The sequence below is a fragment of the Vanrija pseudolonga genome, chromosome 3 (genome assembly GCF_020906515.1).
Source record: "Vanrija pseudolonga chromosome 3, complete sequence".
NCBI lineage: Eukaryota > Fungi > Basidiomycota > Tremellomycetes > Trichosporonales > Trichosporonaceae > Vanrija > Vanrija pseudolonga.
In genome coordinates this window covers 1-851,302 of record NC_085851.1, presented here as the reverse complement: position 1 = coordinate 851,302, position 851,302 = coordinate 1, and the positions used below count along the sequence as shown (strand labels likewise).

General features: G+C 62.3%; 352 protein-coding genes and 12 non-coding genes across 375 annotated transcripts; 178 read left to right on the top strand and 186 right to left on the bottom strand.

Moving 5' to 3' along the window:
- Positions 1-551: 551 nt before the first annotated feature.
- Positions 552-1,649, top strand: LOC62_03G003878 (uncharacterized protein; the record flags this gene model as incomplete). Its single annotated transcript, XM_062770409.1, has 1 exon — positions 552-1,649. The coding sequence occupies one exon, from the start codon at positions 552-554 to the stop codon at positions 1,647-1,649; it is 1,098 nt and encodes a 365-aa protein (XP_062626393.1).
- A 64-nt stretch (positions 1,650-1,713) lies between these two features.
- LOC62_03G003877 (uncharacterized protein) lies at positions 1,714-2,907 on the bottom strand (the record flags this gene model as incomplete). The annotated part of the gene is made up of 1 exon (XM_062770408.1): positions 1,714-2,907. One exon carries the CDS (start codon positions 2,905-2,907, stop codon positions 1,714-1,716), a length of 1,194 nt encoding a protein of 397 aa, XP_062626392.1.
- Positions 2,908-4,518: 1,611 nt separating this feature from the next.
- LOC62_03G003876 (uncharacterized protein) lies at positions 4,519-5,139 on the top strand (the record flags this gene model as incomplete). The annotated part of the gene is made up of 1 exon (XM_062770407.1): positions 4,519-5,139. One exon carries the CDS (start codon positions 4,519-4,521, stop codon positions 5,137-5,139), a length of 621 nt encoding a protein of 206 aa, XP_062626391.1.
- Positions 5,140-5,293: 154 nt separating this feature from the next.
- LOC62_03G003875 (uncharacterized protein) lies at positions 5,294-7,798 on the bottom strand (the record flags this gene model as incomplete). Its single annotated transcript, XM_062770406.1, has 1 exon — positions 5,294-7,798. One exon carries the CDS (start codon positions 7,796-7,798, stop codon positions 5,294-5,296), a length of 2,505 nt encoding a protein of 834 aa, XP_062626390.1.
- Positions 7,799-8,153: 355 nt separating this feature from the next.
- TBC1D5 (TBC1 domain family member 5) lies at positions 8,154-10,870 on the bottom strand (the record flags this gene model as incomplete). Its single annotated transcript, XM_062770405.1, has 7 exons — positions 8,154-9,199; positions 9,247-9,608; positions 9,643-9,785; positions 9,825-9,961; positions 10,002-10,220; positions 10,261-10,786; positions 10,824-10,870. 7 exons carry the CDS (start codon positions 10,868-10,870, stop codon positions 8,186-8,188), a joined length of 2,448 nt encoding a protein of 815 aa, XP_062626389.1. The 3' UTR covers positions 8,154-8,185.
- Positions 10,871-11,967: 1,097 nt separating this feature from the next.
- On the top strand, positions 11,968-13,400 carry EAPA (Endothiapepsin; the record flags this gene model as incomplete). Its single annotated transcript, XM_062770404.1, has 3 exons — positions 11,968-12,383; positions 12,421-12,883; positions 12,931-13,400. The coding sequence occupies exons 1-3, from the start codon at positions 12,012-12,014 to the stop codon at positions 13,398-13,400; spliced, it is 1,305 nt and encodes a 434-aa protein (XP_062626388.1). The 5' UTR covers positions 11,968-12,011.
- A 2,887-nt stretch (positions 13,401-16,287) lies between these two features.
- Positions 16,288-17,768, top strand: LOC62_03G003872 (uncharacterized protein; the record flags this gene model as incomplete). Its single annotated transcript, XM_062770403.1, has 4 exons — positions 16,288-16,383; positions 16,435-16,515; positions 16,588-17,076; positions 17,124-17,768. The coding sequence occupies 4 exons, from the start codon at positions 16,288-16,290 to the stop codon at positions 17,766-17,768; spliced, it is 1,311 nt and encodes a 436-aa protein (XP_062626387.1).
- A 537-nt stretch (positions 17,769-18,305) lies between these two features.
- Positions 18,306-19,332, bottom strand: BUD32 (EKC/KEOPS complex subunit BUD32; the record flags this gene model as incomplete). The annotated part of the gene is made up of 4 exons (XM_062770402.1): positions 18,306-18,413; positions 18,451-18,573; positions 18,609-19,205; positions 19,255-19,332. 4 exons carry the CDS (start codon positions 19,330-19,332, stop codon positions 18,306-18,308), a joined length of 906 nt encoding a protein of 301 aa, XP_062626386.1.
- A 322-nt stretch (positions 19,333-19,654) lies between these two features.
- Positions 19,655-20,749, bottom strand: yakc_0 (Aldo-keto reductase yakc [NADP(+)]; the record flags this gene model as incomplete). The annotated part of the gene is made up of 3 exons (XM_062770401.1): positions 19,655-20,150; positions 20,195-20,438; positions 20,492-20,749. 3 exons carry the CDS (start codon positions 20,747-20,749, stop codon positions 19,666-19,668), a joined length of 987 nt encoding a protein of 328 aa, XP_062626385.1. The 3' UTR covers positions 19,655-19,665.
- Positions 20,750-22,565: 1,816 nt separating this feature from the next.
- On the top strand, positions 22,566-25,220 carry cslA_1 (Chondroitinase-AC; the record flags this gene model as incomplete). Its single annotated transcript, XM_062770400.1, has 5 exons — positions 22,566-22,806; positions 22,847-23,259; positions 23,328-23,522; positions 23,558-25,013; positions 25,144-25,220. 5 exons carry the CDS (start codon positions 22,566-22,568, stop codon positions 25,218-25,220), a joined length of 2,382 nt encoding a protein of 793 aa, XP_062626384.1.
- A 111-nt stretch (positions 25,221-25,331) lies between these two features.
- SAT7 (FAD-dependent monooxygenase SAT7) lies at positions 25,332-27,065 on the bottom strand. Its single transcript, XM_062770399.1, has 3 exons — positions 26,711-27,065; positions 26,539-26,651; positions 25,332-26,483 (listed from the first exon to the last, which is right to left on the bottom strand). The coding sequence occupies exons 1-3, from the start codon at positions 26,861-26,863 to the stop codon at positions 25,388-25,390; spliced, it is 1,362 nt and encodes a 453-aa protein (XP_062626383.1). The 5' UTR covers positions 26,864-27,065; the 3' UTR covers positions 25,332-25,387.
- Positions 27,066-27,509: 444 nt separating this feature from the next.
- On the top strand, positions 27,510-29,237 carry ustF2_0 (Flavin-containing monooxygenase ustF2; the record flags this gene model as incomplete). Its single annotated transcript, XM_062770398.1, has 2 exons — positions 27,510-27,881; positions 27,939-29,237. 2 exons carry the CDS (start codon positions 27,510-27,512, stop codon positions 29,235-29,237), a joined length of 1,671 nt encoding a protein of 556 aa, XP_062626382.1.
- Positions 29,238-29,752: 515 nt separating this feature from the next.
- liz1_4 (Pantothenate transporter liz1) lies at positions 29,753-31,422 on the bottom strand (the record flags this gene model as incomplete). The annotated part of the gene is made up of 3 exons (XM_062770397.1): positions 29,753-30,795; positions 30,851-31,125; positions 31,172-31,422. The coding sequence occupies 3 exons, from the start codon at positions 31,420-31,422 to the stop codon at positions 29,753-29,755; spliced, it is 1,569 nt and encodes a 522-aa protein (XP_062626381.1).
- A 1,057-nt stretch (positions 31,423-32,479) lies between these two features.
- SPBC460.04c_1 (Putative alpha-ketoglutarate-dependent sulfonate dioxygenase) lies at positions 32,480-33,697 on the top strand (the record flags this gene model as incomplete). Its single annotated transcript, XM_062770396.1, has 1 exon — positions 32,480-33,697. One exon carries the CDS (start codon positions 32,480-32,482, stop codon positions 33,695-33,697), a length of 1,218 nt encoding a protein of 405 aa, XP_062626380.1.
- Positions 33,698-34,167: 470 nt separating this feature from the next.
- LOC62_03G003864 (uncharacterized protein) lies at positions 34,168-35,524 on the top strand. Its single transcript, XM_062770395.1, has 8 exons — positions 34,168-34,384; positions 34,423-34,496; positions 34,532-34,654; positions 34,699-34,733; positions 34,772-34,834; positions 34,872-34,956; positions 34,992-35,045; positions 35,080-35,524. Exons 1-8 carry the CDS (start codon positions 34,188-34,190, stop codon positions 35,496-35,498), a joined length of 1,050 nt encoding a protein of 349 aa, XP_062626379.1. The 5' UTR covers positions 34,168-34,187; the 3' UTR covers positions 35,499-35,524.
- A 39-nt stretch (positions 35,525-35,563) lies between these two features.
- DIN11 (putative 2-oxoglutarate-dependent dioxygenase DIN11) lies at positions 35,564-36,628 on the bottom strand (the record flags this gene model as incomplete). Its single annotated transcript, XM_062770394.1, has 1 exon — positions 35,564-36,628. One exon carries the CDS (start codon positions 36,626-36,628, stop codon positions 35,564-35,566), a length of 1,065 nt encoding a protein of 354 aa, XP_062626378.1.
- Positions 36,629-37,243: 615 nt separating this feature from the next.
- On the bottom strand, positions 37,244-39,367 carry LOC62_03G003862 (uncharacterized protein; the record flags this gene model as incomplete). The annotated part of the gene is made up of 1 exon (XM_062770393.1): positions 37,244-39,367. The coding sequence occupies one exon, from the start codon at positions 39,365-39,367 to the stop codon at positions 37,244-37,246; it is 2,124 nt and encodes a 707-aa protein (XP_062626377.1).
- Positions 39,368-41,218: 1,851 nt separating this feature from the next.
- On the bottom strand, positions 41,219-42,386 carry LIP_1 (Lipase; the record flags this gene model as incomplete). Its single annotated transcript, XM_062770392.1, has 3 exons — positions 41,219-41,883; positions 41,943-42,061; positions 42,118-42,386. The coding sequence occupies 3 exons, from the start codon at positions 42,384-42,386 to the stop codon at positions 41,219-41,221; spliced, it is 1,053 nt and encodes a 350-aa protein (XP_062626376.1).
- Positions 42,387-43,747: 1,361 nt separating this feature from the next.
- LOC62_03G003860 (uncharacterized protein) lies at positions 43,748-44,634 on the top strand (the record flags this gene model as incomplete). The annotated part of the gene is made up of 2 exons (XM_062770391.1): positions 43,748-44,211; positions 44,262-44,634. 2 exons carry the CDS (start codon positions 43,748-43,750, stop codon positions 44,632-44,634), a joined length of 837 nt encoding a protein of 278 aa, XP_062626375.1.
- A 498-nt stretch (positions 44,635-45,132) lies between these two features.
- Positions 45,133-46,175, bottom strand: LOC62_03G003859 (uncharacterized protein). The gene is made up of 4 exons (XM_062770390.1): positions 46,102-46,175; positions 45,892-45,985; positions 45,583-45,666; positions 45,133-45,543 (listed from the first exon to the last, which is right to left on the bottom strand). The coding sequence occupies exons 1-4, from the start codon at positions 46,127-46,129 to the stop codon at positions 45,435-45,437; spliced, it is 315 nt and encodes a 104-aa protein (XP_062626374.1). The 5' UTR covers positions 46,130-46,175; the 3' UTR covers positions 45,133-45,434.
- Positions 46,176-46,288: 113 nt separating this feature from the next.
- Positions 46,289-48,019, bottom strand: his3 (Histidinol-phosphate aminotransferase). The gene is made up of 2 exons (XM_062770389.1): positions 47,389-48,019; positions 46,289-47,174 (listed from the first exon to the last, which is right to left on the bottom strand). Exons 1-2 carry the CDS (start codon positions 47,914-47,916, stop codon positions 46,473-46,475), a joined length of 1,230 nt encoding a protein of 409 aa, XP_062626373.1. The 5' UTR covers positions 47,917-48,019; the 3' UTR covers positions 46,289-46,472.
- Positions 48,020-48,230: 211 nt separating this feature from the next.
- On the top strand, positions 48,231-49,102 carry CL065 (putative peptide chain release factor C12orf65, mitochondrial; the record flags this gene model as incomplete). Its single annotated transcript, XM_062770388.1, has 3 exons — positions 48,231-48,482; positions 48,524-48,650; positions 48,708-49,102. The coding sequence occupies 3 exons, from the start codon at positions 48,231-48,233 to the stop codon at positions 49,100-49,102; spliced, it is 774 nt and encodes a 257-aa protein (XP_062626372.1).
- Positions 49,103-49,156: 54 nt separating this feature from the next.
- On the bottom strand, positions 49,157-49,868 carry GIM3 (Prefoldin subunit 4). Its single transcript, XM_062770387.1, has 5 exons — positions 49,852-49,868; positions 49,771-49,813; positions 49,648-49,727; positions 49,256-49,476; positions 49,157-49,218 (listed from the first exon to the last, which is right to left on the bottom strand). The coding sequence occupies exons 1-5, from the start codon at positions 49,858-49,860 to the stop codon at positions 49,179-49,181; spliced, it is 393 nt and encodes a 130-aa protein (XP_062626371.1). The 5' UTR covers positions 49,861-49,868; the 3' UTR covers positions 49,157-49,178.
- Positions 49,869-50,218: 350 nt separating this feature from the next.
- On the top strand, positions 50,219-50,301 carry LOC62_03G003855. Its single transcript is given in 2 exon segments — positions 50,219-50,255; positions 50,266-50,301. It is a non-coding gene; the product is annotated as a tRNA-Lys (tRNA).
- A 102-nt stretch (positions 50,302-50,403) lies between these two features.
- Positions 50,404-51,348, top strand: AN8690 (MICOS complex subunit mic19; the record flags this gene model as incomplete). Its single annotated transcript, XM_062770386.1, has 4 exons — positions 50,404-50,527; positions 50,635-50,957; positions 51,203-51,278; positions 51,325-51,348. Exons 1-4 carry the CDS (start codon positions 50,444-50,446, stop codon positions 51,346-51,348), a joined length of 507 nt encoding a protein of 168 aa, XP_062626370.1. The 5' UTR covers positions 50,404-50,443.
- A 100-nt stretch (positions 51,349-51,448) lies between these two features.
- On the bottom strand, positions 51,449-53,069 carry hem14 (Protoporphyrinogen oxidase; the record flags this gene model as incomplete). The annotated part of the gene is made up of 3 exons (XM_062770385.1): positions 51,449-52,117; positions 52,156-52,764; positions 52,800-53,069. 3 exons carry the CDS (start codon positions 53,067-53,069, stop codon positions 51,449-51,451), a joined length of 1,548 nt encoding a protein of 515 aa, XP_062626369.1.
- A 116-nt stretch (positions 53,070-53,185) lies between these two features.
- On the bottom strand, positions 53,186-54,323 carry SPAC4G9.12 (putative gluconokinase). The gene is made up of 4 exons (XM_062770384.1): positions 54,240-54,323; positions 54,135-54,148; positions 53,745-54,081; positions 53,186-53,482 (listed from the first exon to the last, which is right to left on the bottom strand). The coding sequence occupies exons 1-4, from the start codon at positions 54,291-54,293 to the stop codon at positions 53,234-53,236; spliced, it is 654 nt and encodes a 217-aa protein (XP_062626368.1). The 5' UTR covers positions 54,294-54,323; the 3' UTR covers positions 53,186-53,233.
- A 1,070-nt stretch (positions 54,324-55,393) lies between these two features.
- LOC62_03G003851 (uncharacterized protein) lies at positions 55,394-56,389 on the top strand (the record flags this gene model as incomplete). The annotated part of the gene is made up of 4 exons (XM_062770383.1): positions 55,394-55,580; positions 55,628-55,985; positions 56,026-56,164; positions 56,267-56,389. 4 exons carry the CDS (start codon positions 55,394-55,396, stop codon positions 56,387-56,389), a joined length of 807 nt encoding a protein of 268 aa, XP_062626367.1.
- A 69-nt stretch (positions 56,390-56,458) lies between these two features.
- On the bottom strand, positions 56,459-58,649 carry OAF3 (Oleate activated transcription factor 3; the record flags this gene model as incomplete). Its single annotated transcript, XM_062770382.1, has 2 exons — positions 56,459-57,430; positions 57,469-58,649. The coding sequence occupies 2 exons, from the start codon at positions 58,647-58,649 to the stop codon at positions 56,500-56,502; spliced, it is 2,112 nt and encodes a 703-aa protein (XP_062626366.1). The 3' UTR covers positions 56,459-56,499.
- A 280-nt stretch (positions 58,650-58,929) lies between these two features.
- Positions 58,930-60,755, top strand: asaE_6 (MFS transporter asaE). The gene is made up of 5 exons (XM_062770381.1): positions 58,930-59,267; positions 59,310-59,422; positions 59,472-59,568; positions 59,723-59,926; positions 59,970-60,755. The coding sequence occupies exons 1-5, from the start codon at positions 59,063-59,065 to the stop codon at positions 60,680-60,682; spliced, it is 1,332 nt and encodes a 443-aa protein (XP_062626365.1). The 5' UTR covers positions 58,930-59,062; the 3' UTR covers positions 60,683-60,755.
- A 62-nt stretch (positions 60,756-60,817) lies between these two features.
- SDH8 (Succinate dehydrogenase assembly factor 4, mitochondrial) lies at positions 60,818-61,298 on the bottom strand. The gene is made up of 2 exons (XM_062770380.1): positions 60,954-61,298; positions 60,818-60,903 (listed from the first exon to the last, which is right to left on the bottom strand). The coding sequence occupies exons 1-2, from the start codon at positions 61,287-61,289 to the stop codon at positions 60,895-60,897; spliced, it is 345 nt and encodes a 114-aa protein (XP_062626364.1). The 5' UTR covers positions 61,290-61,298; the 3' UTR covers positions 60,818-60,894.
- A 284-nt stretch (positions 61,299-61,582) lies between these two features.
- Positions 61,583-64,806, bottom strand: MDM10 (Mitochondrial distribution and morphology protein 10). The gene is made up of 5 exons (XM_062770379.1): positions 64,672-64,806; positions 63,871-64,595; positions 63,246-63,837; positions 62,666-62,900; positions 61,583-62,625 (listed from the first exon to the last, which is right to left on the bottom strand). Exons 1-5 carry the CDS (start codon positions 64,773-64,775, stop codon positions 61,612-61,614), a joined length of 2,670 nt encoding a protein of 889 aa, XP_062626363.1. The 5' UTR covers positions 64,776-64,806; the 3' UTR covers positions 61,583-61,611.
- A 1,354-nt stretch (positions 64,807-66,160) lies between these two features.
- cox6 (Cytochrome c oxidase subunit 6, mitochondrial) lies at positions 66,161-67,030 on the bottom strand. Its single transcript, XM_062770378.1, has 3 exons — positions 66,888-67,030; positions 66,478-66,774; positions 66,161-66,418 (listed from the first exon to the last, which is right to left on the bottom strand). The coding sequence occupies exons 1-3, from the start codon at positions 66,967-66,969 to the stop codon at positions 66,384-66,386; spliced, it is 414 nt and encodes a 137-aa protein (XP_062626362.1). The 5' UTR covers positions 66,970-67,030; the 3' UTR covers positions 66,161-66,383.
- A 352-nt stretch (positions 67,031-67,382) lies between these two features.
- Positions 67,383-68,611, top strand: SKI6 (Exosome complex component SKI6). The gene is made up of 4 exons (XM_062770377.1): positions 67,383-67,454; positions 67,490-67,742; positions 67,894-68,009; positions 68,056-68,611. Exons 1-4 carry the CDS (start codon positions 67,424-67,426, stop codon positions 68,433-68,435), a joined length of 780 nt encoding a protein of 259 aa, XP_062626361.1. The 5' UTR covers positions 67,383-67,423; the 3' UTR covers positions 68,436-68,611.
- Positions 68,612-68,775: 164 nt separating this feature from the next.
- On the top strand, positions 68,776-71,395 carry PRD1 (Saccharolysin). Its single transcript, XM_062770376.1, has 9 exons — positions 68,776-68,906; positions 68,956-69,227; positions 69,319-69,651; positions 69,723-69,745; positions 69,807-69,963; positions 70,001-70,349; positions 70,385-70,632; positions 70,670-70,937; positions 70,976-71,395. The coding sequence occupies exons 1-9, from the start codon at positions 68,834-68,836 to the stop codon at positions 71,347-71,349; spliced, it is 2,097 nt and encodes a 698-aa protein (XP_062626360.1). The 5' UTR covers positions 68,776-68,833; the 3' UTR covers positions 71,350-71,395.
- Positions 71,396-73,063: 1,668 nt separating this feature from the next.
- On the bottom strand, positions 73,064-77,219 carry lacZ_0 (Beta-galactosidase). Its single transcript, XM_062770375.1, has 2 exons — positions 76,395-77,219; positions 73,064-76,261 (listed from the first exon to the last, which is right to left on the bottom strand). The coding sequence occupies exons 1-2, from the start codon at positions 76,839-76,841 to the stop codon at positions 73,730-73,732; spliced, it is 2,979 nt and encodes a 992-aa protein (XP_062626359.1). The 5' UTR covers positions 76,842-77,219; the 3' UTR covers positions 73,064-73,729.
- A 407-nt stretch (positions 77,220-77,626) lies between these two features.
- Positions 77,627-78,529, bottom strand: SOU1 (Sorbose reductase SOU1; the record flags this gene model as incomplete). The annotated part of the gene is made up of 2 exons (XM_062770374.1): positions 77,627-78,141; positions 78,205-78,529. 2 exons carry the CDS (start codon positions 78,527-78,529, stop codon positions 77,627-77,629), a joined length of 840 nt encoding a protein of 279 aa, XP_062626358.1.
- Positions 78,530-78,803: 274 nt separating this feature from the next.
- lad1_1 (L-arabinitol 4-dehydrogenase) lies at positions 78,804-80,164 on the top strand (the record flags this gene model as incomplete). The annotated part of the gene is made up of 2 exons (XM_062770373.1): positions 78,804-79,154; positions 79,204-80,164. The coding sequence occupies exons 1-2, from the start codon at positions 78,880-78,882 to the stop codon at positions 80,162-80,164; spliced, it is 1,236 nt and encodes a 411-aa protein (XP_062626357.1). The 5' UTR covers positions 78,804-78,879.
- A 1,471-nt stretch (positions 80,165-81,635) lies between these two features.
- pgt1_2 (Glutathione transporter 1) lies at positions 81,636-83,363 on the top strand (the record flags this gene model as incomplete). The annotated part of the gene is made up of 1 exon (XM_062770372.1): positions 81,636-83,363. One exon carries the CDS (start codon positions 81,636-81,638, stop codon positions 83,361-83,363), a length of 1,728 nt encoding a protein of 575 aa, XP_062626356.1.
- Positions 83,364-83,534: 171 nt separating this feature from the next.
- Positions 83,535-84,298, top strand: pgt1_1 (Glutathione transporter 1; the record flags this gene model as incomplete). Its single annotated transcript, XM_062770371.1, has 2 exons — positions 83,535-83,858; positions 83,891-84,298. 2 exons carry the CDS (start codon positions 83,535-83,537, stop codon positions 84,296-84,298), a joined length of 732 nt encoding a protein of 243 aa, XP_062626355.1.
- A 110-nt stretch (positions 84,299-84,408) lies between these two features.
- On the bottom strand, positions 84,409-85,523 carry azaE_0 (Ketoreductase azaE; the record flags this gene model as incomplete). Its single annotated transcript, XM_062770370.1, has 3 exons — positions 84,409-85,254; positions 85,288-85,429; positions 85,462-85,523. 3 exons carry the CDS (start codon positions 85,521-85,523, stop codon positions 84,409-84,411), a joined length of 1,050 nt encoding a protein of 349 aa, XP_062626354.1.
- A 1,924-nt stretch (positions 85,524-87,447) lies between these two features.
- Positions 87,448-89,261, top strand: ecdD_0 (Major facilitator-type transporter ecdD; the record flags this gene model as incomplete). Its single annotated transcript, XM_062770369.1, has 6 exons — positions 87,448-87,575; positions 87,613-87,776; positions 87,823-88,499; positions 88,537-88,769; positions 88,806-88,982; positions 89,018-89,261. The coding sequence occupies 6 exons, from the start codon at positions 87,448-87,450 to the stop codon at positions 89,259-89,261; spliced, it is 1,623 nt and encodes a 540-aa protein (XP_062626353.1).
- A 1,492-nt stretch (positions 89,262-90,753) lies between these two features.
- On the top strand, positions 90,754-91,651 carry LOC62_03G003836 (uncharacterized protein; the record flags this gene model as incomplete). The annotated part of the gene is made up of 3 exons (XM_062770368.1): positions 90,754-90,813; positions 90,854-91,451; positions 91,506-91,651. The coding sequence occupies 3 exons, from the start codon at positions 90,754-90,756 to the stop codon at positions 91,649-91,651; spliced, it is 804 nt and encodes a 267-aa protein (XP_062626352.1).
- A 2,070-nt stretch (positions 91,652-93,721) lies between these two features.
- Positions 93,722-94,999, top strand: prpF (2-methyl-aconitate isomerase; the record flags this gene model as incomplete). Its single annotated transcript, XM_062770367.1, has 2 exons — positions 93,722-94,060; positions 94,095-94,999. The coding sequence occupies exons 1-2, from the start codon at positions 93,784-93,786 to the stop codon at positions 94,997-94,999; spliced, it is 1,182 nt and encodes a 393-aa protein (XP_062626351.1). The 5' UTR covers positions 93,722-93,783.
- Positions 95,000-95,090: 91 nt separating this feature from the next.
- On the bottom strand, positions 95,091-96,140 carry LOC62_03G003834 (uncharacterized protein; the record flags this gene model as incomplete). The annotated part of the gene is made up of 1 exon (XM_062770366.1): positions 95,091-96,140. One exon carries the CDS (start codon positions 96,138-96,140, stop codon positions 95,091-95,093), a length of 1,050 nt encoding a protein of 349 aa, XP_062626350.1.
- A 1,779-nt stretch (positions 96,141-97,919) lies between these two features.
- On the top strand, positions 97,920-99,830 carry PLT1_1 (Putative polyol transporter 1; the record flags this gene model as incomplete). Its single annotated transcript, XM_062770365.1, has 2 exons — positions 97,920-98,691; positions 98,728-99,830. The coding sequence occupies 2 exons, from the start codon at positions 97,920-97,922 to the stop codon at positions 99,828-99,830; spliced, it is 1,875 nt and encodes a 624-aa protein (XP_062626349.1).
- An 823-nt stretch (positions 99,831-100,653) lies between these two features.
- Positions 100,654-104,346, bottom strand: CYP505 (Bifunctional cytochrome reductase). Its single transcript, XM_062770364.1, has 4 exons — positions 104,179-104,346; positions 103,685-104,131; positions 103,552-103,647; positions 100,654-103,497 (listed from the first exon to the last, which is right to left on the bottom strand). Exons 2-4 carry the CDS (start codon positions 104,048-104,050, stop codon positions 100,681-100,683), a joined length of 3,279 nt encoding a protein of 1,092 aa, XP_062626348.1. The 5' UTR covers positions 104,051-104,131; positions 104,179-104,346; the 3' UTR covers positions 100,654-100,680.
- Positions 104,347-105,122: 776 nt separating this feature from the next.
- LOC62_03G003831 (uncharacterized protein) lies at positions 105,123-106,259 on the bottom strand (the record flags this gene model as incomplete). The annotated part of the gene is made up of 3 exons (XM_062770363.1): positions 105,777-106,259; positions 105,640-105,688; positions 105,123-105,521 (listed from the first exon to the last, which is right to left on the bottom strand). The coding sequence occupies exons 1-3, from the start codon at positions 106,070-106,072 to the stop codon at positions 105,123-105,125; spliced, it is 744 nt and encodes a 247-aa protein (XP_062626347.1). The 5' UTR covers positions 106,073-106,259.
- A 1,825-nt stretch (positions 106,260-108,084) lies between these two features.
- LOC62_03G003830 (uncharacterized protein) lies at positions 108,085-110,775 on the bottom strand. Its single transcript, XM_062770362.1, has 6 exons — positions 110,636-110,775; positions 110,066-110,320; positions 109,684-109,974; positions 109,461-109,630; positions 108,228-109,412; positions 108,085-108,175 (listed from the first exon to the last, which is right to left on the bottom strand). Exons 1-6 carry the CDS (start codon positions 110,769-110,771, stop codon positions 108,149-108,151), a joined length of 2,064 nt encoding a protein of 687 aa, XP_062626346.1. The 5' UTR covers positions 110,772-110,775; the 3' UTR covers positions 108,085-108,148.
- Positions 110,776-111,646: 871 nt separating this feature from the next.
- hpxO (FAD-dependent urate hydroxylase) lies at positions 111,647-112,930 on the bottom strand (the record flags this gene model as incomplete). The annotated part of the gene is made up of 1 exon (XM_062770361.1): positions 111,647-112,930. The coding sequence occupies one exon, from the start codon at positions 112,928-112,930 to the stop codon at positions 111,647-111,649; it is 1,284 nt and encodes a 427-aa protein (XP_062626345.1).
- A 667-nt stretch (positions 112,931-113,597) lies between these two features.
- APP1 (Phosphatidate phosphatase APP1) lies at positions 113,598-115,674 on the top strand (the record flags this gene model as incomplete). The annotated part of the gene is made up of 4 exons (XM_062770360.1): positions 113,598-114,016; positions 114,067-114,790; positions 114,840-114,920; positions 114,970-115,674. The coding sequence occupies 4 exons, from the start codon at positions 113,598-113,600 to the stop codon at positions 115,672-115,674; spliced, it is 1,929 nt and encodes a 642-aa protein (XP_062626344.1).
- A 401-nt stretch (positions 115,675-116,075) lies between these two features.
- HVO_2328 (putative isochorismatase family protein) lies at positions 116,076-119,686 on the top strand (the record flags this gene model as incomplete). The annotated part of the gene is made up of 6 exons (XM_062770359.1): positions 116,076-116,617; positions 116,844-117,102; positions 117,338-117,962; positions 118,000-118,763; positions 118,803-119,027; positions 119,078-119,686. The coding sequence occupies 6 exons, from the start codon at positions 116,076-116,078 to the stop codon at positions 119,180-119,182; spliced, it is 2,520 nt and encodes an 839-aa protein (XP_062626343.1). The 3' UTR covers positions 119,183-119,686.
- Positions 119,687-120,998: 1,312 nt separating this feature from the next.
- On the top strand, positions 120,999-123,006 carry MUP1_3 (High-affinity methionine permease). Its single transcript, XM_062770358.1, has 4 exons — positions 120,999-121,340; positions 121,387-122,082; positions 122,121-122,429; positions 122,474-123,006. Exons 1-4 carry the CDS (start codon positions 121,049-121,051, stop codon positions 122,968-122,970), a joined length of 1,794 nt encoding a protein of 597 aa, XP_062626342.1. The 5' UTR covers positions 120,999-121,048; the 3' UTR covers positions 122,971-123,006.
- Positions 123,007-124,385: 1,379 nt separating this feature from the next.
- Positions 124,386-125,930, bottom strand: SPCC330.07c (putative MFS-type transporterc; the record flags this gene model as incomplete). Its single annotated transcript, XM_062770357.1, has 2 exons — positions 124,386-125,555; positions 125,600-125,930. 2 exons carry the CDS (start codon positions 125,928-125,930, stop codon positions 124,414-124,416), a joined length of 1,473 nt encoding a protein of 490 aa, XP_062626341.1. The 3' UTR covers positions 124,386-124,413.
- A 617-nt stretch (positions 125,931-126,547) lies between these two features.
- Positions 126,548-128,986, bottom strand: SPAPB1E7.08c_0 (putative MFS-type transporterc). The gene is made up of 4 exons (XM_062770356.1): positions 128,246-128,986; positions 128,140-128,184; positions 128,043-128,089; positions 126,548-127,989 (listed from the first exon to the last, which is right to left on the bottom strand). Exons 1-4 carry the CDS (start codon positions 128,495-128,497, stop codon positions 126,675-126,677), a joined length of 1,659 nt encoding a protein of 552 aa, XP_062626340.1. The 5' UTR covers positions 128,498-128,986; the 3' UTR covers positions 126,548-126,674.
- A 2,686-nt stretch (positions 128,987-131,672) lies between these two features.
- Positions 131,673-133,389, top strand: SPAC1002.16c_0 (putative transporterc; the record flags this gene model as incomplete). The annotated part of the gene is made up of 6 exons (XM_062770355.1): positions 131,673-131,922; positions 131,960-132,055; positions 132,088-132,267; positions 132,324-132,500; positions 132,538-132,722; positions 132,760-133,389. 6 exons carry the CDS (start codon positions 131,673-131,675, stop codon positions 133,387-133,389), a joined length of 1,518 nt encoding a protein of 505 aa, XP_062626339.1.
- Positions 133,390-133,466: 77 nt separating this feature from the next.
- Positions 133,467-134,987, bottom strand: LOC62_03G003822 (uncharacterized protein; the record flags this gene model as incomplete). The annotated part of the gene is made up of 1 exon (XM_062770354.1): positions 133,467-134,987. The coding sequence occupies one exon, from the start codon at positions 134,985-134,987 to the stop codon at positions 133,467-133,469; it is 1,521 nt and encodes a 506-aa protein (XP_062626338.1).
- A 403-nt stretch (positions 134,988-135,390) lies between these two features.
- LOC62_03G003821 (uncharacterized protein) lies at positions 135,391-136,665 on the bottom strand (the record flags this gene model as incomplete). Its single annotated transcript, XM_062770353.1, has 2 exons — positions 135,391-135,639; positions 135,784-136,665. 2 exons carry the CDS (start codon positions 136,663-136,665, stop codon positions 135,391-135,393), a joined length of 1,131 nt encoding a protein of 376 aa, XP_062626337.1.
- Positions 136,666-137,014: 349 nt separating this feature from the next.
- Positions 137,015-139,453, bottom strand: OPT5_0 (Oligopeptide transporter 5; the record flags this gene model as incomplete). The annotated part of the gene is made up of 2 exons (XM_062770352.1): positions 137,015-139,033; positions 139,079-139,453. The coding sequence occupies 2 exons, from the start codon at positions 139,451-139,453 to the stop codon at positions 137,015-137,017; spliced, it is 2,394 nt and encodes a 797-aa protein (XP_062626336.1).
- Positions 139,454-140,461: 1,008 nt separating this feature from the next.
- Positions 140,462-142,580, bottom strand: MUP1_2 (High-affinity methionine permease; the record flags this gene model as incomplete). The annotated part of the gene is made up of 8 exons (XM_062770351.1): positions 140,462-140,711; positions 140,760-141,012; positions 141,051-141,108; positions 141,145-141,395; positions 141,430-141,713; positions 141,757-141,928; positions 141,988-142,227; positions 142,334-142,580. 8 exons carry the CDS (start codon positions 142,578-142,580, stop codon positions 140,462-140,464), a joined length of 1,755 nt encoding a protein of 584 aa, XP_062626335.1.
- An 875-nt stretch (positions 142,581-143,455) lies between these two features.
- CND03570 (Arginine biosynthesis bifunctional protein ArgJ, mitochondrial) lies at positions 143,456-145,018 on the bottom strand. Its single transcript, XM_062770350.1, has 3 exons — positions 143,874-145,018; positions 143,558-143,819; positions 143,456-143,520 (listed from the first exon to the last, which is right to left on the bottom strand). The coding sequence occupies exons 1-3, from the start codon at positions 144,995-144,997 to the stop codon at positions 143,509-143,511; spliced, it is 1,398 nt and encodes a 465-aa protein (XP_062626334.1). The 5' UTR covers positions 144,998-145,018; the 3' UTR covers positions 143,456-143,508.
- Positions 145,019-145,574: 556 nt separating this feature from the next.
- CCS1 (Superoxide dismutase 1 copper chaperone) lies at positions 145,575-146,723 on the top strand. The gene is made up of 5 exons (XM_062770349.1): positions 145,575-145,714; positions 145,773-145,818; positions 145,857-145,896; positions 145,944-146,000; positions 146,037-146,723. Exons 2-5 carry the CDS (start codon positions 145,804-145,806, stop codon positions 146,675-146,677), a joined length of 753 nt encoding a protein of 250 aa, XP_062626333.1. The 5' UTR covers positions 145,575-145,714; positions 145,773-145,803; the 3' UTR covers positions 146,678-146,723.
- Positions 146,724-147,396: 673 nt separating this feature from the next.
- Positions 147,397-149,235, top strand: penE (Pentalenolactone D synthase; the record flags this gene model as incomplete). The annotated part of the gene is made up of 1 exon (XM_062770348.1): positions 147,397-149,235. One exon carries the CDS (start codon positions 147,397-147,399, stop codon positions 149,233-149,235), a length of 1,839 nt encoding a protein of 612 aa, XP_062626332.1.
- Positions 149,236-150,904: 1,669 nt separating this feature from the next.
- On the top strand, positions 150,905-153,828 carry OPT2_0 (Oligopeptide transporter 2; the record flags this gene model as incomplete). The annotated part of the gene is made up of 6 exons (XM_062770347.1): positions 150,905-150,955; positions 151,017-151,160; positions 151,273-151,624; positions 151,683-152,133; positions 152,184-153,268; positions 153,317-153,828. 6 exons carry the CDS (start codon positions 150,905-150,907, stop codon positions 153,826-153,828), a joined length of 2,595 nt encoding a protein of 864 aa, XP_062626331.1.
- Positions 153,829-154,031: 203 nt separating this feature from the next.
- LOC62_03G003814 lies at positions 154,032-154,112 on the bottom strand. Its single transcript has one exon. It is a non-coding gene; the product is annotated as a tRNA-Ser (tRNA).
- A 364-nt stretch (positions 154,113-154,476) lies between these two features.
- On the bottom strand, positions 154,477-154,564 carry LOC62_03G003813. Its single transcript is given in 2 exon segments — positions 154,477-154,512; positions 154,528-154,564. It is a non-coding gene; the product is annotated as a tRNA-Tyr (tRNA).
- Positions 154,565-154,669: 105 nt separating this feature from the next.
- Mbtps2 (Membrane-bound transcription factor site-2 protease) lies at positions 154,670-156,631 on the bottom strand (the record flags this gene model as incomplete). Its single annotated transcript, XM_062770346.1, has 4 exons — positions 154,670-155,085; positions 155,121-155,620; positions 155,673-156,017; positions 156,053-156,631. The coding sequence occupies 4 exons, from the start codon at positions 156,629-156,631 to the stop codon at positions 154,704-154,706; spliced, it is 1,806 nt and encodes a 601-aa protein (XP_062626330.1). The 3' UTR covers positions 154,670-154,703.
- A 276-nt stretch (positions 156,632-156,907) lies between these two features.
- Positions 156,908-157,812, top strand: ESS1 (Peptidyl-prolyl cis-trans isomerase ESS1). Its single transcript, XM_062770345.1, has 3 exons — positions 156,908-157,211; positions 157,382-157,576; positions 157,662-157,812. The coding sequence occupies exons 1-3, from the start codon at positions 156,975-156,977 to the stop codon at positions 157,746-157,748; spliced, it is 519 nt and encodes a 172-aa protein (XP_062626329.1). The 5' UTR covers positions 156,908-156,974; the 3' UTR covers positions 157,749-157,812.
- Positions 157,813-157,997: 185 nt separating this feature from the next.
- On the top strand, positions 157,998-159,101 carry SCO1 (Protein SCO1, mitochondrial). Its single transcript, XM_062770344.1, has 3 exons — positions 157,998-158,278; positions 158,321-158,417; positions 158,464-159,101. The coding sequence occupies exons 1-3, from the start codon at positions 158,039-158,041 to the stop codon at positions 159,024-159,026; spliced, it is 900 nt and encodes a 299-aa protein (XP_062626328.1). The 5' UTR covers positions 157,998-158,038; the 3' UTR covers positions 159,027-159,101.
- Positions 159,102-161,761: 2,660 nt separating this feature from the next.
- Positions 161,762-162,142, top strand: LOC62_03G003809 (uncharacterized protein; the record flags this gene model as incomplete). The annotated part of the gene is made up of 1 exon (XM_062770343.1): positions 161,762-162,142. One exon carries the CDS (start codon positions 161,762-161,764, stop codon positions 162,140-162,142), a length of 381 nt encoding a protein of 126 aa, XP_062626327.1.
- A 547-nt stretch (positions 162,143-162,689) lies between these two features.
- On the top strand, positions 162,690-165,173 carry COL6A3 (Collagen alpha-3(VI) chain; the record flags this gene model as incomplete). The annotated part of the gene is made up of 2 exons (XM_062770342.1): positions 162,690-162,887; positions 164,739-165,173. The coding sequence occupies 2 exons, from the start codon at positions 162,690-162,692 to the stop codon at positions 165,171-165,173; spliced, it is 633 nt and encodes a 210-aa protein (XP_062626326.1).
- A 3,450-nt stretch (positions 165,174-168,623) lies between these two features.
- Positions 168,624-170,453, top strand: LOC62_03G003807 (uncharacterized protein; the record flags this gene model as incomplete). The annotated part of the gene is made up of 1 exon (XM_062770341.1): positions 168,624-170,453. One exon carries the CDS (start codon positions 168,624-168,626, stop codon positions 170,451-170,453), a length of 1,830 nt encoding a protein of 609 aa, XP_062626325.1.
- A 206-nt stretch (positions 170,454-170,659) lies between these two features.
- On the bottom strand, positions 170,660-172,483 carry LOC62_03G003806 (uncharacterized protein; the record flags this gene model as incomplete). The annotated part of the gene is made up of 1 exon (XM_062770340.1): positions 170,660-172,483. One exon carries the CDS (start codon positions 172,481-172,483, stop codon positions 170,660-170,662), a length of 1,824 nt encoding a protein of 607 aa, XP_062626324.1.
- Positions 172,484-175,468: 2,985 nt separating this feature from the next.
- LOC62_03G003805 (uncharacterized protein) lies at positions 175,469-176,129 on the top strand (the record flags this gene model as incomplete). The annotated part of the gene is made up of 3 exons (XM_062770339.1): positions 175,469-175,671; positions 175,720-175,801; positions 175,857-176,129. 3 exons carry the CDS (start codon positions 175,469-175,471, stop codon positions 176,127-176,129), a joined length of 558 nt encoding a protein of 185 aa, XP_062626323.1.
- Positions 176,130-179,019: 2,890 nt separating this feature from the next.
- LOC62_03G003804 (uncharacterized protein) lies at positions 179,020-180,714 on the top strand (the record flags this gene model as incomplete). Its single annotated transcript, XM_062770338.1, has 1 exon — positions 179,020-180,714. The coding sequence occupies one exon, from the start codon at positions 179,020-179,022 to the stop codon at positions 180,712-180,714; it is 1,695 nt and encodes a 564-aa protein (XP_062626322.1).
- Positions 180,715-181,551: 837 nt separating this feature from the next.
- On the top strand, positions 181,552-183,069 carry LOC62_03G003803 (uncharacterized protein; the record flags this gene model as incomplete). Its single annotated transcript, XM_062770337.1, has 1 exon — positions 181,552-183,069. One exon carries the CDS (start codon positions 181,552-181,554, stop codon positions 183,067-183,069), a length of 1,518 nt encoding a protein of 505 aa, XP_062626321.1.
- Positions 183,070-183,149: 80 nt separating this feature from the next.
- Positions 183,150-185,081, top strand: LOC62_03G003802 (uncharacterized protein; the record flags this gene model as incomplete). Its single annotated transcript, XM_062770336.1, has 1 exon — positions 183,150-185,081. The coding sequence occupies one exon, from the start codon at positions 183,150-183,152 to the stop codon at positions 185,079-185,081; it is 1,932 nt and encodes a 643-aa protein (XP_062626320.1).
- Positions 185,082-185,104: 23 nt separating this feature from the next.
- LOC62_03G003801 (uncharacterized protein) lies at positions 185,105-185,598 on the bottom strand (the record flags this gene model as incomplete). Its single annotated transcript, XM_062770335.1, has 4 exons — positions 185,440-185,598; positions 185,351-185,406; positions 185,297-185,311; positions 185,105-185,260 (listed from the first exon to the last, which is right to left on the bottom strand). The coding sequence occupies exons 1-4, from the start codon at positions 185,564-185,566 to the stop codon at positions 185,105-185,107; spliced, it is 354 nt and encodes a 117-aa protein (XP_062626319.1). The 5' UTR covers positions 185,567-185,598.
- Positions 185,599-185,796: 198 nt separating this feature from the next.
- On the top strand, positions 185,797-187,330 carry fahd2 (Fumarylacetoacetate hydrolase domain-containing protein 2). Its single transcript, XM_062770334.1, has 4 exons — positions 185,797-186,114; positions 186,192-186,604; positions 186,919-187,002; positions 187,059-187,330. Exons 1-4 carry the CDS (start codon positions 185,842-185,844, stop codon positions 187,180-187,182), a joined length of 894 nt encoding a protein of 297 aa, XP_062626318.1. The 5' UTR covers positions 185,797-185,841; the 3' UTR covers positions 187,183-187,330.
- Positions 187,331-187,671: 341 nt separating this feature from the next.
- Positions 187,672-188,397, top strand: GLX3_0 (Glyoxalase 3; the record flags this gene model as incomplete). The annotated part of the gene is made up of 1 exon (XM_062770333.1): positions 187,672-188,397. The coding sequence occupies one exon, from the start codon at positions 187,672-187,674 to the stop codon at positions 188,395-188,397; it is 726 nt and encodes a 241-aa protein (XP_062626317.1).
- A 418-nt stretch (positions 188,398-188,815) lies between these two features.
- On the top strand, positions 188,816-190,027 carry LOC62_03G003798 (uncharacterized protein; the record flags this gene model as incomplete). The annotated part of the gene is made up of 3 exons (XM_062770332.1): positions 188,816-189,095; positions 189,147-189,207; positions 189,337-190,027. The coding sequence occupies 3 exons, from the start codon at positions 188,816-188,818 to the stop codon at positions 189,839-189,841; spliced, it is 846 nt and encodes a 281-aa protein (XP_062626316.1). The 3' UTR covers positions 189,842-190,027.
- Positions 190,028-190,359: 332 nt separating this feature from the next.
- YPRB2_0 (putative protein in proB 3'region) lies at positions 190,360-191,768 on the top strand. Its single transcript, XM_062770331.1, has 4 exons — positions 190,360-190,951; positions 190,991-191,185; positions 191,234-191,459; positions 191,513-191,768. The coding sequence occupies exons 1-4, from the start codon at positions 190,436-190,438 to the stop codon at positions 191,758-191,760; spliced, it is 1,185 nt and encodes a 394-aa protein (XP_062626315.1). The 5' UTR covers positions 190,360-190,435; the 3' UTR covers positions 191,761-191,768.
- A 9-nt stretch (positions 191,769-191,777) lies between these two features.
- Mfsd1_0 (Major facilitator superfamily domain-containing protein 1) lies at positions 191,778-193,574 on the bottom strand. The gene is made up of 7 exons (XM_062770330.1): positions 193,341-193,574; positions 193,206-193,302; positions 192,726-193,166; positions 192,462-192,676; positions 192,189-192,424; positions 191,867-192,133; positions 191,778-191,833 (listed from the first exon to the last, which is right to left on the bottom strand). Exons 1-7 carry the CDS (start codon positions 193,564-193,566, stop codon positions 191,795-191,797), a joined length of 1,521 nt encoding a protein of 506 aa, XP_062626314.1. The 5' UTR covers positions 193,567-193,574; the 3' UTR covers positions 191,778-191,794.
- Positions 193,575-194,303: 729 nt separating this feature from the next.
- Positions 194,304-194,385, bottom strand: LOC62_03G003795. Its single transcript is given in 2 exon segments — positions 194,304-194,338; positions 194,349-194,385. It is a non-coding gene; the product is annotated as a tRNA-Glu (tRNA).
- A 591-nt stretch (positions 194,386-194,976) lies between these two features.
- On the bottom strand, positions 194,977-195,401 carry LOC62_03G003794 (uncharacterized protein; the record flags this gene model as incomplete). The annotated part of the gene is made up of 2 exons (XM_062770329.1): positions 194,977-195,049; positions 195,126-195,401. The coding sequence occupies 2 exons, from the start codon at positions 195,399-195,401 to the stop codon at positions 194,993-194,995; spliced, it is 333 nt and encodes a 110-aa protein (XP_062626313.1). The 3' UTR covers positions 194,977-194,992.
- A 341-nt stretch (positions 195,402-195,742) lies between these two features.
- On the bottom strand, positions 195,743-197,347 carry prlL_0 (MFS transporter prlL; the record flags this gene model as incomplete). Its single annotated transcript, XM_062770328.1, has 6 exons — positions 195,743-196,217; positions 196,275-196,354; positions 196,392-196,543; positions 196,579-196,774; positions 196,813-196,941; positions 196,988-197,347. 6 exons carry the CDS (start codon positions 197,345-197,347, stop codon positions 195,743-195,745), a joined length of 1,392 nt encoding a protein of 463 aa, XP_062626312.1.
- Positions 197,348-198,824: 1,477 nt separating this feature from the next.
- LOC62_03G003792 (uncharacterized protein) lies at positions 198,825-199,942 on the top strand (the record flags this gene model as incomplete). Its single annotated transcript, XM_062770327.1, has 3 exons — positions 198,825-199,428; positions 199,480-199,601; positions 199,679-199,942. The coding sequence occupies 3 exons, from the start codon at positions 198,825-198,827 to the stop codon at positions 199,940-199,942; spliced, it is 990 nt and encodes a 329-aa protein (XP_062626311.1).
- Positions 199,943-200,358: 416 nt separating this feature from the next.
- BAS1 (Myb-like DNA-binding protein BAS1) lies at positions 200,359-202,740 on the bottom strand. The gene is made up of 3 exons (XM_062770326.1): positions 202,206-202,740; positions 201,955-202,078; positions 200,359-201,669 (listed from the first exon to the last, which is right to left on the bottom strand). Exons 1-3 carry the CDS (start codon positions 202,692-202,694, stop codon positions 200,549-200,551), a joined length of 1,734 nt encoding a protein of 577 aa, XP_062626310.1. The 5' UTR covers positions 202,695-202,740; the 3' UTR covers positions 200,359-200,548.
- Positions 202,741-203,770: 1,030 nt separating this feature from the next.
- Positions 203,771-203,862, bottom strand: LOC62_03G003790. The gene is given in 2 exon segments: positions 203,771-203,806; positions 203,825-203,862. It is a non-coding gene; the product is annotated as a tRNA-Ile (tRNA).
- A 115-nt stretch (positions 203,863-203,977) lies between these two features.
- Positions 203,978-204,062, bottom strand: LOC62_03G003789. The gene is given in 2 exon segments: positions 203,978-204,013; positions 204,026-204,062. It is a non-coding gene; the product is annotated as a tRNA-Phe (tRNA).
- A 391-nt stretch (positions 204,063-204,453) lies between these two features.
- gabT_0 (putative 4-aminobutyrate aminotransferase) lies at positions 204,454-205,996 on the bottom strand (the record flags this gene model as incomplete). Its single annotated transcript, XM_062770325.1, has 4 exons — positions 204,454-204,729; positions 204,779-204,958; positions 205,012-205,258; positions 205,293-205,996. The coding sequence occupies 4 exons, from the start codon at positions 205,994-205,996 to the stop codon at positions 204,454-204,456; spliced, it is 1,407 nt and encodes a 468-aa protein (XP_062626309.1).
- A 581-nt stretch (positions 205,997-206,577) lies between these two features.
- Positions 206,578-207,417, top strand: LOC62_03G003787 (uncharacterized protein; the record flags this gene model as incomplete). The annotated part of the gene is made up of 5 exons (XM_062770324.1): positions 206,578-206,629; positions 206,676-206,726; positions 206,783-206,954; positions 206,990-207,251; positions 207,304-207,417. 5 exons carry the CDS (start codon positions 206,578-206,580, stop codon positions 207,415-207,417), a joined length of 651 nt encoding a protein of 216 aa, XP_062626308.1.
- Positions 207,418-207,802: 385 nt separating this feature from the next.
- On the top strand, positions 207,803-210,951 carry nit-4_1 (Nitrogen assimilation transcription factor nit-4). Its single transcript, XM_062770323.1, has 12 exons — positions 207,803-207,963; positions 208,022-208,076; positions 208,315-208,659; positions 208,700-208,946; positions 208,992-209,333; positions 209,372-209,528; positions 209,566-209,724; positions 209,776-209,835; positions 209,883-210,081; positions 210,122-210,445; positions 210,492-210,526; positions 210,583-210,951. The coding sequence occupies exons 1-12, from the start codon at positions 207,869-207,871 to the stop codon at positions 210,767-210,769; spliced, it is 2,205 nt and encodes a 734-aa protein (XP_062626307.1). The 5' UTR covers positions 207,803-207,868; the 3' UTR covers positions 210,770-210,951.
- Positions 210,952-211,187: 236 nt separating this feature from the next.
- On the top strand, positions 211,188-212,172 carry hdl ((S)-2-haloacid dehalogenase 4A). The gene is made up of 2 exons (XM_062770322.1): positions 211,188-211,611; positions 211,674-212,172. Exons 1-2 carry the CDS (start codon positions 211,347-211,349, stop codon positions 212,138-212,140), a joined length of 732 nt encoding a protein of 243 aa, XP_062626306.1. The 5' UTR covers positions 211,188-211,346; the 3' UTR covers positions 212,141-212,172.
- Positions 212,173-212,207: 35 nt separating this feature from the next.
- On the bottom strand, positions 212,208-214,076 carry SPBC460.05_0 (putative transporter; the record flags this gene model as incomplete). The annotated part of the gene is made up of 5 exons (XM_062770321.1): positions 212,208-212,943; positions 212,979-213,689; positions 213,748-213,773; positions 213,824-214,017; positions 214,056-214,076. 5 exons carry the CDS (start codon positions 214,074-214,076, stop codon positions 212,273-212,275), a joined length of 1,623 nt encoding a protein of 540 aa, XP_062626305.1. The 3' UTR covers positions 212,208-212,272.
- A 1,310-nt stretch (positions 214,077-215,386) lies between these two features.
- LOC62_03G003783 (uncharacterized protein) lies at positions 215,387-216,644 on the bottom strand (the record flags this gene model as incomplete). Its single annotated transcript, XM_062770320.1, has 2 exons — positions 215,387-216,025; positions 216,324-216,644. The coding sequence occupies 2 exons, from the start codon at positions 216,642-216,644 to the stop codon at positions 215,387-215,389; spliced, it is 960 nt and encodes a 319-aa protein (XP_062626304.1).
- A 1,486-nt stretch (positions 216,645-218,130) lies between these two features.
- On the bottom strand, positions 218,131-220,196 carry CNI03070 (DNA damage-binding protein CMR1; the record flags this gene model as incomplete). Its single annotated transcript, XM_062770319.1, has 7 exons — positions 218,131-218,379; positions 218,419-218,974; positions 219,015-219,270; positions 219,310-219,448; positions 219,496-219,749; positions 219,787-220,138; positions 220,177-220,196. 7 exons carry the CDS (start codon positions 220,194-220,196, stop codon positions 218,271-218,273), a joined length of 1,686 nt encoding a protein of 561 aa, XP_062626303.1. The 3' UTR covers positions 218,131-218,270.
- Positions 220,197-220,556: 360 nt separating this feature from the next.
- Positions 220,557-222,153, bottom strand: LOC62_03G003781 (uncharacterized protein; the record flags this gene model as incomplete). The annotated part of the gene is made up of 3 exons (XM_062770318.1): positions 220,557-221,554; positions 221,656-221,806; positions 221,845-222,153. The coding sequence occupies 3 exons, from the start codon at positions 222,151-222,153 to the stop codon at positions 220,557-220,559; spliced, it is 1,458 nt and encodes a 485-aa protein (XP_062626302.1).
- Positions 222,154-222,684: 531 nt separating this feature from the next.
- On the bottom strand, positions 222,685-225,083 carry PRT1_1 (Eukaryotic translation initiation factor 3 subunit B; the record flags this gene model as incomplete). Its single annotated transcript, XM_062770317.1, has 6 exons — positions 222,685-223,083; positions 223,134-223,540; positions 223,579-224,479; positions 224,528-224,729; positions 224,764-224,949; positions 224,995-225,083. The coding sequence occupies 6 exons, from the start codon at positions 225,081-225,083 to the stop codon at positions 222,685-222,687; spliced, it is 2,184 nt and encodes a 727-aa protein (XP_062626301.1).
- A 682-nt stretch (positions 225,084-225,765) lies between these two features.
- On the top strand, positions 225,766-227,741 carry ltnD_0 (L-threonate dehydrogenase; the record flags this gene model as incomplete). The annotated part of the gene is made up of 5 exons (XM_062770316.1): positions 225,766-226,370; positions 226,414-226,745; positions 226,778-226,969; positions 227,010-227,649; positions 227,684-227,741. The coding sequence occupies exons 1-5, from the start codon at positions 225,889-225,891 to the stop codon at positions 227,739-227,741; spliced, it is 1,704 nt and encodes a 567-aa protein (XP_062626300.1). The 5' UTR covers positions 225,766-225,888.
- Positions 227,742-227,802: 61 nt separating this feature from the next.
- On the bottom strand, positions 227,803-229,046 carry CWC2 (Pre-mRNA-splicing factor CWC2; the record flags this gene model as incomplete). The annotated part of the gene is made up of 6 exons (XM_062770315.1): positions 227,803-228,214; positions 228,251-228,371; positions 228,416-228,651; positions 228,690-228,806; positions 228,843-228,894; positions 228,938-229,046. The coding sequence occupies 6 exons, from the start codon at positions 229,044-229,046 to the stop codon at positions 227,803-227,805; spliced, it is 1,047 nt and encodes a 348-aa protein (XP_062626299.1).
- A 248-nt stretch (positions 229,047-229,294) lies between these two features.
- On the top strand, positions 229,295-233,833 carry SPCC550.03c (Putative ATP-dependent RNA helicasec; the record flags this gene model as incomplete). The annotated part of the gene is made up of 17 exons (XM_062770314.1): positions 229,295-229,868; positions 229,905-229,999; positions 230,038-230,133; positions 230,179-230,280; positions 230,321-230,499; positions 230,537-230,669; positions 230,716-230,820; positions 230,858-230,964; positions 231,003-231,607; positions 231,651-231,725; positions 231,788-231,855; positions 231,894-232,067; positions 232,115-232,303; positions 232,348-232,527; positions 232,571-233,524; positions 233,563-233,731; positions 233,771-233,833. 17 exons carry the CDS (start codon positions 229,295-229,297, stop codon positions 233,797-233,799), a joined length of 3,834 nt encoding a protein of 1,277 aa, XP_062626298.1. The 3' UTR covers positions 233,800-233,833.
- Positions 233,822-234,862, bottom strand: PDCH (2-pyrone-4,6-dicarbaxylate hydrolase; the record flags this gene model as incomplete). Its single annotated transcript, XM_062770313.1, has 2 exons — positions 233,822-234,333; positions 234,368-234,862. The coding sequence occupies 2 exons, from the start codon at positions 234,860-234,862 to the stop codon at positions 233,848-233,850; spliced, it is 981 nt and encodes a 326-aa protein (XP_062626297.1). The 3' UTR covers positions 233,822-233,847.
- A 1,597-nt stretch (positions 234,863-236,459) lies between these two features.
- On the top strand, positions 236,460-239,614 carry fcp1 (RNA polymerase II subunit A C-terminal domain phosphatase). Its single transcript, XM_062770312.1, has 6 exons — positions 236,460-236,919; positions 236,969-237,055; positions 237,123-237,231; positions 237,280-237,656; positions 237,697-237,854; positions 237,898-239,614. The coding sequence occupies exons 1-6, from the start codon at positions 236,621-236,623 to the stop codon at positions 239,583-239,585; spliced, it is 2,718 nt and encodes a 905-aa protein (XP_062626296.1). The 5' UTR covers positions 236,460-236,620; the 3' UTR covers positions 239,586-239,614.
- A 730-nt stretch (positions 239,615-240,344) lies between these two features.
- Positions 240,345-240,431, top strand: LOC62_03G003774. Its single transcript is given in 2 exon segments — positions 240,345-240,381; positions 240,396-240,431. It is a non-coding gene; the product is annotated as a tRNA-Trp (tRNA).
- A 947-nt stretch (positions 240,432-241,378) lies between these two features.
- On the top strand, positions 241,379-241,996 carry LOC62_03G003773 (uncharacterized protein; the record flags this gene model as incomplete). The annotated part of the gene is made up of 1 exon (XM_062770311.1): positions 241,379-241,996. One exon carries the CDS (start codon positions 241,379-241,381, stop codon positions 241,994-241,996), a length of 618 nt encoding a protein of 205 aa, XP_062626295.1.
- A 38-nt stretch (positions 241,997-242,034) lies between these two features.
- Positions 242,035-243,095, bottom strand: yfcG_1 (Disulfide-bond oxidoreductase YfcG; the record flags this gene model as incomplete). The annotated part of the gene is made up of 3 exons (XM_062770310.1): positions 242,035-242,392; positions 242,459-242,685; positions 242,820-243,095. 3 exons carry the CDS (start codon positions 243,093-243,095, stop codon positions 242,086-242,088), a joined length of 810 nt encoding a protein of 269 aa, XP_062626294.1. The 3' UTR covers positions 242,035-242,085.
- An 805-nt stretch (positions 243,096-243,900) lies between these two features.
- Positions 243,901-244,764, bottom strand: RPS0 (40S ribosomal protein S0; the record flags this gene model as incomplete). The annotated part of the gene is made up of 1 exon (XM_062770309.1): positions 243,901-244,764. One exon carries the CDS (start codon positions 244,762-244,764, stop codon positions 243,901-243,903), a length of 864 nt encoding a protein of 287 aa, XP_062626293.1.
- Positions 244,765-246,449: 1,685 nt separating this feature from the next.
- Positions 246,450-251,717, top strand: LOC62_03G003770 (uncharacterized protein). The gene is made up of 4 exons (XM_062770308.1): positions 246,450-250,483; positions 250,533-250,622; positions 250,678-250,793; positions 250,843-251,717. The coding sequence occupies exons 1-4, from the start codon at positions 248,124-248,126 to the stop codon at positions 251,184-251,186; spliced, it is 2,910 nt and encodes a 969-aa protein (XP_062626292.1). The 5' UTR covers positions 246,450-248,123; the 3' UTR covers positions 251,187-251,717.
- Positions 251,718-253,346: 1,629 nt separating this feature from the next.
- Positions 253,347-257,620, top strand: xlr1 (Xylanolytic transcriptional activator xlnR). Its single transcript, XM_062770307.1, has 6 exons — positions 253,347-253,805; positions 254,333-254,475; positions 255,339-255,948; positions 255,993-256,280; positions 256,684-257,012; positions 257,088-257,620. The coding sequence occupies exons 1-6, from the start codon at positions 253,636-253,638 to the stop codon at positions 257,219-257,221; spliced, it is 1,674 nt and encodes a 557-aa protein (XP_062626291.1). The 5' UTR covers positions 253,347-253,635; the 3' UTR covers positions 257,222-257,620.
- A 4,744-nt stretch (positions 257,621-262,364) lies between these two features.
- MET32 (Transcriptional regulator MET32) lies at positions 262,365-264,352 on the bottom strand (the record flags this gene model as incomplete). Its single annotated transcript, XM_062770306.1, has 4 exons — positions 264,332-264,352; positions 263,933-264,198; positions 262,401-263,609; positions 262,365-262,378 (listed from the first exon to the last, which is right to left on the bottom strand). Exons 2-4 carry the CDS (start codon positions 264,039-264,041, stop codon positions 262,365-262,367), a joined length of 1,332 nt encoding a protein of 443 aa, XP_062626290.1. The 5' UTR covers positions 264,042-264,198; positions 264,332-264,352.
- A 14,584-nt stretch (positions 264,353-278,936) lies between these two features.
- LOC62_03G003767 (uncharacterized protein) lies at positions 278,937-280,194 on the top strand (the record flags this gene model as incomplete). Of its 2 annotated transcripts, XM_062770304.1 has the most annotated exons (4): positions 278,937-279,009; positions 279,227-279,246; positions 279,504-279,737; positions 279,781-280,194. In XM_062770304.1, 4 exons carry the CDS (start codon positions 278,982-278,984, stop codon positions 279,886-279,888), a joined length of 390 nt encoding a protein of 129 aa, XP_062626288.1. In that variant the 3' UTR covers positions 279,889-280,194. The 2 variants fall into 2 exon arrangements, with proteins under 2 accessions (XP_062626288.1, XP_062626289.1); XM_062770305.1 differs by lacking the exons at positions 278,937-279,009; positions 279,227-279,246 and adding an exon at positions 279,143-279,178.
- A 4,844-nt stretch (positions 280,195-285,038) lies between these two features.
- Positions 285,039-287,169, top strand: pkp1 ([Pyruvate dehydrogenase (acetyl-transferring)] kinase, mitochondrial). Its single transcript, XM_062770303.1, has 6 exons — positions 285,039-285,377; positions 285,446-285,710; positions 285,756-286,153; positions 286,300-286,498; positions 286,546-286,898; positions 286,948-287,169. Exons 1-6 carry the CDS (start codon positions 285,305-285,307, stop codon positions 286,998-287,000), a joined length of 1,341 nt encoding a protein of 446 aa, XP_062626287.1. The 5' UTR covers positions 285,039-285,304; the 3' UTR covers positions 287,001-287,169.
- Positions 287,170-287,370: 201 nt separating this feature from the next.
- ATG12 (Ubiquitin-like protein ATG12) lies at positions 287,371-288,335 on the bottom strand. The gene is made up of 5 exons (XM_062770302.1): positions 288,307-288,335; positions 288,134-288,205; positions 287,801-287,937; positions 287,525-287,625; positions 287,371-287,478 (listed from the first exon to the last, which is right to left on the bottom strand). The coding sequence occupies exons 1-5, from the start codon at positions 288,320-288,322 to the stop codon at positions 287,457-287,459; spliced, it is 348 nt and encodes a 115-aa protein (XP_062626286.1). The 5' UTR covers positions 288,323-288,335; the 3' UTR covers positions 287,371-287,456.
- Positions 288,336-288,558: 223 nt separating this feature from the next.
- On the top strand, positions 288,559-289,695 carry LOC62_03G003764 (uncharacterized protein; the record flags this gene model as incomplete). The annotated part of the gene is made up of 1 exon (XM_062770301.1): positions 288,559-289,695. One exon carries the CDS (start codon positions 288,559-288,561, stop codon positions 289,693-289,695), a length of 1,137 nt encoding a protein of 378 aa, XP_062626285.1.
- A 573-nt stretch (positions 289,696-290,268) lies between these two features.
- Positions 290,269-291,509, top strand: yfcG_0 (Disulfide-bond oxidoreductase YfcG; the record flags this gene model as incomplete). The annotated part of the gene is made up of 3 exons (XM_062770300.1): positions 290,269-290,559; positions 290,683-290,918; positions 291,085-291,509. The coding sequence occupies 3 exons, from the start codon at positions 290,269-290,271 to the stop codon at positions 291,458-291,460; spliced, it is 903 nt and encodes a 300-aa protein (XP_062626284.1). The 3' UTR covers positions 291,461-291,509.
- A 107-nt stretch (positions 291,510-291,616) lies between these two features.
- LOC62_03G003762 (uncharacterized protein) lies at positions 291,617-292,192 on the bottom strand (the record flags this gene model as incomplete). The annotated part of the gene is made up of 2 exons (XM_062770299.1): positions 291,617-291,791; positions 291,845-292,192. 2 exons carry the CDS (start codon positions 292,190-292,192, stop codon positions 291,654-291,656), a joined length of 486 nt encoding a protein of 161 aa, XP_062626283.1. The 3' UTR covers positions 291,617-291,653.
- Positions 292,193-292,689: 497 nt separating this feature from the next.
- LOC62_03G003761 (uncharacterized protein) lies at positions 292,690-294,894 on the bottom strand (the record flags this gene model as incomplete). The annotated part of the gene is made up of 5 exons (XM_062770298.1): positions 292,690-293,912; positions 293,945-294,070; positions 294,559-294,714; positions 294,759-294,837; positions 294,871-294,894. 5 exons carry the CDS (start codon positions 294,892-294,894, stop codon positions 292,690-292,692), a joined length of 1,608 nt encoding a protein of 535 aa, XP_062626282.1.
- A 325-nt stretch (positions 294,895-295,219) lies between these two features.
- On the bottom strand, positions 295,220-295,935 carry LOC62_03G003760 (uncharacterized protein; the record flags this gene model as incomplete). Its single annotated transcript, XM_062770297.1, has 3 exons — positions 295,220-295,725; positions 295,773-295,866; positions 295,906-295,935. 3 exons carry the CDS (start codon positions 295,933-295,935, stop codon positions 295,220-295,222), a joined length of 630 nt encoding a protein of 209 aa, XP_062626281.1.
- Positions 295,936-296,549: 614 nt separating this feature from the next.
- LOC62_03G003759 (uncharacterized protein) lies at positions 296,550-299,017 on the bottom strand (the record flags this gene model as incomplete). The annotated part of the gene is made up of 6 exons (XM_062770296.1): positions 296,550-296,888; positions 296,940-297,190; positions 297,226-297,340; positions 297,911-298,803; positions 298,840-298,945; positions 298,985-299,017. 6 exons carry the CDS (start codon positions 299,015-299,017, stop codon positions 296,550-296,552), a joined length of 1,737 nt encoding a protein of 578 aa, XP_062626280.1.
- A 492-nt stretch (positions 299,018-299,509) lies between these two features.
- LOC62_03G003758 (uncharacterized protein) lies at positions 299,510-300,765 on the bottom strand (the record flags this gene model as incomplete). The annotated part of the gene is made up of 3 exons (XM_062770295.1): positions 299,510-299,980; positions 300,450-300,710; positions 300,748-300,765. 3 exons carry the CDS (start codon positions 300,763-300,765, stop codon positions 299,510-299,512), a joined length of 750 nt encoding a protein of 249 aa, XP_062626279.1.
- Positions 300,766-302,275: 1,510 nt separating this feature from the next.
- nps10 (Adenylate-forming reductase Nps10) lies at positions 302,276-305,783 on the top strand. Its single transcript, XM_062770294.1, has 6 exons — positions 302,276-302,377; positions 302,412-302,481; positions 302,522-303,097; positions 303,134-303,414; positions 303,452-303,765; positions 303,802-305,783. The coding sequence occupies exons 1-6, from the start codon at positions 302,320-302,322 to the stop codon at positions 305,722-305,724; spliced, it is 3,222 nt and encodes a 1,073-aa protein (XP_062626278.1). The 5' UTR covers positions 302,276-302,319; the 3' UTR covers positions 305,725-305,783.
- Positions 305,784-306,352: 569 nt separating this feature from the next.
- Positions 306,353-307,324, top strand: MIMI_R526 (Putative alpha/beta hydrolase; the record flags this gene model as incomplete). Its single annotated transcript, XM_062770293.1, has 1 exon — positions 306,353-307,324. One exon carries the CDS (start codon positions 306,353-306,355, stop codon positions 307,322-307,324), a length of 972 nt encoding a protein of 323 aa, XP_062626277.1.
- A 50-nt stretch (positions 307,325-307,374) lies between these two features.
- LOC62_03G003755 (uncharacterized protein) lies at positions 307,375-307,890 on the bottom strand (the record flags this gene model as incomplete). Its single annotated transcript, XM_062770292.1, has 1 exon — positions 307,375-307,890. One exon carries the CDS (start codon positions 307,888-307,890, stop codon positions 307,375-307,377), a length of 516 nt encoding a protein of 171 aa, XP_062626276.1.
- A 312-nt stretch (positions 307,891-308,202) lies between these two features.
- On the bottom strand, positions 308,203-308,694 carry LOC62_03G003754 (uncharacterized protein; the record flags this gene model as incomplete). Its single annotated transcript, XM_062770291.1, has 1 exon — positions 308,203-308,694. One exon carries the CDS (start codon positions 308,692-308,694, stop codon positions 308,203-308,205), a length of 492 nt encoding a protein of 163 aa, XP_062626275.1.
- Positions 308,695-309,679: 985 nt separating this feature from the next.
- LOC62_03G003753 (uncharacterized protein) lies at positions 309,680-311,602 on the top strand (the record flags this gene model as incomplete). Its single annotated transcript, XM_062770290.1, has 1 exon — positions 309,680-311,602. One exon carries the CDS (start codon positions 309,680-309,682, stop codon positions 311,600-311,602), a length of 1,923 nt encoding a protein of 640 aa, XP_062626274.1.
- A 153-nt stretch (positions 311,603-311,755) lies between these two features.
- LOC62_03G003752 (uncharacterized protein) lies at positions 311,756-314,028 on the bottom strand (the record flags this gene model as incomplete). The annotated part of the gene is made up of 7 exons (XM_062770289.1): positions 311,756-312,591; positions 312,642-312,805; positions 312,845-312,998; positions 313,054-313,154; positions 313,205-313,299; positions 313,338-313,737; positions 313,796-314,028. The coding sequence occupies 7 exons, from the start codon at positions 314,026-314,028 to the stop codon at positions 311,756-311,758; spliced, it is 1,983 nt and encodes a 660-aa protein (XP_062626273.1).
- A 552-nt stretch (positions 314,029-314,580) lies between these two features.
- On the top strand, positions 314,581-316,637 carry MAL31_1 (Maltose permease MAL31; the record flags this gene model as incomplete). Its single annotated transcript, XM_062770288.1, has 8 exons — positions 314,581-314,827; positions 314,862-314,994; positions 315,030-315,132; positions 315,180-315,248; positions 315,295-315,409; positions 315,447-316,094; positions 316,147-316,274; positions 316,334-316,637. The coding sequence occupies 8 exons, from the start codon at positions 314,581-314,583 to the stop codon at positions 316,514-316,516; spliced, it is 1,626 nt and encodes a 541-aa protein (XP_062626272.1). The 3' UTR covers positions 316,517-316,637.
- A 114-nt stretch (positions 316,638-316,751) lies between these two features.
- CAN1_0 (Arginine permease CAN1) lies at positions 316,752-318,531 on the bottom strand (the record flags this gene model as incomplete). Its single annotated transcript, XM_062770287.1, has 3 exons — positions 316,752-317,882; positions 317,934-318,276; positions 318,329-318,531. 3 exons carry the CDS (start codon positions 318,529-318,531, stop codon positions 316,752-316,754), a joined length of 1,677 nt encoding a protein of 558 aa, XP_062626271.1.
- A 1,325-nt stretch (positions 318,532-319,856) lies between these two features.
- On the top strand, positions 319,857-320,561 carry LOC62_03G003749 (uncharacterized protein; the record flags this gene model as incomplete). Its single annotated transcript, XM_062770286.1, has 1 exon — positions 319,857-320,561. One exon carries the CDS (start codon positions 319,857-319,859, stop codon positions 320,559-320,561), a length of 705 nt encoding a protein of 234 aa, XP_062626270.1.
- A 361-nt stretch (positions 320,562-320,922) lies between these two features.
- Positions 320,923-321,605, top strand: LOC62_03G003748 (uncharacterized protein; the record flags this gene model as incomplete). Its single annotated transcript, XM_062770285.1, has 3 exons — positions 320,923-321,081; positions 321,128-321,252; positions 321,305-321,605. 3 exons carry the CDS (start codon positions 320,923-320,925, stop codon positions 321,513-321,515), a joined length of 495 nt encoding a protein of 164 aa, XP_062626269.1. The 3' UTR covers positions 321,516-321,605.
- Positions 321,606-321,831: 226 nt separating this feature from the next.
- Positions 321,832-321,916, top strand: LOC62_03G003747. The gene is given in 2 exon segments: positions 321,832-321,868; positions 321,879-321,916. It is a non-coding gene; the product is annotated as a tRNA-Lys (tRNA).
- Positions 321,917-322,086: 170 nt separating this feature from the next.
- On the bottom strand, positions 322,087-323,910 carry SPBC1683.05_0 (putative permease). Its single transcript, XM_062770284.1, has 4 exons — positions 323,817-323,910; positions 323,725-323,781; positions 323,447-323,670; positions 322,087-323,395 (listed from the first exon to the last, which is right to left on the bottom strand). The coding sequence occupies exons 1-4, from the start codon at positions 323,899-323,901 to the stop codon at positions 322,154-322,156; spliced, it is 1,608 nt and encodes a 535-aa protein (XP_062626268.1). The 5' UTR covers positions 323,902-323,910; the 3' UTR covers positions 322,087-322,153.
- Positions 323,911-324,825: 915 nt separating this feature from the next.
- LOC62_03G003745 (uncharacterized protein) lies at positions 324,826-325,407 on the top strand (the record flags this gene model as incomplete). The annotated part of the gene is made up of 2 exons (XM_062770283.1): positions 324,826-325,257; positions 325,294-325,407. 2 exons carry the CDS (start codon positions 324,826-324,828, stop codon positions 325,405-325,407), a joined length of 546 nt encoding a protein of 181 aa, XP_062626267.1.
- Positions 325,408-325,422: 15 nt separating this feature from the next.
- On the bottom strand, positions 325,423-328,654 carry HIR1. Its single transcript, XM_062770282.1, has 11 exons — positions 328,552-328,654; positions 328,438-328,515; positions 328,284-328,385; positions 328,156-328,246; positions 327,938-328,116; positions 327,818-327,900; positions 327,671-327,780; positions 326,432-327,634; positions 326,291-326,386; positions 325,731-326,255; positions 325,423-325,692 (listed from the first exon to the last, which is right to left on the bottom strand). The coding sequence occupies exons 1-11, from the start codon at positions 328,589-328,591 to the stop codon at positions 325,524-325,526; spliced, it is 2,676 nt and encodes an 891-aa protein (XP_062626266.1). The 5' UTR covers positions 328,592-328,654; the 3' UTR covers positions 325,423-325,523.
- Positions 328,655-328,907: 253 nt separating this feature from the next.
- On the top strand, positions 328,908-330,180 carry mis12 (Centromere protein mis12; the record flags this gene model as incomplete). Its single annotated transcript, XM_062770281.1, has 4 exons — positions 328,908-329,168; positions 329,213-329,521; positions 329,576-329,807; positions 329,862-330,180. The coding sequence occupies 4 exons, from the start codon at positions 328,908-328,910 to the stop codon at positions 330,155-330,157; spliced, it is 1,098 nt and encodes a 365-aa protein (XP_062626265.1). The 3' UTR covers positions 330,158-330,180.
- LOC62_03G003742 (uncharacterized protein) lies at positions 330,176-332,283 on the bottom strand. Its single transcript, XM_062770280.1, has 5 exons — positions 331,752-332,283; positions 331,587-331,699; positions 331,467-331,532; positions 331,371-331,432; positions 330,176-331,310 (listed from the first exon to the last, which is right to left on the bottom strand). The coding sequence occupies exons 1-5, from the start codon at positions 332,197-332,199 to the stop codon at positions 330,227-330,229; spliced, it is 1,773 nt and encodes a 590-aa protein (XP_062626264.1). The 5' UTR covers positions 332,200-332,283; the 3' UTR covers positions 330,176-330,226.
- A 657-nt stretch (positions 332,284-332,940) lies between these two features.
- On the bottom strand, positions 332,941-334,985 carry LOC62_03G003741 (uncharacterized protein; the record flags this gene model as incomplete). Of its 3 annotated transcripts, XM_062770277.1 has the most annotated exons (8): positions 332,941-333,138; positions 333,341-333,356; positions 333,403-333,439; positions 333,523-333,646; positions 333,845-333,900; positions 334,312-334,554; positions 334,606-334,702; positions 334,741-334,985. In XM_062770277.1, the coding sequence occupies 8 exons, from the start codon at positions 334,747-334,749 to the stop codon at positions 333,100-333,102; spliced, it is 621 nt and encodes a 206-aa protein (XP_062626261.1). In that variant the 3' UTR covers positions 332,941-333,099. The 3 variants fall into 3 exon arrangements, with proteins under 3 accessions (XP_062626261.1, XP_062626262.1, XP_062626263.1); XM_062770278.1 differs by having other exon boundaries at positions 333,845-334,554; XM_062770279.1 differs by lacking the exons at positions 334,312-334,554; positions 334,606-334,702; positions 334,741-334,985 and adding an exon at positions 333,974-334,022.
- A 673-nt stretch (positions 334,986-335,658) lies between these two features.
- LOC62_03G003740 (uncharacterized protein) lies at positions 335,659-337,770 on the bottom strand (the record flags this gene model as incomplete). The annotated part of the gene is made up of 2 exons (XM_062770276.1): positions 335,659-337,202; positions 337,351-337,770. 2 exons carry the CDS (start codon positions 337,768-337,770, stop codon positions 336,936-336,938), a joined length of 687 nt encoding a protein of 228 aa, XP_062626260.1. The 3' UTR covers positions 335,659-336,935.
- A 1,240-nt stretch (positions 337,771-339,010) lies between these two features.
- LOC62_03G003739 (uncharacterized protein) lies at positions 339,011-340,286 on the top strand (the record flags this gene model as incomplete). The annotated part of the gene is made up of 3 exons (XM_062770275.1): positions 339,011-339,316; positions 339,464-339,565; positions 339,630-340,286. Exons 1-3 carry the CDS (start codon positions 339,311-339,313, stop codon positions 340,284-340,286), a joined length of 765 nt encoding a protein of 254 aa, XP_062626259.1. The 5' UTR covers positions 339,011-339,310.
- A 520-nt stretch (positions 340,287-340,806) lies between these two features.
- On the bottom strand, positions 340,807-341,781 carry ayr1_1 (NADPH-dependent 1-acyldihydroxyacetone phosphate reductase; the record flags this gene model as incomplete). The annotated part of the gene is made up of 3 exons (XM_062770274.1): positions 340,807-341,120; positions 341,193-341,586; positions 341,620-341,781. 3 exons carry the CDS (start codon positions 341,779-341,781, stop codon positions 340,807-340,809), a joined length of 870 nt encoding a protein of 289 aa, XP_062626258.1.
- A 1,219-nt stretch (positions 341,782-343,000) lies between these two features.
- Positions 343,001-344,421, bottom strand: LOC62_03G003737 (uncharacterized protein; the record flags this gene model as incomplete). Its single annotated transcript, XM_062770273.1, has 4 exons — positions 343,001-343,154; positions 343,196-343,568; positions 343,629-343,783; positions 343,829-344,421. The coding sequence occupies 4 exons, from the start codon at positions 344,419-344,421 to the stop codon at positions 343,001-343,003; spliced, it is 1,275 nt and encodes a 424-aa protein (XP_062626257.1).
- A 395-nt stretch (positions 344,422-344,816) lies between these two features.
- On the bottom strand, positions 344,817-346,633 carry LOC62_03G003736 (uncharacterized protein; the record flags this gene model as incomplete). Its single annotated transcript, XM_062770272.1, has 6 exons — positions 344,817-344,943; positions 344,990-345,223; positions 345,274-345,417; positions 345,467-345,809; positions 345,875-346,002; positions 346,065-346,633. 6 exons carry the CDS (start codon positions 346,631-346,633, stop codon positions 344,817-344,819), a joined length of 1,545 nt encoding a protein of 514 aa, XP_062626256.1.
- Positions 346,634-347,140: 507 nt separating this feature from the next.
- On the top strand, positions 347,141-348,788 carry LOC62_03G003735 (uncharacterized protein; the record flags this gene model as incomplete). The annotated part of the gene is made up of 3 exons (XM_062770271.1): positions 347,141-347,685; positions 347,722-348,318; positions 348,368-348,788. The coding sequence occupies 3 exons, from the start codon at positions 347,141-347,143 to the stop codon at positions 348,786-348,788; spliced, it is 1,563 nt and encodes a 520-aa protein (XP_062626255.1).
- A 4,631-nt stretch (positions 348,789-353,419) lies between these two features.
- On the top strand, positions 353,420-354,684 carry LOC62_03G003734 (uncharacterized protein; the record flags this gene model as incomplete). Its single annotated transcript, XM_062770270.1, has 3 exons — positions 353,420-353,991; positions 354,045-354,532; positions 354,668-354,684. 3 exons carry the CDS (start codon positions 353,420-353,422, stop codon positions 354,682-354,684), a joined length of 1,077 nt encoding a protein of 358 aa, XP_062626254.1.
- Positions 354,685-360,038: 5,354 nt separating this feature from the next.
- On the top strand, positions 360,039-361,624 carry LOC62_03G003733 (uncharacterized protein; the record flags this gene model as incomplete). Its single annotated transcript, XM_062770269.1, has 3 exons — positions 360,039-360,607; positions 360,653-361,276; positions 361,321-361,624. 3 exons carry the CDS (start codon positions 360,039-360,041, stop codon positions 361,622-361,624), a joined length of 1,497 nt encoding a protein of 498 aa, XP_062626253.1.
- Positions 361,625-362,729: 1,105 nt separating this feature from the next.
- pntB lies at positions 362,730-366,544 on the top strand. 2 transcript variants are annotated; one of them, XM_062770267.1, is made up of 15 exons: positions 362,730-363,464; positions 363,503-363,691; positions 363,727-363,805; positions 363,846-363,899; positions 363,937-364,046; positions 364,090-364,149; positions 364,184-364,339; positions 364,376-364,595; positions 364,633-364,755; positions 364,794-365,011; positions 365,046-365,376; positions 365,413-365,783; positions 365,818-365,890; positions 365,930-366,181; positions 366,219-366,544. In XM_062770267.1, the coding sequence occupies exons 1-15, from the start codon at positions 362,742-362,744 to the stop codon at positions 366,515-366,517; spliced, it is 3,258 nt and encodes a 1,085-aa protein (XP_062626251.1). In that variant the 5' UTR covers positions 362,730-362,741; the 3' UTR covers positions 366,518-366,544. The 2 variants fall into 2 exon arrangements, with proteins under 2 accessions (XP_062626251.1, XP_062626252.1); XM_062770268.1 differs by having other exon boundaries at positions 365,413-365,890.
- A 1,469-nt stretch (positions 366,545-368,013) lies between these two features.
- LOC62_03G003731 (uncharacterized protein) lies at positions 368,014-370,139 on the top strand (the record flags this gene model as incomplete). The annotated part of the gene is made up of 3 exons (XM_062770266.1): positions 368,014-368,477; positions 368,548-369,186; positions 369,239-370,139. The coding sequence occupies 3 exons, from the start codon at positions 368,014-368,016 to the stop codon at positions 370,137-370,139; spliced, it is 2,004 nt and encodes a 667-aa protein (XP_062626250.1).
- An 809-nt stretch (positions 370,140-370,948) lies between these two features.
- On the top strand, positions 370,949-371,916 carry priA_4 (Protein priA; the record flags this gene model as incomplete). Its single annotated transcript, XM_062770265.1, has 3 exons — positions 370,949-371,128; positions 371,211-371,345; positions 371,503-371,916. The coding sequence occupies 3 exons, from the start codon at positions 370,949-370,951 to the stop codon at positions 371,914-371,916; spliced, it is 729 nt and encodes a 242-aa protein (XP_062626249.1).
- Positions 371,917-372,432: 516 nt separating this feature from the next.
- LOC62_03G003729 (uncharacterized protein) lies at positions 372,433-374,986 on the top strand (the record flags this gene model as incomplete). The annotated part of the gene is made up of 9 exons (XM_062770264.1): positions 372,433-372,626; positions 372,666-372,770; positions 372,810-372,985; positions 373,024-373,102; positions 373,139-373,338; positions 373,386-373,826; positions 373,867-374,012; positions 374,065-374,775; positions 374,834-374,986. 9 exons carry the CDS (start codon positions 372,433-372,435, stop codon positions 374,984-374,986), a joined length of 2,205 nt encoding a protein of 734 aa, XP_062626248.1.
- Positions 374,987-375,137: 151 nt separating this feature from the next.
- LOC62_03G003728 lies at positions 375,138-375,223 on the top strand. The gene is given in 2 exon segments: positions 375,138-375,175; positions 375,188-375,223. It is a non-coding gene; the product is annotated as a tRNA-Asn (tRNA).
- A 22-nt stretch (positions 375,224-375,245) lies between these two features.
- On the top strand, positions 375,246-375,327 carry LOC62_03G003727. Its single transcript is given in 2 exon segments — positions 375,246-375,282; positions 375,292-375,327. It is a non-coding gene; the product is annotated as a tRNA-Thr (tRNA).
- Positions 375,328-375,728: 401 nt separating this feature from the next.
- Positions 375,729-376,201, top strand: LOC62_03G003726 (uncharacterized protein; the record flags this gene model as incomplete). The annotated part of the gene is made up of 3 exons (XM_062770263.1): positions 375,729-375,862; positions 375,909-375,999; positions 376,052-376,201. 3 exons carry the CDS (start codon positions 375,729-375,731, stop codon positions 376,199-376,201), a joined length of 375 nt encoding a protein of 124 aa, XP_062626247.1.
- Positions 376,202-376,335: 134 nt separating this feature from the next.
- On the top strand, positions 376,336-377,410 carry LOC62_03G003725 (uncharacterized protein; the record flags this gene model as incomplete). Its single annotated transcript, XM_062770262.1, has 5 exons — positions 376,336-376,447; positions 376,486-376,625; positions 376,666-376,821; positions 377,210-377,338; positions 377,375-377,410. 5 exons carry the CDS (start codon positions 376,336-376,338, stop codon positions 377,408-377,410), a joined length of 573 nt encoding a protein of 190 aa, XP_062626246.1.
- A 93-nt stretch (positions 377,411-377,503) lies between these two features.
- Positions 377,504-378,230, bottom strand: LOC62_03G003724 (uncharacterized protein). Its single transcript, XM_062770261.1, has 3 exons — positions 377,909-378,230; positions 377,650-377,856; positions 377,504-377,598 (listed from the first exon to the last, which is right to left on the bottom strand). The coding sequence occupies exons 1-3, from the start codon at positions 378,182-378,184 to the stop codon at positions 377,536-377,538; spliced, it is 546 nt and encodes a 181-aa protein (XP_062626245.1). The 5' UTR covers positions 378,185-378,230; the 3' UTR covers positions 377,504-377,535.
- Positions 378,231-379,020: 790 nt separating this feature from the next.
- LOC62_03G003723 (uncharacterized protein) lies at positions 379,021-380,743 on the top strand (the record flags this gene model as incomplete). Its single annotated transcript, XM_062770260.1, has 5 exons — positions 379,021-379,258; positions 379,376-379,401; positions 379,435-379,575; positions 379,615-380,131; positions 380,172-380,743. The coding sequence occupies exons 1-5, from the start codon at positions 379,216-379,218 to the stop codon at positions 380,741-380,743; spliced, it is 1,299 nt and encodes a 432-aa protein (XP_062626244.1). The 5' UTR covers positions 379,021-379,215.
- Positions 380,744-380,863: 120 nt separating this feature from the next.
- On the bottom strand, positions 380,864-383,141 carry LOC62_03G003722 (uncharacterized protein). The gene is made up of 6 exons (XM_062770259.1): positions 382,576-383,141; positions 382,378-382,534; positions 382,213-382,310; positions 381,987-382,161; positions 381,819-381,931; positions 380,864-381,766 (listed from the first exon to the last, which is right to left on the bottom strand). Exons 1-6 carry the CDS (start codon positions 383,025-383,027, stop codon positions 380,932-380,934), a joined length of 1,830 nt encoding a protein of 609 aa, XP_062626243.1. The 5' UTR covers positions 383,028-383,141; the 3' UTR covers positions 380,864-380,931.
- A 1,687-nt stretch (positions 383,142-384,828) lies between these two features.
- On the top strand, positions 384,829-389,917 carry pso2 (DNA cross-link repair protein pso2/snm1; the record flags this gene model as incomplete). Its single annotated transcript, XM_062770258.1, has 11 exons — positions 384,829-385,179; positions 385,214-385,507; positions 385,545-385,621; positions 385,658-385,782; positions 385,834-385,890; positions 385,931-386,057; positions 386,097-386,584; positions 386,909-387,022; positions 387,650-388,544; positions 388,584-389,437; positions 389,490-389,917. 11 exons carry the CDS (start codon positions 384,829-384,831, stop codon positions 389,915-389,917), a joined length of 3,810 nt encoding a protein of 1,269 aa, XP_062626242.1.
- Positions 389,918-390,043: 126 nt separating this feature from the next.
- On the bottom strand, positions 390,044-390,556 carry LOC62_03G003720 (uncharacterized protein; the record flags this gene model as incomplete). The annotated part of the gene is made up of 1 exon (XM_062770257.1): positions 390,044-390,556. The coding sequence occupies one exon, from the start codon at positions 390,554-390,556 to the stop codon at positions 390,044-390,046; it is 513 nt and encodes a 170-aa protein (XP_062626241.1).
- Positions 390,557-391,066: 510 nt separating this feature from the next.
- Positions 391,067-392,959, top strand: CHK1_0 (Serine/threonine-protein kinase CHK1; the record flags this gene model as incomplete). The annotated part of the gene is made up of 10 exons (XM_062770256.1): positions 391,067-391,149; positions 391,231-391,499; positions 391,559-391,623; positions 391,663-391,839; positions 391,879-391,960; positions 391,997-392,104; positions 392,147-392,228; positions 392,273-392,395; positions 392,444-392,531; positions 392,579-392,959. The coding sequence occupies 10 exons, from the start codon at positions 391,067-391,069 to the stop codon at positions 392,957-392,959; spliced, it is 1,458 nt and encodes a 485-aa protein (XP_062626240.1).
- A 4,207-nt stretch (positions 392,960-397,166) lies between these two features.
- On the top strand, positions 397,167-399,475 carry exgA_1 (putative glucan 1,3-beta-glucosidase A; the record flags this gene model as incomplete). Its single annotated transcript, XM_062770255.1, has 2 exons — positions 397,167-398,487; positions 398,835-399,475. The coding sequence occupies 2 exons, from the start codon at positions 397,167-397,169 to the stop codon at positions 399,473-399,475; spliced, it is 1,962 nt and encodes a 653-aa protein (XP_062626239.1).
- A 1,455-nt stretch (positions 399,476-400,930) lies between these two features.
- CTSD_0 (putative aspartic-type endopeptidase CTSD) lies at positions 400,931-404,663 on the top strand. Its single transcript, XM_062770254.1, has 2 exons — positions 400,931-402,420; positions 402,467-404,663. The coding sequence occupies exons 1-2, from the start codon at positions 401,545-401,547 to the stop codon at positions 404,402-404,404; spliced, it is 2,814 nt and encodes a 937-aa protein (XP_062626238.1). The 5' UTR covers positions 400,931-401,544; the 3' UTR covers positions 404,405-404,663.
- Positions 404,664-407,458: 2,795 nt separating this feature from the next.
- Positions 407,459-409,283, top strand: LOC62_03G003716 (uncharacterized protein). Its single transcript, XM_062770253.1, has 3 exons — positions 407,459-408,058; positions 408,122-408,240; positions 408,300-409,283. The coding sequence occupies exons 1-3, from the start codon at positions 407,949-407,951 to the stop codon at positions 408,983-408,985; spliced, it is 915 nt and encodes a 304-aa protein (XP_062626237.1). The 5' UTR covers positions 407,459-407,948; the 3' UTR covers positions 408,986-409,283.
- Positions 409,284-409,635: 352 nt separating this feature from the next.
- BUD6 (Bud site selection protein 6) lies at positions 409,636-413,309 on the top strand. Its single transcript, XM_062770252.1, has 6 exons — positions 409,636-410,016; positions 410,080-410,181; positions 410,257-410,336; positions 410,391-411,238; positions 411,284-411,985; positions 412,036-413,309. The coding sequence occupies exons 1-6, from the start codon at positions 409,864-409,866 to the stop codon at positions 413,265-413,267; spliced, it is 3,117 nt and encodes a 1,038-aa protein (XP_062626236.1). The 5' UTR covers positions 409,636-409,863; the 3' UTR covers positions 413,268-413,309.
- POP4 (Ribonuclease P protein subunit p29) lies at positions 413,301-414,459 on the bottom strand (the record flags this gene model as incomplete). The annotated part of the gene is made up of 3 exons (XM_062770251.1): positions 413,301-413,960; positions 414,003-414,313; positions 414,364-414,459. 3 exons carry the CDS (start codon positions 414,457-414,459, stop codon positions 413,345-413,347), a joined length of 1,023 nt encoding a protein of 340 aa, XP_062626235.1. The 3' UTR covers positions 413,301-413,344.
- Positions 414,460-414,620: 161 nt separating this feature from the next.
- On the top strand, positions 414,621-415,649 carry LOC62_03G003713 (uncharacterized protein). The gene is made up of 5 exons (XM_062770250.1): positions 414,621-414,730; positions 414,766-414,910; positions 414,949-415,060; positions 415,168-415,278; positions 415,315-415,649. The coding sequence occupies exons 1-5, from the start codon at positions 414,677-414,679 to the stop codon at positions 415,472-415,474; spliced, it is 582 nt and encodes a 193-aa protein (XP_062626234.1). The 5' UTR covers positions 414,621-414,676; the 3' UTR covers positions 415,475-415,649.
- Positions 415,650-415,810: 161 nt separating this feature from the next.
- GET3 (ATPase GET3) lies at positions 415,811-418,509 on the top strand. The gene is made up of 9 exons (XM_062770249.1): positions 415,811-415,962; positions 416,012-416,097; positions 416,134-416,272; positions 416,322-416,418; positions 416,454-416,604; positions 416,641-416,745; positions 416,781-417,074; positions 417,641-417,902; positions 417,956-418,509. Exons 1-9 carry the CDS (start codon positions 415,884-415,886, stop codon positions 418,453-418,455), a joined length of 1,713 nt encoding a protein of 570 aa, XP_062626233.1. The 5' UTR covers positions 415,811-415,883; the 3' UTR covers positions 418,456-418,509.
- Positions 418,510-418,586: 77 nt separating this feature from the next.
- Positions 418,587-422,930, bottom strand: msh6 (DNA mismatch repair protein msh6; the record flags this gene model as incomplete). The annotated part of the gene is made up of 12 exons (XM_062770248.1): positions 422,790-422,930; positions 422,135-422,643; positions 422,017-422,094; positions 421,404-421,981; positions 421,271-421,368; positions 420,438-421,226; positions 420,315-420,399; positions 420,216-420,278; positions 420,028-420,178; positions 419,245-419,988; positions 419,014-419,207; positions 418,587-418,976 (listed from the first exon to the last, which is right to left on the bottom strand). The coding sequence occupies exons 1-12, from the start codon at positions 422,819-422,821 to the stop codon at positions 418,587-418,589; spliced, it is 3,711 nt and encodes a 1,236-aa protein (XP_062626232.1). The 5' UTR covers positions 422,822-422,930.
- A 466-nt stretch (positions 422,931-423,396) lies between these two features.
- Positions 423,397-424,865, top strand: rnr-2_1 (Ribonucleoside-diphosphate reductase small chain; the record flags this gene model as incomplete). The annotated part of the gene is made up of 3 exons (XM_062770247.1): positions 423,397-423,839; positions 423,890-424,033; positions 424,080-424,865. Exons 1-3 carry the CDS (start codon positions 423,516-423,518, stop codon positions 424,863-424,865), a joined length of 1,254 nt encoding a protein of 417 aa, XP_062626231.1. The 5' UTR covers positions 423,397-423,515.
- A 397-nt stretch (positions 424,866-425,262) lies between these two features.
- preg (Nuc-1 negative regulatory protein preg) lies at positions 425,263-427,482 on the bottom strand. Its single transcript, XM_062770246.1, has 3 exons — positions 426,573-427,482; positions 426,271-426,510; positions 425,263-426,200 (listed from the first exon to the last, which is right to left on the bottom strand). Exons 1-3 carry the CDS (start codon positions 426,942-426,944, stop codon positions 425,391-425,393), a joined length of 1,422 nt encoding a protein of 473 aa, XP_062626230.1. The 5' UTR covers positions 426,945-427,482; the 3' UTR covers positions 425,263-425,390.
- A 2,304-nt stretch (positions 427,483-429,786) lies between these two features.
- Positions 429,787-432,253, top strand: AMPP_0 (putative Xaa-Pro aminopeptidase P). The gene is made up of 6 exons (XM_062770245.1): positions 429,787-429,990; positions 430,027-430,049; positions 430,105-430,258; positions 430,338-430,395; positions 430,439-431,572; positions 431,613-432,253. Exons 1-6 carry the CDS (start codon positions 429,914-429,916, stop codon positions 432,132-432,134), a joined length of 1,968 nt encoding a protein of 655 aa, XP_062626229.1. The 5' UTR covers positions 429,787-429,913; the 3' UTR covers positions 432,135-432,253.
- dnaJ_1 (Chaperone protein DnaJ) lies at positions 432,193-433,145 on the bottom strand (the record flags this gene model as incomplete). The annotated part of the gene is made up of 2 exons (XM_062770244.1): positions 432,833-433,145; positions 432,193-432,780 (listed from the first exon to the last, which is right to left on the bottom strand). The coding sequence occupies exons 1-2, from the start codon at positions 433,106-433,108 to the stop codon at positions 432,193-432,195; spliced, it is 864 nt and encodes a 287-aa protein (XP_062626228.1). The 5' UTR covers positions 433,109-433,145.
- A 121-nt stretch (positions 433,146-433,266) lies between these two features.
- On the bottom strand, positions 433,267-438,855 carry ssn6 (General transcriptional corepressor ssn6). Its single transcript, XM_062770243.1, has 9 exons — positions 437,462-438,855; positions 436,674-437,151; positions 436,342-436,628; positions 436,190-436,289; positions 436,051-436,130; positions 435,915-436,007; positions 435,714-435,870; positions 433,999-435,675; positions 433,267-433,951 (listed from the first exon to the last, which is right to left on the bottom strand). The coding sequence occupies exons 2-9, from the start codon at positions 437,080-437,082 to the stop codon at positions 433,317-433,319; spliced, it is 3,438 nt and encodes a 1,145-aa protein (XP_062626227.1). The 5' UTR covers positions 437,083-437,151; positions 437,462-438,855; the 3' UTR covers positions 433,267-433,316.
- Positions 438,856-441,095: 2,240 nt separating this feature from the next.
- YJR142W (putative protein) lies at positions 441,096-442,448 on the top strand (the record flags this gene model as incomplete). Its single annotated transcript, XM_062770242.1, has 7 exons — positions 441,096-441,486; positions 441,523-441,672; positions 441,711-441,796; positions 441,846-442,008; positions 442,057-442,063; positions 442,099-442,186; positions 442,223-442,448. 7 exons carry the CDS (start codon positions 441,096-441,098, stop codon positions 442,400-442,402), a joined length of 1,065 nt encoding a protein of 354 aa, XP_062626226.1. The 3' UTR covers positions 442,403-442,448.
- bob1 (putative prefoldin subunit 5) lies at positions 442,443-443,109 on the bottom strand (the record flags this gene model as incomplete). The annotated part of the gene is made up of 3 exons (XM_062770241.1): positions 442,443-442,676; positions 442,730-442,836; positions 442,881-443,109. The coding sequence occupies 3 exons, from the start codon at positions 443,107-443,109 to the stop codon at positions 442,503-442,505; spliced, it is 510 nt and encodes a 169-aa protein (XP_062626225.1). The 3' UTR covers positions 442,443-442,502.
- Positions 443,110-443,335: 226 nt separating this feature from the next.
- On the top strand, positions 443,336-448,603 carry QNS1 (Glutamine-dependent NAD(+) synthetase). The gene is made up of 15 exons (XM_062770240.1): positions 443,336-443,523; positions 443,562-443,646; positions 443,697-443,802; positions 443,838-443,927; positions 443,968-444,056; positions 444,093-444,210; positions 444,249-444,592; positions 444,633-444,784; positions 444,831-445,008; positions 445,053-445,322; positions 445,361-445,664; positions 445,702-445,757; positions 445,795-445,822; positions 445,868-446,280; positions 446,322-448,603. The coding sequence occupies exons 1-14, from the start codon at positions 443,349-443,351 to the stop codon at positions 446,018-446,020; spliced, it is 2,148 nt and encodes a 715-aa protein (XP_062626224.1). The 5' UTR covers positions 443,336-443,348; the 3' UTR covers positions 446,021-446,280; positions 446,322-448,603.
- Positions 446,140-448,529, bottom strand: sec6 (Exocyst complex component sec6; the record flags this gene model as incomplete). The annotated part of the gene is made up of 2 exons (XM_062770239.1): positions 446,140-446,280; positions 446,322-448,529. The coding sequence occupies 2 exons, from the start codon at positions 448,527-448,529 to the stop codon at positions 446,140-446,142; spliced, it is 2,349 nt and encodes a 782-aa protein (XP_062626223.1).
- Positions 448,604-449,591: 988 nt separating the features above from the next.
- BDF1 (Bromodomain-containing factor 1) lies at positions 449,592-453,326 on the top strand. Its single transcript, XM_062770238.1, has 4 exons — positions 449,592-449,989; positions 450,307-451,771; positions 451,833-452,798; positions 452,846-453,326. The coding sequence occupies exons 2-4, from the start codon at positions 450,515-450,517 to the stop codon at positions 453,134-453,136; spliced, it is 2,514 nt and encodes an 837-aa protein (XP_062626222.1). The 5' UTR covers positions 449,592-449,989; positions 450,307-450,514; the 3' UTR covers positions 453,137-453,326.
- A 712-nt stretch (positions 453,327-454,038) lies between these two features.
- gld2 (Glycerol 2-dehydrogenase (NADP(+))) lies at positions 454,039-455,322 on the top strand (the record flags this gene model as incomplete). Its single annotated transcript, XM_062770237.1, has 5 exons — positions 454,039-454,104; positions 454,205-454,215; positions 454,263-454,518; positions 454,570-455,062; positions 455,102-455,322. 5 exons carry the CDS (start codon positions 454,039-454,041, stop codon positions 455,266-455,268), a joined length of 993 nt encoding a protein of 330 aa, XP_062626221.1. The 3' UTR covers positions 455,269-455,322.
- A 51-nt stretch (positions 455,323-455,373) lies between these two features.
- Positions 455,374-456,391, bottom strand: LOC62_03G003699 (uncharacterized protein; the record flags this gene model as incomplete). The annotated part of the gene is made up of 3 exons (XM_062770236.1): positions 455,374-455,632; positions 455,678-456,041; positions 456,086-456,391. 3 exons carry the CDS (start codon positions 456,389-456,391, stop codon positions 455,406-455,408), a joined length of 897 nt encoding a protein of 298 aa, XP_062626220.1. The 3' UTR covers positions 455,374-455,405.
- Positions 456,392-456,526: 135 nt separating this feature from the next.
- Positions 456,527-458,769, top strand: aspS (Aspartate--tRNA ligase; the record flags this gene model as incomplete). Its single annotated transcript, XM_062770235.1, has 3 exons — positions 456,527-457,633; positions 457,672-457,824; positions 457,863-458,769. 3 exons carry the CDS (start codon positions 456,527-456,529, stop codon positions 458,715-458,717), a joined length of 2,115 nt encoding a protein of 704 aa, XP_062626219.1. The 3' UTR covers positions 458,718-458,769.
- A 64-nt stretch (positions 458,770-458,833) lies between these two features.
- On the bottom strand, positions 458,834-459,788 carry LOC62_03G003697 (uncharacterized protein; the record flags this gene model as incomplete). Its single annotated transcript, XM_062770234.1, has 4 exons — positions 458,834-458,890; positions 458,937-459,063; positions 459,101-459,307; positions 459,345-459,788. The coding sequence occupies 4 exons, from the start codon at positions 459,786-459,788 to the stop codon at positions 458,838-458,840; spliced, it is 831 nt and encodes a 276-aa protein (XP_062626218.1). The 3' UTR covers positions 458,834-458,837.
- A 2,124-nt stretch (positions 459,789-461,912) lies between these two features.
- On the bottom strand, positions 461,913-463,556 carry HCT1 (Hydroxycinnamoyltransferase 1; the record flags this gene model as incomplete). Its single annotated transcript, XM_062770233.1, has 1 exon — positions 461,913-463,556. The coding sequence occupies one exon, from the start codon at positions 463,554-463,556 to the stop codon at positions 461,913-461,915; it is 1,644 nt and encodes a 547-aa protein (XP_062626217.1).
- A 1,111-nt stretch (positions 463,557-464,667) lies between these two features.
- LOC62_03G003695 (uncharacterized protein) lies at positions 464,668-465,925 on the bottom strand. The gene is made up of 2 exons (XM_062770232.1): positions 465,574-465,925; positions 464,668-465,474 (listed from the first exon to the last, which is right to left on the bottom strand). Exons 1-2 carry the CDS (start codon positions 465,867-465,869, stop codon positions 464,784-464,786), a joined length of 987 nt encoding a protein of 328 aa, XP_062626216.1. The 5' UTR covers positions 465,870-465,925; the 3' UTR covers positions 464,668-464,783.
- Positions 465,926-466,154: 229 nt separating this feature from the next.
- On the top strand, positions 466,155-468,435 carry PAP2 (Poly(A) RNA polymerase protein 2). Its single transcript, XM_062770231.1, has 3 exons — positions 466,155-466,558; positions 466,613-466,950; positions 466,990-468,435. Exons 1-3 carry the CDS (start codon positions 466,182-466,184, stop codon positions 468,411-468,413), a joined length of 2,139 nt encoding a protein of 712 aa, XP_062626215.1. The 5' UTR covers positions 466,155-466,181; the 3' UTR covers positions 468,414-468,435.
- A 166-nt stretch (positions 468,436-468,601) lies between these two features.
- On the bottom strand, positions 468,602-471,525 carry CDC5 (Cell cycle serine/threonine-protein kinase CDC5/MSD2). The gene is made up of 6 exons (XM_062770230.1): positions 471,245-471,525; positions 471,095-471,199; positions 470,581-471,053; positions 469,524-470,542; positions 469,077-469,486; positions 468,602-469,038 (listed from the first exon to the last, which is right to left on the bottom strand). Exons 1-6 carry the CDS (start codon positions 471,419-471,421, stop codon positions 468,652-468,654), a joined length of 2,571 nt encoding a protein of 856 aa, XP_062626214.1. The 5' UTR covers positions 471,422-471,525; the 3' UTR covers positions 468,602-468,651.
- A 320-nt stretch (positions 471,526-471,845) lies between these two features.
- On the bottom strand, positions 471,846-473,615 carry SPAC513.07_1 (Putative uncharacterized oxidoreductase; the record flags this gene model as incomplete). The annotated part of the gene is made up of 8 exons (XM_062770229.1): positions 471,846-472,203; positions 472,241-472,324; positions 472,361-472,412; positions 472,446-472,534; positions 472,571-472,642; positions 472,685-472,925; positions 472,986-473,127; positions 473,191-473,615. The coding sequence occupies 8 exons, from the start codon at positions 473,613-473,615 to the stop codon at positions 471,887-471,889; spliced, it is 1,422 nt and encodes a 473-aa protein (XP_062626213.1). The 3' UTR covers positions 471,846-471,886.
- Positions 473,616-474,025: 410 nt separating this feature from the next.
- On the bottom strand, positions 474,026-477,979 carry ksp1 (Serine/threonine-protein kinase ksp1; the record flags this gene model as incomplete). The annotated part of the gene is made up of 2 exons (XM_062770228.1): positions 476,706-477,979; positions 474,026-476,654 (listed from the first exon to the last, which is right to left on the bottom strand). Exons 1-2 carry the CDS (start codon positions 477,944-477,946, stop codon positions 474,026-474,028), a joined length of 3,870 nt encoding a protein of 1,289 aa, XP_062626212.1. The 5' UTR covers positions 477,947-477,979.
- A 3,376-nt stretch (positions 477,980-481,355) lies between these two features.
- Positions 481,356-483,742, bottom strand: avt5 (Vacuolar amino acid transporter 5). Its single transcript, XM_062770227.1, has 8 exons — positions 483,113-483,742; positions 483,016-483,072; positions 482,673-482,860; positions 482,469-482,607; positions 482,332-482,430; positions 481,877-482,294; positions 481,768-481,826; positions 481,356-481,636 (listed from the first exon to the last, which is right to left on the bottom strand). Exons 1-8 carry the CDS (start codon positions 483,485-483,487, stop codon positions 481,484-481,486), a joined length of 1,488 nt encoding a protein of 495 aa, XP_062626211.1. The 5' UTR covers positions 483,488-483,742; the 3' UTR covers positions 481,356-481,483.
- Positions 483,743-484,402: 660 nt separating this feature from the next.
- LOC62_03G003689 (uncharacterized protein) lies at positions 484,403-488,501 on the top strand (the record flags this gene model as incomplete). Its single annotated transcript, XM_062770226.1, has 4 exons — positions 484,403-484,635; positions 484,689-484,757; positions 484,806-485,924; positions 485,964-488,501. Exons 1-4 carry the CDS (start codon positions 484,480-484,482, stop codon positions 488,499-488,501), a joined length of 3,882 nt encoding a protein of 1,293 aa, XP_062626210.1. The 5' UTR covers positions 484,403-484,479.
- Positions 488,502-488,850: 349 nt separating this feature from the next.
- PEX5_1 (Peroxisomal targeting signal receptor) lies at positions 488,851-491,554 on the top strand. Of its 2 annotated transcripts, none has more exons than XM_062770225.1 (6): positions 488,851-489,049; positions 489,167-489,898; positions 489,954-490,421; positions 490,461-490,775; positions 491,022-491,196; positions 491,244-491,554. In XM_062770225.1, the coding sequence occupies exons 1-6, from the start codon at positions 488,954-488,956 to the stop codon at positions 491,420-491,422; spliced, it is 1,965 nt and encodes a 654-aa protein (XP_062626208.1). In that variant the 5' UTR covers positions 488,851-488,953; the 3' UTR covers positions 491,423-491,554. The 2 variants fall into 2 exon arrangements, with proteins under 2 accessions (XP_062626208.1, XP_062626209.1); XM_062770224.1 differs by having other exon boundaries at positions 490,863-491,196.
- On the bottom strand, positions 491,539-492,854 carry TSTA3 (GDP-L-fucose synthase; the record flags this gene model as incomplete). Its single annotated transcript, XM_062770223.1, has 7 exons — positions 491,539-491,625; positions 491,674-491,865; positions 491,906-492,037; positions 492,071-492,154; positions 492,205-492,555; positions 492,592-492,662; positions 492,706-492,854. The coding sequence occupies 7 exons, from the start codon at positions 492,852-492,854 to the stop codon at positions 491,567-491,569; spliced, it is 1,038 nt and encodes a 345-aa protein (XP_062626207.1). The 3' UTR covers positions 491,539-491,566.
- A 205-nt stretch (positions 492,855-493,059) lies between these two features.
- Positions 493,060-494,434, bottom strand: SPAC29A4.06c (Nuclear speckle splicing regulatory protein 1; the record flags this gene model as incomplete). Its single annotated transcript, XM_062770222.1, has 2 exons — positions 493,060-493,773; positions 493,813-494,434. 2 exons carry the CDS (start codon positions 494,432-494,434, stop codon positions 493,088-493,090), a joined length of 1,308 nt encoding a protein of 435 aa, XP_062626206.1. The 3' UTR covers positions 493,060-493,087.
- A 269-nt stretch (positions 494,435-494,703) lies between these two features.
- On the top strand, positions 494,704-496,301 carry LOC62_03G003685 (uncharacterized protein). The gene is made up of 2 exons (XM_062770221.1): positions 494,704-495,691; positions 495,734-496,301. The coding sequence occupies exons 1-2, from the start codon at positions 494,963-494,965 to the stop codon at positions 496,181-496,183; spliced, it is 1,179 nt and encodes a 392-aa protein (XP_062626205.1). The 5' UTR covers positions 494,704-494,962; the 3' UTR covers positions 496,184-496,301.
- Positions 496,302-496,358: 57 nt separating this feature from the next.
- Positions 496,359-498,299, bottom strand: yngI_0 (Putative acyl-CoA synthetase YngI; the record flags this gene model as incomplete). Its single annotated transcript, XM_062770220.1, has 4 exons — positions 496,359-496,699; positions 496,736-497,425; positions 497,476-497,903; positions 497,965-498,299. 4 exons carry the CDS (start codon positions 498,297-498,299, stop codon positions 496,359-496,361), a joined length of 1,794 nt encoding a protein of 597 aa, XP_062626204.1.
- Positions 498,300-499,075: 776 nt separating this feature from the next.
- gto2 (Glutathione S-transferase omega-like 2) lies at positions 499,076-500,559 on the bottom strand. The gene is made up of 5 exons (XM_062770219.1): positions 500,245-500,559; positions 500,116-500,205; positions 499,468-500,076; positions 499,332-499,418; positions 499,076-499,286 (listed from the first exon to the last, which is right to left on the bottom strand). Exons 1-5 carry the CDS (start codon positions 500,492-500,494, stop codon positions 499,138-499,140), a joined length of 1,185 nt encoding a protein of 394 aa, XP_062626203.1. The 5' UTR covers positions 500,495-500,559; the 3' UTR covers positions 499,076-499,137.
- Positions 500,560-502,599: 2,040 nt separating this feature from the next.
- xlnA_2 (Endo-1,4-beta-xylanase A) lies at positions 502,600-504,462 on the top strand. Its single transcript, XM_062770218.1, has 4 exons — positions 502,600-502,950; positions 503,041-503,411; positions 503,458-503,543; positions 503,596-504,462. Exons 1-4 carry the CDS (start codon positions 502,668-502,670, stop codon positions 504,284-504,286), a joined length of 1,431 nt encoding a protein of 476 aa, XP_062626202.1. The 5' UTR covers positions 502,600-502,667; the 3' UTR covers positions 504,287-504,462.
- Positions 504,463-505,026: 564 nt separating this feature from the next.
- Positions 505,027-507,489, bottom strand: met26 (putative 5-methyltetrahydropteroyltriglutamate--homocysteine methyltransferase; the record flags this gene model as incomplete). Its single annotated transcript, XM_062770217.1, has 3 exons — positions 505,027-507,139; positions 507,176-507,297; positions 507,430-507,489. 3 exons carry the CDS (start codon positions 507,487-507,489, stop codon positions 505,027-505,029), a joined length of 2,295 nt encoding a protein of 764 aa, XP_062626201.1.
- A 1,440-nt stretch (positions 507,490-508,929) lies between these two features.
- XRCC3 (DNA repair protein XRCC3) lies at positions 508,930-510,856 on the top strand. The gene is made up of 3 exons (XM_062770216.1): positions 508,930-509,253; positions 509,304-509,586; positions 509,620-510,856. The coding sequence occupies exons 1-3, from the start codon at positions 509,184-509,186 to the stop codon at positions 510,794-510,796; spliced, it is 1,530 nt and encodes a 509-aa protein (XP_062626200.1). The 5' UTR covers positions 508,930-509,183; the 3' UTR covers positions 510,797-510,856.
- A 711-nt stretch (positions 510,857-511,567) lies between these two features.
- Positions 511,568-512,086, top strand: LOC62_03G003679 (uncharacterized protein; the record flags this gene model as incomplete). Its single annotated transcript, XM_062770215.1, has 2 exons — positions 511,568-511,592; positions 511,629-512,086. The coding sequence occupies 2 exons, from the start codon at positions 511,568-511,570 to the stop codon at positions 512,084-512,086; spliced, it is 483 nt and encodes a 160-aa protein (XP_062626199.1).
- Positions 512,087-513,047: 961 nt separating this feature from the next.
- H3F3C (Histone H33C) lies at positions 513,048-513,515 on the bottom strand (the record flags this gene model as incomplete). The annotated part of the gene is made up of 1 exon (XM_062770214.1): positions 513,048-513,515. One exon carries the CDS (start codon positions 513,513-513,515, stop codon positions 513,048-513,050), a length of 468 nt encoding a protein of 155 aa, XP_062626198.1.
- Positions 513,516-514,086: 571 nt separating this feature from the next.
- LOC62_03G003677 (uncharacterized protein) lies at positions 514,087-514,662 on the bottom strand (the record flags this gene model as incomplete). Its single annotated transcript, XM_062770213.1, has 1 exon — positions 514,087-514,662. One exon carries the CDS (start codon positions 514,660-514,662, stop codon positions 514,087-514,089), a length of 576 nt encoding a protein of 191 aa, XP_062626197.1.
- A 448-nt stretch (positions 514,663-515,110) lies between these two features.
- Positions 515,111-515,567, bottom strand: LOC62_03G003676 (uncharacterized protein; the record flags this gene model as incomplete). Its single annotated transcript, XM_062770212.1, has 2 exons — positions 515,111-515,370; positions 515,432-515,567. 2 exons carry the CDS (start codon positions 515,565-515,567, stop codon positions 515,111-515,113), a joined length of 396 nt encoding a protein of 131 aa, XP_062626196.1.
- Positions 515,568-515,917: 350 nt separating this feature from the next.
- Positions 515,918-516,862, bottom strand: LOC62_03G003675 (uncharacterized protein; the record flags this gene model as incomplete). The annotated part of the gene is made up of 1 exon (XM_062770211.1): positions 515,918-516,862. The coding sequence occupies one exon, from the start codon at positions 516,860-516,862 to the stop codon at positions 515,918-515,920; it is 945 nt and encodes a 314-aa protein (XP_062626195.1).
- Positions 516,863-517,294: 432 nt separating this feature from the next.
- LOC62_03G003674 (uncharacterized protein) lies at positions 517,295-517,729 on the bottom strand (the record flags this gene model as incomplete). The annotated part of the gene is made up of 1 exon (XM_062770210.1): positions 517,295-517,729. One exon carries the CDS (start codon positions 517,727-517,729, stop codon positions 517,295-517,297), a length of 435 nt encoding a protein of 144 aa, XP_062626194.1.
- Positions 517,730-518,061: 332 nt separating this feature from the next.
- rpl3 (60S ribosomal protein L3) lies at positions 518,062-519,686 on the bottom strand. Its single transcript, XM_062770209.1, has 2 exons — positions 519,627-519,686; positions 518,062-519,287 (listed from the first exon to the last, which is right to left on the bottom strand). Exons 1-2 carry the CDS (start codon positions 519,639-519,641, stop codon positions 518,136-518,138), a joined length of 1,167 nt encoding a protein of 388 aa, XP_062626193.1. The 5' UTR covers positions 519,642-519,686; the 3' UTR covers positions 518,062-518,135.
- Positions 519,687-521,072: 1,386 nt separating this feature from the next.
- Positions 521,073-525,194, top strand: sfc4_1 (Transcription factor tau subunit sfc4). Of its 2 annotated transcripts, none has more exons than XM_062770208.1 (14): positions 521,073-521,508; positions 521,544-521,700; positions 521,738-522,003; positions 522,042-522,645; positions 522,683-522,820; positions 522,856-522,946; positions 522,983-523,084; positions 523,122-523,360; positions 523,399-523,608; positions 523,646-523,775; positions 523,813-524,370; positions 524,410-524,534; positions 524,596-524,695; positions 524,777-525,194. In XM_062770208.1, exons 1-14 carry the CDS (start codon positions 521,204-521,206, stop codon positions 524,986-524,988), a joined length of 3,237 nt encoding a protein of 1,078 aa, XP_062626191.1. In that variant the 5' UTR covers positions 521,073-521,203; the 3' UTR covers positions 524,989-525,194. The 2 variants fall into 2 exon arrangements, with proteins under 2 accessions (XP_062626191.1, XP_062626192.1); XM_062770207.1 differs by having other exon boundaries at positions 524,572-524,695.
- A 2,198-nt stretch (positions 525,195-527,392) lies between these two features.
- Positions 527,393-529,369, top strand: LOC62_03G003671 (uncharacterized protein; the record flags this gene model as incomplete). Its single annotated transcript, XM_062770206.1, has 1 exon — positions 527,393-529,369. The coding sequence occupies one exon, from the start codon at positions 527,393-527,395 to the stop codon at positions 529,367-529,369; it is 1,977 nt and encodes a 658-aa protein (XP_062626189.1).
- Positions 527,874-528,705, bottom strand: LOC62_03G003670 (uncharacterized protein; the record flags this gene model as incomplete). The annotated part of the gene is made up of 3 exons (XM_062770205.1): positions 527,874-527,908; positions 528,031-528,262; positions 528,310-528,705. 3 exons carry the CDS (start codon positions 528,703-528,705, stop codon positions 527,874-527,876), a joined length of 663 nt encoding a protein of 220 aa, XP_062626190.1.
- A 583-nt stretch (positions 529,370-529,952) lies between the features above and the next one.
- On the top strand, positions 529,953-532,235 carry FLCY (Farnesylcysteine lyase). The gene is made up of 4 exons (XM_062770204.1): positions 529,953-530,398; positions 530,454-530,834; positions 530,870-531,552; positions 531,589-532,235. Exons 1-4 carry the CDS (start codon positions 529,967-529,969, stop codon positions 531,716-531,718), a joined length of 1,626 nt encoding a protein of 541 aa, XP_062626188.1. The 5' UTR covers positions 529,953-529,966; the 3' UTR covers positions 531,719-532,235.
- Positions 531,910-533,120, bottom strand: abhd11 (the record flags this gene model as incomplete). The annotated part of the gene is made up of 3 exons (XM_062770203.1): positions 531,910-532,357; positions 532,447-532,679; positions 532,845-533,120. The coding sequence occupies 3 exons, from the start codon at positions 533,118-533,120 to the stop codon at positions 531,910-531,912; spliced, it is 957 nt and encodes a 318-aa protein (XP_062626187.1).
- A 331-nt stretch (positions 533,121-533,451) lies between these two features.
- On the top strand, positions 533,452-534,331 carry LOC62_03G003667 (uncharacterized protein). Its single transcript, XM_062770202.1, has 3 exons — positions 533,452-533,543; positions 533,592-534,081; positions 534,129-534,331. The coding sequence occupies exons 1-3, from the start codon at positions 533,515-533,517 to the stop codon at positions 534,219-534,221; spliced, it is 612 nt and encodes a 203-aa protein (XP_062626186.1). The 5' UTR covers positions 533,452-533,514; the 3' UTR covers positions 534,222-534,331.
- An 860-nt stretch (positions 534,332-535,191) lies between these two features.
- LOC62_03G003666 (uncharacterized protein) lies at positions 535,192-536,348 on the top strand. The gene is made up of 2 exons (XM_062770201.1): positions 535,192-535,595; positions 535,643-536,348. The coding sequence occupies exons 1-2, from the start codon at positions 535,246-535,248 to the stop codon at positions 536,133-536,135; spliced, it is 843 nt and encodes a 280-aa protein (XP_062626185.1). The 5' UTR covers positions 535,192-535,245; the 3' UTR covers positions 536,136-536,348.
- An 812-nt stretch (positions 536,349-537,160) lies between these two features.
- LOC62_03G003665 (uncharacterized protein) lies at positions 537,161-537,595 on the top strand (the record flags this gene model as incomplete). Its single annotated transcript, XM_062770200.1, has 1 exon — positions 537,161-537,595. One exon carries the CDS (start codon positions 537,161-537,163, stop codon positions 537,593-537,595), a length of 435 nt encoding a protein of 144 aa, XP_062626184.1.
- A 71-nt stretch (positions 537,596-537,666) lies between these two features.
- LOC62_03G003664 (uncharacterized protein) lies at positions 537,667-538,707 on the bottom strand (the record flags this gene model as incomplete). The annotated part of the gene is made up of 2 exons (XM_062770199.1): positions 537,667-537,925; positions 537,959-538,707. 2 exons carry the CDS (start codon positions 538,705-538,707, stop codon positions 537,667-537,669), a joined length of 1,008 nt encoding a protein of 335 aa, XP_062626183.1.
- A 365-nt stretch (positions 538,708-539,072) lies between these two features.
- Positions 539,073-540,594, bottom strand: LOC62_03G003663 (uncharacterized protein; the record flags this gene model as incomplete). Its single annotated transcript, XM_062770198.1, has 2 exons — positions 539,073-539,795; positions 540,178-540,594. 2 exons carry the CDS (start codon positions 540,592-540,594, stop codon positions 539,073-539,075), a joined length of 1,140 nt encoding a protein of 379 aa, XP_062626182.1.
- A 401-nt stretch (positions 540,595-540,995) lies between these two features.
- Positions 540,996-542,136, bottom strand: LOC62_03G003662 (uncharacterized protein; the record flags this gene model as incomplete). The annotated part of the gene is made up of 2 exons (XM_062770197.1): positions 540,996-541,358; positions 541,867-542,136. 2 exons carry the CDS (start codon positions 542,134-542,136, stop codon positions 540,996-540,998), a joined length of 633 nt encoding a protein of 210 aa, XP_062626181.1.
- A 444-nt stretch (positions 542,137-542,580) lies between these two features.
- LOC62_03G003661 (uncharacterized protein) lies at positions 542,581-543,862 on the bottom strand (the record flags this gene model as incomplete). Its single annotated transcript, XM_062770196.1, has 2 exons — positions 542,581-543,682; positions 543,732-543,862. 2 exons carry the CDS (start codon positions 543,860-543,862, stop codon positions 542,581-542,583), a joined length of 1,233 nt encoding a protein of 410 aa, XP_062626180.1.
- Positions 543,863-544,615: 753 nt separating this feature from the next.
- LOC62_03G003660 (uncharacterized protein) lies at positions 544,616-545,959 on the bottom strand (the record flags this gene model as incomplete). The annotated part of the gene is made up of 1 exon (XM_062770195.1): positions 544,616-545,959. One exon carries the CDS (start codon positions 545,957-545,959, stop codon positions 544,616-544,618), a length of 1,344 nt encoding a protein of 447 aa, XP_062626179.1.
- Positions 545,960-546,232: 273 nt separating this feature from the next.
- On the bottom strand, positions 546,233-549,441 carry LOC62_03G003659 (uncharacterized protein; the record flags this gene model as incomplete). Its single annotated transcript, XM_062770194.1, has 6 exons — positions 546,233-546,406; positions 546,448-546,981; positions 547,021-547,083; positions 547,110-547,169; positions 547,347-547,417; positions 547,977-549,441. The coding sequence occupies 6 exons, from the start codon at positions 549,439-549,441 to the stop codon at positions 546,233-546,235; spliced, it is 2,367 nt and encodes a 788-aa protein (XP_062626178.1).
- A 507-nt stretch (positions 549,442-549,948) lies between these two features.
- LOC62_03G003658 (uncharacterized protein) lies at positions 549,949-551,109 on the bottom strand (the record flags this gene model as incomplete). Its single annotated transcript, XM_062770193.1, has 1 exon — positions 549,949-551,109. One exon carries the CDS (start codon positions 551,107-551,109, stop codon positions 549,949-549,951), a length of 1,161 nt encoding a protein of 386 aa, XP_062626177.1.
- A 300-nt stretch (positions 551,110-551,409) lies between these two features.
- Positions 551,410-552,723, bottom strand: LOC62_03G003657 (uncharacterized protein; the record flags this gene model as incomplete). The annotated part of the gene is made up of 2 exons (XM_062770192.1): positions 551,410-552,030; positions 552,070-552,723. The coding sequence occupies 2 exons, from the start codon at positions 552,721-552,723 to the stop codon at positions 551,410-551,412; spliced, it is 1,275 nt and encodes a 424-aa protein (XP_062626176.1).
- A 1,451-nt stretch (positions 552,724-554,174) lies between these two features.
- LOC62_03G003656 lies at positions 554,175-554,262 on the top strand. The gene is given in 2 exon segments: positions 554,175-554,210; positions 554,225-554,262. It is a non-coding gene; the product is annotated as a tRNA-Arg (tRNA).
- Positions 554,263-554,388: 126 nt separating this feature from the next.
- Positions 554,389-555,085, top strand: CNA03000 (Inosine triphosphate pyrophosphatase). The gene is made up of 3 exons (XM_062770191.1): positions 554,389-554,451; positions 554,487-554,753; positions 554,792-555,085. Exons 1-3 carry the CDS (start codon positions 554,436-554,438, stop codon positions 555,076-555,078), a joined length of 570 nt encoding a protein of 189 aa, XP_062626175.1. The 5' UTR covers positions 554,389-554,435; the 3' UTR covers positions 555,079-555,085.
- Positions 555,086-555,110: 25 nt separating this feature from the next.
- On the bottom strand, positions 555,111-556,145 carry LOC62_03G003654 (uncharacterized protein; the record flags this gene model as incomplete). Its single annotated transcript, XM_062770190.1, has 1 exon — positions 555,111-556,145. The coding sequence occupies one exon, from the start codon at positions 556,143-556,145 to the stop codon at positions 555,111-555,113; it is 1,035 nt and encodes a 344-aa protein (XP_062626174.1).
- Positions 556,146-556,250: 105 nt separating this feature from the next.
- LOC62_03G003653 (uncharacterized protein) lies at positions 556,251-557,201 on the bottom strand (the record flags this gene model as incomplete). The annotated part of the gene is made up of 1 exon (XM_062770189.1): positions 556,251-557,201. The coding sequence occupies one exon, from the start codon at positions 557,199-557,201 to the stop codon at positions 556,251-556,253; it is 951 nt and encodes a 316-aa protein (XP_062626173.1).
- Positions 557,202-558,274: 1,073 nt separating this feature from the next.
- LOC62_03G003652 (uncharacterized protein) lies at positions 558,275-558,687 on the top strand (the record flags this gene model as incomplete). The annotated part of the gene is made up of 2 exons (XM_062770188.1): positions 558,275-558,279; positions 558,384-558,687. The coding sequence occupies 2 exons, from the start codon at positions 558,275-558,277 to the stop codon at positions 558,685-558,687; spliced, it is 309 nt and encodes a 102-aa protein (XP_062626172.1).
- Positions 558,688-559,380: 693 nt separating this feature from the next.
- Positions 559,381-559,662, top strand: LOC62_03G003651 (uncharacterized protein; the record flags this gene model as incomplete). The annotated part of the gene is made up of 1 exon (XM_062770187.1): positions 559,381-559,662. The coding sequence occupies one exon, from the start codon at positions 559,381-559,383 to the stop codon at positions 559,660-559,662; it is 282 nt and encodes a 93-aa protein (XP_062626171.1).
- A 1,092-nt stretch (positions 559,663-560,754) lies between these two features.
- On the bottom strand, positions 560,755-562,748 carry LOC62_03G003650 (uncharacterized protein). 2 transcript variants are annotated; one of them, XM_062770185.1, is made up of 5 exons: positions 562,493-562,748; positions 561,569-561,737; positions 561,456-561,533; positions 561,065-561,410; positions 560,755-561,014 (listed from the first exon to the last, which is right to left on the bottom strand). In XM_062770185.1, exons 1-5 carry the CDS (start codon positions 562,552-562,554, stop codon positions 560,914-560,916), a joined length of 756 nt encoding a protein of 251 aa, XP_062626169.1. In that variant the 5' UTR covers positions 562,555-562,748; the 3' UTR covers positions 560,755-560,913. The 2 variants fall into 2 exon arrangements, with proteins under 2 accessions (XP_062626169.1, XP_062626170.1); XM_062770186.1 differs by having other exon boundaries at positions 561,569-561,641.
- Positions 562,749-563,425: 677 nt separating this feature from the next.
- LOC62_03G003649 (uncharacterized protein) lies at positions 563,426-564,883 on the top strand (the record flags this gene model as incomplete). The annotated part of the gene is made up of 4 exons (XM_062770184.1): positions 563,426-563,777; positions 563,820-564,250; positions 564,307-564,398; positions 564,454-564,883. 4 exons carry the CDS (start codon positions 563,426-563,428, stop codon positions 564,839-564,841), a joined length of 1,263 nt encoding a protein of 420 aa, XP_062626168.1. The 3' UTR covers positions 564,842-564,883.
- A 1,670-nt stretch (positions 564,884-566,553) lies between these two features.
- Positions 566,554-571,514, top strand: dhkB (Hybrid signal transduction histidine kinase B; the record flags this gene model as incomplete). The annotated part of the gene is made up of 7 exons (XM_062770183.1): positions 566,554-566,715; positions 567,064-568,695; positions 568,739-570,702; positions 570,823-571,128; positions 571,168-571,362; positions 571,413-571,459; positions 571,501-571,514. 7 exons carry the CDS (start codon positions 566,554-566,556, stop codon positions 571,512-571,514), a joined length of 4,320 nt encoding a protein of 1,439 aa, XP_062626167.1.
- A 162-nt stretch (positions 571,515-571,676) lies between these two features.
- On the bottom strand, positions 571,677-573,093 carry KAE1 (tRNA N6-adenosine threonylcarbamoyltransferase; the record flags this gene model as incomplete). Its single annotated transcript, XM_062770182.1, has 6 exons — positions 571,677-571,716; positions 571,770-572,216; positions 572,298-572,517; positions 572,554-572,655; positions 572,702-572,965; positions 573,036-573,093. 6 exons carry the CDS (start codon positions 573,091-573,093, stop codon positions 571,677-571,679), a joined length of 1,131 nt encoding a protein of 376 aa, XP_062626166.1.
- Positions 573,094-573,595: 502 nt separating this feature from the next.
- Positions 573,596-575,729, top strand: ale1 (Lysophospholipid acyltransferase). The gene is made up of 7 exons (XM_062770181.1): positions 573,596-573,688; positions 573,727-573,953; positions 574,010-574,036; positions 574,070-574,196; positions 574,235-574,305; positions 574,361-574,983; positions 575,021-575,729. The coding sequence occupies exons 1-7, from the start codon at positions 573,623-573,625 to the stop codon at positions 575,623-575,625; spliced, it is 1,746 nt and encodes a 581-aa protein (XP_062626165.1). The 5' UTR covers positions 573,596-573,622; the 3' UTR covers positions 575,626-575,729.
- Positions 575,730-575,942: 213 nt separating this feature from the next.
- On the bottom strand, positions 575,943-579,278 carry hsp104 (Heat shock protein). Its single transcript, XM_062770180.1, has 3 exons — positions 579,031-579,278; positions 578,177-578,979; positions 575,943-577,984 (listed from the first exon to the last, which is right to left on the bottom strand). Exons 1-3 carry the CDS (start codon positions 579,107-579,109, stop codon positions 576,167-576,169), a joined length of 2,700 nt encoding a protein of 899 aa, XP_062626164.1. The 5' UTR covers positions 579,110-579,278; the 3' UTR covers positions 575,943-576,166.
- Positions 579,279-581,078: 1,800 nt separating this feature from the next.
- On the bottom strand, positions 581,079-581,450 carry LOC62_03G003644 (uncharacterized protein; the record flags this gene model as incomplete). Its single annotated transcript, XM_062770179.1, has 1 exon — positions 581,079-581,450. The coding sequence occupies one exon, from the start codon at positions 581,448-581,450 to the stop codon at positions 581,079-581,081; it is 372 nt and encodes a 123-aa protein (XP_062626163.1).
- Positions 581,451-584,014: 2,564 nt separating this feature from the next.
- CDC27 (Cell division cycle protein 27) lies at positions 584,015-586,767 on the bottom strand. Its single transcript, XM_062770178.1, has 6 exons — positions 586,189-586,767; positions 585,963-586,127; positions 585,647-585,920; positions 585,230-585,611; positions 584,911-585,195; positions 584,015-584,875 (listed from the first exon to the last, which is right to left on the bottom strand). The coding sequence occupies exons 1-6, from the start codon at positions 586,568-586,570 to the stop codon at positions 584,039-584,041; spliced, it is 2,325 nt and encodes a 774-aa protein (XP_062626162.1). The 5' UTR covers positions 586,571-586,767; the 3' UTR covers positions 584,015-584,038.
- A 387-nt stretch (positions 586,768-587,154) lies between these two features.
- On the top strand, positions 587,155-588,260 carry rer1 (the record flags this gene model as incomplete). The annotated part of the gene is made up of 5 exons (XM_062770177.1): positions 587,155-587,193; positions 587,241-587,673; positions 587,727-587,948; positions 587,996-588,143; positions 588,188-588,260. Exons 1-5 carry the CDS (start codon positions 587,188-587,190, stop codon positions 588,258-588,260), a joined length of 882 nt encoding a protein of 293 aa, XP_062626161.1. The 5' UTR covers positions 587,155-587,187.
- Positions 588,261-588,521: 261 nt separating this feature from the next.
- Positions 588,522-589,203, bottom strand: arc5 (Actin-related protein 2/3 complex subunit 5; the record flags this gene model as incomplete). The annotated part of the gene is made up of 5 exons (XM_062770176.1): positions 588,522-588,584; positions 588,622-588,687; positions 588,723-588,842; positions 588,879-588,951; positions 589,046-589,203. 5 exons carry the CDS (start codon positions 589,201-589,203, stop codon positions 588,522-588,524), a joined length of 480 nt encoding a protein of 159 aa, XP_062626160.1.
- A 223-nt stretch (positions 589,204-589,426) lies between these two features.
- Positions 589,427-591,032, top strand: saf1 (the record flags this gene model as incomplete). Its single annotated transcript, XM_062770175.1, has 5 exons — positions 589,427-589,499; positions 589,545-589,576; positions 589,626-589,683; positions 589,720-590,085; positions 590,122-591,032. The coding sequence occupies exons 1-5, from the start codon at positions 589,463-589,465 to the stop codon at positions 591,030-591,032; spliced, it is 1,404 nt and encodes a 467-aa protein (XP_062626159.1). The 5' UTR covers positions 589,427-589,462.
- Positions 591,033-591,682: 650 nt separating this feature from the next.
- On the top strand, positions 591,683-593,616 carry SPBC1683.03c_1 (putative MFS-type transporterc). Its single transcript, XM_062770174.1, has 3 exons — positions 591,683-592,017; positions 592,084-592,394; positions 592,450-593,616. Exons 1-3 carry the CDS (start codon positions 591,700-591,702, stop codon positions 593,477-593,479), a joined length of 1,659 nt encoding a protein of 552 aa, XP_062626158.1. The 5' UTR covers positions 591,683-591,699; the 3' UTR covers positions 593,480-593,616.
- Positions 593,617-594,891: 1,275 nt separating this feature from the next.
- MED6 (Mediator of RNA polymerase II transcription subunit 6) lies at positions 594,892-596,222 on the bottom strand. Its single transcript, XM_062770173.1, has 4 exons — positions 595,981-596,222; positions 595,876-595,935; positions 595,723-595,833; positions 594,892-595,669 (listed from the first exon to the last, which is right to left on the bottom strand). The coding sequence occupies exons 1-4, from the start codon at positions 596,019-596,021 to the stop codon at positions 594,916-594,918; spliced, it is 966 nt and encodes a 321-aa protein (XP_062626157.1). The 5' UTR covers positions 596,022-596,222; the 3' UTR covers positions 594,892-594,915.
- Positions 596,223-598,760: 2,538 nt separating this feature from the next.
- NPL6 (Chromatin structure-remodeling complex subunit RSC7) lies at positions 598,761-601,153 on the bottom strand. Its single transcript, XM_062770172.1, has 5 exons — positions 600,704-601,153; positions 600,376-600,654; positions 599,932-600,324; positions 599,169-599,881; positions 598,761-599,132 (listed from the first exon to the last, which is right to left on the bottom strand). Exons 1-5 carry the CDS (start codon positions 601,122-601,124, stop codon positions 598,839-598,841), a joined length of 2,100 nt encoding a protein of 699 aa, XP_062626156.1. The 5' UTR covers positions 601,125-601,153; the 3' UTR covers positions 598,761-598,838.
- Positions 601,154-601,440: 287 nt separating this feature from the next.
- On the top strand, positions 601,441-602,977 carry LOC62_03G003635 (uncharacterized protein). The gene is made up of 2 exons (XM_062770171.1): positions 601,441-601,932; positions 601,971-602,977. Exons 1-2 carry the CDS (start codon positions 601,477-601,479, stop codon positions 602,910-602,912), a joined length of 1,398 nt encoding a protein of 465 aa, XP_062626155.1. The 5' UTR covers positions 601,441-601,476; the 3' UTR covers positions 602,913-602,977.
- A 24-nt stretch (positions 602,978-603,001) lies between these two features.
- Positions 603,002-604,090, bottom strand: VMA11 (V-type proton ATPase proteolipid subunit 2). Its single transcript, XM_062770170.1, has 10 exons — positions 604,009-604,090; positions 603,942-603,963; positions 603,829-603,905; positions 603,770-603,788; positions 603,698-603,719; positions 603,562-603,609; positions 603,462-603,518; positions 603,362-603,417; positions 603,251-603,315; positions 603,002-603,147 (listed from the first exon to the last, which is right to left on the bottom strand). Exons 1-10 carry the CDS (start codon positions 604,053-604,055, stop codon positions 603,114-603,116), a joined length of 447 nt encoding a protein of 148 aa, XP_062626154.1. The 5' UTR covers positions 604,056-604,090; the 3' UTR covers positions 603,002-603,113.
- Positions 604,091-604,326: 236 nt separating this feature from the next.
- cct7 (putative T-complex protein 1 subunit eta) lies at positions 604,327-606,393 on the top strand. Its single transcript, XM_062770169.1, has 5 exons — positions 604,327-604,389; positions 604,465-604,489; positions 604,578-604,724; positions 604,770-604,890; positions 604,934-606,393. Exons 1-5 carry the CDS (start codon positions 604,366-604,368, stop codon positions 606,291-606,293), a joined length of 1,677 nt encoding a protein of 558 aa, XP_062626153.1. The 5' UTR covers positions 604,327-604,365; the 3' UTR covers positions 606,294-606,393.
- Positions 606,394-606,495: 102 nt separating this feature from the next.
- Positions 606,496-607,372, bottom strand: LOC62_03G003632 (uncharacterized protein; the record flags this gene model as incomplete). Its single annotated transcript, XM_062770168.1, has 3 exons — positions 606,496-607,014; positions 607,065-607,212; positions 607,260-607,372. 3 exons carry the CDS (start codon positions 607,370-607,372, stop codon positions 606,496-606,498), a joined length of 780 nt encoding a protein of 259 aa, XP_062626152.1.
- Positions 607,373-607,702: 330 nt separating this feature from the next.
- Rv0584 (putative glycosidase) lies at positions 607,703-610,649 on the bottom strand (the record flags this gene model as incomplete). The annotated part of the gene is made up of 7 exons (XM_062770167.1): positions 607,703-608,054; positions 608,106-608,207; positions 608,280-608,857; positions 608,935-609,578; positions 609,618-609,828; positions 609,876-610,252; positions 610,300-610,649. The coding sequence occupies 7 exons, from the start codon at positions 610,647-610,649 to the stop codon at positions 607,740-607,742; spliced, it is 2,577 nt and encodes an 858-aa protein (XP_062626151.1). The 3' UTR covers positions 607,703-607,739.
- Positions 610,650-611,266: 617 nt separating this feature from the next.
- Positions 611,267-611,575, bottom strand: LOC62_03G003630 (uncharacterized protein; the record flags this gene model as incomplete). Its single annotated transcript, XM_062770166.1, has 1 exon — positions 611,267-611,575. One exon carries the CDS (start codon positions 611,573-611,575, stop codon positions 611,267-611,269), a length of 309 nt encoding a protein of 102 aa, XP_062626150.1.
- Positions 611,576-612,329: 754 nt separating this feature from the next.
- LOC62_03G003629 (uncharacterized protein) lies at positions 612,330-613,482 on the bottom strand (the record flags this gene model as incomplete). The annotated part of the gene is made up of 2 exons (XM_062770165.1): positions 612,330-612,618; positions 613,166-613,482. The coding sequence occupies 2 exons, from the start codon at positions 613,480-613,482 to the stop codon at positions 612,330-612,332; spliced, it is 606 nt and encodes a 201-aa protein (XP_062626149.1).
- Positions 613,483-613,871: 389 nt separating this feature from the next.
- LOC62_03G003628 lies at positions 613,872-613,952 on the top strand. The gene is given in 2 exon segments: positions 613,872-613,907; positions 613,918-613,952. It is a non-coding gene; the product is annotated as a tRNA-Gly (tRNA).
- Positions 613,953-614,515: 563 nt separating this feature from the next.
- LOC62_03G003627 (uncharacterized protein) lies at positions 614,516-615,408 on the bottom strand (the record flags this gene model as incomplete). Its single annotated transcript, XM_062770164.1, has 2 exons — positions 614,516-614,765; positions 615,200-615,408. 2 exons carry the CDS (start codon positions 615,406-615,408, stop codon positions 614,516-614,518), a joined length of 459 nt encoding a protein of 152 aa, XP_062626148.1.
- Positions 615,409-616,201: 793 nt separating this feature from the next.
- Positions 616,202-616,462, bottom strand: LOC62_03G003626 (uncharacterized protein; the record flags this gene model as incomplete). The annotated part of the gene is made up of 1 exon (XM_062770163.1): positions 616,202-616,462. The coding sequence occupies one exon, from the start codon at positions 616,460-616,462 to the stop codon at positions 616,202-616,204; it is 261 nt and encodes an 86-aa protein (XP_062626147.1).
- A 163-nt stretch (positions 616,463-616,625) lies between these two features.
- Positions 616,626-617,354, bottom strand: LOC62_03G003625 (uncharacterized protein; the record flags this gene model as incomplete). The annotated part of the gene is made up of 2 exons (XM_062770162.1): positions 616,626-616,962; positions 617,149-617,354. 2 exons carry the CDS (start codon positions 617,352-617,354, stop codon positions 616,626-616,628), a joined length of 543 nt encoding a protein of 180 aa, XP_062626146.1.
- A 212-nt stretch (positions 617,355-617,566) lies between these two features.
- Positions 617,567-620,833, bottom strand: LOC62_03G003624 (uncharacterized protein). The gene is made up of 5 exons (XM_062770161.1): positions 620,488-620,833; positions 620,075-620,321; positions 619,548-620,036; positions 618,401-619,502; positions 617,567-618,361 (listed from the first exon to the last, which is right to left on the bottom strand). Exons 1-5 carry the CDS (start codon positions 620,504-620,506, stop codon positions 617,684-617,686), a joined length of 2,535 nt encoding a protein of 844 aa, XP_062626145.1. The 5' UTR covers positions 620,507-620,833; the 3' UTR covers positions 617,567-617,683.
- A 543-nt stretch (positions 620,834-621,376) lies between these two features.
- Positions 621,377-623,485, bottom strand: HST3 (NAD-dependent histone deacetylase HST3). Its single transcript, XM_062770160.1, has 4 exons — positions 623,179-623,485; positions 622,584-623,031; positions 622,104-622,544; positions 621,377-622,065 (listed from the first exon to the last, which is right to left on the bottom strand). The coding sequence occupies exons 1-4, from the start codon at positions 623,338-623,340 to the stop codon at positions 621,386-621,388; spliced, it is 1,731 nt and encodes a 576-aa protein (XP_062626144.1). The 5' UTR covers positions 623,341-623,485; the 3' UTR covers positions 621,377-621,385.
- Positions 623,486-623,773: 288 nt separating this feature from the next.
- On the bottom strand, positions 623,774-626,352 carry bdp1 (Transcription factor TFIIIB component B''). Its single transcript, XM_062770159.1, has 3 exons — positions 626,318-626,352; positions 624,226-626,276; positions 623,774-624,184 (listed from the first exon to the last, which is right to left on the bottom strand). Exons 1-3 carry the CDS (start codon positions 626,331-626,333, stop codon positions 623,822-623,824), a joined length of 2,430 nt encoding a protein of 809 aa, XP_062626143.1. The 5' UTR covers positions 626,334-626,352; the 3' UTR covers positions 623,774-623,821.
- Positions 626,353-626,592: 240 nt separating this feature from the next.
- On the top strand, positions 626,593-627,452 carry LOC62_03G003621 (uncharacterized protein). The gene is made up of 3 exons (XM_062770158.1): positions 626,593-626,772; positions 626,861-626,955; positions 627,151-627,452. Exons 1-3 carry the CDS (start codon positions 626,616-626,618, stop codon positions 627,388-627,390), a joined length of 492 nt encoding a protein of 163 aa, XP_062626142.1. The 5' UTR covers positions 626,593-626,615; the 3' UTR covers positions 627,391-627,452.
- A 48-nt stretch (positions 627,453-627,500) lies between these two features.
- rad13 (DNA repair protein rad13) lies at positions 627,501-631,353 on the bottom strand (the record flags this gene model as incomplete). The annotated part of the gene is made up of 8 exons (XM_062770157.1): positions 627,501-628,005; positions 628,042-628,181; positions 628,218-630,033; positions 630,068-630,832; positions 630,875-630,981; positions 631,017-631,111; positions 631,148-631,205; positions 631,243-631,353. The coding sequence occupies 8 exons, from the start codon at positions 631,351-631,353 to the stop codon at positions 627,501-627,503; spliced, it is 3,597 nt and encodes a 1,198-aa protein (XP_062626141.1).
- Positions 631,354-631,553: 200 nt separating this feature from the next.
- On the top strand, positions 631,554-632,351 carry LOC62_03G003619 (uncharacterized protein). Its single transcript, XM_062770156.1, has 3 exons — positions 631,554-631,711; positions 631,778-632,039; positions 632,077-632,351. Exons 1-3 carry the CDS (start codon positions 631,571-631,573, stop codon positions 632,250-632,252), a joined length of 579 nt encoding a protein of 192 aa, XP_062626140.1. The 5' UTR covers positions 631,554-631,570; the 3' UTR covers positions 632,253-632,351.
- Positions 632,352-632,619: 268 nt separating this feature from the next.
- Positions 632,620-633,178, bottom strand: LOC62_03G003618 (uncharacterized protein; the record flags this gene model as incomplete). Its single annotated transcript, XM_062770155.1, has 3 exons — positions 632,620-632,701; positions 632,739-633,019; positions 633,107-633,178. 3 exons carry the CDS (start codon positions 633,176-633,178, stop codon positions 632,620-632,622), a joined length of 435 nt encoding a protein of 144 aa, XP_062626139.1.
- A 301-nt stretch (positions 633,179-633,479) lies between these two features.
- Positions 633,480-634,870, bottom strand: LOC62_03G003617 (uncharacterized protein; the record flags this gene model as incomplete). The annotated part of the gene is made up of 3 exons (XM_062770154.1): positions 633,480-634,272; positions 634,316-634,785; positions 634,817-634,870. The coding sequence occupies 3 exons, from the start codon at positions 634,868-634,870 to the stop codon at positions 633,480-633,482; spliced, it is 1,317 nt and encodes a 438-aa protein (XP_062626138.1).
- Positions 634,871-635,210: 340 nt separating this feature from the next.
- On the bottom strand, positions 635,211-635,839 carry LOC62_03G003616 (uncharacterized protein; the record flags this gene model as incomplete). The annotated part of the gene is made up of 3 exons (XM_062770153.1): positions 635,211-635,358; positions 635,398-635,729; positions 635,768-635,839. The coding sequence occupies 3 exons, from the start codon at positions 635,837-635,839 to the stop codon at positions 635,211-635,213; spliced, it is 552 nt and encodes a 183-aa protein (XP_062626137.1).
- A 360-nt stretch (positions 635,840-636,199) lies between these two features.
- LOC62_03G003615 (uncharacterized protein) lies at positions 636,200-637,408 on the bottom strand (the record flags this gene model as incomplete). The annotated part of the gene is made up of 4 exons (XM_062770152.1): positions 636,200-636,380; positions 636,421-636,986; positions 637,028-637,261; positions 637,301-637,408. The coding sequence occupies 4 exons, from the start codon at positions 637,406-637,408 to the stop codon at positions 636,200-636,202; spliced, it is 1,089 nt and encodes a 362-aa protein (XP_062626136.1).
- Positions 637,409-637,527: 119 nt separating this feature from the next.
- On the bottom strand, positions 637,528-638,607 carry LOC62_03G003614 (uncharacterized protein; the record flags this gene model as incomplete). Its single annotated transcript, XM_062770151.1, has 3 exons — positions 637,528-637,999; positions 638,036-638,424; positions 638,482-638,607. The coding sequence occupies 3 exons, from the start codon at positions 638,605-638,607 to the stop codon at positions 637,528-637,530; spliced, it is 987 nt and encodes a 328-aa protein (XP_062626135.1).
- Positions 638,608-639,097: 490 nt separating this feature from the next.
- On the bottom strand, positions 639,098-640,525 carry LOC62_03G003613 (uncharacterized protein; the record flags this gene model as incomplete). The annotated part of the gene is made up of 3 exons (XM_062770150.1): positions 639,098-640,129; positions 640,164-640,367; positions 640,403-640,525. The coding sequence occupies 3 exons, from the start codon at positions 640,523-640,525 to the stop codon at positions 639,098-639,100; spliced, it is 1,359 nt and encodes a 452-aa protein (XP_062626134.1).
- Positions 640,526-641,746: 1,221 nt separating this feature from the next.
- LOC62_03G003612 (uncharacterized protein) lies at positions 641,747-642,083 on the top strand (the record flags this gene model as incomplete). Its single annotated transcript, XM_062770149.1, has 3 exons — positions 641,747-641,812; positions 641,863-642,027; positions 642,054-642,083. The coding sequence occupies 3 exons, from the start codon at positions 641,747-641,749 to the stop codon at positions 642,081-642,083; spliced, it is 261 nt and encodes an 86-aa protein (XP_062626133.1).
- A 2,983-nt stretch (positions 642,084-645,066) lies between these two features.
- On the top strand, positions 645,067-645,667 carry LOC62_03G003611 (uncharacterized protein; the record flags this gene model as incomplete). The annotated part of the gene is made up of 2 exons (XM_062770148.1): positions 645,067-645,219; positions 645,257-645,667. 2 exons carry the CDS (start codon positions 645,067-645,069, stop codon positions 645,665-645,667), a joined length of 564 nt encoding a protein of 187 aa, XP_062626132.1.
- Positions 645,668-646,309: 642 nt separating this feature from the next.
- Positions 646,310-646,845, top strand: LOC62_03G003610 (uncharacterized protein; the record flags this gene model as incomplete). The annotated part of the gene is made up of 2 exons (XM_062770147.1): positions 646,310-646,357; positions 646,408-646,845. 2 exons carry the CDS (start codon positions 646,310-646,312, stop codon positions 646,843-646,845), a joined length of 486 nt encoding a protein of 161 aa, XP_062626131.1.
- Positions 646,846-647,215: 370 nt separating this feature from the next.
- Positions 647,216-647,664, top strand: LOC62_03G003609 (uncharacterized protein; the record flags this gene model as incomplete). The annotated part of the gene is made up of 2 exons (XM_062770146.1): positions 647,216-647,263; positions 647,308-647,664. The coding sequence occupies 2 exons, from the start codon at positions 647,216-647,218 to the stop codon at positions 647,662-647,664; spliced, it is 405 nt and encodes a 134-aa protein (XP_062626130.1).
- A 338-nt stretch (positions 647,665-648,002) lies between these two features.
- Positions 648,003-648,342, top strand: LOC62_03G003608 (uncharacterized protein; the record flags this gene model as incomplete). The annotated part of the gene is made up of 2 exons (XM_062770145.1): positions 648,003-648,014; positions 648,049-648,342. The coding sequence occupies 2 exons, from the start codon at positions 648,003-648,005 to the stop codon at positions 648,340-648,342; spliced, it is 306 nt and encodes a 101-aa protein (XP_062626129.1).
- Positions 648,343-648,780: 438 nt separating this feature from the next.
- LOC62_03G003607 (uncharacterized protein) lies at positions 648,781-649,702 on the bottom strand (the record flags this gene model as incomplete). Its single annotated transcript, XM_062770144.1, has 2 exons — positions 648,781-649,519; positions 649,587-649,702. The coding sequence occupies 2 exons, from the start codon at positions 649,700-649,702 to the stop codon at positions 648,781-648,783; spliced, it is 855 nt and encodes a 284-aa protein (XP_062626128.1).
- Positions 649,703-650,258: 556 nt separating this feature from the next.
- LOC62_03G003606 (uncharacterized protein) lies at positions 650,259-651,367 on the bottom strand (the record flags this gene model as incomplete). Its single annotated transcript, XM_062770143.1, has 2 exons — positions 650,259-651,129; positions 651,258-651,367. 2 exons carry the CDS (start codon positions 651,365-651,367, stop codon positions 650,259-650,261), a joined length of 981 nt encoding a protein of 326 aa, XP_062626127.1.
- Positions 651,368-651,626: 259 nt separating this feature from the next.
- Positions 651,627-653,116, bottom strand: LOC62_03G003605 (uncharacterized protein; the record flags this gene model as incomplete). The annotated part of the gene is made up of 2 exons (XM_062770142.1): positions 651,627-652,923; positions 652,962-653,116. The coding sequence occupies 2 exons, from the start codon at positions 653,114-653,116 to the stop codon at positions 651,627-651,629; spliced, it is 1,452 nt and encodes a 483-aa protein (XP_062626126.1).
- Positions 653,117-653,998: 882 nt separating this feature from the next.
- LOC62_03G003604 (uncharacterized protein) lies at positions 653,999-655,086 on the bottom strand (the record flags this gene model as incomplete). Its single annotated transcript, XM_062770141.1, has 2 exons — positions 653,999-654,905; positions 654,941-655,086. The coding sequence occupies 2 exons, from the start codon at positions 655,084-655,086 to the stop codon at positions 653,999-654,001; spliced, it is 1,053 nt and encodes a 350-aa protein (XP_062626125.1).
- Positions 655,087-656,037: 951 nt separating this feature from the next.
- Positions 656,038-657,740, top strand: LOC62_03G003603 (uncharacterized protein; the record flags this gene model as incomplete). The annotated part of the gene is made up of 7 exons (XM_062770140.1): positions 656,038-656,226; positions 656,291-656,385; positions 656,453-656,558; positions 656,603-656,704; positions 656,740-656,990; positions 657,040-657,285; positions 657,327-657,740. The coding sequence occupies exons 1-7, from the start codon at positions 656,082-656,084 to the stop codon at positions 657,738-657,740; spliced, it is 1,359 nt and encodes a 452-aa protein (XP_062626124.1). The 5' UTR covers positions 656,038-656,081.
- A 160-nt stretch (positions 657,741-657,900) lies between these two features.
- Positions 657,901-662,015, top strand: pom152 (Nucleoporin). The gene is made up of 7 exons (XM_062770139.1): positions 657,901-658,148; positions 658,184-658,423; positions 658,462-658,495; positions 658,532-658,664; positions 658,702-659,895; positions 659,929-660,100; positions 660,139-662,015. The coding sequence occupies exons 1-7, from the start codon at positions 657,966-657,968 to the stop codon at positions 661,984-661,986; spliced, it is 3,804 nt and encodes a 1,267-aa protein (XP_062626123.1). The 5' UTR covers positions 657,901-657,965; the 3' UTR covers positions 661,987-662,015.
- Positions 662,016-662,037: 22 nt separating this feature from the next.
- Positions 662,038-663,608, bottom strand: LOC62_03G003601 (uncharacterized protein; the record flags this gene model as incomplete). Its single annotated transcript, XM_062770138.1, has 4 exons — positions 662,038-662,133; positions 662,173-662,249; positions 662,294-663,346; positions 663,389-663,608. 4 exons carry the CDS (start codon positions 663,606-663,608, stop codon positions 662,062-662,064), a joined length of 1,422 nt encoding a protein of 473 aa, XP_062626122.1. The 3' UTR covers positions 662,038-662,061.
- A 187-nt stretch (positions 663,609-663,795) lies between these two features.
- On the top strand, positions 663,796-666,868 carry CG4848 (Conserved oligomeric Golgi complex subunit 1; the record flags this gene model as incomplete). The annotated part of the gene is made up of 6 exons (XM_062770137.1): positions 663,796-664,186; positions 664,265-664,494; positions 664,532-664,641; positions 664,677-666,090; positions 666,129-666,544; positions 666,581-666,868. Exons 1-6 carry the CDS (start codon positions 663,807-663,809, stop codon positions 666,866-666,868), a joined length of 2,838 nt encoding a protein of 945 aa, XP_062626121.1. The 5' UTR covers positions 663,796-663,806.
- A 26-nt stretch (positions 666,869-666,894) lies between these two features.
- On the bottom strand, positions 666,895-667,696 carry CGI121 (EKC/KEOPS complex subunit). Its single transcript, XM_062770136.1, has 3 exons — positions 667,479-667,696; positions 667,089-667,436; positions 666,895-667,051 (listed from the first exon to the last, which is right to left on the bottom strand). Exons 1-3 carry the CDS (start codon positions 667,659-667,661, stop codon positions 666,950-666,952), a joined length of 633 nt encoding a protein of 210 aa, XP_062626120.1. The 5' UTR covers positions 667,662-667,696; the 3' UTR covers positions 666,895-666,949.
- A 188-nt stretch (positions 667,697-667,884) lies between these two features.
- Positions 667,885-669,222, bottom strand: rfc2 (Replication factor C subunit 2; the record flags this gene model as incomplete). The annotated part of the gene is made up of 7 exons (XM_062770135.1): positions 667,885-668,228; positions 668,266-668,386; positions 668,433-668,553; positions 668,592-668,867; positions 668,905-668,984; positions 669,028-669,106; positions 669,155-669,222. 7 exons carry the CDS (start codon positions 669,220-669,222, stop codon positions 667,885-667,887), a joined length of 1,089 nt encoding a protein of 362 aa, XP_062626119.1.
- Positions 669,223-669,707: 485 nt separating this feature from the next.
- Positions 669,708-671,402, bottom strand: SPAC1039.04_1 (putative transporter; the record flags this gene model as incomplete). The annotated part of the gene is made up of 3 exons (XM_062770134.1): positions 669,708-671,054; positions 671,092-671,201; positions 671,249-671,402. The coding sequence occupies 3 exons, from the start codon at positions 671,400-671,402 to the stop codon at positions 669,708-669,710; spliced, it is 1,611 nt and encodes a 536-aa protein (XP_062626118.1).
- Positions 671,403-672,095: 693 nt separating this feature from the next.
- On the bottom strand, positions 672,096-674,698 carry FFUJ_12242_0 (Fujikurins efflux protein). Its single transcript, XM_062770133.1, has 7 exons — positions 674,288-674,698; positions 674,175-674,247; positions 673,966-674,102; positions 673,730-673,930; positions 673,061-673,241; positions 672,611-673,008; positions 672,096-672,502 (listed from the first exon to the last, which is right to left on the bottom strand). The coding sequence occupies exons 1-7, from the start codon at positions 674,583-674,585 to the stop codon at positions 672,225-672,227; spliced, it is 1,566 nt and encodes a 521-aa protein (XP_062626117.1). The 5' UTR covers positions 674,586-674,698; the 3' UTR covers positions 672,096-672,224.
- Positions 674,699-676,213: 1,515 nt separating this feature from the next.
- LOC62_03G003595 (uncharacterized protein) lies at positions 676,214-677,137 on the top strand (the record flags this gene model as incomplete). Its single annotated transcript, XM_062770132.1, has 1 exon — positions 676,214-677,137. The coding sequence occupies one exon, from the start codon at positions 676,214-676,216 to the stop codon at positions 677,135-677,137; it is 924 nt and encodes a 307-aa protein (XP_062626116.1).
- A 412-nt stretch (positions 677,138-677,549) lies between these two features.
- LOC62_03G003594 (uncharacterized protein) lies at positions 677,550-679,471 on the bottom strand (the record flags this gene model as incomplete). Its single annotated transcript, XM_062770131.1, has 4 exons — positions 677,550-678,225; positions 678,274-678,475; positions 678,737-679,284; positions 679,338-679,471. 4 exons carry the CDS (start codon positions 679,469-679,471, stop codon positions 677,550-677,552), a joined length of 1,560 nt encoding a protein of 519 aa, XP_062626115.1.
- Positions 679,472-680,034: 563 nt separating this feature from the next.
- LOC62_03G003593 (uncharacterized protein) lies at positions 680,035-680,846 on the bottom strand (the record flags this gene model as incomplete). The annotated part of the gene is made up of 3 exons (XM_062770130.1): positions 680,035-680,051; positions 680,110-680,660; positions 680,713-680,846. The coding sequence occupies 3 exons, from the start codon at positions 680,844-680,846 to the stop codon at positions 680,035-680,037; spliced, it is 702 nt and encodes a 233-aa protein (XP_062626114.1).
- Positions 680,847-682,118: 1,272 nt separating this feature from the next.
- Positions 682,119-683,381, top strand: LOC62_03G003592 (uncharacterized protein; the record flags this gene model as incomplete). The annotated part of the gene is made up of 2 exons (XM_062770129.1): positions 682,119-682,369; positions 683,147-683,381. The coding sequence occupies 2 exons, from the start codon at positions 682,119-682,121 to the stop codon at positions 683,379-683,381; spliced, it is 486 nt and encodes a 161-aa protein (XP_062626113.1).
- Positions 683,382-684,614: 1,233 nt separating this feature from the next.
- LOC62_03G003591 (uncharacterized protein) lies at positions 684,615-685,334 on the top strand (the record flags this gene model as incomplete). The annotated part of the gene is made up of 1 exon (XM_062770128.1): positions 684,615-685,334. One exon carries the CDS (start codon positions 684,615-684,617, stop codon positions 685,332-685,334), a length of 720 nt encoding a protein of 239 aa, XP_062626112.1.
- Positions 685,335-686,129: 795 nt separating this feature from the next.
- On the top strand, positions 686,130-687,335 carry LOC62_03G003590 (uncharacterized protein; the record flags this gene model as incomplete). Its single annotated transcript, XM_062770127.1, has 3 exons — positions 686,130-686,282; positions 686,356-686,703; positions 686,760-687,335. Exons 1-3 carry the CDS (start codon positions 686,151-686,153, stop codon positions 687,333-687,335), a joined length of 1,056 nt encoding a protein of 351 aa, XP_062626111.1. The 5' UTR covers positions 686,130-686,150.
- Positions 687,336-687,423: 88 nt separating this feature from the next.
- On the bottom strand, positions 687,424-694,186 carry RAV1_1 (Regulator of V-ATPase in vacuolar membrane protein 1). 2 transcript variants are annotated; one of them, XM_062770125.1, is made up of 14 exons: positions 694,058-694,186; positions 693,870-694,019; positions 693,680-693,806; positions 693,555-693,645; positions 693,446-693,512; positions 693,295-693,410; positions 692,913-693,258; positions 692,033-692,877; positions 691,606-691,994; positions 691,476-691,569; positions 691,019-691,440; positions 690,082-690,978; positions 689,790-690,043; positions 687,424-689,751 (listed from the first exon to the last, which is right to left on the bottom strand). In XM_062770125.1, exons 1-14 carry the CDS (start codon positions 694,151-694,153, stop codon positions 687,472-687,474), a joined length of 6,174 nt encoding a protein of 2,057 aa, XP_062626110.1. In that variant the 5' UTR covers positions 694,154-694,186; the 3' UTR covers positions 687,424-687,471. The 2 variants fall into 2 exon arrangements, with proteins under 2 accessions (XP_062626110.1, XP_062626109.1); XM_062770126.1 differs by having other exon boundaries at positions 693,680-694,019.
- Positions 694,187-695,008: 822 nt separating this feature from the next.
- On the top strand, positions 695,009-695,848 carry Mgst3 (Microsomal glutathione S-transferase 3). Its single transcript, XM_062770124.1, has 4 exons — positions 695,009-695,203; positions 695,391-695,537; positions 695,578-695,650; positions 695,705-695,848. The coding sequence occupies exons 1-4, from the start codon at positions 695,027-695,029 to the stop codon at positions 695,761-695,763; spliced, it is 456 nt and encodes a 151-aa protein (XP_062626108.1). The 5' UTR covers positions 695,009-695,026; the 3' UTR covers positions 695,764-695,848.
- A 358-nt stretch (positions 695,849-696,206) lies between these two features.
- On the bottom strand, positions 696,207-696,977 carry yjhQ (putative N-acetyltransferase YjhQ; the record flags this gene model as incomplete). Its single annotated transcript, XM_062770123.1, has 2 exons — positions 696,207-696,844; positions 696,965-696,977. The coding sequence occupies 2 exons, from the start codon at positions 696,975-696,977 to the stop codon at positions 696,207-696,209; spliced, it is 651 nt and encodes a 216-aa protein (XP_062626107.1).
- A 163-nt stretch (positions 696,978-697,140) lies between these two features.
- Positions 697,141-698,232, top strand: NSP5 (Nitrile-specifier protein 5; the record flags this gene model as incomplete). The annotated part of the gene is made up of 3 exons (XM_062770122.1): positions 697,141-697,235; positions 697,279-697,435; positions 697,471-698,232. 3 exons carry the CDS (start codon positions 697,141-697,143, stop codon positions 698,230-698,232), a joined length of 1,014 nt encoding a protein of 337 aa, XP_062626106.1.
- A 53-nt stretch (positions 698,233-698,285) lies between these two features.
- On the bottom strand, positions 698,286-699,443 carry LOC62_03G003585 (uncharacterized protein; the record flags this gene model as incomplete). Its single annotated transcript, XM_062770121.1, has 3 exons — positions 698,286-698,549; positions 698,596-698,717; positions 698,843-699,443. The coding sequence occupies 3 exons, from the start codon at positions 699,441-699,443 to the stop codon at positions 698,286-698,288; spliced, it is 987 nt and encodes a 328-aa protein (XP_062626105.1).
- Positions 699,444-699,860: 417 nt separating this feature from the next.
- Positions 699,861-701,112, bottom strand: fabG_0 (3-oxoacyl-[acyl-carrier-protein] reductase FabG; the record flags this gene model as incomplete). The annotated part of the gene is made up of 3 exons (XM_062770120.1): positions 699,861-700,181; positions 700,305-700,406; positions 700,512-701,112. The coding sequence occupies 3 exons, from the start codon at positions 701,110-701,112 to the stop codon at positions 700,000-700,002; spliced, it is 885 nt and encodes a 294-aa protein (XP_062626104.1). The 3' UTR covers positions 699,861-699,999.
- Positions 701,113-701,392: 280 nt separating this feature from the next.
- SCO3172_0 (Baeyer-Villiger monooxygenase) lies at positions 701,393-703,114 on the top strand (the record flags this gene model as incomplete). Its single annotated transcript, XM_062770119.1, has 2 exons — positions 701,393-701,555; positions 701,634-703,114. 2 exons carry the CDS (start codon positions 701,393-701,395, stop codon positions 703,112-703,114), a joined length of 1,644 nt encoding a protein of 547 aa, XP_062626103.1.
- Positions 703,115-703,491: 377 nt separating this feature from the next.
- GAL4_1 (Regulatory protein GAL4) lies at positions 703,492-706,245 on the top strand (the record flags this gene model as incomplete). Its single annotated transcript, XM_062770118.1, has 5 exons — positions 703,492-703,582; positions 703,624-703,892; positions 704,173-704,650; positions 704,698-705,806; positions 705,845-706,245. The coding sequence occupies 5 exons, from the start codon at positions 703,492-703,494 to the stop codon at positions 706,199-706,201; spliced, it is 2,304 nt and encodes a 767-aa protein (XP_062626102.1). The 3' UTR covers positions 706,202-706,245.
- Positions 706,227-707,364, bottom strand: LOC62_03G003581 (uncharacterized protein; the record flags this gene model as incomplete). The annotated part of the gene is made up of 3 exons (XM_062770117.1): positions 706,227-706,505; positions 706,692-706,794; positions 706,847-707,364. The coding sequence occupies 3 exons, from the start codon at positions 707,362-707,364 to the stop codon at positions 706,227-706,229; spliced, it is 900 nt and encodes a 299-aa protein (XP_062626101.1).
- Positions 707,365-707,653: 289 nt separating this feature from the next.
- On the bottom strand, positions 707,654-709,909 carry MRR1 (Multidrug resistance regulator 1; the record flags this gene model as incomplete). The annotated part of the gene is made up of 3 exons (XM_062770116.1): positions 707,654-708,641; positions 708,677-709,543; positions 709,581-709,909. 3 exons carry the CDS (start codon positions 709,907-709,909, stop codon positions 707,654-707,656), a joined length of 2,184 nt encoding a protein of 727 aa, XP_062626100.1.
- A 631-nt stretch (positions 709,910-710,540) lies between these two features.
- mtr_4 (N amino acid transport system protein) lies at positions 710,541-712,199 on the bottom strand (the record flags this gene model as incomplete). The annotated part of the gene is made up of 5 exons (XM_062770115.1): positions 710,541-711,221; positions 711,298-711,623; positions 711,680-711,802; positions 711,855-711,993; positions 712,029-712,199. 5 exons carry the CDS (start codon positions 712,197-712,199, stop codon positions 710,541-710,543), a joined length of 1,440 nt encoding a protein of 479 aa, XP_062626099.1.
- Positions 712,200-713,755: 1,556 nt separating this feature from the next.
- Positions 713,756-714,736, top strand: cctT_3 (Short-chain dehydrogenase cctT; the record flags this gene model as incomplete). The annotated part of the gene is made up of 2 exons (XM_062770114.1): positions 713,756-713,923; positions 713,963-714,736. The coding sequence occupies 2 exons, from the start codon at positions 713,756-713,758 to the stop codon at positions 714,734-714,736; spliced, it is 942 nt and encodes a 313-aa protein (XP_062626098.1).
- Positions 714,737-714,924: 188 nt separating this feature from the next.
- Positions 714,925-715,934, top strand: cctT_2 (Short-chain dehydrogenase cctT; the record flags this gene model as incomplete). The annotated part of the gene is made up of 3 exons (XM_062770113.1): positions 714,925-715,077; positions 715,117-715,431; positions 715,512-715,934. 3 exons carry the CDS (start codon positions 714,925-714,927, stop codon positions 715,932-715,934), a joined length of 891 nt encoding a protein of 296 aa, XP_062626097.1.
- A 51-nt stretch (positions 715,935-715,985) lies between these two features.
- apdF_0 (Aspyridones efflux protein apdF) lies at positions 715,986-717,801 on the bottom strand (the record flags this gene model as incomplete). Its single annotated transcript, XM_062770112.1, has 4 exons — positions 715,986-716,785; positions 716,972-717,175; positions 717,232-717,328; positions 717,370-717,801. The coding sequence occupies 4 exons, from the start codon at positions 717,799-717,801 to the stop codon at positions 715,986-715,988; spliced, it is 1,533 nt and encodes a 510-aa protein (XP_062626096.1).
- A 1,263-nt stretch (positions 717,802-719,064) lies between these two features.
- ayr1_0 (NADPH-dependent 1-acyldihydroxyacetone phosphate reductase) lies at positions 719,065-720,226 on the bottom strand. The gene is made up of 3 exons (XM_062770111.1): positions 720,033-720,226; positions 719,675-719,989; positions 719,065-719,586 (listed from the first exon to the last, which is right to left on the bottom strand). The coding sequence occupies exons 1-3, from the start codon at positions 720,195-720,197 to the stop codon at positions 719,176-719,178; spliced, it is 891 nt and encodes a 296-aa protein (XP_062626095.1). The 5' UTR covers positions 720,198-720,226; the 3' UTR covers positions 719,065-719,175.
- Positions 720,227-720,748: 522 nt separating this feature from the next.
- Positions 720,749-721,628, bottom strand: cctT_0 (Short-chain dehydrogenase cctT; the record flags this gene model as incomplete). Its single annotated transcript, XM_062770110.1, has 4 exons — positions 720,749-720,957; positions 721,010-721,307; positions 721,343-721,438; positions 721,476-721,628. The coding sequence occupies 4 exons, from the start codon at positions 721,626-721,628 to the stop codon at positions 720,749-720,751; spliced, it is 756 nt and encodes a 251-aa protein (XP_062626094.1).
- Positions 721,629-722,240: 612 nt separating this feature from the next.
- On the top strand, positions 722,241-723,288 carry cctT_1 (Short-chain dehydrogenase cctT). Its single transcript, XM_062770109.1, has 3 exons — positions 722,241-722,440; positions 722,490-722,922; positions 722,958-723,288. The coding sequence occupies exons 1-3, from the start codon at positions 722,288-722,290 to the stop codon at positions 723,278-723,280; spliced, it is 909 nt and encodes a 302-aa protein (XP_062626093.1). The 5' UTR covers positions 722,241-722,287; the 3' UTR covers positions 723,281-723,288.
- A 112-nt stretch (positions 723,289-723,400) lies between these two features.
- On the top strand, positions 723,401-725,830 carry LOC62_03G003572 (uncharacterized protein; the record flags this gene model as incomplete). Its single annotated transcript, XM_062770108.1, has 2 exons — positions 723,401-723,419; positions 723,735-725,830. The coding sequence occupies 2 exons, from the start codon at positions 723,401-723,403 to the stop codon at positions 725,828-725,830; spliced, it is 2,115 nt and encodes a 704-aa protein (XP_062626092.1).
- A 528-nt stretch (positions 725,831-726,358) lies between these two features.
- On the top strand, positions 726,359-727,883 carry LOC62_03G003571 (uncharacterized protein; the record flags this gene model as incomplete). The annotated part of the gene is made up of 2 exons (XM_062770107.1): positions 726,359-726,426; positions 726,461-727,883. 2 exons carry the CDS (start codon positions 726,359-726,361, stop codon positions 727,881-727,883), a joined length of 1,491 nt encoding a protein of 496 aa, XP_062626091.1.
- SPAC22H12.03_1 (Abhydrolase domain-containing protein) lies at positions 727,560-729,389 on the bottom strand. Of its 2 annotated transcripts, XM_062770105.1 has the most exons (3): positions 729,330-729,389; positions 728,743-729,231; positions 727,560-728,681 (listed from the first exon to the last, which is right to left on the bottom strand). In XM_062770105.1, the coding sequence occupies exons 2-3, from the start codon at positions 728,925-728,927 to the stop codon at positions 727,925-727,927; spliced, it is 942 nt and encodes a 313-aa protein (XP_062626089.1). In that variant the 5' UTR covers positions 728,928-729,231; positions 729,330-729,389; the 3' UTR covers positions 727,560-727,924. The 2 variants fall into 2 exon arrangements, with proteins under 2 accessions (XP_062626089.1, XP_062626090.1); XM_062770106.1 differs by having other exon boundaries at positions 728,743-729,389.
- Positions 729,390-730,043: 654 nt separating this feature from the next.
- On the top strand, positions 730,044-732,410 carry ARB_02369_1 (putative secreted lipase). Its single transcript, XM_062770104.1, has 4 exons — positions 730,044-730,312; positions 730,490-730,679; positions 730,730-731,518; positions 731,576-732,410. The coding sequence occupies exons 1-4, from the start codon at positions 730,102-730,104 to the stop codon at positions 732,108-732,110; spliced, it is 1,725 nt and encodes a 574-aa protein (XP_062626088.1). The 5' UTR covers positions 730,044-730,101; the 3' UTR covers positions 732,111-732,410.
- Positions 732,411-732,697: 287 nt separating this feature from the next.
- Positions 732,698-734,304, bottom strand: LOC62_03G003568 (uncharacterized protein; the record flags this gene model as incomplete). Its single annotated transcript, XM_062770103.1, has 3 exons — positions 732,698-733,818; positions 733,873-733,928; positions 734,027-734,304. 3 exons carry the CDS (start codon positions 734,302-734,304, stop codon positions 732,698-732,700), a joined length of 1,455 nt encoding a protein of 484 aa, XP_062626087.1.
- A 1,368-nt stretch (positions 734,305-735,672) lies between these two features.
- Positions 735,673-736,567, top strand: LOC62_03G003567 (uncharacterized protein). Its single transcript, XM_062770102.1, has 3 exons — positions 735,673-735,777; positions 735,885-736,032; positions 736,171-736,567. The coding sequence occupies exons 1-3, from the start codon at positions 735,762-735,764 to the stop codon at positions 736,496-736,498; spliced, it is 492 nt and encodes a 163-aa protein (XP_062626086.1). The 5' UTR covers positions 735,673-735,761; the 3' UTR covers positions 736,499-736,567.
- A 64-nt stretch (positions 736,568-736,631) lies between these two features.
- sit1_0 (Siderophore iron transporter 1) lies at positions 736,632-738,768 on the bottom strand. Its single transcript, XM_062770101.1, has 6 exons — positions 738,563-738,768; positions 738,508-738,517; positions 738,179-738,456; positions 738,077-738,143; positions 737,168-738,043; positions 736,632-737,097 (listed from the first exon to the last, which is right to left on the bottom strand). The coding sequence occupies exons 1-6, from the start codon at positions 738,759-738,761 to the stop codon at positions 736,716-736,718; spliced, it is 1,812 nt and encodes a 603-aa protein (XP_062626085.1). The 5' UTR covers positions 738,762-738,768; the 3' UTR covers positions 736,632-736,715.
- A 667-nt stretch (positions 738,769-739,435) lies between these two features.
- Positions 739,436-740,873, top strand: fer8_0 (Fe-regulated protein 8). The gene is made up of 3 exons (XM_062770100.1): positions 739,436-739,578; positions 739,622-740,628; positions 740,668-740,873. Exons 1-3 carry the CDS (start codon positions 739,440-739,442, stop codon positions 740,785-740,787), a joined length of 1,266 nt encoding a protein of 421 aa, XP_062626084.1. The 5' UTR covers positions 739,436-739,439; the 3' UTR covers positions 740,788-740,873.
- Positions 740,863-742,182, bottom strand: SPBC725.01 (Aspartate aminotransferase, mitochondrial). Its single transcript, XM_062770099.1, has 2 exons — positions 742,071-742,182; positions 740,863-742,029 (listed from the first exon to the last, which is right to left on the bottom strand). The coding sequence occupies exons 1-2, from the start codon at positions 742,168-742,170 to the stop codon at positions 740,876-740,878; spliced, it is 1,254 nt and encodes a 417-aa protein (XP_062626083.1). The 5' UTR covers positions 742,171-742,182; the 3' UTR covers positions 740,863-740,875.
- Positions 742,183-742,356: 174 nt separating this feature from the next.
- mtr_3 (N amino acid transport system protein) lies at positions 742,357-744,233 on the bottom strand (the record flags this gene model as incomplete). Its single annotated transcript, XM_062770098.1, has 5 exons — positions 742,357-742,887; positions 742,938-743,329; positions 743,380-743,571; positions 743,630-743,891; positions 743,931-744,233. The coding sequence occupies 5 exons, from the start codon at positions 744,231-744,233 to the stop codon at positions 742,468-742,470; spliced, it is 1,569 nt and encodes a 522-aa protein (XP_062626082.1). The 3' UTR covers positions 742,357-742,467.
- A 340-nt stretch (positions 744,234-744,573) lies between these two features.
- Positions 744,574-745,081, bottom strand: LOC62_03G003562 (uncharacterized protein; the record flags this gene model as incomplete). The annotated part of the gene is made up of 4 exons (XM_062770097.1): positions 744,574-744,618; positions 744,658-744,781; positions 744,833-744,910; positions 745,002-745,081. The coding sequence occupies 4 exons, from the start codon at positions 745,079-745,081 to the stop codon at positions 744,574-744,576; spliced, it is 327 nt and encodes a 108-aa protein (XP_062626081.1).
- A 408-nt stretch (positions 745,082-745,489) lies between these two features.
- Positions 745,490-750,346, top strand: moxY_0 (FAD-binding monooxygenase moxY; the record flags this gene model as incomplete). The annotated part of the gene is made up of 17 exons (XM_062770096.1): positions 745,490-745,545; positions 745,578-746,281; positions 746,322-746,506; positions 746,553-746,717; positions 746,756-747,420; positions 748,101-748,346; positions 748,392-748,628; positions 748,680-748,848; positions 748,880-748,979; positions 749,015-749,036; positions 749,074-749,111; positions 749,147-749,149; positions 749,185-749,315; positions 749,358-749,587; positions 749,636-749,696; positions 749,732-749,896; positions 749,933-750,346. The coding sequence occupies 17 exons, from the start codon at positions 745,490-745,492 to the stop codon at positions 750,344-750,346; spliced, it is 3,591 nt and encodes a 1,196-aa protein (XP_062626080.1).
- On the bottom strand, positions 749,929-752,286 carry hapE (4-hydroxyacetophenone monooxygenase; the record flags this gene model as incomplete). Its single annotated transcript, XM_062770095.1, has 6 exons — positions 749,929-749,980; positions 750,395-750,620; positions 750,667-751,230; positions 751,275-751,880; positions 751,932-752,112; positions 752,170-752,286. The coding sequence occupies 6 exons, from the start codon at positions 752,284-752,286 to the stop codon at positions 749,929-749,931; spliced, it is 1,746 nt and encodes a 581-aa protein (XP_062626079.1).
- Positions 752,287-752,931: 645 nt separating this feature from the next.
- On the bottom strand, positions 752,932-754,406 carry LOC62_03G003558 (uncharacterized protein; the record flags this gene model as incomplete). Its single annotated transcript, XM_062770093.1, has 6 exons — positions 752,932-753,020; positions 753,061-753,075; positions 753,110-753,476; positions 753,519-753,826; positions 753,865-754,314; positions 754,401-754,406. 4 exons carry the CDS (start codon positions 754,404-754,406, stop codon positions 753,437-753,439), a joined length of 804 nt encoding a protein of 267 aa, XP_062626077.1. The 3' UTR covers positions 752,932-753,020; positions 753,061-753,075; positions 753,110-753,436.
- Positions 752,966-753,240, top strand: LOC62_03G003559 (uncharacterized protein; the record flags this gene model as incomplete). Its single annotated transcript, XM_062770094.1, has 3 exons — positions 752,966-753,020; positions 753,061-753,077; positions 753,115-753,240. 3 exons carry the CDS (start codon positions 752,966-752,968, stop codon positions 753,238-753,240), a joined length of 198 nt encoding a protein of 65 aa, XP_062626078.1.
- A 1,917-nt stretch (positions 754,407-756,323) lies between the features above and the next one.
- aldA_3 (Aldehyde dehydrogenase) lies at positions 756,324-757,992 on the top strand (the record flags this gene model as incomplete). Its single annotated transcript, XM_062770092.1, has 5 exons — positions 756,324-756,403; positions 756,438-756,622; positions 756,666-756,903; positions 756,940-757,165; positions 757,201-757,992. The coding sequence occupies 5 exons, from the start codon at positions 756,324-756,326 to the stop codon at positions 757,990-757,992; spliced, it is 1,521 nt and encodes a 506-aa protein (XP_062626076.1).
- Positions 757,993-758,594: 602 nt separating this feature from the next.
- LOC62_03G003556 (uncharacterized protein) lies at positions 758,595-759,582 on the top strand (the record flags this gene model as incomplete). Its single annotated transcript, XM_062770091.1, has 2 exons — positions 758,595-759,485; positions 759,523-759,582. The coding sequence occupies 2 exons, from the start codon at positions 758,595-758,597 to the stop codon at positions 759,580-759,582; spliced, it is 951 nt and encodes a 316-aa protein (XP_062626075.1).
- A 394-nt stretch (positions 759,583-759,976) lies between these two features.
- LOC62_03G003555 (uncharacterized protein) lies at positions 759,977-760,349 on the top strand (the record flags this gene model as incomplete). The annotated part of the gene is made up of 2 exons (XM_062770090.1): positions 759,977-760,085; positions 760,126-760,349. The coding sequence occupies 2 exons, from the start codon at positions 759,977-759,979 to the stop codon at positions 760,347-760,349; spliced, it is 333 nt and encodes a 110-aa protein (XP_062626074.1).
- A 307-nt stretch (positions 760,350-760,656) lies between these two features.
- On the top strand, positions 760,657-761,031 carry LOC62_03G003554 (uncharacterized protein; the record flags this gene model as incomplete). Its single annotated transcript, XM_062770089.1, has 2 exons — positions 760,657-760,834; positions 760,883-761,031. The coding sequence occupies 2 exons, from the start codon at positions 760,657-760,659 to the stop codon at positions 761,029-761,031; spliced, it is 327 nt and encodes a 108-aa protein (XP_062626073.1).
- Positions 761,032-761,370: 339 nt separating this feature from the next.
- LOC62_03G003553 (uncharacterized protein) lies at positions 761,371-761,797 on the top strand (the record flags this gene model as incomplete). Its single annotated transcript, XM_062770088.1, has 2 exons — positions 761,371-761,497; positions 761,544-761,797. 2 exons carry the CDS (start codon positions 761,371-761,373, stop codon positions 761,795-761,797), a joined length of 381 nt encoding a protein of 126 aa, XP_062626072.1.
- A 255-nt stretch (positions 761,798-762,052) lies between these two features.
- On the top strand, positions 762,053-762,401 carry LOC62_03G003552 (uncharacterized protein; the record flags this gene model as incomplete). Its single annotated transcript, XM_062770087.1, has 2 exons — positions 762,053-762,170; positions 762,226-762,401. 2 exons carry the CDS (start codon positions 762,053-762,055, stop codon positions 762,399-762,401), a joined length of 294 nt encoding a protein of 97 aa, XP_062626071.1.
- A 243-nt stretch (positions 762,402-762,644) lies between these two features.
- Positions 762,645-762,975, top strand: LOC62_03G003551 (uncharacterized protein; the record flags this gene model as incomplete). Its single annotated transcript, XM_062770086.1, has 2 exons — positions 762,645-762,765; positions 762,803-762,975. 2 exons carry the CDS (start codon positions 762,645-762,647, stop codon positions 762,973-762,975), a joined length of 294 nt encoding a protein of 97 aa, XP_062626070.1.
- Positions 762,976-763,349: 374 nt separating this feature from the next.
- Positions 763,350-763,643, top strand: LOC62_03G003550 (uncharacterized protein; the record flags this gene model as incomplete). Its single annotated transcript, XM_062770085.1, has 2 exons — positions 763,350-763,431; positions 763,477-763,643. The coding sequence occupies 2 exons, from the start codon at positions 763,350-763,352 to the stop codon at positions 763,641-763,643; spliced, it is 249 nt and encodes an 82-aa protein (XP_062626069.1).
- Positions 763,644-764,841: 1,198 nt separating this feature from the next.
- Positions 764,842-765,178, top strand: LOC62_03G003549 (uncharacterized protein; the record flags this gene model as incomplete). Its single annotated transcript, XM_062770084.1, has 2 exons — positions 764,842-765,007; positions 765,045-765,178. 2 exons carry the CDS (start codon positions 764,842-764,844, stop codon positions 765,176-765,178), a joined length of 300 nt encoding a protein of 99 aa, XP_062626068.1.
- A 378-nt stretch (positions 765,179-765,556) lies between these two features.
- LOC62_03G003548 (uncharacterized protein) lies at positions 765,557-765,905 on the bottom strand (the record flags this gene model as incomplete). The annotated part of the gene is made up of 2 exons (XM_062770083.1): positions 765,557-765,708; positions 765,749-765,905. 2 exons carry the CDS (start codon positions 765,903-765,905, stop codon positions 765,557-765,559), a joined length of 309 nt encoding a protein of 102 aa, XP_062626067.1.
- A 703-nt stretch (positions 765,906-766,608) lies between these two features.
- LOC62_03G003547 (uncharacterized protein) lies at positions 766,609-766,975 on the top strand (the record flags this gene model as incomplete). The annotated part of the gene is made up of 2 exons (XM_062770082.1): positions 766,609-766,798; positions 766,842-766,975. 2 exons carry the CDS (start codon positions 766,609-766,611, stop codon positions 766,973-766,975), a joined length of 324 nt encoding a protein of 107 aa, XP_062626066.1.
- Positions 766,976-767,242: 267 nt separating this feature from the next.
- On the bottom strand, positions 767,243-768,858 carry LOC62_03G003546 (uncharacterized protein; the record flags this gene model as incomplete). Its single annotated transcript, XM_062770081.1, has 5 exons — positions 767,243-767,855; positions 767,892-768,163; positions 768,204-768,547; positions 768,582-768,771; positions 768,805-768,858. 5 exons carry the CDS (start codon positions 768,856-768,858, stop codon positions 767,243-767,245), a joined length of 1,473 nt encoding a protein of 490 aa, XP_062626065.1.
- A 596-nt stretch (positions 768,859-769,454) lies between these two features.
- PUT4_0 (Proline-specific permease) lies at positions 769,455-771,496 on the bottom strand (the record flags this gene model as incomplete). The annotated part of the gene is made up of 9 exons (XM_062770080.1): positions 769,455-769,576; positions 769,615-769,787; positions 769,826-770,007; positions 770,044-770,291; positions 770,327-770,667; positions 770,702-770,850; positions 770,886-771,029; positions 771,070-771,206; positions 771,243-771,496. 9 exons carry the CDS (start codon positions 771,494-771,496, stop codon positions 769,525-769,527), a joined length of 1,680 nt encoding a protein of 559 aa, XP_062626064.1. The 3' UTR covers positions 769,455-769,524.
- Positions 771,497-771,912: 416 nt separating this feature from the next.
- On the top strand, positions 771,913-776,199 carry SPBC1271.10c_2 (putative MFS-type transporterc; the record flags this gene model as incomplete). Of its 2 annotated transcripts, XM_062770078.1 has the most annotated exons (8): positions 771,985-772,033; positions 772,072-772,135; positions 772,190-772,215; positions 772,407-773,247; positions 773,662-773,748; positions 773,781-774,209; positions 774,466-774,994; positions 775,132-776,199. In XM_062770078.1, 8 exons carry the CDS (start codon positions 771,985-771,987, stop codon positions 776,197-776,199), a joined length of 3,093 nt encoding a protein of 1,030 aa, XP_062626063.1. The 2 variants fall into 2 exon arrangements, with proteins under 2 accessions (XP_062626062.1, XP_062626063.1); XM_062770079.1 differs by having other exon boundaries at positions 771,913-772,029; positions 772,072-772,155; positions 772,252-773,748.
- A 134-nt stretch (positions 776,200-776,333) lies between these two features.
- LOC62_03G003543 (uncharacterized protein) lies at positions 776,334-776,695 on the bottom strand (the record flags this gene model as incomplete). Its single annotated transcript, XM_062770077.1, has 2 exons — positions 776,334-776,524; positions 776,563-776,695. 2 exons carry the CDS (start codon positions 776,693-776,695, stop codon positions 776,334-776,336), a joined length of 324 nt encoding a protein of 107 aa, XP_062626061.1.
- Positions 776,696-777,193: 498 nt separating this feature from the next.
- LOC62_03G003542 (uncharacterized protein) lies at positions 777,194-777,533 on the top strand (the record flags this gene model as incomplete). Its single annotated transcript, XM_062770076.1, has 2 exons — positions 777,194-777,350; positions 777,397-777,533. The coding sequence occupies 2 exons, from the start codon at positions 777,194-777,196 to the stop codon at positions 777,531-777,533; spliced, it is 294 nt and encodes a 97-aa protein (XP_062626060.1).
- Positions 777,534-778,049: 516 nt separating this feature from the next.
- LOC62_03G003541 (uncharacterized protein) lies at positions 778,050-778,426 on the top strand (the record flags this gene model as incomplete). The annotated part of the gene is made up of 2 exons (XM_062770075.1): positions 778,050-778,164; positions 778,254-778,426. 2 exons carry the CDS (start codon positions 778,050-778,052, stop codon positions 778,424-778,426), a joined length of 288 nt encoding a protein of 95 aa, XP_062626059.1.
- An 843-nt stretch (positions 778,427-779,269) lies between these two features.
- On the top strand, positions 779,270-779,999 carry LOC62_03G003540 (uncharacterized protein; the record flags this gene model as incomplete). Its single annotated transcript, XM_062770074.1, has 3 exons — positions 779,270-779,296; positions 779,332-779,496; positions 779,535-779,999. 3 exons carry the CDS (start codon positions 779,270-779,272, stop codon positions 779,997-779,999), a joined length of 657 nt encoding a protein of 218 aa, XP_062626058.1.
- A 290-nt stretch (positions 780,000-780,289) lies between these two features.
- On the top strand, positions 780,290-780,694 carry LOC62_03G003539 (uncharacterized protein; the record flags this gene model as incomplete). Its single annotated transcript, XM_062770073.1, has 2 exons — positions 780,290-780,352; positions 780,389-780,694. The coding sequence occupies 2 exons, from the start codon at positions 780,290-780,292 to the stop codon at positions 780,692-780,694; spliced, it is 369 nt and encodes a 122-aa protein (XP_062626057.1).
- Positions 780,695-781,184: 490 nt separating this feature from the next.
- On the top strand, positions 781,185-781,566 carry LOC62_03G003538 (uncharacterized protein; the record flags this gene model as incomplete). Its single annotated transcript, XM_062770072.1, has 2 exons — positions 781,185-781,244; positions 781,282-781,566. The coding sequence occupies 2 exons, from the start codon at positions 781,185-781,187 to the stop codon at positions 781,564-781,566; spliced, it is 345 nt and encodes a 114-aa protein (XP_062626056.1).
- A 1,571-nt stretch (positions 781,567-783,137) lies between these two features.
- Positions 783,138-784,223, top strand: LOC62_03G003537 (uncharacterized protein; the record flags this gene model as incomplete). Its single annotated transcript, XM_062770071.1, has 2 exons — positions 783,138-783,390; positions 783,844-784,223. The coding sequence occupies 2 exons, from the start codon at positions 783,138-783,140 to the stop codon at positions 784,221-784,223; spliced, it is 633 nt and encodes a 210-aa protein (XP_062626055.1).
- A 1,613-nt stretch (positions 784,224-785,836) lies between these two features.
- On the bottom strand, positions 785,837-789,807 carry olpB_0 (Cell surface glycoprotein 1; the record flags this gene model as incomplete). Its single annotated transcript, XM_062770069.1, has 3 exons — positions 789,741-789,807; positions 787,469-789,612; positions 785,837-787,430 (listed from the first exon to the last, which is right to left on the bottom strand). Exons 2-3 carry the CDS (start codon positions 789,604-789,606, stop codon positions 785,837-785,839), a joined length of 3,732 nt encoding a protein of 1,243 aa, XP_062626054.1. The 5' UTR covers positions 789,607-789,612; positions 789,741-789,807.
- On the top strand, positions 787,892-789,682 carry Nefh_1 (Neurofilament heavy polypeptide; the record flags this gene model as incomplete). Its single annotated transcript, XM_062770070.1, has 1 exon — positions 787,892-789,682. One exon carries the CDS (start codon positions 787,892-787,894, stop codon positions 789,680-789,682), a length of 1,791 nt encoding a protein of 596 aa, XP_062626053.1.
- Positions 789,808-790,911: 1,104 nt separating the features above from the next.
- Positions 790,912-791,881, top strand: DR_0705 (putative protein; the record flags this gene model as incomplete). The annotated part of the gene is given in 4 exon segments (XM_062770068.1): positions 790,912-791,067; positions 791,086-791,095; positions 791,133-791,467; positions 791,504-791,881. 4 exon segments carry the CDS (start codon positions 790,912-790,914, stop codon positions 791,879-791,881), a joined length of 879 nt encoding a protein of 292 aa, XP_062626052.1.
- A 737-nt stretch (positions 791,882-792,618) lies between these two features.
- Positions 792,619-793,410, bottom strand: SR4_0 (Spherulin-4; the record flags this gene model as incomplete). The annotated part of the gene is made up of 1 exon (XM_062770067.1): positions 792,619-793,410. One exon carries the CDS (start codon positions 793,408-793,410, stop codon positions 792,619-792,621), a length of 792 nt encoding a protein of 263 aa, XP_062626051.1.
- A 262-nt stretch (positions 793,411-793,672) lies between these two features.
- UGE5 (UDP-glucose 4-epimerase 5) lies at positions 793,673-794,938 on the bottom strand (the record flags this gene model as incomplete). The annotated part of the gene is made up of 1 exon (XM_062770066.1): positions 793,673-794,938. The coding sequence occupies one exon, from the start codon at positions 794,936-794,938 to the stop codon at positions 793,673-793,675; it is 1,266 nt and encodes a 421-aa protein (XP_062626050.1).
- Positions 794,939-797,021: 2,083 nt separating this feature from the next.
- On the top strand, positions 797,022-805,957 carry btrM (2-deoxystreptamine N-acetyl-D-glucosaminyltransferase; the record flags this gene model as incomplete). The annotated part of the gene is made up of 3 exons (XM_062770065.1): positions 797,022-797,284; positions 797,439-799,972; positions 800,019-805,957. The coding sequence occupies 3 exons, from the start codon at positions 797,022-797,024 to the stop codon at positions 805,760-805,762; spliced, it is 8,541 nt and encodes a 2,846-aa protein (XP_062626049.1). The 3' UTR covers positions 805,763-805,957.
- A 1,548-nt stretch (positions 805,958-807,505) lies between these two features.
- Positions 807,506-810,890, top strand: LOC62_03G003530 (uncharacterized protein). Its single transcript, XM_062770064.1, has 2 exons — positions 807,506-807,938; positions 808,075-810,890. Exon 2 carries the CDS (start codon positions 808,319-808,321, stop codon positions 810,785-810,787), a length of 2,469 nt encoding a protein of 822 aa, XP_062626048.1. The 5' UTR covers positions 807,506-807,938; positions 808,075-808,318; the 3' UTR covers positions 810,788-810,890.
- Positions 810,891-811,275: 385 nt separating this feature from the next.
- On the bottom strand, positions 811,276-813,975 carry thi1 (C6 transcription factor domain-containing protein; the record flags this gene model as incomplete). Its single annotated transcript, XM_062770063.1, is given in 7 exon segments — positions 811,276-812,227; positions 812,247-813,310; positions 813,479-813,533; positions 813,599-813,674; positions 813,730-813,770; positions 813,826-813,848; positions 813,889-813,975. The coding sequence occupies 7 exon segments, from the start codon at positions 813,937-813,939 to the stop codon at positions 811,276-811,278; spliced, it is 2,262 nt and encodes a 753-aa protein (XP_062626047.1). The 5' UTR covers positions 813,940-813,975.
- An 889-nt stretch (positions 813,976-814,864) lies between these two features.
- Positions 814,865-817,204, top strand: LOC62_03G003528 (uncharacterized protein; the record flags this gene model as incomplete). Its single annotated transcript, XM_062770062.1, has 3 exons — positions 814,865-815,114; positions 815,247-816,380; positions 816,426-817,204. The coding sequence occupies 3 exons, from the start codon at positions 814,865-814,867 to the stop codon at positions 817,202-817,204; spliced, it is 2,163 nt and encodes a 720-aa protein (XP_062626046.1).
- Positions 817,205-817,793: 589 nt separating this feature from the next.
- LOC62_03G003527 (uncharacterized protein) lies at positions 817,794-818,370 on the bottom strand (the record flags this gene model as incomplete). The annotated part of the gene is made up of 3 exons (XM_062770061.1): positions 818,190-818,370; positions 817,954-818,122; positions 817,794-817,915 (listed from the first exon to the last, which is right to left on the bottom strand). The coding sequence occupies exons 1-3, from the start codon at positions 818,211-818,213 to the stop codon at positions 817,794-817,796; spliced, it is 315 nt and encodes a 104-aa protein (XP_062626045.1). The 5' UTR covers positions 818,214-818,370.
- Positions 818,371-820,918: 2,548 nt separating this feature from the next.
- Positions 820,919-822,352, top strand: glnA (Glutamine synthetase; the record flags this gene model as incomplete). The annotated part of the gene is made up of 1 exon (XM_062770060.1): positions 820,919-822,352. One exon carries the CDS (start codon positions 820,919-820,921, stop codon positions 822,350-822,352), a length of 1,434 nt encoding a protein of 477 aa, XP_062626044.1.
- Positions 822,353-823,085: 733 nt separating this feature from the next.
- ARO80_0 (Transcriptional activator ARO80) lies at positions 823,086-825,814 on the top strand (the record flags this gene model as incomplete). The annotated part of the gene is made up of 14 exons (XM_062770059.1): positions 823,086-823,225; positions 823,497-823,787; positions 823,822-824,058; positions 824,096-824,267; positions 824,302-824,407; positions 824,442-824,463; positions 824,498-824,535; positions 824,573-824,575; positions 824,613-824,638; positions 824,771-825,003; positions 825,038-825,098; positions 825,134-825,298; positions 825,333-825,359; positions 825,393-825,814. 14 exons carry the CDS (start codon positions 823,086-823,088, stop codon positions 825,789-825,791), a joined length of 1,920 nt encoding a protein of 639 aa, XP_062626043.1. The 3' UTR covers positions 825,792-825,814.
- Positions 825,815-826,161: 347 nt separating this feature from the next.
- Positions 826,162-828,514, bottom strand: LYP1_0 (Lysine-specific permease). The gene is made up of 12 exons (XM_062770058.1): positions 828,231-828,514; positions 828,112-828,192; positions 827,964-828,058; positions 827,898-827,927; positions 827,761-827,849; positions 827,531-827,722; positions 827,221-827,495; positions 827,152-827,182; positions 826,822-827,114; positions 826,495-826,779; positions 826,403-826,458; positions 826,162-826,367 (listed from the first exon to the last, which is right to left on the bottom strand). Exons 1-12 carry the CDS (start codon positions 828,322-828,324, stop codon positions 826,254-826,256), a joined length of 1,635 nt encoding a protein of 544 aa, XP_062626042.1. The 5' UTR covers positions 828,325-828,514; the 3' UTR covers positions 826,162-826,253.
- Positions 828,515-829,490: 976 nt separating this feature from the next.
- Positions 829,491-831,093, bottom strand: LAC12_5 (Lactose permease; the record flags this gene model as incomplete). Its single annotated transcript, XM_062770057.1, has 8 exons — positions 829,491-829,578; positions 829,614-829,673; positions 829,711-829,847; positions 829,868-830,217; positions 830,255-830,398; positions 830,434-830,566; positions 830,669-830,969; positions 831,017-831,093. 8 exons carry the CDS (start codon positions 831,091-831,093, stop codon positions 829,491-829,493), a joined length of 1,290 nt encoding a protein of 429 aa, XP_062626041.1.
- A 1,776-nt stretch (positions 831,094-832,869) lies between these two features.
- On the bottom strand, positions 832,870-834,822 carry YIL166C_0 (putative transporter; the record flags this gene model as incomplete). The annotated part of the gene is made up of 9 exons (XM_062770056.1): positions 832,870-833,074; positions 833,107-833,170; positions 833,207-833,357; positions 833,394-833,539; positions 833,573-833,907; positions 833,941-834,340; positions 834,379-834,449; positions 834,485-834,513; positions 834,553-834,822. The coding sequence occupies 9 exons, from the start codon at positions 834,820-834,822 to the stop codon at positions 832,870-832,872; spliced, it is 1,671 nt and encodes a 556-aa protein (XP_062626040.1).
- Positions 834,823-835,423: 601 nt separating this feature from the next.
- On the top strand, positions 835,424-836,811 carry atA (6-methylsalicylic acid decarboxylase atA; the record flags this gene model as incomplete). The annotated part of the gene is made up of 5 exons (XM_062770055.1): positions 835,424-835,671; positions 835,706-835,955; positions 835,993-836,038; positions 836,072-836,325; positions 836,362-836,811. The coding sequence occupies 5 exons, from the start codon at positions 835,424-835,426 to the stop codon at positions 836,809-836,811; spliced, it is 1,248 nt and encodes a 415-aa protein (XP_062626039.1).
- Positions 836,812-837,099: 288 nt separating this feature from the next.
- Positions 837,100-838,776, top strand: CAB3. 2 transcript variants are annotated; one of them, XM_062770053.1, is made up of 5 exons: positions 837,100-837,339; positions 837,375-837,542; positions 837,579-837,695; positions 837,731-837,905; positions 837,942-838,776. In XM_062770053.1, the coding sequence occupies exons 1-5, from the start codon at positions 837,130-837,132 to the stop codon at positions 838,628-838,630; spliced, it is 1,359 nt and encodes a 452-aa protein (XP_062626037.1). In that variant the 5' UTR covers positions 837,100-837,129; the 3' UTR covers positions 838,631-838,776. The 2 variants fall into 2 exon arrangements, with proteins under 2 accessions (XP_062626037.1, XP_062626038.1); XM_062770054.1 differs by having other exon boundaries at positions 837,375-837,695.
- Positions 838,777-838,836: 60 nt separating this feature from the next.
- On the top strand, positions 838,837-841,231 carry LOC62_03G003519 (uncharacterized protein; the record flags this gene model as incomplete). The annotated part of the gene is made up of 6 exons (XM_062770052.1): positions 838,837-838,917; positions 838,962-839,405; positions 839,810-839,983; positions 840,021-840,728; positions 840,770-841,111; positions 841,154-841,231. 6 exons carry the CDS (start codon positions 838,837-838,839, stop codon positions 841,229-841,231), a joined length of 1,827 nt encoding a protein of 608 aa, XP_062626036.1.
- A 66-nt stretch (positions 841,232-841,297) lies between these two features.
- Positions 841,298-842,371, bottom strand: TDA10 (putative ATP-dependent kinase TDA10). The gene is made up of 3 exons (XM_062770051.1): positions 842,193-842,371; positions 842,064-842,144; positions 841,298-841,987 (listed from the first exon to the last, which is right to left on the bottom strand). The coding sequence occupies exons 1-3, from the start codon at positions 842,326-842,328 to the stop codon at positions 841,326-841,328; spliced, it is 879 nt and encodes a 292-aa protein (XP_062626035.1). The 5' UTR covers positions 842,329-842,371; the 3' UTR covers positions 841,298-841,325.
- A 1,362-nt stretch (positions 842,372-843,733) lies between these two features.
- On the bottom strand, positions 843,734-845,059 carry plcA_0 (1-phosphatidylinositol phosphodiesterase; the record flags this gene model as incomplete). Its single annotated transcript, XM_062770050.1, has 3 exons — positions 843,734-844,452; positions 844,486-844,593; positions 844,627-845,059. 3 exons carry the CDS (start codon positions 845,057-845,059, stop codon positions 843,734-843,736), a joined length of 1,260 nt encoding a protein of 419 aa, XP_062626034.1.
- Positions 845,060-845,363: 304 nt separating this feature from the next.
- On the top strand, positions 845,364-846,074 carry Acot13_0 (Acyl-coenzyme A thioesterase 13). The gene is made up of 4 exons (XM_062770049.1): positions 845,364-845,573; positions 845,611-845,767; positions 845,817-845,886; positions 845,921-846,074. The coding sequence occupies exons 1-4, from the start codon at positions 845,369-845,371 to the stop codon at positions 846,032-846,034; spliced, it is 546 nt and encodes a 181-aa protein (XP_062626033.1). The 5' UTR covers positions 845,364-845,368; the 3' UTR covers positions 846,035-846,074.
- A 419-nt stretch (positions 846,075-846,493) lies between these two features.
- LOC62_03G003515 (uncharacterized protein) lies at positions 846,494-847,986 on the bottom strand (the record flags this gene model as incomplete). Its single annotated transcript, XM_062770048.1, has 7 exons — positions 846,494-846,666; positions 846,699-846,797; positions 846,831-846,955; positions 846,992-847,409; positions 847,444-847,542; positions 847,577-847,701; positions 847,739-847,986. The coding sequence occupies 7 exons, from the start codon at positions 847,984-847,986 to the stop codon at positions 846,494-846,496; spliced, it is 1,287 nt and encodes a 428-aa protein (XP_062626032.1).
- Positions 847,987-848,900: 914 nt separating this feature from the next.
- On the top strand, positions 848,901-850,631 carry SPBC1773.03c_0 (putative aminotransferasec; the record flags this gene model as incomplete). The annotated part of the gene is made up of 5 exons (XM_062770047.1): positions 848,901-848,989; positions 849,025-849,235; positions 849,271-849,767; positions 849,965-850,088; positions 850,122-850,631. The coding sequence occupies 5 exons, from the start codon at positions 848,901-848,903 to the stop codon at positions 850,629-850,631; spliced, it is 1,431 nt and encodes a 476-aa protein (XP_062626031.1).
- Positions 850,632-851,302: the final 671 nt, after the last annotated feature.

Below are 851,302 nucleotides of genomic sequence, written 5' to 3'. Positions count from 1 at the left end.
GCGCCATTCCCCGGTAGTGGTGCTGCTGGCCAGTGAGACCGCAGTGACACTCCCTGACGCGACGCCGGCGACGCCTCGTTGTTGTGCTTTCCCTCGTTCTGCCATTTTGTCGCCCGACTCGGCAGGCCGGCGGCGGCACGACACGGCACGCAGCACAGTCACGACAACAACATGAGCTGACTGGGGTGGGCGAACAGAGCAGCTGCGCCAAGCAAGCCTGCCTTCTTGCCTGAGCGAGCAGTTGCCGTGCCGGCTTCTAGCTTCAGAATCGCATGACGGCCCGAACGAGGTCCATCTCCGTCCTCTCCTCCGGATCTCCGGTCCCTCCCAGGCCCGCTACGACCGCATCGCGCACACGCCCACGCGCAGTGATCGACGCGACGCACACGCGCAACGCACACGCACAACCCGTTGCGTTCGCTTGTTGTCCACTTCGCACTGATCGCACACAGCACACCCGCCACCGCGACGGGGATGCGGCAGCACACTACTACTGACACGACTCTGACAATGGCACTTCACAGACCATTTACCCGCAGCAGCACCACCCCATGCCCACCGCCGCCGCCGCCGCCGCCGTAGTCCTCGACCCCGCGACCCACGCGCACACGTTCGACGCGATCGTATCGTCGCTACAGCACAACGACCTCCTGTCCCTGCGCGCCGTGTCGTCCAGCCTCCGGTGCGGCGTGGACGCCTTCCTCGCGCGACATGTCCGCCTGTCAACGACTCTCTCAACAGCCAGCGGCGCGCGGCTCCCGTTCCTCCAACCACTTGGGGACATGAGCGAGCCCGTTCCCCTTGCCGTCGTGTTGCGCGCGACCACGGCCCTAGCAGCAACCCGCGCCGTCACCTGCGCCGAGCAGCCGTTCGGCGGCGTGGCAGTCGCATACGTCCACCTGCTTGCCGTGCCGGCACTGCACGCCGTCCCGATCGTGCGGGCACGCGACTGCGCGTACCCGCCGCTCGTGGCGCGCACGCTCGCAGCCTTCACGGCGTTCAAGATGCCCGAGTATCCGCCCTCGCTGCCGGACAACGCGCTCTGGCGGCCCCGCATGCGCGCGCCCGTGCCCTTCGTGCACCGGGGCGTCGAGAAGCTCGTCCTCAACGTCAAGTATGCCGCGTTCTGGGAGCTCGGGGTGGCGTTTTCGAGCGTGGACAGCTTCAGCCACCCGCCGAGCCTGCGCCGCGTTGTCGTGCTGTTCCACCGGCGCGCGCGCGGCGCCGCGCCCCTCCAGATGCCGCCGCGCCGCCGGGGCGCCTTCTCGAGCGTGCACCAGCTCCCGGCGCTCGTGGCGACCTCGCCCGAGGGGTTTCCCGGCACGTCGAACCCCAGCCTGCTCGACAGCTTGGTCGCCGGTGCCCTGGGGGCCTTGCTGCGGGGCGTGCGGTACACGCTCGTCGATGTCGACAAGTGGTCCCCCGAGTGGCTGCACACGGCCTCGCTGGACGACTATGACGGCGGGGAGAAGCTCTCGCTGCAGGAACGACTGCTCGGCACGGTGGCGAGACGCGGTGCCGCGCTGGGTTGGAATCCTGCCCAGGTTCGCTCGGCCCAAGCGAGCCTCGAGTTTGTGAGCTCCGAGCAGTACCGTGCCGAGGTTGGCGCGAGCGTCTTTGCGTACGAGACGAGAGAGGAGGCTGCGTAGCGGGTGCCGAACTGTACACACATACATGTCTATGAACAATACAGTCTAAATGTCCCAGCCTCGCCTATGCGACCGTCTCGAGGCGAAAGGCCTCCTCGCCCACACGCGCGCGGTACGCGCCGAGGGGCACGAACTCGACGTTGGCGATAGCCGCGGCCATCATCTCGGGCGTCCATCCTCTGCTGCCGCCGTAGTTGTCGACCTGGTTACGAATGAGGCCCGCCACACGCTGGGGCATGCTGCTCTTCTTGGTGGCGCCAGACGAGCCCGCAGCTGACGCCTCGTGGACCCACGCCGCGTCCCACCCCTCGGCGCTGACGAGCGTGTAGCGCACGCTGAGGAGCTTGGGCACGAGGCCCTGCACGAGATGGTCGAGGAGGCGGAGCGGCGTGTCGACCGCGCTGTCGACCCGCTCGCCTCCCTCGCCGACGAGCACGACGACCTCGCCCACACTCGGGGGCAGCACGAGCGTGTCGACCCGCGCTGAGCCCCCGCCAGGGGGTACGCGGACGTTGAGCACCACTCGGCCGACGCCAGCCTTGATGGCCGGCACGCCGGCGCGCAGGCGGGGCGGCTTCTGGAAGCCGGGCTGGGCGTGCGCGAACACCACGAGCGTGGTCGGGATCGCGTTGTACACCGCTGCGCCGTGGCACCGGACAGTTTGCACACGGGGCAGCTCGGCGGCCAGCGCCATCCGGCCAGAGGGGTAGATGGCCAGGCCTTGCATGTGGCTGTCGAGCGTGGCCGTGTGCGCAATGGCGGCGAGGTATCGCGCGCGCCGGTCGTTGTCGTCGCCGTCGGCGCCGCGCCGCGCTCGGGCGACAGGCAGGCGGCGCAGCGCGCTCCCCTGCTGCGTCGGGAAGCAGCCGTCCTCGTCGTCCTCCTCCTCGACGGGGTGCACGACGACGTCCCACTCGTCCGACGGGCCCGCAGCTAGGATCTTGAGCAGCGTGCGCACCTGCTCCGCGCCTACCTTGATGCGCTTCGCTGGCCGCCCGGGGCGGGGCTTGAGCTCGAGCTCGTACAGCTTCTCCGCGAGAATCTTGGCCGGCCGCGGCGGGAGCGGCGCGGCGGGGCTCACGCCGTGCGTCGCGACGGCGTAGCACCCCTCCGGGGTGAAGGCGATGTGCTGTGCCAGGATGGCGTCGACGCGCGCGCACACGCTCGTGCAGGTGGGCCGGAGGGACAGCAGCGCGTCCCACCCGCTGTAGGACAGGACGGCGTCAAAGATGTGCGGGTAGGCGAGGGCGTCGAGCATCGCGAGCGAGCGGGCGGGCGGCGGTGGGGGGGGGAGTTGTGTCGTGTCGAGACGGGGAGCAACACTACACCGCGACGACGACGCCGCTTAAGTGCATTGTTGTCTCAGCGCTCGGGGCAGAAGAAGAAAAAAGTCGCACCCGCATCCAATGACACGCAGAGGCCCTTTGATGCAGATCGGGCGTGCGTGCAGCCATGCAGGCTACAGCACCGGGCTGATGGCGAGCTCTGGCGCGGGGCGGGGCGGGTGCGCACAGCGCAATTTGTTGACATTGGCGCCATCGGCAGTGTCGCCAGTGGGCGGCCAGGGGCTGTGAGCGGGGCGAGCGACATCGGGGGGACCATGCATGCTGCCCCAATGTTTCGCGACGGGTATTGCGCTGCTGGGTTCATTGTCTCGAGCTGGTCGCGGTGGCTAGCTCGTCGTCGTCGTCGTCACTCGCCCTCTCCCCGCCGCCATAAATCGCTCGGTAGCATGTCGCACTTCGCCGTTGTTTTGTTTGCCTGCGCGACTTTTCGATGAGCCTTTTCTGATTAGATTTGGTTTGTTTTGCCTGGCCCCTGGTCGTCGGAGCAGCGTTGCTCCGGGTGTCATCCTGTCCCTGGCGCGTCTCCGAGTCGGACAAATCCCTCAGCCACCGGCCACAGGCTACAGGTCGCACAAAGCCCAAAGCACTGTTCCCGCCAAGCTCGTCGCTGGTACGCTGGACTGCTTGACTGCTTCGCGAGTACGACAGGTGGCCCAACCCGAAGCATGCACCACGTGGGAGCACGTCCGAGCAGCCAACCGCAAGCTTGCGGAAGCAACATCACCAGCTTCCTCTCCCCATGGCGATAATGACAGAAGCGCTCACCTACCTACCTTCTTGACGACATCGTGCGCCGCTATGCTTCAACGCGGAGAAGGGGGAGAAGAACGGGAGATGGAGGGGTTGGAACGTACGTCTGCCGAGGAGCCGAAGCGAGCGAGCCAGCGCGCGAGCAGCGCGTCCCGTCACCGTGCGAACGACACCCTGCGTGCCGATGAGGGAGGCTTGGCTGACGAGCGGTGCGGGCTCGCTCGATCACGATGGCGCTGTCGCCGGCATGGCCGAATGTCCTGTCCGAGGGGCTTCACTTGTGCCTGTCGCGTCGTATCGATGCAAGGCCATCAAGTCGGCGAGAAGCGCGGCAGACCGTGGCGACGCCGCAGTGCCAAGAGCCTGAAACACTGTGACAGTTGCCGCTCGATGACGTCTGAGGTCTCCTCCACCTTGTCAATATCACGACTGCCCCTTCATTCCCTTCGCCCATCACGATGCCACTAGACCACACGGCCTACCCCCACCTCCTAACGCACATAACGACGCACAGCGACCTCGCGACCCTCCTATCCCTGCGCGCTACCAGCAAAGCATGGTGCGCGCGCATCGACACGTTGCTGGCGCGGCGGCTGGTGGTGTCAGCGAGCGGCGCAAGACACCCGCTCGGTCACCCCCTCTCCCTATCCGCCGAATCACGCCAACGCGCAGCCTTCCGCCATACCCACTCGGTTGCGATCACCACCGACGCCGCGCCGCGCCTGCCATTCCCTTCCCCCTTGGGCACACTCGCCCTCCTGCACCCAGAACAGATGTACGACGCGCCGCCCTACGCCGCGACGACGCTGGTCGTGTGTCCGCGCTTCGGCCTCCCATCGCACCTCGGCCCAGGCGTGCTCTTCGCTGCGAACGTGCACGTTCCCCACGTACCCCCGGGCACGCGGAAGCTCGTCCTCCGCGTGAGCTGTGACGACGCCCTGTCCCACCCAGGCGCATATGGCGCGTTCCACGGCGTCGATCTCGGGCCGTGGGTCGCGCGCGTGGTCATCGCGTTTGACGGCCGCTCGCGGGCCACGGAGCCAGAGTATCCCCGCGCGCGCACGCTGTGCATGGCGGCAAGCGTCGCTGCGCTCGTTATCTCGTCCCGCGCTCGCTTCACCTTGCTTGATGTAGGCACGTGGGACAGCGTGTGGATGTGGCCTTGGCCCCGGGACGTTGTGTTCGACGACGACGCGCCGGACCTTGCGGCGCTCTTCCGCGCTACGTTTGTCCAGACGGCCGAGAGGGAGTTTGCGCTTGACAATGGGGACATCGAGCGCGCTTGGAGCCGCGTCGAGTTTGCTTCGCGGGACGAGTACCGCCGCGAGATTGGGGAGGAGACTTGGGTTGACGAGTGGTGGGACCTCGGGCCGGTCGAGACTGGTCAGCTGTAACTCAATGTGCCGGTCAGTTGTAACTCGATGTGCGGTTGGTAGTTGCCATGATCATGTTGTGCCATTCTACTCAATTCATGGTATTAAAAACAATGGTATGCTGGTGACCTATAACTCTACAATGCTTTTTTACTGCTTGTTGCTTTGTGTGCCTCTACTCCTCGTCCGTCTGGGACGACCCGTGCTCCTCCTCATCGTCCGACTCGCCACGCTCGCGGCGCTCGCGCACCTCCTGCCAGCGCTGGTCGCGCTTGTGCTCGAGGGCCTCGAGAGCACCCTCGACCTTGCTGACCAGCTCCTTCCTGCGGCGGCGAACAAGCTTGTCGCCGTTGGACTGGATGCCGTCGGCGGCCAGCAGAAGCTGGAGCAGGTTGTGCGCCTGGGCGTGGTAGGCCGTGTTGTTGCGGTTGAACAGGAGCGGGGGCTGCGTCGCGTCGGGGGTCGATGCGGCGAACGCGAGGTGGGCCGGGAATGTGAAGTGCGACGTGAGCTGCGTGAGCTCCTCGTCGATGCTCAGAATCTTGGCCAGCGAAGCGTCGCGCTCGGGGTTGGGCTCGACAGCCTCGTCAGAGGGCAAGTCGCCAACGGGAATGGTCTGTGTTGCGGCCGCAAAGTGGACGTGCTCGGGGGCGGCAGGCGCAGCAGGTGCGGCCGGCGCGGCGGGAGCAGCAGGAGCAACAGGCGCGGCGGGAGCAGCAGCGGGAGCAGCCCTTGCCCTGCCCTTGTTCTTTTTGCGGTGCTGGCGACGAGGCTTGGGGGCCGAGCCGTCCTCGTCGGCCGACTCCTCGTGGAAGCCGCCCTCAATGTTGGCGAGGAGGTCGCGGAGGAACGGCGGGAGGTCGGCCGCGTTGTTAAGCACCGAGGTGAAGGGAGCGTAGTAGGGGTAGTTGTTCAGGTCGTCGTCGGCGTCCTTGTCATCAGTCGACGGGAAGTCGGCGACACCCTTGTCGGTGACGGGAGCGAGCTTGCCCTCGGCAGGCTGGACGACGTCATCGGTGGGAGGGTAGTCGACGACCGTCTTGTCCGTCACGGGGGCGAGCTTGCCCTCGGCGGGCTCAACAACGTCCGTGGTGGAGGGGTAGTCGACAGTCTTCTTGTCGGTGACGGGCGAGAGCTGCTCGGGAGCAGCGTCCTCGGGATGGTCATCGGGGACAAACTCGAGGCCGTAGCGACCGAGCAGCTCATTCAAGCCCTGCACGGCACCGCCAACAAGCTGGGGCGCAGCGCACGGCGCACACGTCTCGCCGGCAGCCGGCTCGACCTGGAGTCCGAGGAACTGGTTGATGAGGGCGTTCAGCTCGGCCGGGAGCGCAGGCTCGTCGGCGGTAGCAGTAGCCGGCTTGGCAGGCGAGAACGGCGTGGCGGTGGCGCTGAGGCTTGTGGCGGGGGCGGGGGAAGGGGCGGCGGCCTTCTTGACTTCGGGCGATGTCGGCTTCTCAACCGCCTTGGGGGCGGCGGCAGCGGGCTTCGGGGCCTCGACAGCCTTGGGGGCGGCGCCGGGAGCGAGCGCAGCGGCCTCGGACGCAATGTTGAAGCCGAAGAGCGAGCCAAGGAGCGAGTTGATGCCCTCGAGGCCGATATCGTCGTCGGCCTCGGCGTGCAGCCCGTGGCCGGGGTCGCGCGCCTTGATCGCGGCGGCGCGGGCAGCCTGCGCGGCGTCGACGGTCGTGTCGCGGTCCTTGCCGGGCGCGTGGAGACCATGGTCAAACTTCTGGGCCTGGAGCGCGGCGTCGTGGCCCGCGCGCGAGATGTCCTCGGTCGTCTTGGCGCTCTTCCCGGCGGCATGGAGCCCGTGGTCAAACTGCTGCGCCTGGCGGGCCGCAGCGTCCGCAACATGCTGCGCCTCGGCGGTCGTGAACGCGTCCTTGCCGGGCGCGTGCAGGCCGTGGTGGACCGTCCGCGCCTTCAACGCCGCGTTGTGCGCGGCGCGCACGTGCTCGAGCGTCGTCGCGCGGTCGCTGCCGGCGTGGTGCAGCCCGTGGTCGGCCTTCTGGGCCTTGACGGCGGCAGCGTGGGCCGCCTGCGCGGCCTCGAACTGCGCGCGGTGCTGCTCGACGGCGCGGGCGTACGCCTTTGCCGCGGCCTCCTGGCGGCGGCGCTCGGACGCGATCGCGGCGGCGATGGCCTCGCGGCGCTGCTGCTCGAGGGCACCAGCGAGCGCCTCCTCGCGGGCACGCTCGCGTTCCAGTGCCTCGCGGATGGCCTTCTCGCGGCGTGCCGAGGCGAGCGCGGCGGCATGCTGCTCCTGCGCGGCGCGGAGGGCGGCCTCACGCTGGCGCACGGCCAGCTCGCGCTGCTGCTTCTCGAGCGTGGCCGCGGCTTCAGCGGCCTCGCGGCGGCGCTGGACGGAGCGGAGGTAGGCGAGAGCGGTGGCTTCCTCGTTTTGCAGGTCGGCGATTGATGGGGATGCCGAGCGCTGGACGGCGGCGGCGTGCTGGGCGACGGCGGCGAGCTGCTGCTGGTGCTGTTGCTGTTGCTGTTGCTGTTGCTGCTGGGCCAGGTGCTGCTGCTGGTGGTGGTGCTGCTGCTGGACAAACTGCTGCTGCCTTGCGCGTTCGGCGCGGAGGCGCTGCAGATGTGCCTGCTGCTGAGCCTGCTGCTGCTGCTGGATGGCGGCGTCCTGGTCGAGGACGAAGAAGGGGTGACCGTAGTAGCTCATGGTTGGGAGTTGCTGTGGTCTGGGGTTGGAGGGTTGAGTCGGAGAAGGTTGATGGGAAAGTGATGTGGGAACCGTCGGAGGGGTCCTTTATACTGGCTGCAAGCGACCGACACGCTGAGCAACCGCTTACCAGCCTGCCTGGCTGGAGTGCCACTTGGTGGTGGCTGATTGACGACGACATCATCGACCACCCCCACCCCGCACACAGCGGAAGATCGGCGAAGGCTCTGGCGTCATCGATCACGTGACTCCCCAGCCAGGAACAATCTGGTGCATCCTCGCACCTTCCACAGCTAAACTTGGCAGTGCTGATAAAACGCAAAGACCGAGGTCTGCATGTCTAATGCATAGGGGTCACGGCCCTTGCTTCCCTAACACTAACCCTAGCTACCCCCCGCCTACACCGAGCGGGTCCACGCTGACACGGCCTCCACTGCCCGAGCTCGGCGCCGAGGCCGTGCCCGTCGGCCCTCCAGCGCCAGCCCCAGGGCGGAGAGACCTTCTACGCTCGTCTCGAGGAATCACGCCGACGCCAATACCTGCCAGCGGGTCCATGGGCGCCGACGTGTCGCTGACTACGCCGATGGACGAGACGCGCGGCTTGGGGAGGATGACAAGGGGTGGCGGGGGCGAGCGGGGCGAGCGTGGTGACTGAGGCCCGCCTGGTGGTGGTGGTGGCGCCGATGCTGGCGCCGATGATGCTGGCTGACGGGATATCGGCATCCGGGGGAGCGTTGGTGACGGTCTGTCATCTCGGTGAGATAGGAAGATTGCGGGGCGCGCGGTCGTGGGCACGGGCGACGCGAGCGTGGGGTTAGTTGCCGAGGGCCCTGAGGTCGAGACTGGTGCCGGCGGTGGTGCCCGAGCTGGCGCTTTGGGCGTGATCTGTACAGTGTTTCTAGGGGGTGAAGCCGCGCCCGAGCGCGTGGGAGTGACTGGCGTGTGCGGAGGCTCCATCATGGAGGGGGTGACTGGCGTCGCGCCGCGACTGCGCGAGCTGTCCAAGCCGTCGTTCCACGCCCAGGCCTGGACGAGGTCCTCGACGTCGTTGCCGGCAGCGTCGAGCAAGCCATCGCGGACTCTATCCAGACCGCGCCAGGCCTCGGCGGTCTCGGCCGGGGTGGATCCCGCGCCCTCGCGGATCACGTCGAGCCACTCGCCCATGGCTTTGCCCATTGTCACCATGGCGAGGCGGAGCTCGGCCATCTGGCGCTCGGCGTCGAGCAGTGATTTCGTCGACGCGAGGCTATCAACTGACGGTGTAGGCTGGAGAGCCGGTCTGGGCGGCAGCGCCGCTGTTGTAGACGGGATAGTCGAGATGGGCGACGACTCTCGGCTCGGCGCCTGTGGCGCAAAGCTGGGAAGGAAGGAGTAGGCTGTGGCTGAGTCTGGCAGGCTGCTCTGCGGTGTGTCAGGTCGTCTTCTCCAGCTGCATCCTCTTGACGCACTCTTAAGTCCGCAAACGCCTTGTCCAAGCCTGCCTTCTGTGCACGCTCAAACAAACCCGCTGCAAGGCCCTTGGGCTTGCCCGGTCGTAAGGATGAGGACCGCGACGGCGGGGTACCACTAACACGGTACGAGCTGGCCATGCCGTCGTCGTCGAAGCTGTTTCTTGACTCCGGTCCGCTGGCCTTGACACCGAGATGCTCCTGGTTCTGTAGCACCACCTCGACCCCACCAGCAGGGGAGATGTTGTTTCGTAGAAACTTGGCCTGGGTGAGAATGAGCGCCGGGTTGAATGGGTAAGTGGGCGATGGGGACGGGTAGTGGAGCAGGTGTGTGAGGATTGTCGGGTAATCGGCGTCCATGACTGGAGTCAGCAACGAAGCAACAGCGACACTCACGCTCATTCCGGATGAGCAGCAGCATGGCGACGCAGACAAAGTCGAGGATGCCCAGTCCCGGGTCCTCGGCGAACATGCCGTCCCAGAGGCGCAGCGCCTGCCCAAACGGCAGCTCGCGCGTGAGGATGAGCCGGATCCAACGACTTGCCGTTAGCCTAGCCTAGCCTAGCAAGCCGACTCACATGAGCCAGATCTGCGCCTCGATGCCCTCGGTGTCCAGCCGCTCCCAGAGCTGCGGGTCGATGCGGCGGATGAGCTGCGAGTGAATGTGGTTGCACCGCACGATGATGAGGGCTTGGGGGCCGTTGGGAAGGCGGGGCTGCGACGTCAGCGGAGAGCTGCATAGTAGTAGAGCTTACAGGCCCCTCCTCTACTCTCCACTCGTAGAAACTCTTCGCCGGCTTCATGAGCTCCTGGAAGAGATGGAACGCGTCGTGCTCCACGTACGCCCTGTCGAGCGTTGCCCCGAGCGCGGCGTACATCGCGTCCGGCATGCCCCCCTGTTCTGGGAGCGCGGCGCGCTCAATCGAGTCGCGGTCCGCGACAACCATACACACCGCGAGGAGCTCGTGCATGCCCTGGGCGTGTCAGCTCGTCCGGACTCGCACAGCTACACACCTGCCGGTACCCCACGTCAGGGTTCAGCACGCTGAAGAGGAACAGCATCGTCGTGAGGCTGCGCCGCACGCGCTCAGAGGCAAAGTACGGAATGTCGGGAAACGTGCGGTCGACGTCTTGGCGGATCGTGGCCCGGAGGTCGAGGTGCGCGAACCACGTCTTCCACGGGTTCGAGCTCTCGAGGCTCAGCGGGTCGGACCACGACTCTGCGCTGGTGCTCGTTCCCGTGCTAGTGCTCGCAGCGTACCCCTCGCCGCTGGAACAGTCGGCTGCCCACCGCCCGTCCGGCGCGACGAGGAAGCGCGCTCGCAGCTCGTCGTATCCGCGCCGCTGGGTCGCGAGCGCGGGCGGGAAGAGGTCGAGCGACGCCGGCGGCGGGAGCAGGCCGAGATAGAAGCGCCAGTACACGGACCGCAGGGGCACGCCGCCGTCGTCCCCCGCCGGGCCGAGCCCGCCTGCGACCGCCGCGGCCTTGAGGTTGGACAGCGAGAGGAGCGGGTCGGCGAACAGGATGTGCCATGCCGCCCTGGGATGTTAGTTGCGCGACAGAGAGGTGTACGCACGCTAGCTCGGGGGCTGGCGGGCGCGGGAACGTGCTCGCCTCGCCCATTGTCGTTGCTGTCGTTGTTGTTGTCGTCGATGATGCAAACAAGTAGTTGTCGGCGTCGCGCGGCATCTGGCTGCATCGCTTCCGAACCGCGCGAACGGGGCTAGGCACGTCATGTCGCGTGGGATGGGTCACGTGATGGGGTGTTGTGTGGCAGATTGGGTGTTCAGTCGCGTCGAGGGGGAAAGAAAGGTTGACATTGCTCTCTTCTTCTTTCAACAACGTGGCGATGCGCGTCCAGACGGCCAGCTGACACGCCGCGACGACTGACCCGATCTGAAGCTCCGCGCAAGTCGCACCCATCGCCATACACCCCGCCAACAACGTCATGCACAAGTTCGTGCACAAGGTTTGGTGCTGCACCATGTGCTGCTCACTCTCATTAGTGGGCCGTTCAGCGCACAGCGAGCCGTCGACCCACTTACACCCCTCACGACGGCCCACAGACCCCCTCCCAGGCGACCGGGTATCTGATCCGAAGGTGCATAGCGTCATCCGGGCCGAAGGCACGAGCTGCTGCTGCGCGGGCCGTGCGGGTGTCTGGCGTAATGCAATGCCATGCCATGCTGGTCGCTCGCCCGACCTCCGAGCGAGCGAGCACCGGCCGAAGGATACCGGTGGCCGAAAGGCATTCAGCCATACGCTCGCCCGATGCGCGCACGCGCTATCTGCTCCCGACGGCTGAGGCACGCACCCGCCAACGGAATGCGATTCCGGCAGGCAGGCGGCACTGGCCACCCAGTACATATCGACGCGTCTATGCGCCTCGCACGGGATCCGCAGGCGCCAGATCACGACGAGTCTCGACACCGCGTCACATGGTTTTTCGGTCGGCTGACCGTTACGCCTATCTCGTGCGTCGAGAATAGAACACGCACGTCGAGAATCCTCATTGTGGGGGGTTGATTGTTGGCGTGTTGTTGCTTGTGCGGGTCGCGTACCGCGTGGTTGCTGACGACTGGAGCTGCCCTCCTGCTCACTTTGTCTCCGATACCCCGGACAACGAGGCCCAGCTCGTCTAGATAAAGGCGAGCGTCGAGCCCTCCTCCCCCTCTCCTCATCCACAGCAAACCGCCTCACCGCCCCTCACTGCATCTCACAGGACAACACCTCCCAACCCAAACCCAGCACCAAGCAACCAACAATGGCCAAGTGGTCTGCCCTCTTCCTCCTCCTCGCGACCGTCGTCTCGGGCGCCGCCGTTCCCCAGCAGGAGTCGGTCGCCTTCAACACCCAAACCCAGCTCAAGGATGCCCACGGGCTCAAGAAGATCCCCGTGACCCGCAACCCCGAGTTCAAGGCCAACGGCACGCTTTCCATCCTCAGGGCGCGCGCAAAGTACGGCTTTGAGCCCACCTACCACAAGGGCCCGGTCAACGCGCAGGCTATTGGCCAGACGCCTGCCACTCCCGACGACTACCTGGGCGGCGATCTCGAGTACATCGTCCCCGTGCCCATCGGCACGCCGGCGCAGACGCTCAACCTCGACTTTGACACTGGCTCGAGCGACCTCTGGGTAGGCTACGACCTGCGACAAAGCTAACACGCGCCAGGTCTTCTCGTCCAAGCTCACGGCCGCGTCCAACGTCAACCACAACGTCTTCACCTCGAGCAAGTCGTCGACGTGGAAGACCCTGTCCGGATACTCGTGGAGCATCGAGTACGCCGACCTCTCCACGGCCTCGGGCACAGTCGGCACGGACAATGTCAACCTCGGCGGCCTGGTCGTCAAGTCGCAGGCGGTCGAGCTGGCCACTTCCGTCTCAACGGCGTTTGTCAAGTCGGCCAACGACGGCCTCGTCGGCCTCGGCTTCTACAAGGGCACATACGGCAACACCATCAGGCCCACCCGCCAGCCCAACGTCGTCGCCAACCTCATCTCGCAGGGCACGGTGCCTGCCAACGCGCAGCTCTTCACCGCGGCCCTGTACTCGGCGCGCGACCCCGAGTCGTCGTTCTACACCTTTGGCTATGTCGACCAGTCGCTCGTCGCCGCCTCGGGCCAGTCTCTGTCTTGTACGTGAAGCACCTGTTTCCTTATCCCTGCTCACGCCCCGCCCCAGGGACCGCCATCGACCCCACCCTCGGCTTCTGGACCTTCCCCTCGACCTCGGCGTACGTCGGCGGCACCCTCGTCTCGCTGTCCGGCAACACGGCCATCGCCGACACCGGCACCACCCTTGCGTACCTGTCCGACGACGTCGTGGACGCCTTCTACGCCCAGGTCCCCGGTGCCTCGTACAGCTCGCAGGACGGTGGTTACATCTTCCCCTTCGACTCGGCCAACCAGCTCCCCTCGCTCACTGTCGCCGTCGGCAACAAGCAGTTTGCCATCCAGCCCGAGGACCTCGTGTTTGGCTACAACCACGACAGTACGCAGTACTTTGGCGGCATTCAGTCGCGCGGCACCAACCCCTCCGACATCCTCGGCGACGTCTTCCTCAAGTCGGTCTACGTTGTCTTTGACCAGGGCAACACGCGCATTGGTGTCGTCCCCAAGATTGAGGCCACTCAGTACGCCCCCTCCAAGTAAGCGGGTTACCGCTGGTGGGAGGGCGCGGTGAATGGCCTCTGCGAGTTCACTCTGGTGTCCGTCTCGCCTTTCCATAGCCTCTATCTCCTATGCTACGAAGTTTACTGTTCCCAACCAATGCTTACTGCAAACTTGAACCTCTGACACCCAAGGCAAGTGTCCTGCCCCGCCTCAATGCACATCTCATCTCATCTCGGCCACCCCTTTGGCGGCCGCCAAACACTCTGCCCCCCGTCCCACACGACGCCCCGCAATAAGCAGTCGCGATGTCACGCAATCATAGGGCGTGGGGCGTAGCGTGGGGCGTACTAATCAACCTCATCGCATCCATCGCGCGCGCATCGCGTCGTGTCATTAGTCGCGAAAAGGAGATAACAGGGGCAGAGTGCCCGGTCCAGCCGGCTACATGCGTGATTGGGCAAAACTCGCGCGTTGCATGTCCGTTCCAAAGCCCAAAGGAGCCTCGAGGCAGCGGAATCTCCGCCGCATCGCACCCCCTCGACACGGAGCCTCGAAGCAACGGCGGCTCGGGACACATCGCACCCACCCACTCGAGATGGAGTGCCGCGAGTGCTGCCTGATCTCGACGTCGACCTTCGAGCATGACGCGCTGGCGCTCGAGACAATGGGGATGCAGGGCTATCTCGCATGGCATGCACATGGGGCGAGCTTCTGCCATGAGAACACCATGCGAAGTGCACGCGAAGCGCACGCGAGGGGGCGGCCACGCGAGAGCGAATCGAGCGAAGAGCAGCCGAGTGGGGTGAAGCTGTTGTTGGCGGGGCAGCTTGTGCGCCGGCTGGCTGGGTGGATGGCGGGCTTGACTAAAGGTGAATGCCTCGCTGCAGGGTGAGCGAGTGCCTTCTGCGCGCCGCCGCCTCGGGTGTCCTGATAATTTACTTTGCCCTGGGTACTGCCTGTGCGGGTGGGTGGGGGCGGGGGTGCAAGGTGGGCTGGACGGCTTCTGCAACGTGCAGCAACCAGTCGAGTTACTCGGTTCGAGTCGGCCAGACCGTCAGAGTGGGTCGTCTCGTCTTGTCTCGTCTGGGCGTCGCGGTCGCGATGCTTCATCTCACTCTGTGCACCGCCGCGCCCCATCTCGCCCAACACACGCATCAACCAAAGGCACCGAGTGGACCGAGAAACACACACATCGTAGCCCGCAGGGGAAGATGAGACGCGCTCGGGCCGCCTAGGCCCCGGCCCCGGCCACGGCCGGCCCACTCCACTCCACTCCCAGATCCCATTGTGTGTGCGCGCCGCCGTCCCCAAATAAAGTTTGGCGCTGGCGCGTGGGACGGAGGGCGCACGCGGCGCGGACCGTGCGCTGCTTGCGCGCGATGGGGGTGGGCAGCGGGGCGCGGCGGGGATCAGCCAGCGCGAGCTGGGGAAACAATGTTGCAGCAGCGACTCGAAGCCTGCATGCATGTATTCGTTGATTCTGGTATCTCTCTTCTCCTCTTCTGCTTGTTCCTGCACTTTCTCCTCGGCAGCACAAAAGAGGCCCACAACCTGCGCGCGCGCCGCCGGCGATCACTCTGCCACGCGTTTTGGGTGTGTTGCGCCCCCCGCGTTGAACCCTGAAGTGGCGCGCGCGACTGCCGCGTGTGGCGGTCTGTGCGTGGGTGGTACAACTGACACCTGGGAGGGCTCTCTCGACGCCGCGGAGAAAAGGCAGGCAGGTCATGTGGACTGCGTTTCGGGCTCAACCTGGTGCAATAGAAGCCTGGCCGAGCTGGGCGGAGAAGCAGAACACGCGCCGCCGCGCCGCGGGGTGACGGCCACTCTTCGCACTTCGACGTCTTCCCCTCGAAATTTCTTTGGCTGCAGCCGCTTCTTTGTTGTGGGCCGCGATCCGCGCCAGCCAGATGATTGCCGTCGCCGTCGTCGTCATCTCGTGCGCCCTCGCACACTGCGCCCCTCATTTGTCGCACACACCGACTGCCACCGTGCGCGCGCTCAGCAGCGACGACGATAAGGCAGCAGGCGACGACGGGGAAAAGCGCGATGTTCCCCCGGGCTCACGGCGCTGCTGCTGCAAGCGCGCAAGGAACGGAACTCCATCGCTGGCCGTGCAGTATGACGCTGTACAGAGAGGGGGTTGTCGCCTGGCACTTCAGCGTGTGACGCGCGTGTCCAAAGGGGGCCAGGCCAGCACGAGGATAAAACGCTTGAACAACCCGTTGTTCATCTCGCAAACATTTCGACCCAGCAGCGTCATCACTGCACACAAATCTCGCACTTTACACACACACAAACTTCTTCCACACACACACTCGACGCGCGACATCCACACACACACACACACAGCACAGCAACCCACTCTTGTCAAGCGAGATCTCATCGCGACTCATCTCACTTGGGCCTCGGCTCTCACCCCTCTGCTGCTGCTGCGGTACCCATCTCACCTCATCCCCCGCGCGCGCGCGGCACGCACGCCGTCGCCGTCCATCTCTTCTTGCCCGCCGTCTGCCCTCGCACTCGCACACAACCAAACCCCACCCACTCTCCGTCACCTTTGTCTCTCCCACTCTCGCCCCGGCGTCATCCCCAAGCGTGTGTATATGCCAGGGTCGTCGCTATCAAGCACGCTATTGACCTATCGCAGCTTGCCCTCCTTGATCACATCGCGCTCTTGGCGAGACCGTCGGAACAACTGCTGGCTATTCTCGACAGTCCCATCGTTCAACTGTCAGGGAGCACTGCAAGTCGTCTCACGCACCCCATCGCAAGAGCGAGCCGACCCGCCTGGGTCAGCACTATTAAACACGCCCACATCGAGCCACATCCCCTTCCTCTTCATCACATCTTCTCTTCACACTTCACACTACACCCACCCAACCTCACCCTTCCGACACACTTCAAACACCTTACCCCCTTATACACAATGACACGCACCCCCTCCCCCAATGGCAACAAGCGCCAGCGCAAGACCCCTCGTACTGTTCGCCGTGGTTTCTGTGCCAACTGTGGTTGCGATGAGGTGTGTGGTGCCCATCACTCTCACATCTTGCCACTGTGCTGACACCCTCAGACGCAAACCCAACTCTGGCGCTCGAACCCGGACGACCCCGAGAACCCCAACAACATGCTTTGCAATGCCTGTGGTCTTTGGGTGAGTAGTGGCTGCCACTTGGGTTTCATAGTTTGGCACAAAAAATAGGCCCCGCGCTGATCATCACAACAGGTCAAGGAGAAGGGCTACCAGCGCCCTGAGCAACACTGGAAGCACAAGACCCAGTGTCGCGACCCGAAGGGCCCGGTTCGTCACCGCACGCCGTCTGACGACGAGGACGACGCGCCCCCCGGTGCCGACGGAGCTGCCTCGTCCACGGGCGGCAAGAAGCAAGGCGGCGCGAGCAAGGCGGTCCACACTCAGAGCAAGGCCACAAACTCGGCGTCGGCGTCGGCGCCGGCCGGCACTGTGACCGCCGCGGCTGGTAAGACCCGCAAGGCTCCGGCCCGCGCCCGTGCCACCAAGTCTATGCCCAAGGCCAAGGCCAAGGCCACCGCCCCCACCCCGGCCACCGCCCCCGCCCCGGCCCCGGCGCCAACTGCGCGCCTCCCCACCCCCGAGCCGGAGGTGGAGAAGCTCGACGCCCCCGCGGTCGAGGACGATGGCGCCGCCGTCCTCGCTGCCGCGACCACCCTTCTGGCTTTTGACCGGCGCAATGCGGTGAGTGGCACTAAACTTTGCGATGGATGTATCACTGACCCCCACAGCCGGTCCTTACCTCGTCGCCATCCAAGAAGCGCTCGTACGTCGAGGACGACAATGAGCACGGCCAGCATCAGTACCGCCCGGAGGCCGAGGCCCGTCCGGCGGTCGAGATCCGTGAGGTTGACTTTTCGGCCTCCAAGCGCAGCTACAACCCGGCGTGGATGGGTGACCTCCGCCGTCGCACTTCGGGATCTTACGCTGCGGGCCCGAGGGCGCGTGTCTCGTGTCCCAACATTGCCCGCAACGAGCCCCACACCCCCCAGCATTCGACGTACAACACGCAGCACTACACCCACCGCGCCCCCCAGTATGCCACGCCGTACACCTCTCCCCAGGCGCCCGACAACGGTGTGTCGTCGTACCCGACGCCTCAGTCAGTCATGGAGACGCCAGACCTCCGTGCGCGTACCCTCGAGGAGACGCCCGTGATGAACGCCGCCGACTGGTTCTTCGGCGGTGGCGGTGCTCCCCACATCCGGTCGTCGCCCCCGCCGATGGCGCTGCCGGAGTCGGAGTACAGCCGCAACCGCTATGCCCCTCAGACGTACGCCCCGGAGTACCCTCGCCATCACGCGCTCGCGCCGTATCACCAGTCGGCGTACAATGGTGCGCGCGTTCCCAACTACTCTGACTACGAGCTCGTGTAGTGGAGGGCGCGCGGCGTCTAGGGCGCCTTCAAGGTTTGGCTTCGGCCAGGACAGTCTTGTTTCACAGATATCGCACTGAACGATCGATCAAGACCAAGAACACAAGCTATACCCGTCTGCTCCGCTCTGTCTGTTCCTCTGCACCCACCTCGATCCACTCTGCTCCATCCCCTGCCCACCCTGCACTCCCCATCCGCACGTTCCCACCCTGCACCACCCATCCACACGCTCATCCACACCCATCCAAACCCATCCCCACTCATCCACCGTTGTCCCAGTATACCTTGTGTTGTATGTGTCCAAGTAGCCCCGGGCCGTCGCAGCGATGCGGCGAGTCGCGCGCGCAGTGAGCGAGCTGCCGAGCGCAGCTCACTGCCCGCGCGCATGAAGATGTACCCAATGTGAAGCACGTGGCCGCGTTGTTGGCGAGCATGGCGAGTGGTATTTGACGCAGTGCCCCTTGTCCGTCTGACCCCACACCCCACTGACACTGAACCCGCCGTGGATAGTGTACATCGATGCTGCTGCTACCGCCTCCTAACCCGTCATGTCGCGCTTCCGTCCGCGCAAGCGCACCTCCTTGAGCTTTGTCTCGATCGGCTTCCACTTCTTCTCCCCCAGCCCAGCGCCGTACGCCTCCAGCACCTAGTCGTTAGCAGCGACCAGCACTGGCAGCACTCACGCCGGCATACAGCCCCTCGCTCGCGGGGTGCGTGGACGCGAACGCGCGCTCGAGGACGTACAGGTCGACGGCGTAGCTCTCGGGCATGCTCGCCGTCGACGCGAGGCCAAAGTCGATGAGCACCTGGGGTGTCAGCGCAGCCGAAGGCTCCCACTCACGACCTCGTACGGCGCCGCGGCGCCAGGCGTCATCCGCACCATCATGTTGGACGTGGTCAGGTCGCCGTGGATGATAGCCGTCGCGTGCAGCCGGGCCAGCGCCGCGCCAATCGCCGTCATGAGGTCTGGGACAGCGACGCCGGCAGCACGCAGCGCCTTGAGCCCGTCCGACTCGGCCGCCTCCTCCTCCTCCTCCTGCACCACCGCCTCGGCGCCGGCATCCCGCTCGACCTCGTCATTCGCGCCGACCTCCACTTCCCCCTCGGCGCCGCCGCCGAGGATCTCACGCACGCTCCACCCGTCGACGCGCTCCATGGCCACCACGCCGGCGGGCTCGTCGACCCACAGCACGCGCGGTGCAGACACGCCCGCGCGGGCACAGCGCGCGAGCGCGCGCGCCTCGAACTGCAGCCGCGTGCGGGTCAGGCTCGCGTCCAGAGAGGGGTGGCGGTACGTCTTGGGGAAGCGGTGCTTGAGGATCACCGCGGTGGGGGTCGGGGTGGGGGTCGGGGTGGGCTTTGAGGACGAGGCGGCGGGGTGCAACGGCGGGTAGTAGACTTCTGGTGGGGGCAGGAGCGAGGGCAGGGCGAAGACTTTCTGCGGGCGCGTGTCAGTGGGAAGAACGGGAAGAGGAGGGACGGCGTACCGCCTCAGCACCCTGCTTTAGCAGCTCGGCCTGCTCGATTAGCCCGAGCGACGGCGCAGCGTACTCGTATGTTGTCATTTCGTGGTGGTGGTGGTGAGTCAGGCAGGAGGAGCAAGAGCTTGGACGCCGAAATGTCTGAATCGAGGTGGGTGGTGACGCGGAGTCACGCCAATGTCCGTGCCTCCACTTTGAGCGCGGGACCTCCACTGGGTCCAGGATGGCGTCCACTGGTGGTGACTTTCCCGTCTCGACTGCATCTTGCAGACCTCTCGCAAAGAGCACAGCGAGGCCCAGTTGGTGCAGAGCACCGATAATGTCCAGAAACAGCGCTGGGACTACCACGACCCCGCAACAAACCCGGCTCAAGACGCTTTTCATCCTCGGTACAACCCTAAAAACCCTCCTTCCCGCCTACTTCCCCACCATGGCCATGTGAGCGTCGCTGTATCTATTACCGACCGGCTTGGCCGTGTCGATCAACACGCGCAGCTCCTTGAGCTCGGCCTCGTTCAGCTCGACGTTCCGCGCGCCAAAGTTCTCGTCGAGCCGTCCCTCCGTCTTGGTGCCCGGGATCGGAATAGCGCCCTGGGCCACGACCCACGCCAGCGCGAGCTGGCTCGGCGTGCAGCCCTTCTTGGACGCGAGCCTTGCAAACTCGTCCACGATCCGCAGGTTCTTGGCAAAGTTGTCCCCGTGGAACCTGGGGATCGTGCGCCGGATGTCGTCGGCGGGGAAGTCGTCGAGCGAGCGGTACTGCCCCGACAAAATCCCCTTCCCGAGCGGGCTGTACGCGATGATCGTGACGCCCAGCTCGCGCGCCGCGTCGATCAGCCCGTTGTCCTCGTGGTCGGTGTGCCACGGCGAGTACTCGATCTGGAGCGCGTCGATGTGCGCGACTGGAGTGTCAGCTGGGAGTGGGGGCGTGGACCAGCCGACTTACTCGCACACGCCTTGCGCAGCGTCGCGGCACTGCATTCGCTCAGGCCAATGTACTTGACCTTGCCGTCCGTCTTGAGCTTGTTCAGCGCCGGGATGCTGTCCTCGAGCGGCGTGGACGGGTCGATACGGTGGAGGTAGTACAGGTCGGGGTAGAACCCGAGACGCTGCTTCGAGCCCTCAATGTACTCGGCGATGTGGGCGGGCTTGTTTGTCACTGTGCCAAGCTTCTCAGACGAGCCGATGCACTGGAGGTCAGCACAAGAACATGGCTGGCACCACTGCCCGCTCGCCCACTCACGTCAAAGCCGCACTTGGACGCGACAAACACCTTGTCCCGCGCCTTGAGGTCGCGCAGCACCTCGCCAATGAGCGTCTCGTTGTGGCCCTTGCCGTACACGACGGCCGTGTCCCAGAAAGTACAGCCAATGTCGATCGCGTGCGCCAGTGTCTTCTTGGAAACGGTGTCGTCGGCAGGGCCGTAGCTCTGCGAGAAGCCCATCGCGCCGAAGCCCGGCACAGGGACGGTGATGTCTTGGAACTTGAGAGTCGCGGGCATGGTGTGGGTGTGGTGTGGGCGTGGATGTGGATGTGATGGGGGTGTTGTTGTTGTGGATACCTGCTCGTCGTTGTCTTATACCCTCTGGCGCGGGTGGAGGGCGGTGGAGGTGACAAGTGGACGCCGACACTCGGCTTCTTGCCAGCTGGTCTCTGGCTGGTCGATCTCGCGCTCGGCTTCTTACTTCGGATCCGGTGGATGCTCGCTCGATGTATTTATGTACGTCTGCGTGTGAGAAACGGCGCGCGTTCGAATGGAGAAAGAGGGGGCAGAGGGGGGGCATGTGAGATGGGGACGAGGGGGCAAAGACGACGGCAGCGATCCCGAAGCCGAAGCGAGTGACGTCAAGGGGCTTATGCGAGGTTTCTCCGGGCCGATTTCTGCGAAGATTCCCCGCCGAGCTGGGCGTGTAGAAGGGCTGGGATGCATGCACAAAGTGGAGGGGAGGCGAGGGGAGGGTAGATGCAGAAGAGAGGGGATGGAGGGGCCAATGGGGGAAGAGGGGGACGGTGGACTGATGTTGTGGAGGTGAGTGGACGAAGCCGAAGAATGGTGGAGGGCGATGGTTGCCTCCACCTTCATAACCAGCGTCGGTCGGACTGGCCACATCCACCTCTGCCCTGCTGTCAACGACAAACTCAAGAGCCAACGCGAGCTACGCTGTGGTACAAGAACGATGGCGGGTCAATGGTCTGTCCACCTCTTGGAGAGCAGGGAAGCGGTGGACAGCGAGCGAGAGGGAAGAGCGAGAAGAGGAAGAAAGGGAGAGAGGTCCTCAACCACAGCAGCCTCAGCCGTGCAGAACGCCCTCCAACCTACCACCATGTCCTCCATCTCTAGCCCCACCCCCTCCTCACATCTACTCGACCGCCCATCACCGATGGCCTCGAACGCCAGCGGCGCGTCAAGGTGCTCACTCTCTCGGCCGGCAGCCGGCCCGAGGCCTGGCCTTGCGGCGCTGAGCGGGAGCTCGACATCGCCTTCTGTGCAGGTACTAAACACCAAGAACGATATCTGAACAGGCCCATGTCAACAACGACCGGACCTCGACCCGAAGAGCCGGAGCGCGGTGTCGCCCAGGACGCGCGCGAACCCCCGGCCAGCAACGACCGCCGCCGTCCGATCCCCCACACCGCCCCGCCCGCACAACCATCCCGCGCATGCATCTACTTCCCTCCTAGATCCAGCGCAGCGATGGCCTCTGGGCAGCGTTTCGACGCGCAGAACACAAGACGCGGATCGGGAATGCCTCAGGTTGGTCGCGTGTCGTGTTTTGCGGGCCGCCGGACCGCCCGGTGAGTGCCCGCCGCCGCCCCCACCCGAGGCCCCGTGATCCATCCACCCCACCCCACCCTGTCAATGCCAACTAACCTCTCGCGCAGTCGCTCTCGCCGGTCTCTGCTCTCCGCTCTCGCCACTACGCGCGCCCACCACCACCCACGCGCGGGACGCAAACCTAGTCTCGTCACCCGTGTCCCCACGCACCGGCCCGGACGACCTCTGAACCTTGCTTGGTCGCACTGTGCCTCGACGACGATGCGGCGAGGCACCAAAGCTGAGCTGAACTCGACATTCTCGACGCGCGCCGGGTCGTCCGGCCCGCACCAGCCCACTTGCGCTGTAATAGCAATGACGGCCATTGATGGGTGGGCAGTTACACCGCTGACGGCACGAGCGCGCGGCGCGAAGACATACATGCTTCTCACCGCGGTCGGTGCGCACAGGTGACGGCCAAAGGCATGCCATCTATGCCAGAGTATATGAAGACACACTGGCGTCCATCTCCCATCCTCCCTCCCACCCACTCACTCACGCAATGGTATCGCTCACCCGCCTGGCGGCCGCCGTCCTGGCGGTCGCGAGCAGCGTCGCTGACGCCCGTCCCAACCCCACTACCCGCGCAACTGACGACCTCGCGCTCGTTGCCCAGCGCCGCCGTGTCGACATGGCAGGCTTCGCGACTGGCCCGCTCTTCGCCCAGATCGACACTTGGCTCGGGTCCCAGACGGCCAATGGGACGTGGCCCGACGTCAACTATGCGTCGGGGTGTGCTGCGCGTGAGTTGTCGCGTTTGTGTCACCAAGCTAACTCTCTCAGAACGTGCCAACTGGCCTGCACAGCAACACTGGGTCCGTGTGATCACCCTCGCGGCCGCTTGGTCCGGCCTGAACCCCGCTGCACCTGCCAGCTCTGCCAACGACCCCAAGCTCCTCGCTGCGGCGCTCAAGGGCATGGACTGGTGGTTCGCCAACGACTTTAAAAACTCTGACTGCCTGGGTTCTGGCGGCGATGCAAAGAAGAACTGCCCATGCGGAACCCCGGGCATGTGGAACACCAACTGGTTTGGCCAGGTGATCCTCATCCCCCAGCTCGCATCGACGGCCTGCTTGATCGTCTCGACGACCAACCTCACCGACGCCCAAAAGTTTGGGTGCTACAACATCCCCAACAGGCCGTATGTGCTCCGCGACACGAGCATCCCCGGCGTGGGCTACCTCACCGGCGCCAACGTGAGTCGTGACTGCCTGGCGACTGCCCAGCGACTGCCTCGCTCGCCCCGGCTAACGACACCGTGCAGATGATCAATGTGATGCAGAACTCGCTCTCCATGGCCCTGTACACCAACAATGCCACCATCGTCTCTGACACGCTCACCCGTGCCATGGGTGCAGTTCTGTTCGCCGACCAGCCTGTCGAGGACGGCATCCACCGCGACGGCAGCTTCCTCCAGCATGCGGGCATCATCTACAATGGTAACTACGGCAAGGACTTGGTGAGTTGGCGGGTGTGAGTCGTGCTAACTCTCAGCTCAATGCCTTCATTCAACTTGAGGGAGATGCCATCGGAACATCGTTCGCCGCCAACGACAGCGTCCGCGAGGCGTTCGCAGCCCAGGTCAAGGGCAGCGAATGGATGATCTTTGTCGACAAGGAGACCAAGCAGCAGCACTGGGACTTCAATGTCATCGGCCGGTTTGTCGCCTTCCCTACCCCCGACCTCCAGGCGAGCGCCGACATCAACTTCAACGTGTCCAAGCTCGAGGCCGCCACTGCCGACTTTACTGGCGCCAACTCGCTCACCGACACGGTCAAGCGCCTCGAGAGCAACGGCTCCATCCCGCTCGTCGGCAACAAGGGCTTCTGGGCGTCAGACTACATGGTCCACCGCCGCGAGAACTTTGTCCTCGGCAACAAGCTCATCTCGAACCGCTCCCACAACACCGAGTACACTAACTCTGCCAACCCTCTCGGCTACCACCTTGGCCAGGGCACCCTCTTCTCGTACGTCACGGGCAACGAGTACAAGGACATCCAGGCCCAGTGGGACTGGTACCTCATCCCTGGCACCACCGACCTCCTCCGCGTCCCCACGCTCTCTAGCAGCTGGACCGGCGTCACGGGCAAGAAGAACTTTGTCGGCACTGTCAGTGACGGGTCGGTCGGTGCGTCGGTCATGGACTACATCGACCCTCATGACGGCAGCCTGGCGTTCCGCAAGGCGTGGTTCTACTTTGACGACAGCGTCCTCGTCACCACCACTGCTGTCGTTGTCGACCGTACCGTTGCCGGTATCGGCAGCGCACCCGTCATCTCCGTTCTCGACAACAGGCGCAAGGCGGATGGCGGCATCGCCGTCGACGGCAAGGCCGTGAGCAGTGGCGCTGTCACTGGCAAGACTCTCTACTACGGAGGCAATGGTTACCTGTCCCACGGCATCCCCTTCAACCTCAGGCTTGACGAGAGCACGCGCAGCGGCAACTGGTCCGCCATCTCCACTTCGGTGGCTGGCGTCCAGTCGGCCGATATCTTCTCGGCCTATACCACCATCCCTGCCACCACCTACTCGTACCAGTTCTTCCCCGCGGCGTCCAAGGACAAGCTCGCCAAGGAGGCCAAGGCGCCGTCCATCACCCCCATCGACGTGAACGGCACCCTCGGTGCGGCGGGCAACGGCCGCCTGGCGCTCGTCTTCTGGCCCGGCACCCCCTCGACCGTCACCGTGGACAGGAGGACGGCCGGATGGGGCAACGGCGGCCAGATCACCATCAACTCGGCCCAGCCCGGCGCGTACCTCTTCAGCCTCAAGGGCGACCAGCTCGCCATCACCGTCTCGGACCCGTCCCAGACCCTCACCAGCGTGTCCTTCACCATCACCGCGACCGGCGGAAACTTCAAGTGCCCCGGTGGTAACGGCGGCAATGGGGGCAACGGTGGTAACGGCGGCAACGGTGGCAACGGCGGCAGCGGTGGCAACGGCGGCAACGGTGGTGCTGGCGGTAACGGTGGCAACGGCGGCAATGGAGGTAACGGAGGTAACGGCGGCGCTGGCGGCGCTGGCGGCAACGGGGGTAACGGTGGTGCCGGCGGTGCCGGCGGCGCGTCCTCGTCCTCGAGCACTTGCACGCGCCACGGCAACGAGCTCACCTTCACCGTGGCGCTGCCCACGGGCGGCTTCACTGGCTCGTCGGTGACGGTCAAGACGGCGTAGTTGCACTCAAAATGGGGTAGTGGTTTGTATATAGGCAAAAAGACAATTACTGGATGCTGCGGCATTGTGCCCACGGTCGCCACTAACCCTAAGACCCAAATGCATCAAGACAACTGTATATCTCTATGAGGTGAGGCGCGTCTCGGCGCCCTAAGCAGCGACGGTGACGGCCGCGAGCTGCTCGGCGACCTTCTCAACCTCGACGGGCTTGGTGACCTTGGCGATCTTGTCCTTCTCCTCCTTCTCGCGCGCCGCCCAGACGTCCTGGACGTTGTATGCGTAGATCTGGTCGCCCTGGTCTCCGGGCTTGCGGCCCTCTCCGGCCCAGTTACGGCGGATGACCTCGCGCACATGGTCGTCTGGCTGGAGCTTCTCGTCGCGCACGGCCTTGAGGTTGGACCCGCCGTGGTTGAGCACGCTGTAGAGGTACTCGAAGCGGGGCTGGCGGATGTCGTCGAACAGGTCGAGCGCGTACGCCTGCGACTTGGCGTTTGTGCGCGCAAACTCGATGACCTTGGCAAGCACAAACGCGTCCTCGAACGCAAACGCCGCGCCCGCCGAGCCGAACGCGCCCGACAAGGGGTGGCTCGCGTCGCCGAGCAGCACGATGCGCCCGTTGCGCGTCACGTTGGGGAGGAGCGGCCCGCCGAACAGCGCAAACTCCTGCCACTCGCCGTCCTCGACCGTGTCGATAATGTCGCGGATAAGCTTCGTGTAGCCCGTGTAGTGGTTGCGGACGCGCTCCTTGTCCTGGACGATCTGGCCCCACGACACCTTTTGCCCGTGCTCCTCGTTCTCGATGGCGCGGGTCGCGATCTCAAACTGCCCGTTGTCGAGCGGGAGCGTGTACACGTGCGTGTCGGGCGTGTGCCACCACGTCGCGGCGGACGGGATGCCCTCGAGGTGCGCGACGCGCTCCTGCGGGATGAGCACGCGGAAGGCCACCTTGCCAGTGTAGCTCAGCTGGTGGTCGGGGTACGCCTGGTGCCGGACCGCCGAGCGGATACCGTCCGCGCCGACGACAAGGTCGAACGGCCCGGCGGTCGTGCCGTCCTTGAAGGTCAAGGTCACGCCGGCGTCCGTCTCCTCGTACTTGTCCAGCTTTTTCGACAGCTGCACAAGGTCCTTGGGGAGGCGGTTGATCAGCGCGCGCTGGAGCACGGTGCGCTCGATGCGGACCGCGGGCGGCTGGTCCGGGTTTCCCGACACCTTGCGCTGGTAGATGAGCTCGCCGGTGCGGCCAATGCTGCTCTTGTGTCAGCGATGCAGGCGTTTGTCAGCGTCCAGCCAGTCGCACGCACCGCTGCTCAACAGCAATCTTGTCCTCCGTCTGGCGAGTGTGGTACTGCGAAATGTCCTCTGCGGCTCCCAGCTCGCGAAGCTGGCGCCAAGAGTTCTGGTTGAGCGCGATGCCCTGCAGCGCTGTTGTCAGTGTCATGCCTCGTGACTCAGGCGCAAAGAGGCGCAACTCACGGCGCCGACTTCGCGCAGCTCGCGCGCCTGGTCGTAGATGCTCAGCTCGATGTCGGGCAGGCGGCGGAACTGAATGGCGGCCGCGAGGCCGCCGGGTCCGGCGCCGACGATGGCGACCTTGAGCGGCTTGGTGGTGGACGTTGGGGCAGGCATTGTGTTGTGATGTGGACGTACGTCGAGGTCGCGCGCTACTGCTGCTACTATAAAGCGCGCTGTGGGCCGAGCTTGCCGACTCTTGCCTGATGTCGACAGCCGTCACAATGCCGGGCCGACGCGGAGGTGGGCCCACTGTGCGCCTGTGCGCTCGGCCGCTGCCCGCGCTTGCTTGGCCTGCAGTGCACCTGAGACTGCTCAGTCAGCCTTGTGAGAACGACGCGAGCGACGATAAGGATGATGTGATTTCAAGGGCCTCTCTCTGCTGGTGCCAAACTCGGTCTCACCCGACGCCGTGGGGTCCCCGCGTTGCGCGCTTCTGTCGCCATCGGCACGCAATCGCATGGCTAGTGGGTCATGTTGCAACTGTCCTTTTGACCTGCCATGCGCAGCGGCGACGCACATTGGTCTAAGCCGTCGGTAATATGTAGACAGCACGACAGCGCTACTCCCCCGCCCGTGGGTAGCCGAATCGGCGTGCGTCAGCCGACAGGTGTAAGCCGAGGGCCATGGTCGACAAAGGTGTGATGCGATGGGCGGCTTGTGGATCGAGCGATCAACAAAAAGTCGCTCGCTGCTGGCAACGACCATCGCACTCTTGATCGCCCTCACACACACGCACACGCACACAGACACTGCCCACGCCATGACAATCGACATCCCAGAGTACTTCCAGTACGAGAGCCCGATCCGCACCGTCGCCGTGATCGGCGCCGGCGTGTCGGGCGTGCCCGCGACGCGGCACCTGCGCGAGGCCGGCCTCGAGGTGACGGTTTTCGAGCGCCAGTCCAAGGCCGGAGGCATCTGGAACTGGTCGCCAGAGATCACCAAGCCGCTGTCGGTGCCCACGCCTGCGCCGTCCCACGGCGCCTTCTTCCCCCAGCTGCCGGCCGAGGCCGGCCCCGAGCCCGTCACCAAGACGCTCGACGACGCCGACCACGAGCAGCGCCTGCGCTTCTCGCCCCCCAACCCCGTCTACTGGTCCCTCTCGAACAATGTCCCCATCCCCACCATGGCTGTGAGTTGTGGCTCGTGGCAGTGGTGGCAATGTCCGTGCGCAGACTGACGGCCGCAGTTCAAGGACTGGGAGTACCCCGCTGGCACGGCCGAGAACATCCGCCACGACCTCATCTCCGACTATGTCCACTCGTACGTCAAGCACTTCAACATCGACGAGAGCGTGCAGTACAACACGCGTGTGGAGAACGCCGTCAAGATTCCCAAGACGGACAACGACGGTGCCAAGTGGCGCCTGACGCTGCGCAAGGTCGTCCCCGAGGGCGACGACAAGGTCAAGGAGACGTACTGGACGCAGGACTTTGACGCTGTGATCGTCGCGACGGGCCACTACAACGCGCCCTTCATCCCCGACTTTGAGGGCTCGGACAAGTGGGCCGCCGCGTACCCCGAGCATGTGCTCCACTCGAACGGATACCGTGTCCCCGAGCCCTACGCCGGCAAGGACGTGCTCGTCGTCGGCTGCGGCACCAGTGGCATCGACATGGCGCGCGACCTCGAGGAGCACGTCAACAAGGTCTACATGGTCGGCCGCAAGCCCGAGACCGGCCCCGACGCGTACAAGTCGCTGCGTAACTGGCAGCGCAGGCTGCTCCCCAAGAACGGCGAGCTCGTCGACGAGATCAAGCGCTTCATCCCTCCTGCGCCTGGCGCACCAATCGAGCAGGGCCAGATCGAGCTCGTCGACGGCCGCATCATCACCAACATCTCCCTCATCATCTTCGCCACAGGGTACCAGTACTCGTACCCCTTCTTCCCTCAGTTCCACCGCGACCCTGCGCTCGGTGCACCCACGCCAGAGGAGAAGAAGAACCTGCTCATCACGGACGGCGCGAGCGTGCTCAACCTCTACCGCGACATCTTCTACATCCCCGACCCGACGCTTGCCTTCCTCGGCCTGAGCGTCAACACGTCGGCGTTCAGCTTCTTCGAGTACCAGGCGCAGTCGATCGTGCGTGTCCTCGCCGGCACGGCCCGCCTGCCCTCCACGGCCGAGCAGTGGAAGTTCTACGACACACTGGTTCAGCGTACCGGCGACGGCAAGTTTGTGCACTTCCTCGGCAAGGACGGCGAGCGCGCCTACGTCCGCCACGCGGTCGAGTGGATCAACCGCGACGCCGAGTGGAGCGGCGCTTCCAAGATCACAGGCCACTCGCCCGAGTGGATCAAGGCGAGCGACAACATCCTCGCGTCCATCGCCCTCAAGTACGGCATTGACGCCGAGACGGCGCGCGAGCTCCGCCAGAACAGCACCGGCGGCAAGGAGCCAGAGATCAAGGCTGAGGACAAGGCGGCCGAGGAAACAAAGGCGGAGGAGGACAAGCCCGAGCCTGTGGCTGTTGCGGCGGCCGCATAGGAGTTTAGACAGTAGTAGACGATCGCAGTGCATCCATGTATCTTTGGGTTATTAGCTCGGCCTCGGCTTGCGACACCTCGGCCTGCACACCTGTGCGCGTGTGAGATGTGTTTGCGTGAAATCTCGAGCAATGGCGACACACGGCCATGTCCGGTGCACTTCGTCGCCCGATGACAAACTGATGCCAAGTCCACCATCCACACCTGACGTGACCTCGGTTAGGGGCGCACAATAGCTCGCTCGTCCTTGCGCCACTGGTTTCGCTTGGCCAAGGGCATGTGAACGGCCGTGCGCACTACTTCGGCTACTTCGGAGTCTACTGATGTAGCTAGCTTGCGTGCACGGATGTCCGGAGCGTTGAAGGCCCTGCTATCAAGGAGTTGCCGATTGTGGCACATGTGTTGTCGGTCGCCTACAATTGCCACACTGCCTTCGTTGGGGCCACATCCGTGCAAGACCCGATACATGCCAATGCCTAGCATCTACCTATTAAAAACCACGCCCGCATCACAACTCTACTTTTCATAAGGCTCCTGCGACTTGACGTCCTTGTCGTCCTCGCCGATCGCTTCGGCGTCAGTCACGTGCCGCTCAGCAGTGCCGTCGCGCTCCGCCTTGAGCCTGTCGCGGCGGAGGAGGAAGAGGATGAGCGTCGTCCAGATGGCCAGGAGGACCTGGTAGATGATGACGGCTGTCCAACCCTTGCGCGCGGCGGGGAAGTCGGTCGTCTTCCAGTAGAAGAGCGGACCGACCGCCTGGACGACGTACGCGAGGTCGTTGCCCATGGCGACGAGGAGCGAGCGCTTCTCCGAGTCGTTGGAGCAGATCTCGTTGATCCAGGTCATGATGAGCGGTCCGGCACCCTGCCCCACGTTGGAAATCCAGTACAGAGCAAAGTGGGCCTTGATGTTGTCGTACAGCGGGATGACGCGCAGGGCGACGGCGATGGGGATGGCGATGATCACACCGGCGTAGATGAACGGCCAACGCCTGCCGCGGAGCACGCCGTCCGAAAGCCACGCGTATGTGAGCGCACCGGCAATGAAGATGGCCGTGGCGGGAAGCGGGAGGTTGTTGATCTGCGCGACGGTGTAGTGGCGTCCGGGGACGGGAGGGGGCTTGGAGTTGAAGCTCTTGAGGTAGAAGCCCATCGCGGCCTGCGGGTAGCCGTTGTTCCAGATGACGTAGAGGAGCGGCAGGACGTAGAAGTGCCAGCCGGTCAGGAGGGTCTTGACGCGCTCCTTGGTCCATGGGGTGCGGCCCTTGCGACCGACGCGGCGGAGGCGGTCGATGGCGAGCTGGTTCTCCTCCTCGGTGAGCCACCACTCCTTCTTGTCCTGGAGTGGCAGGCCGGGCAGGAAGAAGAAACCAAAGATGGCGATGGGGATGGTGATGATGGCGTCAATGATGAACAGCCAGCGCCAGCCAGCGAGCCCGTGGCGCCCGTTAAGGTTGGTGTATGCCGCCGCCTGGAGGAAGCCCGAGAACATTTGTCCGATGGACCCGGCGAGCCAGAAGATCATGGCGCGCTTGCCAATCTCACGAGGGGTGTACCAGCCTGCAACAAGTCAGCATCAGTCCTCAGAGAGCACTCTCCCGCCGCGCGTACGCACCGCCGAGAAGATAGTGGATACCGGGGTAGAAGCCAGACTCGAACAGCCCGACAAAGAAGCGGATGGCATAAAGCGCCTTGTAGCTCTTGACCGAGTACGACGCGAGCGTGAAGATGCCCCAGCCGAGTTCCAGCGACGGGATAACGAACCGTGGCGACACACGGGTCAGGAGCAGGTTGGACGGAATTTGGCCGATCACATAGCCGACCGTCCAGATCGAAGTCGACGTCACGAGCTGGTTTCCGAACATGCCAAGGTCCTCTTTCATCCCAGACCTGTCGCGTCAGCTCAAGCACGTGACTTGAGAACCACCAAATTCACAAGAATGCGTTGTTCACGTTGGTCTGGTCAAGGTTCTTGAGGAAGTAGCCCAGCGCGGCGAACGTGAGGATGAGCGCGTCGACCTTGAAGAGGAGCTTGCGTTCCTTGGGTGGCAGGTCGAACGTGTCCCAGATTCGGCCCTTCCACGTCACTTGGATCTCCTTGTGCAGGTCGGCAGTCGACTCGTCGGCGCTGTCGCGGTCACCATGACTGGCGCGGGCATCAGAGTAGCCCAGGGTGGTGGTGGCCATGGCTGTTGGTGAGGATAGTCGACCCCCGTCAATACCACCGACGATGCCTTTTATCTCTATTAGCGGCGCGTCGTTAGCGAAGTCAGAGAGAAAACTCAAGCGCCAACGATGATGTGACCATCTCTCCGGCCTATGGCAACATTGATAGGCGCCCTGTGCTCCATGACCATGTCGTGGGAGCCGTGATTGAGGACGGTAAGCGCTAAGGGGTGGACAACAGCCGACGGCACCACTGGCCGGCGGTTGTCCGCGAGAGCGGCAGGAGAGCCAGCGCCGAGCGCACTGGCTATTTCTGTATCGTCAGATTGCCGGTCCCTCTCGGCGACACGGAGGCGCGACATTGGCTGTGGCCAACTTCGGGCCCACGAGGGCGGGCCAAGACACCGGAGGCGAGGGGAGGCGGGGGCGGCGGCTCCGCTGGCGTTGGAGCAGCCGCCGAGCCAAGGCCCGCTCCCCCCTGAACTGCGGACGAGCCCAATAGCGTGCGCGCTGTGCACGATGAGTGATTTGGCAACAATGTGAGCGGCGAGCACGAAAGCGTGTTGGAGTGGATTGGTAGCGCGCGCGGCTGGTGGTGCCTGGTGGCGGCGATGGTCGATGTTGTTGACTTGTGGCGTCATCCGTGCCACATTTTTCGTGATCGCCACGCACCAGTGCGGCCCACAATGTCGGCATCGCGAGTGAGCCCCACAGCTCGACTGCTTACACCGGAGGCATGCCGATGCCTGGCCGACCCATGGACCGAGGACATCTGTGCGGGCAAGGCAGAGAACTGACAATGCACTGCTGAACTCATACATGCCCAAACGTCAGCCAGGAGGACAGGACACGGCCAAAGCCGTCGACTCCTCTCACTGTCACGTCATAGCACAACCAATGTCACTGCACGCAACCGTCATCTTGTGGAGATGGTGTCGGACGCGACGCCATTGATTTGGCTGCAATGACAAAGCGGCTACGGTCTATTGGCCGACGGGGATGCATGGTGGCAGTATATAGCTGCTGGTGCGTGTGACGAGGAGGTGTGCATACCCAACAGCAACAACAAGCATTCACAATGGCTCCCGTCGCAGTCTCCACTCCCGCCCCGGCCGACGACATCGCCGACCTCAAGGCCAAGCTCAACGCCGTCGACCTCAACAAGGTCAACCTCCAGCTGCCCCCTGACAACACGCTCCGCCGCTACCAGAAGGCCGGCATCGACCTCTCCAACGGCTACCCCTACTACCCTCCCAAGCCCGACCTCGTCCAGGACGTGACCAAGATCCGCGAGGACGTTCGCGGCGGCAAGGCGTACGTCGACCCCGGAACCCGCGCCGACAAGGAGAAGAAGGCCCTTTTCGGCGCCGCCAAGGAGGTCAACGACCTCACCACCCACATTGGAACCGAGATTGTCGGCCTCCAGCTCAAGGACCTGACCGACCAGCAGCGCGACGAGCTTGCCCTGCTTGTGGCCGAGCGCCACATTGTCTTCTTCCGCGACCAGGACCTCTCGCCCCAGAAGCAGAAGGAGATCGGCGTTTACCTCGGCGACGGCCAGATCGAGATCCACCCCCAGGCCGCTCAGGTCCCCGGCGTCGGCGGCGGTGTCACCCTCATCTGGGAGGCTGGCCGCAAGGACGCCCAGGTCAAGGGCCGCTCCTTCCGTATCCCCTACGGCGGCAACAGCTTTGGCTGGCACACCGACCTCGTCCACGAGCCCTACCCTCCCGGATACACCCACCTCCACCAGGACACTGTCCCCAAGGTCGGCGGTGACACCCTCTGGGCCTCGGGCTACGCGGCGTACGACAAGCTCTCGCCCGCGTTCAAGAAGCTTATCGACGGCCTCAACGGTCTCTACCGCTCCGCCCACTCGTACAAGGACGAGAGCAACCCCGACGCGCCTCCCAAGCCCGTCATCCGCGCCCACCCCCTCGTCCGCACCCACCCCGTCACCGGCTGGAAGTCGCTCTGGGTCAACCGCTCCATGACCGTCGGTATCGAGGGCTTTGACCAGACCGAGGCCGACCTCCTCCTCAACTACCTCCACAACATCTACGAGCGCTCCACCGACATCCAGCTCCGCTGGCACTGGACCCCCGGAACCTCGGCCATCTGGGACAACCGCAGCACCATCCATACCGTCTCGTACGACTACTCGGGTGAGCGTCACGGTACGCGCGTCTCGTCGCTTGCCGAGAAGCCCTACTACGACCCCAAGTCCAAGTCCAAGGCCGAGGACCTCCAGCTCCAGGGTTGGATCGACGCGCCCGACTTTGGCGGCCGTTACTAGGCGCGAGGATAGCGCAAGTCGTAGGGGGTTGAAGTAGGAAGTCAAAAGCAGAGGTTAGGTTGTTCAGTAGCACCATGGATGCAGAGGTATCTTGGCGCGTGGGTCTGGGGTACGGTGTGCAAGTGCAGGCGGCGTGTTGCGCAGCAGTCGCCGGCTTGGCGGGCCGGTGCGGGGTTTCCTGTCGGTGTCCGCAACGGGGGCCCAGGAGGCCGTTTCTACGCCTATGCATGGTGCGGAGCACTTGAAAGTATCTGGAGGGCCTCCGCTGAGCTCTTACATGCACACATGAGAACCCATGCACCCCGCGCCGTCGCCGCCGCGTCGCGCAGATTGATAAGACGCGACGCACTCAACGCCGGTCGACACGGTGTTTACGTCGGCCGTCGTCATCGGACTTGTCCGCAGTCGGCAACTGTCACCACCCAGGAACTGGGCAGGCTCGCATCTCCAGCCTACATCCACCCCATCAGCCATAAGCCATCAATCACAAATGGCAGCAATGCCCTCCCTCATCCGCCCACTGCTCCTCGTACTCCTGATCATGACGGCGCTCATCACGGCCAAGTCGACGCCCCGCGTGCTCGTGTACACCGCGACAAAGGGGTACCGGCACGACTCGATCCCGACAGCCATTGCCGTGCTGGGCCGGGAAGCGGGCGCACACAACGTCAGCTTTGTCTTCTCCGAGTGGGTTTCGTTTGGCGCCTGGCATGAGCTGACGGAAGGGACCCGGCGCTGTTCACCGACGCGTCGCTCGCCGGCTTTGACGGCGTCATGTTCGTGTCCAACTCTGAGGAGGGTGCGTGAGACGGATGAGGGAAGGGCTGACCCCAGTGCTCGACCTCGATGGCCAGGCCGCACTGCAGCGCTTCTTCCAAGGCGGAGGCGTGTACACTGGCGTGCATGCCGCCTCGGCCTGCCTCTTCAACGACACAAACTACCTCCAGGCTGTCGGAGGTGAGCTGAGGCGTGACTGCCGGTGACACCAGCTAACTCCTCAGCGCTGTTCGACTACCACCCGTCCCTCCAGGATGCCGTGGGTGGCTTCACGCGTCCCCCGCTCACGCCGCGCAGACCTTCCTCCCCCTGACCAAGGACCACCCGTCGACCGCACACCTCCCCGACCAGTGGCGCTACGTGAGTTGGGCCCACACTGCTCGCAACTTACCCGCAGACCGAGGAAGTGTACTACTTCCGCTCCGACCCACGCAGCGTCGGCGCGACTGTCCTCCTCACCGTCGACGAGTCAAGCTACAACAGTGAGTCGGCCACCTTCCTTCCCCTCTGACGGCAGACGACGCGAAGAGCAACGGCAACTACCCGCCCATGGGCACGCCGCACCCGATCGGTATGGCGTCATGCACGTTCAAGCTGACCCGCAGCATGGTACATTGAGAGCCCTCAGTCGGCCCAGCCTCTGCGCGACGGCGCAGCCAAGGCCGGACGCTCGTTCTACACGTCACTCGGACACCTCAACTCGACGTGGGAGAACAGCACGTTCATCGAGCACGTGTTCGGCGGACTGACCTGGGCGCTGGAGGGGGCTTCTACACGGGCGTATGGCGCGGGCCTGGTTGGCGCGGCGGACAACAGCACGGCGTCGGTGTCAGCTTCAGCCTCGGCTTCGGGATCGACGTCGGCCTCTCGGTCCGCAGCGGCGTCTGGATCCCACGCCGCGTCTGGCGCCTCCGCCGCACCGAGCGCGACCGGGTCGAGCAAGCCTTCCTCCGCCGGTGCCGCCGCCAGCGTCGCGGGCCTTGCTGTTGGCGCCGCTGTAGTCGGTGCCGCCGCAATCCTCTAGTAGACAAACTGTACTGAACAATGCATATGCGATGATAGAGCTGTGCTGCCTCTCCCCTCTCCCTCCTAGATCTCAGCCGGCACTCCCGTATCCTCCGACACGATGCGCACGTCGGCTCCCGCCACCCCCTGCTTGACCAGTTCGGCATGGTGCGCCTCCGCGACGTCGGGGTGGCTCTTAAGCCGCGCCTTGAGCGCGTTCCAGCCGTACAGCTCGAACAGCGGGTTGCGCGGGTCGTCGGCCACGACCTTCTCGCGCGCCTTGGCGGCCAGCTCGGACGGGAGCGAGAACGGCGGGAACGTGGTGTCCAAGCTGGGGTTGAAGAAGAAGGGCACCGACACGCGGTCGTCCGGCGCGAGCGGGCTCACGACGCGGTGCGGCGTCGCGCGCAAGTACCCGCCCGCCCAGACCTGGAGCATCTCGCCAATGTTGACGACGAGCGCGTCCTTGAGCGGCGGGGCGTCGATCCAGCTCCCGTCCCGCAGCTGGACCTGCAGGCCGCCCTTGCCCTCCTCTATCCACAGCAGCGTGAGGAAGCCGCTGTCCGTGTGCGTGCCTACGCCTTGGGTGTTGGCGCGCGCGGCGCCGGGGTATCGCACAATCTTCATGTGGTGGAAGGGGTCGGCGAACGGCCCGTCAAAGTAGTCTGCGCCGGCGCCGAGCGACTGCGCCCACGCCCGCAGCAGCTTGTAGCTCACGTCGTAGAGCACGGCCTGCCACTCCTCGCACACGGCGCGAAGCTGGGGCAGCGCCTTGGGCCACTGGTTCGGCCCGACAAGCAGGTTGTACACTGGCTCTTCTGGGATCGGGTCCCGCTCAGGCGCCATGTCGACCTGCTCGCGCCAGTCGGGGCGGCCGTACGTCTGCTCCGCGCCGAGGCGCGTGTACCCCCGGAAATGGCGCGACTTGACGTTGTGGATCGCGAGCTTTTGCTCGTCTGGCAGCGCGAAGAAGGCGCGCGTGGTGGCCAGCATGCGCTGCTGGAGGTCGGCCGACAGCCCGCTGTTGACAAGGTAGAAGAAGCCCACTTCGTGCGTTACGCGTGTGAGCTCGTCCCGGAAGCGCTGGGACGCGGCTTCGCCTTGTGAGAGGAGCGCGAGGTCGAGGATTGGGAGGGCGGCGGCAGGCATGGCGGGGGAGGGAGGGGAGGGTGTGCGTGCGATTCGACACTCCTGCTCGCTCTTACTTATCTATCCAGAGAGCAACGCCGGCGCGTCCACTACTGGCTCGTGTCGATGGCGTGACGGCTGCCTGCTACACGCCGCACTGGCCTCGGACGACAATGTTGACTAAAAGGCCGACATGTGCCCCGCGCCGCCCAAATGCGTAATCCGGAGTCCGAAGCGCGAGGGAGGGATCGAGCAAGGGTCTCTCGGTGCTGGCCTCGGCGACGTGGGTTCAAACACCTTGCACGCTACTTGCGGCCCACTCTCTGTCGTCGGATAAGATAGACTAGACTGCGGCGACAATGGCGCCAGTGATCGCAATGCCGACTTGAAACATGGCCTCAGTGTGGCATTCCTCGTCAGCGGCAACCAGATTCAGGTCAGTAACTCGCCCACACCTCTCTTTCTTAAACAAACGATACATCGCCACCAGAGCACGCCCGCCTGCAAGCAGGCTGAACGTCGAAAGGCAACCCTAACTCAATAGGACGCGTGAATGGATGGAAGATAAAATGCGAAGTATGTTTAGATGCGACAAGATGGGGGTATACAAACCGCCGCGCAACAAACAGCAACCGCTTAGAGGCGGCGCTTGTCGAGGCCGCGGCGGGTCTTGCGCCTGCAGCGGCCGGGCTTGGCAGTAGGCTGGGTGCCGCCGGGGGCGGGCGAAGCGCCGTTGCCAGTAGGAGCGGCAGTGCCGGCGGCGGCGCCGTCGGTAGTGGTGGCGGTCGTCGAGGACGACGATCCCGAGACCTCGGCGGCCTTGGTGCCAGAGCTGCCGGCGGAGGGGGAAGGAGCGCCACCGGCACCAGCACCACCGGCGCCGTAGGCCTCACCAGCGGGGGCGCCAGTAGGAGCGGCGCCACCCTCGGCAGCAGCGTTGACAACCGAAGGGGTGGCAGTGCCCGTGACGTTCGAAGAAAGCGACGGGCCGTCCGCGGCGACGTTGAGCTGGTTGACGTTCTTGACGGGGGCAGCGGCGCCGCTGAAGGTGGGAGCGGCAGCGGTGCCAGAGCCAGAAGAGGAAGCAGAGTCCGAAGACGAAGCAGACTCCGAAGACGACGAGACGCCGGTGGGCTTGGCCTCCGAAGAACCAGAGTTAGAGCTAACCGGAGCCGTGGCGGGCGTAGGGGCAGCGGCAACCTGCTGCATGGGCTTGCCGTCAGGTCCGGTAAAGTTGTACACGTCGTTCGCGGATCCGTCGGTGGGGCGGGGGAGGTCGTCGGGGAAGTTGAGGTAGGCGTTCTCGGTCTTCTGGGGAACCTTGTTGAGCCAGGTGAAGGTCTTGGGGAAGTCCTTGAGGGGCGACCACTTGTCCTGGCCGACAATGGTAGGAGGCTGCAAGCCAGTCCAAGCAGACGAGTCCTTGAGGCCAGCAGCCTGGCACTGCTTGTTGACGGCCGTGGCACCGTTCGAGTTGGCCTTGAAGTCGTCAAAGGTGCCCTTCTCAACAACGTCGCCGGTGTAGTCGTTGGGCCAAGTGGCAAGAAGACCACTGCCGTACATGCCGTTGTAGGTGACGACGTCGGGCTGGCCAAAGGTGCGGAGCTTGTGAGGAAGGACGACCGAGCTGTTCAGGTCCATGGCAAGGGGCATGGTGCGCCAGTTGTCGGCGTACGATCCCTGAGGAGCAGTCCATCCGGGGTCACCAGTGTGCCACGGGCAGTCGTTGGGCTTGACGTTGGTCTCGAGGCCCCAGACAGGGTTGCAGCCGGGCAAGTTCTTGAGGGGCTTGTTGAAACCAACCTCCTCGGCAGGGAGCATGCTCTGGAGGGCGCAGTTGTTGGCGCGGTCCCTGTCGACCGAGGGCTTGAAGGCCGCGCAGTCTCCGATCCTGTCGCCAATGTCACCGCAAGTTTTGATAGCGTTGTTGAGGACGTCCTCATCCCAGCCAGAGACAAAGTCGACGTGGAAGGTCTGGCCAGTAGTGTCACCGTTGGCGAGGATAAAGTTGGGGCTGCCGTCCGTCTTCCACTGCTCCCTCTGGCGCGGCGAAGTCCAGTAGTTGAACTGAACCATCATGGTCGGGTACTTGATGGGGTGCGAGGGGGGGCAGGTGGACTCGACGAGGTTCTCCCAGACCTGGCCACCACCGTGGTTGATGGGCCAGGTGAGGTGCGAGAAGTGGTCCCACGAGTCGAGCGACTGGTTGGCCCAGCCACACGAGGGCATGAAGACGTTGGTGTGGATCGAGTTGCAAGCGGTGGGGTAGACGGTGCCGTTCGGGAGCCAGTCGGTGCCACCAGGGCGCTCGTCACAGTCCATGAAGACACCCTGGGACCTGAGGGCACTGGGGTTGCGCTCGTTGGCGATACCAGAGATCATGCGCATACCCTTGGGGAAGGCAATCGAGTTCTCGGGGGCAAAGTAGTAGACACGGCTGCCGGGGCTGAGGTGCTCATACTCGTTGTCCTTGTTGATGAAGAAGATCTGAGGAGACCAGTAGTTGGACTTGTCGGCCTGAATGGGGGCGGTCGAGCAGACGGCGTTCTGCTGCTCCTCGGGCGTGTTGAGAACCGAACGGAAGTTGGAGGCACCAGAGATGGTGTGCGAGTGGGGGGCCACCTTTCCGGGCGAGACGATGGGGTCCATACGGGCCGTCGTCAGAATCTGAATGTCGGGGATGACCCAGAACGAGGCATCGACCATGGTGACGCCAGCCAAGGCCCACAGGGCCTTGAACGCAAGAGCAGTCTTGATCATTATGGGAGAACGGGGGCGGGGTCGTGGGTAGAGGTACGTTATTGCAGGTCGACCGGCGACGAGCGAAGAGGGAGGGGGAGGAAGGAGAAGGAGAGGGGGGGGAGGGCGATCCAAACGAATGTGGAGAGGATGGGGTTCTTGAAGGATGAAGAAACAACACACTTCAGCGACCGCCAGTTACCTATGTACCTATGTGAGTCAAGGACAGTGAGTGTGTTGAGAACGAACCGACAGACAGAGAGTTAGTGTTGGGTTTGCGAGTCTGTTTCGTCTCTTCACGCTCACGACCGGGGTTGGGAGGAACGCGAAGGGCCAGGGCAGGGGGAGCAACCTTGTCCGTGACCCGAGAGTACGAAATGCCCGGAGACGAGGCCAGGAGGAGCAGCGCGTGGGCGCAACACACGTCGAGACGATCACACACACCTCTTGGCCTCGTGTTTGCCCTCTTTTGCAGAGTGTGCACCCTCTGTCTTGTTACCACGCACGACGACGACCAAAAGGGCGCAGTGGTGGAATTGCGACGCGCGCGTGTTGTGCGGGTAAAGGTCAGTGGCGCCACCAAATTCCCTGAAACTCGAAACACGTCGCGTCGGCGTCGTAAGCAAAATGCCACCCTCGTCCTCGTCGTCCTCGTCCTCGTCCTCGTCCTGACCTCTGCCCGGCTCCCTCTCATACCGTCCCTGCGGCTCCTTGCACACTCTGCACCTCCGGCGGCGGCATTGAAACGCCCGCATGGTAACAAGAAGGGGCGCCAAACTTTATGCACCTACGATCTAGGCCTCGGCACCAAACCAGCATACACAAACCCTCGACCTCTGCCTCGCCTCTCCCGCCCTCCCGTATCCGTGCAAGCCATGTAATAACGGCAAGATCGGCCGACCCTGTCGACGCGAAAATCGTCACTTTCGTCACCGTACACGTCCAATGGAGTGTTCGTGTGCGTCTCCTTGACAGTGCACAGCGACGAGACTTTGGAACCAGTGCGGCTGACGAGCTGGTCTGGTCCCCCCGAGCCCCCGGTCGCTCCGGCATTCCTGGGCCCCTCGCGTTGCTCTGTTGCTACTCCTGGTGTATCAGATCGGCGGTGACGGCAGCCAACCAGCCAGCCCCGGCAGTTGCAAAATACACACAAGGTAAAGAGGCCTTTGTCGCCCCTACAAGGCCTCCCCTAATGGGTCCAAACGAGAGTCAGGCCAGTCATCATAATCCACGCCCTGCAGAGGGTGGTGGGCAAGGGTGTGTTTGAGGTGGTGAGAGAGCGTGGTTGCTGGCTAGGCAGCGCACTGCTGTGTGGTATGGTGTGGACCTTGCACCACCCCAAACACAAAAAGACAAGCCCCAAACACAAACATCTGAGACAGCAAGCGAGCCAGTTGTTTGCTGCATACGCGACAAGCGCAAACCTTGTGTGCGTGCCAGTATGGCCAGACCACTGCTGATGCTGACGACGACGTCGTCACCGCCGTCAGCGTCCACCACGCGCCGCCGCACGTTAAGGGCGGCGTGGTAAAAAGAACAAACAACACATGCGTCAGAGCTTGATCGTTGCCGCTCCACCCACCGCCACCCCAGAAGTCAACACTGCGGCTTGGGCATCATCCGCCGCATTCCCGAAACCATGTACACCGCGCCCACTACTACCTCACTGCCCCGCACATCTCCCTAGATGACTGGACGGCTGCCACTGCTGGAATACATACACATGTCCAGGCTGACCGGTATGGCGTCGACGCCACCCCGAAAGTCTACGTCGCGGCCGCCCATCCAAAATCCGAAACCCTCGAGCTTGATACTCACCACCCGCACTACCCCCCGTTCCTCGGACCCATAACTTCGAAACAAGCAAGACCTTTAACACTTGAGCCTGACGCCGGCGTACGGCCCGGAATGCACATCAGCGTCCATGTACTTGATCAGACTGGTGATGAGCGCAAAGCCAAAGTTGAGCGAGTCGGAGCATTTGGTGTTTTCTTGGCCGCTGCAGAGGCGGAGCTCGGGGCTGCCGATCTGTGGGATCCAGACCTCGTTTGAGCTCTGGCGCCATCCCCAGTCCTTGGGGGGCAGGTGCGGCACCGGGTCGTTGAAGTTGACAATGTGCTGGGCGCGGTCGCCGAGCGTCGCGTCGACATAGTTGGCCCACGCGGGATTCCCGACCCGTGGAGACGCAAAGACACGCGCGTACACGTCTGCCTGGTCGCCTAGCAACCGCGCGAGGTAAACAGCAACGAGGTGCCCGATTGCCCCGCCCAGCGAGTGCCCGAGCACGGTGACGCGCCGCCGAGTGCCTGGCGTCGCCGCCGCGAGCCCCTTGCGCACGGCGGCCGTCAGCCCCGGCGCCATGCGACGGAACGCGTCGTGAAACCCGGCGTGCACGAGCACACCTGCTGCCCCGGGGAACAGAGCGGGGTCCGGCGGAACAAGCAAAAAGTTGAGGTCGACGCCTATCGACAACGGCGACTGCGTGTTGGTGCCCGTGATGGCTATGACGAGCGTGTCGCCGCGGTCGACAACGTACCCTGGGTGGTGCGGTGAGCGAGACGCCTAAAACAACAACCTTGCCATCAACTCCACTCACACCACGGATTCGCCTCGTTGTCGCCCCCGCTGCCGACGACGACGTTGTTTGGGCCTACTGCGTCACAGTTGGCTCCACACTGCCAGTTGTTGAACTTTTGGGGTCCGCAATAGACGGCGCTGTGGCGTGGTGTGAGCGAGACGTACGCTCGCTGGCTGATGGTGGCATCACTTACGCCTGGTAGTGTGCCCACTGTGCCCACTCGCCGCTTGTCGCCGAGACGTCGAATGCCGGCCCGTTCGTGTACTTGTTGTTGAACAGCCCGTCGAGGAAGCCGCGTTCGGCCTGCTGGGCAATCGCCTCAGCCGTCTGTGGGTCGATAGGCAGGTCGCGGGTCTGCAGGAGGGACGCCGCGAGTATGTCCTCGGCGCGCGAGTCGAGCAATGTCGGTGCGGCTGCCGCGCAGGCCGCGAACAGCAAGCCTGCCGCTGCTACTGTGACCATCGTTAATGCGTGCGTACGTGCAAGAGATCAAGAGTAAAACAGAATACAGTCCTGTGCATGTTGCCGCGGCACCTCTGCTCGCCATCGCCTTTGCTGCTGCGATGTTTGGGCCGAGCACAGTGCCTCGCCCGCAATGTTGTCTCGCCCGGCGAACTCAAACCAGGGCGGGAGTCCCGCCGCATGAGCAGTGGAGCGAGCGCCAGAAACGCACCCAGCAGCAATGACAGAGTGCGAGACAGTGCGTGTGCCGTAACCCGGGAGGCTGCGGTTCCAGCAGACAGCTTCAACCGACAGACCGCGGAAGGGCTGAAACCCTCCGCGAGTGTTCTGAACCGCGCCGAGAAGACATCATCGTCCACCTTAATGTCAAGGCCGATGCATACAGGTCTGTTCCTGGACACGGCGCAGAATGTGCTGTAGATGAGATGCAGAGGGTCGTAGATGACGAGGACGATGGGATGGACGAGGAAGGAGGTGGTAGACTGTGCCGCCGGAAGCTGCCACGGATCATCGGTGAACTGAGTGAGACATGCCGTTTGATCTTGCTGCCTGCCCGGGTAGTGCCTTGGACATCGCTGGCGACGATACCGTCGGCGTGCTCGGCGATCCTGGCTACTGCGCCGGCTTTGGGATCATCCCCTGTGCCGAGGTGGGCGTGCTCCTGCCCGTTGCGGGGTGGAAGGACCACTTCACGGTCCGCGCTGGCGGGGGTGGGGTGAAGGGCGTGTTTCGCTACCATGAGGCGTTTGACGCTCGCTGTGTAGCCTGCGTGCAGGTTCGGAGCCGCACCGCGCCGGGTGTGCGCGCGATGTGGCCCATGGGCAGGCTGCTCGGCGCGTCGGCTCGACGCGCCGCTCGACTCCCCGCTCCCTGGGCTCGATGGTGACGACAGAGCTCCCCGACGACGAGTGGACAACCCCGACGCTGCTCGGCCTCCAGTGCTGTTCACCGCATAGTTCGAGCGCGAAGTGCAACACTAAGCCTCGCTCGGAGCTACGGCGAGGCGAGGACGCAAGCCGCCAGTCGGTGATTGAGGCGATGACGACTCGCCACACCCTTCTATTCCAGTGCATGCATCCCTCCCAAGCATTAATTATCAGCAGCCCGATCACACCGTCGCAACAAGCACAAGTATCTGCGCTGGGCACGATTGACGGTGGTCGGCGGTCTCGCGGCCCCGTCGCCGCCCGCACCGGGGCCGCGCGGGGCAGGGGGTGGCAGTGTCGGTATGCCCGTCACTGCCTCGGCTGGGTGCACTTGTCCGTCTCCGTCTCCGTCTGACTGGCGTGCACTACACCCAAGTACATATGTACATCTATGCCACTCCGCCGCTAGAGCATGCTTGCCCCACCCCGCCCCCGATGCGCTCCGCGATCCACATCCAGACCGGCCTGTGTGGAGCGCTGCTGGGCTGCACGCTGCTCGCGCTCCCGCTGATGGGGTACACCTTCGCCACGAGCAAGTGTGAGTCGTCGTTCCGCGCAGCCAGCCAGCCCGCTCACGCCGGCCTCGCAGCCGACTACGACAGGATAACCCAGCCTACAGTGTACACGTACACCCAGACGATCGCCGCGCAGGGGTGGAACAGCGGCGGCGCGCCGGTGCGGACGACGACCATCACGCGGACGGGCGCGCCGACGCGCCGGGACGTCGTGCCGACAATAGCAACAATACAGGCGCCGCCAGAGCCCACTGCCCCGCCAGAACCCGTGCCGTACAAGCGCCAGTGGGCGGCCGAGCCACACCCGCCATTGTCAGACGCGAGCGTCGGTGCCGCTGTGGGACTGGCGTGGCTCGCGCCCTTGGCGGTATACCTGATATCCTTGTGAGTCGCCACGGCCCAGCTCCACTTCCACCGCTGACACACACCCCCAGCCTCGTCGTCCGCGCCCGATGCCCCGCCTCCGCCTTCGTCACCGTCCTCGCCGACCTGTGCTTCCTCGGCGTCTTCTGGCTGCTCGGCGTCGTCGCGCTCGCCGTGGCCACGACGTTCGTCGTGCTCTGGTATGCCGAGGAGGGCCGGTCGCTGCGAGCAGTTATTAGCGTTGCGCTGGCGCTCGCGTGGCTCTGTTGGGGCTTGATCACGACCTGGTTGATCTGGGAGTTTACACATGTGCGCCGCCGCTTCCGGGGCGGGTTCCGCCGAAGCCTTGTGTTACTCGCCGAGTGGGGCTACGACGTGCCGAGCCGGCATCGCGACAGCGAGCTGAGCGACATGGGTGTGCGGAAGATCTCTCTGGACAATTAGTGAATGGCTTGTAGGGGTGTACGATAGCATCTGGTCTGCCACCGATGACTAGGCCCACATGCCCGGGCCTACCGTCGATCCGGGCGGACCCGCTGGCTCCATTGACAGACAGCCAGCACCCATAAAAGAGCATCTCACCCACTCCCAGACCCCGGCCGCCAATCTCCTTCCTCCTGAGACAGGTCCGGATCCAGCTTGCGGGCTCGAACCCCCGCCGTGCGGGCCAGAGGGAGTAACAGTACAACTGTTATTCCGTAGCCGACAAAGCTAGCACATTGGTGTGCTTGGAGCGTGGGCTGCTCACTTCCTCATATGGGCTGTGGCTCGAGCTTGGTGCCATCTGCACGGCGCGTGCGTGTGGGCGAGGAATCTTCGGGGTTAGCACGAGGCGTAGGGCGGCGGCCACCGATACCGAGGGCCTGTGACAGATGGGCCACCGCGGCAGCGTTGCAACGCCGCACTACACCCGCCCAAGAAAACAATGTTGCTCGCCTCCTCCCTGCATCAGTCATTTGATCAGCAGTGTCAATCCCAGCCCTCTACACGCCGCACGCCACGGCGCGCCGCATCGCCCATACAATGCATCACGCTAGCTTCGGGTGTGGAGGCGTGGGGGGCGGGTTGAGGTTGTGGTGGTGGGGGGTCGAGATCGGGTCGGAGTCGGAGTCGGTCGGTCGAGCGCTGGCGGGCAGAAAATACGATGGTCGATGACAGGCGGGGCACATCGCGGCGCAGCGCAGCTTTATGATATGGTTTGTTCTAGATGTAGCGGTCTAGATTGTCTAGAAGCAGTCGGCTGCTTAGAACTCGGCACGCGGCGCCTTCTTCTCGGCCGGGACGGGCGAGTTGGCGGGCGATGCCTGCGCGGCCAGGCTGCTCAGCTGCGAGGCGAGGTGCATCGGCTTGCCCCTGGGTATGTGTCAGCTAGGTTAGGGGTGCTCAGCTTACTTGGAGAAGTGGCGCTGCTTGGCGCCGTTGAGCTTGGCCGAGATGGGCGACATGACGTTGTCGGTGGGCGACGAAGTGACACCGCTGTGCGGGGTGTGAGTGGGGTGCGTGCTGGTGGTGTGTGCGAGCATCCGGGGCTAGGAGATAGCTTCGGAGGACACACGCTGCACTCTGTGCAGTGATGCAGCAGAGGAAGCGAGTAGAGCAGGGCCGGAGCCGGCACCATCACTCAACACATGGCCATGTTTGCTTCCTCCCGCTCGGCCCCCCAACCCCCCCGCCCCCCGATCCACACACCAAACAACTCACCCAAGACCCTTGGCTCCCGCAGCGCCGAGGAGACCCTTCTTCTTCAAGAACGAAGGCTGGGGGGCGCCGCCCTCCTGGTTGACAGTCGACTGGGCTGTGGAGCGGCCGGTGTGAGCACAACAACTTGGCTTCGGGTGGTTCAACATCCACCGGCGTGGGGGCTGCTTCCACCAGGCCATGCAACCCCCGCGCACCCGCCCCCGTACCCACCGTTAGACTCCTTGAAGACGTTGGACATGGCGGTTGTTGTCGAACTTACAGACTGGTGGTTGAGAGTGAGATTGATGGAAAGAGAAAGACAACACAGTCGAGTTGAAAAGCAGGCGCGTGTTTGTGCAGCCATCTCAGGTGATTACGTAACGCCCATTGACCGACTCCATCACACCCCACCAAGCCCTCTTTCTGTCCCAAACATATGCATTGCAAAGGCTACCCGGGCACCGAACTGCCCATTTTATCATTGTCTACGATCGCGGTGGGGGGATACAAGACGCCAGCTGCATTGTTTCTGCAGCTCGACACGACGCCACCCGCCACCGCTCGGGCTCACACCCTCGCCCCAGCTTGCCCCGGCCTTCTTCTCACTGGAGCAACTCGGACAACCGCGCCAACGCCGTGGCATTCTCCTCCTCGGTGCCGACAGTGATACGCAGGCAGGCGAGGCAGCCTGGCTCGTTGCCCCTAAACCTCACAACAACGCCGCGGTTCTCAGCCATCTCCTTGTAGATGGCGTTGGCGCGCGCGTTGTCGGGCTTTCCGCCGGGCTTGTCGAGCACCTCGGCAAGGACAAAGTTGGCGTGGTTGCCGCCTGGCACCCTTCCGATGGCGGGGATCTTGAGCAGGCCGTCGATGAGCGCGGTGCGGTTGGCCACGAGCGTCGCAGTGTTCTTCTGCATCACGGCGAGTCCGGACTCCGACACCGACGCGAGCGCGAGCGACGCGGTAGGCAGCGACACGTTGTACGGCGCCTTGGCATTGGTGAGGATCTGGATGAGCTCGGGCGACGCGAGGAGGTAGCCGAGGCGGATGGCAGCAAGGCCAAACGACTTGGACAGAGTCTGCGAGACGGCAATGTTGGCGTACTCCTTGACGAGAGTAACGGCCGAGGTGCCCTCGGGCGCAAAGTCGATGTAGGCCTCGTCGACGACAATGACACCCTTGAAGTTGGGGTTGGAGGCGATGCGCTTGATCGCGTCGAGGGGGATGAGGGTGCCGGTCGGGTTGCCGGGCGAGCAGATGAAGAGGAGCTTGGCGTTGGGGGTGGCCTTGAATGCGGCGTCGAGCTGGGGGCGTCAGCACAACGAACACGAGGAGCGCAGCGACGAGTGTGGCGTGTGTGGAGGTGTTTGCACATGTAACCCCGAGTACGACTGAGAGGCAGCGCCACCGTTGAGGTCGTCATGAGGCCGGCGCTTAGAGGCGAGCACATCCAAGCAGCCCTCACCGCCTCCACCCCTCCCCTCAGCCACGCTCGCCCACCGGCCCGCTGCTACTCACCTTCTCCTCGTCGAGCTGGAAGGCTCCATCCTCAAGCACAAGCGGCACCTTCACAACCCCAACGTCGTTGATCTGCGCGGAGACGGCGTACATGCCGTACGTGGGCGGGGTGGTGATGGCGGCGTCCTTGCCAGGGACACAGAGGACGCGGTAGAGCATGTCGATGACCTCGTCGCTTCCGACGCCGAGGAAGACCCAGTCCTCGTTAGGGAGGTTGCGCAGGGCGGCGATGCGGCGCTTGAGGTCGTCGTGCGTCGGCGACGGGTAACGGTTGAGCACGGCGCGCTCGGCCTCGCTGAGGAGGTTGAGCGTCGCGGCCCCCGCGTCGGTCGAGGCGAGCTTGCCAAAGTCGGCCGCGAGGGACGGGCCGTACGCGTTCTCATTGGCGTCGAGGAGCACGCCGTCGCTGTAGTCGTCGCGGGCGGCGCGGTACGGCACCAGCGAGAGGATGTTGGGCCGGATGAGCGGCTCGAGGGCGAAGTGCGCCGGCGTGGTGGGGCCCTTGGACTTGAGACCGAGGATTGGCATGGCGTGGGTGTGGGAGAGGGGAGGTTGGGGAGACGAGGTGAGAGGAGAGATGCGTAGAGAGACGTCGAGCCGATGTAACGAGAGATAGATAAGAGAGTTGCAATGGAGACACTGCTGCACGAGTCGGATCGGATTCCCACTTTCGACTCGACCATCGGGCCGATTAACCGCCCTTGGAAATCAAGATTTGATTCCGCTAATGAGTGGTCCTAATCGGGTGTAGTCGGCGGAGTTTAGATTTTCTAATGACGCGGACATGACCGCATCGACGAACTCGACTTGCTGCTCATCTCTCTACTCAACCTCGCTTGACCATGTCGCTGCGTCCGCTGTTCTGCATTGCGGCGCGGAGCGTCCGCGTGTCCGCTCAGAGCACACCTCGACTCCACAGGCCACCAGCAGTCGGCTGCAGCTACTGGCGCTCCACGCCGCGCGCGTACGCCACCAAGCCGTCGTCCCAAGAGTCGGCGGGCTTTCTCGACGAGGTCGAGGTCGACGAGGCGTGGGATGACGAGCTCAACCTCGGCGACGAGGTGGAGGAGGGGGTGTTCGTGAGCGTTGTTGTGGTGAGTTGCCTGACACGGGTAGAACGCAGCTCACGCCCCAGCCCGAGCCTGCCCCCGCCGCCGGCCGCACACCCAACCCCCGCTCGATCAAGCACCTCAACCGCCTGCTGAGCCGGCACGAGGTGCCCGACCTGCTCGAGTCCGAGCTGGAGGAGAAGTTTGTTCGCGGTGAGTCGCCTCGCCCTCCACAGTGCTCTCCTCTCCACCCACTGACCCCGGCCCCAGGCCGCGGCCCCGGAGGGCAAGCAATCAACAAGACCAACTCGTCCGTCTGCCTAACGCACCTCCCCACCGGACTGCGGGTCCAAGCCCAGCCAACACGCTCGCGCGAAGAGAACCGCGCCGTCGCGCGCAAGATCCTCAAGGAGCGCCTCGACCTCATGCGGCGCCGCGGTGAGCTCGACGGCGTGCACACTGCGTCTGCCGCCGGTGGAGGCAAGGGGGAGGCGGTGAAAGAGGACGCGAGCCGCAAGGAGCGCCTGGCGGCCGAGGCCCGCGCGAGCTCCAAGGCTGAGCTTAGGTGGGAGAAGGAGCGACGGAGGAAACTTAATCGCGCGAAGAAGGTCAAGCGGAGGGAGGGGCGGGGAAAGGAGGGGGAGGGCGGTGAGGCGTCGACATAGAGAGTAGGTGCCAGCAGACGTCAGCTAGGGGACCATAGAGCTCGCCCCACGCGGCAGAGATTATGAAGTACATGCACTACGTCTCGAGGTTGATCTGCTTGCCGAACTTTGCGTAGCTGGGGGCGTGAGCTCAAGGCATTGTTGCCAACTCACAGGTGCACCTTGAGCTCGTTCATGCCGCTCTGGCACTCGTCTGCGCGGCGCTCGAGCTCGCCAATGTCCGCGTCGGCGCGCTTCGTGTCCCCGCGCAGCTGCTTCTTCGCTGCCGGAAGCGAAAGGGAGAAGAAACTCTCGCCGAGCTTGTACAGCACGGGCTTGTCGTCGTCGGCGAGCTCGAGCTCCATCGACAGGTCGTCGTAGTATTCCTTCTCCTCCTGGGCGTGGGTTAACAAATGCGAGCGGAGCGAGCGTGAGCTGGACGGAGGGGGCTGGCTGGCTGCTCGTGACGCCTACGCCGCTAGCGGTTGGACCGTGCGCCGCGTTCGCTACCGAGCACACGGCACCCCGCAGCTCGCACGCCTCCGGCACGCTCGCAGCGCACCCACCTGCTTGACCTTCAGCTGGTCCTTGATGTCTGCCAGCCGGTTGTTAAGCTTGGAGAAGGTATTGATGCGCTGCTGGTCCTCTGCGTGTGTGAGCGGGTAGCACTCGGGGCGCATGGTACCCACCCCATGCAACCTCGATTCCGTCGCCCTCGTCCTCTGGTCGTAGCTGAGCGTTAGCTGCAATTCGTCGAATAGCTAACTCACCAAGCTCATGGTTGTTGTTGTTGTTGGAGAGAAAGCGAGAGATCAAGATGGACAGCCGTTCGTGTCGAGTGCCGCTCAGCTCAGGGCGACGCGATTTCCAGCACGCCCTCCACTTTTGGCGCTCGCTCGTGTGGCTCAAGCAGTCTCCGCAACAACGCACGCCGCCGTCCTCTTCAAAACGGGCAGAGTGTATCTGACACAACTCAGGCACTCTACAGACTACCCCACGAATGCATGTGATCAAAGTGGGTGACGTTGAGGGGGAAAAGGCTCCTTTGGACTCCTCACACAGCCAAGTCTCGCTTTCCATCGTCCTTTATATACAACTGCAAAATCCGGAGAACAACAATTCGAGGACCTCCTCGTTGCCTGGTTATATCAGTCGGTAGATAGTTTGACTCTTACTACTAAGATATCAAAATGTCATGGGTTCGAGCCCCATACTAGGCTTTAACCTTTTGCTTTTGGCCGGGCGGACAAGCGGGATCAAATTGACCCTTCGGACATCTCGGAAACCCAAGCCATCGACGACATCGACACTTCGACTTGCGACTTGGACTCACTACTCCACTCCACACCCCACTCACTCACCATGGGCGCCGCGCAGTCGAGCCAGAACGGAGCGGACCACGTCGTCAACGCGCCAGCGCCAGAGGGCAACGGGACGTCGGTTGAGGTGAGCGCGGGCGCGGGCGGGGCGGGCTACCACCGTCGGCACTTTGCCTGACCCAGCCCTCTCGCCGACTCACCTTCGTTCGCACTGCTAACGCTCAACCTGCGCAGTTCTCCCCAACCTTGATCCAGCGCCTCGCCAACCCCGGCGCCTTCCCGCAGGCAGCGACAGCAGGCTCCACCGACGAGCTCGTGCGCCAGAAGCTCGCGGCCGAGTCCGCCGCGCTGAGGCAGAAGGAGGCCGAGATCCTGTCGAGCATCAGCAGCGCGCTCGAGAAGGAGAACCTCGACCGCGATAAGGGCCTCTCGTCGGATGTGCTCGGGCGCGACATCGAGGAGGTGCGCGAGAAGGTCGAGCGTATTGTCGAGGACAAGAAGACGCGTCTGGACAACGGGGTCGTCAAGGCCAAGGAGGGGGTCGTGGCTTGTTACTTGTAAGTCACGAGCCTCCGAGCCTGCGTAGCAGGCGAGCGGGTGGGCGAGAGTGTGCAGGGCGTGGGAGTAGAAGGGGAGTGCGCAGTGGCAGGCAGAGACGGACTACGTTCGGCGCTGTGTGTGGGACGGCGCTACCGAGCCATCTTCGGCTACTCCGTCTCCTCCTCTCCTCGTCCCTCCCGCCTCCCCACACACACACCTCACTCCGCGCTGCGCGCTCCGTTCGGTGCTAACCCCCGCCCAGGGCCAACCCCGACCGCCCGCTCGACTGCTGGAAGGAGGTCGAGGCGTTCAAGACCGAGGTGTCCAAGCTCGAGTCGGTGAGTGGGGTGGAGATGTCTTGCATAGCGGCTAACCCGACTCCAGGCCTTCGTCAAGTCGCTGCAATAGAAAATGGCATGCATGGGCGTAGCGTAGGCGTGTGGCGGCTGGATTTGATGCAATGCAGAGTGGTCTATGCTGTGGTACTGACTTCATCTCCCGCCTACTCCTACTCCCACTCGGCCCACCGCTCGAGACCCGTCACCCCCTCCTCTCCGCGGCCCAAAGCCCCCGCGACCAGCTCTGCACCCAACACGCAGTCGTTGACGCTGACGCCGCCGTACCCCGCGCCGACGACGCTGAGCCGCCCGTCCCAGTCCCTCGCGATCGCCTCGTGTGTCTCGCGCAGGCGCGCGCCGTGGCCTGGCGCGTAGGTCGGGATACATTCGGCGTTCAGGTGGGGCGTGACGAGCAGCGGCTCGACGCCGCGCAGCACGGGGAACGTGGACTGCAGATGCGCGAGCGCCGGCGCGACGAGGCTGTCTGCGCTGGACGGCGCAGCTCCGCCATAGCTGCCCCAGTACGGCCCGCCCATCATGACCGTCAGCTTGGTCAGCTTGCCCTCGAGCGAGCCGTCCCCCGTGCCGGGGAGCGCGGTCGAGTCGAACACCACCCCGAGGGCCGCGTGCTGGCTCGCGTCATCGCGCGGGATGAGGTACCCGAATCCGTCGGGGTGGATGTCGCCCGGCGGGAGGGGGTACACTACGTTGACCACGCCGACGGTCGTGGACGGGTTGGCCGTCAGGTTAGGGAGCTGCGGCGCGAGACCTGCGAGCTGGCGCGGCGGGAGCGCCGAGACGACGTGGGATACGGATAGCGGGCCCGTTGGGAGCGCGATCTGGCGTCAGTTGGACCGTAGCATACGGGCTTGCTCACCTCTACGCCGTCGGCGGTCTTCGTCAGCCCGCTCACGCGGCCCTCAGCCCCGCACCGCACCTCGACGCCGTTCGCGGCGGCCTCGGTCGCGAGCTTGGCCGTGAGCGCCTGCATGCCCCCAGAGAGGGCATACATGCTCCACTGTTCCCTCTTCTTCCCGAGCTCCCCGAGCTCTGCCCACGCAGCCGCCTCGGCAGCCTTGGCCTCTGGCGTAGCGACACCCCTCAGCATACCAAGGACCACCGAGCCGTACTTCTTCTCCGCGTCGTGCAGGATACCGAACGCGCTGCGCAACGACAAGCTCGCGGGGTCCGCCGCGTAGATGCCGTGCACGAACGCGCTGGCGATATGTGCGATGCGCGGGCCGAAGCGCCGCTTGAAGAACGAGGCGACGCTCTCGTCGGCGGGGTAGGGCTGCGGCGAGCGGCGGAACGGCTCGAGCGCGGCCCCGCGTACCAGCGCTGCCGAGGCCGAGGCTGGCTTGAGCAGCGCGAGCGGCGTCGGAGCGACGCGTTCCAGGCCGGCCGGGGTGAGGAGGTATCTGTTCCGCGCGGCGGGGTGCGAGGAGGGGATGGGCACGATCGCGTCTTCGAGGCCCGCGTCGCGGATCTGTCGGGTCAGCAAAGCCCACAGCGCATACGCACAAGCTTGAGCATCGCTGGTGCGCCGGGGCCGCCGCGAGGCCGGATACTCCGCGGCCCGGCCTCGCATGTTATTGTCCCCTGCAGCCGCTCGCCGGCCGGCGTGGTGAACGACACGGCGTGCTTGTCGCTCTTGACCCACCCGCCTTGCCGCGCCCCGTCGAGCAGGTAGATCTGGGATTTTGGCAGCAGCGTCGAGAGGCGGTACGCGGCTGTCAGGCCGGACAAGCCTGCGCCGAGGACTGCGATGCGGCGTGCGGGCGGTATTGTCATTGTGGTGGATGTTGCGATGACAAGGCGAGATGGTCCAACTTTCGGGTGGAGGCGGGTGGAGGTGGACGCCGGAGCGGCGACCATCGGCCCACCGGCTCTCCATGCATCGACAACATCTCCAGAAACCCAGTGCATGCAGTGACAGACAGACAGACAAACGAAACCTAAAGCCCCCTCGCGTCCAGCTCCTTGACGACTGCGCGCGTCCCGCTCAGCGCGCGCTCCGCGACCTCCTCCTTTGACGCAGCAATATCGACAACCACGACGCCCGGCTCGTTCGAGGGATCCTCCAGCGTGGCGAGCTGCGACGCCAGCATGTTGGGCTTCATGAAGTGGCCCACGCGCGCGGCGATGCGCGCCTTGAGCAGCTCCTCGGAGCCCTTGCAGTACACGAAGATGGTGCGGAGTTTGGGCTAGGGGGTGTCAGCGCTGTGCTTGCGTCGGTGAGGCAGCGGTGGCTGGGGCGGGACGACGTCGCTGTTGCACGTCGTAGCGGCTCAGTTATCGTGTTGTCCTCCTGCCCGAGGGCTCGGAGCGATTCTGAAAGGTAACATCGTTGCCGGTGCGGTGTGTGCGTGTCGACGCAGCGACGACGTCGACGCACCTCTTCGCCATCCACTCAACCCCGCCTGCGCTCCGCTCGCAGCCTCCGGCTGCTCGCTCGCGCACACTCACATGGTTGTGCTCTCCGGGGGGCACCTCGGCGTCCCCGCGCAGGATATCCCGGTACCACTTCTTGAGCGCCGAGCAGGTGATGACGATGGCCGGGCGGCCCAGCTTGCCCTCGGCGCGCTCCTTGTCGGGGTTACGCCCGTCTCCATTCTCCCACGCGCGGCGGGCGTCAGCCTCGCCGTGGGCGCGGATGAGCTTGAGCCACGGCAGGCGGTCGTCGTCGTTGAGCGGGTGGCCGGCGCTCATCTTGTCGACGTTGGCCTTGGGGTGCAGGTCGTCGCCGTCGTAGAAGGGGATGTGGAGGCTGTCGGCGAGCTCCTCGCCGATGGTGCTCTTGCCGCTGGGCTGGGTCAGCTTGGCTGCTATGCACAGTTGTCCGAGGAGGGTGCGCACCATGATGCCGGGCCCTGCAGTGTGAGCACACGACCTGTGAGAGTCGACGACGGAGCCAGCCTCGACGACGACGTCGCCGCCTCCGCTGCCCAGCTTCCCACTCACCATGACGATGATCAGCAATGGCTTGGTGTCGGCATAGTCTGTTGCTACTGTCATTGTGTGCGATGCGATGTGCGTGAGTGAGATACAGAGAGATACAACTGCAGCAGAGGTTTTAATGACACCCGAGTCTGGCCCGGCCGTACGGCGTTGTGGTTGGGGATGTCGCCCCGCCTGTTACCGCACTTGCCGTCACTTTGCGGCCCTCAGCGTACAGAACGGAGTCACAACGCCGCCGGTCCGGACTTCCGACGACGAGGTCAACTGACAGGGTTCGGACGTAAGCCACGCCACGCCACATACACGTGTAGCCAACGTGGCGAATGCACAGACCCTTGTTGCTCGGAGACCGAATAGGCGCCGGGGTACACGTAAAGCTTGTTGTTGATTGTTGTTGTTGTTGTCGCTGCATTGCCGAGGCAGGCCGCCGCGCCGGCGCACTAGCGCAGATATTTCCAGACGCAGCCGCGCGCCCAGCCCACCGCGTGATCCAATTCAACAAACTGACGCGCGCAGTCTCTCAGCTTCACTCGCGTCAGTCGGTCGGGCGCTGCGGCTGCTGCGGCGCGCGCTGTGCCAAGCCGTGTGTACGTAGCGGGCGTCATGCTCTGTCTCGCGAGATCTCGTGTCTACCGCTGCTGCGCTGCCGCTACTGCTGTGTGAGCCGCGCTCTCACGCACAGCGAGCGCAGCGCGCGACGTAGCTAAATAATTGTTCGTAGCGCGCAACTCTGTCGACCCTCCTCTACTCACAACTAATCCACCACTACTCACGCCAGCAGCCATGTCCCCGACACCATGGCAAGGCGTCGCCTTCCCGTGGCCGCTACACCCCGAATGGCCAGCAGACTACGAGTTCGCCGCTACCCCCGCCCCGCGCGCCTCGCCGCCTGCATACCTCCTCCACGAGGGGCAGAGCGACGCCGTGACGTACAAGTACAAGGGGGCCTATGGCGGCGGCAAGGCGCACAAGGTGTTCTTTAGTGTCTTTCGTTGGGTCGAGGGGGGGAGGGTGTGCTGGGTGAGTCGGCGCCTGTGCTCGCGGCGAGGTGGCAGCGGCGTCGTTACCGTCCATAACTACCCCCGTCGCCGGCATCTCAGCGGCGCCCCACCCCGTTTCCACGCTCACACGCCCACGCCAAGATAACCCGCGCGGACATGGCGTACGCCTTCTCCAAGCTCGTCGGCGACTGGGAGCGCGTCCTCCTCGCGCTGCACGACGTGCAGACCATCACAGCGGCGAACAAGCGTGCCGGGCGGCAAGCATCGCCGGACACTCAGGCGCGCCACCTGGCCATCGTGGCGTGGGTGTCGGGCGTGGCGGAGCAGGCGTTCTGGTCGATCGGTGCGTGTCGCCCCCGGCTTCCAGATTTTCCCACTCACACACCGCAGAACACCTCGCGCAACACCTCGACGCCCTCTCGCGCGCCGAGCTGACCGGCGCCATACCCTTGTCGTTCGCGCCGAGCCCCGAGATCGGGGACTACGTCCTCCGCTGCTCGCACAGGGAGCCCGCACCACCCGTGATGAACAGCTACGCCTTTGCCGTGTGTGCCGACGTCGTGCGGCGCGCGCGGAGCCGCAGGCCAGACGCGGCGAGCGACGCAGGCCTCGGCCTGCTCGACGAGGAGATTCTCCACCCCTCACTCGCGCGCGCGGCAGCCGCGGCGTTCGGTGTGCTCAAGGAGATGGTCGACGAGCGGCAGCTTGGCGAGCTGCGGCGCGCGCGCGAGGCAGTGCCGAAAGTCCGGTGAGTGGTGACGTCGGTCTTGGCGCTGACGAGCTCCTAGGAGGACAAACTTTGCCAAGCGATGGAGCGAGAAGCGCCCGCCTCCGACTCCGCCCGCCCTCCCGGCACACGAGCACGCCCTTCTCATGGCGCTGCGGGAGGACGCGGCGCTCGTGGCGCTCGGCGCGTCCCCGCCCATGGTGAGCCCGCCGACGCTGAGCTCGGGCTCGTCCGTGTCGAGCGAGGCAGGCGTGCCTTCCAGTCCCCGCAGCCCGTTGCGTGAACCCCCGAGCGCGTTGCAGGTCGAGCGGACGGCGGAACATGCGCCGATTTACGGCGCGCTCATGCGTAAGGCTGAGGAGCGGGACGACGCGCCGCCAGCCCCGCCGCTCAAGAGCCCTTCGTTTGCTTTCGGCCGCTACTAGTGCGCCTCCGGCACTCCTGCTCCCCTAATCCCCCGCCGACTATTGTATCGCGCACCACCCGCACGCGCTGTTGTCACATGCACACTGACGATGCATGGATCGTCCTATATCTACGTTGTTGGTAGCGGCAACGCGCCCTGGAACAGCTCACGGAAGAGCACGTCCCACTCGATCCATTCGCCTGGAACGTCAATGTCCTCGACCGCCCGTGGCAGGGGCACCGTGCGACCAGTGTACGGATCGACCACATCGCCCGGGTCGCCGACGGCGGCGCTGCTGTCGCCTGTGTCGACACCGCTGCGCGCCAGGATGGTGCCACGCATGCCCTCGAGCGTGCGCAGCGCCTGCGCGTTGCTGCGCGAGCTGCCGGCCATGTTGAGGTTGGACTTGAGCACGCCGATGACGAGGTCGAGGTCGGCCTGGTTCCGGTCGCGCTGGGGGTCGTCCGGGCCAGAGAGGAGCGCATACGCCATGACCATGCCGCCTGTGAAGCTCTTCATGCCGTATGTCCACAGCGCAGTGGTCGGCGCGTCGATCCACGAGAAGAGCATGTACGTCGTCATCATGCGGATGTCTTGAACCAGCCGGTGCGCGGCGTCGACGGCTTTCGACAGCGCCGTGGCCGCCAGCTCGGGGTCCGCAGCGCCAAAGTACGGCCGGTAAAGATGTACATGCGCCTCGTCGAGCGCGATTGTCATAATCACAGCCTGGAGGTGCACCCATGGCGGTGAGTGGTAAGGGTGGTTGTCGATCGTGAGGTATCCCGGCATCGCGGCGCCGAGCTTGTCAATCAGTGCGGCGGCGTTGCCCAGTCGCGTGAGTATAGGCACGCTCTCGTCTGCCATCAGCTCATCGCGCTGGGTGAACCAGTCGATCCAAAACAGCTTGGCGTCGATGTACCCCCACTCGGGGATGCCGGTCCACGAGGTCGTCGCGTCGCCTGCCGAGAGGGTGTCGAGCACGCCGTCAGCCACGATGGCCGGTCGGGGGACGGGGGGGAACACGGGCCTGAAGCCAATGTTCATGCGCTCGGCAGTGAGGCTGTGGTGTGAGCGCTACCACAGGTACGCACCACTCACATGGACAGAAACACAATCTGCCACCATACACGCCGCCGCATCTCCCTGTCGAACATGGCCTCGCCCGCGCGATCGCGGTGCAGGCCGGCCAGGAGTGCAGCCGAGCTCGCCTTGCCGAGCGCGAGCCACATCTTGGCCGGGGAAGACGTCTCGCCCGCCATGTGTGTCAGCACGGCGATGAGGCGCGCGTGGACGTAGTCGAGACCGAGCTCGCCCCGGTCCTCGCAGAACACCATGAGCGCGTCCATGAGTGCGCGGAGGCGGGCCTCGCGGCCCTCTGCCGCCGTGCGCGCGGCAATGCTCCCGCTCGCCGCGCGCACCGTCGTGCTGGCCGCCGCGACCAGCAGCGCACCGGCAAACATTGCCATGAACGGCGCGTCGGCGTCCTCCCAAGACGTCGCAGCTAGCGCAGCCTCACACCGCCGCTGGAAGCTCGCGACATGCACGAAGCGGAACATGAGGTCAAAGTTGAGAAAGTCGCGCAGCAGCCGCCTCGCCTCCTCGGGCGGCGGGAAGCGGCTCGCCAGCGCGGCGAGCTCGCCCGTCGCAAAGGGCGAGAAGGACGACAGGAGGTCAGGCGCGGGGGTTGCTGCCGGCGTCGTCGCGACGGTTGAGGCCAGCCCGTCGAGCCGCGCCTCGAGCTCGGCGATGCGCGCGCGCATGCTGTGGTAGTTGCTCGGCGTGTCGTCCTCGAGCCCGATCGCGCGCGCGTGGGCGTGCAGTGCCGTATGGTCGTGCTCCAGACCGCGGTGGGGCGTGGCCGGCGCAGTCGCCGGCGCCGAGTGTGTCCTCGTCCCGCCGGGCACTGTAGTCGTTGTCGTCGGCGCTGCCCTCGTCGGCGGCGGCATAGTACCAGGTGCGCCCTCCTCGTCCGGCCACGGCACATACACGCACCCGTGGCCCCGCTTGGCCGCCGCACACGCACCACATGGCTTGGCCTGGTCGCACTTGACCCGCAGCCGCTTGCAGCGCGTGCACACCAGCACGGCGCGATGGCGCTTGCGGGGCCTCGGCGCCGCGTCGTCGTCTGTCGGCTCGCTCGCGGCGGGGGTGCCGTACACACACTGGACGCCGTGTGAGCGCGCACACGCGCCGCACGGGCGTGCGTGGTCGCACTTGAGCTTGAGGCGCACGCAGCGGGTGCATGTGTTTACTGCGCGTCGGCGAGGTGGGTCCGACATCGGTAGGAATGGGATCGTGGAGGTGTTGTTGACAAGATGGAAACGAGTCGACGCTGTTAAGTCGGCCGGTGGAGCGAGGAGCATTTTGCTCGGCGCCGGGGGAATCGGCCGGCAGTCAGTCTCTCGGCGAGGTTGCTCCGCTTCAAGTGGCGCGACCTCGCTGCGCTGTGCTCGAATGCATCGGGCCGAACGATAGAGCGGCAGCTCATGTCGGACAGGGCGAGCACGACACGATACTGCATGTAGAGGAATTGGAAACGCTTAACCCGCTAGTGACCGCCGGAAATCTGGCGATAACACGGGGATACGGCCGGACGAGGCACTTCATTCCCATCCAAGTGGTGGCGACTTGGGCGCTATAAGATGCTAAAAGCAAGACATTATCGGGGCACGTTGTTCACAGCAGTGCAAGAATGAGCTCGACAGAAGACATCGACATCGAGAAGAAGAACGTGGTCGCGCCGTCTACAGGCGACGGCGCGAGCACGCCAGCGACAGTGGCGCTGTCGATAGAGCCCAAGGCTGGCAACGACCTCGGTCCGCCACCAGACGGCGGGTTCGACGCGTGGATTACCGTCTTTGGCGGGTTCTGCGCCTCGTTCGTACAGTTTGGACTGGGTAAGCCGACTGGGAGTTGGGCTGTTACTGATCCCACCCCAGCCAACGCGTTCGGTGTCTTCCAGGCATACTACAAGACGCACCAGCTCGCACATTACTCGTCGTCGACGATTTCGTGGATCGGCTCGGTGCAGCAGTTCATCCTTTTCTTCGGGGTGAGTCTGGGCACTGACACTGGCACTAGCAACGCTGACACCTGTGTAGGGGCTGTTCAGTGGCCGCCTTTTTGACGCGTATGGTGCCAAGGCGTTGCTCGTGCCGGGCACCTGCCTGTTCGTACTCGCGATCATGATGACGAGCTGTGAGTGGCACCTTGGCGGCGTAGTGTAGAACCCCAGTTTGTAGCCCGGCACGTCTCCAAAGCATTTGTAGCAGTCGTCAAAGGCCCCGAGATCCCACTCCTCGTCACCGAAAGCGCGCACATCCCCACTGTCACGCGCTGACACACCCCGCAGTGTGCAAAGAATACTACCAGTTCATGCTGGCCCAAGGCATCCTCTTCGGCATCGGCTCAGCCATGATCTTCCACCCGACCGTATCGGCCCCGTCGCAGTGGTTTGAGCGCAAGCGCGCACTGGCGACGAGCATAGTCGTCGCTGGCTCCGGACTCGGGGGCACGTTGTGGCCCATTGCTCTGGAGCGGCTCATGAACGAGATTGGTACGTGCGCGGGCGTAGCCCACTTACCGGCTAACGACCACAGGCTTCGGGTGGGCCCTCCGCACGGCGGGATTCCTGTCCCTCGCGCTGCTCGGCGTCGCGGTCGCCTGTGTCCGCACGCGCCTGCCGCGGCGCAAGGCGCAGTCGTTTGCCGGCCTCCTGAGCCCGCTCAAAGAGGCCCACTTTACGCTGTTGGCCGTCGGCGTCGCCCTCGCCTCGTGGGGCATGTTCATGCCCTTCTTCTTCGTCACGACGCACGCAGCCCAGCTGGGCGCGGGGTCAAACCTCGCCTTCTACTCGCTCTCCATCCTCAACGCCGGCTCGACACTCGGCCGCGGGTTCGCAGGCGTCGCTGACAAGTTTGGCCGGCTCAACTCGATCACGCTCGGCGCGTCGCTCACCGGCATCTTGTTGCTCGCCTTCTGGATCCCGCTCAACTCGGTGCCGGCGCTGCTTGCGTTTGCGCCGATTTACGGCTTCGTGGCAGGCATCATCATCAGCCTTGTCCCGCCCAGCGTCGCGCAAATGTCCCTCCCCCACCAGATTGGCGCGCGCGTCGGCCTCACGTACGGCATCATGGCCTTCTTCACGCTGTCGGGACCGCCTATCAACGGCGCCTTGCTGAGCGCCGGGGGCGGTGGCCGCAAGGGGTTCCAGTACGCCGGCGCCTTCTCCGGCGCTGTTGTGTTCGCTGGCGCCGTCTGCATTTTTACGGCACGGCTCAAGATCAACAAAAAGCTGTTGGCCGTGGTGTAGCGGGCGTGGCTCTCGCCTCTAGCGTAGAGAGTCGTGTCCCCTCCCATAGACCCATGCACACGTCTCAAACACGCCGTTAGAGTGGTCAGTCGTTAATCAACCCGTAGGGCATTGCACGCCAGACTATCATACATGCGGGGTTAGTTGGTGACTGGCGAAAGCAGAGCCGAACGTCCCAGAGCTCCCCGAGCCTCATACGTCTTGTCGCGCGCCTAGAAGTCCTGCTTCGTCAGCACCAAGGCGCACACACGCACGCTCGCTTCAGACTCACCGTCACCCGTCCGCCAAACTGCCAGTCGGCATTACCAGCAATAAACGGGTCCTGCTTCGGCCCCCCAATCTCGCCCGTCTTGGGGTTCGTGTCGCCCTCAAACTCGGGCTTGGGGCCCTTGCGCGCATCGGGGTGCGTCGTGGCCGCCTCGAGCTCCTCGACGCTGGTAGACACCGTGCCAGACTGGCCCGCCTCGGCAGCCTTGACGAGCCGGTCGAACTCGGCCTGCTCGGCTGCTGGGAGCGCGGGCGGGCGGGGGCCCGACTTGAACGATGTGCGGAGGGGCGCGGCGGTGGAGAGTGCGCGCGTGAGGCGGGGGAGGCGGAGGGACAGCATTGTTGGTGTGGTTTGGGTGATGTTGAGTCGCATGAGATGCTTGACGCGACGTCATTTGCGACTTTTGGAACGGAAAGTCACGGAGATGGTCGAGTGGCAAGTGGCCGATTTGAGCCGAGACATTAATGGGGATTAGAAGTGGCGGTCTGTCGCTATTAGACACTTGCAAGTCGTATTCCAGCGACTCTCGACTTGTCTCGGTTGCTTGCACAGGTGGTTATGAATACACAGACAACAGCTACTACAACTATGAACAATCCTACGGTGGTGAGGGGTGGTGGACATGGGTGTGGGGTTGGCTGGGCCAATGCGGGCGGGCTCACTACCAGCGTGAATTACAGGCATGCTCATACGCGGCCCACGAGTAATTGTCCCACTGGTCGCGCGACTTGATGTTCTTGTCAGAGATCTTGCGGGCGGTGAATGGGACATTGCTGCCGACGCATGGCATGCCGACCTGGCCCGTGAAGCTCACATAGCCGCGCTTGAAGGTCATCGTGCCCCGCTCGACCTGGGGCTGGATCTCCCCTGTGCCAGTGTCGCTAGACTTGCAGACGATGAACAGCTGGGTCGTGGGGTGGTCTGCAGGAGAAGTCTTGGGCGTCTTAGCCGGAACAGAGCCGCCACCGCCGTTGGCCTTGCGCTTGGAGCCTGTCGCGGGGACGTCGTTGTCCTCGTAGTCCTCGCCGAAATCCCCCTCGTCGTCGCCCTCGTACGGCACGAGAGCGCCCTTGTCCGCACTAAGCATCATGACGCCCTCCATGATGCCAAAGTTGAAGGTGGCCTTGTAGACACCCGGCGAGCGGGTCGTCTCAATCAAGAGCGTCAGGTTGTACACGCTCCAGCCCGTCTCGATCCGTTCGCAGTCGACCATGTACTGCCCGACGGGGCTGGCGGCGGCCTTGTCGGCCTTGCTCCTCTTCTTGAGATACGCCTGATGCTCGGCGTCACGCTCGGCGTTGCGGTTTTCCTCCTCTTCTGCCTCCTCCGCCGCTTCGTCGGCGGCATGCCCCTGCGCGGCATTCTTGACCGCGCGCTCGTCCCAGCCAATAAACACTGTCTGCGTCGAGTGCCCTCTGCTGGTCGCCTCGTGCAGACCTGGCACGCGCTGCGCGGCCTCACGGAGCTGACTGACGCGGTACTGGCTGTCCCATGGGAGCGGGAACCCCACGACGTCGGTCGTCTTGGCGCGGTCGGGCTTGCCGGTGGCATCGAGGAAGTACTTGGCCATCGCCCACTGTGGATGACTGGCGAGGTCGTCGAGGGTCTGTGTCGCCAGCCACTCGGCGTGCATCTGGCGCTCCAGAGCCACAATGTGGTCCGGCACCTTGTCACACTGCGTTGCGGTTAGCTTTTGTCGTCGATGCGATACCCACCTTGCCAGCCGTAAGCGCCTTCTTAAGCACATTTGCCCCCTGGCCAAAAGTCCCCTGTGCATCCTCCCCTCCGTAGTGCCGCAGCTGGGCGCTGACAAAGTAGTGCTTGTCGCGCAGGAGCTTCTTCGCCTCTGGGGTCATCGCCGGCAGGAACATCTGCTTGAGCTTGGAGGTTTCGACGCGGTCCACGCCACTCGCGAGGAACCGGCCGTGTGAGGAGGTGAAGCCTTGACGGCTTAGGGGGGCCATTGCGATGTTGACGAGCGGGGGTAGTGGGAACTGTGATAGTGGGGCTCGAGACGATGGCAACGACCAAGACAGAGGCGCAAAGGCCGAGCGAGAGTTGATTGATCAAGAGAGAGCAAGTTGTTGATCAAGAAGAGATGGGGAGATAACATGATCGGGCGTTGAGTGATCAACTTATATATGGTTGAGCGACGCGAGTTGAGTCAACTGGTTGCGGGGGGTGGACACCAAAAGTGGAGGCGGGGCGGAAGGACCCCCCACAGTGCTGGCACATATCAAACTCGACGACCGTCGTGCACCCACGCTGCCCCACTCCACATGCATGCATGCTTACGAGTAATACTGCACCTCGAGCCCGACGCTCCGCACAACCTTCCTACTATTCCCATTGAGAATGTCGGATATGAGCCCGACGCTCACGAGACAGTTGCGTATTCTCGACTCGTACAGCATCGCGATGGACCAGTTGCCGCTCAGGCGGGCCTTGAGCACGCCGTCGCGGTCCTTGTCGCCGGGCTGGAGCGGCGGGGCCTTGTGCGACGCGAGCGGCGCGAGCTCGGTCTTGAACGTGCTGTCGTGCGGCTCGGCGTCCTCGTCGGCGTTGCGCAAAACACCGCCGATCAGCTGGCGCTTGGCGAGCTCGGCCTTGAACTCGTCGCTCAGCTCGACCTCGGCCTCGGGGCCGCGCTTGCCCCGTCTCCGCCCGATCCACCACTCGCCGCCGATGGCAAAGTCAGACTCGTAGCTGTACACGTTGACGCCGAAGCGCGTGGCCACTGAGACGGTTGGCGCGATCTGCGCAGCGTACGCTGTTGACAGGAAGCCAATGAGCGGGTTGTACAGCACCGTGATTGTTGTCGGGGGCGAGGGCGGCGTGTTGGGCGACGACGAACCAGGGAGTGTCGTGAACCGCACTCCTGTTGACACTGTCGTCAGCGCTGCCTGGCATTGTCACTTACATCCCGCGCTGCGCTGCTTGACCGATAGGTACACCTCGCCGCCGAGGCTGAACCGCCCGCGCAGCCCGCCGTCCATCATCTCCTCTTCGTCGATACGCCTGCTCGCGTCGTCCGCGCCCTCGGCGACCGGAGTCTCGCCCCTATCCCCCACCCAGCCAAAGTTGTACAGCTGGCGGATGCCGAACATGCCGTCGGCGGCAGAGTAGGTGTACTCGCCAGAGTATCGCCCCGTGTCGTGCTGCAGGCTGAGCAGCACGTTGCCGGGCTGCTTGGCGCGCGTAGGGACGGGCGCAGCTTCACCCGCGGCGCGGCCAGCTGCGGCCGACGGGCTGACCGGCCGCTCAGTGGCCGGCTGGTGCACGAACGCGCAAGTCGCCGCGAGCGTAGGGGTCAGCCGCGTCGTCGCCAAGCCAGAGAGGTGCATCGTCGGCAAGTGAAGGCGCGAGTAGAGCAGGTAGTCGCGGCCTTGGATCTGCCGTCCGCCGAGCCAGATCTCGTCCTTTGGCTGTGGTCGGACGGGGGGAGCAGGGACGCGGAACCGCTCGACCACCGACGCGAAGGGCATGCTTGCCGACGGGCCGATGTTGGACAGCGGCTCCGAGGTGGTGAGGTACGACAGCGAGCCGTTGAGCTGCGGGAGCGCGTCGAGGGCGTAGGAGGTGAAGAAGATGGGCGTGGGTGCGTTCGCAAGCTGCAGGATGAGCGAGTCGGGGACTGGGAAGTCGCTGCGGGTGTGAGCGGGGCAGCGGAAGAGGAGGTCAATGAATCGCGCCGGAGCTGCCGTCCAGGACGCCCACTCACATCAACGCCGAGCTCGACCGCGTAATGTTCGAATACAGGTTGTCCTCGTTCCATCCTATCGCCTCGTAGTAGCTCCTCAAGAGGAGCGTCGCGAACGGCAGCATGGTGGTGGTGTCGAGGTGGTGTGATGTGAAGTGAAGTGGATGAGACCAAAGTTATGACGCGTTGTTGGCCGTCGCCGTTGTTGCCGAAATTGCACGCGCGGCTGTTTCACAAACAACTGCCCTCATCGACTTTGCCCTCATCCCACTTCATGTGTTATACATTCACTCTCCTCTCCGCACTAGATACGGTTCACAAGCACCCCGCTGACATTCAGACAGACTACACGCTGGCTACAGACCACTACACGCCAAAGGTAGGTTCTACAGCTCGCGTCTCACCCCCGCCCACGGGAGGGCAACGATCGCAACCCTGCAGCTGCATTTCGGCGGACTACACACGAATCTGCGGGTCACTTTTCCGTGTTTTGCCCAGCTGCCTGTGAAGCGTCGCTGTCCGCGCGGCCCTCCGATAAGAGTAGGCCGAGGTACTGCGGGCGGGGACTCGATTCTGGCGGGGAGGAGGATGCCGTGTGCGCTCGTGAGCTGGGCCTAGTATCGGCGCGAGCCGCTGGACACCTGGCAACTACATACCTGAAGGTATCACTTTTTGTTGGGCGAGTGCAGCTGCGTGAGCGTCGGTATGATGACGGCCTTGTACTGCCCCCCTTAGGACCTCTCGAACCCCCCTCCGGGGCGGGAACCTGCCTGTGGCCGCCTTGGCTACATCCCCCTCGTTGGGGATGCCCTTGATGGTCGTGGGCTGGCTAGGAGTGAAGTCCCTCGTCTTGGTGGGAATCGCCTGCGTGCGCGGCGCACGCCGTGCAGATGAGAGGAGAATGTACCGCGGTTCAAAGCTGACAACCTATAGGTGCGTCGTCGGTATCGATTCCACTTCGTACTGAATGCATCCATCGTCGTGGTGTCTGGCCATGGTGGTTCGTACCGCAATGCTCGCTGCCGCCTCTGTGTTGTGTCTTGGTTCTGTGCGACCTCGTTGTCGACGGCTCGGCTCGAGGCGGATCGTCGATGGTGCTTGGCAAAATCACTCGCGCCGGACCCTGCAGGCGGCGACTGGCCGACATAGGCGGACATGCTCCGCCGAGTCGGTTTCGGCGGCCTCGGCAGTGTCAACGGTGTCGAACGCGTATATCGGCGCTGCACTTTGCTGTGGACGTTGGGCGAAGGAGTCGCACAGCCTGGAATGAGTAGTGAGCGCGCGCAGATTCAACCCATGTCCGTCGTCAGTGTCGTCATTCCACAAAGCTTTCCACTTCGTGTCCATTGTCGCCGAGTTGGACGTCTCACGCAGCACGTAGAGCGCAGAACGCATGCCTCGCCAGCAGCGACCCCACCCACACCCGTAGATGCAGATGGCGGTGGCGCTCGGCGCTCGGCGTTTCGTCCACCGTGCGACGCGATTCCCCCCGACCACGTGCTCCGGCCTTGCCCGCTGCGGTTTGCCGGCGCTGTCAGTCCTTGATGTCGGCGACGGCGGCGGCGGGCACAGCGACAGTCGCGAATCCGACGCCGCACCGCCTCCCTCCCCCATCCCTCGTCGCTTGATTGTTATGCAGGTGCGATATACAGCCCTAGAAGAGATTTTTTATCCACCTCTTTGCGCGGGGTCGTTGCGGCCACGCGAGTGACATTTCCATCTAGTTGATCCTCTTAAAGGTTGTAGAGCTGCTCCTTGGTCTGGATGCCTGCGGGGGTTAGCAAATAGCAGGCGATAGGGGACTGTGACACAGTCACGGCCACTCACCCAGCTCGTCGATGACGGGCTTGAGCGCGGCGAGGTACTGCTCGTACTGGCCCTTGTTCTCGACCTTCTCCTTGACACCCTCGAGGATACGGACGGCGGTGGCGTAGTCGTTGACCTTGCGGGCGGCGCGGAGAGCGTTCTCAATGACCTCGACCGAGGGGACAAGGTCGTAGGCGAACGCGTTGTTGAGGCCACGCTGGAGCTCGAACAGGTCGGTCACCGAACCGAAGAACGAGGCGTAGCGGGCGTTGAAGGCCTCGTACGACTCCTCGGCGGCGTGGGACGAGTAGCGGACAGCTGTGGGGGTCAGTATGGCATGCAGCAAGGCGGCACGGAGCAGTTGCGATGGGCCGGGTTGTCGGTCGGCAGGTCGGCCCATCGCAACTCCTCATCCCGAGACGTTTACGCACCCGAAAGAGCGGCGGGGCGGGCGACGCGGGCGGCGGCGACGGGGCGGACGGCGGCGCGGAGGGCGAGGCGAGCAGAGAGCATGTTGATGGCTGCTTTTGAGACAAAAGGAGGGGCTGAGTGGTGAGTTGAGGAGAGACGGAGCGCTGTTGTAGGAACAAGACGGAGCTGGCGGCCAGGCAGGCATCCACCACTCGGAAAGACGAGCAAGGCGATTGGCGGGCAACCACGACGCTGGCTGGGCGGAGACAGTCTACGCGGGAGAAATAGGAAAAATTGCAGGGCATTTAATGGTTTCTAATGGAAACGTGGTCGCCACGTGGTATTCCTAATCAGTTCTAAACAAATCACTCCGACTCGATTTGTATTACCACCAAGCCACAGCGGAATCAAATCCATCCCAACTCCTTATCCAAGCCTCCCGTCTAAAAGTTCACGGACAGTGAAGTCATCTGTCTGCTGCTGCCTTCCTCGCCGACAGCAACAACGACACCGACGCCGACAACAACACCGACGACGACGGCGACATCGGACAACAATGTCAAGGATAGAGATCTTGAACCTGGCAGGTGAGCTTACCCCTCTGTCCGACACTGACGCCCAGGCCTGCGCCACGACAACCGCAGGCCGTACGAGCTGCGCAGCTTCGCGTCGACGCTCTCGACGCACCCCGCCGCGGACGGCAGCGCGACCGTCACGCAGGGCCTGACGAGCGTCCAGGCCAGCGTATTTGGGCCCCGGGAGCCCAAGCAAAAGGCCGGCGCGGCGCACGATAGGGCGAGCCTTGTGGTTGAGGTCGGGGTTGTGCCGTGGGCCCAGGGGGTCGGGCAGGGGAGCAGGCGGAGTCGGGGGGATAAGTGAGTACGGAGTGGGTGCGAGTGGTGGTGATGCGGAGCGAGCGGGGGCCTGATTGATGCGTCGTGCTCCTTGCTGGACGCCCTTGGCGCTTGCTCTGCACCTCCGTCGCTCCGGCACCTTCCTCGAGGGCCACGCTGACCCCCCTCCCAGGCGCCTTCTCGAGATCGGCGCGGCCATCCGACAAACCTTTGAGCCCGTCATCCTGTCGCACCTGTACCCGCGCTCCGAGATCGCCGTGCAGGTGCAGGTCTTGACTGCTGACGGAGGTGGGTATAGCTCTTGTGGTCTGGGACGAGCCAGCTAACCCCCCAGGCATCCTCCCAACTGCCATCAACGCAGTGACCCTCGCGCTCATCGACGCGGGCATCGCAATGCTCGACTACGTCGCGGCCGTCTCAGTCGGCCTGCACCTCACCCAGGCGCTGCTCGACCTCTCTGCGCCAGAGGAGTCCGACCTGCCGACCCTCGTCGTCGGTGCCTTGCCAACCAGCGGCAAGGTGACCCTCGCGCAGATGGAGACGCGGCTGCACGTCGACCGCTTCGAGGACATGCTCAAGCTCGGCGTGGACGCGTGCAGCGTGCTCAAGGCCGAGATGGAGGCGACGGTCAAGGCCAACACGAAGAGCGTGGTGGAGCGCATGGCGATCGGGAGCAGGGTTGGTATCGTCGGTGGAGGCGACCAGCTGGTTTAGCCAGTGCTTGTAGACTGTCCGTAGACTCGGAGAGGCAAGCTTTGTGGCTTCGCTCCGAGACCCAGACCCCGACTCGCTGCGAGATGGTTTCGGCGTCGGTGCCGGCTCGGCGCCAACCCTCGGGCCCTCGCTGCCCTGTACTATGCATTGGACCGCGAGGTCGCTGTAACTCTGTGCTCTTTGTGCCGGTGGCTCCGTGTCGGCCAAGTGCGGCGACATCACGCGGTTGGTCGCCGGTGGCCGCCCGGTGGAGGTTGGCTGGCTGGGCGCGCACCACGCGATGCCATGCCCCCCACCCCGCTCGACGTCAGCGTCTGACCGCCCACTGTTCCATGCGCCGCCGCATCACACCAACCCGCGCCTTCTACACGATTGCGCTCTTGCCGTTACTCTTGTTGATGCTGCGCTCATTCTCTCGTCTAGTACTCCCAGCAAGCCGCACTCTCTTCACAATGTCGACGACAAAGGCCTGTAAGCTGCCTTACCACCTCCCTTTGGGCAAGCTGACCCACCTCGCCAGACCCCAAGCCCCCCATTGCGCCGCCCAACTGGTCGTACACGCCCGAGAGCGTCAAGGCCGCCGTGGACAAGTACATCTCCAACACGCAGCAGCTGCTCGACGACGTCGCCGCCCTCCCCAAGGGACAGCGCACTTTCGACTCGGTCGTGCGCCGTATCGCCCTCGAGGACGCCGTCGCGGACCGCGAGACTGAGCCGTCGCTATTCCTGCAGTACGTGCACGAGGACGAGGCCGTGCGCAATGCGTCGGTGGACGGCGACAAGGCTATCCAGGTAAGTGTGCGAGCGGAGTAGCACGCCGGGTCGCGCGACCGTCGCCGCCCTCCTCTCCTTTGCCCCTCCTTCCCCCACTCACGCTCCGCAGGAGTTCGGCCTCAAGGCCATCGCCCGCGAGGACATCTACGAGGCCCTCCTTGACGTTGAGGCCGCCGGTGGCAAGCTCAACGCCGAGGAGCAGCGCCTGCTCGACCGCATGATCCGCGACCGCAAGCGCAACGGTCTCGGCCTGCCCAAGGACAAGCGCGACGAGCTGCTCGCGCTCCAGACCAAGATCATGGGCCTCGAGGTCGACTTCCAGCGCGCGTGCAACGAGGAGAAGGGCAGCCTGCTGTTCACAAAGGAGGAGCTCGAGGGCGTGCCCGAGACCGTGTTGGAGGGGTACACCAAGGAGGGCGACAAGTACAAGGTTACCTTCAAGGTGAGTACAAGCCGAGGCGCAGACGAGGCGGGCGGAGCAGCTGTGTATGGGCGTAGCTGACCCAGCTTTAGACCCCCGACATCGTTCCCATCTTGTGAGTACCGGCTGTCCAGTTCCAGTAAAGCCTTCATAACAGCCTCGCTCACACACCGCAGCCAGTACGCCGACGTGCCCGCCACCCGCCGCAAGGCCCAGCTCGGCTACGAGGGCAAGACGATCAAGAACGCTCCTGTGCTCGACGAGGTGGTCAAGCTCCGCCGCAAGGTCGCTGAGCTCCTCGGGTTCGACAACTTTGCCGACTACGTCCTTGACGTGGGTTAGCAAATAGTACTCCATCGCTGACCCTCAGATCAAGATGGCCAAGGACTCCAAGACGGTGCTCAACTTCCTCAACGACCTGCAGGAGAAGCTCACGCCGCTCGGCGAGGCGGAGAAGGCAAAGTTCCTCAAGGTCAAGAAGGCCGAGCACGAGAAGCGCGGCTGGCCAGTCGAGAACGAGCTCTATCTCTGGGACTACCGCTACTACGACCGTCTGACCACCGAGCGCGACCTGGCGCTCGATGACAACAAGGTCAAGGAGTACTTCCCCGTCGACAAGGTCGTGCCCACCATCCTGGACATCTACCGCCAGCTGCTCTCGGTTCAGTTCTACCCCGTCCCCCGCGACGACGAGCACGGCGGCAAGACGTGGCACAAGGGTGGGTGTTAAAATGCGGTTGCGCTGACCCACCAGACGCCGAGGCGTACGCCGTCTGGGACGCGCCCAAGGACGGCAAGGAGACGTTCCTCGGATACATGTACCTCGACCTCTTCCCCCGCGAGAACAAGTACGGCCACGCGGCGGTCTGGGGCCTCATCCCAGGCTCCACCAAGGCCGACGGCTCGCGCTCGTACCCTACCGTGTGCATGGTTGCCAACCTCGCCAAGCCTACACCTACTCGTCCCGCGCTGATGAAGCACGACGACGTGGTGACCTTCTTCGTGGGTTATAGGAGCTCGCCCACTGCTAACCCGCCAGCACGAGATGGGCCACGCGTTCCACGGCCTCTGCTCGTCCACCCAGTTCTCGCGCTTCCACGGCACGCACGTCTCGCGTGATTTCGTCGAGGCCCCCTCGCAGATGCTCGAGAACTGGTGCTGGCTGCCCGAGCAGCTCAAGACCATGTCGGAGCACTACGAGACGCACGAGCACCTCCCCGACGACCTGATTGCCAGCATTGTCAAGAGCAAGAACCTCAACCAGGGCTTGTTCAACCTGCGTCAGCTCTTCTTCGGCCTCTACGACAGTGAGTAACGCCCTCTGCCCGCCCAACTCACACCCCAGTGACCCTCCACACGTCCAAGGACGACCTCGACCTCACCAAGCTCTGGTGCGACTTGCGCGAGAAGACGTCCCTCGTCTCCACGGACGGCGAGTACGTCGGCGGCCAGAGCGGCTTTGCGCACATTGTTGGTGGCTACGCCGCCGGCTACTACGGCTACCTCTACTCGCTCGTCTTTGCCGCCGACATGTTCGAGTCGGTGTTCAGCGCCGACCCGATGAACCCTGCCAACGGACTCAAGTACCGCGCCGAGATCCTCGGCCCTGGCGGTAGCCGCGACGAGGCCGAGTCGCTGCGCAAGTTCCTCGGCCGCGACCCCAACAACAAGGCGTTCTTGAAGCAGCTGCTGAGTGGGGCCGAGACAGCCAAGCTGTAGTAGTAAAGTTCAGGGGAAAGGAAAGCATGAAGCATGCACCATGGCGTCATTGAGTTCGTTTGTCGCAGTGTGTGACGCCTCATCGTAAGCTCAATCCTGTCCGCCATGTTGAAGTCATTCGAGTACGCTGCCACCGCCGTGCCACTGGGCTGCTCTCACGCGCAACTGACGCGACTGATTTTTGGGCAAGTTGGCTCAGGGATGACATTACAACATTACTACGGGCGTTGGGGCTCCACCCGCCGCGTTTTACCTGCCCAGCACGACTGGCCCAGTCGCTGCTGATGCACAGTCTGCGTGCATGTCGTATGTACATGCTTGGCGTGCTATTGGCCTCCTGGCCCAGATACTGCACAACAGGCCTTGTGGCTGCAGCTCTTCAACTCTGGCGGCGGAATCAAATACCGCCGCACATGTCTACACCATATGTGGTACGTGTATACGCGCCGCCACCACTTCGACCACTTTGTCGTCACTGCAGCGGTGCAAAGTGATGCTTTTGTTCAGCAATGCAGCCTTGTGTTGTTTGCATTGCCTTGAACAAAAGAACGCGCCTCACCGGCGATTTGGGAAACACCGGGGCGTGTGCCAGCTTCGCACCGGACGTGGGAAGCACCATGAACACGACGCGCGCCGCCACCGTCATTTCTCTTCTTCAACATCACTCATCACCACTTCCATCCCATCCTCACGACACTCGCACGCCTGCATCCACATCGACCGCACAAGATCGCCCTTCGCATCGCTCACAAACACCAACGACTTCACCAGGTAGGTCGTCTCGTCCGTTTGTTTGGGGGAGGGCAGCGGGGCGACATATCTGGCTACTCGTGCACCTATACGGGTATCCAGCTTCTTGCTCGGTATCCGGCTCTTCTTGCACACAAGACGATCCAGCTTGGAGCCCCGTTGCTCGTGCGGGCCTCTGATAAGATGGCCCGATGTACCCCTCTCCGACTCTCTAGCTGGACGGTAACAGGCACGGTACGCTGGTGGGCTTGGCCTTGGTTGGCCTTGTAATACCTTTTCCCTTGACCTCTCGAACCCCTCCCCGGGGAACCGGATTGCGACCTTGGTCCTAGACCTTGATACCAGCCGGCTAGGAGTGAAGTCGCTGGACGGGTACTAATTGTCACGTACGCGTCCTCTGGAGCTGGATGTTCTGGCTAGAGCAGAGACCACTTCCCCGCACGCAAGTGCTGACCTATCGCCGTGTCCCATACTTCTCAAGCGCCGGTTCATCGACCCTTGTGCGGACGTCAATACCTAGGCTCCAGCAGGTAGGTCGTCTCGTCGTTTGTTTGGGGGAGAGCAGCGGTGGCGACCTTCGCGGCTCATTCGCCCGTATCCGGTACCCGAGATACTTGGTACCGGCTCTATGTGCATCCATGTTTCAGTCGGTTGGGAGCGCCGTTGTCCGTGTGGGCCTCCGATAGGATGGCCCGCGTATACCACTCGGACACTCTAGTTCGGACAGCGAGTGGGGCGGTGTCGCACAAGCTTGGACATCGAGCCAGGTAATACCATTTTCCCTTGACCTATCCTTCGACCCCCACACCCTTCGGGAGAGAGTCGGTCACGACCTTGGTCGTTGGCCGGTTAGGAGTGATGTCGCTGGACGGGTACTCATTGTCGCGCACTTGTCAGCCGTTGCTGAAGATTCTGGTTAGAGCAGAGACACCCATTGTTTGCGAGAGCAAACGCTGACCTACAGCCGCAGCCCATCTCGAGCGCCGTCTTATCGACGCCACACCTTGGTTCCTGCAGGTAGGTCTGGTTTCGCGTCTGTTTGGGGGAGGGCAGCGGTGGCAACCTTCGCGGCTCATTCGCAATTATCTCGGTACCCAACATACCTGGTACTCAGCGCTGTTTGCATCCAAGCTTTAGTCGGTTGGGAGCGCCGTTGTCCGTGCGGGCCTCCGATAGGATGGCCCGCGTATACCATTCCGACTCTCCAGTACGGGCAGTGAGTGGGGCGGTGCCGCGCAAGCATGGCCTCGGCCATGTAATACCTTTTCCCTTGACCTCTCGAACCCCTCCTCCGGGAGGGGAACCGGACGCGCCCTTGGTCATTGTGCACCTTGTCACCGGATGGTTAGGAGTGAAGTCAAACGGACGGGTACTCATTGCAACGTACTCGTCGGCCGTCACTGTTCCGCTGGAGCAGAGACTACCTCTGTTTGTGAGAGCAAACGGCTAACCTACAGAAGGGGTAGGTGAGTACACCTTGTCGGCGACTTCGGTTTCCCCAGGTAAGTCCGTGCCCTCGTTCGTGCTCGCTCGGTTTGTACAGAATGAATATTGGCCTTGTTGCAATGCATCTTGATACAGTCACTTCCGTTGTCTATCTTGTCGTCGCGTCACCTCGTCTCTGCCACACCTACACCGCCGTAAAGGTCACCTCAAACTCGGCAGCCTCTGGCTTGAGGCGGTACTGGGGCAGAGGTCCCTCGCCACACGAAGCAGTGCCGATGCCGTGCTGCGCGTGGTCGACGTTGACCCAGACGTGGTCGTCCACCTCCAAGTCTGAGCTGTGCTTGGCCGCCTCGAGCGCCTCGCTCGTCCACCGGCGGACAGTGAGGCCGAAGGGCTTCGCCTCGTTCTCGATCCGCAGCGCGCCAACCTGCGCCCGGCGCACGTCGGCGCGGTAGCCGTTCTCCTGCGGGAAAACGTACGGCGTCTGGAGGGCGTCGACCGTCGTCTTGTAGCTGTCGAGGAGGACGGCGGTCCTGGAGTCGGGGTACGCCTCGCCGGGGCCGTAGCCGACGTAGGTGACGTCGTTGGTGTCCTTTGGCAGGCCGAGGCGGATGCCGAGACGGGGGAGGAACAGCTCGCCCCAGTCGCCGGTGGGCTTGACGGCGACGTGCAGCGAGAGCGACTTGCCGTCCGAGGTGTACGTGTAGACCGTCTCCAGGGCGCGGTTGTACACCCACGCCGCGGCGCGGGTACGCACGACCAGCGCCGAGCCAGTCGCCTCGACGGCGTCGACGCGGTGCTTGAGCCTGTCAAAGTTGGCCTCCTTCCACTCGTTGGCGAGGACGCGCTTGGTCACTTCGTCGGGGCCGCGGTCGTTGTCCGTCGTCGCGCGCCAGATGTCGAGGCGCGGTGCGACGAGGGACAGCGAGCCGAGGGTGAGCAGCGTGCCGCGCTTGTCAAACACTGCGGGGCCGAGGTGGATCTTGTCACCGTTGACCTGGGGCGCGACGGCGGCCGCGGAAGCGGGCTTGGGCGCCGCTGGGGACACATACTGGCCCCAAGCGACGACGCGGTCTGCGCCCGGCTGGACGTGCTGCGCCCACGCCACATCGGGCCGCACGCTCGCCGTGACGGTGGTGACAGCCTCGTGGGCCGACGCTGGGAGCGCCGCAAGCTTGAGGGTCACGCTCTCGCCCGCCTTGAGAACGGGCACGGCCAGCGCCGACGCCGCCGCCTCGACCTTCTCGCCCAGCACCTTGTGCGCCTGCGTCCACTCGAGGTGTGCGGTATCCCCAAAGTCGAGCGTGTTGGTGATGGTCACGTCGTCCTTGCCAACAACCACCTTGATGGGCGAAATCACCTTCTTGAACTCGATCAACCCGGGGCTCGGCTTGCGGTCCGGGAAGAGCATGCCGTCGGCGATAAAGTTGCCGTCGTGGATCTCCTCGCCAAAGTCGCCGCCGTACGCCCAGTGCGTCTTGCCGTTCGGCGCGACCTGCTTGAAGCAGTGGTCGATCCACTCCCAGATGAAGCCGCCCTGGCAGCGCGGGTACTTCTCAAACAGGTCCTGGTACTCCTTGATCCCGCCGGGGCCGTTGCCCATGGAGTGGACGTACTCGCAGAGCACGAAGGGGAGGTTACGGCGGCGGGCATCGAGTGCCGCGTCCTCGAGCGGCGGCTCGGCGTACCTGCCAATCTCGTCGACCTCGGCGTGCGTCGCGTACATCCGCGAGTACATGTCGGTGTAGGACGACTCGCGGTCACCCTCGTAGTGGATCGCGCGCGAGGGGTCACGCTTCCGGATCCACTCGGACATGAGGCGCAGGTTGTCGCCCTTGCCTGCCTCGTTGCCCAGCGACCAGATGACAATCGACGGGTGGTTCTTGTCGCGCTCGACCATGCGCTCGGCGCGGTTGAGCAGCGCGGGCGTGTACATGGGCGAGCTGGACGGGTTGTCGACCCACCCGTTCCACTCGAACCCGTGGGTTTCGTAGTCACACTCGTCGACGACCCACAGGCCGTACTCGTCACAGAGCGAGAGGAAGTGCGGGTGGGGCGGGTAGTGCGACGTGCGGACGGCGTTGACGTTGTGCTGCTTCATGAGGAGCACGTCCTGGAGCATGATCTCGGGGGTGACGGCGCGGCCGTGCTCCGGGCTGAACTCGTGGCGGTTCACGCCGCGGAAGAGGACGCGGCGGCCGTTGACCTTGATCAGGCCGTCGTTGTAGGTGACGGTGCGGAAGCCGATACGCAGGGGGATCGTCTCGCCGGGGGTGCGCAGCTCGGCGTCGTACAGTGTCGGCGTCTCGGCGGTCCAAGGCGACACGGGGACCGACACCTCCTCGCCCGTGGCCACGTCGATGCCGAGCGCAGGCACGACGACGCGGCCAGCAGGGCTCGACTCGACCTTGAGCGTGCCCTTGCCGCTCGCGTGGTCGTAGTTGGCGTGGACGAAGTAGTCGTCGACCGAGCCCTTGGGCCGGTGGAGCAGCGTCACGTCACGGAAGATGCCCGGCATCCACCACTGGTCCTGGTCCTCGAGGTAGGTGGCCGCGGACCACTGCACGACGCGCACGGCGACCGTGTTGGCGCCGGGGCGGAGCGCGGCGGTGGCATCGAACTCGACGGGCAGGCGCGAGCCGGTCGACGTGCCGAGGTAGGTGCCGTTCAGCCAGACCTTGGCCCACGAGTCGACGCCGTCGAAGCGGAGGAGGGTCTGGGGGTGTTAGGATAGTCAAGGCGTGCGAGCGGAGCGAGCGCGCCGAGGGTGAAGTGACAGCGGGGATGGATCCATTGCCATCTCCAGCCTCCCCGCCGGGCTCGCCGCCCCGCTCGCGCGGCGCACTCACCTTGCCATCCTCAATCTTCCAGTCCTGGGGCAGCTCAAAAGTGTACCGATAGTCTCCGGTCGGGTTCTCATCCGGCACGCGCGGCGGGTCAATGGGCAGGGGGTAGCGGATGTTGACGTACGCCTGGCGGCCGTACTTGCCGTCGCCGTGCAGGACCCAGTGCGAGGGGACGGGGAGTGTGTCCCACTCGGCGTCGGACTTGGCCTGCGCAAAGCCCTCGTCGTGGGTGAGCGGGCTTGGGCTCCAGCGGAACTTCCAGTCGGCGTTGAGTGACAGCCGCGCGGCGCTCGACTTGGGCACCCATGAGCGCGCCGGCGCGGCGTTGATCTGTGGGGCGGGGTCCTCGTGCTCGCCTGGGTGGAACGTCGCCATCGTGCTTCTTGGCGGCGGTGGTGCTGGGGACGAGAATACGAGGTTTAAGTTGAGGGTGGGGATGTGTCTTGCCATTTAAGAGGGGAGTGGAGTGAGCAGCGAGGCAAGGTGAGAAGGAGATGTCCCTCGAAGTTATCCGGAGTCACCGGACCGAACTTGACCCGAAGATTGGCGTTTGACCCCAGGAAATTCCCGTTCGTGGCTTGCAACATTCCCGTCCGAGCAGCGAAAGATGGCAAAACATGCACGTGGGGGGGCAGCTCCGGCGGTGAGCGAGCAGGCAGGAGAGCAGGAGAGCAGGTGCATGGGCAGAGGAGGGGCATGTTGTGCTCGCAGGGCCAGCTGCGGTCTCGGTCCTGAGCCGAATGGCTGCGGGGTGAAAAGTCGGCAACGGAGACAACGTGGGGCCCTTCTTGGCGCGCAGCGTGGTGTTGCACTGCCGGCGAGGGGAGGCCACGTAGCGGACGCTGCGCCGCTGCAGCCCGATATCGGGGTTGCTAGCGGGGTGAGTGGGCGTGGAGTGCGGTGTACAGCGGGGAGAGCAAGGACATCGGCCCAGCCCCGCCCGCCTGCGGTGGGTGGGCGCGGCGCCATAGGCCGGTGAAGTGGTCACTCAACACCACCCGCCTAGCGGGGCGGTTCAAGCTCGTGGTCTCTGATCACAGGTCGGCGGTTCGAGCCGCATAGAATCCGGTCCTGAGGGGTCAGGCGACGGGTTCGGGGAGCAGGGTCGGTCTCCTTTTGGTGTGCGGGGGTGTACGCGGGTGTGGGGCGAGGAGGAGGCTGTGACGACGTCCATCTCATCAGAGGCCCCTCGCGCCGCCTGCTCTCTCCCAGTGCCAGTGTCATGCATGTGCTCCTTACAACGTAGTGTACCCCCCGTCCACGACTACATCGCTGCCCGTGAAGAAGCCCCACCCGCCCTGCTGGTCGCTAACGAGCAGCGCGACAAACTGGCCCAGGTCTGCCGCGCTGGCAAACTTGCCCACTGGCGTGCGGTAGGTCCACTCCTTGCTCCACTCTGCGAGCTTGGGGTCGCCAGAGGACACCATGTCGGTCGCGACGTAGCCTGGCGAGATGGTGTTGACGGTCACGCCGAGGTGGGCCCATTCCTCGGCCAGAGACTTGGACAGCATCGTGACCGCCGCCTTGGACGCGTTGTACGCGGCCTGCCGCTGCGGGCTCATGGCGACGAGTCCCGAAATCGACGACACGATGAGGATCTGCTTGCCGAGCTTGCGCGTGATGCTCTTGATGTCTGGCTGCGCAGCGCTCGGGTCGACGCCGATGGGCAGGTCGAGCCAGGAGCGCACGAGCGCGCGCGAGAGGTAGTACGGCCCGTAGGTGTTGACCTCGAAGAGGCGCTTGAAGTCGTCTGGAGTGTGAGTACAAGACACTGCAGCGGCGGCACAGTACGGCTTAGCGGCGGGTTACGTACCATCCGTCATAGCATGCGCGTCCTTCCACAGCGCGACGCCAGCGTTCGCAATCGCAATGTCGACCTTCTTGCCAAACGCCGCCTCGACGTCGGCCACCAGCCGGTCCGTGTCGGCCGAGTCGCTCGCCTCGGCCTTGAAAGTCTTGACGGTGATGCCAAACTCGTGCTCGAGGGCGGCAGCGACCTCGGAGCAGTCTTTCGACGTGTACGTCAGCGCGAGGGTGGCGCCGGCGGAAGCGAGGGCACGCGCGATCGCGTACCCGATCCCCCGGCCGCCGCCAGTGATGAGGATGAGCTTGGACGAGTAGTCGAGCGTGATGGGCATGGTGCTGGGGTATGCGTGCGTGCGGCTGTGATGCTGCCGAGGCATGCACAGTCTTATAGTGCGGCTGCGAGCATGCCTCGTCGTTGCGGCGAACGAGCGGAGGTTGCCCCGCCCCGGTCTCTCGGAGGTTTGCCCCGCCTCGGCAGTGTCTCATCCGACCGCCGCCAAACGTCCCAAACGTCCGAACGGCCCACGCGCCGCTCGTCGGGCCGACTATGGAGCGATGCGATTCAAGCAAGCGGGTCGACGCGCCGCTGACATGGCCGATGGTGGGGGTACATAAGCTTGCTCTTGCGGTCTCTCTCTCACGACAACGCAAGCAAGCAAGCAAGAACGCCCGCTCCCCCACCATGTGCCAGAACCACGGATCCAACGGCACCCCGGCCAACGGCGCCAGCCATGTCGCCAACCCCACCTTCTACGAGGCCCAGTACGACCCCTCCAAGATCCTCAAGCACGCCGACTTCAAGATCCTCCAGACTGGCGACGCTGCCCTCGACGACCCCAAGGCGAACATTGCCTGCGCGTACACCCCCGCCCATGAGGTGCTCATGATCAACAAGCCTGTGCCGGTTGCGCGCAAGGGCGAGGCGATCGTGCACGTCAAGGCGACGGGTATTTGTGGGTGAGTGTAACCCGCATGCTCCACGATCTGCTTCTGACACATGGCCCAGCTCCGATGTCCACTTCTGGAAGCACGGCCACATCGGCCCCATGGTAGTAACCGACGTCAACGGCGCGGGCCACGAGTCGGCGGGCGAGGTCATCGCGATCGGCGAGGGCGTGACCAACGTCGCTGTCGGTGACCGCGTCGCGATCGAGGCCGGCGTGCCCTGCGGCCAGGCCGACTGCTACGAGTGCCGTATCGGGCGGTACAATGCGTGCCCGCGCGTCGTCTTCTTCTCCACGCCGCCCTACCACGGCACGTTGACGCGGTACCACGCCCACCCGGCCGCATGGCTGCACAAGCTGCCCGACAACGTCAGCTTCGAGGAGGGCAGCGTGTGCGAGCCGCTCGCTGTCGCGCTGGCGGGCATTGACCGCGCCGGCCTGCGCCTCGGCGACGAGGTGCTCATCTGCGGTGCTGGCCCCATCGGCCTGGTTTCGCTCCTTGCTGCGCGCGCGGCGGGCGCCGCACCAATCGTCATCACCGACCTCTTCCAGTCTCGTCTCGACTTTGCGAAAACCCTCGTGCCCAACGTGCGCACGGTCAAGATTGAGCGTGGCTGGACGCCCGAGGAGACAGCGGCCAAGATCAAGGCCGCGGCCGCGACCCCCGGCGGCGCAGGCGTCAACGAGGGCGGCCTGCGCCTCGCGCTCGAGTGCACGGGTGTCGAGAGCTCGATCCGCACCGCCATCCACAGCATGCGTTTCGGCGGCAAGGTCTTCGTCATCGGCGTCGGCGGCGACGAGCAGTCGTACCCCTTCGGCCTGGTCGGCGCGCGTGAAATCGACCTCCAGTACCAGTACCGCTATGCCGAGCAGTACCCCAAGGCCATCCGCCTCGTGTCCGAGGGCCTCATCGACCTCAAGCCGCTTGTGACGCACCGCTTCCCGCTCAACAAGGCCGTCGAGGCGTTCCAGGTCGCTGCGGACCCGACGCAGGGCGCCATCAAGGTTCAGATTCAGGATTAGAGGGGTGGGGTTGATGGGACAATGTATGCACGTATTTGGGATCGATGGCGAGGAGGGGAGACCGACGAGCTGATCCAAGGAGTGCCAGCCAGCGATGAAGGCTCTCTCTCGTCCACCTTCCTCTGCTCACCCCGGCTTCAAGCGTCCTCGTGGGATTAGCTGCTCCGCAGTCCACACCTACAGGCCGTGTCTTGCGCTCACCCGTGTCTCTCCAATACCTCTGACAAGGGACAATGTCAGGAGCTACTCTCATGCCGACTGACTGACTGACTCCCTCGCGTGCAGTCAAGGCCCAACCACCCAAGGATAGAACAATCACGACTGCCATGCCAAGCGACACGACAAGACCGACGGCAACACGGCCGCTGACATCGAAACGTAAACAAACCAGTTATTGGAAAACTCCAGCTCAACTGTCGCAGTTGCTGATGCAACCTTCTGTGGCCGCAGCCGGGCCCCTGGCATTCGTTGCTATCAACACCAGGCGTCGGCAAGACGCAATCGACGTGCCGACCTCCGGGTGCAGAGTGAGGCGCACCTCCCGTGCCGACTGCTGAGGAGCATGCCGAGTGTCGAACCTGCCAAGACACCGACCGGTGCGAGCTCGTACCAAGCAGGGAGGAGATATGAAACTCGTGGCGATGGCGACAAGCGTGCGTGCCCAGGTAGCAACTGCTGCGGTGCGGCGGGTCACGTCGGCCCCCCTGCCGCCGGCAGCCGGTGCTCGTGATCGTCGACGACGGCGCCGAACATGTATCCAATGACCTAGCTGCGCCGAGACACGCCGCTGCTAAAAAGGGCTCGTCGTTGACATCACTGGCGCGACGATTGCGTGCTTGTGGCGTCACAGTTGGTGGGTCGTGCCTGTGCCGCCGCCTCTTTGCCGTGGCACGCAACTGATTCCTGGGCGACCTAGACTGTCTGTTTCACTTCCTCCTCAACCACCAGCCGACGGACACGCGCTCGCTCTGTAATTAAGCTAGGCACGACTAACACCCGCGACTGACATTGCTGGATCCTGACTTGCTGGGGCGGACGGACGTCGGCGCGCTGGCAAGCAGGCAGCCGAGGCCGTTGCTCTCCCGCCGCCCGGCTCGGCAAGCCCACCCACATGGGCAGCAAGCAGCGTATTTGACCGATTCTCGCTGCTAGCCGTGTGTGTCATGGCGTGCGGCCACGGGCCGAGTTGGCACTGTCCCCCTCCCACCCGCATCTATTTCGGTCGCTGGCCAATGATCCCAATCGCTTCTGGACGCTAACACGCGCATTGCGTGCTGCACGGCGGCGGGAGTCGTGATGGTGTGTCTCAGACCAGGAACATTGCACCATTGTCGTTGTAGCGTTGATGAGATAGTGACCGGCGGGGGATTTTAGCTGAGGCAGGCAGCTAAGAAAAGGCGCAGGCTTAAAGCTCGCACGACGGGGCACTGAGAGCCGGATAACACCCCCAGCCCCAGCCCCAGCCCCAGCCATGTCGTTCAACGACCAGACCTCGGGGGGCGACACGCTCATCGGGCGCGCGGCAGGCAACAACGTCTACGTGGCGACCTACCACACCGAGGAGCACGGGCATCCAGTCAACGTCCTCGAGAAGAACGGGCCTGCGGACCCCGACTCCGCTTCAGCGTCCGATAAGGACGTCGACCCCGACAAGGTGGACCACATCGCGGCCTCGCCCAGCCTGGACAAGGACCCAAAGGACACGATCATCGACGAGATCAACGAGGTGACGCCGGACCAGGCATTCAAGTTCAATGTCGACGGCGACCAGAGCCCGTTTCCCGAGGTCGCGGCGTGTGTGCCCGTCACCGACGACCCCTCGACGCTGGTCAACACGTTCCGCATGTGGTTCCTGTTGACCATCTTCGTCATCCTGTTTGCCGGCGTCAACCAGTTCTTCAGCATGCGCTACCCGTCCCTGACGATCGGGTACGTCGTTGCGCAGCTGCTCGTCTTCCCGATCGGCAAGGCGTGGGGGCTGTGGCTCCCCTCGTGGCGGATCGGCTTCGGCCGCTTCAGCTTTAATCTCAACCCGGGCAAGTTCACCGTCAAGGAGCACGCGACCATCGTGATCTGTATCTCGCTCACCGCGTCCACGGCGTACGGCATGGGCGCGCTCGTGTCCATCTGGTCGCCGGTGTACTGGAACCAGGGGCACTGGTCGACCGGCTTCGGGTTCCTGTTCCTCCTCACGTCGCAGATGCTCGGGTTCGGCCTCGTGGGCCTCGCGCGCAGGTGGATCGTGTACCCTGCCGCGCTTATCTGGCCCCAGGTCTTGTCCAGCTGTGTCCTCTTCCGCGCGCTGCACGAGGAGAAGGACACGGGCAGCGCCAACGGCTGGACGATCAGCCGATACCGCTTCTTCGCGTACGGCACCGCGCTGTCGTTTGCGTGGTTCTGGCTCCCGGACTACCTCTTCACTGCACTCTCGAGCTTCGCCTTCCTCACGTGGATCGCGCCGAACAACCAGAAGGTCAACACCATCTTCGGGATGAACTCGGGTCTTGGGCTCCTGCCAATCTCGTTTGACTGGACGGTCATCACGTACGCCGGCCAGCCGCTCACGACGCCATTCTACATCACGGCAAACTGCTTTGCCGTGGTCGTCATCTTCTACCTCTTCCTCTCGCCAATCCTCTACTACAAGAATGTGTGGTTCTCGGGCTACCTCCCGCTGCTGTCGTCTACGACGTTCGACAACACTGGCAAGACGTACAACGTTTCCAAGGTCCTGGTCCACGGAGGCATCGACTTCAACGTCACCGCCTACCAGGAGTACTCGCCCATGTACATTTCCATGTCGTACTCGCTGTCCTACGCTCTGTCGTTCGCCGCAGTAACCTCGGTCGTTGTCTACACGGTACTCTGGAACGGCAAGGACATTTGGGCCAGGTTCAAGGACTCGCGAGCCGGCGGCGAGGATGTCCACAAGCGACTCATGAACGAGTACGAAGACGTCCCTGACTGGTGGTACGCAGTCTTCACCGTCATAATCCTCGGCTTGGGCATCCTGACAATCCGCTACTGGCCCACGGAGCTCCCAGTGTGGGGCTTCCTCTTGTTCTGTTTCGGGATGTGTGTCATCCTCATTATCCCCGAAGGCCTTCTCGAGGGCACCACCAACCAACGTGTCTTTTTGAACATTATCACGGAGCTCATTGCCGGGTACATATGGCCTGGTAAACCGATTGCTAAGTAAGTTTGAGAGGCCAGGAAGGAAGAGGAAATGAAAAGGAGGAAGCGCCACCTCCGCCACACACTACCTTCCCTGCCACACTGGCCTTTCTTAACTTCCACTCCTCCTCCTCCTCCTCCTCCTCCTTCACCCCCGCATCGTTCCCAGAGCATCTGCTGACGTCTTTAACGTCTTATGGTCAAAACATACGGCTATAATAGCGTGAAGCACGGCCTCGACTTTGCCGCAGACCTCAAGCTCGGGCAGTACATGAAGATCCCTCCCCGTCTCCTCTTCTGGGCCCAAATCTACGCATCACTCTGGGCAACGGCGACCCAAGTGGGCGTCTTACGGTGGATGATGGGCAATATTAAGAACCTCTGCTCGCCCACGAACCCAGACAGGTTCACCTGCGCCGGTGCCAAGGTGGTATACAACGCATCCCTGATCTGGGGCACCATCGGGCCTCAGCGCATGTTCCAGCCCGGGCAGACGTACCACAACCTGCTCTACTTCTTCGTAAGCCCCCTGCCTAGCACCGCTGACCCCAGCTCATCGGCCCGGTGGTCACCGTCATCGTCTACCTCCTGTACCGTCGCTATCCCAAGTCATGGATCAAGTACATCAACCCGCCCATCTTCTTCAACGCGGCAGGCAACATCCCGCCCGCGAACACGACGCAGTACTCGCTCTGGTTCATCGTCGGCTTCCTGTTCAACTTCCTCATGCGTAAGCGCGCGTTCGCGTGGTGGAAGCGCTACAACTACCTCCTCCAGGCGGCGCTCGACTCGGGTGTGGCGCTCGCCACGATCATCATCTTCTTCGCCCTGTCCTACACCAACACGCATCTCAGCTGGTGGGGCAACAATGTCGGCAAGAACACTATGGACGCGAAGGGGACCCCGGCGTTCACGGTGCCGAAGGGCAGCCACTTTGGCCGTGGCGTGGGAGAGTTCTAGATAGGGTAGGAGTTATGCAAGTGTGATGGCGGACCTGCCCTGAGCCCTGGTCTGAGTAACCTTTGCTGCATTGTTTCCTTCTATCTGTACAACTCTGAGCCGCCGCGACTCTAAGCCGCCGCGGCGACAAGCTTGGGCTGGAGCGCCTCGAGGGTGTTACGGATCGTCTCGTCCTTGGCCACGTACTTGAAACCAAGCACACGCTCAGCCTTGGACCCGTCGTACCTGACGGCCTCGGCGTCGAGCTTCTCACGGACCGCCTTGTCGGGGTTGCCGGCCGTGTATCCCTTGATGTCGGGGAAGGCAGCCGCGGCGACAACGGCGACGTCGTTACCGAAGAAGGGCGTAGCCGACAGAATGAAGCGCTGACCGGCGGCCTCGGGCGTAGTGAGTGCACGCACGGACGCAAGCGCGACGTCGCGCACATCGACCGAGTTGTACGGCGCCGACACGAGCTCGGCCGCCGTCTTACCCGGCTTGACGTAGGGGAGGATGAGGCGCGGCGAGCCGGTGACCTCCTCGGTGGTGTTGTACTGCGTCGGCGGGCCGAGGATGAGGCTGGGGAGGATGGACACGGCGTCGAACGCGGGCTTCTTGTCCTCGATATAGTCCCAGAGCGCGCGCTCCGAGAGCGTCTTGGACGCCTGGTACTTGAGCCCGCCGGACGCCGCTGCGCCATTGGCACGCACGAGACGCACGCTCTCGTCGTTCCAGTACGACTCGTCAAAGACGCGCGGCCCGTCGGGCGTGGAGAAGGCGATCGCGGCGACGGATGAGATCTGGACAAAGCGTTCAATGTTGGGGTTGTGCCGCGCGAGCGAGTCGAGCAGGTTGGTCACGCCCCTCACGGCCGGGAGGACGATGTCGTCCGGGTCGCCCGTGTGCGTGAGGATCACGGGCGACGCGGCGTGCACGACGGCGTTGATGCCCACGACGGCGGCGTCAAAGGCGGCAGGCTGGCGTCAGTGGTGCAGGGCTTGGGTGCTCACCTCGATGATGTCCGCGACGACGGCGCCCTCGATGCTCGCCGCGTGCGACGGGAACAGCTGGCGCACATGCTCGACCTTGGCCTCGGAGCGCGCAGTCACGCGTACCTTGTACCCGGCCTCGAGGAGGGCCTTGACGATGTAGCTGGCGTCAGCGGGGCCATGGGCTACACTTACCCGCCAGCAAAGCCGGATGCGCCGGTGACGAGGACGAGGGAGCCGGGGGCAGCGATGGGCATGGTGAGTGGATGGGTGCTGTGATGCTTGGCTTGTCATCGTTGTCCTCGCCAGCTTATGAAGCTTGCATCGTGCCCACGCACGCCCCCGCCGTCGTTATCAGCACGCAAGCCGGCGCCACCTGATAACTAAGCAGGTGGTTGCGAGCGCCGTCGCCATCGCGCGTCGCGTCGTGTCGCGTCGCTTCTCGCCGAAGTGGGCCCCGGGGTCAGGCTCGGTTAGTCATCGCTGCGGTTGGCCCTCGGTGAGCGAGCATGCGAGCATCGCGTGGTCGTGCACTCGGCATGTGGTCCGGTCTGCTCTGCCCTCTGCATGCGACGTGTATGCACATGCTGTGCCAAGGTAGGTCGTGTGCTGCATGCAGAGTACAGCCGACCGACGGACGACTGCCCTCCGCTCTTACAAGTCCGCGATCGGACGTTCGGGCCGAGGGCGACTGCTCCTGGGGTGGATATATGCTCGACGCCGTGCGCCTTGTCGCCTCTTCTTCGCCCATCAGTCTCATAACCTTACACACGGCCACCTGGTTCGTCTCGTTCAGCGTGTCGTCGTGTTCGCGTTGGAGAATGGTTGAGACAACATGACAATGTCGATGTGGTGAGTACGAACAGTGAACGAGACGAGGTTGCGTAAACAACCCGGCTGACATCCCGCAGGTTACTACTACCAAATTGAATCCCCCCGCCTATGACTGCTAGGCAACCCCTCACCCACCCAGGCGCCCCACTCACCTAGGCTTCACCGAGACGAGGAGACGACCGCACGCACACGTTACGTGCTCGTCGACGTCCCGGCAATGGCTAGACGAGAACCGATGCTAAGCCCGGCCTGGGTGGCCTGCGGCGTGCCAAGTGCGGAGCGGAACAGGTCAAATGGTGATGTTGGTCTTCGGAACCTGATGGCCTGGCTGGGCTCTCTCGGCACACGCTCGGCGGGACAGACCCGCGTCGTACTCACAACAACAAGCACAATCTGCTCTGACAAACCCATAACACATCCTCACCCAGAATGCACGTGCATGGAGGGCACTCTGCGTGCAATGCAGACCCCAGCTGAACCAGTACAGGCTCGCACGACACGACAACATCCACACCACGATCGCTCCATCTGCCTTAAGAAGCCCTCACCTCCCGAAACGTCGGAGTGGGTCGGGTGGGTCCCGCACCATTCCCGGCGGTTTGGCGGCGCAAAGCGCGCGGCTGTAGGGCGGGAGTCGCAGGTTGCAGGCGGCACTTCCCACGTCGTAACGTCAACCCCTTGTGGCAAACACACCACTTGGCGGGTTACACGGGTCCGCCTCATACGCACAACACCAAGCTAGGCATCGCAACCCGGGTCACAACCCAGACCAGTCCACCGCGATACCGCCTAGCGCCACCGACATATCGGTCGGCGCGCACGACGAGAGGCAGGCGACAGTGGCGAGGCACCCCACCACATCCCCTGGCGCCAGAGATCGGCACCGAGCAGCTGCACGAACGGGAATCTCGTCTGCTGCTCGAGCACCTGCTTGCGCACGAACGGGAATGTCACCCCCACCCTTGCCCTCGTGCCCACGACCAGCCCCGCTCCGAGGCCCCGCGCCGCTGCGCCAGCCCCTCGTGCCCAGGTCCAAATCATAAATGCCGAGCGGCCGAGCGACCGCCAGACACGCCCATTGCATATGGATGCCACGCGCGAACGGGAAGAATCCGCCAGCATTGGACACCGAGAGTGCCTTGACCAATTCAGCGACGCGTCGAACGGGAAGAATGCCAGTGTATTGCCAAGCTCTGATATCGCGGACGGGAACTTTGAGCGTCGGCCCAGCGATAGCAACGTCGCCGAGAGCGCGACATGACGACAGGCACTGTAGCATCTCCGGGGTACATAAACACCACCAACTGCCCCGCAGAGCCCCGCTCACCACACAAGCACTCACTCACCATGGGTTCCTCTACCGACCAACACGACGAAGCATACCAGCTCGAGCATGTCGAGACGCCCGTTACCGTCAAGGCGTACCTCACCTGCGCGTTCGGCGCGTTTGGTGGCCTCTTCTTCGGCTACGACATGTAAGCTGCCCCGTATGGCACGCGAGCTGACAGCCAGTGGCTACATGTCCGGCGTCATGGGCATGACGTATGTGATCCAGCTGTACACTGGCAAGGCTGTGCCCGGCCCCAACGCCACCCAGGCCGAGAAGGACGGATTCGTCCTCCCCTCGGACATGAAGTCGCTCATCACTGGTATTCTCTCTGCCGGCACCTTCTTCGGTGAGCCGTCGTCGGCGTCGTCGCGTCGCCGCCACTCACACCCCAGGTGCCATCATCGCCGGTGACCTCGCTGACTTCTTTGGCCGTCGCACGACCATCATTGCCGGGTGCCTCATTTTCATTGTCGGCGTCGTCCTCCAGACTGCTTCGGCCGGATGGAAGCTGCTCGTTGCCGGTCGTCTGATTGCAGGCTTTGGTGTCGGCTTCGAATCCGCCATCGTCATTCTCTACCTCTCGGAGATCGCGCCGCGCAAGGTCCGCGGTGCCCTCGTCTCGGGCTACCAATTCTGCATCACGATCGGCATCCTCATCGCCTCGTGCGTCAACTACGCCACCCAGAACCGCATGGACACGGGCTCGTACCGCATCCCCATCGCCATCCAGTTCCTCTGGGCCCTCGTCCTCGGCGTCGGCCTCTTCTTCCTCCCCGAGTCGCCGCGTTTCTTCGTCAAGCGCGGCCAGCTTGAGCGCGCCGCCATCTCGCTCTCCCGTATCCGTGGCCAGCCCGAGGACTCGACCTACATCAAGGATGAGCTCAAGGAGATTGTCGCCAACGCCGAGTACGAGGCCAGCCTCGTCCCGACCGACAGCTACTGGTCGTCGTGGAAGGCGTGTTTCTCTGGTGGTCTCCGCCGCCCCAACTCCAACCTCCGCCTCACCATCCTCGGCACTGCGCTCCAGATGATGCAGCAGCTCACGGGTATCAACTTCATCTTCTACTTCGTAAGTCATCGCTCGCGATACCCCGCTGACGATCTAGGGAACCGTCTTCTTCCAGTCGCTCGGCACCATCTCGAACCCATTCCTCATCGGCCTCATCACGACCCTCGTCAACGTCTGCTCCACGCCCATCTCCTTCTGGCTCATTGAGCGCTTCGGTCGCCGCCCTCTCCTCATCTACGGCGCCATCGGCATGTTCCTGTGCGAGCTGGTCGTCGGCATCGCCGGCACCGTCAAGCCCAACGACACGACTGTCGCCTCGGCCCAGATTGCGTAGGTCACCCCATGCTGTGCCCCGCTAACCTCCAGATTCATCTGCATCTACATCTTCTTCTTCGCGTCGACGTGGGGCCCTGGTGCATGGGTCATCATCGGCGAGATCTTCCCCATCTCGATCCGCTCGCGCGGCGTCGGTCTCTCCACTGCCTCCAACTGGCTCTGGAACTGCATTATCGCCGTTATCACGCCCTACCTCGTCGACAAGGAGTGAGTTTGCACCGCTTGATTCAGCTGACATCCAGCCGCGGCAACCTCGGCTCCAAGGTCTTCTTCCTCTGGGGCGGTACTTGCTTCCTGTGCATCCTCTTCGCCTACTTCCTCATCTGGGAGACCAAGGGCCTCACACTCGAGCAGGTCGACCAGATGATGGAGGAGTGTGGCACCGCCCGCCGCTCCGTCGGCTGGAAGCCCTCGACCACATACGCCGCCAACTCGTACGTTGCGCACGATGCCAAGCCCAAGGTGGAGGAGCGCGAGTCGGTTTAGGCGGGTGGGGCTGTAGTTTTGGGATGTGTAGGAGAGATTTAGTTACTGTAGTGTGCTGGTTGATGGAAGTTCCAAGTGTGAGGTATTGAACGGTGGGCAACAGCTGAGACGATATGCATTCTACGGTGGCTAATCAATGACAATATGGACTCACCTAGGCGATGATTGAATCAAACTATCCTGCAGTTTCTGTAGGTCAGCCTGTGTTTTTACACAACAGCGGTGGTCCCCTCCGAAAACTACCAGGGGCAGTGGTGCCGTGCAGACGACTCCCATCTCGACCAGCGGACTTCAAGTGGTCTCTCCCGGAGGAGGGTTTGAGAGGTCCACGGAAAAGGCAGTACAAGCTCGTCATCGTGAGACGGGTCACTCAATGGGTCCCCTCATAGCAAGAAGAGCCAGAGCCACGCATGTCAACGGATAGATGCCAGAGTTCCCAGAGAGGATAGCCGTCCCACTAGAGCAAGTTCATCCACGCCTCACACCGTCACCCTGCCCAGAATCAGAATGCGAAAGAGTGAGGTACCTCGGACCATCTCATCAGAGGCCCGCACGGACAACAATGTTTCCATCCAGCTAAGCAGTCAGAGGAGAAGAGCCAAAGCCACGCATGTCAATGGGTACTCGTAAAAGCCGCTGAACAGTCCCAATTGCTGCCCTCCCCCAAACACACACGAAACCAAACCTACCTCATGGAACCTTGGTATCCCGGAGCGATGCAACGTGTAACTATAGATCGTTAGCTGTCGCCACCACGCTGTGAACAGAATGGTGACTTCCACCGCCTAGCTGAAACGAGAGCCGCCCAGCGCACAGGTCATTCCCAACGCGACATCGCGACATCAACCTCGGAGGGAGGATCGAGCGGCCGCGCGTAGCATCGGTACGAGCCGAGTGGCATACACGTGCTGGCACCCACTCTCCATGGCCGCTGACCCGGCACCACGGCGTCGCAACTCGCCCAACACCAGGCAGGAGAGTATGGGATACGCCTCGAAAGGCGCCTTTGGGCTCGGCGGCTGGTCTCGCAACTCAGCCCCCGGGTCCTCACCATCCTCGTCAAGTGGAAACAAACTCGGAAGAGAGAATGGACGGGCTAAAGTGACCTACCAGTGATAGCGCTTGAGGAGAGGGGAGTGTGGCGATGCGAATGGTATGGATGCGGTATGAGCGAATGAAGATTGGGGAAGAGTAAGGACGTGAGCAGTGAAGAGTGCGAGCGTCCAGCGTGTTTGCATGTTTGGTTTGTCTCACTTGTCTCAGATCCGTCTGACCGCGCGCGTGACTTGAGAAAGGCGCGCTTGTAGCGCGTCATGATGTAATGTTGTAATGTTGTAATGTCGTGGTTTCCTAATGTTGTAATGTAGACTTTGGTCCTGAAAGTCAAAGTCAGTCGCGTTGAAGTCGCCACCCACTCACTCACTCTATGTACGCTCTTCACTTCGTATGCTGTACAACCCGACAATAACTCGTATTCATTACACCTGTCACCATGCTCCTTGTCCCAGTTGCCCCTCGCCCCTTGTCCAAGCTCGAGTCGCTCCCGGCCGAGGTTAGTCCCCATCTTGCCTTGGGCTCGCTGACGGCGACAGGTCTTGGCCATGATCCACATGGAGGCCGTCAACCCCGACTTCCCCTCGGCGTCACCCCACCTTTGCACCACACTCACGCACTTCCCTCCGTCCTCGGTGGCCGATTTCTTTAAGAAACACTACGGCCGATACACGTACAACTACAAGGTGCTCACCGCTGTCATCAAGCATCCGATCGTCACCCTCCCCATCGCCAAGCAAATCCTCGGGAGCGGGTGGCGCGACGGACGAGTTACGCTCCCCGCACGTCTCATCCCCCGCCATGCCATGATCGCAGGCAACGATCGCAAGCTTCTTCTCTGGATCGTAAACGACTGGAAGCTTGCGACCCGTCACCGCACGCTTCTGGATGCTGCAGTCCTCCACGACGACGTGCACCTCGCCGCGCTCCTGTTCAGCGTCGGCGCCCGTATTAAACGCGCCCACGTTCTCCTTGCCATTCAGCGCAACTGTGTGAAGATGGTCAAGATTCTGTGCCAGAATCCGCTGCACCCTCAGCGCGTTCGCCGGCAGCACCGCGGCGTCCTCCTCTGCCCGCGCCTCATGTTCGCTGCGCTCGCCAACGAAGAGGTGGCGGCTTACTTTTCTGCTGTTCTATGTGAGTGCGGGTTCTCCCTCTACGCGGAAGCCTCGATAGCTGACAACTTCGCAGTTCGTGAGATCCGCGACCGTCGCCTGCTCCATCGCGCGCGCTTCAACTTTCGAGGCATTTGCATCTCGGGGCACATGATTGGGATCAAGGGACAGGCCCCCAAGCCCAAGAAGAGCGCCAAGGGAGAGGGAGACGAGGAGAATTGAGGCGAGGGGACTGCTGGCATCGGCAGGACTGGCTAGGGGGCTGCCAAGTAACGACTACTGTACTGTAGACATGTCCAAAGTAAACCGCATCGTCCTCGAGATACTGTAGAGATGCACGAATGCAGACCTGTGTCATCCAAGCAAGCGCACAGGAGGTTCGTGTAGTTTGCCACCCGTCTGTACATCCATGCACATCATAAATTCTCTATTCCTTGTAGTACACGTTCGCTGGAACAGTTTCCTCGCCGTTCGGAACACGCGGGCCTTTGGAATCACCCACACTCCCTTCTCCGGCTTCTGTACGACGTTGGCATACGAGCGAATGCATAAAGCTGTATGAACGCGCTCCACCTATAAAAGTATGTACATAGTCGCTCCTCCGTCACGCACTTACTTTGGGTGGGTTAGGCAATGCCAAATGAGGTCGGTGGCCAGGTTGGCATCTCTTTCCTATACTGTAGATCGTTAGCACGCACTACCACACTATGTATGGCAGTGTTCCACAACCGGCAAAGGATGACACCATGGTCGTCCAGAAAACTATGGCTGACATACCCCGCCGTGGGTAGCCCCCAGGCCATGCTCAACGCGACTCTGGACTTAGCTAGCCATTGGTAGCCATTGGTCACAATGTCGCGATGGTACGCAGCTTGCGATCAGCAGACAGTGGCACAGGCCCCTCCACCATCCCGAGAGGCGGCACCAAAGCCCACTGACCACCACGTAGACCCTGAAGTTGGTAGGCGGCATCACCCTTCACCGGCAAAAGACATGGGCTACACCTCGGGCGGTGCCGGCAAGCCGAAAGCCCAAGTCTAGATGGAAAGCTTGTAGAGACCTACCTGATTGACTGGAGAACAAGCTGCTGGAGGAGGTTGCTTGGCGGAGGGTGCGCGTCGTCTGTGGCCTATAGATCGTTAGCTGCCGCCACCACACTGCGAAGAACAGAATGGTGCCTTCCACCGACTGCCTGGAGGCAGAGCCGTCCCAGCAAGCGAGCCATTCCCAGCGCGACATCGCGACATCAACCAACCCCGGAGGCCGGAGGGAGGTTCGAGCGGTCGCGGGTCGCGTCAGTACGGCGGTATGGTGCCAAGGAGGCGCACCACCCTTTCCGCTGGACACTCACACCGGGAAGCGAAAACTCCGGACACAACCAGGAGGGAATGGGATGCCCTTCGAGTCGAGGTATCACCAGTAAGGTGGAAACCTCGAGGAAGCGCCGTCTAGGCGGCGGGCGACGAATGACTGGATATCCACGCCACTCGCCGCCGCCGCCCCCCCTCCGAACCCTAGTCAAGTGGAAACAAACTCGAGACGGGGACGAGAATGGACAAGGCTAAAGTGACCTACCTGAGAGAGCGCTTGAGGAGAGCAGAGCGAGGCGAGGCGAGGCGAGGCGAGGCGAGAGAGGCAATGTAAAAGAGTGGATGGGGAAGAGAGTGGATGAAAGAATGAGAGAGAGAGAGAAGTGTGAAGAGTAACAGACGTGTGAGAGGCGGATTATGAATGGAGTGCGAGCAGACGCGTTTAGCGCGTTTCTCGTGTTTGGATGTCTCACATTGTCAGATCCCTCTCACGGCGTTTCTCGAATCACCGGCGAGGCGCACAGCATTGCTCTGGACATATACATGCATCCTCTGAGTCAAATGCGGCGTGCAAGGCGACTGCGACTGCATGCAAACATAAGCTTGGTGGACACGGAGATGAGTGGCACCACAGAACGGCGCTACCGCGACGCGCGATTTGCCACAGGCGCGTCGAGTAGTGCCCCGTCCCCACCCCGCGTTCCCCGGCTTTCTTGCATCCAAGGCCCTACATATATACTTCTCCGCTCCCCCTCATTCTCCGCCCACCATGCGAGACGGCGCAAGGCGCGTGAAGTGGGCCAGAGACACGCCGAGGAGAGACCCAGCCGTCGCGTCTGACTGTGCCGGAATTCACCGGTTAGCGACACAACCGAGTCTTCGGCTCTTTCCGGCCCTCCATCTCCAACACTCTCCCTCGCGATCTCCAACACCCCCTCTTCGACCTCTTAAACCCCCCCAACAACGATGCGTCCTATATCAACACGCGCAACATCGCTCCTGCGCACGATATACCCCATCCCGCACCGCTCTTTCTCCACCAGCATGGCGATCCGACGAGAACGCGCCCTCCCGGCGTCCTTCTACCGCGGCGGCACGTCCAAGGCCGTCATCTTCCAGCGGTCCCATCTGCCCGCGGACGAGAAGAAGTGGGACCCCATCTTCCTCTCGACCATCGGCAGCCCGGACCCCAACGGCCGCCAGCTGGACGGCATGGGCGGCGGCATCTCGTCCCTGTCCAAAGTGATCGTGCTCGACAAGTCGGCCCACCCGGACGCCGATATCGACTACACGTTCGTCCAGGTCCACGTCAAGGCGCCTGGTGAGTGCCTGCTGCGAGAGTCCGCTGACGACAGTCGCCGACTATGGGAGTAACTGCGGCAACATGCTCTCTGCCGTCGGGCCGTTCGCGCTCGAGCACGGGCTCGTCGCGCCCAACCCCCAGCAGAGCGGCGAGAACCTCGTGCGCATCCTCAACACGAACACGAACAAGATCATCCACGCCAGCTTTCCCGTGTTTGCCGATGCGCCGACCGAGGCGGACCTTAGTGGGGACTTTGCGATCGACGGCGTGGCGGGGACGCACGCGCGGATTACGCTGGACTTTGTGGACCCGTCTGGCTCGCGCACCGGCAAGCTCTTCCCCACCGGCAACACGGTCGACGAGCTCGAGCTGCCCGGCTCGTACGGCTCAATACCGGCCACGCTGATGGACTGTGGGAACCCATGCGTCTATGTCCTCGCGTCCGACCTCGGCCTCAACCCTACCATCTTGCCGCCCGACCTCGAGAACGACAAGGAGATGCTCAAGAAACTGAGTGCGATCCGCGCTGCGGCATCCTTCCGCATGGGCCTGGTGCCCTCCGTCGAGGCGGCGGCCAATATGAAGTCAGTCCCCAAGGTGTGCGTCATGTCCGCACCCAGCACGCACACTGTGCTGTCTGGCGCCGAGCTCACCCCCGACTCTGTCGACGTCGTGACACGGTGTATCTCCGCCGACGACCCGCACCGCGCGCTGCCCATCACCGCGTCGCTGTGTACCGCCGCCGCTGCACAGGTGCCTGGAACTCTGGTGCATGGTATGGTGTCTGGCCCAAGAGTCAGCGAGGCAGGTATCGTCATCGGCCACGCGAGCGGAACGATAGAGGTCGGCGCCGACGTTGTGCAGAAGCCCGAGAACGGCGAGTGGGTAGTTCCAAAGGCCCGGGTGTTCCGAACAGCAAGGAAGCTGTTCGAGGGGAATGTGTACTACAAGGAATAGAGAATGTATACTGCTCATGGGAGGTCACGATAGCCCTGCGGTAGAGGCTGAGGGAATGCCGGACGGGTGAGGGATCGAGGGCGTGGTGGTGTTAAAAGAGGGGGTCGAGCTCGTTGCCTGCCTCTTGCGGAGTCAACCCGGTCTTGTAGTCCTTGAGGGAAACGCACTTGATGTTGGACTGCTCGATGGTCTTTGAGAGTAGGCGGAGTGCGTCGACAAGCCCCTGAGTCCGGCGCGGCCAAGAGTGAGGGTCGAGGAGAAGGCGGAGGGGAAGGGTTGGAGCCTGGGCGTCTTCGGCACGGTTGAAATCAAGGTGGCCAAGCTGATTGAACGTTTCTTGTAGGGCGTCTTCCAGCCCCACAAGGGTCGCAATCCTCGACCGGTGACCAGTGGGTTTCCAACTCTTGAAGAAGGCTCGAAAGTGGCGGGCGACTTCGGGCCATACGAACCACCGTCGCTGGAACGGCCCTTGGGTGGCCATTCTGGGCGACATGATAACAATGATGCTGGTGATGTCCTCCCAGTGCCAGTCAAAGCTCTCGTAAAGGGTCGACAGGCTCTTCCAGGGTTGGCACAGGCTAATAACGAGCTTGCTAGTACCGTTTGCCGACTCTCTCCCCGGGGGGTGAAGGATTGGGGCCCGATACGGGATGTGAGAGCAAGAAAGGACGACCCCGTCGGCTGGTGGCAGGCTGTACTCATACTTCACCGATGAGTGAACCCTATTCACGCGCGCATACTCGAGCTTGCGGAGAGGGAGGATGATGCACGGGAACGTTATCGGGCAGTCGACGACGCGGGCGTGCTTGAACATTTCGCGGAGGCGCGTTGTCTTGATGCGGCGGCCCCACTTGGGCTTCTCGATTCCACCGCCGCTCCTCACCTCGAGAGAGGGGACCGGAAGGCGGTTCCTCGCCCCATCGTAAAGTTCGAAGAAGTGGGGATCAAGCTCGCGGCTGTACTCTTTCTCCAGCACGCGCTTCACAACGACACGGTTGAAGAGCTTGGCGTCGACGCGTTCACAGAGCTCATGCGACGTGCGGCGCAGGACTAGGAGACCCTCGTGGTCGGTGAGGTTGAATATGTCGTCAAAGAGGTGAGGGAAGGCAGTGTAGCCCAGTGTGACTTGCGGCGCTGCCATGGCGATGGTAGCTGGGTGGCGGGGGAGCGAGCGCAAGGAGAGGGTGCGACGACCGGCTGCTTGGCCACCGCCTTGGGACCGGAGAAGTAGAAGAGGGAGGGAGTGAGGGAGGGAGGGAGGAGTGGCTGTCGTTGTCAATGATGATGATGAGTAGAAAGTCAACAGTTGTCGGCGACCAAGGTCGAGTAGATAAACAGTTGGGTGAGGAGGTCTGTGCGCAAAACACCGTCAACTCGACTCCCGCACAACAACATCAGCCCATCTCAGCGCCGTTCACACAACAACAGGCCACCGACGCCGACGCCGACGCCGAGACCGTAGTGCATCGAGTGAGCAGCGCACTGCACGAGACACTGACGCACCACTACAGTAGGCCGGCCCTCACCTCAAGCCCCAGTCATATCTCGGCCCAGGCGCACGCACGGGCACTCGGCCGTGCGTGGTGCACCTGACTGGCTAATTGTTCCGCAGAGACACCGACATTCCGGGTGCCGGCGGCAACGGCTTGTTTGGTTCTCCTCCAAGGATGGTCGCGGACCGAGGAGGGCCGATAGCAGCCCGGACGGGCTTGTGCTCTGGCGTCCGGACAAGAGATTTAAACACAGCCCAAGGACGCTGGGGAGTGTCGCCCAACTTGTGCTAGACGTTGCGTTGATGTCGACTGCCTCGCCGTTGTTGATGGCCCACGACACCCCAGACGGCGCTCCACACATCTCCACACGTCTCCATCACTCTCCAGGACCCCCGGCCCCCCGCGCTCACTCACACGCAGATCCCCTCGGCTCGACCGGACCTCCCTCGAGGGTTTCCCCGCCGGCTCGAGGAGAGCGTCCACCCCCCGGCCTGCAGAAAGGCCTCACCGAGCCTCGCCCTTCGCCCCTCGCTGCTCGTGGGGGCTGCTCCGCACGCCGTCCGCAGACCTCCGCATCCCCACCACAGTCGCCGTCACCACTCGGATCTGTGAACACTTGAACAAACATGGATCCTCGACGATGTTGCACGTGCTGGCCCAACTTTTCTCGGATCGCGCCGTCGCGAAAGGGACCAAGCGACCCCCTCGGCAGGTGATCATCCGAGGGCCTGAACTTATCGAGGGCCGTTGGTGCGTTGGTGGCCGGTGGCCCACGTTTCCGCGGGTACAGAATAGGCGAGCAAAGCGGACCCTGGCGCCGACGCACCCCTGCAATGGAGGCCAGCCAAGCAATAGGGCGGGGCCGCTGCCGGTCAACGAGACCCCGGTAAAGGCACGGTTGGAGCATACCGGAGGTCCACATTCCGACTGTTGCGTCTTGTGGTCACCGGCATGGCCCCCGCACACACAGGGATCGGTGTTCCAACCGGCATGATATCCGCTAGGTGGCAGCCTCCGTGCACTTGGCAAGGGGGTACAGCCGCGGTACCTCTGTCACATGTGCTATAGTCGGCGCGCCGAGCGACCGCCGAGCCGACTTACCACCACGACTGCTCACCGTTTACCCGTGTACTCACGTACGACCTCATGCCCCAGGGAACAGGCTGAGGCGCGGTCAGGCGGGTCGAGTACCGCCGGGATATGGCCCCCGGGGGTCCTTCGGCTCGTGTGAATCGCTTCGAAACGAAAGCCAAGACGCAGCGACTCTGTCCTCGCGCTGGGGGTGTCGGACGAGCACGAGCCGCAATCATCTGTCGCGCGAGGGGCAAGTGGGTCTCCAAAACGCCAGTGGCGGGTCACTCGCGACACATATAAGGCGCAGCAGGCTGCCCCGTGGGCCACATCATTGCCCCACCGACACACCCGCAATGTCCTACGACGACAAGACCGACCCCAAGCACCTCGAGGCGGCGCGCACGCGCTCGCGCCGCGACTCGGAGATGGTGCAGAACATCAACATGAACATGTCTGCCAAGATCCAGAACCCGCTCTTCGGCATCCCGAAGGATATCCTGTTCGAGGACGTCGAGTCGTTCTGCCGCGACAAGGGGTTCACCGACAAGGTCGACCTGTTCAAGAAGGGGGCGCTCATCGGGCAGAACCCCTACGGCTTCGAGACGTACCCCGAGCTCGACGAGGACGACAAGTACTGGCTGCGCCGGGAGACGACGCACAAGTGGAGCCAGCCAAAGGCGCTCATCATGACCGTCATCCTCGCGTCCGTCGGTGCAGCAGTGCAGGGCTGGGACCAGACGGGCTCGAACGGCGCCAACCTGTCCTTCCCTATCGAGTTTGGCATCCCCGAAGGCGCGACCGGCTCGGACCGCAACTCGTGGCTCGTCGGCCTCGTCAACGCTGGCCCCTACATCGGCTCGGCCTTCCTCGGCTGCTGGCTCAACGACCCCGTCAACAACTGGCTGGGCCGCCGCGGCACAATCTTCGTCTCGGCCATCTTCTGCATCCTCACCCCTATCGGCTCGGCTTTCACTCGCAACTGGCAGGAACTGTTTGTCTGCCGTCTCCTCATGGGCATCGGCATGGGTCTCAAGGCGTCGACGGTGCCGATTTTCAACGCTGAGAATGTGCCCGCCAACATCCGCGGCGGTTTGGTCATGTCATGGCAGCTGTGGACGGCGTTTGGTGAGTACCCCTAAAGAAATACCACTCACACCCCAGGCATTCTCCTCGGCTTCAGTGCAAACCTTGCAGTGTACAACGTCGGCAAGATTGCCTGGCGTCTCCAGCTCGGTTCTGCCTTCATCCCCGCTGTGCCCCTCCTCCTCGGCGTCTACTTCTGCCCCGAGTCGCCCCGTTGGCTCCTCAAGAAGCACAAGTACCAGCAGGCCTTCAAGTCGTACCTCCGCCTGCGCAACTCGCCGCTCCAGGCCGCCCGCGACCTGTACTACGTCCACCGCCAGCTCGAGGAGGAGTACAACGCCGTCGGCAGCTCCAACGTCATCACGCGCTTCACGCAGCTCTTCACCATCCCGCGTGTCCGCCGCGCCACTGCCGCCTCCTTCGTTGTCATGCTCGCCCAGCAGATGTGCGGCATCAACATCATCGCCTTCTACTCGTCGTCCGTGTTCGCCGAGGCCAACTTTGGCACCAAGCAGTGCCTGCTCGCCTCGTGGGGTTTCGGCCTGGTCAACTTCCTCTTCGCCATCCCCGCCATCTTCACCATCGACACCTTTGGTCGCCGCAACCTGCTGCTCTCCACCTTCCCCAACATGGCGTGGACGCTGCTCGCTGCCGGCCTCTGCTTCCTGATCAAGGAGCCCAAGGTCAAGCTTGGCCTCGTCGCCCTCTTCATCTACATCTTCGCCATGTTCTACTCGGTCGGCGAGGGCCCCGTGCCGTTCGCGTACTCGGCCGAAGTCTTCCCCATCACCCACCGTGAAGTTGGTATGGGCTGGGCCGTCGCCACCTGCCTCTTCTGGGCCTCGGTCCTCGCCATGACCTGGCCTCCCATGAAGCACGCCATGGGCCCGACGGGCGCGTTCTGCTTCTACGCCGGCCTCAACATGGTTGCATTCGTCATGATCTTCTTCTTCCTCCCGGAAACCAAGCAGTTGACCCTCGAGGAGCTCGACTACGTGTTCGGCGTCCCCATGTCCCGCCACGCCAAGTACCAGGCCAAGGAGTGGCTCCCCTGGTTCATCAAGCGCTACGTCTTCCACAAGAAGGACGCCAAGCTCGAGCCGCTTTACAACTTTGAGGAGGTGGGCGGTATCGAGAAGGAGGAGGGGTATGCGGCAATGACGGCCGGTGCGGCGCACTAGTGGCGGAGGGTGGATCGGTTGTGCGAGAGGATGTGTCGGAATCAAGTTAGTTGACAAGGATTAGTGACAAGGAGTAGTTGGTGTTTGATCGTATGCAGCAAAGTAACGCAGGCGTGACTCCAATGTTCTCCACGCTGGTCTGCAGACGAGTGGATCACCATTCACACTGACACTGACGCGAAGACATGGGATCTCCGCCACGACTATGGGCATCTATCTGGTCGAGCACAAGTGGAGTACACACGCCAACCACAGCCGGGCTCTCCAGTCCGCCCAACAGACCACATGACCACAGCAATTCCGCCCAGCAAGGCAACCGTGCATATCCCCGTAGCGGACGTTCAAGGGGCGCCAGCCTCAGAGGAACGTGTCGGGCAACTCTGACCCGGCCCGGTGGCACCAGGCACAACGTGCCACTGACACGAGTCGGCCCCAACCGACTGCCTGCGCCGACTGAGGCGTACGCCTGCCGCCCCACATCTCACACTCACTGCGACACCGCCCAACAAGCCCAACAACACCCGGTAATGCATGTTACCGCCCCCACACACTCCCCATCAGCTGCGGATTCGTGTGCGTTCGGGCCGCCGGCCGAGCGGGCGGGCAGGCGGGCGCGTGTCCGCGCAGCCGACGGCCTAGGGCTCGGCGCTGCCGGCGGTAAGTGAGCGGGGCTCGTCCCGCTCTGCGGCATGCCCGCTCTGTGCGACAGTGCCGCCGGATCGAGCGCGACCTTCGAAACGAGGCACTCTGGATCTGTCGCGCGATCTGTCGTCTTACACACGAAGCTCACTATGCCGGCGGCATCGTGCTCACCGCAGCTCTAACCGACTCGTTGCATCATCCACTAGATCTACAAAAACACGTCCGTCCTGTAACGGTCCCGACTAATCTTCTCATAGAGTGCCTCGGGGTCGCTCTTGAGGTGGTCGCACCTCGCCACGTCCTTGACAATGTCAATGAGCGTCTTCTTCAAGCTTGCCCCGAGACGGGCGCCCGAGCCGCAGGTGTAGAACTCTGCGCCGGCCATGAACCAGTCCTTGAGCTCTGCACGCTCCTCCCACACGCGGTCCTGGGCGTACTTTGTCCCCTTGACGAGGTGGACGTTGGTACCGTCAAACGCTGCTGGGAGCGGGGTGCCGTCGTCGCGCGAGAGGACGGGACGGAAGTCGAGCACACCCTCGCGGACCCACTTGGCGAGCTCGTCAGCGTGCAGGATGTCGTGCGCCGTGCGCGTGCCAAAGAAGAGCACCGTCTTGCCGATCTTGCGCCCAGCCTCGTGCTGCAGCGCGCGCTCCTCGATAAAGCCGCGGAAGGGGGCCAGTCCAGACCCCGCGGCGAACATGACGATCGGGACGGTGGGGTCGTTGGGCGGGTGGAACTCGGAGCTCGCCTTGACGCTGCAGAACACCTTGTCGCCGGGCTTGAGGAACGCGAGGTAGTTGCTCGCGACGCCGAGCGCCTTGTGCCCCGCGGCCGATGGCGCAGTGTGCACCGTGAACGTGAGGCTCACCTCGTCGGGGTTGAGAAGCGGCGTCGACGAGATCGAGTACTGCCTGATCTTCATCTTGGGCAGCTGGGACAGGAAGAACTCGAACGGCGCATCGCACGAGGGGTAGATCTCGAGCACGTCGAGGAGGCTGAGTCGCTTGGCGATGACGCTCGCCGAGTAGTCGTCGCCGAGGGCGAGAATCTTCTGCTTGTCGACCGCGTTCGACGTGTACTCTGCCAGCGGGGCGATGAGGCGTTTGGTCAAGGGCTGGCCGAGCTCGACGTACGACGAGAGCAGGTCGCCAGCGCGGATCGGCGTGTTGGCAGGAAGGAACGACGTGCCGAGGTTGAGCACGACCTGGTCGTCCGGCGTGAGGCCGAAGCGGGCGAGCGCGCGCTCGACGGCCGGGTCGGGGTTCTTGGGCAGCACGGCGAGGTAGTCGCCGGCGCGGTACGTCTGGCCCTCGGGGATCTTGACCTTGATAGAGTTTGTCTCGGGCGACTCGGGCGTGGCGGTGGTCAGCACCTCCTGGGACACGATGGTGCCGACGCCGCTGAGGCCGGCCGACACGCTCTCGTTGGCGGGGTTGGCAGTCGGCGGGAGGACCTTCATGAGCGGGAGGGGCTTGCCGTCCGCGCCCTTGCCCGGCGCAGCGGCCTTGATGTTGGCTTCGCCCGCGGCGAGGGTCGGCGCGTCCGACTTGAAGTGCGCCCAGAGGTCGGTCTTGAACTGCTCAAAGTCGCCGACAATGTCGCCGCCCGCGTCGGCGGTGTGGAGCGGCAGGATGCGCTCGCCGCCGAGGTCGGTGAGCCTCTGGTCAATGTACTTGGGGATCTTGTGGAACGTTGACGCCCAGTCGTGGTGGCCCGCGCCCATGACGATGTACTTGACGCCGGTGGCCGCACCGGCCTGCAGACCCGACAGGCTCTGGACGAACATGCGCGCGTTGTCGGTCGGCTTGCCCTCGTACGACGCCGTCACGATGATGACGGGCGCGTCGGTGGGCAGCTTGGCGTTGCCGACCTTGGAGTCGAGCTCGCCGATCTCGACGTCGAAGCCGCGCGCCGTGCCCTCCGCCTTGATCTCGTGCGCGAGGCCGTCACACGAGCCAGAGTTGGACCCGTAGAAGACGTACAGCTTGCCCGCCTTGCCTGTGCCGGCCGTCTGCGCCGTGGTGGGGATCTCCTCCGTGTCGGCCTTGGGGCCCGCAGCAGCGCCGCCAGCCATGAGCTCAGAGAGGATCGACTGGTTCCTAAACCTGGGACGCGCGACGATCTTGAAGCCGGCCGGCTTGATAGTCAGCGTCTGCTTGATCGCGAGGTCGTAGCCGGGGTCGGCCATCTCGAGGTCGAATCGCGCGACGATGAGCGCGAGGGCGAGCTGCGCCTCCTGGAGCGCGAAGATACGGCCGATGCACGCGCGCGCGCCCGAGCCGAACGGCTTCCAGCTGTTAGGCTTGATCTCGCGCCCGTCGAGCCAGCGCTCGGGGTTGAACTCCTCCGCGTCGGCGCCCCACGCTCCCGGGTCGCGGTGGAGCGCGTGCAGGAGCACAGCGGCCGACTGGCCCTTGTTGATGTGGTAGCCTCCGGCGAGGGTCTCGCCCTCCTCCTTCTTCGGGGTGACGGTGAACGCCGGCGCGGGAGGCTGGAGACGCAGCGCCTCCTTCAGGATCGCCTCGATGTACGTCAGCTTGGCGTGGTTCATCTTGAGCAGGTTGCCGCCGGCCTCGGCGATCACGGCGTCGGCCTCCTTGCGCGCCTTGACGAGCACCGCGGGGTTCTTGATCATGTAGTAGGTGGCGAAGGTGAGCATGCCCGAGGTGGTTTCGTGGCCCGCGATGAGGAAGGTGACCATCTGGTAGCGGATGTTCTCGTCGCTCAGGTGCTCGCCCGTCTTGGGATCCTTGTCCAGAATCATATTGTTGAGCAAGTCGTGCGCCTCGGGATCGGGGAACTTGCGGCGCTCGGCGACAATCTCGTCGCACTGGCGCCACAGCTCGTCAATGTTCTCGCGGTACGCCGCGTCCGAGTTGTAGAACATTGTGTTGAGGAGGCCCGGGCGGCGCGCGCGCTCCTGCGACTCGAGGAGCAGCTTGACCATGATGTTGATGAAGGGGTGCATCTCGGACGCGTGGAACGAGTTGAAGCGGTAGCGGAAGGCGCACCAGCCGATCGTGTCCTGTACGAGCCGGCGTCAGCGGGCGAGTTGCTGCACGTCTTCGGCGCTACTCACGAACGTCAACCGCGTGTACGAGTCGGCGGCCTCGAACGGCTGGCCGGCATGGTGCTCCCAGCTCATGAGCATCTGGGTAATGATGTCCATCATCATCTGTGCGTCAGCGCCATGCACCCACTGTCCCACTCACCCCCTGCATCTTCTTGATCGCGACGGGCGAGAAGGCCGGCACGAGGATGCGGTGCGCGAGCGTCCAGTTGGGCTCCTCGCCCCAGGACGTGAACAGGCCGTCGCCTGCAAAGTTGCGCACCTCCTTGAGCGGGTTGGAGATGTACTTTTCGAAGCGCGACTCGTCGCACAGCTCGGTCACGAGGTCGGGCCGGGAAACAAACACGATCATGTCCTTGAGCTTGAGCTGGTAGATGGGGCCGTAGAGCGCCGCGAGGCGCTGCAGGGAGCCGATCGAGTCGTGCCGGTCCACATCGAGGATGTTGCCTAGCAGGAGGGTCTCCTTGGGCTGCGGGATGGGCGTGGTGGTGGTGGTGGATGAGCTCATGGCGAGCAGAGTGGGGTGGGGGTGGGAACGGGGGAGAGCGAGCAAGAGAGCGCAACGAGGCTTATATCAAACGTGCTGCTGCTGCTGCCGTCAGTCAGCTGGACCATTCCATTCCGCTCACGACGTACGGAATACAAATAGCAAGAGGCGGATGAGGTCGTGGCGGACAGGGCGCAGGGATCAGACGCCGCCAAGAGAGAGTTGCGCGGTATGGACGCTGCAGAGAGGACAGGAGCAGGCAAGTCGTGGCGGCAGGGATGGCGAGCTTGTTCTGAATAGAGGCGTGCGGATTGGTGGTGCGGGGCTGCTGTCGGCCTGGCTCTGCTCCGACGACCGACTTTTATACGGCCCGCTCGTGGCGGTACGTCATGGCCAGGCAGAGTGGGGGTGCTTCGGGGATGCTCTGATTTGCCCGTCTGTCGCGTCGTCGCTCGGCGCAGCAGCAACCCGGCACCCTCCAGCGCCGATGGGCCGAGGCGCGCACGCTTGCGAGCAGCACCTCGGCGCCGAGGCGGCACCGCTTCCACTGCACTGCGCTGCAGCTTGGCGACGTGCAACGTGCCTCGGTACGGCGTGCATGACGTCGGAGTAAAAAAGAGGGCTCCTCCTGGTGGTTATCTCGGGCGCCGGCGGCAAGTCGTGCCACGCCTGGCGGGGCGGCATGCCGAAGCGAGGGTCGGCAAGCATGATGTCAGACACGCGGCACGCGGCATGTCTTCACCGTGTCCGCCCTGCTGTTTCCATGAGCACACCGCGTCGCCGAGCAACACTGCTGCAGATATCTCCAAGTATGCAGCGTCGTCGCTGTCTAACAGCCCACTCCCACTCCCACTCCCCCACCCACCCACCCACCTCGCCCACCGTCAGTGTCCGTCAATTCTTCTTCTGCGCCACGCGCCACGGTGAATGCGAAACACGCCACACGGCGTCCCCTGCGCCGCAGTCACCGCCGAGTGTTCGGGTGCGCGAGCGTGCGTGCGCAGAAACGCATCGCTCACCATGCAGTGCATATACAGGCCATTAGGAAGCGGACGACGATGGGAGAGGGCAACATGGATGGACGAAAAGTATTTTACGCGAGGACCGCAGCGCCGGCGGCAGCAAGGGCGACGAGCGCGAGGGCGGGCGCGGCGCGGGCACCAGCGGCGTTGGGCTTGGGCGCGGCGCTCGCCGAGGGGGCGGCCGAGGCCGAGACGGCAGGGGCGTGGCTGACCGAGGCCGAGACGGAGGGGGCAGCGGAGACGGACGGCGCGAGCGAGGGAGCGGCGGCGTCGGAAGTCACGGCGGCCGAGGGGGTGGCAGACGACGCGGGCGGCGCCGAGGAAGCGGCGAGCACGCCCGACGGCGCGCCGGGAGCAGGAGGCGCGACGCCGCCGCCGACGATGGAGCCGATGCCCCAGCCCACGATGGAGCCGTCGGCGATCGTCTCGTTCTGCGGAGGGGGGACCGTGGTGCCGTCCGCAGCGGCGATCTGGGGGTGTGAGCGGGGCGGGCGGTGCTGGGTGGGTGGTGCGCCGCAGCTGCACTGCCAGTGATGGTGCTGCAGCGTTGCTGCGCTCGCCACGATGCCACATGTCAAGTCGACTTACGGTGAAGCGCGTGGTCCACTGCACGCCGGTGGGGTTACCGCCGTTGGTGCTGCGTGTGTGTCAGTCAACACGCAGCGGATCAGCAGGCTGTGGGCCAAAGGGCGAGCCCTCGCCCCGCGCCGCGCCGCGCGACTCACAACTGGAGGAAGTAGATCTTGGAGTAGGGATCCACCGCGGGCGCGACAAAGCTAAAGCTCGTCGTCTTGGCGCCATCGAGGCCAGAGGCGACAGTCTCGAGGGGCACCATGGCGAGGTTGGAGCCCGTCATGAGCTGGATGGTGAGGTTGGTCCACGTGCCGCTCTTGTCCGCGGCCCAGGTGGTGGTGATGTTGTTGCCGGCGCGGACGACGGTGGATCCGTCGGGCTCGGAGGGGATGACCTGGGCATGCGAGACGAGCGCGAGGGCGGAGAGGAGGAGCGTGCGGAGGAGCATTATGGTGAGGGGTTGAGGGGTGGGGCGAGGAGAAGAAGCGATGTGAGGGGTTGGGTATCTTAACGAGTGTCGATGCGTGCGGGCGACGAGAGAGACGAAAGCCGGAGCGGTGCAGATGCGATGAAGTAGAGAGAGAGCGCTGAGAAGAACAGAAAGACGGACAAGAGATGTTGTGGTGGGTCAGTGAGTGACTGGGGGTGCGTGCAGACGACGACGAGAACAGCATCGACCCGTCGGTCGACGCCATGCCACGCGTGTGCAGTCACCCACAAGGACACACCCTATGCACCACCCCGCCTGCCTGCCCTGTTCCACACCGCATGCAGCATGTAGCATGCTACTCTACGTCTACTTCGCCCTGCATACCTGCCTGTCTGTCTGCCCGCCGCAGCCGCTCCCTCACTGCTCCCTGTCGTGTCCCGGGCCACGCCACGCAGCGAGACATTTGCGGCCCAGGCGGGCCAGATCGAGATCCCTAACCTAGTCACCGCGCCCGCCGCGTCGCGTCCGAGAGCCCGCGGCAGGCCCGGTGGCACGGCTTCGCACACGGCGACGAGCACTGGACACACACCACACAGCTACGGTTCTCAAGCTTACATGCTTCTTCTGCATGCGGTGCGTGCATGCATGTGTGTGGTGCGTGAGACTGCGTTCAAGTAGTCCCGCCCACGCCCGGGCCAAAAAAAAACCACTCGCGCCGACGCCTCAGGCCTCAGGATCGCGCCACGGCTATTTTGCTGGTTCCGCTCAGGTATGCCTTGCCAAGGTGCAGCTTGCTCCTGCCGAGGCGGGCTACGGGTCTTGGCTGGCCATGTAACGAAGGAGAGTGAGTGAGCGAGTGCATACAATGTGCTGCGGCCAGACAGGCCGCGACCGACTAGCCTGATGTGATGTGATTGAACTACTGTATTGAACTGAAATCAAGTAAACTGAACTGAAACCTAATGCAACTGCAACACGCCGCCGCCGTGGCGTCCTCCCGGCGTGCGCGGCGTACTTGGCGTGCGGTGCGTCTCGACCGCCCCGAGGACAGCCTACCACCCGGCGCCCTACACCGCGCCTGCAGCAAGCGGGGGATACCACCCCCTCCGAACGCCGAGGCGCACGCGATCCTCGTCGTCGTCGCAGCCAAAGCTCAGCACGCGCGCAGTGGCCGCACACAGCCCGTCAACGCCGTCATCGTCCTCCTCTTCCTGCGCCGCGGCAAGCCGCCGGACAGAGAGGAAGCGGTATGTCCTGGCGCCCTTTGGCGCAGGCGGGGGTTCGCGCGTTGCTGTCGGGGCACGGCGCTCTGGCGTGCGGGGTGTGAGCGGGGCTGGCGTTGTCGGCGGGGACGGGAGGTGCAGCGTTGCGTGTGCTGGCTTGGGCGTGCTCGGTGTCGTCGGTGTTACTGGACAAAAGGCCGCGGCGAGCGGCGACCCGAGCAAGGGGGAAGAAGAAAGCGACGAGTCCCGCATCGCTGGCTCGCTCGCAGCATGCCGCAATGCCACCACCGGCGTTGAGGGCGAGCTGGTCGGCGTCGAGGCCCGAGGCGGGGCGGGGACGACGCGTTCTGCCGTCGAGCTGCACTCGGCGTGCCATTCGGGAGTGAGCGGCGACGACGACGACGAGGAGAGGAGGAAGGGCGAGCCTAGGGCTGGGCGGGACTGTGGCCTGTCAGCGGTGCAGAACGGACGGCATACCTTTCGTGGCAGGCGCCGTGTGGCCCTCGTCGTCGTTGCCGTTGCTGTCCTCGGCCAGCTGCCTGAACCCGCTGCGTGCATTGTAATTAATGTGTAGTGTGTTGTGCTTGTGATGAGTGTCGATAACTCGTAGTCGATGTATACCTGCGTGCGTGACTTTCCATCACTTCCTGCCCCGCCCCGCCTCCTCGCCGCACGCACCACCACCACCACCACCGCCATTGTTGTCTCCGAGGCCAGTGCGCTCGCACCACCACCACCACCATGCCACCACCACCACCAAGCCCACCCCCCACCATCAAGCCCTTTGTCGCGCCACCCCCTCTACCTCCGACGTGTATTAGTGATACATCTCAGTATATGTCAAGAAACCGCGCCATTGTCCGTGTCTCCGCTAGTGGCTCAATGCGACAACGCAAACCTGGTAATAGTGTTAGCGAGACAATCGCAACCACAAACGCCGAGTCACTCACCGTGGGGAACTTGCCCACCTGCCCAATCTGTCCCTTGCTGAACCGGTCGGGCGCAGTCAGAACCGTACCCGAAGCCCAGCCGTCATCGTACAGCTCGTGCACGACGAGCTTCATGCCGGGCTGGAGCGTAATCTCGTCCTCGAGGCCGGCAGTGTACGGATGGATGACGTTGACGCGCGTGCCGCGGACAATGTCGACGCCGGCTTGGTCCTTGACGCTGTGGACGAGGACAGGGCCGCCCGGCGACGTCTTGGGCGCAGAGGAAGCGTTGGACGTCGTGGCCGCCAGGGACGCCGCACCGACGCCAGCAGCACCAGCGGCGGCGGCGACTGGTGCAACTGCAACAGGCTTGACTGGAACCGGCGCAGGTGCAGGCGCAGCGACAGGAGGTGGCGGCTTGGCATACGCGGCATGCTGCTGCTGCTGCACAGGGGGAGGCTGGGGGGCAGAAACTGGAACAGGCGGCGCCGGCGCACGGGGTGCGGGTGGCGCGGCGACAGGCGCAGGTGGCGCAGCGGGCGCGCGGGTCTGCTGCTGGGGTGGAGATGGCGCCGACGACGGCTTGTTGGCAAACGCGGCCGCACCGACAGCGGCGGCGGCAGCGGCTCCAGTGGCAGCGGCGGCGCCGGCCGCGACGTTGCGAGAAGTCGGGGTGGACGGCAGCGGGCGGGCACGGGTAGGCGACGCGGGGCCCGAGCTGGGAGGCGAGGCCGAGGTGGGCGTGGCGTAGGTGGTAGGCGAGGTGGCGCCCGAGCCGGCAGCGCCGGCAGTGGCAGCAGCTCCGGCGGCACCAGCCGCAGGGGCCGCGAAGCCAGGCTGTGTCGGGGACGGGGTGGCATAGTTGTTATAGCTTGCCACAGGGGGCTGGGCGACCGGCGGCGTGTTCGTACGAGGCGGGGACGCGGCCGCGCGGTTAGCGACCGCAGCAGCGCCGCCAGCAGCGACGGCACCAGCGCCAGCAGCGACGGCGGCGCCGGCACCCGCGCCGATCGACGCGCCGCGCGGAGGCGACGACGAGATGACGTCCGGGTGCGTGTCGTTTGAGGGGGACGAGAAGTTTGCCGTGGAGCCGGCGCCGAGGTCCTTCTCGCTCGGCGACGAGATTAACCTGCGTCCGTTCTGCTTGCTCGTGCCGGTCGCGTTGCGGCGACGGCGGAGGAGGAACCAGATGAGCACGGCGAGGATCTGGGTGGTGTGAGTTGTGATACTACGCTCCTGAGGACTCCAACTCACGGCAAGACCAGCGAGCACGCCAATGACGATACCGGCGATCGCGCCGCCGCCGATGCCCTTTGACTTTCCGCCCGTCGACGCGCCGCTCGTGGGCCTGCCTGACGCCGACGACGAGGCGGACGCGCTGGCGGCGTTCAGCTCGTAGCCGCACATGGCCTTGGTGATACCGGCTGTGGGGGTCAGCGTTCCCTCGCTCGTGACCTGCGCTCCCACCCGCACTCACCATTGTAGCAGCACGGGTCAGGCGACACCGAGCACTGCTGGCACAAACCAGCAGTGTACGTCCCATAGCCGCAGTTGTTCTCGTTCGAGTCGCCCGTGATGCACGTGTCGTGGCTGGTCGACACGAGCGCGCAGGCGTTATAGTCGGTCGAGAGCTGCGTCTGGCGGTTCGCCTGACCCGTAGCGCCGAGGGGCTCGCACAGCGTCGTGTTGGCGACAATCTGCTGCTCGGACGTGGAGAACTTGTTGCACGTGTCGGTACACACCTTGGGGAAGGTGGTCACATCTCCGTCTGTGTGGTCGTGTCAGCCGGCCGATGCCGTCGATGCCGCCGATGCCAAGCCCGACGCCGCAGCAGCCTCTCTTGTCCTCGCTAAACTCACGAACTGCCCCCCAACACCCCTGCGCGCCCGTGTCCGACGTAAGCTGCCCGCAGACCCAAGTACGCTGGTACCTAATCACTGCCGAGTCGGCGCTCGAGCACCCGAGCTCGTTGTCAAACTTTTCCGAGGGCCAAGTGTTTGTGAGGTACTGGTTTACTGCGCGGTCAAACTGGGCGAGCGTGCGCACGCTCGACATGAAGCTGAAGGCATCGACCGTCTGCGAGATGTTGCCGGGCGAGACGAAAGCGTACTTGACTGCGAGGTGGTGGTTAGCATGTCACATGGGAGTGTGTGACCGGAGGAGGGGGGGGGGGAGGTGCACGGTCGTGAAGGCGGGTTAGTCGCGGGAAGGCTGGCGGTGGGTGGGGGCAGTGGTGGGGGCGGGGGCAGTGATGGTGGTGGTGGCTATGCATGCAGCGGCGGTAGTGGTGGCGAGCGCTGCACTGCTGCTGTCGACTCCGCCGCTGTTGTCGCTGCCCTCGCCGCCGCCGTGTGTAAGACTGTCGTCGTCGTCGTCGCCATTGCCCATTGCACGAGGGAACGCGGGAACGGCACTAGCGTACTACTCACACCCAGGGCAAGCCTCGGAGCCATCGAGCGCCAAACAGCCACTGCGCACCGACTGGGCCGTCGCGGCGGTGGCGGCGAGGAGGAGCGCCGCGAGGGCTACTGGTGTTGTTGTTGTTGATGTTGCCGGGGTGCGCATGTCCGGCGAGAGCGTAGTGATTGTGAAGAAGGAGAGAGTTGTGATGGACAAGATCGACCAGGAGGTAAGGGGTGAGGGGAGCGAGCGACGGATGCTGAGTGAGTGGTGCACTGTGCAGGGAGGTAGGTGCCAAGGTAACGGTACGCAGCGCTCATCCTCGACATGCTCTCCTCTCCTCCTGCCTCTCACATCCCTCTCCTCCTGCCTGTTTCATGTGCTCTCTCTGCCTCTCCCATGCTCCCTCTCACTGTCCCAAACAAGGTCCACCTTGAACCCTTATGTGGGCCCAGGGGCAAGCAACAACTCGCCCTCTTCCTCTGCTGCCGTACCCTCTCCGGCGGAAAAAGCGACGTAAACAAAAGGCTGGGCCATTAGGAGGTATGCTAATGGCCACAGAGTCTCATTAGGAAAGCCACCTGCCTTTTCTAATCCCCCCTAACTCTCCCTCGCCAGGGCCAAACCTTATCCTGACCATGTGCGACCTGACGAGGTCATCTGGCCGCCGCAGCAACAAGCAGGAGGCTTTGGTGCCCGCAACTCCTCACCTCACCGGGATTATGACGACAATAGGGCATGTGTGTGTGTGCATGTGCTGCTGTCTTTGTGGTGGTTGGAATAAAATCTGCTCGAGGTGGCTCGTTTACGACGACGAGGGTGTGCATATGGCTGGCTGGGACTCACGCGGCCTTGATCGCCGCGATCACCGCCTTTGACGGCACGCACATCAAGGCTAGACGATACATTTATAGCTACGGAGGGTTTGTTACAATTAGACGCGGCTGTCGCCGGCGTCGCGGCGTCGCAGGAAGGTTACAGGGTGCCACTACAACGAGAGGGAGATGAGATGGAGAGCGAGTATAGCAGCATTGCTGCCATCACCCCGACTCGACCGGCACGACCTTGTCGTCCCAGTCGATATGGTAGCCCTGGAGCCACTGCATCCCTTTACCCCCATCGCGGGCCGCATACCAGAACACCCACGGCAAGAGCAAGTCGCGGAAGACGCGCGCGACCGGGCCAGCAGCCTTGGAGTTTGCGCTGCGCGCGCCGTAGGCCACAATCTTCTCCACGCGCTCCTTGCGCAGGCTAACGAACGTGTCGAGGGCGGAGCGCGTGCTCGGACAATCGCGCAGACACTTGCCGAGTATCACGGCGTCCTCGATCGCCATGCTCGCGCCTTGCCCGGAGCTGGGGCTCGTCGCGTGCGCCGCGTCCCCGATGATCACCATGGCGCCGTTATGCCACTTGCGTACCGCAGGCAGGTCGTACGTCGCCCACCCGGAGAGAGGGCCGACAGCGGCGTCGATCAGCGCGCCGGCGGGGCCGGCGTCGCCGTCGTGCAGCTCGTGCAGCCACGCGCGCCAGTCCGCGTCGCTCTTCGAGGAGAGGATACCCCGCGCCGGCTCGTCCGCCAAGGGCGGGTTGGCGAACCACACTGCCCCGCCGTCGGGCGTAGCGCACCACCCGAAGAAACACCGCGTGCCGAACTGCATCGTCATTGTCTCCGGCGCCGTGTGGAGGGGGAAGTTCGGGATGTACCCGCCCGTGTTGAGAACGGGGACGTAGCGTGGCTTCTGCGCGTCGGGGTCGATAAGCGTCCGCACGCGCGAGTGGATGCCGTCGGCGCCGACCAGCAGGTCGCCTATCGCGCTCGTGCCGTCCTTGAAGACAGCCTTGACCCGCCCATCGGGCAGCGTAGTGGCGTCAACGAGCTCCTTCTCATACTCGACCCTCGCGCCGCGGCTCGCCGCCTCGCGGGCGAGCGCGACGAACAGGTCGCTCCGGCGCATGATACGCGACTTTGTCCCGTCCTCGCGCGGCGCAGCCATCGGCATCGCGCCGAGCGACTTGCCAGCGCCGTTGACGAAGCTGATCGTGTCGAGGACGTAGCCTATCTCCTCGATCGTGCCGCTCGCGTCGATCGCACGCAACGCGTCCATCCCGTTCGCCTGGAACGTGATCCAGGCGCCGCGGTAGCTGTCGCCGCCGGACACGCCGCGCTCATAGATGGTGACGGTGTGCCCGAGGCGGAGGAGCGTCATGGCCAGCACGGGGCCTGCGATGCCTGAGCCGATGATGAGGACGTTGAGCGAGGTGGTTGGGGCCGGGGCCGCGGTGGCCGCCGCCGCTGTAGTGGATGTTGCTGTTGTTGTAGACATGTTGGTTAGAGGTTAGTATCCAAAGCCAGTCGGTCGCTACGCGCCGCTATACATATACCTCAGCAGCACTCCGGATCGGAGGGGTCACTTCGCCTCGATGTCGCTGCTGCCGAGTTTGTGTGCGTGCCGGCACGACGTCATCCTCTTCGTCCCGTGCCAGAAATACCTCGCGAGCTCAAGCGAGCAACTAATAAGTGCACAGCCTGGCAAGAAATGAGCATGCCGGCAGGACGTGCAAGCGCTGAAGCGAGCGCGAGCATGCGAGAGGACATGAAGCCATATGGGCGAGGACGACAATGCACCGGCTCGTGCGATGGCCGCGCAATGCCGATGCCGCACGGACGCCGTGTCCATCTCCGCGCCAGTGTCGATCCGCCGCCGCCATGCGCGGCGCGGCGCCGAGCCCTGACGCCGCGACGGCGATAGCGATGGCGATGACGCGGTGAGATGAGCGGCCGGTGCGAGGTGGGGTCGTTGCATGCACTATCGACGAGCAAACTCGACTCTAGCGCGGGCCGTATAACGTGCACGGCGCGATGCCGACTTGTTGTTGTTGACACGACGACTCGCCTCGACTTGCTTGGCATCCATCGCACATCCAATGCTCTCACGGCTCCAAGTCGGCCTCATCGTCGCAGCAACGTTCTTGACGCTCCCCACATCATCCATGCCGCCGTCCGCATCCAGCAGTAGCAGCAGCGACGCCACCACCAGTCCGGAGCAGGAGCAAGCGCGCTCGGGCAAGCGCAAGCGCGCCGCGGCGCCGCACCCCTCCCCGTCCCTCCTCACCACCGCGACGTCCTACGTCACCTCAGCAGCAGAGACTGTCGCCGTCGGCGCGTTGATCGCAGCAAGCGGGACGGCAGAGGAACGCGCCGCGGTGTGGCACGAGTGGCGCGCGAACGAGCCCGCGCCAGACGGCGAGGACGAGGTCCACCTCGTCCCCGGGTGGGCAGTTGCGCGTGCGCGCGACGGCGGGGGGTTCGACCTCGCAGTCGACGTGCTCGGCGTCGCGACGGAATTCGGGCTGCCGGAGCGCGCGACGCGGACGCAGCGCGCGCTGGTCGGCATCGCGAAGCGTAGGTTGTACGGCTGGAGCAAGCTGACGCGGCAGGCTTCGCCGACCTGCCCCGCAGTAAGAGCGGCAGCGCGACCCCCAAGTCTGGCGCGAGCACCCCCGGGCCGACCCCGAGCGTCGCGCCGCTCCCTGGGCGGCAGGGAACGAGCAGCACCGTCGACCAGGTGCTCAGCGCCGCGGGCCATCCGGAGGCCGCTGCGCCGCCTGCGCTCGACACAGCGGGGGAGAGCACCGACGACGTGCTCTCCGACCCGGAGCACCTGCGCGTCGCGCACGCGCTGCTAGACGAGCGACTACGCCCGTTCTTCGCCGGCATCGTGGCCCGCCGGCCGCTGACGCTCAGTCTGTTTGTGTTCCCGCTGCCCGCGGACGACTGGGGGGAGCCGGTCGCGCAGTGGTCTAGCGCGACAGACAGCGGCGGGCTGTTCCGGCACACGTTTGAGGTGCCGTGGGACGAGCTCGTCGCCGCCTGTCCGTCCGTCGAGCTGGGCTACGGTGTCGGCGTGCGCGCCGCGCTCGTGCCGAGAGTACATGAGAGCCATGCTCACCCCGCGAGCCTCGCGCCGATCGAGGCGAGCGTGCTCATGCGCATCGCGCCCGCTGACGGCGTGCGGATCCTGACCGACCTAGACGACACGATCAAGCATTCCGACATCTTGGGCGGCGTGCGCGAGGTGTTTCGGAATGTGTTTTGCCGCGCGAACGACGAGTTGGCGGTGTGTGGCGCCGCGGGGCTGTTCGGCGAGCTTGAAGCCGCGGGCGTGAGCGGCGTGGACATTGTGGTGAGTACGGCGGTGTCGCCTGCGCACGTCGGCGTAGACTCACGCCCAGTCCAACTCGCCGTTCGAGCTCGGGCCAGTGATCAAAGACTTCATGGCGACCAACAACTTTCCACCGTACTACACCCTAACGGTACGCCCCCTCCCTTCTTTCTGTGTCGCGCGGCTAACGCCGCGCCCAGCTCAAACTCTACGACGGCCGCTCGATCGTCTCGTCCCTCTTCGAAGGCCCCGGCCAACGGAAACGGCCCGGCATCCTGCGCGTGCTCGACGCGTTCGCGGGCGCCAAATACCTGCTGTTCGGGGACAGCGGCGAGCAGGACATGGAGACGTATGTCCGGGTTGCGGGCGAGCGGCCGGGGCAGGTGCTGGGCATCTTCATTCGGGACGTTACTACTGGCCGGGTGGCGAGGGCGTCGCTTGAGGGCGAGGGCGAGGGTGTGGATGGGGGGGAAGGGGACGGGGATGGGGGCGAGACACGCGCCATGCCGGGGGCGTTTGGCGACGCCGATGACGAAGACGACGACGACCCGATCGAGGCGGGTACTGCTCCAGCAGGACGCGCCGCGCGTGCAGGCGACAAGGCGTCGGCGTCGGCTACAGCCTCGGACGCGCAGGCGACGACGCCGCCCGCATCAGCACCCCCCGCGTACGCCCTTTCGGTCGCCTCGACGTCCGGCCGCACCGCCGACGAGATGCGCAAGACGGTTGCCGAGCTACAAGGCCTCAGCGCAGAGCAGGACAAGCTGCGCCGGCAGGCCGAGGCATGGGAGGCGCGCGTGGACAAGGCGCGGGGTAGCTTGCCCGAGGGGGTGAGGCTGGTCGTGTTCCGGGACGTTGACGAGGTGGAGAGCTTGGCTAGGGAGCTGGCACGGGGGGCGGTGTAGCGCTACATGCATTCAAGGCATTGAGGCCACTCGTTGTCAGCTCGCCACATGCCACTTGGCACGCGGCCATGTCGCGCCGCGCCTCGATAAGGTTGACGCGACGTGACTGTGCTGCCCGCCCTGGCCGGTATAAAACCCGGGGCACCAATTTCCATCATGATCCACCACGGCACCCATCGCCGAGCAGATCATCACCGCCCACCGTTCTTCTTCCACCACGGCCTCCACGACCGACTCGGCGACGCAACGCCGGAATCACGCGGGGAGCTCTAGCGCCGCAGCGATATAATACCCCCCGGGTCTCCGCAATGTCGCACGAGCAGACCCCCGCATCGTCGACAACCCTAGCACCCACTGCACGACCTACGCTCATTACTCGCCCCCGTCAACCGCCCCCCGCCATGCCCACAGCCATCCACAAGCCGTACACCGCGCTCCTGGTCATCGACGTGCAGGTCAACGTCGTCGCCGAGGCCTATGAGCGGGACGAGACGATCGCGAACATCAACGTCGCGCTGGCGCGCGCGCGGGCAGCCGGCGCGCCCGTCGTGTGGGTCCAGCACAGCGAGGAAGGGCTCGAACGCGACAGCGCAGGCTGGCAGATCGTGCCCGAGCTTTCTCCGCGCGATGGCGAAGCGCACATCTTCAAGAGCTACGGCGACGCGTTCGAGGACACGGACCTCGAAGCGCGCCTCGACGAGCGCGACGTGCGCACGCTGGTCGTGTGCGGCGCGCAGACCGACTTCTGCGTGCGCTCGACGATCCACTCGGCCCTCACGCGCGGGTTTAATGTCACCCTCGTCGGCGACGCGCACACGACCGACGACCTGAGCCAGTATGGCGCGCCGACGCCGAACCGCGTCGTCGCGCACACCAACATGTATTGGGCGGGCCAGCGCGCGCCGGGGCGCAAGGCCGCGGTCGTGAACGCCGCCGAGGTCGAGTTTGTGTAGTAGCGTGTGCGTCGATGCATGTGTATGTAGCTGTCGTCGAGCGCTGGTTGCTCGCTGAGCGGTAGCGGCGCTGGTGACTCGCCGAGAGGCACGCGGGCTCGTCGCCGAGTTGGTGCTTGGCGACGGCGACCGACGGACGTTTAAACCGCCGAAACGACGCCGTTACGGACCTTTGTCTCCGGCTGTTTTCAACTCGACCAGCCCGCTCTAACCCAGCACCACCCATCTCACTTGCTCGTCTCAACTTGAACGACGCGGCCGGCACTCTGACGTCGTCCTCGCCGAGACGCGGGTCGACAAGCGGCGAGGGAGGCAACCTGTGCTCGCGCGTCCGACTGAACGGCGACTTGTTGCACCGCCGCATCTCGCCTGCCCTCCTCCGAACTTCTCACCTTTGCCCCGTCGCACCCTCCGACTCCTCGCCGCCCTATCGACGATGCCTTACAGGACTTGTGACCGCTGTCGGTCGCGCAAGGTGAGTATCGTCCGGAGCGCTGTAGTAGCGTGGGTTGGCGGGGCACGCACAGGCCTGATTGAGTGCCGAACCCGAAGGTGAACAGTGGGGAAGGTTGCGGAGCGGGGCAAAGTTCCTCGGCGTCGGGGGCGGAGACCGCCGTGCAGCGCAGGTCTCTACTGAAGCATAGCAACGCGTTCGGTGGTGAGAGGTAGTCGACCTTTGTGGTGTCCCATGAATCCAGCTGACACGCCAGACCCGCTGCATCCCTTCCCCCGGCGACTCGCCCACCGCGCCGTGTACCGCCTGTGCGCGCTCCACCGCCGAGTGCACCTTTCTCAAGGGGTACAAGAAGGCCGGGCGGCGGTCGCGCGCCGCAGAGTCGGCCGCGGCGTCGGCGTCGGTCTCGGCTTCGCCGGGCGGTGGTGAGGACACCAGCGCGGATGCCAATGCCGCCGCGCCCACCCCACCGCCCTGGTCACCTTCCTTCGCGCTCATCTCCACCCCGTCGTGGATCGCGCCCCCTGCGCCCGTCTTCCTCGGCCCCGCCATCCCTGTCGCGCAGGCCGGCCCGACGCCCGACTCGTTCACCGACCTCATTGATGTGTTCGAGCGCGGCGTCGGGCGCGGCAGCGGCAGCGTGCCCGCCACCTCTCCCCTCGCGCGCACGTCCATCGTCGCCGCTGCCGCGGTGCCGTTCTCGGGCACGACGCAGATCGAGGACGTGGCACCCTGGGAGACGGTCAACTTCTTCATCACCCTCTGGCTGCGATACTCGCACTCGCTCTGCCCGCTCGTGCACAAGCCGAGCTTCTCCCAGGCGATCACGATGCGCGAGGACCGGCGCGACCGCGACCTGCGGGCGTTTATCCTGGGCGTTGGTGAGTATCACGACGTCGTGACTGTGACTGACACCAGTGTCCTACACCATCGGCCAGTCGCCCCTCAGCCGCACGGAAACGCACTACTCGCGCGACCAGCTCGAACGCCTCCAGCGCCGGTGCCACCGCGCGAGCATGGCGCTCTTGGACAGGAGCTACCGCGCCGTCAACCTGTACCAGATCGGCACCCTCATGACGGGGTACTTTTGCGCGCAGTCCATGGGACAGGGGCACCGCGCCGCTGCGCTGCTCGCTGAAGCGTGTCAGCTCAGCCATATCATGCGGCTCCAGGACGCGGCCGCGGACGGCACGGACACGATAGAGCGCGAGCAGCGCCATCGTGTCTTCTGGCACGTCTACGCCGTCGACATCACCGAATCGGCTGCGGGCGACGCGATCCACATCAACGCCGACTATGAGGGGCTACCGCCGCTGCCCTTGACGGTCGACGACGAGTTGATCACTTCTGCCGGGTCGTTTCCCCAGCCGGCGGGGAAGATGAGCTACATGACTGGTTTTGTCTGCGTCGTGCAGCTTTGGCCGATCTTATCACAGTGCATCGTGCGGCACCGGCGGTTGACCTTGCGCCAGCGGCACGGACGGGTTCTCGAACCAGCCGAAACCGAGGCCGAGCGTGAGTGGGTGCAGAATGCCCGCGCCGACGTCGACGTTATCCGTCACAGTGTGCCGTCGCAGCTCCTCGAGGGGACGTACGACGGGGATGATGACACCGCGCGCGCCGTGTGGGGAATGCAGCGCGCCAACTTTATCATCACCGAGGCTTCAGTTCGGTTTGCTCTGGTGAGGAGGTGGGAACTGCGCCGCTCCAGCTGACGCCAGTTCGACTACGATGGCATGCTTGGTCCCATTAGCGAGGCTGAGACGACGGCGCGCACGGATCTCGCGCGGCACATGTACGACATGCTCGCGAGCATCCCGCTCGACGACCTCGCCGCCAACGGCGAGAGTATCCGGGGCAAGCTTACGCGGATAGTCGTCGCCCTGCTCCGGATACCCGACATGGGCCTGGATTGGATCAGCACGATCCAGGACTGGTGGACCTTGGTAAGCAGCTCAGCGCCACGACACGGGCCCGCTGACGCGCGCGCACGCAGTTCTCGCAGATCAACTTTGTCCAACTCATTCCGCAAAACCTGTCGTCTGTGCTCGAGAGCCGCATGCCGAGCCCAGAGCTGCGCGACCTCACGGGGCCCGGGTAGGCCCGAGCTGAGCGTACCGGCCGGTGGGCGGCTTGCAAACGGCTCCGAGTTGCTGCTGCTGCTGCAGCAGCAGCATATGGTCTCTTGTTGTGGCTGCTACCGTCCAACTCCACCTCAACACCGAAACTTCTGTCCATGCTGTCCAATGAGCTCCGTTAGCTTACAGAGGTCATCCCCAAGGCACATCTGGCGCCAGAGCATGAGGCCAGGTAGATCGATATGGCCTGGCGACTCAACGCCAGGCCAGGCCCGTGTAGGCCCGTGAGTCGAGCTGTAGCGTGACTTTATGACCTGTTGTACGTTATGTCCTTTGTTCGCCATAGCCGCCGGCCAGCTTGCAAACACCTCCGAGCGGCCTCTGCTGCGTGCTCGGAGGTCGGCGTGGCGTGCTGCGCGCTAGACGCGACGACGTTGCCGAACCGGCGGTACCTCGGCCGCTAGCGCGGCCCAGGCAGAGGCCGTGGTCGTCTGACACGGCATCGCGGAAGCAAGGTGCTGCGCAGAGAAGGCAGAGCGTAATAGCTCGCGACGACATCAAAGAGCCACATCTCCTCACCATCACCAACATCTCCAGGCACGACGAGGCAAGCGAAGTGGTGGCGGAGGGTGACTGTGCGCCTCTGACAAGCCATTGCGTCTGCCTGTCGGCATGCCCGGCACGCTGACACGGTGCTCCTGACGAGAACGCCTCCCGATACGCCTGCCCGGCGCCACCGCAGCAGGAGGAGGTGCACATTGTCACCTCATGCGTGGCGATCGCGACGCAAGCAATACAAATGGACGCGGGGGAGGCGATATCGGACAAGGCCGTGTGGGTTCGTTGGTCGGGGGCGCTTCCGCTCGGCCACCGCCAGCCAGCCAGTCGTTTTGCCCGAGCGTATCGTCTGCGTATGTAGGCATGGCTCGGTCACCAGCAGTGCCAAGACCTGCACGTGCCATTCTCGTCCACTCTCGACGCCAGCCTGTGGAATGTCTCGGCGCGGCCGAACAATGCCGCCGGCTGGCGGGGAACTCGACGCGTGCGTGCCAGATGGATGGCAGATGGCCCGACCCAGACGACCCAGACCCAGACGCCGAGACTGATGCTGTCACGACAGCAGTTGTCGATCCGTTACGCATCAAGGGGGCGGCACTGCAAAGCGAAAATCTCGCATGCATGCAGCTCGCGAACAGAGTGTTGATGGGCAAATATGGAGGCAGACGCCATACAGCCTCAATGCCGAAGTCAGCCGGCGTGCCTCGACTGTCTTTTGACTTGCGGCGTGGCTGGCGGCGACTTGCATCGCGTCAATGTCACGCCATTGACCCTATGTTTGGGTGATTGTTGCTCTTACACATGTCGTCGTCTCATCTTTGGTTTCCACTCGACACTGACCATCATCTAATGCAGCATTAGGGCCGTGACAATCCAGTACAGGGTAAGGGGGTTAATCCAACAGTAATGCACTGCACGGTAAGCAGCACGGTTGGCGGTGACAACCCCACCCCACCCCACTGCGCCGACGCCATCGCCATCGCGCACCCCCGCTGTCGCCATCAGCTCGACATCGCCATCGACATCTCCCTTGCCGCTCGCTCGCCGCTCGCCGTGCCCGCCCGCCCAGGCTGTTTCGCTTACGTGCAGGCCTAAGAATAGTGCTGCGGGCTTGGCGTGCTCGATCTGCCATCTCGCGCTACTCCAGCAGCATGGGCAATTGCCTCGGCCAGCCTGATGGGTGGGGTGGGGCAAGGCAAGGAGCGGTAGTCGGCGGGGCGACCGACGCACGCACGCACGCAAGCAGGCAGTGCTGGGCTGAGCTGAGCTGAGCTGCTATAAGACGCACCGAATGACTTTTCGGCTCCGTACTCACGTCTCCGACACACACAATGGGCCGCGCATCAAGTGAAAAGTCCAAGGAGGACTTTGGCAGCGGCGGCGTCGCCGACGAGCTCGCCCAGGCACCCGTCCTCACCAACAACAATGGCAAGCGCGAGTTTGTCGAGAAGGGCGGGCTGCAGTACGTCGGCGAGCAGGGCGGGAACGGCGCCCAGGCGACGTACCAGGAGGCGCACGGCGCGCCCGTCGAGAAGGAGAACCCCCTCGGCTACAATGTCGGCTGGTGGACGACGCTCTTCCTCAACATCTCGATGCTGATCGGCACCGGTATCTTCAGTACCCGTGAGTAGGGCGGAGCGTGGTGTCATGGCACACGCTGACTCTGCAGCTGCCAACATCCTCAAGGGCACCGGATCCGTCGGTCTCGCCCTCATCTACTGGGTGATCGGCCTGCTTATCTCGCTGGCAGGCATCTCGGTCTACCTCGAGTTTGCGTCCTACTTCCCGTCGCGCTCGGGCGCCGAGGTCGTCTACCTCGAGCAGGCGTACCCCAAGCCCAAGTACTTCTTCCCGATCGCGTTCGCGTTCCAGACGGTCGTGCTGTCCTTCTCGTCGTCGAACGGCTTCGTCGTCGCGCAGTACATCTTCCGCCTGACCAACCGCTCGGGCAAGGACTGGGAGGTCAAGGGTGTGGCCATTGCCTCCCTGACGCTCGTGTGCGTCATCATCCTCCTGTCCAACCGCGTGTCCATGGCCCTCGTCAACATCCTCGGCGTGATCAAGGTTGCCACGCTGCTGTTCATCACCTTCTCAGGCTTCGCCGTGCTGGGCGGTGCGTTCCCCGACAAGGTCAAGGACCCCAAGCACAACTTCCACAACTCGTTCGAGGGCACCTCCAAGGACGGCTACAACCTGTCCAACGCGCTCGTGTCCATCATCTTCTCGTACGGTGGCTTCAACAACTCGTTCAACCTCGCCAACGAGGTCAAGAACCCCATCCAGACGATCAAGCGTACCGCCAACACGGCCGTCAGCGTCGTGTTTGTCCTCTACTTCTTCGTCAACATTGCCTACTTTGCTGCTCGTGAGTCATCGGAATTGGGACGTCAGCTCACCCACCAGTCCCCAAGGACACCATCCTCAAGTCCAACCAGATCACGGCGACGCTCTACTTCCAGACCCTGTTTGGCAAGACGGCGGCCAAGGGACTCACCATCCTGCCGATTCTGTCCGCCTTTGGCAACATCCTCGCCGTCATCATCGGCCACTCGCGCGTCGTCCGTGAGATCGGTCGCCAGGGCGTCCTTCCTTGGCCTGCCTTCTTCATTACGACCAAGCCCTTCGGTACGCCCGGCGGAGCTGTCTTCATCACCTGGTTTGTGTCGATCATCATGATCCTCATCCCCCCCGCCGGAAACGCCTTCAACTTCAGTAAGTCGACCGTTGGCCGCCGTTTCCCCCACTCACCGCCGCAGTCACCGCGCTCCAAAACTACCCCTCGTCGTTCTTCCTCGCGCTCATGACGTTTGGCCTGTTCCTCGTGCGCCGCAACCGCAAACGCCTCAACCTCCCCAGGACAGAGTACCGCTCGTGGACGTTCGTCGCCATCTTCTACCTGTTGGCCAACATCTTCCTCATCATCATGCCCTGGGTCCCGCCCAAGGCCGGCATCAACGCGTCGTCGTTCAACTTCTTCTACGCCGCGTCGTCACTCACCGGTCTGGGCTTCATCTTCCTCTGCTTCCTCTACTACCTCGTCTGGACCAAGATCCTCCCAAAGATCGGCAAGTACCAGATCCGCCAGGCGGTCGTCACCCTCGACGACGGTTCCATCACGCACAAGCTCCTCAACATCCCCAACGACAAGATCGACGAGTGGGACAGGAAGCACGACCCGGCCGGCCACTCGCTCGACTCGGGCTCCATCTCCGAGTTCCGAATTCCCGACCAGGACGAGGAGCACAGGGTTTAGGGTGTCGCGAAACTACAGTTTGCTCAGTGAATGCAGGTTGTCTCATAGCGTGTGGCGAGTGGCTGAGCGGAGCGAGGGTGCGAGGATGTCGCTGGGGGTCGAGCAGGACGGCGTGTGGAGTGAAGAAGGCCAGCAATCAAGAAAATGCCACTCACGAGCTTTGGTCGGTGATTTGTGGCGGAGGAGTCGAGCGCCAGCGTCGGACCTGCCAACCAACTGCGCCGCCACGCTGGCCGTCACGAAACTACAGTTTGCTCACCCGCCCAAAGGTAGCGAGTGAGCAAACCGCAGCCTCATGACAGCCAACGGGCGCTGGGTGTGATGAGAGGCTCTGTTGCTATCTGTCGGTCTTTATATTCTCGTCCCACCGCTGGAAATGTCCGACCGCTGATATTCCAGTCCAGTCAACCGAGTACCCAAGCGATCGTCGCAGGCTCGGTCTTGAATACCGCTTTGTCTTGATATAGACGATAAGTAAGCAAGCAAGCAGGCTGCTTGTCAGCGCTGTCGCCATGCGCAGCTGTCGCTTTGGCCCGGCTGGAGTGGCGCGCGGTGTACGCGGGGATCTCCGTCGCGGACCCGAGATCGACGAGCCACCGGCCACCGAGGCGTTGCGCCATCGAGTCGTGGAGCTGTCGAGTCGTCAGGTCACCAAGCGTTGTGTCGCTGAGCATTTGTAGAGTCGGTAGTAGGCCTCCACACCCACACCTCCACACCGCGTGAGGCCACATACGCGGCGTGGAGTGCAATGCCGAGGCGGAGTAATCCGTCGAGGCGCGCTGTTATGTCGCATCGTCGGTGCCGACGGACCCTGGGGCTGATGTCGGTCTCGGTCTTGGCTGGCTTGGAGCCATCCCGCTGGATACACCTCCAACTGGGCGTGCCGCCGCCGGCCACCGAGCTGTGGATAGCTGTGGTGTTGGACTCCTCTGTGTCCTGTCCAAGTCCACGCTGCTGTCGGCTTAGCTCAGCCTCGACTCGGCGTTGAAGTCGCGTCTTGAGGTCTTCGTCCGCCGCCGGTCACCGCGTTTATATCTGCCCCGTCCGCCCTTGACATTGCCGCCGGCGCTTAACAGCCTCCACATGTACAGGATCCGAGTCGTGCACAACGTGCTCTCCTCACTCGACTCGGTGATCTCGATTCGTCAGGCCTCGATCACGCCAGCCACAACCGAGTCGGATGGGCGTCGCCTCAGTCGCGCCAGTCGCGTCGGCGCGCTGCGGCACGATATGGGCCTATCAGCGCCGACATCCCTGAGGACTTGTCGTGTTGAGAGCAATAAAGCTGCCGAGTTTAGAACAGCGATGTTGCGATCAATGACCTGGGGATATCGCGCGACGGCAACTTCTCCGCCCCGTCGCGAGAGTCGCTCCATCCGTCGGCTGGGTGGCCGACACCTCGCACCGCTCGTGGTCCCACAACCAATGCATATGCACACAAACCTATCCCGTCTTTGCCTTCATGTTGTTCCACAGTGTGAGGGAAAGCACGACGCCGACACCGACAAAGGCAATCTGGGCGCCGACGTAGCCCAGCATGCCGATCTTGACACCCGAACCGCCCCACACAGCGCCGGCGACACGGCCGACGTAGATGCTCGCCTGGATGATGAGGGAGATACGTCCGTTCCACTCCCCAGGCAGCTGCTTGGACAGCAGCGCAATCGTCACCGTTGTGGCCATGTTAAAGCCGAGCGCGACGAGGAACCACGCGATGAAGAAGGACCCGTAGTTGACCTTCTTGGTCGCGATGATGGCCATGGCGATGACCAGCCCAGCCAGGCCGATACTTGTCCCGAGGACGAGCGTGTGGCGGTCCTGCATCCTGCGCGCGTAGTACAGGTTGAGGAGGAGGAACGGCAGCGCACACGCACCGCCGAGCGCGATGAGATTACCCGAGGCGAAGGGGGAGAAGTGGAAGGGGTTGGACGGCGCGTCGGACGCCGTATACACTGGAATGTTGGCCTCCCACGCGCCGAGGATGAAGAAGCACGACATGGCGAACCAGCACATAGTGAATGTCACCCCGGCCTGCTGGGGCGTGAGGCGGTGCTTTGGTGGGGCGGGAGGGACGAGAGCAGCGGCGGAAGCCGTCGCCGAGGGCGTGGCCGACGGAGCCGCCGATGCGTCGGCGCTGTGCTCAACGTCGACGGCGGCAGGCGTGACGGGCTGGAGCGGGATAGGTGCGTCGGTAGCCTTGGGCACGTCGACAAAACACAAGCACACCGCAACCCAGAACACGGCCCAGACGGCAGCGATGATCCATCCGGGCGCAGTAAACCCGTTGAAGATCTTGCTCTTGTGGTTGATCTTGGACATCAAGCCGCCCATGAACGGGCCGAACGAGAAGCCGACCGCCTGCCCGAGCACCTGCCACCCGGCCAACGTGGTGCGCCGGCGCACGCCGACGATGCGCGGGTCAGAGCAGTACCGCTTGCAGTACATGAAGAACGTCCAGCCGATGCCGCAGATCAGGCGGCCGATAAGGATCAGGTACAGCCAGTTGGCATAGTACGCCAGACCGTACAGCGACATGCCGACGACGGTGCACCCGCACGCGACGTGCAGCGGGCGGGTGTAGCGGCCTATGCAGTGTCAGCGGGGACAAGTGGGGCAGCGCAGCACGCACCTTGATCAAGCGCCATCATTGGGAGGACGGAGAGGAGGGACGCGACGACCGGGATACCGAGCACGAGACCACCGAAGGTCGCTGTTCCGCCAAGCAGCTGCGCATACTCGTTGGCAGAGGGCACGACGATGAACGACGAGATCTGCATGAGCACGCTGGAGAGGAGGATGATAACGAGCGACTGTGTGGGCGGGAGCTTGAGCTCGTCGTCGAGCGCCGCCGTCGTTGGCGCGTCAGACTCGGGAGCGAGCAGGTCGACCTTGTGCCCTGCCCCCCGCTCCTCGACGGCCGAGCGGCCAGGTGCGACCTCTATCGCTGTGCTGCTGGCCATTGTAAGGGATGGGGAAGAAAACCGCACCACATACTCGCCTACTGCGCTCTTAATATGGCCGACTCGAGCCCATCACGTGAGGTAGTCGCCGACCTCCGAAGCGAACGAACCGCGTGGAATCCGCTCTTCGCTCCACAACAACGCGTCTAGCGTGCGGGCGACGGTTTGCCGCTGCATGCAAGCCAGCAAGCAGGTTAGTAAGCGATAGCCGGCGTAGAGTAGCGTCGAGCCCGTTGTGCACTCCGGCTGGTGGAGGGCACTGGGGATATCAGTGCGCGTCCACCGGCACCGGTCCACCGTGACCGAGATGAACGGTGGACGCGACCTCGGTGGACGGGCGGGTCGTGGCATCACTCGGTGGGGCTACCAATCCCGTCACACAGTTGACCGGGGGCGGGGCTCAGCCTGCACCAGGCTGGCTGAGCCGAACGCCAAGCAAGGACGAGATGGACGGCCTTTGCCCTCCAGCCACCCTGCGTGGCCCCTGCTTCCGCCCTGTTCCCTCACTGTCCCGAGTGTCACGAGCACGACATTTGGCTTCGGTGTGCTGATCTCCGGGGTGCACCGGGACGGATAAGACTCTGGTCAGTGCTCCGCAGGCAGTGGATGGTAACGGGTGGCTGGCGACGAGCAGATGGGCTCGTGTGGTCGCATAACTCTGCACTGGGCAGCACACTATAACTGCGCCTCGCGGCGGTTCAAGACTATGGTTACAGTTGGCACAAGATGGGTTTGTTTTCGAGTCTAGAGGGCAGCCTTGCCACGCGACTCGAAGGGCATGAGGATGACGAGCAGGCCGCCGACGATGAAGAGGGCGCCCGAGACGTAGACTGGGGCGGGCGTGTTCTTGGGGGCGAACGCGTTGACCAGAGGGGCCATGATACCGAAGATACGGTTGGCCGAAGCCGTGAGCGCGTTACCCGTGCCGCGGTTGGCAGTCGAGAAGAGCTCGGGTGTGTAGGCGTAGAGCACGGCGTACATGATGCTCGAGGTGAAGTTGTAGGCGCAGTTGTAGCCGAGGAAGCCGCCCGAGTTGGTAGCAATGGTGCTCAGGTAGAGGAAGACACCAGTGAGGATGCACGAGGCAGAGAGGATACCCTTGCGGCCGATGCCGGGCACCTCGGAGAAGGCGGCACCGACGAGCGCACCGGGAACGCCCATGACGGCGATGATGAGCGTGTCGCGGTAGGTGTGAGTGACTGAGACCTTCTCGCCGTTGAACGACTTGGTGCTGAGGATCAAGGGGAGGAAGGCGTTGTAAAGAGGGTAGCCGAGGCCGATGAGCGCCCAAACAAGGATGATGAGCGTCGTGGAGAAGGCGAGCTTCTTAGTCTTGAATACCTCCTTGACGTGGTCGAGGTTGACGTTCTGCAGCTCACGCTTGAGGGTGTCGGCAGCCGAGGTAGGGGCAACGTAGTTGGGGGGTTCGCAGGCCTTGAGGTCGTCAAGCGTGAGGTTGGACGTCTTGCCGTTACGACGGGCAACCTCGTGAACGATCTGAACAGCCTCCTCGTCCTTGCCCTTGCCCATGAGGTACTTGGGGGACTCGTAGATGGTGAAGAAGAGGAAGCGGATAACGAACATGAGGAGCGTGATGCCACCCATGCAGATGACAAAGTAGCGCCAGCCCATGTTCTTGGAGCGGGTGCAGCCCTCGGGCTCAGCGCAGGTCCTGTAGCCGAGCAGAGGCCAGGCGATAAGGTTGGCAACGACCTGGGCAAGGGCCCAGTCGAGGGAGAGCACAGTCAGGAGGTACTGGTGCGAGGCGGGGAGGAACTCGAGGAAGACGGCCGAGTCGACAGGAAGGTTACCGCCCACACCGAACGACCAGAACGCGGCGAAGACGGCGGCGGCAGCAAAGCTGGGCGAGCCGGCAGCGATCATGCCCCAGACGGCGGTAACACCAAGGGTGAGGTTGAAGGCCTGACGACGGCCAAAGATGTCGCAGCCAAAGCCCCAGAAGAGGGCACCCGCGAGAAGGCCGATGTTTTGGGCGAGAGTGAGGAACTGGGGGTGCGCCACGGGGTACTCGTTCTTGATGGCCGGGAGGATGAGCGAGCTGTGGATTGTTGTCAGCGCCTGTGGGGGATAGCGTTTTCAGGTGCCACTCACGTCGTGATGGGCCACATGTTGTCCGAAGCCCAGCCAAAGCCGACAACCTAGCCTCGTCAGCAACCTGTCACCCCGCTGCAGGAAGGCAGCAACTCACAATGAACAGCTGCCACTGGTACCAGCCCATTCCAATGTCCTGAATCTGCGAGACGTGTTAGTGCGGGAAATGGGCGCACACGTTGGTGGGCGCGGCGGGCACATACCGCATCGTTGAGCACGCGAGCCTTGGCCTCGTACACGGGGTCATATGTGCCCTTTGGGATGGTCGTCTTGCCGTCGTCGATCACCACGACGGTGGCATCGTCGTCGTGCGCGTAGCCCAGGCTGTCGCGCTTCTTCTCCTGCTCGAGGTGGGGGGCCAGGTGGCTGGGATCGGCGTTGGGTTGCTCCTTTTCCAAGTGGTTGGTCGCCATGTTGCCTGGTGTTGTTGTTGTGGGTGGGGAGGATGCCAGCATTGAAGTGCGGCACGCGTCTAATATAAGCTGCTGCTTTAGCGCAGTGGCAGGCTTTTTGCAGTCTCGCTCCTTTTGGCTCGCTCGTTTGATCTGCCGCGATGGTGGTCGGCTGTCGTGGTGGTGTGGTGGCGGTCTGGGCTTGGCTCCGGTGGGGCGGTCCACAGATAATCGGCGTGTTGGGTAACCCTGGGTTAACGGCAAGCCGTCGGGATCAGGCTGCCGGCGGCGTGTGGTACAGTGAGTGCGTGTGCACGGGTTGCACGAGGAGGCGAAGGGATCACAGTGGGGCGTTTGGCGGGGGCGGCCCTCATCAACAAGTGGTGTGATGATGTATAAGAATGGCGTGCTGTTGCGTTGGCTTTAAGAATGGTGTGATATCCCAAGGGGCAAGGCTGTCGCAAACGAGATAGCGTCATCGACACCGGCAGCAGCGCCAGCAACCCAGGTGCGCATTCAGGTTCAAGGGAGCTCGACAGACTGGTGGGTTTGGCTTCGGCTGTTTCGTCGTGCGGGCGGGCCTGGCGCAGCGGCTGCACGAGGATCGGGTGGTGACATTGCGCCTGGGCATGTTGTTGTATGCACTCTGCACGTCATAGCTGCTGCAAGAAGCAGATGGGCGTGGGGAGTCTGCGCTCTCGGAAGCGGTTCGGGTTGGGCGGAGCAGCAGAAGCGGTGATGATGAGCAGCGTGAAAGATGTGAGGGAGCGCTGTTGTGATGCAGTGAGGTGCCTGCTGCCCATCAAGATTAGCTAGGGCTCCTGGGCTCCTGCCCCCTCTGTATGCATGAGCACAGAGGAGGTGATATGAGAGGTGCAGGGTCTGCCTCACGTGGTGTCACCTATAGTGGCATCTGGGCAGCCTCTGCTCCCCTGCCTCGGGCTGAATCGAGGGTTTGGACGCACCACCCGTCCCTCCACCTCCCTTGGAACGCCGCTTTGTCGTTATGCCAAATCAGTCACAACCAAAGACGTCAGCGTTTCAGAAGGTCGGCTCGGCCATGGGTCGGGTGGCCGACACTGCGCTGCTGGGAAAGTGCGTCCACTGCTTGTGAAGCTGTCGTTCGGGTTCCAGGATCTAGTTTGGCGAGCAGCAAGCTGGGTGGGAAGAAGGTAGGCGCAGGAGGAGCGGCGCGCAAGCCGCAAACGTGTCATAGTTCGGATCCTGGTGGTTGTCGTCAGTCCCTGCAAATGTCCTGGTTGTTGTCTTGGCCAAGGACGACGAGTACAGTCGAGTCAGTCGCGTCAACCATCGCAGCAAGCAAGCCTTGCCCCGTCCGTCGTCTCCCAGTCGGTCCGACGGCATGCACGCCGCAGTCGTCTCCTCCGCGCTGGTCCTCCGCAAGCTCGGACCTGGCTCGAGCCAAGACCTGCTCTGCTGGGCGTAAAGGGGTCCTAAGCTCGCTTGGGTGAACGCGGGGCGAGCGAGATTGGATAACTATGTGCGAGCAGCTCACGCCACCGACGTCGTGTCGAGTTGGCACTGGGCCCCGCGAGACAGCGAGCGATCTACAAGGAATGGGTCGCAGTGGGTTGTCGCGTCCATGAATTCGGAGTCGCGACCACTGTCGACTGGTGTCGACATTGACGCAGGAACATGGTGCTAGGCGCTCTCGTTCGAGCATTATCAAACAGTGATCGCCATGCACGCGCCATCCATTGGCTGCGGCAAGGCGGCTGCACCTCGCCAGCCTCGGCTTCTCGGCGTAATAGTGTCTGTGCCGCTCGCTGGCCGACGGCTACGCTACGCCATGTCGCCAGCCACCAGCCACCGCGCCGCGGCACGATCTATGTATGGTACGGACCAAGCCCACCCAGCCGGAACAGGTTAGTATCGCCAGCGCCGAGGCTCTAGCAGTCGCAAACAAGGACCCCCCAGTAATGCGAGACAATGGATTAATGGGAGGAGACAAGATGGATGCGAGGCTGAGCGTGGGAAGTAGGTAGAAGCAGGTAGCGAGGTGGGCACTGGCTTGTTCCACGCCATAATAGGCATGAACTCCGCCCACGCCTATCATGACTGTCTGTGGCTTTGCCTCACTTGACAACCAGCCTGCCTCACAACAGCCTCCCCGACGTAACTGAAACAACTCGACAGCATCCGAAGACACACACGCACAGTTCAAATGCCGCAAGCGAGACGACGCCATGCCGCCGGTAACTAACTCCAATACCCCTGTGTAGTGTTGGCCATCTACGCTCGCGGGTTTCAAAACCGCACATTTCAGATAACAGATTAGGCAGGCAGTCTTCGGCTCGTTCCGAGCAGCCACTCACAATTGTCCCGGTTGACGCGACCTGTCGCCATCATGGCGAGGGCGACGACGCGCTACTCACGCGAGCCATGCATTCCGAACAGCCTGGGAGCGATCACCGCAGCTGACGTGTGCCTGGCCACATCTGCGTCGCGTGGTGCATGTGCAGGGTTGCGGCGGAGCCGGCGGAGGTCGGTGCTCAGTTTGTGTTGTGTAAGGCGGATGTGGGATATCCCAGAGGTGGTGGTGATGAGTGTTTGCGCCCCGTCGAATTGTGCGGGTCACTCAGCTCTGTCTCCCCATCACCTGCTTCTGTCGCGACTGTACTGAGTCCACTCTCTATGGCGTTGACGGTATGCGTCGTCGACAGTCTCGGACCCGCCTGCTCCAGCTCAGCTCCGGGTGGTTGTCGGCGGTGAGTAACGCAGGCCCCGGAGTTATCCATCCGGGAGTTGGAACGGTTCGGGTGGGGGCTCAAAGGACCTCGGACGTGGCCTCGGTGAGGACCTCGGTGGTCTGCGGAGGGTTCCAAGCAGGGCCGTGGACTCGGAGTGGCATGGGTGCGTTGAACGAGCAGGTGGCACCGAGCCGGCGGCAGCTAGCCATCAACTCTGTGTGTGGCCACATGGCGCATGACAGGCCACCGGCCAACACTTCGCAAGACATGTCACTCATCCTCCTTATCTCTGACGTCCCTTCTCTAATCACACATGCAAATGCACGAAGAAGCAGACAGCCCCAGCCGACGGCGGTGCCAACGAACCCGAACGAATGTGGAGATGGTGGGTGTCGCCCGATCACGAAAAGCCGTCCATCGGCCTTGTCCGTCGAGCACCGGACCGCGTCCCGCAACTTACAGCTGATCAATTGTGGAGCCTTCATCTCTCTTTACTTTCCATCCAACGCACTCACTAACCAGCTAACATGACCACGGGGGACGCCGGGGCGTGCACCCCGGGCACGGCGAGCGAGCGCACGCCCCTGCTCGCTGCGACGCCAGTGAAGCCCGGCACGCCGGTCGATCGGCACCTGGCCATCCGCCTCCCGCCGTCGTTGGCGGGGCTGGACGAGGACGCTCTGCAGCGCATGGACCGCAGCGTGACGCGCAAGGTCGATACGCTCCTCCTGCCGATCCTAATCATCCTGTACATCCTCAACTTTATCGACCGCAACAGTGGGTTTGATCTGCGGATGAGCTAACCCACCACCAGACGTCGCGACGGCAAACATCGGTGGCATGACCGTCGACCTCGGGATGAGCGCCAAGGACTTCTCAACGGCCGTGTCGGTGCTCTTCATCAGCTATAGTATGTCCACTACATCACCCCGCTGACCCCAGTCTCGTTCCAGATCCCGTCCAACATCGTCGCGGCGCGCACGTCCCGCCCCGGGATCTACATCTGCCTCATGTGTGCCCTGTGGGGCGCCGTGTCGGCTTGTACTGGCGCCGTGCGGAGCTTCCGCGGTCTGGTCGTGTGCCGATTGCTGCTTGGAGTGACCGAAGCGGCCTTCTTCCCTGGTACGTCGACGGGGCGAGCAGTCCCGACCCGAGGCCCAGGCCGACTGACGCCCCAGGCGCAATGTTTCTCCTCACGCTCTTCTATACCAAGAAGCAGATGGCGCTGCGCGCCGCCATCCTGTACACCGGCTCGCAGTTCGGCAACGCATTCGGTGGCCTCTTCGCCCTCGCGTGTATGCAGCTCGAGGGTTACCGCGGGCTGCGAGGCTGGCGCTGGCTCTTCATCGTCGAGGGTAGGTGTTTTAACCCCAGCCACCTACTCACACTCAGGCCTTCTTACCGTCGCTGCGGCCTTTGTCTTTGCCTTGATCATCCCGAACCGCCCCGAGTCGTTCGGTTGGCTCACTCCTGTAGAACGTGACCGGCTCAAGTACGTTCTCGAGCAGGACAGGTTCACGAAGGACGCGGGAGACGAGATCGGATCCTGGGACGCGTTCAAGCTCGCGGTCACGGACGTGAGTGGAGTTGCAGGGAGCGAGCTGACGCGCCCAGGTCAAGGTCTGGTTCGTCGCCGCCGCCCTGACATGTAACTACATCGCCTCGGGAGTGGTCAACTTCTTCCCGATGGTGGTCAAGGGCCTAGGCTTCAGCGACACGACAACGCTGTGGCTCACGTCGCCGCCGTACCTGCTCTGCGCAGTCGTCATCTCCATCGTCGGGTGGCATTCGGACAAGGTGCAAGAACGCACAATGCACGTCGTGGTCTCGTTCTGCGTGTGTATCGTCGCCATGGTTCTCGCGCTCACCACGACATCCTTCGCGCCGCGCTACCTCGCCATGATGATCATGCCGTCGTCGTTCTACTCGGCATCAATCGTCATGCTCTCGTGGATGTCGTCGAGCATCGTCGGCCCGTCCGTCAAGCGCGCCATCGCGATCGCGCTCATCAACTCGATCGACAACTCGCCCAACATCTGGACACCGTACCTCTACTTCGACCCGCCGCGATACACCGTCGCGTTCATCGTCAATCTCGTCGCGTCGGTACTGCTCATCATCGTGGTGCTCGCCAAGCGCCAGTACCTCGTCAAACAGAATCGCAAGCTCGACCGAGGGGAGGACCTGGGACCGAACGGTCCGACTCGTGTACAGATAGAGGCTGGGTTTAGGTTCCAGCTGTAGAGGTGTAGTAGAGAGGCGTATCTGCATTCATTCTCGGAACGGTCTACAAACAACGTACAAGCTTGTATGCCAGAGACTTACTCGTGGTCGGGACAGCGAATGACAAGGTCGTCACGACTGTCAAATTCGATGAGAGCCTGCTTATGGCTGAGGCCTGCCTTGTACTCTTGCAGACTGAGGAACGAGGGGGAGGCCTCGCAAAGGCTGCTCAAGTCCTTGAGGCCCTCGTCAAGCTTCCAGAATGGCAGAAGCGGCGAATGCTTCCAATTGTCTATCTGAAGGAGTTCGTCAAGGCTGAGTGTTTCCTCGGTTGGTCGTTTCAGGGCATGCATTTGGTTGAGGCCGGATTCCAAATCCACGACGACGAACCGAACCTTGCTCTGTGGGTGATTCTCCGGCCCGTATTCCTTTGCGTACTCTGGCAGATAGCGAGCAATGTCATAGAGCATGGAGGCAATTGCCAGCCACTTGGGGTAGTCTATGTCGTCGGTGTAGCAACTCTCATCGGCGACGGAACTGCCATCGGTGTCATCGGCGTCATCGGTGCTGCCGGTGTCTTCCGTGCCGTCCGTGCCGTCCGTGCCGTCGGTGTCGCGGACGTCGACGGCGTCCCCGAAGTTGGACGTGCCACTGTCGATGGCGTTGTCGATGTTGACCGTGCAACCTGCGTCATCGGTGTCGTCCCTGTCGTCGCTGTAGGGACCGGTAGCGTCGGTGTCAACGGTGTCATCTGTGTAGATGGCTGCGTCGACGTTGGTCGAGTCGGCGGAGTGATCGGTGTCGAGGGTGCCGTCGGTGTCTTCAGAGGGGAAACGCCAGTTCACGATGAGAACCAAACAGGAAGGCTTCCCGGATTTAATGCCAGTACGGCAGCGGTCTCGGTATCGGTAGTTCCCGAGAACTTGGAAGGGGTGAAGTTGTACGACGATCTTCTCGGGGCAATGGCTTAGGAGTACCGTTTGGATCTGTTCGAATCGCGTGCGTCCTAAGAACACGACTGTGGGACTCCGAGGTACGTAGGGCAGATCCGCCACCTGGTACAAGCCCCTTCGATGCTCGAACAGGTAACTGCGCCATGTTTGTAGGTTCGGGAGGCTGTGAAGCACACTCCTGGGAACACAGAACCGTGAGTCGACGATGTGGACCTTGTCGAACAACTCCTGGCGGCGCTTCCCCGCCATCCAGTGTCCAGAGGAAGAGGCAAGCCAGCGAACCTGGGGCTGCCGAAGAGCTTCGAAATTGGCATCGAGGTGCGTGACCTTGAACGACGGGAACGGAAGCTTGGCGGCCGTTGCCGTGTTGTAGAGGGCGAACGTTTGGGCCTCGGGAATCACCATCTTGTAAGTGACGGTACCGAACACGTCATCGCGATCGACCTTGTCCTCCTTCACAATAGCGATCGTGACGTGCTTGAAGAGGAGAGAGGTGGCGTACTCATGGACCTCGTGGTTCGTGCCGCGAAATGCCTCAGGAACAAGCTCGACGATCGCTTCGAAGATGTGTCGAAGTCCAAATGGACGGTGGTCGATATGGTAGGAGTACGGCTGCCACTGGGTCGCCGGCGGGGTGGACCCGGCGGGGGGTGAGGCGGTGGCCATTGTGGAGAGGTGGTGTGAGGGAGAGAGTTGGAAGAGAGAAGTCGGTACAAGGATACCCATATTTATCTGAGTTCGGGGACCCATCGTTTGAACAAGCAACTGGGATTACCATCAACCATTGATGGTGATGGCCACACCGCCACTGGTGTCGGAGGCTTTGTTGGCCTTGTAATGGGCGGGTGCCACATCATCGCCCTGGAGCAGTGCACAACCCGGCTCATCAAAAAACCGTCTGTTTGTCATTTGTGATGTGAAACTGATGGGCTGAGGTGTAGGAGAACAAGTCAATACTGCACATGTCTGCGGGAATGATGGCTGCAACTCGGGCACAGTTCCAGGCGTTACCGCCACTTTCGCAATGTTCATGTTGCTCCCATTACGTCTCGGGCAACCATGTCTGCATTCACACTAGGATTTGTATCGGCGGCACAAGGGTCTTCTCGGCTACTATGTGGGAATACTCGATGAAACGGGAGAGAATGCGGTCGCTGACGTTCAGCTCCACCTCGGCCTCCTCCTCAGAGAGGGTCGCCTTGTACATACTCCTCCAACGAGAGGAATGCAGACGCCTGTTGGCGAACATTGCGCATGAGGGTGAGGAGCCTAAGAAGACGAGGGTGCTCGAGGAATAAGGAAGTCGGCCAGTTCGCCTCTACTAGCAGTTCGTCAAGGCTCAAATGGTTTTCCCCGGGCGCTGCCAGGTCACGCAGGCAGTTGAGGTACAGTAGTAGGCGAGATTGACCACGATCAACGAAGACATGGTGCTGTTCGGCTTATGCCTGTAGGCGTAATCCACAGCGTAGGCGGCAAGGATGTTGCCCAATTTGTGCATACGAACGGCGATTTGTGGCAGCTCTTCTTCCAAGTGCCCGCCTGGGTGCGCGATAATGACGAAGTGTCGAGGATTCCCGCAGCTCCCGGCACGGTCACTGGGTGCCTGTTCGAAAGTGCCCGTTGACTGCAGGTGAAGGACAATCTTCTCGCGGGGGCGGCTCCATGACATGTCGAATCGCTCCGGCCCGAACAGGACCAATTTGGACACTGCGGGCATGTAGTAGCATGCCGCATCGCCGCTGGGGAGGTATTCCTCTTCGCACTGATAGACGCGCCAGTATTCGAGGTTGGGGAGGTCTTTAAAAAGGCTCTCAGGGATGGTGATAGGCGAGTCGATGACGTGAATCAACTTGAGGATCTCCTTGCGCTGCTTCGCAGGCATGCGGTACCCCGTCGATGTGGCCTGCCATATGATCCTCGGCGCTTGAATGCCAGTGATATTCTCGTACGCGTGCACGACCTTGAAGCTCGGGAACGGGAGCCTGGCGCCGGTGGTGGGGTTGCAGAAGTGGAAGAGGTGCTCACTCGGCGTGCCGGGCTCAGCAATGTACCGGTCCACTGTGCCGACCGTGACGTGCTTGAAGAGGAGCGCGGTGGCGCGTGCATGTACCTCGGCGCCCGTCCTCAGGAAGACCTCGGGCCTGGCCTCGAGAAGGGGATCGAAGATGTGGTTGAGTAGCGCCCAGTGAATGGCGTAGGGGTGTGCCTGCCACTTCGCGGGTGGCGAGGCGGTGTCCTCCTGGGTCGAGGTAGCCTCCTCTTGTGGTGAGGTGGTCTCCCCCTGTGGCGAGGTGGTGTCCTCCTGTGGCGGGGCGATCTCCGGCTGTGGCGAGTTACTGTCCATGACGGGAGGTGAGGTGGAGGGAAGTGAAAGAGAAGAGAACTGGAAGAATTCCAGATACTGTACATGTATGAATGGTTGAGGAATGGTGACAAGATATCCAAACAATGCGACATCCATCAGTGATGGATTGTCGGGAACACGCCGCCACGACCATGTGTCTGTGGCATTGTCTATCTGAGTGGGTGAGCGGGTTTGTCCTCGAAAACTGAACCCAGCCTGCCTCCACAATCAAATGCGGAGGTCCGCTGTTTGAGCTCCAGACTGATGGGCTGTGCCACCCCACGCTTTCCAGCAGAATCAATAAAAGTGCATAGGCCCGGGAAGCTCTGTTGTCTATTATTTGTGACATCTAGGTCGAAGGACAGTGGTCGGGGTAGCCGTCGGCTGGGTTGCCCCACCAGTTGGGGAACGGCTTCTGAGGTCCTCCGGCACCGAACACGGCGAACGAGAGAATGAACAGCACCAGCAGCGAACCACCGTCAAAGCCGGCCATGACGAGGTACGAGTAGTCCTTGAAGAACCTTGGGTGGTAGTTGCGGAGGTAGTACTGGAAGAAGAAGCCGATGGTGAGCGTCGACCAGATGATACACGTCTGGGTCTGGTTGTAGCCGAGGTATCCCGAGTAGACGAGGAGCTGCGGGGTGTTGAGCTCGCGGAGGTCGAAGCGGCCGATCGCGGGGCGAATCTTGACGATCACCCAGTGGAGGACACAGATGCCGAAGCCGATACCCAAACCAGCAGGGACCAGGACGTACGGCTTGCCTGCGGAATACAGATACTTTGCCAGTGCCCACGTCGTTGCCTGGTTGTCCAGGCTCTGGAAGTACTGGCCCGACCAGGCGGAGTTACCGTCCGAGTTGACGAGGAGGTTGCGGTGCTGGTTGACGACGGAGATCATAACCACATAATTGATGAACGCGCCGAAGATGGTGCCCCACACCTGCGTGAGGAACATGACACGGGGCGGGATCTTGAGGTACTCTCCCATCTTGAGGTCTGAGGCGAGGTTGAGCGACTGCGAGATGACCGAGTGGGACCAGGCGGAGAAGTAGAGATTGGCGATCGGGCGGCCGGGGTGCGCGACACCGGCGACCATCTTCATGAGGGCGTTGGTCGCGATGCCGTTTCCGAAGCGCGCGTACAGGATTGTCGAAAACGGCGAGATGAACGCGCCGAGGAGGAGCGCGACAATGTACCCCCAGACTGGGAGAGTGAGGTGCTCCACTGTCACGACGATGATGCCGAGGACGAACGCGCCGATCAGGATGGTGATGTACCACCACCACGGGGCCTCCTTGTAGTTTTCCATCATGATCCTGTGGTGGCGGTCGTCGATCTCGTTCTTGCGCAGCTTCTTGACCGTCTCGACGATATCCTTGCCCCAGAAGAGGATGATGTGGCCGATGAGCGCGCCGATCGCCGCGTTGCCAATCATCAGCGCCCACGTGTACGTGCCGGCGAGCTGGGGGAGGCCTACGCTCTCGAGCTTGGCCTCGTCGAGAATACCGTTGATGAACACTGCGCTCGAGTTGTATCGCCCGCCCGCGGCGGTACGCAAGCTCGTCGACATGAAGGGCTGCGCCTTTGCGCCCCAAGCGTTGCCGTAGTACACTGCGATCATGGCGATGTAGCAGATGACGATACCCGCGGCGAAGTTGGCCTGGAGCTTGAGCGGCATCGACGCGGCCGTGCTCGTGAGGTATTGCCAGTCGAACGAGTAGTTGAGGATGCCGAGACCTTGGTTGTTGAGCGACCCGCCGAAGATGTTGTTGAGGATCGCGCCCCGGCTGCCCTTGGTGTGCATCGCGGCGAGGCACGGCACCGAGACCGAGTTAAGCCACGGCATGATGTACGCCGGGAGGAACTCGTACACTGTCATGCCGGAGAAGCAGTACCAGAACCAGCGGAGCGGCTTCGAGTCGTGCAGGTCGTCCCAGTGCAGCGCCTGCAGGATCTTCACGAGCGGGATGTTGGTCCAGTACACCGACTCGACGTGCCACACCGTCATGGGCCGCAAGATGCCCGTCAGGCCGTAGCCGAACAGGCCGATGGACAACGTCGAGAGGATGACCGTCGCAGCGTTCAGGCCCGTGTTGTAGAACAGCTTCTGGACGGTGAAGACGGAGATGGAAGCCGCACCGTTGGAGGCCGACGACGCAGTAATCGCCGCCACGGCGTGCTCCTTGAGTGTGAAGGGACCGGGGTTGAGGAGGACCAGCGCCGAGACCCACCACGGGCGTGGCGCGTCGGGTCCGCGCTTCGCCAGCAGACGGTCACCGCGGGGCAGGGCGAACGCCCACAGCCGACCGAGGAACCAGATGATGAGGACGATGAACGTGCCGGAGATGGTGACGTTGGTGGGTTTAAACTGGGCGTGTCAGCGAGAGAGTCCAGAGACATCGGCGCGACGCACAAGGTAGATCTGGTTCATGGTCGCCTGGAACGCGGCGACCGCCGTGCCGAGCACCATCGAGCGCACGGTGAGCGCCTGGTCATGGTCGTCGCGGATCGAGAGGAGGTAGTTGGCGGCATCGGCGCCAGTCTTGATGATGTGTTCTGTCTCGACAGGCTCATGCGCGAGCTTTTCGTTTGACGCCTCGCGCGACGAGTCGGCGTTCGGGTCGAGCACGCTCGCGTCGACGTACTCGCTCCCCTTGGGCTTTTCGCTCACCACGACGTCCTTCTCGTGCGTGACGTCCGTCTCGGGCACCTCGGGGAACGGCGCGGCGCCGCGCTCCTCGACCGCGGGTTCGGGGTGCGCAAAGTGGCGGTGGTGCAGCTCGGACATGGCTGTTGGCGCTGGCGCTGTTTGCTGCCTCAAGCCCGGTCACTCGAGCAAGATACATATACATGCACGACTTTTTCTCGCGCTCATCGCCGCCGCCGAGACGTGGCCGCCGACGGGCTCAAGAATGGCGCAACAGTGGTGTGCTCTGTCCAATACCCCTGCTCAAGAACAAACCACTGCCAAATTCTACTAGCGTGCATAGAGACGACGCACGCAGCAGCAGCAGCGATATCCATCGGCAAGTGGTCCGACCCGCCCTGAGACAGGCCCTGCGTCCCACCACTATCGCGCGCCGCACCCTGCCATCGGACCCGGATATGGCGTGCGCGCCGCATGTGGTGTCTGGGGGGAGCATGTGCTCCACGTCCAGGCAAACGCGTCGGGTATCCGTGCCGCGGTCGTCGCCGTCGTCGTCGTCGCGGTTCGCCAAGCGCCCAGCCAGAGAATTTTTCGCGCCGCCAGTCCATTAGCCAGAAATATACCGCCAAGCACACGTGGTCCGCGACTGGCACGTCATGCAGCTTGATTATGAGTCGCGCGCGAGCCGAGGCCACGTCTGACTTCGACGACGCTTTTGCTGAAGAATAAGCATACTTGACACTAATGCCTGCCTGCCTTGTCTTGTTCCGACCGGCGCGAGTTATGTCACTCTGCACGTGTCAGAGCGTGCGGGTGCCGCGGCTCGGCTCGGTGCCGCCTGCTGATATCAGATCTCGCGCTGCAGGCACACATGGTCCATCGCGCTCGCCCCGATGGCGCTATGGCGTGCTTTCACTGTGCCGCAGTCGTCGATGCAAGTGGAAGACACACTCGCTTCCGGAAGGAAGTGCCAGCCGCTCGGTGGGGCCGCTGGGGTGTGTGTGTGTGTGCAAGATGTCCGAGCCCAAGCCGAGGCATGCCGACCTCCGAGGCCCCCAACCTCGGCCAGAGGCATGACGTGCTCTCCGAGCCAGTGGCTCCACATCCCAAAGCAAACGTTTGCATTATAAAGAGTCCCATCACCCCACTCTACACCTTCTCCTTGCCCTCGTCGTCGACATTGACATACTCGACGTTGTTGTCGTCGGCCGAGGTGATCGAGTGGCCCGCAGGGTCGTGCTTGCGGTCCCACTCGTCGACCTCGTCGTTGGGGACGTTGATGAGCTGGTGGCCGATCGAGCCGTCGTCGTGCGTGACGACAATTTTGCGGATCTGGTAGTTGCCAAGCTTGGGCAGGATCTTGACCCAGAGGACGTAGTAGCCGCCGCAGAGGAGGATGCTGGGGGCGTTGTCAGGTGTGGTCTGGCCTATAGCACGGGTCACTTACAAGCCAAGGCCAACCAACGCCGCAGTGCCGTAGAAGAAGCCAAAGCTCGAGTCGTTGAGGCCTCCCTTGGGCGGAACCCAGGGCATGACCAGAAGGAACGCGTTGGTCAGGAAGAAGAAGATGTTGACAAAGTCCCACGAGCGGTAGGAGGAGCGCGGGAGGCCGACCTTGGCGCGCTGGTGGCGGATAAAGTAGAGACCGACCGTCATGAGCGCGAGGAAGAAGGACGAGGGGTACTTCTGGAGCGCGTTGACTGGTGCGTGAGCTAAGCACCCAGTCAAGTCAACTCACTGAAGTTGAAGGCCGAGCCGGCAGGAGGCACAATAATGAAGAAGGTAGCGAAGAACCACTGGGCGTGAGCGCGTCCTTACCCAACACCACGTACCATGATGAAGACGGGGAAGATGGGCGTGCCGAATGGCTTGGTCTGCACCCAGATGTGAGGGTAGGGCACGACGCCCTGGCGGCCAATCTCGCGGATGAGACGCGCCTGGCCTGTTATGACGGCCGTGATGTTGCCCACCGCCGAGAGGATGGGCAGGATAGTGAGGCCGCGGGCAGCCTTGGCGCCGAACAGTGTCTTGAAGTAGAGCGACGCGGTCGTGAGGTCGGAGTGGAGGACGGCCTCGGCGGGGACTGGGGTCAGTTTCGCTTGGGCACGCCCACTCACTCGCGGCAAAGTACGCAATGTTGACAAAGAAGTACAGGAAGAAGACGATACCGACAGACGTGAACGTCGAGTTCTTGATGGTACGGATGGGGTCCTTGACCTCGTTGGCGAAGCGCACGGCGTTCTCGTAGCCCGTGTACGAGTAGATGATGGACACGAGCGCGTTCGAGATACCGTAGCCGTCGCTGCTGGTGCCCTTGAACGAGTTACGGAAGTTTGCGTTGGGGTCGGCGACCTTGTGCTTGAACCCGCCGCCGAGGACGGCCCAGCCGGTGATCGTGATGCTGGGGGCGTGAGTGCGCGCTCGTCAAGGGCCGGTGTACGCACAAGACAAGGGTGAGGATCTTGACCACGCCAAGGACGTTGATCACGTGCAGCGACAGCTTCTGGTGGACGATCACGAGCGCCGACACCAAGGTCACGACGGCGATGGCCACGCCCTTGATCTCCCAGTCGGTCGGGGTGTGCGTACTGAGGCGGAAGAGGTAGGACGCGACGACTGTGTGTGGGGTGAGCTTTGAAACGACTGGGCGAGGGCAAAATACAGAGCAGACTCACCAAACGCATTGCCAGAGTTGAAGCGCACCACAATCACCTGGAACGCGAATACCAGAGGCCAGAAGTACAGCGGGCGCGGGAACGCCTGCTCGAGGTACACGACATTCGAGCCCGAGCGCGAGGGGAAGTAACTCGCCAGCTCGATCAGCACCGACGTGCCGCTGAAGGCGATCGCCGCGCCGATGACCCAGTAGATGAGGGACAGGCTGACTGATCCGACGCCGTGGAGGATGGACGAGGCTGGGGGCGTGAGTGGGTTGGGGTTCTCTGGTCAGTCTTGGGGCCGCTTACGAGTCGAGACTGTGTTGTCAGTATACCGCCACACAGCAACCCACGCGCGACCCACAAATACCCGTGCCGATAATCATCGACACGTTGAGGAAGAAACTGCTCCAATAGCCAACGTTGTAACCGAGCGGACTCGTCGTCTCGATCGGCGCGCCCTCGGCATTCTGGTACGTCGCCTCGGCGCCGTTCTCGCCCTTCTCGCCGACGTACGCCAGGTCGCCCCTGATCACGAACTGGCGCTTGCCGCCCAGGTCGCCGGCGAGGTGGGGCACTTGGGCTAGGTCGTCTGATGCGCGGTGCGACATTGTGGGTGTTGTCGATGGAGGAAGAACAGGGTCGCTGCCACCCGCTGCGCGAAGATATACCGTTTCAGTTTGGCCCAGCCCTTCAGAACAAGAGGCCAGGTGCAATCGCTGACGCGCTCGCCGCGTCCGATGACCACATCTGTCGTCGCGCAGCGGTTTGTTATTACGAGCCAGTGCTAGCGAGCTAGCGAGCCTGCGAGCGATCTGCTTGGGCGCGCGCGTGCCAAGTCGCGCTAGAGTGGTACCAGCGTGCACATGCCAAGGCGCAGGCGCGGCTTGCCGCCGCGGTAGATGTCCACCACCACGCCCCAGGATATCCACGGACGATGGCAATAGCTGCACAGATCCGTGGCTGTTCCTAGGCATGTGGTACCTATTATCATCTCTCACCATCCGTGTGCGGTATGGCGAACGTGGTCAGTGCGGTTTCGTTTCAGTCAAATCAGCAAGGGTGGCGAAACACGGCTCGTGGCTACTCGCGCCCGCTCGCTCGGGTGGAGACGGCGCGCATGGCGTGCTGGTAGGTGAAACACCTTTCCTGCACCAGTTTGTGCTACCGGGTATCAGGCGCAGCCCCTCGCTCGGCAACCCAGCGCCGGGCGCTGCACTTCGGCGCCGTCTCTCTGCCGGATATGTTGCCCGCCCACCCGCAAGCGACGCGCGGTGGCGTGTGATGGCGACGAAAGGCCCGTGCGCGATGGCGTCTGAAATCGAAGTCGACGGCGATGGCGAGCCGAACCGCTATGGGCGTCCAGTGGGTGGCGGCCAGCTTGTCATCAGCTTCGCCTGACCACGATGCTGCGGGCCGTGGGGTGTTCGCGTTCTAGAAGGCGTGGCGCCGCCACGGGCGGATCTTCCGGCTCCAACCTCGACCGCCAATGTCAATGCTGCATATGTGTAACTGCTCCCTCTACCCCTATTGTGCGTTTTACGAACGGTACTGCGCTGTCAGCGATGTCCACGGCCTCAACACCCACATCACCGTTAATGGTCACGTATTCGTGCGAGAAGTCGCACGTCCAGACCTTAGACTCTGCCGACCCGGCGCCGAGGTCGATGAGCACCTCGAGGTCCTCCTCGGCGAGGATGACGGACGCGCGCGCCTCGTCAATCTCGGGCTCGGGCTCGCCGTTCTTCAACAGGCGGAGAGGCGCCTCGCCCTTCAACTTGCCGGCGGGGATGAACTGCACCGAGACCTTGGTCGGGTCGACGGTGCCCTCTGGGATGTCGGTGTAGCCGCTGGTGGCAGGGTCAGCTAACAGCAACAACAACAAAAGAGCTGGCACCACTCACACGGCACACAGGATTCTGCCCCAGTTGGCGTCCTGGCCGTACATGGCCGTCTTGAAAAGCGCCGAGTTGGCCACGCTCTTGGCCACCTTGTTGGCAATGTCAAAGCTCGGCGCGTTGGTCACCTTGACCTCGACAAACTTGGTCGCGCCCTCGCCGTCGCGGACGACCAGCTGCGCGAGCTCGGCGGCAAAGCTCGCCAGCTCCTCCTTGAACGTGTCAAACTCGGTCGTGTTGGCCTCGCTGATCTCGGGCAGGTCGGGCACGGCCGCGCCGTTGGCGAGCACCAGCACCGTGTCGTTTGTGCTCATGTCGCCGTCGACGGTGATGCTGTTGAAGCTTCTGTCGACGGCGTAGTTGAGCGCCGACTGGAGCGCGGCAGGCTCAATCGCGGCGTCAGTCGCAATCACGCCGAGAAGCGTAGCGTGGGGCGGCTGAGGCGGGCCCATCTTGGGCGCGATCATGCCGGCGCCCTTGTCGATCCCGACCATGCGCACTTCGCGGCCGCCGAGGGTGAACGTGCGTGCGCGGAGCTTGGGGAACGTGTCGGTCGTCATGAACGCGCGCGCGAGGTCCATCCACGCGTCTGGCGCGCTGTCGAGCTTCTTCACAAGGCCGGGAATCGCGTCGGTAAGCTTGTTGATGGGGAGGTTCTGGCCGATGACGCCAGTGGACATGACGAGGGAGCCTGCGCCGTGCGCGTCGGCGTGCTTCGGGAGCAGCTGGGTGAGGGTGTTGCTTGTCGCCCAGGCGTTATCGAGGCCCTGCTTGCCGGTCACGGCGTTCGCACAGCCCGAGTTGACGACAAAGCCCGCGGCGCGGCCCTTGCCCTTTGACAGCAGCTCGGTGGTGACGGTCACCGGGGCGGCTTTGAAAACGTTACGCGTCATGGACGCCGCGGCGGCGGTCGGACGCTCAGTTGACGACGCGAGGATGCCGAGGTCGAGCGCGCCGCTCTTCTTGATCCCGCAGTGGGTCGCGGCGACATAGAAGCCCTTGGGGAACGCCTCGGCTGGGTACGTGATGATGTGGTGGTCCTTGTTCGGCGCGAGGACCGACCGCGTCGACGCGAACCCGCGGGTCAGTGCTGATGGTAGACGAGCAGCAGCGGTGGACAATCGGAGCATTTTGTGTGGTGTGTGTGTGGTTGAGAGAGGTGAGATGCGGGTGAGATGCCTGCCTTTCTTTATCTTTCGAGGGGAGCGATCCGACTCGATGTCATTGCTCCAAAGGGTCAGTCACGTGACTGCCAGAATCGAGCCGACGAGCCGACCACAACCGACCGCTTGAGCCTCCTCTGTACGTACATCCGAAGCGCGTCCCCCCTTGTTCCCCTTGCAAACTCTATGCATTTGTAACACGTCGAGTTGTTTACCTTGACGACGAGACACGACGTAACAAAGAGTAATGTCTCGCTTAATGCCATGCATAACACCGGGTTCCTCGCAATGTTGACAATTGTCACACTTCTCCTACCGTCGCATCGTTCAACGACGCGCCAAATCAAAAACAAAGGGCGCGTCGAGGGAATATGCCTCGACTGATATATTTGATCCCGACAGATTCTATGACGTGTAAATGCCATCGGGTCCAATGCCGCACTCGCTGATGTCGTCAGTTGGGGTGGAGGCCCCGAGCGGCGGGGCAACTTGCCTGGAGCTTAGAAATCCGACGACCCAAGCAGCGACGACGACGGCGACTCCGTTATAAACAACATCTCCCACAACCCCCGCGACGGAGAGTGATAGCACCGACGCATACATAGATAACGAGACGGACAGCTGCTCCAAGACCTTCTTTCAGTCAATCTCCCCCTCGTACTAGCAACAACATGGTTCTCGCAAGTGCCGCTTTCAAGGTGAGTTGTCCACCTTCCTCGGGCTACCTCCGCACGCGCGACACTGACACGTCCCAGACCGAGTTTGCGGTCGACATGACCTGCCAGAACGTGGGTGTCGTGCTCTGAGGGCCCAGCTAACCCACCAGTGCGTGACGGCTGTCAACGACGCACTCCGTGATGTGCCAGGTGAGCCTCCCACCCCACCTCCACCTTCCCTGATGCTGACCAACCAGGCATTGAGCGGTATGACATTGAGCTCGAGAACAAGCGTGTCACGATCACTGGAAAGAGTGGGTTCCCAGCATTGCTCGCAGCTAACCCGCCAGCGCCCCCCTCCCAGCTCCTCTCGGCACTCAAGTCGACACACCGGCAAGTGCTAGTTCGTGGCGCGTCGGCTGCCGACTCGTCGGTCCCCTCCCAAGCCGCCGTCAGCATCCTCGAGTCCCCCGTCGACGTGCCGACAGGCAACGCGTGCTCGACCACGCCGCTGCGCGACATTCCGGGCATGAACGAGGCCGAGTTTAGCCAGAAGGTGTTCGGCATCGCGCGCTACGTGCAGGTTGCGCCCAAGTCTGTGCTGCTCGACCTGACTGTCCGCATCCCCAAGGACGAGCACACGACCCCCGCGTCCGTGTACCACGCGTACGTGAGCAAGACGGGCAACCTTGTCGACCCGCCGAGCACGACCGGCGGCGCGTACGTCCACCTGGGCGCGATCACGCTCGACAAGGACGGCTACGGCGACCTGTTCAAGGAGGTCGACGGCGAGATCTGGGAGTGGATCGGCCGCGCGACCGTCGTCGAGGCCAAGGACGCGCCTGCCGAGGCCAAGTCGATCGGGTCCATCTTTGCCGGTGTGGTTGCGAGGAGTTCCGGTGCATGGGGTAACGACAAGACGGTGTGCGCCTGCTCTGGGCGGACAATGTGGGAGGAGGGCAGGGAGATGGAGCGCAAGGGCTTGCTCTAGGGTGCGAAGGGCGTTGTATGGCGAGATGCAGCGAAGTTGACTCAAACCGGCGGCATAGTGCCGCTGGCCCTTGCCGCCGGTGATGATTCGGTGATGACTTGGCGATCACGACTCCGGTGATTGCCTCGCTGCTATCTTTCCTGAGGACGGCGCAGCGCAGCGCGGCGACGGATGTCCGCGTCGCGAACGCTTACCGCCGTGCCCCCATGACCTTGACACACCTTCTGGCGCGGCTTGCCACACCTCGTCTTCGGCAAGCAATGCATCGACGTCAAGCACAACTGGCATGCTGCATGCGACGCGTACGCGTGAGGTGTTACTGCTTACGAGCTGCACCAACTGGCAGTCACGTGGCCAGATTATCGGGGCCCGAATGTGTTCGGACATGGGCGATAGCTTGGCGCCCTCGGCGTGCTGTGGGGCAACGCACGGCGTCGACTCGCCGTTCGCACCAACAACAACCCCATGACGCTTGTTCAATGGCCGAGTTGTGCTACAATGCAACTGCCTGCTCCAACCATGCATGCACACTCGCAACAACACGTTAGCACGGGTTAACTTGACACTATCGCCACAGGCAAGCCGGTTACTCGAGTAGGCGCTCGACCGACGAAAGACACGATCGACGTTATACACAGCAGCTTCGCACGCACAGTCACACCCTTCCATCCTCCTTTCCACCTGACACATACCCATCCGCCAACGCGCACACACCCAACATGACTATTGAGAACCTCGACGGCGAGCAGCTTCGCCAGAAGTATGCCGAGGAGCGCGATAAGCGACTGCAGGCCCCAGCCGGGCGCAAGTTCAAGCGGCTTGAGCAGCCCGGCCACGTCGTCGACCTGCACCTGCCCGTGCAGCCGCGCGAGCCTGTTAAGGACAGCGTCGACTTTACGTTTGTCGGCGGTGGCTTCTCGGGCCTCATCACGAGCGCGCGCGTCAAAGAGGCCGTGCCGAACGCCAACATCCGCATCCTCGACCAGGCGGGCGACTTTGGCGGCGTGTGGTACTGGAACCGGTACCCCGGCGCCATGTGCGACACGGCAGCCATGGTCTACATGCCCCTGCTCGAAGAGACGGGCCACATGCCGACGCGCAAGTACGCCATGGGCCCCGAGATCCACGAGCACACGCGCCGCATCGGCCGCCACTACGACCTGTACAAGCATGCCTTGTTCCACACTGCCGTGACTGCCGTGTCGTGGGACGCCGACCTCAAGCGCTGGCGCGTGCAGACGAACCGCGGAGACGACTTTACGACCAAGTACCTCACGGTCGGGACGGGCCCGCTCACCGTCGCGCAGCTGCCCGATATCCCCGGCATCGACAGCTTCAAGGGCAAGGCGTTCCACACCTCGCGGTGGGAGTACGAGTTCACTGGTGGCGACCGGTCCGGCGCGCCGCTCACCGGCCTTGCGGACAAGCGCGTCGCCATCATTGGCACGGGCGCGACCGCCATCCAGTGCATCCCCGAGCTGGCAAAGTACGCCAAGGAGCTGCTCGTGTTCCAGCGCACGCCGTCGGCCGTCGATATCCGCAACAACCACGATATCGACCCCGAGTGGTTCAGCAAGGTAGCGGCCGAGCCCGGATGGCAGCAGCGCTGGCTCGACAACTTTACGTCGATCTGGGCGTTGACTGGTGGCCGACCTGCTGAGATTATGCAGAAGTACGACGACCTGGTGAAAGATGGGTGGTCAGAGCTCGCGCTGCGCATCCAGTCGGTTTTCTTGTCCCTCAAGCCCGAGGAGCGTAACCCCCAGGGCGTGATGCTGGCCATTGAGCGGAGCGACGACGAGACGACGAGCCGCATCCGTGCGCGTGTCGACGAGGTGGTGACGGCCGACCCTGCCGCAGCCGAGGGACTCAAGGCATGGTACCGCCAGCTGTGCAAGCGCCCTACCTTCCACGACGAGTACTTGCAGTGCTTCAACCGGCCTAATGTTACTCTCATCGACACGGACGGACAGGGCGTGGACCGAATCACGCCGACGGGCCTGCACGCCCTCGGCAAGGACTATGACGTCGACGTGATCATCTACGCGAGCGGGTTCGAGTTCCAGAACACGAGCTTCACCTCGCGTCTCGGATTCGAGATCACCGGACCGGAGGGGACACTCACCGACGCGTGGGCGGACGGGATGCGCTCGCTGCACGGACGCCAGACGAAGGGCTTCCCCAACCTCTTCCTGACGCAACTTGCGCAGGCGGCACGCTTTGCAGCCAACGTGCCTGCCAACTTCCTCGAGTCGGCGCGCGCGATTGCCGGAGTCGTCAAGTACATGGAGGAGAACGGCAAGCAGACGATCGACGTGAGCAAGGAGGCCGAGGACGCGTGGTTCGACCTCATCGTGTCCGCCGCGCCTAGGGCGCAGCGCGACGAGTGCACGCCCGGCCACTACAACAACGAGGGCAAGATCACGCTCGACAAGCCGAGCCCGAGCGGCATGGGGTCCGGATACCCGGGCGGACCCGTAGCCTTCTTCCAGCTCCAGCGGGACTGGACCAAGCGCGGGCTCGAGACGGGCGAGTTTGAGGGCACCGTCGTGGCGTAGCGTAGCGTAGAGCAGTGAAAGCAGTAACGACAACAAGATGTACATCGCTTTGTTGGAACGACGTGGAGCAGGCACCGCCGCGCGCTAGGACGAGCAGCAGATCTGGGGAAGTGTCTGGCCCGCTCCCAGCCCCACACCGACGGAGGGAGCGCATTTCCGTTCGCCAGTCGAGCGAGCACACACGGCCCGGCCGTCCAATCCGCGCCGGCGGTCGGCGTGCGCGTCGGTGGTCGGCGTGCACGTCGGTGGTTGCACGGCGCGCTCCACACCTCGCAAGCAAGCGATAAGTATCAGCTGACGAGGCTAGCGGCGGCCCCGCATGCAGCATGTGCGCCGGAGACGTGCGGTACTTTTCGGATAGGCCAGCGCGCGACAACGATGCGGCGCGCGTTAGTGTCGAATGCGGACGCTTGTGGGCTTGGCAGGTACGGTGGGTGGGTGTCGGCAGGGCAAAGAGCATGTTTGGGCAGGGTTGTGGTGCTGGCCAGGCCGGCCGGCAGACCCACAAGTCATGGTGCTCGACGCGGAAGTCGTCGTGCCGGCTCCGGATAATCCAACGCCAGAGCGGCGACGAATGGACGCCGTGCCAAGCGTCAGCACCGCGTGGTGGTGTCGTGTTGAATGTGGAGTCGGTGGTCGGTGGGCGGGTCCGTCCGGCCCGGAGCTGGCTGACGGCTGACGTGAACGCCGACCTCGAGCACGTCTCGTCTCGTCGTCGTGTGGCTTCGCTGGGCAGGCACAAGCGCGCAAGCTTGCATGGCGCGTATGTAGCACAAGCTTCGCTTCATTGCGCAGGCAGGCACTGTCATGAACCACCACCGCAGGCAATGGTGACACCGCCAGCCAGTAACAAGAGCGCCAAGCCGCTCGCGAGACAGGACACCACGCGGTGCAGCGTGGCGGCTGGCGTCGATTGACGCTATCTGCCATTTTGATTGCCACCACGCTGTCCAAACTCAGGCACGGTGGCCCGGTGGGTGGGGGTGCGGGGCCGAGAGATAAGGCACTCGGCGGCGTGGCATGTGGGTGGGTCGGTCGGTCTCACGACTGGCTGGTTGCGGCCGTTGCGACCCCGGTCAGTCAGGTGATACATGTCGTATGTGCGTGTATGCTGCACTAGTGCACTGGCTGTCTGGCTGGCCGTGCACGATCCGCAGCCGGCGGAGTGAGGCCTGAGGCAGCAACCAACCCGCGCGCCGCGCTTCCCGATGCCGTCGCCTCCGCGGTGGATACCTACTCGGAGCGCCAATCCACACACCACCATCGGCCACTAGCCCCACAGTTATCTCTTGGCAAGCACGACTACGCCGAGCCGCCAGCACGCCGGGGTGCGCAATCACACCTCCACTAGCCGCGCCAAGCCGTGGCGTGTGGCCCATGTGTGGTCGATGTTGTCGTGCCTTGCGGTTATTGTGGCTCCTTTATGGCGCAGCGGGCCGGAGTGAAGCGCGGCGGCGCCGAAGCCGCTAGCTGTGGGGATGGGACGAACAGCGGAGCGTCGCGTGATGCGTTAGCCCGTTTGTCTGGGGACAAGACAAGCAAGCGATAGCGTTCGCCCGATGATATGCCGATGGGCTGGCGTCCAGACCCACTCGCGGCGCGGCATAAAGCCCAAGCCTGGCCTGGCCTGGGTTAGCCTCTTCCCCAAGCGCACGAAGCGCACCACACCATGGCACACAACAAGATTGAGAAGATCGACTCGCTCGAGGACGAGAAGGAGGTGGGTGGCCCCTTGGGGAGTGGGGAGGGGAAGGCAATGAGGCAAGGCTGACGCCCCACAGCGCGACTTTGCGGCCCAGGTCGCCGTCCTCTCCCCTGACGCCGAGAGCGACTCTATCGAGGCCAAGGACCTCGGTGCGACGAAGGAGGATGTGCTGGCTGCCGAGGAGCGCGTGGCGGGGATGAGTCTCGAGCGGTGTGTGAAGGTGAGTCTACATCGTTGGAGGATGTGGCAGTGTCGTAATGCTCCTTCCGCCACCGTGCCTCCTTCCATCCACGCACGTCGCTCGGTCGGCGCTGACGCGCGCCCTCGCGCAGATTATCACCGAAGTCCGCACAATGCACAAGCACGACCAAAACTTCCCGACCGACATCCTCCTCCGGATGAACGAGTTCCTCGACAACCCCGACGTGCTCGCCAACCCCGAGCTCCACGCCGACCTGATCCACGAGATGAAGCTCGAGGCCGTGCTCGTTACCGAGAACAGTCCGTACGCCGAGGTGCGCGGCGTCGTGGACCCGGTCGACGACTTTGACATGCCGACATTCACGATCCGCGTGTGGATTATCGGCGTGCTCTTTTCTGGCGCGGGCGCGTTCATCAACCAGCTGTTCAGTATTCGTATGCCTAATATCTCGGTCGGGACGGAGGTGGCGCAGCTGCTTGCGTGTGAGTAGGGATTGGATTTCAGAGTGCTTGTCGCACCGCTGACGCGGTGCTCCTCCAGTCCCCTTCGGCAAGATCCTCGAAAAGATCTTCCCCGACTACTCGTTCCGCCTCTTCGGGCGCACGCACAACCTCAACCCCGGCCCATTCAACAGGAAGGAACACATGCTCATCACCATCATGGCGGCCGTGGCCTTCTCGACGCCGTACACGGGCTACATCGTGTTCACGCAGGCCCTGCCCATGTTCTTCAACAACGCGTACGGGCACGACTTTGGCTACCAGCTGCTCAACACTCTGGGCTCCAACTTTGTGGGCTACGGCCTGGCTGGCCTCACGCGCAGGTTCATCGTGTACCCTTCTTACTGTGTCTGGCCTGGCTCGCTCGCGACGCTCGCGCTCAACAAGGCGTTCCACTCGGACGATAGCGGCGGCGTGCCGGGTCCCTTTGGGCGGATCTACTCGTGGTCCCGTCTGCGCCTGTTCACCGTGGCGCTGATCGTGACGTTTGTGTAAGTGAAACGGCGCCAGCGGTGAAAGTGGCACTGACGCCACGCCTCAGATACTGGTGGATCCCGGGCTACCTTTTCGAAGCCCTCTCCTACTTCAACTGGCTGTCCTGGATCGCGCCCTACAACCCGACGTACAACATGATCGTGGGGTTCAAGAACGGGCTCGGCCTGAACCCGTTGCCTACGTTCGACTGGAACATGGTCTCCGGCGTGTGGCCGGCGATGGTGTTGCCCATGTTCTCTATTACCAACTACTTTGTCGGCACCATCGTGTCGGGCTTCATGATCGTGGCCATCTACTGGACGAACGCGTTCAACACGGCGTACCTCCCGATCAACAGCAACAAGACGTTCAACCGCACTGGCGGCAAGTACAACGTCACGCGCATCCTCGACTCGAAGGGCTTTTTCGACGAAGCCAAGTACCAGGACTACTCGGAGCCGTACATGTCCGCGGGCAACATCACGCTGTACTTCTGGTTCTTTGCGGCGTACAGCGCGACGCTGTCATACACGTTCCTGTACCACCGGCACGAGCTCAACCGCGGCTTCCGCTCCGTGTGGCGCGACATCAAGAACAAGCTGCGCGCGCGCCGCGGCGAGGCGGCGGAGGTCGACGAGGACGAGTTTGCAGAGGACATCCACTACCGCCTCATGAAGAAGTACAAGGAGGTGCCCGAGTGGTGGTACTTCCTCGTGCTGTGCGGCGCGCTCGCCATCGGCATGGCGGGTGTCGGCGCGTACCCGACCAACACGACCATGGCGGTGGTTATCTACGGTGTGCTGCTTGCCTTGTTTTTCGCTGTGCCTCTCGGCATCATCAAGGCGGTCACCGGCTCGACAGTCACGCTTAACGTGCTCGCCGAGTTCATCGGCGGTGTCATCGTCCCCGGCGACGCCCTCGCCATGAACTACTTCAAGATGTACGGCTACGTCGTGACGGCCCACGCCTTGTCGTTCGCCAACGACCTCAAGCTCGCACACTACACCAAGATCGGCCCGCGCTACACCTTCTGGGCGCAGATGATCGCCACGCTCATCTCGTCGCTCGTCTGCACGTCCCTGTTCAACTTCCAGATGGGCTTCAAGAACGTCTGTCTCCCGAACGCCTCCTTCAAGTTTACGTGCCCTGGTGGTAAGTTGAACCTCCTCCCCCTCCACCTCACCAAGCTAACATCCCCAGACTACACATTCTTCAACGCCGCCGTGTTCTGGGGCAGCGTGGGACCCATCAAGATCTTCGGCAAGGGCGGCCGCTTCACCTCCCTCCTCTCCGGCTTTGGCCTCGGCTTCGTCCTCCCGATCATCATCTACGGGCTGCAGAAGGCGTTCCCCAGGCAGCACTGGCTGCGCCAGATCCACCCCGTGATGATGTGTTTCGGCGCGCTCATCTGGGCGCCGTACAACATCAGCTGGATCTGGCCCGCGCTCGTGTTCACGTTTATCAGCTGGAAGCTCGTCAAGCCGCGCTACCTCGCCTTCTGGGCCAAATACAACTACGTCCTCTGCTCTGCGCTGTCGGCCGGCATCGCCATCTGCGCGATCGTCATCTTCTTCGCGCTCCAGATCAGCGACATCAACCTCGAGTGGTGGGGCAACAGCGAGTACGACAAGGGGTGCGAGACGGCCGCGTGTGTGCGCCTCCCCCTGCCGGAGAAGGGATACTTTGGCCCGGAGAAGGGCCACTTCCGTTGAGCGCGGCGAGAGGGCGGGGACAGGAGGAGAGGGGGACCCCAGCTAGTTGCTAGGGTTGAACAGCCGACGGCCAAGCCATATTATCTACGTTGTACAAGTCACGTAGTCGTTGTCCATGAACTTTGAGTGAGGCTTGCCGCACCGCCACTCATGCTGTAGCAAAACCACAAGCAAAACGATACGCTCGCATCAGCTCGCACGCCCGACAACGACATGATTCGAACATGTGCTCCCGAAGGAAGTTGATTTCGAGTCAACCGCGTTAACCACTCCGCCACGTTGCCATGGGTGCGGGTGTGAGGGTAGGGAGGGGTTTGGGCGGTGGTGGTGCGAGGAGGTGCCAAGCGAGGTGGAGGAGACCCTGGCGCAACTGGGTGGCTGCCCTGTGCCCTGTCGTACTTCCGGCCAATACCCCGGCATTGTCGGCCCGTGTGCTGTTGCTCGGTGTCTTGCCCATCTGCGATAGTGTCACTATCGCGTGTGACTTGTGTCACCTAGTGAGACAGCGGACAGATCGCCGCAGTCATGGGTGGGCGGTGACACTTTGATCGGCACGACGTTGACACCTCCTTCACTTACGTTCTCGAGTCGACGACGAGCTCTTGCATGTACACCCACGCAGCAAAAGATAGTGGATCTCCTATCTGTTCTCCTGACTGTGATTCGAACACAGGACCTGCGGATTGAAGTTGTAACCTATTACAGTCCGACGCTCTACCAACTGAGCTATCAAGAGGGTGTTTGATGTGATCTTCGTGTCTGCGACTCTGGACGCTGGTATTTAAGCAGAGTGTATAGGTATGAGGTGTCGGCTTCAAGCAACTCTCCCCTGCCCCCGTAGCCTCAGCAAGATGCATACACATACTATACGTCTACTAACTCGACCGCAGCAATGCCAGCATGGCCCATCCCAACGCCCACGCGGCGAGGAGCCCGCTCATCGAGCCCTCTACCACGCGTCGCAGGCGGCGCGCCCACACCTCTTCACGGCGCCCGCGGCCGGTGGCCCATGCAGGCTCGCCGCCACCGCCGGTACCCGGCCCCCCGGTGCTGTCGTCCGAGTCGGACCCCTCGTCGTACCGGTACAGGTTGATTGTCGGGTGTCGGCTTGAAGGGTTGGTGACGAGTTGTCGTGATGGTCTGGAGAGCTGGTGGCCGCGTGACTGGAGGAGCGCGGTGAGGAGGTGAATGCCGTCTGTCGATGGCAAGGGGAGAAGGTTGAAGAGGAACAGCGAGAGGGTCACCATCTTGAGGTATCTGGAGGTCAGTGGTGAACGGCGTCCGTCACTTACGCGAGGAAGAGGTCGCCCCATCGCGTCCCCGCGGCCCAGAACCTCGGGGCCTTGGTCCCCACCTCGACTTGATGCAACACGGCCACCTTGTCGCCCGACCACAACACAACGTCGCGCTTGCTCCCGCGTTTTATCCTGATCCGCAGGATGTGTTCTAGTGGGGAGAGATTGACGCAGAGATGGGACAGGGCGCAGTGGCACTCGGTCGACGGCATCGAGATGATGTTGTGCGCGGGCAGACAGTGTGTTTCTGATCCACCGCCGTGTTCGGCACGCACAAACCCGATCATATGGTGCGGCGAGCAGGGTGCACGCGGCGCGTCGTCAAACTCGTACTTGGAGACGCACCACCCATTGGGCTCAGCCGGTGCTGGAGTGCCTGGTGGGATAGGCTGGCCAGAGAGATACTTGCTCCAGATATCCACCTTGCCACCGAGGAAGATGTCATCGACATGGGTGAGTATATCGCCTGGTCGGAGGTGTGATGCAAGCTCGGAATCCTGCAGCGTTTTTTGTCAGATTCCACGAACGGCAAGTCTGCTTGTCACTAACCTGCGCCACCGCCACAACTACCCTTCCCTCTGCACTGCTATTCCCCCACGCCAGCGGGCTAATTCCTCCCAGCGCAAACAATGCCAACCAGAGGACGAAGTTGTGCCATGGCCCGGAAGTTGCCAACCTCGCATGCGCCTTGAAGGGCAGGTAGTCGACTGCATTGGCAGGGAAGATGACGCTGGCGCTCGGCAGCACGAGGTGGAGGTTGAGCGAGAATTTTGATGGCGAGACGTCGTCCAGCGCAGCAGCGAGCGCGTGCCCCGCTTCGTGAATGAGCTCGGCGACAACGAGCGCGAGCACGAGCGTCGGCAGATGCGACAGTGGCGTCGTGATGCCCGGGATCTACAGTCAGCTCCGCCCTTCTGTCACCAACCCACCAAAGGCTGCAGCCCCCCATCAGCCGTATGCAGCTGTGGAGGCGGCGCATCTCGTTTCCCGATGCCCGAGGCATGCTTGGCAACCGCGTCAACGACCGCGCGCTTGATGATCCTTGCGGCGCCCTCGGCCGCCGCGTCGAGCCCCTCGGCGGCACGCGGTTTCAGGCCACCGTCAGGCGCATGCTGGACACGGGCATGCGCCTCAGCTTCGACCCATACTGCCCACCATACGCGGAAGAGGGCCCAGATCGCGCCGAGGATGCCGACCGCGATGCCGACCACCGAGACGACGACGCCGGCGTCGTAGAACCACAGCACCTTGTCCCTTGAGCGCGCGCCAATGCCGGCTAGCACGCGCTTCGGGAGCGAGTTGAGCCCGCCCGTGGTCGCGGACACTGTCACCCCGTGCCGCTCGACGACCCAGTCGGCGCGTCTCGACAGCCGGTACGCGGCCGCCGGCGACGGCAGCTTGTACCGCGCCTTTGGGTTGGACGATGCGACTACGGCCGGCGCCGAGCGCAGCAGGAGCACCAGGACCGACAAGAGGACGAGCGGGAGCGCTACCTCGAGCAGTGACATTGTCGTGCTCGGTCGGCGCCCGCGTGTAAAAGAGTTGGATGTGGAGGAGAGTGGTGAGATGCGATGACGAAGATGTTACGAGAGGGGCAACGATGATGAGATAGAGACAAGGGAATTGACTTTGAGATTTGTATTACAAAGTTGTCATCCGCAGTAGAAGTGATGATTAGGAAATCTGATTCCGCTAATCACCACGTGGGCAGTCAGCCCATGACGACAATATCCCCCGCGACTTGGCACGTCACACACCACCTTGCCCATCACTCTGCTCTTGTCTTGACACATCTCCTTGTCTCTCCTCTCATCTCTCAACCCAAACTACCCCACCCCCACACACACCATAATGTCGTCCGGCTGGGAAGTCCGATTCTCAAACTCGCGCCAGTTGCCCTACTTCTACAACGCGCAGACCTCGCAGTCGACCTGGGACGCACCCGAGGGCCTCTCGGACGCGCAGATCCAGGCTCTGCCTGGTGCCAAGTACCTCTCTGGTGCGCCGCCCAAGCCTGAGGGGCAGGTCCGCGCGAGCCACATTCTCGCCAAGCACTCGGGCTCGAGAAGGCCCAGCTCGTGGAAGCAGGTGAGTGGTGGGGTGTGCGTCGAGGCCATGTCCAACGGCGCTGTTCTGCGTATGGGAGTCACACGGCTGTCTAGACTGGCCGAGTCTTGCAGATTCAGCTGCTCTACGCATCTGCTTGATCCATGCAGCGTCCCTCTGCCCATCTCCGCCGACACAACTAACCCCCCCAGGCAAACGTGACCCGCTCGCTCGACGACGCGCGCTCCATCATCGAGGGCCACATCGCACACCTTGCCCCCTTGAGCCCCGAGCAGCGTGCAGCCGAGTTTGCACGCATCGCGAGCACCGAGTCGGACTGCTCGTCGGCACGCAAGGGTGGTGACCTTGGCTGGTTTGGCCGTGGCGCCATGCAGAAGAGCTTCGAGGTGGGTTTGACGTGTGTATGCTACGGTCTGTGCTGACAGCTTTCCCCCCTCGCTTGAATCTTGCCGCTGGTCCACACACACACAGGACGGAACCTACGCGCTCGAGGTCGGCGAGCTCTCACCCGTTATCGTGTCCGACTCTGGCGTGCACGTCATCCTCCGTACCGGCTAGTAGCCGCGCGCATTAGGAAAGAGAAATCTGGGGCCCTTTGTCGTCGAATGCAGTGATTCCTGACCCTCGAGGCATTATGTATCTCTGCGTTGAGGCAATTGTCTCTGTGGTCGTCATTGTCGCTCGTTGTTGTTCACTTGTCGCTTCGGCGGCGACAGTCCGAAGCGATGGACGGACGGAAGCAAAATGTTCGCCGAGACGAGAGACGCCCTGCTCCGTCATTTCCAAGTCCGACCCGCTCCTTTCTCATCTCTTGACTGTAACTCACTCACCCACTACTCAAAACCACAATGTCCCTCCGCACGTCGCTCCTCCGCGCATCGAGGGCCATCGAGGCGCCGCTCATGGCCCGCAGCGTCGCGCGCCCCGCGTTCGCCGCCTCGTCGCCCATTGCGTCGTCGTCGCGTCTCGGCCTCCGCATGTACTCGGACGCCAAGAAGCCCGAGGACTCCAAGCCTGTTGGACCGAGCGCAACAATGCAGGAGGATGTGCGCGCGTCTGCGCGGACCAAGGACCGCGAGGCTGTCGGTGTGAGTTGCGCCCTCGACGATGAGCTATAACTAACCCCCCAGCCCTTCACGTTCAAGGCGGCCGCCCTCTTCATCGTCACCGGCGTCGGACTCTACATCTACTTTACCAAGGAGAAGGAGAAGGTCCAGAAGCGGCGGCGTGAGTAACTTGCTTTGTGACGCCGGGCTACGCTGACACGACACAGAGGAGGAACTCGCGAACAAGTCGGTCGGCCGTCCCCAGATCGGCGGCCCCTTCCAGCTCACCTCGCACGAGGGCAAGCCCTTCTCTGAGCAGGACCTGCGGGGCAAGTGGACGCTGATCTACTTTGGCTTCACCAACTGCCCCGACATCTGTCCCGAGGAGCTGGACAAGATGTCCGAGGTCGTGACGGCAGTGGACAAGATCAAGGGGCCGATCGTCACCCCCGTGTTTGTGAGCGTTGACCCGGCGCGCGACACGGTCGAAGCGGTGCGCCACTACGTGTCCGAGTTCCACCCGCGCCTGGTCGGCCTCACGGGCGACTATGACGCCGTCAAGCGCGTGTGCAAGTCGTACCGCGTCTACTTCTCCACGCCGCCAGATGCCAAGGCGACAGACGACTACCTCGTCGACCACTCCATCTTCTTCTACCTCATGGACCCGCTCGGCCAGTTTGTCGACGCGTTCGGCAAGGCCACCACCCCCGCCGAGGTCGAGGCCAAGACGCTCGAGGCGATTGGCAAGTGGGAGGCCGCGGGCGGCAACAAGGGCGCCGGGCTCGAGTAGGGCCAGGACACGACAGACTAGAATAGACGGCCAGTGCGTCACCGGCTACACATATGCATCACTCATTACTCTTAGCTGCCGGTGTTGTTGTGACGAGAGGCTGTGAGGTGTTCGTGTCTGGGTCGAAGAGGGCAGACCGGCAGACGGATGGCGAGCACGTGACTTTCCGCAACACTCGACAGCTTGTCCGAGTCTCGACTTCCTTTGATCCTTTTGACTCTTCCTCTCTCTCACTCTCTCACTGCCGCTATCAAGTCTGCACCCACATACGAGCAGTCCTCAACATCAACTCGCTCTCTACAACTCAATGCTTACCTCAATGAACAACAATGACACTCAACAGCAAACTGTCTCGCAAGACCACGGCGGTGCCTGTGAACTCGCTCCCGACGTCATGCCACTGTTGGTTCTTAGACATACCAAGTATGTGCTTACTCTGACAACACACTCCACGCACAGCGCAGAACGCAGCACCTGCACACATGGAGCGGCATCCCTCTCGGCTTCCGATAGCTGGCCAAGTATCCTAGCAACGCAATTGCCGAGCACTTCTGCCAAGACCGAAGGCTCCATGACTCTCGACTTCAAGCTCCGCGCGAAACACGCGTCTCCTCAACCCGTCGGGTCCGCGTTGTTCCTGCCTGTCATGAGTTGTCTGAGCCGGTTGTCAAGACGTGCCGGCGTCCCGCAACGTCACGCGCCGGATCCTTGTCCACTAGTCGCCAGCTCACACGGGGACCATGTCCCCCCCGGCCCGCCTCGGCGCACTGACGCCCCAGTCCCACAGGCACGAGGAGGACAAGAGCCAAACAGCCGTCGGTTTCCGGCTCGGACATGCTTGGATCCTGCCGTAACCTGAAGAAGGTGGACATGGCCGAACGCGTTGAGAGGGCCACGGGGGGGTGTTGTTTCGTGAGTCCTGTGCAACAAGGTTGCGGGTTCCAGCAACCGAGAAGCAACCGAGAGCACTGCACCGATACTCAAACTCTGGCCTTGTTTCACAAGCATGTCCTACAGTACGTCAAACTGGTCGTCTCCATGCAACGGATGCGCTTGTGTCGACTGCGCATCAGCCTGCTTCCCCGCATGCCGCGGGGGGTCCCACCCCAAGCAAGACAAAGAAAGGACCCGAACACCACCCTGGGCGGCAGTAGCTATGCATGGTAGAGCTGAAACAACCTTGTTTTCTCTCCACTGCCCGGCTTTCCGCGCGTTATCCTCTGCCGGTACGTTAAAGCTTCGCAGACGTCGCCCTTCCCGGTGACAGCATCCATTGCCAAGTCTGCGCATCTATCCAAGGCGTTTCACCCGACGCTCGTCAACACACATGTTTTGTGGCCGCTCGCCGCGAGGTACCATGACGTCCTTTCCGCCTAGCAACATCCGCCACTCAGCAAACTGAATGTTCTCCCGCATCGTGATCGCCTCCAAAACATTCACGACTCCCCCTTGCCCACATCAAGCGTTGCTCCCCTTCCTTGCCTCTCACTTGATCACAGTTATCCACTGTCTTGCGACGCACGTGCATGCGGTGGGTACCGAGGCATGTTGAAGGCTTCTGCAGGGGCGATGTCTTTACGGAACAAGGTGCCTGAACAACATTTCGGGATTGGTGGGATCAACTTTCGGACTGGGTGCGGAAAACATTTAACAACCGCCAGCTTGCACCTCCCCCAGACATGTAGGCTAAAAACACGGCAGTGATATGAGGACGAGTAGCGCAGTGTGCTCCAACCGACACATTATTTTGACATCGCACCCCTCCCCCATGCCGGCGTTGCGCCTGCCGCACTTCACAGCCCACCGAAACCCCGAGTCCGGCGGTCACGGCAAGAAGGCATTCAACGCTTGCCTGTGGGATGCGTTTGGATGTGCACCTTGTCAGGGTCTGGACTTATGCTTCCTCGTTTCCACAGCCCAAGACGCCTTGCACTACTGTGGAGTCGGCCGAGGCTACTCGTGCGGTGACCAAACCTGACCTTTGTTGCCGAAGCAAGTAAGGCACCCGGTAACATGGCAAATAGAGTTTCGGGTGTGGCGCTCTTCCGCGTCACGTCAACATCGATGTCGAAACCTTACACCAACACAGGATAGACTCAATAGAAGCAACATCACTCGCAGTCCTCAGCGTCCGTCTTACGGAACGACTCAGACTTGTGCTTGTGCTACGCCGGCTATAGGTGTTCTCCTTGTCGTCCCTGGAGACGACATCGGCGCCCTTGTGAGCTTCCCTCGCGGATGATCGGTTCAGGACTGGAGGGAAGAATGCTTGAGCCGACTGAGCTGCAGTCGCCCTTCTCAGCGCCTCGCACGAAGCCTGGTCTCCCCCAAGCCCGACGAGCTGTCACTCGCACGGCATATATATATAACGCTGCCGATCCCCCCTCTGACTTCGTATCCCTTCTTTACCCTACACCCGCTCGAACCATCTGTGGTGGTCCGAGTTACAACACCCTGCGACAACCATGACTCCGCGGTACTTGTTTGTGCTGCTGGTCTTCGGACTCCTGACCCACGGGTCCAGGGCCGATCTGGTAGGTTGCACTTCAGAGCAGATAAGAACAGCCTAACGTGATAAGCCACAGCGCAACCAGCCGGCCTTCGGAAAGCGCCAGCTGTCGTGCTCCCCCGGCTACAACTATCAAGCCACCCTAGTCAGTAACAAAGTCCTGACAAACGTTGCTCCGATAAAAGGGGCCGAATTCGAATGCTGCGAAGAAAATTGCGTCAACCCAATGGATAACATCCTAGTCTCGCAACGTTTCAATACGGATGGAATCCCAGAGAGCTCCAAATCAGTTATTGATCTCCTCAAGATTTACGGGGCAGTTTTCGCTAGCCCTCAATATGCGGATTATAACATCAGGATCAACGGCACCACCTCGGCTTCATGCCAGCAGCTCGGCGGCCCGGCTTCCGCAGTGGGCCGGTGCGAGCAGCGATCCTTTACGCCAAAGCTCACTGAGTTTCTGTTCAAGATCCAGCGCAACCAGAACTGCACTGTTCCGGGCCGCGGCGGCTCCACTGCAGGCCATTCTGAATGGGAGGATGTCGGGACCATAACGCTTCAGCAACCAGAACGTTATCCTAAGGCGAACTACGCGGAGGGCGAATGAACCTGCGGAGCTTGCCTAAACAGCGGCCTTCGCAAGCGTGTCGGGACGTGCCCCAATGTTGCGCCATTTTGGACCCCGCTCCCAGGTGGTGGTCGTGGATCAGGTCCTCTGGCTAGTGATCTGCTCCAGATAAACATCTTCAACTGCTGGATGGTGGCATTTACTCAAATGTTGGCCGCCAGACCAGATGGGCGCGACATAATCAAAAAGGCTGTCTCCCCTGTAGCGGACTTAGATCAGGTTGCATCCTCATTTGAGAAAGCCCCGGATGGGACCGAAGATTTTGTTTTCTACAGCCAGCTCAAAAGCACGTATGAGGCCGCAGTGGGTGCAGGCTGGTGAGTCCCGATTTGGCATCTGCAGGTTGGCAGCGTGCTGAAGCTGAATTACCAGGTGGGTTGGTGCATTCCAAAGGCTGGTTAGGAAAATCGCAAACAAGAAAGGGTACAACGATGTTTGCGACATGAAAGGCCATGAAATTAAGAATGTAGGTCGCGGGCGGCGCCTGTCCAAACTTCAAAGCTTACCACGTGATATCACGTAGGTCATGAATGAGTTCTTGCCCGGAACTCACGTCCTCTTTTGGGATGAGAGGACGGGCCCGACCTTTGACCCCAACGGACCGATCCAAGGAGAGGACTGGTTTTACTACATGCTGCGGGACTCTGACGTGTACTACACCATGGTCCTCGTGTATCAAGACGACCCCAACGATACGTTCCTCGTCGGAGAGCATGGTTACTGGGTCAGTCCTGGTGACAATCTGAATGGTAACAATGCTTAGTGAGTGGCGGACTTCGTTTCTCATTTCCGAGGCTCCAGTTCCTCACACTCGTGCAGAGTAACCCTTCATCAAGTGCACGAGCTGTACCCAAACAATAAAAAAACGTACACCATAAAGGAACTTCGGACCAAGATAAACGCGATTGTCCAACAAAACCCTTGCATCAAATCGCCAAATGATGCGCATGATTTCTACGGATCCCCTATCGAAAGGCGACAGGTAGCCGGCCGAGCCTGCCCAGCGTTCACCTCCTCGTCTTCATCATCCAGCACCACGCCAACCTCCACGAGCTCGACCTCCCCGACGCCGACATCCTACGACCCAGTGGCGACCCCAATGCCGACAGGGCCACCCGGTGGCGGACCCTGCGTCCCACCAACCTGTTTCCCCGGTCTATGCGTTCCTCCGCTCTGCACTCCGCTCGCAGGTGGCATTATTCCCCTCGTATTCTGTGTGGCCTTCCCGTTACTGTGTATTCCGGATCCTGACGGCGGCGACTTTGGCCGTCCCATTCCTGTCGGTCCTGGTCAGTCTTCGAGCTCCTCCACCATTGCGCACTCGAGCTCGACGACGACGAGTTCGACGACCACGAGTTCGACGACCACGAGCTCGACGACCACAAGCTCGACATCACCAACGCCAACCTCGTACGACCCGGTAGAGACACCAATGCCATCCACTCCTCCCGGCGGAGGGCCCTGCAACCCCCCGACTTGCTTCCCTGGCCTTTGTGTGCCTCCTGTCTGCAACCCCTTATCAGGAGGTCGCATCCCCCTCGTGTTCTGCACAGCCTTCCCCTTGCTGTGCACTCCGGATCCCAATGGTGGTGACTTTGGTATCGCAGTGGGCGCCGGCGATATATCATCGTCGAGCTCAGTCACCTCGATCTCTTCGAGGGCTTCTTCGACTACCGTGTCCACTACAAATGCGGATTCTACGAGTGGCACTGCTCAATCCACGAGTGGCACAGCTCAGTCGACCAGTGGCACTGCTCAATCCACGAGTGGCACTGCTGAATCGACGAGCGGCACTGCTCAGTCAACAAGTGGCACTGCTGAATCGACGAGCGGCACTGCTCAGTCAACAAGTGGCAATGCTGGATCGACGACTCGCACTGCTCAGTCAACAAGCGGCACTAGTGTCACAGCTCAGTCAACGAGTGGCACTGCTCAGTCAACGAGTGGCACTGCTCAGTCAACGAGTGGCACTGCTCAGTCGACGAGTGGCACTGCTCAGTCCACAAGTGGCACTGCTGAATCGACGAGTGGCACTGCTCAGTCAACAAGTGGCACTAGTGGCACTGCTCAGTCGACGAGTGGCACAGCTCAGTCCACTAGCGGTACAGCTGAATCGACGAGTGGTACTGCTCAGTCAACGACTGCCACTGACCACTCGACGAGCGGCACCAGCACCTCCGCTGATTCCACTAGCGGTACTGGGCAATCAACGAGCGGCACTGCCCAGTCCACTAGCGGTACTGGGCAATCAACTAGCGGCACTGCCCAGTCCACCAGTGGCACGGCTCAATCGACCAGCGTCACGGCCCAAACGACGAGTGGCACCGCTCAGTCAACAAGTGGCACTAGTGTCACTACTCACTCGACCAGTGTGACGGCTCAATCGACGAGGGGGACGGCGCAGTCTACAGGCGGCACTGCTGAATCGACAAGAGGCACTGGCGAGTCGACGAGCGGAACTGGTCAATCGACGAGCGGCACTGCGCAGTCGACGAGTGGCACGGCTTGGTCCACCAGTGGTACCGCCCAATCGACGAGTGGAACGACTCAATTGACCAGCGGAACCAGCACTGAGGATTCTTCGACCTCCAGTGGCCACATTACGTCCACCGGTCAATCAAGCTCCACTGGTCAAACGACGTTCACCGGCTCGCCGTCTTCCACTTCGACGTCCGCAGAGTGCGAAAGCACGGCCAGTGCCAGTGCTCCCTCCAAGGGCGGCGCTGGCGGTAAGGGTGGTGCAGGTGGCAAGGGAGGTGCTGGCGGTAAGGGCGGTGCTTCCGGTGGCGGTGGCGGTGCGGGTGGCGACGGTGGTGGTGGCGGTAAGGGCGGTAACGGTGGTGATGCTGGCAAGTGCGGAATTGCCGGCGACGGTGGTGACGGTGGCCCCGGTGGCGAGGGTGGCGATGGCGACCCTGCCGGCAAGGGTGGTGAGGGTGGTCCCGGTGGTGATGGTGGCAACGCTGCCCGCCGCCGCCGCTTCTGGGGCAAGGCTAGGTCTGCCACCTAGCGAATTATTCAAGAACCGGGCCGGTCTATCCAACTCGACCCGTGGATTCAAATATTTTTCAGAATCGACCTTCTTCGACGATTGGCGCAGCCAAATCCAGTACAACTTTTCTTCCGAATGAACAGAACGTTTTTGTCGTGCGTCGGTTCCAGCTGATTGAGAGATAGTGACGCGAGATACTGCTTAACACAGCGCACCGGACCTGGAACTCAGATGACACCACAACAACAGGCTCAACGACGGAACCAAACCGCACGTCTGTGTCATGATAGAACCAATCCCCACTCTCATCGGCCCACCCTGTTGGCGTTTACGCTTACTACTAACCATGGACATTCAGAGGGCAGACAAGGGATCCAAAGCACGGCTGAACACAGGTAGGCCACTATACTTGTCGACCTCGGGGGCCCGTACTCAATGGACCTGAGCAGCGAACCGACCAAGCCACCCTGCCGACGCCGACGCGTTGGTTCGTTTCGTCCACCGAGCAGCTGTTGACTGACTGTCGTCATGCAACACCGACCGCCGCGGCCATCCACCTGAAGCATGGACTCACTGAACGTGACTGAAGCCAAGTGTTATGCTGTCGCAAGCAAGTAGCATACATATATTGGATGATCCCCGTGCGCATATGCATGGGGAAGCTGAAACAACCTTACTCAGTTCCGCTTACGGACGCCCAGCTATGGATGCACGGCACAAGCAACCGCCGTGAGAGTCAAGGCGCCTTCAGTGCTGTCTCCCGCATCTGGCCGGTCAATGCCGCGCTCCAACTCGGGCTTCAACCCGACGATATGGTGACCATTGGAAGAGGTGGAGGGACGTTGTGCAGCAACGCTACTTGCTTCCCCTGGCAACACCCGCGAACTTTACCGACACAGTGTCTCCCGTCGTGTTTCGTCGTTCCCCAAGCAATGCCAGCTGGCCGTCTCCCCGAGTGCACGTCAAGCATGTCTCATGACCGCTTCCTTGGCACCTTGAAGGCATACCTTGCGTAACACCTGTCGCGGTTGTTGCCGCATTACGCGACGGCTGTCGACGACGCGCGCCGGGAGATCAACGTCATGGAACGAGATCCCTGATTGTGGGAGTCATGGGTAAGGCTTTGCTTCCGACTTCCTCACAATCTTCCCAGATGCCTCAACCAGATCACCTGATGGGAACATCGGTGTTCCCAGTGATGGCCTACACCACGGCTCCATGGCTGATGGTCACCGGCGCACAATGGGACTCCGTACCAACTTCGACAGCATGCGCCTCGTTGTGCGCGTTGGGATCAGCTTGTGTGGGGCCATTGCCCATCGTGAGCCTTCCTCCGCCCTCGCCCAAACAACAATCCCCGGCTCCGGCGGCCACGGAAGGCAGCTGAGTTCACGCGTTTCATGTGTCTGGTTACAAGGCCCACGACTAGGGATTCGACACTTGCATGAACGTTTCCAGTCTCACGCACCAGTCGCAAACCCACTGGACGAGGGCGGGCACAAACTTGCACCAAGGTATGCCAAGGTACCCGGTAACATGGCGGAAGCTCGAAATTATGTGTGGCTGCCCGTCCCGGTTGCAGCATCACTGGAACCCATGCCCAGGTGCGGTGCGAGTGGCTGCTCCCCAAGGATGCGACTGCAGTGTGACGTGCGGGGATGTCAGCACCTCCAGAGCCGGCGTCAAACCCATATCGTAAGCTATCTTGCCTCTCCTTCCATCCCCCGACACAACCACCCCTCCTCGCCGTCCCTCGAGATAGTCTGGTCACCTTCCCGGTGAGCCACGTCCCAGGGCGGGCATCATTAGGTGGACCTGCATCATAGGTCCGAGGTCCTCGGGAGTCACTGTTGTTCGTGTGGGGAGCCGCTGATCCTCTCCCGAGCCTGGGCTTGTGAAACGTGTATAAAAGGGCTACAATGCGCACCGCTGTCAGAGCCCAAACTCATCTGCAAATCTCCTGCCCTCGCATCATCAACATCATGCTACAGCCGTACTTGTACGCGCTGCTGGTTCTTGGGCTTGCCGTCCAACAGTCCACTGCCGGGCTCCTCGACCTGGTGCGTTCCTCAACCGACAGACGAGCACGTGAAACTGACACTTGACAAGTTCTCCTGTCACCCCACCAATGGGCCCGAGAAGCGCCAGTGTTCTACGCCAAACTATAGAGCCACGTTTATCAGTACCGGGGACCCAATCCCTGAGACTCGATTCAGGTTGGGAGCCGAGTTCCAATGCTGCGAGGCAAACTGTGTTCAGCCCCTGGACAGCATCGAAGTCAACGATCAGTTTGGATGGCGCGGGATCAGCACCGCCTTTGACAACGATCACGACCACATCATAGCCGCTATCAAGAGCACCAAAGGCTACGACGCGAACAACGCCAAGCTCATCGCCACTTCCTCCGCCACCTGTCAGTCGCTCGGCAGCCAGGCGCCCATGGTCAACACATGCTACCAACGCGCCTTTAGGCCAAAACTTCGGATCTCAGAGTTCAAAATCGAAAGCCAGAAGGTCTGTGGTGCAACTTCGGACATTCAAGTGAATGGAGTTCCTTGGGAAGAGGTCGGCAAGGTCACCGTCCAACAAGGTGTCCGCCTCGAAGGATCCGACAATTTGGACGGCGATTGGCGATGCTCGTCTTGTGGTGGTATCAAGAGGAGAGCCGAGTGCCCCGTCTCCGGCCCGCCGTTTTGGACTCCACCTGGGAGGCAGCCTTTGCCAGAGGACATCCTCCAATCAAATAAGCCCAACTGTTGGATGCTCGCCTTCGGCCAAATGCTTGCCACCAAACCTGATGGGAAAAGGGCTATTGTCGGTGCCGTACAGCCTCTCGACGACAACGACGATGCCGAAGCCCTTCTCAATTCGCCTCGCGGCAGTGATCCTATCGTAGTAGACACTGTCGCTTACTCCACTGTGCAGGAGAGATACACGCCGAGGCCAGGCGGAGGTTGGTAAGTCCTTGTGCCGGAAAGAAGGGCCAGAGATCCTAACTGCATTGGCAGGTGGCCTGGCGCCTGGGAAACTCTTTTGGCGCAAATGCTTCACATGCAGCCAAACTCGGCCTGCGATGCAGAAGTGCCTGATATCACGAAAGTGAGTCTGAAAGCAGAGTGACCCAATGTGAGCTGACTGTATGTTCCTCGACAAGGTCGTAGACTCCTTCTTCCCTGGCACCCGCACCCTGCGTTGGGTGAAACCGAGTGGCGTTGACTTCGCCGTAGACGAGCCGACGGAAGAGAATGACTGGTTTTTCCGCATGCTGCAGGACTCTGGGAAGTATTATACGATGGTAACTCTAACTGTACCTTACGTGGACGCCGCCACCCCCGATGATAAGTTTTGGAGCGGGGAGCATGTGTTCTGGGTGTCGCCTGGGGGCTCATACGCCAACATTGGACCAACGTGAGTGATGGATTGTCAACACTTGCGCTAATTATCAGTGTGGTTGCTCACAACGTCCAAATGGCCTATCCCAACAATGGCAGGGAGATAACGATAAGAAAACTTCGAGACATTGTCGATAACGTTATCCAAGCCACCGAAGAGTGTCTTCCCGATGTCGATGCGTGGAACAATGTCATTATCGAGGTTGTGACTACGTCGCAGCAGCAGTTTTTCAAGCGACAGGACGGTGCCAGCCGTACAAAAAGGTGCTCGACGTCCTCTTCCTCATCCTCCTCGTCCACTGAAACGACCACCACGACCGCCACCGAGACACCAACCTCGTATGACCCTGTGGAAACCCCGATGCCAACCAGTCTTCCTGGAGGAAAGCCGTGCCTTCCGCCGCTGTGCTTCCCGGAACTGTGCGTGCCTCCAGTGTGCACACCGCTGGCAGGCGGCTTCATCCCGCTGGTCTTCTGCTTGGCCTTCCCTTCAAAATGCACGCCAGATGCTGGTGGCATTTATGGAATCCCCATAGGCTTCGACACGGACAGCTCGACTACCACCGCCACACCTATCGAAACGGGAGCAGACACGACTACGGACGACTCGTCCCCCGTCCAGACGCCGACAATTGCCACGGAGACCGATTCAGAGTCGACACCGACCCCCACTCCGACAGAGTTCACCACTGATTCTGACGGCGCCATTATTCCTATTATCCCGACCCCTGACAGGGACACTACGACGCCGACAACCACGACCGATGAAGACCAGACGGCCACCACCACTGCCTCTGACGACTCGACGATCACCGATTCAGAGTCGACACCGACCCCTACGCCTACAGAGTTCACTACCAACTCGGACGGAGGTATCATTCCAATTATCCCTACCAATGGGGACACGGACACTGTGACGCCGACACCGACTACTGATGAAGACCAGACGGCCACTACTGCGTCCGACGACTCGACGACCGCCACTGACGACTCCACCATTACCGATGGCGCGGAGGAGACCGCGACAACCACCAACACTAACGGTCAAGAGACAGACACAGAGACTGGCACCGACTCGACGATCACCGACGGACCAGCGGAGACTGGCACCACTGATGGACCGGTGGAGACTGGCACGACAGATGGACCAGTGGAGACTGGCACCACAGACGGACCAGTGGAGACTGGCACCACAGACGGACCAATGAAGACGGGTACGGGCACACCCGATGGACCAGACGAGACGGCCACGACCACAGGCACGGGCTTGCCTGAGACGAATACCGACGAGGGCGGAGGCCGCACTCTGACGGATGGAATGGGAGGGGGTATCAAAACCGGCACTGGTGGTCCAGTCGAGACGCCTGCAACGACAGCAGACCTCCCTGAGACTGCGACCGACAGCGATGGAGGCAAGACGTTCACCGATGGAGTGGAAGGAGGTATCAAGACCACCGACGGAGTGGGAGGAGGCGACAAGACGGTCATCGATGGGGTGGGAGGCGGTATTATCACCGCAACGGATACGAGCTCGAAGCCCGTCGAGACCGGCCCTACCCCAACCGACAATGTGCTCGGCGTCAACACAACTGCGTCGCTCAACTCGACCATCATAACCTCGATCACCCTTGGCCCGATGGTATCCCATGCCCCAGACGGACAAAAGGGAGGTAATGGCGGCGGAGACGGAGGCAAGGGTGGCGAGGGCGTGAATGGCGGTGCGGGTGGAGATGGAGGCGCTGGTGTCGGCGGGGGTAAAGGTGGTGACGGTGGCGCTCAGGGCAAGGGCGCTGGCGGCGGCAAGGGTGGTGCTGGTGGCAAGGGTGGAGCGAGCGGCCGCCGCCGGTTGGCCGGTGGGCGCCGCAGTCGTCTTCGACGACTGGGTGCAGCACTCGGGCTTTTGTAGTGTTTGCTCGGTTCCAGTATGCCCCGCGCTGCAATCTTCAACGACCGAGAAATTGTTGATGATTTCGGTTTCAGTAGTTGGAAGGAATGAACCAAACAATGCGAATGTGAACTGTCCTGAGTGCACTGATTAAACGACATATTGGGTACGGCTCGTACCCTTCACGACATTCATACACGTACATCTTGTCTATGTACGAAGCGCACTCAGTCCACTGTCCCGTATCCGATTTGCCCAGTCGTCAAGTTTGACCTCTCTTTGATCAGCTCCTCGGCAATCTCATGTGCCACCTCGAGGCCAGGCACTGTGGCACCTAATAGATGTGAGCGGCCTTCAGCCCAGAGCCTCTGCTGAGGCGGCACATCGGCAGTGGAGATGATCGGCGTCTTGGGGTCGACGAGGAAGATGGCGACGACCTTGCGATGTCCCGCGCGCGTCTTGTCGACAAGCTCGAAAGGTTCTACTCGATGTCCCAGGACGTTGGGGAACACAACTAGCCGGCCGGGAGGGGTTTGAACAGCTCCGAGCTTAATATACACATGCTTGGAGCATGCCGTGGCTCCGAGAGTCACACCGAAGAGCTCCTTTGACCACTCTCGATCAATGCTGTATGGCTCGTACACACTGTCGGGTATCAACCAGGGCGAGTAGGGGTGTGCCTTGGCCTCGAAGGCAAGCCGGCTGTCGGTGATGTTGTCGCTATCGTAATAATAGAGAGCCGAGGCACAAATGCGTTCGTTGAGTAGTCCTTCGACATGGAACGAGCCGCTGTCGTACGTGGGTTTCTCGGGCGAAAGCAAAATGTTGCCCACTGACACGATAACCTGGAACTGCCCGCCGGGTTCCGCCCACGAGCGCGGAGTGTTGTAGCGGTGAACCGAGTTGAACGCGTCTTGAGCTGCTGAGGTATCGAATGGCTCAGGCAGGACGGAGGGGTGCGTCCTAGTGAACCACTCGTCCATCTCCTCGGTGGTTGGAGATGATGGAGCGCCATCCACGTAGCGGTAGTTTTCGGGTTTGCATCCTTGGTTGATTGGTGGACCCCATTCGTTCTTCTCCCCCACTTCCATGCAAAAGCCACGGTTCTGGCACCGTTGGAGATACCATGGAAACCGCGTGCCTTCTGGCTGTGGAGGGCTTCGGACACTGTTGTATGCAGCCTTGAGGAGAGGCAGAGCCTCATCGAGAATTCGCTCTATTGCCCGATAAGCCGACGCGTGCTTGAAGGGATGCATGTTGTTGATGTAGCCGGTGATATGCGCCTTGCCATGATTGTCAAGTTGAACCTCGGAGGGAAGAAGTTGAAATCGGGTCGACAGCTCAATGGCCCAGCTTTTGTACCACTGATCCTTCACCTGGGGACGGGCAACGACTTCGCCTTCACCGATGAGGTCCAAGCAATTCCCTCGCGTGACGACACACGGCCGGAATACTTTTGTGCGGTTATACTCGAGTGCGTAGAGGGCTGGCTGGACAACCTTGAGATTCGTATCATTGTGACCGGGCTGCCAATGCATGGCCTGAGTTTGCAAGGCTTCCTCCTCTAATGGTGAGTGTAGGCCGGGGACGTCCTTCTTGAAAATGGCAACGTCCATGTCGTAGACGCTGACTGAGCCCGTGGAGAGGTACTCTTGCGCCTTGGCTTGCAGCTCCCAGATGCACCACTCAAACATCTTCTCGGAGAAGCCAACATGTCCCAAGTCGGTGGACATGTCAAACTCTGGCGTCGGTTCCTCGGCGGGGCTTGGCTTCACATTGCTATCGGCGGCAAGCTCGTATCGATCCTCCCAGTAGGAGTCTATTTGCTTGGCATCGAAGACGGCTTGCTCCCACCCAGTCAAGTCGGTTACACTGTCCATGAAGCGCAGCATTACTCGCTCCCTCAGTGTCGGTGCTGGGTCCATGCTCCAATCCAGCCGAAGGACCATTGGAAAGTGGCCGCCAGGTATTCGATTCTCAATATAGAAGTCGAGGGCACAGTCGAGGCCGGGACGTACAGTGCTGACCGGCGCATTGTGCGGTCCGTTCATGATGTGAGCTGGTGGGAAGTTTTGAGTGGCAAGTTGCCTGTTCTTCAGTCTAAATGTCAGTTGAGGAGTTAGGTTTCCGGGTCCCGGAGCCGTTGGCCTGGTGCTATGAGCTCAGCCAAGCCCAGCAGTAGGTTGTCGTGCCTTGAGTCAGAGTGCTCCCGCGACTCTGATGTCGGGTGGTTGCTGTTAACCGGGCGGTTTGCAGCAGTCTCAAGATCATGGGAGATGACGCCGACGGTGAACAGGTGTCGGAGTGTGTGTATTCCAGAGATCATATCAGCTGGTTGAATGAGGCAAAGAGAAGCGCAGACGCGCAGACGTTGCTGGCGAACGTGACCAACTGACTGTGCCAACTGTACCCCCCCCCCCCCCCTTCCTAGCCGCAAAACCAGCAGCAGCAACACTTGAGCCGCGAGCCTTGAGCCTCTCAAATCCAACCTGGCAACGTGGATACCATGTGTCATATTTATTTACTCCATCTACATAATACGGAGTTGGTCGTCAAGACAAACAATGCCTGTCGTTTTGCTGCCTTGGCTCTTCTTCTCCCTCACTCTCACCTCTCACTCTCTACAGACATGCTGCCGTGCTACAATTCGCTACAACTTCCCCTCCTCACCCCTTCTCACTAGACACTGTTGGCCCCATCGGGTTTTGGCGAGAACCTACATCTTTCGTTGACCACAGGCGCGCGACGGTAACAAGACCAACCTCCACTCGTGCCTTGCCGAGAGCTCAGACGCACATTCGGGGATGACATCCAGGGGACCAGGGGAGAGAGACACGACCCCCCCCCCCCCCCGACACACTCATGCCCACTGGGTCAACCCCAAAGATCTCGCCCAAGGATCTCAAACAACTTACCGGCACAGGCACCGGTACCCCAGATCGCCTTGGGATCGTTGGGACCCGTCAAGCTCGTGCAAGTGCGTCCAACAATACGGGACTGGCCGGTCGTGACGCGAGTCTATCACCTCCTGGCGCGCCTACTCTGCTATGGCTTCAGTCATTACTACCAAGAGCGAGTCCATCCACCACGGATCTGTGGTAACCTGACACACCGCTCCTTCCTTAACACCAGCTCACAGTTGCTCTGTTGTACACCTGCCCGTCTGCCGCCTGCTCTCACCATCTCCCAAAGGTGACGCGTGAGTACGCGTCCCTACACTAACCTGAATGGGGTCAACCAACCCGAAACGGTTACATCATTGCTCCTAGTCCAGCATAACATTGGCCCTTGAACGCGCCTACCATGATACCGACATATCACGATCAGCAGTCGTCCACGCTCTTGGCACAACCGGCTACTCTTCATCCCCCGGACAGTTGTGCTCGTTCCACCATTGCCTCCGCACCTCGACGGCGAGCTTTGTACCGGTTTCCTTAGAATGGGGTTGCCTCGTCGCGATGTTCCCCTGGCAACGCCGTGACTCATTTCACGGAGACCCGGTCGTGTCGACGCGCTGTTGCCTGCAGAGGGACAGCAATGGGTCTGATTTCAAGGCTGATACAGGCACTGACAACGTACAAAGCCTTGCTTTCACAGCCCCGGTGAAGCGCAATGTGTGCGACTTTACGAAGCTCTCTGATGCGACTACTACCCCTTACCTCCTGGTCGCTATGACAGGCTGCGTCGCGACATCTCGACGTCTATGAGAGGGGCGCCCAGTACGGCGGGGGGTTGGGGGCGGATGTGACGTCCTTACTACTCCCCTTCTTCGCCCAAGGAGACGCGACGATTCTTTCCTGGTTGCCGCATTTTGCAGGCACTTGGGGGTTTGTTGACATCGCGACGACGCGTCGAAGCTCACCGGACAGTGTGAGGAAGCGTTGGGTATAAAGGGACGGCTCGTGAGATGTCGAACGGGCATCGTCCTGCGGAGTACTTCACTCGTCACCAGCCCGCCGCAGAACACGCACCCAGTCCCACCGACAGATCTCCTCAATCCACATGATTCTGCTACGCTTGCTGCCCCTGTTGGCGGCAGCCCTGGTGACCCAGCAGGCAACTGCTGGGCCCAATGTCTCGGTGAACGCCGACGTTGGCGCTCCTGAGAGCATTCAGTATAACGTGACAGACTTCGCAAGTTCCAACTCATCCGTACGTCCTCGCGAGCCGGGTGTTGGATTTGCTGCTGATGTCCATCATAGATAATTGGAGCAGTGAAGGCGAAACTCGCAGTCCCGGACGCAAACGCTCCTGCTCAGGCCGAGTGGGAGGGCAAGGAGTACAGAGTCGAGTGGAACAATGCTTGGGAAGAGAAGGCAGACGCTATCTGGGGCCCTCCGACCGAATGCTGCAACGGCCACTGCAATCCTCCTTCCACCATCGAATGGACCGATCAGCCTTCGATACGGATGACGTCCGGAGGTGATCAGGAGAAAGCCATGATCTTGGGCGTAATTCGTGGCCAACCTGAGTTCCAAAATGTCGGCTACGGCTCCGACACTGTGCTCCGCAAAGCTGAAGGGGACGGCAAAGAGTGCGACGGGGGTGTAACTCCTCTTTCCGATGCCGAGACTGTTGGATTGCCACTCCTTATCCCGTGCGCCCGCCGTAAATTTGTGGCCTCCATGAAGGTGACCAGGTGGATCGTCTATGCTCGGCTCCCTGGCTACAAATGGGGTACCAAAGAATTCGCGATTGCGTCCACCTACCAGCCCAACTACGACAGTCAACGGGACAGCGTGATTGGCGAATGGTCATGCGACGGGTGCGGAAACGATAAGCCGACGATAACCTGTGCCGACGCCAGTGCCAGCGACAAGCCAAGCCCCATAACCAGCAGCGGCTTGCCTGCCACGAGCCAAGAGCCGTCTCCAACAACCGATGTCGCCAGTGCGAGTTCAACTGCATTCCCCTCCCCTACGGCTAGCGACCACAGCCCTATTCCGTTCTGGCGGGATGGGATTAATGGAGGACCTCTACCTCAAGATCCAATCCAGATTCATTCGAAGAACTGCTGGATGGTGTCCACGGTTCAGATGTTCGCCGCTTCTGCCAGAGGAGTCAGAATGATCAGGGATTTTCTCGACACAATTGATGGCGCATACCCATCATTGGTCGGCTACGATCATCCCCGCTGGTCCGAGCAGTATCCTCAGGGCGATCCCAACAACCGCTTAACATACCGTGTTTCTTACCATGAGGTAGAGGGCCAATACGAGGCGACGGAGGGGTCAGGCTGGTGAGTGCACCCCAATCACAACTGTGTTAATGCTAACACCTGTCGCAGGTGGGTAGGTGCGTTTATGAACGGCGTCAACCGCGCAATCGACCCTGTAAACATTGTGGACGAAGGAAGCTCTCCTTATTGGGTAGGTCGCCATAGCTACTGTTATGACACCAGCACTGACATATCCTCACGTCTAGATCTTCCGGATGTTCTTTCTTAATCCTGATGTAGAAGCGAATGACTGGCAATTGGCGTCTTTCCTACTACCTCCAGCAGACCACGTCGACAAATTCAGTCATATGCTGAAAAGGGCTGGAATCGGGAACGGCGAGCTCTTCACCACCATCGGCACGTCGGAAGACATTGATCAAGACACTCTTGACACCTACTTGCCGACGGGCCTGGGTTATCCGGAACACGAGTACTGGGTCACTAGTGACCCGAACAGCAATCCTATGGACCCCACGTAAGGCCCTTAGTGCACTCAGGAGAGAGAGGCTGACCTCCGTTCGAGCGTGTATGTACACAACCCTCATCGTGTTGGAAGTGAACAAGGTGTCAAGGTCACCATTCAGTTCCTGCGAGCCGTCATCGCCCAGATTGTTCAAGAACATGACCCCTCTCCTTACCAGGAGCAATCCTCTTCATCTTCGACTCAATCGTCCACTGCCTCGCCAACAAGCGCCCCTACAACATCACAGATCCCAACATCACGACCAGATGGAAGCGAATGCACCCCCCCAACGTGTTTCCCCGGGCTGTGTCTTCCAACAGACGGCTGCTTTCCAGTGGTTGGACCAAGCGGGGCGGTCCTGGTTCCAGTGGGCGCCTGCATCAGCAACCCTCTCCTCTGCGTCGGTGTCATTGTCTTCATCGCAGGGGAGAAGTACAGAGAGCCCAAAGGGTTTGACTTCACCTACGCCGGACCAACACCAACTGGCAACGACGTCATCACGCTTGGCGGTGGGCCTGATTCCACGCCCCAGACGACGAGCCGGGAGAGTGCTGCCACGAGTGCGGAAGATGGCAGTGCCGCGCCTACCCCTGGACCGGCGTCCTCCGCATTGAGCTCCACAACCTCGGAGGAAAACCCAACTGCCTCTGCAACAGGTACCTCCATCACTGGGACGTCCAGTCAGACGGCCCCCATTCTCAGCACCGCTTCCACAGGAGTGCCACTTAGTGAGACAACGTCATTTTCCGTCAACACAACCGTCCAGTCACCGCCGACAAGCGAGACATCTATCCTGAGCGGGAACGACACGACGGTCGAATCTGAAACGGGTGCTGCAGTCATCTCAACCACCCCTACGACTGATTCGGTTGTACCACCCGCCATCACGGAGACCAGTAGTGTGGAACCAACGAGCAATCCCGGTGGGAAGCAACCACTGTCGGCGTCAGGCGGGCATATCCTACCACCTCCTATCGTGACGAATGGTGGATCTGGGGAGAGTGCCGGAACAACTTCAGGTCAACCAGAGCCCACCTTCGCAGAAGGAAGCCCTCGACCAAGTGCGACTGCAATGCCTACTAGTGTCTCCGCAGGCGATGAGGGTACAGCTTCCAGTGGACTCTGGTCGTCGAGTTCAGTCGATCATACTACCCAAGAGACAGCTTTTACTGCGAATCAGACCGTCTCGTCGCAGCCCAGGCTTCCAACGGCATCGACATCCACAACTGCCAATGCAGTCTCATCAACAATCGCAAGTTCGGTGACTGAGTTCAGTGACCCAGGTGCAGAGGGTAGCACTCAATCTACTGGTGTCGACGCCACTGGAGGGCAGTCGTCAGGAAGCAACGCACCCTTCAACGAGATAGACGGCACCCCGGAATCGGAATCGAAGTCAATTTGGTCGGCCCTGCCCACTGTAACTGAGGCTGAAGACTCAGCTCCGTCTCCCAGCGGCACCCAGCAAGCTTTCCCGACAACAACAACTCGCAACAATACGATTGATCCACAGTCTACAAGTAACGATTGGGCTGAGCAGGCACGGACCACAACGAGCTCCGTCTTCTGGCAGCCCTCTTCGATCACCGACGACGCCTTCATTTCAGCCAGCCAATTTACCACGTCCGAATCTTGGGACCAGAACGCAGAGCCAACCTTGACGAAATCGATTTCGAGCGATACCCCCACCGGTGTTATGGAATCCAAGCAAGCAGCTAACCCAACTACTACAAGAGCTGCAGTCGATACCGATGATTCGATAAGCAGTGGCTTCGCCGAGTGGGACTCCGAACCCACTTCCACGAGTGTTGAATCATGGCTGGAGACTACAACGCAATGGTCCCAGTCCACCGACTCATTCACGTCCTTCACCTCGGCGTGGAACTCAGACAGTCCATCCGCAGCCTCCACCAACAGTTCCATGTCCACCTTACCCACCCCGCCGGCGGAAGCTCTGATGCTTAACATCGCCGCCCGGCCCAACATCACCAGTAGTGCCTTCACCGACGCACCCGATACCACTACTACTTCTTTGGCCAGTCCCACTTCCTTCACTGGTAACAGGTCGATTTCCTCAGGAGAGCACGGTGCACCTACAGTCACGCGCGCCCCCGTGTCCACAGACCAAGCCAAGGGCCGCTGCCCTCCGCGTCGACGTCGCCACATGGCTGCGTTGTAATTGCATGATTGCATCACCTTGCGCTGTATTTAGTTTGATAGCGCCCAATGCGACTTTTTGAAGCCTGGTGGATACCTCGTTTCCCAGTGTATTTCGTTCTCTCCAGACGGATTTGGCTTCGGCTCACGTGAACAGGGGTGGCCCTTCGCCCCTTAGTACATATGTACCACTTCACCTCTTCAGACGGCGCGCACAGCGGCTTCGCGACCGTGCAGGCATCCGTTCTGGGGGCCTTTCCTTGCTGGACGCACGCCCCTAGAACGTCTGAAACTCATCCGCTCCATCGGCGCGATCTGGATCCACCTCGACTTGGCACCCTAGCCCGGTGCCTGGGTGGTCACGCCAACTACTCACCACCTTGACAACCACAAACTGGCCCCCGGACCCGGGGGTCGCGACGCACAGCACCCATAAAGCATCAGTGACGCGTTGCTGCAACTTTGGCATCTTCAATCCCCTCATACTCTCACAGAGCCACAGCACCATGAGTCCACAACCTCCCGCCACCGCGTATTACGATTATGCCCCAGTCGGCACCTGGGACAAGCCACACCCGTTTGCAATCGCTACCGCCGAGCACGCCGGTGGGCCTCCATCTCCTCGTGGGCGACCTGGGCTCAACTACCCTCTCACGGCGTACACCGACGGGCGCATTCGCCGCTCCTTGTTTCCGATGAGCGTCGTTGCAGGTTGGCAAATGGAACCGCCCCCCACGCTCCGAGAGCGGGCAATGCTCCAGTTCATGGCCAATGTGACGGATCAGCCCGACTGGGAGAAAGCCGTGTTCGATGACGAGGAGGTCGGGCGGTACAGCCAGTACCGCTACCTTCTGGCCGCACGACGCAGTTTCGATCTCAGGGCCCCCGTCGATGATCTCAGGTCTGCCTTCGAAGGCGCTGAGAGCTTGGCGAACACTGTCGGCTTCTCAGACATCATGTTCAACTGGTGCATCTGGGAGCTGGGAATGAGGGCCAAGGCGTCTCAAGAAAACAACGGGATTGTCGCACTATTCGAAACGAGTGCCGCTGCCTTCAAGCTGGATCTTCCGGAGGACTTCCGTCTCTCGGTCGCGGAAGCGCTTGTACGTCTTGAGGCTGAAGCCTTGGAAGACAAGGGTAATCGATGGCAGCCCGGCCATAACGACACAAACCTCAAGATTGTCCAGCCGTCCCTCTATGCAGTGGACTTTGAGCAGACCCATGTCCTCCAGGACCGCATCATTACCGTCCATGATTGCCTCGAATCGATTGGGAGCGGGCAAGTTATTGCGAAGGAAAGGAGAGGGCGAATCAGTTTTTTGGCAACACGCGGTGCCTTGTCCACTCGATTCCAATGGCTGCCAACCGACGTCACGCTCGACGCTGAGGGCAAGTCCCACATCATCGGCTACCTGAACAACATCCACCCGGTCCGCCATGCAGGCGTATACCGAATGGTTGAGAAGCTACTGGACAAGGCACTACCACTCTTCGCAGCCGCCTACGACAGCGTCAAGACCAAGGACCGCCTAGTCGGATCACGATTCCCGACCGATTTCTGGAGGTGCACCACCCCATCGTTGTGCGGCAGCGACAAGGCATACACGACCCATGATCCAATGTCCGGCGGCTGTAAGGCAGCAAATTACCTGATAGAGAAGGAGGACGCAACACACCAAGAGCAGAAAGACTGGTTTGCGAGGACACACCCGTTTGTTCAACCTGAGCCTCTGTCGAGCCCAGAACATCTCGACGCGTTTTCCTCTACCAGGCGGCCTTTCCCCACAAGATTGCCCTGGGAGGGCTCGGATCTCCAGATCATCGTTTCCGTTGGCAGCATACTCCTCACCCCCGACAAGCCCGTGTATGCAACAGGGCAATTCCATGTCGAAGGCCTGCTCAATGAGCGGATATGCGCCTCAGCCATCTATTACTACGACAGCGACAACATTACTGAGAGTCGGCTCGGATTTGAAGCAGCTGGGAGTGGCTGGAAGATCCTCCACGGAGGTCGCGAGGGACCCCCCTTTTACAGGGACCGCCCTTTGGCCAAGGAGCTCTACGACGTCGCCGAAAGCAGACGCTGCAGCAGTCTGGAGTGGATGCCGCTGGGATCGATTGAGACGCGACCTGGGCGCCTCGTTGTGTTCCCGAACGTTTATGCGCATCGCGTCGAGCCATTCGAGCTCGTGGACAAGACGCGTCCGGGCTACCGCAAGATGATCGCCATCTTCCTTGTAGACCCCGGCACTCCGATTATCTCGACCTCCAACGTCCCACCTCAACAGAGCACCTGGGCTACGAGAGAACAACGGGAGCCGAACTCGCCCGAGATGCTCAGTGGGGCCATCATCGGGTCTGAGACCGCAAAGGAGCGGAGCGACGAGCTCCTAGAGGAGAGGGAGAAAGTGGGTATTAAGAACTTCGGCAATGGCCTAAGCGACTAGAACTGTATTCGTGTCAATAAAGCCCATCAGAGCATTTGAGCATATGTCCATATCATCACTACGCCGACGAGCCCTGGTAGTAGTTGCGGTTGTCGTTCTTGTCGTCGGGGTAGGACATAGTCAACATCGTGTATGTTCTGAGTGGCGGGGACGGGGGGCGTTGGGCGATCTGCATCCCCCGTCCGTGCTGCTATATACACCGATCGCCGGCGTGTTTGCTATCGTCATGCGTCATGGAGGACGGCGCTCATGTGTCGGGTTGAGACCGAGAGACACAAAGCCCCGCCCACCAGAACCGCTTGGCGAGTGTCGGCTTTCCGGTGCCTGATCCCGTCCTTCGACCTCGTTGTCACATTGTGACGTCGACCAACGACCGACACAGATCAACTGGACGCAGTCGTGTTTCTTGACACCTCACTTACATACCATATATGAGAAATACATCTACACCGCTACCCTACCTCTGCGGGACCAGCGCCACTACTCACGACGTATCGACCTCCCAGGTCCGACTGGTGGAATTTCAGAATGCCAACCGCGGCCTCCCATCGGCCCCTTCTCGACTCGGGTATAGACAGATACATGGACCACACAGGCTTTCCCATGAGTATCCTTGACCGCTGGTCGATGGATCCACCTACGACCCTGCGGGAGAGGGTGATGCTCCGGTTCATGAGCACGGTCACCGAAACACGAGGCTGGGAGAAGCGGGTCTTTGATGGGGGAGAAATCGGGGCATTCAGCAAGGATCGATATGGTCTAGCGGAGCACGGCAACCCTAGGGGAAGTGATCAAGGACAGCAGACCACGGCCCAAGCGGTTGGGTTCTCCGACGAGATGTTCAACTGGTGTATCTGGGAACTGCAGTGCAAGGCGAGAGGGCTCCAGCAACGGTGTGATGACACCTTGATCATCTACGACACGCACGCAGCCGCTGTGTTCAAGAGAGACCCATCTACGGCTCTTAGAGTACTCGTTTCCGACGCCCTTGCACCTCTGGAGCAAGAGGCCCTGGCCGCTCCAGGGGGCATCAAGGCCTGGGAAACTGGCCGGGATGAAACAAGCCTCATGGTTGTCCAGCCGGCGATGTACGCATTCGAGTACGGCCGGACACCGATAGTCCGGGACCGCGAGATCACTCTGGACGAGTGCCTCAGCTCGATGGGGAGCGGCGAGCCCACTGGCCATCCTCGGGCGCTTCCTCGAGTCGAGGCGAGGGCACAGGCCGGGATATCGTGTCGCTATCAGCTGTTGCCGGCCGACGTTGAGCTCGACGCCGAGGGCAAGTCACACATCACGAGCTACATTAACGACGTCCACCCCGTTGTACACGTCGCGACGTACCGCGCAATCGAGACGCTGCTCGACACAGCGCTTCCTCTCTTCGCTGCGGCGGATGATAGCGTCCAGCCCAAGTCGTACGAGCCTGGCGCGCAGCCTGGGCGGTTTCAGGCAGACCTCTCGCGCTGCACGGTGCCGGGGGTTTGCGAGGAGGGCTGGCAGCACGAGCCTGTGGATGAGCGGGGGTGCAAGCCGAGCAACTACTACAAGCATCCCGACCATGATCCCATCAGCTCCCAGCAGGCGGCAGAGGAGTGGTTCGTGCGCACCCACCCTTTGGTTCAGCCACAACCGTTACCGTCAGCCGAGGATCGACAACGGTTCCTGGACTCATGGCGCCCCCTGCCAGACTCGGTGTCAGTCCTAGGCAAGAAGCTACAGATCATCGTCTCCGTCAAGAATGTCGTTCTCACTCCCCAAAAGCCAAGGTTCCCAGGGACCGAGTTTCACGTGCAAGGCCTGATAAACGAGCGTGTTAGTGGAGTAGCGGTGTATTGCTACGACAGCGACAATGTCACGGAAAGCCGCTTGTCGTTTGCGGCGCCAGCCGCACCTGTGGATCACCGCAGAGACCCGGGCAACGTGCAGTACCTGTACGGGATATCTCAGTCCAGAGACTATGTTCCACTGGTATGGGTAACGCTGGGCTCCACAATGCTCCGCCCCGGCGGTCTTGTCGTCTTCCCGAATGTGCTGGCGCACCGAGACGAGCCGCTCGAGCTAGCCGACAGTACGCGTCCTGGCTTCCGCAAGACCATAACCGTATGCCTCGTCGATCCGCACACTCCTATCCTCTCAACGGTGAACGTCCCACCACAGCAGCGGCTGTGGGCGGCGAGCGACGCCCACGAGGCACCTGGACTCGTGGGACCCGGAATGGCGCATTTCACAAGCGAGGAGCTGCTGCATGAGAGGAGCGTGTCGGCTGCGACAGTATCTGGCGCACGCTTGGCACAGGAGTGGTCACCACGTCGAGCAGTTCAGCATATGCAATGTCTGTCTTGCCGTGCCTGAGTTCGTTCTCGCTGTCACATTGTGACAGAGACCACAAACTACTTAAGTTGTTGTACACTACTCCACAATGCGGGGCTGACATGGACGACTACTCCTCTATCGTAGCAATGGCTAGCGCTACTGGTGCTGTTGGCGTCTCGCGTGCCACCGCGTCCGAGGTCGTGCTCCCTATGACGGCAGTCAAGACGCGGCACGTCTTCACCGGCCGTCCGCTGCTCGACCGTCGCATCGACGCATACATGGACAGGTTTGAGTCAGCCGGCCGCTTCCCGTGCGTCTTGCTGGATGAATGGGACATGGACCCGCCCGCAACGCTGTGGGAGCGGGTGATGATGCAGTTCATCAACACGGTCACCGACGAGCCGGGGTGGGAGACCAAGGTCTTCAACAGCCAAGACATCGACATTTTCAGGCGGGATCGAGTCCTCCTCGCAGTGCGGAGCGATATGAGCGATCTCAGCGGCGAGGTTCGGCCCACCGCCAGCGTCACTGGTTTCTCAGACGCCATGTTTGACTGGTGCATCTGGGAGCTGCAGCAAAAGGCCCAAGAGTCCGCGGCGGCGGGCGGCATCACGAGGATCTACGACGCCGAGGTCGCCGTCTTCAAGCAGGATCTTGCTGAAGGCCTACGAGTCGACGTTGCCGACTCTCTGGCACCGCTAGAGCAAGAGGCCTTGACCGCAGAAGACAGCGTCAAGACGTGGCAGCCTGACCAGAATGAGACCAACCTCCTGGTCGTCGCGCCGTCGATGTACGCCTTCGAGTACGGCCGCACGCCCATTGTCCGCGATCGGGTCATCACCCTCCAGGAGTGCCTCGACTCCATCGGCGACGGCGAGCCCGTGGGCGATCCCAACACGCTTCCAGATATCGAATTGATCCCCCATTTCGCGATGTCACGCCGCTTTCAGCTCCTTCCTGCCGAGGTAGAACTCGACTCCGAGGGCAAGGCGCACATCACAAGCTACATCAACAACATCCACCCTGCGCACAGCGACGCTTATCGCACGATGGAGGGGCTACTCAACGCCACGCTCCCCCTCCTCGCCGCCGCATATGACAGCTTCCAAAGGAAACCGTGGACCCGAGACGAGCCTAACCCCCGGAGGTTCCAGGCCGACCTCTCGCGATGTAGGGCGAACACCATCTGCTCTGCAGCGTGGAGGAGGGACCTGTTGTCCGAGCTAGGCTGCAAGCCGAGCAACTACTGCACTGTGGGTCCGAAGAACGCTTCAGCGCAGGACGCCGAGAAGTGGTTTGAGCGAACCCACCCCCTCATCCCACCGGAGCCCCTGGGATCGAGCTACGACAAGCAACAGTTCCTGTCCGCCCAGCGAGCGGTTCCATCCTCACCGGTGTCAGTCCTCGGCAACAGGCTCCAGATCATCGTCTCGGTGAGCAGCGTCCTCCTCACGCCCGATAAGCCGCAGTTCCCAGGGAGCCAGTTCAACGTCGAAGGCCTCGTGAATGAGCGGGTCAGTGCCGTCGGCGTCTACTGCTACGAAAGCGACAATGTGACTGAGAGCCGGATGTCGTTCGAAGCACCAGCCGTGTATGACCCCAAGATGGACGCGGGCAATACCACATTCCTGCACGGGATTGGAGAGCCAAAATGGTACGAGCCTGCCTCCTGGATATCCCTCGGCTCGGTGCCAGTGCGGTGCGGGCGTGTCGTCGCATTCCCCAATGTCTTTGGGCACCGCGAAGAGCCGTTCGAGCTCGTGGACAAGACACGCCCAGGCTCACGCAAGACAGTCACGATCTGCATCGTCGACCCCCTGACCCCCGTCCTCTCGACCGCCAACGTTCCCCCGCAGCAGAGTGCGTGGACCGAACACGGCTCCGATGTTGATTCTGAATGGGTAGATGTTGGGCCGGAGATGTCCCACCGCACCTCGGAGGAGCTGTTGGAAGAGCGCCGAACCGCAAGAGGAAGGGTTCTGGCGGAGCGCTTGGAACAGGCCAGGTGGATGCGTGAGCACAGAGATGAGTCGCGCGCACAACTACAGTAGATAAACATCCATATGCCATTGCCTCAGCTCATGATGTCGTCGATCTGTGCAGTGAGGTACCGCACGACGCCCTCGGGGCCCTCCTTGACCTGCAAGCCGGTAGGGATACCGTGCGTCTTGATCCCCGGGATGGTGTCGCGCGCGATCTGCTGGATCTGCTCCTGCTCCTCGGGCGTCCACTGATGATGTCAGTAGCGATCTGCGGCCGGACGCACCATCGACGCGGCGAACTGGACATGTCAGCACAACCACAAGCGCAAACCACATACCAGAATCCCAGGCGGAGGCTGGATCGACAGCAACAGCGGCCTAACCCCTTCAATCGCTATCGTCAGCCCCACCCCGAGCATGAGCTCACTCTCAGAGTTGCCAGCGTGCACGATAGTGTACCGCTCCTTGACGCTGTCAATCACCTGCCCGATGACCTTCTTCGCGCGCTCGGGGACCGTGTTGACCGACACGAGGTTGACGGGGGCGGCGGGCATGGTGCTGGGTGCTGTACTGAGCGAGTGAGAGACGCGGGCGTGTTAGTCAGCACAGAGAGCGTCGAGCGCGTCGAGATATGTGCGATGGGTCGTTGCTTCGGACGTCGCCGAGATGTTGCTTTCGGCTCAGCCGGCCGACCGGCCCGCCGCGCCGCGAAGCGCGAGACACTTCCGGACATGTCAATGCCGACATTGCGAGAGCACGTCTTTATAAACATCCCACCTCTGCCGTGTCGACTTTGACAAGCACCGGTTGACCACTCCCCCTTCACCTTATGCTCCCCACCCTGCGCGTAATGTCCTCGTATGCCCGCCTGATCCGCTTCCTGCCTGCTGGCGCGAGCAAGCCGCTCATCGGCGAGCCGGTCGACGCCGGCCTCGACGTCGGCATCGCGACCTACGAGGGCAAGCCGGTCGAGGTCAACGTCTTGTCCGGCAGCAGTGTGCTGTCGCCTGGCGAGCGGACCGGCGCGACTGCGACGGTTGGCAAGCTGCTTTCCCCTCTCGCCGCGGAGGAGGTCGGCACGATCCGCTGCATCGGCTTGAACGTGAGTGGGCGGGCTGGGCATCGGCGTGCGCCTGGCGCTCGCACTCCACTGCTCGCTTTAAGTCTAACCACATGCAGTACGTCGACCACGCAAAGGAGGCCAACCTGCCCATTCCCTCCGTCCCGACGGTCTTCTACAAGCCCGCTACGGCGCTCGCGGACCCCTTCCCCGCGCCGACCGTCATCCCGAAGTCCTTCGTCGCCGACAACGCAGCCGACTACGAGGCCGAGTTTGTCGTCGTGATCGGCAAGACGGCGAAGAACGTGTCCGAGGCCAACGCGTGGGACTATGTGGCCGGCTACACGGCCGCCAACGACGTGTCGTCCCGCGAGGCCCAGTTCGCGACCTCGCAGTGGAGCTACTCTAAGAGCTTTGACGGCGCCTGCCCGGTCGGCCCGGCCTTCGTCCCCGCTTCCCAGGTCAAGGACGTCACGCAGCTTGAGATCCGCGGAGAGCTCAATGGAAAGGTCGTGCAGAAGAGCAAACTTGAGTGAGTGAGACGGAGTCGCCGGGCGGTTGCGGATGAGATGGGCGGCTGGATGCCCTGATTGCGAGATGGCGTCTATGCGCGGCTCGGCGGGTCGCCGAGTCGGTGGCTCACCGCGTCGTACAGCCCTGCGTGCTTTCCTCTGATATTGGTGCGGGATGTGGATATCCTGCACGCACCGCGATACCGAGGTATCGCCATTGCGGTCTGCTCGCAAGCTGGTAGCTCGCCAACTAGCAATTCGCAATCTGGCAGCCAGCCAGCCGCCTAAACACCACCCTGCCCTTCACCACCACCCAAGCTAACTAACACCGCAGCGACCTCATCTTCGGCGTCCCCCGCATCGTGTCTCACCTCTCGCAGGGCACGACCCTGCTGCCCGGCACCATCATCGTGACTGGGTGAGTGAGATGTCGGCTCGGCTCGGAGACAACGCGGCGCTAACGCACACCCCCAGAACCCCCGCCGGCGTCGGATGGGCCGCGCAGCCGCGTACCCTCCTCCACGACGGCGACGAGTTCCGCGTCTTCCTCTCTGGCGGTGTTGGGACGCTCATCAACAAGATTGTCGAGGAGAAGTAGCAGGAGTTGGTTGAGACAGGTTCGGGCGCTCGCTCAGTGTGGGGCTGCGGTTCGAGGCATAGAGACTACCGATGATGTATGGTTTGCTGAGTGTCAAGCGAGGATCAGTGTCTAACCCCCCTGTGCCACTCCGCCCCGTCTGTTTGCCCAAGCATCCAGGCAGCATTGAGTCGGTCGAGCGAACATCACGGTTGCAGTACCAGTGCCAGCACAACCAGCCTCCCCTCCCACTGTCGCGTTTCACAACCCGAGCCATGTCCCGCAATGACGACATCCCCAACTGGAAACACGCTGAACGTTCCAGTGCCTCGTCGTCGCTAACTTGGATCCAGTTCTCACGACTGGCGCGATGAGCTGGTGGATTGCGTCACCAAGCGAATGCTTCGCTGCTGGGGTAGTACTTAACGGCAAGGGGGAGCTGGCCTCCTCGTTCATCCCCTCTCGCAACGCATCCACCCCGCCTGCCCACACCCCAACGCCCCGCCCACGATGCCCCTCCCTCAGCGCGCAATCATCGCCCTCACGTCGCAGCACACGCCGCTGTACAAGCCGGACGGCAACGAAACAGGCGCGTTCATCACCGAGGCGCTGGACGCGTTCAAGGCCTTCACTGGCGCTGGGTTCGAAGTCGTCTTTGCGTCCGAGAGCGGCGACTACACGCCCGACTGGCTCTCCCTGCAGCCTGAAGTGCTCAGCGACGCCGATCGCGAGGTGTACGAGGACACTGAGAGCCCGTTCCGCTCTGCCCTCGACAACCTGTACGCCGCGGCCGACCTGTCCGCGCCGGACGGCTTCGGCATCCTCTTCGCTTCGGGCGGACACGCCGCCTTGACCGACCTGCCTGATGCCAAAGGCCTGCAGGCGCTCGCGAGCGGCATTTACTCCGCCGGCGGCGTGCTCGCGGCCGTGTCGCACGGCGGCGTGCTCTTCACCGGCGTCAAGGCGAATGGCAAGCCTGTCACCGCCGGCAAGAAGGTGACCGGCTTCACGGACGCCGGCGAGGCCGAGGAGGGCGTGCTGGACGTCATCAAGACGTGGGACCGGCCCACGGCCGAGCAGAGCCTCAAGGCCCAGGGCGCAGAGTTTGTCGCCCCGCCCAGCGGGCGCAAGAGCGACGCGTTCATCCAGGTCGACGGGCGGGTCGTCACGGGTGCCAACTATGCGTCTGCTGGCCCCGTCGCCGAGGCCGCGATCAAGGTGTTCAAGGGGCTGTAGATGGCTTGCAGCAGGTTCTTGATGTATTGTGCGTGTCCTTGGTGTGGGAAGAGTGCCGGACCGAGTGAGCCGACGGTGTTGGTCGGAAGTGCATTCCCGCCCGCCCAGCCTGTGCACTAGTCGTCACTGCATGCCGTCATGTCCGACAAAAGTCGCTGCAGCGGCAGTTGCTGTTGCCGCTGATCGACGAGCGCAGTAGCGCAGCTTCAGGCATGTCAGCTAGGTGAGTCAGTCCGAGGTATGCGGCTGCAGCAGCAGGCCAGACAAGGTGGGCGTGAGAGGCGAGGCGAGGAAGTGACGAGTCGAGTCGCGGATCGAGGAGGCGTCAGTGACATGATTCATGTATGGCGTAGGCGGCGGCGGCGGCCTCGGCGCAACTCACAGACATTGTCGATGCACGATCCTCCGTCTTGATACCATGCATTGTATCTCTCTTTGTCTCTTTGTCCTGTACTCCTCCTCGACGACAACGACCACGACAACGACCTCTACGCCAAACGAACACGAACGCTACGCTCCTGGCGATCAGAAGGCTGCTATCGCACTGCTACCGTCGCACCATCGCACCTCGACCCCGCCGTCACCACCCACCTATACCTCACGCACACGACCCCCGCTCACCTTCGTGCCCGCTTGTACCTCCTCCCATTGTCCTTCTGTGCAACTTGCACCCCCCCGAAGCCACTTGCAACCGATCAGTCAGTATTAACGACCGCGGCCCACTCCAGGCTTCACTGACGTACCCCCAGCGTCATCCACCACACCCTCGCCACTCGGCACCCACCCACCCACCCACCCACCTATAACACTGTACGTCCGTCGAGCACCTCCTACCCCCCACCCAACCCCCCACGCCATGATCATCCCCGCTAGCCCAATAGCACCGCACAGCCCGCTCCGCTCGCGCCCACTCACGCCAGTGCTGACGCCGACGTGCAGCATGCCCGTGACCGTCGCGACGCCCACCGTGCCCATCTCGCGGACCGTACGCAGCCCGCCGTCGAGCAGGTCGCGCTCGCCGAGCCCACTGAGAGAGAGCAAGGTGCCCAACACGATCCCCGAGGTGCCAGCCCCCAAGCCAAAGGCAGCAGCCGCTGCCGCGGTCAAGGTCGCGCCGGCGTCGGCGGCGGCCCACGCACCAGCGCCGCCGCACGCCGGCTGTCGCGGGTTCATCCTCGCATCTCAGTACGCTGTGTACGCGCCAGAGGGCACGCACGCCCCCGACCACATCTCGTCCGCTGGCGACTCGGCGTTCGAGCTCATCCCGTGCCCCCGCGCCCCCAGCGCCCCGGGCCACCCGGGCACGAGCTGCGCCCCGCCCCCGCCCGGGATTGAGCGCCGCGACTCGGCCTGCTCGAACGGCGGCTTCTGCGACCGCCACTGGTGCGGAGGGTGCAAGCGCGCCGAACGCGCCTGGGCGGCGTACGAGAAGAAGGTGACTTAGGTGTTGTGAGACCAGCTCGCTGAGCTGTCTCATCCCCCTCCCACCACCATCACGCCCATCACACCCCCATGACCATGCCCACGCCCGCCAATGCCCACACCCATGCCCATGCTCTCTTACCCGTTGCGTTGTCAATCACTACGGATACCTATAGCTTTGTATGTCAACTATGCCTAATCGCGATGGTGGGCGAGCGAGCTGGGCCTGTTGGCCGGTGCCCGCCGCGGCCCAAGCGCGTCAGGTTGCACGATTGCGTCTTGCCAAGCGCTTCGCACCTTGCAACCATGCACAAGCGCGCGCTCAAGTCGCCGACAAGACCCGCTGTGCTGGAATCAAGCAGCCCGACAGCCGCCGCGTCTACTCGGAAGTGTTACTGACCCCGCAGAGCCGCGAGTTGCCGGCTGGCTGTTCCGACACGGCGTTGACCGGGGCCCACTCCGACATCCCGCCCGCGCCGCCGGGCCGAGAGTGTATCGTATCGAGCCAAGCCCCGCCTGCCTGCCTGCCTGCCCCACTCTATCTCATCTCAACTACCTTGCAATCACTCACCTCACTCACACTCACTCACTCTCTAACCCCCCACCCTTCAGCACCATGGCGCCCGCCGTCGACCCGAACATGATCCGCCCGCCTCCGCGCTCACTGGCGCCGGCGCCGCCCGGCCTGCTGCCCCCGCCGCCGGACAAGGCGCTCACCAAGCCGCTGACGGTGCTATGCACGGTCGGCGTGTCAGCCGAGTGCGAGGAGCGGCTGCGCGACGCGTTCGGCACGTTCCACTACTACGCCGAGGGGGAGGAGATCCCGGCCGACATCCTGCCCTCCATCGACGTCATGTTCAACACCTGGACCGGCCCGCCCGGCGTCGTGAGCGACTTTGCGCAGACCCCGCGCCTGAAGCATGTCCAGCTGTGCTCCTCGGGCGCGGACAAGGCGATGGCGAGCGCGCCGTTCCAGAAACTCGTGCGCGACGGCGGCAAGGTCGCGGGCGTCGAGCGTAATGTTACCCTCGCGAACGCGAGCGGAACACATGTGCTCACCATCCCGAACTGGGTCGTGGGGATGCTCGTCAACGTGTACCACCAGGTGCCCCGCCAGATCATGATTGCGAGGGTAGGTCGCGCCTTGGTTTGGGCCAACTGACACACGCAGAATGAGCAGCGCTGGGCCCTCCGGCCAGAGATCGACGCCGGCGGGGGACAGTACTACGCGCGCGTGACGCACGGCCGTATGGCCGGCATGCTGGGCTACGGCCAGCTCGGGCGCGAGTCGGCTCGCTTGCTGAAAGCGATGGGCATGCGCATCGTCGCCGCCAACACGTCGGGCAAGGCGACGCCGCAGGACGGGGTGGGTGCAGCTACACGTACCTGCATACAGTATAAGCTGACCCACCAGTATGTGATCCCCGGCACTGGCGACGCCGACGGCTCCATCCCAGAGGCGTACTACTCTACCAAGGACGCCGCGCAGACCCGCGAGTTCTTGAGCCGGTGCGACGTACTCGTTGCGAGCTTGCCCAACACGCCGCAGACGGCTGGGTGGCTCGACGAGGAGAAGCTGGGGCACTTGCCCCCGAACGCCGTGTTCCTCAACGTCGGCCGCGGGAGCCTCGTCAAGTCGGGTAAGTCGGCGGCGACGTGATTACACTGTGGCGAATCTGACGGCCTCCTCTAGAACACCTCCTCGCCGCGCTCGACCGCCCGAGCGGCCTCTTCGGCGCCGCGATCGACGTGACCGACCCCGAGCCCCTGCCTGACGGGCACCCGCTGTACACCCACCCGCGGGTCATCGTCACGCCCCACCTGTCAGGCGACACGGAGGGCGAGATGGACATTGCGGCGGATGTGTTCTTGCGCAACTGCGCGCGCGTGGCCGAGGGCAAGGAGGTCATCAACCGCGTGCACTTTGAGCGGGGGTACTAGGAGGGGACTAATGCATAGGGTGAAGGAAGGAAGGCTACGAGTCGCTCGCGCCGAGCGAGTAGATGACGTAGATCTGGGGTCAGCGAGCAACATGAGGACGACTCACGGTGATGCCTGTTATCGTCATGGCGATGAGGATGCCGCCGCACACCGCCGTGGTGAGCTTGCTCGTCTTGAGCCCCTCGAGCGTATCGCCCTCGGCGTGCACCTCGTCGAGGATGGCCACGCGCGTGCGCTCGGGCAGCTGGAGACTGCCGCGGAGCCACCGGCGGTCGAGGTAGATGTACACTGGGCCCAAGACGACGTCGACGACCTTGAGCGCGATGAGGAGGTAGATGACGCGGTCGTACTTTTGGTGCGGGGTGTTGTCCTGCTGCGGTGGGGGTGAGTGGGCTGACCGGGCTGAACGTCAAGCTGGTGCTACTTACGATCGCGCCCACCGCCACGTTCATGATCAAACTGCCGCTGTTCGCAAACGCCTGGAACACGCCAAACGCTGTGCCGAGCAGCTCGGTCCCGTCGATCAGGATCGGCAGGGCGGCGAAGTACGGCAGCAGGTTGGTGACGTACGCGAAGGACGAGAGGATGATGGGCGCGAGGGCGTTGACTTTCGTCAGGCCAATGAGGACGAACACGACGATGTAGAGGGCTGCGGTGAGGGACACTGGCGAGTGTTAGTGGGGACAACAAGTGGAACGCACCAAAGGTCATGCGGTGTCCCACGCGGTCGAAGAAGAAGCCCGCGACGGGCGTGAGGACTACCGGAATGACGGACTGCAGAGACGAGTTGTACCCCGCCGCTTCTTGCGTCGTGCCGCGCGTCTTGACCTGCATGTCGGCGACGTTGGCGTTGTAGACAGCCCACACGCCGTGCTGGAGCATCTGTGTGGCGTTCATGATCCAGTAGAACTTGGGCCTTGATGACTCCATCAGCTCCGCCCGTCCGGCTTCCGTCCGCCACTTACAGCTGCAGCACGAGCGGGATGCCAGTGAGCTGCACCAAGTTCTGCTTCTTGTTCCTACTAGACGGCGGGCGATACTCCTTGGGCAGAGACCGCTCGTACAGAGCATATGCGACGACGCTGCCAAAGCTGAACGCGCACAGGATCGCGCTGATCCACAGCGCCCACCCCCAGTGGTGGTCGAGCTGCGTCATGGGCACCGCGGCAACCTTTGCAATGACAGAAATCAGGCGATTCCACGCCAGAGTCAAGCCGAACACGAGCGCCATGTGCCGACCGCTCACGTAGTGCGGGTACAGCTTGTACTGGCACACCTCGGACACTGTGCTTCCGAATCCGAGCAGGATCTCACCGCCGACCAAGAGGCTGTAGTTGTTGTGCACGGAGGATATGGCGGCCAGGACAGACCCAAGGGTGACGATGAACGAGGAAACGAGCGCGACACTTCTCGGTCAGATTGCCCACCCACGACGGAAGACGTACCGCTTGCCGCCCCACCGGTCCATGAGCCCACCGCCAATGATAGGCAGCACCGTGTTGACGACGCTGCTCGCGCTCGACACGACGCCGTACTGCGCATCTAAGCGTGTCAGCGAGCCCCTCCCCACACCAGCGCACTGTTGATCTTGAGCTCCTTCTTCAGCAGCGTCTTAAGCGGCAGAATGACGCTCTCGGCGAACTGGACACCAGTGAAGAAGAGGATGATGAGGCACACGGCCGTGACGCGCACGCGGGTCGGGATCTCGGGCGGCGGGGCGGTCGAGGCGCCGTCTACCCCGCCCTCGTCGTCGGGCGACTTCTCGTGCGGGTAATCAGATAGCGCTTCCGTCGCGGGGGTAGTCATGTCGTGTGTGCGGGGGGGTTGGTATCGCCTCGATAACCTCGGCGAGACGGCGTTGAAGTATCAGGTCAAAATGCCTCAAGCTCGACACACCGACGGGCGTGATCAAGCAAACCTGCTTCCCTGCCTCGCTGCGTCTCGGCAAACATCCGCACTGTCGGCCCCGAACGCGCAGCAGTAAACTTTGCGGCAAGGGAGACCTGCTGGCGTTGCCCCCGCATCACGGGCTATCAGATTACAGGCCCAGTGCTGTATTTAGCTTATGTGAGGGCAATGCACGCGTCGCAGCCAGTAAGATGCCACGGAATGGGCCACATCGGCCGTCTCGGCGCGCTGCGACCCTGGCTGGTACTTACGTTGAAGCACGCAACGTGACGATGTAACCGACCCGACCGAGCTGTCCTACATCTGCATGTAACCGACCACCGAACCGACGATCTTCACCACCGACAGACCGCCAACACACTCCGGCGTCGGACAGTCGCGTGCGCTGCGCCGTTGTGTATCGGCGTCTGTGTATCGGTGTTTGGAGGCCCTCGGCCGAATGCGGAGCTGTGTGGGTCGCGTGGGGCTGCGCGGGGGTGCGTGGGGAGTACAAAGGGGCTGCGGCTCACCCTCGGTTCCGCGTCGACGGCCTTCATCAGTTCATCACCATTGTTCGCGCCGCCGACCGTAGAGCTCGCGCCGCCGACGACCGTAGAACACTCTGACACCACAAAAGAGGACGTACACCGCATTCCTTCTCGCGCCGGGGTTCGAACCCGGGTCGACTGCGTATCAGGCATTGAAAGGCAGTTATGCTAACCTCTGCACCACACGAGATTCTTTTTTCGATGGGTGCAAGTGTGTTCGGCGCGGGTGTGTGCGGCGCGCGGTGGGTGTGGGGGCACGTCGCTTGGCTGGCATCCCTATGCGTCAGTCGGCGTCTGTGTGTTGCCCAGCGGGTCCGTGGAGCCGCATCTCGCAGGCTTGGGACACGGGTATCGGCGTCGACGTTGCGTGCCAGATCGAAACCCACAGCCGGAGACATGCCGCCTCAAGTGGGCTATCGGGGCCGATAGGCGCCTAGATCGGTGGCTACACTTTATCTTATGGGTCACCGACCATCTGCAAGCACCGGCGGCATGAAGCGGCCGGAACCCTCGACCTTTGACAACTATATACATGCCTCAGCCGCCCACGCGACACCGAGGCCCGCCTCGCATGCCGGGCTGCTTCGCGACCACCCAGGTGCAGCTCAGACGCGACCCAGGTCCGACAATTTATTTGCCCAATTGGGCTATTGAATACAAAGGTGCGTGAATTGTGCTGGCCGCGAGGCACGAGTGGTGCTGCTCGGGCAGTGCCCGCCGCGCGATCGCGGTATGGAGTCCGTCAGTCCTCTTGACGACGGACGGAGAAGAATAATGCAATGCCCGATGAAGAGGTGCTACAGTACAACAGTGAGGTGTCGTGTGCGAGTGGATGGTGATGGGAAGGTGGGTGGCTGCAGGTTGTCAATGGATGTTGCGTTGGTCTCACAGTGGACACACGCACGCGTTCGGTGGTACTGTAGTTCACACCGCGCTCTGCTTCTCAGGCGGCGCAACGAGCGACGTCGCAGCGGGTGGCGTCGTCGTATCTGACACCGGGGCGGCGCCTTGCTCCCTAGCATCTGCGATCCACTTCTCAGTGCACCACATGCCATAGTCGATCATGACGCCGTCGAGGATGAGGAGCGCGGCGAACAGCGTCAGGTTGCCATGGTACGACGCGTAGAAGTAGAGGTTGAGCAGGCCCGCCTTGAGCTGGAGCGCGTAGAAGAGGGCGTAGATCTTGAGCTGGGACGAGGAGGGCATCGTGGTGGTGGCGCTGCGTCGTGGTGGTGGTGGTGGTGGCGTTTGCAGATCGAAACGGCAGGAGTGAGAGAGTGAGAGTAAGAGTATAAACGCGATGTTCGAGATCCTTTAAAGCACACACGGGAGCGGCAAGGGTGACTTTCGCCGCCGGGTCGCCTGACTGGGATCTGTAGTTTAGTGAGGCACGCACAATCGGTCACAGTGGAGCGACGACGCGGGTTACGGCAGCGCGTCGGCTCAGCAGCCCCGTGCATGCACTACGCCAGAGCAAGTTCCTATGAACCTTGTCTACGTCACTCACTCGAATGCGATGGGACGGGATGCATCAACAAACAAAACAACTACGAAGTCTTGGCCACGCCCGTGTCGCCATACCGCCACTTGGCGAACGACACCATGACGATGATCATGAAGCACAGGGCGGTGGTGACGCCGAAGCCAATGGGGTAGTTGGGGCCGTTCCAAGACGGCCACAGCCACGAGCCGTACACGGACGCGAGGTTGCCGATACCGTTGACGAACGCAAACGAGATGCCGCGCTTCTCGCGCCCGTCGAACATGATCACGCTCCACGAGAGGAAGATGGGCACCGTCGTCCAGATACCCGCGCAGCCAAAGCACAGGAACGCGTACTTGAGCTTGTGGCCCGGTGCCCAGCCACACACGATGAAGCTGAGCGTGCTCATCGTCGCGGCGCCGAGGATCACGTACGCCTTCTGCTTGGTGCGGTCGGCGAGCCAGCCGCCGGTGAGCGAGAAGGCGAGGGAGACAATGTAGATCGGCACAGTCATGTACTGCGCCTTGGAGCCCTTGTACCTGTGTGGTGTGTTAGTGAGGAGACGCTCGCCTCGCCATCCTCGGCGCTGAACTCACCCCTGCACCGTCATGAGCGTCGGGATGAAGTACGAGATGGTGCCCGCACCCTGGACGAAAGTGTAGGTGAGGGAGAAGACCTTTGTGTGAGTGGTGTTACGAGCATCATAAGCCTACCCAAGTCCTGGGGTCCTTGCACGCAGCCTTGAACGAAGCCCAGTGGCCGGCATGGTCCTCGCCAGCACCGTCACCCGCGCCGCCGACAAGCAGGCGGTTGAGGGCGAGGTCGCGCTCCTCGCCCGAGATCCACTTGGTCGTGGCAGGGAAGTCTAACGTCAGCCAAGCACCACAAATCAACGCGTACCAGGCAGGACGGTGAACGCCGCAAGGGCCACCGTGACAGTCATGATGCCCTCGATGATGAAGAGCCAGCGCCAGCCAGTGATGCCGCCCATGCCCTCCATTCCGGTGATAATTGCGCCGGCGAGCAGGCCGCCGAATGCGCCGGCCACCATGGAGGCCGAGTAGAAGAAGGCCGTGCGCTTGGACATCTCATCGGACTGTTGTTGGTTAGTGGGAGGTGGGCCGCCGCGCCCACCTTGTACCAGCATGACATGACGAGCATGCAGCCGGGCCAGAAGCCGGCCTCGACGAGGCCGAGGAAGAGACGGAACACGGCCATGCCGGCGGTGGTGTGGATGCCTACTGGCGCAACGGAGATCGCGCCCTGCGATGATCAGCGTTGCCTTGCCCGGGCGCCACGCAGCACCTACCCAGATGACCATGATCGACGGGATGTAGAGACTTGGCCTGGCGTGCGAGAGCAGCATGTTGCTCGGGGGCTCGAAGAGGAGGTATCCGATGAAGAAGATGGACAGGACGAGCGAGTAGTCGCTCGATGTCATCTTGAGGTCGTGGGACATGCCGCCGACTTTGGCGTTGCCGATGTTCGTGCGGTCAATGTACGACATGAGGTAGCACACCCAGATCATGGGGAAGAGGCGCAGGTCGATCTTGCGGATCAGCGCGCGCTCCTTCACTGGGTCGATGTACGGCAGCTCCGGGGTGGCGTTCTCGATGGTCACGTCGAGCGCCTTGCCCTCGAGGTCGTCGAGCGACTTGCGGTCGGCCATTGTGTCGCTGTGTGTCGGTTTGTGTGTAGCCACAGTAGTAACAGGCAAGCAAGAGGCGCGGTAGTGTGTAGGGGGTACTGTAAGCCGCCGCGGTGCTCCAGTGGGGAGGGAGGCTGAGCCCCGCGCCGCCGCCGTATATGAAGTATCTCGCGCGGCCGTCTGAGCGCGCAGGTGGTCAGCTATTCTCTCCCTCTCTCTCTCTCGGAAACACCAAACTGCACGAGCCGCGTTTCATGGAATCAGAGATACCGAGGAGACCGAGGGAGGGGAGAGTGCGCGACGTCGAGCCCGCCCACCCATGTGAAGAAGACACATGCCCACTCAACAAGGGGCCAGTGCAGACTAACCGATGTGTGCGGTGGCGCGTGCGGCACTTCGGGGCCGGAGTGGCGCCTCGATGGCCCCAGGCTCCAGCGCGCACAGATATCAGTGGGGCCACTGGCCTCTGCGCGGAAATCCAGTCGGTAAGTTGCGGGCAATGGCAGAACCGGAACCACGTGGCTGCTTGTTCTATTCCACTGACTGATACCTACAAGGGTCGAGTGCCCGTGTGCGTTGCGCTGGGGTCGCGATTCCGGTTTCCGCTAACCTAACAACATCAACAGCAGCAGGAACTGCGGTTGATGAATCAGGTTCGGCGGCAGGTCTGCCATCGATACCCGTAAGCTGGGGCAGTTGATACCCCTAACACCGGGATTTCCTCTGGGCATGCGGTGGCCGAAGGGCTGCGGGGTGCGGTTCGTCGGTGGACACGTGTGGCGCCAGCGGCGCTGGGCGGAACACTGGCGGGCCGATCGTGTCGGAGTCGGGTGATGAGAAGAGTTGGGTGGTGAGCACCGGTGACTTCTGCGCGTGTCATGACGGACTGTACGCAAATAGATGGGCAGAGGGGCATGGCTACCCGACAAGAGGCCACGGCGCTCGGCTGAGGCGAGAGTGAGAGGTCGTCGTTGCTCTTACCGCCATCACTGACTCCAACTTGAGGTGCACCCTCGTTTCCGGCTGTAAGAAACCCAAGCAAGCGAACTGCATACCTCAGCCACGGTGGCCAGCGAGCGCCCGGACCCAAGCCGCGGCAAACCCAGACGAGGTCCGTGGCGGAGATCCCCACGGCGCCACCGCAGCGGGGCAGGCCAGTGCGTGTGTCAAGTATCTCCGTTTCATCGCCACCCCTCCTTTTCAGACCAACAGATCACCTCTACTACCTCGACTATCGTGCTCAACGCCGAAACAGTGCGACTCGGCGAAGACTCGGCGCCGACTCGAAATGGCAGAGACGGAGTCGCGCCAGGAGAGGTCCGCCGGAGATCGCCGGCGGATGTCGTTATCAGTCGCCACCACCCAAGCCGACAATAGCGAGGACGAGTCGGCGCCAGCGTCGGCGTCGCAGTCACGGAGCAGAGTTCGGCGTGGAATACATGTATAGCGAGGATGGGGAGCGAGCTTGCTTTTCTCACCCTCCCCCACTGCTCACACAATGACGAACACGCCCGCACCCGCGCCGACAATCGGCATCCTCTTCCCCGGCGCCATGGGCTCGGGCCTCGCGCGGACGCTGCACGCGCGCGCGCCGGCCATCAGGCTGCTCACTGCCGTGAGCGGTCGCTCGAGCGCAACGCTGGAGCGTGCAGCCGCTGCTGGCCTGGAAAACCTACCGCTCGCGGACGTCGTAGCGTCCGCCGACATCCTCGTGTCCATCCTGCCCCCGTCTTCGGCGCTGGAGCTCGCGCGCGATGTCGCGGCCCTGCTCAAGTCGCAGACCCGGAAGCCGATCTACGTCGAGCTGAACGCCGTCTCGCCCGCGACGATGGGCGAAATCGCCGCCATTCTTGGCCCCGACGTCCCCTTGGTTGACGGGAGCGTGATCGGCCTGCCCCCGAAAGAGGGGTACGACCCGCGCGTGTACCTCTCCTCTGCGCCTGAGTGGGCGGACCAGCTGGCCCATGTCGCCGAGGCGCTGGGGCAGGGCTGGACAGTCCGCGTGCTCAAGAGCGGGGGTGCGGGTGGCGCGAGCGCCCTCAAGATGTGCCATGGCGGTACGCAGAAGGGCGCGACGGGCCTCGCGGCCTTGTTGGTGCTCGGTGCGTGGGCCGCAGGCGGCTAGACTTGACTTGGCTGACCTAACCATGCAGCTGCGCACGCCCACTCGCCAGACACAGCCACGGCGCTGCTCGAGCAGCTGGCAGACACCAAGCCCGACCAGGTATGGAAGCTGAGCACGTCGCTTCCCGACATGATCCCAAAAGCGTACCGCGTGAGTTCTCGGGCCCCATAAGCTTAATCGCGGGGTTAGTGTGGGAACCGGTCGCTGATACACGTCACACATCACAGTGGGTCGGGGAGATGGAGGAGATTTCGAGCTTTGTAACGAGCTCGCTGGGGCTTGATCCGTCCGACCTCAACTCGCCCGCTGCTGCCCACCTGGGGCTGGCGCGTGTGTTTGAGCGCGTCGCGGCTGATCTGCGCGCGACGGGCACTGCGATCGGCGCCGCCGGCGATGGGCCGTCGGGGGATGCCGCGGAGATCGACACGCTGCGCAGCTGGGCGAAACAGGGCCGCGAGACACTGGATCAGCGTGGGTACGTGCCGTCGTAGAGATATATAGATGCGCGCCACATTGCACGCGATGAATTGTAGCCCCGAGTGTAATTTGCCCATATGGATGTGACGGCGCAGCACATTGCTACCCACTATCGAGTCGACGCTGCGGCGTGGTGTCTCTCCTCGCTCTCCTCGGTTATCTCTCCTGTTGCTGCATTCGATTGTGCTTGGCACCAGTCACGCGACCCGCCCTCGACCACCTCGCCACACGGAAAAGCCGTCTGCAAACGCACTCCATTCGTCACACGTGTGGTCAGATGACCCCACTCTGCCTTCTACTACCGTCCAAGTGGCCGCGGGTGTGCGGGTCTGGCCTCGGTGGCCCCTTGTGGCAAACATGCGTACGTACCAAAGCAGTCGTCACCAACACGGTCTGTCGATCCCGTGCCGAGCATTCCTCGCACATCACGCTAAACTTAACCAGCTGTAGTACATTGTAGCCCTGTATACCCCGTACACTACTTTACAACTGCGTGTGAATGCAACGCTCTCGTGGTCGCGGAAAGCCGAGGAACTGCGGGACGGGCACTTGTACGGCCATTATGACGCCCTGGAGCCATTACTATTGACGTCCCATGCGTGGAACCGCCCTTGATGACCTCACGTCTTGTGCAGCGCAGATGGCGACGGCACATTGGCCGCAGGACCGCCGTCGTGCAGCAACTGCCTGAGGAATGCTGAGCTGACGTTGACACTTGGGTCGCCCCTGTCCAGCGCGAGCAGAAGCGACCACAAGTTCGACACTGGCGTAGCACCTGCAACGCTTCCAGTGTCACTTGCTGGCGGAGGCGGGTTCTGGTTGGCCGGACGCGGGCTGTCAGAGTACAATGCGCCCAGGCCCCTAGGTCCAGGAGTATCCGGAGAGAGGATGAGAGAGTTGGGAGCAGCAGCAGCAGCGGCAGCTGCAGCTCGCTCGGTGCCGCCGACGCTCGCGAGCCATCCTTCCAGCAGCCTGCTCTCTGCCGCAGGAGCGGGCGCATGCGTATGCAGTGACGGCGGGGGAGGAACATTGTGAAGTTGATGCTGCGCCTGGGCGAAGCTGCGCAGGAGGCTGCTTGCCTCGCCCATCGAATCGTCGGCGGCGTTGCCTGGCGTAGAGCCCGGCGGCGGGAGAGGCGTGTGGCCCGTCCGGTTCGCGTCCCCAAAGTCAAACGCAAGGCCCGGCATGCCGCCCTCGAGGCCGAGGTTGGGGAGGCGCCATTCCTCCTGGTCGTTTGCGCCGTACGGTGGCGGCGGGGGAGGGTGCTGCGTCGGTCCTGGCTGCGGAGTGGCCTGGACGCCGCCGACGCCAAAGTCAAACTCGAACTCGTGGACTGAACCCGGGCCCTCTGTGGCTGAGCGCACCGAGTCGGCGTGTGTCGACGTGCTCGCCGGGCCTGCTAGCGGGTCGGGGTTGGACGCCGCGTAATTGGAAGGCACGTAGTGGCTAGGCGGGTACGGATCTGGATCCTCAACCTTGATGTACTCGCCGTCCTGCCGGCCACTGTCGCCGTCGTTCTTGACGGAGCGGTACTTGCGGCTGCGGTTGCGACAGGCGATGGGACTCCGCCCGGGGAGCTTGTCGGCGATGGCCGTCCACCGCGGCCCAAGCTGCTCGAGGAGCTCGAGCAGGAGCCGGTCCTCTTCGGCGGACCATGGCTTTTTGGCAGTCAACTCTGGCGCGAGGACGTCGCGCCATCTCTTGGAGACCTGGTCATCCTTGCGTCCTGGGATCCGTAGTGCTGTATCATGTCAGCAGCCGATACGTAGTTGTAGTTTGATAACCCATGAGCCGCGGCTGCCTGCATCCTTGGCACCCACCAACACCGCCGGCCACGTCCGACAAGGACGAAATTCGCCACTCGATTGGCTTGGCTTGGTGGGTGGGACAAGCCCGCACGCGCGGCTCCAATGCAGTAGTGACTCGACGATCAGGCGCCCCGGAGCCGCCCTGCCGCTTTGGATACTCGCATGAGGCGAGACGGTGGCGACGGGGGACATGGACGGATGAGAGATGGAGCACTGACCTATTTCTTTCCATTGTGGTCCCATCTCGGCGTACAGGCGGCGCAGTGAGTCGTCTTCTTCTGCCGACCACTTGCCCTTGCGCACCGCGGGGTCAAGCGAGTGGAACCAACGCTTTCGGCAGTCCTAATTGCATGTCAGATAATGGTGCGGAATGGAGACGATTAGGTGGAGTACCGCCGGGATATCGGACCGACGACGACGGCCCGCCGCCTGGTTTTCGCCCCCTAGCGCCGATGAGCTCCAAACCCACCTTGTTTGTCCGGCCTGGGAGGCCCTCCGAGATCTTGGACCACTGCGACCCAGGTCCTCGGGCACAGCCATACTTGCCGACGGCGTTGATGAGGGCGTCGTCTTCCTCCTGTGTCCATCGGCGTCGGCGGCGGGCCCCGGTACCGGGGGCGGTGAGCGCCGCTGCCGAGGAGGACGACATGCTTTCCGGGTATGAAGCCGTGGATATTGTCGTTGCGTTGGTAGAAGCCGAGAGGACAGAAGCCGAGCCGCTGGAGCCGCCTGACGCGGAGGCGGAGGCGGAGGACGGGCCAGCAGGCGAGACGGAGGAAAGCGTCGAGGCCGCCGAGCGGTGGTGAAGGGGTTGTTGGTTGTCAAAGATGAATGATAGTGGGTTTGGGGGACCAGCGGCGGCGGCGGCGGTTACTGCCGCCGGTGGGGGCTGGCCGGGCGGAGGCTGTAACGGCCCAGGGTATGGCCGCCTTGGGAGGCTCACCCTCGAGTCTGCCATGGCGGCCGGATATGTCTGGGTAGCGAAGGGAAGATGAGCAACGTCGAGTACTCGGAGACGTAGAATGGCGAGAGAAGCGCTGCTACACGGCTACAGGAGGGTTACCAGCGACTCACTCGTCTTGCTCTTGGCTGTCGGCTCAGGAGGCAAGCTTTGCATATCACGTGCAGGTACGACATGTCCCCACATTCCATGACTCCATATCGCGTGTCGCGTGGGTATGGGTGCAGGATCCTGCAGACATGCAGTTCCCAACGGAGAGAGGCTTCGGGGAGCTTCAGGGAGTCGTGCAAAGTTGGCCGCTGCTTTGCCTGGTCTGGCTGACTGGTTGTGTGCAGTGATCGCGGCGTCTGGCGTTCAATTGCAATGCCGGTCTGTCACTCTGCACTCTGGCCGGCCGACGCACTCGCTCTCTCGCTGCTGTAAGGGGAGGGAGGGGAGGGGAGCCCAAAAGTGGGTGCAAGGGACGCAGAGAGGGGCAAGAGCGGGGAAGCCGAGAGAGCCTGTGGTGAAAACCTGCCCTGCCGTTCGTCGTTCGGGGTAAGGTCCGCACCAGCTCAGGTTAAACTGTTGAGCATCTTTGCTTGGCTTTTGTGCCAGGCGGGATTTTCTTGGAGGTGGTTGCCTTGGGCCGGCAGGCTTGGCACTCTCGCTGCGAGGTGGGTGGGTGGGAGGAGGCCGCGGAGACCCCTTGATTTGGAGAATCAGGCAGATAGGCAGGCGGCAGGCGTCGAATGTTCGTTCTCAGGCCGTTGTCCAGGCGTGGTCACTGTCCGTGCAGGCTCGTTCTGGGCCGGCCGATGGACAACAAGAAGCACGAGACGCAGAGAGAGTACGAGTACGAGAGCCACGCGGGGGCCACCCGACAGCCACCTACTCTGCTTCCCTCTGCCTCCTCCGCCTCTCGAGTTTGGGCTCCGACCCGCGCGATGACCCAGAGGCGTCCACTCGGAGAACGCGAGTAAAACAGAAAAGCACCCGACCGCTCTTCCGCTCACCACAACGGCCACTGCTCTCTTGCTGCCTTCCAACTCCCTTTCGTCCTCTACGCATGCATGCCCCAAAAAGCAAGTGCTTGACCACTGACAGGATCGAACTGCCGACCTTTGCATTACTGATAACCATCGAGTTATTAGTACAATGCTCTAACCAGCTGAGCTAAGCGGCCTGGAGGAGGACGATGTGTCCTCGCACTCGGCTTCTCCGCCAGGGACACACCCTGCCCTACTCCCTCGAGAGAGAGGCTGTACAACAGGGCCGACACACCGGCGAAGACGCATGTATGGAGCCAGGGTGGATCGAACACCCGACCTAGCGATATGATAACTGAACTTCAGTCGCTCGCTCTCCCAGCTGAGCTATGTCTCCATTTCGATGTTCACCGCTGGCGCTGATCGCTCTCGGGCGGCCGGGATTCCCGATGCCTCTGGGGATGGTGAGTGTGTGTGTCGTGTGTGTGTGTGTTTTCTGTGTATCTGGCGACATGCACTGCCGCGCTTAGACAGACGAGCCTCCCCTCGCGGGCTCGAACGCACGCTGTTGCCTGCTCAGACTTTACTCTTCAACTGTGGGGTTGTTCAAACTTCACAAGGGACTGCCCATAATCGCCGAGGCGGTCCGGCTCTTACATCCCAACAATCCCGCAGCCATGAGCGGGCTTCAACGTCTTGCGCACACACGTGTATCCTGTCCTTCTGTTGGTTTGCCTATGGCGACCTCCAAGATTAATGAAATGCATATCTGTAGAGACTGTACACGATCACGCCTTGCCCGCCTCCTCGATGCTGCTCGTAACCGCTGCGACAGACTCGCGAAGGATGGCGAGCATCTCGTCGACCTCGGCCTCGGAGACCAACAGAGAGGGGATCATGCGGAGAACGGGGTAGATGCTAGTGGTGAGGGTGAGCAGTCCGCGGTCGAGTGCGGCGTCCTGGACCAGGCGGTTGATGTATGCCGGGAGGGTGTAGCCCGCGCGCAGGTGGTGTCCGCTGGTGAGGCGCGAGCGAGGGTCCTTGAACTCGAGGGCGATCATGAGCTGTAGTGTGTGAGTGGGGGCTGCTTGACAGAAATGAACAACAACGTACGCCAGTCACGCGAATGTCCTCGATGATCCAGCCTGCCTTGGAAGCCTTGATCTCCTCCAAGCCCTTGCGCACCTGCTCAGCGCGCGCGAGCACAGCCGAGCCGAGGTCGTGGCTGCGCATGAAGCGCGTCGTTGCGAGCGCGGCGGCACAGGCGACAACGTTGCCCGAGTAGGTGCCACCCTGGGGTTGGAGTTAGCGTGTTTATGACCAGGGGCTTCCAGTGCCACACAAACCAGCGATCCTGCCGGCATTCCGTCCAGCACATCCTTGCGGCTGACGATACCGCTGATGGGCATACCGTTGGCAAAGCCCTTGGCGAAGACCATGAGGTCGGGCGTGACGCCAGTGTGCTCAATCGCAAAGGCCTTGCCCGTGCGCCAGAAGCCGGTCTGGATCTCGTCGGCAACAAGGAGGATGCCGTGCTTGTCGCACACCTTGCGGAGGTGCTCAACAAACTTGGTCGGCGCCTGGATGTAGCCACTGGGGGTCAGCCTTGTTCTATACGTACACTCACCCCTCGCCGATGACTGGCTCGAGGAAGATGGCAGCAGTGTCCTCTGGCGCGGTCTGCTGGAGGAGAAGGTTGTCGAGCTGGGTGATGGCCTGCTCGACGAGCACCTCCTCGGGGGTGTTCTTGTCGAGGCCCATCGCGTGCCAGTACGGGAATGGCGTGGTGTACACGCACGGCATGAGCGGGCCGGTGCCAGCAAAGAAGTTGGTCTTGCTGCGGGTCAGGCCAGCGGCACCGGCCGTGCGGCCGTGGTAGCCGCCCTGCATGACGACAATGTTGTTGCGCTTGGTGTGGTAGCGGGCGACCTTGATGGCGGCCTCGATGGCCTCGGAGCCCGAGTTCCAGAAGAAGAAGCTGTCAAGGCTCGGGTGGGGCATCATGGCCAGGAGCGACTCGACGAGCTGGACATAGGGGGCCGAGAGGGCGATGGCGCACTGGACGTGGATGATGGAGGAGGCCTGCTCGACGATGGCGGCCGTGACGTCGGGGTGCGCATGGCCGAGCGAGGTGACGCCGATGCCGGCAGTGAAGTCGAGGAGCTCGCGGCCATCGGTCGTGGTCACGCGCAGGCCCTTGCCCTTGGCAAAGACGTGGTTACGAAGACGGCCGAGGCCCTTGGTGATGTGCTGCTGGGCGATCTGCTGAAGTCCGGCAGTGGCGGTCGTGGGGGCGGCGAGGGCGCGCACGGCAGTCTGGGCGATGGTCATACTGGATGAGTGTTGCTGGATGAGCTTTTGCGTGATGAGACCAGGTCCTCGTCATTGCTCGCCATCGCTCTTTATCATCTCATGCAGGCGGTAAGAGTTACATGCACAGGCGGTAAAGCGTTGCTTAGATGATCAGTCGGCTTCATGCGTCGTGGTCGGCAAGCCGTCCAGCCGCCGGCTACAGCATTGCTTGGTCAAATCAATGTTCGTTAGCCGCCCTTGCTGCTCATTAAAAAGGTCAAATCGGCCAGATAAAGGTCAAATACAAAACTCTTGGCCTCGGCAGCCAGCTACCATCGGCTGCATGTTGGTAAGCTGCACGCTTGGGCGGGGTCAGTCCGTCGAAAAGTTGGCTCCGCCGCAGGCCAAGTGGCCGATATACTCGGTAGGCAAAGTTCGGTTCAGAGATATACATAGGCCCCAAGGCGACAATGGTCGACGTAGATTAGGTCGGAAGTGTGGCGGGATAAAAGTGGAAGACTGGCGGATCGATAGGGAGCGCAAGTTGAACGGAGGCGTCGAGTGATATAGTCGGGGATTCGGCGTTGATTCCAGGCCCCATACGGACAGAGGAAGAGATCATGACGCTTGATAAAGGTACAGAGGCTGCGCGGCAGCTCGATATGGGGAAGGGTGAGTGATCGCCGCGCACCACAACGGATCAATGTTGACTGGGCAGCTGAGGACTTTAATGAGGCGGTGGAGGTGATGGTCGCCGGGTTTGCCGGGAGTGAGTGGATTTCCTCCACCTTGTGTGCTCTCATCGTCAAGTCAACTGACATGCAGTGCCTACTTGGACAGGCTTCTACCCGGACGGTGATGACACGCGCGCCGTCGCGCTGGTCAAGTACTACCTTCGCGGCGTCGGCGCGTTGGGGCAAGTGTGGGGCATCGATGTGGAGGGACAGCTTGCCAGCGTTCTTGCCATTGTGCCCCCGGGATTATCGGTCGCCGATGCGTGAGTAGCGACAGCGAGCACTTTGCTGACGCCAGACCAACTGCAAAGGACGACTATGCAGCGTTTGTTGCTACACTCGGCAACACGGCCCGAGAGCCACAGCCGGAGACGGTCACCTGGGGCGCCGAGGGGGACGAGTGGACGGCTGTCAGGGGCGGGTGCTGGAACATTGCCTTGATAGGCACGCATCCGCGCGCGGCCGGACGCGGGCTCGGGTCCAAACTTGTCAGCCTGGCATTCGAGGTTGCCGCTGCACACGGTCACGGTGTATGGGTGTACACGACGTACAAGCCTCGGGTGAGCAGGTCTGGGCCAACAAGATTTGACACGCGCTAACGGCCACGGCTAGCTGCCCTTCTACGAGAGACTCGGGATGAAACATTGCCGTACGATCGAGTACTCCAACCCCTTTGGGGACCGCGAGAACGAGTGGATCCTCGTCAAGACACACGGTTCCGTCTAGAATCCGTATTGGATCCGAGGCCGTATCACACGTCGTCGGTCTGTTTGGTGATCTGGGGCCTCGAAGCCGGTGGAGTTGTGACGACATTGCCTTTTCGTTCCGACGACACGACGCGCGCTAAGGCCCAGGAGGAGGGAGGCGCACGATCCACAGGATATCACTTTGTGGGGAAGGAGGAAGGAGAGGGCGGGGTATCAGGTGACGACAGAGCTACGCATTGCATGCACCGTGATGATTGTTGACTTTTGCCTTGGCGCGGAGACGCGAGGGGACAAAGTGTGGAGGAGACGCAAGGGCCGGTGTTCGGTAAAGCAAAGTGACTGACTGCCCTTGGTACCCCACCCTCATCACCCTCCCCGACTCAAACACTTTAGACATCGGGCAACCTGTCTCTTTCCCCTACTTCTCCCTCCATCTACTTCTCATCTCTTCTCAACGACCACCCGACCCCATGCCCGCAGACCCAAGTCCCAGTAGCAGCAGCAACGCTGCAAAACAACGACGACGACACAACGTCACACAAGCGTGCTACAACTGCCGACAGCGGTACGTCGGATCTTGGCCGAACAGAGCCGACATCGCCTCACGTTCTGACCCATCCCAGCAAGAAGAAGTGCGATGCAGTGACACCGACCTGTGGAACCTGTGCGGCGCTCAAGGTATGTGTGAGGACGGGGGATGCCCGTGGGCGATGATGGAGGTGGGGGCTCCGGTGGCCGATGTGGTCTGCGGGCAGTCTAGGCGACCAAGCCGACGTCTCCTGGGGAGCTATCTTCGGGGGCACCAGCGACGTCAGGCCGCTCCCCGTGAAATGGGAGCTCTCTTGACACGGAACACTTTGTCTCTTACTGCCCATCCTCTGCCGATCCTCTGCCAATCACCCGCTAACCCCACCAGGATGAGTGTGTCTGGGGCGAGCGCGAGGACTGGCGGAAACCCCTCTCGCGCGCCGAGACGAACGGGCTCCGCGCCAAGGTCGACCAGCTAGAAGAGCTCACCAAGCACTACCGCGAGCAGATCGAGTCGCTGCAGGCGCAGGTATACGCGCACCGGCGGGACGGGCAGGCGAGCTCGTCCGGCCCGCCGAGCGGTGCGGCGTTCCAGTCCGTCAACTCGGGCATCACGGGCATCGGGGGCACGACGGCGAGCGACCCGCCGAGCGTAGGCACCGACGGACGCCCACGGCGACCAAGCGCCAAGGCGACACTGCATGACCCGCAGGAGGACGTCGACGGCATGGTTGTGAGTTGAAGTGTCTGGTTGACTCAGCTCACACGCCCAGATCGAAGACCCCCGAGGTCAGGTCAGGTTCCACAACCCCAGCTCGGCGTTCCGGCACGCCCTGCGCAACCCTCTGCCTGATGCGCCGCCCGGCGCCTCGCCCATCGCGAGCACGCTCGAGTCGGCGCCGAGGCTGAACAACCACGACGACCCCCAGCGCTTCGCGCGCTTCCTCCCAAATGTTTACCTTACAAAGGCGCAGCACGACCGCGCTGTGGATCACTGCTTCCGGTACTTCACCTCGTTTGGTGGGTAGCTGTGTTCCGCAGGTGAATCCCAGCTAACACCTTCAGGCCAACGAGCAACACCGCACCTCTTCTACCGCGACATGGAGATCGCGCTCTCGCTCGACAATATCGAGGACCTGCCGCTCCTGACGCCAAACTACTCGCCTCTGCTGCACAACGTCATCATCAGTGTCGGTCTCGCCTACGCCGACGAGGAGCACCTCCACGCTTCGCAGACCCGTCGCATCTTTTACCAAGAGGGCACGAAGCATCTCGAGCGCGAGGCGGCATCGCCTTCGCTCGCGACCGTCGCGGCACTGGCCCTGCGCTCGAGTTTCTCCAGTACAGTCGGTGACTACAGTATCGGATGGGTCTACTTTGGCCTGGCGTCGCGATTGGTCTATGCCCGTGGGTCTCTCTCTCCCGTCCTCATCTGACCCACCCAGTTGGACTGCACATCGACACGTCCAAGCTCGTCGCGCAGGGCAAGCTCAACCAGGAGACATATGTCCAGCGCAACGTCACTTTCTGGTCTACATTCTGCCAGGAGGAGATGTGGGCTGTGTACATTGGGCGCATGCCGCTCATGCTCGCGGATTACACGTAGGTGTCGTACAAGCCGATGGTCTGACCTACTCAGCGTTGGTCCGCCAGAAGCCGATGCCGCTACGGATGACACACCTTGGACTTGGCCGCCTGGCCCCTACGGTCACCTGCCCCCTCAAAAGTCGTGGCTTAGCACGTGCTTCGTGCACACGACCGGTCTGTTCAAGATTGCGACAGAGATTACGCATACAGTGTAAGCGATGCCGGGGTGATCTGCACCCGGACGGGTAACTGACGATCGCAGCTACAGCAGTGGTGTCAACCGATCACTCCTGGTACAAAATGGAACAGTGGACCGCCTCAGGTGAGATAGTCTCTTCCCACTCAGTGTCCACCATCTCACGCCCGCAGCCAAGCCCTCGAAGACTGGGGCCAGACTCTGCGCTCCGAGCCCGCACTCGACCTCACACAGTCCACCCCACCGCTGCCGCACATCCTCCTGCTTCACATCGGCCTCGAATGGGTGAATGTGCTTCTCTTCCAGCCATTCAGCCAAGTGTCAGCACGCGGTGCGGCGCAGGACCTGGCAATCGCCAACATTGCCATGACGGTGAGCTAGTTTTCGCGTAACGTACAGCTCACACCAACAGCGCTGCCACCAGTCAGCTCTTAAAATCGACGAGCTCGGCCAGCTCTACCACGCGACTCACGGCATGCGCTTCACGCCCCCGACTATGGCGCAGATGCAGTACACTGCTGGCACGTCCTTTGTGCTCGCCGCGGCGCAGGCACGTAACGCTGCTCAGGCCGCCGACGATCTGGAACGTGCGCGTCGGGCGCTGTTCTATCTCAAGGAGATCGGCCTTACGTGGGGTGCTGGTCGACAGAAGGAGTCGATCTTGTCCGAGATCATTGCGGAGCTGGAGGAGAAGGCGGCCAATCCCAACCCGTCGGACGAGAACGCGGTTCCACAGGTGTGTTGGCTCGTCAAGTATGGTGCGCGAGCTGACATGGCACCAGGACACACTATTGGGTCTGTCGCAAGAGGTTCAAACGTGAGTCTAGCTCGGCTACATCGCAGTCCGCCCGATTTCCAAGCTGACAACCCCAGCGACGACTCGACCCTGTCGCTCGCACCAGAACCATCTTCGGCTGTCGCCGGCCTCGACACCAACTGGGTCGGCGCCGACGGCTCGCTCGACGACTTTGTCCAGAGCCTGCTGACGCAATATGTCCTGCCCCTCGGCGGCGAGGTGGACCTGATGGCCCTCCTACAGCCGCCCCAACAGATTCTGTAGCCGTAGAGTGTCGGAGCTGCACCTTGTATTTTTTGTTTGCGACGCCGCGGCTCAACTAACACGTTTATCACGTGCCCGGAGTGGCCGATGCAGAGACGACGCTGGTCCTCGAAACGAGCCGAACCGAAGCTTGGCATGGAGATGTTCGCAAGCAAACTGCTCCAGGGTGGATAAAGTGTGGGTCACTCCGACAAGCTTCCGCTCCAAGGCTGTTGCCTCGTATCTAGCCAGCGGATAGAGACAGTCGATGCACTTGTCTCACCGTATCGAACCAGATCCCTCCGCCTCACTTCCGTGCAGATCACTGTACGATTAAGATGATGCAGGCGACATCCAGGCCGATGTCCGCATGCTCTTGGGCGATGTTGGCCGGCTCGCCTCGGCTCTGTGTAGCATGCATCGGACGTCTTTCCAGTCTGTTCCACTCTGTTCAGCAAGGCGTGTAGATAACATATAAAAGATCAGGCTCGGCGACACTCTTGGACATCATCACACCAACAGATCCGATCCATCTTTCCCAAGCTCCACAGCTCCGCTACACACAACCAACCCCACCACAGCATCAACAACAACAACAATGTCGACCCCCTCCAAGGACTACAAGGCCCTCCTCTTCGACTGCTACGGCACCCTCATCAACTGGGAGGGTGGCATGCAGAACGCGCTCCAGCCGCTCCTCGTCCAGATCCGCAAGCAGAACATCAGCCGGGACGACTTCTTCAAGCAGCTCGGCTCCATCGAGACTGCTATCCAGACCAACGAGCCCACCAAGCTCTACCCCGACGTGCTCGCCGAGACGTACCGCCAGGTCGCCGACCACTTCAAGCTCCAGTACACTGAGGGTGAGTTGCCCTTAGGCCTCGCAGGCCCGGAGCCGAGCCGACCAAGCTGACACACCATACAGACGAGGCGGTCGACTTTGGCAACTCTGTGCCCGAGTGGCCCGCGTTCCCCGACTCGGCCAAGGCGCTCAAGCGCCTCCAGGACTCGGGCCTCAAGCTCGTCATCCTGAGCAACATCAACAACGACTCGTTTGCTGCCAGCCGCAAGAAGCTCGAGAAGGAGGGCGCGGTCTTTGACGAGGTCTACACCGCGCAGAACATCGGCTCGTACAAGCCCTCGCTCAACAACTTTGACTACGCCATCTCGCACCTCCAGAAGGACCACGGCATCTCCAAGGACGAGATCCTCATCGTCGCAAACTCCAAGCTCCACGACATCCAGCCCGGACACAAGGTCGGCCTCAAGGGCGCATGGATCGACCGCGCCGGCGGCGTCATGGGTGTCTCGGCCTTCACTGGCGTCGAGCCCGCATGGACCTACGACTCGATGAGGGAGTTTGCCGACGTCATTGAGAAGGTTCGCGCTTAGGCGAGCGAGTGAGGGTGTACATTGGATTGAATGCATTGATTTCTCGGGCCTCGTCAGTGTGAACGCTCTTCTGCCAAGGTTGCATTACTTCCACAAGTTCTCGGTACAGGCTACAAGACACCCTCCTCCTCCCTAATAAGTGTACACAAACTCATCGTTCTCGCGATCCGTCATGTCGGCAAAGGCCTGCTGTCCGAGTCTGTTACCCTCGCTGTCGACCTGGTCGTCCGCGGCAGCCTTGTAGTGCTTGTCCATGGACGCGTTGGCAATCTTGGCCGGCTTTCCGTGGGCGACACGCGTCTTCTCCTTCTGGCGGTTGAGGAGAGCGAACAGCGCCATAAGGAGCCCGGAGATACACGCGCACGCGACAAAGATGCCGAGCACGGCGCCCAGACCGGGGTGGTACACTGGCGCGTCCTTTGACTGGAAGAGGAGCGGGCCGACAATGTTGCCCACTGCCGAGCCGGCGTTGCACATGGAGATCGCGAGCGACTTCTTTGTGTGGCCGCCCGTGTTGGCCGCGAGCCAGGAGAAGATGAGCGGGTTTCCGCCAAACAGGAAGCCGATGCAGTAGTAGCCGAACAGGAGAGGGCCCATGAGACTCTTCTGGCGCCCCAGTCCGTAGAGCAGCCCCGAGCCGAGGATACACGGCAGCATGAAGGCGATGAGCACGAAGCCCTTGTACCCGTACCGCGCGGCGATGATGCACCCCGCAAAGCACACTGCTGACTGTACGGCGCCAAAGGGGATGTTGAGAAGAATTGTTTGGCGCGCGCTGAAGCCTCCGAGGTTCTGGATGATAACTGGCTGGTTAGTGAAGCTCAGCACGCCAACTCACGAGGACCGAAGGTGTTGGTGACCGAAGCGCCGGTGTTGACGCAGAACGTGATGATAAAGTAGAGGTAGATGGCAGGCGAGGTGAACGTGTCGAGCACCTGGCCCCACTTGACTTCCTTGGTCTCAACGCCGGTGTTGTTGTCCCTCAACCGCTCGATAGCCCATGCGCGCTCCTCAGGCGTGAGGAAGCGCGCCTGGGCGGGGTTGTTGTCGAGATAGAGGTAGATAAGGGGTGCGGTGATGACAGTCGCCAGACCGACGGTCAGGAAGAGGATCTGGTAGACGTAGAGGTGGGGGCTCTTGATGAAGCTCAGGCCGAAGGTGAGCAGCGAGCCGAGCATGGACGCGATGCCGTTGGTACCGTACCATGCTGCCACGCGCAGGGGCTGCTCACGGCGGCGGTACCACGTCGTCGTGATGACTGTGAAGAGCGGGATGTTGACGGCTTCAAACAGGCCGAGCAGGAAGCGGTTGGCGAGAAGTGGACCGTAAGAGCGCGAGAAGGCAAGCCCGATCATGGAGATACCCCAGCAGAAGATGCAGATCGACATGAGCTTGTTGGTCGGGAACTTGACGATGAGCCACGCCGTCGGGCCACAGCAGAGGGCCAGCTGCGCCCAGTAGCCCGACGACGAGATGAGCGAGTACTCGTTGCCCTTGAGGTGCGCCTCGGTCTTGAGGCCGAACGCGGCGCCGTAACCAACACACGACTCTGCAGTTGTTAGCCTGTGCTCGCGTCTCTTGCCGCCGGTCCCACAAGCTCTACTCACTGTCGAGGATCTGGAGGAAGTACACCCTGGTGGGTGTGTGAGCGCCGAGCCTACAGGTCACTCGCAGGCTACTCACCACATGAGCGGGGGAAGGATATGCCAGTCGATCTTGCGACACACGGCCCTGCTCTGCTCGTCGGTCATGTCCACGCGCCCGGCGTCGCCGAGCGCGTCGAGCGCCTTGTCATGCTTGTGGTGCGTGTCGGCCATCAGTGCCGCCTGCTTGTCGAGGCCATGCGACTCGTGATGCGTGATGGATCCCTTCCTTTCCTGTGCGCGTCAGCAAGGGCGCGCTAGCCCACACTCACAATGTCTTGCACGTCGCTCATGGTAATACGGGTTGTAGGTGGCGAGACTGGCTCTCAAGACCCCGCAACCCCGCCTTATGAAGTCTGGCGGATCTGGTGACTTCGGCTGTGCGGCAAAAGACGGTGCATCATGGAGTACGGTCGACGGCCCGAACCGACATGCTGCTGCATGCGTCCGACCGACATCCGTACTACTCTGTGCGCAGCTGGCCCCACCTGCCCCCCCATGTGCCCCGCCTCCAGATCCTCAGTGGTCGCGGGTAAGCGCCACTCATTCCCCGGACATGCAACCCTGGGGTCAAGCATCCGCTTTATGCCGCATACTCAATTGGCAGAGACAAAGTAATCCAAGGGACGCGTAAGGGGCGGGCCGTCGCTTGGCGGCCAAACATAGCCCTCGGGTCCCCGGGCCTGTGGGGAGCCGGCCGGGCCGCCACCTTGCTCGGCTGTGCTGTGCGTAGAGACACTTTCCGCTGCGGCAACACAGACACTCGTATGCGTCGATTTGGCCGACGCGCTGACTACGGGACGTGATCATCGCTTGTAGAATGCAGCGGCCCGCGTCCCAGTCGCCGGATGACACGGTTCAGCGCGGTCAACGGCTCGGTCTTTTCTTCTGCGGAGCCCTTCCACCCTCCCTCCGGATCTCCGCGCCGAGGGAGGCGCTGTGCACGCAGTGTTCTGAGGGAGAGGCACATCACGAGCCACCACTAAGTGGCCAGGAATAGAAAACGCCCAGCAGAGCCACCGACCTCCGGGGTGGAGAACCCTGTTGAATGAAGGCAGATGGCATTCCTCGCTCCGCCACTTGCTCCGAACGAAGGCTATCGACGGCTAGTGCCCGGATGCGTCGGGTGGTGGCCCGGAGGACTTTAGATAGAAGCAGAAGCCTCGTACCATGACGAGAGGGTTACAGTTTGGTTAGTGTCAGTGATAAGCGACGCGGTGACGCCAAGCGCGATATCTGCCTTGCCTTGCCCTGATAACTCGCACGCACGCACGGCCCAGCAGCGGCAAACGCACGATAACTCCAGCCACGTCCACCACGACACTTTGCATTCGTGTACTGTCCCGATCCTACGACGACGACCTTGTGGCCTCGCGTTACGACAAACTCTTTTTGTACTTTTCTGTTTGCTTGTTGTTTGTAGCTTTCCGAGCCGAACTTGGTTGGGCCGGGATGCGGAGCGCACGTCCTCGGCCCGGGTGGGCTGCCACTGCGGGCGGGGTATGGGCGATACGTCGGCGGCGCGCGCGGTACTTGCATTGCACTGCAGCCAGGTTGACGTGTATCGGTAGATGTTGAAAATGCCCAGGTGTCCTGGGCATGCTCATCTGGGGCCGCGGTGGCAGTCGGGAAGCTCGATCTCCTCGTCGTGTTCCGGCGACAGACCCGTCTCAGCGACTGGCGGCCAATCGGGCCGGCCATTCGGATTATCGGGCGTGGGATACGCGTGCATCGGGGGCATGACACCCGAGTTGCCGCTGTTGTCCAGCAGCGCGGCGGCCGCGAGCGGGTCAAGGCCCATGAAGTGCGCCAGGTCGAAGCCGGGCAGGTCGAACGACAGCGGCGCGGCGGGTTCCGGCATCGCCGCGAGCGCCGAGGACAGGTCAAATTCGAAGGCCGGGGCGGCAGAGGGGGCAGCATAGTCCCACAGGGGCGTAAAGTCCGCCGTGGGGGACACGAACTCGTCGTCCATCCACGCGAGCGCGTCGCTGTTCACGCTGCTGGGTGTGACGCCGTCCGCTGTCGGGGTAGAAGATACGACAGACGACGCGGGGGTCGCGTCCGCCGTGGGCGTCGTGCCGTCGCTGCGGCGGCGCTTGCGCGGCTCGCGGAGCTGAGCGCGACGCGCCTCGGTCGACCGGCCGTCCTCCTCGGGCCAGTGGCACGACGCGCCGGCTACACCGCACTGCGTGCAGCTGGTTCCCGGCTGCGCGCCCTCGCACTTGACCTTACGCTCGCGACACTGGCTGGTCAGCCATAACTCCGGGACGGATGTGGGGCGCCAGTCACCCCGGTTTGTCATCTCCACATCCTCAATGCTCCGTGATGCTCCCCAATATAGCACGCTTCGGACGTTTGCAGAACCGTGTGAACGCGACCAACGCGTACACGTGACGCCCTCGGTATGCCAAGGACCTCGGGCCGGCCGCCCCGAGCGGGCAAGGGGCCGCTCAGGTGGGGAGCAGCCCTGCCGCCGGCGCAGCACACGGCGAAAGACATACGAAACACGAACTCCGGCCGGCCACGGGTCACACACTTACCGGGATGCAGGCAGTGCGAGCGCGTTTGCGCGACGTCTGGCGCTTACGGCGCGGCTTTGTCTCGGCCGACGCTGGCGCGCGCTCGCGCGACGGGCTGCGCGAGGCGGCCGCACTCCCAGGCGGGGTGGGGCGCAGCGGGCGGTACTTCTTGTCGATGCCGCCTGCCGAGGCAGGCGACGCAGCCTCGTACAGCTCGTGGGCGGCACCGCTCGCGACAAAGTCCATCCAGGTGCGCTTGTTTGCGCCTTTGAGGCTGCCGATGACGATGGGAGCGAGGGGGACGGGCGAGCTGACGGGGACGGGGAGCAGCACAAGTGCCATTTTCCGTGGTGGGCGTGTGGGGGCGGCTGGGGCTGGGCTGGGGCAACAACTGGGTGAGAAAACAAGAATGTGGATGAATTGTGGAGAAGCAAACGTCCGCTCCCAGCGTTATAGTCAGTAGTCGACGTGGTTGGTCGGGTTTGCCAACGCAAACTGTCCGCTGGTACGAGGTAGCGAACGCTTGTGCATGGCCAAGAAGAGCCCCTAGAGGCGAGCGAGGCCCAGACCTGCCCTTGCGTGCAAGTGCCCCGCGTTCCCCAGGAGATGGCGCGCGCAACGCCCGCACAAGACTGGCCCGGCAGTGCTACCTCTCAGCGCGGGGGATCGGGGGTGGCTCCGGTATCCCGCGCCTGTTGTGGCGATTCATCGGCACGGCCAGGTCCGAGGCCTCTCACTCACTCCCCGAGGTCTCCTCCACTCGGCCGCCACGACCGCCCGGCGGCCAGGGGGCCAAGACCCGACACGTGTCCAAGGCTTGGGCTGGCTTGGGGGTTGAGGGTGTTGCCTTGTGCACTGTGCGTTGGAGGCGATGGCGACAGCCGACAGATCGTGCTCGACGCCGCCTCCCTGAACCAGGGCTTGGCTAGATTCGGAACACCGGAGCGACCGTTCGGCTTGTTGACACTGGGCCGATGACAACATGCCGGAGTGACAGCTTGTACATACACGCCGCAGCACCTGCTCACCCACATGTCCAGCGGCGCTCGAGGGTTGCGACAGTGGTGATGTGCACGCCGTGGTGGCTGCTGCGGACGCGTCACAAGCTGCCGGCTTCGCGCAATCTAGCCACTCTCCCCGTGACCTCGGAGCGGCACGAGCGCCGCTACACACGTCGCATGTGCGTGCTCACGTACTCACACGGACAAGCGCGCACTCCCCGCGTGCACGTCCCAGCGTCTCAGCGCTAACCTCGGTGTGCCATCAACCGACCAACCTACCTGCTTGCCTTCAGGCTGAACTGGTGAACAATATGTCGGTACGAACCGGCACAAAGCGGGTAACCGATATCGCTGGCGTCTGCAGCCCACCCACAGCGGGTTCCAAGCGGCACCTGCAGTCGAGAAAACAACCGTTCGACATAGGTACGCGAGCACTCCACACGTGCAGAGGTTCCCAAGACATTCGGTGACGGACCGTTGATGCGGCCTGCCGGTCTGGTGCGTGTCCAGTGTCGGGGGAACTTTGTTGCAACCGCCTACCCCCCTCGGGCCCCGCACCGACGTGCCGTCGTATCAACAGCCATCACTTTCGGGTGAGCGAGCAAGCGACCCGCCGCGATGCGCTCTCGTCGCGAGTCGTCGTGTGCGCGCGGTAAACCCACGGCGCTGGGCAACTTGGCAGTGATACTTGGCGCGTTGGCAGCGTGCGGGGTTAGGTCGGTCACTGGACGGAAGGGAGCGGCCTGCCCGGGCCGGCGGCCCCGTAATTCCATCCGACCCTGGTTAATCTCGACAATCTGCACTCCTGAATACAATACTGTTACAAACTCCGATTACGGGCTTCTATGCAATGAGAGGCGCGAGATGATCGTGATAGCCGGGCGAGGAGCTCAAGGAAGCGGGCGCCGTGAGCTGGATCCGTGTCATGTCCGCGATTGCCGGTAGGTGTCGGCCTGCTCAGCGCCTACTACTCGGCGCCTGATGTCCACAGCTGGATCCGGCCAGACGTGTTGCCGCCAACAACGTGGTCGACACGGCTGGGATGGGATGCGGTGACAGCCGGCACGGCAGTGACACTGTGTGGGTTAGCTGAAGCCCGCCGATCTTGAACCCACCCGTCAGTCCAGAGCGCGGCAATCCGCTCGCCCGTCGCTGTGAACACATCCAGCGTGCGCTTCATGTTGCCAACAGTGAAGTGTGGCATGTACTCCGTGTTGAGAGACCACTGCGCGCGCAGGATCGTGAGCCATCGACCAGTCTGGCAGTCGTGCTTTATGATCGTGGACGGCTTGAACGGCCCGGCCAGCGGCTGGTCAATGACAAACGACTGCGGGTTGAGCTCCCACACGCGCAGTTTGTCGTCGTAGCTGGTAGTGACGATCCGCCGACCCCACGGGTCCCAGTAGGCCGCTGAGCAGCTTTTGCCGTGCTGGTACGCTGCCCGCTGGAGCCCCTTGCCCTTCGGCGTCTGCAAGTACTTCTGCACACGCTCGTTCTCGATACTGCTGGTGGGATATGTGTCGATGCGCGGCTTGACGTCCTCGCCCTCTGGTGGGGCTGGGGGGCTGAGCTTCTCAGCTGCCAGGGGGTTGAGCTTGGAGAAGTGCCGCACGTCCCAGACTCTGACGTGCTGGTCATTTCCGGCCGTGCAGATGAGGTGCGGCATCAGGGCTGCGGGGTCAGCTGAGGCGCATCACGGGCAGCTACCCACGATTAACGCTGATGCCGCCAAGCTTGGCGGCTCTCCCTTCGTCCTGGACGACCCACCGCCGCCGCTCCCCGCCCTCACGGAAGTCGCAGTGGCTGATGCCGCCATTCTTGTCCGACATCCACGCCTCCTGGCCCGACGGCGTGAGGTCGAAGTGCGTGATGAGCATGTCCTCGTCGTCGAAGGCGAACAGCTCGGTGGAGGTGAGGGTCGCAAAGTCGAGTTTTCGGAGCGTGCAGTCGTAGGACGAGGTGTAGAGCTGTCGAGTTGTCAGAATGCACAGAGGTAAACAACTCACGCTTGACCCGTTCACTGGGTCCACCTTCATGGCCGTGATGCTATTTCTCGCATGAGCCTGCACACGCCAGATACGCCCCGTGCCGTCATCCTCGCTCTCGTCGTCGCTCACGGCGGGCCCAGGTCCCAGGGCGTCCCAGCTGGCATAACGTCAGTCACCACTTCTCTCCACCTGCAGCCGACTCACATTCCCAGCTGCCCATACTTGTCGCCGACGAGCACCAGCGTCTTGGTCGGTTCGGGGTGCACCACCATGCTGAAGACGCGCTCGGTCGTGACCTTGGAGTTGGCACGCAGGGTCATGTTCGAGAAGGCCGACTTGAGGCGCTCGACCTCGGCGCTCGTGGCGCTCTTGTCGGCGTAGGCTTCCTTCGCTGTCGCCGACGTCGAGGGGAAGGTGCGCGCCGTCTCGGACGCAGCAACGGAGGGAAGGTACACTGCCTGGTGGGTTAGGATGGATGCCGAAGATGTCACCCACCAACTCGGGAATCAAGGACTCGGGCGTCTCCTCGACCATGTCGACAATGGGCATAATCTGCTGCCTTTCCTTCCTGTTGGCAACGCGGGCGACCTCGCGAGCAACCTCCTCTGCCTCATTGCGCTTGGCGATCTCCTGCCCGTCTGCCTCGAGACCAGCGATGCGGCCACTTCGCCTCGCAGGCGCGTGTTCGACAGGCTCGGCTTTGCGCTTTCTCGACGCTGCCGCCTTCTTGGGCTTTGGCGCCACTGATTTGGCCGGGAGGTTGAGCTTGGCCTCACCGTCCGCTTCGAGGCCTAGGGACGTGAGCAGAGCCTGGTTCTCGGCGATGATCTTTTGGCGCTCGAGCTCACTGCGGGTCAGCTGGGATGATGACGATACTCAGCTTACTATTCTGTTTCCTCTTTCATTATGCAAGATGGTGGTGTTGTAGAGTATGCAATGTTGAGAATGCACAATATTGACACGCGGCAATGACGACCAACATGACCAGCCAGACGCGTCTTCTCAAAAGTCGCGTCAACCGTGCACTAGACAGGCCTAATTTCAATTAACAATATTTATAGTGTTTCACGCCTATTTCAGTCGCGAGCCTAACCCCCAAGTGGCACCATGGATAACCTTGTCTCCATCCATTCCCAAGCTTCTAGATAGCCATGATTGATCTCCCTTCGCCATTATGTGACCTCTCGCCGTCATCATGCCCTAAATTGTTCATGTTGTTGCAGTAGATACACGAGGAAATAGAAAAGAACTGTATCAATATCCGTCTAGAGTTCAAACAACCCCAACCCAGGGCCCTGCTGTGTCTCGTTGCCCGCCTTGCGCTCCTCCAAGATCAACTTGGCGTATCCTCTCCAGTCAGCGTTGACAAAGTCCGAGATTCTCTTGTCTACGACGTCGGGCTCCATCCGCTCAAAGCGGTACGGCTTCATCTCAGTCGTGAGCGCGATGCGGATGGCGCGCAGGAGGCCGTCGTAGTCTTGCGCGCGGACACTGTACACCATCGGCTCGGGGGTCGTCCGCATCGAGTCGTGCTGGACCATAGGCCACGAGTCAGGCTCCTCGTCCTTGCCGCTGTCGCCCAGCGTGTGGGGGTTGACAAAGGGAGTGCCCCGTGCAAGCGCACGGTACGGGCTCGGCGAGGTCGTGGGCCACCCAATGCCGATCACCATGCGGGAGCGGGCAAGCGCCGCGTCAAACTGCGTGGCGTTTAACGGGCCGAGGTTCTTGACGCCTTCTGGAAGCTCCATGTCGCCAAACTTGGCGAGCTCCTCCTCGTTCCGGTCGTCCACGAAAGAACCGACAAAGTCGAGCGTCGGGAATTCCTGTCGTAGCTCGATGAGCGCTCTCCTGATCACATCGTGCGAAAACAGTGCCGGCGCCCATGAAGGGTAGAAGTATTGGACTCTTTTGGCGAGGATGAACACGCGCATCGGGCGCTCTTTGAGAGGAATAAACTCGGTGTCGTCGGCGTACGGCTCGAGATCGTACCCCAGGTACGTGTAGTCTGCCGTCAGCCCAGAGTACCACGCCTCGCCCAACTCACTGCTCGCAACGTCGCGGCTAGGCTCGCCGAGCACAGTCCACGGTCGCCCGATAGGATGTGGCATCCCCTGTGCCCAGTACGAGAAGGCGAACACCTTCCAAGCAGGGAACCCGCTGCCGCCGTAAAAGTTGTTGATGGAACCAAACTCCTCCCGCTCCGTATCGGCGAAGATGGCCTTGACCATGTCGCCAAGCTGCCGGTGTAAATGGGCAATGTACGCTGTGGCGATGAATTAACAATTCGCGCAGTCTCGGACCCTCATAACGCCACTTACGCCAGTCCCCAGAGCCCGCATGCAAGACGGTGAACCCTTGCCGCACGAGCGAACGTTGCTGAGGAAGTCAGGGTGTGAAAGCACATGCAAAGGGTGAAGGCGGCCGCACTCACCACGCCGTGGCACCACACGCCCTCACCGCCATTGTAGTGCGCGTAGAATGCCATCTTGCACCACACCGACGAGAAGATGACAATCTAGGCGGATCGTGAGCGTGTCGTCGACTACTGGTCACCCCACTCACCTTGTCCGCGTTCGGGTGACAGTCCCCACGCGCCGAGCACGCGGTGATCTCGCGCAGCTTGTGCTCGGTGTACGCTTTGTAGTTGTGGTATCCCTTTGTCTCCTCCTTGGGGTCGGCGGGCAACGGCGCCAGTAGCTGCGTCTGCATGCGGTCGTTGAAGTCTGGAGCGCGCGGAACGCTGGTAGGCTTGAAGCGCGCCAGGCCCGGCGCGTCGGTGCCCACGTAGCCCAGGAGCAGGGCGAACGAGAGGAGAGGGATCACGAGCAGCGCCGCGCCGCGGCGGTGGTGGAACAAGAACATTTGTTGTCGCAGGTGTGAATGTGATGCAAGCAGAAACAGAAACAGAGCAATAGAAGTCTGAGACCAATGCAACAGGGAACAAGCATATCGTGTCGGAGTGCATGTGAGCTCACGAGGGCAATACCTCCTGTCTCACAAACAGCACGAGTGGGTCGTCCGCGCCGCGGCTACTGCGGCTCGTGCCACGCTGCCGGCAGGTGGTAGTCGCCATTCGCCGTTCCCCGGCGACGGGCGGGGCGTTGGCGCATGGCGTGAGTCGCGGAAGACCCAGGCGTTCCTGCGCATTCCTCACTACATGGCCTGGCCAGAGTGCGGAAGAGCGAGCCACACTAGCCGCCACAAGCCTCGGCTGAAGAAGGCGGGAAGGGCAGCGCAGCGGCGTGGCGCCAGTAACCATTTTGCCCGAGTCTAGATCGCCGCCGCGCTACTCAGCCCCGGTCGATCAAATGGTCCTTCCGCTACCCAGAACTAAATATGCCCTCGCATGGCTTGGCACGCAGGCACGACTCACTGACATGACATGACATGACATCACAGCAGCACGACCTCCTCGACCTCATCAACGAGCTCCTCGACCCACTCGTCGATCCGCTCCTCCTCAAACTTGACGACGCGCACGCTCTTCTCCTTACCCCGCGCACGGCGAGCCAGACTGATCCGCGCATTGTTCTTGCGGCGCCACGCATCCCACTCAACGACGGCACGCTGGCGCTCGGCGAGCTTCTCGCCCCGCCCGCGGTTCTCCTCGGCCGCATCCTCCTCGTCAAACGCCTGCGAGTAGGCCTTGAGGCTGCGTGCGATCCTTCCCCGCTCGGCGGAGGAGAGGAGCGACGCCGGGCGAGGGCGCCACGCGAAGGCCTTGAACTTGTCCTGCGAGGCGTGGAGGAGCTGCTGGCCTCTAAAGTCCCAGATGTTGAAGCCGGGCTCGGGCTGCGGGGGTTAGCGACTGGGAGTGAGAAGCCAAGAGCCAGGCCACTTACACTCGCCGCCCACACGCTCGCCGACGTCGCCATGTATCGTCCGCTCGGGTCCCACGCGAGCTCAGTCATGCCATAGTGCTCCGCCGTTGCAAGCAGCCGCGGGGCAGCGGTCCGCTCCTTGTCGTCCGCCGAGTAGTCTGCATCCCAGAACTCGAGGTCGAACTTTGCCCCGGCGCCCAAGCTCGCCAGGACGAGGTGCCGCTCACGCGGCGCCCACGAGACCGTCGACGTCGTCTTGCCCTCGAGCACCTTGTACGCCGTGAAGATGTTCTTCTTGGGGTCGGGCGCGATGAACGACACGTTGAACTTGGGTGCGGCGTGCGGGTGGGCCGCAGCCGCAGCATCCGGCGCCGAGCGGATAACGAAGCGCGTGCCCGCCGGCTCCCAGTCCACGGACGACACATACTCTGCGCATCAGCCCCGCTCTAACCAACCCCCCAATCACCCTTGTGCTCGATGCTCTCGACGGGATAGTTCTTCTCCCTGAGCCGGAAAACTTCGAGGCTGCAGAACGTCGCGCGCTTCTGCTTGGCCTTGCGCGCGTGACGGTCGACCTTGATACAGAGGTAGTCGCCCTGGTTCTGGAAGTAGAACTTGACGTCGGTCACGTTGATGAGGTTCTTGGTGCGCAGGATCTTGCGACTGGGCATCGCCATGAGGCCGACACGCGCCGGGGTGTTGGGCCCTTCGGCGGTCCAGTAGGCGAGCGACGTGTCTTTCCCAGGACACCACTCAAAGTCGCGCACGGCGTCGATGCGCACGCTCTTCTTCTCAAGCAGGCCCATACCAGGCAGCTCGTACACCTGGATGGCGCCGGGGACGAGCCGCGCGATGAACGCGTCGTCAAAGCTCCACTTGAACACGGGCACGCGCTTCTCCTCGTCCGGGCCAAAGGTGCGCAGCAGGCGCGAGCTCTTGACGTCCCACACGGCCGCGACGGCGCCGTCGTCCTCGGCGCCAAAGGTGGCAGTGACGCTCTCGTTCTCGTGGTTGGCGACGCTGATCGGCAGGTGCGAGTACGTGACGAGGTACTTCTCGCCCGGGGAGAAGCGAAACGCCACAACGTGCGGGTGGGCGAACAGCTGCCGCGCGTCAAAGCGCGCGCCGGACCACAACGCCACGCCGCCCTCGTGCACTGAGACGAGGTGCGTGCCCTCCGGCGACCAGTGGACACTCTTGTGCCCTCTGAGCGTGATGGGGTCGCCGATGGGAAAGCCCGATGTCGCGTTCTTGACGCTCTCGGCCTTGCCGCCCCGCCCGTGCCACCACAGCGCGACGGCATTGTCCCGGTACGCGAGGTACTGGTCACGCCCGTCCTTGTCGCTCAGCCAGTTGCGAGTGTACTCCTGGTAGTTTTTCGTCAGCTTGGGCCCATGCGTCCTCGCACCACGTACCCGCGGCACAAACGCCTTGTCCTTCCACCCAGGCGGCAGGTCGCTCTCGCCAATCGGCGCGCGCGCGTACCGCTCGATATCAGCAAAGTGGTTCACAGCGAGCGTGTTCTTCGAGCCAAACTTGACACCGTTGAGCACGCGGATGGCGTGTTCGGCCTCCTTGCCGTCGGCGTAGGCGACGAACACGAACGCCGCGGCACCGCTGGCGTCAGAGCGCTGCTTCAACCTCTACTCACCCCTTGTTAGTCCCCCGCTTCTCGTCCCACGGCATCGTGATCCGCGAGTCGTCAACGCCGGCACCGAACTTGGCCAGCAGCTTGGAGAACTGCAGCAGCAGTCGGTCGCGCTTGGACGAGTCGACGACCGGGAGGCCGTCCACGACCACGACATGGTCGACATTCGCAGAGGTCACCACCGCGTGTCTTGCGTCGTCAGCGGCGCTCACGACCACACCACACCGCACTCACTTGGCCTCGATCTCGGCGTACCCCGCGTCCAGCTCGGCTTGGATCTGTGCCCGCGTCGCCGCGTCAAACTCGGACAGGTCAATGGCCATGGTGTATGCGTGATGGAGAAGAGCAGAGAAGAGCTGCAGCAAAGTCGGTTGCGACGACGTGACCTGCTTCTCGCACGCCGCTCGGTCCTCGCGATACCGTGGCCGTGGCCGTGGCCCGTGGGACAGGTGACAACTGGTGCTGCTCAACGTTGCACACGCGCCACATTCGAAAGAACAACGGTGCAACGTCTACCGACGATCGCCTCGTTGTCGGCGTCCAGCGGCGGACCCCAAGTCGGAAGCGAGGAGCGGGGACCCACGGACGCGTCCTGCCCGCCTAGTGTGGGTCCCGAGACGTATCCGCAGCCATATCAGAGTAGCAGCCCATGCCGCGTGCCATCTTGCACCCCAAACGCGCCTAGGCAGGTTCCAGTGACAGCTGGAACCACTTCCGCGGGAAGAACCGCCACCTTGCCGGAGCCAACCGGCCCACCTCCGTATCGCGCCGTCACTCGCACCACGGCTGTCGCACCAACGCCTGGCAAGCAACGACGTCGGCGGCGCTCGCACGGCTTCTGCTGAAGGGACCGAGCATGCGCGCAGAGCAGAAGAGCCAAGAGCTTGCCGAGTAACCATGACGATGATCCGGTAGGAGTGACGGCAGGTTGATCCTCAGGCACGTTGCTGGTCCAAAAGACGCCGAGACATCCTTTCCACTCCGTCATATATATCTCGTCGTCATCTCATCCAGTCTCCATTCATTCATTGCATTGTTCTCGCCACTCCACATATCGCCACTCCTACTTCATAGCACACTCTAGTGCATAGTATCCACTCATCTTTCCACCCCGCCCGACACACGGCAATGGACAACATCACCGCCCTGGCCGCGACGCACGACATCGTCGCAGCCTCCGAGGCTCGGCGCGCCGAGCTGCTCGAGCTGGCAATGTCGCACCGCCCCGTTTTGCTGCTAGGCGACAGCGAGGCGTCGTACGAGCTGATCCAGCAGGCGGTCGACTGCCTCTCCAACCTCGGCGGCGGGCGCGACGTGCTCGTAGTCGTGCCGCTCGGCTCGGCCGAAGACGGCACCGTGACGGGCAGTCGCGCGGTGTGCTCTGGCGCGCTGCACGCCGATGCGAAGGAGCTGCTCGTCGACATTGTCGGCGGCGGCGTAGTCTACCTCGGCCCCGAGCTCATGGCTGCTGCCAACTACCGGCTCGTGGAGAACGGCCTGGTGGCGACACAGACTGCCATCGCCGCCGAGGCCGTCGCGCTCGGTAACGCGATGGATGTGCCCCCCGAGCTGTTTCTCAGAGCTATCGGCGGCGCAGCTGGCTCGTCGTGGTAAGCTAGCCAGGCTCGGGTGTACGCCAAGCTTACGCCTCAGGTCGTTCAAGGCACTCGGCCCCCGCATGCTCAGCGTGTCTGACGCCGGGCCAAAGGGGCAGGCGTTCGACGAGGCTGTCCAGTCTCTGTCCGACGTGCTGGACGTTGCGCGCGATAGCGGAGTGTACGCGCCGCAGTCGGCGCTCGCGCTGCAGACGTACGTCGCTGCGTCCAACGTCGTCGCACAGCGCGAGAGCTCGGCGCAGGCCGCGCTCCTGTGGAACCAGCCGCGCGGGGCCGGCACAGAGCACATCAGTGTAACGGTTACCCCGGGGCCAGTGTCCAAGGTCGGCTTTGTGGGCCTCGGCGCGATGGGGCTCGGCATGGCGAATGGTGAGTCGCGGCGAGGGCAGCGCTGATGCAAGTCCTGCGAAAGGCCGGGATTAGGACGGTCGGGCACGACGTCTACCCGCCGTCGATGGACAAGTTTGCCGCGGACGGCGGAGAGGTCGCGCCGAATGTGGTTCTGTGTGCCGAGGACGCGGACGTGTTGGTCCTGATGGTGATGAGTGCCGAGCAGGCACATGAGATTCTGTTTGTGCAGCAGGCGGCTGCTGGTGAGTTGGAAAGCCGGGGCGCCTTCAGCTCACACATCAGCCCTCGCGCCGAACGCGACGGTCCTCCTCATGATCACGGCCTCGCCGTCGTCCGTTGCAGGACTAACGACGACACTTGCGCGCGTGCGCCCCGACGCGAGGCTCCTCGACGCGCCGGTATCGGGTGGATCAACTCGCGCAGCCGACGGCGACCTGACGATCCTGTGTGCCGGTATCGACGCGTACGAAGGCGGCAAGGAGGCGCACGCGGGCCCCGCTCTGACGGTGCTCTCGGCGCTGAGCTCGGCCCAAGGCAACACGGACAACCTCGTCTTCGTGCCCGGCGAGGCGGGCAAGGGCGCAGCGCTCAAGGTGCTCAACCAGCACCTTGCTGGCCCCTGCATCACCGCGTCGGCAGAGTACTTGGCCCTCGCGCGACGCCTCTCCCTCCCACTCCTCCTCACGCGCGACTTGCTGTTGTCTGGCCCGGCGTGGAGCTTCATCATGCACCACCGTGGGGCGAACATGCTCAACGGGCTGCTCCAGCCGCCGACGGCAATGATCTCTATTTGGCCGAAGGACCTGGGCATCGTGGTGGACGAGGCGAGGAAGCGCGGCAGCGCGGCCCCGATGGCGAGCCACGCCCACCAACAGTTCATCCTCGGCAAGGCGAACGGCTGGGGCGCGGACGACGACGCAAGGTGGGTTGGAGCGTGGGTTAGAGCTAACCCCCAGTATTGTGAGGCTATGGCGCGCGCAGGGCATCGACGTGACGGTCGGGGACGACGAGTAGCAGCTACATCTGGGTTTAATTTGCATAGTAATCATGTGCCATGTCATACTGTCTGGGTCTTCTAATCGCTCTCGTCGCCGCTGTCGTACCCGCCTAGCAATGCCACGCCGGTTGGCTTGGCGGCAGGTGTCTTGCGTGCGCGTCCCCGCTCCTCCTCGGCCTGTTTCCGTGCCAAGTCGGCATAGTACCGGATGTTATCCAGCGCGTCGTTCCCAAACAGGCCCGAGGCTGGAGCGGCGTCGGCACGCGCGCGCTTTGCTGGCCGCTCGTCCTCCTCATGCGCTTCGGGCTCCGGCACGCTCTCCTCGATGTGGTACAGGTCGTCGACGTCGCCGTCCTCCAGCGCGCGCAGCGTCTGCGCCGCCTCGATCAGGTTCGCGTCGAGCTTGGACGCAATGACCTTCTGCCCCTCCTTGGCTATCCTCCGCTCCTCGGCATTCTTCTCTCCCGGGTTGGGGTCCTCGGTCGCCCACCTGGCGGGTTAGCTCACCTCGGCGCGAGTTACCCACCTGACGTTGAGGATCTCGTCCATGTCCATGCTCTGGTTCTGCATCGCCTCCTTGGCGAACTGCGCGTTCACCTCGTTGCGATACGACACGAACGCGATGCCGCGGTTGTACAGAATGTTCCCTGCGCCGTCAGCGGCTGGCCTAATCGGCTGGGGAGCCACTTACACTTGTCAATCTTGCCCCACTCGCCAAAGTGCCGCAAGAGCGTCTCCTTGCTCTGGTCCTTGTCGGGGCTCTCGTGGATCTTGCCAATATACAGTGTCCGATTGGAGCGGTTGAACGAACCCACACCACCCATGTCGTCGCGGTAGTCGGCGTGCTTCTCGCGGCCGAAGCAGTCACGCGAGTGGTCGATCACCTGGTGCGGCAGCGGCAGGCGGTGGAGGAAGTTGCACTCGGCGCTGGGGGGTTAGCTGCCATCACTAGTTCCTCAACCCACCCGTAGGGACAGCGCCCGCGCGCAAAGAACAGGCAGCAGAAGCGGTTGCCCGTCGCGTCGGCGCGCGTGTACCCCGCATCGCGCGTAATAACACACCGCGTCTGCGAGAGGGTTTGCCTGGCGTCAGTTGAGGGTCGACCAACATCAACTTACATTGCCAGCGCATCCTCCTTGTCGCCACCAGCCCACTTGTTGTACCAGATGTCTGAATGTCAGTTGGTGTAGACGACGGGGGCCGCTCAACTCACTGTACTCCTTGCCCGGCTGGACCTTTTCGCTCGTGTCGACATCTCCCGGCTTGACCTGCTTCCTCGCCGGCTTGAGCTTGCGCTTTGGTGCTTCCACTGCGTCGGACATGGTCGCTGGATGAGGTAAGAAGATGTCTGAAGTGCACTTCGAGTTGGAGGTCGTCTTTTGATCGTTGTTGCCGCTCAAAGTTGCCACGTGGCATTGAATTACGTAACTGTATTTTCCAGCATCATGACGATCCACCTTGCCCCTCCCTCCTCCCCTCCCCTCTTCGAGGTTATAAGTCGACGAGACTGACTTTGTACACTCATTCTTGCGCCCACAGCAACAGCAAGCACACAGAAGAGACGCCCGCCATGGCACCAGAAACAAACGGCTCCGCCGGCGTGCCATTCGAAGAGCTCGTGCGCGCCGCTGCCGACCCAGCGTCCTCGACACTTCCTTCAGAGGAGCTAGCAACGAGGCTGGGTATCGCGGCGCTGCCTACCCCCGCCGAGGCACTCACCCTCCTCGAGAAGACGGTTCTCTCGCCTCCGAGAGACCTCGCCGGGCCAGACCTGTGGCAATGGCAGGTCCCCCTCCCAACGCCCCTCCCGGCACCAAAGCTCAAGCTCGAAACGCTCCCGCCCACGCACACGGTCACGCCAACGTTCCGCGGCATCGACGGCGCCTTTACCCACTGGCGCGAGGCGCTCGCGCCAAAGCCCCCAGCGCACCCCAGTCTCAGCAGCAGCATGCAGCGCTCCGCTGCGCCGCTCCAGAACTTTGTGCGTGGCAAGAGCACCAACGCGCCGTTCTTGCCTGGCGGGTTGGAGCCGGCCGTCACGTACGAGGAGGCCGAGCACGAGATTGAGGAGGCGATCGAGGAGGATGAGGAAGGGTGGAAGACCCGCGCGCCCGGTCTTAGGAGAGGCGCCAAGCTCGACGGAGGTGAGTGAGCCCCCGGAAGGTGTGCGCTGACGGCAGCCGACGCCTTCTTGGCTGAGATGCTCGGACAGCAGGCCATGACGACAAAGGCTAAGCGGAGGAGGCGTGGAGGAGAGGAGTCTCCTACTCTCGAGGTAGGTTACTTACCGTCATCGTTCTCTAACCTGCCCAGGTGTCGCGTCTTGGTGACGAGCTTCCCTCCGACGGCACCGAGCGTCCACGACCCCAGACGAACGGCAAGAACGTTGACGATCTCCTCCCCGTTGGCGTGAGCTAAACCCTCGTTGAAGTGAGACACAGCTGACAATGCCAGCGCCTGCCTGCTCCCCCGCCCATCAGGACCAACCTCATCAAGGCGGCCGCGACCAAGAAGGAGTGGGCTCACGTTGTGGACGTCAACCAGGAGCTTGTCAACGTGAGCTACATTTTTGTGGTTGCCCAGCTGACAAACCCAGTTCCGTGAACTCGTGCCCGAGATGGCCAAGGAGTACCCCTTCGAGCTCGACAACTTCCAAAAGGAGGCAGTCTACCGCCTCGAGATGGGAGACAGTGTCTTCGTCGCCGCCCACACCTCGGCCGGTAAGACAGTGGTGGCAGAGTATGCGATCGCGTTGGCAGCAAAGCATATGACCAAGTGGGTTGCCCATCCTCCTCAATTCTGACCCACCCAGGGCCATCTACACCTCGCCCATCAAAGCGCTGTCGAACCAAAAGTTCCGCGACTTTAAGCAGGTGTTCGACCCGTCCAGTGTCGGTATTCTCACTGGCGATGTGCAGATCAATCCCGAGGGCAGCTGTCTTATTGTGAGCTAGGTTCTCGCCTTGGGCGAAGCACAGCTCACACTTTCAGATGACAACAGAGATTCTCAGGAGTATGCTCTACAAGGGTGCCGACCTCATTCGTGACGTCGAGTTTGTCATCTTCGACGAGGTTCACTACGTCAATGATGCAGAGGTAGGCTTGGGCGACCGTTCTTCGCTAACCTGCCCAGCGTGGTGTTGTCTGGGAAGAAGTCATTATCATGCTGCCCGAGCACGTCAGCATCATTCTTCTCTCTGCCACTGTGCCAAACACGCGAGAGTTCGCCGATTGGGTTGGGTAGGTGTCGCGCCACTGGCAGCCGCTGACCTACACAGCCGCACCAAGAAGAAGAACATCTACGTTATCTCGACTCCTATGCGCCCTGTCCCTCTTGAGCACTTCATGTGGGCTGGCAAGGAGCTGCACAAGATCGTCAACGCCAAGGGCCAGTTCCTCGAGGCTGGTTACAAGGAGGCTGGAGAGGCCCTTCGGCGCAAGCAGGACAAGGAACGCGAGGCTGCCGGTCTCCCTCCCGTTCAGCGTACTGGTGGCCGTGGAGGTGCTCCAGTACAGACCAAGGCGAAAGACTTGCCCACTGGACGGTCTGCTCCATTCTCCCGAGTGGGCGGCGGCCGAACGCACTCCAACCGTGGTGGCGGCCAGGGTGCGCCAGCTGGGGCTGTCGTTCCGCGCGGCGGTGGTCGTGGCGGATATGGCGGCGGTGGTGGTCGTCGTGGTGGCTTCCAGCTCGACCAGAACGTCTGGACCCACCTCATCGCCTATCTCCGCAAGAACGGTCTCTTACCCGTCGTCAACTTCGTGTTCAGCAAGAAGCGCTGTGAGGAGTACGCTGCAACATTATCCACTACCGATCTGTGTGACGCCAAGGAGAAGAGCGAGGTGCACATTGTTTGGGAGAAGGCGTTGAATCGTCTCAAGGGTGGGTACCCGTGCTCGTGAACCAACACGCTAACCCGTATCAGGTTCCGACCGCACCCTGCCCCAGATCTCGAGGATGCGTGATCTGCTCAGCCGTGGTATTGGTGTTCACCACGGTGGTCTTCTTCCTCTTGTCAAAGGCACGTCTGAATGCCCTGTCGCAGCTGCTGACCCTTCCCAGAGGTGGTAGAGATTCTCTTCGCCCGCGGCCTTGTCAAGGTTCTCTTTGCTACAGAGACCTTTGCCATGGTGAGCTTCTGTGCGCGTTGAATAAGCTGACATTCCAGGGTGTGAACATGCCGGCCAAGAGTGTGGTCTTCGCAGGCATCCGCAAGCACGACGGTGTCTCGTTCCGTAACCTCCTGCCAGGAGAATACACCCAGATGGCCGGTCGTGCCGGTCGTCGTGGTCTCGACACGACTGGTACTGTCATCTTGCTCAGTGGTGAGGAGCTTCCTCCTGTGAGTTGCTCTGTCCTTGTTCAGCCGGCCAACTCTAACACAAAAAGGTCAAGGAGCTCCATGAGATGATGCTGGGCACGCCCAACCGCCTCACATCGCAGTTCCGCTTGACTTACAACATGATCCTCAACCTCCTTCGTGTTGAGGCTCTCCGTGTTGAGGAGATGATCAAGCGGTCTTTCTCTGAGAACGCGGCACAGAAGCTCGCCCCCGAGCAGCAGCGCCAGGTTGAGCAGGTGAGTTGACGTGCTTGAGAATGTGGCAAAACTGACACGCGCAGGCCGAGAAGCTCCTCGCCAAGCTTCCCAAGGTCGAGTGCTCTGTTTGCAGCCCGGACATTGACGCGTTCTATGACCTGTCGGCTGAGGTTGTCCGTCTCAACGCGGCCATGATGTCGCAGGCATCGTTCACACCGGGCAAGCAACTGAATCAGGGCCGTATTGTCCTCGTTCGCGATGGAGTAAGTAGTTGCGTGCAGTCTGGAACGACACTGACATCTACAGCATTTCCCAGGCAACGTTGCGGTCATCCTCCGCCACGCCCCGTCCATCGCACGCGATGGTATCAAGGGCAGTGAGCGCGCGTTCTGGGTCCTCGCCCTCGTCACCAAGGGCCAGAGGTCGGGCAAGGAGGATGTCAAGGAGTCCGAGGTCGTTCCTCAATGGCCACCGCACCTTCACAAGGGAGGTTTCTCGGACCCACAGTACCAGATCACTCGCATCGAGGCGCCGAGCGTCGCCTTTGTCACGGACCGTATCCTCAAGCTCGACATTACGAGCATTCTGGACAAGAAGGCCAAGGAGCCGGCCCAGGCTGCGCTCAAGGATCTCGTGCGCATCCACGAAGAGCTGGCGTCTGGTGACCTTGTCGAGTTTGACTGGTCGAGGTTGAGCAAGCTCGAGTTCCAGGAACTGTTGCGCCAGCGCATTGGTCTCACCGACCGTATCTCCAAGCTCGGCTGCCAACTCTGCAAGGACTTTGAGGAGCACTACGACATTGTGCATGAGCGCAAGCTTGTGGAGTCCAACCTCATTGCCCTCAAGCTCAGCCTTTCCGACCAGAACCTGGAGCTGCTGCCTGACTACGAGTCGCGCGTCGAGGTGCTCAAGGAGCTGCAGTTTGTGGACCAGAACTCGACGGTACTGCTCAAGGGTCGCGTGGCGTGCGAGATCAACTCGGCGCACGAGCTGATCCTCACCGAGCTTATCTTGGAGAACGTGCTGGCAAGCTACACTGCCGAGGAGGCTGTCGCACTGCTGTCTGTGTTTGTCTTCGTCGAGAAGACCGAATCGGAGCCCAAGATTGAGCCAAAGCTGCTACAGGGCCTGGACACAATCTACCGCATCGCCGATGAGGTCGAGAACTGCCAGCTGCGAAGGCACGTGGCGTTCGAGGACTTTAGGGAGAAGTTTAAGCCCGGCCTCGTCGAGGTGGTGTACGAGTGGGCGCGCGGCATGGTGGGTGCACGGATGTTGTATTTCGCTAATCCACGCAGCCGTTCAGCGAGATCACCAACCTCACCGACGTTCCCGAGGGCACGATTGTCCGTGTCATCACCCGCCTGGACGAGACCTGTCGCGAGGTGCGCGACGCTGCACGAGTCATTGGCGACGCGGACCTCTTTGAAAAGATGGAGGCGGCGCAGGCCCTCATCAAGCGAGACAGTGAGTTGGGTTGTCCCGCGACAGCAGCTAACTCCCCAGTCGTGTTCGCTGCAAGCTTGTATCTGTAGACAACATACACCAAGGGGTGACTTGGAACACTGCATAAATGCATGGCATTATCCATACAGCTTTTGGGCGTTGGTCGCAAACGCTTTGGTAAAGGTGTCGTCGTCGAGCCACTCGCGGAGCAGCCCAACCCACTGCGCGAGGTCCTCGTTCCTGAAGCCGGTCGGCACCTCGCCCTTGCCCTCGGCCTTCCAGCGCGCAATGTCGTGCGCGAGGGGGACGTACGGCCAGTCGGTACCCCAGACGAGCTTGTCGGGCGTCGCGGCGTACGCCTTGACCAAGTGTTCCAGCGTCTCGGGCTTGGTCGTGACGCGGTACGGCGCACTAAGCTTGACGTAGACGTTGTAGCTCTTCAGTAGCGCCAACAGGGCCTGCAGTCCCGGAGTGTCGGCCGGCAGCGGCGCGAGATGGGGCACCGACAGGGTGATCGTCGGGCTAGGGCTGGAGGGGTAGCTGCTCCAAGGGCCCTGGAGGTATCCGAGGTGGTCGACCACGAGCGCCTGGGACGGTGGCAGCGTGTCGGCGATAGCAAGTAACTTTGCGTCAGCTTGGCTCAGGCAACACACTCACCTCGTCGAAGATGGTCGAGTCCCACTCCTGGACCAACACGCTCCATGCCACGCCGGCGTCGTCCAGGCGCCTCGCGAGTTCCCTAATACCCAGCGCGCGCGCGCGCGTGTCGACGTCTCCGCCGAAGACAGCCCGCACACCGCGCACGCCAGCCGCGTCGAGGCGCTTGATCTCCTCCACGCCGTCGGAGGGCGTCAACGCGCCGACGCCGACAACGTCGGGGTTGGCACCGATGTACTCGCGCAACGTCGCCAGGTCAGGCCCGAAGGCCATCGAGTGCACGAGCACGCTGCGCGACACGCCGAGTGACGCGTGGAACTGTGTGGCGGTGGAGTTGGGGAACGGCGCCGGCGTGAAGGGCCGCCTTTCGAGCGGGGCGAGCGGCGCGTCGGGAAAGATGTGGAAGTGCGTGTCGATTGTGCCCTCTGGCAAGGGGGGATGGAGGGTGGTGGAGGTGGGTGGGAGGGCTGTGGGGTCCGGGGCTGGGAGGGACATTGTGCGTGCTGGGAGGGGCCGAGATGCGATGCAGAGCGAGCAAGAGAGCAAGAGTGCAATGCGCAGAGAGAGCCCGCGCAATGTTATGAGAACGACGCACGACGACTTGGGGCATGTGCTCCTTGCCGTCTCTTGCCGCCGGCCCTCCCGGCCCGCGGTCCGGCGGCGCGCGTGGCCCGGTTCGAGTGGGGCTCCGAGGCGAGGCGACACGGTTATCTCGCTACACTGCGTCCGGGAACTGGCATTTGGAGATGCATGGCGCGTGGCGTTCGACGTAGGCGGATGCTTGGTCATGTAGGGTGCTTGGCGTGCATGCCGCATAATGGCGGTTGCGATTGTGGCTGGCAGGTAGGTGACTGACTTGCGCTTGGCCGGCGGCTCGTGTGCCGCTCCCATCGCGTTCTGCTCCAACCTCGACACAGTGATCCAATGTGGAAGAGCTTGGGGACGCCTTTGGCATCGAATCGTTGTTTGTATCTCTAATGAGGTGCAGAGAGGTTTTGGGAGACACAGACGAAAGAGGCCATCACCCCATGAGCGCGGGCGGCAGCTTGATGGCAGCAGCCTCATTGCCGCTGTCTTCCAAGAGGCAAAAGGAGACCAACCCTACTCCCCGAACCCGTCGCCTGACCCCTCAGGACCGGATTCTCAGCACAGATTCGAACCGCCGACCTGCGAGTCGATAGACACAACAGGAGGACACCACACCCGCTGTGCAAGCGGGCGGTGGCAGAGTTCTGTGACCTTGGCTATGAGTCGCTCGCTCCTCCGCCACACACACACACACATACACACACAAAAGAGGACCGACCCTACCTCCCGAACCCGTTGCACAACCCCTTGGGTCCGGATTCTGTGCGGCTCGAACCGCGAACCTGTGGTCTGAGACCACCGGCTTGAACCGCCCCGCCACGCTGGCGGGTGGTGATAGCGAGCTACACTCCTGGCTTATGTGTGGCTTGTGTCCTCGGTGGTGTGAACAACGAACACTCACTCGGTAATGCACGCACGCTGAAATCGTCTCGGTCTTACTCTTGACTTCAACCCGGCAGTCGTCCCCTGGGCCAGAGACCAATATGATAACCAACAAGCTGACCATTGTAAGAGTGTTTAGTATTGAAGTTGAGTGTAACTCTTAGGGGTAAACCTCTGTGATGCGTCTATCCAGACAGGAGATCCCACCTTCTATAGTAAGGCTGATCAACAGAATAGTCAGCTCGCCGTTGCCAGAGTTCTGGCAATCGTAGCCGTGACATCCAAGACAGGTGGCGACGCGTTTGAACCGACTGCCACTTGATGCGGTGACCTTCTTAGCCGTTTCCTCCAGCCCACAAGAGATTGTGATACGTATTTCTTCTTGTAATTGGCATTGAGGCACACTGGGATCAGTGATACACAGTTTTCTTTGTGTAATAAGCAAATGGCAGGAAGATACAGAACAATGCGACATTGCACAAAGGTGACCACACCAATGATGTGCGGAACAGAGGATGCGGGGAAATTTGATTCCGTCGATGATCCACCTTTCGGGCGAGCGGCGCACAAGAATGGCGTCGCTTGCAACAATCTTGTTGTTGTTCTCGACACACCTTCTTCCTTTCTGTTCTCTTTTCAACACATTGTTCTTGAGACGCAATAGCCTACAGTAACAGCGACGAGAACCGCAGGGGGCTAGGTATCGGTGCCCAGGCATAACTATACCTCTCAGGCCCAATTCCCCCTGGCGATTCCGCTTCCAGCACCGCGCGCGACTGCACAATGGTCGAGCCGACGCCCCTCTCCCTACCCCCCAACCTCCCTTACCCCATCACGCTCACGCGGCTGCTCGTCACCCCAGGAGTCGAAGTATCCAGAGGCACCGGGCTCGCAGAGTACAAGTTTCTGTCGGCAACGCGGCGCAAGGAGAATGACGCCAAGGAGCGGGCCGGCAAGGCGGTCAGCGCCAAGGAGCGCGAGGAAGACATGGTCGGCAGCTGGGAGAGCCCAATAGACGGCACGGTGAAGAATTGGGAGGCTGGCATCAAGGTGGGCTTGACAATCGAGGCCAAGCATGCTCGGTGAGTGCCGGTGGTTGACGGTGCGCCGATCGCGACTGACGAATGCTAGCAAACCGCTGTTGCAGGTGGAGCAGCCTTGCACCCACCCCGTCCAGGTCCACGGCATGTGTGCTGTCTGCGGTAAAGACCTCACAAAGTGCGTACCCGATATGCGGTGTGGGGCGGTGGGCGCGGTGTCTCCACAGCCGCTGACTGTACCCCAGCGAGGACTACCTGTCTCGCCCTCCTCCAAGCAACAACCCTGGGCCATCACGATACCCCGGTAGCTTTGAGCTCGCACACGACTCATTGGGTGTGACTGTCTCCACAAACGTGAGCTGGAATCAGCCGGTTCTGTTCGCTTCAGCTGACGCCTCGCAGGAGGCAAAACGCCTCGAAACCCTGACTCGCGACTCGTTGCTCGCGTCGCGTCGGCTGACGCTCATCGTCGATCTTGACCAGACCATTATCCACACTACGGTTGACCCAACAGTAGGCGAGTGGATGAACGAGATTGAGGAGGAGGAGCGGCAGGCCAAGGAGGCTGCTGCGAAGCCCGAGAGCGAGGCTACCGAGTCGACAACGCCACCAAACTCTCCTCCCGCGGCGTCAAAGGAGCTGCCTCGCTCGGTGAACCCGAACGCCGAGGCGCTCAGTGATGTTGCGCGGTTTCAGCTGGCAGATGACCTACCTCCTGGCGCTTTGAAGGGCAAGCAGCGTGGGCCAGAACCTGTTCGCTGGTATTACACCAAGCCAAGGTGGGTAGGCATAAGCCGGACATGGAGCTGACCCATGCAGACCGGGACTCAAACCGTTCCTTGACAAGATGTCAAAGCTCTACGAGATGCACGTCTACACGATGGGCACGCGGACGTACGCCGACGCCATCTGCAAGGTTGTCGACCCCGAGGGCAAGATCTTCGGTGGACGGGTGTTGTCACGAGACGAGAGTGGAAGTGGGTAGTGGAGCAACAGGGCACGTGACGCTGACATCCTCAGGCATGAGCTCCAAGAACCTAACACGGCTGTTTCCAACGGACCAGAGCATGGTGGTGGTGATCGACGATCGCGAGGACGTCTGGGACGGATGTCCCAACGTCGTCAAGGTCGTGCCGTACGACTTCTTCGTCGGCATTGGCGATATCAACTCGGCGTTCCTCCCTCCCACCCAGCCCGCCATCACCCCCATCCCATCATCATCAAAGGCCCCCAGTAGCCCATCAAGTACCATTGCATCGTCACCGCCCCCGGAGACGCCACCAGAAATACCCAGCACGGAAGACGGCCTGCTTGCGCAGTCCAGGATATTGGATGACTTGGCTAAGGAACGCCCACTGGCCAAGCTGGAGGAGGAGGGTGAGAAGGCGGAGAGCGAGACTGGGGGAGAGGCCGTGGACGATGCGGTGCTAGAAGCGGCTAAGTCTGAGGACTCGACCGAAGCCCCAGCAGAGCCCTCACCAGAGCCCTCATCAGCGCCATCATCCGAACCCTCATCGGAGGCCTCATCAGAGCCCTCAACAGAGGCCACAGCTGCCCCTGCTCCCTCTTCTCAGCGCACCCACCTACACCACCGCAAGGCGCTGTTCAACAACAACGACTACGAGCTCGGGCGCATTGAAAAGATTCTCCGCCAGATCCATACGGGCTTCTACGAAGCGTATGACGGACGCGACCCCTCGGACCCCGCTATGCCCTTCGAGTGCGACACGCCATTACTCATCGAGGAGATCAAGGACAAGGTGCTCGCAGGCTGTGTCATCGCCTTCACCGGTGTGATCCCGCGCCACGTCAAACCCGAAAAGAGCGAGATCTGGAAGGCCGCCGAGTCGTTTGGGGCCAAATGCACCAACGACCTGAACGACGAGGTCACTCACCTTGTCACCGCCTCCCTCGGCACCGAGAAGATGCACAACGCAGCGCGATTCCCCAAAGTCAAGACGGTGTGGCTTGCCTGGCTACAAACGTGCATTGCACTGTGGAAGCGACTGGACGAAACCGACTACATCGCATTGAACCCGACCAGCGCATCGACGTCTGTAGGTCCTTCCCGACCCGAGACACCGACAGTGCGCAAACCCCCTGCAGGTGAGACTAATGGGTCAGATGAGGATCAACCCGCGGACTCGCAGGAGGACCATGGGGACCACGGCGTTGGCGTCACTGAGGACGAGTTAATCGCGGAAGCGGCAACTCTGACTGAGGCTTGGGGCGATGACGATTTCGACACATGGTTAAATGAGGGGTCTGACAGCGAAATGGGCACCGATGCAGGCGACGACGAGCGCGACGACGGCGGTGACGGCGCCGAGAGCCGCGCTTCGAGCGTCGACGTCGGCAGCGGCGACGAGAGTGCGCCGCCCTCACCACGCCGATCTTCAATGCGCAACTCACCAGCATCGTCTCGCGCCTCGACACCAGGCCTCAAGCACATGCGCTTTGCCGACGAGGAGAACCTTCCGTTAAGGGTCTTCCACAACCTCGCCGAGTCGTCGTACCCTCCGCGCAAGAAGCGCAAGGTGCTCTTATTAGAGTCGCCGCGGCCCGACGACGACGTGCCCGATGACCACAGGTTTGAGCACTCGGGCGGCGCAGAGGCGGACGTGACGGATGGCGAGACAGACGGTGAGACGGACGGCGAGGACGAGTTTGCCAAGATGCTTTCGGCGAGCTTGGGCGGCGAGGAGTGACATCAGAAGTACGCTATCGAACGCATGGCATGTAGCAATGTATTGCATGATTGTCGGTGAAAGGGGTGTGTGTGCAGGGCAGTTGTGTGGGGAAGTCAAGGCGCGCATGTCGTGTCCGGTCATTCAAAGTCGAGCGACGCGAGCCGCCAACACCAGCAGCGCGTGGAGCAGCGGCTCGCCGCCGGGAGTTGCAATCCCCTACGACTGCAGGTTGGAGGTTCGAGCCCGCTCGCTGAATCCGAACCGGTCCCAGGAGGAAGGGGACTGGCGGCCGGGGTTCGGGAGCGGGGGAGAGCTTTTTGTGTGCTGGTGTGTGTGGGTAGCGAGTTGCGGGCGACGCTGTGGCGGCGGTGCATGATGGCGCTCCCTCTGCACGGCTGGCTTGCAACCGCCGAAGCCGAGTATTAGACAACCAGAGAAGGATGCATGAGGGTGGGGGGCGTCCTAATGCACCGAAGCCGTGCGTGAGCAGTTGCGTGGCCTGGCTGGGTACGGTACGGCGCACTGCACCACCTCGACAATGAGCCGTGTCGAGGTCTCTCACCATCCGACCTTGCCTCCACCCTTTCTTCTTTCCACGCGCCTCAGACACGACGTCAAGCCCTCGTCAGCAAGCACAGCGTACTGCCTCTTTCCAGCCCCTCATGGCCGGCCGGCCCACTCTCCCCCTGCTGTGGGCAGAGACTCCCAGCATCGAGCTGCCAGGAGTCGGTCGGCTGAGGAGCCTCACGAACACCCCGCGCCCGCCGAAATCACCAACACCCCTTAGCTCAGTTGGCAGAGCGTGAGATTCCAATTCCGGAATGTGATTCCTCAAGGTCGTCCGTTCAAGTCGGGCAGGGGTGGGACGATTAGCCAAGTTCTAATTTTTGGATTTTGTGGGGATCGAACGACGATCGATTGATTAAGCGGCGATTGTAATTGGTCCATCCATCTTGTTTTTGGAGGGCAAGTAGTGGCGTGGCGGTTGCCGGTCGGTCGGCGCTGCGTGCGTGCGTTGATGCGCCTGCCTGACAGAGGCTGCAGCTGCGTGCGTGCAGGGTCGAGTTATGTTCTTGCTTCTCGCTCCCTCGGGGCCCGAGCAGCGCGGCAAGCTTCGCTGCTCGCCCCGAAGCCAGGCAGGCCCGACTCATTGTGAGAGAAATAACTCGTCTCCTGGGTCGGTCTCCCATTCACTCACCACTTACAATGGCATATACGCTCCACGAGCAGGAGGGATCGGATCCCGTCGTACCCACCACCACCACCACGCCAACGCAGCCGCAGGGCCTACTCACCCTCGTCGCCGTCGCCTGGGTCGACGTTACGACCCGTACGCACGAGACAGACCATTAGCCAAACAACCACCTTACCTCTCGCAGAGCTCCTGCTTTTGCTGTTCCACCCCGTGGCTGAGATCGACAAGGCGCTGGGCGTCCTCTGGGCGTGGAGTCGAGCATGACGAGGTGGTGGTCGAGGTAAGGTAGACAGATGCCGCGTGGGACAGCGTCGCGTGGGGGTGTGCGTGTGCGTTGCGGCACCACCGGCGGGCTGCTCAAGACAAGAAAGACCCTGCAACTCGCCTCCACTAGTACTGCATATGTGAGCGATTGATTGATTCAAGACGGTGTGAGAAGGACGACGGGCGCGACGGTAGCTATGTATCGACACGTTGTCGCCGCCGATCACCCGCTGCTCGTCTCGTCGCTGCATGTTGCACGTCGCACCGCCGCCAGTGTCCGTGCGCCACGAACAGGCTCGCTCGTCGACAAAACCACGACAACAACAACACTTGCACCCACCCACACCTCACCATGCCCATTGCCCAGGTCCACCTCGGCACCCGCACCCCAACAACACTAGCGATTACCTTCGCCCCCAACATAACAGCACATATCCGCTACGCAGCGGACGCGAGGGGCCGGTTCCTCCCCACAGTGCGGGACACGCACGGCAACCTCGCCCTCGCGCTCAGCGGAGCCGTGCGCTCCACAAGCGCCCTCAAGGCGCGCCTGCTCGCCAATGCTCTGCAACACTCTTACGCCATAACGCAGCTCGCTGCCCTCGAATCCGCGCTGCGCGCCTTACAGGCGCCGGCCAGCGCCCTCGCCAGCCTCGACGTGTGGGTCGTGAGCTCGTGGGCTGCGCGCGCGCGCGGCGAGGGCGGGTGGAGCGACGCGGGATTGGGCGGGTGGGACCGGCTTGACGAGCGCGCGCGCGAGGTGATGTTGCGTACGGCTGTGCGCGACGGGTACGCTGTGCTCGTGGCGTACTTGCTCCGCATTGCCCTACGGGAGGGCTCCGCGATCGAGCTCGCGGCGTGTGCTGGTGCCGAGGTGGGGAGTGCGCTGGACCACCTCGCGCGGATTGGGTGGGCGGCCGTGCGTAGTGTGCGCGAGGACGCGGTGAGCCTCCTGGGTCAGACTAGATAAGTGAGTCGAGTGGCGCGTCGCATCCTGACGCCCCCGCAGTGTATTCACAATCCATCAATGTATACTACTACACAACCCCTTGCGCCCGGCTACAGCGCATGCGCCGGCCCAGCGAGCAGGTTGACGCCCTTCTGCACGCCGTCGCGGGCAAACGAGCGCTCAATCCAGCCGTTAACCGCCGGGAACTCCTTGGCGAGGTCGATGCCCGCGCGGGACGCGCCCTTGACCCACGTGATGGCGTTGATGTCGGCCACGGAGAAGCGGTTGTCGACGAGGTAGGTGCGCTCGGTGCCGAGGTGGTCCTCGAACACGCTCAGCAAGCGGCGCATCTCGTCCGTGTACCGCTTGATGGCGTAGGGAATCTTCTCGGGCAGGTGGAGGAAGTGGCCTGCTTGGCTGGGTGGGGGTTAGCGGGGTCGAGGGCGGGCGCAGCCAGACACCAAAGAAGGCGCCGCGACTTACCCGAACATGGGTCCCACACCACCGTGCGTGAAGAAGATCCAGCTCAACGCGTCGCTGCGCAGCAGAGGGTCCTTGAAGCTCAGCTTGAACTCGGTGTCATAGTTCTCCACGAGCCAGAGCAGGATGCTGGCGGATTCGAACACGCGGTGGCCCGTCGGCGGGTTGACGTTGTTGTCGATCAGGGCGGGGATGCGGCCGTTGGGGTTGATCTTGAGGAACTCGGGGGTCTAGGGGGGCGGGGTGTCAGCTGCGGCTCATCTCGTCTCGTTTCCGGTCTCCACTGCTCCCAGCGCCCGCGACGAGCAGCACACCGTCGCCCGCTCGCTCGCTCGCTGCGCTCGCGACCTCGCGGCCAACTCACCTTCTGCTCGTTCGTCGAAAGGTTAACCCGCACAAAATCATACCCAATCTCCTTCTTGTCCGGGTACGCGAGCCTCAGCTCCTCGAGCATAATGTTCGTCTTCTGCCCATTGGGCGTGTTGGCCGTGAAGAGGTGCAGGGCGGGCGCGCCAAGGGCCGCGACGTACGACGCGGGACGCTCGGGCGTGAAGATTGAGCTCGACATGGTGGATGCTGTGCGGAAGAAGAAGGAGGGGAGCGCAGGCGTTAGGTAGGGGACTATGCGGGAGAGGAGCATTGGGATGGGGTGGGTTGGGGGGGTGGGTTGGGAATTATATACACAGTTGTGGAATGGACACTACGTCATGGATTTGTGGGGGTGAGTGACTGGATCAAACTAAAACTCCCTTCGCTTCGGGATGGCATCGCTTGGTCATCCACCGCGACTGCCACGCCGCCATTCGTGCAGCCATTCCGCGACGGCCTATGTATGGCTATTGCATCGCGCCCACGCCACGCCCTCGGGCATGATAACAGACACCGAGGCGCTGGGGCGTGCATTTCTAATCAGGAGCGATGACTGCAATGGCTGGGGATATCGTCGGCGCCGAGTCCGTTCCATTCATCTCCAGCGGAGGCTGGAGGCTGGAGACTGGCCTGCCTCACACCCTCGGGCATGCTGCGATCGACAGACGCGACGCGTACGTTCTCCCTCGTGACACGTGCACTTGCGCTCCTGAGACGCCGAGCGCGCCCAGACCGCCAGACCCTTCCTGGCCTTGCCTTGGTCGTTGGGGGCTGGGCACAAGGGCCGCGACCTACAGGTGATGGTTTGTGGCGATTGCGGGAGCAAAGTGTTGCGAGCGTAACACCGAGCTCGACACGCTGCTTCACCTCGAGTAGTGCAGATAAGATTAGGACGACAGCGCTCACGCCCAGCAACTCGCTCACATCCTCACGACTGCACCAGATCAGTTCCCTCCAGACGAATCGCACACCTCGCTGCGCTCGATGTGCTTTGCAAACTGAAACGTCTGATCACATTTTCATGCTACAAACGAACCCATGGATCCTAGCAAATGCAGGGCGAGTGGTTGTTTTGTTTACCACTCGGTGGCGGCCTCAGTGGCGGCGGCGGGCTCAGCGGCCCAGTCGCCCGACTGGGGCTCAGCCGACCAGTCGAGGGCCTGGTCGGTGGGCTGGGCGGCAAAGGCAGCGTCGTTCGAGGCACCGGCAGCCCAGTCGTCGGCGACGGGGGCAGCGGTCTCGGTGGCGGCAGCGGCCTCCTCCTCGGCGGCGGCGGCCTTCTCCTGGGCCTCGCGCTCAATCTCCTCGGGGTCACGGTAGAAGAAGAGGTCGGGGAGGACGTCCCAGCCGGCGGGGCCGGTGGGGCCGCGGGGGACCTCGCCCTTGAGGCGGAGGACCTCACGGCAGAGGAGGTACCAAAGAAGGCCGATCGAGTGGCGCGACTTGTTGTTGGTGGGGATGGCAATGTCGACAAACTTGAGCGAGGCGTCGGTGTCGGCAAAGGCAATGACGGGGATGTTGACGTAGGCGGCCTCACGGATAGCCTGGTGGTCGACACGGGGGTCGGTCACAATGATGAGGCGGGGCTCCTTGAACGAGCGGGTGATGTAGTTGGTGAACGAACCGGGGGTGAAGCGGCCGGCAATGGCCTGGGCGCCAGTGAACTTGGCGTACTTGAGGACGGCACGGTGGCCGTAGGGGCGGGCCGAGATGACACAGATGTCGGCGGGGTTCTCAATCGAGGCAATGACACGGGCAGCGAGGACGAGCTTCTCCCAGGTCTTGCCAACGTTGAGGACGTGGATGCCGTCGGCGCGGCGCTTCCAGACGTACTGCTCCATCGACTTGTCGCAGTTCTTGGTGCCGAGGTGGGCCTGGGCCGAGAGGAGGAGCTGGACGTCCTCCTCGGTAGCGTTAAGGGCAGCGGGGACCTTGGACATTGTGGTGGTTGTTGGTGGGTTGGTGGGGGTGGTGGGTAGTTTTAAAAGGCGTGAGGGGCTTGCGTACTTGGAATCAAAGATCTCGACGAGAAACTCAAGTCTGGGAGGAAGGTGTCAGTGGTTTGTGATTGAGGGTAAAAGTTGGCCGCGGTGCGAGGTGCGAGCGGCCTCGGGGTTTGTCGTCGTGTGGGCCTTGCCGCGCGCCGAGCGTGCGCCTCGCTACCGCTGCCGTGTCGACTCACCAAGAACTGTCCTGTTTGCTGGCAAGTCAACGGCAAACTATTTTTTTGGATGTTGAACACGAGGTGTGGAGATGGTTCAAGGTGAGCAGCGAGCCAGCGAGCGAGCAGCGAGCGCGGCGTCGGCGGCAGCGAGCACCAACTCCCAGCGAATCTGCAACTTGTCGAGCCAGGCACGCGACAATTTCAGCCACGCCTCGGAGTTTGGCGGTGATTTGTAAGGGGAGGGTGGCATAAGGTATTAAAGAGGGGGGGTGATACAAGTCATGGCAGCGGGATCAATTGGACCATCACCGCGGGACTATTTTCTGCCCTTTGGCTTCTTCCGTGGGCGGTCTGGATTCTCATCAGCCAGATCTGCACGCCGCTGGCTGGCTGGCTGCGGTCTTGCCGCCTCGCGTCACGCGCCTTGTGCCGGTTTACCGCGTACCGCGCCAACCAACCAGAGCTAGGCCGTGTCAAAGGCGACGTACGTCGACGTCAGCTTGTCTCTGTCGCCACCCACCATACAGCGCAGTTGGGGGCAGGCAGGGCGGGCACAGGCGCAAGGCAGCGCGGCTGTTGTCGGTGATCCCACCCACCCACCCACTGCTGCTTCCTTGCTGCTCATGCCTGCCTGCCTGCCTGCCTGCCTGCCTGCCTGCCTGCCTGCCTGCACCTGACTTGCATGAATCACCACCAGCCAACCAGCGTCCAGCAGCAGCCTCCCTCCTAGCAGCAGTAGCGACGACGGCGAGCCCCGGTCAGCAGATGGATGGGAACCAGAACCAGAACCAGCCAGAGCGGCCCGCGGGCCAGCGCGGCCAGGCTGAGGCTGCGATGCGGCCCTAAACGAAGCAAGCCCGTGGTACCGTGGTCAAATCAATCGGCCCGCGCGCGCTGCTGCCTGCCTCGCAGGTCCGACGACGTCGTTAGCTTGGCCTGTGAGCTGGTGCTTCTTGACTTGACCGGCCAGCCAGTCAGGCAGCCAACCGGGTGGCTTCTCGCTACCACCTGTCATGAACATTACTTGGCCTCGCCACCACGTCACTGATCGTGGCCCAAAGCCAAGCGTGTACCGCGTTCAGCTCTTGACAGTGTCCATTGTCGTAGCCGCCGTTGCTACTACTCGCTCGTTGTTGACGATACGGCTGTTATCGTACACTACACGCCCCAAACACACCCCTGCTCGCCCTGCCACCCTCTTGTTGACCCCCGGTATCAAAAAGGTGGGTAATGTTGCTTGTTGAGTGAGAGCGGGGTCAAAACTTGCCGCTGGGGTGAGGAGGATGGGGGGTGCAAGCTGCCGCCGCCGCCGCGCTCATTCACGGCTCGAGCCGCCGCCCGTGGTTGATGCCGCGGCCGCCTGCCTGCCTGCTTCCTTCCCTCGGTCCTGGCCCCCTTCCCTTGCTGTGGCCACCCACCACTACTCACCACCACTGCCGCCTGGCCACCCACCCCGCCCACCCCACCAACCCCCACTGCACGCATCGATTTTCCATCGACTACCACTACTATTCCACCACCCTACTCTCCTCTGCAGGACCAAAGCACTGACTCGTGCCCCCCTCCTCCTCCCTTCTTCCCCTCCTCGACCTCTCCTCCTTTCCCTCTCCCCCCTCTTCCCTCTCTCGCAGCTTCCTTCGACTTCAAACAGCACAACAACTTACCTTGCTCGATTTCAAAACAGCCAGCCCTCGCCTCTCGCCGCTCTTCCCTCCTCTCGTCGTCTGGCTTCCACCACACACCTCTCTTATCGCAACCTCGTATATTGGCCAATACATTCGTCTCGCAAACAGCTCGCCCACTATCGACAGAGGGGCCAGCTTGCGCGCGATTCGTCTTAACGCACCACTCTCTCAACGCTTCCCCATTTCCTCCCACTGCATTGATTTGATTACAACCAGCTACTACTACGACGCCACCAAATAACTACCACCCAACATGTCGCTTTACATCACCATCGTCCCCGCCGTCGGTCAGCAGCAGCAGTGAAAGATTCCACACACACACCACGTCCCTCACCGCTCTCTCTCTCTCGACGCCGGGCGACTACATCCTCGGTCCTGTTTGTTTCTGTGTACGCCCCCCCTCGAATTCCAACCTGAAGTCTAGCAAACTGTCCACGCCTATAGCCGCCACCCAGCATTGACGTCGCTCCCAAAGTCTCTCTCGTGGCTCTTTGGCTTTATTGCAACGGACACTGCTATACGCATCACCCGCCTTCAGTTGGGGCCCATCACTCTTCGTCTCTCTGGTTCTCCTGCTTCCTCGCTATCGGTCAAATCGTCGGTGTATCAAGCCCCGTCGTAGCCCTCCACCCATCCACACACTACCCACACCACCCACCACACACCGCCCCCCAAACTCGCCTTCCTCCGCCGCCCTCTTCCGCCAATCACCCCGTTTCCGCCCTCTTCCAGCCAAACCTTGTTTGCACCACCAGTTGTCCATCGTCGTCGCCATCGTCCACAACATTGAGCTGTGAACAAGCATTCATCCCATCGATACCACCACTGGTCGTGTGCATTGCCTCGCGCGCTCGTGCATTGTTTGTCTCAAAGGGCTGTAACTACCACTCGGGGTTTGTCAGATTGTCGCCATCGGGCATCGTCGTCGTCCAACATCAGGAAACGCCACCCAACCGCCAGGAACCTTAACCCAGTCGGATTAATCCCATTTAGGTTTTCGCCACCCACCCAAGCATCCGGGCAATTAGTAAATCTGACGATTGGGCTTACCCATCCATCCACACCACCAAACCACGCCTCCCCCCGCTCGTTTACTCGTCGTCGTCGTCGACCCAATTGCTGTTCAGTGATACGACGACACACGCGCACCCCACCCACAAGTTCGTCGTCATCGATCTCCGAGCATCATTGGTTTGCCACCCACCCAGACCCACGCTGCTAGCCCCTACATCTTTGTGCATCAAAGTGTCAACTCGCATTGCCGCCCGCCACCCACTGCACATTCTCTTCCACCCAACCACCACCACCGCTTGGATTCACTCAACCCTGTTGATCAAGTGACATCGAGTAAAGGAGCCAAGAAAACGGTCGTCAACTCAATCATAGCCATACCGACGCCCGCACTTCTTCGCCGACCTCCCCTTCCACCCGACTCTCCCTTTCTCATACCATGTCTCGTACGGCGACGGCAACCCCGCCGCCGCCTCTGTTCCATCAAAAGAACGCCACTCCGTCGGCTCGTCATGTCTCCAAGGGCAATGGCTCCCAACTGCCAGTTCCTGGCTTTCAGCGCCACTTCAAGAAGCAGTCCAAGCTGTCGCACTCGGCCGTGCCTCCAACATCGTCGAGCAGCAGCGCCACTGCAATGGACCCTCCACCACTGAACCCTGCGACCAATGCGGCGGCGGTGGCGCCTGCTGGTGGCAAGGTTCCAATGTCGGCCAGTGACATGCTCGGCATGGGCACTCCGCGCCAGCGCTCGCCTGACCCCATGGCCATGTCGCGCACGGGCTCCATCAGCTGGTCGTTTGACGACTCGGCTTCGGCGGTCCCCTCAATGTCCACGAGCAGCTCGGCCAGCAGTGACTCTTGCTCGGCTTCCTTGACCACGCCGGAGACTACGCCCTCATCGTCCATCTACGGTGACCATGCCGAAATTGTTTCGGGCAGCACGACAAGTTTTCCGAACGTGCCTATTGCCACACCTTCGCCCAGATCCTGGGTTAATGGGTTTGGTAAGATGGCCCGTGCGGCCATCAGCCCGTTTAGCCGTCGCCGTGAGGGCGAGAGCCCCAGACTGCCCTCGTCCCCAGCGCAGCCCATCTCGCCCTCTCCGGGCCTAGTCGGCATGTCCCCGTACATTGCCCCGTCCCCCCAGTCGTTCTCGCCCATGTCTACCCCGGCCTCGCCCATGGCGTTCACGATTACCCCTGCGCCAGAGGTCGCTCAGATGAGTGAGACGACGCCCTTGCCACTCCACGCGCTGCCCCCGGCTGTTGCCGTGCCTAGCAACATGCCTCCGGCCATTACCCCCGGATCTCCCGAGATCGACAACCCGGTGGAGGCTTTGCGTCGTGCCGAGTGGGCCGAGCTCCAGCAGAAGCGCGTGACTGAATTTGCTCGCCTCTGCTCGCAGTGGCCCCAGTCTGGCTACAACTTGGGCAAGTGGGGCCCCAACGGCTGCCCGAGCAACTATGTCCCTCAGTCGTGGGCCAACCCCAGGCAGGTCGTCCGCACCATGCAGCGTCAGGCCGAGCTCGAACGCAAGCTTTGTGACGACGACAGCACGTTCTTTGCTTCGGCGCCGACGTCTACCCGCAGCTCGTCGACCGACGAGTCTGTCCCGAGCACCTACTCTTTCGTCTCCACGTCGCAGACGTCCCTCGCCACCTCGGTTTCCGCCGGCACAATCAACGAGCAGCAAGACAATGGTGCAGCTCTCTGCGCAGCTGTTTGGCAGGCCACGAGCAGCAAGGCCGAGTACAGAGTTGAGCGTCGCTCCTCTGTCTCGGCTGACGCCTCGTTCAAGGTCCAGACCACTGTTGAGCAGCAGACTGCTGAAGACATTCGTGTCGCCATGTCGTCGCCACTTGTTGACGGTGTGCAGGGCTGGCGCGGTGAGGCGTCCATCATCTCGGTCAGCTCGATGGCGTCGGTCGCGACCTCGATCGCCACCTCGGCTGCCGAGGACAAGGACGACAGCAAGTGGGGTTCGCTTGCCAACTCGACCAAGTCTCTGAGCGAGCTTGACCAGATGGCCAACCTTGCGACTACGGATCGCATGGACGTTGACGAGCCCGAGCCTCTGTCCTCGATTCCGTCCGTCCCCGGGTCTCACCCCGAGTCGCTGAGCGTCCCCCCCGTGGCCGTCATGTCTCGCCCGACGCGTTCAGCTTCGTGTCCTGCGAAGCGTCCCCTGACTTTTGTCGGCGATGACGACGAGGACAAGCGCCGAAAGGTGGACGAGCCGATGGCGGTTGACACGCCCGTGCTTACGGATGAGCCTGCAGCGCTCACTCCCCCTCCTTCGCTTATGACTGGTTCTGTCCCGAACCTTCTTGTCCACCCTGCGATCGGTGCCCCCATGCTCTTTGGCCACGCTGTCAAGACCTCTGCGTCTCACCCCATAGTGATCTCCCCCTTCATCCCGAACGAGATCATGGCGACGCTCGGCAACTATCTCCTCGCTGATCCCAACCACGACGCGAGCACGCCCCTTCTGCTGGGCTCGGAGCTGGACGTGCCCTCGCTCCTCCTCTCTTGCCCCCCGCCCAACCAGTGCGCCAGTGAGGCGGGCCCTGTTACCAGTGGCCGCGTGTCGCCTACCGGACCAAGGACCTTGATCTCCTCGTCGAGCCGCCCTCGTGGCTCGGTGCGCCAGCCTACCCAGCTCGGCAACCTCCTTCTCTCCTCGTGCCCGGGCAAGAGGCTGAGAATGGACGGCCCGGTCAAGGGCCGCGGTCCAGTCTGTCGCGATCTCGCCACCGACCTTCGTCGCATCAAGGGCGCCGGCGTGGGCGCTATCGTCTGGTATGTGGAGCCCTTTGGCGGCAAGCGACGTCACCGCTAACCCACGCAGTTGCTTGGATAACGAGGAACTCGAGCTTCTTGGCGTGCCTTGGGACACGTACCGCGAACTCGCGTCTGACATTGGCCTTGACGTCATTCGGTGATTATCCACGACTGCGCATTCCTCGTTATCAACCGCTTACCAGATGCTCCAGCTTGCCCATGCCTGATGGATTCACCCCCGTCTCGCTGCAGCTCTTTGATGCGCAGGTGTCGCTCATTGCCACCAAGTACACTCTCAAGGGCATCAACGTCCTCGTCCACTGCCGCGGTTAGTCACCCACTGTCGTCTTTGTTCGTTTAATATTAACCCGATTTAGGCGGTATCGGCCGTGCTGGCCTTACTGCATGCGCCTGGGCGATCAAAATGGGCTTTGTTCAGCCCCACCCGACGCTCGCTGCTGCCGCCGAGCAGGCTACAGTCGTCTCTGCTGCAGCGGCTGCAGCCCGCAGCGGCTCCAAGAGCGGCCGCAAGTCTTCGAAGCTCGTGCCCCAGACCCCCTCGGGACCCAACTCCGAGGAGGAGCACTGCGTCGTCATGTCGGTCGTCGAGCGTGTCATTGCCATGATCCGCTCGCGCCGCGGTCTCAAGGCGATTGAGACGTATGAGCAGGTTCAGTTCCTCGCGACGTATGTCGCGTGGCTCCGTGAGACCACTGCGTAAAGGTCGTCACATCTGCGCCATGGTCGCATTTCCGCGCCTCATCAAAACTAAACTGGTATTTCACGACCACCGACCACCACCTACCCGGCTATTGTTATCGCGCGCATTTCCGCATCCACTTTCATGGCATTGATAACCCAACCCATCGGCTTTTCTCCAACCCTAAAAAAATCCACCACAATACAACCAGCCGCCACGATATCCTCACACGTTATTGTCACGGACTTGCACAACACATCACCCACGCCAACACAGCACTGCATGTTTTCATTCGCCATGTTTGTTAAATGTCATTACGACACCGCGCGTGTTCAACAGCCAGCCGGTTAACCCTTCCCCCCATCCTCCCATTGTAACAAATCCTCCTCGTTGTCTCCGGCTGTCTGGCCTTGTGCTAGGCAGGCCTCGGAAAGAAAGTGAATATGAACGTGTTAGAGTAGAGGGTGGGTTGGGGTGGCGCGTGGTGGGAGTGGTGGCGAAGAGTGAGCGAGCTGATCGGGTGATGCGGAGCGTGAGCGTGTGAGTAGTGGAGTGGGGCAGGTGGAAGTGGGGGTGACGGGGAGGAGGAGTGGCTCTGTGGCGAGTTGCGGAGGCTCGGGACTCCGCAGTGGAGGAGCGTGAGGCTGTGGCACCGACGGGGAGTGAGGGGTGAGGGGTAACGAGGTGACGAGTGTCGAGGTGAAGCGAGGTCACCTGGTGGGAGACCCCGTCCTGGGAAGACTTGGCGCTGCGTCATGAGTATCCAACGGTGAGTGACAAGTGACAAGTGACAAGTGACACGGGTTACCGTGCACCAAGGAGATCTGTAAGTGAGCCAAGAACAGCAGCAAGCGGTGAGATCATCCCCAGCGGTTGTACGTCGTCGCAACAGCACATCCGAGAGGTTTGAGACCGGAGTTACCCAAGCGCCACGCACAAGGACTTTGAACGTGGGTGGGTCCTCCCACATCCGCCAGCAGGCCGGGTGGGGGAGCGATACGCCGGTGAGCGAGGGTGGGGGCAGGCGCCAAGCAGCCGGAGTAGGCGGTGGGGTGGACGGTGGACGTCCGTCGCTGACTTGGTGGGCCAGCTCAGCTCCGAGCGACGAGTGAGTGAGTCGAGACTTATGCTCGTCGGGTCGGTGCCGCGCGGGTATTCGTTTTTGACGCGGCGCGTATACGTGTCGGGTGTCGCCCGACACCGGGCGGGGCGGGGCGGGGCGAGGCTGGCGGCCCGGTGGGAGGTGCTGGTGCTGGTGTTAATCCGCATTCATTGTGAGTTGCTGCGATGTGCATGGGTGGTGGCGAGGGAGAGCATACACTAGACACTAGAGCATGGACACTATAGACACTAGACACTAGACACTAGACATGAATTACAAGTTGTCGTCGCAGCAAGCACGAGCCGTGGCAAAACTCTCCTTGGGCCGGGTGGAGCAACTTTGACCCGGGTGACGGACCTTTCCAGGCCGCTGGCCAGGCGATTTCCATTGCACCCGATTTCCCTGGCCGCTGCTGCCGCAAGCCGCGAAGAGTTGCCCGCATTGTCGCATTGTCGGGCGTTGCCCGCGGCGAGCGAGCCAGACACAGACACGACAACGACTAAACGACGAGTGAGTGCGAGGTGTGTATATGTGCATGCATGCATGCTCGCTAGCGATGTGCTCGTGCATGCTGTTGCTCAGACCAGGCAAGCCGGTGTATGCATTGCATGATCCGGTGTGTGTGAGAGCAACCAAGCTCACTCACCAGCACCCAAGCGACGGCGACTCCGCGCCTCGTTACGAGGCACATTGATACGGCCGAGGGGGCGAATGTTGCTTTCAACCTGCAGTGCAACAAGTCGAGTCATAACCGAGCCTAAGCAAGGCATATCGGATTTCCCCTGCAGTGCACTAACTCCCAGGTGGGAGCTGCAAGGCCCGACGCAATGCTGCAGGTCAGGTGGTGCATTGCTGCTTGCTGAATGACTCGCTTGTCGGGATCTGGCCGCCGTGCGATTTGCGCCTGGCGCCAGCCATGACATTGACCGCAACAACCGCAACGTACGTCCACTGTGGGATGGATGGACGCGCGCTACACTCCCCGCCGCGTTGCCGATGATGGCTTGGTGCCCTCGCGCCCCCTCGCATTCTGGGAATCCATGTGTTGTGTGCATGCATCTATCTACCTCCTTGTGTCTGCTCCATCATCGACATAGTCGTCGCTTCTACCACCACCATCAACAACTCTCGGCTCACCGAACCCCCCACTCCCTGCTGTACACCCGGACCACCCGCCGACCACCCGCCGATTATTCGCTTACCTCGCCGAGCGTCACCGCCGGCCGGTCATCACACCCATTTCTTGACACCACCACCAGCAGACAACATCTGCATCTTGACACTGTCCACTCTGTCTCTGTCTCTGTCTCTGCCTCGACGAACGACCACGCCATCGACAGACAGCGACACCGCACCCCCTTCCCCACAATGACAATGTCCCCGCCCAACGCCGACCCGTACAAGCGCCGCACGTCCAAGGCGTGCGAGCACTGCCGCGCAAAGCGCACGCGGTGTACCGGCTCGTCGCCTTGCGATGCGTGTATTGCTCTTGGACTCGGAGATGTTTGCTACGTGCGCGACAAGGCGCGTCCTAGACGGTGAGTACCGAGCAAGTGGGCGGGGGCGAGCGGGGACACGCCGCGAGGAAGGCGCAGCGAGCAGCATGCACGCTGCATACGCATCCTGCAGTGTGTGTTGCACGGCCAGCAAGCAGCATGCACACACACACCCGCCGCCGAGCGCGGCCCGCGCCCCGCCGGCGTTGGTCATGCTGCGGCGGCGGGCTGGCCGGCGGGTGAGCGGGTGGGCGGAAGTACAGTCCAGCCAGGGGTGGCGGCGAGCTCCGGGCTCCGGGCTCCGGATCTCCTATGGCTGGCGAGGCTCGGCGATCACCCGGTCACACGGCGTCGCCACTCACGCATCACGCATTCATGCACGCATGGCGTGACGTGCGTGGGAGCAGCGGCGTCGCGCCGCGCCGCGCCGGTTGACTGGACTCGACTCGCTCGCTCGTCGCTGGCCGTCGGGCTGGGCCCGACGCTGACCCGACACCGCGACCGGTGCCGGCGCGTACACACCATTCCGCCGGCAAACGCCATCTCTAGTCGCTAACGCTCGCTCGCAGCGCGCCGGCCGCTTCGAAGCGGCGCAAAAAGACGTCCTCGCCCGACTCGGCGAGCACGCATACTCCCCCGCGGTACGGCGAAGCGCACGCGCATTTCGTGCGCGACGTCGAGATGGCCATTGACTCTTGGCTCGAGAGTGCTGGTGAGTCGAGAGTGTCCCGGTTGAAAATGCGGCCGAGTTACAGGCCCTCAGGGTCGGGTGGGGGTGTGGAGGTCGGTGGGTGGGGGAAGAGAGGACGAGGTCTTGGCGTCGTCCACTTTCGTCGGCGTCTACGCGACGGGTGGGTCGTGCAGCAGCACGCATCATCGGCAACTACGCGAGGGTGGGTGCGTGCTTGTGCACCACGCGCCATGCACAAACACAAACTCCACATACCGACCCGCCGGCCAGTGTACCCGTGTCCCGGTGCTCGGCGCCGGGTGCCGGTACGCACGCCAAGGTCGTTCGGTTTGTGTTCGGTCACATTTCGAATCGCGCACATTGTTGTTGTGTGCACAACAGCACGTCGGCGCGCGCCATCTCGTGCGTGCAGCGAGCGAGCGAGCGCTGCAACGCCGCGCGCCGGAACATGCAACGACCAAGCCATCTCGCCCTCGTTGAGGCTCGAGCGTTCGGTTCGCGGCGTGCTCTTGCTGCGCAACTCGCACCACCCGCCCGTCCACGGGGATACCCGCCGCGCTGCCGCGATTGCCGCCGCGGATGTCGGTGATTTGTGCTTACTCAGCGTCCGGTTGGACGCTGGTGGCACGAGGACGGTCGGACGTTGGGCATGGCGACGGGGTTTGGGTTTGGCGACGTTTGCGATGCTCGGGCCGCGGCCAGCCATTCGCTTGCTCGCGGATGTCTCCACCGAGATGACTCGGGCCTTCATCGCCTGCAACTCTCACGAAGTTGTGGAGGTGGTGCTCGTGGTGGACGTGGTGGACGTGGTGGACGCAGTGGAGGTGCCGGACGGATCGACTCACACACAATCCCGCATCCCGCCTTACATGCTAACCCCCCAGGCCACACCGCACGCCTCTCCCTCCCCGGCCCCTCGCGACTCGCCACGCTCTCCGGCACGCCCCTCCCCTCCGATGGCAACGAGCTCGCCGACCTCGAGGACCGCCTGCTCATGGCGTACCGTGCGGTGCAGCACTTCGAGTTCCTGCCACCAGGCCGCGTAGGCGACCTTTACGCGCGCCACAGGACGCTGCCCGAGTCGCTCCTCCCCGACCAGCGAGCGCTCGTCGCCGCCGTCCTCTGCCTCGGTCGCTTGAGCGAGCTCGCCTTCGAGCCCGTACCACTCACGCAGGCTGAGGGGCCTGGTTCAGCAGCCGGCCACCGCATGCGTCCTTGTCCTCCTGACGAGGCGCGCGAAGACATCACCTACTTCCGCCTCGCCCTCGCTCACCTCGACCACTGGGGTGCGGCGAGCTGCACGGCCCTATGTGCACTCCACTGTCTCCAGCTTTACGCTCAGATCCTCGGTGGACCGGAAGACACGCGCGAGATCCTCAGCGCAATGGCCTGGCACGCGCGCGAGCTGGGCATCCACCGCCGCGAGACTGCCGCAGCATACCCTGCTCTTGACCGTGTCGGCCAGCTCTTCTTCTCAACCCTCTACAAGGACACGTGAGTTGACGCTTCCTATGGTGCAGACCAGCTGACATCTCCAGGTGGTTCTCTACCCTCGTCGACGCCGTGCCGTTCACCCGCTGGGGCGAGTACGACAACGAACACTCTGGCTCGCCTGAACCCAACCGACCAGGCATCCTTTCGCGCCTCGCCGTGCTCGAAAGCGAGCTGTTGACCCAGATCCACTCGGGGCGCGTCGACACGTCGTCGCCAGAGTTTGTGCTCGCGACAGAGAGCCGTTGGTGGCCACTTATGCGCGAGTGTGGCGACGAGCGCGACGACGGAATGCTGGCCCTCATCCACCCTTACGCCGACATTCGCTTCAACTGGTGAGTAGGAGTGGGTTTGTGGCGGTTCGGGAGTCGGGAGTCGTTCCAGCAAACCTCATTCGAAAGGGCCGACCAGGAGTGGGTCCTGAAATGTTGGCGCTAAGACTCGAGTTGGCGGAAGAAATGCCGTAATACACAAAGTGGTGGAGGCGACCGCTTAATCGCGTCTAATCGGGGCCGTGATCTGAGACAAAATGTCTCATATACGCTGGCCTCGGAAGCGCTCATTCACGGTCTCACCTACATTGCACCGGGCGTGGCGTGTGTGCATCCTTCTCTCTCCCACGCTAGTGCCAAGCCTGGCATGTGCGGAAGCTAGCCTCTCCGCTACCCCGCCGCTCATCATCCGATCACTGTCACTTTTTTTCGTGGTTTGGCCACCAGTTGCTGACCGTCTACGTAGGATTCGACTGCTTCTCCGTGCTCCCTGCCTGTCGCACCCGACCCTCGGTGCTTCCTCGACTCCGATCGTGGCCCGCTCCCTCTCTCGGATCCTGCACACATACGCTTCGTTGGCCGCGACAAACCTGTTTCACCCCTGCTGGGCACAGCTGCGGCGCATCGTGACCTGCGGCCAGCTTCTCGTCCTGTGCACGACTGCACGCGAGCTTGGCCGCTCCGAGGCTGAGGAGCTCTTTGCCGTCTTCTTGGCTCTCCTCAAGGAACACATTGGCAAGTTTGACTTCATCCCCGAGTATATTGCGGCTTTCGAGTCTGTCGGTGCCTTTGTTGGTGAGTACCGCGGCGGTGAGCGATGCCGTACCCCGCCCACCTCGACCTCGGACCGTGCTCACGCGCCCCCGCTAGGTCTCTCCGTCCCCGTCGCTCCGCAGCCCGCACCCCGGGTAACGCTCCCCGAACTGCCGTTCATGTTCGACTACTCTCTCCCAACGTGGTTTGACTCGGTGTACGAGCCGCACCTTCTCCAGGCGGATGTTTAGGAAACCGATCAACACCCCGGTTGGCCGTCGCGGAGGACCCGACCGCCTCCGACACCGACGTCGCTTGCCGTACTTGTTGGCCGCGGCGCGTCGCTCACTCCGAACTGCCGGGCGGCTGAGACCTCTCGTCACTCCAATATCCGACACTTATCCTGCGCCAGCCCACATCGATAGCCCACGCCAGCGGCTCGACGCGGCCCCAGCCGCTCAGGTTATCTCGCCCAGCCAGCCAATTGCGCGGCTGCGTGAGCACAACAAGCAGAGCAGAGCAAGCCAACACCACCCCACCTCTCCCGTTTATTTCGCCTCAATCGCTGTAGTACCCTGCCCCCACCGTACATGTAGTGGTAGTCGAACGACCCAATGATCTGTATTCTAGCGTGTTGAAATGAATGACCACTTTGTTATGACCAGCGGCGGGCTACGCGGCGGACATACGTAGCAAGTCGGGACGGGACGGTGAGTAGGGGCAGGTGGCACTACCCACCCACCCTAGTGGGTCGGTCGACCTCCGCGCCCAAACACGCCCCGGTGCCACCCAATGGTTCCATCTCGACGCGCTACGGCGCCGCCACGGGCACCTAGTTCGCCGCCTGCTCGGTGCCAAGGGATCGCTTGGGAATTTTTGTCTGCATCCGGTTCGGCGGCGGTTGCAGGGTCAAGAGCTACGTGGCACCGGTGAGCGCGGCCGTTCAGAGCGGGAAGGCGACAACTAGACATACATGCCCGCCGCGCACAGACCTCCTCCCAGAGAATGGAGACGATGCACACGCTGTGGCTGTGGGAGAGCTTCAAAGGCCATCTATTGGCCTGCAGTGTCAGGAATGCGGCCATGCGGTTCGAGGGATGAGAGACCGCTTGAAAGGGAGTCTGACGATGGTCAAACCCGCCCTTCGGGTGGGCCTGGCGGCACGGGGGGCCTGTGTAGCATGACACCCGTGTACTGGTTGGCGTAGTCGAGTGTTGTGGCGTAGCCTTTGGCGTGCCCCCAGTCACACTCGTATATGCGATCTGTACGCATTCGTAGCGTGTCAGTGTCCATATCCTGTGCATCACTTGTGAGTAGTCGTGCCAATCGAACCACGCCGGTGAAAGGACCACAGGCGTTGCGAGCCAGGATCCGAGCGAACGCAGACGATTCCACCCAGTCTCTCAAGTCCACCTGTTCAACGGCAAGGTCGACCTCGTTGGACGACTCCGATTCGGATTGCGGTTGCCAACTGGATTGAGGGGGGCCGCTCTGGTCATTACATACCTCTGGTTACCGTCGGAGATCAAATCCAGCGACACGCGTCGCCACACCCAGCCTCACCCACGCACGATTGGCACCACGCACATCTATCCGGCACTGGGAAGAAACGTACATCTGCCTGCGATAGCCGCGCCGGCAGGCCGCGGTCAAAGGAGAATTATGACTCCAACGTCAGTCTCAGGCCCCGCGTCGACCCAGAAAATCAGTTATTTGTGGGCCATCAAATTCCATCGGTGTCTTCCAACGGTAACGTACTACTCGCGGTGTCTGCGCCAGGCGCCGGCCGCGGTGCAATGACGCCGAGTCCCTCCTACTCCAGGGGGTTTGCCTGAGGCAATCATGTGGCAAGTGTCGACCTCGCGGTCCCACCGCCACGGTCCACCAAATCCCCGAAGACAAAGTCCTGTGCGTCCATCCACCCAGTCCACCACCAGCAACCTCCTCGCACTGCGAAAAACGTGCTGGGTGCAGGTGATCCACAACCTGCGGCGGATGTGACGCACGCTGGCCGACGGCCAGCGACAGCACCCGCCGCCCGCCCACTACCGCCGGGATAACGGCTGTTGGCGGGCCCACCTCGGTCGCCCACATCCGCGGCCCACCTCCGCGCGGAGGCGCGCACACATGACCACACTGGTGTTAGTTTCCGGCCCAAGCGGAGAGATCAGCAACCGTGGGGCACGTCGAACATGACGGTGGGCGGGCGGATGATCGTCGTCCGTGTCGCTCCGTGAAAAATGCGAGAAACAAGCCACGGAGTGATTTGCGTCACCTGAAACCGACACCATCGTCCTTTGAGTCTCGCTTGCAGTGTGGCAGCAGTGTACTCTGGTGAATGCAGACGAGGTCACCTTCCTGTGTGAGCAAGAAAAAATAATATGCGGGCGAAACTCACGTGGAGGGAGGGAGCGCAATCACATTGGTAGGGAGTCACGGCCAGTAGCAATCTGCTCGGAGAAATCACCAGCAACTCGAGTACATTCGAAGCCAAGCGATGTCCTTCGCAGCAGCAGCAGCACAGAGCTTTCAAATCAAAATTAGGGGACGTCCTAGTTCCCTTTCACCGGCTTCGAGCGACGGAAAGGTCGATGGCTCGTCGAACTGGGACGGTCGGAATTGACAGGGATTCGGGAGCCGCACGAGCTCCTTGTCGAAGCGACTCAGGTAGTCTGTGCACAGACCAAGCGGGCGAGTTTGATGACTGCCTTTATGAGCTCCAGCTGCGGTGTCAAGTCCTGCCCTTCGTGGTGCTGGTGGTCGCGAAATTCTCTGTCCCGGGCCACAACGGCACCACATTGTCCCTGCCACTGGTGGTCGAACCCGCACTTCCCGCCACTCGTCACTTGCTTGTCGATGGCACTGCAAAGTATGATGATCATACCGCAGTGTTGTGAGTGTCACAGGGGTATTCAATATCAGAATAGTTATTTTTGTCGCACTACGTGCTCAAGGCATTGTCTTGACGAGTTCAGGAGAGTTCTGAGCAGTGTCCAAGAGAATATCGCGCCAGGTGGTCAGTGACGCCGACTTGGAGCTTCTGCAATTGTCTTCTCGATTCCCTTCTAGGGGACGATTCGGAACCGCTGCCAGGACAGTGAAGTGGCTACAATCGCACGGTTGAAGAATGGCCTCCCGCAGTGATTGACCGATCTCTGCCCATCAGCGGTCCACCGGATCATGATGTCGACTAAGACGTGATGGTGGCGGCTCAGCTCTCTGGAAACTACTTTCACCCTTCCAGAGCTGCTAGACTACATATAGCCCGTCAGCTTGAGAGCGGAATGCGTGTGGCGTAGTGAGAACACACACCTTGGGCCCCAGAATCGACTATGTGGAGCAGGAAGCCGACCTACCAGTACTGGATTGGGCGATTTCGTCCAACAAATGCCAGACATCGGAAGGATTGGGAGAGCTCCATATCATTGGATTCCGCATGAGAATGAGGATGTTGTTGGATCATTGTGTAAAGCCATTTGGGACGGAGGTCCTCGACGCATCGTTCTCCTGGAGTGGGCAGGTAGTTTCACAAACAATGTTGGTCAACGGGGAAGTGTGCTTCGCTTCCTGTCAATAAGTACGACGGAGTTGCCCACCCCACGTCAAGTACACATCAGCCATGACAGATATTATGTCTGATCAACATTAGTACTCTGCTTGTATGGATGGGTGAAAATTAATGAAGGTATCAACGCGACCGAGTGTGACAAACGAACTCGGCAACCAGGGCGGCCTGCCCACCAAAACAATGACGCATAGTGAAAAACACCAGAAGCAAACGCGCATTCCGTAGGCCTTCGCCGAAGTGGGCAAGATCAACAAGTGCGTGCGCAGGTGGGCGGTCATGTTTGCCCATTTTCCTTGTTTTTTACCAACCATGCATGGGTGACGGATGTTGGATGCAGGGGAAGAAAAATATTTGTGGACAGCGAACGGTGGTGGTGAGGGTGGCACCACCACTCACCTCAAGCACCTCGGTGAGCTGGAGTCAATTTGACGCCTTATCCCTGCCGCCCGTGCATTCCGTGCCGGATGCAAGCCATGCATCCCAAGCACGACGGGACCTGGCTGGCCTTGCGTGGCCGTTTCCTTGGAGCGCGAGGCGTACGATTGGGAAGCGGGGCGAAAAAAGTGCCTGTTAAGTGGGTGGCATGGGTGGAGGACGTGAGGTGGGCTGGGCCACGATGGATGTTTCTCGCGCATTTGTGTGGGAAAGCGGCGCAACTGTGGCGTGTGGGTTGGATGGGAGCGTGTCTGCCGCCCGGATTGGGAGGTTGGGAGCTCTGTGGTGCCACGCTCCACGGGGGCGGTCATGCCAAAACATTTGCGAACGTAAGAGCCCTGCATCGGACATGGTCTGGGCTGAGGGCGGGACCGGTGAGCGACGGAGCGGAGAAGCCCAGAGTGACAGACAGTCCGCGCCGCGCGACAAGGGGAACAAGGGTGGCAGGTGACCCAACATTGCGATGCAGCACGACGCCGCGCAGCGTGAGAGCCGAGACCGCGAGATGGCTCTATGAGTGCCGAAACCGAGGCGGCCCTGGGGCTTGGAAACCTTGCTTCACAATAGCCGCTAACGCTTCCCTGCGTTGCGGCCTTGGTTTCCGCGCGGCGGCCGCCAACACGACCCCGTTTTCCGAGATTCCCCCTACCACACCCAACTCGCAGCGACGAGAACAGTGAACGACAGTGCTTCATCGCATCCCACTACATGTGCAAACATGACACGAAAAGTTAATTGATACACAGGCTTACAGGCCATTAGAATCAGATGATTAGCCTCATCTGGCCGATACAGAACGCGGGTCTGGCTAAAGGGGGTGTGGCCGTGTGCTTCCCCAATAGAATGCTAGAATGTCCTCACAAACCGGGTGGTCGATGTGTCGACCTGGAGTGGGCATGGCCCACGTCCCTTTAACCCATCTTCAGGGTGTGGCGGAAACAGCGGCGAGGTAGAGGGCGGGTGGGGCGTAAGTCGTCTAGGTTTCACGGCGGGTGTCACCATGGTGCTATTTGCCAAGGGATCGTCGAGTGGTTGGGAAACCGTTGTAGAATCCATGGCTTCAAGGGGAGTAATGCGACTTCCGTCGTCCGGCGTCTTGAGCTGATCGGTCGTCGAGCTGACAGGAGACCAGCGGACCGTCCAGGCGTTAGAAGAGGCGTCAAAGAGCCATGAGCAGTTGTCTTCACTATTATCGGCGGCTCTGGCGGCAGGGTTCCACGCTGTGTCTCGGGCGCCAAAGTCGGGGAAGCGACGATTCTCGTGGTTACTGGTGTAACTGTTGATAGTTCGTTGGTCTGCTGCATCACTTGCAACAGTGGATGGCGCCCCGATACCGTTACCAGAGAGATGTCGCGAGGAGTAAGGTTGAGGAGCGGTGGTATGGTAAGCCCCTACGAAGCCGACGCTGTTGTCACGGCTCCGCGCACCACCGCGGTTCCCAGTGCTAGAGTATGTTTTTGAGCTGGCATCACCCGTAGTTGTTGGCACCGGGAGGTCGGGTGAGAGGCCAGCCACCCCAAAACCCTGCTGGACAGCCACACCGGCAGAGGTCTCGAGGCCATTGTTGTCAACTGCTGTAGGCTGAGCCCAGTTGCGCTGTTGGTCGAACTGAATGCCGCTGCCGCCATGGACTCCTGGCACGCCATGCGGGGGCGGGAGAGAGTGAGGGAGGCCTCCAGCGTGCGGGGGTGGGTTCGCATTTTGCCAATCGCCGTTGTCCTTTGGCGCCGCGAATCCGAAACCGAACGTCGTTTCGGGGGTTGCAGCAAACGCTGGCGCCAGAAGGACTTCCAGGCTACCGCCGGCCCGAGCAGGACCAAGTCGGTGGTCGGGCGACTGGTGTTGCCGAGGGTGAGGGTGACCGTGCGGCAGTTGGGATGGCGTAGGAACCTGGTGGTGCTGAAGGTGCTGAGGGTACCGCGGCTGGGACTGCTGGGGCGAGAGGAGGGGCATGCCAGACTGTGGGTCATGGTGGTCTAGAGGGGACGAGGCCGGGGGACCAGAAAGTCGTTGGACAACACGGTAGTGGTCCAACCTGCTCCCATTTCCGTACTGCGGCTGGTGATGCGCGCCATAAGCTGAGGTCTGTCCCGGGAGCCCAGAACTCGACCCTGGCGCACCACTCTCAGTTGTCACGTCACTTGGCGTGGGTGACACAGAGAAGCCCTGGTGGTCCGGAGGAGGGTGCACATGGGGGCCTTGGTGGTGATGATGGTGGAAAGGAAGGTGACTTTGACCATGGTTCTGGCTGCCGTGGTGGTGGTTGTTATGGCCATGGCTGCGCGAGAGCTCGTCAAGGCCGTCGCTGAGGGCTGGGTGCGCAACGGCGTGGGGGTGGCTGTGAGTGCGCGCGTGGACCGAGACGGGTCGGTGGCCATTGGTCATTGCTGGGTGACCGTGGCTTGCCATACGAAGTGGGGGCACCGCGTCATTGACACCGGGAATGGTGAGTCTGCGCTGTGGTCGCCTGCGCTTGCGGGGTACCAGGGCATCTTCCTCAGCGGTCGTGAGCGGCGGTGGTGGGTCCCCATCGCCAGTCCTCCGAGATTTGCAGGATGTGAACAGGTGCTTGCGGAGAACATCAGGGCGCGCAAAGCCCTTTCCGCATGCGGGACACACAGAGCTTGGGCGAGTGTCTGGAAGAGTTTGTGTTAGCGGTGGTTCATGCAAAACATGTCTCAGAGCGAAGGTGAGACGAATCAAAGCCTGGCATTTCCAGGGCCGCCATTGCATTCATCACCGAGTGCAGTGCATTCGCGGCGAGGGCACGCATGCAGGCTTGGAGCCAACCCCGCATGCATGTAGGCACTGCATGCGTTTGCAGGTGTGACTCAGCTTGCAGTGAGGACAGGCAAAGCCAACAGCACGCGACGCAACTGGAACACCAGCGGCGCGGAACCAGGCCCGCTCAAACCACCACCCACGATGATGACCAACATTGGACAACCAATGCACTTACGATTGAGCTCGTGTCGTTCTAGGTAGTCCTTGCGTACGTATCGCTTTGGACAGTGTGGACAAGCATAGATGCGCTCGTCGTCATCTTTGGGCGACGGCCCGGGCGGCATGTTGTGATTGACGCGTTGGTGGGATGCCAAACGAGATGTGATGTGTTGATTGTGCCGACGTGTATCTGCAGGTTTTGATGGCGTTGCTGGGAGTGGTGGATTAGGGTTGGAGCCCCCAGACACCGCGGGTGGGTATGTATGGGAGGATGTGCGGCGACTTCTTGAGGGTGATGATGAGCAGGGGGTGGTGTGAAGGTGGTGGTGATGACGACGGCGGCGGCGGCGGGGATGGAAGCGGCGGGTGTAAGGGGGGCGAAGGGCCGGTACGGTGGCGGCGGGAGAGTGCGTACAGTGTGTAGTAGTCGGGTGATGGTGATGAAGGGGAATGAGCTTTGAGGGGGGATGAAGTGAAAGAGGAAGGGATAGATGTCAGGTTGGTATGTGTATGCTGTTGGGCGAGGCCCTGGTCAGCTGGCTGGGCTGGATGGGCTGGTTGGTTCGTTGGCTGGTTGTTGTTGCAAGTACGTGTACGTTTGTATGGCGGGCCGTCTGTGGTACGAGGTTGGGTTTTGAAGTATATCTCGTGTGGACTGTCGCCAATTAAGGAGATGACGATGCTCGGCCGTCTACAAGCAACTCCCACCGATGGGCGCCGACAACGCCCACTTCCGGGATGACAGGGGGCGACGGGGGGTGCAGAAGGGAAGGACGGGGGAGGGAGGAAGGGGTGAGGTGGGGGGGGAAAGAAGGTCGAAGTGGAAGCGTACAGTGGATATGTACGCGACCGACTGGAGCTGCAGCAGCAGAAGCAGCAGAAGCAGCAGGACCAGCAGGACCAGCAGAGGAGGCAGCGTGCAGGGGCAAAAGTGGCTTGAGGCGGTCAGGCAGCAGGTGCAAGGGTAAAAAAGTAATTGGGACGAGGAGGCGGAGGCGGCGGAGGCGGCGCGGCGGGGCAGAAGGGGCAAACTTCAGGCATGCCACCCCAAGCCACGGGAACACTACCAAGGGGGGAGCAGAGCAGCCGTCGAGGGGTGTGGGCCTTATCTTTTAGAAGGTACCCAACACTGGCTGGAAAACAAGGTAAGACAATTGACCCAGATCCAAAACCGTGCACGCCTCCGAGCGACGGCGCTCGTTTATACTCATTTGGCCCTAGTGACTGACCCTATGGCGTTTGCACAGATGCATCACTGGCTGCATCCAGATTCCTACGTGAGACGGATCAGCAGTCATGCGACAATCGCCCTCGCGCCGTCGCCGCGCCGACTGATGACGGCTCAAGGAAGCCGGTTAATGGTACCGAGTATGATGCAAATCCCCGGCCGACCGGGTGGGCGGGCGGCGGCGCCGCCCGCGGTGGTTACGTGCGTTCTTGCGCTCATGCGTGGGTGAGAGCGTGTGAGGAGCAGCAGAACATTCAGACACCAGACACCGAGTGGCCCCGGAAGCGACAGCATAACAAACATCCCAGGATCTTTGAGCCGAGCCGGATGCAGCGGAGGCATGGAGCACGAGAACGTCCGCGACATGATCCACCTCAACGGCGGCGGTGACCCCCGCGCGAACGCGAAAAGTGGTGAGCCCCACCGACGATTGACATACGCATACCCCTTCCCTTCTGCCTAAACGCAATTGAATACCGTGTCGCATCCGGCCAGTTGTCACTGCCGTACAACCAATGCAGCCGCGGCCGTCGCCGCAGTTTGCATGATGATGCAGATGGATGGTCTCTGGGCCGGGGTTTCTTCGGCTGCTCGCGACCCCTCCGCTCCTCCGGTCGTACGCGACGAAAGCGACGCCAGGCGCACTCTACCCGCCGTCATAAGGGCGTGTAGTCGTGCTCCCTTCTCCAGTCATCTGGGTCAGCTTGACTGAATGCTGGTCGATCCCGCCAGGCCCCCCCCCCCGGCTTGTCCCTACTCGCTCGCTCGCTCGTGTCCTGGTCTGTGCCGGTGGCACACAGCATGCATGCCAACCCAGGATTCCACAGGGTCGAGATGTGGCTCCCCCAGCCCTTCGGTCTCCCATGGCTAGAACTGGACTCAGGGACCGTGGTTGCGCCGCCAGGGCAGGCATCTGGGGGCAAGAACTCCCAGGGCACCAGGAGGATTATGACAAGGGGTTACTGAAACCCAACAAACCCCAAGGTTCCGTAACTATGTGTCACCGGTGCATGCCACTTTCCAGGTCTCCCCGATGGCCACAGACACAGGACAGAAACACTTGGTCACAAGCCCCAACCTGCACCACAACACACACGCTGTCCAATCACATCCCTTTCCCATCACGTGTTGCCCACCTCCCATCCAAACACAACCCAAGGCGCTTGCAATCCCACCGTCTTTGCTGCCTCTGTCCTCAGGCCCACCGGCCCACCGTCGATCCTGCGAGAACGCACTAAGACCCCACGGCCTCCGAGTGTGGGCGCTAGTGTGTAACCACCCGTCTGCGACCCAAAGAACCAAGGACGGCCCACGGCAATATAGACTGCACACAGCGAGAAAGCACCAGGCACAGTGGCAGAATGTTCCGGATCGCCACCGGACGCCCTCGCCGGGGTGACCATCACAGCGCCGACAACGGCGCCCTCAACGCCGCCAACGCCTCTTGAGCGCCGAGCGCCTCCCCCGCCCCCGATTCGCCCCCCACACATTCGCCGGGTGGCGCGACGTGACCAACCTCTCTCAGCCATGTTTGATCCACGACGAACAGTACGGTGGGCTGGGGATCAGTACGCCATGGGTGGCGCAAGAGCACAAGGGTTGGATCACCCTGCCATCAATCGCACCAGAGTCCGATGTGCTAGTCCACCTTGTCTTCGACCTTGCTTGGTTCCTCGCCGACCATCATGCATTGCCTCGGGGTTAGCGGAATCGTTCCGTATGCCACCGCCACCGGTCAGTCATCCATGGGAAAGCCTAGCCTGAAACGGGTGGTCGGTACGGTAAAGGACTGGTACGGTAGTTGGGATGGCAGTTGACGCCACCGCCGCGGCCAAGTCTTGCGCCGACGTCGGCACACCCGGTGACGGCGGTGCCGAGCCGTCGATGCCAAGGCGGACCCCGCGATTAGTTCATCTGTTTATGGCGCACACTGTAGCCGACTCTGGACCATGGCTTCCGGAAGGTTGACAGGCTAACAAGACGGCGCGTGGCGCGTGGTCTGATAGCCCCCCGGAACCGCGCCAACGGCGATCGCGTCGACAGTGTGGCTCAGCCGTTCACATGAAGGCCTGTACTACACACCTTGCTGGGCGGAAATGAAGGCAGTCCCGAGATCCCCGAGACAGCGAGGAAGCCATCTGCGTTGCGCAGTCACCGCCGCCCGCAGGACGGTAGCGGTGATGAGCCCTCGACTTCTTTTCTGTCCGCTAGCGACCCAGCTCTGCCCGAATAATCCATACCAGCTTCCTCGTGTCGGGGTACTGAAGCGGGGCAACATCCGTATGATCATAGATAACGTGTTGGTCCTATGGTGTGGAGTTTGTTGAGTACAGATTTGGTCACAGGCGGTGGAGTCGCTGGTCGTCCGCGTCGCGTCGTTCGTGAAGATGACAATGCCTGAGCCAGCCATTAGTCTGCCGACCATCTCAGGTTAATGTCAATAAGAACGCCTAGGCTGGTGCAATAGCACTATTTCTCGGACGCTTGCTCGGAGGGGGCTCAATTCGTTTGTTCCCTTGCAGCCATCACCTTCTTAGTGCAACTGTGCGGTTTGTGGGTATCCCTAGCGGGGGCATATGGCTACCGACGCGCGCGCGTTCAGAAGTCATCTTCAGCCGGCTGATACAAGTCGCGTGCCCTGAGGACGAGGGAGACAACAGCACAGCTGATCTTGATGCCCGCTTGACTGCCGCGGCACAGGACACCACCTTTCAGCATTTCTTAATGCCGCGTCGTCTACGTACTGTACCCCTGGCTAAACTGGTACTGCGGGCGCCCCGCTTTGCCCGGAGTGACAGACGTAATGGACCGCGCGGAAGTGAGGGAGAGGAGGGCGGGCTCGATTGAAACAAGCAAGTCGCCGAAGGATTTGGAAGTGCAGAAGTAGGAATCAGGAGAACTTCAGGAGGACGAGGTCACGTTCACAAGACCACGCTGAAGTCATGGCAGACTCCACTGCCTTGGTTTGCGTATGAATTGAATGCTGTGCACGGTGGTGCCTCGACACGACAAGACCCTTTCCCGCGTTGAGGTGGGGGGTTCCTTGCTGCGTGTGGGGTGGTGGATGCTCGCTCTTCGGTGCCTTGGTTTGTCTGGCTGCCTCTGCTGCGCCGGCTGCTAGGCCGGTGCGTTGCCTGGACCGAGGCTTCCAATCTATGTTTGGTCGTGGTCTTCGTTCTTGGAATTGACGTCTGCTGATGAAATCAAGTTACGGAAAGTCAGGGTCGTCCAAGCCAAGGGATTCCGTGTTGTGCTCACGGCCTATGCCTCAACCTCGGGCGAACAGCCCTTGCTAGAGCCGTGGTGTCGTAACCCGCCTGCCCAGCTCGCCCGCAGGTTGGGCAGATCCAAAGGTCGATCCAGCAGTGTGTCTCATTTTGATACCAACGGGGCCGGCGTCTGTGCATACTTACGTACGTCGCCAGTTACCCCCTTTCCCCCCACCCGCCACACCCAAAAATGACATGTGCGCACCTACACGCACATGCAGCGATGCCATCATTCCCAGAAAGCATGTCGTCCCGGCCCCGCATGCTTGCGTTACACTCCCTCCATCCCATGTGTGACGGCTGGGTTAAACTCGGCGAATCCTACCAACTGGAGTGACGCATTACGTGAGGGGAATCCTAGCCCAACCATCACGAGGCGAACTTTGCCGCCGGGGGGCTTTAAGGGGGCCTTTAACTCTTCCTTGTCACATTCCTCCGCGATTGCTCTTCGGTCCTACCTCAAGCAGTAACAGCAGGCTTTGTTGGGCACTGGTGGGGCCGCCACTTGGTTTCCGTCATTTCATGCTACAGCACCCCAGTTGACGGCAATGCGTCAACACAAAACAACAACGAGGCAGGACTGGTGCTCGGAGTTTCTACGTACGACGAAGTCAACAATCGTTGCTTGATCACAATGACGTTGATCCATTCCTGCGGCGATCGCCGCTGCCTCATCAGCTCCACTCGTCGCGGCCGATCCGGCACCTCCGCGGCAGCTCTCTTGACTTGTCCGGGCCGTCGGGGTTCATGGATAGTTGACTCCTTCTAGTGCGGGGAGCCTGGGCCTGCGATACCGGTGACGGTGTTTACCGCCCAAAGGGGTGATGCGTGGCCGGCGGCGGAGCAGGGCGACTATCGCCGGTGTTGTGGAGCGCCCTGCGTCATGGCAAAGAGTTTACTTTTATCTTCGGACTTTTCTCGCCACCGATACTGAGGTCACCTCAGTGCACCTTGACAACGGAGCCTCCGCGGCCGTTCGGGCCCCGTAGCCATCACCGGGGAACCGATTAGGATTGCTCACGGCCGGCGCCGCGATCGGGACCTCCGTCGATGCTCGATGGAAGCCGATCAAAGCCAACACGCCGATCGCCTGAAATATCTCTGTGACAGGCGATTAGTTTTTCCAGTTCTGCCTCTAATCTGCCAACACCATGCATTTGGCCTTCAATGTCGCCGGTCGCCGATGCGGAGCCCTTGGCCAATGTCGTCATGCGCTCGGCACCCCGGCTTCCTCGGAGTTTGGAGTGCAGTCTGGGCACCCCGCGACGATCCTCCTGACGATCATTCCAGTAACTGATGAAACGCCGTTGGTTACAAGCGACCGCTTAATGGGAGCATGTAGATGACGCCCGCCCACATTCAGCGGCCACTGCCGCTACACATGCCCATGCCGAACCGGCACTGTAGTCGTCACCGGCGGCAGGTGGGACGGTGGGCTGGCGCTCCGGGACGTCGTCGGGCTGTCCCGAGTCGGAGAGTGTCATGAAGGGCGTTCCACTGGAGCCAGGAGTCGACGTGGTTCCAAGATACTCAGCTCACGATTTTGCAGAGCCAAGACTTGCTGATGAATCTCACTAAAAGGAAGTTGATGGAGCGGCCGCAGCAAGAGCACCACTTGGCCAAGACCCCGCTGCTCATCATGTTGCTTGGCTTGAGTCATCTGATCGACAGGAACCTCCCTCCCTCCTCCAAATAATGCTCCACACTCATTTCCGACTCAACAAGGCTCTTGGCCAAGCCATCATGAGCACAAAGTGAGTAAAGACGACGTGCAGGCCATCGATTGTTGTTGTTGAGGCATGGGTGGTGAACCCAAAGACTTGGAAAAACACAAAGTTTGTCGGGTGGTGCCTGAAAATCCTCCCGCATGTAAGGAAAAGCATCCCACCTGCCCTTCCCTTCCCTCTCCAGCCCTGACCCCGACCTGCGGTGCCGTGTTCGCTTGGCAGATCACTCTGGCCCCACCGGCATCATCAGCAACCATGTCCTCGCCATTGCCGGCGGTAGCAACTGCCCTCGGCAGCCATGCGCTGAGTGTAATCGCCAGCAAAAAATGGGATATGGATCGGCACTGAAGGAGGCCAGTTCTCTCTGGCCCCGGGTCTCGCCCTTCTCAGTCTCTTGGCAGCAGCACTAACTTGTGATCGCCAGCCACAGGAACAGTCCGATGCGCAGACGCCGGCCGGCCGTTGGCGGGGACGAGGCAAGGCGTCGGTCCTGCAAGACTCGACTTGAATCGACGCGCGTAAAAAATGCAGGGCTCTAGAGCGCGTCTCTGTGCATGATCTCGGCTCTCTGGTCCTAGCGAGCGCGCGTCGTCTTCCCAGTGCTGCCGAGAACGACCCCTACACCCGCCCAGGGACACCCGGACGCCGGTTGTAAGCCTACCACCGATGACCGACCTGTTTCTGCGCTTCCTGCTATCGCCGTGACTGCGGTGACATTTCTCTGCCAGGTGTACCGAGGAAGAGCTCGATCCCGCCTGGTCTTCGCCGGGATCTGGGTGCACCCGAACTTCTCGGCGGTGGGGATGACGCCGTGTCGCGCCCTCATTGCCTCGACGGCCCTCGTGATCCCATACTGCATCCGACAATGTGTTCGTCCGCTCTGTCACCGAGCGGCGACCTTTTGAGGAGTATGATGAACTTGCCCGAGGCTGAAGACGAAGACGGAGAGGCAGAAAAGCAACAGTCTGTTGGGACGTCGGTGTCCGCCTAGCTTGGTTCCAGTCCGAATTCGAAGCCGACAATAGCAACCGCGTTTCATCCGACGGCCAACCAACCAGCGCCAATGGGAGTACGCAGCCCTACACACATACCGACGTTCAATGCGCACGATGGGGCTAGGCGATCCGCAGAGGTGCTTTGGCGGCAACTCTCCATCTCCGTGTCCGCCCCAAACCCGTTCAGTACATGGAAAGTAAGCATGGCAAAGTTCGGCTTCGTTGAGGATCCTTTTCCAACACGTCTCCTCACTCGCTCTGGCAACGGACATGGGTGCAAAGCTGGGGTGGTGGGGTCGGTGATGATGCGCTGCCTTCTGTAGGCCGGCCTCAGTCACTTCTGCTCCGCTTGTTGCACCCCAAGCGCAATCGGCCACGCGTTTTGGGGCGACAGTTTGGACTCGGTTAACGTGGAAAGGCTACAAAGGCAGGCGCTGATGGACCCAGTGCTGCTCGCTCGACAAGAAGCCTTCCACCGCAGCATTCCCCCAGGGCCACGTCGCCCGAATATTCCTCGTCCCAGAAGCCTCCCACCCCTGCGCTAGTCACTCCGATCAGTGGCTACTGTGGCTTAAGGGGGCGCGCCGCACCCTCCAATTGATAACGACAATGCCGATGCTCCTCGCGGCACCATGCGACACACCAACCGCCACCCTCGCAACTCCGGTTACATATCCACGGCCCATCGGAAGCCGCCACAAACAGAACACCGGCGGCTCGACCTCCCGGACCTCGGCCAAACTGGCTATGTAGCTCCCCAGCCAGCCAACTCGCCACACGTCCTGAGCCCCTCTCCTTCCGCCTACGGAAGGGCAATAGGGTTGCGTACTCCCCACCCAAGCCCACCTCCCTTGAGGCACACTGCCCACACCTTGGATGTGCGACCCTAATGCCACCCATGTTGAGGACGGTCCAGGTGACCGTGGCGCAGGAGCCGTGGCCCAGCCACTCACAGTCGCTCGTGCTGTCTGGCTGGCCGAGCCCATGGCAGTCCTACACAGCGTCGAAGTGGTATGGTGGTAGCTACCAGTGGTGAGGGCGACTCAAGTCCATTATGAGTGGCCTCCACGTCTCTCGAGTGGCAGCAAAGTGTGGATGAGTAGAAGATGCTCCTGGGTGGAGAAGAGCGCATGAGATCTACAGCCATCGGACCCAGCGGCCTCGCCAGACCACCCATCTCCGCACGTGCTGCGCTACGGCCTCTAGCTCGCTCGACGTACAGTGCACTGTAGCATCAAAACACCCTGCCGGGACTTGGAATTCGAAGCGATGCCGAGCGAGCGTGGCGAAGACGGTCCATGTACGGGCGGCTCCATCGCGGAGTACGCCATCCGAACTCGACGTCCACCAAGCCGGCAACTACGGTCCTATGCAGTCAACAGAATAAATTTATCCCTCTTCAAGGCCTCAAGATCACCATTTCGTCTTTTCGGCGGTGTATTGAGTGTATGGACTGAGAAATGGAGGTCGCGACAAGGCAGTCGATTCGGTGACACCGCCCCTTCCTCCGCCGCCTTCGATGTTGGGGCCGCTGGCCATGCCTCCGCAGATATTCGGATCAATTTACTGTACATTGAGCGCAGTACATCGCGAGGACCTATTCTACTCCCATCTCTGGCAGTTGTTGGGTGGATTGGAGAACGCCCATCTTGTCATCGCTGGCGGGCGCAGAGTCGCCAACCGTTGGAGCCCATCCCTCAACTCTTTCCGACGATCATTCCAGACAAGTCACCCACAATAATCGCTCCTCCCGACAACGTGAATTATCGATCTCAGCTTTGGCATCCTCCTTCGTATCAAGATTGTCGTCGCGCATCTGGTCGCTTGTCACGACGATAGAGTCCGAGCCTGGTTACGCGGACGACCGAATCTGGCCCTGGTTGCCGAGGGGAGGCGACCTCCGCACCGGCGATCGATGCTCGCGGCAGCGATCCATGAATTCAGCAATCTCTGCTGTTTAGTAATGATCAGCACCCAGATGATGGTCAGCACCGTCTCCCGTTTGTTGACGGCCGCCCGCCAGCCGCGGACTGCGCAACAGCTCATTATGCTGGCTGGCGGCGCTGTACACGGAATCGCTCTTCAGACCTGCGTTTTCGATGGCAAAGGCTCAACAACCGTCTTCAAAACGTAGTCCCGAGAATATCTAAGACGGATAATCACTTCTCTCACGTTTCTGGCCCAAGTCACTCCACCGAGGACCTCTAAGACCGCAGACGGCGGTCCGGGAACGCGCACCGGGGAAAGCACCGGCGAGAAACCTTGATCGATCGCACCCACGCACACACATCGTCCCGCCTTCGATATTCCCGGGTCAGCCATCTCCTCTCTGCATAACCTTCGGGGGTGTTCAGAGACCCGTGAAGAGTTTGGGGAAACCGAGGACGAGGAAACACCTCGGCGCAACGCGTCCTGCTAGCCCGACCGGGTCGGAGGAGCGCGTACTTGGTCCACTCGGCGTCGACCGACGCGCGTAACCCATGACGATCGTCCCAGATTCTCAGTGTCGCGTCGGGTCTTAGCGGGGAGGATGGAGCGCTTGCTGCCGCGGCCGTCCTTGGTATGACCGTTAGCCGGAGCCCGATAGCGGTGGCTCTGGCGGTTAGGTCAGCCGTTGTCGGCGACACCGATGCCGTCAAGCAAAGCATAGACTCCGCGAAATCAGTGGTATCTGCATCCGGGGAGCAGTGGTGAGGTGTGTAGCGTCGGCTTTCAAGGTGGGTTGGGCAAGCCATTGCTGCCGCTCGGCGGTTGTGTATCGGACTATGCCTCGCGACAATGGTTGCCGCACGCCCGTCACTCCTCGCCAGATTCCCCTCGAATTCGCGCGTCCGACTCGATCTCGGAGGTCGACATCGCTGTCATATTGTTGTGAGTGGAGATCAGCTCTCAATTTCTTGGGGGGGAGGGATGGGGGCTGGGTCGTGGTGTGGGGCAGCCGGTTGGATAGCCTTCCCAGCTAACTTGACGTAGGGATGGGATTTTTGGCCAACAACACCGAATCCCCTCATTCAAAAACGCATGTGTGAGTCTCCTAGGTGAAGTCTGCCCGTTCGAGATTTTGCTGAAAGCATAGTCTGCAGGTGAGATGTCGGGAGGGTCACCGGCACCTCAAGCTGTCGGAACCGCGGAATCGCGGTCGACGCGGCGAGGCAGCAGTCAGGTACGCTGTCATTCCAAGGCGATGATCACGAGCACTCGCATCACGAACGAAATACCTTCAGTTTCTGGACGGTAGGGCTGGATGGGTTGAATGTGGGCTGACCGTTAGTGTGCAGGTAACGAGATACCTGCGTCGTGTGAATGCCGCCGCCGACGCGATGCGATGCGACGCTCTGCCGGGAGCAAGGATTAGCGCGGGGTACACCAAGCGGCGTGTATCTCGGCCTTCATTGTCAAGGAGAGGCGTCCGGAACGTTGGTTCTGGAGGCTTGGTGGCTTGCAAGCCACTCCTTCTGACCCGCCCGACCGGACGGTGTCGCTCGGTGGCAAGCTGCGAACGCCAGCCAACCGCTTCCCCCCGCCCACGGGGCCGAGGCTTGTGATTCAGCGTGCTGTGCTCCTTGACCGACGCCACCTGCGCCACAAAACAAACGCCCCGCAAAGACCTGTCGCCGCCACATCGTCAGTTCGGTGGAGAGAGCGTCAGAGTTGTACGATTGAAGGGACCGTTCCTCGATTATGAGAGGTGACATCGGAGAGTTTGGCGCCCTGTCCGCCTTCTGGACAGCTCCACTGGCTACGTGTAAATTTGCAGGCCGTGACCAGGACCACTACTCTCATGGGCACAAGCGCACACTAAGCCACACATTCTGTAGTCTCATGCACTCTTGTGGCGAAGTACTGGCGCGCTTAACTCTACGTATGCACAAGGGGACCCGGGACCCCCTGGTCGGCGCGTGTTGGCGGGCCGAGTGCTCAGGAGCCTACTCGCGACCCTGGTATCTCGTCACCTTCGTCTTGTTGTGCTCTTCCGCTAGATCCTGGTGCCGGCACCACCCTGGGGCCTGTGATGTCTGCAGGAGAGGCATGTAACTTCTCAGGATTGGCCCATCTAAGTCGCCGCAGACAGTGGCACACCTCAGCGACTCTCGTTTAAGACAGACCGTCGAGGATGTCTGTCTTCTTGCGGGGGTCGCCGCCCTGCCCCATCAAAGCCCAACTAATCCTCACCCCTCCTCGCCCTTTCTCCACCCATGCCGTGACCCACGGACATGCGCCGTTGGCTGAAACGCGCCACCATCCCGCCACTAGGCACAACCAGAGCAACCCTCAACCAACGTCACGTTGGTACGGCGCTAGCGCTCCGAAGGCGAGCGCCACCCCCTGCTGATGCCATCACTGCGGCTGGGCCTCGTCCTAGTCCTGATCGCTGGCGTGTGTGATCGCCAATCGTCGGGGCTTTGGTCCACTTGGATGCCCGACAGCTGTCGGCCTCACGGCCGCACCCCTATACCAGTCACCTGCAGGCCCGTAGCGGTTCCTTGGACCCCATACGTACGTCTTCTTCTTTCCGACGGCGTACTATTGGTTGTTGCAAGACAAGTCGGACAAGGACGAGCTCCTGGTCCGCTTGAGTCGCCGGCGACCGATCGAGGAAGAGGCTTCCGGTGTCAAAATGTTGCGTCATCTTGCCCTACCTGCTCGACGGCCTGTAGGCTCCACACTCCCCCAAACCTGGCCATGATTTCACACACTCTCGCAGCAGCTCCCACTCGATCACCGGGCTTCTGCACATCGGTGGTCAAGGCATTCTGCACAAGCCGCAAACCGGTCCACGTTCCACTGGTGAGACAGAAATGCGGCCGAGAACTGGTAGCTCGGCCCTTCCGTGGTGCTCCCGCTGTGCTGGACCCTCGGAATGACGATTAAAATGCCGCAACTGGTGGCTCCTGAATGTGACCGCAGTCCCCTGCACGTCCTGCCCCCATCGGCGCTCTCTAAGCATAATCTGGTTACGGGGGATTCCTGGTACTCCTCCCATTCACACCATGATCAATTGAATGGCTGAACATGCAGCACCGCTGGGTCTCACAAGACACGTTCTTCCACATACACACACGCGACCATCTCCGGCACACACAAGCGCCATGTGACCTCGGAGGAAACATTGATAGCGCGCGCCATCGTTAGCGCCGGCCCGGCTTGGTAAAACCGGTCGGTCAGAAGGGGAGTCAGCGCCCTCTATTGGCTGTTTAGCTGCTTGAACTTCAACCTTCCCATGGATGGGTATCTACTTATCCGTGACGCCCACATGTGCAGAGTGCAATTCAATAGTACTTGCTCACTTGGACTGACGGTCACGCAATTTGCATTGCGGTAGCCTGTTGCGAGGAGGTGCACCGACTCCGAGAGCGGCCTCGGAGCAGAGGTACGGGCTATGAACCTCTTCGGAGCGAAGGGATGGGCAACGGTCCTTCTTCGGGTCGGGCGTCTTGTTATTGTTGGGCGCAGAAGCTAAAGCTCTTGGCGGAGGCGGCGGTGACTTCCTCGCCCCTCATCACCTGCATGTTAGGGGGCGTCTGACTTACTGGTCGAGGGCAGGCACCTCTGAGTGGGCATGGTTCAAGCCAGAAGATTGAGAAGACGAACCCCCGTCATGCAATGGTCCAAGGGGGCGGCCGTCCGGCGGGGTCTTTGAAAGAGTCCTTTGACGAGGTCCTTTGAAGAGCCTTTGAAGAGGTCATGCGACTGTATCGCCCTTCTTGGATAACTGAAGTTCCCATCTCGGTTACTCTGAGCTCCTCTTACAGCTCCCATCAATGGCCGAAGCGATCAAACCGGTGGGTAGGAATCGTGATGTGAGGCCTCAACGGCCTCTGGTGGCCGTGTCCGCACCCGAGCTTTCGGAAGCCCGACAGCACGACTCTCGCATCCGGGCGACATCAGGTTCGATAAGATGACAGACACGACCAGTGGGACCCCGAAAGAGTGAACGAAATCGATAGCCCACACAATGCTTTATCGCGCCTCCTATCAAGTGTATCTCGACTCTCAACGAGCCAGCTTCCGACGGATGGCGCGACAATGGTCTCAGGTTGGAACAACAATCCTCCTCAGCCACAGTCACGATGAATTGAGTTCCTCATTCCAGTGAAGAGCAATGTACGGGTATGAAGGCATGTTAATCGATCGGCGGAACCTTGGTCTTGAGCACAGCAACGACTACCCGGATGTCTCTCCCCTCCCCGAATCGAGTCACCTCTGGGTGTGCCGACCGACCGCCTCGTCGCTTTCCGAAGGAATCAAGAGGTCGTGAGATGCCGACGGAGTGGTCCTTAATGAACAACCAATGAGGCAGGCACTAAGGCGAGCGGCGGCGAGCTGGCGGGCAGTTTTGTCGAGCGGGTGCTGCGGTGAGGGCTTCAACGGTCCATCTTGGACGCCGACACCATCCAGCTGTGAACCACGTCGGCGGCATCCCGTGGCAGTCTGCCTCTCAATCTCTCCCTACCCGTTCGAACCTCACCCACGTAGCTGGAGGGGCTGAGAGAAGGGGAGTCTCTGCCTTGCAGATGACACTGACCAGTGCCCGCTGACCATTGAATCCTAACCACCAGCGACCTCACAGCCGGGCGGTCGCAACATGGACTGGCTTTCCTCGAGCCCAGAAGCGTCCTCACGCACGCCATGGGCAGCCAGAAGATAGAACACAGTCGCCTGTACTGATATACCCTTCATGCTCAACTAACCAAAGCACAGGGCGGTGGTGGTTAGCATGAACGGCCAACGAGGGTGCTTTGTTGGGCCGCTTTGACTGCTCTCACCCAGCATGACCCACTCACCATGGTGACACGACGCACGCACCACACACACACGCAAAGTCACCGACGGTGTTGTACCCACAGCAGGGCACCAACTCTTGTCGAGCGTTGGCACTCACTCAGAGAGTTGGACCTCGTAAGCAACGCCGGTTGAGCTCTGGCACCGTTGGGCTCGCCCCTCTCCCTCGATGGCTCCTCCCAACTGCTGGATCGTCGTGGTAAATGGTCCTCAACGACACGTCAAACATGGGAACCGCAAGCGCAAACTTTATCGCTCACAGGTTCCACAGTGAATCACAAGCGATAGGCGATAGTGGATCATAAGGTCACAAGCGATAGGCCGTCTTCCGCGCCTGGTCAGCGGACAGCGCCTTCTCTGAAGCCTTCTGGGCCTCCAAAGGCAGTTCGTCCATTGCTCATCGAGAGTCGGGGCCTCCTCTGGCAAGCTCCAGGCCCGCTTCCGCCCAGGTGCCTTCCTGTGCCGTCTGCGGCAGTGGATACCATACAGCATCCACGCTTTGAGGCCCTCAACGCCGTCCACAAATCGTCCCCCCACTCTCGCGATCCCGCTCGAACCGTCACATGTTTTGCAGCATCACAGGGCTGCGCAACAGTCAGTCAATGAAGTCGAACGCAGCAAACGCCGGCCTCGCGGAGCCGAACTGTCACCGACTTGCCGCAGTCATTTATGTTGTCATCACGGCCTCTGCACGCTTGCAGGCTCCCGGAATAGACGGGGATCTCACCGGAGGCAATCTGACCAACACGACGGCCCGACTTTCATCCGCACGGTGCTGATCCGCTCCGCTTCTCAATCGGTCCACTCGTATGATGCACAGTGTAGCCGTGAGTTGATTGATCTCATCAACGTCGACGAGCGAGAGAATGCCTATGTCAGCGTCAATTTCCTGGGGTGGAGGTTCCCCCACGAACCCCAGATTCTGCCCACCTTCGCGGGCCCACCCGACCCTGTCCCAACAACGAACGCCTCACAACGCCTCATCTTCGCCCCCCTTTGACGTTGCACATCCTTTCCATCTCCCTTCCGAACCCCTCTAGATAAATCGCCACCCCGGAGCGCCATGCCGGGGGGTACTACCCTCGTATCCTGTGCGTAGATGCCGACTACAGGGCACGGCGCCGCTGCCCACCTTTGACGGCCCAGCCACTCGGCGTCATAGGACCCGATATCACCGACTTAGGTGTTGTCAACGGAGGATCTTGTCGCACGGCGCTCCTCAAAATGATCAACTGTGAGGCATCCGATGCCGAACCCATGGTGTGAGGCTCGATGTCTGTCTTGCTACCTTTAGTTCAGCGCCGGCAGTATTGGGCTTATCCCTGGTTGTAAGTCACTCTTTCAGACTAAGATAAAACGTGCTCATGAGACGTAAGCCGTAACATTCTTCAACTGCCCCTGCTCTCGATGTCAAAGGACATTGAATCACCCTATCAAGGACGAACCTAGTCGGTCTTCGACAGCCAGGTGCGGTCCAAACACTGGAGACACAGGTTCTTCTGGGTCGTCAACATGTCCCGTCGTCCATTCCAGCGATTCACAAATTGGGCCTTCGATGGCCCACGTCGCCTCACACCATCTACAGCGCAATGATCCTGAAATTGGGCCCCCCACGGTCAACTCGCAGAGGATGGGCGCCAGGACAACTTCAGACTTCCGCAGATGGGCTTGGTTCCGCGCATCTCTCAAACTTCCTGACTTCGGCCTGAGCGGGCAGATGCTTCGTTCAGGCGCCGACGACCAGTCCCTCACTGATCATGGCAGTCTGGCCTCGGCACGGCTCAACAAGGCGGTCTTCCACTCGTTCATGGCCTTCCTGGTGAGGATTGACCATACTCTTCGTAGCAGCTGACTCCAGCCAGGTCGGAGTCCGGAGTCCGCCAACGCTTCCTCGGCCTTGGGACACCCGAGTTCTTTCTCCAGCGACGCCTATACCACCTCCCAACCCAAGAGCAAACAGGGACCTCTGAATGCCATGGGAGCGTGCCTCAAGCGTGGTAGAGGGAGCCTCGGCTCGTCGGATGGACTGGCCTGCTCGTAGCTCAGCAACCGTGCGTCTGCCCTCAAGGTACTCCGAAGGCACCCACCGAGGAACCTTCGACCTACATACCTGGGTTGAGCCCACGGTGGTGTGCACAGCTCAGCGGATCGTGGTCACGCACAGCTCGGTGTGCGCAGGATGTCGACGCCGCGGCACTCGCCGTCCCGTCGGAGGTGGCTCGGCGGTCCGCGGTATCCCCGATCTTCGTCGAGGTCCGGCTACGAGAACTTACGGCAACAGACCATATCTCTCCGTCTCAACCGCGTCCCTGTTTCGGGATGGAACATCCTCGTGTTCCAAGAACACAGGTCAGGCTCCACTTAGTTCGGGATGCGTCCTCGAGACTTGTTTTGTGTTGGAGTAACACTCCACTCCACACAGACAAAGCCGATTTCCGTTACTGAGATGTCCGAGGTCTGAACACACTAAACATCTTAGCAACATACGCTCACGCACACACACCTTTCGATGGGACGGATATCGGCCTGAATGCTGTACTTGGAGCAGTGTCTGAAGGCAGGCTAGGGGGCTGGGAGGCCAGGCCAATGACAGCTTAAGGCAAGCACCCAGTACAGCATCCAGCCCGACATCATCCTAACCGGCGTTGAGGATGATCCTCGGCATCAGCAAGAGTTAGCACGTCTCGAACGGTCATTCGGTATGGGTAGCTGTGTGTACTCCGCGGAGGTGAACTGTCGTGAGCTGTCGTGAGTTGGCCGCGGCCAGCACTGATTGATTGCCCGACGGAAACCGGGCTCCGACATGCCTTTGAAGTGGCCCCCACTCCAATCTTGCTTAGTGAGGGCTTGAGATCTATTGTCAATTCGATGAGCTTGGAGCTCAAGCAGCGTCTCGAGTCCATGGCAGAACTCACAGGCACATGGGGAGGTACGACGACAAGTAGGCAAGCGGGGCAAGAAGAGCAAGAAGAGAAACCAAAGGCCGTCTCGCCGAGCACATCGCTGGCCCGCCCATGATTTCCTGGACCACCATCAACCGAAGAATGATTTCTTATCAAAGATCGTTTGGTTCGCACGTTGATCAACACTCAACTTGAGTTCAGACTGACTGACTGACAACAGAATATCAGCACTCGCGTCGCAACAGGCAATCGCGCTATCCGTCGGAAGCCGAACGGGCAATTCTGGACCTGGTCGCCCGACACGCGGGCCCGTTGGAAGCCGCTGGAATCACGCATACCCTCCCCTGGGTGCCAGGCACTCTTCGCGACCCCTTAATGAATCTTGGATCTTGCGGACCTTCGTCGCCGCGGTGACTTTTGCGGCCATGGCCGCACTGACAACCGACCGCTTGCAGCGCCGCGGGCTCCATCCCAATTAGTCGTCTACCCCACCTGGAGCGGCAGGTGTGACTACGAGGGGACGAGGTACACCCACTCCGACGTCGCGGACTGCGTAGAGCTGCTGCTGGATCCGGATTTTCCGCGGCCCATTGGAGGGGCGGGGAGCAGAGGCCGTGCGGTGGAGGTGAGGGTGAGGGCGAGGAGACGAGGATGAGGACGCCGCATTCCAACACCGACAAAAATGGCCTCCTCCTCCTGGATGCACAATCCCAGAGTGGCAGCTGGGCCTGGCGACGAGCTGACAATTTGTGGAGCGGCCAACTGTGACCGTTGAGGTGTATGCGAGAGAAAAGGTGGATGTTGGGGGAGTTCGATGCCAGGTGGGCTATCGTATCTCTTGCCCACCTTGGACCTCGACCTGAACGGGTATGCAATCTCTGCGCCCAGCGACGGCTTGCTCCAGAGGGGTCGCTGACCCCATGAATTTTTTACCTGCAGATCGGGGAGCACTTAAGAGCGGAGGAGCTGGAGCCTGTGAAGGCCTCTCCGTTGCCCAGCACATTGGCTTCGAGCCCCACTCACCCACCTCCGATCTCAGCATCCACCTCCCATACTTCCTCACTCAGGCGCTGGAACCGTATAAGGGCCATCCGGAACCTGGTGTAGGATCGGCAGGTGACTAACGTGTACCCTCATCCCCTACTGAAGGGCCTAGATGCCCTTGACTGATCGGCCCCAGAGGGAGCGGGGACCATCGAGGGACAGACCGGTGACTGGCCCTCAATGCCCACTTGGCGCTGCTAGATATCGCCGCAGGCAGCCAGGTATCCACGTCGGCTGGGTCACTTGCACGCGTTCACAGTGGTTCAACAATGACATAGGTATCCCGTTTTCTCTCAATGGGAACTGCCGACGTCGAACCCCCAGACACCGCTGACACGACGGGGTGATGAGTCGGCGATTGCTCGCCCTCGCCGCCAGTCTGAAGAAAATGCGAGTTCCAAGGGCGTCCGTTGGCCCTCCTTGGTCCTCCTTGTCTTCTTCCGCACCCCGAACAACCTCAAAGCCATACCAACGAGTTGACAACATGTCGTTGCGACCTGGCGAGCCAACAGCACTCCTCGGGCGGCGCGCGATGGCGGGGTGGTGCCGTTCACGCGTGCTCGGCACTCTGAGGAAGCTCTCAGAGCCATCACGATGGCCAGCGTGGGCTGGGACACAATTTTCTTCCTCGTCTCAGTCAAGACAGTTGGCGGTCCTACTTTAACAGCCCAAGTCACATCGTGGCGACTACAAAATCCCCCAGGCTGGAGCCAGACCCCCTCAACAAGGTGCGGTTTCGACAGGGACAAGGATGCAGCCAGACGATGCCTTGCGTGTCGAAAGGCGAAGCGTGCAGATGCTGATGCTAGGGTGAAGAGGCACCCCGCTAACCACAACACCCCTCGACCCCGAACCAGGGGACGGCCAGAGCTTGAAGCGCGGAGAACCGGCGGTGACGATCGCCGCCGTGGAGCTTGGGTTCTCGCTCTATCTGCACAGGGGGGCCCAGATGCTCGGCTGATGCCGGCTTGGTCGGTCGCACGGTCGAGCAGGCTTGCTGACACTCCACTCTGTTGCGCGCCGCAAAGATCCCTGGTTGCTCAGAGTCTACGTACGTTGGCTCACCGGCGCTCACATGCGGGCCGCCAACATCCTCAGTACATAACGCCTTTTCGCGCGCTCCGTCGTTTACGCGTAGGGCACTTTGGCTCAGAGGCCCAACTCCCACCGCGGCGCTCGTGAGAACGTCGCGGCCGGCCCCATCCCCTCGCCTGCGATCCTGCGACTGTCGCAAGGTGGCGTCGGGGTCCGAGTTTGGCGGAATGGGGATACTCGACGTCGTGGCAGTGCCGCGCGCCGCAGACGGCACGCCGACGCCGCATGCGTCGGGGTGCGCGACAGGCCGGTCGTGTTACCTTCGACGGGCAAGTCGCCGCCCCATGGCCATGTCGCCACACTCGCCTGGTCGCCAAAGACCCTCACATCCTCGTCTCGGGGTGCAGAAGTACGAGCGGCGGTGTCGTGTGCGTGTGGGACTTTGACACGCCTCCCGCCCCGCTCGCGACGTTCGAGATCTCGAGGGGCATTGGGACCACGTTTGTGGGTGTGGTCGACGGCGTGGCGGATATTGCGGAGGACGGGAGCAAGCGCTGCACCCGACCAGTACTTGCACATTGACTCGGCGATGGGTGTCGCGACGCCAGAGCGATCTCCTGGCGATGGTTTGCCGTCTGCCCACCTCAAATTGAGCCCGGAGCATCTGGTACATCGGTGCGACCAGTGGTAAACGCCAACCAAAGCTTGCCTGTCAATACAGAATGCTCAGACAGGCTGTTGGCAGGGGGCAGAGGATACAACCCGAGCCCCACACGCCGACGTGGGACGGGTTAACGGCGCCGCCCCTCCAACGTCGTGTCAAAGCGGGCTATGCTACTCTCTACCTGGTAGTAGACCCCGAGCCCGCTCAGTATAGCTGACGGAGATGAACACTTTGAGAACTCATGTGGAGCGTTACAGTCCAACAATAACCGTCCCCGTCGAGCCCCGCCACGACGCTTAACGAGCGCCGCGCTCCATCAATCCCAAGATAGCCATGCCCGCAGAAACACACTACGGCGTCGTGTTCCGACCTCCGCGGGCCGACAATGCGTTGTCTAGCCTTCCGAGAAACACACAGCGCGTTCGTATCGAACTAGTGTGGAGCTCTGCGAGACTCGGCTCGGGTCGGGTAAGACGGACGCGTCGACGTCGTCGTATCGAGGGGCGGCTTGCCCCGCGGAACTCGGCGGCGCGGGACGCTATCTACCCTCACGAGGACACGTGTATGCCGAGGACACCGAGGACACGGAGCGGGATTTGCATGCTGAGACGTGCCAACGTGCCGCCGTGCCGAGATGATGGAGCTCGAGTAGTGGGTTGTGGATGTTTTGTCTTGTTTCATTCGGCGATTGGGGTTTGGTCACTACGTCAGATTTTGGGGAACGTGGGTATGACGTAACGGCAACCCCGGCGCACAGACATCCGTCAGGAAGGAGTCAGTGCGAGAGTGCCAGTGTGCTAGTGTTATTCGCCGAGTCTCGCGTCGGCTTGCTCGCGCTGGACGTGTCTCGCCGAGCGCGCCATGATGTATTGCGCAGAGTGCCGCGGCGCCGCCGTCAACGCCGCCGCCGAGCCTCGCCGTTTTTCGCTCTGACTTGTCTCGGTGACGGACGGGTTCGGCGGGTGAATCTAATAGAACCATTTGTCCGATTAGAAAGTCAATTAGGACGCGCGGTATTAGCGGGATCAAATTCCCCCACTACCGCTTATTTCGTCGGGATGACTGCAGTCAACTAAGCGCGCGTGATAGCCGGCGAGTTTGGGGAGGGCCGTGCCACGCTGGGTATGCATGGCGGGATTTGAATGCCGCGAGTGGAGCGGCGAGCAGTGGACGGGGGCAGCGGACGCGGCCCGCTCGTGTGTCTTGCTGACGAGGAATGCAGGAGTGGGTGTGTAGCGTAGAGTGGGATGCAGTCTTGTGAGTGGGTGGTTGTTGTTTGGCTGCGACGAGTTGGACAAAGTTGTTCGAGTCGGAAATGGAAACGTCACTGGCAGTTCTCAGCCAGTGACGGAAAAGCGGGATCAAATTTGGCGGGGCATCCTGGGTGGGCGGTGACCGTAACCGGGTGATGTCCTGGCTGGGTTGTGTTCCGACAACCGGCAAAGAACAACGACGCACCTCCTTGTCCCCTTCCGCACACCTCTCTCATCTCGCTCTTGTCTTCAAAGACACAATCAGTCACGACCTCATCAACTATCCCTTCACTTAGGCCCTTGTCAAACAACTATAGCTCTCAGGCAAACGTGTATCTTCTCCCCCTGGCCAACAGCATCCTAGCCATCACACCCGCACACTCCACTCCACGTCACTTGACCACTTCCGGCGCCCGCCGCACCATCACACTCACTCCCCATCACACCCTCTTCCGACCTTGCCTCCACTACCCATAACCCCATCAAAATGTCAAGGTTCAAGATCACCCCGCAGCTGTGGGACAAGATCCACCACTTTGCGTCGTTCCCTCCCACTGGCGGTGAGTTCAGGCCTCCTCCTCCCGATTCCCGTGAATCCCAAGATGCCAAGTGCTGATCAGACGAACAGTGTCCCTCCAGCAAATGATCCTGTTCGGACAGGACCCATCGCAGGGCACGCTGCTCAAGGCGTCCCAGTTCCTGTCCGAGGAGCTGCCGATCCGCCTGTCGCACCGCGTCGTCGAGCTCGAGTCGCTCCCCGATGGCCTGAGCAAGATGCCGTCCATCAACCGCGTCAAGGAGTGGTACGCCCAGAGTTTCGAGGAGCTCGTCACGTTCCCAAGACCCAAGCTGTCTACCGAGCTTGAGGACATTCTCCGCATGCCCCCGGCTGAGTGAGTAGCTAGCTAGCTGAACTAGAGCTGTCAGCTAACCGCCAGGCATATCAACTTCCCGCGCGCCGTCCCCAATCCATCGCTCGACCCGGTCATGCACGAGGGCCCGGTTGGATCAGGCCGCACCATCAACGACCGGTATAGCCGGCACCACTCGTTCAAGTCTGGGGGCGTGCGGATGCGCGTGCCCATTGAGCGCATGTACTTCTCACCGCCGCCCGTCAATGTGAAGTACCCGCCCGAGGTGCACGAGTACAATGAGCAGTTTACGCGCCTCCTCCAGAACATCAAGAAGCGCCACGACCCGACCGTCACGTCGGTCGCCCAGGGCGTGCTCGAGTGGAAGCGCAAGGAGAAGACGGGCAGGATAGGACAGACTATCCAGGAATGGCTCGACAGGTTCTATCTCTCGCGTATCGGTATCCGTGCACTCATTGGCCAGCGTGAGTAGTCCAGCGCAGTGTTTTGGTGGCCGAGGGGCATCGCGAGATGGTGGCAAGAGGGCCCCGCCTCGCGGCCGCCGCCGAGGCGCACCTGTACCTGTCACGAGCCCCACCCCACCCCACGCCAGACCCACTAACCGTCTCAGACGTCGCGCTCAACACGCTCCAGCCCCATTCCGACTATGTCGGTATCATCTGTACCCGGGCGAATGTGCACGACATTTGTCACGAGGCTATTGAGAACGCGCGTTTTGTTTGTGAGGAGCACTATGGGCTGTTCAAGGGCCCGCCTATCCAGCTCCTCTGTCCCAAGGACCTTACATTCCCTTACATCCCCGGCCATCTGTGAGTGGAGAGAAGCGATTGGATAGCAGCCGCTAACACCGCCTCAGCTCGCACATCTGCTTTGAACTGCTGAAAAACTCGCTCCGCGCTGTGGTGGAACGCTATGGCGAGGAGAACGAGGACTCGTTCCCGCCCGTCAAGGTTATTGTCGTTGAGGGCTCTGAAGATATCACGATCAAGATCTCGGACGAGGGTGGTGGAATCCCCCGTTCTGCCCTCCCTGTTATCTGGACCTATCTTTACACGACGATGAGCGACGAGGGCCTCGAGGCGACCATCGAGTCGTCAGACTTCAAGGCCCCAATGGCTGGTTTCGGCTACGGTCTTCCCCTGTCGCGACTGTACGCGCGCTACTTTGGCGGTGACCTCCGTCTGATCTCGATGGACGGTTACGGAACGGGTGAGTGGAGCGGCGTGAGGGGCTATGACCCAGCTAACCGCCCCCTCAGATGTGTACATTTCGCTCAACAAGCTGTCGTCGAGCCGCGAGCCCCTCCCTTGACGCGACCCCAACGGCCGTTGGCTGCTCTTGCAAAACGGTCGGTGAGGGGGTAGAGCTGAGCTAGGAGCTTGCAAGAGTGGCGTGTGTGTTGAATGGTTGGTGTGAGAGAAAGTAAAGTGTTGTAGCTCGCCCCGATCTTGGGGGTTGCAATGAAATGGTTGTTACGTCGCGAGCACACGAGCGCACGAGCTTGCGAAGCGGGCGACAGGGTGAGTGGGCGGGTGGGTGGGTGTGTGAGGAGGTGAAGTTTAATGGACGAGTACAGCTGGCGACGTTGAGTGTAACCACTGGGTGGGTACTAGATACGCCTTGTTCGTCGCACAACAGCACACCCTCTCTTTCACCCCCCCCCCCCCCCCGCGGGCCCCCCTGATGCAAAGTGCCATACATGCGAATACAATAGGATGCGGGGTATCACGTCGTCGTCAAGAGGTCGAGGGCCGAGGGCAGGCTTATCTATCCCCACGCCTGGGTATTGCTGTGTGCAGGTCAGTACGAGTCAGCGACGGCACGGCCCAACCCACGAGTAGTTGACAATGAGGTGCCCCTCGGTCCCGAAACACTTGTACAGGTTGCCGACAGTGTCGTCGGGCGTGGGCGCGAACGCGCCGTTGATGTACGTGAACTGGGCGTGGGTCAGCGAGCGACGCGCGAAGCGCGGAGCGAGCTGTGTGTTTGGGCTAGCCGGTCGGCGCTCGGCCAGCGTCGCTACCACTCCAAGCCATCACCGTCCTGAGCGAGAGTGGTCGCCTCTCCACGCCAGCCCCAGCCCGCTCCGCGCCTTCCGCCAGCGCACTTACCAAGCTGTCCCCCGCCTTGACGCCCAGCTGCCCCCTCAAAAACACAATCACCGCCTGGAACTTGTTACCCGCGGTGACCTTGAACACGTTGTTCTTCATGATGGGCGCCGAGCCGATCGACTTGAAGCGGACCACGACTGGGCACGAGTGCGCGAGCAGAGCGAGTGCGCCGGCGAGGGCGGGGCGGTCGGAGCGGGGACGCGAGGGGAGGTGCGTGCGCGGGGATGTGGGTCGGCGATGAGGGAGACGAGGGAGACGCAGTGTCAGTCAGAGCTAGGTGAGGTTGTGCCGCTCGGCGCACCTGCGGTGCGCCTCGCCGCGCCTCGCACTCACCCTTTGCTGCATCCTTCGCCTTGTAACTCTCAAGCGCGGCCGCCGCGGCGGGGGGCACGCCGGATGATGTCGCTGTGGGGTGTGAGCGGCACACGTCCTGCAACTTGCGCCTCGCGCGCGCGCGATCGCCTCTCCATCGCAGCGCAGCGCGCCCGAAACCCACCGCGACTTACCTTCCAGCTGCGACATGGTGGTGTTGTTGTTGACGAGTCGAAGCGCCGATGGATGGCGTGTTGGCCACCCAACACAACACACACCACCCGACCGAGCGTCATGGGATGGTGCCACGTGGTCCACGTGGCGATGACTCCAGCCCGTTGACTTGACTCCGCCGCCCGGCCGGTTAGTGCGATGCCGACGACGTGAGCAGTGAGCGTTTAGTTGACTTTGTCGACTTTGCCATCGATACATCGCGACGACGCAACATGTCGGACAATAACGACCCACCAGCACCACCGCCAGCATCAGCGGCAACACCGGCCCCGCCACCACCAGAGACGGCCGCTCCAGCATCCAGTACCGGCGCGGACGCGGGCTCGTCGACATCCCCAGACGGCGCGTCCTCCGCCGCCGCCGACACCCCCACCCCCTCTCCATCCTCCTCCTCCATCGTGCCCACGGCAACCGCCTCGGCGTCCGCAGCAGGCGCCGCGACGCAGATCTACACGACCGCACACGAAAAGGCCGCGCGGTACGGCATGGCGCCGAAAGTCAAGCACCTGCCCGTCGCGCCTACGCCTGCGCGCGCGCCGTCGTCGCTCCCACTACTCCTCAAGCGGCTTGCATACCTCGTCGGCATTGTGCTGGGGGGCGGCGCGCTCGTCGCGGGCCTGTGGTCGACCTTCCTGCTGCCGCTGCTGCACGCGACGTACTCGGCGCGCACGGCGCTCTCTATCCCCCAGAAGGAGCGCTGGCGGTCCCTCTTGGACAGCCTGGGCAAGATCCGCGCGCTGGGCATCTACCGCCGCCCACGGGAGAGTGGCGAGGACGACAAGGAGAAGGTGCCAGCGGGCAACGAGCTCGCGCTGGTGCGCACCCGCTCGTCGCAGAAGAGCGACGGATCCAACAAGGACAAGGACGGCACCAAGCCGCCCCCGTCCGTGACCGCGGTCACTGTTACCTCCGAGGACGAGGACACGCGCACCCCGCCATCGCTGCACGCCGACCCGAGTGCGCTGTCGGCGTCGCTGCGCGATCTCGCTGCCAGCCTCGACGCGACGAACACGACGCGCACGAGCCTCATCTCCACGCTGGAGAGCTACACGTCGGGTCTGCACCGCGAGCTGTTCGTCGCGCGCGGCCTGTCCAACTCGACGTGGGGTGGCGGCAGCGCGTACGGAGGTACCGGCCGCGTCGGCCTCGGCACGCTCAGCGCCAACCTCGCACAGGCGAGTAACCCCAACGGCGGGGCAGCTGGCGCTGCTAGCGGCACCGACAGTGTGCTCGGCCTGCCGGCGGCCAAGAGCCAGGAGTGGGACGCGGTCCGCCGCGAGGTCCGCGCGATCAAGGGGCTGCTACTTAATCGGAGGAACTTTGCGGTTCCGGCAGCGGGGGGGAGGTGAGCGAGCGCCGAGGCGAGCGCCGCAGGCGCGAGGCGAGGCGTGGGTATGAGAGGGAGAGCAGGCCTGCGCGGCGGACCGGGCTGGCAGGCGGGCGGGCTGGACGGACGACGCGTAGCCACACACCATCAGTGCTCGGCTTGTCGCGATTCCGGAACACGGTGCATGTAGTTTGATACGAGGTGATGCAGTAGGAGTACACTTTCCGACAGCGGAGGGGATGCGCCTCGGCGCAAGGTCGGGGACCCCACCGAAGCGAGTCCGCACCGCGATGCCGCTGCCGCGTATTCAATCCCCCACCAACGACGACGCTCACGCACGCATGCATGCACCACCTCGGCGTGACTGGCGGGTGCTTGCCCGCCTCGGCGTGCGTGCGACTGCGTGCTCGGCGACGGGGCCAAACAAGGCAAGGTGGTGACTGATGCGGATCTCTGGCTCTGACTGTACGGTTTGTCATCCGGCGTCGGCGACGCGCGACGAACCGACCCATGACGTGCTGTCGAGGTTGCCCTCCACCGTCCACCGCTGAGCGTCATTCATAAGCCCCTCGCTGCTCCTCCCACTGCCCCCCAAATGCCCTCGTCCCCCATCACCCGCCTGCAAACAATCCAAAGAGTCATCATGGCAGTCCCCCTCGGCACCGTCGACATCCCCCCTCCCCCTCCCCCCGCGCTCGGCCCGTCCCAAGCCGGCACCGTGGCCGGCCAGGGCGCGCCCAAGATCCACCTCTACACTGGGGCCACGCCGAACGGGTACAAGGTCTCGATCCACCTCGAGGAGCTGCGCGCGGCGTACCCCGAGCTGGCGAAGGGCGCGCTTAGCTACGACGTGTCCGCGATTGACATCTCGACGAACGCGCAGAAGGTGAGTTGCGAGAGCGGCAGCGAGCGGCGCAGCCGCGAGCTGGTCGCGGTGTGCCTTCCCTCGGCGTGATGCCGCCCATTGGCCCGCGTGCTCGCGCTGACGCGCTCGCTCGCTCGCCAACAGCACCCCTCCTTCCTCAAGATCAACCCCAACGGGCGCATCCCCGCCATTGTCGACGACAACGCCGACGGCCACAACGTCTTCGAGACGGCCAGCATCCTGCTGTGGCTCTCGGAGAACTACGACCCCGAGCACAAGTTTTCGTTCGCCGACGCCAAGCTGCGCTCCAAGGCCCTCAGCTGGATCTTCTTTGCCCATGGCGGTGTTGGACCCATGCAGGGCCAGGCGCATGTCTTCTTGTGAGTAAGCCCGAGCCGAACGGGGGGGGGGGGGGGGGGGACACAAAGGTTGCGAAGGTTGCGAGCGTTGCTCTTGAAGGCCGAGTGCCCTGATGTCGCTCGTTACGAGGCCACCTCGCCCACACCCACGCCCGCGCACTTGCTGACGCTCGCGTGCTCTCTCTAGCCGCTACGCCCCCATCAAGATCCCCTTCGGCATCAAGCGCTACATCCAGGAAGTGGAGCGTCTCTACAGCGTGCTCGAGGACGGCCTCAACGCCGGCGCGGGCGAGTGGCTCGTGGGCGACAAGTTCTCGATCGCCGACATCAACGTGTACCCGTGGGTGCGGAGCCACTTCTGGGCCGGCGTCGACATCCGCAAGTTCCCCAAGCTCGACGCGTGGGTGTCGCGCATTGCCGCGCGCCCCGCGGTGCAGAAGGGCCTCGAGGTGCCCAAGAGCAGCCGCGGCGCCGTGACCCAGGAGGAGAAGGAGCAGGCGTACGCCTCGGCGGCCGAGTGGATCGCCAAGGCCGACGCTGAGCTTGCTGCGCTTAAGAAGTAGGACAGTTGACAGAGTATAGCAGAGAATGCAGGGTGGTTGGCAGGTCTCACTGACAGCGACGCTGGCAGCTGATATCACGTACTGAGCACTGTCCTGACGGAGCTCACATTGTCCAGGGCTATCTACACTGTATTTACACGTCTCTCCTACAGCGCCGCCTCAGCAGAGGTCACATGCACGAACGGCGCCGTGCTCAGGCGCAATAGCCGTTTGGACCATAGCGCACGTCATCATCATCGTCGCTGGCGTCGCTGTCGAAGTAGATGTAGTCGGCGTCGTCGTCGGCGTCGTCGGCGTCGCCGTGCCAATCGGCGTTGCGAAATGCCGTGTCCTGCGCCCCTCAGCTTCGGCCCCAACCCACTCCCCGCCCTCGACAACACCTACCACCACCTCCACGTCCTCGAGCCTAGGCCGGCGGCTCCCGTCCCTACGGCGCACATACAGCGTCGTGTGGGTGAGCGTCACCTCGTACCCGTCGGTCCACAGCTTCTCAGCGATCGCCGCGGCCCCGGTGTTCTTCGCAAGCGCGAGGTCGTCGCGCAGCTGCGCGATGGTGCGCTGCGCGGCTTTGAGCGCGGTGTAGGCCTTGAGCAGGGCGCACGCGAGGCCGAGGGTGATGAGGCAGCCGGCGTGCAGCTTGCACTTGCTTGTGAGGGGTCCGAGGGCGGGGTCGACGGGGATCGCGAGGGCGGTGGCGACGAGGGCGAACACGCCGAGGACGAGGACGAGCATTATGAGGATGCAGGCACTGCGGGCGAGAGCGTGGAGCGGGTGGTGGGGCATGACGGGCTGGGGTTAGCCCCGCTGAGGGGTGGACTTACCTTGCGCTGCTTGTTGGCGGACGTGGTGGAGATTTCTGCTGCGCACGGGAGCGTCCACTCAAGTGGTGTTGGGTGGGACATGGTCATGATGAGGGGTATGGGATTGAGAGTGAGCTGAGGCGGCGGTGATACTTATACCACCTGCCTGCCCGACGACGCAGCGCGCCCCACTCGCCTCGCCCCCACTCGCTCGCATGCCGACGCATCGTGAGAGTGCGAGTGTGGGTCCGTAAGTGTTGTGTGGTGTGTGTGTGTGTGAGGACTCCTTTCCCTTGCCACAGGTCAATGTTATGGCTGAGGGCGGCGGGTGGCTGTGCTCGCGCTGACCAGTGGCATGCATGTTTACGACTAAGAGGGTAGTGAAGCGACGAACACACTAGACAATGACAACGACCACCCCAACAGCGTCTAGATGCTGTAACCGCTGACCTCCTCTTCCTTGTGCTCCTCCTCCTCCATCTCCCCCTCCTCAGGCGCCGCTTCGGGCACACGGACAAGTGGGGCCGTCGCCTTCTCCGAAGCCGCCGCAGCGGTGGTGCCGACGGCCCCAACTTTTGCCATCTCGCGGCCAACGACGACCCCGAGCGCGGCATACTGCGCGCGCCGGCGCTCCATCTCCGCGGCAGTGGGCTGCGGGGACGTGGTCTTCGCGGGGCGGAGGACGGGGCTCGGCGCGCGGGTGTGGGCGGGTGTGTGTGGGTGGCACGTGGGGCCAGGGTGCGGCTGCGCCGCTCCCGTGCTGGCGATGATGGCGCCCAGCTGCTGGAGGACGCGCAGCGTGCCCACGTCGCCTGCGGCGTTGGCCCCATGCCACAGCTGCCCGAGCAGCCGCTGGGCGCGGTTACGGTTGCGCGCGTCGCGCTCGCCGTTGGCCTCGAGCTGCTGGCGCAGCTCGGCAATCTTGTCCGCGTCCGCCGTCGCCTGCGTCTCGGACACCCAGCTGGCCGTGCGCAGCTCCGCGACGGCGTCGACGAGCGCAGCGATCTCGCGCGCGTCCGCGTCCGCCTTGGCCTGCGCTGCTGCGCGCGTGGCACCGGCAGCGTAGTACGCCTTGTCGATGGCGTACGCGTCGTCCTTGTGCCGCGCGTCGCAGGCGAGCTCGGCCGCCGCGAGGCGCTGCAAAGCGGCAGCGTCGGCCTCGGCGCGCGCCGCGGCCGTGTTGGCAGCGGCGCCTTCGAGCTCCTTGACCTTGCGCCAGCGCTCCTCGGCCTTGGCGTTCGCGGCCTGCATCGCAGTGCGCAGCTTGGCGGCCGCGGCCACGTGCTCCGCGTAGACCTTGTTCGCCTGCTCGCGCGCCTTGCGCTGCACGTCGCTGAGGTGGTTCCGGTCCGCGGCCTCCTTCTTCTGCGCGGAGAGGAGCTCCTCGCGCAGGCGCGCGGCGACCCACGTGTCGGGGTGCGGCTTGGCCGCGTCGGCGCGCAGCTTGGCGATCACGACCGCGTCGGTCGCCGCCTTGCCCTCCGCCTTGAGGGCGTTGTTGCGGAGCTTGTTGATCTCGGCCACGTCGTCGTGTGTGGCCTTGCGCAGGCTGTTGAGCTTCTCGTGGAAGTACGTCGCGTGCGCGTCTGCGTCGCTCGCGCGCGAGTTGGCCGTCAAGAGGGAGTACAGGACCGCAGCGCACCACCCGATGTCTGGTGTCAGCTTGCACGCGCTGCGCACTCACTGTACGCTACGCGGAGCCACGGCACGCTTGGAGCGGACGACACGTCGTATGCCGTGTGCAGGACCGTCCACGCGAGCGGGGCGTACACGACGACCAGGATGGCGGAATCTGGGTTGCGCTTGATCACTGCCAGTGGTGAGTGGTTAGGCTTCATCGTGGTGGGGTGGTGTGTTGGATGGAGAGGTGAGTTGAATGACGGCGCCGGTACTTGTACCCTCGGTGACGGGGGGCGCTGACTGACATGCAGGACATGCACACCCTCGATTCGTGTGTGGGAGGGTGCGTGTGTGCCGGCGAAGGACTCTCCTCATTATGTGTGGGGCATGGGTGCGTGGTCAAAGCGCTGTCATTCAACTTGTTCGTGGGAGTGTTGTGTGTCGTCCACACAGCGGGCGAGCGGTGCCCGACGGTCAGTTCCACCAGAGTGGTGGTGCTGAAGGAGGACAACAAGGCATATGCTCGTGCGAGACCGATCTGGTAGAATGCATCCTGGCAATGCAGCTGCGACTGGCGACATGAAAGCTACCTAACGACGATGAGCGGACAGGTAGCGAGGCGGCATGAGCAGACGCGACCGTCATGCTGCTCTGCGGTTGGGACGTACTGTGGCGCACATTCATCGTCGGTGTCCGTCTCCGACTCCGTCTCAACCACAACGGCAGCAGCACCAGCGGCGAAGTTGGCCTCGGCCTTCGCGCCGGCAGTCTTGTGCGCAGCATGCCACTCGACGGCGCCAATGGCGAGGGCGAGGGCAACGGCCCACCAGCGGTCTGGGCTCGTTAGTCTAGTACCACCTACACAACGCTCGACGCACTGCCGTTGAACCACATCCCGAGGGGTACGCCGACCACGAAGAGCGTGTACAGGTGGTTGATGATGCGGTTCTTGGTGGTCTGGGGGTCAGCTCGGACATTGGTGGGACTCACGTCCATAGTGGTGGTGGTGGTCATTGTGCCGAGGTTGAGGTGGTAGGTGCAATTGGAAGAGAAAGCGAGTCAAGCTTCTCTTTATGCCCTCTGCCCCGACGCAGCGTTGTCCCCAACTCGCACCATCCATCCAGACGCGTCGCCTCGTGTGTGGATCAGTGTGTGTGGCGCCTTGTGTGTGGCTGCAACGACATCGTGCCTCATCCGCATAGGCGCACCATTTGCCTCGCCCGTTGCATGGGCTATGCCCAAGGCGAGCCGTAAGGCCACGGCGCATGAGAGTGCCGGCCAAAACGATTCTCATGACTCGATACCTAAGTTATCGACGATTCGTGCCCCAAGCCAGACGTCACGCTTCGCACACCTCGCCCTCCTTCTCAGGCAGAGAGTCAGGCGCAGCCTGCCCCTCCAGAGCGGCATCAGGAGCAGGCAACTTGACCACAAGCGAGATCCGAAGGGGGGCCTCGAGCTGATCGCGGAGGGATGCAATCTCAGCGCGGAGGGACGCAATCTCTTCCGCCTGTGCATGCGCGCGAGCAGTCTGATTAAAAATGAGCTGTGCGTCGTTTATGGCCGCTTGGTGCAGTTGTGCAATGAGAGCGAGGGTCGCAGCGCGCTCTTCCGCGGCTTCTCGGCGCAGTTGGGCAATAAGCTCGAGGTTGGCGTTGAGCGCCGCCGCGTCTTCGACGGCCTTGGCGACTTGCTTCTGCGCGCGAGCGACGTGGTCGGCAATGAGTCGACTGTCGTTCCCGGCCGCTCGGCGCATCTGGGAGATAATACGGATGTTCTCGCTGTGAACCAGCCCACATGCGGTATCGGCGAACAGAAGCGCGAGTGCGATGGTCGTAAAGGGGTCTATGAAGAGTCAGCGTGGTGGCTGGTACATAAGCGCAGACACGCACTGCTCGCCAGGAACCCCATGGCTGCGAGGGTGCCCCAGGCCAGTAGCCTGTACATTTCGTTCATGAGCTCGGGTCCCGGGGTGAACGTCATGGTCTGGGATTGTCAGCTGGGGACATCATGTGCGTGACTCACGTCCCAGTTGATTGTGGCCTTTCGTGCCATGGTTGGTCGTTATGGCGGTGTGGGCGGAAAAGAGACACGGTGACCTCCATGCGTGGTCAACACGAGGTTTCGGCGGAGTCACCCCCTCGCACCTGTGTCTCTTCAGAAGCCTCGAGGGCGTGTCCGTGAGTGTGTGTTGTGTGCCTGTGTGTGTGTGGCGGTGTGTGTATGTGGTATTTTTTGGGGGTTTTTTTCCGAGTGACCCGGCGCGCGAGGCCAGGCCGCTCGACATGCAAAACACGACAGCAAAAGCGACGGCTGTTGACCCACTTTGGATCGAACCTCCGCCCACTATCATAGTGATTACTCGTGATGCGAGGTGAGCTCTCACTACATTTCGACCTCCGCGTCTGCCCGCGGAAGCTGCTGGTTGTCCGCCAAACTGGCTTATGACCTGAACCCCCACTGCCCTCGCTTTAGCGTTTCTTCGCTTTTCATATGGGCCAGAAATTCATTGGCCGACTCGAGTGCATGACACGCAGGTGCATCACTACCCTCGCAAATCTACCTACCCACCAACGTCCTGCATCGAGAAGCTACAACTCCCGAGGAACGCAAACAGTGGACGACAAAGGAAACCCCACCATTAAGTCTACTCTGCTCATGTACGCCTTTCAGATATCGTAGCCAGGAACCTCTCCCTCCTCGAGCGTGGAGTCTTGCCCTATGCTCGCCGAGTCATCAGCGACCTGCCCTGCCTCTGAGGACACGACATCAGCGGGCGGCGAGGTCTGCGCAGGCACGTTGCGCATACCCGCCTGGGCAGCCTGCGCGAAGTCGATGCCGCCGGTATAGAACTTGGTGTGGGCACACGCCTTGAGAGCGTGCTCCAACTGCGTGGTCGAGATGGTGGGAGCCATCACACCGGGCTGGTTTGCCATTGGACGCACGCTGCCCTCCTCCTGCACCTTGAGTGCGAGGCGCATGTTGCGCAACTCGGACTCGTAGTACGCCTATAGGGCAGCCTGCCCCTCCGCCTCGCGGAGTGCCTTGTCCTTCAGCACCGCAATGATGTGCGCGTCGTCCACGATGCGGTCCACAGCCTCCCGCAGCTTCTCGTTCAGCCTGGCGATCTGCGCCGCGTCCATGTCGGCTTGCTTCGCGGCGGCGTGGAGCTTGTTGTGAAGCTTGGCGATGCGGCGCGCGTCCGCGTCGGCCATGGCGTCTGTGACCGCGCGCTCCCCAGCCATGGTATTCTCGGCAACCGACCAGGCGACGCCTTGCGTCACTACCAGCCCACAGAACCAGGCGGTTTCTGGCGTCAGTCACGTCCGCAGCATGCCGACGTACTCGACTTGAAGAGCCACCAGATGGGCGGGCCATCCCCGAGGTCGAGGTACCCAGCCACCAGGGCGAGTATCGCGATGGCTGTGCATAGTGTGCCGATAAAGATGTTGGCTGGATGCTGGATGGGATGTTAGCTCGTTCAAGACGGGCTCGGGGGCGTCCCGCTTCCGTGTGTGGCATGGTGCCCGGTTGGTGTGGCGGTGTCGGTGCGGTGGTGGGTTGGGGTGGATGAGAGAAGAGACAGATGCACCTGATACTTATGCCAAGTGTCTGAAGGGAATGATGGGGGTGGTCGTGTCATCTACTCGCACTCCATCTTCGAGTTGGGCTTGTTGGGGGTGCGAGTGGATTGTTGACGGTACTGTGTGTGGCGAGTGTGTGTGTGTGTGTGTGACACCGTGCCCCGTGGTGTGTCCTGAGTTCGTCGGATAGAGTGCGAGAAGAGCACTGGTGGTTCAAGGCTCTATCATATAGACTCGTTTCTGTGCAATTCTAGTCACAGCGTCGCTCCCCTGCAGATTAAGTACAGGCGGCATATGTACAAGGGTATGTACGAGATCATTGTCATCACGAGTGCATGTAGCTACTGATGATATGCCGCCTAGCCAGATCATCCCCAGACCTCCTCCTCCAACGTCACGTCTCTCCGCCCCTCCTCCCTTGTCAATCACAAGTCGCACCCATTCACAGCCGGCTCAAGTGTCTCGGACACCTCCAGCACGTCAGCAGCCGACTGCTCCTCGGATAGCTCCGGCGGGGGCAGCGCCGCCTCCACCTCGGCGGCAGACTCCTCCGGCACCTCGGTGGTGCAGCGCGATTCCCCTCCGTCCGAGCTAGCGGGCATGAGGTCGGCGAGAATGGCGTCGCGTTTGGCGATATCGAGTCGGAGGTCTTCGATCTGGAGGTTCTTCTTGGCCACCAGGGCATAAAGGTTGGCAAGCAGCTGCTCCTTGTCGTCGGCGTGGGTACGCAGCTCGGTAATCAACTGCGCGTCGGCCTTGGTCTTTGACCCGGCGGCGCGGACTGCGTCCTGCAGCTCGGCAATCATGCGTCCGTCCGCCTCCGCCTTGGTCCTGGCGTTGGTCCCCTCCTCACGCAGGCGAGTGATAACCTGCGCGCTTGCCGCGGCACTCTCGGCGGCCTCGCGGGTGCGATTGTTCGCCTTCCAGATCTCTGTGTCATGCTCCTTGGCGTACAGCTTGGCCATGTAGAGATCCTCTTGCAGCTTCGCAACGTCGCGCGCACTCAGTTCTGGCTTCTGCTTTGCGCACTTGATCTCCCAAGCAAGTTCGTCTTGCAGCTTGGCAATCAGGGCCGCATCCACCTCCGCCTTGTCTGCTGCGACGCGCTCCCGCTCCTCCGCGGCGCGGACGTCCTCCCGCAGCTTGTGGATCACGCGCCAGTCGGCATGGTGGACGGCTTTACACTCCTCCGCGGCCAGACGCTTGTCCACCTCCACTTTGGCTGCTGTTTCGAGCGCGGCCTGGCGCAGCTGGTCACTCTGGCGAGCGTTGGCCTTGGCCTTGGTCACCCAGATGGCCAACGTGGGGGCCAGTATGACTGTGAAGAACCAGCCCGCGTCTGAGGTTAGCCTTCTCCGTTGTGACGCGGACTTACATGTCGTTAGGAGCCAGGTGACGAGGGTGGGGGTGACGACCACGGCGAAGCAGGTGGCGCTGATGTATGCGAGCAAGTTGATGGGGCGGTGGGGCGTCGATATGATCTAGGGTAAGTGGCTGTCAGTGTGGTGAGAGAGACCTACCGCGTCGGCGGACGCTGTCTTGCGCCCTGCCATCGCTGGTGGTGGTAGTGGAAGAGTATGTAGTTATGTGGGTGAAGTGGGTATGAGCGACATGCGCCTGGTACTTAAGCCTGGCACTTGTGTGCGTGCAGCAGTGTTGCTGCACGCACCCCCTCGCTCCCCTCGCCTTTTGTGTGTGTCACGGTGAGTGTGCACACAATGTGTGTGCGGTAAGTGCGTGCGCCACCCGCCGCTCCGCTCGGGCTCATGCATCTGGCCTGACGTCAGTGAGCGCTTGCAGAACAGACTGAGCTCACCTATACATTTCGTTTGAACCACACCTCTGGTTGAGCAGAAGGTGTCGTCTTGGGCCGGCTTTTGGTGTTGGGGTGATATGCCACAGCGAGTGCTGATGTGAGACTTGCGCCGTTCTTACGCCTCTGGTGAATTGTCAGTTTCTCCGGCTACTCATGACTCACTGGACGCTTCAATCGGCTCTACATCTCATCATACAGGTCGTAGTCGTTGGGGGACGAGGTGGTCATCTCAATTGGTCGGCGTGAAGGGCAGGGAGGCGTCACGATCGTTGTTCTGACCCGAGAGCGCTGTACGGAGACGGCCGAGCTCATCCTCCTGGCGGTTGATGATGTTGCGGTTCGCGCGTGCGAGAGTGTAGTAGTCCCTACGCCACTTGATAACCTCGGCCTTTGCACGTTCTTCACTGATTGTCGAGTCGTAAGCTATGCGATTTAGGGCAAGGAACACGAGGAGGACGAGGACGAGGACCCATCCGGGAGTCGAAACGTTTGACGAAACTAGCCACCAGGTACCTCCAACGACTGGCCACCAGACGAAACGGACGAGGCGGATGAGCATCATAATCGCAAGGATGCCGAATTGGCAGGTGAACTTGAGGGAATGAACGAGCGCTATGTTTGCAAAGATGAAAAGTTGGTAGATGGTCTGGACAAATAAACCCAACAGGACGAGCCTGTGAAGGGCAAGGTCGAGAGGAAGCTGCTGTCAGCTCTTGATCTGCGGAGACTCACTTCAGCCATGGGAGTGCAGAGGTTGGTAATGGTGGTGGACTTATTGGTGATAAATGGGTATTGACTTATTGGTGATAAATGGGTATTGAGACAATGGGCAAACGATGTGCACTGGTGACAGCCAGTGGTTTGATGAGGGGATGGGTGCCCCGTCCCCTGCCAACGCGACACGAATCATGATCGCCTCCAGTCTGCTCGACCCCCATCATCAGCGTGCCCCTCAACGACCAGGAGATTGAAAGAGCCACGGGCTCAAATGTGTGCAACATCTAATAGGAGCTCCCGGCTCATGCATCTCACTGACATCGGTGAGCCCTTGCTCAACCAAGACCTCACCTATACAACTGAACTCAAACCCCAGGACGGAGGCGCGACGCTACCGACCAGTATCTGAGCGCATCACCTCCCTCACGCGGCCCAAGGCGACTGGGGCGCACTGTAACGTTGTCGTGCAGGGCGTCCTGGCGTTCGAAAGCAATCACACTCTCCAGGCGCACGACCTCGCCTCTCAGGACACGCACCATGTCCTCCGCCACGGCCTGATCGGCGCGCACGAGGCGCAGCTCTTCGGCGTACGACGCGCGCATGGCGCAAAGGAGGACTGCGGCGAGGAGGGGAATGAACGGCGGGAGGGACCGGAGGTTGAACAGCGCCACCAGAAGGAGGATGAGCGCGAGAGTTGCGGGCAGGGTGTGCAGCTGGGGTTGGGGTTAGCTGGTTGGGCTGGAGACGCACCTGGGTCTGGGGGAGCATGCTGTGGTGCTGCGGGTTGGTAGACTGTGGTGGGGCAGAAGGCATTGGCCTTGCCTCGTACTTATGCATCCCAGGCTCCATACTGGTCTTGGTGTACACGGCGATCTCTAAGACCTTCTTTGTCTCCGTGTGGAGGTGTGCAGGAGGTAAGGTCACCACAGTAGAGGGGCTGCATGAGACAACGGCGTTCACATCCTTCTGTGGCGCATGGCACCGTCAGTTGCAACAAAAACAGCCGATCATTTGGGCACCACCATGACCATTGTGCACGGTATTGTCATGCAACCGTCGCACCACTCCAAAGGGAGGGCATGGTCCGTCACCAGACGAGAGCGATACTTCCATTCATGCGGGCCCGAAGTTCTCAACTACGCCGGTCTCCCGCCAACGCCGGAGCACTTCTCCAGCCCTCTGTACTAACTCATGCCGCTCCGCTGCCCGAGCTACCACTGATCCCGGAATTACAGCTCTGTTCGAAAGGGAAACAGGAGGAGCGGGGTGCTCTGGTGTGGTGCGACCAGGGTACGGAGGGAGTGGTTCATCTGATGCGTCTGTTGTTTGGTCGTCTGCGGAGTCTTCGGTCCATTGCGTGCCTCCGTCATCAGAGGGGGTACCCTCGTCTTCTGTTGACGGCGTGTCGTCGGCATCAGACCTCGCGCGGTTACTAGCAGGTGTCCTTTCCTCGTCACGCTCGTCCTCGGGAAACCCTTCAGCTATGATCTCGTCCATAACTCGAAAAGTGTGCGCCAGTCCACGGTCCATCTGAGTGAAGAACCGATCGCGCTCCGCATTCACCGCCACCGCAGCAGCAGCGGCGTTCTCCGCACGCAGCTCATCCTGAAGACGACGATACGTCGAGCTCAAGTGCTCCCGAGCCATTGAGCGGAGGTACCACATAACGGCGGCGAACATGAGGAGGAGGTTGAGGACGAGTAGGATGGCCAGGTGGGCGCTGTACGACTGGGGTCAATGCAGCGGGGGTGGAGATGTACCCCCTCTGTGTGTGAGTCCATGGTGAGTGTGGTGAGGGGTAGCTGCTGGGAGTGGTTGAGCTGGTCGCTTGACTTTGTGTTCTCTGAAATACCCTTCAGATGCCTTCACATGGCGCGAGAGATAACGGGGCGAAGTGCCAGGCTGGCGAAGTAGGAAGCGTGAGGCGCTTGTGCTGCCTTTCTCAAACAAAATCTGCTGGAAAGATGTAGTAGCGGCTCAACGGGCTCGATACCCCTATAACTTCGTCTTCAGCCTCCCGACCAGACAGCGGGTGCATCCAGGACTGCGTGGTGGCTGTCGTTACACACGGATGTGGCCTCCAAGGCTTCGAGGACGCTGCGGAAAGTGATCAAGCTTCAGGAAGGGTCGGTCCTGCCCGGTGAGCCACCCAACGGCCCCTCGGACCGGCTCCCGTTCCACGTGGTGCACATGGTACGGACCGCACTCCGCCGGCCCGTTGCCGGCATGATTGACCCGCCGTGTTGTCACATAGCCAGCAGCATATATTAACCCGTCGCCGTTGCCTAGGATGTTGTTTCTCCTCACTACTACTCATACACGATGGCAGCGCCGACATTCCACGCACGGAGCTTGACAGAGCTCATCGCTCTCCGGGCTGGTAGGTGCGCCGCCCGGTACACCGCTGACGTCAGACACACAGCCCGACGATCCGGCCGTGCACACTGGCATACCCGAGGACGCGAGCCGTTTGCAGACTTTGACGTGGGTCTGCCTGGGCAAGGAACTAGCTGACGATACGCAGATATTCTGATATCCAGCGCGCGGTCGACCGCCTCGCAGCGTACTATGCACCGCTGGCACCTGTCCCCGTCGAGGGCCAGGTGCCCCGCGAGCAGGTGGTCGCCGTGCTCGTGTCCACCGCCGTCGACGAGTCGCTGCTCGAGATCGCGCTCGCCAAGCTCGGCCTCGCGCCGCTCTTGTTGTCAGTGAACAACTCGGTGTCGGCCATTGCGCACCTGTGTAAGATCACACGCGCGAGCCACCTGATCTACGGGCCAAAGTTTATCGAGACGGCACACGACGCGCAGCACCTCCTCGGGCAGGAGGGCATCAGGCTCGACATTACCGAGGACAAGCGGTTCCCCCTCTGGGGTAAGGGGGGCGTGCGCGAGGACACGATCGAGCCCTTCCCGGCCCGCTTGGCCCCCGACGTGGAGAGCAAGCGTACCTGTGTGATCCTACACTCGTCTGGCAGCACCGGCTTCCCCAAGCCAGTGTACATCACCCACTATGGCATGATCGCCAACGCGGCCAACAGCGTGCCCAAGACGGGCTTCAGTGCGCTCCCCCTTTTCCACGGCTTCGGACACTTTAGCATGTGAGTATGGCAAGTGGTGGCCGGCACTGATGGCAGCTTCCGGTGTATCTACCACGGAAAGGCGTTCACCCTCCTGCCCCCACACCTGCCCATCACGGCCGACAACATTGTTCGGACAATCGCAATGTCCCCCACGCCGCCGGTGCAACACTTCGCCGTTCCATACGTACTCAAGCTGCTGTCAGAGTCCGAGGCAGGGACCAAGAGCCTCGCGGCGATGGAGACGGTGTCGTATGCCGGTGCCGCGGTACCCGACGACCTTGGCGACCGCCTTGTTGCGGCTGGGGTACCTCTGATGTCGGTGTTTGGAACAACAGGTGAGTGTGCTTGCTCGAAGCCCCGCTGACAGGTCAGAAACAGGCGCGCTCATGTCGTCGAAGCGAGACTACGCGACCGACAAGGCGTGGAACTGGGTTCGCGCAGAGGGCCTCGTTTCAAAATACATCGAGCTGGTGCCCCATGGTAAGGGGACGTTTGAGGTTGTTGTGCTGGACGGATGGCCGGCCAAGATCATGTCCAACCGCAAGGACGGTGCCTACGCCACTAAAGACCTCTTCCTGCAGCACCCAGATCACCCGTCGTGGTTCAAGTACATTGGTCGACTGGACGACACGCTCACACATACGCTGGGCGAGAAGACCAACCCCGTGCCGCTGGAGCTTGCGATCGTAAGTCCATCAAGCTGCCCAGCCGCTGACGTGCAGCGTGGCAACTCGCGTCTGATCCAAGAATGTATCGTGTTCGGCGACGGACGCCCCCACACGGGCTGCCTGATCCTGCCGTCGGACGAGGGCGCGCCGCTCGCCGCCGAGAGCGCACGCAAGTTCCTCGAGGCCATCTGGCCCGTCATCGAGGAGGCCAACTCGCACGCGCCGACGCACTCACGTATCCTGAAGGACATGGTCGCGTTCCTCAAGTACGGCACGGAAATCCCTGTCGCGACCAAGATGAGCATCCTCCGCCCGGCGTGCTACTCCAAGTTTGCCAAGCACATCGACTACGTCTACGAGAAGTTTGAGAAGGGCGGGAGCAACAAGACAAAGACCAAGGTCACGTACACTTCGCAGAAGGAGATTGAGCAGTTCCTACTCGGCAAGGCGGGCAGGTTCTTCGCGGGCGGCTCACGACAGTATGCTTTGACGGAGGACAGCGACCTGCACGAGATGGGCGTGACTTCGCTCCAGGGCGCTCAGCTGCGTAACGAGATCCTGAAGGAGTACGACCTCGAAGGCGCAACCCTCGGCACCAACGTCGTGTACGAGCTCCCGACGATCAAGCAGCTCGCGGCGCATGTCGTCGCGCTGGCCACTGGACAAACCCGCGCTCTGGACGAGGAGGAGACGCCCGAGGCAGCCGAGAGCGCGCACAAGATGATGCTCGCCATGGTCGAGTACTGGTCCAGCATGATCAAGAAGCCCAAGACCTACGTCCCGGCCAAGCAGGGCAGAGTCGACCCGTACCAGGCCTTGCCGCGGACCATCATCCTGACAGGAGCGAGCGGCGCGCTCGGTGCCCACCTGTTCTGCCTGCTCAAAAAGCTCTTCCCGAAACATACCTTGGTGTGCTTCATGCGCTCGGGCGGCGAGGACGCCATGCGGGATTCCCTCCGTCTCCGAGGCCTCGCCCACGAGAACCTAGGGGGCAGGTTCATCGACGTCGACTATGCCAAACCCGACTTTGGCATCAACTCGACCGACTACAACTACCTCGCTGCGAGCGTCGAGCTCATCCTGCACTGCGCGTGGCCGGTAAACTTCTCCATGACGCTGCCGAGCTACGAGCAGCAGATTGCGGCACTCGTCAACCTCATCAACCTCGGCACCCAGGGCAACCGGAGATCCCCGCCCCCGGCGTTCGTGTACATCTCGAGCATCAGCACCGTCGCCGGCCTGCCAGCAGACGACATCGTGCCTGCCGACTTCCCCGCAGCGCCAGAGCTCGCCGCGCCGATGGGATACGGGCGGAGCAAGTGGGTTGCGGAGCACCTCGTGCGCGAGGCAGGCAGGAACCAGCCCGCGGCGGTCATGCGCGTCGGCCAGCTCACTGGCGACCTGACCTGGGGCTTGTGGAACTACACCGAGGCGTGGCCTCTCCTCTTCCGCTCGGCGGAGACGTTCCGCGCGCTCCCGGTGCTGGAGGAGCAGCCGCAGTGGCTGCCCGTCGACCAGGCGGCGGGCATCATCGTGGAGATTGCGTCGAGTCTCGTGCACACGCAGCGGGGCAAGGCCGGCGCGGCGGTGTTCAACGTCGTCAACCCGCACGCTGGGAAGTGGGACGACGTGCTCACTGGCCTCGAGGAGGCCGGCGCGACCTTCATCCGTGTCAGCCCCGAGTTCTGGCTCAAGAAGCTCTCCGAGTCCGACACGGACCTCGAGAAGAACCCCACCCGCAAGCTCCTCAAGTATTACCAGAAACGGTTCGGCACCGGCGCCAAGCCGCGCAAGCCGGTCAAGTTTGACCTGCGCAGCGTCGAGCGCATCAGCCCGACGTATGCCCGCCTCAAGCCCATCGATGCTGCACACGCTGAGCGGCTCATGCAGTCGTTGATGTGCTTCAAGTGGGACCCGAACAACATCCCAGAGGATCTCGTGGGGGAGCACTACGTTCCAAACTACCGGCCCACTTAGTGGGTGATCGTGTACTATCTGTAGTGGCTATAATGCACTTTTGTATGATCTGACCTGGAGGTGGGCGGGCCGCTGTGTCGGCAGTGGGCGGGTGGACTGGGTGGCGGTCCTGCCATGTGTGTCATGTCCGTCAAAGTGCCGCTTGTCTTGCGAGACTGGGAATGACATGGCTAGCTCTGATGCTGAGCGTGAAGCCGTTGGCAGTACGATGTCCACCTCCCGCGGCCGTCGGCCCCATCGTCGGTTCCAGCACGCACCACCCGATGCGCAAGGGGCGGGCAGTCGAGTTCATGATGCTGACGCGCGTCGATAACGCGGTTATCATCGCCGCGCACACGCTCATCGCTGACCAAGTCTCAGTTCGGTGCACCGTCCGCTCAGTCTCCGTCGGCGAATCTTGCCCTACTGCCCGTCCGTTGCCCGGCGACTGAGGCGCGACTTGGTGGAACTCGAAACGTTACGGCACATGACGTCGGACATGACGTCGGAGAACGGAAGTCACCAGAAATCCACCTCATAACGCTGCGGACACGATATGTTCCCAGACGATGGTGGGCAAGATATAAGAGGGGAACGCGCGGATGTAGGCTATGAGGAGCTTCATCCCTCAGCCCGCTTCACACCCATAATGCCAGGCGCCAACCCGCACAACTACGCCCTCGAGCCCGCCGCCCAGGCGTTCTGCGAGGCGACAGCCAACCCGCCGTTCCTCTTCCAGCTCCCACCTGCCGACGGGCGCAAGGCCGTCGACGACGTGCAGAACTCGCCGGTGAACAAGCCCGACGTCGACGACAAGTGGATCGAGGTGCCCGGGCCGAACGGCAGCGGCACCGTCCCAGTCCGCATCGTCAAGCCCAAGGGCGCGAAGGGCGTGCTCCCCGTCATCCTGTACACGCACGGCGCGGGCTGGGTGTTCGGCGACGCGCACACGCACGACGTGCTCGTGCGCAACCTTGCCGTGCAGACGGGCGCGGCGGTCGTGTTCCCCGAGTATGTGCGCGCGCCGGACGCGCACTACCCCGCGCAGAATGAGCAGAGCTACGCGGCCGCCAAGTGGCTCTTCTCCAAGGGCGGAGACGAGGGGCTCGACACGACCCGCGTCGCGATCTCGGGCGACTCGGTCGGCGGCAACATGGCCATCGCGCTCATCCTCATGGCGCATGAGCGGCGCGAGTTTGCGTTTGCTGCCGCAGGCCTGTTCTACCCCGTCTGCGATGCCAGCTTCGACAGCGCGAGCTACAACGAGTTTGCGGAGGGCTACTTCCTCGCGCGGGACGGCATGAAGTGGTTCTGGGACCAGTATACTACAAGCGAGACGGAGCGCGCCGAGATCACGGCGTCGCCGCTCCGCGCGACAGAGGACCAGGTCAAGTTCTTCCCGCCCACGCTGCTCATCACCGCCGAGTGCGACGTGCTCCGCGACCATGGCGAGCAGTTTGCCGCCAAGCTCCGCCGCGCGGGAGTGCAGGTCACGGCCACGCGGTACGGCGGCACGATCCACGACTTTGTCATGGTCAACTCGCTGCATGAGACGAATGCGTCCAAGGCGGCTATTGCGCAGGCGGCCCACTTCTTCCGGCAGGTGCTCAAGGTCGAGTGAGGCGGGAGTGTGTATTATGTATTACGAATGCAGTGTGTACAATTAGCTGGCTACCAGAACATGGTAGTGCCCTGGCCCTGCAGGTGGTTCGTGACGTAGCGCTCCGAGACGCGCGAGTACAGCTCGTGCGCCGAGGGTTGCGAGTCGCCGTACCGCGGCTCAAAGTTGACAGTGGTCGCGACCGCGAGGCGCGCAAGGCGCTCATGGGTCGCCCAGCGGTCCCACAGCGCGAGCTTGTCGGGCGGGAGGGTGACGTGCTTGTCCGGACTGGCGAGGTACTGGTCGAGTGTGACCCCGAGCTCGGCCGCGTTGGCCGCGGCAAGCTTGTTGAACAGGCTCGGCTCGATCTCGGTGTTGACCGGCTCCGCGACGCCGAGCCAGTGCCCCTGCGCCGCCTTGGGGTTACGAAACGGCTCGCGCGCCGTGCCGTCCAGATGAGACAGCGCGCCCTTGCCGTAGCAGTACCGCCTCACAGCGTTGTTCCACGCCTCAAACTCCTTCGCGGTGCCCGAGAGGGAGAGCTGGGGGACATAGTCCTTGATGTCGGTCCAGGATAGCTGGATCATTGTGCCGTGGCTTGCGCGAGGGCTTGAAGGGTTAGCAGGTTCGGCTGAGTAGCAGGTTCACATTGCTCACCGTACGACGGCAGCTCTACTGTCTGTTAACGTTGATTGATGATGAAGTGGAAAGTTGAGAGCTGGATGCACACTGGTTGTTATTCGTGTCGATTCCGGAGCTCAGGCCGCCGTGACGTCAGTGACAATATGTATCGACAAGGACGACCCGACTTGCCCACCACCCAGCGACGGCGTGGTCGCGAGGGGGCCAACTTGGACTGCAAGGACCAATGACAACAACTTGACATCATCATGCTCCTCTTATACTCCTATAGACTCCTCGTGCCGGTTCACAATCATCCTGTAGAGGTGGCGCGCGGTCGGCTGAGCGAGCAGGTCGGGGTCGCGCTGGAGCTCGGGCGAGAGCGAGCGGAGGATAGCCATGCGCGCCAGACGCTCCTTCTCCGCCCAGCGGTCCCACACCGCGAGCTCCTCATGAGTGAGAGTGACGACGCGGCCGTCGGCGATGAACTCGTTGACGGAGATATGCAGCGCCTGCGCGTGCTTGGCGCGCAGCGCGTGGAACAGCTTCTCCTCGATCTGGTCGCCCACCGGCTCCAGAACCGCCACCACCTTGCCCCACGCCGGAAGCTTGTTGCGCCGGAATGGCTCGGGTATGATCACGTCGAGGTGCGCGAGCACGCCCTTGCCGTAGCAGTACTGCCGCAGACAGGTCTCCCACAGCCTAAAGTCGTCGCGGTCGCGGTGGATCGGGACGTTGTCGTGCAGGTCAGCCCAGGAGACGGAGGACATTGTGCTGGTGTTGAAGCTGGTAGGTGTAGAGGAGCGGCGTGACTGAAGTCGTTCGGTTGCGGAAGCTGTCGTTGCTCAGTGTTAGAGAGGAGTGAGTGTGTGGGCTTGGGTCCAGTGTTGTGCATGTTATATGGTGTGACAGGCGGTGCGAGTGGGTACGAGTGCGAGAGCACACACTACTCTGTCAGTTCGCTTTCAAGCCCTTTGCGCTACGTGAGTGTGCCGTGGTGGACAAAGGACCGGTCAGACCTGCAGGTGAAGCGGGAGGAGCGAGGGGACAACAGGTCGCCATGGGGGGCGAGGGGTTTGACTCGCCTTCAGGTGACTCTTTTACGATATCATCCTTCCTATGCCATCCCATGGCTTGCCGCAAAGTCTTGCGAGTTGAGTATGAATCCAACCAAAAGCATCGACAAGGACAAACAAACAACCTCACTGCCAGGATTAGTTTCGAGGTTTCAATGACGTCATGGGGGATTCTGTATGTTACATAACAACATGCTCACCGTCACGTGATCGACTCGACCTCCGACGGGTGCCCCCACTGCAGGAGACAACAAGTCGACTTGACCCTCTTGCCACTCCATCTTCATTTTCCACATTCTCCACTTCCTCAATGACTCGTCTCTTCTCGGCTCCGTCAACACAAGGCACACTCACCCCCACTAAAACGTCGCATGGCCTGGCCACCCTCTTCTCTCCACGCACACGTCCCGCCCTCCCGCTGGTCCAGCAAACACGCCGGTCGCCAGCGGCGCGGCGGTGCCGGCTAGCGGGACCCGGAGGCGTGCCTGGAGCACCGAACGTGAAACCGATGAGAGGGTGGACATGGCCTGGAACGGTGTAAAGGCCAGTGTTGGGTGGCGAACGATGCTGCTTTTGCCCATTCACTCACTCTGTGGATACTGAGCGAGCGCCGGCCCCCCTCACCCCCTCACCCAACGCGCCCCGCTCTGATCCCGCCAGCTCGACCTTGCTCCCCACCATGGTGACCGCCGTCTCGGGCCCGCGCCCAGGTTTGGGACTCGACATCAAGACGTACACCCAGGAAGGCCAGCGCCAGAAGGTCTTCCCTCTCGCCCTGCTTGGCGACTGGGCCCTCAACCCGGCCCCAACGCTCCGCGAGCGCGCCATGTTGACCTTCATGAACAATGTCACCGACATGCCCGGCTGGGACGACAAGGTCCTCAGCGACGAGGGCGTCCGCGAGCTCGAGGTCGAGCAACTCGAGCTCGCTGGCCTTGTCGAGCGTGAGAACCACGGGGAGCGCCGGAGCGGCGGGTTCCAGGAAAAGGCCCAGGCAAGCCTGCCCGAGGACAGCTGCGGCTTCTCGGCAGCCATGTTTGAGGCGTGCATCGCCGAACTCCAGCACAAGGCCCGTGATTTCAAATACACGGACATCGTTGGCGTTCTCGACGTCAACGCCGCCATCCTCAAGAAGGACACGTCCGAGGAATTTCGACTCTCGATCGCCGAGTCACTGAAGGGTGTCGAGAAGGAGGCACTGGACCATGCGATCAAGAACTGGCAGCCCAACCACAACGAGACTCTTCTCAAGGTTGTCCAGCCGGTGCTATATCCGCTGCTCTTCGGGCGCACGCGCGTGCTCACCGACCGGGAGCTCGGCCTAGCCGATTGCCTCGACGCCGTGGGCAGCGGCCGCGTGATCGACTCGGTCATGCCCATACCCTGTGAAGACGGCGACCATTACTCCAATCAATTGGGAGGCGCTGTGAGATCTGAAGACGCAGCCTACTGGACAGAGCTATCACGCAAGAACCAATGGCTGCCCGCCGAAGTCGCCGTCGACGCCGAGGGCAAGGCCCACATCACCAGCTACATCAACAACCTTCACCCGGTTGCGCACGCCGACGTGTACCACACGGTCGAGCGCATTCTTGACCAGGCGCTGCCCATGTTCTCAGCCACGTACAACAGCGTGCGGACTTCGCCAGCCGATCATGTGCGATTCTCTATAGCAGACTTGGCCAAGCTGGAGCGTGCGTGTGACACGCCAGACCTTTGTGCCAGTCGGGGCGGCTGCAAGCCTGAGAATTGGACTCATGGCCCTGGCGAAGGCGAAGTGGAGCCCTGGTTTACCGGAGAGCCCAAGACCACCGAATGGTTTGCTAGGACCCACCGCGTGTCACAGCCGGAGCCTATTACTGGGCCTCAAAAGTCGAGCTACGTCGGTGCCGAGTACTTCACCACTTCTCCGCCGTGGACAACTGTCGAGGATGAAGGCAGGACAAACAAGCTTCAAATCTTTGTCACTGTTGGCAACATCCTGCTCACACCCGAAAAGCCCAAGTACGAGACGGGCCAGTTCCACGTCGAAGGGCTCGTCAACGAACGCATCTGCGCGTCTGCCATCTACTATTACGACAGCGACAACATTACTGAGAGCCGACTCTTATTCGATGGTGCAGCGGTTTCCGATCAAATCCACTGTGGCGGCGACGGAGGCAAGTGCCGAAACCTCTACGACCTTTACGTCCAACGACTCTGCGGCGACCCCCCGTCGATCACTGTCGGGTCGGTCGAGAGCCGTCCTGGCCGCCTCGTGGTTTTCCCAAACGTGTTCGCCCACCGCGTGGAGCCCTTCGAACTCAAGGACAAAGGTCGCCCAGGATACCGCAAGGTGGTGGGAATCTTCCTTGTCGACCCCAAGACGCCAATTATTTCGACTGCCAATGTTCCGCCTCAACAGCTGCACTGGGCTCTGGACGACAGCCCTCTGAATGTTGTGGACACCAAGCTCCCTCCTGAGATCAGCACCTTGGTGTATGAGGACCTGGGTTGCCCGTACAACCTTCAGGAAGCGCACAAGATCAGCAATGACTCAATGGAGTACCGATCGCACCGCCTCAAATCGCTTCCATACCGCGGCCACATGACGGTGGACTGAAAGAGTCTGGTCTGAAGGAGCAAAAACTACATAGTTCCGTAGTACCTACATAGTCTACAAGCCACATGAGATGCATCTGAACAACGCTGTGCACTCCAAGGCACTGATCCCACCTAATCCATATCAACATGTGCTACTAGATACAACCATCATTCACTTGGGCGACAGAGGAGCAGCAGGGTGGGGGGCGGGTCCATCCGCCTCGTCACTCTCGGGGTCGCCCGCCTCGAGCAGGATGTTGGTCTGCTGCTCCTCCCTGAGGCGCATGTACATTGTCAAAAAGTCTGACGCGTACGTCGGGGTGCCGACGTCGTTGTTGTTCCTGCACTGGTCGAGGATGCCACACGAGACAAAGTACAGGACCTTTTTGCGCATCGAGTCGCCGTTGGCCGCGAGGCTGTCGCCCGACATCGAGTCGAGCATGTCAACCAGGTGTTTCTGCGTCGACACCGAGTCGTACGCGCTCTCGTCTTCCCCCCGCGCGACGGCGTACTGCTGGATCGCGACGCGCGCGAGCGCCTGCGTGACCAGCAAGTTTGCGCGGCAGATGGCGAACGCGTCCGAGCCGGCCCGCCCGTCGCCGCCCTGCCGCGCGCCTCCGCCCCTGCTCTCGCGCCGATCGCGCTCGCGCACGCCCACGCCCAGCTCCTCGGGCATGCTCTCGAGGATGTGCTCGAGCATGTCCTGGAAGTGGGCGGACGGCGCCATCGCCTGCGGCGCGAGCAGCGGCGCGCTGGGTGTCAGCTCGTCGGGCGACTTGATCGCCGTGAGCGTGCGGTAGGCTGTCAACACGGCCCCGAGCAGGCTGAACAGCCGCGTCACGAAGTGGAACCCGCTCAGCACGGACGTCGTGTGCGCCGGCTGCGAGAAGGCCCCCGCGCGCGTGATCAGCTCGTCGTCGACCGCGAGCGGCATCGGCACGCGCACGTCCCACTCGGATATTTGCAGGGGGGCATAGTTTAGTGCGCCAGCGGTGCGGTCTGAGCCGTCTGCGACGAGTGTTAGTGGGAGCGGAGAAGGGGCAACGAGGCGTGCGTACACAGTAGCCACCAGATGCGGCTGCGGACCTGACGCTCGATGCAGTCCACATCCATCGCCTTGTCATTATCCATGCTCAGCGCTTGTGCGAGCCGGATCGCACTCGCGAGCACCATGTTGGCCGCGTTCATGTCCTCCCGGGACGCGAGGTAGATGTGGTGGCAGCTGACAATCAGTCAGTGGGGCAGGGGCACGGCCGCTTACTAGAGCGTCGCGACGTCGACCGAACCTGCATCGTTGAGCTGGCGGTTCTGCTGCGCGCACGAGATGGAGAAGCACCGCTGGTGCAGCACGCGCAGCTCGCTGACCGGGAGGAAGGGCAGCGCGCTCCGCGGCAGCTGGATGATCGAGTACGCCACTGACGTCCGTCAGCTACGCAGCAGGCACTGTGGGGCAGCCAGCGGCCATCTTACAAAGGGCAAACAGGTACGAGCGCCAGGTGAGGTTGCGCTCGTCCTCGCGGGCCATGAGCTGCTGGAGGAACGTCGGCCAGTGCATGATGGGCATGAGCGGACTGGTGGGGTAAGCGGACGGACTGGGCGGCCGGGGGAGTCCGCGACGTACTACAGGTAGGCGTGGTACGCCTGGAGGATGCGGATGGCCGTGGACCAGGGCATGACTTCTTCGAGGCGCGTTGTCTTACTTCCTCTCCGCGCGCGCTGCGGGGGGTCAACTGAGCACCACAGCGCACACTTACAACGGGGTACTCCTGCCCGCCAGGCGTAGTCTGGACCGTCTCAACCGAAGGCGGCGCGAACAGAGGCGGCGGCGCGCCTCGGTCCCCCTCGGGGTGCTCGTCGCCTATGCGCCCGATGGGCAGCCACGACCAGTCGACGTCCGAGTCGAGGAACAGCGCGTCAGCCGAGGGCGTGGGCGCGAAGCGGGCCAGCGCGTCGGGCGTCGCGTGCGCCGCTGCCCACTCGGCTGGCCCGGTCGCAGAGGCGAGCCGTGGCGCAGGCTCCAAGAAGCCGCCAAGGAGCGGCGCGGCCGAAGCCGACGCCGACGCGGACCCAGACCCAGACGCCGAAGTTGCTCCCCGATCGGCCGCGGCAATGTCGTGCTGCGGTGCTGCTGGCGGCGTCGACGCGCGCTCGTACCTGGGGGAGGGAGGTTAGCGGCGCTCGCTCGCGGCCAGACCTCGGCGGCGCGACCTACCGGCTCGTGGGCCCCGGTTTGCGAAGCTTGCGCGTGTACACACACAGCTGCTTGAACGCGACGCAGGCATCGCAGCGCTCCGCGCCCTCAGCCTTGACACACTTGACCTTGCGCACTCTGCACAAGTCACACGAGGGCACCTTGCGCACGGGCGTGCCGCCCGCTGCGGCGGACACGCTTGCGCTCGTGCTTGTCCGCGGCGTTGCAGAGCGTGACCTGTCCTGGCGGGGCATGCTGCTGTGGTGAGATGGACAATGGCAAGATGTTGATGGATTGTGTGGGGAGTCTTCGGCCAGTCTTCGGGCAGTCGGTCGGTCACGAGGTGCCGTGCCTTTGCTGGCCAGTGGACGGAAACAGACGGGCCGAGTGACCCGAATGTGGCGCCCCAAGTGGATTGAGGCGGCCATTCACGCGCCGTCATTCACCGCTCAGCCGACGCCGACGCCGCGCCATTCGGCACACGCTTCGGTCACACATGGCACGAGCGGCGGTGCATATCCGCTCGACATCCCGCCGGCGGCTGTACGCGCTCAGCTGACATGCACGCGTCCGAAATTGCCCCATTTGGCTACGTAGCCGCCAAGTCCGAGCGATAGCCGGCGACCGCCGGCGGCACTTGGATGGGGTTAGTACTTCCATGTTACCGCGCTTGCGGCCGTGGTGATCCCGACTGGCCGAGAGATGTTTGCTGAGCAGAGTGCCCCACGAGGGTTAAGTTGCCGGCGGAACACGCTTAAAAGGGAGATATCGGGCCCCCCGGCGGATCCCCCACAGGCCCCGCAACCATGTCCTCCAACGACGAGAAGGCCGTGGCCACCGACACCAAGCCGTTCACCGAGAACGTGCACATCGAGCAGATGCCGCAGCTCAAGCATGCCGACGGGTGGGATCAGCTGCGCCAGGATGCCATCGACGCCGAGGAGGCCGAGACCAACATGGGCCTGTGGGAGTCGCTGCGGACGTACCCCACTGCCGTGTTCTGGTCGTTTGCCATCTCGCTCGTCATCATCATGGAGGGCTATGATACTGCGCGTGAGTGGGAGAAGAGGGTGATAGCTCACCCCAGTGCTTGGTAACATCCTTGCGCTCCCCCCTTACCGCCAGAAGTTTGGCTTCTGGTCCGGCGAGGAGCACGGATACCAGCTCACCGCGGCATGGCAGACTGCCGTTGGCCAGGCGCCGACCATCGGAAACTTCTTGTGAGGGTGTGATCTGAGCCAAATCTGACCTGTAGTGGTATTTTCATTGCTAGTTACGCCCAGGACCGGTGGGGATACCGCCGCACTATTCAGGTCAACCTGGTGCTCATGGCTGGCTTCATTTTTATCGTGTTTTTCGTGAGTCGCCCCCTCGGTATCTGCCTCTGTGAGTCTAATTCTCTCAGTCTCCCTCAATCGAGGTCCTGTTCGTCGGTGAGCTCCTCTGCGGTATTCCGTGGGGCGCGTTTTCTTCGGTAAGTTCGCCCGCCCGCCCTGCCACACCACCTAACCCACCACCAGTCCGCCGTCTCCTACGCTTCAGAGGTCACCCCAGTCAGCCTGCGCGGCTACCTCACGACATACATCAACCTTTGCTGGGTTATCGGCCAGTTCATCTCTGCAGGTGTCCTCGTCGGTGAGTTTGCTTGTTGCTATGCCAATCTAACCCGCAGGCGTCAGCCACCGCACCGACCAGTGGTCGTACAAGATCCCCTGGGCGATCCAGTGGATCTGGCCCGTTCCGCTCTTCCTCCTCGTCACATTCGCGCCCGAGTCGCCGTGGTTCTACGTCCGCAAGGGCATGCTGCCCGAGGCCGAGGCGGCCGTCAAGCGGCTCAGCAGCAAGACGAACAAGGTCGACCCGGCCAAGACGGTCGCCATGATGGTGCGCACCAACCAGCTCGAGATCGACAACGAGACCGGCTCGTCGTACCTCGACTGCTTCAAGGGTGTCGACCTCCGCCGCACCGAGATCGCGTGTATCGGCTGGGCGGCGCAAGTGCTCTCTGGCTCGTCGTTTGCCAACATGCCGACATACTACTTTGAGCAGGCTGGTCTGTCGACCGAACACGCGTTCCAGATGGGTCTCGGCACCATGGCTATGGCTTTCGTTGGCACTTGCAGCTCGTGGATCACGTTGACGTACTTTGGCCGCCGGACAATCTACCTCGTTGGACTCAGCGTGCTGTGCCTACTACTGTTCCTCGTCGGAGGAACTTCATTCCCCGCCGAGACGCAGAGCGGGGCTAAGTGGGGACAGGCAGCGCTCGTCATGCTCTGGGTCCTGGTGTATGACATGACTGTGGGCCCTATGGCTTACTGTGAGTTATCCGGAGCAGTTCGAACCAGCTGGGCAAGGTGCTCACACCACAGGCGTCGTCGGCGAGGTGTCATCTACCCGCCTCCGTGGCAAGACGGTCGGCCTCGCACGCAACGTGTACAACATGACTGGTGTTGTATCGGGCATTCTCTGCACGTACATGATCAACCCGACTGCCTGGGTGAGTTGCAGCGGAGGATCCGCATCGAGTGTGGCACTTTGCTGTGGCTGACGTTTCAGAATTGGCGCGGCAAGGCTGGTTTCTTCTGGGGCGGCTCGTGCTTCTTCATCCTCGTGTGGACCTACTTCCGCCTGCCCGAGTGCAAGGGGCGCTCGTACCGCGAGCTCGACATTCTCTTCGAGCGCCGCGTCCCGGCTCGCAAGTTCAAGGAGACGGTGGTGGGCGAGGAGGAGGACAGCTAGAGTGGGGCGGAGTGGGTGTTGTGACGGTCAGATCGCCGGAAAGTGTGGTAGGATCACGGAAGAACGTGTCATAGTGGGACCTCAAGGAGCTAGTGGCCTTGTGGAATGCTTGGAACCGGTGAACTGAGAAGCGGAGTGGGTTGTGTGACGAGATTATGAAATTACTGACCTCGACACCCGCATGCTCCGACCGACAATCTCTTCATCTTCATTACTAGCTGCTTTACAACTCGGATCACATGAGCCAGCTCCAGAATCGCTCGATAAAGTTACGAGGCGGCGGCTCCTCGTAGCACTCAGCCTCGACCTCGGCGATGCCGGTGTGGAAGTCCATGTCGTCGGCGCGGACAAACTTGGCTTTGGTGATAAGCTTGTACCCGATCCAGAGGAGGGGGAAGAGCCACAGAGGGATGTAGGTGGTGACAAAGTCACCGACCTTCCAGCGGCCCTTGAGGAAGACGCTAAAGCCGGAGAAGAAGAGGATGATGCTGATCATCGTGATGGCGTAGTAGGCGGCAATGGAGTGAGTGTTGGCGTATGACCAGTACGGGAGCGTCTTGCGGTCGATGCCCTGGGCGCGCATGCCGGCCGCGAAGCGGATGTAGAGCAGGTTGATGCCCCACCATGAGATGAGACCGGCAGCAGCGGTCATGTTGGCGAGGTATCCAAAGGCAATACCGGCCGTCTCGCCCAGACTCATGTACGCGAGCCCGCCAAAGATGGCGGAGATGGCGACGCAGTAGAGGGGGAGGCCGCGCTTGGTCGTGTACCGGAGGAATGCGGGGGCCTGTCCCGCCTGGGCGAGACCGTAGAGCGCACGCGACGAGGTGAACAGGTCCGAAGACGCGGCCGACCACGCAGAGGTGAGGAGACACGCGTTGATGAAGCTAGGGAGGACCTTGATGCCCGAGCGGCGGATGGCGATGACGAAGGGAGACGCGAGCGCCGTGCCCGAGTTGAGCGCGAGGCCCGGGTCGTTGGAGGGGACGAGGAGGCCGATCATGAACGTGCCGCCGAGGTAGAAGACGAGGATACGGATGTAGACGCGCTTGATCGAGCGGGGGAGGTTACGGCGCGGGTTCTTGGCCTCGGCCGCGGCGATGGCGAGGATCTCGGTTCCGATGTAGCTGAACGCTGCCTGCGTCAAGACGGCCCAGAAGCCGAGGAAGCGGCCCTTGGCCCCCGGAATGCCGTTGAACTGGACAAACGGCCCAGGGTTGCGCCAGTACCGGAAACCGATGGACGTGTGGTCCGGTCCTCCGCCACATGTGATCACTAGGCCGACGATGAGGAGCCCGACGATCGTGAGGACCTTGATGGATGCGAACCAGAACTCGCACTCGCCGTACACGCCTGCACCGAATAGCTAGGGAAGTCAGCGGTGCTCTTCTGAAAAAAAGAACAGTAGAAAACCCACATTGATGATGATCACGACGGCGAGGCACATTGAGATCCACGCGGCGTTGTTCGTCGTCTTGTCCCACAAGTTGATGAGCACAGCCGCCGCGGACAGCTCTGCAGGCAGGATAATCGTCCAGTTGTACCAGTAATTCCAGCCCATGGCAAAGGCCAGGCCGCGGTCGACGAAGCGAGCAGAGAGGGTGATGTGGCCGCCCGCGATGGGGAGGTAGGCGATGACCTCGCCGGCGGAAATCATGGTCGCGTAGCAGATGGAGCCCATGAGCGCGTATCCGAGGAACAGGCCGAGCGGGCCGCCGTGGTTGAGGGCTGAGCCGGTACCGAGGAACAGACCGGTGCCGCTGGAGAGGTCGTCAGTGTGTGTGCACCACGAGCCCGCCACACGCCACCCACATCACACCGCCAATCGAGATCATCGCCATGTGACGCGACTTGAGCTGGCGCTTGAGGCCCGGCGTCTCGACGAGCTGGTGCTCGGCGTCGCCGCCGGTACGGTAGACATCGACGTCCTCGTGGGCGTGGCCGCCGCCGTCGAGCGGGACAACCTTGGCCTCGTAGGGCACCTTCTCCGAGCTGTCCGAGAGTATCTTCGACATGTTGTCGTGTCGTGGGGGTTGGGTGGGGCAAGAGTGAGTTTGCTGTTCGAGTATTTGTACGCCGCCGGTGGGCCCGGACGACCTCACTGGATCAGTGATCAGTGGGTGCTGAGTGAGCGTGCTAGTGTCGCTCGCTGGAAGAGGAGACGGCCTGGGTCTTGCCCCCGATCGATGGACCCCCCCCAGAAGCGCACGAGCCCAGCCCAGCCCAACACCGCCGCCTGCGCTTCTTCGCTGCATGCCCGACACTGCCGCCTGACGCCTGATGCGCTTCTGCGCTGCTGCACGCACGGGCGACCTGGCCCCAACACCGCCAATGCCTGCTCGCATCCCACCCCCTCTGAACCAGCCTGTCTCAGCGCCGCCAAGGCGCTAGCCACAGACACGGCTAAGAATAACGCGCGAAGGGCGGAATGATAGATCGCCTCGCAGGGCCCTCGGCCTGCGTGTAGATAGCGAATAGTGGGATGTCGGCGGGTATACGGCTGTCACCTGATGCTGCTGCCGCGGCGTCCGTCCACAGGGCAAACGCCACCAGAACAACAATATACAGTCCATTTGTGTCGTCGTGCGCGCACGTGAGAAGGGGACAACCAAAGAGCGCGCATTCCGCAAGCGTCTGAAAGCGGCTCAGCAGAGAGAGACAAGATAGCACCCACGGCCTGGGCCCGGGTTCCCGCCTGGCGCACGCTAGCGGGCTACCCGAAGATTTCCGCCTGTGGGTGGGTTACATCCACGAACGATATCGTCTCGTCGCCGGGGGCAGCGGAGTGGGGCTCTCGACAGCAAGGTGGGTTGAGGTGGGGTCCCGGCGTCGAGAGCGCGTATCTACATACTCGTGCTGCATCCACCCACCGCGTCGTACTCACACTTGCTCCACCCGGCTCGGACCCACCGCTTTCCTTCGATTGCCGCCATTCGCCGGAGAGATCTCGCGAAGACAACCACCGGCGACGCAAGCGCGGCATTGAGCTGGAATGACCGAGCGTGAGTGAGTGAGTGGGTGGGTCAGGTGATGTGTCTGATGCGGCGTGACCAGATCTGCGTGGTCAGGTCAGTCACGAGTGGCAGTTGGCGCTGGGTCAAGCGACGCGACACCAGAACTACTTCAATGTAGCGAGCAGCCCCGCGTCAGATGCATACAAATACTTATCAGACCCAGAACACTGTGCCAAGCTTGTTCGTTCAGCAAAACCCGGGGCGCCGATAACGACGTCGACTGCTCACTCGACGATGACGTCTGCTTTTATCGATAGCGCGTCGTCGCCTTCGTCGATACCGCTCACCTCGCTGAGCACAATGTTCATTGCGCTCCACTCACCATCATGACCCGTACACAGCTGAACCGCAACGCCAACGCGGACACGACCAGCACGCTCGACGTACCCGCACATGCGCTGATCGATGGCCAGCGCGTAGTGTGGTTCAGCACGCCCCCACCCCTGCTGTACGGCCCGGCGGGGGTGCGCCTCGCGCAGAGCGAGATCATGGAGCTGCGCCTCGCAATGGGCCAGCGGGAGGCAGTATTTGACGCGACCAAACCGTTCGGCCTCATCCCACTACAGCTCGAGGCGGTGACGCCCGCGCTGGTCATGCAGCCGTGGTTCGCCAAGCTGGCGCCGTACCTCGCCGACTCGAACGTCGCGGTGCTGTGGAGCACTGACGCCGGGGGCGGGGGCGAGGCCAAGGCCGCCCACTCGTCGCACTCGCACACCCACGGCCACCTGGGCGGACTGAAGCGCGAGCTCGGGCGCCTGACACACAAGCACCACGACAGGCCGCCCCCGGCCGAGAGGGCGCCCAGGTCGCCCCAGCACACAGGCCACGTATCCGCCCTCACCGCCCTCGTCGCCGTCGGCTCGGTGCAGCACTCGCCCGAGGCAATGCACCGCCTGGTCGGGTTCGACGCCGAGCTCGTGGCCGACGATATCCGGCGGACGGGGCTCGGCGTCTTCTTCGGGGACGACGTTGAGTGGCTGCTCCGGGCACCAGGCGGACGGACGAACTCGCCAGGCATTGTCATGCCTTAGGTGTTGCTGTGGAACGGGGGCGGGAACGCATGCGCCCACGCGCCCGCATTGCTTCCAAGGCGGTTGCGTGTGTGATATTGGGAGCAAAGGCTATTAGCGTTGGCGAATATAGTTTGGGGCCGCGACATTGGCAGCAATCCACTCAGCCGTTGCTTTCAGAGTGGATGCTTTCAAAGGATATCGGCAATCGGCGCGGTATCCACGCCGGGTATCGTACGTATCGTGTAGGTGTACAACAGGACGTCCTCGTGCATATAAAGCGGTCTCTCGACATGCAGAGACAGCTCTCATCAACTCATCCGACAAAGGAGCAACAGCAACTCTACCAACACAACTAGACAACCAAAACACCCCCGCCACGATGTCCACCACCACCACCACTACCAAGTTCACCCCCGACCAGAACCGCGCCGTCGTCGCGCGCTACTTCACCGAGTACTGGGCCAAGGGCAACGTCGACATTGTCGACGAGCTCTGCGTCAAGGACTACCTCATCCACTACCCGATGCACGGGCCGGTCGTGAGCACACCCCTTCCCTCCTCCCCCTCCGCCACTGACATCGCAGCACGGCCGCGAGGCGTCCAAGAAGATGCTTAACGACTTCCGTGCGTCGTTCCCCGACCTCACGTTCTGGGCTGTCGGTCCCCTCATCGCCGAGAACACTCCCGAGGGCGACTTTGTCGTTGGCCGGTACGTCGCCGACCGGGAAGAAGGAGAGAGCAGGTCCACTGACACACCCCAGCTGGGACGGCGGCGGTACCCACACCGGCCCCGCCTTCGCCGACTTCGCTGTCGGCAAGCTTGACACCGCGAACACGGGCAAGACGATCCGCTTCACCGGCACGAGCGTGTTCCGCCTCGAGGGCGGCAAGATTGTCGAGGAGATCGGCGAGGAGGGTGCCCTCCGCGCTGTGTCCCAGCTCGGCTTTGTCCCCGAGCTTCGCTGGACCTAAGCGTATCTGCCGCGGGAGGAGCAGAGGGCAGAGTCGGTGCACCTGTATCAGGGCACGTACTATTCACGGGCGCGATTGAGTACATAGTGTGTTGAGAATGCAGCTCCTGTGTAGTCGCCGTCTCGTGGTGTTGTGCCTCATGCCTTGGCCCAGTCTAGGTCTAACCCCCCTTGTGCACACACTGCCTTTGCACGCATGCTCTATTGCGTAACAGAGTGACAGACTGGGATACAAACAGCATGTCGATCGTGATCACACGACTGGGCCCGCTGATAAGCCCCCGCACGGACCCGAAGACATCGAGCAAAATTGAGTGGCCTGGTTATATCAGTCGGTAGATAGTTTGACTCTTACTACTAAGACATCAAAATGTCATGGGTTCGAGCCCCATACTAGGCTTACGCTTTTGCTCCTGCGCACGAGGGATACGGCGCTCGCAGCAGCCTGCGTCGGCGACGGACGGACGGACGGACGGAGGGGAGCGAAGAAGGTCGACGGGGGTCGGTCAAGTCAGGGCAAAAAAATGATGGCGGTTTACAATCCCCGCCCCCGGCGAGCGCGGTCATTTCAACCCTATCTCGGCGTGCATGATTCCTAATCTCATCGCCACATGTCCCTAATCTACAAAATCTTCTCGCTTAGTACTTTTCCTCGTCGCCGACGACGTCGATGCGGTCCACGCTGCCCTGGCTGCCGGTTCCATACTCCTTGACGTCGTGCACGGCGACGTCGACGAGACTCTCGGGGGCCGGGAAGAACTTGTTGAGGAGCAGGTAGATCGCGATCGCGATCACGTCCGCGGCGATATTGGACACCATGTAGACGTACTTGATGTTACCGATGTTGATCTTTGTGTTGATGGCCGCGACCATGCCGGGCATGTTGGGCGCAATGCCGCACAGCAACGCGACGTACGCGCGCCAGTTCCAGCCGCCGGCGTACCGGTAGATACCGTGCGGCTTGTAGAACTCGTAGATGTTGTACCGGCGGTGCTTGACCACGAAGAAGTCGATGGCCATGAGCGCCGCAATGGGCGCCAGCACGATCGAGTAGCTCGCCATGAAGGTCAAAAAGTTCTGCGCGCTCTCGAGCACCTTCCACGGCGCAAAGCCCCACACGCCGATGGTCACGGCGATGAGCTGCCCGCGCTGGATGTTGATGTACTTCGGCGCGAGGGACACCATGTCGTTGGCTGCCGAGATCGAGTTGGCCGTGATGTTGGTGGTCACGTTCGCGAGGGCCCACGCGAGCGACCCGAGGAACATGGCTGCGCGGCCGCCGGCGCTGCCGTCCCACTTCGCGACGATGAGGTACGGCTGGTACAGCACGTCGCCGTACACTGGGAGCAGGCAGGCGGCGGTGATGGCGGCGACGATCGACACCATGGTGTTGACGACGGGGAAGGCCCACAGCTGGGCGTACGACGCGGCCGGAGTGCGCGTGTACCGCGAGAAGTCACCGACGTTGACGCTCATCGTCGCCCAGGTTCCTTGGACGCTAGTGACAGAGTACATGAACGCAATGAAGCGCTTCGAGCCGGCGGGCACGCGGTTCGCGGGCGTGCGGAGCGCCGGGCCAGCCAACGGCCCAGCGCGCTTCACCGCCCAGATCATGGTGCCAAGCGCCACGATGGGCACGATCACCGCCTTGATGTTGAACACCCACTTGAGCTTGGACGGGTGGATGAGGATGAAGGGGAACTGGATGATCCAGAGGATGAGGAAGGACACAAAGTCCTTGGTCGTGGCGCCCTGTGAGGCCGGGACGTGGTTCGGCAGGCGCGCATACGAGGGCCAGATGGCCTGGATGGCGTACGAGCAGAACTGGCCCGCGGCGAACGTGTTGACCGAGAGCCAGAAGCATGCGATCGCGCAGCGCGACTGCGGCGTGAGTGCCTCTTCACATCATGTTGGTCCCGACACCCCACTCACAAACACGACAAACTTGCTCCCCCAGTACCCGTACGTCGTTCGGCACGTCACCGCGAACGGCGTGTGTACCGTCCCGCCGACGACACCGTTGGCCGAGATGACGAGCGCGGCGAGCACCGAGCCGGTGAGGACTGCGAGGCAGCTCTCCCACCACGTCAGGCCCATGGCGACGAACGCGGCCGTGGTGGCCCAGCCTCCGGGCTGGAAGAGGTCGCACACCCAGTCTGAGGCGGGATTAGCATCTACTGGCCCAAGCCAGCACCCCGCAGCCCACTCACATGAGAAGAACGTCCAGGTCGTCCAGGTGCGGTGCTCGGGCGGACTGGGGTCCATATCTGCTCGTCAGCTCGCCCACCCACCCCCTACTCACCCTTGTTCGACCACACATTCTCGGGGGCGATACAGCTCTCCTCCTTCGGCAGCGCCCAGTCGCGTTTCCAGAATGCCAGCGGCATGGTGATGGGGGTGAGTGTGTGAACCTCAACGTCTCGCATCTCTCCTCCACTATCTATGTCGCTGCTCTGCTCGCTAGCACACTACCCCACCGGCCCGCCGCCTCGCCTACCTGCTCGTGTGCCTCTGCTAAAGCACTCGTGGTGCCACTTGTTTAGAATTTTACCGCATTTGGTCCCGGCGGCAGCGCACCACATGCAACCACCCCCTCTCCCCACACTGGTGCTAGGCTTGTCGCCCGACCGCATCGGGGTGGAGTGTGGAGTGGGAGGGAGGGGTGGACGGAGGGAGGGAGGACGCAAGCGAGCCAGCGCCAGGGACGGCGCTAGCGATCAGCGCGAGTACCGCAGACGAGACAGAGAGACCGACGCAGCCTCATCCGCGCAGACCAGGGGCGGGCAAGCGAACCCGCGCGCTCTTATCTCGCAGGCACGCGCGCAGGCGAGACCGCGCGACAAGGAAGGCGTATGGGCACGTGAAGCTGCCCCGCAGGGAGGCAGGACGCAGGGCCGCAGGGTGGGCCGCATGGGCCATGACTGACCTGACCTGAAATTCATCTGGTCAGCGTCGAGAGTCCGGTCTCGACGAGCTCTCCATCGTGATGCTGCTCCACTGAAGGCACTCCGATCAGCCCGGGCCAAGCCTCGCCAGCGAGACGAGGACCCCATGGAGCCGAGGGGGATCTCTTGGCTCCAGCTTGCGACGAGCAAAAGAAGAACAACGATGGGGAGAAACTCGCTTCGGTTGTTAGGACAGGCGACTTTCGACGTAAGTCGCCAAAGTCGCCGAGTCGCCGGTGGCGTGGATGTCGCGTGGTTAACGGCGGTTCGAATAGGGCGAATGCTGTTTGGTTCGGCGCTCGGCGCAGTGCACCCCTGTCCAGTCAACCAGCGCTCCTCACCACCGCCGAGTCCGTCATCACCCCCATGCGCCGCCGCTCCCGCACGCCGTCGCCACCGCCAGAAGAGCAGCCGACCATCCTCATCCCCGTCCCCGCACCGCCGCCGCCGACCGACTTGACGCCGTCGGCCCTCCTCGTGCCCCTGGGCGCCATCAGCTCGTCGCATATCGGCCGCAAACTCCGCCTGAGGGTCCAGATCCTCGCTATCGACCCGGCGGGGAAGCACGCGCTCGTGTCGTCTCTCGCGCAGGGCACGAGGCCAACGCTCATGGTGTCGCTGTCGACTGCGTTGCTCGGCCACTCGCCTGCGTCGACGGTCGTTCGACCACCGGAACGCTGGGCGAGCGCGGGAGAGGTCCGGCCTGACCCCGGGGTTGCGCGCGAGAAGCTATACCTCGGTTTTGGGGAGTGGATCAACGTCGTTGGGTGGCTTGAGGCCGCTGAGACTTTGCCCAAGGTGAGTTGAGAAGCTGGCCAGTGGTGCTGACGCCAGGTTGCAATACCCACCGGCTGCGCCCACCCACCACTCGTTCTCCTCGAGGCCATTCACGTCTCCCCCGCACGCGCACCAACACAAGACGGCCTCTTCCGCGGCCAGCTCAACTGATACAGTTCATCGCATTGGCTACTACGGCCACACACTGTTGTATGTTCTATATAATGCACGGGTATATTGTCACAGGTCTTGGTCAAGTCGCCTCAAGTCCACCTTCCACCCCCACCTCACGTCCATCTCGCCTCCTCCTGCTGGATACGCCGCAGAACCGAAAGCTGCTCCTGCGCCCACTGCTGAAGTGACGGGAACACCTTCATGACGTTCAGCGCATCCTTGGCGAGGTCGCGCTTGGGTCCGCCAAAGAGGTTGGGCTCCCACTTGGGGTTGCCTGGGATACTGGGGTGTCAGCTACCATGAAGCAACTCTCAGCTCACTTGTACAGCGGTCCCATGAGCTCCGTGACCAGCTCCTCGGCCTGCTCGCGGAACGACTCCTGGCCAAGGAACTTGGAGTACTCCCGCAGCCAGTGCTTGTACTCCTCCTTCGAGTCGAGCAGGCGTGCGGCGCGAAGACGAGTCTCGTAGTGGCCAGTAGACAGCGCGAGGTCCCAGTGGTCAGGCTTGGGGTGGGGCGGCTCGCCGTGCGCGCCAGCAGCAACAGTCTGCTCAATCTCCGCAAGAATGCCGCCGCCGGCCCCTGACCTGGCGTGACGCGTGCGCGTCGCCTCGTTCAAAGGCGACGAGCTCCACCACGCCGCGGCGATCTGCGTCCAGCCTCCAAAGTCGGCGTCGTACGCCCACGCCGCTGGCTCCGAGGTCACGACCACTGGGCATCCGTTAGGGCGCACGAGCACTGACTCGACCGTGCTAGTGGCCGCGGGGTTTGAAGAGGACGACGGAGGGTTGAGGAGGTGCGAAATCGAGGTGGGCTGAAGGATGGTCTTGCCGTGACGCGTGTCGCTGGGGTCAGCGCCGCCCAGCCGCATTCAACTTACATGACGCGAACATTGCAGTCGACAGTGGTGACCAGGAGCATATCCTTGCTACCAGCCAGCTCGGATGCCGGAGCAGGGAGTTTGAGAGAAGCCAAGCTGTGGTGTTAGTGCTATCTCTCACAGTTGTCTCGCAGCACTCACTGCCGCCCCGACACAGAGTACACCCTGATCGTGCCGTCCTCAGCGGCAGCCGCGCAGAACGCAGAGGTCGCGACGACGGCAAGAGTAGGGCTGGGAACATAGTCGATCCAGATAATGTCCTTGCCGTTGGCGGAGAATGAGACCGAGTTGCGACCGTTCTCGTTGGCAGCATTCTCGGCAGTAATGACGCCGCCAGCCTCCTCCTGCTGGACGCGAACGACGCTCTGGATGGAGGGAAGGGGCAAGAGGTGTCCGCCTCCACCACCAGAACCACCAGACAATACGACCCTGGGGGCGCGAATCTCAGTAACGGGGCCATGGCCACGTGCCGAGCCAAGGGAGCGGTGCTTGACGGCGCGCATGTCGTCGTCGTACGCCCTGCGCTTGTCACCAGCGCGCATGGCGTCGACCTCGTCGAACATGCGGGCGGTAGCGTCGCCGCCAGTGCGGTTGCTGAGCGGCTGGTCGTTGGCAAAGCTGAACGCATCGGCTGCGCCGCGGCGGGACAGCTGGGGCGAAGGCGGCTGCATGGTAGGGCGCTGGAGGGGAGCACGGCCGAGACTGCCGGAGGGCTGAGCCGAGATTCCGTTGGCGCCCGAGCCACCAGTCATGGTACCAGACAGGTTGATGCGGCGTGCAGCAGGCTTGCCCTTCCTTGGCTTGAGGACGTTGACGTGCTCGACGGCGTTGGTGGGAGCGGCGTTAGTGAAGTCGGCGGGTGACTGGAGAACGCGAACTGGGCGGTGATGCTTTGGCTTGAACTCGTACTCCTTAAGAATCTGTGTTGTCTCGTCTGGTCCCGAGAGTTCTGGGAATTCCTTCGCCTCGAACTGGATGGCACAAATGGTGCCGTCGGCCGAGCAGCCGTAGAGCGTCAGGCCGTCGTTCGCCCAACACAGGTCGAGCAGCTGGCGCCCGAAGATGTCGCGGATGACGGCCAGTGGCTTGTGTAGTGTGTTACGCCAAATGGAGATTGTGTAGTCGTCGGCACCGAGCGCGACCATGCACGAGGCGGTGACTCTGGAGTGCTCCTCGCCAGCGCGGAAGAAGAGGCGGGGGTTGAAGGCGGCGACCTGGATGGTGTTCTGATGGCCGACGAACGAAATGTCCGACGCCCAGCCCTCGCGCTCGATGACTGCGGCAACAAACACGGGGCCGTTCATGGCGTTGGAGGCGGCAATGAACGCACCGTCGGGTGACCAACTGGGCGTCAGCTTCGATACGCAAGGTCAAGCTTACCTCAAGCGGCGGAAGAAGGTCGACTGGGGCGACATCTCGAACGGCTTGCGCACCGTCTGCACCTCTTTCCAGTCGTCCGTGTTCCAGATACGGACCGTCTTGTCGTCGGACTGGTGGGTTAACTACCGTCGGCCATCAAAAACCCACCTGAGTAGCAAGGTAGTTGCCAACGGGGTCCCAAGTGACACCCTTGACGAAGCCCTGGTGCGCGTCGATGGTACGCAGCTTCTCTGCGCGGGTCAGCGTCACCTCTGACTCGTCACCCACCAAACGAGAAGCCGTCCCAGATGAAGATCTTCGAGTCGAGCCCGACGGACGCGAGCATGCTGTCGTCGCGGCTCCACGCGCAGTCGACAACGTCGGCCACGTGGCCGACGAGACGGCGGAGGGCCTTCCAGTTCTCGACGTTGAACTCTTCCGAGCCGAACACACGGCCTCCGCCCGCTCTGGTCGTTAGCGCCTTCCCTCGTGCGCGGTGGGCTCACGGGTCAATGTCCCAGATGAGCACGACCGAGTCGTCGCTCCCGCTGGCGAGGTAGCGGCCGTGGTGGGCCCAGCGGACGGCGAGGACGGGGCCTGGGGTGTGAGCTTTTCACAGGGCAGCACAGCTCACCAGTGTGCGAGGCCATGGTGCACAGCAGCTTGTGGTTGAGCTCATTGTCGGCGGCCTCCGAGTCGAGGATCGGGAGGGTGGACCAGATCTTGACCTTGTTGTCTGGGGAGTCAGCCGTGTTTGTGGTGCTTGCCATCCTCATAACACCACGTACCCTGCCCGCCCGTGGCTAGACGCGTGCCGTCGGGATGCACCGAGATGGAGTAGATTGGTGTCCTCGACTGCTTCTCATCTGAGGGTTAGCATCTTGAACGGTGCGGTAACCCACCAGTCGAGTGGATGACCCAGTTGGGCTTGACGACCTTCATCGCGCCGTCGCGCTGTGGGTAGAGAGTAGTAAGGGGGTTATGAGTGAAGAGAGTGAGTCGAAGGGAAGGTGGGAAGTGGTCGAGTGATTGTTGTCGCTGCTGCCGTCGTCGGCGTCGTCGTCGGCGTCATTCTCAGTCCCAAGTCGCGCCTCCACAACAATGCCGGCGACGCGTGGGGAACAAGCCACGTCATTCGCCATCACGGAATCAAATCTATCACCACCACCCACCATCCCACCCACCACGCGCCTCTGAAATCAAAACAAACCCAGCTCAACATGCATCGTCGTCACCATCCTGCATCACATCGACCACCATGCCGCCCAGAAAGTCGACAGGAAGGAGACAGTCCGCCGCGGCGTCGGCATCAGTGCTAGCATCGGTATCGTTCACAGCAGCAGCCGAGGCTCCACCGACCAAACCACCCCCACAAGCCCCCTCACCCCTCGCGTCGTCGTCCAAACACACGCTCGACGACCCGCCCTTGGTGCCGGAATCCATAACGTGGGACTATGTCCCGCCCGTGCGCGTGCCGCAGGTGTACTCTGACGAGGACAAGGAGCGATTAGTGCACGAAGTAAGCTGCTTGCTCTGCACTCTCGCCAGCTAACCCCCACCCAGCTGATGCAGTTCTCGCCCGTGTCCCTGCTGTACGACATCGCCGAGCACGCGCACCAAACGGCACACAACACAGTCGAGGGCGTCGAAGCGTGGGCTGTGCGAGAAGCGCGCGTGCGCGACGCCGAGGCGGAAGCGAGCGGCGTCGGCGACCGCGGGGGATCCGTTGACGCGCACGAACGCGAGGTCGAAGTCGGGTCGCATGCGCTCGAGACGCTGCTCGAGACGCACGTCGACCGCGCGTTCGACACGTTCACGGCGTACGCGCTGCGTAATGCGTTCAAGGTGCCCGACGGGGTCGAGGTGGTGATGGTGGGTTTGGGCAGCTGTTGACGTCTTTGTTTGCGTGCCAGCTGACACCCGCAGCCATGGCACAAGGGCATCGACTTTGCGCGCGCGGCGCACGTTGCCGCATTGCCTGACGGCGAAGGGGCGCTCGTCGCCCGCCTGACGGACTTGCGCGCGCAGGTCGAGCATGCGCGTCTGGTGAACCACAGGCTCGCGCTAGCTGAAGCGGCGCTCGATCGGCGGCTGGAGATTGCCGCGCACAGGCGGGCACAGGTCGGCTTCATCGCGGACAGTGTGCGGGATGCGGGTCGTGAGTGTCGTGTAGCGTGTCGCGTGATTGAGAGACGCACTGACGCCGCCCCAGTCGCGCCATTACCCGACAAAGCCGAGGACGTCGCGTCTGCCCTGCGCGCGCTGCATGACAAGCTCCATCCCCTCGATACGCCGACACCGAGCACCAAGCCGCACGCGCCCGAACTTGCCGACGGCTCGACGGCGTGGGAGGCAGGCAGGGCAGCATACCTCTCCTGGGCGCTAGGCAAGGCGCTGTCCTCGGCGTCGGATGCACCGATCGGGGATAAGGTTGACGCGGCGGAGCGAGCAGCACACGAAGTCGCGACGAAGGACGAGGTCGACGCGCTCGCCAAGATCGTGCAGTAGTAAGATGATGAGAGTAATGGTGCATGTGTGTTGTCTATGAGTGTTCGTATAATAGTAGTACAGTGCTTGCTACGTGGCCATGACGGCGACGATGCGGAAGTGGTGCGCGTCGGGGTTGTGCGGGTGCGATGTGTTGTCGGACACCTTGCACGTCACGTAGTGGTCGCCGACGGTGACGTTGCGGTCGATGTAGGCGACCACGGCCGTATTGTACTGCTTTGTCCAGTAGCCCGCGAGGTTGACTGCGCCCTTTTCGTTGTCGTCGACCCAGCAGAGCGCGTCGCCGAGGTCGTAGTGCTGGCTGCGGAAGTAGTAGACGGCGACGCGGCCGGCGTTGACCTTGATCTCGACGCGGATGCGCGCGCCGACCGTCGAGGACACCCAGTAATGCTTTTCGCCGTTCCACACGAAGCGCTCCCACCCGTCGTGCACCGTCGGCGCCATGGGGTGTTTCCTGTCGTTGGCGTCGGCGCAGAACAGGCTTGGCTGGACAAGCTCGAGGATATGCCCCGCGTCCGACGGGTCAGGCTTGTGCGGGTCCACCACGAGCTCCATGGGCGTGAACATGCCGACAGGCGGGAGCGCATACGGCGTGGTCGGCAGCGCAAAGTGGCGCTGTTCGTCGGCAATGGACTCAAGCATGGTCTTGTCAAAGCTCGCCTCCCACCCCTCGGGCGCCTTGTCGCTGTCGCTCGCGCCGTCCGAGCCGGTATTACTCGGCGCGGGCAGCTCGAAGCCGACGCCAACGAGGTCCGCCGCGCGGCCATTACTCGCAATCGTGTCGCCCTTCTCTGGGGCGTGCGGCAGCCCGTGCGCCTGCAGCCGGCAGAGCTCGGTGTCAAAGTACGCCGCGAGCAGGTCGGACAGCAGCCGGTGGCCCCTCGCGTTGGGGTGGAGCATGTCGGCGAACCAGAAGGTCTGGGCCGTGCTCTCCGGAAAGCGGAGGTAGTGGTTGAAGATGACCCGCTTGAGCGACACGTACGGAATGTCGTAGTAGTGCGCGAGGGGCAAATGCACAATCTGCGGGTCGCCATAGCCCACGTCCTGGGCCACCTGCGGCGCCCACGCGCCGAGGATCACGATCGCGGGGGACGACTTGAACTCGAGGAGGACGCGCAGGAGCTGGTCGAAGAAGGTCTGGAAGACGGGGTCGCTGCAAGCACGCGTCAGCGTGCGAGCCGACACAACGACACAAGCAGCCCAAGCGACTCACGGCTGGTCGTTGACGTCAAACTCGAGAATGATAAGATCCACGTCGGCGTCAATGTGGTGTGTCTGCGATCAGCCACCGTCCACCCGGTCGACGCACCCCACAAAAGGCATAGTAGCTCGAGTCCATGCCGCCAATAGCGCCGTTCATGACCTCGACGTTTGACTGGGCGGCGGGGTCAGCTCGCTTCGCCGTCGGCCAACGCAGGCCCGCACCCACCTTGGGGAACGCGCCGCTGAACCATTCTTTCAGCAGCTGCGGGTAGCAGCCTGGCCCGTTCGGATCGCCGTCGGGATACTCTGGGCTCGGGTGGACTCCGCGGCATGCGGAGACTGGGGTAGCGTCAGCATGGTGTAGGCTGCCAGTGTCGGTGTCGGTGCTTACTGCTCCCGCCCAGCACGCCAATCTTGATATCCCCCCCGTCCTTAGCCTTGGCAAGCAGTCGGCGCACGCGCGCGCCGCTGCCCTCGACTAATCGCGACGAACGCAACAGTTCAGGCCGGTACGTCTCGCACAGCCTCTTCCCCGCGTCCGTCGCTCCACAGTCGCACGGCGCAGACCCCTTGGCAGCCGAGTCGCCAGTGTCGAGGTGGACTTTCGGTAGCGGCGGTAGGGCCGGCACGAGCGGGTGCAGGAAGTGGTACAGCACCAGCAGGAGCACGGGCAGCCCGAGGATCAACAGCGGCTTTACCCACCGCCCCCATTTGCGGCGCCGTTGCGCGTGGTGCGGCCGGAGGGAGGGTGACGGCGAGCGCGCGAGGAGGGGGTGCGCGGCCTCGTCTGCCCCTCCCGCTGCGGGAGGATACGCCTCCATCTCGAGGGACGCGCGCATTGTTGGCGTGTGGTGGTGGGCGGCGTGCGTCGGGGGTGGGTGTCGTGTCGTCGTTATCTGCGCAGCATGAGTCGTTAACCGAGCAAGAAAGCCAAGTGATAGTGTGTAAAGTTGAACGGGTCCGCGTCACGATGCTGCATCACACTGCACCGCTTGCCGCCTGGGATTTTGGCGCGCGCGAATGAATTGCATCAGCCGGAAATTACCACCACGTGATAAGATTGCTGGGGCCACTGACTCTGACTCTGGCTGCAGGCTGATGGTACCTGCCTCGCTCCGTCTACATCTCGGACCGACGGCGCTCACGGCATGCTCCAGCAACTGGGGCACTGCGAGCCGGCGCCGGCTCGGTTCGGCTTCGCTCGCTATGTACGCCGACGCGGAGCTCGCTCGGTCACTCGCGGCGTTACGTCATGCCCTCGCCCTGGGGCGAGCTCAGTCTTCGCCTCGCCCCGTCACGTCGGCGCCGTCTCGACACGTCGTCGCTTTCGTGTGGGACGACGTCGAAGCGTTTGAGGGCGAGCAGCTAGTCATGGCTGCTGCTGGGTTTGCGGGGCGCGGGGCGCACGGCTGTCTCGTGTTATCACAACAGCACGTGCACGACGCCGTGGCGCGTGGCTGTCTGCCGTGGCTCATACCCTCGGGGCCATCAGTCTGGCCTCTGTCCGCCGTCTCCCTCCCGCAGCATCCATCCACTGCGACACTGCATCCACCACATCCAGCCCCTTCCACTCCCCTCCACACAAGTCACTTTCCATGCATTATGGTTCCCACTTCAGTGCTACAACGGGCTGGTGGATGAGAGGGTGGCTCCCGGTTCCCAGTGCCGGGTGGCCGGATCTGGGTGGTGTGCGCGTGCTGTACGCCGAGCGTCATGCGTCCACGCATCATCGCGACCGCTTAGATGTTGGGCTCGTCGTCGTTGTTCTTGGCGAGCGACTGGGGCCATGATGTCAGCTACTCGCTGCACTGCGCGTCGTCGCCGCGCTGCGCTCGCTCTGCGGCGACTTTATATTAAATCGCCACAAGTGGCAAGTGACTGCCAAGGTGACACCTTGAATGTGCCATATGTGCGACGATGATGCACAGCAGGCAGCACACTTGTTTCACCTGGCCGCGTCTACGGTGCGCTTCCACTCACAGTGAAGCCAAAGCCCCTGAGTGCGTCAGTATGCTTGCTGCGGCATGCAGGGATGCACTCACTGGCGGATGCGCGCCTCGGCAGCCCGTCCGTCCTCGTCTGTGGCATGTTGTCAGCTAGTGTGCCTAGCGCCGTGTGGACATTGCGCGATGTCGCCCAGCGCTGTCGCCGTCGCCACTCACCACCCTCCTGGCGGTAGCCTGGTGTGCTCGTGCCCGTCTTGTATCCGTCGCTCTGCTCGTCGTCGTCGTTGCCATAACTCGCGTCGGCGCCGTTCGTGTTGTTGGCGTCGGCGCCGAGCTGGTTCTGGGGGAGGTGTCAGCTTCGTCGTCATGACGCGCGCGCGCTCTTCGCTTCGCCCGCGCCGTTCCCACGGAAACTGAAGTGGGCAGCGAGGCGTAATGTGACGCCAAGCCAACCCCCACCAGTCCACCACGACCCCGGAATGCCGATGGCGATAGATTGCGACCGACCTGATGATCGACAGCACGACAATACACTCACAGCACGCGAGAATGCCGAGCCGCCGGCGTTGCGCCCGAACCCGCCCGTCGTGGTGCCTACGTTGCTGTCAGGGATGTTACGTTGCGTAGTTGCGTAGCAGCTAGCGCAGCGTAGCGAGCGAGCACGCACGCGCGCGTGGGCTCAGAGGAGAGGTCGGCCTCTCCCCCTCCCTGCCCATCAAGGTTGGTTTACAATTCATACGCCCCCAGCCCCGCTCCAAGTGTTCAAGTGCCGTACGCGCCCGTCCTCAGCGCCGCGGGGGAAGTGGGCTTGCTGTGCTGCCCGGCCCACGGCGCTTCGGGGCGTGTAGTCTATGTAGGGTTTCGCTTCTTCCGGCTTTCCTTCTTCCAACGCAACGGAGACGCGCGGCGCGGCGAGTGAGCGCACGCGCTCACGAGCCTGCCTTTCACCCCCGCTCATACCTCGCGCTCGCTACGCTCGCGCTCTCGCTTACTGCCTCGACGCACTGTCGTTGCCGCCAAAGCCCTCGTACGCCGACTGGGCCTGGTTCTGGAGGCCCTGGAGGCCGCCCTGCGCCGAGTTGGCGGCGTTGCCGCCGGCCTGCTGGGCCGAGTTGAGCGCATTGCCGCCAGCCTGCTGGGCCGAGTTGAGCGCGTTGCCGCCGGCCTGCTGGGCAGAGCCGAGGGCGTTGCCGGCGCCAGACGACGCGCCGCCGGTGAACTTGTTGATGTCGATGCCGGTGGCATCCTCTGCGGGGTGTTAGCGGAGCGACCAGAGGAGAAGGAAGTGCCGCGACGCACTGATCTGGCCGCCGTACTGGCCCGCGAGCTTCTGGCCCTGCTCCGACTTGAGGAACTCCTGCGCCTTGGCGGCGCCGCCCTGGGCCTGGTTGAAGAGCTGGGTTGGGTGAGCTGGGCCACGGGGGATGCACGCACGTCAGACATTGTTGTTGGTTATGGGTGGTGGTGGTGGTGGTTGTTGTTGAGGTGTAGTGGGTGGATGAGGGAGGGAGATGATGCCGCGCGACGAGGGAAGGTATATGTGCCGGCGGGGGGGGGGGGAAGGGGGACGCGTGACTGGTCGACCACTGACGTGCTGCTGCTGCCTCTGTTGTTGTTAGCGCCTTGACGACGGCCGGCTGCGTGCAGGTGGGCGCGGTGGGCCAGGTAGGTGGGCTGGCGAGCGCTGGCTGGCAGCTGGCAGGCAGCACGCCGCAGGCACTGAATGCTTTCTCACATCCCCCCTGTATACCACTTGTAGATCCCCCGCGTCGTCGAGCCATAGCCGCAGCCGCCTTCCCCCCGGCAACCTGCCCAACCGACAGGCTAGCATTCATTGACGTCATCAGCCACCACCCAGACACGAGTAGGCGTGCTGCTGCGTCGTCGCGTCGTAGCCTCCCCCTCCTCCAAGCCGTGTCGTGCTCTGCGAGTGACTGCGAGGCGCTGCATGCTCAGCCCACGCCGATCCCATGATATGATGATGGCCGAGGCGCTAGCTTGCCGACTGACGGACTGACGAACAAAGGAAGGCGGCTGCAGTCCCTTCCCTCCGCGAGAAGGCACGCGTTGGGTTGCTCAAACGTGCGTCGCGGATGCTTCGGCCGGGCACATCGACGCCGACGCACGACGACGCACAACGCAGGCCCGCTTGGCACATGATGGCTTGGCGCGCCGGCGCAGCTCTGCTCGAGCAGCTGTGACAGTGGCAGTGGCAGCGAGCAGCGAGATCGCGGCAGGTGGAATGAATGGTGCCGGACGGGTCCTCATGGCTACTGCTATCTCCACCTTGCTCGATCGACAAGTCGTATGCAACAAAAGCGCAGTGCGTCTATGAACAACACGTCCTTCCTCCTCGTCCTCCCTCCTTCTATCTACCTCCCTTGTACTACGCCCCTTCCTTGCCCTCCCCGCCTTCCTTCCCCTCCGCCCCCGCCTGGCTCGCCCCGCTCGCGCCCGCCTTCTGGCCCAAAAACACAACCTCAACCCCCTCATCCCCCTCAAACCCAGCCCTCAAGTGGCTCGCAACCACCCAACTCCCACACAGCACGCGGCAGCGCACCTCGCCAACCCCGCGCGCGATGTTGATCGTTTCTGCAAAGTTTTGGAGGTACGCCAGGCCGGCGGGCGTGAGCGCGTCTATAGCCGTAGGGAAAGTCACAAAGCCTTCCTCAGGAGTAAACTCTAGCGAGGAGGTCGAGTAGAGGTTGGTCCAGTCCTAGGTGGCGAGTCAGCACTGCGCTACGAGATACGAGAGGGAAGGGCCCCACGGCGACTTACAGCCCACGCGTCGCTGCTCTCGTCCGACACGCTCGCCAACTCCTCCATCACCCCAGCCGCAGCATACGCCTGCACCACCTGTCCCTGGCGTTCCTCCTGCGCCGCAGCCTCAATGAACCCCCGCACGACCCACCCGTTGGCCGGGACAGGCGCCCACGCCCACCCGCGCTCACGGACAGCGTTGACGATCTGGCTGCCCGCCCCGAGGAGCGCGACGTGGTCGGCGAGCAGGGCGGGCGTGGGCGGGAACGGGCCGAGCTGGAGCTGGGGGTCGGCGGGGGCGTGGGCGTGGTCGTGGGCTGGAGCGGCGCCAGGAGCAGGCTCCCCCGGGAAGTGGTCGTACGTGTGCACCACCCCATGCGCGTGATCGCCGTCGCCATGCCCGTGGTCATGGTCGTGGTTACACCCCGGCCCGTGTACATGCGCGAGCGCCTTCAGCGCATGCGCGGGCGGCGGGCGGCCGATGAAGGTTGCCAGTCGGGCGACGGAGGGGCGGAGGGCCATGGTGTGAGTGCGGTGGTGGTGAGGTCGGCGTTGCGAGTTCGAGATTGTTTTTGCGGGTGTCGCCGTCGCCGTTGCGATTTGCCGAGCCGAGCCGGCCGGTGGAGGTGTTCCGCCGCACCTGGTACTGCTGCCCAGCCACCTCGCCACGCCATCTATCTAATCACATGCATACAATCTGTTTTGTGCTCGTAGAGCTGGTGTTGGGCCTTGGGCCTACGTTACTGTCATGGAATCTATGTACACGCGGCGGTGTCTCGTCGCATCCTCCCTCCTCCTTGCCTTCTTCCACAGGAAACGAACGTCGCTTGCTTCTCCTCGCCCCCTCCCCTGCCTTCCCCACAAGCCACCTACGCACCCAACACAGTACCCTCCTCCACACCGACAACTTTTACCCCCGCATCCGCCGCAAACGCGCCCTCAAGCCGGCCGGCCACCGCAGCGCTCCCACACACGGCCACGACGGCGTGTTCCTCCCTCCTCGCCGCAGCGACGATCGCCTCCGTCGCCGCGAGGTAGAGCTGGGCCGCGGGGCTCGTGTCGGACGGGAAGGCGGCCGCGAGGTCGGAAGCGGGGAGGTGGAGAGGGTACGTGTTGTTGAACTGGCTCTGCGCGGTCTGTGGCGGGCGTCAGCGGGTCTTGAGCTCGCCAGCACACCACGGTCTTTGCGTGCGAGGAACCAAGGCCTTGACCTCGCACGCCGCGGCGCGGCGCGCTCGGCACACTCACCTTCCACTCGCCCAACCTATCCGCAACCCCACCCACCCTCGCCTGCGTCTCGACGAGCTTGCGCAGATGAAACCCCGCGATCCAGGTACACACGCAGTCCGCCCTCGTCGGGTCGCGGGAGAGCGCGTCGAGCAGCGCCGCCGCGGCGGGGTTAGCCCCGAAGTGGAGCGTCGAGCGGCGGACACCGCGGCGGAGCGCGCGGAAGAGCGGGCCGTCGAGGATTGCGACGTGGTCCGTGAGCACGAGGGGCGGGGACGCCGGCGATGCCGCCGCCGCCGAGTCCGAGTCGGGGGCGAACTGCTCGGTGGGCGTCGGGGAGAACGGCAGCAGCGGGGCTGCGGTGGAAGCGGGGAGCGGAGCGGGGCCGATGGCTGGGTGGAGCGCGGCGAAGCGCGGCAGGAGGAGCGTTGGGGGGAGGGGGAGACGCGACGCTGCTGACCTGGTGGAGAGCGCCATGGTTGCGTGGGCTAGCTAGCTGTTGAGAGCTGCGAGCGGGTGATGACTAGGCGATGGGGGTTATGTACAGTGCGACGAGAGGTGTCGCCGAAGCATTGTTGTGCGTCAAGCACTCTGTGTGATGCGCGCGAAGGTGAGTGAGACTACGCCGTCGAGCCAGCGGCGCCAGCCAGCGTGAGAGTGAGTTTGTGCAGTGGTGGCGACTGGCGCTGTGATGGATTGCGCTATTCATGCCTCGAGGCACGTGTGTCGCGTCGGTGTCGGCACGGCGTCATCCGGCCGAAGCTGGAGTCGTGCCATTGTTGTCGCGATATTCTTCTGATAGCCAGCCCGACTTGCGAGCTGCTTTGTGCAATGTCTTCTTTCTTCTTTTGAGCAGGTCGAGCAGATCAAGTCTGGAACGGCGTCGGAGACGGCCAAGGGGGAAGAGCGAGCAGAAGAGTCGGCCGAAAGGAAGGAGGGAGAAGCGTTGGTGCTAGTGCTGCGGACATGCTGCTTCGGCGTCGTCGCCATCGCAACGACGTCGCGGATCACTGTGTCTTTGTCGCGTTGCTTCGTCACTTCCTTAACTCCTTCCTCGTACTCGAATCGCCGATACTGCATCCCCCATTGCCCTCGCCACCCACTGCGCAGCCGTCGCCATCACCTTCCTTGTGCCAATCACCGCCCGTAAACACAAAGGGTCGCCCTTCGTCACCCACCCTGCCGATCACGACGTTGCGGCCCTGAGCACCGTCGTCGTCTTGTTACTGCGCGCCTGTCTCGTCGCAGCAGTGCCGCTTCTGCTGCATGCTGGTCTGTAGCGGCCTCGACGAGCTGCGCTGCACCACATGATGCATAAGGGCAACGCAAGGCTGGCGAGTTGCAAGGAAGGTGGAGATGGACGCCATCGCCGCCCCCATCCCTTCCCCCCCCCCACACCGCCAGCCGCGGCTCATCGCCGTCGGACAGGGTCACGCACCGAGCTAATTTGGGATCTCCCGGTTTCAGCGTTACCGGCGGTGGTCGGCGTCGGTCGCGGGCCGACCACCGCCGGTCGCGGCGGCGTTGACGAGCGAGCATGAGCGAGTGAGCAAGAGGGCAACGGCGACGAGCTGGCTCCTCTATGGGTGTGGTGCACGGCGATGGTCACCCCACAGCACTGAGTGAGTGACTGACGCCCGCCCGCCGTGACACGGGTCATCACGCGCGGTAGTATGACGTTGATCTCGTTTAAGCACCCAAGTGGGAGGCACCGCCCCGCGCCCGCCAGTGACGTCTGGCCAGCCGGGTCTGGCGCGTGTTTCTTGTATTGTGTGGTGCCCTGAAAGTTATTAATGCCGGGCGATGGTCGATGGTGGTTGGCTCGACACGCTGGCGTCACTTGGCCCACCACGCGCTGGCCGCTACGCCCGTCACATATGGCCATGGCCATGGCCAGCCCCCTGACCCCCCGCGGAAAGCTGACACCATAATAACGCTCTGTTGACTTTTCTCCTCCCTTCTTCATCTCTCATCTCAATCACTTCTCGTGTCCCAAACCCACAACAAAGTCATAAACATGGACGTGAGTGTCGCTGCTAGCCCCACTGTCCGCTCCTCCCCAACGCCGCCCTCGCCGTGCCATGACTACCCCCGTCGCCGCCTTCCTCAGCTACCTTCCTCGACGCCCCTTCCCCCACCGCCCCACCTTCCCCAATACTAACCCCCCCAGGGTCTCTTCAACAAGGCGGAGCAGTTTGTTCAGTCGGGCCAGGCCAAGGCCTTCCTCCAGTCCGAGTCGGGCCACAAGTACACCAAGCAGTTCTCTGACGCCGTGAGCGGGCCGGCTGGGCCGGGCTGTGTGGACCGAGCGTGAACGCCGCTGACAGCCCCTGTAGACCGGCATCAACGTCGACCAGTACTCGTCGTACCTCCCCGGTGGCGCCGCCGCCGGCGCCAGCGGCAACCAGCAGGGTGGCCAGGACCAGCAGCAGCAGGGCCAGAACCAGCAGAACCAGCAGTCGCAGGGCCAGGGCAACCAGCAGCAGTCCAACGACTCGTTTGGCAACAACAACAGCCAGCAGCAGTCGAACCAGCAGTCGCAGAACCAGCAGTCCCAGCAGTCGTCGTTCGGCGGTAACCAGGGCTCGAACGACTCGTCGTTCGGCGGCAACAACAACAACCAGTCGCAGAGCACTGGCCGCCTCGACTCGAACCAGTCGTCTGGCAACCAGTCGTCGGGCTTTGGCGGCAACGACAACTCGTCGTTCGGCGGTAACAGCAACAACCAGCAGACTTCGGGCCGCCTCGACTCGAACCAGTCCTCGGGCAACCAGTCGTCGGGCTTCGGCGGCAACCAGTCGTCTGGTAACCAGCAGTCGAACTTCGGCGGCAACCAGTCTTCGGGCAACCAGTCCTCCGGCTTCGGTGGAAACCAGCAGCAGCAGTCTGGTGGCTTCGGCGGCAACCAGCAGCAGCAGCAGTCGGGCGGCTTCGGTGGCAACAACAACAACAACTCGTCGTTCGGCGGCAACAACAACAACTCGGACTACTAAACTAGGATTAATTGCAGCGTAGTGTTGACGCGGGGTAGTGGGAAGTGAATGTCCATGATGAACTGAACGTTTGTTCTCTGTGCAAAGGAGCTAGGAGCGGCTGATCGTCTGGTGACTGACCTCTAGTTGGTGTGGGCCCCGCGTGGGTGGTCTGGGCGATGATAGATGACATGCTGACGTGCGCCGCAAGGTCACCGCGCACAGACAAAGCTCGATGCGAATGCGCTTGTGCTCACGGGCGCCGAGCTCAACCACGCCATGGCAATGTGAAGCGTCATCAATAACAGCTGCGGCCGCAGACCCTCACATGCTCGTCTCTCTCGCACCGCCTCTTAGGGTTTCCAACATCCCCGACCGAGCTCACCGCGGCCGACTCTGGTCTGGCAAGAGGACATGGAAACGGTTTTTCCGTCGCGACTACTTGATACTGCGCTGCACTGGAGCCCTGCACCAACTTGCAAAACCCCGCCACTAAGCAACAAGGTTCCTTCTAGCGCAACTCTGTAACGCTCAACGCAGCCTACCATGCCTTACCCTTGCCAAACATCTTGCAGAGCTTGAAGTCGACGTACCAGCGCGGGAGGAACGGCACAACCCACCTGGCGAGGAAGGTGCCGCCGCCGGTCCACAGCTTGCCTGGCGGGTTGGGGGCCACGATGGCCTTGACAATGTCGCGCGCGGCGTCCTCGGACGTGGTGGCGGTATGGTTCGCCGCACCGCCCATCACAGTCTTGATGTACGCGACAATGCCGGCCCAGTCGTACAGGCCCAACGGCTTGTCCTTGACCACGACGAACGGCTTCTCGCCCTTGCCGAGGGCGGTGCGCACGAGCACTGGGCGGGCGTGGTGTTAGCAGCGCCAAACCAAGCGGGATACGTCGTCGAGCGGAGCCGGCGGCAACTCACTAAGCTCCACAGTGATAACCTTAACATGCAGCGCCGACAGCTCGCGGCGCAGCGTGTCCGACCACGTCTGCAGCGCGGCCTTGGACGCGCTGTACGCCCCGAGGAAGGGATAGCCGAGGACGACCCCGCTGCCAATGTTCACCACGACGCTGTCGCGTCCCGACGCTCCGCGCGCAGCGACAAGCAGCGGCGCTAACGCGCTCGTGAGCGCCATCGGGCCGAAGACGTTGACTTCGAACATGGCGCGCACGCGGTCCATGTCGGCGTCGACGATGGCCGCGCGGCCCGCCACGCCCGCGTTGTTGACGAGCACGTCAAGGCGGCCGGCAGCGGCGGTGATCGTCTCTACCGCCGCGGCGATCGACTCTTCAGAGGTCACGTCGAGCGCGAGCACCTGGTGTCAGTAGCAGCGAAGAGGAGTACCCACGTCCAGCCCCTGCACGCGCAGTGGCTCGAGCGTCTTGATGTTTCGCGCGCTCGCGAACACGCGATACCCGCGCTCGTGCAGCGCCAGCGCCGTGTTCGCGCCGAGCGAGATGGGCTCCGAGCAGCCCGTGATGAGGGCGACCTTGCGCTCGTCGACTGCCATTGTGTTTGTGTTGGTTGGGAAGGCTTGGGCCGCCGTTGGGCAAGCAAGCTATATACCCATCCAGCTGCTGCCTGGCGCCACGAGACGTGACACAGATGACGCCCATGACGTTGCCGCGATTATAGTTGGTTGGTGCTACAGTAGCACCGATTACAGTTGGTGCTATGTGCGGCAAGTGCCTCGTGCCATCGGCTAATTCTTCCAGCACTCTGCCCAGCGTGGCAGCATGTCACCCCGGGCGGCTCGACTCCGCGGGAACTTTGTTACTTCTTCTTCGTTCGACGGGCGCTTGTGTCCGCAGAGGCGTGCAGTACTACTCGCGACCGAGGTGTGTGTTTGGACGGTGGCTGACGAGCTTTGGCCGCCTTTGGTTCACCGCACGACGCCCCACGCGTCATATGACTGACTGACTACGACGACTGATGACATAGACTACAACAACTACCCTACTGTCCAGCTCGGCTCGCTCACGCCTGGTAGCCTGGCGGTGCCCTCGCACTGTCAGCAAGCAACAAATCCAGCTTGTACTGCGGCATCGAGAGCACCGTGTCCGACGCCTCCGGCGCCTCCGACACCGGCATGCCAAGGAGTCCCTCGAGCTCGCGCTGCTTCATTGACACTATCCGGTCTGGCTGAGGCGCACTGGACGCTCCGGCGCCGGCACTAGAGCCCACAAGCAGATCGATCTTGGCCTGCGGTATGCGGACCATCTCGTTCATCGCCTTGCCGCTCCGATCGCCTGGCAGGACGCCGAGCAGCGCGTCGAGCTTGTACTGCGGCATCGCGACCATTGCTGCTGAGGCGCTTGGGCCGGGGCCAGCACTGCCGGGCGACGGCGCGACCTCCTCGCTGTCAAGCGCGCGGACAGCCACAGGCGCCAGGTTGTCCTCTGTATCTAGCGCGTGCACGGCGGCTCCACCGGCCACGAAGGGCACTGCCTCGCTGTCGAGAGCGTGCATCACCACCGGTTGTGACGGGTAAGTCGTCGAGTGGTTGGTCGGTTCGCGCGCGATAGCTGCCCCTGCGCTCGCGCCCAACAGCGGCGCCGTGTGCGCGCCGCCTGACAACGCCTGGTCGGTATAGCCTCCTTCATCGACTGGACGTCAGCTTGGAAACGGCAGCACAACACACCATTCTTGTACTCGGGCGGCGAGTCCTCAATCTCAAACTTTGTCTTGTCCGTGTTGCTGCCGTCAGTATTGCTCCAGCGCCCGCCAACTCACCGCTTCCGCTTGCGAATGAACCAGAGGACAAGGGCGAGAAGGGCCAAGGCGACGACTCCACCGACCACCCCACCGGCAATGGCGCCTGCTGAAGACTTCTTGGGGCCGTGCTGGGTGCCGCCGGCTGCCGTCGCATTCTTCGGCAAGTCTCTGGGCGCGTTAGCTCGCCCCGCAGCGCCACCGGCACTCACCCTGCTGAGAAGAACTGGATACTGTGCAACGAAACAGATGCAGGGTCAAACCCACGGGACATGTTAAGTTTGGTGTCGAACTGGTCCGTGGCGGGGACGATGGTGAGGTTGTACTTGAGGGTGGGGTCGAGGGGAGCTTGGAGGATGGTCTGGACGGATACCCAAGGGTTGTAGAGCATCACCGTCCTGATCACATCGACACCGGGCTCTTCAGGGACCAAGTAGACCACAGCCCACCACTTGTCTGGGCCTGTCGTCCCATTGACGATGACATAGTTCGTGCCGAGGGGCACCGGGAGGCCGACTTTGGAGTAGTACGTTTGCGTAGTTGCCGTCTTCTGGCCCTGCCACGGCGAGGGGGGCTGCTGGCCGGCTGGCTTGGCGTCAGCGACACTGGTCCGTGATCTGCAGCCCACAGATGGATGACACTTACCTACGCCGTCCAGCTCGGAAGAGACCTGCCAGTCGACCGTGTTGTAGTACTCGTTCTCGCCAGTGACATTGGGTCCAGACCACTTATAGTAGGGATTCAACGAGCCGTTGACGACCATGTACTCGACGCGGGATTGGACCTGGTCCAACGACGAGCTGGCTGCGTCAGCTCGTCATTTACGGTCACCACTCTAGTCTCACACATTCGCAAGGAGGCCCGTCTCGACGGTGACACTGTCCACCTCGAAGCCCATCTCGGATTTGGCACGGCCGGCGAATGACCCTGTGCGCTCGGTGAGCGACAGCCCGTTGCGGCCCGTCTGGTTGAGCCAGTTGGTGCCACGGATCACGTTGAGCGTCATTAGCATGTCGCCGGGGTCGAACCAAGGGCTGTTCAAGATGTCGCCCGAGTCTGGTATCGTCGTGTTGGTCCAGTCGAATGAGCCCGAGATCCATGCCCCCGTGCCGATGTACGTGAATTCGAGCGCCCTGTCGAGCCGGCCAGACACCCACGACTTGGCGGCGCCGACGCCCACCTGGCCCGGCACGTAGCTCGACCATGGCGTCTCGGAGAAGCTCGTGTTCCACATCGCGGTCTTGTTTCCGCCAGACGCATTCTCCCAGAAGGCGAGCTTGAACGACGGCGTGAACGTGAACTGGGGTGACATCGCCGGAATGGTGTAGTTGAACTTGATGTTTGGAGTGAACGAGAAGACGGGCGCCTGGGCTCTGACCAGCTCGTACAGGAGGAGGCCGAGGACGAGCCTCATCGCCAAGAGGGTGGTCACGGCCATGCTGTTGATGTCAAGTGGACAACGATAACATCCATCATGAATTTCGACGCGTGATTGTGTCTTCTCACTTTAGCCACCAATACTTGCTTGGCCCCGAGGGTCGGGTTACAGGATGCAGGGATAGGTGGGCATCGATGGCCGCCGTCATAGTGGGTCGAGGGAGGGCCACCATGCATACAGCGGACACTTTAGCGCGTTCCTTGCACCCAAACAATTCAGCGAGTGTTCGGCGGCAGGGCAAAGACTACACAACACTATGCTTGATCGAGTGCGCCACTGGTGCCTACGGAAGTGCAACTGACCGATGGCTCACGCACATGACCATCTCGGCACCCACTACATTATACTGCCCCAGAAATCAGATGCTATTCTTACATCCCTGCGCCCACTGCTAACTACGTTCTGGGAGTACCGCCGCTCCACTGCGGGTTGTATGATGGAGGTAGCAGCTCGACGGCTGGCGTCGCAGATGGCTGGGGGACGGCCGGCAACGCTCGCGGGCCCTTTGGAACGCCTCCCGAGCTGCGATGGAGGTCAGATGGCATGCCAGTCGCGTCGGGCAACTCACCTTAACTCGGATGGATCTGTCGTGTCCGTCGGTGACCATGGGCCGTCGGACAGCAAGTGGTCGCCGTCTGGGTCTCGTCTTGGCAGCTCGGCTACCAAGATATCAGCCATGGCAAAGGGAGGCAACAGATCGGACATACCCAAGACGATCGGGTCAGATCCGGTGTTAGGCTTCTCGTACACCGCTTGATCAGGATTGACGGCCCATTTCTTCTTCTCCGCATTGTCGGCAGCGCTGCGCCCTCGTCAGGAATGTACCCAGCGTCAGTCTTTGACGATACGCACCGTCGATGGTATAGCCAGAACGCGAGCATGCCGAGCAAGCCGAGTCCAACGACTCCGCCGATAACGCCTCCGACAATGGCCCCCGTGTTGCTCTTCTTCTTGGGATTGTCACCAACCGCGGACGCGTTGACGCTTCCGTCTCCCCTGGAGAAGATGTCAGTCCAACTCTGTACCCGGAGAGGGGTATACCCACCACAAGCCAGAGTAGAACGTAACGCTGTGGAGGCTGATGTTACCGCCATGGATTTCGTTGCCTTGCAAGGTGAGATTGTACTGGACGGCCGGGTCCAATGGCGCCCAGTAAAGAATACCAGGAGTGACCCACTTCGTGGTCGCGTTCACACCATAGAAGATGGACGTCTGCTCTGGTGGGTCCACATTAAAGCCCACGCCCAAAATGTCCCGATCGGGACCGGTGGTGCCGTTGATCATGAAGAAGGACGTGTTGGCGGGGACGGGGACGAGAATCTGTTGAAACTGGCCTGCCGGCTGGCGCCCGGGGCGGATAGTCGGGTAGGACACGAATGGCTGTCCGTCTAGCCGAGATGAGCAAACGGCAAGGCGCGAGCACAAGGAGCACAAGTAGCAGGGGACAACTCACTGACGCCTCCAATTCCCGGGTCCACAACCCAGTCAGAACCCCGGCCATACAAGAAGTCGACCGCGTTGAACGTGCCGTCGTCCAAGATGAAATTCGCCGACTTGACCTTGACCTCGTCCATCGTGGGGCTGAAGCGCGACATTCAGAACTGGCCATCGGTTCCAGTATACTGGGGCAAACAAACACTTACGCTTGAGTCTTAAGTCCTGTCGTTATCGTCATGCCTGTGATGCTGACCGGGCCGTCGACAACCGTGTATTCCATAGGGTAGTATCCCCATGGAAGAGCGCTTGCCGCGCACAGCAGGTCGCCGTGCAAGTTCTCCTGGTCCACGACTTCGTACGCCACGTTCTCTGCTTTGATCGTCCCATTACTCGTCGAGCCGTGGAGGTAGAAGCCCGAGCCAACAAATGTTTGCCGCAGTGACGGCCACGGAACGAAAGTCGTGTCATTGATGGAGGTGCTGCTGTTGCTAACGATGCGCGACTGGAAACCCAAGGCCGTCATCGTCGCCTCGCCCACACCCATCATGCCCGGAACATAGGTGCTGTCAGGCGACCCAGAGAACGAGATGGACCACAAACTCGAGTTTGTATACGTCGGTTGCCAGTCCATGCTGCCGTCAGACGCTGGGATAGTGATGTTGAAATAGAGCGTCGGTGTGATGTGCGTGAGGTTCCTGCCGAAAGTGGTTTTGGGGATCTGAGCAGCAGCACCACCCAGGAGGGCGATGGCACCCAAGAGCACCGCGACCGTCATGTTCCTCTGTCGCTTGTCGGAGCCGGTACGCCGAGAAGGATAACACAGTCGCGTGAAGATAACGATAGAGTCGAGTGGTGAATGTACAGCGATGGGAGCGTCCAAGGTCGACCTCGACCTGCTAACACTTGACCACAGGTTCAATGAACCAAGCACACGTGAGGGACTCGGGCAGGGCCAGCAGGAAAGTACCACTGCAAGAGCGACCATAGTGCATCAGGCGGCCCCTTGCAATCAAGCCATCCGCGGGCGGAGAACCCACTATTGACGCAAGAGACGGGTACTTTGTTGTTTGGTCCCTGCAATCTCAAACTCGGTGCCCGCGCGGGCGTGTCGCACTTCCCGCTAGAATACTAGAGACTGAGGTCACGTTGCGCTATCCAGTGGCCCACCACAGGAAGTTAATGCCGTCGAGCGGAGTCGCGAGCACCTTCAAGCGCCGAGACGCACTCTCTTTCGCTCTCCCAACAACTTATCTGCCGCTCAAACCGGCACCGACAGCACAACATGGCGGCGCTGACACTGGCCTTGGTGGCAATGGCGCGCTTGGCGACGACCGCCGCCTACGAGCCCAACCTCTTCTTCGACTACGACCTCGGCGACACCTCGTGCATGTACCGTTATTGGCCCGACTACCGGGACCCGCCGTTGGTCAATGTCACGATGTGGGACACGGTGTTCTCAGACACGCCGTCGGGGTCGTACGAGCCCGGCATGGTGGGGAAGGGCAGCGCTGCACACATCGGCTCCAGGCCCAACGAATACTTCTCCTTTGGAAGCCAGGCAGTCCTCAACTTTGTCGGCCACGGCTTCAAGGTGACGGGCTCGACGAACGGCTCGTGGTCGCCAGTCTTGGTCGGCAGCAGTAGATCTGTTCCGATCAAGCTCATGTTGAACGGAGTACAGCAGCAAGTGAGCCAGCCAGCGGACAACGTCCTGTTCCAGTCGACGAATGTCACCTTTGGCTGGGTTAGCGCCATCATGAGCGGCCCGTACTTGAACGTCTTTGTGCTGAACCGCACAACCATCATGACTGGGATCGTTGCCGAAGCGTACGTATGGCTGGGAGGGAATACAACCGCTGACAGCGATAGAACGGACATTGGCAGCGTGCCGACTCGCATCGAACGCATTGTTCAAAATGGTGCGATCAACTCGTTCTTCACCAAGCGGGGTAGCTGGTCTGTCGTCGATAGCATTGGCGGCGTCGGCGGGCAGGACAAGATCTCCTTCCCGCATGTGGTTGGCTCGGGCGACGCCCAGCTCACCGCCACTCTACCGCGCAACGTCTCATTCCTCGTCATCAACGGCACCACGGGTCCCAACTACAACGAAGCGTTCATCAATGTGTCCCCCGCACCACCCATGACGCCGCGGTCGTTCTCTCACACCGGCACAAAGGACAAGTGGGTGGCCGAGTCCATCTTCCACGTCACTCCCCTGGACCCAAGACTCATCTACACGCTCACCCTCGCGCCTGGAGCCAACAGCACCGTGGCGTTCTCCAGCATTGAGATGTACTCGGGAGTCGGGACGGGTAATAGCGCATCTGCCTTCGATGAGCTCGGCACGACGGCCAAGAACCCGGTCAGCAAGGGTGCTATCGCGGGAGGTGTCGTCGGCGGCGTCCTTGGCCTGGCGTTGCTTGCAGCTTTGGGTTTCTGGCTCTTCAGGTGGTACCAGCGGTGAGTGGTGTGACGTTGTCTGCCCTTGAGTTCTGCTGACGCTGGGTAGGAGGACAGCACCACTGCGCTTCGAACGAGCAGACGACGCGCAAGCCACGCCGTTCATCGCCTCGCCACGACAAGACAGCGGCACCCAGCCCCTCTTCCAGTCGGCAGCCGCGGACAAGGCGGCACTGCGACCACCACAACAAGTGTACGCCCAGCCCGACTTTGCTGCGTCTGGGTCGGCGGCCGGGCCCAGCTGGGCGGCTGGTAGCAGCAGCCAGAGCCTCACAGCAGTTTCGCCTGGCGCCTCTGCACCCTCTGCCACTTCGCCTTCGGTAGCCGGTGCAGCTCCTGCGGACCATGACAGGATGGCAGAGTACAAGGCGCAGATTCTGACGGCGAGCACTGGACGCTCGTCGCCCAGCGCCTCGGAACAGAGCCCCATCGCTCCTGGCGGTCTTCCGCCCGGTGCTGCGCAGAGGTAGAATGGACACTGTAGAGGATATCATGTACATTATGACCTGGGAATGTGGTGACATGGCGAGCGTCTCGTCATCCGCCTCGCATGAGCATCTGGTGCATACAACATATGCCGACGAAACCCGAACTCAGTCATGGTACGTCGGAGGTAGCTGGCGTTGACTACTAGCCAGCAGCGCGTCGAGCTTGTACTGCGGCATCGACACAGCGGTACCGGTGTCGTCTATCGCATGTGCTGAGTGTGCAGGCCCCGCGATGCCCAACAGGCCGTCGAGCTCGTGCTGAGGGATCGAGACGACGGTGTCATGGCGATGTGGAGGTGGCGCTAGTGCCCGATTCAGGAGATCCACTTTGGACTGGGGGACCTGGACGATCGTGTTCGCCTCCTTGCCCGATCGAGCACCACGACCGACACCGAGCAGGGTATCCAGCTGGTGCTGCGACATGGCGACCAGCTGCGGTGTTGAAGCTGGTGGTGTTGGGACCATTGATGCAGAAGGAAGCGTGCCGATATGGCCGGGACCGCCAATGGTCCGTGGTTGGAGGGGAACATCCTCCATATCAAGGGCGTGCATGACCCGCTGGCGTCGCGGCGGCGCGTCTTGCCTAGGTGGCGCAGACTGTGTCCTCGTGTCAGGACCCATCAGAAGGGGGTCTGTGGGAACCGCCGCTGTGAGAGCGGCGTCGGCGTAGCCTCCTTCGTCAACTGTGCACATGTCAGCGAGGGACGGTGACCGTGGACATACCATCCTTGTACGCTGACGGCGCATCGTCGATATGGAACTTGTCTTTTGTGGTTCTGATACATATCAGTGACTGTGGTTAGGAGTGGGGACGCACCGGTTCCTCCTGCGCTTCAGGAAGAAGAGGGTCGCTGCGATGAGGAGGACGACGACAGCTGCGACCACCCCGCCGGCTATGGCGCCGACATTGGTCGACTTTGTGTCCTTCACTTGGGGCTTGCTTGACGGCGTACTGTCGTCGTCTGCCTTGTTCGCTGGGTCTGGCGGGAGGTCCCTGGGGGTCGTTAGATTTGCGCTCCCTCCGTTGACCTACCCTCCGTTGTAGAGTGTGACGCTGTGCAGCCCGACTCCATTGGGGTATGAATTGCTTGTGAGGGTCTCGTTGTCCGGACCAACAATTGGAGAGATTGTGATGTTGTATTGTCTTGCAGGGTCCAGAGGGGCCATGAAGATGGTCTCCAACGAAACCCAAGGGTTGGTGAGAACGACCTCTGAAGCCATGCCTTTGGCCGGGGCCTCAGCAGCGACTTGGATAAGCGCTTGGCCTTTCGATGGCCCGGTCGTTCCGTTGATAACGATGAACGCCGTGCCGCGGGGAATATTGGCGTAGAATCTGTCGCCTAGAGAAGACGTCACAATAGTTCGGTGACCAGCGTACGGCGGTGTCGGCTGACCAGCTACAATCATCAGTGAGTGTCCCACAGATGTTACTGTGCCAGTGCAGCTTACCAACGCCGTCCAGTTCGGATGAGATATTCCACCCTGATGTCTCGTCCCGAGGCAGGAAGAACTCGTTCCACTTGCCGTCGGGGGTAATGATTCGCTCAACACGCGAGCTTACATCCTCAAACTTCGTTCTGTAGGGAGTCAGCTTTTGACAGCCTTCACCAGAGAGCCCTGCTTACGCATTGACTCTAATACCAGTCTCGACGGTCACGCTATCAATGGCCAGGGTGTAGAGCGCATTTGGGTCATTCTGGTATCTCGCGTAGAAATCCGTCTCTGGCCCGATGTTTCCTTGTCGATTAGCAACAACCGGAAGTCCACCGTTGCCCAGCACTGAAAACGCCTTGGTCGGGGTGGTACTGTTGACAGTGATGCGGGCTCTGCTTGGTACGACCGAGGAGTTGAGCATGTCGGTTCGACTCGCAAGAAGTAGCCCGCCCTTCGGCCCGGTGTCGAAGGTGAACTCGCCAGACCAATACAAACCGGTTCCCCAGTAATAAATAGACACCACGCCTGTTCTGTTCGCCACGTTGCTGATCGATGAACGCGTAGCCCCGACCCGTGCCTGACCGGGGACATAGTTCCCCCATGGGATGTCCGAGAAGCTCGTGTTCCAAGGCGGAACAACCTGTATCGCGTTGTTCGCGAACACTAAGTTCGTCTGCTTGTCGGGTCGGAAGCTCAGCATCGGGGATGTTCCAGATACCGTGTAGTTGAAGAACAGCGTTGGTGTGAACAAAGCTGAGGCGACATGGCAGGCCAGGGCCACGAACAGCCATGTAACCACACACCTGCCCATCGTAGTGGTCGGTGGTGATGGTGAGCTGGATAGAGATACGCTGAGGTAGTAGGAGCAACAATCATTCTTGATACAACCCCGAGTCCTGTCAGACACCACATCCATCCCCGTGACCGACCACCATAGTGTGCTTGACTTTCTGTGTCGGTGCTGTAAGTGCCCGAGGATATGACGACGAAAACAAGCGGACGGGCACTTTGAAGTGGGTCGGGAAGACAACCTGCCCTGATGCCAAGACATCATTCACGATATCGGCAGGCCTTTCATGACCGTTGCCCGCCAGGGGGAAGTCGTTTGCCAAATGCATCACGCACAGCATCTATGATACAACTCGCCGTTCTACCTTCCGACGCTCCAGTTAGGTTTGTACGTTGGAGGTAGCAGCTCCACATCCTCCTCCTCTTCCTCCTCCTCCGGCTGACCAGAGGACAGAGCCTCTGACTCGGTTGTGCGGGAAGGCTGGGCAGGTCTAGTTGGAGCCGAAGATTGGGCTGAAAGTCAGCAAGGTCGTCGCCGTGAATAACTCACGATCTGTGGCCATGGAGGTCATCTCCGGTGTCACAATGCTCCCAGGTTCAACCGCCCATTCTGCTTTCTCTGAGTTTTGCGAAGCTCTACGCTCGGGTTAGCACATGACCACAGAAGCTCCGCCTATTCCACTGACCTCTTCGATAAGCATACCCATCCCAAGGCGGCAAGGATGACAATGCCAGCCAATCCACCAACTACACTGCCAGCTATCGCCCCGGCATTGGCTTTCGGACGATCTCCAGTATGGGTATGGCCTGACCCCGTATAATCTGACGACGAGTTCCCACTCCTCACGTTGTCAGTCTCGAACAACACTTGCACATACCAAAGTCCGGAATAGTAGGTCAGGCTGTGGAAACCGAACACGGTCGAGTTTTCGGCCCTTGGTTGGAGCGTGATATTGTACTGAACCGTGGGGTCCAACGGGGAGAACCAGAGCATACCAGAAGATATCCACTTAGAGGTGCAGTTCCCTCGAAGGTCCAAGGACAAAGAGCGGGTGGGTGGGGGAGGTGCGACCATCACGTCGAATAAACCGTGATCTGGGCCAATGGTGCCATTGAGCATGACAAAGGACGTGTTGATTGGAACGGTAATGTCGATGTACTGTGATGTGCCACCAAACGTCATGGTCGTGTTCATGTCTTCAGGTGGTGTAGTCCTCAGTGTCTTGTACGGTACTTCGGGCTGTCCATCTGCACATTGAGCCCACAGCTTTGAAATACAACACTCACTAACACCGCCAATGGTTTGAGAGACGGGCCAACGGCTACCCGTCTTCAGTGAGTATAGCTTTGTGTAACGAAAGTCGGGGTTGGCCTCGTTATCGTCGGTGACGAACGGCACCACTGTGACCTTCACGTCCTCCAAGGTTGGGCTAAGGTTAGGCTTACCCTGCACCCAGGATTGACTCACGCTTCAGTGACAATGCCTGTTGTCACTGTCACCCCCGTGATAGCCAACGTGCCATTATTGTTGACGAGGTGCATTTCGTTGCGGCCAAAGGCTTGCTGGCTTACCCCGACAAGGAGATCGTCCACTGGGAAGCCAGGATCGGCTTCGGTAGCGAGGTTGATGAGACGGAGGGGGTCGTCGCCTGTCGCAACCTTTGCATATGGGTCGTCTGATTGTCCATCGAATGACCCATGGACCCAGAATCCATTTCCTGAATACTCGAGAACGAGGTAAATACTTTGCCTTTCAAGTGCGCTTCCGTTGACCGACCCATCCGCCCTCGAGCTTGTCATTGTCGCCGTACCGACTCCCATCATTCCGGGAACATGATCGCCTGTGGGATTCTGTGTGTACGAAAGATCCCATCGATATGCAGTGTTGTTTGCGAATAGGGGGACATAGCCGTTGGGCTCGAATTCCAGCCAAGGAAAGGTTGCTGGCAGTGAGAGATTGAAGAATACCGACGGGCTGTACTGAGAACTGTTGGCGGCGGTTGCGGCCTGTGCATGGGCCGCGTCGAACGCAGCGAATGCCAGTATGGCACCGAAGATGATGCTCATTGTGGGCCTGCGTGAACTGTAGAGAAGTTAAAGGTGGTTCGAAGCAAGTGGTGCACGATCACTTCACTACATACATACATTTGGGCAAGTCATCAACGGCAAGAACAGTGGGTTGTTTCACTGACGGCGACTGGAGGCCGCGAACGGGTACCTTTAATTATGTATCTAAACATCGTGTGCCGTTGTTCGCTGTCTTGGCATTGTGATTGAACACAGCAACACGGGAATTCAACCTCCGGTCAAGAACCCATATGTACATACGTGCATGCCCCCACCCATAAGTGAGCCGAGTGCAGCTTTCTGCGAACTCTCTCTCCCATCACATGTCGACATCCAGGAGGACCCAGCACCTGATGATGGCAGGAATGTGGCGCTCACTGCTAGCAACGCTGCTGGTCACCTCGGCAGCTGCCAGGGTGTTTGAGCCGACCCTCCTATTCAATCTGGACCTCGGCGACATGAGCTCTGCGGTAACATATGTTCCCGACTTCAACCTACCACCCGAGAGGGCCTCGTGGAACACGACTTTCTCGGAAACACCCTCATCATACGTCGAGGGCATGGTTGGCAAAGGAAGCGCTCTCCACAACTCGTACATGGTATCCAAGTTCCGTTTCACGCCTGTGGTCGGGCGCTTCAATTTCGTCGGATCGGGGTTTGTTGTCCGTGGAAGTGTGACTGGAGACTGGACCCCAGCATCTTCCGACGTGAACCCCCTCCTTCCATGGGTTTGCACCGTCAACAACTACGTTTTGCGGCTCACTCCACCGACCAATGATATCCTTGTGCAGAACTCCACACTTCCATTCGGATATCAGAAGATATGGATGGCCCTTGAATTTGGAAGCTGGTCACTGGGTGCGGTTACGATAATGACTGGCATGGTCGCCGAGGCGTAAGTCTGACTTGCTTGCAAAAGTATCGAGATTATGACCCTGACTCCCTCAGAACAAGCATCGACAACGTGCCTACACGCGTCGAGTCCGTCGCCTCCAAAGGCAAGATCAACCCCTTCTTCACCCACAAGGGCAAGTGGACAGTCTCCGATCACATTGGTGGAGTTGGGGGGCAAGACAGAATCGCCTACGACCACGCCGTTGGCTCCTCCAACACTGGCGCCGAGCTCTCCGTCACTCTGCCTCCCAGGACATCCTACATCATCATCAACGGAACGACTGGCCCGACATACGACAAACTGTACATCAACATTTCACCGGCGCCACCATTGAACCCGGCTTCGTTCGCCTGGGTTACGACGAGGAACAAGTGGGTGTCAGACTCGATCGTGTACGCGATGCCATTGGACCCCAGGGTGGTGTACAATCTCAGCATGGCACCGGCCCTCAACAGCTCAGTCGCCCTGCATAGCATCACACTGTACTCGGGTGTCGGTATCGGGAAGAACAACGCGACTGCATTCGATGGCTTCGGCACTGGTGAGCAGCACCATTCAACCAACACTGGCGCCATTGCAGGAGGCGTGGTTGGTGGTGTACTCGGTTTGGCCCTGCTGCTCGTCGGCGGATTTTGGTCCCCCGCACATAAGGTACGCAGCTGCATATGACGTGCAGTCGGCATTGTGTGTTGACCATCGATAGGAACAAACGCGCGCCCCTGCGCTTCGATCGTGCAGACGACGCAGCCGCGACTCCCTTCATCACGCCAGCAGGCAGCTATCCGCTACGCATATCGCCGGGGACAGAAAAGGCTGCGCTCTATGATTCGCCTGACAATCACGGGCGCGCTGGGCATGGGTACGCAGAGACCAGCCTCGCGGCAGGTGAGACGCCATCAGCATCAGAAGCTAGCTCCACCCGTGGCTTGAATCGAGCAGCTGTGGTTGCGACACCGGTTGCGACACCAGACCCTCCAGCAAATCACTCGGCGTTGTCAGAGCACAAAGCCGCCATTCTAGGGCGGCCAGTTCTACGTCAGTCGCCCGGTGCGTCGTCGAAGAGTAGTGCTGGCGCATCTGTCTTGCCACCGGGAGCTGCACCGAGATAGCTGTCCTTACGAGATACATTCATGTAAAATGTGTACAAAAACACACGATTGACACTGGGGCCGTACAGTAATTCGGCCACGACCGCTAACCGTAATAACTTGGGGGCGGTCTCTCTGCGGAAATGGCCATCAGAGCGTCAAGCTTATACTGAGGGAGAGACAGAACAGTGTCGGCCTCGTTGGCCGACGGCATCATCCCCAGAAGAGCCTCAAGCTTGTGTTGCGGCATCGAGACCACACCGTCGGAAGGTCCAGGTTCAGGCGCGCGAATGTTGGACAGCAGGTCAAGCTTCTCTTGTGGGACTCGGACCATGCTGCTCGCGGCCTTGCCACTGCGATCACCCGGCCGAATACCAAGCAGAGCGTCAAGCTTGTATTGCGGCATTGTCACGACCTTGGAAGAGTCGGTGGGAGAGCTCGAAGAGCCAGGAACAGACGGAAGTGGTCGGACGCTCCCTGCTGGAATGTCTTCGCTGTCGAGGGCATGCACGGCTTGGACGTCCTCGCTGTCGAGCGCGTGAATGGCCTGGACGTCCTCGCTGTCAACGGCGTGCATTACGGCAGGTTGGAGGGGAGCGTCATGACTGTCGACGGCATGTGTGACCTGCGGCACTTGAGAGGTCGGAGTGGAGGAGCCGTCCGAGTTGGTTGTAGGAATCAGTGGGGTAGTCGCTGGTGCAGAGGTCGACAGAACCGCGTTGGTGTATCCACCATCGTTCACTATTCAGTCAGCATGCGAATCGTGAACACGCACCATTCTTATACTCGGGCGGAGGCTCCTCGATGTGGAACTTGTCCTTGCTATCGTTCTGCTTCCTCCTGCGGAGGAACCAGACGAGACCTGCAATGACCGCCAGGGCGACCACGCCGCCGACGACACCGCCAGCGATTGCTCCCGTGTTGTTGGACTTGCCGTGTCCGCCTTGAGCACCAGGCGTGCTGCCATCTGAGGCTTTAGAATCTGGAACATCGCTGGAACGTCAGATCGCCGAACGCCGGTAGCACTCACCCTGCGGCGTATAGCGTCACACTATGGAGGCCGACACCATTGGAATACGTTCCACTCGTTTTGTTCGACAGCCCAACTAGAGGAACAATGCTCATGTTGTACTGCACAGATGGGTCGAGGGGTGCCCAAAAGATGGTCTCGACAGAGATCCACGGGTTGGTGAGCACTGCCTCCCTAAACGTCGCCACGCTGTTGTCCGGCTTAAGGACGACCTGCGCCACGCCCTTGGTTGGACCAGTGGTTCCGTTGACGACGATGAAGGCGGTGCCACGAGGGATGTACATCCCAAACTTGTCCGTAATATCCGTGGTGACAGCAGTACGTCGGCCAGAGTACGGGGTGGACGCCTGGTCAACTGGTAGAAGGTTAGTTCTGTCGTCTGAGTGGTAATGCTCTTGGACGTACCACCGTTCAGTTCCGTCGAGACCTGCCATTGGTTTGGCGGTTCACCTCCCTGCTGCCACAAGAGGTTCTTGTTCAGGCCAGGGCCAGAATCGCTGTCAACGATGGCATACTCGACTTTTGTTTGCACATCTGCCAGTGTCGTACTAGATGAAGTGAGCTCCGCCCAACTCCGCTCTGCACTCACGCGTTCGTTCGTATACCTGTGCCAAATGTGACCGTATCTAGCGCGAGGTATGTTGTCTGTGAGGCGTTGTAGACGCCTGAGACGACGATACCACCAACCTGGTTGGCGAACGGGAGGCTTCCGACCCCCTTGTGGAAGGTAGTTAACCCCTCGGCGCCTATTGCAACGTCGTCGTTGGGCCTGTCGCCGTAGATTGATACCATAATTTCTGTCGCTGTTCGGTTGAACAACTCGAACTCTCCCTCAAAATACAAGCCAGTGCCGGTGTAGTCGACCTCGAGCGGTCCGCCATTGACAGGACCGCGGATAAAGGTTTGGGGTCTGCCAACCCCGACTTGACCAGGGACGTAGCTTGACCACGGCGAGTCTGAGAACGTCGTATTCCACGGTGCCAAGGATCTGATGTTTGCGTAGGTGTTCGTTTGCAGGTCGGGGATGAACGACAGTGATGGGGACAGCGGTGACACGGAGAAGTTGAAGAAGAGCGTCGGCGTGAATGATGCCCCGGTTCTGGCGGCAGCGACCTGCGCCATGGCCCAGGCTACCAGCAGCCTGAGCAACGCTGACAGGGGAGTCATGTCGTTTCGAAGAAAGCCGAGGGACGTGTAAGATGACAATCGGTGTAGCAAAACGAAGATGAGGAGCAACATTGAACGCGAGTATCACGTCTGACTCTCCTTGAGCCCGCTCTCTCTCCACATCCTGTTTCCGCGGGATCCAAAACCTGTCACGTCCTGGGTAGAGGTGCTGAGGATAGTGAGACCGCGTTTTGTGGGTCGTCGCCTGACACTGAGCGGAAGAGATGACGCAAAACACGGGCATTTCCATTCAGGGCGGTACCTGCTTGGCGTTGTTTGCGGCTTTACATGCCCGCAACACTGTTGTTCCAGTACCAGTGCATGCGACGTCTGAGGCCGGAACACTGAAGCTTCTTGCATCGTTGTAATGGATGATCATGCAGAGATACTATAGTTGTACAATGGTTGCTCATAGAGCTGTGACCCCTGACTGAAGGCCGGTGAGGACAGGTACATCACTCTGCTGCACACATCTAATCTAATAGGTCCACCACTCGCAATCTATCGACCCCCACTCCATTCCGGCTTGTAGGTCGGTGGCAGGAGCTCAACGTCGTTATTCGGTGCCCCCGCAGGTGTGGCATGAGGAATGGGTGGTAGCTCCCGTGGCGCCTTGGTCGTGCTAGTGGCGGTTTCGCTGTGGCATGTTAGCACGTTTTGTCGCGAGAGCAAATGGAAGACTGACCTGGTGGGTGAAACCGCCGTTCCACTCTCGGTTGTTTGTGGGCCGGCACCTTGCGACAGAGAGGTCTGGTTGCCCACAGGCACTGGATCAGCGCCGGGATGCCCTGCATTCAGTCAGCACGGCGCGAGGTGAGCCACTTAGATTACGAGGCTTTCCTTGGCCGACGGATGTCTGGCTTGCGGACGGAGGCTTCTGGTACTCCTCCAAGGCAGGATCAACTGCCCACTGCCTATCCTCCTTACTCTCTGTCGATCTTCACCGATGTTAGCGACGCACGGTATGCCACCTCTAATACCCTCCCTCACCTTGTCCTGAACAGCCAGAACGCCAAGCCACCTAGCAGGAGCAAGCCAACAACGCCTCCCACTACTCCTCCGGCGATGGCTCCAGCACCAACTTTAGTTGATTGGGCAATGTTTTGATCAGAATCTGTGCCGTTGCTCGTCGCCTTTGAGGTGCCACTCCTATAGCCATCAGCGACGCTGAAAATTTCAACAGCGGTGGGCACTGACCAGAGACCAGAGTAAAATGTGAGACTGTGGAGTGCGATCGAGCTGCTCCTCAGACTATCGGGGCTTAAGGTCAGGTTGTATAGACGTGTCGGGTCCAGCGGCGCATAGAAGATCATCGCTGGCGCCTCGTAAGTCGAACTGAGGTTGAGCCTGATTGGGTAGATGGTTGCGGACGCAGAGTAGGCTAAACCAGAAGTAAGCGACCTGTATAGTTGGCCGCGGGTGGGTCCAATGGTACCGTTGACGAGCACAAAGGATGTGTTGGCAGGAATGGGTACCCGCACAGTTGGAACGTCGGCTAGAATGCCGCCATTCGTGGGGGGTCCAGAGTCGAGCGTCTTGTACGGGATATCTGGTCGGCCATCTACATTTCAAGGTCAGAACAGAAGACGCTGGTGCCACTCACCTACACCGCGGATCGTTTGCGACACGATCCAGCTGGAATTAGTCTCGAAGTACGTGAAAGCGGGATTGCGCGTGTTGTCGTCCATGATGAAGGGGACTGTAGAAACCTCGACGTCGTCGAATGTTGGCCTATGGGCTCAGATCAGTCCCAGCGAGCACACCTCCAAGCACTCACGCGTCGGTCGCCATTCCTACCACCACGGAGACAGAAGTCAGGATCAGCGTCCCGTTCGCGACAGTGAGGCGAGCCGATTGATCGGAGAAGAAGCCCGACACACCGGTGCCCGCTACCACGTCTCCTGATAACGGGTCTGGCTCCTTGAGGATACCACCCACAGTCAACCGCGAGCCAAGGGGCGGAGACTGCGAGTTCAACCGCCCTTTCCCGGAGTTGTCGCCGTCGAACGACCCATGAGCGTAGAACCCATAGCCGGGATACTCGATCAAAAGTGAGGGGTTTGTGGGGTTCGATCTGTTTCCAATCACATACTTCGAGTCGTCGTAGAAGGCGGACACTCGCGGCTGGGCCGCGGCGGCCGTTCCAGTGCCGTTGCTGGTCGTGGCATCAAGGTACTCGAGGTGCCACCCAGTGGCGTTCGACCTCCCATTGTCCAGATCGTATTTCAGATATGGAGAGTCGGGCAGCAGTGTCAAGTTGAAGAAGACGTCGGGGATGATCTGGGCTGTCGCTCCGCTGAGAAGTGCGCCGGATATAGCAAGAGAGGTGAACAGCATCTTGTCGAGGATGTCGACGAGCTCAAAGGAGCTGGAGGGATGTCGATGGCGAGGCGCTGCGTTGCGCCTGATATGATTTGGATTATTGCGAACACAGTTCAGTCACAACATGAATCACGCGTTGTGTGAGGGTGAGGAGCGTAGCAGAGCGGATGTGCATATTGCAGGTGGTCAATCATGCACCACTTCATCAGGGCATGTCAGATGTCCGTCCCCTTGGGTTTGACGGAGACGGGTACCTTACAGTATGACTGACTCCAGGCCATCCGAAGTCTTGGCACCCTAATTGTCACGCGCAGCAGGCAACATGCATTGTTGGCTTCGTATGTTAGTCTCTACGCGAACAGAACATTCATTGCGCTCCACTCGACACTTGTTGGAATCATAACCACCCACCGAACAGCGCAGCCAGACTCCAACGCAACATGTCACGGCTATACGTCCTCTGCGTGGCACTACTGTCAGTGGCCCAGACTGGCGTGGCACGACCATATCGACCCAACGTGCTCTTCGACCTCGATCTGGGCGACACCTCGACCATGTTCACCTACTTCCCCGATAACTGGCGGCCGAACCCCGAGCCTGGAAACTCGTGGTGGGCGACAACGTTCCAAGACGCTCCAGCCACCTACGTCCCAGGGATGGTGGGGCCTGGCGCAGCGGCGCACTATGTCGAGGTGCCCGACAGCGGCCCACGCATCGTCGTTGAAGCCTCCACTCTCAGCTTTGTTGGCCGAGGCGTAACTGTCCACGGTAGGCAGAATGCGACGTGGGCACCGGACTCCGCGGGCATTTCCGGCGCCGACCCCGCGCTCGATGCTCCGATCGGGTGGTACATCAACCACGAGCGCGAGGCCGTTACGCGGTATGCCGACGACACACTGTTCCGCACCGACAACATGTCATTCGCTTACAATTCGATCATGTTCGAACCCAGGCGAGGGTTGTTGGCATTGACCACTGCCACTGTCATGACTGGGATGATTGCCGAGGCGTGGGTCGACCCGGGTTGAGGTGAAAGCCACGCTGACTTGCAAAGAGCGACTTTGGACCAAGTGCCACTCCGCGTCGAGCCGTTCGTGTCCAACGGCAACATCAATCCCCTGTTCGAGAAGACTGGTGAATGGAAGGTAGAGGACCACATTGGCGGTGTCGGAGGGCAGGACCGGATCGCGTACGACCACGCTGTCAGCAGCGGTACCGACGCAGTCCTCAAGGCCAAGCTCCCGCCGAGCACCACCTTCCTCATCCTCAACGGTACGACAGGTCCAGACTACGACAAGCTCTATGTCGACATCCAGCCTCCGCCGCCACTCACGCCAAAGTCGTACACGTACATCACGACACGGGACAAGTGGGTCTCCAAGTCAATCCTGTACTTCACCCCGCTGGACCCAACCTTCAACTACACCCTCACTCTCGCGCCCGCCATCAACAGCTCCGTCTCGCTCCACAGCCTGACGTTGTACTCTGGTGTCGGGATCGGCAACGACACAACCAAGGCATTTGGCGGCCTCGGCACCACTGACCACCAGGGTGCCAAGATTACGCCGCCGAAGAAGCACGTCAACAAGGGTGCGATCATCGGCGGCGTCGTCGGTGGCGTGCTTGGCGTGCTCCTCCTGGCCATTCTTGGGTTCTGGGCCATCCGCACGCATCGCAGGTAAGTACCGCGCAGTTGCCAGTGAAGCCGCTGACATTGACAAGGAAACACACCTCCCCGCTCCGCTTTGAGAGGGCAGAAGACATGCAGGCCACGCCCTTCATCGCCGCCCCTGCCACCCAGAGCCACGGCACGACCACGGCCTTCGCGTCCGCATCGCAGGAGAAGGCGGCTCTTCGGCACCCATACGACACCGTTCGTCAGAACAACGGCTACCTCGATGTGGCTGGCTCGTCGTCTGGACCCAGTTCGAGTGGCGGACCGAGCCGAGATTTCGACACCGCATCATCAAGCTCTGGCTCTCGCAATGCGCGTCCAAGCTTACCACCTGGCGCGTCGCAACGATAGAACGCGGTCTGTATGTTATAGGAGCCATGTGATGAGAAACATAGATGTAAATGGAGATGCTGGCGTGTCATCTGGGTACAGCAGGCTTGTCGTCCTCGGCCGAGTACGCTAATGGAGCAGCGTCCACGCTCCGGACTGTCGGCGGTGCGTTTGCACCGAGGTAGGCCTCATCACTATCTACAGCATGCCCTGTGGTGCGCGCCTATTCCCGGATCGTGTTCGCCTGAGCCGCTTCGGTGGTCAACAGCCTCGCCGTGTACCCACAGGAAGATATGTAGTACCAAGCGGCTCGCCCTCCAGTTCTCCCAAGCGCCTAACACTAATGCCTCGCTCATCACAGGCCCGAATGGAGCTGGATGCGCTTCGGCAGGGTCTCGACGCGGGGCCCAGCAACGACTCCGATCGCTCGGCGCCGAGGCCGCCATCCCGGATATCAGTCCGCGATGGAGGAGAGCAACGCGCGCGCTTGCGGATCGGCGGGTCGCCGTCTCGTACCCAACGGCACCGTGTTCAGTGTGGTTGTAGTGGAGTGTGATGCGGAGCGGGGCGCCGAGGATGGAGGGACATCCGCGAAGTCGCAGTGTCGGTGTGTGCTTTCACCAAGTCGATGTCCGTGTCATGAGCGACTTCGGCGGAACCCGATGACCATGGTAGGTGGGCCTTTCATACCTCGTAGGACCTGGCTTGAACGCTCGGTCTATCGATGAGCATATGAATGAGCACGGCGGCGGGCTCGAGTGCTCGTGCTTCAGCCGTGGGTGCGCGACTTACTTCGGCCGTGCCGTGTTGCACGCGGTTCCAAGCACCGCCGCATGGCTGCGCCGCGCGCCGCCATGGCATTCTTGGCTCCATGTCGACGTATGCAGCTTGGGAGTTGCGCGTCGAGCCAAGTTGCGCGTTTGTGATCATCTGACCTCGTCCGTCGAGTCGGACCTTGAGCCGATAACAGCGAGTGGGGTGGGGTCCCTTTGGGCGCCGCATCGTTACCCCACTCTCCTGCCCCGTCCCCATGGCGCGTGCCGCACCCAGCATCATCACTCAACGTTGTCGCCTCTCCCTCCCTTTGTCCATTCTTTCATCAAACATCTCGCACAGCTGATGGAGTAGCACCCAGGCCATGTCGCTACGTCTATCGCTGAACGCTCTCGTGGCGTGCAGTGGTCGCCATCACCATGGTGGCCTCTTGACCAAAACGACAAGGACAACGGCCGTGAAGGCGCGTTACGTCATTGCTCGGTTCAACTCGTCCATTGTCGACCCCCCAACTCAACCTGCACCCCAACTCCCAACCCCGGGCCCAGGCGTACCCTACGACACGCTCACTGTCGGTGTCCCGCGCGAGACATCAGACAAGGAAGCACGCGCGGCGCTCACCCCTGCGGGCGTCGCGACCCTCATCAAGGCCGGGTTCAAGAAGGTCCTCATCGAGCCCGGAACTGGCGCGGCGGCCAACTTTCCGGACGCCGCCTACGTTGATGCTGGAGCCACCTTGTCAGAGGAGGGCATCGGCAAGGGCTCTGCGTTCGACTCGGATGTCGTCCTCAAGGTCAGACCTCCCACGTCGGCGCAAGTGCAGGCGATGCACTCTGGCCAGACGCTCATCTCGTTCCTCCACCCTGGCGTCAACACTGGCCTCACTGAAGAACTCCGCTACCACAATATCACCAGCTTTGCAATGGACGCCGTACCCCGTATCTCGCGTGCCCAGATGTTTGACGCGCTGAGCAGCATGGCCAACACGGCCGGCTACAAGGCCGTCCTCGAGGCCGCAAACGAGTTTGGCCGTTTCTTCACCGGGCAAACCACGGCCGCGGGGCGGATCCCGCCGGCAAAGGTTCTGGTGAGTTGATCGCGACCTAGCGTAGAGCTGATGCCGAGGTTATCGGAGCTGGTGTTGCTGGTCTTTCGGCTATCACCACCGCTAAGCGTATGGGTGCGATTGTGCGCGGTTTCGACACGCGTCCAGTTGTCAAGGAGCAAATCGAAAGTCTCGGCGCCGAGTTCCTCACGGTCGACATTGAGGAGGACGGTAGCGGACAGGGAGGATACGCCAAGGAGATGAGCAAGGTGGGTGATGGGCATAGGGCACGATCTGACGCTAGGCTTTCCTCGACGCAGAGATGGCACTGTTCGCCCAGCAGGCTGCTGATGTCGACATTATCGTCACGACGGCCTTGATCCGTGAGGCTGACGGCACTGGCGCCCTTGCTAACCATTACAGCCGGAAAGCCTGCCCCCAAGCTGATTACCAAGGAGCACATTGCGGCCATGAAGCGTGGGTCGGCAATCCCGACAGCTGCTAACCCACCCAGCTGGCTCCGTTGTCGTCGACCTCGCTGGCGAGGCGGGCGGCAACTGCGAGCTGACCAAGCCCGGCGAGAAGATCGTCACACCGAATGGTGTCACCATCCTTGGCTACACGGTAGGTACACGACGCACTACGGAGCCCAACCTAACCACCCCAGGACCTCCCGTCTCGTCTGCCTGCCCAAAGCTCCACTCTCTACTCGAACAACATCACAAAGGTGAGAGCCCTGCCGGTAGCTTCGCTGACGTTAGTTCTTCCTGTCGATTGGAGGGAAGGGCGAGTACAAGATTGACCTGGAGGATGAGGTCGTCCGCGGCTCCATCGTCACGTACCAAGGCAAACTGATGTGGCCTGCTCCGCCCATCATCCGCCAGCCCGCCCTCGCTCCCGCCAAGCCTGCTCCACCCGTGCGTGCTCTCCGCCTGTCCCAGCTGACAATGTAGAAGCCCCTCCCGAAGCCCGAGGAGATTGCCTCCATCAACCCGTGGCAGAAGGCCGTCCGCCAGGTCACCGGCACGTCCGTCGCCGTCGGCTCGACCCTCGCCCTCGGCAAGGTCACCAGCCCGGCGTTCATGTCGCTCATCGGCACCATGGGTCTCGCTGGCCTTGCCGGTTTCACTGCCGTCTGGCGCGTCACGCCCGCCCTTCACAGTCCTTTGATGTGTAGGTGACAATACACTTACTACCGCTCACCTTCCAGCCGTGACGAACGCACTCTCGGGCCTTGTCGGAGTGGGCGGCCTCTTTGCCATCGGCGGCGGATTCATGCCCGAGACGTTGCCGCAGTGGCTTGGTGCCGCCAGTGTCCTCCTCGCCAATCTCAGTACGTTCACCCGAAGGAACTAGGGCTCACACGCACAGATGTGTTCGGCGGCTTCTTGATCACCAAGCGCATGCTCGACCTCTTCCGCCGCCCGGGTGATCCTCCCGACTATGGCTGGCTGTGGGCCGCCCCCGCCGCTCTGTTCGCGGCCGGTCTCGTGTGGGCCTACTCCACTGGAGAGGCAGGCTTGACCACGGCCGGGTACACGGTCGCCACGTTCCTCAGCATTGGCGCACTGACTGGCCTGAGCTCACAGGTACGTGCGTCCTTCTGGTCCATGCTCACCCCAGACCACCGCCCGCTTCGGCAACACCCTCGGCATTCTCGGTGTCTTCATCGGCTTGCTCACCGCCGTGCTATCAGTGCACTTCACCAAGGAGCAGCTGGGCCAGCTCGCGGCGCTGACGGTGATTGGTGGTGGTGCCGGGCTCCTGATCGGCCGCCGTGTGTCTCCCATGGCGCTGCCCCAGACTGTGGCTGCACTGCATAGTGTCGTCGGCCTCGCGGCTGTCCTCACGTCCGTTGCGTGTGTGCTCGACCCTCACGCCCACGGCGATGTCAACACTCTGTACCTCACCACGGCGTTCCTCGGTGTCCTCATTGGAGGCGTTACCTTCACTGGTGAGTTTGCTGCACGTCTTGGGCACTGACATTCAGGCTCGCTGGTCGCCTATGGCAAACTCGCTGGTAGATTGTCATCGAAGCCGCTCCGCCTTCCAGGCCGCCATCTCATCAACACCTCGCTCCTCGCGGCGAACACGGCTACGTTTGGCGCTTTCCTGACCCTCGGCCCAGCGTCGCCTGCCATAGCAGCCGCTTGTCTGGCTGGGAACACGCTTCTGTCCTTCATCGGTGGCTACACGACCAGCGCAGCCATCGGCGGTGCCGACATGCCCGTGCTTGTCACCGTGTTGAACGCGTACTCGGGCTTCGCGCTGGTCGCTGAAGGATTCATGCTGGATAACATGCTGCTCACCAGTGTGGGAAGCTTGATTGGTGCCAGTGGCAGCATTCTGAGTTACATCATGGTGGGTCCTAGGCCGTGACCAAGCTGATCCTCAGTGCAAAGCCATGAACCGGTCCCTCGCGAATGTTATCTTCGGTGGTATCGCCCCGACGACGACTACGACTGGCGGTGAGTAGCGTGGGTAGACGCCGACTGACACGCCCGCAGACTCGACCAAGGGCCTCGAAGTCACCAAGACGAGCGTCGATGAAGTGGTGGACATGCTGCAGAACGCCGAGACGGTGGTCATCGTTCCAGGCTACGGAATGGCCGTCGCGAAGGCTCAGTACTCCATCGGCGAGATCGTCGCCGCGCTGCGAGCAAAGGGTGTTCAGGTGCGGTTCGGCATCCACCCAGTGGCTGGCCGCATGCCTGGCCAGTGCAATGTCCTCCTGGCCGAAGCTGGTGTGCCCTATGATCGTGAGTCAACCGCCGCGGGTACAGCACTGACACTTAGTCGTTCTCGAGATGGACGAGATCAACGACGACTTCAAGACCACGGACGTGGTGCTCGTCATTGGCGCCAACGACACTGTGAACCCCATCGCCCTCGAGCCAGGCTCGCCAATCGCGGGCATGCCCGTTCTGTCAGTATGGAACGCAAAGAACGTGGTGGTGATGAAGCGCGGCATGGCGGCTGGGTACGCTGAAGTACCCAATCCGCTCTTCTACTACCCCAACACCAAGATGCTCTTTGGTGATGCGCGGTCAACGTGCGAGGGTCTCAACAGAGCCATCTCAAGTTCGTCCCATTGAGACCATAAATGAAGTTTTGTATGCAGGTCATTGCAGTTTGACCAACGGTGTGGGCAAGACGTCATTCGGCAAGACCGGCAGCCTTCGGCTTGGCTGTGTCTAGGCGCGAATAACGCACGTCGGACGACGCACTGGAACGCTAGTGATGTGGGGAACCGAGGTAATTGTGGAACACTGCCCACTGACACAGGTCGCCGTTCACCGCTGAAAGGCGGCCAGCTGTGGCCAGCGGATGAGGCCCAGGCAGTCACCTCGAATCGTACGTCGTTTGCTCCAAGACGAGTGCCTATGCACCAGATCGACAAGAATAGAAAGGAAGTGTGTCGGTCGACTCGAGGCACATCTCATCTGCCACTAAGCATATGCCAGGGGTGGCTGTAGACGGCGACTGCACCGCACCGCCGTGTGCACCGTATACATTGGATGGCGGTGGGAGCGGCTGTGCGTCAAGCTGGCAGAGGCTGGGCAGCCGTCCGGCACTCGATTGAGGAATGCCGTTAGGGTTGTGCTATTACTAGCGTCGTACGCCGCCGCCAACCCACCCTTCCCCACATCCGCAGCGATGTCTGCCCCGACAGCTCCAGGCAGACAACATGACGAACGGCCGTTTCGGCACACCAGCATTTGCACCAGTGTGTCTCTCGGTGTCCGAAGCCAGCCTGACACGATGTGAACATGACTGAAATGCCCATGTGTCCGTGCCAAGCCAGCAGAAACAACGTGCCAGCGCTGTTGAATGATGGCTGCAGTCCCACCACACCCAGCAAGCCCACCCCGCTGACCTGATCTCACGGGCATGCATGCCCGCCAAGTCCTGCAGGACCCGCCCGACCACAATTAACCTGCAGCCTATCTGAAACTAGCGTGGCCAGCCGTGGTCTGAAATGGGAGCTGACGGCGGCGGACCAGAGCCGCGGGCGGTGAGTCGCGCCCTGAGATCGGTGGGGTCACTTGCCCTTGTTGGCCGCGGGGCCTCTGACCTGCCTGCCTTGCAATTGCGGTCACCTGTCGTTCCGTTGTATGCTCAAACACCCAACCCCCTTGCCGCTCTCGCGATGCGCTGCAAGGCGCTGATCGCGGCAGCGCTAGCTAGGCACTGCTGGGCACTGGGCACTGGGCAGTGATGAGAACTGAGTGGGTGCGGTCTGGCTACGGCTCAGGCTGGCTGGATCCAGCCAGCGGCATCCAGTGGCATGACAGTGGGCAGGAGCGACCAGCGGTTCCGGCGCTGAACCGAAAGACAAGGTGTTCGGGCTGCATCGCCCGTGCCATTCCTGCTTTCCTGCATGCAGCGGCTCGTACGTGCGTGCCCAGTGAGCAATGGAGCAATATGACCTACTCCCCGCGGCAGCACATGTGTGCTCTTCCCCAACAGATCTTTGTTCCTCCTCGCCATCACTGACCGCTTCGACACTGCGATAACGACTCCGACGACGACGATGGCGCTCCAGTCTGTGCTGATCGCGCTCGCGGCGCTCGCGCCCGCAGCCCGCGCCATGCCCTCGCCCAACCTCTTCTTCAACTGGACCTTCACCGACATGGACGCGGTGATCACGTACACGCCCGACAATGCCGGGACGGGCACGCCGCTGTGGAACACGTCCTACGCCAACAGCAACTGGGCAAACTACGCGCCCGGCCAGACGGGCGCCGGCATGAGCCAGCACTCTGCCGTCGCGACCAACACCAACAACCCGGGCGTGGCGTTCAACTTCCTCGGCACGGGATACGGCCTGCTGGGCCAGATCTCGCTCCCCTCCAATGGCGCCCTGGCCGTCACGCAGGACGGGCAGCAGCAGTCGGCCAACGCAGTCTCCAACACCATCCTCTCGATGGGGACCGGCGACTACAGGTACCACAAGATCCAGGTGGCGCTCGTCGACACGGCCAACCAGGCGAACGCGAGGCCGTCCATATCCGTCACTGGCCTCACGGTCGAGTATGGCTTCTACTCCCAGGCGTAAGTGTGGCGCTCCGGCCAGCGGTCATGTACCCCCGGACCCACCTCACCCCGCTGACATGGCCCACAGCCAGAGCATATCAAACGTCAACGTCCGCACCGAGTCGTTCGTCTCCCAGAACGGCCTCCGCAACACATTCTACACTGTCGATGGTACCACGCAAGCCTGGAACGTGTCGCAGTCTATCGGCGGCGCCAACGGCCAGCAGCCAACGCAGTACCCCACCCTGCGTGGCGGCAACGGCAGCGGACTCACGTTCAACGTGCCGGCCAACACGTCGTTCATCATGCTCAACGGCACCGTCGGGCCCGACCAGGGCGTCGTGCACATTGTGTGGACGCCGCCCCCGCCGTACCAGGACGTCAACTACAACCTCGCCGTGACCAACAACGCGTGGCAGGCCCCCTCGGTGCTGTACATGGGCGCGCTCGACCCCGCCGTCTCGTACAGCGTCGCCATCTCGGCCGACGCAGACGGGACCGCGCCCGTCAACAAGATCGGCCTCGCGTCGACGTCCTTCTGGTCCGCCATCTCGGCCAGCGGCGCCCACCCCGGCGCCCCCTCATCGTCGTCCATCAACTACACGCCCAGCAGTGGCGGCTCCAAGACGCCCGTTGGCGCCATTGTAGGCGGCGTTGTGGGCGGCCTCGCTGCCATCGCCGCCGTCGTCGCGGCCATCTTCTTCCTCCGCCGCAGGAAGCGCCACACGTGAGCAGCATGCGCACCCCCTGCCCCTGGGTCCCACTAACCAACCCCACAGCAACGACTTTGACAACGACAAGTTTGAGATCGAGGACGGCCAGGCCGTCACCGCGACGCCGTTCATCAGCCCCGGCTCGGGAGCGGGCAACACGCACAACCCTGCCCTCGTGGCCTCGGGTGCGGCCCTCGGCGCTGCTGCCGCTGGAGCCGGTGCCGCCGCCGCGATGCACCACACGGGCCGCACGTCCGAGTCGGGCACGCACGCGACGTACGACAACTACTCGAGCAACGCGGGCGCCGCGACGTCCGAGACGGGCGGCTCGGCGGCGCCCATCCTGAGCGAGAAGCAGCGCATGGCGTCCCAGTCGGGCTTCTCGGACCGCGACGTCGCGCAGCCGCTGCTCGGGCACCAGGGCTACGAGCGCCAGTTCTCGTCGTCGTCCTCGCAGGCGGGATACTCGTCCGCATACGACGACCGCCGCCAGAGCTCCGTGTCCGGCGTCACCAACTACCTCTCGCCCGACCCGTCCAACCCCACGCGGTCGCAGTCTGGCGGCTCAGTCTTCAGCGACGACGACATCACGTCCATCGGCGGCTCGTCGAGCGCCGCGGCCGCCGCGAGCGGCAAGAGCCGCCGCCTGCCCGAGCTTCCGCAGTCGCAGGTCGTTGTCGAGCGCGACACCGGCTCGGCCCCCGCTCCCGCCGCGCCCGTCATCGAGACCCTCCCGCCCACGTACGACCCCAGCTGGGCACAGCCGCCCGCCGGCGCCCCTGCCGGTGGTGCCGCTGCTCCGTTGACCGAGGAGCCAGCCGAGATTGCTACTGCTGCAGGCTCGTCCGCCGCCGCTGCCGCTGTCGAGGAGCAGCACGGCCATGTCGTCCACGAGCAGTCGTCTGGTTCGGGCGCGGGCACCCTCCCACCCGGCGCCTTCGCACCTTCTTCGAATGAGAAGAACTAGTCGAGGCACGACGACGACGTTATGCGAGTGACGACAGGTCGATGTTACAGCGTTTTAAGTTTGTATGGATGCTAGCTAGTTGAGCGGGAATGCAACTGCTCTTGACTCTTGGCCTCACCAGAAGTAAAAGATCGGGTGCTGCGATCTCGCTAAACAGAGTTAGAGCTTAAGGGTAGAGGGTAGAAATGGGCGTCGCAGTTCCCGCTGCCGCCTGACAAAGAGGCGTTGGACGTGGTGGCGCTTGGCGCTTGCTTGGGCCTGGCTGGGTAAACTTTGAGCAAGCCAGTCCACGACTTTGGACGCGGCCAAGCAAGACGACGGCACAAGGAGGGCCAGACGGACAAGTAGGCTCCACGAAATTGGAGTGTAGAGAGCGCGGGATGCCTGCCGTTGGAACCAGCCGAAGGTCGCCATGGCGCGCCAGTGGGCAGCGGTGGTGGTTGAGCGGCCTCAGACAGATGACAACCCGATACCGGGCTTGGCTGACCGGCAAGTTCTTGGCTGGCGCAGATCCTCCTTTAACTGCAGTATTGACGGCCCTCCTCCGATGGAGCCCAAGGAGAGTGAGGACAATGACAAGCATAGTCGAGTGCTGGGTGCGCCTTGAAATGCCAAGACTTATTGCGCAGTCACTACGCAGCAGTGACTTCCCTGTGGCACTTTGTGCCCCTTTGCCTTTGTCAAACGCGTCCCTGGGCAACCTCCTTGCTTGCTTGCTTGCAACTCTGCGCGCACACCGCGACATGCAAGCAAGTACAAACACAACACTACACAATTGCTCATTCACTCTGTCATTCACCGCCTTCGCCATGCTCAAAGCAACCTTCATCCTCGCGCTGGTCGCCTCCGCCTCGGCCTATGACGCGTTCGGCGACAACGCCTACCCCGCTGCTGGTGGAGGCCGGCACCACGCTCAGTTGCGCGAGCCAGCAGCTGCCGGGCTCGGCATCTGGGACGAGGGGAACGACTTTGGACTCGGTCTTCGCTACGTAAGTCGCGCCGCCCGCGACGTACCACTTGGCAGTTGCTGATACCCCAAAGCCAACACCAACGCGGCGACGCGCTCCCCAGGCCACCGGCCACTCGGCACCACCACCACCACCACCACAACCTGCCGCTCCACACGCCGCCTCCACCGACGGCAACGTCCAGTGGGGTCGCGCGCGCGCATGCGCCGGTAGCCTGCTGGCACTGTTGACTGGGAACGTGAGTACCCATCGCACGCAAGGGGGCGGGGTGTCCGCAGTCGTTGTGTGCTTGCGCGGTGTGGCGAAACACGCGCGCGGATGTGCGCAGCCGCCTCGCGACCGCCCCTGTCAGCAGCGCGAGGCACATCACAACTGAACTAACTTCGCCCTCTCAGCCGATCACGCTCAACGAGTGTATGTCGCCCTCGCGCCCCGCGCCAAGAAGGCAACGGGTGTGCGAGGCGGGCCTGGAGGGATGCGGGGCGCTGTGTATCGACCCAACAGTGACGAGCTGCGAGCTAGAGGCCGACATGCTCGTGCCTGCCCCGAAGCGTGGGCGCAAGAGCGGGCTCGACGCCTGCCCCCGCGGCCACAAGGTGTGCACCCTCCGCACACTCGACATCGGCTGCGTCGATACCTCGTCCGACGTGGGCGCGTGCGGCGGCTGTCCCGAGGTCGACGGCGTCGACTGCACCGGCATCGAGGGCGTGCTGGACACCGAGTGCGCCGCGGGCCAGTGCCGCGCGCTGAGCTGCCTCGACGGGTGGGAGCTCGCGGGCGACGAGTGTGTCTACCTCGGCCCCTTGTAGCGCGCGCCGCGGGCGGGCGACGTGAGGGCATAGAGACCTATAGCATAGGCGTTTACTGTTGTTACATTCCATTGCATTGTTCATGAGCGCGTGACTTGTGTGGGGCGTGTGAGCCGGCACGCGACTGGACGACTGGCATTGACGAGGCGGCCGGGATACAATTCACAAGAAGACCTCTGCAGGCTCTGCAGCACTAGCACATGACGCCAAGTGCATCTGGCGCATCTGGACCGCGTCGACCCGTCGACTCCGCAGCATGCAGATCGCCGTGCATCCTGAGCGATGAGGTGAGCGGGTTCCCGCTTGGCGTTGGGTCTCTTGGCAGTCGGTTGTGGCCATGACGTCGTCGTCGCGCGGCTCCAAGGCATTCTTACCACACGACCCTATTGCTGCTCCACAATTACTCAATCTGCCCACCAGCACCAGCATCCATCATCACCATGGGATACATAACGGTGCTGCGCAAAGAAGAGAGTGATGCTGGACTGTGGAACTGATAGCAACTGATAGTCCACCATGGCCGACGATAAGCACAGCAGCGCGGAGCGTGGCGATGGCGGCAGCGAGCACAGCGATGCTGGTGGACCTTCGCCTGTGAGGCAGCACCAGCACCGCCCGTCCTCGGCGAGCAGCCACACGGCCGCACACGACCACGACGACGACAACAACCACGACGCCAAAAGGCCAGCCAAGAAGCGCCAGGATTCAAAGTAGGAAGCACCCCCGCGCGTCCGCTGACTCGACCAAAGCGACTCGAACGCGACAGTCGAGACACAGAACTCGGAGGACGGCAACTCGGCCCCGGCGTCCGTCACTGCCGAGGAGGAGGAAGAGGAGAACGAGGACTGTGTCTAGTGCGTACTGTACATGCCAGTAACCCACCTAACCCCCAGCAACCAGGGCGACGACGACGACGACGACGATGACGACGGCGAAGACTCTGACAAGTCGCTGCGCCGGAGGAAGAAGTACTGCCGCTTGCCGCTGATCAAGCGGCCCGCCAAAGGAGACGACGGGCAGTGGCTGCACAACAGCGACAAGTCGACCAAGTACCTCGGGCTACTGTACAGTGAGGAGCCTACCTCCCTCGCCCATGACTGACCCCAGATTTGGCTGTCGGTGCGGCGCTCGCGTCCTTCTCTGGCAGCGGCATCAAGGCGCCCGGCGAGATCCCAGACTACCTCGCGTGGGTAGCCACATGTATGACACCCCTGACGCGCAGCTACTTCATCCTCATCTCCACCATGTGGTGCATGCAGCTGCACTACGCTCTCCGGTTCGAGGCGAACGACGACCTCCATCGCGTCATTAAAGCCGGACATATCCTGCTGTACGTGTACGTCGGGGCCACGAGCGGCGGGTGGGACCTGAGCGTGCTGGCGAGCGACCGCGGCCCGTCGATCGAGGAGGAGGTGGCGCACGGTGAGTACATAGGCTTTGGGGTGACTGGCTTGCTGACGACGACGTAGACGAGGCCGCGCGCTCGTTCATCTCGGTGGCCATCACGATCGCCGTCCACCGCGGGCTCATGGCGATCCAGTACTTGATTGTGGTCATCATCGGGCGCAAGGCACGCCGCCGCATCACCTCACCGGCCATCACGAGCTGTGTCATGGCCATCTCGTGCGGCCTGGGCATCGCGGCCGCCGCGATCCCTGCACATACCCGCGGCCAAGGCATCGCCAAGATCGTGCTCCTCTTCCTCGGCACCTTTGTCGAGCTCGTCAACTTTGGCACCCAGATCGTGTGCCATGTGCTGTTGCCCATCTCGGGCAGCGCGCTCGCGTCAGAGTACGGCTCGCTGAGCCTCATCATCCTCGGCGCGGGGTTCACCAACCTCGCTACGTCGTTCCAGACTGCGCTTGGCGGGCTCGCCGAGTCGTCGTCGACTTACGCGCTGGTCTTCCTCTGTAAGTCCGCCACGCGGGCCCGGGCCAGCTGACACCTTAGGCATTGGCATCATGTACAATATCTGGGTGTTCCTCTTCGCGCACTTCGCCATCGACGACGCGGTCGACTCGAAGGCCATCTGGGCATGGGAGGTGGTGCATATCCCACTACACTTCGTCATGCTCCTGCTCCTCTTCGCCCTCGCGGTGAGTTTTTCGCTGCTTCTTCCTTCCTTCCCGGCTAACTCCACTGCCCCAGAACGTTGTCGTGACAAACTCGTTCATCCACGGCCTGAAAGAGACCGCCATCACCCTGCTGAGCGTCTTCCACCGCATTTTCCAGGAGACGCCCGTCCCGCCCGAGGTGCAGCGCCAACTGACGTACAGCCTCACCAAGCTCGACCTGCAGGATGAGTTTGAGGTGCAGTACCAGATGCTCGCGGCGGCCAACGTCACCGACGTCGGGCGCGCGACCGTCCTCACATACCAGTACTTTGCGCGTGTGCTGCGCGAGGCGTCCCTCTCGTCAGACGTGTCGCTGAGCTCCGCGACCAACGGGCACCTCGACGCCATCCTCGACCTCAACCCCATCAACGCGACTGCCTCCGACGACACCGTGCGCGCCATGGCGCAGGACGCACTCGAGGGCGTGTTCAGCGACGCGCTGCGTAGCGTCCTCTGGCTCTTCCCTGCCGCTGGGCTCGTGCTCATCTTCTGCGCCATCCGCAGCATGCTGCGGTACCGTTTCGCGGGGATCGCAGAGGTGCTCCTCCACTGGGCCCTCTTTGTGGTCGGTATCGCCGTTGCGCTGCTAGGACTCCTCGACCTCGGGTCCAAAAGCGTCACGCTGCTCGCCGACGGCGACACGCTCAAGCCAGTGTACCATAATGCGCTGTACCGCCTCGTCGACGTCCACTGCGCGTTGGTTGTCATCTTTGTCGTGTACTCTATCCTCACTCTCATGACGCCGGTAAGTGGCACGCTTTGGCTCGCTTTGGCACGCTTTAGACATACTGACGACCACCCAGGTCATCATGTACTTTGTCGCCCGCTACAAGCGCAAGGAGGAGGACGACGACGACGTCTCCCAGCGCAAGGATGGGAGGGAGTGTATCGGGCCCGACGGGGTAGGGTGCGAGAAGCCACAGGAGCAGAGGACGGAGAAGCGCAAGAACCAGTAGAAAGGCAGAGCATGGCATATGCATAGGTGTGGCTGGAGGCGATGGGCATTGGGGCAGGAAGACTTGGCCACATTCGTACGCAGGTGCCACCACCCCCTTCCGCCTCCTCCCAGCCTTTCACCGATCTCCGCAACCCAAATCCGTCGAAACTTGCCCTATGGCTCAGTTGGCTAGCGCGTGGAGCTGTTACTACTTGCAACAACTCCGAGGTCCACGGTTCGAGCCCGTGTGGGGCAGGTCTACATTCGACATCTCTCTCGCCTTCTTAGTTCAGTGGCTAGAATTTTCCACTAGTATGGACTGCTATGGAAAGGTCACCCGTTCGATTCGGGTAGAAGGCAGATACGTTTTGTGGGTGTTGTATTTTGTTGAGGTGGACTGGGGAGAGGGGAGGATCGGTGGTGGTGTTGTGGTGGTTATGGCGCTTGTGATTGGGTGGTGATGTGGATGCCACCCCCAAGCGATGTGGCGGCACAACGCAAGCCGTTGCACGTCGCTGCATCTTTCCTCGAGCCGATACTGTGGCCCAGTCTGCTCGTTCTGCACCCCCTGGGGGGTCACGCGCGTCGTATGCAAGTTTTATATCCTATAGACGAGTTCGAGGCCGGGCGGGCTGTGCCCTGCTGGTTAGCACGCTGATCGCTGCTGGCGATCGTTGTCGCTGTAACATATAACATGAGCCTGAGTGTCAACATCCTTGTCCTTCTCTAACTCCCCCATCCAATCGACCCCACTCACCACAATGCTAGTTTGCACCCCCCTGTCCCTCACATCCGTCCTCATCGTCCCCAACGCAGCTGCCGCCCCCCAGGCTGTGCTCACCCTCCTCGGCTTCACCGCGGCGGGCGTCAAGGCCGGCACGTTTCCGTTTTCACCGTAGTCGCTGACGCTGGCTGCAGGCTCCATCGCCGCCGCTATCCAGGCCTACTTCTACGGCGGGGCCGCGCGCCTTTGCACAGTCTGCCGGCGCGGCGGGCATCAGCGGCTGGTTCATGGGCATGCTTGGCTCTGCGGTTGGTGCTGCCACTGTTCGTCGCGGGCAAGTATCACAAGGGCTGACGGCAGGGCTGCGGCACCATGGAGCTCGCGCGCGTCGACACCTCGGGCCTCCGCTGTCTCTGTAATGCGACTTGCCTGTTCGCTGGCGGCATGCTGTCCTACTCCGTGTGTGACGGCGAGGGCCTCGTGCCCACGCTCTACTTCTACACCCCCTAGGTGGCTATGTCATATGCCACCTTTTGTTGTGTGCACGAGTGCGAGGGTGGCGGTGTGGTGATCGGCGTCGTTGCACGCATATATCACCAGTGCGTCAGCGCCCTAGACTCTTCCTCACCTCCCCACCCTTGACAATGTTAATCTGCATCCCGACCGTCTCGACCCTCCTCACCCTCGCCGGCGTCATCACCGGCCCAGGGGACATCCTCTCCCTCCTCGGCTTCACCGCGGCAGACATCATCTCTGGTACGTTCTCCCTGCGGTTCGCTGACGACCGACCACAGGCTCGGCCGCGGCCGCCATCAGTAACTACACCTTCTGGGGCGAGGGGGAGCGTGATTTCTCCTTCACGGCCCCTGCCAGCGCGGAGGGCATTAGGGGGTGCTTCACGCGCCAGCTTGGCTCTGCGGGCCACGTCGTGACGGTTTGTTGTGGCGCAACCCACAATGGCTGACGGCGTTTAGGACTGCAAGCGTGCCCGCAGGTTCGTGGCCGACGACTACGACGACTACTACTGCATCTGTGGCGCGATGTGCCTCGTCTACGACGGTCGCATGCTTGACTGCTGCAGCTGTGCCCCAGAGGTCGTTGCACCCGTCTTTGTCTTCGTCCAAGTGAATGTTAGGCAACAGTATGCAGTCTCTGTCAGTTGCAGGGCGGGGCCGCGCTGGGACAATGTGCGGGGGTGTGCTGATCGCGAGGGGCTATTGTCAGTCGTGGCCGCCGATCCCATCAGCCAAGGCAGGTAGTACTAAAGCCAGCGCTCAACCTCACACAATCCCCCTCTCTCTCGTGCCAACCACTCCGCACGTCGCAACAACAACACACACCTCACACCATGAACTCCACCACACTCTCGATTGCGCTCATCTCGACCGGTGTCGCGGTGCTCACGATCCCGTTTGCCCTCCCCGTGGTCGGATTTTCCGCCGGCGGCGTCGTGGCCGGTAAGTACTGTGGGGGTGACGAGAGCTGACCCCCGCTGGCTCGGTGGCCGCGGGGATCCAGTCGGCCGTGTACGGCGGCGCTACGGGCGGGCTGTTCGCCGTCGCGCAGTCCATCGGCGCTGCCGGCCTCGCTGGGACGACTATCGGCGGTGCGGCGACCTCGGTCCTCACTGGCGCTGGCATCATCGTCGTGAGTTGAGCATGAGAGCTGTTGCTGAGCTGGCAGGGTCAGAACCAGGACCAGGACCAGGACCAGGACTAGCCGCGCCAGCCGAAGGGCGCCATTCACCGGTCCACCCCCCACGTCAGAACGATCTGTACCCCTCAGTATATAGCTCGCGCCCATGGAGCACACGTCTGACAGAATACATGGCCTTGTCTCGTACATCACGCCTTCTTGTCACCTCCAGGCGGCACAACAATGTTAGTGACCTCGACAATCTCTGGCACCTGGGTGGTGTTAGCAATGGACATCCAGCTATTCTATGGCCAGCAACGCACCATGGCCTCTGGGGCTACCTCGTCACCAGAAGTAAACGACTGGATGAGGTGCGTCCAGACACCCGCGCCGAGGCCGAGACTCGCGCCGCCGACAATGAGCAGGGGCAGCGAGGCGCGGTTGAGGAAGATGGTCGGCGAGATAATTGCGCCGAGGACGGACCCGATGACCGAGTAGTCGTCGGCGCGGACTTGGGAGCGGTTACGGGCCTTGCGCGAGCGTCAGCGGCGACCCACTAGACAACGGGGCGGGCGCACTCACCAAGCGATAACACCTGTCCTCGATCTTGTCCCTCGGCTCGATCTGCAAGCGCATGTACGCGAGCCCTCCGCCCGCTGCGCCGCCAAGCACGACTGAACCGGTCGACACGCGCATGAGACGGCGGATACTGAACGGGTTGCGCCGGGCGGCGGTCCACACGATCCACGCGGGCGGGATCACCATGCTCCCCGCCTGGGCCACCTTGAGGGCCGAGTGCAGGACGATCTGGGTGAACGGGTCGAGCTTTGCGAATGATGGGTTTGCCGAGGTCGCCATTGTTGGTGTGGTGGTGGTTGGATGGGGGATGGGATGCAAGTGGAAGAGTGGGTCGAAGCAAGAGAGGATGGCAACGATTGATCGGCTATGAGAGCTAAAAGAGCAAAGGGAGGGGCTGGCATGTGCCGAGAAGAGCAAGTGACAATGACGTCGATACCTCAGCAGGCAGTTGGATTTCGTTGAATGATCGACGGCGGATTAGGAAATACAAGTGAAATACAACAAACGAGATTCGCTAACAGCAACAGAGTGCAACGCAGACGGCTAGACGACTCAAGTTCAACAGAACGGACACAAGCATTGCAGCATAAAGTGGAGCAGGACGACCCATACACCCCCGAGTCTCCCACATGCCTGGCGGTGCTTGTCCCCTCCCGTATTTCCTCCCATGCCACAAGGAATGTCCCAGTCACGAGGGTGCCAAGGGCAGCCAGCGGTCAGCGGCCAGATCTGGCACCCAAGCAGGGCGCTGCTGTTCCTGCGGTGTTCAAGGGGTCTGTCTACTCTGTCCATCCACTGCGGTCCACAGCGCCATGACGATGACAGAATAGTTTACTCTGTATGCATTTATGGAAGGTTACGATGACCTTCGCTGTCATGACCTCGCTGCTGCTGTTGACGTCCTCGGCCTCGAGTCACTTGTCCTTTCTGAAACGAGGGGGCGTGAGGTCCAGACTAAAAAGGGTGGCGGGCCGCGGGGCGGCGGCGCGCGGTTGGGACACACCTGAGATTTGATCCCGCCGATAGCCAGTGCGTTCGTTGCTTGGCTCTGGATGCAGTGTGACGCTGAGAGACGACGAGACGACGAGCAGCAGCACTGCAAAACGACGACGACGACGACGAGTAACCATCTAGACCTTATAACTACCATCTTGTTGTATCTCTCAACAATAGCAACGACAACGGGCTCGACGGACACACTGGACACAGCAGCAGCGATTGGCACAGCACCTTGATCACGACCTAACCAACACCCATACCACCTTACACATCCTACACGTCCCGCCCATGTCCCTGCCACCACTGCGACCATGAACACGGAACACGACGACGACCTGGTAGACTACGGTATTGGTGCGTATAACCCCCTGTCCCCACCGCTGTCGCATTCCGCCGGGCGTCGAGTCCAGTGCACGGGCGTGTGAACACTGCGTCCAGTCGCCTCTCTCTCACTTGCTCACACTGCCCCAGACGACGAGGTGCCGGACCACGAGATGGTAAGCTGCTCGACATAACCAAGCTGACGTTAGGCGAGCGTGAGCGTCAAGGCCGAGGAGGTCGACGCCGACGAGTCGCGCACGTCGGCCGCGACAGACGCCCTGCCTACCGACACGGAGCTGCGCCTGACGCGTCGGGTGCTCGACCTCGAGCGCGAGCGCGATGCGCTAGCTGTGAGTTGCTCCTCCCCGGCCTTTGCTAACTCACCCCAGGCCGAGGTCAAGACGCTACGCGCGAGATATCCAGCCCACAGCACAAGGATACCCGTGCCCTCTGCTGGTGGTGAACCCGACGTCGCGCCGGCCCCACAGCAGCCCATCACGATCCCGCACGACCTGATCCCCGTGCTCGCCCTGCTGCGCCAGCACATTGCCGAGCTGACCCGCGATAACATGGCGCTGCGGTACACGTTCCTCGGGCCGTCGAGCTCGCGCCCCGATGCCGTCTCGCCCGCCAGCTCGATGGCGACGACCCCGCTGCCCGTCACCTCGCCCCTGCCGAGCGTGGCGGGCATGTCGCCCATGCCGCTTGCCGCGCTCGCGTCCCCGCCCGCGCCGACCATTGAGATCACGGAAGTGGGGCCCGCCGCTGCTGCTGGTGCGCCCGGCGTCGATCTGGCCGCGGTCGTCGACCGCGTCAGGGTGCTCACGCTCGAGAACGAGGAGCTGGGCGAGATGGTCGCTGAGGCTGGGCGCGCCGACGCAAGCGAGTGGCTCAAGACATTGGAGGGTGGGTGAGGAGCCAGGGTACGCCCGCTGACATTGTCTAGACTCGAAGCAGGTCATCGCGTCCCTCGACTCGGACCTGCAGTACAATCTCACCGTGATCGACGGGCTGCGTTCCGAGCTAGAGTCGTACAAGACCCGCTTTGGGAGTGTCGACGCGCCCAAGGCCGCCGCGGTGTCGTCACCGCAGTCGCAGGACAAGAGCCGGGATAACCGCGACCGCGACCGGAACCAGCCGCGCAACGACAGGCGGCGGAATGGCGGCGGCGGCGGTGGAGGGGGAGGAGGAGGCGGTGGTGGCGGCCGGGACGACAGGTATCGGCCGGAGCATGGGCGCGACAGTCGGGACGGCCGGGACGGGCGTGATCGGCGCGGTGGTGGTGACGGGCGCGGCGACGGGCGCAGTGGTGAAGGGCACCGCAGTGGAGGAGGTGGCGGTGGTGGCGGCGACCGGGGCGGCGGAGAGCGCAGGGGCCACGAGGACAAGCCCGTACCCGCCAGCCTGGCGATTCTGGGCCGCGCCAACGCACCGGGGGAGAACGGAGGGGCTAGCAATGGGACTGGGGCAGGCGCGCGGCGCGTCGACGACGACCGCGCGAGCAAGCGCAGGAGATAGGGTCTATTCAGTTTAAGTGTACGCATAGGCATGGTAGTAATATACGGGCAGGCGGGCGTCGGAGCACTGGCACGAGGGGGCGGTACGGCAAGCTCTGCTCACCGACAGGTCTTACATGCTGTCTATTTCTATGGGGTAAGCTACAGTAACGTCCTACACAAGCCCATCTATACACGTCGTTGCCCTGTCTACTCCTCCTTTGCCGCGGGGAACAAGTTGAACGCGCCCTTGTTCTTTCCGATAATCGGTGCGTTCTGGCAGAAGCCCGTCCGATGACAATGGTCCATCATGTACGCGGGGAACTTGGGCGGCACGCCGCCGTTTTCGGCCACACGCGCATTGTACTCTGCCTCCCAGTCCGTCTCGAAGAGCGCGGCGTGTACCCTTCGCCGCAAGGACTCCATGCGCATGTCCTCGGGGATGAAGGGCTTGATGGGCGTCTGGACCGCCTTGCGTAGCTTGGCGATCAGGTCGGCCGGGTCGCTCATGTTGTACGCGTACACGTATGGCTCCCCGAGCGTGTTGAACGGGCCATGCTGGACGTGGTCGAACGAAAACAGCTCCCACTTTGCTGGCCCGTCTGGCGTCGGCCCGAGGTCGGTGTAGTACGGCATGACGACGGGCACGCCGAGACACACGGCGATGTACGGGCTCGGCGAGATCTCGGGCTTGCCGATGCCCAGCAGCGCGCGCTGGCCCGCCACGAGTCTAGAGTAGCCCTCGCTGCTCAGCTCGCGCAGGTTGTGCAGCTCGGGCGGGATGGGGTACTTCTCCTGGTCGGCAGGCTCCTTGTCCCCCATATTGGCGACCGCGAGCAGGTCGTAGTTGATGTCCTTGAGCCCGTTGACAATGTTGCCCCACTCGTGGTGGATGGGCGTGTTGTGCTCGTCGTGGAAGAGGCGGTTGCGCTTCGCCAGCACCAGCGCAGACGCGTTGCGTTCCTCGTACGGCACGTACTCGGCCCGCAGGCAGCGCTGCTCGACTGATAATGGGATGTGCGTGTGGCCCGGGTATGCGAAGGGACTGGAGCGGATGTCAGCGGGAGGGGCACGGCACAGGCGCCACCGACACTCACGTGAAGTGGAACTTGTTCCCCAGGATATGCGTGCTAAAGTTGCCCTTCTTGATGCCCCATTGCGGGTCCGAGTTGATGCCCGGCGCGCCGAACCCAGGCGGCCTGTCGCCCCACTGTGCGTCGCGTAAGCTGCTGCTCCGCCCTGCCCACCCCGCTCGCCCAACTCACATAGCTGACACTGATCATGCGCCACGGCGCGAGGCTACCCAGGCGCTCCTTGGGGATGATGCTCATGTCGTGGCGGTACTTGTCCTCCTCGGCCGGGATGTAGTCCTCCTGCCGGACGCAGAGCGGGTTGGTTTGGCAGAGGAACGTGTCCTCTGGCGACTGCCAGAGTGAGTGGCTACGCAGCTGTCAGCGGTGCGCATGCTAATCTAACGGCGGCGGCACGTACACGAGGCTCGGCAACAACCTTGTAATGTTCCATGCGTGCTCGCGGTCCTCGTGCTGCGTCGTGATAAAGCTGAAACCCATCTCCTCGGCCGATTTCATCTGCGCCGACAACGTCAGTGACAACCCTGACAGACGGCGACATCGCCACGGCGGCACCGTGACCCACCACAGGATGCAGCCAGATGGCTTCGCCAGATGTCACGAGTCGGATGTTCATGTACCCAAAGTTCGAGACGATGAGCGGGCGCTCGGGGCAGTCGAGGAACCCGAGCACGCAGCGCTCGACGCGGTCCATAGCAAAGTTGTTCGTATCGTGGAGGAGCCTGGGATGTCAGCGATACCCATACAGCGCCGCCTCCCTCACCCCTTCTGCATGGCCCCGCTCCCGATCATGGCGCGGAAGTCCTGTATCTCGCGCCACTGCTTTGCGCGGAGACAGCCTGGCGGGTCGTCCTTGCGCAGGCCGTGCCGGTCCCAGCCGGCACACGGCGCATCGTCGTGCGCGTTCCAGTACGCATAGTTGCGCCCGTCGCCATTGTACCCCGAGTACATGTCGCTCGCGGCGCCCTTCCAGTCCCACTCCTGGCCGTGGGCCTCAAACTTGCCGTGCGTCGGCGCCTTTTGCGGTGTGGTGGAGAAGTAGTCTTGGCGCCACCACCGGCTGGCGGGCGCCTCGACCCCGCCGATGACGGACGAGCCGTCGGCCAGCAGGCCCAGGTGAAGCAGCGAGAGCACGGCGAACACTGCCCCCACGGCGAGCATGTGTGCCAGCCTGGGGCGGGACACGAGCCGGAAGACTGAGGAGCCTCGAGTCATGGCGGCGGGCTGTGGTGGTGGTGTCTAGGGTGTCGAGGCGAGCGAGTGTCGACTGTTCGCCGCAGCAGTGACAACAACAACAACGACGGCGACGGTGATATGGATGAAGAAATGTCAAGACTGCGAGTGTGTGTGTGTGTTATCTCTGTGCGCGCGTCGTCGTCTGGCAAGAGCGGGAGAGGCACACAGCTGGCACGGCACGGGCAGAAATGGGGCACACTTGAAGGCACCGCTCTCACCCCGCAACCACACTGGCTTGAGATCGATCTATCTCTGTCTCCAGGGCAAAAAAGCTGGGGACGCGAGGAGACGCAGAATGCTTAGGCTTAACGCCCACAGCCAGCACGACAAGTGCAGACAGAGATCGGCGCGAAGCAGCAGCAGCACAGCGAAGGCGCGAAGGCCACACCACCACAAAGATAGTCTTTTTGCACCTCGCGTTCCCCTGTGCTCCTGCGCCTTGCCACAACTCATCGTTAATGGGGGGCTGCTAGCCACCGCCTCGTCACATTTGCGTATGGCAAGGGAGCAAGCGCATGGTGACACACCCAGTGGTGACACCTGTTGGCAGCGTTGGGGCCAAGTTGGCATCATAATAGTCCAGGCATAGGGGTTGCAATCAACGGCATGGCGTGTGAGACGGAGGGGCCGCGAGGGGGAGGCAGAGAGAGGTACAAGGGGAAGTTGGGGTGTGTAATGTCAGTTTTCGGCGGGCATACCGGCCGTGCTGTGCTGTCCTTTGCCTTGGGCACAGTCACCACGCATGCACCACCACGCACGAGTAAGCAAGCCCCCCTTCTTTACCCCTTCATATCATCCGACGGACGGTAGATGTGCAGCAGTAGCAGCTGTCGGGGGTACGGTGCGGGCGCCGAGGTGCGCGACTTAAGCATGTGCCACTAGTGCGCTGCTCCCTGCCGCCGGGAGCGCGTGGGTGCGGCGCGCGAGGACTAGGCTGGAAACAGCCCAACTGAGGGACCGAAGGCATGAGCCGGTGCTGGTGGCTTGGTGGCTGCCGGCAGGGGAGCAAGGGAGGAGGCGGCAACCCGTTGAATGTTTTGAATGTGCGGCAGGGCGTGCGCTGTTTGCGCCGTTTATTGCGCCCGGTTTGGCTCACGGGTCTGGCAGTACCCATGATGCTGTACGGCACATGCCAGAATGGCCAAAACGTGCGTGCGAAACGCGACAACGGGGCGACGGCCTTGCGTGAAACGAGTTGCTGCTCGGCTCTCTCTGGATCAGGAAGGAGATGAAAAAAGTTGGTCAGCCAAGGCCAGGCCAGGCCAAACAAGTGTCTGCAAGCGTCTGCTTGGTGTTGCACCATGACAGCACAAGAGTCTGCCAGCCAGCCAGCCAGCCAGCCAGCCAAGTGCCGCCATGATTCAAGGTCACTGAGCCACCGGATCCTTTGCTGTTGGGAAGTTTATCCCTGGGTTGATCGCGCCCAAGATAGTTGCCCACTGTTGAGGGTCATGGATGAGGCCCTGTACCCCTTGTATTGCTGTCGTCAGCTTTGTGCCGCGGCGGTGAGGGCGGCGACAAAAAGACCGGGACCACGACGACGAGCACACCAAAGGTAGCACTAACCCTCCCGGTGGAACCGGGACCCTGTACTATGGCGATCCTGGTGGGCGGTGCGTCATGTCGCGTGGTAGACACGTGTATTTGGTTCCGCCGGTCTACACCGCTGAGTGGAGGTGGGGTCTCCAAAAACACCGTCATCTTGTCGTCGGCGCGATTGTCTGTCCTTCCTCGCCTTTGAACATTTCAGCATCACGACGACGACACAACGACACGCACGATGGGGCCAAAGAAGCGCCCAAAGACGGACCGCCCAAAGCTGTCATCATGGAGCTGGAGCACGCCGTCAAAGCAGCACACCGCGAGCCCGGCCGTGGACGAAGACGACGACGACGACGAGATCCAGGTCCTCGAGGCGTGGCCACCTCCTCAGCAACAAGCGAGCTCGTCCAAGCGCCCACGGACGGCATCAGCTTCCCCCGGGTCGGCTCCCAAGCCCGATGTATGGGAGGAAGACACGACCGAGGGCATGGGCATGGACACGGACGAGGAGGTCGTCGAGCTGGAAACAATGGGCGGGTTCGACGCCTGTCCGATCTGCAGCGAGTCGCTACGCTCCATGTCGAGGGAGGTGAGCTGGCTGCCATCTGCTGAGCTGACACCAGGTCGCCGAGCAGCACGTCAACGCGTGCCTTGACGCACCACAGCCCAAACCAAAGCCAAAGGCCCCAGCCCCAGCCCCAGAACGTACCCCCCGCCCCATCACCGCCATGAGCCACGGGCTCACCCTCTCGCCACGCCCCTCGCCTTCTCCTGCACCGCCAGACGGCAAGCCCAACGCGTTCTCGGTGCTCATGAACAGTCATAAAGAGAAGGAGCAGTGGAAGGAGGGCGAGAGCGCCGAGCTGCGCGATGCCAATGGACGGCGAAACGGCCCGAGGAAGGCGCCGTTCTACAAGGTCAGCTAAGGTGTCAATGACCATAGCTGACAGCCAGGTCCTCACGGGTATGCCTATCGCCGTCGACGCGTTCTGCTATGGCGCCATCCCAGGCGTCACGGCGTACTTCCTCACGTGAGCTGAGTTAGAGGCAAAACAAGCTCACTCCAGTCATGCGCACTCAGACCACTACACCAACCTCACTGGACGGTGGCGTCACGGCCCGATATACTGCTCCCAGACGACGGCCAACCTCGTCATTCACATGCTGGGCGTCGAGCGGCAGTGGGTGGTGAGTAAGCGTTGTGATCTGCGCTCACGTTAGCATGCCTTGCCTGATGACGAAGAGTACGAGATTCCTAATACGGGCGGTGTCAAGGTGACCACCATCGAGGCGAACCACTGTCAGTTGACCGTTTGATGGGTATCAACTGACACTACCAGGCCCTGGATCGTCCGTGTTTCTCTTCGAAGGACCGCAGACCATCCACTCGGGCGACTCGACGTTCAAGAGCCCTTATGTCGGGAGCAAGAGGACGTTCAGGTATCTCCACTGCGGCGACTTTAGGGCGTGAGTTGTGCTCAGACGATGCGCCAACTCACTTCCCAGGTGCCCAAAGCATGTTCTTCATCCTGCTGTGGCGAGGGCCAAAGTCGATACAGTCTACCTAGACACGACATACCTCAACCCACAGTACTGCTTCCCACCGCAGCCACTGGTCATCGAGGCGTGCGCCGCTTTGGCCAAGAAGGTTGTGCTGGGGGAGAGCGTCGGAGGCTCGTCCGAGGACATCAAGCCGGACGTCAGTGATGGCGCGGAAGATCTCGGCGACACCTTGGACGGCATTGGGGAGGACCCAAATTACGACGCCGAGGACGTCAAACCTGACATCGATGTCAAGCCAGATATCAAGCCTGACGTCAAGCTCCACCCCGCTGCCCAAGCCTTCGAACTGCAGGAGCGCTCTGTGGCTATGATGGAGGGCTGGCTGGTCAAGAAGGAGGCCAATGGTGACATAAAGCCCGCTACGGAGCGGCAGGGCAAGACGCTCGTGCTGATCGGCACGTACAATATTGGCAAGGAACGCATCGTGAAAGGTGAGTTTGATGTGTCCCGACTGCCCACAAGCTCACACAACCAGGCATTGCTCAGGCCCTTGGGTCCAAAATCTATTGTGACCAGCGAAAACGCTCTATCCTTGACTGTGTAAAAGATGCTGAGCTTCACGATATGCTCGATAACGACCCCGTCAAGGTGGGTTTCTCTTCAGGCTACGCTTACCCGCCAGTGCCAGGTTCATCTAGTTCCACTCATGAACATCTCGCTGGAACGGCTGCAGCCATACCTACAAGCGCTGAAGCCCCACTTTGATCGTGTTCTGGCGTTCCGCCCAACTGGATGGACATACACACCACCAGCAGGAGCCGACACCCTCCCGGACATCAACTTTGTTATCAAACGCGACCAGGGACGCGGGTTCAGCGACGTGTCGCTCAAGCCTATCCGCGGGAGCTCTCGCCAGTTCATGATGTTTGGTGAGTCGCATAGACATAGACTCGCTGACCCTCCCAGGCGTTCCATACTCTGAACACTCGAGCTTCTTCGAACTGACGTGCTTTGCCCTGTCGCTGCCTGGGCCAGACCTCCGCGTCATCGCCACGGTCAATGTTCACAACGAGAAGAGGTGGGTGAGAGTCGACTGATAACGCTAACCCACTCAGTCGGTTAAAGATGAAGAAGTGGTAGGTGTCACCTCGTTGTTGTGAGAATGCCACCTGACATTGCAGGATCGAGAAGTGGGCGGCGGAGAAGGCGAGGCGTAAGGAACGTGGCCTGAGCGTTGTTGTCGACTACCGAGATGAGACTTATGTGGGTGTTACCGGCTTGTCACCTACTGACCCACGCAGTGGTAACTCTTGTTGTATCCCTCATTCACATTGTATCTTGTAGGCATTCGTCCATGAACACTTTGCATCGACTTCTGCGCCACGAAGTTACCACCCCTAACTCGACGCCACTCACTGTGCTGACAGACATCGACGTCACAGAAGCCGAGTTACAAATTGTTTCCGCCGGTTCTTTCAATACCCCGTCACTCAACTCTTCTCTTGCCATCTGCTCTGCTTCATCCACTGCGCACAGTACACTACCCGACACCCCAGGCCCTCAAGCGTCAGCAATGGACCCGAGCATCCTCGGAGTCGGCATCTTCCGCAAGCGCAGAGCGTCAATGGAGCCCGTGGACCCCCCACCACCAGCCAAGACCCCGCCGCCCCGCATGTCCCCGAGCAAGGCAGCGCCAGCGCCGTACGACACGCCGCCCGCGGACGGGCGGAGCGCACTGCTTGAGCTGCCTGACGAGGTGCTCGTGCAGGTCTTTGCCTCTCTGCCGCTTGCCGACCTGTCCCAGAGCTTTAGGGTGCGCTGCGGCTCCACCCTTGGTTTCCCACTGACGCCCCCGCAGCTGTGCAAGCAGATCAACGAGGTGCTCACCGACTCTGCGGCGATCACATTGCAGGTTACGCTGCTTGCCAACCGGCTCTCGATCAACCCGAACGCTGTGCGCGCGCGGCCCGACCTGCTGGCCCAGCGGCCGCTCACGTCGGCCGAGATGCTCGCGACGCTGCGCGACAAGCTCGAACGCTTCCGTACCCTCTCGCCGGCGAGCACGGCCGTCGTGCGCCTCAAAGAGGGCGAGGGAAGCCTGTACGAGTACCTCGAAGGTGTGCTCCTGCGCACCAAGGACGGGCACGGGCGCAAGAGCAACGAGCTGGCGGTTTACGATCTGCGCGACGCGGACACTAGCATGGCGCAGAAGGCTGGGCGTGGGGATGGGGAAGGGGAGAAGGAGGCGGTGGCAGAGGTGGAAGAAGAGGAGGAGGAGGAGCCCGAGGTCGTCGACCATGAAGACGCGCTCGCCGACGCAGACGGCTGGACCGACGTCGAGAGCGTCGCGGCCAACGAGCTGGACGTGAGACGTGAGCACCGGTTCGGGTTTGCGATTTACGAACTGGCCGTCGACCCGGGCCAGGACCTGCTGGTTCTTGTGGAGCTCAAGTGGGTTGTGTGATTTGTGGGGCTGCGCTGACGGGGCAGGAACACTGGCCGCGTGACGGCTCCCAGCGCCAACATCTTCCTCAATACCGGCGGCAGATCCATCTTCAACATGTCACTGCACCTGTACTCGCTGAGCACGTTTGAACCCCACCCGCTCGCGGCGCAGCCGGTACTCGAAGTCCCGGTGGACCTGTACCAGACGCAGATCCACCTCGACTTCCAGATCTGCGATGACGGCCTGTTTGTCATGTCCCGCCGCAGCCGGGGCGTGCGGGACACGCTCGTCGGGTTCCAGTGGACGAGCGGCAGAGTCGTCATGGCGCTCCAGTCGGCGCCGACGCAGTCGTTCACGTCGTTTGTGCTGCTTTCCCCTTCGTCGTTTGTCATCCCGACAATCGTGCAGCGCATCGACGCCAGCCTCGGACGCATCACCGACCTCCAGGACGTGTCCGACATCACCTTCACGTACACACTCGACCTGTACACCTTCCCGTCGTTTGCCCAGGTGCCGCTCGAGGAGCTCCCACAGACCCCGCACATCCCCACGCTGGCGACCATGGTCAAGCTCCCAGACTTTGACTACGATCTCATCCGCGAGATTGCGCCACCAATGACCTCGATCCGCACCGACCCGCCCCCACGTCACCAGTACGCAAGCTACCCGCTGCACGCGCCGCCGCCGTTCCGCCCCGACCCGGAGAGCGGTATCGCCATTATCGAGATCCAGACGGGTGTAGCATCAGAAGCGCGCTACGTCATGGTCATGCAGAAGGCGTCGCTGCTGAACCGGCTGCCGGCCCACCAGCCCCCAGCAGGAACGCAGCCGACCGTCGTGCCGTGGGACGCGATCTCGCCCGAGCTGCGCGTGTTCGGCCCAGATGTCGACCCCACTGGTAAGTTGTGACTGGACCGCACTGCTGGGGACAAGTGCTCACCACCCCACAGCGTGGGTGTGTTATGTTTACCAGAACCGCTACGTGATGATGGTCGCGGATGATGAAGACGAGGACGCCAACGAGCTCCTACTGTACGACTTTGATCCGATCCACGTGCGCCGCGAGCGGCTCGACCGCCTGCGCCAGCACCCCGAGCTCAGCGACGACGAGCTCGAGGGCGAGCACGACGGCGTCGAGCTCGTGCTAACCGAGACGAGGATCTCCGCGCCAGATGGTGTGCGGCACGACCTCTACTGCGGCTCCAAGCTTCCGTACCTCGTTGTCCGCAAGCCGGCGAGCGACTCGAACGTTGCGCTCATTGACGGCGAGCGGATTCTTACCATGACGGTGGGTGTGGGTTCTAGTGGCCCCGCTGACGTGCAGCACGACCGTTTCTCGAGAACCGAGGAGGAGATGGTCGAGGTGTGGCAGATGTAGGGGGGGTGATGAGCGGCACACGAATCAATCCATGGCAATACTATAGACACTCATGCATGTACTCTATCACTCTAGGGTGGTCGCGGCGCGGCGCGGCGCTGGGGCGATCCTCGGCGGTGGACAGCGCTATGCGCCAGCAGGCCGCAGGACCTTGCCCATGCGGATGAACGACACGACCTCGCCGCCAAACGTCTTGGTGAAGACCGTGGGGTCGAGGACAGCGTAGCCAAGTTTCTCATAGAACGGGGCCTGTGCGGCGCGCGCATCAAAGTGGAGGAGGAGCGGCTTGTCGCCATGGGCAGGGGTGAGCAAGGCAGCAGTGTAGGCCATCATGGCCTTGCCGACCCCCTGGCCCTGCAGTTGGGCGACAACAGCAAGCTTGCGCAACTGCACTGCCTCGAGCAGTCGTGTATCGGCGTCGAGCGCGTCGGGCCGCGCGAACGCCGCGCGCACGAGCGTGCCGACCGCCACTGGCTCGCTCGCGTCTGGCCGGAATGCGCCAATGTGGACCGTGCCAGGCGCAAAGTCGTACTCGTACAGCTGGGCATCTAGGGCGACGTTGGGCCACAGCACCGCGTGCCGGATGGCGATGATCGCCGAGGGGGGTATTTCGCGGATCTGCACGGCGAGGGGGGGCATGGTGCGTGCGGGCTGGGGCGGGGGCGGGAGGTTGGGGTTGGGAGCCCTCGCTGTCGTTGCTTTTATGTGCTCTGCGCACCAAGGCGAGTTAAGAGTTGCTTCGCTGTTGCTCTCCAAGTCGCAATGTGGAGTCGACCCTCGTTAATCTCGCGCCTGCGCGTCGGAGAGGTCCGAACTCGTTACGAGGTCTGTGGGCGTGGGCCGTTGCTATCGTCGCTATGATCGCTGTTGTCGCTCTTGCTCTTGCTTTCGGCGCCGACGCCGCCGACGCCGAGCTGCTCACCCTTGTGCTACTGAGCTCGCCGAGGCGTCCTCGTCCTCGTCATTGTGCATATCAGCCAGCCATCAGCTTGGGTGACTGGACTCCCCCCCCCAATGCCGTCAGCCACTCCACCACCGCGACGCGTCAACCGCATCACGTGACCCCTACGCGCGCGTTTCTTCCCTTTCGCGCGGCTGACGATTATTGTTGTCAACATTGCTTTTCTTCTCACTCACGCGCTGCTCACTATGGAATCGACGGCCGGGCTGAGGTATCCCCTCGTGGCGGGGTATCGTATCGGCGAGGAGATTGGCGGCGGGGGGTTTTCCAAGTGGGTGGCGGTGGTGGTGTCGGGCTGGCCCTCGACACCATTCTCGGGCGGGCGTGCTTCAAGCTGACCCCCCCCCCCCAGAGTCTTCCGCGCAATCGACGACGCAGAGGGCCGTGTGGCCGCGTGCAAGGTCGTCAACCTCTTCATCTCGCCGTCGCTCGGGTACGGCACGCCAAACGTCAAGGAGCTGCAGAAGGAGGTGCAGGTGCACAAGTCGCTGCGCAACCCGTACATCCTCGAGTTTGTCCACCACGAGATTGTCGAGCGCGAGAAGGAGGCAGAGGGGTACGTCCCGGGGTTGTACATGATTCTCGAGCTCGCCGTGGGAGGGGATCTGTTCGACAAGATTGGTACGTGGAGCACGGAAGCGTGGGCGTAGCGAGGTCGCGCTGATCATCCCCCCTCGCAGCCCCGGACGTCGGCATTCCTGAAGACTTGGCCAAGTTCTACTTTGCCCAGCTGGCAGAAGGCATCGTGGGTGCCGCTCGCGAGGCATTGCTAACCACCCCGCAGGAATTCATCCACTCGCGCGGCATCGCCCACCGCGACATCAAGCCCGAGAACCTGCTCCTCGCCGCCAACGGAAACCTCAAAGTGACCGACTTTGGCCTGTGCGCAGTGTTTAGGTACAAGGGCAAGGAGCGCAAGCTGAGCGGGCGGTGCGGCTCGCTGCCGTATGTCGCGCCGGAGGTGAGCTACCTTTCTGATGGACTCAGCTGACGCCAACAGCTCGGCGCGCCGGGAGGGTACGATGCCGAGCCGGTCGATATCTGGGGCATGGGCGTCGTGCTGTTCACCATGCTCGTCGGGAGTGAGTTGTGAAGCTCAAACATGCAGCTGACAACAGACACGCCGTGGGACGAACCGTCCCGCAACTCGCCCGAATTCACCGCCTACCTCTCGGGCGAGATCTGGCAGATGGCGCCGTGGAACAGGATAACAGGGCAGGCCAAGAGTGGGTGCCCAACTTGTCTTCGGTCACCCGCTGACGCCGCAGACATACTCCAGCAGCTCATGCTCGTCGACCCCAACCGCCGTATCTCGCTGCACGCCGTCAAGGCGCACCCGTGGTGCATGACGTGGGTGGTTTGCTTACCAAGGATGACAATAGCTGACCCCGCAGCCCGTCGCAGCTCACGCGCGAGCAGATCCCCGAGGCTCTAACGCAGGGTATGCGGCAGGAGGGCATGATGGCCATCGCGGACCCGACGTTTGCGGACCCCTCTGCGCAGGCATATGCCGTGTCGTGAGTCCGCTGGCAGATCGAAGAATTCAGCTGACACGCCACGCCCAGTCGCTCGCAACGCGTGTTTGGCGAGAGCCAGTGGGGCAGCCAGTGGAACCCGCAAGAGTCGCAGTTCATGCGCGGGACAGGTAACCTCGTGAGTGGTGGCGGGTCCTCTGCTAGCAGCACCCCTCACACCCCCAGACACAAGGCGGCGACTACGACAACATTACAACACGCTTCTGGCTCAACCTGACACCACAAGACGCCTTCCTCCTTCTGCAGCAGTTCCTTGCGGCGTCGCTGGGCGAGGACAACGTGCAGGCCAACGCCGAGCGCCTCGTCATCCGCGTCCACAAGCCTGCAGGCCAGAAGAGCGTCACGGGCACGTTTAATCTGCGCGCAAGCGACGCGCACGCGCCAGAAGGCCAGACGCTCGTGCGCATGAAGCGTGAAAAGGTGCGTTGGAAGCCCATTGCCGAGACTAACGCGACGCAGGGCTCAATCCTCCACTGGCGCGCGTTCTGGTGGGCGACGGTGCGCAACGCCCATCTCGAGCCGTATGTCGTTCGGGGCGACTCGTAGGCGGAGTAGTAGTAGCATACCCAGCATAGTTGTAGCATGGCATAATAGAGTGAGTGTGTGGCGCCGTCCGTGGCGGGTGGCGGGGTCGGAGCCGCCTCGGTGTTGGCTGTTGGCGAGGGAGACGGTCGGGTCGGAACCGTGGCGGAGTTGACCGATGCCAAGTTGGGGAGCCGTGGGGTGTGCCTGTTGTCGTGAGAGAGCGAGTCAGTCACGGAACGAGCACGGCGTGCACATGGGCGTTGACGACGGCGGTGTGCATCGTAGCATGTAGTGCAGGTGTACACGAGCATCGAGGCGGGGTTAGAGGTCGCGAGAGCACTGCGGCCGGAGTCGGTGTGACGTCGTTTTCTGGGGAGCAAACACTGGCCCGCGCGCTCCACCTCGCCGCCACCTTGGCGAAGAATCAATCCACTTCAGAAGCTGAGCAGCCAGTGTGTCCGCCTGTGCTCGATCGTGCTCGAGTGACGGAGCGATAGCGATACAGTACAGTCAATGCTGCGTCCCCCGCGTGGGGCCACGTCCAAGCGTACAAAGCGTTCCGAAGCAGAGCGGGGGCGTGGGCACGGGCCGCCCGCCCGCCCTCGGCCACATCCCCCCCCCCTCAACGCCCGGCACAATGAATGAACATACATGGTCAGCTATGACAGTGACAATGACTAGTGACGCGCGTAGGCTGTCTTTTGGTGTGGTGTGGTGGTGGTGCGAGGATGATAGAGGGTACAACGGGGGGTCGGGTCGTAGGATTTGTGTCGGTCGTGCGTGGGCTGGTATGGCTCTCGGGCTGCGGCGCCGAGGGCGTGTGTACAATGCGTTGCGCTCATGCGAAGGGTTCGTCGCTATGCGTGTGGTGGGTGGGTGGGGGTGGGGCCGGGCGTGGTTATGGTTGTCGGTGTCGGCGTTGGGCGTCGGGCGGAGTAGTTGCTCTGCTCGTGTGAGCCACCGCGAGTCACACGACACCAGCCAAACCACTCACCTCGTCTTCCGTGGTCCTTACTCCTCCTTAGCAGGGGCAGGCGAGCCGACCTTGCTGCGGAACAGCGCGCGCAGCTTGCCCCGGAGGGCAGTGTTCTGCCATTGCCCAGTGATGGGGTTGACGTCCTCGGTCTCGAACACGCCCTCGCAGTTCTTCGACTTGCGCACGAGCTCGTTGAGCGCCGCTTCCGGGGTAAGGCCCTCGGGCTCGCCCGGCAGCTTGGCGGGCACCTTGAGCGGCTGCTCGAATGCCTCCTGCTCCACGCTCGGCACGAGGGGGGGCGCGCCGCCCGCCAGGTCGGCGTTGGGACGGCACAGCGGCCCGGGGGGGAACGAGCAGAGCGCGCGGGTGGCGGGGCGGGGGATGGCGCGGGTGGCGGTGGATGCGGCGCGGATGAGCATGGTGTAGTTGAGTGGTGGCTGAGTGGTGGTTGATGAACGAGAACAAGACGAGTGAGATGGATGTGGCCGTCGTCGTTGTCGGAACGCCAGTGTCAGTTTTTACCGACTCGTCGATTCGCTGCTCGCTGCTGGTATTTCGAACACCCAGGCGCCCAATTTCCACTCCACCCAAACTAGGCAGATTTGATCCCGCGATCTTCACGCCGGCGGGGTCTCCGCATCCAAACCCGCGGCCGGCCGGCCCTGTCCGTGACGTTGTCGGAACTTGGCCGGGCGTGGAGTGGAGGAGCTGCTGGCTTGGCATCGTCAACAAGGTGGTGGTGTAAACAACATCGACGTCAGTGGTGCTTACTCGTGGACACGACACGACACGCTCGGCGATTAATCGTCGCCATAATGAATGTTCGGGACCTCGCATCGGCGTCCATCGTTGCTGCAGAATAGTAGACAAGGTGGACGCCGACGCCACGCCGAGCTACTGCTTAGCTCACCGCACGAGTGAGACACACTGCCCCCCGCCTCTCGGCATCGCCTGTCCGCGGGTGATCCAGTGTGCATCGGCGGCGTGACGGTGTGACCGCGGGTGATGATCGTCGATACTAGCCGCGAAGCTTGTGCGAGGCGGGGTGGCTTTGGCTGCGAGTGCGTGGTGCATGGTGCATGGTTCTTAGATGCAGGAAGAGGGCAGGGCATGGCGATCAGCGCTTCTGCGAGGAGAAGCTAGCTCCTCCTCCTGCTCGAGGCGCTTCTGACAACTTCTGACCCCCAACCAGCAGCTGACTTTCCACGCCTTGGCACACATCCCGCGAAGGTTGGCCGCTTCGCCACGCACGCCACACATGCCTCCCCCTTCACGCCGCCGCTGCTGCACAAGACCGTAGCCACATGAAACGCACACGACGACGCCGGCCGCGCACACGGACAAGCCCGCTCACACTCATCGGTGCGGTGGCCGAGCTGCGGAGGCCAAGCCGTCGGCTCGCTCAGCCAGGTCCCGGAGGCGAGGCGAGCTGTAGCCGGCTGTCGCTACTGCCGCTTGTCCTCTACTGTCCGCTCCGAGTCGCACCCCACCCCGCCACACCACGCCCACGACGCCGACACCAGCCACCAGCCACACCCCCGCTCCTCCCATCCAACTCCCAACTCCCAGCTTCGCACCGCCCCGCGTCGACGCACTCCCGGGACACTGGGACCTCTCCACCCCCGTCCCCTCCCCCAGGGCCGTGCCGAGCCCGAGCAGGCAATAACTCATCTTACCAGTCCCAGCTGGGCGCCACAAACTCTATCCATACCCAAAGTTGGCCGTGACCCGGGGTCGTGTGTAGTGTGTAGCTGGTACCAGTTAATATGAAGAAGAGGGGGCGCGGCGCGGCACGGGACAGGGCAGCCGCGGCTGTGCCGAGTGCGAGTACGCACACACGGGAGATGAAAGGTTGAGGAAACGGTCATGTTAAAAGGGGGTGGCGTCGGCGCGCAATGTGGTAGCGTGCGGCGAGGGTCGGAGGTCGGGGATCTGTCTGGTCTGGCAGTGAGTGGGGCGAGGAACGACCAAACAGGTACCGGGCAGCTGGGTGCTTGGGCGTGCGTACATGGGTGCGTTGGTGCCACTGGAAATGATGCAGACGACGCTCGACACCACGACGACGCATGACCCGCTTGATACAAATCCCCTGGACAAGCCCCCGATCCCTGTGTCCCGGATGCATGGCACACCTTGTTTTTGTCGTCGGCGACGTGCGCGGGCAACTGTCTGTCGCGTGGGTGCGTGGGTGTGGGTGCATTCGCTTGCTCGGACGAGCAGGCAAAGTGGAGTGGACGCGCAGCAGCAACTCGGCGCGACGCCGGGCCAGGCCCCAAAGCTTGTCGCGAAGTTGCTACACGCGCAGCCAATCCTCGACGCGCGACCGCGTACCGATCAAACTTTGTGTGTGTCAACAAACACCGAGTAAAAGGTGTGCAGGTGCAGGTGCAGGTGCAACAAGTCGCCGTGGCTGCTTGCTACATTTCGCGATCACATCCCCGATCAGTGATGACTGCAATGACCTTGCCCCTATGTACTTTGCTTACGTCGATGCTGGCCCACCCCTAGGAGTACGCTGCCTCCGAGATGAGCGTGGTGTGCATGCACTCTTGGCTAGGCTGGCGGCGAGCTGGCGAGTTACGTGTCGTGCCGTCGAGGCATTACTCCGAGCACTTGGGTCAAACACTCGCGGCCACCTGCTACGCGTCCCCCTGGCGACCCCCTTGACCCATCCCGCGGTTTGGTCTCTGCCGATCCTCGAGGGCCAGGGGTGTGTAGCAGGTAGTAGTGCATGCACTATAGCATACCTCGGGCTCAGTAGCCTGGGCTTTGCTTGCTTGGCCTCGCCTCGCCTCGCCTCGTCCAGCCCTCACACCTCCGTTGCTGTTTGTGTCTGGCACACTCCTTCAAACACGCGCCCTGATCTCTCGCGCCACGGCACCGGGCACTATGTGTGCGTAGCCCTAGAGGCCTCATGTCGGCACGCTGTGGCGCTGACCGCGCGCTGGTGCCGAGGCAGTAACTACCACACACATCCGAGGGGACAGGCAGGACACACACACTGATCCCACCATGCCAACCAGGAAACAGCTGAGACGCAAGCACACACACACACACTGGCAGAGACATGCTGGCATCATGTTAAAGGAGCGAGACCTCGCTCTTCTTTTCCCATTATCATCATCACTAACTCACCTCTCGCAGCAGAAGCAAGACCGACAGGGCATAGCCCGCGCCACTCTTTATAACCCGACACTCGTTGAGCTCGACACACTTTCTTTCTTCAACTCAACACCCACTCACTGCGGCGCCATGCGCACAAGTCTCGTGTCCGTCCTCGGCCTGCTGGCGCTCACCGCCGGCGGCGTCGACGCCGTCCCTTACCGCGGGCGCACCAGCCCAGCGCTCCACCCGCGCCAGAACGGCCCAGGCGGAGGCGCCAACGGCGGGGGCAACCCCATCGGTATCGACACCGCCTTTGGCGGTAACGGCCCTCCCGGGTCGCCGCACAACCCCAACGCTGCGGCCCCGGCCAAGGCACTCTCGCTCAACGCGGCGCCCCCCCAGCCCAAGCCGCGCGACGGCGGCGACGCTGCTGACGGCGCCAACGGGGCCGATGGGGCGAACGGTGCCAGCGGCGACAACGCCAACGCCAACGTCGGCGCTGCCCCCGCGGATGCGGCGGCCCCCGCTGCTGCCGCCGCTGCTGGCCAGCCGGGTGCCGGCGGTGCTGGAGGCGCTGGCGGTGCCGGTGGTGCTGGTGCCAAAGGTGGCAAGGGCGGCAAGGGTGGCGCCGGTGGCAAGGGTGGCACTGGTGGCGCTGGTGCGACCGCTTCCCCCGTGACCGTCTACACCACTGTCACTGTCACGCCGACGACGTGTACGAGCATTTCGTCGACGACGACTAGCTCGTCGACTACCACGACGACGAGCTCGACCACCACGACCGTCTCTTCTACCACTGTCTCCTCGACCACCGTCTCCTCGACGACCGCCACAAACATCTCGTCGACGATCACCTCGTCGTCCACGTCGACGTCGGTGAGCAGCAGCTCGTCGCTCGAGCCGTCGAGCACCACCACCGCGCCCATCGTCGTGCAGAGCTCGCCCAAGCCCGAGCTGGTGCGCGGCGTCAACCTCGGCGGGTGGCTGGTGTTTGAGCGCTGGATCCGCGGACAGCACTGGGCCGACACGCTGCCCGGCGAGAAGTGGGACGACTCGAACCCGACGTACATCCGCGACGAGTACATGTTCGGCAAGATCCAGCCGCGCGCCGACGCCGAGCGCTGGATGCGCGAGCACTGGGACACGTTCGTGACCGAGGACGACTTCCGGCTGATCGCCGGCGCGGGGCTCACGCACGTCCGCATCCCGATCGGATACTGGGCGTTCGAGCTGCGCCCAGAGGACACGTTCATCCAGGGCGCCAAGGAGTACCTCGACAAGGCTATCGGCTGGGCACGCAACCACAACCTCAAGGTCATGGTCGACCTGCACGGCGTCCCCGGAGGCCAGAACCACTGGGACCACTCGGGCCGCCTCAACGACTTCACGTGGTACAACAAGCCGTACCACGTCGCCCTCGGGAACAAGGTCATTGCGGAGATTGCAAAGACTTACTACGGGCCCCAGTGTGAGTTGTTTTTCGGGCTTGGAGAGTTTGCACCAGTGTGGCGGGACACAGGGCACAAGGTTGTGTGGCACTCGGCTTAGAGTTGTGGTTAGTGGCGGGTTCCCACTGCGCCACCACGGGCCGAGCTTGTCTGCGGGGCCGAGGGTGTAAGGTTTGGGAAATTGGTCCTGGGCCTGGCGTTGGGCAGTGGTAGCCTTGTCCCGTCGGCGACGGAGACGTAGAGTTTGGCTCTGGCTCCGACCCCGACCCGTGCCCGCGTCATCACCGCCGCCAGGCCACGCTCCGAACTCTCCCCCCACCCCACCCCACCCCACCCCGCGACCTCACTGACACCCCCCCCCCCGCAGACAAGGACGTCGTTACCCACCTGTTCATGCTCAACGAGCCCGACTACAACTCGGCACAAGGCCACCAGGACGAGTTCGCCGCCGCGCTGTACAACATGACGGACGCGACGTACACCGCGCTGCGCAAGGACGCGGGCAGCGACGCGTGGCTCGTGCTCCACGACTCGTGGAAACCCGACACCATGTGCTGCACGCGCTTCCTGGACGGCAACCACACCAAGCTCATGGGCGACAACCACTACTACCCGATCGTGTTTGACAACGGGGAAAAGTGGGCGAACGCGACGATCAAGGACATTATCAACCCGATCTGCGGCGCGACCGGCGGCCGTAACACCTGGCACATGCCCGTCGTGACGGGCGAGTGGAGCCTGGCCACGCCGGCAAAGTACCCGTTCAACGACATCGACTGGTTCGAGGGCGTCACCATGCTCTGGGACGCGCAGACGCAGCTGTTTGAGCAGTACGGCGTCGGGTGGACCTTCTGGACGTGGAAGATTGACGGCGGCGGAGCCTGGTCCTTCAAGGACCTGCGGTACTCGGACGGCGTCGTCCCCAAGGACCTCAACTACCACAAGTACAAGCTCAAGGACCTGTGCCCCGATGCGCCGCCTCCGCACCCATGGCTCGGCGGGCATTAAGCTGTAGCAGAACTGGTTCTGCGTGGCGCTCGCGCCGGCTGGCTTCCGGGACCGTGTCCCGCGCCCAGCCCAAAATCAAACACATCATCTGAATAACGGACACTACTACCTACCTACCTACGAACACTACGGACCCTCTCTCCGTTTGTACCATATGCAGTGGATAATCATGAGTGGGGTGTAATGGGGTGGTTGTCGTTGGCCGCAAAGCCACCTCGGCGTCGGGAAGAGCCGACGGAGGCCGACCCTCGGCGTCTGTGTCGGCACCCTCGGCCACCACTCCCCCCTCGTGATCCCTCGATTGATCGGCTACACTCACAACTCACGAAAGAGCTGTGCATACCCGGCGGGCAGGGCATAACATATGTAGGCAGGCGGGGCAGATCCGCTACGAGCTTGACAAGCCGAAACGAACAACGACGACCTCACTGCTGCTGCGCACCCAGATGCCAAGACCCAGGAATAAGCCAGGCGCAGACCTAGCAGCGCCAGGATTAAGGATACAGCGGGCAAGGCTAACGCCCTTTGCGTCATGCCTCCAGTGTCTCTGCCATTGTTGTCCTCAAGCGAGCTCCTCTGCACAGCATGCAACAACGCGACGGCAGGGCGCGTCGTACGCGCCATGTCGCCAGCCGCAAAAGACTGTTATTCATTGTTCTTGCTGCGCAGAGGAACGCGGCGCTGTCGTCGTTGGAACTTGGAACAAGCAAGCCAAGCCAACCAAGCAAGCCGCTTGATCCCTCCACTTCCGCTCCGGCTGTCATTCTGCGCCATGTTTCGGGAGGAAGCATTATGCACCTAGAAGGCGGTGGACTGGGCTGGCTGGCCGCACGTGGCTCTGAGTTGCGCTGCGCTGCGTTTCATGCAGCGGGCGGGCGGCCTTGTGGTGGACGGACAGACGGACGAGCGAGGCCGCTTTGCCGCTGCGGTGTAGTAGGGGCGGATGGCAGGCGGGCAAGGAACGGACGGAGCGCGGGGTCATGCTTGTGTGAGCTGACGTTTGTCCGTGCCGTGCCGTTGTGCCGTAGCAACTGTCCGCTTGGGACCGGCTCGAACGGAAAGTTGCATTAGCAGAGAAGAGCAGAGCACGAGCGGTGCTGGCTGGCTTGTGCATGTGCTGCATGACCCTTGTTGCTGTTCGATGCTTGGCATTGGCAGAGTGAGTAGCGACTTTGCCGCTTTGTGCATCGCTGGCCGCTTGCGGCGTACCGTGACTGCTGCTGTTTGTCGCCTATTCACCGTGGCGTCGGCGTGCGCGCAACTCTCACTCTGCACCGAGTTGCTCCTGTTTCTGCCGAGAACGGCGGACGGTGCATGCACTCGTCCGTCACTCGCTGCTGCGCTCTGCATTCTGCTTTTCAATCTCATTCTTGACGACGACGAGACGACGACGGTAAAAGGCTGTTGCCGAAAGTGACGGCCAGTGACTCTCTCTCTCTCTCTCGTTACCCGCCCGCCCAGCCCCAGCCAGGCTCGAAAACCCACCCCAGACCCACCCACCAGCCACCACTTTGGTTGTCCTGCCTGCCTGCCTGCGGCGTTCCAAGTGTTTCTTGGCTCGCCGTCCGTTCTGCATAGCCCCGGCCCGCCTTGCACTTCCTCTCTCCGCTCTCGTCCTAATTCATTCCGACTACTACAAACCAACTACTCGACATCCGCGGCTGATGCCCAACACTGCATCGCTCGCATCGCTCGCATCTCGCATTCCACAGTGACAGTCACCCACCCACCCCCCACCACCTCCCTCGTCTCACTCGACCCATCACTCATATCCCATCACCCAACCCACCCACCCATCAACCAAACGCCAGAGCCCCGCGCGCGCGCCCAAACGCCCCCCAGCCAGCCGCCCACACGGACGATCCAGGCATCAAGCAGCAACGAGCCGAGCGGCTCAACCCCTACCCACCTTACATGACACTGTCGACTCTCCCCCGACCACCCCCACACAGCCCCTAGTCCGCACCAGCACCATCAGCAGCAGCACACAAACCAAGCAGCAGCACAGTGGGAAGGCGCCGGCGCCGGACACTTGAATCCTACACAAAACACGAGGTCGCTGGCCGGCCATGCTCATCCTCCCTCCTCGGAGGCCCGCGCCTGGCGCCCCAGACGCCGCGACAAATCCTCGCCGACCACGGCGGAGACCACTCGCCGCCGCCGCCGACGCACCCCCGCCCCGCGCGACCCGCGCAAAGCGACAACAGAACGACCAGGGGCAAAACCAACAACAACCACAACAACCTCCGCCTTCCCCTGCGCCGACCCCCGTGCCGCCAACACCAGCAGGTGCGCCCCCACCAGAAACGACGACAAAGCCCATCGTCCACGGCCTCCAGCAGCCCGCGCCTTCGCCAGAAGGCAACGGTGCCGGCGGAGCCGGAGTCCAAGCCTTTACCTTCACTGCTGAGGAGGCCCCCGCCGGGCCTTACACCAACACACCAGCACCTCCTCCCGGCGCATCCCCATCAGCGCCTGGTGGTGCCGCTGCCGATGCCGCCCCGAGCACCGGAGGAGGAGCTGCTGGCAACAGCGCGCCGCCTAACGGGTCTCCCTCTGACCCGGCTGGCGGCGGCGCAGGGGGCTCGAACTCGAACCCTCCTCCAGGAGCGAGCACGCCCGTCACGGGAGGGGCCAACGGCTCTAGCGTGTTTACGGCCTCTGGCAACTCGTCCACCTCGTCCTTTACAAGAACAATGCCGTGGACGTACTCGCCGTCGCCGCCCACCAAAACCACGTCGGGCAAGGGCGCATCACAGACCACCTTTGTGCCCGGGCACGTCTACAACCTCACCCTCGGCGGCAGCACCGACTCGTCTGCCGTCTACTCGCTCCCCATGTCGTTTGGGCACAACGGCGGGTCTTCGCGGAAACGCGGGCCCGATTGGGACGGCGTCTCCCCACAAGTAGTCAACATGCAGATCGACCTCGGCTCGTCGGATATGGTAGGTTGGCGTGGAGGTTTGAATGCAGATCTGACTCCTTTCCCAGTGGGTCGCAGCAGATACCTGCAACACGGTCAACTGCAAATCTGCTTCGTCACTCTACAACACGTCCCAATCGATGGACACCGACACGGCGATTGGCCTCAATTACCAGACGGGCTCAGTTGCGGGCAACGTCTTCTGGGAGCAGGTCACGTTTGGCTCGTTTTCAATTGGCTGGCAGGCGTTCGTCGCCGCCTCGACAGTCTATAACGAGGACCTGGGCGGCGGCAACTTTGGTGGTCTCATCGGTCTGGCATTCCCTCAGAACTCGATCATCCTGTCCAAGATTCCCGCCGGAACTTCGTCCCAGCCTGACGGCGCGACCTTCCTCGACAACCTGTTTGGCTCGGGAGCGTCAGCGCCCTCGCAGCGTTTCTTCTCGCTGTCGCTTGAGCGGCGAGAGGATGTGCGCACGGCATCGACATTTGGCATCGGTGCGCTGTCGACCAGAGTCTGCCCCGGACAGTGTGCACCAAACTATGTCCAGGTCATCCCGGCCCCCAACCTCGGGAAAACTGGTTTCCTCCACTGGCGCGTGCAGATTGATGGCATCAAGGCGACCAAGTTTGCCGACGAGAAGAACGGTGCTGGCCCTACGACGACGAACATTACTCTTGGGCCGAGCCAGGTCGACTCGACCCGCCGGACACCTCTTGCGATTGTCGACTCAGGTGGCCTCGCCACGCTCGTCGGCAACAAGGCATTCGCAGACAACATCTACGCACCGTTCGGCGTCAAGGCCAGCAGCGACGGACTCTACCGCATGTCGTGCAACACGCCCATCGCATTAACAGTCTCCATTGGCGGATTCGAGTACCCGGTCCACCCGCTGGACATGTCGTACGTGGACCCCAGCGACCCGACCCAGTCCCAATGTATCGGCGCGGTGCAGGTCGCGCCGCTAGCCAACAATGCCGACTTTGTCCTGGGCTCGTCGTTCCTCAAGAACGTCTACTCGGTCTTCCAGTACCCTGACGCGAGCAAGGGCGCATGGCAGCCCACGGTCGGGTTCGTGTCCCTCACCAATCCCAGCACCGCTGCCAAAGACTTCTACGCCGTGCGTAACCTCCGCCAGTCGCTCTCCGACGTGTCAAACGGCAATGGTGGCGGCGCGCCTCCCAGCCCCGGCGCAGGTAGCCCAGCAGCCCAGCACCGTGTCGTCTCTACGGCCATCATTGCCGCGTGCTCCGTCATTGGATTCTTCGTACTCGCCGCGGCTGCCTTCTGCGCGTGGTGGTTCTGGCTACGACGCAAGCTCGGCGCGACCGGAATCGTCGAGTACAAGATGGCCAATATGAACGGCGGAAGCAGCCCGTCGGACCAGGGCATCTCGACCGTCCGGAGCCGGAAGCACGAGGCGACCCACCGCCAAAAGAGCATGGTCGAAGGATACTCGGACTACGACATGGAGAGCTGGCGCTCGACCAACAACAGCGCTGAGGACTCGATCCGGCTCTCAATGCCTCGCGTAACCGAGGAGTTTGGCGAGCAACACCTCCCCGACGGGCTCTCGAACCACACACGTGGCTCGAGTATCCACCAGAGCCTGTTGTTGGCGGACCACGGACCGCCTCTTGGCTCGCCAACGTCTGACATGACCCCGGGTGTCAACACACCCCGGCGGGCAAGCTCGCACATGAGCGTTCAGATCTCTCCAGGGGCCACTGGCCGACTCGTCGACCTCCCCAGCTCCCCGCCGCCGCCATTGGGGCAGACCTCGCCCAGACCTTCGTTTGTCAACATGCCCAAGTCGCCGTCGCAGCGCTCGACAATGACCCTGTCCATGTCCGGTCCCTTCCCCACCAGACCGACGAGCATGCAGTCGAGCGACTACGAGTACTTCTCCATGTTGCCCGTTCCCACTCCAGAAGACAGGGAACAAGGGGGCCACACGCGGACACCGCTGAGCACGAGCTCGCTCCACCGCATGTCAACGCCATAACACGGACACTCTCACTCTCAATCTCACTTTCTTGCTCGCCCTCGCGGCGGCCAGTCTGTACGCCTTTCCTTTTTTTCCTTTTCTATGATCTCAGGGCCTTGTGTACAACTGTAACTCTGTACTGCTACCAGCACCCACAACATCACCACCAACCCACCACCACCACCACAATGGACACTTTCGGCACGTATTAGCACAGCTCGCTTTGTACCTGTACAACAATTACATGTCAAATGCTTTCAAAGGGCGTCTAGTTAAATGGGCTCATCGTGATTCGCTCGCTGCCAAAGTTTGACCACCCTCGACCATCCCTGATGTCGTCGCTGGGGCACCATCTTCTCGCACCCGATCACTTGCGTTGCAACCCTGCATGCACCTGTTATCATCGTCACTTGCTTCTTATCAGTTGCCACTCAATCTAACCACGCATGAACATAATGCCAATTCATCAGGATGGCGGACCTATATAAAAAAGACTACAAACTACTCAGACAAACGACGCCGCTTTACTGGCCTCCACGAAGACGGAGAACCAGGTGGAGGGTCGACTCCTTCTGGATGTTGTAGTCGGACAGCGTACGGCCATCCTCGAGCTGCTTGCCGGCAAAGATGAGGCGCTGCTGGTCAGGGGGGATGCCCTCCTTGTCCTGGATCTTCGACTTGACATTGTCGATGGTGTCGGACGACTCGACCTCGAGGGTGATGGTCTTGCCGGTCAAGGTCTTGACGAAGATCTGCATACCACCACGCAGACGAAGGACGAGGTGGAGAGTCGACTCCTTCTGGATGTTGTAGTCCGAGAGAGTGCGACCATCCTCGAGCTGCTTGCCGGCGAAGATAAGACGCTGCTGGTCGGGGGGGATACCCTCCTTGTCCTGAATCTTCGACTTGACGTTGTCGATGGTGTCGGAGGACTCGACCTCGAGGGTGATCGTCTTACCCGTGAGGGTCTTGACGAAGATCTGCATACCACCGCGGAGACGAAGGACAAGGTGGAGCGTGGACTCCTTCTGGATGTTGTAGTCGGAGAGGGTGCGGCCGTCCTCGAGCTGCTTGCCGGCGAAGATGAGACGCTGCTGGTCGGGGGGGATGCCCTCCTTGTCCTGGATCTTGCTCTTCACGTTGTCAATCGTGTCCGAAGACTCGACCTCGAGCGTGATCGTCTTGCCCGTGAGGGTCTTGACGAAGATCTGCATACCACCACGGAGGCGGAGAACAAGGTGAAGGGTCGACTCCTTCTGGATGTCTTGGTTTTGTCAGCACAATGCTCCTATTGTCACGGCGGTGCCAAACTCACTGTAGTCCGAAAGAGTGCGGCCGTCCTCAAGCTGCTTGCCGGCGAAGATCAGGCGCTGCTGGTCGGGGGGAATGCCCTCCTTGTCCTGGATCTTGGACTTGACGTTGTCGATCGTGTCCGAGGACTCGACCTCAAGGGTGATGGTCTTGCCGGTGAGGGTCTTGACAAAGATCTGCATACCACCACGGAGGCGGAGGACGAGGTGGAGGGTCGACTCCTTCTGGATGTCTGCGCGCGGTGTCAGTGTTGGTCCTGATACGCGAGGTTGCGCCACTCACTGTAGTCCGAAAGGGTGCGGCCGTCCTCGAGCTGCTTGCCAGCGAAGATGAGACGCTGCTGGTCGGGAGGAATGCCCTCCTTGTCCTGAATCTTGGACTTGACGTTGTCAATGGTGTCCGAGGACTCGACCTCGAGGGTGATGGTCTTGCCGGTGAGGCTGTGAATCAGTCAGCACGGGTACACGTCGCATGTGCCTCTGGCACCGGGGCCTACGCACGTCTTGACCTGATAAACATGTCAGCGTCGTGTGATCGCTCGTCAACACTGCTGGTACTCACGAAAATCTGCATGGTTGCAAGGGGATTCGCTTAGGTAGGATGCTCTGATGGGGGCTGAAGAAGTGGGAAAGTGGGCGGACGACGAATTGATGGGGCAAAGAGGGGAAGAGTGTCAGCGCATGATCAATCACCGTTGGGGGGCGTTATTTAAGGCGTCAGCCTCCTCGCCGCCTCCGCTCTGCGCGGGCCTGCATCCAGCACAGCACGTTCGCGGGCTCATGTGGATGTGCCCGGGGACGCGACTCGATGTGTAGTGCATGTGTTGCAAGCGGCGGCGAGGAAGACCGGAGAAGGGTGTGGAAACGGTGGTGGGGCGGTGCGGTCCGCTGTCGCGGTGTCACGAGCCCCGTTGTTCTGGGGTGGTGGCAAGGCTATCGCTGACCGTTTCCCACGTTTGTTGCCACTGGGTGGGTGGCGAGGGATGTAGTGGTGGTGGTGGAAGGGTGTTGGAGTGGTGCTCACCTTGTTGGATGGGATGATTGGGTTGAGAGGAAGAACAGTTGTGAGACTGAACAGTTAAGTATGAAAAAGAAAGCAAGTGAAGAATTGCGAGAGTGGGTTGATGGGAGGAATGGGGCGGTGAGCCGACAACGGAGTGCGGGCGTGTGACAAGGGAGGAGAGAAGTGGGTGGATGGATTACGGCGGCGGCTGGCGGGTGATGGGTGATGAGACTGACGCACTGCAGCAGCGGTGGCCACTACTCGACGCATACGACGCGGCCCCGGATCAGAGTCAATCTGCTGACCCTGACACGCATTTGCCACCCAGCCATCTGCAAGCGGGGCGCGGACGGCGCCGGACCCGAAGGATTGCAACTGCCGCCTGCAAGCGAGGATTGGCTCAGCAATGACGCAATGGGGCAGCAACCCGTGCGGCACCTCGGCGGCGGCGGATAGCGACGACCCACCCAGTTGCCCAGTACTTGAACCGCCCAATCATGCTCCATGACGGACCGTGCCCGCCCAGCGTTACCCAGCGTGACGGTGAAGGTTTTCGCATGGTAGTCGCGTGCCCTCCACGCGACAACATTTTTGCTCCCGTATGTGGCTATTGTGCCCAACATTCACGTCCCGTCGTTCGGTGCCTGGGTGCGCCCAGTCGCCCCCTCTGGGTGCCCTGCCCACCCAGCGACGGATGCGTATTGTGTGCAAGTCACTTCGGTGCGCACAGATCACCAACTAACCACCACCACCTACCATCCTACCGCGTTGAGAGACAGCGCACCTACCCACCCCCCGACACACACTCACACCCTGCAACCACCTTCCTCGTCTTCACTCTTCACTCTTGCCTCCTCTTCCTCCTCCTCCATTCATTCCTTTCACATCTGTCGCCTTCATCTTTCGACTCGGTTGGATCCCCATATCAGCACACACACACACCGCACACAACAACACACCCCACACACTAATCACTTCACGTCGAACCCCGCACAACCAGACTCGAACCACAAAGAGTCCCCGTTATCGCGCAACATCCCACGACCCCTTCCCCCCCACCAATCTGTCCTCATTCAACAACCACGCTACAAGGCGCTACAGCGCACAACGGCACACACACTCACACACACACACACACACACAACAACTACCACCTAGACCGCATCACCATACACCAACAAACGACGGCATTTTACCCCCTTTGGACTCACACGCATCGCACGACACACCCCCATCACTCAACTTCATCATGTCCATCTCACTCCCCAACGGCACAATGCTTGCCGCACCCTCATCCTCGCAGCCCCAAGTGTCCGCTGCCGTCACTCGCATCCTCCACCTTGCAAACTTCTCCCCAGAGTACGTCATCTCGGTCGTGGTCCATCAACCCAGATCTCTGTTCACTAACCACGCCCCCTCTAGGATCAAGACTCGCGACATTCAGACAATCTTCAAGGAATGGGAGTCGGAAAAGGGCGGCTTCAGGATCAAGTGGCTTGACGATGTCAACGCAATGGTCGTCTTTGCCGACGCCAACGTTGGTGGGTATCCCCGAACGACAACGCCAGCAGCGATCGTCCTCGCTGACCCCTCGCAACAGCCAAGCGCGCATACCTCAACCTCCTGCTCAACCCTCCACCCACGCTGCCAGCACCCGCCACTATCCGCCCCTATGACCGACCGGATGCGGCTCAGGTCATCCAGTCGCTCGCCGCTCGTGCCATGGGCCACCGTGCTTCCATGTCCTCGGCCCTGACATCTGGCAACTTTGCCAACCTCGTGCGCGACGACGGCGCTGGGCGCTCGGCTTCCATCTCTGGCCCTGGTGGCCTGAACGGGTTCAAGATGCCCCTCAACCCGTCCTTTTCGTTTGGCGGCTCGGCAGGTGCTGGTGGCAACGGGCGCGGCGCCGGTCCTTCACACGGCAGCCGCCTCGGATCCCTCAGCCACCAGCGTACCGGCTCGGCGTCATCCTCGTGGACGAGGCAGTCTATGAACGGTGCTCTGAGCTTTGGTGGCGCGGTCAACCCCCCATCCCTCGGTGCTGCAAGGCTTCCTACCCACTCTGAAGGATCGTCGGCCGGTCCTCCATCCCGCTCCACGTCGTCGTCTGGCTCGCACAATGACCCCATTGTCGTGTTGGACTCGAGCGCCCAGCTCAAGAGCATAAACGCCTCGCTTGGTGGCCGTTCCAACGTCAACAAGGGCAGGCGCGAGAGTGTTAGTGCTGAGAAAGCCCTTCGCGAAGTCGAGAAGGCGCTGCAGAGCGTGGAGGCTCAGGGCTAATCCTCACAGCCGACGTAGTAGTCCAAGTGTGCCATGTCTGGCCTTGGTCTGTCACTCACTTCCCCCCCAAACCCAACCCCACATTTTCATCTCAAACTTCAATCTCATTCAGTGTTGTCTTACTTTACCTCGTCTTGCCCATACTTCAGTTCTCTCCCCTTCATTCTCTTCTACCTTTTCCCCTTTCACGAGTCAGCCTTCACGTCTGCTCCATCTGTCGCCACCTCTCTCTCTCTCCCCCACACTCTCGGCATGACGCTAGTCATTCCTTTCAAGATGCATGTATCGTGGTGTCGAAGCTGTCTGTCGTGTGGGGGGCTTTATTTGTTGTTACTCTTTGGGTAGTGTGTGACCCAAATGCCGACCGTCGCCTCACGACATCTACGATCGCGGAATGGCGCGCGACGTCAGTACATGACAATGAGGTTCAGGGTTTTGGACAGTCACGTGACTGTTGTCTTGGTGCTTTGAACACGACAGAGGCACGACGACGGCAGCGGCGGCAGCGGCGGCGGATGGACTTCACACACTGGGCAGTGCTGGCGGCGGGCTCGGCTCGTCGCGCGTCGTTTGGGTCGCACCTGCCTTGCACCTGCCTGCCTCGGTTCCTCACTCTGCCCGTCTCTTTCGTCACGCTTCTCGCCGCTCAAACACATCACTCGACGCGCACTCCATCTTCCATTGCCCCCATCAGTCATACTTGTTCACAGTCTCCTATAACCAGCAACCACCCAAGGTAAAGGCTGCAGGTAGTGGCTCCTTCCCGCGCGCGCCATTGCCCAGCTGGCACCACCACCACAACCAACAACCCCCACCACCGCCATCTCGACTTGCAACAACCTCGACGCGATAACGCGGGCATCGCACCATCACCAACCATGTCGCGCCCACCAATATCCTACCCGATCCAGTCGCGCACGTCAGAGTACGACGACACGGCGAGCATCCGCCCGCAGTTAGAACCGAGCGCGTTCCCGCGCGAGGCTGCCAGCGCTACGCCGCGCAATGCGAGCGGGCACGCGCGTGGTCCGGTGAGTCTGCTCGCCCCCATCACCTCCCCACCCTGACCAACGCTCACCATCACTCTCACTCAGGCCTCGGCGCTCGACTCGTACATCACGCGCCTACTGGTCGTCACCAAGCAGCTGTTGCAAGGGCTGGAACAGTGGTGCCAAGGGACGTTATCCGAAGAAGACGTGAGTCTCGCGCGCGCGAATCAGAAGCAACCCCAGCGCCTCACTTGGCTGTGCTCCTGTGCTCACAATGTCTAGGTCAGCGACATCTACGTGCGCCTGGGCAACGGCTTTGAGCTGTGCGTCACGTCGTTTAGGAAAGCAGGCATCTCGACCTCGTAAGTCTGCACCAAACTGGTCTTGTGCGCAGTTGCAGCTGACACTACGCGCAGGGACCTCGACTCTGTGCCGCGCGACCTGCGTGAGATCCTCGAGCGCGCTCTGGCCGAGGACCCGTCCCAGGAGACATTAAACCTGTACTTGCCCGACATTCGCGCCATCATCTTCAGCCTCTTGTCCGGGCTCAAGAACAAGCAGATTGCCTACAAACGCTTGCTCACTGAGCGGCAGACGCCCGAGACGACGTTTACGCCGCTGGAAGCCGGTACCCCGAGCCGGCCGCCGCGCCTCTCGGAATCCGGACCAGACTCGGCAGCTAGGATCTTTGTCTCTGATGCGCCTGCGAGCCCCGCCTCGAGCTCGTCGCACCTCCCCATAGGGCCCGGGCCGTCCCGCTCCCAGCCAACCGCATCGGCGCTCGCAGAGCGGAACCAGCAGCGCACGCCGGCCACCAACCGTCCAGCACCGCCCGACGCGTTCCGCCCCCCACGATCGCGCACCGACAATGGCTCGACGTCGGGCCCCAGGCCTGATCCGTCGACCCTCCAGCCGCCCGGCTCGGCGTCGAGCGACAAGCGCCCCCTCCCCTCTCAGCCCGCCCTCCAGCAGTCGACCTCCGCCCCGTCCCCCACACTGCAGGCACCGCCTCTCCCGTTCACAAACCGCCCCCCACAGCGGACTCAGCCTCACCCAGACCGCTTCAGCCATGAGAGCCAGTTACGATCCAGGTTCTCTGCCGACTCGGACCTGTCTGTCTTGACGAGGACCACGTCAGACGGGGCGTCGCTCGCCAAGTCGCCGTCTACCATGTCTAAAGAGTCGACGGCGAGCGGCGGACCGCCCATGTTGCCCACGCTCAACCTCCCCACCAACATCAACCTGGATGAAGGGGGTGCATCTGGTAAGTTGGGTTGTGCAGCTGTCACCACGGTTACTAACGCTGCAGCTCGCTCGTCGTTTGCTGCACTCCAGCGGTCTGATGCCTTGGAACGTCGAGCATCCAAGCGTTTCTCGTCCTACACGTTCAATAAGATGCTACCGAGCTCACCGACGTCGAAGAAGGCGCAGCAGAACGGCAGCCCACAACGCCCGGCACGGCGGTCCGACAGGTTCCCTCCGATGCCTGCGCTCATGGAGGACGCGAACGGCGTGGCGGTGAGCCCCGAGACGCACATCAACATTGGCTCCCCGACGCCTGGATCAACGGCAGCTACGGAGACGCTTCCCGTCACGATTCCTGGCAGCAGGTCGGAGCCGGATCTCTCACCACCGGCCATGTCCGACCTCGCTCGCACAGCCAGCAACGAGCTGGGCGGCCAGCCCGTTGCCGACGCCATGGCTGCCGAGGTCTCGGGCGGTGACACACTAAAGGGCTCCCAGGCGGCCGCTCTGCAGCAGCTCCAGGCGGGATCGGTCACGACGCTCAAGATCTACCTCCAGCTTGGACGCCAGGTCAAGAAGACTCCTGTGGAACTTCCCCTCACCATGTCGGCGTTGCGTCTCCTCTTCATGGAGCGTTTCGAGTACGACCCAGGAATGGAGGACTTCCCAGACGTCTACATTCGTGATCCCCGAACTGGTGTCCAGTACGAGCTGGAGGACATGGATGACGTCAAGGAGGGATGTGTGTTGACACTTGATATTGAGCGTGAGTGTGGCGGTGGTGGCTGAGGGGGGGTGCAAAGCTGACTGGTTTAGCCCTTGATCAGGTCAAGCAGCACTTTGACATTACATTCGCCTCGCTTGCCCAAGACATCAAGGAGCTCAAGCAGTCGCTCAACCAGTCAAAGAGAGTGTCGACTCAGATTCCCTCGCACCCCTCGCTCCTCACCGTGTCATCGCCCCAGCCATCCCGGGCAATCGAGAAGAGCCCCGAGCTTCCGCCTCAAGTCACACCCAGAGCTCCGCCAACGGCGACCTTTGGACCGCCCCACCCGGACTTGCAGACCCACTACCAAGAGGTTCAGGACCTTCGTCGTGACCTCGCAGTCATGCGCCAGCTGCACCTCGACTTCTTGTCACAGACCAAGGAGTCGTTCGGTCAGCTGCGTGCCCAGAACCTGGCCATGCGTGAGGTGGTCAAGACCAAGATGGGCGGTAACCGCGCGCTGCTGGACAACAGCAAGTCGAAGCTCGAGCAGCAGTGCCAGGACACTATTCAGTCTGTTGAAGAGGTGTCCGACATCATTGATGGCTCGCGTGAGGACGCTTTGCGCCGCGGTATTATCCCGAGCTCGTCCAAGATGGAGAAGGTGCGGGCCGACCTTGAGAGCGCCGCCAAGCTGGTGGACACGTTTGCCCACGACGTCACGCTGGCCGAGCCGACGTGGCGTGCGACGTGGTTGTCCGAGCTGCAGCGCGTTACCGAGGAGCAGCGCCTTCTCGCGTACCAGAACAAGCTCGCTGCCGATCTCAAGAACGACATCAAGGACGCCACGGAGATGCTGGACAATGTCCAGGCGTTCGTCGTCAACAAGCAGGCGACTGGCGGCCGCAAGTTCCGTCCGCCGTCGCCCGAGGCGACCAACCCCGCGGGCGGGATCAACAACCTTTTATTGGAGATTCGCACCAAGGAGACGAACCCGAACGCGCGACTCAAGGCGATCGAGGAGCAGCAGCGTGTTCGCGAGCGCGAGCTTGCCAACAAAACGGACGAGTTCCAGAATGAGTTGAGCGGGTTTGTGGCCGGCAAGAAGCTGCGCAAGACTGGTGGCACGGAAGAGACGGAGCGTGTGCGGGCGCGCAGATCCGAGAAGACGCTCAAGCGCATGTTGACGGCGGATACGGAGGTGGATAGCCCACCGCTGGGCGACTTGACGCCGCAGCTGACGGGCGGGACGCGAGCGGTGAGCGAGGGTGCGCGGTCGCGCAACTCTGGGTCGTCGACGGCGGAAGCCGGTGGTCTGGCCGGTCTGGGGCTGGAGAAGTAGCGCGGGCAGATGCCACGACTGTCACGTATAACCTAATGTACAATGCATACAGTTGAAACTGGTCGAGCGTGAGCCAACTATGTGAAGACCTGGACCGAGCCGTGCGCGAGGGGGTCCTTTCGCCTGCTCTTGCCCTTCTTCCTCCTACCGCTGGGAATCTTGGCCGGCGCGTCCCCCTCGAGGCCGCGGAGCAGTGTCGACCACTCGCCCTCGACCCACTCCTCAGCCCAGCCGCTGCCGCCGCCCCCGCCCTGCGCAGGGCGGAACTTGCGGCCTGCGCGGTCGCCAGACCGGAACGCAAAGCTTGCGCCGACGATATCCACCGCGATCTGGGGACACTTGGCGACGAACGCCTCCACATCCTCCTCGCCGGCGGGCATAGCGCACGCGGGAAACGTGATTGTGAACTGCGCGCCGGGTTTGGGGACGACGCGCACCCGGTCGTCAGCCGCCAGCAGGCGGAAGCTGTTGGCCGTCTCTTCCACCACTATGCCCTCGACCCCGACGAGCGACGGGTTACGTGCCGCCAGCACGCGCAGTTGCGCGCCCGTGAAATCCGCTTTGGCGAGCTTTCCCTGCAGTGCATCTGGACTGGGGATGCGGGGCGTGCTGCTGCCGTCGTAGGGCGGTAGGGAGAGCGTTTGCGCGAGGTATGCGTTGTGGAGGTAGTGTAGCGGGAGGAGCGCGGCGTAGCTGCGTCATGGGTCAGCTAGGTCGGTGCGGCGTATCACCCACTCGATGCGCGAAGAGCGCGAGAGGACAGTGACGGGTTTCCGCCCCCGATGCCCCACGACCCCGGCGTCCCGCCTAGCCTTCTCAATGCCCTCGGCCTCGGCGCGCGCCGCAGCGCGCGACTTGGCGTCGCCCCTGTTCCTTTTCTTGCCCGTCACGAGCGCGCTGGGCCCGGCCGACGGGAGGTCGGTGAGCATGAGCGTCTTGCCTGATACGCGGGACGAGTATGTGACCCCGTCGACGTCGAGGAGGGTGGGGAGGTTTGGCGGGGCATTGGACGAGGACGAGTCGGGGAGGAGGGGCGCGAGGGGTTTCTGACCGCGTGCGTTAGTGGGTGAGGGAAGCAGACAAGCGTCGCACCCACCTGCACCTGCGCCGCTATCGGCCTGTAGATGTCCGTCGCGGCGTCCGCTGCCGCGCTCGGCGCTATGCTCGCTGCGCGCGATGAGGACGCCGACATGGTCGTGGGGTGTGTGGTGCGAAGATCGCGACGACAACAACTTCGAGCCAGATGAACTTCGAGACATTTCACGTGATGCCACGTGGCTTTCATCAACACGGTTGCGGTTAATGCGGTTGCGGCGCTCGGCGCGGTGCGGCGCGCGCGGCACTGTCGTCACATCGCAGCCAAGCAAAGCCGTCTACTCGTCCACAACAACATCCACACCATCACCACCATGCCCGACACCCTCCCCCTGCACTACTTCTACTTCTTTTGGCTCCTCGAGCCGGTGCGTGTGCCCCTGCTTCCCGTCTAACGGCTCAGGGCCTCTCGGTCGCCGGCGCGTTCTACGCCGTCCTCTGGCCGGAGGACTACGCCGCCGACCTGCTCCCCAGCACGACGGAGCGCATCACCAACATTGTTGGGCGCACGGTGCGCGGGCAGATGGTGGTGGGGCAGCTCGGCTCTCGTGAGTTATCATGACGCTTGTACCCAGCTCACGCGCAGTCTTCCTCCTCCTCGCCATGATCTCCTTCTCGCTCTTCCCGCTCTTCAAGTGGCAGCTTGGGTCGCAGCCCGCCATCCAGGAGAAGCTGGTGCGCGGGCTACTTGTGCCGCTGTACATTGGTGATGTGGGTGACCGTGGTCTTGATGTTACCCGCTAACGCGCACAGTTCCTCCAGTCAGTTGCGAATCGCTCGTGACCAACTGAACTCACGCCCCCAGCATCATCCTCACGCTCCTTCCCCTCCCCAACGAGCTGCGCTGGGCGCCCGCGCAGTGGACGCAGCTGATCCACGGCAACGTCGACGTGACGGTGCTTCTTATCATCTGGCGGTGGGTACCCGCACGACGTTGACCCGCTCACCCCAGCACCGCGTGGTTCCTCGGAATCGGCCGATACGTGCCCGGCGCTGAGAAGGCCGAGGCTGAGTCTGCTGAGCAGGCGGAGGCTGAGAAGGCCGCCGCAGCTACCCCCGTCAAGCGTGGACGGGGACGCCCGCGCAAGGTGACGGCGGAGAAGGACGAGTAAGGCCCGCGGAGTAGGTAAGCCACGCCGGTCTGAGCGAGTCCCTCCGCCACCTGGCGTTCAGTGCGCTGGGGCATGTCAACCCTCGGTGTGCCCCATCTGGCGCGCTGCACCCATATCCCTCTCCATACACTCCTTGCTTCAGCAGCCATTAGACATGCAGTAAATGTTAGCTCGAGGTGCTCACTCAAAGCCTTGTGCATAGACTCGGCCACTTCCCCACAAACAAACGCGGGGTGGAACACGTGACCTATATTGTGCCAGTGCCTTCCTGGCGGTGCTCAACGCCGACGACCCAGAGTGTCTGTCCCATGTTCCCTCCACAACCCATCTCCACGTCGCCGTCACAACACTCGTAGTCTTTACTTTGTTTCCACACCACACAAGCAGCAAAAACAGCACAGAACACACAATGGCAGACGACCTCGAAGCTCTCGACCCGACACTGCAGAACATCCTCGACCAGAAGTCGCTCAAGTGGATCTTCTGCGGTGAGCCGCAACCCTCAAGCATTTGTTGTGGCATACTGACCAGGCGCAGGCGGTAAGGGCGGTGTCGGCAAGACGACGACCTCATGCTCGCTCGCGATCCAGCTCGCGGCCGTGCGCGAGTCGGTCCTCCTCATCGTAAGCTGTGTGTCCGTAACAGGCAGCTGACCCCAGTCCACCGACCCCGCGCACAACCTGTCCGACGCGTTCTCCCAAAAGTTCGGCAAGGACGCGACCAAGGTCAACGGGTTTGACAACCTGTACGCGATGGAGATCGACCCGAACAGCAGTATCCAGGAGATGGTCGAGGCGTGTAAGTCGCAGCTGAGGCGCTCGTGTGCGGCCGCTGACACCACGCACAGCTGATGCCTCGGGCGGCGGTATGGGCGGCATGATGCAGGACCTGGCGTTTGCGATCCCCGGTGTTGACGAGGCGATGGGCTTTGCCGAGGTCATGAAGTGGGTAGAATGGCAGCGACGCTGCTGACGCCTAGGCACGTCAAGTCGATGGAGTTCTCGGTCATCGTGTTCGACACGGCGCCGACGGGCCACACGCTCCGCTTCCTCTCGTTCCCCTCGGTGCTCGAGAAGGCGCTCGGCAAGCTCAGCCAGCTGTCGGGCCGCTTCGGCCCCATGCTTCAGCAGGTGAGCTCTCTTCTCTTGTACGCTAGCTGACCCCAGATGTCGTCCATGTTCGGCGGCGGCGCGCCCCAGGAGGACATGTTCGCCAAGCTCGAGCAGATGCGCGAGGTCATCACCGAGGTCAACACGCAGTTCAAGGATCCCGTGGGTGAACCTGTCCAACCAAGCTGACGCCGCAGGACCTTACCACCTTTGTCTGCGTGTGCATCTCCGAGTTCCTGTCGCTTTACGAGACGGAGCGCCTGATCCAGGAGCTCACAAAGTACGAGATTGACACGCACAACATTGTCGTCAACCAGCTCCTGTTCCCCAAGAAGGGGGACAACTGCCAGCAGTGCGACGTCCGCCACAAGATGCAGCAAAAGTACCTCAAGGAGGCGTACGACCTGTACGAGGACACGTTCCATATTGTCAAGCTGCCGCTGTTGACCGAGGAGGTGCGCGGCGTGGACAAGTTGAAGGAGTTTAGCAAGGTGAGTGCGCGGAGCGAGCGTCATGGCGCGCAGCGCCGTGGCGCGAGGTGTTGCACGAAGCAGCAGCCCAGCCCACCCATCACGACCCCACTAACACCCCCAGCTCCTCATCCACCCGTACACCCCGCCCGAGTAGAGACCATAATGAGACCATGTACAGAATGCATCGATGATATATAGCCTTGGTGTGGTGTGGTGTTGGGTGGTGGCGGTGCGACCGTGGGAAGGTGAATGATGCCGAACGAAGCCGGAATGCAATGTTGGCGGCGTCGCTGTTTGTTTCGCGACAACAACTCGCGAGAATCGCCAGACCAACAACAGCAACAGCAAAAGCAAAATGGCAGCAGCAGCAGTCCCGCGCCTTCTCGTGGTCGGGGGCAACGGCTACCTTGGTGCGTAGGGCGGGCAACTCAGCTGACGGTAGGCTCGGCGGTGTGCAAGGCGGCGGTCAGCAAGGGCTGGGACGTGTCGTCCATGTCGTGGGTGTCGCGGCCTCTTCCTCACCTCCTAATACGCCCAGGTCATCAGGCAAACCGTACACAAGCCCAGCGGGACACGCGCCGAAGTGGGCGTCCCGCGTGCAATGGCACAAGGCGAGCGCGTTCGAGCCGGACACCTATGCCTCGCTCCTCTCCAATTCCACCGCCGTCGTCCACACGCTCGGTATCCTCCTCGAGGGGGGATACAAGGCGAGTATAGCGTCTGGCGACGTGCTCGGCCTCGTCGGGGCCATGGTGCGCAATGCTATGGGGTCGGGCGAGGCGAGTAACCCGCTCAAGACGGGCGAGGAGCGGGCCAAGGGCTACGACGCGATGAACCGGGATTCGGGTGGGTGCCGCCGATCGCTGGTAGTAGCTCGCTGACGCTCGCTCGCCACGCAGCCCTCACCGTCCTCGACACGATGCTCTCCACGCCCACTACCGCCACGCCACCCCGCGCGTTCGTCTACGTCTCGGCCGCGCACTCGTTCCGCCCCGTCGTGCCCCTGCGCTACCTCCAGTCGAAGCGTGAGGCGGAGGCGTCCATCCTCTCGCGATGCCAGCACTCGGGCGTCGACCCGATCATCGTGCGCCCCGGGCTCATGTACCACCCGCATGTGCGTCCCGTGTCGACGCTGCCGGCTTTCGCGCTCAGCCTCACGGCTGGACTGCACGACCGCGTGCGCTTGCCGTTCGACTTTGGCGGGCCAGAGACGCTGCTCGGCGGCACGGCAGAGTCGCTCCGCACCCACCCTATCCATGTCGACCACGTCGCCGACGCCATTGTCCGCGCTATTGCTGAGGAGCAGCAGGGCGTCATTGACGTCCAGACTATGCGCCGCTGGGCTGGGTTCGACGTGCCAGACGAGCCGAGCACGGCAGGCGGGGCGGCGTCGCACTGAGCAATAGCAGAGACACAACACACTCATAGATCCGATGCACTTCCACAATTCTACACTTCTTGCATAATGCTGGCAGGCAGCTATACCTGCTGAAAACTGAAAACTTGTACAACACGAAACTTGTTTCCTTTTTACGCCGCGTAGTGTGCTGCCGTACGGCGAATCACGTCCAGCTGCTGAGACACCGTTGCCGTCGTCTCGTCAACCTTGCCCGTGGCCAGCTTGAGCAGCCACGCGACGTCCGACTGCGCCATGACCGACAGCTTGCTCTGGCGCCGCGACGCCAGCTTGTCCTTGAATTCCTCGAAGAACTGGGCAGACACCTCGTCGGCGCGCGCAATTACGTTCTGTGGCACACCAGCCAGCTTGGCGACGTGCGTACCGTGTGATGACTCGGCGTGGCCCTTGATGAGCTTGTAGAGGAAGACGACACCCTCGTCGTCGTCCACGTGCACCTGCATGTGCATGTTGCGCACGTTGGGGTGGTATGCAAAGTCGTCCGTGAGGGAGCCATAGTGCGTCTGAAGAGTTAGAGTCATTGACGAAGGAGCTACTCACGGCAAAGAAGCCAAGAGGGAGCGTGTGCGTGGACAGGTGGTGAAGCACCGCGCCAGCAATGGCCATGCCGTCGAACGTCGACGTACCACGGCCCAGTTCGTCTAGAATAACGAGTGATCTGGGGCCAGCCTCACGCAGAATTTTGGAGCACTCGTCCAGCTCCACCTTGAATGTACTAGCGCTAGCGAACATGTCTGGCGAGTTAGCCACGATCGGGAGGAGCCAACTCACTGTCATAAGCGCCCATGCGCGTCTGGATCTTGTCGATTGGGCTGAGGCGGGCCTTGGCAGCGGGCACATAGCAGCCAAGCTGGGCGAGGATAACACCCGCGGCAGTCATGCGCAGCAGCGTACTCTTACCAGCCATGTTGGGGCCGGTGAGCAGCGTTGTGCGCGCCACATCACCGCCAAGTTGCACATTGTTTGCGATAAAGTCGCGCTGAAGGCACATGGACGGGTGGCGGAGTGCCTCAAAGTCGACAAACGCTTCCTCCGACTCGACAAACTCTGGCCGGCACTTGGGCTCGTCCATGTCGTTGGACGCCTTGGCCAGGGACACGAGGCAGTCCAGCTCGGCAATGATGCGAATCATCTTGAGCCAGATCAGGCGATCCTTGTCAAACTCGGCGAGGAGGTGCTTGAAGAAGTCCCGCCTGGCAGTGGACTGCGTCTCACGGGCCTCTTGCAGCTCACGAATCACAGGAAGCGTCTCGGGAGTGTACCATCGGGCGTAGCTCTTCGTGTTGGAGCACTTTGTCCACTTGGAGGGAGGCTTGAAACTGGCGGGGGTTTCGATCTGGTAGATTTCCTTGTTGCCCTGTGCACTGTGCCAGTACTTGGCTGTCGACAATTTGTAGTCACGCTTGATATTCTTGAGAATGCTGTTCAGCTCGCCCTCAATTTGGGCAATCGCGTTGTCTGCGTCGTCGCAAGCTTCATCGGCGCCAGCTGTCGGGTTGAGGTCGACCGTTTTTTCTGTGACTGTTAGGCGCCATCTCCCCCTGCCACACTCACCAGTCCTCTCCACCGTGAACATTGAGTGGATGTGGGCGAGTAACGGGCCGAGGTCAGGGGCCGAGCGGAGCAAGCCCCGGACACTGGGAGACTCAAACTTGTCTGCCACACGGTTGAGATTGTCCATGGCTCCGTGAATCTTGTCAAAGTTCTGGCAGGTTAGCTCGGGCCCCATATTGGTAGCTCACCTCGACGACCTTGAAGAAGTCGCTCACACGGATCGACCCCGAATGGATACGAGAGAGCAGACGCTGAACAGGTTAGATGGATCGAAACAGCTATCTCACCTCCAAATCAGGAAGGCCTTTGCAGAGATTGGTAAACTGCCCAGCAAAGGTCGGCGCGGTCATGAGGTCATCAACAGCGTTAAGCCTGGCCGGTTAGCAAACGCATTTCAAGGCCAACCCCACCTGTCGTTGATCGCCACTGCGTCCTTCAGTGGAGAGGAGAGCCAGATCCTGAAGAGTCGCTTGCCGAATGGCGTCAGGCATCGCTGCAATAGCTGCAGGAGTGTCCCTTCCAGGCCACCCTCGCTGTTGACCAGCACCTCCATGTGGCTGAGGGTCTGGCCGTCCAGAACGAGGCACTTGCCGTTCTTGATAGGGTCGTAGACGTTGAAGTTCCTCTGCGAGATGAGGTCCTTGTCGAGGTTCAAGGTGTTGAGGTAGTACACCATGACGCCCAGAGACTCCATTGCCAATGGCTTGTCGATCATGCTGGTGATAGCCTCTGGGAGCTCGACTTCGGCGTCCCCATCCGGATTGAAGATAGTGTCGAGAGAGGCGAGCGTGTCATCAGCACCGCCAGTCTGGGCCTCCTTGAACGACTGCCACGCCGTGCTCGCGGGCAGAATATTACGGAGCAAGCGGGTCGTGTTGACCGAAAGGTTACCCTGGCAATACACCAGCTCCTTGGGCCGGATCTGCCTGAACATCGTCTCGAGACGTGTGCGACACACGTCGTCATCAAACGCAGAGAGGTTGAACTCGCCCGTCGAAGCGTCCATGATGCAGATGCCAAATGACGACGTGGCATTGGGGCCCTCGGTGAACTCCTTGATAGCAACACAGTGGTTTGCCTCGTCAGAGTTGAGGTACGTGCCATCGACGATGGTGCCGTTGGTGAACACTTGGGCCAGCTCGCGGCGAACAATCTCACGCCCAGCAGTCTTTGAAGCTGCCTTGGTGCGCATTTCCATTCTGCTCTCGTCAGCGTCTCGTCGATCTGGAGGTGCTAGACATACCCGATGGCCGTCTCTGCCTGCTCCACCTTGCCGACCTTGTAGCCGGCACCCAAGAACTTGGCCGCCCAGAATTCGAATGACTGTTCTGGGACACCGACCTGTTCGTTAGCCCTGTCTTCGCCCTCCATCCCACCATCTTCATCTTGACGCGGTCCGTCAGCTTGAGATCAAACTCCTGGTGACCGATCGAGGCGTCGTTCTCGTAAAGCTCATAGAACTTGCCCTTCTGGAAGAATAGCACCGTGTCGTAATGGTTCTGCTTGATCTCCCAGAACTGCTTCTCAAAGGGCGTAAACTGCGCCCATGCTGTAGATGGGATGAAGATTGTTCGAGGGTCGTAGTCTGGGTGATCTGGTCTCCGCTCTTCCTTGTCCTTGACGTCCTCGAGGAAGCTGAAGCAAGTCTCCTTGGCTTGCTTCTCCTCCTTTGCCACGAGCTTCTTGCGCTCAGCGGCAGTGAGGAGGAAGTTTGACGAGTCGTTACGACTGGAAGACGCACCACCAGAGTCTTCTCGCGACAACGGGCGGGCGGGACGAGACGGTCCGGCTGGGGAGGACGAGTTGAACGACGTGGTTGCCTTCTTCGCCACTGCCTTCTGCGCGACAGACTTCTTGGCAGGCTTGCGAACAGGGGAAGCCGTAGAGGCGACAGAAGGTGAGGGTGATGGTGCTTCGGACACGGCACCAGCTTCATAGTCGTCCGCAGCTGCAGCTGATTGTCAGTGGAGAAGGAGACGGCTAACCTACCCATCGCCGCTTCATCGGCCTCGTCAAAGACAAAGTCATCGTCGTCAGACTCGACCCTCAAGCTCTTGCGTGCACGGCCTGTGGTGTGAGCTCAATTAGTACCGGCTTAGTAGCTCACCCTTAGATTTAGGAGCGGGACTGGCACCATCGCTGTCCGAGTCGGACTCCGCGTAGATAACCTTGCGCTTCGTACGGCGCGACTGCGGCATGAATGGCGAGTCGTCAACATCCATGGGCTCGTCCGGCTCTTCGCTCAGAGTCAAAGCCTGCTTGAGCGGGGAGGAAGGTGGGAGGGCTCGTTTGATGGGCGAGGAAGGCGGGAGGGACCGTTTGGCTGGCGCCTTCACCTCCACTGGCGGCGGGGTGAGCGGCTCGTCGTCGTCGTCAACGACCAAAGGCGACGCTCGCCTTCCGCGCTTGCTAGCATTGGCGACGGGGAAGTCAACAGGATCGGAGGGAGGGGTGCGCAACGTCGACGCGGGCGACGAGGAAGGCGGGAGCTGGGGCGCGGGTGCTGCCTTCTTTGCTGGCTGCTGCTGCTGCGTCGAGCGCGGCGCCGTCTGTGACGCGGGGCCGGGCTTCGGCGCTCCGAAGAAGGCTCGGAGGGTGGTCTGGGTACCGGCGGGCCTGGGCATGGCGCGTCAGTGGAGGTGTACGGTATCGCGTCGTTGTCGCGAGTCGGCACACGAGAAGATCACAACGGGGTCGCGCGATGAACGCGCGCCGGTGTGTGATCTTGACGCGCGCGCTACAGGACGCGTCGGTCGACTCACCCCTTTGGAGGATCGGACTTTGTCCTTGCCATGACGTGTGAAGTGTGAAGAGGATGGAACGAGAGAAAGAGTGCCAAGTGATCAATGTCGGCCGATGAGAGTGGACCGTGACAGACGCGCGCAGCCGGCCAGACAGGAGGGCCTAGGACGCGACTGACTGCCTTTGGAACAAGGGGGTTCAAGGGCGAAAGGCAAGTGGCCGCCGCCTCCACCCAGCCGGGGCCAGGTGCGAGCAAGGCCGACACGGCCAGTGACCGCCAATGTCGACCGTGGGAACATTGACGCGACCCGACGCGACTGTCCTTTTCAGGATCTGTGGCGTCGTCGTGTTCCTGCAAAAGTCACGTGAAGCTGCATTGTTTGGTGCACCAAACACGCGCATTGACCCTGGACGCGAGGCAAGCCCGCACCAGCCACCACTCATTTTCCTCCAAAGTGACGCCGCCCGCGACGACGCGTACCAGCCAGCCAGGCGCTCCAAGCGAGAAACAGTCAGACGCGCCCAGGATCACGCCCACCCACCATCACCCAACACCACCACCACCCCAGGGGGCTATAAAATCAATCCCCCCAGCCCACTTCTTCCCTCTCTTCATCAACTCCTCTCAGTGCATCACTCGACCACACCACTACTACTCTACCTTAGAGCTCAGTCCAGTCCCTGCTCGTGTCACTCCCCTCACCACTACTACTGCTACCATCTCCCCCATCTTGCACACTACCACAATGTCCACTGTCACCCCATCCAAGGCCGCTGCCGCCGCCCTCTCCGAGTTCTCCCTCAACACGCCCGTCAAGAGCGCGCAGCCCGACCTCCTCTCCAAGCTCAAGGCTGCTGCTGCTGCCGAGGCTGGCATCAAGGAGACCGCCCCCGCTGGCAAGGACAAGGTCGTCATCCAGGAGAACGTCCAGGACGAGGCCGTCGAGGAGGAGGACGAGTACTCTCTCCGCCAGCGCTACGTCGGTGACATCCACTGCACCGAGGCCGACGAGCCCCTCCTCAAGGAGACCACCTCGCGTTTCGTCCTCTTCCCCATCAAGTTCCGTGAGGTGAGTTTGGACGTGGATGCACGCGACCAGGGCCCTAACAGCGGCATCAGATCTGGCAGATGTACAAGAAGGCTCAGGCCTCGTTCTGGACCGCCGAGGAGATCAACCTCGCCCCCGACCTTCACGACTGGGACAACAAGCTCAATGACAACGAGCGTTACTTCATCGAGCACGTCCTCGCCTTCTTCGCTGCTGTGAGTATGGTGTTGGCAATGCATAGGCCCGAGCTGACCCTTCCAGTCTGACGGCATTGTCAACGAGAACCTTGTCGAGCGCTTCTGCTCAGAGGTCCAGTGCATGGAGGCCAAGACTTTCTACGGCTTCCAGATCATGATGGAGAACATCCACTCCGAGACCTACTCGCTCCTCATCGACACGTACATTCGCGACAATGCTCGCCGCGAGTACCTCTTCCAGGCCATTGACACCATCCCCTGCATCAAGAAGAAGGCCGACTGGGCCCTCCACTGGATCTCGGACAAGCGCTCGTCTTTTGCTGAGCGTCTGATTGCGTTCGCCGCCGTCGAGGGCATCTTCTTCTCGGGCTCGTTTGCCTCGATCTTCTGGCTCAAGAAGCGTGGCCTCATGCCCGGTCTCACCTTCTCCAACGAGCTCATCTCGCGTGACGAGGGTCTCCACACCGACTTTGCCTGCCTCCTCTTCACCCACCTCCGTCGCCGCCCTCACCCCGACACCATTGTCAAGATCATCAAGGAGGCTGTCGCTATCGAGCAGGAGTTCCTCACCGAGGCCCTCCCCGTCTCGCTCATCGGCATGAACTCCAAGCTCATGTGCCAGTACATTGAGTTTGTTGCCGACCGCCTGCTTGTTGCCCTCGGCAACGACAAGCTCTACAACTCGACCAACCCCTTCGACTTTATGGAGATGATCTCGCTCCAGGGCAAGGCCAACTTCTTCGAGTCGCGTGTCTCGGCCTACTCCAAGTCGGGTGTCAACCAGGCTGTTGGCCAGTCGTCCGAGGAGGCCGCTGCCAAGCGCGGTTTCTCGCTGGACGAGGACTTCTAAGTGCGCGCCTCTGCTCCGTTCCCTCCACTCCGCACGTACACCGACCGACCAAGCGCAGTCGTCGGGCTGCCGCCACATCTTGCATGCCGCGTCACTACAGCGTCCTATGGGCAAAAGGGCCCCCATTGGCCTTGTTTAATTTGTATCGCTTCATAGATTTTCCAGGTAGGTCTGTTGTCTCCACCCCCTCCGCCACGGTGCGAGGGGCACCATGCAACCAAATATGAGAATACAGTGTGCGCGTGTAAATGAAGCTCGAGTTTGTGGCGCGTTGGACATCACGCGTCACAGGGACGTCGACGCGTCGAGCAGCAGCCACCCAAGACGCAGGGACCATGGGCTCTCGGACCCTCGGTCCGCCTGCAACATATCACCGAGCGCACAGAATTGAGATTATCACCGGATGACATAAAAGTATATTATGCCTTGCTTGCTAGCTGCTACCTGATACAACTGTGCTCCTCGAGCGGCGGGCAAGCCAATGCCTGCTTGTCAGCCTCCAGAGATCCCAGTCCTTCACTGCCTTCATTCGACCCGTGTTCGTCGCTTCCCGTCGTCAACGCTTATCCTCGGTGATGTCAACGCCGCCGCACCAACCCTCGTCCGAAGGCTCTCTACACTCCGCTCATCGCGCGTTCGGACCCTTGGTGTAACTGGCTTTGGCTGGCCGGTAGGCGCTGGGACAGATAGTCGTTGCGGATCTGGCGCTGTCGACAATGGACGGCCACGGATGTCCGAGTGAGCGGCCTGCTTGTCACTCGAGTGTCCCGACGCCGACGCCGAGCCGCTCGAGCTGTCTTCGCGTCTTCTGAAGATTCCACCGACGAACGATTTGAGGGTGCCTCTGTGATGATGGTCGGCGTGTTGAGCCTCGGGGCTGTGAACTCCATCCGGTGCCGGCCCTGTCGCTGCTGGCGGCGGAGGGCCGGACGAAGACGACGGCCGAACTGTGGGCGAATCGACCTCCATGCTTTCTGCTGGTTGCTGCGCCGCAGGCTGTGAGGGTGAATCAAGGACCATGACGTTGGTGCCGTGGCCAGGGTTGCCACCACCTATCCCTCCAGGGACGGCGTGGTTGACGTCGTCGGTGACAGCTTCGCCCCCATCGGCGTCGAGTCCGGCCGAGTGTTCTTCTTCTTCTGCCGGCTCGTCTTGTTCGATCAATGCGCCGTCCTCGACGGGCGTATCTGGGGCGGACTCGGCAGCCTCGGCAAGCTTGTCGACCGAGTTGGGGAAGGGGAGGAATGGCGACACTTCTGGTTCTGGCGCTTGGGTGTACCCTCCATGTGATCTGATGAGGGACGAGTAGTATCGTTGCAAGAGGTCGGCGTTGCACTGGAAAAGCCAAGGGGGGCCCGTGTCAGATGGTTGCGACTGCGATGCACGTTTTTCGGAGCAGACTTACACAGAGGGCCCATCCGGTGACTCTCAAGAACTCGCGCTCCAAGGCATTGAGCTCTCCGACCTTGATACCGCCGACCTTGGCATAGTGCGAGTTTGTGCAAAAGACGTCGCACTGAGCTTTGGAGCCCGCTGTGACGCCAGCGATGAGGAATCGATGGACAGTGAGGGACGAGAGTGTAAACGTGGGCAGGTTCTGGCAGGTGAGGTCGATGTACGCAAGAAGCGAAAGAAGAGGGATTTTCTGTGCAGCGTTAGTCGCCGGGCGTGCGGGGCAAGCGTAGTCGCCGCCGTATCAGCACTTACCTCGAGGTTGGTGTACTTTACGATACGCCGCAGATACTCGACGACGCTAATGCCTGGGGAAGCCCTGGAGTGGAAACGTGTGAGAGCGTCCGGGGTTAAGACGACCTGGTCATTGTGCTGGCACAAGAGGTCGAGCATGTGTGCGATGAGAATGACGAGCGTATCTGTGGGGCAGTCGATAAAGGCCCATGGAACCTCTGGCTTGGAGGGTGTCGAAGGGTCGGTGGATGCAGAGGCCTGGGAGGGTGGTGGCGGCGGCGTTGCCGACGACGGTGGACGCGCTGCTTGTCCTGCGCCGCCGCTGCTGGCAGAGGTCGAGCCCGACGAGGACGAGGAGGCAGCGGCAGCAGCCCCGCCGCGCTGGTCGGTCATGGCGATTTGGCGGGGGAGGGGGACTGGGAGGGGGGACGGGCGCTCACACGGTGATGGTGTTCATGTGGAAGTGGGTGGTGGTGGCTGGGACGGGAATGGCTTAGAGGTGAACGAGCCGCGGCGTTGGTGCGGGCAAGGGCGTCTTCCGGGGCCGTGTTTGTGCTTTGTTGTAATGCGGCGGGTGGCTTGTTGCCAGGTGTTCAAATGGTCGTCGTGTGGTTTGTGATGGAGTAGCAGTTGTCGAGAGCAGGCAGCAACCAAAAAGACTTGCGAGTTGTGATCGAGGTTGTGTAGTCGTCGTTGTGCGGCGGGGGGGAACAAGGTTGGTTTAGGTGGTGCTTTGAAAGATACCGGGGCTGCCAAGGGGGGTAGGCAAGAGGGAGGGGGGGAGAGAGGAGGGAGGGAAGGAAGGAAGGAATTTGAAGAGTCAAAGTGTGATAAGTTTTGGAAAGAGGTGATTACAAGTCGGGGGTAATTGGGTGGCTCAAAACCAGACTAACACCACCACCACTGGAGGGGGAATGACAATGGTGTCGATGATGACTGACTGGTGCGATTTTCGACAACGACGACTAGTAGTACAACGACGACGACAACGGCGACGTGGGGGGAGAGGGTGGGATGCTTAGGGGAGGGTGGGGAGAGAGGTGCAGAGGGGCAGCCGCAGGGAGGGGGGGCCAACAATAGGGGCCGAGGCTGCAACAGGTGAGGTCAGTCAAGCTAACGCCCAGTAACAAGAAAGTACCTGACGCAGTGTCCTGACTTCAACACGTGCCACGGCCCTTGGCCACCGGGCCAGGCTGACAGTGCGCTCGACTGACTCTCACCCGACACTGTGATGCACAGGTACTGTAGCTGCGCGAGAACAATCAACGCCGCCGCCGCCGCCAACACACGTCGCCAACACGCCAACGAACAGCCGTAGCATTGTTCCGACACAAGTCGGCCTAGCCCACCAAGGACAATCTCCATGCTCAGCTTCACATGACTCTGGCTGGCCAAAAGGCGGGCCCGGCAACCGGTTGGCTGGCTGGCTGGCCCGTCAAACAAGGTGGGCGGGGGAGAGCAGCGGTCGCCTCCGCCTCTGGGCCTTCCCCCTGGCTGGGTAACGGCACCTTACTCTTCTCCGCAGCAGCAGTTTGGCCCACCCCCACCCCGGAAACACACCCGGCCGCACGCTGCACGCCGCACACGCGCACGCAACATGGTATCATGGCCGTGGCCCAAACGAGAACGAACACGGCGGCGGCGGCGTGAATGTTGCTCTCGCTTCGATGCAGAAGGAAGGGCACAACCCTGTGCCACCCCCTGAGGGTTGACTGTTCCTGCCGCCATTGGATTGTGGATGTCGCCTATTTGCTTGCTTGCTTGTCCAAGCCAAGATCGTCCATACAAAGCCACAATGGCGTTGAAGCGACTCGCGAGGTAGAGGCCAGGCTCTAACCCCGTGCGGCAAATTGGTCATTGTAGGACGGGGCGCCGCACCTCATCTCACCGCATCACACACAGCCGGCACCGCACCCTCCCTCCCTCGCGACGACAGGCCCATGCTCCCTCGCGCTCGCCTCGCCGGGCAAAAGCCGCTCTTTTGTTGCTTGAAGCCTGCTGAATGGCCCACCGTGGCGCCGACTGCCGAGCGGAGACGTTACGGGTCTTGCTTGGGTCGCCGGTTGCGGTCCCCGGCCTGCCTCGCACCCTGCTGTTTGGCGTCGCATTGTCGCGCAGGCGCGCCACGCCACGAGCCACTGAGCGCGCGCGGCGCCAGCGCGCGGCCCCAACTCTACTCCGACGCCGCTGAAAAAAATTAACATTCTGTCCTGTTTACAACTTGCATATCATCCATTACATCCATGACGACAATAATGCTGCAGCGACAGCCCGCAGTATAACCAGCCTTGGTGAGTCGTGCTTCCTCTTCGACGACGACGGCGATAGCACAACACACGTGCGTGGTAACATCGTCACGCCGTCGTCGCTTCTCCTGTTCCGCTCCACACTTGTTCTCGCTCCACCCACCATCTCCATCTGCGTCCTTCAGCCCTCTGCTGCCCCCACTTGTTCCCTTCAATGATGAACACAACACACACTGAAAATCATGAACCTCGTCTGAAACATGGCGGGTAATGATTACATCTCTCTCTCTACCTGAGTCTCGTTCTCCTCTACGACTTTTACATCGACGACGACCAAAGCCGCAGCAGTTGCTAACCACGGCGCAGCTTTACTTACAGCCAAATGTGCGTCCTCGCCTCGTCGCCGGACATTGTAGCCGTAGTATAGTGCTGTTGTACCCCAGTCGACGTGGCAGTTGGTTCTTTCTCGCACTGCTCGCACCGAGTTTCCTGTTGCCCTGCGGCCGTAGCCAGTCAGAGCGAGCACCGAGGTATCTATCAGTCAGGAGGGGACCAGTGGCTTCGGAGTGGCCGCGGCGCCGAGTCCGCGGCGCGCGGCTCGCTGCTTGCCACGCGGCGATGAGCCCGACTCTTGACCCTCGACCATCCGGCTACGGCCCGGCCTGGTAGCACACGAGCATGATCCAACAGGGTTATCAGAGCCATGGTCCGAAGACGAGGTCATCCATACCGAAGGATACCGAGGCAGCTATGTCGGAAGAAGCCGAAATACCATGTTCATTAGGGGCGGTTTGTGCTTCCAATAGTGTCACTCGCAAAGTGTCGACGTCATTTTAATAAGGGGGCAGTCAAAGTGCACCACGTGAAGCCACCCCACGCCCTCCTTAGTCTCGCTCCGAGGTCGGTCACGAGACGAACCCTCATGGACGTACGGACAATATGGGCTACGGACAATGTGGGCCACCTCTGTTGTCCCACTCGCTCCTCTGCCTCTGCCTGCGCATGCTCCTGCCCGCCTGCCCAACGACAAACTAATCTTTACTTTAACTCTGCTCCTATCACGATAGGACGCCCGATCCCGCCGCCATACTCCGCCCCACCAGACTCCTCTTCACCATGGCTGCATCCCTCGACTCTCGCGCGCGGCTGGGGGCCCTTCGCGAGCTCATGCGCGAGCGCAACATTGGCGTCTAGTGGGTGCCTTGGGCACAGAGACTTGCTGACCGCAGTGTCGTCCCGACCGAGGATGCGCGTGAGTTGGCGCGCCCAGCGCGACGCAACGCGGCGGCGCAACTAACCTCCCCCAGACGCATCCGAGTACATCGCCCCTTGCGACGCCCGCCGCGCATGGCTCACCGGCTTCACCGGCTCGGCCGGCACCGCCGTCGTCACGCAGACCGAGGCGCTCTGCTGGACTGACGGCCGCTACTTTCTCCAGGCTGGAAAGGAGCTCTCAGACGAGTGAGTCGGCGTCGGCCGAGGAGGCGGCGGACAGTGTCCGCTCGGCAACGGCACAGCGACTGACGCCATCACCCACCAGCTGGACGCTCATGAAGAGCGGTATCGCCGACACGCCCACCTGGCAGGCGTGGCTCAAGGTATGGCCATGATCGACGATTCAGCCCCCTCTGACGCAAGCAGGAGCTCGGCCCCACGACGCGCATTGGCGTCGACCCGAGCGTCGTGTCCCAGAACGAGGCTGGCCCGCTGGGCAAGTCGCTCGCCGAGGTCAAGGCCCGCGAGCTCGTGCCCATCAAGGAGAACCTCGTCGACCTCATCTGGGCTGACCGCCCTGAGCGCCCGGCGCAGCCCATCTTCCAGCTGCACGACGAGTTTGCCGGCGACTCGGTCGCGCACAAGCTCAGCAACCTGCGGGACAAGCTTACGCGGGCCGGCTCGCCCGGCATCGTCGTGACGGCGCTTGACGAGGTCGCGTGGCTGTTCAACCTGCGCGGTAGCGACATCCCCTACAACCCCGTCTTCTTCGCGTACGCCATTGTGACGCAGCACGACGCGACGCTGTTCGCCAACCCCGCGTCCGTGCCCCAGGAGGTCCGCGACTACCTGCACGCGAACAATGTCGTCGTGCTCGAGTACAGCCAGGTGTGGCAGTCGCTCGACAGCTGGCGCGAGCTGCTGACGGCCGAGCGCGCCAAGGCGGACGCGGCCAAGGCTGCGGCCGAGGCGAGCGCCGAGAACGGCGTCGTCGAGGAGCCGACCAAGAAGGTCGCTCCTGCCGAGCCCAAGGCGGAGGACAAGTCCGAGGCGCCCAAGGAGAAGGTCGCCAAGACGGACAAAGTGCTCGTCGGCACCAATGCCAGCTGGGCGGTCGCCAACGCGCTCGGCGACGAGTTTGAGGTGCGCCGCTCGTACGTCACCGACGCCAAGGCGCGCAAGAACGCGACCGAGATTGAGGGCTTCCGCCAGTGCCACATCCGCGACGGCGCCGCACTCGTGCGCTACTTTGCCTGGCTCGAGGAGGTGCTCAACAAGGGCGAGACGTGGAACGAGTTTGACGTCGCGACGCAGCTCGAGAACTTTAGGAAGGAGGGCAAGAACTTCAAGGGATTGTCGTTTGACACCATCTCGTCGACTGGCGCCAACGCCGCTGTTATCCACTACAGCCCCGACGAGAAGACCAGCGCCGTGGTTGACATTAACCAGATCTACCTGTGCGACTCGGGAGGACAGTACCTTGATGGCACGACCGACACGACGCGCACGCTGCACTTTGGCACGCCGACGGCCGAGGAGAAGCGCAGCTTTACCCGTGTGGTGAGTGTCCCCCGCTTTACACACCGCTGACATGCCCCAGCTCCAAGGCCACATTGCGCTCGACTCGATCATCTTCCCGACCGGCACGACGGGCTACACGCTCGACACTGTCGCGCGCCGGCCGCTGTGGGCCGACGGGCTCGACTACCGCCACGGCACCGGCCACGGCGTGGGCCACTTCCTCAACGTACACGAGGGCCCGCAGGGTATCGGACCCCGCTCAAACTACCTCAACGTCGCGCTCGCCGAGGGCATGGTCGTGTCCAACGAGCCAGGCTACTACGAGGACGGCAAGTACGGTATCCGTATCGAGAGCGTCGTGGCCGTGCGCAACGCGCAGACACCCAACAACTTTGGCGGCAAGGGCTTCTTGGAGTTTGAGAACTTCACCGTCGTGCCCATCCAGACAAAGCTCATCGACCAGTCGCTCATCTCGCCCGACGAGCGCAAGTGGATCAACGCGTACCACGAGGAGGTGCTGTCCAAGGTGCAGCCCGAGCTCGAGGCGTACGGCGACGAGCGCGCGCTGGCGTGGCTCAAGCGCGAGACGGTGGCGATCTAGGTGGGGTGTGATGCCAAGGTGTAGGTGGTAGTAGCAAAACATGTATTGGTCTATGTGTCTATGTGGTAGGCGTGTCGACGGCGTGTCGTCTTGGCCAGGTCTCGTCGTCGTCGCCTCTCTCCTCCTCCTCCTCCTCCTCCTCGCCGCCATCAGCCTTGGCAACCGTACTCCCCAAGCTCCAAACGACAATGAGGACAAGCAAGACGATGACGAACCTAAGGCCGACACTCTCGCCCGCGACGTCCTCGTCGAGGCGCGACTCGCCCTGGCGCCGCTTCTCCTCTTTACGGCCCCATCGCCCGTGGGCCGAGTGCGGGGCCGAGTACCCAGGCATCGTGCCGCCCATACCCGCGCCCCAGCCGAGGTCAGGCGCGACTTTACGCCGGCCCGCCCAGCTCGGCGGCGGGGGCGCTCTGCCGCCTCCCCACGCGCGGTGGGGCCCACTACTCCGGCGCGACTGGGGCGAGTGCGGGTGGAACGACGAGCCTTCGCTGCCGACACCCCGACTAGACGCCGGACTACTACTCGCGTCGTACGCCGCCCTGGCCCCGTCGTCCCCGAGCACGGCGTACGCGTCGTTCAGGGTATGAAACTTGTCTGCGCTGCCGCTTCCGCCGGCCGCGTCGGGGTGGTGCTGTTTCGATAGCTGGGGTGTGAGTGGTGAGGATGGGGGGGAGAGAGGAAGAGGCCAAGCCCACCTCGTAGAACCGCGCCTTGATCTGCGCCTTTGATGCGTTGCGCGGCAGCCCGAACACTGCGTAGTGGTCTTGTTTGCGGGCGTGCCGGTGTGCTGTGGTCGAGAAGCGGCGGGTGGCGGGGGTGAGGAGTGAGGGGATGGAGGAGGAGGACGAGGAGGACGCCGGGGGCCAGAATGGTCGGAGTTGCGATGCCCCCCCGGATGGCGTGTGCCGAGGACCTCCCACGGCACATCCCCACGCCCGTGTCGCTGTCGAGACCGCTGCTCGGCCTGACATTGTTTTGTAGAGTGGTTGTGGTTGATGCAAACCAACATTGGCGACGTCGCGCGACTAAGAGTTCTGAAGCCCGCAACCAGATGGCCGATCGGCCGAGGCCGTTTACATCCGTCCCACCACTATCGCCACTGTCACCACTGAGCCGCCCCATCCTCGTAACCGTCGATCGCACCTGCATTCAACCTATAAAACTATACCGCCCATCCTACTACTCCTTGTCCGCCTCGCGCTCCTTCTCACTATCTGCCATTTCCACATCCTCGTTCGAGTTGGCCGGCTCGGGCGTCGGGTCGCGCTTTGGCGCAGATCCCGCATCAGAGCCAGGCTTCGAGCCAGCAGACTCTACCGGCGTCCTGGGCGCCAGCGATGAGCCCGACGCACCCTTGGCGTCAGACGACTGCTTGACTGGCGACTTGGGTGCCACCGGCGACGCCGACCTCCGCGCAGTCGTCGACGCCGGCTTCTCGGGCGACTTGGACGCCACCGTCTTGTCAGACGACGACGACAGCGGGGCCTTGGGCTGGTCCCGGTCAAAAGGCGACTTGGCCGGCGGCTCGGGCCGCGACCCAGAGTCAAGACGCGGCGCGTTCAAAACTTCAATGACCGTGCGCCGCGTCGGGCTCTGTGCAGAGGGGGGCGGACCAGGTGACCCTCTGACCTTCTTGTTGCCCGTGCCAGGTCGCGCAGACCCGGGCGAGGGCGGGGTCGTGCGCTTGATGCCCAGAACAGACGGAGGGCTCTTTTCCGCACCAGCCGACGCGGCCGAAACGGACGCAGCCGAGACGGACGCACGACGGTCAGATGACAGGAACATGAGAGCATCCGCGGCTCCCTCGTCATAGTCTGAGTTGTCAGCCGTGGTCCAGTTTGCAATTTCCACTTGCACTTACCCTCATCGACCGTGCGGCTGGGGGGAGCCGGCGGCTGGCGTGCAGCCGACGATGACACCGATGCCGCCGGGCTGGGACCGGGGCTGCCCGCAGGCGTGTTGTCGCCATTCTGGCGGCGCTCCTTCTTCAAAGGCTCGGGCTTTCTCGGAGGCGGCTTGCGGTTCGCCGACAGCGGAGTGGCTCGGTCATTGTTGTCCGACACCTTGCGGCGCGTGCTTGCCTTGCTGCTTGTTGACGCCGCGGGGCTAGGGGCGCGAATGTCCTGCTGGTAGCCCACATCACGAGTCGCGGACGGGTGGCGAAGGGGAGGGCCGTTGGGCGGTCCCTCACGCTCGTCAAAGCGACGCTCGTCTCGTCTGGCGTCATAAGCCGGGTGGTAACCGCCGCCAGGACCGCCAGGTCCGCCGGGTCCGCCGGGTCCACCACGCTCATAGCCATACGGCGGGTAGCCCTCGGGTGGAGGCGGGCGACCGTACTCTCGAGGGTCGGCAGGCCCGCGGGCAGGAGGTCCACGCGGATCAGCCGGATGGCCGCGCTCAGTCAAGCGAGGCGAAGGCTGGCGGGGATCGTGCTGCTGCGGTGGCATCCCACGGTGCTGCTGCGCTGCTGCTTGCTGCGCTTGCTGATGCTGCTGCTGCTGTTGCTGATGCTGGTGCAGGGCCTGCGCCTGCGCCTGCTCGCGCTCGCGTCGCTCCCACTCCTCCCTCTCGCGGTCACGGTAGCCTGGGTGCGGTGGTCCTCCAGCATGCGGAGGGTAACCATGAGGCGGCCCCGGCTCCCCGCGGTGACGAGGCGAGCCTGGCGACGGTGCTTGACGGCGCGAGTCGGAAGTAGGGTCGTACCGGCCTCCTTCGATACGACGGTCAAAGTGCGGCGGCTCGCCAGGACGCTCCTGGTGGGCGAACACTGGCTCGCCATGGCCGCGCTCGCCATAAGGTCCAGGTCCACCCGGTCCAGCTCCCTCGTATCTCTCACGAAGGTCACGGGGCTCCGGCCTGTCAGTGTCGATCGGGCCTAACGGAGCGTGGAGGGCCATCGAACCACGCGACTCGTCGACATGGTTGAGAGGGGGAGGACCTCCACCACGGAACGGACCAGGGGAGCCGCGTCCATACTCGCCAGGGGGAGCAGGAAGATCACGGACCTTTGGCTGACCGTCACGCGCATCACCTTGAGGCGGCACCTGGGCCTGGGGAAGGTGAGGCGACGCTGTGGGGCTGGCATTGTTGCCGTAGCCGCCACCAGGAGGTGTAGCGTACTGCGACGGGTGGACATCAACCGGCGCAGGGGCAGGCGGCAGCGGCGCGTTGCTCGAGCCCGCATTTTGCAACAGCTGGAGGCGGTGCTTGATGGCATTGTTGGACGCATCCAACTCGGCCGCGCGCGAGTACGCGTCAATGGCGTCGGTAATCTGGTTGTTGCACGACTCGTAGAGGCTGCCCAGGTTGTACCAGACCTCCCAAATGTAGGGGTTGAGGCGGATGGCACGCGAGTAGGCATCCAGGGCGTCGCGGTACTGGTTGATCTGGAAGTAGAGAACACCAATAGAGCACCAGAAGGTGGGGTTTCTGCCGTCACGGTACACTGCCTGCTGATAGGCCTCGTATGCCTTGTTGTACCGCGAGCCGGCCATGAACGCACGTCCCAAGAGGTACCAGCTCTGTGCATCGGTACCATCTGAAACTGTTAGCCGCAGTCTGAGCACGGCAACGCACCTGTCTCAAGACTCTTGGTGAGGTACTGCACAGCCTGTTCTTGGTTGGCAAACGAGGCACCGGGCTGGTGGTAGAGCCAACCAAGCTGCTGCAGCACCTTGGCGTGGTCCGACTGGTGGCCCAACACGCGCATGTAGGCGTCGCGAGCGGCCGAGTACTGGGCTTGTTAGTTACCCTCCAAGTGTGTAAAGTGGTGCTCACGTCGTGGTCAAGTTCATAGACGTGACCCAGCTGGAACCAAATATCCCACGACGTCAGGGGTCGAGGGGGGTTGCTGATGATGTAACGGAAGCACTAAGGGGTCAATTACGGCACCGGGTGGTTCCTCTAAACCTACCTCGAGAGAGTGAGAGTACTTGCGTTGGTGCTTGTAGATGATGCCCAGCCGGAAGTAAATCTCATTGGCCTTCTCAAAGTCTGAGAATGGTTAGCATGGCTAGCACAGTTGGTTGATGGAATGTCGGGGAGTCACGTACTAGGGTCCATTTTCAGCACACTTGAAAAGGCTTCCTCGGCATGCTCAAACGATCCGTAGCGATCGTAGAGAATGCCAATGCCGTACCAGAGCTTGGGCTCCTGCGACGACGTGTCAGCACGTGGGGAGCGGCGCGGCGCAGTTGGTTCTCACCTTGGGGTTTGGCAGGTAGTGGAGAGCCTGCTGATAAGCAGTGTACGCTTTTGGCAAGTCATCCTTCATCAACAAGCAGTGGCCCATCGAGCCCCAGACGTCGCCATTGTCCTGCTTGATGTTGAGGATACGCTGAAAGTACTCGATCGCCTTGTCAAAGTCGTCGCGATTGCGGGCAAGCGATGCCACGGCATTCAAGCCAAGGATCGAGTTGGGGTTGTGACGCAAGGCATTCTCAAACGCCTGAAGCGCACGGGGTTGGTCGTTCATTTGCTCGGAGACAGCACCTGTGCGGGGGTTAGACCTTGCGCACGAACAAAATGTTCACTCACCAATGAGCATCCACGTGTTCTCGTTGGCAAGCGCGAGCTGCGACAGAACACCATCTTGCTTCTCCTTGCCAGCACGAGTGGCGGGGCTCAGCCCTGGAGGGCCAGGCGTGCCGTGGCGGTGCCCGTTGGTTACGGGTGCGGGGGGAGGTCCTCCAGCTTCGGGAGGAGGAGGTCCCGGCATGGGCATTGCTTGTGGGGGAGGAGGACCACCAACAGCCAAGGGGGGAGGGGGAGGACCGCCAACAGGCATCGGCGGAGGTGGGCCGTTGGAGGCGTGCCGAGCCGAGTGATGGTGGTGCATTGGATGTGATGGCTGAGAGTAGCCAGGTCCTGGTGGGGGGTACGACTGCTGGTGCACGGGCATGTGGTGCTGCAGACGCGAGTCTGGAGGAGGAGGAGGAGGCGGCATGGTGTTGGCGGTGTGCGCGCGGTTGGGGTTGGGGGCGAGTATGGCTAGAGATGGTCACACGGGTTTTGACTGATTATATGTCAGCACGAGCACAACACTCAGACGTTTTGAGAATCGACGTCCGAGACGAGGGGTACAGCATGGCCCCTTCGCGCAGCACGGAGGCGACGGCCGCGGCGGCAGTGACTGCCATCGCACCACCACACGCCAAGGGTGGGCGAGCGGGCGTTCGTCACACAACTTGTCCAAAGTCCACAATCGCCTCTCCGTCTAGACAGTTGACGGGGTTTGGCTTGCATGGGAATGCCCGATGCAAGAGCAGTGCGAGTGGCGTGCACAATGCTGTCATGGCCAAAAGAAGATGCGGACAATCACTCACCAGTTAGCCAAACCTCCTTGACCAGTAGATAGGAGGATGCCACACGATACGATGGGTATGTGTCTTGGCCGAGTTGTCAATGGACCTTGGTGTGTCGAGTCGACCTTTGCTAAGATGAGACGGGATCCTTGTTGGGATGGGGGGAAGAAGGAGAATGAGTTGCCCCCTAAGAGTTGGTCTTTGGGGGGGATTGCGGATGTGGGTTGGCGGTCTCCTTGTAAGGAAGATCCGTGCAGGAGCACGCGCGACGTCGGGCGAGAGAGAGAGAGGTAGGGGGGTTGTGGTTATGGGTTGTGCGTCGCCGTCGTCGTGCTCAAAAGGAACGGGCGCGAAGAGGAGCGATGAACGCAACGACGTGGTAGCGAGCGAGCACCAACGTCGTCAGGGACACACGAGGGGGTGGGAGGGGCGTAGAGGTCGGTGCACACCGATTTGCCGTGCTCAAAACGTCAAAGGGAAGACGCTCGGCACGCAGAGGCGCTGGGGGCGTTTGGGCGTGGCGTTTGGCGGGGGCGTGGCGTGGCGAGGCTGGGCTGAGCAGCTGGCTGCCGTTGTCGTCGTCGTCGTTGCCGCCGTGGGGGGTGTGTGTGTGTGTGTCTACTATATGTCGTGGTCCGTGTGGATGTGGACGGACCGCGAATCGCCTCCTTTTTTGTTGCTAGGTACACGGGCCTTCAATGGCGCAGAAGGTGGGAACGAGCGAGCGGACGGGCGCGGGGCGACGTGCAACTGTGGTGTGGCTGGGCTCGGCCCGATGGCTCGTGCGCGCGCGCAACGACAACCGATGCAATGGCGTCGGCCTGTAGAAGAGAAAAAGATGCGGCGCGGCGCCAAGTTGAGGCGCGAGGCGTCGACGGCGGCGTCCGGCAGGGAATGCGGCTGGCTTAAGGCGGAGTAGAGCGAGCGGGCGGACGGGCGAGCTAGCGAGCAACGAAGAGGCCGATCACTCGTGTGTTGGCACTTTACTGCTGGCTGACTGGCTGGCTGGCTGGTACGCTCTGGCGTTGTGACGACCCTTTGTGACTAGAGCCGGTCTTTGGTGGATGCAATCGCCAATGGAATGCAAACTAGTGATCACACGCGCCGTTCACAAATGCTTTGTGTGCACCTTTTCTTAGCAGTTGGTCAGATGGCCAACTAGAAAGACGACGAAAGGGCGAGTCGTGCGTGCCGTGCGTGCGCGTGCTGCTGCTGACTGGCTGGCCTGCGTGCAAAAAGTGGAGGTATTGAATTCGGATCGGCTTTGGTTGTGCGGGGTATTATCGCAGCCGATGCGACGAGTCGATGAAGACTTGTGGATGGGAGGGTAATAAAGAGACTGGGTGGGTTGTGATGTGATGGGAATCGAGAATGGGGAGATGGAGATGGGGAGTGGGATGTGTGCAACGTCGAAAGGCGGCGGCGGCGGAATCGATGGTGGTGGTGGTGGTGGTCGGTCGTTGGGGGGGGGGGTGGGGGGAGGGGAGGGACGAGGGACGAGGGCTACTAGACGGGGGGAAGGGGGATGCGACGAGTATCGTAGAGCTTGAGCAACAGAGCCGCAGCGGCGGCGGCGGCGTCGCAGTGTCGCGGCGTCGTTCTCAGGGCAGGAGAAAAGGTCGGTATTCCCTTAGGACAGTTTAGTTAGAACCCATCCTGAGCCCAGGCGTGCCATGACGTTTGCCCTGAACGTAAAGGTCATCAGTCGGTTACGACACAGGGGAAGCACAGCCAAAGAGACATTGTTACGGCACCGGGGGGGGGGGGGGGGGGCGCCATCGTCCAGATGTTTGTTCCGGAGTATATTGGAATGCGGTATTAGACTTGGGAGGGGTTGGGTGGGCATCGACTATGAGACATGAAGCAGGTTGGTTTCTGGGTGGTGCAATTGCGACAGACGGTGCATCCACCCATGCATCAACAATGGTAGCCCGGGCAGCGGTCGATGCATTGTACCGACCATTACTCCTCCTCCACTATGCATGGACATTCACATATGTTTGCTGCATAGCCAATATCCCACGCACCAAAGTCCCGCCCAGGCCGAATACTTATTCAAATATGCTGAAAAATAAGAAGCCTCCAAGTCGCGAGGAACGTTAATGCGCCCCAATAGTGTGTGTCTGTGTGTGTTTTTCGGTCCCTGAGAAACAAACGACGGCGTTGTTGTGTGAGCGCGTGGGCTTACGCACGTCCAGCAGAGCCGTCGAGCAGCATGCCCCAGCCGAGCGAGGCACCGAGCCAAGGCAGCCAACCAAAGGGGCGGCCCGCTGACAGGACCGGCATTCGCCACAGAATCGGTGGGTGGCTTCCCCCTTTGGTGGGCCGAGAGGAAGTTAAATCTCCGACGCCAGTCGTTGTCGCAGTTGGGTTTGGGCCACAGACTAGTAGCTTAGCTCTGCATGCCAGCATACCTTTTCCCCCCTTGCCCCGCTCCACCCGGTCGTCCGGCCGCATCGGTCCCTGAGTCGCCATCCCATCATCCCACCCGGCGGCGGCGGCGGCGCGCTCGCAGCCACGGCAGTTGCGGGCCTTGTGCAATCGCTGGCTGGCTGGCTGGGCGCGTGCCCAAAGAGATCGACGGTGCCCATTTAGAGTCTGCCAAACGACCGACGACGCACGACAACCAACAACCAACCGCGACCAACCTTGCTTCCACTCCCCGGCTTTGCTTGCCCACCTCGCTGCACCCACCAACCAACCCAACCCAACCATGCACCACGCTGTCGCGCGCACCACTAGCTGCTTCCACCACCACACTCTAGCGACGCCACATCTGTCACATATTCAATGCGCTGCCATGTTGCCAAACATAGCAGCGTATGCACACTAATGAGTAATTATTCCGACAAGGACGAAACAAAAATGAACAATGGTGTTCGACTCGATGCATGGACGCTTCTTTGCATTCCATACATGGTGGACGGGTGCGGTGAATGGATGCGGATGGATGGATGCAGATGCATGTGTCAGAGTAAACACGAGCACGCGTGTGTGTGTGTGTGACGGGCGGCTGGCCCCGCGCTCCAGACCCGACCCGACCCGCCTTTGAATGTCCAGCCAGACACCATCCAGGTCGGCCAGGTGCATAAGTTGTATTAACATTGAGCGGTAACAGTTTCTGGAACCCGGAACTGACGGCTGTTTGGTGTGTCGCCAGGTGCAGTGTCGTCGCACAACCGCCGTTGCACCCTGGATGGATGGAGGCCAACGACGACGCACAGACCCTTAATGCCTGCTCTGCGCCTGGCTGGCTAGGGGTGACTCGGCAACAAGCAATAGTGCCAGATCTCCCCTTCCTTCCTTCCACATCATTGTCATGCCGGCCACGGCTGCGCACCGTGCGCCTCAAGCCCGTTCACCGCCCCCGCGCGTGCGCCATGCCGCCGCCTCGCCGCCGCCATCGCGCCCACCCAAAACGCCCCGTCGTGACGTCCTCCTCTCGGGTTCTTCGATCAAACTGCGGGGGCGACATACCCCGACCAGCGAAAAAAAAGTGCCACACACGACGCCAGGCACACAGTGTCATCAGGCCGGCGGGGTCCCCACAGTCATCACGACAGCAGCCTGTCCCACAACGGTCACTGTGTGTGCTGCTCGGAACTCGACCTCCACCTCTTGACTCTATTGTTCCAACCCCTCCCAGCCAGCCATCATGTCGACGGCAGACTCGCTCCTCCCCGTCGTCCTCGCGGCAGACAACTTTCCCCTGCACCCATACCACCCCTATCCGGTGCGGAACCCGCTCACCAACGAGCAGTACATCCCCTTCCACCTTAGCCCAGCCGATCACGCCCTCGATCTCCCACCCGTCGGCCTGCTGCGACCCCAGATCCTCGCCGCCTTGCTCGAAGAGCACGCTGCTAGCGGATCAGAATCCCCCTGGACGTTCTTTCGCGCCGATCCCCATCGCCATGACAGCAAGATCGTCTGCGTCGCCTTCTCTCCAGCCGTCCGGGCAAAGGGCCGCGAGGCGATGAGCAAGGCCATCGCCGACGTCGCGGCAAAGTGGAAGGCCGCTGGCAAGTTCCCCGAGGCTCTGGATGGTGGGTTTCTTGTGCAGGAAGCTGCTAACCCGCCAGGATGGCGCAATGAACTGTACACGATTTACGCCTCGCCCAAGTCGAGTGCCCTCGCCAAGCCGACCGGAGCGTTCAGCAACACTGCGTTCGCATGCGAGCGCGCCGCCTGCGCTCTCTTCGGCTTTGCGACCTTCGGCGTTCACATGACGGGTAGGTGACGTTAGAACCTCCCATGCTCACCTGCGCAGCGTACGAGGGTCAGGGCGCCGACATGAAGATCTGGGTGCCGCGCCGAAGCCCGACAAAGGCCACCTGGCCTAGCATGCTCGACAATGTGGGTACAGCTTCGAGATTGTCGAGGTCGGTGTAAGCTAACCCCGCAGACCGTCGCGGGAGGCATCACCGATGGGCTCAACCCGATCGAGACCATGGTCAAGGAGTGCGACGAGGAGGCTTCCCTCCCCGAGAGCCTCGTGCGCTCCAGGCTGCGCAACGTCGGCGCCGCGACCTACTTCTACATCACCTCCGCAGGCTTCCTCCAGCCAGGTCAGTTGCGATTGGCGTGTGGATATGATCATATCTGACAGTCCGCAGAGATCGAGTGAGCTGGCATATTCTGGTGTTAGCTGACCGCAGGTACCTCTACGACCTCCCTCTCCCAGCGCGTGACTCACCCGACTATGTCCTACCCCGCCCCCACGACGACGAGGTCGAGTCCTTCTCGGTAAGCTTGCTGTACCGTATCCTCACTCACACCCAGCTCTGGACCGTCCCCGACGTGATCAAGGCCCTCCGCGCAGGCGAGTTCAAGCCCAACTGCGGCCTCATCCTCATCGACTTCCTCGTGCGCCACGGCCTCGTGACGCCAGAAAACGAGCCTCACTACCTCGAGCTCCAGTGGCACATGCGCCGCCGCATCGGTGTCGGAGTCCCGGCGTAGCCTCCGCCGCGTCGCTAGCTTCCTTCTTGGCAAAAATGTAGATGGGTATACATGCAGGGTACAAATGTGGATGCTCGTGCTTGCTGCTCTACTCGTGTGCTCACGCCTTGGCCTGGCCCTGGCCGCCCTGCTGCTGCTGGAGCTTCATCTGCAGGACCTGCACGACGCTCTGGACGTTCTCCTGCTTGCGCTCAATCGTCTTCTGGAGCGTCTCGAGGTTCTTGCCGACAAACTCGGCCTTGGCGGCGTAGTGCGCCGAGGCCTCTGCCCGGGTCTGTGCGCGTCGCGTCAGCGAGCTGGACAGTCTCGGCAGCCTTCTCAGCTCACCTTCTTGACGTAGTATCCTGTTCCGACGTCGACGACGACGCTGCTCACGTCTGTGAGCTTGCCGGGGACGTAGAGCGAGGACGTGAGGGGGATGAGCACCTCCTTGTCTGCGCGTGTCAGTGCTGTTTTTCGATTCCTCGACAGCACCCACTCTCAGACGCAGGTGTGAGCTCGTCAACGTCGGCCACACACGAGCGGAACTTGGACTGCGCCTGCTTGAGCTGGCCGAACGAGTTGGTCAAGTGGTCGAGCTCCTGGTGGGTGTGAGCGAGGCGAGGCGGCACAGCCGAGACGTCAACACCTACCTCGTCGAGCTGCTTCTTGACCTCCTGCAGTTGGTTGGGGTCGAGGTCTGTGATCTGGATCTGCTGCTCGCCCATTGTTGCGTATAGATGAAGTTGGCAACAGTTGTCGTCGCGATGAACAAGTTCAACATGGCGCGGCGGAGGCCTGAACACGCGCGAGCCACTCGCCCACGCGGCTTATCAAATGACGTGTGATACCCCGCCTCCACCTCTCTACTCTACTCGACTTGGATCGGCTCTCGGGTGAGCCGTGAGCCATAAGCCATCGCGCATTCCTGCCGCAACCTCACAACAACACCCACTACTCCACCACGATGCACCTAGTCACGGTCGCTACGTGCCAGCTCCGCCAGTGGGCGCTCGACTTCACGGGCAACTGCGAGCGCATCCTCGCGTCCATCGCGATCGCCAAGGCGCGCGGCGCGACGCTGCGCGTGGGCCCAGAGCTCGAGGTGCCAGGCTATGGCTGTCTCGACCACTTCCTCGAGGGTGTGTGAGCCGTCGTGACCATCACTAACCGCGCCCAGGCGACATCATCCTCCACTCGTGGGAGGTGCTCGGGCAGATCCTCCAGAGCCCCGACGCGCAGGGCATCGTCTGCGATATCGGCATGTGCGTGCTCCCCGCTTGGTGGCAACGAAGCCAAGCTGACGTGATGCCAGGCCCATTACCCACAAGAACAGCAACTACAACTGCAGAGTCATCATCTACAATGGCAAGATTGTGCTCATTCGCCCCAAGATGTGGATGGCCAACGACGGCAACTACGTGGGTTTGTTGCAACGGTAGCCCTAACCCGCCAGCGCGAGCTTCGTCACTTCACCCCTTGGGACAAGCACCGCCAGACGGAGAAGCACTCTCTCCCTGGCATTATCCGCAAGATCACCGGGCAGGTGAGTAGCTGCTGAAAGGTTCGAGTTAGCTAACGCCCAGACCCACGTTCCCTTCGGCGACGCCGTCGTCACGACCGAGGACACGGTCATTGGCGTCGAGACCTGCGAGGAGCTCTTCACACCCAACTCGTGAGCTACTAAGTCCACATCTCCAGCTTACAGCAGCCCCCACATCGCCATGGGCCTGGATGGTGTCGAGATCTTCACCAACTCGTCGGCGAGCCACCACGAGCTGAGGAAGCTCAACCGCCGCGTCGAGCTGATCAAGGAGGCGACCATGAAGGTTTGTTGGCCTTCGCCGTGGTTCCGCTAACAACGCAGCTCGGCGGCATCTACCTCTACGCCAACCAGCAGGGATGTGACGGCGACAGGCTGTACTACGACGGCGCGTCGCTTATCGCCCTTAATGGCCAGATCCTCGCCCGCGGCTCGCAGTTCTCGCTCAACGAAGTCGAGGTCGTCACCGCCACGATCGACCTTGAGGCCGTCCGTGCCCACCGTACTGGCTCCAGCCGACGCATGCAGGCCGCCCAGACGGAGCCGTTTGAGCGGTACTATGTCGACACGCGCCTCGACGGCGGTCAGGGCCTGCGTATCGGCGAGGAGGAGACCAAGGCGCCTGGCAAGGTCGACATTGTGTACCACACTCCCGAGGAGGAGATTGCGTGGGTGACAGCCTCAGTTCTGACCCATACTGATGATCAGACTCGGCCCCGCATGTTGGCTGTGGGACTACCTCCGCCGCTCGAAGACACAGGGATACTTTGTCCCCTTGAGTGGTGGTATCGACTCGTGCGCGACGGCTGTTATCGTCCACTCGATGTGTCGTCTTGTTGCCAAGGCCGCGGCCGAGGGAAGTGAGTAGAGTCGTGCTGCTAGCAGAGCATGGCTGACGATACCAAGACAAGCAGGTCATTGCCGACGCCCGCCGCATGACTGGCGAGCCAGAGGACTCTGCCTACCTCCCCACCGACGCCAAGGAGTTCTGCAACCGCATCTTCCACACCTGCTACATGGGCACGCAGAACTCGAGCGCCGAGACGCGCAAGAGGGCCAAGGACCTCGCCGAGGCCATTGGGGCGTGAGTTGTCACGGCTCCACAAACGAGCAACTCTGACATCGCAGCTACCACGTCGACCTCAACATGGACACGGCAGTCGCTGCCGTTACTGGCATCTTCTCCATGTTCACGGGCAAGACGCCCCAGTTCAAGGTCCACGGTGGCTCCAATGCCGAGAACCTCGCGCTGCAGAACATCCAGGCCCGACTCCGCATGGTTATTGGCTACACTTTTGCTCAGCTCCTCCCCTGGGCGCGCGGCAAAGTCGGTGGCCTCCTCGTCCTTGGCAGTGCCAACGTCGACGAGAGCTTGCGCGGCTACCTGACGAAATACGAGTGAGTTGCAAAGACCTCAGCCCGTCTAACTCTGCCAGCTGCTCGAGCGCCGACGTCAACCCCATCGGCGGTATCTCCAAGACCGACCTGAAGCGCTTCATCGCGTACGCGCAGAAGGAGTTTGACCTGCCCATCCTCGCGAGCTTCCTCGACGCTGTCCCGTCCGCCGAGCTCATCCCCCTTGGCGAGGGCACGACCGTCCAGTCGGACGAGGTCGAGATGGGCATGACGTACGACGAGCTCTCGGTCTTCGGCCGCCTGCGCAAGGTGGAGAAGTGCGGACCGTTCAGCATGTTCGGAAAGCTTGTGCAGGAGTGGGGCACGTTCTTGTCGCCAACAGAGGTGAGTTTGGTCGTCTGGGACCATACTAACTCTCCAGATTGCCGACAAGGTCAAGCACTTCTGGTTCACGCACGCCATCAACCGTCACAAGATGTGAGTCTCGCTTTGGCATGCCCCACTGACCTCGCAGGACGACTCTCACGCCATCGGTTCACATGGTAGGTGGCCCGTTTGAGCTTGGTAGGCACCTGCTGACCTCACAGGAATCCTACAGCCCCGAAGACAACCGCTTCGACATGCGCCCCTTCCTCTACCCGTCGCGCTTCGACCACCAGTTCGCCAAGATCGACGCGCTGGCCGCCGCGTTGCCCAACCGCGCCACCCAGCCCGGCTCGGACAAGGCAAAGGTCGACTAACTAGTCGTAGTAGCACCGGATTCATACATACAATGTGCATTAGAAGCGCTCTCGTGCGGCATGACAATTGTGATATACAGTGGCTGTCTGTGACTCCAAGAATGCTGGGATCCACCCATCTAGATACGGCCCGTCGACCTGCCCGCGCCCTTGGCAATGTTGCCGGCCTTGTCGGCGAGGTTGGCCGCGTAGTTTGCAGTAAGGTTGCCGAGGTTTGTGAGGTTGGCCGCCAGGCCGCCCTTGTTGCCCTGCACCTTGACCTGGGCATTGTCAGCACTGGCTCCTGCTTCTTCCAACTCACCATGATGGTCGGTTCTGGCGGGTCGGTAATGTTGTCGTCGGCGACGCGGCGCCTGATTATGTCCATGATATCCGAGACGCCCGAGCGGTCGAGGTCGTCGCGGGCGCGGAGGAGCGCCTCGACAAACCCGAACTGCGGGCCGTGCATCTGCGCAAAGGAATAGTAGTCCATAAAGACCATCTCCTCGGACGCAGAGAGCATGGACGCGACCTGGTCCATGACCTGGAAGTTTACCTCGAGCTCGGCGGGCGCCTTGTGCTTGGCGAAGAAGTCGAACGCGGCCGCCACGTCGTTCTGGAAGCGCGTCGACGCCATCGGCATGCGGAGCGAGTTTGCGGGCGCGCGCCGGATAGACGTCAGGTACATGATCAGGAAGGCGTCGAGCATGTCCTCGACGAGAATGTCGTAGATTGACGGGTTGAGGTGCGACTGGTAGTCTGACAAGTAGTCGCGCATTGTCTCGATAATCTGCTGCAGCAGGCCGTCCTGGTACCATGCCTGCTGGAAGAGCTGGCGCGTGGCCGGCCGCAGGTCGTTGAACACAAAGCTGACAAGCGCGGCGTTGCACTGCTTCGCGACGTCGAGGTAGCCGTCGATCGCCTCGTTGAGCCGCTCGACAATCACGCCCTTGTACTTGTCCGACACGAGGGGCTCGAGGCGCGCCTGCAGCGCCTCGGTGTAGTCTGCTGCGCGGAGCTGGTCGTTGGCGAGGGCCATGACGTACTCGACCAGGCCTTCGGGGATCTCGTCGGGCTTCTTCTCGGCCTGGGCGCGCGCCTCGCTGCCCACAAGCTGCACCCACTCGGCCTGCGTGCGCCGCATGACCTTGGCCGACTCGGTCACGACGCGCGACAGTACCGCGCCCTGGTTCGAGTCGAGCGCCAGGTCGATCTGCTGGTTGACGAGCTGGAAGAAGTCGTTGACGCCGTCCATGCCGTACAGCTCGTCGACCATTGACGGCGCCGTCGTGCGTAGGCGGAACTTGGCCGTCTCTTCCTTTTGCAGGTTGATGGTCCACTCGTCGAGCTTGGTGACGATGAGCCGCACGTAGTCTTCGATAAGGTCCTGCGACTTGCCGTCGAGGAGCGGTGGTTGCAGCCACGCGGACGGCACCTCGAGCTCCTTCATGTTCTTGCGGTACTCCTTTGTCCAGCCGTGCAGCTCGAGGAGCACCTCGGCTGGCGGATCAGACGCCACCGCCTTGCGGAGGATGGTGTTCAGGCCGCCATGGTACCGCTTGATGAGCCACTGGACAACCTCATAGTCGGGCGGGAAGAGGGGCTCGACGTCGTGCTTGATGCGGATAATGTCCTTGTAGATGAACTGCAAGCTGTCGATGAAGCCGAGCAGGTCGTTGTGGTTCGCCTCGAACCGCTCGTCGTACGCGCGCTTGATCGACGACTCCATCGCGTCGAGCAGCTTGTGCCGGTAGTTCTTGATATGCCGAGCCGCAGCTGCATTGTTGCGAAAGTTGGACTGGGCGTCGGGCTGGGCGGCCTTGCGCATGAGCTTCATCGCCACGGCCTTCTGGTCCTCCTTGCCCTCAAACTCGACAATCTTGAGCAGGCGGACGACGGTTCCGCCGTAACCCGCGCGCGAGAGCTCGATGATGCTGCCGCCCAGCTGCCAGAGCCAGTCGTCAAAGTCGTGCCCGAGCTGCTCGAGCGGCTGGAACCATGCCTTGAGCACTTTCATGTCGGCAGAATCTCCACGCTTGGCAGCGTGCAGCGTCTCGCCCATGAACGTCTCGAGCTGGTGCAGCTGAAAGTGGATGGGCAACAGGTTGGCGCTTGGGCCGATCGGCCCGCCGTCCTGGTGCATGTCCTGCTGCAGCATGTCGGTGAGGCGATAGACCTTGTCGGCCATGGACTGGAGCTGCGAGACCATCTTGGCCGTCTGGGCAAAGTTTCTGTGGACCGTCGAGACGCGCGTGATCTTGTCGAATGCCTCGCCCTCGTCCTTGTTGTTCTTGAGCTTTTCAATCTCGATCATCTCTTCGCGGATCATGGACGCGGCGGACCGAGACTCCTGGAGTTTGAGAAGCGCGTCTCGTGTTGCGCTCAGCTGGGCGCGCATGCCCTCTGTGAGCTTTGCATCGAGCGTCGACTTCTCCTTGAGGAGCTTGTTGCGATAGGCGGTGAGCTTGACGAGGTCGTCTGGCTGGCGGAGCACCTCGCCGACCGCCACCGAGGCCGAGTAGGTCGCCATGGTTGTGCGTCGCGCGGTGCGAGCTGGGTGTGTGGGCGTGTGTGCAAGGTGCTGGTTGTGGATGTTGTTGCCGGGGGATGGAAATGGGTAAATGTCGGCGGTGACGATGGTGGTGGTCGCGTCGTCGCGCGCCGGTGAGGTGCATTGACGTCGTTGTACCAGGTGCCACTGATGGTGCACTGTTGATACATTTGCCCCCGTTGGAGGATGGCTTGCGTGTCAATGAGGCTCGCACTAGTGTGACACGAATGCTGCGCGACCGATGGGACCCCACAGGCTGCAGCGAGTTGTAACCCAGCAACGACGAGCCTGCAGCCTGATCCATCTCATTGTCCACATCGTCTAGCCAGCGAGCAACCATTACTCGCCCTTGGACCTTTGTGTCCACTCTACCCACTCACTCACTCAGTCTAGTCTGACACCAACACTCTATACACACCCCATCTGTACTCGTGTCTCCCTTTTAGGCCAGTTTCACGGCGAGCGGCTAGGTCAAGGCGAGTCAAGTCTTGCTACCTGGGGCTGGTACAACCCACTGCCGGCAGGAGCCAACAGTGCATCGTCGTGGCCCACGCAAGATCCAGCGGGCCTGTTCCACTTCTCCAAGCACCAAGCACCGGGTGATATCCTCTTTGTTCCGACGACTCGAAGGTCTGGAATCTCCCCCAACGTTCCTTCTTTGCTCGTGCAGAAGGCAGGCAGGCAGGCAGGCAGGCAGGCAGACATCCGCATCGACGGCTGTAACCCGCGCCAGGTCATCTTCCCCCCCTTGCTTCCTCCCCTGCATCTTCCGACCCGCCGCTGCCGCCCGCTGTGCTGGGGCCAACTACGCCCTGCAATCCATGGTGCCACTGACGGGAATACCGATTGGCCGAGAGTCAGTATTACGTATCCCCTGCGGGATCAAATAGCCGCGTTGACTGTCCATGGTGTGCCTTTTTGAGAGAGTGCCTGTTTTGGTGCGTGGCGTCGAGTGTGCCCGCGCCTTTTGCGCTTGTTTGCTCTGGCTTTATAAAGAGTCGAGTGGGCCGATTGGGGCCGGGCTCGAAAAATCCCATTTCCCCCCCTCGGCCGTCACTTTTTTTTTTTTTTGTCACTCTGTGACGACGGTGACTGGCGAGCCTCCACCAGCTCCAACCCCCCCCCATCATACCCCACCCCACCCACCTCCACCTCACTCCTAGTTCAACAACAACAACAATCATCTCGCACCATTACAATCCAGTGTCATAGATACCCCACACACACACCAAAACCCATTAGAAACCCCCAATTAGCATCCATTTAGCACGCACACACACAACTCGGCGTTGGCTTAAACAGTTGCCCTCGCCATCACAATCCAGTCGCTCACTACCAGCAACACACCTTCCCTTTGCACCCACCACCCCCTCACGCCACCAGTGACCAGAGCTTAGCGCGCCCCCACGCATCTCGTCACCAGTCAGCACCTTGATCAGGTGGGTTTATTGTTATAGATGCGCGAGGCAGGCCGCCGCAGCCACAGTGCTTGCTCGCGCCTCGTGTGATTCCATGCATGCTACGAACAGTTGGAGCTGACTCTTTGGTGTCTTCCTTCGCCACCCGTCACTATCGCCCGTTCCCCTCTCACATACGCACACACGCACGCTCCTTCGCGCCTCGCGTCTCGTCTCATCCCTCGCCCTCGCTGGTCACCGCCCGATATTGTTGTTGTTGTGGTCGGTAACCCGTGGTCATTGTGTCTTCCCTCCACCTTTATAAACGTCATCGTCTGCTCCCCTGCCAACTTTTTTAGTTTTTGCCACTCACCTCGTCCCTCTGGTCGTCGTTCCTTTGTCCCTTGGCCATACGATTGGACCCCTCGAACCCTTTGACGCCATACGCCACCCCTGCAGCGCACGCACAGACACACTCGCTCTCTCGCTCGCTCGCTGGCCGCCGTCTGCTCCCCCTCTCGCCGGCCTCGCCCCACTCGCCTTGCTGTCCCCCCCACCTTACCAAACATGTCTGCCGAACCAGCGTTGACCAATCCCCCGGGAGAACCCGTGGCAGCGTCGGCCCCTGAGACTTCTGCTGGAGCTACTTCTATTGCGTCCGAGAAACCTCTCATAAACCCTCTCCAAACGGCCACCCCTCCACCTTCTTCCACTATTGTCGAACCTCCACGTTCACCAAACGCCCTCAACCCCTCGGCCGCGCAAACCGCCCCCGCTCAGGTCACCCAACCCGAACCTTCCTCCACCAACACCACCACCACACAACCAGAGGTCAACGCACCAAACGGCGCAAACGGCGTCACAGAAGTTTCTGCTTCTGTTCCCACTCCTACCCCTACCACCACCACCGACACCGCCCCCGTCGTCACCACCGCCGCCGCCGACCAACCGGCGCAGGTGTCGCCCGCTCCACCCACAGAGCCTCCGGCACCGGCTCCGGCTCCTGTTGTCGAGGCTCCCGCTCCACCAGCCCCCGTGGAGAACCAACAACCCGCGGTCTCCACACCCCCCTTGGACGGCGCCTACCCCACGCCTGCCGGCACTACCTTTGACCCCATCCCCGCTACCGAGCCGACGACTGCCGCACCGCCTGCAGCTGCGCCGGCCACGTCGACAACCCCAGCAGTCAACCCCAACGCCATGGACGTTGATGCGGATGGAGAGGAGGATGGAGGACCGAACGGTGCCCCTGCTGGTGTGAAGCGTTCAGGTGACGACCTCGTTGCTGGAGACGCAAAACGTGTCAACCTGGGAGATTCCGCCCAAGCGCCCGGCCTCGAGGCTGCCCCCGTTGACCCTAATGCACCGCCCGTCGTCTATCCGTGGACGACCTATGTGGAGCCTGCTCCTCGCAACCCCGGGCCCACAACGCCCCTCACGCAAGGCCAGCACAAGCACCTCTTGTCGACCGTTCGCTCTCTTCTGAAGTCGAACAACTCGTTCAACTTCCGCGAGCCCGTCGACGTTGTGCGATTCAACATCCCCCACTACTCCCAGATCATCGACTACCCCATGGACCTCGGCTTGGTCGAGACCAAGCTCATTGCTTCGGATCCTCGTGGTCCGCCCAAGGACAAGAGCAAGGCCGCAAAGTGGGACCCCTCCAAGGGTACCTATGCTTCGGTTTCTCAAGTCACAAAGGACGTCCGCCAGATCTGGGAGAACACGCGCAAGTTCAACGGTCGTGACCACGTCGTGTCACAGGCTGCTGGCAAGCTCGACGACCAGTGGGAGAAGGCGTTGAGGACGCTCCCAGCTGACCTTGTGAGTGTGTGGCTTGACGCCTTCACACACACACACTGTGAGATGACTAACACTGTCACAGCCCCCGCCCCCTGCGGCTTCGGCGTCGCCTGCTGGCCCCTCGACCACTCCCAGCCGCCGACAGTCAATCTCGCAGACGCCAACCATCCGTCGGGATGCCGACTCGGCTCGTCCCAAGCGCGAGATCCACCCTCCCCCGTCCAAGGACCTTGGCTACGAGCCTGGCTCGCAGCGCAAGCCGAAGCGCCGCAACGACCCTCAGCTGCAGTGGGCTCAGCGGACGCTCTCCAGCTTTGAGAAGTCTCAAAAGTACTTTGAGATTGTCTCGCCGTTCCTGTTCCCCGTCAGCGAGATCATCACCGCCATCCCGGTCTACAAGGAGATTATCAAGAAGCCCATCGACCTGTTGCTCATCAAGGCGCGCCTCGAGGACAACATTTACGAGGACGTGACCCAGATTGACGCCGACATTCGCCTACTCGTCTCGAACGCCACCACCTTCAACCCCCCTGGTGACTCTGTCCACAACTCTGCGAACGCGCTGCTCCAGCTGTGGGAGGAGAAGTACCGCAACGTGCCTCCCAAGCAGGAGCCTCGTGAACCTAGCGAGGACGTCGTCCTCGAGGAGGAAGAGTCGGACACTGAGGACAAGGACACGGTGCGACTGAAGGAGGCCAAGGCTGAGCGTGCCGCCCTCGACCGTGAGATTGCCGACCTTGAGGCCAAGATTGCGCGCCGCCCGCCCAAGACCAAGCAGCGTAAGCAGCCGACCAAGCCTGCCAAGGCACAGCGCAAGTACTCGACGACCTCGAAAGCCTCGCCCGGCGCCAACGGTCACAGTGCGCCGAAGAAACCCCGCAAGCAGAAGGAGGCGCCTGCGTACCGCGAAGACGCCGACAGCGAGGAAGAGTTACAGAGCATCACGATCATGCAGAAGCAGGAGCTGGCCGAGAAGATTCAGGTCGCCGAGGCCGACATCCTCAGCCAGGCTGTCCAGATCATCCAGGCTTCGACTCAAATATCCGGCGTAAGTGTATACGAGATGTGTCTCGTGCTGTGTCTAACACCCGACAGGACCAGGAGATTGAGCTCGACATTGACTCTCTTCCCAACGCCACTGTGCTCAAGCTGTACAACCTCGTCTGCCGTGGCCGTAAGGGCCGTGGCAAGAAGAACAAGGTGCAGCCGCGCAAGTCTGGCTTTGGCGGCGCTCCCGGCCGCAAGCACCTCAACGAGCAGGAGGAGGCGGACCGCATCGCCAAGATGGAGGCCCAGCTCCAGTCGTTTGAGGGCCGCGGCAGCGCGGCGCACGCTGGCTATGACGAGGAGTCGAGCTCGGAGGAGGAGTCGAGCGACGAGGAGTAGGTGGCGAGTTGGGAGAGTGGAGGTGGTCCTTCCTGTGCAGATTTAGTGGCATGGGATGGAGGTAACATTAGGGCTGTACAGCCATGGTCACTATGACTGTGGTTCGTCTCGTGATTTTTTTTCGCCGAGTGTGTAGACAAGTCGCTCGGTGACGCATTATGCAACACCACTGTTTCGTGGTCTAGCTGACAAGGTCGTGTCGGTGTTTTGCAGCAGCAGCAGCAGCACGAGCAACCAGAGTTGAAGCGGGCCGGTGCGGCGCGGTACGGCGACAACACGGTGATCTAGCCAACGCCGTGTCGCGCTTGGCACGGCGCGGCGTTGAGAGAGTCGGTGTACGGCTGTGCTGTTGTTGTCCTACATCGCTGGGGATCAGTGGGGGACGTGTAGTGATGAGGATAAGAGGACAGTAGCAAGAAGACACAAGAGTCATCTGTTGTACATCAAGAAGTAGAAGACGCTCGCTGTTCTTGGCGGCTGGGCTTGCATTGGGTGGAAATGGGCCGAGAACGAGGTGCGGTCGCGGACCGACTGACCGGTCGGTGCATTTTCGGGGGGTTACAGTGGAGGCCGCGGTGCGTGTTCGCTCCGTGTCGCCTCCGTGGGGAGGAGGATGTCATTTGCGTCACCCCCTCCCTCTGGTCTCGCGCCGTCCACGCCGCCGTCGAAGGCCCGTCGTGTACCGCGCAGTGCCTGCCTGCCTCGTCGCAGTCGCCTGACCTAGCGGCAGACGGTTTACCGCGTGTGGATGACCCACTGCCGCCCACAACCCCGCCCCCACATATAAAAGAGGCCTTGGGCGCCTGGCAACGTTCCCCTTCTCTCACTCATCATCGCCCAACCTGCCGCTGCTCCCCGTCAGACTCTTGCGCCAGTACTCGTCGACAGCACTTAGATCCAAAATGCCCGTCCCCACCCACTTCACCCTCAGCGACGGCCGCAAGATCCCCTCGATCGGCCTCGGCACGGTGGGTGTTGGCTTGGCAGCGAGCTGTTGACGAGGGCATGAGCTGACGCGATGCCTTCCTTCCTTCCTCATCTGACCCCTACACGGCGTTCACACAACAGTGGCAGTCTCCGTAAGTCTACCATAACTCTCCCCCTTGCTCAGCTCACACCCCCGCAGCAAGGGCGAGGTCGCCAAGGCCGTCGAGGTCGCCATCAAGGCGGGCTACCGCCACATTGACTGCGCGTGGGCGTACGGCAACGAGGCTGAGGTCGGCGAGGGCATCCGCAACTCTGGCGTTCCCCGCGAGGAGCTCTGGATCACGTCCAAGCTCTTCGAGCTCCACCACCACCCGGAGCACGTGCCGCTCGCCATTGCCGACACGCTCAAGAACCTGGGTGTTGACTACCTCGACCTGTACCTCCTCCACTGGAACGTGAGTGCGCCGTGGAAGAGGGCAAGGCAAGAAGGCGGCTAACTCGCCCAGATCAACTGGCAGGTCGACGCGCCCGCCGGCGTCCTCCCCACGTTTGACCACGTCAAGAAGTCGCCCGAGGGCAAGAACCTCCTCGACGTCCCGCTGTCCGACAACGTCATCCCCACCTGGCGCGAGCTCGAGAAGCTCGTCGACCAGGGCCTCGTCAAGTCGATCGGCGTCTCCAACCTCAACATCCACCGCACGCGCCAGGTCCTCAAGGAGGCGCGCATCAAGCCCGTCGCCAACCAGGTCGAGCTGAGCATCCAGTGCGCGCAGCCCGAGCTCGTCGACTGGCTCAAGAAGCACGACATCCTCCCCCAGGGCTACTCGCCCCTCGGCGGTACTGACGGCGCCGCCATCCGCAACAACCCCGTCATTGCTGAGATTGGCAAGAAGCACGGCGTCGCCGGCTCCAATGTCCTGCTCTCGTGGCTCGTCAAGCGCGGCATCAACCCCCTCCCCAAGTCGGTCACCCCCAGCCGCATCGAGGCCAACCTGAAGCGTGAGTGCGGCGTGAAGCGCCTCGTTCTAACATCCCCAGTCGTCGACCTCACCGACGACGAGTTCAACCAGGTCGAGGAGCTCGCCAAGCAGACCCCCCACAACCGTGTCTGCGACCAGTCGACCCTCTACGAGCCCTTCTACGACATCTACCAGGAGAACGACCCCAGGTACAACGACAAGGTGCAGTTTGCCCAGGCCGACTAGGGTGGTAGTAGATGTGGCGTTGTACCTAGAGCGTGATGCAGCAGTTCGTCCATGTGCGCGGAGAGCGAGCAGTGCTCGGCGGCCAGTTTCCAGAGTCTGCTCAAACCAATACATGCTACACTAGACCACACTCGCCACTAGAACCCCCGGCTCCTAATGATACCAGCCACACTCCTCGTCGCGAGCTCAAAGAAGCCAATGAGCGAGTCGGCCGAGTTCTCCCCAGCAGCCAGGATGCCCTTTGCGTCGTCGTACCGGCGGAGTGCGCGCGCGAGCTGGTCCTTTGCGGCGGGGAAGTTGGGGTTTGTCGCTGCGCTGTCCACGGTACCCTCGGTCGCGGGGTATGGCTGGAGGAGGTGGGCCTCTGTAGAGCGTCAGCTAGTTCTCCCCCGACAGGCCAGCTACGCACCAGCAGTGAGGTACGCCAGCGCGAGCGCCGCGCGCGAAGTGTACCACTCTACGCCGGCGCCCGCTGGCTCCCCGACCGGGCCTTTGGCGCCCTTCTGCGGCTGGGCGGCGTACACCGCTGCGTCGGCCACGCGCCACGCGTATGCGAGCGGCGCGAGCGGGTCGACCGAGAGCAAGGGGAGCCGGCCGCCCGTGGCCTCCAGCACGCGGTTCACTGGCCCCTCGGCGGCGCGCGCGGCGCCGGCCGCGAACGGGCGGTATAGCGGCGGCGTGGAGAAGCGCGCCAGTGGTCTGAGGCGCGCGATGACGTCTGATGGGATCGGGATGGAGGGGGTTGTTGTGGGTGTAGCAAGGAGCGCGTGGGCCTGGGGGTGTCAGCTGGGGAAGGGAAACCTTGAAGCCGGCTCACCTCGACGAGGTGCTCGCCCACGGCCGCAGAGTACGCGAGCCGCTTGGCCAGCACGTCCTTCACGCTCCCCTTGGCGCCTTCCATCTCGCTCAGTCCCTCGTCTTCCCAGGCGCGCACGAGCGCGCGCGGCCCGCTCGACCCGGGGCCGAAGAGCGTGTCGACCACATCGTCGGAGAGCGGGGCGGCACGGTGGTCGGGGCTCGAGGGCGGGAGGGTCGCCAGCGCCGACGAGAGCGCCGCGCGCGTGAAGGACGTGCGGGCGAGGTTTGGTAGCGCGGCGGCGAGCACGGCGGAGCGGAGCGACATGGTGGTGTGGGTGTTGGGAAGTGTGCTCGCGCTGCCGAAATGAACTTGTCGTCGTCGCCGGACGTCGCCGGAAACGACGAACCAAAAGTCGGCTTCGGCAACCTCCACCTTGTTCGACTTTTACCACATCTCACCATGACGACTCGCGGCCTCGCCCTCCTCCGGGCAGTCCGCCCTGCGCCGCGCCTCGCGCGCGCTGTGCTCCCGGCACGCAGCCTGGCCACGTCGGCACGAGTAGCGACCAAGCCGCTGACCTATGCGCCTGGGCTGCGCGCGCACCACGGCCCTCGGGAGCGCGCAACGCACGAGATCGCCGAGCTTGGCCCCGCGAACGTCGGACAGCGGGTCACGCTCTCTGGCTGGCTGTACTCTGCGAAGCAGATCGGCGAGAAGCTCTACTTCTTTGGCCTGCGCTCGCCCGAGGGGCTGGTCCAGCTCGTCGTGCGCGACCCTGCTCTTGGCGCGCAGCTCGAGTCGTGGCCCCTCGACTCGGTGGTCCAGATCGACGGCCAGGTCATCGCGCGCAAGGCCAAGGCCAAGTCCGCGAGCAAGCCGACCGACGAGATCGAGGTCGAGGTCAGCTCGGCGCTCCTCCTCAACCCGGCGCAGGCGACGCTGCCGTTCTACCCCAACCGCCCGCCGCTGGCCAACGACGACCTGCGCGCACAGCACCGCTACCTCGACCTGAGGCGGCAGGAGCTCGCGGACAACCTGCGCACGCGGAGCAAGGTGGCGCACATCACCCGCAACTACCTGCACGAGCAGGGCTTCACCGAGGTCGAGACGCCGATCCTGCTCAACTCGAGCCCGGAGGGTGCGCGCGAGTTCCTCGTCCCGTCGAGGGTTGCCGCCGGCGCCAAGCCGAGCTTCTACGCGCTCCCCCAGAGCCCGCAGCAGCCCAAGCAGCTGCTCGTCGCGTCGGGCGCCGTGCCAAAGTACTTCCAGATCGCCAAGTGCTTCCGCGACGAGGACGGACGTAAGGACCGCCAGCCGGAGTTTACGCAGATCGACATCGAGATGGCGTTTGTTGATGGCGCGCCGCAGCCCACAGGGCCAGACGCGATGCGGAGTACCTGGGCCATTGGCGGCGGCCAGGTGCGCGACGTTGTGGAGGGCCTTGTGAAGAAGATCTGGCGCGAGGTCAAGGGCGAGGAGCTCGAGGGCTGGTTCCGCATCGTGCCGTACGACGTCGCCATGGACGTGTACGGCTCCGACAAGCCCGACACGCGGTACGAGATGTATGTGAGTAGCGCAGGCGGTGGTGCGGTGCTGACGACGAGACCCTCCCGATTGGATACTACCCCACGCTGTCGGACGAGTCGCTCGACAAGATCCTGGTCGACGAGCGCCCGTCGACCGTCGAGTGGATGATCACGCCAGCGGCCATTGCCTCGGGCCTCGATATCCCGTCGTTCGCCGAGACGTCGCAGCGGGTGAGGTATCTGCACCGTGCCCCGCTAACGCTGCCCAGATCGACTACGTCCGCATCACCGAGCAGAACCAGTTCTCGTGGGCCGAGGACAGCGTGCTCACCAAGCCGTACGGGTTCGCGTTCGACCCCACGCTGCCGGGCGGCGCGCAGCCAGGCGACGTGATCTGGCTCTCGCAGCGGCCCAAGATCGCCGAGGGGGGCTGGACGCCACTGGGCCGTCTGCGCACGCAGATCGCCGAGGCGGCCGTGGCCAAGGGGCTGCTCACGCTGCCCGCCAACGCCCACTTCCTCTGGGTGACCCAGTTCCCGCTCTTCACCAAGGCAGACGAGGACAAGGCTGCGCTCTCCCGCGGCCGGTGGGCTGCCTCGCACCACCCCTTCACTGCGCCCGTTGCTGACGACATGCCACTGCTGGAGAAGGGCGACGTCGCCGCCGTCAAGGGGCAGCACTACGACCTCGTGCTCAACGGGCAGGAGATTGGCGGCGGCTCGGTGCGTATCCACGACGCCGCGCTGCAGGAGTACGTGTTCCGCGATGTGCTCGAGCTCGACGAGGAGGAGGTCGGCCGCTTCGGACACCTCCTCCAGGCGCTCAAGAGCGGCGCGCCGCCCCACGCAGGCATCGCCCTCGGGTTCGACCGCCTCGTCGCTATCCTCTGCGACGCCAAGTCGATCCGCGACGTCATCGCCTTCCCCAAGACGGGCACCACCGGCGCCGACCCCGTCTTCCGCTCGCCTTCGCCTGCCGCGCCGTCAGTCCTGCTCGAGTACGGGCTCAAGCCGGCTGCTGAGCCCAAGCAGACCGAAGCGGAGAAGCACGCCGCGTTCGAGGCCGAGGAGAAGAAGGCCAAGGCCGACACGCCCGACATTGCCATGGGCGATCTGCTCATGTAGGGGACGGCGACCCAGTAGACATTGGATATCATGCATCACTCATACATTAGAGCGACACGGACGCTTCATTCACAGTCATGACAATCTAACCAAACAACCAAAATGCACAACGGGTGGGGTCTACTCTTCCAGTGGCAAGAATCTGCCCGTCTTGAGCGGCGAGCTGATTTTGGCTGAGACGTCAGTCACTGTCGGGAGGCGGGGCGGCACACAACTCACGCGCATACAGCAGGCTGCGGTGCCGTGTCGCGGACAGCTCGGGAACGTTCAAGCTCATTCTCGCCGACAAGCCATGCCCGGAGGGCTGCTCCGCCCCGAGAGACTTGGGCTGCATCGATTTGCGCCTCTGCGCTGGTCAGTAGTGCCACGCCGCCGCCACTCACAATCTGGAAGATGTCCTCCTCGTCCAGGTTGACGACGTGCTCGTCCTCTGGTGCGCGTCTGCCAGTTTCCTTGCTCCGCACGACCCAGCGGATGCCGACGACAAAAGGACGCTTGTCTTCCGGCAGTCTGCGGTAGAAGACCGCTGTCGACTGCTTGCCGCCCTTGTAGATGATGTGGGTACACGACTCGGTGGGGCGGGTGAGGACCTGCATGTTAGTGGCGATCTACACCTCCCAGACTCACCCTCGCGCCACACGTTTTCAGCATGTTGACAAAGACACCACTGGCGTCGTCGCCCTCGGCCGTTTTGACGTCCACAAACGCCACCACACCCTTGAGGAAGGTGCCGACTGACGCCGACGTGCACAGAGAGGCCAGCGAGTGGTCGCCAACAGAAAAGCTCTCGTCGCCCGGCTCGCGGTTGTGAGCTGTCGGGTTGACAGGTCTGGCGGATAATGTCGCGAGAGATGGTCTATGGGCGAGATTCTTCGGCTTGCCATCCGGCATGGTCGGCGTGTTACTGTGCGACGACGATGATGACGACGTGTTGGAGACACGCCTGATGCCGGGCCGCACGCTGTCGGTGCCACCGGGAGCAGGCAGCCTGACCTTGAGCTTGGCCAACGCGTCGCTCAACCCAGTGAGGTTGCGCGACGTGTCGTCCCAGCCCTCACGTCGCGTCGACATGCTGAGGCTTGCACGAGGTCTCGACACACCTGGTCCGACAACAGGCCCACTCACCGAGCGCCGGTTACTCGGATCTGAGACGGCGCGCGGCGCAGCCTGATCAACGTCCATCATGACGCTGATCGCTGGCGGGTTCGAGACGGAGCGGGCTGCCAGGGGGTTGGACACAACACGGGCCGTGGTGCGAGCCACCCCTGGCGCTGCTCCGGATCCAAGCGACGACGGGTACGATGGCACGCGGCGGACCGACGGCACTTCAGTCACGGCGACCGGTGCAACCGGGGCATTGGACGGACGGGTCGATGGGCGGCGAGTAGGCAAGGCTGACGGCGGTCTTTTGAGGGCTGCGGCTTCGGGCTCGGGGGCGGAGGCCTCGGACATAGTGACGTCTGCCGTGGCGTCCCTCATCGGCTCGTCGACAGCTGTGACATGGATTGACGGGGGCGCCGGGAGTTGGGACGCGGGGGGTGGCACTTCCAGAACTGGGGCCAGCACGCGTGGCGGCGCCGGAGTGGCAGGCTGATGCTCCAGGACCGGTGCCAGGGTTCGTGGCGGGGGAGGTGGCGCAGCTGTCGGCAGTTGTTCGAGCACCGGGGCCAAGGTTCGTGGCTGCTCCGGCTGGCGCAGGTCCACCCTGCTCGTGCTCTTCGACAAGCTCTTCACCTCACTTCCCGCCGCCTTGTTCTCTGAGGCTCTCGTGCTCTCCCCAACTCTGCCGCCGAACGGCACGGGCACGGTGACACCGGCACCAGGTACACGGAACGGTGAGGGCATGACTCTGGACTTTGGCAGCGTGGCGATGGCTCTTGGTGTTGCCTTCGGCTGCGCAGGCGTAGCCGGTACACCGACGAGCACCCCCGGAAGTGGCGCTGGACCTCTTAGCGGTGCCACTGGCCTCCTTGCGCCCGGTGACGCGGTCGCCATACCCGCATCCAGCCGGCGGACAGTCAGCCGGGAGGTGTCCGATGCCTGGGGCGACCTTGGCCGCTTTGGCGTGAGCATCGGATACCCGTTGCGAGGGGTGCGCTCTGCGATGCGTGGCGGCGTAGGCGGACGCGCTTGGATCTCGGCGGCGGCCGCGTCGTCCAAGTTCCTCCCTAAGATCTCGCGGGCCGGCGTAGGCGCCGCTACTGGCACAGAGAGCTGTGATGGGGGTGTGCGGACCGGGGTTGTTGAGGCTAGCGGCGCCGGGGCTCGTGATGGCGTTGCCGGCGGTAGCGGGTGCGAGGTTGGGGCCTGATCCGCACAATCTGGACGTGGATCTGGTTGTGTCGGTGGTTGTGGTGCAATGCCGGCCTCCTCTGGGATCAGCAGGAGCGAGTCATTCGTACGGGGTCTCTTGGCCCTCTCCTCTCTGTCGCCCGCCTTTCTCTTCGACCCGACCGGCAGCGAGGGCACGGGCGTCGGTGCGGCACCTGGTCCGCGCACCCGTGCAGATGTGCGTGTCGACCTCGAGGCGGTGGGGATCCGACTTGGGCCGGCGGCTGCGGTGGATGCGGGTCGCGGGGCGGAGGACGACGGCAGGCCGAGCTCGGACGCTCTCCGTGCCATTGAGCGCGTGCGCGCCGCGAGCGGCACCCCGAGCGATTGGGCGTGTTGTGATGACTGCGATGTCATGGTGCCTGGGGCGGATGGGAGTCGCGCCGAGCGGTGGTCACAGACGACTTTGGCGGGATGCGGGCCGCCGGATTACAGAGTAAGGGAGTATGATACAGGTATGTGGTGGAGAGTCGAGAGACGACGACGACGACGAGCGCAGCGCCGCAACGACGTCAACAACACAAACAGTGATGTTTAGTGTCTTGGATTTGATCCCGCTGGAGTGTTACAAAGTCAAAATCATGCGCGCCCGTCACGCTGCCGCCACCAAAACCACCCCACCCACCCAGCCAAGTTCTGCATGATGAGATATGCATTCATGCTTGACTTCCACTCGAGGGTTTCAGAGTAGTACCAGGAACGTCTGTTGGCCTCACTATACTTCAGCTTGGGGCGACTTGGGCGAAATTTGCTGGTGGAAGGGGACTACGTGAGTGCAGTCCCCGAAGAGTGATGGCATTCCTGAACTCGGATGACGGCGGCCTGGTGGATACATCTCGATACAATCTATGCTATCTACACATGCTATCTATACCCACGACTGAGGTCCACGCCGCGCAGCTCCTGGTCCACGAGCACCTGCTCCATCACGCCAGCGCGGAGCATGAGGCGGACGCTGAGCCCGCTCTCGTGCCACTTGGCGCCCTTGGTCGCGTGCGCGACGTCCATGGCGACCAGCAACCCATCACACGCAGGCATATTAGCGTGCACGTAGCCCGGGCGGCCGGTGCCAAAGTCGGCGTCGTACGCGCCGATGCCGAGCCACGAGGTGGTCAAGACGTGCCGCTCGCCGAGGAAGCAGTTCCACTCTCGCGCCGGGTCGAGCACAAACGCCATGCGGTGCAGCATTGCGCCGACAGCGGACGGCGAGAACTCGGTAATCGTGTCGCGAATCGCGCGTGCACCAGCCCCCGGAGTCAACGCGGCGGCCGGCAGCGCCGAGCTGCAGTTGATTATGGGCGAGCCGACAAACGCCTCGCCTAGCGGCGGGATCACACGCGAGCGTAACCCGAGCGTGGTCTCGAGGTACACCTGTGTTTCTGGGGGCAGGTTGCGCGCGCGCACGATCGCCGCCCAGACGGACGCGAGGACGGCATCGAGGCGGCTGACGCGGTGGTGCTCCTTTGCGTGGTGTCCGTTGCTCCCCTGGCCCTGGGTGCTACTCTCGCGGCTTGGCGCGGCGCTGTCGTGCACCGCGGCATACAGCCGCTCGATCTGCTGCGGCGAGAACACAATCGTGCGGTCGAGGACCGGCGCGCCCGTGTCCCACTCCTCCCACGGTACGCGCGGCCCGCGCCTATGCCCCGCAGCCGCGTCGAGCGCTTGCACCCCCGGCGGCGGGTCGCGCGGGGCCTTGAACCACACTGGGCCCAAGTCCTCCGGATGCCCGGGTCTCCGTGCCCAAAAATCGAGTTTGATCTGCGGGAGCCGGTCGGCAGCGGACACGATGACTGGGTCCTGCGCGTCGTGGTCAATGTCCCCTGCTGCGTGCTTGTCCAGCAGCTCGGGGCTGAACAAGCGGCGCGGGAAGAAGTCGGTCGGGAACCCGTCTGCGCGCTGCCGCGTCTGCTCAGTGTGCACCCTCGCCCAGTCGTTGACAAACACGGCGAGGGCGTGCGCGTCCATTAAGCAGTGCTGCGCGAGCACCGAGATCACGAGTCCGCCGTCGCTAAACGTCGTGATCTGCACCACGACGCCGTACCCCGCCCGGCCCTCGCGCAAGCTCGCCATGCCGCGCGCGTCGATGAGCTCCGGGGCAGACGCAGGCGCCGAGTCGACCGCGGTATCGAGCTCGAGGGGCAAGAGGTCGGTCATGGGGCGGTCCCACGAGGCAACAGTCAGCCCGACGCCCGGGTCGTCGTGGTCCCCGAAACGGACCCACACGCGGCCATACCGCGCCGAGTGCGCCGCGACAATGTGCGCTGGTGGACGCAGCGACAGCGAGCCGCACAAGTGCGCGTACGCGCCCAGCGTGTGCTGCAGTGCCAGGGCGAGCGTGGACGGGTGGATGTGCCCGCCCAGCTCTGCGGGTTGGTGGAAGAACCATGTGCCGCCAGTCGGGGCGAGGTTGGCCACCGACGAGTCGGCAATGGAGAGGGCCAGCGTGCTCGGCTCGGAGGAGGTGCGGGGGTGTATCGCGCCGTGCGAGACGATGAGCGGGCCTGACATTGCGGCGGCGGGGGGTGGGGAGTGGGCGGCAATTGATTCAGCGACTTTGTGCACGGACCCCGGGTGGATCGCCGAGAGAAGAAGAGGTGGCGCGGGTGCTGCTCGTGGCAGATGGTATGTGCTCTGACGAGCAGCTGCACAGTGGCGTATGGCGTAGATTGTTCATCGCGACAGCTCACACTTGGCAAAGGACAAGGTGCATTAGGTCCGAGCCTATGACGATTGTTGCCCGCAGCTGCACGTGATGCGGCCAGGCAGGTCATGAGTGTGGCGTCATCTCCGCCTCGCTCAACACACTCGCCACCACTTGCACGCAGTGTAATCCAGCCATGCTGGAGTGATAAGAGTCGGTGCATCACAGGACGGTCTGGGGCGAACCAGAGAGTGCGTCTAGGCAAGATAGGAGTTTTGCGGGGGGGCTGGGGCCGTGCAAGTGACTTATCTCCTCCGACGCACCCCTCTCCCTGTTGAACCTATTCCTTTCCCTCCAAGTCACAGACTCCTCTTCTTTCTTGGCCATTTGATCATCGTAATTGATGTATAGTACCCCAAAGTGTCCCCTGATGCGTGTTGGAGGATTGAAGTTAATCATGAAGGGAGACATGAAGTTAAGAGTGATCTTTGCCCCATCCCACCAGCTGCTCCTCATAGCTCGCTCCTACCGGTGTCCTTCATATGGTCGTTTGAGGTGAAAAGTAATACCAGAGGAGGCAGCAATGACAGTCTTCCATACGTTTGGCGATTCTAATGCCCGGGAAGCCCCAGGAGGCGTGGAAGCAGAAGCAGCAATGAAGACGCACTCTTACAGCTACCATCCAAACTTGCCCACAAACTTCTGATGTGTGAGTACTCCACATTGTTACCAGTCTCTCGTATACTAGAGCACGTTGAAAATGACAGGAATGACATCAGGAGACTGAAAATCAGATACAGAGATAGAGAGCTGTGCGCGAGCGTGTGTGTGAGAGCCTGAACACCACTGAAGTCTCTGTGTGCGCGCCTCCGGCGTCTCAAGAGACGAGGCTAGCTTCTGCACCTCGTGAAGCTTCATTCCCCCTTGCTGCCTAGATGTCCACTGCACCCCACCCCTGCTTCCAACATCACTCTAACAGCCACATGGGACAATCCATACTAGTTACAGGCGGTCGTGCGGACGCATTGTACGGTCCTATCAAGCCACTGCCATCAATCCGGGCGCTGCACACTGCTCGCGCTACTGCGCTTGCTCTACTTGGTGTCCTTGGTGACAGTCTCCTTGACGGCAACCGACTCATCGTCATCCTTGATGGGCTCGTCCTTGACCGACTTTGTCGACACACCGTCGTCATCGCCGCCGACAGAGAAGGAGCTCGCGGGGGGGCCGGAGGAGGCGGAAGCGGCAGCAGGGGCAGAAGCAGCAGCAGCGGCATCCTTGGGAGGTGCGGGAGGAGCGACACCGGCGGCACCGGTAGCGCCCTCAGCGCCCTCAGCCTTGGGGGGTACGGGCGGCGCCTGGAGGCCCTCGACGGCGTGCTTGGCCTGCTGGCCGATGGCGCCGCCAACAGCGACAGCGGCCTCGCCAAAGCCCTTGGCGGCGATCGTAGCCTGGTTCCACGAGTCGGCGGCAAAAGAGCGGAAGTTGCCCTGGCCGTACTGCGAGCCGACGGGCGACGAAGGCGACGCGATCGGCGCCGGCGCCGTGGTGGGCAGAGTCGGCTCCGGACCGCCGGTGATGCGCGACGAGATGGCCGAGCCAAAGCCCCAGAGCGAGGACGCGATCGTCTCGCCCCAGCCAGACTTGGGGCCAGTGATGGGTCCGCCAGTCTCGTACTCGTCGTCGACGAAGAGCACCTTGTCCTCCCACTGGTTATGGGCCTTGAGCTCGGCCTGGAGGACCTTGCAAGCCTCCTCGGTGGATTCCCACGCCTCGGGGCTCTTGCTGCGGCGTGTCAGTGTCACTAGCAGATGGGCAAACACTAGCGGTGCGCGCGTCCCGCGTCACCGCGTCACTCGCCACTGCCTGCTGCGCGTTACGTACCTGTCGGCCATGTCGATGCGGACCTGGCCAATGCTCTGCCCGCCAGCGGGCGGCGCCGGCGTGAAGATGAAGCTGGGGTGCTCATTCTTGCTCCGCGTGCGCTGGACAGACGAGTTGGGAGCAAGCGGGAAGCTGGACGCGCCGACGGTGATGATGAGCGTGTCGGTCGGGCGCTCGGGAGGTGCCGCCGGCAAGAGGTTGAGGTGGAGGTCACCGTGGGCCAGGGGGACGGGGGTGGCGCCCGGAGCAGGGAGATGGAGCGCCGTGGCGTTCTTGATGGTGGTCAAGGTAGACATTATGGATGATATGGGGGAGAGAGTAAGAGAGAGAGGGGGGTGATGTGGGGAGGGGATTGCGACGATGATGCGGGTCGAGCCAGCAGTGATGTCGCCCGTCGTCGCGACGATCGTCACGGCAAACGAGGGCGAGTCCTGACGTCTGCCATTCAACAGCCAGCCAGGCACGAGAAAGAATGACGTGGTATTTGACTGGGCTGTTTTGAATCATGACTGTAATCACGTTTCAATGCCAAAAGTTGGTTTCGACGCGAGTTCAAGGCCTGTTTTGTGCTCTCGACTTGAACATTTCACACCCAGCGACAACACCACATGACAGCAGCAATAGACACAGAGTTCAGCATAGGCGACGAGTTCATCGGCTTTGACGACCTCGCCTCGGAGGCAGGGCCGTCACGCAGCCAGAGCCCACCGAGTCAACCGGCGTCGAGCTCAGCGAAGGGCAAGGGAAGGGCCAACGACACCGACACGGACCGGTACGACTATGACGATAGCAGTGCAGCCGAGTCGAAGAGCGGAAAGAAGCGCAAAGGGAAGGGCAAGGAGGTCCCCCCGCGCAAGAAGGCAAAGGGCGAGAATGGGCCGATCACCGGACCACGTAACAAGAAGGAAGAGGACATGGCCAATAATCGGCACGCGCCATGGGCCGTCAACGTTGACTGGGAGCGCTGTGCGGACACGGCAGAAATGTGAGCAGTGTCACCCTTTGTTTGGTTGAGTGGGCCTGGCTGACCGCATCCCAGGCTCAACGACGAGGTCCGTGCGTTCTACGACCACATGTCGCCGTCCCTCGAGGAGTACACTGTGCGGCGAGACCTGATCGACTACCTCTCGGCGTTGATTAGGTCAAACTTTCCTGGCGCCGAAGTTACGCCCTTTGGCAGCTGGCAGACGCAGCTGTACCTCCCAACGGGCGATATCGACCTGGTCGTGTACAACCCACAGCTGGAGAATGCGCCTCGAAACAAGGTCGTCAACTTCCTCCACGCCCTCGCCGCCCTCATGAAGAGAAGACTGGCCAACCAGGTCGTGGTCATCGCCAAGGCCAAGGTCCCAATCGTGAAATTTGCGACTAGCGATGGTGAGTCGTGCGGTTTGTGCCCGCTCTGACGACCTCTAGGCGAGATCAATATCGACATTTCGGTCAACCAGACGAACGGAATCTCGGCCGGCAAGATCATGCGGCACTACCTCGACGCGTTCCCTGGCTCGCGAGAGCTCATCCTAGTCATCAAGGCGTTCCTTCAGCAGCGGTCCATGAACGAGGTCTTCTCTGGCGGACTGGGAAGCTATTCGGTCATCTGCTTGGTGTTATCGTTCCTGCAACTCCACCCCAAGATCAGAAGATCAGAGATCAACCCGCTCAACAACCTCGGCGTCTTGCTCATGGAATTCTTCGAGCTCTACGGCCGGAGCTTCAACTACAACGACGTGGGCATCTCCCTCCGCAGAGGCGGGAGCTACTACTCGAAGCGCCAGCGTGGTTGGGCCAACTTCAACAACCAGCCTTGGCTGTTGTCGGTCGAGGACCCGCAGGACGTGGACAATGACATCTCCAGAACGTCGTTTGGCATCCGCGAAGTCAAGCTTGTCCTCGCCGGTGCCTACGATATTCTTGGAGGCGTCTTGTCAGAACGCGCAGAGCAGCTCAAGAAGGGCCAGATCGGCCACCTCCGCGCGAGCGAGCTGAGCATCCTTGGCAGCATCCTGGGCGAGCATCCAAAGGCTGTCAAGTTCCGCACGCATCTCAAGGCGATGCACGCAGAGAGGAGGGTACAGCGGCTCATCGGCAAGGACTTGGGCAGGCTACCCGACGACCTGCCAGACGTGCACCCTCCTCCCCCGAGGAGCCGGAGCGCCAAGGGGTCCAAGTCGTCCAAGGCGTTGCAGGCTCCACCCGAGCCCAAGCGCGCACGCAAGGCCCGCACGCCGTCGCCGGCCGGCAAAGACGAGTTCAACGCCATCCTCGTCGACGACGACAGCGACCCCGAGCCCGGCGCGGTGTGGGAGAGCGAGTCGTCGGGCAGCGAGCGCGCCGCGCCGCGCAAGGGCAAGGCGAAGCCCAAGGCGCGTAAGGCTCGCAAGGCGCCCTCAGAGTCGGGCAGCGAGGATGGCGAGATCCTCGAGGAGCAGCCCAAGGCCAGAGGCCTCCAGATCAAGGGGGTTGCGTCGCGCCTGAGTGTGAGCGAGGATGAGGTGGACTTTGAGGCGCTCGCTGCGTCGCGGGCCGAGTCGCCAGAAGAGAGCAGGTACGACCTGGGCAAGGCGAACGGCAAGGCGTCCAAGGCGGGCTCGCGCGCCGGCTCGAAGGCACCTGCGTCCAAGGCCGCCTCGGTTAACGGGTCCAAGGCGGGGTCCAAGGCCGGTTCGGCTGCCGGGTCCAAGGCGCCGTCGCGCGCCGGGTCTGCCACGCCGGCCGTGCCGCCTTCGCCTGGCGCGTCGTCACGCAAGGTCAAGACGAGCGAGCGCAAGGCTTTCTGGGCTGCCAAGGCTGGGCAGGCGGTCGACGAGGAGGAAGAGGACTACGTCGTGCTCAGCGATTAGATGTTCGGTGGTTGTTTGTAGCGCATTCTTGCATTGGTATCCTGCATGTGACATGTTGTGCACTGTCCCGTCCTCACTTGTGCAACTTGTGCGAACCATGCATAGTCCTGCTGGGATATATTACGGTGTGTTGTACAACGAATGTGCAATGCAAGCTCGAGACGGAAGACGAGGCCGGGGGGACGGCGGGGCAGCTATAGCACACAGGCAGGGGCCAAGGCAATCAACGAGACGGGTATCAGGTGCGGAGAGTACGGGGCGCGGCGCGGTCGCGGTCGCGCTCGCGCTCACCGAGGTGGCGGTGCACACGCTCACGCTCGCGGTCAACGCGGCGCTCGCGAGGTGCTTCGGGCTCGACAGCCTCCCTGCGATCCTCCCTGCGCTCCTCCTTGTCCTTGGGCTTGGAGGGGCCATGCAGACGGATCTTGGTGAGAATGTCCTTGGCGTACTGCACCTTGTGCACGACCGTCTCGATTCTGCGCCGCTCCTTTGACGACTCGTCTTCGGATGGGGGGCGGAGAAGCGCCTCGAGGCTCCAGCTGCGCAGAGTCTGGTGCTTGTCGATGATGGAGACGACCAGGCCGTTCTCGGACAGAATGAGCTTGGTGTGGTCGTAAAAGTTGAACTGGGTGTGAGCTGATGTTCCTGGAGCAGACAGCTTACCTGGAGGATGCGGTTGCTCAGGCGGAACAGAATGACATGCTTCATGCGCAGGTAGCGCTCGATGTAGACCATTCCCTTGTTGAGCTTGGTGTCGACATAGGTGTAAGGCTGCTCGCTTAACAGCTTGCCGAGCATGTAGTTTTCAAAGTGGTGGAGGAGGAAGACCTTGGTCTTGAGTTCAGAGGGGTAGGATTCAGCCTCAAAGTTGCGGCGCTCCTGGACGCGCGAGTCGGTGGGAGGGCCAAGGTACTCGACGTGCTGCTTGGCCGGGGAGAGGGAGACCGAGCTCGAGTCGTTGAAGTGGACGCTGACGGTGCCGTCGCTCAGGACGACGCCCATGCCATACTTGGCCGTGTAGTCGAGCCAAGAGACGACAAACTTCTTTGGCCCAGCCGGGGAGAGATCAATGTCTGCAGGTGTCAGCTGAGCGGCGTCATGATAGCTCACCTGGTGTGCTGAAGCCAGTTTCGGTGGCCGCCAAAGCCATACCAGTCTCGAGGTTGCGCTCGCACAGCTCGTATAGTGACAGCGGGTCAGCCGACTTGAGCGGCTTGGCTGGTGCAGGCTCCTTGGACCTGCGCTGCGGCTGCGAGATGGTCTCGCCAAGGGGAGCCTTGCTGCTTGTTGCAACCGACGATGTTGTCCGCTCGCGCCTGGGCTCATCTCTTGGCTCACGCGCCTCGCGCGGGCGGGTCTCCTCCGTATCCGACAAACGCATGGCAGCCATCTGCGACACGATGCGCGCCTTCTGAGCCGCGACCTCGCGGTCACGCGCGACAGGGTTGACGGGCTCGGCCTCGTCGCCACCGTCGTCTCCCTCGTCCTCCTCCGCCACGTCGTCCATGATTGGGGCCTTGGTTGCGGGACCAGGTGGTGGCCTCCTTGACAGGGCAGCCGAGGCGGCTTGGCGGCGAGCGGGGCTGAGGGTGCTCTGAGCGCCAGCGGCGCTGAGCTTGCGAAGAAGCGATGGCTCCTTGATGGGCGCGGCGGCCTGGACCAGTGGCTGGCGAGCCGAGTTGAGCAGGGCCGAGATGGGGCTGTCGGGCTGCACGGCATTGTTAAAGTCGCGCTCCTGTGCTAAGATGGAGGAGCCGAGCTGCGACGGCCTGTCCGCGGGCGGCGGCGTGGTCGTCTGAGGAGCTGCTCCAGCTGCCTTGCGCTTGACGGCCTCAAAGTTGCGCCGGCTCTGGGAGGTGGAGAGGTTGGAGAAGTCGGGTGTGCCGTCGTTGGCCGAGTGGGGGATGAAGGGAGGGAAGGGGCCGTCGGTGAACCAACGGTGCTGGAGGATGGCTTGGAGTGATGGGCGCATGTCAGGGTTCGAGTTGAGGATGCTACTAATGAGGTCCATGGCCGAGGTCGAGATCTCCTTGTCGGGAGGGAACTCGTACCGGTTCTCACGGATACGGCGGTAGATGGCCTTGACGTCCTTGGTCTGGAACGGAGGCTTGCCAATGAGAAGGGTGTAGCTGGGGTCAGCTACCATGAAGGGTGGAGGACAGCTTACAGAATGACGCCGACGGACCACACGTCGACTTCAAACGAGTGTCCGTTAGCCGTGTCAAACAGCACCTCTGGCGCAATGTAGTTTGGCGTGCCGCAGATAGTCCTGCCCGTCAGCAGGGTAAGACAGATGCCAACCCACTTCTTCCGTTCTCCAGGGTTCTCGATCAGCGCGGCGAGGCCAAAGTCGCCAACCTTGACGTTCATGTCGCCGTCGAGGAACAGGTTGCCGAGCTTGAGGTCGCGGTGGATGACGTTCATGTCGTGCATGTAGAGGCATGCGCCGATGATCTGGACGAGGAAGTAGCGTGCCTCGGGCTCCGAGTAGCGTCTCCTGCGGCGGAGCAGGTCCATGAGGGACCCGTTCTCGCACAGCTCGAGCACCATGTAGACGTTTTCGTCGTCCTCGAAGCAGTCGTGGAAGCGCACTACGTCGGGGTGGACGAGCATCTGGTGGAGCTTGATCTCTGCCCAGAGCTGGCACCTGTCAGCGCTACTCAACCGCACTGGCAACCCACCTTGGTCTTGTTCTTCTTGGTCTTGATCGACGCCTTGTTGACCACCTTGACCGCCTTGCGGGTCTTCTCCTCATCAAACACCTCATAGACACGGGCGAAGCCGCCCTGGTAAAGTCAGCGCATATCTCCCTGCTCCAGTGGCATGCTTACCTCGCCGAGGAACCCAGTCCGCGAGTACGTCACCCCGCGGCCGCGGTCCTTGATGTGTAAAGGCGGGGTCGGGGGCACAGGCTTGTCCTTGCGCGGGGGCGGCGGCGAGCGCGGACGGGCGGGGTCGGCGCCGTGCGGTGGCGGTGGTGGTTGTTGGGCGGCGTCGGCGGCGCCCATGGTGGGTAGTGTGTGGATATGGTACTGTGTCCAAGTGGAGACGACTGGTGAGATTGGGAAACAAGGGCAAGCGACAATGTTGTGATGAGGTGGGTGGCTCAACGACGGAGCAGACAGACAGACGGACAGACGACTGGCCCGCTGTTTACTCTGAACCTGTTGTGTCTGGGCGGGGGGGGCGTTGGTTTGATTTTTGGTTCCGTCAAAATCATTCGCGTGAGTGGCGGGTGGGTGCGGCCCTGAGTGGTGGGCCGGGGCGGGGTTGGCGGAGGACTGGCCTGCTGCATTGTCGGGCTCAAGCATGCATACGATGGTGGTGATAGACTCAGCACTGGCTTGGTGTTGTTGTGCACTCGGGAGCCCCCACGTCTCCTTCGTCAGTCTGCTTCGAGACTCGGACGCTGCCATCCCCACCACCCCACCATACAAGATACAAGAATCCATTGTCGCCACATCTATATAGTTTTACTTCTGCTCCTCCCCTTCGCGCGCCTTGAAGATGGCCTCGGCAGTCGACTTGATAGACTCGTCTTTGGGCATGTACGTGAACCCGAACACGCGCTCCGCCTTGCGCCCATCAAACTTGACAATCTTCTCGTCGAGGCTCTTGCGCCACTCGACATCGGAGCTGGCAGCGAGGTATCCCGGGCCGGGGGCGACGCGCTCGACGCCAAGCGCGAGGTCGTTGCCCCACAGCGTGTCCGCTGCGAGGATGTAACGCTCGCCTGGGGAAGTTCCAGAGGCTTCAGGCGTCGTGAAGGCCAGCACGGAGACCTTGGCCACTGTCGCGTCAGCCTGGCTACCTCGCACCCCACGTACCGTCTCGCACGTCGACCATGCTGCCGAAGGGGTAGGACAGCAGCTGTGCCGGCGCGTTGGGCTTCAAGAAGCTGTTGAAGAGGACTCGGGGGTCAGCAGCGCAATAAGCGGCCAACTCACATAACGAGCTAGGGCGCTCCTTCGGCGCGAACTGGGTCGGCGGACCAAAGCACTGCCGTCAGCCACATCACACGGCACAACTCACAAAGACGGGCTGGAGCGCCACGGCGTCCCATGACGGCTTGGTGTCGGCGATAAACTTCCAGAACGCGCGCTCGGCCCTAGCTTTCGACGCTGGCTGTCAGCTCACATCCCTGTAGCGCACCTCACCAGAATACTTGTCCGGGCCGGGCACCTTGTCTTTGAGGGTATCGCATCGCTCGATGGCGGGGTCGTTCCAGTCTGCGTGCGGTGTGAGCTTCCGCTCCCCCACGCCCCACTCACGGCTCTCGTCCCACACGGTCCCTGGCGCAGCGGTAAAATCGCCCATCGCGGCGCCCGAGCTCATCTGGACGAACCGCTTAAGCGTCGAGTTGTGCGCCTTGATGCTGTTGAGCAGGTTGGTGATGCCGCGCACCGCAGGCCCGATCACCTCGTTCGGGTCGCCGACATGCGACATGGTGACAGGCGACGCGAGGTTCAGGATGCCGTCGACGCCGACGACGGCGGCGTCGTATGCGGTGGGCTGGGACGTGTCAGTGGCTCTCCTTCCCCACCCGGCTTCCGCGCCATTTGTCCCACCCACCTCGTCAATGTCCTTCACGACGGCGTGCTCGATCTTGTCCTTGTGCTGCGGGAACAAGCTGCGCACATGGGCCGCCTTCTCCTCTGAGCGGGCGGCGATGCGTACGCGGAACCCGGCGTCGAGCAGCGCCGCGACGCAGTGGCTGGGGCGTGAGTGACTCCCCTACAAAGCCCCGCCCCCTCAACTCCCCCGCCCCCATACTCACGTCCCGACGAAGCCCGAGGCGCCCGTGACGAGGACCAGGCCGGTTGTGATTGCTGGCATTGTTGTGGTGGTGATGGGGCGTGTGAGAGAGATAGTTGTAGATCTGTGGGGCCGGACTGGACCTCTGGGAACCGTCGTCGTCACATATATACCGGGATACCGAGATACGAATCCAGTAAGGCACCGGTCGGATGGGAGGGCGGGGCGGAATCCAATGAATGCCGCTGTCACCCGCCCGCCCGTCGTCAGGCCGGGAATCGCGGAGCAAGCAGCATCATTGGCCCCGCCCCGGCGCCGGCGGAGTGCACGCGGCGATGACTTGTGCGCCGAGAGACTCGGGGTGGGGAATGCGGCGTCTTGCTCGTCTTGTGTACAGCGCTGAGAGCAGTGCACGGCCCATTCGGTCGTGTTATGGCAGCCTGCCATCCCCGGCTTGTCGCCACAGCAACACCCGCACTTTAGTGCACAGTCAGCGGCATTCCGAGGCCCTCGAGCTACTCGGACCAGCGTTCACACCCCCATGGCACCCCCCATCCGTGGCTTCTAATACTCATACATCAACCTGATTCGCCTCGATTCAGGATATACGATAATGCAAGCAGTTGTGATTGTGGTCAGTTTGTGGTCCTGCCTCCTCGTCGACCCACCCTCCCCCCCGCCCGCTCCGTTCGCTATGCTAACTACACTCAAACAACCCAGGGTCGGCCCTGGGCCTATGCAATGGATACGAGACACAAACAAAAATTGTTGGGGGGCCGGATGTAGTCGCGGTTGAACGAACTTGTTACAGGCTGATGGATGCGAGGGAGGGTTGAGGTTTAGGGCTGGGGGTCTCTTTAGTCCTTGCCCTTGCCGGTCTTGAGGCCGCCCAGCATCTTGGCCAGACTCTGAATTTGGCCCTTGAGCTTGGGCTTGTTGGGCGACTCATTCGGGTGGTGGGCAGTGATGGGACTCGAGGCCGTGATGGTGTCGAGGCTCGCAACGGACGACGCCTGCGGGAGCGTGCTCTTCCCGAGGCCGTTCGGCGACGGATGGTCGATTGGCGAGGTTGGGGATGGAATTGGGACGGGGTTCGACATGGTCAGGGTCTTGGACGCAGGCGAGTTGAGCTTGGACGTGTTGTGGCTCGGCACTTCGCGAAGAATGGGCTTGGCGGCGTCCTTGGTGACGGTGACGCCGATCGAGACCGGCACCGACGACGTTGGCGGAGTCCAGCGCTCATCCGAAAGGTCTCGGTGCGAGCTGAGCTTGCCGTGGGCGTGGGATGAGCGACCGGGGCGTGCAGGAATGTTGGCAGGCCGGGCACCGAGCTGAGCCGGGACGCCGGCGGGGCGGCCACCAAGTTGAGAGGGCTTGCCAAACGAGCCCATGGGGCCCTCCATACCGCCAGCAATGGCGGCAGCAGCAAGCGCTGCCTGGCGCGAGCGCGATGACGAGTCTTCGGTGGCACGGCGCGAGCCCGTGGGGCGAGAATGAGCCGCCTTCTCGGCCCTGGCCTCTCGCTCGGGGTCCTCGTTGATACGGGCGGGGCGGCGGCGCCAGTCGTCGTCCTCGGGTCCGCCGTTGGACGAGCTCGTCTGGCTGGACGAGGCCGTCGCAACAGAAGACAGCTGGCTTGAGAATCCAGACGAGGTTGCAGTCTGCTTGTTGTAGACGACGCGCGAGAGCTGGGGGTTGACACCCTGCTGGAGCTTTGCGGGGGCGGACCACCCTCCAACGTCGCGCTCGGCGACACGACGGGCGAGAGCCTCGAGTTGGGGGTTGCCCTTGGACATGGCTAAGAAGTCCTTCCACTTGGACTTGCGCGCCGCCGCTGCCTGGGCAGGCGAGGTACCAAGCGGAGGGAACTCCTCCTGCATGAATGAACCGGACGTCTTCTTGGACAAGTCGCGAGCCAGCTCCTCGGACGCAGCGACGAGTTCCGAGAGGAAGGCGTCGCGCTCATCCTGTGACTGGCCACTGGCTTGGGCTGCGAGCGCGGCCTGCGCAGCCTTGCCCTTTCGAACACCACGCTTGCGGCGCTTGTGAGTCGAGAGGGAGCGCTCGTCGCCCTCGTGCCTCTTGTCTGCGTCCGCTTCACGCTCGTCGCTATCGCCTCTGTGTTCGCTGTCGTCATTCTCGCCGCTCTCAGTCGGCTCGGGAGACACGAGCGTGCTCATATCCGTCGGCGTTGGGTGGTCGTCAATGGTAGTGGCCGAGCGGATCTCGTCGCGGTCCAGATCTGGCGTAGGAGCTGGCTGCGAGAGTCCACCGATAGCATGCGCAAGTTCCGAGGGGGGAGGAAGTGATGACAATGACGGGACTTGCTCGCTCGCGGGCATTCTCGGAGTCTCTGCGTTCGGGATTGGCACTGGAGCGGCGGACGAGAGGGCAGATGCCAAAGCGCTCTTCGGGACAAGGTTGCTGTTGGCCTGGGCAACAGGCGACTTGACAAACAGGCCCTTGTCGGCGGCAGTCTGCTTGGCGCGTGTGTCGAGGCGGGCCATCTTGAGGGCATGGAGAGCGCGCCTGCCTGCAATCATCTCAGGCAGCGACTTGATCCACTGGCCGAGCTCGCGAGCACTAACACGGTCCTCGACCTCGACACAAAGAACGTGCTCGGCGATATAAGTGGCAACTTCCTTGCCGATGCCAGTGAACTTGGTGGTGAAGAACTGCGTGGGGTTGACGAGGAAGGTGTCAAAGTTTGGGTCGCCTTCGGTGGGGTCCTTCCATGGGTTGCGGTGGAAGAGCATGTTGATGAGGACGATGCCGAGCGACCAAACGTCGGCAGGAGCAGGGCGATATGTCGGGCCAAGGTTGTTCCTGCACTCGTAAGACATGTAGGGCTTGGAGCCGCACTCGACGTCGCCCGACTCCTCTTCGGTCGTGGCGAGGCCAAAGTCGGTGAGCTTGACGACAACCTTGCGCTTCGCCTGCGGGCCGAAATCTGGTGATGGGCCGCCGTCGGCGCTGAGCATGCGGTTGTCCACTTCGGCCTCGAGCTCGACAGAGTCACAGCAGATAAAGTTCTCGGGCTTGATGTCGCGGTGTGACACGCCTGCGTCGTGGCATACTGCAACGGCGTCGCACATTTGCGAGAACATGGACGCGATGAGGCGCAGACGGCGCTGGGTAAGGAGAGTGTTGGCAGAGAACGCCGAAAGGAGTGAAGGAGTTGGGGGCGTTGCGGCGTGTGAATTGACAGAGGATTGCAGATGCGACGATCCATTGTGGTGTGCAAACAGGAGAGAAGCAGGAGAAGCGTTGAAGCTTCCCGAGCCAAACCCGTTGCCAGAGAACGTGCTCGGCGAGTTTGTAAATGACGACGGGAAGTTTGAGAAGAGCTGGGAAGATGAGAACGGGATCGACGACGAGGACAGCAGCGACGACGACGTGATGTCCATGGCCCCGCGAATGTTGTTGGGCAGCTTGGTCGTAGTAGTCGGAGGCGAGGCGTCACGCGAGCGCTCCAGCCAGTAGAACCTGAAGGGAGAGGGGTCAGGAACTTGGCGCGTCGTCACACGACCAACTTACAAGTCTTCACCCGGGCACAGCTCGAGGAGGAGGAAGAGCCAGTTGCGCGTCTGGAGCGTGTCGTGAAGGGTCACAAGGTTCTTGTGGATGGGGAGCGAGAGGTGGATGGTGGCTTCAAAGAGCTGGGTTTCCAACTGCTCCTCTTCCAGGTCGTGTTTACTCAAGCACTTGAGGGCGTACTCGCGCTTGCGGCCTCCACGTTCCCGCACGAGGTACACGACGGCGTACGAGCCCGATCCGAGCTGCCTGATAACCTCATAAGTCTTCTTGACGCGCGGGGTGGTGCCTCCTGCGGCGCGGGGTGCGCCCATCGAACTGCCGTCGCGACGCAGAGGAAGGCCGTGTTCAATAGTCGACTCGCCAACTTGCACGCGCCCGACTGCGGCTTCAATCACGTCGCCCTCGAATTGCAGGCCCTCGCCGAAAATCATGCCCGGCGTGAGGACGTCGGCTGCATGAGACGCCTCCGACTCCTGGGTCCAGCTGCGGCCGTTCGGGTACTCTTCGTCGTCAAATGACATGGATTCTGCCCGTTCGTCGGCGTCATCGTTGTCGAGGAGCACACCGCCGGCGAGGTTCCATTCGTCCATGTCTTCCACGCCAGGTGCCCACGCTTCTGCTCCGCCGCTGCCGGTTGTGAGGAGTGATGGTGGGACTTCGGCCCTTGGTGTTGGGGCTTTACTTGGCGTGCCCGATCCAGACCGTGCAGGGAGGACTGACGCGCTTCCACGCGGCGTTCTTGAGCGGCTGCGCGACGACAGGGAGATGCTGACGATAGCCGCCGAGTTGCGGCGCGAGCGTGGGGGAAACTCGCCTGCTGGGCCGCGGGGCGAGGAAGGTAAGACCGCCGTGGGTCTTGGGCTTCCAGCTGAAGGATCTGGGAAGAAGGGAAAGTGGCTGTCTGCGGTGGGCGACGAGACGAGCTGGGGGCTGAGGATTGGCCGTGCTGCCCCCGCCTTTGTCAAGAGGATCGACGCGGCGACGGGCGATGTTCCCAAGCCAGGTGGAGGTAGCGTACCTCCGACCTTTGGGGGTGAGAAGCCGAACACTGCTGCCTTTGGCGTAACACGACTTGGGCCGCCCATGTCGTCAAACTCGAGCGGCTGGTGGTGTGTGATGCTTGGCAGGCGACTTGGCGTCGAGACACGCGCTCGGGGCGATGGAGAGCGATCTAAGATGCCAAACATGTGCGGCGGGGAGACGGCGGCCGGACTGCGGGGCGCCGATTCATGTCCACTCATTGAGATGGCAGTAGGGAGGGGACTGGGGTGGGGTGGGGGGGGGGGGTGAGAGAGAGGGAGGAGCCGTCAAGCCGGCGGACGTGTCGAGGGGGCGACCTAGATTGGTGTACGCTCTGTTTGAGGTCGATGTCACTGTGGGGATTGGTGGGGGCGGGTGGGGGTGAGGTCGAGGTGTCCGAGCCTGGTGGGGTCGTCACCCGTCGGATCGAGTCAGAGTCACCGTGCCAGCGAGGGCGGCGGCGGTGTGGAGGGCGTGGTGGTCGACTGCGCCTGAGCCGTCAGGAGCGACGATGAGGGGGTCTGTGATGTGGGCCTAGATGAACGGCGGCGCGGCGGCAAGGGGATAGGTGGGTAGCGCGTGTTACCGGCCAAACCCGTTCACCCGTATGCACGGTTGTTGCCTCTCGCTTGTCTTGCTTGCTGCGCAGGTAGCGGGTGATGGCGGGAAATGCTCTTGTCCAGACTAAGATGGGCTGGCGCACGAGCAGTGGAGCGAGCGAGCGAGCAGCGCTCGGCTAGTCGTCGGTCGGGTGGCGGCGGCCGAGGTCTACTCGGAGCGAGATGAAGTTATCGATGGGGGTTGAAATAGAGCGGAGCACACAAAGTGTGCGCCACGCGGTGCCGAGATGCAGCTGACTTGAACCACAAGGCAATGACGAGCGTGGCGGAGCAGGTGCTGATTACTGATGCTGTGTGAGCGTGGTGGACGACGGCAACGATGCTAGCGATGGCGACATGGCATGATGGCATGCACGCAGCGTACAACCGACCTACCCACCTAGTGCCGCTCCAAAAAGTGCCAATTGTGACCGGTACGTGTGTCGGTCGGTCAAGAGGTGTCCTTCTCTATGCAGTAGGCGCAGCTGGCGTGCCAAGGACTTGATGCTGCCAAAAGTAAGTAGCAGCAGAGGTGGGCGGACGACCAGCGGCGATAGGGCGGTGACGGCGGTGTCGAGTGGGGCCGAGTGAGCGTGGAGGGAGGGGGAGGTGGGGGGTAGGTGTGGTTGTGGGTTGTGGTGATGGGGCGTAGTCGTCGTCGTCGAGATGTGATCCGCCGTAGTGGTAGTAAAAATGATGCTACAATACAAAAGGTGGTAGGTGGTGGTTCTTGTTGATTGGAATGAATGTGCGGCGCGGTGAGGAGGGAGGGAAGGAAGGCCGAGTCGAACAACTGGACAGCCAACCGGGGGCTGCGGCGTCGAGCGAGGAAGGTGGGGGGAAGGGAGGGGGGGAGGGGGAAGGGGGACGGGGGAAGGGGAGGGTGAAGCCGAGGCAAGGGCCGGAGGTAGAGAGGGAGAGAGAGATGGTGACGGGTGTGTGATTGGATTGTAGAGTGAGATGGCAACGGCGTACAGCGGGCTGCTGGCTGGCTGACTGGCGGGCGATGCTCAGGAACACACGCCGAGGTAATACCCCCACAACCAAGCTGCCCTCGGTCGTGTTTCTGGAATAAGTTTTGGGCTGGGTGGGGTGCAAGATCCCGAGTCGAATTAAACCAATCCCCCTAATGAGAGGGGCTAAAGGCTATTGTCTGCTGCTGCGAGGCGTCGGTCGTCTCGCCACTCATGCATCATGCTCCTGCTACAGCCCCACTCCAACGTTGCCCGCGGGCAGACTAGCACCACCTCTAAACAGGGCATGGCGCCGACTGGTACCGCGTGCAACCCCCCATTATTATCGATGGCATTCAACTGCGCTAGCTAGCCCTGTTGTTTCTGCCGACAGGCGACAGGCAGGCAGGCAGGCAGGCAAGGCAGCGCTGCGCTGCGCCGACCCCTGACGCTCAAACGCACCTACCTACCTGCCATGACGAGTCGACTCGGTGTGCCATGGCTGCCCCTGGCTCGTGACCTCACTGACCTCGGGATGTGTCCGGCGAGCTGCGAGCTGCGCTGCGAGCGGCGACACATGCATCAGCGACGCCGCATCAGCAGCAGCAGCAGCAGCAGCAGCAGCAGCAGCAGCAGCAGCAGCAGCAGCAGCAGCAGCAGCAGCAGCAGCAGCAGCAGCAGCAGCAGCAGCGGCGAGCAAGGCGTCGGACCCGACCCGGCAGCAAGCCCCCGCTGCCCAGCCTCGGCAGCGGCCAGCAGGCGCCACCCACCTCCCACCAACCCCACCCCACCACACGCGCCATGTGCATCCACTTCGCCACCCAAACCCCCAACTCGCCAGCATCCGACCGACCTGCTGACGTAGCTGCCCCACTCGACCCGCCCAAGCATGCAGCCGAGTATAGCGCCGACCCACTCGGTGTACCACGAGGTGTAGGGCAGTGCCAAGCGCCCGGCGCCTACTTGCCTCGCTCGCTAGCATGCAGCTGCAACAGCAGATTACGTGCCGATTCTCCGCGTGCCCATGCGGCGCAGACGATGCACGCTCTCTTGGCGGGGCGAAAGGCAAGAACACCCGCATGGGTCGTGGCGCAGAGCCGACACTCACCTCGTTGTCCCTCGTCCCTCTGCAGCGTTTCTTCCGACACGGACCGTCCCTGGGCGCTTGCCGGGCTTGATTGGATAGGCCAGCAGAAGAAATTTCAGAACACACTGCGGCTGCGTTATCTGCCTGCTGCCTGCCGGCGCCTGCCTGCCTGTCCCTTGCTCCGGCAGGCTTCGGCACGCTTGCTGGGCCTATGCGAACACTGCCCCGCTTCGCCGTGTACGCGAGCTGCGCGAGGCGGCGCGCACAAGGCCAATCGCACAGCGAGCGAGCGACCCAGCGCCCAGCTTATCGTGGCGCGCTTTCCGAATTGCATGACGCGAGCGGGGGTGACTGGTGCGCTCGCGGGGATCAGTCAGCAAGCGCTGCGAGAGTGTCACCGCGAGCGACTGAGGCGACCGGCGCCGCGACCGGCGAGGCAACGCCGGAGCGCAGTCATGAGGCGAGGGGCGGTCGCTGTGGACGCCTTCGGGTCGGTTGCCCAGCTCCGCCGCCGACGTCGACCGGACAAAGGCACCCCGCCGGACTCGGAGTCGGCTGCGGCTGCCGACTGTCCTGGGGCCGCCGCCCTGAACAAACCTACGACGCCATGTGATGATCCGAGCAGCCCTAGCCATGGTCCGTAACCGAGCCTGCGGCAACCATCAGCCAGCCAGTCGTCTTGTCCGACGCCGACGACGACGCATGCAAGCGAGCCAGCGAGCGAGCGAGCGCACGGGAGTTTGCGCTCGGCTCATTGGTGCGTCGCGTGCCGCCACATGCCTACGACACCTTGTGCGCGGTGCCTCTAGTCGTCAGGAACTCCGACTCGCCGCCCGCCGATGGGCCTGGTCTCGAACATAACACGGCGGCTGCATACCTCGCTGTTCATTGAGGGGCGCAGCACATGCGCACACTGCCGCCGGGAGGTGGCGTGGCGGATCGCTAACCTCGTCCCTGTTCAACTCATGCAGCCTTGCTCGCCACGCACGCGCCATCGTACATTACAGTACATCTGTATTCTAGCTCTTCTTTGAGTTATGGTGATGGAGGTGGTGGGAGGGAGTGTCCAATGTCTTGGATATCAATGTCTTCTGCTTCGCCCTTCGCTTGCTAGCCAGCCTACACCGGAACGTCCTTCTTGCCAGGACCAGTCTTCAAGTTGAGAATGTTGAACGTGAGACAGAAGGTCATGACGATAACGCCATACACACCGAGCGCGAGCGCCAGCCACTTGGTATGTCCTGGCTCGTTGCGGAACAGACGGAAATAGAACTGTGAAACGCCGTGTCAGTTCGAGTCAAACGTCCGCAGCTGGTTGCCTGATGGCGCCGCAGCTAGTCCAGGGTTGTCTGGGCGAGCTACGCAGCACGCAGCGGCTAACAGCGGTAACAGGGCCAACTCACAAAGCCGGGGAGGATGAAGCTGATGATGGTGGATCCTGTCGAGCCAACGAACCCAAGGACTGTAATGTTAATATACCTCCAGGCTAGTGGTAGTAGTCTCCGTACTCACCGACATCCAGCTCGTCCACGAGCCATGCGATCGTGTAACCGGCCACGACGATGCCGATGGTGAAACCGACAAACTTCTTCGCCGGCATCTCGGTGGCAGACGGGCCGTGGGCCGCGTCGCCGACCTTGGGCACGAGCATGTCGTTCTCGTTGCCCAGCAGGGACGACTCGTCAGAGTCCTCCTCGCTCTCGTAGTCGACAGGCGCGGGCACTGGCTTGTGCTTCTTGCCCTTGATGATGCCCGAGGTGAGAAGGTAGATGCAGGATCGGCACGGGAGCGCCTGGAGCGGGTACGAGAGGCCGACGAGGAAGACAATGCCCAGGCGGCCGATAGCGACCACAAACGACTCGGCAGGGTACATGGAAATGACGTTGGAGCTGACCTTGGAGCCGAACGTGAGGTAGCCGACGATGCCGAGCTGTGGGTGAGCAATAGCTCGACTCTCCATGACGTACCACTTCGTACACCGCCGCCGCACCATAAATGGACGAGCCAATGACCAGGTTCATCTTCTGCTGTGTGCGGTCTTTGAGCTCGTTGTAAATGGGGAAGAGCTGGGGCGTCAGCTAAGCTCGCACAATGCCAGCCGTACATTCTGCGCGCAGGTGAACGCAAAGACCTGGACTGGGAACGCGGCCAGCGTGTTGGGGCCAAAACGAGCGAGGACGACCTCGCCACGGTTGGGGTCAGGTCCCTTGATAAAGTACCATCCGATGACAACGATAACCATGCTGGAGATCGTTAGCGGGGCGTCTGTGAGCGATACGCGGCCGCCACACGCCGCCAGCTTACTCACTATGCCACAGAGGAGAGGGCAATCTGGCTCGTGAAACGGAGACTGTCGAGAGTTCGCATAAAGGAGAGTGGCACGACGACCGGGGCGGTGGCCAACAGCCAGAACGTCTGCGAGAGCAGGAACGAGCCGTCCGGGATCTTCGTGTGGAAGAGGTGTGCAAACGTAACGGAAACCTGAGGAAGCAGGGTCTGGGGGATGTCAGTGACAAGCTCCAGAGTTCTGTGGGGCATGATTGTGGTGGCAAGAGGGGTGTGTGACGGAACGCGTACCCCCGCCCCGTGTTCATCGGCATAAACAACGGGCGGCGCGCCTCCCTCCCCACACGACCACGAAGCACACGCACCTTGCAGATGATGAGATAAGACACCGACACGCCAAAGCACTTGATTGCGATTGCGAGCTGCAGAGTCAGTGCATGCACACCATGCCACGCCACTTACATCAAACACGCGCGTGACCCATCCCTTTCCGAAAGCCAGACGCGCCACCTCGTTAAAGCTGGCTTTGCGGCCCTCGTCGCCCGGTCGGACGCCCACGACGGTCGCGCACCGGCTGAGGAGCCACAGGCCAAAGGCTGCCGTGGTGGCCGAGACGAGACATGACACGATGCCTGGGATCATGCCCATACTCGCGAATGCGGCGGGGAAGGCGAGCGCGCCAGACCCGATGATGGTGTTGGCGAGATTCGAAAAGGACGAGAGCACCGACGCGCCGGGCGCGTGCGTGTGTCGCCTTCGGCGGCGGCGCGGAGTGGGTGTCATGCCTGATGGTGGAGGGGTGGACGGCGTGGAGCCATAAGAAGGGGGAGTTGTCATGTCGAGAGAGGTTGTGATGCGAGATGTTGAGAGTAAAGGTCGTGGCAGGGAGGGGGGTGGCGGCGGCAACGGCGGCGGCGGCGGCAGGGGGAGGGGTTGTGCGTTGGGTGGTGCACGCGATGGGAGGAAGGCTGGCTGGCCGGCCAACAAAGCGGGAGTTTACGTCAAAGCTTGGCCTGCAGACTTGGCACCGACAACCCAGTGGGTATTTTTACGATGCAAGTCGCGGCTGTGAGATGCTCGTGTATATGTATATGAACACGGGGAGGAAGCAAGGCAAGGTGTTGCATCGACCGGCGAGGCGCTTTGTGGAGGCACCCCGGTTTGGTCGGTCGGTTCCAAAGGGAACTCGCGCGAGGGATACGCGTTTGGTTTGGGCGAGTGGGGCAGGTGCCAGTGGGTGGTGCAGTGCAGTGCAGTGGTGCCAACGACGGCGCGTGGTGCTGCAGCAACAGCGGCAAGCTAATGTGGTTGCATATGGCGTCACCTGGCTCCTCCCTGCAGCTGGCCCTTCCCCGCAGCCAACTCTCTCCCAGTGCTGCCTCGCCTTGCCTTGCCTCTCTTGCCCTCCCTCCCTCGGTGTGCTGCTGTCCTGATCACTCACAATGTTGCCACTGACGCGCGTGCAGCAGAAATGCACGTTCGTCGAATTACAACCCGCCCAGCACCCCACAATGCCACGGTCAAACCCGAATTAGTCTTACGGCTTACTCACATTACTAAATGTGGGGCACTGACGCCATGGCAACGGCGGCACACATCAACTTTGGGATTAATTAAACAGTAAATATCATGAAAAATACCCTCGGCGGGATCAAACAAATCAACTTACGTAAATTGCCTTCCCAAGCGTGACTGTCTTTCCGTAGGACATAAACAAATACAACGACGAGTGCCTGCAACAATCATCTCCAACCACTCTATCCAAGCAACATTGACAGTCCTGTCCCGTGTCCAGCAAGTTTCCTACGACACCAGAGCAGGCAGCCACCATGTCTACCGACACGACGCGCGAGGCATCGCCCGAGGTCGAGACGCGGCAGGTACTCGGCACGCTCGAGCTCGTCGCACGCAAGAGCGGCAAGGTGGTCTCTGCGTTCCCTGTTGACGCTGAGCGCGTCACCATCGGGCGCGACTATGACTGTGATGTGGGTTATCGACGCTGTTAGTGATGGTACCCCTCTGCTGACACCCGCCCCAGGTCCGCCTCTACCTCCCTGACGTGTCCAAGCTGCATGCCGAGCTGCAGTTCGACGTCGACTCTGGATCTGTGCGTTGGCTTTGAATGTGTGTTTAGCCCCTAGAACTGACATCTCAGGCGTGCCTCATCGTGCACGGCTCCAACGGCGTCGTCCACACCCCTGCTGGTGGCCAGCAGACAAACTACATCCCACCAAACATTATCGTGCTCGCCGACGGAGATACCTTCGCCATCAGGAAGAAGCTGTTTAGGTTTACCTACGGCGATGGCGGCACTCAACTCGGTTACTCGTCGCCTGTTGCGGTGCGGGTAATGCCAGCATCGCCTGCCAAGGCCTCGCTCGGGGCCGACTCTTCATCCACGCCTCTGAGGCGGCGGGCGTCGCACCGATTGTCGATTGTGCCCGAGGGACGCCGGTTCAAGCCCTCGCCGATGAAGCGGAGGCCGAGCACGCTTGGATTACTGGGAGCGACACCTGTGCCATCGGCACTATCCACCGAAGTGGAAGCCGACGAGCTCGAGTTTGAGGAGCTCGTCGACGTGGCCGAGGGCGACGAGGGCGACAAGCTCTACCTGGAGCGAAAGGACGAGGAGCCCGAGGAGCCCAAGGCGGCGTCCAACCCCAACCCATTCCTCACTCCGCAGCCTAAGCGGAGGGCGGACCCACGAAACACGTCAGTGGCGCCGCGGACAAGAAAACCAGTGCCGCCCCCGCCAGCACCCGGGGCGTTCGAGGATGCCGAGGAGGAGCCTGCACCGCTGCTCATGCCCAAGACGCCAAAGTCGATCCCTCTCCCACTGGGCGGCGAGACGCCGTACGCGTCCCCTGCAAAGGCGCCGTCGTCGCCCACGCCTCCCGTCTCCGCCCACCTGGCCTATTCGACCCCTCGCGGCTCCGACTCCCTCCGCAAGGCATTACTGCTGCGATCTGCCCGCAAGGTGTTCGAGACGACGAGGCAGTTTACAGTCGAGACCGAGCTTGGCTCTTCAAAGATCGAGACGCGCCGCCGCAAGTCGTCGAGCCCTGGCTCCATCTCGTCGCGCCGCAAGAGCTCGCCGGCGCCAGTGGCGCCCGTGGAAGCCGAGTCCGAGTCTTCGTCAGAAGAGGACAGCTTCGAGGACGCCGACGACAAGGAGAATCACCCACTGCAGTGGGTCTACGAGGACGGCCAGGTCGACGTCAGCTTTGACGACTCGGACTCGGACAGAGATTCCGTCGAGGCCGATGTCTCGCTGGTGAGTGTTTTTCATATTGACCAGTATTGACAAGTACAGCCCGGCCAGTTTGTGTTCAACGCCCACCCCGATCACGTCAGTGACAGCGAGGAGGATGATGGCGATGACGAGGGCGAATACGACGAGAGCGAGGAGGACGAGTCCGATCGCGAGGATGGCTCTGCGCCTCCAATCGCTTTCATCAGTCCTGTCGTTATTGCAAACGCCCAGGACGTCGAGGAGAACTCTGACGAGGAGTTGGAAGAGTCGGCCGAGTACTCGATTGACGACCTGGGCCGACCCGTACCCGTCACCCACTTTGTGCACGAAGTGTTTGAGGTTAACGATGGCGAGGAGGAAGAGGAAAGCGAGGAGGAACTCGAAGAACACGACGAGGACGAAAGCGAGGAGCTCGAAGAGCGCGACGAACACCCTCAAGTCGAAGCCGGCGATAGCGAAGACGACGAGGCGGACATCTCGGCCGACGTCGATGTCGAGGTTGACCGCGACGAGCTCGTCACGGAAGCTACACCCCCTAGGCAGCTGCCCTCTCGCTTCTACACACCTCAGGTTCAGCGCCAGCAGGCTGCCGGACCCCGCATGTCGTTAGCTGGCATTGGTGGGCCTCCCGTGCGCTTTGTGCCCATCGGAACTCCTCAGCAGCCTCATCCCGACCGATTCGTCCCCACCCCCGGCAACATGGGCAAGCCGAGCCGCCCGCCTAGGACGCCTGCACGGGAAGTCGAGGAAGTTGAGCCCGAGGTGGTGGTTCCGCCGCGCACGCCGAGGGTCGCTGCGACCCCGAGCCGACGCCCGGCATCAGTCGATGTCAAGAAGCAGCGCGAGCTGCTCGCGACCCCGCGAGCTCTCCCCGCGCCGCCCGAGTCTGGCTTCCGCTCGCCAGTGCAAGACGATCGCAAGGACCCGCACCCTCTGACCAACTTATTCTCGACGCCTTCGCATCGCGCTTTGGCTGCCAGCCCCGATCCTGGACCGGTCGTGCCCCGCACACCAATGGACGATATCAAGCGACGCCTCGGTGCCCTGCGCCTGCAGACTGCCAGCGGCAAGAAGACTGCCATCGCGCCTTCGTCTGTCGGCGCACACCCCGCTCCTCGTCGCGCCACGGTCGGGTTTGTGCTCCCCGACACTCCGTCGCGTACCCCCGTCCCTTCGCCTTCCGTCTCTATGTCGGCGAGCGCCGGCGATCGTACCTACCGCACGCGTGGCGTTGCCCCGGTCACCCCTCGTGTTGCAGTCATCGAGGAGGGCGAGTCAGAGTCCCTGCCACCAACGCCCACGACGGGCGCGGAGGTTGTGCTCGAGAGTGCCATGTTAGCCCCGGCCACCGAGGAGGAGGAGGAGGAGGAGGTCGAGGATGAACAGGTTGCCGGTCCCTCAACGCCCTCGTACGTCGGGCTCCGCGACATGCTCAAGCAGCCTGCGGCACCCAAGACGCCCGCCTTTGACGGACTGCGCCAGCTGCTCAAGACCCCGAAGGTCGACGCAACGCCGTCCTTTGCCGGCGTGCGGGAGATGCTGCGGCAGCCCAAGCCCCTCAAGACCCCAGCTGCCCTCAACAGCCTTCGTCACATGCTGAACAAGAGCGAGACGGTGGAGTCGCCTGACCTCACTGGTGTTCGGGAAGTGTTCCGGCCCGCAGCGCCTGCACCACCCACACCGTCCTTCAAGGGCGTACGCGAGATGTACGCCGAGCGTCATGCGCCGCCGACCCCTGCGCTCGACGGCATCGCCGACATGTACGCCGATGCCGAGGAGGACGACGCCGAGGAAGGCGAGGAGGAGGAGCACGAGCCTGAACCCGAGGAGGTGCCAGAGCCGGTGAAGGAGATGCCGGTGAAGGAGATGGCTCCTGTCAAGGCCGCGCCCCCCGCCCGATCCAGACTGCCCACGCGGTCGGCCCGTGGAGCCAAGGCCGCCGACAAGCTTGCGACCACCGACAAGCCTGCGGCCTCCAGAGCCGAGCCAATTGCTGCCCCTGAGCCCAAGGCGCGCAGTACGCGTACTCGCACCGCTGTTCGCAAGGAGCCGGAGCCAGTATCAGCCCCAGCCCGCTCTTCCCGCACGACACGAGCCAAGTCTGCTGCCGTCTCTGAGGCGGGCGACGATGCCACCGCCGCCACGGAAGAACGAGCTGCCACCGTGCCTGTTGCCGCCCCCGCCCCGAAGGCCCCGACGCGCCGCACCGTTTCGGCTCGCTCGACCCGAGCCACCGCGAGCCCCGAGGTCGAAGCCGAACCACCCAAGGCCGAGGCACCCAAGCCGGCTGCGACCAAGACTCGCACCCGCAAGGTGTTAGGCGACGCCGAGCAGCCTCAGTCCAAGATCCCACCTCCCGCTGTGCGCTCTCGTAGCAAGGCGGCGGGCAAGGCGGCGAAAGACGAAACCACTGCCAGCGCTCCTACACGCAAGAGCGCCGCCACCGCGCCAGCAGTTGCCGACAAGGAGAACTCTGCCGACGATGCCGAGCCGGCATCAGCTCCTACTCGACGCCGCGCCGCTGCTGTCAAGGCCGATGCCAAGTTAGCTGCAGTGTCTGCTCCTGCGCGTGCTACTCGAAGCCGACGCAATTTATAGTTATCAGAAGAGGTGTACAACAAGCAATCCAACAGTGTATTTAGTTTTTATTATGCCCAAAGCCGTGTTTTGTCAATGCCGAGGCCGTGGATGACGCTATTTTATCACGGCTATTGCGGGGGCCGAGTTGTCGCCATGTGCCACTTTTTGTAGTCAGCAGTGACCACCCACCTCGGCCAGCGCGGCCAGTCTTCTAACCGGCAAAACGACGCGGCGGCGGCTACCTGCGACGCCCAGCCCCGCCCAGTCCAGCCAAAAAATACTTCCGCGCGCCCGCTTGCTTGCTTACCCCACAGCGTTCTACATGGAATTCGAGCAGCATCCTCCACTCGGCGGCGGACCGGCGTCGCGGCAAGCCGCCAGTCAGTCTCTCGACTCTCTTCCCATCTCACCTCAACACTCGTGACCTTTACTCATCACTTCCACACAACTCCCTCTCCCACACCACCACCATGAACGGGCTACTCAACGGCGCAGACTGCGCTGCTCCAGCCAACCCGCTCAACAATGTCCTCAAGCGCGAGGGTGTGGACAACTCTCTCTTTCGCGTACGTCGCCTAGCTCCTCCAACAAGGCGGCGTCAGCACCCTCACCGCCGCCGCCGTTACTGGCGGCCTGAGGCCGCTTGCCGCTCTTCACCCCCCAACGCACCGCTGACAACGCAGGACCGCATGGCCGGACCGTCGGCGGGCCCGAGCTCGCAGGCATTCCGCTCAGCCGGCGCAGGCCCCTCGCAGGCGCATCCTGGCCTAGCCTCGCGCCCAGCCCAGCCGTTCAACCTGTCCAACTTGGCGCAGGCGCTCGCCCAGCCCCCACAGCAGCAGGCACAGCCTGACTTCCGCGGCGTGTGGGACCGGCACCAGTCGGCGTCGCCCAGCCCCGGACCGCAGCAGTTTGCCCAGCCGCCCCAAGCGCAGATGAACAACGGGTGGGCGACCGACTTCCACACGGGCAAGGGCAAGGGCCGCGCGGCGCCCCCTCCGATGCAGCAGCAGCCCGTCTACGAGCCCCAGCAGTCGTATGCGCCCATGTACGGCGGCATGGGCGGCGGTATGGGCATGGGCATGTACCAGAGCCGACTGCAGCCCATGTACGGGGCGCAGGCGCAGCAGGGGCCGGTCGCGGGCCCCGCGGCGCAGATCCACCACGGCCCTGAGATGGACGCGGCGTTCGAGGCTGCACTCGCCGACGCGCAGGCGCAGGCCGACGCCGCGCGCGAGGCCGAGAAGGAGCCTGAGCAGGAGGCCGTGCACCCTCCCCCGCAGGTTGAGGACGAGACGGACGGCATCGAAGACTCGGACCAGTTCAAGGGCGACCTCGATGCCGTGTGGGAGAGCCTCAAGCCCGAGGCTGAGCGCTTGAACAAGCTCGCCGAGTGGGAGAAGGAGTTCTCGCAGGTGAGTTGGGGCGAGGGCGTGGGAAGGGGGGCGAGGGGCTGACACGCTCGCCCAGTTTGTCGACGGCGAGGACGACACGCTCGACATTCTCAACGCCGATCTCGCACGCAGCGACATTGGCCACACTGGCCTTGACGAGCAGCTCGAGTTTGGCACCGGCCGCTGGCTGGACGGAGGCGAGGCCGAGAACGGACTCCCCGCGCCAGTCGACTACCACTTTACGCACCCGAACAAGTTTGAGACGACCCACCAGCCCGTGGCTGCTTGGCTCGAGGCGACGCGTACCCTCGCCAGCGGCGGCTCGCTTTCCGACGGTGCGCTCCTTCTTGAGACGTTCCTCGAGCGTGCCACCCAGGCCGACATTGACCTCCTCGGCATCTCGCGCGCCCAGGCGTGGGCCATCCTCGGCCGTACCCAGGCCGAGAATGAGATGGAGGACAAGGCCCTCGCTGCGTTCGAGCAGGGCCGCAAGGAGATCAACGACGACCCGGCGTCCAAGCGGGCCGCGGCCGAGCTCCTCACCGTGAGCTGCTGACACTGTCGCGCTGGCTGACAAACGCAGAACCTCGCCATCTCCTACGTCAACGAGTCGCTCGACCTCGCGGCGCTCACCACGCTGCACCAGCTGCTCACGACGTTGCACCCAACTCATGCCGGCGCTGCGCCCTCGCGCGCCGAGTTTGTCGCTAGCGACAACCCATGGGCTCTGCACCAGCGCATGACTGACCAGTTCCTGGCACTTGCGCGCGAGCAGTACGCCAACGCTGGCCACGTCGACCCCGACGTGCAAGTCGGCCTCGGCACCCTCTACTACATGATGGGCGAGTTTGGCGAGGCGCGATCGTGCTGGGTCGCGGCTCTTGGCGAGCGTCCAGACGTGAGTAGAGTGGCGGGCGGCGGAGGAGGCAGCAGCCAACGGCAACGGGGTAGGGAGGGGGCGTTGTCGACGCGCGAGCTGCTGCAGCAGGTGCGGATACTCGAGTCCGAGCCTGCTGCACATGGCAGGGGCCGACGCGTATCTCCACCGCCACCACAATCGCTGCTGCCCTCTTCCCTAGACGACGACCCCGGGCATGCTTCCGCCGTTGCCGACACCCAATTCCTGCAGGGGCTGATAGTGCAGGACTACCTTCTCTGGAACCGCCTCGGCGCGACTCTGGCCAACGGCGGCGAGCCCGAGCAGGCCGTGGATGCTTACCGCCGCGCTCTGGAGATCAAGCCTACGTTTACGCGTGCGATCGCCAACCTCGGTGTCGCGTGTCTCAACATTGGCGTGCACCGCGAGGCCGCCGAGCATTGTAAGTGGCGCGAGGTGTGGTTGTGGCGTTTGCTGACACACTTTCAGTCCTTGCTGCCCTCGCCATGCAGCCCACCGACCCCATGGGCGTCGCCGCGCCCGAGGCGTACAGCCTGTGGTCTACGCTGCGCCGCGCACTCATCGCGCTCGACATGCCCGAGCTCGCCGAGCAGGCGCGCCCGGGCACCGACCTCAACGTGTTCCGCCAGGCTGGCTTCGAGTTCTAAGCGGCGCGGGTGTAATCAAAACACGGCGGCTAGAGCGTTCATGACAACAAAGACAAAGCTTGTACACCTTTTTTCAATTGAGCATCGTAGAAGATTTAGCAGTGTACGAGGGATATGCATGTGTAGGGTGTGTTACGCGGCGGGCTATATCCTCGCGTCGGTGTGGTAGTTGTCGACGAACCAGTCGACGGATTCTTGCAGCGCTGGGCGAGGTGTCAGCTCCACTTGGACCAACACATGAGCCGACCCACCCTCTTGGAACGGGGTAAACTCAAACTCGAGCCCCTGCTTAGCCAGCTCGGCGACGAGTTTGGCATTGCTAGCAGGCTTGCGGTACTGCCCGTCGGACTTGGACGTGTCTTGGACGTACTCGCCCTCGTACGACATGGCAGTCATGACAGCGAGCGCGGCGTCGAGGATGGACACCTCGTCGTTTTCCGGCGCTGCGGGTCAGCTAGCTGCGCCACCAAAGCCGACACGCACGGGACAGGATCAGCGGCTCGACCTTGGTATAGCTGTTGAGCGCCCACACAATCAGGCGCGCAAGGTCGCGCGAGTAGATGAACTGGCGGAGGGGGCGGCCGCTGCCAGAAATCACGAACCGCGTGCCGTCGCCTGGGGTCAGCTCTGCCGTACACACGCACGCACGCTGTGCAATGTAGCACTTGTGCATGAGGGCCGGGAGGACGTGCGCCGCGTCGAGGTTGTAGTTGTCCCCTGGCCCGAAGACGTCTGGGGGCGTGAGCTGAGGAAAAAAAAAGCAAGTGAGCTCGGCGACCCACTCGTGGGGATGACGGCGGTAAACACGTCGCCGTACTGCTCGCGATACGCCCGATTCTGCACGTCGACCAGGCGCTTGGCGTGCGCGTACTCAAAGTTACTTGGGTCCGGCGGGCCGGCGTGGATCTGGCCCTCGCTGAGGGGGTAGGTCGGGTGCGTGGGGAAGATGCACGTCGAGAGGCATGAGACGACCTTTGCGACCTGGCGAGTGAGCGAGCGAGCTAGCTCGGCGCCCTGCGGCGGGACGCGACGTACGTGGAAATCATGGGAATTCTGCAGCACCGCGTCGTTGATGCGTATGTTGTCCCGCAGAAAGTCGGCCTGCGAGGCAATGTTGGCGAACAGCCCGCCGACTGGCGTCAGTGTCGTCTCGTACCGACGCCGCTCACCCCTCGCGGCGAGGTGCACGACGTGTGTCGGCCGCACGCGGTCAAACAGGTCGTGCGTGGCGTCAAAGTCGCTGTCGGGGTGTCAGCAGGTGGCAAGGCGACGGACGCGCTCACCGCAAGTCGCAGTCACTGCTCGACACGAACACCCATCGGTCGCCCGTTTGCCGGCCAAACGGCCCGCTGGACGCCACGGCGTGCTGGATCGCGCGCCCTACCAGGCCCGTGCCGCCCGTCACTAGGATCACTGGGGTTAGCTGTGCCATGGGGGAGGGGCTTGCCTCGGTGCTTGGGTTGGTCTGGCATGAGCTCGTGGAGAGGGAATGGACGAGACGAGACGAGACGAGACGAGACGAGGCGAGGTGGAACGCGAGTGTTGTTGCTATGACGTGCGTGGCGGGATCGCCGCCGCGACATCTGAAACGCGACACGCATCTGGCTACCAAGGACCCGCTACAGCCTCCACCACGCCAACCATGCATTTGTATACGCCCTACTACTACTCCTTGTGCTTCTTCTTCCCCGCCTCGCCATCCTCCTCGCGCTGCCGCTTGCGCGCCAAGAAGCGCTCTTTCGCCTCCTGCCTCCTGCGCTCCGCCTCGCCATCGTCGCCTTCTTTACGGCGGCGGGCAGCCTCCTCCTCCTCCCTGGCGCGCGCTTCCGCCGCGGCACGCTTCTTCTCCTCCTCCTCGCGCACTTGGTCGGCGAGGCGGCGCCGCTCGCGCTCCATGCGGTCTCGGTACCCTGCCGCCGCGCCGACCGCGCGCGAGACGTACGGCTCGTTGGTCTTCTCGGACCGCTGGCCCGTAAGCAGCGAGTTGGGGATGGCCGCCTGCGGCTTCTTGACAATGTTGAGGCCTGCCTTGAGGAGAGACCGCTTGTCCACCACCTCGCCCTCGTCGTTGATCTCCATCTCCTTGCCCGTCGCGCTGTTGATCCCCGAGCTGCCGACCTTGTAGCTGGCGCTGCTGCTCTTGGCCTCCCGCGCCAGCAGCGGGTCAAACTCCTCTTCGTCGTCGAATGTGTCGTCTTTTGCTGTTGGCGGGCGGATGGCAAGCGATGGACCAGTGGCAGGCTTGGCCTGCGTTGCGGATACGGCCGCCTCGTGCTTGGCCGCTTGCTCGTCCAGCATCGACTTGTAGAGCGAGGTGAGGCCGGGGCCCTTGTTACTCCGTTTCAGAGCGGCTGCAGTGTCAGCGTCGATGGCGTCTTCGGCGCACTCACCCTCACGTTCCGCCTCCTCCTCCTCGGCCTTGCGGACCTCCTCCATTTGCTTCTTGTACGCCTCGGTGACGAAGGTCTCCTTGTCGGCAAACTCGTCACCTTCGGCATCGCGTTCCCTCGCGAGCATCTTCTCTTCGGCCCGTAGGCGGTCGAGTTTCCGGGTCTGCGCTGCTGCGATAGCGCTCTCAATGAACCGAGGCTTCTTCTCCGCGTCCTCGGCCTTGCGCGCATCCTCGAGTTTCCGTTCGGCGGCCTTCATGTCCTCGTACACGCCGTCGTAGTCGAACACGGCGGCGTCAATCTTCTTGGCCTCCTCTTGCGCTCGCCGTTCAGACCGTGAGAGGAGGTTGGCGGGCGGTCGTGGCGGCTGGCCCTGCGCCCCCTTGCGTGATGGTCCACCAAGGAGGTTTGGCGGGGCTCGTGATGGCCCATCGTCGTCATCGTCGTCGCCGCCGAACATGGCCGAGACGGGCTTCTTGGCCGGCGCCGCCTGCTTGCTCTTAGCCTTGGCCATGAGCAGCTCCATGTTGGACATGGGCGCGGCGGCTGGCGCTGCCGCAGCCTTTGGTTTTGACCCTCCTGCGTTGCCGCCAAACGAGAAGGAAATCTTGCCGTCGCTCATGTCGATGGAGGGTGAAAGAGATGACACCGAGGTTGATGATCGACTTTGACTTTTGAGCTGGTTGAGTGGCAACCCCGCGAGCCTAATGGACGTCTTGTTGTTATTGTCAATTTCTAATTCGACTTTAAATGACACACCCAAGTAAATTATAATCGGGTTGTAAATGACGCCGTTTGAGGTTGCCCCTGACGCGGCGTCTAATCCCAACCCACCCATCATCCCAACTGATGCGACGACCTGAAGCTGCTATGATTCAATGCTGCTCATTTCCCTCATCCTTCCATCTTGTCATCCCCGTTACATTCCACCACTCCACCAACAACACATTACTCGACTCACAAAGAGACACCTCACGACACTGCTGTTCCCTAGACAGCTCTCCCACAACACCCCTCGCTTGCTCCCCCTCTCTCACTGTTCTACGACCCACCTACCGCTAGCCCATCCTCCCACACCCTAGTGTTTGGGTCCAACCCGCCACTGGGCTGACCAAGGCCGCCGCCGCCGCCAACACCCGACCCAACAGCCATGGGGGACATGGTGGCGCCGACGAGAGCCAAGCGCGGCCGCTCGCCGTCGCCGTCAAGCTATGCCGACTCGCTCGCCTCGCCATTAGAGGTGCTGCTCAAGCGCCGTCGCCGTGCCGAGTGGAAGCAGGCCAGCGGGAACGGCGGCTTTGCCCTTCCTCCGCCCCCTGCGCCCGTGTGGCGTCCCGAGCTCAACGCCGAGGCGTCGGGCATGCAACAGCACATTACCAGCAGCAGCGATGACCAGCACGACGACATGGAGGTGCTGCGCTCGAGCTCACCGCACCGGCGCTCAGGCTACGGCTCGGCCACGGACGTTGACGACGACGAGCCAGAAAGCAGCACTGCCGCCTGGATGAGAACTGGTGGTGTCGAGCGCCGCCGCGCAAGAGCTTGGGAGCGCCTGCAAGCGCCAACGCACTCGTCTTCGTCTCTCTCGCACTCGCTCCCAGTGTCGCAGCCAGAGCCACCACAACAGGGGGCTCACTCGTCGTCATCCCCCGCGGCTCGTGCCTATGTCCGCGCTCGTGCAAACAGCCAGCCCATGCCGCACCATCACCAACCACAACACACGCCGTCGAGACACGCACACGTCGGCATGTCGTCTTCGCCTGTTCGCCACAGCCCGCCGTCGAGCACGCCGTTCCGCGGAGACGAGTGGACGGCCGAAGAGCGTATCCGAGAGTGGGGTGACGAATATGCGAGCCAGAACTCATTGTTGTTTTCTTTGGTAAGCGATTGTGGCAGTGGCGGATTGCTAACCACTACCCAGCACCAGGCCCGACACGCGTCGTCGTCGTCGCACCACGGCCATTCGTCTGTGAACATCACGCCGCACTCGTCGCATACGATGGACATGAGTCATACGCCGTACTCTGCTGTTCCGACTCCTTATCGCTACGCCCGCGACGGCCACGGGCTGATGGAAACGCCAAGCCTCGACCTGTCGTCGCCGTATGTGTCGTCCCCCGAACTTGTATCGCCCTTTGCGTCGCAGAGCACCATGATGGGAGGGCACAGTGGCATCGCGCCGCCACCGCAGATGGACGCGAGCGCGCAGGCCAATTACGAGGAGACGAACCGCCTGCTCGCCGAGCTCAACGTGCAGCGCATGCGCCGATACCAGGCGCCGCCGCCGTCACCGGTCGATGAGCGATTCCACAACACGCAGGTGCACCAGCACCAGCACGAGTACCATGACTCGGCCATGGACGAGAGCTAGGACCGCAGCTCCGAAAGGCACATTTCACCCCACCAAGCATTCACTTCACACCATTGACACCTCATCCTCCCTTGTTGACACCTTGTAGACTAGCAGCATGCTACTTTTATCCATTGTGCGGGCGTGTGCTGCTGCTGACATACACTGCATTTGTTCTTATGACTTCTGACACACTCTACAGCTTGCCCTTGCTGCGCTTGAACGCAGTGAGCAGCTTGCCCTTGATGTCCTTCTTGACGAGCTTGCCATTGGCGTTGCGATCAAGCGGGGTGTCCGACACCCAGATGAAGACGGGGCGCGCATGGGGCCGGAGGTTGGGGCTAGCGATGGCAATTAGCTCGTCACCGGTCGCCTTGGCGCCCTTGCGCAGCGAGACCGCGACGCCGACGACCTCGCCGAGCGTGTCGTCCGGAATCGGCACCGCAGCGGCCTCGGCCACGCGCGAGTCGGTAAACAGCGCGTTCTCGACCTCTGTCGAGGGGATGTTCTCACCGCCGCGGATGATTATGTCCTTGACTAAACTCGTCAGCAAACCCCAAACGTCCCACTCACTCCGGTCCGTGATGAACAGCCAGCCCTCAGGGTCAATGTACCCTCCGTCGCCCGTGTCGAGCCAGCCGTCCTTGTCGAGCACCGCGGCCGTGGCCTTCGGGTTGCCATAGTACTCGAGCATGACGTTGGGCCCCTTGGCGAGCACGAGGCCTGCTGTGCCCTGCGGCAGCTCCTTGCGCGTCTCGGGGTCGACGATGCGGATCTGCACCGTCGGCACTGGGGGTCCGGCAGACGTAGGGCGGGCGAGGTAATCCGGCCCGGCGTGGATAGTGTGGATCGCGTTCGTCTCTGTCATGCCCCACGCCGTGGCGGCCCCCGCCGTCGGCCAGCGCTTGACAATGTCCGCGACGAGCCGGGCGGGCGGCGGCGCGCCGCCATACGACAGGCCGCGCATGACAAAGTCGGCGGGCAGCTTGCCGCTCTGCAGGATCGCATTAGGGATAGCGGGCACGCCGCCGACCATGTCGACCTTGTGCTCGACCATCAGCGCAACCGCGTCGTCCACGTTCCACCGGCGCAGCAGCACAATCTTGTTGCCGTCATTCACGCCGCGCACGAGCTGCCCAAAGCATCCTGTCGCGTGGAAGAGCGGCACGGCGAGCAGCGTCACGGGCGGCGAGTCCTGCGCCATGACGAGCGCCATGGCCATGTCGATTGGCGCGCCCATGCGGAGCGCGGCGCGGAGGGGGGCTAAGCCCAGCTTCAGCTCGTCGCCATGTGACTACCCCACGCCCACTCACCAACATACGACGACAGGTAGTTGTGCAGCCCGCCACGCTGGGACGAGAGCACAGCCTTGGGGTATCCCGTCGTGCCGGAAGTGAAGAAGATTGTGCCGTCGGAATCTGCGCCCAGCGTCTCGAGCCCTTCGCCCCGCTTGACCTGCTCGACGAACGCGGCGTTCTGGCCCACGAGCGAGGCAAAGTCGAGCACCGGGACGGCGTGCTTCAGGTGCCCGTTCGGATGGTACGAGTACACGTCGCCCACGCCCGCGGCTCTCAGCTTGTCTGCCAGCGGCGCGAGCGTGTCCCCGCTCTGCGCGTCGGCGAGCACAAGCGCCGGGTGCGTGATCTTGAGCGAGTGCAGCAGGGCGTCGGGCGTGAGCGCCGCGTTCACCATGACGGGTACGGCGCCGATGAGGTGGATCGCGACCCACGCGACGGCCCAGCTGCGGTGGGTCAGCCAGCCAGCCAGCCTGCCCTCCCTCCCTCGCACACCCCCACACCTACTTGATCGAGTTGAAGCCCACGATGGCAATCTTGGTCCCCACGCCGGCGCCCCGCGCGCGCAGGAACCCGGCCACGGCGTACGCCTGTTCCAGCGCCTGGCCGTACGTGATGCTCTCGCGCTCGTGTTTCGGCCGCGGCTCGGGCGGCGGCGCGTCGATGAACGTCCTGTCCGACCAGCGCTCGAACCGCGGGAGGAGGTACGCGCGGTACGTCGGCGGCTGGGCAGCCCAGGCCTTGTGCGTGATGCCCTTTATCACCACGTCGGCGAGGGCGAACGCCGGCTGCGACGTGATGATGGCGTCGGTTTCGGCCAGGGTGGGGGGCTGCTTGGCCATTGTCGTGGGTTGAGTGAGTGAGGGGCGCAGCGATACAGCAGCACACGCCGCTTATGACTGCTTGCTTGCCCGACGGCCGGCCGGGCAGCGTGCATCCCATCGTCTCGTCTCGGCGTTCACCACAGCCATGGATGGTCGCCACGGTAGCTCGCAGCAGCATCAGTCAATCCCCCGCGGGGCCCGGCCGCCTCACGGAAAAACCAGTCTTGCTATTCCTAGCGGAAAAACTAAACCATGTCTCTCGGTGGCCGAGTTGGATGTATATCGTCGGGATACCGGGATAACGTCGTCACGACGCTCTTCATCATGGATGACATCGTAATCAGGCTTACTGACGCCAAGAGAGCATGCTGTGCTCGCTGCGACAAGTACCAACACCTCGAGCTCCCCAACGCATGGCCACTGCTGACGTCGTCCATACGTGATGAGCATCGTTTGGCTTCGGCGCCAGCAGCTAGCTTGAGCTTACTGATAACGCCGCCGCGGCGATCAACGGGGTCCGACGACCGCACCATGCGGCGTCGGCGATGCGGCGCGGGCGATGTCAGTGGCACCACTCGCTACTCGCTAAGTCGTGGCGGCGGTCGGGCGCCTCCTCTGCCTTGCTGGACGGACTATGTCGCCGCCTTTAGTGTCTCACTAAGCCTCGCCAGCATCACGACCGCACCGTCGGCCCGCTTCTCGACGTCGTCTGGCGTCTTGGGTGCCATGTGCTCGTCGACCCCAATCCTCGTACTCTCCACTCCATGATCACCCGCGCCCAGTTACAGTCGACACACCGTGCACTGCAGATGATACTAGATACTAACTTGATTTCCTAATAACCCGTCGCATCGACTTAGACCTTGGCAGCCTTGCGCGCGCCGTCCGCAGCGTCAGCCTTGCGCTTCGAGTCGTCGAGCGGCTCGATGTCGACGTTGGGACCGTAGGGGACAATGCGGTGGGGGTTGATCTGAGTGTGGGAGTAGTAGTAGTGCTCCTTGATGTCTGGGTAGGTGTCAGATGTGTGTGTGCGCGCCGCCTTGAACTTACGCTCAAAGTTGGTCGTCTCCTTGAAAGCAGGGTTGTTCCAGTAGAGGTTCTTGAGCCAACGGTTGATGTTGGGGTAGTCGTGACGGACTGCGGTGTCAGCGGCTGTCGCAAGTGCGAGTGTCGTCGAGCCACTTACTCGAACCCCAGTTGGTCTTGAAGTGGACGTAGTACACGGGGTCGTAGCGAACGATGGTGGTGAAAAGACGCACGTCGGCCTCGGTCAGGCGGCCACCGATGAGGTACTCGCGGCCGTCGGAGAGGATGCCCTCGACACGGTCCAGGGCCTTGGCGAGCGCCTCGGCAGCCTTGTTGTACGCGGCCTGGGTCGTGGCAAAGCCGCACTTGTACACGCCGTTGTTGATGTCGTTGTACGACCACTCCTCAAACTCCTCAATCTCCTTGCGCAGCTCCTCGGGGAACGTGTCGAGGTCCTTGCCCGGGCCGTCGGGCAGGATCGAGTTGAACGCGACGGTGAGGTCGCGGATGATCTCGGACGACTCGTTGGACACGATCGTGTTGAGCTTCTTGTCCCAGAGCACAGGCACAGTCCAGCGCGCAGAGTAGTCGGGCTCGGCAAGCGAGTACAGCTCCTGGAGGTGGTCCTTGTGGTGGAGGTGGTCGATCGTGGCGCCGGGGAACGTCTGGTTGTTGTGCTCCGACATGGGGGCGGGCGGCGCGTCCTTGAGCTCGTAGGGGACAAAGTGCCAGCCGCCCTCGAGGAGGTGGGGGTGGACGACGGACACGTCTGGCGGCGGTTAGCTCGCATCGACGTCTGCGCACGCACCAATGTAGTCCTCGAGGCCCTTGAGCGCACGGAGGATGAGGGTGCGGTGTGCCCACGGGCAAGCGTACGAGACGTAGAGGTGGTAGCGTCCTGGGAAAGTCAGCGATGGTTGCAGCCCCGACGACGTACCCTTCTCAGGGGGGTGCTGGCCGCCCTCGGTGATGTGCTCGCGGAACGACGAGACCTGGCGCTTGAACTCGCCGTCCTTGGCAGCCCAGTCGGTGAGTCCCATGGTTGTTAGTTTTGTGGATGTAAAGGTGCGGATGGGGTGGATGAGGGTTGAAGTGGTGGGAGGACGCTGAATTGACCGCGCGAGAACCGGAGTTTGTCTTGCGAATCTGGATGCGAACAGGCGGGTGGGTGCGACAATGGCTGCCATCCACTTTTGTGGCGGTGGATGCGAGGTTGGATGGGAGTGTGGTGTGGTTGTGGTGGGCAATAACAGCAAAGCAAGAACGTCACCTGGGCTCTTTTTATTCCATGCATTCGGTCGTTGCCGTCAGTGTCGTCGAGGAGCTTGCGCTCCCCCCGTCGTCACTGGTCACCATGTAAGCTCATTGCACCAAAGGTTGGTCAGGAATGACCTCATGGGTGAGAAGGATTATCCCAATCGGGCAATAATCGCCGCCACAAGCCGTGGAGACCCCACACACTGGGTGGATTGCTAACCCGTCACACGGACTGCATAATGCGTGTGGCACTTTTGGCGACGGGGCTTCGCCGACCAAGTCAGCACGACACGAGGTAAGCGCGGCGCCGCGTCATGGTCATGGAAGATGGTAGAGAGGCCTCCTCACCCCCCTGCATGGATGTGAGTGTCTGAACGAAGGCACCGCCCAACATTGGTACAGGCCGTTTACCACGTGGACAGACGGCGGACATCGAGCGCCGACTGCCGACCCGCTCTGACCAAGGGGAACCGTTTCGTGTGTCTGCGCGTGGGGAGCGCTCCAACAAGCACCAGTGGGTAGCCATTTGGGACGGGGGGTGGGATGACAACTCTCTCTCGACGGGGGTTCGGGTCAGCGCGTTGTGGTGTTATCCATCTACCTGCACCTAGCTCGCTCTCGCCTTGCCGGGCTCATTGCCGCGCTCGCCGGCTGAGCGCACCCACCAGATACTCCTCTGTCCCGTCCAGGCCGTCATGAGTGATGAGCCTGGGCAAGTAGCCGGTGCATGGCGCTGGATGTGCGTGGGTGGCGTGGGAGTGGGAGTTAGCGAGCCCGGGCGTGCAAGGCTTGCCTGCGCGGCTTTAGCTTGCACGAGGCGCTGGCGCTGTGGCTACGTGCCTGTGGGGAGTGGTGGCTACAGTGCATACAATTGTGGCTCGCTCCCATTACAGTTGCGGATCACCGCACTGCTGGCTAAGGCCGCCGTGGACAATGAACAAACAGCAGGCGGCCGAGTCTGGGTGGTGGCTGGCGCAGGCACCGAGATTGACGGACGGCATCGGTTGGCGGTTGCGCTCGCCGGCACCGCCTATGGCCCTAACACGCGTACGTACTTACTTCGCTGCCACGGATCGAGGGCACTGTTTACGACGCGTGCTGTTGTCCTCCTTGACGCACAAACAAGGCGGCGTATACTAAGTACTCTGCATCACCTCAGTGCTGGCCGAGTCGGCGCTGGAGCTCGGTGCTCGCTGCCGCCTCGGTCACTTGTATCTAGATGTATGGCCCCCGATTTCACGCCATCGGCGCCATGTCCGCCGCGCGCGCCCCGGTGGCGGAGGCACGTGCGCCCGTGGCGGGCGGGTGGACGGGCAGGCGGCACCAAGCTGCGGTCTTTGGGATGCAGCGGGCTGGCTGACTGACTCGGGGTCCTACAGGACGCTGCACAGCAAGTCGTGTACATACGTACGACATGTGTGTGCGCATGCATACAATGTTTACTGCAAACAAACAAGGGAACGACGAAAACATGATACACGTTCCCCTCGACACGGTCGTTTCCGCGCGGAACAAAATTTCGGGGACATGCAAGTACGTGCGTGTACGCAGATTCGCGACGACGCGCCGCGCCGCGCCGCGCCTGGGTGTGGCGCCGCAGCCAGCCAGCCAGCCGAGCCGCCCTGGGCCGTCAGGTCGTGGCGTCCAGTCGAGACCCGCGCTGATTGATCTGGGGTTGTCCCTTGCGTGCATTGCTCCTGTGTGAGTGAGTCAGGTCAGTGCTGCTCTGGAAACGATGTACAGGGCGGGCCGAGCCACGGCGGACGGCTTGAGCCTCCGGCCTTTGTCTTCCATCAATGTCGAGCGGCGAGGCCTTGGGTGTAACGGCAGGCAGGGCAAGGGGAGGCAGGGCCGCCAACCTCGTCGTCAGTGGTGCCCTCGCTGCGCGTACAGAGTGGCGTCCTGCCAAGCGGACCGGGGGCTGAGCCTTGCTTTGGCTTTACCTCGCCTTGCTTGCCTTGCGTGACAGTGGTGCGAGGAGGTCAAGACTGCAGCAGCAGGTATGCACAGAACAGAACAGACCCGCCTGCCTGTAGATCACTTTGTCTCGTTCGTTCGTTCCCCACCCACTGACCCCCCGACCTGCTGGCCAGATCAGAGACGATGCTGTCGACCACCACCACGCTCAGCGTGCTCGCGCTCCTCCCCGTGCTCCTCGCCGGCCCCGTCTGTCTCCCCGCCTCGGGCAGCGGCGGCGCCGGCGTCGCGATCCACCCGAACGGCAACAACGGTGTCTGTCTCGACGTTGCGGGCAACGTCCGGGCCAACGGCACGCCCGTGCAGGCGTGGAGCTGCAACGGCTCTGGCGCGCAGAAGTGGGTCATCAACCCCGGCACTGGCGCCGTCAAGCTCGCCGGCACCAACTTCTGCCTCGACGCTGGTTCTTGTAAGTGGTGTGAGAGATCAGGCGGAGTGGCGGAGATCCGCCCTCCGCCAGGTCCCCGCTGCCTTTCGAGTTGCCTAACCCACGTTACAGACCCCGGCAACGGCATCAAGCTCAAGATCTGGCAGTGCTACGACGGCCTCGCTGCCCAGACCTGGAACCTCAGCAACGACAACCGCATCTCGACCCAGGGCCAGTGCATTGACCTGACCGACGGACACACTTACAACGGCAACGTCCTCCAGACGTGGCAGTGTGCGGGCGGTAACACCAACCAGATCTGGACCACCGACTGTGTGGCGGGTGGCAGCAACGGCGGCACTGGCGGCAACAGTGGCAACAACGCCAACTCTGGCAACAACGCCAACAGCGGTAACATCGGCAACAACAACAACGCTTCCCCTCCCGCCAACAACAACCCTGCCCCTGCCCCTGCCCCTGCCCCTGCCAACAACGGCAACAAGGTAAGTACATGCATCGGTGCTGCTCCCATCCCTGCTCACACCCCAGGCCCCCCTGACCCCCAACGGCATCAAGGCCGGTCTTGCCGGCGGCACCCCGTACGACATCTTCACCCAGTACAACCTGATCGGATGGTGAGGACGCCAGCGCAGCGCCATAGCATCGGGCCAAGCTGACCCACACCAGGTGGTACGACTGGACCTGCCCTCTCCTGTGGCACAGCGGCAAGCCCGTCGCCGTGCCCATGCTCTGGGGCGACGGCCACCGCGGCGGGCTGCAGTCCGACGGGCCGCGGTACGGCGACTGCCAGAACCTGTACCTTGGCAACTCGCCGTCCAAGGCCGCGCCGCCCTACTTCCTCGGCTTCAACGAGCCCGACTGCCCCGGAGGCGACAGCTCGGACCTGAGCCCCGAGCGCGCCGCCGCCGTGTGGAACCAGTACATCGGCCCCCTGGCCGCCAAGGGCTCGCTGCTCGTCTCGCCCGCCCTGTGTCGCCAGGACGTCGAGACGTTCCTCACGCCGTTCAGCCAGAAGATCAACGTCCCCTTCGACATTGTCGCCGTGCACGTCTACCAGCCCGACCTGGCCTCGGTGCAGCGCGTCATCAACCACTACCGCAAGTACGGCAAGCCGATCTGGATCACCGAGTTTGGCTGCGTCCTCGACCCCGCCAATGGCTTCCAGTCCCCCTGGGACCAGGGCACCATCAACAACTTCATCTCCCAGGTCGTCCCCTGGTTCCAGTCCCAGCCCGACATTTACGCCTACGCGTTCGTCGACGTCAACAACGGCTGGAAGATGAACAACGGCGACGGCTCCCTCACCGCCACTGGCCAGCACTACCTCAACACTCTGCGCCAGGTTCAGGGCAAGTAAAGGTCGTGGCATGTCACAGGCGTCGCGTCGTCGCCAACCCCAACCAAAAACATGGGCGCTGGCGTCCGTTTTCTTTTTTTTTCGGGATCCAAGCACTACAGCTTCGTAAACTATTCACGTCTCCAAATTAGTACTATAGTGTAGTGCTATCGCGAGTCTTACAATGCAATGCGGTCGTGGAATGGCGAGGGCTTGGAGCGTGGGACATGGCCAACTTGCCCAGTTGAAATGAGGCCGGTCTCCTTATCCGTCCAATCCGCTGCCTCGACCCAAGCCTCCATCGACGCCGCCGAAGTGGGGTGCGGGACAAGGTGCCAGACCTGGTGAAGACGCCGTGTTGTAATTGCACCCTCTTCCGCACGCACCCAGTCTACAGCGGCGACAACAGTCCTAGGCAGCAGCCACATGGGACCGTGGCCTCGCAAGGCCAGGACGTAGCATGGCACGCCTCCTCCACACCCATTCTCCATCCCTCACCGCCGCGCCTTTGCAACAATCTGGTGCCGGTTGAACAGGCTTTCATTTTATACTGCTGACTACTACGTTTTTCTACCTAAACATGTTTGCGTTGCCCGTCTGGCAAGCATAGCCACTTTTTCAACAACTCGGCTGTAAGGACACAACTGGGGGTATCAAAGTGAGGGAAATTTGGGGGAGGGTTGAGGCTGTTGAAACCCTACATGCTAATGATGATGCGGTGGTGGTGGTGACAATGGGTGAGAGAGGGAGAGGAAAACATTTTACTGGAGGTTCTCGCGGGCCCACTTGGCAGCGTTGACAAGGTTGGTGAGCGACTCCTCAGTCTCCTTCCAAGCACGGGTCTTGAGACCACAGTCGGGGTTGACAATGAGGAGGTCGGCAGGGATAACCTCGGCAAAGGCCTTGAGGCGGTCCTTGATCTCCTGCTCGGAGGGGACACGGGGCGAGTGGATGTCGTAGACACCGGGGCCGATCTCGTTCGAGTAGCCGTGCTGCTTGAAGATGTCAAGGAGCTTGAGGTCGGCCTTGGAGGCCTCGATCGAGATGACGTCGGCGTCAAGACGCTGGATGTGGGGGAAGATGTCTCCGAAGTCCGAGTAGCAGAAGTGCGAGTGGACCTGGACGTCGTTCTCGACACCCGAGGTGGAGAGACGGAACGAGTCAACGGCCCAGGTGAGGTAGGCGTCCCAGTCCTCGCGACGGAGGGGGAGACCCTCACGGATAGCGGGCTCGTCGACCTGGATGGCGCGGATGCCGGCCTCGGCGAGGTCGACAACCTCGTCACGGAGGGCAAGGGCGAGCTGCTTGGACTGGACCTCCTTGCTGATGTCGGCACGGGGGAACGACCAGTTGAGGATGGTGACGGGGCCGGTAAGCATGCCCTTCATGGGCTTCTCCGAGACCGACTGGGCGTAAGCCGACCAGCGGACGGTCATGGGGGCAGGGCGCGAGACGTCCGAGACAACAATGGGGGGACGGACGTAACGGGTGCCGTACGACTGGACCCAACCGAGCTGAGTGAAGATGAAGCCAGTGAGCTGCTCGCCGAAGTACTGGACCATGTCGTTACGCTCGGGCTCGCCGTGGACGAGGAGGTCAAGGCCAAGACGGTTCTGGATGGCAACGACCGACTTGATCTCGTCCTCCATGGCGGTCTCGTACTGCTCCTTGGTGAGCTCACCCTTGCCGAACTTGGCACGAGCGACACGGATCTCCTTGGTCTGGGGGAACGAGCCGATGGTGGTGGTGGGGAACTTGGGGAGGTTGAGCTTGGCCTTCTGGGCCTCGCGACGGACGGGGAACTCGGCCTTGCGCTTGAGCTGCTCGGGGGTGATGGCGGCAACGCGGTCACGGACAGCAGAGTCCGAGGTGCGCTCGAACTCGCGACGAGCGGCAATGTCCTTGGCGTTCTGCTCAAAGGCAGCCGACTCCTTGCCGTTGAGGGCAGCGGCGAGGGCAGTGACCTCACCAGCCTTCTCCTTGGCGAACGAGAGCCACGAGAGCTGCTCGGGGGTGAGCTTGTTCTCGACGGCGATGGTGAGGGGGGTGTGGAGGAGCGACGACGAGGTGCCGACACGGACGCGGTCCGAGCCGAGCTCGGCAACGGCCTTCTCGGCAAGGGCCTTGGAGGCGTTCAGGTCGTTCTTCCAGATGTTACGGCCAGAGATGAGACCAAGCTCGAGGTTGATCTTGGTGGGCTTGATGGCGGCGATGACGGCGTCGAGCTGCTTGGGCTCACGGTCAAGGTCGATGTGGAGCGTCGAGATGGGGAGGTCCTTGATGAACTCGATCGACTTGCCAACACGGCCGTAGGCAGTGGTGAGGGTGATGGGGAGGCCAACCTTGGCGAGCTCAGCGTAAGCCTTCTTGAACTCGGCGGCGAGGGCCTCTCCCTGGTCGGTGACGAGAATCTGCTCGTCGAGCTGAACCTCCTTGGCGCCGGCCTTCTTGAGCGACTCGAGGACCTCGACGTAGATAGGGAGGAGCTTGTCAAGGAGAGCAATGGGCTTGAAGTCGGCGGGGGCGTCACGGGCCTTGCGGACAAGCGAAAGGTAGGTGACGGGGCCGAAGAGGACGGGGCGGGTCTCAATGCCGAGGGCCTTGGCCTCCTCGTACTCCTCGAGGGCCTGGTTGCGCTTGAGGGTGAACTCCTGGTCGGCAGTGTGGTCGACCTTGACGATGTGGTAGTTCGAGTCGAAGAACTTGCCCATCTCGTTGGCGGCGACGTCAATGCCCTTGGCGCGGTCCTGGTGACCACGGCCCATGGCGAAGTAGGTGTCGACGTCCGAGAGCTTCTGGTCGACGAAACGCTGGGGGATCACACCGAAGTTGAACGAGTGGTCGAGCAGGGAGTCGTACAAGGTGTACTCGCCGCTCGTTAATCAAGAGCTCAAGAGGTGTGTAACTTACCCAGAGGGGATGAAGTCGACGCCGGCCTCCTTGAGGGTCTCCCAGCGCTCCTTGCGGATGGCCTTGTGGGCGTCCTGGAGCTCCTGCTCGGTGACCTTGCCGGCCCAGTAGCCTTCAGTGGCCTGTGTAGTGCGTTAGTGTCAGGAAAGGCAGCTCGGGCCACTGGCCACGAGCAGGGAGGGAGGAGGAGAGGGTGAGGGCCACGAGGGTAGCGAGCTCCTCGGGCCAGGTGGAGGTGTCGGGTCAAAGCTCACCTTCTTGGCGGCACGGTTGGTGCCGACACGGGGGTAACCGAGAACGGTAGACTGAACCATTTTTAGTGGTAGAGGGGGAGGATGGGGGGGATGAGAGAGAGATGAAGAAGAAAGAAAGATGAGAAGAGGGCGTGGAAATAAATGGGGCAGAGGGGGGACGGGGGAGAACGTGTCACACTGGTGGGTGGGTACGGGCCACTCCGCGGGCTAAAGTGGGGGTGACTTTTTACGCGGCTGGTGCGTGCGTGCTTCGAGTCGTACCAGCCCAGCCTGGCCGTGGCTCGTCACTCTTCGGAAAACGAGCAATGGCCATCACGCCTTACTTTCAGGGTTTGCACCCTCAAAAGCTCGACGAATGAGCCCGGCGCACCGAGGGCCCAATGGTTGGAAATATCCCACCAGTGGGCGCTCAACAGAGCTTGCGCGCGCAATGGTGCATAGAGACGCGCAGGACGCTGTGGAGCGTCATAGAACCTTGGCCCTGCCCCTACACGTGCAATCGCTCAAGCTGGGCCAGTAGAACCAGGGAGTCGACCAGCGCCACTCGTAGCTAGCCGATGGCACGATAACTGGTATATGGATTTCGGCTTAAACGTGCTCAGTTTGCTCCTAGGGCGCGCGTCGGCGCAGTACCGTCAATTCCAGACCCACTCGCTCGCTCGCTGCCAACGGCCGAGGGCGCGTCGGCTTTCAGTGACTCTGGCATGTTCAGTGTGAGGAGAGGGCACGGCGACGACTCTGAGCGGGCCTCACAGACGCGTCGTGCCGCACACGCGCCCAGAGCAAGGCATGCCGATGGAGACCCCCGCATTCGCCATGCCCCCAATCTGCGTGGCCCCGACCGCACGCCAAGTGTCAGTCTGTGAGCGCCGGCCCGAGGCCCTGGTGCGAGACAAGTCGATGTCGTCTTGCCCATCCTTCCTAGCCCTTGAGTGCGAGACGAGGATCGAGTCGAGTCCTTGCTCACCGTCGGCTATGTGGCGTGCTCACGATAGTGATAGAGTGCTTTGGCAATTGCCGAGGAATGGTGTGCTGCTGTTGTGGTGAGCGGGCGTGAGTCTGAGCGAGGCGCAGGGGCGTGGCAGTGAGTGGAGCAGGTCCGTCTGGGCGCTGGCCCATGGGCCCGGCGGAGCAGGTAGTTCTCAGCCTGGTGAAGACGAACAAGGGGGAGAGACCGATGGAGCCAGCACGATAAGATTATGAAGGAATGTGGGTGAGGACCCTCGCGGCCCCGCTACACGTTGCATAGCACTACCACGTCTCGTGACGGCACGCAGAGGGGTCAGACTTGGCGTGTGCGGTGTGAGAGACCTCCAGATGTGCCCTCCAGGTCCTAGCAAGTGCTGGCTGGGCAGCCGGCAGGTCGATGAGGTTCCTCGAAGACGTTCGGTGAGCCGACCGCCCTAGGGACGCCGCGCCGAGCTGGAATTATTGGAAACGTAGGCCAATGCATGCTTCGCACGCTGTAGCACCGTCCCCTTCGCAGAATACAGTTCATCCAGGCAGTCAGGTTGCCATGAGGGAGGCCGTGTCGGACAGTGTCGCTGTCGAGCTCGCTGGCTCCCCACCACCCAGCACCCAGTCTCAACTTTTTCAGTGGGTGACGGCCAGAAAAGTGGAGGTGGCCCGAAATCGGTCGCGTCAGTCGCGTCATCCACCCTCTCGCCCTTGTTTGGTTTTCCTCCACCTCGACCCAGCCACCACACCCCCACTCTTGCCCTCTCACTCAACCACCTCGGAGCATGTAGTGGCAAATGTCCTTTGCCTCGTTCCCCCTCGACACGCTCCCCCTCAAGCCAGCGCAAGCAGCAGCAGTAAAGCGAGGTGGATAGCTGCCAAAGTAACGTCGCGCCGCGCCCAGCTAACCACACCAGCGGGCTTCTCCACCGCCGCCGACGTCCTCCTCCTCCCGCACTCGGATGTCTCGCGCAAGCTCCGCGCCGGCGGGATAGGCATAGCAGCGAGCAGCAAGCTTGCACAAGAGCTGATCCGCGACGTCGCGACGGCGCTCATGCCGGCGTCGCACCGGCTCACCGAGCTCCTCGGCGACGAGCTCGAGGAAGGCGACCCGTGGATCCGCACAGGCGATCCCGACCTAGATGAGGCGCTCGGCGGCGGGATACATACCGGCGTGCTGACGGAGCTCACGGGCGAGAGGTGAGCATTCGATACCAGCAGAGCTGACGCCAGCGCGGCGGGCAAGTCGCACCTCACGTCCACTTTCGCGCTCGCGGCCGGCGTGCCAGGGCTGAGCGCGAGCCCAGGCGGCGCGATCGTCCTTACCTCCGAGCGCGTGCTATCCACCGACCGGCTCGTCGAGCTCGCCCCTGCGCTCCTGGCCCGCGCGGGCGCCGACACGCCGATCTCCGAGCTCCTCGACAACATCCACACCAGCCGCATCGGGGACATTGACTCGCTCGAGCACACGCTCCAGTTCATCATCCCGCACATGCTTGAGAGCCGGCGGCTGGGGAAGCATTCGCCACTCAGGGGCGAGCTTGCGACGGAGGAGGACTTGGAAGAGCGACGCGCGCCGGGGCACAAGCCAATACGCGTCCTCGTCATCGACAGCATCACGGCGCTACTCCGCGGCGAGACGGCCACGTCAAGCATGGGGTTAGTGCAACGCTCACGGCATCTGTGTACCGTTGCAGACCGGCTTAAGGCCCTGGCGGTGGAGTACGACCTCGCGATCGTCGTGGTCAACCAGGTGTCCGATGTCTTCTTCGCCGACCGGAACCTGCCGCCGCCGTCGTCACACTCGTCGTCGCAGACCTCAGCACTAGACGAGGGCCACGCGCAGCCCCTCCCTCCCATGTTGTATGGCACGCAGGCTCGCCTGTTTTCGGGCCAGAGCCCGGGTGTCGCAAAGGAGGCGAGCCTCGGCATCGTGTGGGCCAACGCAGTCAACGTGCGTATCATGCTCGCGCGGACTGGCCGCCGGCGCAAGCTCGCCGAGGACGACATACTGCACGGCAAGAAGCGCAAGACGGACGCTGGGGCGGCGACTGTGCCCCTTGGGCTCGAGTTTGATGACAAGCCGGCCCTCGTCCGCCGCCTGCACGTCGTCTTCTCACCGTTCTCCGGCCCGGGCATGCTTGACTACGTGATCATGCCGTCTGGGATTCACTCTTTACCCGGGACGTTCAAGCCGGTCACTCTTGGACCAGCGCTGCGCCGGCGAGACATGCGGCTGCTCGCCAAGTTTGGAGAGCAGGAGCCAGAGGAAGCCGAGCCAGTCGCGCCTGCGCAGACCCAGCAGGCTGTTGAGGAAGTGTACGATGACTTTGGCGACCTGCCCGCCGAGTTCTGGGAGGGTGGCGACATCCCCAGCGACGACCCAGTCGCGGTCGGTGTCGTTGATTAGTAGGAGGGAGCCTGTCCATTGTTGTATTAGTGTCCACTGCATGAATGGCATCAGCATGCGCAGCTGGCATGCACAAAAAGTGGCCCTCGCTGCTCCCCCAGCCCCCGCTCTCTTGCTTGGAGTGTAGGGGGCTGCCAGGCGTCGCCTCCACTCCCGCCGTCAAGCGCACCAGAGGGTCCTCCTCTGGGCGGCCACCCGCGCCACGCGGATGCAACCATGTCTGACAGTCAGGTCGATGAGTTTTGGCGATACCCGGGCTCGGACGCCGCCCACCGGAAAATCATTAGCGTGCTAGGCTAAGATCGCGGTGTGTTGCCCGCTTGGCGAGCGCTCGAGTCAGAGGAACGAGGTGGCATGTGGGCGCTGGGTGGGCTTATGACGCGGTGTGAGACAAGTCAGTCGCGTGGCGTGGTGTCTGGGGGCGCGTCTAGAGCGGGGCGCGGCACTCGACTGGGTAAGGGGCGGCTGTGACGCCTACATAGGTCCACTACAGCACGAGAAGATGTCCGTGGGAGTGCGTGGGGAAGAGCGGGGCGGAGAACGGTTCACGGAAGCGAGGGCGCTGTGAATTGCGGTTGGTATAAGACCTGGCTGCGCCCGACAGTAATGATCAGCGTTGTGCGCCCCCCGGCGACGGGTGACGCCCTTCCTCGGTGAATGTGGCACCCGTGTGGCACAGGTACTTAAACCGTCAAATCTCGATCTTCTCTCTCTCCATCCTACTTTCACCCATCATTTCAACTTCTTCTTCCTCTCCGCTTGGCATGGGCCATGGGACCAAGCGTCGATGGACCAGGTAGGTGCATTAGTTCTTGCTCCTACTGACCCATAGCTCCATACGGATCGGGAACAGCCACCAACTGGGACACTTTGAGTCTCAGTGAGATGGTGCCAAGCGAGATCCAGCACGCCCTCAACGTTGCCGATAGCCAGAGGGCGACCGCACCATCGCCGGACCTCGTCAACCAACTTGTGCAGTCGGACTTGCCGTTCCCCACACACTCCCCCGGCAACGTCCGCCTCGTCCCCACAGCATACAACTTTGTGAAGGGTGGCGGCCTGGACATGGTGGCGCTGCTCATCCTCCTCGCCATTGTCGAATGCCAAGCTCCGGACGGCGAGGATACCAGACCCATTGCTGGAATCCTCTGTCGACTCGCGCCGATCCACCAAGCTGCCTGCAACCGGCTGGGCATTGGCGATCAAAACAAGGCTACCGCTCGCGACACTCTCACGGCATTCGAGGCATGGCTCTACGGCCCCACCGCCACCTCGGCTGACGAGCCATAGTGGCTCTCAGCGCTCCCCGAGCCGGACGTGGAAGGGGTCATTGACCGATACCATTACAAGGACCCCACAGACCTAGTCGAGGGCGTTCAAGTGCGACTGGAGAGATACCGCTCTACAGCGTACAGCAACCCACTCGTCAAGTGCAACTCGGATGGTGTGGCGGTCCTGATGTTCAAGGACCAGACCACGACCAACCAGATCGCGACCTTCCTGTGCTGCGCCATTTGGCGAGCACGTGAAGCTTGCGGGAAGGATTACCCGTGGCGACTCGAGGACGACGAGCTCGCCCTGTACACGTACTTGATCGAGGTCATTCGGCGACAAGGGTACGAGCGTCATGATGGGGCCACGGGCATCATCGACGAGGCGACCGGGTTGCCAATGTACTTCGGCGGAGAGGCCAACCACCCCCTCTCCTGCTCGATGATGGCACACGCAGCTCACGGAGCCCCATTCCGCCTAGCAAGCCCCACCAATGTGGCAACAGAGCTCTGGGCCATTAACAGGTTCCGGTGCAGCTGGTGTGTGTCCTCGCTGTTCGCGACGATCGACGCCATGATCCCAACACTGGCCTCCCTGCGAGCAGCCCTGGTGAGGCGTGGCGTCTTCGAGGCTCACCGAGACCTCCAATTTCGGCCGTCCAGCGATCTCGTCGCCATGTGGCACGAGAACGGACAGCATCCGATCGAACGGCTTCGCAAGATCCTCTGTTCGCGAAGAAAACAGCCGTGGATCTCGCCGAGTACACGCATGTACATACAGAATGTACATGCGTGTGCAGACCCCTCCTATGTGGACAAGGCGCGTCAAACGTGTCATGTACTTGGCAGCCCCCTCGTATGCTCTGCACATGAAGAACTTGTACATGCATGTCCGGTAGCCCAGTACAAGTGCGGTTCGTTGTTGGCGTCTCGTAACCTCTGGGAAAGTCAGCGTGCGCCTCCAGTTGCCACACTCACAATCAGTACTCCCACCATCTCTCGAGGACTTCCTCGACCCTCCCAAACTCCGCTTCCATGTCCTCGGAGCGGATGCCAGCGAACTCGATCACTTTGCGCATGTACTCGATGAGATCCTCGCGCTCGTCGCCACTAATGTACTTTTCGAGAGTGTTGAGCGAGAGCACGAGCTTCTTGATGCAGGGGTAGACGCAAACGATGCGAAGCTCGGGGACGGTCGTAACGGCGAGCGCCACGTCTTCCTCGAACGCGGACAGCATCGCGTCGAGGGGCTCGAGGAAGGCGTCGGGGTACGTCTCCGAGGCCCAGGCGTAGCGCGGGAGGAGCTCGCCGGCGGCCAAACGGGCGGCTTCGCTTGCACGGCTGTCGCACCAGTCTGCCGACGGCCGACGTGGCTTCTGGGGGGCCAGTTGCTTTCGAGGAGCCTTCCCCCCCGTGCTCTTCCTCGCTGTCTGCTTGGTGCGGGCCATTGTGTTGGGGCGCGATCTGGGTCTTGCCGAACGCAGAGAGGGTATGAGCCGACGCGCGAACCGTCCTGGAGAAGGAGAGGGGAGGAAGAAGAGATGAGAAGAGAGCAGGTGAGAAGAGAGGATGAGTGGAAGGCGAGAGGGTGAGGATAAAGCCGGTCGAGGCCAAGTGCAGCCTGGGATGGTGAGTGGACCGGTCGCGTCTTCCTCGCCTGCCTTGTCTTCCTCGTCTTCCTCGTCTTCCCTCTCTGTTGTCTTCATTGCCTTCCAGACCTTCCTCGCCTTCCTCGTCTTCCTCGTCTCCCCTGTGACCCCATCCCGCTCACCTTCCTTCACCCAAGTTGTCCAGTGCGAGTGGTGGGTGGCGAGTGTGGCGCCCATTAGACGTATGACATCCCGCTCTTTCTACAAACAGTGTCCATGTATTCAACAGTTCCTATGTACTGAGGGTGCTTGATCGTGTGTCGTAGCTCACATAGTGTCGTGGCTTGGGTACGTTTCGTCGTTGCCGCGTTGCTGTCTCGTCGCCTCTGGGCAAGTCAGCGCGTCGCCCCTCCAGCCCGCCGACTCACCATCACCACTTGCACCACTTTTCAACCATGTCCGCCGCGTCCCCAAACTCCTCCATCATGTCGAAACGGTCCACGCCGGCATGTTCGACCACATTGCCGATGTACTCGATGAGGATCTCACGCTCGTCTCCCTTGATCCACTTTTCGAGGCTGTTGAGCCCGAGGACGAGCCGCTTGATGCAGACGTAGATCGACACGATGTGAAGGTCGGGGTTGGTAGACACGGCCGCCGCCACGTCGGCCTCGAACTGGCGCAGCATGAGGTGTAGCGGGTTGAGGAACGCGTCGGGGTACAGGCTGAACGCGTATGCGTTCGCGGGGTCCAGGTCGCGGGCGGCCAAACGGGCGGCCTCCTTCTCGCGCTCGGCGCGCCAGATGGCCGAGGGTCGACGGAGCTTCTTGTAAGAGTACGGCGGGACGGAGTCGGTGCTCTCGGGGCTGGTGGACCTCGAGTAGGGAGAGTCATGGCGACGTTTGTTGCTCGTGGGGAGCCACCCGCGAGGAGACTTGGTGCCAACCGAAACCGACTTGGCGGCGTCCTTGCTGGTGGCGAGCTTGGTGGTGGAGGGGTCCCTCATAGTGGGGGGTGCAGTGGGAGTGGGTGTCGGTGGGAGTCGGGGCACGAGGGCCCAGAGAGCCAAGGCGATGATAATGGTGTAGAGCAGGTGGGAGGTGTGCAGTTGGTCAGGAGACGTTGAGAGAGCGATGGTGTTGTTGTTGTTGGAAGATGGGTGATGCAGAGAACGAGGACGAGGAGGAGGAGACGCACGGCAGATATATGGCGTGCCGACTGGTGAGTCAACCGCGTCGTCTTCCTCGCCTTCCCTCCCTTCCTCCGCCACCCAGGCCCTCATGAAAGTCAATGTATACATGCCGACTGGGCTCTCCGTATACGCCTGCAGTGCATCCAGAATGTCCGTGTTGAGTGGCCGTCCGTGTGGCGGAATGGTATGTGATTGGAGCCGTGATTGCTCTGGTGCTGCGGTCGTCAGTCACAGCCTCCATTGCCCAACCTACTTTACGACGCTACCAGTCGCGCCAGTTGTCCGCGAGGCAGTCGCACTCAAACGCAGTGTTGAGCGCGTCGATATTGACGCCAGCATAGGCAATCACGTCGTCGATGTACTCGAGCAGGTCCTCGCGCTCGCCCGTCTCGATGTACTCCTCGTACTCGTTGAGCTCGTTGAGGCGGAGGACGAGGTGCTTGACGACCCACTTGACCTTCTTGAAGCAGCGCGAGTCGGTTGCCACGGCCGTGATCTGCGCGATGCTGAGCTCGAACCAGTCTATCAGGGTGTCAAGCGGGTCGAGGAACGCGTCGGGGCTTGAGGTCGTCGTCTTCATCACGGGTTGCGCGCCAGATCGTCGACGGGCGGACGGGCTTCTTGGGCGCCGGCCTCTCGGGTGGGGTGTACGGCTTGGGTACCTTGCCGCCTGTGACCTTGCGTGCCGTCTGCTTCGTGGGGATGTGGGTGTTGGGCATGGCGTGTGACGACGAGGGTGAGGGTGCGGTGTGGTGCGGAGGAGGAAGGCCGAGGTGAGTTGGTGAGTGGGAGGAGGGGAAGAGGGTGTGCGTGGAACCCAGAGGGACGACTCGACGGGATCGACGGGGCGTCCACGCTGCTCCTCTCAGCCGTGGGCACGACGAGATTCCCTCATGACGAGCAATTAGATACATGAAGCTGTCGGCTGTTATGCGCCCTGGGATTGGGATACAACAATGTCTATGAAAGTGCGGTTCTCAGTCATCTCTCGGTGCCCCTCATCGGTCAATGGCTTCGGGCTTCGTCGCGTCAGCCACGTCGCGTTCGTCACGCTCCCACCCACCTCGGACTACCACTCGCGCCACTGCTCCACCAGCTCCATGACACTCGCGTCCTTCGGCTTGACACCGGCGTCCTGAACGACCTCCTCGACGTACTCGAGGAGTGCCTCGCGCTCCTGCTCGCGGACCCAGGGGTACTTGTGCCCGGAGTCGAGGTCGTTGATCGCCACGACGACCTTCTTCACCGCCCGACGGATGGCGGCGATGCACTTGCCGTCGTTCTTGATCTCGGCGGCGGCCTCCACCTCGCGCTCGTACTTGCGGAGGATGAGCTCGAGGGGCGCGAGGAAACGGTCGGGCCAGCGGTCGGCGAGCTCGGCGTCTCGCTTCTTGAGCTTGCCTGCATCGACCTTGTCGTCTTCGTCGCTACGCTGCATCGCCCAGCGCGTCGATGGGCGGCGGTGAACGAGCGCTTCCTTGCGGTACCGCGCGTCCTCCTTCTTTTGCACCTCCTCCTCCTTCTTGAGTTTCGCCTCGTACTCCCTGAGCTTGCCGGCAGCAACGGCCTTGGCACGGGCAGCGGCTGCCTTCTTGGCCTCGCGCCTCGCCACGGCCTCGGCGGGCGTGAGCTGCTCCTCCTCCACCTCCTTCTCCGCCTTCACCGCCTTCTTCGCCTTCACCGCCGTCTCCGCCTTCTCCGCCTTCTCCGCCTTCTCCGCTTTCACCGCCTTCTCCGCCTTCACCGCCGTCTCGGCCTTCTCCTCCTCCTCCTCTTCCTCCTCCTCCTCCTCCTCCTCGGCTTCCTCCTCTTCCTCCAGCATCTCCTCGTCCTCGGTTGACGGGGCCGCATCTTCCACCTTGTCCAAGGTGGGCGACGCTCTACGCGGTGTGGTTGAGCGGGTTGGGCGACGCGCCGGGTTGGCCTTGGCGGTAGAGACTTGCGAGCCGCGTTGGGCGACCTTGGCCTTGGCCGCGGCGGCCTGCTTGGCCTTCTTCGTGCGGTAGACAGGCATGCTGGGGCGGTGTGGTGAGCTCAGGGTGGAGGGTGGGTGCACGGCGGGGGTCTGGGGGATCGACGGCGAGCGTCGATCTGGGAGTAAAGGACGAAGAAGAAGAGTGGGAGGCCGTGTGGAAGGCGGGGCGATGGAGAGGTGGAGGAAGATGACGTGAGGAGAGTTGCATGGTTTATAAGTGTGCGACGCGACTCGGGCGTCAACCACCACCCGTCTTCCTCGCCGTCCCCGTCTTTCTTGCCTTCCTCGTCTTCCTCCACCCAGCGGTGACCACAGTGCTCGGTCAGTGACTACTCGTCGTTGCAACACCCGCCAACTGCCACACGATTTGCCCCCGTTGTTGACGCGCCGCGCCAAGCCGTGGAGGTCCGCGTTAGGAGGCCGCGTCGAGTCCAGTCACCCAGCCCCGGCTACCCATACATCCAGCTACCACTACCAGTCGCGCCACTCGTCGGTGATCTCGCCCGACCCAAAGCCAAGCACGCGGCCCATGTCGTTGATGCTGATGCCGCGCGCCTCAATCACCTGCTCGATCCACTCGGCGAGGCGCTCGCGCTCTCCCGTCTCGATGTACGCGCCCTCGCCCTGCTCGTTGAGGTCGTTGAGCGCGAGGACGACCTTCTCGACGGCGGCATAGAGGGCGGGGTACGTGTTCTCGCCGTTGCCAGTCGCTGTGGCCGCCGCCACGTCGGCCTCGTACGCTGCTTCGATCGGCTCGAGGGGGTCGAGCATCGCGTCCGGGAAGAGCGACGCCATGAACGCCTCGTCGCGCGGCACCTTGCCGGCCGCGACGTCGGCCTCCTCCTCGTCCCGGCTGTTGCGCCAGTACACTGATGGCCGTTCGGGGAGCGTCGAGTCTATTGACATTGTGTGGTGGTGGTGACGAGGTGAGGTGGGTGGTTGAGCAAAGGTGCCAAGAGACGCGGAAAGGCAAGTATGGTAATTATGGCGCGCGGCGATCGATGAAACCGCGGGACGTGACGCCGCGGTGTGTTTGGTGCGTAGAGCGCGTAGAGGCGATGCTATGAGATATCGCAGTGCTCGCATACGATGCAAAGGACGTGATGGTGCTGTCGGGGATGATACTGAGATGGGCAAGATGCCTGCGGTTGCATTGAGTCACGTGCAGCATCCACTTCCGGTCTTGGCCTCGTCAGTTGGCTTCCACACAATATCAGTCCTCCACTGCCCCACCCCAATGCTATGCACCCATGTTGCATCGGTGTAAGAATGTACAGGTAACCTCCGACTCTCCCTAAAAAGATCCAGACGCTTAAGCCTTGATCTTGAGCTGGCCAAGGAACTGGGCCTTCTCCTCGGGGGTCTGGTACTTGCCGTGGCCGAGGATCGACGAGGTGTCGATGAACTTGAGCTGGATCTTCTCAAGGTGGGCACGCGAAGTGTGGACACGGAGGGCCTTGCGGAGGGTAAGGACACGCTTCTTGGTACCGGGGAGGGCACCCTTGACGAGGAGGAAGTCGTTCTTGACGTCGGGGTAGTGCGACCAGCCACCAAGGGGGTTGATGGTCTTCTCGGTGAGGTCGAACTCGGTCGAGCCCGACTTGGGGTCCGAGCCGTTCGAGATGCGGTAGATCTTGTGGTTGATCGTGGTACGGCGGTGGTAACCGTCCTGACCAGAGCGAGCAACCGAGAACATGACCTTGGACGGGTGCCAGGCACCGATACAGGCGACCTTACGGAGACCACGGTGGGTCTTGCGGGGAAGACGGGTCACGCCCCAACGGGAGATGACACCGGCGTAACCCTTACCCTTGGTAACACCGATAACGTCGATGCACTCGTCCTGCTCGAAGATCTGGTCGACCGAGACGGTCTTCTCAAAGTGCGACTTGGCGAACTCGACCTTGTCGGCAATCGAGCCACCGTTGACCTGGACCTCGGCGAGGTGGGCCTTCTTCTGCTTGAGGCCGGTGAGGGAGAGCTGGGTGTGGACAAGGACGCGGACAACCGAAGCGTACTTCTTGATGCGCTCGAGCTCGCGGGCGACCGAAGCGCCGTTGTTCTCGGCGTGCTTCTTGGCGTAACGGGTGAAGGCCTTCTTCTTGGACTTGTACCAGTTCTTGTAGAAGCGACGCTTGACCTCGTCGGAGAGGTGCTCGGCCCAGACGGTGGTGAGCGAACGGAGACCGCGGGGGGTCTCGACGTAGCCGACAACACCGACAACGACGACGGGGGGAGTCTCGACGACGGTGGCAGCCTCGACAACCTCACGCTTGTGCATCTTCGAGCCGGGGCGGTCGAGGTCACGGACAACGTGGGTCATGCCAGCCTTGTAGCCAAGGGTGGCAGTGAGGTGGACGGGCTTCTTGGCGTCATCCTTGGGGAACGACTTGATGTAACCGCGGTGCTTGGCGGCACGCTTGCGGGGAAGGAAGGCAAGCGAACCCGAACGAGGCTCCTCGTACTGAAAAGTGTTAGCAGTGTGGTGGGGAGGTTGTGTTTGGGGTCGTGCGCTAGGTCGATCCCTCTGCAAGTTGACTCGTGTGCTAGTTGCTCGCTCAAATCTGCTGCCAGCGGTGTTGGTGTCGAAGGCTCGAGGCTGCAGAGAAGCCGCTCTGTGTCGATCCGAGGCCTCGTCTCCGCCATCACACCATCTCTCCTCCCCATCCCTTGGCCTCCCTCCGTCTCAAAATCTTCAATCGGGCGAGGCGAGCAGCAGACGTTGAGCGAGTCGGTCGAGTCGGCGAGAGCGCGAGCAGAGGGATCGATTGGGCACGACTGCCGCTGTGAGCAGGCTACGCACCTTGCGGTGAGACATCTTTTTTGAAGTTTTTGAAGGATGGAGAACAAGACTCGTCGTGGAGAAGTGTAATGGTAACGAGCGAGCGGGTGCCAGAGGCAGCAGGAGGCAGCAGGAGCTGGGTGCAGGCAGGGCTGGCTGGCAGCTGGCTGGCTGGCTGCCAGTGCAAGAATCTGCAGCTCGTCTCGCACCCAGGGTCCAACGGCGCTGCAACTTCTGCTACCGTCCAATCCTGGGTGAGGACGGGATCAAAATGGACCCTGAATCCTGTCGGCGGTAAGTGTTCGCCGACAGTTTCGACGGGATTGGCGTGCCTATGAAAATTAGGTGTGCGTAAGGGGATTCGTGTCAACAGGCGCGGATGCCTGCGTTAGGCCCGCTCCATACTGCCAGCCAAGTCGAGAACAGCCAAGATGAGGAATCACTGCCGCAACTCCGTGCACCAGGACATCACACGCGCCGCACGCAAGCTGCATCCTAGAGCTATGGATATGAAGACAGGAGACTGGTCATTGACAGCAGACTCGAGCAGGAGACGGTCGAGACGGGGCTGACAACCATGGCACATCCTCCAGGCCCAAGGCCCCAGCTCACCCAGCTCTCGCTCATCGCTCATCACTGCCACATGAACCCACGTCGCACCGCACCATGCTACCCAGCCTGCTCCGGCACCAGCGGCCCACGTTCCAGAAAGACTTTCATATCCTACATCTACTCGACAACATGATCCCCATCGTATCGCGTATCGTTACAACCCTGCGTCGTCGTCAGCGTCGGCTCCTCGTCGTCGCGCTGTCGTTGCCGCCGCCGCACAACCACGCCGCGGTCGTCGAGTTCCTCAGGGTAACTATGAAATGGGTCCCTCTTCGCACGGAAGCGACGGCGCCCCCTCCATGTCCGCGCCGACCAAGACGGTCGTGCGGGGAGGTTGCAACCGCCTAGGAGGCTTTGCTCCCCCGGCTGGGTGAAATGGGATAAATTTTCGTCTTTGGAACGGCGGCGCGGCGGTGTGGCGGCGTGGTCGTGTCGGGCGTGTTGTCGGAGGCGCAAGTACTCACTCGTTGCTATGTCATCGTTGTGGGTTGAGAGATGGAGAATGAACAGAGATGATGCGAGCAAAAGTCGACAAGTCAAGTTGTCTTTGGTGCGAATGGGTGCGAAGTTTCACGCTGACGTAAGCGATGAAGTCATTTCCGGAACCAGTGTCAACAAAGCGGACTTGAGGGGAGGATGAGCGAGTGACGAGTGACAATGAGTACATGGACTGCATGCATGAGAAGGGACGATGGAGAGCGATGCACAGCTCGAGGTAGATGCACACATAGGCACACTGAAGTGTTCGTGAAGAGGAGGTGCATTTGTGACGGCTACGGTCCAAGCCTGGCCTTGGAAGTTGTGTCTGATGTCAGGACCTCCACCTTCCTCCACTTCAATCTCCAACATCCACCGTCGTCACTCAACTTTCGGCCACAAGCACCTTCCCCTCCCAACGAGCAGCCCTACGCCCTCACAATTCAGGTTTTGGGACGCTCAGCTCGACAGTTGCTTCCCACTTGAGCGTACACGGCCGCTTCGCCACCATGTCTGGCTTTGTCGACGCCGAGGCATCCGGCTCGCAGTCGCAGGCCCACGAACACATGGACGTCGACCCGGACAACAATGAGATCCAAGACGACGAGATGCAAGACGATGTCGAGGACCAAGACGACGAAGGCGACGAGTACAGCGAAAACGGCGCCCTGAGCAGCGACAACGGCGACGACGGCAGCGACGACGAGTATGTCGACGAGCCCGACGAGGACGGCGAGAGAGACGAGGACGCCGTCGTCGCCGCCGAACCTGAACCAGAGCCCGCTGCACCCCAACCAGACGACGCGATCTTTCAGTAAGTTCTGATCATGGGAACGCGCTGACAGGAAGGCGTCTCGCAGGCTACGTTGCAGGTGCACCACCCGCGGAGGGGACGGAAGGCCAGCCGGCCCAGGGAGAAGGTGTTGGCGGCGCCGGGTTCCAGAACGACCTTGCGGCGCTGGACGAGGAGGAGCTGCCACAGGCATCGAAGAAGCCACGACGAAGGGTGGGTAAGGACGCCATCGCCACTGCTGACCCAACAGGTACACCGCGCCCACCGACCCACTTACGAGGTCCAGCAGATGCTCGGTCGCGCCAACATGGCATACATTCTCGCGCAGCGGGCCGAGGCGGTCGACCTCTTCCTCGAAGTCATCCGTCACGACTCGCAGGTTCAAGCGGCGTGGACTACACTCGCGTCAATCTACGAAGAGATGGGCGAGCACGAGATGAGCAGACAGATGCGCTTCTGTGCTGCCCACATTGAGGAGGACATTGGCCTGTGGCGAGAGCTGGCCGAGGAGTTCAAGTGGGTGCGGTGTCTGGAGGCTGGCTGACCCACTCCAGAGTCGACGGAAACGAGAACCAGTCGCTCTACTGTCTACGAAAGGCCCTCAAGATCGACCCTTCGAGCTTGGACATTCTGTGGCAGCTGGCCACCGTCTACCGCCAGCTCCACAAGGACAAGAAGGCGATCGACGTCTACAAGAAGATCCACCGCATCGAACCTGCCTTCCTGCGCGACTTCAACATGCTGATGGACATCCATCCGCTCATCCACGAGGCAAAGCAGTTTGTGTTTGGCAGCAACGTGTTTGGCGACGCCTTCCTGTACCACTTTGCGGCGTTTGGCGGCCCCGAAGACCAACGCGCCGGCCCAGACCAGAACACGATGCAGCTGGAGCACATCGTCGTGTACGTCGACTACCTGCTCCTCTCTGGTGACGTCGAAAGCGCGGTCAGCACCATCCACCGTGGCCAGCGATGGATCCAGGGGCGCAAGAACCAGAAGGGCTGGGACGCGATCGACGACGACAGCGAGTACGAGCCGCCAAAAGAGGCCGACGACGAGGACGCCGAGGGGTCCAAGGGTGGCTATGACCTGGACACCCAGCTGCGATACCGTCTTGCCCTCGCGCGTCTCCGTCTTGGCCAGGACACTGAAGCGATGGTGGGTTACATGTGTCTGTCGGATTCTGACCCGCCAGGTGCACATCAACGAGATCTTGGAGCTCGACGCCTTGATCCACTCCAGGATGTTCAAGGAGCTCGGCGATGCCCTGATGAAGCGCGAGCTGTGGGAGTCGGCCATCGAGTTCTGGGCATCGTTACATGATCGTGTTGGGGTGGGTTTGTGCGTACGGACGCAACTAACCCCTAGGTCGACGACGAGCCAGCCGTCATCTTCAAGCTCGGTCTCTGCCAGCACAACCTGCAGCGCTACGATGCCGCGTTGGAGAGTCTTCGTTGGGGTATGTGTTTGTATACTGTGCAACGCTCACCCCCAGTCGTCGACATGGACAAGTCCAACACAGAAGCCCGTATGGCCCTCGCCCGTGTTCTCGAAGACATGGGTCAGAAGGACGAGGCGTACGAGATTGTCACTGAGCGTAAGTGGCTTTGGGAGTTGCACAGGCTGACGACCAGTTACTCGTGCTCGTGAGCGTGGCGCCAAGGGCGAGCGTGCGCCGGCCGAGCGCAAGGCGACCAAGATCTCGCTGCAGCAGCAGATGGCCGACACGATGAAGCGCTTGTTCCAGGACGCCGAGGCTGCCGAGGAGCAGCTCAACGAAGGCGAGCCGTGGGCCTTGGAGGCCTTCACAGAGGCTGCGGACAGGATGATCGAGACGTTCCGCTTGGCCAAGAGCAACTTCTCGAAGAATAGGGTAGGTGCAGGTCTGACCGTTCACAAGCTCACGACCAGGGTGTCACTCGGGTCATCACGAACCGCAAGAAGAGCGCAAAGAGCAACATTGACTCTGAAGTCATGGACATGCAGGATCGCCTTGAGCGCACACTGGGCTTCAACGAAGAGCATGACAAGCCCATTGAGGGCAAGCTCGAGTATGCCATTCGCCGACAGGAGGACTTTTATGGCATCAAGTCGGAGGACTGGCTTGCCATCACCATCAAGGTGGGCTTGGGCGGAGGGCTGGACGCTGACGACGCAGTACTGCTGTGTGCTCATGAGCAAGGACCGAAAGAGCACCGTCTATGCCATGGGCATTCTGGATCACGTCGTGTGGTCGGGTCCCTTCAACAGCCGTCGCTGTGAGGTTGCTCTTAGGCTGACCATCATTGGTGAGTGCGAAGCAGCAACACCGTGCTGACTGCCCAGCCTGCGCCATGCGCCTCGGAGCCTACGACACAATCGTCGACAACTGCAAGCGGTTGTCTCAGCTGCACCAGTTCAGGCCAGAGCCCATCCTCTTGATGCTCTCAGCCATGGGCGGAGGCTACAAGCAGCAATCCAGCTGGCAAAACCTGGCCTTGCAAAAGTTCCTTCACCGTGAACTGCGCATCTACGACGAGGCGGTTTGTGGTGTCAAGCTCCGCTACAACTCTCGTGTGCAGCGCTGGGCACAGATCCAGACCACGGGACAGTCGCGTCGACTGGGCGACTTTATCGACATTGACGACGAGGTCGACGAGACGGCTGGCAAGTCGTCGCAACCCTGGAGACCGGGAACGCAAGAAGTGGACGAGGACGATGAGCCCGAGGAGGACGAGGACGGGGAGGCGGAAGGGGATGGAGAGGAAGCCGACGCATCCGCCGACCCATCTGGGGCTGTCGAAGGAGCCACGGAGATCCCTAAGCCAACAAAGCACTCGCCCGTCTTCAATGCGCTGTACGGCCAGAACATGCTTACTGCCAAGAGTTATCAGAGCGCTTTGTGTGAGTGATTCTCACCAGCCAACTTGCTCACCGCCACAGTCTATTTCCTCCGGGCATACGAAGTCAACCAATACGACCCCTTACTGTGCTTGTTCATTGCTCAAGCCTTCTTTGGGCGAGCTCTTGTGCGCCAATCTGACAACCGAAACTACCAGATCGCGCAGGTAAGGTTGCTGGTTGTCAATATGGCAACTTGGGAAGCCATCTCTGATAATCGATTCCCAGGGTCTAGCGTTCCTGGCGCGTTACCGTAAGCTCAGTCCACAAGACGTCGTTTCGCAAGAAGAGGTGGAATACAACTATGGGCGTGCCTTTCACGGATTGGGTGAGCATGCCGCGAGATGCCGACAGGCGGGACTCGTGTGGAGCAAGTGACGCCGACGTGAAACTGACACTCTACGCACAGGCATTGTGCATCTCGCAGTGAAACACTACGAGACTGTGCTCGAATCTGTGCGGTCCCGAGTTGCCGAACAAGATGACGAAGAGGAGGGCAAGCGTCTGCGTGACGGCTCTCTGGGACGGGAAGCGGCGCACAACCTCGTGCTCATCTACAGCGCTTCTGCGTCCTGGGAGCTCGTGCAGGTTGTGTCGGACGAGTGGCTTGCGCTGAGCTAGTCGGGCGTGCTGGATTGGACCGCCGGTCGTGCTGGGTTGGACCAGTAATATTGTATACTCATGTGTGTGTTCCTACTTGGGCTTGGGCCTACTTGCAACCGAGCTGCTCTCAATGGGTGGTTGAAGAGGTTGTGGTGGCCGACGGAACCAGTGTCTGCGGGTGCTGTAAGTGCCTGCGGTGTTGTACTTGTACGAGTAAGGGTGGGTGGATGTGAAACGTGCAGGCACTGGCTGTTGGTGGTCCAGGCCGTGGGTGTAACCTGTGGTGGGGGTGCAAGTGGCCGATGCATGCAGGGTGAAGGTGGGTGGGCGCGTCGGAGGATGTGAGCGGCAGGCTGCTGCAACCCTGCTTGACCAGCTCCGCAAACACCAACCCCGCGCCCGCAAACATCTACCCCGTCTTCCCGACGAGTTTAGCTCGAGAGGCCGTGACAGACCGAATCGACGCACATTCCGAGAGGGGCAGCTAGCGTGGTTGCATCACCTGGCTGGGGCAGCAGCAGCATCACCTGCCTGCCTGTCTGCAGCACCACCACGCCAAATAGCGTTGCTGGAAGCGGTATCCGGAAGCAAGGCACTCCCGACGAAACGTGGGGCGACGAGATGCGCTCAGTTGCTGCCGACAGTGTCTCCCTCAGTGCGTGGGTGATTAGGTTTCCGGGCTGGCGACGATAACTCTGTGGTCGATCTGGCGTGATGGCTGGCTGGTGAGGGGGGGTCTGGCCGGTCGTCGGTGTGCCTGCATGCATGCTGCGTGCTGAGGCGGCGCGGTCGTGAGGGCGAGCGACGAGGCAGGGAGGCCAACCTCGGTGGGCTGGGGCAGGCAGGCAGGTGCACGACTCGGTCGTTACCCCGTGTCTCAGCTCCTGCGATGCCGGCAGCCGTTGTTGACGCCGGCCCAGGGTTTGTTTTGGCGTTCCTCGCGCGCGCCGTGCCCTCGCCCAGCCGTCGTTGTCCAGCTGATCCGGTGCAGTACAGCATGGTCGTCGCTGCACCGCGCTACCCCGCACGCAGCGCACGCAGCGCCTGCCCAGCTAGCTCGTTGCACCGTCGTCGTGTGACCCTTCACGACGACAGACTCGGGCGAGGCACAACGCAGCGACGAGCAGAGCAGCAGCAGCAGCAGTGCTCCTGCCTGCTGCGTTCGAGACACTCTGCGACAAGGTTCCTGGGGCAGCGCCGGCTCCACCCCAGAATCTTGTTGTTGCTGCCTTGCACCTCTCTCGCAGCACACCACGCGTGCCTCGTTAATTTGTTGCTGGGCTCGCTCAACACAGTGTGTCGACGATCACGTCGACACTGGCGCCGCTTCATCCCACGGGTATCAAGGCCCGCAACCACACCGCCTCTCGCCTCACGACACATTGCCTCGTTGGTCGCTCGTTGCTGCTGCTGTCGCCACAACATTGCGCTCCAACAATCCGGTACACACACAACACTTGCTTGCGTTGCTTCTTCCTCGACTGTGTTGAGGAATTTACGATCTTGCCGACATTGTCTTGTGCCGACGCCGACGACCGCCAACTCGCGCCGACAACAAACTCGACTCGCCTCTTGCCACTTGACTCTCTGCACGGCGACATCACCGCCCGCCGCCACCACCACGCGCCCCACGCCCAGCGCCGCCGCTTCCATTTCCGATTCAGTGCGTGCGTGCGTATTGTGATTGACATGTGCCATGATTGCCCCTTGGTGGCTCAATAGGGCGCGAGGTGGCGCACAATGACGGCGCTGGGCGTTGATGAGCTGGGCGCCGCGACGAGGCGCACTACCACCTTGATTGTCCATTCTGTGGCCAGGGTAGAGCAGCCGATGGCTGTCGGTTGCCATCTACGGCAAGAGATCTTCACGGCCGGCCCATCACTGCCATCACTGCTCCACTGCGCTCCATCGCAAAGATGAACCCACTTGCTGACACTTGCTCTAGCTGCTGCTTGATTGACGACGCGCACCACCACCACCACCATGGCGACTACCGGCATCGACTACTCGCTGCCTCGGCCAACAGAGCTTGACCGATGGCCCAGCAACCCGCCCTCCCTGTCCCACACGACGACAACAGACAACTCTGACGACCGAACACCAGGCGGAGGGAGCCCAAATCTGTCCACGCCAATGACGCCCCCGCTGTCGCTCAAGGACTTGACCGAGGCAGAGGGGGCAAGGGCATACCAGCGGCTAGACGCCCCGGACGCTTCTGGCGACGCTGCTGGCGGCTTTAATGACAAGCGCTCGAAGCGCATGTCCCTCTCGCGATCTATGCAGAGCTTGAGGTCCATGGCTAGGACCCAGGCGGACAAGGCGAGAAAACGAGCCAGCACCATCTCGGAACGGTGAGTCAAGGCCAAGTCGACGACGCGCTGACATTGCGAGACGTCCACCACCCAGGTCACAGCCACGACCGATGCCACCGGTCCCCTCGATCCCCAAGGAGTACCAGACGGCGCCGGCGTCGACCCATGTCGCGCCACCACCGCAGACCAAGCCCGAGGCCAAGAGCGGCGGCTTCATGTCGCTGTTCAACAAGTTCAAGGGCAAGAAGGCCAAGGCCGAGGCACCACCGCCGCTGCCCACACCACCGTCTTCCTTGCCCTCGTCATCGCCGACCTGGCGCGACGAGTCGTCTGGCGAGCTGCCCAAGACCAAGGCCGAGCTCAAGGCAGAGGAGAAGGCCGAGAAGAGAAGAAGCAAGGCCGCGGTCAAGGCCGCCAAGCGCCAGTCCCAGTCGGCCGCGCAGGTCTACGCGACGACGTACATGACGACGTCGCAGAGAGCCGCGATGGCGCTCGACAAGAGCCTCGACAACAACCAGCTCAAGGTCGAAAAGGTCAAGGCGCCCGCCAGTGTCCACGGCGTGCTGCTCGACATGCAGCGCTCGTCGGCCGTCATTGAGCGCCGCGCGACCATCCGCCGCCAGAGCCTGCAGCTCCAGACAGACAAGCACGCCAGCGTCGTGTCCTCCAAGACGGGGCACAGTGTGGGCGGCGCTCCCACGTCTGCTGCTGCTGCGGCGCGCAAGTCGAGAAGAGTCCCAGTGCCGACCTTTGAGCCGGACGAGAGCGAGCCCATGCCCATGCCTGGCGACCGGCCGGCGCCAATGGACCTCGAGGTGTCCCCCGAGGCCGCAGCCGCAGCCAGAGCCGCCGCGCTCGCCCGCCTCGAGGGCAAGCCGTCCCAGCGCACCCCAGTCTCCGAGGACGAGCACGCCCACATCCTCGTGTCCAACCTCACCACCCAGAGCAACGACGGGCACGTCCTCCGCACTAAGCCATCCCTACAGTCGATCAGCGAGAAGCCCGAGGCCACGGCACCGCTACGCACCAAGCCGTCGCTCCGCAAGATCGACACGGTCGACATCCTGCAGGTCAATGCCGCGGACATCCCACGCTCGCCTATTGCCGACCGCACCGAGCCGGCAACGCAGGTGCCGGACCTGAGCGACATTGTGCGCCCCAAGCACACTGGTGCATCACCTGCTGCTATGCCGTCGCACGCTGTGACCCGCGGACTGTGGACGACCGAGCCGGAGGAGATGGAGGGGGCTGAGCCGCTCCTCCCCACCGCGCAGCGCAGCTTTAACACGTTTCCGCGCTCGGCCACAGGCCCCACGCTGCGCCGCACCAAGCCGTCGCTGAGGAACCTCCACAAGTCGCCGTATGACCGCTCGGCCGACGCGTCGTCGGACGAGACGCACGATGTGGTCCGCCCGCTCGACATCCGCGTTGTCACGCGTTCGGCAACGTTTGGACCTTGCTCCAACCTCAACGAGCCGGCCACACCGAGCTCGTTTGAGCACGCCGCCTCGGAGAACGGGCATGCTTCGAGTGCTGGCGTCGGGTCGATGGCTGAGCACCGTGCTGCTGCTGTGCGCAGATACGGCTCGCTCCTGGGCTACGGGCACAGTGGGACGCCAGAGCGCAACGGGTCGACGGCGACGCACGCCGTGCCCTCCCTGCTCGGCCACGGCTCGAGCCTCGGTCACGGCACGAGCCTGACGCACAACTCGTTCCTCGACTCGGCGCCGCCGTCGCCCATGGGCCTGCGTACGCCGCCCGACTCGCACGACGGCGACCACGAGACGGCCACGACGCCGACGACAAAGTCCAAGTGGCGCAAGTCGGCGCAGTCGCTGTCGAGAAAGCTCAGCACAAAGACGAGCGCGACGAGCCTCCGCGCAGCGAGCCTGAGCCGCAAGCTGAGCACCAAGCCCAAGGAGCCGCCTACCAGCTACGACGCGTACGAGGCCAAGCAGCGCGAGCTTGCGACCCGGCGTCGCAGCTGCAACCCGATGGTGCACGATAACGCGAGCCTGCAGGCCGAAATCAGCGAGGTGCGCGACAAGGAGGAGGTGCGGGTTGCCGAGACGTTCTTCCTGTCGTAGGGGCGGGAGCCGTGGCGGGGGGGTTGGGACGTTGGGCGGACAGTGGTTGGGTGGATGGGACGTTGGACAGTGGTTGAGCGGACAGGACGAGCGACGGACAGTCTCGAACAGTGACTTGACCAACAGTGGCGCGTTGTTAAAGTAGGATTTTCAGTGCCAGCGCCGGCGCGCCCGCATCATCATGGGCTCTGTGTAGCCAGTATAGTATATCATTGCCGCGAGGCCACATCAGTTTAATGCACAGTTTAGACATTGCGGGGTGGGAGTGGGAGTGGGAGCGTGAGCGCGGGAGCCGCGGCGGCGGTGCGGCGGCCGTGAGGTCGTGAGGTCGTGAGCGCGAGAGGCATCGCCGCGGCGAGTGGTGTGCGTGTCGTGCTTGCGGCGAAGCAGCAGCGCCACCGAGCCGAGTGAAGCAAGCAGCAGCACGGTTGTGAGAAGAGGACGACGAAGAGGACCAACGACGCGGACGAAACAATAAGCAGGTATCGGTTTCACCATCGCGCCCGAGCGATGTCGTCATTGCCATCCTCCGCAGAACAACATATAACAGCCGGACGCCCTCGCCACCGCCATCGCTCCCTCTCCCACATCCCCAAAATGCCAAGCTGGCTGACCCCGCGCACAGTCCTCATCGGCTCGGTCTTCCTCGCGCTCTTCGGCGTGCTCTACTTCCCCGCCCTCTCGGCGGCGCCGCCAACTCGCACACCCACACCGCCCCATCTCGACCCGTACGCCCCGCACCAGGTCGTGCTGGGCCAAACGTCCCCCAAGCGCGTCGCCGTCGTCGGCGCCGGCGCCTCCGGGTCCGCGGCCGCATGGTTTCTCACACGCGCCGCGCGCATCGCCGAGGCGCGTGCCGGCAAGCCTGTCGGCAGCTTGCTCGCCCCAGTGGTCGTTTACGATAAGGAGGCCTACGTCGGCGGCCGGAGCACGGTCGTGTTCGCGCACAACGACACGACGGTCGACGCGAGCGAGCTCGGCGCGGCGATATTCGTCGGCGCGAACCGCAACCTCGTGAACGCGGCCAAGGTGAATGGCGGTTAAGCTCGCTTGCTCGCTCGCTGACGCTCGCTCACTCGCGCAGCTGTTCAACCTGACCACCTACGACGTCGACTTTGACGGCGGCGTGGGGATCTGGGACGGGCGCGAGTTCCTCTTCACGACCGACGGCACCAAGGGGTGGTGGGGGAAGATCTGGACTGGGGTCGCCGCGTTCCGGCGGTACGGTGCGCTCAGTCCGTTTCGCCAGGGGCGGGCGACGACGGCGCTGTTGCGCAAGTTTAAGCGGCTGTACGACCCCGCGTGGCTTGCTGCGCGCGGCGCGCTGCCTTCGATCGAGGAGTTTGCGGCCACTGTCGAGCTCAGCACCGAGCTCACGTCCGAGAAGGGCGTCGACTGGGCGCGCGGCGAGAAGCTCAGCGATCGGTGGATCTCGGAGATGATTGAGCCGAGCACGAGGGTGAACGTGAGTGTCGAGTTGAAGCAGCGCTCACCCCGCAGTACGCGTCCGACCTCGACGTCATCCACGCGCTCGGCGCGTCCGTGTCCCTTGCCACCGACGACGCCGTCGCTGTCGAGGGCGGCAACTGGCGCATCTTTGAAGCCTTCCTCAACGACGCCAAGGCCGACGTGCGCCTCAACACGGTCGTGAACGATATTGAGCTCGAGGGCGACCAGTTCCGCGTGGTCTCCGACGACACGGACGACGTCTACGACCAGGTCTTCTTCGCTGCGCCGTGGGCGTCGTCGCCGATCTCGCGGAAGCTCGAAAAACACTTTGACGAGGCGATCCCGCCGCAGGAGTACGTCCACCTGCACACGACGTTCGCGACGACCAAGACGGACCACCCGGACCCGGCATACTTTGGCTTCACGGACGGCGCCAAGATCCCGTCGCATGTCTTCACGACCGGCTGGACGGCGCGGGAGGAGGGCACGCCGGCCCCGCCGTTCCAGTCCATCTCGTACCAGCGCACGATCAACGGCGAGCGCGTAGTCAAGATCTTTTCACTTGGCCCCATCGACGACGACCACCTGGAGCGCATCTTTGGCGAGAAGCCGTCCTGGGTCTTCCGCAAGGTGTGGGAGAGCTACCCCCTGCTTAGGCCAATAGCCGCGTACGCGCCGGTCGAGCCAATCCGCGGGCTGCACTACCTCGCCTCGCTCGAGCCATGGGTGTCGACGTGAGTGACGGCTCAAGGACGCAGCTGACAGAGCAGGATGGAGACACAGACCCTGTCGGCGCGCGAGGCCGTCGCGCGCGTGGTTGAGCGCTGGTGGGGGCTTGGGCTCGGCGAGTGCGACGGCGGCGCCGATGCCTGGGACTTTACCTGCAACGCGGGGGCGTAGAGCCGCAAGCGACTCGCGGCCAAGCCACGCTTCGCTCCTTCCTGTGTACACTGCCTCCTTCGTGTAAAGTATCTGCCCGCGGCATTCCGTATGGATACATATGTCTAGTGACGGCCGAAGCCTCGTCTAGTGACGCCCGCAGCCTCGTCTAGTTGACGGCCGTGGCCTCGTCTAGTGACGCGCGCCCGCGCCTACTCCTTGACCGAGTTGACAAACTCGTACACGAGCTCGACGACCTCCTTGGGCTTTTCAGCATGCACCCAGTGCCCGGCGCCCTCGAGGGTCTCGAGGCGCATGTTGGGGAAGTATGCCTGGCAAACAGGGATGTTGTACTTGTTGAGGTACTTGCTGTCGCCGCCCTTGATGAACAGCGCCGGCCCGTCCCACTGCGGGGATGTCGGCGTGACAGGCGGCGGCGGGGTGAATGGAAACCGGCCGAGATTGTCCACCTGCAGCTTGAGCAGGCGCAGCGGGATGCGGAAGTCGATCACGCCGTCGTCGCGCGCCACGGCGTTGGTGAGCAGGAACTGGCGGATGCTGAGCGCGGGCTCGTACTTCTGCAGCAGGGCGTCGGCGGCGGCACGGGAGGGCACGTGGGCGTCTTGGATCTCGATCATGCCGTCGATGTACGAGACGAAGCTGCGAGGTGCGAGGCGCGCGTCAGCGCGCCGAGCAGGGCCGAGGGACCACAACCAGGCGACGAGGCAATGCCCCACACGCCCACTCACTCCGGGCTCAGCTTGGTCGCGGCGGCGCTCATGTCCACCGAGATCAAGCTCCTAACCGGCTTATTCAAGGCCTCACTCAGCGCAACCACCATGCTTGCCTTCCCGCCCATGCTGTGCCCCATGAGGTTGACGCGCTGCAGGTCGTGCTTGGCCATGAAGGCGGCCAGGTCGTCCGCCATCGCCGCGTATGTGTGCGGCGTGGCGTGCGGCGACGCGCCGTGGTTGCGCAGGTCCTGGCGGGGCGTCAGCGTGAGCTTGTTTGTGCGAGCAAGTGGCGCGCTGCCGGGGCAGTGAGTCACCGCGGCGCCTCTCGACTGCGACGTCGGCAGCGTGAGGGTCGCGCCTCTCGGCTCGCTCTCGCGCTCGCTACGCTCGCCGCTCGCCGCTCGCCCACTCACAACAGTGTACACCGGCATGCCGAGCTTCTGCGCGAACCCCTTGGCCAGACTGCGCCAGTTCTGCTTGGACCCAAACAGGCCATGGGCAATGACCAGGCTCTGGCCCGCGGCCTCGGGGCGCGCCTTGGGCGGGGGGAAGACGTCGTATGCGAGGTCGACCGTCGTGTTGGCGTAGGCACGGGCGTGGGCGCGCGCGCCGGTCGCGCTCGGCAGCGTCGGTAGACGCGGTCGCGCTGCTGGCGATCGCGCAGTGCCAAGTATCCGCATACTGCTCATGATAGCTGGCTGTTATTGCAGTCGATGATGCGTGCGGTGCAGATTAGCGATGAAATCGCACAATGGCGGGGGTATTTCCGACGTGTCGGAGCACTGCATGACGCGTGTGGTGGCCGGGCGCCGTCGCGGCGATGTCTGAAACAGCGCGGCCCGACGCCGATCTTGGCGCCGAGCGCAACACTTTCTGGGGGCACTGTTGCTGCACGAAACATCCTTGTGCCATGAATTGACTCGGTCTGGATTATTCTTGGCACAGACAAAGGATGGCAGCAAGGGATACTTAAGCGGCGGTGGGCGGTTGCAAGTTGACTCTTCCCCCAACACGCACTCACACACGCACTTGCTCTCCAAGCAACTTCACCCACAACCACCAACCACACCCACCACACTCACCATGTCCGCCCCCTCCGTCCCCCACCCCTGGTAAGTCGCCCCCCTCGCCACCACCAACGCCCTCTAACACCCCCGCAGGATCGCCCAGTGGGACGCCAACTACAACGCCTACTACTACGTCAACCCCGAGACCAACATCACGCAGTGGGAGCACCCCGCGTCCGCGCCACCAGCGTACAACCAGCAGGCGGGCGGCCAGGCCAACTCGTACTACGGGGACCAGAAGCACGACTACAACAGCCAGAACCAGTACAACCAGCAGGGGCAGTACGGCGAGGCCGGCGCGCCGGGCGGTGCGGCCGACGGCGAGCGCGGCATGGGCTCGTTCCTCGTCGGCGCGGGTGCCGGCGCCATCGGGCACAAGATCTTTGCCAACAAGCCCCAGCAGCAGCCCCAGCAGCAGTACTACCCCCCACAGCAGGGCTACAACCCGGGCTACGGCGGATACCCCCAGCAGCAGTACGCGCCCCCGCCCAACAAGCCCAGCGGCGGCATGGGCGTCGGCACGGGCCTCGCCATTGGCGGTGCTGCGGCCGCCGGCGGCCTCCTGCTCGGCAAGCTCCTCAGCGTGAGTGCGGCTGTGTTTTGTGTTGTGACAAGGCTGACTCTCTTCAGAACAACAACAACAACTCGCACGGCGGCGGCGGTCACCACCACGGCGGCAAGTACGGCAAGCATGGCAAGCACCACCACCACCACCACTGCTAAGGTGGCCGCGCGTCGTTCTCTTTCCGAGTCTCACGTTCTTGGGTTCATGTTGTACCAGTCCACTCGCATTGTCTCGTATCGTTCCTAGGGCATGCATACACGTCCATGAGTGTTGTTATCAGTGCAGTACGCCAGCAGGAGTCATGTGGTGTGCTCTGAGCTTGATACCCAGCCCATGAATAGGTGGCGAGTGTGGCGGTGCAGTCATGCTTAATGCGGATAACAACGTGAGCGCGCCCTGACGACGACGCGGTCGCAGTCGCGAGCGTGGTTGCGGACGCGTCCGTCCACTTTGCATGCCTCGCACCAGCCACGCCACGCGAACACGCACCGGCCGGAAAGAGTCGCGCGTCCGCCACGAGTCTGGGCCCGGCAGTCGGCGTCAGTGACCCACCGTCGGCCAGTAAGCAGTACGTGAAGCACAAGCACCCGCTGACTGCTCCTCGCTTCGAAGAGGCGCCGCCGCACCCGCCTCCACTGGGCGGTGTCTTGGCCTTGCTCGGTCGCCTCTCCTTACTGTTGCCCCAACGACTCGATAGTCGCGTTTCAGATCGTCGTAGATCGAGCTGGGCACTGCTTCCTGCGTCCTGCCATCTCCGTCATTCTCGCAGAATGCCGCTTCACATTGTTCCAGTCGTTCCAGTCGATCCAGTCGCGGCACTGCTGTTGTTATTAAAGCTGTGCAGATTAAGCCACTGCCACGATGAGCTGCTTATTAGCGGAATCAAATCAATGACGTCGTGTTATTCACCGCCTTGCCTCGAGAGACGCCGCCAAGACTGTAGGTGGCCAGTGCTCAGTCAGTGCCGGCGGGATCAAAACGCGGCCAAGGAACCGGACCACTGCACTGCACAGCCGCGGCGCGACACGTACCCCCCCAACCCTCTACCGGCCTCACCGCCCCCACCGCCTCATCCCGCACTATAAGGTCAGACCCAAGACGTGCCCTCATCCCCCCTCTCACTCACACAATCTACTCTCTCAACACTCTCCCCCCTCAACACTCTCACACACGAACCCAACCATGTCTTACAACTACGGCGGTAACGACCAGTACGGCGGCGGCTACAACAACAACCAGCAGGGCGGCTGGGGCGGCCAGCAGCAGCAGCAGGGTGGTGGCTGGGGCGGTCAGCAGCAGCAGGGCGGCGGCTGGGGCGGCAACGACCAGTACAACAACAACAACCAGTACGGTGGCCAGCAGAACAACCAGTGGGGCGGCCAGCAGCAGCAGAGCGGTGGCGGCGCAGCCTCGTCGTTCTACGGCGACCAGCAGCCCGGCTACAACGCCGGCTCGAACCAGTACGGCAGCGGTGCCCCCTCTGGCGGCGGCCACCTTGCGCAGGGCGCGACCGACGACCTCCCCCCTGGATGGTGAGTTTCAGTGTGACGTGCCCTCGCTCCCTCGCTGACATACCCAGGGAGCGCGACTTTGACGAGACGTACAAGTGCATCTACTACACCAACACCGCGACTGGCGAGGTGACCTGGCAGAAGCCCGGCTCGGCCCCCGGCCAGCCCTCGGACGAGCAGGTGCAGACGCGTGCGGCCTTTGACAACGGCGGCGCCGCGCCCGGCGGCGGTCCCCCCGGCTCGGAGGTGCAGTTTGGCGAGGGCGGCGCCAACGGCGAGCGCGGCATCGGCTCGTTCCTCGTCGGCGCGGCCGCCGGCGGCCTCGGCCACAAGATGTTTGCCGGCAACTCGCACAACTCGGGCTACTCGAGCGGCAACTCGGGCGGCGGCATGGGCTTTGGCGGTACCATGCTCGCGGGCGGTATCGGTGCTGGCGGCGCCCTGCTGCTTTCGCACCTCATCAGCAAGCGCAAGAACTCGCGTCCCCCCAACGGCCCCCCTCCCTTCTTCGGCGGCGGCGGCCAGTCGTACTCGCAGACCTCGAGCTACAGCAAGTGGTAAGCGCGCAGCAGCGCGACTTGCCCCGACCATCCCCCTCAACGCCCCATCCTAGACCCGTGACGTCCCCCTTCTCCGTTGTCTCCAGATCATGTCAAAGGGCACGCCGTGGCCAGACCACGGCGTAAGCGGCCCCTAAGCTCTTTTCTCGTATACCCATGCCAAACTCTGTACACACCATGCATATACACGCTGCAGGTGTGCAGTGATGAACCAACCTCTTGCTCTACTACAAGTGACACGTTCGTCAGTACTCGTTCCGCGGTCCCGTGACGATCTCGGGCGGTGCTAAACTAGACCCGGGGCTCCGCATGCCAAGAAGTGACAAACCCCTTTGTGGCGCGTGGCGGCGTGGCGGATGGGAATGAACTACATATTAGTCGCCACATCGTTGCCGTGTCACCGGCCACCTGAAGAATGTACGCGAGACTGCTCAAGCACCAGTTCCGCGTCCCCAATGCCAGTTCTGAAGGGCTACATGCAGCAGGCGAACATTGCGAGCGGCTGTATCCATGGTAGTACGACGGCATGTATTTGTACCTGACCCGCGACCGCGGTCATTGCGTTTCAGGTCGCTTCTTCGCGACACCGACGGCGGGGATGGTGCCGGACATTACATTACGCATGAGAGACATACGTATGTAATTCTCGAGCGGGATCCAGCACCGAGCACTGGCGGGTCGAGCCTCGGAACATGTTCTCGACCATGACGCGTCTCCTCTCCGGCGTGTTTCATCACCCCCGCCCCTCTCCGAGATTGACCATGTCCTGGGTGTCCTGGGAACATGATCATCGTGAGGTAGAGGTCACCGTGGGCTCCCTACCTGTTTTGGTGGCGGAACGGCCTCCGATCGATACGCCGGGGCAGGGTGGGATGGCAATCACGACTCCAACCCGCCAGCCATGCCAAGCATTCGTTTGCAGTTGGGACTGGCATAAAAGGCCTCCTTCGCCCCGCGCAGAAGCCCACCTCCTCACAACCGTCCCATCCTCATCCACCCAAACCGGCACATCCTCACCCCCACACCATGAAGCTCGCTACCCTTGTCACCATCTTTGCACTGGCCGGGTCAGTAGCCGCCGCCCCGTCACCCATCGAAGGCAGCATCCCCGCCATCCAGCTGCGAGAGGTCGATACCCCCGCAGGCGATGTCCCACAGCCCGAGCTCACCGACGACCAACTTGCCACCGTCAACGCCGACCTCGACGCCGCCAAAACGGGTCTCGCCTCGGTCGAAGAGTACCTCCGCGACGTGCTCGCCACGCTCTCGGGCGACGACACGCCGAGTCAGAGCCCCAAGGAGGAGCGTAGCGAGGCGAGGGCTGGTATCGAGGTTCGCGGGAACACCATCCAGCAGCAGCTGGCTGAACTTGCCCGCTTGCTCCAAGCTATCCAGAGCAAGGCGGCGCCGATCTCTGGTGTCGGTGTCGGAACGAAGGGTTCCGGAACGACATGGTGGTAGGGAAGAGAGGAGGTGACGCAGGGCGGGGCAAATCTCTGCCCAGATGCATACACCGCCATTCAGCACTGTAGCTAGCTCAGAAGCAGGCTGTTGGCCACCAGTTCAGCAGCAGCTTGCTCGGGAGTTAGGGTCGCCTTGTACTGGCTCATCGTGACACACTTGACGTTGAACTGGCGGAGGGTCTTGGTTATCTGGCCAAGTTGGGCCTCATGGTAGGTTGATAGAGCGGGGGTGGTGGGATTTGAGCGCCAAAACTCGGGGTCAAGGACATCGTCGACCTCAGGCCAACCGGGTGCGTTGCACGCCGCGTCGGATTCGTAGCGGCGGGCGCTGGAGAGAAAGGCCTCGGCTAGACCCACGCACGTAATCGTCTGGATGGGGACGTTGCGCCTGCGAACCACTCTCAGAAGCCGAGCGAGGTGGTGTCCAAGGTGGACCCAAGCGTCACTGGTAGACAGCGCGGAGCTTGCTGTAATGATAACGAGGTCGGGAACCTTGGCCCATGTCGCTACGAAGGTGTCGCGCGCGTAGAAATCAAAGCTGCCAGGCAGAAGGTGGATGACGACCTTGAGACCGGCAGCGAGTCCCATGCTGCTGGGCCCAGCATTCATCACCATCCTCTTCAGAGACACCTGCATTGGGAAGCAGCGGCAAAACACCACCAACTTGTCGGAGACGGGCTCAAATGCAACGCCGAAAGAATGACCTGGATGGGCGCCGTTGTGAACACGCGAATACTCGACCGGTGGCAGATTCAGCCGCTCCGGACACGAGAAGCCATGCGCCGTGTCGATGACCTTGAAATGCTTCACCTGGGGGGCGTAGAGGCTCCAGTGCTGAGCCATGTTCTCACGAACACGCAGCGGCAATTTGCGGTCGCAGGGGTCGCGCAGCCGGATGTGCTTGTTGACCGTCATGCCGAGGCTGATGTGCCTGAACAGCTTGGCGTCCGCGCGGTCTTGGTACTCCTTGCTGGTGGCGCGGAGGGCGAGCAGCGCGCCTCGGTCGGCGCTGTCGACGATCGTGTCCATGATCTCGGGGGAGTAGCGGTAGTCGATGATGACCTTGGGGTGGGGTCGGGCGGGGGCCGTTGCTGGTTCGCGGTTGGACATGGCTGCGAGGTGGCCAAGAGTCAGGGTGTGCTGCGGTACGGGTGGTACTTAACTGACTCACTTGCTCAGCTACCTTGGTCTAGGCCGAGGAGTTGTTATTGTCCAAGTGTGCAGTTGATGAATGGCTGGTGAGTGAGGAGTGAACAAGAAAGCCAACCAGTTGTGTGTGTAAAACGGATTTGTTGTTCGGTGCGAGTTGAGTGACGGGGGCGTTTGAGCCCTCCGCGGCGCGCCGCAGTCGCACCGACAAGTAGTGGATCACCATGCCTGCCGTCTGGGCCCAATCAAAACCACGACCCATAATCGGCCGACAATCCCAGTTAATGCATGGAGGGCACCCCGCCAGTGCCTGCGCTGCTACTACTCTACCAGTCAACGCGGAACCCAAGGAGGGCTCCATTCGCCACCAGCTCGGCAGCCGCGTCCTCGGGCGTGAGACTCGCCCTGTACTTGCTTGTCGTGACGCACTTGACGTTGAAGTGCTCCAAGGTGTGCAAGAGCTGGCCGAGCTCCACTCGGTTGTATACGTTCTGAGCGGGGTTGAAGTAAGTCGACCGCCAAAACTCGGGGTTCAGAACGTCATCGACGTCGGGCAGGTCGAGGTTGTCCTTCACGGAGTGGCGAGCAATGCGGAGAAAGGCTTCGGCAAGTCCTACGCACGTCACGCTCTTGGGTCCGTCGAGGCTGCTGCTCATCATCTCCAAAAGCTGGTGGAGCTGCTGGTTGAAGCCCTTCCAGCCACCAGGGAATTCACCGAAGCCGGTGGGGGCGATGACGACGAGGTGCTTGACTTGCGACCACCTGGGGTGGAAGTCGCCAAGGTCACGCGAGGAGGAGCAGAAGCTACCCGGAAGAAGGCGCACAACGACCTTGCGAGGGGAAGTGTACGTCACAATGTTGTTCGCGCCGGTCGAGTACATCCTCGGGAGATGCGCAGGAAACAGCCGGACAAAGAAGACGAGGCTCTCAGCCGCTGGTTGGTTCGTGCGCTCCGTGTGGTGCAAGCGCGTGTACTTGAGGCTTGGCAAGTAGATATCCGTGGGCCACTGGAACGAGTTAGACGCGTCGATGACCTTGACGTGCTTGAGCTGGGGCGCGTTCGCGCTCCACCGGGCGATAGGTGACGGCTGGCCGGTGGCGTCACCCCTCTCGGGGCGGCGCCTGAAGGGCAGCAGCGGCAGCTTCCCGTGCCGGCCGTGGAGCGTGATGGGAGTGGAAGGGTAAATTGTTCTGGCGGTCTTGCCAAATAAAGTGAGGTTTGACGAGGTTCACAGTGACCATCCATAGGATCGTGAACCTCCCTTCGCCCTTGGCCCCGTCGGCCCCCTTTGGCGCGGAATGCATCGGGGGCAGCCGCTTGGGCACGTAAAGACCGAATATCACGAGTCGGTCCGCTAAGGGGAGACTCGTGTTGCGCACCGATCGGGGCGGATGTATCTCGTAGATATAGTGGAGACGGGTATACCTGACCTCCCGAAAGCAGATGCTCTCGGGCCACAGGAACCTGTTGGAGCAGTCGACGATGTTGATATGCTTTAATCGGCGGGCTTCATCAAGGCTCCGCTGCCACAATTGGGCGTCGGTGTCAGATTGAGCCTGACCGTCGACGCTCTTCCAGGGAATCAGGGGTAGCCTTATGTCTTCCCGGTCTAGGATGCGTATGGCGTACACTCCTTTGTTGATGAATTTGTTGTCAACTATGACGTGCTTGAGGAGCTTGGCGTCGACGCGGTCACGACACGCCTGGCTTGATGCGCGGACGGCGAGGCGGGTTTCGCGGTCGGCATGCTTGATGATCTCGTCGATGATCTCGGGGAAGGAGCTCGGATCGAGGCGTGACTTGATGGGCGGTGGGGAAGCATCTCCAGTTACCGAGCTAGATGCCATGATGGCCGATAGCTATGAGAACCAGTTGGTGCGGCGAGTGGCGAGATGGCAGGTCGATACGACATATATGTACACTTGGACTCGATGGGCTTGGACGCTGTCAACAGCGGTGATGGGGTGTCTGTGGTCAATGATGTGATGTAAATGAAGGTGCGAGCGTGTGCCAGGAGCGAGCGATAGTAAGAGCACAATAGCCACTTGCAAGCAGTGTCAGCAGGCGGTGATAGAGCATTGTTAGTGATGATGCAGGCCGATACCCCTCTCCAAGGGCACAATGAGGTGAAGTTCATTTGGCATTCATGAATGCCCTTTATATCTGCTCACACCCATTGTGCTAGCAGGGATGGGTGGCGTGTGGTGCTGTCTGAACCGAAAAGCCCCTGAAGCTCGGTGATGAAGGTCTAGCTTCCAGCACCGCCTGGACGGCCTTGAAGCACCTTGAGGATAGAGCGGTTCGGCACGAGCTCGGCTGCTTCTTGGGCGGGTGTGAGAGTCGCCTTGTACTGATCGAGTGTCTTGCAGACAACCTTGAAGCGGCCAAGTGTCTCGATGATGCCTGCCAGGTGGGTCCGGTCGCGTGCCTGCTGAGCGGGCGTGCAGGAGTAGCCAAGCCAGAACTCGGGTAGCAGGACGTCCTCGACTTCAGGCAGCTCGCTCGAGGGTGTACCAAGGGCTGCCGCGAGGCCTTGAGCTGTGCGCAGAAACGCCTCGGCCAGACCGACGCAGATCACGGTCTGCTCTGGATTTGACTTGATGCGCACCATCTGTAGAACCTCTGCGAGCCGGATGCTGAAGTTCCACCAAACGCACCACACAGCTTGCGTGTGCGTCAATCGGCAGAAGTCAGGCGAAATGATGATGACGAGCTCTTTCACTTCCTTCCACAGCGGGCCGTGTATCATTTGTGGGTGAGGCGGATCCTGAAAGCTTCCCGGGAGAAGGTGGATAACGACCTTGGGAGGAACTGGAGGGGTGGAGCTGGATCCCTCGTTGGAGCCATCCGGAGGACGGCACATGTGATGCAACAATGACGGAAATTGGTGGGCGAACAACACCAAGCGCTGGGTGCTTGGGCAGCTCTGAATGCCTTCGTGACCGGCATTGTGGATGCGAAAGTACTCAAGTTGCGGGAGGCCGAGGCTGCAGATGCCTTCGAAGGAAGGTTCCACGTCCACGACCTTGACGAGGCTCGAAATGACGGAACCGCTGTGCAGGCGGCACGATCGGATGCTCCTTCCAAAAGCGATGGGGCCACGGGTTGACCTCTCGCACTGGCGGCACAGGCAGCTTGTCGCCATTGTTGCCGTACAAGACGAGCGTACGCCAGTTGACCAACGACGGTGGGTCTTCCTTGAGGGACGAGACTCGAATGTGTGCAAAGAGTTGCGGGTCGACGCGGTCGCGGAACTCGCGACTCGCACCGCGGAGAGCGACGAGGGCGCCAGTATCGGCGGCGGTGAAGATGGCGTCCATGATCTCGGGGAAGTAGAGGTGGTCGATGGTCACTCTGGGTGCGAGGGGGGCGGCGTTGTTGCTGGCCATTGTGAGGGTGGCTTGCGTGGGCCGGGCCAGGTGTCACGACGAGGAAGGTGGTGTTGTCCTGCTTGGTTTGGGCGCGGTTAGTGGTGGGCGGACGGTGGATAGTGTCTGTGCTCACTGTGGCTGTTGAGATGGCGACTGGGAGGATGTAATGGAAGGGTGAATGGACAATGGGCAATGTATAACATCGTGTTGGTAGGTGGGTGAGTGGATGGGTGGTGTTGACGGATCGGCATGACGTCGAGCGGCGAAATCCAGGTTGGCCCAACGGTCAACAATGTCTGCGACGCCATTTCCTCAATTCAACCAGTGCTCATGCATGACGCGCAAGTGGACTCCTCAACAAAGTACCATGTCATCTAATGCATTGGAGTGGTGGTTCTGCTGCCAATGGAGATTCTATAAGCGGGGGCTGCAGGGACAAGCAGGCAATGACACCGGGCGCAACTACGCGCCCGGCTCGCGGCACGCGCAAACATCCATCAGGAGCTTGAGGTTGGGGTGTGAACCAAGTAGGAACTCGTCCTCGGTGAGCGTGTCCTCGTACTGTGACAGCGAGAGTGCCTTGACCTTGCCGTCGGCAATGAAGCCTCCGAGCTCGGCGAAAATGGCGTGGTGACCCGCGTTGTCCTCGGCGTCGTCGGAGAACTGGGGCCAGTACAGAGCTGGCATGAGCAGCTGACTGAGCGACAACTTCTTAGCAGTCAGGTTCTTGGCGTCCATGCAAATGAAGTAACGCATGGTGAGAACATCCTCGAGTCCCACGACCGTGATTGAGGTTGGAGGGATGTCAGAGTTGATGGCGCTACGGAGCGAGAGGCGGAGAGTGTCGAGGAAGCACTTGAAGGTACTACCGCATCCAATGGGTCGGAAAATGATACCGGTGCTGAGGGAGCCGAGCGCTGAGAGCACAATGACAAAGTCGGCCTTGTCGCTCCACTGGAAGAGAGTAAAGCTGTCAATGTCGTGCCCCTCGCACGCGTAGCGCTCCGGGATGGGCATGACGACGACCTTGCCGGGCTTGGTGGGGCGGCTGTCGTCACGATCGCGGATGTGCTGGAACGGGATGGGGGCGAGGAGCGAGCCGTAGACGACGACCGTGGGCGCGTAAAAGTGCGTGGTGGGGTACGCGTTCTGGTTGTGACACGTGTTGGCGTGGTGGATGCGGACAATGTCGAGGTTGGGGAAGAAGGGCGCGAGCTTCTCGACGTAGTGCGTCGCCGTGTTGACGTCGAGGATGCGGACGTGGGCAAGCGTCTTGGCAATGACCTCCTGCTTGTGGAACGTGTCGCCGACGCCGACGATGCCGTCCCGGCCGACCTTGACGCGACAGTTGGCGAGAACGGGGAGGCGGCGCTCCTCGCCATCGACAATCTCAAAGACGCGCATCTCCTTGGACAGCTTGCCCTTGTGCTCGACCGTCACGTCGTTGACCATGACGTGGTGGAAGAGGTGGCTGTCGCTCACGCTTTTCATCTTCTTGTTGACGCTGCGGAGGTGGATGAGCGTCGGGCGGTCGCACGCGTCGAGGATGTTGCCCATGATGGTGCTGCAGGTGTGAGCTGGTGCCAGTGCGGGTGGCGTGTCGGCCAACTTACGGGAAGTACTCGGCGTCAATGAACATGGCCGGCTGCGCCGTCTTCTCGCTGTTGGTGGTGGTAGCGTCCGCGACGTGGGGGTCGGCGTGGGTGCAGGTCATCTTGCGTAAGAACTGGGAGAGGGAGGGCATGTAGAGTGATGGAGAGAGAGATAGAGTGAGAGAGTAAGAGTGAGAGTGAGCGGCGAGAGAATAAGTAAACATCAGAGTTGTCGTCTTCCTCGCCCCGACCCACCCACCACATTTGATCCCGCCATCACCGCACACACACTGGCATCATTTGCCACCCACATTAGGTGCTGCTACTGGCGAGATTCGGGGAGCAATGCACTCTCCGCGTCCGCTGGGGCACTCGGACCACAGAGAAGCCTGGCATGCAGCATCACCAAGGTGGAGGCGTGCCGCCGGCATGCCACACACACTAGTCCACCAGTCGATTGGCGCGTCGACCTCACTGGTGCGGAGGGTGCGGCTCCAGTGGGCTATGTGTGTGTGTAGAGACCGGACCGGCGCGACAGGCGCTTGAATTCCGCACTCCCACATGTGTAGTTGTTGCCATTGAGTCGCGCTCTCCCCGGCTGTGAGTGGCAGTGGAACGAACAAGTTCCGTGGAGAGTCGAGAGTGGGTGCTGATGGAGGTGGCAGTGTGGCAAACTGTCAGGGGTGGCCAGAAATAATGGAAAATTATCGAATAATGCCCCCGCCACTGTCACGTTCAACGCACCTTGTAATTGATACAGGACCGACGGCGCGTCATGCACGCTCACACGGGCTCACACAGCATGCATTCACAGTTGGTATCAGGGGTGTGGGTCATGGATGGTGGATACATGGTATCCGCGGTGCCGACGTCGGGGTGCTGCATGACGCCTGAGTGTCAATGGCTCAACAACAACCCATCTTGATGAGCTCGGGGTTGGGATCAAACTCGGTCGCAGCCTCCTCCTCGGTGAGGGTAGCTTTGTACTGGTTGCGGGTTGCGAATTCGATGTTCTTGGACCGCTTGCACACAACCGCAAGCGAGCGGAGGGCCGAGCGGATGGCCTTGCCGGGCTCGGAGCCGTCGTCCTCGTCCTCCAGAGTAATCGAATCGAACTCGTTTGAAGGGCCAGCGTGCCCCATGTCTGTGTCCTGGAAGTTTTCGCAACTGATGACCGTGTTCTTGCCATCGGACCCCATACCCGCCCAATCGTTCTCATTCTTGTCACTCGAGCATGCGTGGGTGTGGGAGACGTGTGCGTCGTCCTGCACCGCCCAGTAGCTCGCGAACCAATACTTGGGGTTGAGGATCTTGAAACCCAGGCGTTCGACGGTGTTGATACAAATGCCAAACTCGCGAGCATGACGCAGTTGCAGCGCGAGGAGGAAGTCGACAAGCACAATCTTCTTGGGGTGGTGAGGGCCGTACAGGGCGGCGAGCAGGGTGCCGAACAGAGTGTTGAGGAAGCACCCCCAGCCTGGCATCCAATCGTCCCCTTTGTAAGAGGTGCAGAACGAGCTCACGATAATAACGAGGTCGGTCGGGTGGTCCCAAAGGTACAGGTTCTTCATGTCGTGGCCGCCAACGCAGATTTGAAAGCTGTACGGCCCGGGGTGGAGGACAATCTTGCCAGGTTGCTTCGGTTTATGGTAACCAGGGATGAAACAAGCAGGAAGCGGGAGGACCAGCGACCCAAAGACGATCACGGTTGAGGCGCGGAAGGCGCAGAAGGGGAACCCTGACCCGGGCGTGGCCCCCGGGCAATCCGTCTGGATATGGTGAATGCGAACGGCCTCGAGCTTGCGGAAGCTGGCGGCAAGCGTGCCAACGTCCTTCCACTTGCTGTGGTAGTCGACCACGCGGGCATGGTCGAGAGCGGCGAAGAGCTGGGCTTCATGGCGGTTGTCAGGCGGGAGGCGGACCGTGTTGTTCTTCACATCCTCATTGTTGGTGTCGACGAGGGCAACGGTGTTGTCGAGGATTGGAAGGCGGCGGCACTCGTCGTCCTGGTACTCGAAGATCGAGATGGCTGCATGTGGCGAGGCCTGCTCAACCTTCATAATGGTGAGGTGGGTGTAGAGCTGGCGGTCGACCTGGTCGAGGAAGGTGCGCGACGCGCGACGCCACGCGAGGAGGGTGTCGCGGTCGCAGTACGACACGATCTTCTCAACGAGGTAGGGGTGCGAGGAGTAGTTGATGGCGGTGTGGCCACCGGCGAGGAGGGGAGCAGGGAAGGTAGTGGTCGCCATGGTGTTGGTGAGACAATGGGCGGTTTGAAAACTTGAGTTGGATGATCGCCTCTTTTAAACCACCGATCTGCGGTCCTTCCTCGCCGCTCGCCGGCCTCGTCACCACACAGCCATGTGCTCTCAGAACGCGACCATACTATGCCATTCGCATACATACATACAGGTGCATCACAATTCCCAGTACGTGCTGGTTCTCGTGTGCTATGAAAACGACGCACTCTAGAGAAACATAGTACAGTATGTAGGGCCGGTTGGGCCGGACGAAAAGGGCGCCTAATCGGCCCAACCCCATAACAAAATCACGTCGTACATCTTTAGTATGTACACCGCCACACAGGAGTCGGCGACACCGGAGGACAGGCCGGCTGTGCCCTCGTCTTCGTCTTCGTCGTCTTCGTCGTCGTCGCCGGCCGCGGCGGCACGAGTTGTGCGCTTGCGCTTGTTTGCCTGAATGTCAGCATAGACCACATCATGATGCGACGACTTACATTGTCAAGCTTGCGCTTGAGCGTCAGGGCGGCGCCCTCCGCCTCCGCCGCCAGCCCATCGAGCGCGCCGTCGCGCGCCTCGCGGGCCGCATCGATGCGGCTTTCCGCCTCGGCGGTGAGGTTGCCTAGGTGATGTCGGAAGAGGCCCTCCGCGAAGTGGGTGATCCTGGAGAGCACGGAGTAGACCGGTCCAGGATCAAAGTCCCGTCTCTCACCTTCACCCTCGTCCTCGTCCTCCCCTCCCGATGCAGGAGACGTCACGTATTCGAAGATGGCTTCGAGCTCGCTGTCCACCACCTGGCGGTACTCGTTGTCAATGGCGCGGGCGCGCTGCTTGAAAATGAGCTCAGCGGGGTAGTCGGGGGGCGCGGCGGCGTAAAAGTGAGCCATAGTCTGCGGTGGGCCGCACAGCTCAATGTGCAGCAAGATGTTGAAGGCGTCGAGGAAAGGCGAGACCGACGCGACGGTCCCGTCGTACTTGATGATCCTGCTGAGGAACCTCTTCGACACGTAAGCCAGGTTCAGGGGTATAGACTGAGGCGGGGAATGTGGCGAGTAGGAAAATATAATCACCGAGGGGTCCTCCTTGGCGCCGCTGGCCTTCTTCTCCTGCTTCTTCTTCTCTGCCTCCTCCTCCTGTAAAGGCGGCACAATTTGCGCACGCCAGTCGGCGTGAGGATGGTGGTCTTGCCCTGGTGCCCCAGCGCCTTGTCGTCCGACCACTGGCGAGTGATCAGCCTGTCGACGTCGATGTTGCCCTCCCTGCCCACTTTGACAAGGTTTTTGGCGGGGCCTTTGTCATACAAACAGCCGTCGTGTAAGGGCCCGCTGCAACCACGACACGAGTGGAGGTAGCCGTCTCCTTTGCCGGCGCGTCAGGGCCAGGGGATCATGCACACCTGACCCTTGCGCTTGCACACGACGCAGCAGATGCCGAGCACCATGCCCATGGCGTAGGTGATGGCCGCCTCTGTATGGGTCAGCCGTCGTGTCAGGAGCTGTGGTGGTAGCAACGGCCGCCGCGGTGGGGAAAGAGAAGAGTGGGGGTGACGCTACTACCTACCTTCGCGTTTGAAACGTCCTTCTTGCGCTGTCGGGCTGGCAAGCACAACCCAAGAACGCTTGTGCACAGCTCCGCGATGTGTGACTTCGGGTGATAGGGTGTTATGGTGGCAGCTCTTGTCAATCTTCTGGACTGTACCGTGGTGTGAGTAGGTGGCGGGGCCGCGAGGGAGGAGGCCAGGACTGGTGAGCGAGGTCGCCGCCATGATTGTGAAACAGTGGGCGTTCGGAAAAGTCGAGTTGTGTGATCGCCTCTTTTGAATCCCGCCTGAGCCGCCAATGCCTCCTCCCCACCATGTGCAGCCACGAGCACCTAAAAGTCAGCGTACATGTATTGCCACTCATATGCCCAGGCCGTTTCGTTCCACCGCTTGATGTGAAGAGATGATGCATCTGAAATGAAACTTGAAACTACTGAAGCTTGGTCTTGGATCGAACGTGATCAGGCAGTGATGGGACGGCCGCACTACTCCTTCTCGTTCTTCTTCTCGGGCTCTTATCGGTGTCGGTCTTGGTGTCAGGACCGTCCGACTCCGAGTCAGAGTTCGAGTCCGAGCTCGAGTCCGAGTCCGAAAACGAGCACTCGTGGGCCTCATGCTGATCATGACGACGGCAGCGCGGAAGACTGTCGGGGATGAGCGCATTGTTGGCCTTGAACTGGAGACGAAGGAGTTGGTCTTCCTTGATGGGGAGGTTGGAAACGAAGTACTTGTCGCACTCGACGATCTCGATGGGGTTGTCCTTGACCAGGGTGGAGAGCTTGCGGATGGCAGAGCGAAGGCCGGGGAGGCTATCACAGCAGCACTGCTCGGGGTGAGGGTCCTCCTCCGGCTCCTCGGTGTAGATCGGAGGGCGATCGTGGCGGTGGGAGTAGGTCGGCAGGTGGTCGTGGTCATCGTTTTCCTCGTCGCTGTCGCCGTCGCCGTCGCCTTCGCCTTCGGCTGGGGTGGTCGGGAGGATGCCCTTGACCCAGTTGTTGGCATTGAGAAGACCTTCCATCCCAAGACTCTCGGTCGTCGTCCGGCTGGTGCCAAGGTAACACATGTGGATACCCACGAGCAGCTCTCGGAGGTCGACAATCTTGATCGAGGAAGGGGGGTACTGGGCCGACGTAGCAGCTGCAAGGGTGGTGTTGATTGACTTGAGGAGGCAGACGAAACGGTGCTTCACCTTGTGCACCTCGTCCGCGGTGAAGCGCATGCAGTGGTAGAGCACAATGACGAGCTGGCTGTTCGGGGCCGCATGGTACTCGATGCGGTCGATGTGGCCGTGGCCCTTGTAGAACGTGTCAAACAGGGGGCAGAGAACGATCTTGCGATGCCCGGGAGTGGACCACTTGCTGCCGTCGTTACGCACGGGAACGGGGGGCGTGAGGGTGCCGAAGACGACAATGGTGTCGGCCTCGAACCCAGTCTTGATGGCCACACTGGGGTCGCCAGGCTCGCCGTCGGTGCGGTGGTGGATGCGCACGAGGTCGAGGGGGCCCATGGCGGCCGAAAGGTGCTCGACCGCGCGGTTGTCCGAGCGGAAGTCGACTATGCGGGTGCTCTTGAAAGCCGTGATGAGGAAGTGAATGGCATAGTTGGGCTTGGGAACCTTCTTCGTGCGGTAGTCCTCGATGCCCTCCTTCTCGTATTTGGGGATGATGATACGCGAGTCAGGCATGGGAAGACGCATCGGCTTGCGACGCATGCCCTTGACCTTGAGGACCGTGTAGCCGGGGGAATCGTCGTCCTTGTTGTGCATGAACACGAGGTAGTGGTACGGGTTGTGCTGGGTGACCGGGAAGAAAGCGTGGTTGGCGCCGGAGAAATGACCGAACATCTGGGGGTGGCCGTGATAGAGAATCTTGTCGAGGATAGGCGGGTAGCCGTGCGGGTTGGGGTCGCGAGTCTCCCCAGCGCCGGGTGCAGCACCAGCGTTGTCAGCCATGGTGAGTGTTGGTGTTGAAGTTTGTGAAGGAGGGTGAGGTGGTGAAAGTTGGGTGAGTGATGATGAGAGAGAGAGAGAAGGAGAAATGTTGGCCGCGAGAAGATATATGGTGGGTGGGGCCAGCCGTGTGCGTCTCGCGCCTCGTGGCTCGCGCCTCGCAACTCGCACCGCGCGCCGCCTGTCGTCAGTCAACATGCACGCTGCACTCGCACTCACACGTCATGTCACATGGCAGCCTTAGTTGTGCTCATTGCACTGTGGCCTGCGGCGGAGGTGCGCCGGCCGGGGTGCGAAGCCTCGGTGGCTGGCACTCAAGGAGTGGCGGCTTTTGTCCTCGTCAACTCTGCTGCCAGTGACACCACCCGCTTTTGACACCTTCCTTTTGGGAGGCTGGAGGGTAAATGAACGTACTGCCCAGGAGTTGGAAGGGTTTATCCATCAATGTGAGTTCAGTCGCTCTCATTGGTCTTATAGACCATGCATCGTGCCTCTACGTACATGTGTGCCTCACATGCTGTAACTCCCCGGCTCCTTCATATGGCTCTGGAACAGCGGGTTGGGGGTCAACTCAAGCTCGGCTTGGGCCCCACTGCCAAGAGAAGCACAATAATCCTCAGCCGAGGCGATGTTGAAGCCGCCGCTGCGATACAGGTTGGACAGGTGGCTCAGCGAACGGGGGAACGAGCCCTCCGGGGTCTCGTTGTCGTCTTCATCCAACATTTCACTTGTGTCGAGACCCCAGAACTCCGGGTCAAGGAGCTGTTCGATAGTGGGGGGCTGGGATGGCGATGGGTCGAGCTGTAGGATGAGGTTCGTGTCGAAGAGAGACTGCAGTGCCTCCTCAAAGTCGACGACGGTGATGGAGGTGGGCGGCTTGGTGCCCTTGTGCGCGGCTCGGATGAGCTCCCGAAGCTGGGCGAGGATGTTGTAGAACCGGCTCTGGGTGCGGTGATGATCGTCTGGAGTCGCGTCGATGAGGCGCGAGAGGACAATGACGAGTGTAGTGTCAATCGGCCACACGTACGCCGCCTGTGGTAGAGGCTGACCACGAGTCTCGAACGAGTCGGGCCAGGGGTGAACAACCAGTTTCAACGATTGCACGCTGGAGCTGAAGGAGCCCAGTGGGAACGGCATGGCCGGGCTGATGCTTCCAAAGACCACGATGAGGTTGACGGAAGGCTGGACTGTGCAAACGGGCCAAAGTGCGCTCCCCTGCCTGTAGTTGTGATAGACCCGCATGGTGCGCAAGTTGGGACACGGTAGGGTGCGGAGGATGCCCAAGGGCCAGATGTAGTCGTCGGCATACTCGAATGTGCGCACTGTCGCCAGCGGCATATCGAACGGCACCGACTGCGGCTCGCCTTGGGCGTCGTTGCTCGACCACTTCTGGAGGGCAATGCACCCCTGCAGTTGCGCGAGTCGGCTGCCTTGCGAGTCGACGAGCAGAAAGCAGTGGGCATCGGGCCACTGTGGGTCCTTCTCGATCTCTTGAAGGATGATGTGGTGCCCAAGGATAGAGTCTGCCATGTCCTTGAGCCTCTTGCACGTCCCGCGGAAGGCGTGGAGCAGGCTGCGCTCGGAGTGTTGGACGACCTTGTCGAGGAGGTGGGGGAATGCAGTGCTGTCGAAGAGGAGGCCCGATGGCGTTGAGCCGCCTTGAGAGGTCATGGCAGCAGCACTCTTGGGCGTTGTCTGGTGCTGGTGATGTGACCTGTCGTTGTCGAGGTGTGTGAATGAGAGAGTGAATGGATGTTGAATGAAAGGGCGCCAGAAGTGAGTCGAGTGGGCGAAATGGAGGTGGAGGTGGTCCGTGCGCCACACGGGGCCCCACAGTGTTTGACATTGTGCAACTCGAGCATGGCTGTGTTCTCGTCATGAGCTGCATTCTAACTATGGACATCATCGAGGGCACAGCTATGGGGATTGATGTGCGGGTGACACGGGCGATTCAGGTGGCCACATGGCCACCTAGGCCTCCTCAAGCTGCTTGAGCATCATACGCGACGGCTGCAGCTCCAGGCGGATCTGCTCGTCGGTGAGCGTCGCCTTGTAGGCTTCCAGCAAAGGGCACGCGAGTATACCTTCCTGGACTAGGCTCTTGAGGTATGAGAGGGCCGAAGGGAGCTCGAACTCGAGCTCCTCGGGCGTGCACTCATTGGCGACTTCTGAGCCCGAGTTAGGCCAGGCCGACGGGCTCAGGAGCTCCAGGAGAGGAGGCGCTTGCCCAGAAGCTGCGGTGGCGCCGGCGGGAGGAAACTGGGTGTATTTGCGCTGAAGGGCGGCCTCAAAGTCGACACAGACGATACTGGAGGCAAGAAACTTGGCGTTCCGTGCAGACTTGAAAAGGCAGTGGAGATATTGGATGAGGCAAATCCAGCCGTCCAGTTCGATTTGTTGCTCCGAGTCATCGGCGGATTTTGCGGCATCGGACAGTACCACCACGAGAATCGTCTCGGTACCCCAGAAGTAGTAGGGAAGGTCATCTGTGGGAATACTGTGTGCGTCCCAGGTTTTGCTGTTGAAGTGGAGGACGATCTTTCCTGAGCACTTGGGAACTTCGAACACTCGGCCGCTGTTGTAGGCGATGCGCTACTCGTTTGGAATTGGGAGCTGGATGGATCCAAACACGACAATGGACGGGGCGGTGACCAAACACCACGGAAAGTCGGATTCATAGTCGCGGGAGGTCCGATGAAGATCGGAATCGGGCTTCACGTAGAGGCGGACCAGGTCCGGGGTGAAGCTGTAGAGCGGATGCTCGCCCCAATTGCTGTCGGCGACAACAGTGTGGTCGAGAACACGGACTTTTCGAGTGCGTTCATTCATTCTCTTCGTCGCCTCGTTCGACACCTCATCATAACCCTCGAGAGCGCTGAAGTCGCCGCGATAATATTGGGGCATCGAGGCGATACGACGACCGAACATGTCGAGAGACTTGAAACTAGTGATCTCGGCATCTTCCCCCACCCAGAGGTGCTCGATAAAGACGTGCTGGAGAAGAACACCGTCCGCAATGGCACGCATGCGGCGACTGCATGCGCGGATGTTGAGCAGCGTCTTGTGATCGGTGCAGGAGGCCATGATGTTGTCAACGATGTCGGGGAAGGCGCTGTAGTCGAGCCACCGCGCGAGCTGGGTGGGAGTGTGGTCGGTGCCGGCATTGCGGGTGGGGCTTGCTTCGGCGTCGGCGTCGGTGTGGGTGTCCGCACGAGTAGTGAGCGGCGGCGAGGACTGGCCCGCTGGTTGAGTGGACGAGGCGTCGCCTAGCTCGGGAACGGTCATTGTAGCTTGAGTGGAGGGGTTGTGTGAGTGTGTTGAGTGGGTTGAGTGGAAGGAAGAATCAAGAGTGAGAAATGAGTGGGGTGGGTGACGTGTTGGGCCCAGAGTGTTGGCGGGCGCCCGCGGGCCAGTGCGTCGCCACCAGTCACTGCGTCACCAATACTCACCACGCGTGTGGTGCCCCAACTTCATGTGCATGGCCCTTTAGCAGCCTACTCGCCTATCCAGAGCAACCGCATGGAGTACTGCAGGACATGGCAGGGCACGCGGCTACCTCGGTCTCCTCCAACTGCTTCAGCATCATGCGTGACTGCTGAAGCTTGGCTCGGACCTCCTCAGCCGTGAGGTGTCCCTGTACTCCTTGAGCGAAGGGAATGAGATCAGCCCATCCTCGTAGTACCAAGCTCTTGATGTGGAGATGGCTGTCTCAAGTGACCCACAGCCTCGTCAACGAGGCTGCGATCCGGCTACTGCACGCGATGCTGAGGAGCGTCTTGAAGTCGGAGCAGAAGGACACGATGTGCTCAACCACCTGAGGGAACCCAGTGTGGTCGAGCCAGACGGCGGCTGGCGCGTCGGCGCTGGCGAGGGAAGCGCTTGAGGGTTTGTCCAGCGCCCGAGGGCAGTCGATGCCGCCTGGTGTGCGGTAAGCTGCGGCTGGGTTACTGTTGCGTACGACCTGCGAGCTGAGAGATGGAGAGATGACACAAGACGATCTGAGGGTATGACGCACTGATTGAGGCGTTTCGGGCGGCCTGGCGGTCAGGGAGGGGACGACGCGCCAATGACGGCATGGGCGCCACGACACCCTGCGCGGTGCTCCAGATTCCTCGGCATCGTTCAGCTGCAGACTGCTCGACGTCACGCGAGGGCGACATGCTTCTGCATACATCGTCATGGTATAGATCCTATGTGGTTGATGGCGAGGACGAGGTGGTGGTCACGGCTCTCAGGCGTCCTCCAACTGCGTGAGCATCGCGCGTGAGGGCTGTAGCTCGATTCGGATCTCCTCGTCGGTCAGTGTGTCCTTGTAGGCTTGGAGTGAGGGATAGGAGATGCGTTGGGTCTCAATCAGGCTTTTGATATACGTGAGGCCGGAGGCGATCGACAAGCCTACTGTGTGGTCATCCCACTCTGGGGGAGACCAGACAGAGACTCTGAGGAGATCAAGCAGCGTTGTGATTGCGGGCCCCTCCGGAGATGCCGGGATCTGCGAGTTCTTGCGCCACAGAGCGGCGGCCAAGTCGACACAGATGATTTCTGACAGCGGGAAGTCGGCTGACGAGGCTGATTTGAGCAAGGTGTACAGCTGGGTCACGAGCGGTCTCGGCATGCAAGGCGCTCTCGGTATGAGCGGCTTGCGACACCACAAAGACGAGAACATGTCGGTATCCCAGCAGGCCACGCCCTGGCGGTCGTTCGCTCAAGTATGACCGAGAAGCTCACATAACATCGGTCGCGTGGCCCAATGGCAAGGCGTATGACTACGATTAAGACGGTTGTAATCATGAGATTGCGGGTTCGATCCCCGTCGTGGCCTGATTGAAGGCAACTTCAGTTTTTCTATTTCTGCTTTTTGTATTGTGATGGCCCATCCCCTGACGTCAGATGTCTCCACGTGCCGATCCTGATATTTTGACTCGGTCAATGTCCGCAACCGCAACAGCTTATCTTCGCTTGGTGACATCCTCCCCTCCTTCTGAAGCAACGACACAATGACCAAGTCCTTCGGTGAGCCCTGCGCCAGCCCCTCCCGCTGACGCCAGTCTTCGTCACGGGCAACGCCAACAAGCTGCGCGAGGTGCAGCAGATCCTCCAGGCGGGCGACAGCGGCATCAGCTGCACGTCGCAGTCGGTCGACGTGCCCGAGCTGCAGGGCACGACGCAGGAGGTCGCCATCGCCAAGGTCAAGGCTGCCGCCGAGAAGATTGGCGGGCCATGCGTGACCGAGGACACGGCGCTGTGCTTTGACGCGCTCAACGGGCTGCCGGGGCCCTACATCAAGGACTTTATGGGTGCTGTCGGCCACGATGGTGGGTGGAGAAGCTCTTGTGTCGAGCTCACACACCAGGCCTCAACAAGATGCTCGTTGGGTTCAACAACACCAAGGCGACCGCGCTCTGCACGTTTGCGTACTCTGCCGGCCCTGGATCCGAGCCCATCCTCTTCGAGGGCAGGACAGAGGGCAACATTGTGCCGGCGCGCGGAGGGCCCGGCTTCGGCTGGGACCCGACGTTCCAGCCCGTCGAGAGCAACGGACTCACGTACGCTGAGATGCGGGCCGAGGACAAGAACAAGATCTCGCACAGGTACCGCGCGCTCGAGAAGCTCAAGACGTATCTCCAGGCGCAGGCGTAGAGCATAGACTATGGCATCCATTACACAGACTACTACTCCTCGGTCTCGAGCTTGAACTGCTCGGCGCCGACGCGCGCGGCGTACTGATCGCGCGTGAGAAGGGACAGCCTGGGGCGGACAGCCTCCTCGATCTGCGCCGTCACCTGCCCCCGGTAGTCGGGACACTCGTGGTTGTCGAGCCACACACGCTCCAGTGCGTCGGCGTCGCTGATGTCCCCCACAGCGTCGAGGTCGACCAGCGTCCACTGCGGACGGGGCACGCCCCGGGGAAAGTTGTACAGCTTCTCCGCAGTGTGCTTTCTGACGATCGCGGCGGCAGCGCGCAGCGCGTACGGGCTCCACGTGATCCTCGGGATAGGCGCGGCGTCGAACTGCACGAAGATGACCACGTCCTGTTTGGGCCAGAGGCCGGCGGGGAGGGCGAGATCGGGTGTCATCCTGTCCCATTGCAACGGAACCGTGTCCCACCGCACGCGCTTGGTGAGCTTGTTCACCTGCGACATGTCGACAAAGCCCCAGAACCGCGCGTCCATCCGCCCGTACGAGTCGGCGGCGGGCTCGTTGTCGAACACGATCAGCGTTTGGGGCCTCCCGGGTGTGGGCTCCACGACGGGGATGTTGCTTGCGGGGCGCGGGCCGCGCCGACCGTGCACGCGCACCGTGGCAACGTTGGAGAAGACGGCCTGCGCACGTGCCAGGGGATGCCGCTTGCCCTCCCACTCCTGCAGGGCAAAGTTGGGGATGGCGACGACGCGCGCGTCGACGGTGGTGATGTGCTCCAGCCGCGTGCCGTGGTCGCAGTAGTGCGCGGCATAGTGGGCTACGGGGTCGGCGTCGTAGTGGAGCTTCCGCGCCGGTAGGAGGGGCAGCCTGCCTAGCAGGTACGAGTCGAAAATTGGCACGTCGAGGTGTGGGCCGATCCGCACGATGACATGGGGCAGGAAGAGCGCGTCGATGCGTTTGTGGAACGCCTTGCTCGTGCCCCGGAAGCGGAGGAGCGTCGCCCGCGGCGCGTGGAGCAGGATCTGGTCGATGATGTGCGGGTGGCCTTCCGCGTCGATGGGCATGGTGTGCTGTGGTGTGAAGAGAGAGAGCGAGAGAGAAGTTGTGAAGGAGAACAATGGGCCGGGGGACGGCTGGTGCGCCGAAGCTATTGTGCCACATGGCTGCTTCTATTCTTCCGTCGTCTCGAGCAGAAACTGCGCCATCCCAACCTGTGAGATGTACTGTTCGCGGGATAGCAAACGCAGCTTGGCGCGAACGATGGGCGCGAAGGTGTTCGGCCTGGGCCTGGAGGACCGCCATAAGTGGTTTTGAACGGCGTCTTCGACCTCCGCCAAGACCTGGTCGATGACTGCGTCGGTGCTGCCGCTGGGAGCGTTGAGGTCGACGACGGTCAGCGACCCGTCTGTCGTGCGCGTAATGGCGCTGCGGGCGCGGTATGCGAGCTCTTTGAGCACCGCAAGGGCGGGAGCACTCCAGTCTGTCGTCGCCTCCTCGCTCGAGACCATGATGACCGTCTCCTCGCGCCCCCACTTGTGCCGCATGAACAAGCGCCGGCCGGCCCAGATCTCTCCCTCACCAAAGCGGTAGTGCTCGACGATCCGCGCGACGGAATCCGCCCCGACCCAGTCCCGGAACTCGTGGGTCTCCCAGCTCGACCGGGCGACGGGCTCGGCATGGGGGAAGAGAACCAGGCAGTGCAGGGTCAAAGGCCACGGGTTGATCGTCGGCGCCGCATGGTCGGGGAGGCGCGTCGTGCCGTTCACGCGCACCGTGCGCAGGTTTGGGAGAGTGTGAGACAAGGTCGGGAGGACGCTCGGGTCCGGCTCGAGCTGAGTCCGGAGGACTGCGTCCGTCCCCGCGTCGATGGTCGTCGTATGTGCGAGGGGAGTGTCCGTATCACTGCCTGGCGGGAGAGGCAACCGGTGACCAGATAGTGAGAGCGGAGTGTACCCTTCCTGTGTTACGCCCAAGATGATGTGCCGGAAGAGGAGCGCGTCGGCCTTCTCCCGCACCGCACGGCAGGTCGCGCGCCAGCCTAGGAGGGTGTCGGTCGGCGCGTAGGCCAGGATGAGGTCCAAGAGGTGGGGGTAGCTCCCGACGTCTATCCCAGCGGTCATGTCGCGTTGAATGGCGGAAGTGTGCTTGGTGCCGTGCGTGTCGGGATGACGAGCTGGAGCCGCCGCGCTTCTGAGGCAGCGCATCACGCGCATCACGAAGCTATGTTTGGAAACACGTGGTCGCCACACCGGGGACCCCGGAACCCGGCGGGTCGGAGGGGGCAGCGATACAGTCCAGCATGGTCTGGCGATCCTCTTCCCATGTGGACAGGACGAGCCCAAGGAGAGCGCTGCCGCCGCTGTCTTCACAAGTGCCACTTTGTATGGCAGATCGGCGGGCATGACGAAACACTCCCCCATACCTTCACCGACATTCCCATGGGGTGCGGGAGACAGGCCGTCACCCGCCGTCCAACCTGCACAGCCGAGTGGACGGTGTAGGATCGCTTCATACCTGCAGGAGTGAGTGATATGCGCAACAGAACAACCTCACGCCCGCTGCCACGACTCGTTCGAGGAGCTGTGACTTCGGGATCGTGCAAGGCGATGTGACACGGGCCCCGGCCCCGGCGTGAAAGAAACGGACATGTGAATCAGATGGAACGCTCATTGGGTTTAAGCTTTCCGTCCCGATTGTCGCTGGAACTGTGAAACGCTGCAAGTCATTGTAAGAAGCGTCACATTTGAATCGGTTCGTAAGGTCTGACGGCAGGCGGACAAGTGGGTTGGCTTGGCATGAGCCTTATCCGCAGTCCGTCTACGCGGATGAGGCCAGGTCTCCCAGAGGCGCGTAGATATCCATCGGTGTCACAACGCGATGTGGGCGGGCACACTTCCCGTGACCTCGGTTGAAGCACATCGCCACAGCCCTCTGACGTCAGAGTCACCACCACTACATGGTGGCAGCAACCTCGAAGCTGCTCGTCTTGCTACGCCCGCACTCACCTTCGGGCCCATGTATGTAACCTCGTGCGCAATCCTATGTCTTGATTGCCATCAACGGGGAGACAAGTGCAATCTGGACGGACGAGTGGGTCTCTTAGCGCAGTAAATATACACCACGAATCAGTTGGTCCTCCAAGCGTGAGGTGAGGCATGGAGTCGGGCTGCACACAACTTCCTCGACAGCGTACATGCCGTGCGCGTGTGCTACCCCCAATGCTCCCCACCGAGCTGCATATAAAGTCTCCGGACCAGCTACAAGCCCAGACAGCCTCCAGATCACAAGTCACAACACCACAGACAAAGCAAGGCTATGCTCAACGCTGCCATGAAGTTCGCCCTCGCCACCGCCCTCATCCTCGCCGCCAGCGCGATTGCGGCCCCGACCGAAACGGGTCCCGCAGACCTCGAGAGCCGCACCGACACGACCCACGAGCTGGACACCCGCGCGGCTTGTCTGCACTCTAGCTCGTGTGGATACTTTGGTGTCCTGTGGGTATCATATAGCTGCAAGGACTTCTGCCGCGACCAACGGCGCGAGTTCGCGGGGTTCATGAGCTCGTCGAACTGCAACCTTGGCAAGAAGCGCTGCTGCTGCAAGTAACTCCCCGTGTAGATAAGCAAGGGAGTAAAGTGATGTGAGGCAGTCTGGTGTGGAGAGCCTGTTCGGGCAAGCGTGGTCGGGAGTACAGCCGCAAAGAAAGCATGGCGCGAGCCGACGACACGTACCACTGTCTCTCATTTGCCACTGTGGCCGCCTCACGAAAGCAATGCCACTCCTCGCCAGATGAAACATGTGCCTGGCGTCTGCAGGTGTCAAGGTACAGAGTAGTTGGAGGTCCTAGTTCCTGCGTCCCGAATGGCACTGAAACGGTAGTGCACCGAAAGATAAAGTTGTCACAATGGAGTGCCGGACCCCATTTCTGACAGCAGGCGGGCAAGTGGGTTGTCTTGGCGTGGGCTTATCCTGACGGCCAGTGGACGAGGCCGCTACCAACACCTCTGATGCCCTTCGGCGTGCCAATGTGATGGAGACGTGCTGGCCACTGAGGTCTAGGATCCAGGGGGCTTCTTGGCAGTGTGACCTTTGACCACAGAAGTGCGAACATGGGAGGCGGAGTGTCTCTCCGGTCGCCTACCGTTCGTCACGTATGCGCAGTACACCCACTGGCGACGATGTCCTCCTCACTACGACGCAGACATAAGAGCTGTGCGAAAAGGCTCCTCCAACTCCCACCGACCTGAAGCACCCACCCCAAAGCCACGCCTGCAACGACACCAGCCTACCCAACCAACCATGAAGCTCGCCATCGTCACCTTGCTCCTCGTCGCCGCAAGCACGATCGCGGCCCCGGCCGACACGAAGCCCGCTCAGCTGGAGGACCGCGCCAACACCATCGGCGATGAGCACGCGCTGGCCGCGCGCGAGCCGGTTTGCTACTACGCCAGTAGCTGCAGCTGGTGGGGAGACTGCAAGAAGTGGTGCCGCAACGCCCACGGCCGTAAATTCGACTTTATGAGCTCGTGGAAGTGCCCGTGGACCCAGAAGCGCTGCTGCTGTGGTGGCGGCCGCTTGTAGGTGTTCCACTAGACCGATGCAGCCTCCGCCATCACAAGGGAAGAGCCTTCTTCCAGTCTAGTGTGATGCAGTGCGGATACTGGGTGCCGTGTGGCGTATGGAGCATGATTACGTTGGTCACGGAAGTTGGCTTATTGGCCACCAGTGCCACGACCCAGATCTACCTGACACCCCGATCAACCTACCGAGTGCCCCGTTGCCAACGCCGCGAGTCGGCATGCTACATCGAGATCGCCACAGATACATCGCCCTCTTGACAACTACAGCCCACGCTCCCTCCTCGCCCTCAAGCGTCCATAACACACCAAGTCTCCTACAGATTCTCACTTGGCCTGCCGCGGCGGATAAGTGCAGCAGCACCTACTCTGCCCAGCCGCGCACCCCGCAGTGGAAGTCAGGGCGTAGTGGTACCCGAATGGCTGGCAGTACGCCTCGCACGGTACTGGGCCCCAGAGGCGGCCACACGCCGAGGGGAGGAGGCAGCCGCGCGCCAGAAGGGCGGGGTGGGGGTCGAGGTCGACGGCGCCGCGTCTCGCGACGAGGTGCACGGGCTCGTCGGCGACCGAGGCGTCGCGTTCGAGTTGGTCGGTCGGCAAGGTGATAGCGAGCGTGAAGAGAGAGAGGAGGGCGAGGAGCTTCATTTTGTGTGCGGTGGCGAGGTGGCGAGGTGGCGAGGTGATGGACAGGGTGACGGCCGAGCGTGTGTGCTTCATATACGCAGGCAGGTTCATGGCGCTCGACGCACGCTCGCACTCGATGCGCACGCTTCCGCCTGTAGTACGTGCGGTGCTAGGAAGCGGTAGCCGGTAGACGGCTGGGCGTACGCTCGGGCGCAGTGTGCCGCGGTGGGAAATTCCACACACACGCACCGCTTCGCTCTAAGCGCCAACGAGGGCTACGGGGCTGCGGAGGGCGTGGGCTGTATCGGCGGCGCCGTGTCAATGCGGAGGGCCGGCTCGGGGGCGCGGGGGCCGGACGGTACACAGGAGGTGATAGTGTGGTCGTGACAGCTGGGCAGGAGGTTGGGAGGAGGTGTGGGGAGGGAGTTGGCTCTCGGCCATGATACTGCCACGCGCCACACCACCCCCCTGGCACAATCTATGCTCTACCATGCAACATGTACAAACATCTACAAGTCTGTGTGGCCTCAATGAGCCCGGTGTATGATTATATCTGCTTGCGTCTGTGCGTCGTGACCAAGCTCGCTGGCTCCCATCGACGCTCGTCTTGGGTTGTGGCTCCTTCCCTCGCTCACTCCGCCGCCACCTTGCGCCGGGGGTAGCTGCTGAACCTGTGGTTGAGCCACAGCGCGAACAACAGGGCGAAGAAGATGCCGAAGAAAGCAATGGAGACTGCGGCCTTGTCAGCGCCAGGCGAGCCACTTGCCGCCACGCCCACTCACACCTCAACCTCAGACTTCTCTTGTAGCGCTGCTCGGCGAGCTGGGCCCGGAGGACCGCAATCTGCTGGCGGAGCTCGTTCTCAATGTGTTCCGAGTATCGCTCGAGAATCGACAGCATGTCGCCGTCGTTGCGCTCCTCACCGGCGCCCTTGATGCGCTCAATCCGCTCATGTAGCCCTCTGCTCTGGAGGTCCTCGAGGGCCTCCTGCACGATCGCGCGCCATGGCGAGGTTCTGCTACGCAGCGTCTCGAGGTCCGCCTTGCGGTCGTCGAGGAGCAGGTCGATGCGCGTGTGGAACACGGGCTCAGACTTGTTGATCGAGATGTTGAGGTCGGCAGTAATGCGCTGCGGCGTGGTGGTCAGTGCGTTGCGGCAAAATCCCGCACTCACGTCGGCGCGCTGGTCGAGCTCGGAAAACGTCTTGAGCACATTCGGGAACTCGGAGAACACGCGGTGCTCGAACGACGTCTACTGTCAGCACGGTAGGGCTCCTCGCTACTCACTCGTAACGAGCGAAACTTGAGCTCATGCTGGTCACATAGGGCCGAGAGGCGCTCAATCTCCCCCTGGAGCGGGCTGTTGCGGGTCAGTTCCTGCTCAGCGGCGGCAGCAGCGGGATCGATGGGCGGCGTGGCTGGGGACGACGATGCGGCGGGGGTAGGGCTCGACACACTGCGGGGTGCGCTTGCGCTCGCACTCGCTGCCGGCGTGCCGGGCGGGCTGGTGCTGACGCGCAGCTGCAGATGCAGAGGGGGTGGCTCGCTGTCCCTGCGGAGGGCGAGCACGGGTGGGCTGCCAACGCTGGCACGCCGCAGAGGCTGCACCGGCGGGCTCGCGACCGGCGTCATTGCCAGCGTGGGCGGGCTGTTCATCGACGAGGGGGGCACGGGTGGCGACCTCGGAGGGGAGGTCACGCTGCGCGGGCGGCCAAAACCGAAGAGGGTCGGCGAGCGCGGAGGGGACGACACGCTGCGCGGCGTCATTGCCAGCGCCGCTGGCTGCGCTGGCCGGCGCGACGCCCACGGCGCGCTCATCCGCCGCACGGGCGAGGGCGGCACGCTCGGCGTTGGGGGTGCGCTCGTCGTCGTTGTCGTCGTCGACGTGCCCATCGCAACGGTGAATGAAGAGAGAGAGTGATGCACAGAGCAGCGTTACACCCATCGCCGAGAAGGACTCTAGTAACTCGGCTACCACCGGCCCATGCCGCAACCATGGCGGGTGTCATCCGCCGCGGGTATGTGACTGGCTGAGAGGCTCGGTCGATAAGACAAGCAGGACGCCAGTGGCCAGTGGACCGTTACGCTCGCCTCGCCTAGGGAATGAGGGCAGAGGATGGAGGGGTATAAGACTAAGCAAGGGAGGGAGGGAGACACGGTTCACGCCGCCCACGCTGGAAACCAACACCCCAAAAGCACACACACACTCACTGGATATCCTCCTTATCAATCCCGGCCGCAGCAGCAATGTCGCCGTCGCTACTCCGCCGCATGGCGCTGCGCGTCGAGCTCTGTCGTGAAAGGTCTCCGGTACGGATGGCAGGAAGGTGGGCGTGGGAGGGGGTACGAGGGTGAGGTGGGCGTTGTTGGTGTTGGTGGTGGTGAGGATCTTTATCAAGCGAAGTGCGTGGTGGGCTCTGAGGGCTCTGGGCACGCTTCGCCACCGCCGCCGCCGCCGCAGCAGCAGCCGCAGAACCAGAAGCGTGCACGCTCGAGCTCGCGCTCGCGCGCGTCGATCCAGAAATAATACCAGTCGCAGAGGGGCCCTTTGGCGACGTGGTCCCCGGTGGTGGGAGTGACGAGGGGCTGGTCGCGCGCGCTGCCGGCGGCGGCGGCGGCGACGCGCTGGCTGCCGTGCGCCGTGTCGGGCGGTCTGGCGCGCCGAGCGCACCGTACGCGCCGATGTAGCCTTGGAACATGGTGGCGACGAGGCAAGGTGCGGTGGGGTGTCTGTTCCTCGTCGATGAATGTCGGCGCCGATGGTTCTCCCCCGGCGCCCCGACGCCCCCTTTCAACGTCAGAGAGCGGCACGTGCCGCGCACGATTGCTGTGACTCTGCCTAGCCCGTCCGACGAGACAACAGCTAGAGGGCACAACGAGACATGCATACAAGTGGCCTCTAAAGGAATGGTGCGTAGTACATGGTGGATACTGAGGGCACCGTTGCACCCCATGCATGAACGACGGTCGGTGGGGTCGTAGGCCCAGTTGTCATGCCAAGGGACAAGTCGAGTGGCGTCCTGATGGAGGTCATCCGATCTCCCTCCCCCCTTCCCCCACACCGGCGGCACTGAGCGGCTCGCTCGCAGTATCAAGATCACGAGGCGCCGCGCCCCCCCGTCTCAACATCGCACCATCACCATCATGGCGACAGCATATGACCCCACCTCGGCGTCCGAGCAGCCCGTGCCGTTGCCCTCGGCGCCGCGCGAAGAGCTCGCACTGCACGGGCTGAGCCTCCAGCCGCCGCTCACCCGTGCCGGCCGCGGCCCGGGCCTCGTCGTCTTCCTCCCGCCGCGTATCGCGATGAACGCCAAGGAAGGCAGCGAGAAGCCGCTCGATCCCGACCCGGTGCAGAAGTGGGCAGAGGAGGGGTTCGGTGTCGTCGGCGTAAACCTCACTGCTAGAACCGACGTCACGGAGGCGCTGGCCGTCGCGCTCGCCGCGCTGGATTCATGCGAGGCCGTGGACGTGGAGGGAAAGTATGCCGTGCTAGGTGGGTACAGTGACTTTGCCTGATCTCTGCACTGGAAACAAGCTGACGCCCCCGCGCGCCCAGTGTACGACCCCCAGGCGCTCGAGGCAGTGTCCGCCGCCATACCAGCCCAGCCGACCGTCGTCGCGCTCATCTCTCACGGCGCCGTGCCCTCGTCGGCCAACGTGCCGACGATAGTCCACGCGCACACCGCGACGGCAGGCAAGGCGCGCCGCGACAGCTTCTACCTCAAGCCCGCGCCCTCCGGCGCAACAGTGTACCAGTACAAGGCGACTTCGCCGTACTTTGTGGTGCCCGCAGCAGGGCCGGGCGCGTACGCACCCCTCGACGCGGGCGTCGCGCATACCCGTTCGCTCGTGTTCCTGCGCGAGCAGCTCGGCGGTCCGTACTTTGACCTCGAGGTGATTTGGGAGGAGCACACGTACTTTGAGTTTGAGGAGCGCAGCGTCGCCAAGACGATGGGGACGATGGTGGTGGGTTGAGCGTGTCGGTCGGACGGTGGAGCGAGTCACGCTGACTGACGGCCAAGGCCGAACCATACGTCAACCACGTCCCGACTATCACGGGCGGCGTGGGGCGCGAGAAACTGTTCGAGTTCTACCGCGACCACTTCATCTTCAAGTGAGTGTGCTGGTAGTTGGCCGATTCCCGATGCCACCCGCTGACACCCCCGCAGCAACCCCGAATCAACAACCCTCACGTCCGTATCGCGCACGGTGGGCGCCGACCGCGTCGTGGACGAGTTCATCTTCAGCTGCACGCACGACCGCCAGATCGACTGGCTGCTGCCTGGCGTGCCCCCGACCAACAAAGAGCTCGAGATCCCCATGATCGCCGTGGTCAACATTCGCGGGGATAGGCTGTACCACGAGCACATATGGTGGGACCAGGCGACGGCGCTCAAGCAGGCCGGGCTGCTGCCCGACACTGTGCCGTTGCCCGGCGGCAGTGGCGCGAGCTTGCGCCTGCCAGTTTCGGGCGACGAGTCGGCGCGCATGCTGCTTGACGAGCGGGCCGTCGCGTCCAACTTTATGTTTGGGCCCGAGTGGGGCGTGCAGAAGTAGTAGCGACGCAAGTACACACGCAATGTAGGCATCAGATCAGTGAGTGATCATTAGCAGCAAGTCCCGGCCAGCAGCGTTTGTGCGTTTGTGCCTCTCGGTGTGCCGAACCACTAGGCGTGATCCGGTTTAACGGCTCCTCCCCATGCTGCTGCCACATGGGGGGTGTTTGCGTGGGCGGCTGGTGCGGGAGAGCCAATGCAGGACGGTCTGCGTGCTGGCTGGCTGGCTGCATTGCAGCCGCACATCTCGAAGTGCCTGCCTGGACTACCGACTGACATTCCGCATTGTCCCTGCGCCAGCGGCCCCTGTGACGTCGTTGTCGCGTGTTTGTTCGCTTGGCTGCTGAGCCTCGAGAGGCCGCGAGCCGGCTGTCTGGCGCAGCCGAGGCAAAACCAGTTTCGAGGCAGGCAGTCACCAACGGAGCTGCTGGCAAGCGTCGAGGTCGCAGTGATGCATGGCATGGTCGGGGTGAGCGCCGAGACTCTGCACCATGTGCTTCTCGTCGACTGCGTCGTCTTGCTGCTCCTGCCTCGCTGCCGCTGCCCGCAGCAACGGACATGAGGGGTCCGAGATCCGACAGGCCGAGCCTATCTTTAGCTGCGCCGAAAAGTTGTGGAGCGGTTGTGAGACTAAATCATCCCCCACGGGAACCGCCGGGCTGTCTACCTTGGCGGGGCGACCAGGAACCCACTGCTGCAGCTGCTTGGATGGGTTCCAACACACGGCGGCGGTGCCGAGTCGGCACGCACAGGCTAGCAGCGGATGGGGGCATGTGTATGCTCTAGTCTGGCAAAAGAAGGGTGTGTGCATCAAGCTCGACGCCACGGACGGAGCGTGGCCTGACATGTGCCCAAGAGCGAGGCGCCATTGTGTCATTGTGGGCCCGACCCGACAGACTGCTGGCTGGTTGTGCATGCCTCGCGAATGGGGGTCTACCGAAGCGAGCTCGCGTCGGCGGCCGCGAGGCGAGGCGAGTTGAGTTGAAGATTGCCAGCAGTCTTGCCTGAGAGAGTTGCCGCCTGGCACCTGTTTGTGGCCCAGGCCTGGGGTTACACCGACGGACAGCTCTGAAGACCCTCCCTGCTGGGAACAACATGCTCCCAACTGTGCAACTGCAGCAGTGGGTCGTGGGAGTGTGCATCATGCAGCAGGCAGCAGCAGTAACAGCCCCGGCCGCATGGCGGCAGGAGCCGCTTTGCGCTGAACACTTGTCACGAATAGGACAATGTCGTAGAGGAGGGTCGAGGAACGGCATTAGGCCAAGTAAGTGACCGATGGCGGCCCAGCCAGCCCAGTTCTGACCAAACTCGCCGCACGCCCGCGGCATCCACACCACACCCACTCCAGACTCACACCTTGCCCCCGCGCCATTCCATTCCACCTTCCTCCTTCCTTCCTCTTTGTCACTCTCTTTGTCCACTCTTCGTCACCCACTCACCCAACCACCCACGCCGCACGGCCCGTTGCACCTCCCCCCCACCCACGCACACGCCACTGGTGACCTCAGCGGCGCAGAGCAGCGACAGACACGGACGGCGTCGTGGCGTGCGGTGTCGTCCCTCGCGCCGCTGCTACAAAGTCATCTCAAAACCTCGACCCACCACCTCCCCAAGTCACCAACAGCCAGCCAGCCTCCGACACCCCCTGACTTCGCGACGACAACAACATTGACCACAACCCACACACCGACTCCCGCCCACCCACACATCACCATGGGAATCGGTGCCAACATCTCGCCGCCCCTCATGCGGCCGCCAGAGCTCTCCCCATCAGATTCAACACCACCATCAGTACCCACGCCGCCGGCCGAACCCACGCCCAACCGTCCTCCCGGAGGCGCCGCTTTTCTGCGCCGTCTCCACACTGACCCAAATGTAAACCATGTCAACCTCCCTGCCGAAGACGAAAAGGAGCGCCGAGCTCCTCCACCGCGCCCCATCAAACTCCCGGCAGCGCCAGCACCAGGTTGGTCATCGTTCACAGATCCCGAACGACTCTCTGTCGGGAGCGGCAGCGCGGCCTCTTTACGCATGTCGTACACTACATCGGCACCTCTGTCGCCGTTGTCCCGCCCGCCGGTCCTCGCGCCCTCGGCAACAAGCGTGCCCACATCGCCCATACCGGTCCCCGTTCGTCGCACGTCGCGGGGCCGCCCAAAAACAGCGCCGAGCCAGCCAGCGTCGCTGTCGGCGGGATCGCGCAAGGCTTCCCCCGTGGCCCAGAAGCTCGACGAGCTCGACAGCTACGATGGCCTTCAGGCGCTGGCCGACCCCAGGCCAGTAGGCCCCCCGCGCCCCGTCTTGTCGGAGCGCTCGGGTTCGTTTAGCTCGACGACACACCCGCGCAGCGTCGCCATTGACATGAACGGAGACGAGGACACGGAACGGTTGCGCAAGGTGAACTGGGAGGCGTTTGGCGTCGCGTATGCTGCTGGTCGGTTCGATCCTGTGCGGATACCCAACATTCCGGACCCGCACGAGACGACGGCGACGATCACTGTGGGGACGACGGTCACGCAACAGTCGAGCGCGCCACTATCCAGCTCAGCGTCCATGCCCTTGTCTCGTCCCACATCCGAGGACAGCAAGAAGGCGCCTCGTCGCCCCCCTTGGAAGTCGGCCCCGTCCTCGGCTACGGATGGGTCGTCGGCCTCGCCGCTCTCCCCTCCGCCACTGACACATGGTCCTGCAGTCGCGCGGCCGGTTGTGCCCCTCGGCGTCCCGCAGCCTACTCAGCCGCTGTCAATGGCGGCCTCCATGGCTGGAAGACAAAAGGCCATGGAGCTCGAGAACCTCCCATCGCGCCCCCGACCAGAACCCGAGAAGCTCGAGTTTCCCCCGGGGTATGCTGTCGCGGCCGCCACGGTTCGCATGGCTTCATCGACAATTCCAGAGGCAATGTTCTCGCCACTGGGAGCGCCCAGCCCGGAACGAGAGCTGGTCGACCCTTTATCGTACTTTGTGGGCACCCCGCCAATTGGTTCGACAAGCGACAGCCCCAATGGTTCGGTGCAGGGGGGCTATGCCATCAGCCGGAGCTTGTCCCTCGCTGCCAGTGGGTCTGGGTCGAGCAATCACTTGCTCAATGACATGTCCCACTACGAGGCGAGCCCCATGGGTACACCATTCAATGAAGGGCCATCCCGCACTAGCTTTGATCTAAGCCGGGGCACCAAGCCCCGCGTTCAGAGCAGGCTGGGGAGTGGGGTCATTGACTCTGCAGACGACTACTTCAGCTCTGTGCCCCCGCGCCGCTCGACAGGTGTTACCCCAGTCCACTCGGATCCTGGTGAGAACCTTATCCCTACCGTAGTCCACCCCAGCGAGCTCGGCGCATTCTACTATCAGTACGGCTTCTTGCCGGCCATGGAGCCGCCAAACGAAAAGGAGCGCCTCAAGGCCCTATACTCTTACAACATCTGGCACTCGGCTGGTGACCCCAACTTTGACCGCATTGTCCACATGGCCAAGCTCGTGTTCAACACCCGACTCGTGCTCCTCAACTTTATCGACTCGGATACGCAGTGGCTCAAGTCACAGACCGCCTTTGCCCGCCCCGAGCGAGCAAGAAACCAGACAATGTCGGCACACGCGATTCTCAACAACAGTCCCGAGCCGTTCGTCGTACTAGACACGGACACTGACTGGCGATTCGTAAACAACCCACATGTTCTGGAAGAGCCGCATGTCCGGTTCTACGCTGGCGCACCGTTGCGTACATCTGATGGCTACAACCTCGGAACCCTCTGCATCCTGGACGACAAGCCACGGAAGGAATTTACCCCGCGGTCGAGGCACATTCTGAAGGAGTTTGCAGCCGTCGTAATGCGCGAGATGGAGCTTTGGCGTGACAAGGTATGTGGCAGCGATCCCGCTGCAGTAGCGCTAACTCGCTCAGCTCCAACTCGCCACCCGCGACAAGATTCAGACGTCGATGGAGAAGTTTACGCGTGAATGTCTCGAGATTGACGACAAGTTTGTCGGCGCAAACTTTGAAGCTGCGAGCCGCATGGACCAGGTCTACAGCCGTGCCGCCAAGCTCGTCCGCACAACCCTCGAGCTCGATGGGTGTACCATTCTCGACATTAGCCAGCTCGAGCGCATCACCGTCTCTAGTGGCGACAGGAAAAAGTTCATCTACCGCGCCAACCCCTATGCCCCGGGCGCAGACGCAGCGGTTCTGGAGCAATCCGACACATTCGGACCGATCTCTGCGTTCCCTGTACTCGCCTCTGCGCCTTCCACGCCGCCCACGCGCCCTCTCACTGCGTTTGAGCACGAGAGGTTGTCCGACTTCTTGTGCAACAACCGCGACGGCAAAATCTTTGAAAACGTGGTGCCAACATGGATCCGGTACATGTTCTCGTCGGCGCTGAAGTACGCAATGGTCGTCCCAGTGTTTGGCATGGACGGTCAACCATTTGCGTTGATCTGCGCGTACACGCTGGACAAGGGCAAGCAGTTCCTCGAAGGATACGAACTTCAGTTCCTCCGCGCCATTGGTGTCATCATCCTGTCGGCAGTCCTCCGCCGCCGCATGGTGCTCGCCGACCGGTCCAAGAGCGTTCTCATCTCATCGGTCAGCCACGAGTTGCGAACACCGCTACATGGTATCCTGGCCGCCGCCGAGTTGCTCAAGGACACGCCGCTCGACCACGACCAGCAAGCATACTTGGCCACCGTCGCCACCTGCGGCATGCAGCTGATCGAGACGGTCAACCATGTCCTCGACTTTACAAAGCTGTCTGGTGCCACAAAGAACGGTGCTACCACTCGCCAGATCAAGTTTTCAACAGTCAACCTTGCCAAGGTTATTGAGCAGACTGTGGAGAGCTGCTGGATGGGACAGCGCGCCCGCGCGATGCAGGTTGGCGACTCGGATCTCGGCAGCTTCTATGCCCCGCCACCGCTATCACTATTACCGTACGACCAACGTGTCAACATCAGTCGCAACCTCTCGGGTGTTGAAACAGTCATCGACATTGGCTTGCGCGCCAAGGGCTGGAACGTCGTGTGCGAATCTGGTGGCCTGCGAAGAATACTCATGAACCTCTACGGCAACTCGCTCAAGTTTACAAAAGAAGGATACGTCCAGGTCATTCTGAGGGAGGGCCAGCACTCGCCTGGCGCCAAGCGGTTCCCAGTTGAGCTTTCCGTGGTCGACACCGGAAAGGGCATTGGCAAAGACTTCCTCAAGGACCAGCTTTTCCACCCGTTTGCGCAGGAGAACCCGCTCCAGCCCGGTACCGGTTTGGGTCTCTCAATCGTCAACAGCATTGTGCGCTCCGACGCCGTGAATGGCGACCTCGAGGTGTGGTCTGCCGAAGGCGTCGGCACCCAGATCCGTGTCACGTTCGAAGTCGAGGTAGCCGACGAAGAGGACGAGGACGAGGACGGTGCCGCCAGTTGGTTTGGACAGGGCTACACGATTGCTTTCTCAGGTTATGATCCCCGCCATACTGGTCATCAGCTCAGCATCGAGGTGCTTGGCAACTATGCGGCGAACCGTGGCTTTAAAGTCATCGGCGATGTCAACTCTGCCGACATTCTCTTCGTCAATGATGTCGCCGGCGTCACAAACGAAATCAAGACGTTTAGCCGTGAACCCGGTACCGACCGACATGATACGTACACACGTACAATGCCCAAGCCGGTGGGACCGACTGCCTTTATTGCAGAGCTCGACAAGGCAGTCAAGTGGCTGGAGAGCCACCGCGATCTCAAGACGATCGCTGGGACGATGGAAACGATCAGAATCGATTCGTCGGATAGCGAGAATTACATGCCGACGGCTCGTCCTAGCCCGCCGCACCGCGAAATGTCGAGCGACAGCACCATGTCGACGGACACTGTGATCAACGGGTCCGGCCGGCGGCGCTCATCAAGCTACCTCCATCGCCGACGCTCGGACGACAGTCGTGATCGGGCTAACGCCGAGCGACCTTCATTCCCGCCGCGAGGTGTCTCTTACCACGGCAACAGCGGAAGTGGCCGCCCGACGCCAGAAGAAGAACCACCGATTTCGTCATCACCGTCGTCGCCGACATCAACCATGTCGACCATCTCACTCGCTGACGGCGGCGCAATGCTCAAGGCGGCGACCATCCCCGCTGACGTGCTCATCAACCGACGCCCTCGCCCCGCGCGCGTCATGGTGGTCGAGGACAATGCCATCAACCGGCGTGTCCTCGCTGCTTTCCTCAAGAAGCACGGGTTCGAGTATGCCGAGGCGATCAACGGTGCTGCCGGTGTCGATCTGTTTGAGAAGACGCCGGCCAGCCACTGGGAGTGAGTAATACAGGTCGTGCGGCTTGCTAACGCCGCCAGCGTCGTCCTGATGGATATTACCATGCCCGTGATGAACGGGTACGAAGCGACGCAGCAGATCCGCCGCATCGAATCGGCCCGCAGACATGCGAAGCCGTCGCGCTCGCCGTCTCACCGTACCAAAATTTTTGCTCTGACTGGCCTTGCCACCTCGGACGACAAGCGCCAGGCGTTTGCCAGTGGTGTTGATGGATAGTGAGTCGGCTGGTGGTGTACAGCGATGGCAGCCCTGCTGACACCCACAGTCTAGTAAAACCTGTATCTCTGGCCAGTCTCGACCTCATCTTTAAAAGTGAGTTGGCCTGAGAGTGTAACCATAGCTGACGGTCGCAGAGATCGGATTCTAGTCTCCTGACTCTGTCTGTATTTACTCTGGGCCGGCTGGCCGACCGCCGGCCCTATACTATTATGTCTGCGTTGCCAACCTGTATCCTAGTCTTTCTGTAATAGCACGTCGTGTCATGCATGCACAGTGTATGCCAAAGGTGGTGGTGGCGGTGGTGGGTGGCCTATGCCCTCCAGGTAACGTTGACGGCGTCGGTGCGGAACCTGTGTGCGCGTGTGAGTCAACAGCCCCTCCCCAAGCAAGCCTGTCTACCCACCTCTGCGTCACGCTCGTCTTCTCGAGCGGCGTAACCTGGCCCATGCGATAGGCCAGCAGGCCAGCCTGGGCAATCATGATGCCGTTGTCGATACAGAAGCTCTCGTCGGTCGCAAAGACACGCCCGCCGCGCTCAGACGCCATGATGCCCATCATGTCCTGCAGGCGGAGGTTACACCCGACGCCGCCGACGATAAGCACGTCCGACGCGCCGACGTGCGCCATGGCCCGCTCCGTGATCTCGACGAGCATGGCAAACGTCGTCTCCTGCAGGCTGAAGCAGAGGTCGTGCGGCGTGATCACGTCGTCGTCGGGGGACAGGCTGTCGAGCTGGTCCCACGAGCGGTACCGCTTGTCCTGGGTGTACGCCTCGACGGCGGTCAGGATGCCTGCGAGCGTCACGTCCATGCCCTTTGTGCCGTATGGGAGGGGGACGAGGCGGGAGCCTCTGGGGCGGGTGTCAGCGGTCTGTCGTCTCCGTCGCGCAGCTCGCAATCTGCGTCTGTTGGCCCCACGCCCGCTCGCTCACTTCTTCGCCTCCTGCTCGATATTGTACCCCGGACTCGGGTCATTTCTCAGCTGAATAACCCTCGCGAAGCGGTCCAAACAGTTGCCAATGGCAATGTCGAGCGTCTCCCCAAAGATACGGTACCGCTGCTGGCTATACGCGATGACCTGCGTGTTGCCGCCGGACACGTACAGCACGATGGGGTTGGACGACGACGTGATGTGCCGGCCCATCTCGATGTCTGCGGTCAGCTGGGGAACTGGGGAGGGCGACTCACGCCCGACACAGTGGTTGACGCCGACGAGGGGGATGTCGTACAAGAGCGAGAGGGTGCGCGAGACGAGCGCGCCGACCTGGAGCGGTGTGCCCATGCCTGGGCCTAGCGTGCGTCAGCTCTGTCTGCTTGCAAGGTGATGCCAACGCACCCTTCGTAAAGGCAATCACGTCCAAGTCCTGCATCCGCACGCCCGCCTTCTTGACCGCCTCGCGCAGCACGCGCGTGACCCACTCGCGGTGGTGCCGCGCCGTGTCCGAGGGGAGGAAGCCCTCGCCCGGCGGCGTGATGTACGTGTGCCGCACGTTACTGAGAACGGTCACGAGTGTTGCTGACTCGCCGGGCGAGTGCGAGATGACGCCTGCGCCGAGCTTGTTTGCTGAGCCTTCGATGCCGAGGCAGAGGAGGCGGCGGGCTGCGGGCGGGGGAGGGGGAGCGGGTCAGCTGGTGCTGCGCTGTAGGAAGAGGGGTGTGGGGCGGCTTACTTGGCTTGGTCAGCGGCGAAACCTTTGGCCGTGGTCGTGAGCTTGATGCTGTGGTCATTGCGTGTGGTGGGTGTAGTCGAGTTGAGTTGAGGTCAAGTCGAGAGTCTTGGCTGAGCAAGGTGACCGTCTCGCAGTGGCAATTTCCGCTGGCTGGCTGGCTGGGCTGGCCGGTGGAGGTCCAAAGTTGAGCAGCGCAGCGGCGAGTGACAAGCAACGTGCGGTTTGGATGGGATGGCCCGAAATTCGGCCCCACAGACGCGACAAGAGGCGAAAACACGTCGGCTGGAGACGAACAGTCGATTGAGCCCTCTAGCCTTGTTTGCATGCACCACACCTCATGCATGGGGCCAGAGTATGCAATGCGACATGGGACGATCAGCTGCACGCTAGCAGGTAGAAATCATGCAGAATGCATTGCATCAGCGTGACGCTGACAAGAGAGTGGGGCAGCATTGGGCGGCGGCGGCGACACCACCACGACCAAGGCACGGCGCCAGACGTCACATCTCCATCGCACCTTTTCCTCGCCGCGCCGTCTCTCAACTTGACACTCTTCCTCTCTTGCCACACACGCCCCACTCTCAACGATGCTCTGGGACGCATTGTTCGACCGCGTGTCCGAGGCGGCCGGCGCCCCGGCCGACCAGTGCAAGGTGGGCGACGGCCTCAACCCCCACTGACCTTGCCCCAGCTCATCTTCTCAATGCTGGTGTCGTTCCCCCTCGCGTCGATATTCGTGCGCCTGCCGGCGTCGCGACCCAACCTCGCCCACCTCTTCTCCCTTGTCGTGTCCACCTTCTTCCTCTGGCCCTTCTTGGGCCTCGGGCGCGGGTACCTCCACCTGCTCATCTCGAGCGCCGTGACCTATGTCGTGGTGGCCAGCGTGCGGAGCAAGCACATGCCGTGGATCGTGTTTGTGTGAGTGGCGCGGGCGTGGGGGCGGGTGGGTCAAGAGTGGTGCTGACGCTCCTCAGCCTCACAATGGGCCACCTCACCGTCATGTAAGTGCCCAGTCAGTCGCCTGCTCACCCCAGCCACATCTACCGCACCCTCAACTCGATCCCCACGAGCACCATTGAGATCTCGGGCTCCCAGATGGTGCTCGTGATGAAGCTCACCACGTTCGCGTGGAACGTCCATGACGGCCGGCAGAAGATCGAGGTGAGGCACAGCTGCATAGATTCCGAGCTGACGAACAGGACCTCGACGAGGGACAGAAGGCGACGCGCCTGACGCAGCTGCCTGGCCCGCTGCCCTTCCTTGGATACTGGTGAGTCGGGGCTCGGCTCGCCGCTTCGCACCCAGCTCGCACACTCACTTTGCAGCTTCTTCTTCCCCTCAGTTCTCGTCGGCCCGTCGTTCGACTACGCGACGTACAACGCGCTCATCACCAAGACCATCTACGACGCGCCCGTCCCCGACGCCGACCCGACCCACACCAAGCGCTTCAAGGGCCGCACGCCGCACGGCCGCAGGCGCGTCGCGTACCTCCACCTCGTTATCGGCCTTGCCTTCCTCGCCATCTTCGCCGTCCTCGGCGCGCGTGGAGCGTACTCGCGCATCCTCGAGCCTACGTGGTACACGTGGACTCTGTCGACCCGGTTCGGCTTTGTGCAGTTTGCCGGCTTTGTCGCGCGCACCAAGTACTATGCCGTGTGGAGCCTGTCCGAGGGCGCGTGTATCCTCACCGGCATCGGCTTCAACGGCTACGACCCCAAGACTGGACGTACGCTGTGGAACCGTGTCCGCAACATCAACATTCTGTCGATTGAGACGGCCGAGAGCTTCAAGGTGCTGTTCGACAGCTGGAACTGCCGCACCAACGTCTGGCTCCGCGACCAGGTCTACAAGCGTCTTACGCCCAAGGGCAAGAAGCCCGGATCGGTGCAGAGCATGGCGACGTTTGTGACCTCGGCCTTCTGGCACGGCGTCGACCCTGGCTACTACCGTGGGTTGAGGGCTCGGCTGATTCGCTAACCCACCAGTCGCCTTTGTCACCGCTGGCCTCCTCTCGTCGCTCGGCAGACAGCTTAGGCGCTACGTCCGCCCCTACTTCCTTCCCCTCGGCTCAGAGGGCGCGGCCAAGCCCAACTCGATGCCCCGCTGGCCGTTCCCCAACCTCGCCAAGCGCACGTACGACGTCGTCGGCTGGGTCATGGTGCAGATCAACCTCAACTATGTCGCGTCGGCCTTCCTCCTCCTCCGCGCCGACTACTGCATCACCGCCTGGTCCAGAATGTACTGGTACTCGCACATCATTATTGCTGTCGCCATTGGCTTCTTCCAGCTCGGTGGCCGCCGCTGGCTGCGCAAGGGCATCCCTCCTCGTGTCCCCAAGTCCAAGGTCCCGCTCCAAGTGCCCGAGGTCACCCTGTCCCCTCCGTCGCCTATCGCCCAGGAGGACGCGAGCGCCAACGCCACACATCCCACCGAGGAGGACGACTCGAACGACGCCGACCTCGAGTGGGTCCGCCACGACCTCCAGTCAAAGACCAAGGGCGGTGTGCCCTTCGACGCCGGCCTCATCGACGACTTCCTCGAGGGCGTCGAGACGCCACGAGCAGGCACCCCCAAGCCCAAGGACGATTAGGGGCCTCTGTCCTCCCTACCTAGACTCATACACCTATCTACCACCTAATGCTGCGCGCAGCGCGCGCGTTTGGCACGTTATAGCTATGATGGATGAGAATGAACGAAGGGGGTGGGGTCGCAGACTCGACTGCATGCCACAGGGCTTGAGCCCAGTTGGCCCGATATGACCACCTCGCCAACCACCTGACCACTCGCTACCGCATAACAACACTCACTACTAAACAACTTCCCTAGTACAATGCGACCCCACTCCACTCTGACCTTTAAGTAACTGACAATGAAGGAGGCCTGGCCTCGTCTCGAAACACACGCCGCTGCCAACGAATAAATATGCATGCGCGTTTCATGCGCGAATCTATGAGTTACATCCCCAAAGAGTTACGTCCGTCGTGTCCGCCATCTCGTCCTCGTCCTCCGTCCAACTGCTACTTCTTCCTGTTGCGCTTTGCTTGTTGTGATGGTGATTGAGTAGAGGAGCCCTTTTGTGGCGTTGTCGCGGCCTCCTTGGACCTTTTTGTACCCCGCCTACCGGAGTTGTCCTAATCGACCTCCTCGACCTCGACGTCCATGCCGTCGTCGAGGTCCGAGTCCTCGTCGTCTGGCTCGGTGACGTCGGCGTCGTGGTTGGGAACAACAACCAGACGGTTCTTGACGTGGTCGGTCGTGACGTTGGCCGTCTCTCCGTCGCGGATGCGCGCCTGGAGGATGAGCTTGGAGAGTGGGTTGAGGATGTCGGACTGGATGAGACGCGCGAGCGGGCGGGCACCATACGAGGGCGAGTAGCCTGCGTTGGCGAGCCACTCCTGCGCCGAATCGTCGGCAGCCAGCTTGATCTTCTTGTTGTTCGCCTCGAGACGTTCCTGCACCTCCTGCAGACGGACATTGACGATGCGGCGCATGTCGTGGCGGCTGAGCGAGCGGTAGAGGATGATCTCGTCGATACGGTTGATGAACTCGGGAGGGAACGTGGCCTGGATGGCACCCATGACCTTTTCGCGCACCTCGGGCTTGACAGGACCCTCGCTGGGGTTCTCGTTGAGGTAGACGGAACCAGTGTTGGAGGTCATCATGATGATGGTGTTGCGGAAGTCGACCACACGTCCTTTGCCGTCGGTAAGACGACCGTCGTCGAGCACCTGGAGGAAGAGCTGGTGGAACTCGCGGGCAGCCTTCTCAATCTCGTCGATGAGGATGAGCGAGTAGGGCTTGCGACGGACAGCCTCGGTGAGCTGGCCACCAGACTCGTGGCCAATGTAACCGGGGCCGGCACCAATCAGACGCGAGATCGAGTGGCGCTCAGAGTACTCGGAAGCGTCGATACGGACCATGGCGTCCTCCGAGTTGAACATGACCTTGGCGAGCGTCTTGGCCAGGAGCGTCTTACCGGTACCCGAGGGACCGACAAGCAGGAAGGACGCGATGGGGCGGTTGGCGTTGGAGAGACCCGAACGGCTGAGACGGATGGCGTTGGCGACAGCCTTGACAGCCTCGGGCTGGCCGATGACCTTCTTGCTGAGGAGCTTCTCGAGACGCAGCAGCTTGGTCTTCTCGGTCTCGACAAGACTCTGGGTGGGGACACCGGTCCACTTGGCGACGACTTCGGCGATCATCTCGGGGGTGACCTCCTTCATGTACGCGCCCTTCTCGGCCTCCTTGGCCTCGAGCTCCTTGAGCTTGGCCTCACGCTGGGGAATGGCCTGGTAACGGATGTCGGCGGCCGTGGCGAGGTCGTAGCGACGCTCAGCGTCGTCGGCCTTGGCGCGCAGCTCGTCAATCTTGCGGCGGACCTCGTGGATCTGGTCACCGAGGCGCTTGTCGTTCTCGTACTCGCGCTTGAGGGGGCCGAGCGAGTCCTGGATGTCGGCAATGGCCTTCTTGGCCTTCTCCAGACGCTCCTTGGACGCGTCGTCCTTCTCACGCTCGAGGGCGTGGATCTCGACCTCGAGGCCGAGCTTCTTGCGCTCGAGGTCGTCGATGGCCTCGGGGCGGGTCTCGCGGGCAACCTTGACGGCCGAGGCGGCCTCGTCGAGAAGGTCGATGGCCGAGTCGGGGAGTCGGCGAGAAGTAAGGTACTGCTTGGCGAGCTGGGCGGCGAGGACGAGTGCCGAGTCCATGACACGGACACCGTGGTGGGTCTCGTACTTTTCACGGATACCACGCATGATGGCGACAGTGTCGGGGACTGAGGGCTCCTCGACAATGACCTGGGCGAATCGACGCTCAAAGGCAGAGTCCTTCTCAATGTTCTCGCGGTACTCGTTTAGGGTAGTGGCACCAATGACCTTGAGCTTGCCACGGGCGAGCATCGGCTTGAGGAGGTTGGCGGCGTCCATGCCACCGGACGAGTCCTTGCCGGCCTGTGAGTGTCAGCGTCTGTTTCTAGCACCAGTAGAACGTCTCAAAAGAGGACGGATGGAATGAAAACTTGGAGAGAAGTTGAGTGTGGCACTTTTCAGTACCACCACCCAACATCTTCCTCTACGTCTTTCAACGAGTTTTCTCGTTCCAAACGTCCTGTTAAGTGACGAGATACACCTGATAATGCTTACCATGATGAGATGCATCTCGTCGATGAACAAGATGATCTGCGTTCCCTCGTCGCCAGACTTCTCGACTTCGGACAGGACGGCCTTGATTCGCTCCTCGTACTCGCCCTTGTACTTTGCGCCGGCCATGAGGGCACCCATGTCGAGGGAGAGGAGGCGGGAGATGAGGGAGGCGGGGACGTCGCGGTCGACGATACGCTGTGCGAGGCCCTCGACGATGGCCGTCTTACCGACACCGGGCTCACCGATGAGGACGGGGTTACCCTTTGTGCGACGGGCGAGGACGCGGATGACTCTGCGGATCTCGTTGTCACGGCCAATGACGGGGTCGAGCTTGCCCTCGGCCGCGAGCTCGGTGTAGTCGACGCAGTACTTCTTGAGCGACTCGAACTGGTCCTCGGCGCCGCGCGAGTCGGCCTTGCGCGAGCCACGCTTGCGCTTGATCTCGTCCTCGAGGTCCTTTGGCTTGACGTTGGCGGCCTTGAGAATGTCCTTGAGCTCGGAGTGGTCGGTGTGGATGAGGGCGAGGAGGAGGTGGTCGATGGCTACAAACTGGTCGCCATTGTCCTTCTGGAGCTTCTGGGCCTCCTTGAGGACGGCGTGGTACGAGTTTGTGAGGGGGAGGGGAGGGGAGGGTGCGGGCTCGACGACGGGGAGCTTGTTGAGCCTTGACAACAGCTGACGGTTGAAGACCTGGACCTGTCCGCCGACCTTCTCGATCGCTTCCCGGAGCAGTGTTGGCTGGCCAGAAGTCTCGGCCGCGGTCGACTCATCCCAGAGGACGAGTGTGAGGTGCAGGGGATGGACTGTGGGGGGTTAGCTACTACGCTCCGGCCGGCAACGCTGCTCCTGCTCACCTTGCGAGTTGCCCATCTCCTCTGCCTTTTCAAACGAGGCCTTGATGGCCTCGGACGACTTGTCTGTGAAGTTGTCCATGGTGTGAGGGTGTGTGTGTGAATGTGTGTGTTGTGGATGAGAGTGAGAGTAGAGGAGGTAGAGAGAGTGGTAGCGACGACAAGAGATATAGTGATGGGGGGGACGGAGGGGACGGGAGGATGCGATGGGGTGTGATTGGGTTGTGCCGTGTCGCGATGGGGGATGGGATGGTTACCGTCTGGGAACGAGAACGAGGTCGAGGGTGGTCGAGGGTCGTGGCAGGCGCGGGGTTGTTCGGGTGAGTGATGGGCGATACGACGTCATTCAGGCACTTGCTAGCAAACACCACAAAGCGCCCGAGAGCAGAGGATGGCCAGTGCCACAAGGTGCTACTGGAACCTCGCGGAGGCAGATCCACGTGGATCGGGTCGGCGGATCCGCGCTGCCTTTGCCCCTCGCGGCAAGAATCCAGCAAAACCCTGAACATGAAGCGGCAGCTTGATACCACTGTGCTGGGTCGACAGAGGGCGACGACCAGGGCGACAGCAGAAGCGGCAGCGGCAGCGGCAACAGCGGCAGCACCGAGGTGGGTCGCTTCGTTCTCATAGCTCAAACACAACTCCTGGACACTCTCCCTCCTGCCTCCCATCTGGCGGCCTTTTTGCCAGAGTCTGGACCCCACAGCAGCGGGCATCGTGCTGGAGGCTGAGGCTGAGGCTACCTCCCCCACTCACCCACTCGCCTCACCCACTAAACCAGCCAGCCGCAACCTTGAAGCCGTACGACCAGAGGCTGCCACCTCCGCCGCAAGCCGTAAGCCGCCGCACCCGCTCAAAGGCATTCGTCGCCGCATTCAACTCGGTTAACCGTTAGTGCCGCTTGACATGCGGCTCAACTGGGTCAGGTGAGCAGCGCGAGGGTAGCCAGCTAGCTACTACCGCGCGGCGCCGATGCGGACATTCCGTTATGCTGCAGCGCCAGCACTCAGCTGGAGAAACAGTCGAGTAGCAGCAACGCTCCGGTGGGGACTTATGCCTACAGCTAGCTGCTGCCACGCCCCGCCCTGAGAGCTAAATCCGTGCTGCTAAATCCGTGCACTTACACACATGCCAATCCGATCGGCACGCTACGGCCGTTGTGGCATCTCAAACAATTTGTTTGTGCATCTCAAAGGCATGTGCTTCAATCTCAAAGATCCGCCACATGCATCTCATCTCAGAGCACATGTCAAAGGCAACGACAATGCCACGGACAATCGGGCATAGCACTCTCGCCGGGGGGCGAGAGTCGTAGGCGGCCCGGCCGGCCGGTAGAGCGAGCGGCGTAAGGCGTCGGTCGTCAGCTTTGTCGCACGGACGACGGCGCCAGGCGCCACTCGCCTTCGACTAAGCTTATCGTCGTCTGGGGTGAACATTCCATCCATATTACCCGACATTCCACTACTGTTCCATGGTTGCATCAGCACACATCCTCAGCACGTTGTTCGCTTCGCCCTCTGACACTTGCCCGCGGCGCCGCGCAGCCGGTGCGCCGGTCGCGGGGTGCGAGCGGGGCATGAGGCGCGCGGCGGCGTCTTGGCGGCACGCGTGGTCAGTAGTATTCGTCGCTGTCTCAGCCACTAGTTCGTTCGGAAACAATGCATTTATCTACAATCTAGATAGCGCCCGTGGCGCGAGCCGTGGGATGTGCTGCGCGAGCTGGTGGGGACATCACGCGGCGCCGAGAGCGCCGAGAGATGCGTGGCACGACTGGCCGGGCATGGGCAGATGCGCGGGCAGTTGTCGTGCATGCCATGTGCTGCAGCCGCGATAGGCGTCGAGTCCGAGAGACGCAGCTCTTGGTTGCGCGTGCGTCGTCGCCACGACGAGACCAGGCAGATTAGCGAGCAGCTCGGCAAAAGCAGTGTGGCCGAGGCCGTCCGTGCCAGGTGGGTGGGCATCGCGAGCAGCACGGTGGCGGCCGAAACTCGACCGGTCCGAAGAAATCGCGGGAGTGCGTGTTCAGTTGGAAGATGTCCTTCTCGAGACTTCTAGGGGACGCTCTGCGCGACCTGGGCGAGGGCAAAGTCGAGCTGCTTGACCGTCTCGCCCGGCGTGGTGGGGGTGGTGGCGGGGCTCGGCGTCTCGGCGGGCACCGAGGACGCGCGCGAGCTGGCGGGCGAGAGGGGCGCGAAGCGGGACACGGGCGAGTTGGGGTGCGAGCGCGACACGGGGACGGGAGGCAGGGTGGTGGGCGAGAGCGCGCCGCCGTTGCTGAGGCTCGCCTGGCGCTTGAGGAGCGACGGCGGCGTCGGCATCGGCAGCTTGGGCACGGTGAAGTGCACTGCGTGGGACGAGTACGGGCCCGCGCTGGAGCGGGTGCGCGCCGCTGCGAGCGGGTTTGGGCGTCGAGAAACGGTCATGGTGCTTGGGCTGTGGGTGTGGTGTGGGTGTTGGCGAGGAAGAAGAAGAAGATGCACGGCCGTGGTGGTGTATTTATGCTGCCTCGGCCAGAAATTATCGCCAAGGCTTGGCTTGGTGGAGTCGGGCTGGCCGGTGGGCGGAAGGGTTGGCGGCGGCGGCGGATCCGGCGGCCGATAGACAAGTGATCGGGATGTTGTCTGTGTGGTGCGTGTGCGGCGCAAGCTTCAGAGTGCGTGTGGGGGGGTGTTGGGCGGGGTATCGGGATGTTATATACCACCACCACGAGCAGGCGCCGTCGCTACTGTATGGGTCTGCGTGCGTACGATTGATGTGTCGACGTGCTACTTGCGTGCGTGCGTGCGAGTGTGGCTGCGTTGTTGTCCCCACCAGCCGCGGTTATGTATCAATGGGCCCAGTTGTCGTCGTCTGTGACAGTGGGAGTCGATTTACCTTTACTTGAGCCCAAACCCTGAATGGCACCGACGAAGATCCCATAAACTCTGCGGCCGGAAAGCCGCGCCAGCGTGCCCTGAGGCCGAGTGAGCAGAGTAGAGTTTTGTGGCCGAGGTGGTCGCTGCGTGCGTGCACTGCCCTTGCCCTGCTGCTCGGTCCGGTCGGATCTCGCTCGCCTGCCCGCTCGCTTGCAGCTGCCGCCGGCCACGAAGAAGCACACGGTACACAGATCCCACTGTTTCGATTTATTGGAACTGCCCTGGCTCGCTGGCTGGCTGGCGACACTCGCTGCCCGAGCCGAGGCATGCCCCCCGGCCGGGCTCGCCTCGGCCGGCCCCTGCCTCGGCGAAGACGTGTTGCTCGCTCTCTCTGTCCCGTAAGACACGGACCATGCCTTTCCGTTCGGTTCGTCTCTCTCTACTAGCATGCCTCGCTTCTTTCTTGCGCAGCAGGCGCTGGTCGGGTCGGTCGCACAGTGAGACAACGAGATCTCAGCAGCAACGCCTTCCGCTGGTCACTGAGTCAACATGCATTCGCCGTGGAAACCCAAACGAGCGGAATGCTCGCTCAACACCGAGCCGTCCACTACCGTCAAGGGCTGTAAGCCACAGAACCGAGTACCGCATGCGCACAAGCCACCACCGCTCCCGCTGATCGTCGCCTGGGCGGTACTCTTCGGGAGGAGGGTGGCAGCCAGCCAGTGGCCCCATGGTTGAGCCGAGCAAGAAACAAGTCAGGCCGAGCTTCTGCCAACCGCGCGCCCTTCCCCACTCCAGGGTCCCCTGGGAACGATTCCAGCGGAAAAAAAAAACAAGGTACTTAGTCCTGGGCCTGGTGACTGGCCTTGCTGGCCACTGGCCACAGTTTAACGGTCCCAGGTTCGCGCACACTGGGCAAGGCTACCCTCGTCGTCTCGTCTCAGATGCCCGTTGAATGCATGCTGCCGCACGTTTCCGCGAGTGCGGGCATGATTAATTGTGCGAGCGAGAGAGCGAGCGAGAGGGCGAGCGACACGAGTCAGTCAGTCGCTCGTATGAGTCATGGGTGTAACAGTCATTGGTGGACCGAGTAATCTCGCGGGCGTAGAGCGCAGCGGCCTGCACGCCGCGGCGAGTGGGGCTTAATCCACCCACACCCACTACTACAGAGCCCACTCTAGCTCATCTGCCCTGCCTGCCCGCCTGCCCACCTCGCCGAAAGAGCCCACCAAAGATCGTCAGCCACGAAGCTGGAACTAGACCAACGCCGACACGACAACTGTTGTCTGTCGGCCGTGGCAGCCAGCCAGCGACCACTCCCGGACGTCGTACCGCGTCGCCGCGAGCCAGGCCCTCGCGCTCACTCGCTCGCGACTACGGACCACTTTAAACTAACTCACGGCACACGTCTCACCGCGACACCTGACTCACTGTCTGACCGCGTGACGTGACTCGCGGCACACGGTCTCGCCGCCACACCTGACTCGCGGAAGCAGGCGACACGTAGCCGACTCGCGACAGCGGCACACGGCACACGTCTCGCGCGTCCCAGATCCCACATACCCCACCTGCGTAGCCGTGCCGCGTCGCGCCATGCTCCAGTCGCGTGTCTGCGTAGCGTAGCGCGGCGTCGTGGCGTGGCGCCGACTCTGCCCGGGTATGCCTGCCGGTGTGGGACGGACCTCTCTCAGTCGCGTGCTCGCTTCGCCAGCCTGCGCGGCGGAATGCGTCTCCGCCTGCCCGGGTATCGCTGCCGGTGTGGGGGTACAGCCAAAGATAGCCACCTCCGCGACGCGGCCATCGCCTGTCCTTACCCCGTGGGCTTGGTGTGACCCCGCCTCATTGCCGCGGCTGTTGAAACCTGTCGGCGTATTGACGAAATGGTGGAGCTCGCCGCTCACCATCGCAATGGTGAGCTCGTGTGACTGCGTGCTCGCCAGCAAGATGACGATGTCGACCACAAACGAGGCCGAGGACAAGCTTGAGGTGTCGAGAACGTACTCATAGTCACACATCGATCAGTGCCCTGCCAACGTGCCCACTTTGGCACCACAACCCCGCGGCCTGACACCCCCCACCCCTACACAAGACGCGCATGCATCTTTACTAGCGCAGCGCTGGCTGCCGCTCTACAACCCTCAACCCTGCCATCAACATCACATCCCCTCGTCATCGCCGTCGGCGACGTCCTCGCCCCGCGCAGCAATGACCACCTTGATCGCACCGTCCAACTTGGGTTGCAGTTCCCGGGCCGACGTGAACGCCACCATTGCTTCGGCGTTGCGTCCGGTGCGGAGGTAGCACTTGCCGAGTAGGAACTGAATGTTGGCTTCGTCGGGTGCCACTCGAGCCAGGGGCTGCAGCGCAGCAATGGCCTCTGCAATGCGACCAAGTGCAACCAGCACACGAATCCGCTTGTACTCGACCATGGCCATGGTTGACTCCACCTTGAGCCTCGTCGCCTGCTCGTAGATGGCCAATGCGCCTGGCAGGTTGTCGCTTTGCTCGAGCACCTCTCCGATGCAAAGAAGCAAGACCGGGCTGGACGGGTTGATCTCGGCTGCGCGGCGCAGATGGTGCTCGGCGTGTCGGATCTTGCCCATCTTGAGGTACACGGACCCCATGTGGTACCATGCGTTGTAGTGGCGGGCATCGGCTCTGATAGCAGTACGGTAGAACGCAATGGCTCGGTCGTACTCTTCCATCTCTGCCGCCTCAAACCCGCACAGGGTCCACGCATACGCGCACCCGGGATCCAGTTGTGTCGCACGTCGGAAGCACCGCATTGCCTCGTCGTGGTCCCGCTGTAACGAGAAACAGTTGCCGGCTGCGATCCACGGCTGTGGTGCTTCCCGGTCAATGGACACGAGCACCTGCGACAGGTGTGACAGCGCTGCTTGGTCGTTCATGTGCCAGAGTAGCGTCGAGTAGAGCTCCATCGACTCGAGGCGGTAGGGATCGGCCTCAATCAGCGACTTGAATGCGCGTTGTGCCTGATGATCAGCAAAAGTCAGACGACAACACGCACCTTGGTGTAGTCCGACAGCTCGTACATGCACCGTGCGGCAATGTCGAGAGCCCATGGCGAGTGCTGCAGCTCGAGGGGCAGTCCGTCGAGTTCACTCAGCGCCTCGTGACACTGGTACAGCCCCAGCGCTCGGTATGCACGTCCGCATCGGCGAACAATATCCCGAAGCCAGTCGTCGACTGCTGCATGGATCTGGGCCTCGGTAGTAGGCGATGTTACTTCGGTGTGTCCCGACCCCGACGATGCCACGGACTGTGATCGAGCCGAACGCTTCTCGCGTGCAATCTGGCGTCAGCTGAGCAGGCTTCTCCTCACCCACCCTTGTGCTCTTGGAGGTAGAGTTGAGGCGAGAGCTGCGACGGACCGGCGGCTCGAGAATCTTGTCGCCCCCGTTTGTCTCCATCATCTTGAGATCGCGGCCGTTGAGCCGCGACTCGGTGGTCATTGGCCCACCGACCGGCGTCTCTGCTGGCTTGCGAACGACTCTGTCTCCGCGCGGTCTCTTCATGGCCGGTGGTTTGGATGGTAATTCTCCCGGAGGGTTGGGTGTCGATCGCAGCGCTGCCGGGATCATGGACGATGCAGAGGGAATGAATGATGAAATGAGGTTTGGCAGCGGTCGTCTTGTCGCGATACTTGGTCCGCTCTGCGCGTCGGCAATCGTGGGGAACGTCGTGTCGGCAATCATTGATAGCGAAGTGCTGGCGATCAGCAGGGTCTAGACTACACAACTTACTCCCACGCAGCACCGGGGTTGCCCATCATGCCCAGCCGAGGTGCGGCCGCGGCAGTCGCCGTCGTCACCTCTGGAGTAAACAACGATGTCGATGGTGCGGCTGACAATGCCAGTGGGCTCATCTGCCGGCGGCTCAAAAAGTTGGGCACTTCTGATGCCGAGCTTCGCGGCATTGGGTTGGGTGACAGTGTTGGTAGACGGGACGTGCGCTGTGATGAGGACCGGGCTACACTTGGAGGGTCGGGGAAAACAAGGTCTCGTGTTGGCGCCGCACCTAAAAGAAAGTTAGTGATCGTGTCAACAGTGTCGCACGTACCAATGTCGCACAGTCCGGTAAAGGCCTCCCATAGCCACGGGTCCTCGGCCAGCGCGCGTGTGTACTGCTCTACAGCAAGGGCGGGGGCCTTGCCCTTGTGGGAGAGGCTCGCGAGGAGGAGGGATGCAGTGGCAGCCGTCTCGGATGGTGTGGGGGTTGGAAGGGCTGTAATGTTGTCAGTCGGCGAGCTACTCGATCACACCCTTCCCCTTTCCACTCGACCTACTCATGGGGACGCTTCTCCGGATAGCCCGCTCGAGCACCTGCTCGCCCTCGCTGAACCTGCCAAGTTTGCTACAGCACTTGGCAACGATGACTGCACAACCATAGCAACCAGGGCGTTTTGCGGGGCGCAGCATATCCTCGTCATGTTCTTGTGGCGGCTCGTCAGTGTCGGCTAGGTCGCGGACAAGATGGAGCGCGGGGTACGGCTGTCCCGCCGCGAGGAGGCACAGGCTGAGGACGTGCAGGCTGTCGTGCTCTGCATCTGTTGGTGGGAAGAGCGCAGCATATAGGCGCGCGTAGAACACTGCTGTCTGTATTGGTGAGGTCAATGCCAGCGTGCGGAGCCTGTGGGCGAGGTGTGGACTTGTTGGCCGAGGTGCCATGACCGGTGGGGCTCTGTTGTTTGGTTTCGGGAAGGGAGTGAAGGGTTGTTGGTGTAACTAGGGAAGTGGTAGGTTGTGGGTAGGAGAATGAAGCGAGTGGGGGTGTGTATGTGCCGTGTGTGATGTATGCAATGCGTAGGAAGTAGGTCTGAAGTGCAGTGTGGTTGTGGTTGACTGATGATGATGAGAGGTGTGATGGGGTTGTTGTCGAGGAGGGAGGTGCGGGTTGCTCATGTTGGTTGACCCGCCCAACTGGCAGGCAGCAAGCACAACAACCCCGGAGTGAGTGATGGACCAGACAACGTAAACTCTTGGGTGCTGGAATTGAAAAAATGACACGTGTAAACACAATTTCGTTATCACTAGAGATCTTCCTTTGAAATGGAGTTTGCCAGCAAGTCCGTCGTCATTGTTACCACCACTGTCGCGTCGTCGTCCGCTTTGAATTGAGTGCACAGACCACGCGCCGCCGCCCGCCGCCAGCCAGGCAGCCAGCCGCCCAGCGCCCAGCCAGCCCAGCCAGCCAGCCCACCCATCAACGTGTCTCTGCCGCCATCCGCCACGACAATTATCAAGGCATATCTCTTGCCTTTGCTCCAAATCATTCAACAACAACCATGAGCGTGAGTACAACACCCTCCTGCGGGCATCCCTACTAACCACCCCACAGGCCCCGACCGCCCAGACATACCCCAACGTGTCGCCCTACCCGCCCCCCGGCGCCGGCCACTCGTCTTCCCCCAGCGGCTCGTCGCCAGTCCCACCGCCCCCGCTTCCTGGACAGGCTGCCCCCCCAGCCCCAGCAGCAGGACCAGGCGCCGGGTTCACCGTGCGCTCGGGGCTGGCGGGCATGCAGCCCCACAGCATGGCCACGTCGGCAAACTACATCCCCGGCTCGGGCGCCGGCATCCGCGGCGGCCTCCCAGAGGACAAGAATGTCGTCGACGCGATCCGCGAAAACACAAACATCTACGCGCGCCGCTTCCAGGGCTTGCTCGACCGCTCCACGCCGCACGTCCTCGAGCGCTGGCTCGTGACCGGCACGCTCTTCATCCTGTTCTCGCTGAGCGTTGTCGCGCGCCAGGGATGGTACATTGTCATGTGTAGGTATTGTGCGGCAGACGAGGCGCGCGTCGCAGCCACTGATAAGCCTCAGACGCCCTCGCCATCTACATCCTCAACCTCTTCCTTGCTTTCCTCCAGCCTAGGTTTGACCCCAACCACCAGGCAGACCTTGCCGCCGACGACGTAGAGGAAGGCGCGCCTGGTCTCCCCGGAGGTGACTCTGGTCGTCCCCAGAGCGGCCTCAAGGGCCTGTTTGGCGGCTTCTCCAATGGCGAGGACGAGGAGTTCCGTCCCTTCATCCGCCGTCTTCCTGGTGGGTCCAGCTACTGCCAGCCTTGATTCCCATCTAACCCACCTCAGAGTTCAAGTTCTGGTACTCAGCCACCAAGGCGACTGTCATTGCCCTGTTGTGCACCATCACCCGTGCCACCGACGTGCCCGTGTACTGGCCCATCCTTCTCGTCTACTTCTGTATTCTCTTTGCTCTCACCATGCGCCGCCAGATCCAGTGGGTACCACATATGGGTCGTAGTCCACCCACTGACAACCCAGGCACATGATCAAGTACAGGTACATCCCCTTCGACCTTGGCCGCAAGACCCGCTACGGCGGCGGCAAGAAGTAATCCGAGGCTATTGTCTCGTGAAGCACCTCGCTCGAGCCCAGCTAGCCGTCAGCTGTAGACACAAGCTGGCATAGAGTGTCCTAGTGATAGGCCCGTGGGCACAGTGCATGTTTTGACGGCCGTCTGCGACGGCGTGGTTAGTAACTTGGTGGACGGCGAGTGACAGGCGAACGACGAGTGACAAGGCGCGCGGGGTAGCGCGCCACCAGCTAGACTACAACGGATGATGCATACCCGTACGCAAATGATGGATGGGGTTTATTAGAGGGTGCGGCGGTCGGTCATGACGCGGACAATGGCGCCGACGCCGGCAATCTCTGTCAACTGGCGGGTCAGCGCTTGTGCAGCCTTGATCACCCACCTTCTCGTGCCATGTGAGCAGAACGGAGCCGGCAACGTCCGTGTTGGTGTTGAGCGCGCCCATTCCCTGCACGTCAGCCAGATAAGCGCCCAACTACCAACCTTGTACAGGTATGCCATCAGACGGGCCTGCTGCTCCTGGTCGAGACCCTTGAGCGCCGCGGGGATGTCAGCCGCACGGGTCGAGTTGAGGATGAGGGTGACGGCGGACGTCGTGAGGTCCTGGGTGTGAGCTACTGTGCGGAGGCGTAAGCTCACCTTGGCCTCGTCGACGCCGTCGCCGTAGGGAGGGTCGGTGAGGATGGTCGCGAGCGCGCCGGCTATGTCGCCCCTGGGCCAGCCGTCAGCATCACGCCCGAGCTAGCACTTGAGTCGATCGGTCCCAGTCCCGGAGGACATGCAGCATGCACCCCAGCCCCACTCACTTGGACACAAAGTTGCGTGTCTCCTGGGACCGCGCCCGAGCGTCGGCGAGCGCGCCATCAGGTCCGCGCGGGTCGGGGTCGACGAGGTCGGAGGGGAGGAGGACCTCCTCCTCGAGGGCGTCGATGTCGATCTTGCGGAACGCGTACTCGTTTGACATTGCGGCGACGACGGGTAGGTGATGGGATGTGAGAAAGAGGTGAGATGCAGGTGTCGACGACGACGAAGAGCGTGGCTGCTGCACCGCTCACGATGACGATGCCGAGGGGGTGCGGCGTTGGCTGGAGGGGTGGTTAAGGGGGTGGGCGGAATAACGCTGGTACCAAGGAAGGCTTCCTCCACCGGCAGGTAGCCCAATGTTGACAAGGACGAGCAAGAGGGCTCTCGAGACGACTGTTACATTGCTCAACGCGCTCACAATGGCCAAGAAGAGCGCAAACCCCGCAGACGCGTTCCGTAAGTGCTGAGGATAGGATGTGGAGACAGCACTGACACCTGCAGGCAAGGCCCAGCGCGCCAAGGAGATCAAAAAGGTACCTCACACCGAGCCTCGTGTTGTTGTGACGTCGCTCACGCTCGCAGAACAAGGATGAGCGCAAGAAGAAGCGCGACGAGAAGACGGTGAAGCGGGATACGCGAGGTGGGTACTGAAGTCCTCCTCTAGCTGACCCACCAGACCTCGAGGGCGAGATCAAGTCGCTCAAGGCGGCGAGCAGCCTCAACGACGAGCAGAAGGCGCGGCTGACTTCGCTCGAGTCGGAGCTCAAGTACGTCTCCAAGCTCAAGGACAAGTACGTCAAGGCGCACCCCGATGCCGCAGACAGGGTGTACAATACCGAGCGGCGCGGCGGCGACCGCCCGGGCACCTGGCGCCGGCCAGAGGACGAGGCGGACGCGGAATCCAGCACCCCCGCGGTCGACCCGCGCGCGCATCTCTACCACCCGGACGGGACGCTGCGCGACCCCAAACGCAGCGCGTACTACCATGCGACGTATAACCCGTTTGGCGTGCCCCCGCCAGGCATGCCGTACAAGGAGCGAGGTGGGTGCTTGGGAGGAAGGGGAATGCTGATGACAGACGACTTGCCCTCGAGCGACGAGAGCAGCGACGACGAAGATGAGGAGGACAGTGATAGCGACATTGTCATGCCTGAAGGTCCCAGGCCAGGCGAGGAGTCAGACGCAGACAGTGACGACTCGGACGACATCCCATTGCCTGAGGGCCCGCCCCCGCCACGACTGCCACCGGGTGGCCCGCCTGCTGCGGCACCGTTTGGAGGACCGCCACCACCATTTGGCGCGCCGCCATTCGGTGCACCGCCATTCCCCGTACCGCCATTCGCACGCCCCCCTCGCCCAGCATTCACCCCCGTGACAGCGCCAGGTGTCGGCTGGGGCCACTTGATGGACGCCCCCACGCCGCCGCAGCGGCGGCCGCAGAACGGGGCGGGTGCCGGCCCCAGCAGGCTCCCTGCTCCCCCCGCCTCGCTGCCTGCCAAGCCTGGCACTGCTACTTCCGCCTCGGTGATCGCTACTTCGACAACAAAGAGCACAGCAACGAGCCCGCCTGGGTCGTCATCTAGTGGCGCACCGCCCACCGCACCAGCACCAAGTCAAGCGAGCAACACCAGTGCAGCGGCCAGTGCAGGCAACGCCAAAGCCGCCACTATATCCGCAGCACCGCAGCTGCGTGACCTGCGGAAGGAGACGACGGTCTTTGTTCCACGCGGGGTCAAGCGCCGCGCTCCCGGGGTGCCCAGCGTCAATGCCACGCCCGGTGCCGGGGTTGTAGATGCGGATGGTGACGTCGTGAAGCGTACTTCCGACTCGGGCCCAGGTCTGTTGGGTAAGCTGCAGGCGGTGGGGGTTGCGCCGACGCCGAGGGGTGGAGGTGGACGCGTCGGTGCGGGTGGACACGCGGCGTCGGCAGGTGTCACCGGCACCGAGGCCGAGGATGATTACGAGCGGTTCTTGGAGGGGCTAGAGTAGCCTGCCAGCCAGCCAGCCTACAATTATGCATCATGTGTGGTGACTCGTTCTAGTGGGGGCATTGTTTACATACATTCCGTCGGAGCCCGAGGAGCCCGAGGCGCGGTGGGAAGCGAGGGCGTGACCGCGAGGCGGGGTGGCACTGCGCTCGGAAAGTGTGTCATGCAGCTCGGTTGTGGCGGCGCGAAAAGTGATCTGGCCGGGGGCGGAGCGGTGAAGCCTCGCCGCGCCAAAGGGATCTCAGGACATCAGCGCCCGATGGCCCGACGCACCGAGGGCACATGCCCAATCGCCAGAGCGCATGCCCGGGCGACTTGTTCTGCCCGGGCATGCAGAGCAGGAGGCAAGCTTCGATGCGCCGGAGCCGTCGCTACGCGTCGTGCGGCAACGGCAACACGGTCGGAACAGGGCGCGCCAAGACGTGACCTCTTGGCTGGCCTGCCTCGCCTGGCCCCATATCGCGTCTGACTATGCGGCTCGGCGAAAATCAGCCCGAGGCGGGTACACACCGCGTCAGCGAGGTCAGCGATAACGAAATTTGTAGCGGCAGCGGCGCCGAGGTGGTGCCACCATGCACGTTTATGCGAGGCAGCTCGCTACATAAGGCTGTGAGGCGAGGCAAGATGCAGCGGTGTTATCATATCGCCCCCGCTGCCCCGCCTGCACAATGTCGTCTACTACCCTAGCCGCGCAGGCCAACACGCCCGCCAAGTCGCCCGCGAGCTCGATCCGCGAGCCAACGGCCGCTGCCACCACCACCACGAGCGAGAAGGATGCCACTGCCGCGCCTGAAGCCGAGGTCGCCCACGCCGCTGGCGCGCACGCGCCCCACCCGCTCTCGCAGCTCGGCCAGAGCCGCAAGCACCTCCTGCTGTTCATCTTCGCCGTCGCGTCCTTCGTCGACGTGTGTAACGTCTCGGGTGTCGGTATCGCCGGCGCGCAGATCGCCTTTGACATCAAGCTTGAGGTGTCGCAGATTGTTTGGGTGGGTACGCTAGCGCTAGCGCCATCGATAAGTGACATGTGGCATGTGGCTTACGTTTTTTGCCAGATCATCACGGCCTACTCGCTCACATTCGCCTCGTTCCTCCTCTTCGCGGGCCGCCTGTCCGACCTGTTCCCTGCGCACCTCGTCTTCGAGGTCGGCTTCGTCGGCCTCGGCATCATGAGCATCGTGCAGTCGTTCGTCACGCACAACAAGTACGGCTTCCTCATCGTCCGCGGCCTCGGCGGCATCATGGGCGCGCTGACTATCCCCTCGGGATACCACCTCGCCGTGCACATGTTCCCCGACCCGGTCGAGCAGCCCAAGAAGCTCGCTCTGCTCGGTATCGCCGGTGCGCTGGGCAACGTCCTCGGTCTGTGAGTAGCGTCGTGACACATTGCGTATGTCCGGCTCGCTGACGCTCGCCCCCAGCGTCCTCGCCGGCCTGACCATGCTCGCATCCTACCACTGGTTCTTCCGCCTCATGGGCATCATCTGCCTCGTCTTCTCCGTCATCACCGTGTTCGTCCTCCCCGCCACCAAGGCCGACTACGACCCGGCCGACGGCCCGCGCTGGAAGCGCCTCGACCTCGTCGGCGTCGTGCTCATGTCGGGCGCGCTCCTGTGCTTCATCCTCGGCCTGACCCAGGGCCCCATCGACGGCTGGGGCAAGGCGTCGTTCATCGCGCCGTTCGTCATCTCCATCTTCCTCGGCGTCGGCTTCTTCGTCTTCGAGGCCAGGATCCACCCGCGCTCCGCCGTCCTCCCCGCCACCGTGTGGAAGATCAAGAACATGAAGGTCGCGTCGCTCGTCACCCTCCTCCCCTTCTCCTTCTGGGCCACTAGCCAGCTGCTCTACGCCACCTACTGGCAGGTCGCCTTCGGCTGGCGCCCGCTCCACGTCGCCGCTGCCGCCCTCCCCCAGGGTATCGCCGCGCTCATCGTCGGCGGCCTCGTCCAGGCCGTCCCCGCCATCATCAACACGCCCCGCATCACCATCCCCGTTGGCAGCGTGCTCGTCATGGTTGCCGAGGTCCTCATGTACTACTCGGACGGCGGCAGCGGCATGAACTACTGGAAGTACTGCTTCCCCGCGTTCGTCCTCGGCTCGGTCGGCGCCATCTCCGTCTTCATGGCCTCGGGCATCAACCTCATCGCCTTCTGCCCTCCCGAGATGGGCGGCGTCGCTGGTGCCTGGACCCAGGTGCTCGCGCAGATCGGCGGTGCCATTGCCCTCGGCGTCCAGGCCGGCCTTGAGGGCACCGCCCTCGCCGACTGGAAGCACAACGCGCGCTCGTTCTGGTTCGAGTTTGCCGCCTTTGGCTTGCTCGCCGTCGTCTACGCCATCTTCTACACCGAGCCCACTGGCGCCCTCGAGGAGCACCAGCTCACGCGCGAGCGTATCGCCGAGCTTGAGGAGAAGTTTGCCCAGAAGGAGGCTGGCTCGCTGCCCTCGGCTTAAGCGCAGCGCCACGGGCGCATGACGTGCCACAACCCAACCCAACTCCACACCCCTATAGCCACACCACGCTTAGACTCTCCTTAGACTCCTGCTACTGTATTTTTATAATTGAGAGGGCATGCAGTAGATCACTACAATGTTGAGTGGGAGGCACGATGGCGGTGGGGAGGTAGTTTCCTTGGCGCGTGGACTACTGTGAGCCGAGAGAGGCTTGAGGTGGGAGTGGGCGGTAGTGCCACTTCGAGCAGAGTTGGCCTCATGGTCCTCTCCAGTCTGAGTACAGAATGCAAAAAGGTACTCTACAAGCAGCCAAAATAGAGCAACAGGCAACTAACATCACCATGTACAAGAAGGAACCCGTACGCAGAGGCGACCTCATACCTGCCACAGTGGCAGACATCGCATCTCTCGGTCTTACAGTCAAGTTCCAACATCCGAGCACAATCCGAGCACATGTGCTGCGAGTACGCGCCCGAAAGTCTACTATTGAGTATCTAGGAGTATAAACAGCAGGGCCAGGACACAAGCTAGTGAGTGGAAGCGTGGTACCGTCACCACCGTCACTTCGACGACGCAGCATCTACAACGGACACCCTATCGAGGCAACAGAACGCCTTACTTGTTACTGCTTCCCCATTTCTCACCCTCTCACCTCTTAGTTGTATCCTTCTTACACAGTGAAAGAGATGGAAGGAAGAATGTGACGACGCGAGTCCGAGCCCATGATGGCTGTGGTTATGTCGTCGAGCTGTGTTCACAGTAGACACCATGATCTGCCACGACAGGCAGTGTATGCACCGTGCTGTATATGGCCAGCCGTTCCCAATCACCAGAAAGATACTGAATCCATGAATAGGTCTCCAATTCGAGTCTATGGAGCTGGAGGAGGAGTGAGAGGGCGACCACCCGACCACACAATCACCACAACACAACCACCACACTCCTACACAAGGCACCAACTCTGCGAACCGCGAGAACTGGAAGAACGAGCCACACGCACTGCACTCCCTCCCTCCCCGAATCGACTCACACCCCTCCCCAGCCAAAGCCCCCGACCTGTCAACTCCCCGGCGCCGAGCGGCGGCGGTCTCAAGACCTTATCAACTCGGTGACTTCCTCGGTCAGCAATCGTCTCACACAACACCGCAGCATCTCACTCAGCACCAGTGCCTGCCCAGCGCGAGCTCGGTGTTCACCTGGCACCTTTGTCATATGTTTTGGTTGTGGTCATGTGCATGGGTCGGTGACCGAGTGTGGCTCGGTGTGTGTCACTTGTGTCACTTCTGTGGGTGGGCATGGCGTGGCGCCCATTCATGCAAGTGGCACGGGGGTCGTGGCTGCCTGCTCCAGACTGACCTGCCTCTTTCTCCCCCCCTCCCCTCCCCTCGCATCGCATCCAACTCGCTAATCCACCCCACCATGCATACTACAACAATCTACACTGCCGGCGAGTCGGCCGCGAGGCTCGGCGCAAAGTTGGACTGTGGCCTTAGGGGCCGGAACCCGTCCGCGGCGGGGGTGAACGGCGCCGGCGTGCCAAACGGCTGAGGCGGGCGCGGCGTCGTCCCTGCCTGTGCATGTGCATGTGCGGGCGCGGGTGCGCGCCCGATAGCAGCCTGCGCGAGCGCGTCGAACGCGCGCGACTCGGCCTCGGCGTCCGCCTTGGCTTCTGGGCTTGCTGCGAGCCGGTCGAGCTCGGCCAGGCTCGCCCGCGTCGCCGACAGCGCGTGGAACAGGTGCCAGTCTGGCGCGGCCTCCTTCTCCTCCACTGCTGGTGCTGGCGCGGTTGCCTCTGCAGAAGGCGTACCCGTCGCGACACTATCCCTCCTCTCCGCGACGCTGTCCCTGCGCTCCTTGTCGGCTTCCTTGCCCTTGTCCTTCTCCTTGTCTTTCCCTCCCGGCGGCAGCGCGCGCCACTGCGTCGTCGCGCGCGGGTTGGCCGCCGGCTTGGCGGCAGACAAGGCCGAGAACGTCGTGCTGAGGAGATATGTCGCGTTGCGCAGCCGTGTCGCGGCAATGTCGTGCAGGTTCGGCGACATGTACACCTTGTCCTGGAGGATGAAGTACGCGTGCGTGACTGGCCCCCGCCCGCCGTCGGGAAGCACATCGCGTCGGTGGATGACGAAGACGTCGGGCGCGCGCGCGTGCGCGACGATGTATTCGAAGCCGGTGCGGAAGGCCGTTAGTTCGCTGCGGTGGTGGTGTGAGCGCGAGCGGCAGAGGTGGTGTTCAGCCCCACGTACACCTTCTCCTCGGCGTGCCCGTACGTCGGGTTCTCGATCCGTCGTTGTGTCCGCAGCACGTTGTTGTTGCTCTTTGAGTCCCAGAAGGGCGAGAAGGCAAAGTAGTCCATCCTGCGGCGTCAGCTCATCATCCGCTTGGGTAGCTCTACGCACGCCAGGTCCGGCGTCGCGAGCGAGCGTGCAGGGTTGGCCGCGATGGCCTCGGGCCATGACCTGGGGCAGTGTTAGCTGACGTCTACCCGTGAGCAAGCTACACACCAGTGGATGTGCCGCAGGTCTTGCTCGAGGTCGTCTGCCATGACGGTTGGAGGACAAGAACAAGGGCGATCGATGATGCCGTTGTGGTTGCTTGTCTGGACTGACCTCCACTCTGCTTGTTTCAGTGGCGTGGGACAATTTGATCCCGTCGACACCAGCCAAACTCGGACGAGGACCCAGGCGGTGAGACTACGACACCGAGACGCGGCGGCGCACACGAACAGAAACAGAACGGACACGGAGAGCACCAGACGACGAGAACACAACATGAGGGCATGACAGAACGCAGAGCGCAGCACCACCACTTCCAGAACCTTCCACACGCCTTGCCACCTCTGCCTAGACCCAGACCCAGTCCCCCTCCGTAGTCTAGAACCCGATACATCCCGTAGCGAGAGAAGAAATACATCGGGCTATCGACACCCCTCGCGGCTTGGTCGACGTGCCCGCGGCCCGCGATCAAGCCATGCGCAGTCGCACTCGAAAGCACGCTTAGTTCTTGAGCTTCTTCTTGGGGCGGAGCTGCGAGGTGTGGCCGCACTTCTTCTTGCGCTGGGGTGTGGGTCAGTGGTTGTTCCTTTGCCGACTCGTAGCAGCCAGTTGCACTCACGCAGTTGGTGGCACGGGGAGGGAGACGAGCGTAGCACTTGCGGCAGATCTGCTTGTCGCAGTTGTACTTCGAGGCGAGGACCTTGAGCGAGGGCTCAATGATACCACCACGGAGACGGAGGACAAGGTGGAGGGTCGACTCCTTCTGGATGTCTGCGACGTGTTAGTGGGCTGTGTGGGGGTGTTGGTGAGGGCAAGGCAGGCGGCAGGCAGGCAAGAGCGGCGAGGTGGACGAAGATTCGTGGTCATCGTGGTCGTGTGTTGGTCGGCGCGAGTTTGCGTGTCGAGTTTCGCGAAATTGTGTGCCAGTCGTGCGCGGTTGTCGAGAGAGTAGCGACGCCAGCAGCGCGCGCTGCCCATCCCGCGCACGCTCGTCGTTGACAGGCGCACGCTCTTCACTCGCCGCCACCGAAAACGAGCGACCCAAACTTGTCCCAATCCTCGCCCTGCCTGCCAGCCTTTCCTGCCGTCGGTCCATCCAAATCCAACGCACTGTAGTCCGAAAGGGTGCGGCCGTCCTCGAGCTGCTTGCCGGCGAAGATGAGACGCTGCTGGTCAGGGGGGATGCCCTCCTTGTCCTGGATCTTGGACTTGACGTTGTCGATGGTGTCCGAGGACTCGACCTCGAGGGTGATGGTCTTGCCCGTGAGGGTCTTGACGAAGATCTGCATCTGCGGAGGGGGGTCAGTCGCTGTCGTCGGTGTGGTCGGTGTAGTCGTCGTCGTCGTTGATGCTCACGGCGGTGGAGATCTTTTGGTGGTAGGTCGTACAGAGAGTGTATCGCGGTCAAGAAGTCGTTGCAAGTCAGCAGCAGCGAGCGCGGGCGGCGAGCGAGCGAGAGTGGGAGGTGCAGCCAGCCAGCCAGGCGGTGGGAGCGCTGCCAGGCGGTGTGCGCACCCAGACGCACCAAGCAACCGGCACCATACAAAAACCGCCACAAGTTCTTGGAAAATTTGGCCTTTCTTTTCGCCGAGAACATTATGTAACAATAGACATTACATAAGTCTCCCACTCTTACCTAATTACCTAATGTCGGTCCCATCGCCTATCTGCTCCCCCCACTACCCCGGTCTCTCCGCCCCAACTTCGCCCCGCTCATCCTCCGACGCCGCGCATGACCACGGCCGGATCTCCCAACACCGAGTTGCCGAGTGCGTCCCAACCCCAGCAAGCAAGCAGCAACCAGCCATGACGAGCAGCAGATATAACGCGAGACGGCGCGTACAACACCACCCACACCCCCTCGCACCACCATGACCCGCCCAACACTGGCCCGCACGCTCCTCCGCACCGCCGCCGCCCCCAAGCGCGCGTTCAGCATCGCCGCCAAGCCGCATGCGCGCCTCGAGCCCGCGTCGGCGCTCGTCGGCAAGGCGCACGCCGACCTCGACCTGTTCGGCGTCAACGTGCTCGTCCTCGACCGGCCCGAGGCGCGCAACGCCCTCTCGGTGCAGATGGTGCACGAGATGCGCGCGGCCCTGGACCGTATCGCCGCCGACGACCAGGCGCGCATCACGATCGTCCACTCCACCTCGAGCGTGTTCTGCGCCGGCGCCGACCTGCGCGAGCGCAAGGGCATGACCCCGTCCGAGGTCGAGGCGTTCCTCAACAACCTGAACGACATGGTCTCGGACCTCGAGGCGCTGGGCATCCCCACCATCGCGGCCGTGCCGGGCCCCGCACTGGGCGGAGGCACCGAACTCGCCCTCGGCGCCGACCTCCGGACGGGCGAGGCCAAGACGGCGTTCGTCCTCCCCGAGACCAAGCTCGGCATCATCCCTGGCGCCGGTGGAACCCAGCGCCTTACCAAGCTCGTCGGCGTCGCCAAGTCCCTCGAGCTGATCTACACTGGCCGCCGTGTGGCTGTTGACGAGGCCGAGCGCCTGGGTCTGCTCAACGCCGTCGCAAAGGACGGCGCCACGGCATTCGACGCCGCCATCGACCTCTCCACCCAGATCCTTACTTCCGCTCCGCTTTCGCTTCGCGCCGCCAAGCGCGCGATCAAGGCCGCACCATACCTCGACATCAAGGACGGCCTCAAGTACGAGCGCGCGGCGTACGAGCCTCTGCTTTCGTCCGAGGACCGCAACGAGGGTCTCCGTGCGTTCGCAGAGAAGCGCAAGCCCCAGTTCCAGGGCAGGTAGAGAGGGAGAGAAACAAGCGCACAAGAGGTACAACGTTGTATGCATCTGCTCCTATGCCTATCAACTATTAGCTAGTGACAAGAGTAGCGGCCTAGCTCGGCCCAGCTACGCCCGTCTCTTGGCGCGCGACACGCGCTCCCACTCCTCGGCCTCGGCGATCAGAGCCTTGCGCTTCTTGATCGCGTCGGCGCCTTGGATGGCGTCGCCAAACGTCAGCCACGCTGGCGTGCCGGCATCTTCCGATCCCGACGTGTACACAAACTCGACGGACGCAATGCCTGGCGCCTTGACGTATCGCGCCGAGCCGTTGAGTCCAACGAGAGGGAGATGCGACACGCGCTTGATCTCGGCCGAGGATGGCTGTGTCCGCAGAGGAACATGCGGCAATTGGGTGTGCGGCTGTCGAGTCAGCGCCCTACACACACACAAACTCACCTCGTACGCCGCGCGCACCACACCGGGCTGCCACTTGCTCTTCTTGGGCCGCCCATCCCGCGTCTCAGACTCGCGCTCGACGACAATCTTGCCACCAGGCACCTTGTCGACCACTGGCTTGTCCTCTGACGCCTCAGGCTTGTTGTCGGCGGCCGGAGCCGCAGGCTCAGGCGGAGCCGGCGTTAGTGGCTCACTGCCAGTGTCGAAGGTGAGCTCGTTGGCCAGAGGGTGCTTGTGCTCGTCCACCTCGGGCTTGATAGCCCCAGACGAAAACTCTTCGCTGTAGTGCACCCAGCCGCGCGTGTCCTGTCCAGACAGCACCTCGATCCGCTCATCCCGGTACCCGCGTAGCGTCTCGTCAATGCGGCGCGATTCCTCGGCCGTGCGAAGCATCCAGTCTTCTTCGGTGACACCCAGGCCGCGCAACTTGCCGCGACGGCCGTGCACCGTATCAGACCAGGGGTCGGCGCCAGTCCCACCAAAGTGTGTTGTGGGGCCGCCGACAGTGTAGAATGGCGTCAACGCAGACTTGGCAGCGACACCGTCCGCGAGGAAGCCAGCGTTGGCTGGCGGTCGACCAGGTCCACCAGCCGAAGGGTACTGGTTGACGGCGAGCTCCTCGTCCAGGACCTCAGAGTGTGGTGTCCACCCATTGGTTCCACAGTCAATCAGGGCCTGCTCCTCGTTGTAGTCGTCGTCGACCCATTTGCCACCTGTTCCATCAGCAAAAGCACAGACAACGGCGATGCTGATGGTGACTCACCCTTGACCAGCCTCGCGCCCATGAGTTTGAAAACGTTGCGCATGGCAACCATGGTCACCATGCGGTGCTTGAGGTTGCCCGTGATACGTCCAATGTCGATGAGCATTTGCCTCTCATCGGGGTCGCACGAGAGCTTGACAATCTGAGGGCAGCGACGGAGGAACGCCAGCGAGTCGGTGTATCCACACGCGCGCGCCGCGTCAATGGTGAGCGCGTACACACGCTCCTTGTTCTTGCGCGTGGCAGAGGTGAACGTCACGAGCTTGTACTCGCGACCGCCAAGCAGTCGGCCCTCAGCGTCGACCTTGGTGTCACCCTTGGGGTCGTCGGGGATGATGAGCTCGTCGTCGCCAGCAACATATTCGGCGTTCTTGATCGTGTACTTTTGGCCATCTACCCACGTCAGCTATGGGTTCCCACGCGTCAACGCCCACCGCAACTCACTGATAACGTTCTCCAGCGCACCACGAGGGTCCTTCTTAATCGGCGCATTGGTACGGCGACGCGCGACGGCTTCGTCGCTGTCCTCACCCCTCTCGGCCTTCTCACGACGGACCTTGTCCCATCGCGCGCGCGCAGCGGCAGCCGCAGCGCCCTTGACGCTGAAGCCGCCGCGTCCACCAGTTCCAGGCTCCCTCTTGTACGGCTTGTCGTCCTTGTCCTCCTTGGCGCGGCGGTTGTTCCGACGCGCCGGCGTCGCCTTGACCGGCTTCTCCTCTTCCTCTGTTCATCTGTCAGCAGCCATCACACACTGAGCGCGGCATCCACCCACCTTCATCGTCATCATCGTCGTCACCGTCCGACTCCTCGTCCTTGTCGTCGGCGCCAGCAGGGATCTCCTTGTAGCTGACCTGCTTGCCCGAGCGGCGGCGTCCAGCTGACACGACCTCCTCGTCATCATCGTCCTCGGTCGCCTCCTCCTCCGTCTTGGCGCGTTTCGGGGTGCGCTTCGCGTTTGAGCTCCGCGGTTTGGCGCGTGACCGGCTGCGTGATGGGCCGGGTTTGGGAGCCGGCTCTTCCTCATCGTCATCGTCTTCGGCGTCCTCTCCTACCGCATCGTCGTCGCCATCGTCATGCAGCTCCGGGTCGGGCGTGTCGGGCTCATCCTTGACTGCCGACTTGCGGGGAGCGCGTGACCTTTTGGCTGGCGAGTTTTGTGCTGCGCCTTGTGAGCGTCTTGGGCGAGGGGGCATGGTTGGATGGTTGTTGTGGAGGATTGTGGATGGAAACAAAGAGTCTGATGTTGTGGTGGGTGGTCGCAACGCCGCAACAGTGGTACAGTGGGTGGGACACGCGATAGGCGGGAGGCCGCGATGAAGGCGGGCAGCACGTGTCGCGGGCCTAGACAATTGTAATGCCCCTAATGCCATCCTAATGGACCAACTACCCCTACTATTAGCGGGACCAATTCTAATGGCTAATCCCCAGCCTGTTCCCACCCAGCCCTACCACACCAAACACACTTCGCCCTGCCTGATTTTCTTGCTGCTTGTTCTCTCCTTTTCTCCCATCTAGAGAGGCCAACCTCCACTCGACGCGTCCACAATGACGCACAAGTCTGACGACCCACAACAACAACAGCAACAGCAGCAAGACGACGCGACCCAACACCACTTGCACATGGCATCAGCAGCTATCACGACCCAGCCAGAACTAGACCCCGCACTCTTTGCACTCGCCACCTCGTCGTCATCGGCAACAGCTCCAACACCGATCGACCCGGCGCTCTTCGCCATCGAGCAGGTGGTGCACAATGTCCAGCGGGGACGCATCGAGCAGGATGACATCGACCTCGGGGGTAGCATCCATGCCGCGGGGCTGCCAGAAGCCGAGCCGGAAGCGGAGGCAGAGGACCCGGAGCCTGAGAGCTTTGACCCCGGTGTCGAGGTCGACGTCCACGACGTTCAGCAGGACGCGGACCCCAACCATATCCCCCTCGACGACGACGGCATTGACCCGGCACTGCGTGAGATTGTCAACAGTTTGACAAACGCACAACAGGTGAGTTAGAAGCACAGGAACGGTGTCTAACTCCTCAGTCCCATCACCCCAGCCTAGGGCCAGGCGACACCGAGGAGCGCGAGCGCCTCGACAGAGAGAGGCTGCAGCATACTCTCCAGTCGACCCTCGAAGACTTTGCCCATGGCAACTTTGGCAACTACGGCGCGATCTTCAATACCAACTTCCCCCAGTCCCCAAACAACCACAACCTCATCCTGCCACCACTCGGGCCAGAGGCCGCGGCACACACGGCGCATCTCCCGATCGTCCCTCCACACACTCATGTTCACGGGCCACCCAGCGATGTTCCAGACTCGTCACTGCCAGTCAAGCGGGGCCGCGGACGGCCAAAGGGCTCGAAGAACAAGCCCAAACCTGGGGCGCCGCCACCCGAGGTCCAGGCACCGCCTCCACGCCGACCCAAGGGCCGCCCGCCAAAGGTCCGCTCCGCCGAGGAGCTGGCAGAGTTTGAGAGAAGAAAGGAGGAGCGGGCACTCGGCATCAAGCGCAAGAGGGGCCGGCCTCGCAAGTACCCGGAGCTCGGGCTCGTTCGAGAGATGCGTCTCAAGAAGAACCGCGCGGGGGTGCAAGAGAAGATTAGGATGCTCGAGGAGAGGGCGAGGCTGGAAGCGGTGGAGCAAGAGTCGGGCGAGCACGACGCCGTCGCCGCGGCAGAGCACCTCCACGCCCATCTGCACGACGGTCTCGCCGACGACGCCGAGTCGAGTGCTGCCGCTGCCCTCGCTACCGCTTCAGAGGTCGCGCTTGGCGAGCAGGTCGCCGCGGCCGTCGTTCGCTCCGCTCACGAGAACGGCGAGCACTACGACTGGCCGTACCAGGACGGCCAGTCGCTGCTTGACGTCGTTGGCGTCGACATGGTTGGGCACAAGTCGCTCGACGACGCGAGCGGCATGGCGATCGATCAGACCGATGAGGCGATGCGTGGCGTCTTCTCGCTGGCTGATGTGGGCGCCCAGTAAGGGGCAGTGGAGGAGAGAGGTTCCCTGTAAATCATTCTGTTGTATGTACATGTTCTAGCCTGCGCGCTGGATTAGATGTAACCTGTGCGCTGGATGGGATCCGCTGCATGTTGAGTTCTACGATTTATGAGGCCGTTCCACGGCGGGGTCAGCAGGGCTGAAGAAGTTGTTGCGCGCCGCGGCGCGCTTAGGTGAGGGTGTTCATGATGATCGCGACGATAAGGCCGTACAGACCCTGCGGGGTTAGTTGTTATCGGGTTGGCGCAGCGAACACAACGTACAATGACTTCGCTGTGGGGTGTTAGCAACTGTTCAACGAGAAGTAACACGCGACTTACGCGAAAATGAGGATAAGGACCATCGTGACGTAGACCCTGTTCTCGTACAGGTAGACACGAACACACTGGCAAGTTAGCTAGGGACTCGGGATGAAGACCAGCGGCACTCACAGCATCGCCAACAACACCGATAGCGTAGCCCGCAGCCATGCCAGTGAAGCCACATGCTGAGTGGTTAGCTTGACGCGCCGAGCTTGCAGCAGCTACTCACACAAGCCGGCCGCGAGGTGGATGAAGCCCTGGAAGAGGGTGTACTTTCCGGGGTTGACTGAGGTGTTAGCTGTACAGCTCGAGGAAGGTCAGCAACTCACTGTTACCAGCGATCAGGACAGAGACGACGAGGCCGTAAACGGCGATAACTGGGGTTAGGGGGGCGTTCCTCGCCAGCGATACGTACTACCAGACATCTGCGGGGGTCAGTGGGAGTTACAGTCTAGACCAGCGAACTCACAACAACGGGGATGAGGGCCTGCCGCGCGTCAGTTATCTGTTACCTCGTCAAGCGGGTCTACAACTGACCTTCATCATGAGGTCCGGACTGGCGGGTCAGCTTCGTACGCGAGTACGCAGGAGCTTACCGGAAGGGACCGAGACCCGCGATTCCGATACCCGACTTGGACGTGCCGAACGCGGCGCCGACGGTCGAGAGCGAGATCTGAGGTCAGTATGGCCGTCGAGCATCGCGACATACGGCGGCGGTGACGCCGGCGAACCTGCAACGTTAGCTCAATGTACCGTCGAAGGTTGAGCTGACGTACCCGAAGAAGGGCGCCCACGGGGGGGACAACTCTGCCAGGGTGGTCATGTTGCGCGCTGGCTCTGTTGATGAGGGCGAGCGAGATGGAGGCAGTCACTTCGACATCATCGACGAGCAGCAAGCAACAGCAGCTCGACGCACGGGCGTGAGCGGCACCAGCCAGCGGGCGGCAGTGACGATGAACGGAAGTAAATGTATCAAACGGCGGCATGACGCAACATGACTGAAAATCCACGTGTCGCCACCTGCCCACTCCACGCGTTCGCGCGTCGCTCTTTGGTATCGATGTTTCCAAAAGCTCGAACATCTTCCATACAAATCTAGCCATCACCCACACACCTTTCCATCGAGCCCAAACATGCAGGGCCGACTCCCTCAGATGGTGAGTGCGGGGAGAACGCTGGGCGTCAATGGCGCAGGCTGGAATCGCGAGGACGCAAGCTGACACATTGAGCAGCAACCCACCGTGGTCCTCCTTCGGGGTACGTATAGCGTAATGCAGCGGCGTGTGGCGAGGCGAGGCTGCGAGCGCAAGGAAGGAGGCAAGGAACACTAGCTGACCCAGACCAGAGGGCACCGACACGTCGCAGGGCACGCCGCAGCTGCTCTCCAACATCTCGGCCTGTCTCGCCGTCGCGCAGACTATCTCGTCGACGCTCGGCCCCCGCGGCATGGACAAGCTCATTGTCGACGGCCGTGGCCAGGCTACCATCTCCAGTGCGTAGAGTTGCCTGTGGTGGACCGCCCAACTCACACGCGCAGACGACGGCGCTACCCTCCTCAAGCTCCTCGACATTGTGCACCCCGCCGCACGGACACTCGTTGATATTGCGCGTGCTCAGGACGCCGAGGTCGGCGACGGTACCACGAGTGTGGTGCTCTTGTGCGTAGCTTAACGATAGGGTGCTAGTAGCTGACACGCCCAGGGCCGCCGAGATCCTCAAGGAGGTCAAGCCGTTCATCGAGGAGGGTGTCGGAGTTCACGTTATCATCAAGGGACTGCGCGAGGCGAGGAATCTGGCCATCAAGAAGATCAACGAAATAGCCGTTACGATCAAGAAGGACGACCCCAAGGAGTTCCGCAACCTGTTGCTCAAGTGCGCGTCAACATCCATGTCGTCCAAGCTCATCCACTCGCAAATGCCCTTCTTCTCCAACATGGTTGTCGACGCCGTGCTGTCGCTCGACCAGGACGACCTCGACGAGTCGCTCATCGGTGTCAAGAAGGTTCCTGGTGGTGGCATGCAGGACTCGCTTCTTGTCCGCGGTGTTGCGTTCAAGAAGACGTTCTCGTACGCCGGTTTCGAGCAGCAGCCCAAGTCGTTCAAGAACCCCAAGATCTTGTGCTTGAACGTCGAGCTCGAGCTCAAGGCCGAGAAGGACAACGCCGAGGTCCGCGTCAACGAGGTGTCCGAGTACCAGGCTATTGTCGACGCCGAGTGGACCATCATCTACCGCAAGCTCGAGGCCATTGTCGCTACCGGCGCCAAGGTTGTGCTCTCCAAGCTCCCCATCGGTGACCTCGCCACCCAGTACTTTGCCGACCGCGATATTTTCTGCGCCGGCCGTGTCGCTGGTGACGACCTGAAGCGTGTTGTGCAGGCTGTTGGTGGTTCGATCCAGTCGACGACGTCGGACATTGAGCCCAAGCACCTGGGCCAGTGTGGCAAGTTTGAGGAGCGCCAGATTGGTGGCGAGCGCTTCAACATCTTCGAGGAGTGCCCCCAGGCCAAGACGTGCACGCTCATCCTCCGTGGTGGTGCCGAGCAGTTCATTGCCGAGGTTGAGCGTTCGCTGCACGACTCGATCATGATCGTCAAGCGTGCGATCAAGAACAACTCGGTTGTTGCTGGTGGTGGTGCCTGCGAGATGGAGATCTCCAAGTACCTGAGGACCTACTCGCGCACGATCATGGGCAAGCAGCAGCTGATTGTCGGCGCTGTGGCCAAGGCGCTCGAGATTATCCCCCGCCAGATCTGCGACAACGCCGGCCTGGACGCGACCGACGTGCTCAACCGCCTTCGCATGAGCCACGCACAGGGCGAGACGTGGGCCGGTGTCGACGTCGACTCTGACTCTGGTGTCGCCGACAACATGAAGCGATTCGTCTGGGAGCCTGCGCTCGTCAAGACGAACGCGCTGTCGTCGGCTGTTGAGGCCGCGACGCTCATCCTGTCGGTCGACGAGACGGTGCGCAACCCCCAGAGCGAGGCGCAGCAGGCTGGCCCGGCCATGCCTCAGGGTGCGGCCCAGCGTGCCATCCGTGGCCGTCCTGGAAGGAGGTAAAAGCGGTCAGGTGTGTCGCCATTACCGCGGCGGAGGGCGGCGGAGGCCGAGGTGCCTGCCCTCTTCGTGTAGAGTAGCATATGCATTGCAGTTAGTCACGTCACGGAGCACACCGAGCTGGAGGCGAGGTACGCGTGTGTTGGGGATGTCTGGCACGAGCGGGCTTCTCAATCTTATTTCATGCGCGTCTACTCATCGGCGTCTACAAATCGGCCACCACGCCGGCGGGGGGAGGGGGGAACGAAACAGTGAACCCCGTCACCTGCTTAAAGTCCTTGATCCACTGCGCGACGCGGGGCAGCTCGGCATGCTCCCACACGAGCGCATTCAGCGCGGGGTTGACCTGGCTGGAGAAGTAGTAGCTGGCCACGACGTTATCCGCGTGGGTCGGCACGTCGCCGAGCAAGAACCGTCCCTCGCTCGCAGCGAGGTACAGCTCGACGACGCGCAGGACCTGGCGCGCGGCCGCCGCCTGCGCCTTAACCTTGTCGGCGTCCTTGAGGTCGGCGGTCATGCGCGCCACGGCCTCGGGGTTGAAGATGCGCTCGGTAAAGTAGCGTTCCGACTCCTCGTCGTTGTGCGCGACGAACAGGGGCGCGACGAGCGGGATGAGCGCGACGAGGAGCGCCTTGTCGGCCCACTTTTGGACGAAGCGCGCGAAGCGCCGCGCGTCGGCCGAGCCGAAGAGGTAGCGGTCCTTGGTGGCATGCTTGTCCTCGAGCTGGGGTCGTCAGCGCGCACGGGAGGGCAGAGCAGGAAAGCGTAGCGCACATATTCGGCAATCTTGAAGCTGTCCACCACGAGCGTGCCGTCGCCCGTGGCCAGCGTAGGCACCGTCACGTCCGGCCCCGCGGCCGCGAGCGTCGGCTTGATCTGCGCAAAGGCGAGCGGGACGCGCTCATACGGGATGCCGAGGAGCCTGCGGCGTCAGTCTGCGGCGTGGGCTAGAAGAGGCGCCGAACGCACGCAAGGTCCAGCTTGCTCCGGAGCACGAAGAAGCTGTGGCTTGTCTGCTCCTCGCGCCTGTCGACGTGCGCGACGAGCTCGTACAGCTTGTACGCTGGTGCAGAGGCGGTCATTGTGCTGTGCTGGGGGTGGATGTGGCAGAGACACAAACGACGCTCTCCCTCGCACGCAGGGTTTATCACCCACCTGCTTGCCGTGCCGCCGGCTGGCCGAAGCGGGCAAGCCGCCGCCCCCCCTGCCCCGTCCGCAAAACAGTCACCGCGTCCACTACAGTCATTCGCGTCCACGCCATCGCGCCCCCGCCGCTCGCTGACAAAGCTCGGAAGTGCTCCGCCGCGGCCAAATGCGACGGTGCCGGTATCGCGACCGGCTTCTTCTGGTGGAGGTGGACACACCATCACAGCTTGACGTCACTGATACCCGGGCGACATCCGGCGCCATGCATGTGTTTTCTATGAGCCACTCCTAACCAACACCTCGCTACGTCCGCCTAGGCCACGCCTGCGGCGTGTCGGCCATGTCAAACTCGAGCACGGCGCCGTCCTTGATCTGCGCGTGGCTGATCTCGACGCTCCACCACGGCTCGCCGTCAATCTTGAGGCCCTTGACGTACTTCTTGCCGCTGGACGCGCCGACGGCCACCACCGCAAGCGGGCGGCGCGCACCGGGAAGCTTGACGCTCTGGCGGTCGAAGAACGGCGAGCCAATCACGTACTTGCCCGACGCGGGGTCGACGGGGTAGAAGCCGAGCGCCGAGAAGACGTACCACGCCGACATCTGGCCACAGTCTTCGTTCTGTGTGGGGTTAGTGGACGGCAAAGGGTAAGGGTTGTGGACGCGACTTACGCCAGAGAGTCCACCGGCAGTGTGGTTGTACTCGCTGCTGCCGAGCGACGTGACCCACTCCTGCGCCTTGTGCGGCTGCGACGAGAACGCGTAGAGGTAGGGCTGCGGGGGTTAGCGCAGGTTACAGAGATAGCACTCAGCTCGCTGCGCCAGCTCGCCCACTGCCCAACTCACAATGTGGTGGCTCGGCTCGTTCGTGTGCAGGTTGTGGCCGCCCGCAAAGTGCCTGTCCATAAAGTCGATAAACTTGGCATCGCCGCCCATGAGCTCGATGAGGCCGGGCACGTCGTGCATCACGTTGAGCGAGTACGCCCAGTGGTCGCCCTCGGTCCAGCCCGTCTTGTCACCGGCCCAGCTGCCGTCGGCGTTACGCGCCTCCATGAAGCCCGTGTCCTTGTTCCAGAGGTGGGCGTAGTTCTTGGCGCGGGCCTCGAGCTGCTCGGCCGTCTTGTCGTCGCCGACGGTGCGCGCGACGATCGCCGCGGCGTGGTCGTCGTACGCGTAGTCGAGGGAGCGAGAGCCCGACTCAGAGTGCAGGTCGGCAGCGACCCAGCCGTTCTTCAGGTACTCGGTCAGACCGGCGCGCACCTCCTGCGGAGTGCCCTCCTGCCTGTCGTAGAAAACGAGCTCGGTGTCCTTGTCGGGAGGGGTGAATGCGTCCTTGCGGACCGCCTCCCATGCCAGGTCGTAGTCGAAGCCCTTGACACCGACACGCATCGCCTGGGCAATGATCGAGTCGGCGTGAGTGCCAACTGGGTGGTGTATCAGCGGCATGAACAGAGTCTCGACGGCTTGTGCCGTGCTCGGCTACGCCTCGCACTCCACTCACCCATGATGTTGGTCTCGACAATGTTCTTCCACATCGGAAGCCATCCGCCCTGCTTGTAGTCCTGGAGCATGCTGTTGATCATGCCGGGGATACGCTCAGGCGCGAGAAGGTTCTGCCATGCGGTCGTGGCGCGGAACGTGTCCCAGATCGAGTAGCCCGAGTAGCTCTCGCCCTCAAGGACGGCGTCGGCGTAGCCAGAGTAGTAGGTCCACTTGGGCTCGGCAGCGGTACCGGCGTTCTCAGACACCTCGTACGGGTACACCAGGGTGTGCGCGATGCCAGTGTACAGGACAGTAAGGTTACGCTCCGTCGCGCCACCGAGGCGGTAGGCGTCGAGCTTGGCCACCCACTCGGTGCGGGTCTTCTCCGAGGTCTGCGCGAGGGTCTGGGTCGAAGGAATCTCGAGGTCGAGGTTACGGCGGGCCTGCTCGACCGAGATGAACGACACACCGACGCGGACGTCGACAGCGCGCGTGCCTGCCGCAAAGGTGGCCCACGAGGAGAGCTCGGTGCCTTCGCCAGCGAGCGAAGACTGGAGCTTGCCCTGGCGCGAGATGCCTCCAGAGACAAGGGGCTCAGAGAAGCGCGCGACAAAGTAGCCCTTGAAGTTCTTGGCTGGCAGCTCCTCGCCAACAAGCACCTTGCTGCGGGGGTGAGCTGTCGTCCCACGGCGTTCAACTCACTCCTGGCGCTCGTCGTTCCAGCCGTAGATCTCGTTACGCTCCAGGTCAACAGTGACGCTGCCGGTGGGCAGGTACTCGAGGTTGGGGCGGGGGTATCCGTCAGCCGAGAGCTGGCGCGTGAAGACGGTCTTGCGGGCGGCGTCGATAACCACGAAGGGAGCGGCCGCACCCTTGGGCGTGAACGTGAACTTCAGGTGGCCAGCGCGCGAGGCTACGAAGGTCAGCCGCCGCTCTGACACCACTTGGGGCCGGACTCACTCGCAGCAAGCTCGGCGTTGATGGAGCCGTCGGCACCCTTCAGCCCGACAGAGTAGTAGTTCGGGCTGGCGTACTCGTCGCGCTTGTCAAACGAAAGGCCACGCGCGTCAAAGTCCGTGACGACCTCGCCGAGACCAGTCGCGATCTGCACCGGGCCGCTCTCGCCCATCCACACCGCCGGCTGGTGCGTGCCGATGAAGCCGTGCACCTTGGTGTCGGTCTGATTGTACGGGCACATCGAGACGTAGTTGCGGCGCGTCTGCGCCGTCCAGCGCGTCATGGCGAAGGGCGGGGCGACCGAGGGGATCATGCCGCCGGACAGGTCGGGCTCGGGGCTGTGGTGTGAGCGGAGTTCGTTCGTGTCGCCAGACCCCCTCCTGCCCCCTCCATCCATCTTCCCCCTCACAGTCTCCCCCCAACTCACCCGCCATTACCAAGGTTGACGTTGACGTATCTCAGCGCGTCGCTCTCAGGCTTCAAAAACTCCTTGCCGGCACGGCGCGAGCGCCCGTCCGCAAAGTCGACATGGCCGACGGCCGTCGAGCCAAAGCTCTCGACACCGAACAGCGCAAGCCGGTCCTCGGCATGCGCGCGCACCTTGCTCCAGGTGTCGGTGAACGCGTCCGCGTGCCTCGTGACGAGGAAGACGGACACGCCGACCAGGAGGACATTGAGCGCGATCGCGAGCGGGTTGGGGCCGGCCTTGCGCTGCGCGCTGCGGGCGGCGGCAGGCGCTGCTGCCTTTGGCGCCTTGGGCGCGTTGGTTTTCGACATGGTTGTGAGGGCGATGGGGGGGAGGAGGGGTGTGCCCGGTCGAGCGAGTCGAGCTTTACTTGGCTGCAAAGAGGGCAGGCAGCAAGGGTATCATCTCTCTGTCCACGGCTTGTCGGTCCGCGGTCCGGGTTGTGAAATCGCAATCACCAATGTGGAGCCGGCATTCCCGTTCATGTGGAGGTCGGCCCGATATCGGACTTGGATCGGGGGATGGGGCATGTGTCAACAATGACTGCGAGTGTGTCATGTACGTTGGTAGCTTGCGTGCAGCGTCAAGATACAGGTGCATCTCAGGCGCGCGGTGGATCTGGACTAAATGTAGCTCTGTTATCAGTTGGTGAAGCAAGCATCGAGTTAATGAGATAACAGCCTGCACATCGCGCTCAGTAAAGCTAGCTGTCCGTGTGTTCGTCATCGAAGCATGGCGCTGCCTCAAACACACCGACGCTCACTGCTCACCACACTTCGCTGTTCACACATGACATAACTTCACTTCACTTGACACACACCCGCACATCCTCAGAACCAGCCTCGTCCGATAGTATCACTACTCCTCCCGCCTCATGCCGTGGGCCCGATCGAGTCGACGGCGAGCTGGCGGCGCCGGCGGGGCTCGCTCATTGGCAGCAGCAGCGGTTCCAGCCCTTGGCGCAACCCGAGGTGCTGTAACCGTAGTAGTGGTACTTGGGGCCGTAGTACGCGCAGTACTTCTCGCACGAGGCGGGCGACCAGCTGCCCCAGCACTTGGAGGGGTAGAGGCAGGCGCGGTCGACGAGCTCGCCGTCGCGGGCGGGGAGGTCGGCAACGACGGGGTCGACCTTGGCCTCGCGGTCGGCGAGCTCGAGGGTAGCGTCGCGCTCAACCTCGGTGGGAGCGGCGAGGGCGGCGGCAGCGAAGAAGAGAGAGGCGAGGACGGTGAACTTCATTGTTGTGCTTGGTTCGGTGCGAGGTGTTGGTTGGGTGCGAGCGAGTTGGTTGAGTGGTGCGAGGCGAGGCGAGGTGCTTGCTTGATGTCGAGAACGCTGTCCATGCCTGCCCTTTTATCCTCAGAGAAAGCCTCCAGTGACTGTATGCCACCCCTTTCAATCGGCACCCATCTGGCTTGGCATCTGGCGCCCTCGAGCCCCAGTTGCCGGATCAATGTCCCGAACCCACGCCCCGCGCCCAAGCGCTGCTCGGGAAAGCTCACCGTCCCGAGCTGTTGGGGAATGGGCACCGCCAAGACGGACGCCGGAGGAGGGGTGGAGGGCGTGCTGTGTTTATCTGTTCGGCGGGCAGGCAGGCGCATAGTACCCTCCCTTCTTGGCTCTCCAGATCAAGCCCGGGATGGGAAGCGTTAGGCCGGGCGTATCGTGCCCCGCCTCGGCAGTGGCGGTTTCAGCCCTTATCAATGCACAGCTGGGCTGGGTGTGCGTTTGGTGGCACGTTCCGAGCGGCAAGCGGGTGCAAGGCGCCTCATTCGTGGCAGTGATATGGAGCACACTGTCGGTGCAGGGGCATGGAGGGACCCGGAAATCGTGATCTCGCAGCCGGAACGAACACCGCTGACATTGTTCGAACACCGCAGGGCGGGTGTCACTGTAGCCCTCGTCGCTCGACTGCTGCTGTGTGCGCCCCAAATCTAGGAGAATCATCCTGCATACAGCCCATTGAGGCACTGCAAACATTCACATCGACCCCCTACTTGCAGCAGCAGCGCTTCTGGAGCCACGGGCAGCCAGCCGAGCTCATGAGCTGGAACCGGCGGCCATAGCGCGCGCAGTACTTCTCACAGCCTCCGAGGTTGATAGGGAAGCGGACCGACCAGTTGATAGCGCACTTACTGGGCCAGAGGCACGCCCGGTCGGTGAGCTCGTGCGTCGCGTCGCGCTCAGTCATATCGTTGGGCGTGGTTGCCGGTGCGCCTAGGGCCGAGACGGCGAGGAGGAGCGGCGCGAGGATGGCGAGCTTCATTGGGGGCGTTGGTTGGCTTGGTCGGTGGTTCGTTTGGATACCTGAGTGGGGTGCTGCCCTCTGCCTTTATATCTCCAAACTTCCCCCCCACGCCAAGTCGTAGAACACCGGATCGAACGAGCCGGCTCTGACTCACCTCCAACGAGGGCCTCGTGACCGCCCTCACGGGCTTCCTCCCCTCCTCCCCACGTCTGAGAGGGCCAAGCAGAGGAGTGCTGGTGAAAGAGACTCGGCGCGGAATAGTAGGTGGGCGAGTCACAGATTTGGAGTTCGGGATGAGAGTTGGGTTCGGCGTGCCTGTGGCCGTCCGTCCTTGGCAGTTACATTCAATGTGGGCAGGGGGTAATTGCGCTCCGTCAGAACGCGTCTCCATTGCACCTCTTGAGGACACCGAGTCTGTCAGGCGCTCCGCTCCGCGCGGTAGGAACGGTGTCAGGTTGGGCGCGGAGAGGAGAATGCTCCGTGTCCGCAGGCCACGCTTGGGCCGGAACACGCGCCACCCACAATACCGTCACATCACAGCACCTCGCTACGTGCAGCAACAGCGCGTCGACCCCGCCCACCCCTTCTCGGTGTACGCGTACCCCGCCTCGAACTTGGCGCACCACCACACGCACGTGCGGCACCACGCGCACCCGCGGTCCCAGGTGAAGTTGAACTCGGAGGGGTAGGCGCAGACGGCTGGCTCGCCGTCGGTGTCGTCGGCCGCGTCGCGGGGGAAGAGAGCGCGCTTGCACTTGCTGAGCGCGGCGTCGGTGAGGACAGAAGAAGAAGCGAGTTCGGAGTCGGTGGGGGACACGTGGGCAACCGCGTCGGTGGGCGGCGGGGGCACTGCGAGGCTGGAGGCGAGGAAGGCGAGTGCGAGGATATGAGGCTTCATCGGCGCGTTGATGTTGCTTGGGTTGCGTTGAAGGAGAGGAAACGGCTCGCCTTGCTGTCTTGTCCCATCGCAAGAGACGGAAAGTCTGTCATGTTGACAGCAGTTCAGCGACGACGACGTGTGGCTGCGTTCATTGCCCGCGCCGCGCCCCAGTACACATTGCCCGCTTCGCCCTCGCCGTGGTCCTTCTCACGTCGTACCAGCGCCCGGGGGGTGTCAAGTTGGTATCTTTCTACACTTCCCATACACGACAGATGCTATTGTGTGCTGGGGTGCGCGCCCCGCTCGTACAATTGCTAGGCCGCCACCTTCGGTGTTTTGGAACCTCGGGCACACTCATAACCAACCGACCGACTGCGACTTCCATCCTGTTCTCGAGAATTCTCTCTACACCGTTGGTGAAACGGTATCATGCGTCGTTGCCATTCAGCTACGTCGACGCGGCAGGGGTTCGACTCCCTTACGGTGTAAAAGAAAAGCGAATGCATCGAGGAATCGTCTTTTTCTGATTGGGAGCGAGTGGCGGGGCGAGTGCGAAGGAAGGGTCTAAAAATCCTGATGTGGCGTTTAGGTATAGCGGAGCGCCGTGCGGTGGATCTGGTAATGGTTTTACGAGTCGCATGTCAGTGCGCTGAAGGCGGACGGAGAGGTATTGCATTCAAAGAGCGAGTGCAAGAGTGAATGAACCGCGGTGGATGGAAACAGATCATATCGAAAACAACAAATCAAAAAATCCACCTACTGCCACTGATCCCCTGTGGATTTATCAGGGTTTAGCGGGATTTAATTTATTTCGGCACACCCCAGTCCCTCATGCCTATTCCAAATCTTCACCCACATCTGCATCCCGGAGTTCTGGAACGTCACGGGAGCCAAGCACGCCGGAACGGGGAGATAAACTCGGTCGTCAAGATAACGGGCGTGTGACGTCGCCGTCCGCGGGCAACTGTGCCCGTCAAGGAGGCAGCATTCCCACCGACACCTGCTTCGGGACGCAGTTACATCTCATCATCTCCTTCGTTTGGTACAGGCATCACTTGTGGTAGCAGCAGCAGGAGACCTTGTACGGCGGGAGGAAGCCGCACGGCTGGATCTGGCCAAACGTGAGCCCCTTGGCCGCGCACAGCTGGGTGCAGGCCGCGGTGCCGCCGAGCTCGGGGATGCACTTCGGCAGCCAGGTGCACTGATCGATGCCGGGAAGGAGGGGCTCCGGGTCCGCGGCTGGGGCGGGTGCCGCGAGCGCGATGGTCGCGAGGAAGAGGGTGGCGAGGGCGAGCTTCATGCTGTGTTTGCGCGGTGGTGGTTTGTTGTGTTGTGAGCCGCCCGCCAGCTCGGCTCTCACTTATATGCCTCGACGAGCGAGAGTCATCATCTCACGGACTACGGCCACCTGTGCCCAACTGCATGGGCGCCAGCTGCGCCGACGGCGGCACGACGAGCCCGACGGCGCGACTATACTTCAGCTGCATACGTCGCGGCCATGCCCCGATCGTCGGTGCCGGGAGGCCTTCTCTCTCATCAACGGCGTCGGGTGCCCGGCCCACCAGTCTAAGCTCGGTGCACTCGCACTCCCTCGACTTCAGACGCCGATGCATATCTCCTACCTGCTCACTTAGCGTAACAGCAGCACCGCGCCCTCGACATGCCAGGCAGGCGGCCACCGCACGCCACGAGGGCCCAAAAGGTGAGCCCCTTCTCGGAGCAGAATGGCTCGCACTCTTCCTCTCCGAAGACGCGGTACACGCATGCGTCCCCGAAGAAGACGCACTTGGCCGGCGGCTTCGGCACGATGGTGTTGGTGGCCGGCTTGGGGGTGTCGTCGAGATCCTTCGGCGGGTCGGGGATGGGCCGGATCACTGCCGCCTCGGGGGCGGGGATGGAGAGGGCCATGGTGGCGAGCAGCAGGGCAGTGAGTGCGAGCTTCATGTTGTATGGGTTTTCAGTGTCCAGTGGGGGATACGCATGGGTTCCCAGCTCAGTTTTTGTAGGCGGGCAGCGGGCATTGGGGCCACTACACGGACACTCGCCCAGCGACGACGCGGAGTTGCACTTCCCGCTAGACGACGAGCTAGACTGGCAACGGCGGTTCATGGCAATACAACAGTTGCCGCCCGATCGCAATCATGCATCTGCCGAGTGTGTATGTGACCGAACCTCGTCTTCAGAGCGTGGACTGCTGCCTGCCGACGGGTGGCTCCGCTTCTCCGCCTAGTATGCCACTCCTCCCCCGCCATTGACAGTGCTCACCCCCGCCAAACAACAGCACTTGGCGCTAAACCGTATCGGCGCGAACCCACACGGCAGCAATAGCGAGTTGGCGAAGCCCTTCTCTTTACAGAGGCGCTGGCACGCAAAGTCGGGCCAGGGGCCGACACATTTCGGAGAGGAGTACTTGCACGGCCCGATCGGGAGGTTGGGCGGAAGGGGTGTGACGGCCTTGCTGTCGTCGGCTGGGGTCGGCGCCGCGAGGGTTGCCGTGGTGGCGGCGAGGAGGGCGATGATGGTGCCGAGCTTCATTGCGGGTCGGTGATGCGGTGCGGGGTTGGGTGTGAAACCGGCTGGTTAAGTACTTGTTCTGAGGTGCCACAAGGCACTCACTTCCAAGAAGGGGGTATGCTCAAAGTGCCCGTGCGGAGCATCATGGGAACATGATTCATCCGTCTCATCTCCGTTGAAATGAGCCAGTCGAGTTGTGCGTCCGCTCACTATGTTCGCGCCACTACCGACAACAGCACTTGGCCGCGAAGCGAATCGGCGCATAGCCACACGTCTGGAGACGCGCCAGTCGGAGGCCCTGGTCCGCGCAGAGCTTGTCGCAGCGCGACGGGAAGACGCAGCTCGTCGTGTGCTTGCACGGGAAGAAGAGGTCGGGGCTGGGCCGCGGCAGCGCAGAGGCAAGGGTGAGGTCGGTGTTGGCGGGCGATGGGGCGGCGAGCGCCGTGGCGAGGAGAGTGGTGACAGTGGCGAGGGCTAGCTTCATTGTGGCGTGTCGTTGTTCGTGCGTGCGTCCTCTGTTCAGTTCAGTTCTTAAATCGTCGTCCGCTGGGCAAGGTGCCACAAGGCACAATGCCAAGCCATGGCCATGTCCAATGCCCGCCGTCCCACCGTCCGCGACAACCTTGTGCATACCACTGCTCCCTACTCTACACGTTCGCCTGCGTCGGCTGCACAACATGCCACCTGGTCTCGAGCTCGCACACCCCGTCGCCGCACTGCACCCAGGTATCGATCGGCGGCTGGCCCTCTGGCGGCGCGCCGAGGCCGGGGTCGCGTCGCGCGGGGGCGGGCGTCGCGCGCGCCTTGAGCTTGACGTCTGGGAGGGGCGGCTCGCACGGCCCGGGGCCGCAGGTGACCCAGGTATCGATTGGCGGCTGGGCGCCGTACGTCTCGTCTGCGGGCGGGTGGCGCGCCGGCGCTGCTGTGGCCGAGGTCGCGAGCAGCGTGATCGCGAGGGCGAGGAGGGTGGCCTTCATTGTTGTGCTGTGAGTGGGTGATGCGGCGGTGGAAACGTGAGTTGCATAGCGAGCGGGCTGATGAAACGACAACTACACAAGTGCCTCGCTGGGCGCCGAAAGAAAGTGTCCGTGTCGTCTCCGCCGCTCTCCGCCTCGGTGCCCCGCCTAACCCCGCTTCTGGCAGCAGCACCGCGCCTTACCCGCTGCACACCCCGTCGTGGTGCGCACGAAGATGCTCGGCTTGCCGGGGACGAAGCAGAACTGGCGGCAGTATTCGGTTGACCATTGCGCGCATGCGGACGTCTTGGTGCATGCGCGGGGCTGGAGGCCGTCGCGCGCGTCGAGGTCAAGGTCTTCGGGGGTCGGGGCGGCGAGCGTCACGGCGAAGAGGGCGAGGGCGAGGGTCGCGAGCTTCATTGTTGGTTGAAGTGAGGTGCTGATCAGAGTCGTCGAGGATTGGGCGTCTTTATAGCATCCATGGGTCGCCTCGTTCAAAGTCTTGCCCACCTCGCTGCAATCTCGGGACGCAAGTGCCCGTGTCGCTCACTCTCGATTGTGGCCATGTCACATGTCAGTCGCCACAGCACCGCCTACCTCAACCCCGCTCAGGTGCCTTCGGCAGCCTCCCTCTCGTGATACTGTGATGCATCAATCATGCTATGCTGCGCAGGTGCGTCCGCTCCATGCGGCTATGCTCGTACCCTCGTCCCTCATCCCTCGTCATGTCTGTCTCTCTCATACACATTCTAGTCGCGGCGTACAATCTTGGCGTAGCTCGGCGGCTGGCGCGTCGAAGGCGGGCCGATGCTCACGCCCTTGATGTTGAGCGCGGCGATACGCGCCTCGATCACCTCGTCCGTTACCACCTCGGCTAGGGGCGTGTGCGTCGGCGCCGGGGCGGGAGCGGGCGACACACGCGCCGTACGCGCCGGCGCGCTGGGATCGTACAGCGCCGGCGTGCGCGCGCTGGGGATGCGCCGAGGAAAGTCGGGGTCGGCCTCCACATCGACGTGCACGACCGGTGCGACTGGCGTCGACGCCTTGGGCGAGATCGGGTTCGGAAACAGCGATATTGTTGGTGCCGCGTGTGGCGTCAGCGGCGACTGAGGCTGCGGCGTCGGCTCGGGCACGACGTGCGGGTGGGGCTGACGAGCCGCACCGTTCCACGCGCTCGCTGACGGTCTCATCTTGACCTTCTCAACCTGCATCGGCTCGGCAGCGTTGGTCGCTGACCCGCGGTTTAGCGGCGGAAAGTCTGCGGTGCTGGCGTCCGAGTGCCCCGATGGTGGTAAGGGCGATGGGTGGTATGGCACATTGTTGGCCGCCCAGTCTGGACGCTGAGGGAGGGGGTGCTGGCCGGGTAACGGTTGCGTGATCTGGATCGACGATGCTCGGCGGGACGAGCGAGACGATGTAGTGGAGGCCTGAGAGTTAGTTGACCTGACCAGGACGGAACAACTTACCGGACTCTGGCGGCCGTTGCGCCTGCCTTCGGCAGCGTTGCCCACACCTGGTGCGACTGTCGCCGACGATGACGCCACCTTGACGGCCTTTTGACGGTAGCCATACACTGGTGCCTGCCCGCCAACAGGGTACATGGCGCCTAACCTGACGCTGCTGGCTGCGCTGCGTGTGCTGGTCGTCGACCCGCGCGAGTGTGGGCGCGAGTTCATATCCTGGTACGAGCGCGACGAGATGGACGACGACGTCGAGCTGAGTGGATGCCTGTCGTGGCGCATCGGCGTCGGCTGGACCAGTGTCGGGCCAGGCTGAGGCTGAGGGTGGGGGTAGGTGGGCGCGTAGGGCATGCCTTGAGGAATCATCGGCATCATGTTGGATGGGGGCGGTGGCATGCCCATGTCTGGTGGGTACCATCCCTGCGGCATCATCATGCCTGGCATCTGCCCTCCGCCCATCATCCCTGGTGGTGGGCCAGGCTGCATCGGCGGTGGCTGCTGCCAACCTTGAGGGTAGCCGCCGATCTGCATCTGCGCGCCGTATGCCTGCTGCGGCATGTGCTGGTAGGGCGGCATGTAGACGCGTCCGTCGTTTGGTGGATAGCCCATGCCCTGCGGCATGTAACCCTGGTATGGCCCGCCTTGCATCGGGGCGTACCCGTACGGCGCGTTCTGGGGAATCGGAATGCCTTGAGCAAGTCCTGGGTTCCCTTGGTTGTCGCCCGGAGGATACAGCGAAGGGTAGACGTACTCCATGTCTGGGGGATATGCCCTCCTGGGCATCATGTCCATGTCGTCCTCCTCGTCTCCGAAACGCGAGTGCTGCCTTGAACGAGGGAAGCCGCTCGCAGACGTCGACGACGCGGCATCGTCCTCTAGCCCCTCGCCAATGATCCGCTTCCGCGCGAGCGCATAGGCCAGCGTCCGCTCCTCGAGCGTCTTGCCGCGCGGGCCGGACGACTCGGTTCCGTTGTCTTCTCCCGAAACCGACGTGGCCCGTGACGAGTTCTCCGTCTCGCCTGCGCTCGGCGTCGCGCGCTGCATGATGCGGAACTGCGTCTGGGGTGCAGTCGCCTCGGGCACGAGGCCGGCAATCTTCAACGTCAAACTGGGATGTCAGCGGCTGTTCACATGCTTGGTCCTAGCCACTCACGACTTCTCCTCTAGTGCTCCCAGCACGCCGACCACCATGGACCCCTCGACACCAGGCACCACGCGCAGGCCGTACCACTCGGCGAGCTTGTACGTCAACATGCGCTGGTACTTGCTGATGGCGGTCACGTCGATGCGCTTGGACGGGCCGAGCGAGTCCATGAGCGACGTGGAGGCCGACGCCTGGCTGGTCGGCACTCTGGAGGTGATCTCGCCGCGCGCTACGCGGCCAATGAACGCCTCAAACTCCTTGCCGAGCATGAGCACGAACAATCTGTCCTTTGCCGACAGGGCCTTCTTGATCTCCTCCTCGGCATGCAGCGAGCCAAAGCCGAGCTCGGCCTTTGGCGCCGCGACGGTCGGGACGGCCGTGCCGAGCGGGGGCAGGCCGGGGGGAATGCTCGTGGTCGAGATGGTAGTGGGGTTCGGCGAGGTCATTGCGCTGTTTGACGGCGCGAGCGAGTCGGTAACGCTCGGCGGGGACGTGGGGCTAAAGTCAGCGCGTGGTCACCCACCCCGACAACCTACCCATTCGAGACGGTGAGCGCGGGGCTCGGCGAGCGGACGTCGCGCTCCGCATCGTCGGAGTGATCGGCGTCCGCGTCCGCGTCCACGTTCACGTCCGTGTCAGCTGGCTCGTTGTCGGCCGACACGCTCCCCGACGGCGGTGGGGCCACGGCGTCGTCGAGGGCGAGCGCTGAGAACGGCGTCTGGAGGGGCATGGCGCCTAGCCTGGGCGTGAGGTGGTTCTGGGGCGATACGCTCTGTCCCGACACTGAGGGTGTGTGCGTGTGTGCGTGGAGTGCGTGACGAGTAGAGAAGAGGGTGGAGAGTGAGTGATGGGACGGGACAATGAAGGCAGTTACCGCGGCGAGCGACAGACAGCGCGTCAGCTATGCTTCGTTCGCACACTCGGTCTCGTCCTGGGCGAGGTCACTCACTTGCTGGCGCAGTCGTCATAATGGCGGGAACAGGAGCGGCGCGGGTACGCCGGGCTCGCTCGCTCACTTGCTCGCTCGTGCAGCGGAGCGCGGGTGAGCGATGGGCGGGTGGGGTGCGCGTGCGTGCTCGGCGTCGATGGGATGTACGCGCGTACAAGTGACGGCGGCTGGATGAGTGTGTGTGTGGTGCGTGCGTGCACGCGCCGGTGCGAAAGGAGTAGTGTAGTGGTGGTGGGTGGTGGGTGGACCGAAGGCGTGGTGACGCCGGCGGCGGCGGCGGCGGCGGCGGTGCACGCGGCGGGTGCTTCCGTGTCAGCTAGCGGCGGCGGCGGCGCGCAGAGTCGGGTGGGCGGGGGGGTATGCTGCGTGCGGCTGCGCAGTCGCTAGTGCCGATGCAGTGATGTTGTTGATGTTTGTCAAGTGGAGAGAGAGAGAGTTACGAAGTTAAAGGCTCCCCGCGGCGTGTCCAGCCAGCCAGCACGTACTTCGGTGACCAAGACGACCCAGACACGACGAGGTCACTGAAATCGGACGACAAGTGGAGGCACAAAGGAAGCCCATCAATCCCAACGGCCAACTCTACTCGGCCACCCGCGCACCACCACACCGTGTCACACGGCCTCGGCGACGACGACAACGTTGGCCACGGCCACGGTGCATACTGGCCACTCATACACACGCACATGCACACGCACATGCACTGTATCGCATCGACAAGACACTTGTCAGGCTACATGGGTGACGACGGGCTCGGACGACTGGGCCGAAATGGACCGCAGCCTGGATCGGTGCAATCTGGCCGGGGGTGGCCGCAGCACCCCTCTCGTCATTGTACAAAATGGCAACAAACATTATAAGCCGGAACAATCTACCTTACTCCACGCCCCCCCCCCCATCACTACGCCCGTAAAGACCTCGTGCGGCGAGCCATCCGAGGCCGCGCCTGGCTAGGCTGCTGCACTGGCTGGGCATTCTCCTTGTCCGCCAACTCGGCCGAAGCCGACGCAGAGTTGAAGACTCCGCTGGGCAACGAAAACGTCGCTTCTGCTGCGCTGCGGGATCGTGCAAACGTCCTCGCCTTGGTAGCTGCGACTGCGCCCGCCTTGGGCACCGCCTTTACACGCACGCGCGGCTTGACTGCCGAGGTTCCAACGACCCCAAAGACATCTGGATCTGATGGACAGTTGTTGACGTTGGCGGTGGCCTCGAATAAGTTACCACGCCCAGGTGCTGCGGTGACGCCGGTCGGCGATGGCGGCGGCTCGATCCTCGTCTTCTTCTTGGTGACCTTGACTGACGTGGCCGCATTCTGACGCTTGCTCGGTGAGACGGGGGTAGGCGGGGCGGTCGCAGGGGTCCGAGCGACCGAAGACCTTGGCGTTGGAGGGGCGGATGATAACGGAGACGAGCCATCGGGGGAACGAGGTGAGGTCCGCCGGGGCGATGGTGGGCGCGAGGGCCCTGGGGACGACAAGGACGAAGACACAAAGGTCGCTGCTGACGCAGGAGACGAGGGGCACTCTTGGGACGCAGGCGGAGTCGGTAACTGGTACGGTTCCAAGACGACCTCGGGGATGTCTGACGGGTCAGCAACGGTCTCTGCCAGTGTGACTCACACTTCGGCTTGGCCTTGGCCTTCCCCTTCGCAATCGATTTATGCACGACCTCGCCGTCGAGGACCGTCTGGATCTCCCAGTCCTGCGGGCGGACCTTCTTCCAGTCCTCCTCAACACGCTCAACCCAGGAATCCGTATCGCCCTCGACATGGTAATCGATGACGCCGTCCCACTCCTTGCTGGGTGCTGTGGCGTTGACAAAGACCACGACGCCCTTCTTCTCGTGCACCGTTTTGGCAAAGTCCTTGACGAGGCGCTTCAGCCCGTGGACCTTGAGCGACGTGCCCATGATGAGCAGCACGTCGGGGCCGCGGCGCATGTCGTGAGCCTGCAGCGCGCCAATCTCGTCGCCGAGCGGGTGCGGCTCATCGTACAGCACAATCGCGGGGCGGAGTGTTCCGACCGACGTGGCCCTCGCCGAACGATTCAGGCGCTCCATGCCTTTAGGTCAGCTCTGCCGGTGCAAACTAGCCCACTTACACCTCTCCTGGCATGCCGGACAGTCTGGCGCTTCGCCCTCGCGGAACATCTCGACATAGTCGAGGCGCGCCTCATAGTCGGCAAAGCAGAGAACGCAGCGCACGCGCCCCAGATCGCCGTGAAGCTCGACGTTTCGTGTGCCGTTCTTTTTCAGCCCGTTGCCCCGCCCGCCCGACTCGATGCCCATCCGCCGCTCGAACCCATCCACGTTCTGCGTGTAGCTCCGCAGCAGCTTGCCCTTTGTCTCGAGGCGCTGGATGAAGTGGTGCGTCCGCGTGGGCTGTGCGGCCTGGCATGCAAGCGACAGCTCGGCGATAAAGGTGTAGAAGATGGACGTGGTGGCTGGGTTGTTGAACAGGCCCGACGAGAACAGCTCCTTGCCGGATACAAAGGCGTCGGGGTACTTGTCCTTGACCATGGCGTACAGTCCGTCGGCGGAGCGGAAGTCCTAGCGGCCGGTTAGTGGTTGGTTGGTGGGCGAGCTGGGTTGGGGAGGGAAGGCGGCAACGGCGGCGGCGGCGGCGGTTGGTGGGCGCCGGCGTCCGTCGCCCCACCTTGCCTTCCCTGCCTTCCCTCTTCGCTCGCATCGACTCACCGGGATGCCAGAACTGCAGCTGATGCCCGCACCCGACACGACGATGACCTTCTTCGCCTTGGCCACCTTGATGTTCACATCGGCGAGGACACGGCGCTTGGGAAAGTCGTCGGCGTTGACACCGGAGAGGAGGTGCCGGAGCGGTAGGGTCGTTATTGTCATGATTGTGAGCTCGGGTGTTTGTCGCGGCGGGGGAGGGGGAAGGAGGAGGGGGAGTCGAGTCGAGGCCGCTCGCAAGACTCAAAGATTGCAGTGCAGCAGCGCAATGGTCAAGAGTGGATGGAAGTGACGGTTGTTGTGGGAGATGAGGAACAAGTGCAAGAAGTACTGAGTGAAGGCTGGTCGCTTTGGCTGGGTGCGATGTTGTGGGCGTCAGAGTTGGGTGTGCGCACTGGCACCCCCCTTCTGTTTCCCTGTTGACATCCTGAAATCAAACGCGTACAAATAGGGGGGGCTATTTCACCCACCCACTTATGCACCCTTCAGGTGGCTGCAGTCGTGTTTGGTGGCTTGGGTGCTAACAAGGCACATAAACCTAGCACGCGTCGTGCATCAGTGCGTCGAGGCGAGGCGCGACTTGGCACTATACAACAATGCATGTCTAAGAAAGCTACAACGAATGCAACTGGGTAGTGTGTCTCACTCACCCAGACCCAAACTCCAAGTCCTCGACCGGGTTGACCCACGGTCGCTGCTCGGGTCCCAAGACGCCGTCCGCACCCTCCGGCGGCACCACATCAGGTGGACCGAGCGCCATCACCCGCTCCTTCTCCTGAGCCACTTCCTCAAAGAAGGCCTTCTCGCGATCAAACGGAAGCTCTGCGTTGTAGCCAGACGACTTGGTCAGGTACTCCTTGTCGATCGGCTTGCGGTTGAAGATTGCGTCGTTCATCCGCGTGGGGTTCTCGCGGTTCTCGCGCAGCCCCTTGTTCTTGAGCTGCCGCATCGTCCTTCCCGGGAAGTAGGCCTTCATGAGCGAGTAGTTCTCGCCAGTCTCTCTCAGCACCTGGGATGTTAGCTTTAAAGAGACTCAGACAAGCTACTTACACTGAAGAACAGCTCCGTCTCCTCCACTGTCCAGCGATCGTTGGCCACCTTCTTGCCCCACGTCGCAGCATTGACAAACTGCGTGTCCGTGTCGATGATTTCAACCTCACGCCCAAACGCGCCGCTGCCCTCGAGAATGTTGCGGCGGTCCTGAGCCTTGCGGTTCACGATCTGGGTCGCATAGTCGTCCATGTTGGTGTCGACCCACTCGCCGTTTTCGTCCAAGTAACCGCCAGTCGTTTCGGCGTACTGGAGACCAGAGAAGTCGGGAGCGTCGTCGTCGTCCTCGACAGGCAGCTGGAAGTCCTCGAGCACCTCGCCCATCTCCTCGAGCTCCTCCAAGTCATCGTCCTTGCTGTTCGTGTTCCGAAACCCGAGGCCTTCCGGGTCGTCATCGGGGTCGTACGGCGCGGGCTCAGGTGCGCCTGCTGCTCCATTCTCAGGCTCATCCACCTCGATCGGGTCCAGGCGCAGCGGCGCAACACGTTCCGCAGCGACGGGTGATCCAGGTGGGGTAAGGCGATCAGGCTCAACCTCGTAGTCCTCATCTGAGTCGACCGAGTCGTCGGAGACCGCGTCGTCGGGATTCTGTCCACGCTTGCGCGCGTCGGCACGGCGTAGCTGGCGCTTGGCATTCTTAATCTGCCGCGCCTTGCGACGGACAATCTGTCGACGCTTCCACGTCGCCTCGGCCTTCTCCACCCGCTCCTTGCGCTTGCGCTCCTCCTCCCCACGCTGAAACTCGTGCAGCTTGATGGTACGTGCAGACACGCGGCCTTGAGACACGAGCGTCGTAGCAAGGTCCTTCATGGTCATGACTGTCGGGTTGACCTCGATGCCGACCATTTCGTCAGCCTGCACGCCATCGAGTTCGGGGTGCGACAGTTGAGGCTTGTTCCGGTTGGCAGCGAGGCGGCGGTCGCCGGCGGTACCTGCACGACCACGCGACGCATAGGCTGCGCCGCGAGCCCTGGGATCGGCAGTCGACGGGCCACCGTTCGCCTCGTCTTCTTCTCCGTCATTCTCATCCGCGGCAGCCTTGCGGGCCTTGGCCTTGCCCGCCCCGCGGCGGGGTCGCTTGGCCGGTGCCGTTGAACCCTCAGCCTCGTCCGTTTCCAGTGCAGCCCTCGCGGCGCGGCGCTTCGCACGCGAGTCCTCAGTGATACTCGCAACCGCAGCGGCGGCTAATGACGCCGCGTCGGGTGCCTCGGGAACCGGGGACGCCGGTCCAGGTGACAACGGTGCAACAACGGCCGGCGGCTCGTCGTTGAACGTCGATGGTGGGGGCGACGACGCAGGCGCGACGGTGGGCGGGAGGAAGGAATCCTGTGACGAAACAGCAGGCGGCAAGCTGCTAGAAGCGATTGTTGGCGGCAGGCTGGATGCTACGCTTGGCGGGGCCCAAGTACTCTGGGTGGGCGTAGGCTCAGGCTTCTGCGTCTGGGAGAACTCGAACTCGGTCGATTGCGTAGGTGGCAGAGAAGCACGCGGAACCGAGGGGCGCTCCGATCCCGCACGACTCTTCTCCTTTGCTGCTGCTGCGGCGGCGGTCACGAGCGTTGGCTTGGGCTTTGGCTTGGATGGTGTTGCGGTGATGCCGCGTTTGAGGGGTGCTGGGGGCTTGCGGACAGGTGCGGCAGTGGGTGCAGCCGACGTGCGTGCGGGTGCGGGCACCGGTGGTGGTGCAGCCTCAGTAACTGGGGCGACGGATGGGGGCTCGTCGGTAGGAGCGACAGCCGGTACGGGAGGAAGGTCTGGCACGACGGCAGGCGCGACGACCGGGGGCGCGGCAGCAGCAACGGGAGGAGGTGCGCTGATGGTCGGCGGGACGGCCGGTGGCGTGTCAACAGCAGTAGGCGGAGCAGCTGGCTCCTCGTCCGTCTTCTCCTGCGACGGGGCAGGGGGCTTGGCTGGTGGCTTCGGCGCCGGAGCACCAGGTCTCGCCGCCGGTGGGCGAGCTGCCGCGCCCGCCGTGCCCGGCACTGGTGGTCGACGAGGACCGCCGGCACCAGGCTTGACGGGCTTGGATGGCTTGAAGTTTCCCTTTCCGGCTGGGAAGACGTCAGCGTGTCGAACGGCCGTCGCAACTCACGTAGACGCAGAGCCATGCTGCTGCTGGTAGTTTAGTGAACGCAACTTGAATCTCAAGTCGAGTTGTCTTCCTCCACCTTTTGTTGTGAAACCTGAAGTTAGGTGGCGAACACCACGTGGCAACCGGCCAACTGCCACTGGGTCCTAAACCCGCAAGCGCCGGGGCCGATTTGCTCCCGCCCGTGCTCTGTACGGTGAGAGCCTCGCTCGCTGCCTCGGAGCTCGCTGCTGCTGCAGTCGCGGCCATCACGACGTATCACAGCGAGTTCGTTGCATAGCATACACACCACTCACGCACGATGCTCCGCGCTCTCCGCCCCCTCGCCCGGCAGACCGCCGTGCCCCGCGCACTCCCCGCCGCCCGCCGGTGGGCCACGACCGTCAACGGCGAGGAGCACCACTCGCCCTCCGAGGTCGCGCCGCCTCCGCCTCCCGGTGTCCCCGTCGACCCCCAGCGTGCGTCGCGGCGGCAGCGTCGGCGTCGGTCTGAGCTGCAGACACGACGACCGCTGGCCTGTAGACAGATCAAGTACTGACCCCACAGTCAACGGCTACCCCCAGCTTCCTTACGTCTCGCTCCAGACCCGCGAGCCCTTCGGATGGTGGGACATCCAGGAGAGGAAGAACTTCAACGAGCTTGTGGGTGTCGATCGGCTGCGCGGCTGGCTGGCAGAGAGGATGGCGCTGGAGGAGGGATTGAGGGAGGTCGATGGAGGGAGAGCAGGACATGGAGGCGGCGGAGGAAGGACGAGGAGGGAGGGAGCTGGAGGAGGACGACGGCGAAGCCACGCCTGCCGCGCCGCACAACGCCAAGTGCCCTGCTAACACCCCCAGGTCCACGAGGAGGAGGACGTCCTCGGCATGTGGGGACCCGACGTGCACAAGATCTCTCCCGGCCGCGCACTCGCCCAGATCGGCATCGCCGCGTCGCTGATCGCAGCGTTTGGATACCTCATCTACCAGACGGCGCCAGAGAGCCCCGTCGCCCGCCGCGAGTACCCATACGACGGGCTGAGCAAGGAGCTCGGCGGATGGTCCAAGGCGCGCGTCGAGGAGCCAGAGGTTGACGAGTAGACATGGTGATGGACGGACGACGGGAAGACAGACCAACAAGCATATGCACTAAAATGACTATCTCATGGTCAAGGTGAATGCTACATGCTAATGCTAACAATGGGTTCGGTCTACTTGCGCCGGCGTGGGCGCACCTCGCTCGCCGACGACTCGGTCTCCGAGGTAGCGGCTGCGGCGGGTGCACGCTTCCGACGCTGCTTCGGCGCCTTGTGCTGGGGCTCGTCGCCGTCCTCCGTGTCCTCCGTGGCGTCGACTGTCTTCCGCTTTGCAGTGACTCTGGCTTCACTCTTCCGCTTCCCGACACCTTTGCCCGCCGGATCCTCCTCGTCAACGCCGGCGAGCATCTCGCCCCACCCGTCAGGCTGCTGACCCTGGGCTCTCGCCTCGGCCTCACGGAACTCCTTGATGACCGACAAGAGGCGCTTACTGACGTTGGCTGTCGTGCGGCGCCGGGGTGCAAAGCTCGCGCCAGTCCCCGCTCCGTGGTCGAAGAATGGCAGCAGCGTGCCCTGCTTCGGCACACCGCCGCGGCCGCGCTTGGCGATGCGCTGCACGATGGGAGTGAGTTCGTCGTCCACCTTGGAGATGGACCACGACAGTTCCTCGTGCAGGAAGCTGGCAGGTGAGCGACGCTCTGGACATGCCACCTACGTTCGAAGCGACGCCAGGCGCGGAAAGCCCCAGTGGAACGGCTCGTCAGACTCGTCAGCCGTGGGGTAGAGATACGCCTCGCGAACGTGCATGTTCGGCCAGTCAGCTGTCAACTGGATCGAGCTTGCAAAGCGCTTCTTCTGGTCTTGTTAGCCACAGCCTCACAACCCACTCACAAAGCTCCGCTTCCACTTGGTATCCGCTTCAACTGGCAAATCCGTTCCAACCTGCACCTTCAACCACCACTCCTTGAACTTCTGCAGTCCGTTCGGGCCGGGAAAGTTGGCGAGGAGTTCGAGTGCGAGTACAGGTCCTACACCAGGCAGGCCTAATGTGTAATCGCTTCCAAGGAGGTAGGCGAGCGAGATGAGGCGCTCGCGAGTCAGGCTGAGCTCGCGCTCGACATCGGTCGCGAGGAAGCACTCGGCAAACTTGGCGTCGTTGAAGATGTTCTTGAAGCACTGCGTCCCGCCGAACAAGAACACGTCCGAGTCATCCGTGATAATGCCGTCCACGAGACCGAGCTCGGCCAGCTTGGCGCACTGCGCCTCGGCTTCCATTGGCGCAGTGATGTACGGGATGCCAAAGTGACGCAGGAGGGTCTGGATCTGCACGATCATGGCCTGCGTAATCTCGTCCGAGTCGCGCATGGCGGCTTTGGTGGCCACGTTGAGTGCTCTGATCTCGTCGTCGAGCTCGTTGCGCACGTCGTTGAGATCGCGGTTCTGGATCGAGGCGAGGAACCGGGCGTAATCGTCCTCCTCGACCACCATGTCCTCCGGGTGCATTTCATCCTCGTCCTCTGCTTCGGGCTCAGAGCCGGCAGACTGCATCGACTGCATCGACGTGTCGACCAGCGTGCCCAGCGAGCTGTCCACGTGCTTGATGCGGCGAACAGGTGACGGTGACCTCGACCATGGGATGGGCTCGTCGTCCTCGTCCTCATCACGGTCGCGTCTACGAGCCGGCTCGTTGAGCTGAGTGGGCTCGTCGTTCCAGTCGCTGCCACCCTCGTCGTCAGCGGCTTCGCTTGGGGCGAATGACCTTGCTGGGGATGGTGATGGCGCGCCACGTCCTCGTCTCAGGCCGGGAAATGGCGAGTCGGCCAGGTCGACTGGCTCCTCGGCTGCGGGCTCGTCCGCCTCGGGCACGAGGGTAGGCGGAGGACTTGGCGATGACGATGCGACGGCCGGAATGACGGTGTGTGATAGCTTGGACGGGACGATCGGTATCGAGTCGCGACGGACCGTAGTCTTCAGCGGGGGCTTTGGACGTGAAGGCTGAGGAGACAACGTTGGCCTGCGCAGCAGAGCTGGTGCAGGGGCCGATGAAATTGATGCGACCTCCTCAAACTCGTCCTCCTCAGAGTCGTCATCTACCACTTGAGCCGGCTCAGATGACGCGGCGCTTTCAATTGCAGCTACTTCTGGCGTGCCGCCACGAATGCTCTCCTCCACCAGAGCACTAAGTTTCTGCGGGTCGTTCTTCGGCACTGAGGCAGCCTGTGCCGGAGGTCCACCCGTGACCTCGACAACATCCTCGTCCTCGTCGCTGTCTTCGATCGGCACTGGTGTGTGGGACGAGGAGCCAGCAATTGGCGTCGTGTTCCCCGATGGGACGAGCGAGACCTCCTCAAAGTCGTCAGAGCCGTCACTGTCCGGCTCTGCAAGAGGAGGGACTTTGGGCTGTGCCGCTTCGCGCCTGCTTAGTGCTAGTGCGCGCGCGAGGACCGCGTCTGGCTCCTCCTCGTCCGAACCCAGCTCTTCCTGCTGCAACGCCAGAGCGAGCGCTTCGTCATTCGCTGTCGGCACGATGTCCTCGTCGCCCATGTCGAAGAGCGGCTCGGCGCCAGCTGCTCGGGGCTTGCCGAACGCCTTCACGACATCGTCCTCCGGCTTGGCTGACGGTCCAGGCTGGTAGCGGTTGACGATGGCCTGCAGTATCTCTCTCCTCCGGTGCTGTCGCAGGTCGTCATCCACGGGAGGCTTGACCCTGTTCGTCAGCTTCACCTCGACCGGCGACTCACTCTTCAATGTCACTGTCCTCGCTCTCACTCCCACTCTCGTATTCGCTGTCATCATCGCCCTTCAGCCCCTTGCTCTCCGGCTCGAGCACAATGGGCTTCTCTTTCGTCCCCTCGCGAATGCCGAGTGCCCAGCCACCGCCGTCCTGCTCGCCGCGCTTGACGAGCACATACTCGCGATTGCGCTCCGCCGCGACGCGCACAGGGATAGTTAAGTGCGCCTTTCCGACCATATCCGTCACAGTCAAGAGCTGCTGCGTGAGGGCATTGCGCTGGGCCACGCCGCGAATCTGGGCCCGGGAAAAGTCAAGCGCCGTCGGCGCGCCGCGGAGCATGTCCTGCAGGCGCTGGTGACTCTGCTGCCTGGACCGCAGACGCAGGTCTCCAATGATCTCGTACTGCACCTCGGTGGGCAGGGCACGGAACTCGGCCGACTCGACGTCAATGTCCTCGGGGTTTAGGTCCTCGATGAACTGCTGTAGTTCTGCCTCGGTGGCCAGACGCGCGTCGGGCTTGTCGTCTGTCGAGAACTGCGGGATGTCGGCATCGGGGAGATAGTATCTGTCGTGCTTCTTCATCTTCTTGCGGCGCTGCTCCATGTTCTCCTCGCCGTCAGCAGGCTTCCTGGGAGCCGCCGTCTTTGGTCGCGAGGACGAGGTTGTGCCTTCCAGTTCGTCGAGATAGGTGACGTTCTCTGGCATCTCCTCGCCTCCGTCGTCGTCCCATGTCGACCTTGCTACAATTCGAGCGGAACGGGTTTGCTCGGCCCTGGGGAATGAGTTGCTGCCAACAAAACAAACGCCAACTCACTCGTGAGCCACGCGAAGGGCTTCGCGCCTCAACTGCGCCTGCAGCAGCTTCTCAGCCATCTTGGCATGGTTGACAGCCGCGCCAGCCTTTTTCCGCTTCCTCTCGGCCTGATGGGTTAGACAACGTCCCTAAGAAAACCCACAATGGTGCTCCGCTTAAGAACTGGTGCGCCCCCATCGAACACGAACACCGGCTTGATACCATGGAAGAGGAGCTTGTTTATCCGCCGCAAGAAGCCTACTCCATCAGAGCGCGCCCGCAACACCTACGCACCTAGAACATGGGCATTGACGAGGACACGCCCGTCCTTATCTCGCATCGTTGATTGGAACTGGACGTCAGTGACGCATCACCCTCGCGTGACCCACTTGATACAGCCATATCGAACTGTCGATAGCGAGCCGTTTGCCCTCAAGACTCTCGATCTGAACGGGGCGCGCGACGGGGTTGAGCAGCGACCACAGGCCCTTGACACCCATGTTGGAGGTGTCGGTGGGCGAGTAGGCTGTTGTTGAAAGCGACGATGGAGACGGCGAGGAAGATCAACAGGTGGAGAACGGTACAGTCACCTCGAGAGTGGAGGCTCGCCGGAGATGAACGCCATGTCCGTCGCCACCAGGCACCATAATGACGTTTGTGCACCACGTTTGAACCCAACTTGTCAACAAATCTCGTCCGTCCATCGCATCGACATCAATGGGAGACACCGCGCCAGGCATCACGATCAACCAGCCTGGGTCTTCGCACCCCGGTCTGGCGGACACGCCGACGGGCTTCCAGAGGCGCTGGTTCATGGGCACTTGGTCGGTGGTGTGGAGCACGCTGCCGATGTGGAAGGTGGGCCGCGCATCGAGGACAGAGCTGACAGCAGGACAAGAAAGGTGGGCTGTGCTCCGGACACAGCTGACAGCAGACGTCAACATTAAGTACACGACCCTCTCCGAGGGCGACTACAATAAGTTCGAGTCGGACGTGTCCTACCGCCCGCGCAAGGGCGGCTCGGTGTCGCGCGTCGTCGGCGTGGAGCGCCTGAGCCCCAGCACGAACGGTGCGACGTTCGACTGGCGCGGGAACGGGTGGCTGGTGTTCGTCACGAGCCATTGGGAGGTGCTGGGATATGGCGTGCAGGTCGTCGACGGGGTCGAGGTCGAGTGGGCGGTGACTTGTGGGTTAGGAAGCCCGTGACGATGTTAACGCCGCAGCCTTCTCCAAGACGCTGTTCACCCCCGCCGGGCTCGACCTCTACCTCCGCCCTAGGTCGGACGCGCCGGCGTCGGCCGAGGTGCGCAAGGCTGTTATTGAGCGCGTCGTGCCCCACATTCGTGAGGTTGCGGGCGATGTGGGCCGCCTCGGTGGGCAGGGGTTCGAGGTGCCGTAGGCTGAGCGGCTCAGCAGACGAGGCGCCAGTGAGTACGAATTCTTGTCTTCAATATCACGGGGTGGTTGTAGAGAGCTTCAGTAGACCATGCGACGGGTCAGTGTTACTCCTGATGACGCGAGGGTGCTCTACCCCTCTGACGAGTCTTCCACCACTCTGCCGTGGCTGACGACACCCCAACGGTTTCATGTTCTTCCTATGTACAGTACACTCGGCATGGATGATACGGCACTCCTCGATGACTGCCTTCTTTCAATGGTATTGTGCGAGCTTCAAGGGGTCAGCACCAAGACACTGGTCATGTACTCACCCGAAGCACTACTCACGTCTTGCGTCTTGGGATCACATGAGGGCGGAGCACCCGTGATCAGAAGCGGTCAGCAAAGGAAGGCGTGTCAGAGCGAGGCGTCGGCGACTCGGGGTCAAGCTTGGCGGTCTTGCTCGCGGCGCTGGCGTGTCAGCCGTGAGAAGACTCCTATCACCCACCCGTTGCCCTGGCTTATCGCCTTGCGCTTGCCCAGCTCAGCCGGCGCGCGCGCCTCGAGCAGCCAGAACTCGTCAGTGCGCTTCTGGCGGCGGTGCGCCTCGCCGGGCTTGACGAGGTCGGGGGAGAGATCAAACTTCTGGGCGAGGTCGATGAGGATCTCGTCAAGCTTGGCCAACCTCGCGGCGGGTGTGTTGGTGGTGATGGCTCCCACAGGAAGGGAGGTGAGGAAGTCGTTTGGGCGCGCCTTGACATGCTTGATGATGTCGGCGACAACCAACATCTGCGGCGTCAGTGGCTGAGGTAAGGAGGCAGAGAAGACAAGGAAGGTGACCACGAGAGGGGGATGGAGGAGGGTCTGTAGACGTACACTCTCGCCGTGCTTGACCTTGACCTCTGGAAAGTCCTCCTCGTCCGACTCGTACTTCTTGTTCTTGGTCATGACGGTGTGGTGGCGGTGACAGGAATGGAAGAGTGAAGTGAATGAACAACAGCAAGAAAGTTGAGTGAAGGGGGTGGGGAATAACAACAGGCTGGGCGTTGGATCGCGAATCGGCACCCCTGGGCACCTTCCTCGGGTCTCGTGGAGGAAGGAACCTCAGTGACCAGTCACTGGCCATGGGACAGCTGGGGGTGCGAGGACTGCGTGCGTGAGACCTGGAGCACCCCCCCACAGTGCACATGAACACCAATACATGAACGAGCCACCTATCGGCACCTATGCACATCCTTTCCTCTCTCACTCACACCACACTGCAGTCAGGCAAGGTCGCTCCACCAGAAGCAACGGAGCCCGCGACAGCAGGCTCAACTGGGGCAGCTTCGACAACGGCAGCGACGGGAACTGCCACCTCAGCTGGCTCCACCTTGACCTCAACTGGCTCCTCCTTAACCTCGACTGGCTTCTCCTTGACCTCGACTTCCTCCTCCTTGACGACGGCCACAGCGCCGAGCGCGGCGTCGGTCGTGACTGGTGCGGCCGGCGCCGGCACAGCTGGCTGGTTCTCGGCCTCGAACTCGGCGAGCGTGCTGGGGAGACTCTCGTCGCTGGCGACCGTGTCCTCAGAGCTCGGGGGGTGATCGGCCGGGGAAGAGGCCGGGGGGACAACCGCGGCGGTGGCGCTGTTGCCGGCAGGAAGGCCCGGGTCGGTGGAGGCGCCCTCGGTTGACGATGACAGGTTGCCGGCGGCAGTGGTATTGGAGGGAGCGGCTGCCTCCTTCTTGACCTTTACAGCCTTGGCCTTGGGTGTCTTGGGCTTTGGCTTGCCGGGCACCTTGGTCTTTGGCGCGGCCTTGGGCTTGGGTGGCGCCTTGGGCTTCGGAGGGGCCTTGGGCTTGGGAGGGGCCTTTGGCTTGGGTGGTGCCTTTGGCTTGGGCGGCGCCTTCTCCTTCTTCTCGGCCGGGGTAGTCGCCTTCTTCTTCTTCGGCTTGGTTGGCGTCGTAGTGTCGGTGGTGGTTTCGGAGGCGGGGGCGGCGGCGACGGCGGCGGTGCTGTTATCGCCTCCGGCCGCAGTTGAAGAGTTCGAGGCGACCGGGCTGCGCTGTCAGATCCATCGTCGACCAGCTACACAGCACTCACGCGCTAGACGCCTTCTTGGCCGCTGCAACCTTGTCCTTCTTCACCTTTGGAGCCGCCGTGATTTCGTCGATGAAATGGTTGACCTTGCGCTTCCTGCTGTTCTCTTCCGTCTCAGGTGCAGCGAGTACGATCCTATCGTGCAGGTCGACACGGGCACCGAGGGCTCTGAGGTACGAGTTGACGACGGCGCGCCTGTCTTCCTCGGCACCAGTGATGGAGTTGAAGAGGGCTGGGCTCTCCTTGGCGAGCTCGATCAGCTGGTGTGTGGTGCCGTCCAGGCCGGGCATGATGCCCTCTGGCGTGGTGCTGGTGTAGTGGCCCAGGTGGAAGAGGTACTGGCCCACGATGAAGTCGGCCCACCACTCAGCGTCGTCTCCGTTCCACGCGTCCCAGTTCTCCGTGCGCAGAGCTTGCATGAGCGCCGGGCGGTGGAAGTGGCCGAGCTGTACGAGCGCGAGAGTGATCTCGGTCTGCTGTTAGCCAGAACGGGTGGTCACTCACGTGCTGTCCCGGCGTGACTATGGCAACGGCGGCGGCGGAAGTTGACGTGGACATGGTGTTGTTGTTGGAGCTGCCTGCCGGCGGCGGGGGCTTGATATCGCTGTCACCTGGCATGGGGCGTCGGGCGCAACTGAGTGACTGGAGGAAGCAAGAGTGAAGGATCAACGCTGTAGTTCAACGAGACTTGTCGTGGTGTCGGTGACGAAACAAGGCCAGACTGAGAGGGTGTGCGCTGGTGATGATCGTGTGTGGAGACACACACACGCACGGTATTCGGATGTTTCAACTTTCCGCCAAGCACTCACCACCGTCGCAGAAATGAAACATGAAGCGCCTTATCTCGTCTTGCATCCCTCGATGCATACACGTGTACAGATGTAATGCCCACCACACGTCACTTGAGCTTGTCGAGCAGGCGCTTGAAGAAGTTCTTGCGCCGCGCTGGAGTAGGAGGAGGTACCTCGGCGGCGGTGTGGTTGGCGGCAGCCGACTTGTTGATGAACCCGTCTTCAGCACGAGCGCGAGCCGCAGCCCTCTTCTTCCTGCACTGTGAGCAGAGCAGAGCAGGCGCCTGTGCTCACTCCTGCAGCTCGCTATACCGCGCAATGTGCCTGGCGAGGATGCGCTCCTCAATCATGTCGAAGCCCAGTTCCTCCTCCGAGTCTTCTGGGTCGCCGGCATCCTCCTCCGCCATGTGCTTGCCGGGGTACGCATGCGCCTTGTACTGTGCCTTGAGGTATGCGCGCCGCGCGTCGCCCCGGCGCGCCTCCTCGCCGGCCTTGAGCACGTCGGGGCTGATGTCCAGCGACTCGAGCAGGCTGCACAGGTGGTCGCCCTCGTCGTAGTCCATGATGTCTAGGCGGCCGAGGTCGTGCAGGTCGATCATGCGGCGCAGGTGGGCAATGTAGTCGGCCTACGTGGTGTCAGCCGTGCAACGCGGCGCCGACATACCGCGTATGCTGGCCGGAGGGGCGAGTCGGGGTGCGCGTTTGGGAAGCGCCCGACCGAGGGGCCGGCGTTCATGGTGTATGGGTGGTGGGATGACTGAAGAGACAATGAGAGGGAGAAAAATGACAGCGGGGTGCAGTGTGAGTGGGTGCTCGGAGCGAGGGAAGCAATGTGGCGGTGCCTGCCACTCACCGTGGCGTCACCAAGTGAGTCGTCCAAAGCACCACACTGCCGGCCCAAGTCGGCGTTATCCAGCCATACTCATGCACTATGCTCATGAACCACCCAAACTGGAGACAAAGCCGTCTTCTAGTTGGTAGCAACCTAGCTGCATGATAACGCTACGACTAGCACGAGATCTACGTGTTCCAGGGTACTAATGCGACAAAACGAGCCACATCTCCGGACCAGAGCCTCCTTCACAACGCTGTCGGCTTACGTCTTGTCATCCTCCTCGGTCGCGTTCGAGTGGTAGGAGGGAGGGCTCGCTCTGGAGGAGGTGAGTGAGGGTCTCGGTGTGCGTACGTACCCGTCATACTTGGGGGTGGGGGTGCGGTCCGACGAGGTGCCGATGCTGCCGCTGTCCGAGGTGGTCGGGTCGGCAGTGCTGTTGGGGCTAAGGGTGGTAAGTGCTTGCTCGGCTCTGCTGTTCTCACCTCGAGGGAGGTACCTGATTGTCCTGATTGTTGTCCTTGCTGCCCTTGGTGTCCTTGGTGTCCTTGTTGTCCTTGTTGTCCTTGTTGTCCTTGTTCGTCTCGCCCTTGCGCTTCTTGTCGCCCTCCTGCTTGCACTTGCAGCAAGTCTTGTGTGCCTTGTCCTTCTCCTTGGCCTTCTCCTTGGCCTTGCGGCCCTCCTCCTCGAGCTTGCTCAGGCGCTCCTCAACCTTGTAGAGGCGGTCGGCGATGGTGTCGACCCAATCCTTGATGACCGCCATCGCCTCAGTGCTCACATCGTGGCCGCGATCCTGGTTGTTGTGAGGCTCGGCGGCGTCCTGGGGCGCGGCCTGGGCCTGGTCACCAGCCTGGGCAGAGCGAGCGGAAGTGTCGCGGCCGCGGCTGACGTGCCCCTGGCCTTGGACGATGCCGGCGGTCGAGAAGCCGAAACGCTCGACGAGCTGGCAGATGAACTCGACGGCCTTGACGGGGGCATCGCCAGTGACGCGGTCACACAGAATGTTGAAGTGTGACTCCCAGAACAGAAGGGGATAGGTGAGGTAGTGGAGCTGCAGTCAGCGCCCGTCCAACATGCTGCCTCCTCCCTCACCTTGTCCGCACGCGAGAGGCGCACCTGCTCCCTGGTTGCCGTGTCGATGAAGCGCTGGTTGCGGCGCGCCTCCTCGCCGGGGTTGATGAGGTCGGGCGAGACGCTGTAGAACTCGACGAACTGGTACATGAACTCGTAGAATTTGTCAACGGAGAAACCGGCGTTGAGGATCTTGAGCTGGGTAGGGACGATGTCGAGCATGATAATGCGGATCGTGTTGGTGGCGAGAATGGACTGGTGCAATGTCAGCGGCGTTGTGACGTGTCCACTCACATTGTCGTCACGAGTGAGCTGAACGCGGTTGACGGTACCTTGGGTGGGGTTGGGCTCGCGAGCGCCGCCACCGTTGGCGGGAGCGGCGCGAGACTGGGGGCTGACCATGGTACGGGGTGCGTGTTGAAGCTGTCTATGCGAGGTATGTATGGGGTCTGGCGGCGAAAGAAAAATATCTTGGGTGAAGAAGAATAGATAGTAAGAGAGAGTGTGTGTGGTTGTGTTATTTAAACATGGGCCGGCAGCTTGGGCTGCGCCGGGGGCTGGACCAAAGGTAGAGCAAAGGACGCTGAAGGCGGCACCGTCGAAGGCGAGTTGGTACGACCCCTGACACGGCCATACGGGCACGAAGCGGCCCGGCTTGCCTTCCACATCTCCACTGTGACCAATTCGGAGACAGGTGGCATGGCCGGCGCGTCAGCCTGCGTGGGGGTCGCAGCTTGGTCCAAGGGCTCAGCGCTCATGATCTTGCGATGCTTCCTCCTGGGCTTGGTGGGGGTGTCGGCGGGAGATGAGTTGTTCTTCTTATCCGCCTTGCCCTTGGACTTGGGGCTGCCGCTGCTGGCGACAGCACTGAGGAACGACAGATTGGGGGCAGACACCAAGGAGGGATCTGTGGTGCCTCCGACTGCCGCGGTGTTCTCACGGAGCGAGGTGACAGAAGTGTCGGCGGGAGTGGAGAGAGCGGCGGAACCAAGCCTGGTCTGTCAGCGCTGTCATCGACTCGTGACTCACCTAGCCTCGCCATCGACCTTGTCATCCTCGTCCTCGCTATCGGCCATGAGGTCGATGACCTCCGCCTTCCGCTTGAGGTTCTTGTTCACCTCTTCTTGGTACAGTGCATTGCAGAGGGGAGACCTGCTGAGAAACTTCTTGTAGGTTGGGTGCTTCTCGTACCCCTCCCCAAACTTGCGAACATACGCCTCCCGCTGCCTTTTGAACTTTTCATAGCCTTTCACTGGCTCGAGTTGCGACTGATCGGCCAGGGGCGGAGAGGAAACACACTTGGCCACAGTGTTGTTGTTGACGTTGGTGGTTGCCTGGGGGGTTGTGTTTGCGCCTGTGATGACGTTGTTGGCGTTCTGGACAATGTGGCCCTTCTTCTCGTCAACAACGCGGCCATTCTTGGTAGAGTGAGCAAAGACACTACCCAGGGTTGAATGAAAGGCCCCGCGACTCACCTTCTCAACTCCGACCTCCTCTGCGTTGCCGTCGCCCGGATGTGCGGTGGCGCCGCTGCCCAAGGCTGTGGGCGTGATCGACTCCAACTTGACTTCTGAAAGAGGCTTGCCGGGCGGCTCTGGCATGCTTCTTGTCTTGGCTTGGGGTGGGAGGGGTAGAAGGAGTAGAGTTTCGGACGGGTGGCTTAAGAAGTGAATGAAGAGTTGTTGTTGTGCGAGACCGGGGGTGATGATCGACCTCGCGCCAGGGGGCGAATTTGGATGGGTGGCGCTCGCGCCATCCCGTACGTCAACTGCTCAGCGCTTGTTTCCAGCTCTCTCGCACACTTGGGCACTGCAGAAGGGTAGATGAGGGTGTAAAGATGCATTGGCCGTGGTTGCACCTGCTTGCTAAGGCTATGGGCATGGCTACAAGGGCCAAACGATACAGACAGATTCCTTTGAGCCGCCGCCGATCCAAGCCCTTCCATTCACCACTGTTTCAACTTCACGTTCTTGTACTTGATTGTAGATTGCCTCGCTGGTCTCGTGCTGAAACTTGAGACCTAAGAGGGTGCCATGTTCTTCTGGGAGTCTTAGCCAGCCCCCTCTGCCGGCACTTACCTTCGCTGCTCCCCTACTTCGGGTGCCACCCGTTGGGGAACTGCGCTGCCTGTCGGTCGTACTCTTCTGCGCGCTTTGCATTCGCCCTGATAATCTCCTCCCTTTCCTGGGAAGATGCGGAAGCAGGAATAGGAATGAAGAAACGCTTGAAGTGGCCACGGCGGGGGTGCGACGAGGCTCCACGCTGACCGTGACCACTCGTTGAGCTGCTCGGGGCCCGCCAGGCGCGGTTGATTTGTCTCGAACCACGCTGAAATCCCCCACGGTTACCCAGTGGGGTTCCATTCTGTCTGCTGAAGCCGAATGGCGCAATGGAGCCACCCTGACCACGCAGGCTCTGGTTGCCACCTTCACGCTGGCTGTGCGCGCGCCCAAGCGGAGGGCCATCACGCATGGGCGAGATTGACCCACCGACGCTGTTGTTCGGCATCCAACCGCCTCCGTAGTTGGACTTTGGCTTGGCTGGGTGGGGCCAGTTGACGCTTGAAGTCGGGGAGCGAGTACCAAGGGGGATGAAGTTGTTGCTTTGACAAGGTAAGACGCGACTGCTGCTCTGGCTTTGGTTGGGAATCCCACGCTCAGGAATGTGGTCGTCGGGGGCGGCGCTCGGTGGAAGCGGAGAGACCTCATCGAGAATTGTCGGGAGCATCGATGGCGAATAGGGGGGAGGCTCCGGGGGGCTGTAGTCTTTGGTAAGGTCCCCAAGGGGGCTGCGAGGGCTACCGGGAGGAGACTTGGGGGCAGTGTCGCCATGGTTGGGTCCACCGCCATCGTCGGCAGGCTCAGCGCCGGCCGGCCCAGAGTCGGCAGGCGCAGAGTTGGTGTTCTCGTCGTCGTTCTCATCGTCGTCCACGATCGGCGGAGGGAACAGCGAGCCACAGGACTCTTCCGGCTGTTCGTAGTAGTCGGGGTTACCGTAGAAGTTCGTGAGTGCGTCGATGATGCCCGCGGCACTGGCTCCCCATCCTGGTACGAAAACCTTGAGGCAAGCAAGGACATGCCAGAACCTGAATACCAGAGCCCACATCTTGCGGAGGCCGGCATACTACCGTCAGCTGCTTTCAAGAACAGTGGCTCACATGGTGCTTGGGACGGAGTTCTGTGTTGGAAGGTCCGAAGGGTGGGTTGACCGACTTGGGGGCCTCTGAGACTAAGAACCGTATGATATGGTCAAACTCCTTAGTCAGGCGCCAAGCAACTGCTGGCCCATTGGAGCCGAAGCCTTCGCCCAGCTCATCCTTGGACTCCAGAAGCTTCTTGACCATCGTGCTGGTGAAGTCCACCTGACGTTAGCGAGTGATCCAAAGCACCCACTTACCCAATGCTCGCGGTCGATGCCGTCCTTTGGGCCGCCGAGGGGGTGAACGAACGTTTTGGGGTAGAGGTGAGCGATTGTCGACCAGGGCTGCCCCGTCCAGGGGTCTTTTAGGTTTTGGGACATGACTCCACAAAGTATGAAGAAACAATGAGAGCTTGAAGAACCGAGTAGAACTTGGGTGGATGGTGGAATGTAAGAAGGGTGCGGGATGCGACAACGCCTGGGCGGCCGCCGCGGCGACGATCCTGGTTGATCGATGTCGACCCCAACCTCCACTGTGGTCTCGGCGCGGTGTGTGTGCACGACGCCCATCCCATCCCCTCCAATCCTTTCACAAAGTCAATGTACGCCCTTGCAATCCAATACAGGGCCCAGAACGCGCTTATGCATGCAGAGGTGTGGGGCGGCAGCATGGACGGAAATTGCCGACAAAAGGCCCCGTAATTCACGAAAAGAAGTGAGGCGCGTGGCGCTGGCCGTGCTTCTCCTCGCTTCATGAACAATGGCTACCTGGGGCAAGGGCGGTTTTGAAGGGGACGTTTGAGCACAGAGGGGGAAAGAGGTCAGAAAGTGAGGGTATAAGAGTCTCGCGCTGCCAGCTGCCCGCCCCTTCTTCCCCCAACCTCGACTTTGCTCCAACCTCTGTTGCTCTTCGCCAACCCAACAAACAAGATGACACACACCCAGGCAAGTTCAAATAGAGTGGAAACTGAGATGCTGACGGCCCCTAACTCGGGATCTCCGCCTCCGAGCGGACAGCCTGCACAGCCGCTTGGGCCACTCACAACCAACCCGCCGACCGACTCCAACCCGGCCACCAGCAGTGCACAAGCATCCAACGTCCCTGCTAAATAGGTCAACAGCTGTGTGACCCCCTTTGAGATGCTTTGGTCGGTGTTTCATGCAGCGGAGGCCGTTGGTGGACCGACACTTTGGCCCAGCTTACGGTCCCTCGGCCAGCGCCGCGATTAATGCGTCCATCGGCGGAGTACGCAGCGCCGCACCGACCATGCACACTCATAACGCCAGGATGACTCATGCCATGATGAGGAGTCTCCTATGTGCTACCCACAGCTGTCTCGCGGCGAAACGCCGCGGCATTCGCGTGTCAGCGCGTGAGTGTGTGCAGGCTGGTGCCAAGCCTGTCTGGGTCTGGGCCGGCGTCAATTGCCATCCACCCGGCGGTGTGCGTGCACCCACCGTCACTTGGCACACTTTACTACCACCCAAAATATCGTTTCTGCACCACGACTCATTGCACAAATGGACAGCAGCTCTGGCGGTCATCCTCCTCCTGGGGAGGATAGCAACGGCATGGGTCGTCCCACTCGCAAGACACTTGTCATGCTCGAGGACAAGTCCAAGGGCAAGGGAAAGGTGACAGCGACCGTGCCGGCGACGGCGGCAACAGTGAGTGGCTTGGTTAACGCTCTCCCGCCAGGCTGAAACCACACCCGTAGGACCACTCCCCCAATGCACAAGCGACGGGTATGGACCCTTTCGACTCGAGCGGCTTGCTCTCCAACACGTTCGCCAGGCCTCCGCCCCAGGTCCCTTACACCTACGGCGCACCGACCACCATGGACGGCATGACGGCCACTAGCAACTTGGCCAATGTCGACGCGGTGGCGAGGGCTGCTTCTAGGTTCAGCTTTCCAGCGGAGACGACTGCCCTCGGTGACCCTCAACCACCGCATCCCTACACACCGCTCAGCAACAGCGGCATGGTTGGAGGTGACTTGGCCACCCCTGAGCCGTCCGTAACCACCACGACGGCCTATCCTCCCACCCCTCAGCTTTCTGCGCCCTCGGCCACTACCTCCTCCTATCAGCTTCCGGTTGGGCACTACAACCTGCACCAACCGCTTCACGCCACCTCACCCACGATTGGCACAGTGGTGCCCCAGACGCTCGCAACAGACTCGCCGTATCACCTTGGCCCGCGGCCTGTCACTGCTGTCCCGTCCGGCTCGTCAACGAACACCACGGCCGGCACTACGGCCAACCAAGTGGGTTCGAACGGCCAACTGCTTCCTCATAACACAACGTACGACGACAACGGCGATGGGCTCTTCGCTCTGACTCAGTGGGCCATTTCCTCCCGGCTACTTGATGGTCCTGATCACGAAGCGGTGTGGAACAGTATTCTGCGTCAGGTGGTGGCCAGTCATGAGGCCAGCCACACCAACAACCCTGCCTCTGCCCAGCCACACGCCTACCAGCAGGCTACATCCGTCAACGTCCCAGTCGCCAGGCCGCTGAACTCTTCAAGTACGCTCCGCAACCTCGAGCAGCGTCCAGCCACCCCGGTCACCGGTAGCCATCTTCACAAGACCGCGGCATCGGATCCCGCGTGGCGGCCCCGCCTTCACTGGGATCGTGACCCGGAGGAGCGGCCAACACCGACCAATAACACTTACTTGACCGCTCGTGACCCGCTCCCTCGGACCATCTACCCCCCATCGTCTACGACTGGCACAGCTACCAACACAGGGACCTACCGACCTCCCACTCGAGGCAAGCAGCACACGTCGAGGCGTTCGAGAGAGGCTGTACACCGTAGCGTTCAGTTCTCCGCCACTCGGACTCCACCTCGGGCAGGATGGCAGCCTGGCAACTGGGACGGCCTCCAACGCACTCATACGCCTCATTACACCCAGCAGCTTCCGGCCACCAACTCCACAACAGCTAGTGCTTCTGTTGGTGGAAGTCACACCCCAAACCACCACCCCTCGTCTTCCGTCAGTGCTGCTACAGCACTTACCGACAGCACCCAACAGACTGCTGGGACGACACATTCATCTGCCCAGCACTCTGCAAGCGGAGCGCCCAATACCCCTTCTCAGCAGGGTCAAGATGATTCCCCGTCGGCGTCGGCGTCTGCCTCGCAGAGCTTCCCCGTGCTGCTCGACGACAGTTCCTACTGCAGGTTCCCGTACTATCCCAGTGACGCCACCCTCACGTACGAAGGAAGGGACTATCACCCCATTGTCTACAAAGGTCGCTACGTGTGGCATGGGACAGTGAAACGCGGCCCGAAAGACAACGTTCTGGCGACCGAAGGCCACTTAAAGACTACCACGAGCGAGACCTGCATCGGGGTTGACGACACTTGCCGTACGATGTTCCCGTTCGAAGACGGATACAGCCCTCCGGCTGGACGCCCAGGATCCCGGTCGACGGAGAGGTTGCTTCCCTCAAACATCCGCGTCCATCAGCGCTGTGACCCCCACGCGGACAGGTGGATCCAACGCCCTGTCTCTAACGAAGAGTATTACGGAATCGCCATCGCCAAGTGTATGAACCCTCCCCATTACAACGATGCGGATAGTGACCACATTGTCTTCGATTACGGTGGCCAGAGGTTCTTTGCCATGTTTCTCAACTTTTACAAACTTGCAGCCCGCTACCTGAGTCACATTCCAGGCAAGGTCGTTATTCGTTCGAAAACGAAGGGACTCACCTCCCCCAATGACCTGGACTACACCCCGATGGTTGCGCGGTGGGAGAACCGGTGGGTTCCAGTCTTCTTTGAAGAGAAGTTGTCACCTGAGTGGTCGGTGGACATGGAGGCAACCATGTCCCAAACTCCCTCACGTGTTCCAAATGTCCCACCCTGCCGCATTCCCTCCCTCCTTATCCAGTCCAACCACCAGGTGGTGGACGAGCGAATCGTGTTCCTCACGGCACCTGCTGCTCACGCCAATCGTCCGCCCTTCCAAACTCCCCACCCCTCTGTAATCCAATCCACAGAGCTCCCCACTCAAGACTATCACCAACCGGCGGCAGGCCATCATTACAGTCGGCGGCTCTACCCCCGTGACGAGCGATGGCCTGCCGCGTTCACCAACCGCTTCCACCCGTATCAGCGCCATAAGCCGGGTCCCTCCTCCCAGCATCTGTAGAAACTGCTCTACTCCAAGACCACTACCAACTGTGCCTATTCCAGCTCGTGACTCGATATCCCTACGGCGGACGACGGCCTCCGCAAGGACCTTGACCGGTGGCGAGGAGGACGAGCAAGTCTCCGAGTCTTCAAGCGCCCATAAAGGCAAGAAGGACGCAACACTGAACAACGGACTGTGTACTTGATGCCCATGCATTTGATTTACCGTTGTACTGGCTTGAATCTGCGTTAGAGTCCGCGTGGGGCAAATTTTTCCGTTTAGGAGCAGGCTTGGCGATTGTGCCCGCCACGACATTGCTAACAGCACTTTCGCCAGGATACATTTTTCTCGCAGTTTTGACACACGTAGAAAGGTGGATATGCATATGGTAGGGCAGTTGTAGAAGCACGTGGGACTGTAAAATTGTTTTGCGAGCCATACCCGACGTTGTGGCGGGTGCGCGTTCGAGGGCGACTGGCTCCTCTCCGTGCAGAATGTTTTTGAGTGTTTCGGCCGGCCAATACCATTACAAGCAGTGGAGAGGACAGTGGAGAGGAGGCTGAGGCGTCTGCTGGGTTGACGAACCGTTTGGGTCCGTCTCGGTGATGGCGAGGTCAGTGCGAGGCGGCGGAGGTTTCGTCTTGTTTTCGGCGTGGGCGGGGCAGCGGGCGGGTGGGGTGCGCGAGTGTGTGGCTCCGTGACGTTTGTGTGTGCACCACCGTCATCACTTGTCCCAACACCCACCACTCACCACCCAACACTCAACACTTCACCACCATGCCCGAGACCGCCTCGCCCAAGCGCAAGCGCGGCGCCGACGACGGTGCCGGCGAGACCAAATCACCCACACCCCACCCTCAGACTATGGGCGCCAACGAGATCGCCCACCGCCGCCGTCTCGAGCTGCTCGCCAAGTCAATCCCGCAGATCGTAAGTGGCTTGCGGCTCGTCCAGTGCCGACGACCAGACCAACCAGTGCCTTGTCCTGCGCTACCCCTCGCCCGACTCCCAAATCGAGTGGGAGCAGCCGAAGGCGTACTGCCCCCTGCCTGTGACCTTCTACGGCACCGACTACTCGCCCCATTTCCTCCAGGAGACGTGCGAAGTCAAGCTCTACATCCCCTCGGCTGCGTTCGCCGACGGCGGCCCGGACGACATTGACCTCCAAGTGCTCGAGAACACGGTCGGCGACTGGGTGTACGAGACGGGGAACCGCTACCCCATCGAGGTGTTCACGTACGACGTCAAGCCGAAGGTTGATGAGTCCGCACTCGCACCCGCACCGGATGACAGCGTCGACGAGCCCAAGCACAAGATCGCCAAGACTTCGCGCGCGGCGGACAACAAGGGCAAGGGTCCGGCCACGGCGCACAAGTAGGCGTTGTGCGTGTCGGTGTTGCACCGCTCTACTGCATGCATGGCTGCCTTCAACATTCTGAGAGACGGGCATACGGTACATCTTTAGAGACTTAACCACCTATGCAGAGCTGGTGACGCGTTTCGAGCCGATTGGGGTGAAGGGGCAGCCGTGGACGTCTTGGCGGGGTGCGGCGCGCTAATCCCGTCAGCCGCCATCCTGCAGTCCTTGGAAGGCGCGAGTTCGGGACAATCTAGTGCGCATATCGGATCTAAAGGGACTGAGTGACGTGCACGACACGCGGACAATTGGCGGGGGGATTAGACGTACTTCCGCGCCGCCGCCACCTCCCTCCCTCCCCCTACATCCACCTGCCTCATCCACAACACGCTTCGCCCTGCCCATCCAGACGACCTGTCTACCGCATCTGGCCACACATGTCGCGAAGCAATCTCGCGTGAGTGTGCGCTGCACTGCCTCGCGACGACAGCCGCCTCCGTCCAGCTGGCCACGCCGAGGCCTCTCCTGCAGCTGGATGGGGTGCCTGTCTCCCTCGTGGATGCTCTACTCACACCGTCACGCCGCCGCTGCCCCCGGGTCACATTTATTCTCGCCGTCGTCACTTTGTCCTCTCTTCCACTCCATCCCACGAGTCGAGCAACAATGACCGACCAAACCGACCTCGAATACACCCCGCTCCCCAAGTCCACGGTGAGCACTCACTCTCGCCCCCTCACCGGCGCCAGGCTCTCACACCACAGTACGACGAGTTGATCTCCGTCATGCACCGCTGCCGCGACAAGTTCTACCGCCTCGCCATGGCACACACCGACATACGCCACCGCGTCACCTTCAGCGAGACTCACTTCCTCACGCTCTGCAGCCTCCTCTTCGTCATTTTCCCGCTCGACCTCGCGACCGCCCTGCACGACGAGCTGCAGCGCGCCTGGCACACCCACATGTACGACGCGAGCATCCTCAGCGCCCTCCCTATCGTCCTGTTCCGCGTCACCGGCGAACATGTCTTCCCCATGCCCTCGAACCTGCGCTCCCTCCTCCACCCCGCCAGCCACGCCAACGCCAACCTCAAGATCGAGACGACGTACATCCGCTATGTCAGGCCGAGCGCGTCACCTTTCGACCGCCACTCGTTGTTCGGCGTCAAGCGCAAGCGTGCGCCAGACGAGGACGAGGCCTAGGCGGGCGTGAGGCGGATGACTGCTCCCCCCGGCATCTGTGTAAACTGAGCTGGACTCTGCTGTACAATTGTACATATCTACGGCATGGATAATAGTGTGTGCATACGGAGACAGTGTTTGCGCCCCTTTGTGGACGTGGCTGAGATACCGAGCTGGATGGTGTGTTGTGGGCGGAACACTGCTATGCTCGCCCAGTCGCTCGGTGACATGAGGTGTGGCATGCTGTTTTACAGCTTGCAGTCTGTGCCAGATGACGTGAGGCAGCACTCATTGTCCCTCGCAAGTCACAGCGCCCTCGCATGTCACCGACGCGACACACGCATTGTCCCTCAGCACCACCCATCCTCCCATTCCAAGCTCACAGCAAACAATGCCACCCCCCAAGCCCACCAAGAGCGCCTTCACCCCCGACCACAGCGTGAGTCCAACCCCTCCCACCGACTCAGCTCACACCCACCCCAGCTCGGCCTCGTGCGCCATGTCGTCGCGTCAGCCCTCGCCAACCGCGGCGCGCTGGTCAGCAGCCCCCTCTTCGCCGACGTGAACAGCAACTACACGTACCGGTACAACGCCATCAACAGCAAGCTAAAGAGCGCGCTGCAGGGCTTTTGCAGGCAGTTTCCGGGGGCGGAGGAGGTCGTCAAGGAGGAGATTGCCAAGCTCTCGTCCAAGGCCAGTATCGAGGGCGGCGCAGCTCGTGGCAAGAAGCGCAAGGCGGCTGATGTGTCGGCACCGAACAAGAAGGCGCGCAAGGGGACGAGTGAGGTCGATGAACTTGCTGAGGAGGAGCTTGAGATCAAGGTCGAGGTGGAGCACTAGGCGTCTGATTCGTACACCGGCGAGATGCCACACCCAATGACCGTGCTTGTGGCATCTGGCCTCCACAGCCTTGTCTCGTCCTGGGAGCTTTGACTTCACCTCAGCATCATGCTTTGTCGGTCTGCAAGTGGGCGATGAGCGTGTATCTCAAGGTGTTGATATGCAATGACGAGACTTGCGCCCCTCCACCCCTCCACCCCTCTCACATCAGCAGCCCCTCGCCCCAGACCCAACAATCCACCTCAACTCTCACGCCTCTCCACACCATCCACCACGCGCAACATGCCACCCAGGAAGAAGGACCAGAAGCCGCAACCCTCCAGTGGCCCGTCCCAGCCATGGAGCACACGGTGCGTCCACCCCACTGCCGCGCTGACCCACCAGCACCGCGTCGTGCGCCATGTCGTCGCTGCGGCGTTCGCGTCCCGCGCGACGCTCAACGCCGACCCCCACCTGTCCGGCGTGAACAATAACGGCGGGGACAGGATCAACAAGAAGCTCCAGGCTGTCCTGGGGCTGCTGGTGCGCCAGTTTCCTCAGGCGGGGGATGTCGTCAAGGAGGAGGTTGCGCGGTGCTCTTCCCGCGGGAAGGGTGGGAAGGTTGTGGTCGGGGTGAAGCGTAGCGCAGAGGAGGAGGGGGAGGACGCGTACCCTGTCAAGAAGGAGCGTCGTGCGTAGCCTCGCTGCATGCATGTGCGTGCGAGCTGATGGCGGGTGTTATGCTCGCTGTGATGTCGCTGTTGGTGGACTGACGGAAGGTGTGAGGCCACGGCGCCGGATGAGGGCACGCCGCACGCCCTCGTGCCCTCAGCAACCACCCCCCACCATCCGACCAACTGCACACAGCTAGTGCTCACATCATCGTCACCATCTGAACCTCCCACTTCACTACCTCGCACCTCCAAGCCCCCAACGCAGGACCGTCTCCCCAAACCAATGAGCATGCGAGCACCAGATGGCCGGGTCTACCGCCACCCGACGTCAGCGGCGCGGTGCCCCGCGGCCGAAACACGACACACGAATGTGACGCCACAGGGGAAGGGAATCCATGGTACCAGACTACAGTATGACTACGACTAGGCTACGGCGGCTTGCAAGCCAGAACAAACATAACGCCTAAGCACGCTGGAGCACGGGCCCAAGCGTGCGCGAGCGCGACGGCGTCGTCGCCGCGGCAGCCGGCGGCGAGAGTGCGTTGTTGGCGCCAAAGCTCGAGTGGCCGCGGGGGCGCCACGAGCCGAGCGGCGGCGGCGGGGTCCCGATGCCAATTGAGCTGAACGACGACGCGTGCACGCGCGGCTGGAGGGGCAGGGGCGGGGAGATGGCGCGCCCCGCGAGCGGGGACGGCGTGCCGGCTCTGAACGGGTCGGCGGCGTCGGCGTCGGTCGTGTCGAACGAGGGGCACGTGAGGGTCGCCTTTTCGGTGCCGCTTGCGAGCGGGCGGCGGCGGCGGTAGTACAGTGTTGCGGCGAGGAGCGCGGCGAGTACGACGACGAGGGACACGACGGTGCCGGCTATCGCGCCTGCGCTGAGCCCGGCGGTGGGGTGGGCTGGCGCGGTCGCACCCGCTGGCGCTGGCGTTGGTCTGGTGGTGTTAGACTGCGCGCTGGTGCTGGTGCTGGCGCTACTAGTCGCCGAGGCGGGGTTGCTGGTCTGGCTCTGGCTCGAAGCCGTCGTGGCGAGGATGAGGGCGGTGGTGGCTGGGACCGAGGTGGTCACGGGAGTCGTGTAGACTGTGCTTGTCGTGGTAGCCGTGGCCGTCGTCGTGGCCACAGTTGCCGTGCCGTCCGTCCACGTCGTACTGGACGTGTTGTCGCTCCATCTCGTTCTCGACGTGGTATCGGTCCACGTCGTACTGGAGGTGCTGTCGGTCCAGCCAGTCCAGCTGGGCATCAGCCAAGCCACATAGTGGGCCAACGTACCTGTCCTGCCGGAGGGCTAAGCTGTTGTGGTGGCGGCGTGCCGCGTTGCCATGGGCGAGGTCGAGGGGCTTGGCCGCTACCACGACGGCGAGGACGAGGACAAAGGGAATGTACATGGCGGAATAGTTGGGGTAGGTAACGAGTGTGGGTGCTGGTGAGCGTGCGGTGTTGGTGTAGTAGCTGGGGTTGCTGCTCCTGCTAGGCACAGCAGTCCCACCCTCTTCGGGGAAGAGGGCCTGGTGGGTCGTGTATGGGCGATAAAGAGAGAGAGAGAGAGGGGTGTTGGCGGGTGGCGATAACACGATGAGATGGTGAGTCGTGACTGCGGTGGACTGTGCGTCGAGCTGATCTGACGCGGAGCGATGAGCAGGGGGACGGACGGCGCGTGAAAGGTACGTTGCTGTGCGGATCCTCTGCGCATGCTGCGCACGATGAACGCCGGCACACACGGGGCAGCGACACACGACACGGCGATGTGACGCGACGGCGTGGCGACGATGACACGGATGCACCGAGAGCAGTCTAGTGCAGGGCCGCCGCGCCAACCGCCACGTCTGGCCAAAGTGGCGTGTGTCTCGGCCTCGACCTGACCTAAACACAAAGCAAGCATGTATAGAATCTAGTACAGCGTCTATCATCGTCACTTTTCTCCTTCCTTCCGCCTACAACGCGCTACACGAGCGTCGTGGCCAGGCTCGTGGCCAGGCTCGTGGCCATGCTCGACGCGCTCGCCGTGCGCTCCATCCCAGGCGGGCGCGGCGCGCGCAGCGGCGACGATGGCGGCGCTGCGTCGTCCGCCTCCCTTGCGACGAGGGCCTCGGCGACCGCCTCGGTGGGGTTGCGGACCGCCAGCGGCGCGCCGTACGCGGCGTAGATCGGGAGTCTGCCGTCGGCGCGGAGCGCGCGTTTGGGGCTCGTATGAGAGTTGGGGTTGGGGTGCGACGCGGGCGCGGGCGGGTATCGCTGGCTTGGCGCGGGCGCTGCGCGCGGGCGTTTGGCCGTCGGCGCGGGCGACGGCGCCGAGTCTTCCTCCGGCACGGCCGAGCTGGACGAGATGGTCGACAGTGCGATATGGCTCCGCTCCCACTCGCCCGAGTTTGACCCCCTCGCGCGCGTCGTCAGGAAGCTCACCCTGCGATCGAGGAACGGCTCGACGCGCTCTTCGGTGGTGCCGGTGGTGCGGACGCTCTCGATGGAGAAGGCTGTTTCGTCGCCTTGCCGCGGGGTGGGGCGGCGACGGTGGCGAAAGAGGAGGAGCATGGCGATGGCGAGGAGCGCGAGGGCGAGGAGACCGCCGAGCGTACCCCCCAGAATGGCGGGGGTGGTGCCCTGTCCCCCTGCTCCCGTGGTGGAGGGAAGCGGCTGCGCGCTCGCCGTGACTGTGATGGTCGTGGTGGACGTCGGGGCCGGGGCAACATCGACGCTCACGACGACCGTCTTCCCCGGCGACAGGGTCACGTCCGCGCTGCCGGCGTACAGCGTGCCGTCTGGTCCTACGATGGTGAGGCTCGCGTTGGCGAGGGTCCGGTCGCGGTGGTGCGGGCTGGGGTGGGGTTAGCACGAATGAGCGGTTCTGTGGGGTCAGCCGCTTGCTGTTGCTTACCTTGCGGCGCTGCGGGGGGATACGCTTGAGGCTGAGACGAGGAGCACGAGCAAGAGCCACGCGCTCACGGTTGAGACTCGCATCGCCGGCGAGCGTCTGAGCGGCCGAGGTGGAACGACAGTGTCGAGGTTGGGTTGGTCAGACTTGCTGTTGACTGCTCGACACGCGCGATCTGCATTAATACCCCGTCGAAGATCTCGGGGCACACCTCGGAACACTGCTGTGCGCTTCTGGCCGCCACGCTGGGCGCGCGATCCACACTGCTCATGACTGTACGCGCGCGTACGACGGCGCTTGGCACTGCGGTCCTCGCCGCTAGCAGCCTCACCTCGCGCCGCTTGGTCCCGCCGCTGCTACGCCCGCCCGCCCGCCCGCCCGCCCGATGTACAATAACTGCATGTGCACCTACATAGTATCGACACTCCGCTATCCCGGCACTACATCCGGCTGTAGCTGCTGCGGCTCGACACGAGCGAGTGGTTGGTGGCCGCTGCCCAGTCGGTCCACTCTTTGAACTCGAGCCCGGAAACCGCACGCGGCGGCGTGGCGGGCATGTTGTCGACGGAGGGGCGGGTCATGCCCATGGTCATGCTCATGCTGCTCCCGCCCGTGCCGGCGCGGTGCGTGCGCGTCGTGTTGACCAAGCGCGCGAGCGAGCCGTTCCCGCCGCTGGGGCTCGGGGCGGTGAATGTGCTGGCGCGCGAGTACGTCGGGCGGCCGGACATGCCGCTCTCGGACGTGCTGCTGCGGTCGGCGGCATGCCCGTCGGATCCCGACGCGCCGCCCTGTGTCAGGTCGTCGAGGCTGTCGTTGTTGAGCGGCGAGATGACGCTCATGCGCATGATGGACGGCGAGGTCGGCCGCGCGGGGGAGGTCTTTTCCTGGGGGCTGCGCGGGCGGTTCGGCGTGCGCGGCGACGTGACGTACTCGTACGCCATGACGGGTGTGGCTGGTCTGGACGATATCTGCAAGGGGAGGGGAGGCGAGATGGCGCCGATTCTCGTCGGCTTGACATGCGACGCAAAGTCGTCGTTGGAGAGATTGGACGCGGTGGTTATCTCGTCAAACTTGAGGCTCTTCCGCCGCAGGTGTGCGGATGGGTACGGGTGGTTGCCCTCGACGTCGGTGCCGTTCTCGTGCAGGTGGCGCTTGCGCCGGCAGTAGATGAGGATGCCGAACATGACGACGAAGACGACCACGCCGCCGACGATCGCGCCGCCGACGATCGGGCCGAGGGGTACCGAGCCGGGTTTCGCGTCGTTTGGCGACGCGGGCGTGTTGGCCATGGGCGTGGACGTGGCCGTGGTCGTGCCGGGGGGGGGGGAAATGGAGCCGTTGCTGCTGCCGTGCGCACTGCTGTCCGTGTGTGGTGGTGACCCTGGCGCCGAGGTCGGGCCCGTGGAGCCTCCTCCTGTCCCCGCACCACCACCACCACCAGACCCCGACCCCGTCGTCGGCGCCGTCGCTGCTGGCGCCGTCGTCGCACTCCCCGTCAGCGTCATCGTGCTCGGGTCCTTGAGGTTGAACCGGGCGCAGGTGAGCGGGTCGGCCGGCGGGCGGACCGTAAAAGCATTCGTGGTCGCTGAAGCCCCTGCCCCATCGACGATTTTGAGCACCAGCTCGGCACCCTGCACAATGTCAATGTACCACGCGAGGCCCTTGACGTCTGCGGTCCAGTGGTCGACTGCGAGCTCGATCGGCGTGCCGCTGGGCGATGCAGCCGAAAGGACATAACTGGGGCGTCAGCTCTTCAACGCCCCGCGCCCACGCACACAGTGTATGGCGATACACCCCCCGACCACCGCATGGCGACGGGGAAGCAAGACATGGGGTTATCGGGGTCGTTGATGAACAGGTCTTGTGCGGCCGCCTGGGCCAGCCAGGCGAGCGCGAACAGGCGGGGGAGGCGGGGGAGTCGGAGGATCATGAGCGCGGCGGCATGGGGAGGGGAGGCGGGGGCGGGGGCGAGGGGATACGAGGAGGCCGAAGTGCGTGTGTGTGTGTGGTTGAACGAGTGTGGGTGGTGGTGGTGGTAGTTGTGCTGGGTGGGCTTTGAGTCGGTGGCAGCGGGTGCGAGGTGTGTGTCGCGCGACGCTGCGAGCTGCCGTTTGGTTGCGGACTAGGAGGATCGAGGGGGAGAGAGGGAGGAGTGAGTGGAGAGTCACAGAAGGGCAGTGGGGTCGAGAGCGAGTAAAATGGCCTGCGGGGGGGTGCGTGTTGGTCGTCGATTGACCCCTAGTCGCGAGATCGCGAGCCACCACGCCAGCCAGCCCGCCGCCAGCCCGGTTACGCGACTGGCCTGTGCGCGTCTGTGCGTCAGGGGGTAATGTAGGGGCGTCAGTGTCAGCCGCGTGCGCCATTGATCAAGGCGAGGGATCGGGTTGGACGAGGGCAAGAGGGTGCAGGAGAGGTGCACTGTATCGCGCCGCGCCGACGATAGTGTCAGCAGAGGGGACGCGACGTCGAATGTCTCAGTGAGGGCATGAGGGACAATGTGGCGGCCAAAGTGGCACACTGTTTCGGCGACTTTGGCGCGACGCCGCGGCGGCGCTGTCTTGGCGCGCCGACACGTGCACGCACCGGTGGTTAGTCCGTATGCCGCCCACCTACCCACCCCACCCACGCTACATACATGTACATGTTCATTGTCTTGGTTAATGCTAGGTGGAGACACAGACAGACAGGACACCGTCCAGGGCGCGCCGTGCCAGGGTGGCCACTCGCGACCTTGTCGTTCGCCGCTCTCGCCCTTACACGAGCTTGCGGTAGTTTGAACCTTGCGAATGTGAGCTTGCTGATCCCTGCGCTACTACTTTGCAATCCCGATCCCAAGCATACTGGTAGAGTTGAATGCCGAGCCGCCGGGCCTCGCGCGCGCCGAGATCGAGGCGGAGACGGAGCGGAGCGAGCCGGCCGCCACGCCGTCGGGGTTGGAGTAGAAGCTGTCGATGGAGACGCGCGGGCCGTCGAGCGAGTTTTCGCGGCCGGTGACGGACGGGCGCTGGTCGGACCCGTTGCGGCTGGGACCGCGCTCGCTACCACTTGCGCCATCGTCGTGCGTCATCTGCGAGATGTAGCTGTTCGTCTCGGCGCGCGAGCCCGTACGCAGCGGGAGCGGGTGGGAAATGCTCGCTGCGCGGACAGACGGGCGGATGGCCGGCGAGTCTTCAACGCCGGAGAAGAAGGACGAGCCGTTCGACATCTCCGACCCGCGGCGCTTCTTCACGTAACCTGGCTCGGGCGACTTCTCACCCGGGTCGTGCAGCATTGCTGGCGGGTGCCCGGGGCGCCTGTGGCGGTAGTGAAAGATGATTAACGCGACGAGGATGGCGAGGAGGACAACACCGCCAAGCACGCCGCCGATGATCTGGTTGACTGTGCGTTGCGACATGCCGCCATGAGACTCGGTGTCGGGCTTGGTCGAGAAGAGGGGGGGTGGGACGGTGTTGTTGACGGCACTGGTCTGCGCGGTGGAGGTGGACTCAGACACGGCGGTGGGGATGCCGCTGCTAGCGCTGCTGCTGGTGGACAGCGTGGCATTCACGACGGGGAAGACGGCGGAGGAGACGACGCCGCCGGCAGCGTCGCTCAGGCGTACCTGGAGCGCAGCGCCGGACGCGACCACCGTCCAGTCGTAGGTGGTGGCGTTGAGGCCCGAGGCGACGTCCGTCGTGTCGAGCAGCGCGAGGTCGGCGCTGTCGAAAGCGAGCACGGCGCTGGAGTCAGCACGCAGCAAAGGGGGGCGACGTACACAGCGTACGGCGGCACGCCGCCGCTCCAGCCTATGGTCAGCGCCGCGCCGGCAGTGGCGTTGGATATCGGGGAAAGGAATAGGCCTTGCGCGCGCACGCTGTGGCCGAGCAGGCACACGAGGGCGGCGACGACGAGGGCGATCATGCTGCTCGCTGTTGGGCTGGGTGGGAGAGGACTGGCCAGCCGGGGCACAGTTGGTCCAGCCAAAGTGGAGTCGCCTGGACGAAAGGAAGTGGAAGGATGTGAATGTAAAGTGGGATGTGAAGAAGGGGTTGTGGTTGTGGTTGTGGTGGTGCGGACGCGAGGGGGAACGCGACTGCGCCAGTGGCCCGGGGGTGAGTGAGTGGGTGGGGGTGAGAGTGAGAAGGAGAAGCAGCAATGACGGCCACTTTGTGTCTTGTCGGTGTTTGTTTGCATCATTTCTGTGTGCTGCTGCACTCGTCTCGCCGCTCGCCCCGTGCCCCGATGCCCGATACAGTGTGAATGAATGATGCGCGTCGGTGCGCAGCGCAGCGCACCGCCGCCGCCGCTGCCGCCGGCGTCGCACCGTGCGTCGTCGACTACAAGTGCCACCCGGCCACCCTCGCCCCGCCCGCGCCGCACAGACGTCGCTGAGGGGGTTGTCCTCAATAGGCGGGCGAATCGACTAAGCGAGCCTGATTCTCACTGGTAGGCCCGCTGGATTTCCGAACTGCATAGACGCTGCTCTTGCCCGACGCGGCCTGTGCGTTTCACGACACGACGCCCAGTGGTGCCGAGTGTGCATGCATAGACATGACCAGCTTCACACCCGTCTGAGTCTCACTCGACACAAACAACTACTGTGCATATGCTATGCATACATGCACTCATATAGCCCTCCTTGTCAATGTTTACCTTTCTTGACGATCAAGCACCCTCAATTCAACTCGGCACTCTTCCCTTGGCTGTTTCTATTTGAAGCGCGTTTGACGTGTTTGGTGTTGCACGCACGACGGGTCAAATTCAGGCACGTAAACAGGGACAATCGAGGCGAGGGGTGGTGCGCGTTGCACCTGCTACAAGTGCATCTCGCAACTCACTCCTCCTCCTCTCCATCTCACTCACCTCCTCTCTCACTCTCTCAACCCCGACTCTCCTCCCCGCGGAGGCACACAGCCATGCTGCTCACCACACTCGTTTCCCTCCTCTCCCTCACCTCGCTCGTCGCCGCCTCGCCCGTGGCCCAGGCGGCTGCCCCCGCCGCCGCCGTCGAGAAGCGCGGCTTCTCCTTCAGCGCCCCCCACTACAGCCTGTACATCAATGGTGTGTGCGACGGCGTCGACGAGCGCCGACACGCCCGCCAACACTAACACACACCCTACCCCAGACCTCATCTCGTACGACGCCTGGCCGCTCGCCGACAAGATCAAGCCGTACAACCGCGTCCTCCTCGCCTTTTGGGAGTCGAAGGGCGCACAGGCCGTATGTGTGACCCCTTATGACTCTAGACCCGCGCCGCCGCCGCCGCCGCCGCTGACACCGCATTCAGGCTCCCGCCTCGTGGCAGGGCTTCACCGACGCCCAGCGCGCGGCCATCGTCCAAAACTACCACGACAATGGCATTGCCATCATGGTCTCGGCCTTCAGTGACGACGGTGGGTAAGGAGCGCTTGGGCCCGCTGGCTGACCCCGACCGCAGACCACATCGTTAGCAACAAGGCCGACCCCGTCGCCACTGCCCAGGCTATCGGCGCCTGGGTCAAGAAGTACAATGTCGACGGTGTCGACATTGACTACGAGGGTGGGTGGTGACGCCGGGTGTGTCGCTGACCCCAGACTTTGCTCCCCTCCAGAACGACCAGGCCAACGCGCTCAGCTGGCTCACGTCGTTCCACAATGAGCTCGCCAACCAGCTCCCTCTGAGCCAGTACGCCATCTCGTCGACGCCCAGTGCCTGGATGTACGGCTCGTCGTTTGGCGGTGTCAACTCGGTCTACTGCAAGCTCCAGGGCGCTGTCGGCTCCAAGATCTCGTGGTACAACTTCCAGCTCTACAACGGCCAGCCCGGTGCTTGGAACACGTGCGAGGTGGGTGGAGAGCGGCCAGCCTGCCAGCTCGGTACTGACCCCCGCCCAGAACACGTACTGGAACTCGGCCAACCCCGCCTTCCTCTCGGTCAACCAGATCTCGCAGGCCTGCGGTATCCCCCTCAGCCAGATCACCATCGGCAAGCTCTGGAGCCAGTCCGACTCGGCCACCGCTGGCTCTGCCGACGAGCTCCCCAACCCCACCGACTTTGCCACCTGCCTCAACCAGTTCAAGGCCCAGAGCAACTACCCTCTCACCGGTATCATGGTGTGGGCTGCTCACATGAACGACTGGGTAAGTGACAAACCCAGTTTCGACCACTCACACACGCACAGTCCGGCGCCATCAACTACCTCTCAAACACCCTTGCTGCTCTTAGCGCTGGTACGAGCAGTGCTGCCCCCTCTTCCTCCTCCTCTGCGGTCCCCTCCCCCTCTTCTAACTCCTCCTCTACAGCCCCAGCCGCCAACTCCTCTAGCTCCACCTCTGCCTCGGGCTCTGCCTCTGCCCCTGGTGCTTCCCAGTCGGGTGCTGCGTCGGGCTCGGCCGGTGCGGCCGGTGCCTCTGGTGCTGCCGGTGCCGGTGCCGCCGCCGGTGCTTCTGGCACTGGTGCGCACGCTGCTGGCGCCTCTGGCTCGGCTGCCGGTGCCGCCGCCGCCTCTGGCAAGCCCTCGGGCGCTTCCCCCATCGCTGCCGCTAGCGGCCTCACCCTTGTCATTGCGACTGTTGCCTGTATCCTCCTCTTCTAAGCATAGCATTTTTCATACACCTTCATCAATGCTACAAGCATGTCCCTTGCAGTGATGCCTCGTTGTGCAGTGACCGAAATTTGATTCCGCGACCGGGCCCCCACTTTGACCAACATTCAACCTTTTGGCCGTCCGTCGTCACAAAAGACAACAAGGAGATTCACCTCGACCCACGATCCATCTCACTTGTTGCTCTCATCGTCCACTGCCCATGGCCATACGACAATGTCAGCCCTAGCCACCCCGCAAAGGCAGGGCACCCCCTCAAAACTAGACGTCAAATCCACCCCACTCGCACCAGCCAAGCCGGCGTCCAAGCCCGCCCCACCGCCGCCAGTGATCCCAACATCATGGCTCGCACCAGATGAGCAGCGGCGGCTCATCGTCTGGGTCTTCGGCCTCGTCGAGGTGGGTAACGTGCCAGGCATTCACTAACCCGCCAGGTGATGAAGCTCTGGGACGTGCTCGCGCCCCATATCACGGGCGACCTCCCCACCGCGCTGTCGAGCGCGACGCGCCTCCGCGGCCCGTGGTCTGCCGCCGTGTGGTTCGCCGTCGAGCTGCTCGCCGTTGCAGCTGTCTCGCTCCTGCGGATACCGGGCCTCTCGCCCGCCCCGAGCAAGTTTGCGCTCATCGCGCCGCTGCTCGTCCTGTGGAATGTCGCGTGCTGGTTCCTCGCTGATGTGAGTTGCATAGTGATTGGTTGTAGCTCACCCCACAGCCCATCGCGTTCGTGCCCAAGGTCACAATGTTTGGTGAGTTGGAACATTGAGGATGCAGCTCACATGCAGGCCCGGTTTATCTCGGCGAAGAGGGCTTCTTCTGGGGTTGGGTCTACTTCCTCCGCCACGTCCTCTCGCGCCTCGTCTTTGGCGAGCCCGACCACATCTCGGGCACATATAGCATCCGCCTGCTGCCCTACAGGTGAGCTGGCGAGACTGTGTTCCAAGCTGACAGACAGCACGGCGACCCTCAATCCCCTCTCGCTCACCTACTGCCTTCCGCACGGCGGCAACGAGCCCGTATTCATCCCCGTCGTGTTCAACAACTCGGCGCCTGACCAGGTCGCGTACTACCTCCGCGATCTTGAGACGGGCAAGGCCGAGCTCCAGAACGTCCCGGCGTCGGGTATGAAGCGACCTGTCGGTTGGAGCATTGCGCTCAACAACCAGGACGCCGACGACGATCTCGACGACACTCCGGACATCAACGAGCTCGTTAAGCGCGACCAGCAACTCGACGTCACCCGCATTCACTCGGTGCGCCCGGCCGAGTCGCTCACCATCATCCCGCCCGACCTCTCCTCGTCCGAGTCTCTCCTCTTCCTCGCTGTCACCAAGCCGTCCGTTGTGCAGCTCCACACCGTCAGCGACAAGCGTGGCGACAGATTCAACATCGCTCCCCACCGCGAGGCCCTCATCATCGAGTGCCCTGGCGGTGGCGACTTTGTCAACGAGGACAGCAAGGGGAAGCTGATCCGCCACCCTAGCCACTCCGCGGCTCCCCTCGCCCGCTGCATCGGCGCCGAGGACGTGGTCAAGTTTGAGGTTCGCGGCGTCGCCCCGCTCAAGGTCCAATGGAAGAAGTACTTTGGCAAGACGATTATCGAGCAGGGCGTTATCGAGGGTATTGAGGACGAGGTCGTGACCACTGAGGCTGAGCAGGGCCACTTCCGCCGTGACCGTGCGTCCAAGACGCACATTGTGCCTCTTCGTGTGTCGCACGAGCGGGAGGGCGCCTACAGTGTCGTGTTGACCAGCGTGGCCGACGCGCTCGGTAACATGTACACGCCGTCGGCAGACTCGTCGACCTACCGCTTCGCTGTCACGGGCGAGAGAAGCATCTCGTTCTTGTGCAACGGCCCTCGCGAGCTCCTCGTCAACGGCACCGCCGATGTCCCCTTCGCCATTAAGGGCAGCGAGTCGGAGCCCCTCGATATCAAGTACTCGTTCAAGTCGAGCAAAACGGGCCAGACGGAGGTGCACACTGTCAAGCTCGACAACAACTTGGCTATAAGGGCGAAGGAGCCTGGTCACTACAAGCTTCTCGATATCACTGGCCGCTGCGCCGGTACCGTCCTCGAGCCGTCCACCTGCGAGGTCCGCGAGGTGCCGCCACCTACGGCCGAGATGAGCGTGACAACCCTCCACGAGTGGTGAGTACAAAGTATAGGCGTCGCTCACCTCAGCGCCATGGACGTTGGTATCAACGTCGCGTTCGAGTTTACCGGCTCGCCACCCTTCCACGTTCGCTATAACGAGCAGCGCAAGGGCGGCAAGCTCGAGATCCGAACCCACAGATTCGACACGCCAGTTGGCCAGATCGAGCTGCGTCCCGATCGCGAGGGTACCTACATCTACGTGAGTTGGCGTCACCTGGTGTGAAGCTAACGCTCGAGAACTTCAACTTCCTCAGCGACGCTCGTTACAAGGACCTTCCGTTGAACAGGGAGCCCATTGAGCAGGTGGTGCACCCGCCCGCCAGCGTCGACATTGTCGGCGCTACGCGCTACCAGCTGTTCGCTTGCTCCCCCGACGAGTTTGACATCAACCTCGGCATCATGGGCAACGACCCATTGCACATCACCTACCGCAAGTCGTGGGGCATGCAGTCGGAGAACGTCACGGTGCCTGTCAAGTCTGGCAAGTTCCGCCTCACGGTGCCTGTTCCCGAGGACCTTGCGGCCCGGTCTGGCAACTCGGGCAAGCTCAACGTCGCGCTCATCTCGGTCGAGGATGCCAACGGCTGCGTCAAGCGCCTCCCGACCAGACTCGTCGAAGTGGACATTGACCGCCACCGCCCCACGGTCAAGTTTTCCAAGCAGGACCACGTCGTCATCAAGGATGGCGATCGCAAGGGTGTCGACGTGCCGCTTCGCCTGACCGGCCGCGGTCCGTGGGACATTGTGTTCAGTTTGGACGGCAGAGAGCAGCCTTCGCTCAGATTGACATCGCCCAACAGCCCTATCAACTTCAAGCAGAAGGGCAGGTACCAGCTCATCAGCGTACGTGACGCCCACTGCCCCGGTGACGCGGACAACGGCATCTACTCGGTCGACTTCAAGCCTCGCCCCAGCGCGTCGCTTATCGAGTCGGTCGCAGTCCGCAAGGATGGGTCCGTGTACCGCCACAAGGGCTTATGTGCTGGCGAGGACGACGCCGTCGGCGTGCACTTTGTCGGCCTCTCGCCCTTCGAGGTCAAGTACAAGTACACTGTCGGCTCCAAGTCTTCGGACCATGCGCTCAAGAGCGCTCAGGAGATTGGTGTCCTTCACCTCGACAGCGCCCCTGGCCACCACAAGTACCACTTCACGTCTGTTCGCGACGACATTTACGAGAGCACGCCTGTGGACTTTACGCTGGAGCACGACGTTCACGCGCGGCCATCAGCAACGTTTGTGAAGCAGAACACGGTGACCCTGTGCCGCGACGCAGTGCTGGTTACCGACGCCAAGATCCGCCTCACTGGAGAGGCACCATTCACGCTCCAGCTCGGCGTGCGCAAGCCAGCATCCGCCGAGGTCATCCCTCATGTCGTCCGCGTCCCGACGCGTGACTGGAAGCTCGAGATTCCCAAGGAGACTGTCGCCGAGGTCGGCCGCTACGAGATTACGATTCTTGGCATTGCCGACGCCGCTGGCTGCGACTTTGTCATTGAGGACAGCGACGTGCACGCCACCACACTGGATGTGGTCGAGACGGCGCGTGTAGTTTCCGTCGACCACAAGACGGACCTCTGCGTTGGCGACACGCTCGACTTCTTGCTGCAGGGCAAGGCGCCGTGGATCGTCGAGTACGAATGGCAGGGTCGCCTCAACTCGGTCACGTCGAGCGCGGCTAGGTTCTCGCGCTCCGCCGACTCTGAGGGCACGTTTGCCATCAAGTCGGTCGCGCTCAAGGACAGGAACGGGAACGCTCAGTGCAAGCGCGAAGTCAATGGCCTCGAGCGCCGCGTGCACGCGCTGCCGTCGGTCCGCGTCCAGGACGGCGTCGACAACCTGCGCGAGGGCGACCAGCCGGCCGTGTTCAGCGTCAGCTTCACCGGCACACCGCCATTCACATTCACGTACACGCGCAGCGAGACCATTGGTGGCCGCCCGCGCGTCGTCGAGACACAGACCATTAGCGACATTTTCACAAACACGTACACCATCTCGTCGAGCTCGCCCGGCGACTACTCGGTCACGAGCGTGCAGGACAACTTCTGCCGCTACCCCCCGCTCTCCCGCTCGCGGGCGGACGTCTAATCAATTCGCACATGCATAGGAAGAGAGATGTATCTGATGACAGTTATGCGGTGTGGGTGGGGCTGGGCGTGGGACTCAGGCGCCGGTCGGAGCCACGAGAGGGGCGAAGACGGTGGCGTTGAGGGAGAGGAGTGTGGCGAACTCGGTCTAGCCAGTTAGTGACGAACGCACGTCAACTGGACATACACTTCTGACAGAGGGCACCTCGGCCCCGACTTCGGCAAACACGTCCCGCACTAGGCCCTGGATACGGAGCGACGAGTCTGGCGTGTCAGCTGAGTACAGCAGGTATCTACATCTGACTCACCGATAGCCTCGGGGCCATCGAGGCCAAAGTCACGCTCGCGGATCTGCACCCAAAGACGAGAAAGCACGTCGAGGATCTGCCCGCGCCAGCGCGCGACGCGGCCAGTGGACCGCAGCGTGCGCAGCAGAACCAGCAGCGCGTGCGCGTTTGCTTCGAAATGGGGCAGCTGGGCTGAAGAGGGAGAGTACTGCAATGGCTCGAGCAGGGCGGGCACGATGCTCTTGAGCCACCGCGCGATGCCTGTCCCGAGGACGCCACACAGCGTCTCGAGCGTGGCAGCGACGTTGATTAACACCGCCCGTCCCTCGGCCCCGCTCGGCGCGTACGCCCAGCCCGAGACGAGCGCCTTGTCGACGATGTCGGAGAGCGCGTCGGCGCGTGCCTTGCTGTCCAGGTGGGCCACGAGGGACAGCGTCACGGGCAACACGTGTGGCAGTGGGGCCGAGTGGAGGGAGAGCGAGTGGACGAGGCTCTTGACGAACAGTGCGTCCAGCCCGCGCCGGCGTAGCTCGTCGGCGGGGATAGCGCCGACCCACCCGGACAGGACCCACGCGCCGCGGTCGCGCCAGGCCGGCTCCCAGTCGTCCATGAGCACGAGGGTCGGCGGGAGGACGAGCCCGAGGCGCCTGTCGAGCAGGCTACCGGGGAGGGAGACAGCGCACCACCGGAGCGCGTTGTGGCTCCCCCACCCTTGCGCGCTCTTGAACGCCTGCGACTCGTGCATGTCCCCCATGGCGCCGTCGCCGCCTGCTGCGCGCTGCCGGGCGCGAGTGTCAGCGAGGTGCGGGTGCGGCGAGAAGAGCGGGCGGAGGTTATGTTCGAGTATGTGGCACGCGACCTCGGGCGTGTTGTTCGTGCCCGCTGCGATGGCGTCGACGAGGGATACAAGCGCGGGCGAGGTCCACACATCGACACCGTGCAGGCGCACGACGTCGGACAGGATGTCGGACTGCTCGGGGAGGGGGACGGCAGGCCACAGGGGATGCTCTGTCCCCGAGTGGATGTGGCGCAGGAGCTGTTCGGCATGCGCGCGATACTCTTCCGCTAGGTCGGCTGAGCGCGTTAGTTGACGAGACGGTGGTTCGGACAACTCACGCCGCGGCTCGTTCAAGTACGACGGGAGGAGGTCGTCCGGCAGCGCCAGCCGCGCAGAGAGCGCCTTGAGCGTCGACGCCAGCTCCTGCGCACTGTTGGCCCGCACCGGCTCGACGAGCAGCGTCGACGTTGTCGCGTTCGCGTCCGTCACGTCCTCTATTATCGGCTCGTCTTGCCTCTGGGCCGGTGGCGAGTCGGGGACCTCTTCGATGATTGCCATGGTGTGGGTGGTGTGATGCGGAAAGCGAGGGAACAAGTCGAGCTCGACTTGTCAACAGCGAGCGACGATGAGGGAATTACTTTCCCACGGTCGACCACACCGTTGCCCACGCCGAGACGTGGCCGTGGCCGTGGCCGATATCATCACGACGACGGCAACAGCAGCATCAACGACCATACACCCCCCCACGACCTCGCCATGTCCGCCCGCCCCGCGCCCCGGCGGCCGTCGAGCAGCTCCATCGCCTCGGGATCGCGGCAGGGCCTCGGGCGCGGGTTCCCCCACCCGTACCCCCATCCACACGGCAGCTCGGCGAGCAGCGTTGCGCCGCGGCTTGCGCGCCGCACGTCGGGCCTCTCAGCAGTCAAGGATACCGACTCGGCGTCCGCCTCGAGCGCGAGCATCCCCCGCCGCTTTCGGGCGGCGGCCGCCGCTGGATCAGGCGACGACGCGAACTGGGCGGGCATCGAGCCGGACGACGTGTTCCGCCGCTTGCCGGTCGGCGAGGTGCGCCGCGTCGAGGGCAAGATGCGCGCCGACGCACTCAACAAGCAGTCCGAGCTGCGGTCCATGGTTGGGTAAGTGGGGCTGGAGGGATGGGAAGAGGATGGAGGTGCAGGCAGGCAGGCAGGCAGGCAGCTAACCAACCCCCGCAGCACCCGCTATCGCGACCTCTTGACCTCGGCATCGCAGATCACATCCCTCCACTCGTCCTCCCTCCGCCTGAGCTCCAGCCTCAAGACGGTCGCTGCGGCATGCGCGAACCCCACCGAGCTGCCGCCGACGGATGGTGCCAGCGCGGACAAGGACGAGGCAGAGGACGAGGACGTCGGGAGCATGCTGCCCGTCGCTGCGCACCTCAAGCTGCTGCTCGACGCTCCAGAGGGTGGGTGCGCCGAGGTTCTCGCTCGCTAACCCGCCAGCCCTCTACTCGTACCTCGCGCACCACTCGTATCTCAACGCCGCGTTCCTATGGCTCTTGAGCCGTGTCGTCAAGGAAGGGCTGACCGCCATGCCGGATGATGTCAAGGGGGTGGGTTATGCTTCTCGACGTCGCTAACCCCGCAGCCATATGTCCCGCTCCTGCAGAAGCAGTGGGAAGCCCTCCTTCCCTTCCGATCACAGATCGTGCAGCGCGCCACGGCATCGCTGCGCTCACGCGAAGCAGTCGACACCAAGACGCTGAGCGACACCACCCTCGCTATCGTCCTTCTCGACTCCCTGCCCATCCCTGACGCGCTTGATCTGTACCTCTCCCAGCGGCTCAAGGCGCTCAAGGACCACCTGGTCCACGCACCGCCAACAGGGAACCGCAAGCGGAGCAACTCCAAGGTCGGGGCGGCGGCTGCCGCTCGCGGTGCAGCGCAGCAGCGCGATTCCATCGCCCACGTCCTTTCCGACGCGATCAAGTGCCTTCTCGACGCAGTCGACCATGCACGCGATGTGTTCGAGCCCAAGCGCAAGATATCTGGGAATGAGAGTATCATCGCCGAGGCGATCCGCCTGGTGCAGAATGGCGAGGACCTCCCGCCCACCCACCCCTCTGGTATCATCCGCCGCGTGTCCACCCACCGCAAGACGCGCATGGCGTCCATCTCCCTGCCGCTCCCGCCGGCGAACCACACTGCTCTCGGCGGCGGTGGGCCACCAGTGTCCACACCGCGTATCCTGCAGGCCCTCCCCTCCTCCCAGATCCTGCTCCGCTACCTCCCCTCCGGCGTCACTGGCTTCACGCCATTCATCGCTCCGTCGTCCGAGCCCGAGCTGTCCAAGAAGCTCGACGCGTGGCAGACGTCTGCGATCCAGCTTCTGCGCCAGTCGGTGCCGTCGTGGCTCGCAGAATTGCAGTCGGTTTCTGACGTCTGGGCCGTGCGCTCGGCCATTGGCGACCTGCTCGGCGACTCGGCGTTTGAGCAGCAAATATCTCAGGCTCTGGAGGCCGAGTGGGGTGCGCGCGTCCAGACCATCTGGACGGCCAAGCTCGACGCTCTGATCAAGAACGCCGAGTCGACGCTGCGGATTGCGAGCGAGAAGATCCGGGCGGGCGAGGAGTCTCTCGACAACGACCCGGAAAAGTTCATCTTCTCCGACATCACCTTCCCACCAGCACCGGTGTCGAGCATTGGTGCCGCAACCAACTCGACGGCGTTCACCACCTTCTTGTCGACTGTGCACAAGCGAGCTAGCTTCCGCACGCCTCTGCTCGACTCGGTGCTCACTGTCCTCGAGTCTGCAGCATCCGACCTCAAGGCGGATCTCGCAGGCCTGCCAGAGACGTTCTACGGCGAGTACCGCACCAAGGTGGCCACTGCGCTCGATGCGTTTGTCAACTCGCTCGGCGACGTCCTCGCGGCTGTTGGCGGCCACCGTGACGCCACTGGAAGCGTCGAGGCTGAACTTTTCGTTGGCCGTGTCGCGCTCTACGTCGTGCACACGTCGCCCTTCCTCACTGACCTGACTGGCGACACTGGCGTTGATCTCTGTAGGTGTCTAGCCCACGTGCTTCTGCTAACCGACCAGCTGCGATCAAGACCGAGCTCATGGAGATCCACGAGTCGTCGACCAACCAGTGGCAGGAGAAGATTGTCGCCGCGCAGGTGGCGTCCCTCCACCCTCTGTTTGCCGAGCACCGCGGTGCCGACGAGATTAGAGCGTCGTGGCAGGGGCCTCACCCCACACAGCCATCAGTGCTCCTCGTCGAGGCCCTCACCGACCTCGTCAAGGGTGTGCGCAAGCTGGGTATCCCGCCAACAACAAATGTGCAGATCGTGCCCAACTTGTTGGCGGCTTTCACGACGGAGGTGCGCGCCCTCGAGGGCTGGAGAAGAGAGGGCGACGAGGCTGTCGCGCAGGCGGCTCTCGACCTCGGCTTCCTGACCCTCCTCAAGGGCGACGATGTGGGCAAGGACGACGTGGTGAACAAGCTTCTCGCAAGGGTGGGTTGGCCTGTACGCTTCTTTGCTAACCATCAGTTGCCACCATCACTAGCCGAGTTCAAGTCGACGCTTCCCGCGATTCTGCTCGAGTCGCTGCGACGCACCCAGCTCGTGCTCGGCCCGCTAATAGGGCACCTCGTGCGGCCATCAGGCTCCAAGCCCGCCGGACGCGCAGCCGGCGCGGACGCACGCAACGCCGCGCTGCTCCGCCTCGGCGCGCCTGCACTGGCTGCACGCGGTGCTGGCGTCGGCGCAGACTTTAAAAGCCCGATCGCGGTCGCCAAGCCCGCGAAGCGGTTTGGCCTGCTCTCCATCGTGGCGTAGGGCTAGTACGGGACTATCTACAATATGCATGGCGGGTTATCATGATGCGGGGTATGGAGGTGTGCGTGCGTTGCCGCGGGGCTAGGTGACGTGCTTGATCGCGACGGTGTTGACGACCGCGGCGACCTTGCGCTGGGCCACGTTGTCGACTTTGAGCTGGTTCATCTCTCCGAGCTTGTACACCTGGCGCGGTCAGCCCACCACCTCTAGCACCACGCACCTTGTCCACGCGCGCCCAGTCGATCTTGGAGACCTCGTCGAGCGCATCAAGCGGCACCAGCTCGCCATCAACAACAGCAGCAATGGCGTCATACACCTCCTTCTGGGCACTGCCCTCAGCCGCAAACTTGACCACGGCGAGGCGCGTCGTCGCGTCGCCGACACCGTGGCGGCGGATCGCGTCCGTGATGTTATTGTTTGGGCTCAGCGCCATGAGCACCTCGGAATGGAGGTTATGCGAGCGGGTCTTGGGCTCTGGCGGGGCGGGGAGGGAGGCGCGCGCGTCGGATGGCAAGGAGGTCAGAAGGGCAGCGAGGGCGCCGCTGAGGAGGTGCTCCTTCGACACGAGCTGCGGGGGTCAGGCATGTACACGGCGCGCGGGAGAACGCACCAGCCCAGCCTCGATAAAGGCAAAATCTACGGCCGCCCGCGCCGCGTCCCCCTCCGCGCCGGTCGCTGTTGCCGCCGCTACCAGCCGCCGCCTGATCTCGGGCGCGTTCGTCACGTTCTCAAAGTACGCTACGTGCAGCGTGCGGACGTTGGGCGGGAAGTGCGCGAGCGTGTACGTTTCCATTGTGGTTGTGGGTGGAGCGGTGGAGGGAGGCAGAGAGCCGATGAAGTTGTGACTCATGTCATCGTCAGGAGTGAGAAGTCGTGAACAATTTGGTTCCGTGAGTCGTCATGACTTCGATGACTTCGGGACGATGAACGGCACGCTTCAGCCGGCTTCGCCGCCGCTCTTGACTCCTGACAATGCACGCCGCATACAGATAATATACATCGCCCACGCTACAACCCTACGCCTTGCTCAGCGCGTCCTTGATGCGCAGGGCGGCCTCGAAGAGCTGCAGCTCCTCGTCGCCGCCCTCGCACAGCGCCTTGTCGCACTCGGCGATCGCGATCGCGACGTTGGACTTGGCCACGGTCGGGATAGTCGCGAGCGGGATGATGGCGTCGTGGATCTGCTCGAGGAGCTGGCCGGCAGACCAGCCTTCCCGGCCGACGCGGCGCACCTCGGCGCGCAGGCCCTCAAAGCCGCCTGCTGCGAGGGCGGGGTTGAGGCCCTCGCCTGGCTCGACACCCATTGCGCGCAGGAGGCTGTGAATCACGTCGTCGGGAACCACGCCCGAGATCTCGTGCACTGGGGTGTGAGCTAAGGCGAGGAGGAGGCAGCTCACCAGAGATGGCGTTAATGGGCGTTGGGGGCTCGCTCGCGGAATGCAAGCGCTGTGCTGTCTGGAGGTAGGTGATGGCCTTGCGGAGGTCACCGCCGGAGAGCTTGAGGATGAGCTCGAGGACCTGTAGTGTCAGCGCTGGAGTGCGAGATCGAGCTTAGCGCACGCACTCCTGGCTCAATCTGAACGTTCTCCGCCTGCGCAATCATCTCTATCCGCGCCTGCGAGCTGTCGGCAGCGAGGGGTCGGAAGCGGAACTTGGAGCAACGCGAGGCGAGGGGCTCGATGATCCTGGGGTGTCAGCTTACGTCCTGCCATACACAGCTCACCTCGTGACGTAGTTGCAGACGAGACAGAATCGCGTGATACGCGAGTACGTCTCCATGATACGACGGAGCGCGCTCTGCGCGTCCTGCGTCATGCTGTCCGCCTCGTCGAGGATGATGAGCTTGTACGGCGGGCAGGGGTACTCCTTGCCGTCGGACGACACACCGGCGTTGCGCGGCGTCTCACGCGCAAATGTCTTGATCTTCTCGCGCACGACGCTGATGCCGCGCTCGTCGGACGCGTTGAGCTCGAGCACGCGCGAGCGGAACAGGTCGGGGCTGGTGTGAGCTGGGGAGGCAGGAGGGGTTGACTCACCCGAAGAGCTGGCGCGCGAGCGCGAGGATCGTGGACGTCTTGCCTGTACCCGGTGGGCCGTAGAACAGCATGTGCGGGAGCTGCGCGTGAGCTAAGTCCTGCCGTGAAATCCGGGTAGCTCACATTTGTGCTGGCCAAGGCCTTGCGCAACACGGCAACCGTGTTCTCCTGCGACGAGACGTCGTCGATTGTCTTCGGGCGGCTGGGCGCGTCAGCTGGGGTTCCGGGGCCAGACAGCTCCACGCACTACTTCTCAATCCATGGCTGGAGGCGGTTCTCCTGCGCTGCTTGTGGGCGCTGTCCCAGTGTCGTTGCCATTGCTTTTGTGATGCGAGTGTGAAGCGATGGGAGGAAGAGGAGGAGGAAAGTCAAACAGGTCGGCTGCCGCGGTTGAATCACCTTCGAAATGGTGGAGGCTGAGCGCGCGAGCGCGACGCGTCGGTCACGTGGCTCAGGGAGGGAACGTGGCACTCGCGTGGAGACGTCATCGTCCGCCCTTTGCGCCTTTGCGCGCCTTTGCGAGCTCTGCCTGCTGCGTTGCCTTCTGCGTCACGCATGCATCGCCCTTGGAGGCTGGTCGACTGAGATACAGGCAGTGCGGACATAAACTGGGAACACAAGGTGTGTCTTGGGCGAATGTGGCCTAGAGGCGTCCCGTCATAAGGCGATATCTCGAGCATCCTCCCCAAGCTCCCCAAGTCGTTGTTACCAAGATGCATTCATGCCTCCGACCTTTCCCGTTGATACAATAGTAAACCCGCACTCCCAGTATCACCATAATAGATGCAACGTTATCCCATTCCCTAAGGGTGCCAGCGGAAGCCGGGGTGTTTCCAGTCGAGATCCTGAATCTGCTTCTCCGTCATGCCTTGGAGCTTCTCATCAGGGTCGACGCGGTCGCGGCGCTTGTTGTCGTACGTGAGCCACATGAGAAGGACAATGCAGAGGAGGAACATTGTCGACGAAGTGCCCAGGTTGAGGCCGTTTCCAATGGGGTAGTTTGGTCCGTCGAAGGGCAAGAAGGCCCAGGTCGAGACGAGGCCACCAATGTTTCCGAACATGACCGTCGTGCCGATCGCTGCAGAGCGTGCCGTGTCCGAAAGGGTGTTGGCTGACGCCTGCGCGTTGCAGAGAGGGCCAAAAGTGAAGGCGCCGGAAGCGATGAGGAAGGTGGCACCATACCTCGCATGCGTGTTCTTCGTCGCCAGGAAGATGATGTAACCGATCATGACCAGCGGGGCCGATCCGATCATGTACACGAGGCGGCGGTTCGTCTTCATAGCGAGCCAGGGGACAACCACGACGAAGCAAGCGCCGACCACGTACGGCGGCACGGTCCAGAGCTGCTTGCGGATGGTCGTGGCCTTGGGGTAGATGGTCGCGATGATGGTAGGGAGGAAGAAGCCGAGGCCCTGGACGGTGATGTTGTCGAGGAAGAAGATGGCCGAGTCCATGAGGGTGTTGGGGTTGAAGATACCGCGGAGGATCTTGGGGGTATCGAGCTTGTCGAGAACTTCGGACGTTCCGACGTTCTCCGACTTGACGCGGGCGATGGCGAGAGCCTTCTCCTCCTCTGTGAGCCAGCGGGCAGTCTCCGGGCGGTCGGTGAGGGTGAAGTACGACATGATGGACAGGCCGATGGTGATGATGCCCTCGATGAGGAAGATCTGCTGCCACGTGTGGACCTTTCCGATTCCGTTGAGCTTGAGGATGCCAGAGGCGAGGAGGCCGCCGAAAGCCCCGGCAAGCGGCGCCATGACAATGTACAGGCCGAGGCGGAAGCCGAGCTCGTGCTTGCGGTACCACCTAGACATGTAGTAGGCGATACCGGGCAGCATACCGGCCTCGAACATGCCCAAGAGGAAGCGCACCGCGGCGGCGTTGGAGAAGTTGGTCACAAAGGCAGTGATCATGGAGAAAACCTGCGACGGTGAGCGCTGCCCAGGTGAAACAATGCCACTTACACCAAAGCCCAGCGAGATAAACGGGATCCACTTGCCCGGACCAAAGTACTTGCAGCACAAGTTCGAGGGGATCTCGAATACAATGTAGCTGATGTAAAAGCACGTGAGCAAAATGTTAAATTGATAGCCGTGGAGCTTGAGGTCTTTCTCGAAGCCGGCGAGGCGAGCGTTGCCGATGTTGGCGCGCTGAGGTGTGAGACGAGGCCGGGTGCCACAAACTCACGTCGATGAAGCAAAAGAGGTACAGGATCGACACGGTGGGCACGATGCACCAGTCAATCTTGCGCACGAGCCGGCGCTCGGCCTCGGCGTCGAACTGGAACAGCGGGTTGCCTGACATGAGCTGTGGACCCGCGGCAACCGCCACCCGCCTCACTCACCATGGGCGTCGGTCGCCACGTGTCCCGCGGCGGCGAGGTCGTCAACCTTGTCGCCGACCTCGACGTGCGCGACCTTGGACAGGTCCTTCTCGGTGCTGGACATGGAGTGGGCGGCGGAAGCGAGCTCTGCTGCCGAATGCTTCTTGTCGAACATGTGTGTGTGTGGGTGTGAAGGTTTGTCTTATATCCAGCGGAAGATCAAGCTCAGTCTGGAATGAAGTCTGGACTGGTGTCTTGCGACTGGAATGTAGCCAAGTTATAAGCATCAGAGCCACAGTACGAGCTCGTTGCTCCACGTACATGTCTGCTGCTCGCCGGACTCGGCGGCCCCAGACTGGGGTCCCGCGGCGGGGGCAGGCCACAACGCGTCCCAGATTTCGCATAGGGTTTGTGATCGCGCACTAAACCTCTTGGCATGATATCCAAGGTCAGGGCCTCCGACAGCGCACCACGAATGCATGGATGCCGCCACTCGGCATGGCTTCACCCGCAGAATGACATCGATTCGGGCTGTGGAAATACGATCCCCGCGTCGACGGCGATTCGGCCGTCGCGATGCCGTGTGGTTTTCACGACACGTGATGACCTGTGGCGGCGTCAGACACCGCAGCTGTGATTGTTTTCCAACGTTTGATTCGCCTGCAGCAGCGGGTTGCAACTTGCATCCGAGGGCATACTGCGGTGCCGAACGCCACAGGCTTGCCCACCGGAATGTCTGTGGAGTTGCGGCGTCTTGTTCGAGCTGCGGTGATGACAGAAGAGAGGTGGGACGTGGCACTGACTACTTCACTGTCAGCGATCTGGGTGCTCCCATCCCCTACAGCAACCAACACTGAATGCAAGAATGTAACACTATATGCCTATAACCTGTATGCCTGCACGTCTGTATGCACAGTGTATGCAAAGATGGCCCACTTGTCCCCACGTCCTGAGTCTCCCACGTCCTGTGTGGAGACCCACACTCACCCCCGCCGCCTCATCGACCAGCTCGGCTTGTAATCCGGTGTGGGTGACTAGCTTCGTTGATCCGGTTCCCCGCCTCAAGCCCTACAGCAGTCGCGGTGCTTGGCAATGTCTCCTCCCACACACATTGGGCCGGCTCTGGACTTTTGTTTGGCGTCGGAGTAGGGTTCCGCCTGTTGCGGATAATCACAGTAAGGCGGGGAAGGATGACCAGAATGCCCGACAACAACGCGCATGCACCACACCAGATGCCGGCGTACGTCCACTTGTCTTTGCCCACCGAGATGAGCTCTGTTGACGAGTTAGTGTTGTTCGGATTTAGAACAAGCGGGCCGCCGGAGATTAGATGTCCAGCCAGGGGTGCTGCCACAACACCCCACCCCCAGCACCACTACTCACCTCCAGTGATGACGGGCCCGATGAGCGACGGCACGGACAAGCACGAGATGAGCATTCCGATGCGCATGCCCACTTCCTCGACAGGGGAAATGGACGCGGTGGCCGACCCTATGAGGGCAAACCAGGATCCAGACACCCATCCGTAGGTCACTAGGCCGATGACGGTCGGCGCTGTGCCAATCCCTGGCGGCGTCCAGAAGGCAAACAATACCACAGCGGTGCTAAAGCCGATGGATCCAAAGACATACCACACGCCAATGCGGTCGGCCAGAACTCCAGAAGCGAGTCGCCCCACGACTGAACCGGCGCCCGCCATGGCGATGGCGTATTGCCCAATGTGATCTGGGACGTTGTTGGACGCCGCATACGGTAGGGCGTGGAAGAAGGGTGAGAGGATGCTGTGAGGGGTTAGAAGTGCGGTTGGGGTGAAGCTGTGGGATCGCTGCTCACTTCATTCCGTACATCATGGCGCCAACCACGAGGAAAGTGTACCGCACGTCTTTCCACGGCTTCTTCATGTCGCTGAATGGAGGCGGCGTGCGTGGCGGCAGCCTCGCCCTCATGAAGAAGACGGAGGGGAGCATGAGCACTACGTTGATCCCCATCACGATGAGCATGGTGTCGCGGTACGCTGAGGTGTTTAGCTGAGCCGAGGCTGGGGGGTCGGGTTGTGGGGCCGGAGTGTGGAGTGGGGTCGCGGTGGCCCCGTCTCCCATCCCATCATCATCATCTCAATCTCCCAGTTCCCCGCATTCCCAAGAGACTACGGCCGATGATACGGCGCGAATCTTACGCCCGTGTCCGTGAAGGCAGAGCAGAGGCACCTCAGCCTCAGAGAGGCGACTTTCGCGTCCTCGGCCACTTCCGGGCGCCGCACTACACACGACGTTCCGCAGCCTCCCCGATGAGCTGGGATTGCACATCTCCGATAGACGCCCACGCGGGGCAGTCGTTCAGGCCTGGACCACAGCCCAGGGAGCCCCATCCACCAACCTGCGCGATTGGGTTGGCCTCCAAACAAGCTTCCCCACCAGCACACGCCACCCTTGCGACTCTTCCCCCACCCAGAGAAGCCTTGCTCAACCCCACACCCCAGGTACACACGGAGACCCCACTCACACATTCGGTTGAACAAGTTCTCAATCAGGATCGGATAGACCACACCGCCGAGGCCACCGCCGCCGACGATTATGGCAAGTGCCGTTGATCGTCTCTTGAGGAACCAGTGCGCGGCAACGGCGTTGGCAGGCGCGTACACACATGACGCTGCGACACCAAACATGATGTTGCTGAGCAGGAGCTGGTAGTACTTGTACGAGACTATTGTCAGCGCCGTCGTGTGCCGGCCGACTCACAAGCCATGCCGCAGATGGCGGCGGCTGTCCCCACAAGACCGGAGATTGTGAGCACCCGCGCACCATGGACGTCAAAGTATCGGCCGGTTATGATGGCCAGACCGAACTCGACGAGCGTTTGGATCGAACCCTGCCATCTGAGCTTGTATCAGCCGTGCTCCGTGCGCTGCGTGGCGTCGCGTCGCGCAGCGTCGGTGATTCCGACTCACGCTACGTCCGATTTTGAGTAGGCCTTGAGCTGGTTCTGGAGCCAGTAGGCCTGGAGCTGTCCGTTGGCGTTCACTGCGGCGTGAGCGGTGTGTTCGCGGGGGTAGCTACTCACTGAAGCCGAAGACGGCGAAGAGGAGGAGCACGCTGCTGGCCACGACGGACCATGCCTGGAAGCCGCCATCCGGAGGCGGGCCGATGTCGTTCTCGTCGGAGGTGGTGGGCGCTGCGGCCTCACCGCCCGCATCCACTACGTCCTTCTCCTTCTCCTGTGGGCAGGTGCCGGCGTCTAACCGCTCGGTCGAAGTTGTTTGTTTCACGTCAGCCAGGATGCCGATCGGTGTTGTTGCCTGAACCGATGGAGCCGAGCCTGCCGCGGTGTGCTCGTCTGCTACTCCTCCTGCTGCTGCCATGTCGCTACTGTGCTCGGAGGGACAGTATTCCTTGGCTGCGTGTACACCGATCGACTATAAGGTGCCCAAGGTCATGGAGTGGTGGAAGGCAAGTAGTGGTGAGAAAGTGTCCAAGCTGCGGAGTCTCGAGTCGGGTTGTCCAAGGGTTGCTCCCATCAATGTTGCCAACATTGGTCGGCGTAGCGCGATGGTTGCTCTGGTAAGCGCGCGTCAAGTTTCGGTGGCTCGTATCGGGGCATGTCCGGCGGCGGAATTTGCCCGGAGCAATGCGACGAGGCCGTAATCTTGCTCTTTCGGCGTCTTCAGGCGTCCTTTGTTGCTCGGATAGGTTGTATGCTTGCTGTTGGCCATCGAGCCAGGCCTTGATCTGCGTGCAAGCCCATCGTGCATGGAACACGAGCTCCAAGCTTGGAGTGGAGGGTGCTGAGCACAGCCGGAATAGGCCGAGACAAGAGCCGAGCCGGTGCCCCGATGTTGTCTATGCCTTCGCACCTCGATATACGCCATAAGTACCGAGGTCCATCAATAGTAGCGAGCGCTTCAAATGTCCACGTCGCGCAAGGGTGGCGGTGTACAGTTCGTCCACGTTGTGTTATGGCGCAATAGGCCCGATAGACGCCGACCCATAGCAAAGCGGACGGCAAGCCGATGCCGCTCACCCAAACACGACGTCGATATCCGTCCGGCCTGGAGGAGCCCATCCACACATGATCGCAATCCACACATGGTCGCAGCGTGATCGTCTGTACAGTGATGCGCAAGGTCCGCCAGGTGCAGACCGTGAGCGGTGCACGGTCAGAGGCACCCACCACCAACCCAAGCTTCATTTGTGCGATGATAAAACAGCCAGCGGCAGAACCCACTATTACGTCTTGGCGTCAGCCGCTAGCTCGATGACATCGGCGCTGGAAACGCTCCAGCGAGCCAGCAGCCGGAGCCACGCGCCGTCGAGATGTCCGTCTCCGCGTCAAGCTCGCGCTGCTGCGGCGTCAGGCGCGCGGCGCCGCCAAGGGTCCGTCGACCAATGTAGGCATGCAGTGTGCGTTTCCTGGGTCTTGTCAGCGTCGAGCGTCTCCTGGTGCCTGATCTTCAAGCGATATCGAGCCCCCCCACATTCTCCAAGCCCTCCCCCTCCAAGCGACATGCTCTGCCCCTGGTACAAGGCGTCATAGGCCGCCCGCACCTTGCCCCTCCCTCTGCTTGTGCCCGTCTGCCGCCCTCCGCACCCCCCCACATTCTCAAACTGCCCCGTGCCGCAGACACCGTCGCCGCCGCCGCCGCCTTTGACCCACTCCCCGCCGGCCCGGATCGCCATCTACCGCTTCAGACTACCGAGCCTTGGCTTGCCCACCCCAGTGTCAGAGGCATGCCCATCGTCCCCATCTGACCACAACCACATCCCTCTCACGTCCTTATCCCATCAGTGACTTACATCACCTCGCATCCATCTCTCTTGAACGCTTCTCGCAACCGATAACAACCGTAAGTCGCTTCTCGTTAGTGCCAAGCCAAGCTCACGCCCACGTTCGTGCCCCTTGCCTCGCTACCGTATCTCGCCTCTCGGCTCACCCCCTATATCATCCTCGCCGCTCATCTTTCCCTCCCATCCACACCCACCAGACTCCAAAATGTTCAAGCGCAAGTCCAAGACTGGAACCTCGCCTGTCGCGTCCACCGGCTCCGCCCTCGCCGGCCTCAACTTCAAGGGAGCTGGTGGCTCCAAGGCCGCGGCCGCACCCACCACCTCGGCGCGTCCGTCGTGGAACACGTCGCTGGCACCCGACGCGAAGGGCTCGGCGAACGCTCCGTTCCCCGCCCGTGAAGGCGTTGCCTTCCTCGACTGCCGCGTCTCGCTCGCCCCGCAAAAGGAGCTCGGCTTCCTCCTCGTCGCACTTGGCAAGGCCAACATTCGTCCCGTCCTCGTCCCCTCCGTCCTCAAGATTGTAGGCACAACAATCAAGGAGAAGGGCAAGCACGGAGTCCTTGGTGACCGTGCCGTTGTCGAGCAGCACATCAAGGCTGCGCTTGATTCCGTCGGAGCCCCCGCCAACATTGTCGCCGACTTCAACCCAGCGCTCGACATGTCGTGGATCGACGAGAAGCGGTACGAGCTCCCCGCCAAGGTCGAGGAGAACATCTGGCTCGCCCTAGTCAATGGAATCGACGAGAAGCCAGGCAACGGCACGCTTGAGAAGGCGGGCAAGGCGCCCAATGGCAAGCAGACGCCCGAGGCCGCCAAGCAGACGTCGGATCGTCTTACAATCATCAACGAGATTGTCAGCGTGTGCAACAACACTAAGGGTCCTCACCTTCTCTTCACGACCGACTCGGTCATCGAGTCGTCCGCGGTGGCCGACTTTGGCGGCCCCGACCTTGGCTGCACCGTCTTTGACATGGACCGTGTCGCAACCCTCGGTCTCAAGTCGACGGCTGACGGCGACGCCGCTGTCCAGCGACTTCTCACCAAGGTGCAGCAGGGTCTCGGCACCAGCCCCGCGCCCGTCGCCCCCAGGCAGTTTGCGTCATACGACCTCGCGCCCGACGAGGCATGAGGTGTGAAGTCGCGAGCGTCGCACCATACCCGTTTCCCGACACGCGGTTCAGCAGTGTACCAGTTGTATAGACATGGTGTTAGGGAGTGCCGTAAGTGGGAGGCATGCTGACAAGGTGTTGACAAGGTGTGCCGGTGGGCTCCACCGCGTGCACACTCACTCACTCACTCTTACGGTACGCGGTGTCAGCTCTGTGCTGTGCACGCGTCCAAGCAACCCGACACCACGCATGCCATCGTGCTGGCTGGGCGGCTTGGGGTTGAGGTCACGGCGGGGGGTTAGGGCTTCAATGTCCGCTGTTCAGGTCCCAGCACAATCGTATACATTGCTGAGGTTGAAGTTTCTACTGAGCTTCCCTGGTCGAAGGGGGTAGTGGTCGATGGCGGGGCAACTCAAGCGGAAGCTGACGCTGTCAGCCGAGCGCACAAGTGAGCAACTCACCCTTGGCCGTTTGGATAAGCTTCTTGAAGTTGACTTGGAGCTTATGCGTGTCTTTGCGGGAGGTCGCCCATGCGCGGTCGAGGGCCCAGAGGTATGGGTGGGGGATGAGGGAGGAGAACCTGAATGGCAGCTGACGAGGGTCGAAGCAATAACCTGTCCCATACTTCCAGCCTTCCTCACCCTCGTCGTCCTCCTCATCCTCATCCTCATCCTCGTCGTCGTCGTCGTCCTTGTCGTCGTCCTCGTCCTCGTCCTGGTCCTCGGCCTCGTCTCCATCCTTGTCGGCGTCCTCATCCCTCTCCCATTTCAGATGAAGGTCGCACTCCATGGAGGCCACGCAAAAGTTAATGTCATCGGCGGCGGCTCCGATCATGAAGGCATAGATACCAGTCGCGTAAGCCTGTGGCGGGAACTCTACCATGGTGCGTCGAAGCAGTACCTTGAGCATGGATTGACAGTCGTACTTCTTGAGGAATTGGACAAGCTTGACGGTCGATACAGTGTAGACGTTGGGATCTTCCTCAAGGTCGCCTGTGGTGACGAGCTGGAGAAAGCGACGAACAGTGGCTGCCTTTTCCATCGCACTGTCGGTCAGGTGTATCTCCATGGTACCGCTCGCTGTAGACAGCATGTCGCGGAAGACGGAGCTGTCGTGGTGAGCGCTCGTTTCCCAACCAAGGTCACACTTGGCTCACCTCGCGTACTGGAGGTTGTAGGTATGGGTGCGGAAGCGGACGTTGTTAGAGCTGATGATCGCGAAGTCGCCACTCGTGAAACGGCGATCGTCGACTATGGTGGGCGGGTCGGTGTTGTCGTCTTGCGGCATGGTGATGTGTGTGGTGATAAGAGTAAAGTTGAGTAGAGCCAGTGGGATGGAGGAAGACGCGTTGCGCGTTGCTGGTCGGGTGGAGGATCGGCGCTGTGCCCCTCGCGCCGCACCCCACGCCGGCAACTACCGACTTGTGGCAGGCTGGCATCACATAGGCGGCACTCCTTTCCCAATGGTCGGTGATGTATACAACATATTCATCTCACAGCAACACTACAGGGTTATCGAGAGCTGGGCAGCAAGCCAAGGCTCGCTCGTTCATCGGGAAGCATCACGGGCTGCGCCTCATCAGTATGGAAAGCCACCAACCGGGCAGGGCGAGCACTCACCCTTGGCCACCTTGAGCATCTGGACGAACGTCTTGGAAAGGGCAGACGGGTCGTCCTTGCACGTGAGATATGTGCGTTCCAACGCCCAGAGGTATGGTCCTGGAATGAGGCGCCACATGTCATACGGCATGGCTTGAGAGTTCCAGATGCTGACCTCAACGTGAAAGCTGCAACTGTCGTCCACTTCACCGTCGTCGTCATCCGCCGACCAAGAGCCGTACGAGCCAAACTCAACAACGAATTCGCACAGCTCCTCGTTATCAAGAACGGCCCCGATTGTGAAGACGCTCAGAAAGCTTTGGTCCGGGGAGGAGAGCGGCAGGCACGCCTTCAGGCTGTTCAACAGCACCGTCTTGTGCTTTTCACAGTCGTACTTGCTTAGAAACTCGACCAGGTGTACTGTAATTTCAAGGTTGCCAGAGTCCAGGCTGCAGGTCGTAATCAACTCGAGAAAGGAGTTGAGCACATCAGCCGTCTCGATGAGGCTGTCCGTGAAGTGTAGCGCCTTGGTGCCGTTCCCGACTCCTGCCATGTCGCGAAAGGCACCACTGGGGCGAGGTCAGCCGGTCTTCCGGGAACAGCATACAGGATAGGCACGTACCCAGCGGCCTGGAGCTCGTACGTCTCGACCCAGAACCGGACATTGTCCGACGAGATGAGCTCAAAGTCACCCGTCGTCCACTTCTCGTTGTCGGTGAACGTGGCTTCCATGTTGTGGTGCGTGCTGTTTGCCATGGTGGCTGTGGGAGTTGCGAAGCGTGAGTTGGTGCAGGGAAGGTGAGTTGAGTGGAAATGCAAGAGATACCATATCGGTGTGTTAATAACGCTTCGTGTCGGTACAGGTGTCACCACGAGTTAATGATGAGGAGACAATCACTCGACTCGGTTTGATGTGGCGCGGAGAAATCAATAACAGCATGTTTGAGCGGACGTTATTGATCACTGCTCGTTGAGGACAAGCAGGACATCACCCGTGGAGACAGTCACGTCTTTGTGTTGCCATCAAAGTCGTGTGGTTCTTTGGTTAATTCTTGCGTTGCAACAAAGCGTGCAGATGTTGGTAACAATGGGATGCATCAACAATGGAGGAAATGGGTGGAATGAGGCACAGCCACCATTGTCGGTGGCAGACGCCAGTATTGCGATTCTGCTCGCCTGTGGAAAGGTGAGCGATGACCGACTGACATTATTCCGCATCATGTGCGTACCTCAGATGTCAAATCCCTGCCGATGGGTCGTGGTCTTAAAGGTGGTAGTTCACCTTGAGCAGTTGTAGAGAGGTTCACCCATCGGTGGGGTCACTCAGGCTTGTATGCTGGGAGTGTTAGTCCGTACAGTAAAGTACTGTGTGCGAGGACACAAAGTTGACGTACCCTTCGCAACCTTGAGCAGCTCACAAAACTTATCAGGGAGTTTGGCACGGTTGCTTTTAGTCATGGTCCAGGCGCGGTTGAGAGCCCAGAGGTGTGGGAGTGGGATGAGCCCAAAGGCGGAAAACGACCACGTTTGAGGGTTGAAGCAGAAGCCGTGGAGGAGGTATGATGTTGCTTCGATCGTGTCTGGTTCACCTTCTATCCAGTAATAATCCTGGTTACGTTTCAGGCTCGCGCGGCAGAGGTCCTCGTTGTCCAACACTGCACCGATGATGAAGACATGCAAAGTCGTTGTCTGGTCGTTGTCGATCAACGTTTCCTTCGTTCGTAGGATCAAGACCTTGAGCGCTGTCACGCAGTCGAATTTGAGGACGAATCGGACAAGCTTAACGGTTCCTGATACATTCCATGGAGTTGGGGCTTCATAGAGAGACCCCGCCGTGGCCAAGTGGAGAAACGCAGACACAGCGTGCCTGCCCTCGATAGCGTCGTCGGTGAAGTGAATTTCGCGGGGGCCATCGGCTGCGGTTATCATATCGCGGAAGACAACGCTGAATGAATGCATCAGTGATCCAGAATACACCATGGATTCTCCTTACTCACCTCGCCGCCTGCAGGTGGTAGCTGTCAATGCGGAAGCGGACGTTATCGGACGAGATGAGTGCAAAGTCGCCAGTCGTCCACTTGTCGTCGTCGACAATGGTGGGGGTGTCGGGGGTAGCACTGATGGAAGACATACTGAGGGGAGATGAAGAGGATGGAAGGAATGGAAAGAGAATGATGAGGTGAGAAGAATTAGTTGCACGCGTTTTGTTCACAGCCGTAGGCGAAGGGCACCGAAGTGGAGGATCGACGGGTGAGGGCCTCGCCCCTTGCGCCACGCCCAGACACTTATTGTGCTCGCTTCTCTGGCACAGTATGCACAGAGGCCGATCCATAGGGTGTGTCTGTCGGGGAGTGACGGCTGGCACAGCGCCCGCACACACCGCCACGACGCCCAGGGCAATGCGACGACGCCTCTCACGTACCGCAGGCGAGCAAGTTGGGGTCCGAGACGGGTTCATGGGTCTCAAATGGACTGAGCGAATCATGCTCCGATGATTGTGAGGATTGGAACTCCGACCAGCGCCGATAGAAGCTCATGCTGTTTACTTGTGCGCATTTGGAATGAGGCAGCGCTGCAATGTGAGTGGCAGATGTTGGTGCCCGGCATTCTGGACAATGCCACCCCTGCCCGAGCCTGCTGCAGGGAGGTAAGAGGCCACCATGTGGCTTCATGTCCTTAACTGACCCTGCCACCTGTCTTCATACGTAGACACCATGTTGCGAGCTTCCCTCCAACAAAGTCAGTTGGATTGGGTGATTGAGCGCAGCACCGCTTTGCAATGTGGCACCCTGTCCAATCCGGGATTGAAAGCTGGCACGTGAACGATGGGCTACCATGGTGTCACCTCATCGCAGACCACGGCGAGATCGCGCGCGAGGCTACTTGAGCACCAGTACAGCGGGCACACTGCCCGTTCTGAACTGCCACATGCGGTGCGGCAGACCATTGTTGAGCGCGGCTGTAGCGATGGTAGGATAGTGCGACGGCGCGGAATTGTACCTGACCCGCCGACCCCGACTCTGCTTTTCGGGTGGCGTCCCCCCCCCCCGGGCCAACGACGGGTAGATGGTTCCGAACCTTACATTACCTTACTCTTGAGAGGCATATGCATGTGAGCTGTAGCGGGAGTCAGAGACAAGGTTCCGCCAGAACGACCTATGGCCTGCATACAGTATCACTGTGTGCGGGCCGGAAAGTACGGGTTAGGGAGAGCTCCAGCGTGTGGTCAGCTTTGGTCACTCCCTTCCCTCACCCGCGATGGCTAGGGTCGCGCGCAGCGATTCTAGCAGGCCAGAAAGGGATAAAGACGGTCTGTTCGCCTCGACCTGGCCCCCATGTCCCCCAGCTTTATTATCCCTAAGCACACCCAAGCCAACCTCGGCACACTCCCAGCCCCAGCACAATGAAGCTCGTCGCCCTCGTCACCCTCCTCACCTTGGCGGGTCATGCCGCAGCTGCGCCGGCGCCCTTCGCCGACGTCCCGGGCGTGCAGCAGAGAGATGTCGAGGCGCCCAACGACGCGCTGGACGCTGCCGAAAGGTACCTCCGCGAGGCCCTCGCCACCCTCTCGGGCAGCGACAGCGACCACGAAGAGCGCAGCACCCTTGCTCAGAAGCGCGGCAAATCCATTTCTCAGGACCAGTTGGACCGCCTGTGGGCCATCATTAATGGTCTCCAAGGTGGACAAGGGTCGCAGGGCACGTCTGGCGCAGGCGGAAAGGACTCCAAGAGCGGGGAAGGGTGGTAGCCTGGAGAGAGGTGTTCTCGGGGTGGAATAAAAGGAGGAAGGAGTCGAGCTTGCGACTGTCACCCGCTCGGAGCGTCTGGGCCGGATGTACGCATAAGCGTCATTTGCATTGGACCAGGGTGTGGCGCAAGGGTTCTAGAACCCCGCACTAGTTTCTCAAGTGCCACCCACCTTCACGACCGTAGCTATGTATGGGCGACGGCAAGTCGGAGTAACGGAATATACGACTTGGGGTCGCCATGCCAACGACCCGTGTGAACTGGGGTACGGCTAAAGTGTCACTGCCGGGTGCAGCGTTCGAAGTTGGAGCGGCTTCCGCTCCCCATGTACCGCTAGGTGTGGCGCTACTGCACGCTACAACGACGCCAACCTGCCCCCCAGGCATAGCGGCGCGTCTCCACGTCGCCTGTGATGGCAGACGGTTACAGCCCTTCAGGCGTCTCCCCCAGCAATTCTAGTGGGGCAGAAGAAATAAAAGGCGCCTGTATGTCCAGGGAATCGCGTCTGTTTCTTGGTTACATACCAACCGCCTCAAGCGCTCACCGAGACACATTCAACTCCTCCATGAAGGTCATCGCACTTGCCACCCTCCTCGCCTTGGTTGGCTCCGCAGCAGCGGCACCCGCTCCTGTCGCCATCGTTCAAGCCCCCACCACCGAGCCCGACAGTCTCCACATCGCCAGTGCCGCGCTTGCCACTGTCGAAGAGTACCTCCGCGACGCGCTCGCGACGATCGAGAGCCGCGATGCCACGGGCCAGGGGCAGGGCCGGGAGGCGCGCGGCGTCTCCCCTCGGAAGACGGTCCAAGAGATGGTAGAGGAAATCGCCAACATCATCAAGGCGAACAAAGGTAACCCCTGGGCTGGAACTGGTGGAACCGGGGCCTCCGGTGGCTCCGGTGGCAGCAAGGGCTGGTAGCCTGAGGAGAGGAGCTGTGGGGACGGAACAGAGTGTAGCAACGAGGGGGGGGGGACACATGCTCGCTGCTGTTGGTAATCGCTTTCTGGTAGCAGCCGGAATGGATGCACATACATGGGCCATTGGCTCGGACCAGGTGTTATTGAACGTAGCTCGCGGGCTCTTTGAACGCCGCCCAAGCGCCATATGGACTCTCCAGGATATGGACTCTCCAGGAGGAGAGATTACGCGATTGAAATGCGTGGCACGATACGAAAGTGACGGCCTCTGCCTGAAACCTCCGTTCCCCTCATGTTAAGGCATAAAGTGTTAACGCATAAAGCTGCCCTGGTTGTTGTCCTATGCCTGTTGACTACAACCGCTTCCCGTTAAATCAAGGCTGGTACCTTGGTTCTAGAAGGCAACGCATTGACGCCTGCTTTCTGGCAGTCCGTTTTTTGCGGCATTGTGGCGGTGCGACATTCAGAAGTTCAGGTCCACTTCTTCCCGTAGTATCCAACAACACAACACGCCGAAGCTGAGTGCCGAGTCCACTAGCCCATTGCACACACTTTAGGTTAGCGGAGGTTGTGTACCTCGTCGCTCAGGTCCATCCTCCATTATCCGCAGCAAAGGCACTGGAGGAATCGCTCTCGAGCAGTCCGACATCAACCTGTGAGATACGATCACCCTTGGTCTCGAATACCCCGACGTCGCATGCTGTTATGCTGAAGCTTAAACGTATCGTCTCGTGATCCCGGTACCTTGGTTCCTCATTCTGCAACATGTAGAGGGGTTGAAACTGGCCGGGGAAGTCCATACCGTGGACTGACATGGCGGGGGGAGATGGTCATCACCTGGGTGTCGGGTGGCCATCTCCCCCTCCCCACTATTGATGGGCGCTGCCTCACACCTCCCCGGTTCCTTTGAATGAACATGGCCTTTGATACTGGGGTCGGTGTTGACAGCTCCTGTCAAGGGGAGAGGGCGGATCAGCACCCTCGTCGTTGTGGCCGGCATCGGAGCGGAGAGGCTACCTTCCCGTGCGTTCGGAATGGTAGCCGTGGTGCTCGTCTTTCCTGTGAGGAACACTGGGGCTGGTGTAAGATGCTCTCTCGTGCTAGGTGATGGCTCTGGTGGTCTCGGCGGCTCTCAGAACAGCATAAAAGGCGGCTCGTCGGTCCCGTCCCACTCCACTCAGCGAGTTCCAAGTTCAACCAACAACACCAGCGAATCAACAAAGCCCTACACACAATGAAGCTCGCCGGTGCTCTCGCCCTCCTTGCTATCGCAGGTCACGTTACGTCAGCCCCTATCCCCGAATCGGACGGTGTGGCTCTCCAGCAGCGGCAGGCAGCCGACGTGGTGCTCATCGAACGCGACGGTGCTGCCGACGACCAGCGCGTTGTCGACAATAACCTAAACGACTTTGAGGACGAGGATGGCCAGATTGAAGGCGCCAACTACGGCGACGTTACCAATTTTGTCCGCCAGATCCTTGAACTCGAGGATCTTGATGATACCGATCAAGACATCGCTTCGAGGTCCCTTGACACGGGCGAAGGGGAAGCCGGCAGCTGGGTCAACGAGGCCCTCGCCATCATCGCTCGAGACGCTGATGACCTTAATGTTGAGGTCATTCGCTCGAGTGAGGACAAGAACGAGGCGCGTTCGAAAGTCAAAGGAGCGTTCAAGAATTTTGGGCATGGAATCAAAGGAGGGTTCAAGAAGGTTGGGAGTGGCTTCAAGAGGGATGGGGGTGGCGTCAAGGCTGGCGTCAAGGCCGGCTTTAAGTCTGGCGTCACGTCTGGCGTCAAGGCTGGCGTCAAGGCTGGCGTCAAGGCTGGCGTCAAGGCTGGCGTCAAGTCCAACGCGCGCAAGTTCGATTCGAGGAGTCTGGTGCGTATCGACAAGCCCGAGATCCGTGGCCTGTCCGAGGTCATGCATGCCCTAGGCCCCGGAGGCTCGACCTAAAGTCATGCCCAGGACCCAAAGTCACTGCCGAAGGTGATCCTTAAGGGAGGTCGAAAGCGACTGGTGACTGCTCGTCGTCAATGGCAAGTCGGGCGGCGACAGTACGCTCCTCCGGCGACGATGTAATAGTACATGAGAGCTGAAGGGGGCCGCCCGCTGCCTGTCGACGCAGTGGTGAAATGGCTCAACTATGTAGTCTTTGGATGGAAGGCAGAGCTGGTTTGTCTTGCTTGCTCTTGTCAGCCAAAGGCCGTGCACCGAGGCACAGCCGGATCGACAGGGCCGGGGCTCCGCAGGCTGACGTTGGTGAAGCTCGAGTTGGGCGACAACCTAGCTTGTAGCCGCCACAATGCATGCTTGGCCTCGCAGCCAGGGCGGGCCCCTTGCAGCCAGTGTTGCTTGCTCCCACGGAGATCTCCCCCCTACATACTCCCCCTCCCTCTCGCTTGGAATCCGTCGACCCGTCGTCTGGCGTGTTCCAAATGTTATTCGTGTCACCGTTTGTTAGCCGCTGACGTGTTGCCAAGACAAGCAGAATTGTCCCGTTTCAGCAATCTGGTTGGTTGACAGCCACGCTGGCGATCGAAATGAGGACACTAACAACGACTGCTGCCTGCCTGGCGACGGGCCGGGCGAGACGACCTGCCTGCCAGGGCGGAACGGCGCGTCACCAGCGTCCCTTGCCTACTTACCGTGACGTGCAGCTGCAGGCAGTCTGCCTCCCACCCTCTCGGGTACTTCAGCAACCCGTCACCTCTGTTTCCACTGTTTCGTTTCCACCTCTACCACCCCCCACCCCCCCATCCATCCACAACAATGGCAGACGTAAAGCAGGCCGCGGCCACCGCAGACAAGGACCTCCCCCAGCCGTGGGTGCGCCAGTGGGACGACCGGTACAACTGCTTCTTCTACATCAACCCGGAGACCAACCCCCCGACGACGCAGTGGGTGAGTGCAGCGAGCGGCGACGCGAGGGAGGCGTGTCCATCCCCTTCTCTTGCCACCCAGCTCACGCCCCCAGAACCACCCGGGTAACGCCGAGGGCGAGGTGCACGCCGAGCAGCTCGTCGCTGTCCCCGTCATCGCGGCCGTGGCCGAGGGCGGCGCCGTGGGCGGCGACGACGGCCCGGGGCCCGTCAAGAACCGCGCGTTCAACCCCGACGACCAGGGCCCCGACTTTGATCCGAGCGAGGTGAAGAACAAGGCCGGCCTCAGCTCGCTCCTCGGCGCCGCGATGGGCGGCGGAGGCGGCGGCATGGGCGGCGGCGGGGCCGGTGCGCTCGGCGCGCTCATGGGCGGCGGCGGCGGTAGCGGTGGTGGTGCGGGCGCCGCGATGGCCGGCATGCTCCTCCAGCAGCTCATGTCGTCGGTACGTTGTTGATCTGTCTGTCTCCCTCGGTGCGATCGCTGACAGACACGCCGCAGGGCCGCACCCAGTCGGGCTACTCGCACTCGATGGGCCCGCCCCCGTCCCAGTTCTCGTCCTTCTCCGGCGGCGGAATGGGCGGCGGCGGCGGCTCGGGCGCGCTCCTCTCGGCCCTCATGGGCGGAGGCATGGGCGGCGGCGGCGGCTTTGGCGGCTCGTCGGCCTTCGGCGGCCTCTCGGGCGGCGGATACCCCGGCGGCGGCAGCTCGCCCTTCGGCGGCGGCCTGATGGGTGGCGGCATGGGCGGCGGCGGTGGCGGCGGCGGCCTGCTTGAGGCTCTGATGGGCGGCGGCGGCGGCGGCGGCTTCGGTGGTGGCGGCGGTGGATACGGCGGCGGAAGCTCCGGCGGCGGCAAGTACGGCCGCGACGACGGCGGCTACGGCGGTGGTGGAGGCGGCGGCGGCGGCCTCGCTGACCTGCTCGGCGGCGGCGGCGGCGGCGGTGGAGGCTTCGGCGGTGGTGGTGGCGGCTTTGGAGGCGGCGGTGGTGGGTTCGGCGGCGGCGGCGGCGGCGGCGGCAACTACGGCGGTGGCCAGGGCCAGGGCCGCAGGACCGACAACGACGACACCTTCTAGCCTGCCTGCCTCGCTCTCTGTCCAACCTCTGTAGCAGCTAAGCCCTGTAGCAGCTCTGTCTCAAAGTAATGCAAACGAGTCATACACGCTAAGCAATACATGTGTGCATTTCGTCCAATTCGTATGTGGGGTTAGGCTAGAAAAAGTCATCCATGTTGAAGTCGGCTCCCCCTTGCGCAGCCTGCGACTTGTTGTCCTTCATGAGGCTGCCGGAGGGTTTGGCGGGCTCGGCAGCAGCGGGCTTGGGCGCCTCGGCAGCCTTCGAGTCTGCCAGCTTGGTCACCTCTGCGGCTTTCGAGTCGGCCGCTGCCTTGGGCTCGGGCGCGGCCGTCGTTACGTCCTTGGCGAACAGCGACGCGCCAGCCGTGCCCTTGCTCTCGCCTCCGCTGTCCTTGCCAAACTGCGTCGCAGTGAGGACGGGGATGCCGTCATCACCAGCAGTGGGATCAGGCCGGGCAGGAACACGCGGCTTGCCACCAACCGCGACGTCGTCGACCACGTCTGATGGCGACGCCGCGACCTTGGAGCTGGTAGCAGCGGGCTTGGTGTTCGCCGTAACCGGCTTCGCTTGCGGGTCGTTGGCATCCCCAACCTTGCCGAATGAGGATGACGTCGTGGCGGCGAGTGACACTGCGCCCGTGCTCGCAGGAGGATCGGCACGTGTGGGGATGCGGGGTTTGCCTCCCAACTCGGCGTCGTCGAACGGCTCCGCCGCAGCACCAGCCGCCGCCCTACTGACAGCCGCCGGCTTGGCCTTTGCGCTCGGGTCGTTCTCGTCGCCCTCCTTGCCAAACGTGGTGGCTGTGAGGGTGGGGGTGCCAGTGTCGGCGGGCGGCTCGGCACGTGTGGGAACGCGTGCAGTCTTCAAGTCGGCTTCATCGACAACATCCACTGGCTCGGGGGCAGCATCCTTGGACGCGACATTGGGGGCGACCTTGGACGCGACCTTGGTGTCTGCCGTCTTGGCAGCTGGGTCGTTCTCATCGCCAACCTTGCCGAACGACGTCGCACCAAGTGCAGGCGTCCCGTCATCCGCAGCAGGATCGGCCCGCGTGGGAACCCTTGGCTTATCAGCCAGGTCAAAGTTGCCAGCGTCAAACTCGGTCGCGCCTTGCGATGCGTCCGACTTGTGGCCCTTGAACAAGTTGCCGATCTTTGACTTGATGGCGGATGCTGGCTTGGATGCGTCCTTGGTACCGCTGGCCGTGGATGTCGATGTGGGAACTGACGCGGTGACGCTGGCGGCGGAGGCCGCGGATCCAATCGGAGCCGTAGTAGTCTTGGCGCCGGCGCTAGGCACTTCGTCAAAGCCGTCAAAGCTGAATTCGGCGCCGCCTTGGGCGGGGTCGGCCTTGCGAGCAGACGACATGAGCCCAATCTTGTTTGGTGGTGTGATTGAGGCTGGTGGTGTAGCAGTTGTCGAGTTGGCGTTGGTGGAATGGTTGGACGCGATATGCCTTGGCGACGGTGTGCGGGTAGGCACATGTGGAGGCGCGGGACCACCAAAGCCAAATGTGTCTAGGTTGAACTCGGTCGCACCCTGATCCTCGTTTCGTGCAAGATCCCTCATCAGATTAACCGATGGAGTCGACGATCGCGACGGCCCACCACTGTCCTCAAACACGGAGCCTGGCAATGGCGATGCTACATGAAGTGCCAGCAACCGGTCCTTGTTTCCAAAGAAAGAGTCCATGTCGAATGCCATGGAGCCTTGGCGGACGCCATGACGCTGGTGTTTCATGGGGTTGGTCGTCTCGGCCTTCTGCGGCGATGGTCCCGCAATGCCGTTCGACGCTGGCTCCTCTGACAGAGTGGGCATGTGAGTGTCCGACTGCTTGTGGAAGCCGGCCGCAGGGGCTCCCCAGCCAGGCATACCTGCAAACAGGTCCCCAGCTGGCGTGGTCGGCGTCGCCTTCTGGCCGGGAGGTGTCGCCTCTCTGGTTGGCGGCTCTGTTCCACCCTCGGACAGCACATCCATATCCATGACCATGCTCTCGCGGCCGTGGGGGTTGGATAGCATGAAGGATGCACGTCGCCGAGGTGCAAGCGGCTGCTTGGCGCGCGTGGGACTGGAAGTAATCATGCCGTTGCGTTGTTCCAGCGGTGTGGTGACCTGAACGGGCGACGGAGCCTCGCGGCGCTTTGGTGGTGGGAAGTACGGCCGCTCGAACGACCAAGAGCGGAGAAGGTCCAGACCAAGTGGGTGGCAGCCCATGCGGCAGAACACCACCGCATTGTGGAGCACAAAGTCAAACTCGAGTTTCTCCGATATCTCGCTCGTTCCCTTTGCAGTCTGCAGGGTCTTGCCCTTGAGGTGCTGGAAGAGGAGTAGGAGCGAAGGGTCGTCGTTGTCGGGCTGGCCCACGGGTAGCTTGGTCGTCTCGCTCCAGGCCTCTGCAACGTCGTCCATGGGGGTCTTGCTGTCAGCTGCTTACCCAACGCAACTCCACTCACAATGAGAACACGGACAGCCAGGTCGCGGCGGTTGAGCATCCACAGCGCCCATGACGCCAACCAGCGGTGTCCTCCCTTGTACGCAATGGGAAGGACTGTGTCGAGAAGCACCCAGCGGAGGAGCTCACCACCCGAGGCGCCCTCGATACAGCGCGCCAGAGCCACAGCCAGCTGCCAGTCGTTGAGTTGCCTCAAGCAGACAGTGATGGCGTCCTTGGGCTTGCCTGCGAGCATGAAGAACGCTGCGGCGTACTCTGCGACCGTTAGCTCATTCCCGCACCATCCCACTCACCATAACGCTGCTTGCTCAACAGGGCGTACGCGTTCTTCGCAGCAGCCGTCTTCCAGCGGTCGAGAGTGAAGTCGTTGGCTAAGAACTTCATCATCATGGACTGCTCCTTGTGACCTGGAGCCTGGCGCCAGAGGCCGTGCACCACTTGCTTCTTGCCCAGAGCGAAGAAGATGAGCGAGCAAGCGATGGGGTCGCGGTCTCCTCCGTCGCCGGCCATGAATCGGTTACGTGCGACAACCTCCATCTGGCTTCGAATCGCATCGGTCGATTTGAGCCAGAGGAAGATGCCCAGCCGTTTCGCATCCTCCCACATCATCTTGTTGTTCTCGCAAGCCTGACCGGCAGCTTGTAAGAGGACTTCCTGGCTTTCACTGTGGGTCGCCCAGACAATGTTGCGGAACGAGATGCGTGCATGGGTGACCGGGGGAGGTGGCAGCCCTGGCACGCCGCCGCGAGGAGTGACTGCGCCTGATTGCTGGCCGGCGGCTCGTCTGTCGCGGTTGACAAACGTCCTGATCGAGATGAGATAACGCAGACCGCAGAGGTCCAACGAACGGCGAGATTGCTCAACCTCGAGTGTAGCCTGTGCCAGGGCAGCAAGCAACGACTTCTCACCCTGGCTCAGAGGGATCTTAACCGGACCATCAATCTTGTCCACAAGCTCTTGCACCAGATCGGCATTGAACGGGTCGTCGTCGTCGCTCGTGACCGTCGGAGTGAATGTGAACAGGTTCGAGTAGTCGGTAGCCTCCTTGGCCTTCTTGGGCTTGGAGCTGGTGGTGTGGAACTCGAGAGGGTCGAGGCGCTGGAACACGAGTCGCCTCTTGCCGTCGACTTCGTCTTCCCGAATATCCTTGACAAGAGTGCAGAGGATGCGCTTGACCAAGTCGATCTTGTCTGTGGAGGTTAGCTGACAATCTTGCTTATATGATCCTACCCCAAAGGAGACACTGCATGATCATGGTCGGGTGGAAGTCGAACAGCGGGCCGTTCTGATGCGCGATGAGCTCGAAGATGTCCTCTGGGTCGTCGTCGTTGTCGTCCACTTCCACATGGTGCACCGACTGACCGGGCGAAGGCAGCGGGGTGTGCTGTTCGAGGAAACGGCTGAATACGAAGATCTGGTTGCCCACGCCGACGGCAAACGAGCCTCCAGCAATCCAGATAGAGTCGTTGATCGGCACCGACGTGTACTTTCTCATATCGATGTTGATAAATGGCGCCCAGCCAGGTGTGACCTCGACGTAGCTCATACGCTGCTCGCATACCAGAACGATATGGTGGGGGAAGCCGACGGCGAGCACTGACTGAAGGTCCGAGGTCGTCGTCCAGTCTAGGTCCTGGATCACCTCCCCATGCCTGCTGGTCAGTGGTACGACACGCTTCCCACTCACTCGAAGGCAAAGGTGAGCTCCAGACCTGTGGAGAACTCGCTGACGTTCGAGTCCCAGATCGTCATCTCGTGCTGGCCATTGGCAAGTTCGCAAACTGGGTGTCAGCTACGCCCACGAGATGACAGCTTACCCAACACAGTCTTCTTTCTCGAGCTGCAGCGGGCCAGTGAAACATTCTTCTTCTCGGTGTGGACGACGCTGCTGCGGAACCACGCAACATGGCTATCCTCCGCGTCGAGGCAGTGCCAGTCACCTTGAATTGTCGGTCTCCGAGTACCTGGCATATGCTGGCCTAGCCTGGGCTTCCAGAACTCGAGTACGCCGTTCTCTGAGACTGTGACGACCATGTCCTGAAGTGGAGTGTCGGTCTCCCAGTCAACGGTGGTGGTGTGCCAGCCCATGGGATCGACAGGGAGGATGAACCTCGGCTTGCCTCCGCCTTCGATTGGGAGAACCGAGTGCGAGATGAGGGTTGTGATGGGCTTGTCGCTGCGATAGATGTTGGGAGCAGCCGCCGAGCTGCAGATGTTAGACGGGGTCGAACGATGCAAACTTACTATGACGCGCCGCGAAGAGGGCTGGTAGAGGGCGAATCGACCGACAGCCGCCTGTTGGATCGTTTAGGTGTCTCGAGCGGAGACTGGGAGAGCTCTTGACGGGGCGACGTCGGTGCCGGGTCGATCCTCCAGACCCAGGCCTCGCCGCTGGCTGCAACAGCCATGATGACCGCGCGGCGAGTTCGGCGACGACGAGAACTGTAGCCGTCGTCAATGTCCGACACGGCCAGCAGCATCTTGATCTCGTCGCCTGCCTTGGGTTGGAAATGAGGAAGGACGACCTGCTCTGTCGGCGTGCCATCTCCTGGGTCGAGGTGTTGGAGAACGACGCGAGGCCCATGGACTGGGTCGTTGAAGTAGGAGGCGACACCACGGCCCTTGGCGTAGATGGAATACAGAATCGGGGTTACCGGTGCCTGCCACTGGCCCTTGCCGACGAGGGAAACTGGCAACTTGACGTGGGGGTCGGTTGACAGCTTGCCGAGGCGCCGCTTCTCCCAGATGCCAACCTCCCCGCCTTCTCCGACAGCGAGCAGGCCACGGCCGTTCGGGGTACGGACGAACTGCTTGATGTCCTGGGTCATGAGCACCGACATGGTCTCAAAGTCTGGCTCGGGCGTCGATCCGATCAGGGCCGAGTCGTCGAGACCGAAAAGGTCGATCAGGGAGAGAGAGAGGAAGGAAGCATCGGCGTTGGAGTCGGAAGGCGGGAAGCCAACAAAGAGGGTCCCGGCAATGCAGTGGCGAGCGAGTTGGCCTCGGGTCGACCAGTTGGCACTAACGTTGACGGAGACTGAGCCGAGGGGTTCGGAATGGATAAGCGTTGGGGGTTTCCGATCGAGGTTCTGGGGGTCAGCACGCCGACAGAAACCCAACTCACCAAAAGAGATCGAAGGGCAACAGTCCCGTTTGGGCCAAACCACACGGCTAGGTCCAGCTCACCAGTCTTGACGAGCTCGAGCACGTTCTCGACCTTTGGTGACAGCCTCAGGCCCTTGGTTTTTGCCGTGGCGAGCGCGTCGTCAGCGCCATGCTGGAGTACCTGGGACTCGGGGACCCAGATGGAGCCAAAGTCTGTCGACTTGCCCTTGTCGGTTCCGCCGAGCTGCGAGAACGACCGGTGGTCGACCGAGTAGAGGAGCTGGAACCAGGAGGGGTCGTCGAGCACGGTCGCAAAGATGCGCAGGATAGCATTGGTAGAGATGACGTAGAGCTGGGCGTCGCCACTAGACGTTAGCAGAGCCGCTGAGCTGAACACTCACGAAGGAGAGTATCGCCAACCAATCCACTCAATCTCGCGTGGCTGACGAATGTCTTGCGGCTCGCCAGACGCCTGGCCACGCGGCCCAAGCGTCTGTACTGTCACCGTTCTCGAACCCTGCGTGTTAGTCGTGCGAGCTGGTGACAGCTCACCTTGAAATACCAGGCAACGTGGGTGCGTGCGGGTGGAATGGCGACGAGGGGCGGGGACGCGGTGGTGCTGTTGTGTGTGAGCTTGGCGCTGTCCTCTATGACAACTTACGACTTCCAAACACGGTCCCACACCACAACCTCAGCTTCAGGCTCAACACGCCACAGCTCGACACCGGCTGCCGTACCCAGCGCGGCCGTCCCTGCACATTAGCGCCGCTGCTGCTTGGCACCCACCAGTCTGGTAGTCTAGCGATGAGATGCTGGCCGAGGCAACGATAGTCGAGTGCACGACCCATTCAGGCGAAGGATCTGCAGCGTTGAGCTGCCACAGAACGACATAGACGCCACTCCAAGCGATAATCTGGAGTGAACCGGTCAGCGGCGCGCCTTGCTCCAGACGGCGATGGCCTCGACCACAACTCACAGTGTCGTCGCGCGCCACGACGCCTTCTACATCGCGCGACCCGATGCCTGACGGGCCTGCACGGTAAGGCAGCGCTTCCCAGAACGAGAGCGTATCGTGCAGCTCGCCATCGGGGTGGACAAGGATGACATTAGTCGAGGAAGGGTATGCCTGGGCTGTCAATGGCTTGGCACTTGCTCTCAACCCACAAAGTATGCGCCGTTGGGCGTGGACAGCGCCGCGAGCGGGGCGGGAGACTCTCGCCTCGGTCGACCGGGGATGGTCTGCCGGAGCTTGAGCGACATGGAACGTGCGGGCTGCTGCGTGTGGGGTGCGAGATGGAGGTGGTTGTCATCTTTCGGAAGGCGTCGTCGAGCCGGCTGGTATGGACGTCATCTCGACCGACCGGTCCGAGGGGGGTGAGACTGGCATGTTGACACGTGGTGACGGCGTGGTATGACCCTGACATCCCGTCTGCCTACACTCGGGACAGGGGTTTCAAGGCGCCAGTGCGAGCACGATACTTGCTCATAGTGGGATCATGCATCATGCATCACGCATGATGCAGCCTGCATCAGCAGTTGTTGCGCTGCGCAATGTGATCTAGACACGGGCATGGCATACCGGACACGTTGTGCCCGCCCGAGGCAGGTAAAACAGCTCTGCAACAACACAAGATCTCGGGCCCGAGGCAGCGAGATTGGGGACAGTGGAGGCCGAGGGAGTTTGTTGATGTGCTGGCAGTGCAGTGGCATGGTGCTCTCGATTGATCGCATCGTCAGCGATAACAAACAATGCTGCTGGCGTCGTGTCGCTGCTCCGTTGGAAGTCTGCTGCATTCTTGCTCAGCAAGCCGTCCATCTGGTTCTATTCGTATTCGGGATTGGACCAATGCAGAGAGGGAGGGCCAGTGCCGCCGCCGACCGCCTCGGTGTGTGGGGCAACGTGGAGACTTTGGGTGGGGTCGCCGTCGGCTACGGCCTGTCGAGCCCTTGCCTCGGCGTAAAGTTGCCGTCTGGCTGCGCGCTGCCTGCCGAGGGCGCCGCCGTTTGTCGCGGCAACGCGTGGCCCTGTGACGCAACGTTGCTGCTGCCAGGCCAGCAGCAGCCGCTATAAAAAGTCGACACGGGATATCCCACCCAGAGCCGTCTCTTCTCTGCCATCCTACAGCAACAGCCATGTCCGCCATCACCCTGCCCCCCACGTTCCCCGTCGTCGGCCTCGGCGCCGCCGCCATCTGCTTCCTCCAGTTCTTCCAGATGGGCGTCGTCGGCTCGGCGCGCAAGGCGGCCAAGGTGCCCTACCCCAACCTCTACGTCTCGGACGCCGACGCCAAGGCCGACCAGAACAAATACGTGCGTGGAGCGAGTGAGGCCGCAGGGCGAGAGCGGGGATGGAAGCCGAGGAGGGGACGCGCCGCAGTCAAGCTGGCGGCGTTGAGGCCAGCGTCCGAGGCCTGGGCCGACTCCGACTGGTAGCTTCCCTTCCCTACCTCCCGCCCCTCTCCCTGCCCACCCCGTTGACAGCACTGACACCTCGCAGAAGTTCAACTGTGCCCAGCGCGCGCACGGCAACACGCTCGAGAACGTGCCCTCCGTGATCGCGCTGTTCGGCTTCCTCTCCGTCTTCCACCCCATCGTCGCCACCTCGGCCGTTGTCGTCTGGGTCTTCGGCCGCGTCTTCTACACTGTGAGTGGTGCGGCGCTGAGCCCAGCTGACCCCCCCGCAGCTCCAGTACGCCGCCGGCAACCCCGCCAAGCGTAACGGCGGTGTCGCCATCTCGCACTACCTCGGCATCCTCAGTACGTGCTGGGTCCCCCACCCAAAAGGACACCCTACTGACGCCGACTCTTTAGCCCTCCTCTTCGGCTCGCTCTACGTCGCTGTCACCAAGTCGATCGAGGTGTTCGCTTAATCCCGGGATCTAGTTGTGGAATGTATGCGTGTAGAAGCCGGTGTCGTAGCCGACGGCGTGTGCGAGTGATGGCCGAAGGGCGAGGATCTCGCAGTTCAGTGTCGGACCTGGCTGCGTTGGGCTTGACGTCTTGACCGCTTGAGCCCGAGGCCACGCGGCTGCTTTTTGTCGTCGCGGTGTCGCCGTGTCGGCAGCTGGCAGATGCGCGCGTAGACAACTGATGCACACAGCAAAGCAGGCAAACTGTCACCTCGAGCATGGTGAAGTGCAGCCAGCTGTGACGTCAAAGAAGTTGAGCAAACGAGTTGCGGTGCCTGCGTTGTCGGAGGGGAGTGTTCGGTCCGCCATCTCGTCGCGCTCGCAGACTGTGGCCTGCGCCGCACACACACCGACCGACATACACAGAAGGAGACCGACGGCGCGACTCGGAACCTGCGCGCAGGCTACACAGCGTCAAACGCCTCATGGTAGCGAAACACGCCGCCCTTCACCCCACCCCCGCCAGCGCGGACCATGAAGTGCGGCTTCCACGCCTCGACGGGCGGCAGCACGCCAACCTCGGCACAGGGCAGGAACCCAAAGCGGGCGTAGTAGGCGGTATCGCCGAGCACGCCGAGAGTCTGCTCGCCAGCGAGCTCGAGCGCGGCGCGCACGAGCGCGGAGCCGACGCCTTGGCCTTGGTAGTCGGGCAAGACGGCGAGCGGGGCGAGTCCGAGTGCCCGGGCGTCGCCGACGGACGCGCGGGTGAGCATTACGTGGGCTACGATACTCGAGTCGTGCACTGCCACCAAGGCGAGCGACGGGACGTAGGCGTCGCTTGCGCGGAGGGTGGTCACTAGCGCGGCTTCGGCGGGGGTCGGGAACGCCGCGAGGAGGAGGGCATGGATTGCGTCGGCGTCGGCGGGGGTTTCGGGGCGGATTTTGATGGCTAGTGCTGGCTTCTCGGGATTGCTTGCCGGCTGCTGCTGCTGCTGCTGCTGCTGCTGCTGCTGCTGCTGCTCCATGATGAGCTGGGAGATGTCGAGTTGAGAGAGGTGGTGGATGAGATGGAGACGGAGGATGTTGATCACCGGCACTGGCACTGGGGTGACGTCAGGCGATAACGGCGACGACGGACATCCATCAGCCCTCGCTGTTCTTGACTGTCACTCTGGCATCGCAGTCGCCATCGCCGTCGCCGTCGCCGTCGCCGTCGCCGAACTGTGGTGCTCCATGGACTCGGTGACAGCAGTGCATGGCATCATCGTCGAGTAGCACAATGTGCCACGGCGCGCGATCCCCACCAGCACGGCCTATCGGCCGAACCACCAACGAGCGACGACATTCATTCCGCCCATCGATCTATTCCAGTTGTTTCCCATCGCCCACTACCTCACAATGGCATCCGGCACATTCACCCGCCTCACCAGCACGCTCCAGCGCTCGTCCCACTCCCTCTCCGTGGTGGGGGGCAAGGCGTACCTCTTTGGCGGGTATGTCCGCGGCCCTAGCTAGCATCCACTGACCGCTTCGCAGCGAGATCGACCCCCGCCGCCCGGTCGACAACGACGTCTACGCTCTCGACCTTGCTGGCGGCGGCATCGAGGCGATCAAGGGTGCCGCCGGGGCGCCCGAGGCGCGCGTGGGGCATGTTGCGGGCGTTATCGGCGGGGTGGTGTACGTCTTTGGCGGGGTACGTCGCACCTGCGGTGCCGAGCTGACGCCTAGCGCGGCGGGCCGGCCATGACCCCGCTAGAGGAGAACGGCGCAGTGCACGCCTTCGACCCGAGCACGCGTGCCTGGTCCACCCTCTCCCCCAGCTCCGCGTCGTTCCCCTCCGCGCGGTCGTACCACTGCGCGACGACGAGCAGCTCCAGGCTGATCGTGCACGGCGGGTGTCCGTCCTCTGGCCCGCGCCTAGCCGACGTGTGGGCGTTCGAGCCGGCCACGCGCGCGTGGACGCGCCTCGCTGACGCGCCGGGGATCGGGCGCGGCGGGGCCGCGCTCGCGTTTAGCGGGGACACGCTGTACCGCTTTGGCGGGTTCAACGGCACGACCGAGGTCGGGGGCCAGATTGACGCGCTGCGTCTGGGTGACGCGCAGGCGGGGTGGACGTCGGCCGTGTTTGGCGCGACCGAGGGCCTTGGCCGCGGAGAGCATGGCCAGGGTGAGCTGGCGGGCAGCGACGCCGGCCCCGGCCCGCGCAGCGTGACTGCGCTGCACGCCGTCGGGGACCGCATCGCGCTGCTCTTCGGCGAGGGCAAGCCGTCCCCAACTGGCGGGCACGACGCGGCCGGCAACTTCTGGGACGACGTGTGGGTGTACGCCCCGTCTGACGGCGCCTGGGCGCGCGTCGCTGCGCCCGGCGAGTGGCCGGCCCCGCGGGGCTGGTTCGCGAGCGACGCCGTCGCCGACGGCGTCGTCTTCCACGGCGGGCTGGACGCGCGCAACGAGCGCCTCGGCGACGCGTGGGTGCTGCGGCTGCAATAGTAGTCTAGATGTCATGACGAATAGTGTACAACATGCCATGCCCCTCCCCGCGCCTAGTTGCCGTTCCCGTTGCTCTGGTATCCCTTGTCCTCGAGCAGGCGGCGCGAGTCCTTGACCCAGCTCAGGAGCGCTTCCACCTCGTCCGCGTCGCCTTGTGGGCCGTGCGACGCCGAGCCGACCGCGCGGCCTGTCGACCGCAGGTCGGCCGCGACGCGCTCGAAGACGCTCGCGAGGCCAGTGTACACGGTCGCAGGGGACGGCTCGCCGTCCGCAGGCAAGTCGAGCGCGGTGGAGATGAACTCGGACACTTGGTCCATCTCGCCCGAGAACTGGGGTCAGCGAGCAGAACGGCGTCGGGCTCACTCTGTATGCGTTGGGGATCATGTGGTGGATCGTCCCGCCGAGATTCCAGAGCCGGTCGGGCTGCGATTCCGCCATCTCCTCCATGAAGGCGCGCGCCGTGCCAGGCGAATGCGCGTTGGCGGCTGGGTTGTCAGCAGGGCTGCGAGGGTGTGGAGACACCGAGGTAGCGACCGAGGGGGGCTGCTGAGCAAGACTGGACGCTGTCTGCTCCGCCTCGCCGCGCCGCCGCGCCGCTCGGCTGACTCACCAATGGCCAGAATCGCCCCGAGCCCAATGTATCCCTTCGCCAAGCCCGAGTAGCTCATCTTGAGCGCGCTCGCTGCGCCGGCGCCGCCGTCCTGCATGACCCGCACGTCGAGGCCCTTGCCCGGCGCACCGCCGCTCAGCGTCCGCGCGACGTGTTCGAGGTCCGCGGCCCACTCTGGCGCGGCACTCAGGTAGAGTTTGGGCAAGTAGTCGTCTTTTGCTGGGAAGCCGATGATGGCGCCGTCGATGAGCGGGACGTCGCCGAGCACGGCGGCCATTTCCGCCATGGTCGCTGGGTTGACGGCGTTGGCGTCGACGTACACTGGTGGCGTGGAGCGCGGGTTCTCGTCCAGCAGCGCGCGGATGATGTGTGCCAGGTCTAGCGCCGCTGCGGGGGGCAGGATCGAGATGATGATGTCGGCTTGTGTCGCCACGTCTGGCAGGGGCAGGTTGACGAGCCCCGAGGCGTCGGAGCGCTCCGTGGTGACTCTTGATCGCGACGCGATGGACGTGAGCAGCCGGTACGACGGCTGCGTGCGGTGCAGCACTGACGCGAGGGAGGCACCCATTGCGCCGGGGTAGAGAAAGGCGATGGCCGGCATGGTCGGGGAGGGGTGGTGGTGCGATGGGGAGGGAGGGGAGGTGGAGGTCGTGCGATGGGGACGGCGGGGTGGAACCGCGGGCTGTCGGCGAGCACTATGGTGAGGGGTATCGAGGACGCTGTAGGCGCTGTCGGGGTCGGTCGGGGCAGATGCGAGGATGCGAGACTCGACAAGGGTGGTGGTGGCAAGAAAGAGCAACGACGCGACGACAACAACAAGAGAGTGTGATGGAGCAAAAGTGAGCCAAACGAGGTTAGGTCGTTCATCGACGTCGGCCGGGGCAGAAAGCCAAACTTTATATATCCAGCCAGACATCACCCATCACACAACCACGTAACTCTTGCCCATCGCCTCGATGCATGCACGACACAGCTCTGCACATGGACACAAGTTACAGGGCTACAGATCCCCGCACCCGTCTGCATCCCCGAGACCAACTAGGCGCCCACGAGCCATCAGATGGACGGCGGGACGGCGCGCAGCCACTCACCCAACGGCGAGATCCGGGCCGCCGGAGTTCTGACAACCGTCCCAATGGAACCACCCACCACCTCGCCTAATCCGCCGTCGTGCCCCCGTCAACGGCCAACACGGCCCCCGTGACCCACTGCGCGTCGCGCACGAGGTAGATGACGGCGTTGGCGACGTCGCGTGCCGCGCCGCGGTGCGGCCAGGGCGTGAGCCGGCGCGCGGCGATCTCGGGGTCGGTCGGCTTGGAGCCCATGTTGATTGCGCAGTCTGGGCGGGGAGTGTCAGCGGCGAGCTCGGGTGGTTAGGTGACGAAGTGGCTGGCGAGAGAGGAGGGGGGAGACGAGGCTGGGGAGGGGATGAAGTGGACAAGGCAAGGCCACAACCACTCACACCCGGGACACACGACATTCGCGTTGATCCTGTCCTTTGCATAGTCTATCGCGACGGTGCGCGTGAGGTTGATGACTCCGGCCTTGGACGCAGAGTAGGCCGCTGGGGAAGAAGTGTCAGCAGGCTCCTCATCGGCGTGCTCCCTCTCGGCATCGTCGCCACGCCATAGCCCTCGGCGCTGCGGGCCTCGCGTCGCCCTCGACTCACCCTCGCTCGGCCCGCCGACCATGCCATGGATACTGCCCATGTTGACAATACTCCCCCTGCTCCCTCTCGGCCCGTCCTGCCCCTCGACCTCGGGGTCACCAAGGCGCACATCCACGTCCTCGTCGGCGGGCATCTTCTCCGGCTCCTGTTGCAGCATCTGCAGCACCGCCGCGTGCGTCCCGTTCCACACGCCCATGAGGTTGACGTTGAACACGTTCTGCGCGAAGCCGGGCGCCTCGGTGTGGATGCCTAGGTTGTCCCGGTCGGCCTGGTGTCCGATCGTGCCGGCGTTGTTGACCATGATGTCCAGGCGGGCGCGGGGCGACAGCCGGACGGCGGAAGCGATGGCCGCCTCGATCGAGCCCAGGTCCGTCACGTTCACCTCGGCGAACTGGCCTTTCCCGCCGTTGGACGCGATCAGCTCGTGCGTCGGCACGAGGGACGCGTCGCGCGCGCCGGGGGACAGGTCGGCGCACACCACGCTCGCGCCGAGTCGCGCGAGCCGGAGCGCGATGGAGCGGCCTAGGCCCGACGAGGCGCCCGTCACGACGGCGCTGCGGCCTGCCAGGGAGGAGAGCGTAGAGATGGGGCGGAGGGCCATGGTGCGTGCGGGGTAGTGGCCTTGCGAGTATGCTTGTCCGTCAGTGCATGGGGCCTCGTCGCCGAGACTTTATGGCCGTCGCCCCGTTGTCGCCGTAACCGAAGGTGTCTGTTGCCTCGGAAGGTGCCCATCCGACAGTGAGCCGAACGAGACTGCGGGGGCTCCGGGGGTCTCCAGGCAACCCCCCGGCCGGACATAAGCAGCGGGCAACAGTGGCCCGACGCGCATGATATATGTATGCGTGTGGGTGTGCGGGGAGAGGCAGCACAACAGCAGCAGCATGGCGACGAAGCACACCAAGGTCCTCATTATCGGCGCCGGCGCGAGCGGTATCATTGCGGCTGACAGCCTCAAGGTCCGCCTGGGGGTGGACGACTTTGTCGTTGTCGAGAAGACGCGCGCGGTGGGCGGAACGTGGAGCGAGGAGATTAACAACTATCCTGGTGAGTGGGGCGTGAAGTGGACCAGCCTGCCATGCCACCTCGCGCGCCGGCTCGCACGCTGACGCGTGCTCGCTGCAGGCTGCGGCGTCGACATCCCGTCCCACTTCTACAGCTTCAGCTTCAACCCCAACCCTGCCTGGTCACACACGTACTGCCGGCACGACGAGCTGGCGGCGTACATGAACAGCACGGTGGACAAGTTTGGGCTGCGGCCGCACTTCCGCCTGGGCACCGAGGTGGTGTCTGCCACATGGACGACGAAGGACGCCGCCGTCAATCCATTCTGGCGCGTAGTCGTGCGCGACGCGAGCGGGACGTACACTATCCACGCGGACATTGTCGTCTCGGCCGTTGGCATCCTCTCGACACCGAAGGAGTTGGCTCTGGAGGGCTTGGAGTCGTTCCAAGGCCGATACTGGCACTCGGCGCAGTGGGACACGTCGTACGACTGGCGCGGCAAACACATCGCCGTCGTCGGGAACGGGTGCAGCGCGACCCAGATCATCCCCGACATGCTCGCGGACGGCGTGGGGTCTATCACGCAGTTTGGCCGCAGTAGCCAGTGGTACATGCCGCGCGAGGACCCGGCCATCCCGGCCTGGCAGCAGTGGTGCTACGCCAACATACCGCTATATCTGACCCTCACGCGGTTCTGGCACTACTACAAGGTCGACGCGGAGAGCATCACGCTGGAAACGAGCGCGCGGGCCAAGCCGTGGGTCGACAAGCTGGCCGCCAAGGGCATTGCGCACATCAAGGCGACGGCGCCGCCGCAGCTCGTGGACGACCTCATCCCCGACTCGGTGGTCGGGTGTAAGCGCCGCGTAATGGACGGCACGAACAAGGGGTCGTATCTCGCTCCACTGTCCAACCCGCGCCTGACGCTGGTGCCAAGCCGCGCAGTCAAGGCCGACGCAACGGGCATCATCGCTGCGAGCGGGACGCGCGCAGACGCGGACGCCGTTGTCTTCTGCACAGGGTACACGCCGACAGAGTACCTTGTCCCGGTGGAGATCCGTGGCGTGGGCGGCAGGACGCTCGAGGACGTGTGGGACGCAGACGAGGGCGCGCACGCGTTCGCGACTACCTCGGTGTCGGGCTTTCCCAACTTTGCTCTCGTGTTCGGGCCCAACTCGCTCCCGTCGAACAACTCGTGCATCTTCAAGGCCGAGTGTGGGATCGAGTACATCGAGCGAGTCCTCTTCCGGCCCTTGCTCGTCGAGCGCTCGGCGCAGGTCATCGACGTGCGCCGCGAAGCCGAGGTGCGATGGACGGCGCATATCCGCCACCGCCTGACCCGCATGGTCTGGTCGAGCGGCTGCGCAAACTGGTACCTCAACAAATGGGGCCACAACACCACCAATTTCCCCGCGAGCGGGATGGAGTACCGCCGCATGCTGGTCAGCACGACACTGGCAGACTACGACGTGCAGGGGAAGAATGCCTGGTGGGGGGTGTACCGCGCGCTCGACTGGGTCACGTACTGGCCCTGGGCGGTGGTTCTCAACCTCCTGCTGCTGCTTGTCGATGCGGCAGAGAAGCGCTTCCCGCTGTTGTAGTTGAATGTAATGCAGATATGCCACAATGCGAGCCGGCTATGCTGCAAGACGCGTGCCGTAGGCGGGCCACGGGGGCCAAGGCCGGTGTCGGCAGCCACGTCGGATGTGCCACATCCGAGGCAGCCACTGGCCCCCCACCTCCGACCTTGCTCCGACGTCGACCTGCTGACCCCCGTCGACTCCCCCTTCGCTCCCCCGCATCACTCCTCGCGACATCCCCATCCGCGATCAACAATATTGTGCAGGCCGCCGCGTCTGGTAACGGAGCAAATACGCACGGATCGACAGCGCCAGCTAGCGAAATTTCCAGCGACGCCGAGGCCTGTGACAGACCAACACCGACACCGGCCCGCCTTCCCGACGCCGACCAGCCGACAATGTCCCCGTCGCCGCCGCCCTCATCGGCCGGCGAGCCATCCGACGCAAAGGCCAAGAAGCGCCGAGTCGCCGCGGCGTGCGAAGCGTGTCGTGCGTGCCCCAGATCGTCTGCGTGCTGACCCCCACCGCAGGCCTGCGAAAACTAGCCTGCGACGCGCGCCAGCCGTGCGCGCGCTGCGCAAACGACAAACGCAGCTGCGAGTACGTCGAGCGCCGGCCGCGCGAGATCCTGTCCAAGGCCCGTGTGCAGGAGCTCGAGGACGTTATTAGGCTCCAGGGCCAGCTGTGGGATGCCGTGCTGCCCGACTATCCGATGAGCGTAGCGCAGGGCGTCGCGGCGACCAGCGGGCTTCACGAGGCCGTACAGCAGGCCAAGCGGGTGTTGAAGGGGCGCGAAACGGTGAGTAAGAGAGGCAGCGTGCCGATGCTGGTTGTGGGGGTGGTGGCTGTGATGGCGATGGCGGTGGCGGCGGCCGTGATGGGGGCACCGACGATGATGGCGACGAGCGGAGACCTGCCGGCAAGCCGGCTGCTTGCTTACCCCAATCAATGGGGCCGCCGAGCGCCAAGGCATGGTGTCGGTGCACCATACCGATATACCGGGCTGCCCACACCGAGAGTTTCATCCCCGCCGGCAACTCGGCAGCACGACTACCATGAGCACAGCGCTGACATCTCAGTCGTACGCGTCCTCGGCGGCCCAGTCGCCCTCAGCGCGGCTCAACACGCGCACGGCGCTGCCTTCAGCCAACCTCCCCACGCCGCTGCCGCACCGCCCGCCCCCACCACCATACTACACGGCAAAGCAGCACGCCCAGCTGGACGACTACGCGCCTGACACGTACGAGTGGAGCGAGGACCAGGGCGAGGCCGACAACCCGCACGTGCACCCGGCCACCGAGCACGCCGGCAGCCACCCGAACCACACGGCGTCGTATCTCGGCTTGTCGTCCAGCGCGACGTTTATGCGTGCCGTGCGCCACCTCGCCGCCAAGGGCAACGAGGAGCTCCTGCTTGCGTACGATGCCAACGTGCACGCGCCGCCTTTGCCGTCTGAGGGCACGCCCGGCGGCGCGGGGGTGCCGCCGGCGGACGAGTACCAGCTGCCCAAGTGGAGTAGTATTCGGCAGTATGTCGACGACTTCTTCCGCTTCTTCCGTGAGTAGAGTGCGGTGTAGATGGTGGTAGCTCACACCCCGCACCAGACCGCTCCCTGCCGCTGTGCCACGAGCCGACGATCCGCGCTCAACTCACTGGAGCAGTCCCCTTCCCCACCAAGCCGGGCAGCATCACGCTCGTCAACATGATCATTGCGCTGGGCGCGTTCAGCTCGTCGAACAACGAGGACAAGAACGTGGGGTACAAATACTTTCTCGTGGCGAAGAACGCGCTCCAGCGCGACATGTTCGGCAAGGGCACACTGCCGCTGGTCCAAGGCCTCGCGCTCATGAGCAACTATCTTCAGCATGGCAACCGCCCAGAGGACGGGTACATGTGTCTCGGGTGGGCGCTGCGCATGGCCGTCGCGCTCGGCCTGCACATTGAGCCGACGAGCTCAAAGCTCACGCCGCTCGAGAAGGAGATGCGTATCCGGACGTGGTGGAGCGTCATCTCCATCGAGTCAGGCGTCAGCGTGACCTTTGGACGGCCGCACGCCTTTTCAGCCGCGACGTTTGCGTCCATGCCGCTCCCGATCAACTGCGACGACGACGACCTGACAGTCTCGCACACGCAGGCGCCAGAGGACATGCCCTACGTGACGCAGAACACGGCGCTGATCATGCAGGCGCGGCTGGCGCGCTCGTGTATCGCGGTATGGGACCACGTCGGGAGCTGTCCGGCGCAAGAGCCGCCGAGCGCGGCCGAGCTGCGCAGCCTCGAGCAGCTCATCGCCAACGACTTTGACGCGCTGCTGCCAACCCTGCGCGACTGGACCACTGGGCCATTCATGTATCAGCGCGCGTCGCAGGTGTGGCGGTCGCGCGACTTTCGCGCGCTGCTCTTCCGGCCGCTGCTCCTAGGCGCGGCGTGGGACTCGAAGACGTTCTCCGAGCTCAGCCACGACGAGCAGCTCGCGATTTCCGCCTGCCGCAGCTTGGCGATGGAGAACTTGACAGAGATTGGCGCTTTCGTCGCTAGCGACCCCGACCACACGCGCGCAGCCGAGTGGTACGCCGTGTTCTTTGCGTTCCAGAGCGTGCTGTCGCTCCTTCTCAGCGTGATTTGGGAGCCGACCCACCCGTCGGCGGATCTCTGGCGGAGGACGGTACTCAGCACGGCCGCGTGGTTCCGCGAACTGCGCACGCTGGCACGGGTGAGTACCACTGCCGCAGTCCGTACTGACACACACAGCTGGGCAACTCCTACGCGTCCATCATCGACCGCATCCTCGAGCTGGCAGACATTGCGCGCGAGTCGGTCCCGTCGTCGGCCGCGGGCCCGTCGCTGGGCTTCACCCCGTCGTCAGACCACAACCTCGACTCCGCCACAACAAACCCCGCCACCGCGCCCAACCTGTCCGCCGTCACCGCCGTCGACCTGCAGCGGTACTGGTCCGAGATCTGGGGCGACGCCAGCCTCGACCAGAGCGGGTTCGGCAGTTTTCTGAGTCAGGACTTTTTGAACAATGAGGACTTGGCGCGTGCGGGCGGCGCAGACGCCGCGGGCTTTGGCTTCAACCTCGACTTTCTGGGCTCGTCATCCGGGTAGCAAGCACTAGCATTGTATTATAGTGTCATGTACGAGTAGCAGGGTATGGGAAAGGGGGCGGGTGCGGCGACTTGGGCGGCGCCTCGCGCGCCAGGTAGTCTTTTGCGACGGTGTCCAGGTCGACAGTGAGCGGCTTGAAGGTCTCGTGTTCCGGCAAGGGGCGGAAGCCTCCCTCCTCGACGTTGCCCATGGCCATACCGTCGCGGCGGGCTTGCTGCTCCTCCACGAGGCGGACGAGACTGGTGCCCAGGCCGGCACGGTATCGCTTCGCGGCGACAATCTCCCAGATCCACCAGGGAGTGATCTGGCCGCGTGTCAGCGCGAGCTCAACCCATGTATGGCAGGCAACTCACAAGCCCCCAAGTCAACCACGTACACACAAACGCGCCTGTCGCGTGTCTGACGCTCCGTCAGCGTCTTCACCCCCCCCCCCCCGAGGCCCAACGCACGGCAGGACATTGGAGTCGAGCACGATAGACATGGTGCACACTATGCCGCAGCTTATCCCGGCGAGCCAGAAGAACCCGAGGAACCACAGGTCGGCAGTGACGCTCACGAACCAGCTATCCGGGCGGCGGTGGCGCACGAGCAGGCTGTGGTCGTCAGCGGGGCGGTAAGGGAGTCAGTCAGGTCAGGTGGACGCACAACGCGATGAGGTACACTGCCAACAGCGCCAGCCAGGGTATGTTCACGATCGCGCCGACCGTCGCTTCGGAGTACTTGACCCGCGTGCCGCCGCCGTGGTACGCCGAGGACGAGGACGAGTGGAGCGCGGTCGCAGGGCCGGACGGAAGCGTTATCGTCGTCGTCGGCCCAGGCGTCGCCGTGCTCGCCACCATGGAAGCTGTTGTCGTCGGCGTCGGCGTCGCCACCACCGTGGAGTTCTCCTGCGCCACCTGCCGCCGGTACCAGTTGGAATCGGTCACAGTCGTCGTGTACGCCGTGGTCCCAATCCATGAGGACGTCGTATAGCTTGCTCCGTAGCTCGTGCGGTACCCGGACCGCGTGTACGTGCGCGTCACGAGCGGCGGCGGGCCAGAGCGCCACACGTCGCGGTTGTACGCCGCGCGGGAGGTGTGTCCCGTCGTGCCGAGCGCGATCACCGAGAAGATCAGCACAGTGATGGCGAACACGGATTGCACGTCAATGTCGCCCCGGCCCATGGTTAGTGAGTGAGTGGATGGTTGTATCTACGTGATGCATACCTGCTTGCTGTTATTGCTATATGTTCATTGCTGTTGCTGCTTGTTGCGAGGCGGTGTAGACGGCGACGGCGGACATGTCATTTGACTTTGTCGTCGCGGCGACGGGCATTCTGAGACGGAGCCCCTCCGTGCGGCACCGCTCTCAACAACAATCGTGTTTGGCTTGGCGGAACCGACTCGTACTCGTCGTGCCTTAACAAGTCTCCATGCCGCCATGCCCGCCGCCTGCCCACTCCGCAGTCGCAGCCTACACCACGCCCGCTTGAAACAGGTCCAAGAACAAGCTCTCCCACTCGACCCACTCGCCCGGGAGATCAATGTCAGCCACGCTCGACGGCATGGCCACGCTGTGGCCCGTGTACGGGTCGCGAATCTCGGGCAGGGGGTCGACTGCGCCGCCGTGCGTGCGGTCAGCCTTGGCCTTGATCGTCGTACGCAGGCTGTCGAGCGTGCGCAGTGCCTGTGCGTTTGCGCTGCTACTCCCTGGCTGTGTGGCCGTCGTCTTGAGCAGCCCGATGCAGGTGTCCAACGCGGCGCCTTGCTCCGCCCGACCAGCGTTGCCTGGGTCCGAAAGCAGCGCATACGCCATGACCATGCCGCCTGTGAAGGCCTCCTCGCCCAGCGTCCACTGGAACGTTGCAGGCCCGTCGATCCACCGGAAGAGGAGAAACGTGGTCATGGCCTGGATGTCGACGATCAGCCGGTGTGCGGCGTCGACGGCGCGGGCAGTCGCCAATGTTCCCAACGTCGCGCCCGCTGCATCCCCCACCCCGTCGGGCACAATCTCTGTCGAGAAGAAGAAGGGACGGTACAGCTGGATCGCAGCGTCGTCGATTGCAATGCCGAGGATGCACGCCTGCATGTGCACCCAGGGTGGTGAGCCGAGGTGCTCGTTGTCCATGCGGAGGTACGGCGGGACGCTCTCCGCCAGCTCGTCGATAAGCGCGTGGGCTCGCGCCAGGCGGTCGTAGATCGAGATGTTGGGGATCGACATGATGATGTTGCGTTGACGCAAGTACCCGTCAAAGTTGAGCTGCGCGTCAAAGTAGCTCCACTCTGGGATCGCATCCCAGTTGATAACCCCCGACGTTGGCGTCGTGTAGATTGGTGGCGGGGGCGGCATCTCGCGTGTGTTGGGCGGGAGCACATCGAGCGCCGCATCGGATATCAACGCAGGCCGCGCGACCGTGTGGTTGTCTGTGTATGTGTCGATGTGGAGTCGGTCGCCGGTGAGGCTGAAGTCAGCTCAGTCCACCTCCGTCCCACTCACTTCCTATAGAAGACAATGAGCCACCACACGCGGCGGCGCACCTCGCGCTCGAGCACGCTCTCCTTGATCCCTTCCCGCCCTCGGCCTCGGCGCATGGGGCGGTCGTCGCGGTGGATACCGACCATGAGCGCGGCGTGGTATGCCCGCGCACTCGCGAGCCACATCTTGGCGGGCGACGCACCCGTGCCAGCAATGTAGCTGGTGATCACGAGCAGGTGGGCGTGGACGTACTCCAAGCCTAGGAATACCCGTTCTTCAGCGTACGTCAGCAGCGCGTCGAGCAGCGCGCGCATGCGGGCCTCGGACCCAGGCGCTTCGGGGTCCACGGGCGTGTCGGGCGCGCTGGTGGCCGGCGCGACCGTCGCGACGTTGACAAACGCGGCAGCCATGAGCGCCAGTCCCGGCGCGTCGGCGTCGTCGAACCCGTCGAACCCGTCGCTCGACTCCAAGCGCGCAATGAGGCCCTCGCACCGGCGCGTAAAGCTCGGGTGGTGCACGAGGCGGAACATGAGGTCGAAGTTGAGGAAATCCGTCACGAGCCGCCGGCAGTGCTCTGGCGGCGGGAACAGCGCGACGATCGCAGCGAGCGGCAGCGCGGCGTGCGCTCCCGTGCGTATCGCCAGCGCTGGCGCGATGCCTGGTGTGGACTGCGACGGGACGGCCGCCGGCGCCGCGCTGCTCGAGTTGGAGGCCGAGTTCCAGAACGTCGCCGAGCCCGTCGGCGTCGCGCGGGGCGTCCCGTTGCGCGGCGAGCTGGCCTTGCGGGACATGGTGTCGAGACGTGCCTCGAGCTCCGTAACTCGCGCCTGGAGTGCCGCAGCGTGGGCCGTCGACGCCTCGGGCGCGCTGCTGCTGCCCTGCTCCGCCCTGCCATCGTCAGCGGTGCCCACGCGAACCGACTCACTCATACGGAAACTTGACGTAGACACACGCGTCGCCGACCGCGCCGCGCACGCACGACCCGCACGGCTTGGCCTGGTCGCAGCGCAGCTTGAGGCGCTTGCAGCGCGCGCAGACGCGCACCGCGCGCATGCGGGTACGCTTCGGCGCGGCCTCGTCCTCGGACGCCCCCGAGCCTGACGCCGAGGCGTTGCCGTCGCCGTAGCTGCATTCGGCTGACGACTTGGCGCATCCCGCACACGGGCGCGCGCGGTCGCATTTCAGCTTGCGCGCGTGGCATCGCGTACAGGACGAGGGGACGCGCCGGCGTTTCCGAGCCGCGGGGGGGTCCATGGGTCGATGAGCAGGTGTTCGCCGGGGTAAGAGGGCGTGGGAAGGTCGAGGAGATTGCAGGCGAGCGTGCAGGATATCGCTGGGGTATAGAAGGGCCTTGCGAGTGTGATGTGCGTGTCTGGAGAGGGATAATTTGCTTTGGAATGAGTCGATGTTGATGTCAACAAATGCGAGTCGTCTAGTTGAGTGACATCTCGCCGGCGTTAATCGGCGACAAGTGGCGTTAAGGTGGAGGTGGAGTGGCGGGGTGGTGGCAACAGCGGAGCGACATCGCGGGGTATAACCTCGCCTTTGCTGATGCTCGCCAGTGGCATCGGAGAGCTCAACACTGGTACAATTGCATGGCTCGAGGCTCTATATAGTTCGTTGCTGCGAGGGGATGTATGGCATGAGCAGTTCAAACCAGCGTGCCCCTTCCGCTGTGGCGCTACGGCCCTCGTTGCCCCACAAACAACACCCCTGCGAACTGGTATCGCATCGTCCCAAACACATTCATCTCTTCTGCTCATCTCGCCCCATTTCTTGCTTCCAACTAACAACTTTGCTAAACCGACAACTGTTACTTACACCTCACAACCCGATATCCCACTCCTCGTCTCCCAGCAAGCCCTACAGCACCCACCCCACACGTTTACGAGTTGTCGGCGCAGCTCCACGGGCCGCGCTTCGAGCTAGCCTTGACCAGCTCCACGCCGGCGCCATACACGCCCGCAATGGTGATGTAGAAGCCAACCAGAGCAATGAACATGTTGATCCAGAGCAACACCCGGCGCTTGGTGGTGCGCTCCTCGGGCGTGGCGTAGCGCCACGAGTCGTGCCACCACATGAAGGGGTACGGGATGATGGCGCAGGCGGGGACGACGAGCGCGCCAAAGAAGCCGATGATGGAGCTGAAGTTGGGGATGGCCGAGGCGAAGATGTACGAGAGGGCAGTGATGCCGAACACGGTCGAGAACCACACCACGTAGTGCGTGCGCGTGGGGTGCGTGAGGTGGTGCGATCCACGGAGAACGCGGATGAAGACGTGCTTGGCGCCGAGGTGCATGAAGATTGTCATTCCCGCCAGAATGGAGGGCATCACGAGGCCGTAGCATACCTTCTTCATGAGCGGGCCGGCCGACCCGAGCGCGGGAGAGGAGACGTACTGCCCGCAGAACGAGTAGACGACGCCGCCGATGACGAGGTAGATGATGGTGATGAGGCCGATGGAGGTGAGCATGGCCTTGTTGTATCCGCGGGGGTCGCGCATTTCCGAGACAATGTTGAAGCTGGCGGTCAGTGGCTGCACTTTGGGGAAGAAAAGTGCCACGTACTAGCTAGGAGTTGACGAGTACGAGAATGCAATCTGGCGTGTTAGTTGGGACGCGACACATTTTGTGGCGCCTTACCGAGCTGATGGCCGCCATGGCCTCGGTGAAGGAAGGGTGGCCGATGACGTTGATTTCGCGCGTCCAAGGCAGCGGCGGCTGTGGCGCGTCGGCCGGGCGGTCCTGCACGCCGACGCTGATGGTGAGCGTGAGCAGCGACGCCATGAGGCAAATGAGGCCGACCCAGCCGATCCACGTGATGCGCGACAGGGTGGGAATCGAGCCGAGGATGAAGCCGACCGCGGCCATGGCGGCGATGAAGATGGCCGTGCAGGCCGCGTGGCTTGAGATTGCGTTGAGCGCGGCCGAGAGGGAAACCATGGCGCCAGAGCCGGCAATCACGCAGACTACATGGATGGGTCAGTGGATCCAATTGAAGTAGTGTGGCAGTACCCCCACGCACACATGAAGAAGAAGACGTAGAGAATCTCGCGCACCCAGCGCCCGCCGAACACGTAGCCCGCGTCAGCGAGGTCGTACACCTCTGGGTGGTTGAGCTTGAACGAGCCGACTATGGTCGCGGCGTCTGGGCATGGGGTCAGATACGGGTCCAAGAGATGCCACACCGCGCCACGTACACCCCATCATGGTCTGCAGGATGAGGATGCAGATGATGCCCGGGACAATGCCGAGGACCTGGAACACAAAGGGGATGGAGAGGACGCCGAGGCCGATATTCGCCTTGGTGAGGAGCGCGAATGCGCCGAGGGTTGTCACCTGGGGTCAGAACCCTTCCGGCCATGGTAACCTACGGAGCGGTACCGCTGCGTGCGCTCGTCGAGCGCGCCAAAGACGGCGTCGACAGCGTCCGTCTCCTCCTCAATACCCCCCTTGGGCATGAAGACGGCGACGACATCGTTGTCCTTCGCCTCGGTGATGATGACGCTGCCGCCCTGCTTGTTGTCGTGTTCCGTGTACGACATGGTGTTGGTGGGGGCCAACGACGCAGACACACCTCGTTACATATATTGATTGCCTGCCACAACGCAGGCCAATAAGCCTCGCTTCGCCTATCCGTGTCGGGCACGGGGCCACTCGAGGGGCACGGCGCCCCGTGGGGACTGACTGATTCGAGAGTGTCCATTGCCCATTGCGAAGCCCGTAGGCCAGGCCGCCGCCACATTGAATGGCCCAGGCATCGATGGCCAACAAATGGCCAACAATCGCAACGTCGTCCCCATCGCCACAGACGCCAGACCAATAAGATACAGCCCACCCACTAAACCCCCTACGCGACGCTTGCGCGGAGACATCCGCGATAGCAAGTGGGAGATTGGTGGGCAGCAGCCCGATGCGGAGAGCAGCACGAGCAGAGCAGCACGAGCAGAGCAACGGCAGAGCAACGGCAGAGCAACGGCAGAGCAAGCTGCGATGGACGCGTCGCATCCGCCCCGAATCGGGGCGGGCCCGCGCCGTGGTGTGGGTGCAGGTGCAGGTGGAGTGGCAGGCAGAGAGGGCAGTGTCGGACCACTTCCGACACCGGATGTGCCTGGCCGGAGTGGCCGCGGCCGCCACAGACAGGGAGGGCGGCAACACGCAATGTGCAGCTGCTGTGCTGTCGACATGACAGCAGTCGACAGCATGCACCTAGCCAGCTCGCTACGGCCGCTCCGCACATCGATTAGCCGGAGTTGCCGCGCAGTACTCCGCTCGCGGGAGATATCCAGCCCGACGCGAGCCAGGGGGGGAGCAACATATCCGTGGGTGGCGGCCAGGGCCCCGGTTCGCTTAATCGGGATCTGGGTGACTTTGTCTTATAAGGGGGCAGGGAGGGTGTCTCTTTCGACCGCATACCCCCCAACCTACCCCGCGCGGGTACGGTATCTGGGTCTTTCTCGTTGCTTTTGAACTCGCCCAAACGCCTCTCGATAGGTTATGGTCGGCTGGGTATCTCGGTCACTGCTTAGGCGGATTCGGAAGTGGATATTGGCCACTGCGCGGGGGGTATGGTATTGGATGGATCGGGGGATTGGTATTGGCTTCCAGCTGGAGGGATGCTGCGACGTGTACTGTTCGATGGGGCGGCGAGGTCGGTCCGGGACTTGACGAGGCGGTTTGCGACCTCGCATCTCTCGCTTGGCCTTCCCGAGCCAATTGCTGCTGACCTTGGCCAGCGTTGACATTCGCGGCTTTGGGGAAGCCGCAGATGGAAGTATGGTGAAGGTGACCTGTCTGTTGACTGGAACTGGCTGCCACCATCCACCCACTACTCGCCACGTGCAGACGATGGCATGGCATCACTGTCGCTAATGTCCATGGTGATGCAGCCCGCGCTACATAGTGATCGCGATATGACGCTTATCAGCGGGGTCGACTGGCGTGGACCAGCTTTCAGATGCCACAAGTGGCCGAACGCGTGCCGTACTTCAATGGCCCAAGCCCGAGCCCGACCAACTATCTTCGGCGGCGAGACTCACACGGCGACCACGACAACGGCCACGACGAGTTCCAACACTTCTCAAACAGACCATCACTCACCATGACGCAGACGACAGGCAAGCGCGTCGCGCTGATCACGGGCTGCTCTGAGCCCTCGTCACTGGGAGCGCTCCTCGCGCTCGAGCTGGCAAAGGTACACGACTATCGGGTGTTCGCGAGTGCGAGGCGCGTCGAAACGCTGAAGGGGTTGGCCGCGGAGGGCCTCGACGTGAGTATCGACCACCCTTCGCCACCCGACTGACGCCAGATCCTCGAGCTAGACGTCACCCAGGCCGACTCGATCGCCGCGGCAGTCAAGTCCATCCGCCGCGCGGCGGGCCGGCTCGACCTGCTGGTCAACAACGCGGGCGTGGCGGGCTTCTCGCCCCTGCTCGACACGAGCATCGACGCGCTCCGCGCCATGATTGAGATCAACACGATCGCGCCGCTCGCCCTCGCGCAGGCGTGCGTCCCGCTGCTTGTCCGCGGGGCGGAGAGCGGGCGCGACGCCGTGATCGCAAACGTGTGCAGTACGGCCAAGGACGGGCTGCCTTTTATCGGCGCGTACGGGGTCTCCAAGGTGGGCGCCGCAGGCGATTACAAAGAGACTATGCACTCACTCACGCCCCGCCAGGCCGCCGCAACCACCCTCTCCGACACGCTCCGCCGCGAGGTCGCCGACGTAGGCATCAAGGTCGTGACCCTCGAGTTTGGCACGATCAAGACGCAGATGAGCGCCGGCGACAAGGTGTTCGAGCTGGCAGGCACCCCGACGGGGCTGTACAAGCCGACAGAAGAGCTCGAGGCGGCGACGAAGGCCATGATGCTGCGTAACCACTCCATCGCGCCTGACGCCGCCAGCGTGACCCGCCGCGTGGCGACCGCGCTCGCGGCCGACAGCCCGCCGCGCAAGATCTGGGCTGGCGTGCCCAGCTTCATCTCGCGCTGGGTCATTCCGCTCCTCGCGACGTGGTTGCTCGACGCGATGCTCCGCCGCGTTATGAAGGTGCGCGAGATGGTGCGCAAGCCGGTCGTGCGTTAGGTCGTAGATGCATCCCGTCGCCGAGCAGAGCATTGTCGATGCCGACGGAAGTGGCGTGGCAGAGTGCACACCCTGACGTCAATGGGCACAACAGGCGAGCCTGGGGTGCGCTTAACCAACCGCATGCAGCGAGCGTAACTTGAGTGCAAAGCTGGGAACGACCGTATGGATCACCACACTTACTTCCCATGGAGCAGCGCGTCGTACTGATAACAGGCTGCGGCGAGCCGACGTCGATCGGCGCCGCGCTCGCGCTCGAGCTGAAAGCTCACGGGCTGAGGGTGTTCGCGACCGCGCGCAACGTGGGCAGCATGGCGGGTCTAGCGGCGGAGGGCATCGACGTGAGCAGTCCCATTGTCCTCCCCAGCTGACCCGCGCAGACGCTCGAGCTCGACGTGACCTCGCCTGCGTCGATACGCGTCGCCGTGACGACGCTCGAAGACGCCACGGGCCGCCTCGACGTCCTGGTCAACAACGCGGGCGTGATGGGCCGCTCGCCGCTCCTCGATACCGACCTGGCCGCACTGCGCGCCATGCTCGAGGTCAACACGCTCGCGCCGCTCGCGATGGTGCAGGCGTGTGCGGGGCTGCTTGTCGCCGGCGCGCTGAGGAGCGGGCGGGATAGCGTCGTGGCGAACATCAGCTCGATCGGGGCTATCGGGCTGCCGTTCATGGGCGCGTATGGCGTGTCCAAGGTGGGTCGGGAGCAGGCTTATGACTGGCGTCCTCGATGGCTCGCTCGCTCGCGCCGCTTCGCTCGCGCTCACACCCCCAGGCCGCCGAGACAGCCCTCTCCGACACGCTCCGCCGCGAGATCGCCAACCTGCGCATCCGCGTCGTGACCGTCTCCCTCGGCTCGGTGCAGACGCAGATGGCAGTAGGCGACAAGAGCGTCCCGCTGCTCAGCGGCAAGCCGTCGGGCTTCTTTCCGAACTGGGAGCAGCTGGACGCGGCGGCCAAACACACGATGGTGAAGAATGCCGCGAGCGGGCCATTACCTCGCACCGTGGCGCGGCGCCTCGCGGCCGAGCTGGTTGCCAAGCCCCGCGGGCACATATGGGACGGGTTCCCGGCGTGGGTGTTCCGCTTCGTCGTGCCCCTCCTGCCTGTCGCGCTGCTCGACTGGATCCTGCGGACGAGTACCAGCGCGGGGCTGGTGCTTGCGCCATCGGCGGGTGACACGCCAAAGACCGAATGAAATGCAGATGAGTCTATATGAGTCTAGATGCCCTGGATGGTTGTTGCCTGCCTACAGAATCGCGCGTATCTTGCGGTTGAGTGCCAGCCGTGCCGCCGTCGCGAAGAAGGCGCCGACGAGCAGGCTGAAGCCCGAGAAGAGGCCGACGGCGCGGAAGCCCGTCGTGCCGGGATACTTGACCATGAGCACGCCGTTGATTGGCGGTCCGGACAGCGTGAACGCCGACATGACAGTGTACATGACGCCGATGCGCGTGCCAATTTCGTGCGGCTTGGAGATGTGCGCGATGCACGGCGGGATCATGGAGATGATCATGCCGACGGTGAAGCCGAACAGCACGCCAAAGGCGATGAGCGCGCCGACGCTGCTGTTGGCTTTGCCGAGCCCGCCGGTGCCGTTCGGCCCCGCGGCGGTCTCGGCGGCGACCTGGGCGGCTGTCGCCGCGCTCGGCGCGGGCAGGCCGGCCCAGAAGCCGAGCAGAAAGATGGCAGTGAGGTACGTGTTGATGATCAGCACGTTGTAGCGCCCGAAGCGGTCGCCGATGAAGGCGAACAGCCGGCCCAGAGTGCTGCCGGCGTTCATAAACGACACGCAGTAGAACGCGAGGGTCGCCGTCGCGCCGAGGTGGCGCGCATACACTGAGATGTAGAAGAAGGGCGTGAACATGCCCCAGCAGCACAGCGAAGTGCTGCACGTGAACAGGAAGAAGGGCCACTCGGAGATGAGCGGCTTGTGGAAGCCGCGTAGCGGGGTAGGCTTGCGCCGCGGGAGGCGCGTGCGCACGAGCGCGTTGGACACGGCGAGCAGCGCAATCGCGATGAAGCCGACCGTGCGGAGCGTCCAGCCGAAGCCTGGGGATGTTAGTGGGACACGGAGGGGCGGACGAGGGCGGCGGCGGGCGGGGACGGGGTGGCAAGGCCAGGAGGGGACGTCGCAGACGAGGGTGGCATCTCTTCGCCCTCCTCGCCTCGTTCTGGTCGGCCTGCCCCACTCCCGCCCGCCTCGCCTCGCTGCGCTCGGCTCGGTTTGGGACTCACCGATCTGCCTGAAGAGCCGCTGCATAGCAATGGGCCACACGGTCCCGCCGAGTCCGCTCCCGCAGATGGCCACGCTGCCGGCCAGCGCGCGCTTCTTGTCGAACCACTGCTGCGGGGTCGAGATGACGGTCGTGAAGATCATGCTCGAGCCGACACCGAAGAGGATGCCTTGGGCGAGCATGAACTGGTAGTATTCTTTACACACTTGGGGCGGCGTCAGCGGCGGCGCGCGCGCGCCCACGGGGCCGGGGCAAGCTTACGACTGATCATGAAGAGCGAGAGGCAGAGGCACACGCTGCCAGGCAGGAGGATGGCGTGTGCACCGTATGCGTCGAACGCGCGCCCCGCGAACATAGACTGGGAGGGGGTCAGCGGGGGAGGCGACGGAGGAGGCGTACCGCGAAGAAGAGGATGAACTGCTGCGTTGCGCCAATCCAACTGATCGTGTCGGCCTTGTAGTGCTTGAGCGGCCCGGTCTCATAGTATGCCTGGAACACGCCGTAGCTGTTGGCGATGCCGAACTGGACGAACGACGCGAAGAACAGGCCCGCGACGGCGCGCCACGCCGCCACGCCGCCGTCGGGCGCGGGGCCGTATGGCGTCGGCGCGGGCGTTGGGAGCGGTGGGTCGGCAGCCTCGACGGCGGCCTCGGCGTCGTCGTCGGCCTTCTGGTGCACGTACGCCATGTCCTTCTCGTTGGGCGGGTACAGCGGCGGCGTGTCATTGTCGTAGCTGTAGGCCGCGGTGTCCTTGCCCTCGTCGGCGACGACGGTGGCCGCCGTCGCTGTCGTCGGCGTGCTGGGATAGTCGCGCTCTATGGTATCCGGCATGGCGCGCGCAGGGAGGGGAGGTTGTGGGACACTTTTGTCCCGGCCGGCAGTAGCAACGTATTTAGTTGTTTCGGATACGCTATGGCTTGGTCATGCTCGAGCGGCCCACTGCGATTGTTGTGCAGTTAGTTTACCCAGGTGCGTAGCCTGCAGCAGCGGGTCATGTGCGCGCTATCGATAGCTCTAGAGCACGGAATACCGAGGCAGGCGAGCAGCGAGGGTAGTACCGAGGCGTCAGAGGCAACCCACCCGCCTCGCGCGCCGACTCGCACCCGAGCCTTGAGCCTTGAGCCTTGCGACGTGCGTGCTGGCTGCGACGAGTTGCCTGCCTCGGCCAAGTGGATAGGGCCCTTGCTCTTCTTGTCCGCGGCAACATCCCGCCCGCACACCTTGCCCGCGATTGCGACTTGCGCGATGCGACCTCGCTCGCCACTGGTCAAGAACGGGGCGAGGTCGTCACCATGCTGCGCTGGAGCTTGTCGGCGGCGGGCAGCGTGCACGACACGGCGGCGATAGCATCTCACCGCCGCCGCCGCCGCCGAAGCCGAGGCCGAGCGTGCCGAGCAACCTCGCAGCGGCCATCTCCGCCGCTCGACCCGGAAATCTTGCGCCAAGGCCTTTGTTGTTGTTGCCGCTCTACCCGAGCGTATATCAGGTCATCACGCATGACATCGCCGTCGGCGTCGACGACTCGGGTATCTAGCCACATCCATGCGCATATGCGGGGGGCGATGATGCGATGCGGGGAGAGGTGGGGCAGCGAGCAGCTGTACGAAGAGGGGCCACAATGCTTGCTGATCCACGACTCTCCCCCCTCGTCGTCGTCGGCAGCTGCCGACGACGTGCCGAGCTCGCATCACAACCCACGGCTCACTCGGTCACCTCGACCGAGGACGGACGGGGCACTTGGGGCATGCGGGGATGCTGTTGCGGTTCACGCTGCTGCTTGACATGCATCCTCCTCGCTCGCTCCCTCGCTCAGTCGCTAATGCCACTGCCCTGCTCGCACTCGCCCTCGACGAACACGACGGGCACGACGCGGGCAAGCAAGCAAGCAGCGAGCAGCACAACGGGCGAGTTGCCCTCTCGGCCGTGGTCGTTCCGTTCCGCTGGAATGCTCAAAATACCATCTCGCACACCATCTCGACCCCTTCTCATGTACACTCACACGTGCCTATGCGGGCAGCAAGCAGGTACGCAGCACGCAGCAGAGCACGCCAACTTGCGTGCAGAACACCGAGGTGGACGGTCCACGGTCGACGCGTCGTAAATCTGATTCATGAATGTCTAAGCCGTCGGCAGTGTGCCGACCATAGTGATATCTAGGGCACAACAAGGAACATCTGAGGGAGCTCATTGCTCCAGCCTGCCTGCCTACGCCTTGGCGAGCGGGTCGCGCACCAGGTCGGTACGCATCGACTTGCCCATGACGCGGTCGACGCTGGCGACAGGCAGCAGGGGGAAGAGGTAGCGGAACGCCCAGGCGAGGTATCCGTCCCACATCCTACGGGGCGGCTTGGGCGACGCGAGCGCGGCGGCCCAGCGGCGCGCGACGTCACCGGCCTTGGGCGCGCTCGCAAAGCTGTCACCCATGGCCTTCTTGACGCCCGCGTCGATCTCGTCCCAGTTGTCGTACAGCCCCGACGGCGTGCTCGACACGATGCGCATCTCCTTCTCGCCCGAGCCCATCGGCGTCTGCGTCGTGCTCAGCTCGACGGTGATGACCTTGATGTGCAGGGCGGCCGTCTCGCGGCGCAGCGAGTCGGAGAGGGAGTGGAGGGCGGCCTGCGTGCGAGTGTCAGCTTGCTACAGATCGCCCTACGTCCGTCCCGTGGAATGCAGCTAGCACCGAACCGAAACCCAAACGTCGTACCTTGGTAGCGCCGTAAGCGCTCACGAAGGGCGTACCCCACGCGCTTGCGCTGCCGACGTTGAGCACGACCGCGTCCTGGCCCGCAGCCTCAGCGCCAGCGACGAGGAGCGGCGCGAACGCCTGCGTGATGGCGAGCGGCGCGACGAGGTTGACCTCCAGCAGGCGGCGGAAGCCGTCGAGGTCGGTGTCGAGCAGCGGCGCGCGGGCTGCCACGCCGGCGTTGTTGACGAGCACGTCGAGGCGGCCGGTCGCGTCCTTGACCGTCTTGACGGCGGCCGCGATGTCCTCGGGCTTGGTGACGTCGAGCTCGATAGTCTGCGGGAGTGTTGTCAGCCGGGAACTCGGCGCATGCACCCACGTCGAGGCCCTCGGCAGCGAGGCCGGCAAGCGACTTGGTGTTGCGCGCCGTCGCGAACACGCGGAAGCCGTGCTCCTTTGCGAGGGAGAGGGCGAGCTGCGCGCCGAGCGAGCCGGGCTCGGAGCAGCCTGTCACGAGGGCGACGCGAGGGGTGGTCGTGGTCATGGTAACGAGTGTGAAGTGGTGGGAGAGAGAGTGAAAGAAGAGTCGATGTGCGTGAGTTGGACGCGTGTCGGGGGGTTTATATGGGCGAGGCAGCTCGACGTCATGCCGAGCAGTCGGCACGGCGGCACGGCGGCAGGGCAACCGGGGTCGGACCCGTTGGAGTCAGGACAAGACCCGACTCGCCGCGCCGCATGCTCGACCTGGCCGGCCTCGGTGCATGCAATTCAGTCACGGCGCATCTCGGACCTGCATGCGGTGCACTCGGCTCCGCGTCGCCGACGGTCGGGCGCTGGAACAGCGCCGCCGCCCGCGGTATCGCCAACGACGAGTGGACGCTTGCCCGCGCCATCACGAGGCGCGCGCGGGGAGTTGGCAATCGCTGCCTCAGCCCGGCGGCGACGGGACACAACACGGTGCATAGACTACAGTAGACACTACGCCGGGCGCTGGACGAGCTTGAGCGCGCCGGTCGCAGAGGCGTGCGCGTAATCGAGCCACGCAACAGGCAGGAGCGGCACGACCCAGCGGAAGATCCACGCCGGCGCGCCGGCCTACAGCTTGCGCGGCGGCGCCTGGCTCGTCAGCACGCGCGCGAGGCCACGCGCGACGTCGCGCGACGGCGGGGCTTGCTTCGCCTGCGCGAGGATCGAGGCCTCGTTCACCGCCTCGATCTCGGGCCAGTTGGCGTAGTACCCCGAGGGCGTGGGTGAGAGGAGGTCGAACGGCTTCGCGCCGTTCAGGAGCGCGGTGGACACCATCACTGGGGAGCGGGTCAGCGAGACGTACACCAGGGCAAGGGAGCGGCGACGCACACAGCTCCAGCGTGACCACCTTGATGCCGAGCGGGGCGAGCTCGCGGCGCAGCACGTCCGAGAGGATCTGCAGCGCGGCCTTACTGCTCCCATATGCGCCGCGGAACGGCGGGCCATAGCTCGCCCCACTGCCGACGTTGAGCACGACCGCGTCGAGGGGGCTGCCCTTGCCCGCCTCGACTAACAGCGGAGCAAACGCCTGCGTGAGCGCGAGCGGCGCGAAGGCGTTGACTTCGAACAGGGCGCGCAGGCGGTCGAGGTCGGTGTCGAGGAGGGGCGCGGGGCCGCTTACACCAGCCTGGGCGTCAGCCAGCCTATGAGACTAAAACCGACGTTGTTGACGAGGATGTCGAGCCGCCCGTCGGCCGCCGTGACGGCCTCCACGGCGGCAGCGATGCTCTTCGCGTCCGTGACGTCGAGCTCGAGCGTCTGGTGTCAGCCAACATGGAGACATGGCAAGACGCACGCTCAGGCCCTCGGCGGCGAGGTGCGCCAGCGTGCTCCCGTTCCGCGCGGTCGCGTACACCTTCACCCCGAGGTGGTGCAGCTCGAGCGCGAGCGCCGCGCCGAGGGACGTCGGCTCGGAGCAGCCTGTGATGAGGGCGACGCGGGGAGGCATGTTAGTGGGTGTGAGTGGGGGGTGTCAGAGTGATAAAACACATCTTAAGATTGCGTGGCGGGGGCTCGCTGGACACGGACCGGACGTCAGTGAGATGATGGGTGAAGACGACATCTCGGGCTGACGAAGCGCGCCTTTATTGTGCGGACTGCGGCGGGTGGCCTCGGCGTGGCGCGTCGCCGAGGCGGATATTGTCAGCGATGAGGCAAAGGATGACTCGTGCATACACGCGATCGTGGATGAGGATACTGCGTGCACGAGGCCATCGTGAGGCCGTTCAATATAGAGAGCATAGCAGCATGCGTAGGTGTGCTTGGCTATTGTAGGCAGGTTGCTGTCGCCCCGAGGGCAGTGACGCCGCCGCGGCGTCGCGGAGCCGTACGCACGGCAGCAGCTATCCCGCCCGCGCCCCTAGGTGCCCTCGGGCTGTCGCCGACGCCGACGCCGACGACATCGGAGACGGCGGTCCAGCCTCGGGGCCCCCTCCGCATGCCACAATCCACAGCGGAGCGTCGGCTCCGCTCCAGCCCACTCACTACCCGCGCCGCCAATGCCGCCGGCTACCACTCTAGACGACGGACGCGAGCCGAGAGCGATAGCGACGCCGCCCAACTCCTCGACATCACAACCACCCACTACCTCACTACCTCAACCGCACTATGCCGCCCCGCGTCGCACTGATCACGGGCTGCTCCGAGCCGTCGAGTCTCGGCGCCGCGCTCGCGCTAGCGCTGCACCGTCAGGGGGTGAAGGTGTACGCGACTGCGCGGCGCGCAAGTACAATGTCGGACCTCGCGGCGGAAGGTCTGAACGTGGGTGCCCTTCCCCACCTTCCCCTCCCCAGTCCAGCTAACGACGCAGCTCATCGAACTCGACGTGACAGACAAAGAAAGCATCCAAGCCGCCGTCGACGTGATCGAGGCGCAGGACGGCCGGCTCGACATACTCGTCAACAACGCGGGCGTGGGCGGGCGCGCGCCGCTGCTCGACGTCGACCTCGACCGGCTGCGCGCGCTGTTCGAGGTCAACACGTTTGCGCCGTTGGCCGTGACGCAGGCGTTCGCCGACCTGCTCGTCGAGGCTGGGAAAACGGGCCGGGACGCCGTCGTGCTCAATGTCGGCAGTGGGGCCGTGTATGGGCCGCCGTTTAGCGGGTCGTACGGCGCGAGCAAGGTGCGTGTGGGCGGGGGGTGGGATGATGCTGAGCCAGCGCAGGCAGCCCTACAGACGCTGTCGGACACGCTGCGCCGCGAGCTCGCCCCTCTGCGTATCCGCGTGATCACCCTCGAGCTGTGTAAGCGGCGCCCCCGCCTTCCCCGCTGACCCTAGTGATGGTGTCCACGGCGATGCTGAACCGCCAGAAGATCTACGACCTGTTCAGGCCCACGCCGAGCGGGTACTATGCCAACTGGCCCGCGATCGAGGCCGACATGCGGGGCGACAAGCAGCGCACGGGCGGTGCTGCGCGGGCAGCCGACGTCGCGGCACGCCTGGCGCGCGCGCTGACCAGCCCTTCGCCGCCGCGCAAGATCTGGGACGGCGTCCCGAGCTGGCTGTTCCGCTGGGTCCTGCCGCTCCTGCCCGTGTCGTGGCTCGACTGGCTGTTGGTCAAGTCTGCGCGCGGGGTGCGCCTGGTCCAGCGGCCCGAGTAAGGAGGTGCGCTGTATGCATCGCGGCTGTCTTTGTCTTTGTGCGCGTTGTGACGCTCGGCGTTGGTCGAGGAACGAGGGGTTGAAGGGGGCCAGGGGAACGCGTCGGACAGTCTTGCCGGCATGTCGATGCCAGAACTGGGTGGGTGGCCTTGGGGCCGAGTGGGGCCCGTTACGACATTGCACGCACTGCAACTCGACCAGCTCGAGGTGACGGTCGTGGCGACGTCGCGAGTCCGGCTCTGGCATGGCGTTTATCCCCGGTTGGGCGAGTGTTTCAATCATGTTGTTGTTGTTGCTGTAGTCGCGACGAGGTGTCGCGGACGAGGCCTGCAGCTGCCGCCTCTGTGGCGACGCTCCAGACGCGACGTCCAGATATAACCTGTTCCGCTTCCCGTCGCCCGCAGCCCCACGAGCACGATGCGCACCGCCCTCCTCATACTCATAAGTCTGACAGCCGCCGCCGGCCGGCCGCTACACGACACCCAGCCGCATGTGGCGGCCGCGGCGCGCGACACGCCTCGCGTGCCCCTCGACCCGGGCCTGCTGCCAGTACTCCCCCTGCCCTCGCTCCCGCCGCCCGAGTCGGGCAGCCAGGCGCCCAGCGCTGCGGCGGCGTCGTCTAGCAGCGGGGTTGGCGACGGGTGGAGTACAACTGCGGAGGGCTCGGCGGCGACGTCTGCGGGGCATGGTAGCGGCGGTAGTGGTGGCGGGGGGAGTGGCGGCGACAAGGGGCCGGCGTTCACGTACCCCACCCCGTCGACGACCTCCGCTCCGACGTCGAGCGAGAGCACGACTTCCCCGTCCACTGGTGCGAGCAGCGACGTGACCACCCAGTCGCCGGAACCAAGCGACTCGAGCAGCAAGTCGACGCCCACGGGCACTGGTACGAGCCAGGACGCGGGCTCGCAGCCCACGCCTGCGGAAGCGTCGGGGTCCAGCTCGGCGCCTACGGCGTCGGCTAGCTTGTCCGCGGTACATCCACATACCGAGACGGACCCAGGGGAGGAGGTCACTCGCGGGCCGAGCAGCGATGGGGGGTCGACAAGTGGCACGTCGTCGCGTACGACCACGACCTCTGGTGGGGTAGAGGCCTCGGCGGCCGCCACGAGCGACGCACAGCCGTCGACTTTGGAGACACCGACCAGTGCGTCGCCGATCGACGGCGCCGAGTCCGTCACTGCGTCCAGCGAGAGCGCGTCTGCAACGACTACGACCTCGGCAGAGCCTACCGCCACCGCCCCATCCTCGGACAACGTGGCTGGCTCGGCGTCGGCGGGAGAGACGGGCGCCGTCATCTCGCACGCCACCGCTGCTCCGACGACGCGGTCGGCGGACTCTGAGCAGGCGACTACTCGCAATGTTGCAGAGCAGTCTGCAGCTCCACCCTCCTCCGCCACTTCCGCTGTATCCACGCTCACCCGCCAGGCCAGTGGGACGCCTGCGTCGTCTGGCACGACGCACGAGTCGTCGTCTTCCGTCGAGTCGACGAACGAGTCGACGAACCGCGCCACAGTGGCGACCACGGCCCCCACCGCGGACTCGAGCGAGCCGACGGCCCCGCCGGCGGGCCCCACCCCGCCCCCCACCGACGCAGCCTTCCCCACCACCACCACCTCCTCCCATAGCGCAGCAGGCATCTGGATCGCGGCCGCCGCAGCCGGCGGAGGGGGCGGCGGCGGCGCCGTCATCTTCGTGGCCGCCGCGGTCCTGTGCAAGATGTACCCTGGCTACTGCCACGCGGGCCAGATCGTCACGAGCCTCACGGCGTGTGTCGCGCGTACCGTCCCATGCTACGTCAGCCCGAGCGTGTTCGACGACGTGGTGCGCGGCGAGCCACCCGTCCCGGCGCCAGGCGAGATCCAGCCCCCCGACTACGTGTCGGCGCCGAGCGGCCCGCCGCCGAGCTATGTCGTCACGCAGGCGCCGCCTTCGTATGCGCCTACTCCTGGCTGCGATCGTAAGCGGCAGGAGTGTGCCGTGTCGTTCCCGACGCCGACGGCGCAAGCCCCGCCAACGGCCCAGCCGGCCTCTGTCGAGCCGACGGCGCCCTCGCCGGCGCCGACGCGCTCGTGCGCCGTCCTGCCCCCGAACGTGGGCGACAAGCACCCCATCACCATGTGCGACGACGCGCCGACGCCGACGCCGACGGCGACCGAGCCGGCCCCCAGCCCCGTGCTGTCCGTCACGCGCAACTGCTTCATGCTGCCGCTCAAGAACGGCCCCGTGTTCCACGCCGTGTCGACGTGCGTCGACCGCACGGTGACGCTGCTGTCGCCTGTGGGTGCAGGGACGAGCGAGACTGCCGCGGCGGGGGGGCCGTTGGCTGCTGCCCCGGCGCCGACGAGCACGAGGGCGAGTGGGAGCGTGGGTCGCAGCGACGGTGGCACGCCGACGGCACCCACGCCGACCCAAGTCGCGCCTGCTGCGTCCACGGCGCCGACTGCCCTCGTGCAAGTGCCCAGCGTGACCCGCGTCGCGACCGCCTCGTCCTCGGGCGCCGCGCCGCGCCCGCTCGCCAAGTGCAGGCGCCGGCGCCACGCCGGCCCATAGCCCGCCCGAATAACAACAGTGCATGCAGCGCAGGCGCTGCACCCACGCCGAGTCAGTACGCGTCAATACCCAGTTGTACAGTTGTAGTTCGAGTTAAAACGAGTCAGTGCCTCTGTTGCCGTAACGTTTGAGATCCTGTCCGGCCCAAGATCCAAGATTGACTTTTTGACCAAACAACCTCGTCTGACGTGCCTGCAGGAAGAGCGCGACCCAGCAACATGACAACCGTGTCAGCTACGACCGAGCTGCGTTTCACTCTGCTGGCTGGTTGGGACGACGTTGTCATGCATGTGCAGGGGGAGTGGAGCAGGAGCAGGGTCAAACGGTGTATGTACGAGAGGACGCGAGCGGTGGTGTTGGACTGATGACTCGTCGCGCGTCCCCTCGCGCTTCATCGTTGGTTGTTGACATTGACGACGGCGCGCGCGTCGAGCCGCCCGGGTCGAGCGAGCTGGGCTGCTCGACGCGCTGGTATATAGTCTGCCTGCGCGCTGTCGTGCCCCAGGCCAGCACTCACAACTCACGACGATGCGCGCACTCACGTCCCTCTCGCTCCTCCTCTTTCTGTCGGGCGTGACGACGCACCCGGTCAAGCGGTGAGCTACTGCCCCGTGCCGCGCTAACGAGCAGACAAGACGACAATGGCGTCGATGTGGGCCTAGCAGGCGGCGACGCGTTAGGGGGTGACGCCTCGCCCTCATCCGACCCACAGCCCACCGCCGAGCCCACCGCAGCCAACGACGCCCCGCCAGACTCTGGCGCGTCCGACCCCGCCGACAACAACCGCGCCGCCTCCCTCCCCATCTCGTGGTCCGCCCTGCCGGAGATCTCGCAAGGCGGCGGCCCGTTCAAGGTCACCAAGGTCGGGCCCTCGTCGGGGTACTGGGGCGGGACCGCGACGTACGTGCCGCCGCCTTGGGCATCGCGGTCGTCGAGCACCAGCGAGGAGGCCGCGCCGACTGGTGGGGACTCGTCGTCGAGCGAGGAGAGCGCGCCGGCGTCTACCTCGGACGAAGGCAGCGCCACCCCCGACCCCAGCCCCGAGCCCAGCGCAGAGTCAAGCTCTGCTGCCCCGGGACCCGCGACGAACAGCGGCTCGGTCGGCGTTGGCGTCGGCGGCGTCGGCGACGGCTCGCCTACGGCCAGCGAGACGGCGAGCCCTGGCGAGTCTGCGCCGGCCGGACCCGCAACGCACAGCGGCGACGTCGGCGTCGGCGTTGGCGGGGTCGGGCCGTCGCCCGGCGCGACGGGCGCCACGGGGCCAACCATCACCACGCCGACGGCCCCGCCCACCCCCACCGCGGAGGAGACCACCACGCCGTACCCCTTCCTCACGGAGCCCGTCCTGACGACCAACGCCCTCGGGTTGACATACACGCTCAACTGGCACTCAGTGTTCACCACGACGACGTGCGACGAGGTGCCCGGAGGCCTGCACGGCGACCAGCCGCTGCGCTTCTGTAAAGGCTACACCACGACCGAGCCGCACGCCGAGGCGTACCCGTTCTATCCTGGCGCGAGCGAGGAGATCGAGCGCACAAGGGAGTGCCCGTACACCAAGTACCAGAGCCCGCTGTGCCCGTGGTTCTCGTTCACGCGCAGCACGAGTCTCTATGGCAGCGTGCACAGCGGCCTCACGACCGAGTGCGCCCTCACAGCGAGCCACGCCGGCGTCGGCTGGCGCCCCATTCAGAACAACCCGGACATCATCGAGCTCGGCGTCATCGACGGGGCGGCGTACATCATGGTGTGTAACACGTTCTCGGAGACGAATGCCGCCGGCGAGGCGCTGCCCACCAACGGCCCGTTCGCAGCTGCGCCGACGCCGGCGATGACGCACCTCACGTCGGCGTCAGGGACGGCCGCGGCCGTCGCGATCGAGACGCCGGCGTCGAATGCCACGCCGGCGTCGAGCCCCACCGCGGCGTCGAGCCCGACTGCCGAGTCTAGCGCGGCACCGGGCACCACCGCAACCCCCGCGTCTGCGCCCAGCGCCGAGCCAACCACCACGAGCAAGCCGAAGAAGAAGTGTCCGCCCAAGAAGCGCAGGTAGGCGCGTGTAGACCCGGCGCCGGCGCCTGTAATGCATTGTTGTTATGACTCGAGGTGTGCCTTGACAAACTGGGAGATGACCCGCACCGTCTCGTCGGGCTGGTCAGCATGCACCCAGTGGCCCGCGTCGACGCCGACGGCCTCGAGGCGGGGGAAGAACGCGCGCGCGGCGGGCAGATTGTCGTCGCGGACGTAGTCTGCGTTCCGGCCATAGAGGAACAGCGTGGGTCCGTCCCATGTCGGGTGGGACGGCTCGGACGCGTCGTACATGAACTCGCCGAGGCCGTCGATCGCGTCGTGCAGCACGGGCAGGTTGACGCGGAACCCGAGCACCGTCTTGCCGTCGGCGCGCTTGACGCTCACGGCGTTGGTGAGCAGGAACTGGCGCGTAGACGCCACGGGCTCGTACGGCGCGAGCATCGCGTCCGCCTCGGCGCGCTTGCTCACGCCCGCGGCCGCGATGGCCATCATGGCCTCCGCGTAGCCCTTGTACTGCGGCTCGATGGGCTCGCTCGCCGGCGCCATGTCGACGGCCGTCAGCGTGTGGAGCTTGGCGTTGAGCTCGGCGTTGAGCGCGAGCGCCATGACGGCCTTGGCGCCCATGCTGTGCCCTACGAGGTGGATCCGGCTCGCGCTCTGCGAGCCGATGAACGCCGCGATGTCCTCTGCCATCGCCTGGCTCGTGTGCGGCGTCGCGTGCGGGCTCCGCCCGTGGTTCCGCAGGTCGAGCGTGTACACCGTCATGCCTAAGTTGTCGGCGAAGCGGGTGGCCAGGCCGCGCCAGTTGGCTTTTGAGCCGCTGCGAGTGTGGTGTCAGTACCATGCCCAAGTCAGAGCCGGAGCCCACGCCAGCAACGCACAATAGCCCGTGGCAGATGACCATTGCGTGCCCCGGCGCACTTGGAGCGCGCGGCACGGCCGTGTCGTAGCTCAGCTCGACGGCGGTAGCTCGCGGGCCCCAGGCTCGCGCCGGCGCGGAAGTGGCCAGCGCGCGCGCACCGAGGCCAGCGAGCCTTGCTATTCTTGATATTGTCGGCCGAGTCATCGTCGTGGTGGTGATGGCGGATGGATCGAGTGCGGGGTTGTTGTTGTCGTCACGCCGAGGGCCAAGGGCCGACAGATGTCACGGAATCAGATTGTTACGCCGTTGTTACGCCGCCGCTACCGTCGCCGCCGACGCCGATTGCGGCCACCGACGGCGCCGAGCTCTTCGAGGCTGCGTCCGATGCGGAGTTAAGGTGCGCGCGGAATAAGTAGTAGTAGCCTTGCGCTTGTTGTTGTTCCGCTGGCCGCTCGCTGGGCTCGCTGGGCCTCGACCGACTTTGGCAGGTTGGCTTGTCTACGTACCACTACATTGCCCGGCGTAAGGTAAGGACTGGTCGGTCGGTCGGTCTGCCTTTGCCGCGTTCGGCTGGGCCAGGTGTCACTCAGCGCCTGTTCAACGCACCTGAAAGGCTCATATCCAAGTGTCTTGTCTGGGTCAGATCGAGCGAGCCACTGCACCGTGTCAGGAAAGACTGTGGTTCAATTCATTGCCGCTCGCCGGTGTTGTGGGCCAGGGCTGGCCAGTGGTGCCTCCTCCTTGACGTGCGTGTGTGCTGCCAAGAGGGAGCAAGAGCATCCTGTGTGCATTCGATTCCAGTCACGCAGCCGCGGCTCTAGACGCCGATAGCGCGTGGAGCTGGAGCAAGCAGGAGCGAGTAGGGGTGGGCTGGAGCACGCAGGACATGGTGCCGCACGCAGCCCCGCACTTGCTTGGGGTTGCTGTAAAGTGGCGTCACTTAGCGTTGGCTTACTTCCACATGCCCGAGCAACTGGGACCTCTGGCTTACAGGCCATGCTCTGGCTATGCTCTGCCATGACCCCTGAAGATCTCTTGCGGGGCAACGTATGCAAGCAGAGAGGATGCATTAATCCGTGCCCACCTTGCCCAGAGAGCTTTTCTCGGCTATCAAAGCGGAATGTCGGGCATGACGCTGTCTTGCCTTGCAAGTGCTCGTGGTGGGCCATGGGCCCTCATGACTGGCCTACAACTGACTTGACTCCTGACCCACTCGCTCACTCCGCCGCATGCGACCTAACGGGCGCCGACCGGCGAGTGTGGACGCACGCAGTAGTAGGCTATGCACCGCCCATGTGCTTGCTCCTCTTAAGCACAACCGACGTGGTTGCGCGCACCACTTCGCCCCCTCTCCCCCTTTTCCCCTCCCCTCAGCATCATGAAGGCGAGCCTCTGGTTATTGCTCGCGACTCTCGCGACGGCCGCCGCCCAGGCGCCGGCGTACCCTGCCGACTGGGCGACTGCACCCAAGACGCCGGCATCGACGTTCATCAACATCAAGACTTCGACCCAGTGCCGCCGCGTCACGGTCAACGGCTTCAAGCAGGGGGGCATTGAGAAGTTCCAGGGGATTCCGTTCGCCAAGCCGCGTGAGTAGAGCGAGAGCGAGTGCAAGTGCGAGCGCAGCGAGCACGAAGACGACAGCGAAGAAAGGCTGTTTGCTGTTTGCTACGCCGGCGACTTGACGCTGGCTGGCAACACCATTGCCGACTGCTCCACTCCACTGCCTCCCCCACCCCACACCCCCCCACTGACGGCACCACCAGTCCTTGGCCCGAACCGCTTCAAGCGCCCCGAGATGGCAGAGTACGGCGCGAGCATCGACGCGACCAAGACGCCCAAGTCATGCATGCAGGCCAGCGCGGCCGACGTCGACGAGGACTGCCTCACGCTCACGGTCATTGCGCCGGCCGGGTCTGCCGGCAGCAAGGCGAGGTTGCCCGTCATGGTGTGGATGTGAGTGGCGCGGGGTCGATGCTGGCTGTGTGTACTGACCCCCGCCCCAGCTACGGCGGCGGCTTCATCGAAGGCTCGCAGGTCTACTACAACAACGCCGGGCTCGTCCCTTACTCCGCCGTGTCCGACCAGCCCGTCATTCTGGTCACGATCAACTACCGCGTCGGCATCTGGGGCTTCGGGTACGGCAAGGAGATTGCTGCTGCCGGCGCGGGCAACCTCGGCCTCCGCGACCAGATCCTCGCGCTCCAGTGGGTGCAGAAGCACATTCGCAAGTTTGGCGGCTGCAAGAAGAAGGTGACCGTGTTTGGGCAGAGCGCGGGCGCGATCTCCATCGCCAACCTGCTGCTCAACCCCCAGCAGAAGCTGTTCCGCGCCGCGATCATGCAGAGCGGTTCAGCCAGCACGGCGCCTATCGGGCCGACGGGCACGACGTTCCAGGCGTCCTATGACGCGCTGGTCGCCGCCGCAGGATGTAATGGCACTGCGGCGAGCCTCGAATGTCTCGGCAAGCTCGACCAGAACGCGCTCCTCAAGGCGCAGAACGCGATGAAGTCCCAGTTCCAGTACTCGCTAGGCTTCACATTCGCGCCCAGTATCGACGGCGACCTCATCCCCTCCTCGCCGGCAGAGCTGCTCCGCGCAGGCAAGGTCTCCAAGGTCCCCTTCATCACCGGCGCCACCAAGGACGAGGGCACGGCGTTCATCCCCCAGTCGAGCCTGCTGTCGACCCCCGGCGCGGCGCAGATCGCCCTCGGCCTCCTGTACCCTGCGCCGCCGGCCGCCACCATCGCCGACGGCATCTTCCAGCGCTGGCCTGCTGACCCGACCCAGGGAGCGTAAGTGGTGTCGCGAGGCGGCTTTGATCGAGTACATATGCTCACCCCCCACCCCAGTCCCTTCGGCACCGGCACCGAGACGTTCGGCCTCCCCGCCGCGTTCAAGCAGCTCGCCGCCGCCATCACGGACATTGCGTTCAACTCGCGCCGCCGGTGGTTCATCCGCAACTCGAACATTGCGGGCAACGCCAAGACGTGGACGTACCTGTTCAACGCGACCGGCCCGTGCGAGGAGCCGCAGCTCGGCAGCACGCACTCGGACGACCTGCAGTACACGTTTGGCGAGGCGTGGGCCAAGGGCGCGTCCGAGGGCTACACCCCGGACCAGATCACGCTCTCCACCCAGCTCATGGACTACTGGATCAACTTTGCGTACCACGCCGACCCGAACGGCGACTGCCTCCCCGAGTGGCCCGAGCACAGCTTCCCCGCCAACAAGAACAGTCTGAGCATCATCCCCGGCGCGCTGAGCGTCATCCAGGACGACTTTAGGGAGGACAAGATCGACTGGATGAACGACTCGGCAGTCGCAAAGGGCCTGTGGATGCGTGACGAGAGCGTCACGGCAGAGCTGAGGCGCTTGTCGGCGTAAGTGAGTGGGGTGAGCGAGTCGGCTCGGGGCATGACGCGCCGAGCGAGCCGGCTGCCCCGCGCCTCGCCGTCCTCAGGGCTCGACGCGCCGAGTCGATCCGGCGATCCGGAGGGACCGGGGCAGGTAGGCCGGAGGGAACCGCGGCGCGGGGTGGGTGGGTGGAGAGTAGAACCAACACTCGGCGCTCGGTGCCATGCCGAGGGCCGGCTGGTGGGCTTCGCAAACGGGCACAAAGGGGCCCAGGACAGTTTGTCGCACGTACCAGGTTTTTTTCTAATGCACAATGCATTGCGCTGTGTGGTTCAAGTGCAGTGTCGAGGTGCGGGGGCGCGTTTGGGTGCAATGTGCCAGGGTGAGACGGGGGTGTCAGGGTTAGAGGGGGGTCGACGTGCCAAACTCGCACCTGAAGGGTAACAAAAAAATCAACGACGCCTCGGGCCGAGCGAGGTCGAACGGCGCGGCGCGAGCCACTGGCGCCACTCGCGCTCGCACCGTGGTGGCCATGGCCACCAGCGACGGCCCCCGCACCATGAAACCAGATCCATGGCCCAGGCTCGGATCTACGTGTATAGAAGTCTACAATGTCATTAAAGAAGGAGCATGGCCGAGAGCGACGTGCCGACGAAGAGAAGCTGCCACGAGTATGTAGCCTTGACGCCCGCAGCCGAGGTCATGGCCGCGAGCGACGCCGAGGGGTTGGCGCCCTTCTTGGCGGTGCCGCCGGTGGGGGTGGCGCCCGCCGACAGGGTGTTGGTGCCACCGACGCCGGCAAAGGTGATGTACGAGCCCTTGCCGTTGCCGCTGTCAGACAGCGGCTGGTTCCAGAGGAATGACGCGTCCGACACGTACTTGCCCTGCGACTGCGTGTTGAGCCAGTCGGCGTACTTGTTGTCCGGGTCGCCGAAGATGGAGCCGATCGCGCCGATGATGGGGAAGAGCTCGTCGACCTTGTCCACGCCAGGGGGGTACGCCATGGCGAACTCGGCCGCCTTCTCGATGCCCGCGCCACTGGTGGCGGTGCTGTTCCAGAAGTTGGCGCCGGCATACTCTGCAATACGGCCAGTGGTCACGATGGCGGCCAGGTTGTACGCGAGGTAGTGGTACGGACGGGTACGCGCCGACTCGAGGGGCTGGTCGCCGTTCTCGAGGATCTGCGACGTAAACTTGCCCTCAAAGTACTCCTTGGCGGTGGCGATGGCGTTGTCATTGTCGCCAGCGATGAGGTACAGGGCGGCCAGCTGCGTGTAGTAGAACGAGCCGTGGTTGTTGGGCGCGGCCTTCTCCTCGAGCGCAATCTTGTTGGTCGTGATCCAGCCAATGTACTCCTTGACCCAGTCCTGCAGCTGTCCGTCAAAGGTCGAGTTCCAGCCCTCGGCGTTGCCCTCGCGGAACAGCAGGATACCAGAGGCAATCTTGGCCATGGGCTTGAGGTCGAGGATACCCGTGTGCGAGCCCGTCTGGCCGTCCTTGCCGCCAGTCATCTGCGCATAGTTGAGGTTGGGGTTCATCTTGGTGTCGGGGTTGAGGAACCACGTGTCGAGGTACTGGATCGCGCGCTTCGAGTAGGTCGGCGAGCGCGTCACGCCCCATGTCAGTGCGTTGAACCAGACGGCGTTGGCTAAGTCGTCAAAGTCTCCGATGTTGTTGATCAGACGCGCGTTCGGGTTGAGGTGGCCGTCCTCGTTCTTGAACTCGCACTGCTTGAAGACTGTGCGAGGTTAGCCACCCGCGTCGTCGCGACGTGCGCGCAACGCAGACTCACTCTCATCGTACGTGAGCTCGGTCGTGTTGCCGGCCTGGGAGCAGTCGGGCCAAAAGCTGGGTGGGGCGTTAGTAAAGGAGGGGGCGAGTGCGAGTGCGAAAGTAGCAACGGGCCCGTGGTCGATCGGCGGCGCAACTGCAAGCGAGCGACGTACTAAGGCCTCCAAGACATGTAGTCGTGCGGGTCGCCGCTGGGAGCGAGGTAGTTCTTGTTGACGACGGCCCAGGTGCCGTTGGCCATCTTGGCGGCCTTGCCGTTGAGGCTGTTTGACCACTGCACCAGCGTCTGCTGGGCGAGGATCGTCCTCTCGTCAAACCCGGCCTGGAGAATGGTCTTGGGCGCAACAAAGTCGTCGGCATAGTTTGTGACGCCGAGCGCCGCCGGGGCCAAGGCGAGCGCGGCGACGGCGAGGACGTGAGCCGAGGCGAGCATTGTCGAGTAGAGGGGCGGGGGGAGAGGAGGAAGAGGTTTTGTTGTCTTTGTCGGGCTTTAGGGGACGAGTCCGCGCAGCGTGATCGTTGTGGTTGTGCTCGACGTCGACGACGAGGTGAAAGAGTGTGAGTGCCTTGACCTCGACAGTGACAGTCGAGATGGACGGCGTGAAGGCAAGAGGGGGGGTGCAGTTGCTCAGCAGCTGAAGAAGTGAAGGCGAAGAGGACGAAGAGGACGAGTGAGAGGTGTGAAACGCCCAAGTGGGTGGGGGTGGTTGTCGAGCAGAGGCAGAGGGGGCAGCAGCAGCCACAACGCCCCGTGCATCATCCAACTCGGTCAACAAGCCCTCCCTCGACGATCAGTGCTGCTGCTGGTGCTGCACCTGCACCTCTCGCTTGCTCTCTTACCCAAACAGTCACCTGTTTTGAAACCAAACTGACCAAACTGACCTGTCCCGCGCTGACGTTGATCGGACTGCGGCGCAGAACATCAGAGGCAAGCGAGGTGAGTGCTGCCTGTGTGCGTGCCTTCACACTTGTCCTTACCGACGCGATGCTGAGGAGGACGAGCAGAGGTATTGAATTGTGTCATGCCGGGGGGGCCGAGGGGCAGCGCGCGCGCGCGCTGTGCCGTGATTGTGCGTGCCATTGCTCTGGCCCACCTCCCTGTGCAGCGCGTCAAGACTACGCAAACCTTGTTCGAGTGCTTGGCAGCAGAGGTTGGTGTGCCGCTTATAAAGTTAGGGGGACTTGGCAAGCGATGGAGTGCACAACTCCCGAGGACACCACGGGCATGGATGCAAACAAACATCGACGGCTGTGACATCGACCCCTTGCAACTTGTTATTCAAAGTCCCCGATCGACAGGACGCTGGCCAGAGGCGAGGTGGGCAGCGCAGCAGCACCACGGCGGCGGCAGGTCCGTCCCGAGGGTCATCATCAAACATGCATGCAAAGTGCACGCACTAGCGACAGACGACTGACGTACCGATGAGCAACTCACCGCAGTCACCCCCGGCCACCCGGGCCACCCCGCAATGCATCTCTGAGCCACGCGAGACTAGCATGGCACCAGGCAGCCGTCAGAAGTCTCGGCCCGTCGAGCCTCGAGGCATGCCGACACCCACCCACCCGCACTCGTCGTCGATCCTACCTCCTCCTACTCCTTCGGGCCATATCGCGCCACGGTCCATCTCATCGGCGCACAACGGCGACTCTTGACGCCATCCTCTACGCCTCCAAGCCGCCATGGCGCACTGTATCCTACCACAGAGCAGCCTCTAGCATGCTCCATGGCGCGCGGCCAAGCATGCGTCGTCGCCGGATGCTTCCCACTGGCTGGCTACCGCTGACCCCCGCTGACTGCTGACCGCCCCCCGCTGGACGTGCATAAAGGCCGTGCGGCATGGCGTTTTCCCCCCCAGCATCTCAACAAACTCGTCTCTCACATCTAGCAAAATGGCCCCCGTTCACGGTGAGTAGTGTGTGTGTGGGCGGTCTCGTGCCAGGCATGAGACATGGCTAGCCTCCAACTAGCTGGGGTCGCCGAGCTCGCGCTGACGCGCTCGCGCTCGCTCGCAGCCACCGCCCACTTCACCGGCACGCTCCAGCAGCCCGAGCCTCTCAAGACCTCGCAGCCGTTCAACGACGAGATCAAGGTCGTCCTCCTCCACGCCGAGCGCCAGTTCAAGGGCGACGTCGAGGGCTTCGCCGTCGCGGAGTACGTTAGGTGAGTAAGACGCTCCGGGGCCTGTGACGTCGGCTTGGCGGCAGTCGCCGCCGGCCGGACTCGGCCAGCCGATCCCTTGGCGCTGTGCTGCCGGCGCCGGTCCCATCCGTGCACATCCAATACTGACGCTCGTTCCAGCACCCACCACGCCGACAACCCATTCGACTCGACCTTTGCCGGCCAGACCATCTTTGACGGCGCCGTCTTCGGCAAGAAGGGCTCGTTTGCCGCCCAGGCCACGGGCCGCACCGTCGAGGGCACGATCCACGTCGAGTGGAAGATCATCCCCGAGACGGCGACCGGCGAGCTGCGCGGCATCCGCGGCCACGGCGGATACTCGTGGAACTACGCCGCCCACGTCTACCCCGACGGCCTGGCCAACACGTCCGACCTTGACGCGCTCGCCAACGCCGCCAAGCCCCACGTCGTTGAGACCAAGTGGGTGTTTGAGGGCCTCGACTTCTGAGCGAGCGAGCGAGCACGCCGCCGACTCGACTGATAGATCATGTCATGTATGATGGGTAGCAGCAGTACACTCTGGCGTGGTGCTAGCCCGAGGCGGTGCTGACTAGGGTGCCGGCGACGTGGTACCCAACTAACGGCGCATACTGTAAGATGCATAGCGGGATGGCCACCCTGACTACTAAAGCCTGCCTTGACCCTGCCCTACCCAACTAGGTCCACTAGGCCTTGACCACCTTGGCCTTCTCATCGACGCTCGCCTCGTCCGAGTCGCTGCGCTCGGCCTCGTCGTTGGTCTGCTTGTCCCCCAGGCGAGGGTTGTCGAGGCCGAAAGTAAACCCGAACAGGATGACCGCGACACAGATACCCGCAATGCAGATGTAGCGCTGCACGTCGCGGTACGCGCCGTCGACGGCCCCGCGCTCCGGCGTGCCGACCTTGTACTGCGCGATAAACTTGATCGGGTTGCCGTACACGCTGAGCGCGAGCTTGTCGGCGTTGGGGATGCCCGCGCGCTCGAGCCCCGCTTGCAGCTTGCGCGGCATCAGGTTGGTCCAGATGCCGCCTGCCATTGCCGAGCCGATGGCCGCGCCGACCTGGAAGCTGCGCGGGGGCGTTAGCTGATGCTCGCTGAGGTGCTCGGTCTGATTGACGCCGCCACGCCCCCACTCACCAAGCGTTGAACATGGCCGTCACGATGGCCATGTTGTCGTGCTGCACCACGGCCTGGAGCGCCGTCGTGGCAGGGTACTGGATCAGCGCGTTCGCCACGCCCAGCACGACCTCGCCGCCGACGAGGCCGGCAAAGTCGGAGACAGAGTGCCCGCCGCGGTAGCGGATAAGCAGGCCGAACGCAACAATGTACAGCACCGCGCCGGCGATGATGAAGGGCTTGAGCTGGCGGAAGTGGCGCACGGCAAAGCCGACCATGATGCCGACGATGGTCGAGACGAACGACGTGATGTTGCGCACGCGCGTCGCCGCCTCGACGCTCTTGCCGAATGCGACGACCAGGGTGAAGTAGAGGTACGAGCCCTGCGTCGAGCTGGAGGCGATGGAGAAGAGCGCGATGGCCAGCCCGCACAGGATGTGCCGGTTCTTGAGCAGCTTCTTGGGCAGCATGGGGTGCTTGGCGAACTTGGCCTCCCAGATGATGAAACCCGGGAGGGTGGTCGTCAGGCCGACGATAAGCGGCGCAAGCACCGGCGCAGTGCGCCACTTGGCTGCGTTCCCACCGCCGAGGGTGAGGGGGACGAGGATGAGCGCCAGGCTGCTAGCAATGAGTACGAGGCCGATAAAGTCGACCTTGATGAGCAGGTCGAGCCAGTTGGCAGGCGACGCAAGCAGCTGCGGCGTGGAGCGGATGCCCTCGAGTCGGCCCTGGCGCTTGGCGCGCAGCAGGCCAAGCAGCAGCGGCACGAACACCAGCGAGGTCGTGAACGGGTCGATGATGGCTGGGATGCCGAAGCCCCAGCGCCAGGTGGTGGTGTTCATCAGGCTCTGCGCGACGTTGCCCGAAACCCAGGTGTTGATGAGGAACGGGACGGAGCTGGGTGTGAGCGCTGTCAAACGTCGTACTCACGGCGCGTGCAGGAAGATGAGGCGCGAGCGCATCGACGAAAAGTCGGACGCGACGGCAAAGATGAGCACTGTCGTCAGCCTAACCGTGCCACAGACGACGCACTGTTCTGCCCTCCAAAGCCGAAAGTGTAGATCACAAAGCCGGCAATATAGCTCCCAAAGTTCTGCGCGGCGGCACACACGACCGTGCCGAGGAGGAAGAAGAGCGTAGAGATGAAGAGCACGAACGGGCGTCCGACGTGGTCGCACAGCTTGGCGTACACTGGTTGACTTGCAGCACCGATACACGCGCGGATGACGGCGAGCGTGGCAGTCTGCCCGGCGACATTCCACTCGGACACGGCGAACGCTTGGAACGTGGGGCGCGTCATGCCGTCGAGGCTGTGACCAGGTCAGTCGCGGCGTGCATGTCGTGCATGCGCCTATGCCTACCCGCGGTAGTCTGGCGGTGTTAGCTCGGCCTACACCCCAAGTTGGTGGCACGCACAGCAGAAGAGGAACAGCGCGAGCCAGAAGAACCACCGCTCCCACGTCTTCCACACGGCCGCGACGGCCTCGATGCGCGCCACGCCGGGCGCGGTCGCGTCGCGCGGAGCGGGGGGCACGAGCTCGGCGTCGGCGTCGAAGCTGGCAGCGGCGGGCGGGTGCGTCTTCTCGTCGTCAGTCTTGGCGGGGGGTGGTGCCATTTTGGTGCTTGAACTTTGTGGGAACGGACCTGGCATGAAAGAGCTTGGGATTTATGCGCCGTCATGCCGGGACACATCGGACAGCGCACAGCGGCGAGGTGGTGAGAAAACCGCGCTGGTGCCACGACTGCCGGCCGACGTGATGACCCGTTGGCGAGTCGCGCGAAGACTAGTACGATGAACAGAGGCCACGCTACTCGGCTCCCCGATGCCAAGGCCAGTGCGAGTGGCATGGACTCGGTGAAACACGAGTCAGTGCCACTGCCGCCAAGGAGGACACGAGGACAGGAGGAGAGCGACCCGACGGCTACTCGAGGGTCCGTCGTCGAGGACGACGGGTGTGCCGACCCGCAGCAGAGGCAGCCAGATAATCCGATTCCCTTCGCCATCGGCTTCGGCCCAGGGCCAGCGGGCCACAGCTGCATTCCTCCGGCAACATACATACTTGGCGCGCTGGGGTTCGGACCTCGGCCGAGGGATGTGATGGCGGTGGTGGTTCGGCGCCGCGGATTATCAGATAAGAACATCGGCCGAAGCGGTCGGGACGGGATTTCTTGGCGCGGCGCGTCGCCGCCGGAGCGCTAATCGTCGTTGACTTGTGGTGCATCGGCCCACCTCGCAAACGCGATATAGGCAGCACGCGGAGGGGTGCTGCTGGCCCGCCCACATGCATACACCATGACAATCGACACACAGCCGAAAACCGTCGTCGTCCTCGGCGTGGCGTATGGCGGCGTCGGCGCGCTGGCAACGCTCGCAAAGCTCCTGCCACCGGGGTGGCGCGTGCTCGGCATCGAGCGGAGCACGCACGCGCATCGTGAGTCACCAAGGCCGCTTCGCATGCCTAACCCCCGCGACAGACGTGTACGTCTTCCCGCGCTTCTCGGTGCTGCCCGCACACGCTCCGCGCGCGCTCGTGCCGCTCGTGAATGCGGTGTACGGCGGGCGCGTGACCCCCGGCCCGGAGATCAGTCCCAAGGGGGTTGTGGCAGCCGAGGCGAACGACGGACGGCACGAGCTCGTGCGCGGCCTCGTGACTTCCCTCACTGCGACCAGCGTGACGTACGCCCTGCCGATTAACGGGGAGTACCCCGCGGACCTGAGCACTGCCGAGACACGGACCGTCGAGTTCGAGTACGCTATCTACGCGCTCGGTGGGGTCCTCTCCGCGCCTAGCGACGCGTGGGGTCGCGGCGAGCGCGACGTTGTCGCCGGTCGTGGCGGCAAACCGGGCGCTGTGTCATTCTTGAAGAGCATCAACGACAAGATTTGCGCCGCGCGCCGCGTGCTCGTCGTCGGTGGTGGCGCGCTCGGTATCCAGTTCGCGAGCGACATCAAGGCTACGCACAATGACAAGGAGGTCACGCTGCTCCATTCGCGGGAGCGGTTGCTGCCGCTGTACCACCAGGCGACGCACGACGCCGTAGTGGACAAGCTCGGCAAGCTCGGCGTCAAGACGGTCTTGGGCGAGCGGGTCACCTCGTGGCCGGACCGCCCGCTCGACGTCGACGGGGAGGACAAGGTCGTGGTCACGGACAAGGGGAGCACACTCACCGCCGACCTAGTGCTGGTGTGTACCGGCTCCAAGCCGAACACTGCGCTGTTCGCCGGCGTCGACCCCGCGGCCATCCTGCCCAACGGCCTGATCCATGTCGGGCCGACGCTGCAGGTGGCCAACACGGAGTGGTTTGCGATAGGCGACGCGGCAGACTCGGAGGGGATCTTCGCCGGACACGAGAGCTACGCGCAGGGCTCGTGTGCCGCACGTAACATCCTGCGCCTGATCGAGGTGCGCGAGGGGCGGAGTGCGACTCCGTTGGAGGAGTACAAGGCTGGTCCGGTGCGCATCAAGGTGTCCCTGGGTATTGTGAGTGCTGGCTTGTGTGGGGCACAGCTGACGAGGCAGAACGAGTATGTCGTTGGTACCGCCGATGGCGCGACCACTCACGACGACGGGCCGGAGGACATACACGCCAAGTTGATGTGGTCGTTGTTTGGGGTCGAGGACAAGGGGGACGAGGAGTAGGCTGGGCTGGGGGTCAATGAGAGGCTTGAACCGGCGAGAAGAACGAGCAGCAGTACACGACCCAACAATGTATCCATGACTCTCTACTCTACTTTACTTGCTCGACGGCGTCCCGAATCGCCTCGCACAGCCGGCGGACATTCCCCTCATTCACGCCAGTCAAGCTCACCCTGCCCGATTCAGCGAGGTATACGTGCCGCTCTCGTCGCAGCCAGAGCGCCTGCGGCCGCGAGAGGCCAGAGAACCAGAACATGCCAATCTGGGTGGTCACATGGTCCCAGTTATCGTCGGCCGGCGCGCGCAGCTCGCGCAAGTTAGCCTGTATGGCCGCGCGCATCGTCCGCAGGCGAGTCGACATGGTGACCAGGTCCTCGCGCCACTGGGCGTACAGCCCGGGGTCGGAGAGCACGGCAGTGACCAGCTCGGCGCCGTACCGCGCCGGCGTGGTGTACTCCTTTCTCGCGATCCACGCGATCTGGCCCTCGATGCGTGCGACGACGGCGGCAGGCTCGGCAATGCCGTGCACGACGACGTGGATCGCGCCCGCGCGTTCCCCGTACAAGCCCATGCTCTTCGAGAAGGACTGGCAGAGGACTCCTGGGAGGGCGAGCTCGTCAAGCAGCAGCCGGATGGCGTGCGCGTCGGCGTCGAGGTCGCCGCTCGCGAAGCCCTGGTACGCCGAGTCGACGACTGGGATGTGCCCGCGGTCTCGGAGGACAGATGCAACGTCGCTCCACTGCGCGGGGGTGAGGTCGCATCCTGTGGGGTTATGCGCGCACGCGTGCAGCACGACGATGGAGCCGGCCGGCGCCGCGCGCAGGTCGGCGAGCAGCGCATCGAAGGCGATACTGCGCGCCTGCGGGTCGTAGTACGCGTAGTCGCGCACCGCAAAGCCGGCAGCCTCGAACATGACCCGATGGTTCGACCAGCTCGGGTCGGGGACGTACACCAGGCTGTTAGGGTAGAGGGTATGCAGGAACGCAGCGGCGAGGTGCACCGCGCCGCTGCCGCTGATGGTCTGCAACGAGGCCACGCGGCCTTCAGCCAGCACGCGCGAGCCCGCGCCGAACGCGACCTCGGCAGAGAGGCGGCGGAAGGCGGCATGTCCGAACCGGTGGAGATACTCGTGTCCCGGCGGGTGTTGGGCGAGCTTGGCCTCGGCCCCACGCACAGAGGGCAGGATCCATGGGCTGCCGGTGTTGTCCTTGTAGGCCCCTTGGCCTAGGTTGATCTTGTCGGGGTCTGGGGTCAGTCAGCGATGGCGTGGGAAGGGCGGAGCGTACTCGGGTCAGCGTTGTACGCTTCCGTTAGGGCGAAGATCGCGTCTGCGATGGGTTCGGGCGTGTTGGCGAAGGCCACGGGCGGCGATGATGGGGCGGCCATGATGGTTTGTGCAGAGAGGGAGGTGTGATGGGCATTGTCGGCACGCCGGGCCGCTTAAGAATAGAGTCGGCCACGGCCATGTCCGAGCCGAGTCGAGGTGCATGTCTCGCTTGGTTGCCGATGTGAGTCACGTAAGAGCGGCCACTCGTCCGACCGTGGCAGGAGAGGTGGGGGGACTGCCTGCGTCGTGCTCGGCTCTGACGACGACTGCATCCATTCAAGCACAACTTGTTTACAACGATCTATTGAAGATTCTCACAGCCAGCCCCACGCCGACCCACGCCGCCCCCCCCACACCTACTGCACCGAGTTCGAGTTGTCGGCACACCCCCAAGGCTTGGAGTGGGACGCGTTGGCCTTGATGTCGAGCACGGCGGCATAAGTGCCCGCGACGAGGATGAAGCAGCCGATGGTGGTGACGCTCATGGCCCAGGCCAGCTTGGCGCGGCGCAGCACCGTCTTCTTCTCGGGGGCCACGGAGCGCCAGTTGTCATACCACCACATGACGCCGAAGGGGATGATGCCGACAATGGGGCACAGCAGCGCGCCGATGAGCGACACGAGGCTGCCGAAGATGGGAATCGCCGACGCGATGATGTACTCTGCCACTGTGCACCCGAGCGTGCAGCCCAGCCAGGTGAGCCAGTGCGTCGGCGTGTTGGTGTTGAGGTGGCGCGAGCCGTGGAGGATGCGCACGAAGAGCGACTTGGCTGCGAGCTGCGGGCGGGGTCAGCTGAGCCGTTAAGGCTGACATGCTGGCAACTCACATGCGAGTAGATGGCCAGCGTGACGATCATGCCCGGCAGACCGAGCCCGTAGCAGACGCGCTTCATGAGCACGCCGGCGCTCCCGAGCGCAGGGATTGCGACGTACTGCCCGCAGTAGTAGTACACGACGGTCCCGATGGTCACGTACGTGCACCACACGAACACCTGCGTCGTGTACATGGCGCGGTCGTACATCCGGAAGTCGCGCATCTCGGACACGAAGCCGAAGAAGGTCGGCGGGTTGTTGGTCGCGAAGATGAAGGCCGCGATGGCGCTCATGGTCTGCGTGAAGGTCGCGTGGCGGGTAGTGTGGAACTCCTTCTCCCACGGCCCCGTCTTCGGCGCGGCGGAGGGGCGGGACTGGACCGTAACGGCGATCGTGAGGGTGAGGACTGGGGTGGTGTCAGTGGTGCGTGCGGCTGGTGCGGTCGAGGCCACTCACTCGCCGCCATGATGGTCACCATGCCCACCCAGCCGAGCCACGCCATCTTGCCGAGCGTGCGCACGCTGCTGGCCAAGAACCCGATGACGGCGGCGACGGCGATGAAGACGGCCGTGCATGCGCCGTGAAGGGACACGGCGTTGAGCGCCGTGGCAATTGTGACAATCGAAGAGCCACAGCAGAAGACCATATCTGGGGCGAGGGGGGTCAGCTTGCCCCCAGTCGACCTCGACGACAGACGACCACTCACAGACCAAAAACGCAATCGCGAAGAACTCGTACCCCACCCTCCCGCCAATGACCCGGCCCGCGTCCGAGATCGAGTACACCTCGGGATGGTTGCGCTTGAACTGCCCCAGCACGGCGTTGCTCCACGTGATGATGACCATCACGGCCGTGAGGTAGATGAGGCCCGGGATGAGGCCGACGACCTGCAGCGAGAACGGGATGCCGAGGACACCGATGCCGATCGTCGCTTTGCACATGAGGATGGTGGTGCCGGCCCATCCCACCTGGGGGAGTTAGTGGAGCAGGGAGGGCAAGGCACTCACGTTGCGGTAGTTTGGCCCGCTGTCCTCGTGGATCTCGCCAAACACCGCGTCGACGACCTCGACGTCGCTCGCGTAGACAACCTTGACTTGGCTGTCGCCCTTCTCCATCTTGCTGTCGGTGTCGTAGGAGCCCATCGTGCGTGAGCGGGACGAGGTGGGGGTGGGCCTCGCCGCCTTATATCTCTGCAAGAGTTGCTCGTGACCCCGTGTATCCGGACCTTGAGATAGTGGTGGGACAACAAGTATCCCGAGGACAACATCCTCGCCGCTGTGTGTGTGGGGGAGGCTGGGGTCCGCCGGCATTGTCACTTCGGTTCGGCATTGTCGTGTGCCGCGCGCGGCCCAGCAAGCCACACGATACGCGGTGGGCAGGCAGCCGCCGCGCCAGAGCCGACTACTCGCGGCATAGCCGAAGGTAGCCGCTGCATACCTCGTGCTTCACGTGGGATAACGCATCCAGCATGCCAGCAGCTGATGAAGCAGTCGTGTGGGGAGGGGACGCTGGCGCACCGAGGTCGAGAAAGCAGCAGGCCACCTCACGGCCTGCTTAGGATCAAAGCTACGGCGATTGGAAGACACGCTCAGACAAGCAGACTCAAACGCCGTACACCTGCATAGCATATCTACAACCCCACAGCCCGTATCACTTGCCCCAGCTGCTCGTGTTGATAAGAAGCACAGTACACCCCTGAAGCAGGCGTCAGCATCACCCTTGAGAGTGACCCACCTCTGGCCCGGCCTCCATCGGGCCATGCACCTGCCCCGGCGGGCGGCACGCATACTCTCCCTCGCCGACCCAGCGGTTGAGCGTCTCGTCAAAGATGCGGCCCTTGAGCACGAGGACTTCTTCCCTGCGCGCGCGGTGTCAGCGGCCGCCCCGGGTTCTTGGGCTCCCTGCGCACCAGTACGTGTGCGAGTGCGCGCCGGCCTTCCAGCCCGGCGCGTACGTCTGCATGCGGGTCACGTTCTCCGTGTCCTTGCTGTGGGTTAGTGCCATGTGGGGGTGGTACTCCTCACTCGAAGTTGAGCACGCTGGGACGGTCAGATACTGTGCCTCAAGCCGCGACCCACCGGTCCGTGATCAGCCCGTCGAGGAGCTTTTCTCCCTCGACCTGCTCGGCGGGGTGGAAGTTGGACATGGTCTTGGGCATGGCGGCAAGTGTGTGTGCGGTGAGGTCAACAGTGCGTGTTGTCCGATAACCACTGCCCCAGACGAGTTATGTACAACTGCTGGCCGTGTGAGAGTGTCAAGAGGCACCTCGGCATTGTGAGGTCAGCTGAGCTGCGACAATGCCGATGTCCCGACTGCTGTTGTTGTTACAATCCCGGTGTCCCGAGTTGGCTTCACGGGCGCTCATGCTTTCTTTGCGCTGGCATCCGTCAGCAGACCATGCTGCATTGCAGAGGGTCGGGTTAAGAGATAGGCACTTGGCGCAGTGGAATCCCGATGCCGAAGGGTGGCCGGGTGATGGTGCTGGCGTTGACTGCCCCGTGCCGAACCACGCCGGCCTATACATAACCTGCCCTCTGGCTGGTGCTCGCTTGAGCCCCAAGCAACAATGGCAGCAACTCAAGGCGTGTCCATCACCGTCGCGAACGGGTCATACAAGAAGCCGTAAGTCGACTGCTGGACTGTTCTGACCCCAGCGCGCACCTCGACTTCTCGTGGGCGCCAGAGCTGTACGAGCACCCGATCCGTGAGGCGCGGCACGTCAAGATCATCTGCATCGGCGCGGGCTTCAGCGGGCTCTGCGCCGCGATCCACTTCCAGGACAACCTCGACAACTACGACCTGACAATCTACGAGCGGCAGGACGATGTCGGCGGAGTATGGCACCAGAACACTTACCCCGGCGTGGCGTGCGACGTGCCCGCGCACGCGTACCAGTTCAGCTTTGCCGAGAAGACGGACTGGTCGGCGTACTATGCGCCCGGGGCCGAGATTGCGGGATACCTGCGTAACGTCGCCGAGAGCTACGGGCTGAGGAAGTACATCCGCCTATCGCACTCTGTGCAGTGGGCGCGGTGGGACGGCGCGCGGGACAAGTGGGTTGTGTGTGTGCGCGACGACAAGACGGGTGCAGTGGTGGAGGACGAGGCCGACTTTGTGGTGTTCGCCACGGGCCTGCTGTCCAAGCCGCTGTGGCCGAGGGATATCCCGGGCAGGGAGACCTACGCCGGCAAGCTCGTCCACTCGGGCGACTGGAAGGCGGCCGGCATCGACACCGACCCCGCCTGGAGCTGGGAGGACAAGCGCGTCGGCGTCATCGGCATGGGCGCGAGCGGGGTGCAGCTCGTCCCCGCGCTCCAGCGGCAGGCGAAGCGCGTCGTCAACTTTGGCCGGAGCAAGCGTGCGTGAATGCCCGCAGGCGTGTTGTGCTCACGCCGCAGTGTGGCTGTCGGCGGGGTGGGGATCCAGGATGCTCCAGCAGCTCCAGGACCCAGACAAGCCGCTCCAGAGCAACTATCACTTTACCGACGCGGATATCGCCCAGTTCCGTAACCCAGAGGTGTACCGCCTCTTCCGGGCCGCGATCGAGGAGGACCTCGGGTCCACGCACGAGCTGACGCTGCGGGTGAGCTACAGTGCTGTCTTTGCGATCACGCTGACGCCGGCACCAGAACCACCCGCTGCAAGACGTCTTCGCGACCAAGTTTACCCAGATACTACGGCAGAAGACGGCCGCCAAGCCCAAGGTCGGGGACGCCATCCTGCCCGACTTCCCAGTCGGGTGTAAGCGCTTGACGCCTGGGCCGGGGTATCTCGAGGCCCTGTGCCAGGACAATGTGGGTGGGATGCGCGGCGGATCGAACTGACAGCCCAGTGCGACCTTGTCACGGAGCGCATTGAATGCTTCACGCCGAGCGGCATCCGCACCGCCGACGGCGTGGAGCACGAGCTCGACGTCGTCGTCTGCGCGACGGGCTTCGACGTGTCCTTCCGGCCCGCGTTCCCAATCTACGGGCTGGACGGCAACAACATGCAGGACGTGTGGGCCAAGGAGGCGCGGACGTATCTCGGGCTGTTCGCCGCCGAGCTGCCCAACAGTTTCAACCTCCTCACGACGCAGAGCGCCGTCGGGTCCGGGAGCTTGCTCGTCGTCGCGGAGCAGCAGTGCGCGTACATGACCAAGGCGATCGCCAAGTGCCAGCGGGACGGGTACGGCTCGTTCGTGACCAAGCGCCGCGCCGTGGACGACTTTATCGCCTTCACAGACGACTACTTTGCCCGTACGGTGCTGACCACCAACTGCAAGAGCTGGTACAAGGATGGCAACGGCATCATCCGCGCCATCTGGCCCGGCTCGGGCTCGCACAGCTTTGTCGCGCTCCAGCACCCCCGGTGGGAGGACTTTGAGTGGGAGAGGGTCAAAGCTAGGGGCATGAAGCATAGTATGAGCTGGCTGGGGAACGGCACCGCGCCGCAGGTCGATGGGGGCGAGGTGCATCTCAAGATGAGGGAGTTTTACAAGGTGAGCGAGGGAGGGGGGTTGGGGCCAGCTGACGCCGCAGACACATGTCATGTTCTAGACTGGGGTAGCTTGGGTCGCGTTGTAGTGCAATACAGATGCCAGATGCAGTCAATCCTTATCGCCACAGCCGAGCGCGTCGAGTTGGGCATGCAGTCTGCGCATCGTATACGATAGCTCGTGCAGCCACATGCCCTCCCGATGGGGTTGGTGGCTATCGCGGTTGCCGGCTGGGAAGGGTCAGCTGATAAGCCGCCCTCGTTCCTCGCCACTCGGCATTGCACCCTCCCCCCACAATTCCGAACGAACACAGACACCTCTTGGCCCAGCTGGTATCGACGACACTGACACTGACACTGCACTGTCTCACCCCTCACCATGCCGCCAGAGCCGAAGCGCCAGCGCGTCACGCAGGCGTGCAAGGCGTGCCGCGACTCCAAGCTGCGGTGCGACCTCGGCGCCGACGCGCGCGCGCCAAAGGACCCGCCGTGCGAGCGCTGTCTGCGCACTGGGCGGACGTGCGATTTCGTGGGCAGCCATCTGAGGTGCAAGCCGCGCAAGATGACTAGGAGGGCGAGTGTCGCCGCTAGCGCGAGTGGGCCGAGTACCGCCCGCCTGGGGATGAGCTCGACGACGTTGATGCGCGAGGCCGGCTCGTCGGCAAAGTGAGTCGGCCCCGAACCACGGGCGCTGATACCAGGACATCGCCCACCGCGCCCGCCCACCGCATCCCCTTCGCTGCGCCGCAAGAGTTTCTCGAGACGCCCGCCGACGCGCTCCGCATCCTCGTCGCCGCCGTCGAGGAGCAGGACCAGCGCGGCAGCTCGCCGAGCCCGTCGACGCCGCCGCGTGCGCGCGATAGCCCGCCGACGAGGGTATGGAGTCGCTGGGGCCCGGTGCGGGACGGGCTACTGACCACCGATGAGGCGAACGTGCTCCTAGCGTTGTATGTTGCCTTGCCTTGCCTGGCCGCACGTACTCACGCTCGCAGCTACCACGCCCACCTCGCGCCCGTGTACCCCGTCGTCCCGATACGCCTGTTCGAGCCCGAGCACTTCCCGCTGCTGCTCCAGGAGCCGATCCTCCTCGCGGCGATATGCCTCGTCGCGAGCCGCTTCCATGACCTCGGACCTAGCTTTGATGTCTCCGAGCCGGCGCGCTCGCGCGTCGTGCAGGGCAAGCTCGTGGGCTGGGTCATCGCGCGGCTGGGGTACCTCACCATGGGGGAGTGAGTCGGCGCAGCAGCGCGCGAAACAAGGAACAAGCTGACGCCCACCAGTCCGACCTTCACCACCATCGGCACGGTCGAAGGCCTGCTCGTGCTCTCCGAGTGGCCGCCGCGCGCGCCTGTACTCCGCGATCCGGCGAGCACGTCGTCGTCGACGACCCGCTCCCCGCCCAGCGCGACAAAGACGTTTGACGACCTGTCCTGGAAGTTGACGGGCTTGGTTAGTGTGTTTTGGGGCACGCTGACCCCAGGCGGTGCGTATCGCGCAGGAGCTCAGCCTGCACGACGAGACGACGTACAAGGACTCTGTCGTGGCTTGGGCCGGGCGGCGGAGGCTCGATGCATGGCTGTGTACGTGTACGTTCGGGCTGGCGAGCTGACACCAGACTGCCTCTCGGCCGATCGACAGTGCGTGTGACGGTGTAGGCTACAGTACTGACCCCAGCGTGTCTGTCCGCCTAGGTCGCGTGTCCCTCATCCAAGGTACGTCGTGTGTGCGATCTCTCGCTGACACGCAGCTAGTGAGCTCCCTACTCCATGCCGCCGCTAACGCCAGAAATGTCCACGGCATGGTGGGAAGGCGTCAACAGCCTCATGTACCCTTCTGTCCCTCTGTCGAGCAACAACGTCTTCGAGACGCAAGACACGTCGTGGAAGGAGTCACAGGCGACATCCGAGATCACTCACGTACGTCGGCACCCACCTGATGCCTGCCACTAACCATCCCAGCTCATCGGCTTCCTCCAAGAACTGCTCTACTACTCGCCCAACCTGACGACCGACCTAATCCGCACGCGCCGCTTCGAGCCCATCCTGCACCGGCTCAAGCCCGAGCTGGACAGCCTGAGCCAGTTGTTGACAGGCATGGCGGACTACGACGTGCTCGACGAGTCGCAGCCGGGCATGGAGGCTGAGGAGCTGCGCGAGATCCGGATGCGTATCGAGGTCGACTATGTCAGGTGGGTGGCGAGGCAGGCAGCCATGTGCGGTGTGGCTGACGGCGACAGGCTGTACGCCAATGCCATCGGGATGCGCGCTGCGCATGCTCGCTTGACGCACCGGTTCAACGTGGGTTGTGCGTGTGGGAGGGTCGCTCACCCCAGAACCCCGAGCGAAGCCCGCTATTCGCGACCAGCATCCTCCGCTGGGCCGAGGGCCCGTTCATCCTCGAGGCAGTGACGGCCGCAATCTCCCTCCTCCGCTGCGGCGTTGCACTGCATAAGCGACACGTACTGCGCTACTGCCCCGGCCGCACGTTCCTCCGCATGGTGGGTGTTGCTACGCCTGGTACCCACTAACATCAGATGTTTGCGTCCGTCTTCCTCATGAAGGCCATGTCGTTCGGTGCGATGCTGCAGGAAGTCGTCGACGTCGTCGAGCTCCAGTGGTCGCTGATCGGGGCGTTCCGCTCCGCGGCAGTCGACGACGACCACCTCGTCGCGCAGCTCGCGTCCCTCCTCTCCCGGCTGCTCGCGCAAACGCGTCCCACCGCCGACGGTGAGCAGCCCGCCGCACAGGACGAGGGAACGCCGCCACTCGACCCGCTCGCGTTCCTCGACTTTGACCTCACCGCGATCGGCGGGCTGCACATGGCCGCCGCGTTTGGCGATACCGGCAGCGGGGGCGACGACGCGTTCCACAACATCATCGGATGTAACCCCAACGGCCTCGTGTCCGTAATCGAGGGGGTGCTGGCCGGCGGCCTGCACCTTCCATAGGAGCTCCAAGATGCATAACTATAACGTGCCTGCTGCAGGCCAACAAACTGCTTGAGGAACCCCGTGTCCTCCTTGGCAATGCGCACCAGCGCAGGCCAGTTGTACCATGCTGCGCCGAGCACCGCGCCCGTGACAGCTGTCTGCAGCAGCCGTGTGTTGCGGCGCTTGGCAGCGACGTCGACGCGCTCGAGGCGTGTCTTGCCGTCGCGTTCGACGGCGCGCACGGCCTTCCAGTCGGCCCACTTGGTCCAGCTCTGGTGCCACCAGAGTTGCACTGTGGGTGTCAGCTTGCATAGGACCATTCGCAACGGGCAACTCACACCCAACATCAGGATTCGGCACCGTGACGTGCCCATCCTCTGTGCGCCACCAGTTGGCCGTCAGCTGGCTGGCCGGCGCGGACGTCGCAAGCTGGGCCTGCACGCTGGCGTTGTGGGCCTTGAACGCGTCCACCGTGGGCTGGAGGGACGACAGGCCGTAGTCTACGATCTCGCGCACGATGCGGCCGATGGCTGCCGAGTTGACGCCGAGTGTGAAGCCCCAGCTGCCCGAGATTGCGTTGGGGCCAATGACGATAAAGTAGTTGGGGAACCCGGGGACCGCGATGCCCGCGGCGTAAGCCTGCGGGCCGCCCAGCTCGTCCCAGAGCTGCCGCAGCTCGACCCCGTTCTCGCCGTATACGCCCTGCGAGAGCCCGAGGCCCGTGTGCGACACGTCCGAGCCCGTCGCGTAGATGATGATGTCGTGCTCGCGCAGCACGCCGTCCGACGTCTCGATGCCGCCCGGCCGCACGGCGGCAATGGGCGTGCCGACCAGCTCGACGTTGGGCTTGTGCAGCGTGTCGAGCCAGCCGTAGTCGAGCGCGATGCGCTTGACGCCTAGCGCTGCGGGGTGTTAGCTCGACAAGGGTGACGGGGAAGCTACGCACGATACTTCGGCTTAAGCACCTCGTAGTACTCTGCCGGCGCCTTCTCCTTGAGGTACGCCAGCAGCAGCTTGGTCTGCCTGTCGCGCTTCGCCTGCGTCGTCTTGCCGAGCGTGTCGACGCTCCACTCGACGTCGTGCAGGTAGAGGTAGTACAGGCGTGAGATGCGCTCGGCGAACGGCACCCAGCGGTACACCCACTTGTCGAACGCGGTGTACGCGTACTGCTCCTTGGGGATGAAGTAGCCCCCGGAACGGATGTACTGCGTCACTGTCGTGCCGGGGAGCTCGGAGAGGCCGGGGATGAACTGGACCCCCGAGGACCCGTTGCCCACCACGGCGATGCGCTTGCCCTCAAAGGTGATGTTCTTGGTGCGCACGCTCTCCTCCCACTCGAGGCTGTGGAAGTAGGTGCCTGCGAAGCTCTCCACGCCTGGGAAGGCGGGGATGCGGGGCTTGGCTAGCGGCCCAGCGGCAGACACGAGCACCTCGGCCTCGAGCTTGAGCTTGTTGCCGGTGTTGCTCGCCACGAGGATGGTGTGCGTCTGCGTCGTCTCGGACCAGCTCGAGCCCAGGAACTCGGAGTTGAAGAGGAACGCGTCGGTGAGCTCTTGGGTCGAGGTCAGCGTTTGCCACCCGCAGCAACTGCCGCTGCACCCACCATGCTTCTTGACCAGGCCGAGCCAGTACGCCAGCACTTCGGGCTGGGACGCGAACAGCTCGTTCCAGTCAGGCTTGAGGTCAGAGAACAGCTGGTACAGGTGGATCGGGACGTCGACGCTGCACCCGGGCCAGGTCGAGTCACGCCATGTGCCGCCGGGCGACGACTTCTTCTCGATGATCTGGCGAGGGTGAGGGTGAGCTCACAAGCCGCGCAGCTGAACGCGGCGCCGACTCACGGTCAAGGCGACCTTATCTTCCAGCTCCTGGCGCAGGCGGATACCCGTCGCGATACCGCTGATGCCGCCGCCGACGACGACGACGCGGATGGGCTTGGACTTGTCAAAGCGGGGCATGGTGTTCTACGGGCGGGCCGGCCAGTGCACGACCATTGCAGCTCTTATACCTCGCCGACCTCATCGATGCATGTGCTCGCCGTAGTCTTCAAGGCGGCCGTTTACGGCGCAGACGGACACCATTCTGCTGTCAGTTGTCGTCAGGCATAAGTCAAGTGTCGTGCTGCGAGGTTGTTTGTGCGTCATTTTTGTACGGGGTTCGGCTACTTCGCCAACTTGGCACAGACAACGACATGTCGCCGCGTCGAGAGAGCAACAGCCAACGAGATAGCGTATATAGCAACTGCGGCAGGGGCGCGGCGCGATCCCAAGCATGTGGACGGGCATGTGCAGCTCGGCAGATCGGCGGATCGACGGCGTACATGCGAGGGATGCTGCTCGCGTGGGCTGAGGTGCCAGTGGATAACAAGGTTTAGTAGTCGATGCAACCCTCGCCTCGTCGACACTCCCTTCCCGGTCCAGAAACGTGCCTCGATAAGCCATGCCGGCATCCACATGGGCCGCCTTCTGTCAGGTGGCCCCGCTCGGTTTCATTGAGCTGGTGCTGCAGCAGCAGCATTCGGAACAACTGGTGTTCGTAAACAAATGGGCAAGACGTCATGCGTGGGAGGGGGAGATCTAACCACAATGTTTGCCGCCCGTCAACTCATCACCCACTCACTCTCCATCACTCATCACCATGTGCCATCGAACAACGTGCCCAAACGACGGCAAGCCGACGTGGTGGGGGTGTGGTGGGTGCTTGTTCTGTGGTGCACTGCTGACGGACCTCAGGCCATCACATTGAATCTGTGCGCCTTGCGTTGCTGCCGCTCGTGCTGACCTCAGGCGCTCAAGGACGTGCCCGAGCAAGACCGGTGTCAGTGCGAGCACGAGTCGATCCCCTACCTCCCCTTCATGAAGCGCGTCAAGGCCAAGCCTGCTGACAAGGCGGGAGAGGTCGAGGCCAAGTGATATTCATACGACCTATGAATGTGGATGTGTATGTGGATGTGTATGATGGGCGCGGCGCTTGTGGATGTGACACCACCTATTCGGTGGCCATGCTACCTCTCTCTATGTCTACAGTTGCTGTTTATACACGTTGTGGGGTGGATACTACACAGTGATGGGCGCGCTGTCTCGCGCGATGCAGATGCAAATGAATAGCTCAAGGCGTCGGCTGCTTCTTCCAGAGCTTCTGGCTGACACTGGATGGTTAGCGGTGTGCACTTGCACAGCCCATCACTCACGGGCACGATAGGAGCTCCTCGAGCATGCCCATGATCTTGCCCTGCAGCGCGTCGTACATGGTGTTGGCGGAGGACTGGCCGTTGTTGTGCGCCTGGAAGAGGGGATAGCGCACCACGATCTGTGTGCGGGCGAGTCCCTCATCGACAAGGCGGTATGTGGTCTTGAACTCGTACTCGGGGCCGGAGGGGACTGTCCACGCCTGCAGCTGGGTTGCGCGGCCGAGGATGCTGTCGAGGTGCTGGGACACGGTTGCAGTCTCGGCCTCGGTGAGCTCCAAGTTCTCCTCACGCCAAAGGGTGATCGTGTACTGCGTGTCAACGAGATGAACTCCACGAGGCAACTTACTTGGGCGTAGAACTCGAGGGGCGGGAGCTCTGGAAGAGGAGCAGGTGGGATGGGCGGAGTGTCGAGCCGGATCACGCCTGGCACTGCTCCGCTAGTCTCGGACGGCGTACCCAGGTTCTCCTCGTCGGCAGCCTGAGGCGAGTGAAGGTGGACGAGCTCGGGAGTGTCCTCTGGTGGCTCGTTACCGCTGGCAACACTTGCAGCCGCCCTCGTCGCCGTTTGTCCGCGCGTCATCGTCATGTCGCCAAGGTCGAGCCCAATGGCATAGCCCTCTCGCGCGGCGGCGGTGAGCTTGTCGACGAGGACCACGGCAGTCGACTTGCTGCGAGATCTTCCAGAGTGCTTTGAAGATGCCGGAGACGAGGGGGCGGCAGAGGGCTTGGAGGGTGCCTTTGCTGCCGACGACGACGACGCGAGAGAGCGCTTGGAAGACACTGAGGCTGCTGGTGACTGGGCAACAGCGACAGTGACAGAAGAGCGACGACGGCTACGGGTTGAAGGGGTGGAACGACGGCTGAGCGCAGATCCAACCCCACCACCATGGTTATCGTGTGAGCTGTGAGCGGCGGCCACGGCGGCGGCGGCGACTTGTTGTGAAGAAGATGAAGGATCGATCTGTGCAGCGGGAGGAGGAGCACAAGGGCCAGAAGGGGTCGATGCAAAATCGACGTTGGTAGTGGGAGGCGCGGGAGAGTCGATTCGCAATGGTGGCGTCGAGAGGCTGAAGAGGCGTTCTTTGGTCCCTGTTCCCATTGTTTCAATCTGCGGCTCGTCCTCCTCGTGGTGGTCCTCGGGGCAAGCTTGCTCCTCGGCAGTAGGCTAACCTTGTTAGTTCGGAGCATGCAATCAAGGACAATGGGGGGGGGCCTGGGGAGCTGCGACTCACCTCAATGTTTTCCGGATCATCATCCTCAGGGTCATGCAACCCATACTCCCAGTTTCTGAGGGTGCATGTCGCCTCGAGCCCCTGCTCCCGACATTGGTAACATACCCCCCATCTGCCCTTTCTCCTGGCCATTCTCGCGCCGTCATGCGTCATGTCCACCGAGAGGTTGCACTTGGTCCCTCGCTCCTGGCACGAGTCGCATCCTGGGTGGCTCCTGCAGGGGTGGGGTTAGCTAGTGCCCGCGGGGAGTCCCTCCGACGTGCTCACTCAAAGACATTGTGAAACTGGCCCATGGGGGCGTGGTGCACGCCCATGCTGGCCACGTCGGCAATAACACGCTCACTCGGAGTCAAAGTGGAGCGGCGGCGGGCCTTGTGTAGCGCCTGGGTGATATCGATCTTTGGCGGCGGCATGGTGGGCGTGGGTTGGATGATGATGACAAGAGAGAGAGACTACAGTTGACAGCACAGGCTATAAAGGATGGCCGCGGTGCGTGCGGCGAGGCATTGTTTGTGGCTCTGTGCTGTGTGCGAGGTGGTCTATGCGCTCGAGACGACGCGTGGTGGTGGCAAAGGAGGGCGCGGCGGCGCGCGCCGCCGCTGTCGGTGTCGGTGTGTGGCTCGGCGTCACCAAAGCATATGTCATTGTGCGCGGTGGGCTTGGCCACATGCACCAACCACGCGGCCCACGCAATAATGAATGCATGGCGGAACTGTGCCGTTGGCCCGTTGGAAGCGAATGGAGCCCCTTCCGAGGGGAACGGATGCCGTAAGCCCTTGCTCGGTAGCATCTGATCGTGCTGCGTTTTGCATTTCCGAGCTCAACGCCAGGTTTGATCGTGCATTCAATAGACCAAAGACGCCGCACTCAGATCCAACAAGAGCTTGGACACGTGAAAGGCTAGGCAGGATCCTTTTGTTAGGCAAGGAAGGAAACCGGAGCAGCAGGTCGTTGCAGAGTTAACGGTGGAGCAGCGTCGGTCTGACGAGATCATGGCACCCACCTCACATCACAATGCCCACACCACCGTTCAACGTCACGGCCCACCAGATCGTGTACCAGCAGCAGACAAGATTCCATCTTGGGGAAGCTGGGACAGGACAGGACAAGGAGGCTCGTATTGCCGCTTCTTGTCCCTCCAGATCCCTCCAGATCCCAGGTCAAGAGCCAACTCATCGGCGGGCCGACACCGCGAGTTCTCCTCACCCTCGGTCAGCTGTAGGCCACCTCAGATTACGTTTGACGGAGCCTCCACACGGTCTTTGCCCACTCGACTCGACTATCGTTATGTGCTTTAGACAACCAGTGACTTTGAACCCCGCAAACACCTCGGCAATCGCATCTACGCGCCGAGACATATCGTCGGCGTCCAAACTCTGGCCTCCGAGGACGCCAAGAGCAGTGTTGACGCGTTATCTGTCTGACATCGCTCTCCAGATGGTGGACGGGCTACATGGGGCTACATGGATCGGACATTGCCCGACAATGTGGGGTCTGAGGATGACTTAGTGCCGTCAAGCGACTGTATAAAGGCGTACCGTGATGCACAGGCTTCTGGACCAAACCACACACCATGACCATCGCCCAAAAGACCCACACCGAGCTGGCCGTCCCCGGCATCGGCAGCATCACGATCCCAGTCGGACTCTTCATGTAAGCCCTGTGACTTGACAGCGCTGATGCCCAGCGACAACGAATGGGTTCTCCCCGCCAACGGTGAAACCTTTGGCACAGTCAACCCCGCGACCGGCAAGCCGCTCGTCGACGTCGCCCACGCGTCGGCGGAGGACGTCGACCGCGCAGTCAAGTCTGCGCGCGAGGCGTTCCACACTCGCTGGGGACTGCGGGTTACTGGCGCCGAGCGCGGCCGGCGTGAGTCCCGCCTGGTCACCGTGGAGCTCGCTGACGAACCCAGTGCTCAACCGCCTCGCCGACCTGATCGAGCGCGACGCCAAGACTATCGCAGCCCTCGAGTCGCTCAACGCCGGCAAGGGCATCTCCAAGGCCACGAACGGTGATGTGGCCGGCACGGTGTCTACGCTGCGCTACTACGCTGGCCTGGCGGACAAGTTCTACGGGCAGACGATCAACCAGTTTGGCCCAGACGCCATCGCGTACACGCTCCACCAGCCGATCGGGGTCTGCGGCCAGATGTAGGTGGTGTGATTCGGCTGCGAGCTCACCCTCAGCATTCCGTGGAACTACCCGCTCATGATGTGGTCGTGGAAGGTCGCCCCTGCTCTGGCTGCGGGGTGCACCATCGTCATGAAGCCGTCCGAGCTGACGCCGCTCACCGCGCTGTACATGTGCGACCTGGTCAAGGAGGCTGGTATCCCCGCGGGTGTGATCAACACTGTGCCCGGTCTCGGCGCGACCACTGGCGAAGCCATCTCGCGGCACATGGACATTGACAAGGTGGGTACCGTGCGGTGTGAGCCGTCTGACGCCAGGTTGCCTTCACAGGCTCGGTCGCTACCGGCCGGCGTATCTCGGTCGCTGCCGCCGAGTCCAACCTCAAGAAGGTGACCCTCGAGCTGGGCGGCAAGTCGCCGTCGCTCGTCTTCCCCTCGGCCGACTTGGAGCAAGCCGCCGCCTGGACGGCCATGGGCATCTTCTGGAACTCGGGGCAGGACTGCTGTGCCTCGTCACGTATTTACGTCCACGAGAGCGTGTACGACGAGTTTGTGCGCCTTCTCAAGGCCAAAGCCGAGACGTGCGCAATCGGCCAGCCGAGCGACCCCGCGACGTCGTTCGGTCCCCTCATTTCCGCCGGGCAGAGGGACAAGGTGCTGTCATACATCCACTCGGCGCGTGACGAGGGCGCCAACATCATCACCGGTGGAGACAACTGGGGCACGGACGGGTTCTGGGTCCAGCCGACTGTTATCGGCGACGTGCATCAGGGCATGAAGGTCGTGCGCGAGGAGATCTTTGGCCCCGTCACTGCCGTCGGCGTGTTCAAGACCGAAGAGGAGGCGGTCAAGCTCGCAAACGACACGAGCTATGGCCTCGCCGGGGCCGTCTTCTCGAACGACGCGAGCCAGGTTGCGCGGGTCACGGGCGCCATTGACGCGGGCACCATCTGGGTCAACCAGTACTCGTCCGTCTCGGCCGGCGTGCCCTTTGGCGGGTTCAAGCAGTCTGGCATCGGGCGCGAGCTCGGCACGTACGGCATCGAGGCGTATACCCAGGTCAAGGCTGTCCACCAGAACATTGGACAGAAGATGGGATGGCCGTTCTAGGCGCAAAGCATCGTGTATGTGATGTAGGCGTGATGCATACAGCAGCGCAGTGATTGCCACGAGACTAAGTCGATGTTGCAACCCACCGCAAGCGCCGCGCCAGCGCGGCGTTTTCACCCAGCCAGCCAAACATCGCGTTCCACGTTTCCGGCCTCCATGCATGCATTTGCATGCATCTTTGAAGGCGATCCTGTAGATACTATATAGGACGACGTCTCTGCAAAAGAGCGGATGCATAGCGCTGATTTCCACAGTCGAGTCTGAAAAAAGCTTCCGTTGTTGGCGGTGAGGCGGTGGTGCACAGATCCGCGCCATGTGCCACTCGCACCTCGTCTGTCATCTTGTGTCGCGCCGTGTGTATGTGGATGAATGGCGTGGATGGCCAGCAGTAGCACAAAGGCGTCACTCGTCACTCCCGACGCACTCCCACCCGCCCAACCGTAAATTTGTGTACCGACAACCCCTTTACAACCACCCATTACCTCAACCACCCACCTTCTGCTTCACATCCACTCTCCCTCTCTCTCACGTCGCCTACGCTCTCCCGCCCACTTCACACCTCACCTTCTCTCTCCTGCTCCTTCCACGCTCCACACAACACCATGGACGCCATTTTCGACCAGATCCTCTCCCACTGCAGCTACCGCACCCTTCTCACCTTCCGGCTGGTGTCAAAGGCTGCGTGCGACCTGATCGACGACCACCTCCTGCGCCACGTCGCCGCACGCCAGAACCGCCAGAAGAACTGGTGTATTGGTCCCCCCACCTCTGACAAGACCCTGTCCGCCAGTATCGCCGTCCTCCCTCAAGCCCTCCATGCCGTCCACGTACTCGACACTGCCGGTATTGCGGTCCCTCGGCCCTTCTTTACCTGGTTCCCCCATGTCCACACTATCCGGAGGTGGTCGGGAACCATGGGTGTCGCGACCGAGTATCCCCCCATCATCCCCATGCTCGTGGACTATGCCGACATATCCCTCGCCCGACCGACCCCGATCGTCCTCATCCCGCAAGGTGTCAGGCTTCATGTTTTGCACGTCAAGTTTCCCCACACCAATTGGGAAACAGCGGAGACTGGCGTGTACGTCGGCGGCGAGTCTGCACAGGGGGAGATGGTCCTGGTGGTGTGGCCGTCTGGGATTCCCCCGTCCCCCCCAAGCGCAGAGCAAATGAAGACGACGCGACTCGAGGTCGCCGTCTCGTACCTTTCACTTGCCGCCCGCCAGCACGCCAAGGGGAGCAGGTACACCTTCGTCGGACTTGAGAGGGTTCACCCCGGACTTCTGGGTCAGAACAAGACACCCACCGTCGTCCCCCAGCAGCTATTCGACGTGATCAAACACACGATCAGGATGATCTACCGCATTCACATCAAGGACGACCGGATGGTCGACAACTTGATGACAAGGACGCGGCTGCTGACCCACAACCAATGGGCTCATGAGATGGGAAACGTCATTGGGACCGAGTGGGAGGATGACATAGTGTTCAATGTGAGTTGGTGGTAGAGGGTCGCTGCTGATGGCCTAGGACTGGCTACGGAAGAGCCAGGAGGTTGGCAGGGGATGCCAGGCCCGCCGGGGAAGGTGAATGAGAGCGCGGGTCAATCCTAGGGAGGCCGGGGTGGAGGGGGTGCAGCTACTAGACAGCACACCATCACTCGATAGATGCATCGTGTTGACTACGAGATGTGTGACGTGCAGCGCTGCTTGGAGCGGCAGCACGTGATGATAATGATCCTGATTCTTACGCCGCCATAAGCAGGTGACTCGGAACATGCAAACACCACACATGAGCTGCTATCTCATCACTGACCAAACATGATGTGGCAATCGTCTGGCCGGTCATCAGAGAGGAGGAGCCATACCTGCCAATGTATAAATCATGAGATAGCAGGCTGTTCATGTCATCCACCAACTTCTTCCAACCCAACTCCCTCAGCAACTCAACTCTCCAACAACACAACGACCCCCCAACCAAAGCCATGTCGCACCTCCTCGACGTCCACTTCTGGCTCATGTCCAACCGCGACCGCGACCAGATGATCATGTGCGACAACTGCCGTCTCGCCTCCGCCGCCGCATGCTTTGACAGTAAGTGGCGCGAGCACAACCAAGCTGACGACGCCCACAGTGTACGACCTCACCGAGATCACGGACTACGAGTACGGCCAGTTCTGCCACTCTTTCGGGCTGAACTCGATCCAGAGGCTTCACCAAGTCGCCTACATGGGCTGGATCCGCTCCCGCCAGGAGGTTGCCCAGCGCGAGGCCGCCGCGTCTGCTTGGGCGGCTCGTGACACCTCCGAGCCCGAGGGCTATGGGTCGGACGGCGGCTACAGCGACAACTGGCACTAAGCCATGGTGGCGCAAACGCCACAAAGGTGTGAACGAGTCCAAGGTTGAGCTGCCAGCTCCCATTGAACCGTGACCACCCTCTTACATTTCCTACTTTGAAGACTCGTTGTACATGCACTGCAGCTAGCAGAGATCGATGAATTCTTTTCGTTCAGTACAATGTTTGGTTCCTTGGAGACTTGCATGTCGCGTGATCGTGGCGTTCATCTATGCTGCCAACTCGTCTTCGAAAAGCATTAAAAAGCCTGCTCATTGTCCCAGCTGCTATCTCACTTCTTCTCTCTCCATCCCAATCATCTACCACACAATGACTCAGTTTTCTGCCATTGACCAGTTCCTTAGACAAGTCGACCACGTCAACTCCGGCCGCCAGGCTCGCCTCGACAACGTCATCCGCTTTCTCGAGTGTGCGCTTGCAGGTACCCTCTACATCGACTTCCACCCCGATTTCTGCGATGAGACCCCTGGCACTGTGTGTTATAGGTGTAAGTCGGATGATCGAGAAGGCCATGACGAAAGACTGACCTCGTAAGGCATCGAGTTTGAGGATTTTGACTTCGACGTTGTGTATCTCGCCCTACTTTCGAGGGGGTACACGCGCCAACGGGCGGCCCAAATGGGTGCCCTCTTTGAGAGGCTTCAGACTCGCCAGATAGATGGGCTGGATCTATGTCTCGGCTAGGTGAAGGCCATCAGTCAATCAGTAGATACAAACAACCAGTGCATTGTCCCATGTCATCGTTCCCTTGTCATTCGTCTGTTTACAGACCGCACTGCATCACTCGTGATCCGCCTTTGTTTTGCGAGCACTTTTCCTTGTCTCCAGTTTACCCGTGGTGCGAGGAAGTGACACATCCATCAAATGCTACTCCATCAAAATCCTACAAGTGTGGAAGATATGCCGTCGCTCAGCGCTGACTACCATGGTGTCTGCAGCTCGAGACATCATTTAAGCGTGACTGTCCATCCGCTTCCTCTTCTTCATCCACCACCTCTACAACAACCCTCAAGCAACTTCACCATGCTCCACGCCGAAAACCTTTACACCATCATTCACTGGCTGCAGCGCATCGAGGCTGGCACCGCGAACCCTGAGTTCCGTTGCAACCGCTGCTACCGCTGCGATCAAGACATTGTCTGCTATGCGTGTGAGTAGGGATTGGACCCAATAACATCAGTCACTCATGGCCGCAGACATGCCTCTTGAGGGCTATACGTTCGATTACATCGTTGAGAACCTCCTTGACATCGGTTACGCCGAGGACGAGTCCGACGCCCTGGGACATCTGTTCACCAACATTCTCAACTGGCAGGACCGCTTCGCCAACGAGCAGGACCGCCACCGCCGCATGGACCGCCTCGACATGGAGCCGATGGAGCTTGCCATTGTGACTGTGGTCGCATTCCTCCTTGTGCTCGCATTCCTCGCTGTCTTTCCCGCTTGGTAGACTTTATTGTCCACCCTCTAGTTGAGATCTAGTTTCTTTGCATTCATCTGTCCTCATGTTTACGCGATCGCTACCATTGACGTTCCGAGTCACTCCAGCACGGTCGGCTTTCTGTTTGGAACCGAACTATCCTTCCTTTTACTTTACCTCTTGAGCACGGCAAACACCAGCCACCATCTGAACATCTCCTGCACCAATCTCAACCTCTCCTGGACCAAACTCAACATCTGCTGGACCACCAACCCAACCGTCACCATGGGCTACTACCTTCGTCTCCTGGACGCCATCTTCTGGCTGGAGTCCATTCACACCCAAACGGTCCTGGAGCGCTGCAATCGGTGCCACGAGCGCTTAACCGACGTTTGCTACATGTGTGAGTTGGTAGCTTCTTCATCTCCGTCCCAGCAGGAGGCTGACTGTTGGCCCAGGTGTGCCAGTTGTCGAGTTCGACCGCGAAGTCATCTTCATGGAGCTCAATTTTAGGGGCCACACGGCGGACACCGCCGTCGCTCTGGCCGATCTTTTTGTTGAAATTCGCGACTGGCAGGTGGAGCAGAACCTCGCGGATACCGTCGGGCTCTCACGTCTCCGTGTGTCCGACTAGAACGATGGGAGGCGAGTCTAGCAGGAGTGCTGAGGCGTTCTTATATATGTATGCATCTCCCATCATTGAAATTGTTGCTAGGCGGGGAGGCATTGACGGCGCGGAATCTGTGGGAGTGGCAAACACCATCACCTCAACTGTCTGTGTCTTGGCCTTTAGTAGTCGCCACGCCAGTACCTCATAAAGGCTCCAGGTATCCCTTCTTACAGCTGGAACCACAACCAACAACGCAACCATCTCACTATGCCCGCTTCACAGCTCCTCGACGTCCTTTACTGGCTGGAGTGCATTCAAGACGGCACTGTGGACTCAAAGTTCTGGTGCGGTCGCTGCCACGAGCGCCCCGGTGACATCTGCTTCATGTGTGAGTCGGCAACAACAGCAAAAGCTCATTCCTCCAGGCGTGTCCGTGGAGGGCATCACCTCGCCAAGCGTGGTGCTCGCTCTCATTCACAAGGGCCACGACCAGCAGGATATCTCGGACATGGCCGCTGTGTTTGAAGAGATCAGCCAGTGCCAGCGCAACCAGAACATCCTGGAGAGCCTGGACCTCTTTGCTCCTGGCATCCTTTGAGTTGCATGATGGATCGGCGGCTCACATAGCCAATGTTTGCCTGCATGATGCATTCCGAATCTCTCCGGTGCCCATCACTCGTCACCGCTTATTGTTTGGATGCAGCCTGTAGTCGTGGTCCCCCGAGGGCGAGGAAGTGAAAACATCTGCATCAGTGAGAGGGCGAGGAGTCAACCATCACCATCAGTGTGGCAAGCGCATGACCCGTCACTCCAAGCAAGCCATGCTCGAGAATCTGAATGGTACAAGATCAGACGCATCCCACACTTTGCCTCTCTACCACAACTCTCAACACTTCTTCTTAGCAATCTTCACAACACACCACCATGTCTCGCGAGACCCGCTTCTAGACCATCCTCTTCTGGGTTGAGTGCATGAGCGAGGGCACCCTCGCCACCAAGTTCCAGTGCACCCACTACCGCATGACTTCCAACACGAGCGACGTCAGCTTTGGCTGTGAGTGAACCACTGCTTCCGACGCCCCGCCGCTGACACTCGCAGGCGTCAAGGTCCTTGACTTTGACGCCGCCACCATCAAGGGCGGTCTCCTCGGCAAGGGCCACTCCGAGTCGGCGGCTGCCAAGATGACTGACCTCTTTGAGGAGATCCTCCTGTGGCAGCAGTATCAGGCGATGATGGACGACACCGACTACTACAACATGCTTTGAATAGTTGTGGGAGAGGCCAATTAGTAGAAGGTCGAGAGTAGCAAGAGTCGAGAGTATCATGCAGAAAATGAAGGCGCCGCTCCTTGTAGGGATTTATACAGCTCCACAAAAGGTACTAGTTATCGTCGAGATGGTCGGGCTATTATATCCCAACACTCCCCTTAGTCTGAGGTTTGTTTAGACGATGGGCTCCCCTATTTGAACTCGCTTTTGTGTGGTATGTGGCGCAGCTCAACGTTGGTGGCGCAGCCGGCGCTGTCTCGAGTCTCCCTACGGGCTCGAACGCGCAATCTCCTGGTCGAGATAAGTTTGACTCTTAATCTGTAGGGACTTATACAGCTCCACAAAAGGTACTAGTTATCGTCGAGATGGTCGGGCTATTATATCCCAACACTCCTTGCATCGCTGACAGCATGGTAGGGTGATAACTGACACCTTGCATGACGGTCGTTGCTCAGTTAACGGGACACCAAATGACTTGTGATTGCATATCCCGAACACAGACAGACAAACACACGGTCTACCTGTGAAGCAGAAACAACTCTCTCCCACTCCCGAACCCCGATCGCCAGTCCCCTTCCTCCTGGGACCGGTTCGGATTCAGCAAGCGGGATCGAACCACCGTCGTGCATGATGACCAATGGGAGCGCTCAAAGCTGCAGTTCCACGGTCGTGCGTGATGGCCCGTGCGTGATGACCCGTGGAAGCGCTTAAAGCTGCGAGTTCCACGATCAAGCGGGATCGATCCGCCAACGTCATAACCGGCGGAAGCGCTTAGAGCTGCTGTTCCATGATCAGACGGCTGCACGACGGGGTGCGGTGGTGGTGGGGGTAACCGTTGAATAAGAACGAGCAGTCAGCCACGGTTTGGGACAATCTGTGCGGTGTCAGGAAAAGTCCAGATGCCCCAGATGCTCATTGTTTTGTCGTTTGGCTACCACTTGCTGTTTCGCTGTGTGGCGGGGCGAAGAAGTGACGGTGATGGCTTTGTGGCACAATTGATCCCGAGTGCCACACCATGTCGCACTGGCTCTTTCCACGCCACCCCACCAACAGGCGGGTTCACATCACTCGACGGCCACTACTGTTACCCCCTCCCTCTTCTAGACCATTAATATGCAGCTCCATTGGCTCTGGACGGCTGCCGTCAAGCCCCCCACTATCTTCGACTCCCAGCACCCGCCGCCGTTCAGCCATCATGCCCGATTGGAACCTCGACTGCAACACTAGCCTGATGAGATCAGGAACCGCCGACTGCGAATACGAGGACATCTTCATCTGGCTGAGCGGTCTCGCTCGTGGTGTGGTCGATGCGCAGTACATGTGCGACGAGTGCTGCTACTTCGGCGACGCCTGCTGGCACTGTAAGCGGCGTGACGGAGACCCCTTCTGACTCCCCAGTCTTTAACATCACTGGTATCACGGAGGCCGCGTACTGCGCGCACCTTACTGCCTTTCACTGCACCTCCGAGGCGGAGAAGCCCATGAATATCTTTCGCAGGGTCCGCGCTTGGCAGATACGCCAGGGGATGTAGTGGGTATGCCCAAGCACTCTGAAGAAGGAAGATCAGCAGGGCCGTGATCATATGCAGAGCATGTAGCTAGAGATTCTATGAACAGGAGACACTGGTGGTAATGCTTAGCAGCAGAGCGCGGCGAGACGTCACTGTGTGGCTGGCTGTCACGGGTGTGTGCTCACTCAGTGGCGTTTGTGGGTGTGTGTGTATGCGTGCCATTGTGTGTGTGTACGGGTGCGTGTTTTGCACCGCACCGCACACTCCAGCCGACTCCAAACAAGTCAATCCCACTCCAGTCAGTCCACCGCCTTCGCACTCAGGTTCCACTGCATCGCCTACGCTCTTTGCATCATTGTACCTCTCTAAAGCTGAAAGTGGTCCCGATGATCACAGGCATCAAGCAGGCCAACGGGTCATCTGCTGGCCCACCTGCCAGTTGCGAATGGTGCGGAACGCGTGGACGTCCGCCTCGGCCTGCTGGGCACCGCGACCAATACTGATCATGTGCGCGTAGTATTGGGCTTCGGTGTAGCCCGTGATATTCTTCCCTGGGAAGGTCAGCTTGCTCCGACTCCGACTCCAACTCACAGTGGGGGCAAGTGTTGGCGCCGCCCGAGACGCAGTTGCGGCACATGTACTCGGGGTCGTGCTCGCCGGCGCGGTAGGCGTCGAGCCAGGCGACGACCTCGGTCAGCTCCGGGTAGGGGCTGACGTAGGTGGCCATGCGGTAGTTGTTGGTGGCCATGTTGGTGTTTGTTGTTTTTGTCGGTGGTTTTGGTGGTAGAAGTGAGAGTTACGATTCGAAGGGATGAGGGGGAGTTTATAGGAATGGCGAGGGGGGTGAAGGAGCGGTGAGGGGTGAGTGTGTGGTGGTCGCTGCCAGCCGACTTGACGAGGTCGCGAAGGCAAATCCAGGCACCACCACCCCCCACAGACGAACGCGCTCGCACCTCGCGCAACACAGCGCCACCGCACAGACCTGCAGTCGGGCCGAATGTGTCTTACGACGTCCAGCTGATGTGTGTGCCACTCCTTGCGCACCCTGATTGGGTGGCCACGCAGCTCACTGGCATAGCGCGTGCAACACCCCATCCAACTCTTCGTGCAAGCAATAGAGAATGTCACTGGAGCTCCAAGACAGCGCGTCGTATGTCCTGTTTGACGTTCATCAATGTCAGGCGGCAACAAGTGCCAGGAAGAAGTGATGGCACAAACACGAGTGGCACAATGCTCCCGACTCGCCACTGCTTTCCTCACCACCTCGCACCTCTTCATCACCACCTGGCACCGCTCATTCAGCATCCGTTCTCCATTGCTAGCCACCACCCAACCCCCGCTCCACATCCTATAAATATTCCTGTCCTGCGTCTCCAATCTCTCAATCCTTCTCCACTCAACCTTCCTCCAACTCACCCTTTCCTCCAACCAACCACCCAACAAGTCCAAACATGCCCTGGTGGAACAACATTCGCTGGTCCGGCCACCCTGCTTTCAGCGGCTCTAGTCAGCCCTACGTCACTCCCAACCCGGAGTACAACAACATCTTCCTATGGCTCAGCGGCATCGAGGCTGGTGCCACCAACCCGGAGTACATGTGCCAGACGTGCCGGTACCTCCGCTACCCCACCTGCTGGGACTGTATGTACCAGGGTTGGGAAGGAGAAAGCTGACCACGGAACAGTCTACACCATTTCGCAGATCACGGACTCGTCCTACTACGCGTTCACAGCTACCGTGCACCGCGACTTCAACGAGCTCGAGAACCACATGGTCGTCTTCCGTCAGGTTCGCGAGTGGCAGCAGCGCAACATGTAAGCAGGGACAAAGCCGCAGCGTATCGCGCGAACCCAGCCCATGTCGTCCAAGTATTCCGAATGAGTCCGAAGTTGTAGAGTTTAGATCATGAATCCTGTTCACTTTAAGGGAGCGCTCGCAACGACAGTGTCGTGGTGTTGCCACTAAGCATCGATCAGCCAACCTCAAATCCACTCCAGGAGACATTTGAATTCTGTGCCTAATCGTTCCATTTACATGCGAATGCCTACAGCTGTACTGCTCCATGTTCGTTCCGGCGGCGCCCCTTCACAGCCTTGCCTCGTCATTGACAGTGGGAGCAGTGAACGACAGTCCGCCGACAGGATAGTCACGTGGCTGGAGGGCGCGCTTGGCGCGCTCGAGCCTCGCCTGAGTGATCTCAAAACAGCGGGGCATTGTCTCGTCATCCCACTGGCAGGTCTTGAGCTGGTGAGCGAGGCCCCGGGTGATATTGACGATGAGTGCCATGCCCTGACCGCTGTATCCAGCCGCCATGAAGACGCCCTTTCGACCAGGTAGCGGCCCAACAAGCGGGATGTGGTCGACCGAGTGGCAAATGATGCCGGACCACACCTTGGTGAGACCCTCACCTGGGACCTCGGGGCCCCATCCGCCAAACGTCTTGGGGCAGTAGGTGGACAGCCATGAGCGCCATGGTGCAGTTGTGAGGCTGTCGTCTTCGACCCCGTACATCTCCTTCGGAGTGGCGAGGCCACGGCTATTGGCGACACTGGCGTAAGGGCCAAACACGAGGCCCGACGTCGGCGTCTGGATCAGATACGAGCCCTCCTCGATCGCATAGGTTCCCTTCAAGGCTTGAGCGCCGGCATAGGTCGCAGGTGGCGTGACGAGCCCCGCTTGGAGGCGGTATCCAGTGAGACTGGTGTAAGCAACGTGGTGGCTCCTGCCCACTTACACATTCTCGAGCTCGGGAAGGAGGTGGTGTGAGTAGGCGCTGGTCCCAATAATCAAGTTGCGCGCAGTGAGAGTGCCACGGGCACCACAGTCAACCGAGACGGTGCCGTCGGTCTGTTCGGTGAATCCAGCCACCGGAGTCCAGGAGAAGAACTTGACGTCTGAAACCTTGGACTCGAGCGCGAGCCGCATGAGCGCGGTGACGCCGCGGTGGGGGTGCCACGAGCCGGCCTGCGTGAGGTTGACGGCGAGGGCGTTGTTCACCCGGGAGACCTAAACCGTCAATATCCCTTGTCCCTGGTGATCAACCTACCTTCTTGGCCTCGGCAGGGTTGCTTATAATCTTCACAGGGAGGCTCCTGCCCCGGTGCTTGGGCATGCGCTCGACAGTGCTCGTGAACAGCCTGTGGAGGCGCGCGTTCTCGGCAGCACTCTCGGGGTTGATGAGCACCTCGAACCGCGGAGCCTTCTTGAAATCCGCGTCGATGCGCTCCTTCTGCACAATGCTCTCGACAAGGGCGAGGTTGTCCTGCTCAAACAGGATGACGTCGACGACCTCCTCGGCAGTCAGGCCGGCGCCGCCCTCCTCCAAGGGTGCCATGAAGGGGGTCATCATCTGCCAAGTCTGCGCAGGCACATGGCCACCGTTCCTCCCGGCTGCTCGTCAGCTTCACCCTTCACCCCGACTCACAAGCACACGAGGCGACATCCTTCGCATCAACGATGACGATACTCTTGCCCTCCGCGGCACCGCCCGGACGACTGAGATGGTACGCGAGAGAGGCGCCAGTTGCACCAGCTCCGATGATCACGTAGTCGACCACTTCGGTGGGGAGGGGCGCATCGCGACCGTGGTTCCACAGCGACGTGGGGCCACGGTTCTGGGGGTCAGCGGGCGTCACCGGCGTGCTCACCGTCTGCTGCCAGTGGGAGACGGTCGAGTTGAACTTCTGGGGAAACGCAGGCATTCTGTGATGATTGTGGTGGTGCAGTCCAGATCTCTCTCGCCCTCTTATCACTCTCGTGCATGCCGAACGGTCGTTTAGGCCATCGGCTGGAGCGACGGACAAGGCCAGGAGTGTGGGGTATTTGGACGCCGCGGTCCCTGACCATAGCCGAGTTTGGACTCCGCCGGCGCAGGTCTGCCGATGGGTTTGAGTATTCGGGGTGTAGTTTGCACAGTGTTATTATACAGGCTGAACTTAATCTTGGCAACTGGTCGACTCTTGCACATGCGCGGACGGCCAAACCCGATCCGAGCTGACGCAGCCGCTGGTGATACGACAGCGGGTGGCGCGACCGTCAGTGGCAAGAGATGCACCAATGCCTGTATCGGTGGCCACAGGCGGCGCAGCATAGCCTTGGAGTTGGAACGGCTTCCTCGCGGCCACACACACCCTCCATACCGGGTCTGACTGCATGCAGGGCGAGGCGAAGCACACGGGCTGTAAGGCCACACGAGGCCAAAGGTGCCGCAGCGCGTTTGACCAACTCGGCCGCAACAAAAGCAAAGCCAGCACTGACCACAATGCGGATATCCAGCAAACGACACAAGACATTCATTCCGACAACTACTATTGTTTCCAACTTTCCTATTGATACCATCCCACCCGCAGCCATCTCATACTGCACCCCTAGAAGATCTTGTCCAGCGCACGTCCCCACCATGTCGTCGACCGGATCGGGCTGGGATGGTCAGCTGTTGTCGGCGGGCCGTTACTCACTGGTCGACGTAGTACTGCTCGAGCTTGTCAAACTCGGCGACGCGTGATTGGAAGTCCATGTCCTCGAGCTTGACGAACTTGGTCTTGTTCTTGAGCTTCCAGAAGATGAAGACGACGGTGACGAACATGAGGCCAAAGTAGGAGGTGAAGAACTCCTGTACATTCCAGCCACCCTGGGTGTCAGAATCTGCCCAGGGCATGTTCAACCTACCTTGACAAAGACGGTCCATCCCTGAGTTAGGGTGATGATCGTCAGCCAGAAGAGTGATACCCATGTGTATGGGACAGTCCAGCTCGTCGACCATGGCAGGAACTCCTTGACGTTGTAGCCTTGCTTCTTCAGGCCCGCGCGGAACCGCAGGATGAGGACGGCGAGGGCACAGAAGTTCATGACTTGGCATCAGCTCCCGCTTCAAGAGGTGCACTCACGCTCGCCAGCACTGCTGAGGTTGATGAACCAGCCAAACACGGTCGCGGCGTTATTGCTCGCCTGAAGGTAGCTGAGACACATGACGAGGAAAACGACGCCGTAGGCGTAGAGCGGGATGCCGTGCTTGGTCGTCTTGGCGAAGATGCGTGGCGCCTTGCCTTGAGAGGCGAGGGCATGGAGGACGCGAGTGGCAATGAAGGCGAGGCCATTGGCGCAGGAGAGTGCCGACGTCATGACAATGGCATTGCTGCTGGGTTAGATCTCGACGCAACAGGTACCCACAAAACATGAGGCATGACCTTGATGCCGAGGCGCTTCATGCCAACCACGAACGCTGCGGCGTCGGACCCGACGCCAGTGTTGACGGCCTTGATGAGCTCCGGGTCGTTATACGGCACAAGGATACCCATGCAGATACTGCCAAGGACGAAGAAGACGGCGAGACGGAAGACGACGCCCTTGGTCGTGCGGGGAATGGTTTTGCGCGGATGCTCAGCCTCGGCAGCGCTCATGGCGACGATTTCTGGCCCGCCGATGCTGAACGCGGCGATCTTGAATACACGCCAGAAGCCGAGGAAGCGACCGAGGTTGCCGGTGGTGTAGTATTCTGCCACAAGGCCAGGCTATTGTCAGTTGTCAACCAACACAACGACTCACATCCTTCCAGTACCTGAACCCGATACGGTCGTGCTTGGGGTTGCCACCCAACATGACGATGAAGGTCATGAAGATAATCATGATGATGAGGATGACCTTCAGGCTTGCGAGATAGAACTCAGACTCGCCAAAGAACTTGACATGGTACACTAGGGTCAATGCCATCAGTCAGCTCCATGCTCACCATTGAGAAGGCTGATGATGACCAGCGACATGGTGATCCACACCACGACGTTTACGTGGGGTAGCCAGTAGTCCATGAGGCCACCGACGGCGATAATGTCGGCGCAGCAGTACATGGTGGACGCGTAAAAGTAGTTCCAGCCGACTGTGTCGTGGTCAGTTGTGCGGGCTGGGGTAACACTCACTGGCCGTGGAAGCCGCGTCGTCGAGGTACATCCCGGCCCAGGTGATGAAACCGCCACGGATGGGGAGGAACGAAGCCATCTCGCAGGTTCCGAGGCAGATGCCCCAGATGACTGCGCAGTAGATGGTGTATGCGAGGCTGGGCCGAGTTAGAAGGCTCCAAGGGATCACTCACGTCGAACCCAGCGGTCCACCGTAGATGAGAGCGCGGGCAGAGCCTAGGAAGAGACCGGTGCCAATCGCGGCGCCAATGCCGATCAGCTGGAGGTGGCGTCCCTTGAGGCCACGAATGGTGGCCGTGGCGTCGTTGGCATCGCGGAGCATGCCATGGTTGGCGTCGTGGTCTACATCGGCTGGGACCACGTTCGCCTCGTAGTCGGTGCCCTTGAGGTCTGTCGGGAGAGAGGTTGACGAGGCGTGCTTCTCCATGGTATCGGTGGCGTCTTGGGTCGTGCGTTGCCCCGCTCCACTGGGCACTTATATCATGGCGATGTCCCCAGGTGCGCAGATAGGGCAGTCGCTTGAGATTGCCGAGGGGTAGACGCAGGCGCCGTGGAATCGCTGCGGGATAAGACGTGTGGGGCACCCCAGAGACGCCGATTCGGATGTGGGGATTCGGGATGCAGAGTTGGAGAAGCAAGAGACATCGTGCTGAGGCTGTGGTCGAAGGAGGAGTTGCAAGTTTAGATCTGACCAGGATGTGGAGTTTGTCGGGTCGGTCAGGGGTCCCACTATTCTGGACGCCGCGGAGGGAGCCTTCGGCGTCCAAACACCACCTCGCCGACCAATCGGACTCCAAAATCCTCGCCACCCTGCACAGCGCACGGCTCCATCACCAACAACATCCTCGATCCTCGTCAACTTAACTAGACTGCGCGGCCTTGCGGCCTCGTCAAGGCCCACATCTCTCTCCCACCATGGGCGCAGCAAAGACGGCGTGTCTCCCTTGTCGCAAGGTCAAGGTAGGTGGGGCTCCCGCGGACTTCAGAGCTGATAACGCGCAGCTCAAATGCTATCGCCTCGACCAGGGTCCGAGCTGTATCCGGTGTATGGACAACGATCTGGCGTGTGAGGTCGTACCACGGAGGGTAGGCTCTACAGTGGAGCTCAGCTGACTGGTAGCTGGGACGCCAGCCGGGATCCAAAAAGTGAGCAGCGAGCGCGTGCACCACCTGACCTCGCAGCCGGCCAAAGGTGTCAACGTCTTCGTCTCCTCCGCAACGGATAGACGCGATACCCCGAGGTGCTGTGCAAAGAGGTGCTGTGCGCCAAGGTACGGCGCCATACCCCTCCCGGCTGTCCACGTTGGCTCCCCGTACCGCGGACCACGCGACGCCAGGCTCGGACACGACGGACCCAGTGGAGGGCGGGGGTGATGGCCCTGGGACGTCATTCGGCCTGCTCAACGTGCTCGCCAGCGTCGCCAACGACCAGTCAAAGACTGCTACCATGCCAACCCCACCGGGGCCAACGTCTCAGCCGTTTGACCGTGCGTCATTTCTTGCCGAGTTCCGCACCGCGGCCAACTCGCTGGACCCCGACCCGTATGGCGGCGTCGCTGTGCTTGAGGAGGGATTGGGCGAGCTGTACAAGTGCGAGCCATTCGACTGCTCAGGCGGGGACGTTGTCAACGCCCGCATCGACCAGCCGCGACTCGACGTCGGGGAGGGGTACGATGTTGTCTCGTCGGGCATCGTGACCGAGGACGAAGTTCAGAGTCTCATGGCCATCTACTGGGATCGGATCGAGCCCGTCGGGCGCGTCCTCGATCCCACGATTCACACCATCGAGTTCATCACGGCCAAGTCGGCGACACTGATGTCCGTCGTGCTCATGATCACGGCACAGAGTCTACCGGTGTCGGAACATGCCAACTCGCTCGTGTCCCGCCTCGACGCACACGTCGAGCACTTGCTGGCGCAGACGGATCGGCACGGGTTCCAGTCGATCGAGATTTGCCAGGCCCTTACCCTCCTGTGCCTTTTCATTGGGGGCCATCAGCTCAACCGCACATGGGGTTTGACTGCCAAGTCCATCGCCATGGCCATTGAGCTCAGGCTGGACGCCTCTCCCCCACCAGTCTGGGCGCTCGCTTCGTCGCCGCATCACCAGGCAACGCCAGCCGCCCTCCAGCGCAACGTCGAGCGATTGTGGATACTGCTTGTGGATTGGGACCGGGCGTGCGCGTTCATTCGAGCCCGCCGGCCGATGATACACGACCCGCCGAATGTCATTCCAGCTAGGCTCGTCGAGTGGTGCCGTAGCCCCGAGGCAATACCCTCGGACCCAGCAACGGCGGGGACTTGTTCTTTGCTCCAGGTCGTGCTGCGGCTGCAATTCGACGCCAAGCGGCAGCTGGTCCAGCTACCATCAGGCTCAGAGTTTGCGTTTGAATCCCACCACTCCGCCATCAACGCCGCGCTCGACTCATGGCAAGACACGTGGTTCCCGCTCTTGCCCGTGGAGGACCAGCACAGAGTCGCCTTGGACATCGAGTGCATGCGCCTCGTGCTACTCATGATGCCGTTCGAGTATGGGCAGGCGAAGGGATGGCCAACACCCGCGACGGCATCAGGGCGAGATGCCTGCCTCAGCACTGCTCTCAACATTCTCACGAGGGCTATGCCAATCTTTGCCGGGAGCGACCCAGTGCTCAAAGTCACGAGCTTGTACACTTACAGGTGAGTATGACCATTATCCTCGCTGACCCCAGGTACTACCGCATCGCATACGCCGGCTTCAGAACAATGCGTCTGATCTGCACAGCACCAGGGGACCGAAACAAGGACATCTATCTCCTGAGCATCATCGCTGCCCTCGCTCGGCGGTTGGTCGACCTTCGCCTCCATGCGAACTTTGCGAGCATCACAGTCGTGCTCGGTCGGGGACTGTTGCACGATGCTCGCGTAGCCGCGCAGTCTCGCCTTGCGCCGGCCGACACAGGTATCTCCTCAGACTCCATCCTCGAGTTCGTTGTTGATGGGGCCGGGCCCCTCGACCCAGCAAACGGGTCAGGGATCCTCGCAGATTACTCTGGCTGGTCGATGGCTGCGCTGCCCATGTTCCCTGGCCTCAGTGAGGGTATCTTTGGGATGTGGGACCCCGAGGCAGATAACTGGGATCGAGTGGGGACGGCAGGTTGGTGAGAGCCGCGAGCGAGCCGCAGAGCCGTGTTGTAGCAGCATAACTGTATCCTATCCTTTGTTGTTGAATGCACGGGTCGCAAGTCTCGGCTATCACTGATTGGTGTGTCGGAGTTCAACCACGTCGGAGTCCAAACCAACCAGCCCTGTTTTTGACTCGGGAACCGCGCCACCCGTATCTCCTCCCATCGCGTCCCCTTGCCGTTGTCAACTTACATATAAGGACCACAGATGGAGCCCACCGGGACCCCACAGCATCTCAACTTGTTCAGCAATGGCCGACACACTTGCAGACGACCTGACAGTCCCCGGGACGGTAGTCATCCTGGACCAAGTCGCGGGCGACGACCTCCCCAGTAAGAACTTCACGCTCGTGCCCACGCCCTCAGCAGACCCGAACGACCCGCTCAACTGGTCAAAGGGGCGCAAGTGGCTCTCGCTCCTCTGCCTCAACCTGTGGATCCTCGCCGTGTTCACCGTCGTCGGGTGCCTGTACCCTATTTATGGCCCGCTGAGCGACACGACCGGCCTCTCGCTGGACAACATCAACGCGGGCGTTGGCTACCTCTACTTCGCCGCGGCGGTGTTTGCCCTCTTCACCCTGCCGCTGCAGATCGCAATAGGATACCGACCTGTATTCATTGCCACGTGCCTCGGCGTCTGCATATTCCCCTTTGCACTAAGCCAAGTCAAGAACAACGGGCAATACATCGGCCTTTGTGTCCTCAATGCTTTGTTCGTCTCGCCGGTCTTTGTCAGTCCCGAGACGGTCCTTTGTAATGTAGTAAGTTCGACTTCGTTGGACCCAGCTGACGCCTGTTCTTCTACCACGAACGGGCCTTCCCCTTTGGCATCTATGTGGCCGTTCTCTATGGCGGCATCCTGTTCGCCCCTGCCGTGTCCGGCTACATCTACACCAAGTTCGGTATGAACGGTCCGACCTACTTTGCTGGTGGCTTCGCCGTCCTGGTCGCCATCTTCCTCTTCTTCTTCATGGAGGAGACAAAGTTCCACCGACCAGTCCCAAGCTCTGGCCCGGTCGAAGTGCTCACCTCGGACAACAAGGCCCTGTCTGCGTCCCCATATGCACCCGATACGAAGGATGCGGCCTTGACGGAGGTGAAGCCGGCCGACACCAAAGAGGTCCCCCCAGCTACGACCGCCGCAACACACTCGGATGACCGCTACTCAATACCATGGCCAGGTATCCGGCCGTTCCAGCGTTTCGCAGTGTCACCGCACGCGGTCGGCATTCTCTGGCGCGGTGCCGCTCAATCAGTTGCACTGCTCCGCCTGCCAATCGTGCTCTGGTGCGGACTGGTAATGGGCACTCAGCAAATCTTCTACAACACAATGGCGGCCCTCAGCAGCGGAGTCCTCTCGGCCGAACCGTACAACATGCAGCCGAACGCCGTGGGCCTTACATTCATCTCGCCACTCTTGGCTATCGTCCCTGGTGCCGTTCTCGGAGGGTGGCTGAGCGACCGCCTGACTGTCATCATGGCTCGGAGGAACGGCGGTGTATCCGAGGCGGAGCACAAGCTGTGGCTTTTCATCGTACCGACCATTGTCTGTCCCATTGGCATCCTGATGATGGGCCTCGGCCCCTACTACGGAGCACACTGGATGGTCTTTGTGATTGGCGAGTTCTTCCTCACTGTAGCTGGCCCCCTCGCCACTCTGAACGGCATGACCTACGCGTTCGACTGCTTCCATCCTATCCATCCCAAGGCGAAGGAGGGCCCAACAGCAGAGGTGCAGGCTGCTGCCCCTTACATCCTCGCCGCGATGCTCCTCGGCATGGCAATGACATTCTCTTTCAACTACAGCATCACGGCGTGGGCTTTCAACTGGGGCCTTAGGAACTGGGCAATCTCGGCCGCGCTTATCGGCACTGTCGCCAACAGTACTGCATTCGTCATGATTCGTTATGGAAAGAAACTGAGGAAAGGTGGGGCCGGGTACTACGAGAAGGTTGTCAATATTTGAGGGGCTGGCGACTCGTGAGGGCGAGGTCGACGTGAAGGAAGAGATGCAAAGGTATAATGTGTGAGTTTTGGCTGGCATCTATGATGACACTCGAGCACGGCGGAACACGTTGCAGTTGATGGAGTTCTTGACGCTCAAAACGCGCCGCGGAGGTATGCCTCATAGTTGGAGATCTGCTGGAACTCTTCAAACGCAATCTCGCCAACTTGCCACTCGCGCACGGCCCTTAAGGCGGAGACCAAGTCGGCAGCGACTTCCTCCCCCTCTCCGAAACGGCGGAGGAAATTCATGAACCCGTCGTCGGTGATGTCGGTGACGTCGATGACTGGCTGTGAGCTGGGCTGGTCCCGCGTTTGAACTTACACTCCCAGCAGTAGGGCTTCTCGTCTTGGATGCAGGTCCGACACATGAACTGAGGATGTGGCTCCTCTGCGCACATGCTCTGGATCCACCTGGAGATAGTGGGGTAGTAGCGGCATTCACCGAAGCGGGTCATGATTGCTGTTGGCTTGAGCTGAGGTGAGTTCGGTGGGCCTTGGGATGGTTGGAGAAATGGTTGTACCGCCCGCCGTGGATAGCTACTTATCACCTCCAGCCTGGCCCAGACGAGGTTGCATCACAAGACCCAGTGATGGGTTTGACACAGCGCAGGATGAGGACAGACGACCGTCCATTACACTCCCTTGAGCCACAAACATTGTGATGGGGCGCGCTGACGACGACTGCCACAAGACACCACTGGAGCTGATGGACGGCTGCCGAGGTCCGAGTTGGTCGATCTGATTGATGGACACCCACGCCCTGTGGTCATACGTGGTGTCATCACAGGTAACGTGGTTGTGTGGGCGAGGTGCGAGCTGGGGCGGGGGTGTGTTTGTGACACCGACGCCTCTGCAATGATTCCCCCTCGCGCCGGTCTCCCTCTTTCTCCTAATAGCTGCCAAGAATCCACTCTTTCACTCTCAACCATTTCATACACTACCAAACCAACACAATGAGCAACGACCTCTACTTCATGGCTAGCTACGACAGCCCGTACCCGGAGCTCACCGAGGTCGTCGAGTGGCTCACGTGCTACCGCACTCGCCAGTACAACGAGTTCTTCATGTGCGAGGACTGCCTGGAGAACGGCCGCTCCGAGTGCCTGCACTGTGAGTCGCTCGGGAGAACCCAAGCCAGAGCTGACAAGCCGTCCAGGGTGCGACATCACCGGCTACACGGAGGCGCAGTTCTTCGCTCACTGCATCTACCTTGGCCGCGGCCGCGTGCAGGCGGAGCGCGACTGCACGACCTTCCGCTTCGTTCAGACCTATCAGTGGCGCTACATGGAGTGATTCCCCTCAGTCCTGTGTCTAGCGCGAGTGTGGCCTGGGGCGTGGTGTTTAGAATGAGAATGATGCAAAGTGTTTAGGCGATTCCTTGGATATCGGTGGGTGTGTGAGCTGATGGGACGCGATTGGATGGAAGCTGGGCCGGGTTGGAGTCGGGGACCATGGCTCGCAAGCGAGTGAGGTAGCATGGGCCATTCGCGAACGTTCTCCGCAGAGGACGACGGCATGTCTTATCGCATCCTGCTGCCGTTCAAGCCGCTACAAGCTTGTGTGGCGCGTGGGGATCCGTGCAGCCACGTGTTGTGGCGCGAAGTGTCAAGAGGTGGTGTCGTGTGACCCGTGTTGCCTTCGCGACCTCGTCAATCGTAGCTCATGTTGTTCTCCATCAATGCACTCCATCACCATCACCCACCCACCCCCCATCACCAAACCAATCCCTTCCTCTCGTCTGTCTACTTAACTCGGGCCAAACCCCCCTCAACGAGCAGCTCTCCACCACTCTCATCATCGACCAACAGAATGAGTCACAACAACCAGTCGACCGACCCCGTGGCGAGACCTTGCCGCGACATGGCGGCAGTCGTGGCTTGGTTCGAGGACTACCGCACCACGAACCACAACCCCCAGTACACGTGTAAGGCCTGGATATGCCAGAGGAAGGGAAACAAGTGCCGTCATTATCAGTTGTTCGCTTTCCGACCGGCCTGGTAGCTGACGACACAGTCATCGACATCACCGGCTACACCCTAGGGCGGTTCGTCGAGCACATGTTCGCGACGGGCTGCACCCGCGAGCAGATTGCGTGCTACGTGGACCTGTTTGTCAACATTAAGTATTATCAGTGTTACCTTCAGTCCCGCCCTTTCCTTCAGGCCTTCTATCGTGTGTCCCAATGAGTCCAGCAGTCTGCTGCTCCCCAAGTGTCCGTAGACGAATGCAGAAAGTGATCCAGTGTGTAGAGTAAGTCAATAACAAACGTCGGTAGCCAAACTATATCCAACTGCCTGGCGCATTTGGTGCCGCGGAGCGTGGTGGTGACGGACAGCTGCGGGATCAAATCCGTGTGTGCACTGTGACCGCGCCGACATGATTTTCTATGCACCACACAGGGCCTCCCTCTGGTCTTGTGCGTTTCCAGTGTGCTTGTTTCTGGCCGGTACGTATGTGAAAATTGTCGGGAACCATGCTGGGCAACAGTTAACGGGTACGAAGGCGGTTTACTGGCCGGAAGACCGGCGGCCGCGGGAAACCGAGTGGATGTGGCGCTGTGTCGTCCGTCGGCACACACCTCATCTCGCTATCACGGGCCATCCTGTCCCATCCAAATCAACTGTAGATAATGAGCACTCTCTTGGCGTACCATGATCCCAAGCCGACGGTCCGGGGTCGGTAAATTCCTCGTCATCTGGGAATACACCGACAGTCCCTTTCGCAGACGCTCAGCCACATCGCACTTCACACCATCTTCATCCCCCCATCTACACTCAATCTTCTTGTGTTTCCCGACGTTAGCATGACCAATGCTATGCTAACCCCAAGGCCGAGATTGGGATGGCAGACGGTGTGTGTGCTATCCGTCCCTCGCCAGCGACGAGATCGTGGGAACGACGACTGCTGCAGCGTCCTTTTAATGCTCACCGCGCTGGCAGTCGGACAGCCCACCAAACGTCCCTCGCAGCTCAACCCAGCCCGCCCCAGCTACCACCCACTCGACACCTACCTCACATTCAACCTACACAATGGGAAACATCCTCTCGTGCTTCCCCGTAGGTCTGCCCGGCCGTCGTGTCTGACCAACCAGTTGTTCCCCGCTTTCGCTCCCTTCACCCTCTCTCACCGCCCCAAGCCGACCCTCCGCGAGCTCGTCGCCAACCCTGAGACCTGCCCCGGCGTGCACGGGATCAACCACGCGCACACCCACACGGAGGGCCACCACTCGGTCAGCAGCCTGAGGTGCTGCTGCAAGGTCCGTAGTCTCCTCCGGTGCGGTGCTCATCCCCCCAGGACCTCCCGGCTCACCTCGACTTCGACGACGCCCCCGTCGGCGCCGGGGTGCAGTGGGACTTCCTCCTCCGCCGCTCCCCGACTCGCCCCAACCGCGACACTTTCGAATACCAGGCCTCCCAGTACACCACCTACGAGCCCAAGGACGAGGGCACTATCCGAGCCGAAGACCACTACCAGGAAATCTTCGAGGTCCACCGCTCGGCGTTGTACAGTCACCTCCTGGAGCACCGGTTGACCTGTACGGCACACCGTGTTCACCAGGAAGGGAGTCTGGAGGGGGGAGGGGTCTCGACCGAAGAGGGCTACACGGGGAGGGACGGGGGAGAGTCGGAGGTGGCAGAGCACGATCCCGAGTACTGGGACACGGCCATCGTCGTCGCTGGCGGACCCCGGAGGCGAGTCATGCTCACCCGGAGGCCTCCGGGGGGGTTCCAACCACGGCACGGTGCAGAGTACTGGTAGTGGGGTGGAAACGGGATCTTTATAGACCGAGGAATGTCATTGTTGTACTGTTGCACCGCTGCTGCGTTTGCCTTTTGGGCCCCGCCTCCACTCTGACACCTTGGCTCCTTTGGTGTGCCAAGTGACCTCTCACGGCCGTCACCGGGCGAGTGATGGTGGGCTACGACATGCGTGCTCGTCACAATGTTTGTGCCATTGACAAGATCGAGCGCTGACTCCATCACCTCATGACAGTGAGTATATAAAGCAGCACGCCAAGATCTTTCCTTTCTTTCACACACACCACCAAGATGGGTAACATTCTGTCCAAGGTCTCGTCGAGCGCTATCGTGCTTTTCAAGCGCCACACAGGAGTGAGTCGCCTGGGCCAACAGCAACGCTGACTGCAGCACGCCAAGTCACCCGACCACCCGTACGAGGAGCTTCCCTCCGAGATCTACGAATCGCCCCCCACCTCGCCTGTCAGAACACCCGATGATCTTGTGTCGTTCGACAGCCCGTACGACGAGCTGTACTGGGAGCCATCCACGCCTCCCCTCACCAGCAAGCCGACCATCCGCTGGGTCCCACCCACGACGTACCGGCACGAAGTGCTTCCGTTTGAGGACGGACTGCCACTTGGCCGTGTCGTCAACGGCGTGCGGATCACTGAGCCCCGCCCCATCGACTTGCTGCATCACTTTTACTCGAAGTAACGGCGGGAACCAGAGAATGCCGCGCAGTCACCGTGACGGCAAACACAGTGCGTGTGGGGGTGATGAGCCAACGCTCAGTGAGGCAAACTTCATTTGAGCAATGGTAGTGCACCTCCACAACAACGACTTCAAAGGTGAAGTCGCCAGTGCCACACAGTAGTAAAATGCAGGATGCCCGGTGCACTTCCCAGCCACGCACACCGCCGCAGGGATTTTTCCCACTGACCCCCGTTCTGTCCTGAGGGGCGGGGCATGTGTATGGTCGTCCAAGCGCCTGTTCTCAACGGCGCCGCAGGTGGAAATGTGCATGGCGGCGTGTTATGTGTGTGTGGCGGCGTGGGAGGCGTGTGTGCGCGTGTATTCTGCTCCCGCCTGCACCCAACACAAGGCAAACACCCACACCACTCCCGCCTCAAGTCTCTGATGGAACGACATTCGAACATTCTCTCATCCAAACAACTACTCACCTCACCTTTCCATCACCGTCACAATGGGCAACACCTGGCTCAAGTTCAAGGCGCGCACCAGCCTCTTTCTCGACGGCAACGAGGTGAACGCCTCCTCTCTGCTCCGCTGACGATGACTAGTACAAGATCCCCCGCAAAATCCGCAAGCAGCAGCATCAGAAGATGTTCTCGCACCTGCGCACAATCGAGCATATCGTCAAGCCCCTCGAGCCCGAGGCACGCGCCGTCCTCGTAGCCCGCGTCAAGACTTTCTGCCTCTGCCGCGAGATGGCCCACATCATCGCCACGGGTGCCGACGGCGAGTTCCAAGTGCTCGCGCGTATCATCGCCCAGTACACCGCCGAGCAGGTGTGGGTGACCAAGTTTGACGACGTCGGGTCGTTGTCGTCGTTTGATATGTGGTAGACGGGGCGGTCCGACGCCGCAGTAGCATGATGGCGTGCATCTTGGGGGTCCATCTAGACACTGGAATGTATCGGAGTGGTGTAGGTGCATTGAACGTTGGTCAGCGTTGTGTTGTTCGCCGTTGCACCAACCGCCGCCATCGCCGTTGTGGCCCCGCTCGCACCTGCGGGATCGGCGCGCGGCGCCAACTGCTGCCACATGGTGATATTTGCTCCCGTCGTCACTGAACCGCTCGTTGCCTCCTGAGCTCCTGACACACACCCATCCATCCTTGCCATCCGTCGGCGACGGCGACCGCAACGCGAACTGCAGCACCGACATCCATCCTTGAGCCCTATGGCAGCATAGAATAGCGCAGGTGGCTACTGTCCGCCCAGGGCATAGTGAGGCGGCCTACTTGGCCCTCACAACCCCGGCAGGCCTCGCAGTCGCGTCGCGCACACCGTGTGCTCCTCCGCCCTGCCACCCACCCTCTCCCTTCTAGACAATCCGGTCTCTGCCGCTTCACCTGAAGAAGCAATGATTGCTGCTGCATTTGGTTCCTCTGCTGAAACGACGGCGCGACGGATCAGCGCGGCGTTGCGCCATATCGCCATGCGGTTTGCACACGCCGTTGTTCGCTCGCCACCGAGGACCGCCAGCCGCGCTGGGCACCTGGGCGCACCATGTCTTCTCCTTATGCACTCCTCCTCCTCGAGTGCCATGGATGTCGTTTGGGCTGGAGACGTTGTCGCCTTGATGTAGGATGTCAGCCACGCAGCCGCCCCCTTGCAAAGAGTGGCGTCTGGCTGGCTGGCTGGCGGAGGGGGGGTCTGTGCGCCCTCCGCCGCCGCGCGTCATTTCCGCCCCTCCACCCACCCACCCACGGCAACACAACTTGATCTTCCTTCCTCCAACTCTCTTCCCTTCACTCACTCGTTCCGCTCCTCTTTCACTCGTCACAACAATGGCACGCCGAAAGCAGAGGCTGTCAATGACGGCGGGCAACCATGGCCCACCAAGGCCGAGGGCAGGGCTATCACCGGATGGCCCCCGAGTCAGGCGGATCATTGTCGACAAACCGCCTTCCCGACGCCGTCGAAGTGGGTCTTCCCCGCCCTGCTCAAACCCCGACAGTCCACCTCCAGGCGGATGGCCCCCTCCGCCCCCACCTCCTCAGTGGCTCGCCGGTGAGTGCTGTCTATTGCTGCCCTTGTTGACCAAGAGACCCGGTGACATGGTTTGACGAGCTTGAGGTCATCTATGCCCGAAAAAAGCTTGAAGCTGCCACTGCAGGAGCGGCGGCGGCACCTGGAGCGGCAGCTACGGCGTCGTCTTCTTCCGCCTCTTCCTCGATACCGGCATCAGTGCGCTCCGAGACCTTGCTTGAGGGCTCTTCCTCGGCCTGGCTGAAGCGAAGGCGTAGCCCGTCACCTGGCGTCCAAGACGACAACGGCGACGTGTGCGGAGACTCGTTGTCCACGGGCTACGCTGGCGTATCGGAGTCTGAAGAAGACGACGTTTCGTTCCCCAGTCGACGACCTAGGAAGCGTCGCGCGGTCATTCGCTCGCGCTCAGAGTTACGGTCGCCAATGTCAAGCCTATCGCCGCCGCCCTCTCCTTCTCCGACCCCCACCTCCAAGCCGGCACCAGCTTTGGCCGAGGACACCGACTCGGATGAAGACACTCCTTTGGCGGAGAGGCGCATGAGGGCTAGGTCTATGCCAAACAGAGAGCTGCCTATCCCGCTTCCAACCGCACGAGCTCCAGAACTCGCCCGCCGGCAGACCTTCCCTGTCGCGTCCGTGTCGCATGCAAGCTCTCCCTCGGCCGTTGCGAAGCCCAGTAGGCACTCGCCGCCTCCAGATACTCCCTCCAAGGTCAAGAGACAGGCTACAACGGCCCTACCACAAACCTCACTCCCAGCAGTCGAGGAAACACACGCTGGTGATGCTGCCTCTGAAACGGACGAGCAACCTGAAGACGAGGCGCTTCAAGACGAGATCCTTCAAGTTTCTGTCACCCAACATCTGCAAGCCGTCGAAGAAGACCCCGGCGACGCGACAGTCGAGTTAGCCACCACCCTGAAGAATGACACTTTGCCCAGTCCCTTGCTCGACAGTCATGAACTGGGGGAGGCCTCGAGGGAAGTCACTGCTGAGGTAACCAAGGACGACTCGGCCGACACTTCGTCTGTAACCTCCTTCAAACGGGACTCGCCCGACCTAACGTCACTCGAGAACCATCCCACTCTCATCGTCGACGAGGTGGAGGTGTTCAGGGGAGATGAGACCACAGACAACAATGCCGACGTCAACAACGGCAACAACGACAACGAGACCGTCCTTCTCCGAAGCGTAGACGATGCGTTTCAGCATGTTCTGCACGTCAAGGAGCTGCTTTTATCCACCGAGATGGTGAATAAGCCTCTGGCCGGGGCTCAAAAGGCGATCATCGAAGACTTCGAGGACTCTTTCTCTTACGACGACCCGTCTGCCGAAGACAAGCATCTCAAGAAGGTCAAAACGGTCGTCAAAAGGGCAGTCGACCGCCTGCGCGACTTCATTGACCCCAAAGGAGGGGCCGATGTCCCCCACGAGTTCTTCAAGGAGCGAGTGGAGAATGCAAAGTGCGACATCAAGTCCGCCATGTTCCCAGGGTGGGAGAAGTGGGTGTGAGGCGTACTTTGTATGTACATACTGTAATGATGAGAAATGGGGGAGGGCTGGGGTGGGTCTTTGGGTCTGGGACGACTACTTATACCTGGCGGCAGAAGCAAAGGGCGTGCGAATGAGAAGCCTCGTCGGCGGTCCGGGCGGGGGAATCGATGTGGCGCAGCGGGCACTTGAGCTCGGTGCATCGCCTGGTCTGGACCTGCGGGTCGATGGGCAGGAACAATGGCCCCAGCGTTGGGTGGCTCGACGGCCACTGGGCGACATACCTCGGGCGATAGTGGACACCCTTTGGCCGGCAAACGCCGCGGCCAACGCCGAGGCCGAGCGGGCCAATGTCGTCCACTTGGGGTTCACGCCGAGCATCAGCGAGCAGCACCCGAGCTGTTGCCGCCGCAGCTCTTTCGACCTGCTAACAAGCATGCGCTCGTACTCGGCTGGGGCACCGGCTCCGCCAACTCTGATGGCAACGCAGCGGCCGCAGCGGCTTCTATTGCGCCCAATGCCCTCTGTCCACCTCGGTGGCGGTCTGATTGATGCTTTCAAAGTCCATGACGTCATGTTTGTTATTGTCTTGCCTCGTCGTTGCTTTCAATGTCGACGCGCGAGGAGACAAAGGGCGAGATGAGCTGGAGCTGCATGCTCTCCACGCTCAACACGCACCCCATGTCCCTCCAGACAATAAGCTATACCACGACGCGACACGCCAAACTGGGCACCATTCTCATAGCGACGCGCGGCACGGCACTCGCGGCCATCGTCCTCACTGCGACGCGAGCAAGCGCACTCGCCGAGCTGCGAAAGTTGTACCCCGGCCATCGGATTGCCATGGCGACAAAAGAATCAGCAATCAAGCTAGTCGCCGCCGTCATATCACACTTGGAGGGCACCGCAGCCCCGCACCCCATCCCGGTGCCGGAGGGGACGGCGTTCCAGCGCCGCGTGTGGGCCGCGATTGCGGCCATCCCCCGCGGACAGGTGCGTACGTACGCTGAGCTCGCCGGTGAAATCGGCCGCCCGAGAGCCGCAAGAGCTGTCGCTGGCGCGTGTGCAGCCAACCGCGTCGCGTTGGTCGTGCCCTGCCATCGAGTTGTGGGGTCTGCCGGGATCGGCGGGTACCGTTGGGGCGTAGAGAGGAAGCGGGCTCTGCTGGCGTTTGAAGGTGGTGTATTGTAGCTCATTGTCTGCATGACCGACAATGAAGGGCAGTTTTGAGAATAAGGCTACGAGAACTACCTAACGTCGCCCGTTGTCGTTGGCGAATGACGAAAAGGGGTACGAGATGACTCAAACACTTAACGACACATGTCACGCGCCTCGATCTGTGGCAGTTGTGGTTCGATGATGTGCCACGCGGGGGGGGGGGGGGGGGGGGACTGGGTTCATCCAACCGGCACACAGCATGCAGGAGAGTGCGAAGGCCCTTTGTACTGACTTCAGTCACCGTTCTAGGCCTATACGTTAAGTGACGCAGCTCGCCGCCGCAACTTTCCCACCACCACTTCCAAGTGCACAGTCACATCATTGTCCGCACTATAAAGTCCCAGTGGGTTGCTTCGCAGGCGTGAAGCTGCGTGATATTATCAAGATAATAGCGCATTGTAACAGCCCTCGATCGCTTAGATGGCGATGGGGGTGCTGAACGTGAGGGTGACGGGCGAGCCGTTGAGCGTGACCCACTGGATGGGAGGCTCCGAGCCGACCTGGTCGACGGTGATCGAACTACCCGAAGCCGAGGCAGAGCCGGAGGGGATGGTAACCGGAATAGGGACGCTGCAGGTGTTTCCGTTGGCAGTGACGACGATCTGGGTAATATGGTTGCCATCAGCCGAGAGGGTGTAGGTGGCAGAGGGGTTGCAGCCGTCAAGAGCCATGCGGTCGAGGAAGTACTGGGCATTCTGGTCGTGGGTGAGCGACGTGATGGGCCAGTTGGTGAGACGCGCGAGCTCCTGGGCAACAGTCTCGACCCAGAGCTGGACCAGGGACATGCGGCCAGTCTTGGGGCCCACAGTGTAGGTAGCGGCGTCAATGAGACGCATGTTGGCCTGGTGGAACATGTAGGGGTCGGCCTGGAGGTTGAAGAGGTAGTTGGTGTTCTCAGTCTTGGTGATCCTGAGCATGTCCTGGTAAGTACCAGTGGCACCGGTGAGGGCATGCCACTCGGCAACGTCACAGTCAAACGTGTCGCAGTTGTAGTAGATGAAGGTGGCGTAACGGGGCGAGATGACGAGGCCCTCGTAGCCGTTGGCCGCGACAGTGGAGATGAGAGGCCAGTAGACCGAGCTGGGGTTGCGGAGGAGGGGGCGGGTGTTGTCACCGACAACATGAGTGATGCCGTTGTCGAGCCAGGCCTTGATGACATCACCGTTGTGGAGGCCAGTGATGGCAGGGGGGATGAGACCGTGGGGGGAGAAGCGGCCGGCGGCGATACCAGTCTGGGCGAGCCAAGCCTGGTTGAACTGGATCTCGCGAGCAGCGTCGTGGTAGGTGGCGTTGTTGAGCTCGAGGTGGGTAAAGGTGTGCGAGACGTGGGCAAAGGCGTCGCGGTTGGCCGTGGTTTGGTACCAGGCGGTCAGGGGGTCGAGGAGAGCGCACTGCTTAGACCAGCCGTATGTGGTGAACTCGACCGGCCAGGCGTCGACACCAGTTCCAATAGGCTTAACCCACTCAAGCGGGGTGTCGGCGACATCGTTGGTGTAGATGGGGTAGTCGGGAACGCAGACACCAGCACCGCCCGAAGGGTTGGTGACCTTGTCAATGTCACCGTTACCGTTGTGGCCAAGCTCGAGGCGGAACGACGAGCCGGCGGGGAGACGCGAGTTGAGGTCAACCTGCCAGGCAACGTGGCCATCGAGGTCGGCGGGACGGATACGGAAGGTAGTGCCGTTGGGCGAGTAGATGTCGGTGGCGAGCTCGAGGTCGTCGATCTGGGGCGAGAGGTGGAGCTTGCGCTTGCCGACGAACACACCGCGAGTGAGCCAGTTAACGTGGGCGTGCTGGAGGAAGGCGCAGGCAGGCGACCACTGAGGAGCCCAGCTGGTGAACCAGACCCAGGTCTGACGAGTGCCAACAGTGTTGATGACGGCGGCGACCGTGTTGGTGGTGAAGGTGCCGTCAGACGAGGGGCCGTACATGGCCACAGCCTTGGTGCCAACAGCATCCGTGATCACGGCAGGGTAGTGCCAGAGACCCTCCGACGAGACAGTAACACCCCTGAGGTTGTCAGGAAAACAAAGCAATGCAACACTCACGCCTTGATGTTGGCCGAGGGGTAGTCGGAGGTGTCGACGAGGCTGACGGGCTGCTCGACGCCGGCATTGCAGCATCCACCGCCGGCAAGGGAGACACCAAAGTTGACGCCGGGGAACTCGTTGATACGGACCATGCGAACATTGAAAGCGACCTGGTAGTTGAAAATGGCGTTCCACTGGTCGGTGGTGACGGCCGAGTTCCAGCCGGTGGCGTATTGGTAGGCGAGGGCGTCCATGATGATGATACCCGAGTAGCGGCCGTGGGTGGGGGTGTCGTTGAGCACGGGGAGCGCAGCACCGGCCTGGGGGATGATGATGCCCTCGTAGGGGATGGCGTAGCCCTGGAGACCGTTGGTTCCGGCCTGGATGCCAGTGGCATCACGGGCAAGGATCAGGATCTTCTGGTCGACAGTGGCGCCAGGAATGGCGGCGGTGGCGCTGGGGGCGGGGGCAGAGGACGAGGCGGCGGAGGAGGCGGAGACGGAGGCGGACGCGGACGCAGAAGCCGAAACCGAGCCAGTGGCGGAGGCGGACGACGAGTCGGTAACAGAGGCAGAGGCAGACGCCGAGGCCGTAGCCGAGGCACTGGCGGAGGCGGAGTCCAAAGCGGAAGCTGAGCCCGTAGTCGAGGCCGACGCCGAGGCCGAAGAGGAGGCTGAGGCAGAGTCAGATGACGACGCCGACGCGGAAGCAGAAGCGGAGGCCGAGTCCGAAGCCGAGGCCGACGAGGAAGCAGTGGCGGAGGCAGAAGCCGAAGCCGAGTCCGAGGCAGAGGCAGAAGCAGAGGCAGATGCGGAGGCTGAAGGAGAGGCCGAAGCAGAGGCCGAAGCAGAGTCCGAAGCCGAAGCGGAGGCGGAGGCAGAGTCCGAGGCCGAGGCCGAGGCCGAAGCTGAAGCTGAAGCAGAGGCAGAAGCAGAAGCAGAAACGGCAGCAGAGTCGGTTGCCGACGCAGACGATGACGCCGACGCCGAGTCCGAGGCTGAAGCCGAAGCGGAGGCAGATGCAGAGGCAGAAGCCGAGTCGGAGGCCGACGCGGACGATGACGCCGACGCCGACGCGGAGTCTGTCACTGAAGCCGACGCCGATGCCGAAGCCGACGACGAGTCAGACGCGGAAGACGACGCCGACGCCGACGCTGACGACGACGCCGAGTCGGTCACTGAAGGTGATACCGAAGCCGAAGGCGACGCCGAGTCAGATGCGGAGACGGACGGCGAGGCGGAGGCAGAGTCGGAGGCCGACGCAGAGGGAGAAGGAGACACCGAGTCAGACGCCGACGCCGACACAGAGGTGGGGGTGGCCGAAGACGCCGAGTCGGATGACGAAGCCGACGATGACGAAACTGCGGACGACGAAGCAACGTCGGACGAGGCAACCGCCGATGACGAGGTCACGGTAGAGGAAGCAGAGTCCGACGAAACAGACGCCGAGGACGAAGCAGAGTCGGAGGGAGTAGCCGACGACGAGGACGAGGCAGAGTCGGAGGGAGCAGCCGACGACGACGAAACCGCATCGGACGACACAGAAGAGGACGAAGACGCACCAACAGAAGAGGATGAAGCCGTCGAGGACGAAGTAACAACCGAGGACGACGACGACGACGACGAGGCAGCAGAAGGCGAGGCAGTGGCTGACGACGAGGAGGAGGCGGACGTCGACGACGCCAGGGCCACTGACGACGAAGGAGCGGCGCTCGAAGTCGGGGAAACCGACGTGCTCTTAGAGGCCGAAGCCGAGGAGCTGGAGCTCGAAGAAGACGAAGAGCTCTTAGACGCGGAAGACGCGGAAGACGACGAGCTCGAAGAAGACTTGCTCGACGACGTCGAGGTAGACTTGCTCGACGGCGTCGAGGTCGACTTGCTCGACGAAGTCGAGGTCGACTTGCTTGATGACGTCGGGGTCGACTTGGTCGACTTGGTCGACGACGTCAAGGTAACGTTCACCGACGACGATGAGGTGGTCTTTGGTTGTCCGGGGAGGCGAGAGTTCCACTTCCCCGGGTTAAAAATGTGGCTGATTTTCTTGTCGAGGCCGTGGCCATTGCCGTGGCAATTACCGTGGCCGTGGCCGCCGCCGTGGTTTTGTGCGACAGCTGCGCTGCCAAGGACAGCGAGCACGGCGAGGAAGTGCACACGCATGGTTTGCTGCTGGGCACGTCAGACTCCCATTGCACCTGCCACTTGCGGGTTCTGCGAGGTCGATACTACGTCGTAGTTTTCTGTGGGTTGCCGCGAAAAAAGAGAGACGGGTTGCAGGTGATAACTTCACTTACTGAAGGATACGAAGATTGTCCGGGTGCTGGGAGGGGAGGGGTGAGGAGATGGAGGGAGTGTGATACAATGAGATGGGGCGATAAGGAGGGACAGGACCGTGGTTATGTAGTCGCGAGTGAAAAGGGCGAGGACTACGTCCGGGATATGCGATCTTCGAGCTCCCATGGCCCGTCAGTGTTGTTGACTGGATGTGATCCAACTGGAGGGGAGAAGCGTTACCAATTAAAATCATCGACACGTCTGACTCTCCCAAGTGCGAGAACGATGGCTCGGACGCGACGAGGCGTGAGGCAGGTTCAATCGGGCGATGAAGCGCTCGAGCGCGTCTTCGTCTTGTTGGTGTCGCCATCACCTCGCCGTCGGTCTCATTCCGCCTCGCTGTCACTTGCAAAAAGAAAAGAAAAAGTGTGGTCAGCCTTGTGGCGCCGTGGCGCGAGGCGCGTCGTCGGCTTGGAAAATCAGATCGGGCAAGTCACGCGTCGTACGTCGCGACGCGCAACGCACGACGCGATCCATGCACACCGTGGCTGGCACGAGATCTTATGCTTCAAACTCGGACCTTGCGTCCTCGGAACCGTTCCGTTCCGTCTTCCCTGTTTCTCGTCCCGAATTGATCCACACGACCTGTGCAGAGCGCTGTGGACTGCGTCTGATAGGGCGCGTCGTCGTCGTCGTCGTCGTCGTCGTCGTCGTCGTCGTGTTTGTCGTTTTGTCGATTTCTTTTTTCTTTGCAACGATGGCTAGTGTTTGTTCTTCTTCTCATCCATGGGCTCTGCTCTCCACCAAGTAAGCCCTATCGCCCCAGGCGGTGCATCTCGCCACAGCAACTACTATTCCGCGCAACCCCCTTTGACTCACCAACACAACCCCACCAGCCCTGACCCAAATAGCTGTGAGTGTCTGTAACCAAAGCCGCCCACCTTTGCACCCCTCCACTGCAACGACCACATAAGCATGGCGCACGCACCTCACAATGTTGCCGACACTAGGACGACGCGTGTTGTGCTGGAGTGCGCGGCAACACCACCCGAGATTCCGTCTCACGACAATACTGACCCACCCCTTTCCCCTCCTCTCCAACACTTCCCGTCCGTCCTCTCCTCAAACGACAACGTCGACAAACCACCAGCATCCGATTCACATCGTTCTCTTACATTGTGGAAAGGCATGATGCTCTTCGGTCTCGTCCTCCTCGTCCTCATTCCCCTCGCGATTGGCCTCGGCGTGGGTCTGGACCCCCGGCGTCACCGCTCGAAGTCGGCATGGACAGCAACCCCGTCTGAGACAGCGACAACGGTGATCCCCGGCCGCCTTTGGCGGCCCCTGGTGGGCGCCAGTTGGCAGATCGTTCTCAGTGAGTTGTTGCTCTTGCGCCCGCTGACACCCGCCAGGTCAGCCAATTGTTGCCAGCGACGTCCCGACTATCACTCCTGATGTCGACGTCTACGACGTCGACCTCTTCGATACGCCGCCTGAGACCATTGCCGCGCTGCATGCCCGCGGCAAGCACGTCGTGTGCTACTTTTCCGCAGGCTCATATGAGGCCTGGCGCACCGACGCGGCCAGGTTTGACAAGGGCGACCTCGGAAGCGCACTCAGGGGCTGGCAGGGCGAGAACTGGGTCAAGACCGGCAGCCCGACGGTGCGCGCCGTCATGATCAGCCGTATCCAGCTCGCCGTGAGCAAGGGCTGCGACGCCATCGACCCGGACAACGTCGACGCCTATGTGGGTGGAAACAAAGGAGGCCGCCGCTGACACCAGAACAATGCTAATGGGCTCGGACTCACCACTGCCGACGCTATAGACTTTGTCAAGTTCCTCGCCAGCACCGCCGCGGGCTACAATATGTCGATCGGGCTCAAGAACGCCGGCGATATCATCCCTAGCGTGCTCTCTTCCGTCGACTTCTCGGTCAACGAGCAGTGCGCCGAGTACAAAGAGTGTGATAAGTACGCTGCGTTTGTCAAGGCCGGCAAGCCCGTCTTCCACATCGAGTATCCTGGCGATGCTCCCAATCCTTCCAGCTCCGAGCTCGACGCTGCCTGCAACTCGTCTGGCACCAAGGGCTTCAGCACTGTCATCAAGAAGATGAGCCTCGACAAGTGGGTTCAGTACTGCAACGACCAGAAGGCAAACTAGCGTGTTCCTGTGGTCCTGTTGGCTGTGTCCTTTCGTTGTTTCTGGCCTGGAGGCGCTGGCGCCAGGGGCGGGCTTCTTCCATCTTCCTGTTAAATTCTTCCTCCCTCGTCTTACGACACTTCACGGCTCAGTCGCTGGCCGACACATAGTTTAATGCCTTGAAGCCGATGCATGAGTGAACTGTGCTGGTTGCAGGAGACAATCATGCTGGGTGCAGGAGTCAACTACACTGTGTGTATGCGTCAACAGTGCTCGGTGCCAGTGTGCATGCTGCGGCTATGAACCCGGCCTCACACACACTGCCAACCCCGTCATCCCGTCATCCCATCCCCTTACCCAGGTCACTCGTTGCACCCAACACGGAGGCGGAATCTAGAGTACGAGCGTATCCGTTTTACCGAATTGGATCTCACGCCAAGCTGGATCTCACACCGACCTGGATCCGTTGCGCAGACCATACATCGCATTGATGTCTCAGTCGCAGTCTCCGTCGTTCGCCAGCCACATGCCAGCCGTGGCCACCACAGGCAACCCGAATCGTGGTTTCACCGTCCGAACAGCGATGCGAGTACGAACCGAATCCGTGACGCCATCCTCACAACCTGCTCCCACGCCTTTCGTTACTGTCGTAGCGGCCGCCAAGCTGGCACGAGAGGTCGGAGCGTCCGAGAATGGATGCACATCTCCTAGAATCACTGTACATTGATGACTAGGACTACATCATACGAGGCCGCCGGTCACACAACGGCACCTGCCAATTCGTCCCACGCCTCCGGCCACTCGTTGTAGCCGCCGCCAAGCTGATGCGTGACATAGACACCGCCGAGACGGAGATGCCGAACTTGCTCGAGGATCCCGACGGCGCCCCCAGCGCCGCCGCTGACCGAGTGCACCATGGCGACGCACTTGTGGCGCAAGGGGGCGGGGATCTCCGCGACACCGTGATGCAGGAACCACTCGGCAAACTGGACTGCCGACTGCTCAAACACGACGACGAGGTCGGCGTCCTCGACGTACCCCCGCGCAACGACCGTCCCAGGGTTGTAGATCACAAGAGGGCCTTTGCGGGGTGGCGCCGCAGCTTCTAGGGTAGGCGGCGCTGTCGCGGTCACTGCGCGCCGGAGCCGCGCCGATCGGATGTAGTGTGCATACGCTGCCAAGTGTCCCCGGAGATCTGGGTTCCAGGGAGCCTCGTCGATGAAGATGCCCTGGACACGGAGCAAGCCCTTGGATGCAGTCTCCCACCCGGCATAGCGGTCGATGTCGGCCTTGACTGCCGCTGAATCGCGCGCACAGTACGAGCAGTGCACGTAGCCGACCACCGAGATGTTGGTGACGGCGAGGAGCGAGGTAATGGCCGCCTGGTAGCTCGTGTCGGGGAGGGGGTCGGGCCCTGGCCCGCTGGAGGGGTTGACGATGGCAATGAACTGCACGCTGGGGTGGGCTTTAGCGGCGAGGACCAGCGGGTCCCACGACCCAGGGAGCGGGTAGATGTAGAGCGGCACGATCACGATCGGGGCAGGGGGCATTGTCGTCTTGATTGGGAAAGGATACGAATGAGACCAAGATGAAAGCATGCAACAATGGAGTTTGGATGCACATGAGGCCGTACACACTTCCCGACACCTCGCCCCCGTCAAACTTGTATGTACAATGCAACTGTCCGCTTTAACGCAACGCCGAAGTACACGACGCCCAATGCAGTGTTCAATGATCCATGTTCAACATCCATTGTGCAAACCCTTGTATGGCAAAGCATCACTTCCTGTGCTTCATGTGGGGCGCGCCGCGCTAGCGCTCCACAGCCGCCTTGGACACAAAGTTCCACAGGTCCAAGGCACACTGCTGGAGCGACTCGGTGGTCGTCCAATTCAGCTCGGAGAGTGCACGTTCGTTGCGGGCGACGCAAGAACCGACGTCGCCTGGGCGGCGGGGAGCGAGCACAGCAGGCACCTTGCGTCCCGAGGCGTGCTCGAGTGCCGAGACGGCCTCGGCGACGGTCGTGCCGTTGCCCGTCCCCAGGTTGAAGGTACGGAATGGCTCGGCGATCTTGATGTCGAGGGCGGCAATGTGGCCACGAGCGAGGTCGGACACGTGAATAAAGTCACGGATGGCGGTGCCGTCGCGCGTGTCCCAGTCGCTGCCAAAAATGTTGAGGTGCGACGTGCGGCCAGTGAGCACGTTGGTGATGACTGGGAACAGGTTGGTGGGGACGCCACGCGGGTCTTCGCCCAGCAGGCCCGAGGCGTCGCACCCGATCGGGTTGAAGTAGCGCAGAGCCACAATGCTCCACTTGGAGGGAGCAGAGTATGCGACGTCGGCGAGAATAGCCTCGCCAAAGTACTTTGTTCGACCGTAGGGGGAAGTGAGCCCCGTGACACCTGGTGTGGCGTGCGAAACGTCACCGTGGCGGTCGAGGAATGACTCGGGGTGGTGGACGACGTCGTACTCGCTCAGTGGCTGGCCGAGGTCCGCTTTAGTCCCGTACACGGTGGCCGAGGAGGAGAAGACAAACTTGTGGATACCGTACGTGTCGAGGAGTGCGACGAGATCGACGAGGCCGCAGACATTGTTGCGGTAGTAGTCGATGGGCTGCGAGATGGACTCGGAGACAGACTTGAAGGCGGCAAAGTGGATCACACCGGAGATGCGCGAGCGGAGGGCGGAACTGCCACTAATGGCATACTCGTCGAGCAGGGCGGCGAGGTCTTGACTTCGGTAATCGAGGTTCTCGAAGCGGAGGCTGGGCACCTTCCTGTCGTTGGCCTTGCACCAGACTGTGGCGGCGAGGAGGATCTTGTCGACGACGACCGAGAAGCTGTTGCTGAGGTCGTCGACAATGATGACGTTCTTGCCCGCCTTGAGGAGCTCAAGGGTGGTGTGGGAGCCAATAAAGCCAGCGCCACCGAGCACGAGGACGTGCTGAGAAGGAAACGAACGGTAGGCGTCGAGCTCGAGGAAGGTAACGTCGTCGTCGACGCGATAGAGAAAGGGGTTGACCGTGACAGAGTCGACGGGGGTGAGGAGGTGCGAGTCTGAGCTGGTAGAGGCAGTCATGAAGGTGTTGGTGCCGAAAGAAGAGGAAGATTAGGACGAGAGAACAGACCGCAGAGGGAGAAGGAGAAGGTAGAGGACAATTTGCTATTCACTACGGCTTTTAGGCAGCGAAGGTCTTGCAAGAGTGTGCGTTAGCTCGCCACGTAAGCAGAACTTTTGAAGCGTACCGCAGGAGGCTAGGAAGAGAATGTCAAAATGAGTCTAGAGGTGGGGGAGATGAGCAGTTTGCACGTTGGCTCCAAGATCTCTTGAGGCTGGACAGCGAGCAACAGGAAAGGTGAAGGAGAGTGCGGCCAATGCTCGAGAGGGCTTGATGTGTTTTCTTTTTCTTTTTTGCTTCCTTTTGTCAGCAGCGAGATGCCCGAGGAGTGAAACGATCGACGCGTCGTGTAGAGTGAACCAAGACATCTCACAGGACGGAGATAGAACTTCATCATCTCTGTATGGGAACTATTGCTAGCAGCGCGATCAGCAAGGCGGATCCTGTCGTGAGCTTTGCAGCAGGGCCAGATCAGGTTGCAACGTTGCAAGGAGAATCCGGTGCGAGACCACGTCGGGTGCGAGGACGAGAGCGATGCGAGAAACGGCGCAACGTACAACTGTACAGGGGATCAAAATGTGGCAGAGGGTCGGGGTTGCGGCCTGTGCAGCAGTTGACGACTCGGCGATCGACAGCGCGCAAAACCCAGCAGCGACCCTGTGGAGCTGTGAGCTGTGAGCTGTGAGCTGTGAGCTGAGCACTGTGAACTGTGTACTGCGAGTATCGCCCTGCATTGGGTGCGGGGGCATGCATGCTGACACAGGCAGTGGTCTACGGTGCGTGCGAGTGCGAGGGATATCGAGTACTTCGCCACGCGAGTCGTCATCCCCTCCACGGCTGGTTGCTCATGCATGGGACTAGGCTCGCCAGAGCAGCCGGGCGCGCGGAATTCCCACCCTCAGAACAGGAGGGGGCTGGGCGTTGCTTGTACGCAAAAAGCAAGTCGTGAAAGCTGAAGACTGCGAGGCATGTCGCTCGACATCGTGGTCGGACGACACGAGTATGTAGTCGATCCTCCGCGTCGTCAAACATCGGATCTCGAGAGGCACGCCACCTGCGCCAAGCACGCCAAGAGCGTGAGCCGAATCTGTGTCGGGCATGTCACGGCATCTCTCTCTCGGCAAAGCGCCCGGCCGGTGCGCTGCGTACACGAGAATACGCACAGTGACAGATCTGTCTTGCAGGGAAGGGGATCGGCAGCCAAACAAAACCGGAATGTGGCGGCGGCCGTGCCGCGTTGCGGGGGGCGGGTGGGCAAGATTTCGGTGACCTAACCTCTGAGGTCATGGTCCAAGCGGGTAGGGGGCGAAAAATCAGCGATGCGAATGCTGCATGCACCAAGCCCCTTGCGGGAGCGCCGACTCAGTCGACGACGACGACGCAACCGGTGTGTCTGGCAAGGCGTCGGTGTGGCGGTCAAAGGCTGCGTCGAAGGGCGACTTGGGAATGCCGTTTGCGCTGCCGTCCGAGCTCTGGCGTTCTCGTGCCTGACAAACGCCTCAGCAAGCCGCTGTTCGCCGTCGACGACCTCGATCTTGATCTTGTCCTCGACTTCCTCGGTAAGGGCGTTGACGACCGAGAGCCATCCGCGGCCGGAGAGCACGTCGACATTCTCCCAGAGCCAGGGGCGAGCGGCCTCGCGCACATGGCTGCAGGTCGGGGTGGACGACAATGGCGTGGGAAACTTCAACGACGCGTCGAGAGTATTGTTGTCGGCTTAGAAATGGCCGAGGGCGATGGCCAGCGCGCACAATGAGTCAATACTTCGCTCGAGCGACGAGACCATGGCGGGAGACTAGCTACACCAGCCTCTTCCTGAGCTCGTCGCGACGAACCATATGATCAATCAACCACCCTTATCTTCTCCTCCTCGCTCGTCCTCCTCCTCTTGCCCCCCCCCCCCCCCCATCGGCAGTCTCCCCGCCCAAACCTACCGAAAGCTGCCAAGCTGCAGCACTCACAATCCTTTCAAACCACCCTACAACTTGACTGTAGCAAACCAACGACCGTCACGCCCACGGCAACGGTACCCCCGCCTCTGCCATGTCTTCCTTTTTCCCGCCCGGGTTCGGCACGGCTGCCGCCACTGGCTGCGGCGTCGCCAAGCAACCCCGCCTCCAAATCTTCTGCAGCACTGTGCTGTCGGCGAAGGAGCTTGTCGCACACTTGTACCAGGCTGTCAATCTCGCCATCGGCGCGAGTGCCATCGCCGTCCCACTGCTCTTCTTCATCGCGTACACCTTTTTCAAGCCCAAGGACGCCGGGGGCCAGTCAACAAAGCCGAAACAAAAGTCCGAGTCCCCAACGTGAGTTGGTTTTGTTACTGTGATGCACCCTGGCTAGCACCTCCTTTGTCCTTCCCATCGCACCTCCTCCCCATTGCACGCATAGCCACGCTGTCCCATTGCACACATACCCCCCCTCCCCCTCCAAACGCGTGCTCATCCCCACCAGTGCCAGAAGAACCCCGAGCAAGGGCAGTGTATCAGAAGTCATGGTCGTCGCCGACCGCAGCAGCACAAACGTGTCCCTCCGCCAGACGCGCTCGTTCCGCGTCGTGTCCAACCTGCTCGGCAACGACGAGACCATTGACATTACCAACGGAAACGCCGACCTCGTCGTGTTTCCGCTCCAGATGTCGCCATCGCACGATGTAGAGACACTGTCGGACATCAACGTGCGGGGATCGCCGTCCCGAACATCCCGATCGTCGCTCGCCCCACTCCGCAATGATTCACGTGTATCACTCGCCGCGTCCATCACGTCCGGGACGACAAAGGCCCCACAGATGCTTCTCGGCGGCATCGACATTGACACGATTGCCGCCGAAGACTTGGCCACAGATACTGTCAGCCTGACGATTGCTGGACTCGTCGAAAGATACCTCGAGCTCGACCTGACTGGCTTTGCGCTCCGATGCTCTCCGACGACCAAATCGGACAAGGCCGACACGCTACTTCAAGCACTCGATGACCGCGGCATCTCTGTCATTCTCCTCATCCACCACGATGCCGACATTCTCGACACAATCACCCTCGGCTTTGCGTCCGGTCTCATCATTGAGAACGCATGCATCCTCCCCAATGGCCACCGCCGCGGCTACTTTCAGAGCAAGAAGCTCCGCAGGGTCATGACGCGCTGCGCGCGCACCCGTGAAGCCCACCCAGAGTTCTTTGTCGGCTACCTCGACCAATGGCTCCATCCCCCGCACCCCTCGGTCGTCAAGCGCGCCGTCGCCATCGCAGAGCACTTTGGCGCCGTGTTCGAGCACGGCCCCTTTGACGGCATGCCCGGCCAGCGCAAATCCCGCAAGCCCACCGCCGCATCCCGCACCATCGGAGGCTTCGAGTACCTTCGCCGCGCGGAAATCATCGACCTCCAGCGCTCGTGGATGGCCGTCGAGGGCACCGTCGACTTTGGCGACGGCGCCTTTGACGACGTCAAGGCGCTCAACCTGGATGACATTGAAGAGGTCGTCCCCGGCGCCGCAGTGTGCTTCGAGCCGCAGCCGCTCCCCCCGCTCCTCTCCCGCTGGCAGACCGAGATCGCGCCCGTCGTCGAGCCCCCGGCTTACCTCTCCATGTTCCCTGCGTCGTGGACCGACTTTTGGAATGCCGACCAGGACGGCAACCTCCTCTCGCCGTACGGATGCTTCCCGATCGGATGCGAGCCGCTGATCCAGCACTACGACGCGATCGTCGAGTCACAGGCGCACTTGCTGCAGCTCTCCATGCTCGAGCCCGTCACGGGTGCCGAGGAGCAGAACGTGCTCATTGCCCTCCGCCAGCTCGCCCAGGACCGCGCCTGTGATGTCCGCGTGCACGACCTCATCGCCGGCCTGGGCTCGCGCCGCATCCTCGCCTTCAAGGGCCTGCACTCGGGCTTCCGCACCCCCGACGGCAACGCGCAGTTCTGGGGTGTCTGCCGCGTGCGTCACGACTCTGACCCAGACGGCGTCGACATCTTCATCTCACGCCAAAGCCCCAACGACGCGGCAGTCATCCTGCACACCTTTCTCGCGCACTCTGGCATCCCGCGCGCCGAGCGGTTCGAGCACGAGGTCGTGCTGGACGCCGTCTCGACGACCGCACAGCACCACTCCGGTCTTCCGCCAACGATTCGCGTCGCGCTTGAGGAGGCCTCGCCAGCCGAGCTGCTCCTCATGCTCCAGAAGATTGGCCTCTCGCGCAACAAGCACTTTTTGGTGCAGAGCATCCGCGCCTACGTCCACCGCCTGCTGACTCACGACACGACGCACAACAACTGGACCCACCTCGCTGCCCGCAAGGCGCTCGATCGCTCGCTGACTGTTGGCCACCTCCTCGCCCTTCGACTCCAGCACCTTGCTCGCCAGGGAGCCACCGAGCTGCCCTCCCTCGACAACCTGCTCTACCTCCACGACCTCGTCGAGGATATCGTCCTCGATGCCCTCTTCTACGGCAACCACAAGGTCATGAGCAAGCTGACCCGCTCCCTTCTGTCATGCTACGGTCGCGAGCCGAGCAGCACGCCGGTCGATGTCGCGGCGGACCTCTTCGCCGTCATCTTCTTCACCGTCCTCCGCCGCGCCGCCTTTGAAGACGTCTACCTCGAGACCACTGACCGCTGTCCGCTCTTCCTCTCGCAGCCCGACCAGGCCGCTGTCTTCTCCGAGCTCTGGACCCTCGGCTCGCAGTGCGAAAACTACTTTGGCCTTGTTCCCCGCGACATTGGCGACATTATCTACCACCGCTACAACAAGGAGCTCGACGACCTCGGAGCTCCCATGGCCTCGGAGCGCGTCGACAACGAGATCATGACCTTGTACGCGTCGACTGACACTGTGCCCGATGAGCGTGGCGACGCCATCATGCTCGCCATGGCCGCCTCGTCGTCGGTCAAGCTCACCTGGCGCGAGTGGATGCAGGTGTGGAGGATCCGGTTCGCTTCGGCATCGGCCATGTCCATCTTCTGTATGCCCGCTGTCCTCGACGTCCTCTTGCTCACGTTTACTGGTACGTGTCCACCACTGTCGCGCGCCGCCCGTGCTCACCATCCCAGGTCGCGGACTGTTCATGACGGCGTTCATGAACCCGAAGCATGTCCAGGTCGCGACCTATGCCCTACTCGTGTCCCTCCTGCTCACTGCCGGTGTCACGGGCTGGGTCGGCTCGGCCGCGAGCCACTACCTCCCCCACTATGCCTACGACAACATGATCTACTTCCACGTTCAGAGACTCTCGGGCGGGTTCGTCATCGCGGTCCTCATCTCCATCGGCGGTACCATTGCGTTCGGCGTCACAGTCTCCCCGGCGGCCGGCTTCATCTTTGCTGCCTACCTCATCGGCGTGTCGACCTACCTCAACGTCCTCGGTGTCATGAGCACAATGCACCAGCACGGCAGCCCTCTCCCCTCGGGCCGCAACGCCTTCCTATCGTGCTTCCTCCTCCTTCTCCTCAACCCCCTCATCTCGTCCTTTGTCAACGGGCACGACCTGGCCATCTACCTGACCACGACGTACGTGTTCCTCGGGCTCGTGCTCTTCCGCTACCGCCGCCTGTGCCATGCGTGGTCAACATGGATGGACAACATTCCACCTTTGAAGGCTGCCCAGATTGCCGAGTGGAACACGGCCAAGCAGTCGGAGAAGTCCAACCTTGGCATCGAGGCCGACGAGAAGCGCGGCCTCCTTGGAAAGGATGACGCGCCCGATGCCCCGACAGCGTTCCGCACTGCCCTCGCAGCCTACGTCCGTGTGCACGCTCACCGCTCGGGCAAGCCTGCCGACCCGCTACTCGACAAGGCAGCCCGTGCCATGCCCTACATTGACTGGCTCTTCAAGCAGGGGGGCAGCAAGGACATGCCCGAGCAGTTTACAACGGCGTGGTTCACCAAGCTCGGCGAGGCGGTTTCCGGTCAGCGCTCCCTCTCGCGTGGTCTCAAGGACCACAACGTGCTCACCCTCTTCCGTCTGGCTCGTTGGGACATTGGCCAGAACCTCGGCCTGTTCCTCGTCGCGCTTCTTGACCGCTGGATCATGCTCGCCATGGGTGCTCGCAAGCCCTACCCCTCCATCTACACCGACCAGCGTGCGCGCTACGGCTTCTGCTTCTGCATCATCTACTTCTGTCTTGGCTCCCTTATCCTCGACGTCACCCTGTTCAAGTACTGGTCGGTCCGCGACACGCTCTCCGAGGACAAGCTCGCCAACCTCGAGCATGCCAAGCAGGTGGCTGCCGAGACGGAGCGGAAGCGCAAAGCAGCCAACGTCAAGGCGCTCGTCGACGTCTTCGCCAAGTGCGGCGTCATCTTTGGCGTCATGACCGTCCTCATGTGGGTGTTTGTCTCGTCGCACAAGACAACCATAATGTACTACTCGTACTCGTTTGGCTACTCGTGCTGCCTGCTCTTCCAGTTCAACCGCTGCTTCACGACCAACACGGCGGCGCACGTCAAAATCATCCTCTATTCGGCTGCTGTTGGCTTTGTCATTGGCTGCGTGCTGCATGCCCTCCCTTGGACCGCAGACTTCCTGTACAACGACCTGATTGCGCAGAACATTGCCGCGGGCTCGGCGGCCATCGGCACCACACTCTTCACGTTCAAGGACTGGTCGTCCTCGTCGTCCCCACTTGCCGCGACTGCCGCCGCGTCCCCTGCGCCGACGGATGACGACCCCGCCGTCTACGTTCAACCCAAGCTCATGTCGGGCGACAGCACCGGCGCGGGCACTGCGCTTCTCCGTCGCCGCGACCTTCCCAAGCCGTTCACCATCGCGACGGTATGGAATGCAGACAACACACACACCTCGACGGCTGTGGCACAGCTCCTCCATGCCACCCTCACGGACCCCGAGGCGCCTCTCGCTCCGTCTACTGCCCAAATCATTCAGACCAGCCTGGATATGTGGACGACGGGTCGCCTCGTCGCTGCCGTGCTTGGCCGCGAGCACTTTGCCCAGGCCGGTCTCCCTGAGCTCAACTCGCTCAGCTTCAACGACGGCTTTGCGCTGCACGTTGCGCTCAACTTCTCGGCGGCTCCCGTTACGACGCTGAGCCAGCGTAGTTTGGACCCCAGCCCTGCCCTCCCGCACCTCATCGCCGAGGCTCTCATCTTCCACGTTGCGCATGTTCAGTTCGGCATGACCCACACCGAGGCCATGTACCTCGAGCACAAGCTGCGTGGTAACCATGTCATCAGCAAACGGCTCGAGGCCGAGCTGGCCTTGTCAGACAACACGACCGCTGGCCTCCTTTGCCGCCGCACGTGGATGGAGCTCATGCACCAGCTGTGTCTCGGCGTCGACGTCGACACGCAGTGGCACAAGCTTCCCCCGGCTACCCGTGAGGCCATCATTGCACGCATTGGCGGTAAGCCCGTGCGGCTGTCCGAGGAGTTCTCAGCCTGGGCGACCGACACGCGCGTCGACATTGCCACGTCCGACTTCCACGTTCAGCTCGCCCTCGAGCTGCACTCGCGCAGCACTGAGCGTCGCAACCACGTCATTGTGTACCCCCCCGAGGGCATCACTGCGGAGCCCACACCGTTCACCGCGCAGCTCAAGCCCGTTCCTATCCCACGTGGTCGCCAGCGTCGTACAGTGTTCCAGTCGATCCTCTACTCAGTCACCAAGGTGCCATTTGTGGTTGTCAAGTGGATTGCCATTCTCTCTGGCGGTGGCTCCAACATTGAGCGAGAGCTCGTGTACCTCCTCGAGAATGTCTGGGGCCGCAGTGTCATCCTCGGCTTCACCATGATCGTGTGGAAGATCTGCTCCAAGATCAAAGACTTTTGGGTCTTCTGGATTCTCATCTACCACCGGCCTGCTGTGGTGCAGATCACGCGTCTAGCATCAAAGGGTGCCCGTCGCAAGACTCACAAGGACCGCATCGTCGTCGAGCTGACCCGCTCGGCTATCACCGGCTTTGCCTCGGTCAGCGACACGGACACACTGTCGCTGCACGTGTACAATGGAACCCTCACGGTGGAGCCCGATGTCGGCGCCCCGCTGTTCGTGGCCACGTACGACTCGGTGTCTCGCCTCACGAGCCGCGTCGACAAGGATGGCCGCACCTCGACGTTCCAGTATGAGGGCAACTCGTCCCGCCGTCCCGTCAGCCGCGAAGTGGAGCACAACGGTGCCAAGAGTTTCGGCGTCTACGACAAGCGCGGCCGTGTCGTCAAGGGATCCATCACTGTCGGCGGCACCAAGCTCGGCTTCCAGTTCCACTACAAGAAATCCAAGAGTGATGCGTCGCTCCTGCGCGCCGACTATGCTCTCATCGGCAGCAACGATTCGCTCTCCGTCTTCTGGGGCAAGCCCGTCGACGTGGACGAGTACACCTGGGTTGCGTCCAAGAACATTGGCCTCATCGTCCGCCGCATCGGTGCCAAGACGTACACGACGACGTATGACTGGTCGCACCGCCGCGACCCGGTCATCACGACGCGCGTGGATGACGACCAGGGCAAGCTCACTGCTGTTGCCACTGCGCCGCCTCTGTGCGAAAACGAAGAGTTTTTGCTCAAGCTCCCTGTCGACCCTTCGTTTGACTCGGACGACCTCCTCATCTACCACTCGCCTCGGCACATTAGCCAGATGCGCCGCTACGCCTCGGGCAAGACTTCGGTCCTTTCCCGCCTCAGCCCCTCCGGCTGGCTCACGCGCTCCAAGCACTACACCCATGTCCCCACCTGGCGTATCCGCACCGAGCTCTGGTCCAAGTGGCTCAAGACGGACGGCATCGACGCCGTCACGGCGTGTACTGTCGACGAGCATGTGCTCCGCCAGGAACCACTCCTCAAGGAGTACTGGTGCGCGCGTGACCGTGGCCAGCTCGGGAAGGCGCGTACCGCCCTCGACTCGAACATCTCGCAGATCGTTGCCGCCATTGACATTGACACCGACGTCTCGGAGAGGACGCTGCTTGCGATCCGAACTTCCGACCTCTACGCCATCGGTCTCGGCAAGGATGCACCACCAATGACGACCCGTCCTCAGGACTGTTACAACGACACTCCAGACCGCATCTCGGTCATCTTCAACGACGTCGGCTGCTGGCCCATTGCTCCCGGAGGCGTGTCTAACTGCCGTCGTGACCTTGTCAACGGTCACTCGACCATCCGCAACCATGTGTTGGCCGAGTGTGCCAACGACTACGGTAACCCGCGCTTCCAGATTGAGAAGAACGTTCAGAGTCTCAAGCTTCTCCCTCTCTGGGGCCTGGACGGCGGTACTGCCAACCATGGTCTGATTGACAACCTCCTCGAGTCTCAGGTGGACGAGAAGGTCGACGACACTGACATTGACCGCGACATTGTCGGCGTCTTCATCCCGCTCCTGCAGCAGTTCGTCAAGGGCTGTCGAACCAAGCGCTACTCGTATGCCGACATTGTACACCTCTCCAACGTCTTCCTCTCCATGGCCAAGTACTACCAGCACAAGGACTACACTCGCACGTGGCGCTCGGTCGAGGTCGAGGAGGCTTGGGTGGCTGCGTGGCTCGAGCCGTACGATGGCGACAGCAACATTGTGTCGCCGGCCGACTGCTTTGACATCTCCAGGCCAAGCATGTTCGACCTCAAGCAGGCGCTCAACATTTACCTGGCCTACTTCTTCATCTTTGCCGTTGGTGTGCCGGACCGTTGCCCCCGCGTGTTCCAGTCGACGCACCACGGCATCTCGAGTCTGTTCGGCATGGTCCTCAAGTACCGCCGTGGCGTGACGTTTGGTATCTGGGACCACGCCATTCTCTGGCGCGAGTGCTGCCTCAACTTCTCGGTCGCGCAATGCGAACTGCCTGTGGCAGTCCAGTCGATGCTGCTGGCCGGCATCGGCGTCGCTACGCGCCTGGCCTACACCCACGCCGATGTCATCCTCCCCTGTGCCAGTCTCTTCAACCCCATGTGGGAGGTCGAGCTTGGCACTGACGGCGCTCGTGTCTACTCGCGCAGCCAGTTCCGTCGCAAGATCGACCCCATCGTCAACGGTATCAGCGACATGGACGGCTACAAGCCCGTCGACAAGATCCGCACCGAGAAGCCGACCGTCGTCATGCTCTCCAACGTCCAGTTCATCAAGGGCGTCAAGGCGGCCATCCAGTCGGCCGACATTATCGTCAACCGCTTCGGCTTCACCGACTACAAGCTCGTCGTGTACGGCGCCAAGGACCGACAGCCGGCGTACGCACTCGAGATGGAGAAGCTCATCGTCGAGCGCAACCTGTCCAACCATGTGGTGCTGGCCGGCTTTGGCAACTCGAAGGAGGTGCTCAAGGACGCATGGCTGTTTATGAACTCGTCCATCTCCGAGGGTCTCCCGCTCGCCATCGGCGAGGCGGCCCTTGCTGGCGTTCCTATCGTGGCCACCGAGGTCGGAGCGACCGCGCTCGTGCTCACGGACGCCGAGGACGCGACTCAGCGCTACGGAGAAGTCGTCCCGCCCAACGATCCCGTCGGCCTCGCTCGTGCCCAGATCAGCATCCTCGCCATGGTCGGCCCGTGGGCCAAGTTTACCGAGCAAAAGGTCGAGACGGCGCTCCCCGAGGACATTACGGCCGACGACGTCCAGTGGCTCACCGAGCGCTTCTACAAGCACTCGGAGGACCGCCGCAAGCTCGGTCTGCTCAGTCGCAAGGTCGTGCTCCACTCGTTCCACGGCTCGCGGTACATTCGCGAACACGAGCAAATGTACTGGATCCAGTGGCATCTGGCGCGTATGCGTGCCGACCCGGCCCTCAAGGCGCTCCCCTTCAAGTTTGGCGCGCCCGAGCCGCTCAGCTATATCGATGTGGACGGGGAGTGAGCCTCGGCGTGGACGTGGACGTTGGGTGGAGGGGCCATGCTCGACTGTGGAGGCCCTCGCGTTGGTATATAATCTCGCGTCTTGGACAAACACTCTTACGACTCTTTGCTGACCGCTGCTCTAGGCGGCCGGCAGTCTTGATGGAACCTTTATGGGCTATGTATAGACGGACAGTGATGCATTGGACAATCATGGTGCACTGCAGTGGACGTGGCCTCGACGCGTCCAGCGAGGTGGTGCGCGCGCAGGGTGAGTCGCGCGAGCCGTGAGCCGGGACGAGAATAGCACGGCGGGCAGGGGGCAGTGGTGCCACCTTGTGGACGGAGCGAGCCGTCTGTCAGGAAAGGTTCGGGCAACCATAGACGCTTTTAAACATGGCAGTCGTCGTCGTCGTCGTCGCCAGTCGCTGGACCTTTGCGCTGCATGTCCCGAGCCTAAGTGTGGCTCCTACAACGACGCGACAGCACACGCATGCTCCAAGATACAGTCACTCACCGCCAGGCCGCAGGCGACAGCCAACACGCCCCGCTCGCCCGTCGCCCGCCGGTCCATTTTTCGGGTCCTCCTGGCTGGCCGCCGCCGGCCGAGTGCACGGAGATTGGCTCCATCTCCGTCCGCTCTAGGCCCGAGCGGTCTCTTACGCCGCGCCGAGGCGGTGCATGCGGGCTGGCAAGAGGCGACATCGGGAGCGACGAGTAGCCCGAGCAGGACGGGCCGCGGACAGCGGACCGACTCGGCGGCGGCGACGAGTAGGACGGGGATGGGTGCATATGTGCATTGGAGGTGGGTCGGTGGGTGCGAGTCACCTCGTAAGCAAGCAATGTCGGCCATTTAGAAAGCAAAGCAATGAGGAGCGCTCAGGAGTTGCGGTACGCCCCGGGCACTGCTGCCAGGGCACACTGCGCACCGGTTTTTTGTGCTTATCCATCCGCAGGAAGAGAGGGGCAGGCAGGCAGGACATGGCGCACGCAGGGATGGGATAGGATATGGGCGGATGGGCGTTGGTGACGAGCAAACGAGGCGGGGTCGCGTGATGCTTGCGAGACGGGACATGCTTGCTAGGTTGCATGCTCCGAGGTGCATGGCAAGGCCTGGCTGGGCTGGCCGCGTTCCGCTTGCTCCACTGCATGCCGTTCTCCGTGTCTAAACTGGTGCGCGTGAGACTGGATTGATGGGGGGTCCAGCATGGCAGCATAGCGCGACTGCATCTATTTTGGAAGGCATCGACGCCGCCGAGTGGCGGGGCGGGTGGGCGGGCGGCGTTCGGGCGGGGCAGGGAGGGCACGAGTGGGTGGGTGGGGGCGGGGAGCTGGAGCCGAACGAATACAGAGAATGCACTGCATTACTACCTGGCTTGCACAGCTCACGACGAGACCTTGCGCGGTAACATGCAAGCAATGCATCCACGAGGTGATAGACCGGAGCAGCAGCTCCAGGCGCGGCGCCGCAGACAGCGTCACCCCTGTTGCCTTTGCCAAGACCTTGCGGTGACTGGCCACTGCTGCTGCCCACGCCGGCGTCATTGCCAAGACGTGCTGTCGTGGTTTATGGCAGCTCGGCGCTCGTCATGCAAAGCAAAGCAAAGCCGAGCGAGCGAGCAGGCGAGCCAAATTGAATCAGATCAGGTGGTGCAGGTGGTGCGAGATTGCCGCTGGTGCTGGTTCAGTAGCCTAGCCCCACTTGCTGCCCATCCCGCCGCCGGGTTGCTGCTGCCTTGTTAACCTCCCCTTTGCTTTGCCTTTACAGCATCTTGTGGTTGCGCTGCAGCTGTTTGCCCCACTCTCTCTCCGCTCCGACGAGGCACCACCACTGTGCTTGTACTCTCTCCGCCCGCGGACCCGCCCATCCCGGAGTCTCTTGTCGTCGTCGCGCTCCTCTTTCCACCACTGGTTTTTGGTGCACGTGCACCCCACCCACAATAAACCCGTCCTCATCCTTTCTCATAACGCCTCTCACTCTCTCCTTTACTCTCTTCTTCATCGTCTCTGTAACACTATCAACTCGGTCGCAAGCATCACCATCACACGGCGCCGACCCCCCCACCCACACAGCATACGCACTTCCCCCGCCGCCGCCGCTCCCCACTCCCCGCACCGCCCGGTACCCACGTCGCGCGCGTCGCTCGGCCCTCCCCAGCTGCCTGCGTCGCCCCCGCCCCTTGACCTTGGTTATTTCAGTAAGCAACTAGGTCTACCACGGCACGGCCGACGGGCGAGACAGCGTGCATACAGTGAGCTGCATCGCACCACTCTTTGTGCACATTGTCTTGCATGCTTCTTGTTCATCACTAACACTCTCTCTCTTCCTTTCAGCATTCTCGCGTCTCTCTCCTCTCCGCGCGTCGTGCGACTCTGTTATTTTCAGCCCGTAACGATCACCGTCACGCACCTCCCCCCTTCCCCTCCTCGGCCCCACTCGTTCGGCCGTCTTCTTGTACACCTCCTCCTCGACTAGGCACCCGCCGTCGTCGTCTCTCTTCCCGCGTCGCGCTCGTCGTCGTCCGCCCCGCGGTCTCCTCGTCTCGCCGCTGGCAAATCCCTCACACCCACCACGACCATGTTTGGCCGGGCACGCTCTGGCTGGGAGCGCATCGTCGTCGCCCAGCGCGCCCACATTACAGATCCGACGTTTGTGAACCTCAACCTGTCGCGCTTTGGCATTGCGTGCGCCTTTGCGCTCCTCTGTCTCGTCTTCAACATTGTCGCCCTCGTGTTGCACAAGACGCACTCGCATTCAACAAGGGTCAACAACTATGCGCCATTCATCACCTCCATTGTCGTCAGCTCGCTCATCCTCATCAACAATATCGCCGGCATCATCGTCATCCGCCCCTACCGGAAAAAGCTCCCTCGCCCACGCTTCCACTTCACCGTCTACCACATTGCTAATGCAATCCTCTGCCTCGCCGCCCTCGGTGGCGCGATCCAGACGCTCCACTTTACCTCGACTCAAAAGTCGCGCGTCGCTCCCGGGAAAACCTACCGCATGTTCCTCACGCTCGACGTCTTCAGCCTGGTCGTCCAGATCATCATGATCGCGTCGATTGTGCTCGTGTCGTACGGCTCGTCGTTCCTCTCTGGCGCGCGCACTTCAAAGCTCGTCATCTTATTCCTCGCCGTCGCCCAGATCCTCATGGGCATCTTGCTCATCACCCACAACTGGGCTCCGTGGTTGAACACTGATGCCGGCTCGCGCACCATCCTCCCCCTCTTCCAGCAGCTCGAAGGATGCCTCATCATCTGCCAGTCACTCATCGCCTTCACCCTCACCCTCGCCGTCAAGCAGAGATTCGGCATCAACAACCTCGTCTCGCGTCTCATCAACGTGCACTACTTCTACGTCATCATCTTTGAGATCTACGGCGTGTGCATCTGGGCCATCAGTCTGTTCCGCCAGAGCCAGGAGAACCACGGCTCGGCCATGAACATTGTCATCATCGGCATCTGCCTGTTCACCATGGCCATCTGCTGTGTGTTTGTGGGCCGCCTGCAAAAGGTCCCCGAGTCGGGTCTCAAGGTCGCCAAGATCAACCTGTTCGACTTGTCGTCCAAGCAGCGCAAGGAGCTCGCAGACCGCATCTCGGCCAACAACCGTATTGGCGAGCCCGACGGCACGCACGCACTCGGACTGCTCACTGGCTTCTCGCGCTGGAAGACGGGCGACAACATCTCGTGCACCGTCGTGCGCGTCTACCACGAGGAGCATGACAAGGAGCAGCCCCCACAGTCGCTCATGCCCTTTGGCTCGACAGTCGACCTCAACTCGTATGACAAGGTCAAGGCTTGGCAGGGTCTTGACGAGGAGAACTGGATCTTTAGCGATGGCAAAGCCATCCCGCTGCCCACGCTCGGTTCCAACCTCGAAGAGGACAAGACGCCCAAGCCGCCTCCCATCACCAAGTCGAAGCGCAAGCGTCTTGAGAAGAAGTACAAGGCCCAGGGCTTGACCAAGGACGAGATTGAGGCCGCCATCCAGGCCGAGATTGACGCCGACACCCCAGACGACAAGACTGCAGTCGAGGAAGAGGAGCCCGGACTCCCCGCAGAGGAGTTCAAGGCCATCCTCGAGCGCACAGAGGCGCTCGTCCTCCTCACGGTTATCGACAAGTTTGACCTGACCACGGAAATCGGCGGCAAGTTTGGCGACTTCATCACCAAGTACTTTGGCAAGGGATCCAAGACCGAGTGGCTCGTCGTCCGCCTCGGCCTCGTCGGCGCTCACTGGCCCTTCCGTCCCGCCATCTTCCGTCTGTCCAAGACCAAGCGCCCAGTCGCCCGCAACGCTGCCATCCTCCGCTCGCTCACCGAGTGGAACGAGGGCCTGCCGTCCAAGGAGCGCTTTGGATTTATTCTCGCGCCGCACTACACCAACGACAGCCACTCGCGCTCGATTGCCCCCGGTGGATGGCAGCAGATGGCCCTCCCGCCGACCCACATTGCCGATCTTCGTCCGTTCTCTGGCCTCGACATCAAGGGCTACCTCAAGGCGATCAAGTACCGCGACCAGTCCAAGAACTTTGAGCGCGATGGCGGCGTGGTGGTGCTCTCTGATCAGTTCCTCCCCGACGAGGTCGACCGCGCGTACAACCTGTGGAAGTCGGTCGCGCACAAGCGCTCCAACGACGGCCACACGGCCACGCTCGCCGAGCCAGATGCCGAGCTCTTCAGAGGCTTTGCCGACCCGGTCGTGGCCGAGAGCAAGACCTGGCAGCTCATGTTCCTCATGGTCAAGGACGTGTGCGTCGCCTCGTGCGTACTGGTACGCCTCGGCGACACGATCACATCCGACATCCAGGGTCTCGACTACGAGGAGGGCCACCGACTCAAGGCCTACTTTGTCATGATGCAGAGCACCATTGACATTGCGCTCAAGGAGAAGATTAGCTTTGTCGAATTCGGCCCGTCGACGGCCAAGCCCAAAATGGACATTGGGTGCACGCCGTTCCCAATGACGGGCGCGCTGTACGTCCGCAGCCCCATCCTTTCGGTCATGGTCAAGCTCGCCGCCAAGAATGTCGACATTTAAGTGTATAGGGGCGTTCCAGGTTGCACGCAGTAGCCACGCCAATTCACCCGTCACCGTCACCTGTATTTAGCATTACGACCTGATGTATCTACTGTATTCTAAGCCCCGGTTGAGAGTGCTAAATGGGACTGACTAGTCATGCAGCGCGCGCCAAACGCTGGGGCAGGTCAACGTCGACATCAAGAACAATTTGATGTTCAAGGCATCCGCGGCACGGGTCTGCGGCGAATTTGACCACTCGCCCAAGGCGCAATTGTCAGCAACAAACGCGCCATGGAAGCTGCTGGGGGCCAGGCAGTAGGGGATCTCTCGGATCGAACCTTGGTCCTCGGAGGCGTTCATGGCTAATGCATACAACATGGCAGGCCTGGACCAGTGGCGTCGGGCTGCAGATCAAACCCCGCACGCCACCACCGCGGGGTATTACGGCCCAGAGGCCGCCGCAAGCCGTCGCGAACCGGCTTGCTCCCCCACCCTTGGAAACTCGCTTAAGCTAACCTGTCGAACGCCTCTGGCGGGGGGTACAGGCTCGTTTCAAAGCTGGACAGCAGTTGGGACCACGGATCAGGCGCGACGCCGGCGGTCATTTCAGACAACGGCGCCGGCGGTGGCATGGCCACCTCGAGGTCAGGGAGATCTGGCACGCCGCCTTCCCCGCCCCAGGTCGACCAGTCAAGCCACGACATGAGCGCGGCGGGCGGCACAGATTCGGGCAGGAGGGCGTCGATCGGCGGCGACACGACGCCCACACGCTGTCGCTTGAACTCTACTATCGCAGCGAGGTGGTCGGCCAGCTGGCCTGCCTTGCGGGACGAGCACTCCATCTGGTGCAAACCGTCGAGGACACCTTCGATGCCTGCGAACGCGGCGGCGCGGTCCGCGTCCACGAGCAGGCCAAAGTGGATGGCGAGGAGGGACACGGCGACGGCCACCTGGCCATAGTCGATGAAGGCAAAGTCGATGGGGCGGCCCGGCGGCGTGAGCGCGAGGAGCACGGCGAAGATGTCAAAGATCTGCTTCGCGGCGTCGAGTGGGACGGCGAAGAGGGAGCGCAGCGGCAGACCAGGGATACCTGCCTGGTTGCTGGCGGCGATGACCGGCGCATAGTAGACGTGCATCCTTGCCCAGTGGTACCTTGCGTGCACGTGCGCGATGGCGTACAGCTCGCCGAGGTTGTCTGGGCCAAAGCGCGCCGCGTCCCACCGCAAACTTGGTGGCAGCGCCGCGTGCCATGCCACGAGCGACCCGGCGATGCGGGACAGCAGGCCCGGGATCGCGTCGGGATGATCGTCGTGCTGCGTGGGGAAGAGGCTCACAGCCGAGCTGACGATCGTGTCGAGCTTGACGGTCGCCACAAAGTTGGCTAAGTCAGCGCCGGCGGTGCCGCGCTCGATCGGTGCCGGAAAGAACGTCTCGACGCTGCTGTCGGGCATGGCGACGCTTCGGCCGAGGATGACACGTGCTCCGATCAAAGTGGTACAGGCACCAGAAGGCGCGCTTCAGCAGCTCGTGGTCGACAGCCGTGAGCCCGACAAGCGTCGCATTGACGTGCAGTCCCAGGGCTTGCGTCGTCGCCAGCGCCGTCGACGCCACGACCCACGGCACGTTGGGGCTCGTGTTGCCGCGGAAGAACTGGCACATGAGCACGGCTGTCTGGAGGTTGTTGAGCGTCGCGCCGCGGCGCAGGCAGGTGCCCAGCGCGAGAAACGCGCGCAGGTACTTCCACCCGGCTGAGAACGGCCCGCCGCCATTGCCCCACTGCACGAATGCCTGATCTGGGATGTACCTCGCGCCGTTGGCGAATACGAGGAGGCACAGCTTGGCGAAGAAGTAGTCGCGCAGGTGGAGTTTGCTCAGGTACTGCTGCTTGAAGAGGCTCGCTTCGAGTAGTGGCAAGTGCGGGTTGACGTGGGTGAAGTACGCCTCGATCAGAGCCCTAGCGCCAGCGTCGTCAGGCCACACCGAGGCGTCGACAGCCGCTTGCCCCTCGTGAAAGGTCGCAATCTCCCAGTCTGGCGTACGCCACAGCGCTGCTCGGCGAGCGCGCGCAGCCTCGCGTGCGTACGTGTCCCGGTCTTCGAGATCGCGGTGCACGAGACCGAGGAAGCGGTGCGACGCCGACGGACCATAGTAGTGGTACTCGCCTTCGTTGCGCTCGAGCTCGTCGCGCCCGCTCATGGCGACGTAGGGGTCGTCCCGGGGCGCGACGACGGCGCGCGCGCAGGCGGGTGCGCGCAGCGCTGCCTTGCTGGGCAGTGGGGTGAGTGGGGGGCGAGATGATGGCCCCGAGGCCAGGAGCGGCAGCGGTACCGAGCCGACCGACCCAGGCGCCGGTGCGACCGAGCCCACGCCCGAGTCCACGGGCATCACGTCAGCCGGCAGCGCGACAACCTTCATGACGGGGAACGCTGGGATGCGCAGGGATCTCAGGCGCTGCGTGTACGCGTCGACGTCAAAGTCTTTGGCATGGAGTCGCGGGCCGACAATGCTCTCGACGTCGTGCGAGGTGAGACCCGGGCGGAGCTGCGTGTCGGCGTCAGTCAGATCAGGAGCCGGCTCCAGCCCAGCCCAGGCTATTCATTCTGAAGCTCGAGGGGTAGAGATCGTATGTAGTGGTGCGTTCCAGGGATCCTGTGCCCCTGGTTGTCGTCGACGAACGCCGGCGCGATCGACCGACCCAAATCAACTCACCTGCCCAACCAGGTCGTGCAGGCGCGCGCACTGCTGCTCGAGCATCTGGATGTAGCTAGTGGGTGGGGTAGTGGGTGAGCCAGGGTTGCTACCACGACGCGCGCACACGACGCGACTCACCCCCTTGGCGGACCCTTGCGCACTGCGTCGTTGAGGTACGTGCACTCGAGCGAGTTTTGCTCGCAGTGGGTGCACTCTGAAGCGTGTCTAAGCGCGAGCGAGCTCGAGCACACCGGTACGGCCGAGCTCACCGTCCATATCTCGCTGGGGGCCATCACACCTGATCTTGCGTCTGCGCCGCTGTCAACACTGGCACGGGCAATGGCTGGCTCGAACTTCCCACGCACCTCCGGCACACATCACATGCGCGCTGCAAACTCGTCAGCTCGCGGCCCGACCCGGTTACTCACGCTCGTACCCCGCCGCTTGAGAGGCGGCGACGCACTCCTCGTCTGCGGCATGCTGCTACGCAGTGGGCAGTGGTGCAGTTGTTAGACCTGGATCGCGGTTGTTGTGAGGTCGAGCCAGGGGATGGAGGGGGGTATCTGGCTACATGTCCGTCGGATGGGTGCAGTCACCGGGCACGCCGGGCACGCCGGGCACGCCGGGCACCTCGGAGGCTGCTTGCCAAGGGCCGAGGTTCGACAACATGCCGCTGCCTGCCTGCCTCGGTTGAGGCAGTTTCAGCGTGCCAGGGAATGTGACCCTTCACTGTGCGTCACCACCAGCCCAGCAGAGGCAGCCAACTCTCCGAGCTCATGCTTGTTCGGCGCCTCCGACGCAATCCTCCATGCCTACACCCGCGGATTTCACGTACGACGCGTGCAAGCAGAACACAAGCCTCAACCCAGCAACTCTATGGCCAGTGCCTCGGCCCAGGGGGTGTTCGTGTTCCCTGCAACTGAGCAGAAATAGTGCTGCTCCATGTGGGGCTGGGTCTGCGACGTCGTGCACGACGCCGCGACTGGCGCCGAGCCGAGCCCCTGCCGCCGGCCTGTGATGGCGCTACGACCTGCTACTCCCTGCTCGCATACCGCACCAACGCGAGCTGAAACGCCTGTTCTGCTCGTGAAACGCTGTTACGTGGTGACTGACCTTGTGTGATGCACGCCTCCTCTATATCGGCATGTGCCCCTCGATGATGCCAGCATGTGAGCCAGTGCACGTCGTGCGCGCGGTACACGCACGGAAGACAGCGCACACAACGCGACTGGGTCAGTTCCAACCTCGTCTTTGTTCAAACACTCAAACAACACCGCAGAGTACAAAAGGCTCCTGGCTGGCTCCTGGCTCCTGGTTCTTCTCCGTCGTAGTGCAGCTTGACGCTTGTAGTTTGTAGTGCCCCCCACACCCTCCTCGCCGGCGAGGAGTCCCACATTCGTTACCATGCTCGCTGTCCTGCTCCTCATCCTCTCCATCGCGCCCGCGACCCTCGCGTCGTGGGCCGTCGCGGACCCGCCCACCCGGCGCGCGGCCACGCCCCCGGCTCGTCTCTTCCGCCGTGACGGCGACGGTGGGCCCATCTGGATCATGGGCTCGCAGAACCCCATCGCGGTGACGCGTCTTGACCCGATTGTCGACCCGGGCAAGGTCGGAGGACACGTTCACTCCATCTTTGGAGCGTCCAACTTTAGGAGTGAGTGGTGGCACTGCACTGCGCGCGGGCTGGCATGGCGTGGAATGTGGCAGAGGGCGTTTGGGCTCCCACTCTGGCACTCAACACATGTCCCCCGCCCTTCACCTCGCGCTCGCTAACACTCCCTCTTAGGCACCCTCCTCGAGCCCGGAGAGCAGCAGAAATCGGCCTGCACCAACGTCAAGGTCCACGCCGACAAGTCCAACTACTGGTTCCCGCTCATGTACTTCCACAACGCCAACGGCACCTTCTCGGCCGTCGACCACAGCTCGCACATCTACTACTTTGGCACCAACAACGGGGCCAAGATGCACGCGTTCCCTCCGGGCCTCCGCATGATTGCCGGCCTCGCCAAGACGCGCAGCCCTTGGGACATTCGCGCGCAGGGTCACTCGCTCGACGCGTACTTTGACTCGGCGTCCAACGTCCCCGGCATCATCATGAAGTTCCTCCCGAACTCCACCACCCACCGGGACCCGCCCAAGGTCATCGACCTGGCTCTGACCTTCCCCTCGTGCGGCTGGGCCAACCAGTCGCTCGACTCGTGGGACCACTTCTCCCACATGACCTGGCCCATCCGCGTGTACAACGACGGCACGACCGACATTGACCCCCGTGGTGATGTCTGCCCCGACACCCACCCGATCAAGTACCCCATCATCCACTCGGAGATGCTCTACAACATTGACCAGAGCATGCAGGACCAGTGGGGCAAGACTGGCACGTCCGAGTTTGTGCTCTCCAACGGCGACACCACCGGTCTGACCTACCACGGTGACTTTGTGTCTGGCTGGGACGTCGACATCTTGAATCAGGCTCTCGGCTCGTGCCGCGTCGGCGACGAGATCCAGAACTGCCCCGCGTTTGCAAACTACGACCAGTGGGAGAAGGACATGTGTCTCCTCGAGGGCGAGATTGTCGACGAGGACGTCGGCTACTTCCGCCCCATCGACAAGATCCCGGGCTGCAACCCCTACTGGGGCTGGGATGGCCCTGACGACAAGCCTGGCGACTGCAGCGGCCCCAACCCCGGCTTCGTGGCTCCAAACCTCCAGCTTGGTGCCGCCAGGATCCCATACGTTATCCCCGGCTTTGACACGAACACGTACAACCTGTCCGACCCCAACTGTGTGGTCGCGTCGTGCGGCCTTGTGCCCTCGAAGAAGTGGGCCCTGACCCTCAAGCCGCGCAGCACCAACTTTACCTACTTTGGCGTCACAACGCAGATCGAGCACGGCACCCAGGACGACGTCAACGCCAAGGCTAGTGAGTAGCCCACCTGGCTTTGAGGATGTCAACTGACCCCCGCAGACTCGCCCAACACCCAGTCCCTCCCGCTCAACGCCAACGCCGCGCTGTTCGCCTTCAAGGGCACGCAGGGTACCCCGACCGCTGCAGGCGACCCCAAGGGTGTGGTCGGTACCAGCTACCCTTACCAGACCAAGTGCAACGAGATCAAGTACTGGAACGGTGCGACGTGCTCAACTGCCCCGCAGCCCAAGGGCCCACAGAACCCTCCCGTCAACCCGGCACTGCTCAAGGCGGACCCAAATGCCCCGGCCCCGACCCCCGCAGCGACGCCATCACCCACGGCATCGCCCATCGCCGGCGCCAAGGTTAACCTTGCCAAGATCGACGCCCAGGGTACCACGAGCACCGCGGCCACGACTGGCACCGCCGTCGCCACGGGTGCTGCGGCAGCTGCCGCGGTCAACACCACGACGTCGGCACCAGTCTTCTCTGGCACGCCGTGGTCCAACTCGACGTCTCTCAGCGCCTCCAGCACTGCGTCCGAATCGGCCTCGAGCACCTCCTCGATCACCAAGCCCGCTGCCAGCCCCACGGCGTCGCCCGGCAGTGCCTTCCTCCTCGCCGGCCACAACGCGACCAGCGAGTCGGTCGAGCCGAGCGGCAGCGCTCTCCCCGCCTCTGTGTCGGTCTCGGCCATCCCGACCGTCTCGAACGGCACGGTCCCCGTTGTTCCCCCTACTACCAGCGCCTCTGCGACCATCAACGCCGCGGCTAAGCCCAGCGCCAAGCCCGGCCGCTGTCGCCCCAAGGCGCGCCCCAACCGCCGCTCGCGCCTTTAATTTCTCTTCCCGTGTTCGCTTCGCAGTCCTAGAGACTAGACCGTGCTGAGCACGCTTTGTTTAATTGCCGTACATGCATGTTTTCTCAGTCACTGGGTTAGAGTTGGGAGGCGAGTAAGTTCGTTCCGTGCCGCACCACCGTGCCATGCTGTCATCGAGGCACGTCGGCCAACCGTCGAGACGAGAATTGAAACGCAGGCCCCTCGCTCGCGTCCGTTGGAACAAGTCAGAGGCACGCCTCCGGTTTCCAGTCGCACGGATGCACAAACAATGAAGGCCTGCGTGCACAACGACTGAGGTTCGGCAAAGAGAGGCTGAGGTGATCGAGGGAGGTCGAGAGCCATCTCCGTATCTCCATCGCTCGCAAGGTGGACAGTGGACAAGGTCATCTCAGAGCAAGTTCAATCATCGCACGTAATTGTCCGTCTATGGGCACTGAGTGGATTCATTCAAACGGTAGACGTTGGTCTGGAGGTTCGAACAGGCAGGTAGCGTTGATTCCTCGGTGCAAGGGTTCACAGAGAAACTGTAGGCGGCCGGGTGGGTGACATACACAGCGAGTGGGCGATCGCGCTGCGCGGGTGCTCGCTCAGTCAAGTGGAGGAGGGTTGCGGCGACGGCCACGAGATCCAGTGATCTTGGCCTTCTTTGGCGCCGGCGCCTCCGTCCACTCTATGACCTTGATCGTCTTGAGGGTCTCCTCGTCGACACCTGTCATTGTCAGCTCACCTCGTTGACTCTCTGCTAACGGTCATGGGCCAGCCGAAGCTTCAGTCCGCTGAGGCTGCATCCGCCCTTGGACTTCTCTTCATGGAACATGCAATTCCCCAGCACGCAGACCTCGACGTCCTCGCCGTCGATCTCCTCGGTGATGCGGTGGAAGGAGATGGCCACCGTGGGCCATCCCCGCGTATGGGCCTGCGCGCAGTGCCCCCCTTTAACCCTGTTTGATCAGAATCATCCGCCGGACAATACAGATACGTACTCGTACAAGAAGGCATTCACCCATCGGGCATGGCTGCCGCGCTGCTTGGCCGGCAGGTTCTTGCAGATGACGCGCGCTACGTCCTTGTATCGCAGGGCAACGTGTGGGAAGGCGCTAGTGACAGCATCCTCGACCTCAGCGATGCTGTACCCGTACTTCTATTCACAGTCGCGCTTGTGCCGTGCACTCTTGTGAACCGGGTCGAGGTGGCGGTAGAACTCGAAGGTGTTGCGAGCCTCAGGTCGTGTCTCCTCGCGATGGGCCAGTCGAACCCGACGATCACGTCCCTCCCCCACCACTCCACCCGAGTCGTCGTCAACTTCTTCCTAGACATCGTCAGTGAAGCCTGAGTGCTGTACTCACCTCCCCTTCTTCTTGGATATACTGGCTTCCCGCCATGTCATCATCCACAAACTCAACGTCGCTCGACGAAGCAGATGGGGACGACGGCACCGGGATGGGATCGGTGGCAGAACTGCCCCTACAACGGGGCTTGATGTCCCGAGCACCGCGGGAGGAAGATGCCGAACTGTCGTGGGTGGCCAGGCGACGCCGGCTGCTGGCCCGCATTGTGGCGGTCGGGGCTGGGCCTGCGCGCTGGAATATGACCCCGCCGATCCTTCTGCCGGTGTTGTCATTGGTACTCGACATTCCATCATCAGTGTCGTCGTCCCCGTCCGACGCGTCCGCCGCCTCACTGCCTCTCTCTGAGTCGAGATCCCGCTTCCTCTTGTCTGTAGCCGTCAGCCACACATGCCGAAGCATGTTACACACGTACGACTTGGTTCTAGCTCCAGGCCCTCCAACTCGCAAAAATCGAGCCCATAGACGTCGGCCCGAATACAACGTGTGACTTCAGTGACGCCGTTCACGAGTTGAGTGCTCGAGAAGACGGCATCCTGATCACCAAAGTGGCCGCATGTGGCGCGGCGCTTGCTTCGCGTGTCAGTCAAGCCAGCGCTCTGCCCTTTGTTGGGCAAACCCAGCACTCTCACGAGTACAAGACGCCAGTGCGGCGTTGCTTGCATGCCGCCTTTGGGATCCCGCGTGGGGAACACGACGACGACGTCCTTGAACTGCGTCATGACGAGAGGCATGTTCTCGAGGTTGGTATCGGCGAGATTGTGGAAGTTCAAGCCGGTCTTTGCTTCAAACTCGGCCTTGGCTGCCGTCTTCGTGCTGTATATGAGGTGCTGGTCTTTGAAGAGGAGATGCGCGTGCTTTACAGCGGCGTCCATGGTGGGGGAGGTGGGTGATGACATGATGGGTGGATAGGGAGACTGGAAGATGAGAAGATGCTTGTCGTCGAGTGCAACCTGGCATTGTGGGTTGGCCGCCTCCTTGCTGCCGACCTCGACCTTGCCGCTCCCTCTGAACGGGGCGTGACGCTCCCTGCTTCTTCTCGACGATCCTTGTATCCCAATCCATCCACGTTGCAGGCGGCGGCAATTACCACCTCGACCACGTCGACGACATCGAGACCCCCGCCGTTGCGGCTGTTGCGATGCTGCCCCGCTGACAAGTTGGAGTATCGTACGTCGTTCCGTACCCCTCCACTGCTCAGAAGGTACAGCACCACAACTTCGGGTTGCGAGTCGACGATGTTGGTCCAAAGGAGTTGTTTTATGGCCACTGTTGGCGATCCACAAACATGTCTACGCGGGTCTGGACTTCAAGAATGCTCGGTCGCAAGCCTTGTGTCGGCAACCTCCTTGTCGCTCACAGATGCTCTGGAGTTGGTCGGTCTGACTGAAGACCCGTAGCCAAAACGGCCATTGCAGTCCGCCCAGAACCACTCACTCTAACGACACATGCGCATACGGCCTTCACCAAATCATTGTCTTGCGCCAGCAATGAAGCCTTGACGAACAACGAGGTCGACAACGTGACACGGTGCCCTTCGCCCTTACCGAGCCACCTCGTCTCCACTTGCAGCCCCTCCCACCACGGCCAATGGTTTATCATGAACAAGTGGGTACCACAATGTCAGGACGCTGAGCATGCTGAGCATATGTGCACGACAACTTTGTCTCGCATGTTTGGTCTTGAAAACAACATCCGGCGCCGTCCTTCCCGGTGCGGTCGGAAGCATGGTGCGAGCCGACTATCGCGACGCTTGTGCCTGTGCTCATCGGCTACATTGGTCTCGCCGAGCCATAGGGCCCAGGGAGACGCCGACGACAAGTGCTGGGCAGCTTTGGAAGAGGCGCAAACTCGCAAGCAGTGTCAGTCGCGCGCTGTCAGTGCGGCCCTGCTGGACCGGCGGCTGGAGACCCAGGGACAACTGTTGACCAAGCCATGGCTCCAGCAACTCGGCGAGACGGTCGTCGGCTGCGGACACGAACGCACTGGACGAGGCGTCGCGCACGTCCTGCATGTGATCTCCTGCGGCGCTGTCCGGGGCGCGCGCCATGTTCCAAGCCATTGCAGCGCCAGCAGGTGCAGATTGCGTGCTGCGCAGTGCGGATGTCATCATCTTCACTGTACGGGAAAATGTGGTGAGATATCCGAGTTTGCCCTGGCAATCAGAGGCGAGCGACGCGAACATGACGTTAGACACACGATATCGAGGGCCACTCCTTGACTCTTCGTCATGTCGCGCCTCTGGTCGTGCTCACAGCGTCGAGCTCGTGTTGGGCAGAAAACACTTCACAGGCCTCCACAGTACGCAGTACATATGCGTCGACCAGAGATGAGGCCTTGGTCTTATCACACCACACACCATCGCCATGGGCCACGTCCTCGACTCGGTTCAAAGGTTCCTTCACCCACACTCGCCGCCGTCCACGCCCGGCGAGACGTCTCCCGCGACCAAGCCTCTGACGGTCGCCGCTGAGAAGCGCCCCGAGACGCCTGCCGCCGAAGACGACCCCGACCACCTGGTCTTCATCGCCCTCTCCGACTTCTCCGCTCGGACCAAGGGCCGCTCCGTGCGCGCTGGCGACTTCAACGACGACACGACCATTGGCTGGATCCCTGCCATCCTTGGTATTGCCGCCGATGGACACTGTCTCGACACCATCCCATACGGCGCCATCGGTGACCTGCGCGTCCAGCCCGACTTGTCGGCGCGCTACCGCTTCAACCCGATCGGTAGTCGCCCCGGGCTGGACATTGTGTTTGGAAACGTGGTCAACACTGACGGCACACCGTGGGAGAGCTGCACGCGCACATTTCTTGCCGACGCTGTGAAGACACTCCACGACGAGTTCGGCATCAAGGCCATCGCGGCGTTCGAGCACGAGTTTATCGAGCTCGGCATCCCCAAGCCCGCCTTCCCGCAGACTCTCGAGGCGTTCCGCAACGCCGAGCCCATCGGCACCGAGCTCGTCAAGCTCCTCTCCGACGCTGGCTTCCGCCCGGAGAACTGGCTGCCGGAGTACGGGCCGTCGCAGTACGAGATCACTGTTGCGCCAGTCGACCCCGTTGCCGCAGGTGACCGTGCCCTGTTGGTCCGTGATATTGTTCGCGACGTGTACGAGGCCCATGGCCGCAAGATCACCTTTGCGCCCATCCTCGCGCCAGAAGAGACTGGCAGCGGCGCCCATGTCCACTTTGGCTTCAGCGATCTCCAGGGCAACAATGTCCTCTATGACGCGTCGCGTCCGGGCCGTCTCTCGGCTCTCGGCGGGAGCTTCGCCGCCGGTATCATCCGGCACGCACCCGCCCTCGCCGCATTCTTCACCCCGCTCGTCTCAAGTTATTTCCGCCTCAAGCCCAAGCACTGGAGCTCTGCACGGGCATTCCTCGGCGCCCAGAACCGCGAGGCTCTTCTCCGCATCCCTCCTACCAATGAGCTCGGCGGTCGCGACCCTTCAAAGCAGGTGCATCTCGAGTTCCGTGGCGGAGACGCCGGAGCGAACCCCTGGCTTCTCCTTGGTGTCCTCTTCCGCGCCGGTATCGAGGGCATCCGCGACAACCTGCCGGCGCCAGAGGTGATCAACTCGGAGCAGGAGACTCTGAGCGAGGAGGAGGCTGCCGGCACTCAGCTTCCTACCTCGCTCGCCGATGCCCTCGACAAGCTCGAGGCCGACAAGGTGGTGTCCGGCTGGTTCCACCCCAAGTTCCTCGAATCCTACATCAAGGTCAAGCGGTACGAGATTGAGAAGATTGGCGCGCTCTCCGACGAGGAGCAGTGCAAGTTCTACACCAATGTTTATTAGAGGCCTGGACGAGGCCGACGCGACCACACCTCAACTTCCGTCTGCCAGAGGCGTCATAGGAGACGCCGTCTGAGCAGCTGTTCCGTAGACCCCTTATGACCTGGGCACCTATGCGGCATGTACAATAGCCAATGCTGCGTGCGCAGTGTCCATTCACCACATGCAATTGTGCCCTAGAGTCTTGCTGGTACGAGACTGACTGTGGCCGGCACCAATTACTCCAGGCTCACCTCCATGACTTGACGCACGAGCTTGTCTGCCCGTCCACACTGGGACCAGTGTAGAGAGAGGATATCGAGTGCAACGCCCGCCGGGGCAATGGCCATGATCTCGTATGGATGTCAACCGTACAGTGCACCAAGGCACCTCTCCTTCTGGCGCAAGGTTCACTCGCACCAGCACAATAGTGAACTGGGTGCGCGCTTCGGCTTGCCGGCATTCGCCATGGCCACGACGACTCACGATTGCAATGCCTGCGCGAGAGTATCCCCGGAATGCGGCAAGCAGTATCTTCTTCCAAAGTCCCCACCTCCATAACTCACGCATTCACGCATAGATAGCTTGACGATACGCGCACAGCAAAACCCCGCATGTCAATTGCCTATCGGGCCGTCTTTTCCTGGCATAGCCGAGCAAACGCCGGCCCACTTCGGATCCCTTCGGCGCCGCCAAGCCTCGGCCAGCTCGGCCAATGCGACCGACCCCTCCGAACCTGCTCCCCAAGCTGTACAGCATGCTCCGATACGAAGCGACTACAACTACTCTTGCACTCGCCGCAACTACCCGACTGTACATCCTCCGCAACCACCATGGCCACCCCGGCAAAGCGTGTACCTACCCCGCGAGCGGCGGCCCCGCACCACCGCCTCTATCGTGCGTGCACGGCCTGTCGAAAATCCAAGCTTCGGTGCGACCTCGGCAGTGTGGACGCACCAGGCCCGCCACCGTGCAAACGCTGTCGTCGCACCGGTCGCGACTGTGTGTTCGGCGACGACCCGTACCAGAGCCGCCGCAAGCAGGGGAGTGTACGACCTCAACGTGAGTCGTCGCCGCCATCGCCCCCGTCTCCCCCATTGGCACAATTTGTCCCGCCGCAGCCGTACAGCAGGTACGGAGCGAGACTAATAGATGGCGCTGATACCAGACCTACGCCGGCAGTCCTTCTTCACCCCGAGTATGGGCTCGACACTAGCCCTTCGAATCAGACCGAGGGGTCGTCCAACATTGAGCTGGTCGAGAACAGCAGCCTAGAGACTCCGGCCGACGCGCTCCGACTACTCTGCTCAGTCGCTGATAACGAAGGATCGGGACCCGAAGTTACATCCGAGTCGGATGTTTCACCAGAGCGCGGCCATGACCGCGGCATGTGGAACCGGTGGATGCCAGTGCGCGACGGCCTGTTGACGTCGGACGAGGCGGAGACGCTGCTCAACTGGTGAGTGCGTTGCCTGAGCCTCCGCTGACCGTAGCTTCTCCACGAAGATCAACCCGTGCTACCCGATTGTACCGAACGAGCTCCTCCAGCCTCAGAACTTTGGTGAGCTGCAGCGTGAGCCAATTCTCCTCGCAGCGATCGCCTGTGTCGCTGTTCGCTACGTCAACCTCGGGCAGTCGTATGATCCCTACGAGCCGAGCCGCTCTCGCCTCGTGCAGAGCAAACTTGTGTCATGGTTGATGCAGCGGATCGGATACATCACTATGGGAGCGTAAGTGCTACAGTATGCTGCATTACTGACTCGGCAGCGCGACAATGCGCACCATAGGCACTGTTGAAGCACTCCTCGTGCTCAGCGAGTACCCTCCTCGGCCAATGCTCATCGAGGATCCGGCAGCGACCGCGCAGGGAGGCAAGCGTCAAGAGACGAACACAGCGTGCAAGTCGCAGGACAATCTGTCGTGGACTCTTATCGGTCTGGTGAGTGCGAGTTGGAGTGGCCGCTGATATCCAGGCCGTAAGGATAGCGCAGGAACTGTCTCTTCCAGACGAGTCGACCTATATCATCGTCCCCGGTGCCGAGTCGTGGAAGGCCGCGAGGCGGGTTAACGCATGGTTCTGTAAGTGAGGGTTGCTGGGCCCCACTGACATTAGACTGCCTCTCCGCTGATCGACAGTGAGTAGACCAGCCAGAGGCGTGCTAACTGCAGCGTATCTGTTCGCCTGGGCCGCGCATCGCTAGTGCAAGGTGAGCAGGCTATGACCTACATTGCTAACATTCCCAGCCAGTATGTTGTCTGTCCCAGGGTGCTCCTAACCAACCAGAAATGTCTTCATGCTGGTGGGAGACGGTGGGCACACTAAGCCAGCTGCGAGGAGACACAGCCATGCCGCGACGAGTGCAGCTATCATGGCGACACAGTCGCGCTGTTGGCGAGCACACCCACGTGAGTGAGCGCTCCATGCTCCATTGCTCACTCCAGATGATCGGCATTCTCCAGGAGCTCCTCTATTCCAAGCCCAGTGTCACAGAAGAGCACATGCGGACAGGGCGGTATGAACCCATCCTCCACCGCATGAAGCCCGAGCTCGACTCGCTATGGGTCTGGATCGCCGGCGACCTGCCGCCGAGTTGGCCACCTCAGTCTACAGGCGAGTACCTCACGCCAGACGAGCTTCGGGAAATCCTGTGGCGTATCGAGCACGACTATGTCAGGTGGGTCAGGTGCGGCGCAAGGTTCTGACACCAGGCTGTACGCCAACGCCATTTCACTCCGAGCCACACAGGCCCGCATTCGACGGCTGCACCTCGTAAGTCGCCGCCTCGCCCAACGCTCACACTGCAGGACAAGGCAGGAGAGCGGGTCATGCACGGTGCGGTTCTGCAGTACGCCGAAGGCCCATTCTTGCTCGAAGCCGTCGACGCGGCCACACACCTCCTACGATACGGTATCGCTCTTCACAAGCGCAAGACTCTGCGGTACTGCCCTGGCCGAATCTTCCTGCGCATCGTGAGTCGAACCACTGGTCAGCACTGATCTCCAGATGTACGCCAGCGTGTTCCTCATGAAGGTAGGCGCGGAGCGTGAGCAGCACTGACCTTAGGCGATCTCATTCGGTGTCATCTTGCCTCCAGCACAAGACATCGTTGACATGCAGTACGAGATGATCCGCGGGTTCCGCGAGGCCAGCATCGACGAGGAGCACGTGGCTTGGGAGCTGGCCACCCTCCTGAGCCGTATTTTCCCGTCACTTCCGAGCCCCGGAGCAGCAGTCGAAGCGCGAAATGCCGATGCCGACTCTACTGCTCTCATGGACCCGCTGCAGATCGCGTTCGAGGCGACCGCCGGTGCTGACGGGGCATTGGCACCCGATCTGGAGCAGACGGACCTGTTTGCGAGCCTTGGATTCGACCCGATCGCGATTCTCTGGGGCAAGGATGGACCTGCCGGTGGGTCAGAGTTGGCTGCAGGCTATGGGTTTGATGGTGATGTGCATTTGTAAGCCGATTCTATGGTTGTAGTCAGGTTGTGATGATATACATGTAAAACAACTTGAGCAACCAAACTGTGATGAGATGCCAACGAGCTCGTCTCTGCCTGGCTTCCAACGAGCTCCTCACTGCCTGGCTTGTAGTTGATAGCCCGTTAACCTGCTCCTCCAAGGGACTGAGTTTGACGAGGTAAGGGATGCATGGGGACCGGATCTGTGCAGCAGGGAGTAGTGGGGGGTGCGTCTCGATTGTTGTTCGCTGGTGGAACGCGCCAACGCGTCCAGGTGTCGTCGACGGATGTGGGTGGCTCCCTCACTCAACCAACCTCCGCTCAACCTCAACACGTCTCCCACACCCTCTGCGTGGTTCTCAATTCAAGACCTGCATTGCACTACACCCAACCTTTCGTTTCGTGCTTAACCCTCCGATTACAACTGCCCGCCAGCCCCTCGACTGCCCTCTTCACCCCCAGCTTAGATAATCTTGTCGGCCGCCTTGCCCCACCAAGTCGTCGGCGCAGGTTCGTCATAAATGTCGGCGGGATCGAGGCGCCCAGACATGAGGTCGGCCTCGGAAGGGCGAACAAACTGTCTGTCAGCCCTGCACACGGTCTGTGACGCACCTTGGTCCGATAGAAGATCTTGTACGCGACGCAGGGGACGACAAAGATGACCAGACCTGGGGCATCAGCAACGTCAGGGTCTATCAACTCACTGATGTAGCTTGCGATGAACGTCGGCGTGTCCCACTTGCCCTTCAGGAAGACGGGGAATCCTTGCACCAGAACAACAAGCCAGCAGAAGCACATGCCGTACCATGCAGCGTAAGGCTGCGCCCACGACATCCATGGGATATCCGCACGCGGGATGTCCTGTGCGATACGAGCAGCGCGGAAGCGAATGTAGGTGAGGCACAGCACACCCCAGTTGATGAGGATGAACAGCGTGTTCATGCTCTGCAGCCAGCCGAATGCCTGGGAGGCTCCGCCAGAGCCGAGGGCTGGGACGTCAGGGCCGTTCGCTTTGTAGGCTCATCACTCACAGAGGTAGGCAAAGCACGAGACGGCAGCAGAAAGCACGACAGCGGGGATAGGCACACCACGGCTGGTGGTCTTGGCGAGGATCTTTGGCGCCTGGCCGTCGAGAGCGAGGCCGACCAGAGAGCGGGCGGCGATGTAGAGGTAGGTGTTGCCGGCCGACCAGGCGCTGGTGAGGATCGCGGCGTTGACGACCGAGGGGAGGCCCTTGATGCCTGCCGCCTTGATAGCGATGACCCAAGGGGAAGAGTTGGCGTTGCCAGATCCGCTAACGAGGCCGGGGTTGTTGAATGGGACGCTGAAGGTTAGTACGACGCACGGTAAACTCGACCCACAGAAGACCAATGATGAACACGCCGACGACGTCTGGACAGTCAGTACAGGCCACTCCATCACCCACTCACAGAAAAAGAGCAGACGAGCGACAAACATGCGAATCGTCCTGGGCACCTGCTTGTGCGGGTTGGTAGCCTCGGCGGCGGTCATGACGATGACCTCGCTTCCGCCGTACGCGAAGGCGGCTTGGGCAGTGCAGAGGAAGAAGGCCAGGAAACGGCCCCACGAGCCACCAATGCCGGGGAAGTTGTTCATAGCACCGGGGTCCTTCCAGTAGCGGAAGCCGATACGGTCCTTGGACGGCGCGCCGCCCAGGTCAATGACAAGGCCGAGGATGATGAGACTAGAGTCAGCCAAGCTCGCAAAGTCCCGACTCACCCAGCAAGCGTGATGACCTTGATCGAGGCTGTGATGACCTCGGCTTCGCCAAAGAAGCGGACAGGCAGGAAGTTGATGATCCACATGGCGGCCAGGAGGATGGTGATCAAGGCGCCTGCTGGCACACGGTCGGTCCAGTAGTTGATCAGGACGACCGAGGCGGTCACCTCGGTGCCGACGGCCAGCGCCTTGCTGGAGAGGTCAGTAGTCTGTCGCACTGTGCCACTCACTCAAACCAGAAGGTCCACCCGAGCGCAAACGCGAACGCGGGGTCGAGGAAGCGGTTGACATAGTGAGGGAACGTGCCGGCAACGGGGAACTAGGAGGGTGAGCATATGTCTTTTGGTGCCTGGCGGCGAACACCCACCATGGTCGCCATCTCTCCGCATGATTGGATCTGAAGTCAGCGGCGCGTGGTGCTTTTGTCACTTACGATGCACCAGACATTGACCGCGGTGAAGCAGTAGGCGAGCCACACACCGAGAGGGCCAGCCCTGGCGAGCGAGGCGCCGACTCCGACAAAGAGACCTGACTGTGTCAATCTCACTCGTCCTCGAAAAAAAACTCTACCCGTCACTCACCGACACCGATACCACCACCGAAACCGACAAAGGCAATGTGACGCTTGTGCAGACCGCGTCGGAGAGGCTTTGTGGGCCCCGCTGAGAGAGTCAGCACAGATACACAAGCCCGCACCTACCCTGTCCACCCTCTACATCCAAAACCTCGGTCGTGTGGACATAACCGTCCGTCTTGTCAAAGTTGATGTCGTCCTTGATGGGAGTTGTTGTCATGGCTGCGTCGTGTGGTTACCGGCAGCTACCAGAGCGGTGCCGAGGGGATATATACGTCGACGACGAACACCGGGTAGATGCGCATGATATCGATGCCGATGCACTGGGGAAGTCTGGCTGCACCAGGGATGTGGTCGAGTGGATCACGCCGGCTCGTGTCGGCGGTGGTTCGGCACTCGTCGGGGCCATCTTCACGTGATGGATCTTGGCGTTCGAAACGAGGGTCTGGGGGGTGGCGAGGTACTCGTGATAACCAGTGTGCGATAGGCTGCGGAGAGTCAGGAGGCGAGCGGGGCGGTAGAGCGGGTCGAGGCCGCGCTGTCGGGGTTCGGAGCCGTCAGCAAAGGTGGTTGGAATAGCCGGCAAACGCGGTGCACCCCCCGGTCCGGCGCCGCCGGGCCTGCAGGGGTTGACCGGCAGGCCACCGAGAGAGGTGCGGAGGGTTGGACGCGGTGTTTGTGGATGTGTTTGGTTCCTGGCGCTTGTATTCATCCGATCGTGTCAGCAGTGTATCTCACCATTCGGGATACACTGCGTTGTGCTTGGGAGGCTGCGCGTGGTTTGGCCCCGCAGAAGTATAGCTGCATGGCATGCGTGCGTGTGTTGGAGGTGGCGTGAGATAGCGCTACCCTGGCAGAGGGTCCGCTTGCTCAGCAGCCTCATGTGAACAACACCCCGACAAGGGAGCGGGTAAATGTTCGGAGTCGGATTTGGCAGATATCGGCCGCATTAGCGAAGCTGCCCACATTCAAATCGGCGGCCGTTCAAAGATTACCCCAGTCTTGTAGGCATCACCCAAGTCTCCACTCGTGGCGGTGGCTTCGGGTCGCGAACAGATCACTTCTCGGGAATCCGGGCTCCACTGAACCCGGCAGAGGTCTGCTTGAGCTCGTGATCATCAGTTGCGAGCCCCATGGGCGCCGGCCCCATCGTGGGGTCCGGGAATGCCATGGGAATGTAGGATACCCAGAAGGAGAGCCTCGGTGGGCGTTATCAGTGCGCGCTCCGAGAGGATGCGACACTATCCGCAAACCAAGCGACAAGGAGACATCCGAAGTGCATTGAACTTCACTCTTGCTGAATCACGCGAGGACACACCCAGCGCTAATACGTTGGTGACACACCATACCGAGCCATTTACTTCTACACAGAACGTCCGATTCAACCTAGTCCCTCTTCTTGGACGCGGCAACAGGGTTCGGCTGATCATAGATCCAGTCCAGTTCCTCGATAGTACGTCCTTGAGCCTCGACACTGTGGGTCAGACGGACTCCAAACTTGAAACTCACCCAAAGAAGTACCAGCAGGCCGCTTGCACTACATCGAGAGCCACGAATACCAGCGCATACCTGAGACGTTAGCCTGTCTCGGATACTCATTACTCACTTCCAGGCGCCGATAGTGCCTAGTGCGATGGGACCAGCAAAGGTGCTGATAAGACCCATTCCGGTCATGAGGCAGTTGAACAGCGCAAAGCCCTTGGCGCGCATGTCGGTCGTGACAGCCTCGCCCGCGACCACGAACTGTGGAGGGGCGTGTAGACAAAGCCAAAGGTGAAGCCGAAAATCATCCAGAAGGCGATCGCTGCCTTTCCAGCCGCAATGTTGAGCCCCAGGCCATGGTTCTCGTCCCTGACAACGATAGCGTTGGCAGCCGCAAAGCCTGCAAGTTCAGCCGCCATGACGAGGGAGCCTGTCGTAAGGGCAATGCGACGAGGTAAGTGGTCGCTGACGGCGGCGCCAAGCGTAGAGCCGATAGCACAGAGGCCTGAGAAGAGGAGACCGTAGCCGAGTTGGGGGACAGTGGCCGTGACTCCGGCGTTTTTGAGAAGGACAGTGGTGAAGTACGCAAGGCCAATACCGCAGTACTGACTGAAGCAGCCGATCATCCTCACTGCAAGGTCAGGGGCCACCAACGATCCATCCCTCACCCTGTACAGTGCGCCAGCGGCGAGCCTTGGTCTTCCAGAGAACGCTGTAGTCGTACCAAGCAGAGTGGTCATCGGCTGCAATCGAGGCCTTCATCTCTGAGTACTCGAGCCTGACGAGCGGCGCATCCGGGTCTCCACCACCGTCTGGCTTGTCAGATTTGGTTTCTCTCACAACTCACGGTACTTGATCAAAAACGCAAGAGCCTCGTCTTCGCGCCCTGCCCTCATAAGGAAACGAGGCGACTCGGGGCAGAACGGGCAGAGGATGACGACGAGGAGGGCACAGAGACACTGGAGGATCAGGGGGATCTGCTACGAGAGGTGCGACTTGATGTAGTTTGTGCCGACTGGTGGTCAGTGTTGGGACGACTGATCCGACGTACAGGAGCTGGCGGCAGCAAAGATGGAGCCGACCCAGTATCCACCGTTGAACAGCCTGGTATGGTCAGCATATTCTCCGGTGTAAGATCCTTGCCCAGTGCAGCGTCCACGCCAGTGGGGAAGCGAGATCTCCATACAGTAGGCGCCGCCAGCAAGAGACCACGAGATGCCGAAACCCAGCATGAATCGGCCAACGATGAGCTGGGCCAGCGTCGTGGCGGTCGTGGCAAGCACGGCACCGATAATGACCATGACGGACCCCGAGATCATGGCCGGGCGACGGCCCCACTTGTCCATGATGATGGCCGCAATGGGAGTAGAGATGAAGTTGGCCCTGGACATGTTAGCGTCAAGTCGAGGGTCAGTTGCTTGCCCACTCACGCGACATAACTGCCGAAGACGCCGCCAACCTTGGCGCCAGTGAAGCCCATGTGGAAGCGATCCTGAAAGTAGTCCATCTGCGGCGAGTCAGAAAAGTTTTAGAGCATTGTGTGAGCCACTGACCGCAATGAGAGACGACATCACACTTCCATCGAAGCCGTTGGCATACGAGCAGCAGAGGGAGACGAAGAGCGACACTGAGGTGTCAATATGGAATCATGCCTCACTCCTCACAGTAGAGCTTGCGCGCCTCGGGCGACCAGCGTGGAATGTGGGTGCCTGCAAGAGCAGTCTCGAGGTCACTCTGAAGGTCAACGTTACCGCTACCAATAAGGACTCACCGACAGGACGTGCTTGGCGGCAATGCTGGGCCTGCGGTGGTCGGCGTCACTGAGTCTGCTAAGAGCAGCTGTGTCCTCGACGTGGACATCGTGCACCTTGACATCGTCGTCGCTTGGGGTTGATTCTTTGCGAAGTGCCGACCTTGTGGGCCAGGTGGTATAGAGAAGGACTGGCTCGTGTCCCGTTGCTTCTTAAATGCCAACCCGCTCCCGATCTCCGGGACCCCTCAGCCCACCCAGAGTGGGGGAGCTATACATTGCCAGGGAAGGATGGCTTCGACACGGAATGGTGGTTGAGACAAGTGGTCCGAGTAGATAGCCGCCGGATTGGTGACATCCCGTCCACCTGACAACAACAAACAGCTCCACCCACCGAGGCTGAAACGCGTCAGTGGGGTGCGGCACCGCTCGGCCCGCGGAGGTGCCTGCTGTCACATGTCAGGTCCTGGCGGTTCGGAATGTTGGGTGAGTATTCCACCACATCCAAGTTGCTGGCGTGGCTACAGAGCTGGCGCAGCAGATACATACTGGGTGGGCGATCTACCCCTCACGTGCGTGCAGTATGCCCAACGCACGGTCGCAGCTCGATGCGTAGAGTGGATGCACTGGGTGAAATGACGCAACAACCAGTTTGTCCATTGGGGGCCGGCGAATAGACGCGTCTCAGCCAGCGGCATTCAGATTCAGTAACGTCGAGAACGGGTACTTCGGCTTCTGCCGCCGACGACTCGGTATACGACAGCAAGCAGGACGCAGATCTCCTACACGACCTGACTGTCCTCAGAAACCTGCACCATAATCCCGCGGGGCACCCCTGCTATCCCGGCGGCGGGTGGGTGTGCCCCTCGTTGCCCCACTCTTTGGCGCGGCCCAAGGTTCACCAGGGCCGGCAGGTCAGTGCCCAGACGTCACTTTCGAGCGGCAAACAGATCACTACGCGTTCTTGGACTGACCAATTTGCTCGCTGTATTGGGAACGGGGAGGTCTGGGGCGCAAGGTGATCATGATAGAGTTGACCAACGGGTGCCGCTCGGGGCTGCACGCTTGTAGGTTTGACCGAGAAAGCCGGTAGACTGGGGTGTTGGGGATTTGTGCTCTGTGAACAAGGTAGATCCACCGCATCACGCTTCACAGCTGAAGGAGCCTAGAATGAGCGTGAACAGAGACTACGAGGACGTGTCGCGGTTGTTGTTTTTGTCCGGGGCCCCAGAAGTCGGTCTTTCTGGCGGCAATGTAGTTCGGCATTCGGACCGACTTTCCTCCAGCCTCCTCTCACCGGACGCGAGGTTGGTGGCGATAATGTGGCGAGAGGCAGTCGGGATGCAGGTGGGTAGACTGTGAAAAAGCCTCACAGCTTGAACGGAACGACTTTGCCTCCCGAGGTGGGGCAAGGACAAGTTCTTTGGGGAGGATTGACGCGGTTCCAGCCGCTCGGTCGTCAAGTCTCATCGCCGTGCCCATCACGGCGCCGGCCTCTACAAGCTACGGACGACAGACCCCTGATGAACAGACCTAGAGAGCGTAGCGCGCATCCAGCCTCCTGCTGATCGGTTCGTTCGAATTCTCTGCCTCATATGCCTCTTGTTCCTCCTTGGTGAGCTGCGCCCATTTCTTTTCCTTGGCGCGATTGGACAGCTCGTATTGGACGATCTGGAGGGCAGTAAAGACGGTCCAGATGACGCCAAGGGAGAGGACCGCGGCCCATGCTCGACGGTACCTGTGGTTAGCGTGAACTAGCGCTATACCCACAAAGGCTTGTCGTTCTGGCGGAAGACTTGGTTGCCGTAGACCCCTCCAAGGTTGGAGCATCCGACTGGGTGTAAGTTTTGGGCAGATGGGGGTAACCTACTGTATACAGCGTAGGTGATGGAGCGTTCCGCTGGGGAACGTGCGTTGAGGGCCACCCAAGTGACATTGTACGACTGCCAGACGGGAGCAGCCGCCGTCACGACCATGGCGGCGTAGAAGCCCCAGTTGCCGCCAGACAGGATGGGAAGTTTCTGAAGTCAGCGTCACCGGACCAGGCCACCACTCACATAGAGCGCGATCAACCCAGCAAGCGTCCAGAAAGAGACAAACAGGATGGGATAACCACGACGGTCCCACTTGTCGGCAAAGTGGGCCAAGGCAATGGACGAGAGGCCAGAGAAGATGGGGCCTGGAACTAGCAGCAGATTGGCGTCTGGTGTGAGTGCACGAACACTCGTCCACTCACTGATGGCGGTGAACCCAAGGCTTTGCAAGATGGTTCCCGACCAAGCACCGGCTCCCTGCCCAGCCTGCAGACCAGACAAGCACATGATAAGATGGGGCCACAGCCTCCAGTTGCCGAGGACGTTGAAGATGTCGCTCCAAGCGATGGCGAGGTGGGCGGATTTGGACTTGAGTGGGTCGTCGTTGTTCAGACGCGCGAGGTAGATGTCGGCCTCCCGTTCAGTGAACCATCCCTTTCGGCGAATGCCACCGGCAGTCTCGCGAGGGGACTTGGGCAGAAGCAGGAGGAGGATGAACCCGACTGTGATGGTCGCAGCGCCGTCGATTATGAAGATCCTGTGGTGAGCAGGGCACCGCCGTCTGACTCACCATTGCCAGCCGGCCAGCCCTCCTTTCCCGTGAAGCTTGATACACCCGGCAGAAATGAGGGAACCAAAGGCCCCGGACAGGATGTTTCCGAAAAAGAAGATTGACGTGCGCTTGGTGAGCTCGTCACGGGTGTACCATGAGTTGAGAGTGTACAGGCTTCCAGGGATAAAGCCAGACTCGAGCATTGGTGTCAGCATGTCCGGGGACGCGGGCTCACTCCCAAGGAACAGTCGCGCAGTCCACCACCCGGCACGGTTCTTGACAAGGTACGTGAGCGTTTCGGCTAGGCCCCAGACAATGATCTGGAGTGGGATCCAGCGGTGAGGGCCGACTCGTTGCAGGACGACGTTGGAGGGGATTTCAAGGAGGACAACGCCGAGCCAGAGGAGAGACGAGCCGACTAATCGTGTCAGAATCAGCAACACACCCCACACTCACTGTTGATTTCATTCTGCGTGATGCCCGTGTCCTTGATGATTGTCGAGGTAAGCACGCCAGACACGTTACTCCTGGCATGTCAGAAGTGTCGCCGTACTTCACGTACCGGTCCAGAGACATCCAGAAGAACCCAAGCTGGTCCAGATCAGCGACAGTTGCTCATCGCGAACCCACAGTGAAAAGCGGGAGAAGGAAGAAGTCGGCCTTTCGAACCACCCGCCGCTGTTCCTCCAGAGTCCAGGACACTTCCCTCCACTCGCCGTCGACCAATGTTCGGCCGTGTATGAGGCCATCTTTCAGAGACGGCGCGTGAAGCGATGGCGACGAGTTGCCCTTCTCCCCCAAGTAATCCTCCTTCTCCTTAACTTCGTCGTTATCACCGACGGACGGCAGCTTGGTGCTCTCGAAGACGACGAGGTCGCCAATGGGGTTCTGCTGGGACATGGTTGTGCTTGTGCCAAGTCCACTGCTCCATTCCTAGCATACTTATTGACCTTGGCATCGGTGCCAGTGCCGCAAAGGCCAGTCCTGATGGAACACGATATGTCATGAGATGGCGTGTTTGGCTTGGGGTATGAGCAACAAGCCGAAAACGTTGTCGTGATCTCGGGCATGGTCGGCGAGATCGGCGAGCTTACACATGGTTCCCATTGCTGATGTCTTTCTCGCAAGCCACTTTTTGCAAGCCACTAGCCACGGACTGCGACTGCAGTGCTTGGCATCCAGTCGGTTTCTCCGAGTAGGGACGCCCAGGGGAAACGCACGCTTGCCGCGAAGCCGTGTCGCTGGGACGTCGAGATGCACCCCGATAAGATTCCGAGAAGGGGGGCTCGAACCGCCGCAAAGCCCTCCGCCGGTGGTTCCATCGACGCCACGACGGCGTGATTGGGTCTGATTCCGAATATGGCCAGCTGATAGCAGTTATCTCGTCAACTGACGCCGCGATGGCGAAATCGAGCAACGGGGGTGTGCTCGGATTTAGCCGTGGCCTAAGTCACTGAAATACCAGCATCGAGGCTTGGCTCGTTCAACACAACAATACGACATGCCCACTTCAGTCAAGCCCAAGGAGACCTTGCGCGTCGCCATCTCTGGTGGAGGGCCAGCGGGCCTCGCTGCTGCCATTGCCCTCCGCGAGGTGCCCGGCGTCGATGTCACAATCTACGAGCAAGCTACCGAGCTTCGCGAGGTCGGCGCCGGCATCCGTATCGGGTTCAACTCGTGGAAGGTCCTCGAGTTGCTCGGCGTTGAGGATAAGGTGTACGGGCACAAGAAGGTTGTGCATGAGCATAGGTGAGGGGCGGTGTGGGAGTGGCGCTGATTGAAGGGATGGCACGACTGGAGAGTTGCAGTATCGTTACCCTGCGCACTATGGGCCAGACAAGTACCACGACATTCGGGCCCGGCGGACAGTGCTGCAAGCTGCCTTGCTGAGCAAAGTGCCCACGGAGGTCATCCAGCTGCGGAAGCGTCTCATCACGACGAAGCAGCTCCCCGGAGGCCAGGTGCGCCTCAACTTTGAGGACGGCACCAGTGCAGATGCGGATCTGCTGATTGGCGCGGATGGCATTCGATCGGTATGTCACAGGTCACACTAGGTTGTGCTGATGCCAGGCGGTGCGTGACTCGGCATTCCCCGGCCACGAAATCAGGTTCAACGGTAAGGATGGGAGACCGGCGTAGCTAATACCAGGCACGACAATCTGGCGTTGCCTCATCCCTCTCGACCTCGTCAAGCACTCGGTGCTGCTCAAGTCGACGGCGTTCCACCATGGGCCCAACACCAACCTCAAATGCTCCATCGTGTCAACTGCTGAAGAGATAGCCGCGGGTGAGGGACAGTGGGAGATGACTCTACGATACCGGGAGGACCCCGCCAAGGTGACGGAGAAGAAATTCTCTTGGGGCGTGCCAGTGTCCAACGAGCGCGTCGCGAGTCACTTCACCGTGAGTATGGAGCCAGCTTTGTATCTGACTGGACAGGCCTTCACACCCGCCATTCAAGAGGCCATTAGCCTTGCGCCGGAGGGAGTGTGGAAGGAGTTTGCGGCATTCTCCGGTCCCCGCCTTGAGCATATCATTGCCAACGGGAACACGACCATCATTGGCGACGCGTCACACCCTCTACTCGGCGCGTTCGGATCTGGGGCGGCATTCGCAATGCAGGATGGGTGGCTCTTGGCTCAGATCCTCCGGTACTACCTTTTGGACCAGGTACTGCCAAAGCAGGACGCACTCGCACAGACACTCGAGCTCTTTGACAACATCAGGTCGCCATACTACCATCGCATGTACGACTACCTCGACAGTCCCAACGCAGAGGGGTCAGCCAAGGGGAGCACACTCACGGCGGATCCCAAAGCGCCGCTGTACTGGATCTTTGGGTCGGATATTGGCGCGCAGTGGGAGGAGATCCGGGCGGGGTTGCCATAGGGTTGTATCGGAGGTCAATGTAAGGTGTCGGTGGCCGGTGTCGGAGCATGGAATCACGGCGAATCAGATCGAAGGTTGCCGATGATGTCGAGGACGGGCTTGCGGTCGGTGTGGGCCGCTGTGGTGATGGGGGACTGCAAAGAGCGGTGCTGATGATGGCCGTGGTCGCCTCACGTCGCGCGCGGGCGACGCAGGAATTTTGCCACGTGGTCCGAGTTTCCATCGGCCACCGAGCACCGACACATGCGACACAACCTCCACTTTGAAGTGCATCCCACTCACGTCCGTCTCTTTTATAACTCTTCAGCATCACTTACAATGGACTACACACCACCCCTGTCAGACGGCGGGTACGGCACCCCAATGCCTGGACAAGCCGTACACGTTCCGCCAATAAAAGCAAAGCCGCCGTTTGTCGCCGCCCAGCACCGGCCAACAGCGGATGATGGCCTCTTCCATGTCCTCCTCGTGTCGTCGGGAGCGCGTGCAAGCTCCCAGGTGCCGTACATCGTCGGAGCCCTGTCCAAGGTTGGTTTAAGGGGTGGTCCAATACTGACACTCAGGATCCACAAATCGCCCTGCAGATCGTCGCGACGGAGAGGTCACTACGCTACTATGATCAGCAAGCCGTGGACGCGGCCGTTAGGCACACCTGGAACCTGGCGCCTGAGGCGTCCACCGAGTTTGGTGTGAGGATATGGACCGACGCGGATGATTCAGCCGGCGCAAGTGTGAGTGGTATCGTCGGCAGCAGCGCTGATACCCAGTCGACCGACCCAATACTGCACGTCGAGCTCCACAAGTGGGCCGACATTGTTGTGGTCGCGCCTTGCTCGGCCGACATGCTCGCGCAGATGGTACAAGGGCTGAGTGGGAACCTTGCAGTAGGTGTATGCGATTATATCGCACTGACGCCCAGCTCGAGATCACGCGGTCACTGGACACACAAACTCCACTTGTCATTTGCCCATCACTTTCAACGCCCATGTTTCGCAACAGGTTTACAAAGCAGCACTTGACAGCGGCGACCGAAGATCTTGGGGGCGTGGTTCTAGGACCACAAGCTCGCGGAAAGCTAGACTGCGGCGACGAGGGTGAGTGCAACGCCGGATGCCCCGCTCACCAACCAGGGGAGGGCGTGATGACCGACTGGCGAGACATTGTCATTGCGATTCAGGACTTTTCGTCCATGTACCGCATACGCATGACTCAGAAGGAGGCCGAGGAGGCCGAGAGGAATCCTGCACCGGCGGCTACAGCCTTTGAACGCCTTCAGGCCGACTTTGACGTCGACACCGTGTTCCACAAGCCCGGCGTAACCAAGTCGGCCAACCCCGAAGCCAACGGCGTGTCACTCAACTGGGCCGACGCCGGCTTCCCAGCAAAAGACATCATGCAGCAAATGTTCCACCAACCGGGACTTCCGTCGACGCGTGAGCCAGGCTCGAGATTGACAGGTGCGCGCCTCTCGTCCATCTCAGATGTGCTCCGAGAGCAAATTGGCAAGCCCCCTCGGCCCCGCGACGAGAGCGACACGTTGGATTGGCCAAAGATCACCCCGTTCCATGGTTCGACTTTGCCTCCGGTGGCAAAACCCACACCAACAAACCCGCCGCTGGATGAGCCTGGAAGTGACAAGGTCGAAGGCCTCAAGGAGTTCTTCCACGACCGCGGGCTGAAGACGCCGCGCCAAGGCACATTTGTCCGTGGGCCAGAATCTGAGCCGATGAGCATGGAGCCACTGCGGCTGGGTCCGATGGAACACTGGAAGGCCATGGGCCAGGGGTCGTACTGGCAGACTCGGTGGTGGGCTGGGTAGGCGGTGCAGCAGTAGGGTATGCTGAACTGTAATGGGATGGCAGGTTGTATATGGGAGGAGTATTGGCGTTGTTGTTGCCCAACCCACTTTGCCCTGGATGTTTCATGTGGCCGTCCATCAGGGGTCTAGACGTCATGCACACTGGACTAGACATCTTGGACACTTGAATCGACCTACACATGCATTCACACGTTGTACACTCCGCCATGGCCGTCAACCTTGACAACATTCCCGACGATGTCCTTTTGGGTCTGCTCGCCGCCTGCGCTATTGGCGACAGGCAGCGGGTGCGTGTGGTGAGTACTGGGTGAAGCAGCACCGCTGACCGCAGACCTGCCGGAGACTCAAGACTCTCCACGACGACTCGGACACGCTGCAGTATGAGCTAGAGCTCGTAGCTGCGGGGTTGAAAGAGTCGCCCCCGCTTGTCCCCGAGACCGTATTCCGCCCTCCAGCAAGCATGTCCCGCACAGGCAACGTCATGGTCTGCCACACCGGCGCTCCCCACACCTTTGTGTACTACCCCAAGAAGGTGGAGCAGGAGACCTGGGCCCCCTGGCAGAAACATCGGCCCGACATTACTGTCCCCCAATTGCCAGCTCCCGGACGTGGTGCTCTGTCGATCAGGGAGAAGCGAGAGCGGCTCCGAGACCGCGAGGAACGGTGGCTATCCGTTCTTCCTGCCGTCACTCGTACCATGCGCTTTGATGGGACTTTTAACCCCAACTGGATGGTGTTCAACGGCGGGGTCATGCTGCAGACAACGGGTTACCAGGTGGGCTTCACGATGGTGAGAGACACAACTGATTCGAAGGGACACCCTGACCACCCGTCCATCGTCTTCCCGGCCATGATGATGCCGTTCCCCTCGGCTACCAATCCAGATCTGCACACACCATACCTCGCTGGGAAACGCTGGCAGATGGTGGATCGGGATCGACTCACTCCACTTAGTGCACGGAATCGCTGTGTCATGGACCCGTTTCAGGACTTGCTGATCATTCCGATATTTGAGTCAGTACGATCTCTCTCGCCTACACTGACATCAGACCGGGCTGGGTCATGCCTCTTGGCAATAACACGCAGTCCAACTTCCCCGCAAGGTACAAGCTCACTATCCACTCAATGACAACACACGCCCCACATCCACGTGCGGCGTGGGCGAGCGTGTCATGGCAGTTACCTCCGCCATTGACCATCCTCGGCGGCATCATCGGCCTGACGTGCGACCTCGACAATGTCCAGGTGTTTGGAACAACCGTCGCGGCCAAGGTTGTATTCTCCAAACGTGGCAGCGAGTTTTGCGTCCCCGTCATTTACATGTGGAACTGGGTTACGGGGGAGCTTTTTGGAGTGGGTAATGTCCGAGGACACGTTCTAACGACCACAGGAAATCGTCGGGCACCGATCTCGCACCCATGCCGACAACATTGAGCTCCTGAGCGAGCGTACGGTGCTTATCTGCAGCGGAAACTGGTTTGTTGGGGGCAAGGAAACCGTCCCCATGTGCTTTGACATCTGGACCATCCCCGAGAACGAACCACTGGGTGACAAGTTTCCCGGGCAACCCGATATGGGCAAGTGGCCTCACCCAGGAGTGTGCATTGTCCATCTCGATATGCCGCGGCTCAAACAACAGTGCTACGAGATCTGGATTACGCCGTTACGGCAAGGTGCAGCGACACGCGCCGTCGGAGGAAGTCCGTTCGTCCCCGATGACCAACGAGGTGTCATTCGCGTATCTTTCTGGGCGCGGAACCAGTACAACATTTATGTTCTCCGTGAGACGCTGCTCGAGATGGCACGCGCGGGCGAGGAGCGTGTCCGAGGGCCGCTTCGCGAGCGTCTAACCACCGCGACGCTGAACGCGCTGTACAACGACCATGGTCTGGCCTTGTGCAATGTGCCTGGGTGTACCTGCACCTGGACGTTTGGTGGGTTCCGACCTGGGGCGCCTGTGGACCCATGGCAGGGGAACGATGAGCGAGGCCGCACATTCTCGTCCACGCATGACAATCCCGTGCTCCGTCGATACACATGGAGCGCATGGGGGCCAGAGAACTCGAGGATGGCATATACAAACGAGGGACCGAATACCGTGAGTTGGTGGCACTAGGAGGCGCTGACCTCCTGTGCTAGGGTCATGCCCGCATCCTTCGCAAGTACGCGACTGCCGCGTACCGGGACGTGCTTGTTCACCTCGATAGCGGGTATGCCGCCATCGAGGTGCGCGACTTTTCGCCAGCTCTCGTCGCCAAGGTCACGGCTGGTGAGCTGCCAGAGCTGCCGCCGGACGTCGAGGTGGCCGTGTCGGCGTTTGGCGAGCTGGTGGCCGACCATGTCTGGGTTGACGATGTCTTTACGTCGTTACCCTACGTAACCATCACGCGTAGGCTGCGTGCATCTCCGTTCATACCCCAGGTGGGGCCGCAGCAGGTGCTGTCGCTCGTGGCGGCTGATGAGCAACGGCTCTGCTACGGGGTGGGTCGCGTGGGGTCGGTGAGGCGGGGCTGACTCTACCAGGCAATACAGAAGCTTGATGGCGTGGACGGAGCCGGCGTTTCTGTGTACAAGACCGAGCTGATGGTCTTGTGTATGTAGCACAAGTCAGTAGGAGATGAGAATGCAGATGAAGGGCAGATGCGGATGCAGTTGCGGGATGTGAAGTCAATAGAGATGATGGTGCATCCACGCCCTATGCCCCCTCGTCCACACTGGGGTCCACAACCTCGCGGTTCTTGTCAAAGGTGAGCACCAGCGCCTGGCGTTCTGGCAGCCCCTCGCCAAACACTTCGTAGACAGGCATGTAGCGGTCGACAAACGCCCGCACGACGTCATCCGTCATGCCCTTGCCGCCGTTCTTTGCCTTCATGTTGTGTTCCGCTTGCAGGCGCCAGTCGTACACAAAGTCGTACGAGATGGGGCGGATGGCGATGTGACAGTCAAACTTGTCTCCAGTGGAGCGTTCAGTCTCCGCCAGATTGGTGTCGAGGGTTTGCAGGCTCTCTATAGGATGGCGTGAGGCAACACGGCCATCGGCCCAGCGCTCGCGAAGAGTGTCGGCGTCGACTGGCGCAAAGCCAAGACTCCAGCCTTCGAGGACAAAGACGTCGATTGGGGCGGTGATGTCTTCGGTGACGGTCGAGCGCTCGCCGTATCCCTCGTTCTGTGACTTGTCAAACGTGGGGATGTGGAGAGGGTTGGTCTGGGACGGGGCCGGGCCGTCGCGGAGACGGGCGAGCGTGGAAGAGAGGAGTGGCAAGTCGTGTGTACCAGGAGGGCCGCGTCCAGAGAGTAGCGAGTTGTTGGGGTTGGCTGATGCGACAGCCTTGAGGCCGGCGTAGGTGAGATAGAAGTCTGGTCAGGGTCAGGAGGGAGCGGGGTAATGATAGGCCGGGGGGTCAACCGGGGGCGTAGTCGCAGTCACACGCACCATCCATTGACGCGACAGCACACTTGAGGCCATGCTCATCCGCCAGCACCTTGACCATTTCCGCAGCCAGTGTGCTCTTGCCTGTGTGTGTGAGCGACTCGTCCTGCGTCTGTTGTTGTTCCCACTCACCGGAGCCCTGGGGCCCCTGCATCGAGACGAGCAGTGGCCGCTTTCCTGCCTTGACGCCGAGCCCGGCGGCGGCGACCTGCTTGCTCACGAATGTCGACAGGAGCTCTGCTTTGAACCTGATTGCGCTCGAGGCCATGCTGAGGTGTTGGGTTGGGATAAGAGAGGAAACAAGATGCAAGATGCAAAAGAGGGGGTTCAAAGCCATGTTTCCGAACAAGAACCCGACCGGGCCGATGACGCACTGGGGGTGTGGGTCACGTGATGCAGTGTCAGGTAGAGAATTCCACGTGTCACACCAGTGTCAGGCTGACACACGGTCACCTTTAAATGTCAACAAATCCGTCAACTTGTTTTTGCTTCATTGCACACTTTCAAGACGATTCACGGCAAGCTCAACTCGCTCAACGACCCTTCCAGCGTACTCTTCCCCGTGTGCCCTTGACCCCCCCACACTCCCATGTCCTCTCTCTAGCTCTCAGAGTCTGCTCGGCTCGGTCCAAGCTCTGGCTAGTAAACCTGCGTCGCCCATGACTCTTGCAATACCTCGCCCCAAAGACGCGTTGAATGGCACGTGCGGCAGATGGGCAACCACCGCCTGGCTTTAGGGCCAGGTGGCTTCTAACCCTAAGGTAGGTGTTGCGCTGGCACGGCAGCTGACACTTTCAGTTGTTACACTCCCCCCGCTGCTTGCAGCGCTCCCCCGGTGTCCGACATTGAGCAGGACCCATGCCGTTGGTCGCCGTGGCGTGTCTCTGGCCACTACGGCGGATCATAAAGGCGTCGTATCCGGCGCCCGGGCTCAGCCGCCGACTTTTGCTGCGCGTGTCGCCGAGGGGCAGAGGGCAGAGTCACTGGGTGCTCGCAAGGGGAGCTACCAGGCGGGCTGTTCTGGGTGGAGGCATGGGATCGGGTCAAACGCGCAGGGAACAGTGTAGGTGGGACCAAGAACATGTCGACGCTGTGAATCAATCTAGTGTGCACCCGGCTTGCGACGTCCTGCCCTGGCTACCGCTCGAGCCACCGCCAGCCACGGTGGCCACCGACCGCTCCATGTTCGTTTATCGACGCCGAAACACCCTGGTGTCCCTTGCAGAGCACCGCCCAGCGACCCTTTGCTCGGCTGGGCTGCAAACACGTACCGCTGGGCTCTCACCGCGACAAACTCTAGCGGGCGCCTTGCTGCTGTGCCTCCGGAGAAGAGGACCAAGGTCCTAGAGCCATGCGCTCGCGCCTTCACACCGGGGTGGCATGGCGTCCTGCTACCAAGAGTGCGCCGTGGTGCCAGTTGGTACTGTGCTAGCGGCGTGGTCGAGCATTGGCGAGGGTCTATCCTGCATCGAGAGTGGGGAGTAACCGCCAGAGCCGGCGAATGGAGCAGTCCCGTGTGCTGGCCGATGCAGCGCCTCGCCCTGCAGCCCGGCTCAGAGTCGGTCAGAGCAGAGTCCCGGGGGAGGGTGGTGACGCCCAGAGATCCCGTGCCGGGCTGCGCGCACGTCGATGTAATCGCATTACAAGAGATACAGTCTAACTGAGACATAAGGTTAGTTGTTGATAAAGTTGAGCGCGACGAGTAACTCGGCGATGCTGGCGCTGCCGTCGCCCGCCTGGTGATAAAAGTCGGTCAAGAGCGTGGCCCGGGGCCTCTTGCCAGCCGCCGCCTGCTCGAGTAACCACTTGGTGACTCTGCCGTTCACGCCGTCGACGCCGAGACCCCACGTCGGGAACCCAACCCCCTTGGCCATCCACTGCGGTGGGGCCATTGGAAATCTAGATGCCGAGGCGAACGATATGGTCCACGGCAAGCCTTGCTGGGGGCTGAGCGTCGGCGCCAACGAGTTGATGACTACTTCGGTCTTTTCAGGAATCTCGATAAACGAGTCGACGCGGTACCAGTCCTGCGTCTTGACTGTCGTTCCCTTGCAATCCCATTCGAAGCCCTCGCGCCGGGAATCGGGCCATGTTGTCGGGTGAATGCCCATGCCCTCTGGCCATTCGTTGTCGTTGCTGCGATCGAAGCGCGTGAAGATGATGCCCTTGCCGCGGGCCTCCCCGAGCGTCGGCACGGTCTCGGCAAAGCGCCAACGGTCGCCATACGACTTGAACTCGTTGTACACCATTTGCGAAAAGTCGGGGTGCCAGGGCGGGGTCTCTTCTTTGATAGAGACGATGACGGTTTCGCGTGGGTGCTGGACAAAGAAGGACTCGATGGCGTCGAGCTCGGCCTTGAGGGTGGAGCGCTCTGGGCGGATGCCGTGGTACGCTGGGGTTAGGAGTGGACGTGTGGTTTGCTTACTCTCAAGGCGTCCCTTCTCAACCTTTAAGCGTACGTCGAGGAATCTAACGCCGTCGATGAGCTGCTGGGCGACCGGGGTAGCCGTTTGCTGGCACTGGGAGATGAAGACTGGGTGTCAGTTTGGTCTACAGCCGCACTTACATCCGTAGAGGGCACATGACTCGTGGGTGCCGGGGAGGGTCAGGTCACCGATCGGCGTGTTGTCGTTGAGCTGGGCCAGGAAATCGCGTGTGCCGGGGTTGCGGAAGAGGATGACCGTGCCGGCGGACTCGGGGTCAAGCAAGTAGTACGCGAGCACCCCCTCGATCGACGGTTCGAGCGATAGCCATCCACGGCGGCGGACATGCGGCAGCTGGTTGATCTGTACCGTGACCGAGCCATCCACCTTGTCCCCCGAGGCTGTAGGCAGTACGAAAGCGATGACGACGACGGGGTCGCCGCCGCGCATTGCAATGTTGTCAACGTTGACCTCGAGCCCTTGCGCCGTGGAGCGGGTCTCGAGCGCCGCGCCGGGGCCATCGGGTGCGACCGCTGTCCGCACGTGAACGCCGTACGCGACAACTTTTAACGACATGGTGAGGGGGTGGGGGAGATGCAACGGGCGTTGAGGGTGGATCGATGTGATCTGCGAGGTGTTGTGGGAACTCGTATGCGGTTTGCCCAGGCTTGACCCGTTGGGCTCGTTGGCCCCGCTGACGTCGTTCCACGTGCCGTGGCTGACGTACCTAATGCTGACGAGGGGAATGGCCGCCATTCGCGGTTATCCAACGCCGTTCGCCGGCTAACGACGACTCACCGAGGTGAGGTACCGAGGTCACTCACCCCACAACAAAATGGATACGGAGGTGGATCTCGACTTTTCATCCTCACTTACACTCATACCATGTCTGCTCCAGGAAGAATGATCCCCGCGACCGAGGAGGACACGCTGTACCTCCGCAAGATTATGGGCAACATGCCGTTCGCCGGCGACACTTTCGCGCCCCACTTTCGGGCTGTGGAGGCCCAGGAGGTCCCCAGTGTGAATGCCAAGGGTGGAAGGGACACGGATGGCTGGACTGCGGTGTACGAGGCGATCGTGCAGCCTAGTGAGTTGGGTTAGGGGTTGAGCAGCTGACGCGCAAGACTGGATCAACGGTGGTGGTGGTCTGCACGGCGCGGCCGCTGCGTGGATCGTCGACATGACCACGGGCACGACCTTTAGGCGGCTGTTCACCAAGGAGTGGAACATTGCCGGGCCCAGCATCAACATTGACATGACGTACTACAACCCTGCGCCGGCGTGAGTGCGGGGGTCTTCCTGCTTGCCATGGGTCGGGCTAATGTCGCAGTGGAACAAGGCTTCGTGTTGAGTGCACCATTGACCGCATGGGCGGCGTGCTGGCCACGGCCAGATGTCTTGTGAGTTGGTCGGGGTGACCTCTGCTGACTCTAGATCATCAACGCGGACAATGGCAAGCGCATCGCGTCGGGCATGCACACGACGATCAAGCCCAGCAAGGGCACGTGGGGCAGGAGGGCTCCTCCACCTCCCCAGGCCAAGCTATAGGCCAGATGATAGAGGCTAGATGTGAGAGTCTTGACGCGGGGGCGACGTCGCGGGTTGAGGCAACTTGGCAGCGGGTCGGTTAGGGATCGAGGCGACAACGCGGCAGGGTTGAGGCGACAACGCAGAGGGGTCGAGGCGGCATGCGGTCGAGGCGGCATGCGGTCGAGGCGGCACGCGGTCGAGGTGACAACGCAGCGGGGTTGAAGGGACAACGCAGAGCTGTCAACGCGGCACGCGGTCGAGGTGACAACGCAGCTGGCCGAGTCCACAACTCGTCGGGATCTAAACCACTGACGGGACAACAAGCCATATACCTTGACCATTCACATTGCAGCTACTGATTATCCGTGCGTGTTCCTACGGCGCATCGTTCTTACCGCGCATTGTTCTCACGGCGCATTGTCTGTCCATTGTCCTTGGTGGTTGGTTTACCTCACTGATGAGGGCAAAACCAACCCCCTAGTCGACATCACGGCCCTCAACCACCTCGGCCTCGCGCTCTTCAAGGCCGCGACGAGTGGGGGCAAAGTTGACGAGCTCCCACTGCTGGTTTCTGTTGCCCGGGTAGCACTGCCACGTCTGGACAACGCTGCCCTCGCCAAGGTTGCCGTCCCTAACGTCGAGGCAAAGGCCTGCGGTTAGTGTTGTCAATGCGCGTACTCACCATAGCCGATGAGCTCGATGCGACCATCGTGGACGTGCCACTTTTGTTGCGGGACATCCAGGCACTCCCAGACCTTGATCTGAACGCCGTTGTGAGGGTCTGCAAGTCAGTCACGCTCATGGGTTGACTCACTCAAGCCGGCATCGAGGCAGTAGGTCTTGTTGTTCGAGTTCATGTACCCGTCTTCGACTTGGATGTTACCCTTCTGGCCGTCACGAATGTACCACCCCGGCCTGATCTTTCGGCCAGTCCTGTCCCTAGAGGGTTAGCGACACACAACAGCGGGTCCTTACAATCGTCCAGGGAGGCCGTTTTCGATCGGCAGGTAGAAGATGAGCATCACAGTCAACCAGCGCCAGTCGCCATTGGCATCCCTCAGTGCGGACGTGATGCGCTGGACGATGCGGTCGGCGCGGGTGTCGATGGCGGCGGGGGCGGCACGGGCTTTGAGGGCGGGTGCATCGTCGCGAGCGCTCACGTCGTTGCTCGCCTCGCGCTGCTCGACCCCGTGCTGCTCGACATCGCGTGCCTCGACCTCGACGTCGCGCTGCTCGACCTCGACTTCGCGCTCCTTGACCTCGCGCGGGGGAAGAGACATGTCGACAATTTCCCATTGCTGGTTCCTGTTGCCCTCGTAGCATTGCCAGGTCTGCGTGACCCAACTGGCAAACTTGCCATTCTTGATGCCGTCCTTGACGTCGACGCAAAGGCCTGCGTCGTTAGCCAAGTCGCCACTTGTACTCACCATATCCGATCAACTCGATGCGGCCATTGTGAACGTGCCACTTTTGCTGTGGAACATCCAGACACTCCCAGATTTTGAGCTCGACGCCGTTGCGGGGCCCTTTGTGTGAGTTTGGCATCACCAGTTGACTCACTCGAGCCAGCATCCAGGCAGTACGTCTTGTTGTTCGAGTTGATGTAGTCGTCGTGGATTTGAATGTTGCCTTTCATCCCATCTCGGACGCCCCACGAGGCTCGGATCTTGCGGCCAGTACGGTCCCTACACGGTCAGTCGAGGTTCGGCAGCGTCTCCTCACAAGCCTGCCGGGATACCGTTCTCGATCGGATAGGCGAAGAGGCGCGCGACAACCAGCCAACGCCAGTCGCCAGTGTCATCGCGGAGGATTGATCGCAAGCGCCGTCCGTCAATACGAGGTGGAGTGTACCGTGGGGCAAGGGTGGGGGTGTCGGCGCGAGCATCGAGTTCCACGCCGTCGGCGGGGACTGGCGATGAGAGGGCCGATGCTGCTAGGAGGAGGGCAGAGAGGACCTTGTGGAAGAGCATGGTCAGTGGGCAAGAAGGTAGCAGTTGTTGGCCACCACGGTGCTTATGTATAGTGGGTCGACAGTGCCCACGTCAACTGCTGCGCTGGCAAAGCATCTGAATGACGCCGCTGCATGTGACAGTGGGCGTCGGAGTGTGCGTTTCGCGATGCCCGCAGGTGGCCACGCACCCACGTCGTTGACGGCAAAGACGGGCGATAAGGTTGAAAGAAGCGGTCTCAAGCCTTCCCGTGACGAGATGGTCGAGTGCGAGGTTGGCGCGGCGATGACGATGGTGAATGGCCGTTTTGGCCGCTGGTGGCCGCTGGAATGGCCGTGGGTTGTCTTGGCATCTTAAATTGTCACATGGGTGGGCGTTGGAGTGGGTTGGCGTAGAGTTTTGGCGTCGAGGCTGTGCACGCGGGCAGGTTAGTGGGGTCAGAAGTGAGACCGATGCAGGGGAGGGGGGATGGGGATGGGTGAGAAGGATGCAGAGGAGGTCTGGAGGTGAGTGAGAAGGATGCAGGAGTGCGAACACAGGGGTGGTGTAGTCAGGTGGTGGTCGGGTGCCTCGGCATTTCGGGTGGAAGTGGTCGGGGGCTCCGCTGAGCGTTCGGGAGACCCTCTGCTCAATCAATGGTCAACCGCTCTGGCAACCTCTTAAGCGCCGTGTACTCGCGCAGCCGCCGGCATGCTTCTCTCGACTGCAACACAATCGCACCAGGCGACGTTCTGTTGCGTCCACTCCAACACAGCGATGGTGGCCAAGTGTCGGACTACACCGACACCCTCCTCCCAGACGCGGCGCGTGTGCCTGTTTCGCCACAGCCGAGATACGTCCCGCGGCTTATCATTCCACACCACTCACATGACAGCAACACACCGGTACTTATAAGCACGACATGTTGAACGACCAACCCGCTACACCCCATCACCATGGCCCCTATTGCTGTCGACACACCCAAGCTCGGCCTCGCCCGGCCCCTCAAGCCCGAGAGCTCGAGGACCAAGGCGGTCATGTACCGGTGGGTGGATGGTGGATGGCACAGCTGAGACCCAGCACGGTCGACCCGTCGCCCGTTGCAGTCAAGACCGACAACATCTACGTCACCTTTGAGGATGGCAGTGTTGTCATCGATGCCATGGGTGGGGCAGCCGTGTCCATCCTTGGCTTTGGCAACCAGACGGTCATCCAGGCGGTCAAGGACGAGATGGACCGGTGTGGTTACATCTACGCCGGGTTCTACTCCAACTCGGCGTCCGAGAGGCTCGTAGGTGGTAGGGATTGACGGTGAGCTCACCTTAGGCCTCCTTCCTCATCGACCACAGCGAGGGCGACTTTGCCGGCGTCAACTTTGTCGGCGGTGGCTCCGAGTGTATCGAATCGTGTCTCAAGCTCGCAAAGCAGTACTGGTGGGAGAAGGGGAACACGACCAAGCGGCGCTTCATCGGTCGCAAGATGAGCTACCACGGGAACACAATTGCGGCGCTGTCCGTCGGCTGGCATCCGATCAAGCGGCTGCCGTTCGCGTCGCTTGTCAACGAGGACATGTTCTCCTGGGTGTCGGCTGCGCACTACGTGCACGACGGGCAACCTGGCGAGTCCGAGGCGGACTATGCGACTCGACTGGCCGACGAGCTGGATGCCGAGATTCGGCGTCTTGGGCCCGAGACTGTCGCGGCGTTTGTGTTCGAGCCGATGGTTGCGACGTCGATCGGTGCGGCGCTCCCGCCGAAGACCTACTTTACCAAAATCAAGGCGGTGTGTGACAAGCACGACGTGTTGTTGGTGTGTGACGAGATGTGAGTGTGGGGGGGGGGGGGGGGGGCGGACGTGTGTATTGGAGGCGGGAGCGGGCGTGGGTGCGTGGGGGCGGAGGCGTGGGTGTGGGCCGGGGTGTGTGGGTGGTGTGGGCGCCGGGCGTAGTGGGGCATCCGGTGTGGTGTGGAGACTGTTGTTGGGCGGTTGATGTCGTGGTGTTGGGCTCCGCTGACTCCAGAATGTGCGGCATGTGGCGCACCGGCAAGATGTTCACCTACTGGCGCATCGGCGAAGGTGTCAAGCCCGACCTTGTCGCGACGGCCAAGGCGCTCGGCGGAGGCTACGTGCCCATTGCCGCGGTGGTGAGTGCGTCGACTCCTCGTCGCTGACCCCAGTTCGCCTCGCCCAAGATCATGGACGCGATTCACAACGGCAGCGGGATCTGGAACAATGGCTTCACGTATACGTCGTTTGGCGTGTCGTCGGCTGGTGCACTCGCCGTGCAAAAGATCCTCGTCGAGGGCAACTACACGGACAAGATTTACGCGCTAGAGAAGCAGATTGGCGCGACTCTTCGCCGCGAGCTCGCCGGGCTGGACGACTTTGTCGCCGACATCCGAGGCCTCGGCCTGATGTGGGCCGTCGAGGTCAAGGCACCTGGGCAAAAGGACTTTAAGCCGCGTCTCGGCGCCCGTGTCCAGCAGCGTGCCCTTGAGCTCGGTATCACGGTGCTTGGCATGGCCGGCGTGCGTGAGGATGGCGACGGCGACATTGCTATGATCTGCCCGCCGGCAATCTGCACCGAGGAGCAGATGGACACGATTTGTACGATCCTGGCGCAGGCGGTCAAGGATGTGCGCGCGGAGGTGGGCGCGGAGGGCCTTGCAGAAGTGGGCGCGGCGTGACCGTACTCATGATGATGTGCGCACGTAAGTGAACGCGGCGGGTGTAGTAGACGTGGCCGTGGCATGGCAATGCCGATGACTCGTCACTGTGAATGAAATCGTCAAAGCCGGGATTGCGTGATGCCGGGGTGGGTCGTCGGGAGTGTAATTCGACTCGCGACGCAGAGTGCCTTGGATGCACGGCATTCGGCCCTGCGCGTATCGCCTCGGCCTGTCCGTATGACGTGCAGCGGCTCGGGCGCCGCTCGCTTCAGACTTAGGGGGTTAGGGGGTTAGGGGGTTAGGGGGTTAGGGGGTTAGGGGGTTAGGGGGTTAGGGGGTTAGGGGGTTAGGGGGTTAGGGGGTTAGGGGGTTAGGGGGTTAGGGGGTTAGGGGGTTAGGGGGTTAGGGGGTTAGGGGGTTAGGGGGTTAGGGGGTTAGGGGGTTAGGGGGTTAGGGGGTTAGGGGGTTAGGGGGTTAGGGGGTTAGGGGGTTAGGGGGTTAGGGGGTTAGGGGGTTAGGGGGTTAGGGGGTTAGGGGGTTAGGGGGTTAGGGGGTTAGGGGGTTAGGGGGTTAGGGGGTTAGGGGGTTAGGGGGTTAGGGGGTTAGGGGGTTAGGGGGTTAGGGGGTTAGGGGGTTAGGGGGTTAGGGGGTTAGGGGGTTAGGGGGTTAGGGGGTTAGGGGGTTAGGGG

Coding starts and splice junctions, on each gene's coding strand:
- CGI121 (XM_062770136.1), bottom strand. CDS start 667,661: ATGGAAACGTACACGCTCGCGCACTTCCCGCCCAACGTCCGCACGCTG. Junction 667,437..667,478: donor CCTTTATCGAGGCTGGGCTG/GTGCGTTCTCCC, acceptor TGACCCCCGCAG/CTCGTGTCGAAGGAGCACCT. Junction 667,052..667,088: donor ACTGGGCGCGCGTGGACAAG/GTGCGTGGTGCT, acceptor TGACCGCGCCAG/GTGTACAAGCTCGGAGAGAT.
- sfc4_1 (XM_062770207.1), top strand. CDS start 521,204: ATGTCTGGCTTTGTCGACGCCGAGGCATCCGGCTCGCAGTCGCAGGCC. Junction 522,646..522,682: donor GCCAGGACACTGAAGCGATG/GTGGGTTACATG, acceptor CTGACCCGCCAG/GTGCACATCAACGAGATCTT. Junction 524,371..524,409: donor GAGTTATCAGAGCGCTTTGT/GTGAGTGATTCT, acceptor TCACCGCCACAG/TCTATTTCCTCCGGGCATAC.
- AMPP_0 (XM_062770245.1), top strand. CDS start 429,914: ATGGCTGCATCCCTCGACTCTCGCGCGCGGCTGGGGGCCCTTCGCGAG. Junction 429,991..430,026: donor GAGCGCAACATTGGCGTCTA/GTGGGTGCCTTG, acceptor TGCTGACCGCAG/TGTCGTCCCGACCGAGGATG. Junction 430,050..430,104: donor CGTCCCGACCGAGGATGCGC/GTGAGTTGGCGC, acceptor AACCTCCCCCAG/ACGCATCCGAGTACATCGCC.
- pom152 (XM_062770139.1), top strand. CDS start 657,966: ATGTCAGCCCTAGCCACCCCGCAAAGGCAGGGCACCCCCTCAAAACTA. Junction 658,424..658,461: donor CGTGCTGGTTCCTCGCTGAT/GTGAGTTGCATA, acceptor CTCACCCCACAG/CCCATCGCGTTCGTGCCCAA. Junction 660,101..660,138: donor GCGAGGGTACCTACATCTAC/GTGAGTTGGCGT, acceptor CTAACGCTCGAG/AACTTCAACTTCCTCAGCGA.
- LOC62_03G003724 (XM_062770261.1), bottom strand. CDS start 378,184: ATGGCGACCTCGGCAAACCCATCATTCGCAAAGCTCGACCCGTTCACC. Junction 377,857..377,908: donor AGGACAGGTGTTATCGCTTG/GTGAGTGCGCCC, acceptor CGCTCGCGCAAG/GCCCGTAACCGCTCCCAAGT. Junction 377,599..377,649: donor AGGTAGCCCCAGAGGCCATG/GTGCGTTGCTGG, acceptor AACACCACCCAG/GTGCCAGAGATTGTCGAGGT.
- SKI6 (XM_062770377.1), top strand. CDS start 67,424: ATGTCAAGGATAGAGATCTTGAACCTGGCAG. Junction 67,455..67,489: donor AGAGATCTTGAACCTGGCAG/GTGAGCTTACCC, acceptor ACTGACGCCCAG/GCCTGCGCCACGACAACCGC. Junction 67,743..67,893: donor AGGCGGAGTCGGGGGGATAA/GTGAGTACGGAG, acceptor CCCCCCTCCCAG/GCGCCTTCTCGAGATCGGCG.
- lacZ_0 (XM_062770375.1), bottom strand. CDS start 76,841: ATGGCAAGACACATCCCCACCCTCAACTTAAACCTCGTATTCTCGTCC. Junction 76,262..76,394: donor GGAAGATTGAGGATGGCAAG/GTGAGTGCGCCG, acceptor TAACACCCCCAG/ACCCTCCTCCGCTTCGACGG.
- XRCC3 (XM_062770216.1), top strand. CDS start 509,184: ATGTCCTTTGCCTCGTTCCCCCTCGACACGCTCCCCCTCAAGCCAGCG. Junction 509,254..509,303: donor AGCAGCAGCAGTAAAGCGAG/GTGGATAGCTGC, acceptor TAACCACACCAG/CGGGCTTCTCCACCGCCGCC. Junction 509,587..509,619: donor ACGGAGCTCACGGGCGAGAG/GTGAGCATTCGA, acceptor AGCTGACGCCAG/CGCGGCGGGCAAGTCGCACC.
- PEX5_1 (XM_062770224.1), top strand. CDS start 488,954: ATGAACGGGCTACTCAACGGCGCAGACTGCGCTGCTCCAGCCAACCCG. Junction 490,776..490,862: donor CTCTTGGCGAGCGTCCAGAC/GTGAGTAGAGTG, acceptor GAGCTGCTGCAG/CAGGTGCGGATACTCGAGTC. Junction 491,197..491,243: donor CCGCGAGGCCGCCGAGCATT/GTAAGTGGCGCG, acceptor ACACACTTTCAG/TCCTTGCTGCCCTCGCCATG.
- SPAC4G9.12 (XM_062770384.1), bottom strand. CDS start 54,293: ATGACAGTAGCAACAGACTATGCCGACACCAAGCCATTGCTGATCATC. Junction 53,483..53,744: donor CCCCCGGAGAGCACAACCAT/GTGAGTGTGCGC, acceptor GACACCCCCTAG/CCCAAACTCCGCACCATCTT.
- NPL6 (XM_062770172.1), bottom strand. CDS start 601,124: ATGCCCCCTCGCCCAAGACGCTCACAAGGCGCAGCACAAAACTCGCCA. Junction 600,655..600,703: donor CGACGATGATGACGATGAAG/GTGGGTGGATGC, acceptor ACAGATGAACAG/AGGAAGAGGAGAAGCCGGTC. Junction 600,325..600,375: donor TGCGCTGGAGAACGTTATCA/GTGAGTTGCGGT, acceptor TGACGTGGGTAG/ATGGCCAAAAGTACACGATC.
- Mfsd1_0 (XM_062770330.1), bottom strand. CDS start 193,566: ATGACTACCCCCGCGACGGAAGCGCTATCTGATTACCCGCACGAGAAG. Junction 193,167..193,205: donor GACCGGTGGGGCGGCAAGCG/GTACGTCTTCCG, acceptor CTGACCGAGAAG/TGTCGCGCTCGTTTCCTCGT. Junction 191,834..191,866: donor TGACGATAACAGGCATCACC/GTGAGTCGTCCT, acceptor CGCTGACCCCAG/ATCTACGTCATCTACTCGCT.
- LOC62_03G003695 (XM_062770232.1), bottom strand. CDS start 465,869: ATGTCTACCTTGACCACCATCAAGAACGCCACGGCGCTCCATCTCCCT. Junction 465,475..465,573: donor CGCATCGACATGGCCGACAG/GTACGTAACGCG, acceptor GACACGCCGCAG/CAAGAGCCCCGAGGCGTGGG.
- ESS1 (XM_062770345.1), top strand. CDS start 156,975: ATGTCGTCCGGCTGGGAAGTCCGATTCTCAAACTCGCGCCAGTTGCCC. Junction 157,212..157,381: donor GGCCCAGCTCGTGGAAGCAG/GTGAGTGGTGGG, acceptor TAACCCCCCCAG/GCAAACGTGACCCGCTCGCT. Junction 157,577..157,661: donor CCATGCAGAAGAGCTTCGAG/GTGGGTTTGACG, acceptor ACACACACACAG/GACGGAACCTACGCGCTCGA.
- ATG12 (XM_062770302.1), bottom strand. Junction 287,938..288,133: donor GGCGAAGGATGCAGCAAAGG/GTGAGTGCGAGG, acceptor ACTCGTGCCCAG/TCGTGGTCCGCTTCAAGTCG. Junction 287,626..287,800: donor TCAAGGCGGGGGACAGCTTG/GTAAGTGCGCTG, acceptor ACCCACGCCCAG/TTCACGTACATCAACGGCGC.
- LOC62_03G003830 (XM_062770362.1), bottom strand. CDS start 110,771: ATGCGCACCCCGGCAACATCAACAACAACAACACCAGTAGCCCTCGCG. Junction 109,975..110,065: donor GGGGTGTTGGGGGGCAGTTC/GTGAGTTTAGCG, acceptor ACGACCACACAG/ACGGAGATGTGACCACCTTC. Junction 109,413..109,460: donor GCGTGCTCGCTGGTCTTGCC/GTGAGTTGGAGT, acceptor CACACCACCCAG/ATCCTCGCCGTGCTCATCTG.
- HIR1 (XM_062770282.1), bottom strand. CDS start 328,591: ATGAAGGTCGTCAAGCCCAACTGGGTCATCCACTCGACTG. Junction 328,516..328,551: donor CTGGGTCATCCACTCGACTG/GTGGGTTACCGC, acceptor GCTAACCCTCAG/ATGAGAAGCAGTCGAGGACA. Junction 327,635..327,670: donor ACCTTCTTCCGCCGCTTGAG/GTAAGCTTGACC, acceptor GCTGACGCCCAG/TTGGTCACCCGACGGTGCGT.
- sit1_0 (XM_062770101.1), bottom strand. CDS start 738,761: ATGGCACCACCCCCCGCCAAGACTGACGACGAGAAGACGCACCCGCCC. Junction 738,044..738,076: donor CTCATCTTCCTGCACGCGCC/GTGAGTACGACG, acceptor GCTCACACCCAG/CTCCGTCCCGTTCCTCATCA. Junction 737,098..737,167: donor ACGGCCATGTTCAACGCTTG/GTGAGTGGGGGC, acceptor GCCCCCGCGCAG/CTTCCAGGTCGGCGCGGCCA.
- Mgst3 (XM_062770124.1), top strand. CDS start 695,027: ATGTCCGCCATCACCCTGCCCCCCACGTTCCCCGTCGTCGGCCTCGGC. Junction 695,204..695,390: donor AGGCCGACCAGAACAAATAC/GTGCGTGGAGCG, acceptor GACACCTCGCAG/AAGTTCAACTGTGCCCAGCG. Junction 695,538..695,577: donor TCGGCCGCGTCTTCTACACT/GTGAGTGGTGCG, acceptor ACCCCCCCGCAG/CTCCAGTACGCCGCCGGCAA.
- LOC62_03G003713 (XM_062770250.1), top strand. CDS start 414,677: ATGCCCGACACCCTCCCCCTGCACTACTTCTACTTCTTTTGGCTCCTC. Junction 414,731..414,765: donor TCTTTTGGCTCCTCGAGCCG/GTGCGTGTGCCC, acceptor CTAACGGCTCAG/GGCCTCTCGGTCGCCGGCGC. Junction 415,061..415,167: donor CGCGGGCTACTTGTGCCGCT/GTACATTGGTGA, acceptor TCACGCCCCCAG/CATCATCCTCACGCTCCTTC.
- ARB_02369_1 (XM_062770104.1), top strand. CDS start 730,102: ATGAAGGCGAGCCTCTGGTTATTGCTCGCGACTCTCGCGACGGCCGCC. Junction 730,313..730,489: donor GATTCCGTTCGCCAAGCCGC/GTGAGTAGAGCG, acceptor CGGCACCACCAG/TCCTTGGCCCGAACCGCTTC. Junction 730,680..730,729: donor TTGCCCGTCATGGTGTGGAT/GTGAGTGGCGCG, acceptor CCCCCGCCCCAG/CTACGGCGGCGGCTTCATCG.
- Acot13_0 (XM_062770049.1), top strand. CDS start 845,369: ATGTCTGCTCCAGGAAGAATGATCCCCGCGACCGAGGAGGACACGCTG. Junction 845,574..845,610: donor CGAGGCGATCGTGCAGCCTA/GTGAGTTGGGTT, acceptor CTGACGCGCAAG/ACTGGATCAACGGTGGTGGT. Junction 845,768..845,816: donor TACTACAACCCTGCGCCGGC/GTGAGTGCGGGG, acceptor CTAATGTCGCAG/TGGAACAAGGCTTCGTGTTG.
- asaE_6 (XM_062770381.1), top strand. CDS start 59,063: ATGAGCTCGACAGAAGACATCGACATCGAGAAGAAGAACGTGGTCGCG. Junction 59,268..59,309: donor GTTCGTACAGTTTGGACTGG/GTAAGCCGACTG, acceptor ATCCCACCCCAG/CCAACGCGTTCGGTGTCTTC. Junction 59,423..59,471: donor AGTTCATCCTTTTCTTCGGG/GTGAGTCTGGGC, acceptor ACACCTGTGTAG/GGGCTGTTCAGTGGCCGCCT.
- LOC62_03G003864 (XM_062770395.1), top strand. CDS start 34,188: ATGGCAGCAATGCCCTCCCTCATCCGCCCACTGCTCCTCGTACTCCTG. Junction 34,497..34,531: donor CGTGTCCAACTCTGAGGAGG/GTGCGTGAGACG, acceptor GGCTGACCCCAG/TGCTCGACCTCGATGGCCAG. Junction 34,655..34,698: donor CTACCTCCAGGCTGTCGGAG/GTGAGCTGAGGC, acceptor CTAACTCCTCAG/CGCTGTTCGACTACCACCCG.
- SPAC22H12.03_1 (XM_062770106.1), bottom strand. CDS start 728,927: ATGACTCGGCCGACAATATCAAGAATAGCAAGGCTCGCTGGCCTCGGT. Junction 728,682..728,742: donor GTCATCTGCCACGGGCTATT/GTGCGTTGCTGG, acceptor CCACACTCGCAG/CGGCTCAAAAGCCAACTGGC.
- LOC62_03G003530 (XM_062770064.1), top strand. CDS start 808,319: ATGTTTGGCCGGGCACGCTCTGGCTGGGAGCGCATCGTCGTCGCCCAG.
- VMA11 (XM_062770170.1), bottom strand. CDS start 604,055: ATGACCACCCTGGCAGAGTTGTCCCCCCCGTGGGCGCCCTTCTTCGG. Junction 603,906..603,941: donor TCGCCGGCGTCACCGCCGCC/GTATGTCGCGAT, acceptor TACTGACCTCAG/ATCTCGCTCTCGACCGTCGG. Junction 603,610..603,697: donor CCTCATCCCCGTTGTTGTGA/GTTCGCTGGTCT, acceptor CCCTAACCCCAG/TTATCGCCGTTTACGGCCTC.
- MUP1_3 (XM_062770358.1), top strand. CDS start 121,049: ATGGGCCGCGCATCAAGTGAAAAGTCCAAGGAGGACTTTGGCAGCGGC. Junction 122,083..122,120: donor CATTGCCTACTTTGCTGCTC/GTGAGTCATCGG, acceptor CTCACCCACCAG/TCCCCAAGGACACCATCCTC. Junction 122,430..122,473: donor CGGAAACGCCTTCAACTTCA/GTAAGTCGACCG, acceptor TCACCGCCGCAG/TCACCGCGCTCCAAAACTAC.
- LOC62_03G003685 (XM_062770221.1), top strand. CDS start 494,963: ATGGGGGACATGGTGGCGCCGACGAGAGCCAAGCGCGGCCGCTCGCCG. Junction 495,692..495,733: donor ACTCATTGTTGTTTTCTTTG/GTAAGCGATTGT, acceptor ACCACTACCCAG/CACCAGGCCCGACACGCGTC.
- preg (XM_062770246.1), bottom strand. CDS start 426,944: ATGACCGACCAGCGCGGCGGGGCTGCTGCCGCTGCCTCCTCGTCCTCG. Junction 426,511..426,572: donor TAAAGTACACCAACCTCGAG/GTAAGTGCTGAT, acceptor AACGCTGCACAG/AAAATCCCTCTTCTTTCGCT. Junction 426,201..426,270: donor TCACCGGATGGGCCCTCTGT/GTAAGTCTGCTC, acceptor TGGCTTTTCCAG/TGCAACGCCGACCTCTTGCA.
- pkp1 (XM_062770303.1), top strand. CDS start 285,305: ATGTCAAGGTTCAAGATCACCCCGCAGCTGTGGGACAAGATCCACCAC. Junction 285,378..285,445: donor GTCGTTCCCTCCCACTGGCG/GTGAGTTCAGGC, acceptor TCAGACGAACAG/TGTCCCTCCAGCAAATGATC. Junction 286,499..286,545: donor CCTTACATCCCCGGCCATCT/GTGAGTGGAGAG, acceptor ACACCGCCTCAG/CTCGCACATCTGCTTTGAAC.
- BAS1 (XM_062770326.1), bottom strand. CDS start 202,694: ATGGCAGACTCGAGGGTGAGCCTCCCAAGGCGGCCATACCCTGGGCCG. Junction 202,079..202,205: donor TCCCAGGCCGGACAAACAAG/GTGGGTTTGGAG, acceptor ACATGCAATTAG/GACTGCCGAAAGCGTTGGTT. Junction 201,670..201,954: donor ACCACAATGGAAAGAAATAG/GTCAGTGCTCCA, acceptor GACATGATACAG/CACTACGGATCCCAGGACGC.
- fcp1 (XM_062770312.1), top strand. CDS start 236,621: ATGGTCGAGCCGACGCCCCTCTCCCTACCCCCCAACCTCCCTTACCCC. Junction 237,056..237,122: donor TGCGGTAAAGACCTCACAAA/GTGCGTACCCGA, acceptor ACTGTACCCCAG/CGAGGACTACCTGTCTCGCC. Junction 237,657..237,696: donor TGGTATTACACCAAGCCAAG/GTGGGTAGGCAT, acceptor TGACCCATGCAG/ACCGGGACTCAAACCGTTCC.
- GET3 (XM_062770249.1), top strand. CDS start 415,884: ATGGCAGACGACCTCGAAGCTCTCGACCCGACACTGCAGAACATCCTC. Junction 415,963..416,011: donor GCTCAAGTGGATCTTCTGCG/GTGAGCCGCAAC, acceptor GACCAGGCGCAG/GCGGTAAGGGCGGTGTCGGC. Junction 416,746..416,780: donor ACACGCAGTTCAAGGATCCC/GTGGGTGAACCT, acceptor CTGACGCCGCAG/GACCTTACCACCTTTGTCTG.
- BDF1 (XM_062770238.1), top strand. CDS start 450,515: ATGTCTGCCGAACCAGCGTTGACCAATCCCCCGGGAGAACCCGTGGCA. Junction 451,772..451,832: donor GGACGCTCCCAGCTGACCTT/GTGAGTGTGTGG, acceptor ACACTGTCACAG/CCCCCGCCCCCTGCGGCTTC. Junction 452,799..452,845: donor CTTCGACTCAAATATCCGGC/GTAAGTGTATAC, acceptor AACACCCGACAG/GACCAGGAGATTGAGCTCGA.
- xlnA_2 (XM_062770218.1), top strand. CDS start 502,668: ATGCTGTCGACCACCACCACGCTCAGCGTGCTCGCGCTCCTCCCCGTG. Junction 502,951..503,040: donor CTGCCTCGACGCTGGTTCTT/GTAAGTGGTGTG, acceptor CCCACGTTACAG/ACCCCGGCAACGGCATCAAG. Junction 503,412..503,457: donor CTGCCAACAACGGCAACAAG/GTAAGTACATGC, acceptor CTCACACCCCAG/GCCCCCCTGACCCCCAACGG.
- LOC62_03G003666 (XM_062770201.1), top strand. CDS start 535,246: ATGTCTTACAACTACGGCGGTAACGACCAGTACGGCGGCGGCTACAAC. Junction 535,596..535,642: donor GACGACCTCCCCCCTGGATG/GTGAGTTTCAGT, acceptor TGACATACCCAG/GGAGCGCGACTTTGACGAGA.
- CDC5 (XM_062770230.1), bottom strand. CDS start 471,421: ATGGGCGCCGCCGACGCCGCCCAACAACCACCACCGCCACCGCACGGC. Junction 470,543..470,580: donor TGGTCCGTCGGCGTCATTCT/GTAAGCTGTCCT, acceptor AGCTGACCCCAG/CTACACCCTTCTCATTGGCA. Junction 469,487..469,523: donor AACTGGCTTCAGCACACCAG/GTGAGCTATCAT, acceptor TGACACCTGCAG/ACATTGATCTCTCCCCGGCT.
- PAP2 (XM_062770231.1), top strand. CDS start 466,182: ATGACAGCAGCAATAGACACAGAGTTCAGCATAGGCGACGAGTTCATC. Junction 466,559..466,612: donor TGTGCGGACACGGCAGAAAT/GTGAGCAGTGTC, acceptor ACCGCATCCCAG/GCTCAACGACGAGGTCCGTG. Junction 466,951..466,989: donor GAAATTTGCGACTAGCGATG/GTGAGTCGTGCG, acceptor GACGACCTCTAG/GCGAGATCAATATCGACATT.
- LOC62_03G003624 (XM_062770161.1), bottom strand. Junction 620,037..620,074: donor GCGCTCACCGTCTCGAATGG/GTAGGTTGTCGG, acceptor CGCTGACTTTAG/CCCCACGTCCCCGCCGAGCG. Junction 618,362..618,400: donor GCAACGGCCGCCAGAGTCCG/GTAAGTTGTTCC, acceptor ACTAACTCTCAG/GCCTCCACTACATCGTCTCG.
- LOC62_03G003635 (XM_062770171.1), top strand. CDS start 601,477: ATGACGCACAAGTCTGACGACCCACAACAACAACAGCAACAGCAGCAA. Junction 601,933..601,970: donor GTTTGACAAACGCACAACAG/GTGAGTTAGAAG, acceptor CTAACTCCTCAG/TCCCATCACCCCAGCCTAGG.
- hsp104 (XM_062770180.1), bottom strand. CDS start 579,109: ATGGACAACTTCACAGACAAGTCGTCCGAGGCCATCAAGGCCTCGTTT. Junction 578,980..579,030: donor GGAGATGGGCAACTCGCAAG/GTGAGCAGGAGC, acceptor AACCCCCCACAG/TCCATCCCCTGCACCTCACA. Junction 577,985..578,176: donor ACGAGATGCATCTCATCATG/GTAAGCATTATC, acceptor TGACACTCACAG/GCCGGCAAGGACTCGTCCGG.
- LYP1_0 (XM_062770058.1), bottom strand. CDS start 828,324: ATGACAACAACTCCCATCAAGGACGACATCAACTTTGACAAGACGGAC. Junction 827,183..827,220: donor CGCTCGTCTGCTCTTTTTCT/GTGAGTGGGTGA, acceptor CTGACTGTCCAG/ACGTCGTCGGCGTGTTCATC. Junction 826,780..826,821: donor CTCGTGCTTTGCCTACCTCT/GTGAGTGATGAG, acceptor CTGACGTCCCAG/CCCTCGGCTCTGGCGGAGCC.
- GIM3 (XM_062770387.1), bottom strand. Junction 49,728..49,770: donor CGGAATCGAGGTTGCATGGG/GTGGGTACCATG, acceptor TCACACACGCAG/AGGACCAGCAGCGCATCAAT. Junction 49,219..49,255: donor AACGAGCTCAAGGTGCACCT/GTGAGTTGGCAA, acceptor TCACGCCCCCAG/CTACGCAAAGTTCGGCAAGC.
- LOC62_03G003722 (XM_062770259.1), bottom strand. CDS start 383,027: ATGACTCGAGGCTCCTCAGTCTTCCGGCTCGTGTCCCGCCCCAGGCTG. Junction 382,535..382,575: donor AGCGGGGCCATGCAGAAGGG/GTGAGGGAGGCG, acceptor CTGACATCCCAG/GCTCCTCCACGATACGAACA. Junction 381,932..381,986: donor GCATGATCAGTGTCAGCTAT/GTGAGTTGGGCG, acceptor CGCGACGCACAG/TGGGGCGACAGGCCGCCTGG.
- LOC62_03G003859 (XM_062770390.1), bottom strand. CDS start 46,129: ATGTCCAACGTCTTCAAGGAGTCTAACG. Junction 45,667..45,891: donor GCGGGAGCCAAGGGTCTTGG/GTGAGTTGTTTG, acceptor CACCCCGCACAG/CGGTGTCACTTCGTCGCCCA. Junction 45,544..45,582: donor AAGCAGCGCCACTTCTCCAA/GTAAGCTGAGCA, acceptor ACACATACCCAG/GGGCAAGCCGATGCACCTCG.
- PRD1 (XM_062770376.1), top strand. CDS start 68,834: ATGCTGCGCTCATTCTCTCGTCTAGTACTCCCAGCAAGCCGCACTCTC. Junction 69,228..69,318: donor ACGGCGACAAGGCTATCCAG/GTAAGTGTGCGA, acceptor CACGCTCCGCAG/GAGTTCGGCCTCAAGGCCAT. Junction 70,633..70,669: donor ACGACGTGGTGACCTTCTTC/GTGGGTTATAGG, acceptor CTAACCCGCCAG/CACGAGATGGGCCACGCGTT.
- LOC62_03G003667 (XM_062770202.1), top strand. CDS start 533,515: ATGTCCGCCCCCTCCGTCCCCCACCCCTG. Junction 533,544..533,591: donor CCCTCCGTCCCCCACCCCTG/GTAAGTCGCCCC, acceptor ACACCCCCGCAG/GATCGCCCAGTGGGACGCCA. Junction 534,082..534,128: donor TGCTCGGCAAGCTCCTCAGC/GTGAGTGCGGCT, acceptor GACTCTCTTCAG/AACAACAACAACAACTCGCA.
- ayr1_0 (XM_062770111.1), bottom strand. CDS start 720,197: ATGACCACGACCACCCCTCGCGTCGCCCTCGTGACAGGCTGCTCCGAG. Junction 719,990..720,032: donor TCGCTGCCGAGGGCCTCGAC/GTGGGTGCATGC, acceptor ACACTCCCGCAG/ACTATCGAGCTCGACGTCAC. Junction 719,587..719,674: donor GCGCTTACGGCGCTACCAAG/GTACGACGTTTG, acceptor ACTCGCACGCAG/GCCGCCCTCCACTCCCTCTC.
- SDH8 (XM_062770380.1), bottom strand. CDS start 61,289: ATGCTGTCCCTCCGCCTCCCCCGCCTCACGCGCGCACTCTCCACCGCC.
- SCO1 (XM_062770344.1), top strand. CDS start 158,039: ATGTCCCTCCGCACGTCGCTCCTCCGCGCATCGAGGGCCATCGAGGCG. Junction 158,279..158,320: donor AGGACCGCGAGGCTGTCGGT/GTGAGTTGCGCC, acceptor CTAACCCCCCAG/CCCTTCACGTTCAAGGCGGC. Junction 158,418..158,463: donor GAAGGTCCAGAAGCGGCGGC/GTGAGTAACTTG, acceptor GACACGACACAG/AGGAGGAACTCGCGAACAAG.
- MDM10 (XM_062770379.1), bottom strand. CDS start 64,775: ATGCTGCCGTTCGCGACGCTCCTCTTGAGGAGCTACTACGAGGCGATA. Junction 62,901..63,245: donor CTCGAGGTGCAGTATTACTC/GTAAGCATGCAT, acceptor GGCCCCCCTAAG/CCGTCAAGGCTTCACCTCCT. Junction 62,626..62,665: donor AGGCGCTTACGGCTGGCAAG/GTGGGTATCGCA, acceptor ACCGCAACGCAG/TGTGACAAGGTGCCGGACCA.
- hdl (XM_062770322.1), top strand. CDS start 211,347: ATGTCGACCCCCTCCAAGGACTACAAGGCCCTCCTCTTCGACTGCTAC. Junction 211,612..211,673: donor CAAGCTCCAGTACACTGAGG/GTGAGTTGCCCT, acceptor CACACCATACAG/ACGAGGCGGTCGACTTTGGC.
- YPRB2_0 (XM_062770331.1), top strand. CDS start 190,436: ATGGCGCCCGCCGTCGACCCGAACATGATCCGCCCGCCTCCGCGCTCA. Junction 190,952..190,990: donor GCCAGATCATGATTGCGAGG/GTAGGTCGCGCC, acceptor TGACACACGCAG/AATGAGCAGCGCTGGGCCCT. Junction 191,460..191,512: donor CGGGAGCCTCGTCAAGTCGG/GTAAGTCGGCGG, acceptor GGCCTCCTCTAG/AACACCTCCTCGCCGCGCTC.
- ale1 (XM_062770181.1), top strand. CDS start 573,623: ATGCTCTGGGACGCATTGTTCGACCGCGTGTCCGAGGCGGCCGGCGCC. Junction 574,306..574,360: donor CTGCCCTTCCTTGGATACTG/GTGAGTCGGGGC, acceptor CTCACTTTGCAG/CTTCTTCTTCCCCTCAGTTC. Junction 574,984..575,020: donor CGTCGACCCTGGCTACTACC/GTGGGTTGAGGG, acceptor CTAACCCACCAG/TCGCCTTTGTCACCGCTGGC.
- FLCY (XM_062770204.1), top strand. CDS start 529,967: ATGCCAAGCTGGCTGACCCCGCGCACAGTCCTCATCGGCTCGGTCTTC. Junction 530,399..530,453: donor ACCTCGTGAACGCGGCCAAG/GTGAATGGCGGT, acceptor TCACTCGCGCAG/CTGTTCAACCTGACCACCTA. Junction 530,835..530,869: donor AGCCGAGCACGAGGGTGAAC/GTGAGTGTCGAG, acceptor CTCACCCCGCAG/TACGCGTCCGACCTCGACGT.
- avt5 (XM_062770227.1), bottom strand. CDS start 483,487: ATGACAACTCCCCCTTCTTATGGCTCCACGCCGTCCACCCCTCCACCA. Junction 483,073..483,112: donor GGGTCACGCGCGTGTTTGAT/GTAAGTGGCGTG, acceptor CTGACTCTGCAG/CTCGCAATCGCAATCAAGTG. Junction 482,431..482,468: donor CGTTCACCTGCGCGCAGAAT/GTACGGCTGGCA, acceptor CTGACGCCCCAG/CTCTTCCCCATTTACAACGA.
- BUD6 (XM_062770252.1), top strand. CDS start 409,864: ATGTCGCGCCCACCAATATCCTACCCGATCCAGTCGCGCACGTCAGAG. Junction 411,239..411,283: donor GGATGAAGGGGGTGCATCTG/GTAAGTTGGGTT, acceptor CTAACGCTGCAG/CTCGCTCGTCGTTTGCTGCA. Junction 411,986..412,035: donor GTTGACACTTGATATTGAGC/GTGAGTGTGGCG, acceptor TGACTGGTTTAG/CCCTTGATCAGGTCAAGCAG.
- FFUJ_12242_0 (XM_062770133.1), bottom strand. CDS start 674,585: ATGGCAGCAGCAGGAGGAGTAGCAGACGAGCACACCGCGGCAGGCTCG. Junction 673,931..673,965: donor CGCCATCTGCGGCATGGCTT/GTGAGTCGGCCG, acceptor CGCTGACAATAG/TCTCGTACAAGTACTACCAG. Junction 673,009..673,060: donor GCCATGATGTACGGAATGAA/GTGAGCAGCGAT, acceptor AACCCCTCACAG/CATCCTCTCACCCTTCTTCC.
- LOC62_03G003567 (XM_062770102.1), top strand. Junction 736,033..736,170: donor GCCGTCGCGGAGTACGTTAG/GTGAGTAAGACG, acceptor CGCTCGTTCCAG/CACCCACCACGCCGACAACC.
- CTSD_0 (XM_062770254.1), top strand. CDS start 401,545: ATGCTCATCCTCCCTCCTCGGAGGCCCGCGCCTGGCGCCCCAGACGCC. Junction 402,421..402,466: donor ACCTCGGCTCGTCGGATATG/GTAGGTTGGCGT, acceptor CTCCTTTCCCAG/TGGGTCGCAGCAGATACCTG.
- ssn6 (XM_062770243.1), bottom strand. CDS start 437,082: ATGCCGCCTCCTCCTCCTCCTCCAGACTCGCGTCTGCAGCACCACATG. Junction 436,629..436,673: donor GAACACGTGGATGCTCATTG/GTGAGTGAACAT, acceptor ACCCCCGCACAG/GTGCTGTCTCCGAGCAAATG. Junction 436,131..436,189: donor TGTGCTGAAAATGGACCCTA/GTACGTGACTCC, acceptor AACCATTCTCAG/ACTTTGAGAAGGCCAATGAG.
- cctT_1 (XM_062770109.1), top strand. CDS start 722,288: ATGCCGCCCCGCGTCGCACTGATCACGGGCTGCTCCGAGCCGTCGAGT. Junction 722,441..722,489: donor TCGCGGCGGAAGGTCTGAAC/GTGGGTGCCCTT, acceptor CTAACGACGCAG/CTCATCGAACTCGACGTGAC. Junction 722,923..722,957: donor CGTGATCACCCTCGAGCTGT/GTAAGCGGCGCC, acceptor CGCTGACCCTAG/TGATGGTGTCCACGGCGATG.
- CDC27 (XM_062770178.1), bottom strand. CDS start 586,570: ATGGCACCTCGGCCAACAAGTCCACACCTCGCCCACAGGCTCCGCACG. Junction 585,921..585,962: donor TACCGGACTGTGCGACATTG/GTACGTGCGACA, acceptor ACTTTCTTTTAG/GTGCGGCGCCAACACGAGAC. Junction 585,196..585,229: donor CTACCTCCAAGAGCACAAGG/GTGGGTGAGGAG, acceptor AGCTGACGCCAG/ATTGCACGCGAGAAGCGTTC.
- gto2 (XM_062770219.1), bottom strand. CDS start 500,494: ATGGCAGCCATTGTCGCACCCACCCGCCTGTTCGCATCCAGATTCGCA. Junction 500,077..500,115: donor GGGCCTCGAGGACTACATTG/GTGCGTGCGCAG, acceptor AACCGCCGCCAG/ACGTGTCCGTCGTCCACCCC. Junction 499,419..499,467: donor CAAGACCAACTGGGGTTCGA/GTAAGTGGCTCG, acceptor CTGACACCGCAG/TCCGTCACGACTACCCCAAC.
- HST3 (XM_062770160.1), bottom strand. CDS start 623,340: ATGACAATAACGACCCTACCGCTCCGGCACCTCCTCTCCGGTGTCAAC. Junction 623,032..623,178: donor GCTGCAGTTCTGGCATCCCG/GTGAGTCGATGC, acceptor ACCGGCCGCTAG/GACTTCCGCTCCGCCGACGG. Junction 622,066..622,103: donor GGCCAAGGCCAAGCCGAAGT/GTGAGTCACACT, acceptor CTGACCCGTCAG/ACATCCCCGAGGTCGTCTTG.
- TDA10 (XM_062770051.1), bottom strand. CDS start 842,328: ATGGCCTCGAGCGCAATCAGGTTCAAAGCAGAGCTCCTGTCGACATTC. Junction 842,145..842,192: donor GCAGGGGCCCCAGGGCTCCG/GTGAGTGGGAAC, acceptor TCACACACACAG/GCAAGAGCACACTGGCTGCG. Junction 841,988..842,063: donor TGCTGTCGCGTCAATGGATG/GTGCGTGTGACT, acceptor GACCCTGACCAG/ACTTCTATCTCACCTACGCC.
- LOC62_03G003650 (XM_062770185.1), bottom strand. CDS start 562,554: ATGCGGCGGAGTAGCGACGGCGACATTGCTGCTGCGGCCGGGATTGAT. Junction 561,738..562,492: donor ATTGATAAGGAGGATATCCA/GTGAGTGTGTGT, acceptor CGCACCCCGCAG/TGTGTCGAGCCCTACCCCCG. Junction 561,411..561,455: donor AGCTCGACCAGCGCGCCGAC/GTGAGTGCGGGA, acceptor ACCACGCCGCAG/CGCATTACTGCCGACCTCAA.
- RAV1_1 (XM_062770126.1), bottom strand. CDS start 694,153: ATGTCGCTCAAGCTCCGGCAGACCATCCCCGGTCGACCGAGGCGAGAG. Junction 693,513..693,554: donor TGGGACCGTGTTTGGAAGTC/GTAAGTTGTCAT, acceptor CACACACAACAG/CACCACCGCGTCCCCGCCCC. Junction 693,411..693,445: donor ACGTTGCCTGGTATTTCAAG/GTGAGCTGTCAC, acceptor ACTAACACGCAG/GGTTCGAGAACGGTGACAGT.
- LOC62_03G003621 (XM_062770158.1), top strand. CDS start 626,616: ATGCTCCGCGCTCTCCGCCCCCTCGCCCGGCAGACCGCCGTGCCCCGC. Junction 626,773..626,860: donor TGTCCCCGTCGACCCCCAGC/GTGCGTCGCGGC, acceptor CTGACCCCACAG/TCAACGGCTACCCCCAGCTT. Junction 626,956..627,150: donor GGAAGAACTTCAACGAGCTT/GTGGGTGTCGAT, acceptor TAACACCCCCAG/GTCCACGAGGAGGAGGACGT.
- his3 (XM_062770389.1), bottom strand. CDS start 47,916: ATGCCAATCCTCGGTCTCAAGTCCAAGGGCCCCACCACGCCGGCGCAC. Junction 47,175..47,388: donor TCCAGCTCGACGAGGAGAAG/GTGAGTAGCAGC, acceptor TGACGCCCCCAG/CTCGACGCCGCATTCAAGGC.
- LOC62_03G003619 (XM_062770156.1), top strand. CDS start 631,571: ATGGGAGACACCGCGCCAGGCATCACGATCAACCAGCCTGGGTCTTCG. Junction 631,712..631,777: donor GCACGCTGCCGATGTGGAAG/GTGGGCCGCGCA, acceptor CTCCGGACACAG/CTGACAGCAGACGTCAACAT. Junction 632,040..632,076: donor GGTCGAGTGGGCGGTGACTT/GTGGGTTAGGAA, acceptor TTAACGCCGCAG/CCTTCTCCAAGACGCTGTTC.
- LOC62_03G003742 (XM_062770280.1), bottom strand. CDS start 332,199: ATGCGCGCGTCCCTCGAGATGGAGGCGTATCCTCCCGCAGCGGGAGGG. Junction 331,700..331,751: donor TGGCGTGCTGGGCGGGAGCA/GTAAGCACCGAC, acceptor ACGCTACCCCAG/TCTCCGCATGCCGCGGAGTC. Junction 331,311..331,370: donor TTTGACGTCAACGACCAGCC/GTGAGTCGCTTG, acceptor GCGTGCTTGCAG/CGACCCCGTCTTCCAGACCT.
- pntB (XM_062770267.1), top strand. CDS start 362,742: ATGTCGCTACGTCTATCGCTGAACGCTCTCGTGGCGTGCAGTGGTCGC. Junction 363,900..363,936: donor GCACATTGCGGCCATGAAGC/GTGGGTCGGCAA, acceptor TAACCCACCCAG/CTGGCTCCGTTGTCGTCGAC. Junction 364,047..364,089: donor TCACCATCCTTGGCTACACG/GTAGGTACACGA, acceptor TAACCACCCCAG/GACCTCCCGTCTCGTCTGCC.
- CND03570 (XM_062770350.1), bottom strand. CDS start 144,997: ATGCTCCGATTGTCCACCGCTGCTGCTCGTCTACCATCAGCACTGACC. Junction 143,820..143,873: donor GGCAGAATCCTGTGTGCCGT/GTGAGTGGTGCC, acceptor CCCTGCCACCAG/CGGCTACACCGACATCCCAG.
- LOC62_03G003770 (XM_062770308.1), top strand. CDS start 248,124: ATGTCTCGTACGGCGACGGCAACCCCGCCGCCGCCTCTGTTCCATCAA. Junction 250,484..250,532: donor GGCGTGGGCGCTATCGTCTG/GTATGTGGAGCC, acceptor TAACCCACGCAG/TTGCTTGGATAACGAGGAAC. Junction 250,794..250,842: donor CGTCCTCGTCCACTGCCGCG/GTTAGTCACCCA, acceptor AACCCGATTTAG/GCGGTATCGGCCGTGCTGGC.
- fahd2 (XM_062770334.1), top strand. CDS start 185,842: ATGCTCCCCACCCTGCGCGTAATGTCCTCGTATGCCCGCCTGATCCGC. Junction 186,115..186,191: donor TCCGCTGCATCGGCTTGAAC/GTGAGTGGGCGG, acceptor AACCACATGCAG/TACGTCGACCACGCAAAGGA. Junction 186,605..186,918: donor GTGCAGAAGAGCAAACTTGA/GTGAGTGAGACG, acceptor CTAACACCGCAG/CGACCTCATCTTCGGCGTCC.
- LOC62_03G003716 (XM_062770253.1), top strand. CDS start 407,949: ATGTCCATCTCACTCCCCAACGGCACAATGCTTGCCGCACCCTCATCC. Junction 408,059..408,121: donor CTTGCAAACTTCTCCCCAGA/GTACGTCATCTC, acceptor CGCCCCCTCTAG/GATCAAGACTCGCGACATTC. Junction 408,241..408,299: donor CTTTGCCGACGCCAACGTTG/GTGGGTATCCCC, acceptor CCCTCGCAACAG/CCAAGCGCGCATACCTCAAC.
- SPBC1683.03c_1 (XM_062770174.1), top strand. CDS start 591,700: ATGTCGTCTACTACCCTAGCCGCGCAGGCCAACACGCCCGCCAAGTCG. Junction 592,018..592,083: donor AGGTGTCGCAGATTGTTTGG/GTGGGTACGCTA, acceptor GTTTTTTGCCAG/ATCATCACGGCCTACTCGCT. Junction 592,395..592,449: donor CTGGGCAACGTCCTCGGTCT/GTGAGTAGCGTC, acceptor GCTCGCCCCCAG/CGTCCTCGCCGGCCTGACCA.
- nit-4_1 (XM_062770323.1), top strand. CDS start 207,869: ATGCCCGCAGACCCAAGTCCCAGTAGCAGCAGCAACGCTGCAAAACAA. Junction 207,964..208,021: donor TGCTACAACTGCCGACAGCG/GTACGTCGGATC, acceptor GACCCATCCCAG/CAAGAAGAAGTGCGATGCAG. Junction 208,660..208,699: donor AGGACGTCGACGGCATGGTT/GTGAGTTGAAGT, acceptor TCACACGCCCAG/ATCGAAGACCCCCGAGGTCA.
- CAB3 (XM_062770054.1), top strand. CDS start 837,130: ATGGACTACACACCACCCCTGTCAGACGGCGGGTACGGCACCCCAATG. Junction 837,340..837,374: donor TCGTCGGAGCCCTGTCCAAG/GTTGGTTTAAGG, acceptor ACTGACACTCAG/GATCCACAAATCGCCCTGCA. Junction 837,906..837,941: donor GCTAGACTGCGGCGACGAGG/GTGAGTGCAACG, acceptor CTCACCAACCAG/GGGAGGGCGTGATGACCGAC.
- SPBC725.01 (XM_062770099.1), bottom strand. CDS start 742,170: ATGGCCGCCCCATCATCGCCGCCCGTGGCCTTCGCCAACACGCCCGAA. Junction 742,030..742,070: donor AGCGTACAACGCTGACCCGA/GTACGCTCCGCC, acceptor GACTGACCCCAG/ACCCCGACAAGATCAACCTA.
- cox6 (XM_062770378.1), bottom strand. CDS start 66,969: ATGCTCTCTGCTCGCCTCGCCCTCCGCGCCGCCGTCCGCCCCGTCGCC. Junction 66,775..66,887: donor CCGCCCCGCCGCTCTTTCGG/GTGCGTAAACGT, acceptor TGACCCCCACAG/CTGTCCGCTACTCGTCCCAC. Junction 66,419..66,477: donor GCCCGTCATCGACGAGCTGG/GTGAGTGGCCGT, acceptor TAACCCCCGCAG/GCATCCAGACCAAGGAGCAG.
- SPAPB1E7.08c_0 (XM_062770356.1), bottom strand. CDS start 128,497: ATGCTGGCATCCTCCCCACCCACAACAACAACACCAGGCAACATGGCG. Junction 128,185..128,245: donor CTCGCGTGCTCAACGATGCG/GTATGTGCCCGC, acceptor CACGTCTCGCAG/ATTCAGGACATTGGAATGGG. Junction 127,990..128,042: donor AACATGTGGCCCATCACGAC/GTGAGTGGCACC, acceptor AACAATCCACAG/CTCGCTCATCCTCCCGGCCA.
- CNA03000 (XM_062770191.1), top strand. Junction 554,754..554,791: donor GGGTGCTGTCGGCCACGATG/GTGGGTGGAGAA, acceptor CTCACACACCAG/GCCTCAACAAGATGCTCGTT.
- nps10 (XM_062770294.1), top strand. CDS start 302,320: ATGGCAGCGCCGACATTCCACGCACGGAGCTTGACAGAGCTCATCGCT. Junction 303,098..303,133: donor GGCTTCGGACACTTTAGCAT/GTGAGTATGGCA, acceptor CACTGATGGCAG/CTTCCGGTGTATCTACCACG. Junction 303,415..303,451: donor GTCGGTGTTTGGAACAACAG/GTGAGTGTGCTT, acceptor CTGACAGGTCAG/AAACAGGCGCGCTCATGTCG.
- SAT7 (XM_062770399.1), bottom strand. CDS start 26,863: ATGCCTGCCCCAACGTCCACCACCAAGCCGCTCAAGGTCGCCATCGTC. Junction 26,652..26,710: donor AGCTGCGCGAAGTCGGCGCC/GTGAGTTGCGCC, acceptor ACAGCGCTGCAG/GGCATCGCGCTCAACCAGAA. Junction 26,484..26,538: donor AAGATTGCTGTTGAGCAGCG/GTGCGTGCGACT, acceptor ACACAAGAGCAG/CATTGGCCGCACCGGCGAGC.
- fer8_0 (XM_062770100.1), top strand. CDS start 739,440: ATGACAATCGACACACAGCCGAAAACCGTCGTCGTCCTCGGCGTGGCG. Junction 739,579..739,621: donor GCGGAGCACGCACGCGCATC/GTGAGTCACCAA, acceptor CCCCCGCGACAG/ACGTGTACGTCTTCCCGCGC. Junction 740,629..740,667: donor TCAAGGTGTCCCTGGGTATT/GTGAGTGCTGGC, acceptor CTGACGAGGCAG/AACGAGTATGTCGTTGGTAC.
- cct7 (XM_062770169.1), top strand. CDS start 604,366: ATGCAGGGCCGACTCCCTCAGATG. Junction 604,725..604,769: donor TGGCCAGGCTACCATCTCCA/GTGCGTAGAGTT, acceptor TCACACGCGCAG/ACGACGGCGCTACCCTCCTC. Junction 604,891..604,933: donor ACCACGAGTGTGGTGCTCTT/GTGCGTAGCTTA, acceptor TGACACGCCCAG/GGCCGCCGAGATCCTCAAGG.
- SPBC1683.05_0 (XM_062770284.1), bottom strand. CDS start 323,901: ATGCCGCTGGCATTCTGGAAACGCGACTGGGCGCTGCCGAAGGAGGAG. Junction 323,671..323,724: donor GACCTGGACGTTCTTCTCAT/GTGAGTGGGCTG, acceptor ATCCCGCCTCAG/ACTGGGTGTGCGACCTCTTC. Junction 323,396..323,446: donor GGAGCAAGTTTGTCGTGTTT/GTGAGTGGGGTG, acceptor CTCACGCCGCAG/TCGCGCTGCGCGATCGCATG.
- CCS1 (XM_062770349.1), top strand. Junction 145,897..145,943: donor CGCACTCCGTGATGTGCCAG/GTGAGCCTCCCA, acceptor CTGACCAACCAG/GCATTGAGCGGTATGACATT. Junction 146,001..146,036: donor TGTCACGATCACTGGAAAGA/GTGGGTTCCCAG, acceptor CTAACCCGCCAG/CGCCCCCCTCCCAGCTCCTC.
- QNS1 (XM_062770240.1), top strand. CDS start 443,349: ATGCACCTAGTCACGGTCGCTACGTGCCAGCTCCGCCAGTGGGCGCTC. Junction 444,211..444,248: donor TCAAGGAGGCGACCATGAAG/GTTTGTTGGCCT, acceptor CTAACAACGCAG/CTCGGCGGCATCTACCTCTA. Junction 445,665..445,701: donor CGTTCTTGTCGCCAACAGAG/GTGAGTTTGGTC, acceptor CTAACTCTCCAG/ATTGCCGACAAGGTCAAGCA.
- bdp1 (XM_062770159.1), bottom strand. Junction 624,185..624,225: donor AGACGGAGCTGTTCTTCAGT/GTAAGTAGCTTG, acceptor CTAACATCCCAG/GTGCTGAGAGAGACTGGCGA.
- MED6 (XM_062770173.1), bottom strand. CDS start 596,021: ATGGCAGACGACCTCGAGCAAGACCTGCGGCACATCCACTG. Junction 595,834..595,875: donor CTCGCGACGCCGGACCTGGC/GTGCGTAGAGCT, acceptor CTGACGCCGCAG/GATGGACTACTTTGCCTTCT. Junction 595,670..595,722: donor GGGCACGCCGAGGAGAAGGT/GTACGTGGGGCT, acceptor CCACCACCGCAG/CGAACTAACGGCCTTCCGCA.
- CYP505 (XM_062770364.1), bottom strand. CDS start 104,050: ATGAGCTCATCCACCACCACCACCACGCCCATCCCGCAGCCCAAGGAG. Junction 103,648..103,684: donor CGATCAAGAAGATGCAGGGG/GTGAGTGGGACA, acceptor GCTGACGCACAG/ATGATGATGGACATCATTAC. Junction 103,498..103,551: donor CGTACACGCGGTTGACGTTC/GTGAGTAGCGCC, acceptor CGGCTCGTACAG/GACACGATCGGCTGGTGCGC.
- xlr1 (XM_062770307.1), top strand. CDS start 253,636: ATGACAATGTCCCCGCCCAACGCCGACCCGTACAAGCGCCGCACGTCC. Junction 253,806..254,332: donor GACAAGGCGCGTCCTAGACG/GTGAGTACCGAG, acceptor GCTCGCTCGCAG/CGCGCCGGCCGCTTCGAAGC. Junction 254,476..255,338: donor CTCTTGGCTCGAGAGTGCTG/GTGAGTCGAGAG, acceptor CTAACCCCCCAG/GCCACACCGCACGCCTCTCC.